Source organism: Saimiri boliviensis, chromosome 5 (genome assembly GCF_048565385.1).
Source record: "Saimiri boliviensis isolate mSaiBol1 chromosome 5, mSaiBol1.pri, whole genome shotgun sequence".
In the NCBI taxonomy this organism is placed as follows: domain Eukaryota; kingdom Metazoa; phylum Chordata; class Mammalia; order Primates; family Cebidae; genus Saimiri; species Saimiri boliviensis.
The window spans coordinates 145,316,192-146,451,702 of record NC_133453.1 but is presented as its reverse complement, the minus strand read 5'-3'; the positions used below and the strand labels follow the sequence as shown (position 1 = coordinate 146,451,702).

Below are 1,135,511 nucleotides of genomic sequence, written 5' to 3'. Positions count from 1 at the left end.
CCACACTCTGTAGGCAGTGGTGAGTGCTTGGAAACGCCTTTAAAAAACCAGTGAAAGCAAATGCAGGAGTCTGCTGTGTCCCCCACGCCATTCGTGACGTTTTAAGGCAGAGCAACACCTCGTGCAGGCAGGGCGCCCTCTTGGGCCTTATCACTCTCAGTTGGGGGTGGGTGGGTGGTTAGACAAAAGTCTGGGACCTCATTGCGCGAATTTGTGTTGCTGTCACTTTTCACATGCGTTCGTGCTGTTGTGTGATCTTGAATCTTTATAGGAGTCATTTGATCTCCTTTGGAGGGATTTGGGACTGAGGAGTTTTGAGGCAAGTCTTTAAAGGAGACTGAGGTCACCTCCCCTCACCCACTCGCAGGTGGACTCAGCCCCTGCAGCCCCTCTTCCAGCCAAGCAGGCCTGGGCATGGCTCGGGGCTCTGGGATGAGAGGCTGTGTGGGCAGCGTGATGCCTCTTGGCTTGGCTGAAGGGCCTGGCACTGCCCAGTCTTGTTTGGGGTGTGGTCTCTTTTATGCTGTATAATGACTCAAAAAAAAAAAAAAAAAAAAAAAGATCTTGTTCATGAACAAACCAAGAATATCTGTCCCAGCAAAATGACAGAAATATTGTGAGAAATTAAGCATCTGTCATTTAGCTATTAGGCTCTATTTTAGGTTAAACCTGCTTAGAGATGACGCTCCTTTCAGCGTCAGTGCTGCCTCTCACTGTGCCTTTAGGCACTCTGAGGCTCTGGGGACAATTGTTGGGCCTCACCAGGCCCCCATGGCCCCGTCTGAGATTCAAGGGGGTGGGCTCAGGCCCTGCTCAGTGAGACACTCATGACTCGGCATGTCCAGGCAACCTCGGGAAATTTCATCCAGTTCTCCATGGTCCCCTTCCCCTCCGTGGTCTCCCTCCCCTCCTCCACACCCCCATCTCCCACCCAGGTCCTAACAGCACCCAGCGAGCTCCAACTCTCGCTGGACAGTGGGAGTTGTAAAGGGAGCAAGGTGCCCTGCTTGTCCCTGGCAGAGACAGCTCAGGGACTCCACAGCAATGAGGTCTAGAAACAGGCATGCACCATCTCCTTTCTGGCCAGGGCCAGAGGGACACAGGGCAGCTGAGGGGCCAGGCTCACCTTCAGACCATCTGAGGATGGTCTGGAGCCTGTCCTGCTGTGTGCCTCAGCCCCTCCGTACCTGGCACTGGCCTCACCCCAGCAGCACCCCCATTCCTAGAGGAGATTCCAGTGGCTCGATTTCCCCAAGGATCGCTGCATTGGCAGTGCTTGGTACTTTGTCTCCCACACCGCTCTCAATTCACAGAAGAGACAACTGCCTTGGAGAGGCGACCTGCACCTGCTTCCCCAGCCACTTCCAACTGCCGCCCTCACACCCTCTTCTCCAGCCTGCAGGTCCTCCCCCAGCCGAAGAGCCAGGGACTCCTGCTCTACAGAAGCTCTTCCCTGGGCGACTTGGACTCATGGCCAGGGTGTGCGGAGTGGCCCTCGAGCCAGAGGGCATGCTGCATTTTGCAGAACGTGCTGCTCTCGGCACCTGCACACGCTGCTCCCTGGCCTGGAATACATCCCTGGGCATCCTTTTTCTGCTCTGGGAGCCTTCTCTGCCCACAAACGCTCCTGGCAGACTGGGCACTGTGCAGTTATTTAGGGCTGTTTCTATTCGTTTGCCTCCTGGGCTTCCTACCAGACTCTGAGCTTCTTGGGAGGTTGGTCTGGACTCAGGGGACCCAAGATGGGCCTCAGGGTGTCCAGGGAGGGTGTGCAGACTTCCCTCTGTCCCCAGTTCCCACTGGTCACCTCCCCCCGCCACATGCATACAGAAAGGCCAGATGGCGGGCAATGTTCTGAGCCCAGAGCACCTCTTCACTGATCCCTCCCTAAGAGGGGGTGTCCGTAAGATGCTGTCTCCTGAGTCCCAGAGCCCCTCAGGGCTGGACCTTTCTCCATTGGTGTGGGGAAGTCCACCTCAGCAACCAATTGCACCTAATTATTCACAGGACTGAAATGCGTTAAAAACCTTGCAAGATTCAGACCCAGTAAAAAGGCCTTTTTGCATTTTAAAAAAAACCTCAATGCAGGCCAGTCGTGGTGGCTCACACCTGTAATCCAAGCACTTTGGAGGCCAAGGCGGGCGGATCACCTGAGGTTCGGGAGTTCAAGACCAGCCTGAACAACATGGTGAAACCCCGTCTTTATAAAAAAATTAAAACAACAACAAAACAACAACAACAAAAAAACCTCAATGCAAATCCAATGCGAAAAGGAAATAAAAATATCTGAGGGTGTTTCTTAAATTAAGTTTGACACGTTACTGTGTCATTCAAAAAAATACCCAAAACAGGCCTTCCCTGGATTTGCTTCTTAAACATTTCTGTGAAGGAGAAGCCATTTCCCTGCCGGCCCCTCACTCCAGATGGCCTAATCCCTGGGGACCTGCTCCAGGCCGGATGACATCTCCTGGTGGGCTGGCCACGTTGAGGCCCCCTACTCATTTCCCTGCAGGGTCCCCAAGGGACCTCGCCACTGGGCAGCCATGGCAGATGGGCTGTCCCTGCCTGCCCACACACAGCAGCCACCCCCACGAGGCAGGGGCTGGTCCCCGCTGGCTGAAGGAAGGCAGTTTTTCAATGCTCTGTTTGTAGCGAAGCTAGGGCAGCCTGAAGAGGATGGACACTGTAGAGAGCCCACCGATGCCACTGTCATCTGCCAAGGGAAGAGCATCGCCAAGGGTGTTCCTGAGAGCCAGGCTGGACACCAGGGCCCTGCCCTGCCCCACACAGGCTGCAGGGGAGCCGTGCAGGGCCGCACAGATTTGTGTTCTCAAGGTGGACAAAGGCAGTGGGGCCGGGGGGGGCCCAGGAATGGAGAGTCAATGCCATTCGTGGTCCAGAGGGGAAAAGGTCCCAGCTCAGGAGAGCCCCCGCCCCCACCCAGCTCGGACAAACTCTGAGGCTTCCCACACAAGGACCTCCAGACGTGCCTTCCCGGCTGCCGCCCGCCAACTGTTCCCCAAGGCTGCCCAGCTGCGCCTGCACGAGGCACCCGGCCAGCCCAGCCAGCACCAAGGGGTCGACGCTGGGGGGCTTCGGGAGCCACATTTTTATAAAGGCTGAAAATAGAGTTGGCGACTTTCAATTTTGCTGATTAAGAATGCCCTCATAAAAACAATCTCTGTGTACCGTAATCATTTCATTTACAAAGGATGTTTTAACATTTGAAAAAAATCCCACATTAAAAATAATAGAAACACTCAGCATGACAGACGTTAGCAAAGCTGTCCTCTTTTTTCTCATTTCACTCGGGACCAGGGAGCTCTGATAGGAATCCCGAGGCAGACTGAGTTGGTCCAGCTGGTGGTCGGGCAGTCCCAGGGTACCCCGCAGGCTCTGCTGGTTAGGGACTGACAGCCAGGCCTCTGCAGAAGGTTTTCTGTTCCCCAGACACAGCCCCCAGGGGTCCTGGGTGTCCCCTGAAGCAGCCTGGCCAGCCCAGGTGTTTCCTGGAGAGCGCCTGGCCCCAGGCCCTGGAGGTGCTGGGCAGGGTAGATCCTCCCTTCCCAGCCTGGCATCTCTGGCTTCCAGGGCTGGCACTACTGGCCAGGACTGCCCCAGACACTCTGGGTGTGCTCAGAGCCAGCTGCTGCACACAGCCGCATTGTGGGCCTCCCTGCTGGCGGGCAGACATGTGACAACAGACAGTGGGTGGTGGGCTGGGTGGGTGTGCCCCACCTCCTTCCTCCTGGTCAGGGCCCAGCATCCTTGCATCTGACCCCACATAGCAAGAGCCAGGCCAGGCATGGTCTGCGGCTGGTGGGGCACGGACGAACGCCAAGTCATAGTGCCCTGGAGGAGGGCTATCATGCAGGGGTCCCCAACTGTACTCCTTCCGGGAACGGCCAGCACCCGGGCCACCGCTTCACCCACAGCCTGGTCCCTCTGTCTCTGCTGCAGCCCAGGGACCCGATGCTCTCCTTTCTCTTGCAGTTGATGGATGGATGGCTCTGACTTAGAGCCTCAGCCTGGGCCACCTTGGCTGCAGGAAGAAAAGGGAGCCCCTGACCCAGGGCCTCCAGCCACCTGGAGGTCTCCAGGAGCATAGCTTTCACACCAAGAAGAGGGCAAGACTGCTCTGCCCATGCTGCCCATGCCTTCCTGCAGCCCCCAGTCCTGCTCAAGCCTCCCACAAACAAGAAAACAAGCCAACAAGAAACACCCCAAATGGAGAAGAGAGAGCCCTCCCTGGCCCGATTGTTGTTTGGAGTGTAACCTCCCAACAGCACGGCCTGCACTCCGGGGTGACGGGGATGCCTGGGCATGATGGGGCACCATCTGCACTGTGGAATATTATGCCATTAAAAAAATACCAAGACTCCGCACTAACATGGAAAGAATGTGTGCCTGGCTATGTCCCTGGAAGGCCCCATCTTGGTGAAGGGGACACCACGCTCCTCCTGGCCCAGGCCAGGGGCTGCGGCGTCCCTCTAGAGTCCTCCCTCCCCTCCTTCCCTGCATTCCCCTGTCACGCCCGGTAGGGAGTCCAGTGCCACCATGGGAGCCCCTCTTTTAGGTCTTCCTCCAGCAGTGCCCTCCCCACAGGCTAGGAGTCTGTGGGCCCAGGAGATGTGCCCACCCAGACCTGTGCCCCTTTTAGACCACACAGCTGGCCCTGGGACCTAGAATTCCCCCCAGACACCTCTACCTGGGCCTCATGGGCCTCCCCAGGTCTCTTCCTGATAGGGGTGCAGAGCTGTGGGCCTTGCGCCACGAGGTGCAGCTGTTTGCAGTGATAATCCCCACATGGGCTGAGCTGGGCTGGCTGGGCTGCGCTAGCGGGGCTACAGGACCAGCAAGGAGCAGGAGCCGGGGCCACAGTTCTGTGCAGAATGGATTCCAGGATCCTACACCTGAGCCTTGCCTTCCGGTCATTGTGAAGACATAGCTGTCGAGGTGAATGGGTCAAAGGTACCCCGTCAGCAGTGTAGTGGGCTGATCACTTTCCTACGCTACGCCATTGTGATCCTGTGCTATAATGAGGAATGTGCGTTTGGTCTTTGGAGTTTCCCCACCGACTTTCCTGGCGCACAGCTTCTAAAACCATCAGTGTCTTTTTGTGTGCTCTTGAGTGGGACTGGTGGCTGGGGACTCCTGGGTAGACTCAGGAGTGGGCTCGTGGCCAGGGGAACCAACCAGTAATTGGAGGGTTGGAATTTCAGCTCCATACACCCCTCTGGAGAGGGAGAAGGGCTGAAGGTCAAGCTGATCACCAATGGCCAAAGATATAGTCAGTCAGTCTATGTAACGGAACCTCCATAAAAACCCAAAACCACAGGTTGGGAGAACACAAAGGTGCTTGGAGGGTGGCGCCCAGAGAGGCCTGGAAGCTCCGACCCCCTTGCCTGCCCATGCATATCTTCCATCTGGCTGTTGATCTGTATTCCTTCTGAGGTCCTTTAAAATAAACTGATAAGTGTAAGTAAAGTGTTTCCCTGAGTTTTGTGAGCTGTTCTAGTAAATGATTGAATCCAGGGAAGTGGGAACCCCTGATTTACAGTCTGTTGGTCAGAAGCACAGGTGACAACGTGGACCCTGGATGAGCATCTGATGGGGTGGGGCGGCCCTGTGGGACTGAGCCCAGCCCTTAACCTGTGGGGTCTGATGCTATCTGGGTAGATGGAGTCAGAATTGAGTTTCATTGTAGGACATCTGTTTGGTGTCTGCAGAGAACTGGAGAACCAAGTTGCTTGGTGTGGGGGAAGCAACCCACACTTCCGGAGACCGAAGTGGTACACAGGTACAGAAGACACATAGCTTGCCCTCCCTGCATGGGCGTGGAGCAGGTGGGCTTTGGGATGTGCTCGGCCCTGTAGCCCTGAAGGCTGCCTTGACCTGGCCCCACATCACTGTCTGAGCTGGGGCCCGGCCCCTCACTCCTGCTAGCCCCAAACCCACTGCTTTCCCAAGGCTCTCCACGCGGAAGGAACAGCTCCAACCAGACTCACCCAGCGCCTTTTTGCTCCTTTGCCTACGCACCCCAGGCTCAGGACTTGTCTGGGTTGTCAGCCCCACCCCAGGGTTTTACGGTTGACCTCCCTCAAACCTGTCATGTCCCCCCATACTCTTCTCCCCGACCCCAGTGGGTGCAATGGTGGCTGGCCCATTGGCAGTGACCCCTTTTTCCCGCTGTCTGAGGCCCACTTTGATGTGCCCCCTCTTCCCTGCCAGTGATGTGGGAGCCATCCTGGCTGGCCACTACCAGCTGTTTGACTCTCTCCCTGCTTGCTGGGAGGCTGAGGACCCTGTCCAGCTGATGAGACATAAACAAAAGTCGGCTGGGAGTTCCTGGCTAAGGTTTCCTCTCTGATAAAAGAGACCCACAGGAAGAAATAGTCTAGCATGTTCCACTGGACTTTTGACATTGTCAGGATATCACGTCTTTTACCAGCTGAGGGTGAGGTCACACCCTGAGGAGGGCTACACCCAAGGAGACACCGTGGAGCCTGGCATAGGGTACCCACTGCCACCCTGCCTCTGCACTTCCTGCTACGAGATCCTCAGTCCCTGTTGCTCCTCCAGCTTGAGGCTGGGTCTTTGTCACTTGCGGCCAAACAAACACCCTACACCCGGTGCTGCCCTCCAGAGCGTCCTCCGATTCAGTCCCTGGCCTCCTCCCAAGACTCAATCCCTGCTGTCTTTGTGCCCTGCTCCCGAGGCAGCACACCACCCCCCAGTGTGTACCTGAAGGGCAAAGGCCATCCCACATCCAGGGCTGCGTGCTGCCCTCTCCTGCCCCTCCTGGCGTCCTGGTAGCAGGCCACGTGCCCGTCCAATAGAGTTCAGTAGCGTTTGTTGACACAATGCATTTCTTTTTTTTTTTGTAAAACATCCACTGGTGAACCTGCTCATTTTGTTGTGCAATATCTTTAAAGTCCACATGGTATTAGATTTCTGAAGTAGGAAAACATTTCTCCCTCCCTAGAGAATAATTAACAGCTTCTATTATAGGTCTGCAGTCTCTAACGCACAGTTCCAAATTCTAAATATTCCTGAAAACCAAGATTTTTTCCTTAAGTTCGTGGCAAAGTCATTTGGTGGCAAAACCTGACCTGGTCAGATATGAGGATAGGTAAAGTCTTAATGTGAATATCTGCATATTTCACTGCAAAGATGTATGAATTTTTGCTTGGTCATGAGTTGCCACCCTGATCCTATGTACTTTACTACTGGTCTAAAATCCAAATGTTCTGAATCAAAAGCATCCATCCCTAAGGGTTTCTGATAAAGAATCACAGAACTGTGCTAGATAGCAGCCGCTTTGTAATGCTCTTTATTCCCCCCCCACCCCACCCCTTTTTTTTTTTTTGCCTTGACTGCCAAGAAGGTCAAATTTAAATAATTAAGCTTATTTACAGCAACAAGCCTTTGTCTCAAGTTTCTTAGTACAATGACCCTGTCTTTTTATAACTTGCCTTTAAAAAAAATTATTTCCACAATATAGCTTTCTTGAATTGATGTCTTTTATTTAATTCTGGTTCACCACATTATTTTTTAAATAAAATGAAGATAAACTTACAGCAATTTTGTGACTCCAGAAGGTTTCTATGGACTATTGGGACAGATGGTCCATAAGTGTCTCTGTCTGCCATCGTCCCTCCTGGGGGAAGGAGGGGCAGGGCTGGTCCGATCGTGGATCGGCTCTCCCTGTGCATGGATTTTCCCTGTGCCTCACTGTATGCCCAGGGGAAATGAGAGACACTCCCCTACCATCCCAGCAGTCACAGCCCTGGGTAGCTTCTCAATCAACCCGTCCATTCCACACCCATCCTGCCGCCATCCGCAAGCGGCCCACTTCAGGTCAGTGCAGCAAATAACTGGCTTGCAAATTTCCATCATTAACAACCTCCCTAATTATTCCATCAGACCCACCCTGCTAGGGAGATTCAAATACAGCATTTGTAGAAGTCATACATTATGAGTTAATTTTCATACAAGAATATTTGTGTGGATATAGTGATACCAGAATGCACGTTTAGCTGGTACAGTAAAAAGTGACAAGCACTAACTGATGGGGACTATGGGTGATTCTTTTGGGGGACTCACTATTACATTCTGAACTTTCAGTGATGTTACTTTTGCAGTAACAAGAGGGCAGGTTTGTGTTTAACTGTTTGCAAATATGATTATACAGCCGTTTCTTAGAGTATGACAGTTCTTTTCTAAGAAACAGAGTCACTGGATCTCCCTAAGACATTTTCATGGGAGTGTGTCAGAAATTTACCTAAAAATGCAATCAGGCTGCACAATATTTACTTCGATTGAATTTCTGAGGCTATCTCTTTTATCAGATAACTCTTTAATTTTAGGCATTTTTTAGAGACAGGGTCTCTGTCGTGCAGTGGTGCAATCAAAGCTCACTCTGTCCCCCAGGCTGGAGCGCAGTGGTGCAATCATAGCTCACTCTAACCTTGAACTCCCGGGCTCAAGAGAACCTCCCTGCTCAGCCTTCCAAAGTGCTAGGATTACAGGTAGAGCCACCATGCTCCACCGGGTAACATATTTAAAAAGCTACTTAGAGCTTGTCTGCGTGATGTCAAAGCAGTCCAATAATTCAATAATTCTGATTAAAATAAGCAGACTTTCACTTCTAGTTAAGACAGAGTACTGGCATCAGACTAGCCTTCCTGCTGCAAACAAGGAAACCAGACAAAATATATGAAAAGACTATTTGCAAACAACAGGCAGTGCAGGCACGTGATCCCTCAGAGCAGCTAGGCAGAGAGCATGAGCCCTACAATCCACCTGGCTCCTTGCCTGCGGGCATTTCCCAACACTTGAGCAGAGAGGGAATCCAACAGACAACAGTGGTCTTGCTGAGCTGAGGAAACGGCAACGGGAGTTTGGGGAGGCAGAAAAAGGAGTTCATAGGCCAGGTGTGGTGGCTCATGCCTGTAATCCCAGCACTCTGAGAGGCCAAGGTGGGTGGATCACGTGAGGTCAGGAGTTCAAGACCAGCCTGGCCAACGTGACAAAACCCCATCTCTAGTAAAATTACAAAAATTAGCTGGGCATGGTGGTGCGTGCCTGTAGTCCCAGCTACTCGGGAGGCTGAGGCAGGAGAATTTCTTGAACCCAGGAAGCAGAGGTTGCAGTGAGCTGACATCACATCATTGTACTCCAGCCTGGTCAACAGAGTGAGACTCCACCTCAAAAAAAAAAAAAAAAAAAAAAAAAAAAGATTCATGAATCTCCATGAGGTCACCCTGAGTCTCAGATGTACACAGATGTATACCTATATAGGGCAAGACTCCCTGGGATGGGGCACACAACCACAATGCATGAGAACAAGCAGCTGTAGGCATTGCAATAACCAGAGCTCACACAGGGTGGGAGGCCCTCAAGGTCTGGCTACCCAGAGGGGAGAGTCCTCACTGAACACCAAATTACTGTCATGCACTACATAACGATGTTTTGGTCAAAGATGGATCACATATATGACAGGGGTCCCTCAAGATTATAGTGGAGCTAAAAAATTCCTCTCACCTAGTGACATCGTCGCCATGTGACATTATAATACAACACATTACCTTTCCTATGTTCAGATATGTCTGGGTACCATTGTGTCACAATTGCCTACAGGATTCAGTACAGTAGCAGGGTGCACAGGTTCGTAGCCTAGGAGCAATAGTCTGTGCCACATAACCTAGGTCTGTAGCAAGCTATCCCATCTAGGTTTGTGCAAACACACTCAACACTCTGTGTTGTTCGCACAACACAATTGCCTAACATACATTTCTCAGAACGTATACCCTTTCGATAGTTGCATGTGCCTGTAGCTCAATAGAGAACACAGAAAGAAATGACCCTAGATAAAGCCCTAACGAAGTTTTAAAACAAGTCTTGAAAGTTTCAAGTTGATTCACAAAGGAATTTAGTGCCCATCAGAACAAAATGCAACACTTTCTAAAGGAAGACAACAAAATCCAGATATTCAACGATATAATTTCCTCAAGTCCAGCATTCCATAAAAATTATTAGACATGCAAAAAGGCAGGAACATGTAACCCAAAACAAACAAATAAAAAAGAATCAATAGTAAGACCAAGACAAAGCAGAAATGATAGAATTAGTATCATGGACTTTAAAATAACTATTACAGATACATTCAAGGGTGGTTTTTTTTTTTTTTTTTTTTTTAAATGCAAACATAGGCTGGGCATGGGGAATCACGCCTGTAATCCCGGCACTTTGGGAGGCCAAAATGGGTGGATCACCTGAGGTCAGGAGTTTGAGACCAGCCTGACCAACATGGAGAAACCCCGTCTCTACTAAAAAATGCAAAATTAGCCATGCGTGGTGGTGCATGCCTGTATTCCCAGCTACTCAGGAGGCTGAGGCAGGAGAATTGCTTGAATCCAGGAGGTAGAGGTTGCTGTGAGCCGAGATTATGCCACTGCACTCCAGCCTGGGCAACAAGAGTGAACTCCCTCTCAAAAAAAGCTAATATAACAACAGGAGGGATTGAAATCACAAAAAGAAAAAGAAAAAAAAAAAAAAAAGGAAACTCTAGATCTGGAAAAATACCCTATCTGAAATGAAAAATTTACTAGATGGATGTGGGTTCCTGATCTGGGCGAGATGAAATAAGCAACTTTCACCTGCCTTTCCACTGAGTGAAACCACGCTTCCTGGACAGAAGGCGAGGGGCAGCCACCTGAAGACTCTGAAAAGGCAATGGTAAGCAGACGGGAGTGAGGCAGAAAGCTGAGGGGCCACCAAGTTCGTGGTGTAGTTCCCATTTACTTTTCCTCCAGTAGTACCCAGCCTGGACTCAAAGCCCCTTTCCCCAAAACCCGGGAGGGCACAATGGGTGTTGACAAAGAACACTCCAGAGAAGCCAGCTCTTTCTGCTCTGAAGAGCAGGAAAGGGGACTCCTGACGGAGAGTGAGGGGAATACTCTGGTTATTTTTCCGTCCTCTCCCTCCCAGCCTCAAGCAATCCCACAGCACCAGGGGTGACAATGGCAGTGGCTGTTGGAAGGGTGCCTACAACTCCAATGGACAGGAATCCTCCTCTCTGACCAGAAGCGCCATGGCACCGGGAGCGTGAGACAAAGCGCCACTGTTTCTCTCTCCCTGTATCCTCCCACAGATTGACCCTGGATGCAGCCACAGTTGTGGGAAGTGTGCAGTAGAGTGAGAAACTAACGCCCAGGCTTTCTGGCCACAGGATGAGAAAGGAAAGTTCCATAGAGCTGGAGATAATGGAAAGAAAAGATCTCAAGCGAGTAATTCCATAGAGTTGTGTATGAATTTCTAGGCTTACTTCTGATCTGCATTTCCATGAATCTGTCCCTCACAGCACACCACAGGCTTTGAGAATTGAGCTTAAAGGTAGACCACAACCCAGGTCCCAGACAAGCCCATGCAGAGGCAGAGCAGATTCACATAGCTGCACTGTGGATTACAATATATGTTGTACCATGTACAACCCTATGTACCTATATTTTAAATTTTAGATGAGACAACTCTTTAAAAGCTATAAACTACCAAAAGCATGCAAGAAGAAACAGACAACCTGAATGGTCCTATGTCATTTGAAGAAATTAAGTTTGCAGTTAAAATTATTTGGGAACAAAAATTTCTAGGCTTATTGGTCAATTCCACCAAACACCGAAGAAATAACACCAATTTGACAAAATCTCTTCCAGAAAAATAAAATACGAGGAAACGCTTCTCAACTCATGAGGCCATCACTAATCTGATACTAAAACCAGGGAACAGTGCAGGAAAAGAAAACTACAAACCAATATCCCACATGAACAGAGACACAAACAGCCTCAACAAAATATACTCAAATACAATCCAGAAATATATTTTAAAAAATACCTCACGAGAGAGATCCAAGATGGGCGATTACTAGCAGTTCGGGATTGCAGCTCTCAGTGAAAGTGCAAAGAACGAGAGGACGCCACGCTTTCAGAGGAATTTTTGTTGCTCACAGACCAGATTCCCAGCGGAGGAGCCCCAGGGGTCAGCCAGCACGACTCTTGTGGCCGGCGCGGCGGTTTTGCTGGTGCCCAGGTGGGGCAGTTCTCAGTGCAGAGTAAACGGGACTGGGTCCCCTTTTGGTCGACGTTTGGAGCTCCGGGAAGGCAGAGTCACCCATTCAGCTGATTGAAAAAGGGACTCAAGAAGGAAGCCGGACTGGAGATTCCCGGGCAGAAAAGCACCGAGAATCTTAATGCCGCCCAGCCGGTGCAGTGGGTTGCTAAGATTCCAGCGCTGGGAATCAACAAGCTGGACATACACTCAGAGACCTAATTTGAAAGTCGGTAATTACAAAGATGACAGGTGGATCAATTTACAATGATGGGAAGAAACCAGCATAAAAAGGCTGAGAATACTCAAAATCAGAATGCCTCTCCCTCTACAGGGGATCACAGTTCCTCATCAACAAGGGAACAGGCCTGAGGGAGAACGGGTGTGTTCCAATAACAGAATTAGGCTTCAGAAGGTGGATAATAAGAAACTTCTGTGAGTTAAAAGAACATGTTCTGACCCAATGTAAAGAAACTAAGAACCTTGAAAAAAGGTTTGATGAAATCCTAACGAGAATAGACAATTTAGAAAGGAATATAAGTGAATTAATGGAACTGAAGAATACAATACGAGAACTCCGTGAAGTATGCACAGGTTTTAATACTCGAATTGATCAAGCAGAAGAAACGATATCAGAGGTCGAAGACCAACTTAATGAAATGAAATGAGAAGACAAGATTAGAGAAGAAAAAGTAAAAAGAAATGAGCAAACTCTCCAAGAAATACGGGACTATGTGAAAAGACCTAATTTACGTCTGATAAGTATACCTGAATGTCATGAAGAGAATGGATCCAAGCTGGAAAATATTTTTCAGGATATTATTCGGGAAAACTTTCCTAACCTAGTGAGGCAGGACAATACATAAACAAAATAACTCTACAATTTATATTGAAAGCAAAAGATGTTTGAATATTAAACAATTTAGAAAAGAAGAATAAGGATAAAAGATTCACACTACCCAATTTGAAGACTTACTATGTATTATAGATACAACAATGAAGACAGTATGGTATTGGAGAAGAGATGGTCAGTAAAATAGATTAGAGTCAGAAATAGACTCACACAAATATGGCCAATTGATTTTTTATAACATTTAAAAAATTGAAATATAATTCACACACCATAAAACTATTCTAAAGTATACAGTTCAGTTGTTTTTAATATATCCAGAAGATATGCAAACATCATCGGCGCCTAGTTCCAGACCATTTCCATCATTCCGAAGATTAAAAAACCTAACAACCTGTATTCACTAGCAGTGACTCTCCATTGTCCCTTCCTCTAGCCCTTGGAAACCACCAATCTGCTTTCTGTCTGTGGGGATTCACCTACTCCGAACATTTTGAATAAGTGGAATCATATAATATGTGGCTTTCTGTGTCTGGTGGCTTTCACTTCACTGAATAGTATCAAGGCCCCGCTATGTTGCCATGTTTCAGTACTTTCTTTTACGGCTGCAGAATTTTTTGTTGTAAGGGTATATCACATTTTGTTTATCCATTCATGAGTTGTTTCTACTTTTGACTATTTGAATAATGCTACTAGGAACATTTGTGTACACGTTTTTGTGTGGCCATATGTTTTCATTTCTCTTGGGACTATACCTGGGAGTGGAATTCCTGGGTCCTGTGGTAACTCTATATTTAACTGTTTAAGGAACTGCTGGCCTGTTTTCTAAAGCAGCTGTACCATTTTACATCCCCACTAGCAATATATGACAGTGCTAATACCTCCACATTCTTGCTACCGCTTGCTCTTATCAGTCTGAGATATTTGATTATAGCCACCTTGGTAGGTGTGAACTGTTATCTCACCATTTGGATTTGCATTTCTCCTGATGGGCAATGACACAGAATCCTTTCATGTTCTTATTGATCATTTGTATGTTTTCTTTGGAGAGATGTCCATTCAAATTCTTTGCTCACAATTTAGTTTTTTGCATTGTTGTGCTGTAAGAGTTGTAGACATACATGATTTTCCTGGATATTTGACCCTTGTCAAATATATTATTTACAAGTATTTTCTCCCATTACATTGGGCTGTTTTTTCTTTGTGATAGTGTCCTTTAAAACATACAGGTTTTAAATTTTGATAACAATTTATCTATTTTTCTTCTATGTTTTAGGTGTCATATCTAAAAAACCTAATTCAAGATGATGGAGATTTATGCCTATGGTTTTTTCTAAAATATTATAGTTTTAGCTCTTATATTTAGGTTCTTGAAACATTTTTAGTTGATTTTTGTAAATAGTATGAGCTAAGGTTCCATTTCCATTCTTACGTGGGTATCCAGTTGTCCAGTGACGCTTACTGAAGAAACTAGTATTTCCTTCATTGAATTGTTTTGGCATGCTTGTTGAAAATCAATTGCCCATAAATATACGGTTTATTTGTGGACTCTCAATTCTATTACATTGATCTATATGCCTAGTGCTATTTTACATTCACATAGTGTTGATACCATGACTTTACAGTAAGTTTTGAAACTGGGAATGGTGAACCTCCAAATTTGTTCTTTATCAAGGATGCTTTGGCTCTTTCGGGTCGCTTATATTTTCCTGTGAATTTTAGAACCAGCTTGTCAATTTTGATGGTACACCAAAAAATAAAATAAATTAAAAGTTTACTGTATTCTACGTTAATTTTAAAAAAATAATGTAAGTCTGAAAAAGTACCAGATGGGCTTAACAGAAGATGTGACATGACAGAAGAAAAGCCAGTAAAACGGAAGACAAGGTACTAGAACCATTCAAACTAAAGCACAGAGAGAAAAATGGCTGGAAAAAAATGAACTTGCCAAGAGATGTAACATCTTTAAAAAGTGAACAATATCAAGGGGCATAACTCTAATCACAGTCCTGGAAGAAGTCAAGAGCAGAGAAAATGTATAAAGAAACAATAACTGAAAACATTCCACATTTGATGAAAAATATAAACACCCACTATTCTAAAGAATGCATTGAAACCTAAGAAGAATTAACACAAAAAGCATCATGGCCAAGATCATTATATTCAAATGCTAAAACTCTGTGATAAAGAGACGATCTCAAAATCAGCCAGCAATAAAAGATACACTATGTCCCTCACCAAAGATGAGGTACAGGTGGGAAATAAGCCCATGAAAAGATGCTCCACACCACATGTCATCAGGAAATGCAAATTGTAGCAACAGTGAGATACCACTGCACACCTATCAGAACAGCCAAAATCCAGAACACCAAAACCACCAAATGCTGACGAAGAGGGAGAGCAGCAGGAGCTCTCATTCATTGTTGGTGGGAATGCAAAATGTCTGTGGTTTCTTTCCTTCTTTTTTTTTTTTTTTTTTCTTTGAGACGGAGTCTTGCTCTGTAATTCAGGCTGGAATGCAATGGCATAATCTTGGCTCACTGCAACCTTTGCCTCCTGGGTTCAAGCAATTCTCCTGCCTCAGTCTCCTGAGTAGCTGGGATTACAGGCACCTGCCACAACACCTGGATAATTTTTGTATTTTTAATAGAGACAGAGCTTCACCATGTTGGCTAGACTGGTCTCAAACACCTGACCTCAGGTGATCCACCCACCTCAGCCTCCCAAAGTGCTGGGATTACAGGCATGAGCCACCGCGCCCAGCCCAGTTTGTGGTTTCTTACAAAACTAGCCATACGCTTGCCATACAACACAGCAATGTGCTCCTTGGTGTTTACCCAAAGGAATTGAAAACTTTGGTCCACGTGGATGTTCATTTGTGTGTGAAATACCTGCATGTGGATGTTTGTAAGCTTTGTTCTTAGCAGCAATCGTGATGCTCTTCACTAGGCAAGTGAATAAATAAAATATCGTACATCCCAACAATGAAATATTATTCAGTGATGAAAAGCAATGAGCTATCAAGCCATGAAAAGACAGAGAAGAAACTTAAATACATATTACCAACTGAAAGAAGCTGATGTGAAAGGCTATCGACTGTGACTCCAACTATATGACACTCTGGAAAAGCAAAACTATGGAAACAGTGAAAAGGTCAGTGGTGGTCAAGGGTTTCAGGGAGGCAAGGATAGATAGGCAGGGTACAGCTCATATTTTCAGGGCAGTGAAACTACTCTGTATGATACTATCGTGGTGGATAAATGCCATTATACATTTGTCTAAATGTATAATTTAGAGAATGAATGATGCCAAGAATAAAAACTAATGTAAACTGTAGACTCTGGGTGATAGTGACGTGTCAAGGTATGTTGATCAGTTATAGCACAGGCACCGCTCCAGCAGGGGATGTGTACGGGAGGAGGCAATAAGTATATAAAGGCAGGGAGTATCTGGGAAATCTCTGTGCCTTTCACTCCACTTTGCTGTGAACCCCAAAAGTCTCTTTTTTAAAAAGCTACCTTATGTATAGGGAACAAAAATAATAATGACCATCAGAAACGATGCAGGGCAAGAGACAGTCAAGTGGATTTTTTTTTTTTTTTTTTTTTAGACAGAGTTTCACTCTTGTTACCCAGGCTGGAGTGCAATGGCGTGATCTCGGCTCACTGCAACCTCCGCCTCCCGGGTTCAGGCAATTCTCCTGCCTCAGCCTCCTGAGTAGCTGGGATTACAGGCACGTGCCACCATGCCCAGCTAATTTTTTGTATTTTTAGTAGAGACGGGGTTTCACCATGTTGACCAGGATGGTCTCGATCTCTCGACCTCGTGATCCACCCTCCTCGGCCTCCCAAAGTGCTGGGATTACAGGCTTGAGCCACCGCGCCCGGCCCAAGTGGATATTTTTAAAGTGCTGTGGAAGAAAACCTGTTAACTTTTTTCATTAAAAAAAAAAAGTCTTCAGGGGCCGGGTGCGGTGGCTCACGCCTGTAATCCCAGCACTTTGGGAGGCCGAGGCGGGTGGATCACGAGGTCAAGAGATCGAGACCATCCTGGTCAACATGGTGAAACCCCGTCTCTAGTAAAAATACAAAAAATCAGCTGGGCATGGTGGGGCGTGCCTGTAATCCCGGCTACTCAGGAGGCTGAGGCAGGAGAATTGCCTGAACCCAGGAGGCGGAGGTTGCGGTGAGCTGAGATCGCGCCATTGCACTCCAGCCTGGGTAACAAGAGTGAAACTCCGTCTCAAAAAATAAAAAATAAAAAATAAAAAAAAATAAAAAAAAATAAAAAGTCTTCAGAAGCAACGGACTATTTACAACAATAACAATATTAATATGCTGTGGAATTTATTACATATGTAGATGCAGCATATCCAGTAACAGTGGGATGGAAGGCTAACAATGGGAAAACAAAGGATGAAAGAAATGAAAGTGTATCACTTTAAGGTTTTCCGCCTTACATAAGCAAGTATACTATTATTTGATTAGTGAATGACAGGTACTGTAAACTCTAAATCAACTAGTAAAAGAATAAAGATAATAGATAGAGCTAATAAGCCAATGGAGGAAATAAAATGGAATGTTTAAAATACACGATTCAAAAAAACAAAAAGAAAAAAGAACAGATAGACAAAAGGTAGACAAATAGCAAGATGGCAAATTTAAAGCCAACTATTTCAATATCTAAAAATAAGAACGAAACTAAAAAGCAGCAATGGTCATATCAAATTTTTAAAAACCTACCCAATACATGTTATCCGTAAGCAATATACTTTTAGTATAAATCTCAGGGAGATAAACAGTAAAAGGATAGAGAAATATGTATAATGTAAACACTAATCATAGTAAGAATTGCTTCATTTATATCAAATAAAGTAGGCTTCAGAAAAAGGAATACTTCTAGGAATGAGGAGGAGTATTCACATTAGTAAAAGTGTCCATTCATCCAAAAGGTATAACTATCTGCTGTGGATTGAACTGTGTCCCCCACACATTTATATGTTGAAGCCCTAACCCCTAAGGCGACTGTATCTGAGAGGCCTTTAGGAATTAATTACAGTTAAATGAGGTTGCAAAAATGGGGCCCTGATCTGAAGGGATTCACGTCTTTGTAAGAAGAGGAAGAGAGATGCCCAGCACTGTGGGAGGCCGAGGCGGGAGGATCACCTGAGGTCAGGACTTCAAAACCAGCCTGGCCAACATGGTGAATCCCTATCTCTGCTAAAAATACAAAAATTAGCCGGGCATGGTGGTACACAACTCTAGTCCCAGATACTCGGGAGGCCGAGGCAGGAGAATTGCTTGGACCCAGGAGATGGAGGTTGCAGTAAGCCGAGAGATCATGCCATTGTATTCCAGCCTGGGCAACAGCGTGAGACTTCATCTCAAAAAAAAAAAAAAAAAAAAAAAAGAAGAGGAAGAGAGGCCATGTGAACACACAGTGAGAAGGCAGCCAGGAAGACAGCCCTCACCAGGACCCAACCATGCTACCACCCTGATCTTGGACATCCAGCCTCCAGAACTGTGATGATACATTTCTGTTATTTAAGCCACCCAGCCTATGGGATTTTATTATGGTGGCCCGAGGAGGCTAAGACACCATGTGAAGTGTGCATGCACATAATAAGAGAGCTTTAACATATATGAGGCAAGAACAGTTAGAACTGAAAGGAGAAACAGACAAATCCACTATTACAGCGGGAGATTTCAACACCCAATAGACAGAAAATCAGCAAGGATCCAGAAGACTTGAGCAACACCATCAACCAGCCTGACCAAATTGACATTTCCACAGCATTTCATCTCCCACTGCAGACAACACATTATTTCCATGCACAGACCATATGCGGATCATAAAACAAGTCTCAATACATTAGAAATGGCTGGAAATTATACCAAGAATATCCTCTGACTGCCATGAAATCAAAGTATAAATAAATCACATAAAGATGTCTGGAGATCCCCCAAATATTTGGAAGTCAAACAGAATACTTGTAAAAATTCCATGGGTCAAAGCAGAAATAACAAGGAGAATTAGAAAGTCTTTCGAGCTGAACGGCAGTGAAAACACAACCTGTCAAAATCTCTGGATACAGTTAAACAGTGCTGGGAGGGAAACGTGTGACTTGAAGCACGTATTAAAAAGGAGAAAGGTGAATGGCAGCCAGGACCACAGCAGTGCGCAAATGACACTTTGGGAGGGGCTCCAGGACAGCACAGGAGGGGCAGCTGGCCAGGTAAGGGATCAGAGCCAGAGAAATGTCAGCACCTTTTGCACACACAAACACACGTGTGTGCGCATGCATGTGTGTGTGTGTGTGTCTCAGGGTTGGGTGGAAGGTTACCGAGCACCAGAGAATTCCTTCAATTGCACTTTCTGCCTGAAAATGGATAAATGCCTTCTCGCATTCAGTGCTACCCAAATACCTGGAAAGCATTTTGGTCAGTGCAGGCAGAGGAGGGTTAGACCTGGTGGGGGTTGGGCAGCTGAGACCCGAGCATGCGTGTGGGGGCAGGGGGCTCAGGCGCCCCACCCAGGAGTCTGTCTAAATCCTCACAGCCTGGAACGGACTCCCGCCGCCTTCTCATTCTCCCTGGGTGGGGACAGGACGGAGCTGCTGTGTTCTGACCTCACAGTGAAATCTGAATAATTGATGTCCCAGTCTAATGTTTCGCCCAATTGTCATAAAGCAAGAAACACAAGCCCAGTGTGTGGCAGACGGGGCCCTGGACAAAGGGCTGTTTTCATCGCCCCCTTTCCCGGCCTCAGGTCTGCGTGGCTCTCCTCCCAGCACATGATCTGTGACAATCATGCTGTGTTCTCCTGCCCCTCCCTGGGGAGCCACGGGAGGGATTATCGGGAGGTGGCTCCCCCAGGGTAGGAGAGGGCTGCGCCCCCACCCCTGAGTGTGTCATCTGGAGCATGTGCCCAACCGTTGCTTGATACCCACTTGGCATGGCCTCCTCTCTGCCGAGGGCTGCTGTCAATACACAGCTCTCACCCAAACAAACAGCGCACATGGCTCCCCAGGGCCCAAGAGCTCCAGCTCCAGCTACATGTGCTGGGGGGTGGGACATGAGGAGTGGGTGGTGGGGACAGCCGAGGGATTCCCTGAGCCCCAGGCAGATGGGATAGGGCCCCGCCCTGTTTGGATTTCTGGCACTGTTGTCTGGAGCTAGGGCTCACTTGTCACACCCTGAGGGGAAAAAACACAGTAAATGAACTTCAAACACACTCAGCTCCATGAGCAGGGGACAGGTGGCAGACCTCATCTAGCCTGGCACCCAAGGCTGTGACAGCACGTCTGGCCCAGGACAGAGCAGCGGCACGGGCATGTCGATGCCAACCTGGTCACCATAGGTGTGGTGGAACCCGGGCCTGCGGGCAGGACGTGGCTTGTGCTCCCGGCAAGCTTTCCCAAGTCGGACATATAGGCAGTCTTGGAAAACCACAGAAATCTCTGGTAAGCTCAAGTTCAACACTCCCACCCTCCCCAAGTTAATAGGACTGGGCCCTGGAGTCAGTTTGTAGGTTTGGGTGGGAGAAAGGGGCAGGGCCTCTTCCTGAGGAAGGGAAGCTGGGGAAGGAAGATGAGGTTTGGAGACCAGCGTGCGGGAAGTGCAGGCCCTCCTAGTTTGTCTGCTGAGAAAACACTCTGAAAGCAGGGCAGGCAGCGAATGAAAGCGCGGGCCCCTTGTTCAGAAAGCAGGAGGGGTGCTTTTCTCTGCTGTTTTATGTCAGCCCTGGGCTCAGGGATCCCTATGCGGCACGTGCAGACCTCCCAGGTGCCCAGGGTTCCGTCCCATCCGTGGAGGGCCTGTGCAGGACAGCCTGGGCCCGAGGCAGGGCAGCGGGGGGACCCAGAACGCCTACCAGAAAGCGGGAAGGAAGCAGGAGAAGGGGCCTCGGGGGCCGTTCCATCGTCCCATCAACTTCACTTACAAAACACACTTTCAAGGGTAAACTCATTAAGAATCCCAGGATCAGAACCCCAGAGTGCAGCTGACGGAGTGGCAGGCGTGGGAGCCTTCCCTGCCAGTGAGGCCTTCTCCCCCTCCAGGGCAAACTGGCCTCCTGCTGGGGCAGATCGGAGTGGGGGCCATGCAGGGGCGGGGTACCACTGCAGGACCGGAAGTTTGGGACAGGCCTTCACCCCAGGTGGCCCAAGGCAGCCACAGTGCAGAGGAGAGGGGAGACAGCGAGGGCTGCTCAAAGGAGGGCGGGAGTGGGCACCAGATGCTCTGCCCCACGCCCTCCTCAGAGGCCTGGTGCCCACCCCACCCGCTGGGCAGAGACTGGTTCACGGCATGTCCCTCTCCAGGAATTGTCCTCTGCCTCAGAAGCCCCTCCTGAGATGATGCCGCCCACAGTGCGACAATAAACCACCCATGTCGTTGGTGCAGAGGCCCTTTAGAGAGTGAGGGCATCGTGAGCGTGTCTCTCTCTGCACCCCATCCTGCCCTCTGCAGTGTCGAGCATGGGTGGTGAGCCTGGGGGACTCTACCCAGTGGGAGATGTCCCACCAGCCCACGCAGCATCCTGGTGGGCGAGGGACCCGGCACCGGAGGACTGGGCTGCTCTGAGCACCACTCACAAGATGATGGAGCGTGACAATCTCTGAAATCAAAATGGGAAAGCCGGAAGGCCTCCCTGGAGCTTTCGAATACTCTATCTCTGGCATTTGGGGGACTTGGCGGGTGGAAGCGAGAGGTGGATCATGCCAAGGCACCGCTCGGAAGTTACTGCTGGGCGTGGTAGAGCTCTCAGCCCCCAGGGGCATCCCAAGCTAGGTCAGGACCTCAGAAGCGAAGGGAAGGAGCCCTGAGACCTGGGACGGGGAGTCTGGGGAGGTGCAGGTGAGGACCTAGAGCTTCTATTCAAATCCATGTGCAAGCGGGGCCTGCGTAAGTGGCCACTGCCCCTTAGGCAATAGTGGCCCTTTCCCCAGGCAGCTTGAAGACTGCACAATGGCCTCCAGCTGGCGTCGGCTGACAAGATGGTGCTTCCTTCAGACCCACCTCCACGATCCCTCCGGGCAGCCAGACTGATGGGAAGGGCCGAACCCCAGTGCAGCCCCACTGGAGAGGGCTGGACGTGCTAGGGGAGTGGACGCCTGGTTTTGCTTTTTAAAAGAATTGGGTGAAATACACTAACATAAAAGTTCTCATTTCTGGGTGTAGAGCTCCATGGCAGTAAGGCCATTGACACCCGTCACCACATTCATCTCCAGAACGTTTTCATCTTCCCAGATTGAAACTCTGTCCCCATTCATCACTAAGTCCTCACAGTCCCCTCCCCACCAGCCCTGGCAGCCACCACGTCACTCTGTGTCTCTGTGGATTTGGCTACTCTCGGCTCCTTATGTAAGTGGATTCATACAGGACTTACCCTTTTGCTCCTGGCTTGTCTCCCTCGACGTAATGTCCTCAACATTCATCCAAGTTGGGTCATGGGCAGGGAAGGCTTTTATGCCAAAGAAGTTGCAGGCCCAGGCTGGACCAGGAAGACCAGGGGAATGTGCACAGGATGAGGGAGAGCCTGTCACTGTGGGCACAGCCACCCTGAGGCAGAATTTCATGGCCGGCCAGGACCCCAGGAGGCCCCTGATAGAGAACTTCACAGCCCAGCCAGGACCCCAGGAGATGGTGCTGCCATGTGCTAGAATGATTCCTGGAACACCCAGGAGACGACAGCACAGCACCAAAGCCCTGAGTAAGGCTGGAAAACCCAGGAGGGCTGAAGGACCCCCGTACACCAACATGACAGAGAGAACTGGTGAGGGTGTGGCACATCGTTGAAAAGCTCAGTGGTGCTTCCTCTGAGGGTCGGGGTTGACAGTAGAGGCTTCTAGAGGGGCCTTAATAGCAACAGGGATGATGATAAGGTCTCGACAGGATAGAGGACAGCTGGTGCTGCTTAACCTTCAGCAGCAAGGTGGATGCGATTATCTCCGCGGGTGGCCACTCCGAGTAGCAGCTGGGGCCTGCTGCGCAGGTAGAGGTGGTTCCTCGAACCCGGAGTCCACAGAGGCAGGCTGGGTAGGCCGTTAACAAGGGCATGGCTTAATGGTGCGATCAACAGTACCCAGGAGGGATGACCGAGAGGCTGAGGGCAGCCACCTCCCACCCCCAAATCACAATCCCTTGGCTGGTTTCTGGCCCCGAGCCAGTCCTTAGACCCAGAACCCAGACTGAAGGAGATACCAGACCTGTGAGGACTGACCTGCAAACCCACGGTGAGTGTGGGCAGTACTGACTGCTCCAGGCCTTCCGCAGGGGGATCCTCAGCCATGGACTTTTATCTCCACGCACAGGGGAGAGGGAGACATCCAGAAATGTACAGACGGCCGGATGCAGGATCTAAGTTGACACTGATGAGTGGAGGTCCCAGTATCTCCACAGCCCCCTCCACAGGTCTCAGGTCTGGCTCACCATGGCCAGGGGTCACCTCTCAACCACCTGCACATATGCTTGGGATGGAGATTCCCAGCAGTCAGCAGAACCCACATGGGTTCCTTCACCTGTGGGAGAAGATCCATTAGAGCAGGGAGGGCCAGGTGGAAAGCTGTGAAACTCCCGCTCCCCTGGCCAGGACAGCAAAGCAAAAATGATATCACATGGCAGGGGGAAGTGGCAGAGATTACTGCCACCCTCAAAAAATCCAGTAGGTCAGGGATGGTGGTCCCAGTCATGTCCCCAATTAATTTACAAGCCCAGTTCCTACAAAAACCAGATACATGGTGTCAGTGACAGTGGACCATCCAAACTGAAGCAGGTGCGGCCCATCGCAGCTGAGGCATGAGAGGCGATGTCAAGGGTAGAGCAGGCGAACACAGCTCAGGAGGGTGGCTGGCACCCGTCCAGCTGCAGCTGTCGTCCTCTCCGTCCTATAAGAAGGTACCAGAGCAGTTCGTATTCCTGTTGTGTGGACAACAGCACACTTTTATCCAGGGGAGCCCAGACCATCTGCTCATTCCATGAACGGATGATTCACATCTACTGGATCCTACTCGCAGATGGCTTGAGCTCCGGGCTCACCACACGCTGATGCGGTGGTGCTTCGGCAAGTCCAAAAAATGAAATAAAAATCGCTCATGCCGTGGTCATGGCGGGAGCCAGCTGAGGGGCGATGGAGCCGGCAGGCCTGCTCCCCAGAGTCAGGGACAGGAGGCCAGCCCCAGGTCAGGGGGACCTGGCAAAGGAAGGGGTGCTAGAGAATGTCACCGTGCATGTCAGAGGACAGGGCACCCACGTGGGGCTCGTGTCTGATGGGGGAGTGTGGCAGGCATTGTTAAGGGCCCAGGAGATGGGATCACTCTGGGGAGCAACTGGGCAGGTGCTGGAGGATCTCCAAGACAGGCTTGGGTAGTGGAGCGTCGCACACGATTGCCTGGCACAGCTCCCACAGCCCATGTGGCCCCTCTGTGTGATTCAATCAGAAATGGCCCCTGCCTCATAGACAGCAGAGTCCAGGTCCCAAGCCCAGGACTCTGGGTGGGACTCCACCTGCACAGCAGCACCCAGAGCCTGTGTCAAGCACCCAAGAGCCGACAGGCGCCCTGGGCATGGGCTGGAGCCTGCAACTGACCCTGTGGCTTGCATTCCTCCAGCCCCTCTCCCACCAGCCCAGCTCTGCCTTCTGCCCTGTGAGTGTCCAGGCCTGAGCCGCTGCTCCTCTCCTCCACAGACCCTCGTGTGACGTCCGCAAGTGGAGCAGATGCTGTGCGTGGGCTGGCCGCACACCCTCTGACACGCAGGTGGGCTCCCCTGCCCCGGGCTCAATCCTGTCCTTCATTCTATTCTGCAAGCGGCTCAGGACAGCAGAGCAGCTGGTTCCACCCGGGACCCTGGGATCCTCCTTCCACCCTGGGTGCTTACCCCACCATTGCTCCTTCCAAAGGGGAATTCCAGAGCCAGATAGCAGGATAATAAAAACGCTTCCACTTTTTCCCTTGGGAACCAACCAGGAGACGGGAAGGAGCCTGTGACGCCATGAACTGGCCAGCAGGCAGAGGCCTGAGTCCATTCTCCCTGCAGCTATAACCACCAGTCGCCGCCTCTAGGCCTCATGGTCTCTGAGACGTGCGGGTAATGAGGCTGATGATGGACAAACTCCTCCACCTTCCCAGACAGATGCATCGTCCCCTTATCCAGCTGCTCTGGGAGCTCAGGAAATGCCCCTCGAGATGGGAGGTGCCTGGGGAGGAGGAGTGCCCCTCCCACATGTGCCCACCTGCTTCCTGTGGGCCCCTGGCTGGAGTCTGCCTGAAGAAAGGAGCAGTCCTTCCGCACCTCCATGCACAGGGGAAAGGGAGACATCCAGAAATCTGTGGGACTGCTAGACGCAGGGTCTGAATTGACACTGATGAGTGGAGGTCCCAGTATCTCCACAGCCCCCTGGTGGGGAGGAGCATGAGGGACCAGGTCTCAGGTCTGGCTCACCGTGGTCAGGAGTCTCCTCTCCATCACCTGCACATAGTCTTAGGATGAAGCCCGTGGGGGATATTCAGAAAGGGCTTCACATGCTCAAGGCTGGGTTAGGGTCTGCTGGAGCCTCACAGACAGCAGGAACCAAGGGACACCCAGCAGGGGTGAATGAGGGCGGGTCCGAAGCCCTTCACAGCTGCCCTGCGAGTGGAGGACTCCGGGTTCTCGCAACCCTCGACTGTGTGGCGTGCCCAGCACACCATCCTGCTGTTTGTTTTCAAAGGAGGCCTTACTGAAAGTTTGAATAAAGATTATGAGAACAAATAGAGCCATGTTTCCGCAACATCAGCTGTTGCCCTTCTATGTGTTGGTGTCAAGTTTATTTCTCCAAAAGGCTTAGGAGGCTAAGCCACGCTGTTTTCTTGACCGTGTCCCAGACACTTAAGATACGCGGTGGGTCACAGCCGGGAGAGTAGATCCCAGGTCATTCGTGTTCCTGAGCAGCCCTGAGAACAGCCTCTGTGCAGAAGGAGGAGGAAGCCTGGGTGGTGGATGCCGCATTACCTTTGGTCTATTAAAACTGCAGACTCTCAGCACAAATGCTTTGTCTCCCTGTACCCCACACCTATCACTAAGAGACTCATAAAAATACTAGCTGTTAACAGCTGTGTCCCTAGGATGATGCCCCCAGTCACCCTCAGGGGCCTGCCCGAGACGGTGCAGTGCTGCCTGGTGATGGGCAGACAGGCCCCTGGACGCTCTTGTTGAGCCGTCACTTCGGAAAGCTTGCAACTGTGAATCCTTCGCTGTCCCTTGAGAATGTAAATCTGCCACCACCAAGAACTGTCTCCACAAGGACCTGGGGACTGTCTCTGCAATGCAAACTTCCAGAGACTCTCACTCTGGCTTTGCTCCCAGTCTCTGCGGGAGGCGACGAGGCTGACTTGGGTGCTAGCAGCACTGTCACGAAGACGTTAAAGACACAAGGAATTTGCTTTTCCACCAGATGGGCACCAGTTATCACATCCAGGTGGACCAACCCTCCTCACCACCCCGAGGGCCTTCTGAGCATACCCAGCCTTTAGCTAGCCCCTGCCTTCTGCTTAGGGGAAGTTGACACTGGCCTCTCATCCCGATTACAGTCGTTCTTACTCAATAAAGTCTTTCATCACTCCGTTAATGAGTGCCCAGCGTCGCTGACCTTGGAGAGAGGCAAGAGGCCAGCCGTGGCATCTCACCCTCATTCCTACCAGGGTGCATCCCAGTGAGGCCTGGGTGGCCCAGGCTGTTTACATCTCCTAGTCTCTTCCATCTTTAGGGAGCCTCTCCAAGGATTAGTGATACATAAAGCAATGCCATTTTGTCCCCGGTGGTGAGATAAAACTTTTTCAGGATGTAACTCAGCTCCTCAGGACCTCCTCTGTCATGAAGCAGGCATTTGGTGACATTCTCCTGCTGCACTGGCATTGTTCCCCACGTCTGTGACTGGGGGCATGTGTTGAGATTAGGGCCACAGGTACAGCAGCCAGACTCAAAGGCTACCCTTATCCGGGTGGACGGGCTGCCACTGTCTCCACAGGGGCCTTCAGCCCTAAGGTTCCAAGTGTCGAAGACAGCAGAGGGCTGGGGGTCTGTCAGACCAGACTGGAGCCAGGAACCACAGGGCTACCACCCTCAGGGACACAGAACATACCACTAACGTGTGGTCTTAAAAGACTTTGCTGGCATAAGCAGAATGAGACCATGTAAATGGGAGGCTTCAGGGAGGGAGCTTCTGGTGTGGGTGTGTGCACATGTGCATGCGTGTATGTGTGTGCGTGTGTGCGTGTGTGTGTGTGTGTGTGTGTGTGTGTGTGTGTGTGTGTGTTTGCAGCACAGTTTCTGCAGGGCAGGCGGGCTCCAAGACTCTGGGGTGGGCGGGGCCTAGAAAAGACATTCGCAGGCAGGCAGCAGGCAAGGGAGTGGGCCCGATCTGGTAGCCGCTGAGAGGGCATCAGGGGACAGGAGGAGCCCCTGGGGCTGTGGCTTTGCTGGGAGGCACGTGGCTCCTGCCCCACTGATGACTGGGGTTGACTTCCTGGCCCTGCCTTGGAGGCTAGGCCCTTAGCATGCCTCTAACCCCCAACTCAGCCACCAACCCACGAGTGGCCCCAAGTCCCCAGAACTTTGCCTTCTGAGGAGAACAGGCAGATCTGAGCCTGGGCTGGGGCTGGGAGTGGGCAGCCTGACAAGAGCACCTTCTGGAAGGAGAGGAGTCAGAGCAGGGCCTCTGGTCAGTAGCCCCAGCCCTGGATGCCCGTGGGGGAACTGGGCAAGAGATAAAGGATGCTGGACTCCAGCCTGAGCTGCAAACTCGTGACAGGCTCCTCTGCGGGATGAGCAGCTTTTTCCCAGCCCTCCTGATTTCTGGAGCTTTCTCTGCAGCAGCCTCTGCCCTGCCTCCCACCTTGGCTCTTCACTGACGACCTCACCATCCAGCTCTGCCCTGACACCTGTGGGGGCTACTCGGAGCAGCAGCTTCACGTCCCAGTGCACCTGAGAGTCCTTTGGCAACATAGCAGTGTCCCTGGCGGGGGGAGGGGGCGGGGGGAGAGGGTGCAGGGGGGCGGGAGGTGTACCAGGACACAGGGACGCACTGCTCCTGCAGCCCCAGCTCTGAACAGGTGGGGACCCCAGTGCAGGGACCCCAGCACAGGTGGAGACCCAGGTCGGGGCTGCTCAGAAAGTGGAACTCGATGACAGAGAATGGCCCCTAAACAAACATCACTCAAAAGGGGGGTCTTTTGGGGACTTGAACACGATCCCACCCTGCAAACCTTGTCTTTTTTGCCTTTAACACAAACAACACAGCAGCTCACCGGCCTTGCAGACAGCAGGATCCGGGTTGAGCCCTCAGGGCCAGCTGCAGCGACGTTGCGTGTTTTTGTCTTTTTGTGGTTTCTCCCTGGGGTTAGGCAATGTTTCGTTTCTTGGTACAAGGAGCCACTGAGCAGGACTCTCCCTGAGGTGTCAACAGTGCCATCAGAGGAGGGGGCTGGGGCGGGATGGGGTGCTGCTCTGTGCTCACCTCTGGATTCCCCAGGCTCCTTCAGAGCCAATTAACTCCTTAGGAAGCCCCAGTGCTCCCCAGAGGTGCTGGGTGGAGGGGAGGCCGGCCCTGGAGTGTTCTAACAAGATTAGGACGCAGCCAGTGCCTAAGGCCAAGTGCAGTGCTCTGGGACAGGGGCCACGTTTATCACCAGTCGCCCAGCACTGGCATCTCAGCTGGAGAAGGCCCAGGCTCTGAACCAGCAGCCCCTCTGACAGCTGGGCCAGGCTGAGCTGGGGGCCCATGATGTCGCAGCTTCCTGGAAGTCAGCCCATCCCAGTTTCTCTCCTGTCTCATCCCTCCATGTCCTCAGCTGACCCTGTGGCCTCCTCTGAGGACTACCCAGGGAGTCCCTGCCGGAGCCAGGTGTTCACCACATGTCACCTCACTTCCAAGATGTGAGGGGTCCCTGGAGGGCAGCAGCAAGGCTGTGACGTGGGGCTGGAGCCCCAGCCTGGCCAGGCCACCCAGCTCTCTCCCTGCACCATCAAGGTGCATCAGAGGGCTGCCTTTACACCTGTGGGGTCCCCAGCTGACACCAGGGTCCTACACCCTGGTGTGGGGGCCCCTTGCAGCCAAGAAGGGATCCTGACCCTGAGGTTTGGGGCCTTCCCAGGGACTCCCCGGAGCTTCCACCCAGACAGGCCATCCCATGCTTGTCTCCAGGGCCCTGATGCTCCCGCCGCACCTCCCACCAGACCCTGCCCTGTTTGGCTGCAGCCACCAAGAGTCCTCACCGTGGAGAGCCCTCCAACATCCCAATATCCACCCGCTCCTGAGTGTGGCTCGGCAGCTGTGCTCCAAGTCCATTTCCACAGCCCCATGCATTCTCCCAGGCTCACTCACGGCTCGGGTGGCCTGAGACCCAAATCCATGTGGATTCGGGAATCTGTGGCTTCCCTGACACCAGCAGAGCCAAAGCGGGCAAGGCCCTGGCCTTCCTCACCCCTTGCTGGTGGCCCAGTGTCTAGAGTGCCACACCAGGAGGGAGGCCCCCAGCAGGCCCTCGAATAGCAGAGCTGAATGTGCACAGCCACCTGCCCAGACCTCTCTCTAGGGCAGGAAAACGACCTGCTGCCCTAAGCCTCTGGGGCGGCCCCGACCCTTGGAGCCAGACGTTTTCCTAGCTGCTGCCCCAGTGGACCCTGAAGACCAGGGACCCTAGGACCTCCAAGTGCAGAGGTGCAGGCGGGTATCCTCTGGCCACCCCTCAAATCCCTGGAGCCCAGCAGTCTTAGTGGGGTTCCCCGCTAAGGGATGCCACAGCCCATCAGCTCCGCACGGCCACATCCGGAAGCCCCCTGTCACCCTCCCTTGGTTATCCTAGTTGGCTCGGAGGCTGCACAGGGAAGGACAGGAGGTAGGGGCAGGTCTGCAGGTGGGAACCCCTGGAGTGGAGGCTGCACGGGGGTTGTTTGGGGCCAGCCCTGGTGAAGGTCTTCCTGAAGTCCCTTCTCTCTGTGCCCCTTTGACACTCCCTGCTGCCCCATGACCCACAGGGGTCTTCTCCTCCCAGCAGCCTCTTCCCAGGGCTCAGTCCAGGATGGAGAGGTGGCGCCACGGGGGGTGCTCTGGAGGGTTCGTGTGAGGCCCGGGGACCTTTCTATGGGATCCCTAAAGCTGCCCCACCCCTTTCCTAGGGTCCCCAAGCCCAGGATCTCACAGCTGCCCCTGCCCGCTGCCCCTCATGCCCCTCCTTCTCAAAGCCGAAAGGTCTGGGCGCTGCTCCTCAGGGTTCCTTTTCTGGACCCGAAGCCCATAGCTGAGTTTAGGCCTCAGCCTACTAAATGCACGTTTCCTGAAGGCCACTCATAGCAGGAGACACAAGAAGAGGGGTGAGGGAGGGGCAGCCGGGCAGCCTAGGCGCCACTCAGATGGACAGCACGGATGCTGAGGCTGGTCCCCCGCCACCCCCTGGAGCTGGCAGTCCATTTCAGAAGCAGACACAGGAAGTCCTTCCTGACTGCCAAGGAGGGCGGGCCAGATGCTCAGTGTGGCCCAGCTGCTCAGAGCAGGCTGGCGAGGCCCCAGCAGCAGCACCCCCAGCCGGAAGACACCCTCTGGGCCACAGGAGAGGGAGCCTGGTTACAGACATGGCCCCCACTTCGAGGCTGGGAGCTGGGCATGGGAATGAGAAGAAAGCCCAGCTCAGCAACCGGCAACCACAGTGGATTTTGGTTCGAGCAGCGTTTGCGGAGCCCTGCCTTTGCGCCAGGCACAGCACTCAGCACTGGAAAGGCGCCAAGGGGAAGGTGGCACAGGCCTGCCCGCCCCAGCTTCTGCTCTGAGCGGATGGGTCACCCAGGAGAGGGCCGCAGCAGGAGCACCTGGCGGTCAGACCAGACACAGCGGGGCTGGTCCCTGAAGAAGCAGTTCCCAGAGGTCTGCTGGGTGGGGAGGGGGAGGAGAGCTCCAATCAGCCAGGGAGGGAACAGGGCGTGAGCCGGACAGGCCGGGTCTGGCTAGAGTGTGGCTGGCACATGGCTGAGGGCAGGACAGATGGCTGGAGCAGGCACTGTGCTCAGTAGAACCCTTCCAGGTCCCAAGCTGGGGAGAGACAAGCTGAGAGCAAAGGTTCGGAAGATGGCATGGTGGCCGCGGCAGCACTGGGCAGATGGGATTGCCCTGGCTTTCAGGGGGCATGACGTCAGGGTCTTTGAGCTGAGCTGTAGAGGCCAAGGGCGATAGGGAACTTCCCAGCTCAAGTCAAGAGAGCTGGGACATAGTAAACCTAGAAAGGACAGGCACTTTTTTTTTTTTTTTTTGAGACAGTCTCACCCTGTCGCCCCCAGGCTGGAGTGTACTGTACCCAGTCTTGGCTCACCACAACTTCCACCTCCCAGGTTCATGCAATTCTCCTGCCTCAGCCTCCTGAGTAGCTGGGATTACAGGCGCCCACCACCACGCCCAGCTAGTTTTTATATTTTTAGTAAAAATAGGGTTTCACCATGTTGGCCAGGCTGGTCTCGAACTCCTGACCTTGTGATCCATCCACCTCGGCCTCCCAAAGTGCTGGGATTACAGGTGTGAGCCACCGCGCCCAGCCGGGACAGGCACCTTTACAGCGAGAAGTCCAATTCCAGGTTCGGCCTCGTTGGGTAAACGACTCATCAAAAACTATGCCAGTGCTGGGAGATAAAGCATTTTCCGTTTCCAGGGTCTGCGTGCCTAGGCCAGATTCTCTAGAGCAAGAGAAGGCCTGAAAAAAAGTCAGTGCATGACACAGGTCTTTTGTAAGTCACAAGTTCTAGCTGACTTTGCTCCGAAACGAGGAACTTAGGACAAGGAAGCCACACTGAAGTTCCGAAGAGCCCAGGGGGAGGGTGCGGCAGAATCACCCAAACCCTCCGCATGCGCTGGGAGCTCCTTTCTCTGCAGGCAGGTGCCCGTGCTGCCCACACCCTGCCATGGAAAGTGACTGCCCCAAATCGCCCCGAGCTGATGTCTCTGTAAAGTGAGCTAGGATCTCCTGGGGCCAGTTCCGCACTCCTGAGGGAGGCGCTTTGCTTGGCCTGGCTTGGCTCAGGTGCACATCCCTGGGCTAATTCAACATGGCTAGGGCAACGTCACATTGTAAAAAATGTCCCCATCTGGATCAGAAAGAGCAGACCCCAGGAAAGTGCTGAGAGACACTGAAGGGGTGGGGTTCATGCATACGCACCCCAGAACCTGATTTACTCTGCTCAGGGAAGATGGCATATGGCCGTGTGGTTGCCTTCCAGAATCTCAATTCTGCTTGTCTGTGTGTGGTATGTGTGAGATGGGTGGACAGCAACAGATTTAGGGCCACAGAAGCTTCTTGATTTCTGTCCGATGTCTACAAGCCTGGCCTGTAGCACACTACAGGCCCCTTCAGGTGTTCAGCCTGGACGGTAAACAGTCACCAAGGCCTTGCCTGCCACACCAGGCTGTGCCCTGAGGGTGCAATGTGAAATAAGGTCCCCGCCCATAAGGGATTACCCTTTGTCTTGATTCATTCTGGCTGTTAGAGCAAAATACCATCAACTGGGTGACCTATGAACAATAGGAATTATTTCTCACAGTTTTGGAGGCTGGGAAGCCCAGAATCAAGGTCCCAGCAGAATCGGTGTCTGCCGAGGGCTCCTGGCTTGCAGTCGGTGACTTCTTGCTGTGTCCTTACATAGTAGAAGGGACAAGAGTCGCTCTTGGGCCTTTTGTATAAGGGCATTCGTCCCCATCCTGAGGGCTCCACTCTCAGGGCCTAACCACCCTCCGCAAAGGCTTCCCCTCCCAACACCATCACCACAGGCGTTAGGATTTCAACATATGAATGTGGGAGGGACACAAAACTCAACCCACTGCACCCCTGGCTAGAACCCAAAGTCTGCACCTGCTGCTGAGCAGGTGGAGAAGCCGGGCCTGGGAGAAGCTGTATCGAGGAGAAGGCAGCTTCTTGGCCAGGGCTGCGACTGCTGATAAAAGTGCCGCCTGTGCTCGGAATCCTGGGGTTCATAATCGTCCAGCCCCTGCTGCTGCAACTGCCATCCTGTGATATGGATGCTCCTCTCTTTCCCCTGCCCTTCCAGCTCCTGCCACGCTTCCGATGTTAGGTGCTGCCACAGGACCTAACCAGAAGCCAGCGGGTGAGATGCCTGGCATGCACAGAAACCCTGGAGCCCCAGAGCAGATCACAGAGGGTGGGTGTGGGCAGGGACCCCAGTGGCCACCAGCACAGCCCCACCAGGCTCCAGCCCCACTTGCCTGCTCTAGGCTCCCTGAAGCCCCGGACTCCCCAGGGTGGCTGGCATGCCCTCCACACTTCTCCCCTGGGCTGAGAGCAGCTCGCACTCTGTGTGTGGCACAAAGGCCACGTATGGAGAGGCTTTCCTAAGCCCACAGGTGCTGCGCTGTCTTCGCCTGCTGGTTTTCTGCACATCTTCCTCACTAGGGGTGAGTTTCCTGAGGGCAGACAGCAAACCTCATTTAGGTCCAGGCCATAAACATAGTGTATGTTGAATGAATGAGTTAATTAAGAACGAAGGACCGCTGGGCACAGTGGCTCACACCTGCAATCCAGCATTTTGGGAGGCCAAGGTGGGCAGATCACGAGGTCAGGAGTTCAAGACCAGCCTAGCCAACATTGTGCAGCCCCATCCGTACTAAAAATACAAAAATTAGCCAGGTGTGGTGGCACATGCCTGTAGTTCCAGGTACTCAGGAGGCTGAGGCAGGAGAATTGCTTGAACCTTAGAGACAGAGGCTGCAGTGACCCAGGACTGTCCCATTGCACTCCAGCCTGGGCAACAGAGCAAGACTCAGTCTCAAAAAAAAAAAAAAAAGAAGAAGAAGAAGAAGAAGGAATGTAGCATGTAGCTCATGCCTGTTAATCCCAGCACTTTGGGACTTTGGGAAGCCGAGGCAGGCAGATCACTTGAGGTCAGGAGTTCAAGACCAGCTTGGTCAACATAGTAAAAATCCTGCCTGTATTAAAAACACAAAAAATTAGCCAGACGTAGTGGTGGGTGCCTGTAGTCCCAGATGCTTGGGAAGCTGAGGTGAGAGAATTGCTTGAACCCAGGAAGCGGAGGTTGCCGTGAGCAGGGATTACACCACTGTACTCCAGCCTGGGCGGCAGCGTGAAAACTCAGTATTAAAAAAAAAAAAAAGAAGGAATGAATACATGACAGGCCTGCCCCTGGGAAAATTGTGGAGTAGGCGGGGGGCTTCTCTCTCTGGAGATCCCTTTCCACACTCCCAATTTCTCTATTGCTTCAAGTCCCTGCCCTGACATCTGGCCACACCACCCTCCCTCGGGTCCTTCCTTCTGTCCCTGCACCCGGTGTCCACGGTGTGTAACTGGAACTATGTTATCCAAGGCCCAGACCAGAGCTTTGTGGCATGAAACACACGACCAGCTATTTATAGTCGGGCTATTTATTTATTTATTTTTTTTTTTTGAGACAGAGTTTTGTCCCTGTTGCCCAGGCTAGAGTGCAGTGACACCATCTCAGCTCACTTCAACCTCCACCTCCCAGGTTCAAGCAATTCTCCTGCATTCGTCCTGAGTAGCTGGAATTACAGGTGCACGCCACCACGCCTGGCTAATTTTTGTATTTTTAGTAGAGACGAGGTTTTACCATGTTGGCCAGGCTGGTCTCGAACTCCTGACCTCAAGTGATTTGCCCAGCTCGGCCTCCCAAAGTGATGAGATTATAGGCGTGAGCCACCATGCCTGGCCTTAGTCAGAGCTATTTATAGAGTTGATGAAAAAATAGTGATGTGGTAGGACAAACTTGGAAAATTCAGGCTTAAGCAGATTAAACATGATTCTCTACTATGGAATTTCTCAGCTCCTGAATACACTCAGGTGACCCTCCAGGAGGGGAATTCATTAGCTGAGTTCCCCAAACTTAGGAAACCACAAACTCCCTTTTAGGAACACCTAAGCAGAGTTTAGTAATTGATTAGCTATGACTTTAAATATATGTGATTGATCTATCTTTGAAGACGTTAAGACATGCTCATAGAACGACATTCGATAGATACTCAGGTACACAGAAAAAAATGTGTCTTCCTTCCCGGCCAGTCACCCAGTCTCCTTCCCCAGAGGCAGCTGCTGTCAGTAGCAGCATGGGTTTCTTCTCAGGAATGAGGCACTGCTTGTCACCCAAGACGGAGGCTTCCAGGAGGGCTGCGAATGCTTCTGGCTGCCCCTGCTCCTCCCGTAGGTAAGCCTGGTATGGTGGCCATCGCTGTTCTGCTGTGTCCAGCCTGGGGCACACATTATTGCTCTTCATCCATGCTTTCAGGACCTGGAGGTGCTGCTCTTGCTCTTCACAGGGGGCTCCTGTGCCCCGGGCAGCAAGCCAGAAGGACAAGTAGCCCTCCCGGGCATGGCTCCCTCTCATCTACAACTCACTGCCATTAGTTTAGAGCCTTCGAGTGCCCTCTGGGACGAAAAAGTTCAGGAACAGCTCTAGGCTGTGGCCTGGAGGAGTCTTGGGATCTCTTTGTCCTTTGAAAGAAGGTGAGTTTCTGGTAAATACTCCAGAAACTGCTCGAGCAGTTGTACGGTGCTATTGTGCAAACGAATGTCCCCAAAAATCCTCTTTTTCATGGAATGGACTTTCTCTGGAGTTGGGTGGGAGTGGTGCCAAGCACATGATGACAGAAGATCATAAAAAGGGGAAATGGAATGGGTTTATTAGCTATTTGCTGCTATGTAACCAGTTACTCCCAAGCCTCACAGCTGAAATAACAAACGTTTATTATCTCAGGCAGTTTCTGAGGGTCAGGAATTTGGGAGTTACTCAGCTCTGTGATTCAGTCTCAGCATTGCATGAAGTTGCTGTCCAGACACCTGGCAGGGCTGCAGGCATCCGAAGGCTTGACTGGGGCTGGAGCTCTGCTGCTTCCAAGGTTACCAGGGTGGCCGTTGGCTGGAGGTCTCCATGGGTCATTGAGCACACTTAAGACATGGCAGCTGGCTTCCTCTAGAGCAAGAGGGGCAAGCGGGGGCAAGCGGGGAGGGAACCACAGCGCCTTTCAGGACTCGTCTCCAGAGTCACACACAGTCACTTCTGCCTCATTCTTTTTTTAAAAGCTGTTTTATTTAACTTTATTCTTTATAAATAATATATCATAATGAAATTGGTGTGGTGTCACTGACACCAACTTTATAGTGAATTTTCTGCCTGAGATGATTCCATTTCAATGAAGGATCAGTGACACACACGTATTATGTATATATGATGTATATATAATATATTCTCCACATAATGTAACTGTCTGTATACAGTATGAAAGTGCTATAATGATTCATTTTGTTTAATGAACTCAACATATAGCTAAATATATTATTGTGTATTAATTATAAGAATTAGTTTTCAGGCTTTGCATAAGAAGTTTTGGGATTCATATAATTTTATAATATATAATTTTAAAATTATTAAATATATAAAATATATTTTTATTATATACAATTTTACAAAATAAAAACACAAAATATATATATATTATATACAATTTTAAAGTTAGTATGCCTGCTTAAAATATTTAATATATAGCACTCATTGGCAAATGGCAAAAGAAATCCCTCCCTAAAAGAGCATTTTAGTAAATGTTTTATTTATTTATCTATTTTGAGACAGAGTTTCACTCTGTCCCCCAGGCTGGAGTGCGGTTGCATGATCTTGGCTCACTGCAACCTCAGCCTCCCCAGGTTCAAGTGATTCTCCTGCCTCAGCCTCCCTTAGCAGCTGAGACTACAAGTGTGAGCCACCGTGCCCAGCTAATTTTTTTATTTTCAGTGGAGAAAAGGTTTTCACCATGCTGGCCAGGCTTTTCTTCAACTCCTGACCTCGTGATCTGCCCACCCCGGCCTCCCAAAGTGCTGGGATTACAGGCGTGAGCCACCATACCCGGCTTTATTATTTTATTAAAATATTTGAGGCTAGGTGCAGTGGCTCATGCCTATAATCCCAACACTTTGGGAGGCTCAGGTGGATAGCTTGAAGTCAGAAGTTTGAGAACAGCCTGGGCAACATAATGAGACCCCCCCATCCTCCCTGCCCTCCTCCCACTGCCACACACACACACAAACGCTGAGCGTGGTAGCTTACACTTGTAATTCCAGCACTTTGGGAGGCTGAGGTGGACGGATCACCTGAGGTCAGGAGTTTGAGGCCAGTTTGGCTAACATGGTCAAACTCTGTCTCTACTAAAAATACAAAAATTAGCCAGGTGTGGTGGTGCACGCCTGTGATCCCAGCTACTTGGGAGGCTGAAGCAGGAGAATCTCTTGAACCCAGGAGTCAGAGGTTTCAGTGAGCCAGCATCACGCCATTGCATCCAGCCTGGGTGGCAAGAGCGAAACTCAGTCAAAAAAAAAAAAAAAAGTTTTGAATAGCTCTTCGTAGGAAAGTTATCTTACGCTGAGTTCTTAGTACTTGTGAGTCGAAAACTCTTCTGATTTTCCTGAAAAAGAAAAAAATAATCTGGCTTAAGATAGCATCTGGAATCTTCACAGCTTTAGGTATAAAAGCTAGAGCTTTGAACCCACCATGGTAGAGAGTTGCTAAGGATTTCTCTTGATGAAAGCTAAGGTTTAACATTTCTTAGTCACTGATGTATCTGAACCCATAAATATCTTTGGAGAAATGACAATGACAACATTTTGCATGACCCCTTTCATTCATTTGTGTATTAAAATAATTATCCAGCAGCTATTATGTGCTAGGCATCGTGCAAGGTACTGGGAATGAAAGAAATGACTATGACGAGATGACTGTCGTCCAGGAGCACCGAGTTATTTGCAGATAGACGCACGTTGGGCGAGGGAACAATCCCTGAACGTAAGTCACTATTTTTTCCCCACTATCATTTCTCTACATGCTATTCATTAGAAGTGAGTCACTAAGTACAGCCCACACTCATGGAGAGGAGACTTGATGGGAGGAACAGCAAAGCATTTGTGGACTATTTTAAAACCTTCGCAGTGGGGATGGGGGACCAAACACGGGGCCAGCTAACAGCTGCTGGGTCCTGATCCGTCACTAATGAGCCCTGTGATCCTAGAAGATTCACTTATTCCCCGGGCTTAGTCTCTCTCGTGCGGTTTGGAGATGCTGCTGCTGGATCTGTCACAGGGCCAGTTGCTCAACACAGCAGGGAGGCAGATAGCAACTGAGTCAAGAACGTGGGCTCTGGAATCAAATCCCTGCCTCACCACTTCATGTCTCTGAGCCTCAGTTTCCCCACCTGTACCATTACCTACATGCCAGGGTTGTGGAGAGATAAAATGAGGCAAGTATGTGTAGAGAGCTGGTCTTGGCTGAGTTTAAACTGAGCCAGTCCAGGGAAACCTATTTGCTGGAGAAGACAAGGGGTGTTGAAAAGACTCTTTGCATATAACGCAAGTGATGGAAGAGCAGGCTGGAGGAGACCTGCTCCCCATCACCTGCAGGTTCTTGTGACCCCACAGGAAGCCAGCCTCCGCCTGCATCATTGCCGCCAACTCGGCTGCCTTCTGGGGACATGACCAAAATATTGGATCTGGGGGAAGGATTCAGCTGCTCCTGGGATTAAAAGCATCACCCCAGACTGAAGCCAAAGGCACCCTTCACCACGATCTGTCACTACTTGGAGATACATTCAAATAAATGTGGTCACATGGCCCTGCTGAAGCCCTGGTGGCTTGGAACACTCTGGAAGCCACCTTTCAGAGCGCACATGGAGCACACGGAACCAGAGTCCCAGCTTTGAAAAGAATGCTCAGCTCAGGACTGGGCGCTCCAGGCTCAGAATCAAACTTCTGCAAAGTCCAAAATCAATTTTAACCCATGATTTCTGGGCACCCAGTCTTTGGGGGTCTTCAAGTTCTTTCTGGAAGGGGAGTGGTCTATCAGTGGCAGGATATTCTATATGAGCCCTAGCAGCCCTGTTCCTCTGGAGCCAGCTCTGGGTCTCGGGGCTTGCCCTGAAGCAGGCTCTGTAAGGCAGGGTGCTGCTGGAAAGTGGAAATGTGCAGGAAGCTGCTTTCCAGGATGCACGGTTCACTCACAGCTCCTTCGGCAAGTCCCTACTGAAGAGGCTTGACTCTGGTAACCCACGCGGCCTGATTTTACCCTCCTGTGGAGAACGTTTGACGACAGGGCTGCTTGTCCATTGCACTGAGCAGATCCTCTAAGGCCTGCAGGCCGCTCCCAGGCAATGCTGCATGGCTGAGCCATAACCCCTAGTATCTCAGAATTTGACTGTATTGGGAGATGGGGCCTTTAAAGAGGTAGTTAAAATAAGATTATTAGAGTGGGGACTTAATCCAATCCGATGGGAATGTGTAGAAGTAAAAGAGGTTAGGATGCACAGAGAAACACGGGGGAATGCTGACACACAGCACACACAGGCAGAAGATGACCATCTGCAAGCCAAGGAGAGAGACCTCCCCAGAAACCAACCCTGCCAGCATCCTGTTCTCAGGGTCCAGCCTCCAGAACTACGAGAAAATACATGTCTGTTGTTCAAGCCCCCCAGTCTGTGGGATTTTGTTATGGAAGCTCTAGTAGACTAATACATGCACCAGCAAAGTTTGTTGCCTGATTATCCCAGCTACATAAGGCACTGTGTTTCCATTGTTGCCATGGACGCCAGGGAGCTCAGAGCAAAATGATCAGTTATAGCAACCATATTGTCTGGAGCAAGTTGGTATGTTTTGGGGACATGATCCCTCCCCAGCAAAACCTGCAGAGTAGCATCCAGGAATGAGGGGGCACGAAGAGGCTGCTGTGGGTCTGACTCCTCTTCCCAGTGGAGTATGGACTGTGCAGTGACTCAGCACTCTTTTGGGCCATTTTGTTGAGGCTGTGCTTCATTTTACTGACCTGGAGAGACGTGTCTATGGACCTAGTACAGAGCTCTGGTCCAAGGCTGCTTCCAGATGCAGATGCCTAGCTGACTTCATCTGTCCCCCAAAGCGAAGAGGTTGGATCTGGAAGCCCCACATAGCAAATTCTTGGACCCCCTGCTGTACGAAGTCCCCAGGGATGGCCTGCCTCTGCTCCACATTCCAAGCCACATGAAGCTTCTCATGAGAGCAGATGAACACAGACGTTGGTACAGGCATGTAGCTGTTGATCTGGTGAATGTCATCTGTTCCATACCCGTCAGAAGGAGTCAGAAGCAGCTTGCATTCACGTGTGATGGACAAAAGCAAGCAATCAGAGCTTGGCCCTGGGGTAGGTTGATTCTCCTGTCCTCTGATCTAATACGGTCTTCAGGAGGGGAATGGGATTGTAGGAACCTTCTGCAGAGTAGCTCACTGGTCCATTGTGTTTGTGACACCATGGTAGGTAACCAGACGTGAAGAGCCGGAAGTGGCAAGTACTCTTGATGCCTTGGAAGACACGTCCTCTGGAGGATGGGAGATACACCCTGGAGGGATTCAGGGGCCCGTCCTGTTCGTAGAGTTTCTAGGAGCCCAGTAGTCTAGGGCATGATGGGTGACGCTTCCAAATAAAGGGGGTGATTCATTCCACCTTGGACTTATGAGTCTAAGAAGAAAGAAAGGGCTGGGCGTGGTGGCTCACGCCTGTAATCCCAGCACTTTGAGAGGCCAAGGTGGGCGGATCACGAGGTCAGGAGATTGAGACCATCTTGGACAACATGGTGAAACCTCTTCTCTACTAAAAATACAAAAATTAGCCAGGCACGGTGGCAGGCACCTGTAGTCTCAGCTACTCAGGAGACTGAGGCAGGGGAATCGCTTGCACCTGGGAGGTGGAGGGTGCAGTGAGCGGAGAGTGCACCACTGCACTCCAGCCTGGTGACAGAGTAAGACTCTGTCTCAGAAAAAGAAGAAAAAAATGAGTAGTAGATTGGTTTTGGAGGCATAATACTCCACATGTGGGAGCTGCTCTGACCCATTTATCAGTTGACACAGAAGGTTGCTGGTTTGGGCTAGTTCTGAGTGGTTCCCAGACCCAGAAGGGGCTCTGCAGGCAGCTTTGATTCTTGGGTCAGATGTGCCACAGGCGGGCTCCAGATCCCGTCATCCAGCTCCGGGTGTGGCCATCTCTTCCCTCACCTCGTACTTCATGCCTCACACCTCATGGGGCTTTTCATGACCGGTTCACAGAGGAGGAAAAAGCCTGAGCTGGGTTCGTGGATGGATCAACCCGGTATGTCAGGGCAAGAGAGAGACGGACACCTTCCCCACAGCCCCACGCAGGGCTGCTGCAGTAATCACCGTCTGCTGACAATGAACATTTTCCCAACGGGCAGAGCGTTCTGCAGCACACCTGTCATTCACTTCGTGTGTCCCAGGCCTGAGGGAAGAGCATCCATGGATGGATCGGCAGTGGGGAGTGGCTGGGCTTACTGGTCAGGAGCCTGGGAGGAGACCAGAAATTCAAGGACAGAAAGGCCCCAGGAAGAGGCGGTGGGCACGGGGTGCGAGGATCTCTGCATCCACCCAGGATAGGCACTAAGTAATCAAATGGATAAGATTACTTGGCCAGTAGATGACAGTTCTCTTTTGCATTTGCCACCGGAGCATTAGCACAACGGAGGACGGAGCCATGGTGGGGGCCGTCCCTGTCTGAGCCTCCATTTTAACAGGGTCTTTTATTGTTATTACTTGATGCTCTTTGCCTCTACTAAAACGCTTATGCCAAAATATTCTTTTATCTAATATGAATATAATGACATCCCCTTTCTTTGAATTCATTTATGTTTTTTCCAAATTTTCATGTTCAACTGTCCTGTAACCTTGTGTTTTACAAGCCTCTCATAAAACGCATATAGCTGGCCAGGCAAGGTGGCTCACGCCTGTAATCCCAGCACTTTGGGAAGCCAAGGCAGAAGGATCACTTGAGGTCAGGAGTTCAAGATCAGCCTGGTCAACATGGTGAAACCCCATTTCTACTAAAAATACAGAAAGTAGCTGGGCGTGATGGCACACGCCTGTAGTCCCAGCTGTGTGGGAGGCTGAGGTGGGAGAATCGCTTGGACCTGGAACATGGAGGTTGCAGTGAGCCAAGATTGTGCCACTGCACTCCAGCCTGGGAGAGAGAGTGAGGCCCTATCTAAAAAAAAAAAAAAAAAAAAAAAAAAATTGGCTGGGCGCGGTGGCTCACGCCTGTAATCCCAGCACTTTGGGAGGCCGAGACGGGTGGATCACAAGGTCAAGAGATCGAGACCATCCTGGTCAACATGGTGAAACCCCGTCTCTACTAAAAATACAAAAAATTAGCTGGGCATGGTGGCGCGTGCCTGTAATTCCAGCTGCTCAGGAGGCTGAGGCAGGAGAATTGCCTGAATCCAGGAGGCGGAGGTTTCGGTGAGCCGAGATCGCGCCGTTGCACTCCAGCCTGGGTAACAAGAGCGAAACTCCATCTCAAAAAAAAAAAAAAAAAAAAAAAAAAATTGTAGAGCTGTAATTTTAAAAAATCTAGTTTGAGCTGAGCGTGGTGGCGCACGCCTGTAGTCCCAGCTACTCAGGAGGCTGAGGCAGGAGCATTGTTTGAACCCGGGAGGCAGAGGTTGCAGTGAGCCGAGATTGTGCCACTGCACTCCAGCCTGGTGCCTGGCGACACATTGAGACTCTGTCTCAAAAAAAAAAAAAAAATCTAGTTTGATAATCTTAGTCTTTCAGCTAGAATATTCAGTCTCTATATATAAAGTAATTGTTTATATATTTGGATTTTAATCTAACCTGTGATTTTATACTTACATTGTTTCCTTATCTTTCCTCACTGCTTTAAGTATACTTACTGTTTTTTCCTTCTCCATACCCTTGCTCCAGTCTTTTAGTAAATACCCTAGAATTCCAAATATAAAATGAAGAATCACAATAATGTATTAACATCCGCCACAAATTCTTAATATGTAAGCCTCTGAACTCAGTATCTTTTTACCTTCCACTCAGACAGCAGAAAGATCTTGGAACCCATGAACTGCATGTAACTTGCGCTTGGCCTATATGTTTTCTCGTCTAGAACTTTACTTCTGTTTTGGTTTTCTTCATTCCACTAGGCATTAGTGATACTGGCTGCTATGGTTTAAATACTTGTCCCCTCCAAAATTCGTGTTAGAATTTAACCCCCGATGTGGCAGTATCTTAAAGGCAGTAGGGCCTTTAAGAGGTGATTGGGTCACGTGGTTCTGCTCTGATGAAAGAATTTGTCTATTCGTGAATTAATGGATTAATGGGTTATGCTGGGGGTGGGACTGGTGGCTTTGTAAGAGGAAGAGAAGCCTGAGCTATCATGCTTAGTATCCTCTCCATGTGATGTCTTGAGCCGCCTTGGGACTCTGCCAAGGGTCCCCACCAGCAAGAGGGCCCTCGCCAGGTGCAGCCCCCAACCTTGGACTTGTCAAGCCTCCATAGTTGAAAGAAATAAACTACTTTTCTATCTAAATTACCTAGTTTCAAGTATTCTGTTCTAAGCAGTAGAAAACAGACCAAGACCCCGCTTTATGCAATCGATGGTTGTTTTTATTCACCGTCTCAGTACTTCCTGTTCTTCACTCCTTCTTCCTCCTCAAACCTTCCGCTGAGATCACTGTTCTTCTCTCTGAAACGCATCTTTCAGAAATCCCTTCAGGAGGAGTCAGCCGGGGATGAGCTCCCTCAGTCTTGGTACTGTCCTCATTCTTGGAAACGCCTTTCCCTGGGTAGAAAATTCAGCCCTCTGAAACCCGCCTCCTCCTCCCTGTCTTCAGTCAGCTTTGATCGAAGTACCTGGTGCAGGTGCCCCTGACTGCTGCCTGGGGTGGCTGCCTGCTGCTTCTCCGTTACCCCAAGGGTGTTGACCTTCAGTGTGGGAAGGGCCTCCACCCTGACTCCCCACCTTGGGTGGCCCCTGAGCCTCAACTCTGTCCCTTAGGGCCAAAGGGGCTTCAAAGGCCCCAGTATTCTTATCTCTCTTAATGCATGCTTTCCCCAGAGGCTGGCCTGGCAGTTCTTCATTATCTTGCCAGTTCTTTGGAGCTTTAAAGATAATATTTTTATAGCAAACACTGGTGAGGCTGTGGAGAAAATGAAACCCGGATACACTGTTCGTGGGAAGGTAAGCCAGCACTTACAGCCACTGTAGCGGACAGTATGGAGTTCCGCAGAAACTACCAACAGCGCCACCAAATATCCAGCAAGCCCACTACTGGCCGTTCACCCAAAGGAAAGGAAATCAGCATCCTGAAGGTACATCAGCACTGCAGGGTTTATTGCGGCACTATTCACAACCGCCAAGGTATGGAATCAACCTATCTGTCCAACAGTAGATGAATAGATGAGGAAAACGTGGTATATACACGCGACGGAATACTATGCAGCCATCAAAAAGGAGGAAACCCTGTCATTCATGGTAATGTGGATAGCACTGGAGGACACATTGTTAAGTGAAATAAGCCAGGCACAGGACGATACATACCGCATGCTCTCCCTCATATGTGGACACTTAAACAAGTTGATCTCATAGAAGTCAAGAATGGAACAGAGGATACTGGAGGCTGAGAAGGGTAGGGGGAAGGAGGGGCTAGGAAGAGATTTGTTACAGGATTCAAAACTACCTCTGGGCCAGTCGCGGTGGCTCATGCCTGTAATCCCAGCACTTTGGGAGGCCAAGGTGGGCAGATCACCCAAAGTCAGGAGTTCAAGACCAGCCTGGCCAATATGGTGAAACCTCATCTCTACTTAAAATAAAAAAATTAACCGGCATGGTGGCGTGCACCTGTAGTCCCAGCTACTCAGGAGGCTGATTCAGGAGAACTGCTTGAACCCGGGAGACGGAGGTTGTGAGGTAGTGAGCTGAGATTGCGCCACTGCACACCAGCTTGGACAAGAGTGAGACTCCGTCTCAAAAAAACAACAGGATGAAATCATTATCACTCCACCCGCCTTTCCGGCTCAGTCCCTGTGCTTGCTTCATGACCCTGCAGACCCCACTGCAATTCTGACTTCAGGAAGGAGTGCCCTCTATTGGGGACCTAAGTATCCCAACCTAGAAGGAAACCTCCCCATAAAGCACAAGGGAACTCGTGTCTGGCTTCTGGGCTTTCATCACTTATGCTGAGGGTTGGGAGTATGACTCATTCCCCCTGGACCAAGCAGGATTCCAGGAACTGATGATCTGGCCGTGGGCCCTGAAACCCCCAGAGGCTCTTGGGAAACGCACCCAGCCTTCTTCAATCAAGCTGGTGTCCGCACGTCCCTCCCAAGCTGGCTGGAAGCCAGCCTGAACTTTCCCTCCACCCATCTCCCACCGCCTCAGTGACAACGCTCACAATGAAAGCCAGCCAACAGGGGACAAGGCTGCCAGCGGGGCTGAACGGCCCCCTCGGCCTCCTGGCCCGGCCTGTGGGGAGCTGGCAGCCGCGGTGACGGGAAAGCACACATTGTTTGGGGGCGGTGCAGATACAGTACAGATTATTTTTAGCAAATTGTTCTGACTTAGTGAAAAACCTGAAAGATAGTGTTGATAATCATTCTTATTTTAGGGCCGCAGATGGCACTGCTATAATTAGACGCTTGTTTCTGGGTGATTCTGCTGTTCCCATAAGAAGACACCTTGCCTGGTGCAGAAATACATCATTGAAGGTTGTCTTTAGTTTTTAATTTGAGGCTCAATCTTTCCCTTTTTACCCTTAAGTATTAACAACGTTCGTTGAGAAAAAGTAAATCATTCACATGTCTCTCACACTGATGGTAGCCTGAGGATAACCGAAGGGTTTGGGCCTCTTTGTTCTGTGACGTGAGTGTCAGGCAGGAATGACCAGCGGCTCTGGGCCTCCTCCTCAGAGGTGCTTCCCGGGCCCGGAGCCAAGTCAGGCTCCCTGCAATCTCATTTCACCCCGCTCCTGCTTTCAAATCGGTGTTTTCCATTTGTAATTATGTACTTATCTGTGAAATACTTGGACCAATGCCTGTCCCACTCCTGGGCCATAAGCTCCGCAGGGAAGGGGCTGGAGCTGTTTTGTTCATGATGTGTCCCCAGTGCCTAGCACAGACACATCTGTGACATGTAGGAATGAATGGAAAGCCACGGCTGGAGGTGGGCGTCTAAGGAACCTGCAGCCTCCAGCTCTCTTCCCGGTCCTCCCACCCTTGGGCTCACTGCCACGGGTCAAGCCTTTGGCCAATATTGGGCCTGTCTCTGTGACTTCAGTTTTCCCATCTGAGAAATGGAATTAAGAAAATTATGCCCAACTTACAGCAAAGCAATAGCACAAAACGAATAAGATTCATGTGAATGTGATAAGACTGAAAAGGGAAACAGACAGGAGCCAACGATTCTCGAACTCCTGACCTCAGGTGATCCGCCCGCCTCGGCCTCCCAAAGTGCTGGGATTACAGGTGTGAGTCACCACACTCAATCTTGTTTCCTGGATGCAATCTCCTCTGCCAGCTCTCGAGAATGCGACTGATAGGGGCTTCGCGTTGAGCTCGTGCCCTGCCCCTCCCCTCTGCTTCCTCCGAGGGCCTCTTCCCTATGTGCTGCTGGTTATGCTCCATGTTGGCTGCCTCGCTCCTGTGTTCAGTGACCGTGGGCAGTCGGTTCCTCTCCAGGAGCACAGCCCTGAAGAGCTCACTGAAGACTTCTTGCTGCAGGGGGACGGCTTGAGACTGGTGGCTGTAGCAGATTCCTTGTTGGGCAACCCTCACCCGTAAGCACGTTTAGGTCTCCTCTCTAGGGACAAGAGCCCTGCCTGGGGCATGTGGGCCACGCTGCCAACTTCCTGGGAGTAGAGTCAGGAGGGGGTCTTGGGGCTCCTTGGTGTAGGTGCGGTCTTTCTTCTTATACCTCAACCCCTTTTTAGTCCAGAACCCCACCCCTGCCTTCTGCTGCCCCTCAGTCCCTGAACCTAGAGCCACGTCTCTGCAATTTCCCCAGAGAACAAACCTCCAGGACTGTCTGAGGCATGCTGTGGAAGGAACCTGGAATCTCACTGGCTTCCCAGACAGAGTGTGGATCAAGCCCCCTGGTGTGGCCTCCACTGCCCCTGTGCCACGGCCTTCTATAGTGCCAGCTGCCTCCGCTTGCCCAGGCTTCTGGGTCAGACCAAGCGAATGCCCCTGATTATTGGCAGCACCCTCCCTCCTTGCCTTCGCCTTCCTCGGGTCCTCGCTTCACCCTGTCCGCCCCCAACGCTCATTTTTCAGTCTAGCTACCGGGAAAATGGGGATAATGGTGATTCCCACCTCCTGGGATTCCCATGAAGAAAAAGTGAGGTCAGGGTGATGTCGTCACTGCCGAGATGGAAATGACCTGGACAGCCCCTCAGGTAAGCTCTGTCCCCAGTGTGCGTTCTGTTCCGCTCACACAGACCCAGAAAGAGGAGCCAGCCAGGTGGCAAGATGAAACATGCGTGCTGAGCGTGCAGAGCTGGAAACTCGCTTCCTGCACGTGCTCCAGGGCCTGGCAACGGTGCATGGCCGGTCACCAGCCAAGCATGGCACTGAGAACGTCTGTGAGCTACCCGAGGCTTTGCTGAGTCCCCGACTCCACACCCACGGAAAGAGGTGTGCACACAGGCAAAACAGCAATAATAATAGTCTAGGATGGCAGCTGAGAACTGTGCAGCTGGTGACAGTTTGAAAGAAGGATGAGCAGGCTCTCTGCCATCTGCCCACCGACTTTTCAAGTTACTTTTACCCACCTTCAAAGTTACATCTGCTTTTAGGAAGAAATACTGACGTGATAAAGATGGGGGTGTTCACCAGGCAGGGGCAGATAGATTGCTCTGTGCCATTGGGGGTTTAACCCTTGAAAAGAGAGGGGTCTCCTTTCTGCTCTTGCAGGCTCCTGGGAGGGGGGGCACAGGTGACATGAAACTCATGGAGCCATGCCTGCTGCTGCTATCCAGGCTCACCCACCTCCTGCCCCTACCCAGAGCCTCACATGCCCAGGGGCTTGGCCAGGCCACAGACTGTGCAGTGGAATGCGTGCACATTGCCTGCTTTATCCCTGGCTGTGCCCGCCATAGGTTACACAGCAGCAGTGGACACATGTAATTCAGCTGAATTCAAGGAAGCCAGCAAGTCCTGGAGAATTTCAATGGATGACCTAAGCACTGCCAGGTGTCTGTTTAGAAAAATACACACTCTAGGAGGCTGAGGCAGGCAGGTCGCTTGAGATCAGGAGTTCGAGACCAGCCTGGCCAACATGCTGAAACCCCATCTCTACTAAAAATATAAAAATGTTCTAGGCATGGTAGCACATGCCTGTGATCCCAGCTACTAGGGAGGCTGAGGCAGGAGAATGGCTTGAATGTGGGAGGCGGAGGTTGCAGTGAGCTGAGATGGAGCCATAGCACTCCCCTGGGCAAAAATAAAAACAAACAAATAAACAAACTAAAAATATCCTTCATGCTTGGAGTCAAACATTCAAACAAAGCCGGGCGCGGTGGCTCAAGCCTATAATCCCAGCACTTTGGGAGGCTGAGGCGGGTGGATCGCGAGGTCGAGAGATCGAGACCATCCTGGTCAACATGGTGAAACCCCGTCTCTACTAAAAAAATACAAAAAACTAGCTGGGCGTGGTGGCGCGTGCCTGTAATCCCAGCTACTCAGGAGGCTGAGGCAGGAGAATTGCCTGAACCCAGGAGGTGGAGGTTGCGGTGAGCCGAGATCGCGCCATTGCACTCCAGCCTGGGTAACGAGAGCGAAACTCCGTCTCAAAAAAAAAAAAAAAAAAAAAACATTCAAACAGAGTGAAGGAGACCATGAAAATTGAAAATGCTATCTATCCCAGATCCCAGGTCTCTTACCTGGTGGTCTCAGTCAGCTCAGGCCGCTGTGACAAAGAATCATAGTGATCATGGTGGCTTACAAATAGCAGGCATTTATTTCTCATAGTTCTGGAGACTGGAAGTCCCAGATCAAGGTGCCAGCATGAATGGGTCCTGGGGTGGGCTCTCTTCAGGATGCAGATGGCCATGCTGCAGCGAAAGAGGAAGAGAGCTCTCTGGCTTCCCTTTATGAGGGCCTCAGGGGGTCTCCATCCTCTTGACCTCCTCCTAATGCCATCACTCTGGGGCTGAAAATTTCTACACATGAATGTGGGGGAGGAATACACAAACATTCAGTTCATAGCACCAGAGAAAACACACTAATGTCCATGTTTTACGCACCCTACCAGGAATTTCTGTGCACACACACACACACTCACACTCACTCGCACAAATGAGAGAATTCTATACACAGACCCTCCAGCTTCCTCTTTTTTATGAAACAATATACTCTGAAGATTGCTGCATTTCGTAGTCTTAAATATACTTCCTTTTTTTGTTTTTAGATGGAGTTTCACTCTTGTTGCCCAGGCTGGAGTACAGCGGCGCGATCTCAACTCACTGCAACTTCCGCCTTCTGGGTTCAAGCGGTTCTCCTGCCTCAGCCTCCCAAGTAACCAGGATTACAGGCACCTGCCACCACACCCAGCTAATTTTTGTCTTTTTAGTACAGGTGGGGTTTCACCATGCTGGCCAGGCTGGTCTCGAACTCCTCACTTCAAGTGACCCACCCACCTTGGCCTCCAAAAGTGCTGGGATTACAGACATGAGCCACTGCGCCCTGCCACCTGCTTCTTTGGTGGTGGCAGGGTGCAGTGGCTCATGTCTGTAATCACCTACCACGACTTCACGGTAACGCGGACCTAGGGATGCAATGTAGTTAATCTTGATAGGGCTTCAGTTGTTCCTATCCTTTTCCAATCACTGCAGTGCTTCAATAAGCCTCTGTATGATGTGTCTTGACAAGACTCTGATGTGGGCTTGCTGGGCCGGAGCTCCCACGTGTGATTCCCCCATGGAGCGTAGCCCTCCAGCTCACTGGAATGGTGATTGTCAAAGTTTGGAACTTGCCGATCTGATAGTGGAAAGTAGGATCTCACTGACACTTCAGTTTACATTTCTCTTATTGTAATGACAGTAAGCATGTTTTCAAATGTTTCAAGACATGTTTCTTTTCTGGGAAGGATTTCTTCCCATTGCCCATTTTCCAATTCGGTTGTTGGATTTCTTTCTTTGATTTATGGCGGCCCCTTTGCCTGTGACTTAAGTTGCGTGTATTATTAAGCATGTGATTCTATTTTCCCATGGACAAAGGATACCTTATTCTTTTTCATGACTGCATGGTAAAGTCTATCTTAGGGATGTGCCACAATTTTTTCTTTTTTCTTTTTGAGACGGAGTCTTGCTCTGTTGCCCAGGCTGGAGGGCAGTGGCATGATCTCGGCTCACCACAACCTCCACCTCCTGGGTTCAAGTGATTCTCCTGCCTCAACCTCCCGAGTAGCTGGGATTACAGACATGTGCCACCACACCTGGCTAATTTTATATTTTTAGTAGAGACAGGGTTTCTCCATGTTGGTCAGGCTGGTCTCAAACTTCTGATCTCAGGTGATCCTCCCACCTTGACCTCCCAAAGTGCTGGGATTACAGGTGTGAGCCACTGCACCCAGGGATTTATTTCTGTTCATATATATATATATGTATATATATTTAACTTTAAGCAGGATGTTTTCTGCCATGCAGATATGTTTTTTTCTTATCTGGTAGAATAAATCAATTATGATGCTTATAGCCACAGGATTTGGCAAGATCATTAAAGAGTTCACCCCTTTCCAAGACTATGGAGGTTTTGTGTGTGTGTGTGTGTGTGTGTGTGTGTGTGTGTTTGTGTGTGGTTTTCTTTGAGACAGTCTTGTTCTGTCACTCAAGCTGAAGTGCAATGGCACAATCTTGGCTCACTGCAGACTCCACCTCATGGGTTCAAGAATCCTCCTGCCTCAGCCTCCGGAGTAGCTGGGACTACAAGCATGCCACCACATTCGGCTGACTTTTGTATTTTTAGTGGGGTTGGGGTTTCACCATGTTGGTCAGGCTGGTCTCAAACTCCTGACCTCAAATAATCTGACCACCTTGGCCTCCCAAAGTGCTGGGATTACAAGCGTGAGCCACCTCACCCAGCCAACAGTTGTTGTTTTTTAAGAATCATTTTCTTCCCGTATTTTTTTGGTTTCCATCTTTGACCCCTCAGGCTCCCTCTGGAGGGAGTGGGCCAGCCTGGCTCCATAAAGCCACATCCCCAATAGAGTAAAAGTCACCACCTGGAATGGTGTCTGGCCCCTAGCTTTGCACCCCGTGGTCAGGCCGATGTGCCCCTGAGTGGAATTGTCCCCTAAACACAGTTCCCCTCCCTCCCATCGCAAGCACGATGGTCTCAGCTGGGAACAGGATGCAGGCCAGCTTCCAGCTGCTCACGCTGGAAGAGGAAGGACCCTTGGCACCATGAGAAGCAAAAGCAAGGCCACTCCAGCTTTGTGCCCCCTGGCCCTGCCAGCCCCCCTTCTCCATCTCCCCTGGGACACCACCGTTCATAGGTGAGCTGCTACTCTGTGCCAGAAGCTGCCATGGGCCGGGATGGGATAATGACGGTGAGCAAACAGCCCACTGCGCACATTGCCATGATGCCAGATTCTCTAGACTAGACCCTAAGATGGAGTAGGGATCTAGAGTCTAGAGAATCCAGCCTGAGCCCTGGCTGAGAGTCAGGGCCAGCCAGTACCCGGGGAGAAAAGGTGAGTGCCAGGGGGAACAGCACGTGCTAAAGGATCTCCAGCAGGGCTCAGAAGGACACCGAAAACCGAGTCCAGCAGATCCACTGCTGAGACAGGAACGAAGCACACAGGGCATGAGGTCCCAGGCAAAACCAAGCAGAAGAGAGGACCCCTGCACACCTGGCGGCAGCCACAGCGCAGGTGCAGGAATGCAACCACCCCACACCCCGCACCCCACACCCAGAGAGGGAGAGCTGGCGGACCCGGGGAATGGCCAGGTTCTGGCACCTGTCGATTGGGCTCAGGCTCTGCTTCGACTTAAAAATTCTGAAGCTTGCCGGGCACGGTGGCTCAAGCCTGTAATCCCAGCACTTTGGGAGGCCGAGGCGGGTGGATCACGAGGTCGAGAGATCAAGACCATCCCGGTCAACATGGTGAAACCCGGTCTCTACTAAAAATACAAAAAATTAGCTGGGCATGGTGGCGCGTGCCTGTGATCCCAGCTACTCAGGAGGCTGAGGCAGGAGAATTGCCTGAACCCAGGAGGCAGAGGTTGCGGTGAGCCGAGATCGCGCCATTGCACTCCAGCCTGGGTAACAAGAGCGAAACTCCGTCTCAACAACAACAACAAAAACAAACAAACAAACAAACAAACAAAATTCTGAAGCTGTTTTCTCATGTATAAAATGGGGTGACACTAAGCCCCTGACACTGCAAACCCTCAAATCAGCAAGCACTCTTCAGTGGGTGTGTTACAGGAAAGGCGTCTCAATAGAGACCCCAAGAGACAACTCTTGGAGCTTCACAAGAAAGAATTCAGGGCGAGTCCACAGAGTAAAGCGAAAGCAAGTTTATTAAGAAAGCGGAGGGGTAAAAGAACGGCCACTCCACAGACAGAGCAGCCCCGAGGGCTTCTGGCTGCGCATTTTTATGGTTCTTTTTTTTTTTATTGCATTTTAGGTTTTGGGGTATATGTGAAGAACATGCAAGATTGTTGCGTAGGTACACACGTGGCAGTGTGATTTGCTGCCTTCTTCCCCGTCACCTATATCTGGCATTTCTCTCCATGCTCTCTCTCCCCAACTGCCCCCCCCCGCTGTCCCTCCCCTATTTCCCCCCAACACACCCCAGTGTGTGATGCTCCCCTCCCTGTGTCCATGTGTTCTCATTGTTCAACACCCACCTATGAGTGAGAACATTCGGTGTTTGATTTTCTCTTAATTATACGCTAAACAAGAGGTGGAACATTCATACCTCCCCCTTTCAGACCATACAGGGGAACTTCTGACGTCGCCGGGGCATTTGTAAACTGTCGTGGTGCTGGTGGGCGTGTAGCAGTGGGGACGACCAGAGGATGCATCTTGTTGCCATTTGGGGTTTTGGCAGCCTCTCTACTGCAGCCTGTTTTATCAGCAAGGTCTTTATGACCTGATCTTGTCCCAAACCTCCTATCTCATCCTGTGACTTCGAATGCCTTAACCGTCTGGGAACGCAGCCCAGTAGGTCTCAGCCTTATTTTACAGCCCCTATTCAAGAAAGAGTTGCTCTGGTTCAAATGCCTGACAGGTGCAGAGGGAAGGTAGTGAGGGGAGCCCACTCACTACCAAGTCACACACACCCACACTCCCGAATGGTATTTTCCAAGCATCTTACTAGTTTAATCCCCACAACAACGAGCTGTGGAGGGTTGTTTCTCTCCCAGATTTCTGCACGTCCTCCGTCCCTGTAGGATTTGGGGGAACAAGTCAAATTGCACAAGCTAATCCCTGAAAGGTGAACCCCACAGCCCCTCAGCCCTCTCCCAGAGCCAGTGGCCTGGGTGCCAGGTCCCCGACAAATGCTGGCTCCATGGCAGCTGCCATCATTTCCCTGCCAAGGTGCCAGTCAGCACGGCAACCTCGAGGTCCTCGTGCGGGTAAGCGGCTGAGGCTCAGCCAGCGTGGCCCAGGGAGGGAGGGGCTGTGCTGCCCCTCAGGGATCCCTCGGGGGCTTTTGGGGGGCTCCAGCAGAAGGTTTGCCGGTGAGAAAGTCGGGAAGTGCTGCTTCTTACAGGGCTGCCTTCAATTATTTCAGCTGCACCGAGGTTTTTCAAAATCAGACCAAATAAACATTTGCATCTAAAAAAGGCGAAACAGGGTCATTTGAAACAGAGAAGAAAGCCTTTCCCATATCCGGAGGGTGTGGCCTGACGTTCTGGAGCAGAGGCAAGGGTTTGCTTGGGTTTTGTGCCTGTGCCAGGGCGACTAGCCCAGCCCCTGCTTCAGGAGGGAAGTTATTTTCTTTTAAATCAAATGTGTGGCCACCTGAGTTTCCTTTCCCTGATTTGCTTCGTGGTTCCCGGGCCCCCTGCCGCTGTCGGGTCAACATCTTTAAAGCGTTCTGCGTGCTTTTCCTAAGTAGCGGACCGCAACAGACTCGACGGTATCCACCCGGTCGGGCCCAAGGCAGGAGGAAGGGCGGCACCCCCAAACTCCAAAGCCGCCTGCAGCACCCTCCACCCACCCCTCTCCGCCTCTGGGGAGCGTCCTGCCGCCGCCGCCACCCCCCACCCACTTCTTCTCACACGTGGCCCGGCGCTCCGGAGACGTCTGAGAGCCAGACTTTTCCTGAAGAGTCAGGACTGGAAGGCGGTGAGGGCATCCGCTTTTTTCTTCTCTTTTCTTGTAGCAGTTACGCCCCCGTGGTTAAATTAAACTCGCACCGGCTAAATTAGGCCCAAAGGGAGGGGCATCTGCTGCTAAGCGCTGTGTCTTGTTCCCCTAGGACTTCCATCCATTGCTGAGCTCCCGACGACAACAGCAGACGACAGGCCGCACCGGGACCCCTCCTGGTGACCCATTGCTTCCGTTTTGTTCAGGACTGCCAACTAAACACTTTCAAGCAAGGTGGATCCTTGAACAACGAGGGTTCAAACCGCGGGTCCACTCACAGGGATCTTTTTCAGTTACCCCGAGGGTCCCTGCCTCTCCTGCCTCCCCTCCCACCTCCTCCACCTCTTCCTCTCTGCCACCCTGAGGCAGCAAGACCAGCCCCTCCTCCTCAGCCACTCCACGTGGAGATGAACAGGATGATGATGACGTGGTTATGATGATCCACTTCCACCTAGTAAATACTTTCTCTTATGATAATCTTTTTTTTTTTTTTTTTTTTTTTTTTTTAATGAGACGGAGTTTCGCTCTTGTTACCCAGGCTGGAGTGCAATGGCGCGATCTCGGCTCACCGCAACCTCCGCCTCCTGGGTTCAGGCAATTCTCCTGCCTCAGCCTCCTGAGTAGCTGGGATTACAGGCACGTGCCACCATGCCCAGCTAGTTTTTTGTATTTTTAGTAGAGACGGGGTTTCACCATGTTGACCAGGATGGTCTCGATCTCTCAACCTCGTGATCCACCCGCCTCGGCTTCCCGAAGTGCTGGGATTACAGGCTTGAGCCACCGCGCCCGGATGATAATCTTAATGACATTGTATTTCTCCTAGCTTCGTTTATTGTAAGAATACAATAGACTCCTCCCTCAGCCTCCCTAGTAGCTGGGATTGCAGGCGTGCGCCACCACGCCCGGCTAATTTTGTATTTTTTAGTAAAGACGGGGTTTCTCCATGTTGGTCAGGCTGGTCACGAGCTCCCGACCTCAGGTGATCCACCCGCCTCGGCCTCCCGAAGTGCTGGGATTACAGGTGTGAGCCATTGGGCCCCACAATTGTTTAATGTTGTCGGTAAGACTTCCAGTTAACAGCAGGCTTTTTATTAGTTACATTTGGAGGGAGCCTGAAGTTATACACGGGTTTTCAACTGCCTGAGGGGTCGGTACTCCAACCCCCACACTGTTCAAGGGTCTCCCCCGTCCTCTGATATAGTAGAATAAATATAAAAACAAACACTTAGAAGCCCTTGCAAACCAGGAAAAATGCCACCAACGGACCAGAGCATTGGAGAATTTCTGGAAGATACAAAGCAGAGAGATCAGGTGAGTGGTGAAACGCAATAGAGCCAATGCCGTGCAGGTGAGAGGCTGTCTTAAAACCCTCAAGTCTGGAAATAGGGTAGGTGGGGGCAGTGGAGAAGGAAGGAGTCTTGGCGCTTGGACGCGGTAATCACACAAAGGGCTACCCAGCTGGCTGAGCCAGTGTCCTGCCTGTCCCCAGGGCATGTACCATCTCACCAATTTAAAAAAAAATTTTAGTAGAGATGGGGTTTCACCATGTTGGCCAGGTGGGTCTTAAACTCCTGACTTCAAGTAATCTGTCCTCCTCAGCCTCTCAAACTGCTGGGATTATAGGCATGAGCCATCATGCGCGGCCAACAGCTGGATTTTCATATCTCCTGCTTTCAAGCTATGGTGATAACACACATCATGCAGACTCTGGAAAACCCACTGAACCCACATTTGTATATGTGCTGCTGAAGCGAGCACCTGAACACCCATGAGGAAAAAAGTCATTTTTTTATTCCTATTAAATAGTTTTGACTTTGCAGACACCTATAAAGTGTGTTTAGAACCCTTAGGGGGTCCATGGATTCCACTTTGAGAACCACTGTTTTGTCTGGACACTCATTTACAAATGGGATCAGACAAGCAAGTGTCCCCAGACATTTGAAGGAAACCAGCAGCCTGCAGAAGAAGTAGACAGAACCCTGGAAAAAACAGGATAATAATGCAGGAATCAGAAGACATTTAAATCAGCATAATTCATATCCTCTGAAAAGTTCAATAAAATGTAAGAACCAGTCAGAGGGCAAAGTGGGCACAGAGCAAATACACAAAAATCAATACTTTCCATATATACCATTAAAAAATCAATAAGAGGGCATTTGCAATAGTAACAACAATCATAGATAATCTAGGTATAGGCATAACCAAAATTCTGGAGAACCTACATGAAGAAAAATTTTTAGTCATATTAAAGGACATAAATTGAGAGATGTACGTTTCCCATGGGAAGCTTCAATATTATAAAGGTGGCAATTATTTGCATTGTTCAGTGAACTGTCCTCTGCAGTCTACTAGGTTGAGTGGGATTTCTGTCACGAGTATGCACCAAGAGTCAAAACTAACGTATCTTCTGGGTCCACAGTCCCCAGGCTTTTTGACACTAGGGACCGGTTTCAGGGAGGACCATTTTTCCAGACCCGGGATGTAGGGGCACGGTTTCTGGGTGGACCTGTTCCATCTCCGATCATCAGGCATTAGAGTCTCATAATGAGCGTGCAACCTGGATCCCTCGCATGCGCAGTTCACAGCAGGGTTTGCACTCCTGCAAGTAATGTCGCTGCTGATGTGACAGGAGGCGGAGCTCAGGGGGTCATGCTCCCATGCCCGCCGCTCACCTTCTGCTAGGAGCCTTGGTTCTTAACAGACCACAGACGGGGACCAGTCTGCGGCCCTGGGTTAGCAGACCCCTGCTCTATGTTGAAAGCCACTCCCAATAAAATAAAGAGACAAGTGAATGGCTAGAAGAAGATGCTTGCAACACATGTAATAGTCAAAAGTTCAACATACTTAATATATAAAATTCCTGGAGTCTTATGAAGACAACCTTAAAATGCAGGCAGGTAATAGAAGCTAAACAAGAAGTAGCTACAGGCATGGAAATGAATCAGCCTCTGATTAGAGTGAGACTCACCTGCTCTAACAAAGAGACCCGGTGATACACAGGCTAGAAGAATCAACAGATCTGTTTCTGCATTAGTCAGTTCTCCAGGGAACAGAACCAATAGGAGAAATATACACAGACATGTATATGATAAATAAATGTGTATATTTATCTAACATATATCTATATCAGACATTACATAGGATATATATATACACACACACAGCCACACACAATTATTTTAAGGAATTTATTTTAAGGAATTTGTTTTAGGGAACTATTTTAAGGGCCTTATTTTAAGCAACTGGCTTCTTCGATTGTGGAGGCTTGCTGAATCCAAAATCTGCAGAGTAAGCCAATATCGCGAGCTGGAGTTCACAAGGACTATGCCGGCAGAATTCTTCCTTGCTCAGAGCAGGTCAGTCTCTTTTCTCTTAAGGCCTTCAACTGATGGGATGAGGTCTGCCCATATGGTGGCAAGTAATTTGCTTTATTCAAAATCTTCTGATTTAAATGTTAATCTTATCTTTAATAATACGTTTGCCGGGGCACCGTGGCTCACGCCTGTAACCCCAGCACTTTGGGAGGCCAAGGCAGGTGGATCGCTTGAGGTCGGGAGCTAGAGACCTGCCTGGCCAACATGGTGAAACCCCGACTCTACTAAAAATACAAAAATTAGCCTGGCGTGGTGGCAGGTGCTTGTCATCCCAGCTACTCGGGAGGCTGAAGCACAAGAATTGCTTGAACCTGGGAGGCGGAGGTTTAAGTGACCCAAGACCAGGCCACTGCACTTCAGCCTGGGCAACGGAGTGAGGCATTGCTGTCTCTAAATAAATACAATACAATACAATACAATACAATACCTTCATAAAAACATCCAGAACAGTGCCTAATCAAATATCTGAGCGATATGGCCACATATTTAACACATAAAATGAGCCATACTGTTTCTTTCTCAGGTTATGGGTCCCAGCTGAGCAGCAGCTCTGTTCCTGCTGGTCCCCCAGAGCCCCAGGACCCTTCTCTCCTGCTGCTCGCCTCCCCTAGGGCACTGCCACAGCCTGATTCTAAGCAGCTTGGAGACCCAGAAGAGGCTCCTGTCACAGGCCTCCTCTTACTCTGTAGCTGAGAACTTCATCCTGTGGACAAGCCTATCTGCAAAGCAGGCTGGAAATGTGGTCAAGCCCAACAGCTGCTGCCCAGCCACAGATCTGTTGGGCTGGAAGAAAATAAAAATGGATTGCTTTTTCCTTTTTTATTTTTCTTTAGTAGAGGTGAGGCCTTGCTATGTTGCCTAGGTTGGTCTTGAACTCTTGAACTCCAGGGATCTTCCCACCTCAGCCTCCCAAAGTGCTGGGATTACAGGCGTGCGCCACTGTGTCTGGCCAAGAATGGACTTTATTTAAAGCAAGAAGTCTCCACCCAACCTCCCTATTAAAAAGGAAATGGAAACTAAATCCATGAAATAATTCCTCCCCCCTCCCCCTTTTTTTCTCTTTTTTTTGCTTATCAGATTGGCAAAAATTAGAAGTTTGCAATCAGACAGGAGGGTTCTTTACCCACAGATCGTATTTTGGAGGGCAGTCAGAATCTTGAGGATGCAGGAAGAACAGGCTTGGAAAATAAGCAGGCGTCAAGAGCGCTCCCTAGGTCAACGGCAGAAGCAGGCTTGCTCGGACACTTTGGCCATGGGATATGATGCCACAGCTGGACAGAGCCATGGCCAGGCAATGCTACTAGCACCCCCACTGGGCATTCTCTGCTGGTCCCAGGTCTGCATAGGCAGGGCCCTGGGGTTCTCTGCCCAAATGTCACCTTGCCCATTACCAGGGCCACATGGGCCTGTTGAGGTTTCCCTCTTCCTCACGCGGCAGACGCCTGGAATCCCAGCTACTTTTCTGGAGGCTGGGTGGGGAGAAAGTTCCAGTAGGCAGCTTGAACCTGCAGGCCGGTGTAAGGTCCCCACGGTATGGAGGGTTTACCAATGTCTCTAGAAATCTCAGAGCCAGCAGTTCCTCTTCTAGGAATCTTCCATTGCCAACAGAAAAGAACATATTCTTAGTGAAAACCGAAATTCGTGGAACAATACGCATGGAAAAGTGGGAGGCCTCGTTGTTACCTCCCGAGCTCCGGAGCCAGGCTCAAATCTTGACCCCAGGACTTAGTAGCTGTGTGATCCTGGGTAGGCTGCTTAACCTGTCTGTGCCACAGGCTCCTCATCTGAAAAATGAGTCGTAGTAACAAACCTTACTATTTAAGGTTTGTGAGGATTAAATTAATATATGCAAAGTGCTCAGACCAAGAGCTTGGCATTTGATGAATACTCATTACCCATTAGCTCAGTTTATTATATCCTGACCCCATTTCTTCTCTACAAAGCATGTTAACGCACATCCGTGCATGGCGGTATGTGTCCAGAACTGAGCACACGGACTCATGAACAATGGCTGCCTGGAAGTAGGAGTAAGAAGGAAGTGTGAGTATCCATGTCCCTTTGTGATACATTTCTTTGTGAATTGCTATAACTTCCCGTATCAGGCACTGACACTTGCGGGCAGGTGGGTAGGTACTCAGGCGACTCTTCCAGGTATGCCTCAGGCAGTGTAAGAACTCCCCAAGGGCCCTGGGGTGCCAGGGGCAGGGAGAGGGACAGAGGACCGGCGCTTCCCGGTGCCAGGCCACGGCACTCAGCATTAGTCACCCTTCTCCTCGAGGTTCTGGGGCCAGATGTCCCCCATGTAGGCACGGTCATTCGGTGAAAAAGCGCTCTCCTCTGAAAGTGCACATGTCTCGCCGGGCTGAACTGGGGTAGAGTCCAGGCTCCATCGGGAACCGCCTCCCAGCATCAGGGCTTGCAGGTCCCAGGCAGAGGTCGGGCCAGCCGGGCTGGGGAGGGCGTGGTCGGTGTGGCCTGAGCCCTAGACCCCTCAGGCCTGGGGACGGATGTGCACTTTGTCCGTTTCAACATCTCCTCCCGGGCTGGCCTTGGCCCAGGAAAGAGGCAGGGTGCGGTTTCCCTCCGCCTCCCCATCAGCCCTTCTCTCCCGCACCCCTCCTCCTACCCACCCCCCCACTCCTTCCCCTCCTACCCCCACGCCTCCTCTTCCTCCCTCCTTCCTCTCCTCTCGCACCTCCCTCCTCCCCCCAGCTCCTTTTTCTCCTCTTCTCCCGCACCCCTCCTTTCTTTCTCCCTCATCTCTCTGCCCCCCGTCCCCCTCCCTCTGCCCGTCCTCCCCCGTCCTCTCTCTCCAGTTCCCCCGCTGCGCCCGCCCTCTCCCCCTCCTCCCCCTCCTCCTCCTCCCCCTCCTCCTCCTCCCCCTCCTCCTCCTCCTCCTCCCCCTCCTCCTCCCCCTCCCCCTCCTCCTCCCCCTCCTCCTCCTCCTCCTCCCCCTCCTCCTCCTCCTCCTCCTCCTCCTCCTCCTCCTCCTCGAGGCCCCCGCCCCGGAAACCCGGCTCGCTCAGGGAGTTGAAGGCGAAGGCGGAGGCGGGGCGCGTGGGGTGGTTCGTGGGCCGGTTCTCTCCTCTCCGTAGCCTGCGCGCCCCGCCCGACGGCTCGCACCTGCTTGGCAGCGGCCGCTGGATTCTCGGCCTCGGGCCGAGGAGGCGGGAGGGAAAGTGGGTCAGCGCGGGGGCCGCTGTTGTGCTTGGAAAGGGGCCCGGGGCGTCGGACGCCTCTCCCCGGCGCGGCGGCAGGAGCGCCCGCGCGTAACACGCCAGGCACAAAGGGGCGCGGGCGCGCGGGGAGAGGCCGTCGGGCGCCGCACGTGTGGACTGAGTCCTGCTTCCCGGCCACGGCACGGGGCGGCCGGGGCTCTCCTCCCCCCAGCGACGTCCCCACAGCCCCACACCTGGAGCCGGAGGCCACAGGCGCCTGCCACGCCCGCTCTTCGTCCGCCCCCGGGCTGGGTCTGAGCCGCTCCCTCCTCCGGAGGCCGCCGCCCCGCCCTGCCCTGCCCCTCCCTGCCCCCTGGTGTCAGCCACAGGCCTCAGCAACTGGAGTCCTCCTGGGAGCATTTTTCTGACACCTCTGGGGGACTGGGTCCCCTGACCCCCGCATGCTAGGACTCCACAGTCCTAGCATGCCCAGAACTCTGGCTCCTGCTGGAACTGGGCCTCCTTCCTGGAGAGCCTCTCCCCTGGGTCACCTGACAAATGTTTCACCTTGTTCCGGAAGCTCTCCAGGTCTCGCCAGAAAGCCTCTCCATCCTTGGCTCCTGTTGCACAATTTGCAATCTGCAGTGCCCACGCCTGGCGCCTGGCGTAGGCCCCTTCTGGGGCTCTGGGAGGCTGGCCTCAACGCTGGGCTGAGCCAGCTTCTGACCCAGGAGGGGCCCAGAGCTGCCACATTCTTACCCCGCTCCAGGTTTGAGAAGGTTATTTCCATGGGAAGCCTGTGTCAAATGCGCACCCTTCCTACGTGTCCTCATGTGTGGGCAGCAGTAGCTGCACAAGGCCACAGTTGGCACTGTTGAGTCTGGGGTGCTCTCAGGGCTTCTCTGAACCCAGATGAGTGGCGCTTGATTGACTAGCCAGTGTTGGTGTCCCCCGGCTTGTAGAAGAGCTGGTAGCTCCTGAGACCATTATGTGTCTACTACAGATGGACAGCTGGACACCTGCAAGCGTCCTACAGATGCGGGAAGGAAGGAATGGGGAGAAGGGGGAAATCAGTTTAAAAAAAAAAACCAAAAAAACTTTTCTAGCACCTGGGAGAGAAGCGGCTCTTGCATCACGAGCCAGGCACTTAAATTAGCTGGGCATGGTGGCACATGCCTGTAGTCCCAGCTACTCAGGAGGCTGAGGCAGGAGAATTGCTTGAACCCAGGAGGTAGAGGTTGCAGTGAGCCGAGATCATACCACTGCACTCCAGCCTGGTGACAGAGTGAGACTGTCTCCAAAAAAAAAAAAAAAAACAAAAAAAAAAACAAAAAAAAAAAACAACTTCTATATATTAAATGGCGATTAAATCAGAGAAATCTGTGCGACTTTTGAGTGTGACCCTCAGAAACTCAGGACCCTCAGGGAGTTGGGCAGGGGTCTTGGAGGTCCCTCAAAAAAAGGGAGAACTGGGGGTTCCCCTCAGATACCTCCACGTGTCACATTTTCCTGCAGGACTGGATTTGGGCTAAAGCAAGCAGTGCCAGCTCCTGTCCTTGGCAACACCCGGGCCTCACCAAGCTCTGTCCGCCAGCTCTAAGCCTCTAGGATTTCAGACAAATCCTCAAACATAAACTCGGAGCCCTATGGATCCTCTCAAGAAAAGCAAGGCTCGGGCCCTGCCTATTTGGTTATGAGAGAGAGTTCATTAGCTTTGTTGTAGTTGGCTTTTGTGTCTCCGGCCCAGTTATCGCCTTCTGGAATCTCCCTTCCTCCTTGTAAACTCCAGCTGAGTTTTAAGGCTCAGAAGTTCTCAGGGAAAGCAACACTGGATATTAAGACCTGGAAGTTGGTTTTTTTTTTTTTTTTCTTCATCAACTAGCCCTTCTTTTATGTCTGTTCATGGCCAGACGTAGTCTGCGGCTTCACGTAGCAACGTCTGATTAAATGATGCCCAGCCTATCCTGGGGCCATAGACAGATAATTGCAGTGCTTAATTTTTTCATTTGATGAATAATGAAAGCTTTGCTCATTTTTGTGTGTGTGGGAAAGAAACAACTTTAATATATTTGAACTTGAAAACGGCTTTTGAGTATTGCTGTCCTGACATACTATAACACAGCTCTGATTGGTTATCTGTGAACCTTTCAAAACAGAACAAGCGTTTGGTGCCAAATGGGGCAGGGTGTGGGAGGGAGGGATTCCCTGCCTGTCTTTGATGTCATGTAATGCACATACATGGCAGAACAAATATTTCTTCCCCAAACAGGAGATAAACAGTATATCCCACAAATGACAATCATTTGTCATCAAAGGTCTCATTGTACCAGGCTTTTCTCAAGCAACAGAAAAAATTATTCCTACTCGTATTGCTTCTCTTTTGGAATTTTCCTGCCTCTGAGCACATGGAAGGATAGAAAGGGATTGGCCCAGGAGCCAGGGAAGCTCTAGTTCAGCCATGAACTCTGGTATGACTTGGCTGTGCTACATCATAGAACTCGATTTCCTTTGGGTTTCGATTGCTTTATCTGTTAGTAGACAGAAGAGTAATTCCTCTTCCCTTTCTCTCCCTTCTTCCTTTTCTTTTCTTTTCTTTTCTTTTTTTCTTTTCATTTCTTTCTCTTTCTTGACAAGATCTTTCTCTGTCACCCAGGCTGGAGTACGGTGGTGTGATCACAGCTCACTGCAGGTTCAACCTCCAGGGCTCAAGCGATCTTCCCAACTCAGCCACTCGAGTAGCTGGTACTACAGGCGTGCACCACCATGCCCGACTAATTTTTTGTATTTTTAGTAGAGCTGTCTCCACTTTTTGCCATATTGGCCAGGCTGGTCTCAAACTCCTGCCCTCAAGTGATCTGCCTGCCTTGGCCTCCCAAAGTGCTAAGTACAGGCATGAGCCACCACACTTGGCCTCTTTTATCTTTTTTTTTCTTTTTAAGACAGTCTTGCTTTGTCACCAGGCTGGAGTGCAGTGGTGCCATCTCAGCTCAGTGCAACCTCTGCCTCCCGGGTTCAAGTGATTCTCCTGCCTCAGCCTCCCAAGTAGCTGGAATTACACACGTGTGCCACCATGCTCAGCTGATTTTTGTATTTTTAGTAGAGACGGGGGGTTTCACCATGTTGGACAGGATGATCTCAGTTTCTTGACCTTGTGATCCACCACCTCAGCCTCCTAAAGTTTTGGGATTACAGGCATGAGCCACCAAGCGCAGCCTCTTTTATCGTTTTATAATGGAAATTTTTCCTCTCAAATAAAACCAAAGGCAGAGAGAGAAACAAAATTAGCTCTCATGTGTTCCTCACTAGCTTCAACAGTTACCAGCGTATAATCCATCTTGTTTCGTGTGTATTTGCGCTCACTCCTTCCCTGGCTTTATTTGAAGCAAATCCCCAGGCATCTGTAGTTTGATTAGTACATATTACAGGATTACATTTCTTATCTAGTGCCTTTGTCTAGTGGCTTGAAATAGCAATGATTTATTAGATTGTAATTCTGTGGGTCAACAGTTTGGGCTGGGATCAGCTGGATGGTTCTTCTGTTGGTTTTGTCTGGGCTCTGCCAGTCACCTGGTGACTTAGTTGGAGCTGGACAGTCTTTGATGGCCCCACTCACATGTCTGGCAGTTGGCTAAGGTGCCTCAGTTCTCCACATGGTCTCTCCAGCAGGCTAGCTTCGGCATGCTTTCATGGTGGCAACTTTCCAAGACAGGGCAAGCCCCAGTGTGCAAGCACCTTTCAAGTCTCTGCCTGCATCATGTTTGCTAATGTCCCATTAGCCAAAACAAGTCACGCAGCCAAGCCCAGTGTTAATGTGGGAAGGAGAAACACAAGGGCAAAGAAATGAGAAGTAATCCACTGGGCGCCATTACCCATTACTGTAGCAGTGTGTCATGGAGAATATGTTTCTAGGCCGGGCGCGGTGGCTCACACCTGTAATCCTAGCCCTTTGGGAGGCCGAGGTGGGTGGATCACCTGAGGTTAGGAGTTGAAGACCAGCCTGGCCATCATGGTGAAACCCCATCTTTAAAAAAAAAAAAAAGAGAGAGAATGTGTTTCTAAAATATAAGGACTCTCTCCCATACACCCTTTTTAAAAACATAACCACAATTCCATTATCACAGTTTACAAAATTAACAATAAATCTTTAAATATTCACAATATCCACTTGGTGTTTACATTTCCTTGATAAATGTTCCTGTTTTGTGTTTTTTTTTTTTTTTTATAGTTGTTTGAATCAGGGTTCAAATAAACCCACACACCACCTTTGGATATGTCCCTTAAGTCTCTTTACAGATTCTCAGTTCTCTATATATATTTACTTTATTTTATTTTATTGTTTTTGAGACAGAGTCTCACTTCGTTGCCCAGGCTGGAGTGCAGTGGTGCAATCTCAGCTCACTGCAACCTCCACCTCCTGGGTTCAAGCAGTTCTCCTGCCTCAGCCTCCCAAGTAGCTGGAACTACAGGCATGCACCACCACATCCAGCTAATTTTTATATTTTTTATTAGGCACAGGGTTTCACCATGTTGGCCAGGCTGGTCTCGAACTCCTGACCTCAGGTGATCTGCCTGCCTCAGCCTCCCAAAGTGTTGGGGTTACAGGTGTGCACCACCACTACCACGTTCAGCTAATTTTTATATGTTTTACTAGAGACAGGTTTTTACCATGTTGGCCAGGTTGGTCTCAAACTCCTGACCTCAGGTGATCTGCCTGCCTCAGCCTCCCAAAGTACTGAGATTACAGGCATGACCACCACACCCAGTCGTCTCTCTCTCTTTAATGTTACGGTACTTTATTTAAGAACCTAGGTTGTTTTTCCTGAAGAATGTCCCACATTCTAGATTGTGCTGTTTGCACCCCCATTTCTGTTTAACATGTTCCTCTGTCTCTGTATTTCCTGATATATTTAGATAATTAGATCTGGAGGACCTATCAGATTTCAATGCAGGTTTGATCGGCTCACTGCAATCTTTTCTCCTTGGGTTAAGCTACCAAGTTGACACGTAGGTTTATTTCTTTCATGTTACGTTTGACCTTTAAGTTGCTTTCTTTTTCCTTTTGGCTTAATTTTGTTTGATAGTTATTTAAAACATTTACATGATTTCAAAGTCCAATCTATAAGACAGTGCGGTCGAAGGAACCTGTCTTCTCTCCCAGGCCCCCACGCTTCCCTTTTCTGCATGCTCCTTTTCTCACTTGAAGCTGCATTGCGAGAGAGCCCTTCCTGAGGCATCAGGAGCACTTCTGTCTTAGGGATACCCACTGGTCTGCTGTGGGGATCACCAGACTGAGAAGAAGAGTGTCCACATTGTGCATTGCTACCCACCATGGGTTTGAAATGGTTTTAATGGTGCTTAAAATGTAAGTGAAATAGAATAAAGGAGTAAGTATTGTTGGTTTGTAACCATTTTTAGTTTTGTACTAAATCCACCTGTGTATGTACTCTTTTATAGTGTGTCTTGGTGCATTTTTGTGTTGCTATAACGTAATATCACAGGTGGATTATTTAATTAATTAATTAATTATTATTATTATTTTTTTAAAGAGATGGGGTTTCTCCATGTTGGTCAGGCTGGTCTAGAACTCCCGACCTCAGGTGATCCACCTGCCTCGGCCTCCCAAAATGCTGGGATTATGGGCATGAGCCATTGCACTCGGCCTAGTGGAGTAATTTATAATGAACAAAATTACTGTCTCATGATTCTGGAGGCTGGGAAGTCCAAGGTCAGAGGGCTGACATCTGGTAAGGGGCTTCTTGCTGCATCACCCCCAAGAGGAAGGGCAAAAAGAGAGCCAGAGTGAGAGGGAGGGTTGAACTCCCTCTTTTTGTGGCATTTAATCCATTCATAAGAGCAAAATCCTCATGACCTAATCACCCCCTCGGTGATCCCACCTCTTAATACTGTTACAATGGCAATGAAATTTCAACGTGAGTTTTGGAGGGGACATTCAAACCATAGCACAGTGCAATCTATTTCTTTGTCATCAAAAAAACTTAAGAAACCCTGAATTAGTTAATTCTGAAGGTTCCTTTGGCACCAAGGATCACCTGAGATCGGGAGTTCGAGACCAGCCTGACCAACGTGGAGAAACCCCGTCTCTTTAAAAAAAAAAAACCAAAAAATTAATTAACTAATTAATTAAATAATCCACCTGTGATATTATGTTATAGCAGCACAAAATGCACCAAGACACACTATAAAAGAGTACATACACAGGTGTATTTAGTACAAGACTAAAAATGGTTACAAACAAACAATGCTTACTGCCTTGGGCTTCCTGGGACAAGCCTACCTTTTCTATTGACAGATTTCCCAGGCAGCAGCAGCTAACCTCTCCTGTCATTCACCAGACAGTGCAAGTCACAGGATCTAAACACTGCCACTCTCTGCTATGGTAGGTCCTCTGTGGTCTGGGGTTTGATCCTAGCATCTAGGTCTACATGATTCTAGAAACTCCCGCACCTTCTGCTGACTCACAGATGCTGCTGGAGATACTATCTGAGCATCCCCAGAAAGCCTGGGGCAGTCACTAGGTCCACACTCCGAAACCCACCCAGAGCCGGGGCAGTGACCTCAGTGTACTATGGACCAACTTGAGGTATTTTCAAGATTCCCCAGGGTTACACTGACTGGGCTGAATCCTTTGTAGAAGCTGAGAGCTTCCAGGGAAGTGGTTTGCACCCGGAGCCTACAAAACATGACCATGAGGGTTGCCTGTTTCCACACCGTTGCCTTTTTCTTTAATGATGTTTAATGATGTGTGCCCAGGATGCCTGGGGAGTCTGGGTTGGCATGGTGTTGGGTTTTCCTGTGATTGGCTTAAGAGTGGGCACGTGATTCAGTGAGCAGGAAGAAGAGTGTTTCAGTGAGAGGCTTTCCTGGTGGTGAGGAAGAGGCTCACCTTTGGCCGGTGGCTCACGCCTGTCATCCCAACACTTTGGCAGGCTGAGGTGGGTGGATCACGAGGTCAGGAGATCGAGACCATCCTGGCTAACACGGTGAAACCCTGCCTCTACTAAAAACACAAAGAATTAGCCAGACATGGTGATATGCGCCTGTAGTCCCAGCTACTGGGGAGGCTGAGGCAGGATAATCGCTTGAACCCAGGAGGTGGAGGTTGCAGTGAGCTGAGATTGCACCACTGCACTCCAACCTGGGTGACAGAGCAAGCCCCTGTCTCCAAAAAAAGCACACACACCTTCCCTCCTGTTAGGGCCCTGTGCCTGTGCAGTGTGAGATGCTGAGTGTGGGAATGGCTGTCTGTAATTTATGAGGGAGACACCCCCAATCCCGGACGTGCTGAACAGGCCCAGCAGCCCGAGGGAGCATTGCTGAGCCTTGGCAAAGGGGCGTCGTTCAGAGTCATTATCACAGATGCCACTGATTACCAGACATTCTGTGGCTTGCAGTCAGTGGCATCCTGGCAGAGAGGGTCACGCTCTTCCTTTGAGGTCCACGGGAAGGGACTATGCTGGGGTATCTTTTTTTTTTTTTTTTCTTTACCCATCTGCAACTGTCTTGATTGAGTTTTAGATATGCTGGGGGTATCTTATAGGCCCCTTACTCTTTAGGGTTCTGAAGCTCCAAGAATAAGAAAGTTTGGTTCTTGCCCTGCACAAATGTGAAGGGGGGATATCCCCTTGGCACTGCCATGCCCATTGCAATGGGAATGAGAGAGGGCAGGGCAGGCTGTAATTAACAAAGGGGGAGCTTTTCATAATAGAAACTAGGGCAGCTTTTACGTCTCACAGACCCCCTTGCTTTGGTCTGAGCAGCCACACCCTGTTGTGACTTTACTGTCATTCATAGGGTCACTCGATCCTTTAAGGCTTCACTGACTTTTATTCTCTCAGATACTGTTGTTTGTGGAGTAATAAGACTCTAAAGTCTTCGCAAGCAAGTTAAATCGTAATATACTAATTTCTTGTATGCAGTATAGGAATTATTCTCTAAAATGTCTACGTACTATGTCAGGTCTCAATGGCTAGATGTGGACCCAAGTTTTGTGAGCTCTGAAGATGATACAGTCATCAGATTCCTTTAAGAATTAAAAATTTTGAAAACAATATCAGGTATAAAAGCAAATATTTAGCATGAGAAAATAAATTCTTACAAATTTTAAAGAGCTAAAAACCATCACAAACTTCGTAAAATACAGAACTATAACATAACCTCTTTTTTTAGTTAACTGCCTGACATAATTATATAATAGGTGTTTTCTTTTTTTTTTTTTTTACTGTGTCATTTTTCTTTTATTATTTTTAATTTTTTTATAAGAAAAAATAAAGAAGAGGAAGAAAGAGAAAGAGGAAGAGGGAGAGAGAATGGGGGTATTGCTTTATTGCCCGGGCTAGAATGCAATCTAAATATGGGTATGCCTGTAATTGTCCTTAATAATGAAGATATAAAAGAAAATGAGGGAAGAGAATAACAAACAAGGAGCCAACGAACATTTTGTTTAAACTTCTAAGTTGATATGATGTGGTACTGATCTATGTATTCCTCTGTTGGGTGCGTATATATTTAGGATCTTTAGCTCTTGTTGCGTTGATCCTTTTATCGTTATATAATGTCCTTCTTTGCTTCTTTTGATCTTTGTTGCTTAATTTTAACTTCTGCTTTTTATTTATTTATTTTAGCTCTCTGTTTGGTTGGTAAATCTTTCTCCATCCCTTGTTTAGAGTCTTTGTGTATCCTTGAATGTGAGATGGGTCTGGATGCAGCATACTGATGGGTTTTAGTTTTTTATTCAAATTGCCTGTCTTTGGATTGGGGGATATAGTCAATTTAAATTTAGAATTAATAATAATATATGTGAGTTTAATACTGCCATTTAATATTAGCTGGCTATTTTGCCCATTAGTTGATGTAAATTCTTCATTATATTGATGCTCTTTTTGGTATTATTTTAGAAAGGCTGATACTGTTTGTTCCTTTCTATGTGTAGTGGTTCTTTCAGAAGCTCTTGTAAAGCAGGCCTGGTGGTGATGAAATCTCTGAGTGCTTGCTTGTTCACAAAAAACTTTATTTTTCCTTCACTTGTGAAGCTTAGTTTGGCTGGATGTGAAATTCTGGGTTGAAAGTTCTTTTCTTTAAGGATGTTGAATATTGGTCCCCACTCTCTTCTGGCTCGTAGGATTTCTGCTGAGAGATCTGCTGTAAGTCTGATAGGCTTCCCTTTGTGGGTAACCCAACCTTCCTCTCTGGCTGCTCTTAGTATTTTCTCCTTCATTTCAACCCTGGTGAATCTGACGATTATGTGCCTTGGGGTTGGTCTTCTTGAGGAATATCTTTGTGGTGTTCTCTGTATTACCTGGAGTTGAATATTATCCTGCCTTACTAGGTTGGGAAAATTTTCCTGAATAATGTCCTGAAGCCGTATTTTCCAGCTTGGATTAATTCTCTTCCTCACTTTCAGGTACACCTATCAAGCGTAGATTAGGTCTTTTCACATAGTCCCATAATTCTTGGAGACTTTGCTCGTTCGTTTTTATTCTTTTTTCTCTAATCTTGTCTTCTTATTTTATTTCATTGAGTTGATCTTCGACCTCTGATATCCTTTCTTCTGCTTGATCAATTCGGCTGTTAAAACTTGTGCATACTTCACGAAGTTCTCGTATTGTGTTTTTCAGCTCCATCAATTCACTTATATTCATCTCTAAATTGTGTATTCTTGTTAACATTTCATCAAATCTTTTTTCAAAATTCTTAGTTTCTTTGGATTGGTTTAAAACAAGTTCTTTTAATTCACAGAAGTTTCTCATTATCCACATTTTGAAACCTGCTTCTGCAATTGGTGTTTTCTTACATTTTTGGCTACAAACTCTTTAGTCATATCTTTATACGACAGGTTTTTTTGGGTCATATTTTCTATACAACATATAAAATGTAATTTATCTGGCACAGGGGTCAGTAAACTTCTTCTGTAAAGACCAAACAGCAAATATTTCAGGCTTTGGGGACCGAGCCTATGTATTAACTACTCATATTTGCTACTGTAGCAGGAAAGTGGCCATAAACAATTTGTAAAGGAATGAGTGTGGCTGTGTTCCAATAAAACTTTATTTACAAAAACAAATGACAGCCTGCAGGACCTAGTTCAATTGATAGTCTAGTGTCAAAATAATAAATTTAATTAAAAGTTTAGAAAAATTTCAGCTTCACAATCCATTATTAGTAATATTATGTACATTTTTAAGACTCAAATTTGGGACTAGGGTTATTTCTCCATACGAGCTGTAAGGTTTCCCGGCATTTTCAAGTTTTCTTGTGCAGAGATTCATCTTAATGAAACAGGCTTTGAAGTGATAATGCCGCTTAATCTGTTTGTCACTGTTATCTGCATTTCACTGCTTTGGTGGCAGTTTTGTATGCTTTTAACTGGAGCCATCAGACATTAGGACAAGATGTATCTGAGACACTAAAACGTAATGTGATAAGATGAAATGTGCCTGGTTCGGTGGCTCATGCCTGCATTCCCAGCACTTTCAGAGGCCATGGCAGGCGGATCATGAGGGCAGGAGGTGGAGACCATCCTGGCTAACACTGTGAAACCCCATCTCTACTAAAAATACAAAAAAATTAGCCGGGCATGGTGGGGTGTGCCTGTGGTCCCAGCTACTTGGGAGGCTGAGACAGAAGAATCGCTTGAATCCGGGAGGCGGATGTTGTAGTGAGCTGAGATGGCGCCACTACACTCCAGCCTGGGTGACAGAGCAAGACTCGGTCTCAAAAACAAAACAAAGCAAAAGATGAAATGTATACAGAACACAACTGCACACAAATACTTTTGCTGTAGTAGTGCTACAAGTTTATGCCCCACAAACAGAAATTCTGACAAATTCTACTTCCTTTGATTCCCAGCAACAGACCAGCCTTGGAGGCGGGGTGGCTGGGAGGAGGCAGGGATCATGGTGGACACTGCCAGTGTAAGTGAGATCCTTGCCTACCTACTCCATCTGGCCTGAGGGCTAGGGCAGAAAGGCTTACTGCACCTGCGCTGAGCCTCATAGCCCTGGCCCTCAACACAGCCCTGAGCTCCCACTTGCCCCGACTGTCTAGGCAGCCCTTCTCCAATACCCACCTGGAAGGAACCACCAGGGACACAATGCCAGCTCCCTGTCCTGCTCCTTCTCATCCAGTCAGAGGGGGTGGAAGGAGGACCCTACAGTAGCAAGTCCCCACAAGCCACCAGTCAGGGGTTCAAATCCCCACTTGTGAATATCACAGGCCAAGCAGCCCAGCTGGGATTACAGGCATGTGCGCCACCATGCCCGGCTAATTTTGTGTTTTTCGCGGAGATGAGATTTCTCCATGTTGGTCAGGCTGGTCTCGAACTCCCGACCTCAAGTGATCTGCCCGCCTCGGCCTCCCAAAGTTCTGGGATTACAGGCATGAGCCACCGTGCCCAGCCAGGTCTTCAGATTTGCATTGAGCCACACCACCAGCATCCCAGGGTCTCCGGCATATTGACGGCCTGTATGGAACTTCTTAGCCCCCATAATTCTGCCAATAAATTCTGTCTCATGTATCTACAGATCTACATCTCTGTATCTATATCCCATTAGCACTGTCTCTCTGAAGAACCCTGTCTAGTACAGACAGGATCATGAGGCACTGACCTCAGATGGGCCACTGAGGTCTGGTTTTCTGGAGACAGTGAGTGCCCTCTCTGCTATGTTAGGGTGATACTGAGACGATAGGCAGGGAAGCCTACCTCCCCCTTGGGCTTTGCCTCAGGTTTGCATGGCACCTTAGGGCCATTTCCACACCCCCGCTTCCTGAATCTGAGTCCTCCGCATCCCCGCAAGGGATGCTCCGTTCCCCAGCCTCCAGCGAGAACCCACTGAGGCGGAAAAGCTGATTGCCCAGCAGGTCCCTCGAGCCTGGTGATGTGCCATCTGTTTGGTGGCAGACAGGGAGGGGCAGAGGTGGGCAATGAAAGGGTATCCTTGCTCCCACCCATGCCCAGCCCATATTTTGGGGTCCTGAGCAGGAGGAAGGTGGGGTTGCATCTCCCTAGGGCCTGTGCCAGCATTCAGTACACAGGGTTTTCCGTGTGCAGCCTCAGTCTACGGCAGCCCCCGACTCACGGCGGGCTTTCTGTCTGGGCAGCTGCCTGCCTTACAGAGAGCTGTTTTCTGCCATGTCAAAGGCTGGCGAGAACCCAGGCACAGCTGCTTTTTCTCCTGCCCTCTGTCCTGCCCAGCCGCACAGTGATGGAGAGAATTTGGTCACAGAGCTTTGCCCAGGTGCAGGCAGGGCAGAGTTCATCACAGCAAGGGCTGGTTGCTGTAAAGGAGGCCCAGCGGCTTTTCACTGTGTCGGCAACCAGCCAGGGAGGCAGAAGAACACTGCGCTGTATACTTTTACTCAGTAATAAACCAAGCCATTCATGAATAATGTCCAGAGTGCATCCTCAACCAGCGCGGGCCTCATGGTTAGGCTCTAAGCACCCTGAGGGCAGAGTTTTTCATCTCTCTTGCTTGTCTTTGCTTCTCCAATGCCCGTGGGCCCTCAGGACACATTTGCTGAGTGACCTCATGGTGTTCCACACGCATGATAGAATCTGTTGCATAAGACCGGGGTAAGTCTGCATACCTACTCGCAACTGTTAGCAGGTTCTGGACTCCAGTGCTTCACAATTTTATGTGATGTTGAGAGGAAAAACACAAGCATGCTTACAACCTACAGGACTCAGGTAGTAACCTTACCCTGGGGCTGGAAGCCCCCATTGCCAAGAGGCCACGTGACATCTCCACCCCAGGAAGTAGACCCTCCAAGCTCCTTCCCCTCACCCGTCCTCAGGAGAAATCAGGCAAGGACTTTGCCAGGGGCCAAGCATAAGCTTTTCCCCAAGCGCCTTACAGTACATGGTATATGGGCATATAATGGGCACCGGATGTGTGGAAGGCTGGAGAACCAAGCAGTCCCCACAGGTGGGCTGCTCATGCCCGCATGAACAGGCAGACAGTGCCTCTGCGAGGAACAGGAAAGGGGTCTCTTTGCAGGTTCTTTGAAAGCTACATGGCCATGTGGATGGATGGCCATCCTAAGAGGCAGACAGGAGACAAGACTCAGGCCAGCCTGTTGGGTGGCCCAGTTCTGCTGATCTCTGGATGGATGGGTAAGCCTGGCAAGTGAGACAGTTGCACTGAGCCTTTGTTTTCTCATCTGCAGAATGGGAATGATAGTAACATCCATTTCGTAGCATGATTGCGTGGATTAATATATGTAAAGTGCTCAAGCAGAGCCTAAAATGCAGGAAGCACGTTTCAGTTATCACAGCATTAATACCTGGGAGGGAAGAGGCCACGCCCAGCCGGAAGCTCCATGCCCTCACAGGCAGCAGCGGACCCTGTCGTGGCTCTGCTCACGGCTGTGGACCTGGAGCCACTTGGACAGACGGAGGGGTGGGAAGAAAACACCTGCTCCCGGCCAGGTGCGGGGGCTCACGCCTATAATCCCAGCACTTTGGGAGGCCGAGGTGGGTGGATCACAAGAACAGGAGTTCAAGACCAGCCTGGACAGCATGGTGAAACCCCATCTCTACTTAAAAAAAAAAAAAAAAAAAAAAAAAAAAAATTAGCCAGACATGGCAGGTGCCTGTAGTTCCAACTACTCGGGAGGCTGAGGCAGAATTGCCTGAATCCAGCAGTGAGCCGAGACTGCTCCATTGCACTCCAGCCTGGGCAAAAGAGCGAGACTCTGTCTCAAAAAAAAAAAAAAAAAAAAAAAAAAAGAAAGAAAGAAACACCTACTCCCAGACTGACAGGGCCAGTCCCCAAACCTTCAGGGCATCAGCCCTGACCCAAGGGTGAGTCCCAGTTAGCTCTTGGGGACAGCAGGAGAAACCAGGAAAAGAGGCAGGCATACCTCATATGCGGCCTTCCAGAAGGTTCTGCTGTACAGCAGGAGGAGTGCTGAGGGGCTGTACTGCGGTGTCGGGGCTGACACCACCATCATTTCTAACAAACTGATGCTTCAGCAGCCAAGCAGAATGTGCTCACAGCTCACTGCTGGGTGGATTTTGTTGTTGCTCTAATAACCTGGCGCCCAGGGATCCCAGGGGTTCTGGGGAGACATTGAACCAGCCCGCAGCCCAGAACCTGTGTGTGTGAGGGAGGGTCTGGGGCAGGGCGGACAGGGTGGGAGGACAGCTAAGAGTAGGGACAGCAGCAGCTGGAGGTGCCCAGGCTGGAGCAGGAATAGAGCAGGGAGGCCGGGGAAGGGGAGTGAGCCCAGGAACGCCTTCGCCTCCATCCGAAGTCGACCCACAGTCAGGACCCCTGTGCCTCCCCACACCCACTTCCTGGCTCCTCAGAGGCTCAGCAGCACTGGTTCCAAAGGAGAAGGGGCCTGGGGCAGCCAGAACACAAGAGAAAGTGGCAGCACGTGGTGCCCAGCAGAGCGGGCAGGTTTGAGGCCTGGGCTCCCACTGGGCTCTGAAAGTCCCAGCCATTGGACCGGGTGGGTCATCTAATCCCTGCGGCTCAGGACTCAGGTGGCACAGCCAGCAGGTCCTGTACGTGGAGGTGGAGGCCCCGGACAAGCCCCGCGAGGAGTCTGGCTTCAGGGCCTTCTCCCGCCCTGCGAGGCTTCTCCTTCGTGGGTGAAGTCGGTGTCCGGGTACCTTCTTCCAAGCAGGCTCTGGAGGGAAGGTTCTCCCCAGAGGCACTGGCTCCTTCTCTCAACTTGTGGTGCAGACTTGCTGAGACTTGCCAGAAAGCGGCTGACCGTCCCCACCTGCTGGTGACGGCATGGGTGGATGGGAGGCCCACGGTGGTTCAGGAGCACCAGCCGGCCCCCAGACAAGCTGGCCGCGGCCGCTGCTGCCTCCTCCCTTTCCTCCTCCTCTTCTGGAGCTCGCTCTCTCTCTCTCTTGCTCTCTTTAAAAGAGAAACCAAGGCCAGGCACGGTGGCTCACACCTTTAATCCCAGCACTCTGGGAGGCCGAGGCGGGAGGATCGCCCGAGCTCAGGAGTTCGAGACCAGCCTGGGCAACACGGCGAAACCCCATCTCTACTAAAATACAAAAAATTAGCCCATCATGGCAGTGTGTGCCTGCAGTCCCAGCTACTCAGGAGGCCGAGGTAAGAGAATTGCTTGAACCCGGGAGGCAGAGGTTGCAGTGAGCCAAGATCGTGCCACTGCACTCTAGCCTGGTGATGACAGAGCAAGACTCTGTCTCCAAAAAAAAAAAAATGAAAGAGAGAAACCACTGGCAAGTTCTCAGTGTTCACAGCTGGTCAGTGACCAGTTCCTCACTGGAAAGAAATTTCCAAGAAGCTGGTCCTGTTTTGCTTTTGGGTGTTCCGGGCTAAGCTGACCTGTGGGAAGAGGTCCCGAGGGCAGGGCGCCCTGGCCCTGAGGACCAGCCACAGCGTGGAGTGGGTGGGAGTTGCTGCCGCAGAGTCTCTGCCAGGAAAGTGACGGCCATGGGGGCTAATGATATTCCCTCCACACGTTTCTCCCCCAGGACACCCTCCCGAACAGAAGCTCCTTGCAGCCCGGTAGGAAAGTCCACCATGAGTTCAGTAACATCCCCAGTTCGGGGACTCCCAGGCCCCTGACACAGGACAAGGAGTTGAGACAAGGGAGTCACAGACATGGGTTTGGACTCAGTGGGTGGAGGATGAGGCTGGCGACAGGAAGACCAGTGGGAAAACCGTGTCTTCCGGTAGCCCCTGGCTAGATTTTGAGCTCAGTCCACGCCCACAAGCCTCCCCCTGTCCCACCTCCCTGAGCTCTGCCTCCCTGGCCTGTCTCCATTTTTCACCCCTTGATTTGGCCCCAGGACTTGTTCATGGCCTTGACAAAGGGCAGTTTCTAGGGACAGGAGACCTCAGAAGTCACTGTAAGCCGTGGAGGAAAGGACGGGAAGGCGGCAGGGCAGGGCAGGCAGGTGGGAAGGGGTGGAGGAGTGGACTGACTTGGGAGGACAGCCTGGCCCCCAGACAGCCTGGACACGGCTGCTGTTTTGTTTGAAAGGTTGAAGACTGGCCGGGCGCGGTGGCTCAAGCCTGTAATCCCAGCACTTTGGGAGGCCGAGGCGGGTGGATCACGAGGTCGAGAGATCGAGACCATCCTGGTCAACATGGTGAAACCCCGTCTCTACTGAAAATACAAAAAATTAGCTGGGCATGGTGGCACGTGCCTGTAATCCCAGCTACTCAGGAGGCTGAGGCAGGAGAATTGCTTGAACCCAGGAGGCGGAGGTTGCGGTGAGCCGAGATTGTGCCATTGCACTCCAGCCTGGGTAACAAGAGCGAAACTCCGTCTCAAAAAAAAAAAAAAAAAAAAAAAAAAAAAGAAAGGTTGAAGACCTGGAGCAACTTTGAAAGTGAGTGGGGCTGGACACGGGGGCTCAGGCCGTAATCCCAGCACTTCAGGAGGCTGAGGTGGGCACGTCACCAGGGGTCAGGAGTTCGAGACCAGCCTGTGCTGTCCAACTTGGGGAAACTCTGTCTCTGCTAAAAATACAAAAGAAATTAGCCGGGCATGGTGTCGTGTGCCTGTCATCCCAGCTACTCAGGAGGTGGAAGCAGAAACTGCAGTGAGCCGAGACTGCGCCACTGTACTTCAGCCTGGGCGACCGAGTGAGACAAAGAAAGAGAAAGAGAAAAGAGGGAGGGAGGCAGGGAGGGCATGTGACATGACTTAGTAACCCAACGGTGAGGGACGTCATTGAAGGATGAAGTTTTTGGACCCAGTGAGGGGACGGGACAGAGGGATAAGGCAGGGCTGGCCCCAGGGAAGCAGAGCAGAAGGGAGGCTGGCGGACAGCAAGATGAGGGAAGGAAGGCAAGCGTCCAGATTCCTCTGTTTTCTCTGCAAACTGGGGCACAGGCCCTCAGCTGGGGAACAGGGAGCCTGGTACTCAGAGACAGAAGAGAAGTCGGACACGTTTGACTAAGGAGGGGAAGGCGGAGTGCGGTGGGAGTCCAGGCAATTGGAGGACAATTGGAGAAACAGGTCAAGTCCATCTCCATTGGTGACTTGCATGCAAACTCATTAACACCCCACAAGCACTCAAGGATTGCCATTTCTGAGGAGGAGGAGGAGGAGGAGGAGGAGGAGGAGGAGGGGGAGGAGGAGGAGGAGGACGAGGAGGAGGAGGAGGCGGGGGAGGAGGAGGGGGAGGAGGAGGAGGAGGACGAGGAGGAGGAGGAGGACGAGGAGGCGGTGGTGGTGGTTAGGGATAGAGGAGGGAGAATGGAAGGAGAGCTACGTTGGTGGAGCCTGTACTGAGTGTGAGAGCCAAGCAAAGCTTGTCTCAAACAAACACAGCAACTCTGGGGCTTTGAAGCTGCCCACGACTCCCACTGACTGGGGGGAAGACAGGCGTGGAGAGACCACAGAACGTGCCTGGCATCACACGACTAACCAGTAATGGAGCCAGTGCTTGTGCACAGGTCTGTTCCAGGTTCCGTGGTGTCACGTCTATGCAGCCTGTTCCCAGCTGCTGTGCACAAAATAATCTACTTTTTGGTGTGTAGCTCCACAAACTCAAAATGCAAATTATCTTTGAAATTAATCATTCTGGTATTCACTTGCCTTAAAAATAGAAAGCCCTGTATCTTCTCCTGGCAGTCTACTGTCGCCTTGAATTCTCAACCAACCAACCAACCAACCAATCAATCAATCCATCCAAAAAAAAGATCCCTGGGGACTTGGTGGCAGTTTCTTTGCTAAGGGGAGAGCAGGTTCCCGACATTGCTCCACGCTGCCACGTGGTGGCGCCATTGACACCTGGTCCAACAAAATCCGAAGCTGTGTGGGGCTTGTCTGCAGCTGGCCTGGCCCTCTGGGCAGGGGCACCACGACCCAGAGGGGAGCCCACTTCCTCAGACCCAGCTGCGCCAGGGGTGTCCTCTGCTGTGATCCCCACGCTTAGCGTTTTTTCCCAGCCACCCTCTTAGAGTGACAGTGTCCAGGTCCCTGTGACCACATGTCTAAAAAGCAAAGGCAATAAATCAAGCTAATATGTGTAAAACCGTAGTATTTATATGATTGCAACTTGGCAAAATATCATAGATGGCTGAATTTAATGATGGTTCCCTTCTGGATGTGAGGTTGATAGGTTGGCGTTGTTTGCATGAATTATAAAGTCATAATTCATAAACTGTTATTTATTCTGCAAAATTTATTTTTCCTGCCTTCGCTTTAGCAAAACCACTAATTATGTTGAGATAATCATATTTTCACAGATTTATGTTCAAATGATAGGAAAGCCAAGTTAGACTTTTCTTGAATCATCAAAATAGTTGTTTTATGTATATATATTATATTTTAAAATTCAGTTTGGAGAAGCTTTGCTCTGCTGAGGTGGTAATCACTAGAATCATTACTCAAATTCTTTTTTTTTTTTTTTTTTTTTGAGATGCAGTCTCCAGGCTGTTGCCTATCCTAGAGTGCAGTGGCGTGATCTCAGCTCACTGCAACCTCTGACTACTGAGTTGAAGCAATTCTCACACCTCAGCCTCCTAAGTAGCTGGGATTACAGGAGTGAGCCACCACTCCAGGCTAATTTTTGTATTTTCAGTTGAAACCGGGTTTCGCCATGTTGGCAAGGCTGGTCTTGAATTCCTGGCCTCAAGTGATCCTTCTACGTCGGCCTCCCAAAGTGCTGGGATTACAGATGTGAGCCACTGTACCTGGCCTCATTACTCAAACTCTTCAGGCAATATTTAGGTTTGGAAATCAATCACAAATTGTACATAATATGATCAAATAGTGCCATGGGTCACATATGATAAAGTTTCATTTGTGTGGAAAACGATGCAAAATATTTTGTTTTGTTTTGTTTTGAGATGGAGTCTCACTCTGTCACCAGACTGGAGTGCAGTGGTGCAATCTGAGCTCACTGCAGCCTCTGCTCCCTGGTTTAAGCGATTCTCCTGCCTCAGCCTCCCAAGTAGCTGGGATTACATGTATGCACCACCATGCCCAGCTAATTTTGGTATTTTCAGTAGTGATGGGGTTTCATCATGTTGGCCAGGATGGTTTTGATCTCTTGACCTCGTGATCCACCTGCCTCGGGCTCGCAAAGTGCTGGGATTACAGGTGTGAGCCACCGCACCTGGCCGCAAAATATTTTAAGACTTTGATTTCATAATGAAAGTTGTCATCACCTTTGTGGGTTGTGGTTTTCACTCAGTCACACTGTCCTTTTCCAGCAATATCTAGCTCAGCCAAGTACACAGGAGGGAAACGGTACTGCACACCCCTACAGAGGAACAGTGGAGGAGAGGCTGGACTGCAGTCTGCGGCTCCTGGGGTCGATGCCAGTGTTCCTGTTCACTTTGCCTGCTGACTTGTTTATGCGGGGAAATGGCGTTTCCATGTGTTTGTTCAGTTTTCTTATTGCGATGTTATCTTCAGGGATGATAGTTTTTTGTTTTTGATTTTCTGTGAGAATTTTTCTATTTGCTCTGTCACACACTGCAAAGCTATCTTCTGCCTGGGACCAAATGGATATTAGCCATGGAGATTTCCACAACTCAAGACAGGTGTAAATTCAGACTCCAAACCTGTACATGGCAAGCAGGATTCTAACATGGCCCCAAGAATCCTGCCCCCAGTGTAAAATCCCTATACAATTCCTTCCTATTTAATGTGTGCAGAATCAGTGACTATGATAGAATGTCACTCCTGTGATTGTCACAATTCAGTTGACGCTGGGTTAATCAAGAGGGAGACTAGCCAGGTTATGCTGGGTGGGCCTGGCCCACAGAGAAGCCTTTAAAAGGAGGTGAAGCTTCGTGGAGACGTGGCCCAGAAGATAGTGGCCTGTCACGTTGCAGACTGTTTGTGGGGTCTGATATGGTTTGGAGCTGTGTCCCCACCTAAATCTCAGGTGGAATTGTGATTGGAGGTGAGGCCTAGAGGGAGGTGATTGGATCATGGGAGCCATTTCTCATGGTTTGACACCATCTCCTTGTTGCTGTCTTCACCATATTGGGTCCTCATGAGATCTGGTTGTTTAAAAGTGGATAGCAGCCAGGCGCAGCAGCTCGCACCTGTAACCCCAGCACTTTGGGAGGCCGAGGTTGGCAGATCACGAGGATAAAAGTTCGAGACCAGCCTGACCAACATGGTGAAACTCGGTCTCTATTAAAAACACAAGAATTAGCGGATCATGGTGCTGCATGCCTGTAATCCCAGCTACTCAGGAGGCTGAGGCAGGAGAATCACTTGAACCTGGGAGGTGGAGGTTGCAGTGGGCCAAGATCACACCACTGCACTCCAGCTTGGGTGAAAGAGCGAGACTCTGTCTCAAGAAAAAAAAAAAGTGAATAGCACCTCCCGGCTCACCTCTTGCCCCTGCTCTAGCCATTAAGACATGCCTGCTTCCCCTCCACCTTCTGCCCTGATTGTAAGTTTCCTGAGGCCTCCCCAAAGCTGAGCAGATGCCAGCATCATGCTTCCTGTACAGCATGGGGTACCATGAGCCAATTAAACCCCTTTCCTTATAAATGACTCAGCCTCTGATATTTCTTTATAGCAGTGTGAGAGTAGATTAACACACAGTCCATGTGGCCAGCACCAAGCATGGTCTCCAGAAGCTGAGACAAGTCCCAGGGTAGCCTACAGCCAGCAAGAAAGTGGGGACCGCAGTCTTGGAACTGCAAGATATGACTGAATCTTGGAACTTGCACACTGAATTTTGCCAGCAACCTGAATGAGCTTGGAGAGAACGTGGAGCTCCAAATGATTATAGCCTGGTGAGACCCCAAGCAGAGAGTCTTCTTAAGCTGTGCTTGGACTCCCGACTCACAGAATTTCTGGGATAATAAATTTGTTTGGCCTTTGTCATGAAACTGCAGCGATTTGCTGTGCCGCAATAGAAAATTGCACAGTGTGGGGCACAGGCGGGGCTTTGTTTGCTTTCCTTAGGTCCTCAGGTGGAGACGTACTTCCTGGCCATCTCTCCACAACAGTGGAGGGAGTTTCCACCACCCTTGCTCCCTGAGGCAGCCCCCAGTCAGGGACTTCAGCGAGGGCTCCTCCATTGCACTCCAGCCTGGGCAACAAGAGCAAAACTCCGTCTCAAAAAATAAAGAAAGAAAAGAAAGGAATCCTCCCACCTCAGCCTCTCGGTTAGCTGAGACTACAAGCATGTTCCACCACTAATTATTTATTTATTTATTTTTCTGGTAGAGACAAGGTCTCACTATGTTGCTCAGGCTTGTCTTGAACCCCTGGCCTCAAGAAATCCTCCCATCTTGGCCTCCAGAAGCGCTAGGATTATTGGCATGGTCTACCGCATTTGGCCTGCCTGTGTTTTTTCATATAACTTTTAGAATAAATTTGTCTATGTCTGTTAAAAAAACGTTTTTTTTTTTTTTTGAAATTTTTATAGAAATTGCATTAAACTTGGTTGGTGCAAATGTAATTGCAGTTTTGCCATTACTTTTAATGATAAAAACCACAATTATGTTTGCACCAACCTAATAGATAACTTTGGAGAAAATTGACATCTTTACTATGTGGAGTCCTCACGTTTTCTTTGATTTATTTCATCAACATTTTATGAATTTAAACCTACAGATTCTGTACATATTTTGTTAAATTTATGCCCATGTATTTCACTTTTGTTGTAAATGATATTGTGCTTCTCATTTTGGTTTCTACGTGTTAGCATATAGAAATGGGATTGGTTGGCCAGGCGTGGTGGCTCACACCTGTAATCCCAGCTACTCGGGAGACTGAGGTAGGAGGATCACCTGAGGTCAGGAGTTTGAGACCAGCCTGACCAACATGGAGAAACCCCGTCTCTACTAAAAATACAAAATTAGCCGGGCGTGGTGGCGCATGCCTGTAATCCCAGCTACTTGGGAGGCTGAGGCAGGAGAATGGCTTAAACCTGGGAGGTGGAGGTTGCAGTGAGCCGAGATTGCACCATTGCACTCCAGCCTGGGTAACAAGGCAACAGCAGTAAAACTCTTCTCAAAAAAAAAAGAAAGAAAGAAAAAGAAAGAAATGGGATTGGTTTTTGTGTTTTGATCGCGTATCCTGAAAACCGGCTGAATTCACTTCTTAGTTCTGGTAGTTGTTTTTAATTTCTTGAGATTTTTACATGGACAATCACATCCACTGCAAATAGGAGTGGTTTTTACTTCTTTCCTTTCCTTACATATGCGTTGTATTGCATTTTCTTGCCTGTTGCCTTATTGAAGTGGCTACAGCTTCCGGTACCATACTGAGTAACAGTGGTGAGAACAGTCTCCATGCCTTCTTCCCTATCTTAGGGGCAAAGCATTCAGTTTATCAACATTAAGTAGGATGTCAGCTGTAGGGTTCTTGTAGATTACATTGATTGATTTCGAATGTCGAACCAGGCTTGCAAGTCTGGATTAAATCCCACTTGGTGATGGTACATAATTATTTTTATACTTTGTTGGATTTCATTCTCTAATTTTTTAGAAGATTTTTGCATCTAAATTCATGAGAGGTGTTGGCCTACGGTCTTTGATATCTTTGTTCCAACCCAAATCTCATGCTGAACTGTAATCCCAGTGTTAAAGGAAGGGCCTGGTGGGAGGTGATTAACTCGGAGAGGTGGTTTCTAATGGGTAGCACGAGCGCCCTAGTGCTGCCTCATGATGAGAGCTCTCTGATGAGACCTGATTGTTTGAAAGTGTGTGAGCACTCTCCCCTTCGCTTGCTCTTTCTCCCGTTGGCCACGTGAAGATGAGCCTTTTTCTACTTCACCTTCCGCCGTACGTTTTCTAATGCCTCTCCAGCAGAAGCCTGTACAGCCCACAGACTTGTGAGCCAACTAATCTTTTCTTTGTAATTTGCGCAGTCTCAGGTATGTCTTTATATCATGTGAGAACGGATTAATACCATCTTCTTTCTTTGTATCGTCTTTGTCTAGCTTTGCCATCAAGGTAATTCTGGCATGGTGGCTCACTTCTGTAATTCCAGCACTTTGGGAAGCTGAGGCCAACGATTGCTTGAAAGCAGGACTTTGAGATCAGCCTGGGCAACACAGTGAGGCTCCATTTCTACCAAATGATCCGCCCGCCTTGGCCTCCAAAGTGCTTGGATTACAGGCGTGAGCCACCACGCCCGGCCTGTTAATTAGTTTTGAGTGCTTGGTAAGATACTCCAATAAGACCGTTGGACCTAGAGATTTCTTTTCTGAGTGTTTTTGAATTACAAATTCAATTTATTTAATGGTTATAGGACTATTCAGATTATTCCATCATAGTGAAAGTAGTAGTTTGTGAATTTCAAGGAATTAGTCTATCTTTTCTAAGTTGCTAAATGTGTGAACGTAAAGTTGTTTGTAATATTTCCTTATTATCATTTTAATGGGCCCAGGATGTGTAGCAATATTTTCTATTTATTTATTTAGCTAAAAAAATGTGCATGATATAGTGGTATTTTCTATTTCATTCCTGTTATTGGTGATTTGTACCTTTGTTCTTTTTATATTTATTGGTTTTGCTAGCGGTTTATCAATTCCATTGGTTTTTTTAAGAGCAGGTTTTTTTGTTTTATTGATTTTATTTTTTGTTTTCAATTTATTGATTTCTGCACTTGTTAGTTTCTTCTGCTTGCTTTGGTTTTATCTTGCTCTTTTCTCTGTACATTTTTGAAGCAAGATCTCAGAGTATTACATTGAAACTTTTCCTATTTTCTATTGCAATCATTTAATGGTTTACATTTCATTCTGAACATTGCTTTATATGCAGTCCATAAATGTCATATATTCTGTTTTTATTTTTATTAAGTTCTATGTATTTTTTTCCTTTGAGACTTCCTTTTACTCATAGATTATTTAAATGTTCGTTTAATTTCCAAGTGCTTAGAGATTTCCTTGTTATGTAACTGTAATTGATTTTTAGTCTATTTCAATTATAGTCAGAGAACAAACTTCGCATTATTTCCATTTTTAAAAATGTATTGTTCTGATGCAGTGGCTCATGCCTCTCATCCCAGCACTTTGGGAGACAGAGGTGGGAAGACTGCTGGTGGCCGGGAGTTCAAGATCAGTCTAGACAGTATAGCAAGACCTGTCTCTATAAAAAACACTTTTTAAAAATTAGCCGGGCATGGTGGTGCACACCTATAGTCCTAACTACTTGGAAGGCTGAGGGGGGAAGAATGCTTGCGTCTGGGAGTTTGAGGTTACAGTTCAGCCTGGATAACAGAGGGACTCTGTCTCAAAAAAAAATTTGCTTTTGGTTGATATCTGTTTTATGGCCCAGGATATAGTCACTCCTGTTGAATGTTCCATGGGTGGTTAAGAAAAAAATTATTGTACTGTTTTAGGGTAGAGTATTCTATATACAGTCATTAGATCCTGTTGGCAAATCATTTTGTTACGATCTTCTGTATTCTTGCTTATTTTCTGTATAGTAGTTCTTCTGGTTGCTGACAGGCAGGTATTAGTCTTTAGCTACAACTATAAATTTGCCTATTTCTTTCTTTCTTTCTTTTTATTTTTTTGAGACAGAGTCTTGCTCTGTCATCCAGGCTGGAGTGCAGAGGCATGATCTCATTTCACTGCAACCTCCGCCTCCCAAGTTCAAGAAATTCTCCTGCCTCAGCCTCCCAAGTAGCTGGGGTTACAGGTGCCACCACTGTGCCCAGCTAAGTATCGTATTTTTAGTAGAGATGGTGTTTTACCATGTTGGCCAGGCTGGTCTCAAACTCCTGACCTAGTGATCTGCCCACTACTGCCTCCCAAAATGCTGAGATTACAGATATAAGCCACCACGCCCAGCCTACTTGCCCATTTCTTTATTTTCTCTCTGTTAATCAGATTGGGTAAATTCTATTGATTCATCCTAAAGTCCTGATTCTGTCCTCTGTTGTGTTCACGTCACTATTTAGTCCATTCAGTGAATTTTTATTACTTTTGTTGTATTTTTCAGTTCTATAATTAGTTCTTTTTTATATAACTTCCATTTCTTTGCTAAGATTTTCTATTTTTTCATTTATTTTAAGAGAATTTGTAGTTAATCATTGAATCACTTTTATGGTTGTCTTTAAAGTTATGTCAAATTGGCCGGGCGAGGTAGCTCATGCTTGTAATCCCAGCACCTTGGGAGGCTGAGGCGGGCAGATCACTTGACGTCAGGAGTTTGAGACCAGTCTGGCCAACATGGTGAAACCCCGTCTCTACTAAAAATACAATAATTAGCTGGGCATGGTGGCAGGCATCTGTAATCCCAGCTACTCGGGAGGCTGAGGCAGGAGAATCGTTTGAATCCCGGAAGCAGAGTTTGTAGTGAGCTGAGATTGTGCCACTGCACTCTAGCCTGGACAACAGAGTGAGACTCTGTCTCAAAAGAACTAAAATAAAATAAAATAAAATATTTGTCAAATAATTCCAATATCTGATTCATCTCACTGTGGGTATCAGTGGATTGCTTTTCTCATTTAAGTTGCGATTTTTCTGGTTCTTGGTATGACAGATGACTTTCTATTGTGGCCTGCAATTTTGGGTCTTATGTTAGGAAACTCTACGTCTTATTTAAAATTTTTATTTTAGTAGGCAACTACCCTGCTTAGGTTTAGCAGTGCAGGTGTGACCTACTTTTGTGCGCTGTGGTTACAACAACATCTAATTTTCAGAGACTTGGCTGTACTTTTTTAGTCTGCTTCATTTTTCTCATGAGCTTGGGCATTCCTACTGGTCCCTGCAGGTGCTGATTGAGGGAACAGAAGGAATTTCCTCAGACATGCAGCCTGGTGCGTCCTAGGTGAAGGAGGTGTGTCTCCAGCCACAGAGGGAAAGAGTGCTCTTCCTAGGCTAGGCGCTTGTGGTGAGGGCACTTCCTCCTCGATAATACCACCCATTGCCTGGCATATTTATCTCAGCGTCAGTCTCAAGGGAGGCAAGGGAGTCACAGTCTTGTAGAGACAAAGAAGTTTCCCATGCTGGGGGCTTGTTATGGTGGGATCCTCGTTGCTGATCCCCCTGACCCCCAAGCTGCATGGTTTCTGCAGCTGAGGAAGGGAGTCTCAGACCTGACAGGGAAGGAGAGCACTTCCCCTGGCAGCTGAGTGCCCGCTGGGCTCGTGACGGATCTCCCTTGCCAGTTCCGCTGCGCTTGCCTGGTGTTGTCGGTGGGACTCCAGCTCCCACTAGGGGAGAAATGAGCCCACCTCGGCTACCCTCTGCTGCTGGCAGAAACACTCAGCCTAGGTCGTCATTTTCTGCCTGGGGAGGAGTCGCGAGGTGCCCACCTCGGTGTTGTTTGTCCGGTTCTGCGGCCCAAGCAGTTTGCCTTTGTCTTACAGCCTTTCCAAGGGCTCCTTGGGTTGTGTTTTGTGTGATTTCCAGGATATATCTAGTTGGGAGAAGCAAGAGGAGACGAGTTTAAACTATCTTGTCCAGACAGAAAGTTCAGCTCTGATTATTATGGTTTGAAGCCACCAAATTAGGGGGCAATTTGTTACACAGCCAGAATAACTGGGATGCTCTATAAGAAAAAACATCCTACCTTTGTAAATGCATTAAACAAAACCGTGGAAGCATGTCGCTACGGCCATTTCCAGGGTGGAAAGGTCCTGGGCAGGGGAGGGTCCCTGAGTAGAAACTCATCAGCTTCTTGGTGGACCTGCACTGTCTGTGGCTTACGTTTGCACAGCAGCAGTGAGCCATTCTGCCAGGGCCTTTGCAGGGACTGAGAGGTAAAATATACAAAGTTCCAGCACATGGGTGGTACTTGGCAAATTACTGCCCTCTCTTTTGCTCTATGCAGTTTTTAAGTTACAGCTGTAATTAAGTATTTTTTATCCGTGGGGTACATTTTTACCGCTCTCAAGTAATTCTCTTTTTTCTTTTTTTTTTTTTTTTTGAGACGAAGTTTCACTCTTGTTACCCAGGCTGGAGTGCAATGGCGCGATCTCGGCTCACCGCAACCTCCGCCTCCTGGGTTCAGGCAATTCTCCTGCCTCAGCCTCCTGAGTAGCTGGGATTACAGGCACACGCCACCATGCCCAGCTAATTTTTTTATATTTTCAGTAGAGACGGGGTTTCACCATGTTGACCAGGATGGTCTCGATCTCTCGACCTCGTGATCCACCCGGCTCGGCCTCCCAAAGTGCTGGGATTACAGGCTTGAGCCACTGCGCCCGGCCTTTTTTTTTTTTTTTGAGACAGAGTTTCGCTTTTGTTACCCAGGCTGGAGTGCAATGGCGCAGTCTCGGCTCACCGCAACCTCCGCCTCCTGGGTTCAGGCAATTCTCCTGCCTCAGCCTCCTGAGTAGCTGGGATTACAGGCACATGCCACCGTGCCCAGCTAATTTTTGTATTTTTAGTAGAGACGGGGTTTCACCATGTTGACCAGGATGGTCTCGATCTCTTGACCTTGTGATCCACCCACCTCGGCCTCCCAAAGTGCTGGGATTACAGGCGTGAGCCACCGCGCCCGGCCGTAATTCTCTGTTTTCATTAAGTCCCAAATTAAGCTGAGATCAATATCCCTGAGTGTAAAGGATCAGGGTCATTTGCAGGCCATGTGGCATGTTCCTAGTGCACATTATAGCCTGTCTCTACTAAAATACAAAAATCAGCCAGGCATGGCGGCGTGCACCTGTAATCCCAGCTACTCAGGAGGCTGAGGCAGAACCCGGGAGGCGGAGGTTGCAGTGAGCTGAGATTGCACCCCTGCCCTCCAGCCTGGGTGACAGAGCAAGACTCCATCTCAAAAAAAAAAAAAAAAAAAAAAGAAAGAAAGTATACACATTAGATGCAGGTAGTAGGTGTAGACAGTAAGGTGTTTGTTGATGGCAGAGTGTAGACAGTATAGTACAAGAAGTATGTGTACACAGCAGGGGGTCACTGTGGGTGGTGATGAAGGCCCACAGGAGTGGGGTGAATTCTGAGAACACAGCATGCCAATTCTGTGCTATTTTACCCTCATCACATTTTAAATTCATGATTAGAAATAAAAGTATTAATGCTTCAGTGACAAAACCCATGGCGCTTCTCTGTACACTCTTGTACGTATTTGCCTTCTTCCCCTTTTATGTCACCTGCTGAGGAAGCTGGGTGTGTTGTATAGTGTGTCCCATAGCTGGGTCATTGTCCAGGGTTATATTGGCCAAGACCATAACCAAAGCCTGCTTTCTGGAATAGTACCAATGCCAGGGTGGAAAGATCTCTGGGTCTTATTGATGAACATAAAGATTTCAGTGGCTGGGCGCAGTGGCTCATGCCTGTAATCCTAGCACTTTGGGAGGCCAAGGTGGGTGGATCACCTGAGATCAGGAGTTCAAGACCAGCCTGGCCAACACAGCAAAATCCTGTTTCTACTAAAAATACAAAAATTAGCCAGGCACAGTGTCACATGCCTATCACTCCAGCTACTTGGGAGGCTGAGGCAAGAGAATCACTTGAACCTGAGGGGCAGAGGTTGCAGTTAGCTGAGATTGCACCACTGTACTTCAGCCTGGGAGACAGAAAGAGATTCCATCTCAACCAAAAAAAAAAAAAAAGATAGAGAGAGAGAGAGAGAGAGAGATTTCAGAACCCAGATCTTCTTCCTCTTGCTCCTCAAAGTCACTGCCAGTGAGGCCCTGATGCTCTGAGTGAGGGACCCCGCTCAGGAACTGGACCTCACAATCCTTGTGCTGGCTGCAACCCAGGGTCCTGTCGGAGCAAGAAGAGCCCAGGACAGGTGAGAGCCAGCTCTGCCCAGGGCACCAGTAGTGAGGCAGGGGCAACGATTAAACCTTGTTGCCAAGATCTACAGCCTCCTCAGTGAGCTTCTCCAGGCTTCTCAGCAGAGAGGGCAGTATCCTAGCAGTTCCTCCAGGCCTGGCTGTGCCACTCAGGCGTGAGAGGCAGGGCTTGCTGGACAGGGGCCAGGATGGACCTTGCCTCCAACCCAAGGCTGATCCCTGCTGCTGTGGAGGGGAGATTAAGAGGTCACTTTGGTCATCTACCAGAAGACGACCACACTTTGGTCACTCCTTGGGACGCCCAAGCAGCAGCTCTGCTCTTAGCCACCTATGGTGGGGTTTCTTCTCAATCTTCCTCTCTGGGTTTCATGCTTTCAAAGATCTGATGACACTTCCGGAGTTCTGAGTTTTGGAGGTTTATGGGATTTACAGCCATGTCTGAGTTCTCAGATGCATTAAACAAAACGATTCTGCTAGGGTCGTTTCTTCTCTAAAATGCTCATCTCAAGGACTCTTCCAGGATTTTATTTTCACATCTAATGAAGAACAATGGGCAATGTTTCAACAATCAGATTTTCAAAAGAATTCACTCAAATTATGCCATGTCTTTAAAATGAGCTCTTCCACTCTCTTCTTATGGGGAGAACACAGTTACTAAATTCTGTCAGAGTTAAAAGTGGGTATTTTGCGGTTTGCATACAAAAAGTGTGGTTTTATTATATCTTTAACTATGCAAGCCTCAAGAAAAAGCAGAAGCAGGGAGAGATGACTGAGCTGTGACTGGTCACTGCAAGTGTCACGAGGCAGCAAGAGGACCCTGTGCTTCCTGATTCCGTGGGACCCTCAGCTTCCTCTTCCTTCACTGGCTCCAGACAGACCCCTCAGAGACAGGGACCACCTTTCGGACCCCTCTGCCCATTCTGTAGCACTAACGGTGTGTGGGCCTATCACAGACACAATGATGGTGGAGTATGAGGCTTGATTACCATTTGTCAAAACAATATCAAGCGCATGTATGCACGGCATCAAATTCGCCCGGTCCTGGCGGCCACCACAGCCCCCGGCCCCTGTGAGCACACAGAGCTGGGTTTTCCCATCTTAGGTGTAAGGCCTTGGCAGAGCTGGGGTTACACATCAAGTTTGAGCTGCATTTGCTTCAGGGAAATGAAGGCCCATCCCTTTCTGGGGTCAGGGAGAGAGGGCAGTGTCTGGGCATGGGTGCTGGGCACGGCCTGGGGGAGAAGGGAGGACAGGCACAGCTGTGACCAGTGGCTGAGCGGAACCCAGGCAGCTCTGAGGGGGCCCAAGGCCGCTGAGCCCTGGCTCTCCCACCCACGGAGCTTAGCCACACCCTAGCGGGCACGAATTTTGTACCTGGTGTCAGGAACAGGCCTGCAGGGGTGGACGAGGAACAGGTCCCTGATAATATTGACCTGCTAGGACCCCCAGGGGCGGTGCCCCCCATCCAGGGCGTGTGCTTTCCTGCTTTGCTCTCCTTTTCAGGAGAAGGACTTACGGTCAGCGCTAGGCCAAGTGTCTGCTGCTTTCAGAGCTAGTAGGGTGTTCTCCATATAAAACCGAAATTTCTCATCCATTTTTCTCCTGGCTTTTGAAAAGCTCAGACACAGCACTGAATGGCACACGTACAATTATTTCATGCATGAAAGTGGTCCTGCCAAAGCTGGGGTGACCCGCAGCCCAGTGTCTGCTCAATGGGGCGGTACTTGACCAGCACTGGAGGTGATCCCAGGGTAGGGGCTGGACCAGTCCGGGTGCAGAGCCAGAAGTGGGCAGTGAGGCCTGCAGGGGACATGCTTCCCTCAGCTCCCCTCTCCTCTGAGACATGGGAGAATGGGTTGGGGAAGGCTGGGGTCCAGGGAGCCAAGGGCCACACCGTGGAGGTATGGCACCTCTCGATGCCAAATGAACCAACAATTCCCTAAGTACTGAACCCCTCTCCTCACTCAAGACATGGTAACTATGCCCTTGAGCCCCTAGGATTCCGAGACATGAATCACGACCTCCCTGCTCACTCTGCCCTTGACAATTCATGGAGCTCTCTAGGGAAAGTGCGTTTTTAATATTTGCAGATGTTTGCTCGGAGTCCCAGCACGTGGTTACAATGGCCGAGTGGGACGCCTTCCTCTCAATATGAGCCCCCAGAACCTCACACTGAAACCTAGTCTGCCTCCAATTTTTGCTCTGGGAGAGACGTGCTCTCGAAAATGAACCCTGGCAGCTTCACGGTGCACTAAGCTGCACTTGGGAGCTTGGGCAGAGCCTGGTGGTCCTCAGGCAGCCCCTGGGAGTTGTGCTGGTGGGAGCCCCTTCTGTGCACACATCCTCTTTGGTCCTGGGGTGCAGTAGAGGATCAGGGGTCTAGTCTCACAGAGGAGAAATTATATGCACGTGACACCCTGTCCACTGAGCTTGTCAAGCATGGTCCCCAGTCTCTGGGCCTACCCTGGCCCTAGAAGTAGGGAGGGAAGAGGGCAGTGACCCAGGGCGAAGATACCAGATGTGACACAGAGCAGCAGGGGCCTGGAGGAAGCTGGAGGGCAGAGGGAAGGGACTGTGAGTTGTACCGCAGGAAGACAGGTCTCTGGCTGGCCTTGGCCAACCCAGCTCTTCCCCACCTGCTCATGGATCTGAGAATCACAGTAGAATGTACTGAGCATACACCCTCCTGAGATAAAGAGTTGCTGCCCGGAACAGCCTGGGTAACGTTCTCGTCCCTCCTACGACAGGACGTCCCAAGTCCCTTGTGCTTAGTGATCCCAGTCACTCACACTTCATAAAACCCAGGATGGAGTGATTTGGGGTCTCTCAACTGTGTGACGTGGGACACACGATGATGAGACTCCGTCTGCCCCTGCAGCCTTCCTGAGCTTTGGAGGACTGGCTCACCATGAATCCCAGCAATAAATGCCATCCTGTGCAAATACCAGACACTCAACTCATAAATGTTAAAAATGTTAGAATGAAGCGACCTGTGTCTATGGATGACCGTGCCCAAATTTGTCACAATAAAGGCAGTGAGTCGGGTAGCCTCAAACCTTGATCATAGCAGCAATACCTTAAGCCTTAAATTCAGAAGCGTTCTGCAGTTTGCAAAGGACTCCCCCACGTCTTAGGACCTCTTACCAAAACAGAGGGCTACGTGGGGCCCATAGCTGTAAGCTATGGGCAAGGAAAGCCGACATGCCCAAAGCCCCGCCTCTCTGCACAGCAGGGTCTGCACGGAGCCCAGTTCCCCTCCTAGCACAGAGCAGACTCAGAGAAGGGCCACACATCTCACGTCCTGTGACATAAGGGCAGGCGGGCAGCCAGATGGGCCACAGAGATGTCACCCCCCACCCCGACACTACAGGGCAGCTGCGGCTGCTCCCCCACTCTGTTCAGGGGCTCAGCTCTGGCCTGGCCCCGAACGCTCACTTTTAATCCTGATTTAGGATGCTCCAAAATGCAGGCCGCTAAGCCTGGGGGATGGAGCGAGAATAATAACGTTTGGGCTTAATGTGAAGTGAATTCTTTCCACTCTTTGGGGGCTAGAGATTTCTAATGGCACATTTACTGACGGGAGCTCCCTCGGTCTCTGTTTTGCAGAAGGTTCTGAGGCCATCCACTTTTAGAAGCAGCCTGACCTCCACCCAGAGAAGAACCCTCCCGCTGAGCTCTCCAGCCTGGGCTTTTCTTTGGCTGCTGCTACCATGAGACTCTTCTGTTCACTGGCCTCAAACCACCAAAGACTTTTTGTTCCCTGACAAATCAATTTACACGTTTGTTTGTTTGTTTTGTTTGTGTGTGTGTGTGTGTGTGTGTGTTTAATTTTTCTTTTTCCCGGGGAGCAGCGCACTGGGGCAGGGCCAGGCCAGGCGGAGCGGAGGGCGCCTCCCCCTACCTGCCACCTCCCCCGCGACAATTTACACATTTTTAAGGGGGAAACTACAGGGCAACATGAAGTGGGAGAAGGGAGGAGAGAGACAGACACAGACAGGCAGAGAGAGAGCAATAAAGAGATAGAGAGGAAGACACAGATGGGGAGAGATTTAGGCACAGACATCTGTTGGCCAAAATGATGCCCTTAGTGGAAATCAGTGGCCCCTGCTACTAACCAGACATGGGAGGTATTTGACTACACAGCCCGAGCCACCTCGTCTGACCCACGGCAGTCGGAGCTGATTCGTTAGAGCTCCTTATCTGCTGCTCCCAGCTGGCCTCAATGTCTTTCTCACAGAGCACCAGGCAACCACAACTGTGTATCCGGCAGGTAGCTCTCTCAGAGCGGTCATTTTATTCTTCCTGGTCAGTGTTTACATGCACGTCCCCCTGGCAGAAGGTGAGCTCCTTGCTGGCCAGAGTCCTGTCTTTCGAACTGAAACCGAGCTGGTGTTTCTGGAGCAGACGACATCAGTCATTAGGGCTCATTCTTTCTGAATCAACCCTCCTGCCCCCACCCCAAGTTCAGGGCCTGTCTCAGAGGTAGATGATGAAAAAGTGCACTTGGACTTTTCATGCATGTGGCCACTTGCCATCTTTATCAGTGTATTCCTTGTCCATTTAATTTTTTCTGTTCTTCACAAAATTTTGAAAAAGAATGAATAGCACTTAAAATCTCACCACCCTGAGAGAAATACATTGCCATTTTTGTGACTACATTTTCTCACATTTCATAAAGCAGACGTGCGTGCACACACACACAACACACACATACACACACAGATTTATAGTGATTGACTCATATCATGTGTGCTTTAAAAAAGATTAAAACACCTTTCTAAATTCAAACATTTTTCTTTTGAACTCATCTGTTTTCCTTCAAAGCCCCACCTCCCTCAAACACTAATCTTATAATCTAGTATGGGCTTCTAGTTAAACATAGTGGATCAGAAAGATGCATTAACCTCTGCTTTCTCCCAAAGCCCCGCTAAAATGTCAGCAAATGGATGGCAAAAGCATTATCCCTGAAGGAGAAGGGGATCAGCAGAACACTAGACAGTACTTGAGCAATGCCCATGACACTTAGGAACCTGGAAAGCAGGCAGAGCAACCAGAGTAGGAAGAGCTGAGCCCTAACTGCCTTCAGAGAGAAGCTGATAACACACAAGTTGACTTTCCTGTGATGATCCCAGAGGTCAATATTTGGGGCCATCCAACATCCCTTGGGAAAATGTAAAAACAGGAGCAGTTACAAGTCAGCCTAAAAGACAGTTAAGTCTCCGTGCCCCCTTCCTCACCCACCCCCTAAGTGGCTTCCCTTCACTATCCTGATAGACGACGGAGTTTACTGTCTGCAGAGATTGAATTGTAGGTCTGGGGTGGGGCACGCACAGCCAGGGTTACAAGTACCTTTCTGAACACAGAGGTAAGTGGATGTGAGATGCGTAGACCTGCTCCTTACATAGCTTTGGGAACTTTGGCGGTCAGATTTCTTCTCCCATGGAAGAGGCGGGAGGATTCTTCTCCACAGGAACTACTTTATACAGGAGAGTTCTTCTCTGTAGGAACTCCTTTATAGACAAGATATATAGATACTGGCAGGCCCCCCAAATACCAGGTTCATGCCAGACCCCTCTTCACTGAACTCGCCAGTCAGGAACACTCAGAGAGTTCCTCCTCTTAAATAAAAGAAAATTTGAGGAAATCCCCCAACTGGAAAAACAGGCCAAAGCAAATCAAGTGAAAAAGAACTCAAAAACAAGGCAGAAAGCAGAAGAAACATTTAAAAATATATAATGAATACCTTTAGAGAGACGAGAAGGATATTACCTGTATGATACATGGTCAGATATTATGTTAAAATTTAGAGTGCAAAACAATAACTCCTGGAAATTTATAACTAATTAGCCAAATTCAATGTAAGGAATAGCAGGAAAAGTTAAGGTAATATCATAGAAGACATAATCAGAAGATGAAGCAAAGGAAGTTAAAAGATAAAAGGTTTTTAAATATCAAGAACAACAATTTGCCGGGCGCAGTGGCTCAAGCCTGTAATCCCAGCACTTTGGAAGGCCGAGGCGGGTGGATCACAAGGTCAAGAGATCGAGACCATCTTGGTCAACATGGTGAAACCCCGTCTCTACTAAAAATACAAAAAAAAATAGCTGGGCATGGTGGTGCGTGCCTGTAATCCCAGCTACTCAGGAGGCTGAGGCAGGAGAATTGCCTGAGCCCAGGAGGCGGAGGTTGCGGTGAGCCGAGATCGCGCCATTGCACTCCAGCCTGGGTAACAAGAGCGAAACTCCGTCTCAAAAAAAAAAAAAAAAAAAAAAAAAAAAAACAACAATTTAGGAGGCCCAACATCTGAAGAAGAATAGGAGTTCCAGAAAGAAAAAGCAGAGGAAATTGGAAAGCGAAAGGGGAGGCATCCGAGAAATAGCATAATAATATTTCCTAGAATGGAATAACATAATTCTCCGAAGTGAAAGGACACATCAAGAACTGACCACAGTAGATTTTTTAAACATTAAGGTACATCATATTAAAATTTTAGTACACAAGAGAGAGTAATAATTTCCAGAGAGAAAAAAATTAATTACATTTAAAAAATGATAAATCAGAATGGCCTGGCACTTCTCAACAGAACATTGAGAGCTAAATTTAATGGAGCCATTCCTTCAGTATTTTGAGAAAAATGATTTCCAGCCTGAAATTTTATATCCAGCCAAACGATCCATCTTATATGAAAGTAAAATAACATTTGCGGATGTGTCATATCTCAAAAAAATTACTTCCCATTTCTTCTTTATCAAAACAATATTGAGTGCTATGATACTTAATACTGAGTGTCAACTTGATTGGATTGAAGGATGTAACATTGATCCTGGGTGTGTCTGTGAGGCTGTTGTCAAAGGACACTAACATTTGAGTCAGTGGACTGGGGAAGTCAGACCCCCCCTTAATCAGGCAGACATTATCTAATCAGCCACCCGCAAATATAAACCAGGCAGGAAAGTGAAAAGGAGACAATGGCCTAGCCTCCCAGCCTACATCTTTCTCCCATACTGAGTGATTCCTCCCCTCAAACATCAGACTCCCAAGTTCTTCAGTTTTGGGACTTGGACTTGGACTGGCTCTCTTTGCCCCTCAGCTTGCAGACAGCCTATTGTAGGACCCTGTGATCATGTAAGTTCACACTTAATAAACTCCCCTTTATATATATATCCTTTTAGTTCTGTCCCTCTAAGACAGGCGTCGCCAAACTTTTTACACAGGGGGCCAGTTCACTGTCCCTCCGACCATTGGAGGGCCACCACATACTGCGCTCCTCTCACTGACCACCAATGAAAGAGGTGCCCCTTCCTGAACTGCGGTGGGGTGGGGCGGATAAATGGCCTCAGGAGGCCACATGTGGCCCGCGGGCGGTAGTTTGGGGACACCTGCTCTAAGAGAACCCTGACTAATACAAGTGCCAAGTGAGGAGGCAAACCAAGAAGGAGGAAGACATGGGGGATCCAGAGAAAAGAGAAAGAGGTGAGGGGGAATTTCAGGAAGACAGTCAAGACAAGTGTTAGTGCTACAGCTTTGTAGCCAATCTAGAGAGCAATCAAATAGAAGCAGGTTGCTTCCAAAAACATGGAATGCATGTGTCGCCAATTTGACAATATTCAGAGTTATGTTACAGGTCTGGCATAGAGTTTAGAGATAAGTTAATAATACAAACAAAACTAATTAAATGAAGGAAATCTCAGCAAGTATCAACTTCAGGAAAAACAAAAAGCTGGAAGGAAATTATAGGAACACCCTATGAATTATAAGTAAATTATTCCATAGTAAAGAGAACACCAAATAGTCATTTACTCCAGAACTATGACATCACCCAATGAAGACTGCAGGAGTTGGGGGGAGTGGTGAGGGCTAATGTACAATATCTATATCTTTGCTTTCTTTAATAAAAAGCTGTGGCCAGATGCAGTGGCTCATGCTTGTAATCCCAGCACTTTGGGAGGCTGACGCAGGTGAATCATGAGGTCAGGAGTTCAAGACCAACCTGGCAAAGATGGTGAAACCCTGTCTCTACTAAAAATACAAAAAAATTAGCCAAGCATGGTGGCAGGTGCCTATAATCCCAGCTATTTGGGAGGCTGAGGCAGAGAATTGCTTGAACTCAGGAGATGGAGGTGGTAGTTAGCCAAGATCATGCCACTGCACTCCAGCCTGTGTGAAAGAGCAAGATTCAATCTCAAAAATAAAAAATAGTAAATAAATAATGTCTACAATTGAAAAACCAAGAAATAATATAAAATGTATGTTATTTAGAATCTGAAGGTAAATACCAAAGAAACAGATAAGTGAATTGAAAATGATTATCTCTCAGTTTGTCACTATAAAGGACTGGAGTTAAAAAAAGAAAAGAAAATGATTATCTCAATGAACAGGAGATGAGGGAGGAAAAGGTAAGCCTGGGGCTAACAGTTTTATTGTGGGTCTTATAACTGGTTGGCACACGTGTATCACTTTGCTCAATGTTAAAACTAAAATTGGCCAAGTGAGGTGGCTCATGTCTGTAATCTCAGCACTTTGGGAGGCCAAGGCAGGAAGATTGCTTGAGCCCAGGAGTTCGAGACCAGGCTGGGCAACATAGAGAGACCCTGTCTCTAATTTTTAATTTTTTATTTTTTCTAAAAATATATATAAAATAAAAAACATTTAAACTAGAATTAAAACATAGACTTACTATATGTCCATATCTACTTTTCTCACTGCTCAAATAAACACACCATACATTAGAAGATAGATAGATTGATAGATGTAATATTTTTGTAAAGTAAAACATGCATAATAAAGACATCAGCCAGGTGCAGTGGTTCACGCCTGTAATACCAGCATTTTGGGAGGCTGAGGCTGAGACACCTGAGGTCAGGAGTCTGAGACCAGCATGTCAAAACCCTGTCTCTACTAAAACTACAAAAATTAGCTGGGTGTGGTGGCACATACCTGTCGTCCCAGCTAGTTGGGAGGCTGAAGCAGGAGAATCACTGGAACCTGGGAGGTGGAGGTTGTAGTGAGCAGAGATCACGCCACTGCACCCTACCTCGGGTGACAGAGTGAGACTCTATCTCAAAAAAGAAAAGAAAAAGATATTGATAGAGATACCTATACCTACATATGTTTTGTTTTAAAAAATATTACATCACACTATGTACACTCTCTATACCTATCTTTGTCTTGCTTCTTGCTTTCCGTAGAAATATATCACAGAAATCCTTCCACATCAACTGGTATAGAACCAACTGTTTTGAATGGTTATATATTATTCCACGGTGTGCATACACCACAATGTATTCTACTATTTTTCCTTTGAAGAGCACTGATTTTGTTTCCAGTTTTGTGGGTTTTTTTTTTTTTTTTTTTTTTTTTTTTTTTGCCACTACAAACAATCATTGAAATATTGAGAGTAATGGTATCAGTATGACATACAGTTTAGAGATAAGTTAACATCCTTGAAAGTATATTTTTATGTATTACAGCTTTCATTTTTAAGTAATAAATTCCCAGGATAGGAATTGCTGGTAAGAGTAGGTGTACTTTAATAGCTATTGTGAGACTGATTTCCTAAAAGTATTCCAGCAATGAATGAAAATATGTATTTTGTCAAGATCTCCTTTTATGTTCTTCAGTAAAATTTTATTGTTTTCTTCATATGGACCTTACACGCTTCTTTCCAGGCTTGTTACCCAGTGTTTTATTGTTCCTTTTTCGTCATGATGGGAATTATTTTCTAATTGACTATGCTTGAGGATAGAAAACCTGTTATTTTATTCCTGTTGACCTAGTATCTGGCAATCTTACTGAATCCTCTTCTTAATTTGAATAGTTTGCTTGCTAGTTTCCTGGCTTTTTATGGGCAGATCGTTTTCTTTTCCTATTCCTTCTTGATAGTCACACGACTTCTCTCTCTCCTTTTTTTTTTTTTTTTTTTGGTCTTACCATAATTCTGCATTGGTTAGAACCTCCAGGAAAGGGCTGGGTGCAGTAGCTCACGCCTGTAATCCCAGCACTTTGGGAGGCCGAGGTGGGTGGATTACCTGAGGTCAGGAGTTCAAGACCAGCCTGGTCAACATGGCGAAACCCTGTCTCTACCAAAAATACAAAAATTAGCCGGGCGTGGTGGTGCACACCTGTAATTCCAGCTACTCAGAAGGCTGAGGCAGGAGAATCACTTGAATCCAGCAGGTGGAGGTTGCAGTGAGCGGAGACAGCGCCATTGTACTCCAACCTGGGCAACAGAGCAAGACTTTGTCTCAAAAAAAAAAAAAAAAAAAAAAGAGAGAAATTTAAAAAACCTTCAGGAAAACATTGAATAATTATAGAGATAGCAGGCATCTTTATCCTGTACTCGATCTTTACGTAACTATTTCTAATATTTCACCAATTATCGTGGATGCCTGCAGGATGCCTCTAGGAGGTATCTGTCATTGAGTTACAGAATGTTCCTTGTAGTCTTAAGTTGCTGAGTTTTTCTTTGTTTCTCTTTTAATAAGTAATTGTTACTAAATGTTGCCAAATGTTTTTGAGTTTGTTTGGTTTTGGTCCAGATTTCTTTTTCTTGTTTTTTTTTTTTTTTTTTTTTTTTTGAGACGGAGTTTCGCTCTTGTTATCCAGGCTGGAGTGCAATGGCGCGATCTCGGCTCACCGCAACCTCCGCCTCCTGGGTTCAGGCGATTCTCCTGCCTCGGCCTCCTGAGTAGCTGGGATTACAGGCACACGCCACCATGCCCAGCTAATTTTTTTATATTTTCAGTAGAGACGGGGTTTCACGATGTTGACCAGGATGGTCTCGATCTCTTGACCTCATGATCCACCCGCCTCAGCCTCCCAAAGTGCTGGGATTACAGGCTTGAGCCACCGCACCCGGCTTTTCTTGTTTTTTTGTTTTTGTTTTTGTTGTTTGCTTGTTTCGATTTGATTTGATTTTTTGGCTCTACCGAGATGGACCATATGGTTTTGGCAGCTGTTGAGGTGATCACAGGGCATTTCTTTGCAATCTGTTAACATGTTTAATTACATAAATGGATTTTCTAGTGTTGAGTCACCCTTGCATTCCTGAGGATAAGGTGTGCCTGTGCTGATCAGGTGGTATTTTTCTTTTAGAACTGCAGTAGATTCACCTTGTTACCATATTCTTTTTTTTTTTTTTTTTTTTTTTTTTTGAGATGGAGTCTCACTTTGCCACCCAGGCTGGAGTGCAGTGGCACGATCTCAGCTCACTGCAACCTCTGCCTCTGGAGTTTAAGCAGCTCTCCTGCCTCAGCCTCCGGAGAAGCTGGGATTACAGGCATGCAGCACCATGTGCAGCTCATTATTTTTGTATTTTCTGCAGAGACGGGGTTTGTCCATGTTGGCCAGGCTGGTCTTGAGCTCCTGACCTCAAGTGATCACCTTGCCTTGGCATCCGAAGGTGTTGGGATTACAGGCGTGAGCCACTGTACCGGGCTGTTACTGTATTCTTTCTAAGTTTTGTGTCTATTTTCACCAGTGAAATCCATACCTCTCCTGGTCTGGTTTTGGTGTTAGGATTGTACTAGCTTTGTAAGACAAGTTCAGAGCATTTCCATACTTTTGCTATGCTCTGAAACTCAAAGAAATGTTAGAAGTGGACAGATGATAATCCAGGACAGGTACCGGGAGGCCCAGAGAAGGAGGCACAGGTTAGCCAAGTAACGTTACACACACATGCCATGGCCAGCACCTCAGTACTGCTGAGGACAAGAGAACACTGCTTCCCAAAGAATACGGTGGGGGAGAAGGGCAGAGAGGTGGGCAAAGGCAGCATCTTAGAGGCAGGTGAGGATTGGAGTCAGTCCTGAGCTTTTGAGGAACTTTGAGCAGGAACATTACCTGACCAGATCTGTATTTTTTCAAGTTACCCTTTTTTGCATAGGTATAGATGGCTTTTGGGGAGACCACAGTACAGAGGTGGCTAGGGCATGGGGTCCCAGAGCATGAAGCCTTCTGTCTTGCTGATGTGGTACCCATCACTGAGACAGGGAACCTGGAGGAAGACCAGGTCAGGGAGGTGGACCCGTGCGTGTCTCCAATGGGGAGCCAGCTTGGAAGCCCCGTCTGAGGTGCAGAGAGCCCCGGAGGGCTGGTCAAGGCAGGAGGGTGCCACTGGGGAATGATCCCATAGCAACAGAGCTGAGGCGGAGGAGGAGGCCACGCGGGAGAGGGAGGTCCCGGGAGAGGAGAGGAGGGTTTGCACAGAGCCTTCAGGATCGTAACAATTCCAGTTAGGTGCAAGGCGTGAGACCACGCAGGGCGCTGAGGATTTGCCTGAGGACATGGCAGCGCCAACCGTCTGTGAGGCCTCAGAAAATGAGGACTGGAAAAGCTATTATGTTTAGCAGTACAGAAGGCGGGTCCCCTTCCCCAAACTCACCCCACCCACAGCCTTCTCCGTGTTGCCTCAGGTGACCCCATCTTTCAGGCAGTCCTGGCCCGAAGCCTTGCAGCTTCCTGATGTCTGTCCTCCCTACACATCCCACATCTGTTCCTCCTGCACGTCCTCCTGACTCCACCCTCAGACCCTCTCTAGGGTCAGACCCCCACCCATCACACTTCTTCCCCCACCCTGTTTCAGGATGTCGTGGTTCCCGCCACAGCCCTGGACCCGATGGCTAGTCCACCTTAAGAACCACAGGCCGGGTGCAGTGGCTCACGCCTGTAACCCCAGCTACTTGGGAGGCTAGGGCAGGAGAATCGCTTGAACCCAGGAGGCGGAAGTTGCAGTGAGCCAAGATTGCACCACTGCACTCCAGCCTGGCGACAGAGCAATACACTGTCTAAAAAAAAAAATTACAGTGGTCTTTTCAAACTGCACATAGGATCCTAATCAGAAACGAACCCCAAGGTGCTTAGAATGGCTCCTGGGTCCAGCACTCTCGCCCCTTTAGTTGCCCTCATCCCTGCATCCCCTCTCCCAGCATCCCCTCCCAGCCTCCACTCTCCCTGGATCCCCTCTCCCTGCACCCCCTCTCCCTGCATCCCCTCTCCCTGCATCCCCTCTCCCTGCATCCCCTCTCCCTGCATCCACTCTCCCAGCATCCCCTCCCAGCCTCCACTCTCCCTGCATCCCCTCTCCCTGCACCCCCTCTCCCTGCATCCCCTCTCCCTGCATCCCCTCTCCCTGCACCCCCTCTCCCTGCATCCCCTCTCCCTGCATCCCCTCTCCCTGCATCCCCTCTCCCTGCATCCACTCTCCCAGCATCCCCTCCCAGCCTCCACTCTCCCTGCATCCCCTCTCCCTGCACCCCCTCTCCCTGCACCCCCTCTCCCTGCATCCCCTCTCCCAGCATCCACTCTCCCTGCATCCCCTCTCCCTGCACCCCCTCTCCCTGCATCCCCTCTCCCAGCATCCACTCTCCCAGCATCCACTCTCCCAGCATGCCCTCTCCCTGCATCCCCTCTCCCAGCATCCACTCTCCCTGCATCCCCTCTCCCAGCATCCACTCTCCCAGCATCCCCTCTCCCTGCACCCCCTCTCCCTGCACCCCCTCTCCCTGCATCCCCTCTCCCAGCATCCACTCTCCCAGCATCCACTCTCCCTGCAACCCCTCTCCCTGCACCCCTCTCCCAGCATCTCCTCTCCCTGCACCCCCTCTCCCAGCACCCCCTTTCCCTGCACCCCTCTCCCTGCACCCCCTCTCCCTGCACCCCCTCTCCCCACACCACCTCTCCCAGCATCCCCCTCCCAGCATCCCCTTCCCAGCATCCCCCCCTCCCAGCATCCCCCCTCCCTGCATCCCCGCTGTGCCTTCTGGGTCTTCCTCAAACACGTCAGCCCAGCCCCAGAGTCAAGGCCTTTGGCTGTTGCCCCTGCCCGGACATCCTCCCACATCCCTGCCCAGTGGGTTCCGTCACCATCCACCTGCCGTCAATCTTTGTTCAAAAGCCATCTTCTCAGAGACCTTTCTTATTTAAAATTGCCACCGCCCCAGCCTGACCTTTCTCTCTGCTTTCTTTCCCTGCCTGGCTCTTACACCCTCTGGCATGCTGCATCGTTTACTGCTTGAGCACTTCCTCCCCTTGATAAGGTCAGCTCCAGGAGGGCAGGGACTCTCACCTGCTGTTCCCCGATGTGTCCCTAGCACCTGATGTATTCAATATGTGGCCCACAGGACAAACTCAGTATATATCAGTTGAATTCACTTCAAGGGTACAGAGAGACAGGAGGAAACGGAAGGCCTGCCCTGCCCCATAAAAGATGTGTTGGTCGGAAGCCAGACCTGCAGGATCAGGAGGTCGTGGCTCCACCCTCCGGCCTTCCTCGGCCAATAGGCCTCCAGAGGAGGTGGTGGGTCCTGGCCCCACCGCTCTGAGGGTTCCACAGCTTTCTATCATTTTGTTTTCGTGCCTGTCGGAGACAGAGGAGGGTTGGCAGCAGTGCAGCATGCTTCGGGCCAGGCTGGGGCTGCAAAGACCTATGACCCCACCTGCCTTTGAGAAGGGCAAGACAGGCACCCCAGAAATCGGAAAGGACACAGACAGCCCCCCCACAAAAAACAGGCGGGCCACTGGCCACAGGCTCTTCAGAAGGCTCGCTGTGTCGCTGCCAGAATAACCCGGAGAAAATGGACTCTGGCAGCTCGGAGAGAGCTGAGACCCACGGCCCGGGCCCGGATGCGAATTCTGCTCTGAGACTCAGGCAGTCGGCCAGGTGGGCTCCGGGCCTCTGGAATCTGGACGCCACCCTCCAAGGGGCCTCAAATGGCAGCAGTGGGGGCTGTGTGGCCTCGCAACGTGCCTTTCTGGATGCCCAAATCCTTCCATGTGCAGCCGCCGCCCTTTGCAGCTACCACTTTCTCAAAGTAGATTTACTTTCAATCGCCATTTGCTAAATCTCTTCCCTCTAAACCTTTTAGGGATGGAGGGATTAAGCCTGATTACAGATGTTGGGGGTGGTGGCAGGGGTCAGGCAGGAGGGGCCGCCAAAAGCCAACACATGCTCCTCCTGGGCTGACCCAGCCTGCAGCCGGGTCCAGGATCTGGGTCCCCTCGCCCAGTGCGGTGGGGTTGCCTGGAGCGTGTGGCTCCGCTCCTGCCCACCCAGAGAGGGCAGCCCCGTGCCACTGGCCTGGCCACCAGAGCGAGTTAGCAGGCGGTTCACGGGCTCCGAGAGATGAGCTCCTTCAAGAGGGGCTCACTCAAGAGCTCCACATCGGGGTCCCAGAAGGTGAGTGAGCTTTGCCGGCGACCTGCGGGCAGCTGGGCGGAAGGGCAGAGGGATGCTGGTGTCCAGCTCCGTCATCTCAGAGTGCTGGGCCAGCGGGCCCTGTCCTCCCAAACTGTGCTGGGTGGACATGGGGCATGGGGCGTTCAGAGCTCTGACGTCAGGGTTCCTTCTCAGAAGGTGGCCCTACGTTTCCTGCCACTGTGTGGTCTTGGTTGCTCCCACCTTCGAGTGGTCATGGCACCCCCGGGAGGCATCCGGCCGGCACGGATCTTTTCACCATCTGGAGTCAGGCGCATCTCTTGCTTTCCCTGAGAGGGTGATGCCCCTTAGCTCTCTCTGCTGGACTCAAGCTCACCGACTGTTCTGCATCAAATGCTTGTGTGGGCTCCAGGGGAGCCAGGGATGACTCAGACATGGGCCTCACCCTCAGGGAACAGGGTCTGGCAGAGGAAAGGTGACAGCAGCAGCCAACAGGAGGGAGGGCCAGAGCCAGAGGGGCCCTAAGTGAGAACCTGGGAAGGCAAGAGGCTCCCAGGACTCTGCCAGCTGCGGGAAACCGCCTCTCCCATGAACCCCAGACAGGACTTTGCGGGGCACATGCTGATTTGAATCTTAGGTGTGCTTTTTTTAGGTGACTCTAAACCAGCCTGGGAACCGTGGCCTGGGGCACCTAGGGCTGCCTTAAAGGACAATTTCAGCCCTGAGGGACTGGGCAGGCCACCGCCTCACCCTAACTCCCTGACTGCCCCTAGCATGGAGTGGGGGGCCCGCCCAGACCGCACCGGAGGCCTCTGGACACCCCTTACGAGCCCTGACGGCTCAATGGAGATGTCCGCTTCTTTCAGGGAGCTGTCCATGGTACAGAGAAGGGTGGCGCAGAGCAGCAGCGGGTACGGGGCTTGGGTGGGCCTGGGAGGGTACAGCACCCCCAGCTGGCACTTACTGAGCACCTGTGACATGGCCACCAGTGCTTCAGAGCTGGGACGGACCGCTGAAGCAGTGTGAGCCAGGTGACCACACTCCGAGAGGTTATTTATCTGGGCTGAAAACAGCCCCAGGCAGGAACTGCTTCCCATCCACAGGCAGCTCACCAGGATGCAGTCTCCCCGTGCATAAAACGGGGCACAGGCAGGTGTCAAACCAGGTGTTTGCAAGTCTCTGACATCCCATGAACCTGAAAATGCAAATGGAAAAAGTAAAAAGCTCTTTAAAAAATAATAACAATAGGCCAGGTGCAGTGGCTCAGGCCTGTAATCCGGGCACTTTGGGAGGCACAGGTGGGCGGATCACAAGGTCAAGAGTTTGAGACCAGCTTGACCAACATGGTGAAACCCTGTCTCTACCAAAAATACAAAAATTAGCTGGGCATAGTGGCGCACACCTGTAATCCCAGCTACTCAGGAGGCTGAGGCAGGAGCTTGAACCTGGGAGGCAGAGGTTGCAGTGAGCTGAGACCATGCCACTACACTCCAGCCTGGGTGACAGAGCGAGACTCCGTCTCAAAAAAAAAAAAAAAAACACAAAAATCAAAAACAATAAAGAGTTAAAGTTGCCTTTATTGCAAAATAGGAAAGATCCATCCTTGGGGCTTGGTCGGGGGCAGGTACACATATCTGCTTTTGTGTACATGTGTGAGAGTCAGTAATTTTTTAAAACTATGCTTTAGGTTCTGGGGCACATGTGCAGATCATGCAGGATTGTTGCATAGGTACATACATGGCAAGATGGTTTGCTGCCTCCATCCCCCCATCACCTATATCTGGCATTTCTCCCCATGATATCCCTCCCCACCCTCCCCACCCCCCTCTGTCCCTTCCCTAGTCCCCCACAACTGACAGCAGTGTATGATGCTCCCCTCCCTGTGTCCACGTGTTCTAATTGTTCAACACCCGCCTATAAGTGATAACATGTGGTGTTTGATTTTCTGTTCTTGTGTCAGTTTGCTGAGAATGATGGTTTCCAGATTCATCTATGTCCCTATGAAGGACATGAACTCATCATTTTTTATGGCTGCATAGTATCCAGCATTATTGATTATTATTATTATTATTATTATTATTGGAGATGGAGTTTTGCTCTTGTTACCCAGGCTGGAGTGCAATGGCGTGATCTCGGCTCACCACAACCTCCGCCGCCTGGGTTCAGGCAATTCTCCTGCCTCAGCCTCCTGAGTAGCTGGGACTGCAGGCACGTGCCACCATGCCCAGCTAATTTTTTGTATTTTTAGCAGAGACGGGGTTTCACCATGTTGACCGGGATGGTCTCGATCTCTCGACCTCGTGATCCACCCGCCTCAGCCTCCCAAAGTGCTGGGATTACCGGCATGAGCCACCGTGCCCGGCCCTATCCAGCACTATTTTTAGAGACGGCACACACCTGCGTCCTGTGTGAGTGAACATTCACAAATGCACTGCTGCGTTTGGCAGGAACAAGAGACTTGTCACTCACTGAGCAGTGGTGACTCCACGTGACCTCCTCCCCGGCACAAAGCTGGCTCACACCATTCTTGCTGATAAGCTCTGCAAAGGAACAGCGTTTTTGTTGTTTTTGAATATGATGTCACCTATTCACCTGTGCCCAGCATACTGCTGTATGTGTGGTGCCCTGAAATTGCGATGGGTAGGGTGTGGCCCCACCACTTTACTCTCTTAATAACCTTGCTTTTACTTTGCACTGCAAACTCGCCCTGAATTCTTTCTTGTGTGAGATCTAAGCACCCTCTCTTGGGATCTGGACCCCTGCCCTGTAAGAGTTTCATGCACACCAAACTTCTACAAAAACTTGTAAGAATTGAGAGTCTTGATGGCCGAGTTTGCCCTAAGGCCTATTTATAAAAGCCCTCACTTAAGAAGTAAAATTATGGGCCGGGCGCAGTGGCTTATGCCTGTAATCCAGACACTTTGGGAGGCAGAGGCGGGTGGATCATCTGAGGTCAGGAGTTCAAGACCACCCTGATCAACACAGAGAAACACCGTCTCTACTAAAAATACAAAATTAGCTGGGTATGGTGGCACTTGCCTGTAATCCCAGCTACTCAGTAGGTTGAGGCAGGAGAATCGCTTGAACCTGGGACTCAGAGGTTGCAGTGAGCTGAGATCATGCCACTGCACTCCAGCCTGGGCAATAATAGTGAAACTCCATCTAAAAAAAAAAAAACAGGCCGGGTGTGGTGGCTCACGCCTGTAATCCAAGCACTTTGGAGGCCAAGGCGGGCGGATCACCTGAGGTCAGGAGTTCAAGAGCAGCCTGACCAACATGGTGAAACCTCATCTTGGAAAAAAACAAAACAAAACAAAACAAAAAACACATAAAATTATGATGGCAGAATGAAAGACAATAGCTATAGCTTTAAGGAAGCCATTCTTGAAGGAAGTGCTAGGAAGCAGCTGTGAAACCACACAGGCACACCGTGGACTGTCTTCTTGCATTCTTGGCCCTCCACGGACGCAGTAGCTCGGTGCTGGCTCCCGATTTCCTGACCGAAAGCAGCACCCCTCTGCCCCATATTTGCTGCAACAAACCAGCTGCCCTGTGGGAAAAACAAACAGAAACCACACCATGCGCACGTCTTCCCGGGTCATCTCTCCTGGCCTTCTATCTATACGAGGCGGATCTGACCCTTTGTCCTTGGCTGGTCAGCTCTTCCCAGCTCTGAAGCTCTTCCTTTGGTCTTAGACCAGCAGGGACGCACAGCATGGCCTCCTGAGGCAGTGAGCAAATCCCTGGGGACCCTGGGACTCTTGAGCACCATTCCTCAGCAGCCTGTTGCTGGGAGGCCCCAATGGCAAAAACGGTCCATCTTCCAAGAACGGCCTCCAAATATTTATGCAAGAGACGAAAAATGTGATTCTGCCTGGCACTTTTTTTTTTTTTTTTTTTTAGATGGAGTCTCACTCTGTCACCCAGGCTGGAGTGTAGTGGCACAATCTCAGCTCACTGCAACCTTCACCTCCTGGGTTCAAGTGATTCTTCTGCCTCAACCTCCAGAGTAGCTGGGACTACAGGCGCCTACGCCATGCCCAACTAATTTTTGCGTTTTTTTGGTAGGGGCGGGGTTTCACCATGTTGATCAGACTGGTCTCAAAATCCTGACCTCAGGTTATCCACCCGCCTTGGCCTCCTAAAGTGCTGGAATTACAAGTGTGAGCTATCTAGCCAGGCCACACCTGGCACTTTCATCCCTGTCTACATTTTTGTTGTTGTTGCTAAAAGACACAGATAAAGTCAAGAGTCAAAGTTCAAGATCCTAAATACGATTAGTCATAGTACAGCCCTGCAATTGTATCCACCTGCCTTAGACAAATTCTAGTACATGTGTACATGGAAATGTGCAAAATGCTCACGTTTGCATTGCATGCTATAGAAAACCAGAAACAACAAATAGTTCATTCAAAAGGGTATGGATAAGCTTGTTTATTCACATACTGGAATACTACACAGTGCTTAAAACAAATGAACCAAGCCATGTGTATCAATCAACATGGATAAACCTCAGAACATACTGCTGAATTATAAAATAAGACCCTGGCCAGGTGTCTTGGCTCATGCTTGTAATCCCAGCAGTCTGGGAGGCTAAAATGGGCAGACTGCTTAAGTCCATGAGTTTGAGACCAGTCTGGGCAACATGGTGAAGCCCCATCTCTATGAAAAATACAAAAACTTAGCCAGGTGTGGTGTGCCTGTAGTCCCAGCTACTTGGGAGGCTGAGGTAGGATGATCACTTGAGCCCAAGGAGGTCAAGGCTGCAGTGAGCTGCACTCTAGCCTGGGCACACTATTTACAGAAAAATCTAAAACATACGAGAGAAATCCAAAATAAATACATGTATCTCTTCAAAGTGGAGGTGGTTCATTGTATCTGTAAATGTTGACAGAAATAGTCAAACTCTGTGAAACATCTAAGGAGGTTTATTCTGAGCCAAATATGAGTGACCATGGCCCAAGGCACACTCTCAAGAAGTCCAGAGAACATGTGCCCAAGGCAATGAGTCAGAGCTTTGTTTTATACATTACAGAGAAACGTAAAAGACGAGTCAATACATGTGAGGGATACATTGGTTCAGTCTGGAAATGGGGACAACTTGTGGGGAGGGTGGCTTACAGGTCATAGGTAGATACAAAGGTTTTCTGGTTGGTTGAAAAGTGTTGTTATCAAAAACCTGGAACCAATGGAAAGAAGCGTCTGGGTTAAGGGGTTGTGAAGTTCAGGGTTCCGATTACCTAGATGAAGTCTCAGAGGTGGCCACCCTTACAGACAATAGATGGCAAGTGTTTCTATTCAGGGCTTTTTTTTTTTTTTTTTAACTGGTGAAGTTTTATTAAATCCACAGGAGTAAAAACCATATCGTGAGGAAGCGGGGTATGGGGCCACCAAGGAGTGGGAGTCAGGCCACCAGGGGAGTGGGGATGGGGTGACAGGAGAGAGAAGAGAGCCAAGCTGGGCTGGCAATGGGGGCTGTAGCCTCAGGGGGCATCACCAGGGCCACCAGACAGCTCCTGGGAACTCAGGCCAGCACCAGGCAGGTCTATTCAGGTTTTTAACAGGTGCTAGACCCTCGTGCCTTCAGGGTGGGGAGGGCCTGGAAGGGGAAAGCTCTATTATGTTAATAGAGACTCTGTACAGCTGCAGAGGAAAGGATTTAGGATGAATAGGGTTGGATAAGTTTTCTTTAGTTAGTTTATACAATGGCTCAGTTAGAATATCCCGAGGTGGTATCCCGAGGTGAAAGTAGCAACCACACCCAGGAAGGAGAGAAGCTGTTGTTTGATGGATTGGGTTGGGGTTTGGGAAATTAACTGGATACGGTTGGCAGGGAGAGTGTGTGTATGCTGGTGAAAGATCGTAACAGACGGGGAAGAAATTTGGGCTTTGGAAGGGGATACACAATACCCCTTTGAGTACAGATGCCGAAGAAGCAGGAGGGTGAATTAAAAGGCCGTGTTGCAATAGAGGGTGATAACAGGCATTACTTTTAAAGCCTGTTGTGGGATGGGGTGCTGGGGCTGGGAGGGTAAGAGTGGTAAGGTTTTAAGGGGATGATGAGGGGTGAGTGACTTGTAGCAACGAATGGGAGGGTAGTGTTTTACACCCCAGGGTTAAGGTTGGGGAACATAAGGGGAGCTATTGAGGGAGGTATGGGTTTGGGCAGGAGGGCAGCAATGAGGTGTGGCTGTAGCCCAGGAACAGTCAAGGAGGCAGACAATTTCGCTAGGATACCCTGGCCTAACGGGAACTGGACAAGTGGGGATGATTAGGAAAGAATGTGGAGAGGAGTGCTGGCCTGATTGACACCAGACGTGGGGAGTTTTGAGAGGCCTGGAGGCCTTGCCGTCAATTCCCGCCACAGTTATGGAGGCCAAGGAGACCTTGAAAAGAAGGCAGCGTGGAGTGGGTGCCTCTGAGGTGATTAAGAAGGGGATGGACTTACCCTCTATGTAAGAGTTACCCGAAGTTTGGCGTCCGTGATGGTTCAGGGGGCTTCTGAGATGCTCGGGCAGCGTTAGTCTTTACCCGCCAAGCTGAAGACGGGAGCTTCAGGAGCTCTGGGAGCAGCGACGTGAGTCAGACGGTTGACTTTCTGTGGGGGCCCTGCACAGATGGGACAGGGCTTAGGAGGAATCCCGGGCTGCGGGCATTTCTTGGCCCAGTGGCCAGGTTTCTGATATTTGAAGCAAGGTCCAGGAGGGGCGGCTGGACGCGCTGAGGTCTGGGCGCTTTGAAGTCTTTGTGAACTGGTGGTGTGGCTGGGGTTTGTCTTAGGGAAGAGGCAAGCATCTGTAGTTCTGAGATGCTTTCCCTGTCAATGAACACCTTGAAGGTGAGGTTGCTTCGTTCCTGTTGTGGGGTTTGAGGACCAGATTTTAATTTCTGTACCTTTTTTCAATGTTGGGGTTGACTGGGTGATAAAATGCATATTAAGCGTTTTTTAGGGGTGAGAGTGAAAGTAACGATGACACTAGATTATTCCAGGTGACATTATAGGACTGGGTTAAGTCATGGAGGAGTTGATGAAAAGGAGCCTAACCGGTGGCCAATTTGGAAAGGTTGGATAAAGGAAAAGGAACGTGCGCCCTAACAATGCCTTTGGCTCCAGCCACCACTGGAAGGCGGAATTGTTGAGAAGGGGCAGAGGAGGTAGCCACAGGACTAAACTGTAAGCTGGGCCACGTATGAAATGGGGAGGTGACAGGAGGGGCATAAGGAGGTGGGTTGTGGGCAGAGGAAGAGGAGAAAGGCTCTGGGGGATGGGATTAGGTTTTCCGGATTAGGGCCTGGTTGGGCAGGTGGGGAGGAGAACGGTTGGAAGGGTTGACGGACAAGGAAGATTCTGGCTTGCCAGCAGAGGAAGGAGGGGCAGACGGAAGGGAAGAGAAGGAGTGGAGATTATGGAGGGATTGCTGTGTAAAAAATGCCTGGACATAGGGAATTTCAGACCATTTGCCCGTGTTGCGACAAAAATTCTCAGTTTTGTAAAACAGGTGGAAAGTGCCATTTTTTGGCCAGTTGGAGCCGTTGTTTAACTTGTATTGTGTCCATGCAGTGTTACAGAAGAAGATGAATACGTTTGGGTTTTAGGTCGGGAGATAGTTGAAGAGGCTTGAGGTTCTTTAGAACACAGGCCGGTGGAGAGGAGAGAGGGATAGAGCACGGACGATTGCCCATGGTTCTGGAAAGGCAGCAGAGACAAGGGAAACAGGCACACAACCCGCCGCTCAACAGGTGTCCCTAGTTGAGCCTGGGTTGAACCTCGTCACTGGTGAGCGGTCAAAGAGAGCGTCCTCCAATACCCGCCTCCAGCCTGGTGGGTGAGTGACTAAGGTGAACGTCTCCGTGACAGTCCAATCCCTGGGGAAACCTGGGTCCCCGGATCCCTGAGCTGCGTAGGATTTTTCCGGTCATGAACCTCATGGAAGAACTTGGTCTACCCGATTTTCCTCGTCTTGATGGTGGAAAAAGGACGAAACCGAAAGGGGGAGGAAGCGGAAAGGAACAGGCAAAAGGATGGGAAAGCAGAAAAGAGAAACTGCTTCCTAAAGTAGTCGGTGGTGTGCGTCTACGGGCTGTTCTGGTGACCCCAGGTCGGTGGGTAGATCTCTTCACGGAGGGAGCACAAGAACAGGGACGGGGATTTGGTCTCTCGTAGGAGTTGCCCCGTCCTGGGCGTCGGCACCAAACATTAAAAACGTGCGGTTGGAATGAAGACACCTTCCAAACAGGCTTTGTGTGAGCCACGCGGCTGTTTATTCACCTGGGTGCAGGTGGGCTAAGGCCAAAAGGGGTGTTAGCAAAGGGCAGTGGGATAGGAGTTGGTTTTATAGGTTTGGGGCGGGCAGTGGAAAGTTACAGAGTAAGATCAGTTACAGTGGTGGGGGGAGGGTCAAGGAGTCTACATTACCTTAGGGTTGGTTACAATGGCGGTGGGATGAGAGTAGTTAAGATGGGAGGGTGGGGTGAGGAGTAGTTGCATTATCATAATAGTTAAGATGGCAGGGTGGGTTGAGGGGCTTGTCCCGGAGCCTCCACCGGGAGATCAGGGACAATGGTGAACGCAGGGAGGGGTGGGAGATGATCAGCCAAGGCAGGCAGGACTTCAGACTTTCAGGCTCCAGGCTTGACTCCCTTTGAGGCCACAGCACCCTCACTTTCCAGAGAGTGTTGCTGGAACTGGGGAATTCTCACGTACACTCACATAGGCTGCATTTGGAATCTGCTTAGATGCACGATTCCATATGTAAATTTGTAACCACCCAAGGGGTTCACCTTGCCCGCTGCCTAGATGGAGACTATTCATCAAGACAGGTGAGGCCAGGCGGGGTGGCTCACGCCTGTAATCCAAGTACTTTGGAGGCCAAGGAGGGTGGATCACCTGAGGTCGGGAGTTCAAGACCAGCCTGGCCAGCCTGGTGAAACCCCATTTTAAAATAAATAAATACATACATACATAAAAGACAGGTGAATCACGATAAAGAATAATTCATGCAGATTATTACTCAAATCAGTCCCCAGCATTCAGGGAGCAGCGTTTTGTTTTTTTTTTTACAGAGTTTTGTGCTTATTGCCCAGGCTAGAGTGCAGTGATGCACTCACTCACTACAACTTACACCTCCCTGGTTCAAGTGATTCTCCTGCCTCAGCCTCCTGAGTAGCTGGGATTACAGGCACGCGCCACCATGCCCATCTAAATTTTTGTATTTTTAGTAGAGACGGGGTTTCACCATGTTGACCAGGATGGTCTCGATCTCTTGACCTCGTGATCCACCCGCCTCGGCCTCCCAAGGTGCTAGGATTACAGGCTTGAGCCACCGTGCCCGGCCAGTTAATTCTTTCCTGTATCAGGGAAAATACCTGGAAAGAAAAAGGGATTCTCTACAGAATGTAGATTTTTCCCCACAAAAGATAGCTGTAAAGGACCATTTCAAAATATGTCAATGAACTATATTTTAGGGTAAAATACTTATGTGTGCCTGCTGGCTGTTCTTTTCTTCGAAAGAATTCCACTAAGGACCCACCCTAACTGCCTGCCTGACCAGTTTCTTCCTTTCTCCTCTTAAGAGGTCCCTCTAGGCCAGGCGCAGTGGCTCAAGCCTGTAATCCCAGCACTTTGGGAGGCCGAGGTGGGTGGATCACAAGGTCAAGAGATTGAGACCATCCCGGTCAACATGGTGAAACCCCGTCTCTACTAAAAATACAAAAAATTAGCTGGGCATGGTGGCACGTGCCTGTAATCCCAGCTACTCAGGAGGCTGAGGCAGGAGAATTGCCTGAACCCAGGAGGCGGAGGTTGCGGTGAGCCAAGATCGCGCCATTGCACTCCAGCCTGGGTAACAAGAGCGAAACTCCATCTCAAAAAAAAAAAAAAAAAAAAAAAAAGAGGTCCCTCTATAGCCTAAGACCAAATACGCCTGGGAATACCAGCCCCTGAGCATGCCCAGCTCCAAACCAAAGGGACTACAGAGTCCTCTGATAGAGATCCACAATGCACATCAGCACACTAAAGGTTCCGATAAGTCCCACAGGAAATTCCATGCAAAATACATCACATCACTATTTCTGGAGCCCAGGGCAGGAAACACCAGGCGGAGGACACCTAAGAACACTTAGGGCTGCCAGCAACACAAGATTAAGAGTTAGCTCCTAAGGCTGCTAATAGAGATGGAGAATGGGCTTTACCCCTGACTTCCTGCACAGCTAGAGAATGGGGCTCCTCCTCCTGCTGCCCAGGCAGGGGGATGCAGAAAGCACAGGATGTTTAAGAAAGAAAGACAGAAAAAAAGTTTGCTGCCCAAAGTCACTACCAAATTGTTCACGCTCACCAACAGAGTATCTTCAAGTTTCAGAACTGAAGAAATTGGCAGAATGTTAACATGGAAGAGGGATTTTATTTTATTTTATTTTTAAGACGGGGTTTCACCATGTTTGGTCAGGCTAGTCTTGAACTCCCGACCTCAGGTGATCTATCCTCCTTGGCCTCCAAAATGCTTGGATTACAGGCGTAAGCCACTACGCCTGGCCAGGAAGAGGGATTTTAAAGATGAATACGACAAGCCAGGGTGGCCATATACCCTAAGGGCCCAGGTAGCTCTCAGTTTATCCTCAGAGGCTCAGGGGGACAGCCTTCGGTTCCTATGCATGCTGCATTCAACAGAGCTCTTTGTAATTGCTGAAATACGTGAAAAATTTGGTTTCTTAAGCACAGCCAGAGAACATACACACCCACCCCTCATCTAAACCAGGGTGTTCTTTTCTTGGAGCAATAGCTAGCAGTGGCTCCTCAGAGACCAGGGTAAGTTTCGTGGCTGGCAGGGGCCCTGAAAGCCACCTTCTCCTGCCTGCTCCCACCCCAAAGCTAATAGGGTCTCCCTCTGGCCATTCACAGATTTCCCAACATAGCCCAGAACACCCCTAGATGCTGGGAGCCCTGACTGCACCCTACACAGTGACAAGCTGCAAGCTTCTGTGTCCTCCAGGGTGAGCCCAAGCCCCTGGCAGGCAGCGTTTCTTCCAGCACCCCTCTGGCTCCACCCTTCCTTCCCCTCTTTCCGCTTCCTTCCCCTGTAGGAATGAACACAGCCCTTCCAGGATTTGTTTCTTCCCTGGCCTCTGCAGCCCTCAGTTCCCTTCCAGGCAGAACTGGGATGTTGGCTCTTAGGCTAGCTGAGTGTTTTCTGCCTTGGAAAGGTTGATCGTGGCAACTCACATGAACCAGCCACTCTCAGACCTGTGGGGTCCTTCTTCCACTGCAGCTTGGAGGGACACAGGTGGGTTGCACTGTTGCCGTGTGTGCTGTGCAGGGCATCTGCAGGCTGCCCAGGCCTTCAGGGAGAGGAGGCAGAAGACCTGGTGCCCAGCCTGGCTGCCTGACTCCCAGCATGCCTAGGGGACCATCAGACCACCCACCCATCTTACAGACAGCAAAACTGAGGCTACCCTGGAGTGGTGTCTGTGCGCTGGCAGGAACCAGCCAGCCACTTCCTGCTCCCCACAGGTTTCTGCACGGATTACACATTTGCTAGGGGGTAAGGTGACTAGCATCCCTACAGCACCAAGCAGAGGAGAGTTCTTATCTGTGCGGATGACAGGCTGCTGAAATTGACGGGTGCATGGCTCTCACTAGCTGCTTTTCTGCCTCTTCATTCTCCTTGGTGAGGTGTGGGAGCTTTTTGATGAAGAGTTTACCTTTTCTCCTTTCACAGAACCAAGTCACTGCTCCACTGAGGGAGGCCTTGAAGCTTTATTAAAATTCACACCACCACAGAGGAGAATTCTTTGCCAGCGCATAATATTGACGGTTGGACTTTGATTTATGTAGTCAGGTTGGAGCGCTCTCTCCTACACAACCAGGCAGCAGCTGTGCCGGAGCCAGGCCACCCGAAGGCCCCCAGCCCTCCAACCCGCTTTGCTCCTTGCTCACCCCCAGCTCATTAACACATTTCCCAAGATCAAGGAGCCAGGGACCTGCTGTCCTCGCACTCCCCATTCAGATCCATTTCATTTGAGGATCTTTGACTCAGAAAAGTTGTCCCAGGGCTTTGTCCCTTTGTTAGACCCTTGGGTCAGCCTGGACTGCCCTGCTCCCTGCAAGGACACGTCGTTACGGAAATCTTGGGGAAGGCTGAGGACACAGTAGACAAACCGTGCTGTCTCTGTGCCTTCCTGTTGTCCCTCCTTGATCTCCCTTTTCCTAGCCTCTGCTGATGTTGTTTATTTGTTTTGGTTTTTAATTGGTCCCAGCAATTCCACAGGCACACCAGCCCCAGCCGAGATTTCAGTACTCGGCAGATCAGAACCAGAAACCAAAGCCACCATCACTGGCAGGCGGCTAAGCAGCCGCCCACCTCCCTGGGGACTGGGACCCTGGCCCCTAGTCCCATTCAAAGCAACTCCATCCCCAGGGTTGTCTTAGCTACTAAGAAAAGTTATAGGCTTTTTTCCACATCAGTGTATTTGTGTCCTTGGAAATGCTCCCCAAATGAACACAAGCAAATGTCTAGAGAAGACCCAAGTTACCCTGAGTGGCACCATCCAGCTGCACTTTCCATACACGGGGCTCAGTTCCCGGCCTGGGGACTGCAGGAGCAGCTAATCTGAGAGCAATTGGGAGTGATGCGAAAAAAGCCACTGGGAATCCTTAGTCCAAATCCCAGTTCAGATGTGTGGCCACAGGACAGCCGTTCCACCTCTCTGGACCTGAGTTTTCATATCTGGGAAGCGTGATCATGTGGCATGTGCCCCTTCGCTAGAGAATTCCTTGCTTTCTACATATTTTATACCATTAAAAGGATACCCTTGTAACAAGTCACAGATTTAATTTTAGAACACCAACTGAAAGGTAGGCACAACCTTATTATCAGCTAGTAAGACGTTTATGGAAATTCAGGATGGTTCTTTGTTATTTTTCTCTGCAAGTCCACTGAGGTGCTTTAGTAAAGATAATGTCTGCACGCAGCTGTGCAGCCGGGCAGCATTCTTGGAACTGGGGAGCCAGTGATGACTGTGAAAGGACCAAATGACAACAAATGTAGTTTAAAGGCCTCAATTGGCTTTATTTGCAATTCTGGAATCAGGCAATACTTTATTCCATAAAAAAAAGAATAAGTTTTCCAATGAGCCAAGCAAAGCAGATTGTATTCAAAGGCAGAAAAAGGGCTGAAGAAAACAGAAACAAGGAACAAACATTGAACTGGGCATTTCTTTTTTTGTTTTTGTTTTTGTTTTTGTTTTGAGATGGAGTTTCACTCTTTTTGCCCAAGCTGGAGTGCAATGGCACAGTCTCGGCTCACTGCAACCTCCACCTCCTGGGCTCGAGTGATTCTCCTGCCTCAGCCTCCCAAATAGCTGGGATTACAGACATGTACCACCATACCCAGCTAATTTTGTGTTTTTAGTAGAGATGGGTTTTCTCCATGTTGGTCAGGCTGGTCTCGAACTTCCGACCTCAGATGATCCACCCGGCTCGGCCTCCCAAAGTGCTGGGATTACAGGCGTGTGCCACCACACCCAGTCTGAATTGGTCATTTCAAAGTTACTTTACTTGTAATGCAGGGACAGGGAAACAGAACATGAATGGGTTGGTTAATATCAGGTTATCTCGAATTAAGGATTAAAGTGGGGGGCACTTCATCGTCAGGCCGATTGAAGACTGAAACTGGTCAATCAGGCTGTTAGTTCTGTCTCCTGATTTCCCAGAAGGCCAGGTCACAATGCAGTTTTTATTTGGTGATGTGGAACTTTAGCGTGGGTGATCCCATTTTGATTTTTAGTCTGGTCTCTGGGGGCCTAGAGCAGGAACATAGTTCAAAGAAATGGCCTCTTTTCATTTTTATTTAACAATTCCCCCTTTTTGGTCAGGCTGTCACCTAGCTGAGAGGGTGACTGGAGCTAAGAGTGTTAACGCTTCTCTCAGATGCCATCTTTCTGTTTCCAGTCTCAACCCATCATTCATAGGTTGTGATGTCCTCACTATTGGGCATTTCTTTGAGCTTTTTTTTGTCATTCCAGCTGAAAAGGGACCATTTGAGATTTGGTGGATGTCATGCAAACATTTAAAAATTTTTGGGAGGATACAGTGTACCAAGGAGACTACTACTATGACTCTAAGGAGGTTAATACTGAGTATGGAGTATGCTTCTTAGCCAGCGTCTTCATAAACCAAGTGTGTCCAACCCACGGCCCAGCACAGCCTTGAATGTCACATTCAAAGCTTGGGCCAACACAAAATGGTAAACTTTCTTAAAAAGTTAGGAGATTTTTTTGCAATTTTTTTTGTGTGTGCATCAGCTATCATTAGCATTAGTGTAATTATGTAAATTATTTACATAAGTGCAGCAAGAGTAAGCACATAGGCTCCTTTTACATTTGCATTGTTGAATATTTTGACAAATAATCTCAGATTGAATATATATTTATTTTTTAATTTTTTTGTCTTAAGTCCATTTTCTGTTACTAACTTTTTTTTTTTTTTTTTTTTTTTTAATAGAGACAGGGTTTTACCATGTTGGCCAGGCTGGTCTTGAACTCCTGACCTTGTGATCCACCCACCTCGGCCTCCCAAAGTGCTGGGATTACAAGCGTCCACCACCACGCCCAGCCTATTTATTTATTCATTTAGAGACAGAGTCTTGCTCTCTCACCCAGGCTGGAGTACAGTGGTGCGGTCATGGCTCATTGCAGCCTTGAACTCCCCAGCTCAAGTGATCCTCCCACCTGAGCCTCCTGAGTAGCTGGGACTACAGGCAAGTGTCACCATGCTGGCTAATTTTTTATTTTTTGTAGAGACAGGGTTTCGCCATGTTGCCCAGGCTGGTCTTGAGCTCCTGGGTTCGAGTGATCCGCTCATCTCAGTCTCCCAATGTGGTGGGATGACAGGTGTGAACCCCTGCACCTGGCCTCAGATCGGACTTTGAAAAACCTGCACACTAAGAAGCCAAACCAAGGCAGATATCACACTTTGCTTGCAGTGTCTAATATATTGAATTTCCTGCACCTACTGGAAATGATGACTTTTTACTCATTCACTGTAAGGCTCAGAACTCTTGAAGCCTAACATTCTATGTACATTCTCAAATATGACCTTCCATTCAAAGTCTTGGAAGTATAACCAGTGTTTCTAATTGCATCCTGTTGTAAAGAGAGCAAATTATTATTAGAGTTTTGCAAATAACCATACAGTATTGCCATAAAAATAAGAATACTCACAAATAGCTTCTGAATTTTGGAAAGATCAGGTAGGGAGGAAGAGCAAATGTTCTAATTTTTGTTTACAAAAGTATGCTTTACAAAATTGCTGTAAGCTATAGATAACTTAAAAGAAAAAAACTTTCCTTAAAACTGGAAAACAGGCCAGGCGCAATGGCTCATGTCTGTAATCCCAGCACCTTGGGGGGCCGAGGTGGGTGGATCACTTGAGGTCAGGAGTACAAGACCAGCCTTGCCAACATGGTGAAGCCCATCTCTACTAAAAATACAAAAATTAGCCAGGCGTGGTGGCACATCTATAGTCATAGCTACTCTGGAGGCTGAGGCAGGAGAATCGCTTGAACCCGGAAGGTGGAGATTATAGTAAGATGAGATAGCACCACTGCACTCCAGCCTGGGCAACAGAGGGAGACTCTGTTTCAAGCAAAACAAAAAACCTGGAAAACAAAACATCAAACGAACCAACAATGCTTCAAATTAAAAAGCTAGAAGAACTCACAATTCTTCTTCATCAGTTTATTCGGCTTCATGTAATTAAATCTTGCTGTTGGATCTCAGCAGTTTTACAAACCCATCAGTTTCTTCCACTGCGTTTTAGACTTTTTTTTTTTTTTTTTTTTTTGAGATGGAGTTTCGCTCTTGTTACCCAGGCTAGAGTGCAATGGTGCGATCTTGGCTCACTGCAACCTCCGCCTCCTGGGTTCAGGCAATTCTCCTGCCTCAGCCTCCCGAGTAGCTGGGACTACAGGCACGCGCCACCATGCCCAGCTAATTTTTTTTTTTTTTTTTTTTTTTTTTTTTGTATTTTTAGTAGAGACAGGGTTTCACCATGTTGACCAGGATGGCCTCGATCTCTTGACCTCGTGATCCACCTGCCTCAGCCTCCCAAAATGCTGGGATTACAGGTGTGAGCCACCGCGCCCGGCGAGTTTTAGATTTTCTTACTCAGTCCAATAGCACCTCAAAGTTATGGGAAACCTGTACTTGTCAGAGTTCTTTCCATTCTTTCTGTGAAATTCCTTGAAGACACAATGCTTTAGAATTATTGTTGCCTGCAAAAAGCTTTCAGAAAGGCATCAGAATAAAGCCGTTAACTGTAGACAACAAGACTTAAAGTGGCCACGGTTAAAAGCCTGATGAGAGTCTGTTATACAAAGGATACAATTGACAAGAAAATTTGGTTATTTCTGCAGTGTACAACATTTTAACATAATAACTGACATGAACTTGATAACACATCAGATTTCTAGAAATCTTACACAATTTTGGAACACCTTAGTAATGTATAAAAATATAACTCAAATAAAATTTAACATTTCTTATATGACAATGTTTTCCACATAACTTAACATATTAAATAAGCCTAGCTGGTTTAATGTTTCCCTCTTAAATTTTCAGGGGCCCTCCTGTAATGTCCAAAAGTTAGCTGGAGGTCAAAAATTAGTTTTGAATTGAATTTTGGGAAGTTTGTCAAAAATAAAAGTTCAAAATGCTTGGTTAAAACTAAGTGACTATCTGTGAAATAATAGCCATTCATTTAGCCAGAGCGGTAATTAAAATACTTCAAAAGCAAATACAGGAAGTAACATAATTGTCAAAAACCTTAACTCTTTAATAGAGATGAGTGTCTGTTTTCCTAAGTAATCAATAGTAGTAGAAAATGTGAAGCATAGGAAATTATTTTGATTAAACAGACGTGTTGTTTCCTAGGCCAATTACATACAAATCTCACAATAATTTACTAAGAGCAATCAATGCTTTTAAATTTGTTGTTTTTAAATCAAATTTCAGTTTTGCATCAGTGTATTTTTTGACAGTAAACATTACTTTTTAGACAAACCTATACAAAAGTAAGGTTTGTTATGTAAACTTCAAACCGATGTCTTCTCCGTTTTGTAAACGTTCCCAATGCTTTAGATGCAGAGAGGGAGACACCCTTAAAAATAGAATTTCTTTTACAAAGGATATCCAAAAAAGCCAGCTAAGTGCCAAAAAATTGTGTTTTGGAAATCACTTAGTTGATACAGTCTTTTCTTTTTTTTTTTTTTTTTTTTTTTTTTTTAATTGTATTTATTTATTCACTTGTAAATAGAGATGGGGTCCCCCTAAATTGCCTGGGCTGGTCCTGAACCCCTGGGCTCTAAAGATCCTCCTGCCTCAGACTCCCAAAGTGCTGGGATTGCAGGTATGAGCCACTGCACCCAGTCTGGTCTTTTCCACTTAACCTGTTTCTTTAGCTCTTGTTGTCTAGGCTGGAGTGCAATGGCGCGATCTTGGCTCACTGCAACCTCCACCTCCCAGGTTCAAGCGATTCTCCTGCCTCAGCCTCCAGAGTAGCTAGGATTACAGGCATGTGCCACTATGCCCAGCTAATTTTGTATTTTTAGTAGAGACAGAGTTTTTCCATGTTGATCAGGCTGGTCTCGAACACCTGACCTCAGGTGATCCACCTGCCTTGGCCTCTCAGAGTGCTGGCATGAGCCACTACTCCCTGCCAACTTAACCTGTTTCTTAATTAGATAATTGAGTTCAGGGCACAGCCCTTGAATAAATAGGGCAAAGAAGGCATTCTATTTCTGGACTCATTAATAGAGCTCCATTTGATATCCCTCACAACCAATTTTAACCAATTCGATCACACACAAAATTTCTTTTATAAGATCCACAAATCTTCTACAGCTTGCTTAAATCTTTGGTTTTGTCCTGAATTTCTTTATTCATGTTAGAAAACCCAACCATTCTAACTAAGGACAAATATATACTTTTCTTCCCTGTCATTATGACCACACAAAATTCTCTCTCATACAAAAAAAAAATTACTTTCTCTTTCAACTTTTTTTCCATCAAAAATCCACACTCATATTTATAGATGTTTTTTGCCCCAGTTTCTCCTACTTCCTAGTTTCTGTCTGCTTTGCTTCTATTTTCTTCCTTAGTCCATATTTTGAGACATCCTTTAAATAACCTCCAAGTTAGATAAAATTACTCTTTTCTTCAACAAAGGTATATCCTCATGTCCTTTTACAATTTTCTCACCAAAAACACACTTGCTTTTTTGGATACACTTTGTGCACAGAATTAACTATATTACTTAAAACTTTTAATATTTAGCAACCTTGATTTCTAGTGAAAACCTAGGAAATAGTTTGAACTGTCACATGCCAACATTTTATAAACATGCATGTTATAATTTCTAGAAACATGTGATTCCTCCTAGAACGATGTTCAATGTTTACCAACAGACCCAAACATATTTAGCTTCTCCATACCGTATAAAAACAGGATTAGAGGCCAGGCATGGTGTCTCATGCCTGTAATCCCGGCACTTTGGGAGGCCAAGGTGGGTGGATCAGTTGAGGCTAGGAGTTCTAGACTAGCCTGGCCAACATGATGAAACTCCATCTCTACTAAAAATACAAAAAAAATTAGCTGGTTGAGGTGGCACACAGCTGTGAGCCCAGCAACTCGGGAGGCTGAGGCAGGAGAATCATTTGAACCCAGGAGTCGGATGTTGCAGTGAGCTGAGATGGCACCATAGCACTCCAGCCTGGGCAACAGATCAAGACTCTGTCTCAAAAAACACATAAATATTAGAAAATGTCTTATTCTGTTCATCGTTACCATAAAGGAGTCCATAAGGCTGAGTAATTTATAAAGAAAAGAGGTTTGTTTGGTGCAGACTATGAAAAGCGTGACACCAGCACCTGCTTCTGGTGAGGGCTTCAGCCTGCTTCCACCCATGGAGGAAGGTAAAGGTGATCCAGTAGGAATGAAGCAAGAATTCACTTACACCACGAGGGTGGAGGCAAGCCATTCATGAGGGATCCCACCCCAGACCCAAACACCTCCCGGTAGAACCCACTTCCAACATTGAGAATCAAATTTCAACATGAGGTTTGGAGGGCCAAATATCCAAACTATAGCACGAAGCGTATCAACCTTAAATTTACACTCAGCAATTAATGTTTCCGTGTCTTAACTTAGAAATGACTTGACATGAGGGCTTTGGGCTGCTTCCGCTTATGGTGGACGGAGAAAATAGGAGTTGGTGTGTGCAGAGATCCTGTGGCGAGAAAGGAAGCAAGGGAGAGGGCTGCCAGGCTCTTCACAATACACTCTTGTCGAAACCAATAAAGTGAGAGTTCACTCATTACTGCAGCAATGATGGCACAGAGAGATGCTTGAAGGACCTGCCCTCGTGACCCAAACGTCTCCCACTAGGCCCCACCTCCGACGCTGGAGATAAAATTACAGCATGAGATTTGCAGGGGACAAATAGCCACCCTATAGCAATGGGTATCCCTGCAAATGTAGTAGATCTAGGTCTAATTCTATCTTGCATTTCTGATTATTTCATCCACATATATGTACTGGGGTAGAATGAATCATTCTCTTTTTAATTTAAAATTTTATCTATTTTTAATTTATTTAATTGACAAAAATGTGTATGCATTTATCATGTTCAACATGATGTTTAGCCATCTTTCAACAGGCTGGGTGCAGGGGCTCACCCCTGTAACCCCAGCACTCTGAGAGGCCGAGGCGGGTAGATCACCTGAGTTCAGGAGTTCAAGACCAGCCTGGCCAACATGGCGAAACCTTGTCTCTGCTAAAAACACAAAAATTAGCTGGGTGTGGTGGCACATGCCTGTAATCCCAGCTACTTAGGAGGCTAAGATAGGCGAACTGCTTTAGCCCAGGAGGCGGAGGCTGCAGCGAGCTGAGATTGTGCCACTGTGCTCCAGCCTGAGGGACAGAGCAGGACTCTGTCTCAAAAAGAAAAATCTTTTAATAAGCTGTTTATTTTATTTGGCCTTCTTTTTTCTTCTTAGGAAGCCCATATTGGCTATGGTGGTGTGTTACCTGCCATAATTGCTTGCGTGAACATGCACTAATGTTTATGTATGTAGAATGTGTGTATATATCTAAGGTTTTTTGTCAGTGTTTACTTCTAAAGATGGTATTGTAGGGGAGGAAAAATAATTTTCTCCTTCACCCTTCATGAGTTCTTAGTGGGACTTTTTGTAACAAAAGACAGATTAACGAGAAAAAAAACAACAGTTTAATCATATGTATCCTTCCTGTAATCTGGGGGATAATCAGGGAATTGATTATCCTCCAGATTACAGGAAGGATACATAACAATTTTTTTTTTATTTTTTATTTATTTATTTATTTATTTTTTGGTGAGATGGAGTTTCGCTCTTGTTACCCAGGCTGGAGTGCAATGGCGCGATCTTGGCTCACCGCAGCCTCCGCCTCCTGGGTTCAGGCAATTCTCCTGCCTCATCCTTCCTGAGTAGCTGGGATTACAGGCATGTGCCACCATGCCCAGCTAATTTTTTGTATTTTTAGTAGAGACGGGGTTTCACCATGTTGACCAGGATGGTCTCCATCTCTTGATCTCATGATCCACATGCCTCGGCCTCCCAAAGTGCTGGGATTACAGGCTTGAGCCACAGCGCCCGGCCATCAATTTCTTTTTTTTGTTTTTTATTTTCTTTTTTTGAGATGGAGTCTCACTCTGTCAGCCAGGCTAGAGTACAGTGGCATGATCTCAGCTCACGGCAACGTCCTCCTCCTGGGTATAAGCAATTCTCCTGCCTCCGCCTCCCAAGTAGCTGGGATTACAGGCGTGCACCACCACATCCAGCTAGTTTTTGTATTTTCAGTAGAGATGGGGTTTCACCATGTTGGCCAGGCTGGTCTCGAACTCCTGACCTCATGATTCACCCCCCTTGGCCTCCCAAAGTGTTGGGATCATAGGCATGAGCCCCAGTGCCCGGCCAAATCAATCTCTTTAACAGATCTCAAAGAGTGGTCTTAGACTTCAGCTTTTAAATAGCAGCTTTTTCTGAAATCAAGAAGAAAGGGTGTGGGGAAAGGCTTGGCTAGAATGAGATTGCCTGAAAAAGCACTGGAAAACCAGAGGTTAGGTTTGTTATGCAGACTGAAGTAGGTGCTTTCTGCACTAAGAGTCTCTGGTGATTTATTCTTCTTTTCCTGGTGCAGAGAGGCAGACACTCTTACAAATGGAGATTTCCTTTATAGATGTACATTTCCCTTGTAAAGGATAACTTCTGTGGTGTTTTCAAAGCTTTCTCTGTGCCTGCAGTTTCCCAAAATAACCAGCTTAAAATAACTCTTATGCCAAAGAGGCATATGTGGGGTGGCACACTCCAGTCTCCTACAGTCATATTTTGGGTTGGCATGTCCTGGACCCCATCGCCATCATAACTAGTATGCTTCTCCACATTTTAGAGCACAGATGATGTTTGAGATTCTTAGAAGCAGTCCAATCCCTTCATTTGAGGAAACTGAAACCCAGAAAGGGGTGGCCTGCTGAATGTGGCTGACCTGCCCCTGCCCGGTTCCCATCCCTTCTCAACACTTCAGCCACACAGGCCTCCTGCGGCTCCCATCAACCCGTCCAGAGAGGGGGCCTTTGCACAGACTGCTGTGGCATGCAATTCTAGAGGGCCGCTAGCTCGTTTGATTACTTGGGTCACCTCTGTCTGAAGGAGCCCCTCGCATGGACTCCCCTTCCCTTTATTTCCCCTCCCGGCCCGTATCACTGCCCTATATGATTATCTGCTTGTTTCGGCATCCCCAGGCCCACTTGAGGAAGGGCTCCAGAGGGCAGGCTCTGTCTCGCTCTGTGTCCTAGCCCCGCAAATATTGATCCATCTGCCATCTCAAGGGCCATGGGGATCTCATCTGGAGAAGCCCTAGGCTGGGTGGGGCCTCTCCACTGTCTGTTATGCTCATTATTGTCCTTTCCTTTCAGTTTCCCCCTTTTTTAATTTTTTTATTTTTTTGAGACAGAGTCTCGCTCTTTCACCCAGGCTGGAGTGCAGTGGTGTGATCTTGGCTCACTGCAACCTCCGCCTCTAGGGTTCAAGCAATTCTCCCCCCACAGCCTCCTGACCAGCTGGGACGATAGGCGTGTGCCACCGAGTAATTTTTTGTATTTTTAGTAGGGATGGGGTTTCGCTGCGTTGACCAGGCTGGTCTCGAACTCCTGACCTCAAGGGATCTGCCTGCCTCAGCCTCCCAAAGTGCTGAGACTACAAGCACATGCCAACGGCTAATTTTTCGTATTTTTAGTAGAAACAGGGTTTCACCATGTTGACCAGGCTGGTCTCGAACTCCTGACCTCAAGGGATCTGCCTGCCTCAGCCTCCCAAATTGCTGAGACTATAGGCACATGCCAACAGCTATTTTTTCGTATTTTTAGTAGAAACAGGGTTTCACCATGTTGGCCAGGCTGGGTCTTAAACTCCTGACCTCAAGTGATCTGCCCGCCTCAGCCTCCCAAAGTGTTGGGATTACAGGCGTGAGCCACTGCGCCCGGCCACTTGAGTTTCCTTATTGCTGCCTGGCTCCCAGGGTCAGTGCCTCTAAAGTCCTCAGGGTCACAGGGACTTTCTGAGGAGGATTCATGACAAAACAAGTGAAACGCATCTGCACTCCAGTTTTACTAGCTTCGTCTGCCCTCACGCTGCTAATAAAGACACCCCTGAGCCTGCGTGATTTTAAAAGGAAAGACGTTTAATGGACTCACAGTTCCATGTGGCTGGCGAGGCCTCACAATCATGGCAGAATGCAAAGGAGAAGCAAAGCTGTCTTACATGGCTGCAGGCAAGAGAGAATGCAGGGGAACTGCCCTTTATAAAACCGTCAGCTCTCGCCGGGCGCGGTGGCTCACACCTGTAATCCTAGCACTTTGGGAGGCAGAAGTGGGTGGATCACCTGAGGTCAGGAGTTCAAGACCAGCCTGGCCATCATGGAGAAACCCCATCTTTAAAAATAATAATAATGATTTAAAAACCCATCAGCTCTCGTGAGACCTCTTCACTGTCACGAGAACAGCAGGGGGAAACCGCGCCATGATTCAATTACCTCCCTCTGGCTCCTGCCCATGGCACGTGGGGATTATGGGAGCTACCGTTCAAGATGAGATTTGGGTGGGGACACAGCTGAACCGTTTCACTGGTCCACTGCAAGGAACTGGTGGTGCTCAAAGTAAAGGTACCAGAGGTCTTCACCCAGAAGGAAACTCCAGAGCCCACCACAGCACAGCTTCCTTCCCCTGTGTCTTATATCCCTCGTGTTCTCTGAAGCAAATGCGCTTTTTCATATGAGTGATCACAGTGATTCACCAACGAGACATCAGCCAGAGGTACCTGGAGCCCTCATGTCACCGGGTAGCCAGCGGCTGCTCTGTTGCAATGCCAGGTCCCCTTGGGTAGAGAGTGAGAGAAATGGATCTGTCCGGCCATGTCTGCGTGTGTGGACTGGAGCTGGGGCCAGAGCCCTGAATCAGGAGCCAAGCACCTGAGCTTTTGGGGTCCGGGGCCTGGGGAAGGGGCCATGGACGTCCTCGGGGAGATGGAGGCCCCTCAGTCGGTAGGCCCAAGAAACAGGAGCTGGTTCTGGGGCCACGGAGGGGTCAGGGGAGGTAGAGCTTGTGTCCAGCCTTGGGGTCAACCCGGCTGCCAGTAGGCCCATGTAAACCCCAGACATCAGGCCATGGGAAAGCACCATGGAGGGTAATCTGAGTAATAGCCCAGGGCTCGTTGCAGCAGCTGGCTGGGGCTAATGCTGCTCGTATCTGCTTTTATGTGATTAATGGCTGTGGATAAACCCTTGATCCCGGGAACGCAGGCCCGGCGGCTAAGCCCCAGCCAGGAGCACTACTTTGGTCATGCTGGGAGCCTGACTCATTTTGGCGATTTTCTTTTTCTTTCTTTCTTTTCTTTTTATATAGAGATGAGGTTTCACCATGTTGGTCAGGCAGGTCTCAAACTCCTGACCTCAGATGATCCGCCTGCCTCGACCTCCCAAAGTGCTGGGATTACAGGTGTGAGCCACCGCTCCCGGCCGGCGATTTTCTTTTTAATCCAGCTGTCATTTTAGTATGTGAGGAAAAAACCAAAAGGGGTGGGAACTATACTCACGGAAAGCCCAGAGAGGAGTCAGCAGGGGGATGAGGCGAGTCTGGTGCTGGAGGTGTGAAAACAGCTGGGGGCCCAAGTGCCCTGACCCCCGCAGCCACCCACTCACTGCTGCCGCCCACTCTCACCCCCCTTGGGTTGACACTATCTTCCGACCCTCCTTGACCCCTCCAGGCTAACCAGTGATCAGAGGATGTTTCTGCCACTACAGCAGCCCCCACTTCATCCACAGGGGATGCCTGAAAGGGCAGCTGGCACTGAACCTGACTGCGTCAGTCAGAACACGTTGCCTTTCCTGTCTTCCACCCACAGATGTAACGCCTTTTCCATCTTAACTAAGCTCTCATCACACACTGTGGCCGTAACTTAAGCAGTTTGAATTGTGACAGCAAAACTTGCACACATTTTTTTTCCTTCTTCATAATTTCTCACATAGAAGATTCGTTCTTACTGCAGATCTTAGCAAACTAAGCGTATGCTTTTTTTTTTTTTTTTTTTGCCTTAAGTTGAGGACTTTCACCTTTTCACTGAAAGGAAGTGCTGTGCTGGTTGGTCTCTTTGGCATACTGAATTCCCAGCACTACTGCTTTTGCACTTTGGGGCTGTGATTAAGTAGAATAAGGGTGATCCGAACACAAGCACTGTGCTGCCGTGACAGTCGCGCTAAGGATTGGATGGTTGCTGTAAACAGTGCAGATACACAGGATGAAGGGAGGGTTCACACCCTCTAAGACAGGGCAGAGCAGCATGCAATTGAAAACCTGTGAGTTGTCTGTTTCTGGAGTTTTCTATTTGACCCTGGGTAACACCCCAGAAAGTGAAACTGCAGATAAGAAGGGACGACTGATTTGCACATCTTTTCTCTGTGCCTGATTGTAACCATTTCCCAATGGATTCTTCTTGCCCTCTGCCTAGACAGAGCAGATTTACCAAGACAGGGGAATTGCTATCAAGAGAGTTTAATTCAGGCAGAGCTGGCTGTACAGGAGACTGGAGTTTTATTATTGCTCAAATCAGTCTCCCCAAACCTTCGGAGACTGGGGTCTTTTTATTTTGGTGGGTAGTGGGCCCGGGAGAGTGGAGCTTTGATTGGTTGGACTGGAGACGAGATCATGGAGGGGCGAAGCTGGGTGGAGGCCACAAGATCCGATGAGCCTGTTCACCACCAGCCTGGGTGGCGGCAGCTGGTACATGCAGGGTCTACAAAATATCTCAAGCACTGATCTTAGGTTTTTACAACAGTGGTGTTATTTCCAGAAGCAATTTGAGGAGGTTTGGAAGCTTGCAGCCTCTGGCTTCCTGACTCCTGAACCTCACTTCTTATCTTGTAGCGAATTTGTCAGCCTTACAAAGGCAGATTGGTCCCTAGGCAAGAAGAGGGTTTGTTTCTGGAAAGGGCTGTTTATCATCCTTGTTTCAAAGTTAAACTGTCAACGAAGTTCCTCCCAAAGTTAGTTCAGCCTATGCCCAGGAACGAACAAGGACAGCTTGGAGGTTAGAAGCGCGATGGAAGTCGGTTAGGTCAGATCTCTTTCACTGTCATAATTTCCTCAGTTATAATCTTTGCACAGGTGGTTTTATGATCTCTTTTGCTTTCACCTTGACCCTGTAAATAGCAGCGTGGGTGCACAAAGGTCAGATGCCAGGTAGGACACTGCGGAAGGTCCTGGAGGTCCCAATGTGCCTGGCATTAACCCTTCAGTTGCTGGGTCATGAAGGTGTATCCAAGGGTTTCAGGGGAGCGACAGCACCCAGGCAGCTCTGAGCAGTGGCTACTTCCTGATGTGTGTGGAACACCCTGATGTCTTTCACCTGGAAGTGCATCCCTGCTGAAGACCAGCCCTGCCCAGGGCATGGACAAAGTGGGTGCTTTGGTTCAAATCACAGATGGGAAAACTAAGGCTCAGAGAGCTAGAGAGCTTATGGAGTCTGCAGAATATCCTTAGCAGAGCCCGCCACTGGTTGAATTTCACATCTTCTCTCTTCTCTTCCAAGGTGGCCTGCCGGAACCCATGGCCATTGGCCCATGGGCGGGCTCTCACTCACTGTCCGGTGTTCTGCAATACTTGGACAAGGAGGCCACTACACACAGGTGTCAGATGGCCCCAAAGTGACCACAGACAGCTGACATGAACATCTGGGCTATCTTGAGCATATACTACAGTTGTATGCCGGGATTCTCTGTAATACACACACCCTTTGCTCCTGTCTGTCTCTCTGCTCCCATTTATAGGACCATTCTAAGCCATGGTATTATATTAGGTTGAACCACTTAAAATGGCCATCTTTGTAGGTCAAACATAGTCAGATAGCAGCAATTTCATGTATTTTTTAGGAAGTTGACAGACTGTAACTGAGGATCAGGTTGGCACTGGAGGTGGCCAGGTGGGGGCAGCAGAGAGCTGAGCTGGCAGAAACCGGCGCGCATAGGCAGGGAGGGCTCTCCACAGAGCTGCAAGAGAAGTGACCCTATAGGGACCCACCATGACCCAAAGTGGAGAGGGCCAGGCAGCCTGGGCCCCTTAGCTAAACAGATCTGCACAGGAACCACATGTCGGCACTGGTGCTGTGGCACTGGCATCATCAGCAGTTGAGCAGGGGCACCTGCCAGGTCTGGTCCTGCCAACCCTCAAGGCCAAGCGTCCAGGACAAGGGACCTCCCAAGCTCCAGCACCTCCTGACCACAGTCCACAGTGGAGAGGTGACACAGCGCTTGTCCAAAAACAGCGCTGCATGAAGCTCCAAAGGCCGATCTCCGTGGCTGAGACACCTGGGCCTTTGACTCCTGAGCCTCCAGCAGCCTTCCTTTCCCCTCCTGCAAGCTCCCGAGGAGGCCGCCACCCGAATGGCATGTGGCCATCAGCACTGGCTGGAAATGCTGATGATGCACTCTCAAGCAGTGCAGTGACGCAGCCACCTCTGGCTGGAAGCCAGGGGGCTGTCATCTGAATTAGCTGCAAAATTTGCTGAGTTAGGCCGGGCGCGGTGGCTCCAACCTGTAATCCCAGCACTTTGGGAGGCCGAGATGGGCGGATCACGAGGTCAAGAGATCGAGACCATCCTGGTCAACATGGTGAAACCCCATCTCTACTAAAAATACAAAAATTAGCTGGGCATGGTGGCGCACGCCCGTAGTCCCAGCTACTCGGGAGGCTGAGGCAGAATTGCTTGAACCCAGGAGACAGAGGTTGTGGTGAGCCGAGATCGCACCATTGCACTCCAGCCTGGGTAACAAGAGCGAAACTCCATCTCAAAAAAAAAAAAAAAAAAAAAAAAAAAAAAAAAAAAAAAAAAATTGCTGAGTTCCATGCAAAGTAAAAACGCTGGCCCCCGTTCAAAATTTGTAAAGAATTTCAAGATGGCAACAGCAAAGTGCAAAACCAAATGCAAGTTTCTGACGGCAGAGCCCTATGCACAGAAAGGTCGGCCACCCAAGGGGCCAGCCCTGGCATTTGTCTTGGGTGGAGAGCCTGTCTGGAGTGGTATGGGGTGGGTTGGGGCTGCCTCTGCATGCCTGCCTGTGCCCGTCAGTGAGGCGGTGCCTTCATGGCTCTGGAAGTAGATAATCCCTGGCACTTCCCCGTCCAGCACCATCTCCCCCAGTTGCAAGGAGGAAGGGGGTTGTGGCACCTGAAATAAGAATGCACAGGGATCCTGAGGCTCAGGGGTGGAGTTGGGCACCCTCCTGGTGATATGGGGAGTGCACCACAGATGTGCACAGGTGTCACCGGGCCAGATGACAGTGACCAGGGTCCTTCGTGGTTCATGAGTCAGGGGCAGAGCTCACAGAGGAGAATTCAGAACAGACAGTACAGCCCAGAAGCGAAAGAGGCGGGTGGGCTAGGGAAGGTGGGAGGGGGGTCAAGCCCAGGACAGGGAGATGGCTTTCTCATCCCACAATCATTAGTTGTTGAATGTTGATTGATGGTGATGGCTGAATACTGTAAAGATCGCTCCTGGATACCAGTAGGTCGGTTCCTGCCCCTGGGGACTGGTAGGCCTTTGGCCACTCTGAATTGCACCCAGATGGCACCTACGCACAAGAGGCCCTGAGTAGCGGAGAATCAGAAACATACACAAACTGACTGGGCATCCTTGGGGATTCCACGAGATACCCTTTGCAAAGGCCTTTACTCCACAGTCAAGATCAGGAATCACCTAGAAACCCAGGAGGAATGAGAAATCTCAGGGGTTCCGCCTGGACCTTCACAAACAGCTCCATGAGGCAAATTGCTTACCACCTCGATTTCTCAGTCTAAGAAATGGGGATGATAGCATCCTTTCCTTTAACTTCTACAGTTGTGAACATCACAGGCAAATGCATTTCTTTTCCAGGTTTTTGTTTTGTTTTTGAGACAGGTTCTCACTCTGTCATCCAGGCTGGAGTGCAAGGGTGTCATCTCAGCTCACTCCAACCTCCACCTCCCCGGTTCAAGTGATTCTCGTGCCTCAGCCTCCTGAGTAGCTGGAATTGCAGGCGTTCACCACTGTGTCTGGCTAACTCTTGTACTTATTTTAGTAGAGACAGGATTTCACCATGTTGGCCAGGCCGGTCTTGAACTCCCAACTTCTAGTAATCTGCCCGCCTTGGCCTAGCAAAGTGCTGGGATTACAGGCTTGAGCCACGGCGCCTGGTTGGCAAATGCGTTTCCAAAGTGCTTTGAAAAGCAAGCAATTTATCAAATACCTAAGAAAAAAACCATCTGGCAACTCACCCAGCCTACACTGCCAGCAACAGCTCCATCCTCCCAGCTCCTGGCCACCACCTCCTAGGATACTGGCCCCACTCTAAGGGACCATAGATAAGTCTAACCCTCAAAGGCTGGGAGAGTTCTGAAAGGAAGAGGAGTGGAGAGGAGAAGGGGAATAGCTGCTGAACTCCTGGGTTCTGTGTGCGCACGCATTGCTCACAGGAGGCATCCGTAAGAGGGAGCCGCACATCCCCATGTGAGCCTCGCAGTGGCCTCCTGCAGTGGTTGGATGCAGTGTTCTATGAACGCTCTTTGGTCAGTTTTGTTAATTGCATTCTTCAAATCTGTATCCTTCTTGAATTTGTTGTCTGTTTTATTATCAATTACTAAGAAAGATGTGTTTAGAGTTCTCATTATGATTTCTTGTGATTATGCCCATTTTTACTTTTTTTTGTTGTTGTTGTTGTTGTTTGTTTGTTTGTTTGTTGAGGTGAAGTTTCACTCTTTCATCCAGGCTGGAGTGCAGTGGCCTGATCTCAGCTCACTGCAACCTCTGCCTCTTGGGTTCAAGTGATTCTCCTGCCTCAGCCTCTCAAGCAGCTGGGATTACAGGTGCATGCCACCACAACTGGCTATTTTTTTGTATTTTAGTAGAGATGGGGTTTGACCATGTTGGCCAGCCTGGTCTTGAACTCCTGACCTCAGGTAATCCACCCGCCTTGGGCTCTCAAAGTGCTGGATTACAGGCATAAGCCACCATGCCCGGCCATACTCTGTGTGTTTTAAGTTATATTATTAGATGCATACACATTAAATGTTTTTTAAAATTTCAATTATTTATTTGTTTATTTGAGACAGAGTCTCCTTCTGTTGCCAGGCTGGAGTGCAGGGGCTCGATCTCCGCTCACTGCAACCTCTGCCTCCCAGGTTCAAGTGATTCTCCTACCTTAGCCTTAGAAGTAGCCAGGATTACAGGCACTTGCCACCATGACCAGCTAATTTTTGTGTTTTTAGTAGAGTTGGGGTTTCTGCCATGTTAGCCAGGCTGGCCTCCAACTCCTGGCCTCAGGTGATTCATCCGCCTCAGCCTCCTAAATTGTTAGGATTACAGATGTGAGCCACCATGCTGGCAGGGAAGCCCTTTAGATTGCTATAATAAGACCTCACTCTGTGCTCCTGGGCTGTGACTTCCACAAGTGCTTCGGCTTTTCCCCCACTTAATGTGAGACAGGAAGGCTAGAGAGCTGGAGTGTGGTGTTTCCCTTTCAACATTGGGAAGACTAGAGAGGGCTGGAGTTTTTTTATTTTTTTCTCCCCCACATTGGTTTGGCTCCGTTATGGAGCCAAAATATTGAAATGCAACCCCAAATGTGATGGTATTAAGAGATGGGATGTTGGGGAGATGATTAGATCAAGAGATGGAGTCCTCAGGGATGAGATTGGTGCCCTCATAAAAGAGGCCCCAGAGAGCTATCTCGCTCCTTCTGCTGTGTGAAGACACAACTAGAAGGTGAGTCTTATATGAAGACACAAGCCCTTGCCAGGCCCCAGATCTGCCTGCTCTTTGATTTTGGACTTCCCAGCCTCCAAAACTGTGAGAAATAAATGTTTGTTGTTTATAGGCCAGGCAGCTATGCTATTTTTGTTTTAGCATTCTGATGGACAAAGACAGGCTTTGATAAGGCAGTTTCCCTTGACGGCAGGCAGAAAGAAGACAGGGTGCTCTGGGTGTGTCTCAACATGGTTACTTTTCTCCTCCTGCTGGAAACAGGTGGGGGCTTTTCTGTGATCTTCACTGTGAAAATCTGGTGGAGTGCTTGGAGGTAAAACTCACGAAAGTGTGAGGGGTACCTTAAGACCGGGCCTCTCTGCAACCTTTAACTTCTAAGCTAGTCTGCAGCCAGAAATTCATCAACTACAGCTTCAATTTTCCTACCTATTTCTGGCCCTAGCATTTTCTGCAATTCTAGAAGCTGTAATTCTCTGTATTTCCCCGTCTCTTCATTTTTCAGAGTGTCAGTTTGCCCCTATAACCTCAATTCTCTGATCAATCTATAAACAGCTTTTTTATATCATGAGAATGAAAGTGATGGTTTTTTTATACCTCCAAGCAGGAATCAGAAGTTTTTGTCTCGTATTTAATTCCAGATATGTTTTAAACCCTGCAAGGTATTCTTGCTGTTATGCTACGCAATTGGTATCTGTTTAGATATACACACATGTTTACTGTCTTCATTGTTCTTTCTTCCTTTGTGTTCAATGCCTTTATCTTTGATATTTTAGTCCTGTCTGAAGAAAGCTCTTTGTAAGTCTATTATGAATTAACTCCTGTTAGTTTGTCTAAAAATGTCTCCATTTTTTTTGTTGTTGTGGAAGAATATTTTTTTCTGGACACAAAATTCTAGGTGGGCAATTATTTCCTTTTAGCATTCTGAATATATCATTTTGTTACCTTCTGACTTTCATTGCCTCTGTTGAGAGGTCAGCTGACTTTTTAGTAGCTGTCTACTCTATAGAAGATAATCTTTTCCCTTTGCAATATCTTAAAATTTTATCTTTGGTTTTCAGCAATTTCACTATTGTTTGACTAGATGTACATTTCTTTGTGTTTATTATGCTTGGAGTTCATTGAGATTCCTAAATTGTGGATTAACATCTTTCATCAAGATATGAAATCAACCTAAATGCCCATCAATGATAGACTGGATAAAAAGATGTGGTACATATACACCATGGAATACTATGCAGCCATAAAAAGGAAAAAGATCATGTGCATTTTTTTTTTTTTTTTTTTTTTTTGAGACGGAGTTTCGCTCTTGTTACCCAGGCTGGTGTGCAATGGCGCGATCTCGGCTCACTGCAACCTCCGCCTCCTGGGTTCAGGCAATTCTCCTGCCTCAGCCTCCTGAGTAGCTGGGACTATAGGCACATGCCACCATGCCCAGCTAATTTTTTGTGTTTTTAGTAGAGACGGGGTTTCACCATGTTGACCAGGATGGTCTCGATCTCTTGACCTCGTGATCCACCCGCCTTGGCCTCCCAAAGTGCTGGGATGACAGACTTGAGCCACCGTGCCTGGCAAGATTATGTGCTTTGCAGGGACATGGATGAAGCTGGAGGGCATTATCCTTAGCAAACTAACAGGAACAGAAAACCAAATACCACAGGTTCTAACTTATAAGTGGGAGCTAAATGATGAGAACACATGGACACACGGAGGGGAACAATACACTCTGGGGCCTTTTGGAGGATGGCCAGTGGGAGGAGAGAAAAGATAAGAAAAAAAAGGGCATACTAGGGTTAAAACCTGAGCAATGGAAAAAAAGCCTGGGTGATGAGTAATCTGTACTACAAAGCACTGTGACACAAGCTGACCTGTGTAACAAACCTGCACTTGTTACCCTGAACTTAAAAGTTTTAAAAAATCAAAAGGATTCTAAAGTATGAAGAAAAATATTTTTCATCGGTTTGGAAAATTTTCATTCATTATTGTTTCAGAGACTGTTTCTGACCCATTTTATCTCTATTCCCTTCGGATTTCAAATAAACACTGTCGGACCTTGTCATTAAATTCTGTATGTCTTTAAAAAAAAAAAACGTGCCCTTCTGTGTTTTTCTTACTTTTTGCTATACCGCTCCCTTCTGGATAATTTCTTCTAACTTTGCTTTCAATTCAATGATTCCACAACTGGTCTGTTGTTCATCTAATCCAGTGGGTTCTTAACGTTAGTTATTAGATTTTTCAGTTCTGCAATTTACAGTTGGCTGTTTCCCAGAGCCGTTAAGATACTTACAGATTTCGACCTCCTGCAAGAATTTTCCGCTTTGCCTTCCATAACCCGATAACATATTATCATTGCATTAAGGTTTGTGTCTGATAATTTCAATATATGGAACCCCCGGAGGTCTTTTCCCCCTTTTCACTGTTTCTGCTGCTTCCTTTTCATGCTATTCTGTGCCCCCAAAGTATCTGGTTGTCATTAATTGTGTCCCGTGTATCGTATTTGAAAAACTATTTGTAGAAATAAGTTGAGGCCTAGGATGATGTTATTTTCTTCCAGAGTAGATTTTTCTCCTTTTTCTCCTTGAGGCGTTAGCAATCTAGGATGAACTTACTTCAGTGATAAGAACTGAAATTATCTAGGTCACCCACATCACCCTAATCTGAGCTGCAGTTCCTGCGTGAGCTGCTTTACCCATCCGTATTCCCAGAGAATAGCTCTTCAAGGTCCTAACACAGTGAGTTTACCACGGTCCCCTACCATGGCTAGAGAGACAGACATTGTGCGACTAGGCTGTGACACCTTAAAGGAGTTGCTTAGTCCCACAATGTCTTATTGTGTCTTATGCGTAAAACAGAGATAACTACAGTACTTCCCTTTCAATGTTGTGAGTATTAAGAGTTAATTTCCATTTCACATCCATTAGGATATCTATTACTTAAAAAACAAAAACAAAACAAAACAACAAACCTCGACATAGATATAGAGAAATTGGAATATTCTGCAAAACTGGGGGGATGTACAATGGTGCAGCCATGGTGGAAAACAGGGCTATGGTTTGAATGTGCCCCCCAAAGCTCATGTGTTGGCAGCTTAATGTTCAGTGCAACAGTGGGGAGAGGTGAGACCTTTAAGAGGTGATTAGGTCATGAAAGCCTTTCTCTCATGAAAAGATGAATGCTATTACCATGGCATTCGTTTCATTACCTCAAGTGTAAGTTTGTGATAAAAGCCAGTTCAGCCACCTATTTCTCTCCTCATGCATTCTCTTGCTGTGCAGCGACTTCTTCCATGGGATGATGAAGCAAGAAGACCCTCACCAGACATAGCCCCTCAGTCTTGGACTTCCCAGCTTCCAGAACCATGAGCCAATACAGTTTCTGTTCTTTACAGATTATCCAGTCTCAGGTATCTGTTACAGCAGCACAAAACAGACTAAGACAAATAGTATGTCAATTTCTCAAAAAATTTAAACAGAATTACTACATGATTACTACATGATTTAGCAATTCTTCTCTTGGGTATGTACAAAAAAGAACTGAAAGCAGAAACTTAAACAGGTATTTGGACACCAATGTTCATGGCATTATTATTATTTTTATTTTTAGAGGGAGTCTTGCTCTGTCACCCAGGCTGGAATGCAGTAACGTGATCTCAGCTCACTGCAACCTCCACCTCCTGGGTTCAAGCGATTCTCCTGCCTCAGCCTCCTGAGTAGCTGAGTAGTGCACTACCACGCCAGGCTAATTTCTGTATTTTTAGTAGAGAGGGGGTTTCACCATATTGGCCAGGCTGGTCTGGAACTCCTGACCTCATGATCCGCCTACCTTGGCCTCCCAAAGTGTTGGGATTACAGGTGTGAGCCACCATGCCTGGCTGTTCGTGGCGTTATTATTCACAACAGTCAAAAAGGGGAAACAACCGAACTGTTCATTAAGACATGAATGGCTAAACAAAATGTGGTGTATATGCATGATGGAATATCGTTCACCATTGTCTTAGTCCATTTTATGCTGCATTATCTGAGACTGGGCAGTTTATAAAGAACAGAAAGTTATTGGCTCATGGTTTCAAAGGCTGTGAAATCTAATCTCAAGGTGCTGGTAGATTTTGTGTCTGGTAAGAGATGGGTCTTGGCTTCCAAAATGGCACCTGGAATGCGGCATCCTCTGGAAGGGAGGGATGCTGCTATTCACATGGCAGAAGAGCGAAAAGAGAGTGAACCCACCCCACAAGCCCTTTTTATGGAGGTATTAACCCAACCATGAGAGAGAAGCCCCATGACTCAAATATCTTCCATTAGGCCTCACCTCCCAACATTGCTGTATTGGGGATTATATCTCAACAGAAGTTTCAGAGAGGACAAAAACGTTCCAACTGTAGGACGCCTTTAAAAAGGAAGGAGTTGCTGTATACCGAATACGTAGTTTCCATTTTCTAGAACGAAAGATGTCCTGGAAAGCGATGGTGGTGATGGTTGTACAATGATGTGTAATGTACTCAGTGCCCTGGACTGTGTACTTAATCATGGTTAAAATGGTAACTCTTGTGTATATTTTAGTACATTTTAAAAAATAAGAGTTAAAGTGCTTATAAAAGTATAAAAAGGCCAGGTGCAGTGGCTCATACCTGTAATCCCAGCACTTTGGGAGGCCAAGGCAAGCAGATCACCTGCGATCGGGAGTTAGAGACCAACATGACGAACATGGTGAAACCCCGTCTCTACTAAAAATACAAAATTACCTGGGTGTGGTGGCACATGCCTGTAATCCCAGCTACTCCGGAGGCTGAGGCAGGAGGATCGCTAGAACCCAGGAGGCGGAGGTTGCAGTGAGCCAGGATCACGCCATTTCCCCCATGAAATGGCTGCACTCCAGCCTTGGCAACAAGAGTAAGACTCCCTCTTTAAAAAAAAAAAATTATAAAAAATATTGGCTGTTATGAGATCGGGACAAAGAGAAGGAGGAGATCACAATTCATTGTAAAGGAGTCTCAGGGTGTCTGAACATGTCATAGAGAAACCAGCTGCTTCTCGCGATCCTGCCTCTCCTCTCCTCCCAGGCTGGAGTCTACTCCAGCCGCCAGGGTTTTCCAAATCCTTGCCATCAGGCAACTCCCCACTTTCCCACCATGCCCAAGGATGACTTGGCACTAGGGAAGTGGTTTCCAGAGCGGCAGAGCAGACCCCTCAGAAGCATTGCCATGGCTGAACCTGTAGTCATATTTTCTGAACAAACAGAAAAATCTTGAGGTGGTAATAAAATAAACCAATCCCTGTATTACCAGTTTTAGAGATGTAGAAACCGCAATTACCAGCTGTGAGAGGGAGACTTCACCAGAAACCTGTTCACGCTTTGTAAGGGTCTGAGCCATGCGAATATATAAATTCTTCAAACATTAAGTTAATTACAAATAAAAATACTTTTTAGGCTGGGCACAGTGGCTCATGCTTATAATCCCAGCACTTTGGGAGGTTAAGGTGGGAGAATCACTTGAGGCCAGGAGTTCAAGACCAGTGTGGGCAATGTAATGAGACCCTGGACTCTACTAAAAAATGACAAATTAGCCAGACATGGTGACATGCACATGTAGTCCTGGCTACTTAGGAAGCTGAGGTGGGAAGATCCCTTGAGCCCAGAAATTCAAGGTTACAGTGAGCTGTGACGGTTACAGTGAGCTATGACGGTTCCACTGCACTCCAGTCTGGTCAACAGGGCAAGATCCTGTCTCAATAACAATAATAATAATTTTCATTTGCATTCTTTAAAACCAGAGCAAGACATTTAGTTCGATGACATTATTCTGCAGATTGGGACTGGTGTCCTCACTTGGTCTGTGTGTTGTAGATTGCCCTGCAGGCTGAGCGGAGCACAGGTGGGGGAAGGTGTTGACCTTCTAGAGTGGAGACCCAGGCCTGTGCCAGCAGCTCCCAGGAGGGGCAGAGATGGGGGCCCGAGGCAGGAGAGGGTGAGCTGAGAAAGCCACGTGGCCCACAGTGGAGGAGAGGCAGTGGCAGGGGCAGGGACCTTGGAAGAGCTTTGGCAGCCGATAGGGTGTGTGGAAAAGCCAAGGGCACAATCAGAGCTGAGAGCAACAGGCAGGCCACCCAAGGGGCTGCACAAACACAGAGGCTTCAGGGCATAGGTGTAGTACAGGGTGGGCATCCACAGTCATGGGGCAGATGAGCACAATTGAACAAATACTTCCAGAGAGCCCAGCAGTCTCAGGCCTGGAACTCTAGCACCATGATGATGCCCCCAGGGAAGTCACAGCCTGGCAGAGAGCCACCCGCAGCAGCAGATGCAAGGGCAGAAGGTGCTGAGGGTACCCAGGGAACACACGCGGCCCCCAGGCTGGGTGCATCAGGGAAGGCCTCCTGGTGGAGGTGCTGCCCCCATGTCGGGGCACAGAAAGGCAGGCTCCATCTTAACAAATATCAAAGGCGAGGAGAGGGAAGGAGAGTAGAGAAGACCTCTGCCTGGGAAAGGGCAGAGGCAGCTGCTTTGATAGGGAGGGCGCAGGATCAATGAGGGTGAGTTTGCACAGAAGACTGAGCACAGGTGACCTTTCAAAGAACGCTGTGGCCATGGGAGTGTCCTCTGTGGCCCTGGCTCTTTCCAAGTCTTGCCCAGTGAGGGGCTCAGGAGGCAGCAGGCTTCCTGGAGAGGGAGGGAAGAGCAGGCAGAATCAGGGTTCCCTCTCCTTCCTGCTGATTCAGCGGGGAGACTTGCTCCTGTGAGATACCATTCCCCAACTGCAGCAGATGGGCCATGGTGAGTTTCAGATGGGGATGATTCAGATAGAAGACACACTAGGAGATGACCCCATCTCACCAAAGCCAAGACAGCAGCCCTCAACACGGGTCCTACTGTCAGGAACCTGCTCCAGCCACTGAATGGGACTTCAGGGAGCAGCGTGCTCCAGCACAGAACAGTCCACACCAGCACCTCAGGTGGGAAAGCTCGTGTGAACCGGACTCTTCCCCAGTCCTCCACCGGGACACTTTGGTTATGCAGAATATTAACAGATATTTCAGAAGGAAAAAAAATCTTATGGACAAACGAGTTTGAGAAATGTTGGTTTACATAAAAGGAAAGGGGTTTCTTTGCTGCGGGACTTCTCAGAGCTTAGCTATCCTAACACGCATTGTGAATCTCTCAGCGGAAAATATAGGAAGCAGAGTTGTCCAAATTTAGTTCACATGGAATCTTTTTTTGTTGAGAATACTAGAGCTCTGAGGAGTCCAGTTTAGAGAATATTGCCCCTGGGCAGATGCAATACTATAAGAGGAACCATCTCCGAGCCAGGAGCCCCTCAAAGTGGACACCACTCCTTTTCATTTCAGTCACTTAAAAAAAAAAAGTGTCCAGGCCCGGTGGCTCATGCCTGTAATCCCAGCACTTTGGGAGGCGAGGTGGGCAGATCACACGGTCAATAGATCAAACTCATCCTGGCCAACATGGTGAAACTACATCTCTACTAGAAATACAAAAATTAGCTGGGTGTGATGGCGCACGCCTATAGTCCTAGCTACTTGGGAGACTGAGGCAGGAGAATTGCTTGAACCCGGGAGGCGGAGGTTGCAGTGAACAGAGATCTTGCCACTGCACTCCAGCCTGACGACAGAGCGAGGCTGTCTCAAAAAAGAAAAAAAAAAAAAGTTTAATTGGCTCCTTGGGAGGAAGGAGCTAGGGACGGTGGGAAGGAGAAACATCTGCTAAGCAAAGTTTCCCAGGACTGGGGAGGATTTGGGACTAATTGTTAGCAATCTTTTTTTTTTTTTTTTTTTTTTTTGAGACGGAGTTTCGCTCTTGTTACCCAGGCTGGAGTGCAATGGCACGATCTCGGTTCACCGCAACCTCCGCCTCCTGGGTTCAGGCAATTCTCCTGCCTCAGCCTCCGGAGTAGCTGGGATTACAGGCACGCGCCGCCAGGCCCAGCTAATTTTTTTTGTATTTTTAGTAGAGACGGGGTTTCACCACGTTGACCAGGATGGTCTCGATCTCTTGACCTCATGATCCACCCGCCTCGGCCTCCCAAAGTGCTGGGATTACAGGCTTGAGCCACCGCGCCCGGCCTGTTAGCAATCTTTAACCACGGTGTTTGCTGTTTGCTCAATTTCTGAACCAACTCAGGAAGAAGAAATGAGCTTTAAAAGGTAGAATGCCACAATTCCTTCTTCTGCTGTTGCACTTCCCAGCACCGGTCTTTGCCCTGGAAGCTCTGTGTGCCCTCACTTGCTGCCTTTCTCTGAATGGCCTGGCCTTGGCCTGTGTTTCCGACTTTTCCAAAGATTTTTTTCAAAAGATTAAAATGCAAAGTCTTTCTGCTTATTTAAATGAAAGATTCAGGTAACAATGTTCCCAGAACAAAAGTCTCACTGCAATTTACTAGGTACAACCCATTTTTTTGCGGACGGGGGTGCTTGTTTTTTTTTGCTTCATGAGTTATTGTCACTAAACGGGGTAAAATTCAGATTTTAGGAGGTATAAAGCATTCAAGGAGATGAGACTAGCCCAGGGACGGTGGCTCACACCTGTAATCCCAGCACGTTGGGAGGGTGAGGGGGGTAGATTACCAGGTCAGGAGATCAAGACCATCCTGGCTAACACAGTGAAACCTTGTCGCTACTAAAAATACTTGGGAGTCCAGAGTCAGGAGAGTCACTTGAACCCAGGAGGCAGAGGTTGCAGTGAGCCAAGATTGTGCCACTGCACTCCAGCCTGAGTGACAGAGCAAGAGAGTGAGACTCTGTCTCTGAGAGAGAGAGAGAGAGAGAGAGAGAGAGAGAGAGAGAGAGATGAGACTAACAGGGGGTCAACTTGAAGACTGTTATGAGCTCCCCCATTCCAACGGGAGGCAGAAACCATGCCCTGTGCACCAGGTGACGAAGAGGAGTGCCACGTGTTGAACTCTTGCAAACACTGAGACGTCTTCCCGTGTGGACTGTGGGGAGGCACAGCTGGCTACATGGGGCTCTGGCGCATCATTTTGTCCCCCGAAGAGCCCGTTCTTGTGCAGTCTGCTGCTATCAACAAAAGCAGCTTGAAGTCCCGTTGAGGCAAAATCATCTCTCGCCACTATTCCTGCCCAGATTTCTTCTCAGGAACACGGACCTCTTGAAGGAAGAAAAGGTCAAATCAACGTCTATGTAATTGGACCCACATTTTGGGAGTTTTGCCGTCACTCCAGAGTAAAGACTTGAGAAGCATTAGCCACGGTGCTTGGGATTTGCAAGTGCTCCTTTAGGTCCCAGCATAGGGCAGAACCTTACCCTCAGACTCGAAGGGATGCCAGCACAGTGACGCACTGGGGCGTCTTACATGCAGTTGGTGGAGTTGTGGATTAATGAGATGTCGGGAGTCTGGTGAGAAGGAAAACCAGCTCAGATAATGCTCTATCCTTGGAACTTCCAGAAGCTCCAGCTGCAGGATCCATGGCAGGATCCAGGACCAATCTCCACAGCCACACTGGGTTTACAGCTAAGAGGCTGTAACACCATGGATTATCTCCACCGCAAAATCACTGGTTTTATTTTCATTGTAGAGGGTATTCTGAAGATTAAAAAAAAAAAAAAAATTGAATGCTTGGCAGGTTTTTTTTAAACCCATGTGTTTGTTATTCTAGCACACATCATCTGCCAGCATTGCAACACAACCCACTGAGGAGCAGAAAAAAAGACAGAGAACAGACAGAACAGGAAGGAAGGAAGGGAGGGAGGGAGGGAGGGATAGAGGGAGGGAAGGAAGGGAGGGAGGGAAGGAAGGGAGGGAGGGATAGAGGGAGGGAAGGAGGGAAGGAGGGAAGGGAGGGAGGGAGGGAGGGAGGAAAAGGAAGGAGAGAAAGGAAGGAAGGAAGGAGAATGGAAAAGAGGAAAGAAAAAGAAAGAGAAAGAAAGAAGGAAAGAAGAAAAATGAAAAGGTTCTTACAGTCAGACAAGGAGTCATTGTCCGATTTTGATCCTCCCACTGATGCCTCCATGGCCGGTCCTCACGGGCCTGTGTCCTCCAGTGAAAGATGAGGAGCAACAGAGGGGCCTCAGGAGCTCTCACTTCCTGAACCCTGAGCCGTGGGGTGAGGAGTGGTGTGAAAAGGCCGCTGCCAGCGTTCACCTGTTGACAAGGCTGGGCAGCCTACGGAGAATGGCCGGCATCTTTTGGCCAACTTGGATCTTAAGGCTCACCAGGAAGACCCTCTGCTTTCCAGAAAAAGAGAGGCGTTTTCAAGACCCATGTTCCAAATGTTTGAGGCTCTTATTTTCCTCCAAGTGCGGAACCGACTTTATTTTTTGGTCAGTGAGTAGAGAAATGGAAGCAGAGTTGATGGTAATCGAAAGCACTGATAGACCTCTATGTCTTTGCCTAATCTAGTTATCTATTTGTTTATTTTTGTAACTATTTTTTCCAGCAACACCAAAGATTTTAAATATGTTCAAATCCATGAATTCATACTGACACTCTGAAGAAAAGGAATGCATTAGTCACAATGGAATGAGGCCGGGGAAGCAGCTGATTCCTCTGGAGACAGAAACCTTTTTCCTGCCTTTCCTCTGCAAACTGTGCCTCAGGGTGACCCAATCTGCCCAGGGAAGTTTCTCTTTATGGATGAGTCTAGCTAACAAATAAAGAAGAGTCGACCTTATGAGAAGATCACCATTTTGCAAGTCCTAGGGATATCATGGTCCTAGACGGTCATCATCAAAGTCCAGTGACATAGTAAAAGAGATGTCTCCAGATGGGAGAATACACCACCACCAAAGGGTTTTGTCACAAAAGTCCACTTTGGATCTGAACAGGTTTTGAGACATAACTATGGGTCAGGAAATTCAGGGAATGAAGGAGCATGAGAAACAACATCGCCGTCTTGTCTCAGAGTCCAACCAGGACCCCCGGGGTCTCTAGCTGGGAGTGCTCTGCCAGCCTGGGGACCTCTCACGACCTCCTCAGGGCCCCGCACAGGTTAGCACACAGGCCACTGTCCCCACACTCTCACCAACTGTGACTGCCAGCCGGCCTCTTATTCCCTCTGAGGAATGTGTCCTCATTCCTCACCCGTGACAAGAAGGACCCTGCCCCCCGAGCTGGGCGAGGAGTGAGTGGTCAGTATTCACCCTTCATGGTGGGGTTCTTGTTTCCTCAGAATAAGTCTCAGCTCTTACAGCGTCTCTCCACAGTCCTCACACATGGTGTCTAGGCACCAGGTCATCCAGGTGGAGGATGCCTCTGGAGGGTGGGCCCCTCACTGCAGCTCAATGCCACCCAGCAGAATACGAGGTGAGCCACAGCTTCAAGCCACAGAGCAGAGGCAACTTCAAATTTTCTTTTCTTTCTTTCTCTTTTCTTTCTTTTTTCTTTTTTCTTTTTTTGAGATGGAGTTTCACTCTTGTTACCCAGGCTGGAGTGCAATGGCGCGATCTTGGCTCACCGCAACCTCTGCCTCCTGGGTTCAAGCAATTCTCCTGCCTCAGCCTCCCGAGTAGCTGGGACTACAGGCGTGCACCACCATGCTCAGCTAATGTTTTGTATTTTAGTGGAGACGGGGTTTCACCATGTTGACCAGGATGGTCTCGATCTCTTGACCTCATGATCCACCCGCCTCAGCCTCCCAAAGCGCTGGGATTACAGGCGTAAGCCAGTCTCTTTTCTTTCTTTTTTTCTTTTTCTTTCTTTTTTTTTTTTTAGAGACAGAGTCTCACTCTGTGGCCCAGGCTGCAGTGCAGTGGCATGATCTCAGCTCACTGCAACCTCTTCCTCCCGGATTCAAGGATTCTCTTGCCTCAGCCTCCTAAATAGCTGGGATTACAGGTGCACACCATCACGCCTGGTTAATTTTTGTATTTTTAGTAGAGATGGGGATTTCACCATGTTAACCAGGGTGGTCTTGAATTCCTGACCTCAGGTGATCTGCCCACCTCAGCCTCTCAAAGTACTGGAATTACAAACATGAGCCACTACACCTGGCTGATTTTAAATTTTCTAGTAGTCGGTTTTGAAAAATAAATAGAAGCACGTGAAAAAAATTAGTAACATTCTATCCAATCCACCATGTTCTAAATATTTGGGTTTTTTTTTTTTTTTTTTTGCTTTTGTTTTTGCTTTTTGAGATGGAGTTTCGCTCTTGTTGCCCAGGCTGGAGAGCAATGGCATGACGATCCCGGCTCACCACAACCTCTGCCTCCTGGGTTCAAGCAATTCTCCTGCCTCAGCCTCCCGAGTAGCTGGGATTACAGGCATGCGCCACCCCACCTGGTTAATTTTGTGTTTTTAGTAGAGACAGGGTTTCTCTATGTTGGTCAGGCTGGTCTTGAACTCCCAACCTCAGGTGATCAGCCTGCCTCAGCCTCCCAAAGTGCTGGGATTACAGGTGTGAGCCACTGTGCCCAGCTGTTCTAAATATTTCAATGTGAAATCAATTATTATCACAAGTCTTGGCAATCCCGTATATATTTTATTTCAGAGCACATCTCAATTCCGACTGGCTCTTTCCAGTGCTCCGTAGCCATGCGTGGCTTGTGGCCATTATGTAGGACATCTCAGCTCCCAGTTGCAGGCCCCACTGCATGGACCCTAGGGAGGAGGGGTGTTCTCTTGGGGAAGATTGGGGCTCATTGTTTCCATCTTATCTGAACCTGAAAAAGAGCCTATTTGTCTAGTGAAGGGCCCACGGCCTGGAGAGCCACTGACGGGCAGCTGGCTGGGTTGGGGCTGGTCATTGGCACTAACCACAGAGCCTCCACACCTCCCAGCCGTGGCAGAGCTGGCCATCAGCTCACTTCCTCATGTGGCCTTTCCCCACTGCTCCAAGACTGATTTCAGATGTCCTGGATTGCTCTGACTGTGCCATCAGAATTTTGGCCACTTTGCACCATCCCTCAGCTCCCGGAAGGGCTCCCGCTGAAGCTGAGACTCTCAGGTTTCAAGAGCCAACACCAGTTCAAGAAAGAAGACCCAGGAGCGAGGCCAGGGCTGCCGCTGTGGACCCTGTGTGCACTCCAGCAAAGCATGTGGGAGCTGCCCATCCAACTCTCTGCATGCCCACTCTGTGGGGACAGATCCCAAGAGAAGCTAATGAAAGCAAAGACAGACCCAGAAGATGGCCTGGCACATGTGCTTCCATCAGAAGTTCAGAGACTCCCTGAGCCCTGGGTGTCTGCCAGGCATGGGGTGGGGGAGTGAGCCCAGCCTCCAGCGTCTGGACTCTACATATGGGCCAAACATGACAACCTGGGCACTCCTACTCCACCCCAGTTGGTCTCTGGGCAAGCCACCCTCTCGCATGGCTCAGAATCCTCCTCTGTAAGATGGGAACACCCCTCATTGCCCTTGGGTCCAGCCTGTCTGCTCCTGTGCGAAGGGGGAAGTGGCGGATGTCCAAGAGCCTCACAGATGCTGGGGAAGACCCAGACCCTCTGCAGAGAGGGATAGTTCAGGGTTTGGGTTTTTTCTTTCCTACTGGGCTGAGAACACTCATGGGAAGCTGGAATAGCCATGCATACTATTTCAACAAATACAACAATGCTCCCACCACTGTGGTTTTCAGGTGACTGTGGATACCAGGCAGGCACGCTGCTGGTGAAGTGGGGAGAGCGGGGATCAGAAGCACCCAGAAGGGGCTGAGAGTCATGTGGGGCTCACACTGCATTTGCAGCTGGGTTCATCCTGACCTCAGGCCCAACCTCAGATGAATTGAAGAAGGATTAGCAGTAATTAATGCCATGTGCCCCCCTTCTCCTGGCTCCCCGGGGCGAGATCACTGCCGTGCTGATGAGGGGCTTCTGAAAGAACGATTATGTCCAATTGTCTCAATTATGCAAACCCTGCTGACATTTCCAGCTGAGGAAGGGCTGGCTGGCGGGGAGGGGGACATGGCCGGGCCACTTCAAAGGAAGAGCTCTAGCTCCCCCACCTCTCTCAGATCCCAAAGCTGCCTTTGTGGGATTCCATACAGCACAGCCTGGAAGCGTGGGCCCTGCTTCCTTTTCTGGCCTGGGAGGCAGGTCACGGGGCTATCACCTCACGGGGATCATGAGGGCCCAGGCCCAAGTGCTCACATGCTCCTCATGGGGACTGCTCCTCTTAAAGGGTGGGCCCTCCTCTCCCAGCTCCCTGCCCTGGCCAACCAGGAGGCTGGAGGATCCTGGGTCGGGCCCTCTCTGTTCCACTGCTGCAGCAGGTAAGCTCAGATTCGGGTAAGCACAGGTGCAAGTGAGCTCAGGTGCAGGTATCCTCAGGAGCGGGTAAGCTCAGGTACGGGTAAACTCAAGCATGGGCAAACGCAGGTAGGCTCAGGTGCTGGTAGGCTCTGGTTCAAGTAAGGTCAGGTGCAGACAAGCTCAGGTGTGCTTTCTGGGCCCTGTTGCTTCCCTGCTCCTCAGGCTGCTGGACAGGACTGTATGTGAGCAGCTGGTGAACCCGTGCTCAGCCTGGGTTCCAAGAGGCTCTCTCAGCAGAAGGGACCCAGCAGGTGGATTCACAGAGGGGACAAGCACTCTGTCAGCCGGTCACAGAGAGGCTGAAACCCTCTGAGCCTCCCCGAGGGCCAGCTTCTAAGTACAGGTGCCAGGGATCTGCTCAGGAGCCCCAGCTCCTGGGCTCCGCCTCTTGCCTGTCATTCCTTAGCGTCTCACTTTGCTTCGGGGAAAAGGTGCACCTTCCTTAGAACCCCGGAAAATGCTGAGGTTCTAGGAGAGACACGGCTTATACTCGTAAGCCTTTATCAGCTGCTATTTTACCTGTGAAGGCCTTGGGGAAGAGACGGAACAGCCATGTGTTCCATGGTTACACGGAACAGCATCAGGAGGGGAGATTATGACTCCCTCTCATGCTGGGAGGAGTGCCAATTGGTTTCTGGAAGGCAGTTCAGCAACATGTGGCAGCATGGATGCACAAAGATCAGATGCCAGGTAGGAACCCCTCTTCAGGAGAGAATCCTGAAGGGATGCCAACAGTTACACAGCATCTCCTGCTACCGGGAAGCATAGTTAACAATCCAAATGCCCAGAAGCGAGGGCTGGACACATAAATCATGATCTGTCCATGGGATGAAACATCATGCAGGCACTTTTTAAAATACAGAGAAAAAGGTGTAATAACCATGCAGAATTATCATGTTTTTCATTACACACACATGTCTAATTTATTCATGGAAAAAGCCTAGAAATACACTGAAATGTCAGTCGTTTTAGGATGGAGGCCTTATGGGTGGTGTTTATTTATTCCTTTGTACATTTCTATATTTTTCTGCTTCTTTAATCATTTTCTTTTTTTTTTTTTTTTTTTTTTTGAGACAGAGTTTCACTCTTGTTACCCAGGCTGGAGTGCAATGGCGCAACTCGGCTCACCGTAACCTCCGCCTCCTGGGTTCAGGCAATTCTCCTGTCTCAGCCTCCTGAGTAGCTGGGATTACAGGCACACGCCACCATGCCCAGCTAATTTTTTGTATTTTTAGTAGAGACAGGGTTTCACCATGTTGACCAGGATGGTCTCGATCTCTTGACCTCATGATCCACCCGCCTCGGCCTCCCAAAGTGCTGGGATTATAGGCGTGAGCCACACGCACCCAGCCTCTCTAATAATTTTCTATCACAAATTCATTTTCCTTTTATCCCAGAAAATATCTTTCACACTTTTAATTTTTACATCATAGTTGTACATATTTTGGGGTACATGTGATTATTTTGGTGCATGTGTACGATGTGTGTTTTTTAAAACCATAGCAAAAGTTAGCAAGAGTAATAGGGGAGGAAGGGGGCAAAGCCAATATTTGCAGGGCCAGGAGTGGTGGCTCACGCCTGTAATCCCAGCACTTTTGGAGGCCAAGGCAGGCAGATCATGAGGTCAAGAGATAGAGACCATCCTGGCCAACATGGTGAAACCGTCTCTACTAAAAATACAAAAATTACCTGGGCGTGGTAGTGCACGCCTGTAGTTACAGCTACTCAGGAAGCTGAGGCAGGAGAATCGCTTGAACCTGCGACGCAGAGGTTGCAGTGAGCCAAGATTGCACCACTGTACTCCAGGTTGGCGACAGAGCAAGACTCCATCTCAAAAAAAAAAATATTTGCAGGAATTGTGTTTGGGTTGACAAGGGATAGGAACTGAGAACGGAGAAGGAAGATGAGACACATTTTCTCTGTCAGAATCCGACATTTAGGGAGGAATTAAGAACGGAGCCCTGCGTCTCTCTGAGTGTGCTTGATGAATACAGGTTTGATTTTGGGAAAGGCTGTCTTTGGTAATGTTCTCCAAACACCATTGTTTTGAACTGTCCAGCAGCAGTTTTAATTCACGGCATTTGCAATTATGTTTATACCATAAGTTGGCTATTCTCTGCAGTGTATTTTTTTAGGCCCCAGAAAATGTAATTGGAAATATCAACTCATGTTGGATGTGTTCGCTGTAACTGTCTCTGCTTTATTGCATATTTTCTGGGAGAAGTTGGGAGTTGAGTTTGGTCTGGTTCTGTGCAACCTCATTTATTTGCTTTGTAAAGCTGACAAGCCCAAGAAGTGAAACGACACTCAGGCATTTTAAGATGCGGGTCATCTTCATTCTGAACTAAGTGAAAACAAAACAGATTTTCTATCAACCTAAAATCCTCTTATTGGGGCAGCAGATGTTTTTAGAAAATTGGCTTTGGTTGACAATGTTTGGAAGATGTCCTACAATTTGTGTGTGTGGTATGTGCGTAAAGGCTGGGCCTGGGAAAACGGAAGCCCTCAGCCAGGGGAATAAGAGGGCCTAATAGCCCCAAGCCTTCCAGGACCTAGAGGTTAAGGGGATTCAACGTCTTAAAACTTCCATTAAACAGACAGTAGCCAGAGACATGTGGCCTTCAGTGATATGCAAAGGCATCCGATGGGTCAGTACCTGCCGCCATTCTCCTCTTTCGCAAGCTCTGAGATTAGACTTAGCAACGGGTGAAGGAATTACAGCAACCGTTGAGAGCAGGCAGGGTCCAGGAAACAGGTTGGTCCATTACCCCACATGCCCATCATGCCAGGAGCAATTTTCCCAGCCTCTTGTAGAAAGCACCTGTTAGTATCCATCTCACTGCTTTTCAGAAACTCTATCTTCAATTGCCAAGTGGGGAAAAATGCATTTACAACGCTAGAGATGCCTTTAAGAAAACAAGTTAACATTAGGCCACAGCACCTCCCTCCACAGCTGCCGAGGCCTTGTTGCTGAGCACCTGGTCCTCTGCCTCACCGCTTCCGGCTTCCGGCTTCCGGCTTCCGGCTTCCTCCCCCCCCACCCACTGCAGTCTATCCCGGCCATGAAAGTGACAAGCGCAGGTAGCCTCCTCCTCCAACACAGCTTATCCAGCTTGTGTCCGCTCTCCCAGGGTGAGTAGTGCCTTGAAATGCCTTAAGGTAGAGGTAATGCTCATGGCAGGTGGCCTTGGGTCTCCTGGAGACAGGGCACAAGAGCAGGCAAATTCTGCAGACTTGGTGAGGTGGAAAGCTTGCTGCTCGGGAATCACGGCCACAGTGCCCTTTTTTGTTTGTTAATCGTTAAAAAGCATACTACATGAATATATAAAGTTGTAAAGCTCCGTAGAAGAGCTGAGTGAAGTCCTGCTTACACACGCCTCTTAATTCCCACTCTACTGTGCTGCAGACCATGCTTAGTGTTTAATGTTGCTTTTTTTTTTTTTTTTTTTTGAGGCACAGTCTTAACTCTTGCCCAGGCTGGAGTGCAATGGCGTGATCTCAGCTCACTGCAATCTTCATCTCCCAGGTTCAAATGATTTTCCTGCGGAGTAGCTGGGATTACAGGCGCCTACCACGGCGCCCAGGTTTTTGTATTTTTCGTAGAGACGAGGCTCCGCCTTGTTGACCAGGCTGGTTTCAAACTCCTAATCTCAGGTGATTCGTCTGCCTCAGCCTCCCAAAATGCTAGGATTACAGGCATGAGCCACCGCGACTAGCCTGATGTGTATTGTTTTGGACCTCTGCTGCCTAATAGAAATAGCACATGCACCACAGAAATTATTTCAAACTGTGTAGTAACCACTTTAAAAAAGTAAAAACAAATAAGTGAAATTAACTTTAATTCTATAATTCATTTAACTCAACATATCTAAAATATTGTTTCAACATGTAGTCAATACCAAAAACGTTCTGATGAGGTTTTTCCATTTGTTTTTTTGTTTTTTGGGTGTTTTGTTTTTTTTGACACGGAGTCTCACTCTATTGCCAGGCTGGAGCGCAGTGGCACAATCTCAGCTCACTGTAACCTCTGCCTTCCAGTTTCAAGCGATTCTCCTGCCTCAGCCTCCCAAGTAGCTGGCATTACAGGTGCCTGTCACCACATCCGGCTAATTTTTGTATTTTTAGTAGAGATAGGATTTCACCTTATTGGCTGGTTTCAAATTCCTAATCTCGTGATCCTCCTGCCTTGGCCTCCCAAAGTACTAGGATGGCAGGTGTGAACTACCGCACCCAGCCCCTGATGAGGTATTTTTTCTCTTTTTTTTTTTTGTTTTGTCTTTGAAATCCTGCCACACACCTCATTTTCAGCTCCCATGTCAGAGTGAACACTAGCGTGGCATCTCACAGCATGTCTCAGTTCACCCTGGCCACATCTCAGGTGTGCAGCAACCCCAGGTAGCCAGGGTATACTACACGGGCAGCTCCGCTCCTGAACATTGGGAAGTTTGTTCTTGTAGAGCTGGATCACACTGGAAAGATTGTTCTACAATTTTTTACTCAGTCCATAATGGAGATGGTTATACTTTAGAGTTACATGCTTGTCTTCTTCATGGTTGCATAGTCCATGATTTGGTACATCATTAATTGGTTTAATCCAGTCCCCAAGGTAGACTAACAAAAAAGTGGAGGTTTCCAATTTTTCACTTAGTTTAAAATGCGCTGCAACAAACATCCATATATTGCCTGTTTACAGGCAAAAGTATTTCCAGATGATAGGTCTGTAGAAATGGAAGTGCTGGGTCAAAGACAGGTGTGCACACTTTGCTCTGAGAGGCAGGTTGAGTTCTCAGCCAAGCTGGCCACCAGCTGGCCTCGGGGTTTGGACCTTGTTTCCTTAGAGGTGAAAGCAAAGAGTTGGGCTGGATACCCTCCATAGTTTCTTGGCTGGGTGGGTGACAGGTACCTGCTCCCACTGCAGCACAGGCCTGGATCAGGCAGGCAAACTGACCACACATGCCTTGTCTAGGTCAGCAGAAAATGCTCAGAAAAGACCCCAACTCTTTTATTTGTAAAATTGCCGTTTGGCTAATTTTCGTGAGTATGGATCATTCATTAAATGTCATCATAGAAAAAGGGCAGAGCAGCAAGGGGGCCCGGCAGTCTGACTCCTGCGCTGGCAGCCTCCACCGTCATGTCTAGGGTTTCACCTGCCCACCCCTCACTCCTGCTGGTGTGCACCCTTTCCCCACCCTGGTGGCCCCAGCACGTATCACAGCCCCTGAGGGTCAGGAGGCTTGGGTATGCAGATGCCCACACCTCACAGGCCTAGTGCCTGGGCACTCTGGTGGGGTACTTCCCTGGACTGTGGGAGCCCTAAGAGAGGAAGCTTGAGGGCAGGGACCTGGAGGAGTAGCAAAGGACAAAGAACACCTGGAAAGGAGAGGGTAATACTTGTGGGAGCCAGGTGGGCACAGGAGGCTGGCGTTGAGCTTCTGCACCTCTCTCCTGTGGGCACTGACTGCACCCGCTTAGCCCCTGAAAACCAAACCAGGCACTCAGGTAATAAGGGGAGGCCCTCACCACAGCACCTTCCCAACTGCTATGCTCTTCTGAGTGAGCTGGCCAGGTGACGTTGGCCAAAGTAGGAAGGTACCAAGAACCAGCTCGGTCAGGAGACCCCCACCCAGGTGGGCTGAAGGTATTGAGAGGCAGATACCCGGAAAGCCCAATAGAGTGGATCTGTCTTGGGGACCAAGAGCCTGAGAGCTTCTGGGCTGACAGCTCTCCAGACTGAAGGCTCCAGACAGATTTTCATCCTCGTATTTGCTCTTAGATAGGTGATTCTCATTGGTACACAGATGTCCTACATTTACATATAACTCAATATACCAAGTAGGCAGCTGTTACCCATCTACCACTAATTACAAACTAAAAGGTACCCTCCACCGAGGAACCATGGGGGCGGGGTGAACTTAATGTTTCTCAACAGGAAGGGGAGCTGTTGAGGGGCCCCAAGATCCTTGCTGGAATCCCCAGGTTCCCAGACAATCAGGGTGGAGCTGGTGACAGGGGAGGAAGATGGGGACACGCATGGATCCCAAGCAACAAGATGCTGCTTCTCCCCTTTCTGTTTCTTTTAAAATGTTTTATTACTAAACAAAGCATTTTAAAAAGTATGTAAGATGTCTGCACATAGTTCATAGAATGATAAAACAGGTCCTTGTGTTTTACCATGGACCCTTTCCCACTGCACTCCTTCTCTCCCAGAGGCAGCACTGCCTGACTTCTTTTTTTTTTTTTTTTTTTTCTTTTGAGACAGAGTTTTGCTCTTGGCACCCAAGCTGAAGTGCAGTGGTGCAATCTCAGCTCACTGCAACCTCCACCTCCCGGGTTCAAGTGATTCCCCTGCCTCACCCTCTCAAGTAGTTGGGATTACGGGCACGTGCCACCATGCCTGGCTAATTTTTTTGTATTTTTGGTAGAGACAGGGTTTCACCATGTTGGCCAGGCTGGTCTCAAACTCCTGACCCTCGTGATCACTCGCCTCAGCCTCCCAAAGTGCTGGGATTACAGGCGTGAGCCACCGTGCCCAGCTCCTGGCTTTTATGTTTCATTTTGGGGTTTGCATATTTTTTATTTTTTAATAATTTATTGAGTTGACATTTGTATCACATAAAATTGATCACTTTCAAGTGACCAGTTCAGTGGTATTTAGTACAGTCACAAGGTCATGTAACTACCTTGTCTTTCTGTCCTTACTTCCACCACTACAAAGTAAAACCCCCTACCCATCAAGCAATTCCTCTCCGTTTCCCCTCCCTGTGGCCTTGCTCCTGGAAACCACTAGTTTGTGCGTTGTCTGTATGGATTTATCTATTCTGGATGTTTCATCTAAATAGAATCATACATGTGTCACCTTTTATGTCTGGCTTCTTTCATTTAGCATCGTTTTTCCAAGGTTCACCCATGTTGTGGCATGTTTCCGAACTTCATTCATTTATGCGGCTGAATAATATTCTTTCGTTCGTATAACATATACCACAATTTGTTTATCCACCCTCCACTGATGAGCATCTGAGCCATTTCCACCATTTGGCTGTCACGATGTCATGAATAGTGCTGCGATGCTATATGCTGATTCGAGCCTCCGTTTTCATTTCTCTTGGGTATATATCTAGGAGTAGAATTGCTAGGTCATATGGTAATTCTGCATTTAACTTTTTGAGGAACTGCCAAATCATTTTCCAAAGTGACTGTACCATTTTACATTTCTACCAGCAATGTCTGAAGCTTCCAATTTCTCCACATTTTTTTTTCTCCACATTATTTTTTATTTTGGAATTTCTTAAAATTATAATCATCCTAGTAGGAGTAAAGTGACACCTCACTGTGGTTTTGATTTGCATTCCCTAATGCCTAGGGATGTTGATCTTTTCATGCGTTTGTTGGCTGTTTGTATATCTTCATTAGAGAATTGTTTGTTCAAGTCCTTTGCCCAGTTTTTAATCGGGTTGTCTTTTGGTTGTTGAGTTGGAAGAGTTCCTTTATATATTCTGGATACTAGACCCTTGTCAGATTTTGATTTGCAAATATTATGTTCCATTCTATAGTTTGTGGGTTTTTGTTTTTTGTTTTGTTTTTTTTTTACTTTCTTGTCCTTTGATGAATTTGAACAAATTTTTATTTTAATGAAGTTCAACTTATCTGCTTTTTCTTTTGTTGTTCATGCTTGTGGTATCATATCTGTAAATCCATTCGTCATGAAGATAATGAAGATTCATGCCTCTTTTTTCTTTGAAGAGTTTTATGGTTTTAGTTCTTACAGTTTAGTCTGATCCATTTTGGGTTAATTTTTATAGCTGATGTGAAGTAGGGGTCAACATTCATTCTTTTGCATGTGGATATCCAATTTTCCAAGCACTGTTAGTTGAAAAGACTGTCTTTTCCCCCATTGAATGGTCCTAGCACCTTTGCTAAAAATCAGTTGGCTGTAGATATATGGATTTATTTCTGAAATCTCAATCTTATTCCTTTGGCCTGCATGTCTGTCTTTATGCTAGTATCATACTTCTTTGATTACTGGTACTTTGAAAAGTTTTGAAATCAGAAAATGTGAGTCCTCTAACTTTGTTCTTTTTTTAAAGATTACTTTGTCACCCATGTGCAGTGGCTCACACCTGTAATCCCAGCAGTTTGGGAGGCCAAGGTGGGCAGATCACTTGAGGTCAGGAGTCAGAGGCCAGGCTGGCCAACATGGTGAAACCCTGACTCTTCTAAACATAAAAAGATTAGCTGGGCATGGTGGCACATGTCTGTAGTCCCAGCTACTCCAGAGGCCGGGGCACAAGAAGCACTTGAACTGGGGAGGCAGAGTCTGCAGTGAGCTGAGATCATGCCACTGTACTCCAGCCTGGGCGACAGGGCGAGACTCTGTCTCAAAGAAAAAAAGGTTGCTTTGTCTGTTAAGCCCAAGGCAATTCATGAACACAGGATGTCTTTCCATTTATTTATTTGTGTCTTCTTTAATTTCTTTCAGCAAGTTCTTGTCACTTTCAATGTATAAGCCTTTCACTTTCTTGTTTAAATTTATTTCCAGATACTTTCTGATTTTTGATGTTATTATAAATGGAATTGTTTTGCTGTACAGAAATACATCTAATTTTTGTGTGGTGATCTTTCACCCTGCACTTTTATGATATTCATTTATTAGCTCTAGCTTTTTTGTGAATTCTTTGGGATTTTTTCCTACCTTTTTTTTTTTTTAAGATGGAGTCTTGCTCTGTCGGCCAGGCTGGAGTGCAGCGATGCAATACCAGCTTACTGCAATGTCTGCCTCCCAGGTTAAAGCAATTATCCTCCCAAGTAGCTGGGACTACAGGTGTGCACCACCACGCCTGACTAATTTTTGTATTTTTAGTAGAGATAAGGTTTCACCATGTTGGCCAGGCTGATCTCGAACTCCCAACCTCAGGTGATCCACCCATCTCAGCCTCCCAAAGTGCTGGGATTACAGGCATGAGCCACTGTGCCTGGCCTCTTACCATTTTATTTTGAACTTTGTCTGTATGCCTAAATAATGCATTCTTTAGCTTTACCTGCTTTTGAACTTTACACTAATGGAATCACACTGTGTGTATCTTTGATGACTCATTGCCTTTCGTCTGTACTGTGCTTGCATAGTCACCCGTATGGTAGCTGAAGTTTGTCTGTTCTCACTGCTGTGTGATATTCCCACAGGACTACACAGCCATGTCCTATACATCCTGCCGCGGTAGGGCATCTAGATGGCTCTCATTGAGTGCTTATGAACAGTGCTCCTGAGAACATGTGCATGTGGTCTCCTGGAACACACATACATGCACGAGTATATTTGCAGTAAACCTCAGTGTGGAAGTGCTGGGCTGTGGAGAATGTGTCTGCTCCACTTCCTGAGACAATGAGAAATTCTTTTCTGTCCTCCTGAAAGGGGGAAGCTCAAAAGCAAAAGCCCATTTTGGAGAAAACATTTTGAATCTGCCAAATGAGGCCTTAAGTAATGAGGGACAGGGCTGGGGGTGGGGGTCTGGGCCTGACTGCCTGGCCCTGTGGCCGGCCTGGGCTGATGGCTGCATCTCCTCTTGGCGCCGTTTGCCTCCCAGAGCCCCTGCCAAAACCCGAACTCCTCTGTCGCCCTAGTTTCTTCATTTGTAAAACCAGGGGAACTGGCGTTCTCTGCAGACTTACTGTGTCCCCACATCACACCTTTTCTGTGGGACAAGCACGGTGGTCACCACAATAAAGAAATGAGACCCCGCGCTCTGGCTTGCCCCCGCTGTTCTCGCCAGGGCTCCTGGTGGGACCAGTCCTCCCATCCCTCAGGGCTGCTCCAATGCCCCGCCCCACCCTTCAAGGGCGTCCACAATCAACCAGAGAGAAAACTTTCTCACCCTAACCCCTCTTAGCCTACTTTGTGGGGGCTTGGGCCCACCTGGGAGCTTGTAGAGGCTGAGTCCACTTGACACACCTGGAGCCAGCAGAGCCCACCACGTAAGGGGGCTTCGCAAGCTAACAGTGTGAGCCACATGCATGCTGGGCTTTTTGTGTGACAGTCAAAGTGGTCCAGGCTACAAAGGCCCCACTGAACTTTTGAAGATGGGGTTTTTTTCCCCCCATAACCCTCCCAAGTTTTACAAGCTGAGTTGTGAGGCGTGAGGGAACGTTTATAAATAGATGAGCAGCCCAGACACTGAGCATGAGTCACTGGTCACTGCAGACCACATTGGGTCAAGACAGCCCCAGAGGAACACAGAGCACATGTGAACCCCTTTGGGAGGTCTCGCCACCACGAGCCACCCCCCATCCATCTCTACAGGACCACTCCCACCTGGCCTGCCTGCCAGAAGCAATCCCTGCTGCTCCCAAGCCCAGCCCTTCAGGAGTGCCCAGTCAGTGCCTTTCCCTGTCCTTTGGATCTGCCCCATCCTGGGTCTCCATCCCTCAAAGCCGACGGCTGCGAACTGGCCAATCTGCTAAACAGGTAGTGCTGAGGCCTGAGAGGCACTTACTGACTTAACATGTGCACACTGGCCCCTGGCAGCCCCAGAAGCCCATTGAATGTGGATGGTGACACTGTCCACGAGGGCAGAGTGGGCAGCTACTTGCGAAAGCCTTGCAAAAACCAAACCAAGATTTATCTCCAGCACTGTGAGAGCGGATGATTTAGCTGTGAGTTCTGGAGTAAAGGGTCTCTGTCTCATTGTGTCTGATCTCTGGGACAGTGGGTGAGGCCCCGGTTTCACTCTCAGCTGTGCTATCCCACTGGCCTCCTGCTTCCTTGGCCATGGATAAGGGAATTGCAAAGTCATGAGTCTCCCCGACCTACCCAACAGATCCCAGGCATTGAAACAGAAGCAAAAGCAGAACTCTTACCCTCATTGCACTTTTTTTTTTTTTTTTTTTTTTAATCAGCTAATCCTTATTTAAGAAACCTGAAGGCCGGGTGTAGTGGCTCATGCCTGTAATCCCAACACTTTCAGAAGCTGAGGTGGGCAGACCATAAGGTCAAGAGATTGAGACCATCCTGGCCAACATAGTGAAACCCCGTCTCTACTAAAAATGCAAAAATTATCCGGACATGGTTGCGCGTGCCTGTCGTCCCAATTACTCAGGAGCCTGAGGCAGGAGAATAGCTTGAACCCGCGAGGCAGTGGTTACAGTGAGCCAAGATCGTGCCACTGCACTCCAGCCTGGCGATAGAGCAAGACTCCGCCTCAAAAAGAAGAAACTTGAAAACTGTTTACTGAATACAATCTCTGCTAGACATTGAACTTGAAGTTTTACACACTTAATCCTTACAAAAACCATGGAAAATCAGCCTCATTACCCCATGTCATAGACAAGCTAATCAAGACTCAGGAAAGTTAAGTAAGTAAGAAACGGTGGTTCTGGAGCTGACTCAGGTACGTCTAAATCCAAAGTCCTCCTTCCACCACACTATTTACTGTATTTTACTTTAAGAGACACTTTCAAAACTTAAACCTGAAAAAATGACCTGAAGAGGAAAGCCTTTCAGCACCATTCAGGCCTATTTGGAAGAGTTTTTTTCCAGGGTAAAGTTTATTTTTGTTTGAGATGGAGTCTCACTCTGTTGCCCAGGCTGGAGTATAACAGCACAATCTTGAGTCACTGCAACGTCTGTCTCCTGGGTTCAAGTGATTCTTCTGCCTCAGCCTCCTGAGTAGCTGGGATTACAGGCGCCCACTGCCACACCTGGCTAATTTTTTTACTTTTGGTAGAGATGGGGTTTCACTATGTTGGCCAGGCTGGTCTCAAACCCCTGACCTCAGGTGATCTGCCTGCCTCGGCTTCCCAAAGTGCTAGGATTACAGGCGTGAGCTGCCCTGCCCAGCCCCAGGGTGCAGTTTCATGTGGAAAATACCAGATGGAATCACTCTCAGAAGGCAAGAATGCCAGCAACAGCCACACTGGGGAATATCATGTAGCTGGTTAAAGGGTGAGGAAGCTCTCTGCGTAAGGGCTCCAAAAGACTCCCGCAAATGTTGATAAACTTTCCTTTTAAAAAGTCATTTACAAGAGTATGTGTGTTGAGAAGCAGGAAGAAGTAGCTGAAGGGAGCACACCAGACTGTTCATGGGGGTTACTGCTGGAGGTTAGGGTTGTAGAGGGAAAAAGAGAATCACTTTTCTGTTTCAATATTGCCGTATATTTCTAATTTGTTCCATTGAGCATGTATTCGTTTAGGGGTTTTTCATTTGTTTTTAATTTTAATTTTAAGCAAAGAAAAACCAAACACACCCCATAGTTCCCACACCCACAGGTTCTCCAGGCCAGCGCAGGATGCTCTGCCCCAAGTGGCATCAGCTCCCTGTGAGCCACGTGGCACAGGTGTCCCCTCACTCACAGGGGCAGCCAGGGGTGCATTCCGTGGTGCTCTGGGGCCCAAAAGCTTATGTACGACACCGTATTGAGGACAGTGACACTAATCTATTACAAGTCTACAGCAAGCTCCAGGTCTTGGAGAGGTCATGCCACTGTCAGCCCTGGAGCTGACACTTCCTCAACCATGTGGTGAATTGGCACAGGACAGCCTGGCCTGGGCCCTTCTCATTAATTACACGCTGTCCCAGCCAGTGACCTCCAGGTCTCCCGGAGTTACAGAGCCCAGGGTGCCTCTCAGGCCTGTCTGGGCCCGCATCCACCGTAGCCCCCAGGAATGTGCTATTGCACGCAGGCCTCCCCACTCTTCTCTAGCAGTGATGTGTGCCAGCACGAGGGTCAGTGGGCCATGGTCATCAATGACCTGTCATAGGCATCAAGCAAACCCTACTGGATTCTGTTGGGGAAGGAACAATGTGTACTTCGTAGACAGTTACGAAAATATCCTCCCAGAGGCTGAACTAAGTGGGAAAAGTTAATGAGAGCTCTAAGACCAAAAAACCATGGCTATATATAAAGCCTCCCATTGCCTGACATGTTGGCCCACCATTATCAGCCCTCAGAAACCCCACCAGTGGGGGACACGCCGGCCGCATGGCCAGGGAATTAGGAGCTGCCTGAAATGACCACTCCTGTTGCACAATAATGCAAGACCATAAGCCTGTCTTCACAGTTTCCATACAGTGTTTTCATCGTGCATTTTCTGCATTTATTTTTATTTATTTATTTTCCCAAGATGGAGTTTCACTTTTGTTGCCCAGCCTGGAGTGCAGTAGCGCGATCTCAGCTCACTGCAACTTGTGCCTCAGCCTCCCGAGTAGCTGGGATTACAGGCATATACCACCATGCCCAGCTAATTTTTGCATTTTCAGTAGAGACAGGGTTTTACCATGTTGGCCAAGCTGGTCTTGAACTCCTGACCTCAGGTAATCCACCCGCCCTGGCCTCCCAAAGTGCTGGGATTACAGGCTTGAGCCACTGTGCCAGGCCTTGATTTTTATTTTTATTTTAAATATGGCATTAAATGTTACTTATCCTAATGACCAGATTTTTGATACCCCCAGGTGTGTGCCTCACTTGCCTCACCCTGCCCATCACCCAAGAAAGCACCAGGAGCCCAGCGGCATCTGGCCAGCTCTTCAGCTTCCAAGTGCTTTCACAAACGCACTTCTGATGGGCAGATGCTGATCTCCCGCTGGGCGTCCAGGTGCCGGTACTGCCATCAGGGCCCCCTTCTGACACATCCCCCCAACACAATGAACTTGCAGTTTCTTGAGAGCTTGGCTTGGAAGGCCCCAACAAATGGCAGGAAGCTGACTGCAGGATGTGTGGTCAATCTCACACGACCACCCCCAAATCCCAAGGGGGCTTAGTGTGAAATGCCCACTCCTAGTGCCTGAGTCTGAGTCTAAGGACTAGAGTGGAGTCCGGATATCTGCATTTCTAATTTACAAGGTTATTTTAATTGTGGTAAAATACACATAACATAAAATGTACCATCTTGCCAATTTTTAAATGTACAAGTTGTGCTAAGAACATTCACATTGTTGTGCAACGAATCCCCAGCATTCTTTTCAGCTTGGAAACTGGAAACTCTACCCATTCCTCCCTGCCACCTGCTTCTGGCCACCACCACTCCATTTCCTGTCTCTGTCAGTTTGACTGCTCTAGGTACTTCATATCACAGAGCAATTGTCCTTTTGTGACTGGCTTATTTCAATTGTTATCGTGTCTTCAACATCCATCCCTGGTGTGATATGTGTCAGATTGCCCCTCCCTTTTTTTTTTTTTTTTGAGATGGAATTTCACTCTTTTCGTCCAGGCCACAATGCAATGTCGCGATCTCAGCTCACTACAACTTCCACCTCCTGGGTTCAAGCAATTCTCCTGCCTCAGCCTCCCGAGTAGCTGAGATTACAGGCATGTGCCACCCCGCCCAGCTAATTTTGTAGTGTTAGTAGAGGTGGGATTTCTCCATGTTGGTCAGACTGGTCTCAAACTCCCGACCTCAGGTGATCCATCCATCTTGGCCTCCCAAAGTGTTAGGATTACAGGCATGAGTCACCGCGTCCAACCAGAATGCCCTTCCGTTTTAGGCTGAATCATATTCTATTGTATACATAGATCATATTTTATTATCCACTCATCTGTTGATGAAAACCTGGGTTACCTCTACCTCTTGGCTATTGTGAATGATGCTGCTATGAACACAGCATAAAAATCCCTCTTGAAACCTGCTTTCGATTCTGTTGGGTTTAGATCCAGTAGAACTCTGGATGTATGATAATCCTGTGTTTCATTTCTGAGGCACTCCCATACTCGTTGCCACAGTGGCTGTACTCTCACATTCCTGCCAGCAGTGAAGAAGTTTTCCAGTTTCTCCGCATCCTCACTGGCACTTGTTATTCCCTGTTTTTTTTCAGAGCATCCATCCTGATGGGTGTGAAGTGGTACCTCACTGTGGTTTTCATTTTCATTTCCCTGATTAAGATGAGTGATGTAGAGCATCTTTTCATGTGTTTTGGCCATTCATGCATCATCTTTGGAGAAATAGGTGAAGTCCTTCACCCATTTTTTAATCAGTTTATTGTTATTGGGTTGTAGGGTATTCTAAATATTAACACATTTTGAACATTAATCCCTTATCAGATAGATGATTTGCAAATATTTCCTCCCGTTGTATAGGTTGTCAGATATCTGCATTTTTAACCACTTCCCTTGGACCAGGGAAGGAATGCTTTGAGAGACACCAGCGTGGGATCTCTGGGCAGGCCAGGTTCCGTCTAGGGGCAGGGCCTGAGAGGAGGAGACAGGGAGGAGTGGCGGCTCCACTCCGCCTTCGGGGCTTCTGCTGGGAGAGGTGGGGATGCTGACCTGAGTACCCCCAGGCACCCAGAAACCAGGGTCTTCCCCCATTTTCAGGGCACGTCATGTCCCTGGTCACCACCCCTCGAAAGAGCATGATGCCAAAAAGCTAGAGGATCCCCTCTGTGATGGGGAGGGGGGCCACACACAACTGCAAAGTGCAGCTCGTGTTGGAAGCGCCTGCCTGGCTTACCGCTGTGTGACTCCGTAAATGGAGAGCAGTGGAGTCTGACACCAGCAGGAGCTCCCTGCTCTGCCCGCTCTGCCTGAGGGGCTAGAGGCCAACCTCACTGCCCTCCCTCTCCTCCTCTCCCTTCCTCCCAGCTGGGGCTGATGGCCCGTGCTTCTCCCCATAGCCCCCAGGTGTCCCCCAGCAGTCCGCCCCTTTTCCTCAGGCCCAGCCGATGCCCTAGCTGGAGTTAACTGCTTGTGACAGCCCTTGTTTGTGACCAGTATGAAGGTAGCGCTCGGAAGGGTGGGAGAATTGGATACTCCAGCACCCAGCCCATTTCCCTTTGCTCTCCCGGGAACCGTCAGAGAGCAGTGGCCCCACGAGTTAGTCCCACACGTCTTCATTCTAGGACATTGCACGCCCGTCAGTCTGGGCCTGGAGTCTTTCTCCAAGTCTGTGGGGCCTGTGGCTCTGGATCCAGGGTACCTTTGCTGTCCATGGTCAAAAATGAGAAACAGATATCAAAGATTCAGAAGCCTGACCCTGGCTGCTGTCTGTGTGGCCTGCCTGGATGATTGAGGGTCCGAGTTGCAGCTCTTCTGTTTTTGTTTTGGTTTGTTCTCCTAATTGGCTATTTGCACTAACCGGGTCAGGGCTAATTAGTAACACCCAGCGTTCTGCCGGAAAGTCAGCTACCCCATTACCCACAACGAGGGTGGCCTGGCAGGGGCAACAGCACAGTGTTGCTGGTATCTGGCCAGCGCCACCTTGAATTAAGACATCAACACACGCGATTGGGCTGTTAATCATGTCATGACAACTCCAGTGAAAACTCCCAAATCAAACTGGCACATGCTCACATTTTCAGAGTAAAACCCAACAACGTTGACAAAATCCACTGTTTGAATTCTGATACGACTTCCTTCCATTCTGTGATCTTTTCATGGCTCTTAATGACAACTGTTAGCAGTAGACACGTGCCCTATGATTCCGTTATTTGCAATGGCAGCTTAAATATGCACATGTTCTAGAGAGACAAGCAGCAGTGCACTGGCAGATGCAAACATTAGTGTCGCTGCAGAAATTCCAAGGGTGTAACTGAGGCTGGACTCTCGGAACTGGCCATGGCTGGGGAGACCCTGGACTGAGGCCTCCTGGTATTGGCTGGGTGACCCTGGGCATATTCTCCTTTTCCTCTTTTTTAAAATACGATATGTTTGTCTTTAGAAAATTAAAGACACAACATGAACAATGAAGAAATGGAAGAAAAAGTCTGTAACCCTTCCCACAACCCCAAAATGTACAAGCCAATGAATTTCTTTCCTTTTTTCCTAGCCTTATTTTGTATTCCCTTTAACAAGAAAAATGGTTTACTGATGGCACTATTCACAATAGCCAAAAGTGGAAACAACCCAGATTCATCAACTGATGACTTCATGTAATGGACTATTACAGAGGCATAGAAAGAAATGAAGTCCTGATTCTTGCTATCTGGATGACCCTTGAAACATGCTGAGAAAAACAAGCCAGACGTGAAAGGCCACATGTTGAATGATTCCATTCATGTCAAGTGCCCAGAACAGGCAAATCCATAGAGACAGAAAGTGGATTTGTGGTTGCCAGGAGCTGGACAGTCAGGGAGGAAGGAGTGACTGATAACGCGTACAGACTTTTTTAGGGGTGATCAGAGTGCTCTGGAATTAGGTAGCGGTGACGGTTTCACAATCTTGGGACTATATGTAACATACTGAACTGCAGACTTCAAAAGGTAATTTTTGGGTATGCGGATTATATCTCGATTTTTTAAAAAGTAAAAAGATAAATGTCACTTTCTTTAAAGATCCAGCTCTGTTTCCTGGACTTTAGTCTAGAGGGGGTTCTCTTGCTGTCCCCAGAGGAGAGGCCCTGGGAGGGAAGAGGGCTAGAAACCCAGGGGAGAGGGAACCCTGGCCCAAGAGTGGGGTTGGCTGCAATGACCTCCAGTGTTACCTGCAAGCCTGCCCTGTCACCTTCTTGAGGATGGTGGTGATGAAGCGGAGGACACTGAGTTTCGAAGCCCATCCAAGTATGATGTCACTAGGCTCTCACACCAGCCTGTGGGGCAGACACAAGGGACATCATTGTACTCATTTTGCAGATGAGGCTTCACAAGATGGGACCAACGTAACCCTCAGCTGGGCCCTCCTACCTGTGCTTTCTGCAGCTAGAGGCAGGAGGCTGCAGCAGCCCTGAGAGTATCCCTGAGAAGCCAGAGCGACTTTCAGCTGAGCCACCCAGAAATGGCCTGTTGGAGCCAGGCCAGGACCTTCAGTGGTGGTGGAGCAAGGGGGTAGGAGGGTGGAGCAGGAAGGAGTGATTGTGGCTTTTTATCCTTTGTGCACACAAGGCTGGGCGGCTTGTGCAGTGCTTTGGCTGGGAAGCTTGTTTGATTCTCTGGCATGGAGAGTTTCAGGCACGCAGGTGCTAACCCAGGTGGGGCCCACAGGTGCCCCCAGGAGCCAGGCAAGGGCAGGTCCCAGGGAGCCGTCCGTGCAGATATGAGAACCCGCTGCCACCTGCAGCTGTGCAGGGACTTAAGCCAGCATTCCCACATCCTGAGGGCTTTCAAGAGAAGCCATAAGTATAATCTGCCTTTTGCTTAATAATGGCAGCTAAATGTAGTTTTTATACAAGGGTCAAACCAAGCCTATGTGTGGGCCACATGCAGCCGTGGGAATGAGAGTTTGAGTTGTCCGCTCTAAATATATACCCAAAACAAGCAGTTTCTTCTGGATAAACTGGTCCACACATCAGTCATTTCACTGTGGCGTTTGCTTGTTAATTTTGGCCCAAGACACAGGGCATTGAGTAAACAGAGCCTCGCCTGGCAGTACACCAGCTCTGACATTCAGAAGCCACTTCCCTGAGCCGCATCTTCCCAGACCCAAGACACGGGGCGTGAGTAAACAACGTTCAGAAGCCACTTCCCCGAGCTGTCTTCCCAGACCAAAGTCACACCCTGTCTTTGCAGCCTCCGTCCAGCCTCCTCAAGGCATCCCTCTGCACCGTCTTGTACCCCTCCTTGTAGGTCACCCCCACCTGTGTGTGTAAACACCTCCTAGAACGGCAGGTTGTTAAAGCCCCCCTTGTGGCCCTTCACTCCCACTATTTCTGGGCTCCCCTTCAGGGGAAGACTTCTCCACAGGGCTGACACTTGCTCTCCACACTTGGTCAGCCCCCTCTCTCTAAAAAGCCCGGAGAATAACATAACAATGTGCACCTGAGCAACCACCACCCAGGTGGTACAAAGGTTTCCTTGGCCATGTTTGTAGCCAATATTTCTTTCTTCCAAGAATAAATAAGGGCTGGGTGCAGTGGCTCACACCTGTAATCTCAGCATTTTGGGAGACCAAGGTGGGTAGATCACCAGAGGTCAGGAGTTCGAGACCAGCCTGACTCTACTGAAAATGCAAAATTCGCTGTCGTGGTGGCATATGCCTGTAATCCCAGCTACTCGGGAGGCTGAGGCAGGAGAATTTCTTGAACCTGGGAGGTGAAGTTTGCAGTGAGCCAGTATTGGGCCATTGAACTCCAGCCTGGGCAACAAGAGTGAAACCCCATGTCAAAAAAAAAAAAAAGAAGAAGAAGAAAGAGAAGAAAAAATAAATACAGAGCTGGCAGAACATTTCCCATTGCCCTTCAGCCCACCTTTTAGACCTTCTTCCTGTACCCTCCCCATGGCCCTGCATGGACACATGGTCCTGGCTGCAGAGGAAAAATTGCTGGGTCCTCAGCGGGGCACACTGCCTTGGCCCTCACTCTAAACAGCCCAGGGAATGATGTAACAATGTGCACCTGAGCAGCCACCACCCACATAGTGCAAAGGTTTTCTTGGCCATGTTTGTAGCAGATATTTCTTTCTTTAAAGAATAAATAAGGGATATACTCTTCATAAATGTGGACCAGGATAGCATGTAAATCTGGTATCTCCCAAACACGGTAGAGATATGATTCCAGCTAAGGCTCAAAACCACTCAAACCCATTTCCTTTTCAGAGACGAGAAAATCACAGCTCAGAGGGGTTGGGGGCATGGTGGCAGTGCCAGCAGTCTGCTTCCAGCATGACCTCCACTGTCCCTTCACTCAGCCAGAGTGGACAGACTTCCCAGCTGAGGTGAACACTGTTAAAATCTCAGTGGGATTTCAACCTCCAGTGCCAGCACTTCTATCGTTTGCCACAAAGGCATTCAAAATAACCATTTCTGATGGATTGGAATGTTTTGCACGAGTGGGTATCTCACCTAATGGGGTTGGAGAGGTTCTGAAGGGCTTGTCAACGAAGCACAGGAAGCCCTGCTCTCTCCTTTAATTTCACAAGGACAGGTGGGTCTCCCCTGCAGTGGGGTTATTGTTGCACCGGAACTTGCATGACCAATCTGTAAGGAGTCAGGACGGGTTTGGCTGTTGGTTATGACCTTGGCATTGCTCAGCTCTGGAGCGTGGCAAGAGGGGAAGGAGGGAAGTTGACTGAGGGGCCTCCACCCATTGCCTTTTACCTGCACACTGCCTCTGAGCAGATTCAGGAGACCCAGCTCCTCCCTGGGTGAGCCGTGCCTCTCCTAGGGTGACCTGGCTTACTTCGTGTGTGCCCTGCTAGTAAGCGTGGGCGGCAGGGCTCTGCTGCTGTAGGTGGCATTAGCAAGGGCTGAGCAGATGCTGCTGCTCCTCTGGGAGACGGAGTAAATCGCTGAGTCATTAGGAGATGTTGAACTCTTGCCAGGTACTCCTGGAGGCACAGGAGGTAGAGCAGAGAACTGAAGGGGGCTGCTGCCTCTGTGGCTTTGGTGCGAGTTTGTGGGGAGAGGGTTTATGGAGAACAGGGCACAGGGGTTGGGGTCAGATGGGGAGTCAGGGAGCCCTGGTGAGGAGGTCACGTTAGAGCAGAGGCTGGGACAAAGGGAGGGCAGGATTTGTTCATCTTGCTTCCCAAAAGAGAGGCTGCAGGCAAAGTGGCTCTCACTCCTCTTGTTTTTCCTCGTAGGTTCTAGATTTCTGGGGACTCAGCAGTAGCTTGCAGTGCTGGAGTGAGGCTATTCCCTTATATCAACTTTTTACAAACTAATGGCTAATACCTAAGTAAAGCACTTCCATTCTCCCCATCCTCTGAGACAGTACGTTCGTCACAGGCTAGCGTTTTTACTAGGAAACACCGGATTTCCAGTGATGCAGAAGGACTGGCTTAAGCCCGTCTCGGGCCATGGTGCCAGCTGCACTTGCCCTGGTGCCGAGCCACCGCAAGCGCTGACACTCGGCACCGTGAAAAGCCCTCCTTTTCGGAACTTGGGGGTCAAAATGCAAGGCCGATGCCCCAGAGGCGTCACAGATGCCCTGCACTGGCACAGAAAGAAGGGCCCCGGGGGCCCCGCTGTGAAGGAGGCATCTCAACACCCCCTGTGATGGAACAGCCTTAGCCACAAAAGCAAGCAAGGGGCACGTTGCTGCTCCCTCATCCGCCGGTGGCATTAAGTCCATTAAGGGCAGACGGCGTTTCCCCCTTTCACGATGTGGGGCCTAAGCCTCGGAGCCTGGCCTTTAGTCTCTGATTCCCCACGCTGTGCTGGCACAGGTTTTCTGGGCAGGGCCCCAGCGCTAGTTTCTTATCCTAGGGTGGTGAGGGGCTGCCCGAGGTGCGCGGGAAAGGACGAGGGGCGGGGCCGTGAGAGGGAGCAGGGGGCGGGAGATGGGCGGGGCTGTGAGACGGAGCAGAGCTGGAGGTGGGGCCTGACGGATGGGGCGGGGCCGTGAGATGGAGCAGGGGGCGGGAGATGGGCGGGGCCGTGAGAGGGAGCAGGGCTGGAGGTGGGGCCTGGCGGAGGGGGCGGGGCCGTGAGATGGAGCAGGGGGCGGGAGATGGGCGGGGCCGTGAGAGGGAGCAGGGCTGGAGGTGGGGGCCTGGCGGAGGGGGCGGGGCTGTGAGATGGAGCAGGGGGCGGGAGATGGGCGGGGCCGTGAGAGGGAGCAGGGCTGGAGGTGGGGCCTGGCGGAGGGGGCGGGGCCGTGAGATGGAGCAGGGGGCGGGAGATGGGCGGGGCCGTGAAAGGGAGCAGGGCTGGAGGTGGGGGCCTGGCGGAGGGGGCGGGGCCGTGAGATGGAGCAGGGGGTGGGAGATGGGCGGGGCCGTGAGAGGGAGCAGGGCTGGAGGTGGGGCCTGGCGGAGGGGGCGGGGCCGTGAGATGGAGCAGGGGGCGGGAGATGGGCGGGGCCGTGAGAGGGAGCAGGGCTGGAGGTGGGGGCCTGGCAGAGGGGGCGGGGCCGTGAAATGGAGCAGGGGGCGGGAGATGGGCGGGGCTGTGAGAGGGAGCAAGGCTGGAGGTGGGGCCTGGCGGAGAGGGTGGGGCCGTGAGATGGAGTAGGGGGCGGGAGATGGGCGAGGCTGTGAGACGGAGCAGGGCTGGAGAGGGGCATGGGGTGGGGCCTGGAGGACAGGGTTGAGAGGGCGGGGCCATGAGAGGGAGCAAGGGTCCGGGGGCCGGGTGAGGGGCGGGGTCGAGGGTGAGGGGGGAGGGCTTGGAAGCTGACCTAGGGCTAGGGGGGGACAGTGCCCCATCTTGTCTCCAGCCTCTGGAATCTTCCCTTAGTCCTTCCTTGTCTTTCGTGGTTTTGTGTTTTTGAGGAGTGCAGATGGGTTATTTCGTAGGATGCCCCTCTGTTCGGGCTGTCTGATGATGCTTCCTCCAGATCAGATTCAGATGATGCACTTTGGGTACTTTGTTCCTCTTGGTGCATTTCATCCAGAGCCTCGTGATGAATATTTGTTCCGTGACAGGCGATGCTCACTTCGTTTGAGATGGTTCTCCCCAGAATTCTCCACTGTTGAGTTACTAATTTCTCCTTTGCAATTAATAAGTATCCATGGGAGATACTCTGAGATTATGTAAATACATTGTTACTCTTCAAACTTTTACCCACTACTTTTAGCATTCATCAAAGATTCTTGATGGTTGTCAAATGGTGATTTTCTGATTCATCATTCCTTCCACATTTAATAGGGACTTGCCACGGAAGAGAGAGCTTTCTGTCTCCCCTGCGCATTTATTTACATATGTTTATATATCATTGTAGACTCATGGGTCTTTAAGTCTAAGGGTTATAATTCTTTTTTCTTTTTTTTTCTTTTTTTTTTTGAGACGGAGTTTCGCTCTTGTTACCCAGGCTGGAGTGCAATGGCGCGATCTCGGCTCACCGCAACCTCCGCCTCCTGGGTTCAGGCAATTCTCCTGCCTCAGCCTCCTGAGTAGCTGGGATTACAGGCACGCGCCACCATGCCCAGCTAATTTTTTGTATTTTTAGTAGAGACGGGGTTTCACCATGTTGACCAGGTTGGTCTCGATCTCTCGACCTTGTGATCCACCCACCTCGGCCTCCCAAAGTGCTGGGATTACAGGCTTGAGCCACCTTGCCCGGCCGGGTTATAATTCTTAATTGTAGTCATTTATTTTCATGATCAAGTAACCCCAGAGAAAGCCATTGGAGGCCCCTTCAAGTGGCTACTGTGTTCTTTTGGCATGTTCCCATGTCAAAAGCAAAGTTTCTCACTTGCTGGTACAATAAGATGTTCCAGGCTCTTATACTTCCCTGCCTCAGCCCTGGATTCCTTTTAGTGGAGAATGGTATTTAGAAACCAGTATTGGAGCACAGGTATGCTCATTGCTATTGAGGTGTTACTGCGAAGCCGGTTCAGGGAGCCAGAGAATGTATGAGAGTGCAAGTATACAGACATGCATGGGTATGTGCATATGTATGTAGGCATACAGCCCCAAGGCCCCTGCCTGCGGATATGCATGCTTTGTGTAGCCCCCACGCCTTGGGTGTGGGATGGATGGACTTAGTGACTCCATGCTAACGAATGGACTACGGCAAAAGCCATGGGCAGTCACTTTTGACACCGTGTTATAAAGATAACCGGCTTCTGTTTTGCATGCCCTCTGTCACTTGCTCACTCAGAGGGAGGTCAGCTGCCCCTTCATGAGCTGCCTGGAGAGAGGATCTCCTGACAAGGAGTTAAGGGAGGCCTGGGGCCAACCACCACTGGAGTCAGCTTGGAAATGGATCCTTCTGGGTCTCATTTCTTCCCTTAAAACTACAGCCCCCACCCATAGCTCCATCAAATCCTTGTGAGAGACCAGAGTCAGAAGCACCCAGCTAAGCCACGTTCAACTCCTGGTTGGTAGAAACTGAAAGATAATACATGTTTGTTGTTGTAAGCCACTAAGTTTTGGGGCAATTTGTTATGTTAATCAATAGATAATTAATACAAAAGTTATATTTACATATATGTGTGTGTGTATAGAGAAAGGGATGACACATATGTTGATATGTTTTTATATCTGGCTCTATATATTGCAAACCATGAGTTCACACCGATAAATTTTAGTTCAATGCCACAGGGTTCATTGAGACCGTCCCCACTTTCCATATTTGTAACTCCTTTCTCTAGCAGTGAGAAACCCAGCTCCAGTCATCTACAATATATTGATTTCTTTGTTCAGTCCTAGAAGACATAAAAAGCAGCCTCAGAATTGCTATCTTATGTTCCAGAAAAAGTACCCTACTCATGGGAGTTCAATCTTTGTTTAAAATTCTTGTCTTTAGTTGGCATAGAGTCTAAATACTGCAACCCCTGTGTTAGAAAAAAAACAAGGACTTCTCTGTTTTTCTGGGAAGTAAGGCATGAGATGCAAAGGGGGAAGACAGTTTCTTTCCAGGCAGCACGTGCTGGGCTTCACTGTCTTGCACCGGAGAAGTGCAAACAAACAGAAGGGTAGGCAGGGCTTCAGAGGCTCCTGCTCTGTGCTTTCTCCCCGAGCCCACACTGCCTGCCTCCCTTGCATTAGCACGAAAACACCAACCTCTGAGGCCAGTGGTATTGTTTTTAAGCAGTCATTAAATTATTTACAGAGAAAAGTGTACAGTGTTGCTTTTTGAAGGTTTCTGGGGAAGGTTCGAATTAATACCATTCCCATTATTCAAAAGGCCAGGTAACAAACTGACTTGGATCTCCCCAAAAGGGCCGAGTTTTGGGGGTACTTGTAGGCCCTAGTCCACACAGCTTGGACTAGCGCTGGGGCTCTCCTGAAGTAACAAATGGGATATCGGCATGACCTTGCTGTGGACGTGAGGTTGTCACTGCAGACCTCTGCAGAGGTGATCTCCCGAGAGACAAGGGACCTCCCAGACCAGCACTGCTGCCTGGGTGGATGGGGACAGCCGGGAGGCCAGCTCCAAGCCTCACCCCACAGACACCTCAGTCCCACCTGATCACAGGCACACAGGGCACTCCTCATGGCAGTTGTGGGAAAGTGGCCAAGGACACGAGGTTCAGCCAACCATGGTTTCTCTAGGATCTGACTCAGGATTGTCACATGCTAAGCGCTTCAGTTCCTGTAAGCTCCCCGCAGACACACACACACACACACACACACACACACACACTACACAGATCATAGTCATGGACAGGCCACACACTACACTGCCACACACTACACAGATCATAGTCATGGACAGGCCACACACTACACTGCACACATATCACACACATAACACCACACACACATCACAGACACACACAGACTCATCACGTACACACACATGCCTCACAACACACTGCACTCATATAACGCACATCCGTCAGGCACAAACATAGCGTGCGCGCACACACACACACACACACACACACACCCCATGCGTCCATAAATAGCACAAACATGTACTGAGCCAGGCCTCGTGGAGATCCAGCAAAGGGAGTTGGCTCTCTCCCTGCCTCCCACACGTCCTTCCGAGGAACCTGGAAGCCCCCACCCCGCAGCCTGTCTGTACCTACCTCTCCCCAACTCTCTCCACCAACTGACTCCACAAACCCTGGGAGGCAGGTCCAGTGGGGGCCTTCAGATGCAGGCCGGTTCACTTCCCAATACCCATTCTCTGTGTGAGGTGTCCCTGGTGACTGAGAACAAGAGGCCATGTGGGATAAAGCCAGCAGCAACTGCTGAGCATCCGGCACCAGCAGGGCCTCCACAGGGGATTTCCTTCACCCCTCCCTCTGCTCCAGGTGTCCTCCCTGAGCTGCGCCCCTAACATGCCATTTCCAGGTGGTGAAGATCGCTTACACTGCAGTTTATCTCCTCGGAAATCCCTCCAGCTCCCAGCACAGAACCGTGCACAAAAAATATCTTCAACAGGTGGATATGAATGAAGATGCAGAATGAGAACCATCAAGTACATACTTGCAAGCCATTTCTCTTAAAGGGCCCTAGAGCTAAGATCCTGGAAGACTTACATCCACCATTATTGGAGATGACTATTCAGATGTTGTGGGCAGTCATACTGTTTTATAAAAGTATAAGAATGGACTCTGATGATGGCTTGGGAATATATTGGTCTAATATCCACTTCTCTCTCTTCCAGGGTCAGAAATGCTGGATAGAGAAAACCTTTTGCAAACGGGAATGCATCTTTGTAATTCCTAGCCCGAAAGACCCTAACAGGTAAATTGGAAGCCGTAATTAACGATATTCTCCAAACCAATGCTTGTCTACCGCTATTCTAGTGTTTGTAGGAGTCAGAAAGAGGAGTCCAGGAGTGTGGCCAGCATCTATTCCCCATGGGAGTCACTAACCAAGGAGTCATTCAGGCTCCCTGTTACTCCACTGACTGAGAAGGGCTTCAGGAAATAGTTTCTATCCACCATTTACCCTAATGCAAACTCTTATAACCAGATGGGCCCAAATCATTCCTCTTAGTCTTAGCAAGATCAAGGAGCTGAGAGCTTTCAACAGGTTTCCAGGATGTTTTCCAGGCTTCTTCAATAGCATTTCATAATGTATTTAGACAAAAAGGAATTTCCATCACAGGAAAGATGTGAGTGGTTAAATGAACTAGCTATAACTTTATTAAAGGATTTGGCTTGTACACAAAACGTCAAACCATTTTATTCACCTATATGAAAATACATCTGTAGTAAGCTACAAAGTCCTTGTAAAGTCATGCAAGCAGAGATTAATTTAGCTAAAATGTCTCACCTCTAAGGGCAAAAGCTGTGAGGCTGAGTCTAGGGGAGGGGGAACAATTTATCCATATATTCATCCAATATGAAATCCTTGCAGGTAGAATCATGACCTGGAAGCACACACTCTTTGAGATCACCTGGTTCAAATTTGTTTCACACACACAATCAGTCCCTCCACATCCCCAAGCTGCCCCTTGCCCCACACCACCTGCAGATTCTTCTCCCTTCTTAAACCCCAGTAATTACCACAGAGGTAAGACATGCCGTTATGAAACAATGCCAAGGGTCACAAAAGTCTCCTCTTTGTTGCACCTACATGTCCCTCCTTATTTCGATGGCTTGTGGGCCATCCTGAAAACTCTCTGTGCCAGCACTACAGTCCTAGTCCTCAAGCTGACTCCATCCCCAGCTCTTCCACCCCCAGCTCACCCGCCCCACTTGCTGGGGTGCACAACTGCCCCCACAGACTTCTGGTGGGCCCAGGAACAGACCTGCCCTGCATGCCGTCCCTGGATTCCATCTCTTCCAAGATATCACTCCAAGCTATTGCAGTTCTTCCTTACAAACTTTTCAAGCTTTCGGTGGGTCCAGTCCACTCACAACAGTAGCAGCCTCAAATGACGGAAAAGCAGATGAAATCCTACGCACACTAGTAAAGCAAGCTGGCACAAAGCCAGGGAACATGTTCAGAAAAGACTAGAAGCCACAGCACAGGGAGGGCATGAGAGATGGGCTGGGTTTTGGGAGAGACGCCGTAGAACTAGAAGATGCCTGATGCTGGGGCATGTTACGGCCCAGTGGGCCATCTGTCCAAGGCAGAGAAAGACATATTGGTCACTTTTGAAATAACTTTTTAACATTACTTGGGTGGAGAAACGTTTTACTAAGGAACAGAAGAATTCAACTACACTGAAAAATTTGGCTGACACCTAAGTAAGTAATTTTAGAACTTTGGAAGGCCAAAGCAGGCAAATTGCTTGAGCCCAGGAGTTCAAGACTAGGTTGGGCAACATAGCAAAATGCTGTCTCTACTAAAAATACAAAAACTAGCTGGGCATGGTGGTACATGCCTATGGTCCCAGCTACTCGGGAGGCTGAGGTGAGAGAGTCACCCGAGCTTGGGGAGATCCAGGCTGCAGTGAGCTGTGATAGTACCACTACACTCCAACCTGAAAGACAAGGGAAAAATCTGGAAGGTCAACTCTGTGTTTGGAGGGCATGTCTATACTTTGTCATGGAATATTCAGTACTTCAAGATATCAAAAAGAGTTAAAATATTTTCAGAAAGAAGGGCAACCATCCAATGTGTCTAAAATTGACTGGCATATACAGAGATATGCACTAATTATCTGGAAAAGGCCATCAGAAGGGGCATTTCTCTCCCTAATAAAGCTGGCTTACTAAAGTGTTAGTAGACTCCCATTGAGGTTAGTTTATCTTTGCAAACAAAGGGGAATGGGGAAGATTGTTGTAGAAAGACCCTGCTTTGCCTTTGCTTTCAGGTGTTGCTGTGGCCAGTTCACCAACCAGCATATCCCCCCTCTGCCGAGTGCAACACCCAGCAAAAATGAAGAGGAAAACCAGCAGGTGGAGGCTCAGCCTGAGAAATGGTCTGTCGCCAAGCACACCCAGAGCTACCCAACAGATTCCTATGGAGTTCTTGAATTCCAGGGTGGTGGATACTCCAATAAAGCCATGGTGAGAAAGGCATTCAGACATGGTGCCACTGGGATCCCAGCTGTCACTGGCGGCCAATGTCCCAGCCCCAAACTGCAGATACTTGGTCTCCTTTATGGCTGTGGCTCAATCTTCCTAGACAATTTCATTGAAAAACCAAGAGATATGTCTGTGCACATGGCTTTTAGCCATGAGTCTTGGAAACTGGACACCACTGTAAAGAACATGTAGTGTCCCGTAAATCCATACCAAAGCTCTGAATCCACAAACCAGGCTCTGGCCCAGCCCTGCAACCATATTCCATTGCTCCATCTTCAGTCATGAAAGACAAATTCCTTTTTCTAATAACTGTGGACCTGCAGCCCCCTTAGATGGGTTGAGAGTCTTTGGAAATATTTTCCTCTGAGGTCTGTCCACAGCTTCCCTGGGCCTGCACCCAGCTGGCCCGGGAAAGACCAAGGTCCCTCACATTTGCCTGTAAACAGGGAGTGCCCTCTGCCCTTCCAGTGAGCCCTGCCAGAGGCAGGAAGCTTCAGCTCTGTGATCTGTTCCAGCTCACTCTGAATTACACTCCCACATGCCCAGTCACAGCCATTTTGCCATTTCATTTTATTTCACTGGCCCAACATCATCGTTCAAATAAAATTCAGTTGTGTTTCAAATGCCGCAATATACAGTCTTCAGGAATGGCACCCTACATGTTAGCCCGGACGTAAAGAAGCAGTTCGTAGGAGACACAGCATCTGAGTGTTGTTAACCACCTCCTCACTTTGAAGAGAAGGTCAAGTTCAGATGTGGGCCCGTGATTCCCCTTTCCCGTTTACTCAACAACATCCTCATCCAACTTCTTGGGCCACTGTTCTAGCTAAGCCAGCTTTGGAAGGGATTTCTCCAGGGTTAGGATTGCCAGATAAAACACAGGACACCCAGTTATATTTGAATTTCAGACGTATGATGGATAAATTGTCAGTACAAGTGTGCCCCAAATATTACATGATTTATTGCATTTAATAAAAATGTTGTACTAAAACATTCTTCATTGTTCCTCTCAAATTCAGATTTAACTGGGTGTCTTGGTCTGTTTGGCTACTATAACAAATTACCTTGGGCTGGATAATTTATAAACAACAAATTTATTGCTCACAGTTCTAGAGGCTGGGAGGCCTAAGATCAAGGTGCCAGCAGATCTGGTGTCTGGCGAGCGCCCACCCTCTGCTTCACAGATGGCGCCTTCTTGCTGTGTCCTCAGATGGCAGAAGCAAAGAACAAGCTCTCTGCGTCCTTTCGTTTGTTTGTTTTTTGAGGAGTCTTACTCTGTCACCCAGGCTGGGGTGCAGTGGCGCTATCTTGGCTCACTGCAGCCTCTACCTCCCAGCTTCAAGCAGTTCTCCTGCCTCAGCCTCCTGAGTAGCTGGGACGCCCAGCTAATTTTTGTGATTTTAGTAGAGATGGATGTTGGCCAAGCTGGTCTTGAACTCCTGACCTTGTCATCTGCCTGCCTTGGCCTCCCAAAGTGCTGGGATTACAGGCGTGAGCCACTGTGCCCAGCCTCTGCGTCCTCTTTTATAAGGACACTAGTCCCACTCATGAGGGACCCATGCTCATGACCTGATTAGGACACCCCACCTCTTAACACTATTGCATTGGGAATTAGGTTTCCACATGAATTTTGGGGGGATACAAACATTCAGACCATGGTACCAGGCATCTTGTATTTGTATTTGCTAAACCTGACAGTCTTTCCCAAAGTTCCCTTCTGTCGCTTGGCCACAGACTCACACAGAGGGCTCCAGGGCCCTGAGGATGAGACAAACCAGACAGTTCTTGTTTGGACATGAGCCATAGTCTCACTCCCCTTTGACATGAGAAGCAAAACCAAGAACAGAGGCTGAGTGCCACACACTCTTTCACAGTATATCCGTGTGTCCTATGACACCAAGCCAGACTCGCTGCTGCATCTCATGGTGAAAGACTGGCAGCTGGAACTCCCCAAGCTCTTAATATCTGTGCATGGAGGCCTCCAGAACTTTGAGATGCAGCCCAAGCTGAAGCAAGTCTTTGGGAAAGGCCTGATCAAGGCTGCCATGACCACGGGGGCCTGGATCTTCACCGGGGGCGTCAGCACAGGTAAGAGCAGGCCTTTTCCCTCCTGATAATAAATGTACCACCCAGAACTCATTGTGGTCCCCAAAGAGCTTTCTAATAACTAAAGACAACGAAACATATTGCATCCTGATCACGTTTATGACGAAAGTGAAGTCTTGATTCCCTGACTTGTGATTTTGCTTTGGTATGGTTCTTAAAAAAAAAATAAGTAAAATGATCAGCAAGTATAATAATGATTGTCATAATGGTCAACATCTCTGGGTCACCCACGACATGCAGTATTCTTTGATCTGAGCCCTGTACAAGCATCATCTTCATTAGACTTCTTGTCAATCCTTTTCCTGTTACAGGAGAGGAAACTGAGGCACAAAGACATGAAGGAACATAGGAAGCACTCTGGCTCTCAGCTTTCACTGAAGGCAGCCAAGGAATGCCAGAAAGACTCCAGATATTTCCAACCTTAGGTCTTAGACATCTGTAAAGGAACTCCCTGCACAGCTGTTTTGGTTTCTGTTTTTGTTTTACCGTTTTTGGAGTTAATGAAAGATTACTAGTTATCGTGAGCTCAGACTTTCAGTGTACTTTATTTTAATGATAAAGATGAGTATGTCTCACCCCCGATCTGTAGGGAATGTAGGGACTCAGGGCAGATGTCCCTAAAGTTCATGAATGATGGGATGCTGGGAAGTAGAAGGGCCTAAAATATGACTGATGGCTGCTCACAGGTGTCATCAGCCACGTGGGGGATGCCTTGAAAGACCACTCCTCCAAGTCCAGAGGCCGAGTTTGTGCTATAGGAATTGCTCCATGGGGCATCGTGGAGAATAAGGAAGACCTGGTAGGGAAGGATGTAAGTATTTTCTCTGCAAATGTTGGCAATTTTTAAAAATTAATTACTGATTTTGAGGTAACTGTAGATTCCGATGCAGTTGTAAGAATAATAAGAGAGCTCCCTTGCACCCTGTCCCGTTCCTCCAATGGTAACATCTTGCAAAACCATAATGCAGATCACAACCGGAATCTGACATTGATATGGTCAAGGTCTCCTGTTGCCCTTTCACATGCAAATACCTCATTCCTTCCTACCTGTCTTCCTCCTTAAGCCCTGGAAACCACTCATCTGTCTCCACCGCATTTCAAGAAGATTCTGTAAATGGGATCGTACGGTACCGTAACCTTTGGGGACTGGCTTTTTTTCACTCCACATAGTTCTCTGAACATGCGTCCAAGTTGCCATGTATATCGGTCTTCATTTGTTTTTGTAGCTGAGTGGCATCCCATGGTATGGATGAGCCAGTTTCTTTAACCACTGATCTGTTGAGGAACAGTTTGGCTGTTATAAATAAAGCAACCATAAGCATTCCTGTGCAGAATTTGAGGTTAACATAAGTTTTTATTTCTCTGTGATAAATGCCAGGAGTGTAACTGCTAGATTGTCATGATCTAAAACAATTAACTTTCTTTCCATTTTAAAGTAACAAGTGGCAAAAATAAAACCTTCAAAGGCAGGGTGGAGAGGCGAGAATAGGTTTTAGCGCAGTGGTCTCTGCACACGTGTGTACTGTGCTTGCTTCCCTCGTTGGTCTTAACGTCCAAGTCCTGCAGGTCTGATTGGCGCTGTGCACTTCACCAGGTAACAAGAGTGTACCAGACCATGTCCAACCCTCTAAGTAAGCTCTCTGTGCTCAACAACTCCCACACCCACTTCATCCTGGCTGACAATGGCACCCTGGGCAAGTATGGTGCCGAAGTGAAGCTGCGAAGGCTGCTGGAAAAGCATATCTCCCTGCAGAAGATCAACACAAGTAAGTGCTGGGGAAGGCGCCCACTCCTCCGGGGCTGACGCCGTCACAGAGAAAACAAGCCTGGGAAGGAGACTGCCCAAGGGGATGGGAAGATTAACTTTGATTCTTGTTAGGTCAGTCAAAAATGACTTACCTAGATGCCTCACTTAGTCACCCGCCAAATCACTTCCACTGGGCTATGTGGGGATGCTTTGCCCCAGGTTCACAAGTTAGCACAAGAAACAACCGTCGGTGCTCGCCATGGTGTTGGTCTTGTCCACCATAGTTACCCAGTAGTTCTTTTTCCCTATAATTAGTTGTTATTTTTAAAAATGTTTTAACAGGAAAAAATAAAATTTCAAAGACTTAGTATAATTCCTTCTATCTGGTGATAAGTGTTATGTGATCATTAAGTATCTCTATAACTCTGGGCCTCTCATATAGACTTAAGATGGCTAGATGGGGACAGCTCTGGAGAGGGCAGCAGGAACCTTCTGCTCCTGAAGGGGCATCATCCTTGCTGGTCCTAAGCGGGAGCTGTCACCATCAGGTGGAAGCTGAGGTCAAACTAGAGAGAAAGAAACCAACCTCAACCAGATGAAACAGTGGTTAACAACTGGTTAGAATTAAAGTAACTGGTATAATCTGGGAGCGTGTTTATACTCCAGTAATTCTTAACATCAGACAATTGTTAAACAGTCTGAAAGCCTAGTTTGTTTTTCCCATTACTGGCAAGATTTCTGTGGATGAGCATCTAGTCCCAGCGAATGGTCATTGTGAGGCACCACGTATGGGACTGTGATACTGCGGAGTGGGTAGAATGGGGATGGCCTATTAGGAAAAACTGTGGATTTCCAGGAATCAGGTCTCGATGAATAAATTGGTCGATGACTGATTTTTTTTCTTCTCACATCTCTAATTTTTCTGGACTTACAAGTTTTTGTGACACCCACTTCATCTGGCCATGTGACCTGTGGGCTTCCCTTTGTCATCCTTTGCCTAGGGCTCTGAGCAGGGCAGGGACAGCAAAGGGGTGCTCAGTTGTCACTTCCTACAGCACGGAGCTTCAAGGACTCTAGCCTAAGCCAAGAAGAATCTATTCTACACTGTTTCTAGAAAAGAAGGTGATTTGGCCCCCATATTCCTGAAGATTGAAAATACCAAGCCTTCCTTGGGTTGGAAATCTCAAAGGCAGAGTCTGGGATGTCTTAGTTCAATTTTCCAGTGTCTCTTGGTCAGGGCATGGCACAATGCAGACCCTCACTGCATGTTTGCTGAAAGGAACTTAACCATAATTACTCTGGTAGGACACAGCAGAGTCATTCAACATATATAGGAGTCCCTGACTGTAGAAACGCATCGGGGAAGCAAATTAGAAACCCTGAAATAGCTCATTTGAAGTTCTCCGATCTTCTCATAACCAATGCTAGCAGATTTTATCTGAAGCCCTTCAAAGCTGAGACCAACAGCACTTCTCCTACTTGCCTTTAGTTAATGTAGATCAACTAATTCCCATCACAAACTAATGGACAGCTGGTGAAACAGGCTCAGCGTGTGATCTGTCACAGCCAGTTTGGTGTAAAATTGGGAAGCAGGCCAATGTGCCTCCATTCCCATTTCCTTCTCACTCCAGAATCCCAACTTCCTGGACTCCTCCTACCACCTCCTGCCTCCCAGAGTCATCCCTGCACGCTCTGCCACCAAAAGTTAGCCGGTGCCCACTGTGTTCTTGAAGAGTCCTATTAACTGATAGAGACAGAGGACTCTGGGAACAAGTCATTAACTGATGGGCTACTAGTGGTTCATGTGGCTGCCTCCAAGATCAGTGGTTTATTCCTGCCATTGAAGACAGAAATGTCAACAAGAACAGCTTACCGCATTTGTGTGCTACTTAACGTTTACAAAATTATTTGATAGCCAAACATACGTTTTGATATTCTTACACCTGCAGGAGGTAAGGGAGGCACTATAATTGTTCACCTTTTACAGATGTCTGTCTAAGGCTTCTGTTGATTTGGTGATTGGCCCAATGCCATAAAGGAGAGGCCAGGAATTGAACTGCAATTTCCCTGGCTGGTCCAGATCCCCTTTCATTGTCTCATTCTTTAGGGACAGACGTCAGGGTGGGAATTTCAGACCATGGGCTGAAACAGCCAGGGAGGTATTTTTCCAGCAAGGAATATCTTCCAGTATTTCTCAGCGCTCACCTTGAGGTAGACCCAACATCAGGAGGGTGGGTTATTCAGGAGTTTAACCATGTCTGGGGCAGAAAGTTCCCGATTTTGAGGTTCTGATTTTCCCCATGAGGCCACAATATGTGACAGAATGCAAGAATAAAAATCGAGCCGGGCGCAGTAGCTCACACCTGTAATCCTAGCATTTTGGGAGGCCGAGGCAGGTGGATCACTTGAGCCCAGGTGTTTGAGACCAGCCTGGGCAACATGGCGAGACTTCATCTCTACCAAAAATACAAAAATTAGCTAGGTGTGGTGGCGTGCGCCTGTAGTCCCAGCTACTTAGGAGGCTGAGGTGGGAGGATTGCCTGAGCTGGGGGAGGTTGACGCTGCAGTGAGCCATGTTCGTGCCACTGCACTCCAGCTTGGGGGACAGAGTGAGACCCTGTTTCAGAAGAAAAGAAAGAAAAAGAAAGTTATTATCACATGCCTGAATTCCTTCTAGCCAGATGTAGCATGCCCCAAGTCATAATGTTTTTACACTTCCCCATACTTCAGGAGTTAAACGAGCGGGCCGTCGGTACAGGGCACAGGTGCTACTGGCGAATGTGGTTTGTGTTGCAGGACTGGGGCAGGGCGTGCCCCTCGTGGGCCTCGTGGTGGAGGGGGGCCCTAACGTGGCGTCCATCGTCTTGGAATACCTGCGAGAAGACCCTCCCGTCCCCGTGGTGATTTGCGATGGCAGCGGCCGCGCCTCGGACATCCTGTCCTTTGCGCACAAGTACTGTGAAGAAGGCGGGTAGGATTTCCGATGCGTGAGGAAGGGCGGGTGCGTGACTGCCTCTTTGTTGGGCCGAGGAGAAAATCTGAAGTGGTCTGCTTGGACATTCCACGTTGAAATCAGAAAGATTTGCTAGGTCTCCTCTCCCCATTTTCTGAGGTCAGCATCCAGCGGAACTCTCAGGAGCAGGGTATTCCCAATGGAATGCTCTCTCCCTCGCTTCCAATTCCGTTTTTCCTTGGAAAATTTGCCACGAAGCTGGCATCTAGGACGAATGAGAATAGGGTGTTTGACAATGGTCACTTTTCGTCTCCTGTGTCAGGATATCTCCCACAGCAAAGTCTCAAATCAAAGACAGAGAGATGTCTGACTTATTCATATATAGATTTAACTTCCCTTGTTTTGTTCTCTTGCATTTGCTTTGAACAGGATAATAAATGAGTCCCTCAGGGAGCAGCTTCTAGTTACCATTCAGAAAACATTTAATTACAATAAGACACAATCGCATCAGCTGTTTGCAATTATAATGGAGTGCATGAAGAAAAAAGAACTCGTAAGTGTCTTGAATTTATTTCCAAACAAGCTCTGTGGAGAGAATTATGTTTCATTTTCTAATTCTGCCCATGTGTGCATGACAGGGTTATTCATATTTTAGTCTGGCCTTTTCTGAGAGGCAGTACAAATGTATACCAAATTGGCAGCTGTGTGCACATGACAGAAGCCGAACATGCCCACTCAGGGGAGGGCCCGTGGCGCTTTCAGACATTAGCAAATGGGACGTGACATCACACAACATCCTCTGAGGCTCACAACATTACTCAGATTGATAGTTCTGGGGGAGAGGGCCACAGAGCACCCTGTCAGACGTGCTTACAAAGTTATGTTATTTTATTTTCCAAATGCGATAATAATTTCCTACTCCTTCCCTCTTCAGTGGTATTTATAAGGAAAAGGCACTGCTGTGCACATAAGACAGCCTCTTCAAAATTCTAAACGCATACCTCCTACAAATATCTCCTGTCTGATTAGATATGACTTTGCATCTCCTGTGGCAACTGAGATTTTGGAGTGTAGCTCCTCTCCTCTCGCATGGATGGGGAAAGTAATAAAATCAGCACACAGGCAGGGACCCCAGAGCAATACTGTAACTTCTGGAAATCAGCCAGGCACGGTGGCTCATACCTATAATCCCAACACTTTGGGAAGCTGAGGCAAGCAGATCACCTGAGGTCAGGAGTTTGAGACCAGCCTGGCCCACATGGCAAAATGCCATCTCTACTAAAAAATACCAAAAGAATTAGCCAGGCCTGGTGGCCAGTGCCTGTAATCCCAGCTAGTCGGGAGGCTGAGGCAGCAGAATCACTTGAACCTAGGAGGCAGAGGTTGTGGTGAGCAAAGATTGTGCCATTGCACTCCAGCCTGGGCAACAAGAGCGAAACTGTCAAAAAAGAAAAAACGGGAGAGAGAGAGAGAGAGAGAGAAAGAAAGAAATCAGCACATGGTTTGAAACTGTTCAGCGCTCAGGATCATTTCATTATGCATCAGTCTCTCTAGTCATTTTGTAACAACACCCCACGTCTCCCTCTCCCTCTTGTTTTCAACTTGGCTTTCCCTCCGTCTTTTCACATTTTCAGGTCACTGTATTCAGAATGGGTTCTGAGGGCCAGCAGGACATCGAGATGGCAATTTTAACTGCCCTGCTGAAAGGTGAGCTCTGGGAAACGGTGACTCCTGCGCCTTGGATGTTGGCCTGGCCGGCAATCCTTCCCCTCCCCGCCTCCGTGGACCGTGTCTGCTGGTGCTAGGCCCTGAGTCAGGCCACTTGGGCAGTCTCAGCGTGAAGCTGCGGCAGAATGGCAAGGCTTGCTGCAGGTTTCTGCAGGGCGGAGGGCTGTGGGTGCTCCTGGACCATCATGGGCTGAGGTCAGAACCATTTCTATTTGTAACTGGTTCACTGAGGGCTTCAGCTCCTAGAGTGTAAACACGGGATGGGTTCATTTGCAGTCACTGCATTCCACAGTGCTCTGTCCAATTTCCCCGTCCTGGCTCTAATGATAGGCTTCAAGCTGGCATTGATGGGCAGTGGGGTCTGGCTCTGGGTTTCATACTTCCTCCCTGCCTCTTGGTTAGCCTGGTGCCATGAGGGGACAGAGAGTACAGAAAGGAGAGGGGTCACTGTCAGGCTGGCTGCCATGCAGCACTGGGCTCATCTCTCTGTGGGATGAGGGAGCTGGTTTTCTTGGTGTCCCGTAGCCTGGCCTGGCAGTCCTAGGGTTCCACCCTTCATGGAGATGAGGGTCCCTGAGTCACTGGGTTCCTTTTCTGTCCCTCCCAAGGAGACCGCGCATGAGAGGCTGGCATGAGAAGAGGCTGCCTCCACCCTCCTCCTGGGAAACGATTTGAGTTTGAGGCCTTAGTGGTCATTCAGGGTGAAAGTAAAGGCAGCAATGCTTAGTTCCAGGCCAGCAGCCCAGGGGATGCCTGTGCTCACTGCCCAGCACCCGCCAAACCCTGGCAGTCCAGGCATAGAGTGAAAATCATTCTTGTTTCTTGCCTTTCCAGGAACAAATGTATCTGCTCCAGATCAGCTGAGCTTGGCACTGGCTTGGAACCGCGTGGACATAGCACGAAGCCAGATCTTTGTCTTTGGGCCCCACTGGCCGGTGAGACTTTTTTTTTTTTTTCAATTCATATCATTTTTCATGACTTTGTACAAGTGACATATTGGTATGTTCTCCCTTGTGACAAGGAACTAAGGAAATTATGTGGGGTTTCTGATGATATGATGTGTAATCCGTTAGGATCATTAGAAGATGTTACTGTTTAACTTCAAAGAACCAACAAGAAGTAAGAGCTACTAGCAGAAATTCCAGAGTCAGACCAGTACTCCTGTAGAAATTCATTACCAAATATGTTACCGTTGCTGGCAAAAGTGGGTATTTACCTTTTTAAAGAAAAAGAAATAGGCTGGGCGCGGTGGCTCAAGCCTGTAATCCCAGCACTTTGGGAGGCTGAGGTGGGTGGATCACGAGGTCAAGAGATCGAGACCATCCAAGTCCACATGGTGAAAACCCATCTCTACTAAAAATACAAAAAAAAAATTAGCTGGGCTTGGTGGCACATGCCTGTAATCCCAGCTACTCAGGAGGCTGAGGCAGGAGAATTGCCTGAACCCAGGAGGCGGAGGTTGCGGTGAGCCGAGATTGTGCCGTTGCACTCCAGCCTGGGTAACAAGAGCGAAACTCCGTCTCAAAAAAAAAAAAAAAAGAAAAAGAAATAAAATAGCTTACTAAAATTAAATGCGATGCTTCCATCCAGGGCATTGATTTTTCAAAGTATGTTCTATGAAACCCTGGAGACCTCGAGAAATCTGTGTGGGATGGAGGTGGGTGTATATAGGGTGTCTGTGTGTGTGTGTGATATGTGGTTTGCCTGTATATGGTAGGATTATGTGTAGGTGAGTAACGTGTGTGGGTTTGGGTGGTATAGTGTTTATGTGTGTATGTGTGTGCCATTGGGAGGGTGTTGTGTGTCATTGGCGATGAGCAGTGTGGGGGGAGTGTTTATAAGTACTAATGTGTGTGACATGGAGATAAGCGTGTGTGTGTGTGCACATGCACACGTGTGTGATATGGGGATGAGTGTGTGCATGTGTGTGTGCACGTGTGTGTGGCATGGGCATGAGCGTGTGTGTGTGATATGGGGATGAGTGTGTGCATGTGTGCGTGTGTGTGCACATGTGTGTGCATGTGTGTGGTGACATGGGGATGAGCGTGTGTGTGTGCATGTGCATGTGTGTGTGAACACAAATAAGTCTGCATGATAAGGGACTACAGGCCGCCTACTCTTCCTTCCATCGAAGCAGCTTCTTTGATCTATTTTATAGATTAGTAGTCAAGATAAATTTGTGTTTGCAAAAAGGGCTGTGTTGCTTAGGAAAGGTAGTAGGAATACCTACAGGGTTTATGTTGGTTTTAAAAACCACATTTCTTGGCCAGGCATGACGCCTCACACCTGTAAGGACTTTGGGAGGTCAAGACGGGAGGATTGCTTGAGGCCAGGAGTTCAAGACCAACCTGGTCAACATAGTGAGACCCCATCTCTACAAAAAAATTAAAAAATTAGCCAGGCAAGGGAATGCATGCCTATAGTCCCAGCTACTCTGGAGGCTAAGGCAGGAGGATTGCTTGAGCCTAGGAATTTGAGGTTAGAGTGAGCAGTTACACCACTGCACTCCAGCCTGGGTGAGAGTGAGATTCCATCTCTAAAACATAAAACAAAAAACAACGCAAAGTCATTTCTCAAAACATCCGTGGCATATTGCTGCACAATGCATTTTATTTAACTGCCTCTGTGTTTAGGTCTCCCACAGCATTTAACTGCCTCCCAAAGCATTTAACAGCCTCTGTGTTTAGGTCTCCTGGAATTTGCCTCTACACCTTGCCATACCGTGTTTTATCACTCTTTATTGATTGATCACATGCAGATGGTTCCGTCAGTTCTCCACTTGGAAATAGAAGCAAGTGGATTGCTCACTCTGCTTCCACTGCTCCTGTTCCTCCTGCATTTGATAGTTACCTATTTAATATATGTATATATTTTTTTTATGGAGTCTCGCTCTGCTGCCCAGGAAGGAGTGCGGTTGCCCAGGAGGCAACTCACTGCAGCCTCTGCCTCCCAGGTTCAAGCAGTTCTCCTGCCTCAGCCTCCCAAATAGCTGGGAATATAGATGCCCACCATGCGCAGCTAATTTTTTTTGTATTTTTAGTGGAGATGAGGTTTCACCATGTTGGCCAGGCTGGTCTCACACTCCTGATCTCAAGTTATCCGCCTGCCTTGGCCTCCCAAAGTGCTGGGATTACCGGCATGAGCCACCACGCCCGGCCCTGTTTAATTCTTATATTGATCCCCTTTACGATGGTGAAGAGTTTGTGGAACCATCTACTTGTGTTGTCCACTTCAGACTCCCACTTTGTAAAATGAGGAAATTCACTCTATACTCCTCCTTCCTCTCCTGACAAGTTCCATCTTCCTGCCTTTCACATGCTACTTAACGTGGTGAACATGGACATATCTTTCTTTAATCATTATTGAGGTTCTGCTTATATCTTGCTTTTTAATCATCATTCAGTTTTCATACTTGGTCTCTGTGTTGATTCTAAAATATGGAGAAACCAGCAGCTTTGGCACTGTTGAGATTACACGGAGATTGTTCACTGCTGCTCCGCAAAGTAGGATTGAACTCAAAGAGAAGGAAAGGTAGCCCTGGGTCACTTCTTTGGCTCACGCAAAGGAAAATGTGACAGGCATCAAGGTTTCTGTCATTCATCAACTATTTAAAACTATGTGACATTTTAGTTTCCTTCTTATTTAGACCGGGACTTCTTTGAATAGATATTTGCTTTTCTCCACATTTCTAATTCTCTTTTTTCTTCCAAACATTTGCCTTGGTGTCATTGCTGTATCTATTTTTTCAAAGTATTTTTACTGTATCTTTAGTTTGTTCCAAACGAATAGATGTAAAGTTTGGCACACGCCTACATACACTTGCCACTGCTGGTGTTGAGGCTTGTCTTAGTCTGTTTTCTCACTGCTATAAAGAATAGCAGGATTCTGAGACTCTGTAATTTATAAAGAAAGGAGATCTCATTGACTCCCAGCTCGAAATGGCTGGGGAGGCCTCAGAGCACTTACAGCCATGGGGGAGGGCAAAGGAGAAGCAAAGACACATCTTACATGGCAGCAGGCGAGACAGAGAAAAGAGCACATGGGGCTGCCAGACGCTTTCAGAGCCATCAGTTCTCATGAGAACAGCATGGGGGAACTGCCCTCATGATCCAATCACCTCCCACCAAGTCCCACCCTGGTCACCTGGGGATTACAATTGGAGATCAGATTTGGGTGGGACACAGGGCCAAACCATATCAAGGTTTTTGTCAGCAACGTGGATATGTCAAGCATGACTGTGGCAAAGGCCACGTTAGTGCAGAGCGAGGGCAAAATTATTGTACTCTTTCCAAACTAAGGCCATATAGATATTACTTTAAAATGCCATTTTGTACTATTATTTGCATATACATGGTTTATATTTAAAATACGTTTTGTACTTTAAGTTCAGGGGTACAAGTGCATGTTATGTAGGGAAAGTTGTGTCACAGAGGTTTGTTGTACAGATTATTTCATCACCCAGGCATTAAGCCTAGTACCTGCTAGTTGTTTTTCCTGGTCCTCTCCTCCTCTCACCCTCCTCCCTCTAAAAGGCCCCAGTGTCTGTCATTCCCCTCTATGTGCCCATGTGTTCTCATCATTTAGCTCCCACTTCTAAGTGAGAATATGCAGTATTTGGTTTTCTGTTCCTGCCTTAGTTTGCTAAGGATAATGGCCTCCAGCTCCATCCATGTCGCTGCAAAGGACATAATCTTATTATTTTTTATGGCTGCAGCCATATCTATTCTTTTATTACTGGCCCATTTCTTCTTGAACTATCTTTCAGAGCCCCTTGAGTTCCTATCCCCGTCTTCTCTGAATGCTGTCAATGCCTGCTCTACAGCTGTCTACATAAGACATCCCTTCATTGTGCTCTGAGACTGGCCATTGCCTCCTAGACCCCATGTCGTCCTCCCTCTCAGATTCTTTTTTCGTTTTGCTAGAGCATATCTTCAAGTAACTTTTACATAAAAGCGTGTGGGAGGATTACTGTCTTAGTTTTGTGTTTCTGTAATGGAATACCATAGATGGGGTAACTGATAAGGAACAGAGATTTATTTCTTACAGTTCTGGAAACTGGAAAGTCCAAGATCAAAGGGCTAGTATCTTGTCAGGGCCTTCTTGCTGCATCATCCCATGGTGGGAGGTAAGACGGTAAGAGAGCTCAAGAGAGTGAGAGAGGGCTGAACTCTTAAAACAAATCTGCTCTCAAAATCATGAACCCATCCCCTCTATGAAAGCTTTAATTCATTCATGAGGACAGAATTCTTATCATCTAATCCATTTTAAAGGTCCCACCTCTCAGCACTGTTGCACTGGGAATTCAGTTTCCAACACATGAACTTTGCGGGACACTTTCAAACCATCTCAGTCACCGTTCTGTGTCTTTACATGTCTGAAAAAAAGTCTGCCTAACATGAGGCTCAAGATTGTCCTATGATTTTCATTCAATTATAGATGAACTATTGTTTTCTCTCTGCTCTTTGTTTTTTTTGGTGCTTAGCAATTTCAGAAAAATATATCTTCTATTTCAAGCAAATGAAAATAGAAGTGTATAGAGAATACAAACTCAAGCACCCTTATCTTCACACATGTAGGCATTAACTTATTCTGGCTTTCAAAGGTCCCGTTATGCTGAAGACCCGAATCAGCTCTGTGAAATTTTCTCCTATGTCTTTTTTGAGTATTTCTTTCTTTATTATCTCTTTTTCTTCGTCTGGAATTTCTATTAGTCAAGCAATTCTTGGTCCCCTCCTCCCAGATTGATCCTCCATTTTCAGTTTTTTATTTCTCTATCATTTTGATGCATGTTTTGGGAAATTCAACTTCTTCTTTAGCTTTTATACAATTTTTTTAAGTTTTAGGCACACATACTTTTTATATTTAAGAAAGTGTTTTTGTTCCTTAACAGTTTCATTTTCTTAATAGCCTGTTTTCATCTCACAGACGCAATATCTAAGGATATGAATTTGATTTTTTGAAGTTTTCTTCTGTTCCCTAGATGATCTCTATTTTCTCCCTGGTCGGCTGTTTCTTTGTTCATTTTGGGTTTTTCTGTTGTGCTGTTGATTTTCTCAAATGCTCTAGATCCTTGGCTGTCCATCACACTACAGAATGAGGGATAGAACTGCTTAATTAGTATGGAAACCCATTTTGCCAACAGGTTTTTCTCCTCTCTGGGAGGACCGCCCAGGAATTCCCTGCTTGCAAAAGAGAGTGACGCCTGAACCTCTCTGCTTTGCTGAGGGCAGACTGGAGAGGGCTGCTGGGCTCTGGGCCTCCCTAGTCTTTAGCAGACATCTTCCCAGCTTTTCCTAGAAGTGAAGTCCAGGAATGCAGTTGCTTGCTCTGCACTTGTGCGCCATAGTGGCAACCTGGAGCCCAGGACGGGATGAGCGGCCTTCTGCTCTGTAGACCATCTTCCAGTCACCATGCCTTCTGCCCACCACCTGCCCTCTTCTTTGTATCTTGGAAAATCTGGTATCACCTCAACAGCAATCTCCACATTACACATTTTGGGTTTTGGCTTCCTCTCCATAGTTTTAACTGGTCCATCAGTGCTTCCAGAAATTTGTCAAAAGCTCTCTGGCCTGCCTCTTCCCCCTGAAATAGATTTTTCTTTTTTATAGTCCTCCGCTGTCATTTAAATAGTATTTGGGGAGGGAGGGAAAGCAGGAAACACGCTCAGGCTGCAGCCTGGAGCCGAAAGTCCTTCTCTGTCTCCCTACAATGGCATAAGGTCTCCAAAGTCTTCCTTGAACAGTTGAAGCACTCAAGAAACTGTGTGCCTGTGAATCCATAGTCTATCTAGAATTCTTCATATAATAGAAAACCCGTGGTAGGGAGGGCATAAGAATTCCAACACAGCAAATCAGTCTTAGGTCTGATTTGTTATATATTGCTAGTCAAAATTCTTCATTTTTTCTATTACTGAATGCAAAAATAAAAGCTTCGTAAGAGTATAATGGTGATTATCAGAAGCTAGGATGTGAGAGATTGGGAGATACTGGTTAAAAGGTACGAAGTTTCAGTTAAGAAGGATAAATTCTGGAGACCTATTGTACAACATAGTGACTATAATGAATAATAATGTATAGTGCACTTGCAATTTGCTAAAAGAGTAGATTTTAAATGTTCTCATCACAAAAATGATGTCTGTGCGGTAACAGATACGTTAATTAGCTTGATTTCATCATTCCACAAGGTACACATATATTTAAGCATCACCTATACCGTAAATATATATAATTTGTCACTTGTTAATTAAAATAATTAATTAAAAGCTTTGCCAAAAAAAAAAAATCCTTAAAACATGCTTTTAAACGTCATGAAGAGGCCAGGCACAGTGGCTCACTCCTGCAATCCCAGTACTTTTGGAGTCTGAGGCAGGTGGACCACCTGAGGTCAGGAGTTCAAGACCAGCCTAGCCAACATGGAAAAAACCCATCTCTACTAAAAATATAAAAATTAGTTTGGTGTGGTGGCACACCAAACTAATCCCAACTACCTAGGAGGCTGAGGCAGGAGAATTGCTTGAACCCAGGAGATAGAGGTTGCAGTGAGCTGAGATCTTGCCACTACACTCCAGCCTGGGTGACAGAGCAAAATTCCATCTCAAAAAACAAACAAAAAACATAACAGAGAAAGAAAAGGAGAGGTGTTTGATATATACAGGTAACAAAAAGGCAATTTATTTATTTATGTCGAATCATAAAAACTTTGGATTAAAAATTTCTTTTTCTGAGGAAGCTCTCAAGATTTATCGTTAATGGAGCAAAGAATGCATAGAACCAGTGTTTCTCCAGTGTGTTGAGGGCAAGGGGTGGTGGCTGATATGTGTATTGAAATCTGTAAGTGCACAGAGACTGGGAACAGTAGGTGCCTTGGAGGGAGAGGACATTAGGGTGGAGGGAAGCCCACTTTGTCACTGTATATCCTGCTGTACTATTCAGATATTTGCCATGTCCCAGTGATTTTTTTTCCTTTTGAAATTTACACACACACACACACACACACACACACACATACATATAATTGCACTTTAGGTTCTGGGGTACATGTGCAGCATGTGCAGGATTGTTGCATAGGTACATACATAGCAATGTGGTTTGCTGCCTCCGTCCCCCTGTCACCTATGTCTGGCATTTCTCCCCATGTTATTCCTCCCCAACCTTCCTAAGCCCCTGGTGTCCCTCCCCTGTTCCCCCCCAACAGACCAGTGTGTGATGCTCCCCTCCCTGTGTCTGAGTTCTCATTGTTCAACACCCACCTATGAGTGAGAACATGCGGTGTTTGATTTTCTATTCTTGTGTCAACATTTTTTATGGCTGCATAGTATTCCATGGTGTATATGTGCCACACTTTCCTTGTCCAGTCTATCGTTGATGGGCATTTGGGTTGGTTCCAGGTCTTTGCTATTGTAAACAGTGCTGCAGTGAACATACATGTGCATATGTCTTTATAATAGAATGATTTATAATCCTTTGGATGTATACCCAGTAATGGGATTGCTGGGTCAAATGGAATTTCTATTTCTAGGTCCTTGAGGAATTGCCACACTGTCTTTGGTTGAACTAATTTACACTCCCACCAGCAGTGTAAAACTGTTCCTGTTTCTCCACATCCTCTCCAGCATCTGTTGTCTCCAGATTTTTTAATGATTGCCATTCGAACTGGTGTGAGATGGTGTCTCAATGTGGTTTTGATTTGCATTTCTCTAATGACCAATGATGATCAACATTTTTTCATATGTTTGTTGGCCTCATATATGTCTTCTTTTGAAAAGTGTCTGTTCATGTCCTTTGCCCACTCTTGAATGGGTTTGTTTGTTTGTTTCTTGTAAATCTGTTTTAGTTCTTTGTAGATTCTGTATATTAGCCCTTTGTCAGATGGGTAGATTACAAAGATTTTTTTCCCATTCTGTTGGTTGCTGGTTCACTCTAACGATTGTTTCTTTTGCTGTATAGAAGCTCTGGAGTTTAATTAGATCCCATTTGTCTATTTTGGCTTTTGTTGCCAATGCTTTTGGTGTTTTAGTCATGAAGTCCTTGCCTATGCCTATGTCCTGAATGGTTTTGCCTAGATTTTCTTCTAGGGTTTTTATGGTGTTAGGTCTTATGTTTAAGTCTTTAATCCATCTGGAGTTAATTTTAGTGTAAGGTGTAAGGAAGGGATCCAGTTTCTGCTTTCTCCACATGGCTAGTCAGTTTTCCCAACACCATTTATTAAACAGGGAATCCTTTCCCCATTGTTTGTTTTTGTCAGGTTTGTCAAAGATCAGATGGTTGTAGATGTGTGGTGTTGCCTTCAAAGCCTCTGTTCTGTTCCATTGGTCTATATATCTGTTTTGGTACCAGTACCATGCTGTTTTGATTACTGTAGACTTGTAGTATAGTTTGAAGTCAGGTAATGTGATGCCTCCAGTTTTGTTTTTTTTTGCTTAGAATTGTCTTGGCTATGCAGGCTCTCTTTTGGTTCCCTATGAAGTTTAAGGTGTTTTTTTCCAGTTCTGTGAGGAGGGTCATAGATAGCTCGATGGGGATAGAGTTGAATCTATAAATTACTTTGGGCAGCATGGCATTTTCACAATACTGATTCTTCCTAACCATGAGTGTGGAATGTTTTTCCATCTGTTTGTATCCTCTCTTATTTCCTTGAACAGCGGCTTGTAGTTCTCCTTGAAGATGTCCTTTACGATCCTTGTTAGTTGTATTCCTAGGTATTTTATTCTCTTTGTAGCAATTGTGAATGGCAGTTTGTTCTTGACTTGGCTCTCTTTTAGTCTGTTGTTGATGTATAAGTTTAAGGAGATTTTGGGCAGAGACGATGGGATCTTCTAAATATACAATCATGTCTTCTGCAGATAGAGACAATTTGACTTCCTCCTTTCCTAGTTGAATACCCTTTCTTTCTTTTTCTTGCCTGATTGCTCTGGATAGAACTTCCAATACTGTACTGAGTAGGAGTGGTGAGAGAGTGCACACTTGACTACTGCCAGATTTCAAAGGGAATGCTTCCAGGTTTTGCCCATTCGGTATGATATTGGCTGTGGGTTTGTTGTAAATAGTTTTTATTATTTTGAGATATGTTCCATCAATACCTAGTTTATTGAGAGTTTTTAGCATAAAGTGCTGTTGAATTTTGTCAAAGGTCTTCTCTGCATCTATTGAGATAATCATGTGGTTTTTGTCTTTGGTTCTGTTTATGTGATGGATTACATTTATAGACTTGCGTATGTTGAACCAGCCTTGCATCCCCTGGATGAAACCTACTTGATCGTGATGGATCAGCTTTTTGATATGCTGTTGCAATCAGTTTGCCTGTGTTTTATTGAATATTTTTGCATCTGTGTTCATCATGGATATTGGCCTGAAGTTTTCTTTTCTTGTTGAGTCTCTGCCAGGTTTTGGGATCTGGATGATGTTGGACTCATAAAGTGATTTGGGAAGGATTCCCTCTTTTTGGATTGTTTGGAATAGTTTCAGAAGGAATGGTACCAGCTCCTCTTTGTATGTCTGGTAGAATTCAGCTGTGAACCCATCTGGACCTGGACTTTTTTTTTGGTTGGAGGCTATTAATTGCTGCCTCAACTTCAGTTCTTGTTATTGGTCTATTAAGAGTTTCAACTTCTTCCTGGTTTAGGCTTGGGAGGTGCAAATGTCCAGGAATTTATCTATTTCTTCCAGGTGTACTGGTTTATGTGCATAGAGTTGTTTGTAGTAATCTCTCATCATAGTTTGCATTTCTATGGCATCGGTGGTGATATCCCTCTTATCATTTTTTATTGTATCTACTTGATTCTTCTCTCTTTTCCTTTTTATTAATCTGGCTAGTGGTCTGTCTGTTTTGTTGATCTTTTCAAAAAACCAGATCCTGGATTTATTGATTTTTTGAAGGATTTTTTGTGTCTCTATCTCCTTCAGTTCTGCTCTGATCTTAGTTATTTCTCGTCTTCTGCTAGCTTTTGACTTTTTTTGATCTTGTTCCTCTAGCTCTTTCAGTTTTGATGATAGGGTGTCAATTTTAAATCTTTCCTTGCTTCTCATATGTGCATTTATTGCTATAAATTTCCCTCTAGACACTGCTTTAAATGTGTCCCAGAGATTCTGATATGTTGTGACTTTGTTCTCATTGGTTTTGAAGAACATCTTTATTTCTACTTTCATTTGATTGTTTATCCAGTCAACATTCAAGAGCCAGTTGTTCAGTTTCCATGAGGTTGTGTGGTTCTGAGTTAGTTTCTTAATCGTGAGTTCTAATTTGATTGCACTGTGGTCTGAGAGACTGCTTGTTATGATTTCTGTTCTTTTGTATTTGCTGAGGAATGATTTACTTCCAATTAAATGGTCAATTTTAGGGTAGGTGTGCTGTGGTGCTGAGAAGAATGTATATTCTGTGGATTTGGGATGGAAAGTTCTGTAGGTGTCTATTAGGTTTGCTTGATCCAGATCTGAGTTCAAGTCCTGGATATCATGTTAATTTTCTGTCTCGTTGATCTGTCTAATATTCACAGTGGAGTGTTAAAGTCTCCCACTATTATTTTGTGGGAGGTCTAAGTCTCTTTGTAGATTGTTAAGAACTTGCTTTATGTATCTGGGTGCTCCTGTATTGGGTGTGTATATATTTAGGATCGCTAGCTCTTCTTGTTGCATTGATCCTTTTACCATTATGTAATGCCCTGCTTTGTCTCTTTTGATCTTTGCTGGTTTAAAGTCTATTTTATCAGGGACCAGGATTGCAACTTCTGCTCTTTTTTCTCTCTCTCTCCATTTACTTGATAAATCTTCCTCCATCCCTTTATTTTGAGCCTATGTGTGCCCTTGCACGTGAGATGGGTTTCCTGGATACAGCACACTGATGGGTCTTGACTCTTTATCCAATTTGCCAGTCTGTGTCTTTTGATTGGGGCATTTAGCCCATTTACATTTAAGGTTAATATTATATGTGAATTTGATCCTGCCATTTTGAAGCTAGCTGGTTGTTTTGCCCATTAGTTGACACAGTTTCTTCATTGTGTTGATGCTCTTTACCACTTGGTACATTTTGGAGTGGCTGGTACTGGTTGTTCCTTTCTATGTTTAGTCCTTCTTTCAGGAGCTCTTGTAAGGCAGGTCTGGTGGTGATGAAATCTCTGAGTAATTGCTTGTTCATAAAGGATTTTATTTCTTCGCTTATAAAGCGTAGTTTGGCTGGATATGAAATTCTAGATTGAAAGTTCTTTTCTTTAAGCATGTTGAATATTGGCTCCCACTCTTCTGGCATGTAGGGCTTCTGCCAAGAGATTTTCTGTGAGTCTGATGGGCTTCCCTTTGTGGGTAACCCGACCTTTCTGTCTGGCTGCCCTTAGTATTTTTTCCTTCATTTTAACCCTGGTGAATCTGACGGTTATGTGCCTTGGGATTGCTCTTCTTGAGGAATATCTTTCTGGTGTTCTCTGTATTTCCTAGACTTGAATGTTGGCCTGCCTTGCTAGGTTGGGGAAGTTCTCCCGGATAATATCCTGAAGAGTGTTTTCCAGCTTGGATTCATTCTCTCTGTCACATTCAGGTACACCTATCAAATGTAGATGATGTCTTTTCACATAATCCCATATTTCTTGGAGGCTTTGTTTATTTCTTTTCACTCTTTTTTCTCAAATCTTGCCTTCTCATTTTATTTCATTGAGTTGATCTTCCATCTCTGATATCCTTTCTTCTGCTTGACAGATTCGGCTATTGAAACTTGTGTATGCTTCTTGAAGTTCTCATGTTCTGTTTTTCAGCTCCTTCAAGTCATTTATATTCTCTAAGCTGTTTAATCTCATTAGCATTTCATCAAACCTTTTTTCAAGGTTCTTAGTTTCTTTGCATTGGGTTAGAACACGTTCTTTTTGCCCAGAGAAGTTTGTTATTACCCACCTTCTGAAGCCCATTTCTGTCAATTCATCAGACTCATTCTCCATCCAGCTTTGTTCCCTTGCTGGTGAGGAGTTGTGATCCCTTGGAGGAGGAGAGGTGTTCTGGTTTTGGGTGTTTTCATCCTTTTTGCGCTGGTTTCTTCCCATCTTTGTGGATTTATCTACCTGTGGTCTTTGTAGTTGGTGACTTTCAGATGGGGTCTGCGATTGGATGTCCTTTTTGTTGATGTTGAAGTTATTTCTTTCTGTTTTTTAGTTTTCCTTCTAACAGTCAGGTCACTCTGCTGTAGGACTGCTGGAGGTCCACTCCAGACCCTGCTTGCCTGGGGATCACCTGTGGTGGCTGCAGAGCAGTAAGGGTTGCTGCCAGTTTCTTCTTCTGTTATCTTTGTCCCAGAAGGATACTCGCCAGATGTCAGCCTGAGCTCTCCTTTATGAGGTGTCTCTTTGGATATATAGGGGTTGGGGAGCTGTTTGAGGAGACAGTCTGTCCCTTACAGGAGCTCAAGTGCTGTGCTGTGAGCTCCGTTGTTCCATTCAGATCTGCTGGGCAGGTACATTTAAGTCTGCTGCAGCAGAACTCATAACCGCCTTTTCCCCAGGTGCTCTGTCCTGGGAAGGTAGGGCTTTATTTATAAGTTCCTAATGGCTACTGCCTTTTTTCATAGATGCCCTGCCCAACAAGGAGCTAGCCTAGTCACAGTCTGCCAGCAGAGGCATTGCTGAGCTGCTGTGGGCTCTGCCCAGCTGCCGTGTGAACTTCCTTACGGTTTTGTTTACAGAGGTATGGTTAGAACTACCTCGGTAATGGTGGTCCACCCCAGTAATGGTGGACTGCGTCTGTAACAGCGGACTGCCTTGGTAATGGTGAACTGCCTCGGTAGTGGGGGACTGCCTCAGTAATGTCGGACGCCCTTCCCCCCACAAAGCTGGACCATCCTGAGTCCAGCTGCCCTTGCTGCGAAACTCTCAATCCAGAGCATTTCAGATTGCTGGACTTTGTGGGGGTGGGACCTGCTGAGCCAGATCACCTGGCTCCTGTTTCAGTCCCCTTTTATTCAGTTGAATGGGCAACTGTCTCCCACGCATTGCAGACAGCAGTTGAAATGACCGCCCAGATTTGTGTGAGTTTTTGTGCAGAGACGTGCTGCGCCGGCTGAAACAGCCGTGCTGGAAACTCGTGGTGCTTTTCAGCCCAGGAATCTCCTGGTCTGTGGGCAGTAATAACTCATTTGGAAATGGTGGTGATCACTCAGCCTCTGCGTTGTTCTCGCTGGGAACTGCACTCCAGAGCTGTTCCTATTTGCCCATCTTGGATCCCCTCCTGGATTAACAATTTTTAAAGGAAAATCATCATCAACATTTACCTCAAGAGCTTTTTTGTCTTACAAAATTGACACTCTATGCCCATCAAACAATAATTCCACATCCTGCCCTTCCCTGTGCCCTGGCAACCACCATTCTATTTTCTGTTGTCATGAATATGAATATTGTAAGTACCACATATAAGTGAAATCATGTAGTATTTACCCTTTTGTGGCTGGCTTATTTCACTCAGAACAATGTCTCAGGGTACATCAGTGTTATAGCATGTGTCAGAATTGCCTTCCTTTTAAGGCTGAATAACAGTCCTTTGTATGGATAGACCGTGTTTTGCTTATCCAAGTGTCTGTTAGTGGACATTTGGGTTGCTCCCACGTTTTAGAATAATGCTGCTCTGAATGTAGGTGTACACATACTTCTTCAGGACTTGCTTCCAGTTCTTTTGAGTATATGTCAAGAAGTGTATTAGTTGGATCCTACAGTAATTCTATATTTAGTTTTTTGGGGAATCATCCAACTCCTCCCATAGCAGTTGCACCGTTTTACATTCCCACCCACAGTGCACAGGGTTCCAGTTTGTTCACATTTTCACAAACATTTGTCATTTTCTGTTGTTTAGATAATAGCCATCTTGGCTGGGCATAGTGACTCATACCTGTAATCCCAGCACTTTGGGAGGCTGAGGAGGGTGGATCACCCAAGGTCAGGAGTTCGAGACCAGCCTGACCAACATGGTATAACCCCATCTCTACTAAAACTACAAAAAAAAATTAGCCGGTGTGGTGGTGTATGTCCGTAATCACAGCTACTCAGCAATCTGAGGCAGGAGAATCGCTTGAACCCAGGAGGTGGAGGTTGCAGTGAGCCAAGATCACACCACTGCACTCCAGCCTGGGCACCAAGAGCAAAACTCCGTCTCAAAACAAAAAGAAAATAAAAAAGACAGCAGTCATCTTAATGGGTACGAGGTAGTATCTCCGATGGTTTTGATTTGTATTTCCCTAATGACTGGGCATTTTTGTGTGTGTTTATTGGACATTTGTGTATCTTCTTTGGAGAAATGTCTATTCAAGTCTTTTGCCTATTTTTGGTAAATAGGTAAAATAGGTTGGGTTTTCTTGTTGTTGAATTTTAGGAGTTCTCTATATATTCTGGAAGTGAACCCCTTATATGTATGATTTACAAATACATTGCTCCATTCTGTAGCTGCCTTTACTCTATTAATGGTATCTTTTGCTGCATAAAACTTTTAAATTTTCATGAATTCCATCAAATTTGCTATTAATAATTTTTCCCTTTGTGCCTGTGCCTTTGGTATCATATTCAAGAATTGAATTCCCAAATCCAATATAGTGACACTTTTGCCCTGTGTTTTCTTCTAAGCATTTTGATTTTTAAAATTTATTTATTTATTTATTTATTTATTTTTGAGGCTGAGTTTCACTTTTGTCACATAGCCTGGCATGCAACAGCACAATCTCAGCTCACTGCAACCTCCACCTCCCAGGTTCAGGTGATTCTTCTGCCTTAACCTCCTGAGTAGCTGGGATTACAGGCACCCACTACCACGCCTGGCTAATTACTGTATTTTTAGTCGAGGCAGGGTTTCACCATATTGGCCAGGATGGTATCGAACTCCTGACCTCAGATGATCCACCCACCTCGGCCTCCCAAAGTGCTGGGATTACAGGCAGAACCACCATGCCCAGCCGCATTCTGTGTTAGTAGTTTTAGATTTTACGTGCAGGTCTTTGATCTATTTTGAGTTAGTATTTGTGTGTGGTGTAAGGTAAGGGGCCAACTCCAGTCTTTTGCATGTGGATATCCAGTTTTCCCAGCACCATTTGTTGAATGTGGTATAACTCTGTCACTCAAGACCATAATGGTCTTATTTGCATGAGGAGTCAGCCAAGACACTTTTTCATCGATATCTGTATGTTCACCAGGAACTATATAAATGCACACCTCCCCTGACGTACTCTCTGCCTAAACTGCACTTGAGGATTTTAAGCAGGGGAGTTACTGGGTTCTATTTTTATACTTAAAGGTCACTCTGGATTTACTGTAGAAAATGCTTTGCATGGGTACCATGGCAGGTGTGCAGAGTCCTGTTAATAGGCTATTGAAATAATTCAGGTGAAAGAGGGTGCCTTGGACTAGAGCAGAGGCAGAGAAGAAGGTGAGCATCAGAGCGTGAAGCAAAATTTCGCATTAAACATGGCTGCTCATAGGAGTAGATGAATCATTGAGGGCATTGGAGGGGCTGAAATGTCAGCAGTGCTCCCCAGTTCTCTGGCTTGCACAACTGGCAAGCTGTGGTGCCATTTCCCTGAGATAAGGGCCCCTGGAAGAGGACTGGGTTGGGGGCAGTCCTGAGTGTGGTTTGGGACGTAAGGAGTTGCAAGTCTTTGAGACTTGCAAGCAGGGATGCTGAGCAGACAGCAGGAGCTCTGGGGAGAGAGGCAGACCGCAGCCAGGAAGGAGAAGTTGTGCACGAGTCAGTGGTGACTGCTGGTGTGGCGTCAATGAGGTTGTCAAGGAACAGAGTAGAGTGGAAGGGAAGGAGACTGAGGACAGAGCCCAGAGGAACCTTGACATTTAAACCTACACTGAGAAGCAGTGGCCAGACAGGGAAGAGGAAAGCTGGGAGCTTGTGGTGCCAAGAAGCCAAGGGAAGAGACTCTGGAAGGAAGCAGGCAGTGGAGTCAGATGCGTTGAGAACCCAGCATGAAATGCCCACCAGGCAGGCACCGGCACAGTTCTCAGCAACCAAATGCAGAGCTCCGGACAGACAGGGAAAAAGCAGCAGGGCGTGTGCAAGAGAGATGGGAAGGGAGGGAATGGAGGCTCCACGGGTAGCCAACCCACCAGGAGCATTCGGTGGGAGGAACGGGTGGGTCTGGCAAGAGAGGACGCCAGCTGAAGGGTCCAGTTGTGTAGATGCTGGCTCTGTCTGTACCAGGACACACTCCACGTCCTCCACTGGACCAGGAGACAAGGCCACAGGGCCAGGCCCGCTTCTGCTCTCTTTCCTGTTCTTTGGAGTGGAGCACACGCTTCCCTTGACGACTGAGTCTATTGCCACGTTGCATGCATCTCAGTGATATCCGGAGAGCTCCTTTACCCACCGATAAGCTCCGGTCTACATTTACATCCAGGCAGGCACCCTCAGTTCGATCCATTGTCTCAGACCCCCTTCACAATCACTTTCTTCCATCATTAAATGACTATGGGCACATCTCTTTGGTGCCTTTGATCTCTCCTTTCAGCACCCTTTCTTTCGTGCAAAAGCACACATCGATCAAAATGTCAGCCACTTTATGCAAAGCTGCTGCATCAAGTCAAGTGTGTGTTTATGCACATGAGTAACAGAGGTTCACAGTGTCACGGCCTTCTTCAGACAGCCAGGCCTGCGATGACTGAGTGTGTAGGTGTATGGGATGGAGCCCGTGTGCACGTCGACATGTGTGGACGTGTGTGCACTGTGTGGGTGTGTGCACATACAGAGGTGGGAGGGTCAGTGAGCTGGTTTGGGGACAGGAAAGAGCCTTAATACCTTTTCCCAACTCTGATTGCTGTGAACTGCAGCCCCTGGGAAGCCTGGCCCCGCCAGCGGACAGCAAAGCCACAGAGAAGGAGAAGAAGCCACCCACGGCAACCACCAAGGGAGGAAGAGGAAAAGGCAAAGGCAAGAAGAAAGGGAAAGTGAAAGAGGAAGTGGAGGAAGAAACTGATCCCCGGAAGTTAGAGCTGCTGAACTGGGTATGTGGAAGGTCACGGAGATCACCAGCTTGGCATCACACTTCCCTAGGGGAAGGGATGGTTCTTGCCCTTGCTTCAGTCCTATCCAGGGCCCTGATCCCAGGAGGGATGGGTAAAGGCTTGACTGGGTAGTGTCAGCATTTCAAACTACAACAGCACATTCGTTGTGATGAGCCCTGTAGATTGTCCAAAACACCAAATGTTCCTGCATTGGGGGGAATGATGCCACCCAGAGAGGAGCTCTGGGTCATCCTGCTCAGCACTGGCTCTCTGCTTGGCAGACATGCCAATGCTTGATGCATGAAAATATGACAGAAAAGCCTGTTGTCACCAAATAAACGCAATTCGTGCAAAAATCCCTTTTTTTTTGACGGAGCCCATGATTGGGTATGTGGGGGTAACAGCAGTTTGAGGGTGGGAGGCTGCAGCCACACGCTGCACAGCAGTTCTTGGTCTTGCTGCCACCAGGACACAGGCAAGACAGGGGACCAGGCCTCTGCAGTGACGTGTGCCTGCCATTGTCATGGCCACTCACCTGCATGGCATGAGCGATGCTGGTCATGCTGCCTGCCCAGCTAGCTCCGCCTGGCAGAACTCAGTCAAGGAAACAAATGGAGGAAGCTGGGCGGGCAATGCCAGGAGGGCTGAGATTTTGAATTCTCTTCAATTTATCTTTGAAAGGAAAAAAAACAATTTACAAACATGGCTAGAACATGTAGAGGCCAAACTCAGAAGCAAGGAGAGGGAACATGGGGGTGTTTATCCAATCTAAAAAGCAAAGAGTGCTCAGGGATCTGGGGCTCAGAATATCCTTTCCTCTGTGTTTCCAGTCCGGCCCTCCCCACTGCCTCTGAGAGGCCACTCACAGGCTCCCGGCTCTTGGTCCCTGCAGGTGAATGCTTTGGAGCAAGCGATGCTGGATGCCTTAGTCTTAGATCGGGTCGACTTTGTGAAGCTCCTGATTGAAAACGGAGTGAACATGCAACACTTTCTGACCATTCCGAGGCTGGAAGAGCTTTATAACACAGTGAGTGCTCTCGAAAAAGGGAGAGAAGGGGGAGGCAGCCATCTGAATGTGTTTGTCACTGGCGCATATTGTGCATAAATGTGGTCAGATGAGCACAGACCCATCTGACCTCCTTCAGCTGGGAGGTCCACATCTAATGGCAGGCAGCTACTTCTCACTGGCTGCTGGCGCAGCCTGTGTTCACATTCTCACCACCTACTGCCATGCCTTGCCAGGCACTCCTTTCTCGGGCAGTATCAACTCTTGTTTAGGACATTTGAGGGTGGCATCTGAGCACTTGTTTCTACAAAGAGAGAATCTAGCTGCCCAAGCCATTAGCAGAGTGAAATGTCACCAAGGATGAGAAGTCAGTTGCTCCTCGGGACCTTCACATTTGATGAGGCTTTTGGGGAGAACACAGAGCTAAGCTTCACGGCCAGAGCTCTGCTGGAAGAGTTTGAATAAAATTCCCTTGGCTCATATTATTACAATATAAGTTTTGGGAATTTATATTTCCTTCTCTATTGTAAGATTTTAAGTAGCAGAAATGGTCCTCAGCAGTTGCTTGCTAAAACTTGGTGAATTTTTTTTTTTTTTCTGAGACTGGGTCTCTTGTGTTGCCCAGGCTGGGGTGCAGTGACATGATCTCAGCTCACTGCAGCCTCAACCTCCTCGGCTCAAGCCGTCCTCCCGCCCCAGCCTCCTATCTGGGACTACAGGTGCACGCCACCACACCCAGCTAATATTTGTAATTTTTGCAGAGACATGGTTTCTGCATGTTGCCCAGGCTGGTCTCGAACTCCTAACCACAAGTGATCCACCTCTCTCGGCCTCCCAAAGTGCTGGGATAATAGGTGTGAGCCACTGATTCTGGCCAACTTGGTGAATTTGTCACACTATATCATGCACCTTAAGATACTCTTTAAGAGCCGACTTTCAAGATGGCCGCCTAAGAACAGCTCAGGACTTCAGCTCCCAGTGAAAGTGCAGAGGGTGAGTGGACGCCGCATTTCCAGACGAACTCTTATTGCCCACAGACCAGGAGATACCCAGGCAGAGGGGTCGCCAGCGTCGCAGTCCCAGCCGGTGCGGCTGTTTTGGCCCCCGCGGGGCTGATTCCGCCCGCGCGGCTGCTGTGACCACTCCCTGTTGCTGCGGTTCTCCGTACAAAAGCCACTGGTCTGGGAGCCCTCTTAGCTGACGAGCAGAGCCTTGAGACGGCAGAGTGGGCCATTCATCTGAAATAGCGAGTCAGGCCAGGAGATTCCTAGGCAAAAAATCCGCCAGGAGCCGGCGCCGCGGTTCGAGCCGACTCCGTGAGTCGCAGCACGGGAGATCCCGGCGCCTTTTCAACAAGCGACCAGAACGCGGGGTCGTTCAACTTAAAAGAAAAGACTCTGAGTCAGGGAGCCAGGTGATCAGGCTCGGTTTGTCCCACCCCTCCACCCCCAACAACAACGAAAACAAAAACAGTAATTGGAAACCCTCTGGGTTGAGCCCTTCAAACCAAGCACAGCTGAACCGGGACGGTCCGGCTCCGTGGGGGAGGGGCTTCCGCCATTACTGAGACTCTCCACCGCTACGGAGGCAGGCTGCCGTTGCCGAGGCAACCCGCCGTTGCCGAGGCAACCTGCCACAACAGAGAGAGCCCGCCATAACAGAGGCGGGGCCACCATTGCCGAGACAGTTCTAACTACGCCCTTATAAAAAGGACTACAGGGAAGAGCTCAGGGCAGCTGGGCGGAGCCCAGAGCAGCTCAGCAAAGCCCCTGCGGGCAGGCAGAGGCTAGGCGTGCTGCTAGCTGGGCGGGTCCGACCTGAAAAAAAAAAAAAAAATCAAAAAAGGCAGTAGTGCAACGGAAACTCATAAAGCTTCAACTCCCTGGGACAGAGACAGACAACAGGTGGATAAACCCACAAAAATGGGTAGAAACCAGCGTAAAAAGGATGAAAACTCCCGAAACCAGAACACCTCTCCTCCTAAAAGGGATCACAACTCCTCACCAGCAAGGGAACCAGACCGGATGGAGAAGGAGGGTGATGAAATGACAGAATCAGACTTCAGAAGATGGGTAGTAAGAAACTACAGTGAGCTAAAAGAACATGTTCTAACCCATCGCAAAGAAAATAGGAACCTTGAAAAAAGATTGGATGAACTGCTGACGAGAATGGACAGCATAGAGAGGAGAATAAGTGAATTGATGGAGCTGAAAAACGCAACACGAGAACTTCGTGAAGCATGCACAAGCTTCAACAGCCGAATTGACCAAGCAGAAGAAAGGATATCAGAGGTCGAAGACCAACTCAATGAAATAAAAAGAGAAGGCAAGAACAGAGAAAAAAGCGCAAAAAGGAATGAACAAAATCTTCAAGAAATGTGGGACTATGTGAAAAGACCTAATCTACGTCTGATAGGTGTACCTGAATGTGATGAAGAGAATGAATCCAAGCTGGAAAATACTCTTCAGGATATTATCCAGGAAAACTTCCCCAACCTAGCAAGGCAGACCAATATTCAAATCCAGGAAATACAGAGAACACCACAGAGATATTCCTCAAGAAGAGCAACCCCAAGGCACATAATCGTCAGATTCACCAGAGTTGAAATGAAAGAGAAAATTCTAAGGGCAGCCAGAGAGAAAGGTCGGGTTACCCACAAAGGGAAGCCCATTAGACTCACAGCAGATCTCTCAGCAGAAACCTTACAAGCCAGAAGAGACTGGGGGCCAATATTCAACATCCTTAAAGAAAAGAACTTTCAACCCAGAATCTCCTATCCAGCCAAACTCAGCTTCATAAGTGAAGGAAAAATAAAATCCTTTGTGAACAAGCAAGCACTCAGAGATTTCATCACCACCAAACCTGCTCTACAAGAACTCCTGAAAGAGGCTCTACACATATAAAGGAACAACCAGTACCAGCCACTCCAAAAACACACCAAATGGTAAAAAAGCAGCAACACAATCAAGAATCTGCATCAACTAACCAACAAAACAGCCAGGTAGCATCAAAATGACAGCATCAAATTCACACATAACAATACTATCCCTAAATGTCAATGGACTAAATGCCCCAATCAAAAGACACAGACTGGCAAATTGGATAAAAAGCCAAAACCCATCAGTGTGCTGTATCCAGGAAACCCATCTTACATGCAAGGATACACAAAGGCTCAAAATAAAGGGATGGAGGAAGATCTACCAAGCAAATGGAGAGCAAAAAAAGGCAGGAGTTGCAATTCTCATCTCTGATAAAATAGACTTTAAAGCAACAAAGATCAAAAGAGACAAAGAAGGACATTACATAATGGTAAAAGGATCACTGCAACAAGAAGAGCTAACGATCCTAAATATATATGCACCCAATACAGGAGCACCCAGATACATAAGGCAAGTTCTTAATGACTTACAAAGAGACTTAGACTCCCACACAATAATAGTGGGAGACTTTAACACCCCATTGTCAATATTAGACAGATCAACCAGACAGAAAATCAACAAGGATATCCAGGACCTGAACACAGACCTGGAACGAGCAAACCTAATAGACATTTACAGAACTCTCCACCCCAAATCCACAGAATATACATTCTTCTCAGCACCACATCACACCTACTCTAAAATTGACCACATAATTGGCAATAAATCACTCCTCAGCAAATGCAAAAGAACAGAAATCATAACAAACAGTCTCTCAGACCACAGTGCAATCGAGTTAGAACTCAGAATGCAGAAACTAACTCAGAACCGCACAGCTTCATGGAAACTGAACAACTTGCTCTTGAATGTTGACTGGATAAACAATGAAATGAAGGCAGAAATAAAGATGTTCTTCGAAACCAATGAGAACGAAGACACAACATACCAGAATCTCTGGGACACATTTAAAGCAGTCTCTAGAGGAAAATATATAGCAATGAGTGCCCACATGAGAAGAAAGGAGAGATCGAAAATTGACACCCTATCATCAAAATTGAAAGAGCTAGAGGAGCAAGATCAAAAAAACTCAAAACCTAGCAGAAGACAGGAAATAACTAAGATCAGAGCAGAACTGAAGGAAATAGAGACACAAAAAACTCTTCAAAAAATCAATAAATCCAGGAGCTGGTTTTTTGAAAAGATCAACAAAATAGACAGACCACTAGCCAGATTAATAAAAAAGAAAAGAGAGAACAACCAAATTGATGCAATAAAAAACGATAAAGGGGATATCACCACAGATTCCACAGAAATCCAAACCATCATCAGAGATTATTACAAACAACTCTATGCACATAAACTAGTAAACCTGGAAGAAATGGATAAATTCCTGGACACCTGCAACCTCCCAAGCCTAAACCTGGAAGAAGCCGAAACCCTGAATAGACCAATAACATGGTCTGAAGTCGAGGCAGCAATAAAGAGCCTACCACCCAAAAAAAGCCCAGGTCCAGATGGGTTCACAGCTGAATTCTACCAGACATACAAGGAGGAGCTGATACCATTCCTTCTGAAACTATTCCAGACAATCCAAAAAGAGGGAATCCTTCCCAAATCATTTTACGAGACAAACATCATCCTGATACCAAAACCCGGCAGAGACTCAACAAGAAAAGAAAATTTCAGGCCAATATCCATGATGAACATAGATGCAAAAATCTTCAATAAAATACTGGCAAACCGATTGCAACAGCATATCAAAAAGCTCATCCACCATGATCAAGTAGGATTCATCCCGGGGATGCAAGGCTGGTTCAACATACGCAAGTCCATAAACTAATTCACCACATAAACAGAACCAAAGACAAAAACCACATGATTATCTCGATTGATGCAGAGAAGGCTTTTGACAAAATTCAACAACCCTTTATGCTAAAAACCCTCAATAAACTAGGTATTGACGGAACGTATCTCAAAACAATAAAAGCTATTTACGACAAACCAACAGCCAATATCATACTGAATGGGCAAAAACTGGAAGCATTCCCTTTGAAATCTGGCACTAGACAAGGATGCCCTCTCTCACCACTCCTATTCAATATAGTACTGGAAGTTCTAGCCAGAGCAATCAGGCAAGAAAAAGAAATAAAGGGTATCCAAATTGGAAAGGAGGAAATCAAATTGTCTCTATTTGCAGATGACATGATTGTATATCTGGAAGACCCCATCATCTCAGCCCAAAATCTCCTGAAACTGATCAACAACTTCAGCAAAGTCTCAGGATACAAAATCAACGTGCAAAAATCACAAGCATTCCTATACACCAGTAATAGACTTCAAGAGAGCCAAATCAAGAACGAACTGCCATTCACAATTGCTACAAAGAGAATAAAGTACCTAGGAATACAACTAACAAGGAACGTAAAGGACCTCTTCAAGGAGAACTACAAGCCATTGCTCAACGAAATAAGAGAGGATACAAACAGATGGAGAAACATTCCATGTTCATGGTTAGGAAGAATCAACATCGTGAAAATGGCCATACTGCCCAAAGTAATTTACAGATTCAACGCTATTCCCATCAAGCTACCAATGACCTTCTTCACAGAACTGGAAAAAAACACCTGAAACTTCATATGGAACCAAAAGAGAGCCCGCATAGCCAAGTCAATTCTAAGCAAAAAGAACAAAGCGGGAGGCATCACACTACCGGACTTCAAACTATACTACAAGGCTACAGTAATCAAAACAGCATGGTACTGGTACCAAAACAGAGATATAGACCAATGGAACAGAACAGAGGCCTCAGAGGAAATACAACGTACCCACAACCATCTGATCTTCGACAAACCTGACAAAAACAAGCAATGGGGAAAGGATTCCCTGTTTAATAAATGGTGTTGGGAAAACTGGCTAGCCATGTGCAGAAAGCAGAAACAGGACCCCTTCCTGACACCTTACACCAAAATTAACTCCAGATGGATTAAAGACTTAAACATCAGACCTAATACCATAAAAACCTTAGAAGAAAATCTAGGCAAAACCATTCAGGACATAGGTGTAGGCAAGGACTTCATGACCAAAACGCCAAAAGCAATGGCAACAAAAGCCAAAATAGACAAATGGGACCTAATCAAACTCCACAGCTTCTGCACGGCAAAAGAAACAGTCAGTAGAGTGAATCGGCAACCAACAGAATGGGAAAAAATTTTTGCAGCCTACCCATCTGACAAGGGGCTGATATCCAGAATTTACAAAGAACTAAAGCAGATCTACAAGAAAAAAACAAACAAGCCCATCCAAAAATGGGCAAAGGATATGAACAGATACTTTACAAAAGAAGACATACAGGAGGCCAACAAACATATGAAAAAATGCTCATCATCACTGGTCATCAGAGAAATGCAAATCAAAACCACATTGAGATACCATCTCACACCAGTTAGAATGGCGATCATTAAAAAATCGGGAAACAACAGATGCTGGAGAGGATGTGGAGAAATAGGAACACTTGTACACTGTTGGTGGGAATGTAAATTAATTCAACCATTGTGGAAGACAGTGTGGCGATTCCTCAAGGACCTAAAAATAGAAATCCCATTTGACCCAGCAATCCCATTACTGGGTATATATCCAAAGGATTATAAATCATTCTACTACAAGGACACGTGCACACGAATGTTCATTGCAGCACTGTTTACAATAGCAAAGACCTGGAACCAACCCAAATGCCCAACGATGATAGACTGGATAGGGAAAATGTGGTACATATACACCATGGAATATTATGCAGCCATCAAAAACGATGAGTTCACGTCCTTTGTAGGGACATGGATGAACCTGGAAACCATCATTCTCAGCAAACTGACACAAGAGCAGAAAATCAAACACCGTATATTCTCGCTCATAGGCGGGTGTTGAACAATGAGAACACATGGACACAGGGAGGGGAGCACTACACACTGGGGTCTGTTGGGGGGAAATGGGGGAGGGGTGGGGGGTGGGGAGGTGGGAAGAGATAGCATGGGGAGAAATGACAGATACAGGTGAGGGGACGGAAGGCAGCAAAGCACACTGCCATGTGTGTACCTATGCAACAATCTTGCATGTTCATCACATGTACCCCAAAACCTAAAATGCAATAAAAAAAAAAAAAGAAAAAAGAGAAAAAAAAAAAAAAAAAAAAAAAAGATACTCTTTAAGAAAATGGAACAGAAAGTATTTCACAACTTTCTGTTGGACAGTGTTTAACCATGACCAATTATGTTTTGTAAAAGAAAGAGGCCGGTATGGGTTACACTTCATCTGTCACAATTCATTAATCATATACAGTAGGGCAGGAATTTGCTCGAAGAGTTCAAGAAAAAATCTTATTTATTTATAGATGGGGTCTCACTCTATGGCCTAGGCTGGAGTGCAGTGGCGCAATCTCAGCTCACTGCAACCTCCGCCTCCCAGGTTAAGTGATCCTCCCACTTCAGCCTCCCTAGTAGATGAGATTATAGGTGTGCGCCACCACGCCCAGCTAATTTTTGTATTTTTAGTAGAGACAGGGTTTCACCATTGTTGGCCAGGATGGTCTCAATCTCCTGACATCAAGTGATCCACCCGCCTCAGACTCCCAAAGTGCTGGAATTACAGGCATGAACCACCATACCCAACCAAGAAAAATAAATTTAACAAACATGAATGCTTCTCTTTCAGAGACTGGGTCCACCAAACACACTTCATCTGCTGGTGAGGGATGTGAAAAAGGTCAGTCTACTGTTTCATAATCCTAACCTATTGGCATCTTTCACAGAAACATTTCTTAAGAGTGATTTTTAAATTTTCAAAATGTATTACTATTTCAGGCACAGGAGATAATGAATTCCTTCTTTCAAAAAGGGTCTATTTAAAAGAATGCAAAAGTTGGGTTTTTTTTTTTTTTTTTGAGATAGAGTCTTGCTCAGTCACAGGCTGGAGTGCAGTGGTGCGATCTCGGCTCACTGTAACCTCTGTCTACCAGGTCCAAGCAATTCCCCTGCCTCAGCCTCCTGAGTAGCTGGGACTGCAGGCACGCACCACCACACCCGGCTAGTTTTTTTGTGTTTTAGTAGAGACAGGGTTTCACCACGTTGGCCAGGATGGTCTTGATCTCCTGACCTCGTGATCCATCCGCCTCGGCCTCTCACAGTGCTGGGATTACAGGTGTGAGCACCGCACCCAGCCAAGGATAATCTTTTTTAAGTTGCAGGGTCATCTGAATTCATGACAGGGACACACTCAGTGACAGCTAGATCACCGGTTGATGCCAGCACAAGGCCAGGGCAGCCACTGGGTGGGGCTGGGGAAGGGGTGTCCTGGCCGCTGACCCGAGCACTGCCGTCTGTCCACGCAGCCTCTCTTCTGTCCCTCCTTTGAGATCTGTCACCCACTGCTCGTGCCTCTTGCCAGAAGCACTGGCAGGAGGTTCCTCAAGTCATTTTGTGTCCTGTTGATTGTAGCCGCTGTTCTTGGCCCTTTCTGCCACCTTGTTATCAAGGGATAGATGCTTTTCCCAGCTTGAATGTTGTTCAGTCCCCTACCCAGCCACTCCTTCCATGAACCCCAAGTGGGGGCCAGGACAGCCGCTTACGCCCGAGGCATGTGATGAGGTCCACACCGCGAACGCATTCTCACAGGGCCTGAGACAGATTTCTCTTCTTACAGAGCAACCTTCCACCCGATTACCACATCAGCCTCATAGACATCGGGCTTGTGCTGGAGTACCTCATGGGAGGAGCCTACCGCTGCAACTACACTCGGAAGAGCTTTCGCACCCTTTACAACAACTTGTTCGGACCCAAGAGGGTAGAACTTGGTGCCTGTGTAGTGTTCTATAGCTCTCGGAGTGACACGTGGTTCCTCGCTTGCTTTTCACAAATGGCCTGTTCAGAGCCAAGCCCTTTGCCCATCCCCAGCATACCTGCCCTGCCTCCTCCAACACTCTCAGGCCCGAGCCACAGCATTCTCCGGCTCCCCTGAGCACGTGGGGGCACCCTGCCCACCCATTGCATCTGCCCTCCTGTATCCACAGCAGATCTCCTCCTGGGCTCCAGGACTACTGTCTGCCCGCTCCAGCCTGTCCTGCCATTCCACCACTGTGCTTGCCATAACCTTCCAAAGCAAGGGACACGCCAGCATTCCCTGCTCCAAACCTCCTGGAGCCCCTCACTGGCTGGAGAATCGTAGCCAGACTCATTATCACAGCAGCCAAGGCCCTCCACCAGCAGGCCCCAACCCACCTGGGAGACCACGTACATGCACCAAAATCCAATCCTGTGATCAAATCAAAGACATGTACCTGCCATGTCTTTCCCAGTTATGAGTGCCTTTCCCACTCTTATCAAGAGTCCAAATCAAATGTCCGATCTTTCATGACACCCTCCCCTCACACCCCCGCTTCGAGCTCACCCAGCTCTCTGGGTGTCTTTCAGGGAACTTCTCTGCTTCTGCTTGTAATAAGGGGCATGTGTCTGCAAAGCTTTCTTCTCAATTAACTTCTGACAGAAGAAGAGTTTCCACCTTAAAGCACTTCTTTTCCTTGGATATTATCATTAATTGTTAATGATACAAAGTACTTTTTAATCAATATGTCCACTACCAACAGTACTACTAATGAACTACTAACATTGGTTATCGGACTAAATTGATGTTTTTCTTCCTCTTTCACCATGCAGCCTAAAGCTCTTAAACTCCTGGGAATGGAAGTAAGTAGAATTTGTTTTCTAAAGTTTTATAATATCTTGGTCAAATATACATAGCCCTTTAAGTTCTGTATTTGCGAATACAGCATACTACTCACCAAAATTTACTTAGGTAGGTGTCTTAGTCAAATTATATAAAAGGACAATACGTACATTTTCTTTAAAGGCGGTAAAAACTGCACAATTCATTTTCTAGAGCTAGCAAAACCACAGTGTCAAAAAAAAATAGGATAAACAAAAAGCTATAGAATAACACCACTTAGGTATGCAAAAATCATAAATAATACCAAAATAACTCAATAGACTATTTTCAAAGTGCTAAACAAGTAGAGTCCTCCAAGAATGCAAATATAATGCAGTGTTAGTCTTTAACATATTGCATCATATCAATAAAGAAGAAGGAAAGTATGAGATGACCATTTCTCAGTAGGTGCTAATGAAGAATTTGAAACACACGTAAAACATACTCCTTACTTTGTTAAAAGTATATAGTTTTCTCAGAATAGAATGGTAAAATACTTTTTTGGGATGATTAAAATACACGTATATCTTAGAGCGAGGGAAATGTGTGATGAGTAATGCAGACCTGGAGTCATGTCCATGAAAATCAAGAACGAGACAAGCACGTCCAGTACGGTAGACGTCATTATTCCCACTGGTCGCCAAAAGTGTTCTGGAAATTGAACCACAAGGCAAAATAAACGCTAAAGAAAGAATACGCAAGCAGGGGAGAAGTTATTATCAGCAAAAACATTTGGGGGGAGTTGGAAAATCCAGGAAAATCAACTAAAGTTCCCTCACAATAAGACAAAAGTACCAGAAATTACTTTTACCAGAAACCTTAAGAACAATGTCCCAGACCTAAAAATATTTAAATGGATGGAAGAAATGCCATATTATGGAATATTAGGATTGAGTCCTGGAAAGATTCTTTTCAAATAAATTTATGAGCTAACTAGCATCCTGATTCTTCATGGATTCAGTGTAGACTGCTTTCATTCTGTGTTGACAATTAAGACGGACCTTTAACATGGTGCTCCTGGAAGGGTTATGAGCCTTCCGTGATCTCCTGCTCTCTCAAACTCTCCATGTCAGGGTTTATTTGTTCCATGAAGGTTTGGTGGACTCACCTGTAAAATTACTGGATCCAGTCCTATTTCTTAGACGTTTACCTTTCACTACTTCATAATAGCTATTATAAATATAAGTCCATTCGGGCTTTTTATTTTCTAGCATCAACTTTGGTTATTTATAGATTTCTCAAGTGATTTATTTCGTCTAGACTTTCAAGTTCACTGGAGTAGACTTTGTTTTTTTTCATTTTTTTTTTTTTTAATATGGAACGCTTCACGAATTTGCATGTTATCCTTACGCAGGGGCCATGCGAATCTTCTCTTTATCATTCCAATTTTAGTATATGTGCTGCCGAAGCAAGCACTGGAATAGACTTTTTAAATGTAGTTTTCAGTCTCCTCGGTATTGTCAATTGTGTGTCATTTCTTGCGCCTTTTTTTTTTTTTTTTTTTTTCTGAGTCGAAGTCTCACTCTGTCACGCAGGCTGGAGTGCAGTGGTGCAATCTTGGTTCACTGCAGCCTTCGCCTCCTGAGTTGAAGCAATTCTCCTGTCTCAGTCTCCCGAGTAGCTGGGAATGGAGACACACGCTACCACACCAGGCTAATTTTTGTATTTTTAGTAGAGACAGGGTTTCACCATGTTGGTCAGACTGGTCTCAAACTCCTAACCTCAGGTGACCCACCCACCTTGGCCTTCCAAGGTGGGATTACAGGCATGAGCCAAAGCCCAGCCTCTTATGCCAACTTTTAAAAAATTTCTATCTCCTGTTTTTTTCTTAAGCATTCTTTCCTACATATTTTACTGGTATTTTTGCTTTATCAAGCAGCTTCCTTTTTCTGTTTCTATTTTATTAATGTCTGCTTTTATTTTTATTCATTTCTTCCATATACTTTCCCTAGTGTTATTGTATTGTTTGTGCTAACTCAGTTTGAAAGGAAAATTCACTCGTTTTCTATCTTCCCTGTATTCCTGTAAATGCATTACAGGTATAAATTTTTCTGAGCATTGTTTCATGGTATTCTGTAGGTTTGGATAAATAGAACGTTCCTTGTCATTCTTTCTAGGGCATTTGTTATTTCCTTTACAATCCAAGAGTTATTCAGAAGTATATTTCGGATTTCCCAGATACAGACTTTTATTGTTGTTACCCCACGGTTATTGATTTCAAATTTTATTCCTTGTATAGAAATTCCCTGTAATTTCTTTCAAATTCACTGCTAAGTAAGGTGTGTTTAGACTCTTACTATGATTTTAATATGTCAGTTTCTCCTGACGCTCCCGGTTCAGATCCCTTGTTACTTTATTGGTTTCTTTCCCTTTTCCTCACTGATTTGTGACAGACTTTTTTGCATTTTAGGAAAACTAACTCTTTGTTTCTCATATTCTCTCTCTGGCAGTTTTTAAAGAGAATTTACATACAATTAATATTTAATAATATATGTTATTGAAAGGTAGGCTTAAAATGACTTCTGTTTTATAACATCTCATTAGGCATTAGTTAATTTGAATTTTCAGTAGAGACGGGGTTTCACCATGCTGGCCAAGCTGGTCTCAAACTCCTGACCTCAAGTGATCTGCCCGCCTCAGGCTCCCAAAGTACTGGAATTACAGGCATGAGCCACCATGCCCAGCCCTTATTTTATCTTATATATTCTTGAAAATAATCTATGGTTATCTTAAAATTTCTACAGTGTTCATTTTTAACCTGTGCAGACCAACCTTTCCTATGTCACTTGACTGTAGCTTCACTGTGACAAAATTAGAAAATTAGAACAAAGAAATTTAAATTGGAGTCAAGATACTATAGTTTCCATTAAAATGTTATCACAGCTCATTATGATATTATAAAAACTGGGTCAGTAGTGAACAATTCAAGATAGGAATTGGAGGGCCGCGTTGTCCCCCATAACCCTCCACGCTGCAGCCCACTCCAACCGTGTGAATATTACCGAGTTACTCGGACTGAGCCACAACTTCCTAATCTGAGGAAATGGAAGGAATTCACAACCTTTCAGAGTCCTCATAAGACTAAAAGAAGATAACTTATGAGAACGCTGTTTGCAAAAAAGCAAACATCTGTTTCTGTTCTTCCATTGAATACTAAAGTATTAGCCTGGAATAGTCTGAGACCCACGTTTTTCGTGCTAGTTTTCCCAATCACGATCTGTCTTTCTTACACATCCTGATCCATTTGCAAAACAGTTCTCGTAACCCCTTTAGGAAATGGGAAATGTTGGCCTTCCCTTTTGCGCCATATGGGGAAAAGGACGATGCTCATTCAAAATGGAATGTTTGCTTTCTTAAAATACTGGAGGGAAATCTAAAACATTTTTCTCTAGCCCCTTTTGCATGTTTCTTATTAATTTCTGGTTCAGCTATGTCTGACAAACAAATGTTATTTTTGCTACACTGCAAAGACTTCCCCAAGGAAATAAACTGTGGACCTCCCCTCTTCCATGATGTTATTTGCATTTAATTTGGGAGGAGGTTTTGCTTGTTTGTTTTAGTTTTACAGCATCTCCTCAGCTAAAGGCTTCTAAGTAAAACTGCTGATTCAGCGATACAAGTTATCCAAACAGTAGCATGGCTTCTCAGTTCGTTTGGCTTTACATAGTTTACTTCTCATAATAAACATGTGCATCTTTTCAAAACAATTAATATGCGGAGTGGAAATGGAGGGTGTACTTCAGAAGCCTCTTCATTACCTGCGACAGAAAGGTGTCCCTTTCTCAGTGAGTTCTGGAACTCTCTGTTGCATACTTTTATGGCAAACCCATGACATCCATGTTTCTCCCCTCAGGATGATGAGCCTCCAGCTAAAGGGAAGAAAAAGAAAAAGAAGAAAAAGGAGGAAGAGATCGACATCGATGTGGACGACCCCGCTGTGAGTCGGTTCCAGTACCCCTTCCACGAGCTGATGGTGTGGGCCGTGCTGATGAAACGCCAGAAAATGGCGGTGTTCCTCTGGCAGCGAGGGGAGGAGAGCATGGCCAAGGCCCTGGTGGCCTGCAAGCTCTACAAGGCCATGGCCCACGAGTCCTCCGAGAGCGATCTGGTGGATGACATCTCCCAGGACTTGGACAACAATTCCAAGTTAGTGTCTAGAGGGGATTTAAAGACCAGGAGAGACGACCATCCTGGTGGGTGCTCGTCTCTGCAGGGAGGGGTGGCCAGGGTACTTCTCACTCAAGGACAGCGGTGGTTAAACCTCGTTCACAAATCACTTTGTCCGTCACGTCAGCATTTTTCTGTCTGTCTCTCAGAGGGATTTTTAACTGTCACTGTTTTTGCCTCCTGCCTTCTCTCTGCATTAAAATCGAAACTCAATCACAGTTCACATTTCCCGAACTCTGCACTGGTCCCCACAGAGGTTTCTGCTCCACTCAGTTGTGCTTTTCAGTATCCGCCTGTCTGTCTCTCCAGTTTGGGGGACAGCAGTTTGCCCTGTGACCCCACTTCTCCAGTGGAGCTAAAAGGATTTGATGTTCAGCTTGTTTAGTTTGTTACTTGTTAGGATGGAGGGCGGCTTCCAAGTTCCTTCCATGCCACACTGGAAACCAGCTGTTCCAGCACAACTTTATAGGAGCCTAAACTTGAGGTGGGCACAGGCAGCTCTGCCAACATCTAACACCTTTGTTTTCTGAAGTTCACTGCTTTTATTTTGGACTCGGTTATTTCTAAAATTACCAGCTGATTTCTAAACGTTAGGAATTCAGGACTCCCTAATAATGGGGCCGTGTCCACCTACCTCATGGGTTTGTCGATGCCAACCTTTACTTCCTAGAGTCCCCACATGGTGACATGTCATCACTGTGTGGCCCGCAGGAAGGCCGGGAGGTACTGCAGATGGCATTCCTCTTCAAGGACAGAGAAGGCCATTCTCCCACACATGATTCTGCCTTCCTCATCCTCTTCGACACTGGAGTAAAATCTTCTATAGACTAGAGAAACAAAAGCAGAGGCGGGTGATTGCTTCGAGATCTCGTCTTAACCATATTCCATTATAAAAAAGTCGAAGGAACTTGGATTGTTTATGGTTATCGCCAAATATTCGAGTCTGGGTCATGTGGGGAAGGCAGTAAACTTTATGCTCAAAATTCAGCTTCTGCCACCTTCTCCATGCCCCCAGACTTCTAACACTGCCCCCATCAGTCCTTAGGTACCCTCTGGCCTGGGCCCTATGACAGCTATGCCTTGTCTCTGTCATAGCACTAAGAATGTTGGCTTCTCTGTAATCACTGTGATAGTGAAGCGTTACACGCACAGAGAAAGGCGTATATCTGAAATGCCCAGTTGGTGACAGTCCACAGGTGGGACATGCCGGTACCATAGCACCTAGATCAGCTAAAATCCTAGTCAGCACCCGCCAGCCCTCCTGGGACCCCTTTCAGCGTCCACCTCCCCCCACTACCACCACTGGCAGCCCCGCTACTATAGCCTCCAACCCCACAGGTACTGCTTTTGAAGTCACTTTTGCTGTCTTTTCTGTCTGCCTCCCTGATCTGTGCACAACTCGAGGGAAGGGACTTTGTCTTGTCTCTGTGTCGCTGGGGCCTGAGGGACAGATGTGGGCTCAACCTACAGCTCCATTTGCAGCTGGAGCGGTCAGCTCACCTCCTGCCTGAGCTCCCAGCCACTGTCCCTGGCTGTCCCCCTTTGGGGACACATCTCTGGAGCTTCTTGCTTGCAGAGAACCGCAAAGCCCCTCCAGTGAAGGATTCTGTGTCCCATGGCTCCATTATTCCCTGTGGATACGCTTGTCAAAGAGCTTGTGACCACTGTGACTTCACCCTGGTCCCTTCTCTTCCCCCACCAGAGACTTCGGCCAGCTTGCTTTGGAGTTATTAGACCAGTCCTATAAGCACGATGAGCAGATTGCCATGAAACTCCTGACCTATGAGCTGAAAAACTGGAGCAACTCGACCTGCCTCAAACTGGCCGTGGCAGCCAAACACCGGGACTTCATTGCTCACACCTGCAGCCAGATGCTTCTGACCGACATGTGGATGGGAAGGCTGCGGATGCGGAAGAACCCTGGCCTGAAGGTGCGTGCAGTGCACTGGGAGGCGGGCCAGGGCCACAGTGACAAACAACTCCTGCCAGTGTGAGCTGAGCACTTCCTGTGGGTTATTTCATGTCTTCCTTTGAGCAACACCCTGAGGAAGATGCCAGGGCGATCCCTGTCTAACAGACGAGGAACCCAAAGCTTTGAGATGACGAGACATTCCTAGGATCTTAGCTGGTCAGCATGGGATCAGGACCCTCACCCTGGTGGTCTAAACCCAGAGCCCCACCTGACCAGCCCACCTGGCTCCACAAACCCCTGCCACAATCAGAGTCTCCTAACAGAGCCCCCGTAACTCAGCAGACACACACACCTGGTTGAATGGTCTACCCACCATTAAGGCAGGGACTGGAACTTATTTCTGGATTCCCTTATAACTGAGATTGTATATTATTTTAACTGGTGAGGATATTTTCATGACATGGGAGAAAATTACGAGAAAATACGAAGCTATGAAAGGGTTTGAAAAATATGTAGTGGGGTGAAAACTGTATTGCAATCAAACCCTATCTCTGGGGTTTACTGCTGTTAACTACTAGGATATCTTGAGAAGAGGTTCTAGTCTGCAGATAACTCAACAATCTAATGGCAGTATTATACCTACCTTAGAGATCTCTGTGAGGCTAAAGAAAAGACTATACAAGTTATACCGTGTAGTATGGTTCCAGCAAATAGCATTTTGTTTCTTAGAAATATGAATGTTATGCCTAATTGTCTAATTCTATGTAATATGCTAAGCTGATATTATACATAACTTAGGATATTCATACACAGTTTTCAGAATACCAAGACTAAAGAGCTCTTCAAGGTTTTCAGGAAACTAAAGTAGATCACCTACAGGGGGATGAACATTGAATTGGCATCAGACTTTTCATCAACAGCACTGAAACCCGGAAGGCAGCAGTGGAGAAAGGCCTTCACAGTTCTGAGGGGAAAGCATTTGGAGCCTGGAATGTTTTTAACCCAGGCCAACTATTTAAAAGCATGAGAAGGAATATATGTTTAAGACAGGCAAAGACTCAAACTATACACTTTCAACCTCCCCATTTAGAAGAATTAGTTCAGTGGGTAGTCTAAGCCAAAAAAAAAAAACAAACAAAAAACAAAAAACAAAAAAACTAAACATTACAACGAAAAATGTGGAGTGGAGTGTAAGAAACAAGACCCAAGATTTATAAATTGCCATACAAAAGCTGTGCAGCCAAGAGAAAGGCGGTCAGATTAAATGAGGCCAAGGAGTCTGTGTGATCCAAAAAGGAAGTGCTCAAGAATAGAAATGATTCCGATAAATAGAATGACTAAGAAGCCACCATATGTCAGAAATACAGGTTAGGGAAACAAAGCAATTTATAACCCTTAACAAGAAAATAGAAGGTGAATCCATACATTTTAGGAAAAACAATAAAGTTCTGTGAAAGGTCAAGTTCGCCAGGTGCGGTGTCTCACACCTGTAATCCCAGCACTTTGGGAGGCCGAGGCGGGTGAATCACGAGATGAGGAGATCAAGACCATCCCGGTCAACATGGTGAAACCCCGTCTCTACTAACAATACAAAAAATAAGCTGGGCATGGTGGCGCGTGCCTGTAATCCCAGCTACTCAGGAGGCTGAGGCAGGAGAATTGCCTGAACCCAGGAGGCGGAGGTTGCGGTGAGCCGAGATCGCGCCATTGCACTCCAGCCTGGGTAACAAGAGCAAAACTCCGTCTCAAAAAAAAAAAAAAAAAAAGGTCAAGTTCAGTATGATTCAAACTAAAGTTTAAAACGATCTGGAGCCATTGGTAGAGTGTAGAAAAACACTTATAGAAAGGGAAGCACAGCCGCGCAAAGGGGTTCATGCCTGTAATGCAAGCATCTTGGGAGACCAAGGCAGGAGGATCACTGGAGCCCAGGAGTACAGGGCCAGCCTGGGCAACATAGTGAGACTCCATCTCTATAAAAAAGCATTTTTTAAATTAGCTAGGTAATGGGGTACATACTGTAGTCCCAGCTACTCGGGAGACTGAGGTGGGAGAACCAGTTGAGGCCAGAAGATCAAGAATGCAGTTAGCCATGATTGTAACACTGCACTCCAATCTGGGCAGCAGAGCAAGACCTTGTCTCAAAAAATAAAAAAAGGGAAGCACGTTTTCTGTCTATGAGACTGGGCATCCTTTTATTGTCTAGGCTGAGCCCAAGTTAGTCCATCTTTTGTGAGTCACATTCGTCTTGTAACTCTTAGTTCACATAGTCTCATTTATGTCAAAGTTATTTCTATATAAAATACTTCTCGTCTACTTCACTACATGTATTATATTTTATTTATATTATATTTTTGTTTAAAGATTTGCATTCCTAGAAATTTCATGTAAGGACTTTTTTTTTTTTTTTTTTTTTTTTTGGAAACAGGGTCTTTCTCTGTCACCCAGGCTGGAGTGCAGTGGCATGATCTCAGCTCACTGCAACCTCGGCCTCCCGGATTCAAGCGATTCTTGTGCCTCAGCCTCCTGAATAGCTGGTATTACACTGTTCAAGCAATTCTTGTGCCTCAGCCTTCCGCATAGCTGGTATTTCAGAGGTGCACCACCCATGCCCAGCTAATTTTTGTATTTTAGTAGAGACGGAGTTTGCCATATTGGCCTGGCTGGTCTCAAACTTATGGCCTCATATGAGCCACCCCCCTTGGCCTCCCATAGTACTGGGATTACAAGTGTGAGCCACCATGCCAGCCAGGATTTTTCTTTTTAAAGTCAGGATTACCAGTAGTGCTGCTTGTCATTCATCTAAAAAATTTAATGTATGCTCTTACATTTCTTACCGTCTGCAGTTCTACCAAGCTACCAAGCAGAAGTCAGAGAACGTCAGAGCAGGGATGAACATTCCAGGGCTCCTAGGTCACTGAATAACGTTGAAGGTCATAATGTAAACATTTTAACTATCCTGGGAAATTTTTCTAGAATTGCCACGGCTTAAAACAATCTATTTCTGTCCCATAGGTTATCATGGGGATTCTTCTTCCCCCTACCATCTTGTTTTTGGAATTTCGCACATACGATGATTTCTCGTATCAAACATCCAAGGAAAATGAAGATGGCAAAGAAAAAGAAGAGGAGAATATGGTCAGTGACACACTTGACCCTAAGAGTATCCCTGTGATGTCGTCTCGAAAGCTGTTGAGACTTCTCATAACATGGATTGAGAAATCTCATAGGTTAAGGGTATTTTTCGAACTCTGTGTTTTCATATGGTGCCCGTGTGCTTTGCATTTCCCGTTTAGCAACTTGCCTGCCACGTGCTGTGCTCTGTTTTCCAGGATGCAAACGCAGATGCTGGCTCAAGAAAGGGGGATGAGGAGAATGAGCACCAAAAACAGAAAAGTATTCCCATCGGGACAAAGATATGTGAATTCTATAACGCGCCCATTGTCAAGTTCTGGTTTTACACGGTAAGGCCTCCTCCTCAACAGCTGACATTCAGCATGTTTGGAATGCTTTGATATGTTGAATCAAGAAAAATTTCAAGGGCGTAAAAAACTCTCTAAAAATGCACTGAATTAAAATGAATTATGAAAATAAAACTGGGACTAATTGAGATCTCTGGCTAACACTGGATCTTGATATCCTGTCATATAGTGACGTATGCCATATATTGATACATGGCCATCCTAGTCCCAAATGTACCATCTCATAAGGCGAAACAGTCATATGCTGTTTGCTTAAGATGAACTCTTTTGATGCCTTTAGCAACACAAACTTAGGAAACTGTAATTTTACCTTTAAATGAACAGAGATGACTAGTGATTTGAAGAGCAAATTCACAGACTCCATTTCTCATGAAACTGGCAGGGTTATTACAAGGGCATGGCTAATCCAAATGGTAAACCCTTGGGATAGGGAAGCAAATCAAGGCCTCTCCGTTCTGAAGTGCTCACCAAACTGACCCGCTTGGCCGGCAAGCCATCCCCCTCCGAGGCCCAGATCTACACAGCTCCCAGAGTGTGGCTGTCTGGTAACGAGGAGGCAGGAGGGCAGATCGGAGCGCCTCTGGGGGAAACGGCAGAGCTGCCGGCAGTCCCAGTCGGGGTGGCCAGATATGCTGTGCCTTGTACAATCCTGTCAGTTGGGAGGAGAGAGACTTCTCATGAAACCCCAAGCACCAAGCTACAGCCCATGCCAGGCAGGCCTGGCTAGTATGGCTGTGCGGGGGATGAGCTAAGAGCAGGGTATGGGACGTGAGAATTTGGGTCCCTGGCCATGGTCTGGGTGATGAATGAAGGTGGGCCGGGGGCAGAGCAAAGCTCTGTGTGTGGCCCCACCTCAAGGGTCAGCTGTGGGCCTGCACACCTAACCTTGGGGCAGCCACGACTGATGATACAGCTGAAGCCACTGCTGCCCACCAGTTCTGGTCAGAACCATCTGAGGGTCTGGGGTGCACCCAGCCTGCAGGAGAACTCAGCCACAGAGACTGCTGCTGGGGACTGGGCCAGGAAGCCATCGAGGCTTCTCAGCCTTGGGCCTCGCCCCAGATCCTCTGGATCGGGTGGAGGTGGAGTCACCACACAGTGTACAGCTTCCCAGGGGTTAGGATGCCGCCCGCAGTCTGAGAACCTGGCTCTAATCTTTCTTGAAGGAGTGGATGGTGGATCTGGAGGGGCCTGCCTGTCTCCTGGTGAAGCTTACACAATTGGGAGGTGGGATCTTGGAGAAAAAAAACCTGCCCAATTACAAATACTCAACTTCTAGCGCCCTTCCCCCACTCCTCCAAAAGGGGCCTGTGTCGGTGAGGGACCCAGAAGCTGAAGTTTCCTTGGCGTCACGGTGAATCACCGGGGACAGGTGATCAACTTCAGACCTCCTCCCCCAACCCCTTCGCTCCCCACTTTTGCCTCACCCCACCCTTACCTCCAGCTCTGCCTCTTTCCCTGCCACAGACATAGGGGCCGTGCTGCGGCCACAGCAAATCCTGGACATGCCACTGCTGCCTGAGGGGACTCTAGGGTCAGCTTGCAGTCTGGGCGGGCAGCTCATCCACAGCCCTCTCATCTAACTTCCCAGCTGTGGAAAGAATCAGGAAGGAAATTGGTGAGGCAGGGAGGAGTAATTTCTGGGACTGTAGAAGACACACCAGCAAACTATTAACAATTTCCCATTTATCATCATTTTTGCAACTTCGTAGTTTCCCCGTAAGGATGACAGCACCAACAAATTTGTCTCTATGCAGAAAATGAAAAGTCAGGGCCCATATGGGCTAAAGCATAAAATGCTTCCTATCCTGCCTCCGGGTCCTCTGTCTGCATTGTTGAGCTGCAGGGAAGCTTTCCTCCCAATATGTCAGTGCAGTTGGAAACAAAGATTTTTTTAGATTTGTCAACATGAAAGAAAATAGGGTTTCGGCTATTTTTTGGCTACCGGCTTCTCTTTCTTTCAGATATCGTACTTGGGGTACCTGCTGCTGTTTAACTATGTTATCCTGGTGCGGATGGACGGCTGGCCCTCCCTCCAGGAGTGGATCGTCATCTCCTACATTGTGAGCCTGGCGTTGGAGAAGATACGAGAGGTGACCACCCCAAAGGCCTGCCCCAGCCCACTAACCGCTGGCTGCAATGCAGATATGGCTCCTTACTGAAAAAACATTGCATGCAAATTATACATGATGGGTGGGGCGCAGTGGCTCAGGCCTATAATCCCAGCACTCTGGGAGGCCTAGGCGGATGGATCACTTGAGGTCAGGAATTCGAAACTAGCCTGGTCAGTATGGTGAAACCCCATCTCAACTAAAGATACAAAAACTAGCCGGGCATGGTGCTGCGCACCTGTAATCCTGGCTATTAGGGAGGCTGAGGCGGGAGGATCACTTGAGGTTAGAATTCAAAAGCAGCCTGGCTAACATGGTGAAACCCCTTCTCTACTAAAAATACAAGAATTTTCCATTCGTGGTGGTGGGTGCCCGTAATCTTAGCTCCTCAAGAGGCTGAGGTGGGAGGATCACTTGAACCCAGGAGGCAGAGGTTCAGTGAGCCAAGATTGTGCCGCTGCACGCCAGCCTGGGTGACAGAGTGAGAGTCCATTTCAGAAACAAACAAAACCAAAAAACCAAATTACACATACTGTGGGACTTTTTTTTGGAGGTGTCAGAACCCCAAGTTTATTCCATTCATTTTTTTAAATATGTATCATCTCCTCCTTCAACTGAACTTGAAATCCAAAACACAAGGCAAAATAAATGTTATTTAATGATGAAAACCGGTCTGAATCGGTAGGAAAACATCAGCAAATGCTGCCAGCAACCTGAGATAACCCAGTTACTGCACCTGGGTATGAATATCAGCTTATTTTGAGGGGACTGGAAACAAGAAAGAGAGCTGCAGGAGACACTTGCACAGTGTGCTCCAAAATCCAAAGTTACAGGGAGAAAAATGTTATCTCCCTGTGTGAGAGGTTGATGCAAGGAGGGCTCCTGGTGAGGAGGGAAAGGCGCCTAAGCAAGGTGTGGCTTCAGGTGGACCCTGCCCTTGGCCTAATCCTGCAGGGGGCTCTGCGTGGACTGGACACCGTGGAGTCTGTCTCACCTCTGGGCCCCACCTCCATCAGTCATTGGTACCCACCAGAGACGTGGTTCCAAGCATCCAAAGGCAAGCCTCCCAGAAGGGGGCAGGGGTGGGCCTAACAGCAGTGCCTGCAGCAGGTAGGGTGGGCAAGCCCACCTGGGGAAAAGCTCCAGGGCATGTGGGAGGGGCCTGGAGCATTTGCTGCAAACCGAGGAAACAGGATTTTCAACTCAGTGTTGAAAAAGAACAGATCCATCTCACACATGACTCTTACTATCCCAGAGGGCTGGAGAGAAAATGTAACTCTTAGAAGGCAATCTCTGCAGACAGCAGAGGAAAGACGGGCCAGGTACTTCCCTTTCCAATGTCATCCAGAAGTTTTCATTCGCTACATTTGCTTATAAAGAGAAAGCATGTGTCCAAGCAAAAAAGCAACTTGAACTGAAACAGCCCACAGCACCATTTCATATCCTTTCTCCAGCTGGTACAGAACCAGTACGATTATTTTGCGATTACTGTTGACCCTTTCATGGAACTAAAAAAACATTACTAACCTATTCCAGGTAGAGGGAATCTGATGGCATTGGTCTAATGAGAGCCTGAGAGACCAAAAGAGCACTGAACCTAAGATTACACATTCCATCTTTTAGTGCTCCTTTTGCTAGCTGGGCTTCATTCAAATTCTGCAGGCGCTGCAACTGGGATTTCCTGCGTGGCCTGCCTTACAACCGCTGTGCCGTCGTGACCTTGCTGAGAGTCCGCCATACACCGAGACACTGTTCTTTATTCCAGGAACTTGTCCCCAGTTACAGGAGACAGAGGGTGGCCATCAGCTGGTGTGCACGGGTTGTTAAACTAGTGAATCCCTTCTGTGTGGGCTGATAGATAGCCACTGCCCCATCCTACCACAGAGATCCCCACGGCCTCTGCAACTGAAGGGGTACCACCTGGCACGGCAGCTGTGCCATTGGAACGGCTCTGCGCATGCCCGTGTGGGCTGCTTGCTAAGTATCTTGCGTTTTACTCTGTGGAAGTCTCTCCTCAAGCAGCAGTGATTTTGAGAAGATATTATCTCACATAGGGGAAAACCTGTTCTCACTTTCCCCTGATTTCTCATGTCTAAGTTGCAAAGGAATTTTGGCAAATCAAAACATTTCCTAGTCCCACTCTGCCATCTCCACTGGGTGAACTGAACCTCCGTGGGGCCACAGAGGGCTCATCCCTGCTCTAGAGTTGTTGTTCTGTGTGAGTGTGGAATGTGGATGAACAGGCACGTGTCCAGATAATTAAAAAAGAAATAAAAATGCAGCTGCTTTAATTGCAGCCAGAAGGACATAATTTAGAAGGCATTTCCTGAGTTTGTAAAAACCCTGAATCAAAGAATAGGGAGGATTCCGTGGAATTTCCCTTTCTAGATGTCTCTCTGTGCCTGAGAAGAAAAGTGTTAAGAGGTTTTGAGCAGGAAAGGGGCCAGATGCCCTGGAATGTTTCACCAGTCTTATTGTTCCAAGATTCTAAGACAGGACTTATAATACGGCATCTCGGTGTATTGTTCTTTGGGGTTTGTTTTCAGATCCTCATGTCAGAACCAGGCAAACTCAGTCAGAAAATCAAAGTTTGGCTTCAGGAGTACTGGAACATCACGGATCTCGTGGCCATTTCCACTTTCATGATTGGAGCAATTCTTCGCCTGCAGAACCAGCCCTATATGGGCTACGGCCGCGTGATCTACTGTGTGGATATCATCTTCTGGTACATCCGCGTCCTGGACATCTTTGGTGTCAACAAGTATCTGGGGCCGTATGTGATGATGATTGGAAAGATGGTTAGTAATGACATCCTGTGGGTAACCAGAGAGACTTGGGCTGTGGTTAGGACGTAAGAACAGGCCTTGGGCATGGCCTTCTTCAATTTCATTTGGTTTTTCTTTTGAGTTGGCTTTTTAAAGGCAACATTCTTTGCTTTAAGATACCCAGTTCTCCTACATGTTGATAACTTAATAAAATCCGATAGAAAAACATGAGTTGAGGGCCTACTGTGTATATATACATATATAGTTTACCTGTGTACACTGTATATATGTGTATACACACACACACACACACACATACACACGAACACACATATATCTCAGTGTATATCAGGCACTCAATATATACTGTCTTCCTTCTTCGATACCATATCCATATTAAAACTCTAGGATAACTAATTGCTTTTTTTTTTTTTTTTTTTTGAGATGGAGTTTCACTCTTGTTGCCCAGGCTGGAGTGCAATGGCGTGATCTTGGCTCACTGCAACCTTCGCCTCCCAAGTTCAAGCAATTCTCCTGCCTCAGCCTCCTGAGTAGCTGGGATTACAGGCATGCACCACCACACCCGGCTAATTTTTTATTTTTTTTTAGTAGAGATGGGGGTTCTCCATGTTGATCAGGCTGGTCTCAGACTCCCGACCTCAGGTGATCCACCTGCTTTGGCCTCCCAAAGTGCTGGGATTACAGGCATGAGCCACCGAGCCCAGCCTACTTTTGTTTTTTTATTCCTTTAGATTTATTATAATGAGTCAATTTTGACAAGAATATAAAAGAAAATAGCCTCCTTTTTAATAAAAGCTAACTTCACTTTCCCAGGGTATAAGAGAACATCAAGTTTTGATGCAATAGGAATTCAGTAGCAAAACAGATGTCTTAAAAGATTTACTTCTTGATGGCTGGAAACATATTTTCAGCATTCTTCAGTACAGGGACATGGATTTGATGTTCTATGAGACTTCTTCCACTTTGGAATGCATATGGAGCACCCCCCCAAAAAAAACAACCCACCTGACTTATAACCTCCTAACATGTGCTAGAAGCCAGAAATAGAGGGAGCCCAGGGCCATTCCCCAACCTACACTCCAGATGATCTTCAACTCATGTACCCTGGCCTGCAGGGAACACAGGAAGTTAACATGGTGAGACCATGACTTATACTCCAGATCAGGCCAGAGCATACGAAACTGAAAATTAACCAGCAGGTCATCCTTACATTACCTCAAAGAGCCTCAGTGTTAGGACTGGTGCAAGAAGAAAGTAAGCCACCTCTGTTTAGGAAGGACTCTTTATAGGGCAAGTGGTTTTCAGCTAAGGGATGTATGCTTTAGTTAAATCCAGCAAGGGCCTCCATCTTCATGGATGTTCAAAATTAGGAATGATACCAGTTTAGGATCCACAGTAACCGTGGCATTGCTCACTGTAGCCACTCAGCACTTGTGTAATGAATGAATGAATGTTGGCCTGTACTCTCAATTAATTATCCTTTTATTTCCTCAGTGTCTCCTCCTCTTCCTCCTCAGTATTCCGTACAAACTCTCATCTTTTCTCAGAATTCTTTCCTTTCTCCATTTGCAGTTGTAGTTACTAAGGGTAACGAGGAGAAGCGAGAAGGTTGAAGAGCAGATGAAAAGAGCAATGTTCTAGAAGACATTCTAGACATAAAGCATTGCATGAAGTAGGAAAAAGCCTTCCCGTGGATGGGAAGGAAGGAGGGGCAAGAGGCCTTCTTCCTCCTAATTAAGCATTCCTGAAGTGCTTAATTGGAGAAAGCATTACAGTGAGCCAGGGTGAATTTGGTCCATTGAGCCAAGACAGTGGCAGACAAATGTTCTCCCCACTCAGATGATCGACATGCTGTACTTTGTGGTCATCATGCTGGTTGTGCTCATGAGTTTCGGAGTAGCCCGTCAAGCCATTCTGCACCCGGAGGAGAAGCCTTCTTGGAAACTGGCCCGAAACATCTTCTACATGCCCTACTGGATGATCTATGGAGAGGTGTTTGCAGACCAGATAGACCGTAAGAGTAGAATTCATAGTAAGATTCTCTTCCCTGCTTCTGAGGCAGATGATCAGTTCCAAATTAATGGAAGAACATGTATTAATTTGGAAATAAAAAATACTTGTCACTCCACCATCAGCATCAAATTATTTTACAAAGAAATAAGTACAAATTATGAAACTTTGTACTTATTTCTCAGACATTAATCATTTCTTTTCTTCAAAAAATAATTCACTAGAACTCCAAAAGAGTCTCACTTCCCTTGAGCTGGATCTGAGGGACATCCTGTCACATCTATGCTGTTCCAATGCCAATAGCCTAGCTTTTCTTCAACTCAGTATCTCCCCACCCCAGGATAAGGCTGATAGTGTTTTCCAGTAGAATAAACTAGTGACATGGCAGACTAACTGATACGTCCCACCATCCTCTTCTTCAAGCCATCAGAGCCCATTTTCCACATAGCTACCCATTTTGTCTTCACTATTAGAGTGCTATTTTGTATTATCAAAAATAATCTGGATGTTAGCAGAGGAAATGGGCTATGATCCTGCACAGATTTCTGGGGAATGTAGCCCCAGCTCCTCTGCAGGCTGAGCCGGTGTCTTCCGAGTTGAAGGGATATAAAGCTTAAATGTTCTTGCACCTATTTCACCAGAACAGTTAAATAAACGTTCCACCAGTAAAGGAGGCACTTCAGTCCCATTTTCGTTTCAGGACCAACATTTCCATTTGCATATTGTACTTTATCATAAAGCATCAGCTGCAATAGCGTGTCTGCTGTTTCCAGAGCTCTGCTATTTGAGAACAGAAAGTTATTATCATCTTCCTCTCATATACAATGTAGGACTGTCCGTGTATCTATTGCCTCTAGCTTACATGATAACCAGCTCATGCACTACCTTCTTTCTGACTTTTATAATGTCATTCTGACCATATCACTAGTGCAGGTATCACAGAGTCAACTGCTGACATGTCTTAGTAGCTTGGTAAGCCAGAATATACATGTTAAAAGTCCCTGGATTCCACACATAAACTGTAATATTTTTATTGTTAGGCTTTCTTTAAAAACTATATTGGGTTAGAGACTTTAACACTCCACTGTCAATATTAGATTTAAAAAAATTATATTGGGTTATGAGAGAAGGTAAAGAGGTAAACTTTAGGCTGTGCTGTTCTCAGTAATGTAATTAAATGCAGGTTTTTGATTCTTATTCTGACTATTAACTAATAATCTTGTAGCTATTTGTGCTTATGAGATGTTTGTGTTGGAATATAGGGAGTGTGTGATTGGTTAACCTGTAAGTTAGAATGATCATCTGCCAATAACATCATGTCTTTTTCACAGTATTTTTAACTAGTGAGCTTTTGTTCTTGCTTATGACATATGGTAAAATAAATATCCGTGAAATATCATTTCTAGAATTATAATGTATGTAATTCTTCTAAGTAGATCACTGTTTCTAAGTGTGAATCAATAATTCCCAAGCTTAAAATATTTGCATTTCTTCACAGCAAAACAGTTCTGTTGTTAAATCACTTGTTTTACTTTTCTCTCAACCATCATCTTATCTTCTTTCCTCCCCTCCTGTCAAAACAAAACAAAAATCCTGCTTTCCAATCGTTATGTAGTCTACGCCATGGAAATTAATCGTAAGTTTACGTGGAATTGATTATTCTAGTTTGTGGAATGTGTTTCTTAATTATGTTTTCCTTAGCTGATCACTAATAGTCTTAAACTGTTTTTTGGTGCCAGTACTTTTAAAACTGTAAGTAAAAAGTAAAGAGAACCATAAATTCACTGTTGGGATCACCCTATTTTTTTAGGGGAGAAATAGACCCCCTATGACATAAAGTAGCATTTCAAATGAGCAGAGGCAGAAAAGATTATTTTTCAAACAGGACGTCAAAACAGTTGATTAAACAGTTTGGGAAGTAGAGGGGATCACTACCCCATATGACGTAACAAAAATATTTTCAAATGTAATGTGTCAGTGAAAACAAGAAAGCAACCAGAAGACAACATAAGCTAATGTTAAATAATTAGAAGCCACCGAGACTTTCTTTTCTTTTTCTTTTCTTTTTTTTTTTTTTTTTGAGACCAAGCTTTGCTCGTGTTGCCCAGGCTGGAGTTCCATGGTGCGATCTCAGCTCACTGCATTCTCCACCTCCCAGGTTTAAGTGATTTTCTTGCCTCAGCCTTCCGAGTAGCTGGAATTACAGGCATGCACAACCACACCCAGCTAATTTTTGTATTTTTAGTAGAAACAGGGTTTCTTTCTTTCTTTCTTTCTTTCTTTCTTTCTTTCTTTTTTAAATTCAATCTCCACAGATGGTGTTTCTCCATATTAGTTAGGCTGGTCTCAAACTCCCAACCTCAGGTGATCCACCCGCCTCGGCCTCCATAAGTGCTGGGATTACAGGCGTGAGCCACCGCACCCAGCCACCACAATGACTTTCAGATGGATAACAACAAAGGGAAAAAACATGAAGATTCATTTGTCTGTTTAAAAATGAAGACTTTTATATTTGAAAGCCACACTAAAGAAATGGGGAAATGTTTAGAAATATGACAAAGAATGGCTATATCCGAGTACAGATAGGAGTTTCTGACCTTTTTCTTTGTATGCATTTATTTTTTCCCATGGAAAAATACTGCTTGTGAAATAAGAAAGAATCATATTAAAAAAGAAATAGGTCATTGAAAAACATATGTAAGAGATGTTTATCCTTTTCATCATAAATAAAAAACACAAAACAATTTTTTTTTCTTTCAGCTCCTTGTGGTGAGAACCTATACGATGAGGAGGGCAAGCGGCTTCCTCCCTGTATCCCTGGTGCCTGGCTCACACCAGCACTCATGGCATGTTACCTACTAGTGGCCAACATCTTGCTGGTGAATCTGCTGATTGCTGTGTTCAAGTACGTGTCACAGCCGATGACCACGTTTATTATTTATTACTGTACAGACTTTCCATTTAATCTCAGAAATCTCCCAGGGTATTAATTTATTTGCAGGAATTTCATTAGGGTTTTTAAGTAGATCGAATTTTTGCAGTCTCTTTGCTCAAACTTAATCAGTCTTAATGTATTCATAAATTAAGAACTGACAAATACATTTAAATGTAATCATGGTTAGTATTTTAACACTTTATCATGTATCTTAATCTAATGAAAATATTTTCTTAGATGAAAGTCTCCTGGGGTACAGAAGATTTGATCAAGTCATGCTTTTCGTTCATTAGTAGAGGTGCAAAAGGCAGTATTAGTTTTATAAGCTGTTACAATTACTGTAAAACTATGTAAAGCATTTTGTTCTGATCATTTATAGAAGATAAAATGGCCTTAAAAATGGCTTAAAGTATTAAATCAAGTTTCTTATAAAACCTATTTGGCATGTTGTGTTAAGTATGTTGACCATGCTCAATAAATGTTGAAAAAAATGATTTTAGCTTCTAAGATGAAAAATATAGAGGGAGAAAGCCTTCACAGAAATATGCAATCTTAGAATTGAACAGAAAACCTGGTCCAAACTTCTGGCTTGAGAGATGAGAAAACTAAGGTCATGGAAGGTAACTGGCTTTCCTAAGGCCTGCGTTGCAGGCAGTGAAATCATCCACTTACTGCTTCTGATGGAAGCTAAAGTAAGACAAAGATTGTTCCTACCCCACGTCCAAAATAATGAAACTTTAATCAAATAAGTTCAATAACTAATCAATTCAGTTGAAAAAAATAGTAGTCATCTACTTGTTAGACTAATGGAAAGTTTAAACATGATAAAATGCTTATTTAAATGGCTTATACCTCTATAGGAAATTAAGTTTCCTGAGTATATGAGTAGATTATGGTGTGGTTTTTCAAGAAAGCAGTACATAGCAATTTATTACACTTAGCTATTTAAGAGTACAATGTCCTTAAGCATACATAATCCGCATTGATGGATAAATCGAAAGATTAGATAATCAAGGAATCAGTACTAAAGGGCACTGAAAGGCCATTTCATTTTTTCATTTAAATGTGAGTAACTCTGACTGTTCTGGGCAATCACTATAAAAGGTAATATGACTAACTGTAAAAATGTCTTCTTTTTAAAGCAATACGTTCTTTGAAGTAAAATCAATATCCAACCAGGTGTGGAAGTTCCAGCGATATCAGCTTATTATGACATTTCATGACAGGCCTGTCCTGCCGCCACCGATGATCATTTTAAGCCACATCTATATCATTGTTATGCGTCTCAGTGCCCGCTGCAGGAAGAAGAGAGAAGGGGACCAAGAGGAACGGGATCGTGGATTGAGTACGTGCAGGGTCCTTCATTTCTAGGTTGGGCTGATTTCCAAATAGTGTTCCAACTGAACATCCTCACAGAAATCTCACTCAACTAACTGCACGTGTGAAAAGCACCACACTCAGTCCAACTGCTGCTCTTTGCAAAAGGCTTCTCATTTTGTGTCCGTTTTATTCTAGTTTTGTTCATTTTTTAGTAATTAACATCATGGAAAGCCAGCTCATGGAGATCAGTTGAGCTGATTCTCTAAAATAACTATAAGTTTCTATATAAATTCAGTGCTCCTTTCAAAACGTCTTAATTTGTTGCATCTAAAGGAAATGAGAAAATAATGCTCTATGCTTGACTCTATTCATAAAAATAGGTATAAAAAGTTTTCTCGGAAATATTACTTGGCCTTACTTTCCCAGTAGATGTAGTTTTGTTTTTTATGTTTAAAAGCAGGCCATTTGGCTCCAACTGACAGGGGCGTATGACAACCGCACACACACTTTTTTTTTTTTTTGAGATGAAATCTAGCTCTGTCGCCCAGGCTGGAGTGCAGTGGCACGATCTCGGCTCACTGCAACTTCTGCCTTCCGGATTCCAGCGATTCTCCTGCCTCAGCCTCTGGAGTAGCTGGGACTACAGGCACCCGCCACCACAAGACAGGGTTTCACTGTGTTGGCCAGGCTGGTCTCGAACTCCTCACCTCATGATCTGCCCGCCTCGGCCTCCCAAAGTGCTGGGATTACAAGCGTGAGCCACCGCACCCGGCCAACCCCTTTTTGGATACAAACCAGTTGGGGGTAGTGGCGAACTGCCTTCGGAGTGGCGGTGAAGAAAGCTTGATTAACGTGGGGCTGTGAAATTCACACTGAGGCCATAAAACATTCTTGTTTTTCGCGTGGCTGACACCTCTCCCTCCACGCAGAGCTGTTCCTCAGCGATGAGGAGCTGAAGAGGCTGCACGAGTTCGAGGAGCAGTGCGTGCAGGAGCACTTCCGCGAGAAGGAGGACGAGCAGCAGTCGTCCAGCGACGAGCGCATCCGCGTCACTTGTGAGAGGTACGCGCAGCGTCCCCACCCCGGGCCCGTGGGCCAAGGGTTTGCTGAGTCGGGCGCCCCACTCTGTGGGGGATGCCGGTGTTCATTTAAACGTTCACCGAGTTCTCATGTTTTATTTGAACTATAGGTTTTAGTCCCTCGAAACAGTGAAGAAGTTCCTAGGTGATGATTGTGCACTGGATATAGAAGGGAATGACATTTATTGCAGATATTCTGGGCCAAAAGAAAACCTAACAGTTCTTGCCTACCTTCACCCTCTACCCCAAAGCGGGGGCGTTTCCACAAGGCTAATGGAAGCTACAGAAAGCCATCTCTCTCCCTGCTCTTGCTACTAGCTTCCCTTTGCCAGCGTGGTCCTCCCCTGGGGACTGCCCTCCTCATCCTGCTTAGCTGTTTGCTGCACCTTCGCAACACCTTTCCCGGCCTCATGGGGCAGAGGAAAGGCCCCCTCCTGGGGCTCCCCGGTGAGTGGGAACTGGAGGGGCGGTGCGGGGTGGGGCTGAGGTGTCTGCCCCCATGAGGGTGGAAGCTGCTAAACTAGGGCAGGGTCTGTCTTTCAGACACCTTGGCATCCTCAGTACCCAGCAGGGTCAGCCTAATCTCCATGGTAATGCTTAACAAATTCAGAGTGAATGAATGCAGGCTGTGTGAATCAATGAATAAGTAAATGAAATCAGGCTGGGAGGGACAGAAATGGTGACATTTTCCAAACTTTGTAGTACTGTTCTACCCTAAGCTGGGCAAGAGCAGCTGGCAAAGGGTAGACAGGAGCTATCGACCTTCACTCTCTGCGCTTTTTATCATGTAAGTTTTGAGAGCCCGTACCACTTTCTAAAAGCAATTTCAGCTTGCTCAAGGTCTTGGGACTGGTAACACACTGTTCCAAAGGGTTTCGCTAACAGTGTGGCCAGAAGGATGAGCCCAGAGGATCCATGCCGAACGCGATGCTAGCTCTGCATTCTATGCTTGTGTACACAGAACTCAAGTTTCCAAATACAGACACATTGAGAGCCATAGTAACGGGGTGGGACTTCAGAAAGACTGCAGCTGGCAGTTCCCAGTCACAGGGATTCACAGATGCACCTTAGGTCTCCCTGACGCACCTTCAGGCCAGTGAACCCTCCTCAGCCCACAGGAGGGGAGATGGCAACTACGGGTCCCTGGACCCCGTTCCCTTCTAGACCCAGTTACCTTGGGACCCAACCAGCCAAACTCCAGGGTTACCTGCACCACCTTCTGCCTTACTAAGGTAAATCTTTAACAAAACTTTGAAATGCTTGTTTGATATTTTAAGAGTCACTGATAAACTTTCAAAACATACAAATTATTTCTTCATGAGAAAGATAAGGCACCCCACGTAGATCATCTAAAATTTCTACTTCTTGGTTAGACATTAAGTTGAATGTCGTATTAGCCAGCCGTTGACAGTGGAGACTGTGTTTGGTTCTGCTGTGCTGCTGCTCCTCTCCCTTCCCTGGCATTCCGTGGATTTTTACCATTCTTGGACCAAAGCTCCAAGAATGTGGTTATCAGGTCACTACCAAATAGCATTTTTCTCTGGGGGCTCTGTGCGCACGTAATAGCGATGAAAGTGTGTAGGGCAGAAAAACACGCTGCTTCCTGTTTCCCTCGGCTGAGATCCCAGGAGTGATGGGAGCACATTCCTGCCCCTCCGTGTCCCTTGGCCTTGTCTAGGCTGACTCACAGGTGAATGCCCGAGACAGAAAGAGGAGGAAGCTTGAGGAAAAGGGAGTTTTCCTTCCCTCTTAGCTAGGCCAGCTAAAAGTAGTTATTTGTACCTAGCTTTGGGTGCAGATGACTACTTTAAAAATCATACTCGAAGTACTTAAGCATTTCTGCCAGTTCTTTCATTTCTTTCCATATAAGATTAGTTTTGAGGCCGGGCACAGTGGCTCACGCCTGTAATAGCACTTTGGGAGGCCAAGGCGGGTGGATCACCTGAGGTCAGGAGATCCAGACCAGCCTGGCCAACGTGGTACAACCTCTTGTCTACTAAAAATACAAAAATCAGCCATGAGTGGTGGCATGCGCCTGAAATCCCAGCAACTCAGGAGGCTGACAAGAGAATTGCTTGAACCCAGGAGGCGGAGGTTGCAGTTAACTGAGATCGAATGACTGCACTCCAGCCTGGGTGACAGAGTGAGACTCCGTCAAAAAAAAAATTAGTTTTATTTTCTGTATCACCATTTCCCATTTAATGGTCTTCCTGCTCTTCTCTTGGTGATGTCTTCACCACCACCGTTCAGTTTGTAGGGTCTGGTTGGGAGCACGTCAGCCTCTGCCTTGCCTCCCTGTTGTCTTGGTAACTTTCAGAGCTGAGCCACCGATTCTCGTGACTCAGTCTTATAAGCGTGTTCACACAGGGTTGGCACCCCTTAATCATGCTCCTCCACGCAGGGTGCTTTTAGTGATTCTGTGCAGAATCCAAATTCATGGTTCTCCCCTAATGCTTGGAAAGTTACATATAAAATGCTAACAATTTAACTGTTGATTTTTATTATAAAGTTCCAACATTTTGTCCGATCCAACATTCAGTCCTACAATGAGATTTGCAATATGATTCAGCATTGATTGACGCAACACTGGATCGCAGCAGGATATTGAACCCCAAGTCCTACCAAGCATGCCCACTTAGATGTCTTAGGGCCCCTGCTGTCAGGGTTCTCCTCCCGAGCTTGGACATCTCCAGTGCTCCAGTCTCTGTGAATGCCACCACCATTAAGCTCAGTCAGCAAACTGGCAGATCATTGTGGCACCTCCCTCTTCATCATTAACAATCATCAAGTTCTGTTGACTTCCCCTCGTAATAAATCCTGGTCCATTTATGTTTTTATCCCTACCCCGACGCATCTAGCACAAGCTTCCATCATTTTTCACTTCCGTTCCTATAGCCGCCTCTACCTGAGCTCTCCATATTCATTTCTGCTTCCATCATTTTTCACTTCCATATATGTGGGGTACCTCATACCTTCCTCCTTCCCTGCTTCTCTTCTTCGGATCTCTGCCCAAATGCCCATTCCTTATGGAAAACTTCCCTGACCACCTCACACCTTAGACTAGATCAGAACCCTCAGGCCTTAAGCTACATGAAGGCAGGGCCACATCTGGGTTTTGTCCACCATGATATTCCCGGAGCCTGCATATCTCCACACAGTAGGAGTGAGACTTTTTTTTTTTTTTTTTTTTTTTTTTTTTGAGACAGGGTCTCACTCTGTTGCCCAGGCTGGAGTGCAGTGCCACAGTCAGGTCTCACAGTCAGCCTCAACCTCCTGGGCTCAAGTGAGCCTTCTGCATCAGCCTCACAAGTAGCTGGGAATACACGCATGCACTACACCCAGCTAATTTTTTTTTTTTTTTTTTTAGTAGAGAGGAAGTCTCACTGTGTTGCCCAGGCTAGTCTCAAACTCCTGGCCTCAGCAATCCTGCTTCAGCCTCAAGATTTTTCTGAATGAATGAATGACTCAAAAGTTTGTCTCCTGATTTGAATACAAATTTCTATCCCATCCTCAGTGAGTTCCTTCCTGGAGTATCAATAAGGAAACCAACTGCACTCCTTCTGGGTTCAAGGCATTGGTTTTACTATAAGAAAGTAGGAGCAGACTCAAGACCAAAGTATTAGGCCACCTGTAATGGTCAGGAAGATAACAAATGTTGGCGTTGGCACCATCTCTGCTCAAAAAGATAACATCAAAGAGCCAAGGGCTAGTGGGATAAGAACATTTTATAGACGACTTCTTTTTTATTATTATTTGTAGAAACAGGGTCTCACTCTGTTGCACAGGCTGGTCTCAAACTCCTGGGCTCAAGCTATCCTCCTGCCTCAGCCTCCCAAAGTGCTGGGATTACAGGCATGGGCCAGCCACCATGTCTGGTCAATTTCTGGCAGCCTGGCCAAGGTAGACCTTGTCTACCCAAGTGTTCTATCCTCAACATGCCAGGAAAATATTTGGCAACGTGAGTCCTCATCATTGGGAGATTTGAGGCTATCTGCGTCTTCTGCAAAACCTCATACCTTCCTCCTTCCCTGCAAAGAGAAGTTCTCTTTGTGGTTCAGCATCCCTTATCATAGGTTCACAGTTCAAGAGCAATTGGGCTAGAAAGAATCTTTCCTGACAAAATTTTGTCAGAGATCAAACTTCCTTTCCTCAAACAATGAGAATTATGTTATCCAGCATGTTTGCCTTTTTCCATCACTTCAAGGAAGCTTAACACCAAACTTAATATTAAATTATAAAAGTATATTACTGTAGGATTTTGAAATATGTGGGGCACATTGCCTCTTCATTGCTTTTTTTATATCTCCTACTTTCATTTACATATTAATGTCTATCATTTCACAATATGCAGGATATAACTCATAAGTCATAAATTTTAAAGGTAGTTGGCCTTGTACTTAAAAAGCTATGGGTCTTAGATAAGCCAAACCTATAATAGCATTTCTGATGGCCCCAAAACTTCTGGATTAAGTGGTTTCTTGTCAGATTTGTGGATATGGATTGAAATGTTTTGTTTTATTTTCTTTTAATTCTAGAGACAGGGTACTGCTTTGTGGCCCAGGCCGGAGTACAGTGACATGATCATAGCTCACTGCAGCCTCAAATTTCTGGGCTCAAGTGAATTTCCTGCCACAGCCTCCTGAGTAGCTGAGACTACAGGCATACACCACCACACCCAGCTAATGTTTATATTATTTGTAGATATAGGATCTCACTATGTTGCTCAGGCTGGTCTGGACCTCTGGCCTCAACCAGTCGTCCTGACTTAGCCTCCCAAAGTGTTGGGATTACATGCCCCATCCTGGATTAATGTCTTGGATTTCCTGCAGGCTTGATGGGAAATCAGCAATCCGTAGCTTTGAAATCTTTTTATTTGGCATCCTCTTGCCATGTGACCAGAAAGAGAAGTGGCTGGTAATGGAGACCTACTGAGAAGAGGACAGGATAGTAACTAGAGAAACTGAGAAACTGAGAGATCAGTTGTAGGAAGGAAGTGCAGGGTTCCTCGAATGTAGAGAAGGTTGTAGAATGGCAAATACACAGTGATGGGGAAGACGTTCGGGGAGGATCCTGTCTGAATGCTTTAATCTTCTAAATTAATAGGGTTCAAGGTTGCCTGGATAACAGGAAGGGGATGGTGTTAGATGTTGGAGTTCTGATGTGCTAGTGGATGACACCTTTATTCCTGATCTGACTTTGAAAGCCAGTTCAGAGACAGATGCAGACTTCAGGAGGATAGAGATAAAAAATCAGTTTTATTAATAATAAAAGTTGTATTGGAGGGTGAGGCTTCATTCTTGCCTAATACTCACCCAGAATTAGGAATAGCCACTCAGCCAAAGGCGGCAGCAGCCACCACAGGCCTCCCTTCCCACAGGCAGAGTCAGCCTGCGCGCCAAGCCTACCAGCTGACCAAGACAGAGAGACAAGCATGCAACGTCCTGGGCCCCAATCTCCAGCCAGATGAGCAGTCCTCCTCCAAAGTAAATAAAGGCCTGGAGTGAGGTCAGAGCATTGCTAATGAAAAGCGCACACACATAGAAAGAAAAATTGGGCATGGAGAAAATGTACCTCCCCAACAATCAACATTACTGACTCAAAGCCAGTGGGAAAAATTCAAGTCAAGTGAGTTCACTTTTAGAGGAAATACGGCAGGAAGGGAGATAACCAGGATTGCTTGGCAGGAATAATGAAGATGCAAGTGAAATTAGATACCATGACTTTGTGCTGGACCAGGTCCGTGTGGCTCTCATGACCTTCGTTGGGACACTGTACAGCCCAAAGGCAAGGATGCAGAAAGATAACTGCACATGGGGCATGGATGCTGAAGAGGGCCATGTGTTCAAGAACCAGTCCGTGGAGAGACCTCTAAGAAGCTAGTGTTTGCACATGGCAGCGTAAACATATGACATTGCCTCCAGGCACCAAATCTCCTTGCTTAGCCCTGAGTCCTGGTAGCAATAGGTGAAGGGTAGGGATTGGCACTGATGTGTTGCAGGTAAGGGAGAAAGAATGTAGGCAGTTAATGATGGGTTCACTTCGTGGCCAACTACAGAATCTGGCCTGGATAGAAAATAGAACATAACCAGAAAAGGCTAATGAATAGATGACTTGAATTTTAGAAGCCTGGGAAGTCTGGGGTATATTTCAGTGAGGCAGCAGAGAACTAGAATCCCAGAGAGCTTAATCTTTTTTTTTTTTTGAGATGGACTTTCACTCTTGTTGCCAGTCTGGAGTGCAATGGTGCAATCTGGGCTCACTGCAACCTCTGCCTCCTGGGTTCAGGTGATTCTACTGCCTCAGCCTCCCGAGTAGCTGGGACTATAGGCATGTGCCACCATGCCCGGCTAACTTTTTGTATTTTTAATAGAGATGGGGCTTCACCATGTTGGCCAGGCTGGTCTTGAACTCCTGACCTCAGGTGATCTGACCGCCTCAGCCTACCAAAGTGCTGAGATTACAGGAGTGAGCCACACGTCTGGCCTAATATTCTTTTAGTAGCTCTTCAGTATACTGTTTATTACAAAGAATGAAAAAGCCAGAAGAAAGACATGAGTCTTGGCTGGGCACAGTGGCTCATACCTGTAATCCCAGCCCTTTGGGAGGCCAAGGTGGGTGAATCATGAGGTCAGGAGTTCAAAACCAATCTGGACAACATGGTGAAACCCCATCTCTACTAAAAATACAAAAATTAGCCAGGTGTGGTGGCACATGCCTGTAATCCCAGGAACTTGGGAGGCTGAGGCAGGAGAATTGCTTGAACTCTGGAAGTGGAGGTTGCAGTGAGCTGAGATCACAGCATTGCACTCCAGCCAGGCGACAGAGCAAGACTCTGTCTCAAAAAAAAAAAAAATTAGCTGAGAATGGTGCCAGGCATCTGTAGTCCCAGCCACTCAGGAAGCTGAGGCAGGAGAATCGCTTGAACCCGAGAGGTGGAGGTTGCAGTGAGCCAAGATCGCACCATTGCACTCCAGCCTGGATGGCAGAGTGAGACTCCATCTCAAAAAAAAAGAAAGACGTGAGGCTTGTTCTTTTATGATTAGTTTTAATCTAGTCTTTCGCACATAAAGACTCTGTAAGTAAGCACAACAAGGTTCTATCCTGGTGTTCTTCCTATAATTATTACATGTAAAAGGGAGCCTGTGTGAAGAAGTGGATGGAAATTAAGGTAGCTGGATATAAAATTTAGAGTGGATAAGACAACTTTATGATCAGTAGCTCTGGAATTAAATTATAGGGTAGGAATAGCTTTAGAACTCAAGTATAGAATACCGTTGGATCTTGAAACAGGGGTTTCTGCAAGTATGAACTGGACCTAGCTCCCTTAACATCATGTCTTCATTTAACTCTATCATTAAGGAAATGTTCTCATATAATTTATAAGATCCTTGCAGGTGAAGGGTGATTGTTTCCTACAAAAATATGACTGCATATAAAACAAGTTTTGCCGGGCGCAGTGGCTCAAGCCTGTAATCCCAGCACTTTGGGAGGCCGAGGCGGGTGGATCACGAGGTCAAGAGATCGAGACCATCCTGGTCAACATGGTGAAACCCCGTCTCTACTAAAAATACAGAAAAATTAGCTGGGCATGGTGGCACGTGCCTGTAATCCCAGCTACTCAGGAGGCTGAGGCAGGAGAATTGCCTGAACCCAGGAGGTGGAGGTTGCGGTGAGCCGAGATCACGCCATTGCACTCCAGCCTGGGTAACAAGAGCGAAACTCCGTCTCAAAAAAAAAAAAAAAAAAAAAAAAAAAAAAAAAAAAAAAGAACATGTTTTAGGCCAGGGACAGTGGCTCATGCCTGTAATCTCAGCACTTTGGGAGGCTAAGGTGGGCAGATCGTTTAAGGCCAGGAGTTCGAGACCAACCAGGCCAACATGGTGAAACGCATCTCTACCAAAATTACAAAACTTTGCCGGTGTAGTGGTACATGCCAGTAATCACAACTACTCAGGAGGCTGAGGCAGGAGAATCACTTGAACCCGGGAGGTGGAGGTTGCAGTGAGCCAAGATTACGTCCCTGCACTCCAGTCTGGGTGACAAAGTGAGACTCTTGTCTCAGAAATTTAAAAAGGCCAGGCACAGTGGCTCACGCCTGTAATCCCAGCAGTTTGGGAGGCTGAGGCAGTGGATCACCTGAGGTCAGGAGTTCGAGACTACCCTGGCCGACATGGCGAAACGCTGTCTCTACTAAAAATACAAAAATTAGCTGGGCATGGTAGCATGGGCATCCTAGCTATTTGGGGAACTGAGGCAAGAGAGTTGCAAAACAAGTTTTAACAACTGGCTTACTACAGAACTCCAAATGTTTCAGTCCTTCCACAAGGACATGAATTTGGACCTTATGTTTCATAGGCAAGAGTCTATGTAAAGTTCAATAAAGTTATGCCATACATAGGTATTCTCTTGGAAATTAATACAAAAGTTCCACAGATTCATATATTGTCATACCTATTATTTGAATGAAACAGAACACATTATTTACAACCACTTAACAAAAAGTGTGTTCTCATTTAACCACCTTCAGGCTTAGTGGCATCATGTTCAAAATCAAGTATCCTTAATAATAGATACAGCAAGGTATAGAGAAAATTTGCAATAGTATCTTACACAGCCATGTCCTTTGACACTTGTGTACCATTTGCAGTTCACAGAGTACCCAATTTCATTTAGTTCATTTAATTTAGTTGCTATTGGGCTGCAACTGTGGTTAATGTGTGATAAATTACTCCCCAGGGACAGAAGCACTTAAAGAGGGGCTGGTGGAGTAGCTTCATCCCAAAAGCAAATGTGGATGGGCACATCTCAAAGGGAGCGCTGACACTGGCCACATCTTAATCAGAAACACCTTTTGTTTTTTCTCAGAACCAAACTAAACAAAAAGAGTCATGATATGTAATGTCAGTTGTTAATCTGGTATAACCTTTCACTTTCTTAATTTAAAAAACAAGAGTGTGTGTGTGTGTGTGTGTGTGTGTGTGTGTGTGTGTGTGTACGTACGCCAGGTTTTGAGACTGATTAGGGCATTCAGGTGTATTCTTTTAACAGAAAAGCCTAAAGATTCAATCTCTTGAGTCAAAAGAGAAATGTGGACACAGCTATTATTAATCAAGACTTGATCGAGACCAGGAGTTCTAGACCAGCCTGGCCAACGTGGTGAAACCTTGTATCTACTAAAATTACAAAAATTAGCCAGGTGTAGTGGTACATGCCAGTAATCCCAGCTACTCAGGAGGCTGAGGCACGAGAATCACTTGAACCTCAGAGGTGGAGGTTGCAGTGAGCCAAGATTGCACCCCTGCACTCCAGCCTGTGTGACAAAATGAGACTGTGTCTCAAAAATTCATAAAGGCCAGGCCTGTAATCCCAGCACATTGGGAGGCCAAAATGGGTGGATCACCTGAGGTCAGGGGTTCGAGACCAGGCTGACCACACATGGGGTTCTGGGCTCCTCGTGACTTTAGGAGCAGTGCACACGAAGCAGTTAAGAACAGACAAAATATTGTAATAAATTAAGTGTAGCTTAAATTTCTATTCAAAGTCAGGAGAATGATTAATTGGGGCCCAGACAGTTTATGTATTTCATTTCTTATCGTTTCTCTGATACAGAAGGATAGAAGGTAGCCATTAGGAATTGCTCTTCAGGTCTGCCAGTTGAGATATCATGTGTTTGGTGGTTAGAAAAATGGCCTCAATGCCCTTTTCAAAAGTATTCGTAAGCGGAATTTTTTCTGTAAAGTCAATGCTGCCATAATGTGAAAAATAAAAACCTAGTAGAGCTACTTATAGGATCTACAAGTAAATCCAAACCCAGAAATAGTTACAGAAACCACAAACTTCACATGGAGAGAAAGGAAGATAATCAATCTGATCAGAAATCAGTGTCACCGTGTCTAAGAAAGCACACTTTGTATCATAAAACTACTACTAATCAAAGAAATAACTTATTTGCGCTGAATACTTGTTATACTAAAAACATAGTGATAAGTTATTTGAGTATGTGATTTGAAATATTTGAGGGTATTGGCATATTTTGTAAAGTGAGAATTATTTTGAAAAATTTTGAAAACCCCATAAAAAATAACACAGGCATGCTGATTTAATTAAATCATGCCTAAAGCCAGCATAGCAACATATGTTTACATGCGATGGCTGAGGTCCCTGACATCACCAAGACAGCTTTCATTCATCTAGCTCTTTCCATCCATCTAGCCATCAGAGGTAGCTGAAAGTTCTAGGACCAGTTTTCTCACAGCTGGGGGCATCAAATGACTTGGGATGTGGGGTTCTCAAGTTCTAAGATAACTTTATTTTTTAACTTCGATGATGACGGCGTGTTTGCAAAGGGTCTTTGAGCAAATGTGGGGATGAAGAACAAGATGAGGCAGGATGGGAAGATGGGGGCAGATTCTGAAGAGCTTTGAATGTATATGGGGAATAGAAATCTCTATAGGATGTTAAGATTAAGGGCTGCCATGGATGGAAGGGAAGAATTAAAGGTACATTTTCATAGGATTTTACATAGTATGGGAAAGTGTCAATCTCTGTATCACAGAATAGGGTTGCCAATGGAGATTATAAAGTCTTCCTTTAACACACTCTCCGGTACCCAACACTACAGGGAAATTGTGTTTTGATCTTAAGTGTGATGGGAGGCTGCTACTGTTTTTAAGCGAAGATTGACATGGTTGTGTTTCTGTGATATCTTTTTGGATTAGAGTGAGAAGACATTGGAGGCAGAGAGGCTATTCTGTGTAACTAACATTTTTTGCCTTATCAGCTTGGGGTACAAAATGAGGTTATACATCTTTTTTCTTTCTTTCTTTCTTCTTTCTTTCTTTTTTTTTTTTTTTTTTTTTTTTAACAGAGTCTCGCCCTATCACCCAGGCTAGAGTGCAATGGCACAATCTGGCTCACTATAACCTCCGCCGCCTGGGTTCAAGCGATTCTCCTGCCTCAGCCTCCCAAGTAGCTGGGATTATGATGTGTGCCACCATGCCCAGCTAACTTTTTGTTTTTATTTTTTAGTAGAGATGGGGTTTCACCATGTTGGTCAGACTGTTCTCGAACTCCTGACCCCAGATGATCCACCCGCCTCAGCCTCCCAAAGTGCTGGGATTACAGGCGTGAGCCACCGTGCCCAGCCAAGGTCATATATCTTTTAATATGTGAAATTATTCTTTGACCTCATCTCACCTGCTTATTCTAAGAGTTATTTTTCCTCTCGCTATTGTCCCATCGCTCCGCCCTCACCCCCCACCTCGAGTCAGGTGCAGGAAATCCAGTAGTCTGGTCAAGTCCCTACACACTGCATCAGAATGCAAGATGGCAAAACCAATCATTGCTCTTTGCTCTCTGTGTCCTCCTGTCATCTGGACCTGACAGTAAATGCAGTTGTGGAACTGCAGGGCACAGAGGATTGATTCGAGCCCCAGCTTTCTGGCTGGAGGATAGCAAAGGGGAGCTCCCAGGAACTAGAGATATCAGGGAGATAGTGAGGTGGGGAACTTGGAAAAGTATTGCCATAAATTTAGGAACTCACACCCCCAGACTGTGTGTGTCAAAGGTTGGGGAGTCTGCTCCTTATTCACATACCAAAGGCATTGAGTGGGGCAATGTGAACAAAAGCTGGTAGAGTAAGGAACTCTGGAACTCTGCCTCACCATAAAAGCAACAACAAAGTTGGCAAAAACTGTCCGAGTCTCTATTTTGTGGAACTCTGGGAATTAAGCAATGGCTTATTAAGCAACTTAGGGCATTCTTATTTAAATGAAATGGCTGGATCTTGATTTTTTTTTTAAAAGTGAGCTTTGTGACATTTTAACTTAACCCTGCCCTATCCTCTGCTCTCCAGTTTAGTGGTCGCCTTGAAAACAACAACCTGGATTCCTAGTACCAGTAGGAGCAGAAAGAATCTCATCTGCAAAGAATTATAATTACTTGTTTTGTAATTACAAGGCAGTTCCTTGGAAGTCTGGCTGAAAGTTTCATCTTTATTTCACCTGAGCTGGAACAGGCCCGGTACTAAAGCTTCTAGTTAGAAGGGGCGGAGGAAGGGTTGTCAAAAACATTTACAGGCAAAGGGTTTAGTGCTTGCTCTCTGAGGTGACAGATGACAGCTGGGGCAAACAATAGACTAACCAAAACGTTCAGGAGAAAAACAGATGTCCATAAGAGCTTTGAAAGGCTCTGACACATTCCTGGGAATCTAGAAAGCTATATGCATGCTAGGGCTGTGCATAGGCTCAGGAAAGACCTGAGAAAGCTGTAAGCTTCTTTCTGGCTGACCTGACCTTGAGGCTCTGTGAAAGCAGGAAGTGAAGGCTAAGGCAAAGATGTAAACTGCCTGAGTATTGAAGCTGTGCCCCTATATACACATACAGCTTCTCAGAAAAGACTAGATTTTTTTCTTGTTGTTCCACACGTTTAAGGAAATCTCTCAGTATTAACTGACCACTAAGCTAATAAAACACAAACTTTGGTGGTCATACAACACAAAGAATACAGACTTTACAAAATTATTTCAGAAAAATCACTAAACAAACAACAACTACACTAAGAAGCAATAACAACAAGCCTGAGAGGGGAGAGAATCTGATTTCTAGAGTTGCCACATTATAACACTCAACATGTCAACTTTTAAATAAAAATGACAAAGCATGTAAAGAAATATGAAACTATGGTCCACACATAGGAAAAAGGACAATCTTAAAAACTATCCCTTAGGAATCCTGGATATTAGATGTTTTAGCAAAGAGTTTAATTCAATTATTTTAGCTATTTTAAGTAGATTTAAAGACCTAAAGGAAACCATCTCCAAAGAAATAAAGGAAAGTATGAGAAGGATTTTTCACCAAATAGAGACTATCAATAAAGAGGTAGAAATTATATCGAGTAGTAGATGAGGTATCAAAAAAAAAAAAGAGGTAGAAATTATATATATATTTTAAAAAATAGGTCAGGCACAGTGACTCATGCCTGTCATCCCAGAACTTTGGGAGGCCAAGGTGGGAGGATTGCTTGAGGCCAGGATTTCAAGGCTGCAGTGAGCTATGATCTTGCCACTGCATTCCAGCCTGGACAATAGAGTAAGACACTGTCTCAAAAAGAAGAAAGAAAGGAAGAGAGGGAAGGAGGGAGGGAGGGAAATTCTGACATTGTTAAGTACAATAATCGAAATGAAAAATTCACTACAGAGGCTCAGTAGAAGATTTGAGCAGGCAGATTAAAGAATCAGCAAGCTGGAAGATAAATCAGTTGAAGCTACTCAGTGTAAGAACGGGGAGGAAATGAAGAGAAAATGAACAGTGTCAAAGACCCGTGGAACACCACCCAGCATAACAACATAGGCACTAAGAAAATAACTCAAAAACATATGAGAGCCGGGCGCGGTGGCTCAAGCCTGTAATCCCAGCACTTTGGGAGGCCGAGGCGGGTGGATCACGAGGTCAAGAGATCGAGACCATCCTGGTCAACATGGTGAAACCCCGTCTCTACTAATGGTGCAAAACATTAGCTGGGCGTGGTGGCGCGTGCCTGTAATCCCAGCTACTCAGGAGGCTGAGGCAGGAGAATTGCCTGAACCCAGGAGGCGGAGGTTGCGGTGAGCCGAGATCGCGCCATTGCACTCCAGCCTGGGTAACAAGAGCGAAATTCCGTCTCAAAAAAAAAAAAAAAAAAAAAAAAAAAAAACATATGAGAAAAGAAATAACAGGGGGCAGGTGTGGTGGTGCATGCCTGTAGTCCCAGCTGCTCGGGAGGTTAAAGCAGAAAGATCACTTCAGCCCAGGAGTTCAAGGCCAGCCTGAGAAACATAGCGGGGCCTCATAGCTTAAAAAAGAAACAAAATATTAAGTGAATTAAAATGAAACATTAGAAAATACCTATTTAACGTAGAAGAAAGCAGTAATAATGGAGTGGAGGGACAAAATTTTAAAAAGATATATAAAAAACAAATAGCAGTATGATAGAGGTAAGTTCTTCCTTACCAGTAATTATATTATATGTATATAGATTAGACTTTTTAAGACAGAGACTAGCACAATGAATTTTTAAAATATGGTGTAATTATATGCTGTCTACAGAGTCTCACTTCAGATTCAAAAATTTTTAAAGTTTTAAAGTAAAAGGATGGAAAAAGATATTTCATACAAACAATAATCAAAAAGTAGTTGTAGTGGCTATACCTATGAGGTAAAATAGACTTTAAGACAAATATTGTTACTAGAGACAAAAAAGGACATGACATAATGAATGATAGGTCAATATATCAAAATGAAAAGGTCAATATATCAAAAAGATACAACAATTATAAACACATATGCACCCAATAGCAGAGCCTCATAAGATATGAAATTGAAGGGAGAAACAGATATTTCTCAAATAATAGTTGTAGACTCTAATATTCCACTTACATTAATAATAGAACTAGACAAAAGTTTATCAAAAATACTATATGCCAACTCAAGGTAACAGACATCAACAGAACACTCAACAACAGCAAAATACATATTCATCTTATAAGCATATAGGACATTTTCCAATATACATCATCTGTTAGGCCATAAAGTAAGTCTCAATAAGTTTTAAGGATTAAGATTAAACAAAGTATTCTCAGGCCACAACAAAATAAAATGATAATAACAAATGAAAATTTGGAAAATTTACAAATATGTGACAATTAAACAACACACTCTTAAATAATCAATAGATCAAAGAAAATAGCACAAGAGAAATTAGAAAATACTTCAAGGTGAAAAAAATGAAAACACAACATACCAAAAGCAGTAAAAGCAGTATTCAGAAGGATATTTATAACTGTAAAGGCCCACATGTAAAAAGAAGAAAGATCTCAAAGACATTAAGAACTGAACTAATGAACAGTCACCAAGGTCCCAGACTGACTACTGGGCTGCACACACATAGGTCAGATCTCAGTAGCACTGCAAAGACTTTGAAAATGGAACTGACATTGGAATCACCATCCATAGAAAGCATGCCACAAGTTGCAGCCTGAAACTAACCAGGTTGATCACCTGCTAAAACAAACGAACAAACAAAAATCAACATTCTCCATGAAAATTAGACATGAATCAGAGTCATGTGGCATAATACTCAAAATGTCAGGCTACAGTCCAAAATCATTTCAAGTATGAAGAATCTAGAAAATCTCAACTCACCTGGGAGAAAAAGACAATCAGGAAATGTCAATGTCAAGATAACACAGATATTGAAATTATCTGACAAAGGCTTTAAAGCAGCTATTATGAAAATGCTTTAACAAAATTGCAAAGGCTCTTTAATAGAAAACTAGAAAGTCTCAGAAAAAGAATAGAAGATACAAAGAAAATTTAACCAAAAAATACAGTAAGTGAAATGAAAAATTCATTGGATAGACTCAATAGCAAAACAGGGATTACAGAGGAGAGAGTAAAGTTGAAGGTATTTCAGGAGAAAATTACTCAATTTGAACAAGACAGTAAATGGGCTGAAGAAAAATGTCAAAGACTCAGAGAAGTCTGAGGCAATAATAAAAGGTATAACATTTGTAGTATGAGTCCTAGAAGAAGAGAAAAAGTATGATGCAGAAAAACTACTTGAAGAAATAACTAAAAACCTCCCAAGCTTAATGAAAGGCATAAACCCACAGATCAAATCAATTTAGAGAAAGCCATATAGGACTAACTCAAATGAATCCATATCAAATGAAGGGCCAAAAACTAAAGACAGAGGGAAAAAAAATTGATAGCAAAGAAAAAATTGACCAGAGAAAAATGGCACATTACTTACTGGAGGACAGTGATTTGAATGATGGCAGATTTCTCATCAGAAACAATGGAGGCCAGGAGGAAGTAGCACTATGTTTTTCATTTTCTTTTTTTTTTTTTTTTTTTTTTTTGAGACGGAGTTTCGCTCTTGTTACCCAGGCTGGAGTGCAATGGCGTGATCTCGGCTCACCGCAACCTCCGCCTCCTGGGTTCAGGCAATTCTCCTGCCTCAGTCTCCTGAGTAGCTGTGATTACAGGCACGTGCCACCATGCCCAGCTAATTTTTTTTGCACCTTTAGTAGAGATGGGGGTTCACCATGTTGACCAGGATGGTCTTGATCTCTTGACCTCGTGATTCACCCGCCTTGGCCTCCCAAAGTGCTGGGATTACAGGCTTGAGCCACCACGCCCAGCCTTCATTTAATTTTTATCTATTTTTTGAGATCAGGTCTCCTATGTTGCCAGGCTAAACTCAAACACCTGGGTTCAAGCAACCCTCCTACCACAGCCTCCTGAGAAGCTGAGATCACAGGCACAGGTCACCATACCTTGCATTATGTTTTTAAAGTGCTGAAAGAAAAGAATCTTCAACCCAGAATTATATACCCAACAAAAGTATTCTTCAAAAAATGAAAGTGAAAAAAATCAAAGAATTCATTGCTGACAGACCAATTCTAAAAGAATTACTACAGAAAATTCTTCAAGACAGAAGGAAATGATACCAGAATTGAACTTGGAACATCAGAAATGAAAGAAGAGCATCAGAAATAGTAAATATGTTGATAAACGTAAAGCTGTATCTTCTCTTTCTGAGTTCTTTGAAGTATAATTGACAGTTGAAAGCAAAAACTGTCATATGGTCTGATGGAGTTTTCAATATATGTAGATACCATATATGACAACTGCTGCACAAAGAGCTATGGGAAAGCGACCTGTGTGGTAGTAATGTTCCTACATTCAAATGGAAGTGGTGAAATACTAACACTAAGTACACTGTGAAATGGTACTATTTGTAATCTCTAAAGCAACCACTGTAAAATCCATAGTAAATACTTTAGTCACTTCCCAACTCATTCCCTGAGGCCAGCATCACCATGATACCAAAACCAGACAAAGACAACTGAAAAAGGAAAAACTACAGACCAATATGCCTCCTGAATGTAGACACAACATTTCACAACAAAATACTAGCAAACTGAGTCTAGCCACAAGCAGGTAGTTTACCCCAGGAATGAAAGGCTGGGTCAATATTTGAAAATAATCTATGTAATCTACCATATGAATAATAGGGAAAAACACTATAAGTTTCTGGCAATTGGTTCAGAAAAAGCATTTGATGAAATGCAACATTGTGGATAATAAAAATACATATTCTAACAGCCTCTCAGCAAACTAGGAACAGAAGAGAAGCTCCTTAATCTGACAAATGGCATCTACATAAAACCTGTAGCTAAAATGGTAAGAGACTGAACGCTTTCTCCGTCAAGCTGGGAACAAGGAAGGATGACCACTCTAACTACTGCTGTTCAGCAGTGAACTGGAAGTCTTAGGCAATGCAATAAGGCAAGGGGGAAAAAAAAAAAAAAGCCTTACGTCTTGGAGAGAAATGCATAAATACATAAAACCATTCCTGTTTATACATGACATGATTCTCAATGTAAAAAATCACGTGAAATCTTTTTTTTTTTTTTTTTTTTGAGACGGAGTTTCGCTCTTGTTACCCAGGCTGGAGTGCAATGGCGCGATCTCAGCTCACCGCAACCTCCGCCTCCTGGACTCAGGCAATTCTCCTGCCTCAGCCTCCTAAGTAGCTGGGATTACAGGCACTCACCACCATGCCCAGCTAACTTTTTGTATTTTTAGTAGAGACAGGGTTTCACCTTGTTGACCAGGATGGTCTCGATCTCTCGACCTCGTGATCCACCCGCCTCGGCCTCCCAAAGTGCTGGGATTACAGGCTTGAGCCACCGCGCCCGGCCGTGAAATCTTTAAAAAACGAAATGAAACAAAAATCTCGTAGAATTGATGAATTTAACAAGGCTACAGAGTACAAAGTGAACGAACAAAAATTAATCTTATTTCTATATATACTATCAGTATGTAATTGAACACTGGAATTTTAAAAATAATACCATTCTCACAGAGCTCCAACAAAAATGAAATACTTACGTATAAATCTCATAAAATATGTATGGGAGCTACATGCAGAAAACTACAAAATGCTGATGAAAGAAATCAATAATCACTGAAATAAATTGGAAGATATACCATATTCCTGTATTGGAAGATTCAATATGGTAAGATGTCAGTTCTCCCCAGATTTATCTATAGATTTCACGCAATACCAATCAAAATCCCAGCAGGATATTTTGTAAATATAGGTCAACTGGTTTGTTGTTGTTGTTGTTGTTGTTGTAGATGAGGTCTCCCTATGTTTCCAGGCTGATCTCAAACTCCTGAGCTCAAGCAATCCTCCTACCTCAGTCTCCCGAAGTGCTGGGATTACAGGCATGAGCCACTGTGCCCAGCTATGTCAACTGATTTTAAAAGTTAAATGGAAAGGCCAAGGAACTAGATAATGTAAAACAATTTTGAAAAAGAAGAATAACATAAGAGAAATCACACTACCCAGTTTTAAGGCTTACTGTGAAACTGTAGTAATGAAGGCAATGTGGTATTGGTGAAGGGCCCAACACATGCATAAATGGAACAGAATAAAGAATCCAGGAGTAGATCTACCCAAATAGAGACAATTGATTTCTTTCCCCAAAGGTGCAAAAGTAATTCAAGGAATGATCATCTTTTCAACTAATGGTGTTAGGGCACTGGGACATTCTTATACAAAAAATGGATCTCAACATACAAAAATTAACTAAAAATGGATCACAGATCTAAGCATAAAACACAAAACTATAAAACATTTGGAATAAAACAAAAGAGAATATCTTCACATCTTGGGAATAGAAAAAAAATTCTTCAATGCAACACCAAAAGCATAATCATGTCAATCATATATCTGACAAAAGACTTTTATACAAAATGTCCAAAGAACTCTAAGACCCTTAATAACTCATAATAAGGAAAAAATGGCCCAATTTAAAAAATGAGCTAAAGATTAGACACACCAGAGAGGATATAAGGTTGTTAAATATGTACGTAAAAAGTTGCTCAACATCATTAGCTATCAGTGAAATGAAATGCACACAGAGTACAAGAGCTAAAAATAAAAAGTTTAAAAATACCAGTAGCCAAGAAGGATGGTGAGCAACTGGAATTTGCATACACTGCTGGTAGGAATAAAAAATTGTTCAGCCACTCTGAAATGGTTTGGCAGTTCCTTATAAAGTTAAATGTACATTTATCCTATGAACCAGCAATCCCAGGTATTTAACTCCTAGGTATTTATCTTCGAGAAATGAAAACACGTTCACACAAAAGCTGTACGTGAATGTTTACAGCAGCTCTTTTCATACTTGTCAAAAAATGGAAACAACCCAGGTGTCCTTTAACAGGTACTGTGGCACATGCATTATTAGAAATATAACGGCCGGGCGCGGTGGCTCACGCCTGTAATCCCAGCACTTTGGGAGGCCGAGGTGGGTGGATCACGAGGTCAAGGGATCGAGACCAACCTGGTCAACATGGTGAAACCCCGTCTCTACTAAAAATACAAAAAATTAGCTGGGCATGGTGGCGCGTGCCTGTAATCCCAGCTACTCAGGAGGCTGAGGCAGGAGAATTGCCTGAACCCAGGAGGCGGAGGTTGCGGTGAGCCAAGATTGCGCCATTGCACTCCAGCCTGGGTAACAAGAGCGAAACTCTGTCTCAAAAAAAAAAAAAAAGAAATATATCTTGGCCGGGCGTGGTGGCTCATGCCTGTAATCCCAGCACTTTGGGAGGCTGAGGCAGGTGGATCACCTGAGGTCAGGAATTTGAGGCCAGCTTGGCTGACATGGCAAAACTCCATCTCTACTAAAAATACAAAAATTAGCCATGTGTGGTGGCAGGTGCTTGTAGTCTCAGCTACTCAGGAGGCTGAGGCAGGATAATTGCTTAAACCTGGACACTGAGGTTGCAGTGAGCAGAGATCGTGCCACTGTACTCTAGCCTGAGTGACAAAGCGAGACTCTGCCTCAAAAAAAAAAAAAAAAAAAAAAAAAGAAATGTAACTTTAAGAGAGCATCAACTTTATTTATTTATTTATTTTATTTTATTTTATTTTATTTTATTTTATTTTATTTTATTTTGAGATGGAGTTTTGCTCTTGTTACCCAGGCTGGAGTGCAATGGCGCGATCTTGGCTCACCACAACCTCCACCTCCTGGGTTCAGGCAATTCTCCTGCCTCAGCCTCCTGAGTAGCTGGGATTACAGGCACGCACCACCATGCCCAGCAAATTTTTTGTATTTTTAGTAGAGACGGGGTTTCACCATGTTGACCAGGATGGTCTCGATCTCTTGACCTCGTGATCCACCCACCTCGGTCTCCTCAAGTGCTGGGATTACAGGTGTGAGCCACCACGCACGGCGCATCAACTTTATTTAAAGGAAAAGCCAAGAGAATTAGTTGGATCTGGAATGCTTTTGTATTCTGTGATATGATGAAAAATATTTTTCCCTATCCTGAAAGAAAAGCTGGACTAAGACTTAGAAAGCTATATAAATAACTTTTTGCTGTTTAATCATATCTCACTATGAGCTCTATCATGAATGATGGAGTCTCTTGTGTTTTTCTGCCATTCAATATGTAAACAAGGTAGGGCTCTTATCTGATTGATTCCTAGATAGTCTTTCTCCATCTGAAATGGAAACCACTCTTGGTGTGGGTGTCAAGGTTTGTGAAGCATGTTTTAAACAATTATGGAAGTCACCAACCATGGCTAACAAAGGAGATAGATCCTCATTTGTCCTTTAAGTTAATCATTTCAGATGTAACTGAACTTCATCTCATTTTCTTCTTTCTTCTTTCATATGCACTACAAAACTCAATACAACTTCCCTTCATTTGGCATAGCTGTTTAAAATTTGCTGTATCCGCAGTATAGCTGTTCACAAGGTGCAGACAAGCACCTGACAATTCCTCTCCACCCAAGGCACATCATGAAGCATTGTTTCTTCCACAGCTTCAAGTAAGGGAGGAGCAGTAGGGATGGGAGATTTGAGACACCATAAAAGAGGCTTGGTAACTGATTCAATGCAGAGGGGAGGGGTGAGAGAGAGTGTAAGGGAGACCAAAGAATCCAGTGACTTTGGGGTTTCTTTTTCATATATGAGTGACTGAGAATGCTGGTATCTGAATTAGGGAAGAAAGGGGAAATAAACAAAAACTGTAAAAGATTTGAAAGGAAAGGTATTTATCTTCATTTCACCATTGTATTTGTTTTGAAAAGTTTGCACAGCTGCAATATCTCTTAGTGTATGTTTGTAAAGGAACTCAAGTTTGGGGCAATGTGGTTTTTTTTTTTTTTTCCGAGACAGAGTTTGGCTCTTGTTACCCAGGCTGGAGTGCAATGGCGCGATCTCGGCTCACCGCAACCTCCGCCTCCTGGGTTCAGGCAATTCTCCTGCCTCAGCCTCCTGAGTAGCTGGGATTACAGGCACGCGCCACCATGCCCAGCTAATTTTTTTGTATTTTTTGTAGAGACGGGGTTTCACCATGTTGACCAGGATGGTCTCGATCTCCTGACCTCGTGATCCACCCGCCTCGGCCTCCCAAAGTGCTGGGATTACAGGCTTGAGCCACCGCGCCCGGCCTCAGTGTGGTTTTTTGATACAAAAGGAATTGTCAGGGTAATAAATTTAAAGGGAGTAGGGAGCCTTTTTTTTTTTTTTTTTGAGACAGAGTCTTGCTCTGTTGCCCAGGCTGGTGTGCAGTGGCACAATCTCGGATCACTGCATCCTTTGCCTCCTGGGTTCAAGCAATTCTCGTGCCTCGGCCTCCCAAGTAGCTGGGTTTACAGGCACGTGCCACCATGTCTGGCTAATTTTTGTATTTTTAGTAGTGACAGCGTTTCACCATGCTGGCCAGGCTCTCAAACTCCTGACCTCAGGTGACCCACCCACCTCGGCCTCCCAAAGTACTGGGATTACAGGTGTGAGCCACTGTGCCTGGCCAGAAGCCATTATTTTTCATGGAGAACACCAAGTTATACTCAGAAGTAATGAAAAGTTAATCAAGAGAAATTCTTCTGTTGGTCTCTGAAATGCAAGAGGAGGGATAACCCTTACAATCTATAGTGCCTGTGATAGAGAAGCTTTTAAAAAAGGAAGCAAGGACTTCTCTTAACGTGGTGAATTTGGCCCTCCCTGGTGTCAAACTTCCAGGAAGCCGGACCCTTCCTGCTCAAATGATGTGGTTTCCTATCGTACATATAAATAGTTCTTGCCCCACGAACAGAGTTAAGAATAGAAGCCAAGGAACCACACATACAAACACACACATGGCAGAGCACAGCTGTCAATGTGGCCAACAGAAGAGTGGCATTAGCAAAAAAAATATTCTGGGAGAAGGTGGGGCAAGGTAGCCACAGAAGCCGCAGGGTTGGGGTGGAGTTCAGGAGAAGCAATCAAGCACAGTGCAGACTTCACAGGGCAGACAGCAGCAGGCAAACTGCCCGGAAGAAAAAAGAGAGGGGTGGCAGACCCATGAAATGGGTGGGTAAGAGGAGAGCCGGCAGAACGAGTGAGGACATGTATAAGGATATGCAGGGAAGGTAGCAAAGATCTTAGGTCATACAGACTGCACCGCAAGCCAAGTATCTCTACGTTTTTAAGGAAGGTGGGAGAAAATCAAAGCATAATAGAATCAGGTCTAAGTGTCTTCTGCCTTCACACAGGGATGAATCAGCCAGAATAGAGGGGCCAGGACTCCCAGCTCCATCCTTGGGACAAATTCAACTTTTAGAAAGCAATCCTCAATTCTGGGCCTATCTCACCTCTTAGAGTTAAATTCCTGTTGAAATAATTCATACTGTGTGTATTAAAATATAAAATAAAGTCTTCCCCAGTGGATTTTAGGCCAGGCAACATAGTTTCATAGGCTATTGCCTGATCTTCTAATAATTTTCTCAAAAATATCTAACAGCAGACGTTTATAATCTCCAATGATCTTTTCTGTGTGTAACCTTGTTAAGGAAATACTAATTATTAAACATAAAGAATCATTTAAAGTTACTGATATTCTCCAGACAATTAAATCACCTACTGTCCCTTAAGCAAACTATCTAATAATCTGAGCTTAATTATTAACAGTTTATTTTCTGAATCCCTTGAACCTCAAATAAGGATTTTTCTTTATTTTGTTATAACCATTCACTGCTGACAGCCATAGTCAAAGCTCTAAAAACTAAGCACTAGTAGCCTCCGTGATTACCAGAGGCAGCGTGATGTACCATCCAAGAGACAAGGACTGGAGTGAGTGCTGGAGCTGGGCTGCGTGTGCCCAAATTCCTGCTCCACTGCTTCCTACCTTTGGGGAAATTGCCTATACTCTCCATGACTTAACGTTCTCGTCTGTAAAATGGGGATGACCATAACAGACCTACTTCCAAGGACTGCTGTGAAGATCAAGTGAGCCGAGGATTGAACTTCAGTGAGTACTTGTTAGTGAATACATAATGCGTTTAGAACAGTGACTGGTGAATAGTAAGTACTATATGCTTTAACTGTTATTTCCATTATCTTCTGGTGGCTCCTCATGGTAATTTGAGTTGCTGTGTTAAGGGTTTGTGAAGCTTATAAATATGCTCAGCTTATATAAGCTTCTTTATAAATAAGCTTATAAATAAGACTGAAAAGTCACATAGCAATGATATTATATTTTGATTTTTAATATCTACTTAATCTTAGTTTAATAAATCTATCCCTTTATATTTGCCAGAGTTGAAAATATGTCAATGAGGTTGGAAGAACTCAATGAAAGAGAAACTTTTATGAAAACTTCCCTGCAGACTGTTGACCTTCGACTTGCTCAGCTAGAAGAATTATCTAACAGAATGGTGAACGCTCTTGAAAATCTTGTGGGAATCGACAGGTCTGACCTGATCCAGGCACGGTCCCGGGCTTCTTCTGAATGTGAGGCGACATATCTTCTGCGGCAAAGCAGCATCAATAGCGCTGATGGTTACAGCTTGTATCGATATCATTTTAACGGAGAAGAGTTATTGTTTGAGGATACTTCTCTCTCCATGTCACCAGGGACAGGAGTCAGGAAAAAAACCTGTTCCTTCCGTATAAAGGAAGAGAAGGATGCAAAAACACATTTAGTCCCAGAACGTCAGAACAGCCTTCACCTTTCACCAGGCACCAGCACATCAGCAACCCCAGATGGCAGTCACCTTGCTGTAGATGACTTAAAGAATGCTGAAGAGTCAAAATTAGGTCCAGATACTTGGATCTCAAAGGAAGATGATGAACGACAGGCAGACTCTAAAAAAGAAGAAACTATTGCCCCAAGTTTAAATAAAACAGATGTGATACCTGGCCAGGACAAATCAGATGTTCAAAACACTCAGCTAACAGTGGAAACGACAAATACAGAAGGCACTGTTCCCTATCCCCTGGAAGAAACCAAAATTACACGCTATTACCCTGATGAAACGTTCAATACTTTTAAAACAATGAAGTCCAGAAGTGTCATGTATTCCCGGGGAAGAAAGCTGGTCAGTGGGGTTAAACAGGATGTAGAGTACAGCTCAATCATGGACCAGCAATGGACGACGGAATGGAAATGCCAAGTTCAGAAGATCACACGCTCTCATAGCACAGATATTCCTTACATTGTGTCAGAAGCTGCAGTGCAAGCTGAGCATAAACAGCAGTGTGCAGATATGGAAGGTGAACACTGTGTCGCTGAAGCAATTCCTCGAATCCCTCGCTTATCCCTAACCATTACTGACAGAAATGGGATAGAAAACTTACTGTCTGTGAAACCAGATCAAACTTTGGGATTCCCATCTCTCAGGTCAAAAAGTTTACATGGACATCCTAGGAATGCAAAATCCATTCAGGGAAAGTTAGACAGATCTGGACATGCCAGTAGCGTAAGTAGCTTAGTAATTGTGTCTGGAATTACAGCGGAAGAAGAAAAGGTTAAGAAAGAGAAAGCTTCCACAGAAACTGAATGCTAGTCTGTTTTGTTTCTTTGTTTTCAACAGTCAGAGCCACTAATGGGTGTCATCTGGGCCATCTAAACATCATCAGTTTCTGAAAACATTTTCCTTAAAAATTTTTGGAAATTCAGACTTGATTTAAAATGTAATGCTCTAAAAGTAGTATTTTGTTAGCATATGTTAGTAGGCTTAGTTTTCTCAGTTGTTGTAGTATCAAATGAAAGTGACAATACTATAATGAAGATAAATTGGCTAATCAGTATACAAGATTATACAATCTCTTTATTACTGAGGGCCACCAGATAGCCTAGGAAGCACCCGTGAGCACTGAAGTCACCATTAGGTCACATAAGAAATAAGCAACTGGCTGGGCATAGTGGCTCATGCCTATAATCCTAGCACTTTGGGAGACCAAGACAGAAAGATGACTTGAGTCTAGGAGTTTCAGACCAGCCTGGGAAACATATGATACTACCTCTCTATTTAAAAAAAAAAAAAAAAAGAAGATGAAGAAGAGGAAGAAGTAAGCACTTACGTAGAAAGAAAAGCTAAAGAGAACGCAAGCATGGAAAACGGGAGGGGTAGAAAGAAGAAAAATGATGAGATGCGAGAAGTGAGACGGAGCCATAAATATGTTTTTATGGGGTCTTTTTTCCATTTTTTTTCTGTTTTAATGATTTAAATTACACAATGGGAAAAAAGTATACAATTATATCAAACATCATACTCTAATAATTTAGGGTGATCTAGAGTTTTGTGCAAAAATAAAGTATCCAACATGCGTTTTTTTGTTGTCACAGAGTCCTTAATAGGAAATACAAATTAATTGTACTTGTCTACACAATGCTTTGGACAAAGCTGTAGCTAAAATCTAAAGGATGTATATTCACAAACCACAGAGACTACTCTTAGTTGAGAACACCACGTGCTGTGCTTCAACTCGAAGTTCAAACAAATATCCACAAGAGTAATAGAACCCCTATACAAGGGTTCCAAGAGGGGCCACTGTAGGCCGGGCACAGTGGCTCACACCTGTAATCCCAGCACTTTTGGAGGCCAAGGTGGGAGGACCACCTGAGGTCAGGAGTTCAAGACCAACCTGGCCAACATGGAGAAATCATGTCTCTACTAAAAATACAAAAAAATAAGCTGAGCATGGTGGTGGGTGCCTATAATCCCAGCTACTGGGGAGGCTGAGGCAGGAGAATTGCTTGAACCCAGTAGGCAGAGCTTGCAGTGAGCCGAGATCGCGCCACTGGACTCCAGTTTGGGTGACAGAGTGAGACTCCATCTCAAAAAGAAAAAGAGGGGGGCCATTGTCTAGGAACCGTGAAGGCCACACCACCATCACCACTCTTAGCTATACAAAAAGAAGCAGAGGTGGCAGAAAGGGGTCTTCTCTGGCTAGAGCATAGGTTAGAGTTAGACCCTAGCCCCTCACCATCCCACAAGAGAACCTCAGGGTAGTCGGGTCTCAGAAGGTCTCTGGTGCACAGAGAGGGCCAACCTCCTGCCAGGAGTTACTGGCAGCTGATACTTCACGAAGCAAAATGCCTCATACCGAGAAAGGACCACTGGGTAGAGTAACCAGTAATTGGTGGTGGTAGGGTTGGGAGACACGTCAGACAGAAATGGGTGATGATCACGAAAAATGAAACTGCCATCCCCATTCTCATCTGAGGTGCAGACTCTTAACACTGTCAGAAACTTGCAAAGGAGGAGAGAAAGAGACAGAGAGACAGAAACGTACAGAGGGAGACCCAGAAACAGAGAGAGGAAGATTGTAGCCTGTTCTACAATAGAGGCTCATTGCAGTTATGCTAAAGGTAAGTGATAAGACATGACAATAACCAAAATGTGATTTTGCATCTTTTTCCTCAAAATGCAACTGAGATTGTTAATAGTCAGATTAGAACTCTTGAACTGAGCTGAATTTATCAAAAAAGACTGATATACCATTGCCTGGGTTGAGGGGAAGGGCTTTAAAATTTGAAAAGTGATAACATTTATTTAACATAAACTATTACTTATTTGCATATTGCTACATTGAGACTAATTTAATCTATCCTGCCACATGTGTTTGTTTGACTCAATACTTAACCCATTACATTTTATCTCCTAATTCTTTCCTTTGAGTGTCAAAAAAACCTTCAGCCTTTTGCCATATCCTAGAAAAGAGCTATCTCAGAATAAGCTGGGGAATCTATAACACCTCAGCAGAGCTGGTCTGCGGAAGATAAAGCCTATCTTTGGAATTCTCCCTGTATCTGTTCATTACACAGTCTCCCTTTACCAAGGTCCGTCCCACCATGCCTAAGGTGTGGCATTTCCTTAATTCTCATTTTCTTAAGTCTCACTAAGATCTGTGATACCTGCCTCCTGCCCAGGTGTCGGCTGAAAGGGACTTTTGATGTAGGATTTTTTAAAGGATATTTGTCTTATGAATCCAGATAGATCAATTCTAATGGTGTGATTTCAGAACTTGTGACTGGGCCAACTATTCTTGAGACCTTTCTTGTATACCTTAAATCGTACCATATAGTTGACTAGTACTTTACCAATACAGTACAACTCAAATATTGACAGTCTTCCATGTGGGGTACTGTGCCAGACTGCTTGGTACTACATTGTTAACTATTACATTATTATTCCCAATGCCATTACAATTTTGTCTAAATATGGACCACCAATACTGGGAACTAATATCCAATCTAATCAAATCTAGCAGTATCTAATACATTAAGAATACTGCCTATGTTCAAATCACTTAAAATGTAGAACTGTCTTAATAAATGAGTAAGAATTATATTTATGTGCTATGTAAAACATGGTAACATAAGAAGAAGGCTTTTTATTCTTTTATCCCCAAAACTCTGGCACACTCACAAATGAGCTATAATATTATATTTGGTATAAAGTACGCTTGTTTTGAATTTTGGTCAATGGAAGCTAAGACTTGAACTATCAAAGGACCTCATGATCTGTGGCTATCTGCTTTAAGATCGTATGGCTGCTTACATTCTGAATACATACGTATGTTGCATCATCATGAAGTCCTTATAGCCTCCCATAGTTTAGCTTTCAAAATCTAAAACTCACACTGTTAATGTTGTCATGTAGTTATTCTATACCAAAAATGCATTTTTGCTAAATATATATTAAAAATAAAGAGAAATGAAATCATCTTATTACCTCCTACACAAAAAAAAAGACTTTTAAAGGTTTTATCCTAAGATAAAAATGCAGAAAATCACTCGATACTAACTGACTGACTTAATTATTGTAAGCTCAATATCCTTGTAACCACCACTCAGATTAATGGAATTTGCCAGCTGCCCCAAAAGTCTCAGAAGTCCCTAACTCAACCACCTCTGTTCCATGAAAAGTAACTGTCTTTTTGTAGTAATCCTTTCCTTGCTGTTCCAATTATTATCACTCTATTATTAATACAAGTGACTCCAAAACTGGGTGGCTTAAAATACCCATTTGATTACGCGCGTGGATTCTGTGGGTCAGGAATTCAGACAGCAAGAATGCCCCTGATTTGCAGTGTTTGCTGATTTCCATGTGTGAATTCTCCTGCCATAGCCAATTTTAATTTCAATATGGCATCACTGAATATGGAGTTAGGAAGACATACTAATAATCGGTTCTTGCAAGCCAGTACAGGCTGGCTATCACACACTACTGTCTACTCCATGATATTTGGGGCCTCAGCTGGGAAGACTCAGTATCTAGAGGTGACTCAACAGCTGGAGGCTGGGATTATCTAGAAATGTCTTTATTCACATGTCTGAAAATGGATAATGGCTCTCAACTGAGATCTCAGTCTCAGTGTAGAGCGCATACACATGGCCTCTCCAAACAGCCTGGGCTTCCTCACAGCATGGCAGCCTCATAGAGATTGGATTTCCCACATGATGGTTTGGGGCTCCAAAAGCGAGTGTCCCACTGAGGAAGAAGGAAATACAGTTTTTTTATGCCCAAGCTTCAGAAGTCCTGTAGAGTCACTTCTACTGCATTCTATTGATGAGTGACTAAGGCCAGCTCAGATTCGAGCGTAGGGGTCACATAGAGGGGAATGCTTAAAACATTTGCAAACACGTTTTAAAATCACCATACTTGCATTTCATTACAGTTGTATTGCCTGAATGTTCCTTAGCACTGTAGTTAGTCTCACACTTCTTTTTCATTTGAAGGTCTTTTAAATATCTTTTAATCTGGTATTACCTTTCTCTTTCCCTTCCTTACAATTTCTTTGTTGAGAACATGGGCCACTTGTCTTACAAAGTTTCCCACAGTTTAAACTTTACTTATTGAATACTCAGGCATTTTGACATATTCTGCTGTTGATGCAGGAGGAATCAGAGATTTATTCAGGCTTAGGTCTGATCCCTTTGGCAAGGCTACAAAGATGGTGTTGCTTCTTTTACTAGGAGGCACATGTGTCTACTTGTGTTTCTTTTTGTGATGTCAGCAGCTGTTGATACTCAATGCCTAGATCCTTTAATGTATAGGAGGTTGAAAATTATAATACTCAAACGCTGTTATTTATAAAGAGATTATTCTTTTCATCTACTAGTTGATTACACAGTGGTATAGTTCATACTACACAGCAGAAATAAAGACTGATTGATTTTTCCCATTTATTTACCAGTCTTAAAAACAATGAATTGCTTCTCTACTGTCCTCCAAAGGATGAAAGTGGTCTGCACACCAGGCAGAGTCCTCACCAGAACTCTTAACCTTGCTGGTATCTTGGTCTTATAATTCCCAGCCTCTGGAACTGTGAGAAAGAAATTTCTGTTCTTCAAGCCACCAGTCTGTGTACTTTGCTACAGCAGCCTGAGCACACTAATACAACTAGACACCTGGAAAATGTCATAACAGTTCAGTCAATAACAAATCCGGAAATCAGTTTTTCCAGGTGACTGATGGTTTAGTTTATTTAAACACCATTATGACCTCATGAATTTAAATATGTGTAAATGGCATGATCTCAGCTCACTGCAGCCTCCACCTCTCAGGTTCAAGTGATTCTCCTGTCTTAACCTCCCAAGTAGTTGGGATTACAGGCATGCGCCACCATGTCTGGCTAATTTTTGTATTTTTAGTAGAGATGGGGTTTCACCATGTTGGCCAAGGTGGTCTCGAACTCCCAACCTCTGGTGATCCACCCACCTCACCTCCCAAAGTGCTGGGATTACAGGCTTAAGCCACTGCTCTCGGCCATAATTATTATTCTCTCTCACATTTTCTTTCCTTGAGTACCTTGAATACGTTACTCCATTTTCTTCTGGCATAAAGCATTGCTGCCAAAACGTCTTGATAATAATCTAATTTTCTTTCACCTGAAAGTCACTTGCTTTTTTTTGTCTAGATAGCCAAAGAAATGTTCATTATTGTTTATTTAAGGCTCAGTAGATTTAGAACAATGTGTCTTAGTGCTGGTAAGCCCAGATCAATGTTCTCAGGTGCAGTGTGTTCTTTCAATATGTAGTTTCAAATATTTTCTTTTCATTTCAAGTAAGTTTCCTTAAACTATAATTTGAACTATTTGTTCTGTTTCCTTGTGTCCTCCCTCCTTCCCCCCACCCCGACTCCTATTATCTATTCGTTAGTTCTCTTTGCCTATCTTCAATATCTAGACTTTCTTTCTAATCTGTTCAACTTCTTTCATTGATTTTTGATTTTTAGCATTTTTCTCATTTTCATCTTCTATTTTTTTTAAAGAATAATCAATTGTGTTTATTCATCCTTGGGTTTCTTTTAGCTTATTCTTCATTTCAGATTCTGATTTCTGATTCTATTTTGAATTTTTTATTTTTATTTTTTTAAATTATTTTTATTTTTTTGAGATGGAGTCTCTGTCTGTCACCCAGGCTGGAGTACAGTGATGTGGTCTCAGCTCACTGCAACCTCTGCCTCCTGGGTTCAAGTGATTTTCCTGCCTCAGCCTCCCGAAAATTGGAACTACAGGAACCAGCCACCATGCTTGGCTAACTTTTGTATTTTTAATAGAGATGGGGTTTCACCATATTGGCCAGGCTGGTCTTGAGCCCCTGACCTTGTGATCTGCTTGCCTCAGCCCCCCAAAATGCTGGGATTATAGGCGTGAGCCAGTGCGCCCGGCCTCTATTTTGAATTTATTCACTTCATTTCGAATGTTTCTAGTTCTGATTTATATAGTTCTTTTCATGTTTCACATCATTTTCTTAGGATCTTTTGGCTTGTTTTGAAATAGTGGATGTTAGTTTTTATCTGTTTTGTGAGCTTCCTTTCTGGTGTGCTTTTATTGTCAGTATGAGTGCTGTTCTGTTCTCACTCTCTTTCATTACAATAATTTTCTATGTGATTTGACTTCCATACATTCACGTGATTATTTTTATGTGAAATTGGTTTTATTGAACTTTTGAAGGAGGCAGTTTTAAGGATAATTTTTCTAACTTCATAGAGAACTTCTGTTTTTACTGTGTAATGTTGGTGTGGATTTTTTTTTTTTTTTTTAATTTTAAGAGTTGGCTTACTTTGGAGATTTCCTGGTCTTCCATTTTTATCTGGAACATCGTTTTCCTTTCTCTCTATTGTCTCTATTTTGCTCAATTTTGTTTCCATGCCCAACAGTTTGCCATCAGTGTAGGTCTGTTTCCTGGAAGGAAGCCTAGCAGATTAGTTTCAAGAGTTCCTGCAGCGATATTACTCCAGCCCCTCCAGACTTTACAGGAGGCTCCTGCACTCTCATGTTTTTAGAGAAGGCAAATACCCCTTCCTGTTTCTGCTGCTGTTCTCAATTTGACTGGCTAGACCTTCTAGGGACATGTTTCAGCTATTTTGGTGTTCTCCAGATGCTTCGTTGATTCTCTATGCTGATACCACAAGGGTCTTATTTCTGCCATATTACTGCTATTGGTTTGTTCCCACACACTTATATTTTTTAGATTAAGGGGATACCAATTCACTTGGATTTGTTATAGATGTTGTCCTTGGGTTTTGGTTCTGCCATATAGTTGCTTTGTCTGTTTTTTTATGTGGAGATTGAAAAAACTATGCTGCTATTGTCATCTTTCCACGGTTCTCTCTCAAGAAGCAGATTTATTAAATTACTTAGTAGTCATCTTAAAAGACTATCTACTTGGCTGGGTGTGGTGGCTCATGCCTGTAATTCCAGCAGTTTGGGAGGCCGAGGCATGTGGATCATCTGAAGTCAGGAGTTGGAGACCAGCCTGGCCAATATGGGGAAACCCCGTCTCTACTATTAATACAAAAAAATGAGCTGGGCATGCTAACGGTCACCTGTAATCCCAGCTACTGGGAAGGCTGAGGCAGGAGAATCACTTGAATCTGGGAGGCGTAGGTTGCAGTGAACCAAGACTGTGCCATTGCACTCCAGCCTAGGCAACGAGAGTGAAACTCCATCTCAAAAAAAAAAAGAAAACCATATACTCAAGCAATGGCTTCGTTTTGTAGACATTATGTTTAACCACATCTAACCGATTCCACTGCTACCACCATCACCTGTTACTGGCATGTTATAAAAGACTTCAACTGGTCTTCCAAAGGCCACCATGCTGTACCACTACAGCAGTCAAAATGATTATTTTAAAACACAAGTCAGATCATATCACTCTTATCTCAAAACCTTGTAAAATCGTCTCAACTTTTGGGGTCTCTGTGAACTGGCTTGTTTCCCTCTGTCTTCCTCCCGACTACATAAGGCTGCTTCAGTCACACTGGCCTCAAACACCCCTTAAAGGCATTTACCTCAAAGCATCTGCACTGCTAATCTTGTCTTCTCTAAATGCTCTTCCTCTTCATGTCTACCTGACTTGCTCCCTCACTCCTTTTGTCTCTGCTCAAATGTCCTATAATCAGAAAGTCCTTCCCTGGCCATATGCAACTCCCCAGAGAAAAATGGAACCAACTTTCTGTCCCTATGTTTTATTTTTCTTCACAGCACACATTACCACCTGACATGCTCTATATTAATTTTTTTATCTTTTTACCAAGAATGAAAATGCCATGAAAGTAGAAACATTGTCCTAGTGTCCTGAACAGTACTTGCCACAATGTTAGTACTCAGTACAAATTCATTAGTTCACTGAATGAGCGCTGAATGAATATATAAAGTACCTAGCACTGAATCGGTATTCAAGACATGTTAGTTTTGCTTTTTCTTGATAGGGAAAGGGAAGTAATCTTTAAAGAATGCTACCATCCCCAATGATAGAAGAGCCAATAATGGAAAGAGAGGTGTGGTCAGAAAAATGAGTGATGGGAAGCCAAGTCTGGCAGTTCACCTGAGGTCAGGAGTTTGGGACCAGCCTGGCCAACATGGTGAAACCTCATCTCTACTAAAAAATACAAAAATGAGCCAGGTGTGGTGGCGGGCACCTGTAATCCTAGCTACTCAGCGGGCTGAGGCAGGAGAATCACTTGAACCTGAGAGGCGGAGGTTGCAGTGAGCCGAGATCACGCCACTGCACTCCAGCCCGGGTGACTGAGCAAGACGCTATCTCAAAAAAATAAAAAACTAGAAAACAGAAAAATGGGTGACGCAGGACAAGATAGTGACATGAGAGCCGGAAGGAGGGGATATGCGAGAACACCAGACATACAGAGTAGTCTCGGACATCAAGATCTGACAAGAGGTTATAAAACTAGTTCTATGGACTGAATTATGTTCATCCAAAATGCTTATGTTGAAACCCTAACCCCTAGTATGGCCATCTTTGGAGACAGAAATTTTAGGAGGTAATTAAGGGGAAATAAGGTAATAAGGGTAGGGTCCTAATCTGATAAGATTAGTGTCCTTACAAGAAGAGAGCCCTAGAGATACTGAGAGCTTGCACTCCCCTCGCAGTGTGTGGACACAGTGAGAAGGCGGCCATCTGCAAGTCTGGCAGAGCGCCCTCGCCTGTCTGCCTGCCGTAAGTCAGGCAGAACCCTACCTTCCTAGCACCCTGATCTTGGACTTCCCAGACTCCAGAATTGGGAGAAATTTATGTCTGCTCCTTAAGGCACCAACCCGTGGTATTTTGTTATGGCAGCCTGAGCAGACTAATACAACCAGATACCTAGGAAATGTCATAAAATTTATTGTTAAGACAATAACAAATCTGGAAATCAGAGTTTTTCCACTTTTCAGTTGTGTGGTCACACATTAAGAGTTGCAGATCCTAAGAAAACCTGTACAGAAAAACCCAAATCACAGAGTCATTTAACTGTAAAGAAAAAGCCAATTATTGCTTCAAGAGTATTTACAGGAAATATCCTGAGTATAAAGGAATAACAGAATATTCATTAAAAAAATTTTTAAAGTGTGCAAGACAGTGTTTTTTAACACTTCTAATCCGATGGAACTAACATTTTAAAGTACAGTTATGGCCAGGCTCGGTGGCTTATGCCCCTAGTCTCACCTACTTGAGGCTGAGACAGGAGGATCACTTGAACCCAGGAGGTCGAGGCAACAGCAGTGGGCCCTGATCATGCCACTGCACTTCAGCCCAGGCGATGGTGTGAGACTCAGACTCTTAAAAAAAATACAATTACAGTTATGGTTCCTGGGTAGAGTGGAATTCAAACAGGTTAACCTGAAAGATCAGAAGGGTTCTAAATCCAGAATAAATTATTTTCAGAAAAAGAATAACTTTCTGAATCTTTATTTAAATTGCTAAATGTTCCTGTGAGTAGCACTCATCAGTATGATTGTGACTGGTATGGCTACATGGAAGCTTCCCTGTGGTATTCATCAATCATAAAATGCTGGATTGGGGTTTGATTCTTGAAGTTATAAGAAGGACCTAGTCTCAAGGTACAAAATGTAACACCGCCAGCCCCCTCCCTCCAAAGTCGGCTCCAGTCAGAATTACAGTAAGAGCTCAGAAGTGACCTGTCCTTGATATGCTGTGACTCGTCTGTTCTTTGCAATTAATGGGCAGATTTTTCCCTTTCATAGCCCGCTAAAGCCCCCACATTGCTAGGGCCTTCCTCTTGCTGGGCTTTTGATCATTTATCTGCTCGTTAGCATTTTTGTGAGGACGAGCAAGAAAGGAAAGGAAGGCAACATGCTTAGTATCTTTTTTCACATTAATAAGGACAGTAGAAATTAACTCCATTGAGGAGTCTGGGTTGCCCACCAATGTATCCGTGCAGGCCCCACCGCAAGGCTCAGCATCCCATAGAAACCAGTGCTCAGCTCAGCTGCTGGGAGGACATCCCTGTCTTAAAGTTCTGTGCAAGGACAACAGATGGGGTGATGGAAGAACCTCTTCCTGTGGAGGGGCTTTTTTGTTTGTTTGTTTGTTTGTTTGTTTGTTTTTGACAAAGTCTCGCTCTGTCACCAGGCTGGAGGGCAGTGGTGCCATCTTGGCTGACTGCAACCTCTGCCTCCCGGGTTCAAGCGATACTCCTGCCTCAGCCTCCCCAGTAGCTGGGACTACAGGCGCGCGCCACCACGCCCGGCTAATTTTTTGTATTTTTTTTTTTTTTTCTTTTTTTTTTTTGAGACGGAGTTCTGCTCTTGTTACCCAGGCTGGAGTGCAACGGCGCGATCTCGGCTCACCGCAACCTCCGCCTCCTGGGTTCAGGCAATTCTTCTGCCTCAGCCTCCTGAGTAGCTGGGATTACAGGCACGCGCCACCATGCCCAGCTAATTTTTTGTATGTTTAGTAGAGACGGGGTTTCACCATGTTGACCAGGATGGTCTCGATCTCTCGACCTCGTGATCCACCCGCCTCGGCCTCCCAAAGTGCTGGGATTACAGGCTTGAGCCACCGCGCCCGGCCATTTTTTGTATTTTTAGTAGAGTCGCGGTTTCAGCATGATGGCCAGGATGGCCTCGATCTCTTGACTTCATGATCCGCCCGCCTCGGCCTCCCAAAGTGCTGGGATTGCAGACGTGAGCCACCGCGCCCGGCCTGGAGGGGCTTTCACCCCAGGCGGTGAGGACCGCGCTGGGCGTCAGAACCCGGTCGTCGCTGGCGGCACCGGCCCACTTTCCCAGTGCAGGTTCCCAGCACGCTGGGGGCAGACGGGGGTGACCGCCTGAGCCCGTGACCCGAGTCCCCTTCCCCTACCCCGGGCTCCTGCTCGAGAGCTTTAACATAATGCTCGCCAGGCCCGGAGGCCGAAGTCTGCCTGCGCGGAAGTCAAGGGCACCGTCCCAGGACTGCAGTCCAAACGGAGGGTGCCCGGCGCCGCCATCCAAGGCCGCCCGGCGCGGCCGCCGTGGCCCCCGCAGGCCGCCGTAGCCCCCCGCCGGCCGCCTGACCCCTGCGGGCCGCCGTAGCAGCGCCCTCCGGAGGCCGCGTTCTCGAGGTGGCTGCTGGGCTCCGCTCCGCGCGGCGCCCGGGCCGAGGGCCTCCCGGCGGGCGCTCGGCACCACCCTGCGTCCCGGCGCTGGCTTGGGCTGCGGGCCCTGCGCACGCCGTCCCTCGGGGCGGGGCACCGGGCCCCTTCCGGGGATGGGCCCCTGCGCCCGCGTCGGCCTGGCCGGGCCCGGCCCCTCCCCGCTCGGGCGGGCGCTGCGCCGCGTCCCCGCCCGTCAGTTTGCCCGGCTCGGCTGGCCGCAGAAGGGGCCGGGGCGGCCGCGCTGAAAGTTCTGCGCCCGGAGGCGTCGGGAGGCGGCGGCACCATGTTCTCCCTCAAGCCCCCCAGACCCACCTTCAGGTCGTACCTCCTGCCGCCGCTCCAGGTAAACACCCCCCCCCCCACCTCCCTCGAGCGCCCCTTTCCTGGGCGCGTCCGTGGAGCCTCCGGGCCGACCCCCGGGAACGGGAGGACCCCGGGACGCCGCGCGCGTCTCCCCGCCCTCAGCCGCGCGGGTGTCAGATCCCCGGCGCTGCGAAACGCGCCTTCTCGGGAGCCCCCCCCCCCCGGCTCGTGTAAAACTTGTAAAACTCCTGCGCCCCCATTTTCTGTCCGAAGTCCTGTCGTCCGTAGTTTTGCTCCATGTTGAGAGCCGGGTGTTTTTAGTTTCCAACCCCGTCCACCGCACCTCCGGTGACCGCCGGCATGATTGCAGCTCTTGGGGCCACCGGGCGAGGCGGCTCCTCAAATGGGAACACCTGGAAGCCACATTGGCAGTTTAAATGTTTTTTGTTATCAGCCTTCCAAGTCAATAATGAGCACATCAGAAAAAGAGCTCAGTTAATATGTGCAAGAATTTAAATGAGAGGGGGAGGGTATGGGTCTTTCACATGTGTCATCACTTAGAAAACATTAGCTGTAGTGTTTTACGGAGGGTGGGGAGGATTGAGATTTTGATTCTTTTTGCTGATGTATTTCAGAGTGACGATAAGATCAATTCGGAACCGAAGATTAAAAAACTGGAGCCAGTCCTTTTGCCAGGTAAACATTAGTTAGAATTCTAACAGATACTTTAGCAATCTATTTTGGTCTAAGATTAGTCTGCCGAATAGTGTCATGTGGTAAACTTCCCTTCTCTTGTTAAACTTTCTCCAGTTAAAAATCTAGTGACTGAAAGGAGAAAAAAGAACTGTCAAGAATATCATTACCTCATTTCCTTTTTTAATCTCCTGAATTTCTTTTTGAAAAGACGTATATGTTTAATTGCTTGGGTAGTAAAAGTACTCTGCCTACACGTTTGTCTGCCACTCACTGCAGTAATGATTAATAGTCAAATCATTTTAATGCATTTTGATAGTATAAAAAGAGGCCTTTATTGTGTCTGTGTCTCTGACTTTGCATTACTTGTTGGGCAATTGCTTTTTGAAGTTGTCAGCTGTATTTGCAGATTTGCTTGTTTCAATTAGAACCAGGCTTTTCTCAGCAGAAACACTTAATTGACATTTGGGGCCAGATAATTCATTGTAGAAGGAGCAGGCTTTCCTCCGTATAGCAGCAAAGATGGCCTCTACCCACTAGATGCCAGTAGTACCCTTATACCTCGCCACCTAGTTGCGACCTAAATGCCACAGCCAAAATGCTTCTTATCATTGCCAATTTTTTTTTCTCCCCCACCTCTGAGGGACAAAAATCACACAATTGAGAAACACTGCTTTAGAACAAAATTTACCATAGGTGACCTTAGAGACAGACATAGGGATTTGTGGTAGAGAGGAGTTTGTTTTAGAGCATACAAAATACTGCTTAATTGATATTTTGAATTGTGTAACACTTGTATAATAATTAGGAAAAGTTCATTGTTTAATGAGATTATTAGGGGAAGTAGCCAAATACTTAGGAAACCCTGTTTTGAATCTGAAATCAAATACTAGTTTGTGTGGCTGCTATCAACGTTGTAAAATCTGAGTCACGACTTAAAGCCAAATCTAATAAACTAATTACAACTTTGTAGGTAAAAATTGAACAAATATGGAAACTTTAAAATTTTAAATATTATAGGCCAGGCGCAGTGACCCACGCCACCACTTTGGGAGGCTGAGACGGGTGGATTGCCTGAGGTTAGGAGTTCCAGAACAGCCTGGCCAACATGGTGAAACCCTGTTTCTGCTAAAAATACAAAAGTCTGCCGGGTGTGGTGGTGCACTCCTGTAATCCCAGCTACCGGGGAGGCTGAGGCAGGAGAATTACTTGAACCCTGGAAACGGGGATTTCAGTAAGCTGAGTTTGAGCCACTGCACTCCAGCCAGGGTGACAGAGCGAGACTCTGTCTCAGAAGAAAAAAAAAAAAGAAATTTAAATATTACATAGGGACAAAATAGTAAAAACACCAAACTTTGGTTCTATATGGTAGATGCTAACTCTTCAAAAGTGCTTTTTAAACTTTTCTGTGGGAGTCATAAATATTTTCCCTTGATTTTGTTAGTGCTTTTCACTCAACTGTGTGTACTAATTAATTCTTTGTACTGTTCCTTAGAGTGAACAATAGAATTGCTAAGTAACCCTTGCTCACTGTGTGCTGTTTTAGTCTTAGTCACTGTGAGCATTTAAAATGCAGGGATGGGAAGCAGTACTCATCTTGAATGAGTGCCTCTGAGCTATTGAACTTTGACTTCTTTTTCTTTGAACAGGTCTTGTTCTTAGGCTTTGATTCTTCCACACTGCATACTATGATTTCACACTCAGAAACAATGTGGCCTTAGCTATAAATGCCAGTACTTGCTTTTTAATTAATTAATTTATTTATTTGAGACAGTCTCTTGTCACTGAGGCTCAAGTACAATGGCATGATCTCAGCTCACTGCAACCTCTGTCTCCCAGGTTCAGCGATTTTCCTGCCTCAGCCTCCTGAGTAGCTGGGATTACAGGTGCCTGCCACCATGCCTGGCTAATTTTTGGATTTTTAGTAGAGACAGGGTTTCTGCATCTTGGCCAGGTTGGTCTTAAACTCCTGACCTCAGGTAATCTGCCCACCTAGGCCTCTCCAAGTGCTGGGATTACAGGCGTGAGCCAACGTGCCTAGCCACTTTTTAAAAATTAGCTTTTAAATATTAGATATGCTAATAAAAAGTATTACTAAGTATGCATAAGTTTGAAGAACTTTCTCACTGAAGGGTTATCTAAATGCTTACCTTTCTGCTGAAAAGTCTGAGTTCTTTGGGAAATTTTAAACCCAGTTTCTGACTGTGCTTTTCTTGTCCCAGAAATAGCAGCTAAGTCTGAATTGTTTTTAGACAAATTCTAAAAGCACTGTAACACTAAGTCTGAGCCTTTTAGTCGTCCATTAAGGAGTTCTCTGACCTGTGTTAATTTTTCTTGCATTAGTGGCCACATCATAGCTGAAATCTGTGCCTGCGTACATGATTGCTCTGTCACCCAGCATTCTGTTTGTACCTGACTTATCCTTACCAACATTTAGCCGGTCCTCAGTTAGGATGTCTTTTGCCCCCTTCCTCTCCCTTTCTGTTCTTACCCTCTCATTCTGGCCTTCCTGCACCCATCCTGGCTGTGTTCTGTCTGGCTGCCCTGATGTGGTCTCTTGTTTCCTGCTTCACCTCTCCTGTCACATCTCTCACTGCTACCATTTGCTCTTTGTTGGCCTGCAGCCTACTGCTCTACCCATGAAATCTGGAAGGCAAGTGGAAAGTAACTGAAGTATTGATGATCTAAAAACCTAGAGTAGGATAGGGCTTTTACTCAGTGGGAGTGAATGTAGTTCTGGTCTTCCTTACTATCCAAAATCAATGGAAAACTTGACCACGTCACCTGTGGCTATATACAGGGACACAGAAGTTATTGTTCAACATGGACATGGCGAGGGGAACATCACACACTGGCGCCTGTTGGGGGATGAGGGGCAAGGGGAGGGAGAGCATTAGGACAAATACCGAATGCATGCAGGGCTTAAAACCTAGACGATGGCTGATAGTGAAGCAAACCACTGTGGCACGTGTATACCTCTGTAACAAACCTGCACGTTCTTCACATGTATCCCAGAACTTAAAGTAAATTTTTCAAAAAAATTAATTGTTCAGGGATATGGTATTGCATGCTGTGCCTTGGCATAATGCCTTGAGTTCAAGGGTATCCTACTTCAGTTGCCCCAGGTTTGAACTTTTATTTCAATAAGCAGATGAAAATTAGAACACAAAATCAGTTATTTGTGTGCTGTCACCATGTGCACTGTTGGAACCTGAGGCTAAATTCAGAACGATCCTCATCTTTTACTAAGTAAAGAAAACAGAAGAAAATGACTAGTAATTTAATTTAGATTGTGGTTTATGTTAGTAATTTGCAGGCTTCCTGATTCATAAAAACCTTTGACATGGAGATTGTACCTACTTCAACTTTGTGGTCCTGATGTCTTGCACAGGGCCAGGAATGTGATAGATACTTAGATCTTAGTTACTAAGTGACTGAATGAAAGGACCCCTCAGACCACGTCCTAAACTGTTACCTTGGCCATGCACACACGCAGACAGACTGACTTTCAGATTTAGGAATAAAGGAAAGTCTGCGTTATTTTATGCCAAACGTTTCAAGAGAATTTTATCTGAGCCTGGCGTTGAAATAGAGTCCTCTGTCAAAGTAGTCAGCTTTTGTGTAGCCTTTCTCTTTATCTTCCTCTCATTACGTGAGTCTCATTGTTTCAGTGATTATGTTGTGTATGTGTAAAGTCACTCCAGTACTTGCAAATTTGAGTTTGACTTAAAAGTATGTGTGTCCAGCATATATGTATTAAGAGCATGTAATGCCCGACTGTGCCCTGTTTAGCTGCTGGACTGGTGGATCGGTTCGATGAGGATGTGAGTATCTCCTGGGTGCCAGGTCTGTGCTGGATAGGGAGAGTGCTGGAGGTGTCATGGGCCTGTATCACAGCAAGGCCAGGGTGAGCTCCAGGCTACCTGTTAACAAGGTGGAAGACTGTGACCTGGATCACTGGTTTCCAGATTCTAGCCAGGGCCTGGCATCAGATTTGGATGAAGTTTTTACCAGCCTCTGGTCAGAATGAGAAAATTAAGGAGTGTAGCTTTCTTTAATAAAGCTAAATTTATTTGATTTAAAAGGTTGTCTTTTATTCTAAGATTATGTTCTTCTAACTTACTTGGTATAGGTAGGTTTTTTTGTTAAATGTCGGTGATAATAGCTGTGGCTTTCAAAAAGTTTCTAAGTTAAAAAGATTAAAAACTCTGTATTGGTCCCTTAAATTAGTTTGGTACTGTGCCTGGTTTGGAATATAAACTTGAACCCACTAGATGAGATTATAATAATACCGTAGATAAAATTTTGCAAGCACTCACACAGAGAACATTAATTATTTGGTCTGTCTAGGAGTACTGCCATTTTTCTGTTTGTGTTTTGAGATGGGGTCTCACTCTGTCACACAGTTTAGACTGTAGTGGTGTGATCATAGCTTATTGCAGCCTCGACCTCCTGGGCTCAAGCCATCCTCACACCTCAGCCTCCCAAGTATCTAGGACTACAGACACGCACCGCCGTACCTGGCTAATTTTTGTATTTTTTTCTGGAGATGGGGTCCAACTATATTGCTTAGCCTGGTCTCAAACTCCTGGGCTCAAGCAGTTGGCTCACCTTGGTCCCCCAAAGTGTTGGGATTACAGCTGTGAGCCACAACATCTGGCCCCCTTCTACCATCCTCCGAAAAATGCATCCTCCCTCTTTTGACAAATTATTCTGTCCTAACTCTACCCAACTTTGGGTTCCAGTGTGGCTAGCCAGGGTAATAACCCACCCTGGACTGCAAGCATAAACGCAGTTCTGCCTCTGGATATTATTAAGTTGGTACTAAGGGAAGAGGTCCCCTTTGGTAATGCTGCAAGTGGCCACAGTTCCAGAAAATCTGTTGAAAGAGTGAAGAACCCCAAGGGAGTATACTAATGTGTTGAAGTCCCTCAGTTTCATTGTCCTTGCGGTCCAGCTAACACAAAAACCTTGTATTCTTTTTGCTGAGCTATTACCAGGTATGTTTCTGAACATACTTTAAACTGAGATCCTTAACTAATAGAGTTTACAGGTTAATCCTCATAACAGTCCTGCCAGCTAGGATACCAGTTTATCTCCATTTGACAGATGTAAAAACTGTAGTTTGCAGAGATTAAATAACTTGCTCAGTGTCACACAGCTAGCAAGGCAGAGCCAGAGTTCTGTGTCCGGCTGCCAGATTGTACCATTCACCACTAAGCAGTATGGCCCACCTGGCTGCACTGGTGACACTCGGGTACAGATTTGTGCTTTGGAACTGTTGGGGAGTAGATTGGTTGTCAGCCTGGAGAGAGTTCTCCAGTGAGGTAAAAAGAGCTCTGTCCTTGTCTTTGCTCTTTTCTTTTCTTTTTTTTTTTTTTTTAAAGATGGGGTTTCACCATGATGGCCAGGCTGGTCTTGAACTCCTGACCTCAGGTGATCCACCCACCTCGGCCTCCCAAAGTGCTGGGATTACAGGAGTGAGCCACCGCACCCAGCCTGTCTTTGCCCTTTTCACAACAGTGACAGATTTTGACCCAGCATGAGGAAGAACTTTCAAAGAATTTCAGCTGCCAGAAAATGAAATGTCCTGGGGAGGCAGTGGACTTCCTGTTGCTGGCTATGCTGAAGCAGAGGCTGGTGAAATGCGAGCAGCTTTGTATTGAGGACTTAAGATTTGCAGTGAGTGGGGCTTGATGGCCTTTGCTCTCTTCTCACCACAGGGCATGCTCTTTTTAAGGGAGAAGAGATGAAATGCCACGACTAACAATAATGAATTACTGTGTTCTGCAGGTACTGAGTGTGTGCTTGATGCAGTTTGGCAGAAGGGTGAAATGCTGAAGAGGTGGGGTCCTGCCTTTAGGCAGTTTCAGTTCACTGGGAGATGTGTCAGTAGAGGAGAGGAAAAGGTAATGAGGGCTCAGAGGAAGGTCACCTAAGCCCGATTTAGGGTGGGGTAGGGGTGTCAAGAAAGACTCAGGAATCCAATGCTGGGGCTCTGAATCTTGAGTTCCTGCTGTGCCTGGCCCACTGTGCTAAGGCTGTGCGTCAGCTCAGTTCTTTCCCTGTTCCCGTCTACAGTGCGCACAGCACTTTCATTCTTGAGATTAACTGTTAGATAATGAATGCACTGATTGTCAGAGTCTTTTGTAATCAGATCAGAAAAGCATACAGCCATTGGCCATCTGGGAAATGAAAATAGCCATTGTTGCATAGATGTCTTGTTTATTTTTGACATGCTCACTGGCCCATACGGTTCTTGTTTTCTGCCTCACCATATGTCTTATTTCCTCAGTTGGATTGTGAATCCCTTAAAGGCAAAGACTTTCTCTTTTTGGTGTTTTATGTAATTCCTTTTTGTAGGTAGGTTTCATAGGTGATTGTAGACTGACTTTTGTAGTATTTTACTTTGTGGATACATTGCTTTTGAAAGACCAAAGGGCTTGTAACACACCCTTGGAACAGTGAACAATGTAACTGTTCTGTCTTAGCATTAGCTTTGTATCCTAACCTGTAGAGCCTTAGGAATGTTTGGAGCTGTCCATTTCTTGGGCTCCTGCTGCAGTACCTTAGGCCAACATTCTGTTACCCCTCCAGACTCCTCACTATCTATTATCGGTACCGTGCCACCCCTGCTCAGTAACTTTTCATGATCCTCCATAAATAAAATCCAAATTCTTTTAACATTTGTAATTTGCTAACACTGTACCTCAATGAATTCCTTTCTCACTGTTTCCCAGTATTGATAGTTGCTTCAATCACACTGGTTCCTTGGTCTCTTCCAGATACCTTATTCCTTATTTAGGAACTTGTTACTATTATTATTATGCATTCTCTACTATCTCAGTGCTCTTCCTTCAAGATTTCGTTCTGGTCTTTTCCTGAGATCTGCACTATACCCTTCCTCCTGCCCCCATCCTGGTACTTGCTTATTTATATTGTGTGTTAGTATCAGCATTAAGTATTTTGTGTTTATCTTCCACATAGTTTAAATTTCCTGTAATAACTTTTGAGCCACTTTAATTCCTGAATTTACCTAAAGCTAGGGTGACCAGCTTGTCCCAGTTTGCCTGAGACTGTCCTGGTTTTAGTGCTAAAAGTACCACATCCCAGGGAAACCCCTTTGTCTCGGGCAAACTGGGGCAGTTACCCTACTGTTAAAAGCCCAAGTTAAGTTATGCTTTTGGTCTATACGCATCCCACAGGTTAATTAGCCACATGTGCAGTGAGACTTTGCCTTAAACTGTTTTCCAAGCTAAAATATATGGGAACTGTTATCTCTACCCATCAAACATGTGCTGACTTTCTAAATGTACAAGATGTTAGGAAAGATAATAAAACATGGTTTTGTGGTCCTCAGGGAGTTAAAACTTTCCATATCATTTAGAGGTTAATTAACTATAATTATACTTTTCTTCTCATTTATATTTACAGATGAAAGGGGCTTGAGAAAATAAATTTGGATTTCTTGATTTCTTCCCAGGTAGTGGTGAAGCCCTTGGCCCGTCGTGCTATCCCTTGCCCTTGTGTCATGTGAGCAGGCACAAAAACCTTCTAATTTAGAAGGTTTTTCTGTGATGCTTTTTGCTTACCACACACTGAAGCTAATTTCCTGCTTTCTCTATATTCATGAGGCTTCCTTGTGGTGTCCTAGGAAGTGCTTGGTGGTGTAAATGATCCCACCGTGCCTGATAGCATAGCACAGAGCTGGGAGAGATGAGCCTGGTGGGTTGTCACAGGCAGGCCAGCCGGCCGTCTCTAGCACACCACCCTTTCACTGCGTAAAAAGCACAAGTGTATAGTCTCCCTGAAAACTTGACATCTCTCAGAGCTTTGAAGCTTTTATTAGGATTTTTTTCTTCAAGATCACTGATTTAACATGTGAACAAGAGCAGTCTCAGCACCCTTCTCTTTAGATGTCCTATCTGGAAAGAGGCCACTTTGTGTCTTCTTTTTCTTCCCTGTCTATAAGCTAGTTTTCTGGCCCACAGTGTTTCAGTGCATGGCAGTAGCTTATGACAGTACCTCTTCAGCATTCCTTATTATTTATTTAAATTACGAGCACATAACTTACTTGAGCAGACAGCTGTACTACATGATCCAAATATTTTAAAGACTGGTTCTGCATGAGCAAAATTTAGCATTATCAAATAAAACTCATGTCACTAACTTGACACTTAATTTAATTATCATAGTAGGAAGACCCAGTTGTAGCACATCCTCAGAAGTGCCCTTGTTTACTTTTTTCTTCCCCTCTATCCCGCTGTACTTCTGTTCTTTGCTCTCTTCCAAGGGCTCATTTCCATTCCGTAAGAAAAAGCTGTGTGACACTTAAAAGACCCTGGCCCAGAAAGTCCTCCTTTCACTTTTTTTTTTTTGGCTGTTGTTAATGTGTCTCTTGTTCATTTTTTTCTTTAGTAGTTTTATTTTGGAATGGATTTGAATTTGTAAGAATTGTACAAAAAAGTAGAGTTAATGTGAACTCTTCAGCTAGCTTCCGCTAATGTTAATAGCTTATGTAACCTTGGTAAATAACTCAACTAGAAAACTAACAATACTATTAGCTAAACTGCAGGTTTTATTCACATTTGCCTAGTTGTATTCACATTTCCCTAGTTTTTCCACAAATGTTCTTCACCTGTTTCAGGTTTCCATCCAGGATACTATATAGCATTTAGTTGTCATGTTTCCTTATTCTCAGTGTCTCAGTCTGTTACAGTTTTTTCATTTCATCTTTTAAGACTTTGACGTGTTTTTTCTATTGAATTAGATTTTTTTTTTTTTTTTTTTGAGATGGAGTCTTGCTCTGTCACCCAGGCTGTAGTGTAGTGGTGCGATCTTGGCTCACTGCAACCTCTGCCTCCCAAGTTTGAGCAATTCTTCTGCCTCAGCCTCTTGAGTAGCTGGGATTATAGGCACACACCACCAAGCCCAGGTAATTTTTTGTATTTTTAGTAGAGACAAGGTTTCACTATGTTGACCAGGCTGCTTTTGAACTCCTGACCTCAAATGATCCGCCTGCCTCGGCCTCCCAAAGTGCTAGGATTATAGGCGTAAGAATTAGATATTTATTTCACCCCAAATAATGTATATTAAAGGTCTTTAAACATAGAAATATACTAATACAAAAGGAATGATTTTCAAATTACCAGATTTCTGTTCTAATAAACCACCCCCTAAAAATGTCATCAAATTGTCTTTTTAAAATACAGACATAATTTTAGACTTAGAGAAAAGTTGCAAATAACAGAAGAATCTGTGGATACCCTTTCCTCAGATTCCCCAGATTTCCCTCAGATTGTTGTTCAGTTAGTGTCTTGTAGTATGCCTCTTCATTTGGATTTGTCTGATGTCGTCTTTTGATTAAGCAGAGGATTTTGGGGGAGACGACCAGAGAGGTGGTATCCCATTCCCTTGTGTCATATGAGCAGGCACAAGACAGCAACATGGTTGATTACTGGTGATGTTAACCTTGATCACTTCAGGTTAAAGTGGTATCTGTCAGGTTTCTCCTCTAGAAAGTGACTGTTTTTCCTTTTCCATACCGTTTGTTAGTAGCAAATCACTAAGTGTAGCTCTCGTTCATGGGATTGGGAATTAAGCTGCACATCCTGGAGGGAGGAGAATCACAAATTTGTGGACATACCTTAAAACTACCACAGTAATTAGTTAATACTTCCGGGAAGATAGCTTTGTGCTTATACAGATAACCTGTTTCTCCTTAAAAGTTTGCTCACTGAATTTAGCATTCATCAATGCACATTGCACACGGCAACCATTCAGTCTATGACATTGAGTCTTTGATGGTTTCTTGATCCTTACTGTGATGTTCTAATCATGATTTTGCTTCCCTTATTTCTCCTACATTTATTAATTGGAATTCCTTTGTAAGGAAGATTTGTCTCTTTTCGTCCATTTATCTTTTATTCAATCATCTGTTTACAACAGTGTGGATTCACAGATACTTTTTAATTGACATTCTAATCGGGCATTTTTGTTATTTCTTTGGTTCCTCAGATTGTTCCAGCTTTGGCCATTGGGAGTTCTTTCATGTTGGCTCTTGTATCCTGTGGAAATGCTGTGCCCTCCTTTTTTTCACACCCATTTTCTTATTTTCTGGTATTCTGGCACTACTGGAGGCTACAGATTCGTCTTCTGTTTCCCCTCCCCCAGCCTGGGAATCAGCCATTTCTTCAAAGAGCCCTGGTCCTTTTTATTGGAAAATGGTACTTAAAAAGCATAATCTGGGTACTGAGTATGCATGTTATTGCTGGAGGGTCACTTCCTTGAGAACTTTCAGAGGGCAGAGCTAGAAAACATACACATGTGTACTGGCCCAGGTGTATACACATCTGTTACTGCATCTCTGTTCGTATGTTTATTAAGGCAGGCGTAAGTTCGTTCTGCTATCTCAGGCTCTAATCTAGCCCCTCGGGGTTCACTCCCAGATTTGTGCTTTTGCTTTTTGATGATGGAGTATGGGCAGTAGAGCAGTTAAACCTGGTTTCTGTATTTACTTTTTGCTGAGTGCTGTAGCTCATTGGTGAGAAAGGGATCTTTTGGCTTAACTCTCATGGACACATTGTATCAGAAAGGTGGTCCTCATCACACCTCTGAGAGGTCCTCCAGAGCTGAGATGGCTACAACGTTGCAGGTGAAAAACACCTGCTTTTCAGGTGCTTCACTTCTCACCTTTCACATGGTACATGCCCAGTTGTATGTTCTAAGCCTTGTTTCAGATAATTTTAAGAGTTGTCACTTTAATAACCATCTCTAACACAGGGGTCAGCAACCTTTTCTGTGAAGTGCAGTAAATATTTTAGGCCTTGTGGACCATAAGGTATTTGTTTCAAGTACTCACCTCTATCTTTGTCTTGTGAAAGCAGCCATAGATGGTACATGAACGAATGAGTATGGCTATGTCTTAATAAAATTTTGTTTACAAAAACAGGGGTTTTTATTTGGCCCGTGGGCCATGGTTTACCATCCCTTGGACCCATTAAATATATTCTTCTTTTCATTGTCTCATTCTCACTGCATTCTTGGGCTTGATACGTTAACATTTGTGCATCAGTAAAAGCAATCTGGTTTCTAGAAAAGAGGGGCAGTCTGTGAGCTTTCTCTTCCTAAATACAGTTGGTTTATGGTACTAGTGTGGTCACACAAGCTCTGTCTCTTCCCTCCCTTTATTACTTCTGCTTCCCTTCTGAGGAAACTGAAATCCTGTGGTAGTTTTCTTTTTTGTTTTTAAGTGATTTATTTTTTTGAGCCTGTTGACCAGGCTGGAGTACAGTGGCATGATCACAGCTCATTGCAACCTCCACCTCCTGGGTTCAAGTGACTCTCCTGCCTCAGCCTCCCGAGTAGCTGAGATTACAGGCATGTACTACCATGCCCAGTTAATTTTTTTTTTTTTTTGTATTTTTAATAGAGACTAGTTTCGTCGTGTTGGCCAGGTTGGTCTTGAACTCCTGACTTAGGGTGATCCTCCCACCACGGCCTCCCAAAGTGCTAGGATTACAGACATAAGGCACTGTGCCCGGCCTTTAAGTGAATTTTTATTTCAGTATAACATGCATAACAAGTTTGTATAAGTCTTAGCACTGGATGAATTTTTTTTTTTTAGCATTGTTTGAAGAGTCTGTTTTTAGATGAGTTTGCTAAGAAAGGTGGCACAGTATGTGATGATTCCATGTAAAGAAGTCAGTGTTACAGGACTGTGTTGCCTGTCTGAACTGGCATGGTTAGTTTAATTGTTTAAATTAAGGGCCTGCTTATAACTGGTATCTAAGATTTACTGGCGAGGAGAGAGGGTCGAGTATTCAGTGGCCCAGAATCTGCTATGGGAATTGATAAGGTTTATATTCAAGGAGCTAGAGATGCTTTAAATTATATACATTTGAATTATTCAATCCATTTTATTTATACATAAACACACACACACACACACACACACACACACACACACCTTGTCATCCTACATTTTTTTCTCATTGGAATTCAATTAAGGCCAATATCTGAACTTTAATACAGTTTTGGTACTTGCTGTATGTCACTACAGTACATTTAATTGTATGTAATTATAGAAAAAGACTATTGGATTGGATATCAGAACACTTGGTTATAAGTGCCGAGTTTACTGCTTATTTTTAAAATCTTAGGATAGTGATTTAACCCCTTTGGGTCCAAATCCTTTATCTGTGTATGAAGGAAACCATCTGCCTTCCTACCTTACAGGTTGTTGAAAGCATCAGACAGAACAGATGTTCTATTTATAGCTCTTTAATGGATATGTAGGCAAGCAGTGGCAGTTCTGTGACTTTTCTCTAACTTACATATCGTTTACCCAAACAGCCCTTATCTTCCAGCCAGCTTGACTGCTTCACCATATTGAATTACTAGTTTCTCTTTGTAACTAGAAGAACTGCCCAACTCGTGGTGGACAGAACCATGTGTCATGTCGTGATTTTATTCATTCTTGCATTCAGCACTCTTTTAACAGGCACCTGCCCTGTGCCAGACACCATTCTAGGCACTAACGTTTCAGCAGTGAATAAAATCAGTCCATCTTCTACCCCCATGGAGCATGTAATCCTGTGGGTAATGAGGCATTAATTAAAAAAATATAATTGTAGCTTTGATAAGTGGTAGAATTACAAGTATATAGTGCTTTGATAAGTGAATTTAATCTAAATAGGAAGGTTTTAAAAAGATGGAAAGAATATTCCATGAAATGAGAAGAAGCATTGTCCCATGAGGGATTAATAGGCCAACACTGTAGGCAGAGAAATAAGGGTGAGGGAGACTGGTAGCTGGCTGGGTGTGCAGGGCTCCCAGGCCACAAGTGGAGGCTTGTCTTCAAAATAGAAGTGAGCTCAAGCTATTTGCACTGAATTTGACATGAGCAGATTTTAAGTAAATCTTAAGGGGCAGTTACTAAAACTAGCCTTGTACATTTTTAAGAACTTCAAATCAAAGTTATTGCAACTCAGATTTGTTATAACGTATTTGTTAAAGAGAGGATTGTTTTGAGACTGTAGTTTCATTCTTCATGAATTGGTAGGTGTTTGTGGATTGTCAGCAAACATTTTGTCAGTGCTAAAGGTTTTTATAATGATAGAAATAGGCAAAGTAGATCAGGACACTCACTTTTCTACTGCTGATCCTGGAGACAGATGGCCTAAAATGTTCTGTATCTAGTTGACTTTTAGTTCTTGAAATTAAGATTTAATGATGAGCAAGCTTTAAATTGTAGAAAATTATTCTTTCAAAAGCATATTATGCCTTTTGTGTTGGCTTCTTATATTTATTTCTTTTAATCTTTCCTTTTAACTCAAACTATATTTTAAGGTTTTGTTGCCTACTAAATTATAGTATGGGTGCAGAAGGAAACTTGATTTGGTATGCGAATTTTGCATACCAAACATTTTACATTCAGTGAAGCTGAGCTCTGTTTCTCCTTCCTTAGAAAAGGGATCAAAGACATTGGTTTGAGAGATCAAGTCATGTGTTAATAGAACACAAATGTTCCATCAAGAAATATGCTGAAGGAGAAGGTGTAGTTTATTTCTTCTCCAGAAAGTCTTCCAACTGATAAATAATGAGACGTAGTATGGCATAGAAAAAAAGTACAAGTACACTCAGGTCAGCCTTTCTAGTTCAACCAGCTCAGACCCCTGAGCCATTTTTGCCTCTTTCCGCACCTTGGAGAACAAGAGAACAGTGCCTTGTCGTTACTGTTCGCTTTATGAGGATGTGAAGTGCGTACAGTGCCTGGCACCTGGCGGGCGGTGGCGAGTGTTCTTACTATCCTCATCAGCGTCCTTCTGAAACAATCCTTCTAGGTCCCACAGTGATCATTAGTGTTTTATGACAAAGTAGCTTACACAATATTTTTCTTTTTTTGAAGGAGAAATTGTCGTAAATGAAGTCAATTTTGTGAGAAAATGCATCGCAACAGACACAAGCCAGTACGATTTGTGGGGAAAGCTGATATGCAGTAACTTCAAAATCTCCTTTATTACAGATGACCCAATGCCATTACAGGTGTGTTTTATTCGTGCTCTGTTTAATTGTATCAAGGTTTTTAACTCTAAGCAGTATGTATTATAAAACATAGGTATGGAAAAATGATAATAAAATTATTAGGTAATGTTTGGGATAAATTATATTAAAATTTGAAGTTTAAGAAGAATGTTGGAACTTGCTTGAGGAGTATAATTAGAGGATTGTAAGTCACCTTGCTTTAGTTACCCTCTGTGATCATTGGTTATGTGACCTTTTCGTTAAGGAAGTTATTCCCTCTTTTCCAGATCTTTAACCTGCTTATAAAAATGACATAAAGAGAAAAAATTACTTGCTAAAATGATTTTATAAATGGCACATGTTTTACTGATTTCATTGGCTTTTTGTTGTTGGGTTTTGGTTGGTTGGTTTTGAGCCTGGATCTCGCTCCGTCTCCCAGGCTGGAGTGCAGTGGTGCGATCTCGGCTCACTGCAGCCTCTGCTTCCTGGGCTCAAGCTGTCCTACCACCTCAGCCTCCTGAGTAGCTGGAGGAGTACAGGCTCATGCTACCGCTCCTGGCTAACTTTTTAATTTTTTGTAGAGACAGGGTTTTGTTATGTTGCCCAGACTGAGCTCAAGCATTCTGCCTGCCTCAGCCTTCCGAAGTGCTAGAGTACAGGCGTGAGCCACTACACCCAGCCTACCTTTTTTTTTTAATTGATTAGTTCTTTTCCTAAAATTCAAATTCTAGTTTCTAGGAAGAGTGAAGAAAAGTATCGATTTAAAAATTTAATAGCCCTCTTGATATTTTAAGTTCTTACTGGAAAGTAATAGTTCCATATAATTTTGGTTTTTAGAAGTTCAGGCGTTCATGTGATTAACTTAAAAATCCCGGACTTTCTCCCAGCCATTTTCTTTTTGATTTATAAAGTATTATACACAGTTACCCCTAAATCTGTCTTTATAATAGTGATTGTTCTCTAATGAAATATTTGCATATGAACTATAGACTTTTTAATTTAAGGATCTAATAATTTAATGTAAGTATATTTCATGTAGTCATCCACTAATTTGCTATATTACTGTATTGCACAAATATTTACTGTATATTTGTGTGTCATTACAGTCTTGTGTAGGCATGTTTATACTAAAGTTTCTTTTCTTTTTTTGAGGCGGAGTTTTTGCTCTTGTTGCCCGGGCTGGAGTGCAGTGGCGCGATCTCAGCTCACTGCCACCACCATCTCCTGGGTTCAAGTGATTCTCCTGTCTCAGCCTCCCAAATAGCTGGGATTACAGGCATGTACCACCACGGCCGGCTAATTTTGTATTTTTAGTAGAGACGGGTTTCCGTATTGGTCGGGCTGGTCTCAAACGCCAAACCTCAGGTGATCCGCCTGCCTTGACCTCCCAGAGTGCTGAGATTACAGGTGTGAACCACCGTGCCCAGATTATTTAGACTAAATTTAAGGGACTTAAAGATATCTACTGTGTAGGGGCAATAGCTTATTTGGATATAGGCTTTGGGTGTTTCTCTTTGTTTTTAGCTTCATAATGATCCCTGGCCCCAGATTTCACTGTAAATAAGAAGCAGATACCTGGAACAGCTTAAATCCAGTACCACGATTAGGAAAAAAATAAACCAATGGCCTATTGACAGCAGATTGGTAGTGTTAACTATGTCCGTAGTTTGAAAATGCATCTGAAGTATTTGTTAACAAGTTTAAAAAAAAAAAAAGAGCTATGGTTTGCCAAAACCTTTTTCTAACAGTTTTTATTTCTAATGGACTTTGTGCTTTAAAAAGATAGTTATTGTCCACTTTAAAATCTTCATTGTGAAAATCAAACATGATTTTACCCATTTAAAATCTGATGACCTAAGGGCCCTTTTTTCTTTAATATGTTGTGGCCAGCTCATCCAGATCTAGACATGCAGATGTTTGCTGGTAAAGTGATTGATGATATTCCCTATATTGGATATTAAGATTGTGGTGTACATTTTAACCTAAGTTCTGTAAACATTAGAATGACCTTAGCTACCTAGACAAAAGCATTTTATGCTTTGTAGAGATGGTTGTCACGGCCGGGCATGGTGGCTCACGCCTGTAATCCAAGCACTTTGGAGGCCAAGGCGGGCGGATCACCTGATCGGGAGGTCAAGACCAGCCTGACCAACCTGGTGAAACCATGTCTTTTTTATTAAAAAATAAAAAAATTTTAAAAAGAGATATTTGTCACAGTTTAAGGCTTATACTACCATTGTGAGATTATTGGGGAAAGAATTAATATGAACATAATTTTTTATTCCAGAAATTCCATTACAGAAACCTTCTTCTTGGTGACCATGATGTCCCTTTAACATGTATTGAGCAAATTGTCACAGGTATGTAGTATTCTGTACATACTCTAGAGTCGATTCCACTCTAGAAGTACTGTTTGAAAATAACTTCACACCTCTCAGCGTACTTGGATTGGAGTTTTGTTTCTGTAAGTTTACTTTTGTCATTTTTTTGAATCCTAGGAACATTAATGAAACAGGGAGACGTCAATAAATTATTTTAAAAAGAGGATATAAAATGTAACTTTCCATAGTTTCTAAAAGTTTTGTCCTCTTTTTAATTAAAATTTTAATCATTAAATGTATCTAGTTAAAACCAACCCCCAAGTTCTAGGAGTTACAGACAAGTATGAATTATTCTAGACAAGCAGAGCGCAAGTGGTGGGTGACCTTGCAATTATTTTCACTAAGAATTTGTAATATAGGGTGAGTAATAAGAAATAATTGTTATGCATTTTATTTTGTTTTTTTTTTTTTGTTTTTTTGTTTTTTCTGTTTTAGTAAATGACCACAAGAGGAAGCAGAAAGTCCTAGGCTCCAACCAGAAACTGAAGTTTAATCCAACAGAGTTAATTATTTATTGTAAAGACTTCAGAATTGTCAGATTTCGCTTTGATGAATCAGGTCCCGAAAGTGCTAAAAAGGTAATACTGTTAAATTTTATGACGTTCTGGGTTCTGCACTATATTTTCTGATTTCAATTCTGTATGGCAGTTTTCATTTCTCAATTGCTCAGATGTTTTTTAGAAGAAGTTATCAGATACCTTCTTAAGGAGTCAAAGCCAAGAATATTAATAGAACTATTTCCTTGGATTATTTTATGGCTGTTTTAAAGTATTCTATATAATTTTTAATCAGCTTCTAAAATCTTAAAGACTCACATGTGGAAATTATCTTTTTTTTTTTTTTTTTTTTTTTTACATTAAGATCATTAGTTGTCAGTTTCTTTCTTGGTTAAAAAGGTTGAAAAGTTGGCAATATACTGTAATTAAGGTTTGTTTAGGCTTTTCATTCAGTACTGCAGAATTTTAAAAGCCTAAACAAACCTTAAGTTACAATATATTGCTACTGGAAAGTCTGTTACTCTGCATTTGCTGCAGCACAGACTAGAACAGGAGGGGCATGCTAGGTATACCAGCTTCACTCTTCTGGCCAAGCAAAACGTGGAATCAAAGAAGAGGAACTTCTTGGCCTTGACTCATACTTTACAAGTAGGGTGATAAAACATCTGGAAAGCCGGGGAAAAATAAGGGAGTTAAAAAGCTACCAGCTTTGAGTTGCCCGTGTTGAAGCGTCACTCAAGTCAATTCATAATATTTCTTTAAACCACTAATAATTATTAGGCCGACTTACCTAAACCTTACATAATGTAAGTCTAGCTTATGAATTGACTTTGTTCTAGTCTGTGCTGCAGCAAACGCAGAGTAACAGACTTTCCAGTAGGAAACCTGCTCGTGCGTATTGAGAGTAGAGCAGCAGGATCTCAGTAGAACAGGAAGTGGCTTTCTCTCAGAATGGAGGCAGCCTTTGCACCACTAAGCAATGAGTGCCTTTGTTTTCCGTGGTCAGTCAACTGACTGCAGTATATTTTCTGTTGATATCAAAACAAGGCTGTCAAAAATATTGTAAGGCAGCAGTCTTCGTATACTTGGTGAAGAGGTGGCAGATTTGTTTTTAGAATGAGAACCAACAGTTTCTTTATAGGAATGCAAGCAGGAGATGAATATCTGAAAATATATGACTGTCTAACATAGTAGAGTGGTTGTAGGCTCCTTTATGGGTAAAAGTTTTCAAATAGTATGTACAGCCATCTCTCAGCATGCTGCGTTATTGAAAAATCATTTAGATAACTCTTAAAGCCTCTTTCACCTGTTCGATTGTGCTTTTTTAATTTTGGCGTTTTACTAATGTAACATGGCTATTCTTACATAGAAGGACTTCCAAATTCATTATGTATTAGATTGTACATAAAATATTTTAGACAAGTTACTTCCTCAAGCTTATTTATGCTTATAATTTAATGGATTAAAGCATCAGAGACCTGCTTATGAAAACCAGATGTGTAGCATCTCAAGATTAGGGATATCACAGAACTTGTTAGATTGAGTTAGGACACCATATTCTTAAAGAAATTGATAGAATTGGCCTGATCTCTTTCAGAAAGTTTAATTCTCTCTCTTTTACTGTATTTTTAAGTTGACATTATTTTAATGAGTAGAAATAATTATTTGGTAGTTCTCGAGCTGTCTGTAGTACTTGTTGGACATTTTTGATATTGAGGCAGTGTGCTAAATTTTGCAAGTTTAAAGGATAAGATGCAGTTTCTTGCCATAGAGAGCTTAAATCTAGTGAAGAAGAGAAAGCATGAAAAAAATGAAAAATAATAGTACAAAGTGGCTGCATAAAAGTTGTTTCTACACAGTTGATTTCCAGATGAACAGAGCATAATAAGTGCTGTGGGAATTCAGAATATTGCCTGTGTGTTGTGCTGTTGGTTCATGGAGAGGGCCTCGCTAAACCGTCTGCACAAAACAATCCCGTCCCTCGTGTGTCCTTTCCTAAGACCAAGTGTCAGACAAAAATCTTTTCCCCAGTATTCTAAAAGATAAAAAATATGTGGCTCTTTGTCTTTTGTATAGTCATGGGGGTTGCGGGGCAGGGAAGGGTACGGAATAAAAAACAGATGCAATCAGAATATAGAGTTTTTGGTTTTGTTTTCTGATTTACATGTTTCAAACACATGGTTAAGTTGTATGTGGCTACCACATCTTGATGACTTTGTGAATCAAAAACAAAAATTCTGGCATATTCTTTTATTTCAAGCAAAAATTTTTCCTCTAAAATTTGGTAGCAGTTAGGAAGTTACGGCTTATTTTTACTTCCTGGAAGCTTTGAATACTGTTTTCTCTGGAAAATGCTTTGATATTTTGTCAGTTGCTTTAAAATAACCAAATGCATTTTTGAAGTTCTCTGGTGGGTAAACCATTGATTAATTTTGAAATACCTAATACATTTATATTTTTGTTTTGAAAAATGAAATTTGAAAAGACTACATTGGTTCACGTTTTGTTAAATGCTCTAAAACCTTCCGATTGTCTTGTTGACGTTGTCTAATTTGTATTACAACAAAATTAGATTGCTTTGTGCACTTGTACTCACTTCTGTTCATCCTCGTTATTCTTGAGCTGTCACAGGAAAGTGATACTTGGAAAAGGTCTATATAAAGAAAAAAGGAATTTGATGATGCAGAATTGGACAGCTAACCTCATAGCAACTTTGAGCCACCTCTTTTTTTTTTTTTTTTTTTTTTTTGCATAACCTTTGCTCAAAACTGAAGGATAAAAAAAGTTTTTAGTGATTTATCTATATACCTATCTATGTAGATAAAGATAAATATGTAGATACATGATGACAAGTGAAATATATGCCCTTTGTCTCCACTCTATTCTCCGATTAGTTCGTTGTGAGCCACTTGTTCAGGCATATTTTATAGAAGTGAATTCTATTCATCTAATTAGAGAACAAGTTGGCCTTTTTATGAACTGTCATTTTTGACTTGAATCTGATACTCATTTGTTGGTGGCTTTCAGGCCACAGAAATAAAGAAAACCACTTTTGTGTGCAGATGAGATAGAACTTAATGAGGTTTGAGTGTTTCCTGGATTTGAGCTTTTTCGGTACTATACCCCAGGTGGTCTTAGAAGAGAAACCATCTACTGTGACTGCTTCTGGCTTCTGTCCAGAGAAGATTATCAGCTTTGGTCCAAAAGTTGATTTAAAAGTAGTTTACTTCTTTTTCTCCAAAAAAATATCTACCGTAATTTAATGTCTTTAATACCAGCATTTTCTTCATTTCCTATGGTAGCCAGGACAAATGAACTATTTCAGATCTTTCAAAAACTCTTAGGATGGAATGTAGGAATCTGGACTTAAGTTTTTAAAATAGTGTGTATGAAAAAGTACAAAGAATGGGGCCCTGGCTTTCCTTCTCTTCTCAGAGTGTTCCACAGTAACAGCCTGAAGACAACCCAGGTGCACAAGTTTGTATGTGCCTTAGTGTGTGTACCCAAAGAGACCCTTTCTTAGGTCATATGAACATAAGTTATACACCAACAGTTAACTACTGAAAAACTGAATAAATTTAGTTCAAGTTCTGCCATCCCGCAAAAAATCAGTCAGTAATTAAACTGACTTGCAGTTTTACAACATTTTTAGAGACTTCTTTCAATGTAGATGCTATTATACATACTCATTTGTTTCCTAACCTAATGTGATATTGTGCTGTTTTTAAGGGGCTTTTAAAAAATACGCTGTGTTGCATTTTGCCTTGAAAATAGGCTTTGTTTCTTTTTTGCCTCGTGGCCACAAAAAAAAATGTCCATAATCAATGATCTGTGAATTTCTTGTCTATAAACAAAGCATGTGACTGCTTTCTAATTGTTTTAGAGAATGTGATAGACGTTACTATTATTGGCTTGGAGCATTTTTTTTCCTTAATATATTGGTACTTTTGTCAGCTAGTATTAGTGTAGCCACTGCTGGTCACAGAGCACCTTTAGAAAGCTACCAAAATGATGCTACAAAATGCAGATACCTTCAGGTCTTTACTCAAGTCTGTGTAGAGAGGTCTTTCTTGGTCTCCTTCTCTACTTTTTAACCTGCTTCCCTCTTCTCTCACTATAACACTTCATATTCACCTTCCCTGCTCTATTTTTTTCCTCCTTTAAGATTCATAGTTATCTGACTTTCTGTATTTTTTCTTCTTCATCTTGTTTAGTCTGCCTTCCCACTAAAATGTAAGCTTCCTGAGGACAGGGATTAGTGTTTGTTTTGTTCACTGAATCTGCAGGGCTTAGAACATTGTAGGTACTCAGTAAATATTTGTTAAATGAATGAGAAATGTGGCCTTTACCGTTAAGGAATTGACCTTAATGGTAGAAGTGTAAAGAACCACCTATGTCCTACTTTTTATCCACATTGTAACTATTATGTGAATACCTTGCAAATAAAGCAACATAAGCACAACTAACTAAAGAGACACTTTGTATTGAAACTGTTGTTGTAGGTTTCTGGAATTAATACTCTGAAATTGGCTCCTTCTAGGAAGGCTTGTGAAGAGAGTAGTGTTGAACAGACATGACAATTTCTTAGCATCGTTGGCTAAGAGGAGTAGGACTTCCCAGGCAGAGTGTGACAGAGGAGATGGCTAGGGCTAAGTCAGACAGAATGTGTACAAACCTGTTTTTCTCTGACCTGAGATTCCTGAGAGAATACTGGGAAGGTAACAGTTGTCTGATGAGGAGAGCCAGTTTTGTGAAGAATCAAGAATGAGGAGATTTAATTTGTTACGCAGCTGTCTGGGAACCACGGCAGATTATTAAGAGAGCAAACTTATTCGTCAAAATTACGTCATTCGTAGGTAATTCTTAAGTGCTGTGGATTTCTAGAATGTAGGGAAGCCCACAGAGGTGTCGTAAGGTGAGTATGGCCTAAGGACGTGGCTATGGCCCTGTAGCAAAATGCACAGATGTGAAAAGTGTCTGGAGAAAAGTGCAGCAAAGCCAAACGGTGCCCAAAGGAATGGGAAGTGAAGAGAACTTTTTCCAGGTACAGATTTCAGTCGTTTTGCTGTTAGAATGCTTTATGAAAAGATTAGGAATGGGAATGTAGATGACCAGCTCCTAAATTTTCCAAGTGGGACCGTCATAGAAAAAGCTCTCCTATAGGTATGAAGAAGTCAAGATACGGCCGGGCGCGGTGGCTCACGCCTGTCATCCCAGCACTTTGGGAGGCCGAGGTGGGTGGATCACGAGGTCAAGAGATCGAGACCATCCTGGCCAACATCGTGAAACCCCGTCTCTACTAAAAATCCAAAAAATTAGCTGGGCATCGTGGCGCGTGCCTATAATCCCAGCTACTCAGGAGGCTGAGGCAGGAGAACTGCCTGAACCCAGGAGGCAGAGGTTGCGGTGAGCCGAGATCGCGCCATTGCACTCCAGCCTGGGTAACAAGAGTGAAACTCCGCCTCAAAAAAAAAAGAAGTCAAGATACTACCTAAGTTTCAAGAAGCAGGTTTTTTTTTTTTTCTTTTTGGTCAAAACTAATGACAAATTCTGTCCTCTTGTTTGTATATTTTAACTTAGTAAAACAGGAAACATTTATTCTGTAGAAGACTTTTAAAATGTAGTTTAAACAAGCTGACACATGCTTACTGGTTAATGGAATGTACGTTAACCCCCACCCCAAACACCACTAATTTGCCCTGAACTAACAATTAACTTTTCTTACTTCCTCACTGTCAAAGGAATACCATTCTGGCTTGACACTTTACCTTCTAAATGATAGTTAATCTTTTAAAGTAAGATTTTCTGCTGTGTTCTTGCATATGTCTTACATTTCTTCTTTCATCTTTGCTCACTGAAGAGTATTTTCTCCCATGTTCTAGTCCAGGGTTTGTAAGCCTAGAGCACCATCCTTCATTTTATCTAGCAGCAGCTGAGAATAATAACAGCCATATTTCCATATATGGAGCTCCTCCGAAGGCCTAGGGTGCATTAAGCTTGTTAATTCTTACCACAGCCTAGGTATTAACTTTGTTTTACAAGTGAGCAAACTGAGGCTAGGAGAGAGGAACTGACTTCACACGTTACGTAGCAAGTGCTTGATAGAGCTGGGATTCAGACCCTCTGATCTGTTTGACTCTAAAGCCCGCACGTTTTCCACCACAGGGAACACAGCCCCAGACCTAAGAATACTTAAACACAGCTTTTGTGTGTGGTTTGTTTTTATTTTTTATTTTTATTTTTTATGAACATCTTTGAGCCACCCTTGAATTTTTGGAGTTTCTTGCTAATTTTAATTTTTTGTAAATGTTTCTGTATTTAGATTTTTTAATCCATGAGGTGTAAACTTTAATGTTTTATGCCTTGTATTAATCCTTTATAGTCCACCAAAAATGAAACTTTTTTCTTCCTTCTTTGTAGTGAATATGCTGTCACTGCCTTTTTGGAGAATACTTCTTTAGTTTCAAGTTTTCTTTATTGGACTAAAATTACTTTCCAATTAAAATTCAACTCAGCAAATACTTACTGAATATTTGCCATGTGCTAACTAAAGATAAACAGTGTCTTGGGGGCACAACAGTGAATGAGATACCTGGCCTTAAGGAGCAATTTTATACTCTAGGTCAACAGAAAAACATGTAAATAGTATCTATCACTGCCCCCAAGATGATGCTCCCAGTACCCAAGGCCTTATTGTACATTTCATTTAATTGTGTTGAAAACAAATTCTAAATGTAGAATTTTTCCTAGGTATGCCTTGCAATAGCTCATTATTCCCAGCCAACAGACCTCCAGCTACTCTTTGCATTTGAATATGTTGGGAAAAAATACCACAATTCAGGTAAATATGAAAATATTAAATATTGTGACTAATTTTACATGTATAAATTTTACTCTTATGTTTACCAGAAGCCTCAAAGTACATGAGCTTTAATAATTGTAGAATTATTAGCTTCATACCTTAGAGAAGTAAGCACTATATGCTAAAAGAGCCAATAGTTTGTCAGATTACTTCTTGACAGGTTACCAGGAAGAACCTGTAATGCTATGAACATGAGCTTATGAGTTATGGCATATATTTAACCTCTAGTCATTGGCTTGTATTTTGTGACGGAGAATATGTAACCTGCCCTTTTTAATTGATAGATTGAGTTAAAGTGATCTTACCTTTTAAGAAAGCTGGCAGAAAACTAAAATATGTATTAAAAGCATAATATTTTCTGGCAAGGTGTGATTTCATGGAAAAGTTGAAGTGGTTAAAAACTTTTTGTGGACTTCATTAAGATTCTCAAAATACTTAGTTTCTCTTTTCTGAATAATATGATGAAACGAAGATGAACATTTTTCCAAGGACAGGTATATTCTAGGCAGTTTTTGTGAAAGTAAATAGTTTTGTCTATGTGTCTAACAGTCATGACATGACGAAGGAAGATTCCAGATGATCATACAATTCTGTACATTGTTTCTATACAAATGTAATTTTAATAAACCATTTTTTTAAATCTCTTAAAAGGATAGAGAAAAACAAAGAGCTGTGTCTCCTGTTAGCCCCTTTGTCAGTTAGTGACTGCACATCAATTAACTGAGTGAAGCATGTGTTCTTTTACTGTTTAAGTAACAAAAATAAATCAGCTGTGTATTTATAATGAAAAATCCATTCACCCAGCATGGTTGGACCATACAAATAAATTATTAACTGTACTGACATTCTCTATTTTGTTACCCTAAAACATATGGTAGTAATTTAAATAACTGGTATAATAAAAGTCTGTTCCAGCAAAACTGTAACTATATTGTAAACACATTAAAATGTAGCAGTGTATGGTGCCTGAAGATGCATGTGTGTAAGTCAGTTTTCTATACCTTAAAAGATACTTACCGTGCGCTTAAGCACTAAGAGGACCAAAGGAAAAAAAAAAAAAGAAACGTAACACCGTAGAGATGATATATGAAAATCATGCTTTGCAGAACAGCTTTTATCATTTGGTATTATATTTATAGAAATTGTATAGCAAAAGTATTTGTAACTTAATTTTTCTTTTCAAGAGGTACGTAATTGTAACTTAGGCTTAAGCAATAGTTATTTTTGAGAGTTTATTTCTTAGTAGTAAATAAATTCACTTACTGTCTGAAAATAAAGTATTTTCAGAAGATAGATATAGATCCTGCACTGTTAGTCAGGTAAACACTCCTTGGAATCATTATCAGGCTGGAGAACAGAGATCAAGGTTGTCTTCACTAAGATCCTCACCTAGAGTTGCAAGAGTTATAGGAATGATTATTTGATTCCTGCTTAAATTTTTATGATACAGACTAGTTCTTCATACTGCTATTTTTTTTCCGATAGAAATGATTGATTCCAGTGTATAGATCCATAACTTCTACAGTAACATAGTGACTTGGGCTCAGCAAAGACAGTAAACTTTGTTATACAATTGGTAACCTGATGCCTGCTTCGTGGCAGTGCCTCCTGTGGAAATGCTTTCCATATTTTTCTTTGTTCATTCCTTGTGGGCATCTCTGGTTTATAGTACTGAAGTTTATCCACCCATAGATAGGTCTTCTACTACTGGAATTTTAAAATTTACTTCATTTAGTTCCTTTGTTTCTTCTCATATAGCTTATTGATAAAATTTAATGATTAATACTTAAAATAGGGATACTTTTTTATATTACATCTTTCAGACTCCTCCTTTGACAAGTACTTCATAAACATAACACTGGCCATAGTTTTGTTAAGATTCCTCATAGGGTAACATCCTTTAATATCCTTCCATGCTGTTACAGAAGCATAAATACTGCATCTTTAAGATCAAAAGGAGCCTGAAAGTTCCACACACTGCAGTCAGAATTCATTAATTTGTGAGTGAAAGATGTCCACTCTCCCACTCTTGAACTTCTGGATGACATCTTGATTCATTGGCTGGATTAAAGAAGTCCTTTTTGCAGGCAGGTAGGTGACAAAGCTGTTTCCACAAATAAGATCCAAAGTTGGAGGAGCTCCCTTGCAGTTATCTAAGAAAACTATATTTTAGCTGGCCTTAGTCAGTCAGGTTTTCATTCATACTCAGCATGCCATGAGTAACAGCCATCTCTGAAAGGTCCTGCAGTCATTGCAATACTTCTGAGAGTATTCGCGAGTACAGTGAGATGTGTAGCACCCACCTATGCACAAAAACCCCAGTAATTCTGTTTTTTCTCTTCTTACTTTAAAGAAACCATGAGGACTCTTAATCAGTCAGATTATTATTGGGCAAATAATGTCAAAAAAAGTACAGGTTCAGCCAGGCACAATGACTCACGCCTGTAATCTCAGCACTTTGGAAGGCTGAGACGGGCGGATCACCTGAGGTCAGGAGTTTGAGACCAGACCAACCAACATGGAGAAACCCCATCTCTACTAAAAACACAAAGTTAGCTGGGTGTGGTGGCACACGCCTGTAATCCCAGCTACTCAGGAGACAGGCAGGAGAATCGCTTGAACCCAGGAGGTGGAAGTTGCGGTGAGCTGAGATTGGGCCATTGCTCTCCAGCCTGGGCAACAAGAGCAAAATGTCATCTTAAAAAAAAAAAAAGTACAGATTCATCTTTTTTACATAATTGATAAAATGTCAGATTATGCTTCTGGACTAAAAATATTGAAAGCTTCATGAAGTTATCTGCAGCCTTAGTGTCAGCAGCTCTGCTTCATGACAGACATCCTGCTTCCAGATGCTGTGATGCAATCTGAAGGTGTAACAAAATTTCACATCAGTGTATAATGCACATTATAGTTGTACATTTTCAGTGAAATTTAATTAACATACATCTTGGTTTTAGATTTTCCTTAAAATGCTTATTTGAAAAACACGAGGTACACAATCCATTTGAAACAGTATAGGAATTTTTAAAGTTTGTTACTTGTCAGTTCTTGCAAGATTCTCAGTATAGCTATAAATGATTGTCTCTTGAAAATCGTTGGTTCCAACCAGCTACATACATCAGGATCACTGGAGGAGCCTTTAGAAATACAGCCATGTTGGCTCCAGCATAGGTTAGAATCTTCCAGTTAAGAACCAATTTGTTGACTCACGCTTTTGAACTTATTAATAATCACAGTCTTCTTTTTACCTTACTATTTTATGACTTCTAATTTTTACAGTGTCATCAGAGTGATAGACTTTCTTTTCATATGTTGACGACTTGTATTTTCTGTTGCTTGAAGCCATTCTAAATATCAATTAGGCCAATTCAGTGGAAATCCTTTAAAGTAACCCCAACAGTATAGGATTAGACTTTTGTACTGTATCACAGAAGGTAGCCAAGGTCAGGAGCATGTAGTATCTATTTGACTCTTGATCTGCTGAGGAGCTGTGTCATAAAACCTCAGGCAGGTAACAGTCAGCAGAGCCAGGTCTGCCTCAGATGACCCACCTTGTCACTTTGTTGGTTCAACTTTTCATAGTGATCCTCTCATAGAGCAGGCCACTTGTATCAGGTTTTTTGAACTTTGGAAAGCATTTGAACTCCTGGACTATAAAACCAGATTGAGTATACATTATACACACTGCAGCCCAAAACACTAAAAAATATTCAGTGCTAGATTCAGTCACCAAACTGTTTTACGTAACTTAAAATTTTCAGTGTTCTTTATAATTCTTTCTTGGTGGTGGTGTTTTTATTGTGTGGCTAGTTCCTCTGGTTCAGTGTTGAATAGCAGTAACATTAGCAGGCATCATTTCAGTTCCTGCTTTTAATGAGGATGCTGTTAGCTATTACTTTTTGATAAACACCCTCTCTCTGATTAAGGAAATTTCCTGTTATTCCAAATTTGCTAATGATGGTTTTTTGTTTTACATTTTTTTTCTTTCTTTTTTCTTTTTTGTAATCAGGTATGTAACTCTTGTTTTTCTGCACTTACTAAGCTATATAGTTGTTTTCCTCTTCTGTCACGTGATGAATTACTTAGATTGTCTAATACTGACTAGCTTCCCATGTTTTGGTACGCTGGAGCACTGTATAGGTTGGGCTTTGCTCAAAAATCCCATGTAGGTTTTGTGTTCTGGAGAGATCACAGCTCCTAAGTCCTCCTCACAGACACGCTTTTTAGTTGTGTTAATCCAGAGAAGGCACTGAGATGGAGTGGGACTCTAGGATATGGGCTTAGAATTAGCATTTTATTTTTTAATGAGCTTTATTAAAATCAGAATCACTGGATAATTCTGATACCATTTAGCGGAGTCCAAGTCCCTAACATGATACATAAGCCCCTCCATAATCTGGAGCAGCACTGTCCAGTGATGGGAGTAGGGCAGCCACTGGCCACATGTAGCCGTTATACACTTGAAATGTGGCTAGTGTAAAAGCCGGGCGCGGTGGCTCAAGCCTGTAATCCCAGCACTTTGGGAGGCTGAGGCGGGCGGATCATGAGGTCAAGAGATCGCGACCATCCTGGTCAACGTGGTGAAACCCCGTCTCTACTAAAATTACAAAAAATTAGCTGGGTATGGTGGCGCGTGCCTGTAATCCCAGCTACTTAGGAGGCTGAGGCAGGAGAATTGCCTGAACCCAGGAGGCAGAGGTTGCGGTGAGCCGAGATCGCGCCATTGCACTCCAGCCTGGGTAACAAGAGCGAAACTCCGTCTCAAAAAAAAAAAAAAAAAAGAAATGTGGCTAGTGCAACTGTGGGATTGAATTTTTAATTTTATTTTTCATTTCAGTTTAAATTTAAATGGGCATGTGTGACTGCAAGTTATTTTTCAGGGAAGCACAGACCTGGAGCCTAGGCCCTGTTTAATCTCCCAGCCTCTTTTCTGCCACCTCTTGAATCCCTAATGCACTAGCTATGTTTAGTTACTTCATGTCAAACAGTTACACCATGTTTTTTACATTCTTCTCTGTCTAGCATGCCTACCTTCTCCTCACCAGCTACCTGGCAACTTCTGACTTTTTCCGTAGAACTCTCTTTAGATGTGGTCAAGTCATGAAGCTTTTCCTGCCCCAGCCTCTCTCCGGTGAGAGTTAGGGGCCTTCTCTTCTGCATTCTCATTGCACTGAGACATCTGATACTCTGTAATTGTTGCATTTCTTAGTGCTTTCAAGATAGAGTTAAAATCTCACTCATCTTTTTGCTCTGAGGCATTAGCACATGGGGAGTTCTCAGAAAATACCTGTCTTGTACCAGGAGTTAATCAATAATCAATAGGAATGGACATGACAGGTTCGTGGGACAGTGGAGGGTATTGCATGGCTGCAGAGGAGAATGGGAAATGAAGATCAGATAAGTTATGTGAGGGATCTTTAAGGCCAAGAAAAGCCACTGTGGTTTACTTGATTCAGTTGAAAAATGAGCATGATTGAAAGTTTAAGGCAGGAGACTAGCATCATGAATGCATCTTTTTAGGGAAGTGTGTCTTGTGGTAAGCTGCTGCCTGGTTTAAATGCAGCAGAACATCCCATTGGGGATGCCAGCTGGGAGACTTGCCATAATTGCAACCTGCAACAGAAAGACCCTAGACTAGAATGGGTTGTGCCATCTGTCACCAGATACTGCCAAGATAGATCTGGCTGGGTGGTGGGACAGCTTCCTTCTCAGTAATCACTTTGCAGGCACTCTTGAGGCTGTGGGCATACTCCTTGAAGATAGCATTACTTCTCTCTCAGAGAAGGCTTCTTACTAAGGAATTGCAGGTCACTAGGCCTGCCCTGCTGTAACCTCCATGTGGGAACAGCACTTTAGCAAAGCACAAGAATCCTTAGGAGCTTTTCAAAGGAAAATCAAGTAGATACAGAAAACCAAGAATTTTCTCATGAGCAGATAGAAAAGAGTAGGTAGGTGAGAAGTTGGTGTTAGAAAAAATTAAAGATTTGAAGGCTTGAGAACATAGATGATTGTTGGATATTTCATTTTTCCAAGCAAAATATATGGCAAAAATAATCAAATGACATGGATTTACCCCACAGTTAGTGGCAGGCAGATGAGGAAGGGTTAGGAGTAATTCCTATTAGAATGGTAGGGATGGAGGACAATTAAAAATTAACAAGAAAATGAGAGGAAATACAGGAAGCAGCCATTCTTCATTCTCGGGGAAGGTGGTTAGTAAAAGGAAGGAAGAAAAATGTATAGTGTAGTAGCTAGAGTGGTCCAGTGTGATCAGATCCAAGTCTTCTGAATATCATGTTGACTGACCTGTTTACGTTTGAAGGCAAAGGAGATAGAGCCAGTATAAGGAGAGAAAAATCAAAGCTGTTTAAAGAGTTGGGAAAGAGCTGGATAAAGACAAGACTCAATGAGTTATTTTTAGGCTGGGCGCAGTGGCTCATGCCAGCACTTCGGGAGGCCGAGGCCGGTGGGTCGCCTGAGGTAGGAGTTGGAGACCAGCACGGCTAACGTGGCGAAACCCCATCTCTAAATACGAAAATAAGTACTAGTCCCAGCTACTCAGAAGGCTGAGACAGGAGAATGGCTTGAACCCAGGAGGAGGAGGCTGCACTGAGCCAAGATCATGCCACTGCACTCCAGCCTGGGCGACACGACGAGACTCTGTCTCAAAAAAAAAAAAAAAAAAGTTTATTTTTAGATGGAAAGAGCAAGACATTTCATGGAGAGACTCGGAAGGTGAACCAGTTTAGAGACAGCACATCAGAGTATGCATATGACAGGAGGCTCAGAAAGAGGAGAGGGAATGCTGGGGAAAATGTGACTTAAAATTCATAATGTTGCTTTTTCCTACAGCCAGCAAAATTAATGGAATTCCCTCAGGAGATGGAGGAGGAGGAGGAGGAGGAGAAGGAGGAGAAGGTAATGGAGGTGGTGTTGACAGCAGCCAGAAAACTCCACTCTTTGAAATTTACTCAGATTGGGACAGAGAAATCAAGAGAACAGCTGCTTCTGGGTGGAGAGTTTGTTCTGTTAACGAAGGTTACATGATATCTACTTGGTAAGCCCAATTTTAGCAATGTTACATGCAGCTGGAAGTCACTTTCCTATGAAGAATAATCAAACTCAGTTGTCATTGACGACTTTCTAGTTGTGGTTAATGGAATATTTGTTTTTAATAATGTTCTAATGAATATTTTAAAGATGAGGGCTTCTTGATATAAATTACAGTGTCCCTTAAAAATAAGTTGGTAGTGATTCCTTACTGTCATCAGTGATCTCGTCAGTGTTTATTGCATTGTATCTTGTAACTGGTTTTTTACAGTTGGTTTGTTCAGATCAGAATCTAAAGTCTTCACATTGAATTTTTTAAAAAATTATGTCCCTTAGGCCTTTTAATCTACAGCAGTCTCCTCCCACCTCTTCTTTACCTACTGTCTGTTGACTAACCAGGTCATTTGTTCCCTGGAATTTTCCACATTGAAGATACTTCTGGTTTTATCCCCATGCTGTCCCTTAATGTGTTCCTCTGTCTCTAGTATTTCCTTTAAGATGTTAGCAACAGAGGCTTAATTGGATTCAGGCTCAGTGCTTTTGGCAAGAGTGTTTCATTAGGTGGTGCTGTGTTCTCCTGTGGGGTCACATTCCATCTCAGGCTGGCTGGCTGTGTCTCTCTCATTGTATAATGCTGACTGACCAGTGGGCTTAGAGGCTGTCAACCTGATCCATCCAGTAAAAGTTCCCCTTTTATATCATGGTTTTAATTCCCAAAAACAGTTTTGCATTGGGAGGGAGGATCATTGCCCAGATCTGTTATTTCACTAAGGATTGAGATTGTTCACCTTTTATCTTTCTGTTTTTATCGAACTTTTCTGTCACCAGCTCTTGAGTGCCCTGTAGCACAGTTCATACAAGAAAAGCAATATAAATATCTACATTTTTTTCCTTAACAGTTTTCCGAATAGTGAGCTGGTTCCCTAGGGAATCTTCTAGAAGTGACTAGGAATTTGTTTTTTTAATTTGTTTAATGTCATCTAGTTATTATGCATTTTCTGGAATGCCTCATTTCAAGATCATTGAAGTCCTCATTAGTTTATGCAAATAAGCAGCTTTTTAGAAGAAAGAGAAAACACTACTCTGTTATTACTAGTTAATCCAGTACCAAGAACTTCTTGTACAGTTTTAGAAAGGTTCTTTGCAGCATGTCGCTTGTGTCTTCTGCTTCCCCTGGAATTTAAGCTTCATGGCCAGCACGCTCTGGTGTATGAACTGAGAAACATGTGACGGGCTGCCCAGCCACGTCGGGGGAAGCAGGAGGATGTCTTAAAGTGTAGTGAGCTTGCCAACTGGTAATTGTTGTCTAATCGGTGTCATAGAGTCTGACTTGCCTTTTGGGGATGCGGAAAGGTGAAAGAGGGACTTAAGAGGAGAGTTAAAGCTTATGGTAGATTTTTGGGGTTTTCTTTTGTTTCCCTGGCGTCTTCTTAAACCGTAGCCTGTCAAGAGAACAAAGGTGGATATAGTTTTCAGCTAACACAGACATGTTTGATTAATAAGTCATTCTGGAAAATATTTATAATACCTTCTTTGGAATTTTGTCATGCTGTAAATTTCAATTTTTAAGAATTGACCGTATTGCACGTTTTAGATTAAGATGTCTGGGATTGTCACTGCCCCCCATGGTGCCTACCATGTGGCTACTAGTGTGATATACATTAAATGGGGATACATGTGTTTAATTATTTATGGGGTCTTCAGGATCACATTATTCCTGCTTTTTTAGCACAGGACTCATGTATAATGTTGTTGTTTTTTTTCCCTCCAGCCTTCCAGAATACTTTGTAGTACCAAGTTCTTTAGCAGACCAAGATCTAAAGATCTTTTCCCATTCTTTTGTTGGGAGAAGGATGCCAGTAAGTGATTTCTGTTGGATTTTATGAATGCTGACATCCATTGTTTCTACACAGTGAAGTAAGGACTCTGCCTCTCCCCTAGCTCTGGTGCTGGAGCCACTCTAACGGCAGTGCTCTCGTGCGAATGGCCCTCATCAAAGACGCACTGCAGCAGAGGAAGATTGACCAGAGGTAATCAAGAAATGGTGTCACTTTAGATAGTTTTACTTGTCATGTGTAAGTACAGTGAGTTGCCCACTAATTGAAAATAGTTAGCAAAACGCATAGTCTTTTAGTCAGTTAGCACCATGTTTTGTATAAGAATTGCCATTTTCTCCACATCTCTCCAGCGTCTGTTGTCTCCATATTTTTTAATGATCGCCATTCTAACTGGCATGAGATGGTATCTCAGTGTGGTTTTGATTTGCATTTCTCTAATGACCAGTGATGATGAGCAGTTGGGGAAGGATAGCATGGGGAGAAATACCAGATACAGGTGATGCGGAGGAAGGCAGCAAATCACACTGCCATGTATATATGTACGCAACGATCTTGCATGTTCTTCACACGTACCCCAAAAACTAAAATGCAATTAAAAAAAAGTCTCCAATCTCAAAAAAAAAAAAAAAAAAAATTGCCATTTTGAAAAGAATGTGATTATATTAAAATTAACTGACAGTGGAGTTATTGTAATTTAATTGGGTGCTGTCATCTTGCTGTAACGTTTCCTGTAACATACTTTCAAAGTGCAGTGATAGCCAGTTGAGATACTTCAGGATAAATCAAGCTTCTTGTAGTTTGATGTGTCTTATTTAGATGTACACATTTGCAATAGCTAGAACAGTGGTTTTGATTGGCCACCACAGACTAGTCTGGGATCCTCTGCTGTGGTCATCAGGAACCTCCGTGTTGTTAAAGCAGGAGGACTTTCTCGGTTGTGTTCAGAGCAGTGGGGAGTACTGTTGGTCAGTCTCTCCTTAAAGCTGCCTACGCCCTCAGCCTCTGTCCCTCTCTGTACTCCCGAAGCTCCTGTTCCTTGCTGGCACTGTGTGCCTTCTGTAGACCCATCCTTTTCTCTCCAGACATTATACAGATTCTAAGGCCGCTTCTTCCTCATGTTCTGTATTCCTTTCCTAAAGGAGTTCCCCCAAGAATATGGCTTTAGTGGCCAACACATTTATATCTTCAGTCTAACTTGACTTCTACATGGAGGTCTCAAAGGCCCTTTAAACTTACTGTGTCTAAAACCAAACTCAAGGATGTGGCCTCCATGCCCTCCCCCAGCCTGCTCTCAGAAACCAAAGGGTCATCCTGGATGCCTTCCTCTTTCTTTCTATTCCCCATCTCCAGTTCCTCCTCAGATTTTGTCACTTCACTTTTCAGACACCTTACAAACCCGTGTGCTTCCACCAAGCTCCAACTCTGCCTGTGTGTTACAAGTGCCATCATTTCATCCTTCCACCTGGACTTTCCCTGGTGTTTTCAACCTCCTGACATTGTCCAGTGCTCTTCCCTTCTGGACTCCTCCTTTGCGCTCATCTGGGAACACTCTCCACACTTATCCACTTGGACTCACTTGTTCTTTTTTTTTTTGAGACAGAGAGCAGTCACCCATGCTGGAGTGCAGTGGTATGATCTCAGCTCCTGGTTTTAAGTGATTCTCATGCCTGAGCCTCCTGAGTAGCTAGGATTACAGGCACCCACCACTACATCTGGCCGTTTTTTATATATTTAGTAGAGACAGCGTTTCACCGTGTTAGTCAGGCTGGTCTTGAACTTCTGACCTCAGGTGATCCACCTCAGCCTTCCAAAGTGCTGGGATTACAGGAATGAGCCACCCTGTCCAGCTCACTCACTCATCCTTTACATCTCAGTTTAAGCATCACTTCCTCAAGAGCTTTGCATGGCTTCTCTAATCATTAGGTTTCAACTTTCGTGCCATCTTCACAGGGCAGTATTTTTGACTGTGTGACCTAAATTAAATTAGCCTGTAATCCCATGATTAATTACATCATCCGTGTCATTCACCACAGCCCATTTATTTGATTGTTACTATCTACCCCACCACCACCAAGAACATCAACTAAAATTGGAGTGATATCAGAGAAGATTAGCATGGCCCTTGCACAAAGATGACATGCAGATTCATGAAACTTAAATATTTTAATGAAATGAGAGCATATTCATGTTGATTAGTTGATTTTTAAAAATCAGTTTATCAAGCAAATGTACAGTGTACATTTGTACATTCAATTCCATATATGTGTACATTCAATTCCGTAAAGGTACATAGAAGAAATCCAGAAAGATTTATGTCAAAATTTTAGAATTCTGAGTGATTTTATTTTTATCTTTTTAAGGTGTTTTTAAACATTCCACACTGATTTATATTACTTTATTCAGGAAGAAAAATAGCAGTTTGTTTTTGTTTGTTTGTTTTAGTGGTGTGGAAGTTACTCCTTGAATATAGATGGGAATGACAGTTTTCTGGCTGTTGCCTTTGAAAACATCTAGAGACCCCATGGCGCACATTTATAGCAGCTCGTTCTCGCCTAAGAATAGAGGGAGGGTGGGAGGGATTTGGGGGAATGTCTGTGCTTGCAGTTCATCCCGCAGCAAATCGTTAAGCCTGGGGATAGGTGCTCTGCATTCTCTCGAGCTGGAGAATGTGCGTCTGCTTTGCCATCCTTCTGTCTACATCACGTGGAAAGATGTGGCAGTGAGGGGTCTCCTCAATCTAAATGCCACGCCGCCCACTCAGCAGTGTTCCTGTTTCCTGGGCAAGTGTTCCAATGGATGTGCTTATTTTCTCCCATCAGAAATAAGGGAATGGTCGAATTCATTCTGTCCACTGCACGTGGGGGTGGGGGTGATGTGAATGGCAGCATTCTGCCGTAGTCAAAACCAGAGTCGTGTGAGAAGTTGGATGATAAGAGGGAAACAAAGTTTACTTGTCTTCCTCTCAATTTCGCTCTCAGTTTCACCAGGATAGAGAAAAATCATGCAAAGAAACCTGAGGGGAATAGTCTCTACAACTAAAAAATAAGCATTGGTTCTGTCTTAAAAAGAAAAAAAAAAAGTGAACTCCGTGAAGACAGAGACCTTACCTGTCTCATTCCTCTCTCTATCCCCAGCTGTTAGAATAATGCCCTGGCCTGTAGTGAGTGTTAAATAAATACATGCTAAGTGAATGAGTAATGACTAAAGGATTTTTGTCTTTATTAGGATTTGTAATGCAATAACTAAAAGTCACCCACAGAGAAGTGATGTTTACAAGTCAGATTTGGATAAGACCTTGCCTAATATTCAAGATGTACAGGCAGCATTTGTAAAACTGAAGCAGCTATGTGTTAATGGTAATTTCATTCTTATTTCATACATGTAATGAACACAGGATACAGAATCGTATGAGATGTCATGAAAAGTGATGTGCCTTTAAATATATAGGAATAGATATATTTAAGAAGTCTATGGAAGTATTTGTATGAATTATTTATTATTGTATGAGAACTTCAGAACCTCCTAGGGAATTCAGTTTAAACTACTTTTTGTTTTAGAAAGAGAAAAATGAATGTATTAAATTTCCTTCAAATCATGAAAGGTATAGTAGAATACTTTTATAAAAGCATTTGCTGAGTAGAACACTGTATTACCTTACAGACAAACTTACTAAGATTTTAATGCATGTGGTTATACTTTGAGATAGGTAAGTGGACATGGGTATCAAACAGCTGTGTTGTATCTGTAGCCTCAAGTTCTGATATATGAGCAAACATCAGGTGGCTTCAGTGTGTCCTGGGTGATGAGTCATATAACAGCATCTTTGGTGTAATGTGGGTCCTCCTTGAGAGAGCCTCTTTAAGTCACGAGGGAGTTGGCAAAGGCAGCCTTGCAGCAGATCTTGAGCAATGAGTGAGCACTTCCCTGGGGGAGGGCCTTGCAGGGGCCGGGCAAGGGCAAGTTGTTGAAAGAACGAGTGTGCAGTCTGGGCAGGAATTAACTGAAGGTGCCTCTCATCATGCACTGCTCAGCCCTCAGGCCACATGAGCCATGCAGAAAGGCAGCACTGGCAGCAGGGGAGGGACAGGGAAGCAGGAAGGCAAGGCTTGCAGTGAGGAAGCCGAGGGCTAGGCCTGGGCACCTGACCTCACAGGTCAGGAGGGCTGGGATCAAGGCATGGGCTGAGCAGGGAAGGGTGGAATTCCTAGTTGTTGGGAGTCAGAGTTGGTTGGACTTCTAAGATTTTTCTGAAAGAACGAGAGAGAAGATGATGGAGTCCCAGGGGAATGCTTTGTTTTCTTTTGTTATAGAATTGTAAACGTCTTTTTTTTTTTTTTTTTTGAGACAGAGTCTCACCCTGTCACTGGGCTAGAGTGCAGTGGTATGATCTTGGCTCACTGTAACCTCCACCTCCTGGGTTCAAGCCATTGTCCTGCCTCAGCCTCCCAAGTGGCTGGGACTACAGGTGCCTGCCACCACACCCAGCTAATTTTTGTATTTTTAGTAGAGACAGGGTTTCACCATGTTGGCCAGGATGGTCTCCATCTCTTGACTTGGTGATCTGCCTGCCTCGGCCTCCCAAAGTGGTGGAATTACAGGCGTGAGCCACTGCGCCCAGCCCAGAAATGTCTTCTTAAATGTTTATTTCATGTTATTAAAGTGAAAATGCATGATATTTACTTAAAGCCAGCTTTTAAATATTAGAAACTGATGTATTGCTTAACTCTGATAGAGATTATATAAAATAAAATTAAAAAGTAAAAATGTATGTGTATAATGTATTACAGAGCCTTTTGAAGAAACTGAAGAGAAATGGTTATCTTCACTGGAAAATACTCGATGGTTAGAATACGTAAGGTTTGTACCAGTTCTTTACTTTCTTTTCCTTTAACTTTTTATTTTGGGATAATTACAGACTCACTGGAGGTACAAAAATAGCACAGAGAGCCATGTACTTACTCTTCATTCAGCTTCCCCCAGTGGTAACAAGCATCTCATAACTAGAGTACAGCATCCAAACCAGGAAGCTGACACCGATTGGCACACTGGATAGATCTTACTCACCAGGTCGTACATGCTCTCGTATGTGTGCATGCACTTGACAGAGCTCTGTGATTTTATCACGTGTAGATGCACGTAACCACCACCACAGGAAGGTATAGAACTGTTCCGTGGCGAGGCTCCCCTGTGTCTGTTGGGTACCACTAATCTCAATCTCTATAGTTTTTGTCATAAGTCAACCCCTTCCTTTTTATAAAGGGTTAATGAATTTCCCTGATATAAAAATTACAAAATGGGGCCGGGCATGGTGGCTCATGCCTGTAATTCCAGCACTTTGGGAGGCTGGGGTGGGTGGATTACCTGAGGTCAGGAGTTCGAGATCAGCTCGGCCAACATAGTGAAACCTTGTCTCTGCTGAAAGTAAAAAAAAAATTAGCCAGGCATGGTGACCTGTGCCTGTGTAGTCCCAGTTACTCAGGAGGCTGAGGCAGGAGAATCACTTAAACCTGGGAGCAGAGGTTGCAGTGAGCTGAGATTGTGCCACTGTACGCCAGCCTGGGCAATAGAGCAAGACTCCATCTCAAAAAATATATATATACAAAATGGGGCTGGTTATGGTAACTCATGCCTGTAATTTCAAAGCTTTGGGAGGCTGAAGGAGGAGGATCACTTGAGGCCAGGAGTTGACAACCAGCCTGAGCAACATAGTAGGACTCCCCATCTCCACAGAAAAATTTTAAAACTAGCCAGGCATGGTGGCACGTGCCTGTGGTCCTAGCTACTCAGGAGGGTGACGCAGGAGGATCACTGGAGGCCAGGAATTCAGGGTTACAATAAGCTATGATAATGGCATTGCCCTCCAGTGTGGGTGACAAAATGAGATTTTGTCTTTTAAAAAGAAAAAAAAAGTTACAAAAAGTACTCTTTGGAGGAGTCATAGAAATACTAAAGAAACTTTACAGTAAGATGAAAGCTACCTGCATTCAGTAGAAAGCAGCCAATTCTCTCTCTTGATGCTGAGCAGCAGCAGTGAGCCACGGCTGTCGGTCAGCCATGCATTTTCAGTTTAGGATATTTTTAGCTTACAATGGATTCATCAGGACTTAAGTCATGATAAGTTAAGACATAGTCATGATAAACCCATTGAGTCATAGTGGATCATGACTCATGAGAACATCATGAGTCAAAGAGTATGGGTAAAGTGAGAGAAATTAGATTTGCTTGACTTCAAGTACTTTAAATATGTATTTGTAGTGGAAATTTGATTGTTAACACTATTTTTTCTTTTCTCTCTGCAGGGCATTCCTTAAGCATTCAGCAGAACTTGTATACATGCTAGAAAGCAAACATCTCTCTGTAGTCCTTCAAGGTAACTAAAGTAACTCCTGAAAGCACCATGACCACCATGCCAGCCAACTGTGGTTTACTGCTTGTCCCATTCAAGTTTTAGCTATCTCTTATTTACTACAGTACCAGCAAATACATTACAGATTTTGCACATCATTTGAGTAAAATAGTGACACGAGCTGGGCACACTGGCTCAAGCCTGTAATTCCAGCACTTTGGGAGGCTGAGGTGCGTGGATCACTTGAGGTCAGAAGTTCAAGATCAGCCTGGCCAATAAGGTGAAACCCCGTCTCTACTGAAAATACGAAAATTAGCCAGGCGTGGTGGTGTGCACTTGTAGTCTCAGCTACTTCGGAGGCTGAGGCAGGAGAATCACTGGAACCTCGGAGACAGAGGTTGCAGTGAGCAGAGATCACACCACTGCACCCCAGCCTGGGCAACACGGGGAGACTCTGTCTCAAAAAAAAAAAAAAAACAGTGGCACAAAGACTGAAAATAGAAGAATAGAAGGGAGTCCAGGTTTTGCCCTTTATTAAATTATCCTTCCTATTTGATGGGAAGGGTGGGTCCCATCCTTTATTGGATTAATACTTAGTGATAATTTTGACAGGGCATTCTCTCTAATTTTGCTGTCTTTCTAATTCATACAAATTTGTTTTAGTTTAAATACTTTCTGGCTCATGCTAAATTATGACTGTAAGGGAATAGTTTGATGTTAAGAAATAGACTGAATAGCTAGTAATGTAATATTTGGTAGGAATAAACAGCAATGTAAAAAATCTTACAGTTAAGCAAAGGATAGTATTAAATAACTTTATAGCTAATAAAATTTCTAAGTTTGCAGATAGACTAAAAACCACCTTCTGATAATACAGTAGGCCCTTTTTATCCATGGGTTTCCCATCTGTTGTCAACCAACTCAGGATTGAAAATACTGGGGGGAAAAATTTCAGCCATACTGAACATGAACAGACTTCTTTTCCTTGTCATTATTCCCTAAACAGTATAGTATAACAACTATTTACATAGCATTTACATTGTATTAGGTATTATAAGTGATCTAGAGGTGATTTTAAGTATTCGTGGATCTTGGTATCCAAGGGAGGTCCTGGAATGAGTTCCTCATGGATACTGAGGACGACTGTATATTCATGTAGCATAGTGTATGAATACAAAATGTTGCTTAAGCTTGAAGAAGCACTTTTTTTTCTGAAACCTAGTTTTTACTTTTGTCACCTAGGCTGGAGTGCAGTGGCACAGTCTTGGCTCACTGCAACCTTCACCTCCTGGGTTCAAGTGATTTTCCTGCTTCAGCCTCCCAGGTAGCTGGGATTACAAGTATACAGTGCCATGCCCAGCTAATTTTGTGTTTTTAGTAGAGACAGGGGTTTCACCCGTGTTGGCCAAGCTGGTCTCAAACTCCTGATCTTAGGTGATCTGCCTCAGCCTCCCTAAGTGCTGGGATTATAGGCATGAGCCACTGCACCCAGCCAAGCTTGCAAAAGTAACAACTGTCAAACTTAATTGACTTTGATGAGGCAAAAATCTTTAAAACTTTTAGGAAAAAAATAAAATAGTAATGTGTCATATAAAGTAATCCTGAACTGATGCAGCCAGAGTGTGTGTTTAACTCACAAATGCATGCAGAGCCTAATAGTCACGGTTTCTCTCTCATCCAGTGGGTCTTCTCATCATACTGGAGAACCCTATTTATCCTCCCATTTCTCCATGCATTTGTAATACAAAAGGCCTCAGAAGTAGTACTGAACCTTCATTTTACTAACATTTTTGTATTAAACAGTTTAGTTAAAATTTAAATACTATAAAATTCACTCGTTTTTGAATTTGTAATTCGATAATTGTTAGTAAATATACAGAGTCTAGTTTTAGAAATTTTTCATCACCCCAAAAAGACCTGTGTCCCAGCTCTAGGCAGTCACTAATCTTTCTGTCTGTAGATTTTCCTTTTCTCAGCATTTCATATAAATGGAATCATACAATTTGTGGTCTTTTGCCTCTGGCTTCTTTCATTCAACATACGTGTTTTTGAGGTTCGTTCATGTACGAATCAGCAATCTGTTCCTTTTTATTTCTGAATTGTATTCCACTATTTAAATGCATTTTGCTTACCCATTTGCCTGTTGATTGGCTTTTCAGTTGTTTCTTCTGTGTGGCTGTTATGAATTATGCTGCTCCATTTATTTAATTTTTCATTTTATCAGCAGTGTTTTATTGTGCAAGTCTTATGCTTATTTTGTTAAATCTCTTAAATAATATTACTGTGAATATAATTAATAATTTCATTTTCAGGTTTATAGCGTGCTCAGATTGTTGTGTATCGAATTTCTGTGACCTTATGGCTCTCATTTATTAGTTCTAGTGGTTATTTTGTGGATTGCATAGGAGTTTTTACATATAGGATCATATTGTCTGCAAGTAACAGTTTTTACCTTTTTCTTTCTGATCTGGATGCCTTTTATTTTCTTTTTCTTGCCTAATTGCTCTGGCTAGATTCTCCAGGACAATCAGATGGAGATGTGTAGGGAACAGACATCCTTGTCGTCTTCCTGATGTTAGGGAGAGAGGATCCAGTCTTTCACCAATGAGAATAACATTAATTGTAGTTTTTTTGTGGATGTCTCTGGTCAGTTTAAAGAAGTTCCCTTTTATTCCTAAACAGGAATGAATGTAGAATTTTACTACATCTGATAAGATGATCGTGTTAGTTTTGTCCTTTATTTTATTACTGTGGTATGTTACTATGATTGACAAATGTTAAACCAACTTTGCATTCCTGGATAATTGGGTTTAGTCATATTTTTATTGATTTTTACATCTGTAATCAACAAGGCTATTGGTCAGTAGGTTGCTTCCGATTTCCCTGGCTTTGATAATTCCGACCTTGTTGAAAAGGACAACAACTGTAAAAGACAGGAGGGAACTGTCGGCCACAATGTCAGGTGGTAGTGAATGGTCCCACTTTCCCCATTCACTTCTCAGTATTGCTGTGTGGAGTTGTCAGTAGAAAGATTACCTTGTACTTAATACCTTGACCAAAGAGCAGTAGAGTGGAGTCTAGAAGGATTTTCTACCACAGATCATTCAAATGTAAAAAGTGTGACTGATGAGCCTTTATTATCTGGCGAATATCCATTATAAAAGACCATCTTCTGTTAAGTGCTAATTTAGTTTATCTGCAAGTCTGTAATATTTTTAGTTGCTGGAATCCAGTAAAATTTCCTTACACAGATGATCTGGAAGGCAGCCTAGGTGTGCAGAACACTCAATTATCTAGTTTACCTTTCCTTCCCTTTCTCTCTCAGCGTTTTTGTATGTTGTAATCGTCTTCTTTGCATTTTATTGACAGAGGAGGAAGGAAGAGACTTGAGCTGTTTAGTCGCTTCTCTTGTTCAGGTGATGCTGGATCCCTATTTTAGGACAATTGTTGGATTTCAGAGTCTGATACAGAAGGAGTGGGTCATGGCAGGATATCAGTTCCTAGACAGATGCAACCATCTGAAGAGATCAGAGAAAGAGGTAACAAAATCTTCATGCCTTTTTATCAGTCTTTAAAAGATGGAAGGGGCTTTTAAAAAATACTGTGTTTCATACAGCTTATAGTGTCCTTAGTCCAAAGCTAGCTAATGGATTAGAGTTCAAATTGATGTATTTATTATAAAGTAGGGTGAAGTTTTTTAAAGTTGTGTATTGAATTTGTCTTAGTGGAAAAGTACTGAAAAAATTGTGAATAAAATCCTGTAAAACAGATAACAAGCACATAAGCTATTTGGAAAAATCACTTTTGGAATATCACATTTTCTTAAAACGGGATACACAGGTTATGATGGAGGGACACTTTTGTAACAGCTGTGGAGTTAGTGATTGCCTTAGATTTATAGTTAGACTGTGGAAGGCCTTACAGATAGCTTACAGGCCAGGCAAGTCAGATCACTTTTTAGAAGATTGTTTCAGAGACCACCATTTGACTTGTGGTGTCTCATAAAAAATAGTGGTTGGCCGGGCGCGGTGGCTCAAGCCTGTAATCCCAGCACTTTGGGAGGCCGAGGCGGGTGGATCACGAGGTCGAGAGATCGAGACCAATCATGGTCAACATGGTGAAACCCCGTCTCTACTAAAAATACAAAAAATTAGCTGGGCATGGTGGTGCGTGCCTATAATCCCAGCTACTCAGGAGGCTGAGGCAGGAGAATTGCCTGAACCCAGGAGGCGGAGGTTGCGGTGAGCCGAGATCGCGCCATTGCACTCCAGCCTGGGTAACAAGAGCGAAACTCCGTCTCAAAAAAAAAAAAAAAAAATAGTGGTCATCAGCTGCTGTACTTGGGGACACACCATGTGACCTAGGCTGATAGCAAAGTGTTTTCTGATGGTGAGCCTACAGGATCAACCAAAAATGACAAGTTTGTTGATGGTTTGGTTTTGTTACAAAACCTAAAGAATTGTTTCTAGGTCATGTTCAAACGCATATTTTGCTCTTCCTCCTTTATATAGTGGCAACCTCCTCAGCTGTGTGCTTTGCCAATTCAAGGTGTTACACTTACTGGGCAGATAAGGGTTGTGATGTTTATCACGGTCAGACGTTACTTCTCGGGTTTGATAGATGTTTATCATCTATCCTTAGCTCAGCTTAGGAGCCAAGTGTTTTAGGCTTAGATGTTTTCTCATTCATCTCTTCTTTAACATCAGCAGTACATTTTGAAGTCAGTGTGAATGGCTGAAGGATAACATTAAATGATCCCATTTCTCTTTGTATTTGCCAGTCTCCTTTATTTTTGCTATTCTTGGATGCTACCTGGCAGCTATTAGAACAGTATCCTGCAGCTTTCGAGTTCTCAGAAACCTACCTGGCGGTGTTGTATGACAGCACCCGGATCTCACTATTTGGAACCTTCTTGTTCAACTCCCCTCACCAGCGAGTGAAGCAAAGCACGGTAAGCGACCCTGTGGCCCTGGCTCTGTTTTTCTTGTTTTTACAACTTTATCAAGGCATAATTGAAGTATAATTAACTACCTATTTAAAATCTATGATTTAAAACTCTCTTACTACCATCTTCAGCTGAAATTTCTGAATGAACTAAAGACACAAAAATCTAGGAAATTATTTTTATGAGTGAACATTTTTGTTTTACTCTGATGTAATTTTTTGTAGTAAACCCCTTTAAAGATGTAAATTAGCCACCTTAAATGTCATGCTTTTGTATTTATATTTCACATTTGGGCTATTGGGTAGTCAAAACCAAAGCCCTGTTATAGGACGTTTATTTCCTAGGTCAGTAGGATAAAAAGTTGTACAAAACAAGATGATTCTCCTTCAAGAGTTCTAAGTTTCCTGTCACAATTCATTGATCTAGAGGAAGCATCTAGATCTTACGACTAAGCACGGTCTCAAGGCAAACTTGAAACTCGCTCCTGCTCGCCCCTGGTGGGAACCATTCTGGACCAAAGTGCTGTCTCACCCACGCTTGAACCAACAACAGAAGCTGACAATCGCTGCAGAGACCGTTGAGAGAAACAGAAAGGGGTGGCTCTTGTGGGCCTTCAGGAAGCCTGTCTAGGAAGTCAGTCACCCTCACAGTGAGCTCCGGGTCTTCAGCCTCAGCAGTAAGGCCCTGGGCTGGGCAGTGTGGCCTGGGGAGCAGGAAACCTGAATTCCGGCAATGGTCTGGGAAAAGTGCTCCACCCATGTTCTGCTAAGGCTTCAGCCTGTGAGTCCAGGTTCCTTACCTGTAAAGTGGATCTGTCGGATTAACAATTCTGCTTTTAGTCTCATTGTATGAGGTGAAAACATTTTGTAAACTGTGAAGCATTATGCAAATTTTCCTAAAGATGTATGAATTATTCTGGATTTGTTGGTGTAAAAGACAAAACACACTGGTTAGTTAAGGAGCCGATTTCATTCAGGCTGCTGTAGGAGGGAGAATTTAATTAATGGGCATCCCAAAGAAAAGGCCAAAGCCTGGGATATTTTATGGTCAGAAAACGGGAATCAGGAGGGACGGCAGTCTGATTTCAGTTTACAGGAGTCAGTTCTCAGGACACGAAAAGCAGGAGGGATTGTCCAACATTGCCACTTTTGGGGAGCCCAGGCTCAAAGAAACTCAACACCGTCAGCCCGTCTCTACAAAAAAAAAATTAGCCTGATGTAGTGGTGCACACCTGTGGTCGCAGCTACTGGGGAGGCTGAGGTAGGAGGATGGCTTAAGCCCAGGAGGCAGAGATTGCAGTGAGCTGAGACTGTCACTGCACTTCACCCTGGGTAACAGAGCCAGAGTCTGTCCCCTGGACCAGTGATACAGGCTCAGAGGCTCCTGAGGCTCCTAAAATACATGTTCTCCCAGTTGCTCGTTTTCATTTGTCATCACCGTAATCATTCTTGGGCCCCCCATCTGCTTTGAGCTAGGCCTGCCCTTGGCCTTGTTTGCCTCTCTCGGCGCTCCCCCATTCTCTCCCGTCACTGCCCTGTGCACACAGTGTGAGCCTCCAAAAGGTGCATGAGGCGAGGACAAAGACTTTGGGGTCTGCGGAGTGGGCAGCGCATTGGGTGGGTATCCGGCACCCAGACACCGGTGCCCCTGCTGCTTGGCTGGTACCGCGTGTGCGGCGACTTCTCACCAGGAGTGAGCGTTACTGAATTGCAACGAGGGAGCTGCAAAAAATACTTCCTACAAGTATTTCCTCTGCTTTCTCGGTGCATGTTCTAGTGCTCTATTTATTTAATTTGGCTTTTTCAAAAGCGTTTTCTAGTGTTACAGCTCTGTTAGAATTTGTCTAGCAGGCTTTCTGGTTTTTGCCAGAAAGCCCCCCACCCTCCAAAAAAAAAAAGCTTTTTCTGACTAAGGATCATGATTCTTTACTGTCCTCAGCCCCTTCCACACAGCCAAAAGCCCAAAGCATTTATTTTTTTTCCATTCTGAGGCTACCTTAGCTGCTAGTGGCCAGGTAGTGTTTATAGAAAATCTGATATCCCTTGGAGATAAATATTTTTAATTTTCATCTTTTAAAAAAAAGACATCTTTTAAGACCAAATCTGGCTCTGTTACCCAGGTGGTGTGATCTCAGCTCACTGCAACCCCTGCCTCCTGGGCTCAAGCACTCCTCTCACCTCAGCCACCTGAGAAGCTGGGACTACAGGCACATGCCACCAAACCTAGCTAATTTTTGTATTTTCTTGTTGTAGAGTCAGGGTTTTGCCATGTTGCCCAGTCTGGTCTTGAACTCATGAACTCGAACGGTCCACTAATCTCAGCCTTCCAAAGTAATGGGATTACAGGCATGAGCTACCACACTTAGCCAAGAGGACAGTTTCTGTATACTTACTCAAGGGCCATTAAAATAGGTTCAGGTTCATGTTTTACTAGATTTCAGCTCTTGACAGTGTCTAAAGCAAATGGGTAGTTTTTAATCCATGTACGTGTATGACGAAATTTCAAGTGACTAAAAATTTTTAATATGTGTATTTGGTTCTTAATGAATTTTTACTTATTTGAAGTAGAAAATTTTGTAAACATTTAAAAAGTGCTCTGTGCTGTTACACAGTGTATCCATTTCTTGGTGATTCCAGGCCGCCACTGTGGCAAGGAATGCCACCTGGCCTCCTGACTGCTATATATTTTTTCCTAGTAACATTATTTGCCTTTTTAATAATTTCCAAATAAATTCTTGGGTTTTCTTCGGTAGAAAATTTGGAGAGTACTAAAAGGTACAGAACAAAGAGTCCAACATTTCCTCCCATCCAGAGACTCAGGGGATATGTCCTCCAGGGAACCGTTGTGTATACGCTGCTGTGGTAGCCTTCTGCCATCACTCAGCTGAGAGTCCGTTCTCCACATTGCTACATGTGACTGCTTCACAGAGATGGTCTAGGCTGCCTTCCAGAGGAGCTGTGTCTTCCTCACAGTGAAGTGGCTGGCTGTCACCCTATAGCCTTGTATTGCCTCTGTTTACTGCAGTGAGAAGCCAGATAACCAGGTTGTACCAGCCCAGAGTCCAGGCCAGAGGTGGACTCCTGTGAAGAGGGGTCTCCCGTGTACATGGTCTCCATGGTCTTAGCCACCTGCTAGCGACTTATAGGGGAGTTGTTTCCTTCCTCCCTACCCCGAGTCTGTGGCCTGTGATTTGAGACACTCAGTGAAGTGTAGCTCCCCACTTAGAAAATCAGTTATAAAATTGGTGGTAGTGATTTCCATCCAAAGATTTTGTTAGTCCACTTACCAACAGGTAACGGCTTAAATCTTCTGACCATGTGCTCATAAAAGTAAAATACTATAATTATGGAAATAAATTGAACATGTTTAAGACTTTCTGGTATCAGGTTAGTGGAATTTCTCTTAATAACATTCTTACTGCACAAAGGGCACAGCTTCCTTGGGGTCCTACGGCAGAGCGCACCTGAATAACACTCCTTGTTTACGGGACTGTGGGGCTTCTCTGTGCTCAAGAGCCAGGAGCGCCTCCTCTCTTGAAGTGGAAGGGCCGCTCTGGTGGGTTTTGAGGGCTGCGGTACAGAACATGTAACCTATATAATGTGAATGGCTCATCTGAAAAAAGGAATTCATGAGAAAATCTTTAGTTTTGCATCTTTTCACAGATGTTCAAATACTTTATTTATTTATTTATTTTGCAGGAATTTGCTATAAGCAAAAATATCCAGTTGGGTGATGAGAAGGGCTTAAAATTCCCCTCCGTTTGGGACTGGTCACTCCAGTTTACAGCAAAGGACCGCACCCTTTTCCATAACCCTTTCTACATTGGAAAGAGCACACCTTGTGTACAGAATGGCTCCATGAAGTCTTCTAAACGGACAAAGGTAAATGACAGCTAACAAAACCTGATGTTGGCTCACATGTAACCAAACACATCTTTTTCAGAACAGAGAGCATTAAAAGTAAAGGTACTTCCAACAGTAACACTGCTAATGCTGGTTTCTGACGGGTCATTCCCTTTTTAACTGAAATGACTGTATCTCGACTTTCTTCTTGGTATCTGAGGCCCAGGAAGCCTCAGTACCTGAGCATGGGCAGACTGCAGCTCTGAGCCTGCCAGCCCCGTTTACTGAAACCCATCCAGTCTGCGGTTCTTGATACAATCAGCGAGGTCTGGGTTTTTTCCCCAACCCTAGTCTTAGAACTTATCCTTAAGCAAATTAGTGGCTAGCAGGAACTCTCATCTCTATCCCTATTCAGGCCGATGGTGCTAGCCTAGGCAGAGTCAACACCTAAAAAAAATTTTAAGGGGAGGAGGATTAGCATACGGACTGCAAAGAAGGGAGGAAAATGTTCTTTGAAGTGGAAATTCCATTAATTTTTCATAGTATTGAGTCTGTATTTGCCATTGTATCCTTACACTCTTTCTAAAAAGGGAAACCCCGGAACATAATGGTAAAATCTCTTCTGTATAGAAAAGCTACAGCTCCACACTAAGAGGAATGCCGTCTTCCTTAAAGAATGGAATCATCAGTGACCAAGAATTACTTCCAAGGAGAAATTCATTGATATTAAAACTAAAGCCAGATCCACCTCAGCAAACCAACAGCCAGAACAGTGATATGGAGCAGTATTTTAGAGAATGGTTTTCCAAGCCAGTTGACCTGCACGCTGTTATTCTGCCACGTGTCTCTGGAACACACTTAAAACTGTGGAAACTCTGCTACTTCCGCTGGGTTCCCGAGGCCCAGATCAGCCTAGGCGGCTCCATCACAGCCTTTCACAAGCTCTCCGTCCTGGCCGACGAAGTCGACGTGCTGAGCCGGATGCTGCGGCAGCAGCGCGGTGGCCCCCCAGAGGCCTGCCACGGGGAGCCGGGCCGCAGCAGGATGTACTTCAGAGCCAGTGGCCCCAGCGACACCTCAGGGACGCCAGAGTTTCTCTCCTCCTCATTTCCATTTTCTCCTGTCGGGAATCTATGCAGACGAAGCATTTTAGGAACGCCATTAAGCAAATTTTTAAGTGGGGCCAAAATATGGTTGTCTACTGAGACATTAGCAAATGAAGACTAAAACAGGATGTTTTCTGAACATTTTGAGGGAAGCTGTAAACTTTTTTCCTCCAAATTCAAATTGCTAATCTAGGCATTTGAAGCTCTAATAACTTTATATGTTAAAGTAATAGTTGGAATTTGCACTAATATTTAAAAACATGTTGAATCATGCTTTTTTCCACACTTGCTGGAAAACAGATAGATATTTTGTTTCTGTCATTGCAGGTCTGGCTCTTGTAACTGTGATCCAGCTGTTCATCTTTCTGTCTGCTACATTTTTGTCTCCATCCATTTTTCCTGCTGCCTCCTGAAGGCTGTCTGATAGTCACATTAGCAACCCCAGGCAGCAAACAGGAAAGATAAGAAATTTGCGTTCTGTATCATTTTCAGTTACATCTGATAAAACCTCCAGCAGGCTTTAGGAACTATTCATGTATTTTTCTGGTCACTTTCTGTCATCTCTAATTGAACTCACCTGATGAAGGTTCAGTGTTCTGTGGCCAGAATTTATTTTACATCACCTTCTTGGCGACCTTAGATCACTGTGTTTTGAAATCAAGAGTTTGCTTTTAACTTCATAGGGCTAACTTTAAAATGATATGCACTGTTAACTTTAAAGCATTTGCCATAGATAATTAAACTTAGAAGTGCCTTTGACATTAAGATACAAATATTACAGAAGAAACTATCATTTTACTTCTAAAAGTGGGGTGTGAAAATCCCACTGCATATCGGAAATAGGCTTTTTATATTAAGCTTCATAGCCAGGAGTCCCCGAGTCCTGTTCCTCTGAAAGCCACTGGGGAGTGGCCTGTGGGACGCTGATTCCTCTGAGAGGGTAGTGGTGTAGACAGGAGAGTGCCATCTATGCCAAAACCCACCCTCAAAAACAAGGCGTGCTGGGAGGCGTGCTGGGCGTGGCCGTCAGTATTTCTAACACGGTAAACTATTGCCAGCACTTCTCCTTGGAAGTAACTAATGAGGTCATGAGCTGGGCGCCTGCAGATATTCTCCTTCTCTCATAGCTCCTGATGCTTAGGAATAGAGAAATAAAAATGGATTCTGTCAGAACACTGCCATTTGGACAAATAGTGAGAGAAGTCCTCCCTAACCTCCCAACTTTTGACAGCAAAGTTGAGAATGAGCAGACAGTTGTTTGCTTGATCTGAAACTCTCTCATTTCCAAACTGTGTGACAGGAGCCTACCCACCACTGTAGAGGTCAAAGCTGAAGCTTACAGCAGTGAAACGGGGCACCATCTCCCCCATACTCCTTATTCCCTGCTTAAAACGTGGACGCTTTCAAATTTGACTGTTTGTTCGTTTCTTAAACTGCCATCCTAAGATCCGGAAAATTGTTACAGTAATAAGTGTCTAGTTAGCTTATTTCCTTTTCTAAAACAAGTCTTTCCAAGATCGCTGTATTTTATCTTTATATGTACTGAGTAGCTGTTTCTATTTGAATTATTTGCCTTTTAAAAATTGGTATTGTCTCTGGATATAATAGGACAGGAGTTCTTAGAAAATATCTTAAGAAATTTACTTTATGGGTAAACCCAAGGTTTTTGCCAACTTGTTGCCTAGAAAATAAGGGCTATTTTTAGTTGATACAGATAGAATTATTAAACATTTTTACAGTCCTTGATTGGAAACCAGACCCAGTCTCCTTATAACACCACAGTGTATCCTGCCATTGACAGTGTAATCGTAATTCTCTCTTTTTCATTTAGCTGCTTTTTTATTATCACTAAATGTTTGGATTGAGCATTTTTCCCCCTATAATTTTCTTCCCTCACATTTCTGTATTTAACTCCTGTAGTATTTTATTGTTGTTAATTTACAAGTTTAAAAGTATTAGGTACTATTAATAATAGTAGTTTAAAATAGAAAAATAATAATAGTTTAAAATAGAAAAATCCCTATTTTTATGATAATCAGATGTAGTGAGTTTTAATTTTGCTGGACAGTTGTTATATCATGATCATTGTGCCGCAGTTAATTGTGCATAATATGAAAGACAACTATGACAGCCTTCAGGCAGGCCAGGCTAAAGCCAGCTGCTCAGCACTTCTGCCGTCAGAGGGACACGTGACAGCAGTGGTGTGACTGCACAGAGCACACTAGAGAGAGCTCAGCACCCCTGCTGCCCACCGGCAGAGCCTGTGTCGGGGAACGCCCCGCAGAGGCTGACGCACTGGATGAAATTTCTGGTATTGAAAGTAAAGGTGTACAGTTTCTTGCTATCATTTTATGATGGAAACCAATTTTGAAATGAAAAATGTCTAACTTTATTTAAGGAAAGGATATTAATTTGTACTAACAGAGGGTGAAAGCTGTTCACATCCGTCAGCAAAATCTGCTTGCTGCAGTAGTAACCTCAAGTGGTTAAAACTTTATTTTCAGAGAAAATTAAAACCTTAGTGCCTAAAATTGATGACTTGAGTTCAAGTGGGATGAGCAGGAAGATGTGAGATCTTCTTGTTTAAAAGTAATGAATGTGAAGGAAATTTTGATTGCTTAATAAAATTTCCACAGCAACTGTTTGTCGTTGTCAGTATGAAATCATCTACAGGAACACGGTGATGGAAGATGTGAAGGTACCTTCTCCGTTCCATACTTCTGTGTCATCCATGGGACGTTTCCGCTTGCCCTCTAAAGCCAGGTAGTGATCAGTAACTTTTTTTTAACAGTAATTCAGAAGTGGCTCAAGTTAAAGCCATGTGGATATTGATGGACAGTGCCCTAACTGGTCCTTCCATTGAGTAAATATAAAAACTAGGAGTAGTATTCCCACAAGAAGGCCTCGACAGAACAAGTCAAGAGACTGGGATTACTGTCCCTGACTCCTGCATGGATAAATCACCTTTCTACCACACCCCTTGCCCAGCCTGAGACCCTCCCACAAATGAGCAGCCCTGCTTTGACTGTATTGTCAGCAGAGAAAAGATCCGGATCTAGTTATTAGGGACGGTCCCAAGGAGAAGGACAGTGAGGGACAGCTACCTCTGATAAAGACTTCACTTCTCATGATCCGGGCCTGATGAGTAGAACAAGCATTGAGATGTCTTAAATTAACACAGCTTCATGAGAATTTTTAACTAATTCCTCAAGAAACTGGAATTTCAACTGTTTCTGCCACCTTAGATAATCAAAGTTTAACAGCTAAATGTGTAGGGCAGTAAAGAAAAATGGAAGATTCTTGGTTTCCCATATTATTAATTACTTGAAGGAAACATTGGTTATGCTACTTTTTCACAAAAAACCTAAAAATATGAATCATGACTTGTTTTTCAGTTTTCCAGCTTTTTGCATGTCTAATCATATAAATGCATCCAGCTCCAAAAATGGTCAACAAGGTGCTTCCCTTTTAAAAAGTTCATCACCGGCTGGTGTGGTGGCTCAAGCCTGTAATCCCAGTATTTTGGGAGGCCAAGGTGGGTGGATCACTTGAGGTCAGAAGCTCAAGATCAGCCTGGCCAACAAGGCAAAACCCCATCTCTACTAAAAACACAAAAATTAGCCGGGTGTGGTGGCGCACGCCTGTAGTCCCAGCTACTGGGGAGGCTGAGGCAGGAGAATTGCTTGAACCCGGGAGGCAGAGGTTGCAGTGAGCCAAGATCACACCACTGCTCTCCAGCCTGGGCAACAAAGTAAGACTCTTGTCTCGGGGGTTTTGGGGGGGGAGCTCATTACTTACTGTGTGTGGAATCACTGAGTGTATTCAAGCAAACACTATTTTGTGATATACTGACACTGTACCATGATAAGTCAAACTATCAGGTTTACGACGGACAGTAACAAAATTAATTAAAACATGATGCTTTACATGAAAATCTTCCATCCGTGTATGACCGCATATCCCCAATTCCATAGCTTTTAGCTAAGGCTTTGGCTCTTTGCTCCAACTGCAACCACGTGGCAGACTTCAACTTCCGCCCCCAGCTTCTGCAGTTCATCCAGCCAGATCATCTGCTTATGTGAAAGGCGATCACTGGGGCCTTTAACTTCCACCAGCTGTAAGAGAAATTTTTAAGTTATTAGTATCTTACTGAAACTGAAAAGCCATCCAAAGAAGTTACTGTAGTTGTCACTGACAACTACAGTAAATGGGTCTTCTGCTTTCTCACTGTATTTGTAAGTGTCACACAAATACACAAATGGTCCTTCACTTAGACTGGTTCACCTTAGGATTGTTTGACTTCAAAATGGTGCAAAAGTGATACGTACTCAATAGAAACCATGCTGAGTTTTGATCTTTTCCCAGTATGATACTCGATGCTGGGCAGCAGCAGTGAGTCCCAGCTCCTGGTCAGCCACACGATCCTGAGGGTAACCAGTACTCTACGGTGTTCAGAGGACTAGATGATTCTGCCCAGGCTGATGCATGCATTCTGAGCACATTGAAGGTAAGCTAAGCTACACTACGAGGTTTTGGTGGGGTTAAGTACGTTACACGCATTTTCAACTAAAGATTTTCAGTTGATGTGTAGGATTTATCAGGGCATATCTCCATCACAAGTTGAGGACTGTCTGTATGTAGCTAAGAAATTTATTCAGAAATGTTTCTATTCTGTAGAAACTACACAGTTCTTCACAGAAGATCAGTAAGTGCATTGTTAGTATAGCAAATGAAAAATTGTTTTAAGGAATGCACTGGGTTTTACCTCCCTACTTAAAGCCTTCCAGTTTTCTGTTACATTTTCAATTAGATCTAAACTTCTTGCCATGACCAGTCTCTTCCCTACCCAAGACCCTCACTTGCACTTGCACTTGCTGTTCCCACTGCCTGGGACATTTCTCCCTGTTCTTGGCATGCCTGACTTCTTACCTTTAAATGCTCAGCTTAAACTCATCTTGTGGTCACAGCTCTAAGTAGATCCTCCCTATGCATTTCTTTCATGGCATTCATAACATAAAAATATGTACATGTCATCTTCATAGTGGCAGGAATTGTGTTCACTACACACCACTAGAAGACACAATAAAAACTATCCTAAGGTACAGAAAAAACGTATTTTAAATACAGCATTCAGCAGCCTAACAGACATTTAATTAGAGTCCCCAAAGGAACGAGAGAAAAAAAATACTTAAGGAAAAAAATGGCAAAAATTTTTCCAGATTTGGAGAAAACTGTAAACCCAAGGATTCAAGAAAATCAACTAATCCCAGCCCCCAAATGTAACAGTACCCTAGGAAATATTGTACCTGTATAATCAGCAATAGAGGAGATAGAGTCAAAGCAGCAAGAATTTATTTTTAATTTTATTTTTCTAAACATCTTTAGGTCTACCGTATGGTTTTTTTTTTTTTTTTTTTAATTGTACTTTAAGTTCTGCAGTACATCTGCAGATCTTGCAGGGTTGTTGCATAGATACACACATGCCATGGTGGTTTGCTGTCTCCATCCCCCCATCACCTACAACAGGCATTTCTTGCAGTGTTATCCCTCCCCACCTGCCGCTGGCCCTCCCCCAGCCCCCAACCCCTACCAACATGCCACAGTGTGTGATGTTCCCCTCCCTGTGTCCATGTGTTCTCACTGTTCAACACCTGCCTATGAGTGAGAATATGAGGTGTTTGGTTTTCTGTTCTTTTGTTCTTGATTTGGCTCTCTTTTAGTCTGTTGTTAATGTATACAAATGCTTGTGATTTCTGCACGTTGATTTTGTATACTGAGACTTTGCTGAAGTTGCTTATCAGTTTCAGGAGATTTTGGGCTGAGATGATGGGGTCTTCTAGATACACAATCCTGTCATCTGCAAATAGAGACAATTGTATTTCCTCCTTTCCTAGTTGAATACCCTTTGTTTTCCTTGCCTGATTGCTCTGGCTAGAAGTTCCAGTACTATATTGAATAGGACTGGTGAGAGAGGGCATCCTTGTCTAGTGCCAGATTTCAAAGGGAATGCTTCCAGTTTTTGCCCGTTCAGCATGATATTGGCTGTGGGTTTCTTGTAAATAGCTTTTATTATTTTGAGATACATTCCATCAGTATCTAGTTTGAGACTTTTTAGCATAAAGGGCTGTTGAATTTTGTCGAAGGCCTTCTCTGCATGTATTGAGATAATCATGTGGTTTTTGTCTTTGGTTCTGTTTATGTGGTGAATTATGTTTATAGACTTGAGTATGTTGAACCTGCCTTGTATCCCCCAGAGGAAGCCTACTTGATGATCATGGTAGATAAACTTTTTGATGTGCTGTTGCAATTGGTTTGCCAGTATTTTATTGAAGATTTCTGCAGCTATGTTCATCATGGATACTGGCCTGAAGTTTTCTTTTTTTGTTGAGTCTTGCCTGGGTTTGGGTATCAGGATGATGTTGGTCTCATAAAATGATTTGGGAAGGATTCCCTCTTTTTGGATTGTTTGGAATAGTTTCAGAAGGAGTGGTACCAGCTTCTCTTTGTATGTCTGGTAGAATTCAGCTGTGAACCCATCTGGACCTGGGCTTTTTTTGGTTGGTAGGCTATTAATTGCTGCCTCAACTTCAGTTCTTGTTATTGGTCTATTCAGGGTTTCAACTTCTTCCTGGTTTAGGCTTGGGTGGAGGCAAGTATCCAGGAATTTATCCATTTCTTCCAGGTGTCCTGGTTTATGTGCACAGAGTTGTCTGTAGTAATCTCTGATGGCAGTTTATATTTTTGTGGAATCGGTAGTGATATCCCCTTTATCATTTTTTATTGTATCTATTTGATTCTTTTTTATTAATCTGGCTAGCAGTCTGTTTTGTTGATCTTTTCAAAAAACCAGTTCCTGGATTTGTTGATTTTCTTGTAGGGTTTTTTGTGTCTCACCTCCTTTCGTTCTGCCTTGATTGTAGTTATTTCTTGTCTTCTGCTAGCTTTTGACTTTTTTGTATCTTGCTCTTCTAGCTCTTTCAATTTTTATTATAGGGTGTCGATGTTAGATCTTTCCTTGCTTCTCTAGGGCATTTGGTGCTATAAATTTCCCTCTAGACACTGCTTCAAATGTGTCCCAGAGATTGTGGTACATTAAGTCTTCATTCTCAATGGTTTCAAAGAACATCTTTATTTCTGCCTTCATTTCACTGTTTATCCAGTCATCATTCAGGAGCCAGTTGTTCAGTTTCCACTTAGTTGTACGGTTCCGAGTTAGTTTCTTAATCCGGAGTTCTAATTTGATTGCACTGTGGTCTGAGAGACTGGTTGTTATGATTTCTGTTCTTTTGCATTTGCTGAGGAGCGATTTACTGCCAATTATGTGGTCAGTTTTAGAGTTAAGTGCGATGTGCTGCTGAGAAGAATTATATTCTGTGGATCTGGGGTGGAGAGTTCTGTAGATGTTTGTTAGATCCGCTTGATCTACGTCTGCATTCAAGTCCTGGATATCCTTGTTGATTTTCTGTCTCGTTGATCTGTCTAATATTGACAGTGGAGTGTTAAAATCGCCCACTATTACTGTGTGGGAGTCTAAGTCTCTTTGTAGGTCGTTAAGAACTTGCCTTATGTATCTGGGTGCTCCTGTATTGGGTGCATATATATTTAGGATCGTTAGCTCTTCTTGTTGCACTGATCCTTTTACCATTATGTAATACCCGTCTTTGTCTTTTTGTTCTTTGTTGGTTTAAAGTCCGTTTTATCAGAGACTAGGATTGCAACTCCTGCTTTTTTTTTGCTCTCCATTTGAGCAGCCAGAATTTAACTCCAGAGGAAAAAAGATTTTTTCATTAGAAACCATGCTAGTTAGACTGTAGTAGACTAATATTTTTAAAGTACTGAAAAATACCTGTCAATACAGTATTCTTTGCCCAGAGAAAATATCTTTCCAAAACAAAGGTGAAATAAAGACTAAGACATACAAAACCTAAATACAGTCATTCCTCAGTATCCGTGGAGGACTGGTTTAAAGAACCCCTCTGAATCCGAAATCCACAGATGCTCAAGTCCCTGAGATAAAATGGCAGAGCATTTTCATATTCTGTGCCCATCTTTTCATATATTTTATATCATCTCTAGATTACTTATAATACCTAATACAATATAAATGCTATGAAAATAGCTGTTATGCTGTATTTTTATTTGATTTGTTTATTGCTGTAGTTTTTATTGTTTTTCTTTTTTCCAATTATTTTCAATCCATGGTTGGTTCTATCTACACAAGCAGAAACCACAGAAACAGAGGGCTAACTAGTATAATTTGTTACCAGCAGAACTTCACTTCAAGAAATGTTAAAGGGAATTTTTTTTTTTTTGAGACAAGGTCTCTCTCTGTTGCCCAGGCTTGTGTACAGTGGTATGATCTCAGCTCACTGCAGCCTTGACCTCCCAGCCTCAAGCAATTCTCCCACTTCAGCCTCCCAAGTAGCTGGGACTACAATGCACACCACCACACCTGGCTAATTTCTTTATTGTTTTGTAGAGATACGGTTTCACTGTGTTGCCCAAGCATCTACCCACCTCAGCCTGAAAGTGCTGGGATTACAAGTATGAAAGGAAATGCTGCAAGCAGGAGAGTAAGATCACACAGAAATCTGGATCTTTACAAAAAAGCACTGGAAATGCTATCTACATGAGTAAATATAGGCTCTTATTATAATCAACTGTAGAAAGCAAAAATAATATGTTATAGAATGTCTAACATACAGAAGTAAAACATACGGAAACACCACAAAGGCTAGGAGGGAAGGTATTATTGAAAGGTTCTTTTTACTCTACATTAAAGTGTGTATCACTTGAAGGTGGGTAAGTTTAAGATATATACTGTACATACTAATGCAACCACTTAAACACAATGAACAGTTACAGTTAACAAGCCAACAAAGCTATAAAATGCAATATTTAAAAATAAGGCAGGCCCAGGCACTGTGGCTCACACCTGCAACCCCAACACTTAAAGAGACCATGGCAGGTGGACTGCTTGAGCCCAGGAATTAGAGATCAGCCTGGACAACATGGTGGAATCCCATCTCTAAAAAATACAAAACTACAAAAATTAGCCAGGTATGGTGGCAGGCACCTGTGGTCCCAGCTACTCAAGGAAAAGACAAGGAACAAAAGAGTTCTGAGACAAAGAGAAGACAGTTTCAGGATTTAAAGCTAAGGATATCAATAATCACATTAAATGTTCTAAACACCCCACTAAAAGACAGAAGTTAAGTTGGATTCAAAAGTAAGACCCAACTCTATGATGCCTGTAAGAAATCCACGTTAAAAATAAAGTAAGTAAAAGAACAGAAAAATGTATCACGTTAACACTAAACAAAAGGAGGCTGAAGTGGCTACATGATAACAGTATCGGGCAAAGTTGATTTCAGAGGAAAGATCGTCAGGAATAAACGGGGTGGGGGTCACTGCATGATGACAAAAGGGTGGCCTCATCAAGAGGACATGCCAGTCCTAAAAGTTAATGCATCTTATAATAGACCTTCAAATTACACGAATAAAATATCGATAGAAATGCAAGAAGAAATACACAAATCGGCCAGACGCAGTATGCTCCCAGCACTTTGGAAGGCCAAGGTGGAGCCCAGGAGTTTGAGACCAGCCTGGGCAACATGGTGGACCCCATCTCTATAAAAAATTTTTTTTAAAATTAGCTGGGCATGATAGGGCATGCCTGTAGTTCTGGCTACTCAAGACGCTGAGGCAGAAGAATTGCTTGAGCCTTGGAGGTCAAGGCTGCAGTGATCCAAGATCACACCACCACTACACTCCAGCCTAGGTGACATGAGACTCTGTCTGAAAAAATAGAAAAAAAGAAATAAACAAATCCAGAGTTATAATCAGAGATGTCAATATTCTTCTCAATAATTTACAGAACAAGTAAATAAGATACCTGTAAGGACAGACAACTTAAACTAACACTATCATCAACCAACTTGACCTAACTGACATTTAAAAATACTGCCCACAACAAATGCTCAACACACATTCTTTTCAAGTACCAACAGAATATTCACCAGGGAAAACCATATTCTAGACCAGACGTCCCCAAACTGCGGCCCCCTGAGGCCATTTATCCGGCCCCCCGCCACACCTCGGGAAGGGGCACCTCTTTCATTGGTGGTCAGTGAGAGGAGCACAGTATGTGGTGGCCCTCCAGCGGTCTGAGGGACAGTGAACTGGCCCCCTGTGTAAAAAGCTTGGGGACGCCTGTTCTAGACCATAAAACAAGTCTCAATAAATTTAATAGGATTCAAGTCACACAAAATACGTCCTCTGACTACAACAGAGTTAAATTACCAATCAATAGCAGAAAGATACCTGCAAATCTCTTAAGCATTTGGAAATGTAAACGACTGACTTCTAAATAAGCTGAGGATCAAAGAAGAGTCCAAAGGGAAATCAGAAGGGGTGAACTGAATGAAAATGAAAACAACATACTAAATTTGTGAGGGTCAGCTAAAGCAGCACTGAGAGGGAAATCTGGAGCACTAGCAAACTCTATTAGAGAAGGTCTCAAAGCAATACCATAGCTTCCACCTTAAGAAACTAGGGGGAAAAAGAACAAATGAAACCAAAAGCTGATTCTTTAAGAAAATCAGAAAAATTATTAAACCTCCTGCCAGACTCATCAAGAAAAGAGAAAAGACACAAATTACCAGTATCAGGAATAAAAGCATGATAAAGACAAAGACTCTACAGATAATCAAAATGCATTAAGAAACAAATACAGCGCTGGGCGGGGTGGCTCACCCCTGCAATCCCAGCACTTTGGGAGGCTGAGGCAGGTAGATCACTTAAAGCCAGGAGTTCAAGACCAGCCTGGCCAACATGGCAAAACATCATCTCTACTAAAACACACACAAAATTACCCAGGCATGGTGGTGCACGGCTGTAATCCCGGCTACTAGGGAGGCTGAGGCACAAGAATCACTTGAACCCAGGAGGCAGAGGTTGCACAAGAATCACTTGAACCCAGGAGGCGGAGGTTGCAGTGAGGCTACTGCACTCCAGTCTGGGTGACAGAGTGAGACTCTGTCTCAAAAAAAAGAGAAACAAATATAAAGAACTTTAAGCCAATATTTAAATGGACAAATTCCTTGAAAGACAGAAACTACCAAAGCTCAATCAAGAAGAAATATAATATGAAAAGCATTATGTTGTTTAAAAAGAAATTTAATTTTTAATTTTTAATTTTCCTCCCCTAAAAATCTCCAGCCCCACACTGCTTCACTGGGGAATTCTATCAAATGTTTAGGGAATAATACTTATTCCACACAAACTATTCCATCCCATTCTGAGGCTGGTATGACTCTGAAACCAAAATCCAACAAAGAGATTACAAGAAAAGAAAATTACAGATCAATATCCTTCATGAACATATATGCAGAAATTCTTAATATTTTACAAAATCAACTTCCAACATTATATAAAAAGAATAATACATCATGACCAAATGAGGTTTACCAGAGAAATGCTAGGTAGGTTTAAGATTCAAAAATCAGTATGAATCACATGATTAATAAGCATACTCAAGAGAAAAATCACATAATGTCACTAGATTTTTTAAAGAAGTATTTGACAAAATCCCACATCAATACCTGATAAAAACTCCCAGAAAACCTGGCTGTACAGGGAAGCTCCTTAAGAAAAGATATCTGCAAAACATCTGCATCTAACATGATACTCAATAATGGAAAACCACGCGCCCGCCCCCGCCACCACCAAGATGGGGAACAACGCGCAGGGGTCCAGTCTCACCACTTACAGCCTGGGCTTTCCTGGAGGTTCCAGCCATTGCAGTCAGGCCAGAAAAAAGGAAAGAAAGAAACTATGACCGGTAAGGAAGAAGTAAGATTGTCTAAGCAGACAATCTGATTATCAACGTAGAAAATCCAAGGAAATATACAAAAACTCCAAGAACGAGTAAGTAAGTGTACCAAGTTTGCAGAATGTAAGATCAATATACAGAGCAGCAAACAACTGGAAATTAGAACTTTTAAAAACGATACTGTTTAGCATAAAAAAATACAAAGTATTTAGGGATCAATCTGACAAAAAATATGCAAGACCTCTACACTGAAAACTAAAAACATTGCCAAAATAAGGAAAATCTAAGTAAATGGAGATATACACTATGTTCGATTATCGAAACACTTAATACTGTTAAGATACCAATTCTCTGATTGGTCTGCAGATTCAAAGGAACAATTAAAATCTCAGCTGGCTTTTTTTTTTTTTCTTGAAAATTTAAAATTTGATTTTATAATTCAAATAAAAATGCAAAAGAGCCAAAACAACTATGAAAAACAAGTCATTAGAGGACTTACACTACCTGACTCTGAGACTTACGTAAAGCTACAATAACCAAGAAATACAGACAAACAGATAATGAAACAATCTCCAGAAACAGCCCCACGTATGCATGGTTCACTGATTTTTGACAAGGATACAGAGGCAATTCAGTGGAGGAAGCATGGTCTTCTCAACACATGGAGCAGAACAGGTGGATATCCACATGTCACAAATGAATTCCAGTCTATGCCTCACACTGTGTATACAAACAGCGTCTCACATGATCATAAAACTAAATGTGAAACCTAAAACTGTAACAAAGGAGACACTCTGTGACCTTGGATTAGGCAAGTAGTTCTAACATGTGACACCAAAAGCATGATCCACTAGAGAAACTGGATTTTGCCAAACTTTAAAACCTCTGCTCTTCAAAAGACACTATTAAGAAAATGAAAAGACAAGCCACAGACAGGATGAAATGTAACTAATAAAGGACTTCTATTCAGAGTATATAATTTTGTTATCTCAAAACTCAATAATGAGAAAAATCACCAGTGATGGGTGGCAAGTCTGGGCTAGAGGACAGCATTCAAGGAAGTGTTCACTCTCAGGAAGCTTTTTTTTTTTTTTTTTTTTTTTTTTGAGACAGAGTTTCACTCTTGTTACCCAGGCTGGAGTGCAATGGCGCGATCTCGGCTCACCGCAACCTCCGCCTCCTGGGTTCAGGCGATTCTCCTGCCTCAGCCTCCTGCGTAGCTAGGATTACAGGCACGCGCCACCATGCCCAGCTAAATTTTTTTGTATTTTTAGTAGAGACGGGGTTTCACCATGTTGACCAGGATAGTCTCGATCTCTTGACCTCGTGATCCACCCGCCTCGGCCTCCCAAAGTGCTGGGATTACAGCTTTGAGCCACCGCGCCCGGCCATCAGTGAGCTTTTTAAAAACATTTTTGTGGGTACATAGTAGGTGTATATATTTATGGGGTACATGAGATGTTTTGACACAGGCATGCAATGTGAACTAAGCACATGAAGGAGAATGGGATATCCATCCCCTCAAGCATTTATCCTTTGAGTTACAAACAATTCATTTTACTCTTTAAGTCATTTTAAAATGTACAATTATCAGTAAGCTTTTAAAATAGCTCCTGGTGTCCACATCCTGTGTGACCCCCTCCCTCTGAGTGTCGGCTGGACTACAGACTTGTTTGTAACCCACAGAATACAACCACAGAATACAGCAGGAGTGCTCGAATGTCACTTCCACATCAAGTCATAAGAGATGGAGCCCTGTCTTGCTCACCCTGGGGCTTCTCTCGCCCACCTGCTCTGATGAGGCCAGTCTCAGGGGAGAGACCCACAGGAACCCAGGCCTTCAACCCAAAAGCTCTCAAGGAATACAGTCTTGCCAACAACCACTCAAAAGATGCCTATTTGCGGGCTCCGATTCAGCTGCTAATAAGGTTACCAACAGACTTTCCATTCTGGTTCAACTGACCTTACAGCGATGGCTCGGGGTGTTCCACACCACCAGGTCAGGGAGGCCCCCGCGGCAGTGTCGAAAATCAGCAGCCAGGCGCCTGCACACACCACTGAGCACAGGGCCCCCAAGGCAGGAGACGAGATCCTGAACACAAAACATGGGACAGTTAGTCCCTTCCCTTGTGATAGAGAACGGAAATAGGCTCCAGGGGTCACAAGGCAGAGAAAACTGTAATTGAGTGCACATGGACCCCCAGGCCCCTCACGCGCTCTTCTGCCACTTGTACCGGGGCTGCAGCCATGGCTGGAATCCCACTGGTAAGTGGTGGGAGACTGGTCCTGTGATCAGTTTCCAGGCTCCTGCCAGTGTGGCCATGCTAGGGAGCACTGACGAAGAGGGATGTGGAGGACCCACTCAGGATCACGACAGCGCAGACTCAACAGAGGCCAGCAGTTGAAGGAACACATTAGGTATCCTCCCTGCCTCAGCCACAGGGCAAGCAAAAGAAAGCTTTCAACTCGGGGGTGGCAAAGGCACAGCTGGGGCTTTTCTAACACCCTAGTATGTTTCCATCACTAACAGTGGCATCAGGGCTAGGGGGATGGGGTATTCTACTATATGTATACATGTACACACATACATGTATTTACATATACACATGTGTATATTCTGATAAAGCTGCTGAAAAGACAGCACTGGGGAGGTGTTACTTTCAGAGCAAATCCTGCTGTGCAGGTGAACCATTACCTGAGCTTGCTCAAGAGACGTGAAGCGATCCCAGCTGACAAGGGAAGCCACTCTGCCTTCCTGGTCCTGCCACGTAGCTGCCACCCAGGCCCGCAGGCTTTCCACGGGGGCATCGTGAATCAGCTGCAGCCTGGCCTCAAGGGCTGGGCCTCTGCTTGTGAAGAAGCTGTCTGTGCACAAGTCCAGGGGGAAAGCCTGTGTCACAGAGAAAGCAAGCTGTCATACCGTGCCTGCAGAGAGAGAAGTGAACCCGAGGACTGGGAAACTGGCCAACTGACTGGATGCACTCTCTCTCAAAAGATACGTAAAAATTATCTGATCTAAAAGCAATTTATTAAACGTGTTTTTTAGAGTAATAATTTGCAAAAACAGATTTTCCCTTTGCTGGGTGGACCTCTTAGCAGGCACATGTGCCCGTGTCTGTGAGATCCTTGGCACAGTGCCTGCAACATGGCAGGGGCTGGGGAGGGCTGGCACTGAAGGCACTTCATATGAAAGGTGTAAATATAAGGTGGAGGCTTAATTAAAGTTTAGAACTTCATATACTTGCATCTTAAATTCTATTAATCGGATTTTTAAAATAGAAGTTATCACCTTGACCTGTGGATGACCCAAAAGACCGTAACAGAGATGGTTTCTGCTAGTGGTGGACACATGGTGCCCAGGTGGGTGAGAGCCACAGATGTGTACAGAAGGACCTCCTTGTGGGGCAGGGGCACTGGAGTACCTGACAGGCATTTCTGAAGACATCCGGAATCCCGTCCATGAAGATGATGTCCCACAGGAGGAGGCCATACAGGGTGCTGAAGGTAGAGCCTTCACCATGAATCCCTAAGGCAAGGTCATACACGTGAAAAAAAAAAAAATCTGTTTCTTCCAAAACACCACCCTAACCCACTGCACACTCAATTTCAAGAAAATAATAGAAATATTTTAGATTCAGAAGCAAATGCTGTTTTCATGCCACTCCTAGCTCATTTTGTGTAGTATATTGTTTATATGACAGCGCCTGAAGGGCAAAAATCTTAGTAATCATAGAAAAATTTAAATGAACATCTCAAAGCCACAAAGCAGTGGTTCACAAACTTTAGTGAATAACCTAAGAAACATATTTAAAAGAAAAAATAGGCAGATTCCCTCCTCAGGCTCCAGAGGCTGGGACTTAGCAGGGTAGGGCAGGCATAGAATCCCTGTGTGGGCCCTAGCGCAGGAGGTCCCTGGGCCAGTCCTGAAGAAACACTTCCCTAAAAGGGCCTCCTCCATTCCTGGCCTCAGCAGGTGCTGCTCTGATGCACCTCATCCCCCCGGGCACTACGCTGCCCTAGCCCAGTGCTTCCAACAGCCAAGGCTTTCACAGAGACCTCTGGTCTTAAAGGCCACCCACTTCAGTCCCCCTCCTCACATCACACAAATGTTTCACTGACGGGAAGATGACCTGAGAGATGGAAGTCAGGTGCTGAGGTCACAGAGTCAGAGGCACGTGGGATGGTGTGGGATAAAGAGCACGGCCTTGGCACAACACACAGACCTGTGTCCCTGAGCAAGCCTCAGCTCATCCAGCTGCCCTCCAAGCCTGTGCTTCTCTGCACATCAGCACACCGGACAAGGGAGGAGGCCACATGGACACCTCTCCCCACAAGACTACACTGGCCAGAGAAGGTACTGACCACCAGATCCCCATCCTGACATGCCGGGTCCTCTGGCTGGTCCCACCCTGACACGTACAGGCCCCAGCCCATCGTGAGACCACAGTGAGCAGGGTTGGAGGGCGCTGTGAGAGCAGAGACCAGGCAGCCACGGACCGTCACCTCTGTCCTGCACTCCTAAGGCTGTGCTGCTCTCCGTCCTGTCTTCCTCTCAGTTCTAGACCTTCATCCCTGCAGCCCGTCTCAGAGATTTAAAAGGCCAGTGACTCTCTCAGGATTCCTGGCTGTTGCCAAGTCTTCTAGGAGGACTTTTTTTTCTAGAACACTTCATGCTCTTACCTAGCCAGGAATTAGGCTAGGACCCGATTTCCAGCCAGCTTTCGGTCCCGGTGTATGCACTGATGATCAGGCAGGAATATGGAGGCCAGATCATTTCTGAACCCCTTTTTTCTTTTCCTATTTTGTTTTGTTTTGAAACAGGGTCTCACTCTGTCACCTAGGCTGGAGTGCAGTGGCACGATCTTGGCTCACCGCAGTCTTGACTTCCTAGGGTCAAGAGATCCTCCCACTCTTCCACCTTCGGAGTTCATGTGCTCCTCCTGCCTCAGCCTCCCAAAGTGCGGGGATTACAAGTGTACCCTACCACGCCTGGTTCGTTCCTTAACTTCTAGTGGTCCATGCTGTGCATGTGTTATAAGTGAAATCATTTTTGGTGCAGTCCTTCTGAGTAATTCAGAAATCACCTCCCAGAAGAGGCTGAGATTGCTCTGACACAAAATTCCCTGTGGCATAAAGCCTGGCAGCCAGAGTTCAGCTCAGTTTCACTGCATCGATTTTAACCAGGGAAAAATCGTTTCTATTCTAGGAAGGGAACTGTGTGTCTTTTAGGCTCATGGCTCAACCAAAAGCACTTAGGGCTTCTAGCTCCCAGCCTGCTTCCTCCTCCAGCGAGTGTCCAGTTTCCACGTCTCCTGAAACATATCTGGGGCCTTGAATGTGCATTCTATTCTTCTGTTTCTAACCTTTTCAGGCCTACTGTCTCTGTCTTCACTGACGTTTGCATTTCTTCCCCAATAGCATCACCCTTTCCTGTAAGTAATAAAGATATTATGTACATGAATCTCAACACTTATCAGAAAGAACCTGCACTTTGTAAACTCCTATCTTTTTAGTTGTCTTCCTATAGTACTTGTTTATCTTCTGAACACTCAGGGAATACTGACATCATGCCCTGATTTTCAAGCATCTGAAGATATCAGCGTGTTTTTAACACTGGGAACCCCACAGCCCAGGCACAGGGAGAGTCCTGCCCAGACACAAAGACAGGAGAGCTCAGTGGGTGTTCCTGGAAGTGACTCGCAGGGGCTGCATAGCAGGGCCCCGAGAGGACATCTGGGGTCAGCTTCTAAAATCTCAGGAAGGGGCGGAAGAAAACAGCAGAAAGACTGGGTGGAAGTGGGTAGGTCTTGGGGCCGAGTACACTGTCCCCCTTGACTTTTGTACAGAGACTTGTGCAGCATCTTCCACAACAAGGAATTTTTAAAAAATGAAAAAGATCAGGACAACTATCTCTGTCCTACTCCTTATCGTTGGGGGAAGAAGAGGAAGAAGACACCCCCCAGCCCGCAGACGACAGAGAGAAGACAGCAGCCCACTACTACAGCCCATCCGGTGCTGCTGCTTAGCCACATGGGGGTTGGGTGTCACGAGAGAAACTGCTCAGTTACCCTGGTCAAAGCCGTTGCGCCTGTAATAGGCCAGTGCCAGCTCCTCCACGGAGCACAGGACTGTGGTGGGGGCAGCAGTCTCCCCGGCCTCCATCACGAACACAGACTTGCCCATCCCACGCTGCGGGCACAGCCTGCCCGTGATGGTCACCTGAAACAGCAGCAGCAGAACATCTATTAGCCTCAGGTCAGCGAAAGTCCCTGAAAACCTGCCTGTAGCATCCTGAGGATCGACCACCCTAACCACAAAGCCAGTCACTCAGCAGAGCGCACAGCGAGGGGCTCACACTCACCTACCTGCGGGGATGCGACAGCTCACTGGCCCCACCCACCAGAACTGCTCTCCAGGGCCCTGACAAGTCAATGAAGCTGGCAGATGCTGAGAGGCCCCATTCAGGAGATTTGTCACTCAACCCAGGGTGTGACCACGCCAAGCGGCCTGGGCTCCTCAGGGAGGAGGGCGTTAGGGTGAGACTGGGAGCAATGGCCACACAGCCATCCAGAACAAGCTTTAGATTATTCCAAGTCTAAAAGAAACACACACTAAAACAGCTCTCAGGTTGCTTCAGTCCTAAAAAACCAGGTACGCACGTCTAAGTCCAAAGCACCCAAAGGCTCTTTCCTCACGTGTTTCACATCTTGCACAGCCATCTCCGGGAGCTGCTGCAAGAGGTGTTTGTACTTTCTACAGCTCGGAGACTCCCGCAGGCGCACGGCTCGCTGATACAGGGAAAGGCGGTGTCCCGTTCTGACTTCCGGATCTGCCAGCCCCTCTGTGATGCACTTGATAGCCTGGCAAAGAGGGTGGTGGTCACACATCAGGCTCCCCAAAGACCGCACGCATGACAGAAAAGCCCACTACTACTGAATTTTGCTGATTAGCAAATGAGCAAACAGCACTTCTAGAGATTCAGGCTGTTTCCTTAGATCTCATTCTGATGTTTTCAATGCAAACAGCAACCACAGCCTTCACAGTCAACGCCCTGGAACGTGACTGGGCGGTGATCCAGGTGGACAGCGGATCCCAGCAGCCACCCCTCACAAAGGGCGTGAACTTCAGGGATGCCTGACTTTACAGGAAAGCTTGGCTCAGTGGTTCTCAGGACATCACCTAGGCAGCTTTGAAAGAAAACATGTGTCCCGCCCCGATCCACACAATGAGACCCTCCAGAGCAGGAGCCCAGGCGCGTGGCCACGTCAGAGCTCTGGGTCAATCTCATATGCAGTCAGGAACCATGGAGCGGCTTCAGATTCCTTATTTACAGGGACAGGAACCTAAGGTTTGGAGGAGTTACAAGTGTTTCCCAAGGCGATCCAGAGTCAGACAAACAGAAATACAGAAAGCCACAAGGAGATGCCACTTCACACTTACTAGGATGGCTGTAATCAGAAACATGGAAAGTAAGTGTTGGCAAGGAGGTAGAGACACCAGAACCCTCACAGACTTCTGGTGGGAATGTGAAACTGGTATCAACACTGTGAAGAAAGTTCAGCTGCTCCTCAAAAACCTCGACGCAGAGTCGCCACAGGACCCAGCAATTCCACGCTCAGGTATTCCCAAAAGAACAGAAAGGAGGGACAAAAGCAGAGGTTCATGCAGCACTCCTCAAAAAGGCCGGCGGGGAGGAACCCAGTGTCCAGGGACTGATGAGTGGCTAGGACAATGTGGTGGGTGCTACAGTGGAAGTGTGTTCAGCCTGGGACAGAAGCAGAGTCCTGACTCGTGCCATGATGCAAGCGAAGCTCGGAAACATGATGAGCAAAATACGCCAGACACAGAACCACAAATATCGTAGGATTCCACTGAAATGATCAGGCACATTCACACACACACAACGTAGATGAGAGGTGGCCAGGACTGGGGGATGGGAAACGGGGCTCTGTCACCTAATGGCTGCTGAGTTTCTGTCTGGAGTGGTACATGGAGAGTGGCAGTGGTCACACAACACTGCGAGTACCATTAATGCCACTGAACTGTATGCCTAACAATTACTAAAATGCCAAATTTTAGGGATGTTAAATTTATTTTACCACAATAGAAAAATAAAAAGTGAAAGAAAAAATAAAAACGAAGAAATTGAGAATCAGTGAAGGCTCAGGCCATCAGGAGTTGAGTGGCCGGAAGGAAAGAAGACGGGAGAATGAGACTCTGAAGTGCACCCTGTTCACTGGCAGAAGATGGTGCCTCGGAGAGGGGGCTCCACCGCTGCCCTGGCCAGGCCTGGGCTGGCTGCAGGGCACTTTGCAGGAATAAGCACTCAGCTAGGAGATCCCTTCCCTGGAGACTGAGGTAAAGATGAAAGAACACTAATGAAATGACAAGAGCTGGGAGTGTGGCCAGTAAGACCTCTGGGAAAAGATTTGGAGGGACTAGGCTTAGCTCCAAGCTCAAAAATCAGCTCAGTGGCTTGTCTACCCACTAGCAGAACTATGAACAAAGGGGAAACCTGTACTCTCTTCAACTTTGATTTCATTGAAAGAAAGCCACAGAAACACCAGCTTTCTCCTTCTGTATTTGGTTCTGGGCTACCAGATGCTTTCTCTTGCTATTTCAGCCTCAGTAAACACCGAGAGGTAAGGAAGCCCCATGCCCTCCTCCACGAGAAGAAATAGCTTTACTGGCTCTTTCCCTGATACTTCAGGTAACAAGGCACTTTTTCAGCTGACGGCAATAAAAACGTTATATTTCCTATCCTGTGGTCATTTTTTTCCACCCCTACATCACCCTGATTCACTTAATGGACCACTGAAAAAAATCAAAAGCTCCCAGAGGCACAGTCCTCTCCATTCAACTCCAATGCAAGGCTGAAAGAGAGTCAGGGAGGGGCCTGCTGGCGGCCACACAAAGAACCACTGTTGCGCCTAGCCCAGAGGCCCAGCCTCTGCGGCCTCACCCTGCCTGGCTGCGGCAGCCACAGAGTCCCTGTGCTTCCAAGTCCCTCAAGATTGCCAGCACAGGGAGCACCGGCGGCTGCTCAAGGTCAAACTGCACTTCCCAATGGCAGAACAAAACACCTCACAGAAATACGAAGAGTCACTGATCAAGGCCCTGTAGTAAGATAGGGCAAGGAACCCCTTCCTGCCAATCTTTCTACCTGGAGACCCTGTGCCACAAATGAACAGTCACCATTTCCAAAACACAAAAACACCTTCCCTGAAGGTACCTGCTAAAGGCTGAGTCACCTGACTCTCCCTCTCAATTCCTAGACCCTGATTCCTAAATTCCAGCACAGAGGCCACAGCCAGCCCATCTCGCTCATCAGTGAAGAGAAGACAGAAGCTTCTGGTCTCTATGTTCAGGCTATGCTGGCATCCCTGGCATTCTTTTGGAGTCGGAAGAACACAGACAAAAGAATTAACAGAAGAAGTACATGTTCTAATTATGTGGAGATTTAAGGTATTTAAGTTTGCCACATTTTAAAAATCGACTGCAAATAAAAAGGAGGGTCAGGTATGTTTCGTTACTGAGTACCGGTTCCAGGCGCTTCAAGTGCTGGTGTAGGTTAAGAGCCAGTCGATCCCACCATCGGCCTCTGCTGTCAGGACAATAAATTCTCTGAGACAAAAGGCTTTCAAGTTCCCTGACGGCTTCCTGTTGCAACAAGAACAACAACAAAAAAAACCTCATTAGATTCACAGAAAATCCAGCTTTAGTGATATTTACAAGCCCACAGGATTAGTAAAGTCTATTTATAATAAGTGTCTTTCCATTCTACAATAAGGCCAAGGACCCTGGACTGCTAGGACAGGGACTCTGAGGTGCCTTCTGGAGTGGGCGTCAGTTCCTTGAGGCATCCCTACTTTTCACCTGGGTCCCTGCTGGCTGGCCCTGGAGTACAGACATCTGTGAGTGCTGAAGAATGTTCTCTGCAAACCAACCAACCAGTGCAGAGTCGCACAGGGTCAAGCTCCAGGCAGCTGAGCACTGGTCAGAACTGGCAAACCCACATACTTCTGGGAACCAGCAGTTCATAGGACCAACTGCAAGAGGGATTTGGGGTGGGCAGGAAAGTAGTAAGGGCTGTCCTCATACAAACACCCCAAGTCAACAGGGAGACTCTCTGGTCTAGATTTACGTACAGACTGTTCAGTCATTCTGTTTAATGTTAATCTTCTGTGGCTCATGGATGTCTCTGCAATATGGAATGACTTACACCAGACAAATGCATAAACCCCCATACACAAGCAAGTTTGAGATTCTCAGATTTCCCCAAAGCCCACCCACTGATCCCCTGGAATTCAGACTCCAGGCCAAGATACCAGCTTAGCACATCCTCTTTGTCAGATGCCATTTTCTTTTCTTTTCTTTTTTGAGACATAGTCTAGCTCTGTCACCCAGGCTGGAGCGCAGCTGTGCAATTTCAGCTCACTGGAACCTCCGCCTCCTGGGTTCAAGAGATTCTCCTGCCTCAGCCTCCCAAGTAGCTGGGATTATAGGCGCTTGCCACCAAGCCCAGCTAATTTTTGTATTTTTAGTACAGATGGGGTTTCACTTTGTTGGCCAGGCTGGTCTTGAACTCCTGACCTTGTGATCTGCCCACCTTGGCCTCCCAAAGTGCTACAATTACAAGTGTGAGCTACTGCACCTGACCTTCTTAAAATGTATTTTTGACCATGCCTGGCCTGGAGATAACATTTTCAATATAGAAATATCAAACACAACAAAAGAAACCTAGCAATTTCACAAAGTTTAGTATAAGGATACAACAAATTTCTGATTTGTGATTATAAATTATCTCCAGACAATCCATGACAGCTGACAGGGAAGCGTAAGGAAACATGAGATTTCCCCCTTAGAGATTTCTGGGGACCTCACAAGTCTCACGGAGTTTTGAAAGAAACTCAGGCTTAGGCTGCAAACCTGTAGATGCTGGCCACCACTACCAGGCCGTCCTGGTATAGATTCATCAACACGCAAGCAAACAGAACAGCTGGTCTGTCTTCACCTGTCTTCTCTCTACAGCAGGCTGCCTACATTAACTATGCCTTCACTGGCCAGGTGCAGTGGTTTAATCCCAGCACTTCAGCCCCCCCAACATCAGAGGTCAAGGTGGGCAAATCACTCGAGTCCAGGAGTTAGAGACCAGCCTGAGCAACATGGCAAAACCTTGTCTCTACTACAAAAATAACAATTAGCTAGGGATGGTGGTGCACGCCTGTAGTCCCAGCTGCTCAGAAGGCTGAGGCAGGAGGACGACTTCAGCCCGGAAGGCAGAGGCTGCTGTGAGCCAAATCGTGCCACTGCACCCCAGCCTGGGCGACAGAGTGAGACTCTGTCTCAAAAAGACAAAACAAAACAGAACAAAACAAATGCACCTCCATTATATTACTGTGTGCTAACCACATAAGTAGGAAATGCCGAGCCCGATCGCTGTCCTTGGCATGTTTAATGCTGTCACATCAGTAATGGGGGGGCAGGGACCTGCGCTCTAACCTCATACATGTGAAGTCTCTGCAGTATTTCCACAGACCGAGACAAAATCTTTGTATAAATCCATCCAACAGTAAAACAGCGCAGAAAGAGTGGTAAATCTTCGTGCCATCTAAAATGAAGATATACACCAGTAGTTTAATAATTTGGTTAATTTGTTGTAAGACAACAATAAGAAGTGACAAAGCGGACTGAATTCCTATCTTTTAAAAAAAGATATATAGTTGTGTACAATTTTCTACACCACACACCTACATTCTCACAGCCAGCCACTATGTCCTCGGGCACTCAGATAGTGGAGTAAGATGAGAACTAGTCATCCTAAACCAAGGTCAGCAAACTCCGGCCCACAAGCCAAACCCAGGGCCTGCCACCTGCTTTTTTATGTTCTACTAACTAAGAATAGTTTTTACTTTGTGGTTTTTTGGGTTTTTTTTGAGATGGAGTCTCTTGCAAGGCTGGAATGCAGTGTGCAATCTTGGGTCACTGCAACCTCCACCTCCTGGGTTCAAATGATTCTCCTGCCTCAGCCTCCTGAGTAGCTGGGACTACAGGCACCCACGACCACACTTGGCTAACTTTATACTTTTAGCAGAAACAAGGTTTCACCATGTTGGCCAGGATGGTCTCAATCTCTTGACCTTGTGATCTACCCACCTCAGCCTCCCAAAGTGTTGGGATTACAGGCGTGAGCCACCACGCCCAACCGGTTTTTACCTTTTTAAATTGTTAAACAGAATAATACACTTTGGTATGTGAAAATTATATGAAACTCAAATTGCAGGGTCCACACATGATGTTAAGTGGAACACAGCCAGGCTCTTTCATTTGCGGACGTACTATTTGTAGCTGCTTTTGCACTACAACAGCAGAGTCAAGTCGGTGCCAGAGACCATATGGCCTGCAAGGCCTAAAATATTCACTATGTGACCTTTCACAGAAGAAGTTTATCAACCTTTGTTTATAGTAATCTAACTTCTGTGATTTTTAATCAACATTATTTCTTTATAGAGTGGAGCCCTGAACAACATGCGTTTAAACTGTATGGGTCCAGTTATATGTGGATCTTCTGCCCCTGCAACCCCTGACACAGCAAGACCAAGCCCTCCTCTTCATCCTTCTCCTCAGCCTACTTGACGTGAAGACAAGGATGAAGAGCTTCATGATGATCCACTTCCACCCACTTAATGAACAGTCAGTATGTTTTCTCTTCCTTATGATTTTTTTTTTTTTTTTTTTGAGATGGAGTCTCACTCTGTAACCCAGGCTGGAGTGCAGTGGCATGATCTCAGCTCACTGCAACCTCTGTCTCCCAAGTTAAGTGATTCTCCTGCCTCAGCCTCCCGAGTACCTGGGATTACAGGCACCCATCACAATGCTAATTTTTGTATTTTTAGTAGAGATGGGGTTTTACCATGTTCGTCAGGCTTGTCTCGAACTCTTGACCTCAAGTGATCCACCTACCTTGGCCTCCCAAAGTGCTGAGATTACAGGCATGAGCCACCACGCCTGGTCCCTTATGATTTTCTTTTTATTTTTTGAGATGGAGTTTTGCTTGTTGCCCAGGCTGGAGCACAATGGCGAAATCTCGGCTCACTGCCACCTCCACCTCCTGGGTTCAAGCGGTTCTCCTGCCTTAGCCTCCTGAGTAGCTGGGATTACAGGCATGTGCCACCAAGCCCAGCTAATTTTGTATTTTTAGTAGAGATGGGGTTTCTCCATGTTGGTCAGCCGGTCTTTAACTCCCGACCTTAGGTGATCCACCTGCCTCCATCTCCCAAAGTGCTGGGATTACAGGCATGAGCTACCACGCCCAGCCCTCTTGTGATTTTCTTAATACTTTCTTTTCCCTAGCTTACTCTATTGTAAGAATGCAGCATATAATACTCATAACATATGAAATGTGTGTTAATTGACTGTTTATGTAATCAGTAGGGCTTCCAGTCAACAGTAAGCTATTAGTAATTAAGTAGTGGGAAAGTCAAAAGTTACACACAGATTCTTCACTGTGTGAAGGGTTGCTGCCCAAACCCCTCCGCTATTCAAGGGTCAACTGTATATCCTAAATGGTTTTTTGAAAGAGGCATCTGAAAATACTAATTTTTTTTCAATCACTATGTAACAACAAAGGAAAAAATGTCTTAACAAATATTGAAGATGTTTAACATTTCAAACAAAAAGATCATTTGCTGTGTACTTGGAACTCTGAAAGTTCGCTTGGGCTGTCTTTTTCAGAGTTAATACCTACTTGAATCTCCTGCAGAAGAACACGCCTATCATGCTACCCACATCCGTCCTGCTGCTGGCTTCCTTCACATTTCAGTTCAGCTCACCAGTCCTCAGAGAGGTCAACGTCCCTACAAACGGCATTTGAGCCAAGAATGGGACTAGCACGTGTGTTGCCCAGGAATCTGAGTTCTATCCAATTCACTTTAAACCTTCAGATGTTTCCTTCCACTTCACACAGCACTTCCACTCTAGGCACAGCAGGTAAAAATTCAACTCCACAGCTGGTCTAACCACAGGGCAAAAGGAGTATATTCTTCATGAAGAAAACTACCGTGTTTGCCAACTTGCGGCAGGTACCTAGAAAAACTCTCACCTCAGAGAAGGGTGGTTTTTCAGTCTGTTCCACTCCCTTTTTGCACGCTGAGCGAGCTCCTTAGCTTCTTCCCAGTTCCCGTTGGCCATTGCGGAAGAAATGTCACTCAGCATGTGCACGGCTGCTGCATATCTGCAGGAAAATGGCATCCAAGTTCCAGATATGAACGAGCATTCCCATAGAACCACCACATCCTAGCCACTGGATCTAATTCTGAAGGGTAAAAGTGTGTTTTTTAAAATATGAGGGCACTTACATTTTATTCTAGTAATAATCTAACTTAAGTACATCGCTGGAGTGGCCCAGAAGAACTGATACAGAAAACCCAACTAGAAAGATAAAAACATGTATGCTGTATTGTTACATAACATGTTCCATTATATAAATATGATATGGATCAGCTCATCATTCCTATTTTGGCACGTCTGTAAGAATATACTGTTATTCTCCCATTTGACAGATGAGGAAACTGAGGCATAGGGTGGGTTCCTATTTCATTGGTATAGAAACTGGAACTTGGCTTCAGAGTACACATTCTCACAAGCCAGAAAAGCATAAAGCCAGTAAAAACGAAGAAGGTAAAAAAAGATATGAGACAACTGCAGAGTATGAAGAAATAGTCTTATTAGAAGATTTCACTAAAAAAGTTATTCTAATTGAACACAAATAAGATACTAAGCTTCCTGACAGCTAAGGTAAAATGGTTAAAGTCAGATTATACTGGCACTGCTGTGATTCAAACATTTCAAGGACTTCTTAAAGCACATGGCTTTCCTAGAAACACTTAAAGGACTTTCCTAAAATCAAGTATCAGAATCGATTTTGGTTGAGTGAGAAATCCAAATCAAAAATCAAAAGGGACATTTTAGGAAATCCAAATTAATTTTTCTTATAAAAGGTGTTTTTTTAAGGAAATCCAATTTTTTTTTCCTGTAAGATCTATGCTATCGTTCTTATCAAAACCTACTTTTTAATACTGTAATGCCATTATTTGTTCTGCACCTACTATTTTTAACTGACATGTAACTGCACATATGTATGAGTCACAGTGTGATATTTCAGTGCATGTATACAACGTATGATGATCGAATTAGGGTAATTAGCATATCTGGCACCTCAAACTTTTTTGAAAATGTTTTAGAGACGGGGTCTATGTAGCCCACGCTAGTCCCGAATTTCTGGGCTCAAGTGACCCTACTGCCCCAGCCTCCCTAGCAGCTAGAAATACAGGCATGTGCTGCCATAGCAGGCGCCGCCTCAAACATTTATCATTTCTTTGTGTTGGGAATATTCCAAATCCATTCTTCTAGCTATTTTAAAAAACATAATAAACTGTTAATTATAGTCATCCTACACTGCTACAGAACAACAGAACTTAATCCTTCTATCTAGCTGCGCTTTCGTATGTTAACCAACCTTTCCCTGTCCCCTGACTCCCTATCCTTCCCAGCCTCTGGTAACCACTATTCTACTCTCCACTTCTGTGAGATCCACCTTTTTAGCTCCCACATATGAGTGAGAACATGCAGTATTTGTCTTTCTGTGCCTGGCTTATTTCACGTAACACAATGTCCTCCGAGTTCAACCATGTTGCCACCATGAGAGAATGTCACACTTTTTGATGGCTGAATAGTATTCCATTGTGCACATGCACCACATTTTCTTTATCCATTCATCCACTGATGGCCACTCAGGTTGATTCTATATCTTGCCTGTAGTGAATAGACTACAATAACATGGGAGTACAGATACCTCTCTTCAATATACTGATTTCTTTTTCTTTGTATATGTACCCAGTAGTGGAACTGCTGGATCACATGGTAGTTCTACTTTTAGTTCAAAAACTACCTTTACTGGACAAACCAAATTTTCACTAAATCCATGTGCCAATATAAATTAGTGAAAACTTCTAATTTATCATTTGTATGATATCTGATTATCATATGTATGCTATATAGTATACAAGTTATTAAAACTTTACCTAAATTGTTATTACTAGGGAAACATTCATCTTAAGTCTTGTTCATGCCAGCAGTATGTTCATAAGCCAAGTTTGTTAAAATGTGTGCATCAAAAAAATACAGGCCAAGGGCGGTGGCTCACACTTGTAATCCCAGCACTTTGGGAGGCCAAGGTGGGCAGACTGCTTGAGTCCAGGAGTTTGAGACCACCATGGCAACACGGTGAAACCCCATCTCTATCCAAAAAAAAACAATAACAACAAAAATTAAGTGTGGTGGCATGTGCCTGCTGTCCCAGCTACTTGGGAGGCTGAGGTGGGAGGATCACTTGGGCCCAGGAGGTAGAGGCTACAGTGAGCCGTGATCATACCACTGCATTCCAGCCTGGGCAAAATCCTGTCTCAAATTAAAAATAAAAATAAAAATAAAAAAACAACTCCCTGCTAAAGGTACTTGGAAACATAAACCAGAGAAAGCTTTTGTAATTCTAACTCAAAATTCCTTGGTTTTGGCAACGATAATCTCGGCACATTTCTACATTTTCCCTGTAGTCACAGAAATGTATACAAGTGGGGCAAAGAAAGATTAAAAACTGTTTTGGCTATGGACTTAATGTTTCTATTTTGGCTGGGAAAAAACAAAAGCTTTTACTAAATTGTGAAATAAACACATAGATATCATAGTGAGCTAACATCATCTCACCTAATAAGATCATCTCTGTCTTGGAAGATTTGGGTTTTCCGATTAATGGTGTAACTAGGAAACTCCATTCGGCCGAGGTTGACCAACAGGACCGTTGAAAGCTGTCCCTGACCTCCACAAGCAGCATCTTCATCTTCCATCGAGTCAGTCAATGAAAACAGCAGCAAGATCCGGGAAAACACAGCCCTGGGGCCTTTACAGATTCGTACTGACTGTCCAGCCAAGGCTTTAGCTCTGAAAAACGTACAAACGTAGAATACCTTTTAGCTTTTTAAGCATTTGGACGTCAGATTTTACAAATTATTTTCATCTAAAATAAAGAGAAATGACATTCACTATTTTAAACACTGGAGCATTACTGAACTGCTCTGGGGTGCAGAGCTCACCCAGGGATACACGGGAGTAAATGAATATACATCTCCAAATGGTTCCACACATGGTTTGGCTCCATAAAAGTGCTTCCTTCCTCGGCCGTAGAGTAGGATGGGGTTTACCCTGGTCATGAGCACTTCAAATACGAGGAAAACTTTCATAAAAGTATTGCCTGAGCCGGGCGCAGTGGCTCACGCCTATAATCCCAGCACTTTGGGAGGCCGAGGCAGGTGGATCACGAGGTCAGGAGATCAAGACCATCCTGGTTAACATGGTGAAACCCCATCTCTACTAAAAATACAAAAAATTAGCTGGGCGTGGTGGCGCGTGCCTGTAATCCCAGCTACTCAGGAGGCTGAGGCAGGAGAATTGCCTGAACCCAGGAGGCGGAGGTTGCGGTGAGCCGAGATCACGCAATAGCACTCCAGCCTGGGTAACGAGAGCGAAACTCCGTCTCAAAAAAAAAAAAAAAGTATTGCCTGGTCAACATTAAGAAATTCTCAATTTTTGATTCAAGTGATGATTTAGATTAAATAATGGTGTTTGTTTAAAATGTCATGATCATAGGCTCTGGGTAAAACATCAGATTCTGTACACCAAGGCATGGTACAAATGTATACACCAAAGTCTGGTGCTGTTCTCTAGTGCAGCAGTCAACAATTTTGCCACCAAGAGTGATTTCATGGAAAAGAATTTTTCCATGGACTGGGTTTGGGGGAGGTGCTTTGGGTTGAAACCGTTTCACCTCAGATATCAGGCAATAGATTTTCGTAAGGAATGCCCAACCTAGATCCCTCACAAGCGCAATGCACAATTGGGTTCATGCTCCTGCGAGAATCTAATGCCACTGCTGATCTGACAGGAGGCAGAGCCCAGGCAGTCATGCCCGCTGGCATGCTGCTCACCTCCTGCTATGCCACCCAGTTCCTAACAGGCAATGGGCAGTTACCAGTCTGCAGCCTGGGTCTTGGAGACCCCTGCTCTAGTGTATAGAGTAGTCCAGCAGCATCTCTATTCCAGGTCAATATTGGAGTGAATTCAGTTCAACTCTGATGTCTGCAAGGTGGGCTTCGAGGTCTGAATTAAATCCAGGATCACATGGGCCCTCTGACTCTAGCAGCTTAGACACCATCGAAAGCAGGGTTTTTCAGCTTCAGCACTATTGACATTTAGGCCAAATAATTATTGGTTGTCAGGGGCTGTCCTGTAAATTGTAGGATGCTCAGTAGTGTCCCTGGCCTCTATTCACTAGAAGCCATCAGTATCACCACCTCCAGTACTGACAACCAAAAATGTCTCCAAATGATGCCAGATGCCCCCAGTTGAGAATCACTGGCCTAGTGAAAGATGTCACACCCTCCTGGTGCAGAAGCTATTAAGCCAAAGCAGCACTGTATCCCTGAGGGCGTGGGAGAGATGAGTGCTACCATCACGGAGTTGAAGGGGAAGGGGTGGGATTCCTATCATACCACCACTGAACTGACAGCCACTCTTCTACAGAGTGCCCCAAAGTGCCCACTTCATCTACCTCCATGCAGAGTCCCAGGGATGCCCCCAGTGGACAAGCATGAAATGCAGAAAACGGTAGTGACTCCTGCAAGGATTAAGAAAGCGTAGATAATGTGCCTTTTTCTGTAATATGTGCCTTTTTTCTGTTTCTTTAAGATAACACCAGAGTAAGAGCACCAGGCACTGCCCTGACATGGGGCTGCCAGGGACTCTGAAATTCCACTGCTGGGCTTTACATCAAAATGAAGAAATCAAGGACAAACTTGACAGTGGTTTTTACTAGAATTAAAACCGCGTTGAGGATTCTGTTTCCCTACAAGTCCAAAGTCAATGACAAAATATGTTCATCTTATTAATTTTTTCTGTTCTATGCTAAGTGCATATACCAAGAGAGGGCTGCTAATTTTTTTTTTTTTTTTTTTTTTTTGAGATGGAGTCAGGCTGGAGTGCAGTGGCACAATCTCAGCTCAATGCAACCTCCATCTCCTGGGTTCAGGTGATTCTCCTGTTTCAGCCTCCTGAGTAGCTGGAATTACAGACGCACACCACCACACCCGGCTAATTTTTGTATTTTTAGTAGAGATGGGGTTTCACCATATTGGCCAGGCTGGTCTCTAATTCCTGACCACATGATCTGCCTGCCTCGGTCTCTCGATGTGCTGGGATTACAGGTATGAGCCACCATGCCCAGTCAGAGGGCTGCTAATTTTAATGTTTACTTGCCCACAAAATGTTACATATAAGGTTAACATCAAATACTTAAGAAATAAAATTAGACAAAGGACTTAGAAGACATTTAACATATCCCATGGATAAGGATCCATACTTCTCAAGTCAGTTAATCACAAATAAGTAATTTTTTTTTTTTTTTTTTTTTTTTGAGACGGAGTTTCACTGTTGTCACCCAGGCTGGAGTGCAATGGCACGATCTCGGCTCACCACAACCTCCGCCACCTGGGTTCAAGCAATTCTCCTGCCTCAGCCTCCCGAGTAGCTGTGACTACAGGCGTGCACCACCACGCCCGGCTAATTTTTGTATTTTTAGTAGAGATGGGGTTTCACCTTGTTGACCAAGATGGTCTCAATCTCTTGACCTCGTGATCCACCCGCCTCGGCCTCCCAAAGGGCTGGGATTATAGGCGTGAGCCACCGCGCCCGGCCGTAAAGTATTTTTTAAAAATCTACAATACAAACTTTTTTGAAGTGTAGGTATTGATGTATTTCTTAATGTCTACGTTACTATACCTGTGTTTTATTAAAAATTCGTATTTATATTACCTCCCCAACAAGGATGGGCTCATAACAATTGAATTATACAAAATAAATAGATAAAATAAGTAACTTCATTTTAAAGTGTTTTCAAAAGCATCCTCTCATTTCATCCTCAATGATTCCAGAGTAGTGAATTCCCAGACTAAAGTTGATATAGTTTGATTACATAAATAACATGGGCAAAAGAAATCAATTCTAAAAGTTTGTGTAATTTTCAAATTAGTTCAAGGGCTTCTCAAGGACAAAAGAAACCACCAAAAGTTTTGGTAAACTGCTGTGTTTAAACTCAGGAAAATTTGCACATTAAGACCGCCTGATTATACTTTGTTTAGTAAGCAAAAAGTTTACTAAAATAAAAATGTGACTGAATAGTCTAAAATCCTGTGAGAATCATCTAAAACTGTATTTTTCTTGGAAAATAAAATACTAGAATTTACCAAAGGCCTATTGCCTTTCGATTTTTCTTGGTCCTGGAAATCAGTACAGTGTTATAACAAAAATGTTGAATATAACCCAAGAAAGAATCCAGGCTATCACAATTAAGGCTGTTTCAGCCTTCTCAAATCTAACTGCAACTGAAATATACAATTACAGTTCAATCACATATACAATCCATTATAAGTTGTTATGTGCTATCAACATTTTAAAATTTTTTACTATAATGATAGCCAACAAAACCTTTTTAAAATCACTGCACCAATTCCAGGCGTATTCTTGCCCCAAGTGCAGACTGAACGCTGTTTGGCCAATCTGAGAAAGCTGTCCACCAGCTGCTGTTTCTGTCCATTGGGATTCACCAAGTGGAAGGTCTTGGCCAGGGATTTTAGTTCAGGAGCAGAAAGGAGTTCAAGCACTTCAGAGAGTTCTTGCAACTCAGATTCTGAAATGGTTAAAAAAAAAGGTTTTTAAAATTTTACCATTTGCTAGCTTTATTTATCTCAGTTGGATGAAGATAAAATGAAATTCTACTTAGAAAATTTTAATTAGCTGGCCAAACCAAACATTAAATGTGGAATTAACAACATGGTATTATTAATGTATTCATAATGCTACTATCACATCTCCTAAAAGTTACCAAGAACGGGTGTGGTAGCTCACTCCTGTAATCCCAGCACTTTGGGAGGCCAAGGCGGGCGGATCATAAGGTCCCAGGAGATCAAGACCAGCCTGACCAACATGGCGAAACGTCGTCTCTACTAAAAATACAAAAATTAGCCAGGTGTGGTGGCAATGCCTGTAATCCCAGCTACTCAGGAGGCTGAGGCAGGAGAATCGCTTGAAGCTGGGAGGTGGAGGTTGCATGAGCCAAGACTGTGCCACTGCACTCCAGCCTGGGCAACAGAGTGAGTCACTATCTCAAAAAAAAATAATAATCAAATAATAGAATTTCTCACTGAAATGTAAAGGAAATAAAGACACACATGGATAGCCATTATGGTTTGGGCCTCCCAACACTTGTTTGGAATATATATTCCCTGCCTTTCTCGTCACAAAACCCCTACAAAACAGGACCTCTCAAACCAGGTCAGAATGAACTGATCATCAGCCCTCTTCTGCCACAAGCCTCTCCTGCTCATTCAGCATTCATGAGCCTGTTCTGCTTCTGTGGGCCCCCGACACCAACCTTCACGTAGGAAATCAGCTCAGTCAGACCTCACAGGTCTTTACTGTCAAGGCTTCACAGTTTAGGGCAGCACCTCCTTCCTTCATTCAACAAATTATTTATTGGGTGTACACTGTGTGCCTGGTTAACGTTCTAAAGCCCCGGCATCATGCTAGTGAAAGAAATCCCATCCACAGGAGCTAACCTCCCAGCATAATAGTTAAATGAATAGGCAAAGGTATCAGGTGGTAATAACCTCTCTAAAGAAAATCACAACTTGGGGAGGCAAACTGAAGCTGGCAGGAGGCTTGCTGTATTTCCCACAGTGCAGTCAGGCAAACCTGCAATGACACAACACCACGCAGAGGTGAAGGAAACGAGGAATATGCTGTGTGGCTATGTGGTGGAAACTGACCTGGCTGGAGGGGAAAGTCATTCCGAGGCTTCGAGACAGGAGTGCACGCATCCTGGTGAAGAATGCTGAGGGATGGGTGGCCGTGGCAGAGAGTGACGGGGACAGCCAGGGCCAGGTCTCATGGGGCTGGAGCACGGGTAGGACTTGCACTTAACTGAGTGCTACAGTGAGCACCAGGATCCTGGTTTTGTTGCTCATTTGAAGTAAGTCAAGATTCACCTGCAGGAATCACCTGGCATGCCTGTCACACATATGAATTTACGGAATCTGCACCAGATTTTCCTAGTCAGGTGAGGACTGAGCCAAGCTCCCAGGTGACCCTGCTGGCACTGATGTGTGGGAAGCACTGCTCTGCAGCATGTCCTCTGTCCCACCACCAGTCATCCACAGCTAAGCTCCTACACTGAGCTTTATGCCTCTCCCAAAACCTTCCCCAGCCCACCCCATCCAGCCCCACCCTAACAATCACCCTTCAATACTTCCTGCTTACTTCGCTTCATCTCCACTTACTGCTCCCCACAACAAGCTGCCCCAAAGAAACCATCTGGCTGATTTGCTTATTTTGGTCTAAAATGTCAGTAACTTGAACCTAAGGCTCACATTTCCCTTTTCTAATACAGAACAATTTTGTACCCAATACATGGGTAGGTACTTAACGAATGCTACTGATAAGGAAGGGTATCACTGCAGGAGACAGATTCTCCTTAGTCTTCACAGAGGCTTAAAGCAATTCAACAATGCTTCAGGCAATCAACATCATCAAAGAGCTGTAAGTGTGCGCATGTGCAGCAGATGAAGTTTTTAGAGGCCATACTGGTTTCAGACAACCAGCTTTACTCTATAATAAAGATGAGGACCCTGAGCAAGGTAAGTCAAGTTCTTGCTGGAAGGAGGGCACCAAGAAGGGGTGTTATTTCTTCTGTGGCACACACCCATGTCTATCCCCAGGTGACTTTCAATCTAAATCTGTCACAGTCAAGAAAACAGCAGCAGACAATCTTTCATTATTCTTAACTCAAGCTAAGAATGGCTTTAGCAGCACATGAACAATTTGTTGTTCTAAGAGTAAAAATTCAATTAAAAAACAGTTAAGTTACCAGGCGCCACCCAGGAGAGGGCACCATACTAACACTGCCACCATTCTGCAGAAGCTCAGCTCTTCAAATCATATTTTCATTTCACACTTCCTTCTACTAGTCATACCTGTCTGTAGAAAGCCTGTATGCTGCAATTCTTCAATCACAGGTGTTAAGTCTGAGGCAATCTCTTCGTATTCTAATTTAGTCATCTTAATCCAGCTTAATTTACGTTGAAAGAGCCTTACATATAACTTCTGACCAGTAGCTGCAATAAAGTTAAGAAAAATGGTGAAAAACACTACATTTACCTTTTTAACCTAAAGTGAATAAATGTACTATTTGGAAACACACATATGCTTACCATATGTATAAGGCCATCATTTTATGGTATAAACCATTTTGAAAGTACATTTAAAAATTTGGTAACAGGCCAGGTAAGGTGGCTCAAGCCTGTAATCCCAACACTTAGGGAGGCCAAGGCGGGTGGATCACGAGGTCAAGAGATCCAGACCATCCTGGTCAACATGGTGAAACCCCATCTCTACTAAAAATACAAAAAATTAGCTGGGCATGGTGGCGCGTGCCTGTAATCCCAGCTACTCAGGAGGCTGAGGCAGGAGAATTGCCTGAACCCGGGAGGCGGAGGTTGCGGTGAGCCGAGATCGCGCCATTGCACTCCAGCCTGGGTAACAAGAGCGAAACTCCATCTCAAAAAAAAAAAAAAAAAAAAAAAAAAAATTTGATAACAATTGGTCATTTTAAAACTTCTAAAATCACTTTCCCCATTTTCTGGCCATCAACATTTCTACTCCCTACCAGAAGAGGCCCTACCCAGAATTATTTAATTCTCTGCTTTTAGTTAATATGCATTATTCTAATTTGATTGAAATAATCTGAAAATAATTTCCCCCCCAAAAAATGTCTAGCTTTAGTAGGATAATCACAGCTAACCCAGTAATCTTGGCCAAGCTTCTTAATTAACTTATTTGGCCTCAATCTCTCTATTACCCAGATTATCTTTAAATTTCAGCCAATTCTAAAATGGCATAATTGTATTTTCAATATTTCCAACATTTATTTTCCTTTTTTCTTTAAAAAGGCCAAATTGACCTGGCATAATGGCTCAGGCTTTCTTTTTTTTTTTTTTTTTTTGAGACTGAGTTTCACTAACTGCAACTTCTACCTCCCGGGTTCCAGCAATTCTTTTGTCTCAGCCTCCCAAGTAGCTGGGATTATAGGCGCCCACGATCATGCCCAGCAAATTTTTGTGTTTTTAGTAGAGAACGGGTTTTACCACGCCCAGCCTGTGGCTCACACTTGTAATCTCAGCACTTTGAAAGGCTGAAGCAGGAGGATCGCTTGGGACCAAGAGTTCAAGGTTACAGTAAGCTATAATTATGCCATTGTGCTCCAGCCTGGGTGACAGAAATCCTGTCTCTAAAAGAACTTAAAAATACAAAAATAAAAAGGCAAAAACAATCACCAATAATTATTTCTACACACCAACAGATTGAACACGATTCTCCATGGAGTGTAAGACACAAGCAGACGCAGAACTTGCAACTAGGAAAACTGTTCGTATTTCTCAATTATATGGAAGCACAGAGCCACCAATCACGGAAATACTGGCATGGATGCAATCAGCGCCCAACCAAAGATCTGTGACTAGTTTGGATAGAAGAACCAATGTGCTATCATGTTCATCTTCCGATGAGAACAGCAAAGAAGATGGAAGTGGATTCTACACACAGCTGTGCCCAGAGAAGCAATACTACTCACATGTTAAAAAGTAACACAAGGAATACCATAATTCCACCATGCAAATTTAAAACAGAAATCCTTCTCTTAAGCATTAACAGTAATGTTCAGGATTTTTTGGTTTTTTATCTACTGAAGAGTTGGGCATGGCTGTATTTTACTGAAGGACAGGGTGGCCATCAAGTAAGTTTTTTCCTATCCTTAGACACTCAGTTCCACAGACCCATCATGGCCCCCTGTAATAACACTGCAAGGACACAAGGGTGGCTTTTTACTACAAACCTGACTGTTGGCTTGGAGCCACCACTGGCTGCCAAGGACTTGAGGCATAGACTAATATTTTTAAATGTACCAATTTCAACTTGAACGTTTCCATTTCCTCCACATCCTGTCTTTAAAAGGCACAGTCTAAAATGAGTCTAAAATGTTTTTGGGAGAAAGAATATAAGCCTCAGCTTGGTTTGTTTCTTTTTTCCTGTATTTTATTTTATTCTACTTTCATCTTTGAGGAACAAAACAACTTAACAAGAAGCCTGATTAGTGCTAAAAATGCAAAGTACCCTTTTCTAAGTTGCACTGTATTTTTTTTAATCTGGAAAAGGTTATTTTATAATTGTCAAATATACCTATAAAAGAAAAACAGCTGCTTCCAATGTAACCAAAGTTCAGCAAGAGTAAACATCACCTGGCCCCAAATAGTCTCTTTTCCATGCATCCCTCCCAATAAAACCTTGGAGTATGCTCTGATTCCCATGAACACTCCCACAGAGTACTCGCTACACCACAGTGACTCCTTGTGGTCACTAGATTACTGCCCATCACATCATGCCCAAATCAGAGCAGCAAATGGGGAACCAAAACTTGAAAACATGCTTAAGATACCTGATAACTGATAAAACTTAGTTATAATCCCCTTCTCCTGCTCATCAAAGAGCATCATATCATCTTCATTCTCAAGCACGGTTTTCAGCACCACAAGGAAACTCCGAAGGTAGTAAGGATGACTGGTTGTTTGATCAGGACCATCACAGCTTGACCCCTGCTCCAAAGGAATGCTACCAGAGATATCACTGTTTAAGCCACTGTCACCCTGCCGAGGAGCCTCTTGGATGTCACTCCATGCAGAAACATCATCTGCAGAACTCTGAGATTTTGCCTCTGAATCTGACAGCTGTATTTTACCTTCTGAGGCAACAGTCATTTTTACTTCTTCACAACTACACGCTTCACCTTGTCCAACCACTCCTGTGATACACTCTTGCTTTACAAGACTGTCCTGTGAAGTAGACTTCAATGTATTCCCAAGAGTGAAATCTGGTGAAAATACCATGAGCGCATTATCTGAGAAGCCAGGGGTGAGGGCTGATTTCTCACATTCCCGGGTAGCCTTTTGGCTTTCAGTTTCCATTATTTTATTTCCTCTTACCATGCGTTCGGGAATACACTCTTCCTTTAGAGAATCACATATAAACATGTTTTCTTTTTGAGAACTGTTCTCCAAAATTTGATCCTTGTCCTCAGTTTCTGAAGAGTCATCAACCAGGCTCTGAATGACCGTGGATCTGGAACTCTGTGGACTAGAACCAGCAAATTTTTCATCCTTATCTACTGATTTTTTAGCCCTCATGTATTTTCTGGACAATTTAGATGCTAGGCTTCCCAAAGAAATGACTTTCACACTACGATTTCTCAGCTCATCTTGATTTTTGCACGCCAAGTCATCATCACTTTTAAAGTAGGGACTGGACTTCTGTTTTACGGCCGTTTTTGCTGAATCACTTTGGCCAGCAGTTACATTTGTCTTTGGTGGTGGTGACTTCTCTGGGGTTACATCTTCTAAAGGAACACTGGTTAAATCTACCGCAGACACATTAGAATTTATTAAGCCAACTTGCCCTGGATCAACTTGAACAACGTCATTGTCAGCACACATTTCATCAAGGTGCCGGTTTAAGTCATATCTAGGCACCATTTTACTGCAAACGGGGCAGGCAAGTTTGGCAGGTGGCGCATTGTTAAAGCACGAAATAATAGAATTAGATGCTTTTTTCTTATTCCTGCTGATTGATAAGCTTCTACGAGGCTTTTTTCTGTCAGGGTTCCCTTCTGACATCATGAATATTATAAAAACTGGATGTTCTGAGCAATAAAACACAGGATATTTAAGGTGAAAGATCGCAATAGTTTACTTTTACTTTCTTGACTTGAAAGCACCAAAAGTGGGATTCCATATGATCTCATGTCATTCGTCTAGACAATTTCTTCTTCCTACAAAATGAAACACGTATGAATTAAAAATATTGTCATGAATTCAGCAAGGGGAAAAGCGATCTCTAAAACGTGGAAGAGCAAGGTCTCCTGGGATGAAGAGACCACCCTAAGCCTAAGACAGAAGACCAAGCCCCTCCCACCAGCTCTGCACGCGATCTTAGTATCCCTTACCGTAAAATGACGGAGCCGGACTCGTAGAGATAACTTCTAGACCGTCTTTACGGCCGAAAACTATCCGTTTCTAAACATGAACACTTTGACCACTTCAGGGCAGACCCTTTACAAGACCACGACATGACTTTTTCGGAGCGAGACGGAGACTATCAGCGCGGGGCCCAGGGCGAAGCCGGCCCCACGGGCCCGCGCAGACGAAACGCCCTAACCCGGGGCACCTGCGCCCGCGCCGGTTGTCACAACCGCGACTTCTGCTGCAGAGCCGAGGCCCCGGCCAGCACCGCGGGTGCTGCGGGGCGAAGGCCGCGCACCTGGGGCCACGCGACTAAGCCTGAGCTGCCCGCCCTGCTCCCTCCAGGTCCGCGTGCCCTGGCGTCCACGCTCCTTCGGCGCCCGGCAGTTCCAGAGCGCCGCGCAGCCGCCCCGCACCTCCCACCTGGCTCCGCGCGCCGGCGCTTCCAGGCATTCCCAGCCGATCCCCGCGTCTCGCTTCCATAGGCTCGGCAAGTGGAGGCTCGAGTGATCGATCGCCTTTCCTCTCTACATTAAAGGCTCCCATACCAGTGGCCAACGCAGACTCAGCCCCGAAGCGGTGACCCGGGCACCTCCTTCCTTTCCCAACGGCAGGGACAGGCGCCTGTGCGCCCCTGCACGCCCCCGCGCGCCTCCACTGCGGCTGTGCACTCTGATGATACTCCTCTCCCCAGTCGGGGGAAGGGAGCAATCTAAACGTGTTTGTTGGGGGAGCGTTCAGTGCCAAACCGAGCGAACAGACTCCTGGAGAAAGACAGGCTACTTCTGTAACCAACAAGCGGATAACATGAACTCTACTTAGACTCCTAAGAATCAGCGAGAGGGAGTTCCAGTTGGAAAACCACTGAGCTGGGTTTTCCAAAAGACAGTGCTGATCACCGGTTATCTGATACCCTTGAAGTAATAACATCAAGAACCAAGAAATAAAATATAGCGATTAGGAGGCCGGGCGCGGTGGCTCAAGCCTGTAATCCCAGCACTTTGGGAGGCCGAGGCGGGTGGATCACGAGGTCGAGAGATCGAGACCATCCTGGTCAACGTGGTGAAACCCCGTCTCTACTAAAAGTGCAAAAAATTAGCTGGGCATGGTGGCACGTGCCTGTAATCCCAGCTACTCAGGAGGCTGAGGCAGGAGAATTGCCTGAGCCCAGGAGGCGGAGGTTGCGGTGAGCCGAGATCGCGCCATTGCACTCCAGCCTGGGTAACAAGGGCGAAACTCCGTCTCAAAAAAAAAAAAAAAAAAAAAAAAAAAAAAAATATATATATATATATATATATATATATATATATATAGCGATTAGGAAGTGATGCGTCTTGAGTATTTATTACTTCTGTTTTTAATGTAATTTATTTGTAAAGTTATATGATTTATTTAACTTTTATTAATGGCTGTGTTTAACAGTTGAAAATTTAACAATCAGCCCCAAAGCACTGACACCAACGTGTCCCAGCCCACCACGAATGATCTAGAATGCAAGCTTCTTGAGATCAGGCGGTTGTGTTTGTTGCCTTTACTATAACATCTGACGCTGCCTGCAGCAGCGGCTAGTGGGTAGCATTGTGTAATTATTCATACATACGCATTGAATGAGGGTATAAATAAATGAGCAAACCAAAGAGAATAAGGACCCAGATGGGGAATTGATTATTAACTAGAATGTATTGAGTGCCTACCTCATTCAAGGTAACATTCTAGATGCTGAAATACGGGAGGAAATCCTTCATGAGAGGGAGGGGAAGTCGCCATGAAGGACATATTCTGGTGGAAGAGGATAGAGAAAATAAAATTTAAAAAGTAAACTATGTAGTGAAATTGAAGACAAGAAAAGCCAGAAAAATCTTGAGGGTGAGAGGATTACAATTTTGAAAGAGTGGTAAGGAAAGGCCTCACTGAAAAGATGACATTTGAAGATTGACATTGGCCTGAAGGAGATAAGGCTGTGGACTGAGAGGCCACGGTAGGCCAGGAAACAGCAACAGCACATGGGCCCTGAGGCAGAAGATTGCCCAGCAGGCTCTAAGAACACCAAGGAGGCAGAAGAAAACAGTGAGGGAGAGCAGAGAGCTGGATCATGGAGAGCAAGTGTTAGCAAATTTGTTCTATAAAGGGCCAGGTAGTAAATGTTCGAAGCTTTTGAGACCATGTGGCTATCAGGCAGGTCACTTGCATAAAGAGACCACCAAGCAGGCTTTGTGTGAGCGACAGGGCTCTTTATTCACCCAGATTCGAGCTAGCTGAGTCGAAAAGAGTCAGTGGAGGGTGGTGGGACAGGAGTTGGTTTTATAGATTGGGGCAAATGGTTAAAGGTGGTAATCTATTTTAGGGAGGGGAAGGACATCAAGGGATGCATAATCACAAGGGTAGGGGTCATTTGTTACAATCGGGAATGCATAAGGGTGGGGGTTGGGGTTGCAAGCAGAGGTGAGGGTGTGGTAAATTACATAGTTATAGGGGTGGGGGTCTTGAGAAACTCAATGTCCACGGAGAAATTTTCGAAAGGCTGAACAGGAACAAAGGTTGCAGTTTGCAGGAGAAGAGCAATTAGTTGAGGCAGGAACAGGTTGTTTCACTTATTTCTGTGGCTACCTGGTTACTTGTGGTTACTTCAGACTTTCTGGCTCCTGGGGACCATTCAGAGGTGTATGTGCAGGTCACAAAGGCTATAATGGCCAGACTTGGACTTTGAGGCCTGACAGTGGCCTCCATTGTAACTAGGCAACACTGCTATTACGGTGTAAAAGCAACCATAGATAATATGTAACATGTGAGTGTGGTTTTGTTCCAATAAAACTTTATTTACAAAAATAGCTGGCTAACTTGCCATCCAGCCAGGACCTGATATAGGACCCCGCAGGTCATTGTATGAATTTGAGCATAGACTTTGAGTAAGATGAGAGGAGGGGAGACAAAGATATTGTAGCATAAGCTCTAAAAGGACCCCTTTTCCTGATGCATTAAGAATAGAGCTGGGGCGGGGCGCGGTGGCTCATGTCTACAACCCCAACACTTTGGAAGCTAAAGGGGGTGGAACACCTGAGGTCAGGAGTTCCAGACCAGCCTGGCCAACATGGAGAAACTCCATCTCTACTAAAAATATAAAAATAGCTGGGCATGGTGGCATACCCTGTAATCCCAGGCCTGTAATCCCAGCTACTTGGGAGGCTGAGGCAGGAGAATCACTTGAACCCAGGAGGCAAGAGGTTGCAGTGAGCTGAGATCGCACCATTGCACTCCAGCCTGAGCAATAAGAGTAAAACTCCCTCTAAAACAAAACAAAACGAAACAAAAAAGGCTGGGCACGGTGGCTCATGCCTATAATCCCAGCATTTTGGGAGGCCGAGGTGGGCAGATCACCTGAGGTTAGGAGTTTGAAACCAGCCTGGCTAATATGGTGAAACCTCATCTCTATATTAAAAAAACAAACAAACAAACAAAAAAGAAAACGGTGGCCCACGCCTGTAATCCCAGCACTTTGGGAGGCCGAGGCGGGTCAATCACGAGGTCAAGAGATCGAGACCATCCTGGTCAATATGGTGAAACCCCGTCTCTACTAAAAATACAAAAAATTAGCTGGGCATGGTGGCGCGTGCCTGTAATCCCAGCTACTCAGGAGGCTGAGGCAGGAGAATTGCCTGAACCCAGGAGATGGAGGTTGCAGTGAGCCGAGATCGCGCCACTGCACTCCAGCCTGGGTAACAAGAGCGAAACTTCTTCTAAATAAAACAAAAACAAAACCACAAAAAACAGAGCTGGGACACACAAGGAGGGAAGGAAGAGAGGGGGCAAGAAAAACAGAAGGCTGATGCAGTAATCCAAGGAGAGATGATGGTGGCATGGGTCATGGTATTTGCATTGCAATTGATAAGAAATCATCATATTCTGAATATATTTAGAAGGCTGAGCCAGCAAGATCTTCTCATGGTAAAGGCAGTAAGGTACAAGAGAAGAAAAGTCAAGGGAAACTCTGAAGCCTTTGGCCTAGCAACTGGCAGGCTGGAGGGGAAAGAGTATGAGTTCCGTTTAGGACGTGTAAGTTTGAGATACTGGTTGGACATTCTTGTGGATGAAAACTATTGAACTGATTAGCAAGTCAGGTCAGGCTGGAAATATAAATTTGGGAGTTATTGGCATTTAAATGGTATTAATCTGAGACCAAGGATTGACTGTAGATAGAGAACTAAACAGGCAGAAGACTGAGCATTCCCATAACAAAAGGCAGGGCAGTGAGGAGGAGCCCTCAAAGGAGACTGAGCTGGTGCAGTAGAAGGATTCTGGCCCCAATAACAAATAAGCTGATGAGCCACACTGATATATAAAACCTGTCAACCAAGTATCTGTGAATCAGTTGTATAGATTTTAGGCTGGAAAAGCATTACAAATCTATTTGCTTGGAGATATATAGTGAATTACCCTTAAAATTATCAACTCTGCCACATTATATACCACTCCATTCATTCATTCGCTTATTCAATAATCACTTTTTGTTTTGCCTATAGTGGTCAAAGAAAACCTCTCTTAGATGTGACATCTAAGAGGAAACCTACAGATAACGGAGACAGTCTTATAAAGATTGAAAGACTGGGAAACATGTATTCCAGGCAGAAGAAATAGCAAGAACAAATTCTCTAAGATGCAACTGAGCTTGGTAAGCCTGAGGAACAAAAAAGTGAGCATGGCTAGAGTGTGAAGGAGGCAGAAGCTGAAGCTGGAGACTGAAGGGAGCCAAATTCTGCTGGGCTCAAGGGGAAGAGTTTGCCAATTTAAGTGTAATAAGAAAACATGAGAAGATTTTAAGCAGAAGGATGAAATGATGATTTACACGAAGGAAGGCGAAAGGGAGGAAGGAGGAGGGGGAAAGGAGAGTGATTAGAAAGTTGATGCAGCATTCCAGGCAAAGGATGATGACAAGTTAAGCAGGAGGTACAGCAGTGAGTATGCTGAGTACAGTGTGGAGACAGAACTGACAGAATTGCTAGGGAATTAGATATAGAATAGAGAAAAATGAAGATATCAAAGTAGCAGCCTAGTTTTGAGTGTGAGCAACTGGAAAGTCAGAGGTGCCATTCATTTACTGCAATAGGCACGGCCTGAGTGGTGGGGCATGGGGAAAGGACTTCACGGGATGGCAGAGTAGAGATGGGTAGAAACACCAACTTTCTACTCTATTTTGGACACAGTGAATTAGCGATGCTGAGAGTACCAACATTTTAAAAACTGTGAAAAGCTGTTCAGTGCAGATATTCCAGTTGTGTGCTACTGAATTCAAACTAAGTTCAGTCTGTAGTTGCTGTGAGCTGGGAAGGCGAAACCACACAGTATGTGTGGAGAGGGATGGGGGCCGGAATAAGCCACAAGAGGAACTTCCAGGCGTTAATAACTGAGATTAGCTTCATTTCAATAACATTCAACTGAGAGATCCACATTGTAAACATTTTAACCATTCTTTAAAATGTCGACAGCCTAGGAAAGTATGAACTCTGCAAGGGGCGGAAAAGTGATTTCTATTTCCCTTTAGTTTCCCCCAGCTTCACAATTTGCCGGAGGCCGACAACCCGCGAACACGAGAGACTCCGGGAGCACCTGGAGCCCGGGATCTGCGCACTCACGGGAGGAAGCGCTCAGGCCCGCAGCTGGCTTTGCCACCTCCGTCAGACACCGCTCCAGGGTCCAGGCCAGCCGGGCCAAGGCTGTCGGCAACTCCCGACGAAACATGGCAGGCAAGGACAGACAGCCGCTGGGAAACCGCTCCGCAAAGATGCGCCTGGCGAAACTTGGAGCTCAGAGCCTAAAGTTCCGCGGCGCACAGGTTCCGGACTCGCCCCCAGCCGGAGCCAAAGGCAGCTACCAGCGCTTTCGGGTGGGCAGTGGGCGCGGGGAAAGAAAAATCGGTACGGTCAACGTAAGCGCATTTGAACTGTCTCCAAACTTCGTTGTTTTTCTTTGTTTGTTTGTTTTTGTGTTTTTTTTTTTTTTTCAGGGACCACCAGGGGTGATGCGTCCTGGCTTTCAATTTCCGCTTTAGGTAGTGAGCGAGTTGTATGCCCCAGGAAAGCAGCGGCCTTAGCCACGCCCCCTGCCGGGTAACCACGCCCCCTTTCAGGTCGCCACGCCCCTCTTCTCCCCACCCTCCCACCTCCCTCGGTCCGCGGCTGGTGGGGATGCAGGAGAGACCGCACGCTTGCAGCCGCTTGCTGTCACTGAATGCGGTGGCCGCCTTAGGTGAATACCGGGGGCCACTGAAGGTCGCCGTGGGGCCGGGCGCACGGACCGAGGCTGAGGCAGGAGAATCACTTGAACCTGGGATGCGGAGGTTGTGGTGAGCCGAGATGGCGCCATTGCACTCCAGCCTGGGCAGCAAGAGCGAAACTCCGCCTCGGAATATAGATACACGTGTGTGTGTATAATACAGCAAATGAAAAGGCGTGATGAATACACTGAGGGTGCTCTTGAAGGCATCAGTCCCTGGCACGTATGTGGCTGGCAATACCAAGGGCCATGGGGACAGCACCAACAGTGTCTGCTGCACTATTCTTTTTCTTTCTTTTTTTTTTGAGATGGAGTCTTGGTGTGTCACCCACACTGGAATGCAATGGCACAATCTCGGCTCACTACTTCCTCTGCCTGCCAGGTTTGAGGAATTCTTTTACCTCAGCCTCTTGGGTAGCTGGGACTACAGGCGTGTGCCACCAAGTCCGGCTGATTTTTGTATTTATGGTAGATGATTTTTGTATTTTTAGTAGAGATGGGGTGTCACCATGTTAGCCAGTCTCAAGAGTTCCTCTCACCTCAGCCTCCCAAAGTGCTGTGAGCCACCTGCAGAGCAGCCCTGGACTTGGGAGCCCACTCGCACCAGCCTGGCGGGACTTCAGAGATGTGGGGTCCAGCCTCCCCTAATGTTGCAGGGCTAGGGGATTGGAGCTACAGATTGTCACCCACAGTTGCTTTAGACATGCCAGATGAGCTAGGGCAAGACACGCCCTTCTCTATGATATGAGCAGTCAGTCCAAATAGATAAGCTATGAACGGCTGTGGAAGGGACCCAGCTGTAGCGTGGGACTACACACTGGCTTCCAGGGTACTCAAGCAGCTGGCCTCTGTGAGGGGCCCCAGGTATGAGAAGCAGGGCTCAAAATCCAGGCCTAGCCTCCACAGGAACCCCCTCTGGAGAGCCCAGGGCAGTTGGGGAGGGGCAGCAGGCAGCAGGTGCACTAGGAGCATGTTTCATAAAGCACGAAATATTGCATCTGTGCAGAGAGGCAGCCAGCTGGAAAGTGGATGCAGTAGGCAGGGTGGCGGCTCCTCCCCACGGCCGGCACCCACCCGAGTCCGCCTCAAGCCTGCTCAATTGGGTCATCTGTGCTCTGGACCCTCTGGTCACAGCCACAGAAAGAAGGCTTTGGGGCAACCGGGTGAGCTGGCCCTTGCGGGAGGATGTAACCGACTCCTGAGCCTGGACAGCCAGGCAGCCCCTCAACAGCAGCCCCACTCTCCAGCCCCTTCATTCTCCAATCCTCCCACCTGCTCCCCTGCCCCGGCACGGGCCTCCGCTCACTCTCATCTCTTTTCCTGCTCCCAGGCTCTCTGCTGACATGTCCTTGACTCTCCTGTGAGTCTCTCCAAGCCGCCTCCTCTTTACGTGACAGTCTCCCCGAAGCCACCAGAGTACACAAGCTCAAGCCCCTGCACTTCACCTTTACTCCCAGATATGGGAGATGACATGAGGACCCAAATGCCACTTGGCAAAAGATCTGGAGTATACAGAGGGGCAGATCTGAGACTGTGGAAGCTCTGGGGGTTCCCTGCAGGAGGCTGCATTTAAGCTGCCTCTTGAATGTGGCTCTGAACTGAGAACCCATCCTGAAGTGCCAGACCAGGAGAAGGCTGCCAACTGGACCCCTCTATTTGGTGTCTCAGAGAAACCTTGCACTCCGGAGGTCTCTGAACCCAGAAAATCCCCTCGCAGCCATTTCTTCTTAGGGAAACCACCACCTCATACCCAGTTCTGCACCAAACCCACATTTCAGTAACAGGCTCCTACCCTGCACTGTGAGCGCTCTGGATGAGCCAGTGCCCAGGGGGAAAGAGGTCTGAATGCCAAGCCAACACATGTGAGGCTTAACTCCACCTCCAGCTCCCAGAACTGTGAGTAGTGAAGGGCCCTAAACCAGTCTGCTGAAAGACCAGCCTGCCACTGTATGGTACATGGATGGCAGGGGCAGAGTATGGATGGAGAGATCAGAAGGTGGGCAGGGCTGGGGAGGTAGGGACATGGGTGTAGCGGTGGAGATGGGAGGACAGAGAGGACTCAGATGAACCAAGGAAGGGGTCAGGACGAGACACTCAGTTTTGTACCAGATGTGTAGAGCGTGGCATGCCATTCATTGCTCAAGGGAAGAGAAGGAGAAAGAGCTATGGCATGGGAGGGTAGAGGTGAGCTGTGTCTTAAATGTCATTTGAAGTCCCCAGGGAGAGCCAGGCCTGCCAGTACCTTCACTGCTTCCGCCAGCCCTCAGGGCACCTGTGCTACCTGGCCCTCTGGGCACTCCCTTCGTAGCTGTCAGCTGCAGTGGGGTCAGTTGCAGGTGACAGCTATGAAGAGCCTACAGGTGACCTTACAGGCAGTCCCCTGGAAAAATAGACACAGGTCTGTTTTTCCAGGGGACCGACACGTGGCCAAAGCCAAGAAACTGATGGACAACCTTCTGAACAAAACCTGTTACCACCACCTGACCTTCCCAGCCATCAGCTCCTCACAGCTCGGCTCCATTGAGATGGAGCTCTCCCTCGCCCAGCGCATCAGCGTGGTAGGTGCAGAGGGCAGCTGTGGCCGACAGGCGAAGAGGCAGCTCATGCCCAAGCCCTAAGCAATCATTGTCCAGAGGAATGAAATGACCAGAGTTGACTTAGACTTACCGATACATGGCAGGGAGACGGCAGGACAGTCCATGAAGCTTGTAAGTGTCCAATATTTAATGAAGTCATGGTTTTATTAACAAAGAAGAAATGAGGGTGGGAGCGGGATGGCCACTGGGTGGGCAGCCAATGGGCCTGCACGGACTCCGCTCAGCTGAGTCTCCAGCACGACCATCAGCTTCTCATCCTCACAGCCCCACCTTATGCTGTCCTCCAGCTTGCAACACGTGACCTTACAGGCTCCCAACTTGTCGGGGAAAAAGACTGGGGAAACGGATGGATACAGAGGCCCAGGTGTAGGGGCAGGACCAGAGGCAGCGCAGCGCCTACTGAGACAGGTAGGTGAGGGTCTGGACGGTGGGCGTGGCTGCTGCAGGCATGAAACGGACGCGCAGACGGCAGCACTCCCAGGGACCAATGTCAGGGTCTCCATATGTGGGTGTGTGCAGAGGTGGGGTGCTGAGGGCGGAGGTGCAGGGAATTTCTCCTCTCTAATGACTCTGAGTTGGAGATGTCCGAGGGACCCATGGCCCACTGTCAATTAACACAATGTCCCCACCCACAGGGTTAGAACCCCACCCCCGGACGCAGTTCTGAGGGGAGCACTGATATGGGGAGAGTGCAGGATCTGTGTCCAGAAGGGAGAAGGAGGTCACCAAGGAGGCTGACCCTGCTCTGGCCAGGTGGCTGCCTTCTGACACACCAGCCTCTCTGTAGCACAGTGGGCCCATACACACCCAGCCTGTCAAACTACAGCCCTCAAGAAGGCTTTGGCCAAATTAATGAGCAGCTCCCTCTCCTGGGAGGAAGCACAGCTGACGTTTGGGGCGGGCAGTAGAGCTGTGTACACTCAGCTCCCTCTCGCCACGGTCAGACAGGAAGGCAGGTGGCCTTCAGCCGGGCTCCCCCAGGCCGGGGTCTGAGTGTCAGTGTCTCGCCAAGGGCTTCTGGCTTAAGGAGGGAGCCCAGCTGCTGCCAGGCAGCTGCCACCCTAGTGAGGGTGAAGGAGCAGGAGGCTCCGCTGCACCTCCAGGCTCAGGCTGCCTGGCCAGATCTGGTCTGTGGGCCCTGTAGGCTGGTGGAAGCCATCAGGAGGAGGAGGGGATGCAGCCGCCAGGCCCCACCCCTGCGAGTTGAGTTGTATTTCTGAAAGCTTGGGTATACAGTGAGCATTAGGCTGTGGGATGCTGGGCCGGGAAGGAGTGTTTGTTTTTCAGGGTTTGTTTATCTAATGAATTGATGAGGGAGGGTTATAGGTAGAACCAGTTTTAAAATGGCAAGTTTGAGAGAGCAAGCAGGGATTTAGTGCTGGGGAAGGCAAGCAGGCTTGTGAAAACAGCTCTGTTGGGGAAGCCAGAGTCCTGTCCCAATGTCCTCAGCACGTGCAGCAGCTGCCGGGGGAGTGCAGGACAGGATTAAAGCACAGAACTTTCTGGATGATAGAAATATTCCGTATCTTGAAAGGAAGTGAGTTACATGAGTAATGCATTTGTCAAAACTCATAAAAATGTACACTTCAGATCTAGGCATTTGACTGAATATGTTTTAAATTTTAAAAGATTTTATTATTTTTATTTTTTGAGACAAAGTGTCACTATGTCACCAGGCTGGAGTACAGTGACGTGATCTTGGCTGACTGCAATCTCTGTCTCCCTGGTTCAAATGATTCTCCTGCGTAAGCCTCCCAAGTAGCTGGGACTACAGGCACGCGCCACCACACCGATAATTTTTGTACTTTTTTAGAGACAGGATTTCACAATATTGGCCAGGATGGTCTCAATCTCTTGATCTGCCTGCCTCAGCCTCCCAAAGTGCTGGGATGACAGGCATGAGACACCGCACCCAGCCCGTATTTTACAACAATTCTGCTCCCGCATAGTCTTCTCCCATTCTCACATCGTCTCCTCCTCCCCCATCTTCTCCTTGAGCCACGTCATGTCCTCCTGCTCTCTCATCTGCTCCTCTTGCTTCCGCCTCCTCTCCTTCTCCCACATCTGCTCCCTTAGCTGCTTCTCTTCCTGCATCATCGCCTCCTGCTTCTCCATCTGCTCCTCCTGCTCCCTCAGCAGCTCCTTCTCATCCCAGAGCCTCTTTTTTTCCTCCCGCATCTCCTCCTCCTGCTGCTGCATCTTTTCTTCCTGCTCCCGTATTTTCTGCTCCCACTCCTGTATCTTCTCCTCCTCCTTCCAGATCTTCTCCTCCTGCTCCTGGTAGAGGCATTCCCAGCGATTATTTTCATCCAGTTGTTCTTGGAGCTCTCCTTTCAGCCTGTGAAGCTCCTGCTTCGGGTTCTCGATCTCCTCCTGTAGCTGCACCTGGAATAGTGAAAGTGTTGGTTTGAACTTCAAAAAGAAATAGACTCATGAGCTGCCACAGAAATGTCATCTACAAGATAATGGTTTTCATCCATGATGCTTTACAAAAATTTTTTTCTAAGTCCTAACCCTGAGATTCTGATTCCCCAGGCAGGGCCACAATTTGTAGATTTTTAGCACACTCTAGAGGGTTCTATGGCAGGACCAGCACCAGGACCCAGATTTTCCAGCTCTGGGCTGCAGCCTCCCCATACCCGGCATGATCCCTAGACCATGGCCCCAGATGGATGGGCTCCCGCAACCCCCAGGGTTGCAGACTCTCACCTGTGGAAGCAGAAGCTTGGCCCTAGCCAGCTTTCTTTGTAGCTCCTGCACATGGAGCTGGACGCTGGACTTTTCAGACTGTAGGAGTCTAAGTTTTTCTTCGAGTTCTGTGTTCTTCCTCTGCAGCTCATTGATTATACTATGGCCAGAGGCGGTAGAGAAAGGCCTGAATGCAGAAAAGAAAGGACCACTTTGCTCATCAACCCTCTACCCTCACCCCACAACCACCACAGAACTGTGGCATTGGAAGGGACCCCAGGAATTAAAAGTCATAGGTGGCAGGCCAGAGAGAAGACATGAGTTGCCCGAGGCTACCCCATGAGTCAGTGGCACAGCCGGCACTAGAGCTTTGCTGGGCACACATGCAAACCTCTATGACCCCCTCACCATGCTCATCTGTACCCACCTCCCAGCACTCCACCCACGCTAAGGGCCCCCAGACTTCCCATCCTACCTTCCCCGGTCCTACGTGTTCCTGCACAGTTTCAGACTCGGGCCGTCCCTCTCCTTTGTTAATTCCCCGTTGCACTGCAAATACAGAAAGGTTAAGTCAGGATGCAGCAGACAGAGCAGCCGCCGGCCGACATGAACAACAGCTGCAGTGACTACTCCACAGCAACACCTCCTCGCTCTCAGTCACGCCTGGCACGTTCCCAAGGCATGCCCATGGTCTCCTTTGTTTTTCTTTTCTTTTTGTGCCCTAGATCATATCCCTAGCAGATCTAGCAATAGGCTTTAAACCCAGGATTCTAAACCAGTACCCGGCAGTTACCCTCTACTTAACAGTTACCCTTTTTAACAGTTACCCTCTACTGTCCCTTGGACCCTCTGTCCCCTGGAGCCTGGCCAGGCAAGACTCACATCATCAGGTGAGTGGCAGCCAGCAGAAGCAGTTCTCTCAGGGTCACCACCATTATTTATTTGCCTGTTGGTGTCAGTTACTCCTGTACCAATACCAGGGCTGTTGTGCTGATGACGATATTCTCTCAGCTGTGAAAAAAAGAGCAGTGATACTCATGAGAACTACAAGCCCCCACAGTCACATCCTACTTCACAGTTTCATTTTGTTTTTGTTTTTGTTTTTTTTTTCTTGAAACAGTCTCACTCTTTCACCAGGCTGGAGTGCAGTGGTGTGATCTCGGCTCACTGCAACCTCCACCCCCGGATTCAAGTGATTCTCCTGCCTCAGCCTCCTTAGCTGGGACTACAGGTGCGTGCCACTGCACCTAGCTAATTTTTGGTTTTCGCAGACACCGAGTTTCATCATGTTGGCCAGGATGGTCTCGATCTCTTGACCTCATGATCTGCCCGCCTTGGCCTCCCAAAGTGCTGGGATTACAGGCGTGAGCCACTGCATCCGGCCCCTGCTTCACAGGTTTTACAAAATAATCTTACAGAGCATCTGATTTAATGCCACCAACAACTGTACGAGGTGTTGTCTCAATCAGTGACTGAGAGGGACTGATACTGTGGCTAAAACCAAGGCAGTAACGGAACTTAAACTCAGTCTTCTGACTCCGACCTCTGGGATTTTGCCACAAATCAGCAGCTGCCACAAACCAAAACCACAGGCAGAGGTAGAAAAGCAAATGTGACGGAGGCAGGAACGGTACACTGTGTGGTTCAGAGTCATACATCCTCACACGTCTGCTAGTGTTAAGAAGGCACCGGTACCTCTTCAACTTTTACATCACTGTATCCTCATGGGAGAAGGCAGCCTTTCTGCTAAACCTGAGAATGTAACAGAAGAAGTCAACCCAAGCCTCATTTCAGAGCGAAGTCTGGTATACTCTTAGAAATCGAGGTGACTCTCATCCCTAAGTCCGTTAATGTTTTGTGTCTCTCAAGAGAATGAAGGGATACTGATGCTTCAGAAAGACGCCCCATATTTACCCTGCGGCACTCAAAGTACCCCAGCTTGAGATCAGATGAGGAAGATTCAAGCTGTCAACTTCATTTTCCCAAGATCTGTTCACTGAAGAGAAGCAGATCTCACTCCAGAAACCACTGACTGAAGGGCACTCAGGCCCCAGCACCATGGAGAATTCAAACATGAGGTGGAGAACTCAGAAAAAATGTTAAAGTCTCTGGAGAGTAGAAGCCTAGGAGAAAACCAAACCAAACCAGTTCTCCCATTGCCACTCAGGGACACTGTCAACATTTTGAGCTCATGGGGGAGGTGTAGGCTTTTCACACTGTCAATGTCTGTGTTAAAAAGAGTAAGGCAGTCTGAAACCTTCACTCCTAGGTCCAACGATCCCCATTTCTCTTTGAGCTGAAAATCTCTCCTGCTACCAGAGGAACCAGAAATAGGGCCAGAACACTGGGTCTTAACATCAAAGGCTGGTCTAGTGGCAGTAATGACAGTTCCTAGGGGGACTGTGGCATCACTACATCCCACTCCTCTATGGGGTGGTGGGAACACATCAGTGATGCCCGAGTTGCCACTCTGAGATGGAGGTGGTGCAGAGCCAGGACCCAGGTCCTTGGAAACACGAGCCCAAAGAGCCCAGGCATGGGGCAGCAGGAGGTGAGGGCCAAGTACAGAGTGGGGAGCCCCAGGAGTCACCTGCCCAAAGTCACCCTAGGGAAACTGGTGAGGGCAGGCATTGGGGCACCCAGGTCCTTGGAGATGCCAGCCCGAAGAGCCCAGGGAGGTTGACCCTGGAGCAGCAGGAGGTTAGGGCAGAGTATGGAGTGAGGAGTCCCAGGAGTCACCCAGCTCAAAATCACCCTGGGGTGACTGGCGAGAGCAGGGGCAGGACTGCTAATGGGGTGGGGCTGGCTGACAAGATTTTGGTGCAGGGAGCCCAGAGGCACCAGGGGGCCAGCCCGGTGTGGCTCAGGAGTGGCAGACTCTGGCAGCAGTCCTGCTGTTATGGGGGGCCTGGGGCTGGGTTGGGGTTCCACCATCTGGTGTTTTACCTTTTCCTTGGTCTATTTGCGTTCTCTAGTTGCTCTGGACATCTCGGGGTGGGGAGGGAAGTGGGGTTAGGGAGGGACATAAGGGTAGGGTCGGGGAGGGACGTGGGGTCAAACAGGGACGTGGGGTTGGGGAGCGGCACGGGGTCGCGGAGGGACGCGGGCTATGGGACGGACGCTGCGTCGGGGAGGGACATAGAGCTGGGGAAGGACGTGGGGTCGGCGAGGGACGCGGGCTTGGGGAGGGACGTGGGGTCGGGGAAGGACGCGGGCTTGGGGAAGGACGCGGGCTTGGGGAGGGACATGGGGTCGGGGAGGGACGCGGGGTCGGCGAGGGACGTGGGCTTGGGGAGGGACGCGGGGTCGGGGAGGGACACGGGCTTGGGGAGGGACGCGGGGTCGGGGAGGGACGCGGGCTTGGGGAGGGACGCGGGGTTGGCGAGGGACATGGGGTCGGGGAGGGACGCGGGCTTGGGGAGGGACGTGGGGTCGGGTAGGGACGTGGGCTTGGGGACGGACGCGGGCTTGGGGAGGGACGCGGGGTTGAGGAGGGACGTGGGCTTGGGGAGGGACGTGGGGTTGAGGAGGGACGTGGGCTTGGAGAGGGAAGCGGGGTCGGGGAGGGACGGAGGGTTGAGGAGAGATGTGGGCTTGGGGAGGGACGCGGGCTTGGGGAGGGATGTAGGGTTGGGGAGGGACGTGGGCTTGAGGAGGGATGTGGGCTTGGGGAGGGACGCGGGCTTGGGGAGGGATGTAGGGTTGGGGAGGGACGTGGGCTTGGGGCCACATCGTGGTGATACAGAAGAGGACAGTGAGATGCGTCCTCTCACCTACCACGCAGCTGTGTGACTGAGCCAGAGGTGGCGTAACCGGGGCCTCACTAGAACCCAGAATAGGGGTGTGGCCTGAATGCTTCAAGCTCATTGGTCAATGAGAAAGATAAACGGGAATGGAGGCGTGGCCAGGCAGTGGTGTGTCCTGAGGGACCTGTGGTGTCACAATGAAAGCAGCCCATGCACCAGCTGCCCCCGGCCACTCAAGGAGAGGGGCAGGGCTGCGCTTCACTTGAGAAACTCTAAAAGTTTATTACCTCAAATCTATAGCATGCTTGACGATGACCAGACTGTATTATCCAACATTCCAATGAGAGGAAATAATCACAATGATTTTTTTTTTTTTTTTTTTGGAAAGTTTCTTTTAGTCTCCTACATTTTTAATTTTTTTTTTTTTCCCCCCAAAAAAGATACACGTCTGCGGGGCCCAGTGGCTCACGTCTGTAATCCCAGCACTTTGGGAGGCCGAGGTGGGAGAATCATGAGGTCAAGAAATTGAGGCCATCCTGGCCAACATGGTGAAACCCCGTCTCTACTAAACTACAAAAATTAGCTGGATATGGTGGCACACACCTGTAGTCCCAGCTACTCCGGAGGCTGAGGCAGGAGAAATGCCCGAACCCAGGAGGCCGAGGTTACAGTGAGCTGAGATTGTGCTACTGAACTCCAGCCTGGGGCCTGGTGACAGAGTGAAAGAGGGTGTAAATGATCTGTCTCAAAAAAAAAAAAAAAGAAAAGAAAAGAAAAAAAGAAACACGTCTAACATCTTTAAAAACACAAAGCTTTTGAGCCGGGCATGGTGGCTCATGCCTGTAATCCCACCACTTTGGGAGGCTGAGGTGTGTGGATCACCTGAGATCAGGAGTTCAAGACCAGCCTGGCCAACATGATGAAACCCTATCTTTACTAAAAATACAAAAACTAGCTGGGCATGGTGGCAGAAGCCTGTAATCCCAGCAGCTTGGGAGACTGAGGCAGGAGAATTGCTGGAACCCAAGAAGTGGGTGTTGCAGTGAGCCAAAATCGTGCCACTGCACTTCAGCCTGAGCAACAGAACGAGACTCTGTCTCAAAATAAATAAATACGCCGGGCGCGGTGGCTCAAGCCTGTAATCCCAGCACTTTGGGAGGCCAAGGCTGGTGAATCACGAGGTCAAGAGATCGAGACCATCCTGGTCAATATGGTGAAACCCCGTCTCTACTAAAAATACAAAAAATTAGCTTGGCATGGTGGCGCGTGCCTGTAGTCCCAGCTACTCAGGAGGCTGAGGCAGGAGAATTGCCTGAACCCAGGAGGCGGAGGTTGCGGTGAGCCGAGATCACGCCATTGCACTCCAGCCTGGGTAACAAGAGCGAAACTCTGTCTCAAAAATAAATAAATAAATAAATAAATAAATAAATAAATAAATACACAAAGCTTTCCACTGAATAAGTATTCAAAGCTCTTAACCAGTTTAAAACAAATACAAGACCCTCCTAAAGTGAGGCTGATTGCTAAGTGATGGGAGAGAGAAAAGGGACATAAATAACTCCTACTCTCATGCGGTTAATCACTAAATCCTATTTTTCCAGAATCACCTGGCCTAAGTCCTGTGAATAAACTGAATTTCTCACTTGATACTGGGCTATGGCTTGCAATCATGAAAACCAAGAACTGTGTTATGTCACTGTATATTGCTTGTTACCTGAATTCCACATTAGGCTGGGATCAAGGGTTGACTTTTTCATGATTTGCTCCATTACCTGTGTGCTTTTATCCCAGACCAAACTAAGCTTTTTTCTGGAGTTCTACAATTTACAGCTAGTATATAAGAGTGGTTCTCAAAAATGTAGACCAGCACCAGTAGCACTGGGGAACTTCTTAAAAATGCACATTCTCAGGCCCCACCCTAGACCTGATGAATTGCAAACTCTAAAGTAGGGCCCAGAAATCTGTGCTGCAATAGGCCCTCCAGGTGTTCAGGAGCTGCTGGCATACAGCAGGTAGAAAACGGTGTTTCCTTCTGTAGATCCAAAGCCAGGGATACTGTATGTTCTGTCTCGGTATGAAACCATGACATAAAATGAAAAGACAGAAATCTCCTTCCTACTCCCACACTCTAGCCAGTGTGTTTTATTCGTATGAATAAAATAAGAAAACGAGTAGCAATCAGCCTCATCTCACTGATTATCATTTACACCCTCTTACAGCTAAGGTTTTAGGAAAGGATCCTGACAATGGAAGACTCGGGCACACTAGGAGTTCTACCACAGAAGACCAAGGACATCTGAATGTCCAATCTTACTCGAGAAGAAAAGTGGAATCATTGCCTGTATTTCACACTGCATTGCCTATATATATCACACTGCATTCATCAGGAAATTGAAGTTTTGAATTTTTATCACCATCATTCTTCCCAGTTAATAGCATTAAACCAGAATACTCCATTCTTCCAAAGCCTCTAGCCAGGCAAAGTTTTACTGCATTGCTTCCTGCTTTTCAATGGTTATAAAGCAGAGTCCCGGTAGGCACACTTTATGTACCTGCAAAGACCCAGAACTAAACAGTTCCATCTGTTCAAACAAAAGTCCCATAAACCTCAGATGGTGAGTGGAATACGTCAGCACTAGCACCAAGGCCTCAAATAGAAAAAGACACCAAGAACACCACCAGCGAACAGAAGTAAGCTCTCGGCTGGGAGTTATTATTCAATAGAAATACACCCCAAAAGACTGCACAAAAATAACTTTGGTTTTCAACTGCAGTCACAGCAATTCACAACTGGTACAGATTTGCAACTTGTTCAGAATTCATTTGTCCTTCCAAACCACTCAAGACTCACCTGTGTAACAAGGGCATTTGGAATACACGCCTTACTGGTTCACCAAGCTTTATGTGCTTTACTAATGGGCCATTAGGTAATTCCCAAGTGTCATTATTCCATACAATGCTGCAAAGGACATCTTTCTACAACTGTCCTTAGATCTATGTGCTTTTTTCCTAGAGTGAACCCTATGGATGGAATTGCTGGTAGTATTTGCACAATTCACATTTTTCTTTTTACTAGATACTACCAAATGGCCATTTTTACACTTCTCCTAGCCATCTGTAAGAGTACTTGTTTACTCAAAATCTTACCAGTGCTCCAGACTATCCAACTTAGTTGTTTTCCAAGGTAATGGAGGGAAAGTGTATTTTATTTTTTGTTTTAACTTGAATTTCTATGATCACTTGGAAGGCTATTGAACACTCCAGTTTTTTCTTAACACTATTTGCCTGTCATGTCCCAGTTGCTAAGGCAGCCAGGAGGATGAGTACCTGGCAGAAACCATTATTACTGTGTAAGGCATGGGCTTCAGTGTTCACATGGTGGGGACTGCTGCACGTGATGTATCCAACCTCTTCCAATAACCAAATGCTTGATTCTAGACCCAGATTCCATTACTAATCAGCTTACATGGATACAATATGAAGGAAATGCTGATATTAAAGAATTGCTAGTATGGACACGACGCAAGCAATTTGTTTTAAACCTAACATCATTGCTAGTATTCGAATTGGATTAAAACAAGATACCGATACTAGCTATTTAAAAACTGCTTTTACAGTAACTCTCAAACCTGTACCTCATATTAAAGCCGGAATACTGGAGACAGGTGTTTGAATATTACAACATGATTAGTTTGTATATACTTAGAAACTGCCGAGATACATTGGAATAAAAACTACAAATGCGAGGCAAATGACATTAAATAAATGGAGCCTGGCTATAATCAACTAACTTGTAATAGACACTTAAGGTTTCAACACTGGTTTTTCTTTTCTTTTCTTTTCTTTTTTCTGAGACAGTGTTTCCCTCTTGTTGCCCAGGCTGGAGTGCAATGGCATGGCCTTGGCTCACCGCAACCTCCACCTCCCGGGTTCAAGCAATTCTCCGGCCTCAGCCTCCCAAGTAGCTGGGATTACAGGCATGCGCCATGTGCCACCATGCCTGGCAATTTTTTAATTTTTAGTAGAGCTGGGGTTTCTTCATGTTGGTCAGGCTGGTCTCGAACTCCTGACCACAGGTGATCCACCCGCCTTGGCCCCCCAGAGTGCTGGGATTACAGATATGAGCCTCTGGGCCTGGCCTGTTTTTGTGAGACAGGGTTTCACTCTGTCACCCAGGCTAGAGTACACTGATGATGCAACCTTGGGTCACTGCAACTTAACGCTGCTTTCTTACCTTGATCTCCTCTGGGGCCAGGTGAGCTATATCACTAACACTCGCTGGGGCTACTTCCTTCACGGTTATGGCTGACTGATTTCACACAACTTTAACCTCTGGGACAGGCTAGAGAAGAGAGAATACATTCGATAGGAAGTCAGAAGGGGATCTAACACAAAATGTGTGAATTCTGAACCTATTACCTTCAAGCATAATCTACAAAATACTTTGTGGAGATTATCTTTTTTTCACTTGCTTGAAATTCAGCAAATTTAATGGAGATTATTTAAAATATCAGTTATGGTGACAGCCAAAGTCCTAAGCTGATGGGCATCGTGGCAGCACTGAAGGGTGGCACAAGCTGCTTCAGGATGCCATAAGACCTGGGTATTTTAGGGTTTTCTGTCTCAAAAACATTCCAACAGCATGTCCAAGCCTTCATTTTTCTCACCTGCGAAATGGAAACTATAGTACCTGCCTCCGTGTTGTGTGCATTAAGGGTTCATGTATGTAAAGGACCTAACATGACATGTAGCAGATACTCAATAAATGCGGGTATAGATATCCATATGTCTCCAAACCTACCATACAATGAAAATGGAACTGAAGACTCAGAGAATGGGGAAAAGCAGAGTCCCCGCGGCTATGGCTGAGGGTCTGGCAGGGGCCCACTGAAGATCTGGGTAGAGCCGAAACTGTCATGGGACCAGAAGTTAGCCTTCCCTGTGGAGACCATACCTGGAACTTACAGGGAAATACCACAGGCTTGTACCCTGAAACAAAATAGAGCTCGTTTCACAAAGGCTCAAAGCTATGAGGGTCACCCTGCTGCAGCTACCCACTGAACGGTGAACACACATACCGGTTTAGGGGTGAAGTGGAAGTCTGAGAGGGCATCTAATTTTAGGAAGAAAGAATCCATCATCTTCTGAACTCCTATGTGCCTGGATTTTCTTCTGCTGCTGTTTCTTGCTTAGGAAATAAGTTCAACAGCCTCAAACTAAGCGGTTTGATATATACCACAGGATAAAACTCTAAAGGCCAATGAGGGTGTTACCAATTTCTCACCAGCACTAATTGAAATTTCACTGACATTTCAATTAAATTTAATTCTTACTGACCTGATCTCTTATCCTCTGTTTAATGATATCTTCCAGTTGAAGGGTGTTTCCTCTGTAATCACAGGTGCTAAAGGAAATACCACATGTGGTCATGAGGTAGAGAGCCACGAAACCACTGAGTCTCACACTGTAGTCCTTAGACCCTCAGCATCAGCAACACGTGGGAACTTATTAGAAATCAAACTCCTGGGCCAGCCCCACATCTCCTGAATCAGAAAGTGGGGACGAGAGACAGCTATCTGTGCTTTAAGAAGCCTTGAGATGCTCCCTGAAGTCTGAAAACCACAGAACTAGAAGACATTTGGTAGTAAGTGCTAATACTTTATCCAAGGTACCTAGGGACTCTTCCCCTCTTTTTCACTGTCTCTTCTGTTGAAATGAAGTGAGAACTCGTTTTGATTTAATGGGTACAAGAAAGAAGGCAATGAGATGATCAGGGTTTCAGCCTCGAGTTCAAAATTTAATCAGTGGTTGGTGAAAGGATGCAAACTTTCTAAACAGATTACTACAAGAGAGCTGATTACAAACTAAACATTAGGTATCAGTAGTGTATTGATGTTAAATTTTGGGAGTGGATTAATGGTATTGTGATTATACAGGACAACGTCCTAGTTCTTAGAAGACATCTGCAAAAGTACTTCAAAGTGAAATGCTAAGACACTGGCAACTTCACTTGGAAATAATTCAGGGGAAAGGGGCACATATAGAGTTCTACCTACACGGAGGAGAGGAAACAAGTATGACAAAATGTTAATTGGCGAATCCAGCTGAATAGCCTACAGATGTTCACTGTATCATTTTTTCAACTTTTCGTTGTTAGCAAGTCTTTAAAATAAAAAGTTGAGGGAAAAGAAACATCACCCCAAATCTTCCTATGAAATGGAACCATAGAGAAAGCACACAAGCAAACACTTTGCAGAGGCCGACATCGTACCCATCCAGACGGCATGGTCAAAGGGCAGGGTCCCCTCCAGGAGGCTGTTCTCTGGCCTCTTCTCTGCTATCACTTCCCCCGAAGCTGCTGAGCTTTCTTCTAACAACTCTTTTTCTTTTTCTTTTTTTTTTTTTCTTTTGAGACGGAGTTTTGCCCTTGTTACCCAGGCTGGAGTGCAATGGCGCGATCTTGGCTCACCGCAATCTCCGCCTCCTGGGTTCAAGCAATTCTCCTGCCTCAGCCTCCTGAGTGGCTGGGATTACAGGCACGTGCCACCATGCCCAGCTAATTTTTTTTTTTGCACTTTTAGTAGAGACAGGGTTTCACCATGTTGACCAGGATGGTCTCGATCTCTCGACCTCGTGATCCACCCACCTCGGCCTCCCAAAGTGCTGGGATTACAGGCTTCAGCCACCGCACCCGGCGCTCTTCTAACAACGCTTTTCATAAAGATGCAATTTTTTCATTTATCCAAGAAACAGAGAAAACAATCAGATACATTTAGAAAAGAAAATCACTTACACTTGTGTAAAAGCAAAAAAAAAATTTAAAAAGTAGAGAAGCAAGATACGTAGGGTTGTACAATTCTGTTCTGTTCTTACCATCCTTTTCTGCTGCCAATGACTTCCTATTCCTGCTGCCTATGGTGGGGTGAACTGCAAATGATTTCTTTTCCTTACTGATTTAAAATGTCATGTTTATAATATACTAAACTCGCCTGGAAGCATTTGGGTCTATTTCTGGGCTCTATTCTATTCAAGTGATCTGTTTATTCCAAAGCCACCCTCAGTTTTGATTATTAGCACATCTTAAAGTAATTGTTTGATTAGGATATTAGCATTTGATGGAGCCTGACATTTTTGACTCTAAACTCAAATTCTTATTATCTCTAACTTCTTTTTTTTTTTGAGATGGAGTTTCGCTATTGTTACCCAGGCTAGAGTGCAACGGCGCGATCTCGGCTCACCACAACCTCCACCTCCTGGGTTCAGGCAATTCTCCTGCCTCAGCCTCCTGAGTAGCTGGGATTACAGGCACACGCCACCATGCCCAGCTAATTTTTTGTATTTTTAGTAGAGACGGGGTTTCACCGTGTTGACCAGGATGGTCTCGATCTCCTGACCTTGTGATCCACCCACCTCGGCCTCCCAAAGAGCTGGGATTACAGGCTTGAGCCACCGTGCCCGGCATTATCTCTAACTTCTAAAAGACAACAATTATGACTTCACTATGTAAAATGTCAGCTTTTTCGCTACCTTACGGAATTCTCTTACTTTCTCAATATTAATTTGACTTACCCATTTGGTTTCCTCTCCAAATACTAATGGTTTCATTTTAGTATTCTTTTTTTTTTTTTTTTTAGACAGAGTTTTGCTCTTATTACCCAGGCTAGAGTGCAATGGTATGATCTCGGCTCACCGCAACCTCCGCCTCCTGGGTTCAGGCAATTCTCCTGCCTCAGCCTCCTGAGTAGCTGGGATTACAGGCACGCGCCACTACTCCCAGCTAATTTTTTGTATTTTTAGTAGAGATGGGGTTTCACCATGTTGACCAGGATGGTCTCGATCTCTTGACCTCGTGATCCACTCACCTCAGCCTCCCAAAGTGCTGGGATTACAGGCGTGAGCCACTGCGCCTGGCCCTTCATTTTAGTATTCTTAAGCTCTTTTTTTAAGACAGAGTCTCACTCTGTTGCCCAGGCTGGAGTGCAGTTGCATGATCTCAGCTCATTGCAACCTCCGCCTCCCAGGCTCAAGCAATTCTCTCACCTCAGACTCCCAAGTAACTGGGACCACAGGCGCACATAACCACACCCAGCTAATCTTTGTATTTTTTTTTTGCAGAGATGAGGTCTCACCATGTTTCCCAGGCTGGTTTCGAACTCCTGAGTTCAAGTGCCGGGAGCTCCCAAGCTCTCATAGTGTGGGGACTACAGGTGTGAACTACCACTTCCAGCAGTTTTCCTAATCTCTTAATCTTTTGTAGCTACACTGACTGATGTAGTTAATGTTAATTAACAGGGGTAACTGTAATACTGAACATTTTGTCTCATTGTAGTGGAATATAAATACATCTAGCCAGGCTGGGCGAGGTGGCTCATGCCTGTAATCCCAGCACTTTGGGAGGCCGAGGTAGGCGGATCACAAGGTCAAGAGATCAAGATCATTCTGAGCAACATGGTGAAATCCCGTCTCTACTAAAAAATATATAAAAAATTAGCCAGGCGTGGTGGTGTGCACTTGTAGTCCCAGCTACTTGGGAGGCTGAGGCAGAAGAATCACTTGAACTGCAAAGTGGAGGTTGCATTGAGGCAAGATTGCGCCACTGCACTCCAGCCTAGTGTCAGAATGAGACTCCGTCTTCAGAAAAAATATATACATCTAGCCAAAAGCTGCCATCATGCATGATGGGTGAAATTCTGAAAACATCCCTTTAAGATTAGGAATAAGATAAAATGTTCAGTATTACAGTTCCATTTCATAGGAAGATTTGGGGTGATGTTTCTTTTCCCACAACCTTTTATTTTAAAGACTTGCAAACAAGGAAAAGTTGAAAAAATGATACAGTGGGCCGGGTGCGGTGGCTCAAGCCTGTAATCCCAGCACTTTGGGAGGCCGAGGCGGGTGGATCATGAGGTTGAGAGATCGAGACCATCCTGGTCAACATGGTGAAACCCCATCTCTACTAAAAATACAAAAAATTAGCTGGGCATAATGGCTCGTGCCAGTAATCCCAGCTACTCAGGAGGCTGAGGCAGGAGAATTGCCTGAACCCAGGAGGCGGAGGTTGCGGTGAGCCGAGATCGCGCCATTGCACTCCTTCCTGGGTAACAAGAACGAAACTCCATCTCAAAAAAAAAAAAAAAAAAAAAAGATACAGTGAACATCTGTATGCTATTCAACTGATTCACCAATTAACATGTTCTAACAGTTTCAAAAGAAATAAGGCCGGGCGCGGTGGTTCAAGCCTGTAATCCCAGCACTTTGGGAGGCCAAGGCGGGTGGATCACAAGGTCAAGAGATCGAGACCAACCTGGTCAACATGGTGAAACCCTGTCTCTACTAAAAATACAAAAAAAATTAGCTGGACATGGTGGCGCGTGCCTGTAATCCCAGCTACTCAGAAGGCTGAGGCAGGAGAACTGCCTGAACCCAGGAGGCAGAGGTTGTGGTGAGCCGAGATCGCGCCATTGCGCTCCAGCCTGGGTAACAAAGAGCGAAACTCCGTCTCAAAAAAAAAAAAAAAAAGAAAAGAAAAATAGGGGAGGCTGCTGCACAGTGGCTCAAGCCTGTAACCCCAGCACCTTTGGAGGGTGAGGCAGGAGGATCACCTGAGGTCAGGAATTCAAGACTGGCCTGGCCAACATGGTGAAACACTGTGACTACTAAATATACAAAAATTAGCTGGGCATTGTGGCATGCGCCGGTAATCTCAGCTACTCAGGAGGCTGAGGAAGAATGGCTTGAACCCAGGAGGTAGAGATTTGCAGTACGCAGAGATCACACCAGTGCACTCCAGCCTGGGTGACAGAGCAAGACTCCATCTCAAAAAAAAAAAAAAAAAAAAAGAAAATAGGGAAGATTAGTCTGTGAGTTCCACAATCATGTCAAACATATTAAAAATGCCTTCAATTCCTAACTACCATTATCTGTCTTTTATCAAAGAGGATTTAACTTCAGAATTTTTCTTCACATATAAAACACCTGTATTAGCCAGGCATGGTGGCTTACTGTGGTTCCAGTACTTTGGGAGGCCAAGGTGGGTGGATCACCTGAGGTTCAAAGCTCCAGACCACCTTGACCAGCATGTAGAAAACCGTCTGTACTAAAATTACAAAATTAGCCAGGCGTGGTGATGTGTGCTTGTAATTCCAGCTACTCAGGAGGCTGAGGCAGGAGAATCACTTGAAGCCAGGATTCGGAGGTTGTGGTGAGCTGAGATCACACCTTTGGCCTGGGCAGCAAGAGTGAAACTGCATCTCAAAACAAACAAACAAACATACAAACAAACAAACAAAACACCTGTATCTTCAGTTTCCTCATCATCCGGCAAAACAAGGGTTACTCTTTTCAAGCTTTCTTTACATTGTTTACTGTCTTCACTTTTTTCAAGGTCATCATCTTCATCCCTACAATACCAAAACTCTTATTAAAAATATATATATACTGGCTGCGCATGGTGGCTCACACCTGTAATCCCAACTATTTGGGAGTCCGAGGCGGGTGGATCGCAAGCTCAGGAGTTTGAGACCACTCTGGCCAAAATAGTGATATCCCATCTCAACCAAAAATACAAAAAATTAGCCAGGTGCGGTGGTGTGTGCCTGTAATCCCAGCTACTCAGGAGGCTGAGGCAGGAGAATTGCATGAACCTGGGAGGTGGAGACTGCAGTGAACTGAGATTGTGCCACTGCACTCCAGCCTGGGTGCCAGAGTGAGACTCCGTTTCAAAAAAAAATAAAAAGAAAAAGAAATAGACTACTTTCCATCAAAAAAAAAAAAAATCCCTTAATAAAGTTCTTCTTTTATATGCCTAATGCAACTAAATACTCAGAACTTACAAAATCATTCAGTTATTAATGAACAGAAGGTATTATCTAAGTGAAATGCTATGTAAGAAACAGAACAGGCCAGGTGTGGTGGCTCACGCCTGTAATCCCACCACTTTGGGAGGCCGAGGTGGGTGGATCACCTGAGGTTGGGAGTTCAGGATCAGCCTGACCAGCATGGACAAACCCTGCCTCTACTAAATATAAAAAAAAATCATCTGGACATGATGGTACATGCCTGCAATCCCAGCTACTCAGGAGGCTGAGAGGCAGGAGAATCACTTGAACCCGGGAGGCAGAAGTTACGGTGAGCTGAGATTGTGCCATTGCACTCTGGCCTGGGCAATGAGAGCAAAACACCATCTCAAAAAAAGAAAAAAGAAAAAAGTAGAACAAAAAGCGTCCAACATATAGAAAATAAATTATTCATCAATCTATAATACAAGGCCGGGCACGGTGGCTCAAGCCTGTAATCCCAGCACTTTGGGAGGCCGAAGCAGGTGGATCACGAGGTCAAGAGATCGAGACCATCCTGGTCAACATGGTGAAACCCCATCTCTACTAAAAATACAAAAATTAGCTGGGCATGGTGGCGCGTGCCTATAATCCCAGCTACTCAGGAGGCTGAGGCAGGAGAATTGCCTGAACCCAGGAGGCGGAGGTTGCAGTGAGCTGAGATTGCGCCATTGCACTCCAGCCTGGGTTACAAGAGCGAAACTCCGTCTCAAAAAAAAAAAAAAAAAAAAAAAATCTCTATGCCGGGCGCGGTGGCTCAAGCCTGTGATCCCAGCACTTTGGGATGCCGAGGCGGGTGGATCACGAGGTCGAAAGATCGAGACCATCCTGGTCAACATGGTGAAACCCCGTCTCTACTAAAAATACAATAAAACTAGCTGGGCATGGTGGCGCGTGCCTGTAATCCCAGCTACTTAGGAGGCTGAGGCAGGAGAATTGCCTGAGACCAGGAGGCGGAGGTTGCGGTGAGCCGACATTGTGCCATTGCACTCCAGCCTGGGTAACAAGAGTGAAACTCCGTCTCAAAAAAAAAAAAAGTCTCTAATACAAACCTCTTATCTCACAAAAATAACAGGATTTTTTTGGGCACAAAAGGAAATCAAAGTTCTCGATAAGAAAGGTTTGGTTGCTGCAACCAGTAATATTTTTCTTCATTAAATGTTCTCTCATGTTCCTTTAAATTCAGAGACTTTCCGCTGGCTATCTTCAGGACATCTGATATTAGAGAATGTAACTCCTTAGAGCAAAGATACGTGACAACCACAAGTACACAGCCATGAGTGGGCAATTCCAGCCCACAATGTAAAGGATGGTTCAAAATACTCACATTTCAGAAACCCTTAGTTCTTCTGCTGCTTCTTCAGCAATTTCATCATCTTGTTTGAACCCAGCTTGTCATCGTGAACACTTGCTATGTCTTCATCACTTTCAAGTAGATCAAAAAAATCTTTCTATTTCAGATTTCTGGAACTTTTACCTGACTAAAATGAAAAGATTTTTAAAACTATTAATTAGGAAGAGAAAAATACATTAACACATGCATATATATTTGTATGTATACGGTATGGATGTTACTTTCTAACTTAATAACAATACAAGCCAAACATAGGTATTAGGTCAAATTGGCAACTAATCACACTAACATAAAACTATTATAAGAACTGGAACATAAACTGAATGGAAGCACAGATTCATTTGTAACTGGTAAGATAGAGCACAATACTTCTTATCTCTAAATCTTCTAACTAAAATTACATCTCTCCTAGAAAAACAGAATGAAAGCTAATTTGAGGAGGCGGAAAGTGTCTCCTCTCTCAAAACTTTACCTTAAGTTTTTTACTTCCCAACAGTCCCCCTTCATCTTCATCAGAATCAGTATCTTCAGAAAAATCAGTATCTTCTACCTCACCATCATGACCATCTTTTCGTTCCTCTTCTTTTTCTGTTTTCTAAACAGGCCTCCATTTCAGAGAGTCTGAAGAATTTCTCGTGTGCTATGGACTTTCTCCTGGTTTTTCATGTCCTTCGTTTTGCACCTCGTTGGCTGGTCCGGTTCGTTGACATCAAAGTCAATGTCAGAATTCTCATCACTGAAAACTAGGCTTTTCCTCAGATGGAATCTGCTTGAGTTTTTAGCTCTCTCACCCACTTCAGGATTGCCGCTACCCATGTCAGACACTTCCTACTCCTCCTCAACATCTTCTAGGTCCTCCTGGCCATCAGCCTGTGTCTCTGGGAGAAGACTGATATCTTCATCTTTGTTTCACTAACTGCATTCTGGAAGTATTGTAAAACTGGTACCTTTTGCAATTCCAGTTGTTGCAAAATCTGCCCATCGTCAAAACTTTCTATCACAAGTTTTTGTAAAGGGCTTCGATGCATCCTACCATTCTCTAACATTTTTTTAAAGCCATAAAGCACTTCTGCTAAAGAAGCGAACTTTGATGTCAATTCATCTTGAATCCTATTGGGAGGAATTAAATGAGATTTAGAGTTATGGGTAATAATTTCAGAGCACTCTTAATTAAAAGAAAAATAAAAACTCCAACTCTTAGGTAAAATCAAATTTGAATGAAATGTAAGTATAGATTTTGGCCCCAACAACATAAAAGCTGATGAGTCACACTGATACATAAAACCTGTCGACCAAGTATCTGTGAATCAGCTATATAGATTCCAGCCTTGAGGCTGGAAAAGCATTACAAATCTATTTGCTTGGAGATACATAGTGAATTACCCTTAAATTATCAACTCTGCTACATTATATACCACTCCATTCATTCATTCAGTTATTCATTCAATGATCAACATTTGCTTTGGCTATAGTGGTCAAAGAAAACCTCTCTTAGATGTGACATCTGAAATGAAACCTACAAATAAGGAGATAGTCTTATAAAGATTGGGAAACATATTCCAGGCAGAAGAAATAGCAAGAACAAATTCTCTAAGATGCAACTGAGCTTGGTAAGCCTGAGGAACAAAAAAGTGAGCATGGCTAGAGTGTGAAGGAGGCAGAAGCTGAAGCTGGAGACTGAAGGGAGCCAAATTCTGCTGGCTCAAGGGGAAGAGTCTGCCAATTTAAGTGTAATAAGAAAACATTAGAAGATTTTAAGCAGAAGGATGAAATGATGATTTACACGAAGGAAGGCGAAAGGGAGGAAGGAGGAGTGGGAAAGGAGAGTGATTAGAAAGTTGATGCAGCATTCCAGGCAAAGGATGATGACAAGTTAAGCAGGAGGTACAGCAGTGAGTATGCTGAGTACAGTGTGGAGATAGAACTGACAGAATTGCTAGGGAATTAGATATAGAATAGAGAAAAATGAAGATATCAAAGTAGCAGCCTAGTTTTGTGTGTGAGCAACTGGAAAGACAGAAGTGCCATTTACTGGGATAGGTGATAGGCACCCCTTGAGTGGTGGGACAAAGGACTTCAGGGGATGGCAGAGTACAGGCGGGTCGAAACAACATTCTACTCTATTTTGGACACAGTCAATTGGCGATGCTTAGAATACCAAAATGTTAAAAATCGTGCAAAACTGTCCAGTGCGGATCTTCCAGCTGTGTGCTACTGAATTCAAACTAAGTTCAGTTTCCTGTGAGCTGGGAACTCAAGGGAGAGGCTAGGGTTGGAAATATAAATGAGTCACCATTTTACAGATCATATTTGAAGTTCTTCAACAATATACATATAAAACGCTTATGTGCCGGGCGCGGTGGCTCAAGCCTGTAATCCCAGCACTTTGGGAGGCCGAGGCGGGTGGATCACGAGGTCGAGAGATCGAGACCATCCTGGTCAACATGGTGAAACCCCGTCTCTACTAAAGATACAAAAAATTAGCTGGGCATGGTGGCACGTGCCTGTAATCCCAGCTACTCAGGAGGCTGAGGCAGGAGAATTGCTTGAACCCAGGAGGCGGAGGTTGCGGTGAGCCGAGATCGCGCCATTGCACTCCAGCCTGGGTAACAAGAGCGAAACTCCGTCTCAAAAAAAAAAAAAAAAAAAAAAAACACGCTTATGCTGGGAAGAGACATGAAAGTTCTCATTCTCAAGAAGTTTATGGGGACGGACAGACATGTGACAAATTTGTACTTTCAGTAAAATCTGAGGCTAGGTAAACACTGAGTGCTTTAGGAGCACAAAGGTAGAAGGAGAAACCGATAGTTTGTGTGTAGAGCGATGGCGGCCAGAATAAGCCTCAATGGAGGCTTCTAGGCCTTCGTAAGTGAGGTTGGGCTGATTTCAATAACATTCAACTGAGAGATCCACACTGTAAACATTTTTATTTTATTTTATTTTAGAGACGGAGTTTCGCTCTTGTTACCCAGGCTGGAGTGCAATGGCGCGATCTCGGCTCACCGCAATCTCCGCCTCCTGGGTTCAGGCAATTCTCCTGCCTCAGCCTCCCGAGTAGCTGGGATTACAGGCACGCGCCACCATGCCCAGCTAATTTTTTGTATTTTTAGTAGAGACGGGGTTTCACCATGTTGACCAAGATGGTCTCGATCTCTTGACCTCGTGATCCACCCGCCTCGGCCTCCCAAAGTGCTGGGATTACAGGCTTGAGCCACCGCGCCCGGCCCACGCGGTAAACATTATAACGATCTTTAAAATGTTGATAGCCTACGAAAGTCTGAGCTCTGAAATGCGGGGAAGAGTGATTTACACTTCCCCTTACCTTCCCCTGGCTCCGCAATCGCAGGAGGCCGGCCACGCGCCTCCACGGGAGACCCGGGTCGCACGGCGAGCCCGGGCTCTGACTTGAGTGAGGAAGCGCTCCGGCCGCCGGTGGCTTTGCAGACCTCAGTCAGACGCCGCTCCAGGGTCCGTGAGCGCCAGGGCCGCGGGGCGACGGCCATCAGCAACTCCCCACGCCACAGACTCAGGCAAGGCGAGAGAGCGCCCCGGAAACCGCTCCGAAAGGATGCTCCTGGCGCAACTTGGTGCTCAGAGCCGTAAGTTCCGTGGCTCACAGGTTCCGGACTGACGCGCCTGCCGGAGCCAAAGGCAGCGCGAGCGCTGTCGCGTGTGCAGGGCGTGCGGGAAACAAAATTCGCCACTGTTCAACCCAAGCCCTTTAAGCTGTCTCCAAACTTCCCTTCGTTTTTTGGCTTTTTTTTTTTTTTTTTTTTTGAGACGGAATCTCGCTCTGTCGCCACGCTGGAGCGCAGTGGCCGTTGTTCTCTCACTGCAACCGCAGCCTTGCGGGCCCAAGCGATTCTGCTGCCTCAGCCTCCTGAGTAGCTGGGATTACAGGTGTGTGCCACCATGCACATATAATTTTTTTGTGTTTTTACTAGAGACAGGGTTTCACCATGTTGGTCAGGCTGGTCTCGAACTCCTGACCTCGTGATCCACCCGCCTCAGCCTCCCAAAGTGCTGGGATTACAGGCATGAGCCACTGTACCCAGCTTGCATATACGTATTTTTAACCATGCCTAATGATGATTTATGGAAGAAAGAGATGTAGCATGTGGTCACACTGCCATCTTGACAATGGATTTTTTTTTTTTTTTTTTGAGACGGAGTTTCGCTCTTGTTACCCAGGCTGGAGTGCCATGGCACGATCTTGGCTCACCGCAACCTCCGCCTCCTGGGCTCAGGCAATTCTCCTGCCTCAGCCTCCTGAGTAGCTGGGATTACAGGCACGCACCACCATGCCCAGCTAACTTTTTGTATTTTTAGTAGAGACAGGGTTTCACCATGCTGAACCAGGATGGTCTCGATCTCTTGACCTCGTGATCCACCCGTCTCGGCCTCCCAAAGTCCTGGGATTACAGGCTTGAGCCACCACGCCAGCCGTTTTTGTTTGTTTGTTTGTTTGTTTGAGAAGGAGTCTCACTCTTGTCGCCCAGGCAGGAGTGCAGTGGCATGATCTTGGCTCACTGCAACCTCTGCCTCCCAGATTCAAGCGATTCTGTCACCTCAGCCTCCTGAGTAGCTGGATTACAGGCACCCGCCACCACACCCAGCTCATTTTTCTATTTTTAGAGGGATAGGATTTCTCCATATTGGTCAGGCTGGTCTCAAACTCCTGACCTCAGGTGATCTGCCTGCCTCGGCTTACCAAAGTGCTGGGAATACAGGCATGAGCCATGGTGCCCGGCTGACAGTGGGCTGTTTTTGTCTGTCTTCTCCATGAACTAGGAAGCCCTTGCAGGCCAGAAGCTCAGTATGGCTCCAGACTGGAGTGAAGATGGCAGAGGCAGAGCAGCGTCAGGGCCTGAGTCTGGGTCCTCGAGCTTACTCTGGCCACACCGTGAGGGTCTTCTCATGCCTACTCTGCCCTCATGCTGGTGTTGGCTGAGGTCTCCACTTCCTTCCAGGGTTCTGGGTCTGTGGTGCAAGTTCTCTGCGTCTCAGCGTCAACTTGTCCTGGCCCAGCCCACCCAGCTGCCGTGTCCTGTCCTGCAGTGGCCAAGCCACTCCCACTAGGGCTGCAGGCAGTTCTATGAGGCCTCAGGTAGCTCCTCAGTGTCTTTTTTTTTTTTTTTTTTTTTGAGACAGAGTCTCACTCTGTCCCCAGGCGCCAAGCTGGAGTGCAGTGGCACAATCTCGGCTCACTGCAACCTCTGCCTCCCGGGTTCAAGCAATTCTCCTGCCTCAGCCTCCCGAGTAGCTGGGATTACAGGCACACGCCACCATGCCCAGCTAATTTTTTGTGTTTTTGGTAGAGATGGGGTTTCACCATGTTGGCCAGGATGGTCTCGGTCTTTTGACCTCGTGATTGACCCGCCTCGGCCTCCCAAAGTGCTGGGATTACAGGTGTGAGCCACCACACCTGGCCTCTTCTTCTTTTTTAAAGAGACAGTCTGTTGCTCCATCACCCAGACTGGAGTACAGTAGTACAAACTTAGCTCGCTGCAGCCTCAACCTCCCAGGCTCAAGAGAGCCTCACATTTCAGCCTCCCAAGTATCTGGGACAACAGGAGCACAATACCACACCCAGTTAATTCAAAAACTTTGTGTAGAGATGGGGTCTCGATATGTTGCCCAGGCTGCTCTCAAACTCCTGGTCTCAAGTGAGCCCCCCACTCCCCTCCACCAACTTTAGCCAAGTGCTGGGATTCCAGGCTTGAGACACTGTGCCTGGCCCTCGAATTTTCATTTTTTTTTTTTTTTTTTTTGAGACGGAGTTTCGCCCTTGTTACCCAGGCTGGAGTGCAATGGCGCGATCTCGGCTCACCGCAACCTCCGCCTCCTGGGTTCAGGCAATTCTCCTGCCTCAGCCTCCTGAGTAGCTGGGATTACAGGCACGTGCCACCATGCCCAGCTAATTTTTTGCACTTTTTAGTAGAGACGGGGTTTCACCATGTTGACCAGGATGGTCTCGATCTCTCGACCTCGTGATCCACCCGCCTCGGCCTCCCAAAGTGCTGGGATTACAGGCTTGAGCCGCCGCGCCCGGCCAGAATTTTCATTTTTAACCAGGTACCAGGTGAGGCCAGCGTTGCTGGTTGAGGGATCACAATTTCAGCACCACCACCCTAGAGAGAGGAGTAGGAAGCTGTTCTTCCCGTTGCTCTTGATTTTAGAAGAATCAAAGCCAGGAAATTGACATATTTATTCTCTGATTCTCTGGTTTTGCTGGCATGGAGATAATGCTCCCTGCTAATGGTGTGAGCTGAAGGACGAGGAGAAGAATGGGCTTCTGGGGGAACCCACTAAATGATCACAAAACCATTGGTTAAATTTAGCTGATATTGAAGGGGGTGGCCTCTTTTCTCCAAGATGTCTAATTTTTTTTTTTTTTTTTGAGACGGAGTTTCACTCTTGTTACCCAGGCTGGAGTGCAATGGCGCAATCTCTGCTCACCGCAACCTCCACCTCCTGGGTTCAGGCAATTCTCCTGCCTCAGCCTCCCAAGTAGGTGAGATTATAGGCACATGCCACCACGCCCGGCTAATTTTTTGCATTTTTAGAAGAGATGGGGTTTCACCGTGTTAACCAGGATGGCCTCAATCTCCTGACCTCGTGATCCGCCCACCTCGGCCTCCCAAAGTGCTGGATTACAAGCGTGAGCCACCGTGCCCGGCCCTACTTCTTTCCTTTTTGTAGTTACTCCCTCTCAGATCCCTGCAACAGCAGACTCAGAGTTGGGTGGGATCAGCCAACCCAGAGAACATGAGTCCTCCACACCCCGGATCAGAAGTCCCCTCAGAAGTGAAAAATTGAAGAACTTGAGATGCCTTAACTGGCTTCACAGGCTGCAGATGGAAGAACACCAGTTCCAGGGAGCCCTGCCTGCCTGTGTTATTTGTGTGAGTTTACCTAAGCAGTGGGATCCAGGGCTGGCCACTCCCACGTGATTCCCAGCCGCCACCACGTTCTTTCGCAAATGCCTCCTCAGTACTACCTAGACGATCAGAGCAATAATCAACGTTTTATAGATGGCCTGACATACTCTTTGCATACCTGATTTGCTAGCTTGGTATTTTAAATAAGCTAAATCCAAGACACGCGTTAAAATTTAAAACACCACTAAGATGTAGGAGGAAAGCACAGCATATAGTAAACGTAAGAAGTTAATGGTTCTCATAGCAACAGCATAATACATGGTTGAGCTTCCCCCATAAACCTGGCCCCCTACAGCACTGGGTGTCTCAGGGAAGCGCATCGTCTTTCTTCAAGTTGCAAGAGCCAGAGACTGAAGGCCAATGTTGGCACTGCCTCTCCCTCACCAACCCTCTCCCTGAGAGCACGCGCGTGCACACACACACACACACACACACACACACACGGCTCACAAAAGCCTCTTTCTTGAGGCTTTCAAACAGCTCAGTCCATCTGCTGCACTCCATCTCCCCACCCCGCTTTATCTGTGCTCTCTCATCCGCTGTGGTCCACACAATCCAATCCGTTCTGCTCTCAGCAGCCAGAGTATGATTTCTTTCTTTCTTCTTTCTTTCCTTCCTTCCTTTCTTCTTTTTTTTTTTTTTTTTTTTTTTTTTTTTTTGAGATGGAGTCTTGCTCTGTCGCCAGGCTAGAGTGCAGTGGTACGATCTCAGCTCACTGCAACCTCCCCCTACCGAGTTCAATTGTTGCTCTTGCCTCAACCTTCCAAGTGACTGGGACTACAAGTCTGCAATACCACACTCAGCTAATTTTTGGATTTTTAGTAGAGACGGGGTTTCGCCATGTTGGCCAGGATGGTCTCGATCTCTTGACCTCATGATCCTCCCACCTCAGCCTCCCAAAGTGCTGGCATTACAGGTGTGAGCACCATGTCCAACTGCAACATGATACATTTTTGTGTACCTATATTTTGAACAGGTAGCACAGGAATGTGGTTTTAAAATTCTAGGCCAGGCTGGGTGCGGTGGCTCATGCCTGTAATCCCAGCACTCTGGGAGACTGAGCTGGGCAGATCATAATGTCAAGAAATTAAGACCATCCTGGCCAACATGGTGAAACCCTGTCTCTACTAAAAATCCAAAAATTAGCTGGGCATGGTGGCACATGCCTAGTCCCAGCTACTTGGGAGGCTGAGGCAGGAGAATCACTTGAACCCAGGAAGCTAAGGTCACAGTGACCCAAGATTGCACCACTGCACTCCAGCCTGGCAACAGAGCAAAATATAAATAAATATATATTATATATATCATATATATTTATTTATATTATGTAAAAATATATTTTTATTTATATATATTATATATAAAATATTTTATTTATATACATATAAATAAAATAAAGTTTCTGACTAAGACCTGGTCTCCCAAATGCACAAAATATTTCCAAGCATAATACAACCCTGTGGTTATATACAGGATTCAAATAGAGACAGATTCTCAATTAAAACTTGATCTTGCATGGTTCTATTGCAGCCATTGAACTGACACTGAAAATCCGTTCAGTAATAGTGGGGCGGCAGGGGGACCAATAATGAGAATGAGCTTCAGACAACTTAGAGGACTCCACCCTTCCCCAGCACTCCTGCCAGAGGAAGCATAGGGCTGTGTCTGTGACTTGAAGGCCCTGTGGAAACTCACAAGGTGAGGCTCATTCTTCCCATGTCCTCTCTCTTTGCTGCCTCCACACCTATAAGAACAATCTTGGCTCAGCACAGTGGCTCACTCCTGTAATCCCAGCACTTTGGGAGGCTAAGGCGTGTGGATCCCAAGGTCGGGAGTTCAAGACCAGCGTGGCCAACATGGTGAAACCTTGTCTCTACTAAAATTACAAAAATTAGCTGATCATGGTGGCTTGTGCCTGTAATCCCAGCTACTCCAGAGGCTGAGGCAGGAGAATCGCTTGAACCGGGACCCAGGAGGCAGAGGTTGCAGTGAGCTGAGATCGTGCCACTGTACTCCAGCCTGGGCTACAGAGTGAAAATCCGCCTCAATGCTTTCACACCAAAATAAATGAGGCCTGGGATAGACTCTTCCAGTATTCCTGCTGCCTGGAAACTCGGTGAGACCTCAGCCTGGAGTCAGTCCCCACCTCCATCCTCTTCCCCAGGAGAGGCTGACCAGCTTGGAGTCGGGTGAAGCCCTGCAATACAGCTCCAACTCTGGGTCTGAACAGCTCTCCTGTCCCCAGTCCCTGCCCCAGCTTCTCTATGCCAATCTTTGCTGAAGCCTCTGGGCTCCCATTGTGCTTGTGCATCTACCTACGATCTGTGACGGAAGGGCCCAGCTGGACACAACACAACACCTTATCTGAACAGGTGGTCAGTGGTGGAAAAGGCAGCGTGCAAGGCTGATAAGACAGACCTCTGGGGTCAAGAAGGCCTTGAACTGCTCCTGAACTATTTTCCCTCATTCAGGCAGCCAGCACAACCTTTACTGAGGGCCTCCTCACACCTGGGAACCGTGAGATAAGCTGTGATGCCCGGGGTGGAGGGATCAAAGCAGGTACAGTCCTCTGAGAGAAGGACAGAGGAGAGAGAGAAAATTGCTAATCACGAGAGTAAACAAAGGATTGCAAGCTGCGGTGAAGTCAGGAGGCTGGTGCAGGCTGGCGTGAGCATGCAGCCCTCAGGATCGCGCCCAGTGGGGTGGCAGTAGGAGGATTTCCTGGAGAGCCGAGGGCCCTGTAGGAAGCGCTCTCTGGCCAGTAGCCCCCAGCACTGAGAAGGCTGTGAGTGGGGCGGTCACAGAGCGGTGGGGAGCAGGGCCAGTGGCCTCCCTTCCCTGCCTGCGGAGGCTGGTGTGGTGGGGAGCGCCCCTGCCGGCCCATCTGGAACTCCCAGCCTCCAAAGCCTGGCTTTCAGTGGGGAGTGGCTTTGACAAGACCGCCTCTGAGAAAGTGTCAAAGAGGCCACAGCAGAGAGAAAGCAACCCTGCGGCAGGGGAACAATGCTGCAAAGCCTTTGCATTGGAAACTCTAAGGCGGCTTCCTGGGATCACTAAATTCTGTGTAAAGGGCTCCAGGAATGCTTCCAAGACAGGCAGTCAGACCCAGGGAGATGAGCCTGGTGCAGGGTGAGGGTGGAGAGTGGGGGCACTGGCGAGGAGGTGAGGGCACAGAGTTCAGGGCAGAGCAGTGGAGGAGGAGCAGGGGTGGGCTCCATGGCAAGAGCCTGCAGGCTTCCTGCAGGAAGCCCTCCCTGCAGCTTTTCTCTCCACTGGGGAACCGCCTGTCATCTGCCCTAATGCAGGCATCAGGGTTGTCCTTGTCACTCAGCACTGCAGTCCCTCAGGCCAGGCCAGACAGCGGTCCTGGGACCTCGCCTAGTGGAGCAGGCACTCAACTATGCTTCTGGGAGAAGAATGCATGCAGGTGCCCCAAGACCTCTCTTTTTCCTGGTGCTGGGCAGTATCTGCTCTTGGATCTGGAACTATCCTCTACAGGCCTGGGCCAGGAGTACTGAGGGGGAGAAAGATAGGCATGGGGTGGCTGGTGTGACTCACAGGTGCCACTACTCTGCTCAGGAGCAGCGGCGAAGGACGGCTGGGCAGATTGCACAGGGGCCTTACCTCATCTGGGTGGCCTCCTTCAGGGTTTCTGGCTGAACCCCAAGGCTGGGGTCACAGACCCATCACTGCCTGGGTCCCTGTCATCCCATACTACAGAAATATAGCAATGGTTTTTTTCTTGTTCTAAGTCATTCCTTACTTGTGATTCACTTTTATATATTTATAAGACTTTCTTCCATGTAAATAAATGGACATATTCGAAGATACCAGTGGGGCCAGGTACGGTGGCTCACGCCTGTAATCCCAGCACTTTGGGAGGCTGAGGAGGGTGGATCACTTGAGGTCAGGAGTTCAAGACCAGCCTGATCAACATGGAGAAACCCTGTCTTTACTGAAAATACAAGATTAGCTGGGTATGGTGGCCCATGCCTGTTAATCCCAGCTACTTGGGAGAATTGCGTGAACCTGGGAGGCAGAAGTTGCAGTGAGCTGAGATCGTGCCATTGAACACCAGCCTGGGCAACAGGAGTGAAACTCCATCTCAAAAAAAAAAAAAAAAATGGCAGTGGTTCTTAATCTCAGCACATCTTGACATGATACTTTGACTTGGACCAGCCTATTGCATGGGTGGGCACCTGTCCTGGGTTTTGTACAATGTTTAACAACATCCTTGAACCCCGCCCACCAGATGCTGGTAGCATCACTCCCCTAAGTTTGGACAGCCAAAAACATCTGCAGACGTTACCAGATCATTGCAAAATCGGCCCCAGTTGAGAACCACTGACATACAAGGTCAGGCCCCAAGTTCTCAGATGAGACTAAGAAATATGGTTCTCTTTGCATAAGCCAAGCACAAGCAGGACTGAAGAACAGGAGAGGTGAACGGGGAGCCTGGGGTGAGGTCATTCAGGTCATGGTCTCCAGCCCAGGGAGAAGCCACATTGTGCAGCTGTCCTTAGAGTCCCCACGTGTGGCTCACCAGGGCCATCAGGAAGGCTCCCACAGTGTGGAACGTTACCCAGCACTAGCCATGGTTGCAGGTGCTCCTCAGGCGTCCTCCGCACCGTGCACCCCTCTGCAGCACTGGCCCCAGCACAGGTCTGTGTCACCCCACACGCCAGCCAGTCCGACCTCGGAAGGCAACTCTTGAAAAAGCTCCCTGCGGCCGGGTGCAGTGGCTCATGCCTGTAACCCAGCACTTTGGGAGGCCAAGGCAGGCGGATCACGAGGTCAGGCGTTCGAGACTAGCCTGGCCAACATGATGACACCCGGTTTCTACTAAAGATACAAATAATTAGCCGGGTGTGGTGGCGGATGCCTGTAATCCCAGCTACTCGAAGGCTGAGGCAGAATTGCTTGAACTCAGGAGGTGGAGGTTGTAGTCAGCCGAGATTGTACCACTGCACTCCAGCCCGGGTGACAGAGTGAGACTCTGTCTCAAAAAAAAAGAAAGAAAAAAAGAGAGAGAGAAAGAGAGAGAGAGAGAGAAAGAATGAAAGAAAAATAAAGAGCTCCCTGAGCCATTACTGCCACGTACTTTATGTGCCCAATTGCTTCACTTCCTTCTTGGACACGTTCTAAGGTTCCAGGGGAGCTGCTCACATCAGCTTGTTTCAGGAACTGAAATAGGCACTGCGATAATGAATGCTGCTGCTCTTCCTGGAACCCCACAGCTTTGTTTCTTCTCAGTACTTACAGCTACGACAGATCACCACCATGATTCTCACTGTATCAGTGAGGACTCTTATTTTATTTATTTATTTAGAGACAGAGTCTCCCTCTGTTGCCCACGCTGGAGTTGAGTGGCGCGATCTCAGCTCACTGCAACCTCTACCTCCCAGGTTCAAGCAATTCTTCTGCCTCAGCCTCCTGATTACCTGGGATTACAGGCGCACACTACCATGCCCAGCTAATTTTTGTATTTTTAGTAGAGACGGGGTTTCACCATGTTGGTAAGGCTGGTCTTGAATTCCTGACCTCGTGATCCACCCACCTCGGCCTCCCAAAGTGCTGGGATTACAGGCGTGAACCACCACGCCTAGCCTGAGGATTCTTAAGGTTACAGGAGATGGGAGCTCAACTTGAGCTGACTTAAGTAACCAAAAAGTCTAAGGCAGGGAGATCAGGCAGGGCTGGACCCAGAGCCACAGATGCTGTCTGCTTTCAGCTCCACTTCCCTCTGCCATAGCCTCACTCTCCTATGGGACCCCTAACAGGACAGCTCCAGGCTCTAATGGTCCTTGCTGCCTACAGCCTCAGTGGAGAGAGGGCTGCCTTGCCATACTTCCAGTGAAGTCCTGGGGTGGAATCTTAAGGGCTTGGGTCAAGTACCTACCCCTCAGCTGAGCCCTGGAGTTAAGGGGATGGAATACATGGAGTGGCCACCTGCCCACCCCAGGTGACACAGGAGGGTCGAGTGGGGCAGAGAGGCCCCTTCTTCTAAACTAGGGGACTGAGGATGAGGGAGGGTACATCCGGGGTGCTGCTTCTTTCTCTTTTCCTGTTAGTTGCTGAGGCACTGTCTGCCCTACCAACAGGAAGCCGTCCCATTCTGGGTTGGAAATGCTCCTTGCTGTGGGGGTTCAGTTCTCTTCCAAACGCCCCATGGGCATCGGACAGGCCTGTCAGGCCTTGCAGGTGGAGGCCCCTTGATGCCCACAGGCAGCCTTGCAGATGGGTGCTGCCCGCCCTGCTCCTTGTTCCCTACTGTGGTGACACAGTGGGCTCACGGTTCTGCTCCTGATCTGCGGCCATGCCTGGCCACTTGTCCCCAGACACATCCCTGTGGGGCTGGGATCAGAGAAGCTTCCAGCATCCCCTCTGGCTGTGCTCTCTTTCAGGCTTGGTTCTGGGGTCTTGTCTGGATGCCCCTTCCTCTGGGGAATGTATGTTGCCAGCCCGTCTGCCCTTTGGTGTCTCCCGGCTCTGATCTGGGTCACGCTGGCCCACTAGGAAGGTTTCTTGTGCTGTACCTGGAAAGCGGCAGTTCCATCTTAGTCCTTCCCTCCCGGGATCCCTGACCTCCTTGTGGACAGTCACTCACCTCCGGCACTCTGCCACTGACCAGACTCACATAGGGGGTATTGGAGGGTGGCTTCGATCCTATCACCGTCTGGCTCACCAAGAGACTTGCTGACTCGTTCCACGTCCCTGTAACTAGACATGCTCAAGTGCCTGTCTAGACCATTTTATACAATAAGAACTTTGCTCTTTCACTACGTACTGCCTATACTACAGATGCTATCTATAGGCACACCTGATGATCTCTGCTACCTTCACTCTGTTAACTACACAGAAGAGTCTCTAGGATAAAGAAGGTACATTCCCATGCTATGTTTTTGTGTCTTCCAAAATAAAGCAGTGGGTCTTGGAAAAACCTATTAGAGTATGATCTGGTTAGTGATTTTTCCACTGACTTAAACCCTGAAGGCCAGAAAATCAGACTCCCATAGTGGGCTTTAGCATTTTCTTCTCACACATCTTGGCCTTTGGGGATTTTCTAGGCCAACTTCCTCACCTGAACCCAGGAGGAAACTGAACCGTGGAGGCCCCAGCTGATTTACCTGAGTCCCTACCCTGGCTGCTGCCTTAGCTGGGGCCAGAATGCAGGCCTCTTGGCTCTTGGTTCAGGCTACTTTTGACTTCACAAGAATAAAATGAGCAGTCAGCAGGAGGAGCCTAAGAGCTTGATCTTTTTGTCTTTTACTTTTTGAGACAGAGTCATTTTTTTTTTTTTTAAGTTCTAGGGTACATGTACAGAACGTGCATGTTTGTTACATAGGTATACATGTGCCATGGTGGTTTGCTGCATCCATCACCCCATCATTTACATTACGTATTTTAGAGGGATAGCAGGGAGTGGGGGTGATACTGAAGATACAGCATTAGGAGACAGAGTCTTGCTATGCTGCCCAGGCTGGAGTGCAGTAGTATGATCTCGACTCACTGCAGCCTCTTCCTCTTGGGTTCAGGTGATTTCCCTGCCTCAGCCTCCCGAGTAGCTGAGACTACAGGTGTGTGTCATCACACCTGGGTAATTTTTTGTGTTTTTAGGAGAGATGGGGATGGTCTTGATCTCCTGTCCTGGTGATCCACCTGCCTTGGCCTCAAAAAGTGCTGGGATTACAGGCGTGAGCCACCACGCCTGGCCAAGAGCTTGATATTAACAGTCCCAACAAGGCCTGTGCCAATCAGTAACTTTATGAGTGGGAAGTTATTCTGCCATCCCCACAGAGAGAGGACATGTCTTTATTAATCATGCAAATTTTTACAGTCAGCCAAAGAATGAAGGAAAAATTAGTATTCTGACATTTTGGAAGTTTTGTAAAGGAACATGTTGTCCAGCCTATAAAACAATGCATTAATCTTCTATCATATGTAGGAAAGGCATATGTTATTAAAAAAAAAAATTAGGGTGTGAGTGCTGAGGAACTGACAAGTTTTCAACTCCACTTGCTAACACCTTGCAGGAAATCTGGCCTGGTCCAAGAGCTCCTCTAGGCTGAATGGTATTGGCATTAAGCCTGAAATTCATGTATGCTGCTACTAAGTGGTGGTAGGGATCACAGCCATGTGGTTTAAATATACAGTCATAGAGTTTCCTTGTTATTTTTCCCCCTAGGACAATAGACCAAAGATTTCAGAGATCTTTTACTCTCCAAAGGGTTAAGAACCAGGGTCATAAATGATAATTAAAATTTTTTTCAGGGATAGATAATATCATATACTTCAAAAATGAAAAGGAAAATCACTGACAAGTGTTCCTGTCACCTCCATCCCAGACACTAGTTTCTTTCCCAAGGGTAACCAACATTTTTCAGTTTCCTGTGATCCTTCCAGAAAGGCTTTTTGATAGTACATGAGCGTCTATAGGCTCCCTCTTGTTTCATTTTTCCTTTTTTTACTCACACGGTGGCATACTACACATACCTTCTGCCCTTTGGTCTTTCACTTAGCAATTAATCTTGGAGAATTTCTCGTGTTAATCTATCATCTACCTCGTGTTAATCTTCCTTGACAGCTGCATACTATTTCAGTGTGTGGAAGCGCCCTCATGCACTGAACAGTCCCCAGCCCCCTTTTCATGGAGATGAAGGTTGTCTGCAGTCATTTACTACAGAAACATAGCACCATGAATGATTCTAGGCATGCCTAGTTTGCATGTGTGATACACAAGTCGAAACATTCCTAGAAGTAGAATTCTTAGGTCAAAGAGCTTGTGCATTTGTAATTTTGATAAACACCATCTAATTTTCCTACATAGTAGTTGTACTGATTCACACTCCCATGGGCAGTGTGGGAGTCTGCCTGTTTCCCCTTGCTTTCTGGAACATATTGTGTTACTGAACTCCTGGGTCTCTGATCGGTGAACACAATAGCATCTCAGCATAGTTTCAATTTGCGTTTCTCTTTCTTTTTCTTTTTTTGAAATGGAGTATTGCTTTGTTGCCTAGGCTCAAGTGCAATAGTGTGATCTCGGCTCACTGCAACCTCCACCTCCCCAGTTCAAGCAATTCTCCTGCCTCAGTCTCCCAAGTAGCTGGGACTACAGGCGCTCACCACCACGCCCAACTAATTTTTGTATTTTTAGTAGAGACGGTGTTTCACTGTGTTGGATAGGCTGGTCTGGAACTCCTGATCTCAAGTGATCCACCCACCTGGGCCTCCCAAAGTGTTGGAATTACAGGCATCAGCCACCACACCTGGCCTAATTTGCATTTTTTATGAATAAGGGAGGTCAGCTTTTCAGATGTCTAAAATACATTTGTATTTCCTTCCCTGCGAATTGTCTGCTTCTTACCATTTACTTGTTTCTTTGTCTTTTCTGTTAAGGGATAGGTTCAACCTGCTGCCCAGGTTTATTTCATTGGCATGATCATAGTTCATTGAAGCCTGGAACTCCTGCGCTCAAGTGATCCTTGTCTCAGCCTCCTGAGTAGCTGGGATTACAGGTGTGAGCCATGGTGGGGACTCGGTGATGATCGGTGATGCTTTCTTCTGTTTTTTTTTTTCTTATCAATTTTACAATGTTATCTATGTATTAGGGAAATTAACTGCTTGTGATGTGAAAATTTTTTTCCTCCTTTGTGACTTTGCGTATGGCAGTGATTGCCATGCCAGAGTTTTTTTTGAGGTCAAACTTAGCTGTCTTTTGTTACCACTTTTTGGTTTTGTGGCATACTTAGGAAGGCCTTTCCCATTCCAAGATACTTTTTTTTTTTTTTTTTTTTTTGATATGGAATCTCACTCTGTTGCCCAGGCTGGAGTGCAGCGGCACAATCTCAGCTCACTGTAATCTCTGCTGCCTGGGTTCAAGCGATTCTCCTGACTCAGCCTGCCGAGTAGCTGGGATGACAGGTGACCTCCACCATGCCCAGCTAATTTTTGTGTTTTAGTAAAGGTGGGGTTTCACCATGTTGGCCCGGTTGGTCTGGAACTCCTGACCTCGTGATCCTCTTGCCTTGGCCTCCTAAAGTGCTGGGATTACAGGTGTGAGCCACCTCGCCCGGCCTGATTCTTTTCTTTTTAATTTAAAATTTTACTTTAAGTTCCTGGATACAAGTATAGAATGTGTAGGTTTGTTACATGGGGATATGTGTGCCATGGTGGTTTGCTGCACTTATCAACCCATCAAACCCATCATCTAGGTTTTAAGTCCCACATGCATTAGTTCTTTGTCCTAATGATTCTTTAAAAATTCTCTGAATACTGGCAGTTGGCTCAAGCTCACCAGATTTAGGGAATCTGAGTAAGGCTAGGGGCAGGCCTGTACCTTTATTTTTAAATTTATTTAATTTATTTCATTTTTTTCAAAGTGATAGGGTCTTGTTCTGTCACCAAGGCTGGAGTGCAAGCGGTATGATCATAGCTCACTGCAGACTTGGACTGCTGGGCTCAAGTGAGCCTCCTGCTTCAGCTTCCAAAGCATTGGGATTACAGGTGGGAGCCACTGTTCTGGCCCTAGGCCTGTACCTTTCTTTCATCCTGTGGACTGTGGACATCAGCCACTCACTCCCAGGTGCTGGGATGGGGTTTAATCTCCAGTGACTGGCCCAGAGCCTGCCCACGGGTAGATCTCAAGGGAGGCTGTTGAAGGAACAGCATGTAACTTGCCCACCCGCACACATTCACAGATAGGGATGGGGGTTGGAGGAGGTGGGGGGGTTGTGTGGATCAGCTTCAGGCCCAGGTGTCTGGCTTCCTATGGGATGTGACCATGTAACAGTCAGGCAAGAAGATGACTGAGTTTGTCTTCCTGGAATCACTGCTTCCCACCATTGGCATTGGAGAAAGGTTGGGCCACAGGAGGCTGGATGAACTTTGTGTTGGCCAGGTAAGCAGAATATCTATCCAGGTGGAAAATAAGCAGTGAAGGTGTGCTCACCTGAGCAGCGAGGAGGTCACGAACCTCGCTGGCCCGACCCAGCTCTACCTTCGCTCCTTTGTTTGGTCCTGTGGCTACAAAGCTGCCCTACCAGGAGCAGCCCCCACTGGCAGCGCTGGCCCTGGCGATTTGTGAGTGGTGGGGGCAGAGTGTGGAGAGGCCAAGTCCACCCTGTATCTAACCCTAGTGCAGCTCAGGATTTGGCTTCCCCCAGCCCCTTCTTGGTCTCAGCTGCCCCCAGGGCAGCAGGAAGATGGGCTCTCCTCACCCCCAGGCCCCCAGTTCCCCTGTACCCCCATCTTCAGAACTTTCCATGCCACAGTTACGCGTAATCCAGCCAAAAGGAGAAAAGAAAACAAGGGCAAATCACCAGGTTTTGGGGGAAGGAGCCACCTGAGGCCCCGCACCGCCCAGGTAAAGTACCCTGTGCGTCTCCCACGGCTTAGCACATTTGCCTGGGACTCCACGAAGGTGACAACGGAGTCTCCAGCGCAACCTTCCAGGGCCTCCAGGGTATTTCTCGCGCTGCGGGGGCGGAAGACTGGCCCCCCTGGGGATGCGTGTGAGGGTGTGCTCCCCAGGGCCCCGCGGAGGGCAGGGTCCTTTCCACTGAGGACTGCAAGGAGAGAATGGCCTGGAGTGAGGCCGTAGCTGGGGGCTAAAGCAGCACAGGTATCGGAAATGGGGTGCTGGGGTCCTTAGCGGGAATCGGCAGGGAAGACTTGGGAGTCCAGCACCCGCCTGGGTGAGTGCGGTGGGGAGGCAGCAGGGGGCCTCTGATGCCGGATGGGGCTTTCGGAGGCCGCGATCCCCGAGGGTTCCTCGCTCTAGGGTCCCGCTTACAGCTGCGGGGGCCGAGCGAGCAGAGTGGGAGCCTCGCGTTCACCGGCTCTACCCGCAGGACCAGACCCCTGCAGCTCCCCAGCCCGCAGGGCCGGGACACGCCCGGGAATCTGTGTGCTCCCCAGGGCCCGGGGCGTTCGGGGCGCCGCGCCTTCCAGCGTCTGGGCTCCAGCCCCGGTCCCGGAGACCCGCCTGGCGGACCCCCGTCCCACCCGCCCCGCCGACTGTCCCAGCGCCGGGGCCAAGGTGCGCAGGGCCTCGCGCACGCCCGGCACGGACGCATCTTTGTCTTCCCTCTCTTCCCGCCGCGCGATGTAGCCGGGAACTGTTTTCCGGCCCCGGCGTGCCCGGCGAGGGTGAGGTGGAAGCGGCCGGGGCGGGGGCGCGGGTCTCGCAGCCGCTGGCCGGTGCGGGGTGCGCCCCGCGGCCGCGCCGCGTGCGCCCGGCAGAGGCGGCCCTGCGTGCCGTACGCTGCGTCCGGGGCGCGCCCGCCGATATTCGAGAAGCTATTCAGCTTCCCGGGCTCATCAGCAGTCGCGGTGTCGGCTCGGCGCGGGCTCACAAAGACCTCGGCCTCGCGGACCGAGCGGGCGGCGGCGAGGCGGGGACGGCGGCGCACCCGGACGTTCCCGCGCCCCGGGCAGGTGAGCGGGGGCCTGGGCTGCCAGACTCGCCGGGGCGGCAGCGGGGAGCGGGACGCGTGGGGGGCGGCGCGGAGGTTGCGGCCCGAGCGCTGCCCTCCGGACTCGGGGGTGCGGGGCCCGGGCGGCCGTTGCTGGGGTCTGGGGGTGCAGCCCGGCGGCCCTACTCCTCTCGGACCGTCCTTTCCCCTTCCCACGACCGGCGGGCGGATGCAGCGGGGACCGGGCGGCGGCTCTCGCATCCGTGGCGGGGAGCACTGGGCGCCGGCGAGAGGCGCTGCCTGCGGGGTGGGGGTGGCGCCCGCTCGGGTCCCGCGGGGCTGGCCGGGCCGCTGGTGCGTTCCGTGGCCCCGCTTGGCGCCGGCATCAAGTCTCCGTGCCTGGCGGCAACGACCGAGTTTGGGGTCGCCTTGGGGTTCGCTGCCAGGGAGAACCCGAGCCCGAATCTTTGCCCCTTTCCCTTTCCCTTTCTAATAACGCCCAGAGGGGAAAACTTCTCAATTAAACACCCCGTGGCTCCTGGGCTGCAGGTGCAGGGCTGGGGCTGCGGCGCGGACCTGCCCCGCGGCGGGGCTCCTTCCCCACGGCAGGCATTGCCTGGCGAGGCTGCTGGCAGGAGATCTGGCCGAAGATGCTGAAGGAGAACATTTACGCCCCGGTTCCTAAGCAGGGCTCCACGGGACGGGCAAAGGCCCTGGGTGTGCCCAGGCGGGGGGGCCGACTCCGAGGGAGGGTGAAGCGGGGACGCCCGCGAGGGGCCTGCCCTGCGGGACCCCTGTGGAGAGCAGAGCCTTAGAGGGGCCTGCCAGTCTTAGCTTAGCATTTACTGGCAGAAGGAAGTCTTAATTTTTCAGATCTATTCAGATACGGCTTGGCAGGCACCAGCCGTAAATCTATGGTTGAGTGCAGTCAGCTCCTAAATGGGCATGCAGAGGGTGAAGCACCCCAAACTCAGCATCATGTGTCCGGCACTTTGTTTTTGGGCTAAACTGCCTCTGGCCTCTTCAACCTCCTGTGCCTCCTTGTTTGTTTGTTTTTTCCTATTTTCCATCTTCTTTGAGAAAGCACAGAGGTTTTAGAAGTGACCTGAGAGCGGCCGGGCGCTGTGGCTCAAGCCTGTAATTCCAGCAGTTTGGGAGGCCGAGGCGGGTGGATCACGAGGTCAAGAGATCGAGACCAACCTGGTTAACATGGTGAAACCCCGTCTCTACTCAAAATACAAAAAATCAGCTGGGCATGGTGGCGCGTGCCTGTAATCCCAGCTACTCGGGAGGCTGAGGCAGGAGAATTGCCTGAACCCAGGAGGCGGAGGTTGCTATGAGCTGAGATCGTGCTGTTGCACTCCTTGCACTCCAGCCTGGGTAACAAGAGTGAAACTCCATCACAAAAAAAAGAAATGACCTGAGAGCTTTGCACTTTGAAGTGGGACAAGTTTTACTAAGGTGCAGCTTGGCAGGTGCCAGGAGCCTGCAGGTGGCTTTTTCTCAGGCCTCTGGGTCAAGGTCCCTCCAGTGAGGTGAGGCAGGGGTTTCTCCTCTCCCAGGAGTGGCCACTATGCAGGGGACACAATCTGGGTTTCCCAGTCCCTTGCGTCCAGGATGCGCTGCTCTTTGTGCTGATTCCTGGTTGACCATGGGGGTGCCTCCCCCTGCAGCCTGGGCTGGAGAGGGTCTCCTGAGCCTAGGATTTGTGGGGCAGGAGGGCTGATGTGACACTGTTGTGAAACCCGCTGGGGCTCCTGGTCGTGTCCAGGGCATGAGTGGATAAAGCTGGAGCTTGTGGCTATGTGCTCGAGGGCCTCCCTTGGTGGGCGCTAGCAGCACTGGTAGGGGGGCCCTTGGAGTGGGCTCCATGTCTGAGCTGGTACTGGCACCTGCGGTGGGTTACTGAGTCTTCCCTCTCATTTGTTAGGAAGTGTGGTCTGTGCTTTTGCCCGCTTTTGGGCCCTTGGGCTCCTGGGGTCCTGGGCTGGGAGAAGCCGCAGGCTGAGTTCCGTGGGTGAGCAGGAGAGGTGGGGTGGGCACTGGAAGGAGATGGAGCTGGTGACCATCAGCTCCTCATTCTCTTCTACCTGGCTTGTTTTCTTGGACACCCTAGAACCAAGTTGTGGCCTGCTAGTTAACTTATTTACATAACCTTCTTAAGTAGTTCTAACCTTTTTTTTTTTTTTTTTTTTTTTTTTTTTTAACAAAATGTGAGTTTCACAGGCATAATTGGTGGGGATGGATTGTGAAATGGAGGTGCGTAAATACCCAATTTGCCAACTGAGCTAAGAAATACCAGATAAAAATAAGAGATAATTGTAAAAGACACTGATCACACCCCTGGAAGCTCAGAGGGGTGATAAGACACCTTGATTTTTCCTAGACAAAACTGAGAGGAAGTCAGAGGAAAAACTGTTGATGGTGAGGTTGGCATCAGGCTGGGCTTTGTTTGGATTGGGCCTTGGTGGCTGAGGTGAGGGCTGTTGGAGTGGGGACAGTGGGGTCTGAGCCTGGCTGTAGAGGCCCCATCCAGGCCTCAGCTCCTCTCTGGCGCTCCTCGCTGTCCTCTGCCATGAATACCTGCCCCGGTGACTAAACAGGTGTGGGCCTCAGGTGACACCATGGTCTGAAGTCTTGGAGAAACCTTGACTGTCCCGGGGAGTCAGAGAGGGCTGGTGGTCGGTGGGGATGGAGACCCTGAACACATCCCTGGCTGGCCTTGAATGTCTTCCTGTACAAGTGGCCAGAGATCACATGCCCTGCCTTGCAGCCTGGTCCTTAGAGAAGTGGAGAGAGCTTAGGGCCTGGGCGGCGGTCCTGGCTGTGCCACTCACAGGCTATGTGCATTCCCCACACAGTCTCAGTTCCTCACCCTGGCCATGAGAACTGCAGATGTGGAGGCACAGGTAGGGTGTGAGGTAGCCACTGACGACCAGGCAGGCCTCCCCAGTGTAGGTCAAGTTTGAGGTGGTTGCTCACCAGAAGTCAGCCTGTGTGCCTGGTAGGGGTTGGGGGGTGCTCTTTGTTCCCTTGGATGGTGGTTGGGCCGAGCGCCCAAGGGAGGCTTCTCTGGCTCCTTCCCTTCCCTGAGTTCCTCCCTACCCCCCTGCCGCCCACTGCCTGGGTTGGGTCCAGCTCGTGTCTCAGAGCAGCCTGCTGGCACAGGCTGAGTCAGCTGTCGTGGGCACCGTCTTTTCTCGCCTCCCCTGAATCCAATCCTCCCCTCTCTCCCTGTCCGGACAAACAAGGGAGCCGGGGGAGGTAGGTGACCTCAAGGTCCTACAGCCAGGCTCTCTCTGTGGATCCCCGTGTACTGGTGGCGTGCCATTACTGTGTGCATTATGATTTCTGTGCCGGCTGTGAGGTTTCCCAGATTGGGCTGTGGGGTATCCCTAACTCGGTGGGTTGGCCCAGGCCAGGTGTGTCATTTTTGCCCAGGCCTTCAGTGGCTTTCCAGTGTCCCCTCTGCATCCACATTACTCGGCCAGATTTTCTCAAGTTACCCCCCTTGCTCCCAAGCACGGTCCCTCCGGGCTGCCCCCGCTCCAGGCAGACAGGCTCACTGCCCAGATCTGCTCTGGGTTGTCCCCACCCCATCCTCGCCTGTCATCTTGGCCCTTGTCCATCCTGGAGAGTCCCAACTGAATGCGTGCTCTTTCCCTCTTATCCCTTGGTCCTCAGATTGGCCAGGCCACTCTTGCCCCTGGGCCTCTGCACCTGCTGTTCCCACCCCCTTGGCATGAGCCGCCCCCAGATGTCCAGCTGGCCGGCTTTCTCAGTTACTGCCAGCTCCCTGACGGCCCTACACAAATTAGCGTTACTTCCCCTTTTCTTGTTAACCTGGCTTTGTGTTTCTCCTTAGTACTCACCATTCAGTGTGTAATTTATATGTCTATTGTCTATCTCTTACCACTCAAATGTCAAAGACTTTGTTCACCTCTGGATCCCCAGTAGCTAGAGAAGGGCCCGGCACACGGTAGAGCCTTAGCGCTACAGCTGGATGAGCGTGTGAATGAAACACGGGAGCACTGCTCTTCCTTGCGGCACGTGTCCTGCTCCCTGCTCCTCCTTTCCCCGCGTCCCAGAGCTGAAACCGAGCTGCGTTCACGTTTGGATCCTTCTAGACTGTAGCACAGATCCTCACTCAGTGGGCCGTCAGGAAAGCACTGCAGAGTTGTACCGGGCAATGCCAGTTTCACGTGGGCCAGAGGAGAACGTGGTTGGGAAGGTAACCCGCCCAAAGAGTACGCTTTCTGATTCTGCACTAAGATTCCTTTTTGGATTTTCAGTTATTTGGGTTCTCTGCACCCAGGTGGTCCCTGCTGCCCCAGCCAGCTTTGCGTCTCCCTGCAGTCACCTCGGATATGGCTGGGCTTTGGAAGGAGACACCTGTCCCCCGCACCCAGGTTCCCTTCCTCCTCCGTGTGGATCTTTCCAAACTTGTCTTGTACCTAACGTCAGACTCTGTCCCAAGGCTCCCAGTCGCTCTGCTTTCCCTTCTTTCCACAAGCCTCCTCTTGCCTGAGTCCCTCCTGCCTGTGTCCTGGCCCAGGGCCCCAGGGATTAGCAGCAGGGCCTGGCTGGAGAAGACGTTTCGGTTCTGTGAGAAAGGGACTGGGAGGTCAGAAAAGAGGATGGGATCTGGAGTAACCAGGGCTTAGTTCCAGCCAGGCCCTGCCACTAATTCCTGGGGCCCTGGGCCAGTCACCTGGCTTGAGAGTCTTTCTCAGCATCTGTAATACACACGAGGCCTCTTGCCTGGGGTTGTTTTGAGGCACAAACGAGATGCGAGGTACTTTATGACAGCACGGGCTCCGTGGCGTGGCTGCATGGGCTCCGGCCTGTGCGGTTTCTCTTGCCTTGAGAGTTTTAAGGGTCAGGTTTGTGAGTTACAGCTGTGGCCTAGTGAGAGAACCCAGAGGAGGCACTTCATAAACTCTAAGGGGCTGTTTTAATGTAAGGCGCTACACGTGTTGTTTTGTGTTTCAAGGATCCAAATTAAGAGAAAAAATAGGTGGTTGAAATTCCTGCATTGAGTGGCTGTGAAAATAGTTTCATCTCTAGAAATTTTCTGGAAAGTGAAGCCCTCCGACACTTGAAGGTGGTTCTGATGGAGAAACCACTGGAATGAAACCCACATCGTTGGCAGTTTTGTTTGTTGAGTTCCGTCCCTCTTTGTCATTTTAAATAATTTCCTGACAGCGTGTCTTGTCTTTTTTTTTTTTTTTTTTTGAGACAGAGTCTCACTTTGTCGCTCAGGCTGGAATGCAGTGGCGCCATCTCGGCTCACTACAACCTCTGCCTTCCGGGTTCCAGCGATTCTCCTGCCTCAGCCTCCCAAGTAGCTGGGATTACAGGCACCCACTATCATGCCCAGCTACTTTTTTTCTTTTTTTTTTTTTTTTTTGAGACGGAGTTTCGCTCTTGTTACCCAGGCTGGAGTGCAATGGCGCGATCTCGGCTCACCGCAACCTCCGCCTCCTGGGTTCAGGCGATTCTCCTGCCTCAGCCTCCCGAGTAGCTGGGATTACAGGCACGAGCCACCACGCCCAGCTAATGTTTTGTATTTTTAGTAGAGACGGGGTTTCACCATGTTGACCAGGATGGTCTCGATCTCCTGACCTCGTGATCCACCTACCTCAGCCTCCCAACAGGCTTGAGCCACCGCGCCCGGCCTTTTTTTGTATTTTTGGTAGAGACGGGGTTTTGCTGTGTTGGCCAGGCTGGTCTCAAACTCCTGACCTCAGGTGATCTACCCACCTAGGCCTCCCAAAGTACTGGGATTACAGGCGTGAGTCACCACGTCTGGTCACGGGTCTTAAGTTTGGGTGAGGAGGCTGAGGACGGGCAGCTGTGGGTTGCCTGAGAACGCTGCTGAGACGGGGCAGTGCTGTCCTTCCGGCCTGAGCTGGGGAGTATGAGGCCTATGTTTCCTCCCTGTCTCCTGCTGGGACCCATTTTGTATCAGGTTTGTTTTTAACGGGGTGGGCACGATAGGACTTATGACCACTGGTGGGCACGTACAGGGGCTGATTTTCAACACGTGTCAAGGGAATCTGATGGCCGGCATTGGAGAGTCATGGAAATGCCACAGATAACGTGGGCCCTTCGCAGGGCTGGGAGAGGGTCCAGGGCTTGCCCTCCAGGAAGAGGCTGACATGGTTGGTGGGGCATCAAGGTGTTTTCACGTTTTGCACTTGAAGCCAGTATGGCTTCTTAGCACTTCTTTTCCCTGGAATCAACTGGGCAGGGAGACGGTTGGTTCTGAAACTCTCAGGCAGAGAAAGTTCTGAGCAAACTCTTAGTAAATAGTGAGTCAGAGAACACTACTGATATTTAGAATTTTCAGTTGAGATACATATGTACAGTCATGCGTCACATGACAATGTTTTGGTCAATGGTGGCATGTATGAGAGTTTCCATGAGATTATTATGGAGCCAAGAAATTCCTATTTCCTAGTAACATTTTTGTAAAGTTGTAGTGCAGGTTACCTTATTTATTTTTATTATTATTATTTTGAGACAGAGTCTTGCTCTGTCACCAGGCACCAGGCAGGAGTGCAGTGGCACGATCTCGGCTCACTGTAACTTACGCCTCCCAGGTTCAAGCAATTCTCCTGCCTCAGTCTCCAGAGTAGCTCGGATTACAGGCATGCACCACCACACCTAGCTAACTTTTGTATTTTAGTAGAGATGGGATTTCACTATGTTGGCTGGGATGGTCTTGATCTCTCGACCTTGTGATCCGCCCGCTTTGCTCTCCCAAAGTTCTGGGATTACAGGTGCGTGCCACTGTGCCTGGCCCAGTTACTTTTAAAAAAATTTAATGTAGCTTAAGGGTACAATGTTTATAAAGTCTGCCCTAGTGTACAGACGGACTCACCTAGCATCTTCCAGTCCTGCAAGCGCCATTCATGGTAAGTGTCCTAGATAGGGGTACCGTGTTTTATCTTTTATATCGTATTTTTACTATGCCTTTTGTATGTTTAGATATACACATACTTACCATTGTGTTACACTTGCCCAGAGTATTCAGCACAGTAACATGCTGCCCAGGTGGGTAGCCTTGGAGCAGTGGCCTGCACCCCTTAGCCAAGGCGTGGAGTAGGTTTGTATAAAGTATGTTCTGTGATGTTTGCACAATGTTGAAATTGCCCAATGACAAATTTCTCAGAACACATCCTTGTCATTAAGCGACGCATGATTGTGTGTGTGTGTGTGTGTGTGTGTGTGCGCGCGCGTGTATATATATATATATATATATATATATATATATATATATATAGTTTATTTGGTTGGTTTTACATTCCTAGAATTGACTCCCCAGCAGGTCAGCTCTAAATATGAATTCCTCCAAACTGTTGTATGCATTGTTAATTTAATAAAAAAGCACAGTTTATGGTTTCCCGCAATTGGTTTGATCGTCAACTGTCTTGGAAAAATCCATTGTTTCAAAAATAGAAAAGCCACTAATTGAGTGAACTCATGCATTTAGGGATGGTGGATGTCTCAGGTCTATCTGGAAGCATGTGTGTGCATTGTGCAAATAAAACATGGTTTCTGTTTCTCAGCCCTTTGGTGTAATAAGCGAGCCATGTGCTCCAGCATCTGTCTGTATTACGTGGAGCTGCTGGCAGCTGTCACAGGTGTGATGCGGTGGGGCCAGGCACGTGTTAGGAATTGGAAGCTCCGGGAAGCCAGGCTTTGCCTCCACGAGCGAGCCACCTGTAGAGCATCACTGCTCAGAGTTTGACTCATCTCAAGGAGGGCACGTGGAGATCGTGCCTCCTTCCTCACCTGCCACTGAGTTACTGCAGACGGAGATGAGATGCATGCAAGTGTTCTGCCACAGTAAAGCATTCGGTCAGTGCAGTCACCAGGGTTGGGGTGTGTGTGTGTGTGTGTGTGTGTGTTTTCTTACCAACTTGACTGCTGGGTTTCAGATATCTGGCAATTCCTTCAGCCTCTTAACTGGTTCTGGCTAGTGAGCATGAAAGGTGTCAGCAGAGTGATGAATGGACTGATTTTGGCCACAGGTCCTGCACTGCCCACCTGGCCTGACTGCTAGATTCTGAGCCCCCGAGGCAGGACTGAGGGGGTCACACTGATGGCTGATTCTCTAGGGAATGGCACTGGTGAAGTCGAGGTTTTCCTGACCCACAGCCTTCCTTGTGTTCGTGTGTTGGGAAGATTCTGCCTGAGAACTTTCTCCACCTTTTGAGTCCTCAGGTTCAGGTCCCTGGAGAGGAGCTCGCCATCGTTCCGAAGGTTGTATGTGTAGTTGCTGGGGAAGACGTCTTTGTGCTGTCTTGGGTTGGAGGCTTTGAGAGCAGAAGCCCCTTCAGACCAAGAACTTCTGACTGTGCCTTTCCCTTGGGCGGTCACAGATTTCAGCTTCTAAATTAATTGCATTTTATTAAGTAATGGTTTTCTTCTTGATCACAAGCGTTCTGTGCTTAATCAGCACTGAGGACTGCTACTATTTCAGTTGATTTGAAACACCCAGAGGCGGCCTCACGTCCAACTTGTCTTGACTTCATTTGGGGAGCTACCTTGGGGGACGGCAGCATTCCCACCCGTCACATTGGCAACCCCAGCCTAACTCCTTTTATGTATTGTTCCTTTTATCCATCGGGTAGCATGGTTTATCTATAATGGAAACAGCTATGTGGGACACTAATGTAGTAGGTCTCACCTTGCCTGTCATTCACCTCAGTCCTTTCACAGTCAGGGGCTGTGCAGTGGTAGAACTGGGGGCAGGTACGTTTCACTTTTCTTTTTTTGAGACGGAGTTTCGCTCTTGTTACCCAGGCCGGAGTGCAATGGCGCGATCTCGGCTCACCGCAACCTCCGCCTCCTGGGTTCAAGCAATTCTCCTGCCTCAGCCTCCTGAGTAGCTGGGATTACAGGCACGTGCCACCATGCCCAGCTAATTTTTTGTATTTTTAGTAGAGACGGGGTTTCACCATGTTGACCAGGATGGTCTCGATCTCTTGACCTTGTGATCCACCCGCCTCGGCCTCCCAAAGTGCTGGGATTACAGGCTTGAGCCACCGAGCCCGGCCACGTTTCACTTTTCTTACCCCTGAGTCCCTTTGCCTGGAGATCTGTCCATCCATCCACCCGTGCATCCAGTAGGTATTCTCTGAGCAGCTACCGTATTCCAGCTTTCTTGTTCCCAGTTTAAAGCTGGTGGGATTAGGAGAGAGGCCATGGAAGGGGCTGCTCGAGAATGTGCAATGGCATCAGAGCCCCATTCTGGCTCTGGGTCCAAGGCCCTCCTAGAGAGGCACAGTCTGGAAGATGTGCGAGCCCCACAGTAGGTTGGGGTGGTCCCTGTACCCCATCCTCGAGTGGGTGGGTTTGCCCCTTCAGATCCCAAGTCAGAAGAGCCCTCCAGGTAGAAGGGCCAATCTGGAGTGGGGCACCCTGGCACAGGGAGGGCCAAGTTTTTGGCAGGAGGACTATGTGGTTTGTGCAGGTCAGAGCTGGAGATGGGGGTTGGAGGGCAGTTCCTGACCATTAGGAGCTTGGTGGCCCTGGAGAGTCCTTGCAGCAAACTCTTGGAGAGAGATTTCTGCAGCCAGCTTTTCTAGCCACTGGTCAGTGTGGGAGAAGGAAGTGGTCATGGGCGTGTTTAGGGACGCACTCAGAGGTCAGGGGAGGGTGCAGGGAGGTGCGGCATGGGTTGGGATGGGCTCAGTGAGGACGCAGGAGGGAGGCGGGGGCAGGTGTCTGGCCGAGGCAGCGCCTGCGTCATGGTGGTGGGGGGAGCTCCGGAGCCTGCTCCCTACTGTGTTCTGTGGGAGGCGGTGGCCGCTGCCAAATCCCAGCCTTGCTAGTGCAGACGTTTAATTTTACCCTTTAGAGATTTACAGGATTTCTAGATTAAATTGCCCCTGTTCTTCTACAAGAATGACAAAATCCTCGACAAACCATTCATCACGTTATTAATTTGCTCAGCCAGCGTTAACCTGTGCAGCTCCGCTGATTTACCCTGGGCACACAGGGAGGGCTGGGTCCTTCTGGCAGCTCCAGTGTGAAGGGATGCGGTGGCAGCGCATGTGTGGCCTCCCTGCCCACCATGTGTCTGGCCTCAGCCTGGCTGGGCATGCAAGCTGTCCTTATGGGGGGCCCCCGGTGGCTTTCTGGCCCTGTGTCAGGAGAGGGGACTGCAGAGGGCTTGGGAAAGGGAGTGGGAGCAGCAGTGCTGCAGGGTGATGGGCTCCAGAGGTCTCTGTAGCAGTGGTGGTCGGGGGTTTTGGGGAGACATTTGGGTGCCTCCTGTCCGTGGCCTGGATACACCTGGGCGCGTGCAGCTTGGGGCCCTGGGGGCAGCTGGATCAGAAACATCTCTTACCTGATAATGTCAAGCATCAGAGGTCCCTGTTTTTCGGGTAGGTTGCTGTATCTTTCGGAGCTGCAGTCAGTCTGTTTTTCTCACAGGCACGGTGTGCACGTGGGGGGCAGTATTCCCTCCCATGAGGCCCACGTCCCCCTCATTATCCCTGTCTGCAGGGATTGCACTGAACGATGGCTGAGGCTGCTTTTGTTACTTTTATGTGCCATCATTGAAAAGTCTTTCTACTTCTTAGGCTTCTTAGAAATCTGATTTGAAGGTTGGGGGCAGTGTTTCATGGTGTAGTCCCAGCACTTTGGGAGGCCAAGGAGGGAGGCTCACTTAAGCCCAGGAGTTCGAGACCAGCCTGGGTAACATAGGAAAATCCCGTCCCTACAAATAATAGAAAAGCTAGCCAGATGTCGTGGCTCACACGTGTGATCCTGGCTATTTGAGGTGGAGGTGGAGGATCGCTTAAGCCTAGGAGGTTGAGGCTGCAGTGAGCTGTGATCGCACCACTCTACTCCAACCTGGGTGACAGAGTGAGAACCTGTCTCAAAAAGAAAATACCTGATTTGAAAGAGAGAGCTCTGTTTGCTGCGGGGGTTGGGGGAGGAAAGTGCGTTTATGAGTAGAACTTTCTATCATCTTGATGGTTTTATTCATACATCAGATATTATGCTGTAGTTCACATCAACTGATGTCTCAAACCTGCCTCTTTCTTTAGTATGATGTACAGAAACCAAACTCTGGTGTATTTAATATTTCACAGCAGAGTTCAAATGGTTATTGTCGGTGGCATCACCGCCTGGCTCACCCATCATGGTGTGGGGGCAGTGCGTGATTCTGGAGATGGGCTACATTGTGCCGACTGGGTCAGCAGCAGCTGCTTCCGCAAAGTCCCGTAAAACCCATGTGTACTCATAGAAATCCTAATAGAGTTTACTTTCCAGTGGCCACCCTTTTAAGTATAATTAGATTTGGTTTCAAGGAAGTAACTGGAGATATAACACATTAATTTGGGACTGATTTTTGTCCCACCTGTCCAGTCCCTGACAGGGGCCCCCAAACTCTCAATCATGTTCCTTATTGGAAACTTTCAGGGTGACAGAGGCTTAGAGTCTATTATGGATGTTCAAGGTACATAATTCATGTCATCTGATTGCTTGGACACAGCTGGACCTCACATCTCCAGCCCTGACACCAGAAACTAGGCCTCCATCTGCCAGTGTCTTAGTGGAATCTATTTTAACAAATGACTCATCTTAAAATAATGCACTATGTAATCAACAAGAAAACGAGAGAATACTGAGTAGGAAAATGGCAAAAGACACAGACACACACACACACACACACACATGCGTCCACTCTATTAGTCATCAGGGAGATGCAAAATGAATTGTAAATGGGACACCATTCCACACCCACCAAAATGGCTAACATCAAAAGAGCAGAAAAGGCAAGGTGCTTGTAATTCCAGCTGACACTTGTAATCCCAGCACTTTGGGAAGCCAAGGTGGATGGATCACGTGAGGTCAGGAGTTTGAGACCAGCCTGGTCAACATGGTGCAACCCTGTCTCTGCTAAAAATGCAAAACAATTAGCTGGGCATGGTAGTGGGCATCTTTAATCCATCTACTCGGAAGGCTGAGGTGGTAGAATTGCTTGAACCCGGGAGGCAGAGGTTGCAGTGAGCCGAGGTTGCACCACTGCACTCCAGCCTGGGTAACAGAGTGAGACTCAGTCTCAAAACAAAAACAAAAACAAAACAAAACAAACCAGAAAATAGCAGATGTTGGTGAGGATGTGGAACAAATGGATCTCTGATTGCTGGTCAGAGTAGAAATTTGTACAACTGCTTTGGGAAGCTTTTTTGTAGAATTAACTAAAGCTAAGCATGACACTCTATGACCAGCAGTCTCAATCCAAATAAAACGGAGTAAAATGGGCATATGGGCATTAGTGCCCTTCAAATAACATCAAGTTCTAATCTCTGAAACCTGTGAATGTTACCTTATATGGTAGTGGTCTTGCAGATGTGTTTAAGGATTTTGAAATGAAGAGATTATCTTGAATTATCTGGTGGGTCCTAAATGCCATCCTCAAGGATTGTAGTAAGAGAAAGAGAGCTGGGTGTGGTGACTCAGGCCTGTCCCAGCACTTTGGGAGGTCGAGGTGGGCAGATCACCTGAGGCTGGAAGTTCAAGACCAGCCTGACCAACATGGAGAAACGCCGTCTCTACGGAAAATACAGATTAGCTGGGTGTGGTGGTGCATGCCTGTAATCCCAGCTACTTGGGAGACTGAGTCAGGAGAATCGCTTGAACCCGGGAGGCGAAGGTTGTGGTGAGCTGAGATTGCGCCATTGCACTCCGGCCTGGGCAACAAGAGTGAAACTCCATCTCAAAGAAAAAAAAAAAAGGTGGGGTGGAAGGGAGAGGTGGAGAGAGATGTGACCAAGGAGGCAGAAATTGGAGTGAAGCAGCTGCAACTCAGGGAACACAGTATCAAGAGAAACTGGATAAGGCCAAGGCAGGGATTCTCCCCCGGTGCCTCTGGGGAGCGTGGCCCTGCCAACACCCTGGTTTCAGCCTGAAACTACTTGCAGACGTCTAGCCTCCGGAACTATGAGAGAAGAAATGTGTTTTCAGCCACCTGGATTTGTGGTAAGTTGTCACAGCAGCCGTTGGAAACTGATACAGCCCCAGATGCTGGAGTGCGCACTGCCTGATTCTGTGTCTGTGAAGGGCAACAGGCGGCTGTGCTGTGTGGAAGTCAGGCTGCCCTCGGGAGATGGTGCTTAGAGGAGGCCTGTGGGAGGGAAGCCGAGCTTCTGGAAGTGCTGAGAACGTCCCCTTTCTCCATCTCGGCTTGCAGGGAAGGTTCCATTTATGCTATGGAATTTTATGTATATTTCAAGATAAAGTATAACAACAGGGCAGTTCATCATCCCGGAGTTTTCAAGGTGAAATCTGAATGGAGTGAGTCATGGCTTCTTTTACTGCTGGAACAATACTATCCAAATTGAGATTACACTCGATTATGTGAGATAATTAAATTTTGCCATTACAACAAACGCTTCTGAATGTTTAGATGCTCACTGTGTTTTCTAAGTGAGATCAGGGTATGTAAACCCAGGTAGGATGCTAAGACCTGTGTAGATTTGATTGGTATGCGTAAGTTATCTGCAGGAAGTGTATTTTTATTTCTGCATGTCAAAGAAGCTGTGCTTTTAAAGACAACCAGACACAAGTAACCCAACTGTTTAAGCATCAAATGGGATTGGCTGCAGTTGAGTGGGAAACCAAAGAGCTTTAAGAAGAGCGGTCGGGGAGATGCTGCGTGTGGAGAACCCCTCTGGGGAGCCGCATGTCCTTGTAGCCCAGAAGTCGTGGGTGGAGGTTCTGTGGCATCACCTGGCCACCTGTCTCCCCAGGCAGGGACCCAACCCCCCAGGTCTCCAGAGGCGCCTCCTCTCCCTTGCCCATGCCTCCCTGGCCTGCCTTCCCTGCTTCTTCCACCTCTGAACTCCTTCTCATTCCTGTGGACTCCGCTTCGGCCCTTCCCAGTTGCGCCCAGAGCCCTTGGTCTGGCTGTGAGCCCACCAGGATGGGGCCATGTTGCTGACTTCAGAGGAGAGGGACTCTCCGGTGACTGTTGACCTTGTAACCCCTAGCTTCAGGAGCCACAGTGTGCTTGAGTGAGCACAGCCGTGGCCTGGATTCTCCTAAGGCTTCGTGGAAGCTGTTTTGCGTTGCAGCCGGTTGGAGACTTTTGCGTGCTCAGGGCCTCGTGTGTGCTCGGCCCTGCTCTGCACAGCTCATCTGTGCCTGTGAGCTCACTTCCTCCTCGGCCTCCCGCAGAGGCCCTGGGATACTTGGGGCTGGACACGCGTGCAGGCCTGGTCACGGCATTCCTGCAACTGTGCTATCTGCGGGCTGTTTCCGGTTCACAAGGCAAAGGGTGTAGACATGCAGAATGAGCATTTCCAGACCTTCGGGGGCGCCTCTGTGTGTTGGGTCTGATCATAAAGTGGGGACTGTCTTTTTAAAAACTTTCGTTTAGGTAGTAATTCAGTTTTATTTTCTTTTGCAAAAGTAGAGGTCTGTGATATACTAGGAGAAAACCAGACGTTCCCCCGCGATGGTTTGCGATGCAGTAGTGTGAAGCATGGGAGAGCGTGTCAGGGGGGCCGAGGAGGAGGCAGGGCAGGGGTGGAGGGCCTGAGAGCAGGAGGCGAGGGACCCCCCCCCGAGCGAGGACCTCAGTGTTGTGTCAGTTCCTTTCTAGGTGAGGAATCGGAACCCCAGACAGGAGAACTGGGCCATGGTCATGGGCTGCAGAATAAGAGCCTGCGTTTGCACCAGACCTTGACCCTGTGCCCGGGAGATCTTACAGCCCTTCTTCCCTGCCTCTCCTGACTGGACCCAGGCTTCTTCCAGCTCATCAGACCTGAACAGCCTGGCAGTGTGGCGCTATGTGTCAAAGAGTGACAGCTGCTGTTCGCTCCAGTGCAAATCACTAATGCTGGGCACCATGTACAGCGTCGTGGTGACAGCAGCATTGGGTGGATCTTCACGGAAGGTCTCCTGTGCCGTCTCAGGGGCTCTGAGGGTCCTTCGTGACAGAGGCCACCATCTGCTGCCCTGACCACTCAGGTCACTTTATGCTTGGTGACACATTGTCATTGCTCAAACTGAAGCCTCCCTGTGGCTTTGTCATCTTCTTTCCAGCCAAGAGAGCTGTCCTGACAGACTTCTTGTCCCCTTGGCATTTTACTACTGCAGTGTGTTTGGTGACATTTGTAAATGTGATGATTTTGCTGTGCCCTTTGTTGCTGCGGCTGCTTCTACAAATTGTGAGGATGAGCTGTTGGGGGCTGCTTCCTGGTGTTTTGAGGTCTTTAGCCTGGGCGGTGCCCCTGTGTGTCCTATTTCCCTGCCAGGATGTCCTGCCCCATCTGCAGCCTCTTCACCCTGCAGGGACATCTCATGTGTCTCTGTCCTGGAGCTGCCTGGCAGAGAGGCAGGCACTCACTTGTTTGAACACTCACCCCCTCCACCCAGTGCCTCTTTGTAATATGTATTGTAAATTGTATATTTACAACTTATACTTGTCCACATGTATGAGGCCCACTGCCCTGCTCCTGGCTGGGGCTGACCCCTGGATTCCAGCACCTGGCAGCCTGGAACTGGGTACCTGCTCCAGGGAAGTGGTCAAATGGTTTCAACAGCTCCACACCTCTGTCCCATGCTAGAGAGGCTAGAGTACCAAGCATAACATTGCTCCAGTGGTCATTCCCAGGGATGTGTGTAAAGTAAGCTGGTGTCACGTGATGTGGCCACTCTGTGACCTCAGAGTCTCCAGCCCTATTGCAGGCACACTTGGCTCTGTCCCAGTGCTTGGGCTGTACAGTGGCTTCATCAGCCATCACTGTGGCCTGAGGATCTGAAAGGGTATCCGAGGGGTGGGCCTGGTGTTACTGCCCCCACAATCTCGGGTTGTCTGAGCCCCACCCTACCCTACCAGGCCCCACCCTCTTAGACCCAGTGGAAGCCAGCCTGGGACAATGGGCCATGTGGCCTGGGCCAGGCTCTCTCCGAGGTCTCCTGGCCGGCATTTGCCCAATGGAGAGCCCCTCTTCCTATGGGCCTGCCCTTGCCTTCAGCACAGCTGGGATTTGGGGTGGGTTTTCTGTATGTGGTGGTGTGTGTGGCTCAGAAGCACAGACGCACGACTTCTCTGTGCCCGGGACACTTGCCAGCTACATTTCCCGTGTTCTTGGATGGGGGGTGGTGCTTTGTTTATTGCACCTGGGGGAGGGTTGAGTGGTCCTGGATTCCGCCCCTTCTCATCTCCCTGTGCCCTGGCCACGCCCCTTTGGGAGCCGGACTGTGGCCAGAGACTCTCCCTGCCCACGTTGGCCCGAGGACTGCTTCCTGGCCACCATGCAGAGATGGGGATGGCTCGGGAGTGAGCGTTCCAGTGTCTGCAGTGCCGAAAGCATCATGCCGGATTCTGGCAAGTACATACACCAGCACGGGGAAGCCTGGACCTTGCCCTCGGGGAGCTTTTGTGTGTGTGTGTGTCTGTGTGTGTGTGTGTGTGTGTGTGTGTGTGTGTGTGTGTGTTGGGGGCCTGGGATGGGGGAGGGGAAGATAAAGATAAAGGGCCAGTTGGGGCTCCAGCAAGGTATGACAACAGGAGGGAAGATTCAGGCCTGAATGAAATGGACATCACAGAGGGGGGCTGGTAAGATCCCAAGGGTAACAGGGGGTGCCCTTCCATCCTCACCTCTCAGGTGGGCTGCACACAGTGACCTCTGTCCATGGAGCCCAGTGCAGAAAGGGGAGGCAGAAACCCAACATTCACTGCGTCAGCTTGGGGGCCACGGTTGGTGCCAACAGCAAGTCATGTGGATGGCATGTGCCCTGGGTGCCGTCGAGGGAGGAGGGCACTTTCCCTCTGTACCGATGCCCCCGCAAATCTATTACCTCCATGAAATTATGAAGAAAACTCGGCCAGGTGAGGTGGCTCACACCTGTGATCCCATCACTTTGGGAGGCCGAGGCGGGTGGATATCGAGGTCAAGAGATTGAGACCATCCTGGTCAACATGGTGAAACCCCGTCTCTAGTAAAAATACAAAAATTAGCTGGGCATGGTGGGGTGCGCCTATAGTCCCAGCTACTCAGGAGGCTGAGGCAGGAGAATTGCTTGAACCCGGGAGGTGGAGGTTGCAGTGAGCCCAGATTGTGCCACTGCACTCCAGTTTGGCGCCTGGTGACAGATTAAGACTCTGTCTCAAAAAAAAAAAAAAAAAAAGAAAAGAAAACTCCAGACAGATTCCAGTTGAGGGGCATTCTACAAAATACCTCACCAATGCTCTTTAAACCCTCAAGCCCGGCCGGGCACGGTGGCTCAAGCCTGTAATCCCAGCACTTTGGGAGGCCGAGGCGGGTGGATCACGAGGTCAAGAGATCGAGACCATCCTGGTCAACATGGTGAAACCCCGTCTCTACTAAAAATACAAAAAAATTAGCTGGGCATGGTGACGCGTGCCTGTAATCCCAGCTACTCAGGAGGCTGAGGCAGGAGAATTGCCTGAACCCAGGAGGCGGAGGTTGCGGTGAGCTGAGATCGCGCCATTGCACTCCAGCCTGGGTAACAAGAGCGAAACTCTGTCTCAAAAAAAACAAAACAAAACAAAAAAAAACAACCCTCAAGCCCATCAAAACTAAGTAGAGTCCGAGACGCTGTGACAGCCAACAGGAGCCTGAGGAGCTACTGCAGCCCAATGTGGTGTGCTGCCCTGCAGGGTGTCCTGGAGCCGAAAGAGGGCGGTAGGGAGAAACTGGAAATCCCAGTGAAGTACGGACGTTCCTTAAAAATAGTGGATGGAGATTTATTCATTGTGATTAATGTAGTGTACTAATGTGTGCCGATGAGGATAATCGTGGAAGGTGGCTGTAGGTTGTCTGAGAACTGTGGAGTCTGCTGGGTGGGTTATTCTTTAAGTCTAGAACTGTTGGAAAGATGAAGGCTATTGAGAATCCTTGGAGGGCAGATTGCGTCCGCCCACCCTGTCCTTGGTGCTGGGACGTTGGCTCTGAGCCTCACTCTTCCCCCATCTGTCTCAGGACCCTCAGCTGTCACCCTCGTTGGTCCCTCTTTACGGTCCCCATGAAAACTGGGGGACAAGCTCAGGTTAGTGTTTAGAATAGGTATGTTTTAGTGCCCCAAGTTTCTGGGTGCTTGAAAATGACCAGTTTCTCAGGTGCAGCCTGCCTGGATGCTGGGGCCATCCCTGGGAGAGAGAGAAGCCCGGTGACTTGAGCATGGAAGATTTAGAAAACAAAACATCAGCCTGGCTTGCTGACGTCCCGTGGCCCAGGTCACTTTCTGGGGCTGGGCTCCATGGGTCCGAGGATGCCTGGCCTTTGCCTTTCTCTTATGTTCACTAGAAAAGAAGAATATGTCCAGTGATGCTCCAGCCCCTGTTCGGCCTCTGGGCTCACTTAGAGTTAGTGACAGAGGCCATGCTTTTTTGGGGGAGTCACACTGATCACGATAGACAGCAGTGACCACAACTGTTGTACGTGCAGTTGGCCATCCCGTGAGGAGGCAGAAGAGAGCTGATGTCTGCGTGAACTGGGCTGACATCCAGGGATTTATGGCCACGGCATGGCTGAGTAGCTGGTCGATCCACTTTGTTCCACAGAAAGGGTGGCCTGCTGGGGACACAGAAAAACAGCTCTGGCCACTGAAATGGTGAATTCAGCTTCAACTTACATAAGCAGCAGCTCTTGTATTTGTGGTGGAGGCCCAGCATGACATGAAAAAGAGTGCCCAGGGAGGGCATAGCTGCTGTCCTGTAAGTGGGCGTGGACTCCTGCTCGCGTGGAGTCAGCAGGGACAGCTGTGGTTTAGTGGAGAGTCAGACGGGCCTTCCTCGGACCCCACCAGCTCCCTGCGGTCCGGCTGCTCTCTGGCAGTGACATCCACTTTGCACGATGATGTGAGTCATGACAGAGCTGGGACCCGGCACAGGGGAGGCGCTGGGTGAGGGGCAGGCAATGCTGTGTGGTGGGCCGGTGGTGGGAAGGACATTTCTGGAAGGGGGAAGAGCTACGCTGCCAGGGCCCTGGGCAAGTCACAGCCTCCTCACTTGTCCCTGAGGAGGAACAAGGACAAGTGAGAGGAAATGATTCCTATGGGTCCTACCACTCATCCGGATTTTGTGACAAAATTAGGTTGAACCATATGAAACTGTTATTTCTGTATGTCAAAAAGTGGTCCAATCTAGGCGGCTTCATATGCCTCAACTCAGCAGTTTAGCATTACCGCGATTTTTGGCAAGAGAGGACACTTTTATTTAAAAAACATTATTTTTAGTTATTACATATGAATTCATTCATTGTATTGGAAAATAGCAGTAGCAGAAAGCAAAAGGAGGAAGCTTTGAGATACCTGACTCAGCCCACCAGGGGCCAACGATTCCTCCCTGTGCCTGGCACCCAAGCTGCCAGTGCGCCTTCTCCTGGACAGTATGTGAGGAGCTCTTTCCACAATCGTCGACGGTTCCTCCTTCATCCAGCCCCACGAGTTTACCCTTTCTGGAGCTAGACCCCAGGGTTGGACACTGAAGTTGTTTAGAATGTTTTTCTGCTGTGAATGAATGCTGTAATAAATATCCTTGTAGTTGGGTTTTTTTTTTGTTTGTTTTTTTATTGGCAGATATTCATGATCCCTTCTTTATGATAAATTTATAGGAGTTAGACTTGCCAGGCAAAATGTTAAAGCTTTTGATTGACATCCAGAAAGGTTTTATTGCCCACGGACAGTGAGAGGGAGGGGTTTCCTTCCTTTTCCCTCTTCCCTCCCTCCCCACACCCGTTGGATGGAACACCATTGAGCAGCGTCCAGCAAACAGTGTCGGGGGCCTCCTTTGGTGTCTGCAACATGCAAAACCCCTGTGTCCAGCAAACAGCACTGCAGCCTTGCTCCGTGTCTGCAGCTTGCACCGTCCCTGTGACCCAGCTTCTAGGGCTGGCTGGTGGTATTTGAGAGGAAATCAGGAACGTGTGGGGAAGCCTGTGGAGGATTTCAGAGACTTCCCGTGACACACGAGGCAGTGGGAGTGGGGCTGGTGTGAGACAGTTATTCCAGGGAGAGAGGCCTCTTTCGATCGTCCCCCTCGCCAGCACACGGAGGGGCTGGACCACTGACCTGATGGGCGGGGGAACCAGAGCCCTGGCTGGTGTGCAGCTGTTTCTCTTAAACATGTCTTATTTTGCTGGTGATTCGGTAAACGGATTGAAACCAAGCCCTCCCCCGGTTCCTCAACCGTCCGGGACTGCTTGGGTGCCTGGGAGTCCGATGGCTGGCAGGCTGCCTTTTGAAGCTTGGCCTGGTGTCCTGGAGCTCTTGGTTGCCCCAGGAATCCAAGGAAAAGCTGTCGAATTCTGTGGCCCCAGGAGGATCTTTGTCCTCCTTTTGCAGAAGCAGTTGAGCTGTTGAGCTGGAAGGAAGAATTTTTAGATTTCCTCTGGCTGAAGAAGTTAAAATAAAACCATCTACATCAATTCCCCAAAATTGGACTTTGAAGTAAGTTTTTGGAAAAATGGACTCAATTGTTTTCTATGTGGGGAAGCAAATTCCTTGGGAACTTCTGATGAATTTTAAAGTGCTTGTCTGTTTTGTTTTGTTCTCCAATTCTGGGAAGTCTTAATAACTAGAGGCTGCCTGGGAAGGTCAAGGTCTGAGGGGCAGCACTCCCCACCAGAGCTGATCGTTAAAACAGATATATCTGACATCTCTAGTTTTTGTTTTGTTTTTTTTCGAACTGGAGGTTTTGGTATGTTGTCTCTTGGCTGGACTTGAACTCCTGGGCTCAGGCAATCCTTCCGCCTCAGTCTCCTGAGTAGCTGGGACTACAGGTACATGCCACTGTCCCTGGCTTCATATCTGTTTTAAAAACCCTGTCTTCTAGCAATTCTCTTGTATCTCGGAGGAGAAAAGAGCCATTTTTCTGGCAGTGGCATTTGGGGTTGAGAAGGACCCTGGCTCCATCAGTGGGGGCTGGCATCCAACATGCTAGGTCTTGAGAGCCTTTAAATATTTTTTTTCTGATTATGAAGTAAAAATGTACTAATGATAATTAAGATTCAAACTTTAAGAAATGCATCATGTAGAATAGTAAAGGAAAGCTTCCCCCCAGCTTCTCCACTGCCCCATTCAGTGCCCACAAAGAGAATCATTGTTCACAGTTTGGGGTGGAGATTCCTCCCATTTTCTTTTCTGTCTGTGGAAATATTTTCTTGTCTTTTATACAAATACATACATATTTGAGAAGTATTTTCAACAACATGGGATCCTGTCGTAAATACGATTTGCAGATCTACCCACTCTCCCAGCCGAGTGTCTTAGACATGGTCCTTTGTCCGTCATGCAAGCAGCATTTTTTTGTTTGTTTTACTTTTAAATTCTGGGTTACATGTGCAGGACGTATGATAGACTGGATAAAGATAATGTGGCACATACACACCATGGAATACTATACAGCCATGAAAAATAATGAGTTCATGTCCTTTGGAAGGACTTGGTTGAAGCCAGAAGCAGCAGCATTCTGACACTTGCACAATATGTGACTGTTTACTTCTTGAACTTTTGGGTTTTTGCCATTTTCACACTCACGGAGAATGCTGACATGTGGAGTCTCAAGCATGAAACCCTTGAGTCTGTGTGGGATTGTTTTCATACATAGGTTCCTAGAAGCGGACTTGCTGGGCTGAATGGTTTGGGCATTCGGAGTATCAGTGGATATTTCCAAGTTGCTCTCTGGACAGGTGGTGGTCATTTTAAGTGATGCTGGTGTGTGGGGTAGCTCCGTCCCCACCAACACTCTCTGGACATTGACACTCTCTGGACGTGACCAGTCTTTGTGGTTTTATTCAGTCATGTGGGTATAAAGTAGTAGCTTATTTCCTTTTGTATTTGTAAAAATTGTGAATGACAAGCTGCTTCTTGTGTCCTTAATAGTAATTCGAATTTCTCCTTCTAATTTTCTTCTTTACCCTTGCCTGTTCTTCTCTTGGCCTGTGAAGGTTTTCCTTGTTGATTTATAGGTGTTCATGGTACACAGAGTTCTTCCGCATTTGCTGTATACATTGCAGATGCTGTCTCGAAGATGCCGTTTATCCTTGGATTTTGTTTAAAGACGTCTTTGGCAATGCAAAAACTTGGAATTTTTACGTTGTTAAATCTATCAATCTTGCTTTAATTACCCCAAATGTTGTATCTTACTTAGAGAAAGGGTTTCTCTACCCTAATGAATGGAAGCACCCTCCTGCACGTTCTGCTAATAATACTCGATAGTCCAGATTTTTTTACATTCACAAGTCTTATTCAATCTAAAATGTATTTTAGTGAGTTGGGATGTAGAGTTTTTTTAATGGGAGCGTTCAGTTTTCCGGCGTAACTTCCCAGTCGGCCACTCAGACCTCTCTGTTCTGGCAGGTTTGTCATGGGTCAAATTGCTGCTGTGTTCTGAGTGTCTCGGCTGTGTTTCTGGATTCTGCATTCTAATTCACTGGTTTATTCTCATGCCACTATCTACTGTGTAAGCTACTGTGGCTTTTGGTAAGACCCAGTTATCTAAAAGGGCCATTATCTCTTTATTCCTCCTCTTTTTCTGTTTCAACCCCAGCCTTTCTTCTGTATTCCTTTGACCAGATAAACTTCATTTTATTTATTTTATGGGACAGGGTCTTGCTTTGTCACCTATGCCGGGAATGCAGTGGTCTGAACATGGCTTACTGTAGCCTTGACCTCCTGAGCTCAAGCCATCCTCCCTCCTTAGCCTCCCAAGTGGCAGAGACAACCACACCCAGCTAATTTTTGTGTTTATTTTTGGAGAGATGGTTTTTTCCATGTTTTTTTCTTGAACTCCCAAGTTTAAGTGATCCTCTTGCCTCAGCCTCCCAAAGTTCTGGGGTTATAGGCATGAGCCATCCCACCTAGCTACTAGATAAACCTTAGAATAAACCGAATCTGTCCCATAATCTGGGATTTTGATGAAGGTTGCTCTGTGGGTTTTATGTTGGGGGCCGGGGGTGGGGAGAGGAGACATCTTTCGTATTTTCTTCTCATCTGGATTTTGATTTATTTAGAAGGCCCTTCACCTCCTTCGCTGGTGCCGTATTCATGTGTGTTTGTGCATTTCTCATCTCTGTTGCTCTTGTCACTGGGATTATCCCCTCCTCTTGTCTGGTTTCCTAGCTGGCGATTATGGCTGGTCCGTAGAAAGGCTGCTGCCTTTTGAATTTCTGGACTGCCTGCCCAGCTTGCTTCAGTCTCTCTGTTGATGTAAATGGTTTGCTTGTTCTTCCTCTTGGATTTTCTGATTGGAGAATCACTTGCCAATGTTGACCTTTTATTTCTGTTTTTTTTTTTTTTTGAGACAGTTTTGTTCTTGTTGCCCAGGCTGCAGTTCAGTGACGCAATCTTGGCTCACTGCAACCTCTGCCTCCTGGGTTCAAGTGATTCTCCTGCCTCAGCCTCCCAAGTAGCTGGGATTACATGCATGCGCCACCATGCCCAGCTGATTTTTGTATTTTTAGTAGAGATGGGGCCAGGCTGGTCTTGAACTCCTGACCTCAGGTGATCTGCCCACCTCAGCCTCCCAGAATGCTGGGATTCCAGGCAGGAGCTACTGCTCCCGACTCATTTCTCGTATTTATGGCTTTTGTTATGGAGTTCATTGTAGAGGGAGGCTTTGATGTTAGCCCACTCTGCAGGTCCTCAGGAGGGCCTTTTCGTTTCATGGTCAGTGCGTTGGCTTTTAAACTGGGGGTCTCTGCTGCTTAGCAGTCCCCAGGGCAGCTGCTGTGCCCCAGAGTGGAAGCAAGCTGGTGGCCAGTGGAAGTGAATTTCTTTTTTCCCTGTATGGCCGAGGCAAGCGGGATGAGAGCGGTCTTGTGGAGTGGGTTCTCCAGGCAAGGGCAGTGGTCCAGCGGGGACTGTCCCGTGGGGGCTCACCCATGGGCCTTAGAGGATGTGGCCTGCTCTGCTGCTCCGCCCTCAGGCAAGGTCTCAGGGCCTCCTTTTTGGGCCCTGTGTCTCCTCAGGGGATGTTGGTGGCTATGCTTGTGGCGATGTCTGGGACCCATCCTAGCAGGCTCACAGCCCCTGGTGGTAGCCTCTGTTCCTTTCCCCAAACTGGTAGAGGCCCCCAGGCTGTAGTGGTGGCCCGTGGGGTGCACAGGCAGGTGGTGGGGGATGGGAGGAGGAAGGAGTTCTTTAAGCTTCCCTCTGTAGGTGATAGGGCCAGCATAGGTGGATCAGTGGCTGAGGGGACCGTGGGTCACCCTCAATTGTTTCTTCTTATTTATGTTCTAGCCTTGACCTTGGAGTGTCCACTCAGCAGGGGCTGCCGGTTGCTGTGAGTTATTGGTGCTTCCTTCTGACAAGGGGTAGGGAGTGACGACTGCCAGGTTAGATTCTGTTATTTTGCACAGCATGGACTTTTTAGTATTTTTCATCATTTTCTTATAGAGTCTTTGTTCAGGGTATGATAGCTGTCAATACCAGCTAATGGTGTGTTTGTGGTGATGGGCGTCATTTTCTCATGTTATGAGGTAACCAGCCAGCCTAGTGCCTTTTGCATAAAGGTACTGATGCTTGGGGCCTTGGCACTGTTGGGTAGGTGTTGCCTGGAATTCAGCCTCTTCCAACAGAGCCTGGATCTATAGGGTGACATCATGTGGCCCCATGCTGTCCTTTGGTGGTAGGCTGGGGCTGGGGACATGGGAAGTAGTCAGCCCTCAGGGAGGGGAAGGTTGATGGAGGCCTAGGAGGTCTGGAGTCTGATGGCAAGGAGAGGGAGCCTGACTGGAGGCGTGGGTTCGAGGCCTAAGTAAGGTGTTAGTTTGTTGCCATCCCATCTGCCGGGCCGATTGTGTCCCCAGATGCCCCATTAGTGGCTTCATTCAGGCCCAGTTTGTCTCCTCAGTGGAAGTGGCAGAGGTGGAACAGTTGTCTGTGCTGTCTTCAGAGCCTGTGGAGGAGGAGCTTGACCAGCATCTTACAACCTAGTAGAAGAGCGGCTAGCAAGAGAACCCACTCTTCCCTGTGGCTCCTAGAGACGTTGGCAGGAGAGCTGGCCGGGAGCGGGAACGGGAAGAGCACTGTGGGCAGAGCTGGCTCCTGGGACATGGGAGGCCTGTAGAATATCTGCAGAATTGGCAAGAGATGGAGAAAGACAGAGAAAGAGAGAGGGAGAGGGAGAGAGGAGGGAGAGAGAGAGAGGAGGGAGAGAGAGAGAGGAGGGAGAGAGAGAGGAGGGAGAGAGAGAGGAGGGAGGGAGAGAGAAAGGAGGGAGGGAGAGAGAGAGGAGGGAGGGAGAGAGAGAGAAAGGAGGGAGAGAGAGAGAGGAGGGAGAGAGAGAAAGGAGGGAGAGAGAGAGGAGGGAGGGAGGGAGAGAGAGAGAGGAGGGAGAGAGAGAGGAGGGAGAGGGAGAGAGGAGGGAGAGAGAGGAGGGAGGGAGGGAGAGAGAGAGAGGAGGGAGAGAGAGAGGAGGGAGAGGGAGAGAGGAGGGAGAAGGAGAGAGAGAGGAGGGAGAGAGAGAGGAGGGAGGGAGGGGGAGAGAGAGAGGAGGGACAGAGAGAGGGGAGGGAGGGAGGGAGAGAGAGAGAGGAGGGAGAGAGAGAGGAGGGAGAGGGAGAGAGGAGGGAGAGGGAGAGAGAGAGGAGGGAGGGAGGGAGGGAGGGAGGGAAATAGAGATAGAGAGAGACAGAGAGAGAGAGAGAGAAAACACACATCAAAGGGCAAGGCTAAATGCCAGGCATGGCAGAGGGGAGATTCCAACCCCCTTCTGCCACCAGGGCCGGTGAGCCTAACCATCCAGCGGTAGAGCCTCTCAGCAGGAAATCAGTCCCATGCTTCCAAGATGGTATTTTTATGAGTCAGTTTGGGAATTGGCTGTAAAAACAAAATTGACTGCAGGATTAAAGAAGTGTGTGCTGGATGAACTTGGCGGCCTCTTTGCTCTTTGCTCTTTTCATTTTCTTTTCTTGTTGACACGATCTCGCTCTGTCGTCCAGACTAGAGTGCAGTGATAGGATCTCGGCTCACTGCAGCCTTGGACAACTTGGGCTCAAGTGATCCTCCCACCTCAGCCTCCCAAGTAGCTGGGATCACAGGCACGTGCCTCCACGCCCAACTAATTTTTAAAATTGCTCCTAGAGATGGGGTTGTACCGCATTGCCCAGACTGGTCTCGAACTCCTCTGCCTCCCAAAGTTGGCAGCCTCTGAATGTGCTACTCAGAGCCGCCTGTTTGCAAATGAACCATGAATATTTTTTTTACATGACGTTAATTCCATGTAAATCGAACACAGCTACAGGAGGCAGGGGGAGTGATGTTACAGAGCATTGGACAGGTCATCAAGACGGGATTCCCTCGTCCCAGTCAGCCTGACCATTTTTGGGGCTGTCGCCAGCTCAGTAGTGTCTACCCGCTGTCTGCAGTCTTAGGATTGGGGTGTCCTAAGCTATAGTCTGAGATCGGGGTGTCCTAAGCTACAGTCTGAGGATTGGGGTGTGCTAAGCTACAGTCTGAGGGTTGGGGTGTCCTAAGCTACAGTCTGAGGATTGGGGTGTCCTAAGCTGTCTCCAGCTCTGAAATCTTTTGACTGTCTCCTGGGAGCATTTGCCTGGAATCTTGCCTTCCCTGTTCCTGTGGTTCTGCATGTTGCTGGGTGTTTCTCAGGGATACCCAACTTTCCTGAGGGGCTCCAGCCCTGGGTGTGAGTAGAGGGTATGTGACGTCTGACACCCAGGAGTTGGTGGGCCTCCATTATCAAAGGAGGGCGTGTTTCCCGGTTTAGCTGGGCATGAGTTCAGATTCAGTTGCTTGCTTCCTTCCAGTTTGGGCTGGGTTCAGAAATGTGTATTGGAAGTGATGAAAAAGGGGTAGGTGGCTTTTCATCTCAGTGGGGTTAGCTTTGTTGTGGGCCCCTGAACTGAGATGGCATCATTAGAAGTCCAGTGCCTCAACCCGTGCAGCCTTATTAAGGACTTAATTGCATCATTATGTATTGCTTGAAAGCAAGCAATTGGCCGGGTGCAGTGGCTCAACGCCTGTAATCTCAGCACTTCGGGAAGCCGAGGCAAGTGGATCACCTGAAGTTGGGAGTTCGAGACCAGACTGACCAACATGGAGAAACTCCGTCTCTACTAAAAATACAAAATTAGCTGGGCATGGTGCATGCCTGTAATCCCAGCTACTTGGGAGGCTGAGGCAGGAGAATCACTTGAACTGGGAGGTGAAGGTTGCGGTGAGCTGAGATTGTGTCACTGCACTCCAGCCTGAGCAACAAGAGTGAAAATCCGTCTCAAGAAAAAAAAAAAACAAACAAAAAAAACAAGCAATTTGTACAGTAACTTTTAGGATTCTTGGCTTGGGTGTAGGGCAGCTCTTTGTGTGGGTGGGTTTAGTATCTGTCCCTGTCTGCCTCATTTCCTGGGTATCACTGGGGAATGGCTTGTTGATTTTCAGTTTTAAAGTCTTATCTTCCAGCTGTCAGCATTTTGTGGAGAGCAGAGCTCTGGTAACAGGATGCACTGACAGTGTTTCTAATGGGATGGGTTTTATTTCGAATAAGTGGACTGTGACAGCTTTTAAGTACTTTCGTGTGACTCTTCTCACAATAGCTGATTTTCCTCTGTTTAATGGAACATGCATAGCTGAAGCATGCTTCACAGCTCTGCCCCCAAGCCTGGGCCACGCCGGCTCATCTCCCAGGGCAAGTTCCAGGCCAGTCACAGTGCAAGGAATTGGGGGCAAAGGGGATTCCACAGTACCACCTCGAGGGCCCATGTGGCTTTTGTATTCAGGGCTGAGTTGTTTTGCTATTGGCTTTCAGCAGGAGCAAGGCAGAGCAGCTGTCTGTGGCCTGCCCTGTTGGCCGGAAATGTTGACCAGGATGTGGATGGAGTCAGGCGGGAACCCTGGCGGGATGGTCAGTGCGGTGTCTGCACCGAAGTGATTTATTTTTGCAGACATCAATGCTCAGGAATGATCAATCTCAGGATCAATGCTTGGGAAGGGTAGAGCTTATGTCCCATCATAGATATGACCTGGTATCCATGCCTCTCCTTGGGCTGGCTCATAAAATGAATGGGCTGTTGAGCCACTCCATGTGATGCTGAAAACCAGGAGCACTCAGGCTTCCCGTTCAGCCATAAAGTCTACCTTTCCTCAGGGCACTGGCTGCGATGGTGTGTTTTCTATTTGAATCAACTCTAAAGGGGCCTTCCCAAGTATCAGAAACAAACTCCGGTTCTCAACAGATGCAGGGGGAACCCTTTCATTTCTAAAATCTGTTTAAAAGCCTTAATGTTATTTAAAAAGCCACTTTACCATTGGTGAAAATATCCTCTTACGCATTTGCAGTGATACCTCCATCCTCTCTGCAGTGCCCGGTGAGTGCAGGCCTGTGCCCGGGACTTGGCTGGACCCTGGGGTTTGCCCAAGCCACTGGTCCTGAGCTGCTTGTGGTCGACAGGGCAGCCCTCTGGGTCTGGATAAGAGGTTCTGCGTCGGTGGCTCAAGCCTGTAATCCCAGCACTTTGGGAGGCTGAGGCGGGTGGATCACGAGGTCAAGAGATCGAGACCATCCTGGTCAACATGGTGAAACCTGGTCTCTGATAAAAATAAAAAAAATTAGCTGGGCATGGTGGCGTGTGCCTGTAATCCCAGCTACTCGGGAGGCTGAGGCAGGAGAATTGCCTGAACCCAGGAGGCGGAGGTTGTGGTGAGCCGAGATCGCACCATTGCACTCCAGCCTGGGTAACAAGAGCGAAACTCCGTCTCAAAAAAAAAAAAAAAAAAAAAAGAGGTTCTGCATGTTCCGCACAGTTCAGAGCAGATGTGGGCCATCTTCCCTGACTGCTGCCTTGTCCTCCAGTAGTAAGTCATGTCCCTGTCACTCCCTGATGGAGCCACTCCACTGAGGTTGTTGATTTTACACTGAGGCTTCTCTCTGGGATAGCCCAGGCTCGTGGTTAGCTGATGGAGGAAACGTTCTGGGAGAATCTGCTGGTGTGATGCCTGATGCATCGCTCTCCTGGCTTCTGACATCGAGGATATCTTCATTTTCTTAGTTTTTGAAAATTGTGGCAAATACACATAACATGAAATTTACCATCTGAAACATGTTTAAGTGTATGATTCTGTGGCATTAAATACACTCACAGTGTTGTGCAGCCATCACCACATCCATCTCCAGAACTTTCTTCATCTTGCAGTCCGAAACTCTGTCCATTAAACACTAACTCCTGCAGCCCCCAGCAGCCACCATTCTACTTTCTGTCTCTGTGAATTGATGACTCCAGGTGCCACTTCGGAGTGGAATCATACAGCATTTGTGTTTTTGGAACTGGCTTTCTTTCACTTTACCTGAAGTCCTCAGGCCTCATCTGTGTTGCAGCATGCATCAGAATTTCCTTTCCCCTTAGGGTTGATTCCCATCCCCATTGTATGGATAGAGCACGTTTTGTTTGCTCTTCATCCCTCAGATATCGAGAATATCTCATATACAGTAGTAGAAAGAATCAAAGAAGCCTGTGAGGACTTCATCTTGGCCACTCATGCTCTCTGCCGCTCTACCCTTTGCGCGGGTTGGGTGGACAGGCCTCAGCTCCTTGCTCATCCTGCATGGAGCACATGGGCCTGGTGCTGGGCGCAGAGGATACAAACTGAAGCAGGAGCCAGTTCCTGCCCTCAACGTGCGGCAGGAACTAACATGCCATATTAATGCCACCTCTCCAGGGCTTTATAAAGTTAAGAAAAGAGTCTCTATCCATCCTGAAGGCTGTGTGACCACCGGCCTTCTAATGGATGCTTCTATGTTCCCAGAGTTAGGTGGGAGCTCTTGGAAGGATCTCTTTTATCCCAGTGCTCTTGCTAAGAATGGAGCCCCTCGGTGTGAGTGTGACTGCAGTAGCTGGTGTGATCATCTGGTCACTTGCACCGGAGCCTGGGAGGTCGGTTGTGGCCTGCAAAGCTCACCTCTCATACTGGGATGCCAATAAATATTATCTGAAGTTGATACCCGGAAAGGGAGTTTAAAAATTATTTAGAGAGGTGGAAAATAGCTACCAGTAGAATTAAAATCAGAAATAATGACAAGGATGGCCAGTGGAGTGGGGAAGTCCAGATTGGGGAATGTGATGTTTCATTGTAAGCCCTTTCAGCATTTGATTACTTTGGTCTGAGTGAAAGAATTATCTCCTTTTTTTAGGGCCATGAACAGCAGAGGACTCACCATCTGTCAGACACACTGGTCAGTCTCCTGGCAAGGCAGAGTTGGAGGCTTCTGTCCTTAGGTGGGTGGGCAGGAACGGCGGCTTGCCGTAGAGGATCCAGCAGCAGTGCCAGGGGCAGGAAGGGAGAAGCGCTCAGTGATTGGTGGGATAATGACATCTAGCACAAGAATACCTGCCAAAACCTTAATGGTGTGCAACAAATGAAAATGCTGCCCCAGTCAGATGGGACTAGCATTTTTCAGCAACCTTCAGGGTCTTGTGTCATAAAAACGAAGATCTGGGCATTTTCCACCCATGGAGGGGGTTGGTGAAGGAGTTTTCAATCCCGGGCACCCTGGGCTGTGCTGAAAGCCTCTCTGTCACGCTGCCTGGGTTAGTTGGGAAAGAGCTGCCACTGATCTCTTTTAACCCTTGTCCTTTTGTACTACAGCAGTTGCTTTCCTGGACGTCAGAACCGTGGCTGGGTTTAACATCATCTTTGGAAATCCTAAAAAGCAATGAAGCAGTTTTTCTCTCTTTTTTTTTTTTTTCGTGATATAGCTGATCAGTTTGAAATTTTATTTTCATACTTTTTCTAATAGTGTGTCTGCTTGACATAGTTTCTGTTAAATGGGCTTGATATGGAGTTATTTAAAAATTCAAATATTTAGAGTTACAGGACCCATCATCTTGATATTTGGGCCAGTATCTCAATTTCATTCAGTGATATTCTTTTCCAGAAAGACGGGTCACCGAACAATTTACATTTTATGGTTATTTTATAGGAAACAGTATTTTTGGTTATAAGTGGTAAACATCTTCTAGGTTTTGGAGTGAGAAATACTGATCATGTTAGAAAAAAAAAGAGCCGTAAGTATCTTCTGCTCCAGAAGGTTTTCTGTTCATGGATGCTGCATCTTGGATTCGGAAACTGTGTTCACTGAGGGGTGGTCTGTAGAGAGGAGTCTGTGGGCAGAACAGTTGGGGTTCTGCTGGCCACCTTTCTCCTCTCTTCAGGGGGGCTGGGTCCCAGAGAAAGATGACGGCAGTTAGGTCTCCTTGGGAAGAAAACATGGCTGCCAACCCTGGACCGTTTTGCTATCCCTGAGCAAATAAGATAGTCGTTTGCTTGCTTTTGGGGATGGTGCCTGTGGTTTGCACAGGAAGAGGTGGCAGCTGGCTTGCCTGCTGGCCTGCTTGGTGGAGATAAGATGCTGAGACCCACTGCTGCTATTCAGGGGTCATGGAAGGAATTCATGCTCTTCCTTCTCTCCCCCAATCTCATTTACATGTCTCTGGAGCTGAGCGTGTATTCTTTTTCTTTCTTCATCTCAGTAGAGGTTTTAAATTAAATACACGCTGCATAAGCCATTCAGAAACGTTTCACATTAAAAAAACAAAAGGTAGCTGCCTCCATGATTCATTCGCGCCTGCCTACACTGTGGCCTTGTAGGACAGCCTCCCCCCTTGGCTGTGCTGAGCCCATCTGGAGTGTTTCTGATTCTAATCAGAAATGGAACAGTTTCAGTGCGGATTATAGGTTCATGTTAGCCTTAGTGATAGAGGGATGGAAATAGATGCTTCGTCGTTATTATCATTCCAAGTAAAATAATGAGGCTGCATATTTGCAGTGAGCTGCCTAAGCCAGACGTCACTAGAGTAATTTGGATTAGTGGGAAGTTGGAACATACTGTTTTAAAAGCGATTTTAGGAGCATCATCTTTGGAAATCCTGTATAGCAATGAAGTGATTTTTTTTTCACATTTTCATTTTTATTTATGTTGCTGTGTCTGTTGGAATTTTTAGTTTCCTGTCAGTTCACTCTAGTAGTGTATGTGTTTGAGATATTTTGACTTCTATTAAGTGGACTTAATATGAAATTATATGAAATAATTTTTATTGCTATTTGGAAGACCTGGAAGTGTTTCCAATTTTCATATTTTGGGTCATGGAGATGCTACTTCCCATCCATTTTATGACATGTAGAGTCAGGCCATTTCAAGGAGGGGCCAGAGGAGAGACTTTGTGTTTCTGAGACTATACTGTGATTTAAGATATGTGGGTTATTCAAAGATCTGTCCTTTTGTGCTTTGAATCTGAAATGTAGAAACTGTGGCCTCACCAAGGAGTTTTAGGATCTGCAAGGGGGCCGATCAGGACAGGATCTTGTATTTGGGAACCGCATCCAGTTCCCGACAGCGTTGCTAAGGAGAGGGAGCTCATAAAAGCCCCGAGTTCTAGCTGTCAGCCACTGATCTCTGGGAGCAGCAGGGTGAGCGAGGCTCGGACTGAGGAGTCTTGATGGCCGCCTGGTTGTTACAGGATGTTACAGCTCAGGCCTGGGGGACACGGCCCAGCACCTTCCAGAGGTTGTCTGTTCTTTACTCTTCAGGTTCCCTGGAGGCAGGAGAGGAGCTGGCCTCATTTCTGGCAGGCACCCTACTATGGTTATTGAGCAATCCTCCAGTCTGCAGAGATGTCAGAGGAGGGCCCTGATGTCTCCTGATTATTATTTATTTATTTATTTATTTTTTTGAGAAGGAGCCTCGCTCTGTTGCTCAGGCTGGAATGCTGTGGCACAATCTCAGCTCACTGCAACCTCTGCCTCCCAGGTTCAAGCAATTCTTCTGCCTCTGCCTCCCAAGCAGCTGGGATTACAGGTGTCTGCCACCATGCCCAGCTAATTTTTTGTGTTTTAGTAGAGATGGGTTTTCATTGTGTTGCCCAGGCTGCTCTTGAACCCCTGACCTTGTGATCCTCCTGCCTTGGCCTCCCAAAGTGCTGGGATTACAGGTGTGAGCCACCATGCCTGGCCTCTGATTTTAATTATTTTATTCTTTTTCCCTAGGCCTTTTACTTGCAGATATCTCGAGTACCTTGTGTATGTATTTACTGTGAAAGCACACATTTAAGTGTGTATAAGAAAATGGTTTTAAAAACATTCATTGATCCATTCATTCATCATTCAGCACATACCTGTTGAATACCTACTGTGTGCCAGGCGCTGCAGTGGGCCAGCCAGAGGGCTTTGTTGCTCCGAGGAGCTTGCATTCTAGTATTCTAGTTATTTTCACGCATCTGCGCTATCTGGGACAGGGACCATTGCGTTTTGTTATGTATAAAGCAGCATGTGTCTCTGCACTACGGTTTGTGTTCACTGTAGATGGGTCAGGGTTTAATGCAAAAACTTCTGGACCAAAAGGGGTTGGCTTGGGGCAGGCTGCTCAGTGGCTGAGGTGAAGGCCTGTGCCCCGCCTCCTGATACAGGGATCCTTGCTGACTGTGTGTGACACAGAGCCTTCCCATCTGACAGGTGGGTTTGTCCTCACAGTAGCCCGAGGAGCAGGTGGGGCAGCATGTTGAGGCTGGGTGCCCATTCACACCTTGCGGGGACCACCAGGCTGCTCGGCAGTGGCCCACACCCACCACTGCACCTGCTGCCTTGTTCCACCTCCGGGACCTGTCAGGCCACAGTATTACCTCCTGCCCCTTCCTCCGGGATCCTAGGGGCTCTGACTTCAGTCTCCTGGGCCCAGGTTTCCAAGCCACTCCCTGGGAAACTGTCCCTGGAACTGTGCCTGTCTGCTTCCTGTAGTCCAGCACCAGGCGGTGGAAAGGGACAGCCTGCCGCCTCCAGTGTTCCCACACACTGAATGGATTCAGGAATTGCTTAGGAGTTGGAGCCACGGCAGCACATGAGACGGGGGCCTCCACTTGTGGGTCTCACCGTTTTTAGAGCTTTAGCAGTTATTTAAAAAAAAAAAAAAAAAGTTCATTCTACTAGTTGTAGCCTAAAGGCACTGAGTTTCTTTCAGTGTGTTTGGTGACTTTGAAGCCAGTTTCGTCGATTCTGTTGCATGAAGAGTCCTCGCTCTGGCTGCCATCTGGGTCAGTGAGTAGCTCCGGCTCCTCTAGAGCCTCCTGTCCTGGGCTGCAGTGACAGGCTGCGGGCTGGTGGGGTAACTCACGCACACCCCTCTAGGAACACTGGGGCCCTGGATGATTGTGCCAACAGCATGCTCTTTCTCCCTCCATGTGGAAGTCCTTGAGGTGAAACATTGGAGTTTTAAAACATATTTTAGCCTTCTATGGTGTCTAGTCTGAAAATTACTTATTTGCTTTTTAATTCTGCGAACGTGCTTCCTAAGGGAAGGGTCAGGGATGTTCTCTAGCTTTCCATTAGTGTTGCAGTTGAGGGAGGGGAGGGGAGCAGTCAGGCTCCCCCTGCTCCTCCCAGGGCTTCTCGCAGGGGCTGCTTTGCGGTTTAGGCCTTGGGGAAGCAGCTCACCTCCAAGTCCGGTGTATGAGAGTTTAATGGCACTAGGTGACGTGTGAAGGGAAAGCAGTTTTTGGAAGAAGATCTGTATATGTGAAAATACTGTATTTTGAACTTCATCTATGAAGGATTCAGAATTGCAGCAGAAATTCGAAGGACGGCTGGGGTTGGGCCATCTCGTGCATGGCTTCCTTCTGGAGTGCCTTTGTTCTTCTGTGACGCCCACGGGCCTGAGGGTGCGGCTGGATATTCCACCGGGATTGCAGCTTGAGTGCTGTGTTCCCAGCCCCTCTCTTCCCATGCAGCGCACTTCCCCGGTCCTGCCGCCCCTCAGCTGCGCATGCCAGGAGGGACTGGTCCTGTCCACGCACCCCGGACCTCCCCTGCCCAGGAAAAGTTACAGAAGATGTCTTCCCCAGGATTCCTGGGCTGCCTGATCAGCTCCTTGTGAAGCTGCTTTGAGTGATAGGGACACAGCTGGTTCTTTCCTCCTGGGCTCTTAGTGCATTCAGGGTCCCAAGCTGCTGGGGGCCTGGCCACTCCCCAGCTGAGCCCTGCCTCGGCTGAACTGGTCACCGCTGCGTGACCTGGGCTGCCGGCCTGCCTGTCATCTGCAGTACACAGGTATGCATGTGTGTGCATACATACACGCACCACACACGTACCGTGCCCACCTCACACCACACACATGCCCCATACACACCATATGCAACACACATATCATACCCACCTCTCACACACTACACACATGCCATGCCCACCTCACACACCACACACATACCCCATACACAGCACACACAACACGTATATCATACCCACCTCACACACCACACACATTCCCCATACACACCCACACAACACATATATCATACCCACCTCACACACCACACACTACATATATACCATGCTCACCTCACACACACCACACACATGCGCCATACACACCACACAACACATATATCATACCCACCTCACACACCACACACTATATATATGCCATGCCCACCTCACACACACCACACACATCCCCATACACACCCACACAACACATATACCCACCCACACACCACACACATTCCCCATACACACCACACACAACACATGTATCATACCCACCACACACTACATATGTACCATGCTCACCTCACACACACTACACGCATTCCCCATACACACCCACACACAACACATATATCATACCCACCTCACACACCACACACTATATATATATATGCCATGCCCACCTCACACACACCACACACATTCCCCATACACACCCATATAACACATATATCATACCCACCCACACACCACACACATTCCCCATACACACCACACACAACACATATATCATACCTACCACACACTACATATGTACCATGCTCACCTCACACACACCACACGCATTCCCCATACACACCCACACACAACACATATATCATACCCACCTCACACACCACACACTTCATGTATACCATGCCCACCTCACATATACCACACACATTCCCCATACACATCACACACATACCCCATACACACCACACACCACACACATATACCCACATCACACATACCAAACACATACCTCCCCATACCACAGACAATACATATGTCATCACACTACATACATACCATGCCCACCTCACACACACCACACACATTCCCCATACTCCCCACACACCACACACATACCCCATACACACCACACACCACACACATATGCCCACCTCACACACACCACACACATACCCCCTCACACCACACACAATACATATATCATACCCACCTCACACATCACACAATACATATATACCATGCCCACCTCACACACACCACACACATACGCCATACACCACATATCATACCCACCTCACACACCACACACACATACCCCATACACACCACACACCACACAGAAATACCCACCTCTCACATACCACGCACATAGCCCATACACATCACATACCACATACATCATACCCACCTCTCACACACCACACACACATTCCCCATACACATCACACACCACACACATACCCCATATATACCACACACCACAGACATACCCCATACACGCCACACATCACACACATAACCCATGCACACCACACACCACACACATACCCATCTCACACCACACACATATACCCACTTCACACATACCACACACATATCCCATATACACCACACACCACACACATACCCCATGCACACCACACATCACACACATCATACCCATCTTCCATACGCCACACACATATACCCACCTCTCGCATACCACACACATGCCCCATACACACCACACACCAAACACATATACCTACCTTATACACACCACACACATACCCCATGCACACCACACATTACACAGATCATACCCATCTCACATACACCACACACATATACCCACCTCTCGCATACCACACACATGCCCCATACACACCACACACCAAACACATATACCCACCTTATACACACCACACACATACCCCATGCACACTGCACACCAAACACATATACCCACCTCACACATACCACACAACCACATAATCACCATGCCCACCTCACACACCCCACACATTTAACCCATATACAACACACACACACCCCACCCACATATCATACCCACCTCACACACACCACACATACCCCATACACACCACACACAACACACATATCCCATATACACCACACAGCACATACCATGCACATACCCATATCATACCCACCTCACACACCATACACCACATATATACCATGCCCACCTCACATATGCCACACACTTAACCCATGTACACCACACACACCACTCAGATACCATGTCCACCTCACACACATCATGTCCCACACACACCACACACATACCCCATATGCACCATGGACTTTTAACAGCACACAAACTCTGCTGTCATTTATTTAACGGTTCTCTTATTTATGGGTACTTAGGTTTCCAGTTTTTTAAAAGATTGCTGCAATGAAAATCTTCAGACATCATTTTTTATACATGTGAGTCCTCCTGGAAATGGAGTTTTTGGGCCCAAGGATATGCCTATTTAAGTTCTCGATAGAGAATGCTGAATTGCCTTTCTGAAAGGCTTCATTGGGACGCCCTCTAAAGAAATACACTTTTCAAAAAAAGGGAAAGTTCGCAAAAAAGCAATTGGCTGCCGACAGCTGAATAGAGAGAGGGGGACTGTCTGAGGCCATGAGGAGGGGAATGTGGCAGCCTGGGAGAAGCCAAGGACCCGGGAAAGGGCGGCACGGTTACTAAGGTTTCCTTTGCTGTTCTCATCCTCCCTGCCCTCCCTCCACACCCTCAGGAAAGCAGTACTGGGGGAAGTCGGTAAATAACTAAAGTCCCGAGAATTCTCATGAACACTCGTCGATTTGGAGAGAGAGGGACTGTGATGTGGGGGTTTGGGACGGTGCCCGGAGCCTGATGGCCTTCATCAGCATCAGGAGAAACCCGCTTTCCTCCCAGGCTCCTCCCCAGGATCTGGCTTGCACTGCATTCTGGGAGAATCCCATAGCCCCACCTTCTTTTGACCCATTGGCTCTTTAATGGTATCCCATTCAAACATTTAGACCTTTGAGTCAATCAAGTACCATATTAAAAAAATAATAGACTTAATTTTTTCAGCAGTTTTAGGGCTTTGGAGAAATTGAACAGAAAGTTCAGGGAATTCTCCTGTACACTTTCACCCCATTTCCCGTTTCCTCATTATTAACGTCTTACAGTGGTGTGGTACGTTCGTTACCATTGATGAGCCAGTATTATTATTATTTTTTTTGTGATGGATTCTTGCTCTGTTGCCCAGGCTGGAGTGCAGTGGTGCCATCTTGGCTCACTGCAACCTCCGCCTCCCAGGATCAAGCAAGTCTCCTGCCTCGCTTCCCAAGTAACTGGGACTACAGGCATGTGCCACTATGCCTGGCTACTTTTTTTTTGTATTTTAAGTAGGGGCGGGGTTTCATCATGTTAGCCAGGATAGTCTTGATCTCCTGACCTTGTGATTCACCCGCCTTAGCCTCCCAAAGTGCTGGGATTACGGGTGTGAGCCACCGCACCCAGCACGAGTCAGTATTATTATTAACTGGAGTCCATAGTTAAAACATGTTAGGGTTCACTCTTCATGTTGTATATTTTATGGGTTTTGACACAGGCGGAATGACTCGGCTAGCACGTCTTTGTTTTCGTAGCTCCTTAGTTGCTTTTTGTCTTACTAGCTGACTCCTGTTTTGAGAAGACCCTTTTGTCACATCCTTGTGCACCCTGACTTCCCGTGGTGTGGGGCAGGGATGCTGGGGTCTCTGGAGAGCGGCCCTCACTGTATCCGGCCCCCACTTCTGCCCCTCTCTGGTCTGAGCACCCTCCCTTGCTCCTTTCACCCGCCTACCCCAGCACAGCTGCCTGCTATTTAGATGCCACCATGGGGCAAGGAAGCCGCCCCCAATTGGTCGTCCAGGATTCTGCCCAGATCGGGATTGGAATCACCGTTGAGTGTTTGCTGAGTGCTTGGGAGGCACGGGTTCTGCGGGAGGGGCTGCAGGCTCAGGCGGGTTCCTTGAGTTCTGCAGCGTTGCCTGCGTTGAGCCATGGTCGTCTCCTTTCTGTGGGTGAGAGAAGAGGCATAGGGAGGTGAAGAAGCATTCCTGGCGCCACAGAGCCAGGCAGTGGCAGAGCCGGGTCCCAACCTAGGCCACTGCCCTTGGTAGCCAAGCCGCTTCTTTGTTTTGGAATGGCCGCCTGGTCAACTGGCACACGGGGAGAACTCAGGAAAGGAGGCGTGACTCACTCCTGAAGGGAGAGGGACACAGGAGCAGCCTTGATGTGCTGCGGCCCCTCCAGGCCCCAAGTCCCTGTCCTCAGGGGAGGTAGGACTCCCAGGTGTGTGGGGCAAGCCAGATGGCCTCCCCGGCCGTCCTCCTCTCCACCAGCCTTCCCTCCTGTCGCCCCTGGTGACCGCATCACTGTGGGAGCACTGTGGCAGGACGCATGTTAAAGGAGTGCCTGATGGATGTGGGTGTGGGTGTGGTGGGGATGGGAGTGGGTGTGTGGGGGTGCAGCGGGGCCTGTGCAGGATCCCAGTTGGAGGGGGCTTGCTTCAGAGGCTGCTGCTGGCCCTGGTGTCGCCGTGGCGGCTGGAGAGCAGGCGACTGGTCGCTTGGCGTCCTGCGTGGGGTTGTTGCCCAGGTCAGTGAGCGTTTCTGTCCCGGCCGCTCACTGCCAGGCTAGACAGGGCCGCTCGCCAGTTCATGGTGGGGATTATCTGAGAGTTCTGGAGTGTTCTGCACTTCTCTGCGAACCTTGTACCTGAGTGGACCGGAAGAGAGGCTGAGCCAAGGGAGACAGGCAGGATGCCACACGTGCCCTGCAGGGCACTGTGGCACGCACGGAGCCTGGAGCCCGAGCCCCGCCTGCGGCTGTGGAGTGGAGGGAGAATGAACAACTGACAACTCCCTCGTTCACAGGCGGCCGCACCTCTGCTCCTGGTCAAATCGGCTGCGTGCTTAGCCTCAGGAGCATGTGGCAGGTGGCAGCCTGCAGCCCCGTGGCAGGTCACGGTGGTTTTGCAGTGTGGTGTGGGGCCGGCCAGGCTTTCTCTGGCTCAGGATGCAGGCCTGGGTCTTCCCAGAGCAGGCAGAGGTCAGGGAGGAACTCTTTCCCCGTGCAGGTCTCCTGAACAGCTTCATCAGCACACCCTGCAGCAGGGAACTGGTGAGCGTCCTGCAGCCAGCTCGCTTGTCCCAGGGGGGCTGCGCATGTTCAGCCCTTGGGACAACCTCTGCATTTCCTTTCTGGGGGCTCCCAGATGAGCCCTGCTCCCCCAGATCATCCTGCACCATATTGATGTGATAACCCCCTCCACAGTCAGAAACGTCTGGTGGCCCCGTTTGTCCGTGGGATAAGAACGGGCTTGAGCATGGCTGTCGGTGCTCTGTGTGGCATCAATAGCATGTTCTGTGGCTGTTTCCTTTGCCACAGAAAGGAAATGCAGCCCGGTATCTTTGTAGCCTGGCATCTTTGACCCCCAGCCCGACGCCCCCTCCTCACCCACCAGAGGCCCTTGCCCAGCCTTGGCAGTTGTTTGCATTTTTCTTCCTTCTTCAAGGCTGCATTTGAGGGTCTGCTGGCCGGCAGCGTCACATCCAGCCTATAAACCGTGTGCCCTCTTGGGGCCAGGTAGGAGCCTGTGAGGAAGTGGGAGAGGTGGTCATGCATGCTGGTGAGGACTGAAAGAAGACAGGGCTGAGAAAAGTGTGATTGCCCCCAGAATTCAGGGATGCCTGCACCAGCTGGGATTTGAAGAATGAATAGGAGTTTGCCAGGAAGGTTCTAGAGGAACAACGGCAACAAAAAGCTTCCCACATGGGCACAGAAGAGGTGAGGCACAGATGGCACAGGGATGTGGTATGCGATGGGCCAGGCAGCCATGGGCAGGGTCTAGGCCCAGGACCTCAGGTGTGCTTTGCACACCGTGGCTTGGAGGCAGTGGCCTTGTCATGCAGCACTGTGCCCCCATGGGACCCTTTAGAGTCCCCGGCTCTCGGCGTGCCCCTCATGCCCACACCACGGTGGGGGAAGGCAGGTGGGGTTTTGGCTGGGTTTCCCCCCAGATGGCCAGTACTCCCTCTTGTGCTTCAGTATCAGAGTGGCCCCATGGTGTGGGAATAAATGTTGGGGTTTAGGGGACCTCCAGGTGGGTGGCCTGCTCCCGGGCAGGAAACAGATTAGAGGAAGTAGCAAGTCGGAAGGTAGCAGCTGCGGATGTTAAAGCCGGAGGAACCTCCCGAGGAATGGATGTGAGCTCCCTCGTTTGACATGGTAGAAAGATGACGGTGAGGGGTTGGGAGCAGGTGCTGGAGCTGGGACCTGAACCCCCATATCAGTGCTCTTACCATTCTTCGTGGTAAGGAAACTGAGGCACAGGCAGGTTACACAGTCTCAGCATGTCAGTGGCAGAGCTAGGACGTGACCCAAGGTGTCTGTCTCTGCAGCTCAGTTCTGGGCAAAGTCCGGGCAGATGGCGCTGATCGGTAAGGGGTGCTGGCTGAGCACTGAGGATCACCTGCATCTCAAGGAGAAACAGTGTCACTTGCTAATCCGATGGCTCCTCTGGGCACCAGCACATGGGCACCATGACCCTTTCTCTGTAAGGGGTTTGTTTAGTGTGTTTGGTAGAACATCCCCCAGCCTGCTAGGTGTGGCATGCACTATTTAAAGATAAATAACCCAAATTCCACAAGCTCCGTATCTCATGCAGCATTTTGTAATTTGAAAAAAAGAAGTTGGGAAGAGAACCTTGATGAATGTGTTTCATTTCCTATCAGAGCAAATGAAACCTGAAATATTAATGGCACCATAGTTCTCTTATCTTCCTACGAAAGGGCTTGAAAAATGGAATCCCCACGAGCCTAGCACGAAGCCCTGCTGCCCGTGGCCCAAAAGCATTAGCTGTCCGCACTCACTGACGTCTGAGAATAAACACGAGGGATCACTTGAAGACTTGGGGAGAATCACAGTCAGCCCGTGACTCTTGGTTTTTTCAGACGTTGGGCCGCTCTGGAGAGCCTTGGAGTTCCAGCTGCTCTAGAGGTTCTGGGGAGGCAGCTGTTCGCCCCCCAGTGTGTGGCCCGTCATTGCCACCTATGACCGCCCCTCTGTGGTGAATCAGCGGTTTCCTTTCTCAGCTGGTGGACACTTCATTCATTTGTGCTCTTCTTCTTTACAGTCCCCTGAATATTGACGCATTGCCAAATCTCCTGTGGACAAACCAGCAAGAGGCCAGGACTGTGGACGGACAGGGTGAGCGTCTTCTTGTGCCTGGGGATTCCGAGTGAGTAGAGCCCATCACGGTCACCACTGCTCTCCGTGTGGCCTTTGCGCATGAGTCTGGGCGGATGTGCTAACTGGGGGCCATGGGAAGAGTTACAGCCACTACGGCCTCACCTTTCTCGCACAGAAGCTTAAACACAGCTACGCTAAATATTTTTGCTCCCTGCTTTTACAAACTTACATTTATTTTGAGGTGAAAGGGGAAGAACAGGCATTTGTAGGGGACCACTTGCCAGGAGAAGACCGTGCATTTCCTGTGACCACGTCAGTCTGACTCTGAGATCCGGTCCCCGGGACACCCCAGGTCTCTTCTCCCAGCTGCACTGAGTGCCTCTGTCCTCCAGTGGAGCTGTGCTGCTTCCTTGGGCAGCCTTCCTTCCCCATGGGGTGCAGATGGGCCCGGGCGTCCTGGTGGTCAGTTCCTCCCAGGGCCCTTGAGGAGGGGCCGGCAGAAAGTGGGCAGGCTCTTTCTGCCTGACGTGACAATAACAATTCCTAAATTCTGTACCCCAGGCTGCTCGCCTTGACCCAGGTGGCCATTCCCAGGCATCGCCATGTGAGCAGGGCCCACCCCCGGGGCAGCAGCCGGGCAGCCAGAGACACTGGTGGTCACCACAGTTAGTCCCCACAGGCGATTATGCAAGACACTCTGGCTATGTCCTGCACTGTTGGGACCTGAGGGCTGTCATCTGCTGGGCACTGCTAGAGACCAGGCCTGGTTAGTTTCCTGGGGAAGTCTCTTTTTTGAGACAGAGTCTCTGTGTCTGTCGCCAGGCTGGAGTACAGTGGCGCGATCTCACTGTAACCTCCACCTCCTGGGATCAAGCGATTCTCCTGCCTCAGCCTCCCAAGTAGCTGGGACTACAGCTACCCGCCACCACACCCAGCTAATTTGTGTACTTTTAGTAGAGACTGGGTTTCACCGTGTTGGCCAGGATGGTCTTGAACTCCTGGCCTCAGGTGATCCTCCTGCCTCAAACTCCCAAAGTGTTGGGATTGCAGACCACCACGCTGACCTGGTAGCACAGTTGTAAGCTTGGCATGACCATCTCCCTGTGTCTCTATCTGTGTATCCAAATTTCCCCTTTTTAGTAAAGACACCACTCATATTGGATGAGGGCCTACCCTAAGGACCTCATTTTAACTTGATTATCTGCAGAGACCTTATTTCCAAACAAGGTCCCAGACACAGGACCTGGGGATTGGGGGAGACATAATTCAACCTCTGATAAGTCTCCTCACAGGGCGGGGCCCATTCTTGAACTGCCTGCGGGGTCTGGTCTTGGGAGCAGCTCAGCCCCCTCCTGCAGAGATGGGAGCATTTTCCACAGCTGGCAATTGTCTCGCAGGAGTCCCGTGCCCAGCAGAATTTCTGGGTGCAGTGCACAGTGGGGCCACAGCTGTGCTCTGTCATTTAGTGGGCCTTCTGAGCCGCGTTCCAGCTCCCTGTTCTGACAGACTGCTCTCCCTGGTGACCCTGCTCCCAGTGGCTTCCCCACAGTTTTGATCTGTAACCAGACCCCGTTCCCAGGAGCTGGCTTGGCACCATCTCTCCACACCCTGTCTTAGGGGACATCCTGACCTGCCCAGCCTGTCTTGCTCTTGCTTCTCAACCCAGAGCACTCCAGCTCCTTCAGGTATTAGGTGAGACCTCAGAAGCAGGGACAGCAGGATGTATCCCACACGCACCAGGCATTGTGCTGAGGAAGCCACGGTCACTCTCCTAATGGATCCTAGGGGTGAGGAAACCGAGCTTGTTACTCACGTGGTAGAACTGGAATCAGAACCTCAGCCACACCTCCGTCACCACACCACGCCCTGTTCAGGACGCTGGGGAAACCAGGCAGCTAGGATGGGCTTGTGCCTTGGGATACTTACCCAGACCACCCACCCTCACCCTCTTCACACCGCAAAGGCTCGGTCTACTTTTTTTGACATAGTTTTTATGTTGTCAGTATGGTGCGTATGCATATTTTAAGACGTCAAAGAGTTTTATAAGGTTTGTGAAAAAAATAGCAGGCCCCTGGCCTCCCAGACTGTCTCCCTGCAGCCCCTGCCCTGCCCGCTCCCATAGGCCACCACTCCAAGCTCTTGTCGCTTTGCCCTCTGGATTCATCGCCACATTTGTAACGAATATGGGCATGCTGCTATTTCTTAGTCCCCTGTGCGGTCAAGATGGTTGAACGCATAGGTTTCCCCGGTGAGAGCTGCTCCATCTAACCCTAACCCTGACTGTAATGTATAGAGTTATATCATCTTTAGGTGAATCCTTAGGCAGTGTGTAGGATATCAGTCAGTATAGGCTGCCTCATGAGGCAGGAACGAGCATCCCCAGAGCTGAGAGAGTTCCATTTCTCCAGCCTCCTGCCCTGGGGATGGGCGCCGAGTCTGCGGTAGGTTTGGGTCGGGGAGGGGCACCGGTACTCAGCAGGCAGCTGCTCACTGGTGTCACCGTGTTCCCCGCCCTCCTCTCACATGGAGCCCGTGGTGCCCTTTCCCCAGGATATCCCTGCTCAGGGGTCAGGGTGTCCTCCTCTGAGTGGCTAGGGGTCTGACCGCTCCCGCCCCCTGCTTCCTGCCTCACTCGCTTTCTGTGCTGCTGTCTCAGTGCTTGGGCCTTCTGGGGCCGTAGAGGTGAGCTGTGAGGCTGGACTTGAAAAGGCTTCTGTGCCTCCCCCTCTTCCCCAGGACGCCTCATCCCGGTGTGGCCTCAGCACTTGGTCTGGCCAGGTTTGCAGGTGCCGTTGTGATTTCTCATTCTGTGTTGGTTTTGAGTGATTTCAAGAGAAGGTGCAGGAAGGCTGTGACCCCACCTCTAAAAGCCAGCAGTCAGCCTGGCCACCCTGAAGCCTGCTCTAGTGGGCTTCCCGCCCTGTCACTCCGCTGTGACAGGCCCCACGAGGACAGACCCAACACGGGGCTTCTGCCCTCACCTTCCCGAGCACCCGGCAGCCCTGGTGCTGCTGATTTCCCTCTCCCTTCCCTGGTGGTCAGCCTCAGGAGGAAAGTGGCCAGTTTCTCACCATTAGATATGATGTTGTCTGTAGGTGTTTTAGAAAATTTAGGGAAAATTCGTATGACATAACATTAGCCATTACCATTTGAAAGTGTGTCATTCAGTAACACGTAGTGCATTTGCAGCGCTGGGCACACACCATCTGTATCTAGTTCCCACGTGTTTTCATCATCCCAGAGGGAAATGCTCCATGAAGCAGTCACTCCCCAGCCCCCAACCCCAGTCTCTGGCAACCGCAGTCTGCTTTCTGTCTTCATGGATTTACCTATTCTGGATATTTCCTATAAATTAGAAATCGTATACTTTATAGCGTTTTCTTTCTGGCTGCTTTGACTTGGCATAAAGTTTACACGGATCGTCCAGGTTGCGACACGTACCAGAACTTCTGTCCTTTTTAGGGCTGGGCAGTATTCCATTCTGCACATACACCACTTCTGTTCGTGCCCTCAGTTGATGAGTTTGGGTTATTTCCCCCTTTTGGCTGTCAGGAGTAATGCTGCTGTTAGCATGTGTGGACAGTGTTTGTTTCAGTACTTGTTTTGACTCGCGTGTGTGTGTGTGTGTGTGTGTGTGTGTGTGTGTGTGTGTGTTTAGGAGTGGAATTGTTTCATTATGTGGTAACTCCGAGTTTAACTTTGTGAGGAACTGTCAAACCATCTTCCACTTCAGCTGCACCGTTTTGCATTCCCACCAGCAGTGTGTGAGGGCTCTCTCTTTTCCCCATCCTGGCCAACACTTGTTAGTTTCTGTTTTTTTTTGTTTGTTTGTTTCTTTGTTTCATTCTGGCCAGCCTACCTGGTGTGAAGTGGGATCTGACTGTTCACTGGCATTTCCTGAATAGGTTTTTTTGTAGATGTTCTTTATCAAGCAGAGGGTGGGCTCTGCCTAATTTAGTGAGTGGTTTTTAATCAAAAGTGGGTGTTGGGTGTTTGTCAGATGCTTTTTCTGCATCAGTTAATCTGATCATACGACTTTTTCTCTTTAGTCTGTTGATGTGGTAGATTATATCTATTGATTTTTCTGATGTTGAACCAACATTGCAACCTTGGAAAAAATACCACTTGGTTATAGTGTATAGTTCTCCTTAAACATTATTAGATTTGATTTGCTAATAATTTGTGGTGGATTTTTAAGTTGTTTGCTCCTGAGAGGTAGTGATACATCATTTTCTTATAATTCCTTTGGTTTCGATGTTAGGATAATTCTGGCTTCATAAAATTAGTTAGGGAGTGTTGCATTTTCTTCCAATTTCTGGAATAGGTTGTGAAGAACTGGCATAATTTCTCCCTTAAATGTTTGGTAGAATTCACCACAGAAACCCACCTTTCTATGACTGATTTTAATTCCACTGTAGTCTGAGAACATATTTTTATGATTTTCCTGACTCTCACTCCCACCTGGAATCGTGTGTGTTATTTGATGATATACTCAGTTGTCATCTGTCTTCGTATCCTAATTAGAGCGTAAGCTCCAGAGAACTGTCATCAGTGTTCCCTCTCATCCTTACACCCACAAGATGGCCTGGCGCCCTCTGAATGAATACACCAAACGGGATCAATGAGGAGGCCAAGCCACCTGGCTACGGGTGGTTGCTAACCTGTAGGATTTCTCACGCTTGTGGTTTCAGTGAATTTGAGACACAGGTGAGTGAGGCTGCCAATGGGTGACTCCCAGATGTCCTCAACAAACAGAGGAGCGACTGCTGAGATCCAGGGGTGCAGCCTTTCCCGCCTGTCACGGGGAGCTGATGGGCTGTGTTTAGCATGGCACTCTGTGTGGTGCTGGTGCCCAGGCTGCCCTGGAGCAGCAGGTTGGCCCAGTCGACACAGAAGAAGCAGGGGGCTTTTCTGTGGTTACTTCCGCGTTGCCAGTTGTTCTGTCCCCTTCCTGTGGCTGAACCTGCTGTCCACACCTGTCCTGCATCCCCAGTGCTTGGTTTTTGAGATTAATAGTGGAACTTGTGTGCACATTGCAAAAAGCCAGTTTACCCCCATTCTCCCATGTCTTGTTGCTGGTTCCACTGCCGGCATCAGTTCTCATGAGCAGATTTCTAAACCATCGCCATCTGTTCTGCTCTTAACTGGAAGTGTAAAAAATATTATTTTCCTAATTGAGGTAAGGGGAGGGAGAATACATATTCCTGAAGACCACAGTGCTTGTATGAGGAAGCGCAGATCTGCCCACCTACTAAAGGAAAGACTGCTTCTGCCCATCATCAACGCTCTTGAGCAGTTACTTACCTAGAGGGTAAAACTGGCCCGTTAACATCTCTCTAAAAACAAGGTAGAAAAAGGTGGAAGTAGCTGAGTTGGTGACATGGAAGGCGGGCAAAGGCTATGTCTCCCATCCCTCGCTGACAGTGCAGCCCCCCAGCCCTCCAGCCCCCACCAGTATAGGTGGGAATGGTTGGGTAGGGGTGCATCGTGGTGGTCCCTGCTGCTGGGGCTGTTTCCAGAAGGCCCAGTTTCAGGCTTGACTTCCCCCTCAGAAGCCCATAAAGTCCATCTGGGTGGGTGCTGAGTTCTCCACGATGGGACTAGGATAGTAACGAGTACCTCGACCTTCACTGTCCCTCTGAGCCGGCCCTGGGGGTGAGCTTTTATTCTTCTCAAATTCACGTTCCAGACGGGCCCTGCAACTTTCTGTCATTCTAAGGCAATAAAAGGTTCTTCCGTTACTTTCAGTCCCAGCAGCCCTGAGAAGGAATAATGATAGACTCTTCGGAGCTTCTCCCACCCGGCTGGAGTCTGACCTGTCTTGGAGCTGACCAGGGAGGGAGGGCCGTGTGTCCCCTTCTCTCTTCCTTTGCCACGGTTTTTGCTGGCCAGGGAGTGCCCGAGGGATAGAGTGTCTGGGGAGAAGGCAGTCTCTCCGTGAATGGTTTGGGTGGCACTTCGGGGGTCCAGCGGATGTTTCACTTGGACCTCCTCTCTGGGGACCCTTGGGTGGGTTTCTCAGAGATGCCCTTGCTGGCAGCTTGCAGCTCATCCCTGCCACCTGGGGGAGGCCTCACTGGGCTGATGCTCTCAAGTGCTCCCCGACCGCCCCTGTGTCCCGAGGGAGTGCTCCTGGGCTGTTTTCAAGGCAGCCCTGGACTGGCCCCACACTGGTGGGAGGGCTGTGTTCCTTCACATTGGCCCCCCGGGTGGTCCCACACTGTATGAGCAGCAGGCAGCTCCTCCTTGCGTAGCTCCTCCTCTTTGTGGGGCAGGTCTGGTCGTGGCCTCTTGCCTCTGGAATTGTCAGGAGACCCAGGTGTTGGCCCCCGTCCCCCAGACATTGGGGACTCGGTGTAACCCTCCTATGGTTCAGCTAGAAACCCTGTTTGGGAGTCAAGGTGAAGCCACTTCCCCAGCTCCCTCCATGGGGCACAGTCCTCCACAGAAAGTCACTGCTCCTGTCCTGGGACCCTGTAAGGCAGAAACTGTGCTGGGGTGGGGAGCTGGGAGCATTTGTTGATGTGCGATGTAGGCATGCTTGTCACCTCTCCTGGCCCCCAGGGCAGCAGGACAGCTTGCATGAACATCTCTTCCCGCTGCCAGTGGCCTCTGGCGAGAGACTGCTCGAATTGGTCCCCTGTAGCTCCCGCGCCTTAGTGGGGGCCTGGGGACAGGAGGCTATGAGGAGGTTCCAGAGCCAGCTAAAGCTGCTGAGACTCAGAGGGAAGCTCGTGCCACTGCCTCATGTGCCCCATCTGGCAAAGTGGGGCTGACGGGATGACCTTGCATCCTTGTCCTTTGTTTACTGGGACCTGGTGCTGGTTGCCAGCACGGGCCCAAGACATCCGCCGCCCTTTCAGCAACGCAGCGCTGCTCCGCAGGGCCCTGCCACGGAGGCACCTGGCTTTGCGCAGGTGGAAGATCATGGCGGTTTCCAGCGTCTGTTGCCAGGCTCCACACAGTTCAGGAGCTGTTTCTCCCTCTCAGGGTCCAAAGTGGTCGTTTGCAGGAGTTTGGCCGTACCTCAGGGTTAATTGGGATGTCATTGCCTGCGTTTGGCTTAGAGGAACGTTTTATGTTTATTTAAATTAACAGTAATTTTAAATTAAAATTTTAGTCTTAATTGTATATATTTGGAGATCCCATTTAAGTCTTTGGAAATAATTGCCAAGTCATATTTTGAGAAGTGATATTACAACGCACAGACGTTCAGGTGGAGAAAGGTCCCTGTGGGTGAGCCTCGGCCTGGCAGAGGGGGCATCCAGCACAGCTTCCACAGCACGTGGCCCTCCCAGCTGGGTCTGGGCATGGCTGCAGCTGAGACTAACCCTCCTTTCTGTGCTGTCCGTCCCAGGGAATATGGCCACAGCGGCCACAGTTGCCTAGACAGACCTGGTGTCAGAATCACTGTCTCTGCTTCTGGTAAGATGTCCTTGGGAGGGGAAGGGAACCAGCCAATGAGATCGGGGGTAGGCGGAGTGACAGGGTAGAGCAGACACTCATGCTGGCAGAAGAGAGGTTCACATTCACCAAGGAGCAGGTTTGGTGAATGTGAACACCACCAAGCCTCGAGGTGCTGGCTTCCGTATCTTAGTGCAGGTGCAGACTCCACACCTAGGAATCCTGGGTGTAGGTACCGTGAGGTGCCCATCCCTTGAAGTGGGTAGGGTTTAATACCCAGAAGGCAGCCCTCCCTGGAGCACAGCCCCAGGTGCTTCGAGACCCTCTCCTCTGAGCATGTGCAGGATGCGACATGCAGGCAGGCCTGGTGCTGCAGGCTCAGAGATACCCCTGGGCTTATGCCACGCTCTTTATCCACCAGGGCAGTAAGAGCAACGTCCAGGGTGGCTTAGCCCCCTGCAGGGCCTGTGGCAGAATAGCCAGGGTTCCCTGATGGTGGAGATGGTGGACGGCCCCACAGAGGGTTGGTCCCATCTCGCCAGCAGAAGTGACCTGTGTGGCCTTAGTGGCCAGTGCCACCTGTTGTGGTAGTAGATTGTTTAAAGTCAGATCTCACTGTGGCCGCAGAGGGAATGAAAATGAGGGGTTCTTTGCTGTGATCTGATTCTGTGTTCTGCCATATCCATATGTTGGAATTCTCATCCCCAAGTTGATGGGGCCTTTGGGAGGCGGCCTTTGGAATTCTTATCCCCAAGGAAGTGGGGCCTTAGGGAGGGGTCTTAATCGATATTATGCTGCTGTAACAAAGTACCACAGATTGAGTAATCTTTTTTTTTTTTTTTTTTTTGAGGCGAAGTCTCGCTCTGACACCAGTCTGGAGTGCAGTGGCACAATCTTGGCTCACTGCAACCTCTGCCTCCTGGTTCAAGTGATTCTTCCGCCTTGGCCTCCTGAGTAGCTGGGACTGCCAGTGCTCACCACCACACCTGGCTAATTTTTTTTTTTTTTTTTTTTTTTTTTAGTAGAGATGGTGTTTCACCATGTTGGCCAGGATGGTCTTAATCTCTTGACCTCGTGATCTGCCCGCTTCAGTCTCCCAAAGTGCTGGGATTACAGGTGTGAGCCACCGCGCCCTGCCCAGATTGGGTAATTTATAATGAACAGAAGGTTATTTGGCTCATAGTTCTAGGGGCTGGGAAGGCCAAAATTGAGGGTTGTATCTGCTGAGGGCCTTCTTGCTGCATCCTGACATGGCGGAAGGCATCATATAGGGATCGAGAGAAGGAAGGGGCCAAACTCATTGTTTTATTAGGGACCTACTCCTCAATGACTAACCCACTCTCGAGATAATGGCATTAATACATTCATGAGGGTGGAGCTTGCAGGACCTAATCACCTCTTAAAGGTCTTACTTCACCACATTGTTGCATTGGGGATTAAGTTTCCAACACACGAACTTTTGGGGGGCACATTCCAACGATAGCAGTGGGTGATCAGGTCCTGATGGTGGAGCCCTCATGATGGGATCAATACCCTTTTAAAAGAGGCTGCAGAGAGATACACCCGCCTTCCACCATGTGAAGACAGAGTAAGAAGGTGCTGGCTCTGAGCCATCATGTGGGTACTCACCAGGCATGGAATCTGCTGGCTCTCTGGTCTTGGACTTCCCAGCCTCCTGAACTGAGACAAGTCAATTTCTGTCGTTTATAAGCTACCCAGTTTATGGTACTTTGTGGGAGTACCCTGAATGAACTAAGACTCCCTTCAAACAAATGTCCTGCTTTTTGAAAGGGTGTGGGGCTCACAGTCTGCTAGTTAAGACAGTTGTGGGAGCAATGGCAAGCCCACGCTGGCTCGGATTTTCAGACCTTATCATCGAGCTAGGAGCGAAGTCCTCGACCTGAGGCTTTATTGGTCAGAAGTCAGGGTCTTCTGGAGCCCCGCAGGTTGTGGAGCAGTTTTCTCCAGAGCACCTGTCTCTCCTCTGCCATGTGCCAGGCTCAGCAGGGACTGAGGGTAGAATAATGACAGGCACAGCTCCTGCCCTGGAGGAGTCCACGATCTGGGGTTTGATGCTGGAGCCCAAGGAGGACGGCCCCCAAGGGCAGAGCAGAGGGCCCGGGAAAGTCCCAGGAAGAAGTGATTGTGTGTGTAGCGTGCAGGAGTAGAGGCAGCCCAGGAGAAAGGGGTCCATGAGCTGGGGGTGGGGGTGGTTCCAGGCAGAGAGAGCAGCTTGCACAGGGGAAAATGAGGCAGGGGGCGAGTGGCCCCTTCCCCCGGTCTCTAAACCTGGGAAGAGAGGGCTGGGGAGAAGAGGCGGGGTGGAGGAGAGCAGGATTCGCAGGCTGGCCGGCCCTCCATGGCCTTGCGAACAGAGTGAAGAGCTTGGACTGTGTCCTGTGTCCTGGGGCTGGGGCCACTTCAGGGTTTGGAGCCGGGAGGGACTCTGGAGCTTGCTGTGTGTGATCGTGAGTGTCAAGTGGGAGGCAGGACAAACAGCTATGGACTCCTGTCTGCAGGCGAGTGCCAGGGCTCAGTGTAGGTTCTGATTGGGCAAAGTTAGGTGCCCACCTGCCCGGAGTCCAGCTGTCCTCGTCTGGTCTGTAGACCCTGTTGTCGCACCAAACGCTGGTCTTTCTGAGATAATGAAAAGGGAAAACTTTAGAGGCAGAACAAAGACCTTGCAGTGACCAGTGACATCCCCATGGGGTCTAGGTGGGTGAGGTCTGTTGGCACCCGTGTGGGAAGGCAGGAAACCAGGGGCTTGCTGCCAGCCACGAATGTTACACTGGGCTCTGCCTAGGCTGTAGGTGCTTTGGTTACTGGATCTGGTCGTGGCTCAGGGCTGTCACTTGTCAGTCTCAATGTTTTATCTCCTGGGGCCTCCCTGGAGACACAGGAGATGGCTCATCTCTAAAGGACTGTCCCATGCTGTGCCCAGTGGCTTGGTGGCCCAGGGCTGTCACAGAGGTGGGTTATGGGCCACGTGGGCCAAGCTCATTTCTGTCCTGCCACCTGCAGCTTGTTGTGGTTGTTCTGGCAGTCTCCCGAGCAGGAGAGCAGGTGGGAGGGGAGGCAGGTCCCGGAACCGGGATGGAACCTGGAGACCTGGGTGTCCTCTGCTCTGTTGTACTGCCCAGCTGCGTGCTTACGGAACGAGGGCAGGCATTCTCAGCACGACCAGGGCATGGTGAGTGTAATCCATGGACAATGCCCACACAGTTCCTGGCATGCTCAGTGTAGCCTTGTCACTGTAGGAGAAAAAACCAGGGATTCTCTGCGTCTCTGCAGAGTCAAGTAGAATGAGGAGGGACAGGCATTTCTCTGACACTAGCTTTCTTTGGATTTTTGTGCTGGTTGATACTTCCCTAAATCACAGGTCGCCTTAAAGAGAGCAAGAGCCCTGCACGGTGGCCTGGACCCTTGGGACCCCCTCCATTCGATGCACCTCGTGGCCCAGTCTTTACCTGCTCAGCGGCACAGCACTGCCCTTGGGTTTGGAATGTGTCATCTGCACGGCAAGGATGGCAATGGGGAGTGGGACCCTGCAGTTTAGGGTCCAGGCAGGTGGCTTTTAATTTGCCCCTGTGGGATCTGGATTCTAGGGCCAGCAGAGCTCAGTGCTGCTGCTGTCTGGGCCTCTGGGATGTCTGGGTCGCTGGGGGTGACCCTCTGGAAATGGACAGTAGCTGTTCAGGGGGTATGCAGAGGAAGCAGAGGCATCTGGGGCTGAAGTTCAAGGTTGCAGCGCCCATCCTAGCAGACAGGGCTCAATCTGGAGGACTGGCATGGGGGGCGCGGAGGAGTCATCTGGGCCCTCCCCTCAGCCTCTCGCCAGACACTATAGATTCAAGGCCAGGCCTGCATGAGGACAGCCACCTGGTCTTGGCTGAGGTTACAAGAAGGGAGTCGGCAAGGGCCAGTGAGTTTGTTCCTAATTTGGGTCCCCTCATTGTCTGAGAGAAGAAAAGGCTTAATTTCTGTCCAGCTAAGTTTTCGTTCACATTCTTTAACAATAGGTTATTCATGCAGACCACATTTCTGTAAATCGAGATACATGATTAGGCAGAAAGCCCTATTCCCACACCAGCATGGTGAAATGTAGTGCGGGCGTTGAGATCAGTTTTTGAGGTCTTGATTTTGTTTTGTTGCATGTTTATTTGATTGCTTGCAGAAGAAAGAAGGTTTTTGGCCCTCTGGACATTTTTTTTTTTTCTCCTGAGAGTTTTTCCAATCTAGTAGAAAACAGACGCAGACTTTGCCTTGCAGTGATTGCGGTGTTAGAAGCTGCCCTGCACGTTTTAATGTGGAAGACGTGGTGGTTTTGCGTGCGTTCCTCCAGTTGTGCCCCATGGCCCTGTTTCCGCCAGCCCCCTTGCACATTTAGTTCTTGAACGAGATGTTCTAAATAGAAGCCGCGGTCCATCCAGTCTCCAGCCTGCTGTCTTTCTGTAACCTGCCAGCCGGCTTTACTTAGGGAGCTATGAGCCCCTCCTTCTAGGCTACAAAGTCATGGGCAGGAAAAGCATCTGTGCACAGCCAGGAGCAGAGCACCCAGGCCTAGGCCTGTCTCAGAGCCCGTATGGACCTGGTGAATGGCTGTTCAGGTCAGAAGAGGGTTTGGATACACTGGTTCTGTGTCTCGGAGGCCAGTGTAGCCCCTAGTGTATCCCGCAGAAGAGACAGCAACTCCAGTCCCAAGACACTAGTGCGTTAGGCACGTGTGGGGTGCCTGCTTGGCCATCTCCTTTGTTTCTCTCTATCACCTGCTGTCCCCTACAGAGGGCAGCGAGGAGGCAGAGAGTCGGCTGGTAGCAGCCAGTGTCCACAGAGCCCCAGGGCTCCCTGCCTGGGCTGTGCCACCTAAGGCCAGGCAGATAGACCCCAAGTAAAGTTAAAGGGAAGTGCCCTGGGGCCTGCACAGGGTGTGAGTTGGAGTCTCTGGTGGTGCCAGTGAGACCTGGTGGGGGATGGGAGGCAGGGGCCCTCTTGGGACAGACAGGACACCAGGGGCCAGTGGCAGAAATGGTCCCCAACCCGTCACATGGATGGTGGCCTCCCGTGGGAGCCCTGTGCGTCTCTAAGCCTCAGTCTCCCTTCCTCCAGTCTGTAAAATGAGTATAATAGAAACACGCGTCTCAGTAATAAATCTGCAGAAAGAGAAAGCGGTTCACAACTGCAAAACATTATTCAGGTCTTCCTGGTGCTACCTCTAGGATAGTGTGCCTCCGCTATCTCAGGAGACGCAGGCCTCCCATGTGCCTGGTGATGGTCTTGGTCACCAGAGCCACTGCCCACCCCTCTATACCAGGGACACTGTGCTGCCAGGCGGGGCACCAGAAGAGGCGTCATACAGTGGCGTGCTGAGCCAGGATTTGAGGCACTTCTGCCTCTTCCAGTTCCTCGTGGGCCTGGGGCGCTTTGCTCGGATGGTGCTGGGGAGGAAGGGCAGTATCTGAGGATGTATTGACAGTCACAGTCAGGTGCACCATCTTCTGAGGGACCAAACCCTCTCGACAGTTTCATTGTGACTGAATTCCCACATTGCCGGATGCGCTTGGGGTTGGCTCTGAGCATCTCTGGCAGGTCAGATGGAGCTTGGCTGCTCTGGGGGGCTGTGCCCAGCTTCCCTCGGTTCCTGAAGCTCAGAGGTTGCAGGAGAAAGGGCCTCCTGGTGGCTGCTGACTCTCTGCCTGGTGTTAAGTTCTTGGTCACTAGAGTTAGGTCCCTACCCCACTCTGGGCCTCAGGGATTCCACTGAGGATGAAGGGTGTGGGACTTGGTTTCTTTAGCTCCAGTCCTGTGGCCGCTGTGCGCACATCCCCAACCCTCCGCCTTAGAAGCAGGTGTCCCGAAGTCACTGGGGATTTGGACCTAGTTATTAAAAAGCAACCAGCACCCTTAGCAGCCTCCAGAGCAGACGTTTCCAAACCTTCTCAAATCACAGAGCCCTGGATCTCAGCGATTCTTGGTGTTTCTAAACCAAAACACATATCTAACAACTCTGCTTTTTAAGTAGCTGGGTCCAAACCACATGGTATTTATGTCCCAACAGCTTGGAAGCCGCAGGAGAAATAATACTCATAAATTGAAGCAAATGTATTTCACCCTAAACCACAATTACAAACGGAAGTGTGCCTGCTCAGTGAGCTTGGCACATTCTCACTTGCTTTTCGACGCTGACTTTTTAATGGCACTTGCTGTTTAAATTTTTTTTTATTTTTCATTTTTTAAATATATATATCATAGTCATACATATTTTGGAAGTACGTGTGATTTTTTTCCTTGAGACAGCATGACAGAGTCTTGCTCTGTCACCCAGGCTGGAGTGCAGTGCTGGGATCTCAGCTCACTGCAACCTCCGCCTCCCGGGTTCCAGTGATTCTCATGTCTCAGCCTCCTAAATAGCTGGGACTACAGCGGTGCGCCACCACACCTGGCTAATTTTCATATTTTTAGTAGCAGTGGGGTTTCACCATGTTGACCAGGCTGGTCTCAAACTCCTGGCCTCAAGTGATCTGCCTGCCTGGGCCTCCCAAAGACCTGGGATTATAGGCATGAGCCACCATGCCTGGCCTACATGTGGTGTTTTGATACAAGCATATACATTTTTAATTGTGGGAAAGTATCTATAATATAAAATACCATCTTCGTGATTTTTAAGTGTATAGTTCAGTGGAACTAAGTACATCCGCGTGGTTTTGCAATCATCACCATCATCTAGCTACAGAACGGTTTCATCTTCCCAAAACTTAAATCATGTGCATGAAACGGTACCTCTCCTTCTCCCTTCCTCCAGCCCCTCCTAGCCACCCCTCTGCTTTCCCTCTCTCTGAATTCACCTCTCTAGGTACCTCATGTTAGCGGAATCATGCAGCATTTTTTCTTTCATGACTGGCTTATTTAACTTCGCATAGTGTCCTCAGGGGTCATGCATGTTGTGGCATGAGTCAGAATTGTTTTTTTTTTTTCGTGCGAGTAACACTCCATTGCGTGAATATGCCACGTTTTGTTGATCCGTTCATCTGCTGCTAGACGCGTGGATTGCTTCCACCGTTTGGATACTGTGAATAAGGCTGCTTTGAACAGGGGTGTACAGATGTCTCCCCGAGTCCCTTCTTTCCGTTCTTTTGGGGTATGCCCAGAAGTGGAATTACTGGGCCATATGGTAGCCCTGTTTTAAATTTTTTTAAGTGCCATACTGTTTTCCACAGCAGCTGCACCATTTTACGCTTCTATTATGCCAACAGTGTAAAGGGCTCCAATTTCCTCATATCCTCACCAACACTTGTTTCTTCATTTTTCTTTTCTTTTCTTCTTCCTTTTTTAAACAGTACTATCCCAACAAGCATGATAGCAGGAATTTGCTTTTAATTACAGCAGCTTCTGGCCTCACAAAGATACCTTTAAGAGGAATGTAGTGTGATCTCACCTTGGAACCGAGAGCTGCCTTGAGACCTTGGTGCACATGGTGCTGACAGGTACCACGGGTCGCTGCCTTCCCCGTGGGCATCTGGGCTATGCTGCCATGGCCCTGTGGGTGCAGCAGCCCCAGGGTGCCTCCATGCAGCTTGGGAACCATGAAACTAGACAGTGAGCTTCAGACGCGCAGGTGAGAACAGAAACAGAGCCGTAAGGACTGGGGGGAACGTCCAGTCCATAGTTCCGTGAGGAACCACGATTCACGGAGGCAGCTGAGGGGCGAGTGTAGTGTACGTGGCTGTGGGCTCTGTCTTTGTGCTTACAGCCCTACAGAGTGGGAGAGAACAGGAGAGATGAGAGAGAAAAAGTTCTGTGTGGTTTCCCGGAATCCCGTGGGTGGTGAGAGTCTGCGCATTGTGATTCCCAGCATGTTTTGTATGTAATGTGAGGTGAAGCAAGTGATTACTGATGGGTTTTTTTTTTTTTTTTGAGATGGAGTTTTGCTTTGTCGCCCACGCTGGAGTGTAGTGGCACAAGCTTGGCTTACTGCAACCTCCACCTCCCGAGTTCAAGCAATTCTCCTGCCTCAGCCTCCCAGGTAGCTGGGACTACAGGTGCGTGCCACCACGCCCGGCTAATTTTTTGTATTTTTAGTAGAGATGGAGTTTTTACCATGTTAGCCAGGATGGTCTCTATCTTCTGACCTCGTGGTCTGCCCGCCTTGGCCTCCCAGCGTGCTGGGATTACAGGTGTGAGCCACTGCACCCGGCCCTGATGTGATCTTTTAACCCTGATTTTCAGTGGGGAAGAGAAAGGAGATACAGAAGACAGGTACCCGGGTTAAGAAAGCCTCTAGAATCCGAACTCCAGCCACAGCATGAAACCATGACCTAGCCCTGGAGTGTTCCCTGCAGAGGCCTGGAATCAGTGGCCAACCCAATCACCTGGAGCAGCTTGGGCCCCTTGTCATATCTGGAGGTTCAGTTTTTTGCTGAAAGAAGCTGGGGCTACTTGGACAAATGGTTGATGGCAGGTTGGAGGCAGGAAAAGTACAAGTTGAATGTAAACGCTTTGTCATAGCAGATAATAAAGGAGCCACCCAGGACTGTGAGGTTGTGATTCTGCTGAGAGAGAGCATTAAAAGAAACTATTAAAATCAAAGACCACGAGGATAGTGTGAAAAGGACTCGTGAGCTCACCTAACGAGGCCAGAGATAGACGGTCTGAACATCAGTAAGGGTGAAAATCACAGTGGGTTGAGATGTAGGCAGTATGTTTAAATCTGTGAGTTTGTAACGATACTCAGGAAACGGACCTAACCGATCACCTTTGGACAGTGCTAGGGAACCACTTACTCATTTTTGAACATTGGTAAATAAAGGAAAACGCTGAAATACGTATCCTGCTTTTCCTATGCAGGCCACGCCACTGGGGGAGCAGGTGGCAGGTCGGGAGGTTCTGACGGAACCTCCGTGTGTAGAAGTATTCCAGCACATCTGTGCATGAATTCACAAGCTGGGCGCTGGTGGCCCTGGGGCCTGCTGACATCACGGAAGGGAGGAAGAGCCACCCTGCCCGGGAGTTGGTCTGTCCCGATTCTAACAGGGATCTCATTTGGCTTCCAGATCCAACCACCGATTTGTAGCAGCACAAAGGACAGAGGACGATGTTCACCTGTGCTTCAGGCACCTGCCTTCCCAGTCCCAACCATGGGAAATGCTGCGGGGCAAATGGCTCTTCAGTTAATAACTTGTAAGGCAGGAAAAACAAAGTGAGAGGTGGAGGCACAAGCGATGGTTAAGGGGACATACCAAGGCACACGTGGCGTGTGTTTAGGGATGTGCACCGGGTGGTGAGACACGGAGCAAGCGGGGGCTGTGATTGCCCCACAAGCAGGGTGTGGTACATCAGGACATGGTGGCGGGCACACAGGGAGGCTGGGTCCCGAGGGCTGGAGCAGCGTAGGGCCCTTCTTCTTCCCCACCTGAGGATCGTAAAGGTTGTTTCATAGCCATTTATTAAGCCAAATATTTACACTCTGTTTTCTAAAAAAATAAAATTATTTTAACAGCATGAAAGTCAAAGGAGGCCAGGCACGGTGGCTCATGCCTGTAATCCCAGCACTTTGGGAGGCCGAAGTGGGCAATCACAAGGTCAGGAGTTCCAGACCAGCCTGGCCAAAATGGTGAAACCCCGTCTCTACTAAAACACAAAAATTAGCTGGGCTTGGTGGTGCGCGCCTGTAATCCGAGCTGCTCGAGAGGCTGAGGTAGGGGAATTGCTTGAACCCAGGAGGCAGAGGTTACAGTGAGCTGAGATCTTGCCACTGTACTCCAGCTTGGGTGACAGAGTGAGAGACTGTATCTCAAAAAAAAAAAAAGTCAAAGGAAGAAATGCCCAGAAGTGGTCTTGAAGCTGCAGGTGGGCAGCTGTGAAGCGTCTGCCTGCAGGACGCGGCGTCTTGTCGTGGGAGCGCTGTCTCCCGCCACTGCGGGCCCGCTCCTTCCTGTAGCACACGCCGCTCGCTGCTGCTGTTTCCCGGGTGTTCCATCTTCACTCCGACCCACCCACTATTTGTTGTCTGGGGTCTGCGCTTTACTAGAGGACCTTGGAGTTCTGTTGTTGGCTGTGACCTCATTCCATTTTCCCATAAGGAGTGGTGTTGGGAAAGTTTTTCCGATGACTCCATGGTCACTCATACCTTTTGGTGTTTCCCGTGAGCGGTGAATGGGGAGCATGTGGGACATATTGCTGCCATCTTCGGTATTTCCCGGGGAGGGACTCGGTGTGGTGCGTTGCAGGCTGAGCTCACCCTGAAGTTGGTTGTTGGATGCACCTGCCTGGTGCAGGCTGCCAGGGTCTTCCTGCTGGCGTGGGATCCCCACTCTCCTCTTCCTTCTGTACCCATCAGACCCAGGGACACATGTGGCTCCTTTTCCAGTAAGTGACCTGGGAGGCATCCTCATCCCAGGACCTGGGTGAGCATCTGTTGGAGACACCCAGGTGTACAGGCCAGAAGGACACGCCCGATTGTGTGGCTGCCTCTTCCGTGCAGGGAGAGAGAGAAGGTGACCTGGGCCTGTGTCCTCCCTCGGCTGGGCCTGTGTTGTCCCTCGAGGCCCATGGCCACTGGAGCAGCCCCTGAACGACACTGCTCCTTCCTGGGCCTCGGTTTCCTCATTCTGGCAGTGGGGGCTTCTGCCAGACTGCCTGGGAGATGTTTTCATCCCTCTAATTTGTGCGTGCTGTGACTCACCCAAAATTACAGAGCAAAGCTAATGAAATCGGAAATTTATAAATCCCCCTTCCTCCCTCACACAGTTCCCGGAGTTTTTGAAAGCTACCATTTAGTATGAGACAGTGGCCCTCTACCTGAGGCCACAGGGGTGTCTGTGGTCTGACTGATTTCTGGCCGGTCAGGCTGGGTGAGCTCCCATGGTGTGAACAACATGCTAAAGGCTTTTTTCCTGCCTTGGGACACCGGTTCCGGCCAGGCTCCAGGGCTCACAGCTCGGACCTGCCTCTGCCTGGGAGTGACACGATCCCTTCTGCTCACGTGCCACGGATCAGAGCTGCCATGTGGCCCAGCCTAGGGAGGCTGAGAAGCCTGGGAGACTCCCAGGCTGTTCAATGAGCAGCACCTGCCCATGCCATCTCCTGTCTGTGCCCAGCATCTGCGACTTCCAAAGAGTGTCGGCCTGCACTGTCCCGTCAGACACCACTGGGGGTCCTTTCTGGCAAGTGCAGTTAATCCTGTTTGATGGGTTAGGAAGCCGAAGCTCTGAGAGAGGCTTTGAATGCCACAGCTGGGAGTGAGAGCTGTGAGTTGCCGATGTCTCACCCGTCCTGAGCGTGTCCATTCTGGGTGGCAGGAAGCTTGTCACGCAGCACTGAGTACGTGATGCCTGCGGTGTTCCAGGCCTCCTCCGTCAGGAGTCAGGGGCCTTCTCCCCAGGCTGCACATCGACGACCATGGCTCCTCCAGCCCTTCCTTGCTCTGTGGCTGCCCCCTGGGCTCCACCGACTCCAGACACAAAGGCCCACGGACCAACCAGACACGGCCCTACATGGTGTGCCCACAGGCTCTGTGGATCCCGGGGGGCCCCTTTGTCCTGCTTGGGGAGGCCCTCTGCAGTGCTCTGACGCGGCCCCTATGCTCCCCAGCACCCCACTGCGTCTCCCGGACGTTTGGACAGCCTCCTGCCTAAACCCGGCCTCCTGCCATCCTCTATTTTGTACACTCGGTCACCCCAGAACATTGGCCCTTGGATTCCCCTCCGGGCCACTGTCTATCCTGTACCTTCTGCCTGGGATGCCTCCCTGGGTCTCCGTCACCTGCCTGACTCTTGTTTTCCCTCTGCACGTGGCGTCTACTTCTGCTGATCCCCAGGACGCCTCCCAGGCCGGGTCCAGGTCACCCTGTGGGCTCGCTCCTCGCAGTACTCACCACACCCTCGAGCCCGTGTTTCTTAGAGTCGGGGGCCCCTGGGGTGTGAGTTTCTGTTGAGCGGGAGAAGCAGTGCCAATTTTAACCTGGGGTGCTGCTTGGTGTGCTGAAGGGACCCAGGTGATACTGAAGAATGGGTCGAACAGCTGTGCTGTGCAGATACGGGCAGAGCAGGGCAGGAAGAGGCCTCTGCTACAGACTTCAGTGTGGAAACGAGACATTGGAAAAGAACAGGAAGCGTGCTCTCCTGATGCTCCTTGGCGGTTTGGGATGAAGTCCTGCAGAAAGTCCTGGCAGCGCTGCAGCCCCGCCATGCTGCTTGCCCCGCGTGGGTTCTGGAGTCTTGCAGCACCTGGAAGAGCAGGTGGAGTGGAAGCTGCCGGAAGGTGGGAACCTGGGGATCCTGGGCTGGCGGAGGCCTTGCCCCTGCTTTGCCAAGGGGGGGTAGTAGGCTTCCTCCTTCATTTTTTGCCCTGAAGAGCTGGCCCTTCCTTGTTCTTAGGGAGCCTGATGATGCTACTCAGCCCACCACAGCCACGCAGGAGGTGCGGCAGAGTGGGTAGCAGTCCACCTGGCACCTCGCAGCCAGCCGTGGCGGGACTGTCAGGACTCTGTAAAACGAGGTTTCTGTTTGGCGTGGGGACAACCGGAGGGAAGGAGACTTGGAGAGCGTTAAGTTAAAGTCAGAAGCAATGTGAGTCAAAACTCAGGACACTCAGGGTGACCTTGGCCACTGACCGTTGTTCAAGTTTGAAATCACATCGATTCTCACAGCTGTCCAAGACTCTGGAGATTACCACTCTGGGTGACGTTGTGATGGTTCTGTCAGCACTCCAGGATTTGGGGGTTTGATAGGAGAATTTCATGTCACAAAAAAGGGAGAAGGACAGTTTTGTGTGTTTAGGGTTGCTGGTGGCTAGACATCTGAAAATGAGGGTCCCTGCTCATTTGCGGTGATGATGATGATTTATTTGAGACGAGTCTCACTCTGTCTCCCAGGCTGGAGTGCAGCGGCCTGAGCTCGGCTAACTGCAACCTCTGCCTCCCGGTTTCAAGCAATTCTCCTGCCTCAGCCTCCAGAGTAACTAGGATTATGGGTACCCACCCCTGCCTGGTGGTAGAGATGAGGTTTTTGCCATGTTAGCCACGCTGGTAACTCCTGACCTCAGGTGATCCACCTCGGCCTCCCAAAGTGCTGAGATTGTAGGGATGCTGCTCCTCGATCCTCCCACCCCCTCCCAAGAAGGTTGATGGAGGGAAAACATGCTCTCCAAAGAGGAGATCCCGTGTTTACAGCCGTCTTAGATAGAGTCGTGATGACGGCTCTGGGCGGACAGTGCGAGGGTTCCGCCTCGCAAGGCTGTTTGGTGTTTGTGCCCACCCTGGGTGTGACGGGTTGAAGCAGTGCATAACAAGCCTATTACTGTTAGGCAAATGTGGGCGGCATAGTTGCATTCTTCATGCCTGTGTCTCTTCCTAATGAGTTTCAAAATCTTAATTTAGATCTTGCTTTTATTGCAGATAGGATTCCAGTTTAAAGAGAGTATGTCATTCAGAGACTGTGGTAGATAGAAAAGCGGTCTTTAAATACGTCCATACCCTAGCCATGGCACCTGTTAATGTGTCACTTTATATGGCAGAAAGGACTTTGCAGATCTGATTAAGTTCTGGATCTTGAGATGGAGAGATTATTCTGGATTATTCAGGAACACCCTTATAATCGTGGTGACCCTTATGAGAAGGATGCTGGAGGAGTTACTGTCAGAGGAGGAAGTACTAGGACGATGGAAGTGGAGATTGCAGTGATGCACTTTGAAGATGGAGGAAGGGGCTGCGAGCCAAGGAATGTAGGTGTGTTCTAGAAGCCAGAGAAGGCAAGGAAACAGATTCTTGCCTAGTGCTTCCAGAAGAAACCGGGCCAGTCAACGTGACCTTAGCCCAAGGAGACCTGCCTGGGATTTCTTCTTTTTCCTTTTCTTTTTTTTTTTTGAGACAGGATCTTGCTCTGTCATCCAGCCTGGAGTGCAGTGGTGGCATCTCAGCTCACTGCAACCTCCATCTCCCGGGTTCAAGCCATTCTTGGGCCTCAGCCCACCCATGTAGCTGGGACTACAAGCACGTGCCACCATGTCTGGCTAACTTTTGCATTTTTTTGGTAAAGATAAGGTCTTCCCACATTGCCCAGGCTGGTCTCGAACTCCTGGGCTCAAGGGATCCACCTGCCTCAGTCTCCCCAAATGCTGGGATTATAAGCGTGAGCCACCATGCTCAGCTCTGTATGGGATTTCTGAACTATAGAACTAAAAGAGAGTAAATTGGTATTGTCTGAAGTCACTAGATTTATGGTGACTTTTTTTGTTTTTAACGTAGTCTTGCTGTTGCCAGGCTGGAGTGCAGTGGTGTGGTCTCGGGTCAATGCAGTCTCTGCCTCCTGGGTTGAAGTGATTCTCCTGCCTTAGCCTCCTGAGTAGCAGGGACCAAAGGTATGTGCCACCATGCCAAGCTAATTTTGTATTTTTGGTAGAGACAGGGTTTCACCATGTTGAATAGGATGGTCTCGATCTCTTGACCTCGTGATTCACCTGCCTCGGCCTCCCAAAGTGCTGGGATTACAGGCTTGAGCCACCACAGCCGGCCTGATTTACGGCAACTTGTTACAGCAGCCGTAGGGAGGCTAACACAGAGACCCAGGGACCAAGCCTTTCATTTGTGACAAGGTTGGTCAGTTGTTCTCCCCCATCTCGGGACTCCCATTTTGCTCAAGTCCTGTGACATCATCCCTCTTTTCCTGGAGAGCAAAAGCGGACTTCAGGTGCCAGGTCTTTTCCTGCCACAGTGCCCTCGCAGCTCTTGGGAGGTGCGGGTTCTGCCTGCTGCTCTTCTGGAATGATAAGTGCTTGGCCATGAGTGGAAATGTCTGTTGAAATGGAAGGCAGCTCCTTGGGGGTGGTGACAGGACCCGCAGTGGGCCTCTTGCAGGTGGGCTGAGGGCTGCTCCCCTCTGTGGGTGTATTGGCTGCATGCTGGCCACGCTGACTGGTCGTTCTCGTGGGTGTGGCCTGGTAGGTGTGTGTGCAGGTGGACAAAGAGGCCAGAGAATCCTCGAGAGGCTATGCCTTGTCTCTGCTTCTGTCGGAGCCAGAGCCATCAGGGAGCCATCACCTGTCCTGGCCTGACCTATCCTTCCATGAGCACTGGGCTCCTTGAGCTACCTCTCAGGCTAGGGGATGCAGTGGCTGTGCTCAGGCCTGGCTTCTGCAGGCTTCTTCATATCTTCAGAGCAACTCCACCACTGGAACCTGTGACATGCGAGGCCCATGGCCTGGCCCCATCATCAGGCATGGAGAGGAAGCCCTGCAGCCTCCTGGGGACCAGAGCTCCTTGCCTGGATCATCACAAAACTAAGCCTTAGAATCAGACTGCCTCAGCCTCAGCAAAGCACCTCCGGAGACTCAGACCACTCTGTAAATCTCACTGGGAGTTAATGATTGGCTTTTTACTTAGTACCAGCACTACATGGTAGCCCATTTACGGGTTTTTCTTCTAAATTGCTAATGTTTGAAGTGGAAATTTTCGAAGCTGACTGATGGCTCTGCTTCAAGATTTGCTGTCAGGCAACTTATTTATAAATAAAGCAGCTTCTCAAGGAACACTAACAAACCAACAGAGCCGCTCGCACAGGGGGACTCAGAGCCAAGTTGTGGCTCTGGGTCGGCCTCCCAGGGTGTTAGGGAGCCAGTCCTCCATGCTGGGGACATGGACTTCTGGGTCCTTGCACCATGCAGGGAGGTGATGATGTGGTTATTCCCGTGGGTAGAGTCTACTCTTTGCAGGGGGCCTTTGGATCCGTGGTTTCATTTGATTTTCAGAGCAGCCCCACAGGAGTTAAGAAGGAGTCAAAGGCTCACAGAGGTTCAGGGTTGGAGGGGTCACCAGCTCTTAAGAGGGGCCCTTTGGGGCGAGGCCAAGGTGCCTTCTTTCTTGCGAGACAGAAATTCTGGTGTGCGGTTTTCCTTCCTCATCATAATGGCCACCTCCACACCATACCCTTCTTCCCTTTGGCCACTGGTGAATTCTGATGATTTTTGGGGAGAAAAAAAAAAAAAAAAAAAAAAAAAAAAAAAAAAAAAGGACCTTGAGACTGAAGAAAAGTCCCCTTTCGTTGAGATTTTTGTCCCAACATGTTAGCTCCCTGCCCTGTGTGACTTCAGAGTTTGGCAGGTGATGGGAACACACTGGTTGGAGAGCGCCGATGTGTCCAGTTTTATCTCTGCAGCTTCACCACCTGTCAGAGCCACGGCGTCTTTGTCTACGACTGCACCGGGGAATATCTAACAGCAATTTCTTTTTTCCTCCTCCTTTCTTGTTCTGTCTGTGTCCGTGTTTGGCGGTCTTACTGTACCCATTGTTTTCTTATAGGCCGGTTTTGTAAATGCTGATACAGTCTGTGCCCTGTGGTTGTGGTTCGTAGGACCTTGCGGCATCTTTGCTAGTGCTCACTGCACACAGGTGCAGGAAGCAGTTGTTTGGGAATGAGCCACGTGGTGGGATATCTCCGATCTCCCAGGCCAGGTGCAGAGCAGCTGCTCAGTAAATGTTGCTGAGTGAGAGGCAGTGGCGGTGGTGAGGATAGGCACGGGGGGCGTCCAGGGCTGCAGAGGGGTTGCCAACCAGTGGGGCAGCCAGCAAGTCCAGCTCGAGGAAGCACCACGGGGCCCAGGGGCTCTGCATAAGAAATGGCAGAGGTTTGGCTTCGCTTTAACCTATTTTGTCTCTTCTTCTAGTGAGGAGAGCACACCAAGAAGGAGGGGGAGAGAGGCTGGCTGAGCCTCATGGCAGGGTGGTAAAGGAATTGATAACCCAGACAGGTTGTCCGTTCATGTGGAGTTCTTTGCATTGCTGTGATACAAACTGCTGTGCTACTGAAACCTTCCGAAAAAACAAGCCACACCCAGAGAGTGACTTGGGCAGGTGTGATATGTGTGTGTATCCAGAGAGTAATACTTGCAAGGAGCAGAGCTTCCAGAAGACCAAGGTTTAGTGGAGGCAGCAAGTCAGGGCTGGGCAGAAACCCCTGGGGTATCTGGAAGTCTTCGGACGTTTTCCAGGGTACATGGATGGGTGTGTTAACCAGCTAGTTCTATGCATCACCGAGGAGAGGCACCTGCCCTACTGGGAGCCGTGCCTTTTCCATTGCTTGTTGTTTTTTTGAGACAGGGTCTCCCTCTGTCACCCAGGCTGGAGTGCGGTGGCACGATCTCAGCTCACTGCAGCCTCTGCCTCCTGGGCTCAAGTGATGCTCCCACCTCGCCCTCCCAATTAGTTGGGACTACAGGCAAGCACCACCATGCCTGGCTGATTTCTTAAATGTTTTGTAGGGACGGGGTCTCACTGTATTGTCCAGGCTGTTCTTCAACTCCAGACTCAAGTGATCCTCTTGCCTCAGCCTCCCAAAATGCTGAGATTACAGGCGTAAGTTACCACGCCCAGCCTCTTGTTGTCGTTAGTAAACTTTTAATTCTAGAACAGCTTTAGAGTTGTAAAAAAGTTGCAAAGGCTGCAGAAAATTCCCATGCTTTCTTCATTCAGTTAATGAATGTTAACTCTCGTTAACATCTTACGTCACACGGTGCATTTGTCATAACTGAGGAAGCAACATGGGTCCATTGGTATGAACTAAACTCGGTAGTTTATTCCACTTTCTTTAGTGTTTACCTAGAGTTACTTTTCCGTCCCAGGAACCCATCCAGGCCACTACTTTAGCTGTAGTCCTGTGTCTCCTTAGCCTCCTCTGGTCTGTGACAGTTTTTTAGCTTTCCTTGTTTTTCGTGACCTTGACAGTTGTGAAGAGTACAGGTCTGGTCTTTTGTGGAATGTCCCTCAATTTGGGTTTATCTGATAGTCTTCTCATGGTTAGACTGGAGTTACGGGTTCTGGGGAGGAAAACCACAGAAGTGAAGCACCATTTTCAACTTGTATCAGTGTGACGTGATAGCAACATGACTTAGCACTACTCATGTTGACCCCCATCACCTGGCTGAGGGAGCTTTTGCCAGTTGCTCACTGTATGATTACCTCACCTTCTTTGCATAGTCCTCCCTGGAAGGAGGTCACTGTGTGTTTTCCATGCTTAAGGAATGTGGAGTTACACTCCACCTCCTTCGCTGGCGTTGGGGGTATCTGTATACATTATTTGGAATATTTCTATATGGGGGACTTAATCTATTCTCCCCCATTTATTTATGCAAACATTGACATCAATATGGATTTGTGGATATATAATTTATACCTTGCTTTGTAATCCAGTGCTGTTATTTATTTTATTGCTCCAACTGTCCCATCTTTGACGATACAAAACTCTTTCAGATGGCCTCCCATGTCTCCTTGAGAGATCCCTACCTTTTTGTTTATTTGAGTACAGTCTGTCAGCCCTATCTGTGGGTTCTGCATCTGTGGATTCAACCGACCTTGGATAGGAAATGTTTGGGAGAAAAATAGATGGTTGTGTCTCTACCAAACAGACGTTTTGTCTTGTCCTCATTCCCTAAACAATACGGTAGAACGATGATTTACATAGCATTTACATTGTACTAAGTATTATACGTAATCCAGAAAGGATTCAAAATACACTGAGGAATGCACATAGGTTATATGCAAATTCTACATTGTTTTATAGAGGGGACTTGAGCATTGAGGATTATGGTGTCTGCAGGGTGCCCTAGAACCAATCCTTTACAGATACCAAATGGAAACTGTACCTGTTTTAGGCACAAGATACTTAGGCTCATCTTGAATTTTTCCTACCTAGCTCTGGACTCAGCCATTTCTGCAAGGGTCCCTGCCTTATTTTATTGAAGAATGGTATCCAGAAACCGAGGTCTGGATACTGAGGGTGCTTGTTGCCACTGAGCTGTGTTGTTTCCAGGGCCTCTCAGCAGACAGAGCTGGGAAATACATGTGTCTGCTCATCTGTGTATACATACGTATCTGTCACCAGGCTGGAGTGTAGTGGCGCGACCTCAGCTCCCTGCAACCTCCACCTCCCGGGTTCAAGAAATTCTCCTGCCTCAGCCTCCCGAGTAGCTGGGACTGCAGGTGTGCGCCACCCATGCCCGGCTAATTTTTATATTTTTAGTAGAGACAGGGTTTTACCACGTTGGCGAGGATGGCCTCAATCTCTTGACCTGGTGATCTACCCACCTCGGCCTCCCAAAGTGTTGGGATTACAGGCATGAGCCATCTTGCCTGACCTTTTTTTTTTTTTTTTTTTTTAAAGACAGAGTCTCACTTTATCTCCCAGGCCGGAGTACAGTGGCACAGTCTTGCCTCGCTGCAACCTCTTCTGCCTCTTACGTTCAAGGAATTCTCCTGCCTTAGCCTCCTGAGTGTCTGGGATTACAGGCATGCACCACCACGCCCAGATATTTTTTGTATCCTATAGCTTTTTGAATGCATGGCCCTATCTGATGGCCAAGCCCTGGACCTAGCTTCCTGATCACTCATGGGAGCCATGTCCATGTGTCCCATAGTAGGAAAAAAAACTTGGACAGCTGACTGTGTGGACCAGAGCAGCCACAACAAAAATGACTCAGATGGCTTAAAGAATAGTTTCCAAGTATACACAAATACAGAGAAGAATCAGACGAAATATTCTGAGAACCTGAGGCGGGAAGATTGCTTGAGCCCACGAGTTCAAGAAAAGTCTGGGCAGTATAGTGTGAACTTGTCTCTACAAAAAAAGTAAAAAATAAAAAAGCCAGGTGTGGTGGTCCCTCCAGTGGTCCCACCCCCACAGGAGGCTAAGGCGAGAGGATCGTTTGAGCCTGGACAGTTGAGGCTGCAGTGAACCATGAGCACCACTGCATCCCATCCTGGGCGATGGAGCAAGACTCTGTCTCAAAAAAAAAAAAAAAAAAAAAAAAAAAAAAAGCATCTGGGTCCCTACTATCTAGTTTAAAACACATACAAATATAATTCAGCCTTCTGTGAACACTGCCTCCCCAACCACCCCTATGAAACACAATAAATTGAATTTACTGTTTATTTTTTGGAGGTGTGTTTTATTTTTATCCTGCATGTATGCTTGAATGATATATCCCATTGTTGTATTTTTCAAACTTTGTAGAAATGACATCTTACTGTGTCCTGCAACTTGGATTTTCATTCACTGAGACGTTTTACACGTATGGATCTTCTTAGCAATCCTGAGAAAAGCTAGAGTCACTGTCTCCATTGTACAGATAGAGAAACTGATAACATAGAGCAATGATGTGATTTTTGCTAACTTCAAGCAGCTAATGAAGGTGAACTCACATTTGTATCTTCAGAGCCTGAGTCCATGCCCTTTGTATGGCGCAAATGTCGAGATTCATCAGGAAAAGGAAGAAGCAGCAGGTCTTGTTGGTCACTTCCTGACCCTGTTGCTCCCCTGGAGCCTGGGGTCCTAGTGTCTCCCTTAGCCTGGAATCCCAGTCTTTGCGTTTTGCAGGCTCCAGGAGTTTTGATGAAATGAGGATCCATATGGCTGGTTGAGACTCCCGCCCCCTCATCACTCCCTACCAGCGTTTCTGCAGAATCCTCCTCTTCTCTGAGCCTGGAAATATTCTGTGGCTGCCTCAAAAGTCAGCCCCTCCTTATTTTAGCACCAGATGCTGCCCCTCGGCTTCCCTCTGCCCTCCAGCAGCATTGCCTGTGATCCCTGGGACCATGGCCTTCACACTCCACGTTGAAGCAACTGCCTTCCGCTCCCATCCTAGGAAAGGGGACGAAGTCTCTTGCTCCTCCTCCCCCCTCCTGCTGCGGGCCTATTTTGGGGCTTCGTTTTGCTGTAGAACTTCCCGAAAGGCCAGTCTGTAGTGGCTTTCTCCATTTCCTCTCCTCGCATTCTCTCTTATACCCACTCTGGTGGGACTTTTGCCCCTCACACTGACCCCTCTCCTGACACTCTTGACCCGTTCACTGTTGCCATCAAGATCTCTAAGACTCCAAGCCTGCAGATCCGTGGTCAGCTCCGTCCCATCCCACGTGACTGGGCAGCACAGCAGCGTTTGCCACACTTGCTCCCCCGGGAAGCACTTTCTTCCCTTGGCTTGGGGAGCACGCTGTGCTTGGGATTTTCTTCCTGCTTCGCTGGACTTTGCTCAGTCCCCTTACTGTGTCCTGTGAGTGTTGGAGCGTCCCTGTGGTCGGTCTGTCCTCCTCCTCTTTGCTCAGTCTGCACTCACCACGGTTGACCTCATTCTGTCTTGTGGCCCTGAATGCCATCCTCATGCTGAAGGATCCCACATTTATCTTTTAGCTCCGATTTCTCTCCTGACTTCCAGACTGTACACCTAGTTGCCCACCCTGCACTTCCCCTTAGAGTTCTAATGGACGTCCCCACACAGCAGGTGCCAGGCTGTCCTGGGCTCTCTCAACCCCAATCTCACCATCTCAGTAAATGGCAGCTCCACGCTTCCGGATGCCTAGCCTTGGAGCCAGCCTTGACTCCTGTCTCTCTCACACCCCACATGGAATCTGTTCCGAAACCTGCCCCTGGTCACACCTGCCCTGCTGCTGAGCCATGAGAGCCTGTCGTCTCCTTGCTAGATCGCTGTGCCAGTTTGCTGACGGTTCCGGTTTCCACGCTGGCTCCATGCCTTCCCACCCAGGTCTGTGTCTGCTCAGCAGCTGGTTTATTGCATCCAAACTTAAATGAGATTGCTCCTCCGACGGGAGCCCTCCATTCCCCCGCCATCCCCCTCAGTGTAAATGCTGGAGGCCCCTCCTCAACTGACTGTATTTACTAAAATTCTATCCTGCAGAATCCTGCCTGGCTAATAACTTCATCACTTTCTTTGTGTTGGTTCCAACATTCTCTTCTCCAGGTGGCTTCTGCGGACTTTGGTACTGGCCCGTATCCCTGTGCTTGTAACCCCGGCCTTGCACAAACACCCCCACGTTAATTCTGTAGCATATTGATTGATTGTTGTCATTGCCCCCGCCCCCCGCCCCGCCAAGACAGGAAGCCTGGGAGGGTGGGCGCTTGGTCTGCTTCCTTCAGCCCTGGGCTCCCAGGCCTGGCATCTGCTTGAAGACGGTGCTCACGGGCAGACGGCAGTAAATGCACAGTTGACACCTGCCAGTAGGGGCCTCCTGCCCGGCTGCATGCTGGCCCCTCACCTGCCTCTTGCTAGTCCTGGGCACACCTGGAGGACAGTCAGGGAATGTCTTTCCCCACCTGCCCTGGCATCCTCCAACCCTGGGGACCTTTCTAAGACATGGCTGCTTGGTGACCGTGTGCTCTGTGGATTTCTGTCCAGGAGGGGCCCTCACGGCCATGTGCATGTGGATGCGGACCAGTAGGATTGGTTTCCTACACAGAGAGCCGGGCCAGAGGCGCAGCTGGCCCACCCCAGCCCCATTGCCCACGGTTCACCCAGTCTCTGGGCCTTTCCGATGCTGTGTACATCTGTATGTGTTTCAGTGAACAGAGCCTGCAATCGTAGGACTTTCTCAGACAGTTTGATTTTCAACCCCACAAAAAATACATTTTACTTAACCACGTAGGACACCTCTATAGACCACAAGCAGAAGTTTCGGGAGCGTTTCTTAAACTCAGGAGAGGTGCTGCATTCTGTGTGGTCTTCGGTTTTATTTTCAAATTCTTGTGCTGCTCCATAAATTCGCTTGGCAATCTGCCTGTTGGTCCCTAGCAGTTGGTAAGCCCCAGCTTTCTCAGCCATCCTTCCTGTTCTAGAGGAGAAACCTGAGCAGCAGAGAGCTAGGGTCTTGCTGAGGTCACACCAGTGAATTCACCAAACAGCCAGGACTGGAACTCTGTCCTTAGATTCCATCCTGTGGCTTTTTCGGGCTTGTGTAATTAATTTTATGATGGTACCATTGTGGCTTATTGAAATTACCCCAGGAGGAACATCAGTTCTATTAAAGAAATTTTACTGTAGTTGCCCACCTGCTCTATTCAGGGAAATGCATCTTCTGTGGGATTTCTTCTGGGTAATTAAGAGAGTCTAAGAAGCCGGTTTTATAGTCATTGATTTAACTGTAGATAACAATGAGGTTAAGCTCAAAAGCTGATTCCATCTGCAGGAACATAGGAGTGATTTGAATTAGAAAGGGTGCTCATCAGAGCACCTCCCAGGTGCCTAGCGAGGCGTGGGGGTTTTGGTGGGTTCCCGAAGGGCAGAGCCAAGGCCTTGGGCCAGGGGCACAGTTCCATTGCACTGGGGTGGGCTTGGGGCACAACCTTGTGCTTGGAGGTGGGTGTTGGCTCTGGCCCTTGGCTGCTTGCTCCTGCAGGCACGGCGGTGGACCCGTAACCCAGCAGCCATAGAGGAGCTGTGAGAAATGCACAGTCTCAGGCCCCACCCTGGCTCTGCTGACTCGGAACCTGCATGTTAATGAGACTGGGGGTATGTAGGCACATCACAGCTGGTCCAGCTGTGGCCTGAGGACTTGGGTCTGTGGTTCCTGGTTTTTATCATCTAGCTGGTCATCCTCAACACTAGGGAGTGTGGTTGGTTACCATGTGTAAGGCAATGTGCTAGGTGCTGGGGTAACAGGAGGGTGGGCAGAGCCCTCCCTGCCTTCTGGGACTTGCTGTCTCAAGGACAGGCAGGGGCTGGCATATGTAGCTGTACATCATGGTGTTTTACAAAGCCTGACTGCCATGGACCCTAGGGGTGGGCTGGATTCAGATGCAAGGAGGGAAAGCAGGTGGGGTGGGGTCCCAGGAAGGGGAACTGCATGAGGAAAGGCACAGAGGCTGGAGGGGCGCAGATGCCGTCAGTAAATAGCGTCTGAATGTAGCGGTGACGGCCAGGTTTTGGGGGCTTTAAGTCCCACGTTTAGATATTTCAACTTTATCCGGTGAGTCATGGAAGCCACTATAAACTTTTTTAAAAAAATTAAATACCATTTTATTTAAAAAATTGTGTACAGTACACATAACATAGAATTCCCCTTCTTAGACCATGTTGAAGTGCAGAGCTCAGTGGCATTAAGTACATTTACACTGTGGTGCAGCCATCGCCCCCATCTGCCTCCAGAACGCTCCTCATCCTGCAGAACTAAAACCCAGTCCCCATTAAACACTTACTTCCCGTCCGCCTCCCCTTAGCCCCTGGCACTCACCGTCGTACTTTCTGTCTGTGATTTTTACTCCTTCCCCGTGCCTCATACGTGTGGCATCGCACAGGATTTCTATTTTGTGACTGGCATATTTCACTTACAGTGTCCTCAAGCTGCACACACGCTGTAGCCTGTGTCAGATTCTCCCTGTTTGTGGAGGCCGCGGGATACTTCATGATGTGAATACACCACATTTTGTTGATCATTCATCTGGTGAAGGATGCCTGTGTTCCTTTTACCTCTTGCTGTTGTGAATCGTGCTGGTGTGAACATGGGGGCACAAGCTCTTTGAGTTCTTGTTTTCACTTCCTTCGAGCGTTCACCGGAAGTGGGGTCATTCCTAGATCATATGGGAATTCTGTGTTTAGTGTTTTCAGGGTACCGTTTTCCACAGGGGCTGCACTGTTTTATACTCCCGCCCACCATGTACAAGGGTTCCAGTTCTCCGTGTCCTCACCAGCACTGGTTATTCTCTGGTTTTTTGATCGTGGCCGTCCTGATGGGAGTGGGGTAGCAGCTCCCTGTGGTTTGGATGGTGTTTTCCCGATGGGGAGTGATGGGGAGCACCTCTCCTGTGTGGGAGCACTGGCCTGGTGAGCAGGGCTCTGTGGTGGGGAGGCGTGTGCTGAGGGCTGCAGGAGAGGGTAGCGGGCAGTGCTGCCCACTGTGCATCAGGTTTGCAGTGATGGGGACGTTGCCCCTTGCACCTGCACATCAGGCCTCCCTCGTGCTACTTTGGTGGCTTCTGTGGGAACACGGTATGTCCAGGATGCCATTCCCAAGGCAGGACGAGCGCCGTCTTGTTTGATGTGTGGCCTGTGCTATGCCAGGCCTGCCACGTTTGCCCTGTGACTATGTCCGGCTGCAACTGGGTTGAAGTCGGAGGAGCTGAGACAGGCGAGGGAGAGCGTTTGAAGAATATGTCCCTTGCTCTGGTGTCCTTGCACCGCCCAGTAGTATTTTGATGCTCTGGGAACATGAGAGGATTGCACTTCTCCACCTTCCCAGAGTTAGAGAAGACCATGTGCCTTGCCTCCACCAGTGACATGTAAGCAGAAGTGACTTGTGAGTAGAAGCTGGAAGGGACTTTCTGCGCTGTCCTTTTTCCGGTCACATTAGTCGTAGAAGCACATGCTGACAAGGAGGGGCTGTGATAGCAAGGTGGCTGCAGTCTGCCCTGGACTTGCAGTGGCCTTTGAGTGAGCATCACAGCGGCAGTTACTGGGCCCAGGCCCCGTGGCGTGGGAGCCGTTCGTTGGCGCAGCCCAGCCAGCCTGTCCTCACAGACCCAGAAGGATCCTGAAAAGTGTTTCTTAAAACACTTATGCACAGATAGGTGAAGATGGATGTGTAGCACTGTGGGATAATTCCACATGCTTCTTTGTATCTCAGACAGTTTCAAGATGTGGTGAAGGAGTGGCACTTTTCTGTAGGTGAGTCTCTTGCTGAGGAGCTCATGATCAGCTGGTGATGGTTTCATTTCGTCAGCGGCACAGAGCTCTGGCTTGTGTGTGCTGAGGCCTGTCCCCGCTGGGACAGGGAGCTGATGAGAACTCAGGAACCCCGCAGCTCTGCCTGGCTTTAATGGCCTCTGTATTTTCCAGCGCTTATCAAATCCAGAGCTGTTTACATTCTAGGAGACAACTTCAGACTCTGCGGACCTCATTATACTTCCAAAGCAGGAGAGTCATTGTTTTAAGAGTTATTCCCAACTTTTTTGTTTTTGACTGCAGAAATGCCTTTTTAATATCAGAAAATGTCTAAGGCTTTTCCTTACTTGACTATAGTCTTGTGTTCAGTACTATTTTGGTCATGCAGTTACTAATCATTAAATAAATCTTCATTTTAAGTTTAACTTTCTTCTGTTGAGCTTTTCAAATATACACAAAAAAAATGGAGAGAATTGTGATCCCTGCAAATTCATGTGTCGAAATCTTCAACCCCAGGACCCTCAGAGAGTGTGACTTTATTTGGAGAGAGGGTCTTTTTTTTTTTTAGAGACTTAGTCTCACTCTGACAACAGTCTGGAGTGCAGTGACATAATCTCAGCTCACTGCAGCCTCTGTCTCCTGGTTCAAGTGATTCTTCCACCTCAGCCTCCCAAGAAGCTGGGACTACAGGCACATGCCATCACGCCCAGCTAATTTTTTTGTTTTTTTTTTTTTTTTTTTTTAGTTAGAGACAGGGTTTCACTGTGTTCGTCAGGATGGTCTCGATCTCTTAACATCATGATCTGCCTGCCTCAGCCTCCCAGAGTGCTGGGACCACAGGTGTCAGCCACCATGCCTGGCCGGAGAGAGGGTCTTTGAAGAGGTAATTGAGTTAAAATGATGTCACAAGGTGGCTTAATGCAATCTGACTGATGTCCTTATAAGAAGAGATTCAGACACAGGCACAGAAGGATAGCCGTGTACATACAAGGCAGAAAGCAGCCGTGTGCGAGCCAAGGAGAGAGGCCTCCCGAGAAACCAGCCCTGTCGACACCGTGATCTCAGTCTTCCAGCCGCCAGAACTGGAAGAAAATAAATTTCTGTTGTTTACACCCCCTAGCCTGTGGTACTTTGTGATAGCATTCCTAGAAAACGAATGCAGCGCCCGTGTGCTGTTGTTGAGTGTCAGCAGTTCCAGTTTTGAAGCAGTTTTCATGGACTGCCTCTGATGCACAGGGAGCGTGGGACCTACAGCGGACTACTAGGCAGCCCCTGTCCTTGCTGAGCTTATACTCTGCGGAAACTGAAAACAATCATGAAGACGAGCTTCAGTTAACAACACTTTGAGGCTGGGTGTGGGGGCTTGAGCCTGTAATCCCAGCACTGTGGGAGGCCGAGGCAGGCAGATCACTTGGGCCCAGGAGTTTGAGAGTAGCCTGGGCAACATGGTGAAACCCCATCTCTACTGAAAATACAAAAAAAATTAGCAGGCGCCTGTAGTCCCAGCTGCTCAGGGGGCTGGGGTAGGAGAATTGCTTCAGGCCAGGAGGCGGAGGTTGCAGTGAGCTGAGATTGCACCACTGCACTGCAGCCTGGGTGACAGACAGCTTGTTTCAGGGAAAATAAAAGGTGCTTTGAGGCTGAGCGCAATGGCTCATGCCAGGAGTTCAGAACCAGCCTGGGTAACATAGCAAGACCCCTGTCTCCACAAAAAAATACTAAAATTAGCTGGGCATAGTGGTGCATGCCTGTAGTCCCAGCTACTTAGGAGTCTGAGGCAGGAGGATTGCTTGAGCCTGAGAGGTTGAGGCTACAGTGAGCTATGATCGTGCCGCGATACTCCGGTCTGGGTGACAAAGTGAGACCTGGTCTCAAAAAAAGAAAAAAAGAGCGCTTTGAATTCTCATAATCACATGACATCTGTCTGCCTTAGACACCCACGCTGGTGGGTGGTCACACCCAATGCCGGTGGTCTGCCGGGGGTGCAGATGGATTCTCACACCCTTCCAGGTTCCCCCTTCGGAACTGAGGCTTCAGGTATGGGAAGGGTTTGTGCAGTAAATGGATGAAAATGGAATGAGAATCGTGGCCTGAGCAGCTTTGTCCCCGTCAGAGCCAACCTATTACGTGGACCAAAATTCAGACCTCCCATGGCAGTGAGCCAGGCCCGGGAGGAACCAGGATATACCCATCATTCTTAAACAGTGAAGACCCAGGGAGGTGATGAGTCACTGCGGGAAGTGATTCATTTGCTCCCTGGTAAGTTCATCCGGGATTCCTTTAAATACCAAATCCCCATGTACGCTTAAAAATACCTAGTTCACTCAGAAACACTGCTGACTAAGGAAGCCAGACACGAAAGACTACGTGGGGTGTAGTTCCATGTATCGGATGTTTACAGAAAGGGCCTAATGACAGAGACGGAAAGTGGGTGAGGGCTTGCCAGGGTCTGGGGTGTCAGTGAGGGCTGGCTGCAGGCAGCCATGAGGAGCCTTCAGGGTGATGAGGGTTCTAAAATGTGTTGTGTGGCTGAGCCACTGCTACAGTCACTATAAGTCCTCTGCGCTGATGACAGGTGAACTGTGTGGGGTCTAAGTTTTTTTTTTTTTTTTTTTTTTTTTTTTTTTTAGACAGAGTCTCACTGTATCATCCAAGCTGGAGTGTAGTGGCATGATCTCAGCTCACTGTAACCTCCGCCTCCTGGATTCTGGTGATTCTCCTGCCTTAGCCTCCTTAGTAGCTGGGACTACAGGCAAGCGCCACCACACCTGGCTGATGGTTATATTTTTAGTAGACACAGGGTTTTCAACATATTGGACAGTCTGGTCTCGAACTCCTGACCTCATGATCCACCTGTCTCGGGCTCCCAAAGTGCTGGGATTACAGGCATGAGCCGTTGCGCCTGGCCAGGGCCCAAGTTCTATCCCAGGAAAGCTGAGGAAGCCACTCAGTTCAGCTCTGTGAAAATCGAGGGAGTCTTTATGTAGGAAGCAGGCTCTGAGCTGGATGTGAATGGCTGAGTGTCTTTGGTATGGAGAGACCGCTGCAGGGGACTGACTCCCAATGGAGGAACAAGATCCTGGGGAAGCGGCCAGGTGGGTGACTGAGGCGAGTGGAAGGAGAAGCCTGTCACAGGTGAGGGCATTCAAGGGAACTGCAGGGGGCCCAGCGCTTCTCAACTCTGGCTGCTGATTTCCAGCCGCCATTTCTAAAAACTGGTGCCAGGGCTCTGCTCCTGGAGGTTTGGATTTAATTGGTCTTGGGTATAGATCCTGGATGTTAGTATTTTTAAGCATACTTTTAAATGAAGTGATACTCTATCATTTCCTTTTCACTTCTCAGCTTGTTACTTCTATAAAGAGATCTTGTATAAAGGGATACCTCCCCTTGTCCCTTACGTGGTCACCCAGTGGGACAGTTCAGAGAGAAAAGGCCAGGTGACATGTGATTCTTCATTTGCCAGTTTTGAAGATGATGAATGTTTCCCATGACCTTCCAAAGCTGGTTTTTAAAAATTTATTTTAACTATCACCATGAACTCGGGGCGGAAACGTGTTTGTTAGGTTTCAAACCATTGCAGTCATTATCCTTGTTGAAGTTCACTGTGGCTGGTGGTAGCGTCTTTAGCTTGGCCTCTGAGACCATTTGACTTGCTTCTAGTCATCTTTGATAATTTCCTTATCTTTAAAAAATTATATATATTTTTTAACAATAAAGATGGTTTTTGGCTGGGCATGGTGGCTCACACCTGTAATCCCAGCACTTTCGGAGGCCGAGGTGGGAGGATCATGAGGTCAGGAGATTGAGACCATCCTGGCCAACATGGTGAAACCCCGTCTCTACTAAAAATACAAAAATTAGCTGGGCGTGGTGGTGTGCGCTTGTAGTCCCAGCTACTTGGAAGGCTGAGGCAGGGGAATTGCTTGAACCTGGGAGGTGGAGGTTGCAGTGAGCCGAGATCACTCCACTACACTCCAGCCTGGTGACAGAGCAAGACTCCATCTCAAAACAAACAAACAAACAAATAATAATAATAATAAAGATGGGTTTTGCCAAGCTCTCAGACTGGTCTCCGACTCCTGGGCTCAAGCCATCTGCCCACCTCGGCCTCTCAGAATGCTGAGATTATACAGTGTGAGCCACCATGCCCAGCCTAACTTTCTTGCCTTTTAAGGGTGGAGCAATTTTATTTCCCATCCCTCTTCCACTAACTTGTGAAGTATGTGTTAATTTATTATTCTTTTAGGTTGTCCTAGAGAGTATGTTCTGCAGACTCATTAGATGCTGGCAATGATGGTCTTCTTTAGTACTTTAACCACTTCCTGGACAAGGCGGCGACTTTGCATTTAGATATCGGTATGGTGTGGACGGCAGCTACACTCACCAACACGCCACCCGCACAGAGATCGGTATGTTTTGAAAGCTGCCAGGAGACCTTGGTGGCAATCCAGGGCTGAAAACTCTGGGTGGGGCACTGGGTGGGTGGCCAGTGCACTGAGGACTTGACGGGCGCTGTGGGAGAGAGGACCAGACCGAAAGCCTGTGAAAAAGGCTGGGTGTGAGTTTTTTAGTTGCTTATCAGGTTTATATTTAAAAAAATATGTTTCTAATTCTGTTAGTTTGTTTGGTCGTTTGGTCTGGCCTGATGTGGGATATAGCATTTTCAATGAATAGGTATTCCCAGAGTTGGGAAGCAGGCATGCCCTTTTGTCAGAGATGCTTCTGTTACTCATGTGCTTTAGTAAAGGAAAGTCATGCAGCCCAGGCCCGGCAGGGCATCGTTGAAGATCCTCAGCAGGTGAGGGGCCTTCCCTGTGCCCCACACATTGCCTGAAAGATGAGAAGTGGAGGACCAATGAGAACCTTCCAGATGGGTGCTCCAAGCCACACAGCTGGCAGGTGCCAGCGTGGGGATTTGAACTCAGCTGTGAAATCACTTCTGTTACCAGCAGAAGCGGGTGACAAAGCCGGCCACAGTCCAGAAAACAGGAGCTGTGACCAAGGTCTCATGGACAACATAATCCAACAAATAGGCTTGCTTTAGAATATAAAGCTCAAGGAATTTTGGGGCAGTTGATAGACGCTTTTGTTTTATACTATATATTTTGAAATATTTTTAGATTCACAGGAAGTTGCAAAGAAATATTCAAGAAGGTCCTGAACACCCTTCACTTAGTCCCGCCTCAGTGTTAACACTCTGCATAACTATAGTACCATAGTCAAAGCAGGAAATCCACAGCGGTGTATTCAGCAGAACCTATTCAGGCTCCAGCAGTTATAATGTGTGTGTGTGTGTCCAATTGCGTGTGCAACTTCATGTAACCACCACCATAATCAAGACACTGAATTGTATCGTCAGTGAAGGCCTGCCTCGTGCTACCCCCCTGTAGCCACACACTGCCCCTCTTCCATCATTCCCATCCCACCTCAACCACTGGAGGACATTTGGGGTTTCCTGTTCGGGGCTGTTGCAAACCCAAAGCTGCTCTGTGAACATTCACTTACAGGTTTCCGTGTGAAAACAAGTTTTTATTCCTCTAGGATCAGTTACCTACAATTGCTGGGTTGTATGGTAAATTCGTTTTTAGTTTGAAAGGAACTGCCACCCTCTTTTCCAGAGTGGCTCTTCCGTTTTATATTCCCGTTAGCAATGAATGACCCGTTTCTCCACATCCTTGCCACCATGTGGCGTTCTCACCGTTTTTATTTGAGCTATTCTCACAGGTGCGCGGTGATACCTAGTTGTGGTTTAGATGGCATTTTCCTCATGTCTAATCATGCTGGGCATCTTTTCATATGAGTATTTGCCATCTGAGTATCCTTGTGGGTGAAATGTGTGTTCATCACTTTTGCTCATTTCTAATTAGATTTTCTTTCTTTTTTTTTTTTACTGTTGAGTTTTGAGGGCTCTATATATTCTAGATACAAGTACTTTGTTAGGTGCATGGTTTACAAATAATTTCTCCCAGACTGTATTTTTTTTTTCTGTTGTCTTGCCCTTTGACAGAACGAAAGTTTCTCATTTTGATGAGGTCCAACTTTTATCAAGTTTTTTCCTTTTATGGAGATGGTGTTTGGTGTGTGTCTAGGAACTCTTCGCCTGATATTTAAGGTGCCAAAATTCTTTCTTTTGGTTTTTTTTTCTGCATGTTTTATGGTATTATATTTAAGTCCTTGATTTATTTTGAATTAGTTTTTGTAGAAGGTGTGAAACTTAGGTCAGATTTATTTCTTCTTTTTTTTTGCCTGTGGATGTGCAAATACTCCAGAACCATTTATTGAAAAGGCTGTCTCTCCTCTATGGAATTCCTTCTGCTCCTTGTGAGAAATCAGCTGGGTGTATTTGTGGGGATCATTTTTTCCTGTGCTCTCTACTCCATTCCATTTGATCTCTGTGTCTCTCCCTTTGCCTGTAGCACTGTCTTGATTACGCTCTCTTTGTAGGAAGCCTTAATATCAGGAAGGGTGATTTCCTGCATTTTATTCTTCTTTTTCAAAGTTATTTGGCTCTTCTCAAGCTTTTCTTCTTCTAATAAATTTTAGAATAAGTTTGTCTGCATCTACAAAATAACAGGACTTTTGTTAAGCCTATCAATCAATTTAGGCAGCATTGACCTTTTAACTATGTTGAGTGTTCCACTCCATGAATATGTCTCTTCAGTGTTTAGATTTTTGATTTCCTTCCTCGTCATTTTGTAGTTTCTATTTTACAGATCCTGTACATGTTTCATTAGATGTATTCATATGTGTCTTCTTACTATCTTTGGAGCAACTTTAAATGCTGTCGCAGTTACCAGTCTTGATTTCCACTTCTTTGTTATTAGTGTATATACCATCAGTTTTTGAATGTTGATCTTACACCCTGAAACCTTACTGACTCTGTATTTTCCCCTTGTTGCTGTCTGAGCTGCATCCCACCAATTTGGCATATTGTGTTGTCATTTTGGTGCAATTCTGTGTCGTTTAAAATTTCCCTTGAGATTTCCACTTTGACCTATGGATTACTTAGAAGTGTGTTGGTTAATTTCCAAGTGTTTGAAGATTTTCTTGTAGGGTTTTTTTTTTCTTTCTTTCTTGTCATTGATTTCTAGTTGGAGTCCATTTTGGTCAATATATTTTGCCTGATTTTAATTTTTAAAAATTTATTATGGCTTCTTTGTGACCCAGGATAGGGTCTATCTGAGTGTATGTTCCATGGACAATTGAAAAGGATGCAAATTCTGCACTTGTTGGGTCAAGTGTCCTGTAAGTATCAATTCCATCTTTTCGGTGGATGGTGGTGTCCACTTCTGTATATCCTTGCTGATCTTCTGTCCCTTTCTGTCGTTTGCTGAGAGTGGGTATTGACGTCTCCACATACTGTTGTACCTTTGTCTGTTTTTCTCCTTGGCAAGATTTCTTTTTGCTGGATGAATTTAGAGGCACTGTTGTCTGGTGGGTATGCATTTAGAATTTCTGTATGTTCTTGGTAGGTGGAGCATTTCATTATTAAACAATATTCTTTGTGTTTGTTAATTTTCTTTACTCTGAAGACTACTTGCATATTAATATGGCCACTTTTGCTTTCTCATGATTGATGTTTGCATGCCGTATCTTTTCCCACTTTTAGCTTCAGCCTACCAATGTTCTATTTGAAGTGAACTTCTTGTAGGTAGCATGTAGGTTACGTTTTTTTAAATCCATTCTGCCGATTTCTTTTATTTGATGTAGTTAGACCATTTATATTTAAAATAATTATTGACTTGTTAGGGTCTAGGTCCGCATTTTATGATTTTTTTTCTTCTTTCTCATTCCTCTGTTTCTTTTTGCCTTGCCAACTTTTGCTTCAAATTAAAGTTGCTTAAAGAACCTCATGAGGTGAAGGGCAGCCCTTGTCTTCTCCAACGGTCTGAGGGACAGTGAACGGGCCCCCTGTGTAAAAAGTTTGGGGACGCCTGCTCTAGCCATTCTTTAAAGGTGGGTCTGCTAATAATACATTTGTTAGCTTCTCTTCTGAGAATATCTTTATTTCTCCTTCGTTTTCTTTTTTTTTGGTAGCAACTTTATTTGAGTCATAAGTCACATACCACGTAATTCACACCTTTAAAGTGGACCATGTTCAGTGGTTTTTAGTGCATTCACAGAGTTTTGAATCATAACTGCAATCTAATGTAATAAAATTGTAAGTCTGACTTTTTGCGTATGGTACAGGGGAGGACAAAGAAAAGTGGTCTCTACTGTCTTGCTCTGGGTCTAGAAGCTGATAGTCTTCAAGTGTTACAAATTGCAGGTTCCTCTCTCCATTCCCTTCTTTATTTTTTAAAATGTATTTTAAGTTTTTACTTTTATTTATTTTTCAAACTGTATCCAGCTTTATTAAAGATACTTTCCATAAACAATCATGGTATTTCAGGCAGGACATGGGCAGACAGCGTTAACAGTATACAACAACTTTCAAACTCCCTTCTTTGATGGACTACCGAAAATCAGAAAGCCACTCTAAAACCCACTGAAGTCTTCAGCTGTTGCTCTGAACAGGGAAAGTCTGGAGGGAGGGTTGACGTTTCACCTTCAGCATGTCGTTTAACAGCTTTTCACGAGCTGACCCTGATTTTCAGGAGGTGAAATGAAAATGGCAGAATTTATCTGAAGATCCACAATCTAGAAATGGAACCACTGCTCTTCTGACAGGTGCCATTTCAGTGGCATCACTGGCAAGTCCAGACTGCCTGACACACTGGTAACCAATGACTGGGGTCAGGTCCCAGCAGATGTCTGGGCTTAAGGGAGTTAAGTCTATGCTGAAAGGGAGAAGAGGAAATAAAAAGGAATTTGTTTTTCTGTACCACAAGGCTTTTGTGTGCCACGGTGGCCATGTGCGTCAAAGTCAGGGAATCCCTCCCCCTGGGAGCCAAGAGGAGGTCTCTCAAAACTAGAAGGGAAAGGTGTTTTCCCTACATCAGTCCAGCTTTGGAGACATTCTATTAGTGACATGTGCCCCTTCCACCAAAACAACAGTGAAGGGTTCTGTGTGCTAACAACCTAGCGTTAAAAAAAAAAAAAAAAAAAAAAAAAAGTAAAACACAATTCTGCATTTTTATAGAACTTGATAAAAAGTACTGTTTCAAACTGTACAGTCACCAGACGTACACAGTTACCAAAATGCACACACTTCACTCAGCACCTCCAGCCCCTCCGGCTTTCTGTGCCTGCTCTGCTTTGGCGTCTCCATTTTCTGCAGGATTATTCCCTTCCTTGCCAGCATCAGCTTTTCCCTTTTTCCCTTTGGGGACCTTCTCTCCCGTCTTTGCAGGGCCCTTTTTAGGCTTGGGCTCTGGCGTGGAGGATCAGGTTTAGCAGACAACCTCGCGGGTCTTCTCGTGGTTTGTCCTTCACTTTGACGTTATCTCCTTTAGCGACCCCTTCAGCCTTTCTCTTGGGCATAGTGGTGACGGCGCTGGGACGTAGGTGCTGGGCACAGCGGCGCGTGGGCTTTGGTCGGTCCGGGGGTCGTTCTTGCCTCCTCTTCCTCATACTGCTCCAAGTTTTTATTCTTAATTGTGGTGAGAGATACATACAAATGCACATCTTAAGTATTGTTGAAGTGTACAGTTCAGTGACATTAAGTACAATCACGTTGTCGTCCAACGGTCACCACCATTCATCTCCAGAATGTTTCCATCTTCCCCAAATCGAACCTCTGTATTCATTAACCAATACCTGTCTATTTTCCTCTTCCCACATCCCCCGGCCAGCACCATTCTGCTTTCTGGCTGTGAATTTTACTGTTCCAGGTACCTCACCTAAGTGGAATCCTACAATATTTTTTTGGGTGACTGACTTCTTTTCCTTAGCCTAATATTCTCACAATGTTGTAGCAAGTGTCAGAATCTCCTTCCCTGTGAAGGATGAATAACATTCCACCCTGTGTGTAGAGACCACATTCATCCAGGATGGATGCTTGCATTGTTTCCACCTTTTGGGGACAGTGAATAATGTTGCTGTGAGCATGTGTGTACAGATCATCTCTCTGACACAGACCCTGCTTTTCATTCTTCTGGGTCTATAGCCAGAAGTAGGATTGCTGAATGATGTGGAAATTTATGTGCTTGATTTTTTGAGGAACTGCTATACTGTTCGTCCCTGTGTCTTCCTTATAAACACCTGTTGAAGACTTCGGGACGTTTGGCCCGTGGAATGTCTCCCGTCTTATTTTGGATGGGTGCACTCCTGGGAAGTTCAGTGTGTCTCTTTGCCCTCTCTCTCCTGTACACTGGCAGCTGGATCCAGTACTTTCTCTGGACTTGGTTCCGTCTCTTTGGCGGGATTAGAGGAACCACGTATCCTGCTTCTTCTACAGGATTAGAGGAAGAACTGTGTCTGTTCACCCATCTTTCTGTGAGCTGGCAGCTGTTGATGCTCAGTGCCTGTTTGGAGTAACACTGTGTCTCCTCCAGATTCATTTGTTGAAGTCTTAGGCTCCGGCATCTCAGAACCTGCCCTTACTTGGAGAAGTGGTCTTCACAGAGCTCATCAAGGCAAAATGAGGTTATTAGGGTAGATCCTATTGCAGTATGCCCAATGTGCTTCTAAGAAGAGGAAATGCAGAAACAGACACGTGCAGAGGGAGGAAGGGAATATGTGGTAATTCCATGTGAACATAAAGACGGCTGTCTCTTGTCCTTCATTCTTGAAAGCTTTGCTAGACAGGAAATCCTTGCGTGTCTTCAATAGGCTACTCTGTTTTTTTTCTGGAGGTTGTCAGAAAGTCTTAAGGGCCAGGCACACAGGCTCACCCCTGTAAAGCCAGCACTTTCAGAAGCCAAGGCAGGAGGCTCACCAGAGCTAGGAGTTTGAGATCAGCCTGGGCAACATAGGGAGACCTTGTCTACAAAAACCTTACCCTTTCATTTCGAATAAAAATGAGATAGCTTGGCATTCTGTGTGGGCTCTCAGCGTAGATAGAAGGACACGCAGAGTGTTTCGAAACGTGCGCCTCCCTGATCAGCAGGTGTCCCGCTGTGTCACACGTGACTGTCAGTTCCAGACCCCTCGGCCCTGCAGAAAGGGCTTTGGCAAGGTGTCCAGTGTCGGAGGTGGCCTCCAGGACGCTCACTGCCTGAGGGTCCTGTTGCTCCCAGGACCGGTGAGGAGACTGAGGATTGAAGGGGCCAAAAGCCGACAAAATTCTGTGCGGGGGCTGATTGGCAGATTCGGGTCTGAATCATTTCCTGGTTCCTGGAATATTCCCACTTTGGTGCCGAAGCCAGAATCGGAGGGAGCGTGGCGGCTACTCATGGAGCCTGCCAAGGTGCTGCCAGCTGCTTGCAGGCCAGGCCGGGCAGGCAGAGCGTCCTCGCTGCCTGCTGACTTTGTAATTCATAAGTTTCAGACACGCATTCCAACCTTCACTGCTTGTTCAAGGTGATCCCTGATTTTCGGACTGGAAAACTTGGACTCGTGTCTGTTCTCGTAGTTTCCTTTGTGTTCCAGGATAATATTAAACCCTTCCCATCATGCTGCAAAAACCGAATAGTGCTGCATGCACCCCACAGCCTGAAACCACTGCAGGTGTCTGTGTCAGTGGTTCTGAAAGGAATATATAGACGAATGGTTTCCAAATCCTGATTGTTTTATTATGTATTGTTATAGATTATATCATTCTAATTTATAAAATAAAACTTACGTTAATATACATTGACTTATACAATGTGAAATATTATACATTATATAGCATGTAATGTACAATATAATGTATGATATATACTATATAATTATTTATAACATAATTATTATAAAAATAATTAGCCAGGCACAGTGGCTCATGCCTGTCATCCCAGCCCTTTGGGAGGCTGAGGCAGGAGGATTGCTTGAGGTTAGGAGTCTGAGACCAGCTTGGGGCAACATAGTGAGATCCTGCCTTTCTAAAAAAAAAAAAATTGACAATAGTAATTTGTTATTATTCCTATGACTCTTCTTTTCTTTTTTGAGATGGAGTGTCGCTCTTGTTGCCCAGGCTGGAGTGCAATGGCACGATCTTGGCTTACCATAACCTCCACCTCATGGGTTTAAGCGATTCTCCTGCCTCAGCTTCCTGAGTAGCTGGGATTGCAGGCATGCACCACCACGGCTGGCTAATTTTTTATATTTTTAGTGGAGACAGGGTTTCTCCATGTTGGTTAGGCTGGTCTCCAACTCCCAACCTCAGGTGATCTGCCTGCCTCAGCCTCCCAAAGTGCTGGCATTACAGGTGTGAGCCACTGCGCTCGGCCTCCTATGACTATTTTTAAAGGACAGTTTTGGAAACACACTTTACTTTTTCTGTGTAGCAAAGAGTTACATCTTGTCACCTGAAAGTGTCCCAGAAAATCCATGCTAGTGTCTTGAAGTTCTAACAGTCACCAGGAAGGCTGCTTTGAGAAAATTTCATATGGTATGAGGGAAAATAAGAACATTCTGATTTTTTTTCCTCTTGCTGAATTAAAAAAAAAAAAAAAAAAAAGCAACAACAAGAAAAAACCAAGCCCAAGGCTGGGGTTAAGTAGCTGAAGGAGGAAAGGGAGTCCCAGCCTGTCAGTCTCAGGCCACTCTTCGCTGTGCATACAGACACCACTGGGGCCCCTCTGAGTTACCAGGCAAATGCATGTCATCAGCTGCTGTGCCTTGATGTCTCCTAATCGACATAGACTCCCCTCAGACCGCGCCTGACGCCCAGGACATGTACACCAGGGCAATAATCTGCACACCCATTTCACTCTCACCATGTAAACTGCGTTTTCTATTTTAATTTCATGTCGCTTTTCTTCAACAAGTAATTATCTTGGGGTTTTATGAAAAACAAAAACAAAAAACTGTGATGTCTTAGTCCATAATGGTTAAGAAGTTGTTTTTATTTGATTTCTTTTCTGTCTGTGCTTGCAATTTTTAAAAAATCACGATTGGACATAGGGGGTCCCTCTAAGTTAATGGCACCCACCAAATTAGAATCTCTCCATATATCCCCCTGAAAAACATACAGTTAATCAGGAGGAAAATGCAGTTGCCCATAGTCCATGAGTATAGCACAACTAGGGGACAATGAATGTAGCAAACCTCTTGTTTCCTCCCAAGACCAGGAGACAGGGTTTCAGGGCCAGGCCAGAGCCCTGAGCCATCAGTACCAGGCATAAGAGAGTGCAGCAGGGGCCAGTCCCACCCTCACTGGGGAGATACTAAGAGACTTGTGAAATGTGACTCAGCGTTGGCTTTTGAGGGGATAAAAGAGAGGGACTTGGAAAGTGCATGGGATGGGAGATTCTGCTCCTGGGAGATGTTTCCTGGAGGTTTGGTGCGAAAGGGAAGAGAAGAATTAGCTGAAAATAAGGAACTTAGTAAAACAACAAATCATCCCCCAAAGAAGAGCTCCCTTAAGGGCAGGGGGAGGTGGAAGAGGAGGAAAATCTCTCTTCCTAGTTAAAGAAACTGTACTTTAGAGAAGCAAGAGAAGAGTGCACGGCTGAGCTGCGTTCCTCAGCAAGCTGCACGGCTCTCTCCCTCCCTACTGACTCCATTCATCAGCTTGTGGAGAGTCTAAGTCAATTAATATAAACCTAAGCAAAATATAACCAAAAGAAAAGAAACAGAAAACGTGCCACAAAAACAGCCAAGGAGTAAAACAGCACAAATGAAAAATGTCATTAACAGGCAATTGCAAATGTGAAAAAACACCATGAGCCAGCTCTTCATAAAATGAGACTGGGGAAGTGGATGAGCAACGGGAGATATGAAAAGAGAGCTAATTAAGGAAAAACTGAAGAAAAGTTGAAGATAATCTCTGAAATTAATAGTAAATGATAAGGTGCCCCAAAGGGATAGTAGTTACAACTGATGCACAGTAAGGATAGAAATGAAGGAAATAGAAAAAATCAAAACCAGAGTGTCTGTTGAAAAGAGATCCAATTTACCTGGAACTGGTGACCCTGAAGAGCCAAAGGCAATGGAACAGAACTAAAAATTTAAAACTGGAAGTCAAGAAAACTTTCCTAAAATAAGACCCAAATGTACATGGAAATGCAGTCCACTGCCATTCCGGGAATGGTTGAATCAAGACTTAACGCTCTATGAAGACTAAATTCTAAAGGTAAAGAGAATATCAGCAGGGCATCCAGGCAGAAGGACCAAGTTATTTACAAAGGAAATTTACAGTGATTCACAAAGTTACAAGTTATTTACAAAGTCTGGTATCAGACTTGTAACAGCAACATTGAAAGCAAGACAGCAGTGCCACAACACTTTTAAGAAACTCAAAGACAACAGGAGTGAAGGATTTTATGCCCAGCAAATGGTTCTTTAAGTGATTCAGGAACAAAAATACTGTGCCTACCAGGCGCACTTAAAGAATCTGCTGGAATTAGTGATATGTCAGGGGCTGGGTGGCAGAAATAGTCTGTCCTGGCTGCAGGCAATGAGAAGTTTCATCATCTGTTGATAATTCAAAAACAATAATAAAACGAACTAAAAGTTGGTCTGCTTTTTATTGTCACTATGATCCAACACTCTTAAACAATGTCAGCCAAAAAATACTCCTCCTGAACAAAATCTGTTGTTGGTCTAATTTCTAAGCATTTTTTCTTACTGCAGTTGCATTTTAATGATATGTGTAAACCTCAAATTACCATATTTGTATCACTTACAGGCCCAGGTAATTTTCTGTATTTTTAGTAGGGCTGAGGTTTCACTATGTTAGCCAGAATGGTCTGGATCTCCTGACCTCATGATCTACCCGCCTTGGCCTCCCGAAGTGCTGGGATTACAGGTGTGAGCTACAGTGCCCAGCCTAGACCATCTTAAATAGCCAAAGAAATGCAGAAACAAATGTTGTATAAACATTGAATAAACACTGTATAAACATTGAATAAACATTGTATTCTACATTGCAATTAATTTGGAGAACTCCCAAATATGCAATCAGCCCCTGATATCTGCAGACTAAGGTACACATGTTCATTTTATTTTATTTCTTTGAGACGGAGTCTCGTTCTGTTACCAAGCTGGAGTGCAGTGGCCTGATCTGGGCTCAGTGAAATCTCTGCTTCCCAGGTTCAAGCAGTTCCCCCACCACAGCTTCCCAAGTAGCTGGGACTACAGGTGCACACCACCATGCCCGGCTAATTTTTTGTATTTTAGTAGAGACAGGGTTTTACCATGTTGGCCAGGATGGTCTCTATCTCCTGACGTCGTGATCCGCCCACCTTGGCCTCCCAAAGTGGTGGGTTTACAGGCTTCAGCCACCACCCCCAGCCCACGTGTTTACTTCGAGAGGAGGTTTGTAAGCAATCCAGAATCCTGCTGACTCCACTGAGGCCCCCTCCTGCGGCCCTGTGTATTCCTCTGTTTGGTAGCAGATTAGGAGTAACCAGTGATAGCACAGCAGGTAAAGACAAACAACTTGGATGTCTTCAATTCTGTCATTCTGTGTGAACACTAGGGGGTTTTAGTGGTGTATAAAATTTGAAGAGTAAACAGCACAGATGGTGAGATCGGATAGTTTTGTTTGATTAGTGCAACTTTTAGTTGACACGTGAAATATTTTGCTGAATATGAGCTGTACCGTTAAGACTGAAATTCATCTTTTAAAATGGTTCGTGGTTTTTATAATTACAGATCCGATTAAAGAAATAGTGATTATTACTGGTTACTATGTGATAATTCCTGAAAATACTGTTGTCACATAGAGGATGAAGGTGTTAAAAATTAGCCACTTTATGTATGCCACATAGCAGGGGACAGGCCTCATCCCATGAAAAGATGATGCGGGCAACTTTGGTGAAAGCACTGGTAGTATTTTTACATTTAAACAAGTATTTTAAAATGTTGAAAAAAATTGTAGGCCGGGCGCGGTGGCTCAAGCCTGTCATCCCAGCACTTTGGGAGGCTGAGGCGGGTGGATCACGAGGTCAAGAGATCGAGACCATCCTGGTCAACATGGTGAAACCCCGTCTCTACTAAAAATCTAAAAAATAGCTGGGCATGGTGGCGCGTGCCTGTAATCCCAGCTACTCAGGAGGCTGAAGCAGGAGAATTGCCTGAACCCAGGAGGCGGACGTTGCGGTGAGCCGAGATCGCGCCATTGCACTCCAGCCTGGGTAACAAGGGCGAAACTCCGTCTCAAAAAAAAAAAAAAAAAAAAAAAAATTGTATAGGTACAACTGAAAGAAAGGGATAAATATGGAGGAATGGCTGTAAATGTTATATATTCTGATAAAATAGAAAAAAATGAATAGAAATAATAGTTGGAGTAGGAAGAGAAAAAGAGGAACAGAGAATTAGCTCATTGATTGTCCTGCAGGTATGAAAGTGGTAACATTGTTTGGTATATAAGAATGACCACTGAAACAAAAAAATACAGACCTTTTTTTTTTTTTTGAAACAGAGTTTTGCTTTTGTTACCTAGGCTGGAGTGCAATGGCACGATCTCGGCTCATGGCAACCTCCGCCTCCTGGGTTCAAGCAATTCTCTTGCCTCAGCCTCCTGAGGACCCCCCCCTCCTTTTTTTTTTTGGGACACAATCTCACTCTGTCGCTCAGGGTGGAATGATGTGATCTCGACTTACTGTATCCTCCGCCTCCTGGGTTCAAGTGATTCTTCTGCCTCAGCCTCCTGAGTAGCGGGGATTACAGGTGTGCGCCACCATGCCCAGCTAATTTTTTATATTTGTAGTAGAGCTGCAGTTTCACTGTATTAGCCGGGATGGTCTTGATCTCTTCACCTCGTGATCTGCCTGCCTCGGCCTCCCAGAGTGCTGGGATTACAGGCGTGAGCCACCACTTCTGTCCTAGACCGTCATAAATACCCAAAGAATGCAAAAACAAAACAAAACAACTTAAAGAAGCGAACAGACCACATAGTGAAATACACACAGTCAACATAACACCAAAGAATAGAACTGAGATCAAACATAGCAGCCACATTAGGAAATCAGCGTGGATTTAATCCACTTATTACAAGAAAAGACTGATTTTCAGATTGGTTCACATAGCGGCACCCAACTCTATACTGCATAAAGAAGTCATACCTGCTGGGTGCAGTGGCTCACAGCTGTAATACCAACACTTTGGGAGGCGAGTCAGGTGGATCACCGGAGGTCGGGAGTTTGAGACCAGCCTGACCAACATGGAGAAATCCCACCTCTACTAAAAAAAATATAAAAGTAGCAGGGTGTGGTGGCATATGCCTGTCATCCCAGCCACTTGGGAGGCTGAGGCAGGAAAATGGCTTGCATCTGGGAGGTGGAGGTTGCAGTGAGCTGAGATTGCACCATTGCACTCTAGCCGGGGCAACCAGAGTGAAACTCTGTCTCAAAAAAAGAAAAAAAAAAAAAGTCATATCCAAAACAAAGTGATCCAGGAAGGCTGGAAATGATAGGAGGGTGTGTAGCAATGAAAAAAGAAAGAGACCTTAGGAGTCTTAATCCTGACTGCAGCCAAACTAGTATCAGGCCAAAAGCATTAATGGAAACAGAGGGGGCCGCTGTCAAAGCTCAAGGCTGCAGTTTGCTGAGAAGAGAACTAGTTGTGATTATGTCTGCCTCACATAACATCACCAGCACCTCTGCAATGTGGAACCCACAGGGGAGGCAGGGAGACAGGAGGGACACGCAGTTCCAGGACACTGTGACCATCTTGCTCAGCCTGAGTCAGGTGAAGGGGGACCAAGACACATGACCCAAATGTACCAGACTTTGTCCTGTGAGAATAGGGAATACAACTTTGTTTCGAGACTACTTGGAACACTTATGAAAGTTGACATATATTAGGTTACAAAGACAACCTCAGTGAGTTTCATAACATAGAAATAATATAAACAATATTCTGTGCTCACAATGCAATAAAACAAAAAATTAATCATAAGATTAGAAACCAAAAAGGCCCCTTAATTTGAAAAGTTACAAGATTAAACTCTATTAAATAAGTTTTTAGGTGAAAGGAAATATACAAACTAAGTGTGTAATTTTTTGAATTTGATGATAATTAAAATATATCACTCTGTGGAATACACAGAAAGCTGTGGTTATAACCTCAGAAATGAAACCAGACAAATGAATGAATTTATCATCTAACTAAAAATGTTAGATAACAATAGCCAAATAAACTGAGAGCAGAATGACAAAAATAAGAGTCAGATTGGAAATTCATGAATTTGAGGAATGAGCAAAAAATGAAACTAGTAAGTACACAAAATACTGTATCTCATAGGAAGAAACCAAGTCTTAAGCTAATCATGAAGGGGAGAGAGACCCCAAACACACAAAATAAGAAATCACATTAATAGAACAGAGCATATTTTTAAAAAGTCAATAAAAGCTCACTTTTGTATCGTGCTTTGCAAATAAGTGTGAAGACCTGGATAGAAAGGGAACTTCCCTAGGAAAAAGATATCTCAGTGCTACTTAAATTATTCCAGATCATAGAAAAAGAAACCTCAAGATTATTCAGTAAGAAAACCACACACCAATCTCACTTAGGAATATCGATGTAAAATTTCTAAATAAAACAGTGGCAGAGAGAACCCTTTAAAAATGGTTTTGAGACAACTGGATAGGCATTTGGAAAAAGATAAAATGTTGTCGATATTTTTCATCATATACAGTCATACATTTCAAGTGTCTCTAGATAGGTAGATAGTTATCAAAACAACTACCACAAGGAAACGGGTAAACTTAAAAATAACCTGTGGGTAGGGAAAATTATGTTTCAAAATCCAAAAGCAACGTAGAAAAGATTGAGAAATTTGGTTGCATTAGGGGGAAAAAAACCTGCTTTCATATCGGCGGGGACAGACACTATTAGCAGAAAAGCCAGGTAAGAAAGCAGTAGAAAATATTTGCAACTTATATCACAAAGCTAATTCCTCCAAAATGCACATTATAACAAGATACCATTTCTCACAGGCAAGATTGGCGAGGGGGGCGGGGGGAATCAAAGTTTGATGGCACCCTCTGTTGGCGAGGCTGTGGAGCAGCAGTTCAGATTTCCTTGGAGGAAACAGGATGCCATGTGTCTGTCTTGGTGCACCTGCATAGCCTCCTTCCTGAATTCACCTGGAAGACAACACCCCAAATCCGAACTGCTCATGGCATTCGGAGGTCTTAAACTAATAGGCCCTCTTTTAGGTCTTTCGATAAAGTCACAGGTATTTTTCTATAGAGGTCCTCCGTTTTTACGTTAAATTGATTGCTAGGTATGAATTTTTGGCTACAGTCCCAGTGGTAGCTCTCTGGAAACGACTTTCGTTGAGTTTGTGTTTTGATCTGATCCCCGGCAACCTTGCTGAATAGTCTGAAGAGGAGCTTGCGGATTTTCTCTGTGGACAGCATGTCTCCTGCATATAATGACAGTTGGATCTCAGCTGTCCATTACAATCTTCATCCTTTAATTTCTCTTCGTTTTCTTATTTCTGTGGTTAGGAGTGACAGGACAGTGTTAAGCAGAAGCAGTGATACGGCAAATTCTTGTGTTACTCCTTCGCGTAGGGCCATCTCTGATGGTCTGCCGTGAAGTGTGGCGTGTGCCGTGGGCTGCTGCTAGATCCTTGCTCTGTTCAGGAAGTCTCTTTCTGGTCCTCATTTGCTAAGAGTTCCCCCCCTTTTAATTATGAATGCATGTTGAACTTTATGAAATGGCTTTTGTGCATCAGTTGAGATGATCTGTTAATGTGGTGAATTCTGTGATGACGATAATAGCTTTTCTAATATTATACCAAGTTGACATTCCTGGGATAGACCCGTATTTCATCATTATATGTCTCGTAAGAATTGCTGGGTTCACTTGGCTAATGTTTTATTTAGGATGTTTTGTGTTTATAAATGAGCTTGGCCTGTAATTTACCTTTCTCATTCTGCCTTTTCATTGATTTTAGTATGGAGATTATATTAGACCCATAACATTCAGCATATTTTCCTTTTCTCTTTTGGAGAGCAATCAACGTAAGACTGAGGTGATATTTCCCTCATGGTGTTGTTAAAATTCACCTGTAACACCTTCTGGTTCTAGTGCATTAGTAGTGTCCAGATTTTAAGTGACTAATTAAATTTCCTTCATGTTTGAAGTTTGTTCACAATGAGGAAGTAGACCTTACCTCACTGGTTGACTTCCTTCAACACTACCATTTTTCTTTCTTGTGTTGTTAAAGTTTCTAATGAGGAGCTTTAATGTCTTTTTAAAATACACACACACACACACACACACACACACACACACACACACACACACATATATATATAATTGCACTTTAGGTTCTGGGGTACGTGTGCAGAACATGCAGGATTGTTGCATAGGTGCATACGTGGCAATGTGGTTTGCTGCCTCCATCCCCCCATCACCTATATCTGGCATTTCTCCCCATGTTATCCCTCCCCAATCTCCCCGCCCCCTGCTGTCCCTCTCCTGTTCCCCCCACCCAACAGACCTCAGTGTGTGATGCTCCCCTCCCTGTGTCCATGTGTTCTCATTGTTCAACACCGCCTATGAGTGAGAACATGCGGTGTTTGATTTTCTGTTCTTGTGTCAGTTTGCTGAGAATGATGGTTTCTAGATTCATCTATGTCCCTACAAAGGACACAAACTCATTGTTTTTGATGGCTGCATAGTATTCCATGGTGTATATGTGCCACATTTTCCTTGTCCAGTTTATTGTTGATGGGCATTTGGGTTGGTTCCAGGTCTTTGCTATTGTAAACAGTGCCACAGTGAACATGCGTGTGCATATGTCTTTATAATAGAATGATTTACAGTCCTTTGGATATATACCCCGTAGTGGGATTGCTGGGTTAAATGGAATTTCTATTTCTAGGTCCTATTTTTATTTCTGGTGAGGAATTGCCTTGCTGTCTTCCATAATGGTTGAACTAATTTACCCTCCCATCAACAGTGTAAAAGTGTTCCTATTTTGGCCGGGCGCGGTGGCTCACGCCTGTAATCCCAGCACTTTGGGAGGCCAAGACAGGTGGATCATGAGATCAAGAGATTGAGACCATCCTGGTCAACATGGTGAAATCCCGTCTCTACTAAAAATACAAAAATTAGCTGGGCGTGGTGGCGCACGCCTGTAGTCCCAGCTACTCCGGAGGCTGAGGCAGGAGAATTGCCTGAACCCAGGAGGCGGAGGTTGCGGTGAGCCGAGGTTGCGCCATTGCACTCCAGCCTGGTTAACAAGAGTGAAACTCCGGCTCAAAAAAAAAAAAAAAAAAAGTGTTCCTATTTCTCCATATCCTCTCCAGCATCTGTTGTCTCCAGATTTTTTAATGATTACCATTCTTAGCATTTTTCTTCTTATGTGTGAGTATGTGAGCCTGTCTTAGTTCAGGCTGCTATAACAAAAATACCATAGATTGGTTTAAAGAACAGAGATTCATTCCTCACAGCTCTGAAGGCTGGGAAGTCCAGCATCAAGGGACTGGTGGTCCCTGGTGAGGGCTCTCTTCTTGGTTTGCAGATGGCTGCTTTCTTCCTGTGCTGTCACATCGGGGAGAGAGAGATCATCTCTCTCGTGACTTTTCTTCTTATCCCATTCGTGAGGGCTCCACCCTCATGACCTGATGCTTCCCAAAGGCCCCACATCATAACAGCATCATAGTAGGGGTTAGGCTTCAACATCTGAATTTGGGAGGAGCACATTCAGCCCTGAGCAGAAACTCACCCCACGATTTTCCTAAGTGAACGCATAGTCATCCCCCAGCCTTATTCCTGGCCTCTGAGAGCATTTTAGAAGGCGGTTTCTCATGACTGGGGTTGGTCTAGGTGGGAATTTCCTGATTCCATTGGCTGTGATACGGCCCCATGCCTTCCTGCCAGCGAGATGAACACACACATTCATGCTCAGCCGCTAGGGTGCCCGGTGCTGCTTCCAGTTCCTCTGGGTGACCTCTGTCCAGCACGCCAACCACCTGAAACATTCCGGATTTGGGGAAAGTGAGCCACCCTCCCGATGTGTACACGTCTGGGCCTACCTTCCTGCTCCCGGATGTGACAGGGACACAGCCTTTCCAGAAGGTGTCTCACCGCCTAGCACAGAAATGCCAAGTGCGCAGGAGTGAGAACCCTACTGACTGGCTGCCGTGTCTCTCCCAGACAGTCGGGTGTGGAGCAGTTGGACCCACGTACCTATCTGCACCCATCTTCAGTTGAAAGGTAGAGAAGGGTTTGGGCTGTGTACTCAGGCAGGCCTGGGTTCAAATCCCAGCTCTGCCACTCGGGCTGTGTGTGCAGACAGGCTGCGTCTGTTGTCCAAAGCTGACGCAGGGAAAACAAAACAAAACAGTCTGTCTCAAAGGGGTGTGATGAGGGCGCAGGCAGAGGACTGCTGGACTGTGGCTCGGGTGGATTCGTTTCCATTCCCCCTCTCACTTCAAGATGAGGGTCCTGTCCCTCTTGGGCATTTGCCAAAGGAAGGTCTGGACACCCAGCAGCTCATTCGTGTTACTTCCCAGTTTGCTGTTACCATGTTGCAGGACAGAAGCTGTAAGTTGCATTATTCACGAGCTTGGCTTTGTGGCCTGGCCCCTTCACACAGCAGCGTTTGCCTTCATTGTCACAGATGACCATGAGAAGGTACCCTTGGTGATCTTTGGTCTGAGCTCAGGGGTTCTGTAGAGCTTCAAGCCGCCACAGCTAAGGGGGTGAGGCTTGCCCCAGGCCAGTGGCACACCCAGAGCCGGGGCTGGATGACTTTAATGGTGGGACAGAAGGAAGAGCAGGGAGTTCCCGAGTCTGGCTGCTGGGCCGTGCAGCCCATTTGCAGTGCACTTTCAGGAGCCGTGGTGGTGAATGTTATAAAAGGAGGAGTCTTTCTTCCCCACCTTTCTTTAAATTGTAGAGCTATTGTAATGGCTTCTGCGCTGCGGCAGAATCACCCATGAGGATTTTTGTTTGTTGTCTTGACACGAAGTTCCTGTCCCTTCGTGGCAATCCAGCAGGTGCCTCCCAGGGCATGGAATCATGTGTCGCATTCTTCTCCAGGACTGCAGGAGGGTGAGCACGGCGTTTTTTCTGTGCAAGTTGAAATGCAGCAGGCACTTGAAAGGATTCTGCTCCCACCAGGAGTTGGATTGTATTTTTCCAAACACATTAAGTATTTTAAGCAGTCTGAGCTGCTTAATGGGCCTGAAAGCATTCAATTAGTCCAAAGGGCTCTGTGCCTGGTAGGTCAGGGGACATGAAGGTCTTAAAATCCTATGGGTCTGACCCCTTCTGCTCCTTGTGGCTATGGTGGGCCCTCAGGGTTGCAGCGATAGCTGTGACCTGCTCATCTTCCCAGAAGTGCTGGAGGCAAGCTCATCCCTGAGCGCTGTGCCGGGAACTTGGCAGGCGCCCTGCAGCCATGTCCACCCACACCCGCCGTCTGGCCCGCCCCGATTGCAGGCTGGGCCTCTGGCTCCCCTCCCCGCTTTGTCCCCCTCCTCATCTGTCTGTGGCTCTTTCTCTTGGGCCCTGACACAAAGCCCTCTCCTTGCCATTCTCTTCTGTCCCTCAAGCCATCTTCCTCAGCATCAGGTGGTCCTCCTGGGTCCTGGTCCGCTCCTGTCACGTGGGACCAAACGGTATCTGCTAGAGCCGGCTTCCGGCCTCTGTCGTGTTTTGAGCCAGTGTGTGTGCTCCTCCTAACACCATTCGATTCATCCAGCAAAGAACTCTGCTGCCCACCCACCAAAACCCTGTCAATGCTGGACAAGGAGGCTTTCCTGGGGGTGCAGGGTGATGAAGCTGTTTGGAGCCTTCTCTTGAGGTGGAGTCCAGAGTTTCTTCCTGTCAGGTTCTCGTCTGTGTCGGCAGGGTGCTGTGTCCAGCATAGGATCTCACCTGGCCCCTTTCTGGCCGTGGGGAGTGCCCCCGGCCCTGTGTGAGCAGATGGTGTTCTGTGCGGAGCGTGCAGTCTCTTGGCAGGACAGCCAAAGCGGGGTGAGATGGACCCAGGGTTCTCTGACTCCGTAGGTTTGGCATAGACTGTGGCTCTAAGCAGGTCACTTATCTCTGGGTCCTGATGCTCAGATTCAAAATGAGACAGACGGTGGAGTTAAGAGACTATTTTTCTGATCTTTTTTGGGGTCTTTGCATCAGTTATTTAAAAAAAGAGAGAAAAGTAAGCCAACACAATCATACTGGGCTGATCGGCACAGCAGGGCTTATTTATGTGGTTAATTAAAAGAAAATGTCTTTTTGAAAGCTGCCTTGAGATTTTCTGTAAGCACAAGAATGTGAGCCAGGGTCAAAGCTGTCTTTAAGAGAGAGGGAAATGGTGCAGAAATGTTCAATGTAAATTGTGCCTTTTAGCTAAACGCTTGGTGGATTCAGTACCGACCATGTAGGTTTGTTCTGCTTGTTTTGGGGGAACCAAAAATGATCTGATTGAGTTTAATCTGGTTTCTGCTCGAGTTTGGTCATGTAAGACTTGTAAAGTGAACCTTCCCTAGCCAGAGCAATCAGGCAAGAGAAAGAAGTAAAGACATCCAAATAGGAAAAGAGGCCAAACTATCTGTCTTCACTGATGATAGGATTCTATATCTAGAAAACCCTGAAGACTTTGTCAAAAGGCTCCTGCAACTGATAAACAACCTCAGTAAAGTTTCAGGATACAATGTCAATGTAGAAAGACCAGTAGCATTTCTACACACCAATAATGTTCAAGCTGAGAGCCAAATCGGGAACACAATCCCATTTACAATGGGCACACCCAAAAATACCTTGGACTGCAGCTAACCAAGGAGGTGAAAGAAACCAGAGATGACACAAACAAAGGGAAAAAAATTCTATCCTCACGGATTGAAAGAATCAGTATTGTGAAAATCACCGTACTGCCCAAAGCTAGTGACAGATTCAATGCTATTCCTATCAAACTACCAAGGCCATTTTTCACAGAGCTAGAAAAAACTATTCTAAAATTCATATGGAACCAAAAAAGAGCCAAAATAGCCAATGAGATCCTAAGCAAAAAGAACAAAGCCAGAGACATCAATTACCCATCTTGTAACTATACTACAAGGCTACAGTAACCAAAACAGCACGGGACTGATACAGAAGCAGACACATAGACCAATGGAACCAAGTAGAGAACCCGGAAGTAAAGCCACACACCTGCAACCATCTGCCCTTTGACAAAGCTGACAAAAAAATAAGCAATGGGAAGAGGACTCCCTATTCAGTAAATGGTGCCGGGATAGCTGGCTAGCCACATGCAGAAGAATGAAACCGGACCTCTACTTTTACCATATAAAAACGTTAACTCAGTAAGATTAAAGATAGAAATGTAAGACCTCAAACTGTGAGCATCTTAGATGAAAACCTAGAAAACACCATTCTGGATATTGGCCTTGGGAAGGAATTTATGACTAAGTCCTCAAAAGCAGTTGTAACGAAAACAGAAATCAACAAGTGGAATCTAATTAACTAAAGAGCTTCTGCACAGCGAAAGGAACTATCAACAGAGTAAACAGATAACCTACAGAATGGGAGAAAATATGAACGGCTCACACCGGTAATCCCAGCATTTTGGGAGGCTCAGGCGGGCGGATCATGAGGTCAGGAGATCGAGACCATCCTGGCTGGCACAACGAAACCCTGTGTCTACTAAAAATACAAAAAATTAACTGGGTATGGTGGCATGTACCTGTAGTCCCAGCTACTTGGGAGGCTAAGGCAGGAGAATCATTTGAACCCAGGAGGCAGAGGTTACGGTAAGCTGAGATCGTGCCACTGCACTCCAGCCTGGGTGACAGAGTGAGACTCTGACTCAAAAAAAAAAAAAAAAAAAAAAAAAAAGAAAAAAGAAAGTACAGACTATGCATCCAACAAAAATCTAATATCACAAATCTAAAAGGAACTTAAACAATTGAACAAGCAAAAACCAAATAACCTCATTAAAAAATGGGCAAAGGACATGAACAGACACTTCTCAGAAGACATATAAGAACCCATCAAACATATGAAAAAATGCTCAATATTGCTAATCATTAAAAGAATACAAATCAGTACCACAGTGAGATACCATCTCATACCAGTCAAGCTGGTTTTTATTAAAAAGTAAAAAATCAACAGTTGCTGGCCAGGCTCTGGGGAAAAGGGAACTCTGTTGATAGGAGTGTAAATTACTTCAGCCACTGTGGAAAGCAGTTTGGAGATTTCTCAAAGGACTTAAAACAGCTACATTTGAGCCAGCAATCCCATTCCTGGGTGTATACCTGAAATAAAAGAAATCATTCTACCAAAATGTTACAGGCTCTCATATGTTCATTGTAGTGCAATTCACAAGAGCAAAGACCCAGAATCGGTCTAGGTACCCATCAGCAGTGGGCCAGATAAAGAAATTGTATTATGTATACATCATGGAATACTACGCAGCCCTAGAGAAGAACAGAATTGTGTCCTTTACAGCAGCACAGATGCACTGAAGGCCATTGTCCTAAGCAAATTAACGCAGAAACAGAAAACCACATAACACATGTTCTCACTTATACATGAGAGCCAGACATTGGGTACTCATGGGCATAAAGATGGCAGCAGTAGATGCCAGGGATTACTAGAGGGCAGACAGGGGAAGCAGGGCAAGGGTTGAAAATTAACTGTTGGGTACTGTGCTTGGTACCTGGGTAACGGGATTAATCATACCCCAAACCTCAGCATCACACGGTATCACCAGGTAACAAACCTGCATATAGATCCCCTGAATGTAAAATAAAAGTTGAAATTAGTCAAAAAAAAAAAAAAATAAGGAAAAGGTGACTCCTCCCCCCCTCCCTGACACACACTTATAAAGAGTTTAAGGATTTTGTGTTTATTTTAAACCATATTGAACTCAGCCCAACATATGGACACAAGGCAGGACTTAGTGCAATGTCACTAGGCTGTAATTTTGTTCCCCTTTGAGCTAATAAAGTCAGGTTATTTCTTTTTTTTTTTTTTTTTTTTTGAGGCGGAGTTTCGCTCTTGTTACCCAGGCTGGAGTGCAATGGCGCGATCTCGGCTCACTGCAACCTCCGCCTCCTGGGTTCAGGCAATTCTGCTGCCTCAGCCTCCTGAGTAGCTGGGATCACAGGCACGCACCACCATGCCCAGCTAATGTTTTGTATTTTTAGTAGAGACGGGCTTTCACCTTGTTGACCAGGATGGTCTCGATCTCTCGACCTCGTGATCTACCCGCCTCGGCCTCCCAAAGTGCTGGGATTACAGGCTTGAGCCACCGCACCCGGCCAAAGTCAGGTTATTTCACTGGGCTGTTTGCATATCCATTAAGACATTTAATGTAGCAAAGTACCCTTCGTATAGTGACATAAACTTTTTTCATGTAATTGGAAAGTCCAGAAAACCTGGTTCAGGCAGGGCTTGATCTAGCAGCTTGACCTTATTATCACGGGTCCAATTTCTTTCCCTCAGTCCTCCCTTTTATTCTGTCAGCCTCATCCTAAACCTGGTACAGGGAAGATACTCTGATGGTATATATTTCTACTTTGGCAATGGAGGATTTCTGTTCAGTCCTCAAAGTCCTCATGTCTTATTTAAAATGTACTCATTAGAAAATAAGTTGATATTGATGGACCTGAATAAAATAAAGCAGCCATGTGTCATGACAAAGCAAGAGTAGAAAGAAGCATTGGACCACCGTGACCAATTCAGGGACCCATTGATGATGTCTTCAGTGCAAGTGTCCTTCCCAAGCTTGGGGGCCCCGGTGTGGCTGCCTGCAGGGCTGGTGTCCAGCCTGCTCTAGAGAAGCTGAATTGGAGATCGCAGGAATGGGCCAGCTTCCTTGATGACTCCAGGTTATAGTGATGCCTATGTAGAAATGAAAGAAATAGGCTGGGTGCCATGGCTCACACCTGTCATCCCAGCACTTTGGGAGGTCGAGGCGAATGAATCACCTGAGGTCGGGAGTTCAAGACCAGCCCGGCCACCATAGTGAAACCCTGTCTCTACTGAAAATACAAAAAATTAGCTGGGCGTGGTGGTGTGTGCCTGCAACCCCAGCTACTCAGGAGGCTGAGGCAGGAGAATCACTTGAACCCAGGTGGTGGAGGTTGCAGTGAGCGAAGATCGTGCCACTGCACTCCAGCCTGGGCAACAAGAGTGAGACTCCATCTCAAAAGAAAAAAAAAATCACCATTTATTATCTCACATATAGTCTGTGGTCCAGGGAATTTGGAAGCAGCTGAGCTGGGTGGTTCTAGTACAGGGGAAAGATGTGGGCTGGTCACCGGAAGGCTTGACTGGGGCAGGGGGATTCGCTTCCAAGATCAACTTCACCTGGCTGTTGGCTGGCAGGAGGCCTCAGTTCTGTGCCATGTATACTTTTCCACAGAGCTGCTTGAGTGTCCTCACAACATGGCAGGCGGCTTCCCCCAGCCTGAGTGATTCAAGAGAGAGTAGAGAGGAAGCTGCTGTGTCTTTTATGACGTGATCTCATTAGTCATACACTGTCATCTCTGCTTATGTATCTTAACTAGAAGCAAGTCACTAAATTCAGGCCACACTCAAGGAGGAGGAATTAGGTTCCACTCTTTGAAGGGAGTGTAAAAGAATTTGTGGAAATGTATATATATATATGTATACACATACACACACATTTATTTATTTATTTATTTTGAGATGGAGTCTCACCACTCTGTCACCCAGACTGGAGTCCAGTGGCATGATCTTGACTCACTGCAACCTCCGCCTCCCAGGTTCAAGTAATTCTCCTGCCTTAGCCTCCCAAGTAGCTGGAATTTATAGGCACACGCCACCACACCTGGCTGATTTGGGTATTTTTAATAGAGACAGGGTTTCATTATGTTGGCCAGGCTGGTCTCGAATTCCTGACCTCAAGTGCTATGCCTACCTCAGCCTCCCAAAATGCTGCTATTACAGGCATGAGGCACTGCGCCCAGCCTGTGGATATATTTTAAAGCATCACAACAGCATTGCAGCTGGACCCCCTCCCCAGCTGCATCTTGTCTTTCACGCAGAGGTAACTACTGTTGAAGTTTGGTACTTGTTTATAACTTAGTACATCTGTAAGTATACCTATGCCGGTTAGTTTTGCATTCTGTCTGTAAGCATTATGTAAATGATATCAACTTGTATTTTTTCTGTCATATGCCTTTGTGGTTTTTTGTTTGTTTTTAAGATGGAGTCTCCCTCTGTTGCCCAGGCTGGAGTGCAGTGGCATAATCTCAGCTCATGGCAACCTCCGCCTCCTAGGTTCAGGCAATTCTCCTGCCTCAGCCTCCCGAGTAGTGGGGATTACAGGCATGCGCCACCACACCTGGCTCATTTTTGTGTTTTTAATTGAGACAGGATTTCACCAAGTTGGCAGGGCTGGTCTTGAACCCCTGACCTCAAGGGAGCTGCCTGCCTCGGCCTCATAAAGTGCTAGGATTACAGGCGTGAGCCACCACGCCCAGCCAGTGTGTCTTTTTTGCTTAACATTATGTTTGTGAGATTCATCCATGTGAAACAGGTGGCTGTATTTCCTGCATTTTCACCACTGTGTTGGTATTGTATCACACAAATGTAAAACTATTTGTCATTCTCCATTGATGGATGCTTAGCTGGTTTCCAAATACTTGCTGCTACGAACAAAGCTATCATGAGTACTCAGGTATGTGTCTTTCTGTGAACATGAGCTGGGTTTGTCAGAATATTTAGCAAGGATTGGAATTGCTGTGGGAGAAAGTACACGAATCTTCAAGTGCACTAGAAACGGCTCAATTCTGTTCCGAAGTGGGTGGGTGTCCTCAGGAGTGGTCCCGCTGGCAGCGTGTGAGTTTCCTCTTCTCCTTTTTCTTTTTCTTTTCTTTTTTTTTTTTTTTAGACGGAGTTTCACTCTTGTTACCCAGGCTGGAGTGCAATGGCGCTATCTCGGCTCACCGCAACCTCCGCCTCCTGGGTTCAGGCAATTCTCCTGCCTCAGCCTCCTGAGTAGCTGGGATTACAGGCACACGCCACCATGCCCAGCTAATTTTTTGTATTTTTAGTAGAGACGGGGTTTCACCATGTTGACCAGGATGGTCTTGATCTCTTGACCTCGTGATCCACCCGCCTCGGCCTCCCAAAGTGCTGGGATTACAGGCGTGAGCCACCGCGCCCGGCCCTCTTCTCCTTTTTCTTGACTGCACTTGGTGTTGTCAGACTTTTCACATTTTTGTCTAATGCACGAAAGTGCTATCTACATGAAGTATTAATTTGCATTTCCCTGCATGCCAGTGAGGCTGACATCTTTCCATATATTTATTTTCTCATATATATATTTTTTCATATACTGTTATTCTGTGAGTGACTGATTATACCTTTTGCACCTTTTCTCTATTTTCTTTCTTTTTTTTTTGAGATGGAGTTTTGCTCTTGTGGCCCAAGCTGTAGTCCAATGGCGTGATCGCGGCTCACTGCAACCTCTGCTTCTCAAGTTCAAGCGATGTCCCTGTCTCAGCCTCCCAAGTAGCTGGGATTACAGGTGTGCACCACCACACCTGGCTAATTTTTTTTTTTTTTTTTGTATTTTTAGTAGAAACAGGGTTTCACCATATTGGCCAGTCTGGTCTTGAACCCCTGACCTCAGGTGATTTGTCCGCCTCACCCTCCCAAAGTGCTGGGATTACAGGCGTGAGCCACCGTGCCCAGCCACTTTTTTTCTATATTCTTATTGATCAGTCTGATCTGTTGTTGAGTTTATGTACTGTAGATACCTTTTTTCTTTTCTTCCTCCTAACATAATGTAGAAGCTGAGAGTGTGGGTTCTGGTGGCCACATGGCCAGGGTTAAATCCCAGATCTAGCCCTTCCTGTGCGGCCGTAGGCTTCCATCTGTGTGTGCCTCATCTGCAAAGTGGGATGATGGCTCCCTGTGGTGGGCCTTGGAGGATGAGCAGGTTCGTATCTGTGAAGCAGTTCGTGCCTGTTGTAGTAAGCGCGAGATGGACTAAGGCAGCTTGGTGTGCTGGGCCCTGTGTGTGGTCACATCAGGCTGCACGCACAGGCCTCGTCACTGTGGCCGGAGCTGGAGCTCAGAAGCGTCTGAGAAGACTGGCAGATGCTGCTTCACTCTGGCTCTGGTCTCCCGGGTGGCCCTGCTTCCATCCCCAAGCTGCTTGGATGGAAAACGAAATCCCAGCCCCGCTCCATGGGACGCCTTGGAATTGCAAGGCATCAGGCGCCTCACCGCAAAAATAGAAGCCTCATTTCTTAGGAGAGAACAATGATGAGGAGACAAGCCAGCAGAGGCGGCCCTGGCAGGCTGTGTACACCCTCTGCTCCCCCCGCACTCCCTGGGGTGGGATGCAGACCTTCCCTGCCCCTTCATCCTGGCCTGCTGTGGGCATCTGGGTCCATCCTGGGACGTGGGCTGTCTTGGCACCAAGCTCCAGTTCATAATACATCAGTGTCACACCGTTCCCTGATTTCCCAAAGCCAGGCAGGAATTGCAGAAAACAAGGTCGGTTTAATATGGAGAATCACTGGAGAATGTGTCGGAGCCCTGCTGAGAAGGGCGCAGGGGACTGTGTTTCTGTCCGCCTCATGCTGTGGGCTGCACAAGGTCAGACTTCCCGAAGGTTACAGCCAGGTGCAACAGGGCACGTTTAGTGTCAACCCCACATAGAAGTCAGCTCGGCCAGGCGTGGTGGCTTATGGGGAGGCCAAGGAGGGTGGATCACCTGAGGTCAGGAGTTCAAGACCAGCCTGGCCAACATGGTGAAACCTGGTCTCCGGTCCCAGCTACTCAGAAGGCTGAGGTGGGAGAATCGCTTGAACCGGGGGTCGGGGGTAGAAGTTGCAGTGAGCAGAGATCACGCCACTGCACTCCAGCCTGGACAACAGAAACTCCATCTTAAAACAAAACAAAAAGCCAAATCAGCTAAATCCCACTGCGGGGAACTCCTGGGTTTATTTAGGCAAGCCTCAGATAACTTTACATAAAAGCAATTGTGGAAGAAGCGATAAAGTCAGATAGATTGAACATTTGTCCTGAGGGCAAACTTCTGAGCTCTAAAAGCCGCTTTGGTTTTAGATTACATCTCTGAGTCTCGAAACAGGCTGAAATACTCTATACCTGCACCCCCAGCTCTGCCTTTGGGGTGGCTGCGTGAGTCCCTGTGGTCTCCTTGAAAGAACTGGTCCCCACTGGGTGAACTAATCACCCATGAAGAGTCTCCGAATTCACATCTGGAGTAGGAAGTGAGGGCCTGAGGCTGGGATATTACTCATCACATATGACCCATCACCGCTAGACTTCAAGATGAATTTCCAAGAACAGAGCTTTTTCATGACAGCAGTTTGTACCTTATTCCCAAGTAATTTTAATGCCGTGTTTACCAGCTAAACCTTCCCAAACAAAACAATTGTTGTTGGCACTTAGACTCTTGAAGACTTAACTTTAAATCCAGTTTGTTCACAAAACATTTGCACAAATGAAAGAGAATTCTTAGGTTTGAGCTGCTGCTGCTGCTTTTTTTTTTTTTTTTTTTTTTTTTTTTTTAGACGGAGTTTCGCTCTTGTTACATAGGCTGGAGTGCAATGGCGCGATCTCGGCTCACCGCGACCTCCGCCTCCTGGGTTCAGGCAATTCTCCTGCCTCAGTCTCCTGAGTAGCTGGGATTACAGGCACGTGCCACCATGCCCAGCTAATTTTTTGTATTTTTAGTAGAGACGGGGTTTCACCATGTGGACCAGGATGGTCTCGATCTCTCGACCTCGTGATCCACCCGCCTCGGCCTCCCAAAGTGCTGGGATTACAGGCTTGAGCCACCGCGCCCGGCTGAGCTTTTTCTAAAGGCTCAGCTTCTTTCCCAGGAGAAAAATAATACATGCTGATGTTTATAAATAAAGTGACAGCATTGGAGTCCTTTACGTTGCTGCCTGCTGAGGGACTCAGTTATCCAGACTTAAACCTTTAATTTGTACACAGCACTTTGGTATCCACCCAAGCTGGAGCACCCCACTGTCACTGTCCCTCCCACCCTTCCCTCCAAAACCTGGGTGTCCTTCTCCCTGTCTGGTTCTGAGGATCTGGAGCGCCTCTGCGCCCTCCCCTCCCTCCCCACTGTCACTGGTTTGGGCCAGTTCTTGGAGCAGTTCCTGGGGCTCCATTTCCATTCCTTGTCCTGGAAGGGCCTTGCTCTGCCTGTCTCAGCACCATCCCTGTGTGTCCTATCAGGAAAAAGTCTCTCCTCGTCTGGGGGTGCATCTGTCTCCTGTGTCCCCAGTCTCATCCTGGATGTTCTGGGGTTCCAGCCACAGCTGTGGGGACACTGCCATCCATCTCACTGCATCCCTCTTGGGGCAGCGTGGCTGAGCTGCAGGGCTGGGCTGCAGGTGGCCTCCTTGTGGCGGAGCTCACCTGCCAGATGCTGAGCTCTGCCAGCCGCCCAGCCCCACTGTGAGGCCGCCCCGTGCCGGTGAGTTCACTGGCAGCCCAGCTGGCCCACCAAAGCTGCACAAATGTGTACCCCCATTCCAAGCTTTCCCTCATAAAACGGTGCTGACACTCCTGGGAGTACCTGCCTTTTGGTGCCGGCTTCAGCCGTTAGCCTGGTACCAGGAGGAGCCGGGTCAAGCTGGCACTGGGGTGACGTTCTGCCTTCGATGTACCCTCATGCTTCCCCCATCCTTCTGACCATGATGTTCTGCACAGACCCCTTTCAACCCCTCCCGGGGCCTCTGCTCAGTGTGGCCTGAGCCTCCTGCTAACACGTGTGTCACTGCCTTCGGGTTATTACTGCTCACCGGATCCCACGTGCTCTGTAGCAGAGGCATAGTATAGCATATTGCCAGACCTGTGTGCCCAGTGCCAGCCCCATTTCACTCTAGGAAGTGCAGCCGTAGCTCTGGGGCCAGCGAGAGGAAGGAGTATGAGTGTGTCTTCCTGGGACAGCTGCCAGGTCTGGGAGTCTGTGATGTTGTGACTGTTGCCTTAGCTTTGCTAAGAAAATGTTTAGGGAGGCCGGGCGCGGTGGCTCACGCCTGTAATTCCAGCACTTTGGGAGGCCGAGGCCGGCAGATCACAAGGTCAGGAGATTGAGACTATCCTGGTCAACATGGTGAAACCCAGTCTCTACTAAAAATACAAAAAAAAAAAAAAATTAGCCAGGCGTGGTGGCACGCATCTGTAGTCCAAGCTACTTGGGAGGCTGAGGCAGGAGAATTGCTTGAACCCATGAGGCAGAGGTTGCAGTGAACTGAGATTGTGCACTCCAGCCTGGCGACAGAGTGAGACTCCGTCTAAAAAAAAAAAAAAAGGAAAATGCTTCGGGAGATGGGTTCCTTCACCCATTCCTCCACCCATGTGCCTACCTGGCTCCAGGGCCAGTATCCGCTGCTTTGGAGGGGATGCTCAGATGAGCTTTCCTACTGGGGGTCTGTGAAGGTTCTCTTAATCTAAGTGGCTTCCTGTCTCTGGCTCCCTCCCCAACAATTTGGGTTACCTTGGGGCCCTGAGGAACGCTTCTGGATCTCAGACCCCGCCCCCACCCCCGACTCCTGTGACATAATAATCAAAGGTAATAAGGAAATGTATGAATCGTCGTCTCAGGAATATTTAGTATTTCTGCTCACTCCAGAGTCCCTGAAAACGTGGCATTTCAAAGGCTCTGTTAGATCCCAAGTCCAATTTATGGCCAGAAATTTGCACATAGAATAATACAGAACCTGTGATGGCAGCTGAAGTGGTAACCTGTGAGAAAATTAATTAGTTCTGAAACCAAATGCCAACAGCCTCAGCAAAATATTCATGAGAGAAGTGAACCTCATGCGTGCTGTTTGAAGTTGGGCATCTGAGGGCTGTGTACTGGACATGTTCTCTATGGCCGAGTTCTGCTGTGGGTTCTGGGCTCTAGGCAAGGCCTGCCTCTGTCCTTCTGAACTGGCTCCCAGGGTGGGGGCTCAGGGACGCCCTGTCCCCTGGAGAAGGAGGGAGCTCCTTTGCGTGTCCCTCTGGGATTCAGGGCTGCAGAATCAACCAGCTCCGTAGCCTTGAAACAAAAATAAAGGCCTATGAATGGACAGACGTGGAGAGCAGAGTGTTTTGACCTCATGGGGAGACCTGTGTACTTAATGTATAATCTGAAGATTGAGAAGGATTCAGTTGTTTCCAAAACGGTGACAGAAGAGCAGGCCCTGGCCTTTTTATTTGATCACAAGTGGCCGAGGGGGACTGGGGAAGTGGCCTGGTCCTGTCCCAGGAGGAGCAGGAAGAGGATGGAGTGATGTGCTTGGCGGATGCAGGAATGGCCAGGCAGGGGGAGAAGCCAGGGGTTTCCAGGCAGCGTTTCATCCTCTGTCTCCTTCTTGCTGCTGGGACGGAGCCCGCCTCCGACATGTGCCTGGGTCAGTGGTGACTCACAGCCAGCTGCCCCCAGGGCCTTGCCGGCTCTTGTGACTTGGTGGGCATGACTTTCAGGGGAGTCCTCTGTGACTCCCCTTTGAGGTCACTCCAATCACACAGCCATGCTTCAGTGAATGCAAGCCAGGGGCCCTGGAGAGGGCGAGGACAGGGTGCTCCTGCATGGAAAAGAAACGGAATGTTTTTATCTGGAGAAAATGAAAAGCGGTACTGGGTCCAAGTGGTAGGTGACTTGGCTTCTGAGCGAAGATGCTGCCGGGAAATGAGAGAAGAGAAACATGAAAAGAATGCAAATGAGGATGGTGGACGGGGACCCAGAGGCCTGATTCCTCCACCCTCCGCGAAGGCTGAGTGTGTGTGATGTCTATAAATAGACACTCCAAGCCCGTTCTAAATGGAGTGGAGACGCGGCTGCTTCCTCTTATGGAAAGGCCTTACGTAAGGTGCGGGGCTGCTGTTGCTCCCGGGTGGTGCGATGGTTCTGTGCCTTTGTTGGGAGTCAGTGTGAAGGCTGTGGGGCTGCTGGGGATGCAGGTGGATGAGCTCCGGCCTTTCTGGAGACTTGCAGACTCCGGGAAGGAGGCGGTGGGCGGTGGGCTGGCCTCCCAAGGCCAGGAAGCCATCCTGAGACAGCTCCGGGTTCGCCAAGGTGCTTCTGGGCCAGGAGCCAAGTGGGACAAGCTGGACTCCAGGGCAGAGAGGGACCTCCCAAGGCCTATGGTAGATTGGGGTGGTGCAGGGGGTTTTGTGGGCCAGATGGGCCAGGAGGGGCAGGGAGGACGTGGTGGGCTTCTGGGGAGAATTTGGGCCCATGCAGGTGAGCTTAGGCCGCTCGGCTCTTCCCCGCCACCCTTCTTGGTCCAGTTACGGCTGCCCAGAGCTGGGGTTTGGGGTGCTTGGAGCTGACGGGGGCTGGCAGGCCTTTCTCACTGATCTGCTTGGGGTCCCAGAGCTAAATGTAACTGAGTGAGGAATTGAGGCCACATCCCCGGACTCCCAGTGCCAGGCTCTTGCTGCTGGACTAACCTTTAGCTCATGCACTTACCCAGAAATTACTTATTTTTGGAAGACCACAGATGGTGAGCTTAGGAGTGAGGAAGGGAATACTGTTCGATGCTAATGTGCTTCCAGGCAACATTCTAGAGGTTTCCTTGCGCTCCACCTTCCCAGCCACCTTTGAAGTCGTTCTTACTGTGCGGTAATTACACACGGTGAAACTGATGGAGATGGTGCAAAGGGGTTTGCTGATGTTCACGCAGGAAGCAAGCAGCCCCCGCTGACTCCACTGTGGGAGGCATGTGTGGTTGACGTGCTTTATGTGTGGTGCTCACTTTGGGTGTGATAAAGCCTCCTTGCAAAGGGCTGCGATCTGTGAATCACCACGTGGCCTCACAGAGCAGGCCCTCGACGGCCACATAAGCACCATACCCTGGGGAAGAAATGGAACCACCATGCAAACGGCCAGTTTCCCCAGAGCAGAGGCAAGCAGGTCACTCTGTAGTTTTCTTAACGGTACCTTGTTCGACATGGAAACAGCTTCAGCCTCCTCAGAGACGTCGGGTCATGTCCTTTGCATGGGGACCAGAGGTGGCTGCCCTGGGCCATTCTGGGTGGAAGAAATTCCGTAATTATAACCCTCTGCTAGGAGTGTGTGCCTGGGAAGTGAAGACGCTGCATGCAGACTAAACCTTTGTGATGAAGTTGAAGCCACTGTCTGTCTGTGTCCTGTTTCCTTCCCGAGTGGACAGGGCTGTCCCCTACGACCGCAGCCCCCAGGACCACGTTGCAGGTGTGCTGTCCAGCAGTGCAGCGATGTGTGAAGCGCTCCCAGCCTGGTCCAGCCCAACAGCTGACGCCCCCAGGAGGAGGCTCTCTTGCTGTCCTTTTTGAAAGGAACACAGAAAGCCCTTTGTAACTTTCGCTGTCTGTAGGAACATGGAGGAAGAAGCGGAATTCAGATGTGATGTTGCAGGCAAATGAATGCCTCTCCTTCTGTTCCACCCCTGGCTTCCTGCCTGTAGCCTTCTATTGCCCTTGCCCTGAATTCCTGATCCAACCCAAGGGCCTGGCCTTGAAGCCCCTGAGTCTGCTGGCAGTAGCTTCCTCTTCAGCCTTCTGTGCAGAGCTTCCTCTGTTTGGGGAAGTCTGAGACCTGGTGGCCTCTTTCTCATTCTTTTCATGAAACCGTCTTGCCCAGGAGAAGGTGGGCTGAGACCCTGGGCATTGGAAGGGAGAGGTGATCCTTCTTCCTCCCCTTCATTTTCATCCCTCTCCACTCCCACCCACCTCCATATGCACACCCTCCACAGTCTGAAAGTGTCATGAAGCACCAGCTCTGCTTGGGGTCAAGCTTTGTTATGGGAGAATACATATTCATGAGGGCTTTGAGGAACCTCATTAAAATTCAGAGTCTCTCCTTTCAGAATGGTACATAAGCCATCGCTTTATTTGCCCAGCACATTGTTCTTAAGGCAATAATTATGCGGTGAATGGCTAGAGAAACATTTTAATTATTTGTTTAGGGTAATTTCTGATCATCTCATTAGAATTATAATGTATTCACTTTTACAGGTGAGTCAAAGCCTCATATTTACATTTTTATACTTGAAGGAGCTCTGTGTGGGCACCTGTTTCATTGCTGAAACGAAAGTAATTTCCTCTGTTTTCTTCTGCTTTATTCCAGAAAGATTGGATCACTGGGAGATTTTTCGGGACGTTACCAAACCACTCATTTTCGGTAAGAAATCCGAGGCGGCGTTGCACAGAGTGAGGTTTTGCTTTTGCCGGGTGGGGAGCGGACGTTTCGCCGCAGGGAAAACGCTTTGCTGCAGGCAGAACTGGCAGCTGCCACGGTTCTTTGTTTTCTGGGATCCTCTGTGAGTGAGTCGGGGAGTGTGAAGCTGGGGTTTGAGTCACAGTCAGGGAGTGGACGGACGCTGGGCACGCTGCCGGCCCTTACCTTGCCTGGACCCGACTTGCCCGCCAGCCAATGACAACAGCAGGACAAGCACTCCCCGTCGGTCCCTTCCTCATCACCCTGGTCTTTCTGTAAACCACGGTCTTCACCAGACTCAGTCACTGATTAGTGTCACCCCTACCTAGGTGCCTAGTCAGAACGAAAGTAGGCACATGTCTATCGGCAACAATAGGTACCACTCGAACTTTCTGCTCCCCGCTGTGGGGAATGCGTGGTCTGCTTGAGAAGTGGCCAGCCTTTGTGAGATACCAGGAAGCCGAGCAGAAGAAATCTGACTTTGATTAAAAAAAAAGGCCTCCTCAGCTTCCAGGGATAGAGCGTGGCAGTACTGTGGCCCCCATCGCACCACCCCACGGTCAGCATCTGCCTCGCCCTTGCCCTGCAGGACTGGCAGGAGCAGAGCCTGGTGCCAGTGAGTGCTCCACACGTGGGAGGCTTGCAAGGGACAGGTTCTGCACTGCACATGAATTGGTCCTCTTCTGTGGCCAGAAACACACAGGATGGCGTGGTCGTAGGGAAGCTGATGTATGGGGTGGGGTGTGTTTGGAGATCGAGGAGCAGAGTTGCTGGGGATGGTGTTCGCGTCCTGACGCCCAGAGCAGCCTTGAGCTTCTGATGGATTCTGGGGGTTCTTATATATCCTTGGGAAGGAGCATGTGCTAGGCTGGGACGGGGCGGCAGTTTAAAGTGTCACAGGCAAGGCATCAGTGGCCTTGGGACCCCCTCCCCTCCCAAGGCGAGGAACACTTTGTGTGTCCCAGTGGGGAAGCTCTGTGCCTGTTGTGAGGGGATGGATGAAGACCAGCAGCGGTGAGGATGGGATTCTGGAGTGTCAAGACTCAGTTCAGAATCACGGTGTTTGTTCCAGGGCAGCACAAGGCTATAGGTCTGGCTGTCTGAAGCGACCTAGAGAGCCATTACTTGTGAAGCAGCGGGCTTTATGGATTTCCCTTTCTGCTCCGCAGCCTTCCCCACATCGTGGTAGCCACTCACCATCCCCGTTCTGCATGCGAGGTTGGAATTCCCTTGCTTCCAGTGGGGAGCATTTTTGTCACAAATATCCTAGGTGAATTCTATGGTGGCTTTCTGTGGAGGGGGCACATTCACAAGGCATTTAAGAGATGTAGGACAATCAGCCCTCATCCATGAAACAGGGTGAAACGTAGAGGAGCTGCGTGATTCTTTTTTTTTTTTCTCCTAAGATGGAGTTTCACTCTTGTTGCCCAGGCTGCAGTGCAATGGCACGATCTTAGCTCACCGCAAACTCCGCCTCCCAGGTTCAAGTGATTCTCCTGCCTCAGCCTCCCGAGTAGCTGGGACTACAGGCATGCGCCACCACGACCGGCTAAGTTTTTATATTTTTAGTAGAGATGGGGTTTCTCCATGTTGGTCAGGCTGGTCTTGAACTCCTGACCTCAGGTAATCTGCCCGCCTCCCAAAGTGCTGGGATTACAGGCCTGAGCCACCACACACGGCTAGCTGTGTGATTCCTAATGGGTCTGGATATAAGCTGGAGTGTTTACTGAACTGAGTTGTCAGTTTTCAGAGTTTGTGAATGTACTTTTATGCTCTCAAAAGGCCTTTCCTGCTCTGTTTAACTTTCTACTTAACCATTGTAAACATACGTCAGCCATAATGACATCAGATGTATCATCCACTCTTAGCCCTGAAAGTGTTGGAGATTTTGATTGTCACCAGCAGTGAGGACAGCTTATGAAGGGAGATGTTACTTATGGGGACGCAGCCCACGATTCCATGAAATTCCAATCTTCTGGGATCCCAGGGTTAAGCAGCTGCCTCAGCCCATCCACCCTCTAGAGACTGTCTACTGTGAAAATGGCTTCTTGACATTTTCCAGATGGAATCTGGGTTGTCATTACATTCTGAGAGAGTCATAAGGTGGTTCTATTTATGCCTCTAAGGTATAAGGTATTTTTTTTCTTCTGAGCCTAGAAAAGACCTACTGGCATTTTTATGTCTCCTGAAATACTATTAGACAATCAAAATCAATTGCAGTAGACAAGATGCTGGGCTGTCTTCCCGATTGCTCTCACCCATCTGCAGTGTAATAGGCCTATCATGTAAGTGAATATACTCATCACAGTTCTCTGCAGCTTCCCAGCAGAAAAGCATATTCCTTCTCAGACAGAAAGGCGGCAAGGAGATGGATATTTTTAAATGCCAATTATGCCAGAATAGTCTCTGTGAGATCTGTAGAGAGAAGAAAGGGCCTGGGTTTATTTATTTTTCTACTGCAAATGGAATTATTCTGTAGCTTCAGAATACTAATACCCTTGGTGTGCCTGATGTCTTTTCATAGGAGAATTTGTGAATGTGCTTCCACTTACAAGAAAAGTTGGAGGCTCTCCTCCTTCTCCTCCTCCCTCCTCCTCCTCCTCCTCCCTCCTCCCTCCTCCTCCTCCCTCCTCCCTCCTCTTCCTCCCTTCTCCCTCCCTCCTCTGTCCCCCTCTCCCCGTCCCCCTTCCCCCTCCCCCTCCTCCCTCCTCCTCTTCAATTCTAGGCCTCACTATCCTATGATATTCATCCTATAGGCCCTTGATCTATAAAGTGTGTGAATAATGAAATATATAAATTCAGTGATGATCCTGAAGGAACACTGAAAAGATTAATAAGTTGCATTTAAATCATGGCGAGTCTCAGAACATACGTTAAGTTAGAAGACATCGTGTCCTGAGAATGACTGGCTGATGTGATACTAGCATGTGCCCCAGTATAGACGCATATAAATGCTATGCAAAATCCAACCAAATTGTTTTGAAAATACAAGATCCAAAGAAAGGCTTGGAAATTCCCAGCTGCCAGGCATGAAGAGAAAACAAAGCCAGAGCACTAACGGAGGAGGCCAGGAGACCTAGGCAGTGAGGTTCCTGATGGAAAGCCAGGATGATGAAGATTGTGTGACGATGGTGCAGGGAGAGACAGGGCAATGGCTGGGACAGGGTAGCGAGGCTAGGAGCCAGCTCTCATATGTACAGGAAGCCAGGAGGTGGTAGGGATATGGACCAGATGGGAAATAACGGATGCAGGACAGCTGGCTGGCCACACAGGAAAAGGGAAACCCTACCTCACAGCATACGTACCGGTAAATGGCCATAGAATTAAAGGCCTAGGCCGGGTGTGGTGGCTCATACCTGTAATCCCAGCACTTTGGGAGGCCAAGGTGGGGGATCACCTGAAGTTGGGAGTTTGAGACCAACCCGGCCAACATGGAGAAACCCTGTCTCTTCTAAAAATACAAAAAATGAAGCAGGCGTGTAGTGGGCGCCTGTAATCCCAGCTACTTAGGAGGTGGAGGCAGGAAAATTGCTTGAACCTGGTAGGGGCAGAGGTTGCAGTGAACTGAGATTGCGCCACTGCACTCTAGCCTGGGTGTCAAAGCAAGGCTCCGTCTCAAAAAAAAAAAAAAAAAAAAAAAATTAAAGGCCTGAATGTGAAGACAAATTGTTAAAATACATAGAAGAATCTGCTCTTGAGGTGGGAAACACACACATATCATAAAAGGAAAGAAGGATTAACACATCAGTATTAGCAACTTCGTCAGGAGAACTACAGGCTGGAATTAATACTCATGATGAATTTACTCTAAAGATTGGTATTCTGTTTGTATCAAGAACTCTTTCAACTTAATTTTAAAAGGGCAATAGAATTGAAAAATGAGCAAATAGTATTAAGGAAAAGAAACGCGAGCGTCGGATAGACCAATGGACTCTGCCTGGCTCCTAATCAGGGAACTGCCAGGGGGACCATGAGATACCACTTCATACTCAGATGTTGGCAAATTAGAGAGCTTGAGAATCGAAGAGTTGTCAAGAGTGTGAAGGGAAGGGGTCTTAATGTCCTGTTTATCAAGGGAAAAGTGGTCAAACCCCTCTGAGATCAAATAGGTGCTATCCGGTAAGGTTGGAATGTGGATCCCCTGTGGCCTGGAAATTCCACTCCGGACCTACCTTAGCAGGCCATGAAATGGATTCAGTGACGTATGAGTCAGTTCTCTCGAAAGCAGAATCAACAGGATCAATTTATCTTAGAGTTTATGTATCGATAGATTGATTGATTGACTGATATAAGGTATTAGCTTGCGTGATATGGCATCTGGGAAGTCCCACAGTCGCCGTCTGTAAGCTGGAGACCCAGGAAAGCCAGTGTTGTCGTGCAAAGGCCTGGTGCAGACTCCAGTCCAGGCCGAAAGGCCTGAGAACCAGAAGCCTGGAGGGTGAAGAGGACCAGTGTCCCAGGCAAGCAGGCACAGAGTGAATTCACCCCTCCTCGGCCGTTTCATTCTCTGCAGGCCGTCACTGGAGTGGACGCTGCCCACCCGCACTGAGGAGGACCATCCGCTTTACTCAGTCTGATTCCAGTGCTGACCGCTTCCAGAAACACCTCTCAGACTATCTAGAAACGGTGTTTAACCAGACACATGGGCACCTTGTGGCCCAGTCAAGTTGACACATAAAATTAACCATCACGAGTGGGTCACAACTAACATTTTCTAAAAATATGAACCAGCTTGGAACAGAATAGAAGACACCGGGTTTTGTTCTGCATAGTGAATGGTGGTGATCCTGAGGGAGGGATGCGAGGTGGGGCTGCCAGTGATGGTGAAGCCTGAATGGTGTGTTCATGGAGGTTTGAGACATTGTTTTCTATACTTGTGTGTATGTGTAGAGTTGAGGAGAAAAGATGTTGTGGTAAACACCTGGATGTAGGCACGCGCCTGCCCTGCTGTGTTCTGTGCTGTGGGTCCCTCTGATGGGGCCGACTTACTCCTGTCTTGCTGGTTCATTCTCCACCTTAGTTGACCACCTGGCCTCACCTTTCTACAGGCGGTTCTGTTTGTCTCTTCATTGAAATGGGTGGGATTTATTTATTTAGACACAGGGTCTTGCTCTGTTGCCCAGGCTGGAGTGAAGTGATGCGATCACGGCTCACTGCAGCCTTGACCTCAGGGCTCAATCAATCCTCCCTCCTTGGCCTCCTGAGTAGCAGGGACCACAAGCACGTGCCACTACACCCAGCTAAGGTTTGTATTTTTCATAGAGATGCAGTTTCGCCATGTTGCTCAGGCTGGTCTTGAACTCCTTGGTCCCTAGAGTGCTAGGACTCTAAGTATGAGCTACCTACCGTTCCCCGCGTGAAATGGGTAGGATTTCTGAATGAGCCAGGCTTTGCACACTGAGCTGGCTCTGCTCTTAAACCGCTGCTTTCACATGGGAGGCTTCTTCTGGCCCTGCCTGTGTGGCTGATTCCTGTCTTGGGTGCTTCTCTCCATCTTCACAGACGAAGCTCGTGGGCTGCCCTTTTTGGGACCTTGGGTGGACATCTGAGTCCCTGTCCCTCCTGCCTGGCTTCTGTCTCTGTGGATTTGCAGGCCTGCTCGTCCCGTATCCTCCAGTGCCCAGCCCAGTGCCTCATGTACAGTGGATGCTCAAGAAGTATGTGGTCATCACATAGCTCTAGTTTCTTATTTTTATTTATTTACTGTTTTGAGACAGGGTCTCACTCTATCACCCAGGCTGGAGTGCAGTGGCACCATCATAACCCACGGCAGCCTTGAACTGGGCTCAAGAAATCTTCCCACCTCAACCCCCCTGAGTAGGTAGGACTACAGGTGACTGCCACCATGCCTGGCTAATTTTAATTTTTTTTTTTTGTAGAGAGGGCGTCTCACCGTATTACTCAGACTGGTCTTGAACTCCTGGCCTCAAATGGTCGTCCCACATGGGCCTCTCAAAGTGCTGGGATTGCAGGCATGAGCCACTGCCCCTAGCTTTTAGAAATGTTCAGAAGCTCAACTTTCCATCGGTAAAGTGGAGACTCATGATTTGGGGGGCGGGTAGATGGTGAGAATAAACCACATAACGAATAGGGGATGTGTAGCACGTGCGAGTTCCCGGATACTGCTGATTTCGTTCCCTGGAGGAGAGAACAAGGGGCTGGCCGTCACTGTTTGCTTGCAGACTTGGTATGTGCTTTCAAATTGGAAACTCCTGCTCTGACACCCAGTTCTCGTTTCAAGGTGCACTTCGGAAGAGAAAATATTCAACACCCCCCTCCCTTTTTTTTTTTTTCCAAAAGATGGAAAATGGGATAAGAAAATGGCACGAGGAACTACTGCTAGTTTGAGGCCAATATAATTAGTGTGATGAAACGGAAGGAAGTTAGCCATTTCTGTATGTAACTTTTGATTAATGACATTCAGGTCTAATTAATGAGGTCCAGTTCTAATTAATGACATTAGTGTGCAATGTCATTAATTAGAACTGGCATTCCCAAAATGTTCTGAGGAGTCCCAGGGGATGTTCCTGAATATAGTAGTTCACGTTCACATTAGGCCACCAAGTGCTGTCTGTACTGCCGGTATCAGACACTCGCAAAGCACCACATAAAAGATCAGAAGTCCTGCAAGAAAGGGAACAATTAAAAGTCCGTGTAACCTTCCAGTTCCCAAACTCATTTTTCCCATGTGTGCTGCTAGGCACATACAGACATGCTCGTTGAACTCTCACGCCACCAGTGGTACTGGGATGAATTGATGAGCAATGTACATGTTTATGGAGGTGTTTTCTGAGTCTTCCAGAGTCACACCAGGGGTCTCCTGTACCGAAGCAGAGCATACTGCAAAGAATTTCATCTCCATACAGTCTAGGGCTGCTGTGAACTAAACTCCTTTCTTGGCAAAGCACTTAATGTCCTTCAATCAGCTCATACATCTGCAGAGAAAAGGGTGATGGCATGTCACCCTGGATGGTGGGAGGGCTCCCGGCAGTGGTGGTGGTTACCATCTTGTAAGAGACCCTCATTACAAGAAAGTCCATGGCATTTGCCGTGTGCTGGTCTCGGGGGATCAGCGAGTGGGGAGCTGCAAGAAGAGACCACCACTTACCTCCTGAGCCTCACGTCGGGAGTGTACTGTGTGTTGTTAGTTCTGTCAGTTCTCCTGTTATAAATTTTGAATGTATTTAACTAGATACATATTAATTTAGGATTTATTCCTAGTAGGTTGCCCTTTTTTTTTTTTTTGAGACGGAGTTTCGCTCTTGTTACCCAGGCTGGAGTGCAATGGCACGATCTCGGCTCACCAGGTTGCCCTTTTTAATTATGAATTCTTTCTTTTCCTTAAGAATGCTTGTTTTCCTAAAATCTAGTTTGTTTAATTACCAGTGTAAGTATATAAACTTTCAGCCGGGTGCGGTGGCTCATGCCTGTAATCCCAGCACTTTGGGAGGCTGAGACAGGTGGATTGCCTGAGCTCAGGAGTTCGAGACCAGCCTGGGCAACATGCTTAAACTCCGTCTCTACTAAAATACAAAAAATTAGCCAGGTGTAGCAGTATGCGACTATAGTCCCAGCTACTCAGGAGGCGAGGCAGGAGAATTTCTAGAACCCAGGAGGCGGAGGTTGCAGTGAGCTAAGATTGTGCCACTGCACTCCAGCCTGGGTGACAGAGTGAGACTCTGTCACATATAAACTTTCTTTTTTAACTTATTGCTTTAGAATAGTTTTAGATTTACAGAGATGTTGCAGAGACAGTAGAGAGAGTTCCCATCCATCCTGTACCTACTTTTCCCTATTGTTGACATCTCAGATTAGTATGGTACATTTGTTGCAATTAATGAAGCAGTGTCAGTACATTATTGTTAACTGAAATCCATACTTCAGTCACATTTCCTTAGTTTTTATTGAATGTCTTTTTGCTGTTCCAGGCCATACAGGATACTGCTTCGAGTTTCGTTATCATGTCGCTTCAGGGTCTTTTAGACTGTTCCTCTGACATTGTTTCTGATGACCTTGACAATTTTGAAGAGTACTGGTCAGGTATTTTACAGAATATCCTTCAACTTAAGTTTGGCTGACATTTTTCTCATGATTCGATAGGGGTATTGGGCTTTGGGGCAGAAGACTCACCTAAAAAACTGCCATTCTTGGCTGGGCGCAAGTGGCTCATGCCTGTAATCCCAGCACTTTGGGAGGCCGAGGTGGGCGGATCACAAGGTCAAGAGATCAAGACCATCCTGGCCATGGTGAAACCCTATCTCTACTAAAAATACAAAATTTGGGCCGGGCGTGGTGGCTCAAGCCTGTAATCCCAGCACTTTGGGAGGCCGAGGCGGGTGGATCACGAGGTCAAGAGATCGAGACCATCCTGGTCAACATGGTGAAACCCTGTCTTTACTAAAAATACAAAAAATTAGCCGGGCATGGTGGCGCACGCCTGTAATCCTAGCTACTCAGGAGGCTGAGGCAGGAGAATTGCTTGAACCCAGGAGGTGGAGGTTGCGGTGAGCCGAGATCACGCCATTGCACTCCAGTCCGGGTAACAAGAGTGAAACTCTGTTTAAAAAAAAAAAAAAAAAAAAATTAGCTGGGTGTGGTGGCACACGCCTGTGGTCCCAGCTACTTGAGAGGCTGAGGCGGAAGAATCACTTGAACCTAGGAGGTGGAGGTTGCAGTGAGCCGAGATTGCGCCACTGCACTCCAGCCTGGTGACAGAGCAAGACTCTGTCTCAAAAAAAAAAAAAACCTGCCATTCTTATCCTGTCAAATCAGGGGTACATAATTTATCACTGTTGATGTTACCCGCGGTCGTCTGGGTGTTGTGCACCATCTCCATGAGGGGACAGTATTGACACAAATCATTTGCCATTCTGCACAGGGAGATTGGTCTAGTCTCAGTCATTTATTTTCTCATTCATTTATTTATATTTGTATGGACTCATGGTTGTTCGTTTTATACTTTGGGTTATAAACCAGTAATGCATTTTAATTTTGTTGTTCAGATAGTTCCAGCTTTAGCCCTTTTCTAAGACAGCAGACTCACTCCTCTGTGTTGTTTCAACTCTGTGAATTTGGACCCTCAAGTTCTCATTGCCTTATTAGCCATAAATTACAATTTCTTATTTCCCCAGTCCTCCGAGACTACTGAAGTTCTGCTTAACTCTGTTGCCTCTTAACCACTGCTTTCTTCTTGTGTGTGTTTTAACCTTTGGCTTCCATCACTCATGAATCCCCAACTGCCTTGATGAGAAAAGCAGCATAGAATGCTGCTGAGCTTATTTCTGGGTAATTCTCCACTTGTCATGATTGTAGCCACTCAAGTCCTAGCTGCCTGGGTAGTTCTCTGATGCTTCCACAGAGATCATTAAAAAAAAAAAAAAAAATTCATCAAGAGTTTCTAGTTGTTCTTGGTGAGAGAATTAGTCTGACAGAAGCTAGAGCATCCTATCAGGTGGTAGAATTCTTCGAATGTAATATATTTTTTTATTCTCCCAGATGTCATGGTTGATGGTGCCTCATCATATTTTAATATCTTAGGCTTTTCATCCATACGCCAACTATCCTGACTAATGAAGATGTTGTATCATATAGAAAAATGAGCCATTCTTTGCATTTCATTCATTTATGCCCTTACTCACCAGGGCTTTAGCAAAGAATTGGCTTCCACCCTCTCTTTAAGGTAAGGAAATAAATAATGATCGTGGAAGACAGTCTTCATCATAAAAGCGTTTGATGCAAGGAGCAATTGGAGTGAACTATGTAAAATACGCTTTTTAGTCTAATGGGACGGCGTGATTACTGGTGCAGATTTCTAGTTAGGCCTTAAAGAAATTAAGCCTCCCTATGTGGTTAATAATAGACTTGTCTAAGAAGATTGCTTCAGAGATGAGGTTTGGGACTCACATTAGCATATCTGGTTATGAAAGCGTACCTTTCTCAATCAAGCGAGATATGTAAGGCCTTTGTGTATGCTTTTGCTAAACTTTACTGCTGTCATCCCTGAACCTGACTTGATATTTTTACATCCCCTTCAAGTCTGCGTCCCAGTTTTGTGTCATCTACAGTTCTGAAGAGCTGCTGTGTGCTTTATCATCATCCAGGTTGAGAAGAGCCCGAGCACTGGAGAATCCCCGCAGACTGGCAGTTTTCCCTGAATCACTGAATGCCTGGTTAGTGTGCTCATGCAGGTAGCTCGGGCTCCATCTCACTTTCCTGCATGCAGCTCACATACTTCAGATGATCCACAAGAACACTGGGAAGCACCTGCGAAATTCCTGGCTTGTTAAAGTCCAGGTATACTCTCTTCCAGATCTCCCTTATCCACCTTCGCCGGAGAAAGAAGTGAGGCTAATTTCAAACCTAGTCTTACTGAATTCATTTTTGGCGATAATAATTACTGCTTTTCTTAGACGTGATCCCAAAACAATCCTTGAATGCATTTTAGAGCTGCGCTGTTTATAATGACAGCTGCTCACTCCCTGTGGCCATTTAAATTTAATTCAAATGAAATTAAAATGAAACAAATGAAAGATGCAGTTTCTCTATTGGACTAACCATGTTTACGGCATCTGTAGTTCAATTCCTGCCATATTGGGCAGTGCAGATAGAACACCCCTATCGTTGCAGAAATTTCTGTTGAACAGAGCTGTTCGAAAACCTTGTTTCTAGGCTGGAGTGCAGTGGTGCCATCATAGCTCACTGCAGCCTCGAACTCCTGATCTCAGGTGATCCTCCTGCCTGTCTCCTGAGTCGCTGGGACTAGAGGTACATGCCACCAGTCCAGGCCATTATTTGAGTCTTTAAGAAACATTTACGTGATGTTTTTCCTGTCACCTCTCATTTTCTCCATTTCCTCCAAAGTCACCTTCAAAGGTGACGCCGTTTCTGTGTGGTGCCCAAACCAGTCTCCAGTGTAGATGTTCGATGTGGACTTTCTTTTTGGTTTCTAATGAGGCTGCGTTACAGATGAGCTGAAGCCGCCTTCGGTATTCCAGGATTTGTGCCTGAAGAACAGCACTTCCTGTCTTGTGATGTTTACATGACTGCTATGATTGTTCAGGGAAATAAGGAGAAATGAATGGGATTCCCATTGTTTGGCCCAGGATACCCGTTTCTGAGTACTGTTGGAGGAGAGAGGCGTGCTCCTGGAGAATCAGCCATCAAGCTGTCTTTCTGGAGCGGGCGTTGTCCAGAGCAATTGTGGAGTAAACACACTGGACAATGAGAGTCTGGAGTTCTTTCTTTCCTTTCTTCCTTTCTCTCTGTTTTCCTTCTCTTTCTTTTCTTTCCTTTCAGCGGAGTCTTGCTCTGTCACCCACGCTGGGGTGCAGTGGCACAATCTTGGCTCACTGCAACCTCCACCACCCGGATTCAGGCAATTCTCCTGTCTCAGGCTTCTAAGTAGCTGGGATTACAGGCACATGCTGCCATGCCCGGCTAAGTTTTGTATTTTTAGTAGAGACAGAGTTTCACCATGTTGATCAGGCTGGTCTTGATCTCTTGACCTCATGACCTGCCCGCCTCAGCCTCCCAAAGTGCTGGGATTACAGGTGTGAGCCATCACAACCTGCTCATTTATTTCTTTACAGCATCTGTAGTAGAAGAAGATTCCAGTGTTAAGAGACGAACATTTCCCCAGCTCTCCCGGGGTTGACAGTCTCCGTTCTAAGTCCCTTCCCGCGCGGGGAACCCTCTCCTGTCTGTGATGTGTCTGCTGCCCCCTGGGAGACACACTCACCAGTTTGGTCTGCTGGTGGACGTGAGTGGGAGGGAATCTTCTAGGACCGGATCCTGGAGAGCATTGTTAATGGACAGCTTATTATCAAGTCAGGAAGAAGAAAAATCATTGTTAGTTGAGTGAATACATTTTTAAAAAATGGTAAGAGAGCGCTCATCAGGCACTTGGGATTTCTTGCTCTCATGCTAATACGGTTTTTGAAGATCCACCCACTGTTTGGAAACTTGCTTGCTCAGTGACAATTGCATTCAGGTAGCAGATCATGAGCCAGGCATGTGGGGGGGGGGACAAGAGTGAAGGGAGGACTGGAGGAACGAGCTCTGGGCCAGGAGGCAGGGACCCTGGCCACCAGCCGTGGGACCCAGGGCAGGTCCTTGCAGTGCTGGGTCTTGGTTTCCCCCACTGCCCCTCCTGCTTCCCAGAATCACTGTGAGGAACTGTGTGTGTATCTGCAGGAGCTGGGTTAACATATCCATCTCTGGTCAACACAGGTACACGGGAAGCTTTCATTATCCCCTTTGATAGACGAGCGGCGGAGCTTAATGAGCACGCACATCACGAGGAGGCACAAATGCACGCTTGTTATTTTTGTGGAAAGATCCCTCACTTCCTGGTCCCGATATTCTCTGTGGGACCTTCGGTGAGTCAGGGAAGGCCTCCCAGTGTGGAGACGACAATCCCAGCCTCTGACTTGCAGAAGTGGTGGGGACTAAGTGACACTGGCAGTGTGTGGCACACGTGCAGGCCTGGATTATTAGGAGAGAAGGTTAGAGATCAGGAGCCAGTGGGAGACTGGGAAGAGCTGGCTGGCTGTAGGGCAGGGAGTGGTGGTTTTGTGCACCTTGCAACTCAGGCAGCGAGCCTGACGGGGAGAGAGAGGTGGCTGCTCTTTTTCCCTGTCCACGTGTCACCCCCTGTCCATGTGTTACAGGGTGCGGGGGTCTCGCCTGATGGTCTCTGGGCTTTTCCCTCCCCTCCCTTCCTTCTTTGCCTGCTTCTTCTTTGTCCTTTTGTGTCCGTTTCTCTCTCCCTGCATTTCGTCTCTTTCTATTCCTCCTTCCTTCCTTTTCTGTCTTCAAATTTTAACCTGTTCCTTTCATCAGATGAGACTTATTAAATACATCTGGTGATTCATATTTTTGTTTCTAAGAAAGCCAATGAAAATGACCGTGTGAGTTCCGTCTGTGAAAAGACAGTGATGATGACAGCTGGGCAGAGCTTCGGAGGAGGGAGGGTTGGCCGCGGCTCCCCCTGGTTCGGCCGGTGTTGGTGCAGAGAGTGGTGCCTGCCTGCCTGAGGCCAGGAGGCTTTGCGGTGTGAGGGCCTTGTTCCCTGGGCTGGGGCGTCGGAAGGGCTGTGGTGGGAAGAGGGTCAGAACCAAGGCCAGATGTACCTGGAGTGCCCTGCACGCACTTCTGGGAGGTTCCCTCTCATTTTCTCTATTTTAACTTCTCCATTTTCTCTTTTCTCTCTTTGTGGAATTCCCATCTATCTGATTTTGGACCTCTTCCTTCTGTCTTTGAAGTCTCTCTTTTCTTTCATGTTTTTCCACCTTCTTTTCTTTCCCTCCCTCCTTCCCTGCCTTCCTTCCGTCTGTCCATCTGTCTGTCCGCCCGTCTGTCTGTCCACCTGTCTTTCTGACCGTCTTTCTTTTTTTTTGAGACCAAATCTTAGTCTGTTGCCCGGGCTGGAGTGAAGTGGCATGATCTCAGCTGACCGAAACCTCCGCCTCCTAGTTCAAGTGATTCTCCTGCCTCAGCCTGCTGGATAGCTGGAATTACAGGCGCATGCCACGATGCCCAGATTATTGTATTTTTAGTAGAGACAGGGTTTCACCAAGTTGGCCAGGCTGGTCTCGAACTCCTGACCTCAAGTGATCTGTCCGCTTCTGCCTCCCAAAGTGCTGGGATTATAGGCGTGAACCAATGTGCCTGGCACCATCTTTTCTTTTTGTTCTGCTTTCTTGGACAGTTCAATTACTGTAAATACCTTTATTGAAACGTTTATGCTTGCTTTTACTATTGCTTTCTGAGGGCTCTCGGAGGACTCTTTGTATTCTTCCATCATTTCCTGTTTTGTAGCACTATATCTTTGTGTTTTGAAGCAATATCTTCTTTTATTTACTTAAAGGTATTAATTTTGTTATGTTGTTTCTTTTTTGCCAATTACTTCTGTTTCCTTCAGCATCTTTTTTCCTTTGCCTTCTTTGCACTTGCTTGCCTGGATTTTCTTCTTGTTTGGGGCCTTCCTTCCAGATCTGAGAGTCGTGGTTGTTAATTCCGTTGAGGAGTGAAGCACTGAAAACTGATTGGAATATCTGCAACTGTGGCTGCACATTAGCGTCACCCAGAAGGAAGCGTCAAAAATTATTTCTCCTGGGGGACTGTCCCAGGGCCACTGGATGAAGATCTGTTGGAGTGGGGTCTGCGTATTGATAGGTTGATATACGGAGACATTGGTAGAGATACATAGATAGAAACACAGATTCTCGCTCCCCGGCAATTCTAGTGTGCAGCCAGGGCTGAGTACTGTATAGTCTTGGTTGACAGTGCCCGGCCTCTCGAGAGTCGGTGTCATTACTGTGCACCTTGCAACTCAGGCAGTAAACCTGGTGGGGAGAGAGCGCTTTACCTCGCTGGGTGCCTGGAAGACTTTGTTTGTGCCCATAATGATTCTCTTTCTGTGCATTTGGCAAATTGCAGATTGGGAGGGATTATATATATCCCTGCAGAGACTTTACAGCAAATGAAGTTTCAGGGACCTGTGAGCAAGAAGGATGAACTGACATCCCGGGGAGGGGCCGGCAGTTCTTCTGCCAGAGCAGTCAACAGGGCTGGGACAGAAAGTTTGGGAAGGCCAGCTGTGCAGAGTGGGGTCCAGGAAGGGCCACCTGGTGGCAGGTGTGGCCATGGAGCAGCCCCTGGCTGGGGATGGAGCTGGAGCAGCCAGGGAAGCTTTGAGGCCAAATAACGGGGCTGTTGGGCTCAGGTGAAGCCAATTGTTCCTCTCCCAAGCTCTGGGAAAGTGGATTCCAGGAATGGCAGCGTATGGCATCTCCGTAAGGAGGAGGAACCTGGAGTTGGAGAGGGAAGCGAGGAGGGGCACCACTGGGGGGCCTGTGAGTGATACTCTGCCCCCGAGAGAGGTGGCCAGAACCTGGGCCCCCGCTTGCCGCTGGTGACCTTGCACCTGCCACACCTCCTCTTGGAGTTTTTGCTTCTTAAACTGGGAAGTGAGGATTGTAACCATCCCTGCCACGCGGGAGGGGAAATGGGCTGATGTGTGTTGTGAGGCCGTAGAGGGGGGCATGGGAGGCAAATGTGGTGTTTTTAGGACTCTTGGAGTTGATGGTATCACCTCCTCCCATGCTGCAGGGAGTAGGTTTGCCCCTAAACCTGCAGACTAGCCAAGGCCCGAGCTGGAAAGGAAAAGGAGTATGCAGAGGACAGGGCGCACTGCAGGCTGGCCCCTCGCCCCTGGTGAGTTGCGCTCCTGGAGTGAGGGCCCAGGAGGGGGTCACCTGCCTATGCGTGTGTCTCCCTTTCCCGCTCCTGTTCTGTGGGGCTGAGTCTAACACGGCCATTCTTCAAAGGAGGACGGTAGCCTTTTGCATTCCCTGTTGGTGCGTTAATTATTGTCCCTTATTTTTGACTAAGGATACTATGGTCAGGCAGAAATGATTTGCATTTTCCTTGTAAATCATCTGAAGAATTGTGCGACATAGGAGTGTATTTTGGAAGAAAATTCAGAGACATCAGAGATGAAGCGTAGCTCTCCCCTGGCTGCCTCTATAACCTCCCTCTTCCCAGAGAACCACTTTGTGGTGAGCGTGTTTTCTTCCGTTATCTTGCATAAGCTTGTGTGCATGTGTGCATGTAGACGGCTGTGTTTTGTTTTTATGCACATAGACGGCATCTCAGTCTGTGCGTTGTTCTGCTGCCGGAGTTGTTCAGGACACGGTATTGCGGAGAATCACGTGACTGCAGAAACAGGCCTATCTTAGAGATCTGCCTCATTTGTTTTAACTGCTGCAGAGGCTTCCAGGGCCCGTATGTACAGTACTAGATACTGTTTAATGAACACTTTCCTACTGATGAACATTTAGGCTGTTTCCTAATGTCGCTCCCACAAACAGTGATGCTTGTGGGTTAATGCTTCTCCAGGGGAGAGAGCAAGACGCGGAAGTGCGGGCTGTCATCTGCATTCTGCAGTCTCACAGACACGATCAGGTTCCCGTCCCAAATGGCTACAGAGTGGTTTGGTCCCTACAGTGTCATTAGTTCCTGACATTGTAACTTTGCTGATGTGATAGGAAGACAATCTCAGTTTTATTTTGTCATTTCCTGGATTAATTGTGAAGTCAAGAACATGCGCATGTGTCTCTTCTCTTTGGTCAATTGCCCTTTTGTAAGTTTTGCTCAGTTTCCCATGGGTTATTTGTCTTTTTCTTACTGATATATAGGAGGGTCTTGCTGGTGTTCATGTGAGTGTTTGGGTGTGTGGGCATACAAGCAAAAAAGGTTTAATACGTCCTGGGCTCTCATTCTCTGATACCTTTCCTTCAATTCTTTTCTTTCAGTTGTTGTCTTCTGTTTTAGGTGGTTTTTTTTTTTTTTTTTTTTTTTTTTTTGTCCTTGCAGGTTTAAATGTTGTTGTAGCTAAATAATTTACTTTCTTTAGGTATTATAAGAAAATGTAGAAAGGAAATTTGCGTTCCTTTTTCTTAGTATTATGGAAGTTATTTCTTTTTTAAAAAACCAGTTTAGGTTGGGCACAGTGACTCATGCCTGTAATCCCAGCCCTTTGGGAGGCCAAGGTGGGCGGATCATGAGGTCAAGAGTTCGAGACCAGCCTTACCAACATGGTGAAACCCCTTCTCTACTTAAAAAAAAAATACAAAATTAGCGAGGCATGGTGGTGGTAACACCAGCAACTCAGGAGGCTGAGGCAGGAGAATCGCTTGAACCCAGGAGGCGGTGGTTGCAGTGAGCCAAGATGGCGCCATTGCACTCAGCCTGGGCAATGGAGCAAGACTCTTGAAACCAAACCAAATCAAAACAAAACAAACAAACAAACAAACCAGTCTGTTGAGGTAAGATGACCATACAAAAGCTGTACACATTGAATGTACAACTTTGTGAGTCTGGAGCTAAGCCTCCCCCCATGACATCACTGCCACAGTGTGTGCCATAAACAGATCCGTCACCGGCTCACGTTTCCTCCCAGCTACTGTATTGATGATGATGATGATGATGTGTGATGAGAAACTTAACAGAAGATTCACCTGTCAGCAGATGTTTACTGTACAGGGCAGTGTTGTCAGCTGGGCACTGTGCTTTATGGGAAACCTCCAGAACACTGCACACCCTCTGCCCAGCAGCTTTCCGCCTCCCCCACCCCCATCTCCTGGAAACCCCCGTTCTGCTCTCTGCTTCTATGAGGTGACTTTTTAAGATTCCGAATGTAAGTGAGGTCATGCGGTATTTATCTTTCTGTGCCTGGCCTATTTCACTTAATGTTCTCCAGGTTCATCCAGGAGGCTGTAAATGGCAGGATCGCCTTGTTTTGAAAAGCTGATACCACTCCATTGTGAGTATATACCACATTTCTCCATCAACTTCATCCCTCAAAGGACATTGAGATTATTCACATATCTTGGCTATTGTGAACAATGCTGCAGTGAGCGTGGGCATGCAGACTTCTCTCTGAAATACTGATTTCGGTGCCTTTGGATGTATGCCCCGCAGTAGGATTGCTGGATCATGCAGTAATTCTATTTTTGATTTTTTGAGAAACGTCCATGCTCTTTTCCATAATGGTGATACCAATTTATATTCCTATCAACAAGGTACAGGATTTCCCTCCCTGCGCTTATCTTTCATCTTTTTATTCTTGCCATTCTTACCGGTAATGGGCTGATTTGTACTTTCCCAATTGGTCATTTCCCTGGCAATTTTTCATTGTCTTATTTAAGAAGGCCTTCCTTTCAGAGTATCTAACTTTTTTTTTTATTTTTTATTATCCTTTAAGTTCTGGGGTATATATACAGATCGTGCAGGATTGTTACATAGGTATACATGTGCCATGGTGGTTTGCTGTGTCCATTCCCCATCACCTGAGTATCTAACATTTTAGAGTCATCTGTTTTACAACGAGTCTTTAGTTGACTTGAAATTTATTTTTGTGACTAGTGTAGCTCAGGGATATAGCTTTTAAAAAATGAGTTGCAAAGTTTAAAACCCATTCCCCCCACCAGCTGATTTGAAATGTTACCTTTATCACACAGTGAATTATTGTAGATGAGTGGTTCCGGACTCTCTTTTACTGGTCCATTTTTATATTCTTGTGCTAATAACAATTCTATGCTTTTATTTTTATATCCTTCATTGTTCTTCTAGAGTATTTTGACAATTATTTCCTCTGCCATCTAGGTTTTATTATTCTCATTGAAGGTTCTTTTGGAATTGCATTGACTTTCTAAGGTGATTTGGACCAAATTAAAATACTTAAAATTGAAATATTTACTGTATCAAATTGTGCAGCATTATTTGTTTTTTATCCGGGAATATAGTGTATTTTTTCATGTAAGTTTTGTGCATTTTCGTTATGTTCTTTCCCTAGACGCTTTTTAGTTTTGTTGCTATTGTGTATGAGATCTTTTTCATTGTTACATTTTCTATTTGGGTATTTCTGGTACTTAGGAGAGCCATTGGTTTACATGTTGAACTCATACCTGGCCACCTTGCTAAACCTTTTTCTTGGTTCTAGTAATTTGTCTGTTGATTCTCTTGTTTTTCTATAAAGACAAGATTATTATCTGAAAAAAATGGCTCCTCCTTTCCCCTCTTCCTTCTCAAACTGTGCAACTCTTGAGATGTCTCTTCATGTTGGTACTTCTAGCTAGGATGATCAGCACCGTCTGGTGGCAGTGATAGCAGCCTTCCTAATCTTGTCCCTAAATTTACAGGGGACGCTTTTATGGCATCACTGTAAAATGAGATGTTTTACTGAACTTGGCTGATAAATATCCTTTACCAAGTTAAAAGGAGTTTGCTTTTTTGTCTTCCTTTTAAGGTTTATTTAAATCGGGAATGGGTTGTTGAATTTCAAACTCTTTTTGATGGCCATTGTACCTTTTTTTTCCTTTTTTTGAGACGGAGTCTCACTGTGTTGCCCAGGCTGGAGTGCAGTGGCATGATCTTGGCTCACTGCAGTCTCTGCCTCCTCGGTTCAAGCGATTCTCCTGCCTCAGTCTTCTGAGTAGCTGGGAATACAGGTGCACACCACTATACTTGGCTAATTTTTGTATTTTTAGTAGAGACAGAGTTTCACCATGTTGACCAGGCTGGTCTTAAACTCTTGACCTGAAGTGATCCACCTGCCTCAGCCTCCCAAAGTGCTGGGATTATAGGTGTAAGCCACTGCGCTCGGCTCCATTATACTTTTTTCATGGAAGTAAACATTTTCTAATTCAGAAGAAAAGAGAAAAAAGTATAATAAACACAACATATCCATCGCCATATTTATTGTTAGCATTAGTTTTTTTTAAATTTTTTAATTTTTTTATTTTTTTTTTAAGGGAGTCTCTCCCTGTTGCCCAGGCTGGAGTGCAGTGGCATGATCTCAGCTCACTGCAACCTCTGCCTCCTGGGTTCAAGTGATTCTCCTGCCTCAGCCTCCTGAGTAGCTGGGATTATAGGTGTGTGCCACCATACCTGGCTAATTTTTTTTGTGTGTGAGACAGAGTCTTGTTCTGTTGCCCAGGCTGGGGTGCAGTGGCTCAATCTCGGCTCTCGGCAACTTCTGCCTCCTGGGTTCAAGTGATTCTCCTGCCTGAGCCTCCCAAGTAGCTGGGACTACAGGTGTGTGCCACTACGCCCAGCTAATTTTTTGTAGTTTTAGTAGAGATGGGGTTTCACTGTGTTAGTCAGGATGGTTTTGATCTCCTGATTTCGTGATCCACCTGCCTTGGCCTTCCAAAGTGCTGGGATTACAGGTGTGAGCCACTGCACCTAACTAATTTTTGTATTTTTAATAGAGATGGGGTTTCCTCATATTGGCCAGGGGTCTCGAACTCTTGACCTCAAAAGATCCACCCGCCTTGGCCTCTCTAGGTGCTATGATTATAGGCATGAGCCACTGCACCTGGCCTTTTTGCTGAAGTTTTAAAAGTCGTAGCCATAATTATTTGGCCACACAAGTTCAGTGTGCACCTTAAAAATAAGCACATCTTCTTACATTTCCACAAGACCATCATCATAGTAGCAACATTCACAGTAATTCATCGGTAACATTTAATACCCACTCTATGGTAAACATTCTTTAGTTGTTACCAGAATGTCCTCTACAGCTGGTTGCTTTACCAGGGCCCATTCATTGCTCAGACAGGGTGGGCTCTGATGTCTCCACGCCTTCTCTAACTGGAATCACCCTCTTCCCTTTCCTTCCACCACACCTGTCTATTGCAGACTCACCTGGACCAGCTGCCCTGCATCAAATCCCATCTTCAGCATTCGCCCAGTTGCTTTCTGGGATAGCATTTCACCTTTCCCTCTAGCTCTTGTGGTTCTTGTAAGTGGGAATTGCAGTTTAAAGGCTTCTATGTGTTCGTTTTTGCTGTGAAACAACAGCAGCAGAATCTCTGAGGAAGAGACTTTTTCTTCCTGTTCCTAGGCAGAGTCAGCAAAAGGGCAGGTTTGTTCAAGTTGCAGGTCTGCTTGGGTGGCTCTGCCTGACGTGTTTATTCTGAGATCCAAACTAGAGGGTAGGGGCTGCATGGGGCTCATGTTGCCCGTGGTGAGTCAGAGGAACATGGGGAGTGGATGGAAAGCAGGAGATGCCCTGAGGTGTAGCCTTGGAAATTCCAGGTGGGTGATTCACATTCCACTGGTAAGTACCAATGGAGTGGGCAGTATGCTGGTCTCTTGGAGGAGGAAGGGGCATTTGCTGAATGGTAAATCCAGCCCACCAAAGCATGACTAAAATTTCTTGGCACAAATACTTCCTAAGTGGTGGTGTGGGTGTTCTCTTGCAGCATGTCACAATTCACATGATACATGGTTGTCTCATTAGCAACTGATGTGACTAGTTACCATTTATTATTACAATGCTGTGCCGAACCTCTACTAACCTCAGTAGGGAAAGCGCCAGGTTCGAGGCCGAAGAAGAAACCCAGAGCCAGAAAATGAGACTTGGGTTCTTTTTGGTGTTTTTTTTTTTTTTTTTTTGAGATGGGGCCTCACTCTGTCGCCCAGGCTGGAGTGCAGTTGCGAGATCTCAGCTCACTGCAACCTCTGCCTCCCAGGTTTAAGTAATTCTCCTGCCTCAGCCTCCTGAGTAGCTAGGACTACAGGTACGTGCCAGCACGCCCAGCTAATTTTTTGTATTTTAAGTAGAGACAGGTTTTATCACGATGGTCAGGCTGGTCTCGCCCTCCTGACCTCATCCACCCGATTTGGCCTCCCAAAGTGCTGGGATTAGTTGTGAGACACCCCACCTGGCCAAGACCTGGGGTTTTATTAGGGGCCAACACAGGGGAGGCGGGTGGTGGCAGGTTGGACAAGAGAACTGCCTTACGTTCAGAAATGGTGCAGTGACGGCGGGCCGGACGACATATCGGCCTTCCTACAGTCTCGGGGCAGGGGCCTGGGCAGGAAAGCTGCACCTTCTTGCCAGCGTCATCCAGTTTATGTAGCATTTCTACTCAACACCCTCTTCTTAACCACCTCTACCTGGCAAGCATCCCCAAAACCTAGGGCTTCAATGCCCTGTATGGCCCGTGTTCCACAGGGTGGGCCAGGGGCTCAGGTGTTCTTCATAGACAAGGACTCAATCACTGAGTTGGCTGCATCTGATTTTCCAGCTCTGAACACACACGCAGGTGCATCTGCCATACAGGGTCATTATGAGGGTAGGCCCGCCCACGTCGTCACTATCAGGTGTGTTTACCCTACAGCTGGTAACGGTGTGCCTCTTTTATAAAGTTTCTTATGCTTGAGACTGACGAGAACTCTGTGGCGGCTACTTTGGGATGACGGATATGGGTGGCCACCTCTGTTACCCATGAGTGATCTTGGCCTGAATCAGTTAATTCATGAGTTGTTGAAAATAGGTAGTTTCACAATTCTCTCATACTGTTTTCATTTATTAGCTGGTATTTTTCTGTAAAGAGGTTTTCTTCATCACCTGGAGCTGTCGGACCACCCTTAAGTACAACAGTATCGTTAAAACAGAAGAAATCCTTATTTCCCTTCCATTATTAATTTTCAGGATGAGAAGTTGGCAATAGCCAACCAATTCTCAGGGTACACCATCTTCTTTATGATATAAACCATCTTTGGTCATGTGGTAGTTTCTAATGCTAATACGGAACCTATTAAAGTTTGAGGTAGGATCTTTGCCTCTCTCATGCTGGACACTGGTTTGTGCTTATCCTGTCATAAAATAAATTGTTTCAGCTTTCCATCTTTTTCTGGGATGTGACATCACAATAATTTTTTTCTTGAAAATTTAGTAAAACTTGTTTGTAAATTCATCTGGGTCTGGGCTTTATTAGGTTACCTTGTTATTTTAAAATGTCTTCTATAGCTATTCCATTTTTTTACTTGAGCCAATTGTGGGAATTTGTATTTTCTATGAAAATCTTATATTTCATTCAGGTAGGTTTGCAAATTTATTGTTAGAAAGTTCTGAAAAGCATTCCCTTATAATTTTAAAACTGATCTGCATCTGTAATTATGGCCTTTTCAGTTCTAATGTTTGTGTCTTTTCTTGATATTTGTCTTATGTTACATATTTTTATACTGGGCCAACTTTTAATGAATTTATGTCTTAAAATTTTTAAAAATCTTACATTTTTCTAATTCCTGCAGTTTGATTTTTCACTTTCCTTCGTTAGACTTGCACATTAACCCTCTTTTCATTTTTTAATTTTTAAGTGCTGGGGTACACGGGCAGGATGTGCACGTTTGTGTAGGTAAATGTGTGCCATGGTGGTTTGCTGCACCTATCAACCCATCACCTAGGTGTTAAGCCCTGCATGCATAAGCTGTTTTTCCTAATATTCTCCCTCTGCCAACTCCCCTAGCAGGCCCCAGTGTGCTGATGCCCTCCCCGTGTTGCCCACATCTTCCCCTCCCTGTGTCCATGTGTTGTCAGTGTTCAGCTCCCACTTAAAAATGAGAACCTGGGGGCCGGGCGCGGTGGCTCAGCCTGTAATCCCAGCACTTTGGGAGGCCGAGGCGGGTGGATCACGAGGTCAAGAGATCGAGACCATCCTGGTCAACATGGTGAAACCCCGTCTCTACTAAAAATACAAAACATTAGCTGGGCATGGTGGCGCGTGCCTGTAATTCCAGCTACTCAGGAGGCTGAGGCAGGAGAATTGCCTGAACCCAGGAGGCGGAGGTTGCGGTGAGCCGAGATCGCGCCATTGCACTCCAGCCTGGGTAACGAGAGCGAGACTCCGTCTCAAAAAAAAAAAAAAAAAAAAAAGAAAAGAAAAAAAAGAAAAAATGAGAACCTGGGGTGTTTGGTTTTCTGTTCCTGTGTTAGTTTGCTGAGGATAATGGCTTCCAGCTCCATCTATATTTCTACAAAGGATATGATGTCGTTCATTACTTTTTATGGCTGCACAGCATTCCATGGTGTATATGTACCACATTTTCTTTATCAGGTCTTATCATTGATGGGCATTTGTGTTGATTCCGTGTCTTTGCCATTGTGAATAGTGCTGCCGTGAACATACGGGTGCATGTATCTTTGGAATAGAATGACTTATTTTCCTTTGAGTTTATAACCAGTAATGGGATTACTGGGTCAAATGGTATATCTGGTTCTAGATCTTTGAGGAGTCACCACACTGTCTTCCACAATGGTCGAACTACAGTCATTTGCGTTCCTACCAACAGTGTAAAACTTTCTTATTTCTCTGCAACCTAGAGAGCGTTTGTTGTTTCTTGACTTTTTAATAATCACCATTCTGACTGGTGCGAGGTTGTATCTCATCGTGGTTTTGATTTCTATTTCTCTGATGGTAAGTGATGTTGAGCTTTTTCTTATACATTTGATGAACAGAGAGTTCTCAAAATTTATGTGGCCATGTTCTTTGCTCACTTTTTAATTGGGTTGTTTGACTTTTTCTTGTAAATTTGTTTAAGTTCCTTGTGTATTCTTGACACTAGACCTTTGTCAGGTCGCTACCTTGCAAAAATTGTCTCCCATGCTGTAGGTTGCCTGTTTGCCCTGATGATAGTTTCTTTTGCTGTGCAGAAGCTCTTTAGTTAGATCCCATTTGTCAATTTTTGCTTTCGATGCAATTGCTTTTGGCGATTTCACCATGAAATCTTTGCTGACACCTAAGTCCTGAATGGTATTGCCCAGATTTTCTTATAGGGTTTTTATGGTTTTGGGTTTTACATTTAAGTCTTTAATCCATCTAGAGTTAATTTTTGTATGAGGTGTGAGGAAGGGATCCAGTTTCAGTTTTCTGCGTATTGTTATCCACTTTTTCCAGTACCACTTATTAAATAGGGAATCCTTTCCCCATTGCTTGTTTTTATTAGGTTTCTTGAAGATCAGATGACATTAACCCATTCTAAAAAAAAAAAAAAAAAAAAAAAAACCCACCCCCACACAAAAACCTCTGTAGTAAATGTGTGTATTTCCTAATGAGTACTGATTTGGCCATATCCCCTAATTGTGATAGCCATTTTTTTTGTTTGTTTATTTCTAGAACTGTATCACTTATGTTTTGAGTGGTTTCTAAGCTTCAGTTATTTAAAGTAATGTGTAAGAATTTTCCAGGCATATCATATTTTGTTTCGTTTTGGTTTTTTAACTATCTTTTAACAGTCTGGGTCTAGTCAGGAGATAGGAAGCTCAAGGGCAACATCATACTTAATAGAATTATTAGGCATGATGAGAGAGTAACTCCAAGAGTTGGAAGTTATGTGTGGTATTACGGGGCAGAGGAGGGGACCTGAGCAGGGGGATACCTGGGAGAGCTCCTGGGAAGGACCCGCTTGTTAGAGAAGGTATGGTTCAGAGGGACAGCAGGGATGGCTGCTGGTTCAGGCAGGCCAGCGTTGGTCTGGAGGTGCTGTTGGTCACAGTAGGGTACTCCCTGGAGTGCAGGCTGGGGAGCAGTAGCTGGAGGCATGCCTGTGGTGGGAGTTCAGGCAGCAGCATGTCCAGAGATGCCGGCCATGGGAAGGAACGATTGCTCAATGCAAGATTCTCTAGACCACGCAGGCTACACGGGGTTTGTCGGGGGAGTCCCATGTGGGCTCTGGGTTCCAGGATCAACGGGTAGCCCAAGTAAGGCTGCAGGGTTGCAGAAGAACTAGGTGCCTCTGTGGCCTGAGTCGGGAACCACAGGAACCCTTTTCCTCCTTCCGTGTTCCTCCATCACCCTGTGCCAAGAAAGCTTAACATTGTGTTTACTTTAAAGGAGCAATGCTTAAGGGAATTGTTTATGTAGAGAAGATATTGAGGGGTGCATTCAGAATTGGGAGGCAATACATTGATAACTGACACAAGTTTTCTGTCATTGTCCCATTGTATTCAGTGGGTACAGCCAGTACAGAGTCTTTGTAGAATGTCACATTTCTTTTGTGGCCTAATACTACATAGGCAGTTTTGGTTAAAGCTCTGTGTGTGTGTGTGTGTGTGTGTGTGTGTGTGTGTGTGTGTGTAAGTGTGTAACCTCTGCCTTCTGTATTTGCTAGGTACTGGGTTCTAAATAAATCTTACTGCTATTTAATTTTTATATCTTGTCTTTTTAAATATAAATTTTAATTAAATCAATTTTTTTTTATTTTAATCTCAATATGAATGTGGCTATTTCACCTTTTCTCATTATTTTTGGTTTATATTTGGAAGCTATGCTGTGAAGTTGGTAAAGGTACGTGATGCTCTTGGTGGATTGTTTTTGTTATTAGTGGGAATGTTTTTTTGTGCCTTTACATACTTTGTTGTTGACATTCATTTCGTCTGGTGAATCTTGCCATATGAGCCGCCTTCTTATTAGCACTTGCCTCTTGTATCTTTTCTTATACTTTTATTTTTAGCAGTCTTTGTGCCATTTTTTTTCTTCAGGTGTCATCACAAGAGATTAATCAACTCATGGTTTAATTTTCTAAAACAATATAAAAACCTGTGTTTTTCAACACATGGACTAAAAGAGTCTATAAAGAGCACTGTGTCCATTTTCTCAGGCTACTGTAATGACACCCCACAGACTTGGTGTCAGAATCCACAGAATGGATTGCCTCACGGTCCTGGAGGCGGGAGTCTAACATCAAGGTGCCTCAGGGCTGGCCTCCCCCGGCCTCTCGCCGTGGCATGCAGATGGCCTTGCTGCCTCTGCACGTGCTCTTCCTTCTGTGGGTGTGCACCCCTGGGGTCTCTCTGTGTAACCCAATTTATCTTCTTTCAAGACACCAGTCAGATTGGATTAGGGCCCACCTAACAGGCCGATTTTAACTTAGTCACCTCTTTATGTCAGCACCTCCAAATACATCTCATTCTCAGCTACTGGCAGTTAGTGAGGGGTTCTGCATATGAATCTGGGGGGACGCTTAGACCCTGACAAGCACCTGACTGAATTTTGTTTGGCTTCTGCAATCTGATCTGAAAATCTCTTTATTATATGAATTTAATCCAGTGATACTGGTATGTTCAGACTATTTTTGACATTTGGGTTTAATTTTTCCAGTTGCTTCTGTTTTTCCCCCTTCTATCTTTTGTTGAGTGGGTCGAATTTTGGGGGCTTTTTTGTTTACCTCTAATGATTTAGAAATTATACCTTTGATTACTCTTTTTTTTTTTTTTTTTTTTAAAGACAGAGTCTCACTCTATCACCAGTCTGGAGTGCAGTGGCGCAATCTCCTCTCACTGCAACCTCCACCTCTCGGGTTCAAGCAATTCTTCTGCCTCAGCTTCCCGAGTAGCTGGGACCACAGGCGTATGCCACCACACCCGGCTAATTTTTTTGTATTTTTAGTAGAGATGGGGTTTCAATGTGTTGGTCAGGATGGTCTCGATCTCTTGACCTCATGATCCGCCCACCTTGGCCTCCCAAAGTGCTGGAATTACATGCGTGAGCCACTGCGCCCGGCCTGATTACTCTTATAAGTCAAAGATAAACTTGTATTTTGTATTGACATCTACAGTTAATAAATACATCTTCCTCCCTTACAGAAGAAAAATATTAGCATACTCTCACCTCTGCTTCCTCCCCAGCCATTGCCTCGTCCCACGTTAATACAGTATCTGATTTTAGTTCTAGAATACCAGATTCGTGAAATGTTTTAGTCATCCATTATTTAAGAATTGTAAGGATTCTGGCCGGGCGTGGTGGCTCAAGCCTGTAATCCCAGCACTTTGGGAGGCCGAGGCGGGTGGATCACGAGGTCGAGAGATCGAGACCATCCTGGTCCACATGGTGGAACCCCGTCTCTACCAAAAATACAAAAAACTAGCTGGGCGTGGTGGTGCGTGCCTGTAATCCCAGCTACTTAGGAGGCTGAGGCAGGAGAATTGCTTGAGCCCAGGAGGCGGTGGTTGCGGTGAGCCGAGATCGCGCCATTGCACTCCAGCCTGGGTAACAAGAGCGAAACTCCGTCTCAAAAAAAAAAAAAAAAGAATTGTAAGGATTCCATTTTTTTCCCTCCTCTTCAGTGCTGTTCTTCTGGTATTTGTCTTTTCTTTTAGAAATGGTATATATATTTTTCTTGAATTATTTTTCTGTTTGCATGGTGGAGAGTATCTGTAGCTTGCCCCCTCATGTGAATGATAGTTTCAGTGGATACAAATTCTGACCAATTTTTTTTTTTTTTCCTGCTCAGAACTTTGGACACATCCTCCCGTTGTCTTTCTGCATCAGCGTTGCTGATGAAAAGTCTGATTTCCGTCTCATTATCTGGTCTTGCTTCTTTGTATTTAATGCCCACCCCTGCCGTTTGAAGATCTGAGGGTTTTCTCTTATCTTTGCTGTGCAGAAAGTACCACATGATGTGTGCAGCAGAACTGCCGGGTGGCCTCTGTAACGTCCATCCTCCCGCCATCTTCCTTCCTTACTGACAAATCCTGATTCCAGGTGGCGCCGGGCCCTGGAGGCCGCAGCCTGTGCGGCAGACCTCCCAGCGGACCTTCCTCTAGTGCCCTAGTTAACCAGCCCGCTGCTCTGGCCCTTGTGCCCTGGAGTCTGCCGCCTTGAAGCCCCCTTGGAGTCTCCCCCACGTTCCCAGCTGTGCTCTTCTGTGCCTCCTCTGGGCTGCAGTTTCATCCTGCTGTGTATTTCCATCTGCCTTCTTGTTCGGTGATGTACCAAGATTCTGGTCCACCGACGTCACCCTGCTGCTGCTGCTTTTCTTTAATCTAGCATGGTTTTTTGGTTGCTTTAAAGTAGGCTAACCATTCATAGAAGGGATCCCTTAGGCCAGATGTTTTCAAACTCTTAAGATACATAATAATTATCCAAGATGTTTCATACAAAGATAGATTCCCAGGCCCGTCTCCCGGCACGTTCTGAAATAGTGTTTTAGTCATTGCCTTGGGTTTCTGTCTGCTTCTGAGTCATTTTAAGAAAAAGAAGCGCTAGCTGCTCGGGAAAGGTGAAGAACTCCTGTGGGCTTGGGACAGGTAGAAAGACCTTCACATTTACTCCTGAGGGTGAATCGAGGATACCTACTTCAATGCGATTTTTATAAATTATGAGACCCATCCCCTAAATTATACAGAACTTAATATACAATACTGGCCTGTGTATGCTGTGGTTAACTGGTGTTTGTGTATGGATGGTAAGAATTTTGCATATGCTAGAAGACAGGGTGATCTCTGATAAGGACCCCCTGCTCTGGTGTAAGGAAGATCCGATGCTTTCAGGAGGTATCTGGGGAGGGACTCTGTTCCTTTCGTCAGCAGGTATGAGTGACAGCTGAGCTTGGGATAGCACAGCACCCATCTCCACGGCTGCCTAGGGTCTGCCAGGCTACATCATACATCAGTTCTGAATCCCAGGACGGCCACAGCTACCCCAGGGAGGTTGAGGGTGAAGGGCAGGCCGTGCACGGGATGTTGTCTTGATATTGAGAAAAGGAAGGTGGTGTTAACCGCAGAATTTCATGGCCAGGGGTGAGAGTTACGTTGCAGAGGGGCTCTTCTTGGAAGGACTATAGAGGAAGTGTGAGTAACTCTGGGCAGGACAGGAAGAGGTGACACCTGCCTGAGACGAGGGACTTTGTCTTACTTGCTCCTGTCTCCCCAGAGCCTGTGGCTGGTGTGTGTCATAGGGGCAGAGTCGTTCCTGTGCAGTCCTGATGGTTAATTTTGTATGTTAACTTTGCTCTGCCCTTGTGCCCAGTTGCTGGCTCAAACACCAGTCTGGATGTTGCGGGGAAGGTCATTTCTGGGTTCATCTTTAGATGAACATAATAGACCTTGAGTAAAGGAGGCTGTCCTTCCTGTTTGGATGGGCCGCATGTGATCAGTTGAAGGCCTTAAGAGCAAAGGCTGAGGTTCCCTGAAGAGGAAGGCCTGCCCCCAGACCTCCTTCTGACTCAAGATGGCAACGTCAACTCCTCCTGGAATTGCCAGCCTGCTGGCCTGCCCGGCAGATTTCAGATGTGCCAGACTCTGCAGTCATGTGAGCCAATTCTTTGAAATAAATATCTTTTTTTCTTTTTTTTAAGACCGAGGCTCGCTTTTTTGCCTGGCTGGAGTGCAGTGGCGCGATCTTGGCTTACTGCAACCTTCGCCTCCCAGGTTCAAGCGATTCTTCTGCCTCAGCCTCCCGAGTAGCTGGGACTGCAGGTGCATGCCACCACGCCTGGATAATTTTTGTATTTTTAGTAAAGATGGGGTTTCCCCGTGTCAGCCAGGATGGTCTCGATCTCTTGACCTCGTGATTCGCCTGCCTCGGCCTCCCAAAGTGTTGGAATTACAGGCGTGAGCCTAAATAAATCTCCTTTTATACATCCTGCTGGTTCTCTTTCTCTGAATTCCTGACTAATACTGTAGTTTCTTCATCTGGTGATCCATCTGGCTATCCCTGCCTTGGGGCAGCCTCAAAGTCAGAAGTCATGTGTCTCCTAGACTCTCCATCCCCAAAGCACAGCCCCATGCCAAAATGTGCCATCATGTTGGTGGTGCTGCTCAGCCCTGTTACATTCTCTGAGCTCCAGTTCCTACAAGACTGTGCTGCTCAGCACTTTCATCTCATCGGGTTCTGTGCCTCTGAGGCCAGATCCCAGACCCTTTCTTTTTGGGCTGCTCTACCCCTGCCGTGGAAATCACACAGAAGGTGGACAGTATGTGTGGACAGGTCAGACAGACACACCGACTGGTCAGCTGCAGCGTGGGGAGCACGGACTCTGCCCACAGCCGTGGCGAGATAGCTCTGTGGTGAGATCTGGCTTTCTTGTGTGCTGAGGAATGGGAGCCCTTGCCATCCTTATCCAGGCTGGGTCCCTCAGGGCTGGCCCCCTGAGGCTGCGCTGTGGGCCCCCACCCCAGCCTCTGAATGAGAATTGGCATAGCAGCCAGATGCCCAGGTGATCTGTGCACGTGCTACAGGTTGCTAAGGTCTGCACTTCACACCTCCAGAAGGACGATTGGGGACTGGGGTCAGACAGGGCCCACATCTGCTGCCCAGCCCTCTCCTCTTTGATGTCTTTTCTGTATCTGACATCTCTTTTTGACATTCTCTTTCCCTGGTTTATGTGATAAGACCTCTCTGCCTGCAGCAGGAATGGCCTTATCCATCTTGTTCACCTACCATGTATTACATTTCCCTGCCCTGTAAATCTGTGTTTCAAAACCTGCTTCACCAGCTCTCCAAAGTCAGCCAGGCGAGCCGTGAAGGGCACAGTCTTCCACAAGGCTGCCCTCACTTCGGACACCAGCCACAAATTCAGGGATCCCCAGGCCCATCCTTCTTACCAGCTGACTCTAATTTCAGGGGTTCCCACGACCAATCTTAAATTAGAGAATTTGCTAGAATGACTCACAGAACTCAGAACAGCACTACACGTAACAGTAAGAGTTTTATTGTAGGAAAAATTTCCAGAGAAAGGAAGGGACACCTAGACCAGAGACTGGGAGGCTTCCAGATGCAGAGCTTTGGCGTCCTCAGAGATGCTTTATCCTCCCAGCATCCAAGTGTGGCCGTATTCAAAGGGTACTGCCAACAAGGGCAGGTCACCTGAGCTTCAGTGTCTAGAGTTTTTATGTGGGATTCTTTATGTAGGGATGATGCATGATGAATTGCATCAGTGAGCTGATGAAATCATTGGACGTGTGGTTGAGCTCAGTATCTGGCCTTCCCGGAGGTCAGGCCGGTAGCCTGTGTTTCCTGTCTCACGCATCTAGTAGCTGCTTGGCCTCTCTGGCGTGACCAGCCTGCATCCTGAGTCATCTCTTTTGCATATACTTTGGAACCCACCATGAGTAACAAGGATACTCCTATCACTTGGATACCCCAAGGATATAGAGGCTCCCTCCAAGGTACCAGCAGGCTGGCCAAGTTCTTTTTTTTTTTTTTTTTTTTTTTTTGAGACAGTTTCACTCTTGTTACCCAGGCTGGAGTGCAATGGCGTGATCTTGGCTCACCGCAACCTCCACCTCCTGGGTTCAGGCAATTCTCCTGCCTCAGCCTCCCGAGTAGCTGGGATCACAGGTACGCGCCACCATGCCCAGCTAATTTTTTTGTATTTTTAGTAGAGACAGGGTTTCACCATGTTGACCAGGATGGTCTCGATCTCTTGACCTCGTGATCCGCCTGCCTCGGCCTCCCAAAGTGCTGGGATTACAGGCGTGAGCCCCTGCTCCCAGCCCCAAGTTCTTGATTACATACAAACTGATTGCCCTGACTTAGTGGTTAATAAAGAGTGGGGCTTGGGGTTCCTTTAGAGTTCAGGCCTGCTACGGCTCCTCAGATAGAGACCACATGGAATGAAGGTGTTGGGAAGGATGCTTGCATGCTATTTGTTGACTTTGAAGAGTGACACTCTGAACCAATGTCAGATTTACAAGCTGCCCTGACTTCCTGGGGCACAGACTGTGAAGTGCATATTCAGCATGAATGAGGCTGCTGCCTCTGCCTGCGCTGCTAGGCCTGGGGCCTGGTCACCTGGGACCACTGCCCTTCCTTCCGTCTTGTGGGGCCCCACGAGTCAGGCAGCCAGGGGTGTGAGGGCTTGCCACCGGTGGTGGGGGCATTGAATGGTTGCACTTGAGGGTTCATTAGGATTAATTAGTAAATGGCCATGATGGGTTAAAAAATAGTTTCCGGAACAGCCTGGGAGGGCAGTTGGGTGTGTTTTCCCGGTTTGGGGGGAAAGCATGACTCAACTGCTGTCTCAGGTAGGGGCTCCTGTGAGGGGACTCTGCTCAGGCCAGTTAAGTGACAGTGGATGTGGCTTGGAAATCGTGTGTTCTCTCATGTTCATGAGGGTGGCGGAATTAGGAGTGTGTGGGGGACATCGGAGGGACCGTGTGATGATTAATTGCAGTCTCTCTCAGATGTGGAAGCTGCTGATGTTTTTCTGGGAAGTAATCATGGGATTTTTATTATTGATTTTAACAGCGAGACTGCTGGCTCATTATGTGACAAAGAAATCAATGTGGCTCTCCATGTTTAAAGCAGGGGTCCTTCACGATGGGTGGGCCTGGATCAGCAGCCTCAGCATCTCCTGGGTACGTGTGAGCAGTGCACACTCCCAGCCTCCTGACCTCCTGAGCTGGAAGCTGTAGGGGTGGGACCCACACCCACAGGTGGCTCTGCTGCATGTGAAGGAACTGTTGGGGTACGCAGCAGGTCAGAGAGGGCGGGAGCAGACCAAGACCTGAGGCTGAATATGGACCCCTCAGGGTGCCAGCTGTCATCCCGGAGTACCCCCCAACCTAGGGAAGCTTTGGAAACTTTGCCGATTGCAAGCCAAGGCTCAGGGACTCCACCCCTGGTGACCCGCTCACCTGGCCCTGGCTGTGTTCTCTGGCTCAGGGCTGGGCCCGGAGGCTGGAGAAGTGCCAGGGTTCATTGCCAGAGGCTGCCTTGCCCCTCCCTTGTGTCCTTGTAGGCAGAGCCCTCACCCCTACGCCTTCCCTTCACCCACCAGCCACACTTCCTTGCCCAGGCCTCAGGGCCCGGCAGATGGCCTGGATATATGTATGTGTATGTATATATATATATATATATATATATATATATATATATATATTTAAAATTTTTGTCTTAAAAAACTAGAGACAGGGCCCCCCTTTTTAAAAAATGTATGTAGAGACTATCCCCTCATCAGGCTTTTCTAGGGGAAGAAAACGTTGCTTAGTAGACAAAGGCTTCCAGGTCTCCTTCAGGGAGGATGAGCATCACCTGTATTGAGGAAGGGGTGCTTTGGCGGAGACGCTCACTTCAAAGGGAGTCTCACTAGCAGCCTCAGGCACACAGCCAGGAGGGGAGGCAGCGCTTCTGAGCCGAGGGGTGGTGGGAGCAGCTCTGGAGAAACCTGGTGGGGTATGGGGTGAAGCTGCCTCTGCCCCAGCAAGTGATGTGGAGCCTCCCCACTGGACTGGGGAACTGTGTGGGGGGGTTTGGGGTGCAGAGACCGCAGGTGGCCTTCAAAGGAGGCGTGGCCAGAGGCCCAGCAGGTACTCCCACATCTCTTTTGCATCAGCTCCTGCTGAACACCCCAGAGTTCCTGCTTCTTACAGTGGTAACATTTGTTTAGAAGTTGTGCATTAAATAGACCCGGCGTGGTGGTTCATGCCTAAAATCCCAACACTTTGGGAGGCTGAGGCAGGCAGATTGCTTGAGTCCAGGACCTCAAGACCCGCCTGGGCAACATGGTGAAACCCTGTTTCTACAAAAAATGCAAAAATTAGCCAGGCAAGCTGGTGCATACCTGTAATATCAGCTATTTTGGAGGCTGAGGTAGGGGGATTGCTTGAACCTGGGAGGTGGAGGTTGCAGTGAGCTGAGATCACACCACTGCACTCCAGCCTAGATGACAGAGTGAGACCCTGTCTCCAAAAACAAAAAGTTTTGCATATATTTAAATTATTTAAAATAAAAGTTAAATTATTTTTAAAAAGCCAGGAGAAATGTACTATTCTTAAAGACATTTCGTGGGAGATTTTTCATTCAGAAGATGATCATTTATCAAAGTGATTAGGTAACCTGTGATTTATCCAGTTGAGGAGTTGAATTTCAGCATTTGAGTTTCATGTTTACTCTTTCAGCACCTATTACTGAACCCTTCTTGGTAGCTCTAGAGGACACTTAAATATGAGATGCAGCCCCTGCCTCCATTGGCTTATGGACTGGGTGGGTGTGTAGCCACCATGTACAGAAAGTTAAAGACGGTTCCAGGGACCAGGTCAACAGCTTGGGTGAGTTGTGGGAAGGGTGGTAATTATTGTGGGAGATAACAGGTTGACCATTGCTATGGGCCCCTGCCTCTGAGGGCTTGCTGGGATTAGAGGGGCAGCTTCCAGGCCTTTCGGGAAAGGAGGGTCTTTAACATGCCTTTTGTGGGTGAGGGCCTTATGCAGGCAGGGAGAGACAGCCAGAGTTAGGTGGGGCTGGAAGAAATCAGGCCAGACTGCCTGGGACCCTTGACTCCCTTTGTTAAGAGAGTGTCTTTGTCCATTTTGTCCTTTTATTAATGGAGTACCACTGACTGGGTAATTTGTAAAGAAAAGTTTACTTGGCTAACCGTTCTGGAGGCTGGGAAGTTCAAGAGCATGGTGCCGCCATCTGGTGAGGGCCTTTATGCTGCCTCATAACATGGCAGAAAGCATCACATGGCAAAGAGACAGACAAGCTAGGGGCTGAACTTAACCTCTTATCAGGAGCCCTCTCCCTGGCTAATGGCATTAATCCATTCATGAGGGAAGAGCCTCATGGCCTAATCACTTCTCCAGCATACTGTCTCAAGACTGTGATAATGGCAGTCAGATTTCCACATGAGTATTGGCAGGGACTTCTGAACCAGAGCAGAAGGGCTGCCTTCCCGATGGATCCTGGTGTCCTGCACCCTGGGCCCAGTCCACTCTCTGGCTGCTGGCACCTCTGGTTTTACCCCCAGGACTCTTGAGTTCCAGCCAAGGCAGCTGGTGATCTGCTTGCCAGCTCTGTGCTTTGATGACACCTTCTGCCTTCCCTACCCTGTCTGAACTCTGGGGTCTCCGTTCTGTTTTGGTGTGGAGGACTCTGGCTCCCCACAGGGCTCCTCCCCAGGAACTTGCCTCCACAGCATTCCAGAAATCCCCTTTTCTGGCTCCAAGTGAGCCAGCCTCAGAGGGATACTTGGGAATTAACGGGACGTCAGCTATGGAGAAGCACAGAGACTTGCGGGCTTGAAACCATGGGTCAACTTGAAGGGTTCATTTTTGAAAACAGTTTTGCATTTTTCCATGGTACGGGTTGGTTTCCTGTCCTGTCTCCACAATGCTGAACCAGATCAGCAAGGCTGTACTCTGAAACTTGGACAGTTGAATTTCCTGGTCCTGGGATTAGAGCCCTCAAGACAGTTCTGAAGCATTGGGTTAAGGGTGGGGACAGAAGCCCAGGCTGTCTATCTGGAGGAGGGGACCTGGAGGGGGCACACACCCGCTTCCGTCTTGGCTCCGTCCTATGTGCATGCATGTTTTAGAAGGGGCTTGAGATGATTTACTGTTGTTGCTGAAGGAAGAAGCTGAAGGTGGGGAGATACGCTGCCTTAAAAGTGTCCTTTGAGCTGGGCACAGTGGCTCATGCCTGTAATCCCAGCACTTTGGGAGGCCAGGGCGGGTAGATCACGAGATCAGGAGTTCAAGACCAGCCTGGCCAAGATGGTGAAACCCTGTCTCTACTAAAAATACAAAAACTTAGCCGGGTGTGGTGGCAGGCCTCTGTAATGTCAGCCATTTGGGAGGCTGAGGTAGAGAATTGCTTGAACCCAGGAGGCATGCGTTGCAGTGAAACGAGATTGTGCCACTGCACTCCAGCCTGGGCAACAGAGTGAGACTCTGTCTCAAAAAAGAAAAGAAAAGAAAAGTGTCCTTTGAACATACGGCCTTATTTCAGCTATATGTTAGGGTGTGAAGAGAAGGAAGAGGGTTATGTGTGTGTGTATGGCGGTGGGGTGGGTGGGACTGCGGCTGAGAAGTTACATTGCTTCCCTAAGGCCCACCAGGGAGATGACTGTGAGGAAGTCAGGGACGGCCTTTGAAGTCGCATGTGTTGTTAAAGAAGGTCACATCTTACTACCACAAAGACACTTAGATCCCTGCGAGGAGCAGTGGTGGAGGGAGGCTGTCAGGCCAGCCCTCAACAGCGTGACTCTCCTGTTCCTTCCTCAGTTCCTCCTTATCCTCCTGGCAGCCAGCTCACCATCCGAAACTGTGAACCCTGAGAGATGATGGGGCCATGGGCCCTTCACATTTTTGTCCCGTTCAATTCAGTGGTTCTCAGCCTTGGCTGCATGTCAGCCACCCAGAGTTTCCAAATTCTCCTCATCCAGAAATTCTGACTGCATGGAGCTGGGACAAGATCCAGGAATTGATACTTTTTAAAACTCCCAGGTTGATTCTAGCATCCAGGTGGGGTTTAGGCCTGAGGACCAGAGCTCACCGGTTTTCCTGTGGTATGACCTTTCCCACTGATGACCGTGCTGAAGATGTCGAGCCTAGCTGAACATTGAGGGGCAGTGATGGGTGTCTGATGAATTGAATGAACTGAAAACTGGCAGGTTTTAACTTAATGTACCTCTCAAAATCTGTAAGATCAGTGGAGGACACGCCGTGTGGTCCAGGATGGAGGAAGCCACTCTAGCCCATTCCACTCACTGATGAGAACTCAAAGCTCTGAACAGAATGAAAAGCAGCCGCATTGGGAAGGAGGGTGGAGCGTGAGTGCCCAGCACATTAGAGCCGAGTTTCTGTGGTTGGGTTTCTTCCTCTGATCTGAGGGCTGACTGATGAGGGAAATAGCCCAGTGGGCAGAGGCAGCAGAAACTCTTTGAGAAACCCGTCTTTCTGGCCAGAGGGTTGGTTGAAAGAGGAACGCTGCAGGCTGGATAGGAGGAGGGATCCTGTTCAGTTCTGTCTTTTCCTCTCTCCTGGCTCTGCCAGACCCAGAACAGTAGCACCTACAACCCTGAGAGAAAATCCGGCTCTCTGGGTGGAGGAACCGGGTACTGTATAAAGATGGTGGGAAGAAGATCCCTTGTTCTCCTCTTTCTCTTTCTGTTTTGCCTTCAGCAGGGGCTGCAGTTGCAAGAAACTATAAAAGAGTGTGGTGTGTTAGGCTAAAACTCGGAGAGCCCCAGCTTGATGGGTGGAGGAACCAGGAAAAGGAGCAGAGCAATATAAACTATGCAAAAGAAAAAATAGAAATGGTAGAAATGAAAAGTATGTCTCAAGTAAAATATTACTGGATGAGCTCAAATGCAACATGTATGTGACAGAATAAAGAATCGAAGTTAACTCTAATTAGATTGATAGAAATTATCGTAGAAAGAGAAAAATGAGTGTAAGAAATGAGTAGGCTAGGTGTGATGGGTCACACCTGTAATCTCAGAACTTTGGGAGGCAGAAGTGGGAGGATCACTTGAGCCAAGAGTTCAAGATCAGCCTGGGCAATATGGTAAGACCTTGTCACTACAAAATAAATAAAATTTTGCTGAACATGGTGGCACACACCTGTAGTACCAGCTACTCAGGAGGCTGAGGCAGGAGGATCACTTAATCCTCAGAGGTTGAGGCTGCAGTGAACCATGTTTTTGCCATTTCACTCCAGCCTGGGTGACAGAGCAAGACCCCGTCTCAGAAAAAAAAAAATATTAAAAAAGGTATTTACAATAGCATTCCCTCCCCCGAAAAAAAGAGACAGAAATACATAGAAATAAGAAAATATGCCAGATCTGTATGTTGTGGACTGTAAAATCCTGATGAGAGAAATCAAAGACCCAACTAAATGGAAAGATAGATTGATATATGGGAAGATACAGTATAGTTGTTAATTCTCCCCAAATTGACCTATAGACTCATTGCAATCCTAATCAAATTTCCAGCAGAATTTCTAAAACAGATATGGATAATTGGATTCTAAAATTTATTTTAAAAAATAAGGGATCAATAGTGGAAACTATGGTTAGATCCCAAGTGGAAAAACTATTCCTGATTACATGTGGGAGAATTTCCCAGAAGGTGAAAACCAGGGGAACTCTGAGTAAAGCGCACACGATCCTTACGGACTTTTTTAGTTTTTGTGGTTTTTTTTTTTTTTTTTTTTTTTAAATGAGACGGAGTTTCACTATTGTTACCCAGGCTGGAATGCAATGGCGTAATCTCGGCTCACCGGCACGCGCCACCATGCCCAGCTAATGTTTTGTATTTTTAGTGGAGACGGGGTTTTACCATGTTGACCAGGATGGTCTCGATCTCTTGACCTCGTGATCCACCCGCCTCGGCCTCCCAAAGTGCTGGGATTACAGGCTTGAGCCACCGTGCCTGGCCAGACTTTTTTAGTTTGATAAGGCTGCTGTAAGAAGTCCACAAACGTGGCCAAGCGCGGTGGCTCACGCCTGTAATCCCAGCACTTTGAGAGGCTGAGGTAGGCGGATCACAAGGTCAAGAGATCCACACCATTCTGGCCAGCAGGGGGAAACCCTGTCTCTACTAAAAATAAAAAAATTAGCTGGGCGTGGTGGCGCATGCCTGTAGTCCCAGCTACTCAAGAGGGTGAGGCAGGAGAATTGCTTGAACACGGGAGGCAGAGGTTGCAGTGAGCCAAGATCGAGCCACTGCACTCCAGCCTGGCGAGAGAGCGAGACCCTGTTTAAAAAAAAAAAAAAAAAAAAAAAAAATTCCACACACTGGTGGCATAAACAGCAGAAACTTACTGTCTCCGATCTGGAGGCTGAAGTCTCTGATCCAGGTGTCATCAAGATTGGTGCCTTATGAAGGCTGTGACAGAACATCTGTCTCCTGCCTCTGCATTTGATTCTGGCAGTTTGCTGACAATCTTTGATGCTCCTTAGGTTTTAGAGAAAGTCCTGACTTCATCCTGTTGGTGTGACTGTCTCCACAATTCCCCTCTTTAAAGGACACTATTGAGTTAGGCCTACCCAAATTACTGTATCTCAACTAATTTTATCTGCAGTGATCCTATTTCTAAACAAGGGATATTCTGAAGTATGGGGGATTAGGATTTGAACATATGAATTTGGAGGGGACATAGTTCAGCCATAACATGGATGTGGCTTATTTTAAATCGACACAGTGCTATTTTAAATCTAAACAATTCTGCACGTACTTGGAAATGACTTTTAAAAATGTGAAAATCACAGGGTAAGCCGCAGGGACGGATTTTTCCCCTCGAGTCTTGTGGCCACCTCTCTGGGGATGGCAGATTTCTCTGTCTCTGAGGATGGATCTGGTATGGGGTGTATTTAGCAGTGTACTTCTTCACACAGGGTCCTGACAGCTGCAGAAGTTACGCCCCTTTCTCGAGCCTGTTAAGAAAATGGTCAGTGTTGGTAATGTGTTCAGTTGCCCTCTTACCTGGACCCTTGCTTTTCCCCTAAAGGCATGCAGGAGCAAACATGGCATGCAGAGGTAGGCTTTGCCAAGCCACCACTATTTCCAGAAGTTCTTTTGGGAGAGGGTTGACTTCTTCCTGTTAGATATAACCCAGCAAGAACAGCAAATACCTGCCAGGCCAGAAGTGCACCCAGGGGCCCTGTTCCTGTTACGGCATCAATGCTGCTTTCAGGTGTGGACTGCCTTGTGAGATATTGAAAATGCCATTACCTGGAGACTACCTACTGATTTAAATGATATTTAAAGGGCAGATAATTGCCCTTTGCTTCTTTCAAGATGAGGATGCAGTGGGGCAGATGTCCCAGCATATTGAATGCCCAGAAGGAAGAAATTAGGCCCAACACTGACCCCAGGCCTCTTTTAAGGGCTGCTGAGACTTAACACCCTTCCCACCGCAGAAATGTCACCTGGCAGGCATGGCTGCCCAAGGCTCCCTGGGCTGCAGCAGGCTTGCAATCCTTGGTACTTGTCTTTTTAGTGGTATTTGTCTGTAGAAGTACTGTAGCCAGGCATGACGAAAGAAAGGAAGTAGCTACCATCTTCCCGTCACTCAAAGGCAGCCCTTGCTAATGTCTCAGTGCGTGTCTTCACAGCTTATTCTATGTTTACTTGGTTGTGAATAAATCATAACAATGCATGTTATATGCCAAGCCCTTTATAAATATTTCAGTTGCTACAAAATTGTCTTGTGGATATGCTAACACTGATTTATGTAGGATCCTGTTATTGAAGGTTTAGTGTGTGCTCAGTACTCTTGTCCATTTCACTGCCATTTTTCCAACATCCCTTTGTGACCCTAAGCTAAGGTTAGAGCTAAGCTAGGTTAGAGGGCCTTGCTTGACAGTGCTGGACATCAGTTTTTGTTTTTGTTTTTTGAGACAGAGTTTCATCCTGTTGCCCAGGCTGAGTGCAGTGGTGCAATCTTGACTCACTACAACCTCTGCCTCTTGGGTTCAAGCAATTCTCCTGCCTCAGCCTCCCGAGTAGCTGAGATGACAGGTATGCACCACCACGCCTGGCTAATTTTGTATTTATAGTAGAGATGGGGTTTTTCCATGTTGGTCAGGTTTTTTCATGTTGGTCTTGAACTCCCGATCTCAGGTGAGCCACCCACCTCAGCCTCCCAAAGTGCTGGGATTATAGGCGTGAGCCACAGCGCCTGGCCAGACATCAATATGGATTTTGAAAGATTAATTTATTTGCGTCTTTTCAGAGCTTAAGGTTGCCTGTGATCTTGAAGTTAAATACTTACTCAGTGACTTTTGTCTGGAGTGCTTGGGCTGATTTACAAGCGTACTCCAGGACTGTTCAAATCCACATTGTGTTTAGTGAAAGCTACTAAACTATATTTGAAAGGAACAAAATAATATTATCTTTACAATATGCGAGACCAAATGGGGGACAAGATTGGTGTCAGGAACAATTTGGCTGAGTCTGTTTCTCATTTGTATGATGCGCTTTCACCCAGCCTGTATTGTGGTCACTGAATAGCTATTTTTCATTTGGTCTGCTATATCACCAACTCCTCTAAGCACCAGCTAATGCTATTTGCCCGTGCAAAAGAAAACCATGGTTCGGAATGAGGACACTGGAGGCTCTTTATTGTTGACAGTGAGCCTTTATTTTCCACATCTCATTAGAATGTTTCAGGAGGCGAGTGGCGAGCGCGGTGTTGGGGGCTGTACTTCCTATTGATTTATGTGCTGTTAGAGAATTAATTGAGTCTGGACATGGGGACTCATTTTCTTGGACATGTAGCAGGTAATTATGCTTCTCCTGTACATTTGAAGTGCTTTCCAGATGGTGTGTTGTACAGGATTTATCTTTAATATGACTGACCAGAAGCAAAGACCTGAGTATGCTTGCATGCATGCTCTGCAGTGGAAAGGCCCTAGCCCCCACAGTAGAGATGGTGAACTCTCTCCTGGCCACACCCCTCCTGGGCTCACCTGAGGACCTGGGCCTTGGGTTGTCACTGTATGCAGCAAAGACAGTTTCAAAGGGTCCTGGATAAAGCCTCTGGGAGGGGAGAAAAGGCCTATAGTATAGTCTGAGGGGAACACAGGATCAACAGCATTACTTATTATGTAAAACCAGAACATAACGTGGGTTCAGCAGGGGAATAGTGTCATAGCTCAGGCTGCTGCATCAAAAGACACCGCAGACTTGGTGGCTCAAAGAGCAGACGTTTATTTCTCACAGTTCTGGAGTCTGGGAAGTCTGTGATCAAGGTGTGGGCAGATTCCTTGTCGGTGAGGTCTGTCTGCTGTCCGGTTCTTAGATGGCCGTCGTCTTTCTGTGTCCACACATGGTGGAAGGGGCAAGGCAGCTGGCTGGGGTCTCTTTCATAAGGGCCAGTCTCACCCATGAGCTTCACCCTCATGACCTCATCACTCCCCAAAGGCCCCACCTCCTAATGCCATCACATTGCGGGTAAGGAGTCTGTAGTGGTCAGAGGATGTCTATTCAGCTGGGGAATAGGAGGTAACCATCCAACCGATACCTCTGGAGAGCTTGTGTTGCTTACCGCGTGTTAAAAGAGGACAGCGTGAGTCCGTGTGGACAGTAAGGTCTCAGCTGTGCAAAAGAGACGCACAGATAACAGACTGGAAAGAAGTAAACCACAAACGAACACTGGGTGGGCGTCCATCCTTCTCTGGATTTCCTATTAAGAAAGCAGAGCAGAACAGATGGCAGCCCTCGTTGCCGGGAAGTAATGTGCCCGCAGAAGCAGTCGTCCTCTGAGTGCAGGCATCTGCCCACATCAGTTTCACAAATGATGTGCTAGATTAGTCATATCTCCGGCTCTCTGCTGCCCTCCCACAGGGCAGCTGTCCCCACATAACAGCTGTACCCCCAGGAGGAGCATGCAGTTGAAGTAATTGCAGATCCCTTCACCAGACGTTCTGAGAGCCTGGCAGCCCAGAAAGGTGGGATTTGGCAGCTACATGGGACCTTCCTTCACGAAAGGGCTTCCTGAAAAAGTCGCTTCTACATTGCTGTGTCTTAAACGAAATTCTTTATCATCAGGTTGCAAACTGCTTCCATTCAGAAGGCAATGTGTTATTTCCCTACACCAGTATGCTTTGAGTGAACTAAATGAGATACCAGAAATGGGTAGGAGAACTATTTCTTTGAAAGAACCACTTGCTTCTACCCACATTTTTGCCCACCCTTCCTTGTCATCTCGCCTTGGCCACACCCCACCTTTGTGGTTTGAGAATTACCTGCTGTAATAGCCCCGTCCTGCCGGGCCACCCACCTTTACCCTTGTTTGAAGAAGCTGAGGACAGTTGTCCTCACTGTCCACCCCCAGGAGTAGAGGAAGAAGCCTTGGGATGTGGTGGGCCTAGGCTTGTAGGAGAAGGCCTTGTATTTGTTGGCAAGGAGGTCAGACCCATTCCCCGGGCAGTCACCAGAGACCTACAAGCATCTATCTAGGGCTGAATTCTCACATGCCGTCTTTGGACCTGCGACATGAGAACCACCTGCAGCTTCAGGCCTGGCCTGTGGCCCAGCACCTTGGAATCTTGGGCCACGCACCTGCACACTCTGCAGGGGGGCCTTGTGCCCACCAAAGAGTGAATCACTGCATTGGAGGAATAACTCGTGGCTTTCACAAGAACCTCTCCCCGTTCCACAGTCCCTCCGAGATGCACCCATATCCCACTGCAGAGATGCACTTTGCATACACAGCCAGGGACAGTGTCACCTGGCCACAGCCATTCCCAGCCACCTGTGTCAGCAGAGTTCTCTGTTCCCTCTAAGGCAGACACCTCTTCAGGCATCCTCCCCGGTACCATTTCATTGGTGTTCCTCAACTCCCTTTATGTAGTGTTTATGGAGTTCAGACTGCACTGGTTACTCTCTTCTTGAACTCACTTCAAGCCCTGCAGGCATGTACTGTCATTTTCAATTTCCTAAGGGGAGGGGAAGGCCATCTCTCCACTAACTATCTTGCCCAGGGCCTCACAGTAAACAGAGGTCTGAAATGAAACAAGGACCTTCAGTCTTCATCTTCAACAGGGGGGCTCTTTGGCCCCGGTAGGTTCAGTGTAACTCTGCAGAGTCTTTGAAGACACGGCTGCCTTTCTGGGCAGCCGCTGTGGGTCTCCTACCCTTTGTATCCATGGGAAAGAGAACTGGATCAGAATGTCTGTGGTGTCCAACTCGGGGAAAAGAGCTGCCGTTAGCCAGCACTGGCATTGTAGTCGATGGTGAAAAACAGGATCATTGCCAGTCCACAGCCAAGCCATACTGCAGCCTGAGGCAAGAGGAAAAATCAAAGTTTTTAGTCTTCATTGAAAACTTTGATATTTTGTTCATCGTGGGTTTATTTGGCATTGATTTGGATTGTGAAAGGACTGCATTAAAATATTATTTGTTTTGATTGGTTCAGTTTTTGGTGTCTCACTTCCCTCCCCTGGTTCGTCCCTGGTGAAGTGAAAGCATTTTCATTACAATGAGGAGTAAGTCAAGGCTGCCTCTTAGCGCCCTTGTTTATTGCACAGGAAGGTGCAGGTCAGGGTGGACAGGACGACCACATGCTGGAAAGGGGAAGCAAGATGGTGACTTCGGAAGGCGATGTCATTTACCTGGAAAAACATCATCAACTAAAAGCTGTTAGGATTTAAAAATAGCGTAGTAAAAGCTGTTTTTACAAAATCAGTATCATTTCTTTTTCTGTATACCAACAATAACCAGGTACATATATAAGGAAGAGAAGATCCATTCACAGGAGCCACAAAATACTATATTTTAGAAAAAACTTAATGGGAGATGCCTATAGCTATAAAGAAAATTACAAAGCTGTTGAACAGACCCTTAAAGCTTGAATAATTATGAAGGTACTTTTGGGTGAAATTGGGTAAAAATACTTATTGTTGTAAGTATGAAAAATTTCTGAGGCTGGGCGTGGTGGCTTCCTCTTGTAATCCCAGCAGTTTGAGAGGCCAAGGTGGGCAGATCACTTGAGGCCAGGAGTCAGAGACCAACTTGGCCAATATGGCGAAACCTCATGTCTACAAAAAAAAAAAAAAAAAAGCAAGCCAGTGAGTGGTGGCACATGCCTATAATCCTAGCCACTCAGGAGGCTGAAGCACAAAAATCACTTTAACCCAGGAGGCAGAGGCTACAGTGAGCTAAGATTGTGCCACTACACTTTAGCCTGGGCGACAGAGCGAGACCTTGTCTCAAAAGAAAAAAAAAGTTCCCTGAAGTAATTTACAACCTAAAGTTACTCCAGCCAAAATTTCAGTGGAATATTGGGGACACTTGGAACCACTAACTCCTAAGTTCATTTGGGAGAATAAATTTGAAAATAGCAGGGGAAGATGAAAAAATGAGAATAAGGAGGGAGAACTTGACTTATGTCATATTAAAATATGCTCTAAAGTCATAATAATGAAAATGGCATGGTACTATTGCTGGGAAGATAGAAATGATGTAGACTAGAAAGTCCAGGGACAGGTCTAAGTTTATGTAAGAATTTAGTATATGACATACAGGGTGACCAGCCATCTCAGTTCCTCTGGGACTGAGGGATTTCCTGGGACATGAGACTTTCAGTGTTAAAGTTGAGATGCTTGGTCACTGTAAGATGTGGGAAGCAGAATGTTCTGTTGAGTAAAGGGTATTGGGTTACCTGAGTAAAGCTGTGGTGCCTACACTTTGCTGTACGTTGGAATACCTGTGAAACCTTTTTGTATACTGATGCCTGGTTCCTATTTGAAACATTCCAAGTTCATTGGCAAGAGGTGTGACCTGGGCATCAGGATTTTTAATGGGCAACAAAGCTCGAAAATCACTGGGGTCATCATCGGGGGCAACATGAAGCTGCTCCATACCTTGTATGTGTGCGCTTTCTGATGGGTTTAATATTTCTTTGTAAAGAAAGGATTCTAGACAGTGACTAGATTTGCTTGCTCTGAAGAGAAGAGGTTTGACTCCTCCCATGAGAAGTCTGGAACTTTTGGAGCTGCGGGCAGGTGCAGCACACAGACTCAGGGAGTTTCAGAGGAGCACCTTATTCCTGTGCTAGGAGGGGTGGACATTCTCCTTGGAAGCAAGCTAATCTGGCTGAGGACAGCCCATCTCTTTCATACCTAAAAAATACAGGCACCTCTTCACATCTCAACAGTGAAGTCCCAGATGGCCACCCTGACTGCCTCCAGCTCACCGTAAAATCATCTCCCACTGTATCTTACACTGTCCAGCCATCCACCACTCACAGAGAAACTTGCCCTGGTGTCTCAGGGGCCCTTTGTTGCCAGCAAGAACAGAGACAGGTCATATGCCACATCTTGCTGAAAAGAGAATTAGTGTTTTGGAAGGTCAGATGGAGGAACTAATTTATGCCACACAGAAAAAATATGAAATGGGTGCTATGAATGTAAAGTTAAGTGATTTGGAGGGCAAATTCCAGAGATACTCCAGAAAGAGAAAAAGGCCTTTAGGGAGAGAAATAAAAAAAGAAATAGCAAGAATCTTCCTATACCTAAAGTAAGACGTGGGACTTGATACAGAAAGGGCTCACCAAATGAATCTCACAAAAAATGAGATCCTCCTAAAATAAAAAAAGACCCCCATCCAGACATAGTTTGCTGGAATTTCTGAACTCTAAGAGTGGAGAGGAAATTGTACCAGCTTCCAGACTGAAGGAATAGATTTCTGTATCAAAGTAAAAAGAATCCAGTAGTATTAAAGTGCACATCTTCAAGGCTGTAAGCTAGAAGATAGTGGAACAGTGTTAGCAAAAGCATGCAGTGCAAGAATCTTATACCCAGCAAAGGTGTCATTCTATGTGAGATCAGAGCCATTTTATAGACACGAAAGGGTTACTAAGGTTACATTTTCCTAACTAAGCAAAATGACCCTAAAAATTATTTTTACAAAATAAAAATGAAATCCCACTAAATAGTTCAAGAGAAAGAAATGCAGAAAGTATAGGAAGCAGTGGTAAGTGATGAACTGAGTAATTATAGTTCATATTATATGGTTGTGGTAGTGTTGTACATCTGGAATAAATTTTTCTTAAATCATCTGAAGGCTTGGAGAGCTAATGAGAAACACCAGTGGAAAATAAACTCCTGGTTCCATTATAATTCTTCTACACTGTCCTCAGTGTTTTCATTTTTGAAAACTTGGATAACATATTAATAGAACTGGGACTGTTCCATATTACTGTAACATGTGTATTTTCGTCTTTATGTCTTATATTGGCCTTGAGAATATTTTATGGAGTGTTGATACACATATTTCTACTTGCATATTACAGATTTTATCCCCCCAAATGACAGATAATTTGAAGTTAAGATAATAAGAGTACTGTGTATTTTAGTTTGCTCTCTAACAAGGATGTGCATACCTTCAATGTGCACAGCTTGGTGTGAGAGCCTGGTGAGATACAGGGATGCTGTAGACATGGCCCTTCTGTGAATGGGAGCAGTGTGCTCCTGTGCCAGTGATACACCGTCTGCCCTTTGCTGTCCTGACAGTCAAGACATGGCAGTCTGCTTGCATGTGAGTGGCTGCATTCAGCACATGCTTCTGAGGGACTGTTTTGAGGAATGTGGCTACCGGTGATTGTGTCCAAGAGCTGTGGTAGCTAAGTTCCTGACATCACTTCTCCAGGCTGTCTCTGTGGCTGGCTGTCCTCTGTGAAGTATAAGAAATCTAGCCGGCATGGTGGCTTACACCTGTAATCCCAGCCCTTTGACAGGCTGAGGCAGGCGGATCGCCTAAGGTCAGGAGTTGGAGACCAGGCTGACCAGCATGGTGAAACCCCATTTCTAATAAAAATACAAAAATCAACCGGGCACGGTGACTCACACCTGTAATCCCAGCACTCGGGGAGGCTGTGGTGGGTCGATCACTAGGCCAGAAGTTCAAGACCAGCCTGGCCAAGATAGTGAAACTTTGTCTTTACTAAAACTACAAAAATTAGCCGGGCGTGGTGGCAGGTGCCTGTAATCTCAGCTACTCAGGAAGCAGAGGCAGGAGAACTACTTGAACCCAGGCGGCAGATGTTGCAGTGAGCCAAGATCGTACCACTGTACTCCATCCTAGGCAACAGAGTGAGACTCCATCTCCAAAAAAAAAAAAAAAAAAAAAAAAGTTGGCCGGGCATGGTGGCAAGTGCCTGTAATCCCAGCTACTCAGGAAGCTGAGGCAGGAGAATTGCTTGAATCTGGGAGGCAGAGGTTACAGTGAGCCGAAATGGCACCATTGCACTCCAGCCTTGGCAATAGAGTGGGACTCCATCTCAAAAAAAAAAAAAAAAAAAAAAGAAAGAAAGAAATCTGGTGTCAAGTTGTGTGTGGTCTCTGAGGCAGCTCAGTGTTCTTCGTGTGTCCTCTGATTGTATCTGGGTTGCTGATGTCTTAGTGAGTGCTGGTCCCTTGTTCTCTTCTTGGGAACAGCTATTTGGAATTGCCCTGCTGGTGTCAGAGTTTGGGAATGGGGTGACAGACCCCACAGGGTCCTTTTCAGTGACAGTTTTTCTGGTGTGGGGCATCTTTGCTGTCTGTGGGCCACCCTAGTGGGGGTGCTGTGAATTGCTCCACATACAGACACGGCCGTGGGCAGCCTTGTGCAGGTGGCAGGGTAAACATGGCTTCTTTAGATGGCAAGTGTGCTTGGGGCGAATTCACACGTTGAAAGCTAGTGGCTCCATCAGTGACTGTGCTCACACTCTGAGGGTCTGGACTGGATGAAATAATTATTTCCTTCTTCAGTCTTTTGGGAATATTCATACTGCTGTAACTGTGACCATCTGGTACACTCAGTCTCATAACAAGGTGTGTTTTGGGCACCACTACAAACAAGGTGCTGTGTCGGGAGCTCTGGGGGATACAGAGTTTGGAAGGCCTTGACTTTGTGGCCTAAACTAAAGAGACGAGGGGAAGGAGAGGAGGTAAAGGAAGGCCGGATTGGAGCCTGCGCAGTGACCGCGGGGGGTCACCGGTAGTCCCCCTTCATCTTCACTCCCTGCTCCCATCTGAGCTCAGATCCCTTTGCTTCTGCCATCGAAGGTGCTCGCTGAGCCATTTCTCTGTCCTGGCCACTGTTCTAGTTGAAGCTCTCCTTTTTTTTCCCTTTTAAATATTGCAGTAAAATAGACACATTTTCTTTCTTTCTTTCTTTTTAAACGATTTTCAGCATTTTTAAGTGTGCAAGCTCTTACTGGAATACGGTTTTTTAAAATAATGGAACTGTCATTCAAGCAAAAAGGCATGTGTGATATAAGAGTACAGTGTAAAGAATATGACAAACATCTGGGGAAACACTTTAAGCAGAACGTTAAGCAAACATTTAGACATCCTCTGTGCCATTTTCCTGATGCTAGCCCCTTTCTTTCCCTAGGGGATACAATAGCCTTTCACTGGTCTCCCTGCCTCCGGCCTCTGTCCCCATGCCAGGTCCAGAGAGACAAAGCTAAAAGAAAAACTGTTGAAAATGATTCAGGGACAGCGCGTATGTCTTAGCCTGTTTTCTATTGCTGCAACAGAATACTGGAGACTGGGTGATGATGAGGAATGGAGATTTGTTTCTCACAGTTCTGGAGGCTGGGAAGTCCATGGTTCAAGGTGTCAGCATCTAGGTAAGGGCCTTCTTGCTGTGTCATCCCAAAGTAGAGCGTGAGAAGGCAAGGGAGACGAGAGAGCAAGAGTGAGAGAGTGAGTTCACTTGAAGTCACCTTTATAACAAACCCACTCTCACAATGAAGAACTTCCTCCTGAGATAAAGACACCAGTCTATTCACGAACCTCATGACCTACTCACCACTTAAAGGCCCCACCTCTTAGCACGGTTGCATGAGGGATTAAGTCTCCAACGCATGAACTTTGGGGGACATAGTGAAGCCGTAGCAGTGTGGTTTGAGGAATAAAGTGCTGAGTCCTGGGCAGTGGGTGGGTGCAGGCCCTCTCGCAGTTTGGCCTGCCAGGTCTCGGCAGCTCCTCTGTCACCCCACCATACCTGCAGGCTGCAGCCGCATCCTTTGTCCCCTTGAGAGCAAACAACCTGATCTTATGACCATTTGTCTTGGTCACCTGGGCTACCCAAACTCAGTGAGAAGTCAGGAGTGAGCCGGTGGGCTCTGGGGGAGAGACAGGTGTCCTGGCCAGTTGCCGGCGCCTCCCTCGTCTGCTTTTCGTGGAGCTTCGTGTGCCCTTGTTCTCCTTGGCACAGATGCACTTTGTTCCTGATGATGAGTCAGCCGGGGTGCGGATGGCGCACTGTTTGAACAGATGTGTGTTCGCATTGCTGCGGGAGAACGTGGTGGGAGGCGCCGTGGTGAGTGGCCCCGCGCGTGGCCGGGCTTGGTGGAGTTCTGACTCTGTCCTTCCCAATGTTCCTCCCCACAGTGGCTGCCTCTGGGAGATGATGGCTGCGTGAGTGCCCGCCATGGCCCACCGGAAGCGTGAGAGCACGGGGAGCAGCATGTTGGACCACAGGGCGAGGCCGGGCCCTGTCCCCCACAGCCAGGAGCCCGGGAGCAAGGACATGGAGCTGCCCTTGGAGGGCTATGTGCCCGAGGGCCTGGAGCTGGCTGCCCTGCGGCCAGAGAGCCCCGTGCCTGAGGAGCAGGAGTGCCACAACCACAGCCCCGATGGGGACTCCAGCTCTGACTACGTGAACAACACCTCCGAGGAGGAGGACTATGACGAGGGGCTCCCGGAGGAGGAGGAGGGCATCACCTACTACATCCGCTACTGCCCCGAGGACGACAGCTACCTGGAGGGCATGGACTGCAACGGGGAGGAGTACCTGGCCCACGGCACGCACCCCGTGGACACCGACGAGTGCCAGGAGGCGGTGGAGGAGTGGACTGACTCGGCAGGCCCGCACCCCCACGGCCATGGTACCGAAGGCAGCCAGGACTACCCAGACGGCCACCTGCCCAACCCGGAGGACGAGCCCTCCGTCCTGGAGGCCGACGACCAGGAAGAAGATGGCCCCCACTGTCCCAGCAAAGAGGGCTACCAGGACTACTACCCCGCAGAGGCCAACGGGAACACTGGTGCCTCCCCCTATCGCCTGAGGCATGGGGACGGGGACCTGGAGGACCAGGAGGAGGACATCGACCAGATCGTGGCCGAGATCAAGATGAGCCTGAGCATGACGAGCATCACCAGCGCCAGTGAGGCCAGCCCTGAGCATGGGCCTGAGCCCGAGCCTGGGGACTCTGCGGAGGCCTGCCTTCCCGGCAAGGCCAGCTGCAGCCCCAGCAGGCATGAGGCGAGGCCTAAGTCACTGAACCTCCCTCCTGAGGCCAAGCACCCTATAGACCCCCAGAGAGGCTTCAAGCCCAAGACCAGGACCCCAGAGGAGAGGCCGAAGTGGCCCCACGAGCAGGTAGGACTCTGGCTGTCCCGGGGAAGGGAGCAGAGGGGCCTGAGAGCAAGAAACCTCCTGGTACAGCCCTCGCAGATGCTGAAGCGAGGGGGTGGGAGGGGTGGGTGCCTTGCAGTTCTAATGGTGGCCGAGCCCTTCACTGGTCCAGTTACGAAGCATGTTGGGTGAATGCTCTGGCCACTCTTATGCTTACCCCTCAGACTGAGGAGTAAAATCTTTTTGAGGGCTGATGGGCCACTGGTGTTTCACAGAAGACGCCCCTACTGCCACCCTAGAAGAGAGTCCATTTCTCTCCCGCTGCCCTGGGTCTGCTCATGGTGGGGCAGTGTCTGTGGGAGAGCCCGTCAATCCTCAGGGGTGTACTCAGACCAGCAGGGCAGTGGCAAAGACGTGGGGGCGCTGCTGCTCACACACTTCCGTGGCCAGTGGTGGGTGGCCTGGTGGCTGGGGTGGGGGCCGCTGTGCATTTCACAATGGAAGTGTCTCTGAAAGCCTGCGGACCTTGGTCTGATGGGCAATTCGCCGTGAATGACTATTTGGAAAAGGGTTTTTTGAAAGTTTGACAAAACCTTGGGGAAGAAACACATGCTAATGAGGGCCGTGGATGTCAGCATAGCTGTGTTTTCTTTTAATTATAGCAGAGTCAGCATGCATTCTAGTAAACACATTTGAAAAGCTGCCTTCCAAAAAAAAAAACAAAAAAAAGCCTCACTGTGAGTATATAAAGATGTGATTGAGTATTGGACTTGTGTAAAGGAACTTCTGTTTGTCCAGTTATATGGACTGCTTTCATATTTTGTAAAGCCCTAACCATTTTTTTCTGAGAAGAGTTTATGAATTTGAATGTGTGTGTGTGTGTACTGAGAGCTTGGGTTTGGAATAGAAATCATATTGCCACTTGGATTTTCAGCACTTGTATTTAGATGTCTTACGTTTTCTCTAAAGCACGTTCAGTGTCAGTTGACTTCTCTTTGGGGGTGTTCCTGTGATTCACAGCAATTTACGGGGCTGTGAGATGCACAGGAACTCCCATGATATTAGCGGATGTTGGCGGAGCTCTCCCCTAAGGCCAGGAGACCCTGGACCCTGGGTCTGGGCTTTAGGCCAGAGTGCCTCTCTGTGTTTCTCTTTGGTCTTTGGCAGGCCCTGGGCTTGCCCCGCAACAATGGCAAAGACACCGCAGGGATTGACATGGGCTGTGCACAGTGTGTGACACGCCGTGTCTTGTGACAAATGGGATCCCTGGCCAAGTTCTTGTCAAGGAAAATGATCTTTAGAGCCTGTTGGGGAGTAAGCAAGACCCACTGTTTTGCTGGTTTTGTTCTTCATGCTAACCAGATGTTAATTTTGGTAAAAACCCAGAGACCTTGGGGCTGGAGGGCTGGGAGGTGAATGAATGAATGGGTGGGTGGTAGTTGCTGTTTAAAAGGGCCCATGGAGGGCTGGGTGCGGTGGCTCACGCCTGTAATCCCAGCACTTTCGGAGGCTGAGGTGGGCGGATCACGGGCTCAAGAGATCGAGACGATCCTGGCCAACATGGTGAAACCCCGTCTCTACTAAAAATACAAATATTAGCCGGGCGTGGTGGCACGCGCCTGTGGTCCCATCTACTCGGGAGGTGGAGGTGGAGGCGCAAGAATTGCTTGAACCCAGGAGGTGGAGGTTGCAGTGAGCCAAGATTGCGCCACTGCACTCCAGCCAGGCGACAGGGCAAGACTCCGTCTGAAAAACAAAAACAAAAACAAAAAAAAAAACAACAACAAAAAAACACATCTTGGAAGACGTCCCCAGCCATTGTGGAGAGTTAAGAGGAGGTCTGTTCTTCACAGAAAAGGCAGTGAATGGAAAAGGAGGCCGCTTCTCTCCCTAAGGAGAGCGTGTCCTTGAAGGAAATGCCCTTGTCCGAGACACTGGAAAAGCCCATTTAAGCTGGTTAATGATCGTATGGCTTTGTTTTGGTTTGTTTTGCCCTCCCTTCCCTGTACTGTGCAATGCTGTCTTGTCCTTTTTCTTTCTTTATCAGTTCACAAATTAATTCTGTCGAGAGGAGCACTTGGCAGTTCCAGAGTTCCACACTGACAAGGGCCCTGGTGCCAGGGGCCCTGACTACTCTTTCTGAGGACTACACCAGACCCACTGCACATTGGCAGCGTCTCCACGCCTGTAGATCTGAGTACCCCATTCCAGATGAGGATCTCGCTGAAACCTGACCAGAAAGAGCTGTAGAAATAATGTTGAAAGCAAGATTCCATATGAAGCATGTGCACTGGGAGGCTTGGTGGTGTCTTGCTTGAAATCACAACCTGCTTTCCTAAGAGCAATCCCCTTACTCCCGTGAGAGACAGCCAGGCTGTGCCAGGAGCCAAAAAAGGCCTGGCCTCAAACAGGTGCATAAGGCGCCGTGTGTCCCACGCCCGCCTCTTTGTTCCCAGTGCGGTCCACTTAGTTAGTGTAGTAATGCCTCTGGTTGAGGCTGCGGTTAAAAAAAAAAAAAAAAATCTGAAGGGAGAAATGGGCAATATTAGTCACTTAGATGCTGTAGGAGTCTTGCTTTTTAACCCTAACCCAGCAGCACTGGCATTACTGGGGAGCCCCACCCCCACATTGCTGAATCCCAATCTTCATTTCAACACGCTGCCACATTCCAGCTGGAGAAGTGATGCTGTAGGAGACTCACTTGGATGAGATTGTGTGGCATCCCTCACCTCTTCTACTCATTTCACAGCTTGAAAAATTGTGTCCTGGATGTGTTTAAGAGCACTGAGTAGCATTTAGTCATTGCACAAATGGCAACAGTACAATAGAGTCAGAAAAAATGGAAATATAAAAAATGTATTCTCATGGTCCCTGCTACCCTAACAGATGAGCTGTTTCATTTCTGTGTCCTTTTCAGACCGTAGCATTGAGCATAAACGATGCACGTGTCTGTCATCATAACCCAAATGTATCTTTGTCGTCTAGCTTTTCAAATCTGACATGTGATAAATGTTTCTCCATGTTGCTATATAGTTTCGACGATTTTTTTTACTGACCTTTTTGTGTTCCATTTGGCTGATGTGCCATATAACTGATTTCTCTGCACATACTCTGCCATTGAGCATGCAGCTTCCGGGTGGCATTTTCTCTGAGGTGTAAGGCTGCCACAGATGTCTTTGTACAAATCATGTTTTCCTTCTTTGGGTTTATTACCTGAGGATAAATCCCCATGCTTTACATCAGCACTGACCATTTCCCCTCGATGATCTTATCTAATTGTTTCCCTTCTTCTGTGGATGTTGGATACGCACCCTTCATCTTTTGGTTCGGACGTGTTTCCATCTCATGGGAGCACGCTCTACACTGCAGGTGTGACTTTCTGCTGTGTATGTTGTCCTCTTTAGTGCACTTTCTTTTGAATTTTGTTTGTTATTTTCATCATCTCTGCAGCATTTTAAGACATTAATGACTCATCTGTGACCCCTCCACCTCCTTTGGGTGCAGAAGGATTTAATTGGATGGTTTCTTCTTCCTAGTCTGGGTGGATGTATTCACAAAGGACATTGCTTTGGTCTGGTTCATAGGAAAAACGAGTTGCCGGCCGGGCGCAGTGGCTCACACCTGTAATCCCAGCATTTTGGCAGCTGGAGGTAGGCAGATCACCTGAGGTCAGGAGTTTGAGAGCAGCCTGGCCAAAGTGGGGCAACCCCGTCTCTACTAAAAATACAAAAATTAGCTGGGCGTAGTGATATGCGCCTGTAATCCCAGCTACTCTGGAGGCTGAGGCAGGACAATCACTTGAGCCTGAGAGGTGGAAGCTGCTGTGAGCCGAGATCATGCCACTGTGCTCCAGCCTTGGTGACAGAGCGAGACTCCGGCGTGCCCTACGCCCCACCAAAAAAAAAAAAAAAAAAAAAAAAAAAGAGTTCGCATGTGCTGGGAAGTGGACGGTGTGGCCTTTGGAGCCCTCCCGAGCTGGAGGATGCCGTGCATTTTGGAAAAGCTCCAGTTTGCAGGTAGCGCTCCCACCTGTGCAACTCGGCTGAGACCAAGAGGTCTGCACGGGGTTTGGAACAGGAGAGACACAAGGCGATGCAATTTCTAAAATTGTAGGAAGACAGGATGGGGAACAGAGATCTACACATGAATTATTTTAGTAAAATAAAAAAAAAGGTTCTCTTGAAGCACTGCAGGTTTACTGAGGAAAACTTGGAAAATATAAGCAAAACTGTCTTTTGCCATATGGCATTGTAGAATCCCATTGTAGAGAGTTTTTGAGTCAAAGAGACAAACCTAGGGCAGGATTTCCCAAAACATCCTCTTAGAGGTGTTCTGTAAACAAAGTACCATTCGATCCCTACTATTCATGGATTTGGTATTTGCAACTTTGTTAACTTGCTTATATTGATTCCTAACTTCTTCCGGGAGGTAGGTGGAGAAAGGAAGAACTGGGGTCGCCCACTCTCACGTTCCCAGCTGAGCTTGAGCAGGGCTTTGTCCCCTTGTTTCAGCTCTCCTGCTGTAAACAGCCGTTCCTTTCACAATCCGTTTAGTGTTCTTTGCATTTTGTTGATTTGTGTGTCTGTGTGTGTGTGTGTGTGTGTGTGTGTGTGTGTGTGTGTGTGTGTTACAATGGCCCTCAAGTGTAGTGCTGAAGTCTAGTGATCCTGAGCATGGAACGGCTGCCATGTGCCTTACGTGTGCCGGAGAAGCTTCCTTCAGGCCTGAGCAACAGAGCTGACTCGTCTGTGCTGCCGCTCTGCGAGCTGCTAAAGTGACTTGTGTCGTGTGTGATGAAGTCAAGGAAAAGATGAAGGAATGGCTAAATTTGCAGGTTCATGGGACAGTGACCGATTTTTTTTTTTTTTTTTTTTTCTTCTTGAGACGGAGTTTCACTCTTGTTACCCAGGCTGGAGTGCAATGGCGCGATCTCGGCTCACCGCCACCTCCGCCTCCTGGGTTCAGGCAATTCTCCTGCCTCAGCCTCCTGAGTAGCTGGGATTACAGGCACGTGCCACCATGCCCAGCTAATTTTTTGTATTTTTAGTAGAGACGGGGTTTCACCGTGTTGACCAGGATGGTCTCGATCTCTTGACCTCGTGATCCACCCACCTCGGCCTCCCAAAGTACTGGGATTACAGGCTTGAGCCACTGCGCCGGCCAAGTGACCGATTTTAAAAAAACACAGTGGACAGGCAGAAAGCCCAAGAACTTGACTGTCTTGTGATCTAGGGTCAGGGAAATGTTAAATTCTTCTCAGCTAGTATTTTACAATAAAGAAATACTGCATGTAATTAATTATTTGTAAGAAATGTATATTAAACAAGGTGTCTTTAAAGAGAAATGCACATAAAACAAGGTTGTGTATTGATTCATTGACAAAAATGTGTTCCGAGACTCATAGGAACCTAACCCTGTATCATTCCTAGAAGCAGTGTATTCAGTATTGATCAACTAAGTGCTCAGGGCAGCTTTCGAGAACACAACTGTGTGAATGAGAATAGGCTGCATTTGGTTGGTAAATGAGTTTGGGAAACTTTGCTGCAAAGCTTTTCCCTTCATGGAGTTTTCTGATTTGTTACATGTGAGTGGCATAAAGTCCTATGTTTGCTGTAGTGGAGACACGAGCCTGCCTGGCCAGTGCTTCCCAAACGTGTTGGATCAGCAAGCCCTTTTCCCTCCATACAGGGCCTATGGGAGAATACAGACTCAAGCCTTACACCGTAGGGGGCAGGGGACAAGGACACATGAACTCCCAAGACCACTCCCTATATGCTTCCGTTTCAGGATGAATCAGAGACCCCAAATGGTGACCTTGGAAAGAAAGGTTGTCATTGTGTTATCATCAGGACCCTTGGCTTCTGCAGATCCCTCCCTCCCTCCCTCCCAACCTCCCTCCCTCCCAACCTCCCTTCCTCCCTTCCCTTCCCTTCCCTCCCTTCCCTTCCGTTCCCTCCCTCCCTCCGTCCCTCCCTTCTCTTCCCTTCCCTCCCTTTCCTCCCTCCTTTCCCTTCCCTTCCTTCCCTTCCCTTCCTTCCCCTCCTTCCCTTCATTCCCTCCCCTCCCTCCCTCCCCTCCCTCCCTCCCTTCCCTCCCTTCCCCTCCCTCCCTTCCCTCCCTCCCTCCCTTCCCTTCCTCTCTTCCCTTCCTTCCCTTCCTTCCTTCCCTCCCTTCCCTCCGTTCCCTTCCCTCCGTTCCCTCCCTTCCTCTCTTCCCTCCCTTCCCTTCCCTCCCTCCCTCCCTTCCCCTCGCCTCCCCCCCCAACCCCCACCGCCCTGAGAAGGAGTCTCACTGTCACCCAGGCTGGAGTGCAATGGCATGATCTCAGCTCACTGCAACCTCCACCTCCCAGGTTCAAGTGATTCTCCTACTTCATCCTTCCGAGTAGCTGGGATTACAGGCACACACCCCCAGGCCGACTATTGTTTGTATTTTTAGTAGAAACGGGGTATCACCACATTGGCCAGGCTGGTCTTGAACTCCTGACCTTATGATCCACTCACCTCAGCCTCCCCAAGTGCCGGGATTACAGGTGTGATCCGCCGCACCTGGTGAAACCTCTCTTATGTTGTGGTTTGTGGAAAGTCCCTGGGTGTCAGAGGAGGTGGCAGCGGTGGTGGTGGTGACTGCCAGTACCTAACACCTAAGGGTGTTAGGAATATGATCTCAGTAAATCTCGAACAGCCCAGAGAGATGGAGCTAGAGTCGTGTGTTGCAGATGGCACAGTTAATTACCTCCCCTGCGAACAGACTGTGTTAAGCCAAAACCCATGCCTCTAAACACTGCAGAATGCAGCCTTTGAAGAGCCTTAGGAAGTGTCCGGTCCTGTGCAGTCCGCATTTGAGCCTGCTTGCTGGAGAGTGAGTGAGTGTAGGGGAGCTGTGTGGTGTTCCGCCTGGAGAGCGATGGTCTCTCTTCTTTGTCGTCTGTTTCCTTACTCTTGAAAGGCTTGGCATGCCCTGTTGTTCTCAGTGAGTGGGATATGGTGCCAGTGAGGTGACTAGCACACACAGAGGCCCCCGGTCTGTAAAATGTCCCCATCTCAGTGCTCACACATCCTGACTTCACCAGGGCTCAGGCATGGATCAAACAAGTAAAGATTGTTCGTGTGGCATTTTTTCTTAATTTTACTGAGCTTTGTTGACATGAAGTATTGATTTTTGTTTACATGCAGTGATTGAGGAGTATACGGGTTGGGTCCAGCCAGGCTGGCATTGAGTGACCTGATGGAATGGGTATTCCTACACCTCCCTGTGTGACCATCTACCATCTGACAGTGAAGCGTGAGTGGAGGTAGGACCCCACCTGGGCACCCGGTGCCTGGCTGAGTCTCACAGCTCCAGGGATGAGGCTGGATGTGTTCACCTGGCACGTCTTTGGCACACTTCCCTTGAAAAGAGTAGTTTGCAGATCAGTGCTTTCCCTAGGGCAGCTCACCCACACTGCTGGGGGAGGGGGACCGTAAGAGCCTGTTTGTCCAGCACCAAAGATTCTAGCTCTGTGGGTCTGTGGGGTGGCCCTGGATGGCATGTTCTCTGAGTGCCTCTGGGTGGCCTGTGAAGCAGCCAGGTTTGGCAAAGATTTGGATGGATTTTTTTAGTGCCACCATCACACCTGTTAGCTTGTGATGTCTGTCAGGGGCTAAGGTGCTCTGAAAAAGTCAGCCCTGCATGAAATTCTCCCTGGAGAGGCTTACTCTGTTGGACCGTGGAGATTTCCGGAGCAGCAGGCATTTCTCGTCCAGGACCTCCGTGACTGTTGAGTTGAGATTTTGATTTACTCAGCAAGTGCCGAACAGCTCCACACCTTGGAATGGCAAACCAAATACGTGTTGTGATTATTTTGGGTTTTCATGATTTCTGTTTATCCCTGGCCCAGCTGCTGCTTTCTAGAAAGAGCCTTCTGACAATAGAAACAAACAGAAGAAATGAAAAAAGAAAAATCAATACAGCATAGCCAACTTAATACAACAGTTAAAGCGAAGCGTGATCGAGGGCCCCAAGGCCACGTCAAACGCAGACTTGTTATCATTGTTCATCGTGGAGATGCTTTGTGCGTGATTTGGCATTCAGTAGCGGCTCGCTTTTTGAAAAACCTTGCGAGAGTGTAATAGGAGTCTGGTGCCAGGTAGGGAGAGAAGGTGAGAAGAGCACAGGTAACTGGGTGTGCCCCTCAGGGTGGGAGGCAGTGGCACTTCGTGTGTTCTGAGCCAGGGCCTCACACACGTGTCCCGCTGGGTGGCACATGAAGTGAGTGTCAGTATCTGCTTTACAGAAGAGGACTGAGACAGGACTGGCATGGGGTTGTTGGCGCCCAGGTGCCCTCCCCCATCAGCAGGTAGAGAGGCAGCAGGTGTGCAGATGCGGCGGTCCTGCACAGAGGGGCTTTGAGGCTTGCACTACTCCCAGAAGGGAGTGGTCTGGGGTCTGTCTAAACCTGGCCCACAGGAGGATGGAGCTTGGGAAAGAGCCTGTAGGTGGTGCTGAGGGCAGGGGCTTATGGGGGCATGGGGCATGGCCTGCCTGGGCAGGGGAAGGTCCTCTCCAGCCCCCGGGCCTCAGTGGAGTACAGCTGGCTTGCCCCTCTGTGCAGCCCTGCCCTGGATTCTGCAGCACTCCTCACCCCCGCTTGCCCGTGGCATCAGGCCTAGCACTCCTGCTCTGCCCTTGAGGCTGCACGGAAGGGTTCCTAGGGAGCTCTTTTGTGCTCTGTCATCTGTACTGAGCCCCTTCCCATGCTCCTCCCCTCCCAGTGCTGTGACAGGGTGGACATACAAAGCTCTCCCACTAATGGTGACCTAAAAAGTACCTCCTTTCCGCACACCCCAGACCTCAGGGAGAGGGCAGACAACAGTGGTTAGAAATGCTGGGGCCACAGCCCGGAAGCCTGCATATCACCCTGCTGCAGCAGCTCAGGGTCCAGGAACATTCTGGATGAGTTACCTGCGCCAGCAACCCCCCGTCTCCTGGAGCTGTGGGAGGGGAGTTGATCTGGGTCAGTGTCTGTGTCAATGGTACAGGGCGTGGAGTGCTCATGCAGATGATGACAGTGAGTTTTCAGTCCATGGGAAGCTGATTTAGGTCTAGGGGAGGTGGGTGGGCAAGGCCCTGCACACACTTTGGGTACAGGCCATGCTGGGCAGGGGTGGGGACACCACTGAAGGGAGATGACAGCCCTGTCATTGGGAGTGATACAGGGGAGGTGGTGAGCCCTGCTTTTTTTTTTTTTTTTGAGACGGAGTTTCGCTCTTGTTACCCAGGCTGGAGTGCAATGGCGCGATCTCGGCTCACCGCAACCTCCGCCTCCTGGGTTCAGGCAATTCTCCTGCCTCAGCCTCCTGAGTAGCTGGGACTACAGGCACGTGCCACCATGCCCAGCTAATTTTTTATATTTTTAGTAGAGACAGGGTTTCACCATGTTGACCAGGATGGTCTCGATCTCTTGACCTCGTGATCCACCCGCCTCAGCCTCCCAAAGTGCTGGGATTACAGGCATGAACCACCACGCCCAGCTGAGCCCTGCTTTTGAGACAGGACAAGAGGAAGACCAGGACTGGCCAGGGCCACACTGGAGCTGCTGGGGGTGAGGTGGGGTAAGGGCCACCCAATGTGCCCCACACTGTCCCCTCTGAGGGCCCTCCTGAGTGTGGCTTATGCCCTGCTGGGGGGTTCTCACACACCTCTTTCTACTTGAGAACCACTGATTGGGGGGTGGGGCCACAGCCACGCAGCCCCAAGGGCTGCCCTGATTTTCTCACACCCTGTGTCTAATGGGAAGTTAGCTGAGAAGCCCACACACCTCTTTCTCCAGGCAGACAAGCTGGGCCTGGGACCACCGTCTCTCACTGACTCCATATGATAGCCAAGCCTCTCTTAACCTTGGACACCTTCTTTCCAGGTTCCACCCCGCTTCACACTCTACTTCAAAGCCAACTTCCCCTGCTGAGCAAGCAGCTCCTGATGTCGGGGGCTGGGCCTCCCTGCATCCCTCCCACATGGCCCATGTGAGTTGGCATCTGCCATGTGCCAGTCACTGGGGCTGCCAGGGTAAAAGTGGCAGCATCCTGCATTTGAAAGTCGTTCTAGAGGGAGACAGACAAATGAGGCTCTCCCATCCCCTTCCAGGTGTGGCCATGTGCTCAGGAGACGAGTTCCAGGCAGGCTTTTGGGATAGGCTCCAGAGCGAGGGACAGGCAGAGAGGCTCTGGGACTTTGAGGAGGGCTTTGGGAAGTCAGCCGACACGGTGGGGCTGAACGTGGAGGTGTGCACGTGTCCTCAGCATGGAGGGGCTGGAGTTGTGACAGGGCTTCGAGCTCTGAAACAAGACGAGGGGAAGGTGAAGGACCTGGGTTGGGGGTGGTGATGAGAGATGGACAGAGTTCTATTCGGGGTGTGGAGGGGAGCCAGAAGAGACCTGAGGAGCTGAGGGGAGGGACACCAGGAAGGGCCAGATGCAGCAGGGTGCGTAGGAGAGACCTTGGCTAGGGAAGAAAACACCCATTGGTGGTGGCCACCCAGTGGCGGCGTCCCCTGAGCCGGAGAAGCTCTGGTGATTGGGAAGGGAGAGGCGTGGGACGTGTAGATGGGCAGTGTCTAGAAGGACTTGCACAGAGGGCCTGAAGAGGTGCCAGCAGACCAAGGTGCTCATCATGTGTGTGTAAGAGATGGTGACTTGAATTGCACTGACCTGCCTGCGGTGTGCCTAGGGCAGATTGCGGGGAGTGAGAGTGTTGGGTACGGAACCCGAGCTCCCTACATGCATCCGTTTCTCGAGGTCCCATGCCTCCCATTCTTGAGCCTCCATGGTGCCGAGCATCATGCCTCTCATGCACCAGAGGCTTGAGAGACACCCAGCTGGCAAAATCAGTTAGTCCGTGACGTTCCCTAGGAGGTGCAGGGCTCAGTGCAAGCAGTTTTAGAAACATCTGTTTAGGAAGAAGGACCCCCGTGGTTGAACACGCTGAGATGCATGCCGTCACCTATGGTGTGCTTGCCCAAGATGTGACAGTGTGGCAATGGCAGGCATGGGAATTTTACCCCAAAGCATTCAGATCATGACCAATGCTAATCAGCTACTATGAAAAGACATGGGACTATGGTAAAAGGGGCTGACCAAGAATAACTCCTTATCCTATGTCAGAGAATACCATGGGCAGCTCAGGAAAACTACACACAACTCAGATTTGCCGGGAAAAGGAGATGTGGAATGGAATGGACCTGCCACGCCCACATCTGTCCCCAATTTTCCAGTCAACCTTCTCAGAAGAGAAGTTGGGTCTCCCTGCAGCTGAGACCAAGCCAAGGCCCAAACTGCTGGAGCTGAAGGAGGTTTGGGCTGGGTAGGCTCACAGAAGCTGTCGTCCACTCCAGTGTCAACAGCTACCTGTGGTCCAGGCCTCCATCTGGTCCTGGTCCTTTTCAGAGACACTGGGAGCTGACTCACTGCTGGGTCTGCCCCACAGGTGGCCTGCGTGGTCTGCTGTGGGTGCAGCCAGGCTGTGCGGGTCTGGGACCCCAAGCTGGGCTTACACTGGGGAGAGGCTGCTGCTGTCGGTGGTGGCATCACTCATTCACCCTCTTGTTGCAAAGAAAAATCAGCACTGAGACAAAGGATCTCTCAGCAAGGCAGTTTTACTTCCTGCAGAAAGGGTGCTGTCTGTCAGCAATCTTACCGTGAAAGCACAGTGAACAAAGGAAAGGCAGGCATATTGATCCCTTACGCATTGGGTCCTTACTGCCGTGTCTGATCTCATTGGTTGGAGCTAGACCTCACAGTCGAAGCTAAACCTGAGTGGCTAATAACTTAAAACTTTCCTAAATAGGTAAAGCGATGGAGAACAAAGGAAAAGAGGAAGTTGCTTTCGAAAGGACTTAGAAAAGTAGTAACATTTCCAAATAAGGACGGGGCATAGGCTGCGAGCTGGGACATGCCTGTGAGGATGTCAAGCACAGATATCTTTGTTAAAGTACAGGGACATAGAATGTACTTATTCCCTTATGTCTAATAGCTACATAGGATAGGGCTAAACAAAGAGTTACTAGCAAAAAGCAAGAAGGCTCTGAAGAAAGTCTTTAAAAGAAACTATTTTTTCTAACATTCATTATTATTATTCTTTAACAAGAAGGGAAACTTAGAAAAAGAACATTTTATTTTCTACACCCACCTCCAGTATTGGGGATTGCATTTCAGTATGAGATTTGAGTGAGGACAAATATCCAAACTATATCAACCACAAAGAAGTAAAAACATTTTGGGCCAATCAGAACTATTTGGATGTAGCCACAGTAGGGATGAGCTGATCACACCCATTCAGGCCTTTGGACCTGTGGACCTGGTATGTGTGGTCGTAGGGTGTTGGGTCGGCACATCCCTGGGAGGTTTCAGGAGGACAGTCAAGACCAAAATGAGCCATGAGTAAATAATACAGTCACAACCTGAGTGGGAAGGGGAGCCTCCCCGTTTCTCCTAGGTCTGTATTGGTCATGATCCCACCTTGGCAGGAGTGGAAGGAATGTAGATCCTCCAGGCCGTGGCATACACTAAAGTGGTTGTGGTCATGCCTTGTGAGTGTCATGAACATAAACATATATTGTTAACTCCACATTGAATAACTGCTATTTCTGCTATCCTCTTGCCTTTTCTGCAAGTTTAAATATCCCAGATACTCTACTTTGTATATTCATAAAAGTAGACAGGTAGATTTAGTGTAAGTTAACTGGAACATTGTTGTCTTCTTTAACATCCGGTGAAGCTTGTTTTTCAAATCATGAGTTGTAGGATTTAATTTTAGTGTTTATAACCTTAGGCACTTCCATTGAGAATAAACTCAGTTTTTTTCTTATTAGGATTAATCTTATTGAGTGGAACTGTGGACTCCTCATATTAGGAGAATAGATAACTGGCCTACCTAAATTAGTGGACGTTAAATACTGTAGAAAACGCCCTCTGGAATTCGAAGTCTAATATCGACTTAGTATTGGTCGTTTAATTTCCTTTTGGCTTGGGCACCATCATTACGTTCCTTTCCCACATGTCAAGCTACTTTTGTCAGAATGTGTGCAGGGCTCCTGGTCAAGTGTGGAGGCTGCTGGGAGAACACAGGAGAGCCAGTAATCATGCCTCCCGGGAGAACCACAGGCTTGAGCTTCCGATAAAGCCATGTGATTGATTTTTTAGCCCCAGTGGGTTGCTGTCATTAAACTATACACATAGGGCTTCTTGCTTTTAAGTTAGCAGGATGGAAAAATTGCAGGTGTTTGCAACAAATATGTAGAGCTAGAGGCAGAAGCAGCGGTGCTGGCTCTCAAGCAGTGGTCTAGAAGGGGTCGCTGAAGATTTTCTCATTTGGGAATTGGACAAAAGCAAGTGGACTACTCCCTAGTTCTGCAGCACTGGTGGCTGTGAGAGGCGGGGCTCCCACCTTCCCCACAAGTGGACCCAGCACGGCGTCTGGTATGTGAGACAGATGACCAGGAGGAGGAGTGCCAGTGGTTGGTGGGTAGCTGCCTCTGCTGCCTGGATGACCCCTCCCCTGCCTGGGCCATCTCCCACTTTGCCTGGGTGTCAGTCACGGGAGCGTTCGTTCAGTACAGGCTGGCGGGTGACCTCCTTAGAGCTTCGGTGAAGGGGCTCTCACAGGCCAGGATGTTGGAGAGCCTTACAGGGCTCTCCTTAACTCTTGATTCTCCCGCTATTTTAAATTGTAGTAATAGACACATAACATATAATTTACCATTTTAAAGCGTACAATTCAGTGGCATTTAATACAATGTTGTGCAACCACCTCCGCTGTTCCCGAATATTTTCACTGCCCCCCGAGGAGACCCTGCACTTGGGAAGCAGTCTTCCTTCTCTCCCCAGCCCCCACAATGAAAAATCTGTTTTCTCTCACTTTGGATTTGCCTATTCCAGATATTCTATAAAGATGGAATCAGACAATGTGTACCCTTTAGTGTCTGGCTTATTTCACCAGCATAGTGATTTCAGGATTCATCTCTGTTGTAGCATGTGTCAGTACTTCATTCATTTTTGTGGCTGAATGATATTCCCACGAATGGCTGTATTATGTTTTATTTATCCACATAGCCATTGATGGACATTAGAGTTGTTTCTAGCTTTTGATTAATGTGAATAGTGCTGCTGTGATCATCTGTGTGCAAGCCTTTGTGTAGACACTTGGTTTCAGCTCTTTTGGGTGTATCTCGAGGAGTGGAATTACTGGGTCATATGGTCATTCGATGTTTACCTTTTTTAGGAACCACAGATGTTTTCCACAGTGACAGACTATTTTACATTTTCACAAGCAATGCATCAAGGTTCTGATTACTTTCGAAGGAAAAAAATTAAACAGCCCTGTCGCCGTGATGGTTTGGCCTCTGGGCTCACTGCTTCAACTCCTCTGGCCTGGTCTCCCAGGGCCTGCTTTTGTTCATGTATGTGTCTGTTGATACCCTGGCTCATCCTGTGGAGGGTCTGAGGCTGGCTGGATTACTGGGTTCTGTCTCCACATTGGAAGATGAGCTGTCGTAGGTCAGGGTCTTTGTTGCGTACATTGTCGTGTCCTCAGTAAGAGCTGCCCTGTACAGTGTGAGACATATAACCGGCACCTGCTCGGGCCTGGCCATGAGGACTCACCTTTGGACAGTACTTGACAATGCCTGAAAATGCAGTGACAACTTTAGACGAATATGATTCTGCTCTAAAGTGCTGCTCTGGGCACAGCCATCCACTGCCTGCCCTTTACAGGGCTCTGGGAAGAGACAGTGAACAATGAAGTGGAGGACGTGTGCAGGTGGCCCCAGTGATCAGTGATGGAGGAGAGATTTCAGACCAGGCATGGAGGACAAAGCCAGGCCGGAGTATGCTGTCAGCCTGTCTGCCCCCTAGAGCTGCTGGACTTAGCAAGAAACAGTGTAGGTGCTCAGTTACATTTGAATTTCAGATGGGTATAGAAGAAAAACTTACCAAGATAGTGTTGATGGGCTGGGTGGCTCATGCCTGTAATCTCAGCACTTTGGGAGGCCTAGGCGGGCGGATCTTGAGGTCAGGATTTTGAAACCAGCCTGACCAACATGGTGAAACCCTGTCTCTACTAAAAATACAAAAATTAGCCAGGCACAGTGGTGCACACCTGTAATCCCAGCTACTTGGGAGGCTGAGCCAGGAGAATTGGTTGAACTGAGGAGGCAGAGGTTGCAGTGAGCCGAGATCGTGCCACTGAACTCCAGTCTAGATGACAGAGTGAGACTCTGTTAAAAAAAAAAAAAAAAAGATAGTGATAGTGGTGATGGTTGAGCAACATTATGAATCTAATAACACCGAACTGTACGCTTAAAAATGATTGAGATAGTGCATTTGATTGTATGTGTATTTTACCATAATAAGCAATTGAAAAAATAAGTTGTACTTCAGATAGAAAGTGGATAATTTTTTTAGTATGTTTCATGAAATGTCTGGATACTGGATACAGGAGGGACTCCCCATCCCCCTCCCATTCTCAGGCCTGCCTAGAGATGTTTAAGTACAAACTGACTGGCTGGTTTTCCCAATGTGTCTTGTGATACTTTAAAACCACAGATCTGCTTTGAAAAGATATCTCCCCTAGGGGAGTAACTATCATACGAATAAATATACTATCCAAGCGCCCATTCTCCTCAAGATAAATATAATAGGAGTGACCTGAATTGTAAAGAGGAGTGGAAGAAAAAGAACAATACTGTAATGTTTTCGGAGCCACACAGTTGCAGGGGACAGATCCAGGGGCTTCTGAAAGAAGACATCCGTGCTCCTGAGTGAGACCTTCCGTCCAACCAGGGTATCAGGCTCTCGCGGATCCTGCTTGGAACTCTGGTGTTGCAGCAGGTCTCAGCCGCCCCTCCTGAGCTGAGTGGAGGAAGAAGTGCCTGCTTAAATAGCGGATATGTAGGGATGACCACCTCTTTTGAAAACAGGAACCGTGAAGTGATTCCCAGAGAAGACTGCCATCTAACAGAGTCATTCATCCGCCCAGAATTTCTGTCAGAGGGTCCCGTCTGGGGAGAATTTTCACAGGCCACTGGGGTTGGCTGTGGTTAGCCTGGCTTTCTGCTGTTGCCCTCTGTCCCTAACCTCAGCTTCTGACATGTGTGTCATTCTGGAGCGTGCTTGAAAGCATGCTGCCTTTGTTGCAGATGGCCGGAGCGGAGTGGGTGTGCACTGGTTTGATGTTGTTTCATCCAAAGCAATGTGTTATATTGCTGTATTTTCAGTTTCATCAAGCAGGCAAAATCAGAATCAACACTTTAAAAAATTCAAGCTTTAGTTTCATCAACTGGAGCCAAGATATTTATTAGAAAGATTTATTGGCATTAGTGTATTTTTATTACAAGCACTTATCTCTGCCCGGAACAGCTGCCCCTGGTCCTGGTGTGCTGTAAACAGTCTGTGCCACACCACACATTAATTTTCTGTCTTCAGAGCTCTGGGGGTACACAATGCTTCTCATGCTGTGCTCACTGCCATCTCTGAGTGGATGTGGGTTTCAGTCCATGGCATGGGAAGGCCCCACTACAGTTACTCAATGAGGAAAGGGACTCCCTGTCCCCTTTTGGCTGTGGGAAGTTGAGGTGACCCTGGCTGACATCTGATTTTGAGGGGTGGCTGGCTGCTGTACCTTGGGGAGGGCATAACGGGATTTAAATAGCATCTTTAGGATGCCAGGAACCCCAAATCCATGTGGGCTTTCAACTGTGTGAATTTCAGATGCTGCCAGCCCCCGAACCCCGCCACCCCTGAGATGGAAATTAGAGCACCAGATGGGCTCTCCCAAGGAGAAGCATCACAAGCCCACCCTCCTGCCTCTTTGGAAAGCAGCCCCTGCTGTTTACTGTGAGATGCGGTTGTCATGGTGACGAGTGGACACCCGCTTGGGAGGGAGTTAGAGGAAACACTGATGTGTAGGAAAGGGTCACCCCTAGAGAAGACCTCGTGTTGCCCAGGGACACCTCGCACTGTGGCCTCTCACTGAGGAGCCCTGTGGACAGAGCATGGGGCTGTGGGAATCAGTGTGTGTCCCTGGCCAAGCCTTGAGCCCTGGCTTGAAACTGTACAAAGGTGCGATGGCTGACCAAGCCCTAGCCCATGGGGGGTGCAGCCCCTGTTGTGTTCCCCCAAGCCCTGACGTATGTGGCCGCCTGATGAGAGTCTGTGGCCTGACATCTGCGGTGCTCCTCCCGCCTGAAAAATTAAATCCCACCCCCAGCTTGCAGAAGGGATGTCGTTAACCTGATTTCATTGTTTGATTGGTTAACGGTTGGTTTCTTTGGGGTTTTTTTGGAGATGACCAGAGCCTTTCTACCAGCTAGTAAGGCAGGGAAGCCCCTCAGGAAACCAAGTCCATGCAGAAGGGCACTGTGTCGAGAACTTTCAGACAAGAGGGTAAAATACTGATGTGTGCTTTGTGCACCTTGAAACAGCAAAATGTCCTCGACAGAGCTCTCTGGGGGATGTCCTAAATTAGATTGACTTAAGGAGAACGTGAGCGGCATCTGAGGCGAGATTGTCTTGCTGCATCCTTTGGAATCTTTTGCCTGATGTTCCTTGTCCACAGCAGGAAGAGCAGTGTCAGGGCTGGGCGGGGGAAGAAGCTTTGGAGGAGCAGTACTCGGGCCTGTCGCAGCCCCACAGAAAGGGACACTGTCTGCTCAGCTTGATCAGCGTGGGGTCTGCTGCAGTGGAGGTCCAGGTGGATCGCAGCTTGCTCGTGCGTGAAAGATAGGTTTTGCTCCTGGGATGCTAGGCTTTGAAAAGCAGGGCAGCATGCCAGCAGCCCCAGACAAGCCAGAGCCGAGCCTTGGGTCATACCAGGATAGCAGGGTGTGGTCTGGACAGGCCTGTGAGCTCATGGGGCTCAGGGGTAGGGACAGCAGGACAAGGAGGCAGGGACTCACCTGAATCTAGACCCTCTGGGTCCCAGCTGTACCCCAGCACCCCCTCAGCTCCAGGAAGGGCAGCCCCTTGTAGCTTTCTGGAGATGTATCAGAATGCACTTCCTTCTCCCTTGCCATCCTTAAAGCCCAGCACTGGCGCCCGCTCCCCCACCACCCTCCACTCCCTTCGCCTCTGAAATCCAGTGGTGTCTGTGATCCTGGAGGGGAGGCTTAGCCAGCAATCATTCTGACTGCCTGGGGCACTGCGTGTCTGTCCCCATCAGTGCTGGGAGGGTGGGCCCCGGTCCTTTTAATTTTTTCAGACCCCTGGAGAGGCAGAGTTCGACCAAAGAGCAAGACAGTGATAGACTAGGACAGGGAACAGGGCCGGCAGCCACACCTCGAGGCCTCACCTGACTCCAAGAGAAACCCGCCCGACACCTGGGGGTCTCAGTTTTCTCACACGTCAAGCAGGAGGAAGAATATTCATCGTGTACGCAGAAGGCTTCTGTAAACCCGAAGGTGCTAGGTAAATGTCGCTTTTTTTGAGCCTGAATTTCATTATGTCACCCAGGCTGGAGTGCAATGGTGCCGTCTCGGCTCGGGGCAACATCAGCCCCTCAGGCTCAAGTGCTTCTCCGGCTTCAGCCTCCCGAGTAGCTGGAATTACAGTCACCCACCACCACACCCAGCTAATTTTTGTATTTTTAATAGAGATAGGCTTTCACCGTGTTGGCCAGGCTAGTCTTTAACTGCTGATCTCAAGTGATCTGCCTGCCTCAGTCTCCCGGAGTACTGGGATTGCAGGCATGAGCCCCTGCGCCCAGCTGGTAAATGCAAGTTTTATCATCAGTGTCTTCCTCGCCATCATCATCATGTTATTGCTTGATAATTGATTTTCAGAAATGTCTGGAACTGGACTTACCGTGCAGGCGCCGGATCCTCCTTTGGGGCTTGCATGGGGATTTAAGGGCTGTGGGTCTGGCTTCCATCTTCTGGATGGTGTAAGGAACTAAATAGAGAAAATATACCTACCCTTAAATTAATTGAAGTAGAAGCAGTTGTAGTTTGGTGTCGTCTTTAAGAGAAGACCTATGACATGTACTTGGGGCATTTTATAGTAATAGATTGGCTAATTTGCATTTATTCTCATCCAAGGATCAAGGGTTTTAAAAAATATTTAACTTTTGGGGCACTGTTGGTGGGACTGTAAAATGGTGCTATGGCTGTGGAAAACAGTATGGAGCCTCCTTAAAAAAATGAAAGATAGAATTATCCTGTGGTCCAGTGATGTCACCTCCAGGTATGTGCACAGAGGAAGTGAGAGTGAAGACTCAGGCACATTCATAGCAGCGCCATCAACATAGCCAAGAATGGGAGGCAACTCAACTGTTGTCAGTAGATGACGGGATAAACAAGATGTGGCGTGAACACACAGTCGAATGTGAGTCAGCCTTAAAAGGAAGGAGAGTCTACCATGTGCTTCTGTGTGGATGACCCTTGAGGACATTTTGCTGAGTGCGCTAAGCCAGTTCCCAAAGCTGCCCAATTCACAGAAACAAAGTAGAATGGTGGTTGCCAGGGGCACAGGTTGGGGTTGGGGCTGGGGGTATTGAGGAGTGTGTTTAATGGGTGGTACAGAGTTTTAGTCTTGGGAAGAGGAGAACGTTCTGAAGGTGGATGTTGACTATGGTTGTGCGACAATGTGGATGTACTTAGTGCCTCTGAACTGTACACTTAAAAACGGTCAGATGGTGATCTTGATGTTCTGTGCGTTCGACTGCAATTAAAAGATAATACATTTAAAAATGATTTAACAACTTTTTTAGAAGTATGAAAATAGCATATTAAGTGCATAGCAGTTTAAGTATAATGAAGTAGATGTCTGCATACACACCTATACACATAGCTACATACACATGCGTGTTACAGAACTGTATCACATCGCATATCCAGGTTTTGCATCTTGCCTTTCTCTAACATATAAAAACAGAATCTTTAACTTCCCCGTTTCCAGGTTTGCAATGGTCTGGAGCAGCCAAGGAAGCAGCAGCGCTCTGACCTCAATGGACCTGTTGACAATAACAACATCCCAGAGGTAATTTGTTGGAAGGATGAGAGTTCTGGGCCAGAACGCTCATCTGATGATGGAGTGGCCCGCCGAATTGTGGTCTGCTCAGTCTGTCCATGATGTTCTCCTCCCACCCAGTGCCTGGGGGAGAGCGAGTCCAGGTCAAGCCAAGTTGGTGTCACCATATGGGGAGGTGGTGAGGGCACGCAGGCCTGGGAGGAGGGAGGAGAAGGCCCCCCTGTTGTTGGGACCGTGCTGTGGAGGGCCTCCTGTGTTGCAGATGGTGTGTGTATGGGGCTGGGGGATCATTGGTGCTTCTTAATTTGATAGAAAGCCATGCTGTTCATTGTCTTATAACCATGTTCTAGACGAGGGTTTCTCAGCAGTGATACTGTTGACATTGAGGCCCAGGTAATTCTTTGGGGGACCGCCCTGTGCACTGCAGGAGTTGAGCAGCATCCGTGGCTTCAACCCACTAGATCCTTGGAGCGACCTCATCCCCACCCCTGATTCGTGGCAACCAAAAATGTCTCCAAATGCTACCCACTGTCCCTTTGGGAACAAAATCATCCCAGTTGAGAGCCACTGTTCTAAATCAACAACAGGTTTTGACAAACAATCTCCTATAAAGTAATGCCGCCGTGTCGGAAGTTCTTTTCCCTCTCTAGGTAACATAGTTTAACATGAGATTGTTTAACTTTGATGAAGTAACAATGGCCACCGATGGACGGGCATCCAGTCTCCTTGATCTTGCTTTTAAAGGCGTGTCACACGCAGCGGTTGAAGCACCAGTATATTGGATGGTCTCTAGGCTCCCTTCTAGTCAGGATATGCTAGTCTCAGGGTCCCTACATTTTAGAGGTGGGCTTTTGAGCCACTCCCCAACATCGTGTCGCCTGCACGAGACTACTTTGCTGTATGGAGCTACCATCTTGGGAACGCCCTCACTCGTGAGGGTTCGCTTTTCTCACCATGGCACATGTCACAGCCCTCCTTAGCCTTCACCCTGTGGACTACTACTTACAATGGTATGTGTTTTATTTTTCCGTATTTCCTAACAGACAAAGAAGGTGGCCTCATTTCCAAGTTTTGTGGCTGGTAAGTGACTTTGAATTTTATCTCTCAAGGGGCATCCGGCCTCGTTTTACATCAAAACAAATGGTACTTTTACTTTCGGCATTCACCTGCAAAGCTTGTTTACAAAGCGCGCCTTCCGCCAAGGTGCTTGGCCATCGGCTGTTTGAATGCTGTGTAGCCCCACTTAGTGGGGAGGGGAGGTCCAGCTGATCGCCTTCTTTGATGCAGGGAACAGTAGACCTCCTCCTTTAATTACACCCTTGCTAATTACATCACAGACGACTCTGTTGACTGAATAGATTGAGATGTGTGTTTATAAGCCGCTGGTTATAGCTAACACTTCTCATCAGGGTGGATACAATCATATCCAAATTCAGGCTGTTGGTTTTTTTTTTTTTTTTTGGTCTTTTGTTTTTCTTTACTGTTCCACCCTTTTTGAGGAGGTTGATAGTGCATTTCAATATTCAGTAAAGAATGAGACTGTTTGATATGTTCCGTGTCACTCCTGGAGACAGGGAGCACACCTGCCTGGCTTTGACAGCTGAGCATCCAGAGACCCTACGGGGCCCCTGTAGGAGGTCTGCTGGGTTTGCTTCTAGCGCTCCAGCCTCAGAGTAAAGAGCTTCTTCAGTAGGATTTCTCTCTCTTTGTCAGGAGGATGTTTCCTGCCCCTGCTAATGTGTTAGAATAAACAATGCGAATTTCATTAATTCTTTCAATAAGCTGGTAATTAATTCTTATAAATATTTATGCGAGCAAGGTAAATTAGTCTTCAGAAATAAATGACGTTCAGCCCTTCCCAGGCTGTTTTTCTTTTTTAGCAAACAGCTAAAGCCTGGGAACCTGCAGCCCCCAAATTTGCCTTGAGAGGACTAGTTTGAACCAAGCGAAACCAGTTCCAACTGGTTGAAACTGGATTAACTGGCTCAAATCAGTTTTGACCGTTATGACTTAATGCTGCTCAGATTGGGTAGAAATCTGCTTTAAACTGTCAGATTTAATACCACGCAATTCAGGGAGACTTGGTTCCATTTTGACCAATTCAAATAGGCTCAAATGGATTTTGGCCAGCAGTTTACATGTGGTTTTAGGTACATTTTATTTGGTTTAAACTAGCTGAAACTGGTTTTCTTCAGGCCACGTTGGGCTATGGGCAAGCTGTGATGATTCCTGGGGGAGACTACGCTGCCCACTTTCCTGTTCACGGGGTTTGATGGGGCTCCTGATTTATGGGAGCTGGCATCTCATGAGCAGGGCGAATGAAGTATGTGACTGCATTTTCCTGGGTGGGCAGAAGCCAGGGTGGGGGTGCCAGTCACACTGCTCCAGGGAGGCAGGGTCTCCTGGGTCCAAGAAGCTCACTTTTCAGTGTCTCAAGGTGTCATCTGGACAGAACCCTCACACTGTCTAAGATGTAATTTGGGCATTAAATTCCCCGGCCCTTGAACCAATCTCATATCTGCAGGGAGTGGGATAGTGAGGGATTGGGGAACGGTGTCAGTGCCTGGGGCTCCTCTGGCTCTAGCTCCTGGCATCCCAGAAAACTCAGTTCCCTGCATCACTCACACTGTTCCAAAACAGATCCAAACAAGGCCGGATGCCTTACGCCAACCAAACGGGCTAAACCGCGGTGACCAACTGGAGCCCATGTGGAAAGCCTGCATTTATAGTTTCTTCTGTAGAAGAGAAGCCCTTTATTATGAAAATGGAGAAAACTTAAGCAAAAGAACATCCCTTACTATTACAGCATTTATATTCAGCAAGGCCTTCATGGACCAAAAATCTTACCCAGCACCAGGAAGAGATCATCCTAATGGTGAGGCAAAACCCTAGAATGGAATGAATTTGGCAAAAGTTTCTCCAGTTAAACACTTGTATCAGTTTGAATGCGTTTGGATACAAGTATCAAAATACCCACCTAATATCAGCTTGCGCAAATAGGAGGCGTGTGTCTTCCATAAGGAAGTCCAGAGGCAAGAGGCTGCTGGTTCAGTGGCTCTGTGACATCCGGATCAGCACCGCTGTGTCTTGTGACCTCCTCTCAGGCTTGCCACCTCATGGTCACCCAGTGTGTGGGCAGCTTCAGCCATTGCTTCTTGTTCTAGGCAGGAATGGAGAAGGGCTGAAGTCCACACCAGTCCATTCCCCAGACCAGGAGCTGCGCTCACCTATCGCCCCTTCCTTCTCTCAAAGCTGCTTGGTTGGTTTCATGCAGTGGGGGCAGGGGCATGGGATCTGAGACTTAGTTTGCTATTTCTTAAAATAGACAATTGGGGTGAACCTGTTCAGATAAGACTCTTTTTTTTTTTTTTTTTTGAGATGGAGTTTCACTCTTTTTACTCAGGCTGGAGTGCAGTGGTGCGATCTTGGCTCACCGCAACCTCCGCCTCCTGGGTTCAAGCAATTCTCCTGCCTCAGCCTCCTGAGTAGCTGGGATTACAGGCGTGCGCCACCATGCCCAGCTAATTTTTGTATTTTTAGTAGAGACGGGGTTTCACCATGTTGACCGGGATGGTCTCGATCTCTTGACCTCGTGATCCACCCGCCTCGGCCTCCCAAAGTGCTGGGATTACAGGCATGAGCCACCGCGCCCAGCCCAGATAAGACTCTTAAAGTGAAGACATCTCCCACCCCCTCCTCTTTGGCCTATTTGGGTGGGGGATGGGCAGGAGGAGAGGAGGGAAGGTCACCCTGTGGGACTAGAATGGATGTGGAACGTTCTAAAGAGGGGTTATGAAAACCCAGAGGACTTTATCTTTTTTTCAAACAAGATCATGTTTCTGCAGTACTGTATGTAGTCAGCAGGAATAAGAATTAGTCATGTTTTAAAATTTGAACTTTTGTTCACTAGTAGAAGTTGTTAAAGGTTTCTCAGAGTAGTGCTCGAATCAGAGCAAGAGCTGCAAGAGTTAAACAGTTCTGCCCTGGAAATCCCCACAGTACCTCCTCAGTACCTCTTCCTATGGCTCAGACCCCTAGTCCCTCTGTACAGGGGAAGCCACTTACATTTCTTGTGATTTTCTCCAGGAATTTCTTAGACCTATATCACCCTATCAATAGACCCTTTTCCTTAAATAGACATTGCGCTGGCCACATGGATCTGTACTTAACTTTTTTATTTCTTGCTAGATCTTGGAGACACAATAGGTTCACCTGATTATTTAAATGGCAGCGCAGGATCAGTTTAGTGGATGTGGGATGTGGTATTAACCAGCCCCCTTGGACCAATTGTTAGGAGATTTCCAGTCGGTGCAGAAATGAACAGCCTTGGGGCTGTGCCTTTGTTTTCGGGTGTGGGTTCTTTTATAGAGGCAGTTCCTGGCTATGGCAGGGGTACGGGCCAGGAGCACACCAAGTCGGATAGAGGCGGGCAGAATGCCTTCCCAAGGCGGGACAGTGTACGCTGCTGTTGGTTATGTATGAGAGTTGATTATGTATGAGTTTCCCACCTTGTCACCAACACTGTATGACCAGCTGTTTGATGTAAGCTCCAGGCTGATGAGTGCGGAGAAGTGTCTTGTTGATTTCACATGTCTTTCATAGTAAGTGAAGCCAAACACTGTTTCATGTGTTCATAAGTGGCTTTTCTTTTCAGTGCGTTGCCTGTTTGTTTCCTGTGCTTATTCCTCTGTTAGATTTTCACCCCCAGCTTTATTGGCGGATAATTGACAAATAAAAGTTTTGTATATTTAAGTCATACAATGTGATGTGTTGGTATAAAGTTGCATGGTGAAATGATTACCACAGTCAGGTTTATTAACATAGCCATCAAGTCTCATAGCTACCTTTTTTATGTGTGATGAGAACACTTAGGACCTATCGTCTCAGAAAATTACTAGTATACAATACAGGATTGTAATACAGCCATAGTTGGACACACTGGAACCTCAGACATTAGTCATCTCATAACTGAAAGTTTGTACCATTTGACCAGTATCTCCCCATTTCTCCCGCCCCGCAGCCCCTGGCAATTGGGAATTTGGGTGTTTCTTACTGATTTGTTTTATTCTTTACGTATAAAGGAAATGAACCCTTTGGTTTGTCTTGTAAAAGTTTACCCCAGCTGGCCATTCTTTTCTTCTTCTCTTTTTGGCATGCTTTTTACTTTGCTAAACATGTAATTTAGTCAAATGTATCAGGCTTTTTCCTTTGAGCCTACTGAGATGTTGAGGTTAGCATGACCATCACATTCCTGAGACTAATTTTAAAAATAAAGTTGGCTGGGTGCGATGGCTCACACCTGTAATCCCAGCACTTCTGGAGGCCAAGGTGGACAGATCACAAGGTCACGAGATCAAGAACATCCTGGCCGTCATGGTGAAACCCTGTCTCTACTAAAAATAAAAAATTAGCTGGGTGTGGTGGCACATGACTATAGTCCCAGCTACTCAGGAGGCTGAGGCAGGAGAATCGCTTGAACCCAGGAGGCGGAGGTTGTAGTAAGCTGAGATCGTGCCAGTGCACTCCATCCTGGCGACAGAATGAGACTCCGTCTCAAAAAAATAAAAAATAAAAAATAAAAATTTGTTGACCAGGCAGAGTGGCTCATGCCTGTAATCCCAGCACTTTGGGAGGCCAAGGCAGGCAGGCCACCTGAGTTCAGGAGTTTAAGACCAGCTTGGGCAAGATGGCGAAACCCCATCTCTACTAACAGTACGAAAAATAAGTTGGGCGCAGCAGCGTGTGCCTGTAATCCCAGTTATTTGGGAGGCAAGAGAGTTGCTTGAATCTGGGAGGCAGAGGTTTCAGTGAGCCGAGATTGTGCCACTGTACTCTAGCCTGGGCAACAGAGTGAGACTCCATCTCAAAAAAAGAAAAAAAAAAAAAAAAAAAGAAAGAAAAAAAAACTACAAATAAAAATAAAGTTGTCTTCTTGAACTTTGATGATATTATTTTAAACTATTTAAAGAATTGATTTTTCTGGAAATTATCTTGGTGGATGGATACAGGAAAATTTACATTTTAGGCGTTTTGTCCCATAGCAGCTAACCAGTTATGCCAGTGCTATCCAAGGAATCTTTCCCTTGCAGGTTTGAAATGTTGCCTTTACCATACCCAAGTCATCATGTGGATCTCGATCTGTTTCTGGATCTGTTATGGGAATGGCCCATTCCGGGTGCAGACCCAGGCTGCTTTCTTTACTGGGGATTTATGGTTCATTCTGTTACCTGGTAGGGCAACTTTCAGAGCTTGCTGCCATCATTCCATTTCAGACTCTTTTTCCTGGATATTTTTGTACTTTTGTTTTTCCATAGGAACTTTAAAACTAGCTTGTCTAGTTATTCGCTACAAACTCTTTTTGTTTATTTGCTTTTTGGTTTTGTTCTTTTGAGACAGAGTCTGTGTCGCCCTGGCGGGAATGCCGTGGCACAATCTCGACTCACTGCAACCTCCACCTTCTGGGTTCAAGCGATTCTCTTGTCTCAACCTCCTGAGTAGTTGGGAATACAGGCGAGCACCACCAAGCTCAGCTAATTTTTGTATTTTTAGTAGAGATGAGGTTTCGCCATATTGGTCAGGCTGGTCTCAAACTCCTGACCTCAGGTGGTCTGCTCGCCTTGGCTTCCCCAAGTGCTGGGATTACAGGCCTGAGCCACCATGCCCAGCCCACTACAAACTCTTAGTGGTATTTTTATTAGGCATGCTTTAAATCTGTCCACTTAGGGGATAATGTCAGCTTTATGACATAGAGTCTTTCTGGCCAACAAAGGATTTATCTTTCCATTTATTCAAGCTCATTTACCTTCATCGATAAAGTTTATTCATAAAAACCTAACACCTATCTTGTTTGTCTGTTCCTTGGTGTTTATCCCTTTTATTGTGTTTGTAAATGCTGACTTCCATTTTATTATTTTTCAACATACTGCTGTTTGTAGGTACAAAGAAAGCTATCAATTTTCATGTATTAAATTTGAAACCCTTGCCTTAGTGAATTATCTTATTTTTTAAAAATAGATTTTTCTTTGTTTTCTTGAGTTTTTCCTGGCACGCAATCATACCATCTGCAAAGAAGAATGATTTTTGCTGCTTCCCTTCTTGTTTTCTGTTCCTTTTTCTTGCCTAATCAGATTGGGTAGACCACAAGAAACAACTTTACGTAATAGTAGGATGTGGCTTCTTGAAAATAACACCTTTTTGAAAGATCTGTACTTTTAATTTTATCATAAAAATTTTAAACATTTGAAAAAATAGAATATTATACTCATCACCAGCTTCAGTTATTTACCCATTCAGGGATAGTGGTATTTAGTCTACACCCTGACCCTTTCCCAGATTATTCTAAAGCAAATCTCAGATCTTACAGCCTCTTTAAATATTTCATATTGAATCTCTGAAATACGGGAAATCTGTTTTAAAGATAATGGCAATGCTGTTATCACAACTAAAATAAAGTTAATATTTATTTATAGCATTAAATATTTGTTAGTATTTGCATTTTCCCAGTTGACAGGGCACTGTTTGAATTGGGAGCCAAACAAAATCCATCTGTTGACACTGATCAATGCATTTCATAACTCTCTTATGTCTCTTGTAGGTTGCCCGTCTCTTTTTTTCTGTCTTACAGTTTGTTTTTGCTGTTGTTGTGGAATAATCTGTATCATTTATCCCACAGAGTTTCCCATAGTATGGATTTTGCTGATTGCATCTTCATGGTGTGGTTTAACGTGTTCCTCTGTTCTCTGTGTCTTATAAAATAGTGGTTGTTTTTAGACATAGAGGCTCGATCAGATTCAGTTTGATTGTTTAGGCAAAAACTTTGATACATATTATTGTGGTGTTCTATCCAGAGGCACGTGATATCTGATCATCTCTTTTTTGGTGATATTAGCAACCATTAATGATCATTGTCTAGATCTCTTAATTGATTAGAGGTTGCCATATGGTGGTGTTCTAATTTCATTATTTCTTCTTCATTAATTAGCTGGAATTTTTCTATGCAGAGAAACCTTCTCTAAAGTATTTGGTTACCCTGAATATGGCTCCTGTAAGAAAAGTTTAAATGCTTGATTTCTTCTCTTTATTGAAAAATTGAGAAATGAATGAGTTTCCCCGACAGTGTTTAAAGATAACTGGTCAGGTTGTGTGCACTGTTGTTAGCATGGTTGGTGTGTTTTGTGTATTGTTACCATGGTTATTGGTGTTCAAGTGTTTGGCCAATAGGAGCCTCTTTAGGTTGTTTTCTGAGTCCCATCAGTGGAACCCAGTAGTCTTTGATCGTTTCCTTGCTTTCTGGTATATTTCAGGATCATCTTAAATATTTCTTGCTCTAGGATTGGAACCAGTTGGTTCTTTGTCCAACGAGCCTGTGACACAACATTTAGAGGCTGTAACCTGGGTGGTGCGGTGACAGTGTATATGTCTATGTGGAAGGCAGCCTCTGAAATGGCCCCCAGTGACCCCACCTCCTGGTATTCATGGCCTTGTATGGGGGGCTGGACTTACTGACTCACTTTTATTGAAAAGAATATGGCAGAAGTGATGGGTTATGGCTTCGAAGATCAGGTTACAAAGAGATGTGACTTCTGTCTGGCTTGCCCTATTGTGTTCTCTCTTGTTCCCTTTGCGGGAACCAAGCTAGCCTGGTGTGGTTGGCAGTTGCCCCATCCAGAGGCCCGCATGGCATGGGACTGATGTCTCTGGCCAATGGCCTGATGAGAGAACTTGGAAGTGGATCCCCCGCTTCAAGCATTCAGGTGGCTGCAGTGCCACTCAGCACCTTGCTGCCTTGATGGATGAGAGGTCCTGAGCCAGAGTCACCCAGCTAAGCCATGCCCAGATTCTTGATCACGGAGACTCTCAGATAACCAATGGTGGTGGTGGTTGTTGAGATGGAGTCTCTCTCTGTCGCCAGGCTAGAGTGCGATGGTGCGACCTTAGCCCACTGCAACCTCTGACTCCCTGGTTCAAGTGATTCTCCTGCCTCAGCCTCCCAAGTAGCTGGGATGTGCAACATGCCCAGCTAATTTTTGTATTTTTAGTAGAGATGAGGTTTCACCGTTTTAGCCAGGATGGTCTCGATCTCCTGACCTTGTGATCCACCCGGACAGTGTACCATTGTCACACTGAGGTCTGCCTTTGCAGAGAGCAGCGGGCCTTGTGGATGCACCCCATGTGCACCTGTGCTTCTGCTCCGCCCACTACCTCCTCCGAGACCCCAGGGATGCAGGGACAGGTCTTGGAGCTAATGAGACCCCCTGGGGCCACACTGGCACCTTAGAAGCCTCTGTCCACCACCCATGTTGAGGTTAATTTTCTCCAAAGGTGGCGGGGTGGAGACCCTCAGGCTTGAAGCTGTGGGACTCCCCACCCCTTCCCTGTCCAGCGGGTCTAGGGCTTTCATAGGTGGCCTTTCAAACAGGCTTCTTCTGGCAGGGGAGACCCTGGAGCGCCTTTTCCTTCTCCTGACCATGCAGATACACCGAGCATACGCCTGTGTGAGTGAGCTACACGGTGTGAAAAGGAGGAATCCCTCTCTGGGGAGACAAGATCTCCTTTAAACCTGTATCTCGATTCTCTTGCCATTTTGTCTCCCTCTGGTGGTCTCAGCTTAGGGTCAGTGCAAGGCTTGAGCAAAATGACAGCAATTTCTTCCCAGACGTGTGGGGCCAGCTGCTTTCATTTCCTAACGAAGCTGTTGGATTCTGGTTCTGCGTTTCCTGCGGAAGTTGAGAGTCGTGCCTGTGAATCTGAAATACTCCCCCCACCCTGCTGTCCCCTTCAGACTTTTCTCTGGGTCTGGGTTCTCCTCCCCTTGCGCGTGTGAGTGGGAGGCAGGATTTGGGGGTCACTGTGGACTGGACTGTTTCCCGCCGAACCAAAGAGCGAGGCAGGCACGGAAGGCCCCCAGGCAGAGGTGGACAACGGGTGGAGTTGCAGCAAGGCCCTTGAGCGCTTCACTGGGCTTGTCCTGGGAGCAGGTATCTGTGGGTGCCAGGGCTGACCCCCCTGCCTGGGATGGGGTACCCTTCATATGTAGCAGCAGTCTTTGCCCAGATGGGCCCCAGAACTGGCAATGCTCACTTCAGGGGGAGATGGGTCAGTCTTTCCTAAATCCACTTAAGGATGTGGGTTGACGCAGAAATGGGAACCTCAAACCAGGTGCACTGACCAGGGCCACCCTGGGTGCTGGCGAGGGAGCAACTGGGGGCAGGGCCTGGGAAGGTGGGAGGCAGATTCCAAAGGGAAGGCCGGCCCCCCAGCCTCCCAAGGACCTGAAGCCCATAGGGTGCCAGGCAGCCCCCACCACAGAGAGGACATGAGGTCACTTGCCCTGGGCCTGGGCACCAGCTGAGGCTGTGAGGCTGGGAGAGCCAGCGCTTCCCTGCAGAACGAAGTGACGCCTTCTAGTGGTCAGTGAGAGCTACTGCATCGGGTCCCACGGGGTGACTCGGGCTTCACTGGGGTGTGCCCTTGAGCCATGCTCACTGGGGATTGCAAGGTGGTGTGAGGTGGTAGAAACGGGCCTACTTCAGGCGCTGGGGCCCTTCGCGGGCCCCACAGCCGGATGCCATAGAAGGGGAGCACAGGGCCTATCTGGCGAGCCTGTGGCAGTCAGGCCTGTCACACATGCTGTCCCAGCCACCAAGCCAGGCAGATGCGTGCACTTCACTCTGAAGAAGCCCCGAGGTAGGGTGGGGGTGCTGCATTGGGATCCATGGCTCCTGTCCCCTCCGTAGGGCTGCTGCTGCTTCCCCTGTGACAGGCCGCGGTGCACCTTCCGAGGAACAGGTGGACAGGGCGTTCTCCCCTGGTGCCACCCCTGAGTCCTGCAGTCCCCCACATTGGTGCCTGCAGCCCTGCCCAGCCGGGAGAAGGTTTATCTGCTCCAGAGCTAAGGGGCGAGGGGCCTGTGGTGGAAGGAGGAACCTGGGTTGACCCTGGTCTCGGATCCCTGCCGTCAGCCGAGGCTTCTCCCTGGCAGCCCACCTGGCACCACCCCTGCATGGAAGCACGCACAGGCCTGCGCCTCCCAGAGGGATTTGGCTGAAGATTCCTGATTCATTTGCTCCTGAGATGACTCTGAGGCAGGAGGTTATGTCTGCTAGAGGCCTGGCATCCCCAAACTGGCTACGCATCAGTGTGAACGGTGTGTGTGTGAACAGTACAGGCTCCTGGTCCCCACCCCAGGGTTAGTGAGTCACACTCTCTGGGGTGGGGTCAGGGACTCTGCAGGCCCCATGGGGGAGGCCAGGCACAGCCGGGGCTGCTCAGGGCTTTTCTCCCTCTACTCATCCCCAAGTGACTTAAGCTTCATGTGTCTCCATGACCTGTCACCTCTCTACCGCCTCTTCGGGGACAGGGTTTGGAAGAGGTCCGTGCCACTCTGCACCTGCAGCTGGGAGGTTCTGGGGTGTTGGCGATGGTGGAGGCCACTGTCCAGGATGCGGCCAACTTTGGCTCTGGTCCCTGCCCTGTCTTCCACTGTCAGTGTGGCGGTGGGTGTGCCTTGCCCTCCCAGCCCCAGTGCCCTCTCAGGCTTCTCCGAGACTGTGTGAGGGAGCAGGACCTGGGTTGGGATGCTGCCTGTGGTGACGGCTGCTGCCCGGGGCCCTTCCTTAGCCACGGTTTATGACTTGTCTTTTGAGCCAGACACAAAAACTTACGAATTCATCAATGACTGTCTTGCATTTTAAATGCTTTTAGCCTTTAGTAGATTCATATGATTAATCTTATCTTTGCAGTAACTCCGTGGAAGTAGAAATCAGGAATTCCCCATCCCCTGTTTTGCTGGTGAGGAAACAGAGGCCAAAAAACAAAAATTGGGTGCCTGACCCAGGGACACAAAGCCTCGCTGAGCAGGGCTGGTGGAAGAGCTGGGAGACTCACTTGGGTCTCCAGATCCCAAGAGCTGCCACCCTCCCTTCCGACGGGCCTGAGATGATGTCACTTTACAGACTGAATTCCTTTGCCAGGCATCTGACCTCCTGGTATCTGGGTCTCCGCTCACCCATCACCCCGCAGCACCGCCTTCCCACCGCCCCATCCAAAGAGAGTTGCTGTCTCTTCGTCCTGGGTTTGGCTGCCTTCATCCAAGTTCACATCCCCTGAAAAGACCTGGCATCCTAGTTGACTTAGTCTGCACAACTCCAGGTGTCCTTGGTGGGCTTCCCTGGCATTGAGTCCCATGGCTGTCGCAGCCTGAGGACACAGCCTGGTGCTCAACGTCACTTAGTCAGTGCTGATATCTGGTGCCAGCAGGAGGGGAGCTGACCTTGGGCATTCCTAAGTTGGGACCTGCTAGGGCCCAGATTCTAGACCCTGACACTTGAGAACACTTACCTTGTTCTAAAACGCTTTACGAAATTGGCCTTAGTGCGTGAGCTGTGGGCGTGGCCTGAGGAAGATGGCTGCTGCATCTTTGCGTCTGCAGCTTCCCGTGTTATGGCCTGATGTGTGAGCCCCTGGTATCGGCCTTCGGAAAGACAGTTTTAGGCTAATGGATCCATGCTGTGACCACTTTGGGAGCTCTGATTTCAATTCCACAGGGCTGGGGGTTGCTGAAGTGAATGCATAACCCAGACTTCTTCCCAGGCAGCTCCAAAGATGTGGGCTTAAAGAGAAGTACAGTTTCAGAGCAAGGACACGTGCTCTGGGTCCAGTGTGGGCCAGTGGCGGTTGCTGCAGGCTCACGCCTTCGGCCGCCTCACTGCTGGCGGCCTGCTTGCTGCCGAACACTTGCTGGCTCCAGGTGCGTGTGCAGCCTGGACGGGGACCTGTGGGCAGGCACCCTGGACCCGGGTCTCCGGCTCTGTTGATGGGTATGAACTAACACCTTCCACAGCCCGTCACATGCACTCACTGCCAGTTGAGGACGGCAGCCCCAGTGGCAAGTCCTTCTGGCCACCTGATTTTGCATATAAAGTTTTCTTGACATGCAGCCATACCTCCTCCTTACGAATCATCTACGGCTGCCTTTGCACCTCAGGTGCAACGGTGAATAGTTGCAACGGAGACCCACAAAGCCTAAAACACGTGCCATCTCACCCGTTACAGAAAAGCTTTGCCCACCCCAGCTGGAGCCACACTCTCTGCCATAGGAGCCACTCAAGATCAGCTTGTGGGCAACATGGATGGGGGGTAGGTTGGACTTAGGGGTAGGTTGGATATGGCTCTAACATGTAGCTGTTTATATTTCAATTAATTAAAATTACATACCAGAAAAGGATCCAGCCCCTCAGCTGCAGGAGCCACAGAGCGAGTGCTTGAAGCCACATGTGGCTAGTGGCTCCTGTACTGGACACCACAGAGATGGAACCTTCCACTGTGGCTGGTGGGAAGTTCTGTTGGGCCCCGATGGTCTAGGGGCAGCAGACGGAACAAGCATGATGTCGCCAAGCCTGGGCCTGTGGTGTGATGGGTGTGAGAAGCTACACCGGCATCCTGAGAGGCCACAGGCAGGCTGGAGCCCCCCGGGACAGATGCACAGGGAGAGGCCAAGGAGAAGCCCAGAGCACAGTTTCAGGTCACCGGCGTGGGTTCCGGGGCTGCGGGGAAGGCATGGAAAGTGCTGTCGTGTTTGGGATGTGATGCCTTCTGGATTTGCAGCCTGTGATTGTCACCTTGAGTGACAGTCATCTGGAATACTGGCACTGTCCTCCTGACACCGCTTGGGCTGCGTTTTCTGGCCCGAGTTTTGATTTTGTGCAGTTACTTGCAGTACTGGATAGCGAGGGAGCAGACTGGCCGCCCCGGCGGCCTGCAGATTGGTGAGGGTTGGGCCCTTCTGTTTTGCCCGGCGTCCTGGCTGCCGTGTTCATGTGCTGCGACCCGGCTTGCAAGTCCTTTGTTCAAGGGACAGCTCCTCTAGGGAGACGCTGACTCTGCCCTCCCTCAGTTCCAGGGCCCTGCGAACCGGAAGACCTCATCGATGGAATCATCTTCGCTGCCAATTACCTGGGGTCCACCCAGCTGCTGTCGGAACGGAACCCTTCCAAAAACATCAGGATGATGCAAGCACAGGAGGCCGTGAGCCGGGTCAAGGTAGACGTGCTGCCAGGGGCCCTCAGGGATGCCACGCACTTTGGGGGCCCCTGGCGGGAGGGAATGTGGTGGGGTGCAGGCCCTCTTCCAGCTCTGACTGCAAAGCCCTCGACACGGAGCAGGAGCGGCCCAGGTGCCCGCGAGGTTGAGGGCAGCTTGCGCCTTGGCTGGCAGAAAGCTGGGATGGGCAGAGGCAGCCAGCTCCTTAGTGAGAGGCCCATGAAATCCCAGAAGCACGACCTTTAAAGATCGTCCCCAAAGCATTCTAGTCACAAAACAGTCCCAAATCCCAGTTCCACAGTATGTGTATTTTTAGTGCCATTCAAAGTGCTTCCAGAAAGGGGGATAAATGAATCATGTTTTATTTAAATTCAGGACCTCAAGAAAGGCTTTGACCTCCTTGTAGCTCAAAGTGCTCATTGGATTGTCTGGTTTAGAACGGTGGGTGAGGCCAGGCAAGCAGAAGATGAGGCCACACCAGCAACATTACATGGGACTGGGGGAGGGGACGCAGCCATCTGAGTTCGCAGCCCACCAGCCCAGGGGGTGAGAAACAGTGGCAGCCTCCTCCCTAGCCCTCACCACACACAGCCTCCTCTAACAGAGGCAGGGGAGCACCATGAAGCCATCCAGGCTGGGCAGGAGAAAGCCAGGTAACCCAGGGCAGTGCTGAGCCCTGGCGGCCACTGCCTCTTAGCAGAGGCCCGGCCCTCCCACCCCATACCCCTGACCCCTGACCCCTGACCCCTGCCTTGCTCTGCTACTTGGAACCTGGCCCACTTTCCTGCTGGCTGATGGCATCTTTCCTGTCCTCCATAGATGGGGTGGTTGACAGTCATTGCTAGTGCCCCAGGGACACTTGTGTGTGCTTGATGTGGGCAGCGGCTGTCCACCCGTCCCTGCAGGGGCTTTGCCAGAGTGTGGGGAGCATCAACCACCAGTGTAACATAACCTGTGCGCCTTCCTTCTCTGCCTGCCAACCTGTTTCTCTTGTATCTTCCATGCTCTCAGAGGATGCAAAAGGCTGCCAAGATCAAGAAAAAAGCGGTGTGTGGGGCCTTGATGCCTTGGGATGGTGGTGTTCGCTTGTGTTCGCTTGTGTTTCTGTGGCTTGTCCTGGGCGCTGGGGGCTGAGGGGGCTCCCTGGGAATCCAAATAATGTTGGAAAGCAGCTTTTCCTTCTTTCCGTGGCAGGTGAATCTTAGATATTTGTGAATGAAACCACAGACGCTTCATTGTTTTTAACCGCCCAGGATTTATTAGTTCCCCTTTCTTAGCATCTCCTGTGTACTGGAGCCTGGATAATGCCATGTTGCCCCTGTTTTACATGGACATTGTAAATTAATATGACTTTTAGTTGATTTGACAGCCTGGTGGGTCTAGGGCCTGGGCCTCCTGTGCAGTATTTCTGAGTTGTTCTGATAGGTAAAGATACCTTAAGCTTAAGTCAGGAGGGTGGGCAGCTCAGTTTGCCCGTGCGGTGCTTTCTTAATTGGAAATGAGTTTTTAGGCTGGATGCAGTGGCTCACACCTGTAATCCCAGGACTTTGGGAGACAGAGGTGGGAAGCATCACTTGAGTCTAGGAGTTTGAGACCAGCCTGGGCAACACAGTAAGATCCCTGTCTCCACAATTTTTTTTTTTTTTTTTGGAGACAGAGTTTCCCTCCCATTGCCCAGGCTAGAGAGCAGTGGCACGATCTTGGCTCACTGCAACCTCCGCCTCCCAGGTTCAAGCAATTCTCCTGCCTGAGCCTCCTAAGTAGCTGGGATTACAGGCACCCACCACCACTTTGGCTGATTTTTGTATTTTTAGTGGAGATGGGGTTTCAACACATTGGCCAGGCTGTTCTTGAACTCCTCATGTCAGGTAATCCACCTGCCTCCCAAAGTGCTAGGATTACAGGCATGAGCCACCACGCCTGATCTTTTTTTTTTTAATTAGCTGGGCATGGTGGCACATGCCTGAAGTCCCAGCTGCCCAGGAGGCTGAAGTGGGAGGATCACTTGAGCCTGAGAGGTGGAGGCTGCAGTGAGCCATGTTTGCACACTGCACTCGATCCTGGGCAACAGAGTGAGACCCTGTCTCTTAAAAAGAAAAAGAAAGAAACAAAGGAAATAGACTTGAAACGCTGGCAGACTTTTAGAAATTGGGTTGACACTGAGTTATTTGTTCATCACCTGGTCATTTAGTAAATGCTGGAGCTTTTCCAATGCTCTTCATACAGAAAATATCAAAATAGTTGGTGTCACAAGGCCGGGGGCAGACCTCAGGGGCCTGGGCACTGGCTTGTTGCCTCCTGTTTTCTTCTGTTTAAACAGCAGGAGATTTAGTTCTCCTCCCTGCTTTGAAGTAATGCCATTTTCTGGCGCCATGGCCAGAGGACCCCATGTGAGCACTCCCTTTTCTGCAGTGAGACTTTGGTCCACCTGGGATGTCTACTTTTTGCCCCACGGCATCTCCTTTGGTTCCGCTCAGGTACAGGAGAAACTCATGCTCCTCTTCCTGGGCTGACTTCCTCGGGGCAAGGCAGAACGTGCCATGCGTTGCAGACTTGCAGCTGGGGGTGTGCTTTTCTAAAAAAAGAGGGGCCCTAGCTTGCAGCCTCACTCCAGCTGGAACAGGGAGTCCCTACGAACTGCAGCTGCCTTCAGGTCCAGAAATCCTACCGTGTTGCTACTGTCTCTGGAGGGGTCGGTACAGGCAGACCCAGCTCAAAGAGGCCTCTGCGGCCAGCGAGGGGGTCACCTGATTACATTTAATTATGGTTTGTTCTTGCTTTTTGGCAAATGGGTGCTTAGTGTCATCGCCAGCGGTCCCTTTCCTGACCTGGCCACGCTGATGACTGCAGGTGACGCCCCCATCTGCACATGTGTGGAGGCCAACCCTGTGGCCTGTTCTCTGGTGTCTGTAGGATCTGTGCTGTTGACACCCTCCCTTATTCCACCAAGGAGGATGATGTGTGTCCTCTTCCTGCCCTGTACTGACGGGTTTCTGCGCGAGCCTGGGTGGCTTCAGGCTGCCCCTCTTCTCCCAACGAGGGATCCCAGCCTCCGGTTTCCTGCACAACTATCACTAATGCCAAGGTCCACCTGAAACTTTTCTCACTCACTTCTGGCTTGGCCTACTTTTTAGCAAGATCATTTTGAGCCACAATCCATGAAAATAACCTTTAAATGCATGCTGGTGTTGAGTGTAACCCAATTCTTAAAAACAGAGGAGCCGGGCGCGCTGGCTCAAGCCTGTAATCCCAGCACTTTGGGAGGCCGAGGCGGGTGGATCACGAGGTCAAGAGATCGAGACCATCCTGGTCAACATGGTGAAACCCCGTCTCTACTAAAAATACAAAAATTAGCTGGGCATGGTGGCACGTGCCTGTAATCCCAGCTACTCAGGATGCTGAGGCAGGAGAATTGCCTGAACCCAGGAGGCGGAGGCTGCAGTGAGCCGAGATCGCGCCATTGCACTCCAGCCTGGGTAACAAGAGTGAAACTCTGTCTCAAAACAACAACAACAACAACGACAACAACAACAACAAAACAAAAAACCAGAGGAAAAGCTCCGCTGTGGCTGCCGATGGTCAGCTGCACTGCTGTCAACTCCTTTCTCTTTCTAATAAGCTAAAAGCAGCATCACCCGTGGGACAAAGCCCCAACGACCCTTTCCCTTGACAATTGAGCTAAAATACACATTTATTATTACAATACCAGGCCTCTCTGCAACTCAGAATTCTTGAGGAATTGTCAGCAGGGAGATTTCTTCTTTCAGATTTTCTAGCAAATAATTAAATAACAGTTTATGCTATTTTGAAATGGAAGCACTCTGGGCTCCCCACTGACCACAGAGAATTATTCACCTCGGCAGGCAAACCAACAGAACTTGAAATTCATTGCCACTGTGCAGTGGTTATTAGGATTCTTACAAATGTAAAAACCAGTTAAAGGCTATCCTGGTTTGGGGCAGACCCTGAAGACTTCACTCAGCTCACAACAGCCCATAACACCCGTCTCACGGGGCATACTACAGTGTTGGTGACAAATTCGGGCCTATTGTGTGGCACTTCTCTTGGCTTCTGTCATTGTGAAGTCAGCTCTCAGGCCAGTCCCAGGGCCCAGTCCCCCAAGGCCGCTGTGGGGTAGACACGATGGTGACAGTTTAAATCAGAAGGAAAGGCTGACATTTCCATTCAGCTTCTCTGAAAATGTCTTCCCCATTTCTTGAGGATACCTAGCATCCCAAATCCAGGAAACGTAGCCTGAGTCTACAGATTCCACCAGGGTCAGCCAGAGGGGCCCTGCTTGCCACTGACAGGAGGGGCTGTGGTGGCAGACCCAGGCGTCCCACCCCATCTTGTTCACGCTCCCCCAGGGCCGGCCCTCGGCCCTCCCGGGTGCCTCTTACAGGCTGCCTCGAGGACTCACGCTTAGCTCGACGATGTGGCCGGTGGCGCACAGGTAGATTTCGGGTGGCTGCTCCTTTGTGGAGTAGCATTTCCTTCTCAGTGGACTCAGGGTAAATGATAAAATTGCCAAGCCTTCCTTTGAGTTATGACTTTATACAATGACAGATAAAATTGTATGTATTTACTACATACAACATAATATTTTGAAGAATGTATACATCGTGAAATGACTATATCTAGTTAACATGTGCATTATGTCCGTTACAATTTTTATAATGAGAACACTGTATTCACTCTCAGCAATGTTTTAAGAATGGAAATATTATTAACAGTAGTCACCATGCTGCACAATAGATCTCTTTAACTCACTCGTCCCGTCTAGCAGGAGCTTTTAGTCCATTGACCAGTAATTGCCCCTTACTCCTTTGCCCCAGCCCCTGGTAACCACCATTCAGCTCTCTACTTCTGCGACGTCAGCATTTTTAGATTCCACCCGAGTGAGAGCCTGCAGTATTTATCTTGCTGTGCCTGGCTTATTTCACTTCACGTCACGTCCTCTAGGCTCATGCCTGCGTTGGAAATGACCTGACCTTTTTCTTTGCTCCAGTGTGTCTGTGAGCGTATTCATCCTTTCGTCATGAATGGACGTTGGGTTGATTTCATGTCTTGGCCGTGGTGGGTAGCGCTGCAGCTGCTCATGGGAGTGCAGGTATCTCTTAGACACACTGATTGCATTGCCTTTGGAAATGGTCGCAGTGGTGGGATTGCTGGATCACGTGGTGGTTCTATTTTGAGTTTCTGGAGGAACTGCTGTACGAGTCTCCACAGTGGCTGCACTGACACAGGGTACCGGGGTTTCCTTTTCTCCTCCCCGTGCCAACACTTCTTATCTTTTTGATAACAGCCATTCTGACAGACAGGCAATGGTACGCCATTGTGGTTTGAATTTGGATTTCTGTGGTGATGACTGATGCTGGGCATTCCGTCATGATGCTATTTGCATGTCCTCTACTCCAAGTTGGTTTTGGACTTTAATAGTATCCACGGTCCTTTCTTAGAACGCGGAGGGGGACGCCCAGACGCTGACGGAAGTGGACCTCTTCATTTCTACCCAGAGGATCAAGGTGTTAAATGCGGACACGCAGGTAAGCGTTTAAGACAGTCGTTCAAATCACATAAACTCCTAGGTTCGCTGCCACTTCGTCCTGGGGTCTCGGCCCTGGTTCTCAGCGATTCTGTCCTGTGCCCTCCGCACCCATCAGCCCAAGGCCCCTAGCCCGGGCTGCGGGAGGAGAGAGGAGCGCGCGGCAGGTGGCAGGCATGCTGGCGTCACCCCAGGGCTCTGCGGGCAGGAAGACCTCCTGGGAGCCCTGGGTCCTTCCCTGCTCCCCACTCCTGGGGATCCTGACGCCTGGGGACGGAGGAGGCAGCAGCCCCGTCGTGTGGCTCATGCTGCAGCCCATTCCAACCCCAGCACCGTGCCCTGTGCTGCCCACCCTCCAAGCCCTGGCATACCCTGATGCGGGCACGGCGGTGCCCTTCCTCCGCACGTCGGTCCCGTGTCCAGGTCTGCGCCTTGTCACATGATCTTTGTGTCCTGCACTCCCCGACTCCCCCGAACCAGCCTCTCCTGGAGCCTGACACTTGGTGTGAAATCAGGGAGACGGGTGGCAGGGCTCAGGCACTGGGCTTGCGACACTTCACAGACTTGGACTTCATTTTCTGATCTTCTGTGGGCAAACCATCTAGACTAGGTCCCCCCTCCCACCCTCTGAGCCCCACACCTCATCGCCCATCTGTGCTGGGGGGTCCCCAAGGCCACCAGAGAGAGGCTGGACGGGTTCAGAGGACCGACAGGACTCGGCGCCCTCAGAGCTAAGATTTGTTTGAGCAGGCGGCTCCGGAGCAGAATCAGCAAGAGGGCTGCAGGCTTCCAGAGCCCTCCCCACACTCACACAGGACACGCTGAACTCCCTGGCAAGGGGCGGTGACAGCACAGTGAGGTGGTGTCCACCAGGGAAACTCGCTGACACGCCGCACTCGAGGTGTTTACTGGGGGCTGGCCACATAGGCACCCTCTGCCTGGCATCTGCCAAAATTCCAGACCCCCAGAGGGAAGGGAGGTGTGCGGCCCAGAGCACGTTATTTGCATAAACAGTTTAGGCAGAAGGTGCCGCGGTTGTCAGTTTGGGTGCTGGGAGCCCTCCTGAGATCCACGTTCCCAGATGCCAGCGAGGGCCAGCCTTGCAGGCGGGCCTTTCTGGGGACAGCTGCTGGGCCTGCCACCATAACCCTTCTGTCCAGTGCTCACGGCGGACGCCACACCTGGGGCAGGAGGATGGGGCTGGGAATTGAAGCTGGGCTCCATCCTCATGAGCCGTACAGCCTTAAACAAGTTCCTGAACATCTCTGAGCCTCTTATTACTCTTGCAGCTGGGGCGGTGGGTAATTCCTCTGCTGGATTCTGGGAAGGAGAGAGGAGAAATCTCCTAGCCTGGCCCAGTGCAGGGCACACCCCACCAGCCCCTTCTGTCTTGTCTCCCCTTTTTTTTCCCCTCTGGAAATCTCTGGATTCTGGACAGGGCATGCAAATTAAAGCTGTTGGGGCAGAGGAGCGCGAGAGGAGGGAACAGGTGAGAGAGACTGATAAGGCCGCAGTAGCCAGCTGGGCAGGAGAGCAGATACGGCCATGTTGGTAGGCAGCCTCTGTCTGTGAGGAGCCTCTATCTGCCTTTGATGTGAACTGGGAGCTGGGGAAGAAGCATATTTCTGACACCTGGGGATTGATTCAGGCATTGGATGGATTTAGGCATTTATGACAGTGACAGAAATCAGGACATGCTGAAGAGCCACTCCAACTGTTTCCATGTCCCTCCCTGGAAGGTGACTCTCGTGGTGATGAAACACCCTTGGCTTTGGCCAGAAAAAAAAATTGGCCACAGAGACAAAGGTGGAGCAGCATCCACTGCAGGATGGATTCTGTGAGGAATAAATGGGGTCCGCAGGTTGCAGAAACACCCGAGTTTCTTTTGTGAACGGAGGACAAAGGCACGAAAAGACCAGTGGATTCGCTTTTCTGAGCGTTGTGCGCCGTCTTTTTAGGTAGGGGTTGTGGGCAAAATGCTAGCTTGGAGATTCCTGTCCAAGGACAGAAGCCAAGAGTCACGGGTCTGGTCGAGACCCAGGGAATTGATGTCAAGGGAATTGGAGTCAGGTGCACTGCCCTGTGTGTCTGTGGGCGCAGGCCTGGGCTGTTGGGGCTCCCCAAGAGCTCCCTGAGTGGCAAACATTGGCCTCGACGCTTTCCTCCTCTGCTGGGCAGGAAGGCCGGGTCAGGCCACTGCGGGGCGCACGGGGAGCTCACCGTTCAGGAGGGACCCTTCTCCAGAGCCATGGGTGGCCTCTTACCCAGGAGGGTATGGGCTTTACTCCATGGCAAGCCCCTGCTCCAGCAGAGACACACCGAGAGCTCACCTGGCATCACGCCTCCCTGGGTTCCACACAGTCCATTTTGGAAGCTGAGACTGAGACCAGAGCAGACTTTGACTGTGAATCAGTACCCTAAAACGCTCTGTTAACTAGGGCCGTGGTCCTCAGTCCACGTGATTTTGTCCCCCCAGGGGACATTGGGTAATGGCTGGAAATAGTCTTTGTTCTCACACTTGGGAAGGGAGAGGTGCTGTTGGCATCTCCTGGGGAGAGGCTTGGAATGCTCCTAACACCTTGCAGTGCCCGTGACAGCCCTCCATAACAAAGAATGACCCGGCCCCAAATGTCCGGAGAATCACGGTGGTGAAACCGGAATTGGAGTGCTTTTCAGTGGTTTGTCCCAGTAGCATTCCCTGACGTGGTGTCGTCTCCCTCCCGACAGGAAACCATGATGGACCACGCGTTGCGTACCATCTCCTACATCGCCGACATTGGGAACATCGTGGTGCTGATGGCCAGACGCCGCATGCCCCGGTCAGCCTCTCAGGACTGCATCGAGACCACGCCCGGGGCCCAGGAGGGCAAGAAGCAGTATAAGATGATCTGCCACGTGTTCGAGTCGGAGGACGTAAGTAAGCCCTCGCCAGGGCACTCCCCTCCCCAGGGTCACAGCCCAGGCGGCTCCAGGGTTCAGGTGCCACGGAAACCACGCTCAGGTGGAAACCCTCCGTGCCGTGACTGACTTTCCAGTGGATCAGTGATCTTCCACATGCTCTTTGGGCTTGCAAAGATTATAAACACAGTTTTTTTGTACTTCTTGACATAGGTTTTCCAGGAGCTGTTTATAAATTGAGCTGTAGTTAAATATATGAGGGAGCTATCTATTTGAAGAAATCCCTTTACAAAACATTTTCCCCACTTGAAGTTAATCTTTGCGTAACTTTTGTTATTAAAATGCAAATGTGCGCATGCCCCTGGCATGCTGTGTTAAGAAAGCACACTTGCACATGAGGCTTGGTTCTGCCTTTGCGTGTGGTATGTCTTCTGAGCAAGTAGAAAGTGATTCTGAAGTATAAGATTTTTCTAGACTCAGGAAGAGATCGCAGGCCTTTGGCTCCCTCTTTGGGCTGGAGAAGAGCATTGTTTTTAGCCTGGACGGGGACAGGGGCTGAGGAGGGAGCCCCAGAGCCAAGAGGGGAACTCAGAGAGAAACTGCCCTTCCTGCGGGGCTGATCTAACACACAGGCCAGCAGGGGGGCTGCTGGTGAGCCAGTTTTGTGGCTGTTGCCAGAGTGAAATTTTAAAAACTGATCTATAGCCATGCACAGCGGCTCACATCTGTAACCCAGGACTTTGGGAGGCCTAGATAGGTGGATCACTTGAGGTCAGGGGTTCTAAACCAGCCTGGCCGAAACAGTGAAACCCTGTCTTTACTAAATAGAGACAAAAAATTAGCCATGTCTGGTGGCACATGCCTGTAATTCCAGCTACTTGGGAGGCTGAGGCAGGAGAATTGCTTGAACCTGGGAGGCAGAGGTTGCAGTGAGCTGAGATTGTGCCATTGCATTCCAGCCCGGGCAACAAGAGTGAAACTCTGTCTCAAAAAAAAAAAAAAAAAAAAAAAAAAAAACAATCCTTCATGGGCAGTTGGCCAGGGCATTCTTTTTCACATAAGGACTTGAGGGTGTCTTGGGGAACTGGGCAGTAGGGAAAGGTCCCCATTTGTCATGATCCTGAAATACGGCATGGAATTTGAACTCTGAAGACACAGCGTTCAAACCTGTGGCTGGCACAGTCATCATCTTCCTGAAAAGTTGGGTCCACTTGAAATGCCTCGGCACAATGGCAGATTTCCAGGAGAGCGGGGTCTCAGCAGTGCACTCACACATGCCTTCCTCCGCTACCTGGATGGGCATTTCTGTGTGACAGACCTGGCACGGGCGTGGGCCACAGGTGCTGGCGGAATGGGGCCAGGAGCAGACCCGGTGGCGAAGGCTGGCAGTCAGCTCCTGAGAGGCTTCGAGGGGCACACCGGGAGCCCCCAGGTGCAGCTGACTGGAGGGTTGCAGCCAGCGGATGCCGCTGCAGCGTCGGGTTTCTCAGTTCAGTGGGAGGCGAGGGTGAGAGCTAGCACGGGCCTTGGTGTGTGGGGCACCCAGTGGCCCCTGAAGGAACGAGGCCAGGGCCTGGCCGGTGGCACGTTAGGGGCCCCTGAGCAGCTGCCAGGAGAGGAGGACCCGGATGGCAGCTCCGTCCAGGTGGGCTGCTGGGGTGAGTACAGGGGTCTGAGGGTCTGGGAGAGTGGAGTGGGGCACCCAGGAGACCATAGGAAGCACCATAAGGTGGTCACTGGCCGCTTGGCGTCTTGGTTTCCCCTGTGTGGTGGAGCTCAGTGGCCGGGGCGGGGCGGGGTGGATCAGCCGCGGGGTGGTCCTGCGCACCGATGCCTCTCTGTCCCCACCTCTCCGGCCACAGCCCACCTGCAGGAGGCCACCTGAGCCCCTGGGCGGGGCCTGGGCTGGCTCCTGGCCTTGCAGCAGTGACCGCCCACAGGCTGGCTGCGAGTTGGGGCAGGCAGGGCGCCCCCTTCTCTGAAGGGCCAGCCGCAGAGAGAGCCAGCTTCCTGAACCCCACACCTCCCAGGAGGCAGCGGGGACCCGCGTGGAGGGACCGGGAGGCGGCGGCTGGCGGCACACCAGCGGCCCGGATGACGCCTGAAGGAGGCGCAGCCCGGCGGGGCTGGCTCCCTAGGCTTGGAGCTTCTGCGGGGGTGAAGGGTGTCGTCCAAGGGAGGGAGAATGGGGGTGGCCCGAGGGAGCCCGAGGGCCGTGGGCGGTGGAGCGGGGCTTCCGGGCTCCAATGCCCTCAGGCCGTCCTTTCCAGCCTGGGGTCGCTTTGCGCCCCCGAACCCCCAAATCCCGAGTGTGTGGGGCAGGGGGCAGGTCCCCCGCTCCGCTCCTCCCGGAGGCCCGACCCTCCCGCCGTGGAGCCCCACGTGCCCACCAGCTCCGCAGCCGCCAGCCCGGCGGCGCCATCTGGCGGTGCCCGGGCGCCGCGCCTCCAGCCAGGCGGGCCCGCAGCGGAGATGCTGGGCGTGGGAACTGGCAAGGCCTGGAAACCGCTTGGGACCCGTTGGGGAGGGCAGTTCCACGCCTGCTGGAGGGCAGGCCTCCTGCTGCGCGCTTCTGATCCGGCCCAGCCTCCATTTCCCAATGCGTATTCATCTACTGCTCTTAGATCCTGCCACATGGAGAGTGGGAAGGGAATTAAGCCCAAAGCCCTTGTTTTCACCTGTTTTGGGATCCTTTTGAGAAGCGGTTGGTGGGGGCACCCGTGCAGAACCCCCCCTTGAGGGTAGTTGGGGAGGCAGGTGATGAGCAGGACAGAGCGTAAGTAGGGCTCACACAGCCCAGAGCCGGGCAGGAGGCCTGCTGTGGATGAGGTGTCACCGAGGTCACCAAGAGTCCCGCAGCGCTCCCAGGGCTGCACAGCTGCCAGCCTGCTTGGCGACCTCCAGGAGCCCAGTCCAGCTCTCACCTCCCACTGTCTCCTGTCTGCACATCGGCGGGTGGCCGGCCAGGCCCTGGTGCTGTTTCGGTGTCCAGGCCTCTGCCATGTCAGAGTCGGTGGGGTCCTCGGATGCGGCTCAGTGGAAGTAGAAAGAAGCCTCGTGCTCCGTGGGGCCTGTGTGGAATCCCAGGTCTTGCGGGCCCAGCCTGGCACAGCCACAAATCCCTAGGAGAGCAGCCAGGCACGCCCTGCCTCCAGTGGGCACTGGGTCATGTTGCTACTGAGAAATGCATGCAGGGTAGACAACTAACGGGCGATGCTCCTGGAAAACACACCAAAAGTCCATTTTCAGAATAAGTGGAAAGAAAATACAGATGGGGCCGGGTGCAGTGGCTCACACCTGCAACGCCAACACTGTGGGAGGCCAAGGTGGGAGGATCCCTTGTGTGCAAAAGTTTGAGACCAGCCTGGGCAATATGGCAAGATCCCATCTCTACAAAAAAACATTTTTTTTTAACATTAGCTGGATGTGGTTGTGCTCACCTGTATTCCCATTCCAGTCTGGGTAACAGAGTGAGACCTCATCTCAAAAAAGCAACACAAATATGACATGTAGTAAATACCTTATTGTTGTCCCAGACGTTCTTTGAAATGGGTTTGACTCGGAGCGTCTGGGCCAGGCCACAGCTAAGGCAGGAACCTCCAGGGTTCAGGGAAACACCAGGGTTCGCTCGCAGTGGGGTGCTGGTGGAGACAGCCTTCGCCAGATGAGGGAGGGCCCCCAGTATCTTTGTTACGGGTGCATCCTGCACCCAGCCCTGCCGCAGCCCCTGCTGAAGAGGCCGCGGGGAGCCTGTGCCTGGTGCCTGTCTCCAGCGGGCCTGCCCTCCACACAGGCCCAGCTCATCGCCCAGTCCATCGGCCAGGCCTTCAGCGTGGCTTACCAGGAATTCCTGCGAGCCAATGGCATCAACCCTGAAGACCTGAGCCAGAAGGAGTACAGCGACATCATTAACACCCAGGAGATGTATAACGACGACCTCATCCACTTCTCCAACTCCGAGAACTGCAAGGAGGTAAGCTGCGCCCGCTGGCCTCAGGGAGGCCACGTTGGCCAGTCTCTGTTTCCCCAGCTCCTGCAAAGTGAGGCTTCCCGGGATCCTTGCCTTCCCATCAGACTCCAGTGAGGCCCTGAATGTGCACCTCGCTCCTGCCTTCCAGCTGAGCACTTGCGTGTGAAATGAGGTGTTTGTAACAAAGAAGCTGATTACAGTCAGCTTTAATGACCTTGAAAATGTGCCTTTTAATGCTGCTATTATCATCAGCTAGCGCTCAGCACCCAGGAGGTATTTCTGAAAGGCATGTGGGATCTCTAAGGGAGTGTGGGTGCTCTGGCAGGGGAGGCTGGAAGCCGCCAGCAGCAGAGGCTTAGTTGGTCCCAGTGGCTTCCCCTAGGTGTCTTTGGAAAGTTCTTATGGGACAGAGGAGCACATACCCTGGGGATGGCCCATACCTGGAGTGTTTGTTGAACGGCTGAATGATTGTCTGCCGTTGATGAGTGGATGCTGGTTTCTGCTGCTTGTTAAATGACTGAATGCATCATCTGGGCTTCTTGCTGAAGGCATCCCAGCCAGTTTCTATAGAAGGACTTTCCCAACGAGTGAAGGCGGGGGGCAAGGAATGGGTGCTGGAGTCATAACGTTCCTCTGGCCTCGTGGGTATGGCCGGGTGGGAGGAGCAGGAGCCAGGACACTGGAGCCCTGCTTGGGGCAGGAGGGTCAGTTCTGGGCACGGTGGGGATGGGGTCTGTACTGCCAGGTTCCCAGGGGGGCGTGGGAGCCAGAGTGGGGTGAGGCTAGGGGTGGGTGGGCAGGGCTCCCAGCCCAAGACCTCTCCTGGCTGAGATGAGCTGGCCTTAGATCCCAGGGTAGGGTAGGAGGTGCTGGGACAGGATCAGCCTCATCCTCCCGTGGGTCCTTGGCAGAGGCCCCGGCCCCCGCTGCCAGCCCCTCACACTGCCGATCCCTTTGCAGCTGCAGCTGGAGAAGCACAAGGGCGAGATCCTGGGCGTGGTGGTGGTGGAGTCGGGCTGGGGCTCCATCCTGCCCACGGTGATCCTGGCCAACATGATGAATGGTGGCCCAGCCGCCCGCTCGGGGAAGCTGAGCATCGGGGACCAGATCATGTCCATCAACGGCACCAGCCTGGTGGGGCTGCCTCTCGCCACCTGCCAAGGAATCATCAAGGTGGGCGCCCTGGGACCCTCTGCCCAGGGGTTGCCTCAGCCCCACCTCACTTGATCTGCAACCCCCCTCTTCACTTACGGGGAAACTGAGGCCCAGGGAGACCCACCCGGTGACTGGTCGATGATGGCATCAAAATTGGAACTTAAGACCATTTTCCACGTCTGAATCAGAGGTGGACCCGGGCTGCCCCAGGGTGGCAAGGGGGTGCTTGTCTGAGCCCCGTGCTGAGCCATATGGCCCTGGGCAAGGACACAAGGACCAGTGAGTATGGGGTGACCAGCTTATCCTGTTTTGCCTGGGACTTCCTAGATTATCACTGAAAGTCCCTCTTCTGGGAAACGCCCTCAGTGCCCTTGGGCTGGGGTTCCCTGCATGGGTTGAGTGCTGGGACACAGGTTTCCTTAAGAAAGAAGGCCACCCTGATCGTCAGACTGACGAGCTTGCAGCTTTGGGAGGTGCTGACCGCCTGTCGCTGTGAGGGGTCAGGCAGAAGGGTCACTGGCAGATGGAGTGGGGCCTTCACACTGGCTGCCTGCAGAGGAGTGGGCTCTGCCTGCTGCTGGCAGCTCCTGTGAGCCACCACGGCCTGACACCCAGCCTCGAGGTAGGGAGGCATGTTCCTCCCTACGCTGCTGTGGTCTTGGTGCTGGAGGAAGCGCCTACCTCCTCTTTGTTCAGCCTGAGAGATGGAAGGGCATTCCCCAGGCCAGAACATCCCATGGACCGGCTCTCGGAGCTGGCCTGGCAGAGCTTCTGCCCGAGGGGCAGCCACATAGAGAGGCACGGGAGAGGCCTCTGCCAGCAGCATCAGAGGGCTCAGCGCCGAGCACCCCCTGCTGAGGGCTACAGCTCCCAGGTGGAGGCTTGGGCTCCTCCCCGTGCCTTCTCACCCCCTCCAGACCACAGCGGCCTGGGGCAGCCACTGACAGTTGCGTCCTCACTCACAGAGATTCTCTGTGGTCACCCCCTGCCCTGCAGGTCCATCTTTGGAGGGCTCTGGGCTTTGAGGAAGGTGTCCCATATCCTAACCTAGGACGATCTCCTGATGTGGATGATCATGGCCACCCTCAGCGCCCTGAGGGGGACCTGGTGCCAGGTGTGTTAGGTGTGCCCAGTGGCACTCAGAGCCTGGCATTGCTCCCGCAGCGGCTCATCTTCCTCAGGGCAGAGGCACCCTGAGCATGGTGGGACAGAGAGTGCAATGCCATCCTGGAAAACTGGCAGCCCTCCTAAGGGCCAGGGCAGGGCTCTCCCCCCCGTAGAGAGGGGCCACTGAGGCTGAGCGCGGACCGCGTGCCTCATCCATGTGCGTTCTCACTACCCCTGGCCTCCACTCTGCCAGCCTCACTCCTCTTGGGTCGAGCTTGACGTCTAAGGCCCAGCCTGTGACTCCTGTCCCCGTGCTCTGCAGGGCCTGAAGAACCAGACGCAGGTGAAGCTCAACATCGTCAGCTGTCCCCCGGTCACCACGGTCCTCATCAAGCGGCCAGACCTCAAGTACCAGCTGGGCTTCAGCGTGCAGAACGGAATTGTGAGTCCCTGCTTCTGCCCTGGGCCGCCGCCACCGCTACAGGGGCCAGGGAGGGGGAGCAGCTCCTGTCTGATGGGGCAGGCTATGCCTGGCAGCCGGGCAGGATGTGGGCCATGGGCACAGCTGCCCGCAGCCAGGCCACTGGGGCACGCGCTTTCCACGGCTCTCTGGGAGGTCCTGGGCAGAAGGGGAAGACCAGGGCATGGCCGTGGATTGGGTCCTCCAGCCTTTCCCAGGTGCCTTTGGAGGGAGGGCAGCAGGCTTTGCCAGCCACTGTAGCTTAGACACAGCCAGTCGTGGCATCACTCACTGTGCTCAACAAACAGATGTTCATGCGTTCGTTCATTCATGTACTCATTCATTCACTTATTCACTCAGCCGTTCAGCAGACATTTGTGAAGTACCTGACCAGGCTTTGTGCCAGGCACTGGGGAGGCAGGAGTGCTGCCTGGAGGAGGTGATGCTGGGTTGGAGTGAGTGTAGTTTCACCCAGAAACCTGTGCCAGTTCCCCGGGCCAGAGTTCTGTAGCCCAGGGTTGGCACCGCCTTTGACCTGCGTTTGGTTGCCCTGAATCCTCTTTGTTTTTCCTCCTGCAAAGGACCCAGAGGGCAGAGATGTGGCCACTCAGTGGAGTGAAAAAGAAAAGGGCTGGCAATACCCAAATTGTTTAACCAGCCCTGAGTATGAAGGAGCCCAGGAGGAGAGAGACTGCGGGCTAGGGGCAGTGGCGTGGAGGTGACAGGAAGGGGTGTGTGCCCCCCAACAGCCATGGAGGAGACAGTGGGAGAACATTGCAGACAGACAACCACCAGTTCTCCTCCATTGTTTTCTGGTGAAGCAGCGTGGAGGGCGCACCCACACAGGGCTGGGCTCAGGCTCCATTTCTGACCCTGCTGCGTTAGAGCAGATTTGCTGCTATAAAAAAATCCCGCAAATCTCTATATCCTGAAAGCATATTGTTCTTTGATGCTGCAGTCTCATTTGCAGTGGTGGTGGCGGGGGGTGGGGGTGGGGGAGGGCTGGGGCACAGAGAGGTACAGTGGCTGGCATAGCTTGCTCCTTTGGCAACCTCCACTAGGTGCTCTGTGTCTGGCTGGCACTGCAGGAAGAGAGGCAGCTCAGAAGACCTCGTGAAGCTTTTCAGGGCCAGGGCAGAAGTGACCCTTGTCATTTCTGCCCACAGCCCACTGGCCAGATAGCTCAGCCACGGACCCATGGGGAGTCTGGGAAGGGAGAGCTACCCAGTGCCCAGGACCAAGAGGGATGGGGCATTGGCCAGTGTCAGCCGTGCCTTCCCTGCTGTGTGATCCTTGGCAAGTCACTTGTGCTCACTGGATTCCTCTCAAAAGGTGCTTGTGAAGATCAGCTGAGAAAATCCATAAAGTAACGCAAGCTATCCAAGGTGGGCCCACTGGTCCTATTCCCTGCCAAGGAGGAAGCCCTGTGGCCCCTGGACCTGGCACAGGTGCCGGGACAAGCTGTTTGCAGCCCCCTTGGGACTTCTGTCCAGGATGGTGCACCTGCCACAGGCGCTGGCCAGCTGGTGGTCTGGCCCGCTCTGGCTCTGCCTGGCTGCTCTGCACACCTGTGACCTGGACACAAGCAGTTGCCCCAGCTAATTTGGGGGCTCTGCAACAAATCAGCCGGGGCCCTGGCTGCGGCTGCTGTGAGCACTTTGTGGCCAGGCATGGCTGGGCCCCGGGGAGGAGGGCTGGGAAAAGCCTCCTGGGCTCCGCAACCCCCGGGCATCACCAGGCCCTGCCTGTGTGCCTCCCACCTCAGCACCATGGACAGTGGAGGAAGCTGGGGGCTGACAGTGGGCCCTCGTGAGGAGCCCAGCAGTGCAGAGTCTGGGGTGCTGTGTGGTATCCCCAGGGCTGTCCCTGCCCAGCCAAGCCTGGTGACCATACCACCTTTGCCTCCTGAGTGGCACTGGGGAGCTGCCTGTCCGTTCCTGCACCCCCTTGCCCAGCCTAGGAGGCAGGTGGTCCTGGGTTGGTGGCCGATGCTGCTCACTGATGGCCCCGTTGCTGTGAGTCCTGAAGGAGGGGCTGGCTCTCCCCACCATGGAGTGGTCTGGGGGCTGCCCACTCTTGGGGGCCTGTAAATTCAATCCTGCCCCAGATGAGTTTGAGGCCCCCTGAGTCTGCTGGTCTCCCCGGAAATACAATCCTATGAGGAGCATAGGAAGTGGAGAAGCTGGGGCACAGAGAGGTTTAGTGACTTGCCCCAGGTCACACAGCCCTGTGGAGCACTGGTGGGGAGAGAGGGAGAAGAGACGAGGAAGAGGAGGACTCTGGACCGTGTTTTGTGGGGGCTAAATAAAGCCGATGGGAAAGGAGGGGATGTCACCTGGAGAAGCCTGGCCACGCCCAGGTGCAGGGCTCTGTACCCACCTTCCCAGAGAGCAGGAGAGTGCCGTGGGCACGTGTGAAGCCAGGACAGAGGGCAGTGCACGAACCGCATGTGGGGCTTTCCCCTCCGCACGTCCCGTCTTTGGGGACATGGGGGAGCGCCTGTCAGGTGTGGAGGGAACATGCGCTGACCTGGCCACGTCTGCTTAGATCTGCAGCCTCATGAGAGGGGGCATTGCCGAGCGAGGGGGCGTTCGCGTCGGCCACCGCATCATCGAGATCAACGGGCAGAGCGTGGTGGCCACAGCCCACGAGAAGATAGTCCAGGCTCTCTCCAACTCGGTCGGAGAGGTAAGGAGGGACGTTGGGCGCCTCTGCGTGCCGGTTCCCACGTGCTCCAGCCTGCCCTCCGTGAGCCTCTCCCGCTCGAGGACACAGGGCGTCTGAAGGCCTGCCAGGCTGTGGCTCCCACCCAGGGCTGCTGTGACAGGGGTGAGTGGAGCGGCAGGTGAGCGGAGCCATCCTGGTCTGACTCCAGCTGAGTGACCGGGAGTGCACAGGCCCCTGGGGGAGCTCCCTGGACACTGCTTTTGGGACTGGACCTGTACGCCCAGTTCAGACGCTCTGCAGGGCACACAGCTCTGGCTACTCTGGCAGGCTTGCCCTGTGCCCCTGCTGGCCATTCCTTCCCACAGCCAGGCTGCTCGCCCTGTCCCGCTTCACTGGCTGAACCCCGCGCCGTCCCCCCGCCCCCGCCCCCGCCCCCGCCCCGTCCAATTCTTTCTGGCATCGCTTCCACAGCAGTGAGAATGGTGCGGGGGAGGCGCAGGGTTTTCCTTCAGAGCTCACAGAGCGGCAGGATCATGGTGGGGACAGTGCTGGGGGGGGTGGCATGTAACGGAGGAGCCTGGCCAGTGTGCTGCGGGTGTGCGTGTGTGTGGTGTGAGCGGGTGTGGGTGCATGTGGATGTGCGTGAGAGCATGGGTGGGAAATGAGTGTGTCAGGGTTCATGAGTGGGTGAGTGTGGATGTGTGGCTGTGTGAATGTACCCGAGTAGGTGTGGAGGAGTGTGTTTTGGGGGCATGAGTGTGTAGATGTATGTGTGTGAGAGAACATGGGATGTGTAGGAGTGTAAGTGGGTGTGAGGATGGGGTGTCACATTGTGTGTGTGTGTGGCTATGGGTAAGCATGGGGGTGTCACATGAGGATGTGTGGCTGTGACTGGGGCATGGGGTGTGAATGTGTAGGGGTGTGTGTGGATGAGCATGGGGGCATTGCTGGTGTGTCAGGGGATGCGGCTGTGGGATTGAGGCATGGGGTGTGTGGGTGAGCATGGGGGTGTCGTATGAGTGCGCGCGGGGCGGTGTGGCTATGGGTGTGAGACATGGGGTGTGTGTGTGTAGGGGTGTGTGTGCAGGGGTGTGTGGCTGTGTTTGTGAGGCATGGGGTGTGAATGTGAGAGTGTGTAGGGGTGTGTGAAGGGGTGTTGAGCACGAAGGGGCTGCAGGCTGTCTGGGAAGCGTGGCAGCCACACGGAAGGGAGGCTGAGACGGAACTGAGGAGTCCCATCTGCAGAGGGGCCCCTGAGGGCTGGGCGGGGAGTTTGGAGGGGGGGTCTGGGGACAGCTGAATCAGGCCGCGTGGTCTGTGGGCTCCCCCTGGTGGCCCTGTGGGGCCAAGGGCATGGAGACCATCCTTGCAGCCTGTGGGTGGGTGCGTGGGCAAAGGGGCCTCCGGTTTCTGTCCCTCAGATGAGGTCTCCCAGAGTCACAGAGGGACACTCCCATTTTGTGACCTGCAAGGGCTCGGCCAGGAGCTGGGAGGTCTGTTGTCCCGGGCAGGGGGCTGGCTCAGGAGGAGGAGGGGCCGGGCCACGGCGTCAGCCTCCCTTTGATGTCTTCAGAGAAAGCAAAAATCAGTGTTCCCAAGTAGATGCTGTGAAGGGTCGTCCCGCCATGGCCACCAGCCCCATACCCATGAGGAAATCCACTCATGGAGGAGCGGGCGGGAGCACGGGGAGCCTCACGAATTGATGTGGGAAGAGGCAGGAGGTGGCCAGGGCGCCGCAACCCTTTCAGCCCTGTGAGGTTATGGTGCCTGTTTCCAGCAGCCCTGAGCCCATGAGGAACACGAGTCACTGGTAACAGGCTTGGCAGCTGTGAGGGGCCTTGGGGTGGGTTCCGGTTGAGGAATGCCAGGGAATGCCGGACGGAGGAAGCCGGGTGGGAGGAGGAGCAGAAACCTCCACGGCCACGTAGATGGGCCATGTAGATGGCTGGGAGCGTGAGAAGTGGAAACCCACCCCCGCCACACAGATCCGAAGCGAGGGCAGCACTTGGAAATCAGGGCTGCAGGCCAGGCTGCTCAGCTCGGGGTCTGAGCCCTGCTTGCCTGAGGAGGGCAGATGCGGGGTGGCCACAGCCTGTGGGGAGGCCAGCACTGCCTGAGGCAGCTGACCCTACAGAACAAGGGTCCCCACCCCAGGCGGCCCCAGGCTGGACAGGGGAGAGCATGGTGCCCGGGGTGGGCGGGGGGGGCGGGGGAAGGGGGCAGCAGAGCTCCTCTCCTGTTCTGGAAGCAGACATTTAGGGTCAGCTTCTTCCCAGTGCCTCCAAAGGATTATGAGGCATGCCACCCCCATGGTTGGTCTCCTTGGGGTGGTCTGAGGCCTTGCTTGTATACCCAGCCCCTTTGGAGCCAGGGCATGAGGCCAGGCCCTGAAGGGTCATTTGCTCACCAAGCCCCAAAGGCTGGGGCCTTGAGGTGCCCTGCGCCCCAGCAAGCCTCCTCCCAGCCAGCACACTCGCATGGCTGGTGTTAGTTTTGTAAGAAGGGGTGTGTGTCTTGCCTCATTGGCTGCCTCCTCACTGAAGCAGAGTGTGCCCCTCAAAGTTTCTGCTGAGGCCTGGGCACCTCCAGCAGATGGGCAAACTGTGGTTCCCTCGCGAAGTCCCATTTCTCAACCCCCGGGTGTCAGCTGGACTGGAAGCAAAACTAGCACTCAACCAAGGATGCCCTCTGAAGCCAGGGGTGGGGGACGGCCGTGTCGCTCTGCCACAGCTGGAAGGCGTTTTACGTCCTCCAGGGCCTGGGCAGGCTGGCCTTCCTCCTCCACTCTAGGAGATGGGCATTCGAAGTGGTACTCGGTGGGGTGTGCATCTGTCATTTGCTTTCACCCGACTGAGGGAGGGGTGGGGGAGAGGGCAGCGGCTCAGCCCCTGTCTCTGTCGGCAGATCCACATGAAGACCATGCCCGCCGCCATGTTCAGGCTCCTCACAGGCCAGGAGACCCCACTGTACATCTAGGCTCCCCCCAGCCTGGACACCTGGCAGGCCCCCGCCCCGGGCCCAGAGGAGCTGGGAGCCAGGCCGCAGACTTGACCCCGACGCCACAGCCCAGCCACGGACACTGGCTCCCCAAAGGGCGTGCCCTCGATACCCACCTGGTTTTTTGTTTTTTTTTTCCACTTTGCCAAAAAGGGGCATGTCTTTATCAAAGGAGAGTCACAGAACAAATGTTTGTAAAGCGTTCAAGTATTTTGCCACGTTCTGGACTGTCTTCTCCCTGCCACCGGCCAGGGTGTGTCTCGGTCGCTGTGCGTGGTGTGGACTGTGTGTTTCCTCCCTGAAGCTGTGCAGAGCCAACTGGCGCCTCCAAGGGACGCAGCTCCTGGGGCAGGGCAGCCGTTGCTCTGGCCCCCTCGGTAGGGACATCTGGGGTCCTGTGGGCCCCCACAGTGGTCCCAAACAGCTGCCTGTCACTGACTGCAGGCACACAGGCAGCCCGGCTCCCAGGACGTGACTTGTCATGAAAGTGTGGGGACATGTGATTGATTGATTGTAAATAAAGGATGATGGCCACAACATGAAAACTCCGTATTTATATAGATACCATTACTGTTTGGACTTTTATTTTGGCAAGCTGTTTTCAGACGCTAGGGTTTTCTGACGTGACCTGTGACCACACCTGCCTCTCCCGTCGTCTCTCTCGGGCAGGGCTCCCACAGAGACGAGGGCCAGGCGTCTGCCCCCTCTTTCAAATCGATCTACACACGCTCATCCACGCACATGCTCCCCCGAAGAAACGAAACCCGTGCCGGAAAACGCGACCTCGGCCATGCCTAAGGCAGCCGTGAGCACAGACCCCCCCCTCGGCCAGGGCGGCGGCCCTGAGCTGTAGTGGCGTGTGTGTAGATCAAGTCAGATCGAGTCCAGCTCAGTTCATTAGCGATCTATGTACTCTGATGTCATCTTGTCCCGAAGTCTCTTTGGCCCAGGCCTTGAAGAATACACTGTGACTTAAAAAGCCTTACCACGCAGTAACTAAAGCTTTAGGATGACTGTATTCGAGGAGTGCCGTGTGTTGCATGCAGCTGCCCGTAGGAAGACTTCGTGCATATCACTAATAAACCTGAAGTCGTGATGAAAAGCCGTGTATGTGACTGGTCTGTTCCCCGAGCGGCCGGTGCCCGCCTGCCTTCTCACTCACAGCCCGGAAGCGGCTGCGCAACTCTGCTGTGTGGTGGCGGCCGAAGCTGCTCTGTGCCCCTCCTAGACCCTGAGCCTCGGGAGCTGTCACTAATCAGGTTGGAGGGTGGGCACTCGGTACCAGGTGTCAGCTGGGCAACGGGAGGTGCCAGCAATGGTGCCAGGTCACCGGGTCAGCACCAGGTTCTCAACCCACTTGCCCCTGGGGGAAACCAGGCAGCAGAACACTAACAAACAGAATGAGGGAGCCAGAGAGCCCTGGGCTGCTTCAGATGACGACTCGGACGACCCCTGGAGAGGTTGTGTGTCTAACAGAAAGCCGGACCGCATGTCCAGCACCCGCTCTGCACCTGTGAGGCCTTTGCAGCCTGTTTAGCGACGATTCTGGCAGCTCTGCCAGCACTTACCTTCCTTCATGGCCACTCTTCTGGCATCAGCTGGTGTGCCAGGTAGCAAGCATGGGTTTTGGTCACCGGCAGGGGCCTGGGGTCCAGCTGGGTTAGGCTGAGGGCCTTGGATGGGGAGGAGCCCTCTTCTCTGGCTCCCCACAGGAGCGTGCGCACCACGCTATGAGCACTGACCACCTTCAGGGCCCGGGATTCTTGGGGAACTGCAGAGTAAGGAGAAGACTTACTTTCATCACCTGGCCGCCTGCAGGATGTGGGCCCAGGGCTTGCCTCAGCTGACCTGAGCCCTCAGGGACCTTTAAGAGACAGCCTTTCAAGGCGCACCCCCGCTCCATGCCTCCCTCTTCCCAGAAAGTATACATTGTAGAGGCAAAGAAAGCTGTTCCATAACGCTTGCTCTGAATATGCTGAAGAATGAAAAGCAAATACATTTTCTTGACGTGGCCAGCAAGCAAGAAATGCCAGAGATGGCCACATCCTTGGGGAATGAAAAGAAATGGCACCTGAGTCAGAGCTGGAGGGAATGGGCCTCCACTCAGGAGGCCCAGGCCAAGGGGAACCTTCTTAACGACAGGGCCAGAAAGCCCTGGCCAGCTGAGGACACGCGGGGGGACTCCCACCAAATCCTACACAGCTTTGAAAAACCTACATGGAAAACTGAGCTCCCGGCCTGCATTCCTCCCAGCAGCCCTTGGAGGCTGCATCCATGGAGGGACTGCCATGGCCAGTGTGGGCGGGCCTGCCTGTGTCCAGGCCCCCCGTTCCCCACTCTGCCCCAAAGCTGAGCCTCTCGAGGCTTCTGGAAGCACCGTGAGTGGCGTGGGTGTCTCAGGCTCCCTGGCTGGCTGCTGAAAGGCCCGCTCAGGACCCTGCCCCTGGCCAGCGGTACAATGGGCTCTCGGCCTGCCTCTGTCCCAGTTAGACCTCAGAGACACAGAGGCCAGAAATACTTTTTATTAAAACACTGATTATTATTAAAACACCTTGAGGTACATTAAATAAATACAACCCTTCCACTTGTACAAACAGGTCTCTGGTGGCTTGAAAACTATTCCCCATAAATTCTGCCTTAGCAGCCTCTGAGAGTCAGCACGGTTGGGGAGAAGCGTCCATGTGGAACGAGCTTTCTGCGGCCTGGGGTGTTAGAAGCATTTAATGTGGATCCTCTGCTCCACCCAAGGGAGGCCTGAGGTCCTTGCAAATGATGCTCCCGCTCTCCAACCCTGCATCTCTAAGAGTTGGGGTCCAGGTTCTCTGCCCTGAGCATCCCCATGGCCCCCAGGCTGGGGTCAGTGGTGGTGTCACAGCAGGTCCTAGTCCCCTTTGGGTCTCGGGAGGGCAGGGGACACCCAGGGCCCAGCTGAACTGGAAAAGGACGGTGTCACCCCCAAAGCAGCCACAGTTGGCCTTTTTAAGATCCCAGACAGCCTGATTGGAATTGGGGAAGGACGCGCAGGGAGGCGAGGAATTCAGCCTTCCCTTTTTCTGGGAGCCGACACGCAGCCTGGGGCTTGGGCTCTTGCTGCTGGAGCTGCCGCTACCCAGATGCCAGGGAGCCAGGCTCACGGGCACCACGGCTGCTGGGTCAGGTTGCCAGCACATTCCCTACTCTACCAGCACCTCTCTCTTCTGGGACCTTCCTGGGATGCCCAGAACCTGGACCCTCCTAGAGTCCATGAGCGGCCCTGAGCAGCTGGGCTGAGGGGGGCACCCCACCCCATCCCTGACTGCCTCGTTTCCAGGAGGCAGAAGGTTCCAGCCCAGTGGCATCAAGTTGGGTACAGTTTCCGTATTCACAAAACACCCAGAGTTGGGTGAGGGGGGTGCCGGTGTGGGGACCGCAGGGAGGCACCACTGGGGCAGAAGCCCCACGGGCTGGTGGGTCCGGGCCCTGCTGCAGAGAAGGGAAGGACCCCGAGCACCAGGCTGGGTGGCCCAGGGGGCCCCCGCCCCGGCCCCATGATGGCAACACGCCAGAAGCCGAGTCCACTGGGTGGGGGCACTGGCCTCGCTGGAACTGCAGCCAGGCCTGAGGACTGCGGCCCTGGCCCACCCAAGGGCTCAGCCCAAGGACAATGCTGTGTGGACCCCCCCAAGCAGGTGACACCCACGCGGCGCAGCCCCAGCCTACCTCAGAGACGGTGGAGACGCGGAGGCCAGGGCGTCGGGCGCGGCTGAAGCTGCTCCGGGGCAGCCATTTTGAAACTCCATCAATTAATTGCACCTGAAAGGGACTTGCCTTGCGTGAATCCAGAAGCCCCCACTTGAGGAAAATCAGAGGTTTCCTGACTTACAGTCTGAATAAAGTGCTCAGAAATTCATCTCTAGTACATCTCTCCTGGAAAAGTGCAGGTTGTCATGGAAAGGCCTGGTTTGGGTGTTCAGCCCTCTGGAGCAGGCGTCCCCAAACTGCGGCCCCCTGAGGCCATTCATCCGGCCCCCCGCCGCACTTCAGGAAGGGGCACCTCTTTCACTGGTGGTCAGTGAGAGGAGCACAGTATGTGGCGGCCCTCCAACGGTCTGAGGGACAGTGAACTGGCCCCCTGTGTAGAAAGTTTGGGGACACCTGCTCTAGAGCAACTGAAGCCTTCTCAAGCGACCAGAGCTGGCGGAGTCCTACATCTCAGCCCCAGCCGGGCCGGAGCCTCACCGCCTGCCTAGCCTCCAGCGACACAGACGCTCCCCAGCGCCACTGACCTCAGTGGGAAAACGCAGCATGAGCCCTGGCCCCCAGCAGTTGTGGGCACCCTCTGGTGCCCCCTGCCTCCCCATGCCAGGCCCACGGGCTCTCTGGGGAGACCTCGGGCTCAAGGCTTCTTTGTTCGCCGGAAAGCCCACCCATCGCAGCTCAGAGGCTGTTGCTAGTGGTCCTGAACGGGCATTTCCATCACTGCAGAAAGTTCTCGTGGACGGCGCTGTTCCAGGGCCACTGTTGGGAACAGCTGCCACTGACACCACCAGAAAATGGGGCTGGGGGCCGAGAAAGTCAAAGGTGCTCAAGCCACCCTCAAACTGGGCGTGCCTGCTTCTGCATAAGCAGCACGGTGGGGGTCTGCTTTCCTTTTAGTGTGTGTGTGTCAGTGGCTTACAATCTCTGCTGCCCGGAGGAGGGGGGGGTGGCTCTGGGTCACGGGGACCTGCTTTATCAAGAGGGACTACTTCCCAGAGAAACTGGCCTCTCTCCCCCAGACCTGGACCCACCGAGCTCAATCAGCTGAGCTCAGATACAAGGGAGACCCCCAAGGGGGCTGGGAATCAGCACTTACTGTTACGGATCAAACAAGGGTCTGCTCCAGGGACAGGGCAGGAGCCTGGAGAAAAGGGGCCCAGGAGGAGGTGGGGGAGGCACCCCACAGAGGGAGGCCCACAGAGGGAGGCTGAGCTCGATGTCCAGGAGACCGGGAGACGGTGGCTACCTCCAACCCCTGCAATGCTGGCCTGTCCCCTGGGGTGGCCGGGCTGTGACAGAGGCCCTCACTGGGCATTTGTTTGTACCGCAGCCCTGGGGGCAGAAAGCTGGGCCCAGGCTGCCATCTGTGCTAAAACTCCCTATTTCCTTTCATAGGAAACAGGCCAGAGCACGATGAACGTTTGATTCTAGAGCCATCGAACCACATGAGAAAATGTCTCGTGACTCGATGCCACTCTCTGTCCACTGAACACTAAGTTAAATTGGGGGTGGGAGACTCCTGCTTTGGATGGCCCTGATTTTGGAGATACTTAGTCTTTAGGTGACATGAGTGTCCCCTGTTGCTGTATTCACATTTGTGCAACAATGCTCAGTTCAAGCTCCTCCACGCCAGAGAGAGTTCACTGCGGACACGAGTCATCTTTCTGAATTACCAGGCTAGGTAGGAAGCGCAATCCCCAAGGAGACGACTGCTTGGTTTCCTGCCCTCGCTGCCCCCAGATGATCCTGGGTGTCCCCCCGCCCCCCGATTTGTCCTCAGCCAAGCTGGGCCTGAAGCCTCTGTCACGCAAGGCGGCTTCTGGCAAGAACATCTGTGGTGCCAGGCCCGTTGCTGTCCACGGCCAGACTTGTGGCTCCTTCATACCTGGTCCAGAACGCTGGCACTGAAGACAGCCGCCTCCTCGGGGGGCTCCTCGGAGGTGACGGCCACGTGCGCGGCACCCCCCACGTGCTGTGCCTCAGTGGGAAGGGCACGGTGCGAGTGTTCCAGAAACTTAGTCACCAAAACCCTGGCGTCCGTATAGGCCTTGCTGTCCACTAAAGAGCGTGGCCGCTCTTTGGAGGCCACTGGGAAGGCCTCTGGTGCTGGCCGTTGGTCAACTTTCGAGGTATCTGCGTCTCCCGCTGGTGAAAGCTGGGTCCGACAGGCAGCCGTAGCAGAGCGAGACATGGAAACTGAAAATCAAGGGGAAAGATGCCATTTGAAACTCACTGGAAACAAAAGAAAAGGCAGCCTTAAACAGGTCAGCGCCAAAGCAAAGAAATGCCTGCTCTCGGGACAAGCCTCCCGCTGGGGTTTCTGCGGTCCTGGGGCTGGCGCTCTGGGCACGCCCTGCTCTCCGAATCCCCCTCCCCTTCTCAGCAAAGCTGAGCTGGTGTCAACCTCCAGGGCTGCAGCCTCCAGGAGTGAGGCCTGGGGGAAAGGCCGCTGGACCTGGCAGGGACCCGCCCTCCGCCCCCTCGGCTAGAATCCTGGCTACACGAGGGCTTGGGTGAAGAGACATTGCCTTAACCAGCAGGAAATTCAGTGAACGCGTGAAAGGGAAAGAGGAATTACCGATAAAATTATAATGACCTGCCTGTGACTTAAGACGTGTATTTTAGATGGCAAGCAAGCAGGAGAAACCTGCTGAGCTGACACCCACCCAGTGGCAGGTCAGACAGGAACCGCCCTGCAGCTGGCCAGGTCTGGCCCAGTGTGGCCCCAGACAGGACTCCCAGGACCGGGACTCCACTCTCAGGGGTCATCGAGACCTGCAGCATCCAGGGAAAACCGGCCACACTCTTAGGACATGGGTGAGCCTGGCCAGCCATACCTGCTGTGCCAGACGTGCACGAGGTGGGGTCGCTGGTAGATCGGGACACATGCCCAGGACCTGGCTGCACCTGCGAGCCCATGCCCGGATCCTCCAGAGACACACAGTCAGGGTGAAGGGCAGGTTCAGGGGGCGCTGGGATTCCTACAGGGCCATCAGGGGAGGGGCTAGAACCTGGCGTGGCGATGCCCTCGGACACCAGGAGGCTTGTGCTGTCAGCTGGTACTGTAAGAGAAGAGACACGGCATTAGGACGGGTGACCTCAGGGGACGCTCATGTGGGACAAGGCCTGCCCCTCAAACTCCAGACCTAGATGAACTCTGAAACCCTGGGGGTGCAGAAACACTGAATAAAATTGACATGGCTGGGTGCAGTGGCTCATGCCTGTAATCCCAGCACTTTGGGAGGCCGAGACGGGTGGATCATCTGAGGTCAGGAGTTTGAGACCAGCTGGGGAAATATAGAGAAACCCACTCTGTCCTAAAAATACAAAAATTAGCTGGGTGTGGTGGCAGGCGCCTGTAATCCCAGCTACTTGGGAGGCTGAGACGGGACAATCGCCTGCACCTGGGAGGCAGAGGTTGCACTGAGCTGAGATCGCGTCATTGCACTCCAGCATGGTGGACAACAGTGAGATCGAGTCTTAAAAAAAAAAAAAAACAAAACGACCAACATCGCTTTTATGCTGTTGAAAATTGGGGGCACCAAGTGAGTTCCCAGAAATAATTCCAGGAATGGCATGGGTCGGGGGCTTAGACCCTTCACACTACATAAGAGATGAAAAGTTAGAAATCAGACGCTTTGGTCACAGGACGCTTCGGTCTGGGTGAACAGGGCTGGTGCAGGGATACACAGCAGCTCTGAGGGACATCAAGGCATCCCTGCCAGGTCCTAGTGGGCCTGAGATCTGGCTCGCCCGTGCAGGGATGCAGCCCCAGGCCTGGCCTGCAGCCAGACAGGGCAGTGCAGGCAGGTGGATAAGCTCTGCCCACGGAACACTGGCCTTGACTCTCAGGGTGTGGATGTCTGGCCAGCAGCAGCAGCAGCCTTGCCTGGGAACAGTCCGGGAATGCAGACTCTCAGCTGGACCCAGATCCATGGAAGCAGAGACCCTGACGCTGGGCCTAGCCACCGGGGTTGGAGCGAGCCCTCCAGGGAATTTTGATGCCCTCCCAACTATAAGAACGACTGGTCCGGACCAGGATGTGGGTCAGGGCTGGGCTCCTGACTGGAACCACTCCGAGGCTGGACCCCTTGGGGGCTGGATGGGAGTCAGTTTTAAAGGTATCTCCATGGGGTGTGAATGCACGAGATGGCATGAGAAGTGCTCCTGCACCCTCGCTGCCATCACCTGCATGGGGGCACTATGGAGATCACGACAGCCTCAACTCCTCCAGGCGTGGGGGCTTCAGGTCTGTTCCTGCCACCCCTTTCTCCCCTGAGTCTGTGAGCTTGCCCCAGGGCGACAGGCCTTTCAGGCCACCTCCCACTTCATCTTCACTGCCTGTGAGGCAGCCCTAGTTTACCCCCATCCCATAGCTGCAGAAATGGGCTTAGACAGAGCCGGGTTGAGGGCCACATAGCCACCAAGGTGGTCCTCTACTCCGCAGAGTCCTGATTCTGTAGCCCAGCAGAAGCTTGGGTGCTGGAAGCTCTGCTGGTGCCTGAGTCAGCCATAGAGTTCACCGCCCACGTCCTGGGAGGGAGGAGGATCCAGCCCTGCTGAATTCTGGGCGAGGAGCACCCCTGTCTATTTCAGCCTGCCCCAAGATGGCAAAGAGTAAGAGGCCTGGTAGCACTGGCCCCCCTCAGCCCAAACCCTGATATGCCACAGGTGTGGCCACCCTGTGACAGTGATTGAAACACACTGTACCCTGGGTTGCCCCTGGGAAGGCCACTGAACACCTTCTTGGACAGCTTCTGATGGCTTGGGGTGACCAAGGGAAGAACAAGATTACTCCCAATGCCACAAGTGCAAAGACGCTGTGCTCTGCAACCTCAAGGTGGCCTCCCAGAAAGACAGCCCCTTCCTGGTTCTCTTAGACGTTGAGTGAGCGTTGGGGAGAGGACAGAGTACCCTGGGACTATTGTGGGATCGAATGAGTTATCTAACTGTGGTCTCCAAATAAGCCAGCCCACGTGGCGCCTCATAGAGGCCTCAGATGGTGGCTCTCTGGGCTCGCCTGGCCTCTGTGTCCTTGCTGCCTCTGCTACAAAGGGCTCTCCTGCTTTCTTAGAGCCTTAGACCACCTCCCCTGCCCGGGCTGTGCGCCTGACTCCCACCCTGTGTGTTTGGGGATCGATCTGACCCTTGCACACGTGCCCTTCAATGCCCTCCAGGACCTGACTTCCAGCTTGTGCCCCCCTTCCAGCTGCCCGGCCCAGCCACCTTCTTCAGAGGGAGATGCCATTGACTCGGTAGGTACAACTTTGGCTCTGGAAAGGCGACCCTAGATGAAGTCCTGCTCTTCTTCAAATCCATACCCCTCAAGTGAGAAAGCGGGCAGAGGGGACAAGGTCTCCCCAGAGAGCATGGGAGGTCTCTCAGGATGCCGACTGCAGAGGACGCAGGCACGGGAGGAAATGGGGGAACCTGGAGAGTGTTTCATGGGAAAGGCTGTTGCAAACTCCAGCCCCTTAATAAGGAATGGAGGGAGGAGGAAGAAGAGGAGAGAATAGGATGAGGAGGAAAAGGGACATCCTTGAAAACACGAACACCCACGTCAGAAGCGGAAAGAGGTGAGATTACCTGGAGTGCTGAAGCCAGCACTGGTGTTTGGGTCCCCGGAGCTAGACTCAGCTACCTGCTGATCTCTGCTTGTAACCTACAGTAAGAAACGGAAAGTGTCAAGGTGGGTCATCGTGGGAACACAGCACAGTAGTGCTGGCACTAAAAATTGTCTCCTGGGCCGGACACGGTAGATCACGCCTGTAATCCCAGGACTTCGGGAGGCCTAGGAGGGTGGATCACGAGGTCAAGAGATCGAGACCATCTTGGCCAACATGGTGAAACCCCGCGTCTACTGAAAATACAAAAAATTAGCTGGGCGTGGTGGCGGGCCTGTAGTCCCAGCTGCTTGGGAGGGTGAGGCAGGAGGTTGCAGTGAGCTGATATCGCACCACTGCACTCCAGCCTGGCGACAGAGCGAGACTCCGTCTCAAAAGAAAAGAAAGTTCACCCACAGCTCAACTCTTCTCCCTTATATTTATGAGTGAGGTCTGAGGGTTCAAGTCACCCTTGCAGAGGCCAAAGCCTAGTTCTCTTGTTTTGTTTTTTTTTTCCCCCCTGAAATGGAGTCTTGCTCTGTCACCCAGGCTGGAGTGTAATAGTGTGATCTCCACTCACTGCAACCTCTGCCTCCCTGGTTCAAACGACTCTTCTGTCTCAGCCTTCCGAGTAGCTAGGATTATAGGCACCCGCCACTGTGCCTGGCTAGTTTTTTGTATTTTTAGAAGAGATGGGGTTTTGCCATCTGGGCCAGGCTGGTCTCAAACTCCTAACCTTAGGTAATCAGCCAGCTTCAGCCTCCCAAAGTGCTGGGATTACAGGTGTGAGCCACCGCACCCGGCCCAAAACCTATTTCTGTGAACTTTTGCAATCAGTGTGCTCAGCTGGGCCACAGAATCCTGATGTCAAGTTGCACCACCATCGATCTTTTGTGACTTTCTATTTATTTTTCGTTTCTTTATATGTTTTAGAGACAGTCTCTCACACCATGGCCCACGCTGGAGTGCAGTCATGCCATCATAGCTCACTGCAGCCTCAAACTCCTGGGCGTAAGCAATCCAGCCTCTTCCTTCCCAGTAGCTGGGAGTATACGTATGAGCTACCACGCCCTGCTTTTTTCAGCTTTCTTCTGGGACAGATTTCGATTCTGCCTGGAGAGGCCTCGGAATCTGAGGGGAAGGCTACACCCCGTCTGTTCTCTACCCCATCTTCGTTCTGCCCATTCTGTGGGGAGCATGGTTTCCAGCTCGGAGGGCACAGCTGTGCCATTGCTGCGTTAGGGTCTCCGGATTCGACGTTTACATGCAATGCATGCTATACACACGTCATGTGGGCACCACCAGGCACCCCATGCCACCTCAGAAAACAAGTTTTCAATCCTTGCGTTATTTCAGAATTGCTTTGGGGATACGCTTGCAAATAATGAGCTCCAGAGGAGACTGGGAAGGTGAGGGGGGCCCCTGCGGCTCCATCCCTCCGATTTCAGCTCAGGTAATTACATGTCTGCCTCCCCCATCTCCCGCCACTTCAATCAGATAGCTGGTCTCCTTCATCTCTCCTCTTCAACCAGGCTGACACCGGGTGGGGGATGGGGCTGTAGCCTTCCCACCCACACAAAGGGTGTGAGCTGCCCCTGTGGCATGGGGCTCCAGAGGGGGGTTTGAGACAAAGAGACGAGGGAGAACCACCTAAGTGTGTCCTTTGATCTCACTAAGATGCTTCTGAGTGATTCTGCTGGGAGGGAGTCGGGGAGGGAGACTTCACCTCACCATCAGTGCTCACTTGCTTTTCCACTGAAGTCATTATGTGCCAATAACCGATTTTGGAAATCTCTGTCCAGAACCTTCCACCGAATCACAGGAAGAAAGCAATGCCCTAACGGTGTGTTTCATCTGGCACCTCCCTTCCCGCATCTGACCTGCCCTTGCGCTTTCTTGTCTTTTGGATCGTAGCTGGGTGGTAACTTACAACTCTGATGTCTAAAAGAAATCTTTGGGTAATAAAGAAACACAAATGAAACAAGAGAAAGAAAACACGCAGTGGGGTAAGTTCAGGAGGAAACTGGATTCGCTTCATATTTCGCAGAAGCATCACTCGCTTCCCTCTGGCTCCTGGTCAAATTCAAATTCAGTTTTGAGAGGAGGCAGTTCCTGGGAGCATATCTGTCATCTCTCAGCAGCAGAGTGTCAAGAGTTTAATTTAAATGTGGCCATTCCCTGATGTCAGAAGCCACCTTGCCACGCTAAGCCATGGGGAAGATAGCGGTTCCTCTCATATAGCATTTTTGATGAACTATAAATGTAGGAGAAAAGGGTGGGGAAGAAATGTATTTGTAGCATACAATTTAAGTTGAAATTTGAGTTCAGCGAGGAAGCTCATAAACACAGCTCTTTACAGAAGGAGAGTGGGGACGGGGCTGTGGACAGGAGACACTTCAGGAATCACTTCACCTGAGTCTTACTGGTTTGCTGATGTGCTATTCTGAACAGTCATCGTAACTGAAAAATCAATTGGCATTTCAACAAATAATTCACCTTGTACAAAGCTCTGTGGCTAAGACACTCAGCATGGAAATTCCGTAGTACATTTCCCACTCCTGGGTGAGGTCAACCATTAGAACCAGATTTATGAAAAGCTGTTCTTTTGGGTCAATTCCAGCAATCATGCAAAATGTGAGTTAAATTTTAGGCTGGTGGCTCAAGGCGAACTCTGAGCACGCTTTGCTAACAGATTTTTTGTAGATCAGAACTTGTAGGACTTGACGCTGGTCTCAGACTGCACTGGTCCCCTCCCTTCTCGCGACTCCTGTCTCGCTCTGGGGTTCCCTTCCACCTGCTGTGCTGTCATCAAGTTAAACTCCCACAGCACCACTGGGTCATGTGCAACGTGCCAAGCTCCTTAAAGGCACTTTGATAGTTTGACATCCAAGGTCATAAAGTATCTGCCCAAACTATTTCAGCCCTGGTGAGCTGAAGCTCACATAGCCAGGCTCCAGGCCACCCTGCTGTTGGCCTTAGCTGACTGACGCTTTGACCTATCTTCACCGACACCACCTCCCCTCCCCCACACATCCCAACCCCCGCCACCACCTCCCCTCCTCCACACACCCCAACCCCAACACCACTCCCCCTCCTCCACATACCCCAACCCCCCACCACCCCCCTCCACACAGCCCAGCCCCCCACACCATCTCCCCCTCCTCCACACACCCCAACCCCCCACCACCTCCCCCTCCTCCACACACCCCAGCCCCCCACACCACCTCCCCCTCCTCCACACACCCCAACCCCCCACACCACCTCCCCCTCCTCCACACACCCCAGCCCCCCAAACCACTGCCCCCTTCTCCACACACCCCAACCCCCCACACCACCTCCCTCTCCTCCACACCCCAGCACCCCACACCACGTCCCTCTCCTCCACACATCTCAGCCCCCCACACCACTGCCCCCTCCTCCACACACCCCAACCCCCCACACCACCTCCCTCTCCTCCACACCCCAGCCCCCCACACCACCTCCCTCTCCTCCACACATCCCAGCCCCCCACACCACCTCCCCCTCCTCCACACACCCCAACCCCCCACACCACCTCCCTCTCCTCCACACCCCAGCCCCCCACACCACCTCCCCCTCCTCCACACATCCCAGCCCCCCACACCACCTCCCCCTCCTCCACACACCCCAGCCCCCCACACCACCTCCCTCTCTACACACCCCAGCCCTCCCAGATCACCAGGCCGTGTTCTTCTGCAGAAGCCTCAAAAAAGTTTGTCTTTGTCGGGTCACTACATGAGGGTGATGTGACAGGGATTCTGTCCTATACCCACTGTTGTCAGTGGTCCCTGAAACATACACTTGCCACCAGGACAAGAAGATCAAACGTAAATCACTTTCCTGCTCTCACAATGTGGAAAGGAGAAAAGTTCCTTTTTAAAGTTTCCTTTCTTGTTAAAGAATAAGTGTGCTAATAACTTGGTTAAGCCCTATCCTATGTAGCTGGTAGACATGCCATGCTTACAGGCACGTAGTACATTCTGTGTCCTTGTGCTTTAAGCCAAATATCTGTGCTGGACGTGCTCACAGGCATGTCCCAGCTCTCCATTGCTTTTACCTGTTCAGAAAAGTTTTAAGTTGTGAGCCAATCGGGTTTTAGTTTACATTGTGAGGTCTGGCTCCAGCCAAGGGAGATCAGACCCAGCAGTAAGGACCACCCCAGATATGCTGGGAGTAAATTTGTCTGCTTTTCCTCTGCTCGTTGTACTCTATGGCAAGATGGCTAGTCAAGTAGCCTTCCTGCAGTCCAGGAGGTAAAAACTGCGATGCTTAAAGAGCCTTTGCCTCAGTGCTAATTTTTCTTTGTGGCTCCGAGCATCTACTTCCAACACAAAAGAAACTCACTCCTTCAACCCTGGCTGAAGACTACAGCCACACGAAAGAGAATGGCGTCTGACCCAATCCTCCTCCATCCGGCAACTGACCTAAGCCAGAAGAGGAGTGTGCGCGGCCCATCACGTCCTCGGGGGAGGCTGCCCCTCCTGTGCTAAACCTCTTCCCCAGCGCACCCCCCTCCCCCAGACCCCAGAGCCAGCTGCGCCTCCAAGGAGTCTGCTTTCTGCAGCCTCCTATCTTTATCCAAATGAGTGCTGAGGGCAATTTCTACGCCATTTGTCCTAACAAGGAGAAGCAACTGACCCCTCCTCAGAGGCGTGCAGGGTTGTGCCATGAAGGGGCGTTCCTCACTGTCTAGTCGGGGGGCCCTGCTGCCTAGAGGGGACAGCTGGCGGCACGGCCTTCCCTCTGTGTACGGTAATGGGCTTCGTTGACTTCCAGACTCCCAGACGTGACCATGAATTGAAAAGTGCTCTCAGACCAGGAGGTCAAACAAAGTGGGCCTGAGGGCTGCAGCGGCCCCTTAATCACCAGATGCTGCCCTGCTGCCAGGCGGGCGCCCAGGGACAGGCTGTGCAGGCGGTCGTGCTGGGCCCCTGCCAGCCCTGGGAGCTGGGGGTCGCTGAGCCAACCCATGCTAATCTGAGATCAGCCTCTGACCTTACAGCTCTTCTCACTGCAGTTCTGACAACGAAATCTCAACTGAGAGAATTCCCCAGAGTTTGAGAGAGGGGTTTCGCCTGGGCTTCATGACCAGCACCATCCCTTCCCATAGATTTGACTCGTCAGAGCAAACAGTCCAACTGTAACACAGCAGGGATCCATGTCCTTCCCGGAGCCACTCAGGCACGGAACGTCACACCCAGGTCCAGAAGCGACTTCCAGCCGCGGGGCCTGGGCTCCATGGATGGGGGTTCCCGTCGTGGGGGAGGCAGAGGGCTCCGAGGGGCGGAAGGGAGAACAGGGAAGCAGGGCCAGTCCCAGCGCAGAGCTGGAGTTGTGATGGCAGCAGGCAGGGTCACTGAGCAGAGGCGGAGGAGAAGACAGAGACGCTCCCTCGCCACAAGGCAGCCGTGGGGAACCACACACCCCTGTGGCCTTCAGGGATTTCCCGGTCCACCCGCCACCCTGCCCAGTGTCTCTGCCGGCTACAGCGTGGAGCTGCCCATCTGCACCCCCGGTCAGCCTGCCCTCCGCCTTCCCAGGGACTTCCCTCATGAAGGGCCCCGTCCTGGGCCTGCTGCCCTCACCCTCTAGGTCCTTCATGTCTGCCTGGTGACCTCCTCAAGGTCCTAGATCACACTCCCCTCTAATCACCATCCCCTCTTGTCTCTTTACTGAGCTTCCGGCAAGAGTGACCTACTCCTGCTCTCCAGCGCATCCCTGGGGCAGCAGCGGGGCTGAGGCTTTGACAGGCAACACACCCTTAGCCCTCACCCCACCCCAACACCCCAATGACTGACTCAGAGACCCTGGGGGTGAGCCCAGCCATTAGGATTTGAGGAACAAGTTCCCTGGGGGGCACCCGCTGGCAACTAAGAACCGCGGCCATGCCTGCACTGCCCTGTGGACGTGCCCTCCACTCCTTCACCTGCTGTGGTCCGGCCCTGCCCTCCATCCCACCAAAGCTGCCCGTCCATGGTGAGCCACATGGCCCTGGGGGTCAGCTTCTAGAAAGCGCCTGGCCCGTCACTTCCTTCCGGAACTGCTGCTTGTGGCAAATCCAGGCTCCTGGGAGCCTGCGTGGTTACCTGCAGCCTACCAAGTGCGGGGGTGCCTTTCTTCCACCACCTGCAATCATGTCATTTCTGTGGGGCAACCTCTCTCCCATTTCCCAGACTCCAGTGAGAGCAGCAGCTAACAGACTCCTCTGAACTACAGCTCCTGTCATCGTGCTGTAGTTCACACTCACTCAGAATTCAACCCACCACACCCAGACACGTTACCACCCATGCCCGCTCATCTGAGACTCTTTCTGGATGGCCCTCTGTCTGGGGGATATGCTGTGCCTGCCCTTCCTCCCTCTGAGCCTTGCACAGGCTGTTCCCTCTCTCAGGAGCCCTTCCAGCCCCACTCCCTGCACCTCGCCTGCCCGATGCCTGCCCAGCCTGACTTCCCAGCCTGACCTCCCAGACCCTCCCTGGACCCCTAAATTGGACCTGACACCATGACAGGTGCCCCACGTGCACTGGGCTCCCCTCGAAGCACTGATGATAACTGTTATCACAGCCAGCCGTCCCCATGAATAACACTGATTTGAATTACTGTTACTATAAACGGAAAGCTAAGCAACACTGGGCAGGCAGGGGTCCCGGCTCAGCTTTAAAAAAAAGTCTAAGAACATCTCCACGACTGCATGTTCGGGAATGGGATTTCGGGGCCATGCCCGCCTCCTCACTAAAGGATTCCTCCCCACAGGCAGCTCCCACACATGTGCTTCTAGAACCCACAGGAAGAAGGGAGTCCCGGCTGGGGTGCAGGGACCGCAGTCTGCAGCTGTCCAGCCACTCCAGGCATTCCAGGCTCACTGTCTGCTGTGTGAGGGGGTGCTGGGGGCTCATGGGCCAGCCAGAAGCTGAGGTGGCCCACCATAAGCCACCCCAAAGGAGGTCCCTACGGCATATGTGACTCCCCAGGTGCATGGCGCCTCACAGCGTCTGAACGCGCTCTCCATGTTTCCAAAGCGCACAGGGAGGCCGTGTCTCTTCCTGTCCTAAGACCACCTGGCCTGCTAAGGTGACCTGTCCTTGTGGGTGTGATTGTCAGCAGGGCTCATGAGCTTATTCGGCCGCCATGGAAACTGCTGTTCCACCCACAGAGGCTCCTCAGGGTCAGCACTGCCTCAGTCCCTGGTTGGCAAAGGGACCAGCATTGCCACCTGGCCTGCGTGCACGTGGGCCTTCGGGATCTCACATGACAGGAAAAACATTGGGGGTGACATCAAAAGGCCTGAGCCCTGTGCTAGGGTGGCTTTACAGGAGTCAGCAGACAGCGGGCAGCCATCCAGGCCTGATCTGACACCCTGTACCGCTGCCTGGCCGGTGATCTGGGCAGAGAGAACCGTCTGGGGCTCCATGGCTGCCGAGAAGCCCACACTGGGCGCAGTTCTGGGCGCGCCTGGATGCTTCAGGTCATGCTGTCACCCGCTCTCCTCTGCTTGCTGCTTGGGGCTCAGAAGTGGCTTCAGCCCCTCCCTCCACCCCTCCCTGGTGAACCTCCTCGGCTCCCCTGCCTGTGCCCTCTGCTCCAACTTGCTGCTGTGTGGCCCAGCCACGCCCCGGTCCCCGAGGCCTCCAGGACCGCCCTGCCCGCCTGTCAAGGGCGTTCTCTGACCTCTCTAGCAGGACTGGGGAGTGTTCACAGATGATACCCTAAAATACGTTTTCCAATCGCTTGCTTTCTTTCCCTGTATCTCAAGGACACCAGTGAACTGTCCATTTGGTCATTTACATAACCGCACATTCCTTGGAGCGTGATGTAAGGTCACTATGGGCCACGTGACCTTTCCAGATGTCCCCATCGCTCTCCCCTGGCTAGCAGCATTTCACATTGAGTAATGACAATGACGACAAGGAGGAGGAGGAGGACAATCCCCAAAAACGGTGGCTGACGTCTGCTGAGCTCAGTACTTAACTATGCTCCAGGTCCTGTTGGCTCCATTCATACAACTTCCCATTTGGTCCCATGACCTTGGTACTATGATGATGCCCATTTTACAGATGAGGAGACCGAGGCTTCATGAACATACAACCTGTCACATGTCAGCCACTGAGAGGCTGTGGGAGTGCCCGGCATGCACAGGTCACAGAAGGCCGGACGCACTGGTGGTGGAGGCACTTCCCAGGCCTGAAGCGTCTCAGCCTCAGACAGGAGCAGGGACCCAGGGCAGCTTCCTCCCCTCCCCAAAGGGCGCTGATGGCAGTATGTGATCAAGGCTGGCCGGAGTGTCCTGGATACTCGGTCCATGGACCCAGCTCTGCTCCTGGGGGCTCTGCCCTAGGGTCAGGAGCTGTCCCAGGTCCTTCTGCCTGTATCCTAGAACACCCACCAGCATGAAGCTCAGACGCACCTGGGCTGTGAATCGTGGCTGCAGAAACGGAAGTGGGGAGACAAGGAACAAGCACTGACGCTGGGTGCCCCAGGCCCGGGCTGGTGTCTCTGCAGGTGCTGCTCTCTGAGCCTGTGGCCCCATCTGTAGCACAGGGCTAATGAGACCAACATCCTGGCCAGGTGCGGTGGCTCATGCTTGTAATCCCAGCGCTCTGGGAGACCGAGGTGGGTAGATCATGAGGTCAAGAGATCAAGACCATCCTGGCCCACATGCTGAAACCCCATCTCCACTAAAATACAAAAAACCAGCCAGGCGTGGAGGCAGGTGCCTGTAATCCCAGCTACTCGGGAGGCTAAGGCAGGGGAATCGCTTGAACCCGGGAGGCGGAGGTTGCAGTGAGCCGATTGTGCCACTGCACTCCAGCCTGGCGGCAGAGCAAAACTCCATCAAAAAAACAAAAACGAAACAAAACAAAAGACCAACGTCCCACAGGTTTGCTGAAACGCTTCAAGACAGACAAATGCCTCAGGGGGCCTCGGTGCAGGGCACTCGCGGGTGGGCACTCCACGGCCACTCGGACCTGGCGCAGTGCGCGGTGCCTCCCAAGGGCCGGCCGGGAGAGTGTCCCCAGCGTTCCCACAGAAACTGGCCTTGTCTGGGGCCCCGGGCCTCACCTGGCTGGCAGGGGGCTGGCCCACCACCGCCTCGTACGGAGGCGGGAGCTCAGCAGGATAGAGCAGGCCGGGGCTGTTGATGGCCACGTCATACAAAGTGCTGAATGGAGACGGAGCAAAGTCCAGGTGGAGGCCCCTGAAAAGGCAGAAGCATCACATCGTCACTGCCTGGGGAATGAGGCGGAAGGGCTGGCAGCTCTCAGAGCAGCCCGAGCAGGGGCGGCCAGGGTTTTTCCCTCTCCTAAGACTTCCCATCATGGTGAAATCAAAGCTTCACTCACTGGGCGATCTGCACCTTTGTTTTAGAACAACATCAACATCTTCAAGAAACTCTACCCACCTGTCCATTAAAATTCAAATAATCATACAGCTGATGAAATCCTCATCCAACTTCAAATGTAACACAAATGACTGTAACTTGACGGCAGCTTTGCACATCATGAGAACATGAGGCAGCAACTCCCCGCTGCCTCTGGTTTCTTTTGGGCTGCGTCACCAAGGTGCCAAGGGGAACAGTCGACGTCTAAGGCCTCTCCTTCCACTGCCCCTTCCCTGTTCCCGGTGCCACGCCTGCAGGACCCCTGCCACTCCCACCTCCCAGACGCTGCTGCTCATCCCAGCGGCTTCAAGATGGGGGCGGCGTTGGGGACACCAACCTCTGGGCGTCGGCGGAGGGTGTGCAGGTGTACTCTGGGGGATAGTAGGGTGGAGGCGGGAGCGGGGGGATGAACTCATCGAAATCCAGGGTCTGGTGGAGAACGGTGCCGTGGGGAGTCACGCAGGCCGGGTTGGCGGGATGCGACCTCTGAGGAAGAAACTGGAAAACAGAGACAACCACCGAGTTATCTGGGACATCTTGTGTGGCTTGTGTCTCATGAAGCTAATCACGTGCAAGCTTTAATGATCAGTCTGGAATGCCTGCAATTTCAACGGTCAGGCCACAACGGCTAAGCACACGCTTTGAAACGAAGGCTCCAGGAGGAACGCCTTGCCTCAGAAGCCTCCGTACGCTTTGCTGCCCACGCTGTTACACAGACTGCCTGTTTTTACAGAAAAAATACGGTCTGGGAAGTCTTGGGTGCTGTTCCTGCTGCTCCACCTGGCCCTCTGAAGACAGTCCTCAAAGACTGCTGTCGGAAGGCTGCCTGATGTCCGTGGTTTAAGACGGCACTGGCCAAAGTGTGTTCATGAGAAAACACTAGACCCTCCCCTTGAGATGTGCCCCTGTCACCCCGGAATTCCTGCGGTGAATCTGTGGAAAATGCCACATACTCCCTTAGTGGAGTCCCGCAACGTGCATTTGTGTGTTCAAGGCTCTGAGAAGGCCTGCACAGAAGCACTCACTTAGCTGTCCAATGCTTTAACCCAGCCTTTCTCAAATATTTCATAAAGGGCCCTTTGGGCACATAGCCTCTATTAATATTGGGCAGTTCTCGGGATTTCACAGTTTGGAAAACACTGCTCTGAGGAAAGAGAGACAACTTCACGAGTTCCAGAACCTTCTATGGGCCAACCTTGAACACTGAGATGCTACTTTAACAGTGACGTGAAATCACTTCAACAAAATGAAACCCGTTTCTGCCTAGTTTTCCATTTCTGAAGTACTACCAACCAACTGCTTTTCTTTCCACCTCCACGTCTCTGCTGTCCAGAGGTCCCCCGTGACATGGAGATGCCTGAGACATTGCTCCAGCTGCAGTCAAGCCTGCCCTATGAGAGTCCACATGGCAAAAAGAGTCATGCTGCAAAGCGCTCCTGGCCAGGGGCCCTACCTGCACGTGGCAGGTGAGGTAAGGAGAGGAAGGTTGAGTGTGTGTGTATGTGTGTGTGTATGTTTGTCTGTACATGTTTCTCTGTATGTGTTTATGTAGGTATACACGTCTGTATGTATGTGCATGTGTGTGTGTAGATGTGTATGTATGGGTATATGTACATGCATGTGTATGTATATGTATCTGCATGTGTGTCTGTGTGTCTGCATGCGTATATGTGTATGTGTGTGTCTCTGTGTATTTGTGTGTGTGTGCTGAGGGAAGAAGGGACCCACAATCACCCCACACAAGCAAGGACAGCTCCTTTAGAAAACAATGAGGTCTCCAAGCACTGTGTGAGCCTGCAGTCCCCAAAGCATTCATGAAGAAGGCATCTGGGCAGGTCTCGAAAGATTGGTGGGATTTCATCAAGAGGGCATGCAGGGAGATACTGAGGCTCCAAAGCAGGTGAGCCAGGGATGGATATGTTTAAGAAAAGCAAACAGATAAGGCTCTGGAGATCGATTCTTAATTCTGGGGCACTGGGGAGCCAGTGAGGGTGTTGGAGCTGGGAGCAGGGGAACTAGAGCTGCGTGTAGAGAGGCCTTCCAGCAGCAGGGGTAGCGGGGGCTGCAGCTGACAGAGGCCAGGATGTGAAGCGCTTCTGCACTGGTAGGGTGTGGTGACTATTCTGAATGGGGTCAGGTGCTGTGAAATGAGTGTACTCTAGGCTGACAGAGAAAGGCCGGTGGCCGTGTCTAAAGGTTTGTAAATCACAGGAAAATGGCTCCCATAGCCTCCCTAACACACAGAGCACACTCCTTGCCTCTCTGGCTGGACCGACCCATGGATGTGTGTGTTTAATTGTCTGAAACAGGCGGATCATTGGCTGAGAACAGGGCGGATGTGCATCTGTTGTCCGCCGCCTGGTGCCCAGCTGGGGTGCTCATGCATCTGAAGTGGGCATCACCAGTGCCCAGGGCTGTCCCCACACAACAGGAGTGAGTTAGTCCAGATGCCTGCCGCACAGAGATGAGAGGTAGGGTGAGGGCAAATGCCCCCAAGTCTAATCAGGAAATAGTTTCCATTAGCCTCCATCGGACATTAGAAAAAAATCAATGACATACTCAAGCAAAACTGAAGACACGCAGACACCAAAACACTTTCCAATCCAAGGCACCATCCCACCAGGAAAGAGAGCACGCGTTTGAGGAGGGCGGGGACTGCAAGTGACCCTCTCCGCAGGTGCAAGTGAGCAGAGGCTGCCACACACCGGAGGCTGTGTCAAGGTCGAAGCACGCCCCTGCCTCTGCGCTAAGCTCCGGATCGCCTTTTGGGGCTGAGTTGCCCCCACCGTCCTGGACTCCAGCCTGGACTTCTTTCCCAGGGATCCTTTGACCTTGACTCCTCAGCCTCCCCAGCAAGAATCCCGCAAATGGCGCTTGATGTCTCCCGTCTCTTCCCCACCATCGGTGTGTGTTTAATTAGGGCAGGGTGTGTCTTCGTCCTCCTCTCTACAGGCTGGGGCTGGAGGGCTGCAGAGCCTGGGAGCTTCTCAGGCTCCTGTGCCCGGGGTACAGCTGGGCTCTGCCTGTAAGGGGCGCCAGAGGGCGCCTGGCCAGCCAGCGGGGCAACAAGGGACCTGCGGGTTTTCTGCACGTTTCCCCCTCCTCCTCCCGTTCCCCGGCTCCGCGGGTTGAGAGCTCCCTGCAGTTATTCCTCTCTCTGTAACCTCAGCACCCGTTCTGTTCCCCAGCCTTCCACACCAAGTAACCTGTTCCTCCTGTGTTGAAATCCTAAGGGCGATTTCTCTTCCTGACCTTTGGGGCACATCTGTTTCACCCACCTTTGTGTTCCCAGCTCACCACCGCACACAGCAGGTGCTCAGTAAACTTCGGCGGAGGAGACAGGCAGACACCTGGCGGGGGGGCTCCACTCAGCCCCTGCCCACCTCCTCCTCGCAGGAGCTGTTAACCTGGGTGCCTCTCTGCCGTGATTTTCTGTCTCTAATTTGGTCACCATCCTGCTGGCAGAGCTGTTTTTAAACCAACCTGATGGGGTCACTGCAGTTGAAAATACTTTAATAAGACCTTGGCTCACTGAACTCCATCTGGTTTCCAGCTTCCTAACCAACCAGCGCCCCTAAACTCCCCGCTCTTTGAACAAACCTGCTCCAATCCCAACTAGCAAACACGTTTTGTTCCCTCTTCCCAGCTCCCCACCTCCCTTTCATCTGGCACCTCCCAGTCACCTCAGGACCAGCGGAAATGCCTGTGACCCTGAAAAGCCTGTGGGCAGCCACCCCTCCCCCGCCTTGCCAAGCTCCAGGCTCTGGAGCCTCACCTGCTTGTTTATTGCCAGAGACAAAGCTCAACTCTGCACCCAGAGGTGAAGGGCAGGAAAGGGGCTCTGAACTGTCCCTTCTTTCCCAGGTGGCTCTGCTTGCCCTGCTCCGTACCTGTCTTCTCTGATCTTTGTGGTGGCAAAGGTACACCTGAGTCTGGTGCCCAGCTGGGGTGCTCACGAACCTGAAGTGGGCATCACCAGTGCCAGGGCTGTCCTCCCACAACAGGACTGAGCATCTGAGACCCTGCTGGAGAAAAGCCCTGCTCGGTCTGCTCCGGGGAGAGGGGATCCGAATTCAGGTGTGTGATGTCCTCCGGGTGCATGTGGAAATGACAGAGGACAAGAACTAAGGCTCCCTTGCCTTGGGCAGCTTCCCAAAGCCCACTGAACACGGAGCCCCAAACATTTCGGTCTATCCACACAGCCCAGGGCTGGGATCTGAGGGAGAGCATGAAGCGGTCAACACCTGGGACCAGGAGTCCAAGGGTACGTCAGTTGTCTGTGGGCCCTGCCTGGGCACTGAGCACCCACGGGATGTGAGCACATGACTGACCCTTTGAGTCTCGGTCCCCTTCCCTGAGAAGCACCATCGCTCGGTCACAGACCAGACAGCAGTGGCGTGTGGTTTAAAGGAAAGCTCGCATCATCCTATGAGTTCATCTGACCCATGCCTCCATCTCTTGCCATGGAGGGCAGGGTGGGGCAGGTGGCAGCGGTCTGTGGACAAGGGCCTTGATTTCCAGGAACACCGTGGAGCTCTGAGCTGCCCGTTCCTCCAGGTCCCAGCCAGGTCTGCTTACCTGCCTTTATGTTCAGGGCGCTCCTGCCCAGCACCCTCTCTCCCTGTTCCCTCTACCAATGTCCTCAACACATCCTGGCTCCTGAGGGAGCACACACACCTCTCAGTTTTCCAGAAAGACTCAGAAATACAGGGGAGGGCCGGGAAAGAGCGGCTGAGACCCGCACAGTGGTGCAGGGCTGCCAGGCTGCAGGGCTGCCTCAGGGGCAAACTGGGAAGAGGCGCTCCTTCCAGTGGGAGGCCAGGGCACTGGCTGTCATCCCCTGAGCCCAGCACCCCTCTGCAGGGGGTGGCAAAACAGGGCAGTGGGGGCTGGAGCCGTGGCTGGGGGGTTCCTACAGGTTTTTTCCGAGAAAAGAAATTAAGGTTAGCTGATCAGGAAAGAGTGGCCAAAGGCCTTCTACACACTGGCCCACAGTGAGCTTCCTTCCTAATTATGCTCCCTCTATACATTAGCACTTGTCACTTTGAAGGGCTCAGATATGAATAAACACCAGAATGAAGAGTCAGTACAACAAAAGCCACAACTGAGTGCAAGAAATGAAAACTTACTCAGAACAGAGGGTTCACAATAGGGGAAGAAAAGAAACACAGAAACAGCAGGGAGCAGTAAAGCTTCTGTAAAGTAAATCTAGAGAGGTCACGAAGGTGTCACGGGAGGCTGTGACTAAGGACTAAGCATGACTGACATAGAAAGGACATCCCAAAGGGCTGACACTAACACATTTTGCCTGGAACTAAATGTAAACGAAATGATGGAAAACCCAGAAGCGGGCCATGGTGTGGGAGAAGGAGGAAAGTGGACTCACACCAAAGAAACGACAGGGTAAGGAGAAAGTCACAACGGGGACACACAGATGCCAAGAGTCACCTTCCTCTCTAGGGCTGGTGGTTGCCTGGTTAATGAACAAGAAAGTTAAGTAAAGTGGGGAGTCATACACACACACACACACACACACATACACACACACAGAGAGAGAGAGAGAGAGAGAGAAACATAATACATGTACACTTAACCCACCTTACTTTAACTTAAATCCTGTCTACATGGACACATTCATAGAAAGACACACACTATCAAAACAGACTTGAGAAGAAATAAAAAGTGTGACAAGAGAATGAATTAGTAATAATACAACTACCCGCAAGGAAAAGCCCAGGTTAGGATAGCTTCACTGGTGAACTTTGTCAAATATTTACACAAGGGCGGGGCACGGTGCTCATGCCTACTATCCCAGCACTCGGGGAGCCCAAGGAGAGAGGGTCACTTGAGCCTAGGCGTTCGAGACCAGCTTGGGCATCATAGTGAGACCCTGTCTCTACAAAAAAAAAACTGAAAATTAGCCAGGCATAGTGATGTGTGCCTGTAGTTGCAGCTACTTGGGAGGCTGAAGTGGGAGGATCACTTGAGCCCAGGAGGTGGAGGCTGCAGTGAGCCATGATTGCACCTCTACACTCCAGCCAAGGTGACAGAGTGAGACCCTGTCTCAGAAAAAAAAAAAAAGAAAAACAATTAGCCAGGCATGGTGGCTCATGCCTGTAATCCCAGCACTTTGGGAGGCTAACGTGGGCAGACCACCTGAGGTCAGGAGTTTTGAGACCAGCCTGACCGATATGATGAAACCCCGTCTCTGATAAAAACATAAAAATTAGCTGTGTGTGGTGGCGCGTGCCTGTAATCCCAGCTACTAAGAGGCTGAGGCAGGAGAACTGCTTGAACCAGGGAGGTGGAGGATGCAGTGAGCAGAGATGGAGCCACTGTACTCCAGCCTGGGTAACAAAGAGAGACTCTATCTCAACGAACAAACAAACAAAACACCCATCTAATGAATAGTTAAGACCAGTTCTGAATACTATGAAGCCGTAAAAAACGAGTTCATGTCTTTTGTAGGGACATGGGTGAATGTGGAAACCATCATTCTCAGCAAACTGACACAAGAACAGAAAATCAAGCACCACATGTTCTCAACCATAGGTGAGTGTTAAACAATGAGAACACATGGACACAGGGAGGGAAGCATCACACACTGGGGTCTGTTGGTAGGGGGAGGGACAGCAGGGGGTGGGGAGGGTGGGGAGGGATGACATGGGGAGAAATGCCAGATATAGGTGACAAGGGATGGAGGCAGCAAACACACTACCACGTATGTACCTTTGCAACAATCCTGCATGTTCTGCCCATGTACCCCAGAACCTAAAGTACAATAAAAATAAACGAAAACAAAAACCCCAGTTCTTCAAAACAATCTTCCAAAACACAGAAGAGGAAGAAACATTTCCAGACTCATTCTATTAACATAAAAAGGATAACATATCATGACCAAGTGGGATTTATCTCACTAATGCAAGGTTGGTTCAACGTCAGAAAAATCAATCTGTGTAATTCAACCTATTAATAGAATAGAGGACAAAAACCTCACGGTCATCTCAGTAGATCCAGAAAATGCATTTGACAAAATCTAACTTTCTTTTTGATTAAAAAAAAAAAAAAGACCCAACAAACTAGGAATAGAAGAGAACTTTCTGAATCTGATCAACAGCATCTATGAGAAACCCATAGCTAACATACTATTGAATGGTGCAAGATTGGATGCTTCCCCTAGATACAAGCCCACTCTCACCGCTTCTATTCAAGATTGTAACGAAGGTTTCAGCCGGGGCAATTAGAGAAGACAGAAGACATCCAGAGTGAAAGGGAAGGAGTACATCGATTTCTACTTGCAGGTGACATGATTTTGCATGTAGAATGAATCCAGAAAAAAAAGCCCAAAAACAATAAAGCTCATGAGTTCAGCATAGTTTCAGGATACAAGATCGATATGAAAATCATTTATGTTTCTACATTTTAACAATGAACGATCTAAAAATTTAAGATAATGATTCCATTTATGATAGCATCAAGAAGGAGAAGACACTCAGAAATAACAAAAAAGCAAAACTTGTACACTGAAAACCATTAATATAACTGAAAGAAATTAAAGAACATCTAAATGAATGGAAAGGCATCTAATGTCTGTAGGCTGGAAGACCTACTGTTGTTAAGATGACAATACTCCTGAAACTGATCCACAGGTTAACACAATCCTTATCAAAATCCCAGCTGGAGTTTTTGCAGAAGTTGACAAACTGATCCTACAATTAATATGAAATGAAAGGGCACAGAATATCCACAATAGTGTTGAAAAAGAACAGAGCTGGAGGGCTCGCACGTCCAAATGTCGAAACTTACTATGAGGCTACAGCAATCAACACCATGTGGCACTGGCACCAGGACAGACACAGGTCAATGAAATAGAATTCAGAGTCCAGAAGAAAACACATGTATCTATAGTCAACTGATTCTGACTAATGTTACCAAGACCATTCAATGGGGAAAGATTCATTTTTCAACAAAGGGTGTTGGAAACAGAACAAAGCTTGATCCCTTACCTCACACAATATATAACAATGAACTCTAAATGGTCTACAGACCTAAGTGTAGGCCAGAGGTCACGGCTCATACCTGTAATCCCAGCACTTTGGGAGGCCGAGGTGGGTAGATCCCAAGGGCCAGGAGTTTGAAATCAGCCTGGCCAACATGGTGAAACCCCAACTCTACTAAAAAATACAAAAATCAGCTGGGCGCAGTGGTGGGTGCCTGTAATCCCAGTTACTCGGGAGGCTGAGGCAGGAGAATTGCTTGAACCCAGGAGGCGGAGGTTGCGGTGAGCCGAGATCACACTACTGCACTTCAGCCTGGGTGACAGAACATTCTCTGTGTAAGAGCTAAAATTATAAAGCTCTTAGAAGAAAACATCACTTTGGATTAGGCAGTGGTTTCTTAGATGTGACACCACAAGCACAAACAACGAAAGAAAGAAATGGAGAAAGTCAACTGCATCCACATGGAAACTTTTGTGCTTCAAGAGAAAAGATAACCCACAGGTGGGAAAGAAATTTACAAAAGAAAACTCTGACAGGGAGTTGTGCCTAAAATACACAAATAACTTTCATAACTCGGTAATAAGAAGACAAATATGGGAGGCTGAGGCAGGAGAATTGCTTGAGCCTGGGAGGCGGAGGCTGCACTGAGCCAAGATCATGCCACTGCACTCCAGCCTGGGCGACAGAGCGAGACCCTGCCTCAGAAAAAAAAAAAAAAAAAAAAAAAAAAAAAAAAAAAAAAAAGACAAACCAATTTTAAAAATAAGCAAAATGTCTGAAAAACATTTCTGTAGGGAAGATATACAAATAGCCACAAGTACATGAAAATATGTTCAACATCATTAATGATCAGGGAAATGCAAATCCAAACCACAATGAAATACCACTTCACCACCACTAAGATGGTTATAATGAAAAGAAAAATAGTGAATGTTGGTTGTGGATGTGGAGAAACTGGAATGCTCATGGTCTCATGGTGGGAATGTAAAATGGTGCAGCTGCTTTGGAAAACAGTCTTGCAGTTACTCAAAAACAGAGTCATCCTTATGACCCAGCAAGTCCCCTCCAGGATATATAGCCAAGATAAACTAAGACATTATGTCCACACCAAAACTTGTACAAGGATGTTCGTAACAGCATTATGAATAAGAGCCAAGAAGGCAAACAGCCCATATGAACATCTACTGATGAATAAGCAAAATGTGGTATACTGATACAACGGAATCTATTGTTCAGCCGTAAAAAGTAATGAAATGTTGGTACCTGTAGAAACAGGAATGAACCTTGAAAACATCGTGTTAATTGGAAGAAGCCAGACACAAACGGCCACGTATTGTATCACTGAATTTATGTGAAAGGTGGGACAGGCAAATCCATGGATACAGAAAGTAGATTAGTGGTTTCCTGGGGCTGAAGCCTGGAAAGGAAATAGGGGTGAGTGCTGAAGGGTATGGGTTTCTCTTGGGGGATAATAAAAATGCTCTTAAATGGACTGTGGTGAAGGTTTCACAATTCTGTGAATATATTAAAACCACTGATTTTTTTTTTTTTTTGAGATGGAGTCTTGCTGTGTTGCCCAGGCTGGAATGCAGTGGCGTGATCTCGGCTCACTGCAACCTCCGTCTCCCAGGATCAGGCAATGCTCCTGCTTCAGTCTCCCAAGTAGCTGGGATTACAGGCACACGCTACCACACCCAGCTAATTTTTGTATTTTTAGTAGAGATGAGGTTTCCACGTGTTGGCCAGGATGGTCTCGATCTCTTCACCTGGTGATCTGCCCGCCTCAGCCTCCCAAAGTGCTGGGAAAACCTCTGAATTTTAAATGGGGTAATTGTATGATAGGTGAATTGTATGTTAAGACAGCTGTTACCCAATTCCCCATCTCACTGATCCCCAGCAAAAGAAAAACGCTGTATACAGTGTCCCTCTGAATCCACAGGGAATTGCTTCCAGAACCTTTCCTGCCACAGAGTACTAAAATCGGTGAAGGGTGAAATCTTTTATATAAAATGGTGTCTTATTTGCACATAACCTACACACATCCTCCTGTATACTCTGAATCATTTCTCGAATATTTCTAACTCCCAATACAATGTATATGCTATGGAAATAGCTGTTATGGTGCACTGTTTTTTATTTATATTTTTGTTGTTGTTCTGTTATTTTTATTGTGTTTTTTTTCCTTGAATAGTGTCGATCCATGGCTGGCTGAAGTGGGGCTGACTGTACATACATGGATGGACCTTTTTCTGCCCGAGTAAAGACTCTTCTGAGAGTCAGTCTGCTGTGTGGAGTGCCCTGTGGTCTTTCTTACATAAGCTGCACCCATAAGACATAGATCTAACAATGCTTTTCTGTGTTTTTCAAGTGGGGCTACGGCTGAAAGGCACTTGTCAAGCAATGTGCGAGTGGACTCCCTCTAGATTTATGTATTTATTTATTTTTTTGAGAAGGAATCTCACTCTGTCACCCAGGCTGGAGTGCAATGCCACAATCTCAGCTCACCGTAACTTCCGCCTCCCAGGTTCAAGCCATTTTCCTGCCTCAGCCTCCCAAGTAGCTGGAACTACCAGCATGTGCCACTATGCCCGGCTAATTTTTGTATTTTTAGTAGAGACTGGGTTTCACCATGTTGACCAGGCTGGTCTTGAACTCCTGACCCTCAGGTGATCCGCCTGCCTCAGCCTCCCAAAGTGCTGGGATAACAGGCGTAAGCCACTGCGCCCGGCTCCTCCAGACTTTTATCAGCATTTATTGCAACCCCCATAGTTGTCTCACTTGCATCTAAATGGAGAGCAATACATTCAGCAGCACCAAAGTTTCACCAAATCTTTCAAAAGCACTCGATTGTGTTATAACAGAAACAATTATCTTTCTGCACGCATTTCATGGGTTTACACATTACTAGAATATGTAATTACAACAAATGTCACTGGCATAAGCTAGTTAGGAATAGCTACAACTGTCCCTTGGAAAGCTTACAGCCCAGCTTCTTGGAGCGGAAATGGTGCAGGTGTGAAATGCGGAAGCTTCTAGCAGGGATCTGTACTGTGGGCGGCAGGCAGTGTGCTCTGCAGCCACGAGGGAGAACCATGCTTAAATGGCGTGAAGGCTCAGCAGAGGCCAGTTCAGAGAGCTACAGCTGTTTGCACAAAGGCCTCACCATCACACCATCTGCGGCAGCACAACCAAAACCAACACCAGCACCAAAAACAGGAGTCAACTCGAGTATCCACAGATGAAGAAATGGCAAGTAGCCGACATCACATAGTAACTGATACTATGCATCCGTGAAGTCTAACATGATCTTTCCATATGCTGACCTAGAGGAATGTCCGTGACTGTTTCAGGTTATAAAATTCAACTGCAGAGTAATATGAATGACACAATTCCATTTTGGCTAAAAAGAAGGAAGAAAGGAAGAAAGGGAAGGAAGGAAGAAGGGAAGGAAGGAGAGAAAGAGGGAGAGGGAGAAAAATGGAAGACAGACTATTTATATACGTTTATTGAAGCATTAAGAAATCAAGAGAGAAATGGAAGGTTGAGGGTGGGGTGAGGCAGGAGGATCACTTGAGGCCAGAGTTCAACAGCAGCCTCGGCAATACGGCAAGACTCTCTCTACAAAATAAGGAAAAGGGAAAGGGGAAAGGAAAGGAAAAGAAAAGAAAAGAAGGGAGGGAGGGAGGGAGGGAAGGAAAAGAAGGAAAGAGAGGGGGAAGGAAGGAAGGAAGGAGGGAGGGAAGGGAGGGAGGGAAAGATTCACTTCAAAGTGTTAGTGGTGACTGGGGTGGGGGAAGACAGACTGTTAACTTTTTCTTTACATTCTGCTGCATTATTTTACTTGTTTCAGTGATCATATTTTACTTCTTTTATTAAAGTAGACAATGAAATAAAGAAAGTTAAAAAGAGCTTCAGAGGCGTCTTCCTTTCTGGGTTCCATCCCTGAGGGCGTGACCATGACGCTGCTGGGCTTTGCCACTCCTCTAAAAGCATGGTTTGCACAGTCAGCCTGACTCACGCCTCCAACCCACATGGCGAGAGCTGACCTCCATGTGGCCACCGCGTTTCTTCAAAACCCATTCCCACACACAGATAAGTGGGCTCATCCCATCAGCAGCAAGTGTGCACAGCAGGGTACACACTCGATCTTCTTTGGAGCTGAGGCAACGGGGACCCACAGGCAGTGATGTGTCCAAGATCATGCCAGTCCCACAGGGTGCCATGGCCACCCAGCAGCAGCTCCCTTTTGCCTCCCCCATGACTCTGAAGCCTGGCAGCAGAATCAGGGTGTCATCAGGGGAGCAGAGCCTTGGGCTCCCACCACACCGTCATCCAGTGCAAAGGACATGCTGGCAGGAAGTCTGCTATTTCTGCTTCCAAGCCAGGGGTGTGAGGCAAACTCACCCACAGAGTACTCGGTGGTGAAACAACCAGGGCTTCTGAAAGCAGCCAATGTCACCGCAGCCTGCCATTCCCATGCATGGTATTTTCTGCTGGTAAAGAGCCTCAGCCACTGTGTCTGTAGGCATTGCTGAGACATCCCAGTGACAGACTGATAGTCCCTGCACATTTCAAATCAAAACAGATCACAGGTATTAGGGATCCTCAGGCACCCCATGTGTTCCATTTCACAGGTGAGGAAACCGAGGCACAGGCAGGTTCAGTGAGATGCCCTGAATCACCTGCCTCGTATGCAGAAGAGGTGGGACTCAGACCCGGGCATGCCTGGCTTCGGACCCACAGCTCCAGGCCTGCTCACGCCCCACCCATCACAACTACAGAGTGACTCTGCACGCTGCTGTGATCACTGTGTACGCTCTCACATCGAGAATTTACTTTATTCTTATTTAGTCGGTAATTTTCATTTTAATGCATAAAACCAGGAGAATGCAAACTTTTAGCCTGTACATGCCTTTAGTTCTGTAAGTTTGGTGAAACTGATGTGATATTTACAGATCAATAGTAAAATCTGCTGAGGTGAGGAGAAGCCCCAGGTATTTAACCTTTGCTTTACAGAACACACTGGAGAAAATTGCCAACATGAGGCCCCGATGAACAAGGGCAGAAGTTCATGGCTACCGAAGAGCTGCTTAATTAGATGCCTTTCAGAAAACTGTAGCCTCCCAGAAAGGGCAGCCTGGCTGTGACAGCTGTGTGGATATACACCAGGAGGGAGAGACTCCCGTGGCATGCAATTAGGACCAATGAATTTTTAACGTCTTGGTAATGATGCTCTCTGGCCCTATATCTTGATCAACTGATGTTGACTGCCACAGGGTGAATGATAACGAAGAGCACATAAAAAACTCTCTATAAAAACAAGCTGCCTTTTCTTGCATAAGATGCATAAAACATTGCATGGGAAGCAGGGTAGGTCTCAAAGGGGCAAACTGAGAGACAGAGACAGAGGCAGAAAGACAGAAAGACACACATGGAGACACACACACACACACACACACACACACACACACACACACACACACACAAACGCGTGCGCGCGCGCGGGCACGCAGCTATTCCTACCCTTACCATGGAAGAATAGTATCTTCTCATCAATTTCTCTTTATTGTACTCAGTAGCATTCTGATCAGTAGGCTGTGTTCCATTCACATTGAAACAGGAAGAGCCTTCAATAACCCACATATTATAACATATGTTAGTGAACCATGCTCCTGGCCTCTTTGCTGCCCCTGGGAGCAGCAGGTCTTCCTGTGTACGACCCTGGGCAGAGGGCCAAATGATGACCAGTGACTGGCTGCTGGAGTATGAGCTCAGGGTTCATTAGCAAATTAAAAATGCACAGGCTGGCAATTTTCCAGTGAGAAAAGAACTGATCTAACACTCCTAAACTTCCTGGATTAAAAGAGAATTCTGAAGCCAGAGAAAGACACCTTGCTTTGGAGGTGCTGGTCCAGGGGACATCCAGGGCTGCAGGAATTTCACTACACTACTCAAGGGCACACACCAGGGGCCATCCTAAAGAACATGACAGCGGCAGAACTCTGTCAATATGGAGCTCCAGTACCACCTAAAATACACACATCAGCGGCACGACGCATGCAGATGCCTGGTCTTCCAGAGGGCAACACAAGGTGATCTCCAGGTGTCATGCACTGTCAGGGGCCATCGTCCTCACTGCATTGGGCTGAAGCCAGAAGCGTCCACTCCTGCACTGGTTTCAAACTGGGTAGAGGAGGAGGGGATCGGGCCACTCACCATCTGCAGGACGTCGGAGGAGACCATCTGCATGCAGCACATGGCTGTGGCCAGCGCACACACGATCGTGGACAGGACGTTGAGGGCGCACACGCTGAAGAGGAGATCCTGCGAGGAAAGGTGCAGGAGAACGTCAGCCTCATCCCGAAATCCCAGAGGGCAGAGTCCTCAGCCCTCCTGCTAGGACCCAGAACGAGCCAGGCTGACTGCCACCTACTTCACAGAGGTTTTGTTTTGTGTGTCTATGTTTTCTCATAATCAAAATTGGCCTTTCATAGAAACACATTCGTTTGTTCCTTTCCAATGCTGATCAAACTGTTCATAATATTCAACGATGTGTTTTACAATTTTGGTAATTATTAGGTAGGCAATAACATGTCTAAGAAAATCCTAAGATGGCCAACATTTAAGGAGGTAGGCAATTTTTTTTTTTTTTTTTTTGAGACGGAGTTTCGCTCTTGTTACCCAGGCTGGAGTGCAATGGCGCGACCTCGGCTCACCGCCACCTCTGCCTCCTGGGTTCAGGCAATTCTCCTGCCTCAGCCTCCTGAGTAGCTGGGACTACAGGCACGCGCCACCATGCCCAGCTGATTTTTTTAATTTTTAGTAGAGACGGGGTTTCACCATGTTGACCAGGATGGTCTCGATCTCTTGACCTCGTGATCCACCCGCCTCGGCCTCCCAAAGTGCTGGGATTACAGGCGTGAGCCACTGCGCCTGGCCACAAGAGGTGGGCAATTTTTATCAATCACAACCTGTAACTCAAGTGAAACTTTTTATCTTGAGATAATTGTATATTGACATGCAATTGTAAGAAATCCTACAGAGAGATCCAGGATACCCTTTACTGGTTTTCTCTCAGTGGTGACATCTGGCAAATCTGTAGTTCAGTGTCACAGCCAGGATACTGACACTGGTACAGTCAGAATAAAGAAAAGTCCCATCACCTCACGGGTCCCCCCAGGGCTGACCTTTCATAGACACATTCACCTCTTTCCCTGCTCCGCACTCAACCCCCGGTTCCGATCCCCTGTCAATCACTAGTCTGTTCTCCATTTTTTATAATTTTGTCATTTCAAGAATGTTGCATAAGTGGACTGCACAGCATGTAACCTTTCAGAACTGGCTTTTTCCACTCAGCATAATTCCCTTTAGACTCATCCATGTTGTTGCATGTATCATTAGTTCACTCCTTTTTATTGCTGAGTAGTATTCCACGGTATGCATGTACCACATTGGTTTAATCCTAAACAACTGAAGAATATCTGGGTTTTTGGTATTGCAGTTTTCCAGAGCTGGGCTATTACAAATAAAGCTGCTGTGAACCTTTGTGTACAGGTTTTTGTGTGAAAGTAAATTTTTATTTCTCCAAGATAAATATCCACGAGTATGAATGCTGATTTTTACAGTAATTGCATGTTTAGTTTTATTTTAAAAACTGCAAAAATGCCTTCTAGAGTGTTTGAACCATTTTTAATTCCCACTAGCAGTGTATGAGTGATCGGGTTTCTCTGTATGATTGCCAACATGTGCTGTCACTGTTTGCATTTTAGCTATTCTCACCCCTTCATAAATAATGATACCCCTTCATAAAAGATTTTAATTTGTATTTCCCTGATGCTAATGATGTCAAAAATCTTTTCATGTGCTTATTTGCCATCTGGAGATCCTCTCTGGACAAATGTCTGTTCATGTCTTTTGCCCATTTTCTATTTGTAATGTTTGCTTTTTTTTTTTTTTTTTTTTTTTTTTAAACCGTTTAGTTATGAGAGTTCTTTGTGTATTCTAGGTACTAGCCCTTTGTCAGATAGGTGGTTTGGAAATATTTTCTCCCAGACTGTAGCTTGTCTTTTCATGTTTCATACAGAGTCTTAGTCAGCTGAGGCTATTACAAAAATGCCATAGACCAAGTGGCTCTAACAACAAACAGTCATTTCTCGCAGCCTGCTGGATTCTGCTAAGGGCCTACTTTCTGGTTGCAGATGGCTGATGTCTTGCTGTATCCTTGCTTAGTGAAAAGATGGCAGGGGAGCTTCTTAAGTATATGTTTTATATATATCAGGAGGTCAATTCAAAGTTGTACCTAAAATAGCAAGGTCTCTTTCTTTTTGAGAGAGAGTCTTACTTTGTCACCCAGGCTAGAGTGCAGTGGCATGATCTTGGCTCACTGCAACCTCCATCTCCCAAGTTCAAGTGATTCTTCTGCCTCAGCCTCCTGAACAGCTGGGATTACAGGTGCCTGCCACCACATCCAGCTAATTTTTGTATTTTTAGTAGAGACAGGGTTTCACTGAGTTGGTCAGATGACTTCAAACTTCTGACCTCAGGTGATCCACCTGCCTCAGCCTCCCAAAGTGCTGACATGACAGACGTGAGCCACCACACCAAGTCAATAGCCACATCTCATAATGTACCATTGCTAAAATATAAACAATACCTTTACTTTGTCCTCAATCTAGAAATTTCATTTTTATTGACCACATAGTCCACTATCATTTGAATGAATACCCTTTTAAAAACAATATTAATTTTACATATGCTACCAAATGAAACTACTCACAGACAGAAACAACTCAGACCTTTGTTTGCACATGCATCATGAGGCAGCCTTGCTTTGTCTCATAAAACGTATTCATCTGAAACACATGCCAGAAAGACTTTTTCCCTCCAGCTTGTTTAAATGCTTGGTGTTTTTCTAAGTAATCGCATACCACCTGGTATTGTGTTTGTGTTTCTTCAGAATTCTTTTCTGGCTTAAATAATGCCTTTATCTCTGCTTTTTTTTTTCTTTTTTTTAATAGAGGGAGTCTCACTCTGTCCCCCAGGCTATGCCTCAGCCTCTCAAGTAGCCAAACTACAGGCTCGCACCACCACTCCTGTCTAATTTTTGAATTTCTTTTTTGGAGAGCAGTAGTTTCACCATGTTGGCCAGGCTATCTCTGCTTTTTGACAGCTTTATCAGAATCCTTTATCAACACTGAAATCCACATTCTATAAAATCCCTTAATGGCTGGGCACAGTGACTCACACATGCAATCCTAGTACTTTGGGAGGCTCAGGCAGGTGGATCACGAGGTCAGGAGTTCAAGACCAGCCTGGCCAAGATGGTGAAACCCCATCTCTACTAAAAATACAAAACTTAGCCCAACACAGTGGCAGGCACCTGTGATCCCAGCTACTCAGGAGGCTGAGGCAGGAGAATCGCTTGAACCCGAGGGTTTGAAGTTGCAGTGAGCTGAGATCGCACCACTGCAGTGTAGTCTGGGCAAGAGTGCGACTCCCACAAAAAAAAAAAAAAAAAAAAGTTATTCAAAATGGCAAATGTGTAAAGAAGGCAAAAAAAAAAAAGGTTATTCAAAATGGCAAATGTGTAAAGAAGGCAGGTCTTTCATTGCGGATATTGAGTTTTGCTGCTGGACATTCTGATGTTATTAGCATTTTGATGATATTAATGCTAATATAGTGAAGGAAGCTATGTATATAATGAACTAAAACAAACACAAGAGAAAAAAAGCAGTTTTAGATACTTAGGCAAAGCTACAAATAATAAATTATTTTTTAAATCTCTCCATTTCAAGTAAATTATGGATATTAATAATACAGTTAACAGAGAAAGGTGACAGCCATGACAACTTACATATGCCTACATGTTAAGAACATTAAGAGTTTAGGACATTGAGCCAGTCTGTGGTGGCTCACACCTGTAATCCCAGCACTTTTGGAGGTTGAGGCTGGCAGATCACCTGAGATCAGGAGTTCAAGACCAGCCTGGCCAACATGGTGAAACCCTGTCTCTACTAACAATACAAAAATTAGCCGGGCATGGTGGCAGGCACCTATAATCCCAGCTACTCAGGACGCTGAGGCAGGAGAATCACTTGAACCTGGAAGGTGGAGGTTGTAGTGAGCTGAGATCACGTCACTGTACTCCAGTCTGGGCAATAGAGTGACTCCATCTCAAAAAAAAAAAAAAAAAAGAATTCAGAATATTGATACCGTTGCTTGCTGGACAAAATGAGGAAAAACTGTCTTACATTTATTTCTGCTAGTTCATTCACTAGCTTTTTTCCCCCTATACTGTCTTCTCTCTTTGCATAAAGAAAGAGGTCCCATGGGAGGCCATTATCAGCTAAGATATAATTATAGAAGGTATAATGATAAGGAGAGTTCCACAGCATAAAACAGAAGTGATGAGGAAATATCCAGCAATAGCCCTGCATGTGCTAATAATTACAAGGGATGGGGGTTGGGCTTTATATGAATTATTCTCTTAAATGCCTGCACCATTTATTCTTTATTGCCTTGTGATGATAGACATTGGTCATGGAGCTGATGTTCCTTACAGATCTATGTTGGGAGAGGCCATCTGCCATGGGCCCTGAGCACACCCTCAAGTTTCTGCTGGATATGCCAAGAATGTAAGGCCTTGACTTTTCTTTACCCAATTCATTTCCCAGGGCTGTGTTTCCACCAAGAAATCTTGAGTAATGAGGGAATGTCTCCCCTAGACAAAGTGTAGATTTACTACAAGGACAGGGATTCCCGGTCTCAGTGTTCCTTCCCAGTAACGCAGCTCAGCATACATGTGCAGGCATCCATGGTGGGCTCTTAGCATCACCCTGAGACCTCAGCACATGGGGAACTGACACATACTAGCTTAGAGCTCTGGATACTGCTTTTGCCATGAGTAATAAGGTCCCTTGTCTCTGAACCAGGACTCTCATGTCTTTTTGCCAGAAAAGTAAGAGTAAGCAGTAAGAGACTAGTTTGTTAGCTTGAAAGCAGGCTAACAGCTCAGACCCTTCAGTTCCTGGAAGTTTACTTCCACCTCCATCTTGTGAGAATGTCAAAAGCAGAGACCAAGTCTTTTGCTACATATAGTAGAATATCTCATTCAAAAAGAAAAGAAATAAAAACAACAACAAAAAGCATATCTCATTCACAATAGGTGGTTGCTAAATATTTGAAATATTACAGGACATCTCACTGTTCTCTTCTGAATTGTAAGTTCAGACTGGAAGGAAATTATATGCATAATTTCCAAGTTTCCAACCATACACAGAAAATTCACCTTGACCTTTAAATAAAATAATGCAGCACACACAGGATCATGAGGATGGGAGGCAGGACTAGATTGCAGCTCCGGACAGAGCAGTGTAAAGAGGCTTGCACTGTAAATTTTAGCTCCAGATTGACTGCAAGAACAAACCAGCAATCCCAAGAGGATCCACAAACCTTCTGAAGGAAGCAGACTGCTCCTGCAGGACTCAGAAGACACCCTAATACTGTGAGTACCCGAAGAGTGGAAATGGGAAAGGGAGAGCGTCCTCTCCCAAACACACACCCCACAGGAGAAAATGCAGGTCTGCTTGCGAGAGAAGTTTCCAACTTTACCTGTAGCTGAGTCAGTTTAGAGAGTCGAGCAAAATAAGTAGAGGAGGCAGTGGGAAATGCCCTGGAAGCCCCCAGGTCCCCAAGTAGGCCATTCGTGCCTGGCACCACAGGGATCCACCAGAAGGGCTGCCAGAGGAGCAGGGGTAAAGCTCAACAGGGAGAAGAAAATCTCTAGCTCAACTTTGTAACAGGGTAAGAAGCCTCCTGGCCAGAACTCAGGGGAGGGCGCAAATCTGGTGTGCAGACTCTCCAAAGGCTGGGGAACAAGCCCCTTCTTTCACAGCTGGGAGGTGGGTAGTCTGGGGCAAGTTCTCAAGTCCCTCTTGCCCACTGCCTGGAAAGAGACATGGGGCTGTTGGTGGGGGACTGGTAGGAGTGAGACTAGCCCTTTGGTTTATGTGGGAGCTGGGTGAGGCCTGTGACTACTGGCTTTCCACCACTTCCCTGACAACGTGCATGACTCAGCAGAGACAGCCATACTCCTCCTAGGTACATGACTCCAGTGACCCGGGACTCTCACACCCATCCCCCACAGGAGTCCAGCAAGACCTGCCCAAGGAGAATCTGAGCTCAGATATGCCTAGCCCTGCCCACATCTGATGGGCCTTCCCTAACCACTGTGGTAGTAGAAGACAAAGGACATATAATCTTGTGCGTTCTACTGCCCACCCCACCACTGGTTCCTCTCCACACTACTACAGCTGATGTTTTCTGGAAAATGCACCTCCCAGCAGGAGGCCAACCAGCACAAAAATAGAGTATTAAACCACCAAAGCAAACAACCCTCACAGAGTCCATTGCACACCCACTAACACCTCCACTGGAACAGGTTCTGGTTATCCATGGCTGAGAGACCCACAGACAGTTCACAGCACAGGACTCTGTGCAGACAACCCCTAGAACAATCCTGGAGCCAGGTAGACTTGCTGGGTGGCCAGACCCAGAAGAGAGACAACTTTCACGGCAGTGCGGCTCACAGGAAGCCACATCCATGGGAAAAGGAGAAGAGTACTACATCAAGGAAACACCCTATGGAACGAAAGAATCTGAACAACAGACTTAAGCCCTAGACCTTCCCTCTGACAAAGCCGATCCAAATGAGAAAGAACCAGAAAACCAACCCTGGCAATATGACAAAACAAGGCTCTTTAACACCCCCACAAAATCATACTAGTTAACCAGCAATGGATCCAAAACAAGAAAAAATCCCTGATTTACCAGGAAAAGAATTCAGGAAGTTAGTGATCAAGCTAATCAGGGAGGCACCAGAGAAAGGTGAAGCCAAAGTCAAGGAAATCCAAAACATGATACAAGAAGTGAAGGGAGAAATAGATAAGGAAATAGATAACTTAATGAAAAAAAAAAACAATAAAAAATCTAGGAAAACTTGGACACACTAATAGTAATGCAAAATGCTCTGGAAAGTCTCAGAAATAGAACTGAACAAGTAAAAAAAAAAAAAAAAGAAATTCAGAGCTCAAAGACAAGGTCTTCAAATTAATCCAATCCAAAAAAGACATAGAAAAAAGCAAAAGAAAATATGAACAAAGCCTTGAAGAAGTCTGAGATTATGTTAAATGACCAAACCTAAGAATAATTAGTGTTCCTGAGGAAGAAGAGAAATCTAAAAGCTGGGAAACATATTTGAGAGACTAACTGAGGAAAAATTCCACGGCCTTGCTAGAGACCCAGAAATCCAAGTATAAGAAGCACAAAGAACACCTGGGAAACTCACTACAAAAAGATAATCACCTAGGCACACTGGCATCATGTTATCCAAAGTGAAGACAAAGGCAAGAATTATAAGAGGTATGACATAGCAGCACCAGGTAACCTATAAAGGAAAAAAAAAAAAAAAAAAAAAAACTCGTCAGGTTAACAGCAGATTTCTCAGCAGAAACCCTACAAGCTAGAAGGGATTTGGGCCCTGCCTTCAGCCTCCTCAAACAAAACAACTGTCAGCCAAGAATTTTGAATCCAGCAAAACTAAGCATCATATATGAAGGAAAGATACAGACTGTTTTTGAAAAACACAGTTTGTTTTCGAAGAAACAAATGCTGAGACAATTCACCACTACCAAGCTACCACTACAAGAACTGCTAAAAGGAGCTCTAAATCTTGAAACAGATCCTGGAAATGCATCAAAACAGAACCTCTTTAAAGCAGAAATGCCATAGGCTCTATAAAATAAAAATACAAGTTAAAAAGCAAAAATAAAAAAACCCACAAAACCAAAGTACACAGGCAATAAACAGCACGATGAATGCAATGGTACCTCATATTTCAATTCTAACTTTGAATGTAAATAGTATAAACATTCCACTTATAAGACACAGAACCGCAGAATGGGTAAGAACTCACCAACCAACTATATGCTGCCTTCAGGAGACTTACTTAACACATAAGGACTCACATACACTTAAAGTAAAGGGGTGGAAACAGGCGTTTCACACAAATAGACACCAAAGGCAAGCAGGTGTAACTATTCTTATATCAGAGAAAGAAGGAACCCTCCCTAATTCATTCTATGAGGCCAGCATCATCCTACTACTAAAACCAGGAGAGGACATAAGCAAAAAAGAAAACTACAGACTGATATTCTTGATGAACATAGATGCTAAATCCTTAAAAAAACACTACCTAACCACATCCAACAACATATCAAAAAGATAAGCCACCACAATCAAGCGGGTTTCATACCAGGGATGCAGGGATGGTTTAACATATGGGAGTCAATAAAAGTGATATACCACATAAACAGAATTAAAAATCACATGAACATCTCAATAGACGCAGAAAAAGCATTTCACAAAACCCAGCATTGCTTTATGATTACAACTCTCAATTGGCATACATGGGACATACCTCAAGGTCATAAAAGCCATCTATGACAAAACCACAGCCAACATAATACTGAATAGGGAAAAACTGAAAACATTCCCTCTGAGAACTGAAATAAGACAAGGATGCCCACTCTCACCACTCCTCTTCAACACAGTACTGGAAGTCCTAGTCAGAGCAATCAGACAAGACAAAGAAAGGGCATCCAAATTGGTAAAGAGGAAGTCAAACTGTCACTGTTTGCTGATGATATGATCATTTACCTTGAAACCCCTAGAGACTCTACCAGAAAGCTCCTAGAACTGATAAAAGATTTTAGCAAGGTTTCTAGATACAAGATCAATGTACACAAGTCAGTGGCTCTTCTATACACCAACAGCAACCAAGCAGAGAATCAAATCAAGAATTGAACCCCTTTACAATAGCTGCAAAAAAATAAAATAAAAAACTTAGGAATATACCTAACCAAGGAATCTGAAGATCTCTACAAGGAAAATTACAAAACACTGCTGAAAGTAATCATAGATGACACAAATAAATGGAAACATCCCATGCTCATGGATGGGTAGACTCAATATTGTGAAAATGACCATACTGCCAAAAAGCATTCCACAAATTCATTGGAACTCCTCCCACTACCATCATCATCCTTCACAGAATTAGAAAAAAAAAATTCTAAAATTCATACAGAACCAAAGAAAGAGCTCACATAGGCAAAGCAAGACTAAGCAAAAAGAACAAATCTGAAGGCATCACACTACCTGCTTTCAAACTATATAATGAGGCCATAGTTTCCAAAGCAGCATGGTACTGGTATAAAAATAGGCACATAGACCAATAGAACAAAATAGAGAACCCAGAAATAAACTCAAATACTTATAGCTAACTGATCTTCCACAAAGCAAACAAAAACATAAAGTGGGGAAAGGACACCTTTTTCAACAAATGGTGCTGGACAATTGGCAATCCACATGTAAGAGAATGAAACTGGATCCTCGTCTCTCACCTTATGGAAAAGGTAAGCGATTTATCGAGAAATCTGTGTAAGCTATAATTTCAAGAGGCAAATACCGATTTATAATCCCTAAAAATGTCGATGGATTTTGGCCTTGCTTTGGCCACTCAGGCACTACCAGTAACACAAGTGCTGCTCCAGGAGGGTAGGATTGCTCCCCACAGGGTGCCTGCTGTCTGCTCAGTGGCACTTTTAACTCTGGGCAAGGGTCCAGGAGGAAGTTCACTCTCCATGAGGGTTCGGAACTGCACTCTGGTAATTGAAAACCTGGCCTTCGTCTTCTGAAACAATAGCTTCTACCCTTTAATTGATGGCTGTAAATTGCCTGAATGATCATCTGTGTAAACAATTGTAGACTATTTTCTTATGGTTCTATGAAGTTTTAAGAAGAAAACTATTTGCCATTTTTGTGATATTCAAGGCAAAGTAACGAGGCAAAAAAATGTCTGTGTGTGTATACACATATGTATGTATCTTTGAGTGTGTATGTTTGAGATAGATTATATATATACATATATATGCATATATACATAAAGAAAACTTTCCTATAAATTCTGGATTTCTAAAAACTCACTGTGATCCTAATGAGTCAACATTAAAACAATGTTGAACAAAACACCATTTAAAAATATCTGGCTTTACCCTAAATTTATGGGAATGAAAAAAATAAACATGCATTATCAAGAAATGTTTGGGAAAAAAAAGGCTTTGCAGACATCAAAATGTACTAAATCTACAATAATAGTATAAGGTGGCATCAGTAAAGGAACAGAATAGAGAGGCCAGCTCGAGATACTGCTACAATAAAAGAAGCACGTCATATTACTTGTGTTGGGATAACTGGCTGTCTTTAAAAAACAAGTAAGACAGCTCTAGTTGTAAAAAGAAGAGAGGAAAATTGTTCTTCGTGAATCTAGAAGCAAAAGTCCTAAACAAAATATGAACAAACTAAACAGCGGCATTTTAAAAAACATACTATGACCAAATGTAGTTTATTCCAATATGACAAAGATGTTTTAACATAAAGTAATTTATTAATGGAATTCACTATATTAAATGAGAGAAACTGTATGATAATCTCAATAGATGCAAAATAGTAGTTGCTATTTCAACACTAGTGTAAAAGCCTCTAATAAACTTGAAATAGGAGCTCCCTTAACGCAAGAAACCCTACAGCAAACATCTGGAAGGAGATGGGGATTGCTGCCAATATCACTTCTCTTCGACATGGGTCCCAGTCATTGGAAAAGACAGGCAAAAGAAGCAAACTGTGTTCAAACTAGGAAGGAATAAAAACCGTCCAAGATGATATGATTATTCACACAGAAAACTCAATAACATTTCCAAATATTTACAAGTAAATATGACAGTTGTGCAATACTGCTGCATATACAATCAATATGTAAAATTCACTCACTAGCAACAAACAGCAAGTACAAGTTTTTTAAAGATATGATTTACAATAGCCAAAAAATATAAAGTAGCCAAGAGTAAATATAGAATTAGATGGAAAAATAGGTTGAGAACAAATAAATAGACATGGTAGTCATGACTAGGAAGATTCAATGCTGTAAATACATTAATTCTTTCCAAATTAACTTATAAATCCAATGAAGTTCTAATAAAGACCACAACAAGGCTTTGTGTGTGTGTTGTGTGTGTGTGTGTACAGTCTGTGACAGGATAATTTTAAATTTTTCTCTCTCTCCCCCTGCCCCCCTGCACCATGTGAGGACACAGTGAGAAGGCTTCCCTTTGTAAAACACGAAGGGCATGCCCGCCAGAACTTGATCACGCTGTCACTCAGACGTGTAGCCTCCTGACTGTGAGAAATGTCTGCTGTTTACACCACCCCACCTAAAGCATTCTGTTATAGCAACCTGTCTTAGTCTATTTTCTGCTGCTGTAACAGAGTAGCACAGACTGGGTAAAGAATAGAAGTGTATTTGGCCCACAGTTCTGGAGGCTGGGAAGTCCAAGAGCATGGGGCCAGCATCTGGTGGGGGTCATCCTGTGGTGGAAGGTGGAAAGTGGAAGGCAGAAAGCTGAAGTGAGTGTGTGAGACAAAGAGAGAGGCACCAGGGGCCAGACTCCCTTTATACAACCCCCTCTCACCATAATGAACTCTCTCCCACGATAATGACAACCATACTTGAGTGCTCCACCCTCATGACCCAATCACCTCTTATTAAACTCAACCTCCCAACACTGACTGGTGCATTGAGGATTATGTTTCCAATGGAGAACTATTCAAACCAACGGCACAGCCTGAACTGATCAAGAGAGTGAGCTTTTCTGTTTTCTATCATTAAACCATCCAAAACACCGTTAGTCCTCTGATTGCAGGTCCAGCTGTCCTGGGCAGTTCAACATTTCCTATTTTGAGGAATGCAGGTTTACCTATAAAAGACACCTGTGACAGAGTCACCCTCATGCACATCCTGGACACTCTGCTGCTTGTTCACCCCTGTGCATTCTGGGAATGTAACATGCAAGACAATCCCAAGCCAGGCACAGGTGCTGCATCTGCTGTGGGCTCCTGTCTCCCTCCTCCCCACAGCAAGAAAACACAAGGAAGGTATTTTTTCCAAAGTACTGTTTTGTTTCCCAAGTTTCTAATTTTGACACAATGAACATATTTTATTTATATTAGCAATTAGAAATTTATAATATAATACCCACTTATAATACCCAATTAAGAAATTTCATGTAAAGGCAATTGGGTACTTATAAAAGGTCTCAAGTACTCCAACGAAATCAGTCCCTGGTTAATAACAATGATCCACGAGCTGTTTTCTTGGTTTGCATGTGAAATAATTTGCAAAAAAATTATACATTAAAAAAGGAAAAAAAAGATGAGCAGCTTTGCAGCTTTAGCCACTATGTGATGTGCTTATCAAAAAGCCACCTAGAATCTTTTTTCGTGAGGTGAAGCACGACTGTCATCTATAATCCTGAACGGTAAGGTCGAGAAACCAATATTGACTGAGTGAACAAACAGCCCCTCTTTCGGTGCTGTGGGGCACATTTCTTTTAACCTTAATTGACTTCAATTACTGCGCTTCATCTCCCATGGCAAAATAACTCCCCAAAGAAACAAAGAGGGGTAGAGTGTTTTCACTCATGAAGCAGCCTATAATGCGCCTCTTCTGCTTAGGAATTGGAAGCCAATTAGATTTGAGCCTGCTTGAAAGAAAACCTCATCACTGAAGAATCCATTAGCGGGCCCTGCAAATCCACACAGTCTTAAGGCCAGGGACCAGTTGGATTTCTGGAATAGGATCAAAACAGCAACTTACAGCCCCATCGTGGTATACTGATTTAGCTTTGATTGTGAAGGACGGTAATTTATGGAGTAATTTATCTTGCTAACTACCATAGTAATTTAGTATCCAATCAGCACTTCTCTCATTCAACTCCAGGGAGCAGGAAGTGTCAGAAGGGAAGGGAAGAGCATCTTCTAGCATCTTGCCCAGTCATCACACAGGACTCCACACTCCTGGGGAGGCGCAATGAGGTCTGACTTGGAGCAGGCCAGTGGGGATGGACAGAGACAAAATGAAACAGGTGCTCCATTGCTGGAGTGCAATAAGCAGAGCCCGGGGTGATGAGAGGCCTGGGGGAGAAGGGAGAGGGAGGGAGGACAGAGAGGACAGACAATAGGAACGCAGGGTCTCTTGGCCTTCATAATGCTCCTGATTCTTGCTGAAGGGAAATGCCATGGATGGGGCTGATGGAACCAGCATCTCTGCCTAATTCCTGATCATCCCACATCCCTCATGTCCGAATTCTCCCTGGTGTCCTGACCCTCACCAGGGTCAACCTCACCTGTAGTCCTTGCTGGACTCCAGCTCCACCTGCCCTGGCTGAACCTCCCCCTCTCACCTGGACTCTGGGGTGGTCCCAGCACCGCAGGTCTACTCTTGCCCATCAGGGCACCTGTTTAAGCGTAACTCGGCGCCTGACCCTCCCAGGTTACAGTCTGTGAAAGGATGCCCACTGCAGTGGTCAAATCTTCCCCCGTCCCTCAGCCTGTTTCTGCTTCACTTCCACAGTGGCTGTCTCCCGTTCTCTCTGCAGACCAGCTCCCAGGTAAGCATCGTGCCACCATAGTTCCACCAGACCTAGCTCTCTCTGCTTCCCAGCCCTCTGTCCAGGGAAGGGGCTCACTGAACCAGCCTGGGTACATGTCCACTTCCGGACAGTCCACTGCAGTCTAGAAGGTGACATCTCGCCTAGCAATGGGTTGGGCAGGGTGCTCAGGAGGGTGCCGTGAGCTGGACCTGCTTTCTAAGCCAACCTGGGTGACTGGGGAGCCAACTCACCACAGGGCCACTGCCTAGCCCCTCTGCTTCTGTGTGACCATGACAGAAGACGGCACTGAAGCCTTCCCTCCAAGAAAGCTCCCGGATCTTCTTTTGGTCACTTCTGGCTAACACACCACAAAAGATCCCCTGGATGGAAGCCTCAGCTCTCTTATTTCTGGGGATGGGGCTTTGAGGATTTCCTCATCACTCGGGGCCTTGATCTCATCTTTGAAGGGCTGACTGGCGTAGACTTTAAATGGAAGTAGGTGAACCCCTGGGGCACTTGGCAAAGAGAAGCCCTCCTTCAAAGATTCTGCCAGGGTGTGCAGAGCTGTGTGTCACAGCGAGTGAGCTCATTACTGGGAGGTTCTGAATCGGGGAGGCTGGGGTACCACTCATCTTCTGATCAGTTACCACGTTTGGTTTGATTTCAGTCACCCCAGAAATTCATCCCAAGGAACCAGAGGACAAAAATGACTAAAATAAGTAGTTATCCATCTGTAAACATTATGAAGCACTTTCAGGCATTTAACAATTACCTATATTTAAGGTAATTACCTAATAATTACCTAATAATTACCTATATTTAAGTCACTTTTGAATGGTTACATTTTAATTGCTTTACAGTATGTTTTATAATCTTTTTATGAGCAATTATATAAGCAATCTATTGTAACTATCTGTAAGTGAAAACTAATATCCTGATAGCCAAAAAAGGCCAAAATATCCCACTTTTTAATTTAGATGACCGGGGAATACCGGAAAATATGGAAATAACACAGTCTTAACCCTAAGCGGGGAAAACTCCGAAGAATACTTGTGATGATTGAGCATTCCTAAGTAAAAGCCACCTACAGATACGATCTGCTTCCAGGTATTGGTCCTGATTTTGGGGACCTGTCTCTTCCCTTGATGGGAGATTCCCCTGGGTCACTGCATCCCTTTTAGATCAGTGTTTCCCTCGTGGCAGAAGCCATGTCAAGTTTTTCTCCATGTATCAGAACGACAACTCATTCCTTGCATGACCATGGAGTGGCAACGCAGGGAGACTTCGCTGACATTTTCCTCACTGACAAGCAAGAGACAAACTGCTCTTTCCCAGGAGCTTATGAAAACCAGAAACACCTCATACTGGGAACTATAAAGCTTTGTCACTGCTTTGTAAAACAAGAACTTCTTCCCTGCCCAAGATGTGTATGTCACAGGCAGAATTCACAACACACTGAACCCTCTGACTCGGCCTGCCTGGTATAGAGAACGTACGCATCACGAAGCATTCTGCTCAGAGTATCAGCACATATGTAATACATGAATTTATGGTTTATCAATTTTCAAAGAACGTGTTACAAAGACACTGAATGTACACAAGAGTAAACATGTTTGTTTGGTTTTTTTTTGGAGACAGAGTCTCACTCCATCACCAGGCGTCAGGCTGGAGTGCAATGGCGCAACCTCGGCTCACTGCAACCTCCGCCTCTCGGGTTCAAGCAATTCTCCTGCCTCAGCCTCCCGAGTGGCTGGGACTACAGGCATGCGCCACCACGCCCAGCTAATTTTTTTGTATTTTTAGCAGAGACGGGGTTTCACCATATTGACGAGGGTGGTCTCCATCTCTTGACTTTGTGATCCACCCGCCTCAGCCTCCCAAAGTGCTGGGATTACAGGCGTGAGCCACCGCGCCCGGCCAAGAGTTAAACATGTTTTGATTTTTGGTAGTTCAGACAGTAACCGGTTTCTCGCTGGGCTTGAGCTTGTTCTGAGCATTCAGGTCCACAGTCCTGAAGCTAAGCCAGGGTCCCGGGTAGCAGCCTACATCACTGCAGATGGCGGTGAGAGCCGGGGCTCCGGAGCCAGACTGCTGGCCTGGGAGCCTGGCTGCACCTTCACAATCCACATGACCTTGGGGAGTTATTAAATTTCACTGTGCCTCAGTATCCTCATCTGTAAAATGGGAATAAATCATACCAATACCTCACAGGGTTGCTGTAAGGGTAAGATCTGTTTCACAAATGTGCTTCCAGCAATGCCTGGCACACAAAAGGCTCAATCAACAGTAAGCTATGACTATCATACAGGATTCATCATCTGAGTGTCTGATCGGACTGAAAACACATGCGCCCGCAGATGAATTCGGCAGAGGACTTTCAGGCCTCATGCACGAATGCTTAAGGAAAAGAGCCCTCAAGATTACGAGATGCCCATCCACAAATGCGTTCTGCCATCTAAACTGGTTCTCCAGGGCGCCCCTCGTGTTCAGACTGATGTTCGTCACCTTTCACTGCTCTACTTTCTGCGTCTCGATCGTCCTCTCTCACGGCTATTTCTTTTACTCCCATGAAGATAAAGTGTCAGTGAAAGTAGTTTGATTAAAGCCCAGGCAGATTAAGAATGAAGCTGAAAAGAAGGAAGAGACGCTGTTGGGAGACACTGGCTTGCGTGCAGAAGTAATTTCAATGATCTTATTAGCCTTTTGCCTCTTGAGTACTTGGCTAATGCTCATAACCAGAAGTAATGCCTCCAATCGGTATTTAACTGATATTCTTTCTTCCTTAAAGGTACAGGTGCATCTCTTTTCCTCAGGCTTCACAGACTAGACAATTCTCCTTAAATGCCTAAGGCCGTGGCAGGTAAGGAAGAGTCGGGGCGGGGGGCACGTTTATTTGGCTGGACTGTAGGAGAAGGAGCCCCCACCTTTGGGGAGTTCTTGGTGTGTGCAGCTGGGTGGGCCTCCAGCACAGTCGGTTTGGGGGCCACGAGGGACAGGCTCTCCTGGATGGTGACAATAATTTTAGGGGAGGGGAGGTCAGTACTTGGGAGTGGGAAGAGGCTGGAGGAGAGAAGCGGGTGCAAGAGCTGAGGAGCGTCCCTCCCCATGTCACCAGACAAAAGGGAAAATGGCGGAAGGCATAGCACCCTTTGGCAGGGAAGCCCCCAGGAAGCTTGGCACATGCAGGGCAGGAGCCACGGGCCCCACTTCATGCCAAGGTCCTGGAAGAGCCCACAGGCTGCAGACCCTGTTGGATGGGGCAGCACTGTGCACCAGAAGGCTGGGGCTGGACCCCAGCAGGCGTTGAGATCCCTTTCCCTCCTCCCCTCCGAGTCGCCAGGCTTTGCTAATTTCATCTTCTAAGTATTTACCAAGTCGACGCCCTCTCCCCCTACCCCGACGTGCTTCCGCAGTATTGGTCCCATTATCTCTGCCCAGACTGGTGTCTGTGCCCCTTCCTGGCCTGGCTGTCGGTCCTGTCCCCTGCTGCTGCTGGATGATCTATTTCTGTAACACACCTGGCCGCTGCCCTCTCTTTCCTGCTACCCCGAACACCCCAATGCGGTGTCTTTACATTGCCTGCAATTCCGACACTGCAGGGCCCTGGCCTTTCAGGAGGTGGGAGGAGGAGGAGTTGGGGGAACGGCCCGCTCTCCACCTGGGAGCTGAGCAGCCAGGGGTGGTGGTGATACCACTGACAAGGCTGGGAAGAGAAACAGGAGCTGAGACAACGGGTTCCCTGTGGGAGCGACTGCGGCAGGATGGCAGGAGGGGTCTGAGGGGTCCCGCTCTCGGGTGTGGGACTCTGTCATGTGAGTACACATGTGACAGCCGGCAAAAGAGCAACTGTATGGATCCTCATCCACGGGTAGGACAGGGCTTCTGTTTCAAAACACACTAAACAGTAAGGCCGCATGTGCTTCCTGGAATGTAACAAATGCATTTTTTAAATCAACTGCCAGAAAATATATTGGTGGTTGTTTTCTTGATCTATTTCAGGCTCTTACAGGTGTGACTATCAGTTTTCAGGAATATATTCTTTGATCAGTATGCAGCTTCCTCCCGCCCTGCTTGCTTCCTTTCCTTCCTCCCGTGCACATGGATTGAGCCCACAACACAGCAAACACAGAGATGAAAAGGTGAAGACAGACACGGGGGTCTGCAACCATGGAACTTGGTCTAGAGCGACACAGATAGGCCCCGGCCAGCATCTCCACTTGCAAGGCCGATGCACCAAGCCAGGGCAGAGCTGCCTGCAGGACGTGCACAGGGAGCCTCCTCAGAGGCCGGAGGAAGGGACATCCAGGCTGCGCAGGGCAGTGAGGCAAGATGAGGGTGGCGGAGGGGGATAGGGCAGTGTTACCAGGAGAGGGAAGGCTGCGTGCAGAGGTAGAGGGTGGGGATGAGAGGGGCAGAAAGCCTGTGAAGAGAGCTTAGTGGAGGAGGGTGGGTGAAGGCAGGCAGGGCAGGAGGGAAGCAGGGAGAAGGCGGACGTGCTGCAGGGATACCCAGGTGGTGATAAAATTAAAGTGCCTAATAATACTCAAGGAGAAATGAACTTTATTAACACAGTTTTTAACATGCCTGTAATCCCAGCACTTAGGGCAGTTGAGGCGGGAGGATCACCTGAGTCCAGGAGTTTGAGACCAGCCTGGGCAACATAGTGAGGCCCCATTTCTACAAAAAAAAAAAAAAAAAAAAAAAAATTAGCTGTATGTGGTGGTATATGTCTGTGGTCCCAGCTACTCTAAAGGCAGAGGCAGGAGGATGGCTTGAGCCTGGGAGGTCAAGGCTGCAGTGAGCTGTGATTGCACCACTGCACTCCAGGCTGGGCAACACAGCAAGATCCTGTCTCAAAAGAAAAAAAGAATTCAATGAGCTGGGTGAACCAGTTACCATCTCAATGAATTAGAGAAGACCTAAAGCATATTTATATTTTGCCCAAGTGTTCACAATGCATCTCTCTGTTTTCACAATGCACCTTTCTGACCTTCTGCTTGCCCCTAGGGCCTGGGCAAGCACTAGAAAGGGGAATGCACCACTATATCAGCTCAACCCACAGGAAGACACATTCCCTTGAAATTTTCCTTTGCTCACCCAACTTCCCTTTCAGTTTCTGCGAAGGTTTGCTGACCTCCCTATCCTATAACAGAAAAGCGGTTTCCGATTGATGAGTTGTTTACATTTCTTGAGTTCCAAGGATTCTCCTCTGTAAGTTCCAAGCGTCTTTTTGAATAAACCTTCTCCTTATCTAAGATTAGTTTTTCTTGACAATGCAAATGACCACAGGGACACAGAGAACTAACGACATTTTTTAAAAGGGAAAGGTCTTGTTGAAATTAAATCTATACTTAATCAGTATCAGATCATCTTGTAGTTGACACTTCCTGTCTTGTGTCTTGAGAAGGGCAAGAAACAGTCCTGTGGCACTCAGCTACAAACAAGAGAAGTTTTGCTATCACTTTTGCAGGGCTGAACTAAAGAATATTTATATTTTGCCCAAGTGCCCTATTTATGTGGCCTAAGACAGGTTGTCTGTAGGATGTCATATTTGTTATACGTTTATGGGAACCATTCTTCTCCTGGAAAAAAACAGGCTAAGTTTGCCATCAGGACACTGGATTTATCCACCAGAGAAGTGAGAAAAAGAAAAAGGAATTTGGAAGGAAGGGAAAAATTGAAAATAGAGTAGAATCCAATGAAACAAGAAACAAAGCAATAACAAGATCAGTAAATATAGAGCTGGTTCTTTGAAAAAAAACGGATAAAAATAGGCAAGTCTCTGGCAGTGGCTTATTAACAAAGAAATAAAAGGAATAAATTAAAATATCAGAAATTAAGAGAGACATAACTAGGCAGAGCATACACATGAATTTGAAAACCTAAACAAAATGGGCAATTTATTCCAGAAAAGCAAAACATCCTAACATAGTCTCAGAAGAAAAAGGAAATCCAAATAAATCTATAATCCACTGAATCTGTACTTAACTCTCTGCCGACCGCAAAAAGAAATGACCAGATCCTGGTGATTTTATACCTTTTACCAAACATTCAATTCAAGAAATGGATAAGTTCAATCTTTTGCAAACTTTGTTTTCAGAGGGAAGAAAAGAGGAATGTCTCCCAGCCCATCTTTCTAAGCTAAACTAAAAAATAAAATAAAATTCGGCGATTACAGTATGAAAAAGGGAAAGCCTGATTCATATAATTTACGAATAATGAAAAATCCTTAATAAAACAAAAGCAAAGTCGATTTTCATAATTATATGGAAATATTGTGCCTAAGTTTTATCCCAGAAATGCAAGAATAATTCCACATTAGAAATCCATTCGACATGAATATATATTCATGTAGTTTCATGTATATTCACTATACTAACAGAATGCAGTTATATGTGTATGAGTGTTATGTGTACACATACATATACACATTACACATACACATACACGTTACCCATACATACACACATACATACATACACACATACATACATATATACCTATCTCAACAGATGCAGCATTTGCTAAAATTTAAAACTCATGGTAAACTCTTAGCACATTGGGAACAAAATGGGATTCCCTTCATCTGGCAAATACTATTTAGTACTAGAAATTTTCAGCAAACATCACTCTTGGTTATTTAACTCTTTCCTTTAAATTCAGGAACGAGACAAGGATGGCTCCTGGCTCAACCTCCATCCCGTTGTACTCAAAACCCTAACCAGTGCAGGAAGATGGGAAAAATTAAGAATCAATGTAAAGACTGGTAAAGAAGAAACAAAACTGCCATTATTCCCAAATGATGGAACCCTCTAAATTGAAAATCCTAAACAATCTACAGGCAAACTGTTGGGGCACAAAAGTTTTAAAGTAGGCTAGACACAGTGGCTCGCAACTGTAATCCCAGCACTTTGGGAGGCTGAGGCGGGTGGATCATGAGATCAGGAGATCAAGACCAGCCTGGGAAGCAAGGTGAAACCCTGTCCCTACTAAAAATACAAAATTTAGCTGGATACGGTGATGCGCACCTGTAGTCCCAGCCACTCAGGAGGCTAAGGCAGGAGAATCCCTTGAACTCAGGAGGTGGAGGTTGCAATGAGGCAAGATCTCATCATTGCACTCCAGCCTGGGCGACGAGAGGGAGGCTCCATTTAAAAAAAAAAAAAAAAAAAAAAAAAAAGCAAAATAAAAAAAAATTTTAAGTAAAAAAAATTTTAGACTCCCTACTTTTCCAATAACGACAAGATGATGACACACCTAGGAATATATTTAACATAAGATGATAAAGACTGTATATTAAAAATAGTAACATTTTTATTAAAAAATAGAAGGCTAAATAAATGAAAAGATGCACCAAAAATGATAACTCTCCCCAAATTAACCTGAAAATACAATATAGTTACAATGTTTGCATGTGTATGTGTGTATGAGAAAGAGAGAGAAGGAAGAGAGAAGAGAGTTCTGTCTCTCTCGGACGACTGGGAATGGCCCAGAAAGTTCTTAAGAGGGAAAGAGTGAGAACTTCCCCTCTTAACTACCAGACAAACACAGACCCGGTATTTCACCTAATATGGTAATCGCAGAGACAAGCCATAGACTAATTAAAAAAAAGAGAGACCTCAGAAATAGACATCTTCAAATACAGAAACACAGATTGGTGCTGTAATAATTGATGACTATCCATACACAAAAATAAATACAATTAGATCCATATCTTACAACACACACAAAATTATCCCAGGGGGACTACTGAGCTCAATGTGAGAGGCAAAGTTTTAAAACTTCCAATAAAAAATACAGAAAATTTTTAACACCTAGGGGGTGGAAAAATAGTTCTTAAAATATAACACTCAAAGGACACATCATACAGGAAATGAATTTGCCTTCCTTAAAACTGAAAACTTCTCTATGATGCCCAGAACAGCATCAAGTGATGAGTCACAGATTATGAGAAGATTTTTATGACAAAGGAAAATGATTTAGAGTAAAGAGCAAATAACCCAGCAAGAAAAGAGAAAAAATCAGGCGGTTCTCAGGTGAAAACAAATAGCCGTCCGTCACACAGAAAGCCTGAGGACAGGGAGAAGCAAGGCTGCCTCGCCCATTGGCCGGGAGAGCGGGGGTCCCTGCCATCACTCTGGAGTGTGGTGACTGACGTCCTGCGCATGCAGTTGCCTGGGAGCTGGCCCATCTGCAGGCTGGAGAAAACGCAGTAGGTGCACACACGCAACCGAGTGCAGGAAATGACCCCGCACATCTGGTGTTAGAAGTCTCGTGCTGAGTGATCTGAGTAGAGGAGAGGCCACTCAGGCCATGGCCTCAGTGCTGCGATTATGGAGGTGGCACAGTTCAAGGAGACAACCAGGTCAGGTGGTTGAGTTAAGAGTGTGAAATGCTGGCCAGGTGCAGTGGCTCACACCTGTAATCCCAGCACTTTGGGAGGCCGAGGCAGGCGGGCAGATCACGAGGTCAGGAGATCGAGACCATCCTGGCCAACATGGTGAAACCCCATCTCTACTAAAAATACAAAAAACATAGTTGGGTGTGGTAGTATATGCCTAAAGTCCCAGCTACTTGGGAGCCTGAGGCAGGAGAATCACTTGAACCCAGGAAGTGGAGATTGCAGTGAGCCGAGATCGCGCCACTGCACTCCAGTCTGAGCGACAGAGTGAGACTCCATTTCAAAACAACAACAACAACAACAACAACAACAAAAAAAAAAACAAGCCGGGTGCAGTGGCTCACACCTGTAATCCTAGCACTTTAGAAGGCCGAGGTAGGTGGATCACCTGAGGTCAAGAGTTCAAGACCAGTCTGGCCACCATGGTGAAACCCCATCTTTAAAAAATAAAAAAAAGAAACAACAACAACAACAAAGAGCGTGAGATGCCAGGGCTCTGCATGGACCATCTCCCTGGAATGCCATGTATCTTCCCTGAAAGGAGAGGGGGGCAGACAAAGGCAAGGGCCTGGCCCACAGAAACCGCCCTTCCCTAAGCAGTGAAGGCCCCTCCTAGGCCTGCCCTCTCCACACCTGGACTTTCACTTTGCCGACTGCAAGGGGAGGCGTGGTGCACCTGCGGTCCGTGAACCAGGACCAGCAGGTCTGGGAACGCTGAGACAGTCTTGAGAGGCGGACCACACAGGGCTCTGCCCACCAGCCTCTCCAGACTGGGAGAGAACGATTCTGCTATTGATAGATCACTCGTAGCTCAGCACCCAAAAACCTGGGCCTGGCTTTATCCTAGCAGGTACAGGCAAGTCCCAGTCCCAGTGCCAGTCCCAGGTGGAATGGCTGCTCCCCATGACTATGTCAGAGTGCTGCCACGGTGATGCTGCTTGGCCTTGTGAGTGTGGACATCCAACCAAACTCTGTATCTCAACCACTCGGGGAAAGCCAGTGTCACTCGGATAAGCAGGCTGGAGGCAGGCTTTCAGTGACACTGGAAACCAGGGATGCGGTGGGCACACATCACGCATCGGAAGGGAGCAGCTTTGCCTTGGCTGAGTTGGGTTCAAATGTCAGCAGAGCCTGCTACTTCTAGGCACCCCCTTAAACGGGCCATGGTTGCCAGTGGAAGTGGGAGAGCAGGCATCTGACACCCTTCTCATCGCTGACCACATCCCACTTGACCAGAGGAACCCACCACTGTTCGCTTAGAATACCAGGAGAGGAGAAAGCAGAATAAAGTTATGGTACACCTGTCATGCCCTGTAGCTGTCCATTTCTGGCAGTGGAAAGGTTGCTTCTAGTGGTGGTGTTTATGTGAGTGGATGTGGAGTGTGTGGGGTATGTGTGCATGTGTGGAATGTGTGGGGTGTGTGTGCATGTGTGTGCAGTGTGTGTGGGGTGTGTGTGCATGTGTGTGCAGTGTGTGTGAGGGTATGTAGTGTGTGTGGGTATGTATGCATGTGTGGTGTGTGGGGGGTATGTGTGCATGTGTGGGGTGTGTGTGGGGTGTGTAGTGTGTGTGGGGGTATGTGTGCATGTGTGAGGTGTGTGTGGGGTACGTAGTGTGGGGGGGTACGTAGTGTGTGTGGGGTATGTATGCATATGTGGTGTGGGGGGTATGTGTGCATGTGTGTGGTGTGTGTGTGGGGGGTGTGTAGTGTTTGGTATGTGTGCATGTGTGCGGTGTGTGGGGGTGTGTAGTGTGTGTGGGGTACGTGTGCATGTGTGAGGTGTGTGTGTGGAGTATGTAGTGTGGGGGGTATGTAGTGTCTGTGGGGTACATATGCATATATGGTTTTGTGGAGGGGTATGTGTGCATGTGTGTGGTGTGTGTGTGGGGGTAGGTAGTGTGTGTGGGGTATGTATGCATGTGTGGTGTGTGGGGGTGTGTAGTGTGTGTGGGGTACGTGTGCATGTGTGAGGTGTGTGTGTGGAGTATGTAGTGTGGGGGGTATGTAGTGTGTGTGGGGTATATGTGCATATGTGGTGTGTGGGGGGTATGTGTGCATGTGTGTGGTGTGTGTGGGGGGGTATGTGGTGTGGGGGGGACATGCCTGCATGTGTGGTGTGTGAACATGTAGCGTTTCAGAAAGCCAGTCAATGCTGCAAACTTCATCACAAAATGTTGATCATTCATTTATTCTCAAAATCATTCTTCTTTAGCATTGGTAAGACTTACTCAAGATTAAAGGATGAATTTATTTTTCAGGTCTCTAGGTTTTTTAGGAAACTGTCTTGGCTTTTTTTAACTGTCTTAGAGACGAAGATAAGAAAGCACATAAACTCAATAACTGATTGATTTCTTGGGAAACTTTTATCTCCGTGTCCATTGATAAGGTTTCTCTGGGTAATTTGGTTTATTGTGGCTCAATAAATTAAACCAGGTACATGAGAGAAGAATAAGATCTTTAACTCAGATCTGAATTGGGTCACTGTAATAAAACCATAAGGACACTGTTGAATACAGCAACGCGTTAAAGGTGGCCAGATACAATGTCAGCATGTTATGAAGCATGTTTCACCAGTTAGCAGTTCTGATTTTTGTGACTTTAAAAAATGCTGTGAATGCTGGTCCTAAATATGTCACAGTCTTGTGCTGGGTTTGACTTGGCAAAAATGGCCATCACTCTACCTAAACAACTTTTTATTAAGCATTTATTGCGTCATTTTTTTTTTTTTTTGACAAAAGCCCAGACAGTGTTTGATCAGGAACAGGGAGAGCTGCAGTCTTGCCTTTTCAGCAGCACTTGCCTACCACCGTCAAAAGGTTCTGAGAAAGGATATACCAAAATCATAATTTTTAGACCCTATTTCCTCACTGTTCATAATGAGATGCCCAGAGGCAGGCCCTGTCATCAGGGAGCAGTGACATGGGTACTGGAGGGCTGAGTGCACAGAGGGGCCGTTCCCTTCCCCAGGACCTTCCCAGAGACCCAGCAGAAGACACCTGCCCTCCCCCTGGGCTGCAGACTTCACACCTGCACAGTCCATGAATGGACAATGGGACATACCCTCCCTCTGCTTCTACAATTCTGTGAATCCCTACGTGGTGCAGTGGAGTCCCAGGACCTCTCTGTGCCCTCTGCCCTGCTCCACGCTCACCCCTGTAAGGAGGTAAGAAACCACCAATATCCTCAAGAGAGAATTTTTGTTGGCCCCCAGGGGTTCTCTGCTAAAAAACCAGAGAATTGGCCCAATGAGGTGGTGCACGCCTGTAATCCCAGCACTTTGGGAGGCTGAGGTGGGCGGATCACGAGGTCAAGAGATCGAGATCATCCTAGCCAACATGGTGAAACCCTGTCTCTACTTAAAAAAATACAAAAATTAACTGGGTGTGGTGGCGCACACCTGTAGTTCCAGCTACTCAGGAGGCTGAGCAGGAGAATCGCTTGAACCTGAATCTGGGAGGCGGAGGTTGCAGTGAGCTGAGATTGTGTCACTGCACTCCAGCCTAGTGACAGAGCAAGGCTTTGTCTCAAAAAAGCAAAAAAAAAAAAAAAAAAAAAACAAACCAGAGAATCGAGGAGCGGGGCCAGTCAGGAAAGGCAGAGCACACATCAAGGGTGTCAGTTGCAGGGCCTCCAAACCGACAAATGACAATCAGAGGGACGAGCAAAGCAACACGTGCGTGCTCTTCTGAATTCTGAACTTACTCCTCCAGGGCCATGAAGAAAGGTGGTTTCCGCTTTTCTCCCTGGGGATGGGCTGGCCCTGTACAGCCTTCCAGGTACGGGAGGGGAGGAAGGGGAGAGAGTGGCCTGACAGGAAGCAAGTAGTCGACAAATCTCATTAAGCCAGAATCAGTTAATTCAAACACAACTAAAATCAAAGTGCTTTGATTCCCAAGCCAATTATACAGGATTTTCCCCCACATAAATTGATTTCATTACATACTAAGTATAGATAATCCATAATTGAATATGGAAAATTCAGACATGGAGTGTTACTTATCAGATAAATAGGGCCTCAAATTAGACTGTGGAAAAGATCAATGGACCTGCTCTAATTGCCAACCTAAAAGGAGTGAGCAAAAGGGAAATAATCAAAGGAACATTCTCCTTTGCCCTTACTTTTGTTAAGCATCAAGAACATTTTGCAGGTGACAGGAAGGGGCTCTTACGGACATCCGTGCAAAAGAGTAGAGCAGCCTCTTCCCGGAGTGGCTCCATTTCCAATGGCCCGTATTTGTTCTGGTGTCCAAGAGTTTTAATAAAGCAACACCAGGTCCCTGCAGAAGACCTTTTCACTGCAGGGAAAGTCATCGGGCACAGCTTGGCTCGCATGACTTTTCAAGAGTAAGAATTATATTAAAAAATGACTGTACCACTACTTAAGAGAAAACCAGATAATGTGGCACATGACTCTCCGAGGAAGAAGTATCTATAATTATCGAAGGAAGTACAAAGCCTTAATTATGCTATTTAAATAGCGCATAATGCTTGAGACAGAATTTAAGGGTTAGGAATCTGCCTTAATACTTTGAAGTATCCTTATATTTCAGAAAAGGGATCTGAGAAAGATATACGTTGAAAACTCCACTCTAATTAACAAGCTAGAGACATCCATGGGTGCAAACCGTAACCAAGCACAGAAGACTGCTACAGTCTAAGAGCTAAAAGCGAAGACACAAGGGCTCATGAGAAAAAAGAAAGACAGAAGGAGCTGAGGAGGGAGTTGCCAAGACTCAAGATCACAGCACAAGCAGAGGAAAAAGGTAATGCCTGTTGCAGAAAACAGCTAGGAAGAGAGCCTTCACAAAAACGGAACAGGGATGTACAATGGCTCATGCCCATAATCGCAGCACTTTGGGAGGTCAAGGCAGGAGGATCACTTGAGCCAAGAGTTGCAGACCAGTCTGGGCCAGTGAGACCCGGTCTCTACAAACAATAAAAAAATGAGCTGGGCTTGGTGGCATATGCCTACAGTCCCAGCTACTTGGGAGGCAAATGTGGGAGGATCTCTTGAGCCCAGGAGATTCAGGCTGCAGTGAGCTGTGATCACACCACTGCACTCAACCTGGGCAACAAAGTGAGACCTTGTCTCAAAAGAGTTTGTTAGTCCTTCATGCTACTTTCCAATGTGGGTAAGGTACAGGGCGCTCTGCTCATTGTGGTGAGCCAGGCTGATGGTGCTGCCACCACCTCTAATCTGCCAGTTACGGTGCCAGTGGGAAAGAGAGCTCTGGAGAACCTCACGCCACATTTAAATACTCTGACTTGAAAGGGGTACATGTAAGTTTTGTTTACATGGTCCTCAGCAACCAAGAGGGGACAGTTTCCTTTTATCATGCAAAAGGAAGCTGGAGAACTAGACATATTTTAAAACAGCATTAATGACCATCACAATTAATGACCATCACATACCTAAAGGGGAGAAAGCATCTGGCTGACTTTAGGATTTTTCCCTATATAGACATTCAATGAAAAAGGGAATAACACAGCATCTATAAATCTCTAGGTGGGAAAAAGGTTCCTCAAGAATTCTTTACCCAGGGGGAAAATCATGTAGAACATGATTCCAGATTCTGCTGAGGATGGAGAAAGCTGGAAAGAACATGGCCCTGACATTACAACAGCAACAACAAGACATTGAGTTCTGCAAATTCCCAACTTACGCTGAACCCATCGGTCAGCTGAGGTCACAGGGCAGCAAACTAACGCAAATTCTAAGGAAAAGACAGAGTCTCCAAGGAGAGACACGAGCACTTACCTGGGGCGGATACAGTCAGACAGCAGCTTTAGTGGAAAAGGTAAGCAAGAGGCAGGATCACCAAGGTAAGGTAGCAGAGAGATGGAAGCAACGAGGAAGAGTCAAATGCAGAAACCAGAAATAAAAAAACACAGGCAGAGAGATGAAGAAAGCCTCTGACAGACAGGGTCAGCAGTGGACTGGACACGCTTATCACAGGAATGCAAGGTTGGCTCACCACTCAGAAGTCAATGGTATTCACTATTTGAGCGGACTCAAGAAGATAACGTATAGGAACATCTAAGCAGATGCAGTAAAAGACTGATAAAATTCAACGGCCATTCATGGTAAAAAAAAAAGTCTCAGCAAACTAGGAAAAGGAGGGCACTTCTACAACCTGATAATAAACATCTGTGAAAAACTTAGAGCTAACATGATACTTAATCCCTAAAATCAGGAACAAGACAAGGACATCTGCTCTCACTACATCTATTCAATACTGTTGAATAGTCCAGTCACTGGAATGAGGCAGGGAAAAGAAGTAAGAGGCATCTGGATTGCAATGTGTGCTGGTTTATTTTAGGTGTTAATTTGACTGGATAAAGGATACTCGAGAAATGGCAAAGCAGGGTGTTTCCAGAGGAGATTGGTATGTCAGTCTGTGGACTGAGTGGGGAAGACTCACCCTCAATGTCGGGGACACCATCTGATCGGCCAGAGGCCTGGATAGAACAAAAAGGCACAGAAAAGGTGAATTATTTTCTCTTTCTCTTCTGGAGCAGAGACACCCTTTCCTGCCCTTGGACATCTGAACTCCAGGCTCTCTGGCCTTTGGACCCTGGGACTCACACTGGTACAACCCCTCCCCACCCAGGTTCTTGTCCTTGGACTCAGAGTTCCACCTCTGGTTTCCCTTGTTCTGAGGTCTTTGGACTTGAACTGAGCCAAACTCCCAGCTTTCCAGGGTCTCCAGCTTACAGACGGGCAGTCACAGGACTTTGTAGTCTCCACGGCCATGTAAGCAATTCTCCCAGTGAATTTCCTCTCATCAATCTATGTCTGTCCTATTGGTTCTGTTTCTCTGGAGAATGGAAGATGTAAAATTGCCTCTCTTTGCACAGCACATGACTGTCTATATAAGCAAATGCAAAGAATCTGCAAAGGAGCTACCAGAACTAGTAAGTGATGTTAGCAAGACCACAGATACAAGATTGGTAACGAAAATCAAATTTCTGTATGTCAGCAGTGAATAACAGACCATTAAAAAATACCATTAGGATAGCACCAAAAAATGTGGAATACTTTAAGCATAGTGATTACAAAATATGTAAAGATCTGTACACTGAAAATTACACAAGACCGATGAAAAAAAGAAACATTTTTTTCACTGATGAAGAAAGAAAGTACAATTTAAATGAACAACTATATCATGGCTATGTCTAGTCTCTTCAAAGTGATGTGTGGATTCCATGCAGTCTGAGTCAAAATCCAAGCAGGACTTTAGCACAAATTGAACAAGCAGATTCTAAAATTTATATAGAAATGCAAAGGAAATGATAGCCAAAATAAATTTAGAAAGTAGCCAAGTTGGATGACCGCAATAAACATAGTTCCAATAGTCCCTGGTCCTCTTGATCTCAGATGAGCCAGTCCCTGCCAAGGCCACTGCTCCTTGCACAGGCCCTCAGGTGGGAGACAAGGGCAGGTTGCCTCTTCTCCTAGCACCTAACCACTGCTGCCACTTCCAGACCACTGGCCTCGCACCTGAACCACAACTCCTGCCTGCTTTGAGCCTCCGGCCACCAGCTTTGATAGCTCCTACCTCTCAGCAGGCTTTGTACACAAATTCATTGAGGAGTTTAAAATGGCGTAGCCTTTTCTTGTGCTTTCAATTCTTACCAGTGTCCTGGGCAATCTGAATGCCCATGGGGCTATGCCAGTCATTCAGCTGGGCTCCCAGCCTTTACTGAACCTTCTTGGTATCAGTGGCCTTTACTCTGTGCCATTTTTTGATACCTCATACCAAGGGCTTTTCTCACCAATGTACCAGAACTGTGAATAAGAGTGAGGCTGCAAGGTCACCAGCTCCCCCTAGACCTGAGACTGCATTCTTAGAGACAGTGGTGGGTTTTTTTGCTCCGTCACCATGCTGGAGTGCAGTGATGCGATCTTGGCTCACTGCAGCCTCTGCCTCCCGGGTTCAAGCGGTTCCCACCTCAGCCTCCCAAGTAGCTGGGACTACAGGCGCGTGCCACCACGCCTGGCTATTTTTTTTTTTTTTTTAAATTTTAGTAGAGACAGGGTTTCTCCATGTTGGCCAGGATGGTCTTGATCTCCTCACTTTGTGATCAGTCCACCTCAGCCTCCCAAAATGCTGGGATTACAGGCGTGAGCCACTGCACCTGGTGACAGTGTTGTTTTTTCAATAGCATTATCTTTCAAACCACAGTCACTGCTTCAGGGGCTGGAGAGTCATGAAAACTGGGTCCTGCGTCCCGTGAGTGAAGGCTTCCAAGGGGAACTCCACGACCTGAGAGGGTCAGCTGAACACCCCAGTCAGCCAACCGAGGAATGGGACGTCACATGAGGCCTACATGCATCCCCGTGCTCAAGAAAACGTCCCCAGGTTGAAGAAGCGACTTAGCAGTTATCAGAATGAGATCGCAGAGTGAGCAATGGCTGCCTATGTCCCCACCCAGGAGGGCGGTAGAAATGTGGGTGTAGGGAGTGTGGGTGGCATGAAATACTCGGTCCCATGATGGGATGGGCCCTGGAGTGCCGCGGTTCTGGGTTTCTTTAACCCCGCTGCACTGATCACGCTGGTGAGCTGCTGGGACCACTCGACTTGGCCCATTCCTCTGGGTTAAATATGGCAGGTGCCGTGAGCCAGTCCCAGTCCTACCCTGGAGATGAGCTGCATCCTCTCCCTCTGTGCATCTATGCCTGTCTACCCGCCGGTGGCCAACCACGGACGACTAATCACAGGGACTCAATGTCAACGCTTTCCTCCTCCCTCCCCAGATCCGAGGTGGCTCTCTGCAGCCTCCAGTCCCCTGCGTACTGCATTCCCTATGCTAGCGCTCCCTCATACCACAAACACAATTTTACCACCAACTAAGGATTCCTTGGACTATGCCACATCTTTTTACATTTATTTATTCATTTTTTGAGACGAAATCTCTCTGTCGCCAGGCTGGAGTGTAGTGGCACAATCTCATCTCACTGCAACCCCTGCCTTCGAGGTTCCAATGATTCTTCTGCCTTAGCTTCCCAGGCAGCTGGGATTACAGGCACATGCCACCACACCTGGCTAATTTTTGTATTTTTAGTAGAGATGAGGTTTCACCACGTTGGCCAAGCTGGTCTCGAACTTCTGACCTTGACCAAGTGATCCACTTGCCTTGGCCTCCCAAAGTGCTGGGATTACAGGCGTGAGCAACTACGCCTGGCCTATGCCACATCTTTTAAAAGTTTTGGCACAGTTTCATTCAAGGGAAACAGAATTGGGTTCACTTGTTCTCATGTATTTTTAAGTAGTCAATTTTGCTTTTCAGAATAAAACACTTGGAAGAAAGAAGTACTATACACAATTTTTCCAAATCACTTTTTTTTTAAAGATCAGATGTTATACATGAAAATAGACCGCCATGAGATTGTTAGATTTTTTTTCCTCTAAATATCTTTTAAAAAGCAAAATAAATCCCCATCTGTTCCCTGATGGTATAACAGCCAAAAATGTCAGAGAAGCTGTAGAATCCATCCCGTCATGATTTGTAAAGACCTCTTTTGACCACTGGCATCTGACTTTGCAGATGTCAGAGGCAGGACAATGAAATGGTAAAAATGCAAAGTAAGATCCAGAAAGAATACCTTCAAAATCAAACTCTATCTTCCTTTTACATGTTCTCTGGAAAGATAGTCCCTCTTGCCTCAAACCTACCTCAGCATGTTAAGAACTGAAAGAAATCTATATGTGAGTAACTCTTCCTAAAATGTCTGTAAGGCATGGAATGGAAATGCATGCACAGGCAGCGCCCAGCAGGGTCACCTTCAAGGTCAGCCTCACGGCGTTGCAGTTCTCCTGCAGCGGGTTCAGCTTCAGCGTCTCCCCGAGGTTGCTGCAGCCGGATGACTGGTGCCGCAGCTCGCAGCAGACACACACCTCCACACTGTCAAACTTAATCTAGACAGAGGAACACAGACAGACCTCACCGTTAACAGGCATTCGACCTCCGCGGGTACGCTTGAGTGACACAATTCAGAACACAGGAAAACGACTCCATTCAAAGTAGCCTGCTTCAGTATGTTTAACAGTAAAGCCAAAATGGTTTCTATTGACCCAGGTCATCAGGAAAACTTCCAATTCCTATTTTAAAAGCAAGGTATAAAAAAGCAGAAGTGCGTTTGAAGAAACCTAAGCTTTACATGAGAGAAAACTGCAGGTGGATTGCACGGTGAGACAAAAGTAAATCAACTGAGAATGACGCACGTTGATGTATGCATGGCGATGTAGGTAACACACATGGAGATGTAGGCAACATGCATGGAGATGTGTGTAACATGCATAGAGATGTATGTAACACGCATGGAGATGTGTGTAACATGCATGGAGATGTGTGTAACACACATGGAGATGTAACACGCATGGAGATGTAACACACATGGAAATGTAACATGCATGGAGATGTAACACGGAAATTTAACACATGGAGATGTGTGTGACACACCTGGAGATGTAACACACATGGAGATGTGTGTGACATGCATGGAGATGTAACACATGGAGATGTATGTAACACACATGGAGATGTGTGTGACACACATGGAGATGTAACACACATGGAGATGTGTGTGACATGCATGGAGATGTAACACATGGAGATGTATGTAACACACATGGAGATGTGACACGCATGGAGATGTATGTAACACACATGGAGATGTGACACACATGGAGATGTGTGTGACACACATGGAGATGTAACGCACATGGACATGTAACACATGGAGGTGCATGCAACACACATGGAGATGTGTGTAACATGCATGGAGATGTATGTAACACACATGGAGATGTAACACACATGGAGATGTGTGTGACACGTGTGGAGATGTAACACACATGGAGATGTATGTAACACACATGGAGATGTAACATGCATGGAGATGTGTGTGACACGTGTGGAGATGCAACACACATGGAGATGCATGTAACACACATGGAGATGTATGTAACATGCATGGAGATGTGTGTGACACTTGTGGAGATGTAACACACATGGAGATGTATGTAACACACATGGAGATGTGTTATCCTAGCTCTGTGCCTTGGCTCCTTCTCCTCCCATAGTCAGACACTTCCTGCCTCAGTTCATGGTCTATCAAACTCCTGCTCATCCGTCAAGGTCCAACCCCAGCGCCACCCTTGAGGACTCGTCTGGTTTTCCCGCCTCACAGCTACTGGAGACTGACTTTATCCAGCTAGAGTTGCGTCTTATCATCACAGTATTGACAATGCCGATAAGGTATAGGTGTTCAATAAATGCTGAATAAACAAAGGCGGCTTGGAAAATAGAAAACCATGGAAGGAAAAAAATGTGTTTCCAGCATTTTAAAAAGCAGTATGAGAGTCTCAGTGAGAGGGAAGAGAACAGAGTGACAGGGAGAAAAGCAGCTTTAAAAAAGTAAAGTCCTCGACAGGTGTGGTGGTACGCCAGCTGCAGCCCCAGCTACTCGGCAGGCCAGGGCAGGAGGATCACTTGAGCCCAGGAGCTTGAGACCAGCTTGGCTGGGCAACACAGTGAGAACCTGTCTCAAAAATACATAAATAAAAAATAATAAAGTCCTAGAGGTAAAACTACTAAAAATCAGTAAAATCTATGCAATTTTATTCAAAATCACACTGAACATGAAACAAGTGATTTTCCTTAGATGACAAAGTGCCCAGCCGGGTGTGATAGCTCATGCCTGTAATCCCAACATTTTGGGAGGCTGAGGTGGGCAGATCACCAGGTCAGGAGACCAAGACCAGCCTGGCCAAGATGTTGAAACCCCATCTCTACTAAATATACAAAAATTAGCCCAATGTGATGGCAGGCGCCTATAATCCAAGCTACTTGGGAGGCTGAGGCAGGAGAATTGCTTGAACCTGGGAGGTGAAGGTTGCAGTGAGCCGAGATCACACCACTGTACTACAGCCTGGGTGACAGAGTAAGACTCTGTTTCAAAAAAAAAAAAAAACAAACTGTCCTACTTTCCAACATATAATATGTTTACAGCAGCCACCTCAAAGCGCAAATACTTTTCAGACAAATATTGGCCATTTATAAATGTAACAAGGAATTTTTCACCGCATGAAATACTGTCGAGGCTGAGACGACACTTATAAAACCTCCAGGTATCAACATGTCACCTCTCCTAAATACTAGGGCAGGGGTAATACAGCATCTGCAGAGCCAAGAAATGTGCTGGTATTCAACCGAGGAGCTCAGCTTCCACTTTCTTAGGTTAGCTTAAGATTTAGCCCCTGCCACCCTCTGCCCCACGTCAGGTAAGCTTTGTGACTGGCTTTCGGCAGTAGAATACGGGTAAAAGCGACAGCCTGCAGGTTCTGAACTTAAGGCTTCCACAGGCTTCATGTTTCTGCACTTCCTCCCTGGAACTGCCAATATTCAGCAGGAAAAGAACAGGCTCCAGGGAGATGCCAGCTCTCCAGCCCCAGCAGGAGACCCACGGGGCACACCTGCAGAACTGTTCTGCCCTGTGGTCCATGCACACACAACATTACTAGGTTAGATCAAACCGTTTTTTAAATACTCAAACAAATTAGCCTCCCACCAACAGGGTGTGAGTTCAGGCTAACCCACATCCTCACCAATGCTTGCTAATGTGGACTTTTTGTCCATGCAGTAATTAACATAATAGTATCTAATTTAGGGTTTGTTTTCATCTTTGCTCATTTTCTTAACCGTTCATATTGGGAAATGTAACACATACACAAAAAGTGCACAGAGCAAACACATTCAGTTCAATAATTTATCATCAGGCAAGCATCCATGGGACCATGGCCATCTTCCTGGAAGGACCACGCCTCGTTCCCTATTATTCCACCCCCTGGCTGCACCAAGAGCTAAATACAGTCCTTACTTTTTAAGTAATCACTTCCGGGCTTCCACCTTTAAACATTTACCACTACAGTGTAGTTTCACCTGGTTTTCTAACTTGATATAAGTAGAGTCATATAGTATTTTTAGTATTTGGCTTCTTTCAAAATTACAAGATTCATCTACCTCACTGCATATAAATACAGCTGATCATGTTCACTGTTGTATATTACATTGCACGAATATGCTGCCATTTACATATTTATTCTCTTGCCAGCGGACATCTGGATTTTTGCTAATTTTTTTGCAATGAGATTAATGCCACTTTGATAGGCTGTACTTGTCTGCTGGTACATACATGTGCATATTTCTTTGGGGTACAAAATGCCTATTGATTGGAGCTGCTGGGTTTACACTGCAGAATGACTGAATCAAGCTAATTCACAAATCTCCTCACTTTTTAATTTTTATTTTAAGTTCTGGGATACACACACAGAACGTGCAGGTTTGTTACATAGGTATATATGTGCCATGGTGGTTTGCCACACCTGTCAACCCATCATCTAAGATTTAAGCCCCGCATGCATTAGGTATTTGTACTAATGCTCTCCCTCCCCTTACCCCCACCTTCTGACAAGTCCTGGTGTGTGATGTTCCTCTCCCTGTGTCCACGTGTTCTCACTGTTCAACTCCCACTTATGAGTGAGAACATGTGGTATTTGGTTTTCTGTTCCTATGTTAGTTTGCTGAGAATGATGGCTTCCAGTTTCATCCATGTCCCTGCAAACGACATGAACTCATCCTTTTTAATGGCTGCATAGTATTCCATCGTGTATATGTGCCACATTTTCTTTATCCAGTCTATTATTGATGGGCATTTGGGTTGGTTCCAAGTCTTTGCTATTGTAAATAGTACTACAATAAACATACACGTACATGTGTCTTAGTAGTAGAATGAATTATAATCCTTTGGGTATATACCCAGTATTGGGATTGCTGGGTCAAATGGTATTTCTAGTTCTAGATCCTTGAGGAATCGCTACACTGTCTTCCACAATGATTCAACTAATTTATAGTCCCACCAACAATGTAAAAGTGTTACTTTTCCTCCACATCCTCTCCAGCATCTGTTGTCTCCTGACTTTTTAATAACTGCCATTCTAACCGGCACGAAATGATATCTCATTGTGGTTTTGATTTGCATTTCTCTAATGACCAGTGATGATGAGCTTTTTTTTGGCTGATATATTTATCTTTTTTTGAGGTGACAAAATTTAAAATCTACTCTTAAGCAATTTTGAAATGTGTGATGCATTATTTGTTTATTATGGTCATCATTCTGTGAAACAGATCACTGAAACTTTCTCCAATTTAACTGAAATTTTGTACCCTTTGATCTATATCCTCTTTGGCTTCAACTGTTTCCCTTTGCTGTTATCAACTGGACAGGAGCCCGGCTCTCCTAAAACAGTTTACTCTCCCACATCTCAAAAACACGCAAGGAATTATTTCATATGATCACATCTCTAGGGCAGGCATTAAGATTAAAGTAGCTATCATAAACGGCAAGACATTTTCTTCAGTTTGAAGGATCAACCAGGAAAAGGGAGGGGAGATCAACTTGGCTGGAAAGCATGATTTATCACATAAAATAACCCTTCACTGACCCCAGAGGATAGACATCCAAATAAGTCTTTTCCGTCAGTTATTTCACTGACTTGGTGATTAATTCTTAGAAAAATTCCGAAAACCTCCTGATTAGTTCCCTGACCTTGACATCTGGGTGTGCAGGCGGCTGACAGATTTATTTCAAGAGTACCCCTCAGTGTTCGGGTCACTGGGAACGACACTGCAGAGCTTTGCAAATGAAGCCATGGTAATTTTTCACAAATCTCTTTGGAGCACTTAAAAGCTATCCTGCCCCCCTTATTTATGGTCTGTCAGCCTGTCTGGGAGTAGAAAGAGCTTATACAACAAAAAGAGAGGGATGCCCCCACGATTCTCATGCAGAAGTACGAATGGGATGGGTCTGTGACCTTCAGATATTATCAAAGGGAAGGGAGTATGGGAAGGCTGAGCCTGCAGGCAGCGCAGGGCAGAGGGCTGGGAAGAGGCCGGCATGTGTCAAGCCTGAGAACTCACAGTGGGCACACCAAGGCCAGTATCCTTGGATGTGATGAGCCTGTCGTTGGGAGGAGGAGAAGGTACAGCTCAGGGGTCAGAGTGAGACTACTCAGAGTCCTAATTGCCATGGGGTGACCCCATACAAGCCACGTGACCTCTCTGAGGTTCGGGTTCCTGGGCCCCAGTGAGGATCAAATGAAGTTAGAGAGGTAAAAATACAAAGTCCCAATGCTGCTATTGCTGGTGTTATTGGTGTTGCTATTATTTTCATTAAAGAACAGATTTGTAGGCCGGGCTTAGTGGCTCATGTCTGTAAACCCAGCACTCTTGAGAGGCTGAGGTGGGCAGATCACCTGAAGTCAGAAGTTCGGGACTGCCTGGCCAACGTGGTGAAACTCTGTCTCTACTAAAAATACAAAAATTAGTTGGGGCCGGGCGTGGTGGCTCACGCCTATAATTCCAGCACTTTGGGAGGCTGAGGTGGGTGGATCATGAGGTCAAGAGATGGAGACCATCCTGGTCAATATGGTGAAATCCCGCCTCTACTAAAAATATAAAAATTAATTGGGTGTGGTGGCGACCGCCTATGATCCCAGCTACTTGGGAGGCTGAGACAGGAGAATCACTTGAATCCGGGAGGCGGAGGTTGCAGTGAGCTGAGATCGCGCCACTGCACTCCAGCCTGGGCAACAAAAGAATAGCTTTGTAGAAACCAGATCCTAAAAAAAGTTTCAACCAAAGCTAAAAAACTAGCCCCTAATTTTTAAAGTCCAGTAAAATACACACAACATGAACTTTACCATCTTCACCGTTTGTTGGCATACATTTCAGTGGCATTAAACACATTCACCTCGTTGTGTACCGTCACCACCATCCAACTCTGCAACCTTTTGATCTTTCCAAACTCAAACTCTGTCCCCACTCAACAAATCCCCATCCCCTCTCCAACACTCCCCTACAACCACCATTCTACTTTCTCTCTCTGTGGATTCACTACTCCAGGTACTTCGTGCAAGTGGAATCATGTACTATTTGCCCTTTTCTGGCCGGCCTATTTCGTTCCGCATGTCTTCAAGGTTTAGCCATTTTGTAGCATGTGTTGGGATTTCCTTCCCTTTTAAGGCCAAAGAATGTTCTGTCAGATGCATCTACCATATTCTGTTGATCCACTCTTCTGTAGATAGACACCTGGGTTGCTTTCACCTCTTGGCTGCTGTAAAGAATGCTGCTATAAACATGGTTGTGCAAATATCTATTTGAGTCCCTACTTTCAATTCTTCGGGTAAATTCCCAGAAGTGGAATTGCTGGATCATGTGGTAATTCTCTGTTTAATGTTTTAAGAAAAATGTCATAATGTTTTCCACAGCAGCTGTACTATTTTATATTCCACCGACAGTGAACAAGGCTTCCAATTTCTCTACATCCTCATCAACACTTGTTTTCTGGGTTTTCAAAAAATCATAGTCATTGCAGTGGGTGCCAGGTGGTATCTCACTGAGGTTTTCATTTGCATTTCCCTCACCATTAGTGATGCTGTACACCTTTTCATGTGCTTACTGGCCATTTGTATATATTCTTTGGAGAAATATCTATCAAGTCCTTTGCCTGCTTTTAAATTGGGTTGTTTGTGTTCTTGTCGCTGAGCTGTAGGAGTTCTTTATACATTCTGGGTAGTAACCTCTAATCAAATATACGATTGGTCAGTATTTTCTCCTACTCCATGAGTTGCCTTTTCTCTCTGTTGTATTCTGTAATGAGCAGAAGTCGACCCAACTTTTTGAATACTTGTAGTTTTCCATCAGTTTCACACACAAAAAATATCAGTAACTTCTTGATTCTTGCCCAACCCAATAATTTTTGGTTCCTTTGTCTCAAGAATGAACCACTTTAAATCCTGGTGCCAAGGTAAGCACCTCACTTGCTTCACGCAGTCCCTGTCCTGCTTTTTTTTTTTTTTTTTTTTTTTTTTTTTTTGAGATGCGGAGTCTTGCTCTGTTGCCCAGGCTGGAGTACAGTGGCACAATTTTGGCTCTCTGCAACCTCCGTCTCCTGGGTTCAAGAGATTCTCCTGCCTCAGCCTCCTGAACTGGGACTACAGGTGCGTGCCACCACACCTGGCTAATTTTTTGTATTTTTAGTAGCAATGGGGTTTCACCACGTTGGCCAGGATGGTGTCCATCTTCTGACCTCGTGATCCATGCGCCTTGGCCTCTCAAAATGCTGGGATTACAGGTGTGAGCCACTGCGCTTGGCCCCTACTCTTTGAGCAATGCCACTGTCCTGTAGCATCCCTGCTGGTGGCGGCAGAGGGTCCCCACAACACCAGCCCCAATGACACAGGGCAAGATAACTGCCTTTCTCTGCACTACTGTAACAAATACCACAGACGGGGTGGCTTATAAACAGGAGACATTCATTTCTCAGAGTTCTGGAGGCTGGGAAGTCCAGGATTAAAACACCAGCAGATTTGGCATATGGTGACGACCGGATTCACAGATGGGTCACTGTGTCCTCACCTGGCAGAAGAGGCAAGGGAGTTTTCTGGGACCTCTGTTATAAAGGCACTAACCCACCCATGCGGGCTCCACACTGATGACCTAGTTACCTTCCAAGGACCCCACCTCCTAATATCATCACCTTGGAGGTTAGAATTTCAACACAGGAATTTGGGGGGTCATAAACATTCAGACTATAGCAATAAACTTTATGTTAGTGATGCTCAAGGCACTTAAAGGCACTGGTAAGACCCGAAAAACTCCAGTAATCACAATGCAACACGGGTGGACCCTGATGACGTTATGCTAAGTGAAAGAAGTCAGACACCAAAGACCATACCTTGCATGATTCCACTCAACGTCCAGAACAGGAAAACCCACAGAGATAGAAAGCAGCTTATGAGTATCTGGAACTCAGTCAGGGACAGGCGGCAATCCAGGGGTGGGACATAAAGGGTATGGCATGTCTTTAGATGATGAAAATACTCTAAAATGGACTGTGGTGACACACATTTGGTAAATATACTAAAAAGCACTGAATTTTACATCTTAAGTGGGTGATTTGCATGATATGTGAATTATATCTCAATAAAGGTGCTGAAATTCAGGAAAAGAAATTACCACCACATGTGATTACTAACTTATTTAGTTTGGGTGGTTTTAATCCCTTCTGTGTTCTGCCTAAATGTTTTATATTCACATGTGTGTCACCAACATAGGAAGTTTGAGACCAGCGAAATCTACCTCCACCACTGTCTCCCCAGTGTGACCTCAGGGTCAGCACAGAGGTGCTCCCTGGGTTGGAAGACAGGGAGCCACTTTCCCTCCTGGGATTCAAATCCATTTGCCCAGCAGCTCCTGCAGTGGTGCCCTCATCTGGCCCCTGCAGATCTTCCTTACTCCAGAGCACCAGGCATAACTGGGCATCTGTTTGTTCCTGGAGAGGTGCTGAATCCAGTCCCCACCAGGCCTGGGGACAAAGCTAGCCCATCATTGGCGGGGTTTCCCTGTTCTGCACAACGAGCTTGGAAGCACATGGACTCGCGTGTCACCGAGGGATCCCCCAGCCTCCCCACTAGCTTGGGAATGCAGCCATCACTGGGGGTCACCCCACCTTCCCTGCCAAGCTAGGGACACAAAGCCCCACACTGGCCCCTCCTGGCCTGGTTCTCTCCTGGGGGGCCTACAAATGCCGGGATTTCTGAGAACTGAGACCCCCTTTTGTGTCCCCCACAGCAGGGATGGCAAACACAGAACACACATCCCACCATCTCCTTCTCCTTTGCTTTCACCTTTCCTCCTCACCCGAGTCCAGACAACAGCCTCCGAATCCCACTCGGCACACTGTTCTGGGCACTTAACGCCAGGCAGAGGACACTGGTGCACAACGTGAGACCTACTTGCCATCCCTGCCCTACCTATAAGTGGATAGCCCCAAAAGAAGAAAATAAAATGCTTCCGACCAAATACATTGTAAAATGTTGATGCTTACTACTTAAACCTGAGTCATGTCCTTTGAAATGAAAACGCTGGTGAATAGGGCGCCCTCTGAGTGCTCTCAAGCCCCTCCCAACGTGGCCGGGGAAGCGATTCTCTCTGTGCTTCTGCAGGAAGCCACAGCTGAGGTTTGAGGGAGGCGCCAACACACCACAGATGTCAGATTCCTCAGTAAAAAGAACTCACATACACCCCTGGTGGGAATGAAAGTTAATACAAACAACTTCGAAAAAACAGTTGGGCAGTATCTACCAAAGCTAAACATATGCGTACCCTAAAACCCAGAGACTTCACTTCTGGTGTAACCAACAGATGGACGTTCACCAAAAGCAATACATGAGAATAGCCATGCTGCCTCATCCACGATGCCTATCACGAGGAGAGCGGAGAAAACAAACTGAGATGTACTCACACGACGGAAAACCAGAAACCAGAGCTACTTGCAATAAGATGAGTGAATCTAACCAACATGTTGAATGAAAAAAGCAAGAAACAAAAGGGTCAATGACATATGATTGTATTGATACAGCTGAAAACCAGGAAGAATTCTTCTGTGGCATTAGAAGTTGGGATAGCAGGTGCCCCTAGGGAGTGTGAGTGACTGGGAGAAGGAAGGGCGGGGGTCCCAGGGATGCTGAAGATAGTTTATTTCTGATCTAAATGTCGGTTCCATGGGTTTGTTCACTTGTCAAGAGTTACTGGGTTTGATAATTACAATGCGTGCCTTATTCTCTGGTTGTGTCTGAGCGAACACAGAGGATTAATTTTTAAAAGATACACAAATTTGGCTGGTCATGGTGTAATCCCAGCACTTTTGGAGGCCAAGGCGGGCGGACTGCCTGAGGTCAGGAGTTGGGGACCAGCCTGGCTAACATCTAACACATGGTGAAACCCCATTTCTACTAAAAATAAAAAAAATTAGCTGGGCACGTTGGCGGGTGCCTGTAATCCTGACTACTTGGGAGGCTGAGGCAGGAGAATCACTTCAACCTGGGAGGTGGAAGTTGTGGTGAGCTGAGATCACGTCACTGCACTCTAGCTTGGGTGACAGAGACTCTGTCTCAAAAAAAAAAAAAAAAAAAAAGAGAGAGAGAGAGAGAGGGAGAGAGGTCACTATTTTTTGTTTCAATTTCATTTAGTTCTGCTCTGATTTTGGTTATTTCCTTTCTTCTGCTGGGCTTGGGTTTGGTTTTGTTTGTTTCTCTAGTTCCTTGAGGTGTGACCTTAGAATGTCGGTTTGTGCCCTTTCCGTCTCTTGGATGTAGGCATTCAGGGCTATGAATTTTCCTCTTGGCACCACCTCTGCTGTCTCCCGGAGATTTTGATAGGTTGTGTCATTATAGTTCTTCAGTTCAAAGAATTTTTTAACTTCCATCTTGGTTTCATTTTTGACCCAATGCTCAGTCAGGAGCAGGTTATTTAATTTCCACGTATTTGCGTGGTTTTGAAGGTTCCTTTTGGAGTTGATTTCCCGTTTTATTCTACTGTGATCTGAGAGAGTGCTTGGTATAATTTTAATTTTCTTAAATTCACTGAGGCTCATTTTATGGCCTATTATATGGGCTATCCTGGAGAAAGTTCCTCTTGCTGTTGAACAGGACGTGTATTCTGTGGTTCTTGGATGAAATGTTCTGTATATTTTTGTTAAGTCCATTTGTTCCAAAGTATAGTTCAAATCCATTGCTTCTTTGTTGACTTTTGGTCTTGACGACCTGTCTAGTGCTGTTAAGTAGAGCGCTGAAGGCTCTCACTATTACCCTGTTGCTGTCTATCTCATTTCTTAGGTCTGTTAGCAATTGTTTTATACATTTTGGCGCTTCAGTGTTGGGTGCATGCATATTTAGGGATGCGACGTTTTCCTGTCGGGCAAGGCCTTTTACCACGGGATGGTTAATACTGAGTGTCAACTTGATTGGATTGAAGGCTACCAAGTAATGATCCTGGGTGTGTCTGTGAGGGTGTTGGCAATGGAGGTTAACATTTGAGTCAGTGGGCTGGGAAAGGCAGACCCATCCTTAATCTGGGTGGGCACAATCTAATCAGCTGCCAGTGCAGCTAGAATATAAGCAGGCAGAAAAATGTGAAAAGGAGACACTGGCCTAGCCTCCCAGCCTACATCTTTATTCCATGCTGCATGCTTCCTGCCCTCAAACATCAGACTCCAAGTTCTTCCATTTTGAAACCTGGACTGGCTGTCCTTGATCCTCAGCCTACAGACGGCCTATTGTGAGACCTTAGGATAACTTGAGTTAATAAACTCCCCTATGTATGTATGTATGTATGTATGTATATGTATGTATCTATCTATCTTCTGTCCTATCTATTAGTTCTGTCCCTCTAGAGAACACAGACTAATATACCATTAAATAATGTACCAGTTCGTCTCTTAACTGCTGTTGCTTTAAAGTTTGTTTATCTGATATAAGAAGAGCTACCCCTGCTCCCTTTTGGTCTTGATTTGTGTGGAATGCCTTTTTCCATCCTTTACTTTAAGTTTATGTGAGTCCTTATGTGTTAGGTGAGTCTCCTGAAGGCAGAAGACAGTTGGCTGGTGAGTTCTTATCTATTCTGCAGTTTTGTATTGTTTAAGGGGAGCATTTATGGTATTTACATTCAAAGCTAGTATTGAGATGTGAGGTGCCATTGCATTTATCATGTTATTTGTTGCCTGTGTACTTTTTGTTTGTTTTTGCTTTTTAACTTGTATTTTTGTTCTATAGGTCCTGGGTGATGTATGCTTTAAAGAGGTTCTGTTTTGATGCATTTCCAGGATTTGTTTGAAGATTTAGAGCTTCTTTTACCAGTTCTTGTAGAGGTAGCTTGGTAGTGGCAAATTCTCTCAGCATTTGTTTGCCTGAAAAAGACTGTATCTTTCCTTCATATATGATGCTTAGCTTTGCTGGATACAAAATTCTTGGCTAACTGTTTTGTTTGAGGAGGCTGAAGACAGGGCTCCAATCCTCTCTGGTTTGTAGGGTTTCTGCTGAGTTATCAGCTGTTAACCTGATAGGTTTTCCTTTACAGGTTACCCGGTGCTTCTGGGTCACAGCTCTTAAGATTCTTTCCTTTGTTCAACTTTGGAAAACCTACTGACAATGTGCCTAGGTGATGATCTTTTTGTCATGAATTTCCCACGTGTTCCTTGTGCTTCCTGTATTTGGATGTCTAGGTCTCCAGCAAGGCTGGGAAAATTTTCCTCAATTATTTCCCCAAATACATTTTCCAAGCTTTTAGAATTCCCTTCTTCCTCAGGAACACCAATTATTCTTAGGTTTGGTTGTTTAACAGAATCCCAGACTTCTTGGAGGCCTCCTTTATATTTTCTTATTCTTTTTTCTTTGTCTTTGTTGGATTGGGTTAATTTGAAAACACTGCCTTCGAGCTCTGCATGCCTTTCTTCTACTTGTTCAATTCTATTTCTGAGATTTTCCAGAGCATTTTGCATTTTTAACTGTGTCCCATGTTTCCTGAAATTTTTTTATTGTTTTTTCCTTAAGCTATTTCCACGAATATTTCTCCCTTCACTTCTTGTATCGTTTTTGGATTTCCTTGCATTGGGCTTTGCCTTTCTCTGGTGCCTCCCTCATCAGCTGAATAACTAAGCTCCTGAATTCTTTTTCAGGTAAATCAGGAATTTCTTCTTAGTTTGGATCCATTGTTGGTAAAACAGTATGATTTTGGGTGGGTGGGGGGTGGTGGTGTGAAAGACCCTTGTTTTGTCATAATACCAGGGTTGGTTTTCTGGCTCCTTCTCATTTCAGTGGGCTCTGTCAAAGGGAAGGTCAAGGGAAGGTCTTGGCCTGAAGGCTGTTGTTCACTTTCTTTTGTCCCGTGGGGTGTTCCCGTGACACAGTACTCTCCCTCTTTGCCTACGGATGTGGCTTCCTGTGAGCCAAACTGCAATGATTGTTGTCTCTTCTGGGTCTGGCCACCCAGCCAGTCTACCCAACTCCAGGGTGGTACTGGGGGTTGTCTGTACAGAGTCCTGTGATGTGAACTGTCTATGGGTCTCTCAGCCATGAATACCAGTACCTATTGTGAAGGAGGTGGCGGGGGGGTGCAATGGACTCTGTGAGGGTTCTTAGCTTTGGTGGTTTAACGCTCTCTTTTTGTGCTGGTTGGCCTCCAGCACATCTGGGAGATGGCGCTTCCCAGACGGCATCTGCTGTGGTGGTATGGAGAGGAACCGGCAGCAGGCAGGAACACAGAACTCCCAAGAGCATATGCCCTTAGTCTTCACATCAAATACTCATAAAATCATACTGTAGAATCAATATTGTGAAAGATGACCACACTGCCAAGAGCAACCTACAAATTCAATGCAATCCCCATCAAAAAGCACCATCATTCCTCACAGAATTAGAAAAAAACAATTCTAAAATTCATACAGAACCAAAAAAGAGCCTTCACAGCCAAAGCAAGACTAAGCGAAAGGAAAGAATCTGGAGGCGACACATTACCTGATTTCAAGCTGTACTGTAAGGCCACAGTTACCAAAACAGCATGGTACTGGTATAAGAATAGGCACACGGACCAAATGCAGCAGAACAGATAACCCAGAAATGAGCCTAAATATTTACAGCCAACTGATGTTTGACAAAGCAAACAAAAACATAAGGTAGGGGAAAGACACCCTTTTCAACAAATGGTGCTGGGATAATTGGCTAGCCACATGTAGGAGAATGAAAGTGGATCCTCATCTCACACCTTCTGCAAAAATGAACTCAAGACGGATTAAAGGACTTTAAGACCGGAAACCATAATAATTTTAGAAGATAACATCGGAAAAACCCTTCTAGATACTGGCTTAGGCAAGGATTTCATGACCAGGAACCCAAAAACAAATCAAATAAAAACAAGGACAAATAGTTGGGACCTAATTAAACTCAACAGCTTTTGCACAGCAAAAGGAACAATAATCAGAGTTAACAGACAAACCACAGAATGGGAGAAAATCTTCACAATCTAACATCTCACAAAGGACAAATATCTAGAATGTACAACGAACTCAAATCAGTAAGAAAAAAAAAATCCCATCAAAACGTGGGCTAATTGTCTATTCATGAATAAACAATTATCAAAAGAAGATATAGCCAACGAACATATGAAAAAAATGCCCACTATCACTAATGATCAGGAAAATGCAAATCAAAACCATAATGCAGTATCACCTTACTCCTGCAACAACAGCCATAATCAAAAAATTAAAAAACAATAGTAGATGTCGGTGTGAATGCAGTGAGCAGGGAACACTTCTACCCTGCTGGCAGGCATGCAAACTAGTACAATCACTATGGAAAACAGTGTGGAGGTTCCTTAAGGAACTAAAAGTAGAACCTCCATTTGATCCAGCAGTCCTACTACTGGGTATCTACCCACAGGAAAAGAAGTCATTATGCAAAAAAGATACTTTTACACACGTGTTTATAGCAGCATATTTTGCAACTGCAAAACTGTGGAACAAACCCAAATGCCCTTCAGTCAATGAGTGGATAAAGAAACTGTGGTGTACATATATGATGGAATATGACTCAGCCATAAAAAAGAATGAATTAAGGGCATTTGCAGCGACCTGGGTGAGACTGGAGACTATTATTCTAGGTGAAGTAACCCAGGAATGGAAACCTAAACACTGTATGTTCTCACTGATGTGTGGGAGCTAAACTGTGAGGAAGCAACGGCATCAGAACGACACAATGGACTGTGGGGAAGATTGGGAAGGGGGTGAGGGATTAAAGACTACAAATAGGGTGCAGTTATACTGCTCTGATGATGGGTGCGCCAAAATCTCACACATCGCCACTAAAGAGCTTACTCGTGTAATCAAATACCACCTGTTCGCACAACAACTTATGAAAAAATAAAAATAAATAAAAAAGAAAATTGGAAATTAAAGCTTTGATTAAGCAGAGAGGAGGCCACTGTGCTTAATGGCAGCAGCCCCGGCTGCCAGCCTGACTTCTAGGATTTATTTGAAGCTGTGGGCTGGGGAGTCCCAGTGGGCTGGCTCAGGGTCTGCAGGGGCTGGCTCTGGTGCCCAGCCCAGAACATTCAGGGGCTCAGCCCTCTAGCCCCCCGGTCTGAAGGCCTGGCCTACCAGTTTTCAGTCATAACACGTGAATTCAGAGAAACCATGATCAGAAAGGTTCCTACCGGGTCTGTATGATTCTGTCCAAGCTCATTAGAATTTAAATTTCTACCTTTAAACACAATGTTATTTTTGTCCCTGCATTGCTTTTATTATGATATTTTATGCAAAGAAGACTGATCATTATGATCGATTAGTGTTTGTGATTTTCACTTTTCATGCAATTAGAGCCCATTAGAACACAGGCACGTGGCACAGGAAATGCGCTCATGTGGCTGAGGAAGGAGAGGAACTGCCTCGTTCTTTGTTTCTAATTGCACTTTACCTGCTAATTGCATTTCTAATTGCTCCATGGGAATGGTGGGAAATTTACATAAAAAATACGTATCTAAAGGAATTTGGGACTCCTTTAAAATCTCAAATCTGATGAGAGTCTAGGGTTTTGTTGGTGCATGACTATGTGTATACAAAACATTTAGGAAAAAGTTAATTTCAGAAAATAGAACTTTTATCATATAAATCATACAATTAAGTCTTATAACATTCATTGACTTTTTAGGGCAAAACAAACTACCTGCTTTTCATTTCTAGCACCAGATAGTTCTCCTTTACTTTGGTCTTCGTCTCATCATCTTCTGTTTGCTAATTCATCTGCTGCTCGACAACAGATGCTCAAATTATTTGTGAAATAGTAAATCCGAGTTACAGGCTTTTAATTTTCATTTCATGTGTGCCATCCTGATGAGGGAGAAAGAGACAGGATGAGAATAAATCTGAGGACTGTGGGAATCTGCGAAGCCTGCTGGAACTCCTGCCAAGGAGGAAATTGTCAAGTGAGAGCACCAAGCCAGAATCCTGAGTTCTCTTTGAAGGCATGTCTTCCTAGGACGTGGCAACAGTTCCTACAGCCCTGGGCATTTTTATACCAACTTTTAATGCAAATGACACTTTCAAGGACAGCCTAGGTTGCTGAGTTAGGAATGTTCACACAAGCCTCCTCTTGAACCAGGAAAATAAGACTGCCACTCTTGAGACGCTCTTATCACATGAGAGGCGTGGAGTAAGTTAGACAGATTGCGCTCCCTGCCTCGCCTTCATCTCCTTCTGAGACTCTTCTGTTAATGATGTAGACTTGCACTTTTAGGCCTGACTCTGAAATTTCATTAATTAGCACGGTCATCAAAGTAGAGCTCCACTTTGCTGGCAGAAAGGGAGAAAGCGCTAAAGAGAATTGTGCTGGTTAACAGGAAAATAAGGAGCATTGCACGATTTTCCACCACAGACACCCAAGCAAGAATGTTCGCAGTCGCAGTGCCTGGAATAACAAAAAGTTAGGAAGAAATGACACGAGGTTCTTCTGGGAAATCGTGTTTCAAAAAAATTAAATTAGGAGCTCTCCTGCATGACTTCTCCAACTTATAATAGTCCCGTGTGTGGCACTGTCAGACGTGTTTGAACCAGAGAAACTCCATCTTGAAAGGGGGCTGGGTAAAATAAGGCTGAGACCCACTGGGCTGCATTCCCAGACGGTTAGGCATTCTAAGTCACAGGATGAGACCCGCAGTGGGCACAAAACGCAGGTCCTCAAGATCCTGCTGATAAAACAGTTTGCAGTAAAGCAGCCAGCTAAATCCCACCGAAACCAAGATGCCGACGAGAATGGCCTCTGGTCATCCTCACTGCTACACTCCCACCAGTGCCGTGACGGTTTACAAATGCCATGGCAATGTCAGGAGTTACCCTATATGCTCTAAAAAGGAAAGGCATGAATAATCCACCCTTGTTCAGCGTATCATCAAGAACTCAGCATAACAATGGGCAGCCAGCATCCCTCAGGGCTGCTTTGCCTATGGAGTAGCCATTCTTTATTCCTTTACTTTCTTAATAAACTCACTTTCACTTTACTCTAGGAAGTCACCTCAAATTCTTTCCTGCCCGAGATCCAAGAACCCTCTCTTGGGGTCTGGATCGGGACCCCTTTTCGGTGATACTGTCACGCTCCAAGAAGAGAGGTGAGCATGCTGAGTGGACCATGTCCTCCTTCTCCTCCTCCTCCTTACATTGAAAATAACACCCATTTTCAGCTCCCGTCACTCATGCTCAGGAGACTGTGCTGTGAGAAGAGCAGAAGGAGGTGTTCAGGAGAGGCTCAGGGGCCTGCTTCTCTCTCCAAGCAGTTCAGCTTCCGAGGGGACCCCCTGCAGGGCCAGCGGCTTCCTCGTGCCCACCCCACTAAAAATTATTCTATTTACAGATGCAGATGCCTGCCGGTTGGTATTGGTTCTTTCCTAGAACATACAATAAATACAAACCAATAAAGAATAACGTTTTTATGAGTTTAAATTTTGTTCTGGTCTCATTTAACAGAACAGTAGGTGACACAGTCTCATGACTTTCAGAGCTACATGGGAGAAAACTGCTCATAACAGTGTTGCGTGTTTCTAGGCAAAACTGAAAAACGCGAACACAGCGCTGGCCACCTGGTCAGCCCTTAACCAGTTACTATCTGTTCATCAATTTCAATGACGGGAACACATCAAACAAAGAAGCTGGGCAGGGCTGCTGTGGACCGGTCACCTACGGGCCAACGGACAGTGACTTTTAAAGTTTATATTCTTTTATTTAGTTGTTGTCTTTATTTTTACTTTTAATTTTTTGAGACGGGGAGTTTTACTCTGCCGCAAGGTGGCAGTGCAGTGGCTTGATCTTGGCTCACTGCAACCTCCGCCTCCCAGCTCCAAGTGTTTTTCCTGCCTCAGCCTCCCAAGTAGCTGGGACTAGGGGCACCTGCTACCTATGCCCAGCTAAGTTTTACATTTTTAGTAGAGATGGGGTTTCACCATGTTGGCCAGGATGGTCTTGATCTCTTGACCTCGTGATCTGCCTGCCTCAGCCTCCCAAAGTGCTGGGATTACAGGTGTGAGCCACTGCGCCCGGCCTACTTTCTTTTATTCTTAGGGGAGATCGTACAGTGTTTGAGGGTATAGTTGGGGAACATCACATTAAGAAACCTCAATTCTTAGCTTCTCTTGAAAAGTTTTGAGTTCTCACTACGCCGTGGGTACGAGCTGCTCCCTCTAGACAAATTCTCCCCTGGTTCCGGGCTGGAGTGAGTTTGTGTCTGGCTTGGCTCTCAACAGCCTGTGGGTTTCTGTTTCCTCCTCTCTGCAAAGAAAGGTGTCCAGCTCCATTGGCTCTCCATCTGCCATGTGGGGACACCTCTCCTGCTGTCATATCTGTCCCTGTGAGCTTCTTTCTTTGCAGAGATGCTAGTGGGGAGTCCAGCAGACACAGACGCATGCATGGGTTGATGCAGCTAATCGTCACTGGGTATCAGTTCAGCCACTGATACCCCCTAAAGATGAGCTGTAAATCCAACCAACAGTTTGGATGGTCCTTTTTCAACCACTGGAGACCACGCTTCTTGCTGATGTTAAAGTCCTGCTAAACACAGTGTGGGCCCAGTAGGCCTCCCTGCAGCGGCACTCCTGGTCAGGCTGGGGGTGGAGGAAATGGAAAGGTAGCCAGAGAGGCTGGTCCTGGAGCCCCTGGACCTCCAGCCCCCTCCCCAGACCCTGCAGCAGGGAGGCCTCATCCTTCTACACTGCAGAATCCCGACAGAAGAAAGGCAGGCACTCTCTAGAGAGGGCTCAGCTGACAGGGGACTGAGAAGTCCCAATGCACATTAAGTGAAGTCTGAAGCTTGTTCACCCCCTCTCAGCTCTGTCTGTGAACACAAGCAGCGCCAGCCAGACACTCAAGAGGCAGGAGGAGTCCAACCTAAGAGGAAATAAAATCTATGAACACTGGCCATCGAGGATCTCCCAAGAAACCCTAGTTGAGCTATCCGAGTCCACATGGCTGTGACAGAAGATGAAGCTTCAAGATGTTGCTGCATTTTGGTGAGGAGCTGGGCAGCGGTGGCAATCGGGCGGTGAATCACTTCCACCTACAGCTCACCCGGGTCCAGCTACAGGGATGACAAAAACATTCCCTAACAGGTGGCTGGAGATCTGAGGCTCACCCAGTGCCCTGGCCACGAAATCACAGAAACAAAACTACCAGAAGCCAGCACGTTGCCCTCTCTGCCAGGCAGGTGCAGTCAGTGAAGAGAAGGAGTGTCACGGTGGAGCACACGGTGAGAACGCCCACGGAACCGGGGGACACACAGCCAGGGCTGAAGCTGCAAGTTCTGAGCGCATCAGCCCCTGTGCCTCGCCCCCGCCCTCCTGTTCTCCAAACTGAAATTAGCCTCGGGGCTTGTCCCCAACCACTTCCCTGCATCCTTCAGGCCTCAGCTTGTGGGCCACGTGCTCGGAAAGGCGCCGGCCACGTCGATCGCGGTTCCCCACCCCTTTCCCGGTAGCACGTGCTGTTGTCCGAAACTCTTTTTGGCTTATCTTCTGTCATCCATCCTCAGAGCCTGAGCTGCTCACCAGAAGAGGGTGGAGCCAGGACTTGTCTATCTTGACACCCACGCCTCCCCACACTCAGAACATGCCGCACACGGGGCGCTCCCTCTGTAAAATGTATTAATCCACTGAATCAAGGAATGAGTGAACAAATATGTGTCTGTACACCATGGACAGATACGTATTTCTGTGGAACCACTGTTAGCTTACTTAAAACATACCAATTTTATTTTGCTGGGAATTTTTTCTTTGCCAGGAAACGTTAGGGGGTTGGGACCAACTTTCAAATTGCGGCTTTTGCCGTGGAATCTCTTTCTCTATAATGATAGCAAATTCACACGAAGAAGAATGAAAACAGAATGATGTTCCTACAAAGGGGAAAATGTTGGGCCATCATGACAAAGCACAAATAGCTGGCAAATGCTAAATTTCTTGTGAAGCCAAGAGAGGCCAAGGCTATCTCCGACCTGTGATGAGTACAATAAAAGCTGTGCCTTTGGGCAACAATGGTAACAGGGATGGAGACTTCAAACCAGACGTCCCGCAGCCCCAGCCTGAGGCTGTGTCCTCCTGTAATGGATTACTCAGGATGAGGCAGCTAAATCAGGGTTGCCTTGGTTACTAGGAGGCTCCTCTGAGGACGACGACCGGGAGACATAATTGGTGTTGGCTTGGTGACTGAGGCTTTCAATTCTGAGATTACAGTGCTGGTAATAGAGGTGGCTACACGCTCAAGAAGAAATTCAAACAGGCTTTGGAAAAAAATGAGATAGTCACAAAATTAAGGCCCCCCTCCAAAGAGCGCCACTAGCTATCTTAACCTCTGGTCCTGACAGATTCAGCAACAATAAATAACTGGCTCATTCAAATAATAAATGCCTTAAGAAAAGGGTAACAAACAGAATCAGGAAAGGCTTAACCAGATGATCTCGGCTAACTGAAGTAGGTTGTCACACACAGAGGGCAGCCTGCTATGAATAGACTGTTCTGATTTCCCCGCGGCAGATGTTTCCTGAGTTACTGCCACAGCCCCATGCTGGACACTCAGAGGAGGAAGAGCTCTGGGGACAGTGGCTTGGAGGACTGGCTGGAGGGGAAATGACATGGGACGTGGCCGTCAAACAGATTTTCCACAAAGAACGGGACAGGAATGAAGGAACAGGCAGGAAGAGGAAGATAGGACTAGAATAGAGTTCATTAGAATGGAATCCAGCCAGGGGCCCTTCTCAGGCACCCAGAACCCTCAGAGCTCTGCCACCAGGCTAAAGAATAGCAAACAGAGGTGATAGGGTCCCAGAAATCTGAAACATGTTTGTGGGCATGTAGGGAATCTGTGCCCTGTGTTTGGCGGCTGGTCTTTAAGGCGCCTGGAGTTTAACAGAGGGTGGCAGCCAGGCCGGAAAAGCGGAGGAATGACCAGCACACTTAGGGTGCAAGGGTCTGCGATATTGCCCTGACACCTACACCCACCGTTCCTAAGGGTCATCAGGCCCATCAGATGGGTCATCACTGCAGGCCAGAAAGAGCTGGGAGGACAGAGCACAGAACAGGAGCCTACACCCCTCGCGCTGCTGCGACGCTCAATCTGCTTCCCCCATACCCAGACGCCACCGGGGAGAGAAGACAGAAGGGAAAGAGTGGAGGGGCTGAATACCTTCTGCAAAGAGACAAAGTTAATCTTGGGCTGACTGTCTTAAACCGGTAAAGGGAGAACCACTCTGCAGTGGTTAAGAGTCGAATTCATTTTTTCTAAATCAGTGGCCACAGAAATAACTCACTTCTAATGCCAAGTAAAAGTCAGTTACAGAAAATGAAGAACATATTTCTGCAGTTCCGAGAGATGAGAGATGAGAATTTTAATCATACCACATTTACCATAAGTCAACAGGATTGAGACCAAGCATTTCTCATAAATATAAGTAGACAAAAATTACCGATGAGAACAAAAAGAAACTTGAAAACAGGATGCTAGGTGAAAGATGCCAGACTAATGGAAAAATACTGGGTGGGGGGTGGTGGCTCAACGCTTTGTAATCCCAACGCTTTGGCAGGCCGAGATGGGTGGATTACTTGAAGTCAGGAGTTTGAGATCAGCTGGCCAGCATGGTGAAAGCCCATCTCTACTAAAAATACAAAAATTAGCCAGGTGGGGTGGTGCGTGCCTGTAATCCCAGCTACTCAGGAGGCTGAGGCAGGAGGATCACTTCAACCCGAGAGGTGGAGGTTGCAATGGATTGTACGCTTAAAAATGGTTAAATTAGTAAACTTTATACTGTGTATATTTTACCATAACCAAAAAGGAAAAGGAGTCTCACTTTCATAAGCAGAATAATATACTGTTTAACATTAATTTAGAAGCCCAATCAAGAAAAAAGGAGAAAAAGTCAAAATGTACAAATTATCAATGAGATAACAGACCTTATACATACAGAGGAAGTTAAAACATGAAAGGTAAACAAAAATATTGTAAAATACTTACTAAATAATACTATGGACTATTTTATGCTCATGACTTCAACAATGATTCAAAGCCCTAATAGATCACAAATATGAAAAAATGCAAAAATTGCCAAATAACTATATCCTTAGCTATTATCAGTCTGACAGTTTTAATTTGTGAATCTTTTCAAAGTGTCATAAAACAGAGAGTTCTATTGTCTTTACATCATTATAGAACATTTAAAAAGTAAGGAAAGCTTGTGTTTTCCAAAAGCACTGTAATAATGATTGGTCCCGTTTACAGGTTGTGATATTTTGTATACTTCTTCTTTGCCCTATTTTTGCTGTAAGATACCTGTGTGATTGCCATCTATTTTCTTTTCATCTTGCTTGTACTTAACATAAAAGTTCTGGCTACAGCTCAGCTTTTCTTTGTTACCTTAAAGAGAGACTCCAAACGTGAAAATTAAACAACACAGTTCTGAATAATTCATGGGTCAAAGAGAAAGCCTCAAGAAATAATCAAGAGAACTGAATGGACACAAAGTACAACATTATCAAAATATCTGGTGTGCAGCTAAAGCAATACTGAAAGGGAAATTATTGCACTAGATGCTTACATAAGAAATAAGGAAAGCTCTTAAAACAATAAGCTAATTCCTACCTCAGGAAACTAGATAAAGAAGAGCAAAATAACCAAAGCAAACAGAAGAAAGGAAACCATAAAGATAAAAGTAGAAATCAATGAAATAAAAAACAAAAACAATTGATATGAAAACTTTTAAAAGGAGTTGGTACTTTAACAAGATCAACAACATTGACAAAACTTTAGCAAGAAAAATGCTAGAAAACAAAAATTATCAATATCTGGAATGGAACAAAAATATAACTACAGACCCTGTAGATATCCAAATGATAATAAAGGGAGTAATATGAACAACTCTTCACAAGTAAATTGGACAGCCTAGATAAAATGTATCAATTCCTTGAAAAACCCAAATTACCGTAATTCACACAATATGAAACAGATAATTTGAATAGCCCTTTAACTGTTAAGGAAATTGGGGGGGGGGGCGGGCACAATGGCTCATTCCTGTAATCCCAGCACTTTGGGAGGCTGAGACGGGAGGACTGCTGGATACCAGGAGTTCAAGACCAGCCTAGGCAACACAGTGAGACTTCTCTCTACAAAACATTAAAAAAAAAAAAAATAGCCAGGCATGGTGGCATGCACCTGTAGTCCTACCTACTCAGGAGCCTGAGGCAGGAGGATTGCTTGAGCTCAGGAGTTCAAGGTTGTACTGAGCTATAATTGTGCCACTGTCCTTCACCCTGGGTGACAGAGCAAGATCCTGTCTCAAAAATAAAATAAAGATAAACTGAATTCCTAACATTAAAATTCCCCAAAATTATACCTACAAGCCTAGATAGTTTCACTGAAGAATTCTACCAAATGCTTAAAGAATAATTAACATAAATTCTACATAATCTCTTCCTGAAACTAGAAGTGGAGACTTCTCAACACATTTTCTGAAGCTAGTATTACTCTGATAACAAAACCAGACAAAGACAGCTGAAAGAAAAAAAGGAAGGAAGGAAGGGACGGAGGGAGAGAGGGAAAGGAAGGAAGGTTGGAGAGAGAGAGAGGGAAAGAGAGAGAGAGGGAGAGAGAGAGAGAGAAGGAGGAGGGAGGAGGGAGGGGGGAGGGGGGAGAGGGGGAGGGGGAGGGGGAGGAACAAGAAACATCTCTTGTGAATTTAGAGCAAAAATCCACAATAAAGGATGTACAAACCAAATCCAACAATATGTAAAAATTACTACATGCCATGACCAAGTGATATTTGTTTTAGGTATATAAAACGGGTTAACATTTGAAAATCAATCTATGAAATCCACCATCTCAACAAGCCAAAGAAGAAAAAATACATGTTCATATCAATTGACAAGGAAGAAGCTTTTGACAAAATGAAATTATTTTGCTCATTTTCTAATTGGCTTGGTTTTCACTGTTGAATTTTGAGAGTTCTTCATAGATTTTAGATACGCATCCTTTGGCATATATGTGGCTCACTAATATTTTCTCCCTGTCTGTAGCTTTTCAGCCTCTTCAGGTGGACTTTCAGATAACTAGCTTTTAATTTTTCTTAATTTTTTCCTTTTACAGATGATGATTTTGGAGTTAAGTGTAAGAACTCTTTGCATAGCACTAGATTCTAACAATTTTTCTCCTCTATTTTCTCTAGAAGTTTTGTAGTTTTGCATTTTACATTGAATCCCATCAGGATGGTTTTTACCTAAGGGATGAGGTTTAGGTGAAGGTGTCCTGTTTTGCCTGTGGCTGATGAGCACATGAAAAGCTGCCTGGAATCAGCAGTAATCAGGGAAACACGACGAAAACCATAATGTGGTACTACTTTATACCCACTAGGATGACCTGAAACAACGTCAGGAAAGAACCGTCGGCAAGGATTCTACCAAATCCCTAAAGAACAATTAACGTCAAGTTGGAACCCTCACGCACTGCTGGTGGAAATGTCCAATGGTGCGGGTGCTGTGGAAAACGGTCTGGTACCTTCTTAAACGATTCGACTAGAGTTACCAAGTAACCTGGCAATTCTATTGCAAGGTATTAGGTTGATGCAAAAGTAGTTGTGGTTTTTGCCATTAAAAGTGACATCCCCAAGAAAAATGAAAACATGTGCACATAAACACTTGTGTATACATGTTTATAGCAGCACTGCTCATAATAACCAAAAGGTGAAATGACCCAAATGTCCACTGATGGACGAATGGACAAACAAAACGTGCTCAATGCATACCATGGAATATTATTCACACGTAAAAAGGAATGAAGTACTGAACATGCTGCAGGAACTTTGAAAACATTACATTAAGAAAGAAGCCAGTCATAAAAGGCTACCTATTATGTGATTCCATTCAAATCAGAGAGCAGAACAGGGACATTTACAGACAGCAAGTAGACTAGTGGTAGCCCAGGGATGGGGGCAAGGAAGGAGAGTGAAAGCTAAAGGTACAGGGTTGCATTTTAAGATGAAATTGATTCCACTGATGTTTACATACATCTGTGAATACATTAGAAACCGCTGAATTATACACTTTAAATGGGCGAATTATGTGATACATGACTGTATTAGTCTGTTCTTGAACTGCTATAAAGAAATACTTGAGACTGGGCAATTTATAAGAACAGAGGTTTAACTGACTCACAGTTCCACAGGCTATACTGGAAGCATGGCGGCACCTGCTTCCGGGGAGGCCTCAGGGAACTTCCAACCATGGCAGAAGGTGAAGGGGAAGCAGGGACGCCTTACATGGCCGGAGCAGGAGCCAGACAGGAGGAGGGAAGTGCTACGCACTTTAAACAAGATCTCGTGAGAATTCACTATCATGACGACCGCTCCAAGAGGGATGCTGTTAAACCATGAGAAACCACCCCAAGACCCAACCACCTCCCACTCCAACACTGCGGATGGCACTGAATATGAGATTTGGGTGGGGACATATATCCAAACCATATCAGGGACTCATGTCAATAAAGAGATATAGAATTGTTCTGTTTTTTGAAAAAATTCTAATAATTTAATAAGGTACTCTCTCAACCCAATACAAGGCAGCTCCAGCACACCCTTGCTTCAGGAGATGTTTATGCCATGTGGAGGGAGGAAGCGTCTCCCTGACAAAACCATAATCCCCTCCTCATCCCTCAGGTAGACGTGGAAATAAGGATAAAGTGAAAATTACAAAAACCAAGCTCATCATGCCTCTTTGCCTTGCCCACCAAATGTTCGTTTTTCTCTTTATCACCTGCTCCCCTGGGTTGCATAAAAAGTCCTTTGCTAATTGCTTTTAGGAAAATGGGTTACATTCTGGTCTTCACCTCCCAGAAACCATGCATCACACTTGAGGCACACACCAGGGAAGAGGCTGAGGTCAAGTTCACCAATCAGAAACAAAAACAGACAAGAAAGAAGGCAGCAATCAGTTTCCATCAGAACCCTTAGCCAGGTGTCAGATCTCCCAGGGATATCCCTCTTTAATCTGGGGGGACATGGGTAAAGACGTGTATCCAGAAAGCCGGGAGCGAGTTGAGAGAGGCATTTGATTAGTGTGCAGCTTACAGGCACAGCTGGGATCAGGGCTAACCAGCTTTCAAGAAAACACGGCCGACGAGGATATATATCATGTTGTCCCTGCAGTGTGACGAATCTAATTAAAAAGGACTTAGGGTCAGAAAAAACACAGGTGTAATAATGGATAAGCACAACACAAATTGTTGTTTACTTAAAGGAAAAAATCTTTTTCCCGTTTACACGGTTGACGTGGCCAGAAAGGAAGAGCTCACACTTTGTACAAAACTACACATTAGTTTTTCATCTCTTTGTTGTGGCACACAACCTTTGGTTTAGCTTCTTTAAAATTCTCTGTATGGGGCAGTTTCTCTCATTATTAAAAGAATAACTTTTCTCAAAAATAAGATATATTCCTTCCCTCCACTGTCTAGTGTTTCTCATGCCCTCCTTCTCCTGTGATTGTCAGTATCATTCTGGAGTTAAAGACCTATGTGCTACGGTTTGAATAAGTTCCCCAAAAAGCATGTGTTGAAAACTTAATCCTGGCTGGGCACGGTGGCTCACACTTGTAATCCCAGCACTTTGGGAGGCTGAGACGAGTGGATCACCTGAGGTCAGGAGTTTGAGACCAGCCTGACTAACATGGAGAAACCCCATCTCTCCTAAAAATACAAAAACTTAGCTGGGCATGTTGGCACATGCCTGTAATCCCAGCTACTCGGGAGGCTGAAGCAAGAGAATGGCTTGAACCCGGGAGAGGAAGGTTGTGGTGAGCTGAGATCATACCACTGCACTCCAACCTGGGCAACAAGAGTGAAACTCCGTCTCAAAAAACAAAAAAGAGAAAAAGAAAACTTAATCCTCAATGCAACAGCACTGGGAGGTGGGGCCTGTGGGAGGGGCTTGGGTCAGGAGGGCTCCACCATCAGCAATGGATTAATGCCGATTATAAAAGGGCTTGAGGCTGCCAGTTCAAGATCTTGCTCTTTCTTTGGCCCTCTCTTGCCCTTTCACCTGCTGCCATGGGATAATGAAGGAAAAAGGCCCTGGCTAGATGCTGGCCCCTCATTCTTGGACTTCTCAGCCTCTCAAAAGGTGAGAAATAAATTACCCAGTCTGTGGTATTCTCCTACAGCAGCACACCGCAGACTAAGTCGCACCGTCAAGCCAAAATATAATGACTTGCTAGTGGCTACAGCACAGGCTGGAATCTGATGCCAGGTCCTGCTAGCTGCGTGACTTCGGAAGAGTTACCTAACTCTCAAGGGCTCAGGTTCCCTACCTGTCTCCAATTCAGGAGTAAATGAATGAATGTACAGAATGTGCTTAACAGTGACCTGCACACAGCAAGGGCTCAGGAAAGTTAGCAACCGTCGTATCATCATCATCATCATCATCATCATCATCATCATCACAGGCAGCAGTTATTGTCAGGTCTGCATAAAAATATTAAAGAGCACATTTGAAGCCTATGTCCACACATATACTAAAATGTGTTAATATGTATCTTTTGTGTAAATTTCCACCTAAATTTCTAGTTTCTATGACAATACCAAGTTGGAAAAATATTTTAATTCACTCCATATTCCTGTATCGAAGATTTTGTTTCCTTTATAATGAAATTAGTGCCTGACTATATCTAAATTTACGAGAAGAAGAATGTATGTTCACTGAGGTCCTGCCTGTGACATTGAAACAGTAGAGACGGACTAATCGCTTCTCAGCAGGGGTAAAGCACTCTCTGCTGCCTTTCAAAGATCAACCAGCCCCCCCGATATACAGCAGCGTATGAAATGGAACTTTGAGAAGGGGAAACATCGCAGACAAATGCACATAGTATTAAGCATATTTGCTTAAAAATATAACTCTAAAGTCAGGTGGCTATGTGTACACATACATGTACACAAATACATATGTGCATACACAAAAAATGGATCATCATGAAGCAGTTGCTTGTGTGGCGGGGAGTAGGAGGCAGAGAGAGGAGGCAGACTTTGTTTTGCTCCAGTTTGTGTAACTCTCACATCTTTTACAATGAGAATCTGTCGCTATTTTATTTCATATTTAAAAAGAAAAAAAGAAAGGGAAAATAGTGTCTATTTATTTAAAACAAAATAGTCATCAAGCCATTTAATGCATTATATTATATTAAACGCAATTTAAAAAGAACCCTCTGTCACGCTTTCATTTAAAAACATAGTAAGACAAGTGTGATGGGAAAGCCCAAACTTCTGCAGAATGAATTGAAATAACGGGGTCATTAAAAATCAGTTTATTTCCCACTGCTTTGGGAGGCCAAGGCAGGAGGATCAGACAAGGCCTGGAGTTCAAGATTAGCCTCAGCAATGCAGTGAGACACCGTCCCCACCTACAAAAAAATTTAAAAATTATCTGGGCATGGTGGTACATACCTGTAGTCCCAGCTGCTTGGGAGAGGAAGTGGGAGGATCACTCGAGCCCAGGAGTATGAAGCTAGAGTGAGCTGTGACTGTGTCACTGCACTCCAGCCTGAGCAATAGGTGAGACCTTGGACCCCGTCTCTAAAAAAAAAGGTTTTATTTATATTTTTACTATTTATTCATTTGAAGACATGGTCTCACTCTGCCACCCAGGCTGGAGTGCAGTGGCACTATCTTGGCTCCCTGCAAGCTCCACAGGACCCCCTGCACCCCACTCCCTCACCCCTGGTTCAAGTAGCTGGGATTACAGGTACATGCCACCACTCCCACTCTTTTGCATTTTTTGGTAGAGATGGGGTTTCACCATGTTGGCCAGGCGGGCTGTTCTCGACCTCCTGACCTCAAGTGATCTGAGGTCTCCCGAAGTGCTGGGATTACAGGCGTGAGCCACCACGCCTGGCCAAAAAAATTTTTTAATTAAAAAACATATTTTTTAAAATCAGTTTTTAAAATACATTTTTGTTGGTGTCATATTTTAATGCTCATGGAGCCTTAAAACATAATGAGGCATTTTAAGGGGCATTTGAAAATCAGTAATGCTTTTTTATAATTCATTTAAGTGAAACAGCATGTTTGCTTGAAATCCCAAAATGCCTTTTCAATTTCCTAAGGGGCTCTTCAGGCGGGAACAGTTGGGAGGCACCCAGTGGTTTGCCACGTGCTCCCCTCCAGGAATGGCGCCAGGTCCTGGCTGTGGGACAAGGCACAGAACACACACATGGCCTTCTCCTGTGTGCTGCTGTGCCTCATAGGGACTGATGGGGAAATGTCAGGGCTTGGAGAAAGAGAGAGAATGCCGAGACAGAGAACCGCAGAGGTGGGGAGTCCCTTGTACGCGGGGCTGAGCGATGACCCTTCCACGGATGTCCCACCGACTCTGGAATCTGGAGGACCAGAGGGAGCTACCTAGAGACCAGCTGGGAGGAAGAACAACTACGGCTCCGCACGCAGGAGTCGTCCCAGGTAGAAAGACCCTGAGATTCTAGCACAGCCGGCAGGGACGGGACATCCGGGGGTACCACTGCAGGCTGGCAAAGCTGGAGGGGCCTGATCAAAGCAGGCACTCACAGGCCATAGGAGGTCACAGCACAGTGCTCCACATCCAGTGGGAAGCACATGGCTGAGTTGTGTTTTAAGATGCTCTCTCTCCACAAACACACAAACAGACACACAAATATGTGAATACAATCTGATCCCAACAGGCTGGGAATATACGTTTTGTTGTATTTAATGAAAGCCCACAAAAGACAACCAAAAACTATTCCTGTACAAAGTTTCGGAAAATTTCAGTGGATTGTGAAAAGTAGAAATTAGTGGCCACATGCTCTCATGCAATGAAATTAGAAATTAACAGTAAAAGGAAAGCAAAAAACAGAAAGTCTAACTACCTAAAAAGTCAAGAACATCAGTGTTAGTGAGGACTAGGTTAAAGAGAAAACCAAAAACGAGTATTACAAACCACTGGAACTAAGTCCACAAGAGCACGGTGTGTCAATAATGGCCACAAGAAAACCTATCCCATATTATTTCTCTTACTCAACTATAAAAGGTGGCAAATTAATAATATACGCAGTAAGAACGGAAAAGGGGTTAATAAAATGAAAACATACATAGTCAATGAACCAAAAACTGAAATAAGACTAGTCCTTTTTAACAAAATAAAGAGCTGGTTTTGGGGGGGAAAACAATTTCAAGAGCAACTTTGAGTTAATGGAGAGAAAACAACATTTGACGTTACAAATAAGAGAAAGTATGAATTCAAGAAAAGGCTTGGCTGGGCGCGGTGGCTCATGCCTGTAATCCCAGCACTTTGGGAGGCCGAGACGGGTGGATCATGAGGTCAGATGATCGAGACCATCCTGGCTAACACAGTGAAACCATGTCTCTACTAAAGATACAAAAGATTAGCTGGGTGTGGTGGCACCCGCCTGTAGTCCCAGTTCCTGGGAGGCTGAGGCACTTGAACCTGGGAGGCAGGGGTTGCAGTGAGCCAAGATCGCGCCACTGCACTCCAGCCTGGGCGACAGAGCGAGACTACGTCTCAAAGAATAAAAATAAAAAGGTTTACAAATTTGTAACAACTTTATTGAGACAGAATTCACATACCATAAAATTTGCCAATTTAAGTAAATAGCTCATTGGTGTTTACTGCAGTCACAGGGCTGTACAACCACAATCAATCTTAGGACATTCTCATCACCTCAAAAAAGAAACCCCATACCCCTTCCTCAAATTCTCTATTTCCTCCCAAGACCCCCAGCTCTAGGAAATCTACTTTGAATCTCTAAAGATTTGCTAAAATGTTTATTTTTAAACTTCAAAAAAATATTATCTGTAGCTTTGTAACAATCAGTTGGAAAAAACAGATGAAATATAGGATGTTAGAAAGAACATTATCAAAATTGATCCCCCCAAAAAGAAAGAAAAGACGAATAACATAATGATGATGGAGAAAAGTGTCATTTTGCCTCCTCCAAATTAAAAAAAGCCTAGATAATTCCCAGGTCATATAAACTGTTTTAGATCGTAAGTCAAACCAAATGCTTCCACTTTCATTTTCAAGTAAGCACAATTCTAAGATGAAACTGGACAAGGAGGCTACCTCAAGGTAAACTGCAGGTCATCTCATTTCTGAATTTTGACGCAAAACTCTTAAATAATGTATTAGCAAAGTGAATGCAGCCTCATGTATATCTTAAAAGCACCAGGACCATTGCCTATTTCTGCAATGCAAAAGTCATTCTGCGTTAGGAAATCTATTAATGCAAATCACTACATTAATAAACTAAAGGAGGAAAGCCGTATGATCATCTTCACAGATGTTAAAAAGACGGTGATAAAATTTACATGCATCTTGATTAAAAAAATAAAAAATCTTAGGAAGTCAGGATGGGAGCCAATACCTTCAGTTCATAAAGGCATCTCTCAGAAGCTGATGGCAGACGTGACTGTAAATGGTAACCCATTAGAAGCCATCTTGTGAAAGCCAGGAATAAAACAAGGGTGTTAAAAAATACCAGCGTCAGTCAACCTTTCCCCGCGTAAACCCTCAATGTGAGTGAAGGGTGACATCGGGCCTGGGCTGACGCATGTGCGCCTGGACAGGTCTGTCCTTCCAAGTCGCTGCTTCCTTTCCCTGGACACCGCAGCACTGAGATGGACGTGGAAGGCTGTGTCCGTCTCGTGTGCCGGGGAGGACGCCTGGACTGGGGAAGCGGCGCAGTGGCCTGCAGGCCCCGGGCCTCCGTGAAGACGAAAGTGGTATAAAAACAACTGATGGGAAAGTGAACCATGGCTTCTCCGTGAGAGCCTCCAAGTGCAGGCGGGAACGCCATGCGACGGTGAGGGGGAAATGCAGCTGTGGGACCTCCCAGCAACCTGAAGACGCTGTCTCTGCTGCGCTTCCTGTCCTGTGTCCTTCTATGAAGCTCGGCAAATGGGGAAATTTGCCAATAGAAACTGTCTCTCAGCAGCAGGCTTGGTGGTGGGCTTCTCATTCAATTCAGGAGCAAGGGGCGGATGATGAAATGCCATCATCTAACGCTATGCTAACAAAACATCATTCTCCAATGTTATTTTAACAGTTTTAGCCGCAGCAACTACACAGAACCACAAAACAAGATGTACAGATAATAGAAAGCAGAAGAAAATGTGATCATTTCCCCTGACAAAACTATGGGATCAAAGATTCAGGTGTGCATTCAAATGCCTGCAGAGTTCAATGCAAGTAATAAAAACTCCACCAGGACCGGGTGCAGTGGTTCACACCTGTAATCCCAGCACTTTGGGAGGCTGAGGCAGGCAGATCACCAGATCAGGAGTTTGAGACAAGCCCAGACAACATGGTGAAACCCCGTCTCTACTAAAAATATAAAAATTAGCTGGGTGCGGTGGCGGTGCCTTTAATCCCAGCTACTTGAGGTGGGGAGGCTGAGGCAGGAGAATCATTTGAACCCAGGAGGCCAAGACTGCAGCGAACTGAGATCGCACCATTGTACTCCAGCCCGGGCAAAAGGCGTAACTTTGTTTCAAATAAATAAAATAAAAAACAATCATAAATAAATAAACAAACGAAAAACTGCAAAAAGTCTTACATGCAGCGAATAGCCTCTTCAGTATAAAATAATAATTAAAACATGCATCCACCAGAGCAAGAAAATATTTACAATACCTAGGACTAAATTTGGAACATGGAAAATCACATGTATATTTTAGAAAACTATAAAAGTGTATTAACATTTACAACAAAATAAATCCCAGATCGATAAAACACATAAATATTTAAAAAATAAAACCCTAAAACACTGAGGGGTTAGCAGAAAATTATTTATAATCTTGGAATGGGAAAGGCTTTTCTAGGAAAAACACATCATGCAGCCACTAAAGGGGTTAAAATACCCACACAAAGAATGCCATTCAAAGCGTCAAAAGACACATAACCAACGATTAAAAAATATATATTTGCAAACATGTAACAACGGCCAGTTTCCTTAACGTAAGAAAGTACATTTATATCCATGTATACAAATAGGTAACAAATGTGAAGTGGCAGTTAACAGATAAAGACATATAAATATAAGCAACTTATAAACAAATATAAAGATGCTTGACTTCACTTTTTTTTTTTTGAGACAGAGTCTCACTCTGTTGCCGAGGCTGGAGTGCAGTGGCGTGATCTCGGCTCACTGCAACCTCTGCCTCCCAGGTTCAAGTAGTTCTCTTGCCCTAGCCTCTTGAGTAGCTGGGACTACAGGCACGTGCCACCATGCCCGATTAATTTTTGTATTTAGTTGAGACCGGGTTTCACCATTTTGGTCAGGCTCGTCTCGAACTCCTGACCTTGTGATCTGCCCACCTTGGCCTCCCAAAGTGCTGGGATTACAGGCGTAAGCCACCACACCAGGCCTTTTTTTTTTTTTTTTAAGACAGAGTCTCATGAAAGTATACATATATATTTAATGTATTTAAAATGTGCTATCCTCTTCATGTTGCCTCGTGATTTATTTATTAACTGATCACATTGTTCCATGTTTTATTTATTTTTTTGAGATGGAATCTCACTCTTGTCACCCAGGCTGGAGCGCAGTGGCACGATCTCTGCTCACTGCAACCTCTGCCTCTCGGGTTTAAGCAATTCCCTGCCTCAGCCCCCTGAGTAGCCGGAATTACAGGCACCCACCACCACACCCAGCTAATGGTCTTGTATTTTTAGTAGAGACGGGGTTTCATCACCTTGGCCAGGCTGGTCTGGAATGCCTGACCTCATGATCCACGCACCTTGGCCTCCCAAAGTGCTGGGATTACAGGTATGAGCCACTGTGCCTGGCCTCAACTTCACTTTTAATTAAAGAAATAAAAATTATATAATAAAATCATACAATTTTATCGGATTGGTAAAAACAAAAACCATTCTGACAACACACAAGTTTGGATCTGGGTAACCAGGCACAGGCTCAGACTGCTGGCAAGTGTGTGAAAGGGTGCTTCATGTTTGGAGAGCAATTTAGGAATAAGATTCTAAATTTAAAGTGCACTCATGCTCTGACTGCAGGGATGTGCTTAGTGATTTTTTTCTCTAGATCCGTTTGCATTCCTACCTTGTTCACTGCGACACCCTCACCACCCAGGCCAGTTCCCCAGTAGGAGCAATGACCACTCAGTTTCTGCTGAGTAATGAATGTGGATAAAGAGTAATATTCGATTGGGCACAGTGGTTTATGCCTGTAATCCCAGCACTGTGGGAGGCCAAGGCAGGTAGATAACTTGAGTTCAGGAGTTTGAGGCCAGCCTGGCCACCATAGTGAAACTCTCTGCAAAAAATACAAAAAAAAAAAAGTTAGCTGGGTGTGGTGGCACGTGTCTGCAGTCCCAGCTACTTGAGAGGCTGGAGTGGGATGATCACCTGAACCCAGGGAGGTTGAGGCTGCAGTGAGCCATGATGGCACCATTGCACTCCAGCCTAGGCAACAGAGTCAGACCCTGTTTCAAAAAAAGAAAGAAAGAAAGAAAAAGGCCAGGTGCAGTGGCTCATGCCTGTAATCCCAGAACTTTGGGAGGCTGAAGCAGTGGATTGCCTGAGGTCAGGAGTTCAAGACCAGCCTGGCCAACATGGTGAAATCCTGTGTCTACTAAAAATACAAAAAAATCAGCCATGCACGGTGGTGGGCCCCTGTAATCTCAGCAACTCAGGAGGCTGAGGCAGGAGAATAGCTTGAACCTGAGAGGTGGAGGTTGCAGTGAGCCAAGATCATGCCATTGCACTCCAAGTTATTGCACTTGGGCAACAAAAGCAAAACTTCATCTCAAAAAAAAAGATAGATAGATAGATAGATAGATAGATATGTATTTGCTGTGTTCATTTTAGCGAAAGACTAGAAACATCTCTAACTTATCCTTAAGAGATGGTTTTATGAATTATCACACATCCATCCAATGGAATTATCCACTGCTCTCTGTTTAACAGTAAAGAAGACTTCCAAGTGCTTATGTGAAAATGTCACGAGGCTACATGGTAGACTAAAGAAATCCATGTGAGTAGCTCATGTGTGTTAAAAAAAATCCATACACAAAGATATGCACAGATGATGACTGGAAAGGCACCAAAAAAGAAAAAGAAAAAGAAAAACAAAAACAAAAACAAAAAAACCCTGTTAGCAGGAAAGGGAGTTGCTAGGAGACCAGAATACAAGTTTCACTTTAGGCTAGACGTGATGGCTCATGCCTGTAATCCCAGCACTTTGGGAGGTCGAGGTGGGCGGATCACAACGTCAAGAGATTGAGACCATCCTGGCCAACAAGCTGAAACCATGTCTCTACTAAAAATGCAAAAATTAGCCAGGTGTGGTGGCGTGTGCCTGTAATCCCAGCTACTCAGGAGGCTGAGGCAGGAGAATCACTTGAACCCAGGAGGCGGAGGTTGGAGTGAGCCAAGGTCACACTACTGCACTCCAGCCTGGAGACAGAGTGAGAATCCATTTAAAAAAAAAAAAAAGATTTATTTTAGTTTAGATATCCTTTTTATGCAGAGAACACTAGCTAATCAAATCATGCAGAAGAAAAAACACAATCACCACACAAACATATGGAAATGTACTAGGTATTCTAAAAAAAACAAAAACTGGAGTGAAGAGGTTGAAAGGGACTTGGATAAACCAAAGCACACATTCTATGTTCTAGAATGGAAAGACATGCTATTGTTAAGATGTTTTGATTCTCCCTCAAAGTAATCTACAAATTTAATGTGATGCCAACTCAAATCTCAAATCTATTCCTTCTAAGTCTTGACAAAAGAAAATCAAAGTGCTTCTAGAAGATTAAACATTTAAAACCGGCAATAACATTTTAAAGAAATAGATTAAAAGTCTGGGATGGAGCTGGGGACAGAACTCATCCGACCAGTTATAAAAACAGATTATAAAGTCAAGGTATTTTAAGTGGTATTGTTCTGGAATATTAATAAACAGACACATGAATGTTGAATGAATATGAATTAAAAGTACAGAAATAGACAAACAGGCATTACTATCTGTGTGCACACGTGTGCATGCAATGGTAACACTGGCAGAGTTACCATAACCAAGAAGTTATTGAGGTTGCATAATCTTAGAAAGGAAAAAATCTTTTAAGCATGGTGCTAAGGTAAGATTACAAAGAGAAACATTGGTAAATATGAATATATAAAAATTAAACAGTTATCTGTTTTTTTGACAAGAATTAAAAGACAACAATGCAGGGAATATATTTGCCCAATACAAGTCAAATGATTCAAAACCATAATACATAAAGAACACTTATAAATCATTAAGATAAATATTTAAATCTAAAACTGGGTAGAGAATATATATGGACAAAACACAGAATAAGATAAAATACAAATGGTGGGCTGGACATGGTGGCTCATGCCTGTAATCCCAGCACTTTGGGAGGCCAAGATGGGCGGATCATGAGGCTCAGGAGATGGAGATTGTCCTGGCCAACATGGTGAAATCCTGTCTCTACTAAAAATACACAAATTAGCCAGGTGTGGTGGCATGTGCCTGTAGTCCCAGTGCTCAAGAGGCTGAGGCAGGAGAATCGCTTGAACCCAGGAGGTGGAAGCTGCAGTCAGCCACGATCTCGCCACTGCACTCCAGCCTGGCAACAGAACAAGACTCCATCTCTCTTTTTTAATCTCTCTCTCTCTAATATATTAGAGAGAGAGAGAGAGAGACATATATATATGTAGATAGATAGATGGTGCATAAACATAAATTTTGTGACATAATTACATATATGTATAAATATATATAAGCTTATGTATACGCAATTACAAATGAATAAAAAGTTTAATCTTACTAGTATTCAAAGAAATTCGAATTAAACAATAAAGTCATCTTATATCTTTCAAACTGGCATGGATTAAAAAGGATAACAACTTTCAGTGCTGGCAAAGGTGTAGGAAGAAGAGGATTCTCATATATTGGGAGTATAAATGGATAGACTTTCCTAAAAGGCAGTATGTCAATATGCATCAAATAATCTAAAGATACATTTATTTTTATCATGTACGTCTAATTTTAGGAGCTGTAAAAAGAATTAATTTGTATAAGAATGATGACCATCTTCCTAATTGCAAAAAGCAAAGAGTTGGTTAAATAAACAATGTTACATTCATACATAGAGAGTAGTCACTACCAATAAAGTTGTAGAATATTTTAAAACGTGCTGAGCACAGTGACTCACGCCTGTACTCCCAGCAATTTGGGAGGCCAAGGCAGGCAGATCACCCGAGGTCAGGAGTTTGAGACCAGCCTGGCCAACACAGTGAAACCCCATCTCTACTAAAAATACAAAAGTTAGCTGGGCGTGGTGGCACATGCCTGTAGGCCCAGCTACTTGGGAGGCTGAGGCAAAAGAATTGCTTGAACCTGGGAGGCAGAGGTTGCAGTGAGCTGAGATTGTGCCACTGCACTCCAGTCTGGGCAACAGAACGAGATTCTGTCTCACAATAAACAAATAAAACATGGAACAATGTGATCAGTCAAAAAATAAATCACAGGCAGGATGAAGAGAACAGCACATTTTAAATATATTAAATATATAGGTACACACACACACATTACGTACAGAAAAGACTGGAAGGACACAATCATCTGGGTGGTAGGATTATGAAGAGTTTTGTTTTTTGAATTTCTATAGTAAATGCATAATTTTTATAATATGAAAGGAGTGTACTTTTTATGTATTGTATAGGTTTTGTCTCATTTGATATTCTGTGAAGAACTCAAGGTAGGTCATGTCCACACTCTACAGCTGTACAGTATTAGTCTGTTCTTGCATTGCTAGAAGAAAATACCTGAGACTGGGTAATTTATAAAGATGTTTAATTGGCTCATGGTTCCACAGTTTGTACAGGAAGCATGATGCCAGCATCTGCTCAACTTCTTGGGAGGTTTCAGGAAACTTGCAATCACAGTGGAAGGCAAGGGGGAGCCAGAAAGTCACGTGGCCACAGCAGGCGCAAGAGAAACAGCACGGAAGGGAGGGGCCGCACTCTTTTAAACAACCAGTTCTCCTGAGAACTCACGCCCTCACTACCACGCGAACAGCACCGAGAGAGGATGGTGCTGACCACTCCCGAGAATCTGCCCCTATGATCCAGTCACCTCCCAGCAGTCTCCACCTCCAACACCTGGGGATTACAACCGAACATGAGATTTGGGCGGGGACACAGATCCGAACCATATCAATGGGAAAGGGAAGCAAAGAAGAGAAAGAGGGTGACGTGTGCTAAGTCACATAACCAGGAGGTGGACAAGCCACGGCACTGATCCTGGATTGCTGACTCCAAATCCAGTGCTGCATATGCTGCAAGCATCAAGCAAGTAAACACACTGGTTTGTAGCTCTGAGATTTCTGGCCTCGTATGAGCCAGGGCAGAGAGATACCTAGGATCAGCCTCTGAAGTAAGGTAAATATTGATGATCTACCTTACCACGGAGTGCCGTCAACCGCACAGATGCATGTGAGAGGACATGTCTGTGGTATATGATGTTCTTTTTATGTATCTGTGGAGGTACAGAAGGCGGTAGGACACAGAGGAGACCAAATCTCCCTTTCCCATCCTTCCATGCAATCTGTGATGTGGGAAAACAGGGTCTGAGATTAAAACTAGGAGGGGTCATTCCTTCAATCCTGGCACTGTGTGGGCTTTCTTTTTGGTGTGAATCTCCAGGAACTGTGGTCTCCCTTCATCCAGTCACTCTGCATCCCCCACACAGGGCCCGGCATTGGAAAATGAGGGTCCAAGAAAAAAAGTGGCCAGTTCCTGGTAGGTCACCAGATTTTGCTACACTCATGGCACACAGTATTTAGGAATAAAGACGCTGGCCAAATTATGTATACAAGATGGGGAATCACCCTTTCCGATGGAGATGGGGTTGCAGGTTGTGCCAATTCTCAAACATAAGGAGGTCTACACCATACCGAGGATACTTCTGTGCACAGCATGTGGGGATGAAATCTGATCAATGTTCTCTAGGCCACATTCAATAGACAATAACAAGATGACGCTCTAACAGTGCATTTTTGTAACTCAGTGGGTGCTTCAGCATCGAAACTGTGCCAACTGACACTGGTCCTGCTGGCCTTTGCAGGTAAGGATGCAGAGAGCAGCAGGATTCCCAGCGGCTGCCTCCAAGCAGGCATGGTCCCACAGCAGAAAAGCTTCTGGTAATTCAGCAATCGCTTCTCAGAATCATAGCACAGGTAGAGCAGGCGGAGGGCAACTGTGCAGGGACACGACTCTGAGAGGAAGCCTGCCACGGCTTCCAAGACAAAGAAACAAAGGCCCATGTCCCCCTACCCAGCAGGCACGGTCCTATCCGGTATATTCACACCAGAATGCAATCATACACACTGCAATTGCTGTCACAGCCAGATGTACACACCACAGCACCATGAGCTAAGTTACCTTAAAATGATAGTTCCAGCCAACAAACAATTGGTTCATCTTCTACAGCAAGCTCATCCAACCCACCAGGCTGCATGCAGCCCAGGACGGTTTTCAATGTGGCCCAAAACAAATTCATAAATGTTCTTAAAACATTATGAGATGCTTTTTTGGAACTTTTTGGGTTTTCTTGGCTCATCAGCTATCGCTGGTGTTAGTGTATTTTATGTGTGGCCCAAGGTAATTCTTCTTCTACTGTGGCCCGGGAAGCCAAAAGGTTGAATACCTCTGTTCTGCAACTGTACACAGTACACTGTTTATAATCTTCCTACATTTGAAAGAAAATTCTTTTAAACTGAAAAATGAGAACTGTATTGTTTTGATATATTGGTCATCCAGCATACCATGTAACTCGGCACTTAAAACTGACTTGCAAATTAATTTTTTTAAATTCCATACAAATAAGAATCAATGCAACAAATGCTAAAATATAATCGTCACTAAGGATATTTATTCCAAAACAGCACTACATTATGATCCTTAAAAATATACTATTAGTAGCTGTACAAGTAGAACGAGTTTTAATTGTACTACTTATATATCAGTAAGCTAATTGTCAGCTAATTTCTAGAAATAAATCAGCTTACCCTAAATACCTTAAACAACTAGAAAACATTAGAATGAACTGAAAGCATACATGAGAACCTAAGAATACAATAAAATTCTTTTAAAAATTGCTCTCGTGCAAAATCAAATCCTATGACCTTTATGAAAGGGTCTGCATTTCATTACTCACCAACTGGCAGCCTTCTAGAGAGTTGACTAGCTGAGCATTCTGACAAGAGAGAATCGAACCAGCCAAATTCAGCATTACACACACTGCAGAAAGCAGCATGAAAAAGGTTATCTGGAAAGAAACCACACAAAAAATTGATTATTCACTTGGAGAGGCTCAAAGGAAAAATGACTCAGCTTTACAATGAGTTTACAGCTTTCATTTATTATATAACAGTTGGTCACATAATTACATGAATAACATATATGTGTTTTAAAGCAAAGTGGTAGGTTATTTCTCAAACTTCCAAATTAACATGATCTGAAATAGAAAAAGTAAGATCTGTAGGAAGCCACGGTGAGCTACTATTATTTTGTTTGAAACCTATTATGATGAAATATTTAAAGAGTTAAACTTGGAAGATTATACATTACATACCCTTAACAGTAACAAGTTATACATTATTAAAGGAAATTAAGTGAAAGAAGTCTATTTATTAGAAGGCCTCTGTGTTTTAATTTTTATTACAGAAAATTTCATAAACATGCAAAACCAAAGAAAACAGTATAATGTGCCCATCATCCAATGTCAATAATCAGTCCACTTACAACTGTGTTTCATTTACAGCCCCTACCACCCAGATTATTATGCAGCTAATACCAGACATCGCATAATTTTACCCTTAAAAATTTTTAAAGGAACTGAGAAGCTTTCTGAAAACACAGACAAAATAGTCATCACATCTATAATAAATAAACATTCATTAATATCATCAGATACTGAGTTCACATTTCCCCAACTGTCTCAATTTTTTCACACTTTGAATCAGGCCACACAGGACGCAAAGAGGGTCCATGTGGCACAACTGGCTGTGAGGAATCTTAGGTAGTCTGTGCATTTCCCATCCATGTTTTTTTTCCTCCACGAAATTTCTTGAAGAAACCAGTTCTTTGTCCTATAGAGTTTCCTACAGCCTACACTTTCGGATTGTCGCCCTATCATTTAACGTTTCTCTGGCCTCTGTATTTCCTGTAATTTGGTGATTAAACACAGAGGTCTGACCAAATTCAGATCAATAGACGGCAAATATTTCTCTTTTTGTGATGTTGGTGGCCATTTTTAATGATGACTTAGACTCATTAATTTATTGGGATTTCCCAACAGTGCTAGTCTCACTCTGTCATTTTTTCTTTATGAATAAGAATACATATAGAGACAGAGACTGGTGCTATTTTCATCCCACTAACAATGTATGAGAATGATAAGATCTTATCTTTCTGTTAATGTCTTTAAAATGTTTTGGCTAAATTAAATTTGGGAAAAAACTGATATTACCATTCTCTACCGTAACTATAATATCTACACCCCAGATGTAAATTTATTTTCCTTAAAATATATATGGGAGACACAATTCAAAAGAGGATATTTTGTTCATTTAGGAAATATTTCAAGCTCATAATGTTAGCAGTATCTCAGCAATGGTTTTAATAACTGCAGAGTCTTATGGCATCCCATGGGAAAGTTAGGTCACATAAAAAGGGCCAACTTAAATTTTTCCTATTAAAAGTTACAACAGTTCCATAATATCATTCAAATGGTGTGTAAATAAACTGGCCTACACAGCTTTGAAATGGAGGTCAAAAAATAATTGCTGAAAACATTACGAAAGCAAACCTATACAGAAGCCAAGAAGAGACTAGCTTGAGACTTAGGAGGTGCTGAACAACACAGATGTTGCTGGATGTCAAGGAGGTAAGAGACAATAAGATCTTTTTGCATGCTTTTTTGTTTTGTTTTGTTTTTGAGACAGAGTCTCACTCTGTTGCCAGGCTGGAGTGCAGTGGTGCGATCTCGGCTCACTGCAACTTCTGCCTCCCAGGTTGAAGTGATTCTCCTGCCTCAGCCTACCGAGTAGCTAGGACTACAGGCACGCGTCACCAGGCCCAGCTAATTTTTGTATTTTTAGTAGAGATGGGGTTTCACCATGTTGGCCAGGATGGTCTCAATCTCTTGACCTCGTGATCCACCTGCCTCGGCCTCCCAAAGTGCTGGGACTACAGGTGTGAGCCACCACGCCTGGCCCACTGTTTTTTTTTTAATTGTGGTAAAATATCCATAATAAAAATGTACTTGCATTTTCTAATTTTTATTTTTTAAGAGATGGTGTCTTGCTATGTTGCCCAGGCTGGAGTGCAGTGGCTATTCACAGGCAGGATCGCACTGCTTACCAGCACAGGAGTTTTGACCTGCTCCATTTCCGACCTGGGCTGGTTCACCCCCCTTAGGAAACCTGGTGGTCCCTCGCTCCCGGGAGGTCACCATATTGATGCCGAATTTAGTGCGGACACCCGGTTGGCATAGTGCACTACAGCCCAGAACTCCTGGGCTCAAGCGATCCTCTCACCTCAGCCTCCCGAGAAGCTGGGACTACAGGCACAAGCCTCCGCGCCCGGCTCTAGTTTGTTTTTTAAACTGTGGCAAAATATAGATAACATGAAGTTTCCCTTTATTACCATTTTGACTTGTGCAGTTTAGTGGCATTAAGTATGTTCGCATTGTTGTGGAAGGATCATCACTATCCATTTCCAGAGAATGTTTGTCTTAAACTGAAACTCCATACCCATTAAACAATTCCTCAAACTCCCTCCTCTTAGCCCCTGGCAATCACCACCATTCTAGTTTCTGTCTCTTGAAACTTGACTACTCTAGATATGTGACAGACGGGGAATCATACAGTACTTTTCCTTTTGTGACTGGCTAATTTCACTTATAGCATAATGTCTTCAAGATTTATCCATGTTGTAGCAGGTGTCAGGATTTCCTTCCTTCTCAAAGCTGAATATTCCATTGTTCCAGAAATTGGTCCTGCCAATGAAACAACTTTTTTGAGTAGGCAAGAACTTTGAATCAACTATTTCATAACTCTGGAAGCTGGATGAACTGCAGCATCCAGAGGGGTAATCCATGAAGAAAGAGGTTGGCATTCAAGGAAATCTCCATCAGGTCACTGGCTGACCATGGATATAATGGAACAGAGACTTTCGTGATCACACGCAATAAGGACTACCATCTGCTCAACATTAGTTTGGAAAAGTCACTGGTTGGCGACAGCTCTCAAAAAGCAGTATCAGACATTACTGAGGGAAGATAATCTGATTTCCAGAGTTATCACGTTACAATATTCAAAATGTCAAGTTCTCAAAGATTTCCTCCTTAACCAATCTCTAGCCCGGTTCCTCTGAGCCCTCTTCTCCCCTAGGGCTCTACCCTGGCCTATGAAAACTTGAACAAAATATCAACACAGATTCTAACAGCTCAAGGCCACATCCCTAGGATGGCCCTAGCTCCCGCTAAAGTGCCCGCCTGAGAAAATTCAAGGCTGCCGAGTTTACTGTTAGTTCCAGCCAACACCTGAAGACACCTTGTGTCTGGGCTTCTGTGGGAAGGTAGGAGGCTGACTTTGATAAGCACCAGCTAACAACCCCAGATGGGTTTCACATGGTCAAATCCCTACTTTCTACTTCTGGCAATTTTTCACTTGTTCTAGAAAATACAAGTGAACAAAACCAATTTCAAAAGAAGGAAAACCTGCACATAAGCTTGAGAAAAATATCCGTAAAAATCTACCCACAAGAAAACACCAGGCCCACAGACTTTCACAGGCAGATTTGTTCCAAACTTTCAAGACCATCTAATCTTTGGATAATAGGGCAAAAAGCCAGTTTCCCAAAGCGTTTATAAGACCAGAAGGCTTTCTATTTCCGGAACAATTCAGTGCAATAGCTGTTAAGTGGGACAGAGCAAGGTACGTGTCCTGGAGGGTCAAAGGCACCCATGGGGTTAGAGCTCTCGCACTGTGTGGAGGGTGACTGCACAGACAGGCAGTTATGTGGGACACGAGCCCGGGTGGGAAGCCAAGGGCACCAATGAGGGATGGTGTGGCAGCTAGGCTAGTGGATCGGTTATTTACAAGAGGAATTAATCAAATAAGTAAATATGGTAAAGATGATAGGTGCTGAGTTCCTGAAATCAGAATAAACATGGTGGCGTTGTATTGCAAATGGCAGTGTAATGTAATCTCATAGTCTTCAGTGCTATAGATAACTGATAGGTAGATACCCTGTAACTTCATCACCTGGAGGGCTGGGAGCAATGGTATTTCCAATAGGCATGAACAAACCTAGCAACCTTGTTTCTAAATTCCATTCTCCACTAAAAGAAAACAGAACTCTCTAGGGAAAGGATTAATTCCAGGCCTAGAGTTAAAGACTGAACTCCCTGCCAGGTGAGGTGGCTCACGCCTGTAATCCCAGCACTTTGAAAGGCTGAGACGGCTGGATCACAGGGTCAGGAGATCCAGACTATCCAGGCTAACACAGTGAAACCCTGTCTCTACTAAAAAGACAAAATATTAGATGGGCGTGGTGGTGTAATTTTGAGATTATCTCTAAATAAATTAGCACAACTTCAAAATAATAACATAGGAAAATTAAAGACTAACCCCCCTTATATCAAAAGATGCAAAAGATTTTGAGCTGTATGTATTTTAAAATTTCATCAACAAGTTCTTGTCTCCAAAATGCAAAAATCTTTAGATATAGAAAATCTACGTTATTACACCAAATTATATGCCCCGAAAACCAAATTATAGAGTAAATAAGAAATTTTAATCATATTAGCAGGTGAATAAAGAGCACATGATAAATCCAAAGTCATTCATAGTTTTTCTAAACATCCCTAAGCAAGTTAGGACTAGACGGGGTAATTAAATAACCCAATAAAAGGTTATTTGTGGGGGAAAATACTCTAACAGCAAACATCACACTTTATGGCAAAACTTAAAAATTATTTCTTTTAAAATCAAGAATATGGAATCAAGAACATCCTTAGAGTCTGCTATAACTGCTTCTTTTCAATAATATATTGCATTTCCAGCCAATACAGAAAAGACCAAAATAAAAGGCATTAAGAATTTAAAAAGACGACAGACATAATGATGCTAAAGAATTATAAGAGCATGGTATCTGTAAATGAATAGCAAACAAACCATTTCGGTCCTAGTCATAAATTTATCTATACATGAGATATTGCTATAGAGTAGTGAGTGTGTCAAAAATCAGTGTGTTAAGCATAAATGATGAAACATTGGTGCTAGGCTATCCATATAGAAAAAATACAAAAATTATTTCCATACCTCACATCATATACAAAGAAGATTAAAAGTATAAAATGTGACGATGAAAATTTTAAACACTTAGGGAAAAAACGTAGAAAACACCTTTACAATTTTAGGATTGGGGGATTTTTTTTAAGCACTGTACATGAATATAGCTCTTATAAACACTGATGATTGTTACACATTAAAGTCAAATGATCTGTATGACTAAAAGAAGTGAAAACGTGGGAGAAGCCATTTGCACTAGATAGATGTAGCAGACGATGAAGGACATGCGGACCATATAAAGACGACTTAACGAATCCATAGAAATAGGTCTGACATAAAACTTGTCAAAAAAAGAGTGAGGGCAAAAGATAGGCAGACACTTAACATCACTAATAAGCAACAGGTACAAGTTAATACCATAGTAAATTATCACTTCACACTGCACCAGAATGGCTGAGAGGATACTGAAAAGGCCAAGTGTTCACAAGGGGTGAAGGTGGAAGGGCTGGCAAACAAAAACAAAACAAAACTGTATAAAATGTTGGTGGGAGGGCGGGCGCCGTGGCTCATGCCTGTAATCCCAGCACTTTGGGAGGCTGAGGCGGGCGGATCACGAGGTCAGGAGTTCAAGACCAGACTGGCCAACATAGTGAAACCCATCTCTACTAAAAAATACAAAAATTAGCTGGGCATGGTAGCTTGTGCCTGTAATCCCAGCTACTTGGGAGGCTGAGGTAGGAGAATTGCTTGAGCCAAGACCCAGGAGGTGGAGGCTGCAGTGAGCTGAGATTGTGCCACTGCACTCCAAACTGGGCTACGGAATGAGACTCCATCTCAACAGACAAACAAACAAAAAAAACGTTGGAGGGAGTGTAACTTGACACAAGCTCAAAAACAGCTTGGCAATAGTCCCTGACTGCTCCATTTGATTCTGGCTAGAGAAACTCACACATGTGCCTAAAAAGGCACTGTCCAATACCTGCAAATCTCAAAGAACTGGAAATGAGTGAATCAAATCTACATACATCCACATGGTTGAATCTCAAATACGTAATGGTGCATGATAACAGCAAGTTGCATAAGGACACAGCTAACACTGCTTATCCAAATCATGAAAGCCCACAAAACTCTACATTGGCTATGCAAATATACATGTGTAGTAGAATTATAAAGTCATACAACAGCCCGAAATCCACAGACTTCTATTACTTCTGGGGAGAGTGAGAAGGAAAAGACATAACGGCTTGATATGGCTTCTGAAGTTTTCTCTTTCACAATTTGAAACAAGGTAATCGATGGTGAATTGCTAACACCTCTGGGAAAAGCGGGGAGATTTTATATAACTGGTGATGGCTGTTGGGTAATACTTTTCACTATACAGGTGAGAATGTATCAGAGGGCACAAAGAGGAGAAAGCTGAGTCAGGGAGGTAAGGGGACTAGAAGGCAGGAATTAATTTACCCACTGAAATAAAATGCAGATCAAGAAGAAATACCTACAAGGACCAAATATATGCCACTGATGAAACAAATGCAAATCCCAATTCAACACAATGAAATAAAACCTAGTAACCCATCACATTCCTCCATACTCACTGTAGACCCTTTTAAATGACATTCAGTTCGGTGTTGATAAAGTTCATTTTTATCCTCCATTGAAATTTATTTGCCTTATTGCAAGGTTAATTTGCAGCACCTCCTTCTAAAACAATTATACTTATTTACCCACAGAATATATGGGTTCATTCAGAGAGATGCTGAATCTCTGCATAAGACAGCATCTGCTATATGTAGTGGAGGAATACAATGGGACTATGAACTCTTCCAGTTCATTTGTTCCACAAAACAAACTATTAGATGGCTATTACTTTTCTCGTTTTACAGATAAAGAAATTGAGATTCAGAGAGCTTAAAATCTCCCCGCACAATCACCACGCTGACAAGTTAGCATGAGCCGTAATTCAAATTCAGTTTGCCAGACAGCTCCAAGACCCAGATCCTTTTCCCTATACACTAAGGGGTAGATCTTATGTCTAACCTCCTGCTCCCACTGTTCTATGTGGGTTATACTCACCATACACATTATATTTCCCCATAAAACTAGACATACAATAGAGTCAGACTAGAGGAACATACCTTTTGAACCAGTAATTGTTCTCATAGGAATGATTTAGAAAAAGATAATTAAAGTGGCAGCTCCAGATCAAGGAGGAAAAAAAAACAAATTAAAAAAATTAAAGAATAAACAAGTAAAATCCTCCACATCAGGGACTGAAACCACTTTACAGGTCAGGAAACATGTGCATACAGTAAGGAACCTACATAAATTCATATACTAGTTATGGTGGAGCCAGGATCTGAACCCAGGCAGTCCAATTCCCAAGCAGGCACAGTTAATGGTTATGCTATTGCTTTATAAGCCTTTTTGAGACCCACAGTGAGAAATACATTTTACCTCATGATCCTGTACACACACACAGAAGTGAAACAACTTCTACAACAGTGTTACCTGAATATGTAGCAAAAACTTTAAGATGCTGACTTACAGTCATGAATTCTCTCATGAACCACGATTTTAAAAACACACAATGCTTAAGTGCTTCAAAAATACAGCATTTATTACAACAGAGTAGCAAGAAGAAAAAAACTAAGTGGAACTACATGTTTAGCAACCAAGCTGAATAATTACGAATATAAACAATTGCTATCTGAAGAAAACATGTTCATTGCTTGGAACCATGAACGATACTTACCTATGTAGGAAAAATTAAAAAAAAAAAAAATAGGTTAAGGTAATAAGGATATGGGCAATTATGTTTTTATTTTTAATTTTATAAAACCTTTTTATTTTTCCTTACAAACTGGGGTAGTTATGAGACCCAATAATTGCTACCTTGCTTTTAATTTTCTTGGCAGCAAAGCAACTCACTGTGTTTCTTCTTGCTTATCTGTTCCAGATCACAGTCAAGTTTTCCAACTCGTTTTACCAAGCTAGGAAAATTTTTCATATGAAAAACAGTACAATCAAAACAAAACAAATGAAAATCTGTAACCAAATAACACCACGTTAAAGAACAAAACTTTGCAAACACATGCTAAAGCTACACACATTGAAGCGTTACAGAAATACGCTCCCTGGGTTCTCCCTTCCCCCATCTCTCTACAATGTGCCTTTGGGTCTCAGACTCTTGTCCCGGGAGTCCCTCTGAATCCACCTCAGATTTCAGGAAGATGGGGCTGGGCCACTCGGCTGAGGCCTGGCCCTGTTCTCCTCATCCGCCAAAGCCTCACAGTACTGTGCTGGCCAGTCCTTGGGGTCTTGATTATGGACTTTGGCCACAAACTTAAGAACTTTCATCTTGCTGGTTTCCAGGTTGGTTCGTGGGCCCCACTGGAATTCGTAGTCCACGGGGTCGGTGTGGGGTATCCGCCGGTACTCCAGGTAACGCTGTCGTACAAAATCCTCGGTGATGAGTTTCTTTGGATCTCCGAAAACCAAATGCTTCTTGGTAGGGTAGACCCCTAGCCGCCGCAGAAAGTCCCAGACTTCAGTCTCCTTGATGGTGTTGCCCTTCATAAAGATGAGCCCCAGGACGATCATCAGGAGGCCCGTGGTGGGCGTGCCTTGGTCGCCCCTCAACTCGGCATCCTCCTCCACGGGCTCCAGGGTGTTGATGAGGATGTAGGTGTTGCTCTTGGGTTCCAGTTCCACCAGCTTGTACCCGAAGACGTACTGGAGGCGCTCGGAGGCCAGTTTGAGGAGGTCGGGGAAGATGTCCTTGTAGTCCCCGACGACGTGCTTCTGCATGTCGGCCCGCTTGATCGGAATCTTCTTCTGGTCCTTAATCAGCAAGAACTGCACCAGCTCGGACACCTTCAGCTCCAACTGCTTCTGGGTCCTGGGCCCCACCGCGGGGGCGGCCAGAGAACGGCGGGCGCCCGGAGGCGAGGAGCCCCGCGCCCCCTGCGAGCCGCCCGGCCCGCGGGACGTGCTCGGGGCCTCCTCGGCAACGCAGTCTCCGCCGGCCCGCGAGGCCCCGGGGTCTCCGACCTTCTCGGCGTGGCCGCTAGAGCGGCCCCGGTTCCTCGGTTTTTGCAGCATGTCACCGGCGGCGGCCAGCGGGCTCCGGCGCAGACTCCAGCCAGCAAACACCGCAGCCTGCGGGCAGCCACGGCGGGAATTGTGGGTCGGCGCAACGCGCGGAAGCCAGGCCTTGGGCGGGGCCGCGGGAGGGGCGCGCGGCGTCGGCGGCGACTACGTGCTGCGTCACTAAGCTGCGCGCTGCGTCACTAAGCTGCGCCGTGCGTCGCGGCGGCTGGACGGTGCGCCTGCGCGGCTGCCGCGGGTACAGTGACAAACGGCGTTTTCTGTGCAGCCTTGCCGGTCCGGGCGGCGATTTTTAGTATAGCGAAGTGTTCTCACCAAACCAGGCAAGCGGAGAACGAGAACCAAAACCCCCTCAACAAGTGTGTGGCTAAATTCAGGACCACACAGGCTCAGGCAAGTTTTACAGACAGTATGATGCGTTTCTAAATCGGGAGCATTTGTAAAGATCTCAAAGATCAATGTGTGAGAAAAAATAAAAAATAAAAAGGTGAAGAGGAAGGTACGGCCGTGGAAGTAAAGTAAAAGCATTCATTTCTACACAAAACGTGGGAGGACATACGAAGCCCCGAGGGTTCTTCGTTTTCGTCCCTCTGCCCAGTTTCGTACCCTCCAACTCATTACCCCCAGTTCCTTTCCCTAATGCTCCGGGGAGTCTGTTAAAAACCAAAGTCTGCGGCAGGCTTTCCTCGCAAGCAGGACTTCGGTGTCACTATTTCCGTATTTACATTTTTTTACATTAAACTCTAGCTAGACAACTATGAGAAAACAACACAAAACGTGTCAATATTAAGTACATGTTGTAGCTTTGTCAAGTCAGTTTATCTTTTGGAAGACACCACTGCTTTGGGCTCACAACCACAATTTTAGCAGAAATGTGGAAATGCAGTAAGAGGAATGCTGCAAACAGAAACGTGCACTCTCAGATTACCATTTAATTTTGGGCATCACTGATCAAAAATTTCAATAACGTGGATCTCTTAAATTTCTTAATTCGTAATATATTAGCTTTAAAGAAAAGAGAATACTGGGGTACCATCCCTCATAATCTGTGATGTGTGCAGTCTCCGTATTTTAATTGTGCAACTCACATAGCCAAAATGAGTCATTTCATTAACTGAAACCATCAGCAATCTGCTGCCACTACTTCTACAGATCTTTGCAAGTCAATAAATAGAGAAGAAACACATTTGCTAAGAAGAAACTAAATTTCCCTGTCTTTTTAAAGCTACCCGGAAAGTGGATAAACTCTTCAAAGAACCAAATCAAATTGATTTCCTCTTTAATGCAGATATATTCAAAAGAAAGCAATTTCAAATATATTCAAAGAACACATTATCTGAATAATAGCATCAAACACAACCTTTTTTTTTGTTGTTGTTTTTTAAAGACAGGGTTTCACCATGTTGGCCAGGCTGGTCTTGAACTCCTGACCTCAGGTGATCCTCCCACCTCGGCCTCCCAAAGTGCTGAGATTACAGGCGCGATCCACTGTGCCCAGCCAAACACAGCCTTATTAAAATTTTGTTAAATGTTAGTAGCATAACACTTTTGTTTGTAATTCAGTAGGAAAATGCAATCTGATAATGGCACTGGAACTGCAATACTAAATGTAAAATCATATTCCATGAACTAATGCAAGTATGCTAGAATCTGGTATGCAATGAGTAGTAACTTACTGCTCCACACGAGATCCAACTATATCCTCAGGCATCAATCTTAATGACAAAGGCCTACTATAAAAAACAAATACATTATCAAGGCATTACTTTTTTTTTTTTTTTTTACAATGAGAAAATTCATCTGCTTCAGTTTCCTTCCAAATTAAAATTTGGACTTAGGTTCATAAAAGCTTCCTGCCATCTAGAATTCTGCAAAAATTGAGTCAGAAAAGTTCAGTGGCTAAGATATAAGGGGGAAGTGGAAAATTAGATAAAAGCTATTGTCAGCAATTGGGATGGTTTTTCAGTGCTCTTTCTTGCTAAGGTATTCATTCACTTACATTACCAAGCAGCCTACCAGTCAGGCTACCCCTGTGACTGTGAAAATCAGCAGTGTCCTTTAGCAGCACTCCTACCTAGATAGCAGACCGTCATTACTCAAAATAGTGGAGAAGAAATGTGAGTTTTTAAGTCTCAAAACACCTCTCTACGCTCTGTCCAGAGAAATGTAGGTGAGAAAATGCAGCCATAAAATAAGAGTATTAGACTGAAGTTTAGGCACTGCATGGAGAAGTCATCCAGACCCACATTCCACCTTGGATTGATACTGGAAGCCATAGATGTTTGGGGAGAAATTGTGGTGATAACAATACTAACATTATTAACAATAAATGTAACTGACAACAGCCAATGATTATATAGTAGTTCCTGCTCCCTCTCCGTATCTGCAGTTTCACTTTCTGTGGTTTCAGTTACCTGCAGTCAACCACAGTCCAAAACTATTAAGATATTTTTGGAGAGAAACCACAATATAACTTATTATACCATGTTGTTATAACTGCTGTACTTTACTGTTAGTGTCAACTGAAGGATGATGAGGTTCATCAAGTTGGAAAGAAGAGCTTTAATTCTCATAAAGGGTTGCAGTCTGCAGGGCTGCCATTCCAACAGGCTGGGAAGCACAACCTCATGCCAGAAGCCAGAAACAGACACTTCAAGGGAGGGGAACAAGAAGCAGGAATCTATGCAGAGTGGAGTGGCCAAATACACAGATTTAATAAGCTATAGGAGGAGTCATGAATATTTATGCAAAGAGAAAGGTGCACATGCGCAATTGCATGGGACCCATGTTCCAAAATTGGCAGTGTTCCAGGGTAGGAGTTTTCGGCGCTCTGATATCAAAGGGTGAAGCAGGGGACATGAAAACCCTGACTGCGTATCTTCCATAGACTGGCCACAACTACTCCACGGTTGGTGGTCTTTTATCAAGAACTGGTCAGTTGTGCCAAAACGGCAAAAGGGAGCGGCAGCATCAGGTCGTGATACCAGTGGCAGAGTCTTTTGAAAGGGCTGATTTCTGTTTAGCCCTTAGGGAAGAAAGACTATTGGCAGTTAGAGGGGAAGAAGGTTTTCAAGGTTATTCTGGGGTCCCCTTGGCCAAGATGGGAGTCTGTCTCTTCAGCTGGAGGGCTTAAGATTTCATTTTATTTCTCATTCATTATTGTTAATCTCTGCTGTAACTAATTTCTAAATTAAACTTTTTTGAGGTGGAATCTCACTCTGTCGCCCAGGCTGGAGTGCAGTGTCGCCATCTTGGCTCACTACAACCTCTGCCTCCCGAGTTCAAGCAATCCTCCCATCTCAGCCTCCCGAGTAGCTAGGATTACAGGTGTGTGTCACCAGGCCTCTTTTTTTTTTTTTTTTTTTTTTTTTTTTTTTTTTTTTGAGATGTAGTCTTGCTCTGTCACCAGGCTAGAGTGCAGTGATGTAATCTCCACTCATTGCAGCCTCTGCCTCCTGAAGTCAAGCAATTCTCCTGTGTCAGCCTCCTGAGTAGCTGGTACTACAGGCAGGAACCACCACACCCAGCTAATTTTTGTATTTTTAGTAGAGACAGAGTTTCACCATGTTGGCCAAGATGGTCTTGATCTCTTGACCTTGTGATCCGCCCTCCTCAGCCTCCCAAAGTGCTGGGATTACAGGCATGAGCCACCGCACTTGGCCTAAATTAAACTTTATCATAGGTATGTGTGCTGATTAATACTGAGTGTCAACTTGATTGGATTGATGGATTAAAGTATTGTTCCTGGGTGTGTCTGTGAGGGTGTTGCCAAAGGAGATTAACATTTGAGTCAGTGGACTAGAGAGGCAGACCCACTCTCAATCTGGGTGGGCACCATCTAATCAGCTGCCAGATTAGCTAGAATAAGGCAGGCAGAAGAATGTGGAAGGTCTTGACTTGCTGAGTCTTCTGGTCATCATCTTTCTCCCATGCTGGATGCTTCCTGCCCTTGAACATCGGACTCCAAGCTCTTCAGCTTTTGGACTCTTGGACTTATATCAGTGGTTTGCCAGGGTCTCAAGGCCTTCAGCCACAGATGGAAGGCTGCACTGTTGGCCCCCTTACTTTTGAGGTTTTGGGACTCAGGCTGGCTTCCTAGCTCCTCAGCTTGCAGATGGCCTATTGTCGAGCTTCACCTTGTGATCATGTGAGTCAATCCTCCTTAATAAACTCACCTTCATATATGTATCTATCCTATTAATTCTGTCCTCTAGAGAACCCTGACTAATACAGTATGTGTCTATATATAGGGGAAAATGTGTATTTAGGGTTTCATGCTGTCCACGATTTCAGGCCTCCACTGAGGGTCCTGGAACACATCCTCCACAGAGAAGGGGGTCCAATTACACAAAGTGAATGGTGGGTCAGACGTTATTCTAGGTGGCTTACAGGTGTGACTTCACTTAATCCCCACAACAAACCTAGGAGGCATGTGCACTTACTATGTTTCTCTTCTCACAAATAAACAGGCACAGGAGAAGATGATTAAGTTTTGAGGTTCTACAGCAGTAAGTGATAGATCTGGGATCTGAACAAAGCCAATCTGCCTCCAGAGACTGGGCTTTTAACTGTACACTGATTCAGAGCACACAGAGAGATGGTGTCCTTGAAAAAGTAAGGGCTTTGGGATCAGATGAACTAAGATGAGAAAGCTGTATGACGCTGGGAAAGCTACTGATACACCTCCAAGTCTAAGTCTCCAAGTCAACAAAATGAGTGCTAATCCTGGCCTCAAGGGATTAAGAAAGATGGGTTTACCAAGTACCGAGCACAGGGCCTGGCAGGGTAGTTGATAAGAGTTTGCTTCGTTCCAGGGATTTCTGTTCAGGAAAATATTTGAGGACTACACATAGTTGTGTTTACTGTAGGGGAGGCAAAGCCTTACCTCCACCCTCGAAGTCCCAGCTGGACCTCAGACTTAAATTGACATACAACAGATTAACAGGAGAAAAGCATTCAAATTTCATAAAAGTTTTACATGACATAGGAGCCCTCATTAGGGAAACGAAGACCCAAAGAAGCGGCAAAACCTGCATGCTTTTATATTTGGTCGAACAAAGAGAGGTAATTGTGGGAAAAGTAAATTATGTGAGGAGGATAAAGGGAGAAAATTATTTTCACACAGTTGTTGGTACAGAATGCACTTGGCTTTGACTCTTTGTTGAGTAATGTTTGTCTCCTCTTGGTACAGTGAAGCCATTTTTCACATGGGAGTTTTTATCTCCTGTTTTCAGGAAGAAAAGAGGAAATTCAAATGCCCTTCTTGCATCTGCTATTTTTCGAGTGCCTTTAGCTCAAAGCAATCCTTATGCCAAAGTGGCATATTTTGGGCAGCATATTCTGCCGTCCTTCGGTAGAACGATGAGAAAGATGTTCACTACAGTGAAACACATGTACACGAAAATCAGAAGGGCTGGAAAGAAATATATACGTATCAAGGTGCTATTAAAGTTAATTTGCTTTTAAAAATAAAATCAATCCTGATTTTCTTGCTTGGGAGATGAATGAAAAATATATTTTCAATGAAGTTTAACTTCCAAGTGACACTATGCCATAGCAGCTATGTACATTCACTTGTTCAATAAATTCAGTGTGATTTGAATATGGCATTTATGACTTTCTGTTCAGGCAGTGAAGTAATAAAGACAAGTGGTTAAAAAAGAAAAACATTTTCAAACACTTTATGTTAATGGCCTTCATGCTTTTATTACTAGACCCAAAAGAAAAAATCAAAATTCTTTGAGGCAAAAACAAAGCTCCCTAAGATTTCAAGTGCAAAGAACAAGGAAATGCCTACTATCAGTTGCTCTTTAGCTGTTTGTAGTAATTAAATGTTTTATTTCATCTCCTCGATAGCAAATGCCTGCCAAGAAATGCTAATCATCTTTATTATCTACTAGATTTTCCTCTTCATTCACGGTGTTTCTTCTGAACCAGAAAAAGGCTTTAATTTGTCTGACAGCAACACAGTGCTAAAAGCAGGTGAGGACTTTTTAGGAAGAAAGGCAATGATCAAAGCACGCAGCCATCGCATATGAGCCATTCTCTACTTTTTCCAGTGAAAGACAGTGGGCCAATGTGAGCAAAAGAGTCAGAGGGCAAATACTGAGTTGGTGGGTAGACAGCAGGAAAAGCAATCCAGACATCTTAATGGTTGCAATAAAGTTCCTTGTGTCTGCATATTTACAAGTTATATACATTCATTCATAGCAAAGATCCCTCCTGCTTAGAGCACATGGTAGACTACCTAATAACACTTTGTCCCTCATAAATGAAATTTTGATGAAGCAGCAACAGAGATTTCCTTGGCTAGTGGAAGCGGGTGGAGAGGTGGGCCTTGATAAGATGGTGCTTACCAAGCATTGCGGCCATTTGGCCCAGAAGCCTGGTCTTAGACTCTTTTCCAGACATACATCTTCCAGTTTTCCAGGGCCCCTATGGAAATCATTAAGGCCTATTAAGTTATAAAATTGCGAACATCCAAGGTCTTGATAGTGGTAACTGAGATTCTCTTTGTTTGCTTGGTTTCTTACCCCTGTGTTCTGTATCCTTTCCCTTTAGGAAGAGCCTATTCCCATCTTTAAGAGACTTTGGTATAGGGCTCTGCCTTCCTTTCCTGACTGCCCAGGATTCAGGCCAGACACAGTGACTGGTTCAGAAGTTCAAGCAGCATCGTTTCAGGACATTCAGACAGATTCTTGCTCCCCTGAGCTAACAAGCTGAGGGGTGATGGAAACCTAGCCACCTGTGCCCTTGCTTCAGAAAAACCTGCCTCAGGGTGAAGCCAACTCAAAACAGATCTAAGAGATGGGAAACAATCTTAATGCTGCCATCTGAATCCACGGATGCTGAGTTCAAGATCAGAATCCTGGAGATAATGAATTACTAGAGCATCTCCTTTTGCCTAATCTGCTTTGAGTTGGTTCCTTCACTTGAAAGTGAACAAGGTCTGGCTAAGTCAGTAGCTAAACCTATTATTTGAGGGAAAAGAAGGTAGTAGGAAATGAGACTTTGTTTCAAAGCCGTGGAGCTAGGGAAGATTAATATTACTAATGAGGAGTTTTGAATGTAATGAGAGGTGAAGTGAAAACAGTTTAACATTTTGGCTATGTTTCTTCCCAGTGTTCTGCTGTTGGGCAGTGTGCTCATCATTTTAGTTGGTGGCAACAAGGGTAAGGGAGAGACAAATTATGAAGAACTGTCCTTTTCCAAATGGAAAGTACAGAGAGGCTGGATGCAGTTGCTCACGCCTATAACCTCAGCACTTTGGGAGACTGAGGCGGTGGATCACTTGAGGTCAGAAGTTCCAGACCAGCCTGGCCAACATGGCAAAACCCCAGCTCTACTAAAAATACAAAAATTAGCCAGCCTGATGGTTGCTGTCTGTAATCTCAGCTACTTGGGAGACTGAGGCAGGAATCGCTTGAACCCAGGAGACAGAGGTTGCAGTGAGCCAAGATCCTGCCACTGCACTCCAGTCCAGCCTGGGCAACAAAGCGAGACTCTGTTTAAAAAAAAAAAAAAAGTAAAAATGAGCTAATCTGGTGATTTACCTTTGCAGAAAGGAGTTTTATACAACTTGGAATATATAGATATATTTTTTTTAATTTTTAATTTATTTTATTTATTTATTTATTTTGAGATGGAGCCTCATTCTGTCACCAGGCTGGAGTGTAGTGGCGCCATCTTGGCTCACTGCAACCTCCGCCTCCCGAGTTTAAGTGATTCTCCTGCTCAGGCCTCCCAAGTAGCTGGGACTACAGGCATGCACCACCACGTCCAGCTAATTTTTGTATTTTTAGTAGAGACGAGGTTTCACCATTTTGGCCAGAGGAATATAATTTAAAGCAGCAGTCTCCAGCCTTTCCGGTACTAGGGACCAGTTTCATGGAAGACAATTTTTCCACAGAAATTGTGGGGTTGGGAGGATGGTTTCAGGATCCCCGCCTGCGCAGTTCACAGTAGGGCTCACATCCCTGTGAGACTCTAAGTGGTTCACAGTAGGGCTCACGTCCCTGTGAGAACCTGAGCAGTTCACAGTAGTGCTCACGTCCCTGTGAGAACCTGAGCGGTTCACAGTAGGGCTCACGTCCCTGTGAGAGCCTGAGCGGTTCACAGTAGGGCTCACGTCCCTGTGAGAGCCTGAGCGGTTCACAGTAGGGCTCACGTCCCTGTGAGAGCCTGCGCGGTTCACAGTAGGGCTCACGTCCCTGTGAGAATCTAACGCTGCCGCTTAGCTGACAGGAGGTGGAGCTCAGGTGGCGATGCTCACGCTTCCGCCACTCAATTCCTGTGGTGCGACCAGGTTCCTAACAGTCCACAGCCTGGAGCTGGTCCACAGCCTGGGGTTTGGGAACCCCTGCCTCAAAGCAGTTGCTACTCCAAAGTAGCTATCTTCTCCATATTTAACCCAAAGCATTTCCCCACCTGCTACACCAAGCAAGATGACAGACAACAGAAACCTCATTCTTGTAGGCCACGCTTTAGCCTAAAGTAGAGATATATGCGCAGGACAGAGCTATGTCCACAAGGAGAGCTGACAAAGCTAATACCCAGAAAGGGACAAGGCAGATACACTGTGAGAAAACTGAACATGTCGAAATGGGAAAAAATAACATTAGAGGAAAAAAATAAAAATATTCAAGGCAGACAAGAAAGACCCTATATCTGCAGAACTAGTGGTCTTGAGGGAGCTGACAACCATAGAGAGAGCAACAGGTGACTGCAGGAATCCTGGGGAGATGGGTTTACACAGGCCCTGCCTCTCTGCTCCCTCCCTCGGACTAATAACCAGAGCAAGCATGCTTTCAGGGATGGAGGGGAATCCGAGGCCATGGGTTCTCCAAGACCTGCAGAAGAGACAGCCGGTACAGGGCTCCTCCCCCTCTGAGATGCAAGTGAGAGCCTAGCAATCTCATGTGGAGAAGAGGGCTTGCCCCTTCCTAAGGCCTGGGAAAAGCAAGGACTGTGTGGTACTTGTGGGGTCTGTGGGAAGAAGCCTGTGTCTCCCTTCTGAGAAGGTCCACAGCTGTCCCCTTTCTGAGAATAGTCCTTCAAGACCCTGTCCCAGGCTGTCGTTTTTCGGGGGAGCCTCACGGGCAGTCCAAGTGCTGCCAGGCCTCAAGGCTGGGAGAGCCAGCAGTTTGCCTCCTGTGAGGCCTGGGCTCCGAGAGGCCCTTCATAGAACTTCAACAGGCATGCAGACAGTGTGCCCTCTGATGCACCGTGGCCATAAAAGCAAAACCTTCTGGGCCTCTTGCTTCTTGCCAGCCTCATGCTTTTCCAGCGACTCCCAACAACGTGACCCACAGACCCTGTTCCAGTTGTCCCACTGGATATCTTTGGCCTCTTTTCTGCAAATCGGTTGACCGCAGATGTATGAGTTTATTTCTGGAGCCTCAGTTCTGATCCATTGCTCTATGTGTGCACTGGTTTCCTGGGGCTGCCATAGCAGAAGGCCACAGACTGGGGGGCTTCAACAGCAAAGCGATTCCTCACAGTTCTGGAGGCTCCAAGTCCGAGAGGTCAAGGAGTCGGCATGCTTGCTTCCCGCTGAGGCTTCTCTCCTTGGCCTGCCGATGACCACGTTCCCACGGTGTTCTCAGCGGGCCCTTCTCTGTGCACACACATCCCTCATGCCTCTTCCTCCTTTTACTGACTCTAAGTAATACTGACACCAGTCCTATTGGATCAGGGCCCCACTCAAAAGGCCTTGTTTTAACTTAATTCATTTAAAGAACTTATTTTCACACACAGTTGATGAGTCTGAGGTTGAGCCTTTTGAATTCTGGGGGAAGACACTGTAGCCCATCACAACATATGTCTATGTGAGCCACTGCTATACTGCCTGATGGCTGCAGAGTGTTCGTTTTGAAACGAGAAAGTCTAAGTCCTCCAGTTTTCTTATTTTGCAGGATTACTGTGGCTATTCTGGGTCCCTTCCGTCTCCATATAACTTCTAGAATCAGCTTGTCAATTCCTGTTAAAAATGCAGTTGAGATTTTCATAGGGCTTGTTTGGAGTCTTTAGATCAATTTGGGTAGCACTGACATCTTAAAATTCAGTCTACTGGTCTACATACATGGGTTGTTAGTTAATGTGGACAAGTACATTTATTACTCCTCCAAAAAATGATTTTCACAAACTTTGTATCAACATGAGAACTGATGTAGTATCTTTCTACCTGGAGGGAGCAAGAAAGTCAGGTGGTATGTCCTTTGTACATGGGCAACCGATTTCTTACCTAGACTTTCTTTTGCTCACCTGGACCAAAAAAAAAAAAAAAAAGATTGAAGAAATGTGATAATTGCTTTCCTTAGTATGCAAAACTGTTAAAATGAGTAAAGCCTGTGCTCCACTAGAATTCTCACATTTCCATTTTGATGTATCTGCATTTCACAGTAAACCCTTAAGTTATGTGTATGTATGTGATCCTGAAGTACCCTGATTAAAAACAAAGGTTTCACTCTACCATGTTCCCTTCTGTTAAATCATTAAAAGACCTATCCCTATTCCAATTCTCTGAAAACATGTATATCATGCTCAGCATAGTGATAAGTCCACTAGGAGAGGCTGACCAACTCATTTATTACAAAGTCCCTGGCCCCCTGAGAGGGGAGCTCCCAGAAACCCAGTGTTAAAGGAAACTTCCATTTTCTCCCCAGCTTCTTTCCTTGAGTCTGCATGATACGCTTTGACTGCTACGTGGAGCTGTCAAAAGCCTTGAACAGAGAAAATATGGAAGAATGGCATTCCAGGAAATAAGCTAAATCTCAGCTGGACAGAAGGAGGTACAAAGGCGGCCTGGGGGAAGGAAGAGGCAGGAAATGGGGAAGACAGAATGGACTCTGTAACATCAGGAAAAAATAGCAACCTTATAAATACAAAGATATTACTTGACAGACGCATGCCAGCACCTGGGTTATGCAGACCAGGCCGGGCACGGTGGCTCACACCTGTAATCCCAGCACTTTGGGAGGCCGAGGTGGGTGGATCACAAGGTCAGGAGATTGACACCACCCTGACCAACAGGGTGAAACCCCCATCTCTACTAAAAATACAAAAATTAGCCAGGCGTGGTAGTGCACGCCTGTAGTCCCAGCTACTCAGGAGGCTGAGGCAAGAGAATCACTCGAATCCAGGAGGCGGAGGCTGCAGTGAGCCGAGATCATGCCATGCACTCCAGCCTGGGTGACACAATGAGACTCTCGGAGGGGCGGGGGAAAGACCAGCTAACACCCGCCCACGCAGGTGAGAATGACATTCTTTGAGAAGGAAGACAGCAGAGACGGACCCTGCTGCCTGGTGAGATCTCAGCTGGCCTGGTTGCAGCTTTGCTTCCAGCAGCCAGGGAACCACCATGCGAAGGGCGACCCTAAATGCATGCAAGGGAGAGGAGCTTGGTTTTCTGATGGTTTGCTGCTCCAGAAGCTGGCAAGAACATCCCTTCATCTGCCTGGATAGACCAGGGCAACCTTTTTGAGAAGCAGTACTTATTTTTTTAAAAGACTTTATTAATCCCACATGTTTGAGAAGTGGTTGGGAAAGCAAATATTAACTAATTACCTGCTTCCTAGGATTCAACCAGTCATTAAAAACGTATCTGTGAAATTTTCTTGAGCTGTTCAATTGTTTATCACTATCCAATTGGTTCCTACTCTCATGCATTTCTTTTCCTTTCACATTTACCTCCAAGCAAATTACCTAATTCAGCACGGTTATTTTTCTGGAAATGTAAAAGCTGTGTATTGGGAAATTTCACACATAATGTCAATACACCTGTTATGCTTAATCCTTTGTGCCTAGGTGTGATTCTTAGATGTGCTTTATAGAAATTCTGCTGAACTCATTGTAATTTATTATCCATTCACAGTTTTACTTGCTTAGTCTTACTCAAGGATATTTTCTAAATGTATAAATAAATACATGATGCAGCCTATTAAAAGGGAGGTTAAAGAATAAGTGACTGGTTTAGGACGGGACATGTGACCCAGCTCTGGTCAGTGAGTTGCAAGGGGTATTTTGGGGGGCATCTAAAAAATGTTTACTTGCCCTTAAAAAGAAGGTTATAGGAAAAAAAGCAGGAAAACTTTCCAGTTCTATTGGACCCCCATACCAGGGACCTGCATGGACCGCCTCAAGCAGTGGCAACTGTCTCATGACTGAGTAGAGCTAAGCCACCGCATCAACACATTGGAACCGGCAGAGGGGAAAGCTGGAAAGATTCTGGGTCCCTGACTTTGCTAGGCTGCTGAACCAGCTATCCCTGGGGCAACACCCTCTGGACTTGCCCTTTGACTTAATAACTTCCTTCATTATTTAAGCTTGTGTGAACTGGTTTTATATCACTTACAGCCAAAAGCCACCCCAAAGCTTCCCAGCTGACATGTGTAGACTAGGGAGTCCCAACAAGAGCAACAGACTTCACCTGGTGAAGCCGTGCCAGCCCACTGCACCTGTCTCTAAGATCTACAGACATCTGAACGTGAGCTTGAAATGCTGCTTAAGTCTGGGTACACTACAGCTCAAGAATGGGAGACTACAGGTTGGTAATCTCCCTCTCTCTCTAGGGCAAAGAGATAGTTAGATGTTACCTGGGACCTGAGAAAGGGGGAAGGTCTATGGTTTGCCCAGATTACTAAAGTCTGTAGGTTAGAGACAGGATTTGTTTGGAAGTTATGAAGATGTAACCTCATATGCCATGGACATCATGTGACATGGTTTGGCTTTGTCCCCACCCAAATCTCATCTTGACTTGTAGCTCCCATAATTCCCACGTATTGTGGGAGGGACCCCATGGGCGATAACTGAATCATACGGAAGGTTTCCCACATGCTGTTCTCACACTAGTGAATAAGTCTCAGGAGATCTGATGGTTTCATAAGGGAAACCCCTTTCACTTGGTTCTCATTCTCTCTTGTCTGCTGCTGTGTAAGACATGCCTTTTGCCTCTGCCATGATTGAGGGGCCTTCCCAGCCATGTGAAACTGTGAGTCCATTAAACCTTTTTTTTTTTTTTTAAAATAAATCACCCAGTCTCGGGTATGTCTTTATCAGCAGCACAAAAATGAAGTAATACATCATCCTAACTTGAATAATGCCTATCCTCAGCCAGCGGTCCACTGTGAGTATCCATCAGGGGCTTTTCTCCCACTGCACACTGGACCTCAGGAGTTATCACAAGCTCCCCACCACTCTTCAAATTGTTCCTTGTTTCCAGCAAGTTATCTCTTCTCCACATGTCTCATGAATTCAGTATTTTAGATGCCTGTCACTGATCCTTGACTCTTGAGACCACACTATGTGTAACAGTCTTGGTCCTGTTTGCTTGAAAGAAGACAGGAAGTTACAACCCACGGCTCCAGAGGACTTCAGGCATAACCATCTGTTCTTGTTGCCTGGACTCCGGCAGCACATCCAAATCTGCCCTCTAACCGTTTCTTGGCTCTAACTGGTCTCAATATGGTGATGGCCAGGGGACAGATGAGCTTTGAAAGCCTCAGACCAACCAGCCAGATGTTCTCTTGCCTCCAGTGGTAATGATGATGCCTGGTATCGGGAGATTGACACACTGTTGGTCCCCGTGGCCTATGACAGAGGCCCATGCTCAGCACAGGGAGCGGAGACCAAAGATCAGAGTCCAGCAAGAATCTATGGACCAAAGGTTAGGCAGTCTGCAGACAGGCTGCATCTCTGGCAGACCCCACAGTGAGGAGCAGCCATCCCAGGCCAGAGGAGGGTCCACTGGCTGATCCGGGGGGCTCTGGAGCCGATCAGAGGGAGCATGTCCTGCCCACTTGAAAGAGAAGTTGCAAAGTGGTACTGAGGATAATTCAGCTCTACTTGATTCTGAAAAGCTTATCCCCACCCTCACCATGAGGAGAAGAGACATTGTAGTTTGCCAGTGCAAACTGTGGATGGAAAACAATCCCACCCTGTCTGCCTCCATCTCTTCAATTTTTTTTTTTTTTTTTCTTGAGACAGAGTCTTACTCTGTCACCCAGGGCAGAGTAGAATGGTGTGAGCATAGCTCCCTGTAACCTTGAGCTTCTGGGCTCAAGCGCTTCTCCTGCCTCAGCCTCTCCAATAGTCAGGATTACAGGCATGAGCCATCATGCCTTGTCCCATCTCTATCAATCCACCATGGCCTGATGTGGGTGGGGGCAGAGGGGGTTATCATAGCCTCTAGCTGGGCCCAAACCAGCACTAGGGAAACTCTACACCCGCCAAAATGACGTAGCACAGCAAACTCATGTGCCGCCTAAGAGGGACAGTGGTTTGAAGGAAGGAGACGGCCACATTCTAGAACAGATGGCTACGACGGAGCAGAACTAATGACACAAATGGAAATAGACTATATAGTACAAATAATGAGAACACATAAGGAGATATTATTAGAGCATAAAAAATGCTGCTAGAACAGAAACATGCTTGTTTTTTTTGTTTTGTTGTTCCTGGATCCTAAGAGAAACTCCAAATGCTTGACTTTTTCATTTATAAATTTAGTAGAGGTACGGTATAAGAGAACAGCCCCACTGCAACCCAAATTACCATTTTAGGAAGATAAAATAAAAGACGTATCCCACAACACAAGACAAAAAGTTAATGAACCAAGAATCACGAGTTAAAGAGGAAGACATGGAGGGTGGATGCAGGAGGAGGCATCCTAGATAAATAATAGGAGTTGAGGGAGAAAACAAAAGTATGACAGAGAATAAACGAAACGCCGAAGAAACAAAACCAACCAAGTCTTAAGATTGAAAGGGTTCTGAAAACGCTGCATTCAGACACATCCTTGCAAGTTTCTGAATTTCCAGAATACGGAGAAAAATCATATAACCTTCCAGACAGGAAGAACAAGTTGTTTTTAGAAATAACCAGTCTAGGGGTCAGGGATGGTGGCTCATGCCGGTAATCCCAGCACTGGGAGGCTGAGGTGGGCGGATTACTTGAGGTCAGGAGTTCGAGACCACCCTGGCCAATATGGTGAAACCCCATCTCTACTAAAAATACAAAAATTAGCTGGGTGTGGTGGTACGTGCCTATAATCCCAGCTACTCAGAAGGCTGAGGCAGGAGAATTGCTTGCACCCAGGAGGCAGAGGTTGCACTGAGTCGAGATTTTGCCAACGCACTCCAGCCTAGGTGACAGAGACTGTCTCGAAAGAAGGAAGGAAAGAAAGAAAGAAAGGAGGGAAGGAAGGGAGGGAGGGAGGGAGGGAGGGAGGGAGCCAGTTTAATATCACTCTGTCAAAGAAAGAGAGAGAGAGAAAGAAAAAAGGGAGAAAGAGAAAGGAAAGAAAGAAGGGAGTGAGGGAGGGAGGGTGGGTGAAAGAAAAGGAAAGAAAGAAAAAGAAAGGAGGGAGAGAAAGAGAGAGAGGGAGGGCGGGAGGGAGGGGAAGGAAAGAAGGGAGGGCGGGCAGGCAGGCGGGCCAGTCTAACATCACATTTCGCGCCGGCAGTCATGGACAGTAGTAGATCATAGGCTAACAGGTAGTGGCTAGGGAGAAGAAAGAACTGATGAAGAATCCTCTACCAGGCAACTACAGAGAAATCGATGACTGGACCTGCAGCTTCCCTGCATGAGCTCTGCGAATACTCCAGGATTTGCTCACCAAAGAGCCCAATCAAAATAAGGGCCCAAGGGAGAAGGCAGAGTGCAGTGATCAACGGTGAGAAAGAATCTCACGGTATTGATTTTTACATCTCCATGCACAACGGTAACGTGAATGTAAGTCATAACGCAATCGTTCTTAAGGATTCTCGAAATGAAAGAAGGGAAATTTCAGTTAGATCCTAGCCCTAAACCATCTCAGCATCCTCCAGGAATAAGGAGAAGACAGGAGAGACAAGAGTGAAAAGAAACATGATTCCCAGTGTCTCTCCTCCAGGGAATCAGGTGGGACGAGATGAAAATATTTAGGTATGAAGGTGTGCTGGTCATTAAGCTATGTTTTCTCAATTTCAAATCCACTGCTCCCTGACGCTAGAGTGGGGGGCTCTTGAAGCTGTGGTTTTCTTTCGTTAGATGGTGTTCTGTTGGGATCTTCCAATAAGAGGCAATGGAGGGAGCCTGAAAAGTGAAGCGAGGAGATGAATTTGCTTCTTCCTTTTCGCTTGCTCTCCCTGTCGGTGCCAGCCTGGCAGTGTCCCTGCCCTGGTCTCCAACCTCTCTCAGGACTCCCAAACCAGCTTTCTGGTGCTCTCTCAAAAGTATGAACAATAGCAAAGCACTTCCCTGAAGAGACTAAAAGAGAATACTATATACCAACATTTCCCAGTACATTTGAAAAACAGAGAAAATGGCCAAATTCCTAGAAAAACACAACCAAGAAAAACTGATGCAAGAACAATCACAAAGTTGGAATAATTCTAGGAGCTTCTGAATCTGGGATTCCAAACTTTCCCTCCCAGAAAACTCCAGGCCGAGATGACTGCACTAGTGAATTCCACTTAACATTTAAAGAAGAAATAACACCAGCCTTAAATAAACGCTTCCGGAAAAGCAAAAGAGGGGCTAATCTCCACTATGTCTTACGAAGGAAGTGTAGTCTCCATATGAAAATCTGACAAGGACATTTTGAAAAATGAAGATTAGGCCAGGCGCAGTGGCTCAGCCTGTAATCCCAGCACTTTGGGAGGCCAAGGCGGGTGGATCATGAGGTCAGGAGTTCAAGACCACCCTGGCCAAGATGCTGAAACTCTGTCTCTACTAAAAATACCAAATTAGCCGGGTGTGGTGGCAGGTGCCTGTAATCCTAGCTACTCTGGAGGCTGAGGCAGAGGTTGCAGTGAACTGAGATCGCACCACTGCACTCCAGCTTGGGCTACAGAGAGACACTCTGTCTTAAATTAAAAAAAGAAAAGAAAGAAAAATGAAGATTAAAGGCCAATCTCCCTCATTAATATACAATAAAAAATCCAGAACAAAAGATTAACAAACAGAATCAAGAGATTCAGCATGACCAAGTAGAGTTCAGTCAAGGAAACAAGGTTGGTTTAACATTCAGAAATCAATCAAGATAATTCACCATATTAACAGAAAAGTCATATGATAAAATTCAGTACTTATTCATGATTTTAAAAGAAACTAACCAAACTTAGCAGGCTGGAAATAGCAAGGATCTTAATCACCACTAACAACTTGCATTAAACATCACATGTGAAATAGTGAAAATGCTCCCTCAGAGATAAGAAATAACAAAGAAAGCGGCCATCATCACTTCACAGTTTCACTGGAAGTCTCAGCCAGTGCGATTAGAAAAAAGAAATAAAAGTTACGAAGATTGGGGAAAAATCCCAAGTTATCTTATTTTTCAAATGACGTGATTCTACATGTAGAAAATTCAAAAGAATGTAAAGTTAACAGACTAACTGGATTTATCAAAGTAGCTGGATATAAGCTGAAACAGACATACATCAATTTCATTTCTATTTTCCAGTAACAAACGGAATTAAAGTAACAGCATACGTGGTGCATCTTCTCAAAGACAGATGCAACGCAATCTCGCCCCGCGCCAACACGCCCTTTTGTGCCATAATATGGGTGGCTGAGCCTCCCATCAAGGGACAGAAACTACCTGTCCACCCCCTCAAACATGTGACTTGCTTTGAACGATGGAATGCAGCAGAAGTGACACTAAGTCCTGGAGCTCCGGCTTCAGAGGCTGGCACTTTCTGCGTCCGTCCTCTGGCCATGGTCCCCACTGTAATAATCTCCCTGCACAGACAGAGCTCAGCCCACACCACCGACTGGGGATGACAGGAGAGGCTCAGCAGCCAGTATCAAAGTTCCAAACAGAAGAGTGATGCCATTTAGACCGTGATGTAACCGAGTGTCCTATTTTTAAAAGTATTTCTTCTTTCTTGTTCGTGGCTGTTCCTTGTCTTGCCGTTAGCGTGAGATAATAGTCTTTGCTCTCTCCTTTCTACCTGGCACTCTCTGGCACAAGGTTTCCCTTCTCTAATTATGTTTTTTTTTTTTTTTTTTAGAAGTTCCAGAGACTAAATCTTCGAACAATTCAGGCCACTATGGGATTCTCCCCAGCCTGGAGATTACTTCCAAGCTGCAGTTAATTTGCAACCGGGCTGTACCCAAGATGGCACCAGCCCATTCACCAGATGGGGCAACAACTCAAGATAGCCGTCGGAACAAGTCCTGTAGACTGGCACCTCCTCATCCCTGCTGCCTGCCCCTCATACCAAACTCCCCTTTTTAAGCCCTGACCCTTGACCCAAAAAGCTGAAATCGTTTCTTTCAGGCATTATCCTCGGCTATTTCCCCATAGAATGGGGAAGAAAGCTTTTGGGACAAAGTCACTTTCCTTTCATCCTGTTCTCAGCTTTGCAAGCGGCCACAACCATGCCTGCATTCGGTTACAACTGGGCTGTTCCAGCTGTGCACCCGCCACCTCGGAAGAGAGTCTCGACAAGACCAGCAAAAGCAAAAACACCCATGGAATCCCGAGGAATGATCCACTGCTGCTGTTGTAAGCAATTCCCGTTTGAGGTGGCTTGTGGCACAGCAATAGATAACCAAAGCACCATACTCAATCTCAATACCACACACACATTTATTTTGTCTAAAGTGGATATATATCTAATGAAAGATATACAGTGCCTCTACTCAGAACATTATAAAACAACATTGGGAGAAATTAAGTAAGTCCCAAATACATGTTCTTAGCAGACATGCTCTGGTAAAGATATCAGTATTCCCCGTATCAATCTATAGCTTCACTATAGCCCCATCCAAAATTCCAGCAGGGGTTCTTTATACAATTTGTCTAATTTACTGAAAAACTCATATGAAAATGCAAAGGGCCCTGAATAGCAAAACAAGTCTGAACAACAAAATGCTGAAGTTATAGATACCAACCCTTGTTTATAAATTTAGAGTTATTAAGACAATTTGATATCAATGCAAAAAGACCAACTAGATCAAACAGAGAATCTAGAAAGTGACTCATGGACAGACGGCCACTCACTGGTCACAAAGACGGCACTGCACAGCAGTGGGGAAGGGACGGTCTTCTGAATAAACAGCCCATGATCAACTGTATATTCATATAGAAAAAAATGAAACTTTTTTTTAAACAAAAATTGACTCTCAGTAAACTGTAGTTCTAACTATGGATGGGAAAATAAACCTATTTAATGATAACATAGGAGAAAATCTCTGTGACCTTGAGGTAGGAAAGGTATTTTCTAAATCAAGACACTAAAAAGATCATGGAAAAGGCAAGCCTCTGAGAGCAAGAAACACATACTATTGTGTGTGTATATCTGTATATGTGTGTGTGTGCATACCCAGTCATGTGCCACATGTTTGGTCAGGTCTGGGCCACACATGTGACAGTGGTCCCATTCGACTGCAACGCCCAGCACGGTGCTCCTGTGTCCCCATCATCACCAACACTTGGTGTTGTTAGGGCCTCTGAACTGGCTGTTCTCTCTGCCTAGAAAGTTCTTCCCACATGGCTCACTCTCTTGCCTCCTTCAGGTCCCCAGCAACCGCTGAGATCTTCCCTTATAACTTTATATTAAGTATAGAAATTAATGGTACAATATTTCTACTGTACCTTTTCTATGTTTAGGTATGTTTAGATGCACATATATTCACCACTGTTTTACAGTCACCTATAGTATTCAGCACAGTAATACGCTGTACAGGTTTATGGTCCAGGAGCAACAGGCTGTACCCTGTAGCCTAGGTGTGTCGTAGGCAGTACAATCTAAGCTTGAGCAAGTACCCTCTATGATGTCTACACACGTCCATTTCTCAGAACACACCTCTGTTGTTCAGCACGTAACACATGACTGTACATGTACACGTGTATGTATACACACATATGTGTATCTCTGCCCAACAAATCAAAAGTAACTTGATAAAAGGTTCATTTCCTGAACATACAAAATAAATAAATAAGAAAAATGGGCTGGGCGTGGTGGTTCATTGCCTGTAATTCCAGAACTTTGAGAGGCTAAGGTGGGTAGACTGCTTGAGCTCAGGAGTTCGAGACCAGCCTTGGCAACACGGCAAAACCCTGTCTCTGCAAAAAATTAGAAAAAGTTAGCTGGGTGTGGTGGTATATGCCTGTAGTCCCAGCTACTCTGAAGGCTGAGGTGGGAGGATAGCTTGAGTCTAGGAGGTGGAGGTTGCGGCGAGCCAAGATCATGCCACTGCACTCTAGCTTGGGTGACAGAGGGAGACCCTGTCTCAAAAAAAAAAAAAAAAAAGGAAAGAAAAAGAAAAATGTACATAACACAATGGAACATAAGGGTATCACGAAAAAGAGCATCCAATGTCAAATAACATGAAAAGGCACTCCGCCGTATTGGCAATCGAGGAGATAGAAAACAAACGGTCATGAGACACCGTGGCTCGCTCCCCTGTGGCTCAAATGAAAATGACTGACAACACCAGCTGTGGGTGTTAACGGGGAAAACCAGGAACACTGCTGGAGTCATGTCAGCTGGACCAAGCACTGTAGAAAATGACCTGGCGTTACCTACTAAAGCTGAACCTAGTTCCCCAAAATTTCGCTCCTAGAGAGTGCACAAAAAGGTATGACGCGAAGGCGGGCGTGGTGGCTCATGCCTGTAATCACAGCACTTTGGAAGGCTGAGGAGGGTGGACCACCTGAGGTCAGGAGTTTGAGACCAGCCTGATCAACATGGCAAAACCCCGTCTCTACTAAAAATACAAAAATTAGCCAGGCATGGTGGTGGGCATCTGTAAACCCAGCTACCCAGGAGGCTGAGGAGGAGAATCACTGAAACCCAGGAGGTGGAGGCTGCAGTGAGCCAAGATCACGCCACTGCACTCCAGCCTGAGTGACAGAGCTAGACTTTATCTCAGAAGAAGAAGAAAAAAGATATTATATGTAAGTGAAAGTTGACAACAACATTATTTGTAATGGTCACCAAACTGAAATAATCTAAAAGTCCATCAGCAACAAAATGCATAAATGCGGGATATATACAATGAAACACTATATACCGAAATAAGGAGGAGGAACTACCGCTAAATGCAGCAACATGAATGGATCTCAGTTCTTCACTGCTTTTGTGGATCTGGCCCTGGCCTCCCCGGGCACAGGGACCAGAGGGACCCGTGCGCCAGCCCCCCTCAGCTCACCACCACAGTTGTCCTCGAAAAAGTCGAAGTCCTTAAAATCCCCAATCAGTCTGCACGCAGAGCAGCCCCTGCTCCAGCTCTAACCTCACCTCCCTCCACTTTCCCGAGGGTGCTCTCCTGAGTCATAACTGCTGGCTGGCTGTTCCCCGAGTTCCCCCTGGCATGCTTCCACCTCGGGGCTCTGCACAGGCCGTTCTCTCTGCCTGGAAAGTTCTTCCCCTGGGGAATCACACGGCTCACTACCTTGCCTCCTGCGGGCCTGAGGGATGATAAGCCCATTCCATGAATCTATATTAAAGTAGCACCCCATGTCCATAGGCCTGGGTTTTTGACCCACTTTTACTTTTTGACCTTAAAACTAATTTCATCTGATATATGATGCATCTGCCCATTTGTATGATCAATCGCCCTGCACTAGAACGCAGCTTTGGGAGGATGAGAATTTCAGCTCCTTTATTCGCTGGTATATCCCTAGGAGCCAGAGCACTTCTGGCACAGAGAAGGCGCTCAGTGCAGTTCTGTTAAAAGAATGGCCATGTAAGAAGACACAGAGACGAATGCTGACTGATGCTGTCTGTGTAGACGGAGCTAGTCTACCCGTGGGCCTCACCGGTAGGTTCCTCTTCCTCCCCAAACCTGTGATTTTCTTAGTCTAGGCTGTGAATTTCTACAGAAGGGACTACTTCAGCTCCTGCCAGGGCATTGTTGAGACCAGCAGCCAGGGCTGTGGGAGACGAGGGGAGTGAAGCTGAGGAGGCCGATGGAGATGTGGCCTGAGCTTCTCTTCTAAGGCTCTCACTTAACCCCAAGTGACAATCAGTGTTCACAGAACATGCATGTGCACCCCTGCAGTTCCAGCCTCCCTGGCAGCTGGGATGGGCCATTTGCCTGAGCCTGGTGAATGGACAAAGGAGTGGAGGGGTGTGTCCCCTCTGGCCTGAGGCAGTCACCATGAGGTGCCTCCCCCATCCCTTTCTTCCCTCTAGGCAGTAATTCTGGGGCCCATGGAATGGGTCTCATGACCTCCCTTTGCACACAGAGGAAAGCTGCCCTGAAGAGTTAATCCATCCACAATATGCATTTGTGACCAATTTACTTTGAATGTTTACTGTAACCATTGCTAAGAACAGCAAAACTTTTAGGTTTACATAGGGTTTTTTTTCCTTCCAAGAAGTTCAGAGTGCATTTAAAATGTCAGTTCAAATAACGAAAGAAAAATATTATTATTATCATTTTAAATTAGATAAAGCCCTGTGAAGTCTGAGAAACTGCCCCACCACCTAGCATTTGCCAATGCTGGGGCACAATCCAGAGCTCCCATCTCATGATCTGATTTTCTGCTAGTGTATCCTCAGTGCTATTGTTTATATCCATTTTCTACCTTTCATAGGAACTCCACTTGCATAACCCAAAGAATACCTGCTGGAGACCTGACACTCAGTGAAGCCTTGCCAGGACTTTCACGATCTTAATGAGTCATTTCACCAGTCTGACTGCTGACCATCACTGACAGGCTTCAGTACATAATTTCATGTATGAATTTTCTTTTTTTTTTGATATGGAATTTTGCTCTTACTGCCCAGGCTGGAGCACAATGGTGTAGCCTCGGCTCACTGCAATCTCCACCTCCTGGGTTCAAGCGATTCTCCTGCCTCAGCCTCCCAAATAGCTGGGATTATAGGCACGTGCCACCATGCCTGGCTAATTTTTATATTTTTAGTAGAGATGGGGGTTTCATCATGTTGGCCAGGCTGGTCTTGAACTCCTGACCTCAGGTGATCTGCCTGCTTTGGCCTCTCAGAGTGCTGGAATTACAGGCATGAACCCCGATTCCTGGCCATGAATTTTTATATATTCCACAAAACGCCAAAGTGTAATCAGAGCACGAATACACACACACATGGCTTGGGAAATGCAGAGGTGTCCCATCTAGAAGCTGGACATCTTTGGTTTGAAAAGGAGAGGCCTAGGGAGAAGACACATCCAGTCGGCTGCTCCTCTCATTCCTCACTTCTCTTGTACTGCTACGTATGTGACCATAAAGACACCAGGTGCAGGCCAAATACACTTGCCATGAAAAAAAGGTAAAAATCTGTATTACAGCTGTGCCATCACAAAGGATCTATTCGAGTGGCCGTGTGTCAAAGATGATGGCACAAAAAGGCTGGGTCTATATGGCTCACAACCCCACATCCACTGCTTAACATGAGGCTTTTACTGGATTAAGACCAAGTCGGGCGAGGACTCCGGGGGAGGACAGAAAACCAAGGTGCAGAGATGTGTTAGGTAGGGAGGTCTTCGGGTTGTAAGTGACAGGAACTCAACTCCCATTACCTCAAACAAAAACGGGAATTTATTGAGTCTTAGAAGCAAGGAAGGGTTCCTCTAGGTCCCAGACAGAAAGCAGGGATGCAAGCAGGCCCTGGAAGCAGGTGCTCAGCTGCTGTGGGCATCACTCTGTCAGGCTGTCCCCTCTGACCAGGCTGCCCCCTCTGACCAGGCTGCCCCCTCTGTCAGGCTGTCCCCTCTGACCAGGCCACACCCTCTGTCAGGCCACGCCCTCTGTCAGGCCATGCCCTCTGTCAGGCTGTCCCCGCCGTCAGGCTGTCCCCTCTGTCCAGGCTGCTCCCTCTGTCAGGCTGTCCCCTCTGTCAGGCTGTCCCCTCTGACCAGGCTGTCCCCTCTGTCAGGCTGTCCCCTCTGACCAGGCTGTCCCCTCTGTCAGGCTGTCCCCTCTGTCAGGCTGTCCCCTCTGACCAGGCTGTCCCCTCTGTCAGGCTGACCCCTCTGACCAGGCTGCTCCCTCTGTCAGGCTGTCCCCTCTGTCAGGCTGTCCCCTCTGACCAGTCTGTCCCCTCTGACCAGGCTGTCACCTCTGTCAGGCTGTCCCCTCTGACCAGGCTGCCCCCTCTGTCAGGCTGCCCCCTCTGACCAGGCTGCCCCCTCTGACCAGGCTGCCCCCTCTGTCAGGCTGTCCCCTCTGACCAGGCCACACCCTCTGTCAGGCCACGCCCTCTGTCAGGCCATGCCCTCTGTCAGGCTGTCCCCTCCGTCAGGCTGTCCCCTCTGTCCAGGCTGCTCCCTCTGTCAGGCTGTCCCCTCTGTCAGGCTGTCCCCTCTGACCAGGCTGTCCCCTCTGTCAGGCTGTCCCCTCTGTCAGGCTGTCCCCTCTGTCAGGCTGTATCCTGTCAGTCTGTGCCCTATGTCCAGGCTGGCCCCTCTGTCCAGGCTGTATCCTCTGTCAGGCTGTCCCCTCTGACCAGTCTGTCCCCTCTGACCAGGCTGTCCCCTCTGACCAGGCTGCCCCCTCTGTCAGGCTGTCCCCTCTGACCAGGCTGTGCCCTCTGTCAGGCTGTCCCCTCTGTCAGGCTGCCCCCTCCGTCAGACTGTCCCCTCTGTCAGGCTGTCTCCTCTGACCAGGCTGTCCCCTCTGTCAGGCTGTCCCCTCTGACCAGGCTGTCCCCTCCATCAGGCTGTCTCCTCTGACCAGGCTGTCCCCTCAGTCAGGCTGACCCCTCTGACCAGGCTGCTCCCTCTGTCAGGCTGTCCCCTCAGTCAGGCTGACCCCTCTGACCAGGCTGTCCCCTCTGACCAGGCTGTGCCCTCTGTCAGGCTGTCCCCTCTGACCAGGCTGTGCCCTCTGTCCTTGGCTTTGCTCTAATCCTGCAGCACAGCTTACTTCACATACAGAGAGGCTTGGAAGCTGGCCATGCTGAGCACCTCTCTTAATGGAGAGGCTGTGTGTGGGGTCCACATCCTCCATCCCCTCTCCACCGCCAGCACACCACACCAAGTCCAGGTATTCTAGGGAATGGAATTCTTTGGGGTTCGCTGTCATGCCCAAGGCAGTGCCTTAATGCTGTCCTCATGGGGGGTCCTGCACTAACTGTGGGGAAACTGAGGGTGGGAAGAGGAGATGGACCTGTGATTCTGATGCTCCCTGCAGCCTGGCCTCCGCCCCCCATGTCATTGCCAGGGAATCCTGCAGCACGGGGCAGACAGCAAGAGCCTCTTCCCAACAGGTCTGGTGCTCAGAGCCAAAGAGGACCCTCTGGTCGGACAGTCAACACAAGGAGGCTTAGGGCGGGTATGGGCAGCCAGAGTCCCAGGAGCTGGGATGAGGGCCCAGGATTGAGGAAACGGAGGGGAAAGCACACTGACCATTCCCGGAAGCGGCGTTATCGCCAGGTTCCGGAAATTCAAAGCAGCACATGGTGTGCGGGCAGACTCCAGTTAGTGGCCAGAGGCTGGAAGGAACCAACTTTGCCTTCAACCTCAGCCCACTTACTGCTAACAGACGGAGACGGTGACGAGCCTGAGGGGCAGAAGGACGCCCAGGCACAGAACTGCACTTGTCCTGGGTCTCTGCAGGTCAGCAGCGGGATGAGAAGGGAGAGAGCCTGCCCTGGGCATCCATGGTACGAAAATGAGACAAACGTGTCTTCTGCTGCAGGACCAAGTCCACCGTTCTTGAAAGGTTTGGTTGACAAAAAAAAGAGACATTTACACAACATTTCCTCCAGCAGATCCACTCACTGTGATTTGTTACCTGGGAAACCAAACAGCCACATATAAACAAGGAGGGCAAATCTTAGAATCTCAGAAATGGAAGTGCCGTAATTTCCAGGATGATATTAAAATGCCGTGACTTCCTGAAAAGGGTTCCAGCAACGTGGGTGACAGAGAACGCTGTGCTTTCCTCTCCATAGGGAGACTGAGTGTGTCTTATGTACAGTTACCCAGAAAACAGTAACGAAAGTAGCTAAGTCCTCACATTCTAGAGGCACAGGTCAGAGGTGTCTGAGGGACGATTTGGCATCTTGGAAAGTGAAGTGGCGAGGCGGGGACCCTGTGGGGACCCTTCTTCACCGCAGGCTCCGAGCTGCCCATCTCCCGCTGCAGAGAGAGGGCTGTGTGTGCGGCAGGGATGGAGGGGGCTGTGCAGAGCCCAGGCACTGAGACAAGCTTGTGAGAGTCAGACCATCAGGAGGAAGAAAACAGGGGTCAGTTCATGAAGGTCCTTGGATTGGATGTCATTCCGCGAACAGTGAAAAACCCATGTAAATCAAGACTTAGTGAATGTACTTATTCTGGCTCTCAGAGGAAATAATGAATGAACCATCTACTGACGACCCCTGCCTCTGCTCCATCTGAAATGCTGGCTCTCTCAAAGCATTAAGCTGCAGTCAGTGCTGAGGATGTTGGGCAGTGAGGTGCAGCTGGAGTGGGACAAGTGGCATGGCCTCAGGGAGGGCCAGGTTCCCCAAGACTGGTTCCCCCGCATCTCTCTCCCACTTGGTGCCCCCCACATGGTCACTCTCAGAACGCCGTCATGGAGTTAACAGCCAGGCATCTACCGAGTCAAGGACAACATCTGGAGATGTAGAATCAGACATACAACTCAGGATGGTATCCATCCCTTGTCCTCAGGGGTAGATGTCCCAAGACACCCAGTGGATACCTGAAACTTCAGATAGTACCAAACCATATGTAGCGGTTTTTCCTTTACTTACATACATATGATAAAGTTTACAAATTAAGCAAATAAGATAATAACAACAATAGCTATTAATAAAATAGAACAATTCTAACAATATGCCAGTATAACTACTCTTGTGTTTTGCCACCATTAAGTAAAATGAGGGTTCCTTGAACACAAGTGTTGCGATGCATGACTGCTAGATGACGGTCATGGGGGGAGTGTAGACAGCGTGGGGACGCTGGACAAAGGGATGAAGAAAGATGGCAGGATGGTCAAGCGTGGTGGTTCACACTTGTCATCCCAGCACTTTGGGAGGCTGAGGTGCGCGGATCACGAGGTCAGGAGTTTGAGACCAGCCTGGCCAACACGGTGAAACTCCTTCTCTACTAATAATACAAAATTTAGCCAGGTGTGGTGGTGGGTGCCTGTAATTCCAGCTCTGCAGGAGGCTGAGGCAGGAGAATTGCTTGAACCTGGGAGGTAGTGGTTGCAGTGAGCCAAGATCATACCATTGCACTCCAGCCTGGGTGACAACAGAAAGACTCCATCTCAAAAAAAAAAAAAAAAAAAAAAAATAGACAGGAGACTTTTATCCTGCTGCTCAGAACACTGCACAATTTAAAACTTGTGAGCTATTTCTGGAATATTCCATTAAATATTTGCAGCCCATGGTTGACCACAGGTAACAGAAACTACGGAAGGTGAAACCTTGGGGAAAGGGGAACTGCTGTACAAAAAGTTTTAAACCTTTTCCCTGTGTGTGTGGGCTCCATCCAATCATGTGAAGCCTTCAAGAAAACAAACACTGACCTTGCTTGAGCAAGGAGGAATTCTGCCAGCAGAACGGATCTGAACTCAAGCTACAACTCTTCACCAGGTCTTCAGTCTGCTGACCTACCCTGCAGATTTCAGACTTGCCAACCCTCCACAATCCCATGAGCTAATTCCTTAAAACAATCTCTCTCTTTAGGTGTATACACACATCCTGCTGATTCCATTTCTCTGGAGAATCCCGATTAATAGAAACAGTAATTCAGATAAGAGAGGATGGTGGCTTCGACAAGGGGGTAGCGAGGTGATTAGAAATAGTTACATTCAGGGTGATTTGTAGGATTTCTCCCAAGTTTGGATTACAGGATTGAGAGAAAGAGAAGGGTTAAGGAGACTCTAGAGAAGGGCAAATGTAAGATGCTGTGGAAGCAGAATGGTACTTATTTAAACAAACACATGAAATCCTCAGAACAAATACTGGAAAAAGAGATCCTCTTAAAAATTGTTACAAAGCTACAAAATAACTAGTCCTAAAAGTGACAGGAAATACTATGAACCTAAAGCAAAATATAAACGCTACAGAAAATCATAAAACTTGATGTTTTTTAAATTAAACATTACGTATATTGAATACTAAAAAGATGTCAGTTCTCACTAAAATAACATATAAATCAGTCATCCCAGTTATAGTAACAATGGGATTGGGATATGTATTCATTTTCTAGGCTGCTGTAATCAAGTACCACAAACTGGGTGGCTTAAAACAAGAAAGCATCAATTAGGAGAGAATTGGTCAAATCGGAGCTTTCCAGAAAGGCCACCCCTTAAGAGCAGGTCTGCCTCAGCTCTAAAACAAGGGTTATTCTATGCCGTGGGTTGGCCAACGGTAGCACATGGGGCAAATCTGACCTACTGCCCTGTTACCGTATAGCCTGTGAATTAAGAATGACTTTTACATTTTAATGAAGAAATGTATGTCACAGACCATCTGTGACCCATAAACCCTTGTCCTTTAGAGCAAGTTTGCCAACCTCTGCTGGAGACCTACCATAAGAAATCTTAAAAACAAACTCAAAAGAACCAAGCTGATTCACAAATAAATGAACTAACTACTTGCCAGAACAATATTCGACACCCTCTGAAGGGAACAAAACTGAAAACCCAGACTCTCAGCCATATCACATTTACAATGTCCACCACACAATCAAAACTTAATAGATGAATTCACTAGAGAATAAGTTTCAGACAACTAAAATGATCAAAGACATACTGACAAAAGACAAATAGAAAGCTCTCACTGGCCAAACTTAAGACAGTGTGCGGGACATAGGGAATAATTGCAGGGAGTAAAACATACCTATGAAGTTCATAATGCTATTTATAAGAACACTAATTGGCCACTTCCAGAGGATGCTCAAGAACCAATATGTTCTCCTGATGACAGATAAAGGGAAATAATAAAGCATAGCAGATAAGTAGTACCATCTCTACATGGAAGAATCAAACTAATAAATGATAAGGAAATTGTAGAATTGGATTATCACCATTTTGTAAGCTTCAGTGTATTAATGATTCTAGCCATTGCACATTAAAAGTTGCTAATATCACAGATGGAAACCACCAGGCATTGACATGCGTCTTTATGAACGAGCAGAGTCCCAGCTATCATCTTACCAAAGAGAAAGAACTGGAGTCTGATCAGGCCTCTAAATCCCGTTGCTTATTAACACGAAACACACAGAACACAGAAACATTCTGAGCTGCAGCACAAGCAGATGGTGAATTTATGCATGGTCTACAGGTGAAACGCTTTGGCTCTTGAACAGATAGACTATAAGGAAAAAGGACGCAAGAAGATAAAAGGAGACAAAAAGACTTTTAAAATACCAAACCAAACAAGACTAAACTGTAGTGTCTTAAGGATGCACATTTAATGCTGAAACAATAAAAGAATCTAGCAGCTGAACATGAATGGTTCTTAAACATGTGGAACATGGACAAAGCTGACCACACATGGGGCAGAAAACCAAGCTTCAACAAATGCCAAATGTTTAAAAAAGAAAAGGTATGGTTTCTGACACAGAATAATTAAGCTAGGACTGTATAACAAAAAGATACTAGAAAAGCTATGTTCACAAATTATCCTTCTAAGTAACCTATGAATCAAGGAAGAAATTATAATCAATATTAGAAAATAATTTGAACAGAATGATCATATTAAAACTAAGAGAATACAAGTCAAGCTGTGTTTAGAGGGAATTTATAGCCCTGAGAGCATTTATCAGATAAGTAAAGCTGCAAATTAATGACCTAAATTCATCTCAAGAATTTAGATAAAGAACTGAAAACTAAATTTCTGAAAAAGAGAAGAAAAAGGAATAATAAAGACAGAAAGCAATGAAATAAAATTTCAAAATATTATAAAAAGTGAAAAGCAATTCATTGCTAACTAATAAAATTGGCAAATCTGATGCAAGACTGATGAAGAAAGCAAACTAAAGGCATAGGTAACTACTACTGGAAATGGAAAGGAGGCATCACTTGTTCTACAGGCATTAGACAATAACAGGATATTACCAGCAAATTCATAAGGCTACATTTAAAAATTTAGATTAAATGGGGGACTGCTTAGAAAAAATACAATCCACCAAAACTGAAAGAAGAATACTGAATTTGAATATATTGTAACTATGAAAGAAATTGAATCCATAATTCAGCACTTCCCATGAAATAAAATCTCACAGCCAGATGACTTCAACAGTGAATTCTACTGAACACTTCAGGAGGCGATACTACCAGTCTTACGTGAACTCCTCCAGAAAACAGAAAAAGAACTATTCATTGTGTTTTCTAAAGGCAGCATCATCTTAGCACCAACCTCTAATGAGACCTTTTGTGAAGGAAAATGACAGGACCATCTCTCTCATGAACATAAATGCCAACATCCTAAACGAAACGTTAACGAACCTGACTTGGAAATGAAAGAAAGAAAAAAGAAGAGTAATGTCCCTGGAAATAAACCAGAAATACATAAAAATGGTAACACACCACGACCACATAAGGTTGAATCCAAGAACGATTGTGCAAGAGATTAAGAAAACTACAGAACTGCATTCAACAAGTATTCATGTTAAAAACTCTTTAGTATTCTTGTTTGAGGAGTTTTGACTACAGCTTACTGGTTCTTAACAAACTCCTTCAACCTCAGCAGCTGAAAACGACTTTCCTATGCACGTGAGGTCTGTAGCTCAGGAATTCTCTAGGCACAGTGGCGATGGCTTGTGTCTGCTCCACGAAGTCTGGGCCTCTGCTGCAAAGATGCAGCGGTGGAGGTGACCTGCTGCCTCTTCAGCATCACCTTTTACATATCACTCAGCCCCAGGTCACTTGGCTGCAGCACTCTGGCTTCTTAGTTCCTTCAACTCACCAGCCAGGCTCCAGCATCACAGAGCTTACTTGCTCTTCCTTCTGCCTAGGGCCTTCTTAACCAGACATCTAACTGGCTTCGACACTCTTCTTTCTCAAGTCACTTCTCAGTGAGGATTTCTCTGGTCTCCCTGTGAAAATCCCCATCCTGTGGCAACTGACCCTCTCTGGCCCCCTTTCTGGCTGTAATTAATCACCTTGTAGTATATATAATATAGCTAACTCATTTAACTATACTTTTATTCTATGTCTTCCCTCACCATGATGTAAGCTTCATGAGGTAGGTGTATTTTGTTTATTTTTATTCATTGCAGTATATCCCCAGAGCCTAGAATATAATCTAGCATATCATAAAGCACTCAAAAATTATCTGTTGATCAAATGGTTGGGTAGGCCGATGGATGAGTAGGTGGGTGATGGATAGATGGATGGATGGGTGGGTGGATAAATGGATGGGTGGATAGGTAGGTGAATGGATGAGTAGGTGGGTGGGTGGGTAGATGGATGGGTGAGTGAACTAATGGATGGATGGAAGGGTAGGTAGGTGGGTGGATGGATGAATGGATGGGTAGATTGATGGATGAATGAAAGGACAGATAGATGGGTGAACGGGTAGACAGGTAGGTGGGTGGATGGATAGATAAATGAATAGATGGATGGATGGGTGGGTGGGTAAATGGATGGATGGATGGATGGATGGATATGTGGGTGGGTGGGTGAATAGACTGATAGGTAGATGGATAAATGGATGGATGGGTGAATGGACAGACAGGTGGATCGATGAATGGGTAGAAGGATGGATGGGTGGGTGGGTGGATGGATAAATGGATGGACGGGTGGGTGGGTGGATGAGTGGATGGATAAATGGCCAAGTGGATGGGATAGATGGATGTGGGGCATGGCATCACCAATGGTAGAGAAACACTGGGTTAAAATGGAATATATGTTGCTATTAGGAAGAATGAGTTAAAACTTTGGGTGTTGGTATGAACAATTACCAAGATTTATTATGAGAAGTGAGGTACAGAACATAGTCTTAATATGATCCTTTTGTTTCCATTTAAAAATCATTCCTATACAGGTAAACATATGTGGCTATGCATCATCAGTGTTTTCTGAAAGAAGTAAAAAAGACTATTCAACATGGAAGTTTTAGGGAGAAGGACTGAAATACAGATGGGAAGGATGCCTAACTTTTCCATTTAGTATTTTTCTGCAGTTTGAATTTTCTAACCATGCTACCCATATTTTTATTTTATAATACCAACAGGAGTTTTTTTGACAGTATGATCATGAGCTATTTAAAACAGTGTTTTGTTTTTTTACAGTTCTTGCTACCTAAAATAATACTTGTTATAAAATAAAAAATAAAGGTAATTTTATTTAACGGAATCAAGAAAAGCATTGTTAGTTTTTAGGGACTTCTCTGAAGCACTGAGAGGTCTTCGTTTATCAAATAAGGATTAGATAATGTTTGATATTTTACTTTTACTTATGTACGTCCTTAAAGTTTTCAGTAACAAAAATTTCAGATAATCAGAGCACTTTGTTCTCTACGCTGTCTGCTTTTCTGTAATTTTACTGTAATTGGCAGTATAACAGAGCTGACAGAGAAACACTTAGTAAATAAATGTGGTTAAAAACTTCTTATACTAAGTTTTATGTCTGATTCCGTGTCTCCAAATGTTACCTTTGACTCAGTAGACGCATGGCTGTCCATTCAATGATGGATCCCTGGAGTGAGCCAATGAAAAAAGCATTTTGGAAACCCTGGTTCTTTAGTCTGAACGTTTGTAGCCCATGAGATTAATATATAGAAACCTAATACCCAGTGTGATAGTATTAAGAGGTGAGGTCTCTAGGAAGTGATTAAATCATGAGGGCATACCCTAATGAATGGAATTAATGTCCTTATAAAAGAGGCTCCAGAGAACTTCCTAGCCCCTTCACCAGGTGAGGACACAGTGAGAAGGCACCATCTATGAAGCAGGTAAGCCCCTGCCAGACACCTACTCTGTGCATCTTGGACTTCTAAGCCTTCCAAACTGGGAGCTATGAATGTCTACTATTTGTAAATTACCCTGCCTATGGTATTTTGTTATAGTAGGCTGAACAAACTAGGACACCCGGGGTCTTTGTTTAACTTTGCATATTGCAAGTCTAAACTCATGCCCATTTCCCTGTGATTTTTCGTTTTTGATGTTTACTCAGTTTGTGGCCCATTTTCACTCTTTATCTTCATATTGCAAATATCTGACCTGACAGTTGAGTGGAAGCTTCTCTTCCAGTAAGACCACATAGCAAAAATGGAAAACCAGAAACTATTTTGAAACAAAGCCATTTAAAAAATGCATATCAAGATTTTTTTAAAAAATACCTGTTAAACTTATCATAAGTGCAAGCTGTTCACTCAACTTATCTTGGTATTTGATACAGAAAGTCCCCATTCACTGACTTTTAAAAAGTAGAATGATGCTGGTGGGTTAGGGAGGGAGGTGTAGAGTCCCATGTTTCAAAGGAAAATGCACAGGAGGCCAACAAACATATGAAAAAAATGCTCATCATCACTGGTCATTAGAGAAATGCAAATCAAAACCACACTGAGATACCATCTCACGCCAGTTCGAATGGTGATCATTAAAAAATCTGGAAACAACAGATGCTGGAGAGGAAGTGAAGAAATAGGAACACTTTTACACTGTTGGTGGGAATGTAAATTAATTCAACCATTGTGGAAGACAGTGTGGCGATTCCTCAAGGACCTAAAAATAGAAATCCCATTTGACCCAGCAATCCCATTACTGGGTATATATCCAAAGGATTATAAATCATTCTACTATAAGGACACGGGCACACGAATGTTCATAGAAGCACTGTTTACAATAGCAAAGACCTGGAACCAACCCAAATGCCCAACGATGATAGACTGGATAGGGAAAATGTGGTACATATACACCATGGAATATTACGCAGCCATCAAAAAGGATGAGTTCACGTCCTTTGTAGGGACATGGATGAACCTGGAAACCATCATTCTCAGCAAACTGACACAAGAGCAGAAAATCAAACACCGCATATTCTCATTCAAAGGCGGGTGTTGAACAATGAGAGCACATGGACACAGGGAGGGGAGCACTACACACTGGGGTCCGTTGGGGGGAAATGGGGGAGGGATGGGGGGTGGGGAGGTGGGAAGAGATAGCATGGGGAGAAATGACAGATACAGGCGAGGGGACGGAAGGCAGAAAACCACACTGCCATGTGTGTACCTATGCAACAATCTTGCATGTTCTTCACATGTACCCCCAAACCTAAAATTCAATTAAAAAAAAAAAAGAAAGAAAGAAAATGCAGCTCAGTCACACTGCAGCAATATCCTTTGCCAGCTGAAGGAAAAAAAAGTCAGTTCTACTGAAAGTTGATAAAGTTTAAGTCCATTAACAGCAAGAGTACTTTATATTAGATTTTCAAATGAATGAGAAATTAATGGAGAAAAGAACTCTCACAATAGCTTCAAACTGGGCATATTTATAACCTTATCCTGCTTGCCAAAAATAATTAGATCCCTTTTTTTTTTCTGCCAACCATTTAAACGCATTTCACAGAAATGTAAAAAGAGGTTGGTACAAATGGGATGTTTCCCGCAAGAAAGAAGAACAGTTTTGGAACCCTTGAGCAATTTGCAAGGCTTGTCAATTTTGGAACATTCTGTCTTGAAATGTTCCCTGTTTTTATGTTTATTTGTTTACATACTGTTTATTCTCCAAATCAATTACACAACATTTATCTCCAAATGCCACAATAATAGAAGACTGGCATCATATTTGGAATTGTTTCTAATGCTGCACAGTCGCCTGCTGAGGATCCCAATCGGGTTGAAGAGCTGAGGCTGATCCCAGCGACCCCAGACCTAACCAACTCTGCATTACCCTGGAGAGGAGAAGGCTAGTCTGAGCAGACTCAGAGGGGCTGCTTCTACTCCGAGCCACCCTGCACCCACTCCACCCTAAGCTTCTAAGACACTTTGTGGAGTCCACACGACACTCCCAGCCTACCACTTGAAATACGGGGCTGCTGGCACCTGCTGCATCCTCCTCAGCCCCAGGCGCAGCTACTGAAAAGGCAACAGAAAGAGTCCATTTCAACGTCATCACTAGTTCATATTTGCTCGCAGCTATTTCAGTCTTTTACATTTGTATTATGTATTCTGAACAAGTTACTCTTTGTTTTCTTAGTTGATGTAGTCAACTGCACAGAAATGCTTAATGCTTTTCTCGAATGATTCCAACCAAACTGACTGATTTCAGACAGACAGCCCATGGCCATGCTGATACATAAAACCAACCATGACACCATTTTTGTTTTTTGTTCTTTTTCAGATGATTGTTATTACTTGAGACAGAGTTTTTCTCTTGTTGCCCAGGCTGGAGTGCAATGGCGTGATCTTGGCTCACCGCAACCTCTGCCTCCCGGGTTCAGGCGATTCTCCCACCTCAGCCTCCTGAGTAGCTGGGACTACAGATGCTCGTCACCATGCCCAGCTATTTTTTTCTATTTTTAGTAGAGAAAATATTTCATCATGTTGGCTAGGCTGGTCTCGATCTCCTGACCGCACGTGATCCATGTGCCTTGGTCTCCCAAAATACTGGGATTACAGCCGTGAGCCACCACGCGCAGCCGTACCACATTTTCTTTATCAATACTCCACTGACAACCTTGAACCGATCATCGAGGCAGAGAACTAACAAAATATTTGGAACCTGAACTTGACACATGACCAAGTGGACTTAAAAGACATTACAGAACTCTCCACCCAAACTCAACAGAACTTCTCATCTGCACATGGCACATACTCTAAAACTGACCACACGATCGGCCATAAAACAATTCTCAGCAAATGCAAAAAAATCCTGAAATCGTAACAACCATACTCTTGGACCACAGTGCAAGAAAAATAGAATTTAACGCTAAGAAAATCACTCAAAACCACAGAATGACGTGGCCATTAAACAACCATGACACTGTTTCAGCCTTCTTACCTGTTCCCTCCTCCAAGACCTCCCACGCAGCCTGCTCTCAACTCAGTAACCAGAGTGGGCCTTTAAAAAATCGAGTCAGCCAGCGACGCTCTCTGCTTAACACCTCTCAATGGCTCCCTACAGCACACAGAGTAATAGGCCAAGGCCTCAGATTGACTTAGAAGACCCTGCAGTTTTTTTCCTGCTCCCTTCCTCTATGACCGTGTCTCTTCCCTCCCCACGCTCACTTCCCTCTAGCCACAGGGCCACCTGGGTGCTCTCAGAACTGCCCACCCCACTCAATGCCTCTGTACTGACCATTCCCTCTGCCTTAGACATCGCAAGGCAAACTCCTTTCCTCCTCACTCCCTCACTTAGCTGAAGAGTCACCTGCTCAATCAGCTCTGCTGTCCCCCTCCTATTTACAAAGACGGTTTCTGCCCCCATCGCTCCCTCAGCCAACTGTACCACATTCTCCTTCCTAACAAGACATTACCTTTCGTAGTTTGTTACTATGCACCTTCATTAGGACGTGAGCTCCATGAGGGCTGAGCTCTTGGTCTGATTTGTTCCCTGATCTATCTCAAATGCTCAGAACATGCTCATCGTTGAAAAGCACTCAGTAAGTATTGGTGGAATGAATACATAAAAGGCTCATCAAATGCAAATGCACAGATAAACTTTTCATTTAACGTATCTGCCAGTGTTGCTGGTTCCAGAAGATGGGCAGAGGACAAGTCATACTGGAGCTTGTAAGGCACGACGAGTTCGGATTACTATTCTGAGTGAGGCTAGAAGACACTTGAGAATTTCGAGCCAGGGAGTGACAGGAGGTGACTTACAGGTTTCTAAAAGTTCATAATGGCTTCTGTGTGGTACACAGGATTCAAAGGCAGGAGTGGCACCAGGGGGAGTATTTCAGCTGCCTTGGTCCAGCAAGAGATTACAGTGGTTCAGACCAGGGAGGTCAAGCTGGAGATAAGAAGTAGCTGGACCCCGGATATACCATGAAGGCAGAGCTAACCCGCCTTATTGATGCACCTTGCTGAGAGGGAGAACAGCGGGGGAGGGGGAAGACTCTAGGATAACTTAAATGTTTGGCCTGAGAAACAGTAAATAGCAGTATCCATTACTGGGACAGAACAGAGGGGAGAGGAACAGACTTGGGCGTGGAGTCAAGAATTCTGCTTTGGATGTGTTAAAATGGAAATGCCTACCAGACATCCATATGGAGATGTTGACTGGGCAGTTGGATACGTGAGTCTGGAGGCCAAAAAAGAAGCTGGACTAAAGATAGTTTTGAAAGCCATGGGTCTGGTTGAAATCACATTGAGAGAGGGAAGCTGGATAGAGAGGAAGACTCGGGGCTTGGAGCTGAAGCACCTCCCCTTCAGGAAGAAAAGCCAGCAAGTGAGGTAGGACTGAGCAGCGCTACTGAATGGGAAGCCACGTGGAGTGTGTGTTTCAAATGCTGCTGTGGGGTCAGATGAGAGGAGTCTAATCACATACTGTTGGGCCATCTGTGGGCCCCAGGGCCCCAAGCAGCTACGATAGCCCAGTGGGTGGTTGTTGGTGATCCTCTGGGATGGGAAGCGTTGCCTACTGGGGCAAGTGGGCTGGGTACAGGCTGACTGTGGGCACGGATACCTAAGCATTCAGCACAGGCAGGAACCTGGAGTCAGAATGACGAGGAAAACAGCCGGAATCAGGCACAAGGATCCCTGGGGATGAGGGAGAGGGACTGAGCATGCTGCATCTCCTAAATGAGGGGCATTAGGGTGCGAGGCAGTACACCTGGATATGAAAGGCAATGGTCGTCCTAAAATTCCAAAAGCCATGCGGGCACCAAGAGAGTCACACTCACAGAGAAGAAAGAGCTATGCTTTTCTCATGGAAGAGCCTATATGTAACAGGTTTACGATACCACATGACAATATCTTAGTTTTACTTAACTTTCATAATTCAGCACATTTCTAAAAACATCTACTTTTATTTCTGATAATGTTATGCCAGTTTTTATACTTCTCTCATGTTTTTTCTCAAGAGGAAGTTGTAGTGAATCTAAGATCTACAGGAAAAAAATGGGCATTTTTTTTTTTTTTTTTTTTTGGAGACAGAGTCTTGCTCTGTCACCCAAGCTGGAGTGCAGTGGTGCGATCACCCAGGCTGGAGTGCAGTGGCACAATCTCGGCTCACTGTAACCTCCATCTACTGGGTTTAAGCAGTTCTCCTGTCTCAGCCTCCTTACTAGCTGGGACTACAGGCGCACACCACCATGCCTAATTTTTTGTATTTTTAGTAGAGACAGGGTTTCGCCATGTTGCCCAGGCTGGTCTCAAACTCCTGAGCTCAGGCGATCCACCCGCCTCGGCCTCCCAAAATGCTTGGATTATAGGAGTGAGCCACTGCACTAGCTGGCAAATATTATTTTTTATTTTTAAGTTCATTTGCCAAGAACGCAACTGTTTATAGCGGTATTTCTCTTTAGCTTTCTGTAACTAAATTAGAACATTAATTTTGAATGTATCTCTCTACTAAAGTCACAGAGTGCTCTATCCTCCCTTTTATACAAAAAAAAAAAATATGACAATTACCTGATCAGATAGGAAAATCTGAAAAGCCACATTTTACAAGTTGATATGCTATGCTTCAGCTAACATAAAAAACACCTGAAGTCGAAATAAACATTTAAATAACCTGAACATGTCGATCATTAATATTGCTTTCTATCATAATCATCACTTCACACTGAAAGATTAAGAACTTGCTAGTAGTTTAAAGCACATCAGGTATTGGGTACATATCCTTTCCACTGGAGTTTACATTCCAACTACAAGAGATGCTGGATGAAATACAAACATAGCAAAAAACGTAAAAGGGAGAAACTGAATTTAGAGAAAAGCAACTTCTCTATTGCTGTGCCCTCTCCATTCATATGCTGAAGCCTTAACCACCAGCGTGGCTATACTTGGAGACAGGGTCTTTGGTAGGTTATTTCAGGCTAAATAAGGTCACAAGGGTAAGGTCCCAACACACAAGGATTGGTGGCCTTAGAAAAGAAGGAAGAGACAGAGACTTCTCTCTCTCTCTACATACACACATGGAGAAAAAGCCATGTAAAGACAGTGAGGGCGGGGCACAATGGCTCACACCTGTAATCCCAATACTTTGGGAGGCTGAGGCAGGAGGATCATGAGGTCTGGAGTTCAAGACCAGCTGGGCCAACATGGTAAAACCCTGCCTCTACTAAAAATACAAAAATTAGCCAGGTGTGGTGGCATGTACCTTTAGTCCCAGCTACTTGGGAGGCTGAGGCAGAAGAATCGCTTGAACCCTGGAGGTGGAGGTTGCACTGAGCCAAGATTGTGCCACTGCACTCCAGCCTGGGCTAGACTCCATAAAAAAAAAAAAAAAAAAAAAAAAAAAAAAAACCGAAAGAAAGAAAGACAAGACACAGTGAGAAGGCAGCCATCTGCAAGCCGGGAAGCAAGTCCTCACCTGAACCAGGCCATGCTGGCATGTTGAACTTGGACTTTCCAGCCTCTCAAACTAAGAAAAGCTAAATTTTTGTGTTTAATCTACCCAGTTTATGTTATTTCGTTGTGACAGCCCAAGACAACTAATATACCTATTAATGAGTTTTTTAAAAAATTATTTTAGACGAGAAACAGTACGTTGGGTTGTAATGTCAACAAATAAGTAATAATGTTATATTTTTCTATGACTTTTCTGAGAGAGAAAAATTTTAAACAGAGTCAGTTCCTCCCCCTAGGATTCCTGTCTGCAGACTACTTCTTCCATATACTCAGACCTCAACAATTACCCCTAACAGGAATTTGAATGCTCTCAATGCTTGTTTTGAAAGTGTGGTGACTTGTTTTAGACACTTTCACTACTGACAGTGACAGTTCACAGGACCAGGCAAAGCAGAGGACTCAGCTCAGCGTCACAGCGAGACTCTGGCCTGGGCGCTGAGTGGACGTGCCCCCACTCAGCTGCCTCCCCTCACCAGTGGCGTGGCCCTAATGCTCACTGCATTTCCTCCCACCCCCACTTCCTTCCTCAGCAACACGGGGATGGGAGCTCCCCTGCAGGTCACGGGAGGCAGAGAACAGTCCACACACATAAAGCAGCGGCGGTGATACCCTGCACATAACAGGGATTATTTTTAGAATGACTGTGAAGACGGTCAGAACACCCGACCCCAACATACGGAGCTCCGGCGTACTGACTGTTTTCAGATAAAGATCCTTGAAAAACAACAGATGCAAGAAGGACATTCTCATCACCCCTTTTCTCCCTGAAAACAGGAGATCGGCATCCCCATGTGAAAGATGCCTTCCCTTGCCAGGAGAACAGAAACATTCTTTGATGGGGAGGAAGAGCCGAGAGACCTTGAGAAAACGATTCTTACTCCTTCATTCTCCCAACATGCCATACCTGTCCCAGCTGCCTCTCTCTGCTCATCCTGGTATAAAAGCTTTGCTACTTCTCTGGGTCTTCATTTCCTCATGAGGGCTCCTGAGTCACATAAACCTTATACAAATTAGTGTGCTTTATTCCTATTAATCGGTCTTGTGTCCATTTAATTCACAGGCCCAGCTGAAAACCCTAGAAGGGCCGAGGTGAAATTTTGTCTCCCCTATAACCGAATGTATTATTACACAAAAAATATACTCAGAGAGTATTGTGATAACGATAGCGATCGGTGTAACCCCTTTTAACATACTTTCCGTTCCTGTAATCCCGAGGCCCACTCGCATGTTGTGGTATTGTTATCACTGTCACAGTACCTAGTTTCTGACAAAATCACCTCACCTGCTTTCCCACAGAGGTAGCAACATGCTCAAAGCACAGGCCCTAGACCAGGTTTCCCAGGGTCCGAGTGGAGTGTGTGTGGATGGCCCTCCCTGAACCCTGGCTTTCCTGTCTGTAGGAGGCCAGGCGCAGTGGCTCATGTCTGTAGCCCTGGCACTTTGGGAGGCCGAGGTGAGTGGATCACCTGAGGTCAGAAGTTCAACACCAGCTTGACCAACATGGCAAAACCGCGTCTCTACTAAAAAAAAACAAACGTTAGCCGGGTTGTAGTGGTGGACAGCTGTAATCTCAGCTACTTGGGGAGCTGAGGCAGGGGAATCCTTGAACCTGCGAGGCAGAGGTTGCAGTGAGCTGAGATCATGCAATTGTACTCCAGCCTGGGTGACAGAGTGAGACTCTGTCTCAGAAAAAAAGAAAAGACACAGAGAGAGGAAGGAAGGAGGGAAGGAGGGAGAGAGGGGAAGCGGGGAGAGGAGGGGAGGGCAGGCTCAGTAGTAATTCTTATCCCCTAGGACGATTCTGAGATTTTGAAAAATTATATATGTCACACCTATGCATGAAGCCCTCAGCGAATGTGTACGCCGGAGCTCCGTATGTTGGGGTCGGGTGTTCTGAGGATCTTCACAGTCATTCTAAAAATAATCCCTGTTATGTGCAAGGTGTCACCGCCGCTGCTTTATGTGTGTGGACTGTTCTCTGCCTCCCGTGACCTGCAGGGGAGCTCCCATCCCCGTGTTGCTGAGGAAGGAACTGGGGGTGGGAGGAAATGCAGTGAGCATTAGGGCACGTGACTGAGAATGTCAGAGGGAAAGATGGGGCCTGGGAAGAGACCCCCACATGCCCCAAGGTCTGCTTCCATGTGACATGGACTGCAGGTCCCTCCCCTGGCTCTTCATGAGATGAGCAGGACACACAGCTTATGAGTGTCACCAGTGGTAATCAGGACAGGCAGAAAGCGGCATGATGTCCTGTCACGAACTAGAAGTGGGGGACAGGACAGAAATAAAGTGGAGAAAAGGCACTGAAAGTGCCACGTCCTCCCTGACCCTCACCTCCGTGAGCACAGGTGAGGAGACAGAGACTAAGAATTGGCACTCACAGCTTCAAGTGTGGGGTGGTGGGGTCTGAGCTGGGTGCAGGTAGTTTTAGGACAATGTTTTAAAATCACTTTAAAACAGAAGCTCCTATGTAGCAACTCAGGAGCTCAACCAAGAAAGAAAGCGCTGGAACAGAGGGACGGGTGACACTCTGGAGCAGAACTGCCCCTGGCTCATCCAAGGGGACATCTCCCAGGGACTCAGAGGGAGTCTCCACCCTCTCCTGACCTACACAGTCAAGGCCAAAGGCAACATCCATGTCTGAAACGGAGACTCTGACAGGAGATGATGAACTGGCCCTGGCGGAGCATGAGGGCTGTCGGGGGTAGGGGACAACTGTCGGGGCCAAGCCCAGGAGCACAAGGACAGTAGGTACCTAAAGCATGAGCAGGACAGCGTGCTGGCAGGATGCATGCAAGCACATCCCCGCTTATCCAGCAAACACAAGGTCAGAGGAGACAGGGCTTGAAAAAACAGGAAAGAAATATCCACCCAGATGCTGAAGCTCCCCACAAGAACCTCATGGAAACTGACATACACACAAACTCAACAAAGGAAGGACCTGAAGTGAGAAAAACAAGACTGTGATGAAAAGAAGCCTAAAGACAGAACCAACGAAACCAATTACAACGTGAGAATTAAAACCCCACCACTGCAAATCTAATAAATAATTTAGAAACAGCAAGGAACAGAGTAGACGTGAGTGAAAATTCAAAGTAATGGCATGGGGGAAGGTGTGAGAGCTCCACAGTAATTTTGTGGAAGAAGGAAGAGATAAATTACAGTGAAGACGATCTGTAAACAGTTTGGAAATTTTTTTTAAAACTCTAGAAACAAATGTGCTTTGTGATGAGAGACCTATAATCTGAAATTTAGTATCGTCTCTTCAGTTTCATTTCGAGTCTCCTGTTAATTTCAAACACATTTTTTTAAACATACACATTATTCTTTCATAGCTTGTGTCTTGTATCATTATATATTCGATAGATTTCTGAATTTATGACCACATAATATTAGTCTGATCATTTCTGGATGGTATACTTTTGGATAATTCACAGTTTTTGCTGCTGTTCTTTTCTGTATTGTTTAAATAATTTATGAGAAACATGCATTGTTTTTTATTTTTAAAAGTATAATCTTGCCGGGCACGGTGGCTCAAGCCTGTAATCCCAGCACTTTGGGAGGCCGAGGCGGGTGGATCACGAGGTCAAGAGATCGAGACCATCCTGGTCAACATGGTGAAACCCCGTCTCTACTAAAGGTGCAAAAAATTAGCTGGGCATGGTGGCGTGTGCCTGTAATCCCAGCTACTCCGGAGGCTGAGGCAGGAGAATTGCCTGAACCCAGGAGGCGGAGGTTGCGGTGAGCCGAGATCGCGCCATTGCACTCCAGCCTAGGTAACAAGAGCGAAACTCCGTCTCCAAAAAAAAAAAAAAAAAAAAGTATAATCTTGGCTGGGCATGGTGGCTCATGCCTATAATTCCAGCACTTTGGGAGGGTGAGGTGAGTGGATCACTTGAGATCAGGAGCTCAACACCAGCCTGGCCAACATGGCAAAACCCTTTCTCTACTAAAAATACAAAAATTAGCAGGGTGTGGTGGCGCACACCTGTAATCCCAGCTACTCAGCAGGCTGAGGCAGGAGAATCGCTAGAACCCAGGAGGTGGAGATTGCAGTGAGCCGAGATCATGTCACTGCACTCCAGCCTGGGCGACTACGTGAGACTCCATCTCAACAACAACAAAAAAGTATTATCTTTAAAAGGAAGAAAACTCACTCCATAGTCTTTCAATAAGTAGATATTAAACATTATTTTAGGCACCGGTGTTATGAGCTAGACCAAGACCTTGCCCAGCTTCCAGATAAAGTCATGGAGGCTGTAGATTCAGGAAGACAAAGGTTAATCCAAATACAGTTCATTCCAGAAATGCAAGAGTGATTCAAAATTAGCAAATATAATCCATCCTGTTACCAGAGCTAAAGAGGAAAATCATATGATCATCTCTACAGATGCACCAAAAGTATGTGAAAAAGTCAGTATTCATTCATATGAGAAGCACTCAATGAAACAGAAACAGAGGGATAGGATGACATCATGCCTTACAAGATAGAAAATATATACTTATGCAACATACACCTCACCTCAAAAGCCAGCATCTTAATTAACAAAGGAAAACGAACTTTTCTTGCTACAGTCTGGCAAGCACTCACTCTTCAACAATGAGTTTGAAGTACTAGCCCACGTACATAGACAACAATAAATCAACCACATAAATAACCTTCATGAAAGAAGAAGTTAAAATTCTCTTTATTTGCAGAGCATATGATTATGTACTCACATGTGGAAAAACAAAAGAATCCCTACAAAACACGCACCAAAAAAAAAAAACGAAGGAAATCTAATAAGAAAGCTAGTTGTGCAGTAAATACGGGCAGACCTTGTTTTATTGTGTTTCACTTTGTCATGCTTCACAGATGCTGAGTTTTTTTTTTTACAAACTGAAGGTTTGTGGCAGCCCTACATTGAGTAAGTCTATGGGAAACATTCTCCCAACATCATGTGCTTACTTTGTCTGTGTGATATTTTCATAATTCTCAGCACATTTCAAATGCCTTCATTATTATTGTATCTGTTACGGTGGCCTGTGATCAGTAACCTTTGATGATACTATAATAGTTTTGGGGCTCCATGAACTGTGCCCATATAAGACAGTAAACTTAATTGAGAAATGCATGTGTTCCAATTTCTCCATAGGCTGGTCATTCCCCTGCCTCTCTGTTCCCTGAGACACAACAATCTTGAAATTTAGGCCAATTAATTACCCTACAATGGCCTCTAAGTGTTCAAGTGAAAGGAAAGGTCACACATTTCTCATTTTAAATCAAAAACTAGCAGTGATTAAGCTTAGTGAGGAAGGCATGTCAAAAGCGAAGACAGGCTGAAAGCTAGGCCTCTTGAACCAAGAGTTGTGTACATTAGAAAAGTTCTTGAAGGAAATTAAAAGTGCTACTCCAGTGAGCACATGAACGATCAAGGAAACAGCCTTACTGCTGATATGGAGAAAGTACGAGTGGTCTGATAGAAGATCAAACCAGATACAACATTCCCTTAAGCCAAAATCTGATCCACAGCAAGGTCTTAACTCTCTTCACTTCAACTCAGAGAGGTGAGGAAGCTGCAGACAAGAACTTTGAAGCTAACAGAGGTTGGTTCCTGATGCTTAAGAAGCTGAGGCAGCCAGGGCTGATCTGGAAGCTGCAGCAAGTCATCCAGAACATCCAGCTAAGATAACTGATGAAGGTGGATACACTAAACAACAGATTTTCAACGCAGACAAAACAGCCTTATATTGGAAGAAGATGCCATCTAGGATCTTCATAGTTAGAGAGGGGAAGATGATGTGTGGCTTCAAAGCTTCAAGGGACAGAACGACTCTCTTTCTAGGAGCTACTGCAGCTGGTGGCTCAAAGTTGAAGCCAATACTCATCAACCACTCTGAAAATCCAAGGCCCCTAAGAATTACGCTAAATCTATTCCACCTGTGGACTGGAAATGGCACAACAAAGCCTGCAAGACAGCCTATCTGTTTAAAGCATGGTTTACTTAATATTTCAAGCCCCCTATTGAGACCTAATGCTGAGGAAAAAATATGCCTTTCAAAACATTACTGTTTATTGACAATACACCTAAGAGCTCTGATGGAGATGTACAAGGTTAATGTCATTTTTATGCCTCCCAATACATCTACTCTGCAGCCTGTGGGTCAAGGAGTAATTCACTTTCAAGTCTTATTATTTAAGAAATACATTCATAAGACTAGAGATGCCATAGGTAGTGATCCTAAAATCAATCTGGGTGAAGTCAACTGACAACCTTCTGGAAAGGATTAGCCATTCTAGATGTCATTAAGAACATTTGTGATTCACAGGAGGAGGTCAAAATAGATCCATTAACAGGAGTTTGGAAGATGATGATTCCAATCCTCACAGATGACCTTGCGTTTTTCAGATTTTGAGTGGAGGAAGTCACCGCAGATGTGGTAGGAATAGCAGAAGAATTTTAAGTGAAGCCTAAAGATGTGGCTGAACTGTTGTAATCTCATGAGAAAACGTTAACGGATGAGCAGCTGCTTCTTACAGATGAGCAAAGAGAGTTGTTTCTTGAGCTGGAATCTATCTTGGTGATGATGCCACAGGCATTATTCAAATGATGACAAAGGTTTAGAATATGATAGAAGCTTGCTTGATAAAGCAACAGAGGGTTAGAGAGAACTGACTCAAATTTTGGAAAAAGCTCTACTGTGGGTGAAAAGCTATCAAACAGCATTGCATGCTACAGAGAAATCTTTTGTAAAAGGAAGAGCCAATCAATGCAGCAAACTTCAACACCGTCTTATTTTTAGAAATTGCCACAGCCGCCCCAACCTTTAGCAACCACCACCAGTCCGTCAGCAACCAGGCAAGACCCTCCACCAGCGAACAGATGACAACTTGCTGAAGACTCAGATGACTGTTAACGTATTTAAGCAATAAAGTATTTTTAATCAAGGTATATACATATATACATAATTTTTTAGACATACTGCGGCTGCACATTTAATAGGCAACAGGATAATGTAATCACAGTTTTATATGCACTGGGAAAGTAAAACATTGGTAACTTGCTTTGTTGTGATATTTGCTTTATTGCACTGGTCTGGAACCAAGCCTGCAATTCTCTGAGGTGTGTCTGTATACAAAAATCAATAATGTTTATCCGTAACACAGATAACCCCGTTAGAAAATGTAACAGAAGGCCAGGTGCAGCGGCTCCTGTCTGTAATTCCAGCACTTTGGAAGGTTGAGGCGGGTGAATCATTTGAGCTCAGGAATTTGAGACCATTCTGGGCCACATGGTGAAACCCCATCCCTACAAAAAGTACAAAAATTAGCCAGGTGTGGTGCTGCACACCTGTAGTCCCAGCTACTTGGGAGGCTGAGGCAGGAGGATTGTTTGAGCCTGGCAGGTGGAGGTTGCAGTGAGCTGAGATTGCACATCTGAACTCCAGCCTGGGTGACAGACCAACATCTTGTCTCAAAAAAAAAAAAAAAAAAAGAAAAAGAAAAAGAAATAGAAGAAAAGACCATATTTGTCATAGCAAAATACACATATAAAGACCAAAACTAGGTGTGAACTTGACAAAAAATGTCTAAAGCCTAGATAAAGAAAATGGTGACATGCTTGATAAAGTAAAGAGTATTTTGAATAAACTGAAAGAAACATATTCTTGGATAAGAAGATACAATATCAAAGAGATGTTAATTCTCCTAATCCATAAATTTAATGCCATATTGATTTAAAAAAGAACTGTCATTGTCTCCTAGAAGCCAGACAAACTGATCATACAGCTCATTTGGAAGAAAAACCGAACAAGAATCACAAAGGAAAGTCCATGAAAGATCCATAAGGAAGGCTGGCCCTTCCAGATACTAAAATGTATTTAAAGCCCCACTATTAAAATGGTATAGTATTGGCCCACGAAATGACAGACCAATAAAATAAAAATTGAAATACCCAGAAACAAACACACTTCTCTATGGTAATTTAGTATATGACAAAAGGGTCATTTAAAATAATTGAGGAAAACATAAATTTTTAATAAGTAGTACTCATAAAACCAGGTGGCCATATGGAAAAAGGAAAATACACATCTGTTTCTCACCAGTTATATCAGAACTGATTCCAAATAGATTAGAAACTTAAATGGAGATAGAGAGACCCCACTTAAGTATTAAAATCAAACATGGAATTCCTAACATGAAACTTGAGAAGTATTTCCTACAACTCACACTCCAGAGTAATAAGGGAAAGACTGATAAACGTAACTACACAAAATACATATAAATACTACCAGAAGCAAATGCAAAAGACAAATGGTAAACCACGTTATGCAGTAAACAGGAATAAGAAATGTCTATAGATACTGCTACGGACTGACTCCAGGTGATATCACTAAGTTATAAAACCAAAGGCCGGGAGCGGTGGCTCACGCCTGTAATCCCAGCACTTTGGAAGGCTGAGGTGAACAGATCACAAGGTCAAGAGATTGAGACCATCCTGGTCAACATGGTGAAACCCTCTCTCCACTAAAAATACAAAAATTAGCTGGGCATGGTGGCACATGCCTGTAGTCCCAGCTACTCGGGAAGCGGAGGCAGGAGAATCCCTTGAGCCTGGGAGGCAGAGGTTGCAGTGAGCTGAGATCATGCCACTATACTCCAGCCTAGAGATAGAGCAAGACTCTGTCTTAACTAAACAAACAAACAAATAAATACATACATAAATAAAATAAAGCCAAAGGCTGGAACAGTGTGCAGGGTAGGCACACATGCATGTAGTACGTGTACTTATAATTTAGAAACAAAAGGACAAAGCGAAAATCTAACAGGGTAGTTACTGTATGAATGGGGAGTGAGGAGGCAAGGAACAGAAACAGGTGAGGGAAGACAGAGATGACAACTAGAATTTTCAGAAGGAAACACTTTGTTGTGTAGATTTGACTTTGTAGCAGTAAATGTCTTATATAACCATGAAATAAAATTAAATAAAAAATTAATTCAAATCTCTAAAATCAAAAGCAAAATGAAATAACGGAACCAGTACAATGGTCAGGTGGCTTAACCACAGAGAGTGGCTTAAACTGACTGTAACACATCACCATTTAATTGTGTATCTCAGTGGTATATTTCCTGAAGGATAATCAAGAGACATGGGAGCTCCGGCAGCCCCTGCTCTTTGGGGTCAGCAAGGGAAAATAAAGAGAGACAGAGAGACTTAAGAAACATAACGACCCAATGCAAAAGGAGAGAAACAGTCAGACAAAGAGAAATATGAACAGGAGATATTTGATGATAAAGCAAATTACTGATATCTATTAGTTGTGATCACGGCATTGTGACCGTATTATTTTAGAAATAAAAAATAAGAGTCACCTTCTCTTTTAGAGGTACACACACACGTAGGTATTTTGAAATGAAACACTATGATGTCTCAGGCTTGCTTCCTTCCTCCAGGGGAGAAGTGGTGGGATACCACTTCATGACGCGAGAATGTCCAGGAGTGGCTGGCAGCTACAGCTGGGTGACGGATGCATAGGGTTCAATATGTGATTCTCTTTACTTGTGTTATGTATTTGAGATATTCACAATTAAACATCAAAAAACCTATGGGTGAAGAGCATAACTCTGCTACTTAGTCACATAGCCAGCTTGTAAAAATTTCCTACGTTTTGGTAACCTCAATTCCTTCTTTTAAAAAAGAAGACATATACATGTAAGTTATAAGACAAAAAGAGGTCACCTAAAATCACTGGGGCAAACAAATATAAATTTGTTTTATTACATATTACAAAGCCTTTCATATTGCAGAACTAAACAAAGACCAGTTATTATTTTTGGGGGGGTACAAATTTAACTATGGCAATTACTAAAAATGTTTTACTAAACGTAAGATCAAAGTAAGATTTCAAATGACGCTTTAAAGAGGAAATAAAGAATTAAACCTTTTGGTTTTATAATTACACAAAATAGCAAAGCTAGAACAGAACTAAATTTATACCCAAATGTATTCCTCAATTATTGCCCAATTCAAATACCAGAAACAATGACGTTATTCTGAGTAACACCCATGGACCTACATGTAGAGCTATTACCATAAATAACATTTAATTTGTGGCACCACAGTTGCTAAGCCTGCTGTACCTAAAACTTTACTGGCACACTCTGCCTACTGTTTCATAAAAAACACACAGTAATCAGATTGGGTTAATTAGAAAGCCACAGGCAAAACACTGTTCCCTTTCAAATGCCCTGGTAAATAGAATAATTTTAAAATGAATAAATACTTGAATCAAAATAGGAACAGACCTCAAAGCATTAAGGAACTAGATCTTTATACTCTCGGGAGTCGCATTCGAAGACTCTATCAAATTCAAGTTCATCACTTATGCAAAATGGAACAAGAATCTCCCATTAAAATTATCATAACTGCTGGTTTATTAAAATGCTTGAGTGCACTAGACATAGCATAGAAAAATTCAATATTATATCACTCCAATAATGTTTCTATATTAATCTAGAAAACATGGGAATGGCCCTAAATAAAAAGGAGCTGCTACAGGCTCATGCAGAATTCACCTTATGGCTGTTGAGGCCAATCCACCTCCAAAAGGCAGAAAGTGTCACAGCAGCAGAGTCCAAAGGCCTACACGCGACCAGGGTGAGATGAAGAGGAGAATTCTTAGCAGTGACCCACAGAAGGAGGCAGGAGGCTGTGGTCAGACGGACAGACTAGTGCCCACTCTGGCTTCCTGAAACCATCGTTCTCAGCAAACTGACACAAGAACAGAAAACCAAACACTGCATGTTCTCACTCATAAGTGGGTGTTGAACAATGAAAACACACGGACACAGGGAGGGGAACATCACACACTGGGACCTGTTGTGGGATGAGGAAGCTAGGGGAGGGAGCAGGGGGAGGGGGGATTGGGAATGGATAGCATTAGGAGAAATACCTGTGTAGATGATGGGGTGATGGATGCAGCCAACCACCATGGCATGTGTATACCTATGTTAAGAATCCTGCATGATCTGCACATGTGCCCCAGAACTTAAAAGTATAGTAATAAAAAAAAAAAGAAATGCAAAAAAAAAAAAAAAAAACAAAAAAACGAGATGAGGGTGTGGCTTTGACATGGTGGCAGCGTCGATGATTTTGAAACCTCATGACCTCTCGTCTGAATGTCCACCCAAATTTGGCTCTCCCTGGCAACAAAACACTCCTGACTTGAACTGTAAATTTTCCTTGTTTCCAGAGAGAGAGCTCCTCTTATGTTGATGGAAAATTCCCAGCAACAAACTTCAAGGAGTAATTGCATGCAGGCCATGTTTTATTTCACTTCGTTGCATTGCAATGCTCAGATACTGCGCTGGTTACAAATTGAAGGCCTGTGGCAAGCCTGCAAGGAGCAAGTCTATCAGCACCATTTTCCTCACCGCACGTGCGCACGTCATGTCTTACTGTCAGTATATTTCATATACCGACAATGCAGTATTTGGTATATCAAATATACCGACAGAAAGACGTGAGGTATACATGCCTTAATTTAAAAATCCTTCATTGTCGGCAATGAAATATTTTTAAATCATGTGCCCTTTTTTAAGATACGATGCTACTGCACACCTACTAGACCACAGCATAGCGTAATCATCACTTTGATATGCACTGGGAAACCAAAGGAGATGTGTGACTTGCTTTATTGAGATACCTGTTTTATTGTAATGGTCTGCAACAGAACCATGAGTTCTCCAAGGTAGGCCCAAACATTTTCTTATTGGTTGGCTTAATGCAAAAGACAAACCCAAACTGGCAAAGATCACACAGAAACCAGTTTCTGCAAACTCAATGTTCCCCCTCTCCAGGAACATCGACCATCACATAGCTGTTTCCTCTACAAAACTGTCACCAAAGAGAAGCCAACTTGTTTGCAGTCATGTGTAAAATCAAAAGCAACGATTAACTGTAAACCACCTAAAATACCTACTCTTTTCAAAACAAAGCTGTGAAAAGTAAGAACATCTCATTTTGACATCTGCACTGGACACTCAAACCACGGCAAAGCCCTGAGAGTAAGCACCAAGGAGACCCTTACGACCGCCATCGGTACTGAAGGCGCGGGAAACAGTTAATGGCAGGCCACTTGTTATTTCATTACAGATGAATGGAAATCTGAAGGCTTCCATGTTCTATAAACTGTTGGGTTTTCACATTAGAGACCAGTGGAGAGAAGGAGAAAGTGCAAGCCAGACCCCTGCTTTAAAGCACTGAGGCTTTTTTGTTTGTTTGTTTTTTGAGACTGAGTTTTGCCCTGTCACCCAGGGTGGAGTGCAGTGGCGCCATCTTGGCTCACTGCAATCTCTACCTCCCAGGCTCAAGTGATTCTCCTGCCTCAGCCTCCTGAGCTGGGATTACAGGTGTGTGCCACCATGCCCAGCTAATTTTTGTATTTTTAATAGAGACAGCATTTCATCATGTTCATCAGGCTGGTCTCGAACTCCTGACCTCATGACCCACATGCCCTGGCCTCCCAAAGTGCTGGGATTATAGGCATGCACCACTGCACCCAGCCAGCACTGAGCATTCTTTTGGAACAAGCAGCTCAGACAACCCCGGTTTCCTCTGCAGTAGTGCAAGTCAATGCAGGCTGAGTAGACGGAGGTCCTGGGTTGCTCAAGTGCTGTCTGATTCCCTACTGAAACTCACCGCTGCCATCTGTCCAACAGCGGAGCATCTGTGCCCCTGGACTAGGGAAATGGAGATGCCCAGATTTCTGATACACAAGCCACTGGTGAGAAATTCATCTGGAATAGCAAATGTATCTTTAGAAAGCCAAACAGGGACATCCAGTTTCAGTTCCGACATGTAAAATGCTTGGAGTTGTCACTCCCATCCTGATGACAAGAAAAAAGCCTGAGCAAACAGAAGCTAAGCAACCTCTCTTGGACCTCTCAGAAAACTGAGGCTGCAGAACAAACTGCCACCGGGCAATCTGAAGAGATGAGAACGCAGAGCCCTGGCTGAGCTGTGGTTACCTGGAGATGACGCTGGGCCATCCCCCAGAAGGAGCCTCCAAACGTTAACTCTGACAAATTGCTGGAGGCTGAGGGTGGACCAGCCTGAGAGTCAGACTAGGTGGGGCTGCAGTTTTAGGGGGACCCCCCCCCACACACACACTTCTATGTGTTTTGCCTCTAAGAACAACACCAGGTTTTCAGGGTTAACAGGCCTGATGGCTGCAGCAGGGGAGCGAAGGCTAGTCGTGGTGACAAATGACCAGAAACTTCTCCACAACAAAGGCCTGATCTCAGGCATAAAAAGACTTTACCAACACGTTGTGCCCCACTTGGGGGAAGACATTTTCCTGATCCCATGCCCTTCCAGCCTTCCTGTCTCACCTAAGGCAGGAATAAATAGCCAAGAAACGCCTGTTAAGGTGGTAACCCAGAGATACAAGCCCATTAAAAGACTGAAATTTCATCATCAAAGTAAACCATTATCAGAGTAACCCACATCATACACACGCCTTCCTACCACAGCAACAGGGCTGCAGTGTAACCATCAGGAATTACAGTCAATGGAGCTGCTAGACACAAGAAAGCATTCTTAGGGAAGTCCAGAGACAAAAAAATAGAACAAAAACAGGAGAAATAGGTGAATTTGAACCCTCTGGCACCTACAGCTACAGCAAATATTAAGAGCCTGATGCCAGCCATATTAATATAAAACCTTACAGCTGAGCTCTATTTCCCTTAATTCTTATTACGTGATACAATGCATTTGGTTTTCAACAAAAAATTATAAGGCATGACAAAAGGCAAAGAAAAAAATCTGAGAAGACAGAGAAAGCAACAGAACCAGACTGAGATACAGCAGAGAATTTGGAATGACTAAAAGGGGCAAGTAAAACCACTGTGATGAATATGCTAAGGGCTGCCATGGAAAAAGTGGACCAACGTGCAAGAACAGATGGGAGGTGTGAGCAGAGATGGAATATCTGAGAAGAAAATCAAAAGAAATGCTGGAAATCAAAAACACTGTAACAGAAATGAAAATTGCCTTTGATGGGCGCATAAGTAGACCAGACACAGCTGAGGAAAGAAGCAGTGAGCTTAAAGATAGGTCAACACAAATGTCCCAAACTAAAGTGCAAGAAAAAATGAGAGGAAAAAAAAAAACACCACAAAACACTTAACAACCGTAGCATAATAATTTCAGCAAGTGTAATATATGTATAACAGGAATACTAAAAGGCAAAAAGAGAATGAAATGGATGACATATCTGAAGTAACAGCAGCAAACTGATCAACTTTCCAAATTTGATAAATTCAATTTATTTTATTTAATAAAATAAACTGATAGCTTTCCAAACAGACCTCAAACCATAAATCAAAGAAGCTCAGAGAACCCAAACCAGACAACTACCAAAAACTCTACACTGAGGCATCTCACTCAAACTGCAGAAAGTCAAAGTCCAAGAGAAGATCTTGAAAGAAACCAGAGAAAAAAACACCACCATACCATAGATGAATGAGTATAAGAATTACAGTAGATTTATCATCAAAAAGCAAATGTGAAGAGAGTGGAGGATTTAAAGTGATGAAAGAAGAAATTCCACCAACCTAGACATCTGTATCCAGCAAAATTATCCCACAAAAGTTAATGAGATATAAAAACTTTTTCAAAAGAGAAAAAAAAAAAATGGAAGAAATGCATCACCAGCAATGTGACCTGCAAAAAATGTTAAAAGTAGTACTTTGTAACGAGAACACATGGACACAGGGAGAGGAAGAACACACACTGGGCCCTGTTGGTGGGGGGAATGAGGGTAGGGGGAAAGAGGGCATTAGAAAACATAGCTAATGCATGCTGGGGTTAGTACCTAGGCATGGCAAACCACCACGGCACATGTTTACATATGTAACAAACCTGCACATCCTGCATGTGTACCCCAGCACTAAAAATTAAAATTTTTAAAAAAGTAGTTCTTTGAAGAAAGGAAAATGAAATAGGTCAGAACGTCAGATCTATGTAAGGAAAGAAAAGAGCTTTGAGGAAGGATTAATGAAGGTAAAATATTTTTATTTTTCTTCTTTTAAAAAATTTGAATATGAACTTATTTTTTCATTGACAAACATATATATGTATTATGTACATCATGTTATTTTGAAATACATATACATTGTTGAGTGGTTAAACTGAGCTAATTAACACATGCACTGCCTCTCATACTTATTTTTTGGATTAAGAACACTTAAAATATATTCTATTAGCAATTTCCAAGAATACATGACATTGTTATTAACTATGGTCACCACACGGTACAATAGATCTCTTGCACTTAGCCTCTTATCTAACAGAAATTTTTTATTCCTTGACCAACATCTCCTCAAATCCTCATATATATTCTTATTCTTAATTGATCTAAAAGATAACTGTTTGCGTAAAGTAATATGAAAGAATAGTAAATCCTGGGACCCTAATTCACTATGCCAAAGGGAAAAATTAAGCTGGAAGCTGTCACGCAAGAAGCTGCTTTTTCTTTTGTTGCCCAGCAGACAGCTGAAGCTAAAAGCCAGACAGAGGCCAGCCGTCTCCAAGGTGCCGCTCTGTGTTTTCTTTATCTTGTATAAAGTGCTGACTTGCTGAGCATTACATGAATATATAATTGACTATTCCTATAGTTGTTCAATTTTTGGATTTTAGCCATTGGGATAGGTGTGTCGTAGTATCTTGTTGTTGCCTTAATTTGCAATTCCCTAATGGCAAATGATATTGAACATTGTGTCACATGCTTATTTGCTGTTCGTATATCTTCTTTGGTGATGTTTGTTCAGATGTTCACCCTCTTTTAAAGTTAGACTTTTTGTTTTCTTATTGTTGAGTTTTACTTTTCTTTATACAGTTTGGATACAGATTCTTTATCAGATCTGTGTTTTACAAATGTTTTCTTTCAGTTTGTGACTTTTCTTTTTCTTAAGAGTGTCTTTGATGAACAGAAATTTTTAATTTTTCTGAAGTCTAACTTAGCACTTTTTCTCTTACGTGGATTGTACTTTTGGTGTCACATCCAGGAACTTATCACCAAACCCTGTATCACCGAGATATTCTGTGTTTTCTTAAAGAACGTTCATAGCTTCGCATTTTACATTTAGTTTTATGATTCCTTTTGATTTAATTTTTTTCAGTAAGGTGTAAGTTTTATGTCTAGGATTCTTTTCTTTTGCATATAGTTGTCAAATTTTTCCAGCATCACTTGTTGAAAATCTTCTGTTTCTCTGTTGAATGACTTTGTTTATATTTCAAAGATTAATTGACTACATTCATGGGCTTTATTTCTGGGTTCTCAATTCCATTAAATTGGTCTCTTTTTCTGTTCTTTTACCAATACCATGTTGACTTGATTATAGTATTTTTATTGTAAATCTTTTAAGTAGGATATTTTGAGTGCTTCAAATTCTTTTTTCTTCTTCAGCGTTATGTTGGCTATTCTAGGTCTTTTGCCTCTTCATATAAATTTGAGAATCAGCTTGTTATCTACAAAATAGTTTTTTGAATTTTGATTGGGGTCGCATTGAATTTATAGATCTAGTTGGGAAGAACTGACATATTAAAATTTTCTGTTCATCAAAGACACTCTTAAGAAAAAGAAAAGTCACAAACTGAAAGAAAACATTTGTAAAATACAGATCTGATAAAGAATCTGTATGCAAAATGTATAAAGAAAAGTAAAACTCAACAATAAGAAAACAAAAAGTCTAACTTTAAAAGAGGGTGAACATCTGAACAAACATCACCAAAGAAGATATACGAACAGCAAATAAGCACGTGACACAATGTTCAATATCATTTGCCATTAGGGAATTGCAAGTTAAGGCAACAACAAGATACTACGACACACCTATCCCAATGGCTAAAATCCAAAAATTGAACAGGATTGATTGTCAGTTGCTGATGAGGATGCAATTGCTAGTGAGGATGTAGACCAACAGGAATTTTTATTCATTGCTTGTATGAATGCACAATAGCCACTTAGGAAAACGGTATAAAAGATTCTTACAAAACTAGACACAGTCTTATTGTATGATCCAGCAATCAAACTCTAGGCATTTACCTAACTGATTTGAAAACACCTGCACATGAATGTTTATAGCAGCTTCATCTGCAATTGCCAAAAACTGGAAACAAGCAAGGTGTACTTAAATAGGTGAATGGATAAACAAATTGTGGTACATCTACATAAGGAACTGCTATTTGGCCATAGAAAGAAATGAAGAATCAAGCCACAAAACAATATGGATGACTCTTAATTGCACATTGTTATGTGAAATTAGCGAATCTGAAAAAGTAACATATTGCAAAATTCCAATGATGTGGCATTCTGGGAAAGGCAAAACTGTAGAAGTAGTGAAAAGATCAGTAAGCATTCAGGGAGAGAGGGAAGGATTAAATAAGTGAAGTCCAGGGGATTTTTCAGGGTAGTGAAACTATTTTTTTTATTTTTTATTTTTTTTTGAGATGGAATCTTGCTCTGTCGCCCAGGCTGGAATGCAGTGGGTGCAATCTTAGCTCACTGCAACCTCCACCTGCTGGATTCAAGCCATTCTCCTGTCTCAGCATCCTGAGCACCTGGGACTACAGATGAATGCCACCACGCCCAGCTAATTTTTGTATTTTTAGTAGAGATAGGGTTTCACCACATTGGCCAGGCTGGTCTCAAACTTCTGACCTTGTGATCCACCCGCATCGCCCTCCCAAAGTGCTGGGATTACAGGCGTGAGCCACTGGGCCCAGCCAAAACTATTTTTATGATACTTTAATTGTAGATACATGACTATGCATTTGTAAAAACCCATTGAACTGTACAGGTCAAAGAGCTCACCTGCAGATATGCTAACTTTTTTAAAGTATTTAAAAGGTAGAAGGATCTCAGGATGGAATGCAAAATGTGACCAAAAACAATCTATGAGACTAATGCAGGAAAAGGGAGCAAAAATTAAATTTTTCTTCTAGAAGCAAACTTCCCTGAGTCCTTTCCCTCCCAGGGGATTGTATCCTGCTTTGCAAGTTTTGTAAGTTTATAAATTCTTGTAAGTTTCTGTAACACAGCGAAGGTCATGAGAAATGCTTAAGCAGGCTGGACTCTGGCCATCTAGGCGCTGTATCGAAAGGCAACAGACAAAGCCCATGCTAGGATCCTTGAGCTCTACAGATAACAGGCATCTGTGCCGCATATGTCTGTCATTGCTTGACAAACTGTCTTTGTTCTGCACCTGCAAACTTCTTTTCACACCACTGTGTACTTCATGTATAAAAAGGTCAAGCCCTGTCTTTGTTTGGGGCTCGGTTTTCAGATGCGAAGCCACTGAGCTGGTGTGCCCTAAATAAAATCCTCCTGTTTCACCCACTGGTTTCTCCACTCTCCTAAATTTGCACAACAAAACCACCTCACTGAAAGGGCTTGAGGGGAAAGGTGCTGACTTAAGTAACTCTGAAAATAAATGAAGTCCGTAATAGTAAAGGCAAAAAAGGAAGTGTATATCAGCACTGAACTCTAGTTGAAGTTGTTTCCCAGGTGGGTAAGTGGTTAACAATTCTGATACCACTACTGAGGTATTCTGTAACTAACCATTAAGTAAATGGATGGCACATGGTGAGAACCAGGTTTCTCGCTGCTGGAATGGGAACAGGGGAGGAGGGTGGACCGATCCACACAGTAAAGGATTGGCATTGAAGACATCACCATGAACTCATGTTTAGCTTAACAGAATATCAATAGTTACGTGGAGAAATAGTTACAGGTATGTGTATATACATGTGTTAGTATACACTCATGTACAGTCATCCTCCTTTATATGTGGAGAATACATTCTTTTTTTTTTTTTTTTTTTTTTTTTTTTTGAGATGGAGTTTCACTCTTGCTGTCTAGGCTGGAGTGCAATGGCGCAGTCTCAGCTCACCGCAACCTCCGCCTCCTGGATTCAAGTGACCTTCCTTCCTCAGCCTCCAAAGCAGCCAAGATTACAGGCATGTGCCACCACACCTGGCTAATTTTTTGTATTTTTAGGAGACAAGGGGTTTCTCCATGTTGGTCAGGCTGATCTCAAACTCCTGACCTCAGGTGATCCACCTGCCCTGGCCTCCCGAAGTGCTGGGATTACAGACGTGACTCACCACATCTGGCCATGGGGAATACATTCTAATATCCCTATAGATGCCTGAAAATACAGATAATAATGAACCCTATGTATAATATGTTTTTTCCTATCCATACATATCTATGATAAAATGTAATTTATCATTAGGCACAGTAGGAGATTAACAATGATACCTAATAATAAAACAGAACAATTGGGGCGCGGTGGCTCAAACCTGTAATCCCAGCACTTTGGGAGGCTGAGGTAGGCGGATCACCTGAGGTCAGGTGTTTGAGACTTGCCTGGCCAAAATGGTAAAACCCATCTCTATTAAAAGTACAAAAAGTTAGCTGGGCACGGTGGCACATGCTTGCAGACCCAGCTACCTGGGAGGCTGAGGCAGGAGAATTGCTTGAAACCAAGAGGAGGAGGTTGCAGTGAGCCAAGATCATGCCACTGCATTCCAGCCTGGGTGACAAGAGCAAAATTCCATCTCAAAAAAATAATGGTAACAATTATAACAATATACTGTTCACAGTTTCATGGATGGAAGATTTCATTCTTACTATGGATCTTAGCAACCTCCACATGTGGTATCTTCTTTCTTATGAAGTCAACAGCTTTCACCTCCTCACTTAAATGAAGAACTTTACAGCTTCTCTTCAGCGTATCTGAATTGCCAGCATCACTACTCTTGGGCCGTGAGGCACCGCTTAGGTAAAATAAGAGCTACGTGAACACAAGCACTGCGCTAGGGTGACAGGTGGCTGCTGACTGAGAAGGCTAAGGGACTACAGGTCAGGCAGAAGGCACAGCATGGCTATGCTGGCCAGGGTGTGATTCCGGTCCCAGGCCAGACGAGGCAGGACTGCATGAGGTTTCATCACACAGTGCACAGTTTAAAACGTATGAATTATTAATCTCTAAAATTTGCTATTTAATATTTTTGGACCATGGTTCACTGCACGTAACTGAAACCATGGAAATTAAAACTGCAAATAAAGCAGAACCAGTGTGTTTCCTTGTTTTGCCAGCTGACTGGACCTAGAAGCAAAGCCCTCTCCCCTACCTTAACACCTCTGGGTGCTAGGTGCTGGGAGGACACCAAGCACCCGGATTTTGGTTTCCAATGCCCACCTCCAACCGGAAGATCCAGAACTTCTTGGAGAAATGGCTGATTTGCTTATGGACTAGGGCAAGAAACATATAAAGTGATCCAGGAGCCTCTTGTCGTGCTGGAAAGTAAGAACGTGATACAAACAATAGTAACTTGGCCGGGTGTGGTAACTCACACCTGTAATCCCAGCGTTTGGGAGGTAGAGGCGGGCAGATCATGAGGTCAGGAGATCGAGACCATCCTGGTCAACATGGTAAAACCCCGTCTCTACTCAAAATACAAAAAATTAGCCAGGCATGGTGGCATGTATCTGTAGTCCCAGCTACTAAGCAGGCTGAGGCAGGAGAATTGCTTGAACCCAGGAGGCAGAGGTTGCAGTGAGCCGGATCGCGCCACTGCACTCCAGTCTGGTGACAAAGCAAAACTTTGTCTCAAAATAATAATAATAATAACCTCACAATCATGGGGGTTGTCAAAGGGACACAGGAGCCAACTGGAACAATTTTAACAATAAATTAGCATTGGATTATAAGTGTGAGTATAAAGTAAATATTCATGAGTCCATATTTATAAAAAATTATTGAATACACAAGTAAATAAATAGTAAAGAAGGGACAAATCTCCTAAGGGAAAAAATTCCAAATACTTTATGTAGATATCCCAACCTCAGGGAGGAGGAACATGATTCCCCACTCCTTAAGTGGAGGCTGCACATGGTGTCTTCCTTCCAAAGAATACAGTATAGGAAGCGGGGTGTGTTTCTCACAGTAGAGGAACTTGCCAATCACTCCCTCAGCCAGGTGATGAAGTCAACATCAACAGTGATGCTTTCCTGACAGTATGTACCCCTGATGTGATGTGGTAAGAATGGTCTTCACCTCTCTGGTCTTCCTCCAAACCCAGTTTAATCATGAAGAAAACATCAGATAAATCCCAACAGAGGGGTGCCCTACATAACACATGATCAGGACTATTAACACTACTGAGGTCATAAAAAGCAAGGAAAGTCTATGGAAAAGCCACAACCAAGAGGAGCCTAAGGCGACACAGACACTGAATGTGATGTGAGGTTGGACCGTCTCCTGGGAGAGCCTAAGGACATTAGGCAAAAGCGAAGGAAATGTGAATAACCATGGATTTTAATAAATGATAATGTATTGATATTGGCTCATTCATTTTAACAAATGACCCATACTAACATAAGATGTTATAAAGAAACTAGGAATTCCTTATACTATCTTTGCAATTTTTGTTCCCATAAAATGTTCTAAAGGGTAAACTTTATTTGAAAATCCAAATGGCAATCACAAAGCATAAGTATCACAGCTAATCACACCCTACCTCACAGTAAGCTGCTTTTATAAACCAACAGCTGCTGGTTCCTGCAGAGTCCCTACGGCTGGGCTCAGGGGCTGTGTCCCCACTATACCCAGGGCAAGCCCGTGAGCTGCCGCTACCTGGGATTCAATCCCCCATCACCCAAATTAATTTACATGCAGTGTGAGTTTTACATGGACAGAATGAGGACTTAATGTTTGCTTGGTATAAAACTGATGCAGGGAGGAATGATTTTACAGCATGACCTTTAGAAGGACCAAAGAGGGCAGCTTTTCAATCAGCAGCAGGTGGCATGGGGATCAATAGCTGGCGTCTGTGCCGCTGGACAGCAGGCCCGCCGGGAAGAGGGAAACGCATGCTGGACACACATAAAGGACCCGGTGAGGACTGCACAATGAGCCGGGGACATCTTTCATGCTATCCTGTCATAAGGGCACGGTGCAATACAGGAGATGGGGAGGTCAAGTCAGAACACCTGTCCGGGGCCTCTCTGTGGGCACTAGGAACCTGAGGCGAGTCGTTGGCACTGGTGCTCAAACATCTTTCGTATCTCTAGAAATGGACTCTCCTAATGCGGTTTCAAGCGGGAGGGACTCATCGATCTATGTGTAACTGACAGAATTAGAGGGTTCCCTTATGACATCTAAACATCCCCAGGAACTGAGCACACTATACGAACACGTGTGCACCGACATTCATCAAGGACAGTGTGATCGTCAGTCTACCAGTCAAAAATGCAAGCTGAGCGGCTGGGAAGACAAGCCACCACGGCAGATAGTGCAGGCTCGTCTGGGGAACGCGGGCACCCGATAGAATCTGGTTTCCCACCATCACACCTGCAGTGCTGTTTCACCAGTGCAGCTGGGTGATGGAACCAGGGGAAATCTAAGGGCAGGGACACCAAATCATCCCCCAAACCACAACACAATCTTCTCTACGAACCTCTCCAACACCGTCAGCTAGACTCTTCTGCAAGGATTAACTGAATATAAACACCTAAAGCATAAATAATCCATGTCAATAATTTAGCTGTACAGTGAGATAAAGTACACGGCTCATTAGACAGAACTACAGACCAAAGAAAATACACTTGAATACAATTTACACGAATTCCAGCTAAACAAGAGGTCCAAGAAAGTTGTTAAACTTCTCATGCCATCCTCAAAGAAACAACAAAGACAGACAGGACATTACAAAAGGAAGGTGGGTTTAAAATTCAGAGAACAAAATAATGAAATCATCATGGCTCCCATGTAATTCTATAGCCACAGCTTTACATGTAAACACTGGATTTAGAATGCAAAATCTGTGGTTACTTTAGACCACTGAGACTCAGTTATGCTGATTATTTAAAGGTAGCTTCTAATGGAAGTTGATCACTGAATATTTTTGAAGCGGGGGGGGGGGGGGAAGGAATAAATTCTCATTTGGCTAAAAAGCTTTGAGTTTTTTTCCAGAAGGGAAGACAATAGATGAGGGGGTCTCCTGAGTTCCCCTGCAGCCTGGGGTGCCGGCATGAATAACGAAGTGTGGTAAGAAGCAAGCGTGCCAGCAGCCAAACCCCAGTCAGTAGTGCCCAACGCATCTCCCGCCTCCGGAAACGAAGCGTGCTGCCTAAGTCATCTTCCTAAAAACTGCGTACTTGGACTTTTTTAAGCACGAGTCTTTCTAAACTGCATTCTAATTAGAGCACATGGGGCTAGGTAGGGGTGACTGGCAGAAACTGCGGCCAAGGACCGAAAACGCTCCCCCCGGAAAACTGACCCTAAGAAAGCAGCAACAGCCTGAGGAAATGCACTGGAGGTCACGAAGAGTGAAGTGACATGAAGAAACGGCTGTGGACACAGTCCTGGGAAAGCAGGGAGAGCTCAGAAAGGGGTCACGGTCCGTCTTCCGAGCGGAACTAGAATTAACATGAAACACCACCGTAAGCAGAAACAGAAGCTGATGCTGCCTCTGACCTCTGAGCTGAGAAAAGTGAGTCCATAGATGGCTCAAGAAACGACTTAGAAGGGCCCGCAGAGAAGGGGGGGGGGGTGCTGTCCACTGAGCACTGTGCCCAGGAGGCTGCCGGCCAGCAGTCCAGAGATGGGCACCCCAGGGCGAGCGCCTTTGATAAGAACAGCCACTGCCTCTACAGACAGCGCCTGCATGGCCCTCCCAGGCACCTGGCCTTGGGGGGACAGGTAGACAGCAAGCCACACACAGATCCTATCCAGCAAGACCCCCCTCCTCATTTGCATTCCTTTTAGCAGTAAGATTTTCCCCATGGCCTTATCCATTTTCTCTTACTTCCCAAGGAAAAATACTCAAGATTATTAGTTTTCGGAGGTTATCCTAGGTTAGGGGTTGAATTTGTCCTTTCCCCCCAAAATTCCTAAGAATTCCTAACCCCCAGTACCTGAGACTGTCACCTTATTCAGCAATAGGGCCACGGCAGATGCTATTAACATGGGATCGTAGGACAGTCAGGGAGGCCCCGGGTCCAACCTGCCTGTGTCCTTAGGAAAAGGAGGATTTGAACACAGAGACATGAGCATGGGGAGGACGTCATGGGACTAGGAGGCAGAGATGGGGTGATGTGTCTACAGGCCAAAGAACGTCACAGATGTCCAGCAAATCACAGGACGCTAGGAGGGAGGCCTGGAACAGATCTTCCCGCAGGGCCCCAAGAAGAAATCCACCCTGCTGACACCTTGATCTCAGCTTTCCGGTCTGCAGAACTGTGAGGAAATAAATTTCTGTTGCTTAAGCCACCTCGTCTATTGTACTTTGTTACGGGAGCCCAAGGATAGGAAACCAGCCTGTCATGTGAACTTCAGTTTGACACAGATGCTCCAGCAACTTCCCCGGGACACAATAACCCAGAAAACAAGTGAAGAAGGTCCCGAGGGACCCTGCTGCCGTCACACTTCAAGGTCCCTGTGTGTGACTCATGGGAGCCCCCAGGCCTTCCACTAGACACAACTCTGCTCTTACTAGACGCTCAGGAAGATACACAACCCAGGGCAGGCAGAACACTTATCTCTAATGAGCAGCAGGGCTTTTCAGGCAGTAAGAACTTCATAGCTGTTTTCTTCCTCATCGAAATCAATCCTGAAAGGCACGTTTTCGTAGTTCGAGGATTCTAAGGGCTACGATAAAAGTCTCTGTTCTCAGGTTAAACATTTGACCACTATATTAAATATTCAAATAGAACGTTAGGCTGAATTTTGACTTAGTGTATTAAAACTTAAAGTTAAGTGACACTGAGAAGGAACTTTTTGTAGTAAATTAAAGATGGCTTCTCCTCCCGCAGGAAAGTGGAGTCGAGTTCCTAGCCTCTCACACATGGGCTGGCCCGTGACTTGCTTGATCCAGCGACTGTGACAGAAGTGACACTCTGGGACACAGGAGGTCGAGTTGGAAGGAGCCAAGTGGAGCCTCTCAGAATGGTGGCTCTGAGAGAAGACGCACACCACATAACAAGTTCCATTCTTGCGCTGTGAGGAGGCCCAGGTACCCACATGGAGAGGCCATCCGGAGACAGAGCGGTGTCTGACCAGGCCTGGACATTCTGCCGCAGCACAGACAACACGCAGAAGACCCAGGGAGCCCAGCCAACAGCCAAGAACCAAGAACCAAGAACCCAAATGTACAGCCCAGCACAGCCACCCCAGCCATCCCCAGCCATCAGAGAGCTCTAGTCCCTGGTCTGTCTCTGCGTCATCCTGCTAAATTCCTCACTCATGGAACCACGAAAGGTGGTTGTTTAGTGCCACTAAATTTGGGGGTGGTTTACTGTGCCGCCATAGATACCTGGAGCACACTTTTCTGTGAAGTACTTTTTCTTTTCTGGACTTGAACAGTCAGATGGGTTTATCTGGAGACTACAGTATAACTGAAATTCCATTAAAGATGTTTTTTAACAAGCAGGCGGGACTAATATATCTTCCCACTGCAAAGATCTGCACTATCTTTGCCAAACCACATGACACTCTGTGAAGTCATCCAGTACAACACGCACCCAAGTCCATCCTCTCTAACAGCTGCCTGACTCAACTGGAGACTCAGGTGGGTGAACAGTGTCACTGCAACGCTAGCAAGCAACAAATGGGATTTAACCCCAGAAATGCCAGTTAAAATGACTTTCTAGGGTCACTTAGGGGTTTCACAGCTCTGATTTCAAGAGGTATCAGATAGGCTGAAGAAAAAGTGGCCAAAGTTCTGGAAATATGGGCTCTTCTGATTCATCAGGGCCAGGGGTCGCTGCCCCCAGCCAGAGGTCAGCCACCTTGGGGTCAGCAACCCTGGCACTGCCCAGATAAGGCAGTCCCCGCAGGACCGGAGGGCTGGCTTTCCATTGTGTCTCTCCAGAGAATCAGCCCCAACTTCTGCTGGTTGTCTGTATAGACTTCAAAGGAAAAATATCTTCCTCCAATCTCATAAAAATATTCCTTGCTGGGACATAAACTCTTTTTTTTTTTTTTTTCTGAGATGAAGTTTCGTTCTTGTCACCCAGGCTGGAGTGCAACGGCACGATCTTGGCTCACTGCAACCTCTACCTCCTGGGTGTAAGCAAATTCTCCTGTCTCAGCCTCCTGAGTAGCTGGGATTACAGGCATGTGTCACCATGCCTGGCTAATTTTGTATTTTTAGTTGAGATGGGGTTTTCCCATGCTGGTCAGGCTGGTCTCAAACTCTTGACCTCTGGTGATCTGCCTGCCTTGGCCTCCCGAAGTGCCGGGATTACAGGCGTGAGCCATAAACCACGCCCGGCCATAAACTCTTTTCCTGCTGTCATCCTTGTCTAAACTGTGAGTTCTAAACAGACAATGATACCTGGATGCGTGGCCTCTGCTGGGGAGATAACCTATGCCGAACTGTTTTCAAAGAGACAGAAAACCAACATTAACATGGTTTGTTGTTGTTGTTGTTTTGAGACAGAATCTGACTCTGTCACCGGGGCTGGAGTGCAGTGGCATGATCATGGCTCACTGTAGCCTTGATCTCCGAGGCTCAAACAACCCTCTCACCTTGACCTCCCAAGTAGCTGGGACTACAGGCACGCACTACCACACTCAGGTAATTTTTATTTTTTAGTAGAGACAAGGTCTCACTAGGTTGCCCAGGCTGGTCCGAAACTCCTAAGTCCAAGCTGACGTCCTCCTGCCTCAGCCTCCCAACCTGCTGGGATCAGAGATACGAGCCACCACACCCAGCCTTAGTATGTTCTAAAATTCAAAAGTAAATAGTGCACTCACAGCAACCTGAATCTGCCTGCACTTGGAGGCTCACCGTTTCCGTGTGCTCACCTATACCATCTCCTTTAAGCCTCTGGTCGAGTCCATGTCATGCTCATTTCAGCAGAAATGGCAGGCAGCTCTCCCAGGCCCACAGCTGGCTCCTGGTAGAACAGTCAAAGCCATCTACAATATCCCAGCACCTATGAGAAAAGGATCTGGACGGTGCCTACCTAATGCCCCTCTGTCCCAGCCACCAGCAGTGCTCCAGATCCTTCCATCCGTGCTGTGTGCATGGCTTTCCTCATCCCCCCTCTGACCGCAGCAGCTGGGTGGGCACCTTACAGATCTCCTTCCCAAATCCCTGCAAAATGGCCAGAATTCTAGGTGCCAGGCTGTTCATTTGTTTGTTTGATGTGAACTTAGACTTCAGTTACCTCGGTGTTAAGAAAGAGCAGTGTTTAAATTATGTGTGGCAAGGAAAATTAATTAATTTGAGATTATGAATTCCCTGCAGCGTTCAAAGAGTATCACGGAGCTTTAGAGCGAGTCGGCTGGGTCTCAGTTTATTGACATGGAGGAACATAGAAATGCTGAGCGGAAACATAGAGCTGAAGAGTGCTGTGCAGACTGAAAATCCACTTCCATCTGAAATCACACCGGAAAACAGAAAAGTCGGCCTGTGGATCTGTGTGGGGTCATGGAGATCGCCGTGGGTGCATGTGCAAAAAGCTCCACCTCAGAGAGCGGGAGGGAAGCTGAGTCAGGGAGGGCTGCCTGCCTTTTTCTGTAGATGTCCCCCTACTGTTTGACCCGTGACAGTGAGATTGTATTACGTTTCTAATTTACAGAAGGAGGCGGCACAAACTGCAAGAGAAATAGTTCCCTCAGCTGGGCAAGGTAGCTCATGCCTGTAATCCCAGCACTTTGGGTGGCCAAGGTGGGTGGATCACAAGGTCAAGAGATGGAACCATCCTGGGCAACATGGTACAGTACAACCCTGTCCGTAGTAAAAAAAAAAAAAAAAAAAAAAAAAAAATATATATATATATATATATATATATATATATATATAAAATATAAATTAGCTGGGCGTGGGCGTGGTAGTGCATACCTGTAGTCCAAGCTACTCGGAAGGCTAAGGCAGGAGAATCACCTGAACCCAGGAGGCGGAGGCTGCAGTGAGCCGAGACTGTGCCACTGTCACTGCACTCCAGTCTGGTGACAGAGCGAGACGCTGTCTCAAAAAAAGAAAAAGAAAAGAAATAGGTCCCTAGAGCATGTGGTCCAAGAGGGCCACATCCACATTTCCATATACCCTGTGGCTGAATGCCCAGACTCTGAGTGGGGAAGAAAGTTAAAGATGGAGGCTAATCACAGTTTGGCAATGCTGGGAGCTCCCACGTGGCAGGCCCTGCCTGGCTCTTCACCTACATTACATCAATCAGTTTTCAGGACTTCCCCATGAGGTGTCATCCCTGTTACGGGCAAGAAACTGAGGCACAGAGACAGCAGCAACTTCCCCATGATCCTAAAGTGATGAGAGGTAGAGCTGGGATTCCCATCCAGGCATCCCAAATCCCGTGCTCTCGAAGGGTTTGTTGTGACACTTCATAGTTGTGCTTACTTTTATCAAATCATTCAACCTCTTTGAAGGTCATTTTTCTTATCTGTCAAATGAAGGTGACGATACCTCCCTCTTTTTGCAAAGATTCCTTTGCAAAAAGGAATACTATACATCTCTATCATATGTATGTATATCATCATACATGCTCATGTATCATCTTGCCCTGTGCTTGCAGACAGCGGACTGCAGAGCTCTGTGCCCTAGCAACCTCACAGGGACAGGGAGGGCACTGCTGAGTGTGAGCAAGCTGCCATCAAATCCACAGACAAGGGACAGTTTAGTGAGTGAGGAGTGCATGCACCATGGCCCCTCTGCATCTGAGGAGTGAAGAGGTGATGAGGTAGGACAAGGCCTGGGATGGAAGACGAGAGTAAGAAACCAAGCAGCTCAGGAGGCTGAGGTGGGAGAATCACTTGAATCCGGGAGGCGGAGGTTGAAGTGAGCCGAGATCACGCCACTGCACTCAGCCTGGGCGACGGAGCGAGACTCTGTCTCAAAAAACAAACCAATAAAAAAGAAACCAGGCGGGCACAAATGGCCACATGGAGAGGGCAGCCCTTGAGAGGGCTCTGGACCACAGCCTGGGCAAAGAGCACGGGTGCTGGCAGCTGCCACGGACGCAGGGTGACAGTGGATGTCTCTGTGTCACCTCCGTAGGGCCCTGGCGTCTGGAAGATCTCGTTGCCCATGACTTAGACGGCTGGCTGACTGGGATAGCACTCCACCCCACTCCCTCCTCACCCTGCTTGATGCTCCTTCAGTATCTCTTCAACACTCATCGGGAGGGAGGGGAGTCAACTGGTTTTCTCTTCATAAAAAATGTTATGCCTTTCTCTTTAATTGCCAAGAAAGGTTTTAAAAAATAACATTTCCAAATACAACAGTTGTGGGAGGCATAGTAAACGTTTAAAATTTACATCATAAAATGAATTACTGATTCCCAGCAAATACTACTCCTCACTCGGTTTCAGATTTTCAGCTGATTGCAGCACGGCCCTAGAGCCTGCACCGGGCCCAGTCCTCCACGTGAGGGACCAGGGAACACTTGGACCGGATGAGGTTTTATGTGTCTCTCCATTGCTCTCAAAGGCACTGTCAGCCTCGGCAACAGGAACATGCTGACTCCTCACTCACCAGCTCTACTGCGAGCCTGTTACCCGCAAAACCTCAGTCACTTAGTCCAGGGATGTGCTGGCGCCCAGCACCAGTGCAGCTGGCACCAGATGAGGCCCCTGGCAGCTGCCCGGCAGCCCACCCCTCCATTCAACTTCAAGGCCATGAGAGTGGCCTGGGGCCGGAGACAGTCAAGACCCATGGGCCCAGAGCTTCAGGGTGGCTCTCAGCATGAGGGAGAAGGGGTCAAGTAAAGGAAAAATCAGGAGGGAAAACTGAAGACAGTCTAATGCCTAGGTGGGTGGAGGAGGAACAGGTAACCAGGTCTTCCTGGGGACAGAAGGGCGTGATGTGAGAGACGCATCCAAGGCCCCGTGTTTGACCGGGACAGGTGAGCGACTTCACGATGTGGGGATGGACTTGGAAGTGAAGAGAGAGAGAAAATTCGTGCTCTGTAACAGGCTCGGCACTCTCTCTACCATATGTCATCATCATATTTCAGTCCTTAGATCCGAACTAAATACAGATTAATTTACCAAATAATATTTTAATGACAACAGCAGTGGCCCCCAGCAGCGCTCCCATTTATGCACAACCTCAAGATAAATTACATCTTTTGACTTGCAAAGATGTCTAATTAGGAAGATTTCCAGATATAAAAAAAGTCACGCATGTCATCTCATCACTCTAAAGTCCCTCATTAAAATGTGAAAACGTTACCGTTTAATAAACTGCTTATGTCGAATGAGGTCCTGAAGATGGGACATGGGTGACGCTGCTGCCCAGTGGGAGGCTCAGCTGATTCATCACCTGATGGCACTGGATGCGGCCATTCCTCCGCCTCCAGACGGAGTCGCCAGATGGACATTTTGCCATACAGAGTCTTTCTTATTTCACTTTATTGTATTCTGCTTTTCTAGCTGGGTAGAGCTGGGAATCAGTATTTGTGTTAGGATAAGATAGTAAGATTCTTTTGGAGCCCTGGTGTTTAACGTAGTTTATCTTAAAGGCTGCCTCAAGGTTGCTGCGAGATAAAACTGCCTGAGGGAGTTTGTCAATCAGAGGCAACCATGGTAACCAAAGAAAACTGCAAAATGGCCATAATTCTGCAACTCTGCTCAGAATGAGGACAAAACCACCCTGTATCCAATACAATACATATACTGGGTTTTGTAGTGGCATGAAGAAATGCTTTATGAAGTTGGCCCAGTTTGGGAGGTAGCACAAACAACATCTCAGTGGGTTTTGCAGGAAGAACAGGAGTTTGCTGACAAATTTCATGCTTCCTTTTTAGACAATGGGGAAGTACCAGAGGGCACGGAGCAGGATGACCAAGTGAGGAGCTCTGAAGTAGGGAGGGTGGATTTGCGGCAGGAGAGGGGTGGGCAGAGGGCCAACGCAGGGGAGGAGACCACTTAGAAGAATGCCACATTGTTTTCAGATGAAATTTGCAGGCTCACTGGGAATGCTCGGTTGGACCCTACACCAAAAACTACGTGGAACAAGGACTGCTGTGATAATGCTAAGCATGTGTGAGACTGTGATGATCCTAACACCGGAACTTTTTAATAGAAAACCAGTGATTACTGCAGGGAGCTACTACCATCTCCCATCCAACATGTGTTACCGTGACTGTTGCTAATGTGTTGAAAAAATAAAAATAGACAATGGAGACCTGGCAAGGTGGCCGAGGAAATCACATGTATGAGAGATGGGCTGACGGAAAAGTCCAAAACCCTTCAAGAAGCCTCTGCACCATTTCAAGGTTTCCAGAGCTTCAGGGCCATGGACTGTCTACTCCTGTTTCTCTGCATCCCCTGTCAACCCCAGTTTTAATTTCCCTTCTCTTTTCCCCTTATCCATTGACTATTTCATTTATTTTTGACTCAAATATGCCAGGCATACTTGAGAGCTGAGGCGCACAGTGAAGTCGCTCCTGTCTTCCAGTGAGGGCGAGAGCCAGTAACCACACAGCTGGTGAGGGACGCACAACTGGGACACATACACCCAAGGAGAGGCCAGGTGCCTCTGAAGGCTGAGAGTAGACATGTCCTGCCCATCACACCTTCCTCGCCTGTGTCAGAGCTACAGATCTAAAATCTAGTTCCTGGCCGGATGTGGTGGCTCATGCCTGTAAAACCCAGCACTTTGGGAAGCCGAGGCGGGTGGATCACAAGTTTAGGAGTTCAAGACCAGCCTGGCCAATATGGCGAAACCTCATCTCTACTAAAAATGCAAAAATAAGCCTGGCATGGTGGCATGCACCTGCAATCCTAGCCACTCGGGAGATTGAGGCAGGAGGATCGCTTGAACCCAGGAGGCAGAGGTTGTGGTGAGCTGAGATCATGTCACTGCACTCCAGCCTGGGCGAAAGGTGAGAGTCCATCTCAAAAAAAAAACAAAAATAAAAAATCTAGAATTCCTAATTTCCACCATACTCACTCTGCCTCATTCATTTCTCAGTTTATTCATTTGTTCATTCATTTGCCTGTACCTTTGTTCACTTGCCGATTCTTTCAATGTTCAATCAGTTATTCATCCATTAACTACACACAAGGCAGGCAGTGAAGATACAGCCCTCCTGTCTCAGCTCAGCTACAAGGCACAGAAGCATAACAAGGCTAAGGAACACTGCACAGGGGTCATAAACAGGTGCTACAGGCACACTGGCCAGTGAAAGCTGACCTGGTCTGGGGGGCTCAATGAAGGCTCTGTAGAAGAGGCCCTGACAGGTGCCAGAGAATCACTCCACCACATGCAAACCTGATCACTTCCATAATATGCAACACACGCTCACATGTTCCGCATGCCGCGGAGACGGGACTCCTGCCCCTTGGAAGTCAGAGTCAAAACAGGGAGTGGCGAGGAAGCAAAGGCTGCATTTTGTGTCAAGTGCCATGGAGGGAACAGCAAAGTACTGTGGGGTCTTGGGGATCTTCTATGGAGAAGGTGGTGGCTTCAGGGCCTGGCGCATGCAGGAAAAGAACTGGGGAAGCACTTTGCAAGCACGGAGGGAAACTGGAAAGTTACAGAAACCGTCAGGAGGCCGGTGGGCTGGAGCACAGGGTATTATCAGATGAAGTCAGCAACTTGGGCAAAGCGCTGCAGGTGGAGGGAAACTTTTTAAATTTTTTCCTCTATGTGTCAAGAAGCCACTGAAAGCTTTCAGAAGACGTTTTATTGATAGGATTCTATTTATATCTTTAAAGAAGTATACTGGTTGGGCCCTCAAGCCTATAGAGGGGTAATATTGCAAGGAGAAAAGACCGCCCCTTCCTCGGCCGGGCGCAGTGGCTCACACTTGTAATCCCAGCACTTTGAGAGGCCAAGGCAGGCGGAACACGAGGTTCACAGTGTTTTCATGTGGTTAAGCCATTGGAATTTCTATGAGCTCTCTGACCCGATCCATTTTTCTTTTGGATACTTGTGGTCTTTTTCTTATAAATTTCTAGGATGCAGGAACCATTTGGGATCTGAACTGGAAATATTTCTCCTAGTTTGGTATATTGCTTTTGAGTTTGCATTCTTTCTTAGATATTTTATTTTATTTATTTAGCCATGTGAAAGTTTTTGCTTTGATATGGTCACATTTATCAAAATGTTATAGCAGCAAAGAATCCTATATGAGCTGCTAAAAAGGAATGGGGCGGAGGGGGGTGGTTCTTTAGTCGAGATTTAGAGAGATCTCCAAATCTACTGTGAAGTGGAGGCAAAAGTACATAGTTAACCCCTTTTTCTCCATGAAAGAAAGTGGGCAGGTACGTTCTTATTTGTTTATATTTCCAAAAAGGAAGCATGATAGGTTATTTTACAGGTCAGCTTGGCCAAGCTCTGGTGCCGGGTCATTTGGTTAAACACTAGTCCAGACGTTGCTGTGGCTGTCCTTTTTAGATGTCATTCATATCTACAATAAACAGACGGAGTTAAGCAGATTACCCTCCACACTGCGGAGGGCCTCATCCCATCAGTCAAAGGCCCTCAGAGCAAAGACTGTGGTTCCCCAAGTAGAAGGAATTCCTTTCAAGACTGTGATACAGAAAGCCCACCTGAGCTTCTAGCCTCAAGAATTCAGACTTACGAATGTAACTTCCTCACCTACTGAACCTCCAGCCTCCCTGCTGCCCTGCAAATAATCATACTTGCCAGCCCCCACAATCAGGTGAGTCCATTCTTTAAAAAAAAAAAAAAAAAAAAAAAAAAATCAGGCTCCGCTGGGCATGGTGGCTCATGCCCTATAATCCCAGCACTTTGGGAGGCCAAGGTGGGAGGATCACAAGGTCAGGAGATCGAGACCATCCTGGCTAACACAGTAAAACCCCACCTCTACTAAAAATACAAAAAATTAGCTGGGCCTGGTGGCTCGTGCCTGTAATACCAGGTACTCAGAAGGCTGAGGCAGGAGAATCGCTTGAACTTGGGAGATGGAGGTTGCAGTGAGCCGAGATTGCGCCATTGCACTCCAGCCTGGGTGACAGGGCCAGACTCCGTTCCCCCCACCAAAAAAAAAAAAAAAAAAAAAATCAGGCGCGCTGTCTCTCTCCCCTGACCCCTGTCTGTATCTTCCTTTCCTCTCATTGGTTCTGTTACTCTAGAGAACCCTGATTAACACAGGAACACTTGGAGGATTCTGCAAAAAAAAAAAAAAAAAAAAATGAGTACAGTAATTGTGTGTGGGAAGGATGAGGGAAGGGTGGAAATGGGAATTCTCAGTTTAGGCCTTGTTATAGTTAGAAACTTTAAGCCACGTAAATATCTCACCTACTCAAAACAGAAAGTAGAATTTGGGGCACCATCAACTTTTAGGAATAAAATAAAATAAATGCTACATAAATTAAGCAATAAAGGTTATTTGTTTTATATAAATTTAAGATACAGAAAAAAGAGAATTATCCAGGTTTATTCAAAAGATGAACTGCTGAGGAAGAAGACAGTTTTTAAAAGCACTGAGATGCAAGTCTTTTAAACATGAACCTTTACATCGTATTTTAAAGCTATATGATACTCTACCAATCTGGTGTATCCTTCATGCATTTGATTGAAGGTTTAATTCCTACCCCAACCCCACCAGGTGGGCAAACATAACTTGTAGCGATCTGCAAAGGGGCCAGGCCATGAACTGGGCTGAAGTGGGCCGCCTGTGGCTTGGAAGACTTTCCAGGGAGCAGGCGGTACATCCCCAAAACGCTTCACTTTGTGTCCGAGGGTTCAGAGATGTCCAGGGTAAACCAACACTTTTAAAACTAACTCTACATGTTTTTTTGTTTGTTTGTTTGCTTGTTTTTTTATTTTTGAGGAGTCGTCTCACTCTGTCGCCCAGGCTGGAGTGCAGTGGCATGATCTCGGCTCACTGAAACCTCTGCCTCCCGGGTTCAAGCAATTCTCCTGCCTCGGCCTCCCGAGAAGCTGGGACTACAGATGCATGCCACCATGCCCGGTTAATTTTTTGTATCTTTAGTAGAGATGGGGTTTTATGGTGTTCGCCAGGATGGTCTCGATCTCCTGACCTCATGATCCTCCCTCCTTAGCCTCCCAAAGTGCTGTTATTACAGGTGTGAGCCATCGCACTGGCCCCCAACTCTAAGTGTTTAATAAAAACTAAGAATCATGCACAATAAGAGCTTCATTGTGGAAGTACACACCATTTTACAGGAAACTCAAACCCTAAATATACGTAACCTCATTTGCTACAGGGAACTTCCTCCCTGTTAGTGTGAAGAAAAGTATTACCATCTGGGACACATTTCTCTCACTTTCAGGAGAAGGGGCTTTACAGGAGGGTCTTTATTTACAGTAGCAGCGCCCCGCTACGCACCTGCTGCGTTAGTGAGACATGGGTTTTCTGGGCCACTCCAGTGACTGCTGAGCTGGCACCTGATGACATTTCTTCAAGCAAGTTGCCTTAGTTGACCCAGCTACTGCTCCACACCCGAGGTGGGGTGGGGAGAAGTGTCCTCTGATGGAAGGTCAGTGCCAAAGAAAAACACTGGCCACTAAGAGCGCACTCAGTCCTGGGATAGAGACCCTGTCCCCAAGCGTCCACAGTGCAGCGTCCACAGAGAGGCCTGGCTCCCAGGGCTTACAGAAGCAGAGCACAGAGCTGATTGTTGAAATGATGAGTGCCCTGCTAAAAGAAACTGCATACACAGCATCAGAGAGCCAGGTAAACTCATGTGAGGAGTCTGTGTTGGGATTAAACACACACACGTGCGCGTGCACACACACACACACACGCCTGTGTTGAATCCCTGCTCTGTTACATAACTTTCTGGAGGTTGTTTCCCTTTGCCAAGGCTGCCTTTCCCTACATTAAGTGGGAAAGATGATTCCACCGTAAAGAATGGTCATGAAATCCGAATGCAGTGATGAGCCCTAAGGCTACAAGTGCCAGTACTGTAGGTAGTAAGCGCTGACTGAATGCCGGCTCCTCCTCCGTAACCGATGGGAGTATTAGGAGACAGACAGATCTCTGGATAGTTCTTGAAAGCTGTCTCTAGAGGCTGTGTTCGGCAACGTGCCACATGAATCTCTTGAATGAAACTTCCTCTGACCCTTTGGCCTTTCAGGAGTAATGCCAGGGTCCTTCCTGTGAGCTGCTCAGCCAAGTGGGGCTAGTGGGGAGGAGAGACGGGCCTGGGCTAGTGGGGAGCAGGGACGGGCCTGGGCTAGTGGGGAGCAGAGCACAAGCACAGCCCTGCGGTGGGGCAGACAGGGCTCCCAGCCAGCGCACCCCACTTCCACTCCCTGCCAAGGCCGTCTGCTTCCCACACCAAGGCCCCTTCGACCTCTGCAAACCCACCTGGCCCCTGGAACACAGGAGAGCTGGTGCCCCCAGAGGGAACAACCAGGGACAGGGCCCTGTGAGCTCCCTTCAGGGAGACAGTTCTGGGGCATTCTGTATGGCTCCAGACACCCCCAGGCTCACAGTGGCGACCCTGCTAACGCCCCCCAGGGATTCCCTCTCCTGTCCCACATCCCCCGCTCCTCACACCTGCTTCCTTGTCCTGGGCTGAAGACAGCCCCAGTGTGGAGAGCTGTTTGGAACGCAAGAGGAGACCGAGGACTTGAGGCCCCTGCTGTCACTTTACTTACATCCCCAGGAGCGCAGGCCACTGCCCGTCAAATCATGTTCCCAAGAGGCAAGATGATGATGGCGATCGCAGTGGACACTTCTTCCCTGTCACACACCGACCTACGCACCTTATTATTAACTATCTTAATTCTGACACCAACCCCACAAATTACTATGACTGTCTTTGTTTTCCAAATAGGGAAACTGAGGCACGAGAAGCTAACTTTCTGAGGCTGCCCAGCTGGTAAGCAGCAGACCCAAGCTTCCCGCTTGGCCGGCAAGCTCCAGAGTCCACGTCCTCAAATCAGAACCTGCATGGCACAGTGACGCCAAGGAAACAACCTGGAGGGTCCAGGCTGGCAGAAGTCAGGGGAGGCAAGGACAAGGAGGAAGCCGAAAGCTAAGAACAAAGTCAGACAGACACCGAGACAGAAGCCAGGGAAGCAGAGCACGGTCACCAGTTGTTGGGGACATGCTCTGAGCGAGAGCGTTTGAGAACTGCCGCTCTCGGGCCGGGGACTGCTCACTCTAAAGGTGTCTCAGGCTGAAATCCAGCTAGACCTCTGCTCCAAGCCAGGGGCTGCGGCACAAAACACGGACCTTTGCTCTTTCTGTCCACAGCACCTCGGCCCTCAGCCCACCCCAAGACAGCAGCAGAGAAGTGACCCAGGCAGGGGCTGTGGTCAGTGGGTGGAGCCTCTGGTTTCCTAGGGAAGTCAGACCTGCTGGTTGCCATTTTCTCCATAAATTACTCTCACGAAAGTCAAATATCTGCATTAACTAAATTTTTGATATTTTATGGATTGGTTCCACAAAAGAGCACTTAAACAGCCCTTTCTGCTGACTTCCAAATTCCTACCTCACCTCCCTCTCATTTTCAATTAAAGCTTATTAGCTTCTGTGTAAACCAAGAAGATGTATGGTGACATTATTTAGTGAGTTTTCTTTGGTTTTAAATTATAAATAACAGTAAACTTCAGAAAATGCTTCCATTTCACAGTTATTCCCTTTCAAGATTTTTGGCCATAAACTAAAGCTGAAGCCAACCTCCAAAAGGCACAAGTGACATCTTAAAAGCGCTGACCAAATCGAGTCCTCCCCGGCTTCTTTGGGCATAAATTGGAATTTTAAGCCATAGGCCAAGAACTAAAACTATACCTTCTGATTTGCCTCCAATGCGATCTGTAACTAGTTACTCACGGTCCAAAGAAAAGTTTGGATTCACGTCAGAACGGCCTCACACACACAGCCATCTGCAAAGTCCCGAGACGCCCTGTGTAAATGCAACCCGAAACTTACCCTTCCACGTTCTCTAGATTTCTTTTTTTTTTTTTTTTTTTTTGAGATGGAGTTTCGCTCTCGTTACCCAGGCTGGAGTGCAATGGCGCGATCTCGGCTCACCGCAACCTCTGCCTCCTGGGTTCAGGCAATTCTCCTGCCTCAGCCTCCTGAGTAGCTGGGATTACAGGCACGAGCCACCACGCCCAGCTAATGTTTTGTATTTTTAGTAGAGACGGGGTTTCACCATGTTGACCAGGATGGTCTCGATCTCTCGACCTCGTGATCCACCCGCCTTGGCCTCCCAAAGTGCTGGGATTACAGGCGTGAGCCACCGCGCCCGGCCACGTTCTCTAGATTTCTAAAAGAAGAAACCATTTCCTGTCTTGTACATGGTTTCCCTCCCTCCCTCCCTCCCTCCCTCCCTCCCTCCTTCCTGTCTTGTACATGGTTTCCCTCCCTCTCTCCCTTGTTTTCTTTTCCTTTCTTCTTTCTCTTTTCTTTCCTTCTTTCCTTCCCTTCCCCTCCCTTCTCTCCCCTCCCTCCCTGACTTCCTCCTTGTCTTCCTTCCTTTTTGGAGACAAGATCTCACTGGGTCACCCAGGTTACAGGGCAGCCTCACCATTCCAGCTCGCTGTCTTGGACTCATGAAATCCTCCTGCCTCAGCCTCCTGAATAGCTAGGATTATAGGCACATGCCGTTGTGCCTGGTTCATTTTATTTTATTTTTGGTAGAGATAAGGTCTGGCTGTGTTGCCCAGGCTGGTCTCCAACTACTGGCCTCAAGCAATCCTCCTACCTCAGACTCCCAAAACGGTGGAATTACAGGTGTGGGCCACCATGCTGGGCCTATGGCATCTTAATTTTTAAATTTTTCATCTCCCTCTATTTTTTCTACATGAGGTCATTATTTTATTTAATATACACACATAGTCACAAAGAGACTTAGGACTTCAGAATCAGAAAATGAATTTTTTAAAAATACAATGTCCTGCTACAAGAAAATAATTTTTACCTAAAAAATCATGAAGAAATGGGCCCGGTGTGGTGGCTCAAGCCTGTAATCCCAGCACTTTGAGAGGCCGAGGTGGGCAGATCACAAGGTCAGGAGATCAAGACCAGCCTGACCAATATGGTGCAATACCGTCTCTACTAAAAATACAAAAATTAGCCCAGCATGGTGGCGTGTGTCTGCAGTCCCAACTACTCGGGAGGCAGAGGCAGGAGAACTGCTTGAACCTGGGAGGCAGAGGTTGCAGTGAGCCAAGACTGCACCACTGCACTCCAGCCTGGGTGACACAGAGAGACTCCGTCTCAAAAAACAAAAAAATAAAAATAAATCATGGAGAAATGGCTGGGTGCCTGTAATACCAGCACTTTGGGAGGCCGAGGTGAGCAGATCACGAGGTCAGGAGTTTGAGACCAGCCTGACCAACATGATGAAACCCCTGTCTCTACTAAAAATACAAAAATTAGCCAGGTGTGGTGGTATGCTCCTGTAATCCCAGCTACTCAGGAGCCTGAGGCAGGAGAATCTCTTGAACCTGGGAGGCGGAGGCTGCAGTGAGCCGAGATCGCACCACTACACTCCAGCCTGGGCAACAGAGCAAGACTCCAACCAAAAAAAAAAAAAAAAAAAAATCATGGAGAAAGACAGTGCTGGGAAACAACGGACGGAAGTTACTGTGATTGAAGAGAAGATAAGGGCTCACTGGACAAAGCATTCACGTGAAGTGTGTCAGCACCCAGAACGTTCGTCGTGAGTCTACACTGGCTCACAAACACAGCAGCAGCTGCAACATTGGCTGTTCTTTCACTGGCAGGGTAAGGCGTGTAGACACAGTGTATCTGAGAGGCAGAGATCAGTCAGATTTTTAATTCCTCTCCTGCAGCCCAGAGTCTTGTACTGGGAGACGAAGCTTCCATTTGCTGTCATGGCATTCCAGCGGACGCAGAGAGTCGGGTGAAACGAATATACAGGGGCACCATCTAGGATGGGTGCGGAGTATGGTCAGACTCTGCGTCAAGGTGCAAGGGGTGGGCGGGCTTACCAGAGTGAGAGGAAATCTACAGGGAATACATGTCCAACCTTGCACTGGGGTTTGAAAAAACATCGGCTTTAAGTGCTGAATTCTGAATGCCTTTAGTGGATCCAAAAATATCTGCGTAGGTCTCCAGTGTGCCAGGCACTGTTCTCAGTTTGGGGGTGCGGCAGTGAATAAAACTGTCAAGTAAACTTCACACAGTGAGAGGGTGAGAGACTTGATGCGCCGTATGGGGCATTAGAAGGTGGTAAGTGGGGAATATGAAAACGGGCCGGGCCGGGCCGGGCCGGGCAGCAGCACTGTGAATGGGTCTGGCCTCACTGAAATGTCAACAGAACAGAAGTTCTGACTGAGGGAGCGGCGAGGAGGGGTGTGGCTGGAGCTGAGCTGGCGAGGAGAATCCAGGAAGGCCTGCGCGGGAGCGGGAGGGGGTGGGTGCAGATGGGGGAGTTGGCTTCTAGCCGGAGAGAATGTGGAGTCTTTGGAGGATTTCCAGTACAGGAGTGACAGGATTTGGAACAAGCTTTGAAAGGTTGGATTTTGTGCCTTCTGCAATGTGACCCGAGATTTGACACAACCGGAGAAAACTCCAGCTCCAGTAGGAAAATGGCCAAAGGCCATAAAGAAGTCACACGAGAATTCACGGAAGAATATTTTCAGCCCCATGGTATCGTGTGAGTAAAGCCACACAGTTCAGTTTCAGCGCCAGGTGGGAACCTGTCTCCCATAAGTTAAATGGTATAAACGAAAATGTAATCATGATGGTGTTCCCTCTCATAGAATTGTGGCCTAACTTCTGAAATCTAATGAAGTGACTGCACATTGGCCAACAAGATCACTCAGCATCTGAGACCTAATTTGATGCCCTAACTCAACTATCTCATCAACTGCAGTTGCAATTAACAAAAAGTCCAGTAGGCAGAGCAGGGCCTGGACGACAAAGGTCTCACGCCTGATCTGGGGCTGCAGTCGCTATTGCAGTGGCTTCCTCCCAGACCCCTCGGAAGTTCACGGACTCTCACACACGCACACAACTCCAGCCACCTGCGAAACCGGCTCCCGTCAGGAAATGCGTGTGCTCTTTCCTACACGGTACAGTGACAAGCAAAATCCTAACGTACTTACCCGTATTAAAAAATAATCATCAAATGAGAAGACTAAGTTTTCTGTCTACACAACAGCAAAGACAAACGTCAGAGATGTGAACTCCAGACTGTTAACATATCTACTGAAATAAACAGAACAGTGTCATCAGGAATGTGTGCAAGCTACACTGCATACAAACTGGCATCAATCATGAATAAATGAATTTTGGCTTTTTGCATTTCATGTATGGGACTTATTTACATGACATATTGGCAAATTGGAATGTAAACTAACAATATAAATGATATTGGAGATTGGAGGCATCCCCAAGCTGCCAGAAATAAGAAGAAGGCAGTGTTTCAGTTTCCTACGGCATGAACAACTTACAGTGATAACCCAGCTAATTCACAGTGAGGAGGAGAAGATGGACACTTTAATAAATTGAGAGGAGCTGCTTTCCCTGTTCTGCAGGTGCTGAAAACCAACTTATGCCTCCCACAGGCATCTCTGTTTAAGGGCCTCCCATATCCTGAAATACAGACACTACCAACCAAGCTATAAATTAGATTGCTTTCTATTCCTATTGCTATTAACCATTTCTCTGAAATTTGCTAAAATTTGCCTATAAAACTATAAACTTGGTGTCTTGTAAGAAACGGAAATTTTCAACTCTAATCTGAGTTCTTCAATAACTATTTCTTCTTATGTTAATTTTGGCTCTACGATTTATAAACTAAGACAGTTTCATCTAAATCTTCAAATATATTGACATAACGTTGCTGATTAGGTCTGAAATCTTCTTTATATCATTGTCCTTTTCTATTTCTCCATTATTCATGTTTCTTCTCTTTTATTGTCATCAAAAACAGGTGTGTGTACTTGTAACCCTTTTCAAAGAATTTCTGATTGCCTCTATTGTTTCTTGGATTTCAATTTCATTCTTTTCCTTTAATCTTACTTAAATTGTTCTTTTTGTGAATGTATGCATTTACTTTGATTAACAATTTCAAACAGAAATGTAAGTTTATCTCTGGTGTTTGTGAGATGTGAAAAGTAACTGGAAACTGCACAAACAAACAACTCCTAGAAGCTCCCACCAAAAGTTGGCAATAATTATTACTATTTCCTAAGAGAGGTTGGGTGTGCTGGTTCATGCCTGAAATCCTAGCACTTTGGGAGGCTGCGTTGACCGGATCACCTGAGGTCAGGAGTTCAAAGCCAGCCTGGCCAACATGGCAAAACGCTGTCTCTACTAAAAATACAAAAATCCACTGGACATGGTGGTGTGTCCCCGTAATCTCAGCTATTTGGGAGGCTGAGGCAGGAGAATCACTTGAACTCGGGAGGCGGGGGTTGCAGTAAGCCAAGATCGCACCACTGCCCTCTAGCCTGAGCAACAGAGTGAGACTCCATCTATTTCATAAAAGATAAGACAACACATCAACGCAGTCACGTGTCAATGATAAAAATACATTCTGAGCAATGTGTCATTCTGAGCAATGCAAATGGTAATTTCATCATTGTGCAAACCTCAGCGTGCACTTACACTAACCTAGATGGCACAGTCTACTACACACCTAGGCTGTGTGGTACAGCAAGTGCTCCCAGGCCTGAACAGCATGTTACCGTACCGAACACTGCAGGCAACTGTACCACAATGGTAAGTGTTTGTGCATCAAAATGCAGAAAAGGTGCAGTAAAATGTGATATAATTATTTTTTTAGATGGAGTCTCGCTCTATCACCCAGGCTGGAGTAGAGTGGTGTGATCTCCACTCACTGCAACATCTGCCTCCTGGGTTCAAGCCATTCTCCTGCCTCATCCTCCTGAGTATCTGGGATTACAGGGACATGCCACCACACCCAGCTAATTTTTGTATTTTTAGCAGAGATGGGGTTTCACCATGTTGGCCAGGCTGGTCTCGAACTCCTGACCTCAGGTGATTGCCTGCCTCGGCCTCCCAAAGTGAAAATGTGATATAATCTTAAGGGACCACTGCCTCATATGCCGTCTGTCATCAATGGACCATTATAGACGTCACTACACAGCACAAGACTGTATTGTATTCATTCAACAGATGACGTGGGAGTCTTCAGCATGAGCAATATGCTGAATTGGGAACTGAGGATATGCAAGATAAAAGTTTATAATCCAAGAATGAAACGGAAATGAAAAATTACAAGTAATAAGATGATTAACAATATCATCAGTAACCAGCAGTAGTTTCTTGGTTACTTACCATATGCTAGGTAATGTTCTAAGTATGTCATATGAAGGTCATTTATTTTATTTTATTTTATTTTGAGACAGGGTCTCATTCTGCCACCCAGTCTGGAGTGCAGTGATTGCAATCACTGTAGCTTCAAACTCCTGGGCTCAAGAAATACTCCCATCTCAGCGTCTCATGTAGCTGGGACTACAGGCACATGCCACCACATTCAGATCATATATATATATATATATATATATATATATATATATATATACACACACACATACAGGCACATGCCACCACACTCAGATCATATATATATATATATATATATATATATATGTGTGTGTGTGTGTGTGTGTGTGTGTGTGTGTGTATATATATATATATATATTTTTTTTTTTTGTAGAGATGGGGTAGTAAGTCTTACTTTGTTGCCTAAGCTAGTCTCAAACTCCTGGTCTCGAGCTATCCTCCTGCCTCCACCTCCCAAAGTGCTTGGATCATAAGCATGAGCCACCACATCCAACTAATTTTATTTTCTGCAGATGGGGTCTTGCTATGTTGTCCAGGCAACAATGTTGTGGCACAATCATAACTAACTATAACATTGAACTCCTGGGCTCAAGTGAACCTCCCACCTCAGACTCCACAGTAGTTGTGACTACACGTATGTGCAACCATACTGGGCTAATTTTTAAATTTTTTGTAGAGATGGGGTGTCACTATGTTACCTGGGCTGGACTCTAACTCCTGGCTTCAAGCAATCCCGCCTTGGCCTCCCAAAGCACTGGGATTACAGGTGTGAGCCACTGCACCTGGATTCATATGAAATTTAATCCTAAAAGGTCCCATGCAGAATGATGAGGGTAACATTGTTCTCCCCACTTTACAGACGAAATCCCCAGGAATGAAGGCGGTTAGAGCTAGCAAGGGGGTGGTGCACCACGCAAATGATCATTAATAGCCACAAGCACATTATACAGAGTCTTAGTTTTGACGTCAATGCAAGTTTTATCATGTTTCTGACAGTCAGCAAAGCAGATCAGGTACGGTGATTGGGTACTTGGTTTCTTTCTGCTTACGAGACAACATCCTGCAGCCCTTTGGTCTCACTCCCCGGCTGCCTTTGCTCCTTCATGCAGCCACTCCCCCGTCACCTGTCTGATGCACACCGCCAGCTCATTCATCACCTGGCAGATTTCCTCACTCACTCGTCATGCGGCACTGATGAGCCTGTCCTTCCGCATTCATCCCCACGCTCTGGCTGCCGCTCACTCCGACATACCACCACCTGTCCCTGTTTGCCAGCCACACCAATACTTTTCTCGGGAGCTGCTATTAGCTCATTTGTCAGATTATTTAATTCATTTTTGCTTATTAACTTCCCTTCAGACACCGCTTAGAATTTTTTCTTGTTCTCCCGTGCCGACCACTTGACTCGTCTGCTTGTGACCTGATGTTATTCTCCCCTCATCATTTGACATCTTTTCTGATTCTATTAATCAACACACATAGTGTGAGTTCCATCTCTTATTCTGTTAGGTTAAACCCATACAGATCTTGCTCTGTGCCAAGTGACTTAGAATTTGCATGAGGATGACACTTAAATTAGAGCATATTCAGGCCTGGCATGGTGGCTCATGCCTGTAACCCCAGCACTTTGGGAGGCCAAAGTGGGCAGATCACGAGGTCAAGAGACTGAGATAATCCTGGCCAATACAGTCAAACCCTGTCGCTACTAAAAATACAAAAATCAGCTGGGTGTAGTGACGGGCACCTGTAGTCCCAGCTACTTGGGAGGCTGAGGCAGGAGAATAGCTTGAACCCAAGAGGTGGAGGTCGCAGTGAGCCCAGATCGTGCCACTGCATTCCAGCCTGGTGACAGAGCAAGACTCTGTCTCAACGAAACAAACAAACAAACAAACAAACAAAAAACAAAGAAAGAAAAAATTAGAGCATATTCACTACGGCACACGAATTTCTGGAATAAAGCTCCCATTTCCTTTCATAGGACAGAAAATGTGGGATGGCAGCAGCCTTTTAAAAGGTAGCACACAGAGGCATTTTTTAAATGTTTAAAAATATATAAATAATTGACTCTCCTATTGCACGGAAAGGCAGTATGTTCTCTCCGAGGTGGCTGAAAAGGATTCTCTCTTTAGTGTCTTACAGATAGGCGCATTTGATGGGGATCCAGAAGGAAAGATGGGACTAAGTCCTGCAAGCGGAAGACAACTGGCCGTGAAGAGGACCCACCGCCACACAGGAGCCCTGTGTGTCTGCCTGCGAAGGAGAGGAGCTCATTCCTGAAGGTCCCACCTGGACAGGCTGTTTGCTTATGAATGCATGCACGTAGGTAGGTAGGTATGTAAATGAGTACATGCATGTACACATACGTGTGTGAACCTATGTCTACGAGTGTATGTTGCATGGAAGTACACACGCATGCAGCAGGCTAACACTTACAGCACTTACTGTGTGCAAGCCTCTGCAGTATGCTCCCCAGATGCAGTAGCTCATTCAGTGGTTACAACAAACCCTGCAACAGAAATACCAATGGCCACTCATAGTCACCGGTTCCCATTTGCCTGGCTGTGTTCTAAGCCTTGCCACCACGTGGGAGGTAGGATCTATCATTTTCCCATGGAACAAATGGATGAACCGAGCCTCAGGGAGATAGATTCACTCATACGATCGAGGAGTTCTATGATCCCCATGTTACCAGTGGGGAGACTGAGGCATTCAGAACTTCAGAAACTTGCTTGAGGCCATACAATGAGTAAGAAATGGACCCGCCAGTACATCACACTGCTTTCCGGTAAGAAAATTACTTTCTGTAATACTTAATTTTACCAGCCAACTTGACTGAGTTAAGAGATATCCATAGAGCTGGATGAGCATAATTTCTGGGCATGTGTGTGTGCCGGGTGTCTCCAGAAGAGGCTAGCATTTGAATCCATAGACTCAGTAGAGAAGATCACCCTCACCGATGTGGGTGCGCCTCATCCAATCCGCTGAGGGCCCACATAGAACAAAAAGGCAGAGGAAGGGTGAGGTCCCTCTCCCCTGGAGCTGCAACATCCACCTTCTGTCCTTGGCCAGCACAGCTTCCACTTCTCCCATCTTCAGACTCCAGGACTTAACACCAACAACTCCACCCCTCCTCCTGTTCTCAGGCCTTTGGGCTCTGACTAAATCACACCACCAGCCTTCCAGGGTCTCCAGCTTGGAGACAGCAGATCGTGGGGCTTCTTGGCCTTCACAAGTGCATGAACCAATTCCCATGATCAGTCTCCTGCATATCCCACTGGTTCTGTTTCTCTGCAGAATCCTCCTAATACACTTTCCTTTTAAGAATGTATAAAAAGACACACATATGTGTACACACATTCACAGCTCAATTAAGATCCTTCTATCACGAGAGAATGAAGACACGTTCTAAGACACTGGGCGGCTCGGGGGAGGGGAGGGCCTGGCTCCAAAATAGATGTTTTGATGAAACCAGAGTAAATTCTTAGAAATTTTCTATGAGACTCATGGTGATAAAAGACAGTCTCTATGAAACATGCACACATTTCAATGATAGAAAAGGAAGAGATGAGAATAGCTTGTGACCAGAAGGAAACACACCAAGAGAAAAAGAGACTTCCCCAAAACAGAAAGAGAGACTGGCCCAGTTAAAATCGGCACTGGAAATAGTAAAGAGCAGGCCAGATACTGGAAGAAAAAAGAGAGAGAGAGAGAGAGAGAGAAGAGAGAGAAGAGAGAGAGGAGAGAGAGAGGAGAGAGAGAGGAGAGAGAGGAGAGAGAGGAGAGAGAGAGAGAGAGAGAAAGTAACTGGGTAGAGCAGAATTTTGCATTTCCCCCCATTTTGCTAGATTTTTCTGTTTGCCCTGCAGATCTACCATATACCTTTACTGCTGCCTGGAGCCTGATCTTAATGAGGCTTCCCTGTTTTCCACTGGGTTCAGGCTTGGGAGGCACTGAGGGGAGACTGGAGTGGGCAGGGGATGGCAACGGGGGTATTTGTTTCCTTTCTGCTAGAAGGACCAGTGCCTGCATTCTCCCACCAAAGGCCACACCCGTCTCAGGCAGTCCTTTCCTATAAGTTCAGGTCTTACTCCAGACTCCAGAGCCACCGCCTCCCTGTGCTGCTGAGGTCCAGGAGCCAGGGCAGCTCTCAGCTATGGCCAACCCTGACAGCCTCACCATTTCGGCCCCCACCTTTGTAAATAGTCTCCCCATTAAACTCTCCATTACCCAATTTAAATATGTCACCTGCTTTCTGCTGGGCTACTGAGTGTGAAGTGATCCAGGCATCCCCCAGGACAGAGCCCCTGTAACATGATCTGTTTTATAAACTGTGGTTCTGGATACTAATTTGAGTTTCTAATGGTCCCACTACTTAAAAAAAAAAAAAAAAAAAAAGAAACCAAGGATGAAGTTTAAATTGGAGAAGTATTCATAAGAATGCCAAAAAAGGGACAGAGTGATACAAAAAAAAAAAAAAAAAAAAAAACAAAAACAAAAAAACCTCACACTTGGAGGATCAGAAGCTGAGATTTAAATGATTAATAATGCATGCTTCCAGAGAAAAACCCAGAACAAATTATTCTGTTCTCATTATGGATGAAACTAACACTGGCTTCAGACCTTTCCTCAAATTACTAATGCCAGGAAAACTGAACGCTCAAAATTTCTGAATCTAACCAAATTGCTCTTACATTGAAAGCAACAGATGGCTACTTTCATTTATACACTGTGGGAAATATATATCATCCATGTCCCCATGGTGAAGAGATGAATGAAAATTCAGAACCCAAGAGAGCGGAAGTCAGATAGTAAGCAAGTGATGGAGAGTGGAATGCCTGAGCTTAATAAGGGGTCTCACAAGGAGGACGCTTTATAACCTGAGTTCCATATGTAAAATTAAAATGTGAAGGGAGGTTTAGATGCACAGAATTTTAAAATGGGCATTTACTCAATTTTCTATAAGCAAGAGATGTTAAAATGGACTTTTTTGGGAGTCTCACTTACCTACAAGGCAGTGTTCTCTGTTCCAAGGGCAATGGTGGCCACGCAGCTTACTTTTATTGAAACCCATTGAACTCTATTCCTAAAACACAAGCATGTTGCTCTATGTGAGGATGAAAAGATTTGTATCTTTGGTTTTGGTAATTTCCTAAGTGTAGGATTGAGGGTACTTTTGAAAAATCCATTGCTGGCCCAGAAATGAAGAAGATATGAAAGGCATTTTTTAAAAACATACTGATACAGAAGTTAAAAATAAGGTAACAAGGATAAGTACATCAGAAGATATGCAAGTCGTCTGCAGAAAAATACCAAAAACTCAAACGAAATACTCCGTAAAAGACCAAAACAAATGGAGCGATATGGTACTCCATGGTCAAGGCCATGCAGGGTCATACAGATGGGAATTATCCCTAAAATGATGTACAGATAGAACACAATTCCGATAAAAATCCCAAGTAGGGATTTTGTTTTGTTTTGTTTTCATGAAATCCAACAAGCCGATTCTCAAGTCTCCATGAAAGAGCAAAGGGCCAAGAAGAACCCAGACACCCTCAAAGGGAAGACAAAGCTGGGGGCCTTCCTCCTCCCAGGCATCTTATTGTACCAGAACTATCAAAGCAGACCAAAGGGGCAGAATGGTGTGCCTAGAAACAGACACACAGAAACGCAGAACGTTTATCTATGACAAAGTGGGCACCGCAGGTCGCGGTAAAAAACAGGTTCTGACGACAAGACAATCGGTCATGCATAAAAGAAGAAAAGAGAATTCCTGTCTCACAGCATATACAAAATTTAATTCCAAGTAGATTAAAGGATTAAATGTGAAAAGCAACACTTCTGAGTCTGTAGGGGGAAAAAAAAGAGGCAAACGTTTTTACAACTTCGAGGTAGGGAAGGATTTCTTAATAAAAGATAACCACATACAGGCACAGAAAGTCTCCACAGTGAAGGAATGAATAAAGATAACTTAAGAAAAATGACATGGTAAGTCAAAGCCTGGAAGGGGATATTTTCACATATTTCACAAAGAAATCAGTGCCAGAAGATATAGTATAAATAACTTTTACAAATTAGTAAGAAAGAGAAATGACACAAATGGGTAAAACACATAAACTCACATATGACAGAAAGGGAAACGTAACATAAAACTGGTTGATCTCAGCCGTGCGCAGTGGCTCATGCCTGTAATCCCAGCACTTGGGGAGGCCAAGGGAGGCGGATCACAAGGTCGGGATTTTAAGACCATTTGAAGACTCACTGATATGGTGAAACCCACTCTCTACCAATATCAAAAAAAAAAAAAAAAAAAAAATAGCTGGGCATGGTGGCGCATGCCTGTAGTCCCAGCTACATGGGAGGCTGCGGTAGAAGAATCGCTTGAACCCGGAAGGCCAAGGTGGCAGTGACTGAGATCAAGCCACTGCACTCCGGCCTGGGCAACAGAGCGAGATTCCGTCTCAAAACAACACAACACAACACAACACAACTGACTGATCTCATTCGGAATAAGGAAAACACCAACTGGGACTGGAGATGCTGTGGCATGCTCACCAGACTGGCAAACCTCCGGAGGCATCCCTTAAAGAATGTGGAACACTTTGGGCATCTACATTGGTACAATTGCTTTGGGAAAACCACGTGACATCATTCCATCAATCACACTGTCCATGACCCAGCAATTTCACATCCAAATGGGTGCCCTGGAGGAACCCACGCCCATGTACCTGAGGAGGTGGGTATTTAAACGTTCACAGCAATGCACGTCGCAGTAGCAAAATATTATAGACATGGCCCATGTAGCCACTGAAGGAGGACAGACAAATACATTATGATATATTCACACCATGGAAGACGGTAACAGCAATCAAAATAATTGATCTAGTGCTACACATGAACACGTATGAGTCCACAAATATCATGGTGAATGAAAAAAAAGCAAGTCATCAAAGAACATAAAGTGTGATTCCATTTACAGGAAGTCAAAAGCAAAAGTAAACAGAACCTTATTTAGAGATGTGTACATATGTGTAAAAGAATGAGGAAGCTTGAATCTCTGCTCTAAAGAGAGGCAAGAGACCAGACGGGAAGGAGCCCACAGGAGCGTCCCGGAGTGGGTAGCTTATGCTGCTGGTGTTGGTTGTGGTTGGTGGGACCCTCGGATGCTTGCTTTGTAACGATACACGCATTCCATTGTATGTGTCATATATTTCATGTTTAATATTTTATTAATAAATATTTCATAATTTAAAATGGAAAAGATGAAATACCATTTTAAACATAACTGCCAGTAGGAAAAAAAAGCTAGCTGTCTACCGTCTAAATATTTACATAAAGTAAGGCACTCTCACGGTGGTATTTATAGAAAAGAAACAGAATAAAAGACAGAAGTACTGACGAAATGTATAAAAACAAAAAGATAAAAAGAGTGACTGAAACAATCTCTAAATAAGTAGGGATTTCATAATAACTCACTCCCTTACTTTAAACAATTTGGTTTGTGTAAGATATGTACCTGAAAGAAAACGTCAGAGAGAAATGAAAACTGGTGGGCAAAGTATCTCCAGGCACATTTGAACAAAAGGAAAACGAGCCTGGTGCTCTAATTTTAGACAAAGCCAAATTCAAGACAATAAGACGCTAAACTGAGACAAGACTGCTTTATATTTTTAAAACATATAATCCACAGATAATGAACGCTAATACCCTAACATCCAAACAGAGCAAAAGGTGGCAGAAAGAGACGGACATAAAAAGAGCTGCAGTGAACATAAACATGAATATCGATCATGTAGGGAAAAAAAACTGCAAAGGCTAACGGCAGCCGTGGGCCAGGGCAGAACACAAGAATTTCTAAGCCATTTCCCTGCATTTTCCAGGTTTTCTATAATACACATCTATACTCACTTATCAGGAAAAACAGAACTGTAAAGACCCATGTTTTAGTGAGGATACCACACGTTTAAGAAAGGCAGACTTCTTTCTTCCTCTAAAAGTCACTGCTACAAGTCACGATTTTTAAAACTTCTTTTTCTCCCCTCAAGACGGTCTTGCTCTGTTACCCAGGCTGGAGTACAGTGGCATGATTTCAGCTCACTGCCACCTCTGCCTCCTGGGTTCAAGCAATTCTCCCACCTCAGCCTCCTGAGTAGGTGGGATTACAGGCACCCACCACCATGCTCTGGTAATTTTTTTTTGTACATATTTTTAGTAGAGGTGGGGTTTCACAATGTTGGCCAGGCTGGTCTCGAACTCCTGACTTTGTGATCTACCCACCTCAGCATCCAAATGTGCTGGGATTATAGGCATGAACCACTGTGCCTGGCTGATTTTTAAAACTTCTGATAGTCATTGGATAATACTGCCTTTAGCATTATTTTAAGTCAATTTCAATCAATTTTTCTATCTATTGTTGAACCACACAAACTGAACAACAAAGCAAATTTGAAACCTTTGACTCTTCTTTCCCTTGCTAATAAGAATTTTTATGTTTTGTCAAGGAGACATAGACCTACAGCAATTTGATTCAATATACATGAAAACCAGGGTAAAACAGGATTGTTTCAACATTATCCCTTTACTTATTGTATATCATAAAATTATTCAGGAATCAAAGATAAGGTCCACGAGTAATATTCATCATTAAAAGAAGGCAGACGTTTGAAAGAAAATCTGGTAACTAATAGTCTATAAGGTAGAATTTTTTAAAACCTGGGTACGGAGACAGAGTTCCTCAGAATTGCATACTAAATTCACTTTCAATTAGTATGGTTCAGCATTTTATTCTTATGATTTGTATGCTTCGTAATACTTTTTAAATTAACTGTGCCACAGACAGACATATCACATACTTCACAGCTATAATAATTTTTTCTAATGCTATATCTTTATAACAGTAATTGCCTTCTTTCCGAAAGAATAGGCATTTTCAATCTAGTGACACTTCATTTATTACTTTTCTTATATTAGAGCCATCTCAGCATATTAGATTTCTTTCTTAATGACTTTTTTCTATTAGGAGATCATGAAGACCCCAGGGCAAAGGAAGTCCATTAGGAAAGGGAGACATTTTAGAGGAGGCAGGGATCTCTAAGGTGGACATCAGACAACTCTTGTGAAGAACAGACTGAACATGAGATCCTCCATTTCCTGGGAACTACAGATGAATTTTGATAATTGTACAAACAAGGTTATAAAATTTGCAAGATTCATCGTTAATACAGTGAATTAAATTCCCAACACAGCAAAACACAGATCAACTATGTCACTGGTCAGTGCACCTCCCGTTCTCAGCTGAGGGGTCACCCTGCACAGCTCCTCCCAGGACAACTCCAGCTGACCAGAGCACCTGCTTATACCAAGCCATGTGCACCAGGAGAACAAGGATCCTCTCACCCTGACAGCTGGCTCGCTTGCTCTCTCCTGGACCATAGGAGCAGGTGGTTATTCAGTGTGGGGGCAAAAAGAGTCCCTATCACCCCTCGAGTCTGGGAGGCAGACACTAGAGTATGTCCAGGAAGCACTTCGAGCAGCTACTCCCTGGACAGGCTGGGCCGCCCAGGCAGTCACCCATCTCCTGAAGCCGGAAGTGGGGGAGACAGGCTGAGACAACTCAGGCTGGAGAGAAGAAAGGCTGTCCCTTTCTCCCAAAACTTTCTACAGCTCGATGTACCGCAGGACCTCTGCGCCTGGTGCTTTTCCTGCTTCCTGGGTTTTGTCGTGATTGTTTTGCTGGCCCGCGAGGAGTCTCTCATCTACTTGCCTCAACTCCACCCAGCCAATAATATTTGGGCTGAATCCCATTCTCACTGTAAGATTCAGTCTGACTGAATCTTTTCCTACTTCAACCCTAGTGGAAGCAGCAAGACACAATGAAAAGAGCATGCCCTGTGAAATCAGACACACCTAGACTTCTCCATCCAAGTGTTAGCAATTACCCTTTTATTACCCTACTCCAGGGACTGCAGACAAATGCATAGTCCCTTTGAAAACGACATCCTCGGGAAGCTAGAACTAGAAATACCATTTGACCCAGCAATCCCATTACTGGCTATATACCCAAAGGATTATAAATCATTCTATTATAAAGACACATGCACATGTATGTTCACTGCAGCACTGTTCACAATAGCAAAGACTTGGAACCTACTCAAATGCTCATCAATGATAGACTGGATAAAGAAAATGTGGCACATATACACCATGGAATACTATGCAGCCACAAAAAGGATGAGTACATGTCCTTTGCAGGGACATGGATGAAGCTGGAAACCATCATTCTCAGCAAACTAACACAAGAACAGAAAACCAAACACTGCATGTTCTCATTCGTGAGTGGGAGCTGAACAATGAGAACACATGGACACAGGGAGGGGAACATCACACACCGGGGTCTGTGTGTAGGGGGTATTGGGGAGGGATAGCATTAGGAGAAATACCTAATGTAGATGACGGGGTGACGGACGCAGCACACCACCATGGCTTGTGTATAACTATGTAACTGTTCTGCACATGTATCCCAGAACTTAAATTTAAAAAAAGAAAAAGAAAAAGAAAAGGACATGAGCTTCAAATGCAGCCATGAATACCCGTCTTGGGCCAATGTACAAAAAGCACCGAGTAGGCACCAGTTTTCCTCTCATCTTCCCAAATAAAAATTATCTACATAATTCATTTCTCAATTTATTAAGTTCTAACTTGGAGCAATTTCCTCCCATTACCTTATACACTTTATGCATCTTTAACATTTTATTGATATTTTTATTTTCCCAACTCATATCATGACCTCACCTAGAACCTAACCTTCTTACAGACAAGATCGTATCTTAACCTGTTTTGTTTCCAGGTTATCACACAGCTCAGTGCCCTGTGCAGCGTATTCCAGTTACTGCAGCACAACCGGCTCTGAGCCTCATGTTGTGGCAATTCTGAGGACCACTGTGAGCTCACAGCGTGCTGATGGCGTCCTTTACATATCCAGGACAGACGGAACTGCTGTCCAGGCAGGCTACACAATCAGCCCAGGGTTACACATTTGCAGGTCCAATGGGGGCGCACCCCACGAAACACGTTAACCAAGCCTCCATTAACAGCAGCTGAGCAAACTCTTCCCCTTTCCTGGAAACATTCTTAAGCTTTGCTGACACCCACAGCTGGGGATACTAAGTGGTTTATTGTAATCAAGAAATGTATCATGGTCTTAGGGTCCAGCTACACACAACTCACTTCACAGCACGTTAACCATTATCACAGGACGTGGATCACAAGAAAACCACCCCAGCCATAAAGAAATACGCAGAGTCTGGGACTCCATCCAGAGGCACACCCTGGGGCTTCTGAGCTCCCAGAGATGCCCCCTCCTCAGTGCTCTTCCACAGACCTTACCACCTACTCAGTCTGTACCTTCATGGGAAGAGGGCAACATGGCCTAGACCGGGCTATGAGAGTAACTCACCCTTTCTCAGAAGCTTCTCCGCCAGTCAGAAGCAGCAATCAGGGAAAAGGCGATTACAATTGTTTCCAGGTGAATTCGAGATGATGCATTGAATTCTTTATGAGTTTTGAGCACATAATTACCTTATTGGGTATTTTTCTCTACCTTGCTTTTAATCTATCTGAACTTGCTGTGACTTGTGAAAAGTTAAGGTTTAATGTATTTTCACTTACAAAATGTGCCCGATGGATTAAGAGTTTGTACTTCCAAGTGAAGTGATTTAAGCAAATATGAATCATTGTTGTGTTTCAATAAAAATTAACATTTTATCAACAACTATTTTTAATTTCACATGGTCGTGAGTGGTTTCCTCATGTCGTGCTTTAATTAGTCTGTTTCAGTCTCATTTTTCTGGTTAGACTATCTTTCCCTGCTGACATTTAATACTATTAGTAAATTTTAAAGGAAGTGTACTAGTTTATTTTCATAAACAAGGTGGAGGATTTAGATACTTAAGCTGTTTATGAGCACAGCAAAATTCTGCATTGTTTTAAGGATCTGTACAAATATGTTTTCACCTTACTTCCTTCTTTTCTTCTGCACTTAACAGATGAAGGCTTCATCTTTAATGTGACCTAGCAAAATACATTCACTTAAAGAAAGGTCACGACTTGACTGTAAGAAACCCCTTAAGTGGATTTCTAATGAATTTTCTGAATAAATAATGACTCCAAATACATTTACATTCAAAATATTAACCTTTAACTCACCTATATTTTAAATAGCATATTAAAGTTATATTTGAGCTCAATTCATGGCTTCGAAAGAAAGCCTTGCAGGCTCCTTCTAACTCATAATAAAGGTTAAGATGATTCATAAATTTTTTCCACAGAATATGACAAGCACAGGACTTTGTAGTGTGACTGGGACTGAATTTCTGAGGGGCACAGCAGGAAACATGTCTGTTTGTAGAAAAATTCAAAGACTCTTTTGAAAAGAAGTTAATATATGCAGCATAAGATTTTAAGCTTCCTTACATTGAAAAATGATCAGCATAGCAATGAAGAGAGAGACATAAAAAAACCACTAATCCAGGCTGAAGTTCATTCATCACATCCTTCCAGTTCCTTCACGTCTACATGTTGCATTAAATACTGCAGTGGAGAAAACCAACAATAAAAGAATCCAACCTGAATGGAAAGACGATCAAAGCTATTTTTCTTCAACAATTGTTGTCTATAGGTTTCCCATAACATTGAGGCTGTGACAGGAACTGAGCATCTATACCTAGGAATAAAGTAAGGGCTGGTTTCTCTAATAGGGCTAATTATCAGACACCTATCACCACCACTCCGGGGACAGCACCAATGAATCAAACTCCACAGGACTTAGAAACATCTACCTAGTGTCCAGGATAACAGGAGAGCTACCAAGGCTCTTGGTGCCACACGCCTGGGTTTATTAGGGCCAGAATTGCTCTCTGTAGTTTAAGAACCATCCAAACATCAGGCCGGATGCGGTGGCTCACGCCTGTAATCCCAGCACCTTGGGAGGCGGAGGCAGGTGGATCACGAGGTCAAGAGATCAAGATCATCCTGGCCAACATGGTGAAACCCCGTCTCTACTAATAATACAAAAAAACCTTAGCCAGGCGTGGTGGTGGGTGACTGTAGTCCCAGCTACTCAGGAGGCCGAGGCAGGGGAATTGCTCAAACCCGGGTGGCAGAGGATGCCATGAACTGAGATCATGCCACTGCATTCCAGCCTGGGCAGCAGAGCAAGACTCCATCTCAAAAAAAAAAAAAATAAGAAATAAAAAGAACCATCCAAACATCTGCAGGACAAATGCAAAACCTTGGGAACCCTGTTTTTGAGAAAAGAAATGTAGGGGGAGAAAAAACTTTCCTCTATTTTGCAGCTTCTAATTAAAAAGAAACTATCCAAAATTAATTGCGCCTAAATGTATTTTATGAAGTCTTATGTTGAGCTGCAGTAAGTCTTAGGCTGAGCTGCAGAGGACAGTGGATTATGCCTTACTAAGTCAAGGATGAAGGTTTTTTGGTTAAATTTTGATGTCTCAGGGAAGACAGTGATTAAGAGCTGGTTGGCCTGGGCTGAAAACCTGCCTGCCATTTAGCTGCCGACACACCTGCCCTGTGCCTCAGTTTCTCTTTTGGCTAGGACGGTAACAGAGGTGTCTCACTGGGGTGTTGTGATAACTAACTCAGTAGGCAGCTGAAAAGGGCCGGCACATAGAAGCTTCCCACCATGCTTGTTATTGTGGAAGGTACACAGAAATGGCTGGATTTCTCTGCTGTGACGTCCTTCCATGCAGCTCTCTTGCGGTAAAGCTGCTTCATTACAAGCGTCTTCCCTCACCCAGCTGAGAGGCAGAACACTTACTCTCATTATGGTTAACAGCGCAAGCTGTGAGTCACAACTGGTGTGGGAGACAGAGATAGATCATGCCTTTACCTATTGTTAGTCATTTTAAATAAACCGAATGTATCCCGGTTTGGGGGTGGTGCCTTTCAAACATTTTTTTTTTTATTTTAAATTTTTAAAATTGACTTTATTTTTAGAGCAGTTTTAGGTTCACAGCAAAATTGAGCAAAAGGTACAGAGAGTTCCCATATATGCCCTCCCTCCCCAGAGGCACAGCCTCCCCCACTAGGACCAGCCCCAGCACAGTGGTGCACCTGTAACAACGGGTGAACCCACACTGCCACGCCATTATCACTCAGAGCCCACGGTTTCCATCAGGGTCCACTCTCGGTGGAGTATTCTATGGGTGTGGACAAATGCATAATGACCTGTATGCAACATTATATTTTACAGAACAGTTTCACTGCCCTAAAATGCCTCTGTGCTCCGCCTCTTCATCCCTTTCCCCCAACCCCTGACAACCACTCATCTTTTTACTGCTTCCACAGTTTTGTCTTTTCCGGAATGTCATATGGTTGGAACTATACAGTCTATGGCCTTTTCAGACTGACTTCTTTCACACTGTAATATGCAAAGATTCTTCCATGTCTTCTGATGGCTAGATAGCTCCTTCCTGCCTGCCTGCCTGCCTCTGTCTTTTCTTTCTCTCTTTCTCTTTTTCTCTCTCTCTTTCTTTCTTTGACAGACTCTCGCTCTGTTGTCCAGGCTGGAGTGCAGTGGTGTGATGTCAGCTTGCTGCAACCTCCACCTCCTGGTTTCAAGAGATCCTCCCATCTCAGCCACCCAAATAGCTGGGATTACAGGTGCCCACTACCACACCCAGCTAATTTTTGTATTTTTAGTAGAGATGTGGTTTCAACATGTTGGCCAGGCTGGTCTCGAACTCCTGACCTCAAGTGATCCACCTGCCTCGGCTCCCACAGTGCTGGGATTACAAGTTCATTTCTTTTTAGCACTGGCTAATAATCTATTATCTAATGTACCATGTTATTTATCCATTCATCTACTGAAAAACAGGTTTTTGGTTTTTTGTTTTTTACCCAACCGCTCTGGGAATATAGTTTCCAAAAATTATAAAATAAATACAGAGCCACTTTTAGTACGCCTGAAGGCTGTTCTGATTTGTCTTTATCCTTTAGAAGTCTGCAGGGAAAAATTTAAAAAAAAAACTGAATCTAATAAAGATGCTTCTGCCATTTCTGCAACCTAAACATGCTTTACTTGGCATCGTCCAAGACTTCACACCAGCACACCACACCTCGGTTGGTTCTGTCTGTTAAAGACAGAAGCCAGGGCCCCAGCACCACCCAGCGAGCCCTGAATCAAGGGGTGGGCAACCAAATCCAGCATTCACTCTGAAACACCCGTCCTGTGCTCTGATGCGGACAAAAATCTAAGAGCCATTGATGTGGACTGTTAGACGACTTCCGTTAGCACCTACTGGGATAAAACCTATCCTGTTTTGCCTAATAAATAAGGTTTATGTCACTGATTTTGTGTTTTTTTTTTTTTTTGAGACGAAGTCTTGTTCTGTTGCCCAGGCTGCAGTGCAATGACATGATCTTGGATCACTGCAACCTCTGCCTCCCACAGGTTCAAACAATTCTCCTGCCTCAGCCTGCCGAGTAGCTGGGATTCCAGACAGGCATGTGCCACCAGGCCTGGATAATTTTTTGCAGAAAATCCAACCATTTTAAATGCACAGTTCCTGACAAAGTGCATTCTGATAAACTCATATGGCCATGGAACTGCCACCACAATTAAACTACAGAACATTCCATGGCCACAGTTTCCCTTGTGCTTCTCTGTAGCCATTCTCTTCCCACACCCCAGCCCCAGGTGACCACTCATCTATCCCCCATCACTAGAATTTCATAAAAATGGAATCATACAGTATGCAGTCTTTTATGTCTGGCGTCTTATATTTAGCCAATTGCTTCTGAGATTCATCCACATTACATGTATCAACAAGGAGAATCTTTTTAACTCCAGAAATACTCTGGCTGGACAGCAAAAAACTATTTAGCAAAAGCTACTACAGAAAAACACCCCAAGATGATTACGAACTGTATTTCACCCCTCTCAAATAATACCCTTGAACAACAAGTGATTCCTATTTTAGGATAGCAAGGAGATTTGCCAAGTGATAGATACAATAAATTTAGTTTGTAAATATCTTGCTAGCTAAAGACCATTAAAGATATTTGGAGAGAGATACATCAGGAAAAGTGGCAAAGACCTAAAAATTCACTCCCTCATAAAAGGAAAAAAATATCTGAATGAAATGGTTAGAATCAACCTGCTTACAACTCTGGAAATTAACCAAAGGCTTGCAGCAACCTTGGAAGCATTTCCTCAAAATGAAGAGCTGAATCTCGGTAGGAACAGTATGATCTGGGGCATTCTGGCTTGCCCTAGACTCATTCTCCATTCCTGGTCTCTACCACACCCCTGAAAAATAACAGCTTAGATGCCTCGAGCAGCCTGGAAGCCACTTAGGGAAGGAAACAAAGCTGGATCTTTTCCAAAGTCCCACCCCAAATAATTCTCATGATGTGACCATTCTGGTGATTCCCTAGAAGACCATACTTACAAAGCTATTTGTATTTGACCTGACCCTGAGCTCACTTAGCATGAACAGTCTATTCCCTGGGTGTGATTGTCAAATACATTTATAGGCAAGTGCTTTCACTTTGCAGCTGCCTAATCAGCAGGTAACAGTTGGGGCAAACAACGTATTAACCAAAAAACTTTTTTTAAAAAAAAGCCTGGGGAATAAGGTACCCATAGGGCTTTGGAAAAGTCCCAACATATCTGTGGGTATATGCAGTGCCATACACACATGCAGAGGATTGAGCATATGCCCAAGAAAGCCCTGAGAAGCCTCCAAGCTCTCATGGCAACAGCCTTGCAGAATGGTGAAGGTGTGCCCCAAGAGTCACACAGACCCCCCTGGCAAAGACTGGGAGATGTACTGGCTCCAGGCATTTAAAGAAATCTCTCTCCAATCACTAGGTAACTCCTAAACTAACTTGGTAGACAATTCAGTAGCCACACATGACAAAGGGTAGACTTTACAGAATTCATTCAGAAAAGTCACTAAACAAACAATTATATATCATCGACAACAAACTATGATGGATAGGAAGAATTTGCTTTCTAGAGGCACAATATGATACTATTGAAAATGTCCAGCTTTCAATTAAAAAAAAAATAGAACTACGAAGATACAAGAAAACACGGCCCATATACAGGGAAAAAAAAAAGCCATCAATGTAAGTGATCCCAGCCCGGTGTGGTGGCTCACGCCTATAATCCCAGCACTTTGGAAGGCTGACATGTGTGGATCACCTGAGGTCAAGAAGTCAAGACTAGCCTGGCCAACATGGAGAAATTCCATCGCTACTAAAAATACAAAAATTAGCCAGGTAGGTGGTGTGCACCTGTAGTCCCAGCTACTTCGGAAGCTGAGGCAGGAGAATTGCTTGAACCTGGGAGGCAGAGGTTGCAGTGAACTGAGATTGTACCACTGCACTTCAGCCTGGGTGACCAAGTGAGACTCAGCTCAAAAAAAAAAAAAAAAAAAGGAAATCCCTGACCAAGCACAGTGGCTCATGCCTATAATCCCAGCACTTTGGAAGGCTGAGGCAGGTGGATCACTCCTAAGGTCAGGAGTTTGAGACCAGTCTGGCTGACATGGTGAAACCCTGTAACCCTGTTGCTACTAAAAATACAAAAATTAGGTGGGCGTGGTGGCACGTGCCTGTAATCCCAGCTACTTGGGAGGCTGAAGGATGAGAATTGCTTGAACTCCGCCAAGAGGCAGAGGCTGCAGTGAGCCAAGATCATGGCACTGCACTCCAGCCTGGCAGCAGACTGAGACTGCATCTCAATATACATAAACATATACACATCTCACATATACATATAATACACACACACACACACACACACACACATATATATATATATATAATCCTTAAGAAAGGCATGGTGGACTTAGAAGACCAAGACTTTAAATCAGCTATTTTAAACATATTAAAAGAGCTAAAGGAAACGTTCTAAAGACCCAAAGAAAGATGAGAATGATGTCTCACCAAACAGAGAATATTAATAAAGAGACAGAAATTATAAGAACCAAATAGGGCTGGGCATGGTGGCTCACACCTTTAATTCCAGCAATTTGGAAGACCGAGGCAGGAGGACTGCTTGAGGCCAGGAGTTTCAGACCAGCCTGGGCACCACAGCAAGATCCCCTCACGACAAAAAATATACAAAAATTAGCCAGATGTGGTAGTGTGCACTTATAGTCTCAGCTACTCTGGAAGCTGAGGCAGGAGGGAGGATCCTTTGAGTCCAAAAGTTCGAAGCTGCAGTGAGCTATGATCATACCACTGCACTCTAGCCTAAGTGACAGAACAAGACTCTGCCTGGAAAAAAAAAAAAAAAAAAAAAAAAAAGAACAGATAGAAATTATAGAATGAAAAGCACAAAAGCTCAAATAAAAAACTCTCTACAGGGGTTCAAGAGCAGATTTGAGTAGGCAGAAGAAAGAATCATCAGTTAACCTAAAGATAGGTTAATTGAGATTATCCAGTCTGAGCAGCAGAATAAACAATGAAGAAAAATGAACAGATCCTAAGAAGCATGTGAGCTATCATAAAGTGAACCAACATGCATGCAATGGAGTATCAACAGGAGAGGAGAGAAAGAGAAAAGGGCATAAAATGCATTTGAAAAAATTATGGCCAAAAACTTTCCAAATTTGACAAAAGACAATAATCCACACATCCAAGCTCAATGAAATCGAAGTAAAATAAACTCAGAGATCCATACCTAGACATATCATAATCAGACTGTCAAAAGCCAAAGTCAAAGAGAGAAGCTTGAAGGCAAAAGATAAGTGACTTACCACATAAAAAAGGTCCCAATAAGATTAACAGCTAGTTTCTCATTTGAAAACATACAAGACAGAAGGCCATACAATGGCAAGAAAAAATATTGTAAATCAAGAATTCCATATCCAGCAAAACTATCCCTCAAAAGTGAAGGGAAAATCAAGACATTACCAGATAAGCCAAAGCATCTGTCTCTATGGAATCTGCCCTACAACAAATAGTAAAGGAAGTCATTTAGGCTGAAATTAAACACACACACACACACACACACACACACACACACACACACACGCACACACACAAAACTAGATAGTAAATTAAACTCATATGGAAATAATGATTTGGATGTGGTTTGTGCCAGCCAAAAACTCAGGTAGAATTTTAATTACTAATGCAATAGTGTTTGGAGGTGGTGTCTTCAAGGGATGAATGACCTAAGATGAATTAGTATCTTTCTCAGAAGACTGGGATAGTTCTCTGCAGAATGGATTAGTTTTGGTAAGAGTTAGTCATTATAAAGTGAGGTTGCCTGTCATGTTTTTCCCGTTTTGCATTTCCCTTTATCTGCCATGTTTTGAGGAAGCACAAGGCCCTCACCAGAAGCCAGCAGATGCGACTGACCAATCTTGAACATCCCAGAGTGCAGAACCATGAGCTAAATAAACCCTATTTATTTATTTATTTGGCAAATTATCCAATCTCAGGTATTCTGATATGGCAACACACAAAAAAAGGTAAGACATATAGAAAACAAATAGCATACTGGGAGACATAATCATTCCTTATCAGTAATTACATTAAAAAATTAAACTCTCCATTTAAAAGGCAGAAATTACAGAATGGATTTTAAAAGCATGATCCAATTACACACTCTTTATAAGAGATTCACTTTATACTTACAGACACAAATAGTCAGTAAAAAGGTAGAAAATGATACACTGTGCAAACGCTAACCAAAAGAAAGTTTGAGTAACTATCCTCATATTAGACAAAATCATCTTTAAGACAAACACTGTTACCAGAAACAAATAAGGACATTTTATAATGATAAAGGGCTAATAATTAAAGAGTATGTAACAATTGTAGACATATTTGTATGTAAGAACTGTGCCAGAGTAGCAAAGAATTAGCAAAGAACACGATTCTGAACAGCTGAGCTGGTAACTCTATACTGAAAAAGGAGAAACGTCATTTGCCTAAGTTACTGACAACCACAAGACTGCAACCAAGATCAAGTGCACCTTGGAAAGGCATGGGTTTTCCATCCTGGCTGCACACTGAAAAATGATTCACGGACTCTAAAACTACAGATACCTGGGCCCTACTCCAAGAAATCCTGATATAATGGGTCTGAAGTAATATTTCCTAAAGTGCCCCAAGTGTTCTGAAGTTCAGGCAGGATGAGGACACCCTGGCCTAGAGTGTGAGAACATGGCCTCTGAAACATACAGCCTGGGTTTCAACCTGAGCTCTGCCTCTTATTAGCTCCAAAAAACCTTGAACATGACTAAACCTTGCTGTAGCCACATCACAAGAGAGTGTCTGGAACACAGTGAACATTAATAAATGTTAGCAATTATTGTCGTTGTCATCATTATCATTTGTCATCATCTTCATTTGCCCAGGGCAGGCACAACTTGAGGCACCTCTGAATCTTCCCAACGGACACTGAAGTATGGGAGAAAGAGACAAAAGGCAACTTTACCTGGGGAAAAATAAGCTCAGCTCTTCCCTCTTGAGCTTGCTTCATCCCCCAGGAAGACTGAAGTGGGTCCTCCCAGTCAACACCACAGACTTCCGACTTTCAAAGATGGCCTTCACATTCTGGACCAGGCATACTAGGGTGGAGTTTAGGAAAGGCAAACTGTGCCACCCTCCCATACCACCATGTCCCTGCAAAAAAAAAAAAAAAAAAACCCAAGAAACCAACGAAACCAATAACACCAACTTTCTACCTTCATTAACACAGTCCTTCTTTTGTAAATATAAATAAGACAATGAAAGATGGCCTAATGTTGAGTGGGAAAAAATAGCATGAATAAAGACCTAGATGATTAAAAAGACCAATTAACCTGTGGGGGCAGGTGAGAATATCCAATAAGCAGAATTCTAATTAATGTCCTTGAAGGATCTTGCACCCATTAAATGAGTGTTTCATAAAATGTGAACACATTGCTATGAAAAAGAAGCAATTAGAGAAAAACAGAGTTCTTAGAAAATAACATAGCTGTCTGTCAAAATAAAAAAATTCAACACAAGGATCAAACAGTAGAATGGATACAGCTGAAACCCAAAGTAGTTATCTAGAAAATAAAACTGAAGTGCCCCAGAAAGTAAGGAAAAGAGAAAGAAAATAGTAGAAAATGTTAAGAATCTCATAGGATCCATTTAGAAGGTAGAATATCTATCCACTAGGAATTCAAGTAAGAGAAGGAAAAAAAAATTGAGAAGAGATATAATCAAAGAATTAATGGAAGAAATTTCCCCAACCAAATTTTCTTGAACTATCCAGTAGATAAATAATTAGAACTAGTATAATAATTCACTATGGTGTGTGATAACCAGGTAGATCAATAGACATAATTTTTCCAGCAATATAGCAGAAAACACAGTTCGTTCTTGAACACAGGTTTGGACTGCATAGGTCTACTTATCCATGGATCTTCTTCTACCTCTGCTACTCCTGAGACAGCAAGACTAACTCTTCCTCTTCCTTCTCCTCCTCACCCTACTCAACTGAAGATGATGAGGATGAAGGCCTTTATGACAGTCCACTTCCACTTAATTAATAGTACATACATTTTCTCTTTCTTAGGACTTTTTGAAATGATATTTTCTTTTCTCTAGCTTACTTTATTGTAAGGATATAGTATATATCTAACATACAAAATATGTGTTGACAGTCTATGTGATCGGTAAAGCTTCCAGTCAGCAGTTGCTTATCTGTAGTTATGTTTTTGAGGGGTCACACATTATACGCAAATTTTCAACTACATGAGAGGTCAGAGCCCCTAACAGCCACGTTGTTTAAGGGTCAACTGTATATCCCCATCTCTAAATATTACAGGTATTATTTTTCCAGGAATTAATCTATAAGATGGATGCAATGACAAAATCAAATCATGACTGTGTAACTTTACAAACTCACTCTAAATTTATTGAAGAATGCAGAGAAGTAGCAAAACGTGAAAAAAATAGAATGACTTATTATAAAGCTGGACTGGTTAAAACAATGCAGTGTTGTCTTGCAAATGAACTGATAGATTCATTACACAAAATGAAGATTTACAAATAGATCCATATCTAGCAGTGAGGTGGAGGAAAACATTTCAAATAGGAGGAGAAATACTGAATCATTTAAAAAAAAAAAACAGTACTGGGGAAATGGCCATCCACTTGGAAAAGATGAAGTTAGAACCTTACTTCATACCACATGTAAAAATAAATTTTGATTCAATTACTTAAACATAAAAAGAAAAGCTATAAACATTTTAGAAATGCACAGGTGAGTAACTTCAGAATTACGGTCCAAGAGAGATCTTTTAAACTAAGAAAGAAACCCTAGAAGCCACTTTTTTTTTAAAGCAGATATTGTAAGATTAAAAAACTGGGACTTCTGTATTTTTTAAAAAGACACTTCATTAAAAATTAAAAGACAAACTAATAAACAAGACAAACTGGGATAAGATATGAGTCACTTAAAACAGAAAAGTATCAAGAAGTTAAGAAATCTCACATATCAAAGTAACACAGCCACACAAAAAATATGTACAAGCAATTCATGGAACCTAAATACGCAATGAAATCTGACTATTTGTTTCATTTTGGTCCCATCTATTCTTTGTTTCTTTTTTTTCCTGTTTTCTGCCTTCTTTTGTATTAACCATTTATTTTTTATGATTCCATTTGATTTCCTTTGTTGGTTTCTTAGCCAACTCTTTGGAGTTTTTGATTTTATTTTAGTGGTTGCTTTAGGCTTTACAGTATACAACTTTATCATAGTTTACCTTTAGGTGACGTTAGATTTCTTCATGTACAGTCTAAGAATCTCACATTGTATACTTCCATCACCCTCCTTTACAGTATCTTCATACAAGTACTTATACAAATGTTATAAACCCCACAATACATTGGTGTGCTTTTTGTTGTTGTTGTTGTTGTTGTTGTTGTTGTTGTTTTATATGCATTAAGCTTCTTGAATCTGTGGTTTTCTAGTTTTTATTCCATTTTGAAAAAAATTACTACTGTTTCTTAAAGTTTATTTTCTGTTTACCCTCACTCCTTATTCCACATATATTAGCATTTCTGGAAATTATTCCACATGGTTCTCTGATGCTTTTTTCATATTTTTGTTTTAAAAAAAGCTTTTTCTGTATGCTCTTCATTTTGGAGAATGTATATTGCATTGCAATATCTATGAGTCCAGTAATCTTTTTTCTTTTTTCAAATCTGCCATTAATCTAATCCGGTGAAATTTTTCTCTCTTATAGTTTTCATCAGTAGAAGTTCAGCTGGGCAGATCACAAGGTTAGGAGTTCAAGACCACCTTGGCCAATACGGCAAAACCCTGCCTCTACTAAAAACACAAAAAGTAGCTGGGCATGGTGGCATGTGCCTGTAGTCCCAGATACTCAGGAGACTGATGCAGGAGAATTGCTTCAACCAGGACCCAGGAGGCACAGGTTGCAGTGAGCCAAGATTGTGTCATTGTACTCCAGCCTGGGCTACAGAGTAAGACTCTGTCTCAAAAAAAAATTAAAAAAAGAAGTTAGGCTGGGTTTTTTTTAAATCTCCATGTGTCTACTTAACTTCTAGAACACTGGAATACAATTTTAATAACTGTTTTAATGTCCTTGTCTGCTAATTGTAATATGTGTCAATTTTGTATCAGTTTCAAGGGGGGTTGATTTTTCTTTTCACTTTGAACCATAGTTTCCTGCTTCTTTGCATGCCTAGTAATCTTTTCTTAAATGCTAGACATTATGAATGTTACCTAGTTGGTGCTGCTTACTTTTGCATTCCTATGTGCATTCTGAAACTTTGCTCTGGGACACAGGTAAATTACTTGGAACCTATTTCATTCCTTTGGATCTTGCTTTTAGTATTTGTTAGGCAGATCTGGAACAGCATTTAGCTCAGGGCCAGTTATTCCCCACTACTGAGGCAAAACTCTTGGGCGTACTCTATACAATGCCCCAGTGAATCATGAGGTCTTCTAATCTGGATGGTGGGAAAACCCTAATTTTGTGACTGGAACTCTTCTCTCTCTTCCTCTCAGATGGTTCCTTCGCGTCCTCAGTTTCCTCACATATAAGAGCTGATCAGCAGCAGCTGAATATTCACAGGGCTTCCTCTGCAGATCTCCAGAACCCTCGGCCTGAATAAGTCTCTCCTCTCTGGCACTCTGTTCTGCAAATTCCAGCCACCTTGGACTCCCAGCCTCAGTATAGCCTCCTTAACTCAGCAGGAGTGCCAGGCTCATCCCTGGTTCCTGTGCTGTGGCTTGGAAACTTTCTCACAACAGGAGGCTGCAGCAATCCTGATTTACCATTAATGGTATGAGATCAAAATAGGGAAAATACATAGTTGAATCAGACCACGTTTATTGATATGGACCCACAGTAGCTTGTTTGGTTGGCTAAAATATAAAGTCAAAGGTGGGCTGTATTAATTGAAGTTGAAATGCCAGGCTTTCTTGGTACACCACAGACATAGGGATCTAAAGTCTCAAGCAGATTGGAATGTCAGAGTGGATGTGGCATGCCAGACCTTGCCCATCCCAAGAGGATCTAGAGGCACATTTTTCTCTAGTTATGAGAAATAAATAAGTGAGAGGAATCTCAGCATCCTTGAACTCTTCTCTGGAGGCGACAAATCACAGGTGGAATTTCTGTGCTACTAGGTCCCTAAATGCAATAAAGACCATGAGATCCCAGGGCTGCAGGGGCCACGTGGCAGCACTGAATTGCCAAAGGCACAGTGGATGTGGCTACTGTAAAGGCCAGCTGAGCCACAGCCACGACCAGAGTAGACTGGCTCACTGAGATCTTTAGTGCTGGCTCTAAGAAGCCCTGTTTCTCTGATTGAACCATGATGGATACACATTTCTGTCTGAGTTGATAAAAGCAATAAAAACAAACCACTCTCTAAGGCAAAAAGCCAGATTCCTCAAACAATGTCATATAAAATGCAAACAATACTAAACACGTCATTGGCTCTATGTGGTGCTCATATTCCCACAGATCAGTGCTTCTTAAAGTAGGTTTACTTTGCTTTGAGAAAAACTGTCCTAAACTATAACTAATTGGTTATTGGTAAAAACAAATTCCAAACAATGTTTTCAACTCTATGGTTATTAGTCTCTCAGTAGTATTAGTTATTACAAATAATATAATATCCAGCTCAATGCTACTGTTTTCAACGTTTTAAAACTTCTACCACCTGTGATTATGGGAGACTGTGTCCGTTATTGATACATAAGTCATCAAAAGATAGTTCACTAAATTTTTCAAAAAATCATCTCATCAGAGCTATATAATCTGATTTCTAATTGGCATCCAGCATAATGTAAAACCCATTATAGTTTAATGTAAGCAAGACAATAATCTCATCACAGAAGGCACTAAGCACAGTTTTTTTAAAAAACTACCCCAGTTATGTGGAAATATATATTGTTTACTTATCTTGCTAGTTTTCAGCATTTGGAAAGGCACTTATAAAACACTATGGTTAAAACAAAAAAACAAAAAAACAAAAAACCAGCATTTCCCTTCTTCTTCTCCCTCTCGCACTGCATTCACCAGCCGACAAAGTGAGGCCTCCCTGTGCCTCTGCCCACCCCCACTGCTCCCCACTCTTCCTCTTCCCCAGCAGAGCACATCAGTCACTGGCGGGAACTGCACAGCTCTCCTTCATCTCACTCTGTGTGTCTGCAAGCGCAGAATGATGAAAAGGACGAGCTGCAGCAGGACTCCGGACGGCCTGGTGTTTGGGAGCCCTGCAGAGGCAAGCTGCTGCTAGGAGAGCAAGGGCAGCAGCAAATACTCCAGCAGCAGGGGCCCCTCACACCTGTCTTCAGCCAGCCAGCCCTGCAGGGCGTCTGGAGCAGCGGCACAGACCCGGAGCTGCGGCCCAAAACTGCTACTTCTCGCTACCCTGAGGGACACTCTCCCTTCTGAGGGGGCAACTCACTGTGGGGTCTTTATGGAGGGAGTTCAGGGGGAGGGAAGGCCTGGGATTAAACTAGATAACTCACTGCTGCATCTTTAGTTGACACCTCCAGAAAGGAGAAAATACATTAGCACAGACAATTGAAGGAGGAACTTTTATTTTAAAAAGGATTGAAATCGGGCTGTGTGGTGGCTCACACCTGCAATCCCAGCACTTTGGGAGGTCGAAGCAGGTGGATCACATGGTCAGGAGATCAAGACCATCCTGGCCAACATGGTGAAACCCGGTCTCTACTAAAAATACAAAAAATTAGCCGGGCGTGGTGGCACACACCTGTAGTCCCAGCTACTCAGGAGGCTGAAGCAGGAGAACTGCTTGAACCCGGGAGGCAGAGGTTGCAATGAGCTGAGATTGTGCCACTGCACTCCAGCCTGGGTGATAGAGCGAGATTACATCTCAGAAAAAAAAAAAAATTACTGAAATCAAGACTTCAAGCCATTCTAGTGCTAAGGCCCAGGAGAGGGTACTTCGCTTTCTAAGTCCTCCTTTCCTTGCACAAGGTCTCTTGTGTCACCTGAAAATCTCAGTTCCATTTTCTGGGCCCTGGGGAAACACGAAGGGCTTAAAGAAGGGGAAAAGCACAGTCCAGCTGAGACTTTCCACACCACCCTCGGTATCTGCGTGTGTAAAGAACGGATTTGAGGAGAGCCAGATTTCTGGCTCACAGATTCATCAAGAGGCTCCTACATGAGATGCCAGACAAGGACCTGTCCCAGAACGGTGGCTCAAGGAAGACAGAAGAGGGGCAGCTGCATACGTATAAAATGAGTCACATGGGGAGAGCCTGTGAATGAGTACAAAGGGTGAGGAAGGAGAAGGATGTCTGGGTGACTCCCCAGTTTCTAGACTGGATGGGCAATGATGTCACCAACTGAGACAGAAAATACAAAGGGACAGAAAGATGAGGTTGAAGAAATCTAGGTCATGTGATAAATAATTAGAGAAGAAAGATAATTGAAAAAAAGGAGGATTTGGGAGTGAGAGCGCTTTCAAGTCCTAGCTCATTACTTACGGTGTGGAAGCCTTGGCCTCACTTTAAAGACAGGAAAACCTAGTCTTGCTGGGACTGATGTGTTAATATTCACTTGGGGTGGCTGGCAAAATACTAAACATTAGGAAAAGTTATACACTGTAATCTCAAACCTTTTGGAAGGCCAAAAGGTTTTATTGGGGCAACCTGAAGGCAGGTGCCTCATTTACATCAGCATAGGCAAGAGAGAGAGACAAAAGCTCTCCCAGCTTAAGTCTGTTTTCCCCACATCCCTTGGTCTCCACTGTTTACTCCTGTAGATTTTGTGCTGGGGGCCCTCTCTGGGAGGATCAAGGGGAAATTACCAGTTAGTAGTACTTACTCTGGCCCTGGAACCTAAAGCTTTTAGTAAAACCATTCTTTTAACCACGTTAATTATCCACAAGCATGTTAACTTAGCGCCTCTGTTGTAAAATTTGACAATGTGTGGATAACCCGGGGAGTCTTGGTCTATTGGCTTCAGTCACCTGAAAGCAGCCGCTGACACCCCTGGCCCACCTGAATCACTGTAATGGTGTGAGAGTGTGTTATTCATCCGTCACTGAGTCAGGGTCTGCAGGCCAGACCTCTCTGCAGGTGGTGGCCAACGTCTCACTGATGTGAGGATGAGGACACACAGGTCCCACCCAGTGAACTATTACTGCCATTGTTTACAGCATTTTCTTTGGTGTGATTCTGGATAGAATATCTTTGGCAAGTTTTCAAAACTCTGTGGTGATGATTCCTGTTGGGTGTCAACTTGGCTACACCACAGTACCGAGATAGGTGGTCAGACACTAGTCTGGATGTCGCTGTGAGGGTATTTTTGTAGGTGAGATTAAGTTTTAAGCCAGTAGACTCTCAACAAAGCAGATCACCCTCCATAATGTAGGTGGGCTGCATGCAGTCAGTGGAAAGAAGTAAGAGAAAGGACCCACCTCCTCCGGGAAGGAGGAATTCCGCCTGCCGCCTCCCATCAGGCACAAGCTGCAGTTTCAGCTCTACCCCATCCCCAGCCCGTGGGCCAGCACTGCAGACTTTTGAACTGCCCATTCCCGCAGCGGTGTGAGCCAATTCTTTAAAATAAATAAATCTATGTATACATACATACATACATATATATGTTATAATCTAGATATGTATATATTCCTGTGTGTCTGCATGTACGTATCTGTCTGTATCTATCTCTACATCTGTATATCTCCTATTGGTTATGTTTTTCTAGCACGCCCTAAAAGATCTTCGTAGATTTTCCTCCCATCTGTTGTGAATGCCTTTTCTCCTCCTAAAGCCAAAGCCAAGGCTATCTCAATGGTCACGATACAGAGAGTGAGTTTTGCTAATGAATCAAAACACTGCACTGTTGCGGTCAACGCAACGGAAGACCATTGTTATGGTACAGATGAAAAGCCACCCAGCAAACTCCCATCTGCAGCGTGGAGCTGCCCCCAGGAAGCGCCTGTCCAGACAGCCAGTGCCTGCCACGGCTACTAGATGGGGCCTCATGACAAGCTCTCCTGAATGGTTTGGAAGGCAAGCCATGAATGTCACTTTCAGGTGAAGAAAATTAAGCTGCTGGGGTTCCTCTTCTCTTCTCTATTCCCTTCCGCTGCTTCCAGGGGATCCCACAGGCCTAGGAAACACTAGGGCCCTCAGGTGAAAGGAACCAGCTCCCTGAGTCCCTCTATGAAGGACGCAATCACCGGCTGAGCCTGCCCCGGACAGGGGCCAGAGCAGCCTTGCCCTGAACTGAGCCATTGAAAGTCAGGGGGTTGCTGCAGCAGTTAATGTCACCCTAATGAAAACCCAACCTCCCTACAAAAGGCAAGAAAATCAGTCCAGCTTGATGAACCCCTTCTCCTTTGCCTGGGGGCTGGGAGGAAATTAAGTCCATGAGAGGTCAGCCCTGACTGCCTCCCAGAGAGGAGGCTGGCCCTGCTCCAACTACTGCTGCAGGGCTGGGGAGCAAGTATCCTCAACACTCTGCTCCCGAAGGTCCCCCTGCTGCTATGTCCTCCTACTGGGATGAGCCCTGAGACCTCGGCCTGCTCCCCTGGCTTCCCTGGGACACCCCTGAGCCACCACCACAAGGAGTCATAACTCCACGTCAGCTCTAAACTCATGCATCCTGTGTGGCAAAATGCCCGGCCCCGTGAGATTCCTTATGCTGGGGCCAGGGCCGGGGGTGGTGTGCGGGGGTGACTGGGTGATGGACGTCACTCCTCTCTTGTCTTTTTGTCCACACACCCACTCTGCAGAAGGCGGCTTTCCTTTGTTTGGAGAGCTTAATCTGTCTGCACCATGAAGGTGGGTGTGGAGGGATGAGGCAGCTGTCCCCGTGTCACTGAAGGCAGCACAGTCACCACACTGCACACCCCGAGGATGTCAATCCTGCAGTCGGCCTATTCACTGCATTTCCCCTCTGCACCAAGAGCCATCTTCAAAATAATCCAGCAAGATGCTGGGTGCAGGTGGCGGGTGGGGAGATAACTGACAAAATAAGAGAGGCCAGACGTTGACATCCGTTGAAGCCAGATGAGGGGTACGCAGGGGTTCACTAGAGCAGTCTCTACTTTTACGTATGTTTGAAAGTTTCTAACTCAAAATATTTTTCTGAAAGGAAATGTCTTCTATGGGCCAAGATACAGCAGAAGAGGAGCCTCGGAAGACTAAGGCCACTCCTGTCTTCCCTGATACCATCTCAGGGGTCATGGTGACCTTCAGGAAAGAAGAGGTGTTTGTTTCAACAGACAAATCTGGTTTTTGTTTCTATTCCCATTAATATGTAGAACATGTCATTATCTTCAAGTCTAATCACTTAAAGAAGAGATTTTAAATAATTGATTAATGTAAAGGAAGAAAAATGCCACGCTGTCTTTTTCATTACCTATCAAAACCCAGAAAACCTCTTCCTCCAGCCCTGACACAGACACATACATATATTAATGATACACTGAGAAGAACAAGCATACAAATCAATAGACACAAATCTGTTCAGGGTATTTTTCCGAGGGAAAAACCATCATCCTCTCTCTCCATCTCCCACGTGGCCCGCTCCTCAGCACAATGCCAAGACAATTCAAATAACTCCCTTTACTTTACTCTCACAGAATTTTAGGATCCCTCAAACACTCAAAAACCTAACACTTCTTGAACTCTGATAAAATACGTTCTGTTTGTGTGATCACACGTGTGCGTGCCTATGTGCATAAACAGGCTTTAATGTCTACAAGAAATGCTTGTTTGTTTTTTTTTGTGTTTTTTTTTTTTTTTTTTTTTTTTGAGACGGAGTCTCACTCTGTCACCAGGCTGGAGTGCAGTGGCACAATCTCGGCTCTCTGCAACCTCTACCTTGCGCCCGCCACCACACCCAGCTAATTTTTGTTATTTTTCAGTAGGGACGGGGTTTCACCATGTTGGCCAGGCTGGTCTCAATTTCCTGACCTCATGATCTGCCCGCCTCCGTCTCCCAAAGTCCCGGGATTACAGGCGTGAGCCACCGCACCCAGCCGCATTCACACTTTTAAAGTGCCCTTGTTCACGTCACGCTCCGTCCTTACAGGAGGGCACCAAAACAAAACAAACGCAAAGAGGATGCCCTCGGAGCACTTCAGGAAGATACCGAGGAGCACTCTCAGAAGCACCTCCCATGAGAAACAGCGCTTCTCACTCAAGAACCATCAGCTTTCAGCGATGAGACTTTATCAAGCTCTGCTTCCCGCTGCCTGCAAAGAAGCTGGAATTCTCTTCGCCACTGCCTCTAACCTGCTACACCCCTGAAGGTGGAACCCTCCTCCAGGGCCATCTGGAGACACAGGTGCCACTTACCACGAGGGAGAGAGGCCTCTTCCAGGAGACGACGCCTATGAGTCCCGACAGCAGCACCTGGAAGGACAAAAGGCACAGGAAGGTGAGACGCTTCCGAAACCTTTCACGGACAATCAAAACACCGTGAACCGTTTCGACCTGGAGAAGGAGGTGTGGAATACAGCACACACACACAGGGGCCGGGCCACCGTGAGTGGCATTTTGACAGCCTGCAGCCACTCTGAGAGGCACAACGGTCTCTCCGGGCACTGGGACGGGGAGGGGGGGGGTGTCACTTTGTCTACTGCATTAGGTGGCCCAAGAGTGGCTGGCTTTCTGAAATACCCCACCCCCGGTTCTCAATGTGATTTGGCTCTGCTAGGTGCACGCCTGTAATCCCAGCTACTCAAGAGGCTGAGACACAAGAATCACTTGAACCCGGGAGGTGGAGGTTACACTGAGCCAAGATCATATCACTGCACTCCAGCCTGGGAGACAGAATGAGACTCCATCTCTAAATAAATAAATAAGAGCACGATTTAGGGAGAGGGCAAAGGCAGCCCCACCCACGGGCCAACCAGCCACCTGCCATGGCTACATGGGTCCTGGGCACAGCGGGCCCTGCAGGGTCCTTCTCCCCTCTACACACTTGGCTTCCCTGATGCACACCCCTCTGCCCCCTCCAGCCCCTGCGAGCACCTCCCCATCACTCATCACAGCTTCCCACCTCACCCGTAATATGTAGTATCTTCTGACAATGCTCCAGAACTTTCTAGGTCTTGACCCCAAGTGGTCCACTCCTTTCCCAGGCCAAGTCCTGCCCTTAACCTTGCCTGGGGTCCCACCAGAAGTCACCCCCTCTTTTCTGGCTCCTCTCTACTGTCCCGATCACATGAATATGCTGTGACTTTTGTCCCTCAGAAGAACCGCTGCTCATCCCTGTGTCCAGCTCTTGGCCTGCCTGTCTCCTGGGCGGCCTCCCAAGTCCAGGCATCCTGAGGACGACATTGGTTCTGATCGCCACAATCCTGGCTTCCTGGTGTCCAGGAAGGGCCAATGGCTCATGGATACACAGTCACTTCCCACCCACTACCATCTACCTGGCTTCAGCCCCACAACTGCAAGGAAACTTCTCCCAAGGTTCCCCTCTGTCACTGGTCCCCATCACCTGCTGAGGGCTGAGGCTCCCTCCCACACCGGCTCCTGCAGCTCCTTGCTCCCCTGCGGCTCTTCCCACTTCCTGGGAGGCTGCTCTCCTCCACAGCCTCCCTCTCGGCCTCCTCCCTCTCCCCACCTCCTCCTGCTTCCCCAAGACCTGTCTCCTGAGCCCTTTGGCTCCTGTCCCCGGGGCTCTGTGGGGGCTGTCCTGGGGCTCCTCAAGTGCCACCCACTGGTGTCTGCGCAGGTGATTCTCAGCCCACGATTCTGCCATGGCCACAGCATCACGCCGTCCACAGCCTCCACTCCTGGCATCTGTCCAACCCAACAAATCCAAAAAAGCGGCTGCAGCCTCCGCCTCGGAGCCCCACACTTCCTCTTGCAACCTCTGCTCTCCACAAGGGCGCCCCTTCCCCCCGGTCACTGAAGCCCAAATCCTGGAGACCCTTTCCTCTCTCTCACCCCCGTGCCCAACCAGGAGGAACAAGAGGCTAAGGCTCGCTCTTCCACAGGGCAACAAGTGAGGAGGCCGCATCACAAGGAAAGTGTTTGCAGACCAGGTCTCCTGTGAAGACGAATCGCTCACGCTTGCCACTGTGGCCACAGCCAGGCAGCCAGGGCACTGGCTCGAAGGACTTGACTGCATGTCCCCTGGACTCCAGAAGCACTGGCCAGACCCGGGAGGAGAGCATGCTGCTGGCAGACCCACAAGGTCCCCTTGGGCACAGACTGCCGCTCACCCTCAACCACCTCTGCAAGAGGGCAGGGCCACCTCTCAGACACAGCAGGCTCTGTCACACCCAGCACCAGCCAGTGGTCTCAAAAACATCTGGCTGTGCAGGGTGCAGTGGCTCATGCCTGTAATCCCAACACTTTGGGAGGCTGAGGCGGGCAGATCACTTGAGGTCAGGAGTTCGAAACCAGCCTGGTCAACATGGTGAAACCCTGCCTCTACGAAAAATACAAAAATTAGCCAGGTGTGGTGATGCGTGCCTATAATCCCAGATATTCAGGAGGCTGAGGCAGGAGAACGGCTTCAACCTGGGAGATGGAGGTTGCAGTGAGCTGAGATCGTACCATTGCGCTCCAGCCTGGGTGACAAAATAAGACTCCATCTCAAAATAAAATAAAATTTAAAAATTCTGGCCACAAAGCAACACAAACATGAACCAAAGAGAGCCCACAGGGCTCTGCTCCCAAGCATTGCAAATGTCTGTTTTTTCTGTAAGGCACACAAGTCCTCCAAACACAGTCAACAGTGGCAGACAATAGTTACAGCCATTTCTCACCTCCCGGGTCCCCTCTTATGGCCATGCCACCCAGGCTCCTTGCCTTGCAGTCCAGCTTCAGCCCTAGGGAAATCCTTGACCAATGTCTCCCGTGTCTCTCTGGGGCTGGGTCTCACTAACTCTCCTTCCAAATGCCCCTGAAACTTCTCTCTTGTCTTCTGTACCCAACACTTGAACCCAGTGGGCGTGCCATGTTCCCAGGTCACTTTACAGCCAGAGGACACTGGCCTTTCTCAGAAGGAGCAGACCATTCCCCCTGGCGCTCTCACTACCATTCCATGCTTCTACCCCACCTCCTTCTTTCGGCGAATTGCAAATTTCTGACCATAATGCCATCATGTTTCGAGCTCATGGTACAGTTCGGGGGCCACTCCATCACAAAGCGTGATCCTTTCTTCCACTCAGCGCCCTCCATTTCCCTGTTCGTCTCTCTACCCTCTGCCAGTGCTCTCCTGTTTTACCTGACCATCACAGCCTTGTCCACTCCCTCTCGTCTCTACCTCCCCCCTCCCCACTGAAGCCATCCTGGACGCCTCTGCCCAATAAACCGCATCTCCCTGGTCTGATAATCCAGGCCCACAAAGCTAGGTTCCTGATTTTCTAGCATCTGAGGCACCTTCCCTGGTGGCCCCGTTCCTGTCCAGGTCAATCCCCTACCTTGCAGTGGGCACCGGGCTCAGCCACAGTGCTGTGGTGGGCACTCATGCTCGGGCCAAGCCCCTTCTCCAGCCACATGCCACTTGATGCTGCTCCCTGTCACTGTGACTCCAGCCACCTGCCGCTCTGGCCTCAGTTCATTATTTGTTTGTTTGGGAGTGGGACACTAGATTATTTTTCCAAAACATCTGCTTTCTCCCCAGACCTCTCCAGGAGGGGCAGCGCAGCTGTCCCTTCCCCTACTTCTCCCCAATACCGGAAACACTGACACAGTTCCAAACACCAAAGCCAGATAGATTGGGAAAGGCATGATACTGCTAACAGAGAAAAGGCTTAGCCCTAATGAGGGAGGGCCTGCAGAATGACTTGAGGGAGGCTATTCACAGCCCAGTTTCTGGGATGTCTCCTCTCTGGAGAGGCCTGCTATGGCCCACTGGAGACCAAGGGCAGTGAGTGTAAAAGAAGTTCAGAGTCCCTGCTCTGGAACCATCGGACCTTGAACTGTTTTTGCTCAATTCCAGCTACCAGCAAGGATTATGCCGCATGTTCTGACATCTCAGTAATGCTGCAGGTTGATTTTGTACCACTCCGATGAGAAAAAGGGTCATGAACCTAGTTAGCCGCGAAATTACCACATCACGAAACCTTCATCCCATTTAATTTATCAGTATCATTAACGAGTCCACAGTTCACAAAGAATATAGAGAAACTGAACAGGGTTGGTGAAAAGTAACATACAATTAAATAGCTGTGGGGAAAAAGCCAAATAGACTGGAAAAGGCAGGATGTAGCTCATGGAGAGGAGGCTGGACCTTGAGCACCATGAGTTGTCACAAAGACACCAAGTTGCTCTTTTCTCCACCTCCCCACCCAGCCTAACAGAGGTAAGAGATAAAATTGGAACAGAGACAGAACTTCCTGCAGTTGCAGGCCACCGGGAAGTAATGGCATCCTTAGAGTCAAAGACCTGCCCGTTTGATTGGTACCTGCCTGGACACGGAGCCCTGAAATAAATTAGCTCTTTAAATCCTGTCCTCTAACACTGAAAAGTTCTTTCATTTCCCAAAATTGAGAATGTCCTTCAGATCATCCAGTCTGGACTAAAGGCAAATGATAGTGAAGGAAGTCCTTCTACAACAGTCTTGAAAGCCAAGTAAATTACTTTCATGAAACATATGGCAGATGGGTGCCCAAGAGCTACAGCGTATCAATTTACCACTAAGAAGGCAGCATTCACTGTGTCTGGAGAAAAAACTGTTGTTGCAAAAACGGAACAAATAATATTCTGAGTCTAGCAACCCCCATCTTCCAAACCTTCTGGGCTGCAGCTCTGTGCTGTGCAACATTATTCCCACAGCGTCCTGCAGCGGCTGATCTTCCTACTTCACCCTCCCTCGATTCTCCTTGCTTTTGGTGTAGCTTTCTTTATCTGGGTCTTGCTGGGGCCACAGAAGGATGGCTGAGGCATACAGGCCTCTGTCATCTGTCTCTACCTGTGGGGACTCAATGCTACCCCCACCCTGTCCATGCTTTCTGCCCGCTCTTCTAGGAGCCACTCCCAACTCACCATTCCCAGCCTTTCATCCCAGGCTGTGGTCCAAACATTCTCCACACCATTTCCCTTTGGGGGCTACACCAACACATCACACTCATAATGTCCCGGAGAGAAGTTACCTTTCATCTCAACCTAATGATGGAAAAAGAACTCTACAGCTTTCATGATCTTCTCAAGCAAAAACAGAACTATAAACTGATGACAAGATCGCCTCATGAAAGAAAAAAAAAAACTCTATTAGTGTGAAAGTGTTTAAAAATATTCTAAATAACTCATGAGTCAAAAGAAACTGAAAGGTGAAATACACCACTGTCTGCTCTGTTGTAACGCATGCTTCTCTGATGCACATTCTCTCTTAAGGGCTTGGCAACAAACTCATTTGTCCTGGGCCTGACCGGCAAGATGCTGCCTTCTCATAGGGCTATTTACTCTGACATTAGGCCAGCTGCTGGATTTTGTTACTTACTGGGTTAAGTAGCACATATATTATTATTATACATTTAAAAATATTTTTAGTTTAAAATTTTGAAAATAATTGGTTTCCTTTTTAATATTTTTAGTTTCCGCTTTTAAAAAAGCTTATTCTGAGAAGGGGTCCACACTAGACTGTCCTTCACTAGACTGTCATGCCAAAAGTTATGACCCCGATGATTAAAGTTCCTTTAGAGCACATCTTTCGGTGATAAACTCCCATGTTTGGCTTATCTGTAAATGTCTTACCTCACATGGATGCTTGAAAAATAGTTATGCTGGAAACACCCTAGGTTGACAGCTGTGTCCCTCAACAGTACGAAACTACTGCACTGTTTTCTGGCTTCCACTGATGCGGTCCAAAGTCAGCTGTCCTCATTCTCTAAAGACTTTTGAGATAATTCTAATACAAAAGGCCCCGGCCTTAGTATTAGATTATCTTTAGTATCTTTAGTATTCAGAGCTTTTTGCATGGTATGTCTAGGTGTGGATTTCTTTTTATCTTCTTTGGGAGATACCGTGCTAATGAATCTGTGAATTTACATTTATTAGTTTTGGAAATTTTATAGCCAATATGTCTTGGAATATTGTATCTTCTTCATCTTCTTTACCAGGGACTCCAATAACTCTACTGGTAAAGACTCTGGTCTTTCACATTCTGTCCTCCAAATGTCTTAGTTTCTCTGCCACAGATTCCCTGCACATGTCACACATGCCTTAATTCTGGTGACTTTCTTTAGATAGATTTTCCAGATCACCAATTGTCTCTGCACTACGTCTGATCAGCTGTTGAACTACACAATCACACTTGTTCAGAAAATTTCAGTGATTATCTCTCACATAACTAGGATTTCTACTTTTATTCTCAAAGGTAATTGTTTCAAATAGTTCCTTGTTGTGTGCTCATCTTTATGACTTTAAATGTTTCATACTCAAATGTTTTAGATTCCAAGATACAAGATCCCAGGAAGGCATCAAATTCCGGCTTTTTTTTGGTCTCATTGTGGCTTGCTTTCTTTGATGCTTGGGCGTGTGGAAGTATCTGACTGTGCATGCACTGCTTGCTGGTCCAGGGGGAAGCATGAAAACAAACCATGTTTCAGGCTGGTCTTAAACTCCTCAGCCCAAGCGATCCTCCTACCTCCAGCCTGGGTGACACAGCAAGATTCCGTCTCAAAAATAAAACATGAAATAAAATGATTCTGAATAGTGAAGTACGCAGAATTACAAGATGGCCCCCAAGGTCACCACTGCCTGGTGTACATGCCCTGTAAAATCCCCTCCCATTGGCCGTGGGTGGGACTGTGAATAGGCTGGAATACAGTATGTGATGGGGTTACACTGCCTGACAATGGTGGATGGGAAGTCCCAAATCAGTTTGCTGTTGAGTTCATCAAAAGGGAAGTGCTCTTGGGTGTGCCTGGCCTAATCAGGCAAGCCTTTTGGTTCTGGGCCCTTCGTGAAGTCCTGATTTGAGGTTCTGCTGCTGGCCTTGAAGAAGTGGGCTGCCGTGCCATGAGATGCCTCTGAGAGCTGACAACTTCCCCACCCACAGCTTGCAAGGAAGCAGGGCTGAGTCACACAACCCCCAAAATGAATTCTGTCGACAACCTGAAGGAGTCTGGAAGTGGATCTTTCCCTCATCAAGCCTTTGGATGAAGACACTTCCAGCCTCTCCTGGATTTCAGCCTGCAGACCCTGAGGACAGGACCCAACTAAAACATTCCAGAGTCCCAGCCCTTAGGAACTCTGAAATACTAAGTTTCAGCTGTTCGATCCTGCTATGCTTGTGGCAATTTGCCACCTAACAACAGAAGACTAATGTACCTAGCTAACAAAAGTAAAAAGGAAAAACTATAAAATAAAGTTACAAACATTGTGAAGAGGAAGCGAAATCATTACTATTTGAAAATAACGTGATTAGCTAACTAGAAAACTCAATGGAATTGATTCAGAAGAACAAGAAACTGTAAGAAAATTCAGTATGTTATCTGGTTACAAAATCAGTATGTTGAAAATTATAATTCTGTATTTGTCCCTTGAGCAAGAGGGGTGTTGGGGTGCCAACCGCCTGTGCAGTCCAAAAACCCATGTATAGCCTTTTGAATCCTCCAAAATTTACCTGCGAATAGCCTACTGCTGACTGGAAGTCTCGCCGATCACAGAATCAGTTGATTGACACACATTTTGTATGTTGTATGTATTCTGTATGCTCTATTCTTATAATAAAGTAAGTCAGAGAAAAGGAAATGCTATTGAAAAACTCCTAAGGAAGAGAAAATATATTTACTATTCATTAAGTGGAAGTAGATCATCATAAAGGCCTTCATCCTTGTCATCCTCCTGCTGAGCAGGCTAAGGAGGAGAATGAAAAAGAGAAGGACTTGGTCTTGCCATTTCAGAGTGGCAGAGGTGGAAGAAAATCCACGTACAAGTACACGCATGCTGTTTAAACCCACGCTGTCCAAGGTCAACAGAGTCAGTATTTACTGTGCACTGAATATATGCCAGATATACCTACTAAGCTTTTATAGTTTATCCTGACAACCTGAATAGGTATGTGTGATTCCTGAGCCTATGCACGGATGTGAAAATTAAAGCACAAAGAGGTTAAGTGACTTGCCCCACGTCACAGTGACGGGCAGGGTTAGGACCCAAGCTCTTAAACTATAGACAAATAGCTTGCCTACATCCGTGCAAGCAAAGACTGTCTAGAAAAGAGAATACAGGCTGGGCGCGGTGGTTCACACCTGTAATCCCAGGACTTTTGGGAGGCCGAGGCGGGCGGATTACTTGAGGTCAGGAGTTTGAGACCAGCCTGGCCAACATAGTAAAACCCTGTCTCTACTAAAAATACAAAAATTGGCCGGGTATGGTGGCATGTGCCTATAATCCCAACTACTCAGGAGGCTGAGGCAGAATTGCTTGAAGCCAGGAAGCGGATATTGCAGCAAGCCGAGATCATGCCACTGCACTCCAGCCTGGACTCCATCTCAAAAACAAAAACAAAAACAAAAACAAAACAAAGAAAAAAAGAAAAGAGAATACAATTAAAAATTCCATTTATAATGGCAAGCAATAAGGTGGAATATCTTAGAATAAACAGAGTTAATAAAAGGTGAGCAGGAGCATTTTCAAGGAATCCTTAAATATCTACTGGGGAACGTAAAAGACTTCATGATTAGACGGGGGAAATTCATTTTTTAAATATAAAGACTAAATAATGTATAAGTTCCATGCAATTCCAATTAAAATACTAAAAAAAGAAAAAGAATATGTATGTGCAGTAAGAAGTGCTGGGGGACTGGATAGCCACTTGGAAGGAAATGAAACTTAATCTCTACGTTTTAACATTAAAACAAATTCCAGAGAAATCAAAGAGTAACATATAAATTAAAACATAAATATTTGAGAAATTTGTAAAAGAATCTTGAAAAGAAGTAAGCCCTTTGAGGCACCACACAATTTTGAGGCATAATAGAAACAATTAATGAATTTTAAACGTATATGTTTATGGTTTTTTAAAAACCCACATTTGTACGTGGTAGAAGGAATCTGTGTTCTCAATCCCAGGGCCTCCCTGCATTAGAAGAACAAGTCTGTGCCTTTGACGTGTGAGGTCGGAGCCTCCTCTAGAATGGGTGGTCCTGTCCCCATCCCAGAATGAGCTTGGCCATGGGACTCGCATGGCAGTGGTGGGTGGAAGTGGCACGTGCCATCGCCCCGGGGCTTCCAATGCATCACGTGCTCCCTCCTGCCTTCATCCTCACCGAGGTGGCCAATGCCCTGCAAGCCTGGGCCCCAGAATGAACACATGGCAAAGACACCGACCCCATGAGAAGCCTGCAGCCCAAAGTGGAGCCACCCTAGCTGACCTGCAAACCCAGAGGAGAAAATCATGGCTCTCTGCTGTCAGCCACTGCATTTTGGTGTGGTTTTTAATGTAGCATTATTGTGAAAAGAACCAATGAACACATTTGTGGTTTAAAAAGACCCACAAAGCCAAAGGCTGCTTTCAAATGGGAAAAATTTTTATAACACATCAACAGACAAAAGGCTGATTTTCTTAATTTACAAAGAGCTCATAAAAATTAATTTAAAAATTGGAAAAAATGGCTGAATACTATGAATAGGACATTCACATTTTTAGTGAATAAACACATAGCAGAATGCATATAAACCTACTCAATTTTTTAAAAGCAAGTGAAAACAGTAAAGTAAGTATTTTTATCAACCAGACTGGAAACATTTTGGTGAAGTTTTGGTAAAACCCAGCGATGGCAAAGGGCAGAGGAGAAAGAAAATTCCTCTTAAATATTTCTGATGTTGGCATAATTCGGCGTAGAATTCCTTGGGGACAATTTCATACCATCTCTCAAAATAAACCACTGAACTCAGTGGTTTCACCTCTGGGAATTTAACCTGTGGATACACCACCAGAAATATGCCAGCCTATTTACACAAGGACGTTTACTGCAAAAAAACCTGAACCAGTGAGTAGCAATAAAGGGCTTGATAAATAAACTTTGATATTTACATAGAACATGAATATATGCATTATGAAGTCTGAGGCAGATCCATTTATGCCCATGTGGAATGATCTTGAAGATAAACGACAAGCAAGACAGCCCAGTGTGCAATGAAGGATCCCTATTTGTGTAAACAAGCAGGAATAGCTGAACATATTTACTATGCAAACTTTTCTCTCTGGAATGATGCACAAGAAGCCTAACAATGGGAAACTGGATTAGGGAGGAGGTGAGGGGAAACTTGCTTTTAAATATGTGACTTTCTGTGATATTAACCTTTAATCCCTGCATGTATTATGTAATACATTTAAACTCTGCATATCATTGAACCTAGAATTCTGCTTCTGAGAATTCCCAGTATTAACCAAAGGATTATTTCTTATTTTGGAAACCGAAAACAACCAAGGTGTGCAGCTAGAGGGAATTACATATATTCATTGGGCCCTTCCCAGTTACTGACATTAAATCATGTTACAGCTAAATATATATATATGTGTGTGTGTATACACACACACACACACACACACACACACACTTATGTTTATATATATATATATATATATATATATATATATATATATTTTTTTTTTTTTTTTTTTTTGGGAGGCAGGGTCTCCCTCTGTAGCCTAAGCTAGAGTGCAGTGGCATGATCAGAGCTCACTGCAACCTCCATCTCCCGTGCTCAAGCGATCCTCCCACTTAGCCTCCCAAATAGCATGGACTACAGGTGTGTGTCACCTAGCTAATTTTTGTATCTTTTGTAGAGAGAGGGTTGCCCAGGCTGGTCTCAAACTCCTGGCTCAAGTGATCCTCTCACTGTGGCCTCCCAAAGTGCTGAGATTAAAGACGTGAGCCACTGTGCCAGGCCACGGAAGATATTTAAAGCCATGTAGAAATGTTCACACTAAATGAGAGGAGGAGGAAAAGCAGGTTACAAAATGGTTTGGAAGATGAATAATTTCCATTCCGAGAAGTAAACAAATACATAAAGAAAATCAGCAGCCTCATCTCAAAGTTACCATGGTTATCTCCAGACAGTGGGATTTTGGCTTCCTCTGTATTTTTCTATTTCCCATGATTGATGCGTAACAGAGAAAACGCGTTATTAAAACCTAAGCCAGCGACAGCTGGTTCTGTCTCCTCCTAAGTGAGGAGGCATAACCCACGCCAGTGGGCACTAACTCCCTCTAATGCTCCCATCAGCAGGTGGGAGAGGTGGACGGGGCCAGACAAATGCCAGCACTTGAACATGAGGGCCACTGGCCTCAGAACAGGTATGGAAAGGCTCTGGAAACAAGGGTGGCCAGTCTGAGTGAGGGGCAGGAAACCAGAATCGCTGCACCATGACGGGGTCCGGGGTGGCAGGATGACCAGCAAGGTGTGTGGGGAACTGAAGGGGCCTGATCTGCCCAGAAACTGGTCAGCCAGGTGGCCATGTGCAATTCTATGTGGGCTGCTGCTCCTTGATGGAGAATAATGAGAATTTCAAACATAAATGCAAGCTTCAAGAATAAATTCCAACCAGCACCCAAATGTATTCAAGAGCCTCTACCTCCTCCCTTTCTCAACCCATTGTCAGAAAAAACATATGAAGTGGGAAGGTAGATTGCCCTGCTTGAAAAAGAGCATTACATAAACCATTTGCAAATGATTTTTATTCTCTTCTTTTAGAAATCTCCTCATGGCACAATACTAAAAACAATGTATTTGTTGATACAGAACATTAATTCCATTAAAACTGCATTATGTGTAATGAAAAGCTATCAGAGTATAATTATGCAAGCAAATTCACAGGCCGACATCGACTTTTAAATCCACTGGAACTACAATAGGAACTGAACCTGTCTGGGAGACAAATTGCTCTTTCATTTCCAAATCATTATGACTAAAGGTTACCGTAGTAATGTCATAAGCCCCACACTATTTATGCAAACTCTCAAATCCAGGACTGTTACCTAAAGATGCCTCTGCCCAGATCTTCCCAGGACCATCCTGTTCTCAGACCCAGAGGCTATGCCCCCATTCCTGACTTAGCCCCAAAGCAGCCTCCCTTCTCAGAATTACTGCCCAGAGAGCCCAGCTGTACCCTGAAAGAGGTGCCCCCAGGAGCTGCTGAGCGGCCGGGGAAAGCTGCAAGACAGCGGCACAGTGGGTGCTGGTGCCCTGGCCCGTGATCCTGTAGCTGTTTCTGCCCATGCTGGGTAATGAGTGGTTTAGGGGCTGAGGGGAGGCAGAGGAGAGGAGACCCCCACGCATGGAGAGAGCTGGATGAGGCAGGAGGGGTGGACAGGGACCCTCGAGCCAGAAGATGTGAAACTTACCCCAAGGGTTGAAGAAAGTCCCTGAAGGTCACAGTGTCATTGGGTGGGGGGAGTGACATGGTCAAATGTGCATTTTAAAAAGGCAATTCTGCAGTGTGGAAAACAGGTTAGAAGTGGCCAGGAGTGAGGGTGGGGAGGCCCTTGTAGGGCTCGTACAGTATAGCTCAGGTGCCAGGTGGAGGGAGGAACTGGGGGCTGGGGCCCAGGGTGAGCTGGTCAGTAGATGACCCTGAACTTGGATGGATTTGAGAGTGAGATAGGGAGGACATGTCCCAGGGAGGGACATGGGGCATCTGGGATCCTGACAGGCACATCTGGGTGAATGGGGCCTCTGGTGGAGGTAGGACAGGCTCCAGGAACACTGGTTGTATTGAGTCAGGTTGCTGGGGAGGCGTCCGTCACGTTTCCATCAGGCCAGTGGGTGGACACAGGCATCTGGGAGGAAGAGAGGCTTGGGGCACACCCTCAGCCCTCTGCCCCAGCCTGGGAGCTCTGCCCTGCTCTGCTGCCCCAGCCTGGCCCCTGCAGGGCATGCAGGCTGCTCTCCTTCTTCCCTGCTGCAGGTACTACACCCAGCTGGCCCTCCTGCCATCTGCTCTCACACCGGGCAGTGCCACACACAGACTGGAGTGCAGAGCCCGTCTTCTGTCTCCACAAGGTTCTGAGAGGAGGCAGAAGGCCATCAGGACAGGGGAGGAAGGGGAGAGGGTACAGGAGTACGTCCAGGGCCACCCATTCCCGCCGATGATAGCCCAGGGTGAAAAAATATACCCCGGGCAGGGACATGATCTATGCCCCTCACTCATCACATGTGTCCACCCTTGGTTTTAGACACTTCTAGGATCCCCAAACATAGTAGGGGTCTGGACAACTTGTGCCATGCTGGTGACATGAACGGAACCCCCCATCTGACTAAGTGGCCCCAGCACCCTTGTAACAGCCATCTCAATTGCCTACTCCTGCTCCCCCTTCCTCTGGCTGGCACAGGCAGAACTCCATGTCTGGTCAGTTCTGGTTTGCTGACTCCCAGGAACCCCCTTCAGCGCTGACCCGGCTGACACTAATCTAGCTTCTGCTTTACAGAAGGAACGCCCTCCTGCTTTGGCCACCCGCTTCCTTCCTTCCTTCCTTCCTTCATTCATTCATTTATTTATTTATATTTTTTATAGCAGTGCCTGTCCCACAAGCATTGAACTCTGGAGGCGTAGACTCCCCAGCAGGAAGCTGGGCAGCACAGCAGTCCTGCCCCTTAGCAGAGCATGGGCATGGCTGGTGTGTGCCCACCCGGGTCCATCCCTGCCAGTGGGACTCAAGGATGTGGTGAAAGGAACACCCCCTGCTTCCTCCCCCGCTCACTCTCTGAAGCGCTTCCTCTGCCCATCCATCTCCCCGGACCTCTCCTCAGCTCCTCACAGGATCTATCCTGGGGAGAGCCTGTTTCCTCTCGGGCTCCATTCTGCAGGATGCCCCTAAGCCTTTCTCAGCCTCTCTTCCTCCCAGATGCCTGTGTCCACCCACTGGCCTGATGGAAACGTGACGGACGCTTCCCCAGCAGCCTGACTCAATACAACCAGTGTTCCTGGAGCCTGTCCTACCTCCACCAGAGGCCCCATTCACCCAGATGTGCCTGTCAGGATCCCAGATGCCCCATGTCCCTCCCTGGGACATGTCCTCCCTATCTCACTCTCAAATCCATCCAAGTTCAGGGTCATCTACTGACCAGCTCACCCTGGGCCCCAGCCCCCAGTTCCTCCCTCCACCTGGCACCTGAGCTACTGTACGAGCCCTACAAGGGCCTCCCCACCCTCACTCCTGGCCACTTCTAACCTGTTTTCCACACTGCAGAATCAGCTTTTTAAAATGCAAATCTGACCATGTCACTCCCCTCACCCAATGACACTGTGACCTTCAGGGTCTTTCTTCAGCCTCTGGGGTAAGTCCCACATCTTCTGGCTCAGAGGGTCCCTGCCCACCCCTCCTGCCTCATCCAGCTCACTCCATGGGCGGGGCTCTCCTCTGCTTCCCCCTCAACCCCCAAACAGCTAATTACCCAGCATGGGCAGAAACAGAACCGCAGGCTAGGGCACCAGCACCCCACAGTGCCGCCTGCGGGTACACCTGTCTCCTGCCGCTCAGCAGATCCTAGGTGCCCGGGGCACGCCTGTTTCATCTGCAGAGTGCCCACCGGAGCAAGGGCCTGGCACCACAGCACACATGAGAGTGAAGGCTTTCAGCACAGACAAGCTCGGCCAGTGCCAGCCTTAGGACGGGAAGCTTTGTACCCACACTCCTTCCTGGTTCCGCAGCCCAACGGAGGCAGGAGGGTCCTGAGGGCAGTGTGCTGACTTTTCCCCTTTATTTTATAACCAAAGCAATGCAAGTTCAATACGTAGGTCAGGAAAGCCAGATAAGCTAAAGGAAGATAATGAAGCTCTCTACATTCACACGACTTCTCCTCTAACTCCTGTTAACATGTGGCTGGGCTCTATTTAAATCGGTTTTTATAAAAATTGGGTCATCACATTGTCAATAACCTTTTCTCATGACCACGTAATAGGTCACGATCACCATGTTACAACCTGTAGGTATTCACTGGCATCATCTTAATGGCTGAATGGGACTCCATTGCATAAAAATACAAAATACTCCTGACCTATTATTCTATAAATATTTGGAATCACAAACATATGTGAAAAAATATATTTTTGAACAAGCTTATAAGAAGATGAATATAAGCCTGTGATCCCAGCACTTTGGGAGGCTGAGGTGGGCGGATCACTTGAGGCCTGGAGTTCAAGACCAGTCTGGCTAACATGGCAAAACTCCATCTCTACTAAAAATACAAAAAAAAAAAAAAATTAGTCAAGCATGGTGGTGGGAGCCTGTAATCCCAGCTCCTCGGGTGGCTGAGGCAAGAGAATCACTTGAACCTGGGAGGCGAAGTTTGCAGTGAGCCAAGATCATGCCACTGCACTCCAGCCTGGGCGACAGAGCAAGACTCTGTCTCAAACTTTTTGGGAAAAAAAAAAAAATTTTTTTTTGAAAAATATATAAAATATATGAATATATAAAAAATGCATTTCGTTTTTTCTGATCTAGTCATTCTTACACAATTTGAAAAGTCAAAACTGTTCTGCAGAGAGGCTGCCGCTTACAACACATAGTTTTGCCTGTTTCTTCCATTTACTTTCACGTTTCTCAACTTGATGCTTTGATTGACTTCTGACTATGAAAGTTGAGGATTCTCAGTTTCCCCGACACACCACAGCAGACACAGCCAAATTCACACATTCGCTCTCCCTCTCCTCCTCACTATCCCAATCCCAATATAGCAACAACCCACCTTCTGATATTTCAGCATTCAGTATTGACATTATTATGACTACGTAAATGTTATCCATCACTAAGCCACAGGAGTTACTACAATCACAGTGCCTTTAAAAAAAAATCTCATCACAATATGTAACTGGGGTTAACTGCCTCATTTTTCACTTAAATCTTCTATGCATCACACATGACTTAACAACGGAGCCATGTTCTAAGAAGGGCGTCCTTAGGCGATTCCATCATTGGGTGAACCTCAGAGTGCACTTACACAAACCCAGACGGCAGAGCCCACTACACAGCTAGGCTGTGTGGGGTGGCCTAGTGCTACCAGGCTGCAAACCTAGGCAGCATGATACTGTACTGAACACTATGGGCAACTCTAACACAACAGTGAGGACTTGCTTATTTAACACACTGCAACATAATAAAGGTAGAGTAAAACCATGGCATTAGAATCTTATGGGATCACCGTTGTATACACAGCCTGCCATTAACAGAAGCATCCATGTGTGGTGTATGACCGTATATTTATCAAAAATTAACCCCAGTTTTCCGACAGCCGTGAGGTCTCCCTCACCAGGTGTGAGCATATGAAGTCTATCAAAAAATGAGGGAGCAGGCTGGGATCAGTGGCTCACACCTGTAATTCCAGCACTTTGGAAGTCTGAGGCAGGCAGATCACAAGGTCAGGAGATCGAATTCATCCTGGCCAACATGGTGAATTCCCCCGTCTCTACTAAAAATACAAAAATAAGCTGGATGTGGTAGTGCATGACTGTAGTCTCAGCTACTCGGGAGGATGAGGAAGGAGAATCACCTGAACCTGGGAGATGGAGGTTGCAGTGAGCTGAGATCCCGCCGGTGCACTCCAGCCTGGTGACAGAGCAAGACTCTGTCTCAAAAACAAGCATACAAACAAACAAAATTAGGGAGCAAACCAAGAAAAAAGAAGACATGGGCTCAAGAAAACAGAGGCTCCAGCCTAGGAGAGAGGTGAAGGGGAGGCAAAGGTCCAGGGAAGTCCCGGGGAGCCATGGGGCACCAGGTCAGTGCACAGCTAGGTAAGGAGGAAGAAGGTGATCCCCAGGTCCAAGAGGGACATGCCCGACAAAACCAGAATGGTTTGCTCCCCGCACCCCCCCTCCCTTTTTTTTGAGACTGAATCTCACCCAGCTAATTTGTTTTTGTATTCTTAATGAAGATGGGGTTTCACTATGTTGGCCAGGCTGGTCTCGAACTCCTGACCTCCAGGTGATCCACCCACCTCAACCTCCCAAAGTGCTGGGATTACAGGCTTGAGCCACTGTGCTGGGCCCACATTTTTTGATAGACCATATCCTCTACTAACTTTCAGAGAAAGGACTCACGGTAGGTAAAATGTGGGGGACCCTGCAGGTTTAACATGTAAGAAATTTAAGTTGTAGATTATTTTCTCCCAGAACTTTTTAGCAACGATCTAATATGTGCTGATCTCCATGGTGGCTCCTGAGACGTCTGACTCATCAGCAAACATTGCCAAGGACCAGCTGTTTACCAGGCCCTGTTCCAGGCACAGGGGACCCAGCAGTTTTAAAGAAACACACTCATAGTGCCTCCCTCATATAGAGCTGACATCCTGGGGAGCAGCAGACAAGAGAGACACAAAAAATAAGAGTGAAACCACGAGGCATGCTACACAGAATGAAGCAAAGTAAAGTGGGAAAGCTTGGGCTCAGGAGCTGGGAAATCCTGGGTCTGTAGGGATAACAGATCTCAAAAGGAGGAAAGGCCCTGGTGGGCTGGCTGCCAGTTCCTGACTGGAAGATTCAGAAATCCACGATGGTGAGAGGCTGTTTTCATTTACCACATGAAGTATGGGAAACTGATCAGAATCTGCAATCTCCTTTCAGTTCTGAGAATAATCCCTGCATCATTTTGCAATGATGACCCTCCTTCCTTTGGCCTCTGCAAAGCCTGTTTCTCTTCTTTGGCTGACCCTCTCATTTACCGTCTTCCCTATTTCCAGCTATCTGGTCTTTTTTGTTGTTGTCGTTCAGTTTTCTGAGAGATTTCCCAAACTTCATCTCTCAAGCCTTTGATGATTTTTAAACTTTTTATTTTGAAATTTTTCAAACAGAAAAGTAGAAAAATATAAGGATACTCAATCCATCTACTTAGCCTGTCACCTTGATCAACAATTTTACTATATTTGCTTCATCTCTTTTTCTTTGCTTTTCAAGATAACTTACAAATCACTTTTTTTTCCAATATGCATACCTAAAATACAAGGACATTTTTCTGTGTAATCTACAAAGCCATTACTACATCTAAAATTTACTAATTATTGATGGATGATCTTCACATGATTTAATACCCAATTCCTATTCAAATATCCCAGATTGTCTCCAAAATAACTTCTTACAGATAATTTGTTCAGACTAACTTCTAATGCCTAGGAATTTGGAATGTGCCTAGATGGCTGTAATTTTGTTAATTAGCTTTACATTTTCAGCTGGTTCTTTAACCCACATATCTCTGCTAGGCAAGGGTTTTAATACAGTTATGGTTTCTTCCCTTCACACATCCCACCTCTCATTCTTTGCTGGTATAATCTAGAATTTTCTATTCAAACTATTACATTGTTTTCATGATATATTCAGTATCTTTTTTCCTTTTTAAAAATTAATTTTTCTTTTTCTTTTCTTTCTTTTCTTTTTTTTTTTTGGAGACAGAGTCTTGCTCTGTTGCCCAGGCTGGAGTGCAGTGGAGCAGTCTCAGCTAGGACTACCAACGTGTGCTACCACGCCTGACTCATTTCTGTATTTTAAGTAGAGACAAGTTTCACCATGTTGGACAGGCTGGTCTCGAACTCCTAACCTCAAGTGATCTGTCCACCTTGGCCTCACAAAGTGCTGGGATTACAGACGTAAGCCACCGTGCTGGGCCTATTTTTCTTTTCTTTCTTTCTTTCTTTTTTTCTTTTTTTATAAAGACAGGATATCACTGTGGTACCCAGGCTGGTCTTGAACACCTTGGCTCAAGTGATCTTCCCACCACAACCTCTGAATAGCTGGGACTACAGGCATAAGCTGCCTTGCCTGGCTATGTTCTGTGTCTTCCAGTGTTTTTTAAATTTCCACTTTCAAGTTTTAACTAGTTTCAGTGCTCTGCATTAGTTTTGCTTAGCCATGATTCCATCAACTCGATAGCTCAGACAGTTGAAGGACATCTTCACGAGACTTTTCTTCCCAGGGGACCTGTGGGCCCTCAAAGTCCTCAATACTTGAGCAGATGTTCAGGGCTCCCGAGACCACTGTGGGCTGCTCGACTGCTCAGTTCCCATCATGTCTGCAGAGCAGGTCCCCCTGGCGCAGCTCTGAAGTCGCAGACTTTCCTCAGTCACTGCAGATGCTGCTTGGCTGCCCTCTGCTTTATCACAGCAGAGAACTCTAAGGCATGTCTCTTTGTTTGTATGGTTTGCTGACAATAAGGTTCCCTACCTGGACGCTTGGGGAATCCCCCTCTTGAATTTGCATGTATAATTTCCTTCCCTTTCTCTCTGAAACTTTCCTGGCATACTTAGTTCATCTCCGCAAGACGGTGTTTGGTGTTGCTTGTTTTTGCACTTTACAGAAACAGTGTCGTAGAGAAGCCACGGTGTTTTGCGTGGGTGTCTCACAGGCAGGGAGCAAATTGGCTCTGGCACTGCACGTCTCACTTCTCTGCAGGGGCTGCTCTGGTGGAAGCCAGTGCCCCAGGAGCAGCCCTCAGGCAACAGGGACCAGGGGCGAAGGGACTGGGGAGGCAAGTTTGAAATGTGCTCATAACTGCTCTCCAGTCCTCTCAGGAGCCAGCACTGTCACCTGCTGTAGCCAACTCACTCACTTGGACTGGCTATGCTTCCTCTCTGCATCCCTGACTGTGCTCCCCCCACACAGGAGAGCTTCCTGCTAGCTCTGGTCTCAGTCTCTGCTTTCAGGGTCATCCAGGCTAAGAATATTCACACTCCTAAGATTCCTTTACCATGTTGTTGCACACAGCTATAGTTAATCACTTTCACTGTGGTATCACAACTGTCCATTTCATTATAGAACTTCTTCTTCTTATTATTATTATTATTTTGAGACGGAGTCTCACTCAGTCGTCAGGCTGGAATGCAGTGGCACGATCTCGGCTCACTGCAACCTCTGCCTCCCAGGTTCAAGCAATTCTCCGGCCCCCGTCTCCCAAGTAGGTGAGATTACAGGCATGTGCCACCATGTCCAGCTAATTTTTGTATTTTTAGTAGAGACCGGGTTTCACCATGTTGGCCAGGATGGTCTCAATCTCCTGACCTCATGATCCATCCACCTCAGCCTCCCAAAGTGCTGGGATTACAGGCATGAGCCACATATGTCCACTTCTATGAAATGCCTATGGAAGCACTTTCTCCACTTTTCTATCGAGTTTTGTGTCTTTACCCTATTGATTTGCGGGAGTTCACTAAATGAAATCATAATCAGTTATGTGTATTACAAGTATCTCTTTCCCACTGTGTTTTTGCTTTCTCGTGATGTCTTTCAATAAAAAGAATGCTTCAATGTACTTACCTTTCAAACATATTTTCCAGCTTTGGCGTTTCCCTGTCTTGTTTAAAAAATTCCTTCCAAATCTCTTAACATTTTACATTTTATTCTGTAAAGTTCTAATGTTTTGCTTTCACATTAAATGTTTAAACCACCTGACACTGATTCTCATGTGTGGACAGCCACTGATCCCAGAACCACCTGTGGCAGGCTCCCGCCATTCTGCTTCTGGCTTGCCACATTTCATACAGGTTTCAGGGTCTATCTTATGTTTTGCTGATTATGTTGTCTCCCTTTACACCTACACTTAGTGTCTATAGCTTAAAAATGAGTCTCATACACAGTGGCATAAATTCCCCCCAAATTCTTCAGGAGTCTCTGGACTTCTCTTTTTTTTTTTTTTTTTTTTTTTTTTTTTTTTTTTTTTTTGAGATGGAGTCTCACTTTGTCACCCAGGCTGGAGTGCAGTGGTGCGATCTTGGCTCACTGCAACTTCTACCTCCAGGGTTCAAGCGATTCTCCTGCCTTAGCCTCCCCAACAGCTGAAACTACAGGCACGCATCACCACACTTGGTAATTTTTTGTATTGTTAGTAGAGACGGGGTTTCACCATATTAGCCAGGATGGTCTCGATCTCCTGACCTTGTGATCCGTCCATGCTGGCCTTCCAAAGTGCTGGGATTACAGGCGTGAGCCACCACGCCCAGACTCTCTTGGCTTCTCTTGGCCTATGGCTCTTTGATATAATTTTATAGTTAGGTTGTTAAGTCCCACCCTCCCCACAAAAATAGTTCTTGGGATTTTTAATGAAATCAATTGAGTAAGATTTGGAAAAAAAAACAGTCATCTTCACAGTACTGAGTTAGCCTACTCATTCTGAGAATATGGTATATTCTTCCATTTATTTAGGTTTTATTTAATGTCTTTCAATAAAGTTTTCTACTTTTCTGCATACACAATTGTCACATTTTTGTTAGATGTAGTTCTAAGTTCCTTATTTTTGTGCTATTATAAATAATGTCCTTAAACAATTTACGTTTTCTGTCCATGCCTGAAGTACAAAGAAACAATTGTCTTTCGGTATATTAACCTTCTACCCAAACTCATTATTTCTAATTGTTTGACTGGAGACGGCTTATTCCTGATTTTAAAGGGAATACTTTCAATGTTTCCCCCTTTAAGAATAAAACTGTTAAGTTTGTATATACATTTTTGCTGTAACTTCTGTTTTTCTATAAATTTGTCCATTACATCTGAATTGTCAAATGTGTAGTCTCCCATCAACTTTTTGATCTCTTCTGTATCTGTAATTACATCTTCCTTTTCACTCATAATAGTGGTTATTTGTACCTTTTCTTTTTCATTCTTGCACATTCTTACTGTATTTGTCTATTTTGTTAGAATTTTCAAGGAGCTACCATATGGCTTTGTTTATCCTCTTTATTGTAGTTTTACAGTCTATTTCATTAATTTCTATTCTTATCTATTGTGTTCTTTAAATTTATTCGTTCTTCCTTTTCTACGTAAATCTGATTGCTTCTTTCATTTTCAATTGTCAGTTTTTCTAAGTATCTAAATATATTAATTTGCATTACAATTTCTTCTTTGACTAATGAATTATTAGAATTTTTTTAAATTTCCAAATATGTTAGGCCACTTATCCTTTTGTTATTTATTTCTAACTTAATTAAACTGTGGGCAGAGAATGTGATCTCCTTGATACGCATTCTTTGAAATGTATTGATACTTACTCCACACACCAAAAATTACAAGATCAGTTTTTTTAAAGATGGTCCACGTTTACATGAGAACATCTCTAAAAGCTGTAGAATTCTGTATATGTAAATTACACCTGGTTGTGTTCTTTAAATTATTCTTAATTTTCTGTCTGAATCTATCAACAATCAATATATATTGAAATTTCCCCTTTTGATGACAGATTGATCAATTTCTACCTCCATTTTGATCCATTTTTTTCTCTATACACTTTGCAGTGGTTTAATCAGAAGTATACAAGCATAAAATTGTACCTATTTGGTATATGTAATAAGCTTCTCTCTAACAAGGCTTTTTGACTGAAAGTCTACTTTTGTCTGATATTAAAATGGCTCTGCCATTATTCTTTTGGTTGATACCTGCCTACTTTATTTTTTATATCCTTTTACTTTCAATCTCTTCACTTCTTCATGTTTAATATGTGCCTCTAAAAAGAGCATATAATTGGGTTTTGGTTTTCAAGTTTATCTAACAATGTATGTCTTTCAACAAGTAAGTTTACTCCTCTTACACTTATTGAGATCATTGAAAAATCTTGATTTGTTTTTCGTTTTTCTTTTGCCAGAGTCTCACTCTGCCACCCAGGCCGCAGTACAATGGCACCATCTCCACTCACTGCAACTGCCGTCTCCTGGGTTCAAGTGATTCTTTTGTCTCAGCCTCCCAAATAGCTAGGATTACAGGTGTGTGCCATCAAGACCTGATAACATTTGTATTTTTAGTAGAGGCAGGGTTTCACCATGTTGGCCAGGCTAGTCTTGAACTTCTGACCTCAAGCGATCTGCCTGCCTCGGCCTCCCAAAGTGTTAGGATTACAGGCGTGAGCCACTGCACCCGACCTTGATTTGTTTTAATATTTTTGTTTTTTATATTACTTGTCTCACTTTTTCCATGTTTGTATCTCCTTTCTTACCTCATGGTTTTTACTGACCTTTTTTTCTAATTTTTTTTTCATTCTACCAATTTAGAATTTATGTAGCTATTTTTTAGTAGTTTCAGCCTGAAGTTTTACCACTCGTATGTAATTTACAAGGTCTAAAATTAAACTACATATGAGCCATCCCCTCCAGTTTCTAGAAGCCATGTTTTCTGACAGACTATTGAGAATGCCAGTTTCCTGAAATTCTCATCGGGATATTCCGTTATATTTTTCGGGTCTTCTAGATAACTTTTCCTTTTTCCTGTTCTGCAATATATTCATCGATCACATTGTTCAGTTTTTTTCTCATTACTTATTAAAAAGGTGAAGAGTGAAAGACTCGGCATGAATACCTTGTACTTCCTGCAGCTTTCTGTTGATTTGTCTGGTAGTGATATCGCCTTTATTTATGTCCGTAACTCCAAGTCTGATTCAGAGTTTCTCAAAGCATACCTAGGGTGTAGCAGGTTATTTTTCAAGTAGTACATCTCTCTTTTCCTACTGCTTCTCCAGACTGTTTTGATCCAAACAACTACACAAAAATCTACCATTTCCAAAATAAATTGTGACCAGGGTTCATTGACCACAACTCCTACATACACACAGTACTTTGCTTGTGAACTCTCTTTCCTCTTCCTACCAAATTTTCTTACAGCTTTGAAATTTGCCTAGACTTCCTAAAGTGATGATGGCCCAGGGAAATGTGCAATAATCTGGGTAAAAAAAAAAGAAACACTGATGTGGCTGACATATACAAGTAAGTATCCTGCAAATATAATTCATGGTTATTTTCCATATAAATCATCTCAAATTAAGAATTTATTTTCTCTAATAGATCTGGTCTGAAAAGAATAGTCATGAACAGGAGTGAAGTCATGGGCATTCACTGCTTCTTTAATTGCATTTTCTGGAAAACTCTGCAGTTCTATTTTTAATATTTGATTATGCCATCAATAGAGCTATATTCCACAAAAGCAATTACGTTTTTCTCAGCAAAATATCGGAATGGAATAATATGTTGCATATTAACAACTGTTAGAAGCCATTCAGAACATTTTAGAATGACTGAGGTAATTTGTTCAGAATTTACAGCAAATGTGTTTTAAAGACCCACTATCGTGGAGTCCACTATGAAGTCCAAGTTATGCACTATAGGAACTGTAAAAGCACAGGGAGCCCAGTATTCTATCAAAACATTAATATCAGCACTACTTAACACCTAAGCTTTTATCCAGAACCCCCTACTTACCAGCTCTCCCCACGTACAAAAGCATTAGCCTTAAATGTAATATGCTTTCCTTTTATTTAAGGGCTTTGTCCAGCTATCTAGAAAGTAGTGAGGTGGTAGCGTTTAACTAACACAGGAATGGCCAACAGGTGGCAACTCCATTCCTTGATCCAGAGGGACAATGCTCATCTATCACCACACCCACCATGTCCAGTACAGAAGCCACCTTGCAATCCTTCTGACACAGTAGGTCAGGCACCATGACTTAGAATATGTGTTGGCATGCCAGATCCCACCTACCTGAAGGCGCTAAATAGGTAGGTAAGTGCGGTTAGGGGAATGCGGTTGTATGTTTGATTCATGATTCTAAGAGGCGGTTCAGGGTTGCACAGGTCCTTGGCTTCCAGTTAGGATGGAGCAGTTAGCAGCTCATCAGTGTCCCCAGTATGAACAACAGGAAAGGCTCAATAAAATATGGAAATCAATTCTTCAAAAAGGATTTAGAGTGACAAAATTCAAACAGGCTTGAGAGAGGAAGGAACCGCCCTCCAAGAAGGGAGCTCAACTCTTAGAAGCGTCTTTTATCCTATATTTGTTGGCCAATTCGGTCACAAGTAGGACCCTGAGAGCTCTGGCTATGCACCTGCTGAAAGCCAGATCTTGGGGGAAACCCCAGCAGGGTGAAGGGTGGAGACTTGGGGTTCAAGCACAGGGTTGGCTTTTCCCTTGGGATATCTTTCCAGTTCTGAGAGTAAGAAACTTAAATCTTAACGAAAGGCCACTGTAAAGCAGCCTCAAGATAAAGATTGTACTTGGAAAACACAAGAAGGGGGGCTGTGAAGAATATAAAAGACTCTCATTTGAAAACCCTAAAAGGCAAGGACACACAACAGCAAGACTGAAGCTCACCCCGGCTGCACACCAGCTCTGAGTCAGCACAGTCCTTGCTTCAATGAAGGTGACGGACGCCAGATAAATGGACAATAAAGTTAGCTGGCTGACTTCAAAACAATCACAGTTATCAAGCCCAAGAAAACAGAAAGATGAACAAAATAAATGAAAAGAATTTCACCAGAAACCTATAATCTGCAAAAATAATCAAAGAGAAAATATGAAACTAAAAAATACATCTAAAATTAGTAACTCAACAGATGGGTTTAACAGCGCTAAATTAAATTAGATACAGAAGACAGGGCTAATAAACTGGAAGACAGGTCAATTAAACCAAATACCCAAACTGTAACATAAGAAGGAAAACAACTTTTAAAGAGTATTAGACATAGGACACAATGAATGGGCTTAGCATACGTGATTCAAATCCCATTCAGAGGAAAAGAGAACAGGGTAGAAGAAATGATAGCCACGAATTTTCTAAAACAAACAAAATGTCAAATCTCAAATCATTCAGTAAGCTCTGCAAAGCTAAGGTGGCCAATTACACAAAAGAAAAAGAAACCTAAAGAGAAGGAAAAATCTTAAAAGCAGAGAAGAAGTGGATCTGGACACACACACATCACCTTCAAGGAACTAACGAAAAGACTGGCAGTCATTTTCTAACAGAAGTGACGGAAACCACCTTCTAAGTCCCGAAAGGAAATTACTGCCAACCTAGAATTCTATCACCAAGAAAATACCCTTCCAAAAAGGAAGCTAAAATAAAAATGTTTCTCAGACAATCAAAGCAGACTTTGTCACCAGCAAACTTACACTAAAGAGAAGAAAAAGGACCCAGAGAAAAACCCAAATAAGGAGGAGGAAATGAAGACGGACGGAAGGGATGAATGGATATTGACTGCTACCAAACTTTGGGAGTTATGACAAGGGCAGACAGGTGGTACTGATTTAGCCAAATTAAGAAAGATGGATCCTAAAGCAGCAACAGCAGCAGCAGAGAGAGGAGAACAACCCAGCGTGCATCTCAGAACCCTCAGAAGATTCAGGCACAAGTCTCCATGGGCACCGCTGGAAATGGGGCTAATTTGGTGTAGAAGGCTTGAGGGATCTGGGGGCGAATCAAGGAAGCAGATATGGCCAGAGGAGGCAGTAACACACACAAGCTTTCTTGGGTGGTGCTTAAGCAAGGTTACATGGGAGGGGAAGTCCCTCACAGCATGGCACATCCACAGGCTTCGAGCAAAGCGTCCATTCAGAAGGCGAAGGAGGACAAGGGAACTCCTGGGGAAAGGGGGGTCAGAGAGGAGGCTGACATAGCCAGGTGATGGCTTGTGGCAGCACAGCAGGGAGTCCTGGGGTCAGAGAGCTTTGCGGGTAGCAGTGGCTTTGAGCTTTATAACCACGAGGCTCTATCTTACCAGAGGCCAGCAGGTGCTAGAAGAGGTCTCACAGGGTATGCAAAGCAGGCAAGCTCTTAATGGCTAAAAGTCTGCTAATTCCGGCTATTTGAAACAATAATAGACGTGTACAAATTTGAGTTTGGTGCCAGTGGGTTTCTGAGCTAACAGATCTCAGCCTGCTATGAAGACATAAACAACCTAGGGACCAACATACAGAGGCCACCTTTGGCTCCTCTATATGGCACTTGGGAAGGAGGGCTAAGAAAAGAGAGGGAAACATGGACAGCTACTTGACAGCAGTCAGATTCCCTCTCCCCACACCCTAGCAGAATTCTGACGAACGGCGCCGCTAAAAGGATTAAAACAGGTCTGTGCTGTGGACTGACCAGCCCGCACCTGCAACGCAGCAACAGGACGCCAAAGAAGGCATGCTGACGCCGGTCCCACCGGCCCTCTGCCCCTGCAGCGTCTTTTCAGATGAAACATGCTCCACCAAACAAGGCAACGAAGACCTGAGATCCAGAAAATGACCCAGCAGAATTCCAGATGACAGCAAGAAGGACCCCGGGCTGACAGCTGTGTACAGGCCTAGAAAGCCACCATCCTAAGCGAAGAAAATGAAGCCCAGAGAAAAACATGGAAACAGAAGGATAACCTGCTGGAGCTGACCGGAGTCCGTTCCACTGAGAGGCTTCTGCAAGAGGAGGTGTTGAAGGCGAGGCAAGTACTGACTCCAAGAGTAAGTTGAAGTGATCACAGCACCCTCCACAGCTCTGCAGTGAATAATATCTGCACAAGTATAAATCCAAATGCTGACTCAACTTGGAATGTACTCACTCTGGAGGGTGAGGACGGGGAAGCAGAGACAATGAAAAGCTAAATCCTCACTGCCATAATCAGAACCCGACAATGGTATCTAAAACTGATGAATCAAAGAGAGCAGAATTTGTCTCTCATTTAGAAATGTGGAGACACAGTCCCAGGGAAAAAAACCGAATTAAAAGTAGTTGCCTCTGGGACAAAGTTAGATAGAGCAGGGAACTACTGGGGTTTCCTATTTACCAGTTGACTTTTTAAACTTTTTATTACATAATGTAAAAAATAATTTTAAAAACAGATAAACACGAATACTTTTCCGTGTAGTAACATAAAACTTGAAATGCTGAAACAATATAAGTAGCACCAACATTTATAAAGCCTGCAGGAAAACTGTTGATCATTTTATATATATATATATATATATATATATATATATATATATTTAATATAAAGAGCACTTACTCTCCTAAATTAAGCCAAAACTCCCAAATCTCTCCATTTTTTCTTGGTGCCATGGGAAAAGCACATCTGATGTTTCTACCCTCAAAACACCAAAAGGATTAAGATCAGCTAATTTCTTCAGTTATGACTTTGTGAGTAACGGACTCGAAGTCCTGGACAGCAGCGAACCTCCTGCCAGATACTGAAGACGGCACGGCAGAGGCCTGGAAGAGAACTCGGAATGAGGACACATTACAGGCATAGTGACTCGTGCCTGTAATCCCGGCACTTTAGGAGGCTGTGGCGGGTGGACTGCCTGAGGTCAGGAGTTCAAGACCAGCCTGGCCAACAAGGTGAAACCCGATCTCTACTAAAAATACAAAAAATTAGCCGGGCATGGTGGTGGGCACCTGTAATCTCAGTTACTCTGGAGGCCAGGGCAGGAGCATTGCTTGAACCCTGGAAGCAGAGGTTGCAGTGAGCTGAGGTCGGGACATTGCTCTCCAGCCTGGGCAACAAGAGCAAAACTCTGTCTCAAAAAAAAGAAAGAAAGAAAGAAAAAAAGAAAAAAGAAATGAGAACATGGCTACTGACTGGTACTGAGCAGGTTACCTCTCACCCAGGATGGGGACCCCACATACCATTAACTGCTCTCCTGCCTCTCCAGGGGCTTAGCAACACTGTGACAGTAGACTTCAAATTATAGAGCACAAAGAAATGTTAAATTCTTGGACTTGAATAAAGGGAACGGCAGGGTGAACTTTGGGAGTTTGTAGGGGAAAGTCAGCAAGTTTGTGTGTTAAATGAGGGAAGAGGGCGGGGCACGGTGGCTCACGCGGTCAGGAGTTCCAGACCAGCCTGGCCAACATGGTGAAACCCCATCTCTACTAAAAATACAAAAATTAGCCATGCATCATGGTGGCATGTGCCTGTAGTCCCAGCTACTCAGGAGGCTGAGTCAGGAGAATTGCTTGAACCCGGGAGGTGGTGGTTGCGGTAGGCAGAGATCACGCCATTGCACTCCAGTCTTGGCAACAGAGCATGACTCCATCTCAAAAAAAAAAAAAAAAAAAAAAAAAAAGAGAGAGAGAGAGAGAGAGAAAAGAAAAGAGAAGAGTAGAGTAGAGTAGAGTATAAGAGAAAGATCCTAGTGGCTGTAAGGCCAAAGAACTCTGAGGCTCTGTAATGCTGGAAGCCGCTGGCTCTCTGCTATGCAAGGTAACCCTACCCCTACCCCTTACCATCTCACCTACAAAATCAAGAGTAAATTTATCTGGACAAAGATGCCTTTGTAAGAGTAGATCACGGTGGAGGGAAGGTGGTAAGGACTCACAAAGGTTTTGAGTGTGAAACTTAGGCAAGAGGGAACAGTGCAGAGACAGCCCCTGAGCATGGCGAATCCAGGGGTGTGGAACACGTACTCCACGGAATTAGAAGAAAGTATGGAGAGAGCTTGTGACACTGTGGCCAATGAAACCAGCGCAGCTAAGAAGGTTAGGGGATCGGGACGGAATCTGAGATACAGAATCCAATGGATAATATGGTGATAGGTATGTCTTAAAATGTTTTTACAAAATATTAGTTTTTCAAGGAACACACATAAAAATGGGTTCCACAGTCAGTGAGTTCTGACGTGACATAGTGCACCCTTTTCATGCCGAGTCATGGTGCACATGAGAATAACATGGTCAAGTTAAAATGCACACCACGGGAAAGAAAATGCTTCAACCCTGAACAACCGGCCTCTCCCAAATGTGACCTTGGAATCTTCTACTTCAGAATACACAATTAACATCTTGTATACACAGTTGCTTACTATACACATTAGTGAAAATGCTGGCATAGGAAATTATGGTGGGAATTTGGAGAGATAAGGTAGAGTTTTTTTTTTTTTTCCTTCACAATGAAAATCCTGTCTTCTATGTATATAAATAGTATACCCTCACAGTGCTAAATTTAGTTAACATGAAAATTCTAGAGAAGAAAGTAAAATTCACCCACACCACCATACACAATGTTTAAGTGTATTCATACCTAGATTTTTTTTTTTCCTGTTTATAAAGTTTGATGTTTTTCTAAGGACTAGGTTCACAGTACACAGTTTTTCCTTTAAAAATATATCACAGACGAATGTGGACACCAATCCTCCAATGATGGATACTCAGACTGCCTCAATTTTCTCTGCTACGGGTAAAAAATGAGGCTGATATTGCCATTGACTCTATTCTGCCCTGTCTGGGTAGGCTCCAGCCTCTCAGGTGAAAGGAGCACAAGAGAAGGTAAAGGCGGCCTTGACCTCTAGTGACCCAACATCACGTCCTCCATGACAGGGAGAAGACGTACAGACAGGGGCCCTGCGAACCCTTGGTTTATTTATTCTGTTCTTAACCATGAGGCAGGGCAGAAATGCCAGGTGGTGCCCCAGGCATCCTCAAGCTCACAGCTTTTTCCACACATTTCCTTTTATTTAAAACTTGACTCATGGCCGGGCACGGTGGCTCAAGCCTGTAATCCCAGCACTTTGGGAGGCCGAGGCGGGTGGATCACGAGGTCAAGAGATCGAGACCATCCTGGTCAACGTGGTGAAACCCCGTCTCTACTAAAAATACAAAAAATTAGCTGGGCGTGGTGGGGCGTGCCTGTAATCCCAGCTACTCAGGAGGCTGAGGCAGGAGAATTGCCTGAACCCAGGAGGCGGAGGATGTGGTGAGCCGAGATTGTGCCATTGCACTCCAGCCTGGGTAACAAGAGCGAAACTCCGTCTCAAAAAAAAAAAAAAAAAAAAAAAAAAAAAAAAAAAAAAAAACTTGACTCATTCTGAAAGTTTTCTTCTACACAGATTGCTACCAAAATCCTCCCCGGTTCCTCTCTCACGGCAGGCACAAGACCAGCAAGTCTTTATGAGGTCTGTGTCTCCAAGTATCTTGTTCTTGCTGACCAAGTCATATTTCTAATTCTGCTGACACAGTACATTCTATTTCCATCGTCAAAACCCACCAGACGGATGACATATCTGCAAACACCATTATGGGGTGATTATACTTTTATGACCAGTTTTAAATCTTCTTTATCCTGTTTGGAGTTATATTTTTGTACTGCATTCTATTTGATCATAAGAGGACAGTCCTACTTTCCTCTACTTGGCCACTGCCAGATATCTCTTTGCCAATGCCTTGGTCTGTTATTTTAAGATTTTTTTTTTTTCTTTTTTCGGCCAAATACTATCTGTCCAATTTTTGCTTTTTACCCCAATTTAAAAGCATTGTCTTTTAACAGAGGAAATTAAGCAATATCTTTAGTGTGGCAGCTAACACTTCTGAATTATTTCCTGCCATCTTATTTTTAGGCTTATTTACTGCATTTGCTTACTTTTTGTTTAGTTTTCCTGTCTTTTGCTATTTTGTTCAACTTTTCTTTGTTGTTCACTTTTTCTAATGTTTTGGAAATTACGTATCAATTACACTAAATCTTTAAACATATATTTGAAATGACATATCTAATAAGTATATATCAATAGCATAAGCATAGATATCTACAGGCTCTATGCAACATGACAAAATTTTCTACCTCACCCTTCCTCCCAGATTTTGTCAGAAGCACCCCATTAGCGCCAACAATTCATATTTTATGTTTCACTGGTTTAATTGCTTACTTCTGCAGCATTTATAACAATGTTTCCTGTTTCTTGATTTATCTTTAATAATTAAATTATTAAAGATAATAATTGACTTATTTTTTAATAAAGATTTAATTATTTAATAATAATTCTTGGCTGATTGCAGTGGCTCACACCTGTAATCCCAGCACTTTGGGAGGCCGAGGCAGGTAAATCACATGAGGCTGGAAGTTCAAGATCAGCCTGACCAACAAGGAGAATACCCTCTCTACTAAAAATACAAAATCAGCCAGGTGTGGTGGTGCGTGCCTGTAGTCCCAGCTACTCAGGAGGCTGAGGCAGGAGAATCGCTTGAACCTGGGAGGCAGAGATTGCAGTGAGCCAAGATCGTGCCATTGCACTCCAGCCTGGGCAACAAGAATGAAACTCTATCACAAAAATAATTATTATTATTTTCCTCATTTGGCTTGTGCACTACAAGTAACTTCTTTTTTTCAGAAATAGCATGCAGAAATTTTGAGTTCACTTTATGGCTGAAAATGACTTTCACGTACCCATTCACATAAATGAGCTTAGAAATCTTGCATGCAGAAAACCTAGGTGAATCTTGCTTAACAACCGGTTCCTTCTAAAATACACAAATGTTGCTGCATTATCTTCTACCATTTGACTTTGTGGATTAAAAACCAGTATTAATCTGATTATTTTCTTTTAAAAGACCCTGCTTTGTCTCGTTTAATGCTTATCTTTCTTTTTTTTAATTACTGAAATTCAGAAAATTGTCTATTACATGAGTCAAAACTAAAACAAAAACATCTCCTGTATGTCTGTCTGATGTCTTAACGTCTATTTTCCACGACCCTTAGCTTTTCTCTCATAATTTCTCCACCTTTGTCTTGTTCCTCTCCGTTGCAAAATCGATCAGGTGATGTCCTAACTCACTAATCCAATGTTGGTAATCTAGTTTCCTTCTCACAGTAACATTTTCGTGCCCTCTGTCTGCCTCTACTTCACCGTCTCTTTGCAATGTGGCACCTCTCAGATCTCACAGGTCACGAGCCAGGGTTGTTGTGAAGTTTTACTTCGTTTCTCTGTTTCATTGTGTGTCACTTACTCAGATGGCTTTTGGAGTTGGAATGTGATATATCCTAAACATTCACAGATGCTTCAAAACGCACTGAGTGGTCAGTGTGATGCCCAAAGCGTGGGCAGTGCATTGTATACAGAAGTAGAAAAGAATTGTCCCATCAGGACTAAACATGATGGCTTTGACCTACTGTCTGCAGAAAATAAGTGGTAAGACTAAAGAAAACTGTAGACATGTGGGCCTCCAGATGGACATTGTCTTATGGGTACTTGGTTTCTTCTTGTTCTTTGACCCTATGTGACTTATTTTGTTATATTTAAAGCGACCTAGCAATTTCTGCTCTATATCTAAAAGTGTGTTCATCTCTTTATAAACACTGAGTATATTTACTATTAATTGCTGTTGTTGTTATTGCATTCTCAAAGTTTTACAGGCCTAATCGTATTCAAAGAAGTGAAAGCAATGATTTCCTCTCCTCCACTGTTCATAAGAATCATGGAGAAGCAGGGTTGAAAAAGAAGACTGCCTGAGCCCCAACCCCCAGAGTCCAACTTGGGGTGCCTGTGATATAGCCCCATCTGTTAGTTTCCTATTGCTGCTGCAACAAATTACCAAAAACTCAGTGGCTTAGAACAATACGAAATTATCACCTTGTATTTTTGAGGTCAAAAGCCCAAAATGGGTTGGGTTGGTAGAACTGAGCTCCTTCTGGAAGCTCGAGGGGAGAGCCCCCTTCCTTGCCTTCTTTAGCTTCCAGAGGCTGCACTCAGCCCTTGGCTTATGGCCCCACAGCACTCTAAGCTCTGCTTCCATCCTCACCTCTCCTTCTCTTACTGTCCTGCCTCCCTCTTTCCCTTATGAGGACCCCTGTGACTGCCTCGAGACTATTCGGATAACCCAGCATAACCTCCCCATCTCCAAACCAGTAACTTAACATCTACAAAGTCCCTTTTGGATGTAAGGTAATACATTCAGAGGTTCCAGGGATTAGGACGTGGACATCCATGTGGGAGTCGGGGTATGAGTCTGCCTTTACACCCAGAAACCTGAACTTTGAACAAGAACCAGCAGAGTGCCTGGTGAGAAACACCAAATCAGAAGCCACTACATGGTGGCTGGAGCTTTTTCTTTTAGGATACTCTTCAGACCCATCACCTTGAAAGTCTGAAACCAACAGAGTGCTAAGTAAATGTATCATAATACAAACAAAACACCATCCTTGACAATTTATTAAGATTAAATATTACAATGTGTACCTAGATCTACTCAGAATTCATTTTTTAAATAGAAAGTCAAATGATAAAATAGAAATGTTCAGGAATCACTGGGGAAAAATAAAAGTCAACCTAAAAGCCAAGTCCACTTTCCACAGCAGAATCAAGATGACACCCTACGGAAACTCTGATACCCTCAAAAAACATATTTCCACATGTTTGTTTTCTTGAGAAAGAGTCTCACTTTATTGCCCAGGCTGGAGTGAAGTGGTATGATCTCGGCTCACTACAACCTCCGCCCCCTGGATTCAAGCGATTCTCCTGTTTCAGCCTCCCAAGTAACTGGGATTACAGGTGCCCGCAACCACGCCTGGCTATTTTTTGTATTTTTAGTAGTTTCACTATGTTGGGCAGGCTGGTCTTGAACTGCTGACCTCAGGTGATCCAAGCACCTCAGCCTCTCAAAGTGTTGGGATTACTGGTGCGAGCCACCGTGCCTGGCCCCTTCCATGTTATAAAGCTTCACTTTTTCATTTGTCTTAAGCTCTTTTACCAAAAAAAAAAAAAAAAAAAGTAAAATTTCTGAATTGTTTAAATACATTATTAGGAAACAGAACTTAAAAGGCCAGTCTTCTTAGTACATGCTCAAATTCCAAATGTGTCACTATTTCTATAATAAATAGGGCCACACTGACAGATTTCATAATGCAGGATTTCCCATGCTGCCATTCACCGGCACACACAAAAGCGAGTGTCATGATGTCAAGACATGGCATTCCACTTAGAAACCATGAAATACAAAAATGCAGCCATCAGTCATCCCTAATGCTGGCCAAATAAAAGGTTTTAAATATAGTAGTCATGAGTCACCAGTGTCACAGGCAACAACATTTGCTGCACAGGGTGGAAGCAGAATCTGCAGTATTGAGGATTTGCTGGGGCTGATGAGATTTGCCCATGTTCAACTTGCTCTTAACAGACGTACCCAGATCTGTCTTCACATTAGCTGTCAAAATGATAGGTCTCCTGCATCCGAAGTCTGCACTGTTAGTATCTATCTATCTACCTATCTGTCTGTCTACCTTGAGACGGGGCCTTTCTCTGTGGCCCAGGCTGGAGTGCAGTGGTGCAATCTTCGCTCACTGCAGCCTCCACCTTTCAGGCTCTAGCAATCGTCATGCCTCAGCCCCTCCCCCACCAAGTAGCTGGGATCACAGGCACACTCTACCACACCAGGGTAATTTTTAAGATTTTGTAGAGACAGGATCTCACTATGTTCCCGGGGCTGGTCTAGAACTCCTGGTCTCAAGCAATCCTCCCACCTCAGCCTCCTACAGTGCTAGGATCACAGGCATAGCCACTATGTCCAGCCAGTATTTAATTTTTGAATTTGGGAATCCCACATTGGAGCTGGGATTTTGTACTTACATGTACACTCTCTACCACACATAACCCATTAAAAATGTCACCTTCTCTGCTGGTTGCAGTCCTTCCTCCCCTCTGTCCTAATTCTGACAGGATCTGGTGGGCGGGACAAATCCATCTGTGGCTGCAACCTATGGACAGTCATGAGCTGAAACTACAGAACCCATAGTTCTCAAAGGAGTACAGGGAAGCAGGTGTGTGGAATGCCAAGAGGGCATGTGCCCAATCCGGGCCGGTGTGAACGCACTTCCACGACAGGGCCAGGGTGAGGGAAGGAGTCCCAGCTCCAGAAGCCATTACCCAAAGGTTCTCCTAGTGAGCCAGGTGGCTTCATTATCCATGCCTGATGTAAAGCCACCTACATACCCCCATCTGTACAACAGGGTTGGGCGCAGACTTTCAAATACCTACTGAACCTTTCCTTCCTCTGAAGCCCAGAAGCCTGTGTTACAGATCCCAGCCACCACGTACACACTGTCTCTAAAGAGAAATCAATTCTGTGGGGAAAACCTAGGAACGGAGGAAGCAGAACCAGAAAGAGAGTGGGAGAGGCAAGAAGGCTTTCTCTTTCAGAAGGTGAGTTAAGAGATACCACCTGCCTCCCTCACTGACAGAAGGCTCCTCCCATGGCTGGCTCCACTCATCCTGCCAGCCACAGTTCAAAGGCCACAGCTCAGAGAGGCCCCTGCCGAGCCCGCAGTCCACAGCACAGCCCTGGTCCCTCTCTGTGGCCTTGCAATTTCATCTCAAACACCTATCTCTGTATGAAATGGTTTCCTCTTTCTTGTTTTTCTTGCCTGAATCTCCTGCTCTAGAATGCATACCCGCCAGGCAGAGACCTAGTGTGTCTTCTCCAAAGAGGTATCTCCAGCTCCCAGCACAGGCCTGGCCCACAACAGGGACTACGATCATTACGAATGCACTGACAGACCGGGCACGGTGGCACACGCCTGTAATCGCAGCTACTCGGGAGGCTGAGGCAGGAGAACGGCTTGAACCCTGGAGGCAGGCAGAGGTTGCAGTGAGCCAAGGTCACACCACTGCACTCCAGCTGGGCGACAGTAAGACTCCATCTCAAAAACGAACAAACCAAAAAGAATGCACAGAGAGATGGGTGGGGGAGGATGGAAGGAAGGAGCAAGGAACGGAGGTGCACCCATCACCCGGTACAACAAGGCCTAATCTGACCTAGCTTTAATCTTCCTGGGGACCACCCCTCCCCCAAAAAGCACCAATGACCCCCTCCGAGTCAGATGGATTGACATAAGGAGAGAAAGGCAGTGTACGATCAAACTGTGCTGGAGATCCTCATGGTTGCCGGGTTCCTGGTCTTACTGGCACTGCTCCAATGAGCTCCCTAATGTCTTTCTAGGAACTCCTTTGTGCACAGCTACCCAGAGCTAGCTTCTGCTGCTGGCCCTAAATATACCCCATTCCAGAAGCATGCATTCAGGGTTGTTAAGGCACACTGTCGGCCCAACATGTTTCAGGCTTTACATCTGGGCACTCTACCTGTTAATCCTCACAAGGACCTAAAGAGGGAAATTCAATTATAATCTGGTATTCCAAGGATACCAGTGACCCGGTGAGGTAACCCGCATCAAATCACATTGGCAGTAACAAGGCAGCCATGGTTTAAACCCAGGCCACTGGACTCTGGCATCAGGTTTCTGAACCAGCACATACATCTCCCTCCTGCGATGCCACGCCGGCCCCTGCAGGCATGGTTTATTGTCGTAAGTAAAGAATCCAATATAACTTACGTTTTTTATGAATCTAAAATTTTGATGAGACAGGTCTACTTAAAGTAGGAGCCACCTGTGTCATTTTGAATCTTGTACAACTGCTAGACTGCGCTTTGAATCATTCTCCTAAAAATATAATTTTGTCACTTGCTCTGGAGATGTTTTACCGTCATGCTTTCAGCAAAAATATAACCCACAACATAAAAGTTACTTTGTGAAACCCCCCTCCCAAAATTTATATAACATATATAACTATTTCCTCGAAATTATTTTTAGATCTAAACAATGGTCAACTCATTAGTCCGATTATAATATGACTTCATACTTCCCAGCATCTGCAAGCACAGAACGTACAGAACTCAGCCTGAGGAAAAGCAGTAAGCAAATTAAAAAGTAAAATAAATCTTAGCCTAGGTTCACACACACACAATTCAAATGACAATTTGTACAGGGGAAAGGAGAGGGAGGTGGAGGCAGAAACCCATCCATTTGCCTCTCACTCCAAGTCTAAGAATCCTCATTTTCTATTCTTCAAATTAATGAAATGAACACAGGCCACTCTGATTAGGAAGTCTGAAATAATGGAAACTCGGTGGTATTTGCATTTTCTTTCAATGTGAACAGGCTATTTTGATGGCAAAACCATGACAAATTGCCTGAGATTTCACCCTTTCTTCCTCCAGAATGGCTCTCTGGCCGTAATATGCCTTTATCACTGCAAAATGCACTTACCTTTAAATAGGCAGGCAAAGCGGATTGTGTTACATACGAAATTAGCGACACGTTCTCTCAATGCATGGAGTCTAATTCTAATTTAAAAGACTTCTGCTAACTTCAGGCAATGCCTGTTCCTTCCTGTTTGTAACCTCAATTCCAATTTTCTGCAGTTCAAATAAATCCCACCTCCGGCCCTGGGCCTTGGTCCCACCCACCCACCTCTGCCCCAGACACCCGGCCTAGCCTCCCAGGCCCTCTGCCTGTCCCGCACACGTGCTGTGCCTGAGCTCCTGGTCATCTGTGCTGCGTAGGAGGCTCTTCGCCAGGTCCACATGATGGATGCCTCATCGCCCTCCTGGCCTGGGCTAAACATCATCTCCTCCCAGTGGCTTTGCCTGAAGAACTGCTCGGATGTCTTCCCCACATTTGCACCACGTTAGATCACCTTACTCTCGGCGGTTAGTGCTGCTCCCGTCTGACCCTCTCCCCCACACCACTGAGATCAGGACCCTGGGTCCCCAGTGCACAGTCCGGGAACCCAGCCACAGCTGGTGACCGAGGCTGCAGGAGCCCACACCCAGGCCAGCGTCCCTGACCAGGGCCTGGAAAAAGCACAGCAGCCCACACCTACCTACAGGGCCTGGCAGGCCCCTCTGTGCCAGCACAGCTTCACCCCTCCCCTCCCCTCCTGTCCCAGCTCTCAGCTCTAAGCAGCAGCCTTCCCAGACCCTGGGATCGATGCCGCTGAGGAGCCCTTGGCCCTCCCTGCAGGCCTGGAGTTGGCTGGCTCCACTGCTGGTCCAGCCCTGGCTCTTGGCTCTGGTCTCACTCCTGGGCATCTGCCTCCAAGAGGTACCTGATATAATCACCATTTTCTACGTGTTCACTGCAACCTCACCTCTATCTGCAAGCCTCTATAAAGGTGTAATGCTCCCCCGGGTAAAGCTCTCCATGAGCGTAAGTGGCATCTTTTTACAACTGAATCCCGGCACAAACAGGTCTACATCACACCACTGCCCTGTCAGGAGCCAAGGAACCTGCCTGGGCCAGCCCCCGACGGTCCTGGCACTCTGTGCACTAGACCCAGCCCCAGCACTGGTGGCTGTGACTGTCTGCTCCCCACAGCATCATGGACAAGGGAGAGTGCCTAGCCTAGGACAGTAGGTCTCAGCAGACCCCAGGTCACTGGGTCTTCAGGCTGCATTTTCGTCATAGTGAATACTCAGGATGGAATAACGCAGTGAAGAGCTGTGCCCTGTTTCAAATGGACCCCAGGTGCCCCTTTCCAGTTTGCTCCTTTCCTTTTTAAACTAGTGGTAGAAAATTCCCTTTACTCTTAGAAACTCAACTCCAATAGCGACTTAGCTACTTTTCTTTTTCTTAAGGTTGCTCATAGTAATTCACATATCCACGAGACAAAGACCAATGTACTTAATGGTACAAATCTCATTCTCCATCACACAACACAGCTAGTTAAAAATGCATTCTTTCGAGCCAAAATGAAATGATTCCCAGAACGTCTGTTTTAGTCAAATTTGGCTCTTGACAAACCCAGAGAGAATCCCCATCATGGGCTTCAAAGGCTGGCCCCAAGGCCCCCAACGGCAGCTGGTGGGGATTCCCAGCAGGGAAAGCCTCCCCAGACCTCCCCTGTCACTGGCTGCCCCTCAAGGGGTCTCAATGTCTCTCAGACACCTAACACACAGACTCCTCCATTGAAAACAAACAAACAAACAAAGCCCAGCTACTGTCGAGTAAGCAATGTACCAGGGAGGCCCGTAACAACAAAGCTCAATCCGAGGTCCAGGCGAACCAGAAATCAGGTGAACAAGGAACCATCCTATCGGATGACTTTACTCCTGGGGTGAGAACATGTGGAGTTCCTGCCATTCGATCGGGCGGGAGTTCAGATGTTGGAGATCTTGCCATTTGTCATTTTCTGTGCAATGTCAGGAATCATATTGTAAAACAGCTGACACTGACCTGGAGAACAAAAATGTATCTATTTGATTCCTGTGAAACACACTCAGATCATCTTTTGTATGTTAGCAATACTCCACAGGTCTTGTCTACCTGCAAAGATCCCAGGGTCCCATCACCTCTACACACCCTCCAGAGGACATCAACTTCCTAAAGAAAAACAGCGCTGTCCAGCTGGTCCTGGGGTCAATCGTTTTTCAACCTTAAGAGAACTCTTATTCCCCAAAGACATTCCTGTGCAGAATCTAACACATAAAACAGACAAAAGTGGCATCATCTGTGAACAGAGATTTCTTTTGTAAGTTCAGATTTAAAATATGTATTACATAGTCAGTCAAGAGAACAAAGAGGTGGGACACTGGAATGACAGAGGCAGCTGAAGTCGTAACGGCCTGCAGAAATCATCTACTTCTACACTGAATTTTGGCTGCCGAGTTATCAAGAAAATTCTGAAAACTGATAGGTTTTACTTTCAATTTTAGGATATTCTCAAGTGAAATACATTCAGAAGCTTGAAAACAAAATGCAGGGGAATACTGATGTCAATGTTGACTCATGAAGAGAAATCAATAAATGACTTATCTTCTCGTTTCAATACTAATTACTTGTGAGACAATGTTTTACAAACATATCTGTAACATGATGGGATTTCTAACAGTGTTACATTCTGAAGTATCAATCCAGTCTTTAGACAAAATTTCAAATGGTCAAATTGACTTTGTTTTCCAGGCTGGCCCTTAATCTCCTGTCCAAGAACTCAGAAGGCCCAAAGAGATCAAATGGACAGGAAGCGGGGGCGGCAAACAAAAAAGACAACGCAACTTCCTGCTTCACTCTTAAATTGTCTTTTAGACGTTACATTCCACTTCACTAATTATCCAAAACCGAAGCCCATGAAGCTGTCCTTGACCCTTCCTATCCCTTCCAACAGCTCCTACTACTGCAAAAGGCCAATGGAGAATCAGTTCATTGACAAGAAATGGTGGCTTTTTTCAGTAAATAATGATTTCTTTTTTCTTTTTTTTTTTTTTTTTTTTTTTTTTTGAGACAGAGTTTTGCTCTTGTTGCCCAGGCTGGAGTGCAACAGTGATCTCCGCTCACTGCAACCTCCGTTTTCCCAGTTCAAGTGATTCTCTTGCCTCAGCCTCCCAAGTATCTGGGATTACAGGCATGTGACACCACGCCCAGCTAATCCTGTATTTTTAGTAGAGATTGGGTTTCACCATGTTGGTCAGGCTGATCTTGAACTCCAGACCTCAGGTGATCCACCTGCCTTGGCCTCCGAAGTGCTAGGATTACAGGTGTGAGCCACCGTGCCCGGCCAACGATTATTTCTTAAAGCCTTAAGTCTACAATGGACTGTAAAGCTTTCTCTATCGAGTACATAAGCCAAAGGCTCACATTTAAAGAAAAAATAACTGCAATATAGTTGCAACTAGCTATAAAATTTAAAAATTTAAAAAGTAAACATCTAAATCACTAAAATAAGCTGATTTTAGATTCTAAGGGAGGTCAGTAACCAGCTCTAAATATATAAATGTTCAACATGATCCTAAAATCACTGCCTTCTATCAACTGGCCTGTTTTGAAAGTAACAGAACAGTTTAGTTTTTTTTTAAAAAAAAAAAAACACTTTATGTAAAATTCTATCTCCAACTTCTATTCTTATTCACCATTCTGAAACTAGACCGCGAGGTCAGATAATAATAAAATCACCCTTTTCCACTCGCTCTTGATTATCCTTCATCAGGGTCATGTTTGTACTTCTCTTGTCAATTGTAATCATTTATTTGAACCAGTGTCTCAGCGGTTCATTAGCTCTTCATTAGTGCCTGTAGGCTGGATAAAATGTGCTTGAATTTCCAAGGTAAATGCAAATCCCCTTGGTAATCCAGCAAGGACATGAAGACCCAGAATATTTTCAAGTAAGGCAGTTCCAATCAGAAATGCGCTCTTTAGCAAGAAAAGTGGTTAGCTGGATGTTTAGCTCCCATCCAGTCCTAAACATCAATTCTGAAAACAACCATCACAGTTTGGCTTCATCTTCCACCTGACCTTGGTATGCAGGAATGTCAGTTACTTAATCGCAAATCAGGAGTGCAAGTCAAAGGAATTCAACACAAATTTTAAAAGCCAATGTATCAGTGACTCAGTAAGTTAAAAATACTGCTGCCAGAGTGTATATAAATAAAATCACGGGGACACTACCCATTTTGTGCACATGAAGTCCAATTTGTTTTCAAAAGCAGTATTTCGAGAAGAGCAGTGTACGCATATTATTTACCTCAATGCAGGCAGCAACCAAACTCTCTAAAAACTGACACTGAGAACCAGGAAATTATAGGGCGGGAAACTGTGACTTTGCATTTTACGTTCTTCAGTATTTAGTATGCAATGTAGAGCTTTTAAATAATAGTAAGTATACTTAATTGCTATAGATGGGAAGCCGTAAGATGTGTACCCAGCAGCTGTGCCACTGGTCACCATCCTTAGCCCCAGAAGGAGGGAAGAACTTTCTCAGGCTGCACCCAGTGCTTTCCTAGACACGACGAGACTCAAAGCTCCTAAGCTTCGGACACACTGCTGTTAACAACTAAAAACAGAAATAAAATACATGAGTGTTGATTTTGCACGCAGGACTATCTTGAGCCGCATGAACCTTAGTGCTTATATCCTTTCAAACTTCAGGACATATGAGATGCCCTGAGGACGCTGTTACAAGTAACTTGTGGTAACCAGGAAAGAGCTGCTATCAGTCATGTCTCCCCACAAGACGTTCAGTGAGTGTTAGTGTAAAATAACAGAGGGAGCTCTGCCGCCTTCCACCATGGAGTCCCAAGTCTGTGTCTGGTCACACATAACCTGGGCGACCATCTACCCTGTCTTCTTCAGAGGACACGATGAATGTGGGTCAAAAGAGACAGCCATGTGGGAAGCCACGTCAATGCATCAACTTGGGCTGCGTGACAAAACACCACGGGCTGGGGGGCTTATGCCACAGACACTTACTGGCTCACGGTTCTGGAAGCTGGAAGTCCACGATCCAGGTATTGGCAGGGCTGAATTTTTGGCTTGCAGACATCTGTCCTTTCCCTGTGTCCTCACATGGGTCTTCCCTCTGTGTGTATCTGTGTTCCAATCTCATCTTCTCATAAGGACAGCAGTCACTGGATTACAGCCCATCCCGATAACCTCATTTTAATTTAGTCACCTCTTTAAATCCCCTATATGCAAGCACAGTCACATTCTGAGGTCTTGGGGTTACGGCTTCCACGTATGAATTTGGTGAGGCACAGTTCAGCCCGAAACACCACATAAATACCGTACGAATGTACTGTGTATCATTTCATCTGAGATAATGATACAAGGAAGTTTAGATACACACACACGTGTATAAACACCCTCTTCCCATGCCCTCTCAGATACTAATTTTCAAGTACTTGTTTCATGCCACATATTACTGAGCCTGAAGTCAGTGTAACAGAAGATCTCAGAGAACTTTTGCCTTGCAAATGGTTTGGTTTCTGTGGCTATAATATCTCTTAAACACCATTACTCTCGCTTCTGTTGGTGTGTCTAGATCCCTGAGTAGGTACCATAAATCTATGGGATGATTTGATGCTACGAATTTTTTATTGTGGTAAAAATGTTTATACGGTGAAACCCAGCCTGTGTGTAATTCTGAGTTCTGACAGTGTACACATCCGTGAAACTAACAACCTGACCATAACATGGAACATTTCCATCCCCAGTAGCGCTCTGCACCCTCCTTAGTCTATCCACACCCCTCTAAGCGACCACAGTTAGTTTTGCCGATTTTGAAAAACACAACAGTTCTTAAGTGATTTGTGAACAACTAACTCCCTGCTTCCGTGTTAAGCGATTAATACAGCAGTCTCCTAACTTCCTTTCCTGTTCTAATGCCAGATACCAGCCAATGCATGTCATTTTCACATCATCCTACATGTAGGGAAATATTTCTTATTCTGCATATAATTGAGTAGGATGCATTAGTCATAAAATTTTCTGCAACAGCCTTGCCTTGACTTTTCACTTATAAAATTACAACCTTCACTCATTTCCAACATCGCCATCCAGAAAATGGTTACTCCCAGGTTTCCACATCTTGCTGGAGAAAACCACAATTAATGACACCACAAATATCTCGATTCCAACGTTAGCTCAGCTGCCATTCTGTGTGTTCCGGTCCTCGGTCATACCCAACTCACCCATGGTTGCTGTCCTACCTCTCACCACAGGGTCGGCAGGGCCCAGGATGACAAGGGGCCTCCCTGCCTCTTCCGCTGTCACCACCCTCTGCCTCAGGCTGCCATCAACGCTCTCCCTCCTTCTCCTGAATCCCAGCACCACCAGCTCCTCCAGGGAGCCCTCCAGGGGTTCTCTCCTCCCCGGCCTCCACTTTGTCTCTACTCAGTCCTCCCACCCATCAGCAAACATACCTATACTGTCTCCCCAACCCAAAAAAGAACCTTCCTCAGTTACTCAAAACATTAAACACAAAATGACCATATGTTCCAGCAATTCAACTTCTGGGTATATTCCCAAAAGAACGAAAGAACTGAGAGGCATCTGTATGCCCAAATTCGCGGCAGCATTACACTCACAATAGTGAAAAGGCTGAGGCAAACCTAGTGTCCATCCACAGATTCGTGGATTGACAAGGTGTGGTCCATCCACACAATGGAGTGTTATTCAGCCTTCAAAGGAAAAGAGATTCGGACACGTGCCACAACACGGATGGACCTCGACTATACTGTGCTGAGCAAAAGTAGCCAGGCACAAAAGGACAAATACGTGTGACTCCACTTCTGTGAGGCACCAACGGAGGTCAAGTTCTCAGAGACAGAAAGCAGAATGGTGGTCGCCAGGGTCTGGGGAGAGGGGAGAACAAGGAATGCGTGTTGAATGGTGAATGGATACAGAGGTTCAGTTAGGGAAGATGAGAAGCATTCTGTGGATGGATAGTGGAGGTAATAGTAACGTGACTAATCATCCCCCAAATGCCCAATTCCATCACGGTTCTCACAACTCCAAGGCATTTGACACTGCTAACCAGCTTCTACAGCGTTAAGCCCGCTGTTCTCCAGCTCTCACTCCGCAATTGCTGAGGGACAGTTAAACATGCGTGTGTGTATGTGTGTGTGCATGCACACGTGTGCACATATACATTATGAATTATAGTGGGTGTGTGCATTTCTGTACATGTATGCATATAGACTATGTTTTTATAATTCCACTCACTGAACGTCTACTACCATTATCAGCCATCACCCAAGTATTTCATTCATCATCCCATGTAATCCCCGCAAATTGCCCTATATTGCTTCCTGACTCCATCTACACTACCAGTTTCTTCCTGGTTTCTTTGCTGGCGCCATGATATGGTGGAGTCCTTGGGTTCTGTCCTTCCTAATCTGCCCAGGTGAGCTCACAGACGTTCACGGCTCACCACCATCTCTGTCGTGCTGGCTCTGAGTCTTCCTTTCCAGCCCAGGCCTGTGTGCTGAGCTCCAGACACCACACCCATGTGTCCACCCAACATCTCCTAAGAGCCTCTCAGAGTCAGGACAGCCAATACCGATCCCGTTCTCTCTCCACCCTTCCCTCCCTCCCAAATTCACTCCAACATCTAGGCTCCTTGTTTGTAAAGCCTCTGCTGTCCCCCTGAAGCACCAAGGGAAAGGAAAGGCCTCCTCACTCCAATTCCTAACGGAAGCATTTGCACAGTGACCCTCCCGGCACGAGTCCCTTGTTAATAAATGAGTAGGAAGCACTAGGAACACAGTATGTTCACATCTCCAGGTGAATCTTCAGGAGGCACAGTCTTATATAAATCAGATAAGCACCACAAAAATCGGTATGGGGTCAGAGTGGAGATAATTTTCCAATCCAACTATCTAAACCGTCCCATGGCAATCTGGTTCAAGACTAGGTTCTGCCTGCAGCAAGCTTCTCTCTGACTCGGGAAGACAGTGTGCAACTATCTTTGAGAAACACAGCCACGTGCTCCTGGGATCAGAGGCCCTAAGGAGTGTAAAAAAGGAATGTGGCCCTGATTCTAATTTTTCTTCTTGGAGAAATCACGTTTTATTTTTCATATCAAAGACGGGGAACTCTGAGGGCAGAGTACTCTGCCGAGAACCAGTTCTGCTCTGCAACTTGTCCCAGTTATCAGGAAAACACACGTTCCACGGAAGCCCCATCAGGGCACATGCAGCCCCACATCAGGGCAGGCTGTCACTTCCTCTCAGTCCCTCGAGAGTCCACCAAAGTCTGGCCAAAGAGGCTCCAGAGGCCTGATTTGAGGGCACACCACTACACGAAGGGTCCTTGAAACCTCGTCCTGACCCCGGAAAGTCAGCCTCAGCGACGGGGCTCTCGGACTGGGAAAAACAGAAGACGAAAAGGCTGTTTGTACTTGTCAGCAATGCTGGCGCTGCTCCCTGTCCACATTTTACTCTCCTCAACCATAAAAACACACACTGATCCATTCACATGACAAAGCCTCCCTTAGAGCCCCCAGAGGTGCCTGCTCCCAAAACGGCACTGTCAGGGCGGCAGTCTCGGACCTCATGGATTGAGCTCTGCCTCAGACACACTTTGGTGCACACACACTCATAGTCACTTATCCAGCCCCCAGTGGGTGAGAAACACCTTCCAGAGCGGTGGGCCCCATGGGATTTTCAGCATTGTGGTCTCCTGGAGTCTGTTTTGGTGGGCTACAGTATAATCAGTTAATCCTGCTCACTGGACAGAAACCAGGGACAGTGACCAACCCTCTCTCTGTCCCAGTCCTTTCAAACCAAAGCCAGGGTCTCTGAGAAAGCGAGAAACCGCATGTTTTCAAGCTGAGCATCAGGGCAGATCTGTGCCAGGCACCTGTGAGTTCCTCAGGTACCTCTTGCTGGGACAGAACAGTGGGTCTCTAAATGTTCTGGGCTCTGGCCTCTACATTTGTCACCATTCCTGTGGTCCCTCTTCAGTGGCAGCTGCTCCCCAGCCTCGTCCCACAAGTAAAAGCCAAAGTAAAGGGCCCCGGGGCACCACGGTTGCTGGAATCCTTCAGACACTCCCCACCCACCTTGTGCAGTGGGAAGGCATGGATCCTACCAGCCCCTCTGAGACCCAGGAACCTTCCCCTGTGCTGACATCCAAAGATGCCCGCCATTCCCAAACACAGAGATCCAGGGAAGAGGCCCTGCCTTGGGGATGAGTACATTAGGAAACAGTCAAGGACCAAAACAGACTCCGGGAAACCGCGATGCTGAAAATCCCAGGGACCCACTGCTCAAGAGGGTGTTTCTCACCCACTGGGGGCTGGATAAGTGAGCACGAGTGTGTTCACCAAAACGTGCCTGAGGCAGCACTCAATCCATTAGAGGTTTATTTTGCCAAAGTTGGGATGTACCCAGGCAAAAGAAACACAAATTACAGTAGGGTCTGTGGCCTGGGTTTTTCTCCAAAGAGAGGTCTGGGAAAGAGCAAGCAGGAGGGGAAAAGGAGGGAGGAGGGGCCGTGGAACAAGTGTCTTTGATTGGTGCTCAGTGAATCTGCATCTTACAGATGAAAAGAAGGGGGTAGGGGAAGAGTCATGTATGCATTCTTCCCAGGCTCAGCAAATCTACATTTTACATATGGAAGCATGTGAAATCACAGCTATCAGTTACAGGGTGAGGGATAAGAGGGAAAGTGGTTTTTTACATGGCTCAGTTCCCAGACTTAACTTTCCCTCTGGCATAGGGCGTCTGGGTCTGCATATTTCATTTTCCTTTCACAAATGCATGGTCTACTGGGCAAACCCTGAGATGAAGATGGCTAGAGGGGTACCACAGTCCCTGGAGGGGGCACTGGCAGGCAGTCCACAGCCACTCAGGCTGAGACCCTTGCTCTAGAAAAGGGAGGAGGTGCAGGTTCCAATTAGGTTTAAGGATGGATGGTCAGATTGTAGACAAAGACCAGAAGAAACAGGGTTGCCGGGCCAGACTGATGCCTCGCTTCATCACAGAAAAGCAGATGTGTTGGGGTAGACATGTGCCCAACTGCTATGGTCTAAATGTTTGGGTCCCCCCAAAGTATCTATGTTGAAATCCTAACCCCCTATGTGATTTTATTAGGAGGTGGGGCTTTTGGAGGTGATTTGGTGATGAGGGTGGAGCCCTCAGGAATGGAATCAGTGCTGAGACTCTGGGATTTACAAGAAGAAACACATATGTGCTCTTCTTATTTCCTGGCACGTAGCTCCTAACACTTGGAATCTCCAAGGTGATGTGTCTTTTTATGTGCTAATAAGATAAGTGATAGTGAGGGGCTCTGGACAGCCTCCGAATGGCGGCTGGTTGCCAAGTGAACCAACCCTGTGATTAGAGTGTTGGAACTTTCAGGCCCACAGGCCCACCACCACCCCTCACCTTAGGGGAGGGAAGAGGGTCCAGAGGTTGAGCTGATCACCCCACAACCAATGATGTAATCAATCAGGCCATGCAATGATGCCTCCATAAAAACTTAAAATAACCGGGTTTGGAGAACTTCCAGCTGCTGAACACACAAAGGTTCCTGGAGGGCGGTGCCCAGAGAAAGCTCCACACCCCTTTCCACATAGAAGAGGTTACCCTTTGCATCTCTTCCAACTGACCATTCATCCATGTCCTTTCTAGTATCCTTTAAATAACTGGATAAATGTAAGCAATAATGTTTCCCTGAGTTCTGAAGCCATCCCAATCATCTCGCCTCTGGAGAAGGGAGTTGTAGGAACGCCAATTTATAGACGATCAGTCAGAGGGACAGGTCACAACCTGGGACTTGCAACTGGCATCTGCAGTGGAAGCATCTGAGCCCTCAACCTGTGGGACCTGGCCCAGCTCCAGGTAGACAGTGTCAGGATTGACTGAATTAGAAGACACCCAGTTGACGTCTGATGGAGAATAGCTTGCTGTATGGGAAAACATCCCACACACATCTGGGTCACCAGAGAAGTATTCTATATTGAGGGTGAGAGCAGGGAAAACTGTGTTTTTCTATATCTCGAACAGTGCCCTTCTAAATTAAGAGGCCAAAGAGAGCTAACTCACCCCTTCCACTGAGTGAGGACACAGCAAGAAGGCAAGATCCACGAGGAAGCAGAGCCTCCACGGGCAATGAATCTGCCAGCACCCTGACCTTGGACGTCTGGCCTCCAGAATTAGGAGAAATCAGTGCTTGTGGGTTTTGTTTGTTTGTTTTTGAGATGGAGTCTTGCTCTGTCACCCAGGCTGGAATGCAGTGGCATCACCTCGGCTCGCTGCAACCTCTACCTCCCAGGTTCAAGCAAGTCTGCCTCAGCCTCCCGGGTAGCTGGGACTAGAGGCACGTGCCACAAAGCCTGGCTAAGTTCTTGTATTTTTAGTACAGATGGGGTTTCGCCACATTGGCCAGGCTGGTCTTGAACTCCTGACCTCATGATCTGCCTGCCTCGGCCTCCCAAAGTGCTAGGACCACAGGCGTGAGCCACCACACCCAGCCCAATGCTTGTTGTTTTTAAGCCACGGGCTCAATGGCATTTTGTTACAGCAACACCACAGAAACTAAGACACCAACTAACACTCCTTTCCCAGGCCACACTGGCTTAAGAGTGGCCATGTGATCCAGTTCTGACTAAAGAGGTGTGTGGGGAAGTCTGCTAGGTGGTTCTTGGAAGGTTTTTTCTTTCCTGGAACAGGTTTCCCCAATTTCTGTTTCCAATTCTTGCTGCCTGGAAGACAGACATGCTACCTGGAGAAACAGAAGCCCTGCAGGAATCCTGAGACAACATGCACAGGGCAAAGCCAACATGCTGAAGCTGGCCAGAAGAAAGGAGGAGGAGCCTGGGTCCTCAGTGGCACCATAGGGAGTGAGATCACGGCTTCTTCCTGACATACATGTATACTGTCTCACCTCTGTATTAGTTTTCTACGGCTGCCACAACAAATTATCTCAAATTTAGCAGCTTAAAACAACACAAATTTATGATCTTGCATTTCTGTAGGTTAGAAGCCCCACACAGGTCTCCCTGTGGAGTCTCTAGAGGTGAATCCATTACCGTGCCTTTTCCTGCTCCTAGATGCCACACACATTCCCTGGCTCTTAACTACCCTCCTCCACTCCTGACTTTCAGAGCCAGGAGCAGGGTATCTCTTGGGCCATTCTTCCACAGCCACATCTCCTTCTGATTCTCCTCTTCTGCCTACACCTTCCACTTACGGGATTTTCTTCTCCCTGAGATAAACCAGGATAACATCCCTTTTCAAGGTCAACTGACCAGCAATCTTAATTCCATCCACAACCTTAATTCCCCTTTACCAAGTAATCTAACATGTTCCAGGGATTAAGGTATGGACACTCTGAGGCTGGGGGCAGGGAGGGGATTGCACTATTCTGCCAACTGCAAATTCTTACAACAAGCAAACTACTTTTGTTATTTAAAACACACATCAAATAATTTTTAATTTAAAACTTTTAATCGAATATTAAAAATTGGAACTATGATCTGAGAAATCAAAAACGAAAGTCCAACATTTAAAGCACAGTAAATTAAAACGCTGCCTGAGATTTCCATGGAGAAAAGAAGTCATTCTGGGATTAGATGACTTCTACCACCCCTTCTACCACCTCTGCTAATCACTGGGTGTACCTTTACTCACAGAAAACAGAGTACAGGGAGCTGTGCATAGCACACCACTTCAGTCTTGGCCAGGCTGAGGCTCCTTGCTAGCACCTGTGTGTCTGACTGAGCTGGTGCTTCACATCCCATGCAGAAGATATCCACGTTCTTGATTGTTTTTTATTTTTTATTTTCTTTGAGACAGGGTCTCGCCATGTTGCCCAGGCTGGAGTGCACTGGCACAATCATTGCTCACTGCAGCTTCAACCTCCGGGCTCAACCCATTCTCCCACTTCGGCCTCCTGAGTAGCTGGGACTACAGGTGCATGCCACCAGACCTAGCTGATTTTTTTTTTCTTTTTGAGATATGGGGGTCTCACCCTGTTGCCCAGGGTGGTCTCGAACTCCTGGGCTCAAGTGATCTTCCCACCTGGCTTTGAATATTTTTATATTTACTTTTAAAAATGGACTTGGCTGGGTGCAGCGGCTCACACCAGTAATCCCAGCACTTTGGGAGATAGAGGCGGGTGGATCACCTGAGATCAAGACTTCGAGACCAGCTTGGCCAATATGGTGAAACTCCATCTCTATTAAAAATACACACAAAAAAATTAGCTTGGTATGGTGGCAGATGCCTGTAATCCTAACTACTCAGGAGGCTGAGGCAGAAGAATCACTTGAACCCGGGAGGCAGAGGTTGCAATCAGCCAGGATCGAGCCGCTGCATTCCAGCTTGGGTGACAGAGCAAGACTCTGTCTCAAAAACAAAGCAGGGGAGGGGCTTAAGCAATTTCCAGTTATTTAATTTTTTTTAACTTAATAAGCCCAACAAGATCTTTCTCCTTTCTAATTAAAGCTACCAGGTGAGCACCTTAAAAAACAGTGGCCTATAGGTGGGTCACCCTTCTCTGTCGACACAAGCCCTCCTAAAACGGCACCTCAGGGAGGGAGTCTCAGTGGGCTCCAGCCCTTTGTGAATGATGGGATTCTGTGAATTTAAAACACACACCGCTGACCTTCAAGAATCTCCCTGACAGATAGCTTCCGAACATTCAGGCCTGATACAAGTATCTTCACAACATGGAATTCACTTACTTCCAGAACATCGGGATGGGTACCCAGGACAGCTCTGACTGTCTGCTGCTTAAAACCGAGCCCAGGTCACAGAGCCTGTTTCCTACAGAGTCCTAGTACTGAATGTTGAGTGACCTATGAAACTAAGTATGATACTTACTGGGAAGCACAGAAACCATCAACCGACCACAGGGTTTGTTTCAGAACAAAAGAGATGAACCAATAATGCAGACGTTAATTTTTTCAAATCGATAATAATACAGTTCATGTGCAAGAGCTTTTGAAAGCTCTTCCATATGATAAATATCACATTACATCAGTCGAGATGAAAATTAGACTGCTCAACCCAGTGAATCAAATTTAATCCAGCTCTTTCCATCCTGTTTTCTGGATATCTTGTATTATCTTAAATTAGTTTTGAAAAATTAACCTGATTTGGGAGGCCAAGGCGGGTGGATCACGAGGTCAAGAGATCGAGACCATCCTGGTCAACATGCTGAAACCCCCTCTCTACTAAAAATACAAAAAATTAGCTGGGTATGGTGGCACGTGCCTGTAATCCCAGCTACTCAGGAGGCTGAGGCAGGAAAACTGCCTGAACCCAGGAGGCGGAGGTTGCGGTGAGCCGAGATCATGCCATTGCACTCCAGCCTGGGTAACAAGAGCGAAACTCCGTCTCAAAAAAAAAAAAAAAAAGAAAGAAAGAAAGAAAAGAAAAGAAAAATTAACCTGAAAAAATTTAAAGACATAAATAAAATCTGGGGTGTGCAGATCTGTGATGGTCCAGGAACCCAATTCCAAGAACGTGGTTCTCTTGCAGCTCCACACAGGGGTCTCTTCCCAACCCCTGGCCTGAAGGTCACCAGTCTGGGGTGGAGCACTTCCTTCCATAAAATCAAACACTGTGGCTGGGCATGGTGGCTCATGCCTGTAATCCCAGCATTATGGGAGGCCAAGGCACAAGGATCACAAAGTCAGGAGTTCAAGACCCGCCTGGCCAACATGGTGAAACACCATCTCTACTAAAAATACAAAAAATTAGCTGGGCATGGTGGCGTATGCCGATAATCCTGGCTACTCAGGAGGCTGACTGGGACTCGGGAGCCAGAGGTTTCAGGGCGCTGAGATCACGCCACTGCACTCCACCCTACGCTACACAGTGAGACTCCATCTCAAAACAAACAAAAAAACCCCACTGTTACTGCATCTATATGGAACGACTCAAAAGAGTTAAGAGAAAATGTTGCAATCACTGAAGAATGGGCTGAAAGAGAAAGAAAGAGTTGTGGACATTAAAAGCTTAATTGCCAGACTTAGCTTTTCTTTTTCTTTTCTTCTTTTTTTTTTTTTTTTTTTTTTTTGAGACAGAGTCTCGCACTGTTGCCCAGGCTGTAGTGCAGTGGTGCGATCTTGGCTCACTGCAATCTCCACCTCCTGGGTTCAAGCAATTCTCCTGCTGCAGCCTCCTGAGTAGCTGGGACTATAGGTGTGCACCACCACATCCAGCTAATTTTTTTGTATTTTTAGTAGAGATGGGGTTTTCACCATGTTGGCCAGGATGGTCTTGATCTCCCAACCTCATGATCCGCCCTCCTCGGCCTCGTGAAGTGTTGGGATTATAGGTGTGAGCCACGGCGCCCAGCTGCTTCTCTTTTAACCTAGGAAGCTAACCTCATGAGAACAGAGGGGTCTCTATGAAGCTGAGAAAGAAACAGCCCAGGGGAGGCAGGGCAGCATGAAGAGACATCTGAAGGCAAGTGTGACATCTGAACTAGGAGAAGCTCAGAGAAGAAGTAACCAGGGACAGCAGGACCCCCGGGAAGGGATGTGTTTAAGCTGAGGTGCTGGCCATGGTGCTGACAGGGGTCAGCTTGGGGAGGCCCAGGAGGTGGAAGATGAAGGCTTGATCACTGACTGGATAGGAAGACAGGGACAGGAAGGAGGAGGAGCTTGGCAGGTGAAGTGCAGACACAAATACCTCCCCTTCTCTGTTTTCAGAATGTGATGAATATGAATGATCACCTTTTCTGTCCTTTATAGAACAAAAACCTCAGCAGAATAAATAACCAACATGTTAGTCACACTAAAGAACCACTCTGAAGCACAGAAGAATAACCAGAGTAAGACGAAGATAACAAAAACTTTCATATTAAAACAAGAAAACAAAAGTTTGTTACAACAAAGGTACAACAAAATTGTTACCAGAACGTGGTAGCTTAAGACTCAAGACTTTTTCTCGTCCTCAAAGATTCTCTATCACCTCATGGTTTTAATTAAATATTTTTGTTGAGTACCATAATTCTCTATCTTTTAAATACGCCTTCACATTATGGTGAAATCAGGAACATCCTAAGTATTTATTTGTATTAAGAAGTGTTTAAGCGGTGTCTTTCCTCTGCAAACTCATCAGTATCTGTTATTTTTTGACTTTTTAACAATAGCCATTCTGACTGGTGTGAGATGGTATTTCACTGTGGTTTTGATTTGCGTTTCTCTAATGGTAAGTGATATTGAGTATTTTTCATAGCTTTGTTGGCCTCATGTATGTTTTTGAAAAATGTCCATTTATGTCTTTTACCCACTTTTTAATAGGGTTCTTTAGTTTTTGCTTACACATTTGTTTAAGTTCCTCGTAGATTCTGAATATTATACCCTTGTCAGATGCATAGTTTGCAAATATTTTCTCCCATCCTATAGGTTGTCTGTTTTCTCTAGTTTCTTTTCTGTGCAGAAGCTCTTTAATTAGGTTCCATTTGTCAGTTTTTGCTTTTGTTGCAACTGGTTTTGGTATTGTCAGGAAATCTTTGCCACTTTCCATGTCCAAAATGGTATTTCCTGGGTTATCTTCCACGGTTTTTATAATTTTGGGTTTTTACATTTAAGTCTTCAATCCATCTTCAGTTGATTTTAGTACATGGTGAAGGGAAGGGGTCCAGTTTCAGTCTTCTGCATATGGTTAACCAGCTATCCCAGCACCATTTATCGAATAGGGAGTCCTTTCCCCATTGCTTGCTTTGCTGGTGGTAGTGCAAATTAGTTCACCCAATGTGGAAAGCAGTGTGACAATTCCTCAAAGAGCTAAAAACAGAATTACCATCCAACCCAGCAATCCCAGTAATGGGCATAAACCCAAAGCAATATAAATCATTCTATCATAAAGACGCATGCACATGCATGTTCTCTGTAGCACTATTCACAATAGCAAAGACATTGAATCAACCTAATGTCCACCAATGGTAGACTGGATAAAGAGAATGTGGTACATACACACCATGAAATACTATGTAGCCATTAAAAAGAAAGAGATCATGGCCTTTGCAGAAACAAAAATGCCATCATCCTTAGCAAACTAATGCAGGAACAGAAAACCAAATGCTGCGTTTTCTCACTTGTAAGTGGGAGCTAAACAATGAGAACACACGAACAGAAAGAGGGGAACAACAGACCCTGGGTCCTACTTGAGAGAGGAAGGAAGGAGGAGAAAGATTCAGGAAAAAAAAATGACTGTTGGGTACTATGCTTAGTACTCAGGTGAGGAAATAATCTGTATACCAAACCCCTAAGTCATGAGTTTACACCTAGATAACAAATCTGCACAAGCACCCCTGAACCTAAAATAAAAGTTAAAAGAAAAAAAAGTGTTAACAGCTCCGAATAAATAAGAGTAACTGCCTACTCCTTGCAGTGGTTCCCACTGCGCCTCTGGTGGCCCCACCCCAACCCCCATGGGGCGTGGGAAGAATGCCTGGGTCTCCCTGGTCCCTCAGTGATGATAGGGGGTGGCGGCTCACTCCCTCCGTATCTCCGGCTGGCCTTTGCCTGTTAGAGACCATGGACTTCTCCACATCCTTTCCCATCCCCTTCTCACCTCTCCCACAGGAGTCTGCAGGACCAGGCTGGCAGGTGGTTCAGCTGAGCATCTGCAGACACAGCACACAGACCACATCACAGAGAGCTCATGTGGCGGGTGTGGGGGACTGAGAGGGGCTGGTCGAAGTCAGGCATGTCCATACTGGGAGGCAGAGGACAGGCAGGGGTCAGGGCAGCTGTGGATGCCTCAGGCATGACTGCAATGTAGGAAAGGATGGTTCAAGAACAGCCCAAAGCTCCACCCTGCCCACCACAGGAGGGTCCTCACCATCTGTGAGGGAGTAAGACTGCAGGCAGTGAAGCCCCCTCCCCACTGGAACCTTGCAGGGCTCCCTCGAGAGGCCACTGCTCCTACCACAGTCCCTGTCCTGCCCATCCCAGTGACCTTACGGGCCCCAAGCCCTGCAAGTCCTGCTCACTGGCAAGCCTGGCTGGGAGGCAATGCTGGGAGCAAAGCCAGTGGGTCCTCCCCAGGCCTTCTGCGTAGACCCCTGCGAAGATTCCTGCTCAGCAGTAGGCATTTATTGTACTTTAATATTAGGGCCAAAGCTACAGTTCATTTTTCAGTTACATAAATGTGTCTTCACTCAAGGGTTTTAAACCTTTTTCCTAAAAAAGAATATTCTATACTATCAAATGCCTCCTTTTTTTGTTTGAGGAGTCTTGCTTTGTCACCAGCCTGGAGTGCAGTGGAGTGATCTTGGCTCACTGCAACCTCAGTCTCCTGGTTCAAGCGATTCCCCTGCCTCAGTCTCCTGAGTAGCTGATACTATAGGTGCATGCCACCACACCAGGCTAATTTTTTGTATTTTAGTATATACGGGGTTTTACCATGTTGCCCAGGATGGTCTTGATCTCCTGACCTCATGATCTGCCTGCCTCGGCCTTCTAAAGTGCTGGGCTTACATGCGTGAGCCACTGCACCTGGCCTCAAATGCGTACTTTTTATATTGTTAACTTCTAAAATGCATGCTTTCTGAGTGTCATTTTATACATTTTTCTATATAGCCAAGTCTCGATTAATTCCCTAAGCCAAACCCAGAAATGTTTAACACACACTTTATTGACACTAAGGCACAAATGCCCAGTGGCCTAGGGTGTTACCCACAACCAACTGCTTCCTCAGCTGCACTGGCAGCCCCCACCCCACCCCCGTCTCCCATTCCCCATCCCAGAACAGGCAAGACGGAAAGTGGGTATTGGGGATCCTGAGACAGCAGGGATTTGGGGCAAGCAGTAACCAGAGAAGGGAACCCACAGCCCTTCGCCCCCATCAGCTCCCAGAAGCCCCTTAAACAGCGGGGAGGAGGCCTCATGGCTTGAGGTGTAGACTGGAGCTCAACTAATGTGACGTGGCAAACAAGCGGGACAAGCACTGCTCTGCTATTCCGTCTGTTTCTGTTTTCTCAGTACTATCTGGCTCGTCAGAGACAATTACACCGCACCACAGTCACAGCCCTGCCTGCCTGCCTCTGGGTCCTAAGTGTGGATTCTTAAGAAGGACGACAGGAATCCCGCAGCGTCGCAGGGCGGGCGTGAGTCTGCGCTCCAGGCTCGAGCGATGCTTCTGCAGGCATGCTGCCCAAATCCGCGTCCTTCTACTACTGGGGCCTCTCTCCTTTTTAAAATACAGAATGCTTTTCTCATATTTGAAGGAATATATACAACTGGTGTCTCAACATAACACTTAAGGCAACACCCAAAAGCACAGGGTCATGGGGAGGGGGGAGGAAAGAGCAGCCAGATCCCAGCAGAGGGGCATGAGGAAGGGAAGGCAGGCAGCGGGAAGCTGGTCAGGCCGGCCAAGCAGCAAGGGATGCAGGACACATGGGGAGAAACAAACGGAAAAGCCCACACAGGTGGAGAGGAAATTAACCCGGCGGAGGCAGAGCCACGCAATGAGCACACATGAAAGGAAAATGCCTCCCTGCTTCCTGCCCTTTCTAAAACCACCTCGAGGTAGCTGACCACACATAGCCTTCTCTCTCGATAAAAAAGGAGATCAGAAATCTCCCGACTGTTCAGCGGCCTGCCAATGCCACACCACAGTCATCGGCCTTCACTCAACACGCCCGTGCAGAGGGGAGAATGTAGTAACTTCCTGAGAACCTGCACTTAGGCCCCAGAGGCCGGCAGGACTATAACTATGTTGCAGTGGTCACGGTGCTGCAGGCACCACAGGACAATTCCACAGCCATGTCCTGGAAGTGGCGGAGGGAGGAGGGCTGTGCCTCACAAGCAGGTGTACTAACCCCGGGATGAAAAGCACACATTTACTTACCTGAAAAGTGAACTGTGGCTTTTAGCCTGACATTAAAGCATAGTAAATATCTACGGCTGTGCAGAAATCATCACAGGGGTCCGCACAGAAGGCCTGGGGAGGACCCACTGGCTTTGTCCCCAGCACATACAGAGCAGAGACACCCCGCCGGCCAGTGTGCCCTGGGCCAGGCTGAGCTGCACGCTTCCCGCTGCCTTCTTGTCCAATGATGTCAATAATACATGCTCAAGGAAAGGAGTGGAGAAAACACAGAAAAGAAGAAAAGAAGTAACATATGTCACCACCAGGAAATAACCACTGCTAATATTTTGCTATGTTTCCAATCAGGCTTTTTTTCTGTACAAGCATACTGTACGAAATTGGAATCCTACTGTACAGGAGGAATCTTGCTATGTTCATCTAGAATAACATGAGACCTTCTACAGGCCACTGACTATTCTTTGAAAGCGTGGTGTTAATGGCTATAGAATCCTGGAATGACATAGTATAATACACCCTGCTATTGTTAGATATCCAGGCTGCATCCAATTTTCAGCTATGATAAATAAAGCTTCAGTGAGTCTCTTTACACATAAATTTAATTGTTATCTCTGATTTTAATATAAACCCTTAGAGGAAGATTGAGTCAAAGGTCACAAACATTTGTTTTCCAGAAGGTTACATCACTTGACATTTCCTCCACTGGAGTATGGGAGTATTTATCCTCCAGCATACGCCCATACTGAGAATAAATATTTATAAGACTCTACCAGTTTGGTGGAGTCAAAAACAAAGAAGAATTGTTTAAATTGGCATTTCTCTGATTACTGGTGAGGTTTGGTACAAGTCTATTCTATTTGCCTTTTCTCTTCAGTGACTTTGGAACAAGAATCTACCGCTGATCTGTTCCATTTGATGTTAATGTTTTCTTATTGATTTATGACTGCTTTTAGTATAATAGGGATGGATTGGCAGATAGACCGCGTATGTCCTGATTTGCCAATTCTGTTGATGGTGTTTGACACACAGAGGATGCTAATGGATGTGTGGTCAACTGTAGCACTCTTTCCCCTTATTGTGACTTCCATTGCAAGTAGAGTGTCACGGTCCTTCAGCCTGGGATCCAAACCCAGCTCCCCCACTCACTGATCTCAGTGACCCTCTTTGCCTCAATTTCCTTGATTGAAAGTGGAGGATAATAAGAGTGCATTTAATCTACATAGTTAGTACGTGGCATACGGCCTCAGAGATGGCCCCAATGCCCCCGCGTCCTATAACGGTATTCACATATAACCCCCACAGGTCCAGCCAGCAGGGACCGGGCCCTGCAAACAGCCATGGAGTGAGCTTGGAGGCAGATACTCTCCAGTGGTCCCTGGAGATGACGCAGTTCCAGCCAACACATGGTGAGATCCTCAGCCAGAGGCAACCTGCAAAGCTGCGCCAAGATTCTTGGCCCACAAAAACTGGGAAGTCATACACATTTGTTGCTATAAACTGCTACAATTTAAGGGTGATTTGCTATGCAGCAGGAGATAACTAATGCATTATACATGGAAAGCACTTACAACAGTGGCTATGGTAGATCACACAAAAAGAGCCTAACACATTGACGCTTCTCCCATGGAAAGAGGAAATCCTTCTCCACCTAGGGAAGCTCAGCCTGACCGTGTGATTTGCTCTGACCAATACAGCTGTGGCAATCACCAAGTCGCCGGCACACAGGAGCCTGCCTCTCGCAACTCCTGGAAACCTGCTGCCTCCGTGTGAAGAAGCCCAGCCCCCTGAGGGATGAGACCACAAGGCCCATCACCCCTGCTCACCCCAGCTTGCAGAAAGCCATGCTACCCATGTGGCCCATTACTCCTCCCTACCTCTACTTACAGACAGCCATACTAACCACGTGAGGCTATCAACTCATGACCATGAATGAGCCCAGTGAAGAAAGCCACCCAGTCAAGCCCAGCCTGCACGTCCAACCCAAATCACCCACTGGGTAAGTGGTGGCTGGGAGAAGCCACTACGTTCTGGAAGAGTTTGTTACACAGCATTTGATACCTGATACAGCTGCTGTGATTACCACTATTATTGTCTGGGGATCTGTTACATGGTCACACCTATTTCTTAACAGTATATTTATGCTTTTACTTTTTTTTTTTTTGAGACAGAGTCTCACTCTGTCGCCAGGCGCCAGGCTGGAGTGCAGTGGCACAATCTCAGCTCACTGCAACCTCCGCTTCCTGGATTCAAGCAATTCTTCCGCCTCAGCCTCCCAAGTAGCTGGGACTACAAGCGCACGCCACCACGCCCAGCTAATTTTTGTATTTTTTAGTAGAGACAGCGTTTCACCATGTTGGCCGGGATGGTCTCGATCTCTTGACCTTGTGATCCACCCGCCTCGGCCTCCCAAAGTGCTGGGATTACAGGCTTGAGCCACCGCGCCCAGCCTGCTTTTACTTTTTAACTAATTCACAGGAAACTTATTTCTGTATATGATATTAAGTGAGGACCTAACAATGTTTTGCTAAACAGCCAGTTTGCCCTTCTCCATGAGACTACAACACCTTATTTTCATATATTAGAATCCAGAGCAGGGACTCCCAACCCCCAGGCCACGGACCAGAACAAAGCTTCATCTGTGTTTACAGCTGCTCCTCACTGCTTGTGTCACCATCTGAGCTCTACCTCCTGTGAGATCAGCAGCAGCATGAGATTCTCATAGGAGCCTGAATCCACTGTAAACCATGCATGCGAGGGATCTAGGTTGTGGCTCCCTATGAAAATCTAACGCCTGATGATCTGTCACTGTCTCCCAGATGAAACTGCCTAGTTTCAGGAAAACAAGCTCAGGGCTCTCAGTGGTTCTACATTATGGTGACTTGCATAATTATTTCAGTATATATTACAATGTAATAGTAACAGAAATAAAGTATGCAATCAATGGAATGCGCTTGAATCATCCTGAAATCATCCTCACCCCTTCCCTGACCATGGAAAAACTGACTTCCACGAAACCAGGCCCTGGTGCCCAAAAGGCTGGGGACAGCTGATGTGGAGTATTTTGGGATGTCATTTCTATTGGTATAGTATTAACAGCAGATCTTGATCCAATACCATACAGCTTGTCTGTTTTCCTTTTGGCAAGATAATACTGCATGTTCTTCTACTGTGGCACAGCAGGAGAGACGCTCACTAATCCGACTGCATGGAAGAGGGAGGGCAGTGAAGCTGCCAGGGTGGGTGCAGGAGGAGGGGGAGAGCAGCAGCAGGAATCAGGAGACAGGCACAATCACAGTCACCAAAGGGGTGGGGGTGACCCAAGGCCATTTTTCGTCCGAAATAGAAACAAAACATGCCCTAACTTTCTCAGCCAGCTGCCAAATTCCACGAGCTGATTCTGAGCATGGCACTAGGCCCTGTGAAGGGGTTGGCAAGGTGCAAGGGACGGCGGGACGGTGCCCCTCCCAGGTGTTCACAGCCTCAGAAGGGAGACAGTGCCACCTGCGAAACCCTGGAGAAAATATGTATAAACCAAGATGAACACACATTAATATAATGCAAATAACACAGAAAGCAAGGAGAGCTTAGAATTCCCACAGGTCAGTCATGGACAGCTTCCCTGGAGGCAAGTTTTCAGATCCCCAGGAAAAAGATCAGCAAAGAGGGGTGTGGACAAAGGCAGAAGACTAGACCATATAATTGACGCGGACTCATCAGTTACTTGGTTAGAGCACAGAGTCGACACAGGTACACTAAGTGGTGAGGCCACTGAAGGCATAAGGGTCAATCTGATGGAAGATCTTCGATGTTAGGTCTGGTCTTCGAAAGAAATGAGCAATGTGTTTTTAGTCGATGTGAGTAAGAAACCACAGGCTGTGCACCTTCACGGTCCCCCGTGTTCTTAACACAGTTCTGTGACATGTGCACTATTCCCAAGCGGCTCTAGCAGAAGGAACTGCCTTCCTTAGACCGCTCAAAAAGGAGCACAACTTTCCGAAGGAAGGGAAGCACAGAAGCCAGCGTGGTTCCCAGGGGAAGAAGCCTGAGAGGTCGGCTGGACCCCAGCCCTCTCACACATCCAATCAGAACGTCCCTGTCCCCACTGTCGCTTGGTGCAGAGCAGACACGGGCCAGCTAAGAAAATGATGTCTTTGCTTATTTTCAAATTGTACTGAATATCAGCGTTGGGCCTCAACGTTTAGAAATGAAAATACAAGCAGGAGCATGGTTCTGGTCTAAGGATCCCTCCACAGCTCTCAGGACAGCAATGTCTTCTGTGTCCCGTGCAGAGCCTCCCATGGTGGGAAGGGGCTGCACTGTGCGGGAGGGCAGGCCCAGGCCCTGGTGCCTGCTGGAAAGTGGCATCACGAGAGACAGGCGCTCAGGCCAGAGGCTCAGCTGCAGTTGGAACAGCCCTGGGCCTTGGGTTGGGCCTGTCCTAGCAGCACTGGCACCCACTGCCAGGGCCCAGTGGTACTGCCCGCTCCTCTGGTTGCATCAATGAGGGCATCTCTAACTAGCAGTGACGGTCCTTCTTGCTTCCCTATCAGCATGAAGCTGCTGAGTGTCCCCCAAAACAGTCAAAGGTGTCACTCGTGGCCAAGTGCTGGTGGCTCATGCCTGTAATCTCAGCACTTTGGGAGGCCAAGGTGGGTGGATCACCTGAGGTCGGGAGTTCAAGACCAGCCTGACCAACATGGAGACACCCTGTCTCCACTAAAAATACAAAAACTTATCTGGGCGTGGTGGTGCCTGCCTGTAATCCCAGCTACTAGGGGGCTGGGGCAGGAGAATCGCTTGAACCCAGAGGCAGAGTCTGTGGTGAGTCGAGATGGTGCCATTGCACTTCAGCCTGGGCTACAAGAGCAAAACTTCGTCTAAAAAAAAAAAAGTGTCACATGTGAGGGGCACACTGGAGAGAAATTTCTGCTGCTCCTCGGGTTCTAGATTTGCAGTTTGATTTTGCTTCCCACCGTCATGGACCACACGAACCCCAAACTCCATGCAAGAACACTGCAGGCCAGCGGGAGCCTACTGAACACAGCCTGCAGGTGAGGCCCGGCTTCCTCACCCCTGAACCAAGAGGACCAGCTGTCTCAGCCCACAGAGCCCAGGCCCGGCAAGGAGCTACAGCCCGTATTACCGCAGACAGGCTTCTCCACAGAAACAAAGCTGACAGGACACATATGTCAGAGGAAATTCATTATAGGAATTGGCTCACACAATTACACAAGCTGAGACGTCCTATGATCTGCTCTCTGCAAGGGGAAGACCCAGGAAAGCTAGCACATCAGTCAGTGTGAGTCTAGAGGCCTGAGGATGGGGTCCAAAGGCCCAAGAACCAAGGGAACCGATGTCTGAGGGCAGGAGGAAATGAAAAGGAATGTCCCAACTCAAGGAGACAGCAAATCTGCCTTTCGTGTGCCTTTTCAGTCTATCCAGGCCCTCCACAGACTGGGGGACGTGTGCCCACACTGGCAAGGGCAGATCTTCTTTCCTCAGTCTGCTGATTCAAAAGCATATCTCTTCCTGAAACACCCTCACAGACACAACCAGGAATAATGTTTACCAGCACCCCTAGCCCAGGCAAGCTGACATGTGAAATTAACCATCACAGAGCCTCGGGCACAGCAGAGAAGGAAGGCAGTCCTGAGCCCACCAAGCTCCCACCCAACCCTTCCAGCTCTTCTCAAAGCCACCCTGCCCCTCCTCCCAATTCGGGAGCTTCCGATCCATGCCCGGACTTGGAAGTGTCCTAGCAGTGATGCCCTTGAGACAAGCCAAGGTCGTGGTCACGTCTCCTGTGGGTCCTCAGTCTACTCAACTCCTCCAGCACCATAATGTCAAACAAGCATAGCTAATAGTACACTTTTGTATGAAAAGGGAGGATTCTCTGCTGAGGATAACACACTGACTTCTTTTCTGGATTGTGCTCACGTTCGCTTTCAGCAGACTGCACCTCCCCTGACTCTTCAGGAAACCATTCTCTTTCTGTAATGGGGTAGTACTTTTTCCACGGACTCCTGGGTACATTTTCTCAGTCTGCTTTCCTGCACATGAAGGAGACTCATCCCAAGCCAGGGCTTGCTAATGACATGCGTAGATTCAGCAGGTATTCGGCGCTTATTCCCACGTTTCCAAGCGCAGAGCGAGAAGAACAGCCCCAATCCCCAGTGCAGGCAGCCTGCACCCGGGCCAGCTCCCACGCAGGGCTGACAGGGAACTGTTCTATACCCACTGACTCTTTTTCTGACCCATCAATCCACAGGGGTCCCAAGAAGCTAAAATTTCCATCATTTTCTGCTGCTGGGCTCATTTGTCCTCCCAGATATGCCACGCCTCCCCAGCCGGACTATTGGTCCTGGTCCTTCTGGTCAACCCAGCTGTTAATCTTAAAGAATGCAGTTTCAGACCAGGAGCAGTGGCTCACGCCTGTAATCCCAGCACTTTGGGAGGCTGAGGGTGGCAGATCACAAGGTCAAGAGATCAAGACCATCTTGGCCAACATGGTGAAACCCCATCTCTACTAAAAATATAAAACTTAGCTGGGTGTGGTGGAGCGTGCCTATAATCCCAGCTACTTGGGAGGCTGAAGCAGGACAATCGCTTGAACCCATTAGGTGGAGGATGCAGTGAGCTGAGACCGCACCATTGCACTCCAGCCTGGCGACAGAGCGAGACTCCGTCTCAAAAAAAAAAAAAAAAAAAAAAAATGCAGTTTCAAAGAGACCTTCAAAGATGAGGTGGAAGGACGACAGGTACCTGGCCCAATGGCCTGTGGAGGAGTCGCAGCTCCATGAAATCGCTGGTGCGACATTTCCTGGGAGGGGACAGTGAGTCCCATCATCTGCCCTGAGGACAGGCACTCTTCTCTAGGGCACAATATAAGTCAGGCCAGTTCCACCATCCTCATATATGATTTTTCGCCTTTACTGTAAGACAGGCGTCCCCAAACTTTTTACACAGGGGGCCAGTTCACTGTCCCTCAGGCCGTTGGAGGGCCGCCACATACTGTGCTCCTCTCACTGACCACCAGTGAAAGAGGTGCCCCTTCCCGAAGTGCGGTTGCGGGCCAGATAAATGGCCTCAGGGGGTCGCATGCAGCCCGCAGTTTGGGGACGCCTGCTATAAGAGGTCCCCATTTCTCCAGTTTTCATGGGGACATTTTAATCAAACTAGAAGTTGTACATGATATGACAGAAGGATTACTGCAACAGCCAGTTATTACTCCCGACCCCCTAAGAGACTAACTACACTGACATTCAGAAAGGTTAAGTGACTCTGCAGGGCTGGCAGCAGGAGGGAGTGAAGCTGGGTTTGTATGGCGCCTGGGCCTTCTCCTGTGAGCCCCATATGCAGCACAAACTTGGCCCAAGAAACCCATGGCCTCCCTGCCCACACTCTGTGTGGGGAATCCAACCTTTGGGAGGTGACTCTTCCACTAACAACTTCTTTTTTTTTTTTTTTTTTTGAGACAGAGTCTCACCCTATTGCCCAGGGTGGAGTGCAATGGCGTGATCTCGGCTCACTGCAACATCCGCCTGACAGGTTCAAGCAATTCTCCTGCCTCAGGCACCCAAGCAGCTGGGATTATAGGTGTGCACCACGATGCCCAAGTTTTTGTGTCCTTGGTAGAGATAGGGTTTCAACATGTTGGCCAGGCTGGTCTTGAACTCCTGACCTTATGATATACCCACCTCAGCCTCTCATAGTGCTGCGACTACAGGCATGAGCTACCGTGCCTGATCCACAACTTCTAATTCAATTAATTATTTGACTTGGGAGGTTAGTTCCTTTTGTTATTACAAACACCAATACCTGCAAGCTGTGGTATTATTATCAGATTTCATTAAAAGTTATCAAGTGATCTACTTTCTAATAGAGATACAAACACTGAAACACAGCTATTTGAGGCCGGATGAGGTGGCTTACACCTGAAATCCCAGCATTTATGGAGGCCAAGACAGGACGATTGCTTGAGGTCAGAAGTTCAAGACCAGCCTGGGCAACACAGCAAGACCCTACCACCAAAAAAAAAAAAAAAAAAAAAAATTTCATAGCTGAGTGTGATGGTGCGTGCCTGTAGTCCTAGCTACTTCAGATGCTGAGGCACGAGGATCCCATGAACCCAGGAGTTTGAGGCTACAGTGAGCCACGACTGCACCACTGTCCTCCAGCCTGGGCAACAGATCAAGACTCTATCTCTTAACAACAACAACAAAGACAGCTATTTCAGACTAAGTATTTAATTTTAAAAAGATGAAAGAACGTATGTGTCAGTTACAATTCTTAAATCATCATGTCTGCCTGGGCTTGGTGGCTCACGTATATAATCTCAACACTTTGGGAGGCCTAGGCAGGTGGATCACCTGAGATCAGGAGTTTGACATCAACCTGGCCAACATAATGAAACCCCATCTCTACTAAAAGTATAAAAATTAGCCAAGCATGGTGGCATGTACCCATAGTCCCAGGTACTCTAGAGGCTGAGGGAGAATCACTTGAACCCAGGAGGAGGAGGTTGCAGTGAGCCGAGATCGGTGCCACTGAACTCTAGCCTGGGCAACAGAGCCAGACTGTCTCAAAACAACAACAACAACAAAAACAGTGTGTGTGTGTGTGTGTGTGTGTGTGTGTGTGTGTGTGTGTGTGACTGCACTCCAGCATGGGTGACAGAGTGGGACTCTGTCACACTTTTTTTTTTTTTTTTTTGGAGACACAGTCTTGCTCTGTCACCCAGGCTGGAGTGCAATGGGATGATCTTGGCTCACCGCAACCTTCGCCTCTGAGGTAAGTGATTTTCGTACCTCAGCCTCCTGAGTAGCTGGACTACAGGCACACACCACCACACAGGGCTAATTTTTGTATTTTTGGTAGTGTTGTAGTTTCACTATGTTGGCCAAGATGGTCTTGATCTATTTGATCTCCTGATCCACCTGCCTCAGCCTCTCAAAGGGCTGAGATTACAGGCATGAGCCACTGTGCTCTGCCAAATTACACAATTCTTAAATCATCATGTTGAACTGGAGTCAACTCATTAACACATTTTTGAAATTTAGCAATGACAAGACGACGATTAGGACTCGTCTAAGCTAAAAATTCTAAATTCTAACTAGAGAACTGAATGTTCCTTCTAACCACTGCAAGAGAAAATAAGATCCAAGCCACTGTCACTTCTTCTCCAATTAGTAAGCTGCTGGTGGTGTGAATAAAACCTGGAAGTCAATTTCCTATGAACTCTAGCAAGAAAAAAGTGATTCAGCTTTACAGTTATCCTCTGACCCATCTGTAGTCTTCATGTAACAAAAAACTTGTCAAGTTACAACTTTCTTATAGTGCCTCCCTATAGAACATTTATTCTGAACAAATGGGATTTTCTCAAGAAAATAACTACTGCATAGACACGAGGGTGACTGCAAGACATTCACATTCATCTATTTTCATGGATGTTGGACACGCCTGACACTACCCTATTTTATAAACTTATTCCCTTGTTCTCTATGACCTTTGTGATAAATGCATTGTCACAGAAAGCCTCCATAACTAATTTTTATTTCCCTTCATTTTATAAATGCCAAGTTTATTTAAATCTACTGTCACATGACTTTGTTAGCCAAATACAACTATACAACTGTTGAAACTCTGTTCTAAAGCAATGCTTCTCTCAGTATCAATACACCAGAAAACTTGAGTTGCTTCTCAAAAAAAAATTCTGATGACCCAAAGGTATCCCAATATTTCACTCAAGAAAGGTAAGTTTTCATTTGATGCTTTTTTTTTAAAATTGCATTTTAGGTTTTGGGGTACATGTGATGAACATGCAAGATTGTTGCATAGGTACACACATGGCAGTGTGGTTTGCTGCCTTCCGTCCCCTCACCTGTATCTGTCATTTCTCCCCATGCTATCTCTTCCCACCTCCCCACCCACCCGCCCCTCCCCCATTTCCCCCCAACGGACCCCAGTGTGTAGTGCTCCCCTCCCTGTGTCCATGTGTTCTCATTGTTCAACACCCGCCTATGAGTGAGAATATACGGTGTTTGATTTTCTGCTCTTGTGTCAGTTTGCTGAGAATGATGGTTTCCAGGTTCATCCATGTCCCTACAAAGGACGTGAACTCATCGTTTTTGATGGCTGCGTAATATTCCATGGTGTATATGTACCACATTTTCCCTATCCAGTCTATCATCGTTGGGCATTTGCGTTGGTTCCAGGTCTTTGCTATTGTAAACAGTGCTGCGATGAACATTCGTGTGCACGTGTCCTTGTAGTAGAATGATTTATAATCCTTTGGATATATACCCAGTAGTGGGATTGCTGGGTCAAATGGGATTTCTATTTTTAGGTCCTTGAGGAATCGCCACACTGTCTTCCACAATGGTTGAATTAATTTACATTCCCACCAACAGTGTAAAAGTGTTCCTATTTCTCCACATCCTCTCCAGCATCTGTTGTTTCCCGATTTTTTAATGATCTCCCTTCTAACTGGTGTGAGATGGTATCTCAATGTGGTTTTGATTTGCATTTCTCTGATGACCAGTGATGATGAGCATTTTTTCATATGTTTGTTGGCCTCCTGTATGTCTTCTTTTGTAAAGTATCTGTTCATATCCTTTGCCCATTTTTGATTGGGCTTGTTTGTTTTTTTCTTGTAGATCTGCTTTAGTTCTTTGTAAATTCTGGATATCAGCCCCTTGTCAGATGGGTAGGCTGCAAAAATTTTTTCCCATTCTGTTGGTTGCCGATTCACTCTACTGACTGTTTCTTTTGCCGTGCAGAAGCTGTGGAGTTTGATTAGGTCCCATTTGTCTATTCTGGCTTTTGTTGCCATTGCTTTTGGCGTTTTGGTCATGAAGTCCTTGCCTACACCTATGTCCTGAATGGTTTTGCCTAGATTTTCTTCTAAGGTTTTTATGGTATTAGGTCTGATGTTTAAGTCTTTAATCCATCTGGAGTTAATTTTGGTGTAAGGTGTCAGGAAGGGGTCCTGTTTCTGCTTTCTGCACATGGCTAGCCAGTTTTCCCAACACCATTTATTAAACAGGGAGTCCTTTCCCCATTGCTTGTTTTTGTCAGGTTTGTCGAAGATCAGATGGTTGTGGGTATGTTGTATTTCCTCTGAGGCCTCTGTTCTGTTCCATTGGTCTATATCTCTGTTTTGGTACCAGTACCATGCTGTTTTGATTACTGTAGCCTTGTAGTATAGTTTGAAGTCCGGTAGTGTGATGCCTCCTGCTTTGTTCTTTTTGCTTAGAATTGACTTGGCTATGCGGGCTCTCTTTTGGTTCCATATGAAGTTTAAGGTGTTTTTTTCCAGTTCTGTGAAGAAGGTCATTGGTAGCTTGATGGGAATAGCGTTGAATCTGTAAATTACTTTGGGCAGTATGACCATTTTCACGATGTTGATTCTTCCTAACCATGAACATGGAATGTTTCTCCATCTGTTTGTGTCCTCTCTTATTTCGTTGAGCAATGGCTTGTAGTTCTCCTTGAAGAGGTCCTTTACGTTCCTTGTTAGTTGTATTCCTAGGTACTTTATTCTCTTTGTAGCAATTGTGAATGGCAGTTCGTTCTTGATTTGACTCTCTTGAAGTCTATTACTGGTGTATAGGAATGCTTGTGATTTTTGCACGTTGATTTTGTATCCTGAGACTTTGCTGAAGTTGTTTATCAGTTTCAGGAGATTTTGGGCTGAGATGATGGGGTCTTCCAGATATACAATCATGTCATCTGCAAATAGAGATAATTTGATTTCCTCCTTTCCAATTTGAATACCCTTTATTTCTTTTTCTTGCCTGATTGCTCTGGCTAGAACTTCCAGTACTATATTGAATAGGAGTGGTGAGAGAGGGCATCCTTGTCTAGTGCCAGATTTCAAAGGGAATGCTTCCAGTTTTTGCCCATTCAGTATGATATTGGCTGTTGGTTTGTCGTAAATAGCTTTTATTGTTTTGAGATACGTTCTGTCAATACCTAGTTTATTGAGGGTTTTTAGCATAAAGAGTTGTTGAATTTTGTCGAAAGCCTTCTCTGCATCCATCGAGATAATCATGTGGTTTTTGTCTTTGGTTCTGTTTATGTGGTGAATTACATTTATGAACTTGCGTATGCTGAACCAGCCTTGGATCCCCGGGATGAATCCTACTTGATCATGGTGGATGAGCTTTTTGATATGCTGTTGCAATCGGTTTGCCAGTATTTTATTGAAGATTTTTGCATCTATGTTCATCATGGATACTGGCCTGAAATTTTCTTTTCTTGTTGAGTCTCTGCCGGGTTTTGGTATCAGGATGATGGTGGTCTCGTAAAATGATTTGGGAAGGATTCCCTCTTTTTGGATTGTCTGGAATAGTTTCAGAAGGAATGGTATCAGCTCCTCTTTGTATGTCTGGTAGAATTCAGCTGTGAACCCATCTGGACCTGGGCTTTTTTTGGGTGGTAGGCTCTTTATTGCTGCCTCGACTTCAGACCATGTTATTGGTCTATTCAGGGTTTCGGCTTCTTCCATCTTTAGGCTTGGGAGGATGCAGGTGTCCAGGAATGTATCCATTTCTTCCAGGTTTACTAGTTTATGTGCATAGAGTTGTTTGTAATAATCTCTGATGATGGTTTGGATTTCTGTGGAATCTGTGGTGATATCCCCTTTATCATTTTTTATTGCTTCAATTTGGTTATTCTCTCTTTTCTTTTTTATTAATCTGGCTAGTGGTCTGTCTATTTTGTTGATCTTTTCAAAAAACCAGCTCCTGGATTTATTGATTTTTTGAAGAGTTTTTTGTGTCTCTATTTCCTTCAGTTCTGCTCTGATCTTAGTTATTTCCTGTCTTCTGCTAGGTTTTGAGTTTTTTTTCTCTTGCTCCTCTAGCTCTTTCAATTTTGATGATAGGGTGTCAATTTTAGATCTCTCCTTTCTTCTCATGTGGGCACTCATTGCTATATATTTTCCTCTAGAGACTGCTTTAAATGTGTCCCAGAGATTCTGGTATGTTGTGTCTTCGTTCTCATTGGTTTCGAAGAACATCTTTATTTCTGCCTTCATTTCATTGTTTATCCAGTCAACATTCAAGAGCAAGTTGTTCAGTTTCCATGAAGCTGTGCGGTTCTGAGTTAGTTTCTGCATTCTGAGTTCTAACTCGATTGCACTGTGGTCCGAGAGACTGTTTGTTACGATTTCTGTTCTTTTGCATTTGCTGAGGAGTGATTTATTGCCAATTATGTGGTCAGTTTTAGAGTAGGTGTGATGTGGTGCTGAGAAGAATGTATATTCTGTGGATTTGGGGTGGAGAGTTCTGTAAATGTCTATTAGGTTTGCTCGTTCCAGGTCTGTATTCAGGTCCTGGATATCCTTGTTGATTTTCTGTCTGGTTGATCTGTCTAATATTGACAATGGGGTGTTAAAGTCTCCCACTATTATTGTGTGGGAGTCTAAGTCTCTTTGTAAGTCATTAAGAACTTGCCTTATGTATCTGGGTGCTCCTGTATTGGGAGCGTATATATTTAGGATCGTTAGCTCTTCTTGCTGCAGTGATCCTTTTACCATTATGTAATGTCCTTCTTTGTCTCTTTTGATCTGTGTTGCTTTAAAGTCTATTTTATCAGAGATGAGAATTGCAACTCCTGCCTTTTTTTGCTCTCCATTTGCTTGGTAGATCTTCCTCCATCCCTTTATTTTGAGCCTTTGTGTATCCTTGCATGTAAGATGGGTTTCCTGGATACAGCACACTGATGGGTTTTGGCTTTTTATCCAATTTGCCAGTCTGTGTCTTTTGATTGGGGCATTTAGTCCATTGACATTTAGGGATAGTATTGTTATGTGTGAATTTGATACTGTCATTTTGATGCTACCTGGCTGTTTTGTTGGTTAGTTGATGCAGATTCTTGATTGTGTTGATGCTCTTTTACCATTTGGTGTGTTTTTGGAGTGGCTGGAACTGGTTGTTCCTTTATATGTGTAGAGCCTCTTTCAGGAGTTCTTGTAGAGCAGGTTTGGTGGTGATGAAATCTCTGAGTGCTTGCTTGTTCACAAAGGATTTTATTTTTCCTTCACTGATGAAGCTTAGTTTGGCTGGATAGGAGATTCTGGGTTGAAAGTTCTTTTCTTTAAGGATGTTGAATATTGGCCCCCAATCTCTTCTGGCTTGTAGGGTTTCTGCTGAGAGATCTGCTGTGAGTCTCATGGGCTTCCCTTTGTGGGTAACCCGACCTTTCTCTCTGGCTGCCCTTAGCATTTTCTCTTTCATTTCAACCCTGGTGAATCTGACGATTATGTGCCTTGGGGGTTGCTCTTCTTGAGGAATATCTTTGTGGTGTTCTCTGTATTTCCTGGATTTGAATATTGGTCTGCCTTGCTAGGTTGGGGAAGTTTTCCTGGGTAATATCCTGAAGAGTATTTTCCAACTTGGATTCATTCTCTTCATCACATTCAGGTACACCTATCAGACGTAGATTAGGTCTTTTCACATAGTCCCACATTTCTTGAAGATTTTGTTCATTCCTTTTTGCGCTTTTTTCTCTGTTCTTGCCTTCTCTTTTTATTTCATTGAGTTGATCTTCGACCTCTGATATCCTTTCTTCTGCTTGGTCAATTCGGCTGTTGAAGCTTGTGCATGCTTCACGAAGTTCTCGTGTTGCGTTTTTCAGCTCAATTCACTTATACTCCTCTCTATGCTGTCCATTCTCGTCAGCAGTTCGTCCAATCTTTTTTCAAGGTTCCTATTTTCTTTGCGTTTGTTTAGAACATGTTCTTTTAGCTCACTGTAGTTTCTTACTACCCACCTTCTGAAGTCTGATTCTGTCATTTCATCACCCTCCTTCTCCATCCGGTCTGGTTCCCTTGCTGGTGAGGAGTTGTGATCCCTTTTAGGAGGAGAGGTGTTCTGGTTTCGGGAGTTTTCATCCTTTTTGTGCTGGTTTCTTCCCATTTTTGTGGGTTTATCCGCCTGTTGTCTGTCTCTCTCCCAGGGAGTTGGAGCTTTATGAGTTTCCGTTGCACTACTGCCTTTTCTAATTTTTCTTTCAGGTCGGACCCGCCCAGCTAGCAGCACGCCTAGCCACTGCCTGCCCGCAGGGGCTTTGCTGAGCTGCTGTGGGCTCCGCCCAGCTGCCCTGAGCTCTTCCCTGTAGTCCTTTTTTTTTTTTTTTTTTTTTTTGAGACGGAGTTTCGCTCTTGTTAACCCAGGCTGGAGTGCAATGGCACGATCTCGGCTCACCGCAACCTCCGCCTCCTGGGTTCAGGCAATTCTCCTGCCTCAGCCTCCTGAGTAGCTGGGATTACAGGCACACGCCACCATGCCCAGCTAATTTTTTGTATTTTTAGTAGAGACGGGGTTTCACCACGTTGACCAGGCTGGTCTCGATCTCTTGACCTCGTGATCCACCCGCCTCGGCCTCCCAAAGTGCTGGGATTACAGGCTTGAGCCACCGCGCCCGGCCCTGTAGTCCTTTTTATACGGGCGTAGTTAGAACTGTCTCGGCAATGGTGGCCGCGCCTCTGTTATGGTGGACTCTCTCTGTTGTGGCAGGTTGCCTCGGCAATGGCGGGTTGCCTCGTCAACGGCAGCCTGCCTCCCTAGCGGTGGAGACTCTCAGTAATGGCGGAAGCCCCTCCCCCACGGAGCCGGACTGTCCCGGTTCAGCTGTGCTTGGTTTGAAGGGCTCAACCCAGAGGGTTTCCAATTTCCGTTTTTGTTTTCGTTGTTGTTGGGGGTGGAGGGGTGGGACCAACCGAGCCTGATCACCTGGCTCCCTGACTCAGAGTCTTTTCTTTTAAGTTGAACGACCCCGCGTTCCGGTCGCTTGTTGAAAAGGCGCCGGGATCTCCCGTGCTGCGACTCACGGAGTCGGCTCGAACTGCGGCGCCGGCTGCTGGCGGATTTTTTGCCTAGGAATCTCCTGGCCTGACTCGCTATTTCAGATGAATGGGCTATTCTGCCGTCTCAGGGCTCTGCTCGCCAGCTAAGAGGGCTCCCAGACCAGTGGCTTTTGTACGGAGAACCGCAGCAACAGGGAGTGGTCACAGCAGCCGCGCGGGCGGAATCAGCCCCGCGGGGGCCAAAACAGCCGCACCGGCTGGGACTGCGACGCTGGCGACCCCTCTGCCTGGGTATCTCCTGGTCTGTGGGCAATAAGAGTTCGTCTGGAAATGCGGCGTCCACTCACCCTCTGCACTTTCACTGGAAGCTGAAGTCCTGAGCTGTTCTTAGGCGGCCATCTTCCCAGCATTCTCCGATGCTATTTTTATAATGTGATAAAATACACAGAAAATAAAATTTCTCATTTCTACCAGTTGTTGTTGTGGGGTGTTTTTGTTTGTTTGTGTTTTTTTTTTTGTTTGTTTGTTTGTTTTTTTTTTTTGAGACGGAGTTTCGCTCTTGTTACCCAGGCTGGAGTGCAATGGCGCGATCTCGGCTCACCGCAACCTCCGCCTCCTGGGCTCAGGCAATTCTCCTGCCTCAGCCTCCTAAGTAGCTGGGATTACAGGCACGTGCCACCATGCCCAGCTAACTTTTTGTATTTTTAGTAGAGACGGGGTTTCACCTTGTTGACCAGGATGGTCTCGATCTCTCGACCTCGTGATCCACCCGCCTCGGCCTCCCAAAGTGCTGGGATTACAGGCTTGAGCCACCGCGCCCGGCCTTTGTTTGTTTTTGAGATGGAGTCTTGCTCTGTCACCAGGTGCCAGGCTGGAGTGCAGTGGCGTGATCTTGTCTTACTGCAACCTCTGCTTCCCGGGTTCAAGCGATTCTCCTGCCTCAGCCTCCTGAGTAGCTGGGACTACAGGCATGCACCACCACACCCAGCTAATTTTTTTCTTTTTTGAGACAGAGTCTTGCTCTGTCACCAGATGCCAGGTTGGAGTGCAGTGGCGCGAGCTCAGCTCACTGCAACCTCCGCCTCCCGGGTTCAAGCAATGCTCCTTCCTCAGCCTCCCAAGCAGCTCGGATTACAAGCCCATGCAACCACAAACAGCTAATTTTTTATTTTTCAGTAGAGACAGGGTTTCACCATGTTGGCCAGGATGATTTCCATCTCTTGACCTCGTGATCCGCCCGCCTTGGCCTCCCAAAGTGTTGGGATTACAGGCATGAGCCACCGCGCCCAGCATTTTTTTTTTTTTTTTTTTTTGATTTTTAGTAGAGACAGGGTTTCACCATGTTGGCCAAGATGGTCTCGATCTCTTGACCTCATGATCCACCCACCACAGCTTCCCACAGTGCTGGTATTACAGGCCTGAGCCACTGCGCCCAGCCTTCATTTGGTATTTTCAATAATACAATTAAATTCCTCAAGATGAAAAGTGATGGCCAAGTGTCTGGTGTACTCTGCAGGTTCTGAGAACCACTCAGAGTTCCATCACCACCTTTTCAGCAAAGCAGTCCTCTCTCGGGGCATGAGTCCTATGTCCAGAGGGCAGCGTCAGCCCAGGCAGTTGCTGGCCAAGTGGCTGCAGCTTATCATAGAAAAAAGAAATTCCAACCACTGAGAACTCTACAGTAAAATCAGAAACAGACCTCTAAGATACATAGTTTCTACTCCTGCTGATAGTTTTCAAAAACAACGGAAGGTGGGAAGTTCTAGTTAGCAGTGATAACCGGGTCTTGTGCACCTACCTCGCCCATCCTTTCTGAAACCTCGCAGGTGCAGACACACTGGGACTAGGAGATGGGGATATGCCACCGCCAGGGGTCGGAGAGTCCAACAGCCTTTCAAAGCTTTAACATGGACATAGGAACGGTGACTGAGATGGTAGGTACATGGAAGGGGAGTGAGGAGGCTCAGGCCGATTCCCCTGCAGAACCTGGAAGCCTGCGGGGTAGAGCCACCGGGGCTCCAGAAGGCAGGCTGCAGAGACACGCACCAGGCTGAACACCAAGGGCTGGAAGAAGGCTTGGCCCGGGCACCTGCGCCTGTCTCATGAAGCACTGTGACCACCCAGCTCAGAGGATACTGAAACCCCGTCCCTGGACACAGCACCAGGAAAGGTCCAGTGGCCCAGGGCTGAGTTCGGTGACTGACTTTCACCAGGTCCAGGGGCGGCTTAGGGGATGGGAGTTTCCCTAAAACTGGGCATGTGGCTGCACAACCGTACAGTGTGTTAAAAATCGGGCCAGGCATGGCGGCTCATGCCTGTAATCCCAGCACTTTGAGAGGCCAAGGCATATGGATCAGCAGGTCAGGAGTTCAAGACCAGCCTGATCAAGATAGTGAAATCCCTTCTCTACTAAAAATACCAAAAACATTAGCCAGGCATGGTGGTGGGCACCTGTAATCCCAGTTACTCGGGAGGCTGAGGCAGGAGAATCGCTGGAACCCAGGAGGCAGAGGTTGCAGTGAGCTGAGATAGCACCACTGCACTCCAACCTGGGTGACAGGGTGAGACTCTGCCTCAAAAGAAAAAAAATCATTGATCTGCAGATTTACAATAGGTGAATAGTACAGTCTGTGAATTCTAATGCAAAAAAAAAAAAAAACTTTAAAAATGCACAGATGAGAGAGAGAGAGAGAGAGAGAGAGAGAGAGAGAGAGAGGTAACCAAAATATCAAGATATTATCAACTGGCAAGTTTTTAATTTGTTTTCCTGCTACCCAACAAAATACGAGTCTGAGAACAAGGTGAATTATTTTAAAAAATAAGAAATGATTTCCATACGACACAGCAATTCCACTTGTGGGTACATACCCCAATAATTGAAAGCAGAAGTCAAACAGCTATCTGTGCATCTATGTTCACAGCTGGGTTACTCACAGTAGCTGCAAGGTAGAAACAACCCAAGTATCCATCAATGGCTGAACAGATACATTAAGTGTGGCATACACACATCGCGGAATATTATTTTGCTTTAAAAAGGAGGGAAATATTGACACATCCTCCAACATGGATAAACCTTAAGGATGTATGCTGAGTGAAATAAGCCAGCCACAAAACAACAAATACTGCAAGATGCCACTCACATGAGTTGCCAAGAGTCATCCAGTTTGTTGAGAAGGAAAGGAGAATGGGGGGTTCCAGGGGCTGGGGAGGAGGGAGTTCATGTTCAGTAGGGACCATTTTAGTGGAGGAAGAGGCAGGTTTCTGGAGATGGATTGTGCTGGTGGCTGCACAGCAATGAGAATGTACTTAATGCCACTGAAATGCACTTTTTTTTTTTTTTTTTGAGATGGAGTCTGTCACGCAGGCTGGAATGCAGTGGAGTGATCTTGGTTCACTGCAATCTCTGCCTCCCAGGTTCAAGCGATTCTCCTGTCTCAGCTTCCTGAATAGCTGGGACTACAGGCACATATGACCATGCCTGGCTAACTTTTGTATTTTAGTAGAGATGGGGTTTCATCACGTTGGCCAGGATGTTCTCCATCTCCTGACCTCGTGATCCACCCACCTCATCCTCCCAAAGTGCTAGGATTACAGGCAGAGCCACCGTACCTGACCTGAACCGTACTCTTAAAAATGGCTAACACAGTAAATTTCGTGTTACAGATATTTCACCATGATTAAAAAAAAAAAAAGGTAAGGAATGCTATTTTTGCACAGAAAAGGATGGGAAGGGACAGCTGAGAAACGTGGAAGTGGGTGTCCCTGCAGCTGGGGGCGCCTGCACAGCGTAGGGCTCGAACAGCCACTTTCATTACCAGCTTCTCAACACAACTCCACTTAGACTCTGTTATATACTAGACAGACTTTTAGGTATTAATTTTAAAACATGATGAAGAGTGGTAGGGATGAAGAGAAAATCAAATCATGGAAGCTACACACCAATATGCCCGATGTCAATCATGGGCCAGATCCGAGTGGGGATTATCAGAGCAGAAGGCTCATGAGTACTTCAGGAAGCAAGTGCCAGGCCAAACGCATCTCGTTTTCTCTTTTAATAAGGTTACGGGGCTGGCATATTAGAGGAATGCTAAGCAGATGAGGACCTTTATTTCAGCAAGATGTTAACACAGTCTCCCACGAGGCCTGTGAAGAGAAGGCGAGGTGGAGGGGCCCCCTGGGCAGTGGGCAGTGAGGCCGCTCAAGGAACAACCTCAGAGACAGCAGGAGCTGCTAGTCCAGCCACAGAGCTCTGGCCAGGCCTGGATGCAGGATGGGGGACTTGTTTTAAAAGGGCTGACAACATTGGGCCTGTACCCTCAGAGACGAGCCTCCCAATCAAGATGAGATCTCAACAGGCTGGAATGCTAACTTTTAAAATGAACAGATGAATTTATCAGAGTTACAAATGTTCTGCATTTTGATACCAAAATTCTTTCACTGCCATGAGCATGAGGCCACAGTGGAAAGGAAAAAGTGTGGGGCTTTATGGGAGCCGCAGCCGCTTCACCTGAGGCAGTGGCTGTACAGCTGGGAGCTGCCCCAGCCACAGCGAAAACCACCCGATGTCTGCCCCTGATGACCCCAACTCAGCACTCATGCCATGTCCAAAGTGACAAGACGCCCAGAAGCCACCAGAGGAAAACTGGGTGACCAGCCTTCAAATGGGCAAGTAGAAAAAAGAGTTATGCAAGGAATGGGGTGCAGAAGTGGTTTTCCCCATTTGCAGGACTTCATTGTTGAAAGGAAACTAAGGACACTGCTTGGTTCTCCGAGAAGAACCAGGGAAACAGAATCACTGTGCAAAAATAGACTTGGCTCTAGTTGGAGCTGCCTGACAACAGAGCCGCGTGACATTGCAAGCTCCCCGTCCCCCTGAGGGACGGAGTCCCATACATCAGAAAAGCCACTGAAGGACTGTGCACTCTACAGAGGATTGACTTAAATGGACCACAAACACCTTCCAATACCCTGCAATAAGAGCAACAGCAATGAGCATAACAGCTCACATTTGCTAAGTTCTGACAGCAGCCAGGCAAGGCCCGATGTACTCTAAAGGCGTTCTGACTCTGATTCTTTGATTCCTCAATTGTATGGTCCATTATAAACACAATCAACAATGAAACCCTTCAAAAAAATGAAGATATTTAATACACACCATTGATTCTTTAAGATGACAGTTATAAATAATTTTATAAGTCTTTAAAAGGAAAAGTCTATCAGTTTATAATAAAAACTGCCTAACACTAATGTTGAATTAGTTCTAATACCTGACTGGCTGCTTCTTTCGAGACTTCAGGGTATATCTAACAGCGTTCAGATTCAATAAGGTCTCAAGGAGGCAGACAGCTCCTTTGTTTGTTTGTGGCCTGGGATCTGGCATTGCTGAAGCTAGATTGGGCCAGGCATGACTCTGCCAAATACTGATGAACTTCAAGGTTCATTCATTTATCCAACAAATATTTATTGAGTCCCAGTTACGTGCCAGGCACTGCTCTCTGTACAAGCAGAGAGGGCATCAAGCCCCTGAGGCTGGAGGAATCTGGTTTGATAATCAGGAAAACCAGGTGATGGCATGATGGAGTGAGGCAGGAGATCAGCAGGAAGGGCCAGTGAGAGCAGCTCCATCAGTGCCTCAAAGGGCAGGTTACGGAAGAAAACGGGGAAAGGCAAGGAAGCAGAGAAAGAGGCTACAGAGGAGAACAATGAGCTCTGGTTTGTTTCTGTCAAGGACACTGTGGCTGCCGGGTGGAGATGGTCAGCAGAGGGGCCAGAAAAACAGAAAAGAGACCAGCCAGCAAGGAAGACACTGTACCCTCCAGGTAAGGACACTACTGCCCCCAGGGGAGGGCCCAGGTAAGGACACTGCAGCCCTCAGGGGAGGGCCCAGGTGAGGACGCTGCAGCCCCCAAGTAAAACTGGGGCTCAGCCAGAGCAGCAAGAGCAGGGGTGGAGAGAGGGAAGCTAACCTGGGTGTGTCCCGCAGGCAAAGCAACAGGCAAGGCTAAAGGAAAGGAGAAATCCAGATGCCTCTCAGGCTCTGGAGTGAACAATGGACAAGGGAAGCCACGCCTTTGAAGATGGGCTTAGGCAGTGTTCCGCCCAGAGTTCAAATCCAAGTCACGCCAGAATACGAACTGCCAGACTTGAGGTCTGTTCATCTAGCAGTAAACAGAGATGGATAAAGGCAGAACACGCCTGTTCCGTCAGAAGCTGAATGGCTAAAATAAAGTGCCGTTCCATTTCCAGGGTGGTTCAGCTGAAATGCCAAGGAAAAGGCCACCTGAGTGTTCGGTGGGAACAGTGTGAGATGCAGGGGAGCCGGGATGCTTTTGAAGGCTGCAGTGCTTTGTGGTTGGGCTGTCCTAGTTACAGGCCCTTCCAAGCCTGTGTCAAAGAGATTCAATGCACAGAGACCACCCGGTGGAACCACCACATCCCCTGCTTTCATCACCTCACTCCTTACAGGAACACACGTTACTCTGATGAACTTCAACACCCGTAGTCCAATTAAGACTATCCATGGCCAGGCACGGAAGGCACTGTCCAGCTCTGCTCCCCTTCCAGACTGGCCTTTCTGCAGCATGGCTTCCCAGACTTCAATCACACTGTTTCTGCTCTCCTGTGCCTAACTCGGGGTACCCCCACCCCACTGCCCTTCTCTGTTATCCACAGGATGAACCCTGCCCAGCTCTGCCATGGCCAGCTCCAGCTCTGCCCCCCAAAGCCTCTTCTCATTGTTCCTGCCTTCAGATGCCAAACAAACTGCTGCCTAAAGACCTTGCACCAGAGCATGCAGCTCACAGCTCTTTCTGCTGTGGAGATGGGATGTGCCGGACAGACACAGCTGCCTGCAAGCAAGATCATCATGCCTTGTTTTTATTCCCCCAAAGAACCCAGGACAGTGTTTCCAATCCTGGGAGCACCCTCCCTCCACTAGTGATGAATTGTAACGCCATACATATTTCTAAATGTATATTGAACATAATTAACAAATTCCTAGACAGCAAATATTCATCTTACAAGCAGGTTTTCAGGGTGGGATCTAACTTGCATCACTAGACACCAATGGTACCTAAATGCGAGTGATTAAGAAAAGACAGGGTGGGCATGATGGCTCACGCCTGTAATCCCAGCACTTTGGGAGGCTGAGGTGGGCAGATCACTTGAGGTTGGGAGTTTGACACCAGCCTGAGGAACATGCAGAAACCCCGTCTCTACTAAAAATACAAAATTAGCCAGGTGTGGCATCGCGTCCCTGTAGTCCCAGCTACTCAGGAGGTTGAAGCAGGAGAATCACTTGAACCCAGGAGGTAGAGGTTGCAGTGAGCCAATATTGCATCATTGCATTCCAGCCTCAGCAACAAGAGCAAAACTCCATCTCAAAAAAAGAAAGAACAGTTTCCCTTCCAGCCCTAAAGACTGCCTTCAACACAGTGTCCTGGAAGGGACCCAGCAGGTCCCCCCATAAGACTTTAACTACAGTTATAAATTCTCATGGAAAAACTGCCAATTCCATATTTCTCTCGATAGTTGAATTTTCTTCACCACCACGGAGGTACTTTTGTCTCCATTTCCAAAATCAGTGCCCCGGGTCATCAGAAGGAAGAGCTAAAACCACTGATTGTTTTGACAAGCAAGCAGCAGAGGTTCGATATCATGTATGTTCAATACAGCTTTAAAAACTGCAGAATAGATTTCTTTAAATCACCAAAAGGGGCCTAAGACAAGATCCAAGAATGGATCCTGAATTAACTGAAAACCTTTACACACGTACCACAGACAGCCACGGCGTGTGTGTGGACACAGGCAGGATCCAGCAAAGCCACTTGAGGTGGGAGAAGGGCTGCTCAGTGCCCACCACTGCCAGGTCTGCTGCGTGTGTGGTTGAACATCCGGAGGGTCCTGAGGCAGTGCCAGTCCACTGAGTTCACAGATGAAGCCCACAGGCCCTGGGCCCTGCCCAGGGCTGCAAGACACTCCTCAATCAGGTGAGAGTACATTTGCACACTGCATCTCAGGCAGCCGCCTGCCAGCTCCCTTGCAAACTTCATTCAACTCACGCCCCCCTCCTCCAAGGCCAGTTCATCTCTGCTGCAATCCACAGCAGGCAAATACTCGTCACTCAGACGACCAGGCCCATCCTTCGTGGCGGCTGCTGAATCAAACATGTCGTCTTCTCCAAGAAAGCCCAGACACACTTCAAAATCCTTCCCAGCCCTCCAAACACTGCCGGAAGCCACGATCAACTGACGAGGTGACGCGTGTGACCGTTCCACAGTGTCCTGAGAGTGGCCAGCTCAGGGATTGTGACACTGGAGGGTGCTCTGCCTCCAAGATGTCTGAGATGAGAGAGTCCCTCAGATACACTCATTCTGACCGTGAGCAGTTCCTTCTTGATTATCTTGCTGGATTAATTTACTGCTTAATTGATAATTAATGTTCATTCTTTGATACCAAGTCACAATTAAAAATTGCTCTAGTCACAGTCATTTGACAAATGTCATGCCTTGTTTCACATTAGCAGCCACTATCACACATGATCTTGCTATACCAACTCCAAATACTGGCTATGGGTCCAAGTGATTCTGCTAGTGAACAGGTGGGAGCCGGGCACGGTGGCTCACGCCTGTAATCCCAGCACTTTGGGAAGCTGAGCTGGGTGGAATCCCTGAGGTTGGGAGTTCGAGACCAGCCTGACCAACATGGAGAAACCCCGTCTCTATTAAAAAATACAAAATAAGCTGGGTGTGGTGGGGCATGCCTGCAATCCCAGCTACTTGGGAGGCTGAGGCAGAGAACTGCTTGAACCTGGGAGGGGAGGCTGCAGTGAGCCGAGATCATGCCATTGCCCTCCAGCCTGGGTGACAAGAGCGAAACTCCCAGGGGGAAACAGAGGTGGGGCACTGGAATTACTTGACATTTTCCTGCTGACTCCTGAATTCATCAAGCAGAGCTCAGCCCAATGCAGTGGTTTTTGATGGTACCCCACAGAGCCCCAGATGATCTAGGCGACAGTTCATGGTCCTGGGTTGGGGGTTGCTGGTAGGGGAGGGTTGTAATGCCTGGGCCCGACCTTCAGCCAGATCAACTCCTTTTTCACATACTGAGCTTCCTCATAAGATTTCATTGGCAGAAAAAGCTCCATCTCTAAGAGTAAAAATATTTCCCAACTGTTGGTTAATGCACTGTGCAGAGAGTGAATGTGCAAATGGAAAAAGCTCCAAGAAGGACTTCTGACCACCCAGGGACCCCTCAAGCTGCAGGGACAGCCAGCAGGGACAGGTATGTGCTACAAATAGAAATGTTTCTCCAACTTGTCAGGAAGACGTCAGTGCTGATTTATGTCATGTCGGCACCAAGGCCGGGCCATCCCCACACTACTGGCACCAGCCGGGGAAGCCTGGTGCCCCAAGTCCCCAGAAAGGCTGTACCCGGGGTCAGGGCACCCCTCATGGGCAGGGGCCCTGAAATGACAGCAGTCCAACTTGGGCAAGAACGAAGAGCAGGTGGCCCAGCTTCACACTATGACCAGTGTGACTTTCTTCAGCCACACCACACCTGGGCTGCTCCCACCCCCTCACATCCCTTCTCTGGCTACAGCTCTGAAGGATCTGGGCAACCTGTCCCTGGGCGGGTGGAACGAGCCCTCTTCTACAGCTAAACGTTGGTGTCTCTTTTCCTGGAAAACCATAACACTTCCAACAGAATAAGGAGGCCACCGAGGGATGGTGGCAGCTGCAGGTCCCCCACATGGAGGATTCCCTTCGGCAATCCAGACCCAGTGTGGCTGGATCTTCCAGTTCCAAAAAAGAATTCAAAGTCCGTTCTTTACCGCGAAATCTCCCAAGTGTTAAGTGTTACCAAATAAACATTTCCTTTTTTTTTCTATTTTTTTTTTTTTTTTGAGATGGAGTTTCGCTCTCGTTACCCAGGCTGGAGTGCAATGGCGCGATCTCGGCTCACCGCAACCTCTGCCTCCTGGGTTCAGGCAATTCTCCTGCCTCAGCCTCCTGAGTAGCTGGGATTACAGGCACACGCCACCATGCCCAGCTAATTTTTTGTATTTCTAGTAGAGACAGGGTTTTACCATGTTGACCAGGATGGTCTCGATCTCTTGACCTCGTGATCCACCTGCCTCGGCTTCCCAAAGTGCTGGGATTACAGGCGTGAGCCACCGTGCCCGGCCCCAAATAAACATTTCTAAACACTGTATGAGCTAAAGAAAGCACACCTGGGAGCAGAAAGCCACCTGTGCTCTTGGTTTTAGGACCTCTGAACAAAAAGATATCCTTCAGTGCTCAGGGTGAACAGAAAAATATGTTTTTGAAAGAAACCATGACTTTCAGAAAGATGTCTACGCTGACGTCATGTCGGTGCCAGGCACAGCAGTGAGGGATCATTGGGCACTGGCTGTCCTCAGCTCAGGAAACCGCCTGAGGCTGCTGGCAGACCGACCTCAGGGTCCCAGCTGCGGCCCAGCCGTGTCTCCTGGGCTGAATGCTGCTGCTCTGGCACTCATTCATGACAACGAGGACATCTCAAAGCCAAGAGGCCCGAGGAGGCTCCGGTTCAACAACACATGCAAGGCTGCCCCGAGGGCCCACAGCAGTCCCGACTCCCACAGCAAGCTGGGCCTCCTGGAAGACAGCACTGAACCCAGCCACGGATTCTAGAGACGACCTTTCCATCTCCACCTGGAGCCTTCGGTGGCAACCCTGAAGCACAGTGCACGCTGCTTGCCCTGCGACCTAGTTACCGACAGGCTTGCGACTGCTACTAGAAGGGAGAGCGAGGGCCCTCGCTGTGTAACGACCAGCACCCATGCGCTACGTCACTGCAGCAGAGGGAGAGAGCCTCAATCAGCAAGTCGAGAGCTGCTGGCTGAGAGAGGCTGCCTACGGTTCAGGAAAACCAGCAAAGACGAGCCGTCCAGGCTGGGGAGGATGAGAACGGGCCGGGCCACCCCATGCTACCAGTACCAGCCAGGGAAGCATGGTGCCCCAAGTCCCCAGAAAGGCTGCGCCCAGGGTCAGGGCACCCCTCCCAGGTAGGGGCCCTGAGATGACAGTTCACACAGATTAGCCCTTCAGAAAACACAGTCATGCTTCTCAAACACACTGAAACACAAATGACTACATTTCAGATTCGTGGGCCAGTCCAGTCCGTCTGGTTCTCTCTCCCTGACAATGTCTATGTCCTCGTCACTGTATGGGGACTTAGGTACCTCCTTGGCCACACGGTTGAAGGTAGTTTCTTTTTTTTTTTTCTTTGGAGACCAGGTCTCACTCCATCACCCAGGCAGCAGTGCAGTGGCACAATCTTGGCTCACTGCAACCTCTGCCTCCCGGGTTCAAATTATTCTTGTACCTCAGCCTCCTATGTAGCTGGGATTACAGGCCTGCACCACCACACACTGGGCTAATTTTTGTGTTTTTAGTAGAGATGGGGTTTCACCATGTTGGCCAGGCTGGTCTCGAACTCCTGACCTCAAGTGACCCTCCCACTTCAGCCTCCCAAAGTTCTGGGATTACAGGTGGTAGCTACCGTACCCGGCCAAGGTCATTTCTTAGGGGGATTTTTTGTGTAGCTGTCTTGTCTTGCTCATTGCATATTGATGTTCCCTAGTTTTATTCTTGGAAAGAAACCCCATTTTCCCATTGTGGAAGCACCTCCTTATATAAGGCAAATGTATGAACATTTTTATCTGCAGAAACCTGTGTGCCCTACATTGTATGATCCAGAATAGATTCTGGCCCTCCACCATAAAAAGCACATGTTCACACCGAAGCCAGCAGAGACGTGCGGCACTGAGAGAGAGAGTGTGGGTGGGGGGACATGCGTGGTCCGCAGGACCCCAGACAGCCATTTGGGGCTCCAGTCCTCACTGCACAGATGCCGCTGACCACTGCTGCTTCCGAGGAGCGAGCTGAAGGCAGAGCGCTGAGAGGGTCCAGGTTCACAGCAAGCTGCATCTGTGCACCTGTTGGTGTCACTGCTACTGCTGGCCTGAGCAGGAAGGCCCTCCCGGTCATGGCGCTCCCTGCACAGGAATGAGTCCTATGACCACAGCCCCATTAAAAAATGCTCTGTGCTCCACCCAGCTCCCTTGGCAACCTCACGCCGTCCCAACCTCAAAGCAGGATCTGAAAGGACAGTTCACTCACCGCGCCTTGGAATGCAATCAACTTGGTGGTGGCCTGAAGCTGACTCCCACGAGGTCAGACGAATAACATAACCCAGTGGGCAAGAGGGGCTGATGGAGGAGGAGTAGAGGGTCAGGAGGCAGTGCTGGGCAGAAAGAAGGGGAGTCAAGGGCACACACATCCCTGGATGTCCAAATCGAAAGAAATAAGGAGGACAAAGGGTCCTTAAAGGGCCACACCATCCCACAGAGGAGACCTGAGGTGCCAGCCTGGTCAACATAGTCCCAGAGAGGAGCACGGGTGGTGAGAAGGTAGTTGGCACCTCTGATGCCAGTCCTAGTGTCCACTGTCCCCGGCCGACAGAGCACCCTCTCCAGGTGGGCCTTTCCGAGAGGAGGGACCTCCAGAGAAGCAGGATCCAGGGAAGGGCGAACCGACCCACAGTAACAGGTCTCCTATTTCCCTTCCCAGGGGTGTCCCTGCCCAAGCGGTCAGCATCTGTATCTTGTTCACAGTAAGGTCTGCTCATGAGACAAGAGCCACCAAGCAATATTCACAGACAAGGTAATTGCATTTGGAGAAAATATGACAGACATGAAGTGAAAACAAAGGCCAACTTGCAAAATGTCAAGAGTCCAACAGCCCGAAATGCAAAGAAATAATATGCACATCTACATTTTAGACAGCAAATAACACTCTTCAAAAGGAAATTTTAGTTCTACAATTTTTATAACTAAAATCTGCAATTCTTTTTTATCCCCCCTCAAACTATGTTTACCAGGAAACTGGCTATTTACACAACACGTTCAATAGCATGAAGGCATGTTGTGTATTTTATTATATGTTTACTGCTTCAGAAGCCACCATCAAGTTGACCACCTGCCACTGCCACCCCACAAAAGGGAGAAAGTTTATGTGTACTTCCGTTAGGACTCACAGGGAAGCCATCAGCTGACCCTTCCTTATTTTTAGGCTTCTGAGCTAAACAGGAGAAGAAAATGACATTAGGATGCCCGTTCAGCAAACAGCTGCTCAGTGGCTGCTGCTGCAGACACCAAGGAGGTCAGCATGGGGCCCGCAAAGAGAAAGGACGTGTCGGGCCAGGCACAGTGGCTCACACCTGTAATCCCAGAACTTTGGGAGGCCAAGGAGGATGGAACACAAGGTCAGGTGTTCGAGGCCAGCCTAGTCAACATAGTGAAACCCCATCTTTACTAAAAAAATACAAACAAATTAGTTGGGCGTGGTGGCATGCATCTGTAATCCCAGCTACTCAGGAAGCTGAGGCATGAGAATCTCTTGAACCTGGGAGGCAGAGGTTGCAGTGAGCCAAGATCACTCCACCGCACTTCAGCCTGAGTGACACAGCAAGACTGTCTCAAAAAAAGAGATAGAGAGAGAGAGAGAGAAAGGACATGTCCCTCTTCATGGTCCAGCTGCCAAGGTTTTACCACCACCAGGCAGGGCCAGACCTGGACATGTGTCCCCAGTACCCCACCTCTGCCCGTGACCACCCCTGTCCTTCCTGGACACTTCTGGACCTGAGAACAGACATTTACCTCGACTGCAAAGATAAGGCAGAAACGCCACTGGAAGCAGGGTATGGGTGAGTCTCTCACACTTCCCTGGAGCAAAAGCCACAGAGGCAGCAAAGTGAGGGCCGAGAAATGCCAAGTGCCAGCAAGGAGTGGCCAGATCTCTCACACACTGCTGGCAGGAATGGACAGCAATGCCACCACCCTGGAAACCATTTGGCAGCCATGACAACAGTTGAACGTACTGACACTCGGTGTCCCAGCAGTTCCACTCTCCTAGGCATACACCCATCCAGACAGGCACATAGGTTCACCAAGGCCACGTACGAGAATGTGTCGGCAGCACTGACTCTAAGACCCCAAGTGCCCATCAACAGCACACCCGATAAGTAAGTACACTCACACACGAGAGCACTCCACAGCAATAAACGTGAATGAACCACTCAACAACACAGATGGCTCTTCACAAATGCACTGTTGAAAGTATAAGAGGTCAGACACTAATACATGTATGAATCCATTTATGGAAAGTTCAAAACCAAGAAAAATTAATACGTGAGGCTAAAACTCAGAAGAAAGTTTCACCTTTCGGGGCAGTAAGTAGAAATGAGCACACAGGGGACCCTGGGGTATAAGTCATGGGCTGCCTTTGGGTGCTGGCTACACCGAGACATTCGCTTTGTAAAAAACACACTGAGCTGTGCACTCAAAAATGTGTGCTGTTCTCTGCATGTAAGACTTCAACGGAAAGTACAAAAAAATAAGGGCTGAAGAGAGAAACTGTTGCTAGGAGACAAAGAAGCGAAGATTCTGGCTTTGGTTAATAGCCCTTAGAGCTTGGAGAACGATGGATACACACTGAAAGCCCATTAAATGTTTCAAGGAATCTTAAGACCAGAGAAACACCGAACCTGGCTAATGGTGGTCTCTGATTACTCCACAGCTACCCATCTCCAGACCCGTGACTGCAGGACATGGGCTGAGAAAAAGCTGCAGGCCTGGAAAGGGAGGGCACCCTGTCCATCTCAGACACAGCCTGGGAAAATGGTCCAGGGGGATCTCCATACAGACCTTGCCCACCCCCTAAGCTGCGCAGACTCAAGACTGCACCCACTTGGAAAGGGGGTGGGTACTCTTCATATGGGGGTGGGCATTCCCGAGGTGCCCACAGCTAAGAATGGACTGGATGGCCCTCACTGGCCCATCCCTCTCCTGCAAATCACATCCTGCTTCCCTCTGCTAATCACTGTCCAGCGAAGCATAATACAAGCCTTGGGTGTACTTTACAATTTCCTCACAGCCACAGTAAAACGACTGGAAAGAAATTAAATTTAACCACGTATTTTCTTCAACCCGATGTATCCAAAATATTATCCTTTCATTGTATAAACAGCCTAAAAAATATTAAGGAGATGTTGTACATTCTTTCATGCACATCAAGTCTTTGCAATCCGTGCGTGATACAGTTTGGGTATTTGTCCCCACCCAGATCTCACATTGAGATGTCGTCCCCAGTGCTGGAGGTGGGGCCTGGTGGGAGGTGTTTGCGTCACGGAGGCAGGTCCCTCAAGGCTTGGTGCCATCTTCGTGACAGTGAGTTCTTGCACCATGTGGTCATTTCACAAGATGGCACCGAAAACAAAGAAGGAAGCTCCTGCCCCTCCTAAAGCTGAAGCGAAAGCAAAGGCTTTAAAGGCCAAGAAGGCAGTGTTGGAGTGTCCACAGCCACAAATAAAAGAAGATCCGAACATAACCCAAATTCCAGCAGCTCAAATATCCCCAGAAGAGCACCCCTAGGAGAAACAGGCTTGACCACTGTGCTGACATCAAGTTTCCGCTGACCACTGAGTCTGCCATGAAGAAGACAGAAGACAGCAACACACTTGTGTTCACTGTGGATGTTAAAGCCGACGAGCACCAGATCAGGCTGTGAAGAAGCTCTAGGACGTGGATGTGGTCAAGGTTGACACCCTGACTCGGTCTGATGGAGGGGAGAAAGCGTGTGTTCCACTGGCTCCTGATTTGGACGTTGCCAACGAAACTGGGACCATATAAACTGAGTCCCATTGGTTAATTCTAAATATATGTGTATCTTTTCACCATTAAAAAAAAAAAAAGTGTAGGGGGCAGGTGCAGTGGCTCACACCTGTACTCCTAGCACTTTGGGAGGCCAAAGCAGGAAGATCACTTTAAGACCAGCCTGGCCAACATGGTGAAACACTTTCTCCACTAAAAATACAAAAATTAGCTGGACATGGTAGCAGGGGCCTGTAATCCCAGCTACTCAGGAGGCTGAGGCAGGAGAATCTCTTGAACCCAAGAGGAGGAGGTTGCAGTGAGCAGAGATCGCCCCACTGCACTCCAGCCTGGGTGACAGAGTGAGACTCTATCTAGAAATAAAAAAAAAAAAAAAAATGTGTGGCACCTCTCTGTGCCCCTGCCCCTGCTCCTGCTCTCCCCATGACATGCCCCTTCTCCTGCTTTGCCTTCTGCTGCAATAAAAGCTCCCTGTAGCCTCTCCAGAAGCAGATGCTGCTATGCTTCCTGTACAGCCTGCAGAATCCAAACCAATTAATCCCCTCCATTTTTTCTTGAGGCAGAGTCTTGCTCTGTCACCCAGGCTGGAGCACAGTGGCAGAATCTCGGCTGACCGCAATCTCGGCCCCCACCCCCAACTCCACCGGGTTCAAGTGATTCTCCTGTCTCGGCCTCCTCAGTAGCTGCGATTACAGGCACGTGCCACCACGCCTGGCTGATTCTTGTATTTTTAGTACAGACAGGGTTTCACCATGTTGATCATGCTGGTCTCGAACTCCTGGCCTCATGATCCACCTGCTTTGGCCTTTCAAAATGCTGGGATTATAGGAGTGAGCCACCACACCCGGCGGAACTAAACCTCTCTTCTTATACATTACCCAGGTTCAGGTATTTCTTTATAGCAACACAAGAAGGGCCTAATAGAGTGAGTATTTCACACATACAGCAGCGTGCGTCAATCAGCACAGCCACACTTCAGTGCTCAGGAACCAGATGGAAAGCACAACTATGGGAAAGAGTACCTGCTCCCCACCTCTCCACCTCTAAGGACCACTATCAGTAGCTTTGGCTGCAATTCTCTCTCTTACACACACACACACACACACACACACACACACACACACACACACACACGAACCTAGAACAGGCTGTTCTATTCCTGTACCCACAGAGGTCAAGTCAATGGAGATCTGCCAGGGGTATCGCAGAACAGTCCTCTTCCCACTGGGCTGAAGGCAATAGAAAGGATGTGAGGTCTGGAACTGTATCAGCTGCTTGAGGCCACGAGGGGAGAACCCGTCTAGGAATGGAGCCACCAGAGAGGGGAGAACAGAGCCCAGGAAGAGGGAAGGCAGTGTGGTTCCGTGGGCATCACTGGAACCTCTGCATCAAGAGATCTATCTCCTACGCTTGGATTTTTCAGTTTCATGAGCTAAAAAATTTGCTTTTTCCTGTAACCAGATGAGGGTTGCACTGATGTGACCTGTGATTAAAATAGTCCTGGATAATACACCTCATTATTCTAATTATCTCTGCTTTTTTTTCCCCTCTAGCAACTTTAAATTTTCATATTGTTGTTGAATTTTTCTCACTGATTCGAGTTACTAGCATGCTTTTAATAACATGTCTGAATATATCTAAGCCTCAAAATACTGGATTTCTTTTGAAGCTACAATTTCAGTTTTAAGGGTTCATCCTACGAAAATAACCAGACAAGTGTCCAAAAACGTATACACAAGACCATTCACTGTAACAAAAACAAAAAGTAACATAAATGCACACTGAGAAACAAGTGGGTGTCCAGTCCTAAGGAGATGGCTTCCCTTTGGCACAGAGGGATCCCCAGTGGGCAGCACCTGCCAGGGCAGGGAGGCCACAGGCTCCCTGGAGCACAGTCAGAGAAGGACGTGATGCAGAGAAAAGGAGCCGGATGTGATGGAAGGAAGGGAACAAGTGGAGACTAAGGCAGGGCATGGGAGGCAGCATGGGGCCTGCTTGCCCATCCCCCAGCAGAGAGGAGGAGGGTCTAGGAGGTGGGGCAGAGCCTGCCAACCTGGACTGTGCCAGCGCAAACCTGGTGGACACTGGTTTGGAGGCATTGAATATCCCTTTCCCAGGCCACTCTGACTTCCCGAGGGTGTGAGTGGGACACAGAAAATCCCACGGCTCCAGTCAGGGGTGAGAGTCTGGCAGGTAACAGCTGGGCAATGTGGAGGGGAGACGGGGGATCACCATGGCGAGGAGGTGAGGTGCCTCCAAGGACCAGACGGGGGCTGTGTCAAACACTCATGAGTCCTGCTGAGGAGCCCAGGGGAACTGAGTCAGCGAGGGAGTTACCCCCAGACCATACCCAAGCATGGGAGAACAGATGACAGGCCGCACAAGCCACAGGACTTCACAGGCCACAGATTTCAGCCACAGGACGGCAGCAAGCATACGCAGAAGGACTGCTGCCTTGGGGGTCCATGGTACTCAAGGATGTGCCCAGAATCTCTGCTCCTCACCTCCAGTGACATCAGACAACAACACTGTCCCTGTTCCCAGATGCCATTCTAGAGAGAAGCCTGCAGGGCAGGCAGAGGCTGAGAAATGAGAGGCTCAGCACTACCTACTGGGCGCTTCTCAATCAGAAGTGTGCATAGGAATCCCGTGGGAATGCCGTTACAGTGCAGATCCTGCTTAAGAATATCTGGGGTGGGACCTGAGACCCTGCATTTCTAACAGGCTCCCGGGAGACGCGGAGACTCCTAATCAATGGGCCACACTTGCAGTAGTAAGGCCCTCAGGGACCTCTGGGAATGAAACAGAATTAAAACACCCCTCCCGCTCTCAAGCAGATGCAAGATGCATGCAGAAGACAGAATCATTATACAAAAAAATAATAAGAAAGACATACACATTCCCTGCACATCTGAGATTCGTGTGAATACTGCACTCTGCAACTCCACTACACCTACTTATAACCTAATAAAAATTCTGAAGGAAACATTTATAAGGCATAAAGATTAAAAATATTAAATCATATGCTTAACATAGCCTGGCTAAGTGCACTCTGGGGGTTGAAGGCAAGGAAAAGGCCATACGGAAAAGAGCAGTACCTTGATCTTCCTCTATAAATCATGTCGCTTAGTCCTAGACACCGTTTGCCTTGCTAGGACTGCGATGGTTCTCCGACTTGATGAATAAGCAGAGTCTGCCTTCTACCCCCACATACTGCCATACACGATGTTCTTAAGTTTTTTTTAATTCATACACTTTTATTATTTAGGGCAGTTTTTGGTTCACAGCAAAATGGAGCAAAAAAGGGCAGAGAGTTCCCATATACTTCTTCTCCTCTCCCCAGACACACAGCTTCCCCCACCAGAGTAGTACATTTCTTTTCCTTTTTCTTTTTTTGAGACGGAGTTTCAGCCTTGTTGTCCAGGCTGGAGTGCAGTGGTGCAGTTTCGGTTCACTGCAATCTCCACTTTGCAGGTTCAAACAATTCTCCTGCCTCAGTCACCAAAGTAGCTGGGATTACAGGTGCCTGCCACCACAGGTGTATAATTTGTATTTTTAGTAGAGGGAGGGTTTCACCATGTTGGCCAGGCTAATCTCAAACTCCTGACCTCAGGTGATCTGCCTGCCTTGGCCTCCCAAAGTGCTGGGATTACAGGTGTCCGCCACTGCACCTGGCCAGAAAATTTCTTACAATCAAGGAACCTACACATTGACACATCACTATCACCCAGGTCCATGATGCACATTCGGGTTCACTCTTGGTGTTGTACATTCTGTGGGTCTGGACAAATGTATAACATGTGTCCACCATTATAGTACGTTAAGGGATAGTTTCACTGTCTTCTGTGCCCTGCCTATTCATCTTTCCCTCCCCTAAACCTCTGACAACCGTGGATCTTTTTACTCTCTCCACAGTCTTGCTTTTTCTGGAGCGTCGTATCTTGGGAATCATGGCAGTATGCAGCCCCTTTAGACTGGCTTCTTTCACTTAGTAATATGCATTTAAAGATCTATACCTTTTCATAGCTTGATAGCTCATTACTTTTTAGCACTTAAAAATATTCCACCATTGGATGTCTCACAGTTTATTTATCAATTTACCTACGGAAGGACATTTTCACTGCTTCCAAGTTTTTGGCCATTATGAATAAAGATGCTATAAACATCCAAGTGCAGGCTTTTGTATGGATGTAAGTTTTTAGGTCATTTAGATAAATATCAAGGAGTATGACTGTAGGCTCATATGGTAAGAGCATGTTTCATTTTGTAAGAAACTGTTCAACCATCTTTCAAAGTGGCTGTAGCATTTAGCATTCCCACCAACAGTGAATGAGAGTTCCTGTTGCTTTACCTCCTCATCAGCATTGGATGCTGTCAGTGTTTTGGCTTTTAGCCATTCCAACAGGTGTGTAGTAATATCTCACTGTTGTTTTAATTTGCGTTTTCCTAATGACATATGATGTTTAACGTCTTTTCATATACTTATTTGACATATCCTCAGTGAGATGCCTGTTCAGGTTGTTTGCCCATTTTTTTTTTTTTTTTTTTTTTTTGAGATGGAGTTTCGCTCTTGTTACCCAGGCTGGAGTGCAATGGCACGATCTCGGCTCACCGCAACCTCCGCCTCCTGGGTTCAGGCAATTCTCCTGCCTCAGCCTCCTGAGTAGCTGGGATTATAGGCACGCGCCACCATGCCCAGCTAATTTTTTGTATTTTTAGTAGAGACGGTGTTTCACCATGTTGACCAGGATGGTCTCGATCTCTTGACCTCGTGATCCACCCGCCTCGGCCTCCCAAAGTGCTGGGATTACAGGCTTGAGCCACCGCGCCCGGCCATTTGTTTGCCCATTTTTAAATCAGGTTACTTATTCTCTTATTATTGAGGTTTAAGAGTTATCTGTCTATTTTGAATAACAGTCCTTGATCAGATATAACTTCTGCAAATGTGTTCTCCTAGGCTTGTCTTCTCATTCTCTTGACAGTGTCTTTAGCAGGGCAGAAATTTCTAATTTTAAGAAAGTTCAACTCATCGGTATTTTCTTTCATGTATTGTCCCTCTGGTGTTGTATCTAAGAAGTCCATCACCAAACCCAGGGTCATTTAGATTTTCTCCTACGTAATTTATGAAGAGCTATGCAATTTTATGTTTTACACTTAGGTCCATAATCCATTTTAAAGTGCATTTTTGGGAAGAGTTTGCATGTGGGCCTCCAGCTGCTGCAGCCTCATCTGTTGAACACACTATCCTTTTCCCCTTTAATTGTTTTTGTTCCATGTTTCAGATATTAGTTAACTATACTGTGTGGTCTAGTTAGAAATAAATGGTCCATTATTTAATCAAAACCACACTATCTTGATTATTATAAGTAAGTCTGCAAGTTCATTATCAGTTCTCTACCTTGGCTGATCTCCGTCACTATTGTGTCAACTATTCTGAGTCTTTTGCTTTTTCATATAAACTTCAGAATCAGTTTATTCATATCCTCAAAATAACTGCTGAGGTTTCTGATTGTTACATTTTTAAAATAACCACAAAATGAGTGATTTTATTAGTTTGTTGGAAACTGCTTATCTGGCTATATTCTATGTTTCAGCTGTTATAAAATCTGCATATCCTCATATAAAAGCTTTCCCACTATGACAACCTCACTGCTGACAGCCTCCTCTGTGGTCCTGGACCTCCTTCAGGAGACACGCTGCATGCTCAGGAAGACACGTGCAACCGGGAGGGCAGTCAGAGCTTTCCCAGGATGCCAAAACTCAGAACCAAAATTTTAAAGATTTTTAAAAATGTTTTAACTTGTTAAAACAGGCTAAAAGCAAATAGGTTTCTTCAAGAGCTAGAACAATTGAACTTCACGTCTAATAACAAGAATGTTCCATTAAAACAGAAAGCTACCCTATGGCCCTACCATTCATACCACCCATCCATGAGCCTCAACATGGACTGCAAGTGGATTTGTGAGCCCCTTTCAAGATCTTCATCTAATTGTTCAGAGGGCACTCCAATGCCCTATTGAAAGGAATAAATCTGTCATACCACCCACAACACAGCTAGTTCAGGAGGGCTAGGATCATGGCCCAGAAGCAGTACTGCATGAAGATTAAACTTCTTTTCCTTTTAAGTATCAGATCCCCAGCTGTCAAAAGTGTATACATGTATTGTAACAAACACGAATACTACCAACATAAAATTATCATTCATATGCCATATGTACACACATGCATGTACACACACACACACAGAGACTCTCTCACACACATACTTTTTATCTGCTTGTCTTTTACTGCGAAAAGGGATTATCATATATGCAAAAAACCACATTTTTTAAAAAAAAACTAATCATGCTAACAGAAGCACTCAGCTAAGATGCTGTTCTATTCACTTATAAACACCTTGCTTCCCAAGGGCCTGCCACAGCTTAACCCATAGAGCTCACTTGTGGAATAAATTATTTACTAAATGAAATACGAACTAAAGTCACAAAGTGTCTATTGAATACAATAGGGAAAAAAGGCTTTTAAAATAACATATTATCATATGTAAATATAGAATATGAACTAAGGGCTACAGCAGGAAAGAAAACATTAACTGGTTATGAATGAGAATTTTTATTTTTCTATTGCTTGCAGGGTTTTATTGGACCGTTAGCCTGTTTAAAGCCTGAAAGCTTTAACCCTAAGACTCACCCTGCAAGCCAAAAGAATTCTTTGTTGGCAACATTAAAGCATTTCTGGCTTCTGGACTGGGACATCAGCAAAAAGGCAGAGGAGGAAGCTCCAAGGGTCCATCCTCCACAAAACCACTGAAAACTCAAACAGAAACTGTCAGAATCAACGTTGTCAGAATAATGGAAACAGTAAATGGGTTCACAGAAACCAAGAAAAATGGAACGGAGAGAAAGGCACCATAAAAGCCAAAGACAGGCTCTGCGATGCTTTCATCTGCCCGAATCCACCCTCCTCCTCTCCAGCTCCACAGGGCAACGGTCTTGAAGACAGCAGAGGCAGCGTTCCCAGTGCAGGACCTGGGCCCCTGGTTCCCGAGGGTACAGAGCAGAATTTTATTCACAAAGAATCGTGTTTGTTCTGATCTGCCTGGAGGCTAGTGATGGACTGACTCAAGGGGCTCCTCTCTGTTTTGTGTAACTCAGAGTTCACTGAAGGCAGAAAAGTGGCAGGTGCTCCCAGAAAACATAGGAAGGCAAATGGGCAACCTGCAGCCCCTGGGACAGAAGATTACCACTGAGGCACACGGTAGAGCACCAAAACCATGCAAGGAAGGCTGAGGACAGGGTTTCTTTAAGAAATTCAGGCATGTAACACTAGGAACTCAAACATCTCAACAGCAAAGAACAAATAATCCCATTAAAAAGTGGGCAAAGGATACGAATGGACATTTTTCAAAAGAAGACATACAAATGGCCAGGAGGTATATGAAAGAATGCTCCACATCACCAGTCATCGGAGAAATGCAAATCAAAACCGCAGTGATATCTACCATCCCAACCCAGTTGCAATGGCCGCTATCAAAAAGACACAACGCAACAAATGCTGCTGAGGCTACAGAGAAGGGTAAGCGTAACTCTTAGACCTTGTTGGTGGGAATGTAATTTGGTACAGCTGCTAAGAAAAACGGTAAGATTTCTCAAAAAAATAAACAGAGAACTACCCTATGATCCAGCAATCCCACTACTGGCTGTTTATCCAAAGCAAAGTAGGTCAGTATGTTGAAGAGATTATCTGTACTCCCATGTTCATTACAGCGCTATTCACAATATGAAATCCACCTAAGTGTCCATCACGGATAAAGAAATTGATAAAATGATAAACTGATAAACTGGTAAAGAAAATCACACACACACACACACACACACACACACACACACACACACAAATAGAGTACCATTCAGACTTAGAAAAGCAAACCCTGCCTTTTTTCATAACATGGATAAGCCTGAAGGACATTACACCAAGTGAAATACGCCAGCCAGAGAATGATAAATACCACGTCGTGTACATATGATATAATGATATACTATTTGGCCATTAAGATAGAAAGAAAATGGAATACTATTTGAGCATAAAGAAGAATGAAATCCTGGCTGGGCACGTTGGCTCACACCTGTAATCCCAGCAATTTGGGAGGCTGAGGTAGGCAGATCACTTGAGGCCAAGAGTTCAAGACCAGCCTGGCCAACATGGTAAAACCACATCTCTACTAAAGATACAAAAATTAGCCTGACATGTTGGCACCTGCCTGTAATCCAGCTATTCAGGAGGCAGAGACAACACCATCACTTGAACCTGGAAGGCAGAAGTTGCAGTGAGCCAGGACTGCACCACTGCACTCCAGCCTGGGTGAGGGAGTGCGATTCTGTCTCAAAACAAACAAAAAGAATGAAATCCTGTCATATATGGCAACATGGATGAGCCCGAATATTATGTTAAGCAAAGTAAGTTGGGCACTGAAAGATAAATACCAAATGATCTCAAATATATGTGGGAGCTGGGGCGGGGGGAAGCTCAAGGAAATAAGAGAATAGAATTCTGGGTGCAGAGTCTGGGAAGGGTACCAGAGAGGGGAGGATGGGGAGAGTTTGGTTAATGGATACAAAATTGCAGCTAGAAAGGAGGCATGAGTTCTGGTGTTCTATAGCGCTATAGGATGAATACAGTTAACTATAATTTATTATGTATTCTCAAAAAGCTAGAAGAGAGGATTTTGAATGTTCACAATGAAAAGAAATGAAGTGATGGATATGCTAATTATCCTAATTTGGTCAGCACACATTGTACACACATATTGAAATATCACTCTGTATCCCATAAATACGTAGTTATTACATGACAGCTAAAAATAAAAGGGAAAAAGCAATTCAGATATCCCAAAGCATCTATATATATGCTCAACATCACCAACCATCAGGGAAATACAAATAGAAACTACAATGAGATGTGATCTCACACCTGTTAGAATGGCTATTAACATACCAAGAAATAACAAGAGTTGGTAAGGTTGTGGAGTAAACGGAACCCTTATACATTGAAGCTGGGAATGTACATTGGTACTGTCATTATGGTAAACGGTACAGAGGTTCCTCAAAAAATTATAGAACTACCATATGATCCAGCAATTCTGCTTCTGGGTATATATCCAAAGTAATTGAAATCAGTGTTTTGAAGAGAAATCTACACCCCCATGTGCACTGCAGCATTAGTCACAATAGCCAAGACACGGGAACAACCTAATGTCCATCAATGGATAAACCGATGAAGAAAATGTGACATATATAAACACACACACAGATAGAAAAACACACGGGCAGAGGAGTATTATTCAGCCTTCAACGAGAAGGAAATACTGCCTTTTTGAACAACATGGATAAGCCTGGAGGACACTATACTAAGTGAAATAAGCAAGCCAGAGAATGATAAACGTCACATGATCTCACTTATATGCAGAATCTTAAAACGCGGCTAATAGAAACAGAGAGGAGAACAACAGCCGCAAGGGCTGGGCCTGGGGGAAATGGGCAGGTGTCCGTCAAAGGGAACAAACTTTCAGTTACACAGTGCGTTCGTTTTGGAGACCTAATATTGCTATAACTAAAATAACAGCATTTTGTATAGTTGAAATTTGCTAAGAGAGTAGATATTAAGTATTCTTACCACAAGGATAAAAATGGTAACTATGTGAAGTGATGGATATGTTAACTGGCCTGATTGTGGTAATCATTTTACAGCGTATGTGTATACCAAGTCATGTTGTACACCTAAAATGTATACAACTTTCATTTGTCACTTGTACCTCAATAAAGCTGGAAAAGTTGAATACATTTTAATGTACTTTGGCACAGTTTTATATGTATCAAGCTCTTGTGTTTTAGTTTTTTTCTAAATACTGGTGGGGTTTATTGCTAATTCTAAGAATTGTTTTTAATTGATTATTATTAAAATATTGAAAAGCATTTTGAAAGTTTTTTTTCACTGTGGTCTTTCTAAACTTTTATTAGATCTGAAACTCTGTATACGTTTTTGAATTTTATATATAATCATTCTGTCAGCACAGAATGATAATATTGTTTCTTTTTTTAATCCTTGTTGCCGATTTTCTTAATTGTTCTGGCTGGGAATTCCCATGAAATATGGAATAGCAATTGTGAAGGTGGGCATTTTTGCTCTGTCTTTACTGGGAATGCTTTCTTTAAATTTTTTGAGCTGAAGTCTCACTCTATCCCCTAGGCTGGAGTACAATGTAACAATCTTGGCTCACTGCAACTTCTGCCCCCTGGGTTCAAGCAGTTCTCCCTTCTCAGACTCCCAAGCAGCTGGGATTATAGGCATGCACTCCCAGCCACCTAATTTTTTGTATTTTTAATAGAGACAGGGTTTCGCCATGTTGGCCAGGCTGGTCTTAAACTCCTGACCACAGGTGATTCGCCAATCTCCGCCTCCCAAAGTGCTGGGATTACAGGCCTGAGCCACCATGACCAGCTGGGAATGCTTTCACTATCTATCTATCTATCTGTCTGTCTGTCTGTCTGTCTATTTTCTGTTTATTTCTATCTGATCTATTTATTTATTTTTAGAGACAGGACCTTACTCTGTCACACTGGCTGGAGTGAAGTAGTGTTACCATAGCTCACTGCAGTCTTGAATTCCTGGGCTCAAGCCATCCTTCTGTGTGGGAATGCTTTCAAATGCTTAGCATTAAGTGTGCTGTTTGCCTCAGGATTTGCATAGCTTCTCTTCATCAGGTAAAAAGAATTGTCAGGGAAGCACTGGAAATTCTATTATTGAATTATTATGTGTTCACTAATTAGGATTTTAACTGAAGTCACTGTTATTTAAAATAATTTATTTCAACAATTTTTTTTTAATTTCACATGGAGTCTCACTCTGTCATCTAGGCTGGAGTGCAGTGGCACAATCTCTGCTCACTGCAGTCTCAGCCTCCTTGGTTCAAGTGATTCTTCTACCTCAACTGCCAGAGTAGCTGGGATTACAGGTGCCAGCCACCAGGCCTGGCGAATTTTTGTATTTTTAGTAGAGACGGGGTTTCACCATGTTGGCCAGGCTGGTCTTGAACTCCTGACCTCAAGTAATCCACCCACTTCAACTTCCCAAAGTGTTGGGATCATGGGCATGAGCTATGCCCAGCTTCAGCAAAAATTTTAACAATTACTTTAACAATGGGCAGTGTGTTTGGTAGCATGTTAAAATGGTAATTGCTTTTTATTTCTTATCAGGAAAAGTTATACCTCTATATTAATATTTTCAGCACTTGAAGTCATAACTGATAGTTAGCTCATAGAATTTAGCAACCTTCCTATTCACTCCCTGTGGCTCCTGAGGTATCTGTCTGGATCCTTAGAGTTTTATAGAACACAATTTGCCAACCTGACACAGAATGTACTTCTTCTTTACAAAGGCCTCCCCAGCCGTGTGGAACTGAGTCAATAAAATCTCTTTTCTTTATAAATTACCCAGTCTCAGTATCTTTCTAACAGTGTGAGAACAGACTAACACACCTAAGTTTTGGTATACTGTGTTTCCATTTTCACTTGTCTCAAGTTATTTTTAAATTTTCCTAAGGATTTCTTCTGATCCATTGGTGGTTCAGGAATATGCTGTTTAATTTCCACGTATTTGTAAATTTTCTCAATTTCCTTCCATTATTAATTTCTAGTTTCATACTTCCCTAAAGTTGAAGTGAGTCTCTTATGGTAGCATATAGTTGAGTCTTGTTTTTAAATCTGTTGAGCCAATATATATCTTTGATTGAAGAATTTAATGCATTTACATTCAAGGTAATCATTGAGAGATAAGAACTTTGAATTGTCATTTTGTTAATTGGTTTCTGGCTGTTCTGAAGATGCCTTGATCCTTTCTTCCTTCCTGACTTAATGATTTCCTGTGGTGGTATGCTTTGATTCCTTTCTCTTCATCTTCTTTGCATCTACTACATGTTTTTGCTTTGTCATTACCATGAGGCTTAAATCAAGTATATTATGGTTAGAACACAGTTGAAGCTGATGAAAACTTGTTTGTTTATTTGTTCTGAGACAGAGGCTTCCTCTGTTGCACAGCTTTTCACTCCTTGAGAGACAATCCTCTCACTCAAGCCTCCTGAGTAGCTGGGACTACAGGTACACACATCAGGCAATTTTTTTTTTTTTTTTAAATGAGGCTTACTATGTTGCCCAGGCTGGTCTTAAATGCCTAGGCTCAAGCAATACTCTTGCTTCATCCTCCCAAAGTGCTGGGATTACAAGTGTGACCCACCATCCGCAGCCAAAAACTTAACTTTGATCACGTACAAAAACCCTACACTACTTACTGACAGTGAAAAAGTAAATTCTTCCCAATTGGTAATTACATATTGTGTAAATGAGCTAAACTCTCTAAGAGAAAAGCAGAAATTGGCAAAATGAATTAGAAAATTGTAGAACTCTTGTGTCGGTTTGCTGAGAATGATGGTTTCCAGGTTCATCCATGTCCCTACGAAGGACGTGAACTCATCGTTTTTGATGGCTGCGTAATATTCCATGGTGTATATGTACCACATTTTCCCTGTCCAGTCTATCATCAATGGGCATTTGGGTTGGTTCCAGGTCTTTGCTATTGTAAACAGTGCTGCAATGAACATTCATGTGCATGTGTCCTTATAGTAGCATGATTTATAATCCTTTGGATATATACCCAGTAATGGGATTGCTGGTCAAATGGGATTTCTATTTTCAGGTCATTGAGGAATTGCCACACTGTCTTCCACAATGGTTGAACTAATTTACACTCCCAGCAACAGTGTAAAAGTGTTCCTATTTCTCCACATTCTCTCCAACATCTGACACAAGAGCAGAAAAATCAAACATCGTATGGTCTCACTCATAGGCGGGTATTGAACAATGAGAATATATGGACACGGGGAGGGGAGCACTACACACTGGGGTCCGTTGGGGGGAAATGGGGGAAGGATGGGGGGTGGGGAGGTGGGGAGAGATAGCATGGGGGGAAACGACAGATATGGATGAGGGGGAGGAAGGCAGCAAATCACACTGCCATGTGTGTACCTATGCAACAATCTTGCATGTTCTTAACATGCACCCTAAAATCTAAAATGCAATAAAAAAATTTAAAAAAAAAAAGAAAGAAAATTGTAGAACTATATGCTATCTACAAGAGACTCACTATAGATTAAAAAGCAAAAACAGGTTGAAAGTAAAAGGACAGAAAAAGATATTTTATGTGAACAGAAACCAAAATAGAGCTGAGTGCATATACTAATATCAGATGAAATATACTTTAAGATAAAAACTGCTACTAAAAACAAAGAAGCACATTATACACTAATAAAATCGTCAAGTCATTAAGGAGACACAGCAATTATAAATATACCACACCTACCAACAGAGTCCTAAAAATACATGAAGCAAAAAAAATGACACAATTGAAAGACAAAATAGAGAATTCAACAATGATACTTGGAGAATCAAATACCTCAATTTCAATAATGGATAGAACAAACAGAACAACACCAAAACCAATCAACTTGACATCTACAGAATACTCAACCCAACAATAGCAAAATACACATTCTTATCAAGTATACATGAAACATTTTCCTGACAAAACATATACTGGGCCATAAAACAAGTCTCTCTAAATTTTTAAAGATTAAAACAATGCAAAATATGTTCTCTGACCACAAAAGAGTAAGTTTAGAAGTCAATCACAACAGGAAAACTGGAAATTCACAAATGCATGCAAATTAACAACATATTTCTAAGTGACCAATGGATCAAAGAAGAATTTGCAAGAGAACTTAGAAAATACTATGAGATAAAAGAAAAATAAAATACAACATACTAAAGCTTAATCTTTAATACCAGAGTTGAATCCACTTGAATAAAAGTAATACTCAGAGGGAAAATTATATTTGTAAATGCCTTAACTAATAAAACAAAAACTCTCAACTCAATAATCTAACCTTCTACCATAAGAAACTTAAAAAAGGGCAAACTCAACCTGTATCAAACACAAAAAAAGAAACTGTAGCCAAAATATACTAAATACAGAATAGAAAAACAACATAGAAAAACAACAAAACCAAAAGTTGGTTCTTTGAAAAGATCAACAATATGAACAAACTTTAGCTATACTGAGCAAAGATAAAATAGAAGACTCCAATTACTAAAATCAGGAATGAAAGAAAGGATATCGTAATTCTAAGAAAACACTTTGAAAGTTGGATACCATCAAATTGGATACCCTAGATGAAATAGACAGATTCTTAGAAACACACAATTTACCAAAACTGACTCAAGAAGAAATAGACCTGTAACTAGTAAAGAAACGAGTCAATTTTTCTTTTAAAAAAAATTTCCAATACAGAAAGCCTGGGACCAGATGGTTTGATTGGCGTACTCTACAAAATGTTTAAAGAAAAATTAACAAAAATATTTCTAAAACTCTTACAAAAAGCAGAAGAGAAAGGAATACTTCCTAATTCATTCTGCAGCCAGTATTATCCTAATGTGTAAGTGAAACACATTAAAAGTAAAAACTACAGATCAATAACCCTTGTGACTACAGACACAAAAATTCTCAACAAAATATTAGCAAATAGAATCTAACAGCATATGAAAAGGGTTATTCACCATGACCAAGTGAAGCTTATCTCAGAAATGTGAGGTTGGTCCAACATATGAAAATTGATCAACATAATAAAGTATAATAGCACAAACCGACGATCTTCTCAATAGATGCAGAAAAAGTATTTGACGAATTCCAACATCTTTTCATGATAAAAATTTTCAACAAGTTAGAAACAGAAAAGAAAATTTCTCAACCTGATAAAGGCATCCATGAAAAACCAACAGCTAACATCATACTTAACAGGGTAAGACTGAAAGCTTTGCTCCTAAGATCAGGAAGAAGACAGAGATGTCTACTACTCACCACTTCCATTCAACATTTTACTGGAGGTTACAGCCAGGGCAAAAAAGAATGTTGCAGACAAGAAGATGAGATAAAATGCATCCACACCGAAAAGGAAGAAGTAAACCTATCTCTGTTCACAGATGACTTAATTTTATATAGAGAAAACCCTAAATAATACACACATATAAGTATTAAAGCTAAGGTTTGTATTAGGTAAATTCAGCAAGGTGACAGGATATAAGTTCAATGCATAAAAATCAGCTGTATTTGTATATACTAACAATGAAAAATTTGAAAATGAAATAAAAAACAATTCCATCAACAATACCAGTAAAAATAATATTCAGAAAAAAACTAAATAAGTGTAAGAGATATACACTCAAAACCATAAAACATTGTTGAAATTAATTACAGATCTAAATAAATGAAAATATATCTAATGTTAATGGACAGATTTGAAGCAAAACTCATCTAGATTTTTTTTTTCTTTTGCAAGGATCAACAAACTAATCCTACAATTCATATGGAAATTCCTGAAACCCAGACAAGTCAAAACAATTTTGAAAAGGAACAAAGTTAGAGGACTCACACTTTTTGATTTTCAAATTTACTACAATGCTACAGTAATCAAGAGAGTGTGATACTGGTATAAGACAGTCAAATAGATGAGTGAAGCAAAACCGAGAGTCCAGAAATAAACCCACAGATCTATGGCCAAGTAATTTTCAACAAGAGTGCCAAGACCATTCAATAAGGCAAGAATAATTTTCTCAAGAGATGGTACTAAAACTAGATATTCACATACAAAGGAATGAAGTTGGACCCCACCTTATACCATATACAAAAGTTAATGCAAAATGAGTCAAAGGCCTAAATGTAAGAACTATACCACAAAAGCCTAGGGGGAAAAAAAAGCATAGATATAAATCTGTGCAACTTTAAGATATGCAAGACTTTTTTGGAAAGGACACTGAGAGTATATATGACCAAAGAAAAAATATATAAATTGAACCTCATCAAAATTGAAAACTTCTGTGCTTCAATCAGCCCTGTCCACAAAATGAAAAAACCCATAGAATGAGAGAAGGTATTTACAAATCATATGTCTGATAAAAGTCTAGTAACCAGAATACACAAAGACACCTAGCACTCAACAATAAGATGTCAAATAACTCAATCAGAAAAAGGGCTAAGGATCTGAACAGAAATTTCTCCTAAGAAGATATACGAATGGCCAATAAACACATGAAAATATCATTAGGGAAGTTCAACATCATTGGCCATTAGGAAAATACAGATCAAAACTACAATGACATACCAATTTCACACCCAGTAGGATGGCTAGAATAAAGGGGAAAAAACTGAAAATAAGTGTTGGTAAGAATATAAGAAACTGGAACTCTCATATATTGCTGGTAGAAATGTAAAATGTTGCAGCTGTTTTGGAAAACAGTCTAGTAGTTTTTCAAAATGTTAAACATTGAATTACCATATGACTCTGTAATTTTACCCTTACATACATACCTAAGAGTATTGAAAAGATATGTTCACACAAAATTTGGTACACTAAATGTTCACAGTAGCAATCATAATAGTCTAAAAGTGGAAAGAAACCAAATGTTCATCAACTGATAAATGGTTAAACAAAATGTGGTATATACACATGGAATGTCATTTGCCATAAAAAGGAAGTGCTATTGCATGCTATAACATGGATGAACCTTGTAAACATTATGCTAAGTCAAAGAACTCAAATACAAAAGGCCACATACTGTCTAATTCCAGTTACATTAAATGTCCAGAATAGGCAAAATCATAGAAACAGAAAGTAGATTTGTGGATGCCAAGGGTTAGGGGACCGGGGAATTGGAGGTGACTGCTAACAAGTATGAGATTTCTTTTTAGGGTGGTGGAAATGTTCTGGTATTAGGTCATGATGATGATTACATAACACTGTGACTATACTAAGAAACATTGAGTTGTACACTTCAAAATGGTGACTTGTATATTATGTGAATAATACCACAATGATTAAATAAGAATAGGCCAGGTACAGCGGCTCATGCCTGTAATCCCAGCACTTTGGGAGGCTGAGGCAAGTGGATCACAAGGTCAAGAGATTGAGACCATCCTGGCCAATGTGGCAAAACCCCGTCTCTACTAAAAAGTTACAAAAATTAGCTGGGTGTGGTAGCACATGCCTGTAGTCCCAGCTACTTCGGAGGCTGAGGCAGGAGCATTCCTTGAACCTGGGAGGCAGAGGTTGCAGTGAGCCAAGCTCGCGCCACTGCACTCTAGCCTGGAGCCTGGCAACAGAGCCAGACTCTGTCTCAAAAAAATAAATAAATAAGAATAATAAAATCATCTCAATCAGTCAGCTTTGCTAGAGAAAAAGAGGCTAAATATCTTTTTAGGATCTAGAGAAAATAAAATTACAAAATTATCACACTAATAGACAATGAGTATGCAGGAAATAAAACTATTACAAAGGTGGATCATGCAATTCTTTAATGTGTAAATGTTATTTTTCTAGACTGTGTGGTATATTTTGTGCATTTAAAGTATTTTTAAGTTTATAATTTGTTGTGATTTGTTTTTTCATTCCAAATAAACACTCACTGTCATGACTAAATTTGTATCTATAATTTTGTATTCTCTCTGTTAAAAGAACTGAGCTGGGCCTTATAAAACTTGAGTCCTCCACCAGAGATACCATTTCACAATCATCAGAGTAGCTTAAGTTAAAAAGTCTGATAATACTAGGTAATGGAGAGAAAGCAGACAAATGTTAACTCTTCTCGTCCCCTACTGGAGTACAAATTGATTTAAACAATTCGAAGAGCATTCTGTTGATTTTAGTGATGTTAAGGTGCCTAAGGAATTCTACTTTCAGAGACAGTCTCTATCAACATGTTTGTACCTATGTACCCCTGAGCATGTTGTAAAGGCAGAACACCAGAAACAGGCTAAATGGTCAGCAACAGCATAGTACAGAGGATCAGGATATATTCTCAGAAGGGCACTCGATAGAGGAGTTAAATGACTTTATGCAGCTCAAGCCAGATGGGAGTGGAAAACACCACAAACTGTGAAAGCAAGTTTCAGAATGGCATGCACAGTTAAAACCGTTTGTGTGATGTTTTGAAACATGCACTTAAGTACACATACTGATTCCAGAGACAAAGAAATGAAGTACAAGAGAAATTCCTCTTTGTTTATGGAGGGAATAGACGTGTTGGAAAAGGGCACAAGAGTCTGTAACTTGATCTGTGATATTTTAGTTCTTTAAAGACACCATGAAGAAGAGCTGAAGCGTGTGTTTCCAAGTTAAGGCATCCGTGAATACTGCACCATGCTTTTATGCTTCTTAGGATTTTTAGGCTCACTCTTTGACCTTTTCTATTTGAAGCTGGATTCAGACTATTTACCTAACTGGAGGAAATACTTGAATCTTAAAGATCAAACTCACCAAAAAAGAAGCATGGAAAGCAGTCATGAGTAATTCATGAAACACTAAGTAAAATAATAATGCATACATAACATTTTTCATCTATTGAATTGGAAGCTCTAGTGTCTTCCATGATGATACCCAGGGCTGACACTGTCATGTTAGGTCCTTAGAAAGCCTTGACAACATATTTATTGTTTTGCAGAAGCAGTTCTAATCTGGTGACTTCTCATAATGATATTTTCTTGGAGTTGTGCAAAGACTTTGATACAAGGACATACAGTGCCAAGTCACCTTGTAGATGACAATCGAAAACAAGGAAACAAACATGTCCAACAACTGTTTGGTAAACTGGAATTTCTTAGACAAACCATGAATATAGAGTAGATGCTTGTAAATATAATAAAAATGGCATGGAGAACATTTAAGTGCTTAGAAAACATGTTGCCCCTGGGCGGAGTCCACTGTAGCACTGCAAAGCCACTGTAGCCAGACTCCCTCTTTAGATTCTTCCTCTCTGGGCAGGGCATCTCTGAAAGAAAGGCAGCAGCCCCAGTCAGGGGCTTATAGATAAAACTCCCATCTCCCTGGGACCGCACACCTGGGAGAAGGGGCGGCTGTGGGTGCAGCTTCAGCAGACTTAAACGTTCCTGCCTGCTGGCTCTGAAGAGAGCACTGGATCTCCCAGCACAGTGCTCAAGCTCTGCTAAGGGACAGACTGCCTCTTCACTTAAGTCTCTGCCACCTGTGCCTCTTGATGGGGAGACACCTCCCAGCAGGGGTCAACAGATATCTCATACAGGAGACCTCCAGCTGGCATCTAGTGGGTGACCCTCTGGGACGAAGCTTCCAGAAGAAGGAGCAGGCAGCAATCTTTGCTATTCTTCAACCTCCACTGGTGACACCCTGGCAAACAAGGTCTGGAATGGACCCCCAGCAAACTCCAGCAGACATGCATTACAGGGGCCTGACTGTTAGAAGGAAAACTAACAAACAGGAAGCAACAGCATCAACATCAACAAAAGGACAACCAAGCAAAAACGCCATCCAAAGGCCACCAACAGCAAAGACAAAGGTAGATAAATCCATGAAGACGGGAAAAAAAACAGCACAAAAAAGGTGAAAATTCCAAAAACCAGAATGCCTCTTCTCCTCCAAAGGGTCACAACTCCTTGCCAACAAGGGAACAAAACTGGATAAAGAATGAATCTGATGAACTGACAGAAGTAGGCTTCAGAAGGTGGGTAACAATGAACTCCTCCAAGCTAAAGAAGCAAGTTCTAACCCAATGCAAGGAAGCTAAGAACCTTGATAAAAGGTTATAGAGAAATTGATAACTAGAATAACCAGTTTAGAGAAGAACATAAATGACCTGATGGAGCTGAAAAACACAGTGCAAGAACTTTTTGAAGCATACGCAAGTATCAATAGCTGAATCTATCAAGTGGAAGACAGGATATCAGAGGTTGAAGATCAGCTTAATGAAATAAAGCATGAAGACAAGATTAGAGAAAAAGGAATGAAAAGGAACAAACAAAGCCTCCAGGAAATATGGGACTACATGAAAAGATAAAACCTGTGATTGATTGGTGTACCTGAAAGTGATAGGGAGAATGGAACCAAGTTGGAAAACACTCTTCAGGATATTATCTAGGAGAATTTCCCTAACCTAGCAAGAGAGGCCAACATTAAAATTCAGGAAATACAGAGAACAATGCAAAGATACTACTTGAGAAAAGCAACCCCAAGACACGTAATCATCAGATTCACCAAGGTTAAAATGAAGAAAAAAATGATAAAAGCAGACAGAGAGAAAGGTTAGGTAACCCAAAAAGGGAAGCCCATCTGACTAACAGTGGATCTCTCTGCAGGAACCCTACAATCCAGAAGAGAAAGGGGGACAATATTCAACATTCTTAAAGAACAGAATTTTCAACCCAGAATTTCATATCCAGCCAAACTAAGATTCATAAGTGAAGGAAAAATAAAATCCTCTACAGATAAGCAATTTCTGAGAGATTCTGTCACCAACAGGCCTGCCTTACAACAGCTCCTAAAGGAAGCACTAAACATGGAAAGGAAAAACTGGTACCAGTCACTGCAAAAACATATCAAAATGTAAAGACCATCGATACTATGAAGAAACTGTGTGAACTACTGGGCCAAATAACCAGCTAGCATCATAATGACAGGATCAAATTCCCAGGTAGCAATATTAACCTTAATGTAAATGGGCTAAATGCCCCAATTAAAAGGCACAGACTAGCAAATTGGATAGAGTCAAGACGCATCAGTGTGCTGTATTCAGGAAACTCATCTCATGTACAAAGACACAAATAGGCTCAAAATAAAGGGATGGAGGAATATTTACCAAGCAAATGGAAAGAAAAAAAAAAGCAGAGATTGCAATCCTTTTCTCTAACAAAACAGGCTTTAAACTGACCAAGATCAAAAAAGACAAAGAAGGGCATTACATAATGGTAAAACGATCAATGCAACAAGAACAGCTAACTATCCTAAATCTATATGCACCCAATACGGGAGCACCCAGATACATAAAGCAAGTTCTTAAGAGACCTAAAAAGAGACTTAGACCCCCACACAGTAATACTGGGAGACTTTAACACCCCACTGTCAATATTAGACAGATCCATGAGACAGAAAATTAAGAAGGATATTCATGAGTTGAACTCAGCTCTGGACCAAGCAGACCTAATAGACATCTACAGAACTCTCCACCCCAAATTAAAAGAATATACATTCTTCTCAGCACTACATAGCACTTATTCTAAAATCAACCACATAATTGAAAATAAAACACTATGCGGCAAATGCAAAAGAACAGAAATCATACCGGTCTCTCAGACCACAGTGCAATCAAACTGGAACTTGGGATTAAGAAACTCACTCAAAACCACACAGCTGTATGTAAACTGAATAACCTACTCCTGAATGACTACTGGGTAAATAATGAAATGAAGGCAGACATACGTAAGTTATTTGAAACAATGAGAACAAAGACACAATGTACCAGAATCTCTGGGACACAGCTAAAGCAGTGTTCAGAGGGAAATTTACAGCACTAAATGCCCACAGGAGAAAGTAGAAAAGATCTAAATTCAACACCCTAACATCACAATTAGAAGAACTAGAGAAGCAAGAGCAAACAAATTCAAAAGCTAGCAGAAGACAAGAAATAACAAGATCAGAGCAGAACTGAAGGAGATAGAGACACACACACAAAAAGACCCTTCAAAAACGCAGTGAATCCAGGAGCCGGTTTTTTAAAAAGATTAACAAAATAGACCACTAGCTAGATTAATAAAGAGAGAAGAATCAAATAGACACAATAAAAAATGACAAAGGAGAGATCATCACTGATCTCACAGAAATACAAACTACCATCAGAGAAAACTATAAACATCTCTAAGCAAATAAGCTAGAAAATCTAGAAGAAACGAGTAAATTCCTGGACAAATACACCCTCCCAAGACTAAACCAGGAAGAAGTCGAATCCCTGAATAGACCAATAACAAGTTCTAAAATTGAGGCAGTAATTAACAGCCTACCAACCAAAAAAGGCTCGGGACCAGACAGATTCACAGCCATATTCTACCAGAGGTACAAAGAGGAGCTGTTACCATTCCTTCTGGAACTATTCCAAACAATAGAAAAAGAAGGACTCCTCCCTAACTCATTTTATGAGGCCAGCATCATCCTGATGCAAAAACCTGACGGAGACACACAAACACACACAAAATTTTCAGACCAATATCCCTGATGAACATCAATGCAAAAATCCTCAATAAAATACTGGCAAACTGAATCCAGCAGCATCTTTTTTTTTTTTTTTTTTTTTGAGACGGAGTTTTGGTTTTGTTACCCAGGCTGGAGTGCAATGAATGGCACGGTCTCGGCTCACCGCAACCTCCACCTCCTGGGTTCAGGTGATTCTCCTGCCTCAGCCTCCTAAGTAGCTGGGATTACAGGCACGCACCACCATGCCCAGCTAATTTTTTGTATTTTTAGTAGAGACGGGGTTTCATCATCCAGCAGCATCTTAAAAAATTTATTCACCATGATCGAGTTGGCTTCATCCCTGGGATGCAAGGCTAGTTCAACATACACAAATCAATAAACGTAATCCATCACATAAATGAACCAATGACAAAAACCACGATTATCTCAATAGATGCAGAAAAGGCCTCCAATAAAATTCAACACCTCTTCATACTAAAAAAAAACACTCTATAAACTAGGTATTGATGGAACATATCTCAAAGTAATAAGAGCTGTTTAGGACAAACTCACAGTCAATATCATACTGAATAAGCAAAAGCTGGAAGCAAAAGCTGGCACAAGACAAGGATGCCCTCTCTCACCACTACTATTCAACATTGTACTGGAAGTTCTGGCCAGGGCAATCAGGCAAGAGAAAAAATAAAGAGTATTCAAATATAGAGAGAGGAAGTCAAATTATCTCTGTTTGCAGATGGTATGATTGTATATTTAGAAAACCACATCATCTCAGCCCAAAAACTCAAGTTGGTAAGCAATTTCAGCAGTCTCAGGATATAAAATCAATATGCAAAAATCACAAGCATTCCTTTACACCACAATAATAAACAGAGAGTCAAATGATGAGCAAACTCCCATTCATAATTTCTACAAAGAGAATAAAATATCTAGGAATACAACTTACAAGGGATGTGAAGGACTTCTTCAAGGAGAACTACAAACCATTGATCAAGGAAATAAGAGAGGACACAAATAAATGGAAAAACATTCTACACTCATGGATAGGAAGAATCAGTATCATAAAAATGGCCATACTGCCCAAAGTAATTTATAAATTCAATGCTATTCCCATCAAGGTAAAACTGACTTTCTTCACAGAATTAGAAAAAAACTGCTTTAAATTTCATATGGAACCATAAAGGAGCCCATATAGCCAAGACAATCCTAAGCAAAAAGAACAAAGCTGGAGGCATCATGCCACCTGACTTCAAACTATACTGCAAGACTACAGTAACCAAAACAGCATGGTACTGGTACGAAAACAAATATACAGACCAATAGTACAGAACAGAGGACTCAGAAATAACACCACACATCTATAACCGTCTGATCTTTGACAAACTTGACAAAAACAAGCAATGGGGAAAGGATTCCCTATTTAATAAATGGTGTTGGGAAAACTGGCTGGCCATATGCAGAAAACTGAAACGGGGCCCCTTCCTTACACCTTATACAAAAATGACTCAAGATGGATTAAATATTTAAATGTAAAACCTAAAACCATTAAAATACTAGAAGAAAACCTAGGCAATAAAACTCAGGACATAGGCATGGGCAAAGACTTCATGACTAAAACACCAGAAGCAACTGCAACAAAAGCCAAAATTGACAAATGGGATCTAATAAAACTAAAATGCTTCTGCACATTAGAAGAAACTATCATCAGAGTGTAGCGGCAACCTACAGAATGGGAAAAAATTTTGCAATTTTTTCTATGGATAGACTTTGTCTATCCATCTGACAAAGGGTTAACATCCAGAATCTACAAGAAACTTAAACAAATTCACAAGAAAATAACAAAGAACTCCATCAAAAAGTAGGCAAAGAATATGAACAGACACTTTTCAAAAGACACTTATACGGCCAACAAACATATGAAAAAAAGCTCATCATCACTGGAAATTACAGAAAAGCAAATCAAAACCATAATGAGATACCAGCTCATGCCAGATAGAATGGTGATCATTAAAAAGTCAGGAAATAACAGATGCTAGAGAGGATGTGGAGAAATAGGAATCCTTTTACACTGTTGGTGGGAGTGTAAATTAGTTCAACCATTGTGGAAGACAGTGTGGCAAATCCTCAAGCATCTAGAACTAGAAATGCCACTTGACCCAGCAATCCGATTACTAGGTATATACCCAAAGGATTATAAATCATTCTACTATAAAGACATATGCACACGTGTTTACTGCAGCACTATTCACAATAGCAAACTTGGAACCAACTCAAATGCCCATCAGCGATAGACTGGATAAAGAAAATGCGGCACATATACACCACGGAATACTAGGCAGCCATAAAAAAAGAATGAGTCCATGTCCTTTGCAGGAACATGGATGAAGCTGAAAACCATCCTCAGCAAACTAACAGGAACAGAAAACCAAACACCACATGTTTTCACTGATAAGTGGGAGTTAAACAATGAGAACACATGGGCACAGAGAGGGGAACATCACACACTGGGGCCTGTCAGGGGATCGGGGGCAAGGGAAGGTATAACATTAGGAGAAATATCTAATGTAGATGATGGGTTGATGGGTGCAGCAAACCACCATGACACGTGTATACCTGGGTAACAAACCTCCATGTACTGCACATGTATCCCAGAACCTAGAGAGAGGAAGAAAGGAAGGAAGAAAGGGAGGGAGGGAGGGAGGGAGGGAAGAGAAGGAAAGGAAGGAGGGAGGGAGAGGGGGGAAGGAAGGAAGAAAGGAGGGAAGGAGGGAGGGAAGGAAGGGAGAGAGGGAGGGAAGGGAAGAAGGGAGGGAATGAAGGGAGAGAGGGAGGGAGGAAGAAAACAAGCTCCCATGTGTTAAGTGGGCTTCTTACAGAGGTGGGCTCATTTTGCCACAGGAATCCCAAAGCAGCCTCCTTATATCCAGAGTGTTAGAGATTTTTTTCTTTTCTTTTCTTTTCGAGTCTCGCTCTGCTGCCCAGGCTGCAGTGCAGTGGCATGATCTCAGCTCACCGCAACCTCCGCCTCCTGAGTTCAAGTGATTCTCCTGCCTCAGCCTCCCAAGTAGCTGGGATTACAGTTGTGTGCTGCCACACCTGGCTAATTTTTTTTTTCTTTGTAGTTTTAGTAGCGATGGGTTTTCACCATGCTGGCCAGGCTAGTCTCCAACTACTGGCCTCCAATGATCTACCTGCCCTTGCCTCCCAAAGTGCTGGGATTATAGGCATGAGCTACATGCCAAGCTGAGAGTATAAAGAGATTTTTCAAAGGGCCTGTAAGTATCCTGGCCTGGAACTTCACAGGCCACTTCTGAATGATTAAAAACTGACCAGTCACCTCCGCACCATTGGGTTCTGGCCTTCCATCACCTCCAACCTTCCATCACCTCCAACCTTCCATCACTTCCAACCTTGAGGTTTCCAGCCTTCCATCACTTCCAACCATCACTTCCAACCGTGTTACGCATGTACTCCCAGAGCTTAGTACATGTGTAATAAATCCCTGACCCCAGCATATCTAGGATGCCAACAGCTGTAAGGCATGCTACGAGAGAAGAAGTACGCTGCCACCAAATGCTGACGTGCTTTCTATTGTAAAGAATCATCCAGGCCCCGGCAGTGCTGAAATGTGAGAATATGCACATCCAGCAATCAGAACGCCTCATGCACACTACAATAGTAACAATGATTGCTTCTGAACTATGAAATCAGGGCAGGTGCTTTGGCGCATCTGTATTTTCTAAGCTTTCCACAGTGAATGATATTGCCAATATTTGAAAAAATGGTAAACATTATTTTAAATTAAAAAAATGAAATTAGCCAACCAGAACTACCATGAACCTAATGAAACTAAAGCTTTGTGCCCCTCCAAAGGCCCCTGGAAGAAACCCTAACTTGTTTGTATTTGTATTTTTTGTTATTTGTCATAAAAACAACCCATCACACTGCACATGCTTCGGGCCAATAAAGCTGTGCTCTCTCTTGGACTCAACAAACATGGAGTACCTAACACACCCACGAAGACTGCTTTACAAGAGAGAGAAATGGAAACATTTCAATTTAAGGGAGGATACAAGCAAGCCCAGATAACCACAGGAGGCAACAAGACCAATAATCTCTCTCCCTTTCCTAATTATCACTCCTGACGCTATGGACTGAACTGTGTCCCCTCCTCCAAAATTCATATGTTGAGGCACTAACCCCAATGGGATGGTATTAGGAGGCGGGGCCTTCGGGAGGTGATCAGGGATAGATGAAAACATTAATGTGGAGGCCCCATGTTGGGCTTAGTGACGTTTTAAGAAGAGGAAGAGACACCAGAGCTTTCTCTGTCATGTGAAGACAGAGCTAGAAGGTGGCCATCTGCAACCCAGGATATGAGCCCTCACCAGGAACTGAATCTGCCTGCACTTTGACCTGGGACTTCTCAGCCTCCAGAATTGTGAGAAACAAATGTCTATTGTTTATAGACACCCAGTTTATGCTATTTTGTTAGATAGCAGCCGAAGCTGACTAAGACACCCCCATACTCCCTCTCTAGTGATTATAACTGGTAATGCACAAATCCACTGGTCAACTCTCAGATATTTAAGTCACCACCACGCTGTATAGTTTGAGTCTGTTGAAGTTTTATAATAGTGTACTGCCAATGTCCTATCAATGCTATGGGGAATATTCACACAAGGATTCTTTCTTTTCTCTGGAATCTTTCATGTTCTTTAAAAAGTCAGTCTCTTTCATCTGCAGAAAGAGTTTTCTCTCTAAATCTTTCTTTAAATACTTCCTTTTGTGTGCTGTCTTAGCCTTAAGTACTGAGCCTTAAAGAAAAGCTGTTTTCCATTCACTGCCTTGTTTTAGATATGCTCTCCCTGGCCTTTCAAAATGGCAAAATAAAGAATCTTAGGGACCACGATGGCCACCTGCTTTGAACTACCCAGCAGTAAAGGGGCCAAGTGGCTAAGCTAGTCAGTATACCCAGCCCCACGCACCCTAAAGCCAAATGCAACAGAACACTTTGTCCAATTAATTATTAGGCTGAACATCAAATATGAAGCCATTAAAGAGGACATACTCTATCTGAAAAGGAATTTTAAAAACCCTAAGTTTCCACGAATCTAATTTGAAAATCATTGGTCTACATTAGCAAGAAGCAAACAGAATGAGGAATTTTTCCCTCTGCAAAAACCATGTCCCCTCCACCTTGTCCAGGGAGGGAAGAGACACACAGTGTTGACACACATACCCACCATGATACAGGGGAGCATGTCATGTATGACATATATTTTAAAAGGTGTGGGGTGAACAGGCAATTCTCATTTCGGCAAGACTGTTAGAAATCTTCATTCAGCCAAAGGTGAACACTTGCTCCACTTTAAAAACAAATGGCCGCCTTGCCTGACCCCTGCCTCTCTGTCCCTATTCCACAGGGAGCATTCCTACCCAAATGCAAGCTCTCAGCTTCATGGACACACGAAGGAGGCTCTGTCCAGGAACACCACTGAGTCCGTGTCCACATCTCTGCAGTATGGCCCCAGCCAGATTTGGAGCACATTCTTGTATTCAACACATTCATAAAGTGCCTCATCGATGCCTGGTGCTGTTCTTGACTATCCGTGAACAAAAGAAACAATCTCACCCTTGTGGTGTCTACATTCTACAGGGGAGAGACCTCTTAAGTAATTAAATCGGGCACAAAGGAATGGTGAGTGCTCTGGGGGGAAAACAGAGCCCAAATTGGGGACATGAAGTGCTGAGGTGTTTTGTTTCGGTTGCGGGCTGTGCGTGTCTGTGTGTGTGTGTGTGTGTGTGTGTGTTTGTGTGTGGTAAAAAAGACGTAAGATTTACCATCGTGACCATTTTTATGTGTGCAGTACTATGGGGTTAACCAGATGTACTCTGTTGGACAACAGATCTCTAGAACGTCTTCCTCTTGCAAAACTGAAACTCTACGTTCAATGAACCATTCTCCCTTCCCCCTCCCGTCCACCCCTGGCAACCACCATTCTGCTTTCTGTCTCTAGGTGCCTCATGTGAGTAAAATCATTCAGCATTTGTCTTTTTGTGGCTGGCTTATTTCACTTAGCATAATGTCCTCAAGGTCCACGCATGTTGTAGCCTCTGTCAGAATTTCCTTCCTTTTAAAGACTGAATAATGTTCCACTGTGTATGGAGACCACATTCTGTTTACCCACTCATCGACTGATGGACACTTGGATAGCTCTCACCTTCTGGCTACCGTAAACAAGGCTTCCATGAACACAGGTGTGCAAATATCTGTTCAATTCCCTGCTTTCAGGGAAGGCCTAGTTTTAAACAGCGCTGTCAGTGTGGTTCTCCCAGAGAAGTTGGCATTTGAGGGAACCCAGGAAAACGGTGAAAGCAAGTGAGCCATGAGGGCAGCTGGGGTGACGGGCAGTGGGACGGGCCTGAGCAGAGGTGCAGAGCTGGTGTAGGGAAGGAACTCCAGGCCTGGGAGCCTGCAGGGGAGAGAGTGAGAAAGCGAGAAAGTCAAGCGAAGAGGAGACCAAAGGTCAGAGTGGGGCAAATCACTCAAAGGGAATCAGGGAGCTCTGCAGGGTCATGACACACTAGCCTCCATTTGAATGGACTGCTGGGTCTGCTGGGCAGAGAGTGAACTGTGGGAAGGCAAGGTGAGTGGCAAGGGGGCACTGCAGAACCTAGAGAGAGAGAGGCCGGAGGTCACGTGCTGATGGACTTTATGTTCCAACAGGATTTGCCCTGTCAGTGGGTCGGTGTGGGGTTTAAGGGCAGAGTCAAGACCTGAGAAGAACGGAGCTGCCATTCAGTGGGGCGGGAAGCCTTCCAAGGGACTTTCTGCACATGCCCAGTCTGAGATGTCACTAGGCCTCCATTCCACAGGCCCACTTTCCACCTGCCACTCTCCCTGGCCTCTTCCGTTGCTTTCCTGGGCTTTCACGCCTTTCCTTTCCTCTGCAGCCCTCTGTCCACCTTCTGTGTAGGGGGAAATTCCCACTTTAATCTATTTCCTAGCACTATTTCATCAGTAGCTATGCAGCCCACACCTGCATTTTCAGAACAACTCCCACAGACTATAGGGGGCTCAAAAATCACCTATTTTCTAAAGATGGATTTCTTCAAAGCACAGGGCTGTTTGGACCACAGTGCAATAAGAGTGAGGAATGCAGAATGAAAACATGAATCACGAACGTGAGCAGTTGGCTCGATGTTTTCAGAAGCACTTGTCAGTTCCCCGCCCCCCAAAAAAAACAGCCCCTCATCATGTCCTTCAACACGGCAGGATGGAAGGACAGTGTCACCCATGCTACCAAGGGACTCCTGTCCTTACTTCCTAGGAAAGAACGACACCTCGATGGAATCTGAGTCTGCATGAAAACCCACCATCAACCCTTTCTTCAAAGTTCTGGAAAGAAAAATTTTGATGCCTGTTAAAGGAATTTTAAGAATTCACAATTAAGAGAGGACTTCCCAAAGTCTCTAATAATCATGATACAACCTACTCAACCATGTAACAAATCCTGACTCCAGGGCAGGACCCCCAGCCAGACAGCGCTGAGCAGCCAGAGTGGGTCAGATCTGTGTCCCGACCTGATGACTGCTTTCTGGAGGTACATACGAGACCCCAAATATCAACAACATGCACTGGGGATGCAGGAACCAGGAGCACCGACGTCCTAAGGTGGGGGAAGATGGACGTCCCAACTCAAGAAGAGAGAGAACGCACCCTTCCTCCGCCTCTCAGTTCTTTAGGACTTGCAACAAATGGGATGACGCCCACCTGCATTGGTGAGGATGATCTTCTCTACTCAGTCTACTGATTCAAACACTTACCTCTTCCAGAAACACCCGTTTCTCCAGCCATCGGGGCATCTGTTAGCCCAGTCACATAAAGTTAACCATCGCAAACTCCAAGGAATGAATTCTGCTGGCACCTGAATGAACAAGGAAATGGATTCTCCCCAAGACTCTGCAGAAAGGTTCAAGACCTTGACTATAACCTGGCGAGTCCTGTGTTGGAGTTCTAACCTACAGAACTGAAAGATAATAAACGTGTGCTTCTTTACGCTGTTAAATGTGTGGTCATTTGTAACAGCAGCAGCAGGAACTGAAACAGCCACTTTAATGAGCATCCCAGGTGGTTAGTCCAACTGATCAGGGACGTATGCCCTGGCCATAGCCCCAGGTGTGTGCCTGAGAGGAGCACAGTCCAACCGAACTCTCCACTGTGGTAGGGATGTTCTATAACAGGCATCCCCAAACTACGGCCCGCGGGCCGCCTGCGGCCCCCTCAGGCCATTTATCCGGCCCCCCGCCGCACTTCAGGAAGGGGCACCTCTTTCAGTGGTGATCAGTGAGAGGAGCACAGTATGTGGCGGCCCTCCAACGGTCTGAGGGACAGTGAACTGGCCCCCTGTGTAAAAAGTTTGGGGATGCCTGTATACCTAGTCATCAAATATGGTAGCCACCTGTGGCTGTTAAGCCCTTGAAATATGGCTAGTGCAAGGCCTGGTGCGGTACCTCAAGCCTGTAATCCCAGCACTTTGGGAGGCCGAGGCGGGTGGATCATGAGGTCAAGAGATCGAGACCATCCTGGTCAACATGGCGAAACCCCGTCTCTACTAAAAATACAAAAAATTAGCTGGGCATGGTGGCGCGTGCCTGTAATCCCAGCTACTCAGGAGGCTGAGGCAGGAGAATTGCCTGAACCCAGGAGGCGGAGGTTGCGGTGAGCTGAGATCGCGCCATTGCACTCCAGCCTGGGTAACAAGAGTGAAACTCCGTCTCAAAAAAAAGAAAGAAAGAAATATGGCTAATGCAACTGAGCAACTGAATTTATAATCCAGGTCATCTTGATTACCTTAAGCTTGATTCGCCGTGGGTGATCAGCGGCTCCTCCACTCAACAGCAGAGCCTCAAGCAGAGGTTCTCAAACATGGCTGCGTGTTAGGATTTCCTGGAGAGATTCTTTTTTAATGCTGAGGCCCAAGCTGCCTCCCACATGAATTAAATCAGACTACACTTAGGGGATGGGACCCAGGCATTGGTATTCTTAAAACTCTCCAGGGGTTCCAACGGGCAGCCAAGTTCGAGACCCAGTGCCCCAGGGAAATGGTCTCCCAGGGTACACACATGGATGGTAACTGAATCCCTACCTTGGAAATGTCAACAAATGGCAAACTCTAAGGTTTCCAGTCATACAATGGAATAGAACGTCCACAGCAATTAAAATAAATGCCTGGATCTACACATATCAACAAGGGTAAATCGGTAAATACAGAAAACATAAAGCTGACCTAGACCAGAAAGTAGCAGAAACACTAGTAACAGTACAATGTGTCTATGAACTTTAAAGTGTATACAACAACGCTACTACATGTTGACTATAAACGCATACAGTAGAAAGTATAAAAACACGGGTAAGAACGCACACACACCAACTGTAAGCTGGGGGCAACCCACTGGGAAATGGGAGCGAAGGATGAGATGGGGGACCACGCACAAACAGCTTCAATTCCATGCAGCAACTTATTTCGCTTTAAAAGATGTGAAGCCATTATGGTAAAGTGGCATTACGTGATCTAGCTCCATGTTACGAACACAAGTGTGTTGACATATTTTCTCTATACTTTTTTGCGTGCATAACACTTTTCATAATAAGAAAAGAGACCAACATATGGGCCTCCAGGCAAGAAGAGTCTATCCCAGGGCGGGCAGCCCAGAGGAGGGTGGCTCTCTGGGTTGAGGCAGGCTATGTCATCTTCAGGAATTTATTCCTAGATTTTCTTTCCAATGGAAAGCCAATTCTCTTCCAGAATTTAAGGGAATAAAACAGTGATGAGCCCCTAAAAAAAAAAAAAAAAAAAAAAAAAAACTACTGGACAAGAAAATCTGGCCAAAGATGAGTCAGGCAAAATAAGGAAGTTAGGAATGGTCTTAGTAAAGGAAGCAGCTCAGGAGGAGGAGAGGCAAGTTGGCAGGGTGCTCTGGGCACTTAAACACAGGGCTATGCGACAGGACCACGGGAAGCGGGGGAGCAGCAGAGAGCAGATGCTACCAACCTCATCCCACACAGGCGACAATCTAGCCTCGGGAGGGAAACGATAATGTCAGCGTGCCAGACGCTGCCCTAAGTGCTTTCCATTATCAATTATAATAACTCCATTGTCGCAACAATTCTACAAGACACTGCTATGACTTCTATCTTAGAAGTAACAGATGGAAACTGAGTCACAGCCACTTCAGCGATGAGCCTAAGGTCAAGTGGCGAAGCTAGGATTTGAACTCAGGCTGTCTGGGTCCCAAGTGTTAACCCCTACATTAGACTGTTCTTTGAAATTAGGCATGTCTGTACTAATTTCCTCTGCACTTCTAAACTTGAACTTGTAGTTTAAAAAAAAAAAAGACTCCAACCACTTAAAACATTCTATAGCCTTTTATACTTGGCTGTGAAGCGTACTCATACTTTTTTCTTGTTAAATTTAGAACTTACCATTTATCCTGAAAGTAAAATGTGTAATTTATAACTCTTTGGACACAAATCCTCCCTTTCATCCACGAACAGAGCGGTATCTGAAATGCTGCTTACCAATGTCATTGAGGGGTTCTTTATGAAACATGGTATTTTATGTGATTTTTTATACTGTTTTTCTCTGGCTTTACTGAGGTACACTTGACAGATAAAAATTCCATGTATTTAAGGTGTACAAGGTGATGTTTTGATATACACAATGCAAAATAATTGCCACAATCAAGCTAATTAACACGTCCACTACCTCATGTAACCCTGATGTTTTTACATGTGGTGAGAACATTTAGAAACCACTCTCCACTGGGTGTGGTGGTTCATGTCCGTAATTCCAACACTTTGGGAGGCTGAGGCAGGAGGATGGGTTGAAGCCAGGAGTTCAAGGCCAGCCTGGGCAACATAGCAAGACCCTATCTCTATAAAAAATGAAAAATGAGTCGGGCACAGTGGCACATGCCTTTAGTGGAGACTGAGGAAACAGGATCACTTGAGCCCAGGAATTGGAGGCTGCAGTGAGCTATGATCATGCCACTCCGGCCTGAGTGAGAAAGACCTAGTCTCAAATCAAAAAACAAATATACTGTCTTAGTAAATTTCACAACATAGCGTTCTCAACTACAGTAACCATGCTGTACATTAGATCTTCAGAAATCATTCCTCCTGCATAACTGACACTTTGTATTTTTATTCTTTCTACTTTTCTGTATTGCTGGAATGTTTTATAACAGATATTCATCATTTCTAACAACAATCCTTCAGGTAATGACATTTCAAAAACAACAAATAATACCAGTAAATGCGCCTCCTATAGAAACACAAGGAAGGCCAGGCACGGTGGCTCACGTTTGTAATCCCAGCACTTTGGGAGGCCGAGATGGGTGTATCACGAGGTCAGGAGTTCAAGACTAGCCTGGCCAACATGGTGAAACCCTGTCTCGATGAAAAACACAAAAATTAGCTGGGTGTGGTGGCGCAAGCCTATACTCCCAGACACTAAGGAGGCTGAGGCAGAGAATCGCTTGAACCCAGGAGGCAGAGGCTGCAGTGAGCCAAGATCACGCCACTGCACTCCAGCCTGGGCCACAGAGTGAGACGCCATCGCCATCTCCAAAAAAAAAAACAAGGAAAAGGAGGAGCACCATGGACATGAGGAAGGAGAACACACCACTACAAATGTTCTGTAGAACCCAGGATGTCTTTCCAGACCCACATCCCAGAGGACTACAGGCAGGCAGCACCTCCCTGAACCCAGGGCAGAGAGCCGGGAAGGGCAGGAGGAAGGCCACGTGCACAGAGACAGACGAGGTCAGCAGGAGCGTCGTGGAGATGACAGCCATAGCCACAGGGGAAACCCATGCTGAAGGAAGTGAAGATCAGAACCTACACCCTGGAAACCCAAACTAGTGACACAGGGGAAGGCTTCAGAAGTTCTCCGAGAATGTCAGAACAAAAAGAACACCACCCGACAAAGCCTCTTATGGCAAGAACAGAGGAGAGGTCACAGGTGACAAGGACAACAGGGATCAAGGCGTTTCAAGAGGAACTGCGAACTGTTTCCCAAAGAAAGGTGTGCACTATTTTGCAGTAAAAAAGTAGACCCTTGCTCTATGGAAGAAAATCCCTCTCCACCAGCGAGTACTTCAGAGACTGCCTGAAATGCTCCTCAAGCTGTTCCCCGTCAAAGCACTAAGTACTCTCACCAAGTCGGGAAAACAAGCCTGCATATTTATTTGGAGCACTCTATTTCTTGGTATTCTAAAATAATAATCTCTCTCTCTCTCTCTCTCTCTCTCTCTCTCTCTCTCTCTCTCTCTCACACACACACACACACACACACACACACACGAGATAAAAAGTCCCCTTTAAGCTAAAGTTGGGACCTCAAGTACAACTTCAAGATCATCGATAAATACACAGCTGACCTTGGATCAACACAGGTTTGAACTGTGAGAATCCACTTATACATGGAATTTTTCCCATCAAAGTTACACTGACCGTGACTAACTCTCCTGCCTCCCTCCTACTTCCTCCACATCTCCACCCTCTGCCACCCCTGACATAGCAAAACCAAGCCCTCGTCCTCCTTCTCCTACTCAGCCTACTCACTATGACGACTACAGTGAGGGTGAAGACCTTCAAGACCACCCACCTCCACTTAAAAACAGTAAATATATTTTCTCTTCCTTACAATTTTCTTAATAACTTTTGTCCATCTTACTTTACTGTAGCAATATAGTACGTAATGCATGTAACATACATAATGTGTTAATTGACTCTGTTTATTGGGAGAGCTTCCAGGCAACAGCAGGCTATTAGTAGTTAAGTATGGGGCAAGTCAAAAGTTATACATGGATTTCTGACTGCAAGGGAGGCTGGGTCCCCTAACCCCTGCATTGTTTAAGGATCCAATGTGCATTATGTGACATGAATAAAAATAAATGTTTTTTAAATTGCAAAGTTGACAATCTACAAATTCAAGAATAATTCTGGCTTCATCTGAAATGTTATTGAAGAACAAAATTAATGTTCTCCATAAAAATACCAGGCAGATAACACATTTTAAAAAATCTCAACTAAAGCTGATCAAAGCACACAATCATTTATTTTGGTGATGAAATAGCAAATTGACTATTAGAGATCCATTCATCCTGTGATATGTGACCTGTGTTTCTACCTTCATACTTCCAAAATTATTTAGATTACTCACTATCCATACTTTTCACCAAAAAACAACAGAATCCTGAATCTGGTCATCTGACCCTGTATTAAATTATACCCATCAATTCTTTAAAACACTGCCCATGTTTCCCACAAAAAAAAAAAATTAGAAAAATAAAAGAGTAATCCACATACAATGTAAAGGTTAAAAACTGCACTGGAATAAAAAACACAACTGAAACATTTCGTGAAAACCTACAATAATAATAAGTGAGTTGTTTAGCAGGGCTGCAGAATACAAGAGCAATATACAAGATCAAACTGTATTTCTGTTCACTAGTAAATAATTAGAAAGTTAAATTTAAAAACAATCCTATTTACAATAGCATCAAAATATGTGAAATAAGTAACAAGAAATCTGACAAAAGATATATAACTAGTGTATACTGTAAACTACAAGCTACTGTAGTGAAAAATTAAAGACCAAATAACTGGGGAGGTGTAATCCATTCACACGGCAGAAGACTGAATATTATTACAACATCAACTCTCCCCAAATTGATCTATGGAAGTGCTTTTCAACCAGGGCTCATGCTGTCCCTCTAGGAGTATTTGGTAACGTCTGGAGGCATTATTGGTTGTCCCTACTTGGCGGCAGAGGGTGCTGTTGGTAACTAATGGGTAAAAGCAGGGATGTTGCCACCCATCCTACAGTACAGAAGACAACCCCACAATAAAGAATCATCAGCCCAAAATGTCAACACTCCCAGTGCCAAGGTGAAAAAATTCTGATCTATTTAGTGCAATTCCAATCAACATCCCAGCAGGCTTTGTTCTGAAATTGACAAACATTCTAAAAATCGCACGGAAATTCAAAGGACATAGCACAGCCACAAGAACTTTGAAGAAGAAGAACAAAGTTAGAGAATTAACATAAACCTTTCAAGAGGTTTCAAGACTTAAGTCAAAGTATGTTAAGAGACAGTTCTCCATGAACGTCTGCGTATCTGGTTTTTCTAAGCAACAAGCACTGTAAAAATAAGGATAGATGATTTGAATGCCTTGGAAGCTGTAAGTAGTTTACTGCCCAGGAGAGACTGAGACACCTAGCTCTCTTGCAACCATTTGCTACCTTTCAGTAGAATAAAACCAGGGAACTTCCCCTCCTCTCCCCAGAGAGGATCTGTTTAGATTGCAGAGTAAGAGTCTCTCCCTCTTTGTCTCTGGGGCAGAAACGGGGCAAAGGTGTTAGACACCCTACAGCAATCTGGGGTCCTCTCCTGAACAGCACCGCATGCACAGGGGAGTAAGTGACGTTGAACACACTGTCCCATGGGGAACCGACACTAGTTGCACTGTGAGTATAAAACATTTTCTCTGATCCAGGCACTGTTTCTCGCCAGAATATATACATACACTCGCACGCACACGCACATTTTCAACACATTAATTAAGACATTGTGGTGTTGGCATCAAGATAGAGTAGCGGACTAATAGAGCATAATCTCTATTGCAGAAAAAGATCCACACATATACAGAGAAAAACTTTTGACAGAGGTGCACAAGCAATTATGTAGGAAAGGACAGTCTTTTCAACAAATGGTGCTGGAAAAACTGGATCTCCATCTGAGGAAAAGATGAAATAAACCTCAATCCATTTCTCGTACCACATACAGCAGTTCGTTTCAAATGAATCACAGACCTAAATGTAAAACATAAAGCTATAAAATCTGTAGAGGAAAGAATGTAAACAAATCTTTATGACTCTGGATTAGGCAAAGATTTATTATGTATGACAACAAAATTTTAAATCTATCATCTTCAAAAGATACTGTAAAGGGAATGAAAATACAAGCCACATCCCAGGAGAAGATATTACTTACAAAGCATATAGCTGATACAGGTCTTGTACCTAGAACATATAAAGAAATCTCAAACTTAAATTAAAAAATGATGTCAGCAAAAATCCTGGACTTAAAGGCCAATGAAAATTCTATCTGCCATAAAATCAATGAGAAAACTGGCACAGAGCGTCAGAATCAACTTTTTCAGAACCCTAGAAATTAAAAACAGCTTGCAGCCATCTGATGAGTGCTTCCTCAAGAAAAACAACTGAATCTTGGTAAGAACAGGTCAGCTTTGTGGCACATTAGCTTGGTGCCATTCCTTTCCCACCTCCGCATCTCAGCAGGAGGCTGGCAAACCAAGAGCCCACAATCACAGTGCATGTCAGAATCCTGGCAGAACATGGCTAAAGCTCCTTCGAAGTCTCATTCCCAGGGAACTGACATGATAGGACCTGTCTGATGTTTGTCTAGAAGACACCCAGAAGACCTGACTAAAAGACACCAGGTCTTTATTTGACCTGACTCAGACCTTGCTCAGTATGTCATGTCTTCAGCCTCTAGGCATCTGCTGAAAACAACTGAAGGTGAACCTTAACCATCACAGCTGCTACAGGCAGTGGTTAACAAACAGATGTCTGTTGGTCCTTTGAAAAACTCCAATAAAGTGTTGAAAATTAAAAGACCGCATGCACGCCAAGAGCTGTGGACAGGCCAAGCACTGTGTTCACGCTCAGGAAAGGCCTGGGCAGGCCCTAAGCTCTCACCCAACTGACATTGAGGCTCTGCACAAGCAGGAAGTGAAGACTAAGGCAAGGCTGTCCATCCCTGGCTGAACAGTAGTAAAACAGTATTTGTAGATGACTTCCTTAGAAAATCTTAAGGAATCTACATAAACACTGTTAGGTCCCCCAAAGATGGCGGCACTGCTGTCAAGCCATTAGGAATGCCGGAACCTGCAGGTATGCCTCCAAATGGTTACCTGGAGCCTGAAAGTCTGAAACGATAAAAAGACCACAAAGGAGGAGGACAACAGGTTACTGCTGCAGCTGACGGATCAACCCACTGAGTCAACAACCACCAACCCTGAGCTGTAACTTTCCACTCACTACCCTGGCCTATAAAGCCTGCTCTGCCCCCCACCTCCACATTGACTCCCTTTTCAGACTCAGCCTGCTCACACCCAGGCTAATAAACAGCCTTGCTGCTCACACAAAGCCTGTTTCAATCGGATGTGTGCTTAACAAATACTATTAGAGGTAGTAAATGAGTTCAGCAGGGTTTCAGGGTACAAAAATCAATACACAGAAATCAATGGGATTCCTGTAGGTGTACGATAAACAATCAAAAACTAAAGTGAAGAAAATAATTCCATTTACAATAGCATAAAAAATACAATACTTAGGAATAAACTTAACAAAAGAGATATGACTTGTATACTAAAAACTAGAAAAGATCAGCGAAATGAACTGAAGAAACCTTAAAGAAATGAAAAGACACCCCATGCTTCTGAACTGGAAGACAATATTGTTTGGATGACAATATTCTCCTAAATGTTCTACAAATCCAATACAATCCCTACAAAAATCCCAGCTAGATTTTTTTTTTTGCAAAAATGGACATGTTGATCCTATAATTCATATGAAAATACTAAGATCCAGAATAGTCAAAACAATCTTGTGAAACCAAAGTTGGAAGACTCACATTTCCTGATTTCAAAACTTACTGTAAAGCTACTGTAATAAGCCCATACATTTATGGTCATTGATTTTCAACGAGAGTGTCAAGTCAATTTATAATGCAAAAGGAATAGTCTTTTCAACAAATGGTGCTGAGACAACTAGACAGCCACATGTGAAAGAATAAAGCTGAACCCGTGTCTCACATCATATGCAAAATTTAAGTCAAAATTGATCAAAGACCTAAATATAAGAACTACAACTATGACACTCACAAGAAAACATAGATGTAAATTTTCATAACGTTCGATTAGGCAATGTTTTATTAGCTATGATAGCAGAAGAACAAGCAAACAAAAAAATAAACTGGATATCATCAAAATTACAAACTTTGTGCTTCAGTGGACACCATCAAGAAAGTGAAAGACAATCTACAGACTGGGAGAAAAAATTAACAAATCATATGTCTGTACAGATGTAGTATCCAAAATATATAAATAACTGTTACAACTCAATAATGAAAAGGCAAATCAACTGGAAAATGAGCCAAGGATCTGAACAGACATTTCTCCAAAAAAGAGACTCGAAGAACCAATAAGCACATGAAAGGATGCTCAACATCTCTAGTCACAAGGGAAAAGCACATCAAAACCATCCATCATGATGGATGTCGGTTGTTACAGTTTTTATCCGGATAAACAATGGCACACACAACTGTTTACTGGACGGCTATTCAGCCATAAAATGAAGTAAGTATTATTAGATGCTTACAACGTGGACGAACCTCAAAGACGTTTTGCTAAATGTTAAGAAAGACCACTACCAAAATTCTTTCAAGAGGAAAATGAGTAAGAAACTGTGGTGTGGCCACCCACTGGGATACTACTGGGCAATTAAAAGGGCTAGACACTGGCAACGACACGGAAGAATCTCAAAGGCTTTATGCTGAGGGAAAGAGGCCAGTCTCAAAAGGTTCTATGATGTATCATTCCATTTATGTGATTTTCCCCAAAAGACAAAACTGTGGTGTTGAGAATAGGTCGGTAGTTGGTGGCTGACAGGGTCTTGAGAGGGGTATCACAAGATGACGCCATTTTACGAGGCAATGAATCTGGTCTCTGACTTGATTTTGGCAGTGGTAACAGGAACTGATACATATATTACAACTCTCAGAACAGAAACAAAAATAAAAACCTAATCACAAACAGAAAGTAAAGGCACAGAAATAAGGCCCTCCTTTCCTGACATGCACAATCTTTAATAACTATGAAAGTAATTTCTTCAACTCCAAAAAGCACAAGTTTAACTGACTTATTTCAAGAATGAGCGAATCAATTCTGTATTTATTAAATCCAAATGTTTCCAATGGGTAGCTTTAATATGCTATGGCAAGAGAAAGGTACATTCTATACCCTGAAGTACAAGAACTGACTGTGCAGGCTTGGATGCAAAAAGTAAAATTAAAATTCCATGTACGTGATATAATGCTACACTTGGCAAAAAGCTTTTCTGTAGCATAAACTGAAAGGCACTTGCAAACAACTCAATCATCTGATTAAAAAAGAAAATATAGGGCCACAACCCTCTTGTGACAGGGCAAGTGTCCTTCTTCCAAAAAGCAAGCGCTCCCCTCCTGGTTCTCAAAGATGGTGTCCCTCTTGGACAACCTCTGACTCTCCAAATCATTTCCTCTTTCCCCCAACCCACTGATAAATTCCCACCCTGGAGTCAAGCCTCAGCCCGGAGACTGCTCCTTCCTCTTCATTTCCCCTCTACAGAACATTTTCTTTTTTCAGAGACAGGGTTTCACTCCGTCACCCAGGCTACAGTGCAACAGTGCGATGATAGCTCACTGCAGCCTCAAACTCCTGGGTTCAAGCAATTCTCCCACTGCAGCCTCCTGAGTAACTGAGACTACAGGCACATGCCACCACACTTGGCTATTTATATATATTTTGTAAAGTAGGGTCTTAACAATATTGCCCAGGCTGGTCTCAAACTCCTGGGCCACAGCAATCCTCCCGCCTCAGCCTCCCAAAGTGCTAGGATTACAGGTCTGAGCCAGTGTGCCCAGCCTGGAAAGGATCATGTTTGCCCCACACCTTCCCATCTTTCCAACCATGCCAACCTAACTCCCCCAGAGAACCCTGTCTGCCTCCACACTCCCGCTCTCCTTTCCGTCAGTCCCATCTGGCCTCCTCATGGATCTTCCACAAAATCTGTCCTGAAATGGTCACTAATGATCTCCAGGCTGTGAAGTCCAGGGAACACGTGTTTGTTCATTTGCTCAGCATCTCAGATGTCACCAGCCCATTCGGCCACACTTTTCTTCTACTAATATTTTCTGCTTTCAACATCCTGGACACATCCTCCTGCTTTTCTCCCAGATCTGACCGCACTTTCTTCGTTTCCTCTGCCAGCTCAGCCTGCTCTCCTGCGTTTCTAACTGATGAAATTTCTCATGCCTACGCAACCCCCATTTCCCTACACTCTCCAATGTGTTGCCTGCCTGCACCCAATGCCACCTGTATGCACCTGCTCACTTCATTTCGTCAGCCCAAACTTTGCTGGCTTTCAGGACATTTTCTAATCGGTTTGTGAGATCTAAGTAGATGTCCCATTAAAAATGGGGGTTCCATGGGAAAATACCTTTGAGGAACGCTGCTTCACATGATGTCCCCTACCCACCCCACCACCAGCTGGTGAGTCCTTAGAGAAACAAACGTGTCTAAAACATTCCTAGAAAAATAACCCTGACAATCAACTAGTTTGTGTCCCTGTTGCAGGCTCAGTTATTTAACAAAATCCTTCTCATTCTTCTCACTGAAATATAGTCCCGTGTGAAATAAAACAGAGTTTACTGCTTTACTCCTAGGTAATTCCCAAGATCACCTGCCTCACTTCCTCCCCAGGGCACAAAATCAGAGACATGCCAACAGAAGGTGTCCACTGCAGACCGTCTAATCTTGCCACCACAATTCTTCATGAGCCATGGAGAAGCTGATGAAAGCTGGACTCCTCCCCCCAGAAAAATTAACACACACACAGAACACACAAGGATCTGTATATAATCTCAAGGTTCTAACCAGGAAACTCCCCCGAGGGTCCATGAATTCAAACTAAGCCCCCCGAAGTCTGTCTGCTTCGGGTACAGGGCCCCTCTGACTCACAGAGCCTCCATTCTCGTAGGCTTCCTGGGTTCACTGCTAAGATTATGACAAACTAGGGCTGATGAGGCCTCTCTTCACTCCAGCAACACACCAGTGCATCACAACTAAGGCCTCTCTGCACACATCCGCCCTGCAAACACTGTGCATGGGTCCACTTAACAGTGAGCTCCCCTGCATTCCAGGTGCTGTGCTAGGTGAAGATGACAAACTCCATGATCCTTGCCCTTGGGGAACAGACCTCCTGGTGAACGGATGTGAACAACAAGCAAAACACATGACAGGTTATGACGGCATTATACCAAAAATCAAGGGGTCATCTGACAAGGTCAGATCCTTGATATTGGGTGATCGATCCGTAGTATCATTTGATAGCATCTGAGATCGCATTCCATAAAAATCCCATCAAGATTTGTTAAACCTCTAAGTCCTTCAAAATTAGAAGATACAGTCTCAATGATAAGGGCTGACCAAAAACAACAACAACAACCAAAAAAAAAAAAAAAAAACCAAAACAGGATGAGTTGGAAGAGAAGCCACATGTCCTTCTAAACTAATGAAGTGATGCTCCTCCTCTCAGCTCCCCACTCCCAGTAGAAACCCAGCCGCTATTACCCAAGCGAGAGTGACACATTCCTGCCTAGCAAGCCTGCAGTACAGACCATCTGGTTCACTGGCCTTGTGCCCACTTGAAAGATAACAAGCCAGTTTCCAATGGTAAAGGAACCCAAAAATAAAGATGTAAAAACAGAGCCCCTGAAATGAGTCAAATGATACTTCCTCACCAAACACATCTTCTGACAGCAAATCAAGTCCAAAGGTCTCACTACAAAGAACTGTAATTCCAGACACTAGGAGGATTTGCTCCACCATGAAATTTATATGTCAAAGCTATTCACTTAAAGGCACACTCACAGGTAATTCACTTAGTAACAGATCTCTACATTTGAAAATCACATTTTTGTGTTTCAAATGGAACTATCTAAACTCCATCAACAGCAGAACAGTTATACAAATTATGCTCATAAAATGTAGTATACACGGCCATTAAAAATAACTGGGTAAAACTATGTTACTCAAGCAATATGTACTGTTTTATCTGCCTAAAACTCTATCCTTTCCGTAAATTCTCCTTTGTCCCATGTGATTGTACTTGGAACTCCCAGTTAGACTCTTTCTAGCCCCTCCCCAGCCACTGTGGCTAGTCCAGACATAGGACCACGATATGAAACCAGCCTATTTCAGTCTTCCCTGGGATTCTCCAACCTGGAAAACAAAAGCCCCTTTGTGTCTTGTCAAGGAGCTGTGGGCATGTAAGCTCCCAAAAGCTGCAAGTGGCAGAGGTCCACATAAAGATGGGGTGTGCAATGGTGGAAGCGTGTGTGAGGGTGTGTGAGGCATGAGGATGTGGTGGTGTGGAATGAGGGTGTGGAGGGGCATGCCAGGGTGTAGAGGGGTGTGCAAGGGTGCGCCTGGGTGTGGTGGGGTGTGGATGGGTGTGCTGGTGAGGTGTAAGGGTGTGCCGGGGTGTGCAGAGGTGTACCAGGGTGTATGGAATGTGGAGGGGAATGCCAGAGTGTGGACAGGTGTGCCAGCATGTGGAGAGGTATGCAAAGGTGTGCTCAGGTGTGGAAGGGTGTGGACAGACATGCAGGGGTGTCTGGTGTACCTGCGTGTGTGGGGTGTGCCAGGGTGTGCAGGAGTATGCAAAGGTGTGCTGGGGTGTGCAAGGGTATGGACAGGCATGCAGGGGTGAGTGAGGATGTGTTGCTCGAGGGTGTGCAGGAATGTGTGGGTGTGGCAGGATATGAATGGGTGTGCTGGGGCATGCTGGGGTGTGTAGGGATGTGGAGCGGGTGTGCGGGGGTGTGCCGGGGTGTGTGGGGATGTGCCGGTGTGTGTGGGGGTGTGCCAGGGTGTGCAGACATGTTCGAGAATGTAGAGAGATGTGAAGGAGTGTACTGGGATATGGAGGGGTGTGCCGGGGCGTGCCGAGGTGTGTGAGGGTGTGGAGGGGTGTGTGGTAGCCGATCCCATAAAGGCACACGTAGGCTATGCCTCACACAGTTTCTAAGGGTGGGAGGCAAAAAGCGAAGGAGTGTCTTCTCTATGAAGTCAAAAGAAGTTTCAGGATGATCAGTGCCATTAGTGAGGCAGGTTAAGCAAGGTTAGTACTGGCTCTTTTGAGGAATCCAGCAGGCTCTGGGCTGGAGGGGCTGTCCTGCGGTGTCTGGTACCTGGCCCTGAGGTGTTCTGGGCAGGTGGACCATGGCCCAGAAGGTGAGAGTGGATGACGTGCTGAGGAACTGGGCTCCGGGCTGGTTGGTTGCATTCTGAAAGGCGTACTCACGGGCGAATCATTACCATCTGCAGAAATCAGCGAGCCTGGGAGGGGCAACTCTCCAGGATCACCAAGGCCCCAGATGCCAGAGCACCAAAATATAAAAGATCAAAAGGCACAATGAACACACACCAAAAGCTCGCCTTACAGAGAATGGCACCTAGAGTGGCTAATTGATTTGACCACGTTCAGATGAGCTAATGAAATTTCTGCGTTAGGGATTACACAGCACTTACAAACTACATTTTAGATCTAGCAAGAAACTCTAAAACATCACAGGTTTATATGGCCATTCTGAATCTCAGGAAAATCGAAGCTCAGAGAAGTTAAGTGGCATTTCTTTAGTTGTCTGACGAAAGATGAACAGAGCTGAAATGAAGCTACATTTTCCGTCTAGCCTTCTGCATGGGTTCTTCCCCACACTGCCTCTGCAGAACTCGGGCCCCACCTAAAGCTCCATTCTGACGGATGAAGCCCAAGGCCCCTCGCACTTAGAAGTCTTGGTTGGGATGGCCTATCCTGCTCACCTCTCCCATGCTCAGATGTGCAGAAGGCACCTAGGTGGAGAGGGGATACTCCGGAAAATGCAGTGCTCTTCTGAACAAGGCTTTAGAATCCACCTGAAGCTGCCTTCTCACCCTAGGGAACTGCACCGAGCACCTTAGGGGTTCCCTGAGCCTAGCCCCAGGGCACTGGCTCCCTGGGAATCTGTGGCGGTGCTGGGTTGTCATAATGACTGTGCAGTTCCCGACTCTTGGGGCAAGGTGGCCAGGAATGGTAGCCATCCATCAGTGCGAGGAATGTTAACCTTTAAGTGTTAATGTAGATGAAACACCAGCTTATAGTCATCACATCCGGCCAGGTGCTGCAGCTCATACCTGTAATCCCAGCACTGTGGGAAGCCCAGGCAGGTGGATCCCAGAGATCAGGAGTTCAAGACCAGCCTGGCCAACATGGTGAAACCCCATCTCTACTAAAAATACAAAATTAGCTAAGGATAGTGGCGGGTGCTTGTAATCCCAGCTACTCGGGAGGCTGAGGCAGGAGAATCGCTTGAACCTGGGAGGCGAGGTTGCAGTGAGCCGAGATCACGCCACTGCACTCCAGCCTGGGTAACAGAGTAAGACTCTGTGTCAAAAAAATAAATAAAATAAATAAAAGTCACCACCTAAAACTTGCTTCCGCTTTTAACCCCCAGGGGTTTTCTCATTGTTTTTATATACACTAAGGTGCCCGGCATTCCAGCTACCAGATCAATCAAGGGAAGTTCAATGTGTCCTGAACTCTATGCAGAACAGCTCATTACTTTGGAAAATCATGTCACCACTGGCAAGGATGCTCCGGTGCAGCCTCCCGTCAAGCTCCCTGCTGCCATCATGTCTGTGGTGACAGTGGGTGGAGGTGCAAGCACCCACTCATTCCCAGTGTCTCCCAGTCAACATGCCGAAGCATGGAAACAGACATTATTTTCAGTCAAAATAAAATTACTGAAAATGACACTCAGGCCTGTGTGATGCTTTTTGAAATCATAAGTGAAAATACACTGCACTTGCTATGACTTCCATTTGGGGATACAGCAAAAACACCGTGACAAAGGGCTGTGGGTGTGACAGAGTTCCAACCACACACAGGCCCAGAGCAGGCTCTGGCCAGACACCTCCTGCAGGCTTGCCTTTGAGACCCGTCCTTGATCTCCATCCAGTTAGCATTTCAGGGTTCACAGGCAGACCCATCCCAAAACGCCACTGCACCCAAGTCTAGGACCAATGACAGAGAGAAGAGGGAGGCGCCTGCCTGCATTCTTGCCCTCAGTGGCTGTGGCCGCACATGGAGCGGTGGGTTCCCCCGCGCGCTGTTCCCAGCGCCTGCAGGCCAGGTCCTACCTCCCCCGACAGTTTTCTTCTTACCTACAAGGGCTCTGGATTTCTCCTGCCTTTGCAAATCCTTCATGTGTGACAGTGTCTCTTGAGAAGACAGGGAGGTAGGGGACAGGAAGCCAGCAATTTTACCCACCAACGATTCATTCAAGAAACACAATCGGAACGCCTACTATTCTTTTTACCAGGGCTTTTGCAGACACGCCGGACTTTCAAACTAGCCATCATCATTTAACGTCTTTCAGGATTCCACATTAGAAGCTTTTGGTAACTGAAAGTGGGCTGTTGTGCGGGAGGGCCGTGTCCCTCTCTGACGAGGGTGTAGACAAGAGGCAGACTCCTGAGGTCTGGAACTGGGAAGAAGACCACGGGCAGCCCTGGGGAGAGCCAAACATGGGGACAGGAGGCAAAAGGCTGTGGAAAATCCATTTTTAAATGTTTTAATTAATTTTTAATTGAAAAATAAAAATTATAAATATTTATTGTACAATTTATACAACTGCACACACTTCAACTTGTTGTTTTGAAATATGTAAACATTATGGAAGGCAAAAAAACTTTTTTGAGACAAAGTCTCACTCTGTTGCCCAGGCTGGCGTGCAGTGGCATGATTTTGGCTCACTGTAACCTCCACCTCCCGGGTTCAAGCGATTTTCCTGCCTCAGCCTCCAGAGAAGCTGGGACTAAAGGCATGCACAACCACTCCCAGCTAATTTTTGTATTTTTAGTAGAGATGGGGTTTCACTCTGTTGGACAGGCTGGTCTCGAACCCGTGACCTCAGGTGATCTGCCCACCCCTACCTCCCAAAGGGCTAGGATTATAGGCATGAGCCAAGCACAACTGGTTTGGAAAGCTAAACTGAGCTAATGTATGTATTGCTTTGCATCCTTAGTTTCTGTGGTAAGAACACTTAAATCTACTCAGCAATTTTCAAGAAAACAATGCTATTAACTACAGCCACCAAGTTCACAAGAGATCTCCTGAACTTCCTCTTCCTCTTAAACAGAAATTTTATATATCCCTGCTTCTAAGTTTTATCCTATACTACACAGAGCAATTTTGAATTTATTTCACTAAACTGTGATCTAAATATTTTATTCAGAAAACATCACTGGTAAACAAACAGCTCAAGAAGTGGGCTATGTTTACTAAAACTTTGAAATATATTTTATACATATTCTGCATTAAAATCTGATTAAAACAGAGTTATACAAAAAGACAGTGGTTTCTGGTTTGTAGGATTCATGGCTGAGATACACTATTAAAAAATTTACTTGATTTGGGCATTTATTCAAAATCATAAGCATAAAACATGATCATACCTTCATATTGGCAGACACAGAGCTGGTGCATCCCACACGCTTGTTTGAGTAATTACAATACCAGCTGTTCCAGCACCTTCCAAGAATAGCTGCAACTCCAGCCTGACTCCTGGTCACTGACGTGCCAAACAGCATCCTCTTCTCACCAAAAACTAAAATCTCACTTTGATAAATGGGTAGCCCAAATTAAATTAGCTAAACCAATGCTTAAATCTAAGTTCCAATTTTTAAAACTTTTGTATATGCTACACCAGCAAATGAGGATTTACCTTAAGACAAAAAAGGAGAGGCTGCCAACAGAATTTATTCCTACTAGATTTTAAAATCTACAAAATCTGAGATCTCCCCAAGAATTAAAGGCAGTTCTCAGCTTGAAATATTTATGAAATATACAAATTTCAATGGCATTTCACAGAAAATAAATATAAGGCATTAAATAGCAAGACAAAGATTACAGCCAAGACTCTCAACTATCCAACTGAAACTGGGTTCCGTATTTACCACCCAAAGACGGCAGACCCTGGGTGTCCTGGAGACTTTACAGGAGTCAGGGGAGGTGGCCATGTGCTCAGCGTGTGTTCTAAGCCCGGGATTGTACACAGGCTACTTTATTCAATTTTCTCTGACTCTGGATTTCCCACAGGATAGGCTTCTTAGCAGCACTCTACAGTTGTGGAAACTGAGGCCTGGAAACTTCCCTAAAGGCTGCCCAACCAGGAAGCACCTGCCCAGCAGCTCTGACGAGTCCTCCATTCTCTTGCAGTGTGCCATGTCTATTCACTCCAGTAGCCACAGCACACACAACTTCAGCTCTCCAGAAAATGTCCAGTCACCCTGTCAGTATTTTTCTTGTTTCATAAAAATTACGCATTTCGGTTGGAGTAGACATATGACCAGAAAGAGGCTCTCTGCGAAGCAGACCTGGGACTTGCACCGGTGGGATGAAGGGGGATGGAATACAAGAGCTTGAAAGTGACCGGGACACAGCAGCTGGACTAACTCAGGAATAAGATACACCTCTCTATTTTTCTCAGAAGTAAGATATTTCTAAGCCTCCACCTGTCCATCTGGTGAGAAATTGCGTTCTGTCATGGAGTTTAAGAGTCTTAAGTGGTTTATGCAACCCAAAACATTTGGCAAAGGGACCATGATGAACACCATTGAGCTCCCTGCCCACAGGGTCCGTGCCAGAGGCCCAGACTCTGGAAGTGTTGCCTGCAGACATCTATGGCCATCCTAACCATGGAATGCCCTCTTCTCAAATGAGCCAGTCTGACATCAATGAAACACAGAAGTCGGGCATTTCTCCCCCCTAGGAAGGAAACTTCCCATTCTGGCAGACCAAGAGTCAACACTCTCTTGAGGAAGAAGGGAAACACCACTCATGCCTGCAATGAGCCAAAAGCAAACCCCAACAGGCCCAAACAATGAGAAGCAGGACAGACCTGAGGTCTGCTTTACATCTCCTCCATGTGAAATGCCAGGGCCCCAGGACTCCCTACGGCTCAGGAACGCATGAACGCATGGAGATGCATGAGGTTGCAACATGTGCTGCTGCCCTATATGGATGATATGTGACCCACAAAAAGAGTGCCACATGTCCAACATAGCACCACACTAGTGGGTCACATGTGCAAATGCCCCTTGGGGGAAATAAAAGGATATGAGGCCTTGTTCTCCTTCCTAACCAGGAGCTCACAGGAATGTTGGAGCCAACCAAACCAAACTCGGTCTCCAGCGTTTACAACCGTAACTACTGGGAATCTATTTTCTCACTGGATTCTTCGAGAGGATGGAGAAATACACATGAAGAAGCGTTCCGTGGAGACATTGGATTTAGACTTTATAAATGTGGCTCATGAATTCCAACACCCAAAATGGAAAACTGGGCTTCCAGGATATTATAATCACTGTTTTGTACTCAGCTACTTTATTTATACCCCTCCTGGTTCTGAAGAATATTTAACAGATTTTATTTCACCATGAAAAAGGGTTGCTTTAGCAACAGGGCAAACAAGTATACTTCTTAAATGTCTATAAATGACCCAGATTAGTCTCCAAGTTTGTAAATACCTAATCTCTTTCAGCAATGAAATGCCAAGATAGGAGTAAATTCCAAAAATACTTTTGAAGGTATAAGGGCTTATTCATTGTTAAGCAGGAGATAAGCTAAACCTGTGGTGTTCTCAGTCCACAGAGGCGCCCTCTAAGAATGTGGCAAGCCCAAGGCCAGACATCATGGAACCGACCCTGAACTCTCACGTCAGTGGTGCTCAGTGCTGAGGCCTGGTTACCCCACTGTGCCCAGACACAAAGTTTTCACTGGTCAAAACAAAAACAAGAATAGTTCCCAGCACACACAAAAAAAGGTGCCAATAAGTATCTACAGACTGATAGATTGATAAATGAATGACTGATGCTGTACACTTTTCAAAAGCCAAGAGATAATTTATTACATGTGAAGAACAATCCTTAAAAATAAGGCTTGGGCCAGGCATGGTGGCTCACGCCTGTGATCCTAGCACTTTGGGAGGCTGATGCAGGAAGATCACTTGAGGTCAGGAGTTTGATACAGCCTGGGAAATGTAGGGAGACCTTGTCTCTATAAAAAATATCTTTAAGGCCAGGTGTGGTGGCTCACGCCTGTAATCTCAGCACTTTGGGAGGTTGAGGCAGGTGGATCACAAGGTCAGGAGACGGAGACCAGCCTGGCTAACACTGGGAAACCCGGTCTCTACTAAAAATACAAAAAATTAGCCAGGCGTGCTGGCTCGTGCCTGTAGTCCCAGCTCCTCAGGAGGCTGAGGCAGAATAACTACTCGAACCTGGGAGGCAGAGGCTGCAGTGAGCTGAGATCATGCCTCTGCACTCCAGCCTGGGCAACAGAGCAAGATTTCCTCTCTAAAAAAATAATAATAATAAAGTAAAAGGCTAAACTTGAACCTAAGAGTGTCCCTTAGAACATTCTCCTAATAAAACCTTCCTGGCCGGGCGCGGTGGCTCAAGCCTGTAATCCCAGCACTTTGGGAGGCCGAGGTGGGTGGATCACGAGGTCGAGAGATCGAGACCATCCTGGTCAACATAGTGAAACCCTGTCTCTACTAAAAATACAAAAAACTAGCTGGGCGTGGTGGCGCGTGCCTGTAATCCCAGCTACTTAGGAGGCTGAGGCAGGAGAATTGCCTGAGCCCAGGAGGCACAGGTTGCGGTGAGCCGAGATCACGCCATTGCACTCCAGCCTGGGTAACGAGAGCGAAACTCCATCTCAAAAAAAAAAAAAATAAAATAAAATAAAATAAAAATAAAACCTTCTTCCTTATATAATAAAACGGTGTGATAAAAGACAGCAGTTTCAGTATGAATAAAAACAAAATAATAAGGCCAGCCATGGTGGCTCGTGCCTGTAATCCCACCAGTTTGGGAGGCTAAGGCAGGGAGACTACTTGAACCTTGATCCCAGGAGTTCAAGACTAGCCTGACAAGACCTTGTCTCTACAGACAACATTTTTTTAATTAGCCCGATATGGTGATGAGCATCTATAGTCCCAGCTAGTCAGGAAGCTAAAGCAGGACGATCACTTGAGCCTAGAAGTTCAGCAATCAGTGAGCCATGATCGTGCCACTGCACTTGAGCCTGGGTGATAAAGCAAGACCCTGTCTGAAAGAAACAACCCCAAAAGTTAGCAACTTTAGGTCAGAACCCCAAATTTTGAGACAGAGTCTCACTCTATCTTCCAGGCTGGAGTGCAGTAGCCGATCTTGGCTCACTGCAATCAGAACTCCAAATATTCTTGACTTTTCACTTTAACTATAAAATCTGACAGTGTGAGAACCACTGCTTCAAGCACTGGCTACAAACCCAGGAAGAAGAGTGGGAATCCGAGATACAAGGGCTAGTCGGCACACGTTACCCAAAGGCAGGGCCAGCAGAGCAGCCTGCCCAGCAGCCACGTTCCTTCCTCCCTCGGAAAGGCAGAGCCCCAGCTTTGTTAGAGGATCCTTTTCTCACGTGACTCAAGGTCAAGTGCATCTACCTCCAGCTCTAAGAAAAGGTCAGTATTAGTTCATTCCCCTTGCTAGTGATTGGTTCAGGGATGATCACATGACTTAGGTCTGATCAATCAGGGGAAGTCTCGTGGGAAGCTTCTGGGAAAGATTTTTTAGCCATTAAGAAGAGACACAGGGATCAGCAACCCCTCTTCTTTTGTGTACATGTGGCCTCTGATTCTGATGTCCAAAACTATAGCAGCCTTCTAGTTATAAATTAAGATACTCTTACCAGCAGAGCAGAGACATGGGAAATACATGGGTACTTGATGATGCCACCAAGGCCCTAAATTAACAACCTGGAAACCTTCTGTTACGGTTGAATTCTGTCCCCCATCAAAGATACATCAAATAATTAGTTGGGCATGGTGCCACATGCCTGAAATCCCAGCTACTCAGGAGGCTGAGGCACAAGGATCGCTTGAACCTGGGAGGCAGACGCTGCTGTGAGCCAAGATTGTGCCACTGTACTCCAGCCTGGGCAACAGAACCAGACCGTCTCGAAAAATTTGTGTGTGTGTGTGTGTGTGTGTGTGTGTGTGTGTGTGTGTGTCTCAAAGTTGTAACCCCCAGTACTGGAGGTTATTTGAATCTCAGAACTGGAGCTTATTTGGAAAGGTCTTTGCAGATTTAACCAAATTAAGATGAGGTCATTAGGGTGGGCTCTAATCCAAGATGATCGGTGTCCTTATTAAAAGGGAAATTTGGACACGTATACAAGAGAAGGACGTAGTGAAAACACACAGGAGAGCCCCACGTGAAGCTGGAGGCACAGACTGGACTGCTGAGACTGCAAGCCCAGGAATGCCCAGGACTGCCGACCATCACATGAAGCCGGGAGAAAGGAGAGGAAGGGTCCTATCCAGCTGCAGTCTCAGAGGGAGCACAGCTCTACTGACGCCTTCATGTTGGACTTCCAGCCTCCAGAACTGTGAGAGAAGAAATTTCTGTTGTTTGAAGCCACCCGATCCTGGCAGCTCTGGCAAGCTAATACACCTTTCTTCTTCTAGACCTTTTCATGTATATGTAACATAATACACGCATATTATGTAAAATAATAAATATGACTTCTACTTAAGCCACGTTGAGTGATGACGTCCGTATGTGCCAATGAAAGCAACCTGACCAACGCTGGTCCCGAGGGAGGGGACTATCAAGCAGAGAAAGGGTCCTAGAGGGGCCAGTGCCCACTAGAGCCTACCCCTTTAACAGCCGGCACCAACATTCTTCCTCCATCCCAAACTCACACTTCCAGACACAAGCACAAATTGCTGCTCCACACAAGAATAAATAAAAGATTTATTCTTATATATACAACCAAAAGCACACACCACAAATTCTAGAACAAGTACAGGACCTCAGGAGAGGTCTACTTCCCCTTCAGTTTCCTCCTGATTCTTTTAGTCTAATGTAGAGACTACACTGTAAAGCTGAGGACCAGCCCCGCACCCTATATACAGTATATGCAAATCCAGCTATTGCTCCTCAAACCCTCGGCTGGCCCAGGCCACCACCGTCTCTCCCTGGATCATCACTGCATTAACCTCCTAACTGCTATCTCCACCTTGCTACCCCGGCCCCACTTCAAAGCGCTCTACAGAGCTGCCAGGAGGATCCAGTTAGAATCTGAAGTTAGGTCAGGTCACTCCTCTGCTCAAAACCCTCCAGTAGCTCCTGTGTCATTCAGAGAAAAAGCCACCATCCTCCCAGTGACTTAGGAGGCCCCTGCTGATGGGGGTCCTTCTCCCATCATCATTTCCTATTGCTCCCCCTCTTCCTCACTGCACCCCGCTGGCCTCCTTGCTGTCCCGTGACCATCCCAAGGTGGTTCCTGCCTCAGTCTCTGCACTTGCTCTGCGCTTCCCCACACCACTGCAGGTCTCTACTGAAAAATCCCCTCATTAATAAGGGCTTCCCTAGCCATCCTTTCTACAAAGGGGCCTTCCCAACCCCTTTCCACTGACCCTTCACACCCTTCTCCCGGATTTAACACTACGTTTTATTTACATGTCATGCTCATCGTCCACTGGAACGCATGCTGCAGGAGGGTGGGGACTGTTGCCAACCCTGTTACATCCCACGGCAGTGTCTGGGATGCGGTCTGCCCCGTGCTCGAGTGAGGGAGTGCGGTGGGGAAGAAGAGCTGGGTGATGATGCATGCGGTTGATGAGGGCACTCAGCACGGCCTTGTGTTTTGTGCCAGCCATGTTCAGCTGGGCAGATGCAGGCCTGGAGGAAGCAGAGTTGGAGTCAGCAGGGCTGGGGTTTTGCTGACAGAGTATAAGACGTCAAAGAAGAGCCAGGGAGTTGAAGAGGCAAACAATGACTGATCTTAACGGCTGAAATGGGAAATTATGATAAGTTGGGAAAAGAAGCATGAAGAGAGAGGGACATGAGAAAGCATTATAGATCAGGGTGGGGTTTAAGATCTTTCTGGGGAAGCGCATCCGCATGGATAACTTTGGTAGAATCTAAAAATCATGTTTGTTCCTCCTTCGTCTAACACCCTCAGGTTCCACCAGCATATATATCAGCCAAATTGGCATCCATGTAAATTATCAAAATCCCAGTTCAAGTGGCATGTGGCATGGAAGCTTTCTCTCTGTGGACTTTATAAGAGCAGCTGCACCTTCCCTGCTGGGGTCTGACTTCAGTCTGGATATGACAAGGGGTCGTGAGGGAGAAGCAATGGGAAACTGCCTTCCCAGGTGAGGTGCTGGGGCCGGGTGGAAGCGCTGCGCCGGACCCAGATCCCAGCCTGCCTGGGTTGGCCAGCACAGCTGAGAGGGATCCTGAGTCTTCCCAGTCCTCTCCCCAGCCCCCACCCTGACAGAGTCCACCAGCATATCAGACCTCAAGCTTCCTCAATCAAGGACAGTGTTCAGGAAGGAGGCAGGGCTGTGAACACAAATGCTGGTGTGCTCGGCAGCAGGAAGGATCACGCTCCGAAACCCTCTGCTCCTTTCTCGTTGCCCACACCTTTCGTTTCCATGCAATCACTGCAAGCCCTTCATGTTCAGGACATGCCGGGAGTTGAAAGTTTAAGAATCTGGGCTCTGCATTCTTTTTCTTTAAGTTGATCAGAGGGAGCCCCTGAATGTCTGACTCCCCACTGTCTGCCATGGACAGTGAGGAGCCCACCACTCAACACTGGTGCACTTTCACTAGTTCTGCCCTTAAACTGGGCGAATTCCCAGTTCCAGATGCCCTGCTCCTGTGTTCTGGAGGGTCTACTGCCTGCCTCCATTCCTTACTCCAATCTTTCCTTGTTCTGGGTTTTGACTTCCAAGCAACAGAATAAAGTTGGCAGAGCAAAGTGGAAAATGGCATTTACCTAAAGAATGTTGGAGAGCTCCCAGAATCGCTGAGGGCAAAAGGAAAGGCTGAAGGCTACAAAGCCAAGAACAGTGCCCCACACCCTGCCCAGAGCAGGCAAAATCCCTCAAGTGATGGACGACAGATGACACTCCAAGCCAAGCCCTGGCGAGCCCTCAGACAATGCTAGGGTTGCCCAGCAAGCCCACCTTGCTACAGACGTGGACACCACCAGGTCCCTCACTCTGTTCGCTTCACTGGCTCCCATGGGACAAAGTCTAGGCAGATGTGGCCCAGGCAGGCCAGTGGCTCCCGTGCACCCAGGCTGCATGGGGACAACTCAGCTTGCGTCATCTCACAGCCCACTGCCTCCCCGCACCCCACACTCGTGACACCCTTTCTGGGACACTTATCCACAGTCTTCCAGTTTAAATGAAAGAAAATAGACCTCAAAGACAGGCCAGTGCATTGAATGTGTAATGATCAAATCAGGATGTCCACGATATCCAGCGCCCTAAGGTTTATCATTTCTATGCGTTACGTACTTCCACCTCTCCTCTAGCTATGCTCAAACTATAGCCACTCTACTGTGCTATCAAACGTTAGAACTTATTTTTCCTATCTAACTGTATGATTATTCCCCACAAATATGTACAAATGTAATGGAGAGAGAGAGACAGACAGGCAGACCAGTGGAAGGCATTCAAAAACAAAACATAAACCTGTCAACTCTGTTTTCACCCACCAGGGCTCAGTGAAACTTTTTGGGCGTCACACAACAGAGAAGGAAAACTGGCATGTTCATGACATAAACACACCGAGACAGGTAGACATATGGCTAAGTTTACGATGATCCGGCTATCTTAACAGAAATAGAAAGAATGCTACACCACGTCATGAGGGAAGCCTCACACTTTGCCTGCCATCTATAATTGCTCGACAGCATAACTGATCATGTAACTGACAACTGTCCCATCACCTTTTTCTCAAGCATTGAGAAAGCGATGTAACACTACCAACTGCACATGGAATCTTCCCTAAACAGTACAATCTCAGAACCTGTCAGCACCAACCAGAGATTACACAGTTGATACTACTGGAATTTTAAGCAGCTTTATCTCAACAAAAGCATCAAAAAGGTATCTTAAAATAAATGAAAAGTAGACAGGTCAGTCCTATGGCCTTGGGTATTTATCCTAGATGATGTCCCAGTGCTACTGAACCAGAAATAGACTCTACCTGTGGATATGAGGAAAATATTTTTTTAAAAATAACAACGCCCATTAAAAGAATCCAGCTGGCTTCTCAAAATGACAGAGCTGGAGCAGTTCTTTGTCACCGCTGTGGCTCAGGGCCTGGGGATCACAAACCTCCATGTATTCCCCGAGTCTACACTGATCAGAAAGCATCCCTCCCTCCCCGTGTCAGGCATTTGGATATAATGTGGATGGTTAACAAAAGGCTCAGCAAGCTGAGAAAGACTCACCAGACCCCCCACCTCGGGGGACCCAACAACGGACCCAGCGCACACTGTGGACATTCCAGCTCATTTCCTCTATCCACTCGCTCCTTCTGTAAATTGGAACTGGGCACTGCTATAGGCCAAGCACCGTCCTGGAGACAGGAGGGGCACAGCCACCAAGGCCTCAGCCTCAGGGAGCCCATGTTCAAGGAGGGAAGACGGATGAGAAACAGAATCAGTTTCAGACAGTGAGGAGCACCGAACAGATGACAGAGCAAGCAGGGAGGACGTAGGGCAGGAACGCGGGCTGGGAGAGGAGCCTGCCATCCAGAGCAGGGACAAAGAAAGCCTTCTCTGAAAGGGACTGCTGGGTGAGAGCTGAAGCATAAGAAGGCATTACTGGGACCTTGGAGTCAACTTAAGGGTAGAATCTCACACCCTTGTCTTAGAAATAAGGAATGAGAAGTTTTCTAGACAGGGAAGAAAAGGCACCCATGCTTACGATGGGAGGGAACAGGCAGAGTTCAGGTGACCGCGAGAGGCCTCTGTGGCTGGGCACGGACAGCACACAGGAGCTGCACAAGGCGGGTGTGCTGGTGGCCACAGGGCCAGGACCGAGAAGTCCTGGGGAAGAAGAGGAAGGGCTTTAAGCTGCTGGGGTTGACACGGTCAGAACTGCCACAGAGAAAAGCATGACAGGTCTTTCTTCTTCAAATTCAGCCCATCTTTTATGCGTTCCTGAATTAGGTGGTTCTCCTGGTTTGGACTGAATTGGTAGGGTTTGGGCTTGAATTGGTAAGATTTATTTTTAATTAATTCATTAATTATTTATTTATTAGACAAAGTCTTTCACCCAGGCTGGAGTGCAGTGGTGTCATCTTGGCTCACTGCAACCTCTGCCTCCTGGGTTCAAGCTATTCTCCTGCCTCATTCAGCCTCCTGAGTAGCTGGAATTACAGGTGTATGCCTCCACACCCAGCTAACCTTTATATTTTTAAGTAGAGAGAGGGTTTCAGCATGTTGGCCAGGCTAGTCTCAAACTCCTGACCTCAGGTGATCAGCCTGCCTTGGCCTCCCAAAGTGATGGAATTACAGGCATCACCCACCACACCAGGCCAGTTGACTGTATTTTCATTCCATCCAGGAAATATTCCTAACGTCTTGCTTTACAAAAAAGTATTGGTAATTTTTTTACTGTTAATTTTTTTATATTTTTAAATGGTGATTCAATAGAAGCAACGTAAAACTGACCTCCTTAACCATTTTTAAGTTATGGTTCCACGACACAAAGTACGTTCACACTGTTGTGCCACCATCACCACCACCCATGCACAGAACTCTCTTTATCTTGCAAGAATGCAACTCTGCACCCACTGCATGCCAACACCTCACTCCCTGCTACCCCTGGCAACCACCATCCTACTTCCTGTTTCTATGAGTCTGGCTACTCTGGGTATCTCATATAAGTGGAATCACACAGTATTTGTCCTTTGGGGACTGGCTTATTGCACTTAGCACAGTATTTTCAAAGTGTCCATGTCACAGTATGTGTCAGAATTTCCTTCCTTTTTAAGAATGAATAACATCCCGTAGTATGGAGAGACCATATTTTGTTGATCCACTGATCCAAGCATGGGCACCTGGGCTGCTTCCACCGCTTAGCTATTTTGGCTAATGCTGTCATGAACATGGATGTACACAAAGTCTCTTCAAGTCCCTTCTTTGGGGGTATACCCAGACTGGCTTTCAATGAGACTCTCTACATGATAACTTCTTGCTTTTAATGAGACTCTCTACATGTTATTCATATGTGTCTTACAATGGGAGTTCAGAGCAGGCTGGGTGAATCGTAATAGAGTCCATTAATGCTGTATGTACACAGAGGACTCCCACGGTGCCAGTGAACACAGGAGTAGACGCCTGGTCCCAGGACCACACAAAACTCACCACTGCAGACATAGATCACTACCTCCATTCTAACACACAACATAATTTGGTCTCAGGAACTTAGTGAGTAAAGTTTCCATTTTTCCTCCAAAGACACCTAGTGGAGAAAGAATGCCATGTATGAGGGGAGAATTTTTAATTCAGCTTCTGAAACCAATTACATATCTCAGGCTCAAAAAAGATAGCAAAATTGGCTGGGTGCAGTGGTTCATGTCTGTAATCCCAGCACTTTGGGAGGCCGAGGCGGGAGATTACTTGAGGTCAGGAGTTCGAGACCAGCATAGCCAACATGGCAAAACCTCATCTCTACTAAAAATATAAAAATTGGCCAGGTGTGATGGCATGTGCCTGTGGTCCCAGCTATCTGGGAGGCTGAGGCAGGAGAATTGCTTGAAACCGGGAGGCAGAGTTTGCAGTGAGCCAAGATTGTGCCACTGCACTCCAGCCTGAGCAAGAGAGCAAGACTCTTGTCTCAATTAAAAAAAAAAAATTCCCATAAAAACTTTCCAAACCCACAATCTTACTTTAAATTTCATAATGAAGGTGATCAACAAGATTGGCTTGGTCTATTACCAAAATAGTGTCAAATTTTCTATTCTCTTTCTTTGTTCTTTACTTTTTATTTCTACTCAGATTTTCTGTAAATGAAATTGAACTTTTATTAGAGCTGTTTACAAAACACATTCTATCAAATATAACTGTACTTTATATTTTTATCTTATATAAATTTGTATTTACAAAATACATTTTATTAAAGGTACTTTTGCTCTGAATAACTGTATTCTGTACATGTAAGTATAAAAGATGGCTACAGGGCCCTTTAAGGAATTTAATGATTTTATAAAACACAGGAACACTGCACAAGACAGACATAAGAAGTTTTACTGTTTTTCTTATGTCTTTCTTCTGCAGTGTTACTGTATTTTATAAAATCATTAAATTCCTTAAAGGGCCATGCACTTTCCCTACAAGCTTCAAGTTTTAGTATATTTTCTTTTTTAACTAGATGCTAAATCTTCTATGGCACAAGTTGAACAAAGTCTAAAACTGAACAATTGCTGAAACAGTATGTTTCTATATTAGCTATTTTAAATTAGAAAAATCTCTTTAATCTACAGGTTTATGGTTCTAAAAAGTTTCATGCACTGCCCAGAGCTATTTGTAAATTAAATCATTTAAAATAAAGCCCTTTAATACTCAAAAAAAAAAAAAGAAGAAGTTTTACTGTTAAGAACATTCTCCTATAACTCAAGACAGTTGCAAGTGGGCAATAACAAAAACAAAACAACAACAACAACAAAAAAGAACATTCTCCAAGCCAGGAAAATAGACAACAAAGACATTCCCACATTCAATATTAATTGATACTTGGAACAGAGTAATTCATAGTGAGTAGTCAGACTGATAGAGACAGGAGGTAGGACAGCAGCTGCCAGCAGCTGGGGGCAGAGAAGAGGAAGCTGTTGAAGGAGTACACAGCTTGTTTTGCAAGAGGAAAAGTTCTGCAGGTGTATGACATTGATGGCTGCACAGCCATGTGAATGTACTCACAACTGAACTGTACGCTTTAAATTGGTTAAGATGGTAAATTTTATATGTGTGTTTTACCACAATTAACATTTTTTAATGTTTTCCAATAAAAAAAATGTGGTAGTTATTTGAAAAACTAATGCTAGGCAGGACTAGTCACTGGTCAACAGGAAAAAGCTGCTCCATGGGTGGCTGAGGGTAAGGAAAGCCTTCGTAATGCCTCAAGCAAAGCAGCAAAGAAATCCTTTACTAGAGAGAGGTGCTGTGTCTGCCTCGGAGATGAAGGGGTGCAGTACTGAATTTAGTTCTGAATTTCTTCAGGTCTAACACGGACATTCTTGACATGCTAACAGTTCTGATGTTCAGGTGCCTCATACAGGCAATGTAAAAAGAAATCTGCTATCTGCCAAGCAAAGAAACAAACTGAGAAACAGCTGTGCCTGCCTGTGGAAGCATCAACTTACCCAGGCATAAAGGGTTCCTAGTCACACGTATCTGCGTAGCAGTACCACAGAGTACTGCCATGTGGTTGAATCTGAGCTGTCCTGTAAATGTCTCCAAAAAGATTTCACTATGATATGCAACTGAGACTAAACACTGTTGTGTGGACAGAAGGCTGACTTCCACAGGGCTAAGCTCTATAATTGAAGTAAGTAGAAACTGCCAAATCTTTTGGCCAGATCATAAAATATTCAAAGTCAGGACAGGCTGGTGAGACTGACTGCTGCACTGCAAAAACTATCACGGAACATTTTTCTGTCCTAAATTCCAGCCCACTTTCTGGGACCGTTGTTTAATTTCCACAGATACATAATTCAATTACAGAGAAGGTAAAATTCTGATACTGACCAAAGAGGAAACACAGACATCTGGTAGTTTTTAATATGTCTTGAAATTATGCTGTCAATGCTAAAAGGGCGTAAAAGGTCAAGAATATGAGCATGGAATATGGACAGTATTAAAGCTGTCAGGCAAAACTATCAATGGCCAAAAGAGTTAACAGTAAACATTATCGTATGAATGGAAAGAAAGTGTATGGGAATGAATGTAGCTACCACTGGTTAGGTATTTTATGAAAGCTATATTTACTATAGTTGTTACTTGTTTTTTGTTTTTTTGGAGATGGAGTCTCACTGTTTCCCAGGCTGGAGTGCAGTGGTGTGATCTCAGCTTACTGCAACCTCTGCCTCTCAGGTTCAAGCAAGTCTCCTGCCTCAGCCTCCGGAGTAGCTGGGACTACAGGCACATGCCCACACCCAGGTAATTGTTGTATTTTTAGTAGAGATGGCGTTTCACCACATTGGCCAGGATCATTGTGCTCTCTTGACCTGGTGATCCACCCGCCTCAGCCTCCCAAAGTGCTGGGATTACAGGTGTGAGCCACCACACCTGGCCAGTATTTCTTTTTGCTAAAACAATGCTGCTTAGTGAGGGGTGGGCTTTATAAGAGAAGGTACATGACTAGTGTTTTGCAGCAGTGATTTAGCTTGTGATGAGCCACATCATTTTTGCCACAGTGTAGGATACCCTGGTAAATGAATGCCACCTTGTCTCTCATTTTTCATTATTAAACCAATGAAAACTCTTCTGATGAAATTCGCATACATGTTTTCTGAGTTCGTCAAATGTGGGCATTATAAATCTAACCTCCAGTACTATGAATAAGCAGTGAAAAACACTTTGTAATGTTAATCCTAAATAAGCGCTAAGCAATGTTTAATGTTTAAGATTGGTGTCACTGACTATGCTTAGCTGAGAACACACGTGATCAACCAAGGGAAGAACTCAAAGGATATGTAATAATTCTGTATCACTACTAGACATTTATATTTCACAAAGAGATTCAACAACGTGAGGAAGCTACAGCTGCCTCTGCCACAGACTGATGTCCTCTACCTCAACAATGAAACTTACGAGACTTCTGACAGGACACACTGGGAGATTACTTTACATGGGAAACACAAAATAGAAAGCCTGAAGTGGTACCAAAATTGACAGCTCTAATACACAAGGGAAAGCCCTACCCTATGACACTGCAATATTAAAGCAAACATCTTCATTTATTTATTTATTTATTTATTGAGATGGAGTCTTGCTCTGTCACCAGGCTAGAGTGCAGTGGCACAATCTCAGCTCACTGCAACCTCTGCCTGCTGGGTTCAAGCAATTCTCCTGTCTCAGCCTCCAGAGTAGCACATGCCATCACGCTCAGCAAATTTTTTGTGTGTTTTTAGTAGAGACAGGGTTTCACCATGTTGGCCAGGATAGTCTCGATCTCCTGACCTTGTGATCTGCCTGCCTTGGCCTCCCAAAGTGCTGGGATTACAGGTGTGAGCCACCACATCTGGCCAAGCAAGCATCTTCTTTAAGAGAGAAGTACTACACAGTGGAAGGCAATAGAAGGAAAGCAATAAAACATGTGCAAACCCTGAGAACAAGAGAACTCCAAAATCATGAACAGATAATCCCTGCAAAGTGCTAGAGCCAGTATAAGAATGGCATTAAAACTGCAGCTCTGCAGAGTCCAATTTGCAAAGCAAAACTAACTGGGAGTAGAAACCAACTTAGGAAGAACATAGATAATAGGGACAAAAATAGTAATAATAATAAAAGCAAAGGGATGACACAAGTGGCGGGCTAAAGAGGAGGCAGATGTCAGAAACTACATGGCCAAATCAATCACCACTTGGTGAAAATAACGAGAATATGTGCTAGAGCTATGAAATTCGAAATCTGTCCTATATACAAATAAAGTCAGAAGATGAAAAGGTAGAAAATTTTAATAATAAAAATAATAAAGAAAGAGATATGGAGCATTCAAGAGAAAAGGATAAAGAAGACAGGTAAAGAGAGCTTCTCATATGTTTAACAGGAATTCTGCAAAGAAAGAAACGTAACAAGCAAGCACTGAAAACTATGTATTAATTTTTTAAAATGAGTATAAAGGACCTGAATAGACATTTCTCAAAGGAAGATAAACAAATGGCCAACAGGCATATGAAAAAATGTTCATCATTATTAATCTTTAGGGAAATGCAAATCAAAACCACAGCAAAATATCACCTCACCCTCATCAGGATGGCTATCATCAGCAACAATAACAGTAACAAAACATACTAACAAGTGTTGGACATGACCTAGAGAAATTCAAACCCTCACACACTCCTGGTAAGAATGTAACATGGTGTAGCCACTGTGGAAAACAATGTGTCTGTTCTTCAAAAAATTAAAAATAGGATTGCCATGAGATCCAGCAATTCTACTTCTAGGTACACATCCAAAAAATGGAAATCAAGGTCCAAGAGAGCTATCAGTACACCCATGTTCACAGCAGTGACGCAACAATTAAAGAAAAGGAAAAGGGTAAAACCATACAAAGAAGAGAAACGGGCTGTCTGTGTTAGACTGGAGGCAGTCAACCAGCTCAGGCTCTAGGAGAAACCTTAATAACCTTATTTCAGAAGCCAGAGCTCAAGGGAATGTGCTCTGAAGACTTTCCTAATACTCCTTCACCATCTGCAGGAAAACATAAATTTTCTCCCTGATTCCCATCCTCACAGTACAAGTAGGCCTAAGAATTTATAGGATTTATAGATGTCTGTTTTTCTTTTATATCTGCAGATATCAAATAAGAGGTCAGTGCAGAGCCCTGCAGGACCAGTCTGGACTGGCCTGGGCTCAAGATAGGGCCACCTGGCCTGCATACCAAGAGTCATGTGTATTGATTAACTGCTTGCGTTCTTGCTTCTGTAAACTGGCTTCTTTTCACGCCCTAAGACGCATAAAAGGCACTCGGTCTCTTTGTCCTTTGCTCAGCCATTTTGGATCTGAATTCGAGCTGAGCCAGTATGCACCTAAAATAAATCCTTCTGCAACCTCAACCGTTTCTCAGTTGCTTGAATCCCATAACAGCATCACTATTCACCATAGCCAAGAGGTGGAAGCAACAAAAGTATCCACTGTTAGACGAATGAATACAATGGGGCATAGACACGCAATGGAATTCAGCCTTTAAAAGGAAGGAGATTCTGAAACATGCTAAACATGGATGAATCTTGAAGAGGCTCAGTGAAATAAGCCTGTCACAAAAGAACAAATAATTAGATATTGAGGTATCTAAAATAACCAAACTCAAAGAAACAGAAAGTACAAGGGGAGTTATCAGGGGCTGGGGTGGGAATAAATGGGAAGTCATTTAATGGGTACAGAGTTTCAGTTTTCCAAGATGAAAAAGTTCTGGGGATGAGGTGCACAACAACATGAATACACTTATCAATATTGAAATGTACACTTAAAATGGTTAAGATGGAGCCGGGCGCAGTGGCTCACACCTGTAGTCCCAGAGTTTTGGGAGGTCAAAGCAGGCAGATCTCTTGGGTCCAGGATTCAAGACCAGCCTAGTCAAGGTGGCATAACCCCACCTCTACTAAAAATGTATCAAAAATTAGCCCGGTACTGTGGTATATGCTATAATCCCAGCTACTCAGAGGTTGAGGCACAAGAATTGCTTCAACTTGGAAGGCAGAGGTGTAGTGAGCCGAGACTGCACCACTGCACTCCAGCCGGCATGACAGAGCAGGATTCTGTCTCAAAACAAAACAAAACAAAACAAAACAAAAAATGGTTAAGATGGTAAACTTTATGTTACATGCATTTTACCACAATTTTTAAAAATTGAATTAAGCTGTATATTGAAAAGGTATGTCACATACCTAAGAAAAATAATCGAGAGAAGCCATAACAAGACATACTCTAGTAAAATTATTAAAGAAGAAAGGAGACAGACGCAGTGGCTCACGCCTATAATCCCAGTACTTTGGGAAGTCGAGGCAGGCAGATCACGAGGTCAGTAGATCGAGACTATCCTGGCTAACACAGTGAAATCCTGTCTCTACTAAAAATACAAAACATTAGGCCAGGCGCAATGGCTCACACCTGTAATCCCAGAACTTTGGGAGACTGAGATGGGTGGATCACAAGGTCAGGAGATCGAGACCAGCCTGGCCAAGATGGTGAAACCCTGTCTCTACTAAAAATACAAAAATCAGCCAGGCATGGTGGTGTACGCCTATAATTACAGCTACTCAGGAGGCGGAGGCAGGAGAATCGATTGAACCCGGGAGGCGGAGGTTGCAGTGAGCCGAAATCGTGCCACTGCACTCCAGCCTGGGTGACAAAGTGAGACTCCATCTCAAAAAAAAAAAAAAAAAAAGAAAGAAAGCAGAAAGAAGAAGAAGAACGAACAATGGGACCACAAAACCATAAGAAGGGACTTCCAGGACTAGTTGTCATGCTTAGTTCTTTGAGAGGGAAACAATTGTGCCTTGAAGCACTTAAGAAAAAGAGTTATATTTTTCATCCTAAGAGGTGCATAAATGAGGATTTGTTATATTATCCTCTATATTTGTCTGTACACTTGAAATATTTAATCACATGTTCACATAGACGATTCAGGGAACCTACTGGCTCTGTTAGATTAAACTAAATTTGGCCTGAGGAGGCCCTTGTGAAATGAACTGCAACTTAACTTAGTATGCAAACTAAGGGAAAGTCTATCTCCGGAGGATACTTTTGTAACAAATTGCTGCATCTCCCGCAATCGCAGCCCTGGCTCCAGTCAACTGCTGGCTCCAGTCAACTGCAGGCAGCCAGGACAACCATTCAAGTCCTGTTCAAATAAGAGGAACACTGAGCCATTACCCACCAGCTGTCTCTCCACCTCACTTCTGTTTCTATACCTCACTTCCCTGCTGTCCACAAATGGCTTTAGACCATACTGCAGCTCTGGAGGTCTCTGAACCGGTCCCTGGTTCTGAGGGCTGCCTGATTCTAGAATCACATATAAAAAGGTGATTAAAGCCCAGTGCGGTGGCTCACGCCTGTAATCCCATCACTTTGGGAGGCTGAGGCAGGCGGATCACAAGGTCAGAAGATTAAGACCATCCTGGCCAACATGGTGAAACCCCGTCTCTAGTAAAATACAAAAAAATTAGCTGGGTGTGGTGGCAGGCACCTGTAGTCCCAGCTACTCAAGAGGCTGAAGCAGGGAAATCGCTTGAACCGGGTGGTGGAGGATGCCATGAGCCAAGATTGTACCACTGCACTATAGCCTCGGTGACAGAGCAAGATTCTATCTCAAAAAAAAAAAAAAAAAAAAAAAAAAAAAAAAAAAAAAAAAAACTGATTAAAATCTGCAAAACTAGATTTGTTATACATTCACCTTTTAACAGTTTCCATAATTGAAGAGTTCAAAGACAGGTACTGTTGCTAGGGCAAGCTTGAACCAGGAGCTCAACATCACCTTCTCCACCTTCTGCTCTGCCATGTTCATCCCTGGGCTCCACACAGAACCCCTCGGGCTCTCCTATGACTATGATTAAATGTCTCCAGCAGTCCCAGCCTAAATCCTCCTATCAGGGTAAGCAAGGGCATTGCTTCTAGAAACCCCATCAGGCTCCTGGAACTTCCTCTCAGGCTGACTAAAACTGGGTCCTGAAACAATTACTGTGTCAAGACAGTGAGATTCAATGATTCAGAGTCAGAGGGAGCTGGGGTGGACTGAACCGTAAGAATGGAAAAGGCAAACTGAGGTGAACGAAGGAAAAATGGACTCCCTGAGGCACCTACAATAAGGACAGCAGAGACCACAGTTTTGGTGGCTGTTTCTCACCCTCTGACACTGTCCCTCTGCTCAGCTCCTTCAAACATCATCAGGCTCATCTGGACTTGCTGTGGGGACATATCGAGTCCCTGACTCTGCCAGATATGTAGAGCCTGACACTCACCAAAAAACAAACCTAAGAGAAAGCAAGTGATATTAAAATAGAGTTGATAGTCAACGAGCAAATCCTACCAAAAATGGCAAGGAGGCCGAAAAGGTCCTCTAGGAATTCACTCAGTAAATGCTCATTTATTCCATTTAGTGCAAAACCCAAGAACTGGAAATAATTTAACTCACTTAGGAAAGCATCTTTTCCATTATTTTATCTGAATGTTGTCTGATCTTGATGTTCTGAAGTCTGACATTTACCAAAGCGAGTCAAAATCCTCATGTTCTCAATGCTAGGAAAATCATTAATAATTTATCCAGATTGAAACTTTCTTGGCAACTGTTGCTTCCTTGTTCTTGCCACAAATTAACTGTTTTTAAAAACCTAAAATCTAAAGAATGTCCAGGACCTTAAAACCACTAGAATATGAAGACATTCTAATTTAAAATAAAATTCATAGCCAAAAGTTAACCCACCTAAACACAACATCTCCTGTGTCATTTATCTTCTCTGAAGCTTAATCAATAACAGATCCATTCATTCATTCATGCAGCAGACATTTATTAAGTACTCTAAACATGCCTGAAGAGACCTCACATATCATCCTTCCTGAGCCCTTCCTTTACAGATGAGCAGATTGAGGTCAAAGAGAGCAAGTGATCTACCCACAGTCGCACAGCAAATATGAGATGCCATGGGTGCAATCAGATTTCCTCACCTCTGGCCTGATCCATTCCCCACCCCGTCATGCTTTCTCGGCTACAGCAGATCTCCGATGCAGTCGGCCTCCAGCACAGAACACTACCGTAGTTAAGTAACAACAGCTGTCAAATTTTGTCCAACCAGCATGGTTTGAACGTTCTTCTGACAACTGGAAGATCTGCCATATGAGTTTCTTCTCTGAAATGTAAAAGCAAAAGCTCATCCAGCCCTCCTTGCAGCTAGAGCTCAGGCACGTGGCTTGGCTTTGCCAACCAGGGGAGCAGTGTGAAGCAGTGGGCAGAACCAGGGTAGGTAGCAGTGGCAAAGCTTCTAGTGTTTGACCTGCGGGGAGCTGGCACTTCTGTGCTGAGTGATGGTCACAGAGCTGTCTGCACTTGTCATTGCCCAGCAGTGAGGTTTGGGCACTGATCCTGGCTACACAGAATTCTTTGAAACTGGCTAAAGTCGACCTTAGAGTGAGGGGTTGCATCTAAGAAGCCTGACCTCTGTGCTGAATTATGACATGCTCAATACATATGCCTGGAGCTGTATACAAAATAAAGAGAGCCTCTGCTCAAGACTTCACTGTGCATCTTAAGATACCAGTTCTCATTGATCTATCCAAGTCTTAAGACCTTTTTTTAAAAATCAACACTTCTTTTCTATTAAAAAGAAGACAATGATGAGACTACACTTTTAACAATATATGCTGACTTATCAAATGCCTATTTAAAAAAAAAAATCAAGAAGATGGCAGAGCAAATCCCAGTATCAAAACACTCCTTCACCAAAATCTAATAGCAAAGTAAAGCTGGCTCCAAGCCTCTGCAGCACACAGCAAGTCCTTGTGGCTCTTTGGAAGCAAGCAGCAAAGGAGAATCAAGTAAAGAAAATCTTGAACAATTTCCCTAACAGCTCTCATCTTAAACAGAAGGGAAATAGCTGAAGGCAGCCTCCGGAGAATAAGCAGCATTCTCCCCAACACCTTCATGTCATCCATTTTTTCCAAAGATGCAAAAAAATGCTGTGACTCCCTGCTGGAAGGAAAGCAAGAAACGCTTCCCTGTGGTTACAGATGGTAGATGCTTAAACGTGACAATGTCAAAGGAACAGTCTCCTTAATTGGACAGCATGGAGTGGGAAATAAAAAGACATATAAGGGGCTTCCTTTCCTATCCCCGTCTTGATGAGCAGTCCTTAAGATATGGCCTAAAATGCATAAACCTAGAAACAGAGGCGGCCTGGGATTTAAAGCGAAAACGTGGCCAACAACAAAACAAAAAGCTCAGGAGACAGAAGGGAAAACGTGGTAATTTTTTCATCTTTCATCGCAAGTGAACAATAGATATAATTTGAGAGTTGCTAAATCAAGAAATAGAAGGTTATACATAACAAATATACAGAGTTATATGAGTAACCACTGGAAAACTAAAAGTAGACTCTAAACCATCCAGAGCACCAGAAGGGAAACAGTACATGCACACACTCCAATAACAAAAAGGGAAGCAGAGCACCAGAGTGTACACTTGTAGTCCCAGCGACTCAGGAGGCCAAGGTGGGAGGATCACTTGAGCCAGGAGTTCAAGGCCAGCCTGGGCAGCATAACAAGACCCCACATCTAAAAATATTAACAGAAAAAGAGGAAAAGGGAAACCACCACCACCACCAAAAAAGCCAGAAACTAGATGGTAAAGAATTAGGACTTAAAATATCTGTGATAACAACAGATGCAGATGAGACAAAATTATTACTGGAAAATGGTATGTTACACACCTGGAAAACAAGAGAATCCAAATTTTAAATTATTAGAAAGAATTAGAGCAGTTAGCAAGTGGACTGCTTACATAATTTTAAACTATCTTTTTTTCCTATAAACAAGCAAAACCATTGAGAAAGCAGCTGAAAAGACCCCACTCACAGTAACTCCTGAAAAGATCAGCACATCTGAACCACGGAACCTACATGAAGAAAACTGGAAAGTTCTCCAATGAGGCAAAAAGTAGAAATTAAAAGCAGTGCCATGCACTTGGATTGGAATGTTTCATGGTATAAAGCTGGCTGGGCGCAGTGGCTCACGCCTGTAATCCTAGCACTTTGGGAGGCTGAGGCAAGCAGATGGTTTGAGACCAGAGAGGCCAACATGGTAAAAACCCGGCTCTACCAAAAATACAAAAATTAGCCAGTCATGGTGGCACATGCCTGTAATCCCAGCTGCTTGGGAGGCTGAGGCACGAAAATTGCTTGAACCCAGGAGACAGATGTGACAGTGAGCTGAGATCATGCCACTGGACTCCAGCCTGGGTGACAGAGCAAGACTCTGTCACACACACACACAAACTGTAAAGTTGTTAATTCTCTCTAAATCAATTCATAAATTCACTGCAAACCAATTAAAATACTGAGAGGATTTGGCCATTTGTGTGTCTTCTTTTAAGGAGAAGGATTTGGGAACTCACTTTGGAACTCAGCAAAATGACAGTAATCTGAAAAAATAACACGAGAATTTCCAGGTAGAGCTACATGCTTTTCTGCAGTGTGACCCTTGCCTTCCTCCCATCAAGAGGTAGGGCCTATGTCCCCTCCCCTCAAATGCTGGCAGGTCTGTGACTGCCTCAGCCAACTGAGTACAGAGGAAATGACCCCATGAGACTTGTGAGCCTAGGATGAAAAAAGCCAGCAGTTTCCACCTAGTGCTTTTGGGACACTTGCTCTAGGGAAAGCAGCCATCACGTAGGAATTCCAACTATCCTGAGACCACAGTACTGGAGGAACCACAGGTATGCATGTGACTGAGGCCCCAGCTGCCAACTGAGTGGGGTGTCTGGGATGTCCCAGCCTGTTGAGTCCTCAGATGAGTTAGAACCCCAGCTGATATCCAGCACAATCATATGAGACCCTAAGCAAGAATCACCCAGCAGAGCCCTTCCAAATTCCTCACCAACAAGATCACAAACAATTAAAACACCTGTTTTAAACTGCTAAGTTTGAGACTAATTTGTGACATCACAACAGTAACTGTAATTCCATTTAAAAGGAAGGAAGGAAGCTAAAAAGGTAAGAAAGGAAGGAAAGGGAGGAGGGAGGAAGGAATGAGGGGAGGAAGGAAAGGATGAAGAAAGGGAAGGAGGGAAGGAAGGAATGAAGGTAGGAAGGAAAGACAGGGGAGGGAAGGGGAAAAGAGAGCCAAGGGGAATTGGCTCTATCACATTTTACAATATAACGAATCAAAATCAATTCATCAATTCATTTAACAAATATTGAGGGTCTACAGGTCCACCACAGGCTGGGCATTAGAGAGACACTGTGGTTTTCAAAATCTTTATCTTTATGGAGTTTAGATTTTAGTGAAAAAAACAAATTTCAGATAGTAGTAAGTTCGCTGAAGGAAAACAAAAATCAAGATAAGCGAAGAGAAAGGGCTCCATAAAATAGAGTGGTCAGGGCAGGCGCAGTGGCTCACACCTGTAATCCCAGCACTCTGGGAGGCTGAGGCAGGTGGATCACGAGGTCAGGAGATGGAGACTATCCTGGCCAGCATGGTGAAACCCCATCTCTACCAAATACAAAAAATTAGCTGGTCGTGGTTGCTGCGTGCCTGTAATCCCAGCTACACAGGAGGCTGAGGCAGGGGAACCACTTGAACCTGGGAGGCAGAAATTGCAGTGAACTGAGATCACGCCACTGCACTCTCCAGCCCAGGTGACAGAGCAAGACCCCGTCTCCAAAAAAAAAAAAAAAAAAAAAAAAAACAGAGTGGTCAGAGAGGCCTCTTGGAAGAGGTGGCTATGGTGCTGAGCCAGGGAAAGGCTCAGGCATTCTCACTCACTGCTGTGTGGTTTGTAAACTGTTCAGCCTGTCCCGGGGGCAATTTGAAAGACCTATTTCCATCAAAAATGCATGCACCTCTTGACCTAGAAATCTCTTGGCTAGAGATTGCCCCATGAACATCCTTACAAACGTTAGCAATACTTCCAAGTATGTTATAACAAAAATGAGATACACAAAAATGTCAGCTCAATGGAAGCTTATTAAACAAATTATAATACAGTCCTTAATAGAGCACCGTAAGACTTTTAAAAAATTAGATGAGCTACATCCACTGACAAACCGCGAGCCACACGAGGCACTGTTAGGTGTCCATAGGAAAGGCTGGAAGTGGGTGCATATCATCTATCTCCTCTTCTGTTCCCAGAGAGAGAACGTACCAGGAGAAGATATTCATCTGTGACCTAAAAGAAATCCTCCTTTCCTTCAGGGAACATCTCTGGGGAGTGAGACTTGGGTCTTTCATTTGGTACCTCTCCGTAGCACCAGAGTTTTCTAACAAGATACTGTACAAGTTTTACTTTTGTCCTTGAAATGCCCACTGGGGTTATGGACCATGAATCAGTGCATGACAGCTTCTCCCCAAAGAATCGGGGCTACTGGACCAGACAGGTTGGTTTTCCCTTCTGGTACTCTGTATTTCCAAAAATAACTGAAAGGTAGTTTTTTAATAAAATAATCTTAAAGAAGAAAGCCCACTAACAACAAGGTATGACATTGTGTTAAGATATTTTCATTCTCTTACGATCACATGAAAGCCTACACGGTCCCACGGCGGCAGCCACTGTACAAGCAGCACTCTCTGTGAACGCAGCATTTCCATGCTGCTCAGGTGACCCACCCCGGTGAGCTGGTTCCCAGATCTCCCACCTGAGCCAGGCAGGCGCATGCCAGATCAGCTCAGAACTGGAAAAGAAAGGTAAGCACCAGGAAGAGAGGCGCCAAGCCCTCCCTAACTCCCCTCCCAAGGGATGCACCCTTCTCCCCCACCTCTTTCCTCTTTACAGAGCCTACTATGCCCTGGGTCCCCCATGACCTGGGGGTCAGAGTCAGACACACTCCTGGGCACAGATGGAACCATTCAGTCTTCACCAACACCTGTGCCCACACTCCCAGTCAAAGCTCCCCTGCACCCACCTCTGAATCTCCTGCTTGGGTGTGACAGCTTCTCCCCAAAAAAGGGAAATTCCTGGCCAGGCCTAGTGCTCACACAACACTTTGAAAGGCCAAGGCAGGTGGATCACTTGAGCCCAGGAGTTTGAGGCCAGTCTGGGCAACATAGCGAGACCTCTTCTCTACATTAAAGTTAAAAAAACTGAGCCAGGAGTGGTGGCATGCCAGTAGCCCCAGCTACTCAGGAGGCGGAGGTGGGAGGATCGTTTGAGCCCATGAGGTTGAGGCTGCACCTGAGCCATGATCCCACCACTGCACTCCAGCCTGGGCTACAGAGAGACCTGCTGGAAGGAAGAAAGGGAGGGAGGAAAGTTTCTAGTGAAATTCCCAAAGAACATTTTAAACTGTTTCCTTACTCGTTCGTTTACTCCGTATTTTCACGCCCAAAAAATGTCAACAACCAGTTTTGCCAAGAATAACAGAAGCAGACATTGACTCTGAGCCTTCCTTGCAGGATCCCTCAGGGCATACACCCAGCTGACGGCTGCACATTTCTGCCCCCTACCGCCTTCTCAAATCTCCCCATCTCCATCACTGTCTCTTCTTCCATTCAAGGCTCTGTCCTCTCAAGTTCCTTCTCTGCTGGCTTCAGCCCCATGCAGGTGGCTCCCTCACCCCACACGTGGATTCAGTTCCCCACCCATGGTCCCCATGATGGTTCTACTCGAACTCAGACTCCCATCGCCTACCGCCACTGAGATTCAGGCACAATATGACTAAACATAGGATGGGCAGGCACCTCAGGCCCCAGAGCACTCCATGCCATGGCCAAAGGGGCAGATACTCCACCCTGAGACACCTAGGAGTGCATCATACTCCTTTTTTGAGACTCCATCTCAAAATTAAAAAGAAAAAAGAAAAAGAAAAAAACCTAGTGGGACCTTGTTTCACCACCTGGGTTTTTAGGAAGGTGCCCATTCTCCCCTTCGAGCTCAGCCTGCCCTTACCAAATTCCTGTTTCCCCTCACCGGGCACTCTCCAGCCATTATTCCCCAAACCTGTGCCAACCACTCATGCCTGCCTTGGAGCATCAGATACCTGGATAACTGCAATGGGGAACAAGTCAACTTTCTCCAGCTCTCCCAAGCTACGGTGCAGTATGGTTTGGAAACAGCCATTAGAGTTAATCTCCCTTTTCACAAACAATCAAACGAGACTCAGATAAATTGAAGAATTAGGCAGTCATTTCTTCAGACTTTTCTTAAACACCCACCTGTGTCAGGGGATGCCAGCTCCTCATAAAATACCCTCTCCCCAAAGACGGGAGTGGAACGGAAACAAGACGGGAGAGAAAGGGGAACAGGGGCGCTTAGAGAGGAACAGCCTGTCACCATGTGATCACTACCCACACTGCCGAGCAGGCCCGAAGCCATCCCACAGGAGAAAGGCTCTGCTGTTTCCCGTGCCTGGGGTCTCCCTCTTCCACTCCCACACCCCAGCCAGCCAGGTAGGATGAGTAATGCCACACGGATTTCCTCCACCTCCTCCTCCACCTCCTCCAGCTCTTCAACCACCTCCTCCTCCACCTCCTCCTCCTCCACCTTCACCTCCTCCACCTCTTCAACCACATCCTCCTCTACCTCCTCCACCTCCTCCCCCACCTCCTCCATCTTTTTAAACACCTCCTCCTCCACCTCCTCCTCCCCCACCTCCTCCACCTCTTCAACCACCTCCTCTACCTCCTCCTCCACCTCCTTCAGTGCCTCCACATCCTCCACCTCTTCCTCTACCCCCTCCACCTCCTCCTGTACCTCCTCCTCTACCCCCTCCACCTCCTCTTCCACCTCCTTCACTGCCTCCATGTCCTCCTCCACCTCCTCCTCTACCTGCTCCACCTCCTCCACCTGTTCCTTCTCTGCCATGTGGACACAGCAAAACTAAGCTCTCCTCTTCCTCCTCCTCAGCCCACTCAATGGGAAGACGACAAGGACAAAGATCTTTATGATGATCCATCTCCGCTCAGTGAATAGTGAATACATTTTCTCTTCCTTAAGATTTTCTTAGTATTTTCCTTCCTCTCGCTTACTTTATTATAAGAATACAGCATATAACACATACACAAAAGATGTATTAATCAACTATTTACATGATCAGTAAGTAGGCTATTAGTAGTCAGTTATACATAGATTTTCAGCTGCAGAGGGAGTCGGTGTCCCTAACCGTGCACTGTTCAAGGGTCAGCTGTACAAAATGAGGAAAAGGCACAGTACCCATTCCTCAGGGATTCCTGCTGGGTTTAAATGAGCTGATGTGAAACACCGATAGAATCGAGTCTGGCAAAAGTCAGCACTCATTAGCTCTTGTGATCGCTCTGGTTACAGCTTCACATATAGGTGGCTGTACCCACCCCTCCAGCACTCACCAGAGGCAGGCCTTGGATCTGGATGGTGTGGAAGCCACGCCTGCTACCCTCACCCCACAGAGGCCTGCCTGCCTTCCAGGTGGCTGAGCCTCCTGGATTTCTGACTAATCATTCTTGAACCACCAGCAGGTAACCCCTCCTGTCCTGTGTCCCCCGAATGTCTCTGCGGCATTAGTTTTCTATTGCTCTTGTAACAAATTCCACAAACCTGGTGACTTATAGCAGCTACCATCCTACATTCTGAAGGTCAGAGGTGCAAATAAGTCTCACTGGGCTAACTTCAAGGGGTCGCGGGCCTGGCTCCTCCTGGGGTCCCAGGGGCGAATCCACTCCCCTGCCATTCCTGGCTTCCAGAGGCTCATGGCTCTCTTCCTCCCATCATTCCAGTCACTGCGTTCCTCATCCCACCTCCTATTACTGAGTCAAATCTTCTGTCTCCCTCTTAGGAGGACCCTTGTGATTATACGAGGCCTGTGGAAATCATCCAGGATGGTCTCCTGTCTCAAGATCCTCAACCAAATCACATCCACAAAGTCCCTTTTTGCCACGAGAGACACAGTCACGGCTTCTAGGGACTGAGATGTGGGCTTCTCCAGGGGACCGCAATTCCGCCTACCACATTGACCCCACCCATATTCCACCTGTCCAGCTTTGCTAGCTCCGAGATGTTGGGTTAGTCCCAACACCTGGTCCACAGTTACCAAAACTGGAACTGAATATGACTTCTCACAAAGGCGTCATAAAGATTCTCCGGATGCCGTGGGAAGGGCCAACTGAAGGACAAGAGCGGAAGTGGAGCAGCCAGTTACGGGGCTACCAGAATCACCTGGGTAAGACAGACACGGTGGGCAGAAGTCGGTGTTTTTGAAAAAGAATCACTAGGATGACAAGTGTCTATGTTAGGAAGGACCACTGGTGTCTCACTAGAGAAACCGGGTGACTGGTGATTCCACTCCTTGAAAACAGAGACGATGCTTATTTGGAGGGGAAATGAGCAACTTTGTTGGGGACATCCTGAAATTGTTTTCTTTTTTAGATAAGAGTCTCGCTCTGTCACCCAGGCTAGAGTGTAGTGGCACAGCCCCAGCTCACTGCAACCTCCATCTCCCAGATTCACGTGATTCTCCTGCCTCAGCCTCCTGAGTAGCTGGGACTACAGGCACGTGCCACCATGCCTGGCTAATTTTTTTGTATTTTGAGTAGAGACGGGGTTTCATCGTGTTTGCCAGAGTGGTCTCAATCCCCTGACCTTGTAATCCGCCTGCCTCGGCCTCCCAAAGTGCTAGGATTACAGGCGTGAGCACTGTGTCCGGCCCCACATCCTAAATTTTAAGTGTCTATGACTTGTCCAAGTGCAGGTGTGAAGTCAGCAGTGGGGTATGTCAGAAGCAGGGAGGTAACGGCTTCAAATGCAGACACCTGTGTGAGTGACAGAAGTGCCCAGTGGTGCTAAAAAAGAGAGGAGTCTGGGCCTAGGAATGTCCTCCTGCTGATCCGCTGGCCTGTCTCTCGGTGTCAGCCTTGCCCTTGCTGTGGCCACCGCCAGAGTGTTCCTTGCAGGGGCACTACAGAGTCATCATTCCCAGGGAGCGTGGCCAATTCTCCTGCTGCTCTGCCACACCTCTGCTTTGGGTGGCCCTGAGGACCCTCTGAGACTGGGCTACAGTCTCCACAGGGTCCAGTTATGGACATCTGTCCCACAGCCTCATCTAGGGACGTCTCTTTGCCCACCATGAGGGGCCCTGTGGGAGCGCCTGACTCTTCCCTGTCTGCTATGTTGAACATCTCCCACAGCAACAGCGAAACTTGCAGAAGCATTTATTCCACACACTGGCCATGGGAAATTTCAGACCCAATCTTCTACACCAGAGGTCAACAAACTATAACCCCTGAGCCCAGTCTGGCCTGCTGCAAACAGAGTTAGACTAGAACACAGCTATCCCCATTCACTGATGAATGGTCTAGGGCTGCCTCCACACTGCGATGGCAGAGTTGAGAAGCTGGCACAAAAGACCATATGGCCACGAAGCCTGAACACTGACTCCTCCGTACAGAAAAAGTTTGTCCGCCTCTGATCTACACGTTTTCCTCCCCCAGGGCTAGCTTATGGCTCCTCCATCATGGCGGAAGACGCGTAGGGATAGCTGGCGAATACCAGGTCTTCGTGCATTCAACCACGTGGAGTAGTACAGGGCGCTACTGTGCTGTGTCCCTTTGTGGGGACCCAAGAAGCTTCTTCACTTCCAAATCTCTGCACCTGCTCCGAGTCCTTCCTCCCAGACGTAGATAGCTTTCTCTTTCCCCCTCCTTTCCACTCCCTGGTGGAGGGGAACTTCTCTCCCATCATCTCCTCCAACCTACCACCTTGGGACTTAAGAATAAAATCACTTTCATACCTCCTAGCTTTGCTCTCAGTATATAAAAGAAAGCTTCTGGAATATGATTCTTTTTCTCTTGCCACAAAGCCTGGTTTTCATGACTGTAGTCTCTCTTGAGACTCAAGAAAGTCAGTGCCTGGACTCAAAGCTGAGTAATGAGCTTTTTGTTCTAGATAGTACATGCTCTTCCCTCAAACAACGAACACCCTTGATTTAATGGGTGGAAGAGCTGCAGGCCAATATGATTCACAATAGGGAAAAAAATGGGTCAATTTAAATTTTCAAAACTATTTTTCTTGCAATAACCAGAGTAAGGTCCAGAAAGTTTCCACCAGGCTATGGAAAGAGAGATATAGAATAAAAACTTGGAAAACTGGGTCAGGACTCAAGAGAGCGCCAGCTGGAGATGGACCCTGCTAATCAGTCTCCGAGACTGTGAGCTGCTCCCCCGGAGTTCTGCCGATGGAGTTCATCTGGGTGGAAGAGGAGACAACGACGGCCACTGGAAGTAGTGAATAAAAGTTAAGATCAGTTACTGCCACAGGAGCGGAGAGAAGAGTCTCAACTCAGTACATGAAGGAGAAAGGCTTTAGAGGGATAAGATGAGCTGCACCCAGGAACCCCCAGAGTCCACAAGTTTCACCAGCAAAAGCAATAAGCAGGATCGAAAACCAGGGGAATAAAGGCTACCTGCAGCATACAGACGGATCCAGGTCTCCAGACCACCATGCCTCACGCCAGCACTTACAGCCCCAGGATGTGTTCTCAGGCAGAGGAAAAAAGAATGCTGTACTCCCCAAAGAAATAAGCCATCAGCCTTTTCCACTTTCAAACTGAGAAGTCATGCCCCAGAGCAGACACTCTTCCTATTAGCCCAAAATATGGCAGAAGAGGCAGCTCCCCAAAGAAATGAGCCATCAGCCTCTTCCACTTTCAAACTGAGAAGTCATGCTCCAGAGCAGACATCTTCATATTCGCCCAAGATACGGCAGAAGAGGCAGCTCACCTATACCCAGCCCAAGCAACCAAAGATGAGGCCTCCAGCTGACATGCTAACCCACATCCAGACAAGAGCCAGGCCATGCCCCCATTTGATGGGGAGCTCAGGGACATGGAAGGAAACATGCCAAACACCTTTTAATCAACCCTATCAACATCAAAGGACAGCCAAGGGCCACCAGACTGTTCAGGAAAACCAAAACTATCAAATATAAAGATTTAGAGCAATACACAGAAAAACTGACCCTGGAAGAAACTAGAAAATTTATCTCTTACTTCTAACGAGTACCCTCAGGTAGAAAGAAAAACATATATATGCAACCAAAAGAAAAGACAAATACTAAGAAAATGTCACAGAGTAAATGATAATTTAAAAAATACTGCATAAAATAATAAGTTAATCTCACCTGTTCTGTTACAACCCTGAGCTAAGTCTCCAGAGAGGCTCAGAAGCACCACTAAGATCTCCAGCCACACAGGGATGAACTGTAACAACTACCAACTAATGTCGACCCATGCGGGTCCAAGACCGACCAGGGGCAAGCTGTACGGTCAGACGGTTTATAGAAAACATTCAGTATTATGGTCTGCACCTGGTTCTCCGAGTTTCTGTCACTGAATTCGTCACGCATCCTGGTTCTAGATACCTGACCAAAGGCATAGGAAAGACGACTCCTCCGACGAGCCTGTTGCTCCCAAGGCCAAGAGTCTTGCCAATATCTTTTTTTTTTCTCCAGAGTTTCGCTCTTGTTGCCCAGGCTGGAGTGCAATGGCGCAATCTCAGCTCACCACAACCTCCACCTCCCAGGTTCAGGTGATGCTCCTTCCTCAGCCTCCTGAGTAGCTGGGATTACAGGAATGCGCCACCATACCTGGCTAATTTTGTATTTTTATTAGAGACGGGGTTTCCCCATGTTGGTCAGGCTGGTCTCCAATTCCTGATCTCAGGTGATCCGCCCACCTCGGCCTCCCAAAGTGCTGGGATTACAGGCATGAGCCACGTGCTCAGTCATCAATATCTTAATGATTCACAATCTGAAGACAAAATACATCCTGTGTAACAGAGAAAGGTCCCCGGGAGCAGCACATGGGTGGGCTGGACCTCTCCGATATTGGCCTGTGCGAACTTCCTCCTCCTGCCCTGTACACTTCCCTCTAGCACAGTGGCTCACACCTGTAATCCCAACACTTTGGGAGGCTGAGGTGGGAGGACTGCTTGAGGCCAGGAATTTGAGACCAGCCTGGTCAACACAGCAAGAACCTGCCTCTACAAAAAATTTAAAAATTAGCTGGGCATGCTCCTGATGCCTGTAGTCCTCCAACTTGGGAGGTTGAATCAGGAGGGTTCCTTGAGCCTAGGAGTCTAAGGCTGTAGTGAAATATGAACACACCACTGCACTCCAGCCTGGGTGACACAGCAAGACCCCAACTCTTTAAAAAAGAAAGCCATGGCCGGGTGCGGTGGCTCAAGCCTGTAATCCCAGCACTTTGGGAGGCCGAGGCGGGTGGATCACAAGGTCAAGAGATCGAGATCATCCTGGTCAATATGGTGAAACCCGTCTCTACTAAAAATACAAAAAAGTAGCTGGGTATGGTGGCACATGCCTGTAATCCCAGCTACTCAGGAGGCTGAGGCAGGAGAATTGCCTGAACCCAGGAGGCGGAGGTTGCGGTGAGCCGAGATCGCGCCATTGCACTCCAGCCTGGGCTACAAGAGCGAAACTCCGTCTCAAAAAAAAAAAAAAAAAAAAAGAAAGAAAGCCAGGCAGGGTGTGGTGGCTCCGACCTGCAGTCCCAGCTACTCAGGAGGCTGAGGCAGGAGAATCGATTGAGCCTGGGGGTTGGAGGTTGCAGAGAGCCAAGATCGTGTCACTGCACTCCAGCTTGGGCAACAGAGTGAGACTCCATCTCAAAAAATAAGAAAAAAAAAAAAAAAGGAGATAGCCTTTACCCAAGTATAACCTGGGGAGTCTCAGAGTCCTTTCAACTGTCTAATCCTGTGTCACAGATGTACTTAATGGAAACAATGTTCAATATTTTAGTTATGGATACCCTAAAAGCTCTGAATTGACCACTATATGATCTATGTATTTAACAAAATCATACTTCTACCCCATATATTTACACAACTGAAATAAAGAAATATTTTTAAAATTCAATAAATGGTCCAGAAGATGAATTAAAGAAATCTCCTGGATTATAAAGCAAAAAGCACAGAAGCACAGAAGTGGAAACTATGAGAGAGAAGTTAAGAGACCTGGAAGATCAAAATAGAAGGTCAGATGCCTAAGTAACAGGAATTCCATAAAACAGAAATAAGACATGAGGAAATACTCAAGGAACAATTTTTTTAGCATTAAAGAAAGGACACATTGAGTAGCTAAGAGCCATCACTAAGTTCTGCAAAATATCAGAACACCAAGAACAAAGAGTAGACCCTAGCAGCTTCCAGAAAAACAGGTTAGGTTACCAACAACAGACGAACCAGGCTGGCATTAGATGTTTCTTCAGTGATGTCGGTTACGAAGACAATGGTGTGCTTGTCACCGAAGAACTAATAACAGAGGGCTGAAATATTTAATTCTGAGGAACAGGGAGGGCAGGAGCTGAGGAGTAGTTTCTGCTTTCATTTTGTACCTTTCCATACTGTCTATTTTCATGAACATATATTGCTGTTATCATTATCATCACCATGATTATCATCACCATCATAAAACATATGTTTTCATATATATCTGCGCATAAAACCATATATATGTGGTTTTATAAAACCATATGGTGATGATGATGCTAACAGTAATATATGAAAAGAATTGGTAATATATGAAACGATTAGTAATATATGAAAAAGATAACAGAATATATGAAAAGCACATATTATATATAATGCACATTATATATAATATACATTATATACAATACACATACATTATACATAATATATATTATACATAACACATTATTGTGTGTGTATGTATATAAATATATACATTATATATATAAATTTATATATAAATTTATATATAGATATATATCTCTATACATTTATAAATTTATATTACATAAATTTTATATATTTAAGATAAAATTAAATAAATGTATATATAATTTATATATAAATTATAAATTTATATTTATATAAAAAATATAAATTTATATTTATATAAATACATTTATATATATTTACACATAAATATATACATAAATATATATTATATATTAAAATATATATAAACATATATACATACGTGTAATATGTATATATATACATATATGTATATAGATATATACATATCTATACACATATATATGTACATAAATATATACGTATTATATATAATATATTAAAATATATATACATATACACACATACACACATAGTATGTATTAAAAAAAAAGTGCTTTCAGTACCAGGGCAATGTGTCACAGCAGGGCTTTTTCTCTATACAGAAACAGTGCTTCTCTACTTCCTTAAACTCTCTCAGATGTCACTCCACGCACCAAGAGGCACGCATCTGGGCCAGTGGGAGCATCCATAGGTAGAACTTTGAAGTAGAACTTCTGAAGTCACTGGGCAGGTGCTGTGCTCAGGGAGTTTCAAAGGTTTTTGTTTTCTTCTTCGTTTTGTTGTTGTTGTTACTGATGATATGACAATAAAATAATAAAGTATCATGAGGGTGTGCGTGTGCGTGTGTGTGTGTGTGTGTGTACTTTTTAAACACATTCTCTTTTTTCCAAAAAAAAAAGCCAATCTTGAGGAGCAGCTACTGACTAGGCTGTAACAGACTCACAGCCTGTTAACCCGCTCACATTTCTTAGGTGTTACTTCCGCTTCTTGAGGAGTCGGCTCTGGGGAGCCTCATGTCCTCTCAAGGCACCAAAGGCAGGCGCAGGCCTAGAGGACCTGGGTGTCTCCAACGCTGGATTCAATGAATTGGCAGGTGTGAAGCAGATGCTATGTTCCTCTGCTTTTTTCTGATACTGGATCAGAAATCAAGTTCTAAAAAAGTAGTATCCCTTTGCAAATGGTAGAAAAGAACTCGGGTATAATTGAAAAAAAAAATGCTTTTTTTAAAAAAAAAAATCAGGAGACTGATGAGTATCTGCTCATTGTGGCTAAGTTGCTTATTAACATGTTAAGTAGGTATCATTATCATAATCCTTTCAAATTCTGCTGAGGGTTCAAAAAATGTCTTTCAAAATCACTATCCCTATTCACTATCAAAGCCATTATCTGTAATTTCTCATTACAGATGAGAAGCCAGCACATCTCTTATAATTAGTTAACTTCGAGGTTTACTTTTGAAATAAAAATGTGGTTTTTCATGAAGTTTCACATGTTCTCTGTTTTCTCTGCAACAGAATGAGCTTAAACTTTAAGGATTTATTTTAGAACAAATAACTTGAATGTTTATGTGATAATTATGTCACAGGCTCTAGTAGCTGGGAGGTGAAGGAAGTCATTTGTTTACATTTATTACACTCTAAATACTTGACTCACCGACACCCCTTCCTCCCCTACAAATGCCAGTGTTTTAACACTGTCCATCCCTGCAGGCTGCATATGTCACCCCCCACCCCCCTGCAATCTCACTCTACCGTGTCCTTCAGGTAAATTATGACACTTCCATCAGCAGTTGGAAGTACAGATAAGAGCAGTCCAAGCTTATAAATTGAAACTACAATTCCAAAACATGATTTCAACAATGGGGAGACGTTAGCCAAAGTGTGCACATTTTCAGTTATAAGATGAGTCTGTACTGGGGTTCTAACGTACAGTCTGGCAAGTACAGTTCATAATACTGCCTTGTGTACTTGAAGTCTGTTAAGGGAGTAGGTCATAAATATTCATACACACACACACATAACCATGTCAGGTGATGGATATGTCAATTAGCTTGATTTCACAGATATATCAAAACATTTCACAGGTATACTTCTATCAAAACACCATACTGTATACCTTAAACATGTACCCTGAGTATGACAAATTTTTAGCAATCATCATACCTCAGTCAAGCTGGTTAAAAATTTTTAAATGCTTAAATGCAGGAATGTAATTCAGGTAGGCCTGAAGCCCAGGCACACGAGTGGACAGTGGGCCTGGGAACCGTATCTTAGACTCGCTAGGCCTCCAGAGAGAAAGGCTGGGCTGCACCTGGCCAAACACACAGGCAGACATGTAGCCAGAGCTCCAGAAAAGCTGAGGAGCCACTGCGTACCCCACCTCTGCCACGAAGGCAGGAGAGGCTTCTCAAAGACCCTGAGAAAACCCCCCTTCCCACCCATCAGGTGATGTTCCCAGCAGCAGGTGCCTATGGGGAGCCAAGGAGGGCGAGGTCCTGGGGACAGAGAGGAAGCAGTGTTCTAGCCATTTCTGTGTCTGTCAACTTATTTCCTTCCATGACTGTCATCCTGAGAAGAGCTCTGTGATGGCAAAGAAAACCCCACGTGGGTTTTAAACTCATCAACAAACAAGGGAACAACAGAGTCTGAAGAAAACGTCCCAGGCTTTGTTAGAATTTCATTACTCTTCAATAAAACTATCAGATATAGTACTTTTGACCTTTTCAAAATTCCAGTTCAAAATTCTCCCAAATAAAAATGTGAAATACAAAAGAAAAAAGAACTCTTTCACATACTCAAATTATGTAGACCCTGCAAGGTCTGTTTTATTTTGAAGATTTTAAAATGAACCAGGGACAGGGATTCTTCCTGTGGGGCTATAGAGTATAAGATGGGGGTGGTGGAAGTATAAAGAAACCATTTGGCTTCAGTGAGGGAGATCTTGATCACAGCTGTCATGTAGTCTGGTGTACTAATAGAAAAGGCAGATTTAAACAGATTTTTAGAGAGAAAAGTGTCACCACTAGATGAACAGAGATGCACAGGGGAGAGAGGTTGGAGTTCATGAATATACATTTCGTAAAAGAAGACATACAAATGGCCAACAAGCATATGGAAAAAATGTTCAACATCACTAATCATGAGGGAAAAACAAATCTAAACCACAATGAGATGTCACCTCACACCTGTTAGAATTTTTTTTTCAAAAAGACAAAAGACAGCAAGCGTTGGCAAGATCTGGAATACGGAGAATGATTTTATTGCTGGTGAGAAGGTTAAGTTAGTACGCCCATGATGGAAAACAGTACAGAAGCACCATTAAAATGTAAAAATAGCTCTATCCTATGCAGCAATTCCACCTTCGGGTATACATCCAAAGAAAATGAAATCAGTATGTTGATGAGATATCTGCACCCCACGCTCCAAAATGAATTCGTAAATCCATACATACATCTATAGGAGAGAATCGGAAAGCCCTTCCTACAGTAGAGTAACAATTAATAAATGTAGAAGGAATGATGGAAATAGAAAATTATGACTTGGCAACCATTGGAGACTAGGCTAATTTGGGTGGCACTCATCAACAGCAGTAAAAACTCAAAGATAGAGGTTTGACCAAATACAGGATTTTGGCAGAATCTGAGACTTCCCCATACAAATTATAATCAAGGGGAAATGGTGAATTTAAAATGATGACACCTGGCAGACGGCAATAACATTAGGTGATCAAGGTGAACAACACCAGTAGTGGGAAGGGCTGACATCAATGCCTCCTGATAGGATGCACTGAGAAAAGCATGGCATCTTTGGCATCGTCCTGCCAAGAACGCATGAGCCGAGTCTGGCCATGAGGAGAAATCAGATGGATCCAGGTTCAGGGTCATCCTGTGCTCTTCAAAACTGTGGAAAACGTGAGACAGAGACAAAAAGACTGAGGAGAGTGAAGAGGCACAAGAAATGCGCCATGTTCTTAGGTAGGACCCTGAGCCAGAGAGGAAAAAGAATCACCATTTGGGCAGTTGATGAAATCAGAATGAGGTCTATAGATTGAATGACAATGAATTGGAATGGGGTCTACAGATTGGATGACAATGTTCTTCCAGGGCTGATTTCCTAATCTGGAGAGGTTTATGATGAGTAGGTAAAGAGTATCCATGAATGGTGAGAATATACACTGGGTTTTTTAGGGGTGATGCAACATCACGTCTACAGCTTTTGCCCAAAACATTGAGAAAAAATCTAATGACAATTGAGGTATTTTTTACCTTGAGAAAGATAATGTGCACAAACACAAGCCATGGGGCAAATGCAATAAAATGTTTACAATTCAGGAACGTTTAAGTGAAGAGACACAGAAATTCTTCATTCTGTTCTGCAAATTTCTGTTGTTAGAAATTATTTCAAAAAAATTCCAGAAAAAATATGTAGCGTTTCATTGTTTTTGAGTATAGAATTTGGCTATGAGCATTCCAGTGCACCATATCTTCAAATGACTAGGACTTTTTTTACCTGGTGCCCAAGAGGGGTTTTCATGTGTGTGTTTTGTTGTTTGGTTTTTGGTTGGTTGTTTTATTTTTGTTTTTCAGACAGGGTGCCTCTCTGTTGCCTAGGCTGGAGTGGCACAATCTCAGCTCACTCTAGTCTCAACCTCAGACTCAGGTGGATCCTCCCACCTCAGTCTCCTGAGTAGCTTGGAACTACATTCATGTGTCACCATGCCCAACTAATTTTTTGTATTTTTGGTAGAAATTGTTTTTTTTAATGTTGTCCAGGTGGGTCTTCAACTTCTGCCTCATGTAATCCGCCACCTGCATCAGCCTCCCAAAGTTCAGGAATTACAGGTATGAACCACCATGCCCTGTCAGGTTTTTTTCCTTATCTTTAAAATGCATTATTTTACAGGGAAACCTATCAATGTTGACTACTCTCCATTGATTTTTCCCAGTTACACAATATAACCTTTCAAATCTTCATTTATTTCAGGAAAGTTTTATTGCAATATAGTTGTAAATATTTATGCTAATCTATTGCTTTTTCTGTCCTTAGACGCTAATTATACAAATACTGGACCTCCTTTGCCTGTCTCCTACATTCCTTTAATTCACTTTATCCCCCTTTTTAAAATTTTTCTCCTTTTAATCCTCTATTTTTACTTGTGTGCTTCCTGAGGGTATCTATTTGCTCATGTTCATTCTAATTTAGTCTCCGTTTTTGAAACTCATTTTTTCCAAATTCTTTTCTGACATCTCTCCGTTCTTTCAGAATTTCCTGTCATCTAGCCATATCTTTTTAAGTTTTTAAAATTTCTGATTCAGGATGGTTGCAGTGGCTCAAATCTGTAATCCCAGCATTTTGGGAGGCCAAGATGGGTGGATCACTTGAGGTGAGAAGTTTGAAACCAGCCTGGCTAAGATGGTGAAACCCTGTCTCTACTAAAAATACAAAAATTAGCTGAGTATGGTGGAGTGAGCCTGTAATCCCAGCTACTCAAGAGGCTGAGACAGGAGAATCGCTTGAACCTAGGAGGAAGAGGCTGTGGTAAGACAAGATCACATCATTGCACTCCAGCCTGAGGAACACAGGGAGACTCCATCTCAAAAATAAATAAATAAAATAAAATTTCTGATTCATACTACTCTTGTAAAACTTTATTCTCCTTTAGCTTATATTGATATATTAATTTATAATTTTCCTGATGTGCTCTCATTTTCAGTAGTACCATTATGGTTCATTTTCATCATGTTTTCACTGAATCAATATTGCATGAGTTTGGATCATATTCCTTTTTTGTTGCCCATGATTAAATGGGGTAGATTTTCCAGATCTATTAGAAGGAAGTTCCTAATAGATCAGGAAAGTTCCTAATGAAGATGGACTCAGATAGCCTTCCCACTGGGCTCTACTGATCTGTGAAAGACCCAAAATAGGAATTCTCCATGTAACCACTTGTTTCCCATCACCAAGTCCAGAACCTCTGTAAAGCTCGGAAAGATCTCTTGCCTCTAGTCCTTTGCTCCAGCTCTAGAATGTTGAAGTCTTTCTTTGCCAAGTCTAGAGGCTCTCAGCTTTTGGTGTTATCTTTTGCTGTTAAAGTAGTTTTTGAGACCTTTTTCCTTGGGGGTCCCCCTCCACACCGCCACCATCTGAACCTATTCTCTCTCTCACCATCTGTCTTCTGCTCAATTTGGTGTATGTTTCCCGTAATGTTCCTGGTGAGGTGCTGTCCTTCTAGAAGAGAGGACTTGCTGTGCATTTCTAAGATTCTCCGAGGCCTGTGCCACCACATCGACACTGATTATCCCACACCACATGCATTCGATTGCTCTCACCTGTCGCCAGAAGCCTGGAGCCCCTTTCCAGTTTTGCCAGTTGCTCTCAGGTCTGCCCATCCAGACTTCCATTCTACTTTTAGGGGTGAGCAGCGCATGGTAGTTTTTAGTTTCCACTCACGACGCATCAACAGTTCCTTTCATTTCCCATCACTCCCCTGAGGCCAGGCAGCTCTTTCCCAGGTCCTTCTGATGCTAGTGCTTTGGCCACGCCCACCCACCCACCCCAGGGACTAGACAGGTGGGGAGTGAGTCCCCCTCACTTTGTTGACCATATTCTCTTTAAGCTTTATCTACGGCTGTCTTGCTGATTGGTTTAGCTTCCAGGAGGAGTTCAGGGGAGACTGAAAAACTACTTTGCCACCGTGAACACATCCCCATAAAACACGTTCTGAAGGGCATAAAACAAGGAACAAAGAAATGAAGAGGCATACTGTTTCTGAATTGTAAGATTTCGTATGATAAAACTGTCAGTACTCTCAAAATTGATGCACTATATTAAAAGTTTTAAAATTTTCTATCTGGCAAGACACCAAAAATTAAGCAAAAGAAGAAAATATTTGCAACACATAATAAAGTATTCATGGAAATTCAGATCCAATGAACTATCTTTCTGCTTCCATCAAATTAATGAAAATGTTCAGCATTGCTAATATCCCACACTGCAAGAGGACAGGAAAAGGGGCACACACTGTAGGCTTCTGCGGGTGGATGTGCCTACATTCTTTTGTGAAAATTAAGCCAGAAACAGCTAACAAAACTCCCAATTTGAATACTCACCGACTAGGAATTCCACTTTGGAGAATCTATCCTTTAAAAAAAAGCAGTGGCATCTCAGGCTGGATAAGCAGCATTGTTTGCAGAGACATAGAACTGGTAGAAATTATTCCCAGCAGGAGAGTAACTGAGTAACTTGTCATATTCACACTCTGGACTATTCCACAGACATTAAATTAAAAATAATAATGAGTTATGGCTGAGAATACTTGTTATACATTAAATTTTTAAAAGAAGTTACAGAGTATTATGGGTGGTACGTCAGTTTTGTAAATTGTTTTTAAAAAGAAAAACATTTTTCATACATAGATATAAATTCTAATACATTTTATTATTATAAAGAAAAGCGTAGAAGGATTGCATTAAACAACACTGGTAATGCTGGTGGTCTCTGGATAGAAAATTGGGGTAGACAAAAGCTATATATCGTTTGTGGGGTTTTTGTTTTTTGTTTTTTTTTTTTGAGATGGAGTTTCACTCTTGTCCCCCAGGCTGCAGTGCAATGGTGCGACCTCAGCTCACTGCAACTGTCATCTCCTGGGTTCAAGCTATTCTCCTGCCTCAGTCTCTCAAGTAGTTGGGATTACAGGTGCCCACAATCACACCTGGCTAGTTTTTGTATTTTTAGCAGAGACAAGGCTTCGCCATCTTGGCCCAGTTGGTCTCAAACTCCTGACCTCAGGTGGTCCACCTGCCTCAGTCTCCGAAAGCGTTGGGATTACAGGTGTGAGCCACCATGCCTAGCCATTTTTTTATTTTCAGTTATTTTCACTTTGTATGTATTACTTTGAGAGTATGAAAAAAAATCCAGTGGAGTTGCTTTTTAAAGGAAAAACAGAGGGGGGAGGTGGAGAGAGAAAGAGAGAGAGAGAGAGAGAGAGAGAGAGAGAGAGAGAGAGAGAGAGTGTGTGTGTGTGTGTGAGAGAGAGAGAGAGTGTCAGCTCCCAATGGCTATGTCTTTATCAACATATGTAAACGGTAATGTGGATTACCCACAATGTAATTGTTTGCCCCTGAGTCCTTGCATTAATAAAATCTCCATGAAAATAACAAAGCTACTCTATTAAAGGAGACCTATTCAAGACCTCCACCCAGCTCTCTTAGTCTTCTCAACTATGAACACAGCTCATCACCTCTCAAAACAGGCAGGATGTCTATCCACAAGGGAACGGATCCACCTGCTGACTCACTGAATGGCACAGCCCAGCACAGGAAAACCATCTGCAGGGGGTCCTCAAACAGTGGAAACTGCACAGTTCTATGTTCATCACAGCCCTCTGGCCAGGCCTGCCTCCCCCTCACATCTTCAACCTTGCCGAGTCCTCCCCTTTCAACCTTCAACTTCAACTTGCCGCAGTGGAATGGCTCCTTACATTTCTCTTGTATCCTCACCTTTCCAGGCATGTTTTATGCTTTTCCTAAGAAACAGAGAGAGCTGCCTCCTTGCCGATGCAGACCCCTTTACCAGCATGCTTCATTTCATCTCCTTCTGCCTAATGGTTAGCAGGAGTTTGGCCTCTAAAGTCAGAGCAACTAAGTTCAAAGCTACTTCGTAGCTGAGTGACCTTGAGCAAGTCACTCATCCCTCTTCCCCTCAGTTTACTCAGCAGAAGCACCAAGATTTCTCAAGGCTCGGCTTGGAACAGTCAGGCTCAGTTCTGCTGTGTCCCACTGGCTAAGGCAAATCAGAGGCCCCGTCCAAACTCAGGGAGAGGGAACCACACAAGATCCTGAGCACCAGCAGGCAGACGCCACCAGAGGGATGGGCTATTACACATACAATAAGTAAGTGTTCACTAAGTGTGGGCTGTCTTAGCTATTGTTTCTTAAATCTAGAAAAGCTGTGTTTTGTTTTGTTTGAGATGGAGTCTCGTTCTGTGGCCCAGAATGGAGTACAGTGGTGTGATCTTGGCTCACCGCAACCTCCGACTCGCAGGTTCAAACAATTTTCCTGCCTGAGCCTCCTGAGCAGCTGGGAGTACAGGCATGTGCCACCACGCCCAGCTAATTTTTGTATTTTTAGTAGAGACAGGGCTTCACCGTGCTGGCCAAGATGGTCTTGATCTCTTGACCTCGTGATCCACCAGCCTCGGCCTCCCGATCCACCAGCCTCGGCCTCCCAAAGTGCTGAGATTACAGGCGTCAGCCACCGCACCAGGCCGAGAGTTATTTTTACAATGGGTTTTCACTATGTGCAAACTACAGAGAGGGCCTAGAAAGCCACGTGTTGCTAACGAGCACATAGGTCCCATTTTAGAAGATTTAGGGAAAGCAGAGCGCACCTCTCAGCCCCACAGTGTGGCTTTCTGTATAAAGCCAGCCCAGCCAGCCCAGCTGCCATTCTTAAATGAAGAACAACCTCAGTGAGGCAGTTTCACCAATTTCAGAGGGCAGGTGTACATATGGCAATGGCTCCGTGTTCCCCGCTCACAACCATGTTAATGTCCAAATCTATCCCAACACAGCTGGAACCACTCAGGGTTTCAGTGAAGTAGGCTGGAGACAACAGGTGAATGGTATCCACGGTACCATCCTGAACGAACCTCCAAGGTGCTCGCAGCAAAGTACGTCTCAAGACAGAAAAGCAGCCCATGAAAACAGACAGGAATGTGGGAGATGGAGGACGCAGGACAGAAGTTACTTTATCATCTCTAAAATGTAAGCAGAGTATGCTGTGTTCATTGTTGATCCCCAGAGCCTAGAGGCAGGTCCATACATCGCGGAACTTTGTGGAATTACTCTGAAACATGGGAAGTTAGAACTAACAGGTTATAAGCAAGGCACAGTGGCTCAAGCTTGTAATCCCAGTGCTTTGGGAGGCTGAGGCAAGAGGATCCCTTGAGGTAAGGAGTGTGAGTTTGAATCCAGCGTGGCCAACATAGTGAGACCCCATCTCTTTTTTTTAAAAGAAAAAAAGTGTTTTAATATTAGCCAGGCATGGTGATACACACCTGTAGTCCTAGCTACTTGTGAGTCAGAGGCAGGAGGATCACTTCAGCCCAGGGGTTCCAGGCTTCAGTGTGCTATGATAGTGCCACTGCATTTCAGCCTGGGCAACAGAGGGAGATCCTGCCTTTTAAGGGGAGAAAAAAAGAACAGGTTGGAGTTGTTGAAGAAAATAGCACTGCAAACGCAAACTGAATTAACTGTTTTACATATTTATTTAACTCCTTAAACTAAAACGGAGTGGATTTGCATTTTTCACATAAACAGCTTTTCTGCTGCGTCCACTTACTGTCTTCCCCTTTAGGTTTATTATTAAAAGGCAGTTCTGTCTCCACACCCTCGGGAACCCAAAGCTAAACCAGGAAGGGGGGTTTCAGGGAGGAACCAGGAAGTGGAGCTAATTCACCACTACAGTCTGCCACCTGTAGGCTGGTTCCAGCAGACTTAAACCTCAGTGCCCGCTAGACAGACATAACAACAATGCATATTAAATAATGCTAAAACCATGCAACAGATGTGCGAAAACTATACAGAGGGGTATTTGAATCACCGCTCCCATGCGCTTGCCTCCAACTGCCTCTTTTATTTGAACACTCTCAGCTGTCACCACACATTCTGTTGACCCTATTCAGCTCACCAAGTCTCACCCTTGATCTGAAGTAAGCTTTTAAAATTAATACCTGTACCTATGCAACAATCTTGCATGTTCTTCACATGTACCCCAAAACCTAAAATGCAATAAAAAACAATGACCTAGAAAGACCCCCCCAAAAAAAGAAAATTAATACCCCCATTAGGATGAACAGCCACACCTGTATCCATCGAGGTGTTCCACAGGCAATTTTGCTCAGATGTTAGGGTAAAAGCCATGCAATGAACTTAGAGAACAAAGACCATTATGAAATCAACAAATAAGCAAAGCTGGACCAATTTTTCAAACGTTAAAACTCAAGAACAAATAGCAAACATTATTTAAAGGCTTAGTTTGGAATTACATAGATGGAATCAAAACATACTGAGTTAACAAGCCTATGCGATGTATTTCAGCACCGTACACTAATTCCAGTTACAGATGTCAGGAGTTCTCAGAACAAGTGCCTCTCTTCATAAATATCTGCTCTGCAAGTCTCTCTCCCATTCCCATAACGTCCATTCTTTGTTGATATGGGGGGAACCGTCAGCAAAATGCCAAAAAATTAACTCTTGGGGACAGTTACTTTAATAGAGATGTCCCGGTGTCTCTCTCCTACGGGTATCTGTTCATCACTGGCTTCTGTGATTTGGTGGTTAAGAGTCTGAAAATCAGTCATTCCTGAGGTCTGGAGCTCAGAAAGCACGCCGTCCCCCGTCCTTCGCCCCCCACCCCGCCCCGCTCCCCGCAGGACGCCGGATGCGGGTCGCCCGCCCAGTCCCGCCACCCACAAGCCACGCCGGTGAGGGCGGACGCGGGAAACCAGAAGTCCCCGAAGCCAAGTCGGCGAGTGACCACAGGGTCCGGCCGGTCGCCATAATCCGGGCTGAGCCGCAACCCGATGAGACGTGCCCCGCGCCCCCGACCGGCGACCAGGGCCGCGGTGAAGGCTAGAGGCGCGCCCAGACGCTGCTCCGCTCTGGGTTCGGATCCCACGTCCTCGCCGCGGCCGCGGCCGGCGAGGTCGAGTCCCCACGCGCGCGGTCCCCGGCGCTCCCTCTGGCCGCTGCGGGCTCGGAGGACCGCGGGCGCCGGGCTGCGGTTTCCTCTAAGAAAAGTAACTCCGGGTATCAGCGCAATAGGAGCGGGAACGCGATGCTCCGAGAGCGGCCCTGGAGTTATTCCGCTCGGAGTTTCGAACTGCGCCCAGCGCCGCAGCTGCCCGGCCCCGGCGTTGGCGCCGGGAACTTGCCGCCCGCCGTGGTCTGTCCCGGCGGCCGCAGGGCCCCCAGTTCCCCGCCCGCGCAGTCCCCGGGGCCCGAATCCGCCCGGCCGCCGACACTCACCGAGAAGCCGGCCCAGAAGGGGCAGGAGTGGCGGACGCGGGCCGAGGTGGTGAGCGCCAGCGCGGCGAAGCTGACGGCCACGATGAGGCATCCGAGCGCCATCTGCGTGGCCCCGAGCGCCAGCACGATGCGGGAGCGGCCCGGGCACTCGCGCAGGCGGGACAGGCTGCGGGGCAGCGCGGCGGGACGCGGCGCTCGGGGGCCGCCGGCCGGAGGCATCGCGCCGGGCGCCCGCACGCCTCTCCCGCTCCCGCCCAGCCCCGCGCGCGCCGCCGCCGCCGCTGCCGCTCACAGAGGGTCCGAGGCAAGTTGCGCCGGCTGCGGGGACAGTCTCCCAGCCGGCTGCGGGGGCTGCGGCGGCCGCGCGCCGGGAGCGGGCCGGGCCGGGCGGGGAGCCGGACGCCCGCAACCCCCGCCGGTGCCCGCGCCCATGCTGCCGCCGCCACGCCGCCCGCCCGCCGGCCGCGCCGCGCTGCGCCCTCCCCCGCCCGCCCCGCGCGCTCCCCGGCCGGAGCGCGAGCGCGAGCTGCCGCTGCTGCTGCCGTGCCGGGCACGAGCCGCCGCCGTTCCCGGGCGCGAGACCCGCCGCGGTGCGCTGGGCCCCGGCTGGGGCGGGAGCTGGGCGGGGAGGGCGCAGGTGCGGTCGGCGTGGCCCAGCCTCGGCGCTTCCGCCTCGAACCCGGGCTGCGGTGGGTCTGCGGGGGGAGAGCGCGGGCGGCGGCGCATCAAGGGCGAGGGCAGCAGCCTCCGCGGCGAAGCCCAGGGCCAGCGGCGCAGAGGGGCCCGGGAGCCGGGCCGCGGGCCAGCGGAGCCCTCAGAGCCCGCGGCCGGCTTGGGATGGGCGCGCGGGGCGCTGAGGACCCGGAGACTGCCTGGGAGGGCTGGGAGCAGACAGGAGGGTAATTCCGAGCGCTGGGCGGCAGGTGTGGCGGACAGGAGCCTCTCTCGAATGCAGAAATCCAAGATCCAAGATGCCGCTTTTCTGCAGTTCGACAATCTCCCAAGCCGTCCTCTGAGAGCTCAGCTCCGGAGGACATTGAGAACATTGCCACGACACACACGATATGTCTTACCCACCTTTGGTTTGCATGCTTTTGATACAAGTTAAAAGTTTAAAAAAAAAAATGGCACAAAACGATTGTAAATGAGAAATATCATTAATAACTGATTAAGCCATCTCCACACCCTCTTGCCAACATAGGGTTTTAAATATCTAAGAATTGGCTTCCTTGTAATACCAAGAAAACCTGCAAGTTTTAATTGCCGTAATTCCTTTGTGGCCCTGTGGATGAGCCAATTTTAAGACTGCTTGTGTTGAAAAGGGCTGCATTGACAGATTAAGAGATCCATTTGCGTTAGGGAGTCTGAGGGGACCAGATTTGAAAAGGCAAAGTTCAGAGTAATAAGGGAAACGGCCGGTCATTTCCTGAGATCATTCTTCCGTGGCTCTCTGGCAGACCTTACTGTCGGATGAGAAACGCTGGAGAGTCTCATCCCAAAATATCTCAGTTGCTGGTGCTTGAAATTTCACCGTTAGAGATATTGATTCCTTTGGGGCTTGACGATCCTCTATTAAAATGCAAATTCCCCTTGAAGGGGCTATAGCTCAAGCCTTTATCAGCCAACACCTTAGCAGGGATAGGATTTATTTTCCAATTTAACGAGATGGCCAAGGGATGAACAGGGTGGGGAATTCCACAGATAAAGTGGCTGATCTCAAAATGTTGGCCGATGGCCAGACGGTACCTTCTCCCCCAGTTCTTATCTGTAACAGGACTAAGCCTCTGGCCGGCATTGTTTAGAGCACTCCAATACAAATTCCAATTTCCTGGAGGCATTTTCAGCTTAGAAGTTGGCAGTGCAGCACTTTTTAAGAGCTTCAAACGATACAATGTTTCAAAACATGATCCTGGAGTGGCAAGAAGTTAGCTTCCCAGTGTGATCCTCTCCCCCATTCATTCATCCATTCATTCCTCCAACGAAAGTTCATAAAGAGCTCTCCAATCATAAGGCTTTTTTTTTTTAGGTTCACAGCGTACATGAGTGAACAAAACAGACAAAAATCCCTGCCTTTAAGGGACTCAGAAACAGACAATAGCCTAACAAACTAGTGAATTACAGTTTATTGACATTTTATAGTATTCGAAAAATACTATACACCCACTATGTGCCAGGCACTGAGAATGGAATGAGTTGCAAACCCCCTGTACTCCGGGAACTTTCAGTCTAGTGCAAAGAACTTATAGCATACTGGGTTCAGTGTTACGGAGAATACTACACAGTGCCCCTCCACCCGAAGGAAAAAAAAAAGCAGATGGTAAGATCTGGAAAGAGCGTTCTGACTACAGTACCAAAAATGGGTTGGGAGTGCCCACGTGGAAGAGTGTTCAGAGGCTGTTACTGTCAGCTAGCAAGAGGTGACAGTGTTTTGGATTAAGGTAGGGATGGTGGAGATGTCCAGAATTGGGTGTGTTTGGGAGGTGTTTAGGAGGCATCAATGATGAATTAAATAGAGGTAGGAGCCAGCTGTGACCTCCAGTGATCTCCCATTTATGAATTTGAGATGTTTCCAAAATATATGTGAATTGACTTTTTTATTTTTTATTTTTATTTATTTATTTATTTATTTTAAGAAAGGTATGAAAAGAGAGCTCCAAGGAGCACAGCAGGAGGTTTGGGGGAAGGTGGGTTAGGAGAGATCTACCTTTGCTGCAAATTTCATTTGAATTCAGAGGGACAGACTGATCTAGAAATTAAAATTACTTCACATTTCTATTGATGCAAAAGCAATTCTATTGATAAAAGAAAAACTTTAGACAAATAAATGTAACAGTTTACTTAAACGATGAACAATTCATGAATGAGACAGCCCTCAGTCATAAGAGGTTCAGAGAACTCCATTCTGCCATGTGGGCAGTGAGTACATATAGACAGAAAAAGACTGAAGAAAGTAGAAATGAGGAACAAAACGCAGATTCGTTGTTTCAAAATAACTTTCCTTATAATGGTTAAAACTGAAGGAACTTCCTTATGTCTGCTCAAACTGGCCTATTTGAACATTTGTCATTTGTCTATTCTCTCTCTTTCTCTCTCTCCCTGATTTCTCAGGAAGTCGGCTAAAAAACTGAGTTTCAGCTTGGTGGATTCGAACTTTGGCATGACTGACTCCATTTTAATTTGCTCTGTTGGCGGAAGCCAAAAGGAAAGAAGAATGAAGGGGAAGGGTGGAACAGAATGGAAAGCAGGGAAGGAGAAAGGTAGAGAGGGAGGGTGCTGGCCTGTGCTTAGCCTCCCTGACACATGTCCTAGTGTTACACCAGATTCTTGGAGAGTCCTGGAACCAAGTTACAGCTTTTCTTCTCCCTAGATCAGATGGGACTAACAGACAAGACCATTGTTCTTAAGCAAAGCATGACGAGGTGGCTGAGCTTCTTGCTGAAACGCAGGTTATGGGGCTGCTTGCACCATGGAAAGACAAGGAACACTTACAAATGCCTTGCTCACCACATGCTTGTTTCAGATTCCTGCTCTTTTTGACCCATGCCTCTCTATACATCAATGGATAGGAAGGAAACTAGAGCCTTGATGGCCTCTCTAAGGTAGCAGAGAGTTGTAGTTGGATCTCACAATTTCTGCCTCTGGAACAGTAATAGGGCAGAAACTCTACTTCTAGAAATGGCAGACCAGCTACTTCTCCTACTAAAGACAACTTAGAACCCAGGGGGAATATTTCTTAAATATCTCCTTGAAAGTATCAAAGATTATGGAGACAATGAGGAACACCAGGCCTAGATCCAATAGAGAAGGACTCCGGAGAGGTGCGTGCAGCAGATCATGGAGATAACGAGAAACACCAGGCCTCGACAGAAGGAATCGGAGAGGTATATGTAGCACCTGGGCTGCCTTTCTAGTTCCGGCAGCTGCACACGCAGAGTCAGAAAGATGAGTTTGCATCTGGGAGTCTCCAAGGGTGGGGACCCAGTAAACCAGTACCCTGCCTTGTGACAGAACCCCAAATGACTGCATCCCTGGAGCAGGAAATAAGCCAACCTTCCCTCTTTTTGCAAGTGCCCAGAAACCCCAATCCTGATTTGAATTGAGGTAATCCTGCATTTGTTCAAACCCCTAGGAGCTGGCAAACACAACAGAAAATTCTCTCTAAAGAAAGATACTATCAATCTAGGCCTCAAATTATTTCTATAGATAGCAGTTTTACAACTCACTTTCCCTTAACTTCCTCACCATGGTAAAGGGCATTTATGAAAGACCCACAGATAACATCATACTCAATGGTGAAAGACTGATTTTTCCCCCGAGAACAGGAATTTGACATGTGGTGAATGTCCACATTCACTACTGCTGTTCAACATTTTATTGGAAGTTCAGCCAGAGCAATTAGACAAGAAAAGGAAATAAAGGCCATCCAAATTGCCAAGGAAGAAGCAAAACTATATTTGCAGACGACATGATTTGATGCATAGAAAATCTCAAAGAAGGCCAGGCATGCTGGCTCATACCTGTAATCCCAGCGCTTTGGGAGGCCAAGGTGGGTGGATTACGAGGTCGGAGCTCAGGAGTTTGCGACTAACCTGGGCAACATGGAAAAACCCCATCTCTACAAAAAGGACAAAAATTAGTCCAGCATAGCAGTGTGCACCTGTAGTCCAAACTACCTGAGAGGCTGAGGTGAGATGTCTGCCTGAGTCTGGGAGGTCCAGGCTGCAATGAACCGTGTTCATGCTACTGCACTCCAGCCTGGGGGACAGACCTGCCTTGGCCTCCCAAAGTGCTGGGATTACAGGCATCGAAGAGACATTTATGTACCCATGTTTACAGCATCATTGTAAAGGTGGAAGCAAACCAAGTGTCTATCCTTGGAAGAATGGATAAACAAAATGTGGTCTATACATACACCGGAATCTTATTCAGTCTTTAAAAAGAAGGAAATTCTGATGCATGCTACATGAGCAAACCCTGAAGACATTATGCTAAGTGAAATAAGCCCAATCACAAAAGGACAAATATTGTTCAGCTCTACCTTATGAAGTACCTAGAGTATTCAAATGCATAAAGACAGAAAGTAGGGTGGTGGTTGCCAGAGGCTGGGGGGTTGGAGGAACGGGGAATTAGTGTTTAGTGGGTACAGTTTCAACTGCGGAAGATGAAAAATTTCTGGAGATGGTTGATGGTGCTGCTTGCATAACTGTGAATGTGCTTAATGCCACAGAATTGCACACTCAAAATTGTTAAAAATGAGAAATTTTACATTATGTATATTTTACCACAATAAGAAAAAGAAACAGAATGAAATGCCACTTCAAACCCATGAGGATGGCTATAATAAAAAATAATAATAACAAGTGTTGGAGAGGATGTACAGAGACTGGAACACTTGTACATTGCTGGAATGAATGTAAAACGCTGCAGCCAACGTGGAAAACAGTCTGGCTGTTCTTCAAAAACAAACGTATTTTCACATGACCCAGTAGTTCCACTCCTAGATATATACCCAAAGGAAGTCAAAGCAGTGACTAGAACAGATACCTGTCTACCAGTGTCCTGGGCACGTTTGTTCAGGTGATTGTCACTGAAGGGCTGGAAGCACGCTGGACTCCCTGGACGCTGATGGAGAATAAGGCATATATAGAATTTTGACTTGTCTTTGTTCCTTGCGTTTAAAATGTCTGTCTCATTGCTACCAAAATAATTAAAGGACAACTAAGTGAAGGAAGAGGAGAAACCTAATTTTGACAGGCCTTGAGATTTAAGTTAGATCATGAATATAGAAAAGGATTTTTCAAATATTATGCACTCTATGAATGCTGGCATTTTCCATTAGTAGTAAGTTCCTTGTAGACAGGAATAATTCATGTTTTCAGTATCCTAATGCACTTAGCACAGTCCTCAGCAGATCGTGGTATTCAATTACTCTTTATTCAAGTTAATTCTCTATCCTAAACTATGTTAAAATGGAAGTTTTTAACACTTCGGAGAGAGTATTGACTAGAATTTTGTGAAAAGCCCCTAAGAAGTGAATGACTGGATTATCCAAGGAGGGCATTGAGGCCAAGAGGTAAGTTTCACTTACGTTAACTCAACTCGCACCATTAAATCAGGTTATTAGAAACCCATGCATTCTAATGGTTTCATTGGAATAGGCAGTTATTCATATGCTTAGACTCAAACAAACTTATACATGAAAGAAACGTTTTGCCTTTAGGGAAAAACCATGAAAATTATGAGTCAGGCTACATGAGATTTGATAATTGTCATCCATCAACTGAACAGAAAATAATGGAGTAAAATTTATCATTTGGCTCCAAAGTATGAGAGTCACCTTCAACCAGAACTCCTTCACTTCTTTTTAGTGAAAAACAAAAGTAAAACATTTTGCCCGTGGATAAATGGAAAGTCTCTTAGAGAAATAAGCATTAGGACACACTCATTTTTGGTGTCGATGATGTGACTGGCCTCAACCTTTTATAACAACAGCAAGAGCAGCAGCAGCAAATTGCTGAGACATAATTCATAGGGCGTATGATAGCTTTTTTCATGCATGCGAGCTAGATATATATGCTCAGTGGTAACCTGGACCATTCAGCAAAACTAACTTCTCTCTTCACTCTCTCCAACATGTTCCTCTAATCCTCTGCTCCAGCAAAATACTGGCCTTTCGTTTCTTTTCTTTTTTTCCCTTCCTTCCTTCCTTCTTTCTCCTTCTTTCTTTCCTTCTTCCTTTATTTTTGTTGAGACAGAATCTCGCTCTGTCACCCCGGCTGGAGTGCAGTGGCGCAATCTAGGCTCACTGCAACCTCCGCCTCCCAGATTCAAGCAATTCTCGTGCCTCAGCCTCCAGAGTTGCTGGGACTGCAGGCACCTGCCTCCACCCATGCTAATTTTTGTATTTTTAGTAGAGGTGGGGTTTTTCCATGTTGGCCAGACTGGTCTCGAACTTTTGAGCTCAGACAATCGGCCCACCTCAGCCTCCGAAAGTGCTACGATTACAGGCATGAGCCACCACACCGAGCCTGGCCTGTGGTTTCTAAGCTTCTGGAGAGTAATGGGTCACTCCTGGTGAGAATGGCCTTCTTCAATACCTGTGCAAATTTTATTGCTCCACTGGCTCTTCTCTCACCTTGAAAAGTCAGGGCAGAATGGTTAGGGCACACATGTTGGTGTCACACTGCCTTAGTAAAAACCCCAGCTTCAATTCCTAATGCAAGTCATAATAATACCTACCTTGTAAATTTCTTCTGAGAATTGGATGATTTCGTTTATCTAGAGTTCTTAGAGCAGCACCTGGCATATGGCAAACACTAAGTGCCAGTTATTTTTCTATTATTGTGTCAGTACTTCTATCTGAAGGTACTCCCTTTAGGTCTAGCTTCCCCTGGCCTAATAGCAGAACAAGTTATGCTGGAAAAGACCAAAGGGAAAGTTAAGCCCACAGGGTCTGCATCCAGAAGACAAAGTCAGATTAGAACCTCAAAACGCCAGACTGAACCAAAATAGGAGAAAGGGTGAGATCTAACACCATTCGTAGACTAAGAGCAGCGTACACATGTTCAGCAGAGGTGGCTTGGTATCTGTGAGCCATCTTCTAGGTCAGCATAAGGCAAAAGAGATTAAGCTGTTTCCTCAGATATGGTATAATAACTTTGAGAAGAGACTTCACAGGGGGTATTTCTTGAATTTCCCACAGTGCACATAATAACACCGTATTAGAATAAAAGCTATAGTAAGTCTTTTTATATTGATGTCTTTCTTAAAATTAAGAAGGAATTTAAAATGTTCCTCCTTATTTAATCCGTCTATTCTATAAATATCTATTGAATGAAATAATATATGAGACATTACCTTAAGCCATGTAAAGATCAATAAGACCTTGCACCAGACCTCATATTTCTTATGGGCTAATTATTACCTATAATTCAATAGTCATTATTGTAATGCCTTTATTAGTTTTAGTCTTCTAATTATATAATTAGTTCAATATCTTTAGAATAAGCAGACCAAGTAATGAAATTTCAGAAATCATTCAGTGATGTTAAGTGTGGGGTCTAAACAAAAACAACTTTCTAGGAGATTTCAGATTTGATTATAATGATCCCCTAACCTGGAAAGGATGTGGAAATCCCTATTCTACTCTTTTCTTGTAGGTATTAAGTATAATTAGATTCTCAAGAAGGATATTCAAAAAAGACAATAAGAAATACAGTAACATCCCTATAGACAATGAAAGCACACCAGAAAGACATAACCACAAAATAGATCTAAACTGTAACTTTGCTCTATTAAGGCCTTCAGCAGATGAGATGAGTGAGGGCCACCCACATTATGGAGAGGAATCTGCTTCACTCAAAAGTCCACTGAGTTAAATTTCCATCTCATCCATAAGCACGGAAACACCCAAAATAATACTTGATCAAATATCTGGGTACTGTGGCCCAGTAAAGACACATAAAATTAATCACCGCAATGATGAAATTTTTTAAAAACTCCTAAACAAATGGAGAGGCATACTGTATTCATGGATCACAAGAGTTAACATAGTAAAGATGTAAATTCTCCCCAAATTTCCTGATAGGTTTATTGTAATTCCTATCAAAATCCAAGAAAGATGTTTTTTTAAAAAAGACATAGGTTTATTTATTTATTTATTTATTTATTTATTTATGAGACGGAGTTTCGCTCTTGTTACCCAGGCTGGAGTGCAATGGCGCGATCTCGGCTCACCGCAACCTCCACCTCCTGGTTTCAGGCAATTCTCCTGCCTCAGCCTCCTAAGTAGCTGGGATTACAGGCACGCACTACCATGCCCAGCTAATTTTTTGTATTTTTAGTAGAGATGGGGTTTCACCATGTTGACCAGGATGGTCTCGATCTCTTGACCTTGTGATCCACCCGCCTCGGCCTCCCAAAGTGCTGGGATTACAGGCTTGAGCCACCGCGCCCGGCCAATTTATTTTTAAATGTATGCAAAAAGGCACAAGCTCTAGAACAGCTAAAATAATCTGAGAAAAGAATTAAGTGGGAGTAATTACTTGATATTAAAGCTTACTATAGAGATGGAGTAATCAATATATTGTAGTGTTGGCAGAAGGATAGACACATGGTTCAATGCAAATCAATACAGAACCCAGAAATAGACCCTCAAAATATGCTAACTGATTGCTTTTTTTCTTTTTGAGATGGAGTATTGCTCTGTTGCCCAGGCTGGAGTGCAGTGGCACAATCTCAGCTCACTGCAACCTCTGCCTCCTGGGTTCAAGAGATTCTCATACTTCAGCCCCCCGAAGTAGCTGGGACTAAAGGCATGCACCACCATGCCTGACTAATTTTTTGTATTTTTAGTACAGACGGGGTTTTAACATGTTGGCCAGGCTGGCTAAATGATTTCTGACAAAGGTGCAAAAGCAATTCAATACAGGAGGAAAAATAACCTTTTCAACAAATGGTATTAGAGCAATTGGACATCAATAAGCAAAGCCAAATAAATAACAACTTCTATTTAAACCTCACACCTTATACAACAGTGTATTGAAAATTAATCATGGATGGACTTTCATGTAAAACAGAAATGAAAGGAAAAAAGAATTTCAGAAATAAAGAATAAACAGAAAGCAGTACAAGAGTGAATAAACACAATAAATAAAAACCTGAGGAGTAATAAAAGGCAAAAAGGAGGAAAATTTTTAAGATCATAAAAAAATTAAAGAGCTAGAAAATATTTCAGACAGTGGCATATTTGAAGAGTTTTAAAGAAGATCCGACATGCCGCTGAAAGAAGTTCCTGAAAAGAGAAACCAAAGCAAAGGAACAAAACAAATACTCAAAACTATCACCCAAGAAAATACTTCTGCATTGTAAAAAGGATTTGCAATTGCATAGTAAAGGACAATACTCTGTACCAGGCAATATCAAACCATAATGGTCATGACCAAAATATAGTGGAATAAAGTTTCTGAGCTCTAAAGAAAACAAAGATATTTTTGGGGATCGAGGCAAAAAGACCAGGTGACTTAAGAGGGAAATAAAATATTGGACAGTAATTCATCATGCCAGAAAAACAATGTGGAAGCATTTTAAGGAAAAACAAGAAAAGAAAATATTACTCAAAGATTTTATATCCACTAAAACTAAATTTCAAGTAGAAAGGATACAGATAGATTGGATTTTTTAAATGTGGTACATTTACACCATGGAATACTATTCAGCCATAAAAAGGAACAAGATCGTGTTCTTTGCAGGGACATGGATGACGCTGGAAGCCATTACCCTCAGTAAACTAATGCAGGAACAGAAAACCAAACATATCTGTTCTTACTTATAAATGGGAGCTGAACAATGAGAACATACGTGGGGAACAACACTTACTGGGGCCTGTCAGGGGAGGGCAACTGGGAAAGAGCATTAGGGAAAAGAGCTAATACATGCTGGGCTTAATACCTAGGTAATGGGTTGATAGGTGCAGCGAATCACCATGGCAGACATTTACCTATGTAACAAACCTGCACATCCTACATATGTACCCTGGAACTTAAAAACTAATAATAATAATTTTTAAAAAGAAAGGATGCAGGGCCAGGTGCGGTGGCTCACACCTGTAATCCCAGCACTTTAGGAGGCCAAGGCAGGTGAATCACAAGGTCAGGAGATCGAGACTATTCCAGTCAATATAGTGAAACCCCGTCTCTACTAAAAATACAAAAATTAGCTGGGCATGGTGGCACGCACCTGTAGTCCCAGCTGCTTGGGGGGCTGAGGCAGGAGAATTGCTTGAACCCGGAAGGCAAAGGTTGCGGTGAGCTGAGATCGCGCCATTGCACTCCAGCCTGGGCAGCAAGAGCAAAACTGTGACTATCATCAGTGTACAAAAATTTAGAGAGTCTTGTTCCCCATAATCTCTTTCTGAAGAATTGCCTTAGTTAATGTGCTTCAAACAACCAAATAACTAGACAGACATTGAGATAAGTATAGATGGTGAGCATTAATATATTGCTCCTTTTAAAACTGAGATGAAATGAGGGCCCTTCCCTCACACTGTATACAACAGTTACCTCAAAATCCATGAGAGCCCTAATGTAAGAACTAAAACTATGAAACTCTGAAGAAAACATAGGTGTACATGTACTTGACCCTGGATTGTGAAGTGGTTTCTTAGCTATGAAACCAAAATCACAAGCAACTAAAGACAAAAATAGATAAACTGGACTTTATCAAAATTAAAACCTTTTTTCAAAAGACACTATCAAGAAAATGAAAAGACAATGCAGATAGGGAGAAAATGTTTGCAAATCATATATCTGTTAAGGGTATAAAATCAGAAAATAAATATATATATATTTATCCTATAAATACATACAGTAAACATACATATTTATAAACTGTTGCAGCTCAACAGTAAGGAAATAAATAACCCAATTAAAAAGCAGGCAAAAGTTCTGGAGTGATATTTCTCCAACAAAGGAAAAAAATGGCCACTAAAGGAAATAAAATCTGTATCTTGAAGAGATATCTGCAGTCCATCTTCATTGCAGCTTTATTCACAATAGCCCAGTTATGGTATCAACCTAAGTATCCATTGATGTTGCATTCCTCTTACATACACCTAATCACATTGGAGAGCTAATATGTACTTCAGAAAAATACATGAAAATGAGTGCTTTATAAGACAGCAAGGATTAAAGCTAATTAGGAAATCCTTTGATACGCTTATTATATATTTTATACCCAATATACACTTAAATAGGAGGCTCAACATCATTCCTAATTTTTCAGAGAAGCACATCCATTTTCAAAATTACTGATTCACTGAAATTTATCTCTGATCATTTTCAAATCATATTGAATTGTGTGAAACCCTCTAAAAAAAGAAATAGCCAATAAGCACATGGAGAGATGCTGAACATCATCAGTCATTAGGGAAATGCAAATCAAAACCATGGTGATACCTCTTTTTTTTTTTTTTTTTTTTTTTGAGACAGAGTTTCGCTCTTGTTACCCAAGCTGGAGTGCAATGGCGCGATCTCGGCTCACCGCAACCTCCGCCTCCTGGGTTCAGGCAATTCTTCTGCCTCAGCCTCCCGAGTGGCTGGGATTACAGGCACGTGCCACCATGCCCAGCAAATTTTTTGTATTTTTAGTAGGGACGGGGTTTCACCATGTTGACCAGGATGGTCTCGATCTCTTGACCTCGTGATCCGCCCGCCTCAGCCTCCCAAAGTGCTGGGATTACAGACTTGAGCCACCACGCCTGGCCTTTTTTTTGAGATGGAGTCTCTCTTTGTTGCCCACACTGGAGTGCAGTGGCTCGATCTGGGCTCACTGCAACCTCTGCCTCCCAGGTTCAAGTGATTCTCATGCCTCAGCCTTCCAAGTAGCAAGGAGTATAGGTGTGTACCACCACGCCCAGCTAATTTTTGTATTTTTAGTAGAGACGAGGTTTCACCATGTTGGCCAGGATGGTCTCGATCTCTTGACCTCATGATCTACCCGCCTCAGCCTCCCAAAGTGCTGGGATTACAGGCGTAAGTCACTGCAACTGGCCAGTGAGACACCTCTTTACGCACACATGAAAAGATGATCAGAATCAAAGCTATGGATGATAGAAAGTGCGGATGAGGATATGGAGAAAGTGGAAACTTCAAACAGTCTTATAAAGCATTCATTTTCATGTATTTTTCTGAAGTACATACTAGCTCTCTGATATAATTAGGTGTATATAAGAAGAATGCAACATCAACAGCTAGTGGGAACTTAAAATGGCACAATGATTTTGGAAACAGTCTGGCAATTTCTCAATATGTTAAACTTTGATTTACTATATGACTCAGCAATTCCAGTCATAGGTGTATACCCAAGAGACACTGAAAATGTATTTTCACACAAAAACTCATATACATTGACAGCACTATGATTCATAATAGCCAAAAATGGTAATAACCTATACATCCTTCAACAGATGAACAAACAAAATGTTGTATATCCCAACTAGACAGTATTTTCAGCCACAGAAAGTAATCAAGTACCGATACATGTATACATGTATAACATAGATGAATTTTGAAAATACTATGCTAAGTGAAAAAAGCCAGGCACAAAAGGCCATAAATCTGTTGGTATGAAATGCCCAGAAGAGGCAAATCCAAAGAGAGAAGGAAAATAGATTAGTGGCTGTCAAAGCTGGAAACAGGAAGAATGGGAATCTCTACAAATGGGTAGAGGTTTCTTTTTCAAGTGACAAAAAAGTCCTAAAATTCTATAGTGATGATGGTTGCATAACTCTGTGAATACACTAAAAAACAATGAATTGTATGCTTTAAAAGAGTGAATTTTATGGTATGTGAATTATATTTCAGGAAGGTGTTATTTTCTAAAATACCAATTGAGTGTTAAAAAGCAAGTATAGGCCAGGCATGGTGGCTGAAACCTGTAATCCCAGCACTTTGGGAGGCTGAGGTGGGTGGATCACTTTAGGTCAGGAGTTCGAGACCAGCCTGGCCAACATGGTGAAACCCCAACTCTACTAAAAATACAAAAATTAGCTGGGCGTGGTAGTACACACCTGTAATCCCATCTACGCAGAAGGCTGAGGCATGTGAATCACTGGAACCTGGGAGGCAGAGGTTGTTGCAGTGAGCCCAGATTGCACCACTGCACTCCAGCCTGGGCAACAGAGCAAGATTCTTTCTCAAAAAAAAAAAAAAAAGAAAGAAAGAAAGAAAGAAAGAAAAAGAAAAAGAAAAAGAAAAAGAAAAGTATAGTATGTACTGGTTATACACTGTGACAATGTAGATGTAATTTGGCTATTTTTTAAAATGAGTTGAATGGGGAAAGCATGTAAAACTTGGAACTACTTTCAGTAATCAACTGATTCTGGTAGTATTAGTATCAGTATCAGGAGATACTTCGCATAATACAGAATTAAGCAAATGAGGTATTATGGGATATTCTAATTCTATCATCCTTGTGATCTTGAAAACCAGATTCTTGAGGTAGAGGAAAGGAGCTGGAGATATACCCAGGCTAGATTATATACAAAGCTCTGTAGTCCTGAATTTGAACTAGAAATAGGAAAATGAATTCATGAGACAGGTTGTCTATCTGTGTAGATAACTGTGTGTGTGTGTGTGTGTGTGTGTGTGTGTGTGTGTGTGTGTGTGTGTGTTTTGTAGCTCTGTCCACTGAAAAAAATCTAGACAATGATCAATCCAGTAGCAATGAGCATCCCAAGGGCCCAGACTGTGGTCCTGAAATAATATACCATTTCTCATTAAAATAAATGGCTCAGCTGAAGCTTGGGATTACACAGGACTGCAAAAGAATTGTGAAAGACTGTTACACTAGAGCAATGCCGAAAGGGTTCAAGAGCCCACTTTAGATGTTCTTATTTGCTAAGGATTAAAAAAAAAAATTGTGTCAATAAGAAATTCATTACAATGCATTCAAACCCACCAAATATGTTTAAATTCAGAAGTTTATAATATTTTTCAAAACTCGTTGGTTGCCCTCAGAGGATAATAGGGAAACAACTCATTATCTTACAAACTGGCAAATTAGAAAACAATTATCTTGTCTTTCTATATGAAGTGTATCATGGGAAAACCACATTGTAGACGAGAGGAAATGTCTTTTTTTTTTTTTTTTTTTTGAGATGGAGTCTTGGACTGTCACCCGGGCTGGAGTGCAGTGGTGCGATCTCGGCTCACTGAAACCTCCACCTGGGTTCAGGCGATTCTCCTGCCTCACCCTCCTGAGTAGCTGGGATTACAGGCACACACCACCACACCTGGCTAATTTTTTGTATTTTTAGTAGAGATGGGGTTTCACTATGCTGGCCAGACTGGTCTCAAACTCCTGACCTCATGATCCACCAGCTTTGGCCTCCCAAAGTGCTGGGATTACAGGTGTGAGCCACCATGCCCAGCCTTTTTTTTTTTTTTTTTTTTTTTTTTTTTTTGGGTCAGAGACAGAGTCTTACTCTGTCACTCAGGCTGGAGAACAGTGCCATGATCTCAGCCCACTGCAACCTCTGCCTCCTGGTTCAAGCAACCTTCTGGCCTCAGCCTTCTGAGTAGTTGGGACTAGAGGCACACGCCACCACACCCAGCTAATTTTCTATTTTTAGAAGAGAGGGGCTTCACTATGTTGGCCAGGCTAGTCTCAAATTCCTGACCTCAAGTGATCCACCCTCCTCAGCCTCTCAAAGTGCTGAGATTAAAGGCATGAGCCACTGTACTCGGCTGGAAGTGCCTTTTTGTAATAATATTGCAACCAATCATTGAAAAATATATTGAATTAAAATGTCATCATTTTGCAAATCACAATTAGTTAACAGACATATGCACTGAGCATCGACAGTGGGTAACATTGAAATAGTGTGGAAACAAGACATAAATGCCTCCTGACGAAAGAACATGCCATTTATATCCTGCAAAAGGGCTTAAGCTAGACTCCAATTCAGTCTGGTTCCAGGTACCAATTTGCAGGAAACTCAGAAGACAGAGTAATCATGTTGAACTGCCCCAAGAGGGTGTACTTGGAAAACTCTGGATTCCAAATGTCCTGGGCACTTCAACAGGTGAACTACAGGGAGAAGAAAGGGACAGAGGGAGGCCAGGCATGGTGGCTCACGCCTGTAATCCCAGCACTTTGGGAGGTCAAGTGCGGGTGGTGGATCACCTGAGGTCAGGAGTTCAAGACCATCTTGGCCAACACGGTGAAACCCCGTCTCTACTAAAAATACAAAATTAGCCGGCCGTGGTGGCAGGTGCCTATAATCCCAGCTACTTGGGAGGCTGAGGCAGGAGAATCACTTGAACCTGGGAGGCAGGAGTAGCAGTGAGCAGATATCATGCCACTGTACTTACTCCAGCCTGGGCGACAGAACAAGATCCTGTATCAAAAAAAAAAAAAAAGGAGAGCAAGAGATAGAGGGGAAACCTGTACCTGAAAAGAGACTTGACCACATATTACACTACGTATTACGAATGTTTAATGGGCAAGACTAAACTATGGGCCGGAGGCAGTGGCTCACGCCTGTCATCCTGGCACTTTGGGAGGCTGAGGCAGGCAGATCACTTGAGACTAGAGTTCCGGGCAACATAATAAAAATCTGTTTCTACAAAAATTACAAAAAAAAAAGAAAATAGCCTGGCATGGTGGAATGCACCTGTAGTCCCAGCTTCTCAGGAGGATGAAGTGAGAGGATCACTTGAGCCCTAGGAAGTCGAGGCTGCTATAAGCCATGATTCTGCCACTGCACTCCAGCCTGGATGACAGAGTGAGAACTTGTCTCAAAAGCAAAACAAACAAAGGGTAAACTACAGTGTCTAGGGATAGCTACTTGAGTGATAAAACCATATAGAAATGAAAGGAAGCTGTTACTACAAATCAGAGAGTGACTACTTTGAAAGAGAAGGAAGGGGATGGTCATTGGGTCCAGGCACACGGAGGAGACGCTGGGGCAGCTGGCAATGTCTAATTTCTTGACCAGAGAGGGTGATTACAAGCTCACTCACCTCACAATAACTTACCCACCTCCACATTTGATTTGGGTGGATTTCTGTCTCTGTTTTGTCTTTCCATAAAAAGGTTTTTAAAATCTCTCCCCGGAGCGTGTTTGTTTACAATTTCAGATAAGAACCTCCCCTTCTTGGCTTGTCCGAGTTCCATATGAGCCTCCTGCGCCATGACTTTCGTGCCTGTATTTGAGAGCAAGTTTTTAAACAACTCAATTCTGTGTCTGACATCACCGAACAAAGATGTAGATGCTGTTCTGGAATCTGCCTCTGCGTGTCTTCATTCGTCACGGAGAAGGGGCTGCATATCATCTTCCAGATGGTGCTTGACAAGCGCACTCTTTATAGAATGAAAGGAAACCATGGCCATGAACACTGCATTCAGCTTTGCCTCCGCTACCTCTGCAGCCTTTTAGATGCTAACATAGACTGCCTGTCCCGCTGCAGATTTGTAGCTATTTGGATTTTCAACTCTATTCCTTCCAGACTCTATCTGCAGCAGATTAGTCGAGACAGGCAGCTGTGATACAGACAGTGGTAAAAACAGTAGGCTTGGAATCAAAACACCTGGCTCCACTGGCAACTCCTTCCAGCGACATAACCTGGGACAGGCCGCTCAATATTCCTGCATCCATTTCCTCATCCAGAAGGTGGGGATTATACACGAGATTGTTGTGAAGGAAGTGATCCGTCAAAAAGCAACTTGAGAACTTTGAAATACACTCTCACTGTTAAAAGGTCTTCAGGATTCTCATAAGGCTCACTCCCCGTGAATTTCTCTCTGTCATTACCTACAGTAGTGGGTCACATTATAATGCTGCGCCATCCAACACAAAAAAAACGATCAAAAGAGCAGGCCAGGCGCGGTGGCTCATGCCTGTAATCCCAGCACTTTTGCAGGTCAAGGCGGATGGATCATCTGAGGTCAGGAGTTCGAGACCAACCTGCCCAACATGGCAAAACCCCATCTCTACTAAAAAAAAATATATATATATATATACAAAAAATTAGCCAGGCCTTGTGGTGGGTGCCTGTAATGCTAGCTACATGGGAGGCTGAGGCAGGAGAATCACTTGAATAGGGAGGCAGAGGTTGCAGTCAGCTGAGATCGTGCCACTGCACTCTAGCCTGGGCAACAAGAACAAAACTGTCTTAAAAAAAATAAAAAAAATTAAAAAAAAAAAAGATCAAAAGAGTTTATTGTCCTTTGAATGCCCTTGCAGCAGGGGCCACTGGGCCACTGAGGTTTGGAGAGATAGGGGTTGGAAAGGGAAGGCCCCAGGGGGTCTCAGAGCCATCTGGTTCCATACGTGTCCTGTTGTGTCCCTTCTGAGGAGCCTGGGGTTCCATGGCCAGGTTCAGCAGCCACTTTATTTTTTTAGAGCCAGGGTATTGCTCTGTCATCCAGGCTGGAGTTCAGTGGGGTGATAACAGCTTATTACAGCCCTGACCTCCTAGGCTCAAGTGATCCTCAAACCTCAGCCTTCTGAGTAGCTGGGACTACAGGTGCATGCCACCGCAATGGCTAATTTAAAAATACAAAAATTAGCAGGCCATGATGGCAGGCACCTGCAATCTCAGCTACTCAGAAGGCTGAGGAAGGAGAAGTGCTTGAACTCAGGAGGTGGAGGTTGTAGTGAGCTAAGATCGAGCCACTGGACTCCAGCCTGGGAGACAAGAGTGAGACTCCATTTCAATATATATATATATATATATTTGGAACCCAGGAGGGGAGGCTTGCAGTGAGTGGGTATCGTACCACTGTACTCCAGCCTGGGCAACAGAGCAAGACTTCATTTAAAAAAAAAAAAAAAGAAGAAGAAGAAGAAGAAAGAAGGAAAAAAGAAAATGGAAAAAAGAAAAGAGAGCGCTATAGGGAAACCCGTACATTAAGAGACTAGTCTGGATGGTGCCCACAGCGGTGACTGATTTGCACCTGAAGAAACACAAGCAAATCCTCTCCCCCATGTTATTACATTACCTCTTTCCCAATATCTTGTGGGTGGATCTCATCACCAGATGAATTGCCTAAGTTCTCATCCCTTGGTTGCTTTATCAAATGTTGTTCGGCTGCTATTAATTGCTGTCCCCTTGGCAGGCTTAAAAAATTCAAGGCCAGCAACACCAGGTTTAACTGCATTTGTGGGGTTCTATATTCCTTGTCCCCTTCTTGTTGTTTCCATCTACATATATATTTTGAAAATGGGGGTCCTGCTCTGCCACCCAGGCTGGCTATGCCTTTTGCATAATGGACACATGGGTGCCGTGTGGGCTAGCCTCAGCACTGGCCTCCAGCACGACCAACACCATGGGTCAAGGCTCCCTGCTCCTTCCTCTGACCCCTCTCAAGGAGTCCTCCCAGTTCAGCCTGCTGTCACCGCTCCGGCAGCTGTTCCATGAAGCCTGCTGGGAGAACCGTGGAGCCAGAGTTTCTCCCAACAGGCTGTGTCCTCCAAGTACGTGAAATAGGACTGGAAACTGTAATAGCTTGTCCAGGCCACCAGGGTGCCATTTAGGAAATTACTTCCGCAGTAAAATTTTGTAAATGACAGTGGTAATTTAGTAAAAGTAGGCTGCTCTTTGGTAAATTAGCATTTCAGAGCAGTGGAATCGTTTACTGCACAGAACTTAGGGAGTGATATCCTAGTGACCTACAATCCTTAATCCCTCTTCGAAGTGGGCTCGCTCAAAGGAAAAAACCTCCCTATTTGGAAAAATATCCAGCTTAATTATAATTCATAGAGAAGGGAGAGACCAAGAGTCTTTAGGAGGTCACAAGGTCCTCCCTGTATTGTCTAAGGAGGACTGTGCTCAAACCCCGATAGCCATACGTGTCAATGTTTCCGGAATGGATACAAGATGCAGAGATTGCACTGCCTCATGACTTCCAAGAAAAATCCACTTGAAGGGGAGAAGGAGGGAAGGAAGGGAAATTTTACATGATTGATATAATGGTATGTTTAAAGACAACACAAAAGGTTTTGAATGGAGCCAAATATTCATAAACACACTGATAAGAAGCCTATGCTTTATAAACGTTGTAACGTAACTTCTTGTTAATAAGCAAATAACACCCCAGGGGACCTATAATGTGATTCTCCTCAGAAGTTTAACAAACTGCTGTGTAAACTAGTAGCTATTAATATTTTGAGCATTCATCTTACACATTAATTAAATCTTCAAACATTACTGTCAGTTATTCTTTTGCCAATCTTCTGTCAGACATTATTAAATAGTTTCTCATTTCTGTCTAAAAACATCCTTTTTTTCCCCTGAAATCTCTAAAAAAACACTGTAATATACCAAAAGATTTGAGAAAACCTGTCTTTTCTAGGAGACGCTTTTGCAAATCAAATTTTTTCTAGATAATTAATATTCCTGAGATCAATGCCTAATTAGTTCTGCATTTCTTATTAAAAAAACTCATTCAATTTTAGAAGATTATTGTTGAGGGAAAACTTACTTCCTGTCTTCGTGCCCTGGAAGGAGTGGTATCAGAATACACAATTCAGACTTGTGGGCTCTTCACTTAATTCTCCACCAAAAGGAGTGACTTATTTGATGGATGAACAGGCCGAATTTTCTGTAGGGCAGTGATGCCCATCCTACCTGCTACCTGTTGTCGGTGGAATTGTCTCCTAAAAAGTACATTGAAATCCAAACCTCTAGTAACTGTGAATGTGTCTTTATTTTGAAATGGGACATTTGCAGATAGAATCACGTTTAAATGAGGTTACTACAGTGAGCCCTAATCCAAAATGACTGTTATCCTCCTAAAACGAGAAAGTCAGGTGCAGTGGTTCACACCTGCAATCCCAGCGCTTTGGGAGGGAGACCCCATCCCTACTAAAAATTTTAAAAATTAGCCAGGTGTGGTGGTGCACAGCTGTAGTCCCAGTGACTCAGGAGGCTGAGGTGAAAGGATCACTTGAAACCCAGGAATTCAAGCACTAATAACATCATTGCACTCCAACCTAGGTGACGGAATGAGACCCCACTGAAGAAGGAGAAGGAGGAGGAGGAGAGAGGGAAGGGGAGGGGGAGGAGAGGGAGAAGAGGGAGGATGGAGGAGGAAAAGAGAGGAAGAGGGAAGGGGAAGGGGAGGAGGGGAGGAGGGGGAGGAAAGAAGGAAGAAGAGAAAAAAAACACAGGTATTTCTACTAACCAAGTGCGCATCTTCAAGCCAAGCAGTGCCAAGGATGGCTGGCAAATACAGAAGCTAGAAGAGAAAGGAAAGCTTCTCCCCAACATGTTTCAGAGAAAGCGTGGCCCTGCTGACACCTTGATCTTGAACTTCTAGCTTCCACAACTGTGAAGTGCTAAACCAGCACTTCACTTCTTTAAAACAACTTCTGTTGTTTAAACCAGCCTGCTTGGGGTACTTTGTTATGGCTGCCTTTGAAAATGAATACACTATCCTCGATCTCTCTGCCCCCTGGGTCTGCTTGCACCCAGGCATGGCAAGGGCTTGCTCAAGCCAGGTCTGATCTTTCAAACCCATCTCTCATCTATGCCAAAATCAGGTAAGTCAGGCTCATTAAATTCCTATAGGTGTAGGTTCAGAGAGGGAGACAAGGGGCCTGTCTGAGTTTTTGTGTGGCTATAACAGAATACTCAAAACTGAGTAACTTATAAAGAAAAGAAATTTACTGGCCAAGTGCAGTGGCTCACACCCGTAATCCCAGCACTTTGGGAGGCCTGAGGTCCGGAGTTCAAGACCAGCCTGACCAACATGGAGAAACCCTGTCTCTACTAAAAATACAAAATTAGCCAGGCGTGGTGGCACATGCCTATAATCCCAGCTACTTGGGAGGCTCAGGCATGAGAATCACTTGAACCTGGGAGACAGAGGTTTCAGTGAGCCAAGATCGTTCCATTGCGCTCCAGCTTGGACAAGAGTGAAAATCTGTTCCCCCAAAAAAGGAATTTTGAGGCTTCAGTCATCCGTTCAGCCATCGCTGAAGTGACCTAAAATCTTGACCCAGTCCTAGGGTACTTTCTCATCCCATCTCCATACAGAGAATGTTCATCTTTTTAGAACATGTTGATAGCAAGTCCATCATTTTTCTTCAGAGAATTTTTAAACCATATTCTCAGCTCTTCTGAATGTTGAATCATGTGACTATGAACTTGATAGGCAATGTGCTTCACAGGACATGTCAGGGAATATAGGCTCAAATATATTGCCGCTGAGTATGTACAGAAAGCTTAGATAAAAGAAATAATAATGATGCAGGATTATTTGAAGGCTGTATTGACCATCTACTCATTTAGACTAATAAGGATGGAGATGGATTCAAATTGATCACAGTGGAGATGCTCTAAAGAGACAGACCATGAGGTTCTGCTTCCGAGAGCCCTACAACTCCCCTGGTCCAGGGCCTTCTGAGGGCTGATGGTTGAGGTTTTCATTTCATTCTCTCAGTTGATAGAGTAAACTTTAAGAAGCTGATGTAGAGGAGAAAAAGCATCAAATTAGTCATCAGTTTCCTGGGTCCACTATCTAACACCAGCGCTTCCTTGGACAAGTTACTTTAACTCCGTAAGCCTACTTCCTCATGTGATAATTGGTCATAACAACTGCATTATAATCTCTGCTTTGTCCAAATTATATGAAAACTGTGTGTAAGAAAGCACCATTGTCTTACAAAGCAATTATGAACTGGCAGCCAGACCAGGCACAGGAACACGTAATTTACTCTGCTAGATGATGTATGTTTTAAAAGTTTGAGTACACTTTTTCAAGTTGGAAAGCTTCCTATTAAGCCAAGATTTATGGCTTCCTTTCAAAACTGTAATGTATCTCACAATACTCTCCCTACATTTCCAAGAGCCGAGTAGCAGCCCTGCCCTTTAGGAAAAGCATCAGCTCTCCAGGTGCCTTAACTCCCAACCTTCCTAGCTGTCTGTATGTTTTTATATTAAAAGCACAAATAAACTATAAAGCCATAAAACAATGTGATTAATATTATTGCTAGAGAAAACTTAGGGAAGACTTCTTAATACCTGAGAGGCGATGTTTCACTGACAGTAAAGGTGAGGGTGGCCTCTATATAGCTGGTGACAGAAGGTGCCCATGGCACAATTCAGTTGGTTGAGCCAAATTTTCTGTGCTTCATTCCACAATCTTTGTTATTTGAGCATACATGCCTTGGGAAACACTTTTTAGGCACACACTTCGATATAAAGCAATTTGTCAAAAAGTAGGTGCTTGGAATTCCAGAGTCAAGTAGTCTGCTTTACCGACATCATTCGTGGCAGTAATATTGTATGGGCTGCTATGAGTGTCTGCTCACACTCTTCCACTCTCCTACAATGCCACCTTTTTTTCCACTGGGTCTGTCCAAATTGGAAACTCCAAAGCCCATCCCAGTTCTCTTCCATCATCATCATCATCATCCTAGATATGATGATGATGATCTCTCTCTCTCCCTTGATCTCTTAGGGAAATTAGTATCTATAAAAATCAACTGACAATGAGTCATATGTTGCTCTGAAGGCTGTTCTATCATATCACGATGTCTTATTGTATGACCTATAATTTATTTTATTTTTGTAGAGACAGGGTCTTGCTATATTTCCGAGGCTGGTCTCAAACTTCTGACCTCAAGTGATCTTCCCACCTCAGCCTTTCTAGTAGCTGAGACTAAAAGCATGAGCCACCACACCCAGCTTACGACTTAATTATTCATATACAGGTAGTATTCGCTTTACATGGTAGTGTGGAACTGTAAAAATCACCATGCAATCTGAAACCATGCAAAGAAATATTAATAAAAAATTAACGGGAAAAATATGATTTTTCAGTGATATGTTTTAATGTTTGTAAAAACATTAAAATCTCTTGCTGGCAGTTATAAACAATAGGAAAATGAAAGGGAATAGTAAAACCGATATTTGTTTATGCCTTGGTGAAGTGGCATACTGTTTTCTAAGTTTGGATCACTTTCAACATTTTCTCCTTTGTGCTTTCAATGTCATAAAATATAACTTAAAGTGTTTCCCCCGACTACTTTTTTTTTTTTTTTTTTTTTTGCTAGACTTCCTCTGGGACATCTTCTTCATTCTTTTTGTCATAACCTTTCTCTCATTTATGTCTGTAAGTTTATTGTCAATAAGTCCTTCTGGCTGTATATCTGGAGTTTCTCCAAATGTGACAGGGTCAACATTCACACGGTCAGCTATTTCTTCCGTAACTCCATTTACATTCCATTCAGATTTCCTTTCCACCTCTAACACTTCTTGTTTCTTTGGTGTACTTTCATCTTCGTTGGTCGATTCGACCTTCTGATTACCTGTTTTTATAAAATACCACCTGGGTTTATCATTGAGAATCACTGAGGCAGCACAACTACACACTTTGCTGGCACTGCATGAATTGAATGACAAATGCACAATGACCAATCACTGTAGATTTTGAAAGAATTGCTGTCATTGGTCACCAATCACTGCGGGTGTTGGAAAAAAATGTCATGATTGGTCACTAATTGTGGTGTGCATCTGTTACTTACATAACAATTTGTGGACTGGAGAGCTAGCAGCCCAAATTGTGCTCCATGCAGTGACTCACAGGTAATAAGCCATGATAACTGAAATCTAAACCGTGTTGTTGGGAGGCTGAGTTATTTAATGAAACCATTAAATGAGCTCATTTCATGTTTAATCAGAACCACAAAAAGCAAAGCCTGCCTGTATTTGTATTTTATCTTCCCAAGTCCGGTGTGAGCTCATGAGGGCAGGATCCATGAATCAAGAAGTCATCTGCACATATTCTCCATACTCACCCCAAGCACATACCACAGTACCTGAGTATAAAAAAATACTCAATACATATTTACTAAATTTTATTTTCTTCACCAGTGAAAGAACTGTGTAGATGTAATAGTAATGGAAGTCAAGAGACTTCAATTCTTGGTCTGGGTCTGGAACTAATTGAGTATAATTTTCAGACTCTCCATCTTTTGACAAAAGGTATTTTTTTTTTTTTTTTTGAGACGGAGTTTCGCCCTTGTTACCCAGGTTGGAGTGCAATGGCGCGATCTCGGCTCACCGCAACCTCCGCCTCCTGGGCTCAGGCAATTCTCCTGCCTCAGCCTCCTGAGTAGCTGGGATTACAGGCACATGCCACCATGCCCAGCTAATTTTTTGCACTTTTAGTAGAGACGGGGTTTCACCATGTTGACCAGGATGGTCTCGATCTCTCGACCTCGTGATCTACCCGCCTCGGCCTCCCAAAGTGCTGGGATTACAGGCTTGAGCCACCGTGCCCGGCGACAAAATGTATTTTAAGCACAATCTCTACCTAGGGTAAGGATATAATCAGAAGTTTAACAACGGCTGTGTCTTAGTCACATTCAAGATGGAGCAAAAACCAAAGCTCTTTGTTTTATTTTATATTTTTTGAGATGGAGTCTTGCTTTGCTGCGTAGGCTGGAGTGCAGTGGCACCATCTCAGCTCACTGCACCCTCCACCTCCTGGGTTCATGCAGTTCTTGTGCCTCAGCCTCCTGAGTAGCTGGGATTACCGGTGTACATCACCATGTCTGGCTAATTTTTGTATTTTTAGTAGAGACAGGGTTTCACCATGTGGGTCAGGCTGGTCTTGAACTTCTGACTTCAAGTCATCCACCTAACTCAGCCTCCCAAAGTGCTGGGATTACAGGCGTGAGCACCCAGTCAGCCCTTTGTGTTATAGTTTATTCTCCTATCGGAATTTTGAAAGACACATCCAAATGGTCAGCAGCATCCATCCTGGCAGATCCCTTTCTCTCATGTATGCACGTTTATGTGAGCCTGAACCTTGTGAGATGGCACAATTTGGCCCCTTTCCATTCTCCATCGATTTTATATTACTCATGTAGTCTCTTAATCCCTATCCCTTTAACCCATACCATATGTACTCTATTTCTTCCCCAGTACAGAAGGAAAAGAGTTCTGCTCAAAAGACTGTCTACAGCAGGAGTCCTCAAACTTCTTACACAGGGGGCCAGTTCACTGTCCCTCAGACCGTTGGAGGGCTGCCACATACTGTGCTCCTCTCACTGAACACCAATGAAAGAGGTGCCCCTTCCTGAAGTGCGGCGGGGGGCCGGATAAATGGCCTCAGGGGGTCGCATGCGGCCCGTGGGCCATAGTTTGGGGATGCCTGGTCTAGAGCCTTAACATTTATAAGGCACAGAGCTTGAAATCTTTATAAATCTCCAATTTTGTGCCAAAGATGGCATGAAGGCATATAATTTCTCCCCTAAAATATTAAAATTATAACTGGAAATTTCAAGTGACTTTTTCAGAGATCCTTAGCAAGTCTATAAATATTGGAATAAAGTCTTTTATATTTTATAAAGCTATTAAAATATTCTACTAATGAAATAAACCTTATACTATATCACCACTGAATAATATTGATTATGAATGTATCTGAATGCAAAAATAAAGTTTATAAAAAATGATGAGAATTTTTTTCTTCTTTTCACATAAAGCATGCAGTAGCTTCATTCATTTTATAAATGATTAATTTATCTACATCTACAGTATCCTAGCTATGGATTCTTAGACTTCATATTCACTGCACTTTTTATCATCATCATTAGAAAATGCCTTTCTTTTGGAGGCCATTTTTTGCAAAGACTATCTTTCAGTGTTCCTGGGAGCTCCTTAAGGAGCCAAAACACAAAGCCATTCTGACAGAGAAGGCTGGCTGTCAGCTGCATTCATTCAGAGCTAAGTGATCTGATCCACACACCAGCCTAACAGTGAATGGGGTCTCACCAAAATGACCGGTATCACGGTGAGGGGCAAAGAAAGGGTTTCCAGACCAAGAGAATGTGCATGTGCAAAGACCCTGGGGCAAGAAAGAACCTGGCATTTCGTAGCTACCAAAAACCCATATACAAGAGAGCACAGAGTGCCAAAAGATGTGAAAAGCATCACAAGACGGCCCAATGATGACAGGGAGAGAGCCGGAAGGGAGTGCCATGGGCCCCTGTTGAAATCCCTCTGGCTGCAGTGCAGTGAGTGGATGGGAGAAGAGTCACAATGGATGTAGGGGAAGAAGCTGTGAAAGATACGACATGACCTGGCCCTGGGTGGAAGCAATGGAGGTAGGAACAAAGGCATAGATTCCAGAGAGGTCAAGATGTCAAACCAGTGTTTGAGACAGGTGGTCCATGAGTGGGTCCCAGAGCAGCAGCATCAGCATCCGCTGGGAACTTGTTAGAATACAAATCCTCGGGCCCACCCCAGACTTCCTGAATCAGAAAATCTCTGAGATTTCTGAGCAACTGGGGTTTTCCCAAGCCCTCCGGGGGAGTCTGCTTCTTGCTCAAGTGTGAGGTCCACTGGACAAGGTGATAGAAACAGAAAGTAAGCTGCAAAGATGACTACTGAGCAAGAGGGCTCTCCCACAGGGCCTGGGCATCAGGAGTTGCTCTTTGGGGACAAGAGAGAACCCTGGGAAGCACGGAGAAGCAGACAGCAAAAGCCCCTCCAAAAGATGGTATGGAGCTCCACTTTTATTTTATTTGAGACAGAGCCTCGCTCCGTTGTCCAGGCTGGAGTGCAATGGCACAATCTTGGCTCACTGCAGCCTCTGCCTCCCGGATTCAAGTGATTCTCCTGCCTCAGCTTCCTGGGTAGCTGGGATGACAGGCAAGCACCACCATGCCTGGGTAATTTTTGTATTTTTAGTAAAGATGGGGTTTCACTATGTTGGTCAGGCTGGTCTCGAACTCCTGACCTCAAGTGACTTGCCCCACCTGGGCCTCCCAAAGTCCTCCAACTACAGGCATGAGCCACCACTCCTGGCCTGAAATTCCAGTTTTAATTTGAAGGACACATTTGATAACATACGAATTAAATATATCTATATGGTAGATTTCTCACCAAGATTTAGATAAGCACCAGAGGAAGAAGAGACACTTATAACATGTATGATGGGGGAAACAGTCACTATCCCTAACATGCAAAGGAGTCCATGAGGAAACTCGATAGAAAACTGGATAGAGAATGTGAGTGGGCATTTCACAAAATGAAGAAATTCTGACCAATAATGAATAAAAAGATCATCAGTCTCCTTAGTAACCAAAGCAATGCAAATTAAAGTGGCAGTGAGATTTGTGCCTATAAGATGGTCACAAGAATTTTTTAGACTAAATAACATCCAATGGATCATATTTCACATTGTGACTGAGACTATAAATTGGTACAATCTTTGATGATGGCAATTTGATAGTGTCTTTTAAAACTTAAAAATGCTCATTCTCTGAAAATGAGCCAGAAAAAAAGTTCTCTAACTCAATAATTTTTGAAAGTGATAAATTGTAAGACAGTTTAATTTCTACGTAGATACCATCTTATTAATAACATAGTATGCCAAGTAATTCTCAATTTACTTTCAAAGTAATTATTTTATAAATCCCTGAAGTCATTATACATCTCACCTGAGGAAGTATAATATCTAGCAATCACACACACACACACCACATTGAAAAGGAGTGACCTGCTCAGAAGATTGTGAATATTTTATTTTGAAATTAAACCCAGAATTTAACCAAAATATTTTTTTTATTTCTCTTGGCAAAGTATCTCAACACAGAGCTATTTTCCCAGGAAAAGAAAGAAAATCTTTTATTCCCTATGAAATCAGGTCCACTCTAAAGAAGCTGATTAGGCAGGAGAACTGAGTGCCTCGAGCTAAGTAGTGCTGTCCTGTGAAGATGATGTGACTTATCCCCCAAAGGGTGCAAAAGCCCTTACTGGCACCAAGAGAAAGAGCAGGTGAGAAAGGTGGACCACCTGCAGATGGTGCTCTGGGGTCTACCCAGGGTGACATGCACAGGTGACACAAACAGTGGCATTTATAAAAGTATTCAAAGGCAGGCTAACGCCGAACACTCGGCTTAGAAATGTAGGGATAGATAACATTTAAACTGAGAAAAAGCCTTGCAGTTTATGTGAAGCTCAAATGCCACTGAAGCCGCTCTGTTCCCTGGCCCACTCATCCACCAGCCTGTGTATCCTCCACAACGAATAAATGATGGACCAAAGTGTGGTCTGACAAATGTAAAACTGGAGCAAAGAGATTATCAGGCTCTTTGAGAATATTACTTTTCCTAAAGCACAGTTAATTAATTATTCCTTTGAAACATAATCATAGACCCATTGGAAGTTCAAAGGTATATTTTGAAAGTAAATTGGCCTCCCACCCTCTGAACTTGCTTTTAATTCCTGTGTGTCCTCCCAGGGACAGTCTGTGCACACACAAATACCTCGTCTGTGTGTAAATATCAGTGGCATGTTATTCACACTCTTCTGTGTTTGTCTTATTTCACTTAACCATATATTTTGGAAACTGATTCATACCTATATCTCTAAATCTGACTCATTTTTAAAATACATTTTATTTTAAATAAAATGTAGATTCAAGGCCGGGCATGGCGGCACACACCTGTAATCCCAGCACTTTGGGAGGCCAAGGCAGGTGGATTACCTGAGGTCAGGAGCTCAAGAACAGCCTGGCCAACATGGTGAAGCCCCGTCTCTACAAAAATACAAAAACTAGTTGGGCATGATGGTGGGTGCCTACAAATCCAGCTACTCAGAAGGCTGAGGTGGGAGAGTTGTTTGAACCAGGGAGGCAGAGGTTGCAGTGAGCCAAGAGTGCCATTGCACTCCAGCCTGGGTGACAGAACGAGACTCTGTATCAAAAGAAAAAAATAAAATAAAATGTGGATTCAGAAAACCACACAAATAAAATACATGGCTTAATGAATTATTTGAAGGCGAACACTACCTAAGACAAGAAATAGAACTTTGCAGGCCGGGCGCGGTGGCTCATGCCTGTAATCCCAGCATTTGGGAGGCAGAGGCAGGCAGATCACGAGGTCAAGAGATCGGGACCATCCCAGCCAACATGGTGAAACCCCATCTCTACTAAAAATACAAAAATTAGCTGGGCATGGTGGCGCATGCCTGTAGTCCCAGCTACTCGGGAGGCTGATGCAGGAGAATTGCTTGAACCTGGGAGGCGGAGGTTGCAGTAAGCTGAGATCGTGCCACTGCACTCCAGCCTGGCACCTGAGCGAGACTCCGTCTCAAAAAAAAAAAAAAAAGAAATTGAACTTTTCCAGCTACCCCAAAATCCAAGTTGGAAAACACTCTTCAGGATATTATATTCAGAACTTCCCCAACCTAACAAGGCAGGCCAACATTCAAATCCAGGAAATACAGAGAACACCACAAAGATATTCCTCAAGAAGAGCAACCCTAAGGCACATAACTGTCAGATTCACTAGGGTTGAAAAGAAGGAAAAAAATCCTAAGGGCAGCCAGAGAGAAAGGTCGAGTCACCCACAAAGGAAAGACCATTGGACTCACAGTGGATCTCTCGGAAGAAACTCTACAAGCTAGAAGGAAGTGGGGACCAGTATTCAACATTCTTAAAGAAAAGAACTTTCAACCCATAATTTCATATCCAGCCAAACTAAGCTTCATACATGACGAAGAAATAAAATCCTTTACAGACAAGCAATTGCTGAGAGATTTTTATCACTACAAGACCTGCCTTACAAGAACTCCTGAAAGAAACAACCAGTACCAGCCACTGCAAAAATATACTAAATGGTAAAGAACAAAGACACAATGAAGAAACCACATCAACTAACAGGCAAAACAACCAGACAGTAACAAAACAGCAGGATCAGATTCAAACATAACCGTATTAATGTTGAATGTAAATGGCCTAAATGCCGCAATCAAAAGACACAGACTGGCAAACTGGATTAAAAAGTCAAGACCCAACAGTGTGCTGTATTCAGGAGATCCATCTCACATGCAAAGACACACAGATTCAAAATAAGGGATAGAAGAAGATCTATCAAGCGAATGGAGAGCAAAAAAAAGGAGGGGTAGCAATCCTAGTCTCTGATAAAACGGACTTTAAACCAACAAAGATCAAAAGAGACAAAGAAGGGCATTATATAATGGTAAAAGGATCAATGCAACAAAAAGAGCTAACTATCCTAAATATATATGCACCCAATGCAGGAGCACCCAGATACATAAAGGAAGTTCTTAATGACCTACAAAGAGACTTAGACTCCCGTGCAATAATAGTGGGAGATTTTAACACTCCACTGACATTATTGGACAGATCAGCGAGACAGAAAGTTAACAAGGATATCCAGGACTTGAACGCAGATCTGGACCAAGCAGACCTAACAGACATTTACAGAACACTCCACCTCAAATCCACAGGATACACATTCTTCTCAGCACCACATCGCACTTACTCTAAAATTGACCGCATAATTGGAAGTAAATCACTCCTCAGCAAATGCAAAAGAACGGAAATCATAACAAAAAGTCTCTCAGACCACAGCGCAATCAAATTAGAACTCAGGTTTAAGAAGAGCACTCAAAACTGCATAATCACATGGAAATTGAACAACTTGTTCCTGAATGATGAATGGATAAACAATGAAAGGAAGGCAGAAATAAAAATGTTCTTTGAAATCAACAAGAACAACACAACATACCAGAATCTATGGGACACATTTAAAGTAGTGTCTAGAGGGAAATTTATAGCAATAAATGCCCACATGAAAAACAAGGAAAGATCTAAAATCGACAACCTATTGTCAAAATTGAAAGAGCTAGAGGAGCAAGATCAAAAAAATTCAAAAGCAAGCAGAAGACAGGAAATAACTAAGATCAGAGCAGAACTGAAGGAGACAGAGACACAAAAAAATCCTTCAAAAAAAACAATAAATTCAGGGGCTGGTTTTTTGAAAACATCAACAAAATGGACAAACTGCTAGCTAGACTAATAAAAAAGAAAAGAGAGAAGAACGAATAAATGTAATAAGAAATGATAAAGGGGAGATTACCACCGATTCCTCAGAAATACAAACTAACATCAGAGATTACTACAGACAGCTCTATGCACATAAACAAGTAAATCTGGAAGAAATGGATAAATTCCTGGACACTTGCACACTCTTAAGACCAAGCCAGGAAGAAGTTGAAACCCTGAATAGACCAATAACAAGATCTGAAGTTGAGGCAGCAATTAATAACCTACCAACCAAAAAAAGTTCAAATGCAGACAGGTTCACAGCCGAATTCTACCAGATGTACAAAGAGGAGCTGGTATCATTCCTGTTGAAACTATTCCAAACAATACAAAAAGAGGAAATCCTCCCTGACTCTTTCTATGAGACCAATATCATCCTGATACCAAAACCTGGCAGAGACACAACTAAAAAAGAAAACTATAGGCCAATATCCATGATGAACATTGATGCAAAAATCTTCGATAAAATACAGGCAAACCAAATCCAACAGCACATCAAAAAGCTTATTCACCACAATCAAGTAGGCTTCATCCCAGGGATGCAAGGCTGGTTCAACATGCACAAATCTATAAACATAATCCACCACATAAACAGAACCAAAGACAAAAACCACACGATTATCTCAATAGATGCAGAGAAGGCCTTTGACAAAATTCAGCAGCGCTTTATGCTAAAAACTCACAATAAACTAGGTATCAATGGAATGTATCTCAAAATAATAAAAGCTATTTATGACAAACCGACAGCCAATAATCATACTAAATGGGCAAAAACTAGAAGCATTCCCTTTAAAAACTGGCACTAGACAAGGATGTCCTCTCTCACCACTCCTATTCAATATAGTATTGGAAGTTCTAGCCAGAGTAATTAGGGAAGAAAAAGAAATAAAGGGCATTCAATTACGAAAAGAAGAAGCCGAATTGTCCCTATTTGCAGATGACATGATGGTATATTTAGAACAGCCCCATTGTCTCACCTCAAAACCTCCTTAAGTTGATAAGCAACTTTGGCAAAATCTCAGGATACAAAATCAATGTTCAGAAATCACAAGCATTCTTATACACCAACAACAGACAAACAGAAAGCCAAATCATGAGTGAACTCCCATTTATAATTGCTACAAAGAAAATAAAATACCTAGAAAAACGACAAAGGAGGTAAAAGATCTCTTCAAAGAGAACTACAAACCACTGCTCAAGGAAATAGGAGAGGACACAAACAGATGGAAAAACATTCCATGCTCATGGTTAGGAAGAATCAATATTGTGAAATGGCCATACTGCCCAAAGTAATTTATAGATTCAAAGATATCCCCATCAAGCTACCATTGACCTTCTTCACAGAACTGGAAAAAAAAAACACTTTAAACTTGATATGGAACCAAAAGAGAGCCCACATAGCCAAGACAATCCTAAGCAAAAAGAATAAAGCTGGAGGCATCATGCTACATGACTTCAAACTACACTACAAGGCTACAGCAATCAAAACAGCACGCTACTGGTACCAAAACAGAGATATAGACCAACAGAAGAGAACAGAGGCCTCGGAAACAATGCCACACATCTACAGCCATCTGATCTTTGACAAACCTGACAAAAACAAGCAATGGGGAAAGGATTCCCTGTTTAATAAATTGTGTTGGGAAAACTGGCTAGCCATAAGCAGGAAGTTGAAACTGGACCCCTTCCTTACACCTTATACAAAAATTAACTCCAGATGGATTAAAGATTTAAAAGTAATACCTAACACCATAAAAACCCTAGAAGAAAACCTAGGCAATACTATCTAGGACATAGGCACAGGCAAGGACTTCATGACTAAAACACCAAAAGCAATGGCAACAAAAGCCCAAATAGACAAATGGGATCTAATTAAACTTAAAAGCTTCTGCACAGCAAAAGAAACAATCATTAGAGTGAACCAGCAACTAACAGAATGGGAAACAATTTTTGCAATCTACCCATCTGACAAAAGGCTAATATCCAGAATCTACAAAGAACTAAAGCAGATTTACAAGAAAACAAACAAACAAATCCATTCAAAAGTGGGCAAAGGATATGAACAGACACTTGTCAAAAGAAGACATATATGCAGCCAACAAACATATGAAAAAAAGCTTATCATAATTGGTTATTAGAGAAATGCAAATCAAAACCACACTGAGATACCATCTCATGCTAGTTAGAATGGCAATCATCAAAAAATCTGGAGACAACAGATGCTGGAAAGGATATGGAGAAAAAGGAACAGTTTTACACTGTTGGCGGGAGTGTAAATTAGTTCAACCATTATGGAAGACAGTGTGACAATTCCTCAAAGATCTAGAAGCGGAAATTCCATGTGATCCAGAAATCCCATTACTGGGTATATACCCAAAGGATTATAAATGCTCTATTATAAAGACACATGCACATGTATGTGTGTTGCGGCACTGTTTACTATAGCAAAGACCTGGAACCAACCCAAATGTCCATCAGTGATAGACTGGACAAAGAAAATGTGGCACATATACACCATGGAATACTATGTGGGCATAAAAAATGATGCATTTGTGTCCTTCGTAGAGACACAGATGAATCCAGAAACCATCATTCTCAGCAAACTGACACAAGAACAGAAAACCAAATACCACATGTTTTCACTCATAGGCGGCTGATGAACAATGAGAACACTTGGGCACAGGGAATAGAACAACACTCACTGGGCTAGGTAAGGGGGTGGAGGGGAAAGAGGGGACAATGGCCGGGGGCGGCGCGGGGAGGATGGGGAGGGATAACACTAGGAGAAATACCTGATGTAGGTGACGGGGCGGGGGTCAGACGGGGAGTGGGGGTTGGGCGGGGGGATGAGGACAGCAAACTACCATGGCATGCATGTACATATACAACAATCCTGCAGGATGCAGAAGGTACACATGTACACCAGAGCCCAAAATACAACTAAAACAAAAAAGATTTGTGTATTTTATGGCATGTAAATTTTACTTTAAAACCTCTTTAAACAATTATTAAATCCAGGCTAATAATATTTTTAAAATTTGCTAATTTGAATTAGAAAACGTATTTGCCACAAAAGTAATAAAATTTGCTCTGGCCTACAGCCCAGGTAGACCTCCATTGAGAGCAATGTACTTAAATACTAATAAGTCCCTATAACTTTGGGGTTCCTTGACCAGAGGGAAGTGGAAACAAAAAAAGACACTGATTCATTTCTGCAGCTAGCAATCAGGCGTTGCCTAGCGGACCACAGACTCTTCTGGGGTCTGGGGATACAGCAGAGGTCCTAGCCCTGGTGGAGCTCACAGTTCAGAGAGGAGATGCCTTTGTTGTTTGAGCAACTTTGAGAGTTAAATGATTGCTCTTTATACTCACAACTGAGTAACACTTAACGTACCATACAATCTTCGTCTACACTTAGAAAAACTTCAGTGTACACTTCAGTGCAGAGCATAGGGAGGAAAGCTATCCAGGATAAATACTTAGATGTTGGCTGGGCGCAGTGGCTCACGCCTGTAATCCCAGCACTTTGGGAGGCAGAGGTGGGCAGATCACCTGAGGTCAGGAGTTTGAGACCAGCCTGGCCAACATGGCGAAACCTCGACTCTACTAAAAATACAAAAGTTAGCTGGGCATGGTGACGTGCGCCTGTAATCCCAGCTACTTGGGAGGCTGAGGCAGGAGAACTGCTTGAACCCAGGAGGCAGAGGTTTTGGTGAACCGAGATGGTGCCACTGCACTCCAGCCTGGGTGAGACAGAGTGGGATTCCATCTCAAAAACAACAACAGCAGCAACTTAGCCATCAGCTGTCCATTTGGTTACATGCCATTTCTGAGAGTCAGCCTACAACCTCCTCTTTAGAAGGCACCCAAGGTTTTCTGTAAATAGATGAGCTTGCTTCGCCTTCGGGGTACATTGCAATGCTTCGTTTCCGTTGGTACTGGCGTACAAACCTGAGAACTTTAAAATGCATCAATGGAGGAGAAAAAGAAAAAAGAAAAAAAAACAAACAAATAGCAAAAGCAGTGTGCATTGCTTCAGCTTCATCCAAGTTCATTCTTTTCCAGAAATCCAGCTTCCACGCTGATGTCCCTAATGCCATCGATGCCACCAACAGTGCCATTATTCCCCAAGTTCAATAAATGCAGAGCTACCTCCTCAGCTCATGGCAATGGTCTCCATTTGGCCACAACGTTTTCCCAGATTGGCCTGGTAATGTTTTTCAACATCGTGCTCTGGACAACCTCTACAAATAGGTGATGGCATCCAAGCTGAATCCCATCTCCCATCCCCCGTGTGACTACTCTGCACTGAAACCTGGGACTCTTCCTCTTCCTTTATTCCTCTGCAGTCAATCCGCCCCCAAGTCCAAGTCTAGTACAATGACCCTTTCATCATCCCTATATTTCCTCTACTCTTTCTGATCATCCTCCATAAGTTCTGCTGTCAGATTAATCGGTCACCCCTTTGAAGCCATGGTTCATGTGGGTGGGCTGATCTCAGGCTGATGTGACGTTCAAAAAAACGCAGTCTAGTGTCCACTTGTATTCTTTAAAATGGCTCCCGTTCTTTACGCCTCTTTAGCTCCATGCAGGGGATACTGTGCCTACAGAAACATTTCCGAAACACCCTCCTTGTCTGTCCCCTACCCCCATCACTTACTTACTGGGGCTTCTCCTGTGCTTTTTTCCCCCAAACTCCCCAAGTCCCCAGCTCCGGACTGAGATACTTCTCACTTCACCCCTCCCCTTTCCCTGGTCTACGCATCACAAAGACCCAAAAAGTCAGCAGGGAAATGACCCAGCCTTTCTTAGAGAGCCTGGGAAAGAAACCTAGTGGGGAAACTCTTTTGGTCAGACAGACAGAGGCAACTTAAAACTTACTTAAAAAAAAAAAAACCTCAAAAAAAAAAAAAAAAACGCTTGTAAATGTAATTTTTTCTGCTCCTTGATGATTTTCCCATCATCCCCTAGCATCTAATGGATAGAGTCCACGCTCCTGGCCTGGGAGTCAAGACCCTCCACAGGTGCCCTTAACTCACGTCTCAAGCTTCTCTTCTGCCTCCCAGCCTTATCCCTCTGCCCTTCCCAGCCACTTTATGTGCTGTTCCTGACCACACCAACATCCTAGCATGCTGGCTCCTCTCTGCTTCCCCATCCAATTCCTGATTTTCCCTGTAGTGTCGGCACAAGTGGCCTTATCCCAGGGTTTGATGTTTTCTGCTCCTCCCAAACCTCCCAAGCCCTCTGACTCTTCATAAGGGTTTATTCCATGAATGAATGGGGACCTCACTTCCTGTCCTTCCCTGGCACAGGAATCACATCATTCAGGAAGTGTCTTTAGGCAACTAACAGGCATTTTCTTAGCGTATTTTGTTTCCTCTAAACCAAGGCTGCCATTTCTGCCTGTGTGTTCCGTCTGCCTTCGCTGCATCTCCGCTCCTTCAAGCCTGTATTGATGACTTCGGTTCTCTAATTTTGTCTGGGCAATCAAATTCCCAAAATATGTGTAAAAGAGAAGATTGCGTTCCTATTTTATAAACGTGGCAACTCTGTGGAATTTTTAATCTGATACCAGCTTTTCTGCATCTCTGTGACGTTTTTCCTCCTTCGGAGTCAGGAGGTAGGGCCTTTTGCTTTCCGTTGCTGACAGCTGCCCTTGCCTTCTGACGGTTTTGCTGTCTTCCTCACATCCATTGCACTGCCAGAATACTGCACTTCACTCTTCCCTCTTGTATTACGTGAAGCACTGCTACAAGAATGTTTTGTGGGTCCCTCAGCTCTAGTGAAATTCCAAGTGTCTTCTTGAAGCTGGCCCCCAGGGAGAAGCTACTCGCATTGGTCTGTGACACACTGCTAGAGACGAGATGACGCCGTGAGTCTGGTTCTGGGCTGGCATTTCCTGTTGCAGCATCCCAGCATGGCCCCTCTCAGAACCTTCCTACCATCACATTTGGACCCTCCAGCCTCTGGGGCACCTTTAGCCTGACACTAGCAGAGAAAAAAAAAACATGTATTTTCTTGCTCCATATATCCTTGAGGTGAGCAAAAAAATTAAAATAAATGTAAATCATGGAGGAAATTGTGCACATCCAGACAGGACAGCGTGGCAGTCAGATCAGTGCCAAGTTCTGGGAAGTGATAAGTGAAGGTCACAGGATGGCCCTCACCAGTACCTACCCAGGGACCAGGATCTATACTGGACCACATCTTGGTGTGCCACTGGAGACAAAGATGTTCCTCTCACTATCCTGGTGGATCAAGAACTTAGGATCATGAAGTCTTTGCTCAGAGCCTTTTGAAACCATGCCCCAAAGAGTTAAAAGAAACCAGTGACTCACAGAAATTCTTAAGCCTACAGGATGGCAGATAAGAAAAGAAACAGCTTGCTGAAACTCCCTCCACCTATAAGGTAACAGAACAGGCTGAAATCAGTTGAAACCAATACAGCCCACAGGAATCTATGCAGAATGAGTGTGGTGATGCTCCGACCTGAATTTCCTCTGCATATTTCATCCTAACTCCCCCAGAATTTGCATGTGGGGCCCAGAAAAAGGCATGAAGAGATAAATGCACATGCCCAAGGACTTTGCAGACTACCCTTTCCACTCCCCAAACCTTTTCTAACGAAAGTACAACCTTAAGCCCGGCACAGGGAGACTGATTTGAGCTAGACTCTTATCTCCTGGTTGATGGACCTGCAGTAAAAAGCATTTTTCTCAAAAACCCAGTGTCATAGCATTGATTTCTAGTGCATCGGGTAGTGAGCACTTTTGCTCGGATCTGCAGACCAGACTACTTTGCTTTCGGTCAGTTTGAGGCAGGCAGCAGTACCTAGCAGGGCTGAGCTGGTTGATCCATTCCTGTAAGTGTGCAGAAGGAAGCCAAGAGCTGTGACTGCCTGCAGGGCTTACAGCTGACCCACTCACTGGGCGAGGGCACAGGCTCTGGAATGAGCACCCTTCCCAACAGCAAGATCCGAAAAGAGGATCCTGACTGCATCGTGAACACCTCCAGTGTAATGTCCTCACTCAGTGTCCGGCGCTGTGGCTGAGCCCTGCAGTGATCCCTCCCCATCCATCCACCGGTAGACAACACTGATGAGACCTGCCGCACAGACATCACAGACATCGACTCTCCTTATATTTGCTCTGCACCCTTGAGCTGACCACACAGAACTATGGGGACCTGACACACCTGTCTCAGCTAACAGAGGGGGGTCACCACCTGCCTCTGCTTCCCTCACCAGCTCAACACAGACCTCTGCAAGCTAGCAGTCAACAGAGCGTCCCTCCCACACCTGCAATTCCTCAGGCCTCCTTCTGCCCCTCTCACCAGTTGTGGAAGCCAGCAGCATAGGGCTCTCACCATGCCCAAACTCACCCAGAGGGTCTTTGACGCCAAGGACATGATGACTGCCCCACCGTGATTACTTCTCCACCAGACTGCCGTCTTCCATGGATATCCAACTGTCCATGAAGGAGGTCCATGAGAAGACACTCAATGTGCAGAACAAGAGTAGCCAGCAGTTACCTCATGGAACGGATACTGATAACATCAGCAGCCATGTGACATCCTGCCTCACGGCTACAAGATGGCGGTCACCTTGTCGGCAACAGCACGGCCCCCCAGGAGCTCTCCATGGTATCTCATTGCAGTTTCCCGCTGTGTTCTGCCAGAAGGCTGTCCTCCACTGGTGTGCAGAGGAAGGCATGAACAAGATGGAGTTCGCTGAGGCTCAGAACAACGTGAATGACTTCGTCTCTGAACATCAGCCGTCCAGGATGCCACCACAGAAGAGGAGGAGGACTCAGTGAGGAAGCCCAATGGAAGGCCTAAGGCAGAGCCCCCATCACCTCAGGCATCTCAATTCTCTCGGCTTTATTCCTTGACTGCCCCTTTCTTCTCCCTCAGTAGTCATGTTTGCTGCCTCTACCTTGTTTATCTGGGGAGAGGGAGGGTCCAGAGCAGCGCCTGGCACATAGTGGGTCCTCAATAGATATTTGTCTGTTGAATGTCTTCTCTCACTTCCCACTGCAGGAAACCTAGATTTCTGGGAATCTGGGTAACCATGTATTTCCTTCTAGTACCCTCCTCCCATCTCCCCAGTTAATATTTCCCTCTGTTTTCAAAATAATTCTCCAGGAAGCTGGGTCCCATTCAGATCCCACTTAAAACCAACTAGGTGCTGAAAACCCAGATAATGTGCACCATCCTATGCCCACACAGTAGCCAGCATTCGGAATGTAGATGTGGGAGGAAGAAGTTACTGCGAGGGGCCAGGCATGGTGGCTCACAACGACATTCCCAGCACTTTGGGAGGCTGAGGCTGGAGGATTACTTAAGCTTAGATGTTTGAAGCCAGCCTGGGCAACATAGTGAGACCATGTCTCTGATTTTTTTTTTAATTAAAAATTTAAAAAGAAGCTACTGCAAGGAAGAGGATGGGATTTTCCATTCTAGAACAGTCTTTGGAGAGGGAAATCCAGGCTTATAAAGTCATAATTCCCAGGTATTTCTGTGCTCCATTTCTCAGCTTCAGGGGAGGTGGTGACAGTATTATCCCATTTTCAGTTTCCTTTGGAGGAGTCCGCCCCAACTCATCAAGTGGCATCTTTCCTTCTCCCACTCTTCTTCTCTCACACTTTTTTTTTTTTTTTTTTTTTTTTTGAGACAGAGTCTTGCTGTATTGCCCAGGCTGGAGTGCAATGGTGCAATCTCAGCTCACTGCAACCTCTGCCTCCCAGATTCAAGGGATTCCCCTCCCTCAGCTTCCTGAGTAGCTGGGACCACAAACGTGTGCCACCATGCCTGACTGATTTTTATATTTTTAATGGAGATGGTGTTTCACCACGTTGGCCAGTCTGGTCTCGAACTCCTGACCTCAGGTGATCCACCGCCCCCGCTGCCTCCCAAGGTGCTGGGATTACAGGCATGAGCCACCACACCTGGCCACCTCTCACATTTTGGATCCCTTCCTGTCTCCGAATCAGAAAAGGAGATCAAGAGGGAGAGACCTACCTGGGTCCCTTAGCCTCTAGAAACGCCCTTCCCATTTCCACTTTTTCTTACCCTCCAAAAGGAATAACATCCCTGACCTATGTGGAAAGGTATGTACCACCGCCTAAATGTTTGAGCCGTTCCCCAGAGGAGAGGGGATAGGACACATCCCACCCTCTTCGCAACATCTCATCTTTTCCTTTTGCTATTTCCTTTTTTCCCTGTTCTTGGTTTTGTCCTTACGATTTCTATTTTGGGTTGAACTTGCTGCTTTTTTTTTTTCATATTGAAAAGATGACATTGCCCCAAGAGCCAAAATTAAATGGGAATGGATTGAGAAAAAAAAATCCACTGTGCAAAGATTGTCTCTCTTCCCTACCCTGTAGAGGTATATGGGATATATACATGGATATATAGAAGCAGAGTCTAATACCACCTTTGTTAAGAGCTTAGAAGTTCAAAGAGTGGGCACTCCTGAGAGGGCCTCATGCACACGCCCTGGCACCTGAGGACCTGGTGAGAGAGCACCCCTTGCCCCAGCCCCTAGAGCTGCCATAGCCCAGGTGATCCTGGAGCCTGCAGGCATGAGTATCTGTTAGAGGATCACACATACGTTGTTGCTAGACAATGCAAATATACAGCAGTTTTGCAAACTCCAGAGCAGACAAAAGTCATTCTTGATGTTTTGTCCTCAGTTTGGAATAAATCCTTTATGCAACAGAGCATTTCTCTCATCCTTTATAAAAAGCTCCTTTTAAGGCAGACCTTTGGACACACTAACAGGGATGATGATCCCTTGGTCAGACTTCTTTTTACCAGGATGTGGCAGAGTTAGCCTGCAGTGTGAGAAGGCGCGGCCTCTGACACCACATGAAGGGGCTGAGACAGACCCGGTTGGGGCTGATGACTGTCAGAGGGCTCAGGGCACCACACTCAGAGGTGGGTTCTTTTCCAATTCCCCTGCTCTACAAGACAGTTACTCTCACAGAGCGTCTCTTTAGAAGCTTTTATGGAAGCTTTTAAATTTGTTTCACAAAATGTTAACCTGGCTGTGTTTTCTGCATTGCATGTATTTAAGGTTTATGACTGAATGGTTTGATTGGTTGAATTTTTGATTGTTTACTTTTTCCTTTTTTCATCCTGCCTCAAGTATAACAAAAAGGGAAAGGAAACTTCTAAAACACGCTGGATCTCATCGCTCCTTTACAAACAAGTATTTTGCTTCCTATGACTCAACTTTTATATTAGTATTCTTCAGAGAAACAGACTGAATATATAGAGGCAAATAAGAGGAAATTTAGGGGCTGGACATGGTGGCTCACACCTGCAATCCCAGCACTTTGGGAGGCTGAGACAGACAGACCACTTGAGGTCAGAAGTTTGAGACCAGCCTGCCCAATGTGGTGAAACCTCATCTCTACTAAAAACACAAAAATTAGCCAGGTGTGGTGACACATGCCTGTAGTCTCAGCTACTTGGGATGCTGAGGCAGGAGAACCACTTGAACCCAGGAGGCAGAGGTTGCAGTGAGCTGAGATCATGCTACTGCACTCCAGCCTGGTCAAAAGAGTGAGATGCCCTTGCAAAGGAAAAAAAAAAAAGTAGTGGGGTAAGGAGTGAGAGATTTATTATAGGAACTGGCTCATGTGATTATGAAGGCTGGGAAGTCCCAGGACAGGGTGTCTGCAGGCTGGAGGCCCGGGAAAGCCAGAGGTGTCATGCAGCCTGAGTCCAAAGGCTTGAGAACCGGGGAGCTTATGGTGTGTAAGTTCTGGAGTCCAAAGGCCTGAGCACCAGGAATGCAGACGTCCAAGGGCTGTAGAAAATGCAAGGCCCAGATCCAAAAAAGAGAGAGAGAGAACCCCCTTGCCTCCTCCTTTTTTTGTTTTGTCTGGGTTCTCAGTGGATGAGATAGGCTGCCCCCCACATTGAAAAGGGTGATCTTTACTCAATGGATTCAAATGCCAATCCCTTTCAGAAACACCCTCACTGAAAATGCAAGAAATAGAGAAAAATAAAAATTTAAAAATTTAAAAGAAATAAAAATAAAACATAAAAATATAATAAAAAATATAAATATATATATAAAAACAGAAACACCCTCACACACACCCAGAAATACTGCTCTGCAGGCCAGCTGGGTATCCCTTTACCCAGGCAAGTTGACCTGTGACATTAACTGCCACAACGCTTTTTTTCATGCCTTCAGCTGGTAAATTAAAAACCATGATGGAGGCCGGGCACAGTGACTCACACCTGTAATCCCAGCACTTTGGGAAGCAGAGGTGGGTAGATCACAAGGTCAAGAGATGGAGACCATCCTGGCCAACATGGTGAAACCCCATGTCTTCTAAAAAATACAAAAATTAGCTGGGCGTGGTGGTGCATGCCTGTAATCCCAGCTACTCGGGAGGCTGAGGCAGGAGAATTGCTTGAACCTGGGAGGTGGAGGTTGCAGTGAGCTGAGATTGTGCCACTGCACTCCAGCCTGGCAACAGAGCGAGACTCTATCTCAAAAGAAAAAGAAAAAAGAAAAGAAATAACAACTAGTTCATCTGTCTGTAGCCACATATATAGTGTCTATAGCCTTAAAAATGTTTTCACAGATGATCCAGGAAACTCTTTGAAGGGGCCTAAACCTGCTTTCCCCTCCCGTGAGCCTCTTGTGGATTTGAGGTTCTCAGTAGATTGCCAGCCTAACAGAATACAGAAACACAGAAATCAATGCGAAAATCTTTGTTGCTATGTTCTTCTCACAAACATTACAGACATGTCCTAGGTATGATAAGCATACATTTTCTGCTGATTATCAATATCATTTTTATCTGAAATGCAATCTAGAAAACAGGTCCCCAGAGGCTGCCCTGATGGGTGGCAGCTCCCAGCAGTGTGCCCTGAAGGAGGAGACTGATCTGGTCACATGGAATTCCCACCCTAGGGTGGCAGCACCCACAGACTTAGGAGAGACACAGAGGAAGGTGACTCAGCCCTGCTCTCAAGAAAGGGCCGAAACACCCTTAGTGAGAAAGCACAGAAGCCACTAAGACAACCCCTGGAGAAACCAAAGGAAGAAAGTTACATGCAGGAGACAGAGCCCGAGCAGACGAGAGCTGCAAGATTCCCCTGGCTGGCGCTGGAGGAGGACCTCACTCCCAGTGCAGAGCCACCCAGGAGGAGCCCACTTGAGTTCCGAAGTGAAATCCCCCTTTCCGAGTAGTCACTGTGCGTCCAGCATGTGCTAGGTGTTTTGCATGCATAAAGTCTCAACGACCACATGAGGCAGACATCCCTACCTACTGATGGGGAAACTGAGACACAAATAAATAACTTGCTACATATCCCATGGCTGGTCATGGTACAGCAGGGACGTGCACATACTCATGCCTGTCAACTCCAGTGCCTACACACTCATCCACTGCCTCCAGGGTGACAGAGACACGGTACTGAAAAGTGCCTGCAAAGGACAAAGTGCCACTTGTGTCATAGCAGTAGCAGACCCATGGAGCTCTGACTGCTCAGGAAAGAAGAAGTTTGTGCTCTAGGAGCTTCACTTGCTTGTCCCATGCAGGTGCAGGGTAGAGGCTATGGATTCCCTGACACTCACCCTCCCGGCTGTCCCCTGACCTTGTCACCGTGTCTCCTCACCAAGCTCATCCTCCCATCCCGGGCCACGTGCCTGGTGGCTCTCCTGTCTCTGGCCCTGGTGGCTTTTTTCTGGGCCACCTCCCATGGCCTCTGTGAGCCCTGTCCTCCCGTGACTCACAGTTTGCTCCCTGAATCTCACCCTCAGACTCTAACTGGAGGATCTATCCCAGCTTTCCCACATCCTCAGTCCTGGTGAGTGGTTGTGTGTCTGTGAAGACTCAATCAGAGAAGCAGAACTGATGAGATGATATAGAATGAGGGATTTATTATAGGAATTTGATCTCATGCAACTGTGGGAACTGGTTAGAGTTTACGTACGCTTTTTTTGCTTCTGTGTCTGGCCAGCTGTTAGGAAGGACAGATGGATGTGAAGTGGGGAGAAGGACAAGCTCACCCTGGAGAATGAGCTTGGAGCCCTCCTGGGCTTCTCCCTACCTCCGGGAAGCACCTGGCAGGTCACTTGCAGGAGAGGCTGATGCCTTTGCCATGGGCTAAGCATATGCTACCTGGCCCAGCAGACAGGGAACTGGGAGAAACTAGGGGGTGTTTGTTGCGGCAGGCCCGGCTGCTGTCCCATGCCCAGGAGGTGGGCCAGCAGGTCAGGGACAGCGCACCTGGGCTGTGAAGCTCGTGGTGCCGACACTGACATTCTGAGCAAGCGGCTGCTGTTTCCCCTCCATTTTGCAAATTTCAAGAATGATTCTGGGCCAGGTGCAGTGGCTCACACCTGCAGTCCCAGCTACTTGAGAGGCTGAGTCAGGAAGATCAGTTGAGCTCAGGAGTTCCAGGCTGCAGTGAGCTATGATCACCACGCTGCACTCCAGCTTGGGCGACAAGAGGGCACACTGCTGGGAGCCATGTCTCTAAAAATAAAAAAGGAAAATGAATGGTCTTGCTAGGCTCTTGTCCACACTGACTGATGAAGGCCAAAGAAATAAATGGGGAGAGTAAGTCCATGGAAACTGCCTGACTGTTTCTGAGCCACTGTCCCCTGTCCCAGAGGCTTTACTTGGGCAAACAGAAGGCAGTTCAGCTTCCTGAGAGGTAGGGTAAAGGCAGGAAAAGGAAAGAAAGGAAGAACAAATCCCTCTCATGTGATCAGTTCGTGTATTGGATGTTTCTTGTTAGAAGCTGAGAATAAAGACATGAAAAAGATGCATCCTGCTCCCTGGAAGCGGACAGTATTGAGGGGAGACAGGAGGAAGCAGATGATCCCAGGTGCATGGGAGGAGCCAGGTGGATGCTCAGGGTCTCATCATGCTGCTCTCCCAGGTCTTGCCTTAGGCACTAATATTACTACATCTGAGAAATGGCAATGGCAGTAGTTGCTCCTGCTTACAATGTAAGGGGGCAGCTCACACCATTAGGATGGCTATCAAAAAAAAAAAAACAGAAAATAAGCGTTGGTGAGGATGTGGAAAAATCGGAAGACTTATGCACTGTTCGTAGGAATGTAAAATGGTGCAGCCGCTATGTAAAACAGTAAGGCAGTGCCTCAAAAAATTAAAAATAGAATTACCATATGATCCAAAAATTCCACTTTTAAGTATGTACGCCAAAGAAAGCAGGGTCTTGAAGTGATATTTGTACACCTGGTTCACAGCAGTATTATTCACATTAACCAAAAGGTGAAAGCAAGCCAAGCGTCCATCCACAGACAAGTGGATAAACAACATGTGATGTATTCATACAATGCATTATTATTCAGCCTTAGAAAGAAAGGAGATTCTGGCCGGATGCAGTGGCTCACACTTGTAATCCCAACCCTTTGGGAGGCTGAGAGAGGTCAATTGCTTGAGGCGAGACTGGCCAACATGGCAAAACCTGGTCACTACTAAAAATATAAAAATTAGATGGATGTGGTGAGAGCATACCCCTGTGAATCCAGCTACTGAGGAGGCTGAAGCATGGGAATCACCTGAACCCAGGAGGTGGAGGTTGAAGTGGGTCCAGATTGCAACACTGCACTCCAGCCTGGGCAACAGACCAAGACCTTGTCTCAAAAAAACAAAAAGCAAAGAGATTCTGACCCATGCTGCAACATGGATGAACCTTCGGGACAACATTTCTACTAAGTGAAATGAGCTAATCACAAAAGAACAAATGTTGGGAGTCACTCGGCGTGGCTGGCCAAATAATAGGGAAATATTAGGGAAAATTAGAAGATCATAGTCTCAAACCTTTTGGAAGGCTGGAAGGTTTTAAGGGAATGGGCTGAAGGCAGCCAGTTTATTATGTTAGAATTTTAAGTCATAGGGTAAAAGATCAGGATAATAAAAAAACTTCCCAGGTAAGTCTGTTTTCTCCTCATTCCTTTGTCCCTACTCTAATTTGTTTGCTCATGTAAACTTTGAGCTAGATGGTCCTCTCAGGGGGAGGTCGAAAAGAAATTACCCATTAATAGTGTTTATTCTGGGCCCCGGAATGAAGACCTTTTATCATTCATACAATCACTCTTTTAACCATGTTAATTATCCACAACATATTGACTTAGAACCTCTGTTATGAAATCTATACTAAATAAATACAAGGAGGGTAAGGAGTCATGGTAGGTTCGCTGCAATCGCCCTCTCAAAGCAGCTGACAACCATCCCTACCCCACTTGGATTCACTGTATTCTAGTGTGTGAGAGTGCATTCATTCATCCTGTCATGAAGTCAGGGTCTGCAGGACAGACCTCCACAGGTGGTGATCAATGTCTCAGGTGGTGACCCCGACATGACCGAGGTCTCGAACAAATATCGCATTATTCCACTTATATGAGGTGCTTAGAGTCAACAAATTCACAAAGACAGAAAGTAAGATGGTGGTTTCCAGGGGCTGCGCAATGGAGAGGGGATGGGTACATAGTTCCTGTTGCGCAAGATGAAAAGAGTCCTGGAGACAGATGGTAGGGATGGCTGCACAACACTGTGAATGTGCTTAACACTACTAAACTGTACACTTAAAATGGTCAAAATGGTAAATTTTATTTTACTTTAGAGATGGAGTATTGCTCTGTCGCCCAGGCTGGAGTGCAACGGTGTGATCTCAGCTCACTGCAACCTCCGCCTCCCAGGTTCAAGCAATTCTCCTGCCTCAGTCTCCCAAGCAGTTGAGATTACAGGCACCTACCACCATTTCTGGCTATTTGTGTGTGTGTGTGTGTGTGTGTGTGTGTGTGTGTGTGTGTGTATTGTTAGTACAGAGGGGGTTTCACTATGTTGGCTAGGCTGGTTTTGAACTCCTGACCTCAAGCAATCTGCTAGTCTCAGCCTCCCAAGTGCTAGAATTACAGGCCTGAACCACTGTGGCCAGCCAAAATGATAAATTTTATTGTATGTGTTTTTTACCACAACTTAAAAACAAACAAACAAACAAACAACAACAACAAAAAAAAAAAAACTAAGGAGAAATGTTGAAACTACCAAGGAAAAGGTGTTTATTGAGAACATTTAGCCTCCATCAGCCAAAACCTGTTGGTCCTCTTTGGTTAACTAGAGCAGGTGAGAGGGGCCACCCTGACCTCAAGCCTCCCTCTCCAATTGTTTCTAGGTTTTCTGTGAAAACAAAATGGAGGTTTACTTAAGCCTCAGCAGGTGTTTTATTTTGTCCTAATTGTGTAGCCAAGCATTCACTGTTCTCATTAGTTCTGCCAAGTCAGTACCAGAGGCTGGCGAGGTGGCCATGGAGATGAACGAGTCCTTCCAGATGGCAGAGAGCGGTATGAGGCTGATGCTTGTCTTGTGAAATGCCCCTGAAATCTGAAGCTGAGTACTTCCTTTGGGAAGCTGGGTGACCATCTGTGAACACTTCCACCCCAAACATCATCATCAGTGGTTTTATGATGATGTGTGAGTTCCTGGTGTAGCAGTTAAATTTTATAACAAAAGCTATAATACCCCTTTATACTTTGTTAAATTATCTCTGGACAAAGAGTTATGGGAGAAGGTGAAGAATGAAGGATCCCTTTCTGAAACACAATACAAAGGGTGCATCGATGTTTTCTGGTAGTTCCCGGGGCCATCTTCCCCTGACAGTTTCTCTGTGCTGAAACACATGCACGATCTTGTAGAGCCAGCACTTCAGCAGGGAAATGCTTAGCACCTCCACGTCCTGAGTGGGTTCAAGTGCAGGTTTCCAAGGCCATAGTGCCCAAGCTACAGGCAGCCAAAATTTCAGACATTACCATAGCTAATTATAATTAACTCAGCTTCATCCTCACAAAGCTAAGGACATTAACACTGTAATTAACTCCATTTTCCAGCAGGGGAACTGCAGTTTAGACACAGAGTTAGGTTTTGCTCAAGGTCATGCAGCAAGTAAATGTGAAAAATGAGGTTTGAACCCAGGCAGTCTGGGTCTAGAGACTGAAGACTTTACTACAGGCAGCTTGGGCTCTGGTGGCAGAGATGTAAACCCCATCAGAACAATACAGAACTCATGAAAGCAGTTCCAGATAGGATGCTGAGGAAACTACAGTGTCAGAAGGTGTCATACTGGTTTTGTTTTTAAATCAAGAAGATGCTAAAAGGAGGCAATCAGGGAAAAAAGTCACTACTGGGTAGGGGTACATGCATGAGCCTGCAGGGACAGGAAGGGGGGAGGGTAAGGTGTCTCCACCGAGACCCTCAACTCACCCTCTCCCTCCTGTGTCTCTTTGGGCTAGTGGCCTAAGGCTTCCAGTTCCTTTGTGTGTGTGTGTGTGTGTGTGTGTGTGTGTGTGTGTGTGTGAGAGACAGAGTCTCATTCTGTCACCCAGGCTGGAGTGCAATGGGGTGATCTTGGCTCACTGCAACCTCTGCCTCCTGGGTTTTAGCAATTTTCCTGCCTAAGCCTGCCACTACACCCAGCTAAATTTTTGTATTTTTAGTAGAAACAGGGTTTCACCATGTTGGTCAGGCTGGTCTTGAACTCCTGACCTCAGGTGATCCACCCGCCTCAGCCTCCCAAAGTGCTGGGATTACAGGTGTGAGCCACTGTGCCCAGCCTCCAGTCCCTTCTTTTGGCCTCTGGTTATAAAGGTAATTGTAACCATGAAATATCCAGGATATAAGTTTCCCTTGTCCACTGGTACTTTTGAGTTGGTTCATCCATTTTTTCTTGGGTTCTGTGTCTTTGTAGCCTATATCCTGTGACAGTTATTCAAAGATTAACACAATATCCATTCTCTCATTTATGACCAAATTTAACTTTAACTTTTTCTAACTTTGCAATAACAGAAAATCAGAATGATTTCTCTTTGTAACTCCCAGTAAGTCGTATGCACACGCACATACATACACACACACACACACACACACACACACACACACACACACACGTACATACGTTACCTAGAAAATGTTCATCTAGTTCAGGTTTCTGGCCCTTAACCGAATTCGTGAGTGCTGTAAGAACGTGTTTTCTTGGTCTTGTGCTATGTTTAAGGCAACATGTCTCCATCTGATCAGGGTTAAGTCTCTACAAATGTTGGATTTATGTAAATGCCACTCTGTCTCCAACCAGTAGAGCACACGATTTAGCTGTAGTTCAGTGATGTTATTTTGGAGAACTGCATGAGCTCTAACTACAGAATTTAAGAAAATCTATATTAAAGGAGAAAAACAAGCATCAGTGCTGACTTTTTAAAAAAGTATTTATTTCGAAAAAGGTGCAGACTTCACAGGGAGTTGCAAAAATAGGAAATAAAGAGTTTGTTGAGCCCTCACCTTACTTGCTCCAGTGCTTATGTCTTTTATAACTCTGGTGCAACATGAGAACCAAGGACCAAGAAATTAACACTACTACATTCCTGTGAACTAGACTACAACCTTATTCAGTGTTCACCTTTTTTACCCTGCGTTAATGTGTGTGTGTGTGTGTGTGTGTGTGTGTGTGTGTGTGTAGTTTTATGCAATTTTACTCTATGTACAGATTTATGTAATGTCATCATCAGGACATGAAACCATTCTATCATCTCTGGGGAACGTTCTCATACCCATCCTATCCAGACTCACCCATCCACCCATCCCTGTCCCTATAACCATAACCATCTCTATAGTTTTGTAATTTTGAGAATATTTTTAAACGGGCTTTTACCATATTAAAAAGCCATTTCAGGCCATGCCTGGTGGCTCATGCCTGTAATCCCAGCACTTTGGGAGGCCAAGGCAGGCAGATCATGAGGTCAAGAGACTGAGACCATCCTGGCCAATATGGTGAAACCCTGTTTCTACTAAAAATACAAAAATTAGCTGGGTGTGGTGGTGCACACCTGTAGTCCCAGCTACTCGGGTGGCTGAGGCAGGAGAATCGCTTGAACCCAGGAGGCAGAGGTTGCAGTGGGCTGAAATCTCGCCACTGCACTCCAGCTTGGTGACAGAGTGAGACTCTGTCAAAAAAAAACAAAAAATTCAAATTGGCTGTTTTTACTAAGTATAATACCCTTAAAATCCATCCAAGCTACTGCGTGTATCAATAGTTTTCATTGCTGAGTAGTATTTTCTTTTATGGATGAACCAGAGTTTGTTCAACCCTTCACCCTTTGAAGGACAGTTGGGTTGTTTCCACTGTTTGGTTATTATGAATAAAATCACTGTGAGTGTTCAGCACAAGCCTGTGTGTGAATATAACTTTCCATTTCCCTACTGAGTTGTATTGTTAGTTCATGCCTATTTGTTGTTGTTCTTTTATTGAGATGGAATCTGTCTTTATGGCCCAGGCTGGAGTATAGTGGCACAATCTCACCTCACTGAAACCTCTATCTCCCGGGTTCAAGAGATCCTCCTGCCTCAGCCTCCCAGATAGTTGGGACTGCATGTGCTCACCACCATGCCTGGCTAATTTTTGTATTTTTAGTAGAGACAGTGTTTCGCCATGTCGGCCAGGCTGGTCTTGAACTCCTGACCTCAAGTGATCTGCCTGCCTCAGCTTCCCAAAGTGCTGGGATTACAGGCATGAGCCATTACACTTGGTTGTACATGCCTAGTTATTAAAGAAACTTATTTTACAGAGTGGTTATACCATTTTACATTTCCACCAGCTATGTATGAGAATTCCAGTTTCTCAACATCCTTGCCAAGATTTGATGTTATACCTAATTTTGTATTTTAGCTAAACTTTTTTTTTTTTTTTTTTTTTTTTTTTTGAGATGGAGTTTCGCTCTTGTTACCCAGGCTGGAGTGCAATGGCGCGATCTCGGCTCACCGCAACCTCCGCCTCCTGGGTTCAGGCAATTCTCCTGCCTCAGCCTCCTGAGTAGCTGAGATTACAGGCACGCGCCACCATGTCCAGCTAGTTTTTTGTATTTTTAGTAGAGACGGGGTTTCACCATGTTGACCAGGATGGTCTCGATCTCTCAACCTCGTGATCCACCCGCCTCGGCCTCCCAAAGTGCTGGGATTACAGGCTTGAGCCACCACGCCCGGCCTAAACTTTTTTTAATTTATTTTTTTTCTTTGCTCTCTTACCCAGGCTGGAGTGTAGTGGCGTGACCTCAGCTCACTACAACCTCTGCCTCCCTCCTTGAAGTGATTCTCCTGCCTCAGCTTCCCAAGTAGCTGGAATTATAGGCATGTGCCACCATACCTGGCTAAATTTTTTGTGTTTTAGTAGAGACAAAGTTTTGCCATATCGGCCAGGTTGGTCTCAAATCCTGACCTATATGATTGACCTGACTTGGCCTCCCAAAGTGCTAGAATTATAGATGTGAGCCACCAGGCCCAGCCCCTATTTTAGCCATTCTAATAGGTATGTAATATCTCATTGTGATTTAAACTTGCATTTCCTTAACAGCAGTGATGTTGAGTATGTTTTCACATGCTTATTTGCCATCTGTATCTCCTCTTCAGTGTAATGTAAAGTTTGTGTCTTTTGTGCATTTTCCAGTTGGATTCTTTGGTTTGGTTTTGTCATTGTTTTACTGTTGAGTTTCGAGTATTCATTTTTTTTTTTTTTTTGAGACAGAGTTTCACTCTCGTTACCCAGGCTGGAGTGCAATGGCGCGATCTCAGCTCACCGCCTCCACCTCCTGGGTTCAGGCAATTCTCCTGCCTCAGCCTCCTGAGTAGCTGGGATTACAGGCACGTGCCACCAAGCCCAGCTAATTTTTTGTATTTTTAGTAGAGACGGGGTTTCACCATGTTGACCAGGATGGTCTCGATCTCTGGACCTCGTGATCTACCCGCCTCGGCCTCCCAAAGTGCTGGGATTACAGGCGTGAACCACCGCGCCCAGCAAGTATTCTTTATGTATTCTAGATACAAGCCTTTTTCAGATGTGTGGTTTGCAAATATTTTTTCCTCCATTTTTAGCATGTCTTTTCATCCTCTTACGAGGGTCTTTGAAGCCACAAAAAGTTTTAATTTTGGCCAGGCATGGCGGCTCACACCTGTAATCCCAGCACTTTGGGAGGACGAGGCGGGTGGATAATCTGAGGTCAGGAGTTGGAGACCAGTCTGGCCAACATGGCAAAACCCAGTCTCTACTAGAAATACCAAAAGAAGAAGAAGAAGGAGGAGGCGGAGGAGGCAGAGGTGGAGGCAGAGGAGGAGGAGAAGAAGGAGAAGAAGGAGAAGAAAGAAGAAGAAAAGAAAGAAGAAAGAAGAAGAAGGAGAAGGAGAAGGAGAAGGAGGAGAAGGAGAAGGAGGAGAAGGAGAAGGAGAAGGAGGAGAAGGAGAAGGAGAAGGAGAAGGAGAAGAAGAAGAAGAAGAAGGAGAAGAAGAAGGAAGAAGAAGAAGAAAGAAAGAAGAAGAAAGAAGAAGGAAGAAGAAGAAGGAAGAAGAAGAAGAAAGAAGAGGAAGAGGAAGAAGAAGAGGAAGAGGAAGAGGAAGAAGAAGAAAGAAGAGGAAGAAGAAGAAGAAGGAAGAAGGAAGAAGAAAGAAGGAAGAAGAAGAAGAAGAAGAAGAAGAAGAAGAAGAAGAAGAAGAAGAAGAAGAAGAAGAAGAAAGAAGAAAGAAGAAAGAAGAAAGAAGAAAGAAGAAAGAAGAAAGAAGAAAGAAGAAAGAAGAAAGAAGAAAGAAGAAAGAAGAAGAAGAAGGGGAAGAAGAGGAGGAGAAGAAGAACAACAACAGAGGCCTTGGAGGCAACACCACACATCTATAACTATCTGATCTTTGATAAACCTGACAAAAACAAGCAATGGGGAAAGGATTCCCTGTTTAATAAACGGGAAAACTGGCTAGTCATGTGCAGAAAGCAGAAACTGGACGCCTTCCTGACACCTTACACTAAAATTAACTCCAGATGGATTAAAGATTTAAACATAATACCTAACACCATAAAAACCCTAGAAGAAAACCTAGGTAAAACTATTCAGGACATAGGCATGGGCAAGGAATTCATGACTAAAACACTAAAAGCATTGGCAACAAAAGCCAGATTAGACAAATGGGATCTAATTAAACTCCAGAGCTTCTGTACAGCAAAAAAAAACAATCATTAGAGTGAACCAGCAACTAGCAGAATAGGAAATAATTTTTGCAATCTACCCATTTGTCAAAGGGCTAATATCCAGAATCTACAAAGAACAAAAAAAGATTTACAAGAAAAAAGCAAACACATTCAAAAGTGGGCAAAGGATATGAACAGACACTTTCAAAAGAAGACATATATGAGGCCAAGAAACATATGAAAAAATGCTCAACACTGGTCATTAGAGAAATGCAAATCAAAACTACATTGAGATACCATCTCATGCCAGTTAGAATGGCAATCATTAAAAAATCTGGAGACAACAGATGCTGGAGAGGATGTGGAGAAATAGGAACACTTTTACACTGTTGGTAGGAGTATAAATTAGTTCAAGCATTGTGGAAGACAATGTCGCGATTCCTCAAGGACCTAGAAATAGAAATTCCATTTGACCCAGCAATCCCATTACTGGGTATATATCCAAAGGATCATAAATTGTTCTATTATAAGGACACATGCAAACATATGTGCATTGCAGCACTGTTTACAATAGCAAGACTTGGAACCAACCCAAATGCCCATCGGCGATAGACTGGACAGGGAAAATGTGGCACATATAGACTATGGAATACTAGGCAGCCATAAAAAACGGTGAGTTCATGTCCTTTGTAGGGACATGGATGAACCTGTAAACCACCATTCTCAGCAAACTGACATAGGAATAGAGAATCAAGTACCACATGTTCTCACTCATAGGTGGGTGTTGAACAATGAGAACTCATGGACACAGGGAGGGGAGCATCACACACTGACGTCTGTGGCGGGGGGACTAGAGGAGGGACAGTGAGGGCTAGGGAGTTGGGGAGGGATAACATGGGGAGAAATGCCAGATATAGGTGATGGGGATGGAGGCAGCAAACCACATTGCCATGTATGTACCCATGCAATTAACCTGCATGTTCTTTACATGTACCCCAGAACCTAAAATGCAATAATTTTATATATATAATTTAAAAAATAAATAAATAAAAATAAAATTTAAAAAAAAGAAAATTGGGTATGGGTTTCATGAGGGGCTCACTGCTTGGGGTCTTACCTGAGTACAGCCAGAGGTGGGGTTGTTATTTTCTACTGGCAGCCGCAGTAGGCTGGCCACACCTGACACCTCTGGTGCAGTGGCTGGGGATGCCCCGGGAATGAGGTCTTCAGATGCCTCTTCATGTGCACCGGTTACCAAGTGCCTGCTGTAGGGGAGGGTGGCAGAGACCCTGAGGTTCAGTGTTCAGGAGGATTAGCTGGTTTGCCAGACAAGCTTAGAGTATCCCTGCCCTGTGGGGTAAAAGGTAAGAACTGTCACCCTTTGCCAGGATCCCTTCCCAGCACAAGTGCACACAATCCCCTCCAGCACTGCTGGGCCACAGCCCTGCAACTTACTGGGTTCCACCCACCTCTTCCCTACAACCCCCACTCTTGTTTGGGGCTGTAAAGTAGGAAACACTCCCATACAAACCCAAATTGCCTTTTCTATTCTCCCACCGCACAACAATCAACATGGAACACTTCTGTGGCCAAATGTGCGAGGATTTCTCCCCAACAATAAACAAGCAATCGGTTCTGCAGCAGACCCCAGCTGGGTGTTCCCCACTTCAGTTCTAGTACTGTTTACCTGGAGATAGAATCAAATCCCAGACGGTGAGGGCTCCATGCTCAAGACTCCCTCCCACCCCAGCCCTGCTAGATACCAGGAGCAAGTCCAGGCCTCCACAACTCCTGACTGACTGGCTTCAAGTTGGGGTTCCCATGGCTCCTCTTTTGATTAAGTTGCTGGAGCAGCTCACAGAACTCAGAGAAACACCTATCTTCCCTTTAGTGGTTGATTACAAAGGATACAAACAGAGATGCAGAGGGTGAGGCATGGAAAGCTTCTGTGCCCTCTGCAGGGACCACCCTCCAAGAAGCTCCTCGTGTTTAGCCATCCAAAAGCTCCTCGCATCTGGTCCTTTTGGGTTTTTATGGAAGCTTCATGACTGATTAAACCACTGGCGATTGGTGACCAACTCATCCTCCAGGTTGTGGGGTGCGGCTGAAAGTCCAACCGTCTAATCCTGCCTAGGCGTTTCTCGTAACCAGCCCCATCCTGAAGCTCCCTAGGGGCTGCCAGGCAGCAGTCAATTCATTTGTTTACAAAAAGACATCGCTGTGGAGTTGCTAAGGATTTCAGGAGTTGGGTGCCAGGAAACGGGTTTCGCAATATCGCAGGGGAAATGCTGGGGCTCCCGTGAGCCTGGGACACCCAGTCTCATCCATAGAGTGCTCGGGAACTCCGCACTGTGGGATGGGATGTGCACCCCGTGCGTTAAGACAGGAGACGCAGAGGACATGGAGGAGCTCGGAAGTGTGGCAGGACTGGGCCATGACCACCCATTCTCCTGCTAAGGAACAGCGAGAGAGAAGGCTGCCCAGGGCACAGCCATAGCACACCTAGGAGGTCCATGGAAGCAGACCCCTGTGAGTTCAGGACATCTGAGACCAATCATTGGAGCCTCAGCCATGCACTGTTGACGATGTGACACCACAGCCTATCCAGGCATCGAAACAGAGGGGTCTGCTCCAGCCACTTGTGATTTACAGGCTTTAATTGCAGACCTCCTCCTGTCTTATAATATCAGGATGGAGTCACCACTGCTGAGGCAGGGAAAAGATTTGTCTAAAATATTGGCTGCCGTCATCAGTGCTGGGACCTCTTGAGCCAGGTCCCTTCCACATTCTGATGAGGTAAGGCTGCTCTCAAAGAAAAAGGCCTCCAGAACATAAATCTCTTTGACACCAAATGTCTCTTTCTCACGGTGAGCCAACCCCTCACCCCCCCGTGCCGGAGCCAGAGATACAGACACAGAAAAAGAGGAGCTGGTTCCGTCTCCAAGGACAGAAAGAACGACAAACTCCATCTGGTGCTAAAGCAGACCCTCTCTGCAGCTCCTTCCAAGCCCAAACCAGCTACCACAACTCTCACCAAAGCTGTAGCTCTTCACAGGGATGGAAAAGCAATCTCGTCACATGTGGCCATCTGGATGATTTCCTCCCGCCCTCGTGCCTGCTGTGGATGAAGGGCACTCCCCCACGCCATTACTGCTGCTTTGGCCAATGGAGCATTAGCAGTGAGGTGTGAGCAAAGGCCTAGAATGGGCCCTTGACGGTGAGAATACATCCAGGTGCTGCTGATCAAAGGAGGAAGAGCCCATGGGGCACATCAGAGGCCACCCTGCAACTTAGAGGCCAGTGCAGCTGAGCCCAGTGACCTGCACAGTTGTGCATGAAGAATGAACAGTGGTTGCTACAAGCCACTGAAATTGTGATGCTGGTCTGTTACACAGCATGATTGTGCCAAAAGTCCATCACCACATTCAGGCCTTTAGACAAACAAGACGCTGATACAATGCTACCATCTCAGTATTATTTGAAAAACAACCCTGACGCCAACATACCTTTTTTTCTCTCGCATCTTCAAATTATATTATTCCCTCAGTCTGTGAGCCAGGGGTTATTTTATTTTTAAAGCTTGCTGCCTCCTCAGTATAATTTGACCCTAATTTTGTAAGACATGAATATATATAAATATATTCCAGAGATGAGACTGAAATGCTCAAGATGGTGACAGCAGTATTTCTGGGTTGAGAGATTTAGAGTGACTTATGTTCCGCTGAAAACATTTCTATATTTGTTCACGTTTTCTATAAGTAATTATTTTATAATCAGCTATACATAACTTGATTTTTGAATAGATAAGGCTTAACATAAACATAGTTTAAACATAAAGTTTACTTCCCCAGAAACTTTGTTCAGAATGTCAAAAACACAAGCCAGGAAGATAAGTAAATCCTTACACAAGAGTCACTATTCACCCTGGGGAGAGAGGGAACTGCCAGAAATCCAGACAAAGGGATCCTCAGATGCTGTTGGCCTCTTCTGCTGAGAAACTGATGGGAGAAAATATTTGTCCTTGAAAAACTTGGCCCCTGATTAAACGTTACTATGCACTGATACGTCAGTAAATCATTTCCACAACCCCAAACATTGAAATAGTTGGAGGTAGCAATGACCCCTTGGGTGATTTCTCAGCTGGGAGGACGTCATAAAAGTAAAGATGAGCACCAGGGTTCAAATGTGCTTGTAATGGGGACACCTGCAGTGAGCAGAGAGTGGGGCACACACCTCCCTAGACTAATCTCTCAGAAACACATCAGGTCACCCACTTTCTCTCCAAAAGAAGAAAGTAAAGTTGGACTGAGCTCATGTTCCTTGTCCCTGAAAATGCCTAACTGGATGTGTGAGGTTATGACAGACTTAGAACCCATCAAAATCAGAGTGAGGGTCCTTCCTGGGCTAGGACATACTCTACTTCTCTGATGTGGAATAAGATGGAAATTTCATAACCTCAAGGGACAAACATTGCCCACTGCAGACAGTAATATTCAGGGGCATGTTTCAGGGTTCTCAGGTGGGCAGAACCATGAACCATGATGGGTCATGGGATGAGAGATCTATTATGAGAACGAGACCTTGCCAGTTGTGGGAGGTGTGAGAGGGAAGTTGGCAGTGCGGAGGAATCACCAACTAGCCGGTCTGAGAAGTCAAGCTCGTCACGCTGCCAAAGCTACTCCGTGAAGGCAGAGGAGATGTCCACAGTGAGCTATTTCTTCTGTGAGTTTTCAGCCAAGCACCTGAAGATGATCTGGAGCTATCTGTTGGTCAGGAGGATGACCCACAGTGAAGAAGACCAAATGGACAAGGAGTGCAAGGACACTCAGGAGGTTGTGGCATCTCCAAGTGTGTCTGTCACTGCATCTAACTGCGCTGACCTTCGGAGGGTAGTGGCTGCTGCCCACTGATCAGAATTGGCTCAGTCCTTTCTGTAAGAAGGGGAAAGGGAAATCAAAAGGGAATCTGGCCTTGTCAGTTTCTATGGCGAGGCTCTGCCAGCAAAAAACGGTGGCCATGGGCCAGGCAGCCCAGAGTGCCTGCTGCAGAGCCAGCTCTTCCAGCTAAAAGTTTCTGCACCTCAGCACTGCTGACGCTTCCAGCAGGCGATCCTTTGTGGTGGGGGTTTACCCTGAACATCCCTGGCCTCTACCCACAGGATACCAAGGGCATAGTCCCTGCAAGTCATAACCAAAACCATCCCCAGACATTGGCAAATGTCACCAGAGTGGTGGCAGACACAATCCTGCCAGCTGAGAACCACTGACTTACCTTCTGCAGCTCAGAGCACTGAACCAAGGTTTTAGAAAATAATGAAGCTTATTCATTATTTTCACCTTGTGCTCACTAAAAAACATTGTTTTAAAAAGTTTTAGTGAGAATAGAAAGGGTTTCTGTGTGATTAATAAACAACTAAGGGGGGCTGGGTTCATGTCTATAATCCCAGCACTCTGGGAGGCCAAGGCAGGAGGATCACAAGGTCAGGAGATCAAGACCATCCTGGCTACCACAGTGAAACCCAAACTCTACTAAAAAATATTTAAAAATTAGCTGAGCACAGTGGCACACGCCTGTAGTCCCAGCTACTCAGGAGGCTGAGGCAGTAGAATCACTTGAATCCAGGAGGCGGAGGTTGCAGTGACCCAAGACTGTGCCACTGAACTCCAACTTGGGTGACAGAGCGAGACTTCATATCAAAAAAATAAAAATTTGGGACCCTGAAGCAGGGGGATCACCTCAGGCCAGGAGTTTAAGATTAGCCTAGGCAACACAGCAAGACCCCACCTCTTCTCTCTCTCTCTTTTTTTTTTTTTTTTTTTTTTTTTTTTTTTGCGATGGAGTCTTGCTCTGTTGCAAGGCTGGAGTGCAGTGGCGTGATCTCAGCTCACTGCAACCTCCACCTCCTGGGTTCAAGCAGTTCTCCTGCCTCAGCCTCCTAAATAGCTGGGATTACAGGCACGCACCACCACGCTCAGCTAATTTTGTTATTATTACAATTTTGTATTTTTAGTAGAGATAGGGTTTCACCCTGTTGGTCAGGCTAGTCTCAAACTCCTGACCTTGCGATCCACCTGCCTCGGCCTCCCAAAGTGCTCGGATTACAAGTGTGAGCCATTGTGCCTGGCTGCAAGACCCCATCTCTACAAAAAGTGTAAAAATTAGCCGGGCATGGCTGTTGTCTAGCAAGTAAATAAATCCAGTGTTCTATTTTTCCATCGCTGTGGCACTCACTGCCTTTTCTTTAACAATCCTGGAAGTTCTACTAAGATTGCCTTGTCGCTTCTCCTTGTCTGGAGCAGTAGGCAGCACAATCTGAGAAGTGTGGGCCATCAGCTCAAAGGGCTAAGCCCACAGCCAGGGTTTCTGCTGCTTTTTGTGGTGAGTCACTCAACAGCAACAACGCCTTTCTTGTTTGCGGTGTTACAACCTGAGTCCTGCTCAGTAGTTTCCAATCCATGACTCAGAGTGTGAGACTTTGTTGGAATGCTGAAGTGATTTGTTGACTTTTCAACCTTGATTTGTAACTTATCTATTAATTGTCTTTTGAAAGAAATCTTTGTCGTGGAGGAGTAAATCAGCTACAGAGCATCTGATTCAAACTCTATCTGCAGAGTCCCGCAGCTCTCTCAATTTCTGCCTATTCTATTTGTAGTCTATACTTCTCATTCAAATGCATGTTGGGTCATGGAGACTAATGCTGTCCAGAAAAAAAACTGACCCGGCCTTGACTCAGTCTGAAAGTCTCTCTGTCACATAAAATTGTCACTTGCCATACTTTTTCTTTTCTTTTTTGACATGGAGTTTTGCTCGTTGCCCAGAATGGAGTGCAGTGGCACAATCTTGGCTCGCCACAATCTCTGCCTCCCGGGTTCAAGTGATTCCCCTGCCTCAGCCTCCCAAGTAGCTGAGATTACAAGTATGCATCGCTAAGCCTGGCTAATTTTTCTTCCTTTATTTTTTGTATTTTTAGTAGAGACAGGGTTTCTCCATGTTGGTCAGGCTGGTCTCAAACTCCTGACCTCAGGTGATCTGTCCGCCTTGGCTTCCCAAAGTGCTGGGATTATAGGCATGAGCCACCACACCCGGCCCATTTGCCGCACTTATATCACAATTACCTGTGGGTTTGTCTCTCTATGTCTTGTAAAGTTTGTGGTTGAAGCATATATGCAGGAGTCAGACATAACAATTAAAATGGTAAATTTTATGTTAAATATATTTTGTCGTTAAAAAATAAGTCAAATGCTGGCTGTACAGACTAAAAATAAAAAGTTAGACATCGACTTATGGGATGCAGTTAGGGCAGTGCTTAGAGATAAATTTATAACTGTAAAAATCTGTGATAACAAAGAAAAAAGATCTCAAATCAACAACTTAACCTTCCACAGTAAGACACTGGAAGAACAGCAAGCCAAACCCAAAGCAAGCATAAGAAAGGAGATAAGAAGAACTAGAGGGGAATTTAATGAAATAGCAAGTAGAAAAACAATAAAGAATATCAACAAAATCAAAAGTTGGTTCTTCTAAAAGATCAACAAAGTTGACCAACCTTCACCTAGGCTGACTGACAAAAAAAGAAGAATCAAATTACTAACGTCAGAAACGAATGAGGGGCCATTGCTACCAACTTACAGAAGTAAAAAAGAATTGTGACAGAAACCATGGACATCTGTATGCCAATAAATTAGATAACTTAGATGAAATGGGCAAATTACTAAAGAGACACAAACTCCAAAACTGATTCTAGAAAAAACAGAAGACGTAAATAGACATAGAAAAGAGATTGAATTAATAATAAAAGAAAAAATCTAGGCCAGGTGCAGTGGTATAAGCTTGTAATCCCAGCATTTTGGGAAGCTAAGGTGAGTGGATGGTTTGAACTCAGAAGTTTGAGACTAGCCTGGGCAACATGGTGAAACCCCATCTCTACAAAAAAGAAAAAGACAAAGAAAAAGAAAATTAGCCAGGTTCAGTGGTGTGTGCCCGTAGTGTCAGTTACTCTAGGAGATGGAGGTGGGAAGATCACTTGAGCTCAGGAGGTCTAGGCTGCAGTGAGACTGCACTCCAGTCTGGGCAACAGAGTGAGATCCTGTCTCAAAAAAAAAAAAAAAAAAGGAAAAGAAAAGAAAAGAAAAATCTCACAAAGAAAAGCCCAGGATCAGATGGCTTCACTGGTGAATTCTACAAAACACTTAATGAAGAATTAATACTGATCTTTCATCACAAAACATTCCAAAAACTAGAAGAGAAGGTACACCTTCCAATTCATCCTATGAGCCTGATATTAGCCCAATACCAAAAACAAAGATATCACAAGGAAAGAAAACTATAGACCAACATATCTTATGAGTACGGATGCAAAAATCCTGAACAAATTACTACCAAATTGAATCCAGCAATGTGTAAGAAGGATTTTATGCCATAATCAAGTGGGATTTATCCCAGAAATGGAAGGTTGGCTTAATATCTAACAATAGATTATTTTAACATATCACATTATTACAATAAAAGAAAAAATATACAATAATCTTAATAGGTGTAAAAAAAGCAATTGGCAAAATTTAATATGCTTTCATAATTTAAAAAAAAAATCACTTTAAAAAACTAGCACTAGAAGCTTCTAAGCCTGATAAAAAGTGTCTATGAAAAACTCACAACTGCCATCACACTTAGTAGAGGGACTGCCTACTTTTCCCCTAAGATCAACATGTCTGTTCTTGCCAGCTCTACTCAATATTGTACTGGACATTCTAGCCAGAGAAATTCGGCAAGAAAATAAAACAAAAGCCATCAAAATTGGAAAGAAAAAATAAAACCATCACTATTTGCAGATTATATAATTCCATATATAGAAAATCCTAAGGAGTCTAAGAAAAATATTAATATTAGAACTAATAAATGAGTTTAGCCAACTTTCAGGATACAAAATTGATATTAGAAAAAATCAGTTGTTATTTCTATCCCTTAGTAATGCACAATCAAAAACTGAAATTAGAAAAACAGGCTGGGCATGGTGGCTCATGCCTGTAATCCCAGCACTTTGGGAAGCCAAGGTGGGCAGATCACTTAAGGTCAGGAGTTCGAGATCAGCCTGGCCAATATGGTGAAACCTGTCTCTACTAAAAATCCACAAATTAGCCGGGCATGGTGGTGCACACCTGTAATCCCAGCTACTCTTGAACCCAGGAGGCAGAGATTGCAGTGAGCCAGGACTGCACCACTGCACTCCAGGCTAGGTCACAGAGTAAGACTGTCTCAAAAAAAAAAAAAAGAAAGAAACAAACAAACAAACAAAACAAAACAAAATTAGAAAAATAAATTCATTTACAGGTCTTTAAAAGGAATAAAATACCTAGGAGTAAATTTGACAAAAGAGGTGCACAAGTTATTCTCTGAATACTATAAAACATTGTTGAAAGAAATTAAAGAAGCTCTAAATATGTGAAAAAACATAAACCATGTTCATATATTCAAAGATTTAATAATGTGAACATGGCAATATTACCTAAGTTGATCTACAAAGTTAATGTAATTCCTGTCAAAATCCCAGCTGCATATTTGCAAAAGCTGACAAGCTGATTCTAAAATTCATATAGAAACTCATGGATCCAAAATAGCAAAACAGAAAAAATCTTGAAAAAGAAGAACAAAGCTGTAGCAGTTATAATTCTCAATTTCATCACTTAATGCAGTTAAGAATAATCAAGACAGTGTGGTATTGGCATAAGGATAGATAGATCAATGGCATAGAATTAATAATCTAGAAATGAATGTGTGTATCTATATATTCAACTAATTTTCACTAACGGTCCCAAAACCATTCAACAGGGAAGAGATAATAATCTTTTCAACTGGGTGTGGGGAATAACAATAATAACAATCTTTTTGGGTTTTCTTTGAGACAGTTTCACTCTGTCGCCAGACTGAAGTGCAGTGGTGTGATCTTAGTTCACTTCAACCTCCACCTCCCAGGTTCAAGCGACTCTCCTGCTTCAGCCTTCTGAGTAGCTGGGACTACAGGCATGCGCCACCACTCCCAGCTTTTTTTTTTTTTTTTTTTTTTTTTTGTATTTTTAGTAGAGACAGGGTTTCACCATGTTGGCCAGGATGGTCTTGATCTCTTGACCTTGTGATCTGCCTGCCTCGGCTTCCCAAAGTGTTGGGATTACAGGCATGAGCCACTGTGCCCGGCCAATAATAATCTTCAACAAATGGTGCTGGAACAACTGGATGTCTACATGTAAAAGAATTAAATTGAACCCCTACTTCACGCCACATGCAAAACTGAAAGACAAGTAAAAATGAATTAAAGACCTAAATGTAAAAGCTGAAACTGTGAAATTTTTGGAAGAACATATAGCCTTAAATCTTTATAACCTTGGATTAAGTAACATTTTCCTAGAGATGACACCAAAAGCACAAGAAACAAAAGCGAAAGTAGATAAACTGGACTTCACTAAAATTAAAACTTTTGTGTTTCAAAGGACAACATCAAGGAAGTTAAAAATACAAGCACAGAATGGGAGAAAATATTTGCAAATTATCACATCAACTCAACAATAAAAACACAAAGAACACAACTGAAGTGGACAAAGGATTAGAACAGACATTTCTCCAACAAATACAAATGGGCCAATAAGCACACAAAAAGATGTTCAACATCATTAGCCACCAGTGAAATGCAAATCTAACCACATGAGATACCACTTCACATCCAACGGGATATCTGGACTCAAAAATACAGGTGATAAATGGTAACAATTCGAAACACATCAAAAAAGATGTGAAGGAATTGTAACTCTCATACAGTACTGATGAATATGTAAATCAATAGAGTCACTTTGGAGAACAGACTGGCAGTTCCTCAGATGGTTACCATAAACCCAAGTAATTCCATTTGTAGACCGAGCATGGCGGCTCAAGCCTGTAATCCCAGCACTTTGGGAGGCCAAGGTGGGTGGATCATGAGGTCAGGAGTTCAAGATCAGCCTGGCCAAGATGGTGAAACCCCACCACCACTAAAAATACAAAAATTAGCCAGGTGTGGTGGCAGGCACTTGTAATCCCAGCTACTCGAGAGTCTGAGACAGAGAATTGCTTGAACCCGGGAGGTGGAGGTTGCAGTGAGCTGAGATCGTGTCATTGCACTCCAGCCTGGGCAACAGAGAGAGATTCCATCTCAAAAAAAAATAATAATAATAATTTGTAGGCATATACTGAAGATAAATAAAAATATATATCCGCATAAAAACTTGTATATGGTACATGAATGTTCAAAGCAACATTATTCATAATATCCAAAAAGTGAAAACAACCCAAATGTCCACCAACCGATGTATGAATAAAATAAAATGTGGTATACATTTTATTGGAGTATCATTTGTCAAGAAGAATAAATGAAGCAGTGAACAAACCTTGGAAACTGCATGCTAAGTGAAGGAAACTAGTTCCAAAAGACCATACGTTCTATGGTTTTACTTTTCTGATATGACCAGAATCAGCAGGTCTTTACAGATAGAAAGTGGATTAATGGTTGCCGAGGGCTGATGGGATAATGACAAAGGGGTATGTACAGAGTTCGTTTTGGGGAAAATGAAAATATTCTAAAATGGACAGTGTGATACATGCACGGCCCTAGGAATATATACTAAAAGCCACTTGATTGTGCACTTTAAATGGGTAGATTGCCCAGTATATGAATGAAATCTCAATAAAGCCAGCTATGGAAAGAAGTCATATATGGACACGGAAGTAAACACTTAAAGAGTTCTTCCTGAATTAATCATCATAGAAGTGAGCCCCAGTTGAGTGCAGTGGCTCACGCCTGTATTCTCAGCATTTTGGGAGGTCAAGGCAGGTGGAATGCCTGAGCTCAGGAGTTTGAGACCAGTCTGGGCAACATGGTGAAACCCTGTCTCTACTAAAATATAAAAAATTAGCTGGGCATGGTAGCACTTGCCTGTAATCCCAGCTACTGGGGAGGCTGAGGCAGGAGAATCATTTGAACCCAGGAAGCAGAGGTTGCAGTGAGTTGAGATCACACCACTGCACTCCAGCCTGGGCTCCGTCTCCATAAAACAAAAATAAATTAGTCACAAATTACCCACCCAGTCAGAAAAAACTGGGATCAGCCAGGCATGGTACCTCATGCCTGTAATCCCATAATTCCAGAGCTGTGGGAGGCCAAGGCAGGAAGATTGCTTGAGCCCAGGAGTTCAAGACCAGCCTGGAAAACATGGCAAGGTCCCATCTTTGAAAAAAGAGAAAAAAATTGAGTTCATTGGGAAATTGTAAACTTAAAGGAACACTAAATGCACGCTATAGCAGGGCATTATCAGAGATACATAGAAATGGAGCATATGGAAAAGAAAATAAATCCATGGCCCTCCAATTTACAGAACTCACTTCAAACCTTAAAGCCAGGGATGATGAGATGTGAGAATTCTGTTTCTCGGTTAACCTAGAATTAAGTCTAAAATGGTGAAAAACAAACAAACAAACAAACAAACAAACAAAAAAAAACAGATGTAGATGCTGCCAACAGCAGGGACTTTGGAAAAATATGTCCAGCATCAGAGGAAGGGGCAAGGCAGAAGTATTTTGAAAAGAAAAATCAAGGAATGCAAGGCAGTCAGACATCAGGAGCGTTTATCCATCAAATCATAAAGCATAAATGCTGAAAACCACAGCAACGACAGCTCCCTGCAACCTCACCAAAGCTGCCAAATTACAGTAGCTTGTTCATGGTGGGGAATCAGTCATTTTCTCACGTGATTACCATATTTCTAAAAGGCATAATAGTTTTGTTGGAAATGTTCAGTATTTTATTGATGTAGGTTACTAGAATAAGACGTGATTTATCTCAGAGTGAAATATGTGAGGTTTTTCCTGACTGTGGCAGGTCACATTTGAAGCAGGGCAAATGTCAGATTTATGCTTTTGGTCTCGTCTTGAAAGCAAAAGGCTGGTTGCAGCTAACAGAGCTCTTGCTGGCATAATTCCAAAGGCCATAAGAGTTCTTGGCTATGTCTTCTGTTCTCTCATTCAGAAGAAAAGAAATCACTGATTGTTTTAGCTTTCTACTGATGCCTAACAAATTACTCCAAAATTAGCAGCTTAAAACAGCACCTGTTAATCACTTCAGCGTTCTGGAGGTCAGAAGTCCAGGTGGCTTGACTGTCTTCTCTGCTTCAAGGTCTCATGAGGCTGACATCGAGGTGTTGGCCAGGTGGGGTTTTTATCTGAAGGCTCGGGGAAGAACCCATTTCCTGCTTACTTGGGATGCTGGCAGAGTTCTGTTCTATGTAGCTGTAGGACTGGGGGCCTTGTTTCCTTTCTGGTTGTCAGCTAGGGGTGAAGAGTCACAGTCCTCCTCTATGTGAGGCCCTCTGTGTCTTCAAACCAGTGGTGGCACTTCACTTCCTTTTTGTGGTTGGACTCTTTCTTCTTCTGCTCTCTCTTCTACCTCCCTCTTCTCCCATCAGCTAGGGAAAGTCCTCTATATTTAAGGACTTGTGTAATTAGATTAGGCTCACACAGATAATCTCACAGGTTAATCTCTGAATCTTCAGGCCAGCTGACTTGGGACCTTAACTGCAACTGCAAAATCCCTTCGTGGCAGTGCCTAGATGAATGTTTGCTGGAATAACCAGGGATGGAAATCTTGGAGCATGGAAGCACTTTTAGGACTCTGCCTACCACATATCTAGACATAAAGACACACGAAGGCCTATTTCTAGTTGATACAAGTGCCACTCTGTCTATCCTGAACCCCACAGCAATAAAACTCTCAGTCACTCAGCGAAATCAATGAGTTACTACAGTGGGTGTTTCAAACCCCCTTCTCTATCCACAGCCTTGACCAACATATGAGGGCCAACAGAAGAAAACATGGATTTCTCCACCATGGCTTCATGCCTCTCAACCCACCTTGCAGAGGCTCTTTATATAAATGTGGCTGTCAAATTAAGCGCCCACCTGAAAGATCACTCTTGGAAAATAAAGAACCACTAGAAACCCAATTTCACAGCATGCTATTTCTACACTGACTTTCCCAAACTTGCCTAGACCATCACTCTTGAAACTGTAGATAACTTCCTCCAGCTGGTACATTGCATTTTATGAGCAAAAGCTCTGTTGCTGGAGGACATACAATAGGAATGGAGCTTAAAAAGACTCAGGTGGATCCTCCCAAGTCCTTGCTAAGCCACTCTAATGTCCTCTGAAAGTAGAAGTTATTCAGAAATAAAACCAATTATACATTTTCAGATCAAAAATTGCTTACAGAACTCTGTGTATTGCCTTTCTACAAACCTAATGGAAAGGGAAAGGATGTTCATTTTTTCAAGACTTAAGAAACATTCCTAAAGTTATTCCTAGATTTCCCACAGTGCCCCATTCTAATGCTATTCTATCTCCAGTGCCACTTACAAGGCAATAGTTCACTGTGGTAGACCTTTCTCAGCCTTTTTTTGTCATCTCTGTTAATATAGTCGATAGGTATTTTCTTTATTTGGAATGACTAACAGTATACAGGTATTTGGGCAGTAATACCTCAGAAACACCTTATATTCCTTCCAGACTTTATTTATTTATTTTGACGGAGTCAAGTTCCATTACCAAGCTGGAGAGCAGTGGCGCAATCTCAGCTCACTGCAACCTTTGCCTCCTGGGTTCAAGCGATTCTTGTGCCTCAGCCTCCCAAGTAGCTGGGATTACAGGCACATGCCGCCACGCCCACCTAGTTTTTGTATTTTTCGTAGAGACAGGGTATCAGCATGTTGGCCAGGCTGGTTTCAATCTCCTGACCTTGTAATCTTCCCACCTCAGCCTCCCAAGGTGCTGGGATTACAGGCGTGAGCAACTGCACCTGGCCATAACTTCCAGTCTTTAAATCATGATTTAAAGGACATAACACTCCCAAAAGGTTACAATTTCATTCAATATAGAAGACTTAGTCTAATGTATACCTCTCCTGGAAACCCTCAAAAGGACTCAGTCCACCTCTTAAAAGAGCAAGTGGCTAAATATGATAAAGCCTCAAAGGAAAAATGACAATTTTGCCAAGAGGTGGTACATGATTTAGGAGGTGACCTCTCCATGAACAGGCATGCTCTATCCAAAAACAGGACATTCATGGGATTTGGGAAACTTGAGAAGTATGAAAAGCAATGGATTCCCAATTTTTCCAGCATAACTTGACTCCTCCACAAACTTACCAAAAACATGCAACCAGAAAAGTTCCTTGATGAAACTGACCTTGTCTCTCTGAAATCACAGCAGGCCCCAACACCAGCTCTACCTCAACAACATCATCTTTTACCTTACACCCTTTTGGCACATTTCCTTTAGCTGAAGCAAAAAGGAGGCGGCATGGGGTACCAAAAACATACTTTGGTTCAACAACACAGGAAGAACCAGAAACCACCCCTGATTTAGGCACTTCTCTAGACTCAGTGTATAGAGTGTTCTTCCTTGTTATGTGCCATAACAGTGGTTGCAGACCATTACAGGTCAGTGCTTCTGTAGATATTATCCCTGTCGCATCATTAACTCCACAGGCCACACCTGCTGTTCACTCCTTACTACCAACGAGCAACAGCCAACACGGCTCTGCAAGCCTGTGACCTAGGGCTGGCTGCTGCTGCTGGTCTCTCATGTTACCATTTGTCAGTGTTATCATCTCAGTCTTGAAGTACTGCTTCCACCACCTGAAGAAGAAGAACCCGGGACTATAGTACAGCAACCATTAAGCTGAGTATCTCCAAGGAAGATCTAGCTGATGTTCTAAAGAATCTGAAGCAAGTGTTCTTTTTAAATGATCAAGGTCAATACCATTGAAGTTATGCAGTGACAACATAAAACTATATTAGGGCCAGGAGCAGTGGCTCATGCCTGTAACCCCAGTACTTTGGGAGGCCGAGGCAGGCGGATCACCCGAGGCCAGGAGTTCAAGACCAGCCTGGCCAACATGCTGAAACCCCATCTCTACTAAAACTACAAAAAATTAGCTGGGTGTGGTGGCATGCACCTGTAGTCCCAGCTACTTGGGAGGCTGAGGTAGGAGAATTGCTCAAACCCAGAAGGTGGAGGTTGCAGTGAGACAAGATGGCGCCATTGCACTTTAGCCTGGGTAACAACATAAACTCTGTCTCAAACAAACAACAACAAAGAAAAACTGTATTACAAGATACCTTTCACTCAAAGTTGAGCCAGCTCAAATAGTAGAACCAGTAGCCCTTATCGGAGCTGGTGTCAAAAGGGACACACGTACACACACAGGTAAACACACACACACACACACACACACACACACACACAGCTATTACGCCTTCGGTGTTGTACATAATTTGGTGATACTATAGCACTGAAGGAATAGCTGACCTCATCAGGGAGGCCTAAAAAACGGAGAAGAAATAGATTTGTTAGAAGCATTGATGCTCCCCAAAGAAGCAAACAATGGAAAGTGAAGGCACATAGTACAAGCAATAATAAAGAAGGTGACGGGATTGCATTGGCAGATATTAAACAAAGGAAGTGCACTTTTCTCCTTGTTCTTTGGAGTTATTTATGATGAAGGAAATGTAAAAAAAAACATACAATTTATTTCAGACAGAGCATTTAACCCTAGATTCAGTAAACAGAAACACAGGGCCAGGCGTGGTGGCTCACATCCATAATCTCAGCACTTTGGGAGGCTGAGGCAGGCAGATCACCTGAGGTCAGAAGTTTGAGACCAGCCTGCCCAATATGGTGAAACTGTGTCTCTACTAAAAACACAAAAACTAGCCAGGCATGGTGATGTATGCCTGTAATCCCATCTACTCGGGAGGCTAAGGCAGGAGAATGGCTTCAAGCTGGGAGGCGGAGGTTGTAGTGAGCCGAGATTGTGCCACAGCACTCCAGCCTGGATGGCGGAACAAGACTCTGTCTCAAAGAAAGAAAAGAAAAGAAAATAGAAACACTAGCTAAAATCAGGTTGTTGGGTCAATTTCAGCAGTCTCTAATGCAGCAAGGCTGGCCACCTGGTTACACCAAAAAACTGAGGAAAACATTGACCAAAATGCACAACACAGCTTCCACCACAAATAAGTTAGTAGGGACACTTCCCCTCGGTAGCTAGAGATATGAAAGGCATATGCCTCATCTGTACTATCATAACCACACCCCCACAAAAAAAAACTGATGATGGGACACAGATGGTCTGAGCCATATCCTAGAGGACTTTTAAACACTTAAAGATGGGCTTTATCCACTTTTCCAATTCACGAGATTATGCACATATACTAGGGGTTGCCTGTAAATTCTCTGAAGGTGAGCTCTTCTCAAGTAGAAAAGCCACTGCAATAACTAAACTAAAAAAAAAAAGTTAGACAATGGTTTTTCCCACCTGGGAAGCCAACCTTACTAATGTTAAAGGTACTCATTTACTGGAGTAGTCATAAAGGAACTTGGTGAGGTGTTACTTTATCAAAAATCTAGGCCAGGCACAGTGACTCACACTTGTAATCACAACACTTTGGGAGGCTGAGGCAGGTGGATCACCTGAGATCAGGAGTTCAAGACCAGCCTGCACAACACGGTGAAATCTCAACTAAAATACAAAAATTAGCCAGGTGTGGTGGTACGTACCTATAGCCCCAGTTACTTGGGAGGCTGAGGCAAGAGAATCAATTGAATTTGGGAGGCAGAGGCTGCAGTGAGCTGAGATCACGTCATTGCACTCCAGCCTGGGTGACAGAGTGAGACTTCATCTCAAAAAAAAAAAAAAAAAATGTTGTTACCCTTACCCTCCACAGTTCCCAGGAAAGGTAGAGGTACAAATGTAACTACCCAACTGATACTGGCAGTGATGTGTGCCTATGACCCCAGCTACTTGGAAGCTTTTTCTTTTTCTTTTTTCTCGTTTCTGGCTCTCTGTCCTGCTTCAGAGGCAGGAAAATTGCTTGAGGCCAGGAGTTCAAGAGCAGCCTGGGCAACATAGTGAGGTCCTGTCTCCAAAAAAAGAAAACAAAGTACAATACATTAGCCAGGGATGATGTCATGCACCTGTAGTCCCAACTACTTGGGATGCTGAGGTGAGAGGACCACTTGAGCCCAGGAGTTTGAGACTGCAGTGAGCTATAACTGCACTACTGCATGCCAGCCTGGGCAACAGATAAAGACTTCTGTCTCTAAAACATAAAAATAATAAAACTGGTTAAGTTATCTGAAGCTCTTAAACATCCCCCTAGCTGAGATTTTTGCCCCTAGTGGACATGAGGTCAGCCTGTTTTAGAACTTACAGACTGTAACCTTATGAATTAACAAGTACAAGACCCATGCACCTGTAAATTTTATCATTCGTCGTTGATTTGACCTTGCTTCAGGCAGACCTAGCTAAATACTGTCAAAGAGAAATTCAATAATTATTCTTATCTTCCATGAGTGCAAACTAGATTTTCAAAAACATCACCTTCAGAACCTCTACACTCCTTCAACCTTGGTATTAGGTATTCTGGAAAAGACACCAGTTGGAAGCATTCTCTGGAGTCATTCTGGAAAGGATCCTAGGAAGGTGATGGCAGAAGTGGCCCATCTAGAGTGGCTGTTGCCAAGATGCCAGCTGCAGCAGGAAGGCAGACCCCATTCCCAGGAGCAGGCCAGAGTCCTTCCCCTGTACTTCTGCACTGCCTTCCCAGGCACAACCCCCGGCCATCTCTGCAGTCCGCACCCTTTGGGGCCTGGGAAGGCTCCCCGTCTAGACAGGCTCAGGGGAGTCTGCTCCACTGCCTGGTCTCTCCCAACTCTCAGCACCCACTTTGATTTTGGAGCAGTGTTGGGGCCAAGCATGGGTACTGTCACAGCCCAGCTGGGTGTATATACACTTGGGGCAGCACTCACACACCAGCTACCTGCCACCTCAGCCCCCTACAGGCTTTGGGCACCCACAAGCATGGGAGGGGAAGCCAAGGAGGGGCTGAGGGCAGCTTGGTGCTGGCCTGCAGGTGCCCCTTGGCTCAAGCAGCCTGGGCGTCATGGACAGGAGCAGGAGGTAGACAGGTTCCTGGGTGGAAGGGGGTGGGTCCCCAGTGAAGCCTCATCTTCAGACTGGGGAAGGCCTGAAGCCTGGGGGCTAGACTACCAGTCCTGTGGACTGGAGGGGAACTCATGGTGCTTTTTCCTAGGCCTGCCCATAGCTGCCCATGGACCAGTCAGCATACACTTCCCTGCTCTGAGGCCCATAAAGGCCCCAGACTCAGCCAGAGCAGGAGAGATGATAAGATGACAAGCTGCAGAGAGGGACTTCCCACTCCAGCAACCAACTACCTGTAGAGAGGAGCAACACACTCCAGGGCCTCCTTTCTGCTAAGAGCTGTGGAGATGACAGGATGACCTCCCAGCAGAGAGGGGCCACCCACACCAGGGCCTCCTCCTCTCTGCTGAGGGCTGAACACTCATCGGGACACCCTGGCTGCAGAAAGAAGCTACCCACCATGGGTCTCTGAGCTGTTCTACTGCTCAATAAAGCTCCTCTTCGTCTTGCTCACCCTCCACTTGTCTGCATGCCTCATTCTTCCTGGTTGCAGGACAAGAACTCAGGGCTCCAAATGGCAAGTCTGGAAGTGCCGTAACACAAATAGGGCTGAAATACGCCCTTTGCTCTCCACATTGCAGGCAAAGATTAGGAGAGAAGGGAGAGGAGAGCTGAGGTCTTTGGGGAGCCCAGACCTGGGAGCTCCACAAGCCAAAGCTGTGACTAGCTGTTTGAGGCTCTGTGGTTCTTGCCATCTCTGAGCTTCTGGACACCACCGCATTTCCTCCAGGGCCAGCCAAAGCTGCTTGCAGTGTGCGTGGTCCAGTTGCAGCCTCGCAGAGAGCTGCTGCCTGTGCTAATGCCTGGAAACTGCCCTTGCTACTTCAGTAGCTGTCACACTTGACTGTGTGCAGTGACCAGACCCCACACTCACTCACTCACACACTGCCACTCCACACCTGGCTCACCCTTGGCAGGGGTGGGATCCAGGTTGGTAGCATGAACCAAGTGCAGCCTGCTAGGCCAAGTGAGTGCAATGGGCAGAACAGACCAGAGCAAAAGTCAGGCAAAGGCACCACCAACCACAGAAGTTTCTGGCCAGAAAAATGACACCCAAAAGATCCCGTAACAAAGGTTCTTAATAACAGATATCATAGCAAAACTGCAAGGAGTGTACCTTTGAATCCACATATCCCCTGTGCAAAAAGAACAAAGAAATTGATTTGGTAGCAGGGGACAACTGTGAGTCTGCATCATTGAGTATCTCAAACTGTATCTTAAAACAAAAACAAACAAAAAACTCCAGATGAAGAAAACTGTCTGAAGGTTGACAGCAGCTACCCAAGTACTCTGCACCACACTGATGAATACTTGAAGTAGCTTCCACTCAAGATCACCAGAATAAGAGCAATGACCAAAACAACAAATTTTCTTTCTTTTCTCTTCCTGTTTCTTGCTTCTGTCTCTAATCTTTACATAGATTTGGATTCCTGTTGGTTGGTTTAAACTGGTTGATAGTATACTGATATGGTTTGGCTGTGTCCCACTCAAAATCTCATCTTGAACTGTAGTCCCCATAATCCCCACACACCAAGAGAAAACAGGTGGAGGCAACTGAATCATGGGGCAGCTTCCCCTATGCTGTTCTCATGATAGTGGGTGAGATCTCACGAGATCTGATGGTTTGACAAGTGTTTGGTAGTTCCTCTTGCATTCATTCTCCCTCCGGCCACCTTGTGAAGAAGGTGCCTTGTTTCCCCTTCACCTTCCACCATGACTGTAAGTTTTCTGAGGCCTCCCCAGTCATGCTGAACTGTGAGTCAATGAAACCTCTTTCCTTTATAAGTTACCCAGTTTCGGGCAGTTCTTTATAGCAGTGTGAAAACGGACTAATACATATGCCAACAACGACTTATTCATGTTTTTCATTCTTGTCCTTAATACATGTGGTCCAGGGAGAGCTTATGCTTACCAGGACATTTTCCATCTAAGAGTGTAAAGCTCCAGGAAATCGGAAAGAGCCTGGATTTTTAAATGCATCTCTTACCTCTAATGTATGCCTTATTACTGGATATCAAGCATTCCACATTCTGCTCAAGATTTCCAAACCTAACGATGCTAACTTGTCCTGTTCAATCATGTGGATTGAATATATTTCATTTATACACATCAGCATACTTATCTTAAATATTTATACTATTGCTATAATTATACTTACCTTAAATATTTGACCCATCCAAGGCCTAAAATCTTTCCCAAGTTTGAACTAAGAAACTTATCAGAGTTTCCACCTCAATTTTTGTTAAGTGTACACTAAATTTTGTGACTAATGGTAAACTGTTTTCTCGTACTTTAGCATTCATATCATGGAAGGTCTCATCAGACCCAAATCAAACTGAAAACTAAAATTTGGACTAATAACCAAATTTTGTGCCAATACTACATAGAGGAAGGCAAACATATTTGTGCAGTTGGAGAATTCATATACATTAAATAAATAACATTCATTGAATATTTAAAGTAGAACATACGCTTTGAAAGCAAGATTTCATATAAAAGCTGTACTGAATCTGGTCAGTTTTTAACTTGTGGAAAGACTTGCGTTAATAAGAATTTGCATGTATTTTTAAATTCTCCATTTCTGTCAAGCATGTTTTACACCAGTCTGATGCTCTCAATGGAAGGCAAATCTATTTGGAGGAATTAGAAATGGTGAGATCCATATCTCTATGTAAGGTATCTTTCCTTATCTTGCAGTATACAAAATCTCTATTGCCATGGTAATCATTTCAAATAAAACCATATTTGCACTATAGGCTAAAAAAAAAAATGAGCCTCAACTTCCTTGATGAAGTGTTACTAGACAACAGAATTGCCTTTGATTATACACTAACAGAGCACTGTGATATCTGTGTCCTGACTAATACCTCCTATGCAGCTGAATCAATGAGAGTTCCTTACATAAAATTCAATGACAAACCGGCTGGTTGTCCAAAGTGGGATAATGCATACAGTTGAAACCTAGTCTCATGGCTTGAGTTTGACAAAAGGAGGGGTACTTTGTAACTATTCATTATGCTGTTTCTATCTCTGTTTCTAATCATTGCTGTTGTGAAATGATTTGCAAACAGATTCTGAAATGCTGCTGTACCATCTCAACAAACATCACATGATCTTAATGGAAAGGATTCTAAAGTGACTCTGAAAAAACACAACTGAATTGTGAAAAATTAGCACCTTTGGTAGAGAGTGATGATGACCCCAATTCTTCATCCCTCCAGTCGCCTCAGCTTTTTCCATGTGCCTTTTCTCTTTGAGACACAGGACCCCAGGACCCCAGGAGCACAGGACTACAGCTGAGAGTTTAAAAGGGAAAACTCTCTGGCAGCACAACCCTAATCTATGCACAAGGTAAAACTAGAGAATTTTGCATTTTGTGGTTCACTGAGAGTAGCTATAGCAACAGCAGAACCCAAGCCCAACTCAAATATCACCTATATTGACTCAGCTCCCCACTCTAAAAGCCTAGCAGAAGAGGATGTATTCCCATTTCTATGCAAAATGCCATTCACTTTAGCCTTTACTGTGCAACACACCATGTTTGGCTTTCAACTAAAAATTACAAGACACACAAGAAAGCAAGAAATAGCAATCTCCAGTCAAGAAACAGAACAATCAACAGAGCCAGACTTAGATATGACTGGATGTTGGAACCGTCAGACAGGAAATTTAAGATAACTATGATTAATATGTTAAAGCCTTGTGGAAAAGTTGACAACATACATGAACAGATGAGGAATTTCTACCAAAAAATAAAAACTATGAGAAAGAATCAAATGGAAATGTTAGAATTAAAACAAACAAATAAAAAACCAAAAAAGACCAGGCACAGTGGTGCATGCCTGTAATCCCAGCACTTTGGGAGGCCAAGGGGGTGAATCACTTGAGGCCAGAAATTTGACAGCAGCCTGGCCAACATGGCAAAACCCTGTCGCTACTAAAAATACAAAAATTGCTGGGTGTGGCAGTACATGCCTGTAATTCCAGCTACTCAGGATGCTGAGGCACGAGAATTGCTCGAACGTGGGAGGCGGAGATTGCAGTGAGCTGAGATCATGCCACCGCACTCTAGCCTGGGTGACAGAGCAAGGCTCTGTCTAGAACAAACAAACAAAAAGAATCTATGCAGGCCAGCAGGCCAGAGGTATAACATTTTTAAAGTGCAGAATGAACAAAGCTCCCACCTTTGAATTCTATACACAGTGAAAATATCTTACAAAAATTAAGAAGAAATACTTTTTCAGATAAACAAAAATTGAGAGAATTCATTACTTGCAAATCTGTACTATTAATATAAGAAATGTTAAAGGAATTTTTTTTTTTAGACAGTCTCACTCTCTCACCCAGGCTGGAGTGTAGTGGTGCTATCTTGGCTCACTGCAACCTCTACGTCCCAGTTTCAGGCAATTCTCATGCCTCAGCCTCCTGAGTAGCTAAGACTACAGACGTGCGCCATCATACCCGGCTAATTTTTTATATTCTTAGCAGAGACGGGGTTTCACCATGTTGCCTGAGCTGGTCTTGAACTCCTGAGTGCAGGCAATCTGCCTGTCTCAGACTCCCAAAGTGCTAGGACTATAGGTGTGCACCACCATGCCTGGCCAGGAAATTTTTAAGGTCGAGGCATTCTGACAGCAGACAGAAACTTGGACTGACATAGCAAATGGAAAGCTGTTCAACATAATTTACAATTACTTGCCAGGGAAGTGTAAATTAAAACCACAGTGAGATACCACTACACGCCTATTAGAATGGCTAAAAACCTGACAACACCAACAGCTAGCAAGGACGTGGTACAACACTCATATCTTCCTGGTAGGAAAGTAAAATAGTAAAGCCACTCTGAAAAACAGTTCATTTATTTCTTTTAAAGTTAAACATGTACTTACCATATGACCCAGTAATCTCACTGCTAGATATTACCCAAGTGAAATGAAAACTTATCTTCACACAAAAACCTGTACACAAATGTTTAAAGCAGCTTTATTTATGATCACAAAACTCCAGAAATAGCCCAAATGTCCATCACCTTGTGATTAGATAACCAAATTGTGGCATATATGTGTGAAATACTATCTATAGTCTATATATATAATGAAATATTACTCATCAATAGAAAGGAATGAACTACAGATACACATAACAGCATGAATGGATCTCAAATGCCTTCTGCTGTTAATACATGAAATAAGTCATATTCTAAATGTATGATATGGTAGAATGGTAAAATCTTTTAAACAAATCAGGGGTTGCCAATGGCTAATCATATGGTTTGGCTGTGTCCCCACCCAAATCTCATCTTGAATTGTAATTCCCATAATCCCCACATGTCGTCAGGGGGACCAGGAGATAACTGAATCATGGAGCAGTTTCTCTCATCCTGTTCTTGTGATAGTGAGTTCTCACAAGATCTGATGGTTTTATAAAGGGTTCCACCTTCACTGGACACTCATTCTTTTCTCTCCTGCCACCTTTTGAAGAAGAATACGTTTGCTTCCCCTTCAGCCATGATTGAAAATTTTCTGAGGCCTTAGCATCCCTAGCCTTACAGAACTGTGGGTCAATTAAACCTCTTTTCTCTAATAAATTACCCAGTCTTGAGTATGTCCTTATAGCAGCAGGATAACTGACAACTGGGAATTTAGGAGCAGATGGTTATCAAAAAGGGGAATAGGGGAAGGTGCAATTTTTAGGAATGACAGAATCATCATGCATCTTGATTGTGTGGGTGGTGGGAGCAGTGGTTACACAACTGTATAAGATTCAAATCTCATAGAATTGTCTACTAATGAGAACTTTACTGTATATAAATCACACGTCATTAAATACATAACAAATCAATAAAACAAAAACAATCTACTCAATACAATACCCATGACTGATCTGAATGTGATCTGGATCTGAAAGCTTGATAATTTTCTTATCCTTTCAGGTCAACCTCTCATCTCTGAATAAGGTAAGGTCATTATAAAGGGCTATTAAAAAAAAAAACTTAAGAATTATAGCAATACTTGCCTGGGATTTAATCAAACATGAATGTTATTTTGACCAGCCAAAGCTGTTAAATAACTGTAAACTTTGAGCAACACACTAGCAAAGGTGATAAACAACCAAGAGTTGATCCTCACCCAACCTAAGTGAAAATTATTTCCCAGCTAAAGAGGAATGACTCACTTCACACAACCATATACACACAGACGGATTTATTCTGCCCAGTCCAGGGTGCAAGCTGCAATTCTTAGCTGGCAAAACCACAATGAACCTCTCCTTTCTAGCACATAAATTTCCTGATTTTTTTTCCCCTTTGGGGATTCACTCAATTGACATAAATATAGTGCTCACATTATCCATCAGTAAGTGGTCCTTACCTTTCCTTTTATAATATGCCCAGAAAATCACTGTCACTGCTATCCAGGTCATAGAACAGGACTGGAACCACAGAAATAACGCATTTTCCAAAGCATGACGTTCCTGCCTCCCTAAAGGTAATCACTATCATACTTTTAAGATCATAGACTAGTTTTGCCTTTTTTATAGCGTTATGCAAATGGTACCATGTAGTATAAAGGATTTTATGCCTCAACCTTATGCTTGTGGGAGTTGTCCACATTACAGCATGAGTAAGTAGCTGTTCATTTTTATTACCGTAGGACATTCCATTGCATGAATACGGCACTATATATATATATATATATATATATATATATTTTTTTTTTTTTTTTTTTGAGACAGATGCTTACTCTGTCGCCTGCACTGGAGTGCAAAGGCGCTATCTCAGCTCACTGCAACCTCTGCCTCTGGGTTCAAGTGATTCTCCTGCTGCAACCTACTGAGTAGCTGAGATTGCAGGTGTGCACCACCACGCCCAGCTGATTTTTTGTATTTTTAGTAGAGACGGGGTTTCGCCATGTTGCCCAGGCTGGTCTTAAACTCCTGAGCTCAGGCAATCTGCCCGCCTCGGCCTCTCAAAGTCCTAGGATTACAGGCATGAGCACTGCGCCCGACCGCCACTACATTTACATACCCGCTATCAGTGAACATTTAAATTGTTTTTGGTTTGCACTATTACAAATAATGCTCCATTACACCATGGTTGAATGTGTCCCTCCAAAATTCAAGTATGGACAATGTGATAGTATTAGGAGATGGGACTTTTAAAAGGTGATTACGGCAGGGCATGGTGGCTCACGTCTGTAATCCCAGCACTCTGGGAGGCCGAGGCAGGTGAATCATGAGGTCAGGAGATCGAGACCATCCTGGCCAACATGGTGAAACCCAGTCTTTACTAAAAATACAAAAATTAACCAGGCGTGGTGTAGCTAATAATAGAATGTGCCTGTAGTCTCTGCTACTCGGGAGGCTGAGGCAGGAGAATCATTGGACCCTGGAAGGCAGAGGTTGCAGTGAGCTGAGATCACACTACTGCACTCCAGTCTGGGTGACAGAGTGAGATTCCGTCTCAAAAAAAAAAAAGAAAGCAATTAGACCACGAGGGCTCCTTTTTCTAACTGAAATTAGGTGCCCTTCTAGAGGAACCTGATGGAGGGAGTTGCTCTCTCTTGCCCTTCTGCTGTCTATCCTGTGAGGACACACACAAAATATGCCTTCAGTAGATGCCAGTCACTTGATCTTTGACTTCCCAGCCTACAGAACAGAGACCTTTTTTTGTTCGTTTTACGAATTCCTCAGCCTCAGCTGTCATAGCAGCCCTAAACTGACTAAGACATGTGCCTTTTAGAAGTGCATCTTTTGGGTTTCGAACCATTTGACTGTATTACCTTCAAAATTGAATCAAAATTATAAAGTAACAAATTCAGTGAGCATTTCTTTGGATTTCTTTTTGACAAGTAGTAGTGCAAATATACTCTGTGTGACAGGTAGTTTTAAAGTAGCATTTTTTATTTTTACCATTTGTAATTAGAATCCAATAATTACAGTTGACCCTTGAACAACATGGGTTTGAACTGCATGAGTCCACTTCTGTGAGGATGTTTTTCAACCCAACAAGGATTGAAAATACAGCATCCACGGGATGTGAAACCTGCATACACAAAGGGCCAACTCTTTTCATAGGTGGGTTCCAGAAGGCCAACTGCAAGATTTAAGGATGCACAGATTTGGGTATTCTCTGGCAGTCCTGGAACCAATCCCCCTCAGATACCAAGGGACAACTGTATAATTATTGCAAAGCAGTCATGATTTTTACATTAATTAAGAGTGTGGTGGTAACTACAGCATTTTTTGCTGATTTGTAAAGAATATTCCGTTTAATGAAAATTAGTAAACAAGGTCAAAGATGTTTTAACTGAGAAAGGAAATTAAAAGGTGCATTTGAAAGAATCGGAGAATCACATCCTATGAGAAGATGTAATTTTATCTCATAAAATTCAGATACCCTCACTGTGTTTTAATTCAGCGGACTAATTTATTCTAGATTATACTTTAAAATCTGAGCATAAACAAAAAAGAGGTATGTAATATTAGGTCGAGTATTACAATTCAGTAGAATACGTAACGAGCTACACACATACACACAAATTTACAAGCATCCAAGGCTATAATACACAGAAATCATAAAAACGATGGCTCACAGTCTTCACATCGTTATTACTGTTTACTCTAAGGGTCATTATTAAAGTAGTGTGAAAACTATTGCCCAATGGAATAACTGTTCTTTTCTATTTGAATACAAATGTAGTCAGTGACACATACATTAACCTTTAAAACACCCGTGTTTTCCATGTCCATGTCTATCTAAGACATCAGAAAACGATTTACTTAAAGAAAATGGACCAGGCGTGGTGTGCCATGCCCATAATCCCAACACTTTGGGAAGTCAAGGTGGGCAGATCACTTGAGGCCAAGAGTTTGGGTAAGATGTCTCTACTAAAAATACTAAAAATAAAAGAATTAGCTGGGAGTGGTGGTGGGTGCCTGTAATCCCAGCTACTCAGGAGGCTAGGGCTGGAGGATTGCTTGAGCCCAGGATGTGGAGGTTGTAGTGAGCCGAGATCATGCAACTGCACTCCAGCCTGGGTGATGGGAGTGAAACCCTGTCTCAAAAAAAAAGAAAAAAGATAAAAGAAAAAGAAAACACGGCTGCATGATTTGAGTGCTCAGAAAGCTACTCTGCCATGGGTTACTTTAGGAGAAGGAGACAGGAAATGGAGATTGGAGGAGAAGAAACAGTATATGGCTCCAAAAGTGTGGGTTTTGCTGTGTTCTTACTGCACGTGCTTTTAAAAATTCAGATGTGAGGATTTTCCCCAAATAAAAATATTTTTTATAATAGAATAAAGTTAGCGTAGTGATATTCATGACCATCCTCTCCCCTCCATTGTACGGTCTTGGTGACATTCTTGAGAGGTCCACCATTTTAGTGGATTAAGCCCTGCAACTTGGCTCCAGGAAGAAGACTGCCTCTTCCTCCCAGAAGCCTGCCTGGGACGTACAGAGGCACCTCGCCCAGCACTGTGTTCACAACTCTCTCTGCCTGCTCTGTGCTGCCCTTCCACATCCATGCCATGCACACGAGTCCATAAGGACTGGCTCCCGATTGTAACAGTTGCCCAGGAACCCCTTGCCCAGCCCAGCTGAGCTCTGTACTCACCACGGCACCTGATCAGCTGTAACTGCTCTGGGCCTCAGCCTCTCTATGGAGCACACACACATATGCTCAGTGTGCTTCACAAGGATATAGGGAGAACTTTAGGAAAGGGAGACATGTCTTCTAAGGATCATTTTTAGTAATAAATAGCATGGGGCGGTGGGGGAGGGGCAGGTGGGGTGGTTCACACCTGTAATCCCAGCACTTTGGAAGGTCAAGGCAGGCAGATCACCTGAGGTTAGGAGTTCGAGATCAGCCTGACCAACATGGATAAACCGCGTTTCTACTAAAAATACAAAACTAGCGAGGCTTCGTGGCCTGTGCCCATAATCCCAGTTAGGAGGCTGTGGCAGGAGAATCACTTGAACGCAACAGGCAGAAGTTGCAGTGAGCCGAAATTGCACCATTGCACTCCAGCCTGGGCAACAAGAGTGAAACTTTACCTCAATAAATAAATTAAATTAAATTAAATTAAATTAAATGGCTTGGGGGAAAGAAACCTCACATTTTGACATAAATTCCTCCTGGCATATATTACAGTCTGACGCATTTTTAAATGTGAATTCTTTTGTGCATAAACATTAAGTGATGCGTTTTCTTAATGCTGTGAGCTTTTCATTCTGCAGTATGGCTCTGTGACCGTGATTGTGAGTAGGGACAGCTGCGCTGATGTGCAGGTGGTCATTCCACACCTTAGATGTGAGAAGTGCACTCCGGTCTGTGGTCGACAGCTAAGTTCCTCTATCTCTTTAAACTTCACTGCACCAAACTGGAGAACCCACAGCTGCTGTTTCCCAGGGGGTCTAGGCGGTATCTGAGGTTGGTTTGCACGCCAACTATAATTTTCTGTAGTGGAATGAGGCTCTTTCTTTACCTTTTTTAAGATGTCGTTTTGCTCTTGCTGCCCAGGCTGGAGAGCAGTGGTGCAATCTTGGCTCACTGCGACCTCTGCCTCCCAGGTTCAAGCAATTCTCCTGCCTCAGCCTCCCGAGTAGCCGGGATCAGAAGCGCCCGCCACCGCGCCCGCCTCCTTTTTGTATTTTTGATAGAGCTGGGGTTTCGCCATGTTGGCCAGGCTGGTCTCACACTCCTGACCTCAGGCGATCCACCCGCCACGGCCTCCCAAGGTGCTGGGATTACAGGCGTGAGCCCCCGAGCCTAGCCTCGAGACTCTTTCTTCTAACACCCAGGGTGCTTTCTCGTCTCCCCGTCTCACCTGGTAGGGCTTGTGGTCCAGATCTATGACATCAAACACGGCTGCTGGTCACTAAACCCATCTCCCGGGTTTACCTGACGCAGAAACCGAAGATTCCCAGCATCCCTCGCAGCAGGCGAGGACGCGCTGACGTCACTTCCGGTTCGACCCGCTCCTGCGCACCGCCGGAAGCTCCCTGCCTGGGCTGGACGCAGATGCCCGGACACGCGAGACTCGGAAGCCTCGTGTGGAAGATGGCGGTGCTGGTGTGGCCTGGGTGCTCACATGATGGTGTGGAGGAGCCACCGTCCCCAACACTGACCCGAACCTGCATCAGACCGTGAGACCTGAGCGGACTCCCTGAAATGTGGGTGGCTCTCACAGCTGCGTCGACTGGCCCTCAGCCAGTCTCAGGTTCTTAGCCAGTATTTAGAACTCGCTCGGCCCTCTGTCTTTTGATACTTAACTGGGCAAATTTGGCCCGAATGGACCAGCCTTCTGCCTTTTGTGTTTCTGGGCTGGCACTTTTGGGCACTGCCAGAGAGGAATCTCAAAGTCAGGCATTGCGTTGTCTGGGATGCAGCTGTGCCCAGGAATCCTGGTGTGTCCCCAGTTCGGCTTTCTCTGCCGCCTTCTGGAGTGCTATTTCCAGTCTCCCGTTTTCTGAAGCCCTTGAGTCTCTCTGCGTCAAAGAGAACATTGCAGTCATAGCTTGGGAACTTGTTCCAAGTGAGGGGCATCTGTGCCCACTCGTCCATCCTCTCCCACACCTAGAGAGTTTATGGCCAGCCCTGCCCTCTGGGCACTGGCCCTGAGCCAGAGACCTTTGCAGTGGCAGTGCCCCACTTCATGCCCTCTGTTTCCTGCACCTTTCTCTCCGCTAGAGCCTGTCTTCTGTGGATCTGGCTGTCTTGGAGAAGTTCTCTATTACCAGCAGAGCCTAGTTCCACAGTAAAACAAAAACAAAAACAAAAAAAACACACCATAGTTTTCATGCCCTGAATACCACTTACAGAGCAGTTGCTGGGTACCTGCCATATAGGCAAAATGCAGATCTTGCTCAACTCTTCTGGTGCCTGTCTTCGTTAACGGGCCATCACGCTCCCCTAGGTAAAATGGCTCTCTCTAGACGGGTGACACAGATCATTCATAGTGGGTAGCAGACATCAATCGCTATTACTTGTTTTCTTGCTGGTGGTAATGGAGACCCTCCAGGGAACACTTAGACCCCTCTGTCTCTCCTCGTGGGAGGAAAACTGGATTGTGCTCTGAAATGTCAATTAAGTCATATTTGGAGAGCTGGACTGACTCTGATGAGCTGGCTGAGGTCTCTTTTTTTCCTAAACAGCATGCTGGCTGCCATGCAGCCATTCCTCATGCAGGCAGCAGAGGGGAAAGCTGGGAGTCCACATCTTGGACTCTAACATACTGATTTTTTTCGTGCTTTTGTGGCTAAACACATAGAGGATCTTTTCTGAAGGTTCCTATGTTCCGTCCACATTATGCAAATCATAAGGATGTGTATGTTAGGAATGCAAACAGCCTGTTCACATCATCTTTTTTTTTGAGCCAGAGTCTTATTACTCTGTTGCCCAGGCAGAAGTGCAGTGCTGTGATCTTGGCTGACTGCAACCTTCGCCTCCCAGGATCAAACAATTCTCATGCCTCAGCCTCCTAAGCAGCTGGGATTACAGGCACATGCCACCACATCCAGCTAATTTTTTATATTTTTAATAGAGATAGGGTTTCACCATGTTGGCCAGGCTGGTCTCATACCCCTGACCTCAGGTGATCCTTTAGCGTTTGAACCCAAACTGCTGAGTTTACCACTGCGTGAACCACAGCGCCTAGCCTACGCCATCTTTTGAGAAAAAAAAAAATTGTTTATACACTTGAATGTCTAATCAGCATTTCAAAGGTAACATGCCCAAAACTAAATCCTCAGTATCCCTCCTCCCCAGCTACCTTCATCCCAGCAGGGTGTCAGCAGCAGCCCGGGCCAGCGATCTAGCAGTTAGACTTGACACCTCGTGTGCTCTCTCACCCAACATCCCACCAGTCAGCAATATTGCTGACTCTGCTTTCCAAATCTACCCTCACTGTACCTCCCCACCCACCCCCACCCTCACCCAGACTGCCACCATCTTTTCTGGACAGTTACAGTGGCTTTCTACAGGTCACGTCTCCCCCATTGTCTTCTCTCCCGAATTCTATTTTCCATGGACAAGCTACTGTTTTGATCATGAAAATCTCACCGTGCTGTTCCCTGCTTACAATAACCTCTGTTCTCTCGTCGAATCAAATCAGAGTCCTCGCCGTGCCTGCACCAGCTGCTGTCCAGCATCCTTGCTTCTTGGGCCTGCCAGGCCAGTCCCCATCTCAGCACTTTTGCACTTGTTGTGTCCTCTGCCAAGAAAGCTCTTCCCTGAGATATCAGTTCCTGGAGCGGCCTTCCTTGACATTGTAGTTTCCCAAGGCTGCTGTCACCACAGACTGGATGGCGTAAACAACAGAAATGTAGACTTTCACAGTTCTGGAGCCGGAAATCCAAAATCAAGGTATCTGCAGGGCCATGCTCTCTTGCTCTGCAGGCTCTGAGAAAGGATCTGGTGGTTCCCATAAACCCTTAACATTCCTTGCTTTACAGCCGCATCATTTCAGTTGCTGCCTCCATTGTCATCTGGCGTTCCCGCTATGTGTCTGTGACCCTTCTCTTATAAAGACACCAGTCATACTGGATTAGGGCCTACTCGAGTTCACCATGACCTCATGTTAACTTGATTACTTCTGTGAAGACCCTATTTTGAAATACGTGCCAGGGATTAGGACTTCCAGATATCTTTTTGGGAGACACACCAGTGCATAAAATCATTCTATATCCTATAGATGGAGAACCGCTATTTACTCTATCACCTGGGCCTGTTTTCTTCGCCCCGTAGCATAATTACTATCTGAAACTATGCCCCAAAGTATGGTGGCAGCTAAATTAGAATCTCCCTATCCATTCTCCTTAAAACTGTGCAAATGAGCAAGGAGAGAAAACATTGCTTGTGACTATACCACATCTAGAAGGCAGAGAAAGAAAAAAGTGGCTAAAAAAAACATCATAAAGACCCAGCGGAAGCAAGAGAGCAGCACCCTAGCAATCAATGACAGAAGAAAAACGGTGTCCATGATGAAAGAAACTGCCCTTCACTCTAGCAACAGAAGAGGGAGCAGTTGATCTGCACAACCAATAGGCCGCTCAGCCCCTCGTTCTCCATCGCATTGTCTTCTATTGCCAGTCCAGGGAAACGCAACAGAAATAAACAAGGACAGTCACAAAGCAGAAAAGGAGAGCCTCACTTTCTGGCAGATGGAGCCACTTTGGAAAACAGTTTTGTAAGTCCTCAAAAAAATTATTACCACGACTCAGCAGTTCCACTCTTAGGTATACCCAAGACAGATGAAAACATGTCCCCACAGAAACTTGGATGTGAATGTTCCTAGCAATATTACTCTGTAAGAGGCAAAAGGTGGAGGCCAGGCATGGTGGCTCACACCCATAATCCCAGTACTTTGGGAGGCTGAGATGGGCAGATCGCAAGGTCAGGAGTTCGAGACCAGCCTGGCCAATATGGTGAAACCCTATCTCTACTAAGAAATAAAAAAAATAGCTGGGCATGCTGATGCATGCCTGTAGTCCCAGCTACTCAAGAGGCTGAGGCAGGAGAATTGCTAAAACCTGGAAGGCGGAGGTTGCAGTGAGCCCAGAGACGAGATAGTCCCATTGCACTCCAGCCTGGGTGACAGAGGGAGACTCTGTCTCAAATTTAAAAAAAAAAAAAAAAAAAAAAAAAAAGGCAAAAGGTGGAAGCCACTCAAATGCCCATCAACTGATGAATAGAATAACATGTCATCGTATTTATCTATACAACAGGAAACTATTTGGCAGTAAATAGAAATGAAATACTGATTGATACTCTAACATGGATTAACTTTGAAAACATTGCTGGGGTTCAGAAGCTGATGCCCCAAAATATGATGCTTTTTACATGCTGAACTGAAAATGGAGTTTCAAGGTCTCTCCCCTCCCTCCTGCCCCAAAGCAGAGGCTTCTCTGACATTCCCTTGTCTGCCTAAAGTCTGGGCCTACCAAAGAAGAAACGATCACCTCCAGTCCCTTCCCTGAGTTTGCATTAAGTGCACCCATGTCTCAGGAATGAAAACTGAAGTCTGTTAACACCTGCACAGACTTATGTCACAAACCACTGTCTGCTCTGCAGGCCCAACAGACTTTGCCACAGACTGTAGTGTGTTCTCCAAGCCCTTTAATCTTCCCCAGTCATCATTTATTGCCCCTCCACAGAATCCCTCTTCTCCCTCTCCTGTAACCTGTTCTGCTCAGATCCAAGCCCCGATTCTTTCTATAGTCAAGCCTCTTCTCCCACTTCAGGGCTTGGGTCTTCATTCTGAAAGCTCTCTTGTCACCTAAAACTATGACTGAATAAATCTGGGTACCTTTTCTCCAGTTAATCTGTTCTTTGAGAGTTTATTTTTTAGCAAACCTTCAGAGGCAAATGGAGAATTTCTCCTTCACCCCTAAGCAAAAGCAGCCAGTTACCAAGGACCACATTTTGTCTAATGCCACTGATAGGAAAGATCCAGAATGGGCAAACCATGGGGACAGAAAGGAGGTTGGAGGTTGCCAGGGCCCGGGCTGGAGGGACAATGAGGATGACTGCTCATGGATATGGGGCTTATTTTGCGGGATGAAAATGTTCTGCAGTTAGATAGTGGTGAGGGTTGCACAATTCTGTGAATACACTAAAAATCACTGGATAGTATACTTTAAAAGGCTGAATTTTATATGTGAATTATTTCACATTTTTTTAATGTATGAGAAAGAACATTGAAAAAATGTTTTAAATAAACAAGGCCAGGCACAGTGGCTCACACCTGTAATCCCAACACTCTGGGAGGCTGAGGCGGGCGGATTATGAGGTCAGGAGCTCAAGATCAGCCTGACTAACATGTAATCTACTAAAAATACAAAAATTAGCCAGCCATGGTGGTGCACACCTGTAATCCCAGCAACTCAGGAGGCTAAGGCAGGAGAATCGCCTGAACCCTAGTGGTAGAGGTTGCAGTGAGCCAAGATCACGCCACTGCACTCCCAGCCTGGGCGACAGAAGGAGACTCCATCTCAAAAACAAACAAACAAAAAACCTCTGGCAGATCAAAACCTGGTGGGGTGGCTTACAGCTGTAATTGCAGCTACTTGAGAGACTGAGTGAGAGGATCATTTGAGTACAAGAGTTTGAGACCAGCCTTGGCAACAAAGCAAGACCCCATCTCAAAAACAAAAATAGGCCAAGGGTGGTGGCTCACATCTCTAATCCCAGCATTTTGGGAGGTTGAGGCTCGTGCATCACTTGGGCTCAGGAGTTCGAGACCAGCCTGGCCAACATGGTGAAAATACAAACATGAGCTGGGCATGGTAGTGGGTGCCTGTAGTCTCAGCTACTAGGGAGTCTGAGGCAGCAAAATCACTTGAACCCGGAGGTGGAGGTTGTAGTGAGGCGAGGCAACATTGCCCAGCCTGGGCAACAGAGAGAGACTCTGTGTCAAAACAAACAAACAACAAATACAAACCACTCGAACAAATCCGGCTGGTATGCCAGTTACAGGCTGTTGCCTGTCAGTTTTAAACTGGCCTTCTTTCACTGTGCTGTGGTATTCATCCTGCATTCTGGATGTGGGGCAGGGGAAAATAGCTATGTTGTAATGTCTGTAATGAGATAAACGTTTATCTAGTGCAGGCGTCCCCAAACTTTTTACATAGGGGGCCAGTTCACTGTCCCTCAGAACGTTGGAGGGCCGCCACATACTGTGCTCCTCTCACTGACCACCAGTGAAAGAGGTGCCCCTTCCTGAAGTGCGGCGGGGGGCCGGATAAATGGCCTCAGGGGGCTGCATGCGGCCCGCGGGCCATAGTTTGGGGACGCCTGATCTAGTGGGTCAAGTACGCATATATAAAGACACTATATAAATTTATCTAATGGAAAAAAAGTACTTAATGCTGAACTTTAGTCGAATCATGACTTCCCCACTGGCTGGAATCTGTGCAGAACGCGGTCCTGGAAGCATGTTTAATGTCATGGGAAGTTGGTGAAGATGTGGAGGATCGTGGGCTCATTAGCCACATAGTCAGTGTGGTTCCATGCCAGAAAAAACGATGTAAAACAAGACTCAAAGCCAATACACCAAAATACTAACTGTGCTGCCTGGGGTGGGAAGCAGATTTGCAAACTGCAATCGTCCTTGTTTATGCTTTTACTCAATTGGCGTGTAATATTTTGAAATTAGAAAATGTAACTTAAATTAAAAAAGGCAAAGTAAAAGTAAACGTTCCATGTTACATGTCTTCAGGACGAGGAGCTGGAGTCGGGAAGGACCTAGTGTGGAGCACGCCCGTAGCTGCGGAGGACAGAGCTCAGTGGGAGGGCCGGCTCCCCATGGGCTCCTTCCAGGGCCTCCACGAGGGCTCTTGTGACTCCGCCAAGCAGCCGCCTCTAGCCCCGGGCTCTCACTGCAGGACCTCTAGGTAAGGAAATGGCTTTACACACACACGTGCGCTTTCTCTCATACTCACATGAGTTGCTCACACACACGCATATACTTGGTCTTACACACACTTCACACACACATGCACATACTTCCTCACACACTCTCATACACACTTTCACAGACACACACACATATACTTCCTCATGCCCACACACACATGCTCACACACGTTCATACTCAATTCTCACAACCTAACTCACACACAGACTCACACACTCCAACTCTCACACATTTATACACACACACACACACACACGCACACACTTTCTCCCATGCTCAGGCTCCATCCCCATAGGTGGGTTTCCACTAGTTTTTCAGTGGGGCCTGAAGCATAGTAAAGTTCCCTTCACACAGACAGAGTTGCGGTGAGGCCCAAGGGTGCTGTTTACTGGGATTACTTCAGGAGGAGGGGATGGAATTACATTGAACCCTTGGTTCTTGCTATGGTTTGAGTGTTTGTCTCCTCCAAAACTCATGTCGAAACTTAATCCCTGCTGTGGTAGCATTGAGAGGTGCGGCCTTTAACACGTGATTGAGGGCTGGGTGCCAGTGGCTCAGGCCTGTAATCCCAGTACATTGGGAGGCCGAGGCAGGTGGATGAGCTGAAGTTGGGAGTTCAAGACCAGCCTGGCCAACATGGTGAAACCCATCTCTACTAAAAATACAAAAATTAGCTGGGTGTGGTGGCGCATACCTGTAATCCCAGCTACTTGGGAGGCTGAGGCAGGAGATTTGATAGAACCTGGGAGGCAGAGGTTGCAGTGAGCCAAGAACATGCCACTGCACACCAGCCTGGGCGACAGAGCAAGACTCTGTCTCAAAAAAACCCCCAAAAAACCAAGTGATTGGGTCATGAGGGTTCTACTTTTGTGAATGGATTAACCCATTCATGAGCTAATGGACTGATGGGTTAATGGTTTAATGTGTTATCACAGAGTGGGACTGGTGGCTTTGTAAGAAAAGGAAGAGATGTGAGCCAGCATGCTCAGCCCCCTCGCCCTGTGTGCCCAGCACCACCTCAGGACTCTGTGGAGAGTCCCCACCAGCAAGAAGCCCTCACCAGATGCAGCCACTCGACCATGGACTTCCCAGCCTTCAGAACTGTAAGAAACAAATCTCATTACTTAGCAATTACTGGGTTTTAAATATTCTATTATATACAAAAGAAAATGGACAGAGACAATTGTTAAAGAAATGCCCATCACATCTGAGGCCTATCCAGAGGTGATCCTTAGCTGGTTCCCCAGGAGGCTCCTGGAGGAAGGGAATGGACACTGTCCACCACCCCATTCATTGGATGCAGGGCCCAAAGGGAGGCATCCAAAGGGATGCAGGACCCGTGGAGGCTTTTCCAGCAGCTCCCTTAGAAGGACCCTGGATCCTGGAGAGAGGTGATTGAATTACTTCCCCAGTGCATCTTATTTGTTAATGACATGCTGATTTCAATGATCCATGTCATCCCTGTCCCTACTGCCATAAATAATGAGGCACTAGCTGTACGTGGCAGTGGCTGTCTGGAGCAGCAAATTGCCGATCCCACCGTGTGTCTTTCCTGTCAAAAGCATGTTGGCTGTGCTTAAAAATGACACTCCAGCCTGTCCCTGCAGTCCCCATGTGCTTTCATCACGAGTCAGAACTTCAAGATGCTGTTCATTCTGAAGCCATGTCAGCTCAGCTGTCAAGATAAGAGAGTTTATAGCATCTTGTATTTATGATAAACTGGAGTGACATGCAGATTTTGAATATCTTATTTGAAGCCATTTTAAGCTAGGCTAAATGCAGCCTGTCAAATTCACCTGCAAGGCAGGGTCCACGTGAGGGGCTGGGCGCTGAAGGGAGATGGCAGCAGTGTGGTTGGCAGGCAGGGGAAACGGAAGGCAAACAACAGAGAAAGGTGCCTGTGTTCCCAAACAGGGTTCTAGAGGCAAGTCCACTCTGCCTAGACGTGGATGGCTCTGGGGCAGGATGCCTGGACGGTCTTGCCCAGAACAGTGGACCCAGCGCTGATTCCCAGGGATCTACAGAATCCTTGAGGAGTGGGGGAGGTTGACTCACAAGATGATTCAGGCCTTTGGAGGACTAGGTATTTGTGATCACAGGACGCCTTGGAAATTGAGTATGTTTTCGACTTACAATACCACCAGTTAAGAGGTTCTGGATTGGGGTTGGTAACTCATTCGGGGCCTGCCATCACTTGTGGGATGAGAAAAGCCAAACTGTTTTGCACACTGAAGCGGATGTGTGGGGCCTGAGGTTTATGCTACCCAGAAGCTTTCTTTAAACAAAAATTGGGGTACAGAATTGCTTGGGTCCCTCCAAGGAACCTACACAAAGGCCTGTAGTGAGGGGTCCCAGTACCCCAGGCACAGAGGACCCTCAGCCAACCAGGGCCTCATGCCTGGGGAAGGTTAAAATGTGAAGCCTGGTAATATAATAAGAAACATATATTTGGTCTTTGTCCCCATTCCTGGCACAGAAGGCCTAAGACCTTTGGACTCTCTGCAGTGAGAAGAATGAATGTCTCTTCTGTGTTACTAAGATGCCTGGTGGCTGGGAGCCCCTGAACAGCTTCGGGATGAGGGCTGGTCCCAGAAGGACCAAGGCAGGACTCGGGGGGTTGGAACTTTCAGCCCCACTCAAGGCAAATCTCCTCTGGGGAGAGGAGACAGGCTGGAGATTGGGTTAATTACCAGTGGTCAGTGATCTAATGAATCATGCCTATGTCGTGAAAACTCCCTAACATTCCTGAACACTGAGGTCTGGAGAGCTTCCAGGTTGGCAAACACACCCATGTGCTGAGAGGGTGGCACACCCTGACTCCATGGGGACAGAAACTGCTGGGCTCTTCCAGACCTAGCCCGGCTGTTTGCCTGTGTCCATGACAATAATCTGGTAATAGTAAACAAGTGTTTTCTGGGTTTCTGTGAGCTGTTCTAGCCAATTATTGAACTGAGAGAGGTGGGAATTCTAAGAACCTCCTGACTTTGTAGCCAAGTCAGAGAGTAGTGTAGGTTCCCTGAGTACCTAAGACTTATGACTGGCGTCTGCGGTGTAGACAGTCTTGTAGGACTGAGCCCTTGAACCTGTTGAGTCTGACATTAGTTAGTGTCAGAACTGAATTGAATCATGGGACACTCACCTGGTACTGGAGAACTGGCTGGTGTGGGAAGAAATCCCATATTTGATGTGAGAAAAAGCAGCTCAAGCCCATTCTTCATTTCTCAGCAGGGTGGTTTTTTTTTTTGCTTTGCTGTTCCAACATTTCATTTCTCATCTGGGTCCCAGTGGTCATTTATTAAAAAGAGAAACCTTTTAACATAAAAATTGGCTCCAGATCTGAGCCACTCACTCCCCGTGAGAGTCTCTGGGTTCCTCCTGGGCTCTCTGTTTAGACAGGTGATCCCAGCGAGTCTCCCAGCTTCAGAGGCTGAGAGGCTATTGATCCTCATCAAAGGCAGCACATGCCGCCGTGTCCCTAGGGAGCCCCCATCTGCCTTGAATTCCACCCACAGTAGCACAGAATTGGCAGTGGGCACAGTTGGCTGCCATGGCTTCCAGGGGCTGGAAGGAGATAGTTTACTGCAGGGATTCTTTTTTTGTTTGTTCGAAACAGCATCTCACTCTGTCGCCCAGGCTGGAGTGCAGTGGTGCAATCTCAGCTCACTGCAACCTCTGCCTCCCTGGTTCAAGCGATTCTCGTGCTTCAACCTCCCGAGTAGCTAGGATTACAGGCACGCGGCACCACATTCGGCTAATTTATTGTATTTTTAGTAGACATGAGGTTTTGCCATGTTGGCCAGGCTGATCTCAAACTATTGGCCTCAAGTGATTCACCCACCTTGGCCTCCCAAAGTGCTGGGATCACAGGCATGAGCCACTGTGCCCAGTTTACTATAGGAATTCTTATCCTGGGGCCTATGGATCCCAACATGGTATGTACAATCTTTAATTTTAAGGTCTGCTTTTCTGAGGAAATCTGCTATCCAATTTTCAAATGGGTCTTTGAGTACCCTCAAAGATTAAAAATTATTTCCAAGTGAAAAATAAAGAAACACACTGTTGCACTCCCTATTTTTTTTTTTTTTTCTAAGAGTCAAATCAAGTATGGGAAATTCCAGTTATCCAAGGGCTTGGACCAGGGAGTCTTCTGGCTGCTTGAACATGGAGGTACCACACACCATCCATGTGTGACCGCCCAGTGGGCTCTCCATGCCCACTGCCTAGACAGAGCTGAGTTACCAAGACGGGAAATTTGCAATCGAGAGTTTAATTCACGAAGAGTTGGCTGTACGGGAGACTGGAGTTTCATTACTAATCAAACCAGTCTCCTGAAAACTTGGGGATCTGGGTTGTTAAGGATAATTTGGTGGGTTGGGGATTGGAAAATGGTAAATGCTGATTGGTTGGGTAGAAGATAAAATTGTTACTGGAAAGGGTTCCTGATCCAGATACCAAGAGAGGAAGGGTTCTTGGATCTCACACAAGAAAAAATTCAGGGCAAGTCCATAAAGTTGGCTGCTTCAAAGGCATGAGTTGCTCAACTGAGTCTTATTTATTGATTATATGCTAAACAAGGGGTGGATTATATGTGAGTTTTTCAGGAAAGAGGCAGGCAATTGCCTCTTTCCAGTAACAAGGACAGCTTGGCGGTGAGAAGCAAGATGGAATCAGTTAGGTCAGATTTCTTTTATTGTTGTAATTGTTAGGATTTTGCAAAGAAGGTTTCACCACATGGACATTGCTTTGGGAAGATCTACCATTTCTTCGAAAGTTGAGTTTGGGATGCAGTAGCCTTTGGGCACCCCTGTCCTGTTGCTGTGTGTGTATTCAAGGCAATCCCGGAAATCCGGAGACAGCGTGTCTGGCCCCCTTCCCGTTTTCCCTGGTGGGTCAGGCAGGTGACTGAGGAAATGTGGCCTTGGGTTACTTCCCACCTTCCAGGCTGTGTGGAACTCAGCCCTTCCCCAGCCTGCAGAGGATGTATCCCAGGGCCCAAGGCTGCCTGGGCCCTGCAGGGCAGATACTGGAGGTGAGAAGAGGATCTGGCTCTCGGGGGCTTTGCCAGCAGGCAAGGCGTGTGCCTCAGGGAGCCAGGAAGGCTGTACCACTTGCTAGCCAGCCAGAAGCAGCAAGCACCCCACCCTGTCCTGCCACGCTTCACACTGTCCCCCCCGGCTAAGAGCAGAGTTGTTTTATTGTTTGTGTTGTTTAGTTGGCTCGGTTTCCCAGGCTGGAGTGTAGTGGTGCCATCTCAGCTCACTGCAACCTACCCCTCCCGGGTTCAAGAGATTCTTCTGCCCCAGCCTCCGGGGTAGCTGGGACGACATTCATGCGCCACCACCCCCAGCTAATTTTTGTATTTTTAGTAGAGACGGGGTTTCACCATGTTGGCCAAGATGGTCTTAATCTCTTGACCTTGTGATATGCCCCTCAGCCTTCCAATGTCCTGGAATTACAGGCATGAGCCACCAAGCCCAGCTGTTTTTTGTTTGTTTGTTGTTTTGTTTTGTTTTTTGAGACAGAGTCTCATTCTGTTGCTTAGGGTGGAGTGCAGTGACGTGATCTCAGCTCACTGCAACCTCTGCCTCCCGGATTCAAGCGATTCTCCTGCCTTAGCCTCCCAAAGAGCTGGGACCACAGGCGCCCACCACCATGCCGGCTAGTTGTATCTTCAGTAGAGACAGTGTTTCACCGTGTTGGCCAGGCTGGTCTCAAACTCCTGACCTCGTGATCTGCCCTCCTCGGCTTCCCAAAGTGCTGGGATTACAGGCCTGAGCATAGAGGTTTAATCAGATTTTTTCTTCTAAATTCCTCTGAGACCAACGGCCTGAGGGATGAAGGATATCGAGGGATGGAAGGGAGAGTTAAAGAAGCGGCACTTTCCCCCCTCCCAGCCTGTAAATACACGTAGGTCTTTTCAACAAAAATCAGAAAAAGCGAAAGGGAGGCATGGAGGGAGGGGTTGCGGAAGGAAGGAGGAAGGCGTGGAGGGTGGGAATGAGGGGGGAGGAGGAGGAGGGAGGAGAGCGACGGGGAGCGCGGAGGAAGGGTGGGTGCTCCCACGCCGGCCTCCCTTCCTTCCCCGCTGCTCCCGCCTCTCGCACTAGCGCCCCGCACCTGTGGCACACCTGTGGAGCCCTTGCCCCGCCCCGTCCAGCGGCCTCCTCGCGCCCCGCTCCCGTGAAGTCCCGGCCTCCGCTGGCCTCCGCCGGGCTGGCTTCCCCTCACTGCAGCCCCGGACGTGAACCTCCTCTTTCCACCAGGGCCTGGGCGCAGCTGCCCTTTGTGCTTCCCCGACCTCGTGCCGTAGCTCCACGCCCCTCGGCCGCTCCCTCCCGTCTCCCCTGCTCACCCCACGCGCGTGGCCTCGGGGTCTCCAGCGCGTCATCCCCGCCCTCGGCGTCCTACAGCGCCTGCCCAGGTCGCCGAGCAGCCCCCACCTCCCGGCCACCTCTCCAGGACCGTCCTCCCGAGGGTGGACCCCTCCGCAGGCCCCTGCTCTGGCACTTTCAGTGTGGCAGTCGCTGCCAGGGGTCCTGGGACAGTGGACTGGGAGCCCCCACGCAGCGTCCCGCAGGCTCCTGGCCGCCTCGAGCCCGCGCGACGCGCATGGAGTTCACCTGCGGCGAGGGGCCGGTCTCTGCCACGGAGCCTGCCAGAGGGCAAAGCCCCAGACACAGCAAATACGGAGGCAGCCGGCACTTGGAGAGGTCGAGGCGGGAGGATCGCTGCAACCTAGGAGTTCGAGACCCGCCTTGGCAACTGAGTAAGACGCCCCCACCACCACCTCATCGCTACAATAAATTTAAAAATTAGACGATCGTGGTGGCGCGCGCACTTTTTTTTTCGTGGTATTCCCAGCACTTTGGGGAGGCTGAGGTGGGAGAATCACCTGAGCCCAGGATGGTTGAGGCTGCAGTGAGCCGAGATCGCGCCACGGCACGCCAGCCTAGGTGACAAGAGCCGAAACCTCGTCTCAAAGCAAAACTGAAGGAGGCGGCGGTTTCCTTCTGGAACCACTGCAGAAAATCAAGAGCAGGGAGCTGTGGAACTACTCATACCTAGGTCTCGGTGCCCTTGCACCCCTAGCCCTAGAGCTGGGGTGTTCCAGCGCGGAGGGAAAGGAGCTGGTGGGGTACATGAGCACCTAGGCTGCCCGCGGGGCAAGGGAGCTGTGGAAGGAGGAGGCAGGGAGGCTGGTGTGGAGGGCCTGGGAGGCTGCAGGAGCAGCGGAGCCCTGGGCTTGTCCCAAGCAGTTCCCAGGAAAAAGCAGAGAGGAGGGGGGTCCCCAGGGGAGGGAGAGATTTAAGATAGAGAACCAGTAGGAAGTGGCCAGGATTTTCCCACCTGGGGTCAAACCAAAGCAAACAAAGGAAGGTTGTTCGCCCAGAGTGATGTGTCCTTCAGCATCCTCACAGGTGGGGGAAAGGCCTGTGCTGTCCCAGCGGGGGTTCTGTATAGGCTGCGGAATTGGCTCGCACGGTTCACAGAGCACTCACACTTGCTTGGCCTCCTGGAAAGCCTTACTCTTTTTAATTAATTTTTTTTTCTTTTGGTAGAGATGGGGTCTCACTACATGGGCCAGGCTAATCTCAAACTCCTGGGCTCAAGTGTTCCTCCAGCCTCTGCCTCCCAAAGTGCTGGAATTACAGACATGAGTCACCCAGCCCAGCCAGCCTGACTTTTCAGAATGATGTCACATCCTTGTGGATCGTTGAAAATAAGATTGTTTTCCTCAGTCTCCTAGAAGCCCCAAAATAGCCATGCAGATGTCCAAGCAGTTCTGGTTTGATTACAAGGAGCATGTATAAAATAGCTACGGGTGAATGGGGTCAGTGCAAATGGAAACTGGTGGAGGAGGCTTGGGACTCTTGGAGGTCTGCAGGAGAGAGTGCATAATTAACACACCCATGGCCTCTCCTGATATGCCAGGCGGAAAGTGCTCTGCAGAACCAAGTGCTTTTGGTCTACAGAATGTCTCCCAGCTCTTGACTGCAAAGGGAAAAAGGATAGCCGAGGATCATTAAGCAGAATGCCGAGAAATTTATGGAAACCCCCTCTGATAGCTTAATCTAATTGCAGCTTCTTCCAGTGTACGGAACGCTGCTAATGGACAGCCGTTGCTGCCAGCTCTGATGATGGTAGGCTTCCTCAGCACTCAGCCCAGGGCAGCCAGGAAGAATGAATGCATGGTGATTCAGAGGGCCAGGAGGAAGCTGCGTGGCATTTCAGAGATACTTATTTTAAAACTGCCGGTGGCCATGTCTTCTTTTCCTATCTGAGCTAATAATGAATTTTGATATGTGAACATTTCTTCTGCTTCATAGGTAATGTGTTGATGTGGCACTTTAATCTTAGAATAATCATTTCTAAAACCAACCCAAGTGCTTTTCTCTACACTGTTGGCCTTGGCAAACAGATGAATCCGTTGACTTGAGCACTGCTTGGGCACTGTCTGTGTGCAGGTCAGGCAGGGGACATGGCGAGTGGCTGGGAAGCAGAGGATGGAGGTGTCTAGGGTGCACATGGCCGGGGGGTCAACTCCACAGGGGGTCGGCCCCTAGCCTTAGTCAGGGAGGGTTTCATGGAGGAAGGGAGAGTTGAGTGAGAAAGCTGTTCCCAGGTAAGAGGGAAGAGCATCCAGGGAGAGGGGGCTGCTTCTGGGAAGACCAGAGTCATTACCTCATGGGCTTGTAAGGTGATTGGGAGGAAGAGAGACCCCAGGGAAAATAACAGGTTCCACTGACAGGAGGCCTGCTGGGGGTGGTGGGGGGGGGTGGGCTTGCAGTGGAGCGATGGCTGCGGGCCCAGGAGGCTGCCTGACCAACAGGTGTGTCGGCCGGGATCCCTGTAGCAAAAACGGGGCTGAGGACCTCATGGCAGATGAACAGTTCCCTGGAGAAATGAGTAGGTAGCAGATGCAGGGGCAGCTTCCGGGGAGGAGGGGATGCCAGGCCAGAGCATGGGCTTCATGGGAGGGTGCTGCCACCTGGTCACCCTGCGGGGACCATGTGCGGGGGGAGCCAGGGTGGCATGGGAACAGTCGCCTTGCTCGCTTGCTCTCAGCCTCCTGTAGCTACCCTCACTCCCTGCCCTGCCACACAAGGTCAGACCTACCTGGAGTCAGAAGGTGAGGGGCACGGTCCCAGGGTGAGGGGCGGGGTCCCAGTGTGAGGAGCAGGGACAGTGCTGCCTACTGCAGAGTGAGACCTGGGACTGGCAAACACAAAGCGACCGGAGCATTCGAGGAGCTGAGGAGGCCTGTAGGGGAGGAGGACGGCGGCTGGCAGTGACAGGAAGGGAGGGCCAACATGGGGTGGCAGTCCCAGAGCTTGGGGCTCCCTGCCAGGCCAGCCTTTGTGGCCTGGGGGGTGGAGGTGGCATATCATAAACACTTGCCATATCATAAACACTTGAAGCTCACACTGAAATCTTCAGTGTGTGGCTAGGGAGCAAATACATGTGCAGGTGTCTGAGATCTGTGCCCTTACCTAACCTCAGGGAGAAGGAAAAGGAAAGTCCATCATGTAAGCACATCAGCGGTAGCCTGTGTGTCTCCACACTGGAACCCCCAAGACAGAGGCCGGAGGCAGAGTTGATTTCCAAGACCAGAGTGCTGCGCTGCCTTTGGGTTTTACGTCTGCTTGCTTGGAGCTCAGTGATAGAAATCTCACCCCCAGAAGAGGAAGAGACTGTCTTGCATAACTGGCATACCTGAGGAATGCTTCAGGTGCAGCTAGATCCAGGCATCCTCAAATAGTGTGATGAGGATGCTGCTTTCCTTTCTCACCCTGGCTTGGCTCTGCCCTGATCTGTGTTGTTTTTAGACAAGGTCGAGCCCCCGCAGCTCTGGT

The 1,135,511-nt window shown here is 46.3% G+C and overlaps 7 protein-coding genes, 2 long non-coding RNA genes, 2 other non-coding genes and 2 pseudogenes across 34 annotated transcripts; 8 read left to right on the top strand and 5 right to left on the bottom strand.

The window, feature by feature from the left end:
* The first annotated feature begins 132,001 nt into the window (after nt 1-132,001).
* TRPM1 (transient receptor potential cation channel subfamily M member 1) lies at nt 132,002-261,857 on the top strand. Its single transcript, XM_010351263.3, has 30 exons — nt 132,002-132,125; nt 144,848-144,910; nt 145,845-145,934; nt 148,938-149,008; nt 174,904-174,983; nt 177,007-177,202; nt 179,095-179,308; nt 180,013-180,137; nt 180,921-181,092; nt 183,870-184,044; nt 184,456-184,579; nt 185,661-185,733; nt 186,589-186,689; nt 203,540-203,713; nt 204,606-204,740; nt 212,342-212,392; nt 213,329-213,469; nt 214,339-214,368; nt 218,241-218,533; nt 220,257-220,485; nt 223,479-223,601; nt 223,796-223,927; nt 225,910-226,038; nt 228,603-228,854; nt 230,682-230,856; nt 232,468-232,488; nt 233,613-233,757; nt 234,930-235,132; nt 236,037-236,169; nt 259,832-261,857. Exons 1-30 carry the CDS (start codon nt 132,002-132,004, stop codon nt 261,078-261,080), a joined length of 5,223 nt encoding a protein of 1,740 aa, XP_010349565.3. The 3' UTR covers nt 261,081-261,857.
* LOC120368277 (U6 spliceosomal RNA) lies at nt 215,697-215,803 on the bottom strand. The gene has a single exon (XR_005582463.1). It is a non-coding gene; the product is annotated as a U6 spliceosomal RNA (small nuclear RNA).
* A 10,503-nt stretch (nt 261,858-272,360) lies between the features above and the next one.
* On the top strand, nt 272,361-322,420 carry MTMR10 (myotubularin related protein 10). The gene is made up of 16 exons (XM_003940552.4): nt 272,361-272,754; nt 273,350-273,410; nt 287,317-287,453; nt 289,720-289,792; nt 290,249-290,391; nt 297,061-297,151; nt 304,025-304,229; nt 305,994-306,081; nt 306,164-306,252; nt 309,286-309,416; nt 310,848-310,917; nt 312,360-312,430; nt 315,776-315,945; nt 317,187-317,357; nt 321,050-321,232; nt 321,824-322,420. Exons 1-16 carry the CDS (start codon nt 272,695-272,697, stop codon nt 322,418-322,420), a joined length of 2,340 nt encoding a protein of 779 aa, XP_003940601.2. The 5' UTR covers nt 272,361-272,694.
* LOC120368288 (U6 spliceosomal RNA) lies at nt 308,135-308,227 on the top strand (annotated as a pseudogene).
* On the top strand, nt 319,168-319,229 carry LOC120368125 (U7 small nuclear RNA). The gene has a single exon (XR_005582333.1). It is a non-coding gene; the product is annotated as a U7 small nuclear RNA (small nuclear RNA).
* On the bottom strand, nt 322,235-367,119 carry FAN1 (FANCD2 and FANCI associated nuclease 1). 8 transcript variants are annotated; one of them, XR_746514.3, is made up of 15 exons: nt 361,347-361,802; nt 359,787-361,172; nt 357,271-357,411; nt 354,728-354,929; nt 350,897-351,130; nt 348,234-348,365; nt 345,635-345,743; nt 343,673-343,792; nt 340,828-340,992; nt 340,201-340,351; nt 337,555-337,658; nt 336,828-337,022; nt 336,096-336,224; nt 326,227-326,414; nt 322,235-322,324 (listed from the first exon to the last, which is right to left on the bottom strand). XR_746514.3 is itself a non-coding variant. In XM_010351262.3 (14 exons), exons 2-14 carry the CDS (start codon nt 361,018-361,020, stop codon nt 326,277-326,279), a joined length of 3,054 nt encoding a protein of 1,017 aa, XP_010349564.1. In that variant the 5' UTR covers nt 361,021-361,172; nt 366,990-367,119; the 3' UTR covers nt 326,168-326,276. The 8 variants fall into 8 exon arrangements, 6 of the variants coding, with proteins under 6 accessions (XP_010349564.1, XP_010349563.1, XP_074256226.1 ...); XR_012517864.1 differs by lacking the exon at nt 322,235-322,324 and adding an exon at nt 324,968-325,052; XM_010351262.3 differs by lacking the exons at nt 322,235-322,324; nt 361,347-361,802 and adding an exon at nt 366,990-367,119 and having other exon boundaries at nt 326,168-326,414.
* On the top strand, nt 324,978-334,601 carry LOC141584672 (uncharacterized). The gene is made up of 2 exons (XR_012517865.1): nt 324,978-325,062; nt 326,665-334,601. It is a non-coding gene; the product is annotated as an uncharacterized LOC141584672 (long non-coding RNA).
* Nucleotides 346,030-350,630, top strand: LOC141584674 (uncharacterized). The gene is made up of 2 exons (XR_012517866.1): nt 346,030-346,825; nt 347,867-350,630. It is a non-coding gene; the product is annotated as an uncharacterized LOC141584674 (long non-coding RNA).
* Nucleotides 367,120-382,436: 15,317 nt separating the features above from the next.
* Nucleotides 382,437-392,296, bottom strand: LOC120368058 (U3 small nucleolar ribonucleoprotein MPP10-like; annotated as a pseudogene).
* Nucleotides 392,297-407,244: 14,948 nt separating this feature from the next.
* APBA2 (amyloid beta precursor protein binding family A member 2) lies at nt 407,245-627,932 on the top strand. Of its 14 annotated transcripts, none has more exons than XM_074400117.1 (16): nt 407,546-408,225; nt 450,362-450,435; nt 487,496-487,658; nt 521,249-521,302; nt 571,028-572,018; nt 591,920-592,000; nt 593,035-593,071; nt 605,886-606,031; nt 607,043-607,078; nt 611,491-611,577; nt 614,304-614,489; nt 618,268-618,447; nt 619,405-619,617; nt 621,029-621,148; nt 623,714-623,854; nt 626,738-627,932. In XM_074400117.1, the coding sequence occupies exons 5-16, from the start codon at nt 571,068-571,070 to the stop codon at nt 626,807-626,809; spliced, it is 2,250 nt and encodes a 749-aa protein (XP_074256218.1). In that variant the 5' UTR covers nt 407,546-408,225; nt 450,362-450,435; nt 487,496-487,658; nt 521,249-521,302; nt 571,028-571,067; the 3' UTR covers nt 626,810-627,932. The 14 variants fall into 14 exon arrangements, with proteins under 14 accessions (XP_039335918.2, XP_074256222.1, XP_074256218.1 ...); XM_074400118.1 differs by having other exon boundaries at nt 450,362-450,466; nt 521,253-521,302; XM_074400115.1 differs by having other exon boundaries at nt 450,362-450,466.
* On the top strand, nt 614,496-618,261 carry LOC104653299 (uncharacterized). Its single transcript, XM_010351253.3, has one exon. It carries the CDS (start codon nt 616,305-616,307, stop codon nt 617,211-617,213), a length of 909 nt encoding a protein of 302 aa, XP_010349555.1. The 5' UTR covers nt 614,496-616,304; the 3' UTR covers nt 617,214-618,261.
* A 75-nt stretch (nt 627,933-628,007) lies between the features above and the next one.
* Nucleotides 628,008-1,036,267, bottom strand: ENTREP2 (endosomal transmembrane epsin interactor 2). 4 transcript variants are annotated; one of them, XR_012517863.1, is made up of 11 exons: nt 1,035,808-1,036,267; nt 854,401-854,457; nt 731,685-731,795; nt 691,298-691,432; nt 659,785-659,892; nt 645,906-646,066; nt 645,250-645,385; nt 636,155-636,230; nt 633,406-633,630; nt 630,530-632,764; nt 628,008-628,601 (listed from the first exon to the last, which is right to left on the bottom strand). XR_012517863.1 is itself a non-coding variant. In XM_074400122.1 (10 exons), exons 1-10 carry the CDS (start codon nt 1,036,024-1,036,026, stop codon nt 632,448-632,450), a joined length of 1,545 nt encoding a protein of 514 aa, XP_074256223.1. In that variant the 5' UTR covers nt 1,036,027-1,036,267; the 3' UTR covers nt 629,338-632,447. The 4 variants fall into 4 exon arrangements, 3 of the variants coding, with proteins under 3 accessions (XP_074256223.1, XP_074256224.1, XP_039335925.2); XM_074400122.1 differs by lacking the exon at nt 628,008-628,601 and having other exon boundaries at nt 629,338-632,764; XM_074400123.1 differs by lacking the exons at nt 628,008-628,601; nt 1,035,808-1,036,267 and adding an exon at nt 826,002-826,065 and having other exon boundaries at nt 629,338-632,764; nt 854,401-854,455.
* On the bottom strand, nt 739,955-741,066 carry NSMCE3 (NSE3 homolog, SMC5-SMC6 complex component). The gene has a single exon (XM_003940548.4). The coding sequence runs from the start codon at nt 740,926-740,928 to the stop codon at nt 740,050-740,052; it is 879 nt and encodes a 292-aa protein (XP_003940597.2). The 5' UTR covers nt 740,929-741,066; the 3' UTR covers nt 739,955-740,049.
* Nucleotides 1,036,268-1,135,511: the final 99,244 nt, after the last annotated feature.

What these genes read in the sequence shown, in the direction of transcription:
- LOC104653299 (XM_010351253.3), top strand. Translation starts at nt 616,305, where the DNA reads ATGCCTCTCTGTCCCCACCTCTCCGGCCACAGCCCACCTGCAGGAGGC.
- MTMR10 (XM_003940552.4), top strand. Translation starts at nt 272,695, where the DNA reads ATGTTCTCCCTCAAGCCCCCCAGACCCACCTTCAGGTCGTACCTCCTG. An exon ending in GGAGCCAGTCCTTTTGCCAG is followed by an intron (nt 273,411 to 287,316) that starts GTAAACATTAGT and finishes CTTTTTTTGAAG; the next exon opens with GAGAAATTGTCGTAAATGAA. An exon ending in GAAGCAGCTATGTGTTAATG is followed by an intron (nt 309,417 to 310,847) that starts GTAATTTCATTC and finishes AATGTATTACAG; the next exon opens with AGCCTTTTGAAGAAACTGAA.
- TRPM1 (XM_010351263.3), top strand. Translation starts at nt 132,002, where the DNA reads ATGGCAACAGCAAAGTGCAAAACCAAATGCAAGTTTCTGACGGCAGAG. An exon ending in TGGAAGAGCTTTATAACACA is followed by an intron (nt 204,741 to 212,341) that starts GTGAGTGCTCTC and finishes CTTCTCTTTCAG; the next exon opens with AGACTGGGTCCACCAAACAC. An exon ending in TTAAACTCCTGGGAATGGAA is followed by an intron (nt 214,369 to 218,240) that starts GTAAGTAGAATT and finishes TTCTCCCCTCAG; the next exon opens with GATGATGAGCCTCCAGCTAA.
- FAN1 (XM_010351262.3), bottom strand. Translation starts at nt 361,020, where the DNA reads ATGATGTCAGAAGGGAACCCTGACAGAAAAAAGCCTCGTAGAAGCTTA. An exon ending in AGAGACTTCACATGTATGAG is followed by an intron (nt 343,793 to 345,634) that starts GTTAGAGCGCAG and finishes TTGTTGCAACAG; the next exon opens with GAAGCCGTCAGGGAACTTGA. An exon ending in CGTCTCTTGAGCAAGCTCAG is followed by an intron (nt 336,225 to 336,827) that starts GTAATGGTTCAC and finishes TTTTGTGTTCAG; the next exon opens with GATCTCGTCTCCTGCCTTGG.
- ENTREP2 (XM_074400122.1), bottom strand. Translation starts at nt 1,036,026, where the DNA reads ATGCCTCCGGCCGGCGGCCCCCGAGCGCCGCGTCCCGCCGCGCTGCCC. An exon ending in TGCTGGCTTCAGCACTCCAG is followed by an intron (nt 633,631 to 636,154) that starts GTAATCTCACCT and finishes CTTCTCTTACAG; the next exon opens with TACCAGCTGACAGCACAAGC. An exon ending in GTGCACGTCTGGCACAGCAG is followed by an intron (nt 632,765 to 633,405) that starts GTATGGCTGGCC and finishes CTTGATTTTCAG; the next exon opens with TTTCCATGTCTCGCTCTGCT.
- APBA2 (XM_039479984.2), top strand. Translation starts at nt 571,068, where the DNA reads ATGGCCCACCGGAAGCGTGAGAGCACGGGGAGCAGCATGTTGGACCAC. An exon ending in ATTTCCAAGTTTTGTGGCTG is followed by an intron (nt 593,072 to 605,885) that starts GTAAGTGACTTT and finishes GCCCTCCCTCAG; the next exon opens with TTCCAGGGCCCTGCGAACCG. An exon ending in ACTCCGAGAACTGCAAGGAG is followed by an intron (nt 618,448 to 619,404) that starts GTAAGCTGCGCC and finishes ATCCCTTTGCAG; the next exon opens with CTGCAGCTGGAGAAGCACAA.
- NSMCE3 (XM_003940548.4), bottom strand. Translation starts at nt 740,928, where the DNA reads ATGCTGCAAAAACCGAGGAACCGGGGCCGCTCTAGCGGCCACGCCGAG.